Here is a 1,153,433-nt window from a genome sequence, read left to right as displayed (position 1 = left end):
TAGGAGTTTGAGGGCTTATATAATAGACCCATTCTAGCAAGCCCACTGCTCTGAGCCTTTGATCCTTTTTCATACTCTACCAGGACAGTTCTGGTATTGCTACCCATTTAATGGGAGGTAACACTTTCCCAAGTGTCTAAGAGCCTTCCCCACAGTGCTTTAGGACTGGGGCTCTTACCAGGACATTAAAATCTGTCTAATATGGAGAGGCCCGCATATTGATAAACTCTGCTTTATCCAGTCTTACATTTTGCCAGCCTTGGTCCAGCACCCTTAGCATCCTTCCCAGGCATACTTTCCTGGTTCCAGCTGATAAAGCTCAGGGTTTGTAACTGCTTCAGGGTAAAATCTGAGGGGTGGAAACAATACAGAGGAGAAGAAGCTGTGGAAGAATCCAATCCCTGGTAGTTTTAGGAAGAGTCATCATCATGATACAGTGGGGGAATTCTGGAATGTAAATTGCACCACAAGCACTGTCCCACCTTGATACAGGAAGAGAGGCTTTTAGACACCTGTCTAGTCAATAATTGGCCATTGGCAATGGAGGAAAATGGCGTCAAGATAGCTTCAGTCGAGACTGTGATTAAGAATCTTCCAAAAAACAAAAACCCAGGACCAGATGCCTTCAGAGGCGAATTCTATCAAACATTTAGAGAAGAGCTAACACCTGTCCTTCTCAAACTCTTCCAAAATATAGCAGAGGGAGGAACACTCTCAAGCTCATTCTACGAGGCCACCATCACCCTGATACCAAAACAAGACAAAGATGTCACAAAGAAAGAAAACTGTAGGTCAATATCACTGAAGAACATAGATGCAAAAATCCTCAACAAAATACTAGCAAACAGAATCCAACAGCATGTTAAAAGGATGATACACCATGATCAAGTGGGGTTTATCCCAGGAATGCAAGGATTCTTCAATATATGCAAATCAATCAATGTGATAAACCACATTAACAAATTGAAGGAGAAAAACCATATGATCATCTCAATAGACGCAGAGAAAGCTTTCGACAAAATTCAACACCTATTTATGATAAAAACCCTCCAGGAAGTAGGCATAGAGAGAACTTACCTCAACATAATAAAGGCCATATGTGATAAACCCACAGGCAACATCGTTTTCAATGGTGAAAAACTGAAACCATTTCCTCTAAGATCAGGAACAAGACAAGATTGTCCACTCTCACCACTATTATTCAACATAGTTTTGGAAGTTTTAGCTACAGCAATCAGAGAAGAAAAAGAAATAAAAGGACTCCAAATCGGAAAAGAAGAAGTAAAGCTGTCACTGTTTGCAGATGACATGATACTATACATAGAGAATCCTAAAGATGCTACCAGAAAACTACTAGAGCTAATCAATGAATTTGGTAAAGTAGCAGGATACAAAATTAATACACAGAAATCTCTTGCATTCCTATACACTAATGATGAAAAATCTGAAAGAGAAATTAAGGAAACACTCCTATTTACCATTGCAACAAAAAGAATAAAATACCTAGGAATAAACCTACCTAAGGAGACAGAAGACCTGTATGCAGAAAACTATAAGACACTGATGAAAGAAATTAAAGATGTTACAAACAGATGGAGAGATATACCATGTTCTTGGATTGGAAGAATCAACATTGTGAAAATGACTATACTACCCAAAGCAATCTAGAGGTTCAGTGCAATCCCTATCAAACTACCAATGGCATTTTTCACAGAATTAGAACAAAAAATTTCACAATTTGTATGGAAACACAAAAGAGCCCGAACAGCCAAAGCAATCTTGAGAAAGAAAAACGGAGCTGGAGGAATCAGGCTCCCAGACTTCAGACTATACTACAAAGCTACAGTAATCAAGACAGTATGGTACTGGCACAAAAACAGTTATGTTGATGTTTCTTTATACCAGAGGAGAGTTTTGGCCTAAATTATCCATCTTGCTCAGCTTTCCATTTATTTCCTCTAAAACACTTATCAAAATGTGTACATAATTTATTCTTAATCTATCTCCCAAAGGACAAGGATCTTGTCTATCTTATTTCCTTTCAAATTCCAAGCACCAACCGCAGTGCCCAGACATATAGGTGTTCAGAAAATATTTTTTGAACACAAAATATATTGAGAACACACTCTATGTTTGATTTTTTTAAATTGAAGTATAGTTGATTTACAATATTAGTTTCAGGTGTACAGCATAGTGATTCAGTATTTTTGACTAGTTTGCATCTGCTAATCTCCAACTCCTAATCCTTCCCTCCCCTACCCCTCTCCCCCTTGGCAACCACAAGTCTGTTCTCTATGTCTGTGAGTCTGTTTCTGTTTTCTAGATATGTTCATTTGTGTCATATTTTAGATTCCACATACAAGTGATATCATATGGTATTTGTCTTTCTCTTTCTGACTTTGCTTAGTATAATCATCTCTAGGTCCATCCATATTGCTACAAATGGCATTATTTCATTCTTTTTATGGCTGAGTAGTATTCCAGGTTTAGAGTCCACCTGCCAATGCAGGGGACACGGGTTTGAGCCCTGGTCCGGGAGGATCCCACATGCTGTGGAGCAACTAAGTCCATGCGCCACAACTACTGAGCCTGTGCTCTGGAACCTGCGAACCAGAACTGCTGTGCCTGCACGCTGCAACTGCTGAGGCCCTCACGCCTAGAACCCATGCTCCGCAACAGGAGAAGCCACCGTGATGAGGAGCCCTCTCACTGCAATGAAGAGTAGCCCCCGCTGCCGCAACTAGAGAAAGCCCGCGCACAGCAGCAACGAAGACCCAACGCAGCCCCCCTCCACCAAAAAAAAAAAAATTCCTTAGCAGTCCCTTTTAGGAGAGTGTTAACAGTGGAGGATTTCACTATTCATTCAGGGCAATTCTTAAACTCAGGTCAGTTGTCACTGATGTAATGGCATTTCTATTTAAGCAACAGAAAACTTGTTTTATACAGATTAGTGTTCCTTCATGTAAAAATATATTGCAGTGCACATCAGAAAAGACTAAGTTAAAGCTTGTTTATCCAGGGTATATTTCACAAAAATGTTTTTCTCCAGTCTGTTGTTTTAAGAAATGTCCTACTTTTTCAGCCAAAGAGGCCTCAACAAATTTCAGAATTTGCTTAGGTTATAGCTAAGCAAAGTTATAAATATAAATATATAAATATAGTTATTTGCTTAGGTTATAGTAGACTTCTAGGTTCAAAACATATTATTTTTTTAAAAGCAAGTTTTATGTTTAATTATTCATGACCTAATTTTTTATAGACAGTATAAGGAACTATATTTAAAGACTTAAAAATAATGTCTTTTTCTAACAAAAAGCACCATACATTGTAGAAAAATTTAAATATATGTATAAACAAAATCAAAAAAATAAAACCTGCTCTAATAAAACTGTGATGAACAGGTGAGATACTTTTATCCATTTTGAGTTAAATTCAGAATAAATTCTCAGTATGTACAAATTTTTAAGTATATTATACATGTTTAAAACTTTATTGATACTTGGCTATTATGAATAAATCAAATATAATATTTTTAAATAAGCAGCCTAAATTGTTAAGATAAGGAATAAAGCCAAAGCATGAAACAAATAACCAGGGTAACTTATTCCTAAAAATATCAGCCAGGAAAAAAAGAAAATAAGCCAACTCAATCCTCTAGGTCATGTTTACTTAATTACACTATGATTATCTATAAGCTCCATAAAGGCTAAGATTTTTGTTAGGTTTATTCACTGTTTAATTCCTGTGCCCAACAATACCTGCCATATATTAATACTAAAAAAATTTGTTGAATGAGTTAATTAGGAAAATATAATAAAACTATGGTCTGTATGCAATTTATAGCCCCCTTTGGCAGTATAAGCCTAAATAATCAAAAAGTATTTATGCAGTAGCTTTTGTGTTTGGATCCCACAGATATCTGCCTCTAGTTTACATGTGAGGAAATCAGGGCTCATAAGTATTGGTCTCTGGTTTTTCTTGCTCTGCTAGTCCAGCAAAATTAAGAACAGAACTGACCCACGCAAATGAGAAATGAGTCGCAAATGTGCTAAGATATTGATTAGCTACAGATATCTAAACTTGAGATCTATAATTTGAATATGACTTACTAGGAGGTGAATCTTGAAACAAGTTTAAAGAAACTCACTGAAGCTCTTCACATGTAGTATTACACTTGGACCTGATTGTTGTACACTCTGGGTTATTTTGCCAATTTAACTGCATTCTCATTTAGTTTCTCCATCTAGTAGCATCTATGTTTATTTACATTTTCTGATGAGGTTGGATGAAGATAATTTTTTTTTTTTTTTTTTTTTTTTTGCTGTACGCGGGCCTCTCACTGTTGTGGCCTCTCCCGTTGCGGAGCACAGGCTCCGGACGCACAGGCCCAGCGGCCATGGCTCACGGGCCCAGCCGCTCCGCGGCATATGGGATCCTCCCAGACCGGGGCACGAACCCGTATCCCCTGCATCGGCAGGCGGACTCTCAACCACTGCGCCACCAGGGAGGCCCGAAGATAATTTTTAATAATATCTCCCCTGTGCTCAACTTCAGATGAATGTTAACCACTTGGAAAATGCCTTTTCAGAATTTGCTGAACCAAAAGTTAGCCCCAAACTTAGCAGACAATCTCTGCTAAGTTTCCCGAAGTCTGATCTTGTGCATATATTCAGCCTAGCCCAATGACCCACCTTCAATCTCTGTGCAGACTTCCGCCTGTCCTCCACCAGTAGAGCTCTGGTAGCTTCCCTCTAAGTGCCAACCCCTTCAGCAACTTGGAACTTCAATCTCTGCCTCCTCAGTTCCCGTCGCTCCTCTTAGAGTCCACCTCCTTGAGCCAAGGTAGAAAAGTAACCTCTAAGCAGAATCCAGGGCTATCATGAGGCTCACCATGTGTGTTTTCCTCCTCAGAGAATCACAGTCCTGTGCTGCCTGTTGTTCAGTCCCTGACAACGGTTACCTCATATATTTTGTCCAGTTTAATAGTTGTTTACAGCGTGAGAGGGAACGATACTTGTACCAGTTGTTCTGTCAAGTCCAGAAGCAGAAGTCCTATTTAATTCCTACTATGCTGTCTTCATTATATTCTTCTTCTTGTTTTTTTGCCCTGACTTTGGCTTGATTGAATAAAATTATTTTATTGCTCTTTTTTTGTGATTTGAAATCTACATTCTATTTCTATTACACTAATGGTCATTTTCAAAATATATTTTATTTTAAAAAATTTATTTATTTTATTTATTTATTTTTGGTTATGTTGGGTCTTTGTTGCTGCGTGCAGGCTTTCTCTAGTTGTGGTGAGCCGCGGCGGGGGCTTCTCATCATGGTGGCTTCTTTTGTTTCGGAACATGGGCTCTAGAGTGCAGGCTCAGTAGCTGTGGCCCACAGGCTTCAGTTGTTGTGGCTCAGGGGCTCTAGAGCGCAGGCTCAGTAGTTGTGGCGCACGGACTTAGTTGCTCCGCGGCATGTGGGATCTTCCCAGACCAAGGCTCGAACCCGTGTCCACCTTCATTGGCAGGCAGATTCTTAACCACTGTGCCACCAGGGAAGCCCCCCCAAAATATTTTTGACTAATATTTGAACCTTTATTTTTTAACAACATTAGTAATTAAAGTGTACATATAAAATTGCTCCCTCTAAGAATGTGTCATGAATAAATATTAGATAAGCATCTGCATTATCATAATGTACAGTGCTATTATTTATACCTAGAAAATCTAAAAAGAATTAACTGAAATTTATTACATCTAATAACAATAAGATAATTCTAATTTGGCCAGAAAATCAAGAATCTTCCTTTATACTAAGACTTCTATTGGCTCCTGGAAGAGGAGCATGGGCAGCCCTAGGCATATTCCTTGGTTCCCCTCAACTCTGGTTAAGGCAGTAGGGATAACTGAAGTTCTCCAAACGGAGTTAAAACCCTACCAGGATGAAAAGCCTGAGGTTAGGACTTTAATCCAGATATCTCAAACAGATGAACAAAAGGAAACTCATGCCACTGTGCATAGTAATATCAGGCCATTATCTTTGTAGCATAGGGACTTTGTAGTTTTTTTTTTTTTTTTTTTTTTAGGGAAATAGTTTCTTCGGTATTATATTGACTCTGAATTTCACTCCTCTCCTTTGGAGGGGTGTGTGTGTGTGTGTGTGTGTGTGTGTGTGTGTGTGTTTGTGTTTAAAGAATAGTTTCCTGTTGATTCTCTTGGAAGAATGAGAAAGATTATCCTCTCTTTTCTTAACACTGGTAGAGAAATCCTGGAAGATTCTAAGCCTTAGAGAGTTACCTCATTTAATCTTCAAAACCGACCTAAGAGGAAGACACTACTATTTTCTCCTTTTTACAGATGGGGAAATATAGTTTGAAGAGATTAAGTAACTTGGTCATGTTCACATATCTAGTAAGTGAAGTATCCAGTGCTCAAATCCGGGTACCTGATTTTAGATCCTATGTTCTTATATGCTCTGAAGAAGCCAAATATATATTGAGTATCAATATGTAGAATAAATAATACAGCCTATAGCACAGCCCCAGGGAAAAGACATCTCTAATTCCAGAAGTTACCTAGAGCACTGGAATTTTATATCCCCATGAAGTAAGTACAGAGAGTGTTTTCTAGAGGCAAGGGGAGCTAGACATTCTACTTCCTGTCTTCTAAAACAACAGGAAATTCCTTCTTTCCAGTTAAACGTATTAAGCAAGTCAAGGCCATCTATGAGCATTACATCCTGGACATGTGAAGTCTAGAAAATAAATACCTGTTGTACCAGAACAAAGGCCATCTAATGGTTTTTGTACTAGGCAACTCAAGGGAGGCTATCTCTTAAAAGATGTTTCCAAAGTACATAGTATTTTATGAAAAAAGTGAAGATAAGAAATGTTGCATATTGAAATGCTTGTGACAGGTGCATTTAAAGCCTTCTCTAGCCTCCTGCCTCTCAGTGTGTTTACATGCAACTCACTTGAATAAATACTTAGTCTGGAGGCTATTCTGGAAAGCAGAGGCCCCTGATACGCTTGGTAACTATAGTTACAGTTGTCGCTCCTTTTCCTGGAATGTAAAATAATTTATCATCATCTCAGAAGTCATTTTGAAAGCCTTAATGAGATAAAGACTCATTTTTTCCAGGTGATATTCCTACTGTTGAGTGCTAGTCATAATTTCCTTCTCTTAATGATAAAAGAGATGTCTAGCTGTAAAGCAGAGGCAAGATGTGAATGCTAACGTCTTACAACTTGGAGAACAAATCAATTAATTTAAAAAAATTCTACCTTAGGATAATGTTTTTTCTCCCTTCATTAAAATAAAATAACTATTTAATTGATGATTATCCCAAAAGCAGCTTCCAGATAATGATTATATTGAATATTAATTGGGTAATCCATACAAACTTGGCAAAATATGAGCTGATTTTTTAAAAATGTCTACCAAAAATCAAAACGTTCCTCCCAGTTGGGAGATGCAAACTGTAACCGAAGAGATGGGAAATTAATCTCACAGTGAATCATACCCTTAAGACCCTGATGTCTCTTGTGGGAAGAGACAAGAGAGTAACCTCCTCTACTGGTGCAGAAGTTAACAAAACTTTTATCTCTCAAGTTATTTTTGAGAAGGCGTTTAGTTTAGGAGGAGATTAAAATTTTTACTCCTTTTATTATACTAAAAGGCATAGCTTTAATACAATAGAAACACTTCAGTAAACATCCTTTAAAATAGGTTTGTCAATCTTTCCTATTATGGCCAAAGTATGCTATTTTCTCCCAAAGAAAGAGAGGACTTGATATGCCAGGAAGAACTCTTCTCCAACTTCTCATCCACGCCCATTGCTGGGGGCTGTGACTCGAGCCCACCTTGGGCTGGGAAGCTGATTTGTGTGGGTTCTGGATGCCATCCTCTCTTTTCATTCTGGTGTGAACACAGTGAATTCTAAGAAAACACACTGACAAGGACAAGGAAATACTTTGAGTGCACATTTGACTTCTTAAGCAAGTTTCTTATTCTATTCTTGTTCACCACCTTCAGAATTGACTTCTTAAGGAATTCTGAGCCTTGCCATCCCTTTAGTGGTGCCGCCAACTCCAAGCACTAGAGGGACTGCTTGAGTTTAGCAACACCTTTGAAAAAAATAAATTTTTTGATGATTTGGTCAATCATTTATTTCAATTTCTTTCCCTGCTTAGAAAATACTCTTTGTCATCTTTGGCTTGACTATATTTAAATAAATTTGTTTGGTTTTATTTCCTTGGTAGAGGAATTGATAGGGGAGATATAAGAAAGTGGGACTAACTTTGGAAAGTTAAAATAGTATCAAATCGGGCTTCCCTGGTGGCGCAAGTGGTTGAGAGTCCGCCTGCCGATGCAGGGGACGCGGGTTCGTGCCCCGGTCTGGGAGGATCCCACATGCCGCGGAGCGGCTGCGCCCCGTGAGCCATGGCCGCTGGGCCTGCGCGTCCGGAGCCTGTGCGCCGCAACGGGAGAGGCCACAACAGTGAGAAGCCCGCGTACCGCAAAAAAAAAAAAAAAAAAAAAAAAATAGTATCAAATCAGTGGTTCTCAATTAAGCCAGGCCTAATACTCCTCTTTGAAAGAATATTTGGTTCCCCTGGCAACCAGCCCCCATCCTTATGTGCTATCCCAAAATCATCTCCCTAACATAAATCCAGTAGTGATAGAGGGCTTGTTATATATAACAAGACACCCATTTCACCTTTATGACTCTAAAGTGTTTCCAGAACCTGAGGACAAGAGACCAAATATTGTAACAAAAGATGCTGCCATTGTTCTCATCACTCACTCAGGAAATTCCAAAGGATTGGGGAGCTGTGAGCCAGGAGCCATGGAGGAAGACAAAATACATATGAGAAATACATTTTGGTCATCTGAATGGCCAAATATATATGTGAAAAACCAAACTCTGCACACCAAGTAAAACAAAGCCAAAGATGAGTTTATGGCAAGGGTTTTGACCGACAAGCTGGGAAACTCAAGGCTATGGGAGCAGTGAGTTCCCAGCTGTTTACAGGTTAAAGGGTTTTTATGGGGTAAATTCGGAAATTATTTGTCTTTTTCAGCTGACCGGTTGCCTGATGGTCTTCTTTCTTTTTGAATCAGGGTAGCTGACTTAGGGGAACAAAAATGTCCGGAGGTGGTGTGAACAGACTTTGACCTTGGCAGATTGCTGGTGTCCTCTGCTGATTTCTGAGAAGAGCCGTAAATTCTCCGAACTGAGATTAGGTAAGGTTAACCTTTGCTTTTCTTAAATGCACCTGTGTCGCCAACTCATTTTTGTCCCCAACATAAGTGACTCCACTTTAGTTTTGGTTCTACATGTATTTCTTACAGATCACAGTATCATTCTCAGCAAAGTGATATGTCATAATAACATCACCCCGCCCTCTGCAAGTCCTCAAATCTGATCATATTCATGGTTGTGGGATTCTATATGTCTTGGGAATGGGAAAATGGAAATTTGGTGGGTAGTGCTGGAGGTGTGGTGGTAGTTATGTGGGATTCTGCCAAAATGGTGTCTATCATCAAGTCTTTTGAGAAGCATTGATCCTGTTGGTTGTAAGTTCTCTATTCTTCAAATATGGGCCACGTGTGCCTAGCATAAGCTTTAGTAGCCAATTCCTGGAAAACACGATCTTGGGTAGCATCTGACACCATCTTGTTCATATTTGTATGTCAAAGTAACACTTTGAGGGTGTAATGATTATTAGTGAGCTTTAAGTAACATTTCTTCAAGTTATTTAAATTGCATTAGTAGCTTTGTTTGTTTGTTTAAATCTCATTAGTAGCTAGTTCATTTAATTAACTGCAATTTTCCAGGATGGTCTTTTGGTAGCTTATGTGTAAGGAAATATGAAATTTCCCTAAAGTATTATAAATAAATTCATCTCTTTCATCATTAACATATGACATTTAATGTTAACTGGGTAGCTAATAAAAGTCTTAGAGTAGACTCATAAAAATAAGTAGAGGGCTTCCCTGGTGGCGCAGTGGTTGAGAGTCCGCCTGCTGATGCAGGGGACACAGGTTCGTGCCCTGGTCCAGGAAGATCCCACATGCCGCAGAGCGGCTGGGCCCGTGAGCCATGGCTGCTGAGCCTGAGCGTCCGGAGCCCGTGCTCTGCAACGGGAGAGGCCACAACAGTGAGAGGCCCGCGTACCACACACACAAAAAAATAATAATAATAAAAAAATAAGTAGAGATTAGAAAATGAGACCTGTAGGAAAAGATTAAAGGATCATTCAGGGAAACCGAGAAACATTTTGCTGGTAATCTTCATTTAGCTGATAATAAAAAGTAAGGAGAATATTGGTGAGTTATCATTCTTCATAAAGAATGGAAGGGAGAGTGAATAAAGTTATTTGTAACACTTGAATGGCTTAGAAATTCCAGCCAGTTGGAAAATATTAAGGATTGCTTTGGAAATTAAAGTAATAGCTTGGAATTGTTCTCTGGATTAAGACAGGATAATTTCCTCATCTGTTTGCTGTGCTCTGAGACAGGTTCACTGAAGCACGTGGACAAATTTGATAGCTTTAACAAAGTTAAACATTCAACGGTTGAATGTTAGAAACCTTCTGTCATTCTTAGAACGGCCTCTGGAGGTCAGGGTTGAGGCATGGTGCATAGCTAAAATTCCTCAGTCACTGTCTGCAGTCAAAACATGGCAAACACTGATACTTTTGGTTCTCCATCTGGTTTCATTCCTAAGCTCTAAATTTGTTTACTCACAAGATGTAATTTAACTAACAAGATAATATGAAACATTCTCTGTTATTGGATATTTGAATATATATTAAGTTTATACATTTAAGTAAGAGTCTATGTTATTTCTATTAAAATAAAGAAGTTAGGGCTCTAAGAACATTTTAAAAAATCTATTTAGACCTTGAAATATGCAAGGACTTGTAAAATAACATGTATTAAGAATGAAAGGTGCCTCAACTTTAAATTAATAGGATCATTTTAAGTTTTGTCACATTCCTGAAATTTAGGATTGCAATCATTTTCTTAATTCAAAAGCATTTGACAGCTCTCCAAAAAAGTTTAAAATCATTTGGAACAAGACAGAATAATTTACCATTATTATTGTACTTTAGTGTTTTTATTATGCTCAGTTCAGAGGATGGCATGCAGCCAAAAGACATCTTCTCCACAGTTCCTCCTGAGCATCCTCAGTCAGAACTAAATGACTAGTGAAGGCCAGCAACCAGGAAAGGGGAAATTAGAGGAAGGCCCTTCTAAGAAGCTCTTTACCAATTTCTGGAGCTACAGTCTTTCCTATTCTCCAGTTATTTACTGCTTTCTTACCTTATTTATTTATTTTAAAACAATGATTCCAGATGTCCTTGAATATTTGGGGAAACTGTGAAAGGTAGTCTTTTTTTTTTTTTTTGTGGTACGCAGGCCTCTCACTGTTGTGGCCTCTCCCGTTGCGAAGCACAGGCTCCGGACGCGCAGGCTCAGCGGCCATGGCTCACGGGCCCAGCCGCTCCGCGCCATGTGGGATCTTCCCGGACCAGGGCACGAACCCGTGTCCCCTGCATCGGCAGGCGGACTCTCAACCACTGCGCCACCAGGGAAGCCCATCACAAACCTTTTTATCTTCAGAAATATTAAGCATTTGTCTTAATCACCACTAAAGTATCATCTGCCTCCAATTTTCTACAGTTTTTAAAAAGGCAACTGGCCATAGGTTTTGGTAGTTGTGAGTAAGTGGGTTATGAAATAAGCATGTTCTGCCTGCCCAAGAGCCTCAGCCTGAGCTTTTTCACCCCAAGTGCCCTGTTATAGTGCAACAGTTATCTCTTTGTCCCACAGACAGTCCTTATTGGTCCAGAAATGGAAGCCCCATAATGTTTTGGGAGTTAGTCCCTTTCATTTACTGATTGATTTCAGGGCACTATCCCCTTCTACAATGATGCCTGGCACAGATTATTAAAATTTACTGGAATACAAATTTGCTTTCTTAAGACATCAGTGTAAATATTGTGAGCGATTTATTTTTCCAAAAGTGAGAACAAGGTAATAGAAATTAGTCCTAAAGATGCATGCAAAAATGGTGAAAGTAATGATGCTTAATCTTAAAAAATAATACTCGCTGTGGTCATGAGGCAAGTGCCAAGTGAAAGAGAGAGACGCTTTCCAGAGCCTGAGTCTCAAAGAGTGTCTGCTTAGAGATGGGGTGATCACATATCCTGCAATTTGCAGATACTGAAACCCAATTTTCACATTTTAGTCATGGGTAAGTAAGATCTGGAAGATTGAGTCATGCTGAAGGATTTTATTTATATACAATAATTTCAGTTTATTAATTTATAACAAAAATAATGGGAAGTAGGCTAGAATTCCATGGATCTGGTCAGTAAATTGTGTTTCCTATAGGTAAATTTATTTACAAAATAAAATCAATACTAGAAGAGCTCTTAGTAACTATACTGTTATAGAGTTGGGAGTCACACAATCTCCTGGGACAATTAAAATAATCATTAAAACTGAGAAGTACTATCACTTATCTCCATTATAAGACTTCAGTTTTAAAGGAAAATTTTCCAGTCCCTTAGACAGTGATGGAAACACACTGGTAAATTTTTACTATTAAATTTTTATATTTAGAATCAAGTTTTAGCCCTTATAGTATTGTACTTTCTCTTAAAAGATGTAGTATTTTCCAAGATCATAGTTCTCTCAAGTTAATTATATTTCAAAATGCTTTACTTTCATAAGGCACCAGAAATAGCTTGTTAAGGTTTAGGAAATATAGTTGTCTGAGCAGCCTATTTACAAATCTTTACCTTGGAGGGTTATTTCTTAAGGAAATATCAAATCCAATCATGTTTATGCTGGTTATAGTTAGCTTTTGTTTCTTACCAATATTCTTATTGGTACCTTATTTTGGTTATGAAACCATTACGCAGGTTTATAGAAGTGAACTGAGATTGGTTATACCAGGCAAATAGCTTAATGACTACATAGCAACTGAAGAATTTGTTGAAATTTTGATGTACGCAATTTAAGTGGCAACCTTAGTTTAGTCTTCCATTTTTTTCACATGTTCTTCAAGATAGGATTTTTCTACAAGACTATTTATCTGTTTTATATGTGTGCAGGTATACTGGGACCTCAAAGACATTGAGGTCTCAGTTTTCAATATTTATTAAGGGTCAGTAGTTGTAAAATGCAGTGAAAATTTGAAGATACAGCCAAAGTAAATTTCTTTTTAATTAAGCAGATTGAGTCATACACAAAATATTGAAACATTTGAAGTGTCTAAAATGAATTGTTTTTAACTAATTTAAGCAAGGCAGCTCAGGTCTTTTTTTTTTTTGACTAAAAAAAGAACTTGAACAAAGGTCAAGGTAGGTGCCTCATTAAGAATATTAATTGTTTTCATTTTTTTAAGTGAAATAAAATTGATAAAGAAACTTCCTAAGATAGTTTGGTTTAGGAGCCATTGTCCTTAGATATGGTCTGAGCAAGAATATAAAATAAGCACTCCTTTGGAAGTGACTTTTGTGATCTTTTAAAAAATATCTACATAGCCTAACTTGATGGCTAATATTGCCAGCAAAAGCAACTCCCTGTAACTGTAAACGCATAATATTTGTCTGGGGGAGCCGACAGGTAAGTTTGAATTTTCCCAGGAGAGAGCAGAGTACTGAGAATGGGGAAATAGGACTGGTGAGTTTTGAAAGAAAGGAATGAACGTAAAAGATAAACATTACTTATCTACACATAAATTTATCTTACAAGTTTAACTTGTCTTAAACTTGAGCATAAACTTATCCTATACAGTCGAAGTGTAGGGCTTAGGCAGTTGGACACACCAGGTGAGCAATAGGACATGGGGTGTGAAGGTACTGAAAACAAGAAAGGAGACACAGAAAAGGAATTATGTTTTCATACCTACATAGATCCACATGTCCTTATGCATTTGGGAGTTTGCCTCCTATCCAGTGGTTTAATATTGTAGGACCTCTGAAAGTCTTGGACCAAAAATATCTCTTTTGACTTTCCTCCCTAGTTGCTTGAAATTCTTATTATGTTTATTCTGGGGGGATAAAAGCAAGGATGATCCTGCCTTGTCTTCTAATGAGCCTGGAAGCAGCTTGTTAACAAGAATGGTACCCTATTTCTCTGAACCCTCGCACAGTGCCTAACAGTGATGCTTACAGGTGACCTTGACTTGTGAGGGAAGATGGGGCACTTTCATTTCTAGCTGTTGAGACCTCCATTCACATTGGTGTATCCAAGGGGCACCGAGGAAAAAGCACAGCCTCCTCAGTAGAGGGGCACCGAAAAGAATAGGGGGTGGGGAACCTTCAGCCACCAGGCCTGCTGTCAGTCTTCCAGCTGGAGGAAGGCTAATCATAGAAGTGTTTTGTTGATCAACCACTTTACGAGAATCTTGTGTTATCTCTCTGAAGATGGTGGAATAGGAAAAGTGGGGGCTTTAGGGGCAAAAATCCCTTAGAATTGACTCCCAGCTGTGGGATTTTGCACAAGTAACCTCTCAGCTTCAGTTTCTGATCTGTAAAATGGGATAAGACAGTAATTTCCCTGGCCTCGTGGAACCCAGTCTCCTCTCTACCTACTAGTGATTATGTCTGGCCAAGTTGACACGTGTGTCCACCTCTTTTACTGCTTCTCACCTGCCTGCCATCCCCACCCCACCTGTCCATGTGGGGCAGGGATTAGCACAGTAGAGTTTATTGTTTAAAGCTGGAAAGCTGGAAAAGCATCTATTTTTTCAAAAATCACCTCTACAGTCTTCGGCTCTACTAGCTGAGCTATCGAAGGGTGCTGTTATTTTTTTTTTTTTAATAAAAGAAAAGTTCTGTCTACATTCTGATTTTTCTTTCAAATAATGTGAAGGTAGACATCAACTCATGGACAAATTCCAAATTAATGCAGCCTGATTTAAAATCTTATTCTAGGTCCTTAGACTACATTTGCAAATCTCGTTCCTTATGCTGTTTTGCGATTGAGATCCGTTGGTACACATCTGAGTACAATTTTCAAGGTTCCAATTTGCTGCATTACAGTAGGGCAGAAGTATTTCATTGCTGTTACTCCTTAGATTTTCTGATTATACAGGAGCTGGATTCTTGGTTGTAGAATAAGGAGTGAAGTAAAGTGGTAGGTTTTTTTTTTTTTTTCCATAATCCAGTCTCTGCATTTTGCATATTATTGCTTTTTGTAGGGTTCTTCTTGCTTCTGGTACTTTAAGCTATCTTTTAACATTTCAATTGATGTTATATATTGAGCAGATGTCTTAAATTATTTGAGCATGTTGTTCAGAGAAATCTAAAGAGAATTAGTTTTAAAAATCATTGTTTTTAGCTTTTCCAAAACTTGGTAAAGTACTTTCTCCACTTTTTTTCTTTCCACAGTAACTCTTGATTTCATCTTTTCAGGTCGATATGTTGCCTCATATTTATCTTAAATTCACTAGCGTAAGGCCCGGAGTACATTTGTTAAATGTCCAATTTGGTGATAACCAAGTTAATGAGTAACATTTATTATTAATTATATCAATAAAAACATCATAATCTTACAGCTCTGGTTTGAGCCTAATAGAGTAGGAGGTTTGAGGGATGAATATTCACAAGCAATTAATGGATCGCTCTTTGGAAAAAATGCTAAAAATCATTTTAATAGCCTCTTTGCATCCTAACCAGACTTCAGTCAAATCAAACCATCTCTGGCTAGAAAAAATGTAATCGGTTTCTCAAAATTAGGTTCAATGAACCTGTCTCTGCAGAAGGTCAAGTACTATACGCTCATGAAAGAAAACTGTTCCCCATTTAATGCATCAGTTATTAAAAGGTGTTCTAGGGCTTGCCTGGTGGCACAGTGGTTGAGAGTCCGCCTGCTGATGCAGGGGACACGGGTTCATGCCCCAGCCTGGGAGGATCCCACATGCCGCGGAGCGGCTGGGCCCGTGAGTCATGGCCGCTGAGCCTGCACGTCCGGAGCCTGTGCTCCGCAACTGGAGAGGCCACAGCAGTGAGAGGCCCGTGTACCGCCAAAAAAAAAAAAAAAAGATGTTCTATTTTTCTGTTTGGGTTCTGTCTGGGTTTTTTTTTTTTTTTTAATGACTGCATATTAAAGTAATCATCTTGCCAACATGCAAATGATATCCTAACTGAACATGGCTTGGATGAAAGTAATGATGAAAGGGCCAGAGAGACTTATCAGCTACATTATTATGCATGAGAAATGGAAAATCACTGAGCCACCAGAATCTTCCTCTTTTTAGGTTTATACGACTCATAGAAACAAGTGAAGATTAAAATATGGTATTTTCTCCTTTTTTAAAAAAGAAGATCTCCAAAGAATCTCATAGAATCTTAGATTTTGATATCTCCTTTTTGGTGCAAGAGTCAGACAATCCAGATTTTTAAAGGAATGTAAGAGAGAGGGAAAGGGCCGGAGGAAAGATGGGCTGGGGGAGGGAGGGAGAGAGAGAGAGAGAGAGAGAGAAGGTGAGAGAGAGAGGAAAAAAACCCCAGAGAACTATACCCTCTTTGTCGTAACAAGGAATGGAGTAATGTTCATTGAAAACATCTTGCCAAATGCCACTAGACACTTTGCATGTTTTACGGCATTTAAACTTTTGAGGTAGATATTATATTCAATTTAGAGTTAAAGAAACAGAGGCTTATGGTGTTCCAAACAACTTGTCCAAGACCACAAGCTACCAGTGGTGAGCCTCATATCTTATTGACTTTGAAGCCCATGATCTTTCACTGTGTCATGCTAGCCCAAGGCATGTGGTATTTAGTTTTTGGTAAGGAAACCCATTCCAATCTTACTAAAATGAAATTTTAATATACCATTATTACTTTCTAACCTAATTGAGAAGTTGATTAGGTTTTAAACAATGAAGATGAAGATTGCAGTTCCTTGATAGATATATATTTGGTGTGTGTTTGTGTGTGCATTTATTTCTTTGACAAACTAAGTTTTGGTGTCCTACAGAAAATGGCCTCTTGTCAGCTAGAATCTGCAGACACTTTTTATCTGGGCTGGTTGGAATGATTGTCTTCTGTTCCTGTTCCCCCTATTTTTGTCCCTGGATAATAGGCTACCCCTCTAAGGATAAGAGAAGCTGTAGGTGACCACTATCTTTTAAAAAAATAGCTAATTAATTAATTGATTGATTAATTTTAAATTGGAGTATAGCTGATTTACAAAGTTGTGTTAGTTTCTGGTGTACAGAAAAGTGATTCAGTTATATATCTGTATATCTGTATCTATATCAATATATTCTTTTTCAGATTCTTTTCCATTATCATTTATTACAAGACATTGAATATAGTTCCCTGTGCTACACAGTAGGATCTTGTTGTTTATCTATTTTATATAGAGTAGTTTGTACCTGCTAGTTTCAAACTCCTAATTTATCCCTCCTCCCTTCCCTCTTTGGTAGCCATAAGTTTGTTTTCTGTGTCTGTGAGTTAGTTTGTTTCTCTTTTGTAAATAAGTTCATTCATATCATACTTTAGATTCCACATATAAGTGATATCATATGATATTTGTCTTTCTCTGTCTGACTTACTTCACTTAGTATGATAATCTCTAGGTCCATCCATGTTGCTGCAAATGGCCTTATCCCATTCTTTTCTATGGCTGAGCCGTATTCCATTATACACACACACACACACACACACACACACACACACACACACATTTAGGTTGCTTCCCCATCTTGGCTATTGTAAATAGTGCTGCTATGAACATTAGGATGCATGTGTCTTTTTGAATTAGAGAGTTTTCTCCGGATATATGATTAAGGCCACTATCTTACACAAAGTTTCTACTGGTGAAGACAGAAGGTCTCCAGTGAGATGAGCTGAGCCCAGCTCAGAGGATAGTGCACTGGTCCAAAGTTTCTAGGACAAAGAGATGCCCCACATGGTCTAGTTGGTGGCATCTGGGCCCTGAGACTTAAATTAAGATATAACTGACACACCATAAAATTAACTTTTTTAAAGTCTACAATTTAGTGGCATTTAATATATTCACAAGGTTGTGGGACCATCATCACTATTCTAGAACATTTTCATCACCCACAAAAGAAACCCTATTATTCATTAGCAATCACTCCTCATTTCCCTCTCCCCCTCCCTCCCAGTCCCTTGCAACCAGGATTCTACTTTCAGTCTCTACAGATTTGCCTATTCAGCTGCATTTTATATGCGATTACAAAACGACACACTTGATGGCATTTGCTGTTACTCTCATATGGGACACTGAGCAGTGCAGTAGGTGGTTTCCCAGGATGTTCAGTGAGGGATCCAGTGGTTTCCTCACACCCCTTCCGAAATCTCTAGCCTCACTTCTGCTTTCTCCTCCACACCGACAACCCATTGCCAGATTCTATAGATTTTAACCCCCACTGCAACATCCTCCCTACTCTCTGTCTCATCGCTGGATCTCCTGCCACTGTTAGAGCCTCATCAGCGTGGATAGTGGTTATGATGACTGCACTGCAGTTGCTTCTCTCCTGGTCTCCCTGCCTCCTGTCTTGCCCCACTTCATTATCCTCTATGGTGCTGCCAAGCGGTCTTCTAATAATCTAAATCTGTTTATATCCCACCCCTCATCCTAAAATTCTTGAATATCTCTCCACAGTTTTCAGAATGCAGTTCAAACCACACTAGTGCCTCCAGTTTGCTCTTAGGCTCACCTTGCACAGTTTCCCACTTGTACGCTTGCCTGCACCCATACTGAATGGGTACCCCAGAATGTGTCACCCAGCTTCAGGTTTGCTGTCCCTGCACTTACCTTTACACTGTCTAGAGCACTGTCTCCTGCTGTATGCTTCTATTAATCCTATATTTTACCCTCCCTTGTCTGGAATGTGGGCCCTTTGTGGACGGAGACTGTGTTCATCTCTACACCAAGCACTCTCTCTGTTCCTCTCCTGCACACTTCACACACTTTCCTCACTTTTCCATAATGTCAGTGCTATTCTCAGTGTCTTCAACTCTACTGTAAATTACTGAAAGCACAGATGTATAATCCATAGCTGCAAGTATAGTACCTAAGTCCATAGTTAATAGCTGCCGAATGGAAGAAAGAGAAGAAAAAGAAATAAAGGAAGGAAATAAAGAGCAACAGAACTCAAATGCTGCTTGTCTCCATGTGTGGCATTAACTCATAATGGGATTCAGCCCTTTTCCCTTAAAGCCTATCCAAGCCAGAAATCATAAGTGAAAAAAAAACAAGTTTTATATTGTTGTTTGGAAGATTTTTGGAGGACACGAAGGAGAGGTTTTGTAACACAAAACACTTGGTAACCTTCATAAAAGTCCCTATTTGACCTTTTTGTTTTTCCCCTCTGCCCCCAGAAGACATGACAATCTATAATGTACATGGATAGAACAACACAACCTCAAAATACATGAGGTAAAAACTGATAGAACTGCAAGGAGAAGTAGATTAACCCACTGTTCTACTTGGAGACTTCAACACTCCATCAGAAATGGACAGATCCAGCAGGCAGAACATCAGTTGGGACATAGCTGCACTCAACAATACCATCAATAAACTGGATATAATGGACATCTATAGAGTACTTTGTCTAACAGCAGCAGAATACGTATTCTTTTCGAGCTCACATGGAACATTCACCAAGACAGACCATATTCTGTGCCATTAAACATACCTTAACAAATTTAAAAGAATAGAAATCATACAGCTCATAATGGAATTAAACTAGACATCGCAAACAGAAAATAGCTGGAAACTCTCAAAATGCTTGGCAGTCAAACAACACAGTTCTGAACAACACATGGATCAAAGAAGAACTCTCAAGAGAAGTTTAAAAATATTTTGAACTAAATGAAAATGAACATACAACTCATCAGAATTTGGGGATGCAGAGAAAGCAGTGCTTAGAGGGAAATTTATAGCATTGAATACATATACCAATAAGAGGCAGATTAGTTCATACCATGGAACTTGGGAAAAATTCAGAACTTAAAGGCACCTATTGCTGCAACAAGACTGGGATGAGACAAGGGGCTGAAAAAATAAGAACTGGTCAAAAATCTCTGAGCGTCAGTCAGACCTAATGATCCTTTCTTCCATCCCCTGTATCCCAACCCCACCAAGAAATTGGAAATTTCCTTTTTCTAAAAAATAAATTTATTTATTCATTTATGGCTGCATTTGGTCTTCATTGCTGTGCACAGGCTTTCTCTAGTTGTGGCGAACGAGGGCTACTCTTCATTGCAGTGCGCGGGCTTCTCATTGCAGTGGCTTCTCTTGTTGCAGAGCATGGGCTCTAGGCGCATGGTCTTCTGTAGTTGTGGCACACGGGCTCACCAGTTGTGGCTCGCGGGCTCTAGAGTGCAGGCTCAGTAGTTGTGGCGCATGGGCTTAGATGCTCCACGGCATGTGGGATCTTCCCGGACCAGGGCTCGAACCCATGTCCCCTGCATTGGCAGGCGGATTCTTAACCACTGCGCCACCAGGGAAGTCCCAGAAACTTCCTTTGAAGGGGGTAAATCTCAAAAACACCAGGGATAGCAGCAGACAAGGGAGAGCTACTGTAATAAAATGACAAATGATAAAGAGGCAATAAAGACAATATGGAAAATTGAATGCCTACCCCAATGCTCCTTACTGTATGAGCATTCAGAGTCAGGTATATGCTTCCCCTATTCCCTGGATAAATATTACAGATTCCTTCTCTGGAGGAACCGAAGTGTTCCAAAAAAACCACCTATGGATACTGTCCTGGCAGGAAAGCAGATTCACTCTAGATGATTCAGAGGAAGAGACATTAATGGAGGAACTACTTACAGTCTGTAAGTGAACAGATGAGGGATGATGAGTCACCTAGCAACCAGCATCGGTAGGAAGCCATTATATCCCCTGGACTGAAAGGACAATGGAGGGAAATACAGGCCAGTGAGAAGTCTAACAGTGGAACAAAGCCCTCACAGCAGAAACTGAAGTGTGGGGAGTTACATACACTGCTAGAGACTCTTGCTGAGTAGGGAGAGAATTTAGTGCAGGGACGATACCCTAACCTTTGCCTTCTGCTCACCAACATCCTCCTAGAGCCTGCCCACCAGACTGCAGTTGTTTTAGGGAGCCCAGGTATGTAGTTCCTGGGACCCAGAGGAAGACAGAGAAGAATGGAGAAAAGATACGATGGCGGGGGGGGGGGGCGGGCAGTGCATAAACAGGATGTCTAGCAAAGATATTGACATTTGGAGGTCCTCTAATGAAACTGCTGTGCTCCAGTGTTAATACCCTAGAAGTCTGCCGGAGTGAACTGCCAAGTAGCCCTTTCAGTGCCACATCCTCCCAGCAGCAGGGATGGGGACAGAGCAAGACGAGACCAAACCAGGGTGCTTTGAACAACTGGGAGGCAGAAGGAGAGAACAGAGAGGCTGAGATTGGGTCACTCAGATGAGGAAGATCAGAGGCATCAGAAGTGTGCGACAGGATGCGCCCGAAGACAAACAAACCACTCATTCCTGTCATTATGTCTGGTGGGCCTCGCCATCCATCATTCCAAATAGCATGGGAATAGCCAGGCAAGACAATATTCTTTTTTTTTTTTTTTTTGCATTACGCGGGCCTCTCACTGTTGTGGCCTCTCCCGTTGCGGAGCACAGGCTCTGGATGCGCAGGCCCAGCGGCCATGGCTCACGGGCCCAGCCGCTCCGCGGCATGTGGGATCCTCCCGGACAGGGGCACGAACCCGCGTCCCCTGCATCGGCAGGCGGACTCTCAACCACTGCGCCACCAGGGAAGCCCCAAGACAATATTCTTGAAAGGAAGGACCACTGGAACGGGGAGGGTCTTTTTTTTTTAACCTGGTGTGTAAAACATGAATTTAATTTATCCTTAGGGGAAAGGGAAAGTGGAGATCTGTAGATATGTTTTTAAAACAGGAGTGCCTGTGATTGATCAGCCTGGGAGTGGGTGCTTCTCTGAGAACATCCCAGACCTGGAAACTGAGCTCTCTCTATGGCAGCTCTGCCCAAGACCTGACGTTGACTTCACTTTTTGATGTCTTTGCTCAAACCATATGTTGTAGGAACAATACATATTTGTAAATAAATAGACTATGATTCTAGAGTCCTTCTGTGTAGGTAACTTGTTTTCATCTCAGATTAGTCAGTTTCTTAGAGGAAAAGATGGACTTGAATTTAGAAAACGTTGGACCCTTAGAGAGCCCAGAAGATAATTATTCACTGCATCTGCATATTTGATACAGTGCTAAACCTCAGCATGGCGGAATATTGTACAATTCAGAGCTATTTTTGATTTTGCAATGTTTTATTTTTAATAGTTGAAGGGATTTCTAAAATGAGTGTAACCATTCATATCCTTTTTCAATTCCTCCTTTGAAAAGATTTTCACTAATTTGAATTTAATTGTATATTTTTGTTTGCTTATGGCTCTGGGTGGCTTTTGAAGGTGTTGAAACAGGAGACTTCATGAAGGGCAAAGGGAGTAGTGGACAGTACAGGGGGAGGGCTGGGTTAGGCCTTCCGCCTTCTCAGACACCGCAAGCTCTTGGCCAATTCTTTCTTTCTTTCCTTCTTTCTTTCCTCCTTCCTTCCTTCCTTTCTTTCCTTCTTTTTTGTTGTTTTGTTTTTTTGAGTGCTGAGTGATTAAAGCTCACTTTGTCCCTGATGACTTGCAGTAGATTCTCCAGCATGTTAGAGCTGGAGGGAGTCATAGGAATCATTTAATCCTATTTTACAGATGAGGAAACTGAGACACAAAGAAATATAGCCACTTGCTCAATGTTACACCATTTGTAGAAAAGTCAGGTCTTCCTACACCTAGTGAAGTATTTTATCCCTCATGTGTATTACCAAAAACATCTTGATAACCCACACTTACGAATACAAATAATGGCCAGGTGTCTCTTCAGGCTCCCCATCATCAGAGGCCTGCTTAGCCCTGAGGCCGCCTCCCACCATTGGGCTCTTTGGTACCTGAAGGCCATTATTTGTGTGTGTTTACAATTTGTCCTTCACTCACCCACTGACACTTTCCCAGTCTGTATGTTATTCCACGGGTGCCAGCTAACTAATCTGGTAAACTAATAACCAATTTGCACACAGAAGACGCTGAAAGGCCCCAACAGGAAAAGATTCCGCCTGTATGTTACCACTTGGCAGACATTTCTGAGCCAGCTGTTACTGTTCTTGTCTCCAAACAAACTGCTTGGAGTGTTGCCAGGTTAAGCCTGAGTCTGAGAAAACTGTGCTTTCCTTCTGTGTGCTTCAGGTTTTCCCCAAAGAGCTCAGGGTTCCTTGGTTTGGTCTAGGTCCTGGTTTGGGTATTGCCCCACTTTTCCTTTCTTAGGGGATCTTAGTCATGAAATATTTGAGTGAATGAGAATCCAGAACTCAAGCATAATCACTGTGCTACCTCTGAAGTTTCCCACTACAGTTATCTTTTCCTCTGAGGTGAGGATTTTGTTTTGATGTATTTATTGAACTCTATAAACAGACCAGTATGTTCAAGGGTCTGCTGGACCAGATTCAAAGGTGAGTAGCCCTCGGACCCTTCCTAGAAGAGTTCAAGAGTTCACAGCATAGTAAGAGATATAACAACTGCATGCATGACCAAATACACAGGGCCTGAGGAAAACACTCTCTTATGAGACTTTATCAGGGGCAAGTATTGCCAAATGGTTAGGAATGTGGACTCTGGGGCAAGAGAATCCTGGGGTCAAATCCCAGGTGAACCCATTACTAGCTATGTGACTTTGGGAAAATTCATGAAACTCTCCTTGCCTCAGTCTTCCCATCTATAAAATGGGGGATAAAAATAGTACATATTTTGTGGTTGTAAAAATTAACTAAATGCATATGTTATAATAAGAATTATGTATTAAATATTATAATACCATATATAAAATTTCTCATTAGAGATGCATTTACTATAATTATCTCACCTGACTCTCACTTTGTTTCAGTTCAATCAACACAAACTGAGCAACTACTTAGGTTCTGTGCTGGACTCTGGCAATGCTAAGGTTAATAAGACAAGGTCTGTGGTGTTAAGGGGTTTGGGGTTCTACTGAGGAAAACAACACTTTCATGCCTCTCTTGATTGACTTTAACTCTCTCAATCATCACCAACTCTCTGTGCCTTGTAGACAATGAGTATGAAGAATCAACAGACCCTTTCCTTCAAGCGATCCATACATCATGTGAGCACAAGGGCCCTGTTTCTGTTAATACAACTTCACCTCCGAATAATTTCTATATACTCTTCCCCCTCTGCAATAATTCTTAGAGGTAGGCATTTAGAAAATTGATTCCTCCAAGTCCTAATGTTTAACTAATATGTCCAGAGCACATTTTTATAGAAAGAGATAATTAACTTGATTTCATTGTTACATGACTACCCCATGACAAGTTGAATTCCCGGAGTGAAAATGTGTGCCATTTTCCTTCCAAAGAGCAAGCTGTCTGGCACTCAACTGTGCTTTTCCCTCAAAAGCATTCTCCTCACCATCAGAATTGCCACTCTGATGACTAAGGAAAAATCTCTCTATTTCCCTGCCCTTTGGATTAAACAGAACATGAGTTAGCAAAAAATTTGTGGCAGAACCTGGTACTAAGGTGGTAAGTTTGGCTTTCCCTGAAATGTGTAAGCTTTGCAAAGAGAGAGAGTTTTAAGCAGCACAAAGGGAAAGAAGTGTAGATTCCAGTCTTATGATTTAAGATCTCAGATCCAGAGCCATTTACTAGTAAGAATTATAGGAAAGAAATAAAAATATAGTAAAAGTCTGTTATAAAGCATCTGCCTATATAATAGATTTTATTCTATCATAATAAAATCATGTCTCTCAAATAAGTCTGATATATCATTAAGTCATGGGGAGCACATAAAATGGAATAGATGTTTGAGGCTGTGAGAGGCTGAGTAGACCAGTAGAACTTGACAAGTGATGTAACTTCTCAGAGACTGAGTATGCTCATTGCTGGAACAGAGATAGCACCATGGAGAGCAATGTCACAGGGTTGTGTGTGTGTTAAATAGCAAATGCCAAGTTTCTGACACATAATATAAGCCCTCGAAAAGTAACAGCTATTATTACCTTTTTTCCTTATGTCATAATGGGATTTTACCCTAGTTGACTGAGTTGCTGTTGTTGTTTTTTAATACGAAAGGGACTCATAGTGTATTTCATTGGCCAGGAATCTCTTTTCTCAACCAATGGTGAAATATTTATTAGAAGCCATAAAATAGCAAAGGCAGCCCTTCAACCCAAAACTTTTATGTTATGTTAGTCAAACCTTTTTCAATTTGTTTGGTTAAAAATCTCGATATACATTCAGGCAAAAAGGGTAGAAATCTAAGCCTATTTGTAAAAAGAATATCAGTCATTGTTCTCATTCTAAACAAACAATACCATTTGATACATGCTATGACAACAGTCTGGAAAGATGGAGGACGTCTGTGATTACGGTCATTGTCATCTACAGGGGCTTCTAAGGAAGCAGCATTAATACCAGTGAAAGAGGGGAAATGAGGAGGGGAGAAAACTGAGGGCGTGAGGGTAGCTGAGCAAACTTTCTGTTGTCAGAATAAGGAAGATATTGCTGGAGAAGTAGCAAGGGAGAGAGGACGAGAAGAAGAGAAGGTACAAAAGGACTAATTTAAGCACCAAGCAAAGAGGAAGAATACTAATTGTCTGTGATTCAAGGCTATTATTTTATAGAATGCAGCGAACTCAGTAACAATAGTTGTCCTACAGATGTTTCATGTGGGTAGAAAGTAAAATATTATTTTGTGTGAACTCTGTAGTACTAGTCAGATTTCCTTGATGATTTATTCCTAACTTTGCTAACATAGCTTGGCATGTGAGAAACTGCTCTCTTAGCAGCCATACATCTTCTAAAAGTTTCATTTCATTTTAGGGAGAAAATTAAGCGTCCATTCCATAGCAATCAGAAAGAATAAATCCCATTTTAAGCACATATTTCTTGCTGTAAGCTAATAAATACAATTTTCACTAGCCTATTTCTCTTTTTCTTGTGAATTAATCTTGAGTTGCTGCTTTAAGATATTCAGAGTAGGCACAGATCCACAGAAAGAAAAGCAAAAAGGATTATGTATCAGAGACAGCTTCTTTTCTTAAAATAATCCATACTTGTATGTCACGGTCATGGATGCTTAGAAAATTGATAGCCTGTGGCTGTATTGACAATTCCATTTTTAAACTAATGTTTTTATAGGGACTGTTAGCTTTGTCCTTAGGCTCCTGGCAGCCCAGGGCAAACTTTTATTTCCAAGCATCTGCTCACCACTTAATTCATAATTATCATTCTGGATACAGCCGGAGCTGGTAGCAGTAGTTCTAAATTACCGCTTTGGACAAGCATATCAATGATGAAAACTCATTTATGACTCACGTCTCTGCTGAAAGGATGATTTCTGGTGTTGTTTACATCTTTCAAAGTTACCAGTATAATTTTGCTGTAATAACTAAGATAATGAATTTTCCTATTGTTTTTCTTTTTCTTTCTTTCCTCTTCAACTTTGGGAACACTTCAGTCTATTTTTCTCTTTTCCTGTTATCAATGGCGTGGGTAGTTGTACACATTACATTTTGTATTAATGGATTATTTCTTGTTTTATTAGGAATTAAAATATTGCATAAAATGGGGTATTTTGCAGATGTAAATGTTGAAATCCTGAGAATCGTGTTATATGGCAATAAAGTCTCCAGCACATTTCAAAATTTAAAACTTCAATCCTAACGGTGGCAGCTTTTAAAAATCTCTTTGGATGGCACTTAAGGGTCAGTGCTCAGAAGTGTCCTGGTTGAATCTGTGGATTAGACAGCTCTTCTTGTTTGAAGAGTTTGGAGGGTTTGCACGATGAACACCAAACATAATGATGCTGGCTGATGGCTTAAAGCGAGACGTAGTGACCAACTCCAGCACAGACACTGAGGGGAGGGAACTCTTACGAAGTGGTCCTCGTGGTGATCACTGCTGGTAAAGTCATGAGGTCTGATGATACTACCACAGCCAGGGCATCTGCTGGAGACAGAATCCAGTCCCAAGCCAGCCTCTCCCATCGGCAGGCATCGCTGTGGGACACGGAAAGATAGAGGCAGAGACTGGAGTGCTGTGTCCACAAACCAAGGAAATATCATGATATATAGGTGTGTCTGTGTGGGAGTAAACACATGTGACATGAAATTCAGAGTGATGTCAAGTCTATGAATGAACAGGGTGACAAGGAAAATAGACTAACTTTTCCTTTGAGACACGAAGAGAAACATCTAGTTACGGTAGAGGTTTGGCTTCCTCTTTTATGTAACACTTCTCTCTGCTTACGATTTTGGTTCTGAAAATTATTTTCCTCCCCATTCTGTATAGGAAGTATACACAGGTATTGTTGGAACGCTTGTAACTTGCACTCAGGACTTTCAGATCCCAGTAGGACTGTTCTGTTGCTGGAGCTTGGGGGCAGGGAACGAATAGGTATAGATATTCAACTCCAGAATAGATATTTTGCCCTCCAGGTGTTTGGGGAACAGAATGTATACTTCTCTACTTCCACCAGAGTTTAAACTTTCTTTATCCAATAACTTGTAGTTTTCCTTCTACTTAGTAGAAGGGATTTTTAGATACATTTTTCTTACTTAAAATTCCTTCCTCCTGTTTTCCCACTGGGTTTTTAGTTAAAAAGCCAACCACTCATTTCTATTTTGGTAGGTTTGTATCCAGAGCAAGTACACAGTACTTTAATTCAACTCTATCTTGAGGTATTTTTTCTAAAAGAAGCATTTTTTAAAGAAAAATTTTGCCTACTGGAGTAAATGATTTACCAGCTAGGCAAAAGAGCAAGAACACTGCTCACATTAAATCTCAGAACATTTAAAGTTATTGTGCCTGTGAAGTTTAGCTCTTAGAACTTTAGATAGTAGCCTTTTCTACTCAAATACCCAGAGCCTAAAAGGAAACAGTACTATGTGACCACATGCATTTTTATTTTTAGGATTTAAACAGCAATGGGCTTTGAAAAATCATGTTAGAAATTTGTGTTTAGATGCTGTCTATAGATAAGTATTCAAATTTCTGAGGTATGCTCATTAAAATTTCTTATTTTACAGTATTTACATGAATAGGTTTCTCCCCATACATATATCAGTTTACACACACACACACAGAGTTTTTTTCCAGAATTTTAATTCCATCACTATACATGATACACATGAAATATTTTAAATAAAATGTATCTAGTCAGATCAGTGCTCAGATTAGCTTCTCTATAACCAGCTCACAAATTAATAACCCTCACATAAAAGAAGACTATAACTACAGCAGAAACTCATCTGTATCTCAACTGAGATACTTATTATGGATTTCATTTCAAAAATACAATTATGAAGGCCATTATGACTTAAAAATCTATCTTTGAGCATTTAGACCGGTTCATCAGAAAATGTTTTCCCATTTCTTCACCAAAAGTTATAAAAGCTTTGATTCAGGGTTTATCAAATATTTAGAACCAGAGGATCTTAATATGAGAAGAGCAATTATTGGAATCATCAGAGAACTGTTCAACAGAATATTGTACTACAAAAGTGGCAGTAGTTACAAGGTATAACCATATCGGTTTGTCCGTAAGGATCCATGTTAGGAATGAATGAGGAAAGAATACATACTTAGCTTGAAAACAGAAGACAATAAGCTACCTCTTTGCTCTTGATATTGTTTCTTATTCCACTGATAGTGAAACATAAGTAGCAAATACTTTGCTTATAAGTGACAACATTTTAACTTTTAATTCTTCCTGTGGTCCTTGTTTGTGCTTGGGAATAAGTAAAAGTCTTCAGGGCTAAGAAGAGAAAGGAACTGGAAGCGTGTTAACGTTCTCAAATATAAGAGGTGTAAGAGGATAGAAAAGGTTCAAGGACCCCACAGTGTAGGTCAGAGAAAGTTATCACTGGAGAGAACAGTAGAAAATGGGAGGCCAGCTAACAGCGTTGGCATCAGGGAGAACTGTGAAATCCATGAAGTATGTCTTTATGTTCTTCTCATCTCCTGGCAATGTGTACTCATGCTTTCTCCATCAAATGCCCACCACCCTCCCCGCCAGTCTTTTCATAGTCCTTCCTTCCTAACTGAAAAGTACCCACTTGGCTCTATTATCTCCTCAGTGCTCTCCAATAGATAATTTGCCAAATTGCTCGGTGTTAACAACAACAAAAAATGTCTAAGTATCAAATACTAAGCAGGATACTAAGTGCATAAAAATTACCCCAATGCCTGGGCTTCCTTCCAACTATCATGCTTAATGATGACAGCATTCCCATTAGTTCTTCCAATAGAGGGGAATTCTGGATTAAAAGGCAAAACTTTGGGAGCTCACTCGGGGAAGGACATCTAAAATCAGGTATGGCTTTGAGATACTCCTTGAATCACACTATACATATATACCTGCTAATTTTATGTGGGTTCTTTTGTGACTTAGACTTTGAGAACCCAAGAAAATCAGATGGTTTTATAGTCCTCCAATCATCAAATTTTATTTTTAAATTAGACTGGGTGTGAAAAATCAGGATTCTTAGGCCGGTTAAAGGAGTCACAGATTAATAAGAGATTTTCCCATTTTTCACATTGCTCCTTAATTTCTTATTTGATGTTCTCATATAGAAATATTTTTTCTCCATTCTCTCTAAGAAGGTAATGACCTCTAACACATAGCCTGTACAACTTGACTTCTAAGAATACCTGTGTGCGCGTGCGTGCACGCACACACACCCACACACACCCCCACACAGCTGAAGGTAATTTAAGGACTAAGAGGATATATTCTTTAGAATTTCAAGATGGCAATAAAAACGTACTTTCAATTTGGCTGAAACTGAGAAAGTTGGAATTGTGTATAAATATATCATTATAAAAATTTTCTTTATTGATCCTTTGAATTATGTCTTAAAAAATTTGGAATTTGACAGTTTTAGAGATCATGTACTATATTCATGTTCTTAAACTAATTCAATAAGGCTATTAACATGATAGTTCTTCCACTGAAGAACATTAATTCCTTTCATTAAATATATTAATGGATATTTGCAGTCATTGCTAAAGTCAAATACAATCATTCCTTTTTGACTATACAGTGACTGTTCTTATAAATGAACAATTACTCAGCTCTTAAAATAGTGATGTGCAGGCCTGGAGGATGATGTCTGCTTTTTAGTTCCTTTGACTTCAATACAATTATTTTACTAAGCCTCTCAGTAAAACTTGCACAAGGAACATGAAAGCAGTGAAGGTACTCTTTAGAAAGCAATTACCTGAACTCTGATATCCTTCATTCAGACAGATGACTGTGAAGTTTACATGCCTCCTCAATGGCTTGTCTTTGATAACAAGTGTAAAATATTTATGTATAAAATCACTAGGTTATTTCACTTTCAGACTATTGCTGTCTGCTATTTATTTCAAAGACAACAGAGAGACAAATACAGATGCATTTTAGTTTGTTTGGATTTCATCTTTAATGACATCCTTTACTTGCTCTAGATTTTGGTTTAATTAAGAACCCCTAGTAGATGCTGTATTGTGTTTCCCAGGTTCCCCTTCCAGGAATGGGGCTTGAGAGATTTATCATTTAATGGCTCTCAGTTGAGTCCCTCTCTGGGAAATGTCCTTCACCAAAGAGAACTACCCTGCTCAAGGCCACACCCTTTCCCTGAGGTCAGCCTGCATCATTTGACTGGTTGACGTATCCAGGTAGAAACATGAAGATGTCCCCCTTGCCTAAGTTAGGATGACTGTGAGGGCACCATCCCTGCTCCAGAGTACCCGCACGGTTGAGTGAGCCTTTGCTGTAGCTTTATCTAGTTTAAACCTTCCCTCTGCCCAATCCTTCTTCTTACACTTCCCTACAAGCTTACCTAATAAACTTCCTGCATGAAAATGGAGAACTGAACTTACACAGCAACCTGTAAGTTTGAAAATCACAGTCATGCTTGAACAGCCTAGACCAGAATCTTAAAGAGAAAGTTTAGGGTATGGGATGAGATTGACAGGCAACTATCACAAAAGATTTTTTCTCCAGAGAGGACATTAAGATATAGAATCTAAGAGTTATCAGTCAACATAAATCTTCCCATGGAGTAACTGCTTTACTGCGAGCAATGGAGTATTTTTGAAAGAGCACTGGACAGGAGGAAGACACTTACTGTTCCTTCTTCCAAACAGTGTGGGACCTTGGGCAAGTTGGCTTCTTTGTGAGAGACTAGACTGTGTTCTCTAAGTTCCCTGCTGATTCCATGGGTCTATGATTTTTTCCAAGCATGTGGAAGAACTACCACTTATCCTTTGTTATTAAAAATTATTGGGATGATACTTATTTCTCTGTAGTTTCCTTCAAAGAATGCCAGAGGCCACACAACAGGGATGAATGAAAGATTTTTAAAAATGGACCATAATTCACTAGAGCCGAGAAGGTATCCAGGAAGCCATAATGTTTCTGAAGGATTGGTGCTTTGAGGGAGGACAGTGTGTGAGACTCTGAAGAGGACTCTGAGAAAATGCTGTGTCAGTGAGTAGAAAAGCAACTCCCACAAGTGAAAACGAACCCACAGAAATATGAAAGCTTATTCTGTCTTTCCTTTTCCATGGCCAATCCCTTTATATGCTGTGTTAATTCCAGATACCCCTTAAGACTTCTGCTTTCAGCTATGGCAGACTAGCCTGTAGCAGACCAGTCACCTTTCCAAGAAAAACTAGAAAAGAGAAAAGCTAGATTAAAATACACACACACACACACACACACACACATCCACACACATCACACATGATCTGTTTGAAGACACTGGAGAAATTCTAAGGCAGCAAGGACTTGAGGGCCAGATTGCTGAAGAGAAGGGAAGTGAATGAACAAACACAACATTCCATGACGCTTTTCCCCTCAAGGCATTTGCCAATTTGTAACTGAAGGCCGACTGGCTGGAAATCTGACCAGACCTTGGGAGACAAAAATGGAATTCAGAGATTATTACAGAGGAGAGACTTAATTAACAATCTAGGATTTCAGCTGTGACTCCTAAAGAGTTACTCTTTTAATAGTAATGACGAACCAGAAATAGAGTGGCCTCCACACAGACTAAACTCAGCTTCAAACTAGCTCAGTTTCAACTTCCGACTGGATTAAGGTGAATTTTCCTTACCCTAACTGCCTACTAGAAGCAAAATGTCTCTGGAAGTTTTCAGACCTTATGTCCAACATTCACTTACAAATTTACCAAGCTATAGAACACAAGAAAAAAAATGACTAATAAGAAAAAAAATACTAAAGGTCTTCAGAAGTTTCAGATATTGGAGATATCAAATACCCCTCTCATGTTAACCTGTTAGTACCTTAGTTACTTCCATCTCCCTAGGACCTGTGATGTGTTCAAGGTGATATGGGCTAATTTTACATGATAATTCATGCTAATGTATGCCACCTCCTTGAACCATTTGGTAAACTTCAGTAGTGCTTCTAAGAAAATAAATAACTAGTTGTATAACCCAGAAGAGCTGGTTGGAATTTCAGGCTATGTCAGAGAGAAGAATGTTGGTAAGATAGCAATACATAAGGGCAATAATTTGGGGACAGGAAGAGCACTTTGGGGACCCTCTAATGGCTTTATGTCGGCTAACCAGCCTGACGACGTGGACGCTATATTGTTAGCAAGCACAATTAATCATTGATCCATATGATTTTGTTTCTGACTGATCTGCATACTATAGCTGCTTTATACTTTGAGACTTTGAGAAATACACAATACACTTTGTGTATTTCATGCAGTTCTGTTGTTTTAAAACGCTGATGAGGTATTACAGTGAAGCAACTGTAAATCTGTCAGATCTGCTGCAGCCAGTATCAAGTCCACCAGGGCATGATTGCTGCTGTAAGGAATGCAGGTTTCTGTTGGCTGTGCTCCGATGCAGATAGACCTTACCTAAGGAATCTAGGAACCTGAAAAGATGAAGAGCACAGGGCTCTTGGTTTGTTTTTCAGAGAAAGGAGACATGACACAACATTTCTAGGTCCTGTAAAGGAAGCCTTTATTTTTCACTTTATTTTTTTGTAAGTTGTGGTGTTGAAGGTATAAAAAAACAAGGGGAAAAACAAGAAATTCTGTTGGAAGATTGAAGAGTTGAGCCCAATAGAGCTACTGTTCTGTCAGTATTAACATTACAAATTTCCATCTTTGGGTGTTTATAAAATCCAGTTAGACCTGAAACAAAATACACTAGACTCTAGCAGCAAGCAATTTCAAAAAAAAACTGAATAACATACCTTCAATTATTTTTAACTCTAGGTCTTGCAAATTGTTCTATCACCAAACTACTCTGAATGTGCCCAACCTCGTTTGACCTGATATTGTAGGTGATTTCTTTCAGACACATTTTTGGTATATATAAGTGTGATAAAATGCTCTTCAAAGGTACTTTAATTTAGATAAATATAGACATTAAGCTTCATCACTACTTTTAGAGAATATTACCTTTAAAATAGATTCCCTACTGTATATTGCTTGAATTAAGCAGTTTTAGTAAATACTTTATAAGTACTGAACTTTATTTGACTAATGTTCAGCATTTTAAAGATCTGAAATTATAGTCCTAAATTAAGATCTCATTGGGCAATATTAACTAAGTATAATGGTCCCAATGCTAGCACAAAGGCCTGTACAATGAAGTATTATTTACTGGCTCAGTCAACCCTGCCTTTATTCAGCATTGCTACATCAACGTTGCAGTGTTTTATTGATTTTTGTCTGAGACATAGAGAATAGAAAAAGATGGGAGGAGTCAAGAGAATGGATATTGAAGAGATAGTAAAAGAAAGAACTGGAAAGATAAAGTGGGGGAACAGAAAAGATTAGAAGACACAGTTGACCAAGAAGCAGACTCATATCAAGATTTGCAACTAATTCAATGGACATAATGCTGCTATAAGTATACTCAAGACCTCACATTGAACTGTTCATTATTCATTTATTTAATAAATAATCACTGAACACCTAATATAAGCCAGAAAATTTTCTAAGTGCTAGGGACATGAAAGTGAACAAAACAGATGAAAATTCCAGTCCTTTAGACAACTGGTAGATGAATGGATAAGCTAATTGTGGTATATACATACAAGGGAATATCATTCAGCCATAAATAAGAAGGAAATTGTGACATGTTACAATATAGACAAACCTTGAGAACCTTATCCTGTGTGAAATAAACTAGTCACAAAAAGACAAATACTGTATGATTCCACCTCTATGACCTGGAGTAGTCAAGTTCATAGAGACAGACAGTAGGGTGATGACTGTTAGGGCTAGGGGAGGGAAGAATGGGGGAATTACTGCTTAATGGGTCTAGAGTATCAGTTTTGCAAGATGGAAAGAGCCCTCTTGATGGATGGTGGTTGCACAACAATATGAATGTATTTAATACCACTGAACCGTACCCTTAAAATGGTTTAAGAGGGTACATTTTATGTTATGTGTATTTTACCACAGTAAAAATAATAGGGGAAAAAACCTTCCTGCCCACGTACAGTTTACTATTTGATAAACTCGGTTAATGGCTTCCTAGGTTATATACAATCTGTAGGTCTCAAAAAGATTTTGGTAATAGTTTTCTTTTTTTCCCATTCTTCAGGGAGAAATATAACCAAAAGAGTGTTGATTCTTAAAAGATTCTACAGAAATGTAATACAAATTTTAGTATACACACATCAATGTAATCCTTCAGTACTTACTCTTAATAAGTTCCCCTGGGTTCTCTTAGGTCTGTCCTGATGAAAAGGAGCAGTGGGCAGGGGAATCCCAACAGAAAGAATCTGTGTGGGGAGGACTGTTGGAAAAACCAAAGTTTAGGGGGATTCAAACTGCCAAGACTCACTACCAGCCTAAGGGGCACAGCATCCTTCCTCCTGCTGCCTCTTACTGAGGCCTCTTGAGAACACTGTAAGAACCAAGAATCGGAAGAGAGAACCTTCTGGCTCCTGATTTGCTCATCTTGTAGGATGCTTCTGTAAGGGCCCTTTCAATGCATTGGTCCCAGCTGCTCCTCCCTCAAACTGAATTATTTCTTACTTTTGACCTGTTCTCATAGGTTTTCCTCTTTGAAGATGGGTGGTGTTTCTGTGGACCACTCATATCAGATTCATCTGGGCATTAAAAGTGGTGGTTCTTGGACCTACTCAGGCAGAACCTTTAGGAATCTGCATTTTTCCTACACTCCTCAGTTGACTGGGAAACATGTGAATGATTGAGAATCACCCCTAATGGGGTGTTTTTGAGTGTATTTGAGGAACAAAAGAAAACCTTTATTTTCTCTGTCAAATGAAACTGAGATTAGGGCTCATGGTCCTAAATTTTACCTGAAGCTTGGATATTACTTTGCACCAGGTAGATGCACAAGGATCCATCCAACTCATGGGAGTGCTTGCAACAAGTCAAGATGTTATCTGGCAAACTATCAGTGACAGCTCTCGCCTTAAAAAAAAAGGCTGTTTATTGTTCACAGCAAATAATTTAGGTGGTTTCAAACTCCCTCTGATATTTCTTCCCATGTAAGCAAGTAAAAAGGTTTTGTTATTGTATGTTTACACCTTCAGTATTTAATATATATAGATATAATGACTCCAATATTGTGGAAGGCCATGTTTCTGGGACGCTTGTTGAAAAAAATGACAAAATTAATATACTTCAGGTCGAAATAACCCTTCAATTTAATGGATGACTGACCTCAAAATATTCTATTAGTCTTCTAAATGTTCAACCACCGGCTTTCTCCTGATTTTCTTTAGCCTTTAATATCTGTGCAACTATTTGACATTTAAACGGTTATGTCCTTGCTACGTCTTGCTACCTTGTCAGATTATAAGTTTCTAGGGAGGAGATACCAGTATTATTTAGCTAGAATAAGAGCCCTAAAATGATATAGCCCACTTCCTAAGTTAATAAGGCTTGAAGGTTAGAAAGTAGGTGCATTTTATACTATATCCTTAGTGTTTGGTACTCTGCCTGATATATAAGTAGGCATTCAGGAAATGCTTATTGAATTAATATGAAATATGAACATGGAAGGCTGGCCTGGAGGGCATGGACATGATGGTTACCAGCGACATAGCATCAGAGTCCTAAGAGATGGGCGGTTGCTCTCCAACTGCCTAATGAGAATATATTAGAAGACAATCTGGTTTACAAGCTAATAAACCAGCTCCTTATGGATGAGAAACTCTCCCTGATGGCCTAAAACCTCTTTCCAGAAAATTCTCTTATTCAGACAGCCATTCGTAACTAAAGAGTTAACTGGCATAAAAAAAAGGTGGCCAAGAGAACAAATGCAAGAAATTACAATGTTAGGTTGAAGTGGAATTAACTCTCAAACTCAGCAAGGCATCTTATGGCTTGATACTGGAGATTTCAGTTCTTCTATAAAACAGCATCTTCATACAGTATCCACCTCAATCTAAATTTATAGACTGTTTCCACTTGCTCAGAACCAATTACTCAGTTTGCTAAATGTTGGGTCTTTTAGAACAAGAGTAAAGGCCAATTGTGAAGAAGAACACAGGTGAAACAGACTTGGAAGCCACCTCCTACTTTTCTCAGTGTAAATACCAACCAAATTCCCTGCATTAGAGACAGCAAACAAATTTTTTTTCTTTACATTTAACAAAAGGTAATTTTGGGATTTTTGTTTGGAAACTAATTTTTTTTTTTTTTTTTTTTTTTTTTTTTTTTTTTTTGCGGTACGTGGGCCTCTCACTGTTGTGGCCTCTCCCACTGCGGAGCACAGGCTCCAGATGCGCAGGCTCAGTGGCCATGGCTCACGGGCCCAGCCGCTCCGCGGCATGTGGGATCTTCCCAGATCGGGGCACGAACCCGTGTCCCCTGCATCGGCAGGTGGACTCTCAACCACTGCACCACCAGGGAAGCCCTCGGAAACTAATTTTTAATGTGATATCATTATTTCCCTATGTGAAGAATAGATTGTAGGAACTTCCCCTTCTATTTTCATTCCTGGTTTTCTTTCATACCTTTGTCCAATAGCAACACCTGTTGTTTGTAGAGCATTTACTTGGTGGCAGGTACTGCCTTAAGTGAATTAAAAGTGTATCTCAGGGCTTCCCTGGTGGCGCAGTGGTTGAGAGTCCGCCTGCCGATGCAGGGGACACGGGTTCATGCCCCGGTCCGGGAAGATCCCACATGCCACGGAGCGGCTGGGCCCGTGAGCCATGGCCGAGCCTGCGCGTCTGGAGCCTGGACTCCGCAACGGGAGAGGCCACAGCAGTGAGAGGCCCATGTACCGCAAAAAAAAAAAAAAAAAAAAAAGGTGTATCTCATTTAATACTCATGGCTACCTTATGTACCTCGAGATACAAAGATTACTACATGCAGATAATAAAATTAAGAGAGATCATTCGCCTGAAAGGAGAACTCAGATGTTCAAACTCAGAGTTTACCTGAACATTATGCAGTTCTACTAGGACTTATATAAGGGCATGGGCAAAAAATTGAGGGATTGGGCTTAAATAACTTTAGCCCTGATACCATTTGGGCAGGGGCAGTATAGGAAGATACTACAGAAATGGACCTCTACTTGGATGATACAGGGAGGGAGGATTCTTTTATATATAATCATCTCAATCCTCTGCCTTCATGAATTCTCACTTATTACCTACTCAACCACATTATACAGGCTAGATTGGAAAGTTCCTGTAGGCAAGCTTATGTATGATAATTTTGGTTACTCCTTTAGCATTTAGCAGAGGAAGATTCATATCACAGGGACTCTACCAGTATTGACTAAGTAACAGGTGTCACAGGGAAAGGGTCCTGGTCCCATTCTTATTGCTAGTGAAGTGTTTCCTTTGGTGCTCTTCCAACAGAAAACATGGCTAAGAGACAGGATAAGCTTCAACCTGAGGTGAGTCATCTACCTAAAATCCTCATGGCTAAAATATTAGAAAGAGAAGGAACATTAGCAGCCTTGAACACAGGAAAGAGAAAAGGAACCTATCCTATATTTCAGAGGCAGGTCCATCCTTCAGCCACAAGATCCAGATGGTAAAAGAGATCCTCTGGATTAGGCTGAGTGCCCCCTCTGTGGTAGGGCTGAAACTGAATCAAGAGGAGGAAACAGTCCCAAATAACCAAATTTCCATCTTCTGATTGAGCTACAGAACTTGCTCAGAACCAGATTTCATCACAGCCCTGATGGGTCTGCCCAAGCACCAATCCACATGTGAGACTCAGCAATTGTGTATCTAAAAGAGAACATGAAATCAGCTTTTACTCTAACCAACTCCCCAAGGTTTAACCAACTGCAAGGAAATACAGTCCAAAAGGGGGAAAATGTTAATAATGTCACCCAGTGAGACTATTCAATTAATATATCTGGAGCAAAAGTCAAAACTCAGATGCCGAGGGTCCACATATGTTATGGGTAATTTACCACAGTAAAAAATTTATCATAAGTGAATAAAATAAATAAGTGGTTGAATTCATTTATATCATAAATAAGCATTATTCCCAGAAGAATAGACACCCAAGTGTTGTCAGGTTTTCTGAGACTTTGAGGGGAGCCGGAAATCCAGATTTTTAAGTTAATGGTTGGCAACTAATTTAATTTTTTAAAGCACTATGTAGGCCAAACAGCTAAGGTGCTGGTGTGACTGGTGATCTACTACTTCATGACCTTCATAAAGAAATAAAACATATTTTTAAAATTATGAAAAAGATTTTGGAGAGGACAACTGTAGTATTTTACTAGGACTGCCATAACAAAATACCACCAAGTTAAACAAGAGAAATTTATCTCCTCACAGTTCTGGAGGATAGAAGTGCAAGATCAAGGTGTTAGCAGGGTTGGTTTCATTGTGACTCCTCTCTCCTTGTTTGTAGATGTCTGTCTTCTCTCTTTGTCTTCACAAGGTCTTACCACTGTGCTTGTCTGTGTTCTAATCTCCTTTTCTTCTAAGAACACTAGTTATATTAGATGAGCACCCCCCCGGGGGGGGGTCATTCTACCTTCATTACCTCTTTAAAGGCTCGTCTCCTAATACAGTCATATTGTGAGATATTGAGGACTTTATGTGTTGGGGAAGAACACATTCAGCCCACAACATTAACCTTATCCATGAAATAGTTTCTCTCTGTTAAAAGATACACTGAGGCACATTAAAAATTTTAAGAGTTTATTTGATCAAAACTTGATTTGAATGTGACAGTGTCAAACTGGAAATGGTTAGGGGCAGTCTGCTGACTGGGGGTAGAGTGTAGGCTTGTATACGGAAGACAGAGGCAAAGCAAGGAAATTATTTGATTGGCTATAGCTTAAGCCTTTGCATTATTTGGGAAAGCCTAATTGGTTGTTTGAGATTGGTTGTTCTTACTCTTGAGGCATTGACAGTATTGACTCTGGCTTCAGTGTTGGTTTGCAGAAGTAGGCTACCAAGGCATTAGAGCCTCCTCAGTCTTGGCCTCCTTGTTGGATTACTTTAATGCTTGGTAGGCAAGATGACTACATATTCTGGTTTGCGAACACAGTCCTTTTTTTTGCGTGATATCTTGGCATAAATATCAATAGACCTGATACTTACTCTCAAGAGAGTCCTTGTTTGGGTGACAAATTTATAGTCACTTTATTTATAAGAAACCCATGAATATTTTATAAAAGACCAATTAGCCATTTTTTCAGCAGATATGAACAGATTATATTCTACTATTAAAGAATTTTAATAATTACTGGAGACAGTAAGAATGCATGCTGCAAAATATCAGACTAGTAAAATTCAGTTCCATTCAGTATTTTAATAAATGCTAACAATAAATAACTGAGATAAATATTTTCATATTGATTGATTATCAGACATGCCCAGCTGCTGTGCAAGATGCTGGGGATGAAATAATGAACAAAATAATTCTACTCCTTACCTTCATATGGAGTTTCTAGTATAGCTCACAAAAGACAGATTTGAGGAACACAATCAAAATATTTTAAGAGAATGTGAGGGAAGATGACATACAAGAAGACATGTTAATAGAAATAATAGAAGTTCCTGAAGATAAAGTAAATGAAACAATCAATCATCAAGGGTATAATTGGGGGTGGGGGGGTGCAGAATGAGACCAAAAATTGAAGGTACTCATTGTGATATCAAAAAAGTAATAAGCAGAAAGAAATGATTAAATTTTAAGGAGGAAAGAAGAGTTTCTGGGTCTTTAATAAGGGTTACATTTTAGACAAAATTTTATGTGTGTATGTGTAGATGCATTTTTCTGATGAAAGGACCCAATGTTTTATCATTTTTCTCAAAGAGATCTCTGACTCCAAAATGTTAAAAACCTTTATTGTAGTAGAGGATGTTTTCCACAATTTTTAGAGTTGCTTTTTAAAGGACAATTCTCAAATTGGAAATCTGTTAAGGACTTTGGTATGACCTAGGGGAAAAACTACCTATCTTAAATGTATCCATAGTTTTCCAATTTTTTCTATTCTCCATAGTCACCATGTCTGTTAACATCCAGCCCCCATAATGGGAGACTGTAGGAAGTCCAGTCCCATGTCCTATAGTGTTTGGGAGGGCATTGGTGTACACATATGGAGCACATCCCTTCTGTCTTCTTGTTCCAGATGTTGCTTAGGGCCTCTCTGACATATCTGGCCACCTCTATACCACACACTGTACAACTGCTGGTCAGGTCAGCTTCACGCCAAGATAGCCCTGCCATCCCCCAGGTCTCAGTAAATACTAGGCTAGCATAGGGAATCGCCAGGACTGAATCTTCTAAGGAATTTTAACAAAGTAAATATAACTTTAATTGGATATCAGGAATCACTGCTCCTAAGGGCTATCATCCCTAACCTTTTCTTTCACAAAGATTTCTCAAACTCACCCCTAAGCTTTGGAAGCCCATGCACTTTCCTTTCTTTCATGAGCATTTCCTCTTTCTTGTCACCTCTCTCTCATTTCCCTCCCCAATCCCAGAGCCCTCAGTCCTATTTTCCCCAGCTCAAAATTATATCTTTGTGAAGTTGCCACCCAGCCCACAAATAAAATCACATTCCTATTATTTAGTAGAGCAATTCAATTAGTTTAAACTCCCACTCTCCTTCCAGAAGAGGCCTTGCTTTGGATAAGTGTTTACCTAAACAAAACAGCAGCCTCTATCTTTCCCTGTAATGCAAAAACAGCCTCCTTTTCTTTAAGTACCATCTTCTCTTTCTGCAGAAATTTAAGCAAACAAAAAGAAAAATAGTGAGCTGAGAGAACAAGAAGAAATTATAAGACTAAGAAAAGAGAAGAATGTGGTTGATTATTTTAGTTAATTGTTGGACCAAAAGTTGGGCTCAATTCAACCCCCCCCCACTAAATTGGATTAGACTGAGAAAGCAGAGGTCAGACAGAAGGAAAGCCAAAAATTGTTAAATACTTCCTCTGTTGTAAAAGGGATCAAAGTTGTTGAGTTTGTTTGTGAGACAAAATCAATGATTAACTTGGAAATAGTTTTGGTGAGTGATTTCATTTATTTTTTAAACATGTTTTCAAAAGTAGCATAGTAAAAGTTCTAATGTTACAAAACTAAAACAAGTCTACATAACAAATGTAATCACAGATGATAGACCCACCCCTAAAAACATATGACTTTAGAATAAGGCCAATGAAGAATGACATATGAAAAAAACCCAGAAACTAAAAAAAAAAAAAAACAGAATGGCATATGATAGGACTAGCTTAGCAATTACTTCTGTGAATGAGGATGTCTAAATCACTTACCAAAAATAGTGTATTGTATATAAATAAAGAATAAAATACAATAATTTGTATTACTATGACAACACTGAAACAAAAACATTAAAAATAAAGGGTTGAATAAGGAAAACAAAAAAAAATGAATGTAAGTTTCAAATGGAATTTAAAGTGAATATAGTAGTAATAGCTAACATTTCTATAGTACTGATTTTATGTACATGTTTTAAGTGTATCTCTTAAGTATTTAATCCTCATATAAACTCTATGAGGTGTATACTGTTATTGTATACAAATTTGTTATTATATACAAATATCAAAATTGCCTGTATAACAGAGAAAAAGAAAGTTTATATAAATTCAAAATGCAGAAATTTGAAGTATATGTTTTCAGATCACTGTTCAATAAAACTAGAAAAAAGTAAATTTAAATAAGGAAAACTGACATATTCATAATTTTTAAAAAGTATTCTATGAAGTAACAACTGGGCCAAGAAATCAATAAAGATTAAAACAATACTAAATCAAGAAAAGAGCAATAGAATGTTTCTGAAGTGATAAAATATTAACCTTTATATAAATTGAAACTCTATGGAATGAGGCCAAAGCTTTAATCAAAATGAATTTAGTAGTTTTAAAAATATTTTTAATGGGATTAAAAATATAGAAGATAAATTAAGCAAGTACTCAACTTTTTATCCTAGGAAAATAATTATAATTACCTAAAAGGAAAATTTAGGACAAGATTTATTGTAATAAAAACAAAGTAAAATTACATATTGAATAAAATTTTACAGGCAAGAGATATCCCTTTATCTATGTTCCTAACTTTGTAATTCTGCACAGTTTTTATATAGTTGAGATCATTGATGAGCATTTTATCTTCTGAAAGCTCCTGTTTGAATAGTCTCCCATTCTTTCAAAATTCCTTATTAAAATCTTACTAAGAACTTTGATATTTTAAGGAAACTAGATATGAATTCCCCAAATTTCAATTCCAATTCTTAAATATATTTCTTTTTCTGCTTTGCAGTTATTTTCCAAATAGGTCAAGCTTTCATTCTGCCATTTTAGAAAAAAATTTTTTTAATCTAAACCTTACAAGTTCCCTTTGAAGTGCTAAGAAATAAAAATAGTTTACTAAACCATAAAAGGTAAGAATTTACTGACAAACCAGTACTTATTTGCTAAGGGAAAATGATAAATTTACAGTGGAGAAACATGGCAAACACCACCTTAATCAAGTAATCAAAGTTAACATAACCAGTATGAGACAGAGCAAAGCCATATGTCTGCTGATAGGATGCAGGGAGAACACAATGTCAATTCTGTATCATTGCTGCCAAAGGTGATAACCTGAATCTAATTATGAGAAAACACTGGACAACCCCAAATTGAGAGTCATTCTTTAGGCTAACTGGCCTATTTTGTTCAAAAATGGCAAGCTTGTGAAAAACAATAAAAGACTCAAGAATAGTTCCAACTTAAAGGAGAGCAAGAGCACATAATGGACATTATTGGGATTAATGGCAAAGGTTGAGTAAGATCTACAGATTAGACAGTGGTCTCATATCTGTGTTACTTTTTTGATTTTGCTAACTGTACAAGAAAAAATTGTGTGAGAAAGTTATAACTGAGTAAAAGAATGTCCTCAAATAGTCCTTACTAAAGGAATTTTAAAAGTTGTACTTCAGACAAAGAGTAATCTCAGAAGAATGATCTGATATGAACAAAGACATAAGGAACAAAGAATTTGCTTAACAAACATTGACTAGAAAATAACAACACCACCACTGTATTGTGGGATAAAAGGAAAACCACAAAGAACTAAAATACTCAACAACAATATCAAATAGTTCAGATGTGTTTGGAGTTCTAAGATCATTGCATTGTTTGGGAGGATGATAGGATATTCACTGATTTCAGACTTTAAGAAGCTAAGTGGTCATGATAGAAAGTTCAAGGTAACTACTCTAAGAATAGGAATGTGGTATATATTTCCAAACATATAGTGAAAAAGAGATGGAATAAAAAAAAATAAAGTTTTTTTAAAAAGCAAGAGAGGAGAAAAAGCAACATTTAAAGCAAAAACAAAACTGCAGAAGTGAATTTAAATATATCAATATCCATTATTGACATAAATGGAATAAATGCTCCAGTTGAAAAAACTGGCATGTTGGGTCAGTTATTTTCTTTTTCTCAGAATGGTTTTAACAACACACACACACACACACAAATACACAAGTCAGTTATATCTTGTGGATAAGACACACATCTAAAACACAATGATCCAGTAATTCTGAAAACCAAAGAATAGAAAAAGATATTCCTAACCCCCCCCCAAAAAAGCTGGTATACTTATATTAGTATCATATAAAGAAAATTTAAAAGTCAAAGAATGGAAAAATATTTCTAACTAAATGAAAATTGGTACACTTAGATTAGCATCATGCAAAGAAAACTTTAAGGAAAAAAATATTATTAAAAATAAACAAGGAGGAGCTTCAAGATGGCGGAAGAGTAAGACGTGGAGATCACCTTCCTCCCCACAAATACATCAGAAATACATCTACACATGGAACAACTCCTACAGAACACCCACTGAACGCTGGCAGAAGTCCTCAGACCTCCCAAAAGGCAAGAAACTCCCCCATGTACCTGTGTAGGGCAAAAGAAAAAAGAAAAAACAGAGACAAAAGAATAGGGACGAGACCTGCACCTCTGGGAGGGAGCTGTGAAGGAGGAAAGGTTTCCACACACTAGGAAGCCCCTTCGCGGGTGGAGACTGTGGGAGGCGGAGGGGGAAAGCTTCAGAGCCACGGAGGAGAGCGCAGCAACAGGGGTGCGGAGGGCAAAGCAGAGAGATTCCCGCACAGAGGATCGGTGCCGACCAGCACTCACCAGCCCAAGAGGCTTGTCTGCTCACCCGCCGGGGCGGGCGGGGCTGGGAGCTGAGGCTCGGGCTTCGGAGGTCAGACCCCAGGGAGAGGACTGGGGTTGGCGGCGTGAACACAGCCTGAAGGGGGCTAGTGCGCCATGGCTAGCCGGGAGGGAGTCCGGGAAAAGGTCTGGAGCTGAAGAGACAAGAGACTTTTTCTTGCCTGTTTCCTGGTGTGCAAGGAGGGGGAATTAAGAGCGCCGCTTAAAGGAGCTCCAGAGAAGGGCGCGAGCCTCGGCTAACAGCGCGGACCCCAGAGATGGGCATGAGATGCTAAGGCTGATGCTGCCGCCACCAAGAAGCCTGTGTGTGAGCACAGGTCACTATCCACAGCCCCCTTCTGGGGAGCCTGTGCAGCCTGCCACTGCCAGGGTCCCGGGATCCAGGGACAACTTCCCCAGGAGAATGCACAGCACGCCTCAGGCTGGTGCAATGTCCCACTGGCCTCTGCCGCCACAGGCTCGCCCTGCATCTGTACCCCTCCCTCCCCCCGGCCTGAGGGAGCCAGAGCCCCCGAATCAGCTGCTACTTTAACCCCATCCTGTCTGAGCGAAGAACAGATGCCCTCAGGCGACCTACACACAGAGGCGGGTCCAAATCCAAAGCTGAAACCCGGGAGCTGTGCAAACAAAGAAGAGAAAGGGAAGTCTCTCCCAGCAGCCTCAGGAGCAGCGGATTAAATCTCCACCATCAAGTTGATGTACGCTGCATCTGTGGAATACCTGAATAGACAACGAATCATCCCAAATTGAGGAGGTGGACTTTGGGGGCAGCGATATATATATATATTTTTTTCCCTTTTTCTTTTTTTGTAAGTGTGTATGCGTATGCTTCTGTGTGTGATTTTGTCTGTATAGCTTTGCTTTTACCATTTGTCCTAGGGTTCTGTCTCTCTCTTTTTTTTTTTTTAAGTATAGTTTTCAGGGCTTGTTATCATTCATGGATTTGTTTTTTGGTTTGGTTGTTCTTTCTTTATTAAATACTTAAATTTTTTTTAAATAATTATTTTTTGTTTTTTTTAATAACTTTTTTATTTTATCTTCTTCTTTCTTTCTTTTTTTCTCCATTTTATTCTGAGCCCTGTGTATGACAGGCTCTTGGTGCTCCAGCCAGGCATCAGGGCTGTGCCTCTGAGGTGGAAGTGCCAAGTTCAGGACATTGGTCCACCAGAGACCTCCCAGCTCCACGTAATATCAAACGGTGAAAATGTCCCAGAGATCTCTGTCTCAGCGCCAAGACCCACCTGCACTCAATGACAAGCAAGCTGGAGTGCTGGACACCCTATGCCAAACAACTAGCAAGACAGGAATACAACCCCACCCATTAGCAGAGAGGCTGCCTAAAATCATAATAAGGTCACAGACACCCCAAAACACACCACCAGACATGGACCTGCACACCAGAAAGACAAGATCCAGCCTCATCCACCAGAACACTGGCACCAGGCCCCTCCACCAGGAAGCCTACACAACCCACTGAAACAACCTTAGCCACTGGGGGCAGACATCAAAAACAACGGGAATTATGAACCTGCAGCCTGTGAAAAGGAGACCCCAAGCACAGTAAGTTAAGCAAAATAAGAAGACAGAGAAACAGCAGATGAAGCAGCAAGGTAAAAACACACCAGACCTAATAAATGAAGAGGAAATAGGCAGTCTACCTGAAAAAGAATTCAGAATAATGATAGTAAAGATGATCCAAAAACTTGGAAATAGAATGGAGATAATACAAGAAACATTTAACAAGGACCTAGAAGAACTAAAGAGCAAACAAACAATCATGAACAACACAATAAATGAAATTAAAAATTTTCTAGAAGGGATCAATAGCAGAAAAACTGAGGCAGGAGAACGGATAAGTGACCTGGAAGATAAAATAGTGGAAATAACTACTGCAGAGCAGAATAAAGAAAAGAGAATGAAAAGAATTGAGGACACTCTCAGAGACCTCTGGGACAATATTAAATGCACCAACATTCGAATTATAGGGGTCCCAGAAGAAAAAGAGAGAAAGGGACTGAGAAGATATTTGAAGAGATTATAGTTAATAACTTCCCTAACATGGGAAAGGAAATAGTTAATCAAGTCCAGGAAGCACAGACATTTTCATACAGGATAAATCCAACGAGAAACCTGCCAAGACACATATTAATCAAGCTATCAAAAACTAAATGCAAAGAAAAAATACTAAAAACAGCCAGGGAAAAGCAACAAATAACGTACAAGAGGATTCCCATAAGGTTAACATCTGATCTTTCAGCAGAAACTCTTCAAGCCAGAAGGGAGTGGCAGGACATATTTAAACTGATGAAAGGGAAAAACCTAAAACCAAGATTACTCTATCCAGCAAGGATCTCATTCAGATTTGACGGGGAAATTAAAACCTTTACAGACATGGAAAAGCTAAGAGAATTCAGCACAACCAAACCAGCTTTACAATAAATGCTAAAGGAACTTCTCTAGGCAGGAAACACAAGAGGAGGAAAAGACCTACAATAACAAACCCAAAACAATTAAGAAAATGGTAATAGGAACAAACATATCGATAATTACCTTAATGTAAGTGGATTAAAAGCTCGAACCAAAAGACATAGACTGGCTGAATGGATACAAAAACAAGACCCGTATGTATGCTGTCTACAAGAGACCCACTTCAGACATAGGGCCACATATAGACTGAAAGTGAGGGATGGAAAAAGATATTCCATGCAAATGGAAATCAAAAGAAAGCTGGAGTAGCAATTCTCATATCAGACAAAATAGACTTTAAACTAAAGACTATTACAAGAGACAAAGAAGGACTCTACATAATGATCAAGGGATCAATCCAAGAAGAAGATATAACAATTGTAAATATTTATGCGCCCAACATAGGAGCACATCAATACATAAGGCAAATACTAACAGCCATAAAAGGGGAAATCGACAGTAACACAATCATAGTAGGGGACTTGAACACCCCGCTTTCACCAAAGGACAGATCATCCAAAATGGAAATAAATAAGGAAACACAAGCTTTAAATGATACATTAAACAAGATGGACTTAATTGATATTTATAGGACGTTCCATCCAAAAACAAGAGAATACACTTTCTTCTCAAGTGCCCATGGAACATTCTCCAGGAAAGACCATATCTTGGGTCACAAGTCAAGCTTTGGTAAATTTAAGAAAATTGAAGTCGTATCAAGTATCTTTACCGACCACAACGCTATGAGACTAGATATCGATTACAGGAAAAAAATGTAAAAAATACAAACACATGGGGACTAAACAATACACTACTTAATAACTAAGAGATCACTGAAGATATCAAAGAGGAAATCCAAAAATACCTAGAAACAAATGACAGTGAAAACACGACAACCCAAAACCTATGGGATGCAGCAAAAGCAGTTCTAAGAGGGAAGTTTATACCAATACAACCCTACCTTAAGAAACAAGAAACATCTCAAATAAACAACCTAACCTTACACCTAAAGCAATTAGAGAAAGAAGAATAAAAAAACCCCAAAGTTAGCAGAAGGAAGGAAATGATAAAGATCAGATCAGAAATAAATGAAAAAGAAATGAAGGTAATGGTAGCAAAGATCAATAAAAGTAAAAGCTGCTTCTTTGAGAAGATAAACAAAATTGATAAACCATTAGCCAGATTCATCAAGAAAAAAAGGGAGAAGACTCAAATCAATAGATTTAGAAATGAAAAAGGGGAAGTAACAACTGACACTGCAGAATTACAAAGGATCATGAGAGATTACTACAAGCAACTATATGCCAATAAAATTGACAACCTGGAAGAAATGGACAAATTCTTAGAAATGCACAACCTTCCAAGACTGAACCAGGAAGAAATAGAAAATATGAACAGACCAATCACAAGCACTGAAATTGGAACTGTGATTAAAAATCTTCCAACAAACAAAAGCTCATGACCAGATGGCTTCACAGGTGAATTCTATCAAACATTTAGAGAAGAGCTAACACCTATCCTTCTCAAACTCTTCCAAAATATAGCAGAGGGAGGAACACTCCCAAACTCATTCTACGAGGCCACCATCAGCCTGATACCAAAATCAGACAAAGATGTCACAAAAAAGAAAAATACAGAATATCACTGATGAACATAGATGCAAAAATCCTCAACAAAATACTAGCAAAAAGAATCCAACAGCACATTAAAAGGATCATACACCATGATCGAGTGGGGTTTATCCCAGGAATGCAAGCATTCTTCAATATACACAAATCAATGTACTACGCCATATTAACAAATTGAAGGCGAAAAACCATATGATAATCTCAATAGATGCAGAGAAAGCTTTCGACAAAATTCAGCACCCATTTATGATAAAAACCCTCCAGAAAGTAGGCATACAGGGAACTTACCTCAACATAATAAAGGCCATATATGACAAACCCACAGCCAACATCATCCTCAATGGTGAAAAACTGAAAGCATTTCCACTAAGATCATGAACAAGACAGGGTTGCCCACTCTCACCACTATTATTCAACATAGTTTTGGAAGTTTTAGCCACAGGAATCAGAGAAGAAAAAGAAATAAAAGGACTCCAATCGGAAAAGAAGGAGTAAAGCTGTCACTGTTTGAGATGACATGGTACTATACATAGAGAATCCTAAGGATGCTACCAGAAAACTACTAGAGCTAATCAATGAATTTGGTAAAGTAGCAGGATACAAAATTAATACACAGAAATCTCTTGCATTCCTATACACTAATGATGAAAAATCTGAAAGAGAAATTAAGGAAACACTCCCATTTACCATTGCAACAAAAAGAATAAAATACCTAGGAATAACCTACCTAAGGAGACAAAAGACCTGTATGCAGAAAACTCTAAGACACTGATGAAAGAAATTAAGGATGATACCAACAGATGGAGAGATATACCATGTTCTTGGATTGGAAGAATCCACATTATGAAAATGACTATATTACCCAAAGCAATCTTCAGATTCAATGCAATCCCTATCAAACTACAAAAAAATGGCATTTTTCACAGAACTAGAACAAAATATTTCACAATTTGTATGGAAACACGAAAGACCCCGAATAGCCAAAGCAACCTTGAGAAAGAAAAACGGAGCTGGAGGAATCAGGCTCCCTGAGTTCAGACTATGCTACAAAGCTACAGTAATCAAGACAGTATGATACTGGCACAAAAACAGAAATATAGATCAATGGAACATAATAGAAAGCCCAGAGACATACCCACGCACCTATGGTCAACTAATCTATTGCAAAGGAGGCAAGGATATACAATGGAGAAAAGACAGTCTCTTCAATAAGTGGTGCTGGGAAAACTGGACAGCTACATGTAAAAGAATGAAATTAGAACACTCCCTAACACCATACACAAAAATAAACTGAAAATGGATTAGAGACCTAAATGTAAGGCCAGACACTATAAAACTCTTAGAGGAAAACATAGGCAGAACACTCTATGACATAAATCACAGCAAGATCCTTTTGACCCACCTCCTAGAGAAATGGAAATAAAAAGAAAAATAAACAAATGGGACCTAATGAAACTTAAAAGCTTTTGCACAGCAGAGGAAACCATAAACAAGACGAAAAGACAGCCCTCAGAATGGGAGAAAATATTTGCAAATGAAGCAACTGACAAAGGATTAATCTCCAAAATTTATAAGCAGCTCATGCAGCTCAATATCAAAAAAACAACCCAATCCAAAAATGGGCAGAACACCTAAATAGACATTTTTCCAAAGAAGATATACAGATTGCCAACAAACACATGAAAGGATGCTCAACATCTCTAATCATCAGAGAAATGCAAAACAAAACTACAATGAGGTATCACCACACCAGTCAGAATGGCCATCATCAAAAAATCTACAACTAATAAATGCTGGAAATGGTGTGGAGAAAAGGGAACACTCTTGCACTGTTGGTGGGAATGTAAATTGATACAGCCACTATGGACAACAGTATGGTGGTTCCTTAAAAAACTAAAAATGGAATTACCATACGACCCAGCAATCCTACTACTGGGCTTATACTGTGAGAAAACCATAATTCAAAAAGTGTCATATACCACAATGTTCATTGCAGCTCTATTTACAATAGCCAGGACATGGAAGCAACCTAAGTGTCCATCGACAAATGAATGGATAAGGAAGATGTGGCATATATATATACCGTGGAGTATTACTCAGCCATAAAAAGAAATGAAATTGAGTTATTTGTAGTGAGGTGGATGGACCTAGAGTCTATCATACAGAGTGAAGTAAGTCACAAAGAGAAAAACAAATACCGTATGCTAACACATATGTATGGAATCAAAAAAAAAAATGGTCACGAAGAACCAAGGGGCAAGACAGGAGTAAAGATGCAGACATACTAGAGAATGGACTTGAGGACATGGGGAGGGAGAAGGGTAAGCTGGGACAAAGTGAGAGAGTGTCATGGACATATATACACTACCAAACGTAAAATAGATAGCTAGTGGGAAGCAGTCACATAGCACAGAGAGATCAGCTCGGTGCTTTGTGACTAGCTAGAAGGGTGGATAGTGAGGGTGGGAGGGACGGAGACTCTAGAGGGAAGAGATATGGGGACATATGTATATGTATAACTGATTCACTTTGTTATAAATCAGAAACTAACACACCATTGTAAAGCAATTATACTCCAATAAAAACATTAAAAAAATAAAATAAAGTTATGACAAATAAATTTTAAAATAAATATCATAATATAATTTTTAAAGTATTAGTTCATATTTTAAAGTTGTATGTATATAATAACAAAATTTCAAAATATATTAGGAATTGATGGATCCACAAAAGAAATAGAGAAATCCAAAACATAATGGGATATTTAATCATATTTCCAAATATTTGATGAATCGAGCATACAAAATATTCACACATTTATTAAAAATGTAGACTAATGGTCCTGTGCTTAAATGTCATTGTAGTTGTGTGCTTTCACAAACCATAACTAACTGTAAGAGACTGTCCACAGAAGTGCTCTGGACAGAAGTAAAATGGTAAACAGAAATGACTTACAAGACAGTGCCAGTTTGACATAATTCTCGTTTAATGAATAGTTGTTGGAAAATGGAGTTTGGACTGATTTACAATTATATCAGCATTCGTGGAGGCTGAATATAACAGACGCAAGGCGCACTATGACCAGAAGGTTTTTTCACACTTTACAAATAGTTTTCTATTTTAGGTGTGAAGGTCAAAGAGTCTCATTTGCAGATAGAAGTAGAAACTGTTATCAGGTTCTTCATATCACGTATGCAAATAGAATGCCCAATCTTTAGATGCTGTCCAATTTCTTTTGGATAGAGCAAGTGACTCCCAGCAGGACCATGTAGATGAGGACGTTCTGTAGGGAGGAGATCACATCCTCGAGCATCTTCCATTTCCTCTCCTTGTCCAGTGTCGTCTCCAGGCTCTCAATACAGAACGTTGCAGCTCTGCCTCGCTGGGCCTCAAGCCTGCATTCTGCTCTCTCTCCTCACTGCCTGAAGCTGGGACGGTTTTAACTTCTTCAAACCTCGGTTACTTCCTATGTAGACTAGAAACCATAGTATCTAACTGATTGCATTGTTGTGAAACTTAAATGAGGTACATTCAGAAAGTTTTATCCAGAGATATTAATATGTTCCTCACCGTCCCCCTTGCTCCTTAACCTTCTAATAACCCTTAGGACTAAACTGTCACTTATTACCCTTCCAACAGGAGCTTAAAGGACTAAGACCAATCGATCATCTGTATCTGATGTCATGCTGTGTCAGACGCTTGCCCTATCTCAGGCATCTGCTCTATTCCCTAAGTGTCCCCACTCTGGGTCATAGTCTGGGTAATTTAGATGCCAAGCGTAGCAGCCAGGGAAGCTGTATCCTGCTTTTCTTTCTGTAGCCAGTGCTGTTGCTATTGCAGTGTTTTGTGTTCACTGAACACCAGATCACTACTATTATCATCATCATTGCAACTGATGACAATAAGAAAACAATCTCTTGGGCTTTTGCGGATAATGTCAGCTCTCCTCAGGCTGTTTGGTTGTTTCTGTCCTATACCCTCCGCCTGACCTAAAACAGATCCCTGAGCTATCTCTTAGCTGATAATCTCTTTCCTAACTCATTTGATTTTACTCATATTTCCCCTCCAGATTTTAAACGATGAACAAGTTCTGTACAGACTCTTCTCAAAACTGATTTAGTTTAGATTCAGTAGCAGTCTTGCGGGATCATGGAGAGACTGCTAAGTTTAATGCCACAATCATCTCAGCTCCTACAGAGTATTCATTTCATTGTCAGCTGGTGGGAACAGGCGATTGCTGTGGTATAAGGCTGATTCCCTTCAGTAATGAAGCAAGGAAGGCACTGGGACATTTTCATTTCTGAATTCCAAGTGAGTACATATTGTCATTTCAGATGCTATTCCAAGAGCTATCATTTGCTGGAGTGCATCTGGTACCACATTTATTTACAGCATTCTAATTTTTCTTTAAAACTTAGGGAATGTGGGAAGAAACTGAGGTTATTGGTATTGGATATATAGAGCTCAGCTAGTAAGATAGGGCCAAGTAATATTCTCCAAGGGAAAAATGTTCAATTTCTCATCATTTCTCATGCTGAAGACAGCACTGACAAGAATAATTGAAAATAGGTAATGGACAATCAGCCAGAGGGTTGATTTGATAACAAAGAGAGAGTCCCAGGGAGAGAAAATCAAGTTGTAAGGGAGGTGAAGTCCTACCATGTAGTAATAATGGAAAATTGTGCAACTTTTTACTTTGATACTGAATCATCTCTTATCCTGCTCTAAATGAGATGAGGAACACAATTTTCTTGTATAAAAAAATGAAGAAGGGAAAGGAAAATGGAAGAGTTGTGTAAGATAATGATAATTGCCTTGCCCTGAGAAAAAGCCATAATACAAAGGAGAATTGTAACACAGTACTGAAAAATGAACTCAATATAATTAAACAAGTAACTGAGGATGGAAAAGACAACCAGAAATCAGAAACCCAAAACTCAGACTCAGCATTGTCAACAACAGCATACAATGTTAGATAAAGTAGGATAATATTTTCAAGACATTCAGGGAGGAACGTGTGAGCCAGGGGTTTTATACGCAGTCCTTCAGTGTTTACAGCTATAGACAAACCCATTTTAACCATGTAAGAACTCGGAACATTGCACTCACAGGCTTTTCCTCAGGAATCTGCCAGAGAACAGTCTTCATTCAATCGAGAGATAATAACAAAGCCCTTCTAGTGAGCGTCGTTGCATATATTTAATTATGTCTAAGAGTAAACTAAAGATGAGAGTAAAGGTGGAAGATTAGAATGTAAATGTTAAATGTTCTGAGTAAATAGAGATAACATAATTAAAAAATGGGAGAGGAAAGTATAAAGTTAACAAATGTGAAAAAGTTACAGAGAAAGCCTTAAAATACTTATGAAACGTACATTATATTTGAACACATGGAAAGCTATTCCATATTCTTAGAAAGAAAGAATGAACATCATCAAGATGCTAATTCTATCCAAGATAATATACAACCCCAATAAAAATACCGATTTTTAAAAAGACAGAGTTAGATAAACTGAATCTAAAGTTTATTTGAAAAATATTAATGAAGCTCAAATTACTATGGAGGGAAAAAAACACAGGAGAAAAAGGGCAATGGAAAGTAAGGAGACTAGAAGTAATAGATATTAAAACATACTGTATAGCCTCTAATGAAAACAATGTGGACTGTGTATGAATGGACTGCCTGACATTCCAAGGGAACACATAGAAAACTAAAAATTAGACCCAAGTATGTAGGACAATGTATGTATATTAAATCACTGGGGGAAAGAGACATTTTTCAACAACTGGAGAAATATTGAAAAAAGATAAAATTTAGATTCTAGCCTCAAACTGTATATCAGAATAAATTCCACTGATTGATCAGATATCTGAATATTTAAAAAATGAAAATTTAAAAAAACCTTATATATGTACCAGAGAAAAAGTGAATTCCTCTATCAACTAGAAGTGGAAAAAGCTTTCTTAATTATGACTAAAACATTTAAAGCTATTAAAGAAAAGACAAAATATTTGACCTCAAAAATTGTAAGGCAAAGAAAGAACAATTTAAAAGAAGAATAAGAGATTTAGAGAGGGAAGGAAAAGAAGACTTGCTTTGCCACTATAGTCAGTCTTTCCCCTTCCCAATTTGATCTTAAATGGTTGTGAATAAAGAGGTTGGATAAAATGATTTCTAAAGTCCTTTTAATATTAATATTTTAGAATTCTAATATGTTTGAGCTACCTAAATATAAGAAAAAGACAGTTATATGCTTGGTTGAATCTTGGTCTTTTTTCCCCTTCTGAATAATCTGAATATATCCTTTTAATCTCTTTGCCTAATCATAAAATCCAGGCCCTATTCCACTGTTTCTTCTCCTGATAGCCTGCACTCCTTATTCCTCCTCTCAATATGGTGATCCTGCCATTACCCCATGAGCAGTTATTCAAATCTCATGGGAGAGAATTTCTGTTTCCTCAAGCCCTCCAGCATCCAGGAACTTTGGAACTTCAGATTGAACAGACAACAGTTGATTAAGGCCCCTGGGTTTGTGGGCTGAGGTTAACTCAGAGCGTTCACCTTGGGAAAGGTGGTAGGGAAGAAAAGTACCCAGTAGTAGGAAGTAAGTTCCATGACCTTTGACTATGATGTTTATCAGTGGTAGTTTGTAAAAAGAAAGTGTAAGAGGGTGAAGAGGCAGATGTGGAAGAGAAGCAATATTGCTCTCAGAAACAGGAAGCTAACTATAATTTTATTCTAGATAAATATACAACTTTTATCTATTTAGAATATATTTATTCCAAAAATTGTTTGAGGTTGCTTAAAATAGAAGATACATTTTTTTCTTTTTTTCTATTGAAGTATAGTTGATTTACAATATTGTGTTAGTTTCAGGTCTAAAGCAAAGTGATTTAGTTTTATACATACATGTATATATATGTGTTTTTAGATTATTTTCCATTATAGGGTATTAGAAGATATTGAATATAATTCCCTGTGCTATACAGTAAATCTTTGTTGCTTTTCTATTTTATGTATAGTAGTTTGTATCTGTTAATCCCATACTCCTAATTTCATCTCTCCCCCTCCCTTTCCCCTTTGGTAACCATAAATTTGTTTTCTATGTCTGTGAATCTGTTTCTGTTTTGAATCTAGTTTCATTTGTATTATTTTTAGATTCCACATGTAAGTGATATCATACAGTATTTGTCTTTCTCTGCCTGACTTACTTAACTCAGTGTAATATTCTCTAGGTCTATCCATGTTGCTGAAAATGGCAATATTTCATTATTTTTATGGATGAGTAATATTCCATTTTATATATATATATCTCATATCTTCTTAAGCCAATCATCTGTTGATGGCTCATCAGCTATTGTAAATAGTGCTGCTGTGAACATTGGGGTGCATGTATCTTCTTAAATTAGAGTTTTGGTTTTCCAGATATATACCCAGGAATGAGATTGCTGTATCATATGGTAGTTCTATTTTTAGTTTTTTAAGGAAACTCCATACTGTTTTCCATAGTGGATGAACCAATTTACGTTCCTACCGAAAGTGTAGGAGGTAGAAGATGCACTTCTATAGGAAAAAAATCATATGGTATATGAGATTGAAGGTAATTATATATAAAAGCTTGGATATAAATAGTTTCAAGATTATGTACTTATTTAAGGCATGATACTGTAGCAGCTAAAGCCAAAAAAGGAGAGCTATACTGAGTTATATAATTCCTATTGTCAATTAAAAGTAAGCACATCTTTTTTGAATTAATAGTTCTATTTTATTTATCGATATTTATTTATTTGAACTCTTTTTAAGAGAGAGAGCTATTTTTTCTATTGCTAAATTCTTTCAATAGTTTACCTGAAGGATCCTTATATACGCATAGGGAAGAAAAGATTTAACAGTGGGTCTGTAACTAGTTTCCTGTCCTCAGGGATGCTGGAGGGAAGATTGACCTGAACTTGTGCAAACATTGACTTATGGAACAGGAATCCTTTTAGAAGGGTGTACCTGGTTTATCTAGTTTGAGTCTTATAAGTAAGTCTGAAATTTATGGAATTATGTGCTCCTGCTGCTGTGTTGAAGAATAGGATTTATTTATGTAGCCAGAACAGGTCTATATGATTAATGAGGCATATAAATTCAAGAGACTCCAACTCAGTGATTTCCCTGTGCTTGACTGATACCCAATTAGATAGCATAACTCTGAAACCAAATGGACTCAGGTGCAGAAATGGGTATTCTCAGAGCTGCATCTGATGTATGGGGCCTCATAGATATTGGTGCTGCCTGCATTATTGTTTTGAATTCTCTGCTAATCATTAATAAAGCTTAAGGCTGAGGAAGACTCTTATTTCATTGATTGATAATTCAGACCTTTGTGATAGTACAGGGATAGTGAACAGTATAAGCTACAGCATCTTCCAGTTTATTTTAGAAAGGATGCTGACACATTCTTCACATAACTATTCCTTATAAATTAACTTCATAGCAGCTGAGGGCCCTCTGTTTCTATAGGGACTCAAATTTCTCTGGGACAAATGTGTGGCTTCTTGGAGGTTCGGCTCAGTTCAAGGCTTGAATATCAGTAACCTAGAGTGATGAATCACTACCATGTTCTATAGACTTCCTTTCACATACTAGTGGTCTTTACAGGGCTTATATCAAGAGCTCTGCAGGGATCCATTTCTAGAGAATGCCTGAAGTGTAAGTATTTATTGGATGAAAAAAAGTTTTTAAGATTTAGAAACAAGATGTGAAGTGTTAAAGTTGGCATTGTTATAAATTTTAAAAGATTCTTCTTTTTTTCTATGGTCTGGAGGGAAGACAATTATATATATGATCTATTAACCATTTATAATGATCACTGAACAGCAAATACCAATTCTGGATGCATTCAAATAAAAGTCTGAATCATTCTTTTATGAGTATTACTTGCTTATAAGAGTACTCGGTATATATGCTTTGTATTTATAAGTTGTTAGGTATAGTACATGTCTGTTTTCTAAAACTTAAAAAACATTTTTCCTATTAAATTTTCCTGCTGGATAAAGAAGGTATGATCCAGTGCAAATAAATTTTGTTTTTGCTCCTGGAATACTCCTCATTGTAAATTAACAAATGGTCTTTTAGCTGATTGAGCTGAATCAGTCCCCTAGAGCTTATCACAGTAAATTTATATTTTTTACCTGTAAATATGAGTATCAGACCCTGGCCTCATGGGGACTCTACCAGGGCGGAGATACCTGGAGAGGCCCTACCTATAGCTATGAAACTTTCCATCTGTTCTAGGTACACCTAACAGTGAAAACACCTCCTTGTTAGGAAAGCAAAGTAAGGAAGGAGGGGACAAAATAGAATAACTTTAAAAATGGGGTTTGAAAAGAGGAGATTATGAAATCTCTTGAGTCATGGCTCCCTAAATCCCTGAATTATACTGGTACAGTGAATTTATTTTTACATTCTGAATGTACTGATATTTTACTGGACAGTATTGTCTACATCACACCCAAGGTGATATGTTTAATCAAATCCATTTAATTGGCAAATATTTTTAAATGCCTGTTTTTGCTTAGCACTGGAGCTCTGTGCTAGGGATACAAGATAGTAACAAGATAGTTAGAGCTCCTTCCCTTGGGGAAACCACTATCTCAGGGGAGAAACAGACATTTAATTAAGCATCCAATTGATTATTTAATTATAATTGTGAGAAATATCTCAAAGGACCGGAGCTCTGTGCAATGGAAAGGTGTAAGCAGATGACCTGATGTGAAGTGAGGTTCAGAGAAGTGCCTTTAATTGACCAAGATCATACAGCTTAGAAGTAGCAAAGCAGAAATTTGCATCCAGGTGGAATCTTACTCTGATGCACTACATTTGCTGCCTCCAACTATGCAGCTATAATAGTGGTAAAAAGTGCCATGTGAGCAAAAAGAATGGTGCGTTGGTCTTCCACGACTGCTGCAACAAATCACTACAAATTTAATAGCTTATCTTAATTTCTCTAGGTTAGAAGTCCAACACTTCTCATGGGCTAAAATCAAGGTGTCAGCAAGTCTGTGTCCCCTTCTGAAGGGTCCAGGGGAAAATCTGTTTTCTTGCAGAATTTTCCATCTTCAAGAGGTTGCCTGCATTCTTTGGCTCATGGTCTCCTTTCTCCCTCTTCAAAACCAGCAATGATGAGTTGGATCCTTCTCACATCACATCACTCTGACATACCTACCCTTCTGCTTCCTTCTTCTACTTTTAAGGACTTGTGATTACATTGAACCCATGCAGATAATCCAATATAATCTCTCTATTTTAAAATCAGCTGATCAGCAAACTTAATTCCATCTGTAACCTTAATTCCACCTTGCCATGTAAAGCAGCCTATTCACTGGTTCCAGGGATTAGGATGTAGATATCTTTGGGAGCCATCCTTCTACCCATCACAGAAGGGGTATTAATTGTGGCTCAAGAGTGGAGGAGTCAGAGATGGTGTTTGGTAGAAGAGTCCATAAATAGGAAACTGGAACGTCATGAACAGACATGGAAAAGAGTTTCAAGTATGATCAGAGAAGAGTAGTAAATTTGATTGTCTTTCTTCTAGACCACAGGTGCTCTAGTAGGGAGGCTGTGAAAGAAATATAGTGGATGCTAGTTAGAATAGTTAGGGTAGACCAGGTAATAGTGGCCTTGATTAGCAAGTTATACAGATGGGGTTTATCCCAAGAGCAGTGGCAAGGCACTGAAGAAGCTCAGCAAGCTGCAGCATGGTCAGCCTCTACTTTAGTTTCATCCCCTCTCAGATGTAGATGGAAAAATGTTCTCCTCTCTGACTCACTAGAACCATATGCAGCCATGAGCCTGGCTGCATGCCAAACAAGAGGGTTCTGAGTAGCATGCTCTTTTCAAGAGACCTCCAGCGTCAGGAAGGAAGAAGGGGCCCCTGGAATCAGCACTGGCCACCCAGAGACTTCCTTACTTTGACGATGGAATCTCTTCACTTTTTATCTTCAAGGTAAACATGTAAGGGAAGAGTGGCCAAGATGGCAGAGTAAGAAGACCCTGAGCTCACCTCCTCCCATGAGCACACCAAAATTACAACTATTTACAGAGTAATTATTGATGAGAAAGACCAGAAGACTAGCAAAGAAGATCTTCTACAACTAAAGATATAAAGAAAGAACCACAGCGAGATGGGTGGGAGGATGGAGAGATGGTACACTTAATACCCCTGGGTAGGTGACCCACAGTGGGGAGGAAAATTACAGTTGCAGAAGTCCTTCTCAAGGAGCAAGGGATCCAAGCCCCACATCAGGCTCCCAAGCCTGGGGATCCTGCACTGGGAAGATAAGCCCCCAGAACATTTGGCTTTGAAAGCCAGCAGGGCATACTTTCCAGAGAGTCAAAGCGCTGTGGGAAATAGAGACTCCACTCTTAAAGGGTACATACAGATGCTTACACACTCTGGGACCCAGGGCAGAAGCAATAATTTGAAAGGAGCCTGGGTTAGACCCACCTCCTGATCTTGGAGAGCTACATGAAAAAGAATTAAGGTGTACTCCTCCGTCACAGCATGCATAAACATAAATTCAAAATGGACTAAAGACTTAACTGTAAGACCTGAAACCATAAAACTTCTGGAAGAAAACATAGGCAGTAAGCTCTTTGACATAGGTCTTAGTAATATTTTGGGGGGTATATCTCCTCAGGCAAGGGAAACTGAAGCAAAAATAAACCAATGGGACTACATCAAACTAAAAAGCTCTGCACAGCAAAGGGAACTATCAACAAAATGAAAAGGCAACCTATTGAATAGAAGATAGTTGCAAATGATATATCCGATAAGGGGTCAATACCAAAATATTCAAAGAACTCATACAATTCAACATTAAAAAACAAAAACACAAATAACCCAATTAAAAAATGGGCAGAGCATCTGTATAGACATTTTTTCAAAGAAGACAGTACAGATGGCCAAAAGGCACACGAAAAGATGCTCAAGGGCGCTAATCATCAGGGAAATGTAAATCAAATCCACAATGAGATATCACCTCTTGCCTGTCAGAATGGCTGTTATCAAAAAGACAACAAGTAACAAATGTTGGTGAGGATGTGGAGAGAAGGGGACCTTTGTGCACTGTTGGTGGGGATGTTAAATTGATGCAGCTACTTTGGAAAATGGTACGGAGAGTCTTCAAAGTCTTAAAAATAGAACTACCATATGATCCAGCAATTCCACTCCTGGGTATTTCTCCAAAGAAAACAAAACCACTAATTAGAAAAGATATGCACCCCTATGTTCACGGCAGTGCTATTTACAATAGTCAAGATATGAAGCAACCCAAGTGCCTATCAATAGACGAATGAAGACATGGTGTATATATATACAATGGATGATTACTCAGCCATTAAAAAAGAATGAAATCTTGCCATTGCAACATGGATGGACCTAGAGGGTATTATGCTAAGTGAAATGTCAGACAGAGGAAGACAAATACTGTATGATATCATTTATATGTGGAATCTAAAAAACAAAACAAATGAACAAATCTAACAAAACAGAAACAGAGTTATAGATAACAAACAGGTGGTTGCCAGAGGGGAAGGGGTGGGTGGAGGAAAGAAATATGCCAGCGAGATTAAGAGGTACCAACTTCCAGTTGCAGAATGAGACATGGGTATGAAATGCACAGTGTGGGGAATATAGTGTAGTGAGAGATCATAACTAGATTATCATGGTGATCATTTTGAAATGTATAGAAATATTGAGTCTATTTGTTATGTAACAGGAACTAACGTAGTGTGGTAGGTCGATTATACTTCAAAAACAAGCAAGCAAACAAACACACTCAGAGAAGGAGATCAGATTTGTGGTTACTAGAGACAGAGGGCAGGAGGAGTTGAAGGAAGGCAGTCAAAAGGTACAAACTCCCAGTTATAAGATAAATAAGTACTAGGGATGCAATGTACAATGTGATAAATATAATGAACACCTCTGTATGTTATTTATGGGAGTTAAGAGAGTAAATCCTAAGAGTTCTCATCACAAGGAAAATAATTTTTTTCTATTTTTAAAATTTTGTATCTATATGAGAAGATGGATGTTCACTAAACTTATTGTGATAATCATTTGATGATGTAAGTCAAATCATTATGTTGTACACCTTAAACTTATACAGTGATGTATGTCAACTATATCTCAATAAAACTGGAAGAAAAAAAAATAAACAGGTAGAAAAATATCATAATTCCTGTCATGGGTAGATGAGTAGTCTCCTGCCTTTTCAACATTTAAGCCTCCAGAAAGATGCCTTTAGTTTTATAGCAGGTTCAGCCCCTTAGACTTTACCAATCCTTTAGTAGTGAAAAGTTCTACCTGTCACACCTGGCGCATCTCTATATTTTCTCTTTGGCTGTCTTTTATTAATTTGAAACACATTTACTTAGGAGGACTAAAGTGTACAGTGTACAAAGTGACAACTTCATACATTGGCTTTCTAAAAAAAAAGTCCCAACTTTTTACCATACAGGTGCTCACCAGTATAAAATCCTTTAAAATAAATTGTAATACTTAAAAAACAAAGACCCTTAACTTGTGATAATTAAGGTAAGCTGGTAAATAAACTAATCAGTAAAGGAAGAAATAAATTCTTTATCCTGTCTTTCTTATCAAATTTGTAGCATTGTTTAGCCAAGTATTAATAGAGGAGATACTCTTTTTCTAAAGGAATTCCAGCTAAAAAAATGAAGAAATGGTAGAAGTAAAAAATCATCATTATGCAAATTCTAATAGGTTATTCGAGCTAGGTAATAATCATCAATGACTGTAATATCACAAAAATAGATGATATTGGACATTTTGTGCCCTGATGGAAGAATATTACCACATCTATGAAGTAGTCTAGAAAAAAAATTGACCCTGATTCTGCTCAAGCTTTTAGATCCAACTACCAATTTTAGTACTATGGAATTTAGAGGAACATGTTAAATGCCACCAGTGGATACAATGACAACATCCAGACATCAGGACAAATGCCATAGTTTCTTCAACAATTAAGTTTCAAAGAGGAAGAAGAAAGATAGAGGGGGAACCGATAAACTAACAGAGACTTGAGAGATAAAGCAATCAATTGCAAGGTGGGTCTTATTGGATTCCTATTCAAAGAAACAACTGTAGGACATTTTTTTATATTTGTAAGGAACTGGAAATGTGAAACTTCCAAGATATTTAATGATATTGAAAGACTGTTACCTCATATTTTAGATATTATAATGGTATTATGGTAATGTATATAAAACAGTCCTTACTTTTTAGGGATACACATGATATATTAGTGGATGAAATCATATGACACCTGAGGTTTGCTTCCAGTACAGAAGAAGGGGAGAGATGAAACAGAGTTGGCTATGAATTGATGATTTTTGAATCGGAGTCCCAGAAGCATGGGGATTCATCATGCTCTGTGGTTTGAAGTTTTTCATAATAAGAAGTTAAAGTTAAAAATAGAGATATGTCTTTTTTAAGGCTGAATGATATTCCATTGTATGTATGTAGCACATTTTCTTTATCTGTTTATCTGTCAGTGGACTTCTAGGTTGCTTCCATTTCTTGACTATTCTGAAAAATGCTGCAATAAATACAGGAGTGCAAATATCTCAAACCTTGGGGACATTATGCTAAGTGAAGGAAGCCAGTCACAGAAGGACAAATACTGCATCTCCTCTTATAAAAGGCATCTAAATAGTCAAACTCATAGATGCAGAAAGTCAAATGGTGGTTGCCGGGGCCAGGAGGTGGGGGGATTGGGGAGCTGCTGTTCAACAGACACGTTTACAGCTATGCAAGATGTAAAATCTCTAGGAATCCATACAACATTGTGCTTATAGTTAACAATATGGTATGGTGAACTTAAAAACTTGAGGCTAGATCTTATGTGTTTTTAAAATCAAAAACAAAGATATGTCACCATTTTGCATATTTTGATGACGAATAACTGAAGGATGATTGTCAAATATTGCATTCCTTTTCTTTCCCATTTGTTATAATCTTGTCAGACATTTTACTTAATCTGGACAGCTAGTGTATTATCCAAACAATTCCAACGAAAACATTTACATTTTTACTTTGTAGGTAATGATCTTATTCCGCCATGACACTACATGACATAAATTGAGTTTACTGACAGAGAGCTAGAGTTTAATTATCGACACACCGGTCATTTACCTCTCATTCCATCTGGTAAAATCATGCTACGGTTGACATATGTAAGGGAAGATATATGACCTTTAATCTTAGAACCTATAAAAAACTGACTAGATAAGACTTAGAACCGTGGTCTATGAATCTTTAATCTTAGAACCTATAAAAATACTGACTAGGTAAGACTTAGAATTAATCATTACATGTGCATTGTAGCCTTAGCTCTACCTATCAAACTACATTCTTTTATGGCCATTCAGATGATTTGGTTTTGGAACAGGGCTAATAATACTCACTTGAAGGAGAATGATGGGGATTAGTGTATTTGAGAATGTTTTAGGCCTTAACATGATTTTTTTTTTTTTTCCCGATACGCGGGCCTCTCACTGTTGTGGCCTCTCCCGTTACGGAGCACAGGCTCCAGACGCGCAGGCTCAGTGGCCATGGCTCACGGGCGCAGCCGCTCCGCGGCATATGGGATCTTCCCGGACCGGGGCACGAACCCATGTCCCCTGCATCGGCAGGCGGACCCCCAACCACTGCGCCACCAGGGAAGCCCTAACATGAATTTTTGACTGATGATTTCAAAGTGTAATTAATTAATGAAAATAATTTCAACCCTAAGCACATTTGATAAAATATTTGTGATATCTACTACTGACATGCTTGGCGGTTAAAATACAGACTTTGGGAGTTTACTGTGTTGTAGGCAATGAGAACAATTAGTGATTCTATAAAGACAATGTTAATTTTATTTTTATTTTTTTTTATTACTTTCTGCTTAATAACAAAGTGAATCAGTCATACATATACATCCATTCCCACATGCATCTCCCTCCCTCCCACCCTCCCCATCCCACCCCTCCAGGCGGTCACAAAGCACCGAGCTGGTCTCCCTGTGCTCTGCGGCTGCTTCCCACTATCTATCTACCTTACGTTTGGTAGTGTATATATGTCCATGCCTCTCTTTCGCTTTGTCACAGCTTACCCTTCCCCCTCCCCATATCCTCAAGTCCATTCTCAAGTAGGTCTGTGTCTTTATTCCCGTTTTACCCCTAGGTTCTTCATGACATTTTTTTTAAATTCCATATATATGTGTTAGCATACGGTATTTGTCTTTGTCTTTCTGACTTACTTCACTCTGTATGACAGACCCTAGGTCTATCCACCTCATTACAAATAGCTCAGTTTCGTTTCTTTTTATGGCTGAGTAATATTCCATTGTATATATGTGGCACATCTTCTTTATCCATTCATCCAATGATGGACACTTAGGTTGTTTCCATCTCTGGGCTATTGTGAATAGAGCTGCAATGAACATTTTGGTACATGTCTCTTTTTGAATTATGGTTTTCTCAGGGTATATGCCTAGTAGTGGGACTGCTGGGTCATATGGTAGTTCTATTTTTAGTTTTTTAAGGAACCTCCATACTGTTCTCCATAGCGGCTGTACCAATTCACATTCCCACCAGCAGTGCAAGAGTGTTCCCTTTTTCCACACCCTCTCCAGCATTTATGGTTCCTAGATTTCTTGATGATGGCCATTCTGACTGGTGTGAGATGATATCTCATTGTAGTTTTGATTTGCATTTCGCTAATGATTAATGATGTTGAGCATTCTTTCATGTGTTTGTTGGCAGTCTGTATATCTTTGGAGAAATGCCTATTTAAGTCTTCTGCCCATTTTTGGATTGGGTTGTTTGTTTTTTTGCTATTGAGCTGCATGAGCTGCTTATAAATTTTGGAGATTAATCCTTTGTCCGTTGCTTCATTTGCAAATATTTGCTCCCATTCTGAGGGTTGTCTTTTGGTCTTGTTTATGGTTTCCTTTGCTGTGCAAAAGCTTTGAAGTTTCATTAGGTCCCATTTGTTTATCTTTGTTTTTATTTCCATTTCTCTAGGAGGTGGGTCCAAAAGGATCTTGCTGTGATTTATGTCATAGAGTGTTCTGCCTATGTTTTCCTCTAAGAGTTTGATAGTTTCTGGCCTTACATTTAGGTCTTTAATCCATTTTGAGCTTATTCTTGTGTATAGTGTTAGGGAATGATCTAATCTCATACTTTTACATGTCCCTGTCCAGTTTTCCCAGCACCACTTATTGAAGAGGCTGTCCTTTCTCCACTGTACATTCCTGCCTCTTTTATCAAAGATAAGGTGACCATATGTGCGTGGGTTTATCTCTGGGCTTTCTATCCTGTTCCATTGATCTATCTTTCTGTTTTTGTGCCAGTACCACACTGTCTTGATTACTGTAGCTTTGTAGTATAGTCTGAAGTCAGGGAGCCTGATTCCTCCAGCTCTGTTTTTCGTTCTCAAGATTGCTTTGGCTATTCGGGCCTTTTGTGTTTCCATACAAATTTTGAAATTTTTTGTTCTAGTTCTGTGAAAAATGCCAGTGGTAGTTTGATAGGGATTGCATTGAATCTGTAGATTGCTTTGGGTAGTAGAGTCATTTTCACAATATTGATTCTTCCAATCCAGGAGCATGGTATATCTCTCCATCTGTTTGTATCATCTTTAATTTCTTTCATCAGTGTCTTACAATTTTCTGCATACAGGTCTTTTGTCTCCTTAGGTAGGTTTATTCCTAGATATTTTATTCTTTTTGTTGCAATGGTAAATGGGAGTGTTTTCTTGATTTCATTTTCAGATTTTTCATCATTAGTGTACAGGAATGCCAGAGATTTCTGTGCATTAATTTTGTATCCTGCTACTTTACCAAATTCATTGATTAGCTCTAGTAGTTTTCTGGTAGCATCTTTAGATTCTCTATGTATAGTATCATGTCATCTGCAAACAGTGACAGCTTTACTTCTTCTTTTCCAATTTGGAGTCCTTTTATTTCCTTTTCTTCTCTGATTGCTGTGGCTAAAACTTCCAAAACTAAGTGAATAAGAGTGGTGAGAGTGGGCAGCCTTGTCTTGTTCCTGATCTTAGTGGAAATGGTTTCAGTTTTTCACCATTGAGGACAATGTTGTCTGTGGGTTTGTCATATATGGCCTTTATTATGTTGAGGAAAGTTCCCTCTATGCCTACTTTCTGCAGGGTTTTTATCATAAATGGGTGTTGAATTTTGTCGAAAGCTTTCTCTGCATCTATTGAGATTATCATATGGTTTTTCTCCTTCAATTTGTTAATATGGTGTATCACATTGATTGATTTACGTATATTGAAGAATCCTTGCATTCCTGGAATAAACCCCACTTGATCATGGTGTATGATCCTTTTAATGTGCTGTTGGATTCTGTTTGCTAGTATTTTGTTGATGATTTTTGCATCTATGTTCATCAGTGATATTGGCCTGTAGTTTTCTTTCTTTGTGACATCCTTGCCTGGTTTTGGTATCAAGGTGATGGTGGCCTTGTAGAATGAGTTTGGGAGTGCTCCTCCCTCTGCTATATTTTGGAAGAGTTTGAGAAGGATAGGTGTTAGCTCTTCTCTAAATGCTTGATAGAATTCGCCTGTGAAGCCATCTGGTCCTGGGCTTTTGTTTGTTGGAAGATTTTTAATCACAGTTTCAATTTCAGTGCTTGTGATTGGTGTATTCATATTTTCTATTTCTTCCTGATTCAGTCTTGGCAGGTTGTGCATTTCTAAGAATTTGTCCATTTCTTCCAGGTTGTCCATTTTATTGGCATAGAGTTGCTTGTAGTAATCTCTCATGATCTTTTGTATTTCTGCAGTGTCAGTTGTTACTTCTCCTTTTTCATTTCTAATTTTATTCATTTGAGTCTTCTCCCTTTTTTTCTTGATGAGTCTGGCTAATGGTTTATCAATTTTGTTTATCTTCTCAAAGAACCAGCTTTTAGTTTTATTGATCTTTGCTATCGTTTCCTTCATTTCTTTTTCATTTATTTCTGATCTGGTCTTTATGATTTCTTTCCTTCTGCGAACTTTGGGGGTTTTTTGTTCTTTTTCTCTAATTGCTTTAGGTGCAGGGTCAGGTTGTTTACTCGAGATGTTTCCTGTTTCTTAAGGTGGGATTGTATTCCTATAAACTTCCCCCTTAGAACTGCTTATGCTGCGTCCCATAGGTTTTGGGTCGTCGTGTCTCCATTGTCATTTGTTTCTAGGTATTTTTTTATTTCCTCTTTGATTTCAACATTGATCACTTCGTTATTGAGTAGTGTATTGTGTAGCCTCCATGTGTTTGTATTTTTTACAGCTCTTTTCCTGTAATTGATGTCTAGTCTCATAGCATTGTGGTCGGAAAAGATACTTGATACAATTTCAATTTTCTTAAATTTACCAAGGCTTGATTTGTGACCCAAGATATGATCTATCCTGGAGAATGTTCCATGAGCACTTGAGAAAAATGTGTATTCTGTTGTTTTTGGATGGAATGTCCTATAAATATCAATTAAGTCCATCTTGTTTAATGTATCATTTAAAGCTTGTGTTTCCTTATTTATTTTCATTTTGGATGATCTGTCCATTGGTGAAAGTGGGATGTTAAAGTCCCCTACTATGAGTGTGTTACTGTTGATTTCCCCTTTTATGGCTGTTAGTATTTGCCTTATGTATTGAGGTGCTCCTATGTTGGGTGCATAAATATTTACAATTGTTATATCTTCTTCTTGGATCGATCCCTTTATCATTATGTAGTTTCCTTCTTTGTCTCTTCTAATAGTCTTTATTTTAAAGTCTATTTTGTCTGATACAAGAATTGCTACTCCAGCTTTCTTTTGATTTCCATTTGCATGGAATATCTTTTTCCATCCCCTTACTTTCAGTCTGTATGTGACTCTAGGTCTGAAGTGGGTCTCTTGTAGACAGCATATATATGGGTCTTGTTTTTGTATCCATTCAGCCAATCTGTGTCTTTTGGTGGGAGCATTTAGTCCATTTACATTTAAGGTAATTATTGATATGTATGTTCCTATTCCCATTTCCTTAATTGCTTTGGGTTCGTTATTGTAGGTCTTTTACTTCTGTTGTGTTTCTTGCCTAGAGAAGTTCCTTTAGCATTTGTTGTAAAGCTGGTTTGGTGGTGCTGAACTCTCTCAGCTTTTGCTTGTCTGTAAAGGTTTTAATTTCTCCATCAAATCTGAATGAGATCCTTGCTGGGTAGAGTAATCTTGGTTGCAGGTTTTTCTCCTTCATCACTTTAATTATGTCCTGCCACCCCCTTCTGGCTTGTAGAGTTTCTGCTGAGAGATCAGCTGTTATCCTGATGGGGATTCCCTTGTGTATTATTTGTTGTTTTTCCCTTGCTGCTTTTAATATGATTTCTTTGTGTTTAATTTTTGACTGTTTGATTAATATGTGTCTTGGCGTATTTCTCCTTGGATTTATTCTGTATGGGACTCTCTGTGCCTCCTGGACTTGATTAACTATTTCGTTTCCCATATTAGGGAAGTTTTCAACTATAATCTCTTCAAATATTTTCTCAGTCCCTTTCTTTTTCTCTTCTTCTTCTGGAACCCCTATAATTCGAATGTTGGTGAGTTTAATGTTGTCCCAGAGGTCTCTGAGACTGTCCTCTGTTCTTTTCATTCTTTTTTCTTTATTTTGCTCTGCATCAGTTATTTCCACTATTTTATCTTCCACCTCACTTATCCGTTCTTCTGCCTCAGTTATTCTGCTATTGATCCCATCTAGAGTATTTTTCATTTCATTTATTGTGTGTTTAATTGATGCTTGATTCATCTTTAGTTCTTCTAGGTCCTTGTTAACTGTTTCTTGCATTTTGTCTATTCTATTTCCAAGATTTTGGATCTTGGAAATAGAATCTTGGATCATCTTTACTATCATTATTCTGAATTCTTTTTCAGGTAGGCTGCCTATTACCTCTTCATTTGTTAGGTCTGGTAGGTTTTTATCTTGCTCCTTCTCCTGCTGTGTGTTTTTCTGTCTTCTCATTTTGCTTATCTTACTGTGTTTGGGGTCTCCTTTTTGCAGGCTTCAGATTCGTAGTTCCTGTTGTTTTTCGTATCTGTCCCCAGTGGCTAAGGTTGTTTCAGTAGGTTGTGTAGGCTTCCTGGTGGGGGGGACTAGTGCCTGTGTTCTGGTGGTTGAGGCTCGATCTTGTCTTTCTGGTGGACAGGTCCACGTCTGGTGGTGTGTTTTGGGGTGCCTGTGGCCTTATTATGTTTTTAGGCAGCCTCTCTGCTAATGGGTGGGGTTGTGTTCCTGTCTTGCTAGTTGCTTGGCATAGGGTGACCAGCACTGTAGCTTGCTGGTCGTTGAGTGAAGCTGGGTGCTGGTGTTGAGATGGAGATCTCTGGGAGATTTTCGCCACTTGGTATTATGTGGAGCTGGAAGGTCTCTTGTGGACCCGTGTCCTGAAGTTGGCTCTCCCACTTCAGAGGCACAGCACTGACTCCTGGCTGGAGCACCAAGAGCCTTTCATCTACCCGGCTTAGAATAAAAGGGAGAAAAAGTAGAAAGAAAGAATTAGTAGAAGAAAGAAAGAGAGAGTGAAAGAAAGGAAGAAGGAAAGAAAGGCAGGAAGGAAGAAAGAAAGAAAGAAAGGAGGGCGGGAGGGAGGAAGGACGGAAAGAAAGGAGGGAGGGAGGGAGGAAGGAAAGAAAAAGAAAGAGTGAAAGGAAGAAGGGAGGGAGGGAGGAAGGAAAGAAGGAGAGAAAGAAAGAAAGGAGGGGCGGAGGTAGGGAGGGAGGAAGGGAAGGTAGGAAAAAAAGAAAGAGCAGGTAAAGTAAAATAAAGTATAAAATATAGTAGCGTTATTAAAATTAAAAAGTAATTATTGAAAAAAAAAACGGACAGATAGAACCCTGGGACATATGGTGGAAGCAAAGCTATACAGAGGAAATCTCACACAGAAGCATACACATACACATTCACAAAAAGAGAGCGGGGGAAAAATCGAAAATCTTGCTCTCAAAGTCCACCTCCTCAATTTGGGATAATTCGTTGTAAAAAGAGGAAAAGGGGGAAAAGTCTGAAATCTTGCTCTCAAAGTCCACCTCCTTAATTTGGGATAATGCGTTGTAAAAAGAGGAAAAGGGGAAAAAGTCTTAAATCTTGTCCTCAAAGTCCACCTCCTCAATTTGGGATGATTTGTTGTCCATTCATGCACTCCACAGACGCAGGGCACATCAAGTGGACCACATTAAAGTGGAGCTTTAATCCACAGCCTCCGAGGCTGCACAGAGAGATTTCCCTGTCTCTTCTCTGCTCTCACAGCTCCCGGGTCTCAGCCTTGGACCTGGCCCCGCCTCTGCGCGTAGGTCGCCGGATGGCGTCCGTTCTTCGCTCAGACAGGACGGGTTTAAAGGAGCCGCTGATTCGGGGGCTCTGGCTCACTCACGCAGAGGGGAGGGAGGGGCACGCAGTGTGGGGCGGGCCTGCGGCGGCAGAGGCCGGCGTGACATTGCACCAGCCCAAGGCGCTCCGTGCGCTTTCCCGGGGAAGCCGTCCCTGGGTCCCGGGACCCCGGCAGTGGCGGGCTGCACAGGCTCCCCGGAAGGGGGGGTGGACAGTGACCTGCGCTCGCACACAGGCCTTGTGGCGGCGGCAGCAGCAGCCCCAGCGTCCCACGCCCGTCTCCGGGGTCCACGCCTTTAGCCGCGGCTCGCGCCCGTCTCTGGAGCTTCTTTAAGCAGCGCTCTTAATGCCCTCTCCTCGCGCACCAGGAAACAAAAGGGAAGAAAAAGTCTCTTGCCTCTTCGGCAGCTCCAGACTTTTTCCCAGGACTCCCTCCGGGCTAGCCGTGGTGCACTAACCCCTTCAGGCTCTCTTCCTGCCGCCAGCCCCAGTCCTCTCCCTGCGCTCCGACTGAAACCCGATACCCGAGCCTCAGCTCCCAGCCCCGCCCGTCCCGGCGGCCGAGCAGACAAGCCTCTCGGGCTGGTGTGTGCCTGAGGGCACCGATCCTCTGTGCCGGAATCTCTCCGCTTTGCCCTCCACACCCCTGTCGCTGTGCTCTCCTCCGCTACTCCGAAGCTTTCCCCCTCCGCCACCTGCAGTCTCCGCCCGCGAAGGGGCTTGTAGTGTGTGGAAACCTTTCCTCCTTCACGGCTCCCTCCCACTGGTGCAGGTCCCGTTCCTATCCTTCTGTCTCTGTTTATTCTTTTTTCTTTTGTCCTACCCAGATATGTGGGGAGTTTCTTGCCTTTTGGGGGGTCTGAGGTCTTCTGTCAGCTTTCAGTAGGTGTTCTGTAGGAGTTGTTCCACGTATAGATGAATTTCTGATGTATCTGTGGGGAGGAAGGTGATCTCCGCGTCTTACTCTTCCGCCATCTTCCTCCGCTCAATGTTAATTTTTTAATACGGCTCCTTGCAAAAGTTTCACCCAACTTAAATTAGTTTCTCCTATGTTTTCTCTTGTAATAACTCATGGAAATAAGTGAGAACCATAAAGTCTGACATAGATAACAAGCAGGAATGAGCACAAAGACATTGAGTGGCTGCCACTTCAGTTACTTATTGAGGATCTTAGTCTGGTCTTTTACCCGACTTTTCAAATTTTACATACCATCTTAATATTCTAGGACTTTTAAGATGGGATGGACATCAAAGCATGAAGCTCAGAGTTATTTTGCCCCTTTGTTATCAGATGATATAGGTTGCTGGGTCACATGAGCTTCCCCATAGCTCTGAGCCAGGAGGTTTACTTAAAAGACATCTTAAAATGATTTATCTATACTCTAGTCCCACTTTAGAAATCCTAGTATTTCTCTTTAAAGCTGTTACTGACCTGTTGTCACAGAAGCAAACTTAAGCTACTTTGGAAAGGGTAGTTATAGATTTTTGTTGCTTTAGCCACACGCTCATTCCCAGGTTCCCGTTTGTGAACCTTGCGTCTGCAGAAGACCTGGCTGACTATACTGGCACAGTCTGTGGCTGCAAAACAGTTGCTCCTTATGTAAAACTATTTGGTGTAAGGAGTGTTCTTGAGACCATGACCTCATTACTATGTTACTCTAATCAAGCAAGGAAACCTTTTAAATACAACCGTCATACTCAGTTGCCTACTAGAGTAAACTCTGAGGACCTGAGGGCTGAGAAATTGTTTGAACTGAGACCTTGGCAGTGGCTGATAAACTGTTTTGATTCTTTTTAATACTGAAATTCTCTTTTTAGTTCACCTCCTGTGGCCTTAAGAATATAGGGCTACTGAGGTATGACCAGGAACAATCTTTACTTACCACCATAGTGGCTGGGTATTTTTGGCCTTAAATATCATCTGTAAGCCAAAGATTTTAACAATTATGGACTGAAGGTCTCAGATAAAGTGGGGAAAACAATCTTTATAGTGATCTGTAAATCTACAGATCTGTAAATCTACATGAGAGTGACCATTTGACATTTGACCTAAGTTTTGTAATGTTCAGTAATGTTTTCACTGGGCTTCCCTGGTGGCGCAGTGGTTGAGAGTCCGCCTGCTGATGCAGGGGACACGGGTTCGTGCCCCGGTCCAGGAGGATCCCACATGCCGCGGAGTGGCTGGGCCCGTGAGCCATGGCCACTGGGCCTGTGCGTCCGGAGCCTGTGCTCTGCAAAGGGAGAGGCCACAGCAGTGAGAGGCCCGCGTAATGCAAAATAATAATAATAATAATATCTTCACAAAAAAATTCTCTAAGGATGTAGGAATATTTGTTTTACAAAATAGAAGTAGCTTAATTTTCCTGCATTATAAAAGGAATATATGTATATTCATTGCAAATAATTCAGAAAATACAAAAACGTATAAAGAAGAAAATTAAAATCACCATAATTTCATCACTGAAAGATGAATTCTGCTTACAATTGACTATATATTTTTCCAGACATTTAAAATATATCTATTTATTCTTATGAAGATATGATCATACTTTATATACTGTTTTATGACCTGATTCCCCATCCCAGAAACACACAAACACATACACACACACAGACACATACAAACACACATGCACGCACACCCCACTGGAATTTTTCCATTTAAAAAATGTGCTTATATACAACCAAAATATAAAGATGTGGAATAACGTCTAATCAGAGGGTTTTCTATTTAGGTGCAGGAAAGGTAAAGGATTATTACTTAAATATTAGAAATACCAGAAGTTTCTATGTTTCATAAGGATCACATACCCAGGTTAACATGGCAGAGGCACCAAGGCAGAATTTTGAGAAATATGTCTTTCAGGTATGATACAGAAATATAGTGGTATTCTCCCATATGGTTGAGAACAGCAATCCAATTTTCATCTTACGATTTCAAGTCTACATTTGTATTTTCCTTTAAGACACTTTATTGCTGGGCTGGTTACCAATAGTTATGCATAAATTTATTGGTTACCAGCTATATGGTGAGCTCTCCATATCCTTGTTGCTGTATGAAAGCTGAATAAGAGGAAGGTAAAAAGTAGTTGCTGTTTATTTACGTCAGCAATCAGTAAAAATCAGAGAGCACTTCTGAAGGAGGTCCTGGACCTGGCAGTGCTTACAAATTCCAGCAGCCAAGTTCAGTGTGGTTAGAAGAAGCCTTGAGGCATAAGCAGGCATTCTGGCTTTTAAGTTGCAGATTTTTAGACTGCATGTGGCAGTAACAACTTGTCTACTTTAGAGATTGCCTAAAAAAACAGGTGTGCTCAAACCTAATTTTCCTATATCAGACTGAATTTACCAAATTCTTGTCCTGAATAAGAGTTATCTTGTTGAATATAATAAGGCACCTCCTTTTGTCCTGTGATCATAACTCAAAGAATGCTAAATATGTACCTAATATATTTAAGATTTATCTAGTGAAATAATGTTTAATTCACTAGTGGAAGAATTAAAGGCTAGAGAAGTGACCTGTTACACAGATAATTACTGACAGAACTGTGATAGGAACCCACGACTTGACACCTAGGGAGTCTATTAGACTATTAGTCTATTGTAATGGATTAACAATGTCTTTTATTTTTTGTATTCTGATGCTTCGAAATCTGGGGCCTTTCTGACCTGGAGGGGTTACCCCTCCAGAATTAGCCAGCTCTGAGAGATAATAAACAACTTGCTCATCAGAACACTTTCTGATGGCAAATCAATCAATCCAGAGCCCACATCCCTTGGGCTCTCACACTCCCAGTCACTATCCATCTGCCCTAATCATCTCAGGACCAGGTACCAGACAACCAGGGACAGTCCCTATGCCCTGGAACCCATTGAATTTATTCAGACTGGCTAATTCTAAGCCAGCTTACCCTGTCTTGCCTGTTCCTTCCTGTGGAAATCACAGTAAAGGTGTGTCCCCATATTTCCCCCTCTCCCTATGCCTCCTGTCTGACCCTGGTGCTGCCCTATGTGGCCCCCCCATAACATGGTAATGTCTTCATTTCTTGTGACCTATGAGTATAACAAGCTAGTTTTCAATAGCAGTGATCTCTGGATCTGTTGGCCTTGCCATACCTGAATAAAAATAAATCTGTATATTAAAACACATAGACCCTTCTTAACATGATAAACTTCAGCTATGTTACTACCACCAAATGAGCATTATATGTACAGAGATTACAATCATTGCTTCTCTTTCTGCTTTATACCAATGCTGTGTCATCTCTAATCATTCAAGTCGATCGGAGAGAGGTCAGTACTATACCCCTGCAATAATAGTGTGTGTATTTTAATATGTACATAATATTACAAATACTGTACATACTTCAAACTTTCTTCCCTTTCAATTTTTCCTTTTCTTCCTCCAGATTCAGAGTCTCTGGCAAACTGCACCATTCAGTTCAAAGCACACAAGGCATATGGCCTTTTGGTTTTGTTTTGGTAGTCCTGGGCTACTTATGACAGACAATGTTCTTGCAACATGCTAGAAAAGAAAGATGTGCCTAAAATCCACACCATTCACAAATGATATCCCAATGACCACTAAGAGGGCCCACCACCAGATGGGAAAGTAGGAAGAAGAATTCGGGGATTTCAGGTTTTGGAAAAGCATTTGGGAATTCTTGGAGAGAGGGAAAGTTTTCATATCAGAATTTAGAAAAGTCTATCTTTTTAAACTAAAGATATGTAGAAAAAATTGCTTTCACCTATTGGGTTGAACTCTAGGAAATTTCTAATTTTGTAGGTGAAAAATGGTTGAATGTTAACAGTTTCCTATGGCTTAACTTATTAGTAGAGTAGGGTTTTTCTCTGCTGAGCACTGCTTTTTATCAATGTGAGAATTAGAGAAAGGAGGCCTTACTGATAACAAAGATAAACTCTTACTCATATTTTAATTATCCTCCAAATCTATAGATAGAAGATTATAGCATAATTCTCACTGACAAAATTTTACAGGCACAGTGACTCATGCCTGTAAATCAAAGAAAGGAAGACAGAGCAACCTTTCAGGATTGAGAAGACAGAAGCTCCCCTTCTGGTTTTCAGAGGAGAGCTTGTTTTCTGCTCTGGTATTATGACTTTCTTGTCATTTCTAATATGACAATTACCAAGCTTCCTAGTAGCACTGATAACTTTATATTTATACCTTTCTCTAGCATTTACAGATGGTGAAATTCATACTGGCTTCAAGAAAACACTGACTATTAACTGATTATAGAAGTTTCCTCAGTATTTTTCTCCCTGGTATTATATCTCTCAGCAGGCTTGAATTTGCAAAATGGATGGAGCAGCTGGTAAATAAAGATTATATTAGTAAAGATCTGTGCCTCCTCAGAGGAAAAGGAATTGACTGAAGTGAAAAAGACTTTCTGTAGTGTTTATTTTTAAAAGTTACATTAGCAGAGCAAACCTCCCAGGAATCTTTCTGTGCCTCCACGACCTCTTCTGTTTGTATATTCCAGGCTTTGGTGTCAACAACACCTTGCATTCATATGCATTGACTCTCTGTCCTCTCTCCTGATGTCTGAATATCTGGAGAACATTAATAAATTCACTTTGGAGCCTGAAGTATACGAGCCACATAATCTTATATCTCATAGCGAACAGTAGAATAGATGACCCAGGAGACTGACCTTGGACAGTTCCTCAGAAAATATAATCTTGTCTGACTTACCTTTGTGCACAGTTTCTTAGTATTGTGTTGAGAATGAATGTATGCCTTTTTTGTTTGATGTTGGAGACCAAAGATGTATTTTTTCATTGCTTAAGAGCTTAACGTCCTCGAAAGTCAGACAGAAACAGTGTGATCTTGGCCATAGTGTAGCTCTACAATGATCACCTCTCGGTCATGACAATGACGATCTGGCCAGCTGTTACCTAAGAGTTAACCCCAGGATGAGATAAAGGCCTGAAATAAGTCAATGGTTTTTCTTAATCTAGTTAGTTATTAAAACGCCCAGTTGCATCAGCCCACAGATTTATTTCTATGATCAGAGGTACTAATGCCTTTGAGTGTTTCTATTTCATAGAAAATAAGATCTTTGTTAAACAATATGCTGGAACACGTTCAACTCCTGGCTAATTTTTTCAAATGTAACCTCAAAGCGACGGTGATGGAAATTTATAAAGATTTGTGATATTTAAAACTGGAAGCATCAGAATACATCTGGGAATAAATTAGCTTCTGTTGTGACTACATGTATTATGTAATCTAGTAAAGACTCCTCATTTTTATTCAAGTTGAATGTCTGCTTAGGAAACCTGTAACATATTCTTTTTCTTATTTTTGTTTTTTTTTTAATTAAGTCTTACTTTTGACTTAATAGAATTAAAAATGTTAGTCAGTTTTTATCTTTTTATAAAATTGTGAAAATGTGGAGTGTGACTATGTTCTCATCCATGTTTGCAAAGTAGTTAAAGGTGTGTTAGAGACTCACTATAAACTGGTAGTACTATTATACCTGTGAGCCATCTCATAACTATGAATTCAGTGCTGTGTGGACACAGCTGGGCATGTTCTGGAGGTCTGATGTTGAGGTGCCCCAGAGAAGGAGGTAGAATCAAAGGTTCAGACATGAGCAACTAGAAAAAAGAATAAAAGAAACAGAAGCAAACAGCAGAAGCAGAAGGTAGGATGGTACTTCAAGTTCTTCTAAAATAGGGAGAAGACTTTAATAGACCAAACTGAGTTGACCTTGGATGATATTTGGGACATCCAGGACTCAAAGAGCTGCTCAATTCTGCTTTAGGTAGAATTAGGCTGATGCTCTGGAATTTATTTAGTGGTTCAGAGTCCCAGTTCTGGTGGTCAGAGGGTAAAACTACTATGTGGAGGGGCTTCAGATTTATTTTTCCTTCTCCAAACTTGGACACCACATAAAGTTTGGCTTATAAATCTCTCTCCTTTGCTGATGAAGGGATGAACTCAGGTATCAGCCTGAGTATGAAGAATATTTCATTGAATGTTGTTTATGATTAACTTACTTTTAGAAGATATAAAAACTACAGTGTTTAGGTATACAACATATTGTTTTGAGTGAGTGAATCAAAGATAATTTTAAACTGGCCATTATGGCATGACCATAAAGATGTTTAAACCTCAAGTATCAGTTTACCTTGTCCTCCCTAAATAATATGTGGAAGTTTAAGCTAATATAAATTTGCAATAAAGAAGTATAGTATAGAGAAGAGAAGTAGGTGACAGAGCAAAGAGAGAAGAAAATGTTTGCTTAGCATCTTCTAGCCCTAAACTGTAATTATTGGAACAGGCATAATATGCTTTTTGCCAGCTGCTTAATAAAGAAGATAGATTGTTTGAGCTCCCTCCACTTCCTTGGCCAAAGACATCAAGTTACACCCAACCAACACCTTTGTAAGAAAGTTCTCCAGGGCTAAAAACCTGTGGCCATACTACAGTGAATTGGAGTGACACACGGAGAAATTAGCATTGAGGTGCTCTCAAATAAATAGCTACTTATCAGCCAAGAACTATTCCAGGTACTCTTAGACACCATGGTTAAGAGACAGCTTAATCCATGCTTTGTTTCAGGTATCTTCCTGACTTTGAATCAAAGCTCTATTTAAGTTGATCCTAGTACGTTCGTGTCTTAAAAAGCAGTTTAATAAGCAAGAGTGAAGTAGGTTTGGTTTGTTCTGGCCTTAATTTGATTGACTCAGTGGCAGTCCCCTTTAGTCAATGATTAATAAAGCTATGGTTCCTGAATGGACCATGTTGTGATACATGGTTTATCATTATCTTAGCTGGAAGGCATAATGCCATGGCTAGTTTCCTTTCTTCCTCATATAATTCTGTCTTTTTCAACTTTTCCTTTCCACTATACTGACTCTCTGTTTTTACTTAAGTGATATCGGTATTTAAGTGAGGAGTTGGGTTTTCTTTTTTTCCCTGTTCTTAATTCAGTAAAGACCTTTAATGCTTTTTCAGATGCCTTCCAGGTGGTTATTATCTTTTTCTCTGAGTTAATGGAATGTTCTTTTCTAGCTGTGATTTCACTAGAATAAACCTTTTCATGCTCCGTTTGTGGAGGCCCCTTTATCTCCTTCACCCTACTGAACACTCTGACTAAGCCTTTGTGTTGTAACATTGAGTTGCAACTAATGTGGGATCCACTAGCCCCTGTGCTAGGGCTAGGTTTCTGCCCACTGGATACTTAATGCTTTCGAGTGATTCATTTTCAGATGTCTGTATGTCTTCTCTGCTCTCCCTACCCTGCCCTTTTCAAATTGAGTCTCATTTTGTTCATTTCTGTTCCCACTTCCCAAGTCTTTTGGGAGATTTACATCATCTTGTTTTCCACACTAACTTTGTTGAGCAATTTCCAATTTGAAATCATCAGCCAACGTTGTTTTTGAGAAGTTCATTTCCTATCTCAGATTATTAATAAACACAAAGTCTGTTCCTCTCTTCTCCTAACTCCTAGAAAACACTGCTTACACTTCTCTCTTATCACTTCCCAGACAGCTTTGCATATGATTAGTTGTGTTCATTTTCCCTACTGGATTATAAGTGTCTTTAGGGCAGAGGAGAGGTGGCTTTGCATTTTCCACAGGGACTAGCATAATGCTTTCCACACGGTAGGAATTTAGTAAATATGTGGGAATTATATTATTATGGATATTTGTGGTAGACTGTGCAAATGCCTCCTTAGAACTGGAAATATTGCCATTCAATCTAACACATCGTTTGTGTTTTTTCCTTCTCAGTGTCTTTCAGCTGATGTTTCCCACATGTACTTATGCAAATTAATTTGAATTAATACTGTTTTTATAATTCGGGATGCTGCATTATGTCTTCTAAAGTCCAGGCACACAATAAGTGTTACATTTGTTCTAGTCACAACATGAAATTCAATGGGGAAGTTTTTTTTTTTTTAAGTTAATTGAGCATTTCCATCCTGGCGTTTAAGATCCTAATTGCTTTTGTTTCGAGATATTTAAATGTTTTCTCTTGGAATTTTCTAATTATTACACAAAATCACAGGAGCAGTGTTTCAGCCTTTTCTCTTGTTTTGCCAGGGAGCCCAAAGTGATTATGTTAGCCTTGAAGACTCTCTTCATAATTTCCCCCTAATTTTCTGTGATAACAGATTCTCCTGATTTCAAATGAAAAATAATTACATTGTAAAAAAATTAGAAACCATAAAAAAAATAAATAAGGAAACATAAATTAACTATAACCTGTAATTCAGATATACAACATCATTAATGCTTAGCAGTATATTCTTCCATTTTTAAGTAAATATTTTTGTTTTATGATTTTTTTTCACTTCAATGCATATATGAAACTTTCTTTCGAGTCCTTAAATATTCTGCAATATCATTTTCAATATTTTCTTATTGTGCTATTTTGATACATCATGATTTATTTTGACAGTCTTCTAAGAAGTTTTGAGTATAAAAGACTGTTTTTCTTATAAAAACCAGTGTATTACCTTCAAACATACTCTATTTACTTATTTTTTAAAATATTTATTTTATTTATTTGGTTGCACCACGTCTTAGTTGTGGCAGGCGGGCTCCTTAGTTGCGGCTCGCCGGCTCCTTAGTTGTGGCATGTACACTCTTAGTTGCGGCATGCATGTGGGATCTAGTTCCCTGACCAGGGATTGAACCCAGGCCCTCTGCATTGGGAGTGCAGAGTCCACTGCACCACCAGGGAGGTCCCCAAACATACTTTATGACAAATTAATTTTCAATGAATGGGCAGTCTTAAGTGTAGGGAGAGAGACCATGGCTGGCACATGGGCTGTGACAAAGTTTAAATTCTTAAAGTTCTGCTGTTTGCTTTTTTTACTTTGGGCACCATGCATTCCCACTGGTGAGCCTACAATCTGACCCAATCATTTTTAGGCACTGAAGCTAGGGTTCTTTTACAGAACACCATAATTAGAGCTGGTCAAAGGGCAATTCTGTGCTGAAGCATTAGTGTGGCCAGAAAGGAAGTGAACAAATCCCCCAATCTGTGGTGTGCCATGGAAAATGAAGTGTATTTTCTTTCAATATTTCTATACTAATGATAATGTAAATGCTGGTACTGAGTTAATAAAAAACTGAGATGTAACTAAACTGGGAAGATGAGGAAAGGAGAGGGAAGGTATCATGGTGTTACAGTGCCATATCAGTGAGTCTGTTAGGATTAGGTTTGGCTGTGTATAAAATAAAAATACAAAAGAAAACAGGCTTAAATAAATGAAAGGCTTATTTCCTCTCAGGTAAATAAATTTGGGAGATAGACTGCCCAGATTGATCTGGAAGAAGTTCCACCAACTAGTTGGGGACGCGTATAACTTTAAAATCATTGCTTTGTCATGCTAATGTGTTACCTTCATACTCAAGGTCCAAATGACATCTGCCCAGTAAGCATAACATGAATGAGCAGTATACACCAATCAAGGCCAAAGAAAAGTGTTTACTTTTTTTTTTTATTTCAAGGGAAAAAAGAACTCAAGAACCAACCAAAGTCTATTCAAAGAAATAGGTCTCTTTGAACTTGTAACTTGTGTCTCATAGTTTCTCATATACAGTCACCATGAATCTTCCTTACAGCCGGGAGCCTCAAGCCTCTCAAACGATTTTCTAGGGTCCTAAAACACAGATTGGCCCTCCTGTAGAATTTCTATCTACTTCTGAAACATATACATACCCTTCTTGGTAGGAGCCATATGTTAACATCACTGTATTCCCCTGTGTATGTAATATAGTGGTCTATATGCTTCAAGTAAAATAAAGGTGTTGATTGAATGGATGAAAAAACAATTAGCATAACTTTCGACAACAAATTAATTCCTTTATGTTTTATCCTGTCATATTCCAAATAGCCTGTTGATTTTCTAAGCCTTTTCTCTCATCTTGTTCTGAATAGGTCTGGCTACTATTCTGCTCACCTCCATTTCCCCAGGAGAATGTAGGAAATGATGCCTTGGTTATACCTGACTCTGATACTTAATGGCAATTTGAGCACATTATGTCACCTTTGAGGTCCTCAGTTTATTCACCTGTAAGAGTAAGATAACAGCTCCTGCTGTATTGGCCTCACAGATTTCCAAAAGGATCTAATGAAAACTGATTATGAAAAACTGAAAATCTGCAAGCCAATGTACAAATAGAATGTGGTGGTATTCACCAAGCACTGAGCATGGGTTGCTAAGCTCAGAAAGCCTTTCAGGAGAAGAGTTGCCCAGTAGGGGTCCTGCATCAGCTCTGCTCTTCCTAAGATCTCCTCCTCTCCTTAAATAGCCTGTGGTCTCCCTGCAAAAATAAGAACTATATTCTTTCCCCTTGATCTCTCACATTTCTTTTTTTTTTTTTTGCCGTTTTGCAAAGTCTTTTATTTTTTTTATTTATTTTTTAAAATATTTATTTTTACACGATTTTGTTTTTTTAATTTTTTTAAACATCTTTATTGGAGGATAATCGCTTTACAATGGTGTGTTAGTTTCTGCTTTATAACAAAGTAAATCAGCTGCTCTTCTATCTTAAGTGTTCCTTTTCTGACATTTTTGTTGCAGGCTTGAATCTCCGCCCACCTCTCCCATCCGCTAAATGGGCCGAGGACAACCTTATCTCTTTTAGATTCTCTCCTTAAAACTAAGTTAATATCTGATCTCATTTTTTACTCTGCCTGGTATTAGCCATAAGCAGCTTTTCCCAGAATCTTTTCAACATACCAAGGGTTCGTGAAGGAGAAATTACTGGAGCAGAGATGAGAAGTACAGAAAGGCAGGAGTAGACACAGAAAGAGAAATGAAAGTCTGCAACAACCAAATATTCTCCTCTTCAAAAGTCTCCTAAGAAGTGGTGTTTCTCTATTGATTTTCCAAGCAAGCAGGCTAGATGAAGCCTGCCGAAAATGTCATCTCAGGGACCTACCTGCATTGCTTGGAACTTCACTTTCAAACATGTAGAATCATTTCTTTCTCTAGGACCTAGAGCTGTAGAAATGCATACACAGCACATAGTGGGAAAACTGTATAAATCAGTTTTTCGTATGTGTGAGAAGCATTTATTAATTGTGACATACTGCTCAAAAAATATTGGGTGTTTATGACAAGCCATATTCTGTATTAGATGCTGTCGATAAAGCAATGAATTAAAACAAATACAGCTTAGAGTACAGTTTAATTGTTTATACTTTTATTACAGATCTTTTTGGTTTTTAACTACGCATTTCTAGTTTCCTTAAAGTACTTAGTGGTAAACAAAGAAAAGATACTACAAATGTATTTGAATTTAATGCATTGCCTTCATAGCAGTTCTCATTTCTTCAGTTACCTCCATGTGATACATAAGCAACACTTGAAACAGTGTCTGAACATGGAACCAGTCAATAGAGGTTAGTTCTGAGAAGGAGGAAGAATGTTACTGAGCCCAAGCTCTTACTGCTCACCACACCACAGGCCAATAAATCAAGAGGTGTTGGGGCAAGGAATAGCGACTTCACTTGGAAAGCCAGCAGACCAAGAAGATGGTGAACTGGTGTCCCAAAGAACCATCTTCCCTGAGTTAGAGTTCAGGCTTATTTTATACTAAAAGGGGATGGGGTGTGGCTTATTGTTGCAAACTTCTTGGTGCCAGAATCCTTTGTTCTTGCAGCTGTCTGGGTAGGTCTGGCCACAATATTCCTTTATTTATGTATTTATGGCTGCGTTGGGTCTTCGTTGCTGCGCGCGGACTTTTTCTAGTTGTGGCGAACGGGGGCTACTCTTCGTTGCGGTGCGCGGGCTTCTCATTGCAGTGGTTTTTCTTGTTGCGGAGCACGGGCTCTAGGCAGGCAGGCTCAGTAGTTGTGGCTCTCAGGCTCAGTAGTTGTGGTGCATGGGCTTAGTTGCTCCAGGGCATGTGGGATTTTCCCGGACCAGGGCTCGAGCCCACATCCACTGCATTGGCAGGCGGATTCTTAACCACTGCGCCACCAGGGAAGTCCCAAAATATTCCTTTAAACGTCCAACAAGACAAATGTTATTTTCTGTTCAGCAACTTTTTATCTTTATATGAATGATAAAGTGTTATACCTTTAAAGGTCAAGCCTGGGAAGGCAGAGCCTTGAGAATGGGTTATTGTGTATATTTCAGGCTATAGGAAACATTCTTTTACAGAAGTGCAGAGCAAGCATGAGGAAGCACAACAGAGCACAAAGGTTAGACCTAAGAGAATAGATCCAATATGGAGTCAGGTTTGTTCTTCTCTGTTACAAGAGGAAGATGAAGGATTCAGAAAACTTTATTACCAGATTTGAAAATAACACTCTAATGAGATATGGGGAGGTACAATAAGTTGAAGGGGAACTATCAAGAGATCTGGGTGCAGGTTCCTATATTTGCCATTTTCCCTTGGGCAAATTAGTCTCTTTGGGCTCCATGTGCTCGTTTATAAGATATGGAAATAAAACCATGTCTTCTTATGTCACTGGAGACTGCATAAATCAAATAATATAGCATATGTGATAATAATTGTGTGAGTTGTAAAAATACTATTAAATATAATGGTTAGTAAGATTGATGTTGAAAATAAATCAAAGTATTTATCAATCAATCCATCTTCTCCAAATGCAACTAATATTTTAAGAAATTCACCACCTCTAATGGCCCATCTTCATTGTTAAATGGAAAATGTGACATCTATTTTTTAATTTCTCAGAATGAAAACACAAGAAACGTCTGAGACAGGAATATTTCTTTTATGGTAGGGAAAGATACTTAGTTGTTTGGAAAATGGTCCATGCTGGTGAATCTGTGCCATCTCTATCATCTCCATAGCAACAAGCTCTGATGTAACAAACAAAGGAACTTGAAGGAGAAATAAAAAATAGCTCAGAGATATGGTAATGGGAGTTTATAAAGTTACTAGCAAAATAAGAAAATTGTTTCCATGTAAACATTCTCTTTCACCTCTGTTCTTAATGTGAAGTTCTTCTTTGAAACTTATTTGTTACCATGGCTCTTAAATTTTAAATACCATTTATTCTTTTTTTCTCTATTAAAAAGTTGGCTTTTGCAGAGTGAAGCACTTTTGGGAAAACAAAATATAGCAGACTTTATAATTTCTGACTTACTTAAGGGGACATGTGGCCTTTGGTGGAAGATAATATTCTTAAGGCCCTGCTATGGTTCTAAGAGTACAGTAGTCAGGGGCTGATCTCACTACTCTTGACTCTTTGGCTCCCAGGGTTAGAGTATTGAGGAATTAGATGGACCAATAACCAGATTGTGGTGTATGTACTTGTGTTTTAGTATTTTCAGTATTTATTGATTTAACATTTATAACAATAAACATGTAGCACTCACAACTAGCAGGCAGTATTCTAGGAGATGTGTGTGTGTGTTTTCATTCAGTTTATCATAACAACACTTTGTGAAATAGGTACTATTATTACCCCCAATTTACAAGGAACAGAGAGTTTAAGTAACTTGCCTCAAATCACATAGCTGGTAATGTAAACTGTGCTGTTTGTCTTCTCTGGCCGATGGTAATTTATTTGGTTTTGTAGCTAGAGGATCACCATCTAAGAATTATGATTATTGTGGTAATATGATATCCCATTTCTACCAGGGATAATGAAACCTTTAATACTTAAGTAGGCACGGAGAAAAGAACTGAGAATTAACTTTCCTGAATAGGCACAAGGAGGAAGGGAAATGCAGTATCTTTTGGTTCAGGAAAAATCCTTCTACTGTACTTTGCAATAATTGATAGCTACAATTTATAAAGCACCTTCTCTGTGCTAGGCAATATAATGCAATATATATATTTCTCACTTAATTCTCACAGTAGCCCTTTCTGTAGGTGTTAGTTTCATTTTATAGGTGAGGAAGTAGGGACAAAAGGATTTTGAGTGAATGATGGAATGATGAAATTGGCCAATAATTTTGTACGCTTTCAGTTGGGGCACAGAAGTTTTAAATAAGTTCATAATGATGGGTGGTCCAGGGTTTAAATCATAGACTATTTAGTTCCAAAGCCTAGGAAGTGATCAAACAGAATTGATGAAATTGACCCACACAAATGCATGGGTGCTTCTGCAAAATATTTTATCAAAGTAAATAAGGTGAGTGTGTATAGTTGAAAATTTATCATGTATGATGTTTCTCTTGCCTCTAGTAGATGCCCTGGAATGATAATTATTTCATTCCTTGTGTACTTGGCTGTATCAAAGTTTCAGAGCTTACAAAAAATATATGGCAAATATGCCCATGTGTTATTTTACTTTTATTTGTTCATTCAAAAAAAAATTTATTTAACACCAACTCTGACCACATGCCATGCCAAGTAATAGAGGTACAGAGATGAGTAAACTATCTTCTTTGGCTTCAAGTTGCTTATAGTTGAATGGGTGAGATGATAAACAAATAATGACAAATGAATATGTAGGGTAAGATTCTCATTTGGGGGCTTTCGGAGTTGTCAGGGAAGTAATGCCAGGCAGGAAGTATTGTCTGAGCAGAGATTTGAAGGATGAACTGAATCGTTCCAGGCAGGTTGGGTGCCAAAGCTGATTTCAACCATGGGAGAAAAGGATGAGATTTTATGATACCACTATGTAAAGAGAAAATAGAAAAACAAAGTTGCCTTGCCTGAAAACTGATCACTCCTCTAAAACAAGTGACTTTTTATTTTTGTATTAGCATTATTAATTTAAAAGCGTGTTTCTGATTTCTCAAGAGGATATATACACTTGCAAGACCTCTTGTGGTAACATAGATCCATGGAGAGAATTGTGCATGATTTCTCATTGTTGTCTACTTGTCACTCTTAAAGACATTTATCTAATAAAACTGTTTTTCCCTAAGCATATTTCAGGATTGTTTGTCAGTAAGTCTTTTCATTGAGAAGGATACATTAAAGTGTAATGGTTGAGTTGCAAATTGACCATTTATGATTATAAACTTCCCACCTAGACTTCCTACAAATTTCAATTTATCCTTTTAAGACTCTGCTTAGACACTACTTCCTTCTGATCTTCCTTTCCTAATAATTGAAGGGTCTTTAGAAATCTCATCTTTCCTTCCCCAATTAGTGAAAGTGTGAAATACAGTTATTTCTTTCAGCTTTAGAAACATCATCTTCTAAGTGAGGGATGTAAAAACACTCAACTTTTTCTATTGATGTCTTTGACACCGCCACGTGCAATCCTAATTTGTCTTATTTCCTGTGCATTCCAATCTCTCGCTTTGTCCCCAAAACTCTTCCACTTATCCCTTCCCTCTTATTATGTAGGTTTCATTCTAAATCACCTGTTTCATTGACAATCCTTTGTTTACTCGTAAATATGGAGGTTTTTTTCCTCTCCTACCCAGTGCTTATGAAGAGTGGGTTGGTGGGTAAACTCTTTTCAGGGAGCTTTCCCAAATTGCTATTTTAACTGCTGATAAATTTCCTAATCCAATCACTAATTCAATGCTCCTGGGTGTTTTCATTTGTTTGAAATCACAAACAACCCCAATCAATGACACCATGTAAAAGCCGATTCCTTGCAGGCTTGTGCTTGTGGGTATGAGTGGTCTGGAAGCAAACAAATTTTAAGCCTCATAGAATGTTTATATTTTTGAGCCAAAAAAAGAACCTAGAGATCCTTTAGTTCAGTCCCTTCATTTTAATAAAGAGCAAACTGAAGCACGGAATCCCATAGCAAGTAAGGGAGACCAGATAAGAAGGTAGGACCACAGGCTCCAACCTGTGCCACCATGCCCAGGGCTCTCAGTGCTGATCTGCTGAAATCAAGTGGGCTCAGCCTTTTGTAAAATGTAGTTTTTTTGGAGTCTTTTAAAGAAATGGCCTGGAAAACACCATCCAGGCTGGTGTTTGATAGCATCTTTCATTTTGGTCTAATTCTTTTCACTGGAGTGCAAAGAAATAGTGGAGATTACATTTCAGATTGTGTTTACTGATGCCCTCAGCTCTGAAGCACTTTGCAGGTCAGATAAAAAAAGACATACATAGAAATTAGGTTCTTAAAAGTAATTAACAAGGGCTTCCCTGGTGGCACAGTGGTTGAGAGTCCTCCTGCCGAGGCAGGGGACACGGGTTCGTGCCCTGTTCTGGGAGGATCCCACATCCCGCGGAGCGGCTGGGCCCGTGAGCCATGGCCGCTGGGCCTGCGCGTCCGAAGCCTGTGCTCCGCAGCGGGAGAGGCCGCAGCGGTGAGAGGCCCGTGTACCGCAAAAAAAAAAAAAAAAAAAAAGTAATTAACAAGCTATTTAAAATGCATGATTTAATACTCTGTAGGGAAAGGGTGAGACTCAAAACAAATTGATTTTTACTCCTTCTCGAAGGAAAGCCCATTTTGGCCTCTTAGGTACCAGGGCTTAGAGAGTGATATTCTGAATGATAGGATTTACCCAGCTATGTCTTCAAAGTGAATCCCTGTCATTTCCTTAAATATCTATTTCTTTTCCCCTCTCAAGTCCTGTCATTTCTACCAAAAATTTGAAGGTTTTTTTTTTGTTCTGTGTAAGTAGACAATTTTTTTCCTTTCCTATAAAGAACAAGTGTAACCCCTCTGAGTGCCACATACTCATATGAGAACATTATGTAGGATTCCCAAATGTTCTTCCTTTGAGACTCACAGTAAAGTCACGGCCTCGTGCTGGGTTGCTTTGGCTGCTCACTCATGCCCAGGGTACTCTCCTTCCCCTTGCTGTCTCTGAGATGTGAAAGTTGCATTTTTTTCCTTCCTCTGTCATTCCTTCTGAAACTTCAGGTCTTCTTCTGAGTGGCTATAGAACACAGAAATAGACTTGCTCTCCTCGATAATTTCCATTAGGTATAGAATTTCATTCCTGGTATTTGAGCAGTGATGAGGGATTTGGATTACTCCTTGAGAATCCATAGTACAGTATTTCACAGGAGGGTGCAGAAAAAACAAATCTCATACCAAATTCTATGTAACAGTTGCAGGGAGAGCAGAAATGTAGAAGTTAGAATCTAGGGGAGAAACTCAATTTTAAGTTTGGTAGGTTGCCTGCTGCTAGGGTATACAGGGGATGAGTCTGAATGTAACCTTACTTTTTGGATGTGCCCTCAGAAATATATGAGGATATGAAAGCACCCACTGGAAGTCATGAAATCGGCTGCAATGCATTCATTTAGCCACCTGAAGGAGGTGGGGCTAAGCAAGTCGTGTCTGTTAAATGTGTTTTCTTATTTTTCCAATGTTCACTAGGTGTATAATATATATGTATGAACATAAATGCATACATACATCTGCCCCCAAGTGATCATTATGATCGGTTTGTAATTTGCTGCCTTTATGCAGAAAGAAGCTTTTAGAGTGAAAGTGTTAGCTATTTTACATCTTAAGACAAGTCACTAGGTGAGGGCTGATCCTGCATTCCTTAATAGCAAACTACTCAGCAGGAGTTTGGAGGCAGAGGTGTATACAGAAGTAATATACCTTCAATATACGCTTGAATCTCATTTGGAGTTGTTCTTTTATGGTGATTATGAAATCTAGACCTTAAAGGCAAGATTTTCAAAGTAACTTGTCCTCAAAAACAGTGATAAAAAAAGGCCTCATTAACTGTTGAATAAGTAACTTGTCATTTTTGTTCTTTATATTCTGTACTTTATGTCAGTGAAAGACTAAAACTGTGGGGAAAAGGACCTAAAGAACAGAGTGCACTTGAGGTGGTGATGGAGAAGACTGTCACAGATATGGCAGGGCTTACCCAAAGATAGTTTATCTCTGGTTTGCTCACAGGACTGAAATACCAGCATCACTAATTGCTTCAGGATCCAAAGACAGTAGTTGCAAGTCTTCTTTGGGGTTGATGAAAATCCACTGAATCATTATCAAAGTGACCTCCTTGGTACAAGATATATATATTTTTTAACATCTTTATTGGAGTATACTTCCTTTACAATGGTGTGTTAGTTTCTACTGTATAACAAAGTGAATCAGCTATTCGTATACATATATCCCCATATCTCCTCCCTCTTGCAACTCTCTCCCACCCTCCCTATCCCGCCCCTCTAGGTGGTCACAAAGCACAGAGCTGATCTCCCTGTGCTATGCGACTGCTTCCCACTAGCTGTTTTAAGTTTGGTAGTGTATATATGTACATGCCACTCTCTCACTTTGTCCCAGCTTACCCTTCCCCCTCCCCGTGTCCTCAAGTCCATTCTCTAAGTCTGTGTCTTTATTCCTGTCCTGCCCCTAGGTTCTTCATGACCTTTTTTTTTTTTTTTTTTAGATTCCATATATATGTGTTAGCATACGGTATTTGTTTTTCTCGTTCTGACTTACTTCACTCTGTATGACAGACTCTAGGTCCATCTACCTCACTACAGATAACTCAGTTTCGATTCTTTTTTTTTTTTTTTTTTTTTTTTTTTTTTTTTCTTTTTGCTGTATGCGGGCCTCTCACTGTTGTGGCCTCTCCCGTTGCGGAGCACAGGCTCCGGACGCGCAGGCCCAGCGGCCATGGCTCACGGGCCCAGCCGCTCCGCGGCACATGGGATCCTCCCAGACCGGGGCACGAACCCGTATCCCCTGCATCGGCAGGCGGACTCTCAACCACTGCGCCACCAGGGAGGCCCTCGATTCTTTTTATGGCTGAATAATGTTTGCAGATGACATGATACTATACATAGAGAATCCTAAAGATGCTACCAGAAAACTACTAGAGCTAATCAATGAATTTGGTAAAGTAGCAGGATACAAAATTAATGCACAGAAGTCTCTTGCATTCCTATACACTAATGATGAAAAATCTGAAAGAGAAATTAAGGAAACACTCCCATTTACCATTGCAACAAAAAGAATAAAATACCTAGGAATAAACCAACCTAAGGAGACAAAAGACCTGTATGCAGAAAACTATAAGACACTGATGAAAGAAATTAAAGATGACACAAACAGTTGGAGAGATATACCATGTTCTTGGATTGGAAGAATCAACATTGTGAAAATGACTGTATTACCCAAAGCAATCTACAGATTCAATGCAATCCCTATCAAACTACCAATGGCATTTTTCACAGAGCTAGAACAAAAAATTTCACAATTTGTATGGAAACACAAAAAACCCCGAATAGCCAAAGCAATCTTGAGAAAGAAAAACGGAGCTGGGCTTCCCTGGTGGTGCAGTGGTTGAGAGTCTGCCTGCCGATGCAGGGGACGTGGGTTCGTGCCCCGGTCTGGGAGGATCCCACATGCCGCGGAGCGGCTGGGCCCGTGAGCCATGGCTGTGGAGCCTGTGCTCCGCAACGGGAGAGGCCACAACAGTGAGAGGCCCGTGTACTGCAAAAACAAACAAACAAACAAACAAAAACGGAGCTGGAGGAATCAGGCTCCCAGACTTCAGAGTATACTGCAAAGATATTTGTTTATGTTTCCTAGTAGAACGCTTGACATAAGAGAATACAGTACATATAATAGTACTGAAAAAAAGAGAGGAGGAACAGGGTAAGAGCAAAGTTTCCATCAGAAACTGCTGGAGTGCTACAGAGGGCCCTGGGCAGTCACTAAGCTTGCTGACATGGGGGTGAGGGGGACCATCAACACCATATCTGACCTTGCAATATTATCTAGCTTTTTTTCTTCTGTATCATAGTCCACACAGAAATTGATCATATATGGAGAGCACACTAAGATTGGAAACATCGATATTTCATTACCTTTGTAGTGCATGCACTGCTGCATACTGGCTGGGAACCTGGGCTCTCAGGATGAACTACAGTCTTACTTTTGACAGCAGACACTTGGCTTCTAAAGTGTAGACTTTGCATATTATGTTGGACACCCTGCTGCTGAGCCAGCTGGGGACTAGGAGGGCATCGGGTGTGAGCTCACTCATCTGGGATGCCTTCTTCAGGGAAATCCCTGGGTGATCCCACCTTGCTATTAGCATCTACCTCCTCCTCCCCAGGGAGTGGGACTGGTAGGGGTACAGTCTGAACAGGTGCTAAAAACAACAATTATACAGCTGCAAAACCTTTTACCATGGAATCCTACTACAGGTGCAGGCATTTTGGCAAGTCTAAAATATTGGCCAGTATGAATTCCAGAGCTTTCTGGAGGTGAGGACTGGAGGCCCTGAGATGGTTGCAAGTTGTTGTTGCTTTTTGTTTGTTTTTTGTTTTTGTTTTTTGGCTGCACAGCGAGGCTTGCAGGATCTTAGTTCCCCAACCCGGGATTGAACCTGCGCCCTCAGCAGTGAGAGTGCAGAGTCCTAACCACTGGACTGCTAGGGAATTCCTGGTTGCAAGTTTGAGACACTGAAAACCTTCGAGGTGAAAGAGGAGATTACAGGTCGGACTGGAGAGGAAGGCAAGGTTGTGATAAATAGTTTGGGTTTTATTCTAAGAAGAGAGAGTTAAGGAAAGAAGCAACACGATCAGAGCAAAGATCACTTGACTGCAGTGTGGAGAATAGATTAGGGCTGGGGCTGGGAAGGCTGAAGGAGTGCATGAAGAAGACCATCCATAAGGAAGCTATGTCAGGAGTCCAGGCAACAGAGTGGTGGCTTTGACTAAGGTGGTAGCAGTGGAACAGGATAGAAGGGGCTGGAGTCAGGATATACTTCAGAGGCAGAGCAAATCATTCAGATCTTAAAGGAAGGGTTATGACATGTTGGGGCAAATATTCAGGTTATTTGATGTAATAGGGGACCTAGAATCTGATATTAATCACATTAACACAAGACAAGAGGCCCTAACGGTCACAGCAGAGGTATACACAGTATGGAGGTCTTGGCAACATTTAAATCAAGATTGATTACCTTTCCTCAGTGTTAGAAGCTTAGAATTGGCCCCTCCAACAAAGCGGGGGGAAACCCATCCCCTTTGCACCATCCCTCAGAATGTCCCTTCTCCCGCTGTTCGCAGTACTGGAGCTCTGATTCTTGAATGACCACTCAAGCAGGCCAGACAGATTCCTGCCTGTTGTAGGCTCCACAGTGGATACCTATAACCCATGAACCCTTCTAGAAAAAACTTGGAAACCCAACAGGAATGTTTACCTATGAATCTCGACTTGTAGAAAATACAGTTTTTGATTGAAATTATCCTGGGCTCACATATCTAAATGATGCCATCTCAAGCCTAAGAAAATCTGGAAAACCAATATATCATTCAGTTAAGCAAAATATACTTCATATGTTGAATTTCAGCCTATTTGAATTTTTGTTTGAATCAAGAAAGGATCCAGATATTGAGGTAATGAAACAGGATTCTTTGAAGTAGGCTGTAAACACCAGAGGCCAGGGTTTCCCCCCCAAATTGGCATTTTTCTAGCAAATAATAACATTTATTTTTCAAATATATTTTTCATTTTATTCTTTATAGAAATACTTCAGAGGAAGCCTGTTGTTGTTGTTTTTTAGTGTTTAAAAAAAATTTTTTAATTGAAGTATAGTTGATTTACATGTCCACTGTTTTATTTATTTATTTTTTGCCCATACTGTGCAGCACGCAGGATCTTAGTTCCCCAACCAGGGATCGAACCCGTGCCCACTGCAGTGGGAGCACAGAGTCCTAACCACTGGACCACCAGGAAAGTCCCAAGCCTGGTTTTTTAAAAAGCCATAAACTTTTTACATCTAGGCAGAAATTCCTTGAGTTCTATACAAGGTCCTGACTCCCTGTTTATCTTTTTATTCCCTTGAACATCAGGGTTTGAGGCCCCCTCACTGTATTAGAAGTAAGAAGAATACTAACTAACCCATTGGTAAAATTTGTCATTTTTCTACAGTAAAAATATTCTATCTACCTTATAGCCAGAAAATAAAGAACTGCTGGGGTTTTTTTTTTTACGTCTGAAAATGATAAAAACAAAATGATCACAAGAAAGAAAACTTGAACGTTCTTTCTAAATCTCTTTCAAATAAGCTTAGACTGATTTTTTTAACCTAAGCAAAAATCAAATCTTGTCCCCTAGAACAGTACTCTTCAACAAATTGACATTCACAGAGAGTGCTTTGCTGTGTTCTGAGAATTTTAAGTAAGTAATTAAGTCAGTGAAGTAGCCTGTATACATGTGGAAAATAACAACTAATGGCCAGAAGATGATCCAAACAGTGAGCTCTTGTTGACTGAATGACCTTTCAGTCTCTTGACTGGAGGAGCTCAGCCTTGGCTGCACATGAGAATCACCTGGGAAGCTTTGAAACATGCTGAATCTCGGGCCATACTCCAGACCAACTGAGCAGAACCTCTGGAGGAGGGCCCCAGGTATGATGGTTTTTGAGGGTCCCCAAGTGATCCCCATATGCAGCTATGATGAAACCACTGATGCATGACAGTGGCGCTCTACTGTCAGGGTTACTTAGGTGTTTTCTCCAAACTTACATGAATCTTAGGGAACTGGAATTTAGAACTGTCAGGATGAGAAGTTCATTTGGTAAAGGGCACAAAATTTGGCACAATTTGCTGCTTCCTGTCAGTAAGCAAGTGTGCACTATGTGATTGCTTTGAAGAACTGGGTGAAAACAATTCACCACACCTAAACAAAGCCGTTTTCTCGATAGGTCAGACTCGCTCAGTTATTATGTTGTGTTTCCAAACTAAAAAGAAGGTAGGACCTTGGGATGAAAATGAAAGAGGAAGCTTAGTAATTACTTACCTGTTCCGCCAGGTGCCAAGACACCTATGAATTACAGTAAGTGGGTGAACAAACACTGGCCTCTCCAAAACTTGGCTTCCATACAAAACCCAGGGCTTCTGTAAACCAGTAATCATGGGACAATAGGAGGAAGCAGAAATTGTTTCTACTTGGAGAGAAAAATCCACTCCCAACAGAAAGACACTCCCACCCCAACACACACATGCGTGCGCACACACACATGCTCAAGACTGTTTACATTTGAAGAAATTGACATGCATGCACAGGAGGTGAAAGTATCCTTTATAAAAGAATAATTAAAAACTATTTGAAGATGAAGGTCACAACTGAATTTGATTTTCTTAGTCTTTCTGAAGTAATCCAAACTATGATGTGTTGAATAAATACAGATTGATTTTAATAAATGGATAAAGGAATATTATCCTCCCTACCACCAGCAGTGATTATGTGTTTTCATCTCTGCTCTATAACTACCCAACACCTTTCAAAGTTATTATTCAAAGAGTACAGGTTAGCAGAGGATTTGTACTGATGAAACTGGTAAACATCTGGGAATCCAGGTGCTCGACATTTAAAATCTCTGTGGCAGAAGTGTTCCTTCATCATATGAAACTGTCACATTATTATTTTGCCTAATGATACCATCATTATCATATTCACTTGAATGATAAAATGCAAGATTCATGCTCATCAATTTTCTGCTCTGTCTTTCCAAATCAAAGAGCTTTTTCTTTTTAAATCTATCAAATTAGCATGGTGGGCTCAGGCAACAGAAAGTGGAGTTTCAGTAGTTATATTCAAAAATTATATGCCATCTTAGTCCATCACCGTAATTCATGCATTAAACTTAGTACTCTGAAGATTTAGCCATTTAAGCTTGAATTGCTCTGAATTTAATTATGTGTATCAAGACAAATATTTAAGTGTGAAAATTTCAATCACAAGAAATAAGAAAAAAGTAAACAATTTAGAGAGGAAGGATAAGAAGAAATATTCTTCTTATACCAATCTGCTAGCCTACCTATGTAATTTTAATTTTTTGACTGAATGAAAAGAATAAATTTGCTTTTCAGGTATTTTAAAATGGTGCTTTGTCCACACACACATTAAAGCAAGCATGGTTAGTAGAAGTTACATGAAGACAGTTGTAGGAGTTGAAAGGTCTCTAGTAGTATAACAAATGATTTGGGGAGATCAAGTACAAAAAGAAAAGCAAGATACCTTAGTTGTTAAGGGCTTTGGCTCTGGAATCAAATAACATGAGTTAAACCTTGGCTTAGGCATTTATATGTGAACTGGACAAGCTGTCGAACTCTTCAAAGCCTTATTTCAGTGCTCCCTAACTCATATGTTTGTTGTTTGGATAGAAGTTAACAACATGTCTGGCACATAGTAAGTGATCAATACTGATTAGCTATTATTATAATAACAAAGATTATTATATTGCATTGTATTATATTATACTACATTAGACTAAATGATATTATATTGTATTGTTACACTATAAGGTAATTTTATTCCCAGTTATAGACTGGTTCCTAAGAGGGATGAGTAGACAGAAGGTATCTAGATTTCAGCTAACGTTTGAAAGATACTTTCATGATATTCATGTGAATTAAACCAAAGCTTGCAGGATAGTAGTTCAGGGTGATGAACTTATAATTAGATGATTAACCCTTAGAAAACTAGTTGACATCAATGAATTTGAACTCACTAGACAAGATCTGCTTCAGGTCAACGGACGGCACCATCCAGACACCCACCAAGAGTAAAATCCTCTTGGCCTCTGAGGGACCTTGCAGTCCTTCACTGCTCCTCACTCACCAGCCACTGTCACAGATTTCACCAGTTACAACTCTGGGAAACCTCTCCAATCTCTTCCTTCTTCCCCATTCCTCTCTCCTGCCAAAGTGCCACATTTGCCTCTCTTGCCTTGGGTCTCTGCCCTCCTGTTCTCCCGCCCACATAATCTCTCAGATTTCTGGTTTAAGGGCTCTCTTACTTTCCTGACGTAGTTGCTTTCACTGTCTTCTCCTCAGTCCACAGAAAGTCCTTATCTTTCCTTCCATTACAGAATGGCTGACAAATACAATCCTAGTATGAGAATTAACTAGTAAAAACCATATTTTGAGCACAGTTTTACTAAACTTCCTAATCATTAATTTTTTGTTCCCTGGTTAAATGTGGTATACACAGTTAAAACCTCTGGCTTCACACACATCTAGAAAAACAAGCCACATATATGCAGACACCCTAATTGCTAATGATTCTTGAACTCTGTATAAGTCAACACAGTGACACGTATTACACCAGCATAAAACAAATGCAGCAGACTCTTGCTGTGTATCCAAGAAGAGATCTCAAGCATGATGAGAACTAAGGTAGGTGGCATGGCAGTTAAAAACATGGGTTGTGGGTTCAGACTGCCTCATTCAAATTTGTTCTAGGTGGAACCTTGGGGAAGTTATTTACTCTTTACTAGAGATGCTATGGGAGCATCCATGTAAATTGTTTAGCACAGTACCTACTGTATTTTCAGCATCCTATGACTGGTAGATCAAAGTGATAATCCTATTCTGTATCTCTGGGAGTGTTTCTATGTGTGAATGTGTATGTGTGCTTTAATTTTCCCTTCAAGGGTGATCTCCAGCACAATTCCAAAGAAAGGATGAAACAGAAGTGGGGAACAGGCCCTTTTAAAGGGTAGGATGTCTACATATAAGGATTTATAAAAATCTAATTGCTAATATATTGGCTTCCTGAAAATTTTCATTCATAAAAAATATTAAGAGAGCAAAATATGGCAATAGACCGAAACAGAAAGTATCAGTTAGTCCTCTCAGAAAATACTTACTAAAACCTCAGATATCGGGGCTTCCCTGGTGGCGCAGTGGTTGAGAGTCCGCCTGCCGATGCAGGGGACACGGGTTCGTGCCCCGGTCCGGGAAGATCCCACATGCCGCAGAGCAGCTGGGCCCGTGAGCCATGGCCGCTAAGCCAGCGCTTCCGGAGCCTATGCTCCGCAGCGGGAGAGGCCACAACAGTGAGAGGCCCGCGTACCGCAAAAAAACCCCCAAAACTCAGATATCAAAAGGACGTCCTTTTTTTGTTTGTTTTGTACCTTTGTCTTCTCAGTATAAAAGAACTTTTGTATTTTAAAGACATTTCTGGAACAGGGCTGGTGGGGAAAGGGTGTGTGATAGGGTTATGGAGCCAGGGAGATTTTTAAGTAGGCAAGTTATTTCCTTGCACATAATTAGAATTTAAACAGCATGATGCTGATTTTTCTCTGCACTCTCATGGTTCAGGAATAAGTGAAAATTGACAGCATATTTACTGAGATCAAATATAAAGTGATTCCAGCTTAGTACCTTATAAAATCAAGTTAATTTCCATCCCTGGGATAAACAGTCCCTCAAAGGCCTGTGAATGAAAACTCAAATACAGTCTTTGGCAATTTTGTTCACTTTAGGTCCTATTTGCTTTTTTATAAGAGCAAGTGCAGTATGGGAGGCGTAATTGTTTAGTCTCTGAACAGCCTTTCAGCTCCCTCTGTGATTCTGAGGCTCTGTTGTGTCTGTGAAGAGAGCCACAGAAAGCTGCTCTCACACTGGATTTTGGCATGCAGGATGCCCTTCTCCCTGAGCCATCATGGCACCAATATAAGGCGATTTGGCTGGATTGACTTCATCAAGGAATTGGGCTATAATGTATTTTAGTATCTTCACTCACCCCCCATGGAGAGCAGGCGAATGTCCCAGTTCCTCATGGTTATTACTTATGTGTACAGCTCTCCATTTTTTCATTTCCTCCTCTGTAAAATGAGTCTGAGTGGCTGGCTTGAAGTTACAGAGAGGAAAGATTATGCACAGCCTTCCTAATCATTCAGCTCTCTACTTGGTTTCTAAAGACAATTAAATTGATTCTGTTACTCCAGAACTTTGTTTCTATTGGCCTATGCATAATAAGTCACTTCTGAAAAATAGCCAGCCCTACATTACGATCAATCAGTGAAATGATTTTCAACCTCAGTGGTTCTATAATAACGATTTTTAGAAGAAAATACATTTCTCATAGAAATGCAATAAAGTACTAATTTCCAAATGTACAAAACAAATAGATTAGGGGTGTGGTGGGTCAGTTATTGAATAAGAAGAAACTTTTCCTTACTCTGAAGCAAGTATTTGCTGTAGATTCCATTCATTCATTTCTCTGTGTTCATAATAGTCTTATGAAAACAATGGCATTCCTGAGTAAGGTAACATATTAGGTTATTATCCGCCACAGTAATTGTAGTGGATTAGATTATTAATTAAAATATTTACATACTGGACTTAGGACTCAAAGCCCAGTAATTCCCTCCTTTTTAATTTTGGGCTCAGATTATGCCTTGGTTTGTCCGAAGGGTTATCAGCAGACTTGAAATGTGATTGCATTATTGGCCTTGATCTCTTACCTTTCTGCCATTGCCATACTACCCCCAGGACGCTGCTGTCCCTTTAGCCTGGGCCCCAGAATGACATGTGTGGAGACCAGAGCTCACCAACAGTGAAGTCTAGCCTTAGGCCAGCCAACCTTCAGCTGACTTGTATACACATGTCTCTTGTAAATTTGTATGTTCCTGGGTTGTTTGCTATGCAATAATAGCTGACTAATACAATAATAACAACTATCAATTGGACATTTACTGGTTAAATGTGCTATAGACACACATTGTCTCATTTAATTCTTACCTTAAGCCTCTGGGCAAGACATCACTCAAATTTTGAAACAAGATATAATTAGTGTCAGAGCCAATATTTGAACCCAACCTTTTATGACTCCAAAGCCAAATGCTCTTAAGTGCTTTCAGAATTAAGTTATTCAGTAAAATTAATAGATCAGAGTGAGACCCTAAATCTGACCTCCTGACCAAGACCCAGAGGTCGTGTATGACGTGCCCCCCTCCCTCCTCTCATTCCACTTTTTTTCCCAGCGTGGCTCTGGCCACTCTGACATTCCTCCGAACTCTCAAACTTGCTTGGATTTACCCATCTCAAGCCTGTGTATGTGTTTTATTTTCTCTGTTCTTTTATGGCTGGCCATTTCCCATCCTTGGGATTTCAGAAAGATCTAACAGACCACCTTAAGGTAGCCTTCTCTTCATTATTTTCTCTCTCACCACTGTTTGTTTCCTTCATAGCATCACCACAGTTTGTAATTATTTTATATACTTGCTTTCATTATGTCTCTTTCCCCAAATGCAAGTCCACTAGTCAAAGGCATGCTTGTCTTGCATACTGTGGTATCCAGAGCATCTAGGGCAGTGTGTAGGTGCTCAGTAAATATTTGGAGAATGAATAGATGAGGGATAGGATGGGGACATGAAAAGTAGGTTGGTGAGTGGGGAGCTCCAAACCTATGCTGGGCATTGTGGAGGGAAACCCTGGATACCTAGAGACAGAGTTAGGGTTGAGCAGGGCACAGGACATGAGGGAAGACTGCAGAGATAAGGGGGAAAGTGTCAGAAGCAAATGTGGCCCACTTCACAACTCCACGCGCTGGGGCACGCGCACACACACGTATACACACACACAGAGAACTTGCACTGGGTTCTCAAGAGACTTCCTTGAGATAATTTAAACCAGAATGTATACTATTAAAAACACATAGTAGCATGTGTATGATGCCTTTTTGATTTGAACTGTATCTTTTATTTCCTTAGGGTTAGAGAAAGAGGTTAACATAAGAAACAAAAAGGAGAAATCTCACAGTAATCAATGCAAGGGGAGTAAGGGTGCCACACCAACCGGGACCTTGGGTGAGCGGTCTCCTCTCCCTGCTGCCCTCACACAGGGTCTGGAGAGACTCAAGAGGCCACAACATTGATGAGTCTCACTGGTGATTTTCCATGGGGTGGAAAAGATAACTGTATTGCACAGGCAAGAAAGCCAAGTAAGGTCTTGACAAGATGAAGTGTGACTGGGTTCTGAAAGGGTTGGTTTCATGCTGGAGAAGCACAGCAGGCTGAGGCTTGACTTCTAAATGTGACTGTGGGATGATGTACAAATGGATCCTCAAGTACTGTATTTTAAATTGAACCTCGCTTCTATTACCTAGCTGTATAAGCCATGAATTGTTTATTCCAATATGTTGCAAATTATGATTGATGAGGGTACTAGCTAAGAACAACAGTTTGTTCCTGTTTTTCTCCTCAGAACACAAGCTCATTGAATCTATTGAATCTTATTGAATACTTACTGAATCTATTCACTTATTGATCTAACAAATATTATTGAGCTCCTACTATCTTAGGCACTGAAATATGATGGTCCAAGGAGTGGAAAATTTACGAAGGAGCATTGGAGAGTCCATGGGGGGAGCATCTCTTTCTTGCCTTCCTAAAAGAGGGGAAACCTAGAGTATTCCACTTTATTTTCCCCTAGAGTGACTTAACAACTGTGGTAACATGACGCAATATAAGAATGGAGTATGTCTGTTTAAACAGAAATAAAGAAGAATGAAAAAGAATATTTTAGGATCTGCTTGTATTTTCTTTTTTTTTTTTTTTTTTTGCGGTACGCGGGCCTCTCACCTCTCCCGTTGCGGAGCACAGGCTCCGGACGCGCAGGCTCAGCGGCCATGGCTCACGGGCCTAGTTGCTCCGGGGCATGTGGGATCCTCCCGGACTGGGGCACAAACCCGTGTCCCCTGCATCGGCAGGCGGACTCTCAACCACTGCGCCACCACTGCGCCACCAGGGAAGCCCATGCTTGTATTTTTAAGTATCAGAAATACATAGTATGAAATACTCATGTGCCAGTTTTTTACCTTGATTTACTCATTTTATTCTCATAGAACTTAGGAGGTTGGCACTATTATTAGCCTTAATTTACAGTTGAAGAAACTGTGACACAGGAGTTCAAGGAGACTGTCATCATCATCCAACTGAGAAATGGAAGCACCAGGGATCCAACCAAGGCAACCTGGCTCCTGAGTCCATGCTTTACCAAATGGTGAATTAACCAAGTCCTAAGGTACAGTACTTGTGAGAAAGTTCTAGCATTCTCAAGTGCACAAGGAGCTCTCATCCTTTGACCCCTCACACATGTGAATCCCACTGCATGAGATGCCTTGCTCTCTTTGCCCAGCATTTTCCTACAGATACATGCCAGGAGGCACCAGGAAGCCTCCTTGGTCTCCCCCAGTCTGGATTAGATGTCCTTCTTCTGTGTTCTATCGCTTCTTGTGCTTATGCCATTCACCTTCAACACAATATTGTATAGTTTATTTGCCTGTGTTGCTTCCTCAGAACATGAACATCTTGAGGTCAGGAATTATGTCTTTGTGCTACTTACCTAGAATGTTCTTTATAAAGGCCAGGTGTGAAGATTATATGAGACAGTGCATTTAAAGGTCCAAGAGGTGGTTGGTATTTAGAAAGATTTCCTATTATTATCTCTCCAACTTGACTTTATAACAGTCTGCATCACCTAAGGAGCTTCTTTCAAACTGGTCTTTCAGTCTGGGAGCCCTCAGAGCTCTGATCCACCTCCAGGCCTTTCACATGGCTGCCTCCCTGCCAGGAGTGCTCCCCAGCCCCCCTTTCCATAGTGTCTTCACCTCTCTCAGCCTCCAGCTAGACTTTGTCTGACTTCTTATAGGTTCCACCTTGTTATTTTCAGTGCAACCCCATGTGTTTCTTGAATTTTGTATCTGGAATGATCTATTGAGATATTAATTTGCATTTTCTTTTTGCTTGTATATGAGAAGCAAAATAGTAAGACCTATTGTTTTGCCTTTTTTTTTTTTTTTTTTTTGTGGTACACGGGCCTCTCACTCAGAACTCTTAGCTGAGGCAATGAGTCTGGTTCCAAGGGACCAGAGTTCAGGAGTGGCATGGGAGCGACAGGCTGCCTGCAAATCCAGGACCACATGGGCTCAGTGACCACAGTGACCAGAGCAATCCAATCCCAGCCATGCTGGCTTGAAGATTAAGGCTCCTCCCCATATTCTGGGCCACTGAAAAGCTTCATTGGGGGTTTCTTTGCCCGTAGTGTGGAGGGAGGAAGGGGTGGCCCCTCAAAATGACTGTGATTGAATTTCTACCAGGCTGATAGGTTGGGAGTTCAAAGGTAGGTTTAATTTTGTTTGAAGAAAACAAATGAATCTGACCCTGCAGGCGCACCTGAATATAATTAAGACCTGCTATAATAGCACTTATCATGATTTGCAATTATATATTAGGGTTTTTTTTTCACTTGTTTATTGTTTGTCTTACAGACTGTTATGTTCTGTGGGAGCAGGAAGGTACTCAAGTAATTTTCTCAAATAAATGTTGAATTAATGAATTTTGCACATAATATGGTAATAGTTCACTTAACTCATCAGCGAAGTATACTTGCTAGAGTGCAAGGTGGAAAGGAGTATCAGGAAAAAATATTCAGAGACAGGGCAATAAGCTTCCTCCAGTTTTTATTCCTATTTATTAGCAGCAGAAATTTAACTAAGGAAATGCCACCAAATAACCTCTAAACGTTCCTCAGTGCCTAATACGTAACAGTCATTGTGGCACGTGGTCCGTTGTAAAAGAACAAAGGAATGGTGGGGAAGTTGGAAGGATAAATAGGACGTGTGCCAGGAGTGACAGAGCAAAAGGGAGAGGGGTGAAAGGGCAAACTGAGGGAAGGATAATAGAGGCCTGAGAAATTGCCCAGGAACATTCTAGAAGAACTGAATGAGTGGACTTAAGGAATAATCACCATAAAAAGCATACTCAAGAGTCCAGGAGCCTTGTAGAGGCTGAGTTCATGTCCACATTTACTCAGGAGAAAATGGCCCATCATCTGCACTAAGACCTGTGCCAGCTAGTTCCCTGGCTGAAGCTGTTGCACCAGCACCTCACCATAGTCTGGCCAGTGGGAGCCATGCCCACCCTTGCCAGAGATGTGGCTGGGCCTCCATCCAACTCCCCTGTGTGCACACCCACCTGAAGGCCAGATAAAGATGTTGAGAGACCCCCCAAAATAACAAGATTTTATTGCATCCCTTTTATATAATCCTAATCAAAATACTTTAATAACTCAAACTTATACATATAGTGAATCAAAATATCAGAAGTTTTGATTGCAAAATTCTAGATTATTGAATTGAAGCTGAACTTCTCTCTCTTTTTCTGCCTTTGCCATGTGACCTTCCTTTGTTTATGCCTTTAGTAGATCCTTAGTCTGCTTGTTGGATAGTCAGATCACCCAAATACAAATTATACACCAAGGCCCCCAGGAGTCTAAAGAAGAGCCTGAAAACCAAGCGGGTAGTGAGTGAGGAAGAGCCAGACCTGTATTTTTAGGGCTCCTGATCTTAACACTTCTTAGATGCCTGAGCTATAATAGCCCTAGTTCCACAAGTAATTACAAAGAAGGGAAGTAGGCAGTATGCTGAAGCACATAATGGAGGGCCTAATGTTTTGGTTGGGCTTAGGGAAGACTTCCCAGAAGAGGCAACATTTTATCTCAAGCAGGCAAGATGAACTGGAATTGGTCAGGAGTCGGATGAGAATGTGGATGGAATCTTGTTTAGGGGATGTCCTGGGCGTGTGAGGACATCTAGACCTTACTGTATACCGTAATCTATGTGAAGAGTTGATTGTACAAGGATGCAGAATAAGGGTTTCCACTCTCATCAAGAAATCATGCACTTTACAATGCTCAAAACAGAGAGTTAGGGGATATAGGTGACTACCTGTATTGTTTTTGTTTTTCCTGGATTTGTCAGTTGTTCTCAGTTTCACCTGCCTGGATGTTCTATTCTTTACAAATTATTACAGCACTGAGGCATTTGAGTGCTGAAGTTCTACCATGATACAGTGAGTTATGAGCTGTATCTCTAATGGCAAGATGCCTTTGCTCAGAGTGGCCTCAAAATCAGCCATTATCCTTGGATGATCTGCACTGGGCCACAAGAGAACCCTGAAGAGAGGCTGTTGGTGAAGGACCGTAATTTCAACTCAAAGTAAAAACAACTCCAGGAGTAAGGCTTTCCATCAGTTGGATTAGTAGTTTGATCAACAGACAGGGAAAAAGTATTTTGTTATTAATTAAAAAAAATCTGAAAACCTACATTTTAATTTTTGATGATAGTCCTAATACTGGTAGCAGAAGCTATATCTATTAACGCAAGAAGCTAGTAAGAAAGCACAAGTCATCCATCTCTGATTTCCCTGTAATGAGCCTGCAACTCCCTCTCTTGGCCCAAAGAAAGCTTTAATTAGGCCCTAGGGCAGCACTGGTTATGGGGAGGAAAACTTCATTTTCCGCCATATGTTAGCAGTAAAAGTAAGGACAAGAATTGGGGATTGAGACAAAGGCTGCCACTCACCGGCTCTCTTTTTGTTGTTTTGATGATGGTAAGGTTGGAGTTGGGATAGAATGGAGATGTGGGGAGAGAAAGGCATTTTTCAAAATTCACAAATTACTAGTGAAAATGAAATGGCCTCTTGGCACTCTCTGAAGTGGGCCATTGTACGAGAAAAAAATCATTCGTTTTCCTTTCACTTTTGGCATTGTACATGAATATCCCTTTAGGTAAACTGTACATGGAGACTCACAGAATTCGTTGCTCTATTCATTCAATGTGACAGGAATGAAAATGATTCTATAGAAAACAAGGCAGTATGAGTTGGATTATATTTTTCATTGCTCATAACCTAATTTTTTTACGATGACAGGATAACGGTGTCTGTTAAATAAGTCCTCGTTGTGTTTTGTGTTTAAAGTAACTGGATGGGGATGGAAAGGAAGGGTACTGGAATAAAGAGGTAGAACTAGTAAGACTATATGATATCAACCCATCAATGTTTTTACTCTAACTGGAGAGCACTTGTCAGTGTCTTTTTTCAGCATCTGGCCTTTACCATCAAGGAGACTTTCAATCTAAAAAGAAAGTCCAGAAAGACCAAAAAAGACAAAGTACAGGAGGAATGTAAAAATAAGATGTATATACACGGATGTTTCCAGACAATGCATAGAAACCATTATCATGAATAATGGCAGAAATCTGGACCTCCTAATACTGGTAAGGGAGTTCACCTTTTGATTCTTCAGGTACTTTGGGCAAGGCTTTCAGTTATAAATAAACATGCATGAACAGCTAACCATGATAAGAACACCAAGGAGTAAATAACAATTAACAATTACTGATTTTTAGAGTTATTAATTTGGCACTCTAATTTATATTGGATAATAAAATTAAAGGCAATGTTCTGGCCAGCTGTTAAGTGGTTATGTCTTTAAAACCAATGTGGAAAAGGAGGGCACAGAGTTATTAAGTAGACTATGGAAAACCATTTCCTAAAGATATTACTTCCCATGACCATACATTCTGGTTTGCAGGGAACAGATTCAGTTTATGACTGCTGTCCCAACATAAATATTAATGGATCCCCTTTAACTTCCAAAAGTATACCAATTTGGATAAAAAATTGTATCTAAAAATGGGTCATCATGGCTATTGTGAAGTGGCCTCAATTTGAGGAAGATGAATAATTTTGCATTCAAGCCGAGCTGTATTTATTGAGCAATGACTATAGACTCAGGAATGATGATGATAATAGTAATGATGATAATAATAACAGCAGTAATTTTAGCAAGTAATATTTATTTTGTGATTACTATGTTCTGAGTAATATACTGGGCACTTTACATACATTAGCTCATTTAATTTTCACAACAACCTTACAAATACTCTTATTGCCATTATATAGATTTAAAAATAAAAAAGAAATGGAAGCACAGAGTGATAAGTAACTTGCCCAAGGTCACATAGATAGTATGCATTGAACCAGAATGTTCAACAGAAGCATTTTGATTCCAGAGCCTATTTTCCTAACCATTTCTGTTATTAAGATGCTTACTAATATAATAATTAGTTTAGGAAGTATTATGCAAGAATATGAAAAGAAGTTTAAAAAAGTTATATAAAACATGTTGTCTATAAGCTAAATAATGTGCTTATATATATTCCTGCTGTATTTTTGTGATTAATGAGTTGTATCTTAAAATCAGTACAGAAATCAGAGTAGTTTGTTTCCTCAATTCAAAGATATTTTTCTTAAAAACTCTAATTTCAAGTTTATGTGTGGCCGGGAGCAAGGAGGAAACCAGTAAATCAATTAAAGCTGGATAAATGAATTTTCCAAACAGCCTCAGATCCCCAGTTGAGGTTGGTGAGAGCTGAGCAAATGTATATATTATTCTATTTGGGGGTTTAACCCTGTCCAGCTGATATATGATTTTACAATAGCACCAGGCATGGAATGCCGGAATATCAAGTGTGGTGTGCATGTGATATAGCGGTGAGAACAGCATTGGAAGATTCAGCCGTGGAGTAATGTGTCATCCAGATTGAGCCAGTGGAATTGATAAAGAGGAAAAGAATGAAGGATAAGAGGGTTGAAAGGCAAACTCAGAGAGTCCAGTATTAAGAAAAGCTAGGTTAAGGAGTTAAGCTGAGGCAACTCAAGTTGGGGAAGCATCAAATTCAGGATGCTGGGTGCTATGAACTGAATGTTTGTGTCCCTCCAAAATTCATATGTTGAAGCCCTAACTTATAATGTGATGGTATTTGGAGGTGGGGCATTTGGGAGGTAATTAGGTCATGAGGGTGGAGCCCTCATGAATGGAATTAGTGCCCTTATAAGAGACGTGACAGAGCTGATCCCTCTCTCCACCATGTGAGAATGCAACAAGAAGATGGCCATCTGCCTGCTAGGAAAGGAGCTCTCACCAGAACTCACCACACTGGCACCCCAATCTCAGGCTTCCCAAGCTTCAGAACTATGAGAAATAAATGACTGTTTTTTAAGTCACCCAGTCTATGGTATTTTGTTATAGCAGGCCAAGCTGACTTAGATGCATTGTTTAGCTGGGGTGTCAAATGGCTGATGTGGCATGGAGATGAAGAACTTCATCTGCATACAAGAATGATTACTTCATAAATGTAGTGAGGATTAAGTGAGGTTATGTATGTAAGTGTTCAAAACGGTATCAGCACATAGTAAATGTTTACTGAGTGGTTGTTCAACAAATGCTACTGAGGAATGTGACTCATGTTGATATTAGGGTGTTAAATCATCATGGAATTTGGGGATGCAAAGATACGTTTGGAAAGGTAAAGAAGAAAAACATAAATGAGTAGCTGAAGATATCTAGAAAAGAAAAGTGAGTCTAGCAGAACAAGCACGAGACAGTAGATGGTGGTGGTAGTAGTGACTGGGAAAGGAGAATTTAAAGGTTGCTTGAAAAGGAGAGTAACGTCCTCCAAAGCACTCACAAAATCCTTGGGAAGTTTGCTTCCTTCTTTTCTACTATTGCTGCAATTCACTTTTCCAGAACTGCTTTAGGTAATACATTCATCCTTTTAAAGCCAAGTTTTATGCATGTTGAATTATATATACTAAAAGGTAAACAGTGGGAGCATTTATAATAAGTTCAAAGAATAAATAAATGAAGGTATTTTGTGCATTTATATTCCTCATTGTTTCGTGAATGTTTTGTGATCATTCTCTACTCTGTTTGCCATAGGATGTGGTGAACGTTCTTAATTTTCACCGTCAGAATGATGAAAGAGTTTCATATCACAGGTGTTGACGGCAAACAAATCTGTGGCTTCAGAAAAGGAAGTTCCAGTCTGAAGACAAATGAATGTTTACAGAAGCAGAATAGATATTTCAAGGATATTACTCTCAAATTTATAGGGAGAACATGTCATGTTCTGCAGCCCAGGTTTAGGACATTTGAGATGAGAAACATTTTCCATTTTGATTTCAACAAGAGCATTAATTGTTCTCCTCTTGCATTGTGTCTGGTGCAACAGTACAATTCTTGTTCCCTTAATTAGATTTCAGAGGATTCAGAAAGAGCTCACTCCTGATCTGAATTGTTTCCCTTGGTGACATTATTGGGTTTTAGTTCAGCATGGAGGCGAAAACCATCAACCAAGCAGCAAGTTTATTGAGCATCCCTACTATGCAGTCGGCTTTGTGTTAGGTGCTCTCTAAGAGCCTACAATTGAATTGAGGAGGCAAAACCTACACATATGAAATAATAAGGGAACAACAAAGGCCAAACTGGGTGGAGCTCACTCTCAGTGCAATAGAAACTCAGAGAAAGGAGAGATCAGTGTGGGCTAAATAGCCAAAAGTTTTCAAATTATTATTATCAATGACTATCATTATAGCAACAATGGTCAGCATTTATTGATCATTAAGTGCTCACCATATGTCAGGTACTATGCAAAGTACTCTGTGTGCCTTCTCTGATTTAATCATCACAACAAGCCTTTTTATTATTCCCACTTAAAAGAAAAACAACATACTCTTATTATTCACATTCTATACGTGCGGATACTGAATCTTAAGATGGTTATATAAATTCAACCATAGTCACAGAATTAGCAATGCCAGGATTCATACTAGAATGCAAATTTGTCTCACCTCAAACCAGTATGCACATTGCCATTCTTTGTAGCAGGATGAAGACCATGAAGTCAGTCTTAAAAAACATATGAAGATTCCAAAAGTCAGAAGAGAATAAGGGAGGGCATTTCAATAGGAGGAATAGCACACACACACACCTAGAGACAAGAAGGCATGAGGTCTGTAAGGAACAGTGGAAAAGAGCATGTCCAGAGTAGAAAGTTAGTGGCATAAAGGATTGTAAAAGCTGAGTGGCTCTGCTTTGCATAGCATTGTGCTGGGAATCTACACAAACCAAGGTGTGGAACTTGAAGTGGGTCAGACAGGAGACAGGTGGTATTATTCAAGAAATTAGAAAAATATTAGATAGCAAAAGCTTTACATCAAATTAGATGACCGAGAGGCTCAGGTCCACAAGAATCAGAATGACAAAACAAGAATAGATCGGGTGGGTCACGCACTCATTCATACTTTCCTTTCATCCATTCACAGGGTTGTACCTGAGCATCCACTGCATTCAAAACATTACACGAGGCACTGTGGAAATTAAGGAGATGATAAAGACAGGCTTTCTTCCCTTAAGCAGTTTGCAGTCTAGACAGGGGTGTCTTGAGCTGGAGTTGTTAAAGTATATAAGAATCAGGAGAAAATGGAGTGGGAGCAGATCTTTGAAGGAAGACTGACACATTCTGATTGGACTGAAGGCTCAGCCAGAAGAATAATTTATTCATTTATTGATTTAGTAACTATTTTTTGAGCACATATCTCATGCTATGGAGAAAATAGAGAGTCCTCTTTAAATTTAGATGTGGATAAAAGATAGACTTTAATAAGATGACCTCCCAGACAAGTGTAAAGTCAGGGAACGCCTCCCTGAGGAAATGAATTGAGATTGAGGTTCTCCTGGCAACTAGCCCCCCTCCTCAGGGGCTTTCCAAAAGTCACCTCATTAGCATAACAAAAGACATTTGTCACTGTCCTCACTTAGGAAATCCCAAGGGTTTTAGGAGCTCAGTGCCAGAAACAAGGAGGGAGACCAAGTATATATTTCTTATCATAAATCACAACATCATAGGACTTTTTGCTCACCACCACAACACACCATAGTAACTCTGTGCCCCCATGGCACCCTTTGCCTCTGCACCATGGGTTATACAGATGTGAATACCTACTGTGTGCAAGAGCCAAACTTGGAAACAATGATATTGGAAAACAGGGAAGGAATTCCATGGGGCAAAGGCAGTGAGACTTGGCTCCAGAATCTGGGAAGCAGCAGGCAGTGAGGAAGAGGAGGCCTCTTTCTCCTCATGGCAAGTGAGGAACCATGTGAAGGCGAGTAAGTAGTGAGAACAAAGACCAGATTAGGGGTGAGGGGGGAATAAATAAATAGAAATGCAGAAAAAAGAGACAGCAAAAATTACTCTCTTGAGAACTTTAGAGATAAAAGGGTTGGGAGCAATGGAATGTTGATTTTAAAGGTTAGCTTAACGTTTGGGAGACATGGGGGTGAATTAAACACGTATGTAACTAGATAGAGATTGAAAATGCTGGAAAAGGCGGGATTAACCCCCGAGACCAAGACCAGTGGTGAAGGTGTTTGCTCTAGAAAAGAGAACGGATGTGTCTCCCACTAACATTAAAGGGGAAGAGCGTAGAGATGGAGATAGACATCTTTGAAGTGAAGGATCAGGAATCTTTATCTTCTCGATATAACTCTAATATTGATTTCCTGAAACTGTGCTTTATGGATACAGTGGCTCACTACATATCACTCTGCTGAGAACAATAAACAACTCATCTGCAAAGAGATTACACAATGAAATACAAACAAAACACCAAAAATGGACTTTCTTTTCATGTTGAGATATTGTTCCATCAAATATCCCTTCTTGCCTCTAAATATTCTCCTCCTTTGCATTGTTTCCTTCCTGTAAAGGGCTTCTATGCAAATAAATATGTCATCTAAAACCCTGTACTCCCCTTCTTTCCTACTTTTCAGAGACAACCATCTCATTGGCTCCATTGGCTCATCTTCCACTTACCCTTCAACCAACCTCAGTCTGATTTCCATGCCCACATCCCCAGGAAAGTGCTCTCACATGAGATCCATCATGACCTCCATCCAAGGACACATTCAAGAACTGATCCTTTTGTAGCTCACTCTATCCTTGACCCCATTCTCTCTCTATGCTTCTTCTCCAATCTCTGATGTATCTATCACCGTCTCTTTCACATGTTCTTATCCCATCTGTCTGACAAAACCCAGTGTTCCCTGGAGTCCTGTTGTATGATGCAATCTGAAATATTCTGCATATATTATGAACATAATCTAAAAGAAACAAGCTTGAAAAAGAGACTGAAATGGTCAGGAAATAAATGCGGGTGAAGAGATGAAGATGAAGAGAGGGTAGTGTTGGAATGATGGCAATTCTGAGACCTTTAAGGCGAATAAGGTAGATTTAAACTGAATGGAAACTAAAGGTAAAAGTGTTAAATAAGACATAGGGAAGCAGGCTAATCCTCACGGTCACTGTTTGGCTGAACAGGAGACTGCAGACAAGGCTGTAGAATCTCAGCTCTGCTCAGTTTGGATCAGAAGACCTGATTAGGTTTCCTGGCCCACTCGGGCTCTTGCCACAGTGGTCAGTAGGGGCCCCAAACTCCCTCTAGTAGTGTTTTTTTGGATGATGGACTCCTTCAAGAATCTGATGAAAGTTATATTCTATCTTCCTAGGGAAACACATACATGTGCTCTAGATGTGAATTCAAGAAGTTCATGGGTCCCTACTCTAAATTATGGAAAGCTCCAAGTTTTGCAAGCAAGTAGAACACCCCACCCACTAACCTACTTGTTTGTCCTTTGACCAGAAGCCTTCACTAAGTAAATCAGTATTGTTCTTGGCAATCAAGTTTTAGAAAAACTGAACGTTATTCTTTTTTATTTTTTCCAAATACTATCCTGTTCAGCTGCTCTACACTTACTGCTAAAAAGAAAACACAATGGTTGTTCTACTGGCATACGTTTGCCTTTTTTGTCTGAAATTTTTACATGTGATGGCATCAATTCACAGTAGTTCAATCCAATTTCTCTCTTGCAACCAAATACTTTTGGAACGCTCTCCATATGACTGAGATATTCTTATAAATCCAAGAGGGAAAAAAGCATCTTGAGTTTTGTCAACAAAAGGTTCCTACAGATTTTTCTCACTCAGTGGAGAATCCCTTGGTGTAATACTTAAAAGTCATTGTCTTTATTAAAGCATTCCCTCAACACCCATATCTGACATAAAAGTGGTATGGTATTGACATGTGCTTACTTCTATCCCTATGGTCTACATTCATCTAACCCATTCATTCAAAGATCTTTTTTTGAGGACTCAGTGAAATACTCAGTTCTATTCTAGATCCAGAGAATAGTACAATGAATAAGACAAAGTCTTAGTTCAAAGTCTTATTTCAAAGGCCTGAGCCTCTTGGCAGAGATAGACATATCAATAGATGATAAAGATATGTTGTAATAATCAGTGGTCTTCAACCCTGACTTCATAATAGGATCACCAGAGAGACCTTTCAGGAAATGAGGATGCCTGTCTCTGACCAAGAGGTACTGGTTTAATCGTTCTGAGATAATGCCTGAACATCAGTATTTTTTAACAACACCCAGATAAACCTAGTAGCATCTAGATGAGGAAAATATAAGGTATTGTGGAAACATTTAGGAGTTACCTAGGACCTAGAATGAATGTCTGAATTGATTCACTCAGTGAAGAAGGAATATCTAATTGAAGCAGGGAGAAGGCTCTCCCAACCAGATGCATCAGTATCTGCAAAAACATGAAAGTGGGAGGGCACATGATGGGTTTATTTATTCCTTTGCTCACCAAATACTTACTGAATGCCTTCCTTAGAGCAGGCGCTATCCAAAGGCCCAAGAGCTAGGTCACAGTAACTAGACAAATCACTCCTGCTCTTATAAAAATTATAGTAGGATAGTAAATATTGACAGCATGCCATTAACTGTAGAAATGATTGTTAAACTGCTGTTCTGAGAAATACCACAAAGCAGAAGCACAGGAACTATGAGGCTAGTTGGAATAGATCCCACTCACTTTGGGGAAGCTAGGAAGGCTTACCTGAAGAATTGTTATTTAGGCTGAAATTTGAGGAAGTAGTCAGCAGAAGCAAGAATGCAATGCAGAGAATTGCTGGCAGAATAGCTGTGAAAAGCCCTGATGTGGATGCGTGGTCAGTGGGTGGTCAAAGCACAGTGAGTTAGGGGAGAGTGATGGGGGGTGAAGAAGCAGAACGTTCCCTCAGTGTGGCCAGACAACCCAGGACCTTGTGGACCACGCTGGGTCCTGAGTGCATCACATCCCTTCTGTTCCTGTACTGCATCAGCAACACATCGGTTTGTGCATGTCTTGGAGATTATCAAAATGTTTGCCAATGTCCTCAAGATAGTCCTGTCTCTTCGTTAATGTCCAGAGATGCTAATTGACTTGCCCAAGTTTGCATAGTTTAAAATTAATCCTAAGAACCAAGGTTAGAACTCAAGGCTGGTGACTCTAAACCTGAGCCCCTTTCCATCACATCACAGAAAATATTTTATTAGATGATATATTGTATGCAGCTAAGTAAAGTTCTGATAAATCTAGAATCACTTGTCTAAGTTTTAGAACAGTACAAAGATGTCAAGAGCACTTTGTGGTTTGTTGTTGGTTTTTGTAATAATAATAGAATCAAAAGATGGAAAGGGAGAATTTTCAGGCCATATAGTGGTAGCTAGGGAGAACTGTCTAGATGAAAGGAAGCTATGAAGATAGATCTTTGTTCAGAGCCAGAGGGACCTTATTTACTCAGAAACTGCTTCTAAGAGGAAATGAACACCTACACTCCCTAGGACTAAATGTAAAGAAAAGAGAGGCTTCTCACTACCCAAATTCCACTGAAGTAAAGAGCTTTGGTTTGTCAAACAAAGGTTCCAAGGAATCTGTGGGAGCTCTGAGAAAGCAGCCAACATAACGGGAAAGTCTTTGCCCTGCTCTAAGACCTCACTCTCCATGTACCCAGCCGAGAGGAAAGCTGTCCCTGCCAAAGTTGCCTCCACGTGGCTCACCCAGGAGCATGTTCACTGGCCTCCATTTTGCTGGTGGGCCCAGATCAGAGCTGCCACTTCCCCTCAGTGACACCCCCAAGGAGTCTACAGAGTGCCTGCCTGAGTAGAAAAGATTCGTGGTAGACATGAGACAAATAGCAATTTATCCTTCTTGTCACTTTTCCTAGTAGTCCAGACCGGATAGATTGTAGCAGCTATCACCACAAAATGATTCAGAGAGAAATATTCCCTACAGATATGAAATTGGGACACATACTATGTATTTAAATAAGTAAACCACTAACTAGATAGAACTAAATGCCAGGAAAAATAGCATCTGATGACCTGCTGAAAATGTCAGTTCTTTCATATTTTTCTTCCTCTGTATCCTGAATTTACAATAATATAGTACATACATATTTCAGAGAATAGAAGCCAAATTGTTTTGAATTTGGGCAAGCATCTCAATTCCTTGAACACAATCGAGGGTTTTATAAATTCATGATTATCTCATTTGGTCAGTATTATTAAAAAACAAAATATCAAAAAGTGAATTTCTATATCACTAAAAGCAAAAACTTTTAATGTCAAAATGTATATTCCCCTATTTTCACATTTACCACCCTTTAGTATATTTTCCCTGTCCCTCAAGGCAGGCTCCCCATGGCCCTTTATTTCTCACATCCCTTATCCAGTCTATCTTCTGGTTGAATAGATTCCACCTTCTAAAAGTTCACATGTTTAGTTTTGATTCCTCTTTTCCCTTCCCACTGTTGGCATCAGAGTTTATTACATATCACCTGAATTATTGCAAAATGTTTTGAACACTTCTCAGGGCTGCCTGCTTCCAACTCATCGTTAACTCTAATGCCAGATGAGGTGCCATCTGTCATGACAACCCAGCACCTTGGGGCCAGGCTTACTAGGCTTGGTGAATTTCCAACATTATGGAATCCACTTCCTAAGGTAGAAGTCAGAAATCAACCTTTCTGGCTGCTTGGTAGCCAAGGCACAGGCGTGAGCCCCCGGCTCTGTGAATTAGGCTCACCCATGCCACACATTTGGATTCCAAAGTAGGTAAATGGTGGAAGAGGCTCCTTGTGAATTCCACTTCACTGGCAAATGTTGTGGCCGGAAGTCTGCAGCATCCCGTGGCAGCAGTGTCTCAGGTGGCCATCTCGTGGGGAGCCAGTCCTGAGTGCGATGCAGGGTGTCATTCTTCAAAGTACCTTTGAGCCTAGTTTTCTTCAGCTCTCCCAGGGGTTCCATGCATCATCCAGTACTGTCAGTAAAGTCAGCTGATTCTTCTTGCCTCTAATGACCCCAGAGTAATATTTATGAAAAAATAAACCTGATCATTTCACTCCCCTACTTAAACTTCTTCTGGGCTCCCTACAGCCTGCAGAATAAAGTCCAGACTCTTTAACCTAGCATCCATCACCATTTAGGTTCCATCCACTTCTCCATCCTCTTGCCCTTCAATTCTTCCTGCACAGACACTGTGATCCAGGCACCCCAAACAACATGCAGGACCCTCTATGTGCCATCGTTTTTAGTACTATCCCCTTTGCTTGGGATGCCCCTAACTCTACCTCTGTCTGTCCAGGGAACACCACTGTACACATTGCAGAAATGATTTGTGTGGACAGTCCTCACCCATCCAGACTGCATGTCTCTCCACGACAAAAAAACTATATGCTATTCATCCTCATATCCCCACTCCTAGCACAATTCCTGTACTTGATATGAACTTTATACATGGTAAATGAATAGCTGAATGAATGAGTGAATCTACCTGGTCTTTTTAATTCACCAGCGTCACCTCTTTCAGTACCCCACTCACACCCTGACTACTCCAGCAAGTGCCTCCTTAAGCCTCTCTAATACCAAGAGGACCTAACATCACTATTCCTTGGCAGCAAACTCCTTCCTCCAGATGTTCTTTGGAAACATTTACCTAGTTAACAAGGCTGCTTCAGTTCTCTCCTTCTTACGAAGCATTGCTGTCCTCCCTCCTTATCCCCCAGTATGTTTGATCACTCCCTCTTTTGATCAGTCTCTAAAATAGTTTCTTGCCTTTGTTCATGCAGTCTGTTTTTCTTTACTATGCAGCATGTGACCATGTCCTCTTTATCTTTCTATCTCCAGTACTGACCAAAACACCTGGTAAATGAAAGAAGCTTAATAAAAGTATGATAAATTCCTTGAATTTTGCTACCATGTTTTCAAATGAAAAATAGTATTTTGGCCTTTCTTTTCTTTTCTTTCTTTTTTTTTTTTTTTTTTTTTGGTCTTCTGACATCTCTTTATTTCCTCTTGCTCCTTCTCTACTTTTTCTTTCACTAAAAGGAAATGTTTCCAAAGAAAGTGAGATTTAATATTTAGTTTTAGGGATGGATTTAGTTTATGGATGAATGGATGGATAGACAGATAGATAGGTAGACAGACTGACAGGATAACGTAATAGAAAAAAATCAAGCTACTTTAAAAATTACAAGGGGCTAAAAGGAGAAATTAAAACAAGCAGTTGAGACGTAATGAGAGAATTCAACCAGTTAAAATGTTTTAAAAATGGAAGCCCCTCTTATAATTGATCCAGAATGATGTAGCCAGAATTGATATTCTTAAATGCTTATCTTCTTAAGATATTTTTTATGCTTCAAATCTTCCAGAGCCCCAAATCTTAGCATAACCTGTAGAGTATAAGTGTAACCTCACTCTGCCTTTCTTCGAGCCTGGAGAGCTGATAAGGGGAGGAGCCTTTTAAGGCAAGAGTAGCAAGCACTTGGAGGCTGTTTTTATTGCTGACTATGCCCTGTAAGCAAGATATTTGGGATCTGACTAAAGGACCATGAGAATTGGAATAATGGAAAAGGAAGGGGAGCTGTTGGTAGAGATGGAAACAAACAATCCTATTAGCCACACACGGAAAGTGAGAGAAGGTATGGGTGAAATGTAGCCACCAAAGAGCTGGGTGGGAAGGAACCAAAACTGAAATATGAGTTCAGTATTTTGCAGAACTTTGTGGGGAATGGCCATCTACTTGGTCATGGGTGAAAGGGAAAGAAGTAAAGGCTCGCAGCAACTTGAAGACTTTCAACAGACCTCAGAGGAGGTCACCCTGGAAGGCAGTGGACAGAGAGCTGAGAGAGAGCAGAGAGTCATCTTTTGTTTGAAGGCAGTTACAGTCCTAACAGCAGATAAGATGAACTAAGGAATGCCACCAGAGGAAGGGAGAAGCTGTAAAGTGCATTAGAAATGACAAAGGAAATAACACAACTAAGATGAAGTTAAAGCAACAGAAATGCACACAACAGATACAGGGTTTCTTTGTTTTTTTTGTTTTTGCCTGTCTACTAACTGCTTCTGATTTTGTTTGATTGTTTGTTTTGTCCAATAACTATTTTTTTAACATCTTTATTAGAGTATAATTGCTTTACAATAGTGTGTTAGTTTCTGCTGTATAACAAAGTGAATCAGCTATATATATACATATATCCTCATATACCCTCCCTCTTGCATCTCCCTCCCACACTCCCTATCCCACCCCTCTAGGTGGACACAAAGCACGGAACTGATCACCCTGTGCTATGCGGCTGCTTCCCACTAGCTATCTATTTTACATTTGGTAGTATATATAAGTCCATGCCACTCTCTCACTTCGTCCCAGCTTACCCTTCCCCCTCCCTCTGTCCTCAAGTCCATTCTCTACATCTCTTTATTCCTGTCCTGCCCCTAGGTTCTTCAGAACCTTGTTTTTCTTTAGATTCCATATATATGTGTTAGCATACAGTATTTGTTTTTCTCTTTCTGATTTACTTCACTCTGTATGACAGACTCTAGGTCCATCCACCTCACTACAAATAACTCAATTTCGTTTCTTTTTATGGCTGAGTCATATTCCATTGTATATATGTGCCACATCTTCTTTATTCATTCATCTGTCAATGGACACTTAGGTTGCTTCCATGTCCTGGCTACTGTAAATAGAGCTGCAATGAACATTGTGGTACATGACTCTTTTTGAATTATGGTTTTCTCAGGGTATATGCCCAATAGTGGGATTCCTGGGTCATATGGTAGTTCTATTATTATAAGGAACCTCCATACTGTTCTCCATAGTGGCTGTATCAATTTACATTCCCACCAACAGTGAAAGAGGGTTCCCTTTTCTCCACACCCTCTCCAGCATTTATTGTTTCTAGATTTTTTGATGATGGCCATTCTGACTGGTGTGAGGTGATACCTCATTGTAGTTTTGATTTGCATTTCTCTAATGATTAGTGATGTTGAGCATCCTTTCATGTGTTTGTTGACAATCTGTATATCTTCTTTGGAAAAATGTCTATTTAGGTCTTCTGCCCATTTTTGGATTGGGTTGTTTTTTTGATATTGAGCTGCATGAGCTGCTTGTAAATTTTGTAGATTAATCCTTTGTAAGTTGCTTCATTTGCAAATATTTTCTCCCATTCTGAGGGTTGTCTTTTCGTCTTGTTTATGGTTTCCTCTGCTGTGCAAAAGCTTTGAAGTTTCATTACGTCCCATTTGTTTATTTTAGTTTTTATTTCCATTTCTCTAGAAGATGGGCCAGAAAGGATCTTGCTGTGATTTATGTCATAGAGTGTTCTGCCTATGTTTTCCTCTAAGAGATTTACAGTGTCTGGCCTTACATTTAGGTCTTTAATCCATTTTGAGTTTATTTTTGTGTATGGTGTTAGGGAGCATTCTAATTTCATTCTTTTACATGTAGCTGCCCAGTTTTCAAAGCACCACTTATTGAGAAGGCTGTCTTTTCTCCATTGTATATTCTTGCCTCCTTTATCAAAGATCAGGTGACTATATGTGTGTAGGTTATCTCTGGACTTTCTATTCTGTTCCATTGATCTATCTTTCTGTTTTTGTGCCAGTACCATACTGTCTTGCTGACTGTAGCTTTGTAGTATAGTCTGAAGTCAGGGAGCCTGAGTCCTCCAATTCCATTTTTCTTTCTCAAGATTGCTTTGGCTATTCAGGGTCTTTTGTGTTTCCATACAAATTGTGAAATTTTTTGTTCTAGTTCTGTGAAAAATGCCATTGGTAGTTTGACAGGGATTGCATTGAATGTATAGATTGCTTTGGGGAGTACAAATTCACAATGTTGATTTTTCCAATCTAAGAACAATCTCCATCTGTTTGAATCATCTTTAATTTCTTTAATCAGTGTCTTATAGTTTTCTGCATACAGGTCTATTGTCTCCTTAGTAGGTTTATTTATAGGTATTTTAGTCTTTTTGTTGCAATGGTAAGTGGGAGTGTTTCCTTAACTTCTCTTTCAGATTTTTCATCATTAGTGTATAGGAATGCAAGAGGTTTCTGTGCATTAATTTTGTATCCTGCTACTTTACCAAATTCATTGATTAGCTCTAGCAGTTTTCTGGTAGAATCTTTAGGATTCTCTGTGTATTGATTTGAGTCTTCTCCCTTTTTTTCTTGATGTGTCTGGCTAATGGTTTATCAATTTTGTTTATCTTCTCAAAGAACCAGCTTTTAGTTTTATTGATCTTTGCTATTGTTTCCTTCATTTCTTTTTCATTTATCTCTGATCTGATCTTTATGAATTCTTTCCTTCTGCTAAATTTGGGGGGGGGGTTGTTCTTCTCTAATTGCTTTAGGTGTACAGTTAGGTTGTTTATTTGAGATGTTTCTTGTTTCTTGAGGTAGGAATGTATTGCTATAAACTTCCCTCTTAGTTCTGCTTTTGCTGCATCCCATAGGTTTTGGGTCATCGTGCTTTCATTGTCATTTGTTTCTTGATATTTTTTGATTTCCTCTTTGATTTCTTCAGTGATCTCTTGGTTTTTTAGTAGTGCATTGTTTAGCCTCCATGTGTTTGCATTTTTCACAGATTTTTTTTCTGTAATTGATATCTAGTCTCATAGCGTTGTGGTTGGAAAAGATACTTGATACGATTTCAATTTTCTTAAATTTACCAAGGCTTGATTTGTGAACCAAGATATGGTATATCCTGGAGAATGTTCCATGAGCACTTGAGAAGAAAGTGTATTCTGTTGTTTTTGGATGGAATGTCCTATACATATTAATTAAGTGCATCTTGTTTAACGTGTCATTTAAAGCTTGTGTTTCCTTTTTTATTTTCATTTTGGGTGATATGTCTTTTGGTGAAAGTGGGGTGTTAAATTCCCCTACTATGATTGTTTTACTGTAGATTTTCCCTTTTATGGATGTTAGCATTTGCCTTATGTATTGAGGTGCTCCTATGTTGGGTGCATAAATATTTACAATTGTTATATCTTCTTCTTGGATTGATCCCTTGATCATTATGTAGTGTCCTTCTTTGTCTCTTGTAATAGCCTTTAGTTTGAAGTCTATTTTGTCTGATATGAGAATTGCTACTCCAGTTTTCTTTTGATTTCCATTTGCATGGAATATCTTTTTCCATCCCCTCACTTTCAGTCTGTATGTGACCCTAGGTCTGAAGTGGGTCTCTTGTAGAAAGCATATATATGGGTCTTATTTTTGTATCCATTCAGCCAGTCTAGGCCTTTTGGTTGGAGCATTTAATCCACTTACATTTAAGGTAGTTATCGATATTTATGTTCTTATTTTCTTAAATAAGAATTTGTTTTCTTAATTGTTTCTTAATTGTTTTGGGTTTGTTATTGTAGGTCTTTTCCTTCTCTTGTGTTTCCTGCCTAGAGAAGTTCCTTTAGCATTTGTTGTAAAGCTGGTTTGGTAGTGCTGAATTCTCTTAGCTTTTGCTTGTCTGTAAAGTTTTTAATTTCTCCGTCGAACCTGATTGAGATCCTTGCTGGGTAGAGTAATCGTGGTTGTAGGTTTTTCCCTTTCATCACTTTAAATATGTCCTGCCACTCCCTTCTGGCTTGCAGAGTTTCTGCTGGAAGATCAGATGTTAACCTTATGGGAGTTCCCTTGTATGTTATTTGTTGCTTTTCCCTTGCTGCTTTTAATAGTTTTTCTTTGTATTTAACTTTTGATAGTTTGATTAATATGTGTCTTGGCATATTTCTCCTTGGATTTATCCTGTACGGTAATGTCTGTGCTTCCTGGACTTGATTAACTATTTCCTTTCCCATGTTAGGGAAGTTATTAACTATAATCTCTTCAAATATCTTCTCAGTCCCTTTCTTTTTCTCTTCTTCTTCTGGGACCCCTATAATTCGAATGTTGATGCATTTAATATTGTCCCAGAGGTCTCTGAGAGTGTCCTCAATTCTTTTCATTCTTTTTTCTTTATTCTGTTCTGAAGTAAGTATTTCCACTGTTTTATCTTCCAGGTCACTTATCTGTCCTTCTCCCTCAGTTATTCTGCTATTGATTCCTTCTAGAGAATTTTAAATTTCATTTATTGTGTTGTTCATGATTGCTTGTTTGCTCTTCAGTTCTTCTAGGTCCTTGTTAAACATTTCTTGTATTTTCTCCATTCTATTTCCAAGATTTTGGATATCTTTACTATCATTCTGAATTCTTTTTCAGGTAGACTGCCTCTTTCCTCTTCATTTTTTTGGTCTGGTGGGTTTTTACCTTGCTCCTTCATCTTCTGTGTGTTTCTCTTACTTCTCATTTTGCTTAACTTACGGTGTTTGGGGTCTCCTTTTCGCAGGCTGCAGGTTTGTAGTTCGCATTGTTTTTGGTGTCTGCCCGCAGTGGCTAAGGTTGGTTCAGTGGTTTGTGTAGGCTTCCTGGTGGAGGGGCCTGGTGCTTGTGTTCTGGTGGATGAGGCTGGATCTTGTCTTTCTGGTGGGCAGGACCACGTCCAGTGGTGTGTTTTGGGGTGTCTGTGAACTTATTATGATTTTAGGCAGCCTCTCTGCTAATGGGTGGGGTTGTGTTCCTGTCTTGCTCGTTGCTTGGCATGGGGTGTCCAGCACTGGAGCTTGCTGGTCGTTGAGTGGAATTGAGTCTCAGCGTTGAGATGGAGATCCCTGACAGAGCTTTGGCCGTTTGATATTACGTGGGGCTGGGAGGTTTCTGGTGGACCAATATCCTGAACTCAGCTCTCCCACCTCGGAGGCTCAGGCCTGACACCTGGCTGGAGCACCAAGACCTTGCCAGCCATACAGCTTCTGTCATGAAGGAATAAGTTCAAGAAGGCAGGGGAGCACTTGGCCCACAGTTTTCTCTTGCTGTTGCCTGACTCCTTATAAACACATCTGGTTCTACAAGAATGAAGTCACTGACCTTCAACACACTCTTCCTTCAGCATATAAAAGAAGGGTTGATCCACAGCTAGTGTGTTCATCAAGACTCTTCCCCAGCACTGGCATCAGACTGGAGTTGTTTTGCCCACTGTGCAGCAAGCCAAAACACCGAGAGGCAGAGGTTTGCAGCAAAAAGAGGGCTTATTCGCAAAGCAGCCAAGACAGGGCAGGAGACGAAAAGAAAGAAGAACAAATCTCAAATTCATATTCTGGAAGGTAAGGGGCTAGGGGTATTTATGGGCTAAAGAAGCAGGGTCGTCTGAGGCGTGAGGAACATGGGGAATGAGGGGGAAGGTGACTGGAAGTAAGGAAAAGCCACTTTTAAAAAATTGAAGTATAGTTAATTTACAATGTTGTGTTAGCTTCATGTGTACAGCAAAGTGATTCAGTTATCCATAAATATATATATATATATATATATATATATATATATATATATATCCTTTTTCAGATTCTTTTCCGTTATAAGTTATTGTAAGACATTGAATATAGTTCCCTGGGCTATATAGTAGGTCTTTGTTGTTTATCTATCTTATGCGTAGTAGTGTGTATAGGTTAATCCCATATTCCTAATTTATCTCCTACCCCATCCCCTCTGGTAACCATAAGTTTGTATGTCTATGAGTCTATTTGTGCTTTGTAAATACGTTCAATTTTATCACTTTTTTTAGATTCCACATATAAGTTATATCATATGCTATTTGTCTTTTTCTATCTGACTTACTTCACTTTATATGATAATCTCTAGGTCCATCCATGTTGCTTTAAATGGCATTATTACATTATTTTTTATCTCTGAGTAATATTGCATTGTACATTATACCACATCTTCTTTATCCATTCATCCATTTATCCATTGGTAGCTTCCATGTCTTGGCTATTGTAAATAGTGCTGCAATGAACATTGGGGTGCATGCAGATATAGGGTTTTTCTTTTATAGCACTTTTTAAAAAGTATTAAATCTAGCTGATCATTTACTGGTCTTTCATGCCTCTATCTTTCCATTGGAGGCACCACCCATCATATGCCAAAGTAGTTGGTGCCCATAGCACCCATTTCCTTGGGGTGCTGAGTTGTCTGCCACTGGTCCTTCTAGCAGAAGCCTCACTAACATGTGCCAGGGCTCACTGCCAGGTGCCCTCAGCCTGGTTGCACATTGGCATGCAGATCAGAGGGCCTTGCAGCAAACCACTCAATGCAGGGCTTATTGGGTTTTCAATTTCTACCCTGGTATTTTTGCAGAATTCTAAAGAAATCTCCTGAAGAGTTCATTTGGGCATCTGCAAAGATTTCAGTCTGACATTATTTGAGTTGACTGATTCTACAGCTGGGATTTCAGTCTGTTTTCTCCCTTTCTCTCCCTGTTCCCTTTTTTCTTTCTTTTAAGTTGAATGATTTGGGCAATGCTGTTTCCTCTCTCTAAAGCTGCTGGTGGCACGGGGATTTCATAGATCACCTCACTCAGATTCTCTGGCAGGGACTAGTTTCAAAGCACTGACCCTCATCTATAATCACATTCACTGGCTGTCTGAGTCTAACTCCTTAAAGTGGCAGAATCCTACTGATGCTGTGATAAATACTAACCTTCTGGAAAGGAACACTGTATTTCAGGTCTTGGATCATCAAGAAGAAATGGTCAGAATGGCAGGCTTTGGACAAAGTCATCATTGCAATCTTTTTCCCTACAAAAAGTAGATTATTTTGTTTAATATAATTTTAATGTACATAATTTATAAGTAAGGAGTGGGCATAGGATATACCATCAGACTGTTTGTGTGTTATGTTATAATGGGATGTTAAATTACAGTGGAATACAGAGGTGAGACAAGCATTGTCTTAGGGTGACCATGGCTTAAGTCAGCTTCATCCATGAAAGTTCAGTTGCTCATCTCTGATATAAGGATTTGAATTATAAGATTCAAATGTCCAACTTCAGTTTGGCTTCTATAGCATATAGTTAACTCACCTTAATGTTGCAATAATAAATGCATCTATAAGTGCATCCCCAAGCATAACTCATGGGAGATTCATTTTATATTCCAGAGATTGCTTAGCTACAATGTACAATAAACAGTGCTCCTTTTGGGATACGAGGATGCTTTGACCCTCAATTAGACATGGCTTTGTTTTTTTTTTCTTTTTTTTTAATATTTTTTTTATTAGTTTCTGCTTTATAACAAAGTGAATCAGTCTTTTTTTCTTAATTAATGGTGCGGACCTGTGCTACGAGGCATCCATGCTTCCTATGATGTGTAGCTGGCTAGGTTTAGATTGATCCTATGCCATGGGTTACAGGACAGAATTTTGGTTGGAAGAATCACAGACAGGATCACACTCATGCCTTTAATTCTATTAGAGTCATATTGAATCAGTTGCAAACATTTAAATATCAGGACATTTCACATAAAAGAATATGTTTCTGACTTTTTTTTGAAACATCAAAAAAAAAAAAATCAGACAATTTGGAACCTGTCATGTCTCATGCCATCTGGCTCTGAGGATGGCTGCCTCTTTCAATGGGCCATCTACTTTCACTTTTACCAAGGTCCCCAGCCTGCTTTTCCCTTTCATATCTGACAGTCTGGTGTCTGAAAGCATTGGGTTTGCCATCTCTGCTTTATTTGTTATCCATGGAAGGACAGTGGGCTTAATTAAATTACTTCCCTCCAGTGGTCCTCTCTGATGGAGGAGGCATGAATTTCCCCGTTACTTTCACCAAAAATGCATTTTATTCTCTTAATGGGATTAAGCCCTGTGGCCTGTGAATTAGCAAGTCTATCAGGACCTTAGAGAAGATCCGTCTCTAACAGACATTCTTGTAATTCAACTAATTTCTGACACTCAAAAAATAGATTTCTTTCAATGTTTAAAATTTTTAGTAAAATTATCTGTAAGCTCTCAGGATTTATAAAAGTCCTCTATACCATGAGCCAGTCTGCTCATGTCAGCCTCCATTCCTTTTGCCGTGTCATTCCCTCTAAGCAGGACACTCTCCCCAGGCCCTCTAAATATTCAAAATCTTTCCTTTTAGACCCAGTTTTATTGTCAGTTTCTGCCCTGGCTAAGGGGACCACATGATGCAATTTGTCTGTGATAGTCCCAGAGGAATTATTAACAGCATTTTTTAAATTCTCAAAACCTCTCCAGGTTTGAGTCCTAACCTTGGCTACCTCAGTGATATCTGTGTTTGCGATTACCATAACACAGAAGTGTCCATGTTCTAGAGTTTAGCAATTACAATTTTCTTATTGAATAGCAGACTTCTTTGAATAAAAGGTTTCTTTTTATCAACATCAAATTTAATGGACACCTCTGACTACCTCCCTCATAAGACAAACTTCTTTTGAATAACAATAGATTATCTCTTATTTGTTTAGTTTAGCACTTCCCGAAATGTGGTTCAGGGACCCCTGTGGGTCTCTAGGGCCCTTTCAGAGGGTCTACCAGGTCAAACTATTTTAATAATAAGACAAAGACATTATTTGCCTAATTCTCTCATTCTTTCACAAGTACACAGTGGAATTTTACCTTTTCTTAAATTGAGATATAATTCACATGCTATAATGTTCACTCTTAATGAACATTATATTATATACCATTCAGTGGTTTTTAGTATATTCACAAAGTTGTGCAAACATCACCATTGTCTAATTCCAGAATATTTTCATAACCAAAAAGAAACCCCATAGCCATTAGCAGTTAATCCCCATTGTGCCCCTTCCCCCAACCCCTGGCAACTACTAATCTACTTTCTGTTTCTATGGATTAACCTATCCTGAGCATTTTATACATATGTTATTATGCCATATGTGTACTTTTGTGTTCGCCTTCTTTTATCTGGTATAATGTTTTCAAGGTTCATCCACGTTATAGCATGTATCAGAATTTCACTCCTTTTTATGGCTGAATAATATTCCGTTGTATGGATATACCACATTTTGTTTATCCATTCATCATTAAAGGACAGTTGGGTTGTTTCCATTTTTCAAAGGTATTATGAAAAATGCTTCTGTAAACATTCATGTATAAGTTTTTGTGTGCAGACATGTTTTCATTTTTTCTTGGGTATATACCTAAATGTGGAATTGCTGAGTCATATGGTAACCTGGTGTTTAACTTTTTGAGGAACTTCCAGAATGTTTTTCAAAGTGACTGTACAATTCATTGTTCCCACCAATCTTGTATAGGGTTCAATTTCTCTACGTTCTTGTCAACACTTGTTATTGCCATCAGTCCTTTTTAATTCTAGCCATCCTAGTGGGTATAAAGCAGTCTTCCACTGTGATTTTGATTTGCATTTCTTTGGTGACCAGTGATCTTGAGTATCTTTTCATGTGCACATTTGCCATGTGTGTACCTTCTGTACAGAAGTGCCTATTCAAATCCTTTGCTCAGTTTTTAAAAATTGTTATTTATGTTATTTGTGTTATTATATCTTTTTATTGTTGAGTTGTAATCATTTTTATATATTCTGGTTACTAGACTCATCAGATATATGATTTGCAAATATTTTCTCCCATTCTGTGGGTTGTCTTTTCACTTTCTTGGAGCACAAGAGTTTTTAATTTTGATGAAGTTCAATTTTTCTAGTTTTACTTTGGTTACTTGTGTTTTTGGTATCATCTAAAATAACCAATGCCAGGGGTGTGGGGGGCTGGGTGAAATGGGGAAAGGTGGTCAAAAGGTACAAACTGCCAGTAAAAAATAAATAAGTCATGGGGATGTAATGTACAGCACAGTAACTATAGTTAATTGCATATTTGAAAGTTTCTAAGAGAGTAAGTCTTAAAAGTTCTCACCACACACAGAGAAATTTGCAACCATCCGTGGTGATGGATGTTAACTAGACTTATCGTGGTGATCGTTTTTCAACATGTACAAATATCAAATGATTAAGTTATACACATGAAACTAAATAAGTCAATTATATATAAAAAACTAGATTAAAGCCAGTGACAAAAACAAACAAATAACCAATGGCAAATCCAAGGTAACAGATATTTAAACCTATGTTTCTTCTAAGAGTTTTATAGTTTTGATTCTTACACTTAGTTCTTTGATCCATTTTGAGTTAATTTTTGTATATAGTGTGAGGCACTATTTCATTTTTTTGCATGTAGATATTCAGTTGTCCCAGCACTATTTATTGAAAAGACTCTTCTTTCCCCATTGTAGTGTCTTGGTACCTCATCATAGTAGTTTTACTTTTTTTTTTTTTTTTTTTACTTTTTTAAATATAATTTTTAAAGGTTACACTCCATTTACAGTTATTACAAAATATATTCCCTGTGTTGTACAATACATCCTTGTAACCTATCTTACACCCAAAAGTTTGTACCTCCTACTCCCCCATCCCTATGTTGCCCCTGCTGCCCCACTGGCAATCACTAGTTTGTTCTCTGTATCTGCGAGTTGGCTTCTTGCTTGTTATAGTCACTAGTTTGTAATATATTTTAGATTCCACATATAAGTGATATCATACAGTATTTGTCTTTCTCTGTCTGACTTATTTCACTAAGCATAATGCCCTCCAAGTCCATCCATGTTGCTGCAAATGGCAAAATGTTGTTCTTTTTTATGGCTGAGTAGTATTGCATTGTTTATATATGCCACATCTTCTTTACCCATCCTCTGTTGATGGACACTTAGGTTGTTTTCATATCTTGACAATTGTAAATAATGCTGCTATGAGCATTGGGGTGCATGTGTCTTTTTGAATTAGTGTTTTTGTTTTTTCATATATACACCCAGGAGTGGAATTGCTGGGTCATATGGTAGTTCTATTTTTAGAGAGTAGTTTTACTTGTGCCTGATTTTTTCTTGCTTCTAAGTTAGTCTTGACCAGTTGCTCCTTTCACCCAAGTTCAAAGTGCACATTCCCAGACCAAGCACTGGCTGCTAGATAATTACTGAAAACATATGACAAAGCAGTCAATCCTGAGGAACAGTTCCCTCAATGTCTATGAAAACATCTTCCAAGATGCGTGATCATAGCAAGTCCTTGGGTCTATAAGAAGATGAATGATTCTGTGTAAAATTATCTTAAAGTTTCCTTATATTATGTAGAATGGATTTCTTGAGGTTATATAACAATAGGTTGTGCTAAAACCTATTTTAGGTAGCAAATCTCTTGACTACTTATTTGGATTGACTTTGGATAGTTTCTTTTATTTTTTAATAGTATTTTTCATTTTTAGGAGAAACATAGCCTCAAAAGATAGAAATCTCTAGACTTTTCTAGAAATTTTTGAGACTTCTACATTTTTGGAAAGGAAAATTTTAATGTGTGTTCTGAAAAGAAGTTCTTTGACTATAACTCAGGCCTGGAGATATAGAATTTAATAGCTGGAAGAGATGTGAGATCATATAATATAAATCCTTGATTTTTAAAGGGTGAATAATGAAGCCTACAAAGGTAAATTTATTTATCTGGAGGTTGCCCACAGAGAAGCTGTTAGGCAATGAGGAAAGATGGTCAGAGGCTATAGCCACTGTCACAGAAGAGTTGAAAAATGGAAGGAACTTTCAAACTTGTAGTAACCATGCAGGTACAATATTTAGTAAACAACTGGAGTGCTTCTCTCAATATGAAAGAGTTGATCTATCAGCTGTCATAATGATACATTAACTAAGCCAACAGGACCTAGAGAGCAAGGTTAAGACGACAAGAGTTACCATGAAGCTGTCAGATAGAGAGAGTGTTACAAGAGATGAAAATCAAGCACTAGTCTTTTATGAAAGTATGGATAGGGGAATAGCAGACAGCTGCCTTGAATCTTTTAGATAAGGAAAGAATCTTGAAGTTGAGAGAGATTAAACTGACCATTGAACAACAAATTTTCTATACAGCCAAACCTTAGAATAATGCTCCAAGTTGCATAAAAATGAGATGCAGAGGCTTGAACATGTAAGAGAATATGGGTTTTAGGGGGGAAGAGACGGCAGATAATTTGCTTAGAAACTGCTTTACAGAAAAACATCAAAGGTGAAACAGGACAGTGCAGAAGGATGAAGATGAAAACACAGACTGTCATTATACTCTGTAGGGCCTTTCAAGTTATGTATGGATACGAGGCATTTTTTTTCCCATAGTGGAGAGGCATTGATATGTCCAAACAGGAAAGTAATGTGGTCAGATTCATTTGGGAAGAGCTTTTTGGTGGCACTGTGGAGGATGTATCATTGGGTAAGTTTTTAGGAATGGAGACACAGACCAGTTAGGAGGCCAATAATCGTAGGGGATGGCGAGAGCCTGAACAAAGAGCAGTGGTCTTGGAGATGAGGGAGACGAGAAATTTGAGAGCATTGCAGTGGTAAAGTGAAGAGACCTCGATGATGGATGCAGTGGGGAGGTGGGGATGAGAAGACAGAGTCAACATAATGTTCAGATCGCTGCTGGATGGGGGCGGGGAGCCTTCTTTATGCCATGACAGAGTGACTCCACATTCTAGTTCGCCTGGGACTCTCCTAATTTTAGTACTGAAAGTCTCACGTCCCAGAAAACTCTCAGTCCTGGGAAAACTGGTACAATTTTTCACCCTAGTCACGAGCCTGATATGTTGGCTCCTGAGGTCACCACACCAGGCACCTTCATGGCCACTAAGGTGCCACCCCCCCAATCTCTGCCAAGTTTTATAAATGAATGTATTTGCATCCCGCTTTCAGTTCCTGATCCAAGAACAAATTACTCATCTGGGCAGGACAGCTGGCTCAACATAAGAGCAATTGACCAGGGTGCTCTGTAGACCCCTCCTTTCAGTGGCTGCACTCTGTTTCCCACATTCCCAATAGCAAACAGGACGGGCTATGCAGAAACGACTCTAGCTCCTGTGTCTTTAGATAGGCTCACTTTTGGAGCCCTGTGCTCTGTGCCTTCCTCACTAGTTGGCACCCAAGTATGCTGTCCCATATGAAGTCAGAACTAGTGGTGAGTTGGGTGAAAAGAGCACAAGCTTTGGAATCAAACAAATCTGGATCTGGATTTGGTCTGAGTGACCTTAAGCAAGTTACTTAACCTCCTGAAGCCTCATCTGTAAAAATGAGATTGCCATTGGAAATCAAGGGTATGACAAAATACTAGCCATCAGTAATTTGATTTTTCTTTCCTTGGGTCTTTATAATTTCAGGGGATGCCTCCTTCCTGTGAGGGGAGCATATGAGGTCCTTCCACTCTTTCAGCCTTGCTGCTTCCCAGTTCAGGTTTTCTGTTTCCCCAGCAGACTCTGCCAAGATGCTGAGTGGCTGGTAACATAATCTGCCCGGGAGGTAACATCCCTACAGGAGAAAAGAAAGGAAAGAATGGCCTGGAAGAAATATGCTAGTGGTTTCCAGTACTATTCGGTTCACACTAACTCCACAGGTGATTTCCTGGTTGACTGTTTATACAGTCACACATAGGCATTCATACATATTTAATACTGACAACATTTCCTTTCTAGAAAAAATGAACATTTCTAATTTTTAAATAATGATTGATGGATAATCCTTCTTTGTCTGGAGAAATCAATGCCACAATAAGTATAATAACTAACATTTCTTGTCCAGACAAATGCATATTTTGAAGTATAGAAGAAGAATTGGTTTGTGAAGTTGAAAGTAACTTATGCCTTAGAAAAAACTGTTTATGTCCTTGCTGGCATTTTTGCCAGCCAAGGAGTAGAAAGGTGGACATAATCATATGTGTAATCTAAGTCTCTGGGAAGGTAGATTTCAGAAATTTTATAGGAAATGTGAATTTGTGCTCAAAGACAGGAAAATGCCATCCTGATTGTCAACAGGGCAAAAGTCATTGCTATTAACTGTATGTATATCAGAGAGTGAGGTGTCTGCCTAGAAAGGGAGATGATTCAGTAGGCCTGAGTTAATGATAGTATCCAAAAGCTACTTTCTAATGCGAGAGTGTCAACTTGAAGGGAGGTACTTGGAGAAGGGAGCTTGCTGAACACATTATCAATGATTTTGAATAAAAATGGGGTAGGGCCTCCCTGGTGGCGCAGTGGTTGAGAGTCCACCTGCCGATGCAGGGGATACGGGTTCGTGCCCCGGTCTGGGAGGATCCCATATGCCGCGGAGCGGCTGGGCCCGTGAGCCATGGCCGCTAAGCCTGTGCGTCCGGAGCCTGTGCTCCGCAACGGGAGAGGCCACAACAGTGAGAGGCCCGCGTACAGCAAAAAAAAAAAAAAAAAATGGGGTGGACACTCATTAAATATGTGTATAGCATGCATGTGATGAATTACAGAAGTCATGGCAATTTAAAGTATATGTAAAAAGTCTAACAAGATGAAAATTAGTAGGGAAAATTTGCCGTATTTATTAAGATGACAAGACAGAGATTACTTAGCTATAGCACATAGAAAAATATTTTCAAAGTTTATGGGATAGCAAGCTCAAAATATTTCAGCAATGTCATGGGGCAAATGCAGCCAGTGTTTCTATAGGAACCACATCCAGAACCAGGGAGGTGACAGTCCGGTTCTGCTCCTGTCTGCCAAACAGCATCTGCAATAGAGCAGTGAACTCAGGCACCAGCCAGGGATATAGAAAAGACTAGTCCATGTTCTTAATTTAAGACGAGCTCCCAAGATTGTGAAGAAACTTAAAATCTGAGATGTGAGAAATGGTTGAAGCAAATGCGTAAGGGAAGACTTCAAATATATAAAGGCTGTCATGTGGAAGAGCAGCTTGATTTACCCCCCAGTGATCCCAAAAAGCAGAATTAAAACAGTAGATGGAAGCTACAGGAAGACAAATTTTGGCTCAACTTACAGGGGAAAAAAATCTAAGAGAGAAGAGAGGGGATATTTAAATATGGAATATGGGATGAGTCATTCAAGAATGGGCTGGGAAAGAATGGGATTTTGGGCACCGCTATTTCCTGGGGGGGCTAGAACAATTTTCCAAACCAGAGATGCTACGATTCTCTAAAAGTAGAGAAAACCACATTAGATCAAGACTCTTGCCATGAAATTTTATAATTAGTTATTTTAGGGACTGTGAAAATGGAGATTATTATGAAAGATACCAGAGTGCTCAGAATTAATTGCCCTCCCATAGCGCTTGTCTTACGCTGTACGAGGCCACCAGGAGTTCTTGGCTGTATACATGCTGTCTTCCCCATTCGATGGCAAGGTCCCTTGTGAAGAAGGCACAGTATCTTATTCACATCAATGCAATCACTACAAGAGTCTATTTTATTAGCCCTGTTTCTTTGAATACCTCCCAGAATTCAAACTATTCCTCATCCCTATCATTTTATATCATGTTTATCCAGGCCAAAAGTATAAATTAAGCTGACCCCTCATGGTCTGTCCATTAATGTGGTTTAACTGTACAGTCCTACAAATGAAGAAGAAAACATTGTTCTGAAAATGTACCTCTGTGAGTCTATGGTAAAGAAAATGGACAAAAATGAAAGCATAAATAACTTGTCAGAATAAATGTTGGTATTTTTCTTCATAAGGTTGTAAGTAGTCACAAGGCACACATTTCCTTCCCTTAAACGATGAGTTGCCTCTATAAGCAACCATTTTGAACCGAAAGCCACCAAACCCAAATAGTAACAAAGAAGTCAAGTGGTGAAGAGTAGTGAATGCTGTAGCTATGCCAGAAGAAAATTACTGCAAGAGGGGCCCCTGGCTGACTTCTTGTATTCATGTTAATGACATATTGTGAAATATTCCACACTTAGGTAAAAATTAATTTCCAAGGAAGATGGGTCAGCTTGACAGTAAGCTAGATTGTGTCAATGCTACTTGCTACACTTAAGAAGAAATCACCGTTAGAAACTTTTTCTTTTCATCATCATCAAGGACAAGAGATGTACCGAGCTCAAATGGACAATATTTTTGGTAGCAAAAATGGTGGGAGAAATACCAATTTTTTTTCTGAGGGAGAAAAATGGACCCATTTGGCTATGAGCAACAAAACAGTGAATTCATAGCAGCACTAATATTACCAGGGGAGAACTTTTACCTTTCTAGTTTCTTTAAACTGGTCTCTTGAGCTCTACCCAAAACAGTTTCTGATTGCCTAACTGAACCCTGTGAAATCCTTTTGACTCTAGAAAAGAAGTGACCTCTTGGATCAGCTGGGATCACAGGGTTGTTCTATGTGATCTATTGCTGTGGATCCTCAGCATCCATTTTTTGGAGTCCTGGAGTCATAGCAATCCTCTCAGAGCACCTTAAACTCTGGTCTGCTTTCCCACCCAGGTGCTGACAATAAATGCTACATTTGGGAGTCCTGGTTCACCTCTGCATACCCTGAAAGTTCTCATGAGGAGTCCCAAACTGTCTCCTGTGTGAAAGCTGCTGGAATAGGACTATTTCATAAGGCAACTGGGCAGGCGGGTGAGCGACAAGCAGGGAGCGGGAATAAACAGAGTTCTAGACATTTTTTAGTAGCTTTATTCAGTTTCCTTTTCTAACAATGTGCTCAGTGTTCCAGAATGTCCTTTCTCTTCCATTCTCCCCAACATCCCCCTCTTCCTTCCTCCATTCCTGAATCGTCCCCTCTCGTCCCCCAGAGAGCCCAAGATAAAGACATGGTCAGGCTTGGTCAAGAGAAAACCATCCTGTGCACCCTGGTGGAGGGTGTGACCAGTTGTGTCTGGGCAGGAGTGCTAAGGTGTTCAGGAAGCTGCTGTTCTTGCCAAAAATAGATCTGCCTCTTGTGGAATTTGCTTTGCTTCTCGGTTCATGGGAGTTCAGGTCACCACCTCATAGGACACAGTTCAGTCTCTCTCTGTTCAGTCAGTCATTTACTTCAGGGAATTGGAGGAATGATTATTGAAGTTGTGGTTAATAATGAATGATATACCAATTTAGGTGTCTACGGAGTTGCACGTGAATCTGGAGTCTCTAGGGTAGATTATCCTACCCTAGGTAATGCCTTTATCCTTTATCCTTTATTTTAGGAAAAGAAAATAAAAAGTGATACAGTTTTTATTCCACTCTTTCAGCCTTGCTGCTTCCCGGCCCATATCAATGAACTGTATCAGTTCCTATCAGTGAACTGATACAGTTCATTGATATGGGCCTGGAAATTGCACTACATACACATTATCTGTACATTTCACTTTCGTCAAGAGAATTCATCACCTTAAAGAATAGAACAGTGAGCATGAAGAAATCGAAAATACTAAAAAGTGCCAAAGTAAATGACTACTGGATGCTAATTACGAGGGGAAAAAATGATCTTAGTTTTTATAGTATCTGAAAAGGTTTTAGGGCACAGCTCACATACAGAACTCAGGGAGTAAACACTTTACAGTACAGTGTCTGGAAATGATAGAATTTATGATGATAACTGGAATATATAAATGGGGATACACGATGAGTGAGTTTCAGAATTAGGGACTAGTCAAGGCCTAGAAACAAATGACTGTGAAGAGAAAATCTGTCTTACATTCCTGCCTCAATAGTCTCAGCAATAGCAACCAAGTCAAACTGGCATGCACTTTGGCATCCACAAATTCTAAGAATGAAGCCAATGTGGTGAAAGCCACATCTAAGAATGAAGCCAATGTGGTGAAAGCCTGGCTGCTTTCACCAACAGTAAAGGCATTTTGACTTTTTTTTCCTTGGTCAAAGCATACACTCAGCATATACACTTTCTCATCTAAGTATTTATGGGTACATTTGGAATGGAGCAAATATTCCCCCATTGAACAAGCCATACGTCTTTGAAAACCTAAATACTTAATTGAAGAACTGCTCCTGTAACCCATACTATATAAGCAATGGGGTTAATTTGTTCCCATTTATCTATATTTATAGGCAAATTTAGAGAAAATTTTCACTGAGTAGTCACTTGTTGCTTTGCTAGGGTTTATTGAGGATTTAAGACTTACATGCATTTTTAAAATAGTAATTAATGTCAGTGTGTCTACTCACAGGCCAAAATGCATCTTACAGATACTGTCAATGATTCTCAAATTTTAGTGTGCATAAAAACTATGTAGGGAGCCAACTAAACATGAAGCCACATTTTGACCCAATAGGGCAGGGACTCTGCACTTTTGTCAAGCACTCCAGGTTATTTGAATACAGTTGGCCAAAGGAGCTTCCCAGGTGGGTCCATGGAAAATCAGGAATTGTCAGGATGGATTTATAGAAAGCAGCAGATTTGAGATGAGTCTACTGGGTCAAACTTCAAGGATGGGTGGGATTTAAAGACAGAGAAGGGAAGCATTTCCTTGGAAGAGGGAAAGGCCTGAAGAAGAGCACAAATTTGAGAGTAAATATGGCATAAGAAAGAGAAAACCATAAAACAAGCCTGAGAGAAGCCTGAGGGATGGCACATAAAATCTGGTTTCCTTTCCCCTCATGTTGATTGTCTACACAACTTAAGTATCTAAAGTCTTTATGAAAATAAGCAGAATATATAAAGAAGGAATCTTTCTATTTGTGGCTGAACCTGCTTTTCACATAAGTTATGTCCAATCATAAGTCTCAATGGACATTAAGAAAGCAAGCCCTAGGGGGCCTCCCTGGTGGCGCAGTGGTTGAGAGTCCGCCTGCCGATGCAGGGGATACGGGTTCGTGCCCCAGTCTGGGAGGATCCCATATGCCGCGGAGCGGCTGGGCCCGTGAGCCATGGCCGCTGGGCCTGCGCATCCGGAGCCTGTGCTCCGCAACGGGAGAGGCCACAACAGTGAGAGGCCCGCATACCGCAAAAAGAAAAAAAAAAAAAAAAAAAAAAAAAAGAAAGCAAGCCCTAGAGCTACAGTCCCTAAGCCAACCAAACCATGTACATATATACAAATGCTAGGCTTGAGGTTTTAGTGTGTCGTGTCAAACTAATAGTCATTATGGTAGACAGGTGACATAGTACCAAAAAAACCCCACATTGCCTTAGGTCCCAGAAATAACTGGATTTAAATCATTGTCATACCACTTAGTACCTGGGAATTTTACTTGGCCTCTTTGAATTTTAGTTTCCAAATCTGTAAAAAGAAACAATTATAAAAATACACACAGTACCAATCCCTTGTATTGGGTTTTTTAAAATACATCTTTATTGGAGTATAATTGCTTTACAGTGTTGTGCTATTTTATGCTGTACAACAAAATGAATCAGCTATATGCATACATACATCTCCACATCCCCTCCTTCTTGAACCTCCCTCCCATCCACCCTCCCTATCCCACCCCTCTAGGTCATCACAAAGCACCAAGCTGATCTCCCTGTGCTATGCAGCAGCTTCCCACCAACTATCTATTTTACATTTGGTAGTGTATATATGTCAGTGCTACTCTCTCACAATGTCCCAGCCTCCCCTTCACCCCCGTGACCTCAAGTCTGTTCCCAATGTCTGCATCTTTATTCCTGCCCTACCACTAGGTTCATCAGTATCATTTTTCTAGATTCCATATATATGAGTTAGCATATGGTATTTGTTTTTCTCTTTCTGACTTACTTCACTCTGTATGACAGACTCTAGGTCCATCCACCTCACTACAAATAACTCAAATTCGTTTCTTTTTATGGCTGAGTCATATTCCATTGTATATATGTGCCACATCTTCTTTATTCATTCATCTGTCAATGGACATTTAGGTTGTTTCCATGTTCTGGTTATTGTAATTAAAGCTGCAATGAACACTGTGGTATATGAATCTTTTGGAATTATGGTTTCCTCAGGGTATATGCCCAATAGTGGGATTGATGGGTCATATGGTAGTTCTATTTTTTGTTTTTTAAGGAACCTCCATACTGTTCTCCATAGTGGCTGTAGCAGTTTACATTCCCACCAACAGTGAAAGAGGGTTCCCTTTTCTCCACACCTTCTCCAGCATTTATTGTTTGTAGATTTTTTGATGATGGCCATTCTGACTGGTGTGACGTGATACCTCATTGTAGTTTTGTTTTGCATTTCTCTGATGATTAGTGATGTTGTTTCATGTGTTTGTTGGCAATCTGCATATCTTCTTTGGAGAAATGTCTATTTAGGTTGTCTGCCCATTTCTGGATTGGGTTGTTTTTTTTTGTTATTGAGCTCCATGAGCTGCTTGTAAATTTTGGGATTAATCTTTTGTCAGTTGCTTCATTTGCAAATATCTTCTCCCATTCTGAGGTTTGTCATTTCATCTTGTTTATGTTTTCCTTTGCTGTGTAAAAGCTTTGAAGTTTCATTAGGTCCCATTTGTTTATTTTTGGTTTCATTTCCATTTCTCTAGGAGGTGGGTCAAAAAGGATCTTGCTGTGATTTATGTCATAGAGTGTTCTGCCTATGTTTTCCCCTAAGAGTTTTACAGTGTCTGGCCTTACATTTAGGTCTTTAATCCATTTTGAGTTTATTTTTGTGTATGGTGTTAGGGAGTGTTCTAATCTCATTCTTTTTACATGTAGCTGTCCAGTTTTCCCAGCACCACTTATTGAAGAGGCTGTCTTTTCTCCATTGTATATTCTTGCCTCCTTTTTCAAAGATAAGGTGATCATATGTGTGTTTGTTCATGTCTGGGCTTTCTATCCTGTTCCATTGATCTATATTTCTGTTTTTGTGCCAGTACCGTACAGTCTTGATTACTGTAGATTTGTAATGTAGTCTGAAGTCAGGGAGCCTGATTCCTCCAGCTCATTTTTTTTTTCTTTCTCAAGATTGCTTTGGCTATTCAGGGTTTTGTGTTTCCATACAGATTGTAAAATTTTTTGTTCTAGTTCTGTAAAAAAATGTCATTGGTAATTTGATAGGTATTGCATTGAATCTGTAGATTGCTTTGGGGAGTACAGTCATATTCACAATGTTGATTCTTCCAATCCAAGAACATGGTATATCTCTCCATCTGTTTGTATCATCTTTAGTTTCTTCCATCAGTGTCTTATAGTTTTCTGCATACAGGTCTTTTGTCTCCTTAGGTAGGTTTATTCCTAGGTATTTTATTCTTTTTGTTGCAATGGTAAATGGGAGTGTTTCCTTAATTTCTCTTTCTGATTTTTCATTGTTAGTGTATAGGAATGAATTGTACTGGGTTTTGAAGACTAAATGAGGTGGTAACCTTCCTGACACAAAGTAGATGATTGTAAATGGATGAACAATATTTGTAATATTTTTATATTCATAGAGAAGATGTTTTAAATGGACCAATCCATGGTTACACAATGGTGTGATTCATTTTAGGTCAGATAGATAAAACAGCACAATTGTGATGTAGTAAGAGAGATATATGTTTTTCTATACAAATAAGAGATGAAATTTGACAACTGTGGAACCAGTTAGCACCGTGATGTGATTTGAAAGATACCTTAAGATATGTTTCCAAGTGGCCCAAAGTCTCCCATTAGAGTTTCATTCCCTGCTGGCTCTTGCAGAGGTGTGCCGCCGCTCATATTAGTCTTTTGTGTTTAGTGTGAATTGTTTTCTCAGATCTTTTATCTCAACGACAATGGAGAGAAAACCCCTGAGGAAAAGGAGATTGGCTGGATGTAAAGAAAAGGTAGAACCATTTTGTGATAAAGGGAAGCCACAGAAGACGGAGCTGGCTAGAACCTCAGGCCATAATAGGAGGGACCTGCAAGACTTGGTCTGGTGAGAAATGGGAGCCAGAATAGAGAAAACAGCGCACGGAAAGGAGGCCCTGACAAAATATCAATTGTTTTACCTTTAGCCTTTGTCTGGCTTGAGTGCCACTGTTCCCTGCACGCATAGGCCTTCATTTCCATTAAATATCATACAAATACCTTTCCATTTTTGGTATCATCTCACAGAGTAAGATCTTCTAAGATGAGAAAGTGAGGCTCAAATGGTCTCACCAGGTGGCTGAAGGAAATCTGAGAACAGACATGGTTTCTTCAAAAAATAAAAAATAAAAAAAGCATGCAATGAACTGTACTGTTATATAGAAAAAAAGTATCAAAACTGCTTTAAATAACTCTCCTCCTTTAATGTGTTTTTTAATGCTATTATTACTGCTCATTTACTACTGCTCACTACTTACTACTATTATTTATAATTACCCTCCATTTTTTCACCTGAGAAATTCAAGATGTAATGTGCCTTTCTGGTTTGGAGACTTTTTTTCTGTTTACTGATTTTCCTGAATCACTATATATGATATATCTTTAGAAATTTAGACTTTTAGAGGGGAAAAAATGTTTTCTCATCTGCATTAACAGTACAGTGAGGTGAGTGTTGGTGAAAGAATTATCTTTCTTGATGGGAAAAGAAGGCAGAGTTATATTAATGGGGCATTAGAAATAAGGTCTAAATGCTAACCACAGATTATATAAAACTAAGGTTATTTGTGGCAAGAGAAATTGACTATAGATTATAGAAGGAAATGTGTTTTGTTTATACCTAGGGCCAGGTGCATAATAGTTGTTTAGTTGAGGTTTGTTGGATGATTAATTTACAACACAATGAGAAACTAACCAGTGAGTCCCTAGCCCTGAGGTGTTTCAAAACAGATCCTCCATGTCACTTTCAGAACAATTCCCGTTTACACACACACACACACACACACTCCTCTTGAATGGCTGTAATGACTCATCTCTGTACAAATTCCCTGATAATTATTTAGTCAATATAGTCAGTATCAGCACAATAGTATCAAGTCAGTTCTGAAAAAGTCTTACAGGTGAGGGCTTATGGAAGACTTTATGGTAACTTTTGGCTTGCTATCCAAAGAGGCCATAGAGTCCAAGAAACACAGAACTTTGCTTTCGAACAGTGAAGAAATTATTGTGCAACAGAGTGTGGTACTGGGGAGAAAAATGCTATTCACTCTCAGAAGCAGTGGTATTTATCTTTTGAATGAGAACAGAGAAGTCCTAAATGAGAACGGTCAGAAGCCCTCCTCTGAGTCAAACTCCACAAAGGCAGTGCATTCGGCTGCCTCAATACTTTATCTGAGGAGTCCCAGAAGAACCCATCTGTAGCAAAACTTGCCTTTTCACACTGGAATTCCTACTACTGGGGTTGCTATTTCGATTCACAAACTGAAAATGAGCTTCACTGGAAAGGGTACTGGAGGCACCCAGTAAAGACCTGCTCAAGGCACCACGCAGGTGTGGAGCCTCAAATTCAGGGAACGTCAAAAGGTAAGGAGGGGCCTCATTGTGGGCAGACTCAGCCAGCCTCATGGTTTGCCTTCTCCTAGACTTGGCCAGTTCATATTCCAGTTAATGTGCACAGACTAAATAAGGACAGTTTTGCCCTTCAAAAACATAGCAGAAAATGGTCTTTGATTTCTCGCAAACGCTCTTGGGCTTATCTCTCCATGTGAATTGTGACAGTAAAACAATAAAAATTGAGATTTAATTTTAACTCGTGTTGGTGAGTCTGGGGCAGTAAATGAAGATGATGGGCTAGAGAAATATTAATCTAGGTTGGCTATTTAACGTTTGCCTTTTTTTTGAGGGGAACACTATTGAAGGCACCTGTTCAGGACAATGAAATTCTTCAGGTATATTTTAGTTTATCGCCGGTTTCTCCTTGTAGTTTTCACTCTGTTGATTTTATTGCCACTGCCACTCATCCTCCGCACCAAGGTAAGTGAACCCGGAGAATGGGCTGGTGGGTTTTCTGATTTATCTAATTGTCCTTTATTGTTGCTATGTAATTGTCTGGCTCAGAGCTGAATGGGTAACACCTTGGGCTTGAAATCAGGATGGTTATACATTGTGTTTTGTCCATTTTTTCTCCTTTTTAATGATTAATGTTGTTGATCCTCAGTATGATTAACTGCAATAATTAAATAGTATATCCAGTCAGAATTGTTCTCTGACTGGCAACCAGATGAGAGGAAGGACAAAAGAATCACAACCCTTGAAATCCTGTCATTCTAGTTATCAATCTCCAGAGAGCATCCTGGGTTAACACAATCCCTTCCCCTGAGACTAGGCAGCAATGTGACACTGGGGGAAAGAGCTAGAGGAAAACTTGGGAGCCCTAGGGAGGGTCTAGCACAAACTAATTTACTTGACAGCTCCGTGGCTTGGTGTGGACCACGGGACCTTCTGGAAATCTAGTTTCCTTATGCTTCATTGAAAGCATGAAGTAATTTTCCTTGGTTAATCAGGAAAGTCTAATAAATAATTGTACACGTTCTGAGCATTTGAGATTTTTTATCATTTTGGTGTGCTTGTAGGGATTTTTCTGTTTCCTTTAAGTGTGGTTAGTCTATTAAGTCCAGAGTAATAAACGCAATGCATTTTTAATACCTTGGGGAAATGATTGTATCAGCAAACATTTAGTGAGCACCTTCTCTACGCCAGGCATGACAAGTGTCTCTTGGTGGTAAGAGGACAGTCACCAGAGTCAGGCTCTCTGCTTTAGGTCCCAGGTTTCCACTTAGAAGCTGTGTGACCTGGGTAAATTAATTGACCTCTCTGTGTTTCCATAGTCTCATATGTAAGATTGAGAGAGTAACAGGCTTGTTATGAGGATTAAATAAATAAGCACTCATCAAGCACTTACTTGGAGCTGTGGCTGGCACATAGTAAGTGGGCTAGTGAGAATCTTACCAAATCTGTTGATCCCACAGCTGTGCAGTTCCCGCCACCCCATGATGCCTTTTCTCTGAGTAGAAGAGAACCTTTCTGATGTTCTTCTCTCACAAGCATTAACCAAGGTTATACTAGTCTGGGTAAAAATAGAATTGCAGTAATTATAATATTCCACCTTCCCTCAGAAGTCTGCCATTGTCTGAAGGAAAGTCGTGTCAGCTACTGAAAAGTCTTTTTGACTCTGTCAAGGCCTCCTCTACCTGCAAAGCCGGCAAGGGATCTGGGCTCTGCCACCCACAGGGTGTCTCCTTCAGGAGGAGGAGGGGCAACGGAGATCTCACAGTGCCCCGAGGACGGAGGGAAGAACTCTCTCCCACTTTTCGTCAAATATTGTTCTGAACCCCCAAAGTTTTAGAGAATGTCTAGTGTAAACAGCGGGCACACTCCATGGTCTTTGGTTTGGTTGGTTTTGTTTTGCAAATTCTTTGTGACTAATCCTCCCCTGTTCCCCCTGCCCCTCCCACCCCAGCTAGTTCTGAGGACTCTTCTGTGAGTCTCTGGCAGTCACTAGATGACAAATGTGAATCACAGACATAGGGATTTCATCTGAACGCCCACCCCCACCTGCTTGGAAGACTCGTCACTCCATCTAGTGCGCATGACGGCCTTCTTCTTCCAAGTCCCCTGGTCCTACCTGTCCCCCAGACCTGACTCCTACCATGAGTACATCCTGATTCATACCTGGACCCCTGCTCTATTTTAATATTTCTGGGTTAGTCTCAGCATAAGTCCTTACTTATGAGAAAATAAGAGAAAATAAGTTAAAATAAGTTAAACTAGTCAAGACAGACTATGGCCATGACTGCATATCATCTGTGCTGCTCCTTTGACATATACACATATGACACTTTGAGTATCTTCCATAATTTTCAGAGGAAGTGAATATAAGCTCTTTGAAAAGGAAGACCAATTAAATTAATAAAAAGCAATGTTCTCCATGCATGAGTCATTAACCAGAAAGTGTACATTAGGTCTGTGGGGAAACCTGGCAACAAGTTGCATTTGACAAACTGTGTTCCTCTTTCCTTTCCCTCTAATCAACTCATTTGTTAAAACTCAATGAATGTTAATGGGAGGATTTTTTTCTAGTACAGTAACATGATTTCATTTTTTGTTTACTCTAAATGCATACTTAACCATTCAATCAACCGCTAATCAAACGCAAAGAATATTATTTTAACTGTTGCTTACAAGGAGAGCAAAACTTTGTTTCAGAGGATGTGGGCCTTTGGAGTATTTGAAAGTTAGGTAGAGGCTTACTTTGACATGAATGCAAATCAATTTATTGTAACTTTCATGTTACCAAACTGGAGAACCCTATGCTTGCTTCCAAACCCACAATAATAGTCAAGCAAAACAAAGTCAATTTTGCTTTATAAAAGCACAGTGAATCTACATGATGTAGAACCAACAAATAATAAGTTATTGGCTGATTCTTTTTCATTTTCCTTCTGATTACTGAGTCGTTTCTATAGACCAGCCTTAACCCTTACCTTAATTTTACCTTGATTCAAAAATGTAGCATCAGTGATGAGAGCCCCTAAGTGGCTCTGCAATGTAATGTTCAAAAGGGAGGGGAAGGGCTTTGCTTTGCAGACATGTGACCCAACAAAGGCCACATAGATGCTATTGAAACTGGATTTGAACTTAGGTTCTGTCAGAACTCAGAATTCATGATTTAACAGTGGTTTTGTTTTACTCTTTTCTATATTTTGTACTTTTGAAGGTTTATCCTCTATTTTGAAGAGTCACATAAAGTGTGGCATGATAATCATTTATCAACAACTCAGGCATAACTCTTTACAATGATGCTTTAGACAGGTCAGACCAGAGAAGAGGTGCATCTTTGCCATTTCCTCAGTTGACCTCATGCAACTCAACATCTTTAAGGTAGAAAATTGCAGTGATTCTAACCACTGGGGCGGACCTATGAGAACTGGAGTAGTGGACTCATGTGTGTCATTTGCTGAATGTCCCAGAGTCCCAGCTATACAAGCTTGTATTATCAGCTTTTCAGGGTATGGTGCCCCTTCCCTTCACACCTGTGCCCAAATGTTTACCATGACTCATGGCATTTAGTGGGCATCTTAAAATCTTCTAGTTGGAAGAGACCTTGGAACTCTGTATTTCAGTGTTTTCATGGAAATAATATTTTATAGTGAAAGAAAATATGTACTGATATCACCCCAGAAGCCTAGGAGCATAAGTCAAACAGAAGCTCAAATTGAATCCTTATGAATTAGGTATTGTAATTGGTCAAATTTTGCAGATTAGAAATGGAGATAGAAACATGCAAATAGCTTACCAAAATGTGGCTATACAGATGTTTCCAATCAACATCTGTCTGACTTTAGAGCCAGTGATCTCAACCACAACTGAATATCTGTGTCTTTATAGCTTCCGAGGGTAATAAGTATACTCCTAACACATTGGTGTAAATGTCACTTTACTAAAGGAATTGTATTTCCTCATTGCTTTACATTGAAACATCAAAAATACTGTCTTTTTAATCATCACATAAGTATAAGGGTAGTCCTAGCCCTTTCCCAATTAGTAGTTAGTGGTCAGTAAAACAAGCCTGTAGTGTAATTGATATTTATGTAAATATTTGAGTAAAATTAATAATTGCACTGAATTTTTCTTTTTGGAGAGGGAATATCTTAAATATTCCCAGATAAAAACTTGTTAAAATTGGCCTAGGCTACATGCCATAGTCCCAGTGATATTCACAGTGCAACTTTGTTCTTTTATGACTATTTCTAGCAGCTTGTTAATTTTACTTCTCAGAACTCCGTACTATTTCTTTACTTATTTTTCTAGTTTCTTGGCTTTTCTTTGTATTTCTTTTGATGGAACAAAATGATAAAAAGAATGCCAAGTTTGTTTGAGGAGTTTTAATAGGAGAAAACTGAACAATAATATTTTCTGTTTGTAGAGAGTATCCTTCCAGGTGTGTCACTCCATCTAATTTACCCATTCGTTATGGACCCCCTTTTTTTCTTTTTCAGTTAAGGAGACAGGAAAACAGCCACACGGATACTGAGCAGCATTTCCTAGTTGACTGGTTGTAAATCTGAGACCAGATTTCAGGTTTCTGTCAGATACTTCAGGATTTCTCTGGAAAATATTTTACACCAAGAGAAACTTGAAGAGAAGAGAGGGGAAGAGTCAGCCGAGCAGAGAGCCTTAGGGCACTGGACCGGCCGAGGTTAGGGATGGAGGAAACACAGCTGGGAGGGCCACCTGTCGTGGGCCGCTTCTGTTTCCTTCACAATCTATGCATCTGATGCACCGTAAATTTCAAAGTTATAATAGAAATTATAATAAGTAAAAGAAATGATACATAATGAGAGTCTTATGGTGCTCCATCTAGAAAAACTAAACAGATGGGAGAAAGATAGCTCTTGTAAAGAAAAGTAAACCTTAAAGTGATAAAGGCTCTGATGGAAGGGGGAAAGTGGTAGGTTGAGAAGTCTGACAAAGGAAAGGAAAATGAGTGGGAGAAAATTTTAAAAGACCACAAGTGAGAGAAGAGGGACGGCAGAATTCTGAGAAAACATAAGGAACTTTTAAAGGGGCAAATCAAGTAATGAAACAGTTGATATTGTTTTTAATGTTGGTCTAAACTGTTGTAGAGATTTAAGATAAAGGGGGGAAATGCTATAAGCTCCAAGAAAGTGAACATTTTAGATACAAAAGAGCATCAGAATGATGGAGGGCAAGAAAAAGAAGGCATGGAGTCATGCTAATTAATGTGGTAGGAGATGAACAAAACCAGAAAATCCAAATGTGATATATATTTATTTCATGAATATTTGATGAGAACTTGCTAGGCCCAAAGTACTGTGCTCAGTGAACAGTGGCATATTACGCAGTGTAATGTTCCTGCTTTCAAGTAGCTTTTGCACAATTGCTGAAAAGTCAGTATACACCATGGCCAACATTCATCACAAAATAAGGCTGTATATAAATCCATGCCAAATGATGGAAACAAATGGTTTGTGTTATAGACGTGTAATGAAAAGGTGAATATACCTCTAGGGATTCATCGTACTTCAGCCCCTACATTCCCCCAGACACACACATCCCACTTGCCCACAACCTGCTGCTCCTTCTGTTTTCCCTGTCTCGGAGAATCTGCTACCCCGTTTCCAGGTCTGAAATCTGTGTGTCATGTCAGATCCCTCAGCTATTCCTAAGCCCTCATCACTCAGTCTATGTTGCTTTACCTCCTGAATCCACCCGCTTCCCATCTGTGTCTTCATCTCCATTCCTGCTGGCACTGCTCTCCTCAAGCCTGTCTTTTCCTCTCTCTTTCATAGAACATTTTCACACTCTTTCCCCCCAGAGTCTCCTGCCAGAGGACTATTTTTAAAATGTCAACCTCGTCCTATTGTACCACTGCTCAGACATCTTCCATGGCTCCCTTTTGCTGACAGGGGGAAAATATCTAAACCAAACATGTATATACTGATGGATCTTTGGGATTTTGCCATTTATTCCTCCTAATAGCCCTCCCAAAAGCCCCCAGTACCTATCTCCCGCATCGCATTCACATTTCCCATGGCAGCAATATTTCACTATCTGCCGTCCTAGGAGACTCATGATTGTTCTTCCCTCTCTTTGTCTGCACATGCTGCATCCTCCTCCTGGAACGCCCACTCCTCTCGCCCTGTCCTTCTTGGGAAAGGCAGCTTGGGCTGTGATACAAACAGAATCATCCTCCATGCTCTCAATGCACAGTCGTGGAGACATCGGCCTCCATCGTAGTATGTATTCCATTTTGCCTTTATCTTTGCCTCCCCCTCTAAACTGCAGATACCTCAAGAACACAGAACATGTTGTTTAACTTGTTTCCTCCGGCCCAAGCACAGTGCCTGTCACACAGACAGTTGATAACGGATGGATTAAGGACCTCTCGCGGCAGAAGGTTATGGTACACAAGCTAGATCTTGTAGGAGGGATAGGATATAGGAGAAAGGAGACGGTGAAAGGAAAGAACTTCAAATAGAGTACAGAGAGCGACTCAGGGACAGAACAAGAATGTAGGTGTAACAGGAGTGTGTCTCTTCCATGAAGCTCTTCTTTTCCTTTCGTGATACATATTTATACCTTGGTTGGTAACAATAGTATATGTGAATGTCTACTGTCAGCCTCCTAACAACCATTAGAATAGTTAATATTATCCCCATTTTACAGATGAGCAAACAGACACTCAAAGAGGTTAAGCAATTTGCCCAAAGTCACACAGCCTCTAAGGGGAGTGGGAGGATTTAAAGACAAGCTGTCTGGCTCCCAAGCCCATCGATGCTATTGCTTCCTTAATGGCATTTATATCAGATTTTTAAAACCGCGTGCACCATTGTTCCTGCATTTGTAATTACAAAACACATGTTGAGATGAGGTCTCCCACTGCCTGGATTACAGAGCAACCACGACCCCTGATGACCAAATAATGTGAGCAAGAAATAAACTTTGGTTGTTTTAAGCTGCTGAGATTTAGGGGTTTTTGCCACAGCATAACCTAGGCTGTCCCAACTTATCTAGCATATTCTGAAAAACTCCCCAAGTGATTCTGTCATGCTACCCTCTGGCCCATGGCCTCATCTGTAAAAATAACAAGACTTAAAAGAGTTTTCAATGTTATCTGTAGATTGGCTGCCCCAGATTCACCTGAGGTACTTATGGATATGAAGTCCAGGATGCTGCACATTTAACAGACTCATCATGATTCGGAAGCAGTTAATCCATGGCCTGAATTTTTATCACACCCTGGTGCATTGTCAGATTGGAGAACAAGATGATCTCTATGGCTATGTCCAGTTCCACTGTGTGCACGGGGTGTGAATACAGCATGTCTCCATTGCTAATTGTTTTCAGAAGTTAGACGAAAATGAGTTAAAAATTCCCTTGTAACTGACATAGTGGAGCCACCAATTGCCTTTCCCTGCTACCCATTTTGGGCTGAAAACTAACTAGAAATGCTAATTATTTTTCCTTGACTTTGTAGTTGAGCTTCTTACTCTCCATCTTCCAAGATGGAGTCACTTTAAGCTTTGCAGTTAATATGGATTGAGTCTTTAGAATTTCCTGCAGCAGTAGGGGTAGGTGTGTCACGACCCATGCAAAGCCCTTTATGGGTTCTGTCAAATAATAATAATGTCCTTCTTGTAGCACACAGATTTAGAATGCATTATTTTTCTCCTGTCTTAATTGCTTTGCATTCTTTTTCGAAAATCAGTTGCAGTGAGTGAGGCCTGTGATTGGTCCTGCTTTTCTCAAGCTGTGCTGAGAGATTGTACCCACATATGTACTAATTCATCAGTGAAATTATTCCATAATATCATCAGTGTGTCATTAAAAAGGGGGAGAAGAGGTGAAAAAACTATATTTTAAAGCCTAATTTATATTTCAATTCCACCTGGAACAATAATTTCAAAGAGAACCAAGGTGATTTTTAAATATAATCAGCCACATTTCCCAAGATAATTTGACACTCAGAACTTCAGTGGCGGGGGAGTCATTTTCCACATTGCCTAGTCATAGGGTCATTTGCTTTTTCTGCCTCAGTAGCAAGTTCCTGGCTGCACTTACTTGGGGTGGTTAAGACAACATATGACTAATATTGTGAAATGGGGAAGTGGGAGAGTGGCAGCTACTGGGAAGTGACCTATGCAGGTAAAAGTTTTAGTTCCAATTTCAGCTTATTAGCAAGAGAGGTGAGAACCTCAGGAGAACTAGAGAGACAATTCATCCACTGGGATGAGCGTCAAAACATCCAGTGCCAGGCAAGTAGAAGAGAAAACAGAGAAGAGAACAAGGCAAAGAAAAGAGACTCCTAGGCTAAAGAATTTATGCCTAGTAGAGTGATTGTTTTATATAGGGATCAAGATATATGAATAAAAACAGCTGTAGAAAAGACACCGAGGGAAAAAAGCTTCATTCATTTAATAAATATTACTGGGTGCTTACTATATGCCAGGCATTGGTTTAAGTGCTGGGAATAAGGCAGTAAATGAAATAAGATGTGCTCTCATGGATATACTTGGATTGAACTCTACTACATACTAGCAATGTGATTATTGATCCTAAGTTCAACATGGAATTACCATACCTACTTTATAGAATTTTGGTAAGGACTACATAAAACAAGTATTATATCTGGAATGTTGCAGGCATTCATAAATGTTATTTTCCCCTCCTCTTACTTAGTCATAAGTCAGAAAAACAGATTTGCCTATTTATTTGGCAAATATCTTCACCTTTTAAATAAGATTTCCTATCTTTAAAGCCTGTGATTAGCAGTCTAGATGAAATCTGTACAATTAAGACCCCCCTCATCCCTTTCTCCACCATAAACACAAAGCTAATAAACATCTCTGTAGACCAGAGTGGGTCAGAAAAGCATGCAAGCAGAGCAAATGTGAGAACCTGTGGTCTAAAGTGCTCCCACATCATTCTAGGGTCAGAGTTAATTTTAGTGCCACAAACTAAGGGCTGGAGAGTGGTTTTCTTGGCAACTATGACAGGCCCCCCAAAAAAGCTAGACTGACCACTCTCTGTGGTGGCATTCAGAGGAAGCAGATTCTGCCCAGCCTCCCAGGCAGAGCTGATCCAAGCTTCCTGATCCAGCTAGATGGCAGGATTTGCATTGTCCTGGGAGGACAGGACCTCAGGCTGACAAGATAAGGCACATTCTGGACTATGAGCTGGGGACTGGATGGAGGCAACTGTAAAACTTCTAGATGATGAATAATGAGTACAGAAAGAAAAAACACACAAAAAAAACAACTACCATACAGGGTAAATCTGGAAATAAAATTTCAAAATGCAATAAGGCAACTAAGAAAGTCTGACAATGAAATCAACACAGAGATGAAAACACTTCAAATAAAATGAAAATAACAGGGAAATCAATAGATGAGGAAAGGGGGAAAATCCACAATAGATGACAAATTATTTTTAAAATAGAAATATACAATATTACAATATTGTATTACAATAAGCAATTACACACCAACATATTAAATAACCTAAAAGTGGATAAGTTCCTAGAAATATACAACCTATGAAGACTGAATCATAAGGAAACAGAAAACCTGAACAGACCAATTATGAGTGTGAGGTGCTTGAATCAGTAATCAAAAACTTCCTAACAGGGCTTCCCTGGTGGCGTAGTGGTTGAGGGCCCGCCTGCCGATGCAGGGGACGCAGGTTCGTGCCCCGGTCCGGGAAGATCCCACGTGCCACGGAGCGGCTGGGCCCGTGAGCCATGGCCGTTGAGCCTGCGCGTCCAGAGCCTGTGCTCCGCAACGGGAGAGGCCACAACAGCGCGAGGCCCACATACCGCAAAAAAAAAAAAAAAAAAAAAAAACTTCCTAACAAAGACAGGCCAGGACCAGGGCTTCACTGGTAAATTCTACGAAATATATTTTAAAAGAATTAATGCCAATCCTTTTAAAACTGTTCCAAAAAATTGGAGAGGAGCGAACACTTCCAAACTGATTTTATGAGGCCAACATTATCCTCATACCAAAGTCAGGCAAAGAGACAATACAATGAAAGGAAATCACAGGCTCCTCTACAAAGTATCAGCCAACCAAACTCATTAGCACATTAAAAGGATCATACAACATGACGAAGTGGGATTTATCCCTTGGATACAAGGATGATTCAATATACACAAAACAGTTCATGTGATGTATCACATTAACAGAATGAAGGATTTTTAAAAATCACATAATCATCTCAATAGATGCAGACAAATCACTGACAAAATTCAACATCCTTTTATGATGAAAAACTCTCAACAAATTAAGTATAGAAGGAATGAATCTCAACATAATAAAGGATGTATGTGACAAGCCCTGAGTATGTAACATCATACTCAATGGTGAAAAACTGAAAGCTTTTCCTCTAGGATTAGAAATAAGACAAGGATGCCCACTCTCACCACTTCTATTTAATACAGTATTAGAAGTCCTAACCAGAGCAATTAGGCAAGAAAAAGAAATAAAAGGCATTAAATTGGAAAGGGAGAAGTAAAATGATCTTATGTGTAGAAAACTGTAAATACTCTACAAAAAACTGTTATAACTAATAAACAAATTCAGTAAAGTTGAAGGATACAAAATCAATGCAAAAAATCAGTTGTTTTCTACACACTAACAACTATAAGAAAAGAAAAAAATTTTTTCATCCCATTTACAATAGCATCTAAAAGAACAAAATACTTAGGAATAAACTTAACCAGGAGTTTCACCTTCTGAAAACTATAAAACTATAAAACATTGATGAAAGAAATTAAAGGAAACACACATAAATAGAAAGACATTAAAGGAAACACACATAAATAGAAAGACATCTCATGTTCATGGATTGGAAGACTTAATATTGCTAAAATGTCCATCTACCCAAAGCAATCTACAAATTCAGTGCTATCCCCATCAAAATTCCTATGACATTTTTTACAGAAATAGATAAAACAATCTTAAAATTCATATGGAACCACAATGACCTTGAATAACCAAAGGTATGTGAGCAAAGAGAATGAAGCTTGAGGCATCACACTTCCTGACTTCAAAATACATTACAAAACGACAGTAATTAAACAGTATCTTACTGGCATAAAGACAGACATATAGACCAATGAAACAGAATAGAGAAATCAGAAATAAACCCATGCATATGTAGTCAACTGATCTTTGACCAGGGTACCAAAAATACACAATAGGCAAAGGACTTGAATGGACATTTCTCCAAGGATGATACACAAATGACCAACAGACATATGAAAGGGTACTCAATATCACTGATCATCAGGGAAATGCAAATCAAAGCCACAGTGAGTTATCACCTCACACCTATTAGGGTGGCTTTTATTTTTTTAAAAAAAGATAAGTGTTGGTGACGATGTGGAGAAATTGGTACCATGGTAAACTGTTGGTGGGAATATGAAATGATTCAGTCACTATGGAAAACAGTATGGAGGTTTCTCAAAAAATTAAAAATGGAACTACCATATGTATGATGCAGCAGTCTCACTTATAGGTATATACCCAAAAGAATTGAAATCAGGATCTTGAAGAAGTATTTGTACTCCCATGTTCATTGCAGCATTATTCACAATAGCCAAAATATGGAAACAACCTAAATGTCCATCAATGAATGAATCAATAAAGAAAAATGTGGTATCTATAGACAGCAGAATATTATTCGGCCTTGAAGACAAAGAAGGAAATTATGTCATCTGAGACAACATGGATGAAATCATGTCATCTGCGACAACATGGAGGACATTATGCTGAGAAATAAGCCAGCGATAGAAGGAAAAATACTGCATGATTCCACTTTTATGAAGTATCTAAAATAGTCACAGTCATAAAAGTAGGGAGTAGAATGGTGGTTGCCAAAAGTTGGGTGGAGGGAGAAATGGGGAGCTGTTCAACAGGTCAAAGTTTCAGTTATGCAAGATGAGTAAGTTCTAGAAATCTGCTGCACAGCACAGTAACCATAGTTAACAATATTGTATTGTGCACTTAAAATTTTTAAGAGGGTAGATCTCATATTAAGTATTTTTAACACACACACACACATGCACACACAAAACAAAAACAAACAAAACCCAGAATGGGGCCTGAGGAAACTTTCGGACATGATGGATATGTTTGTTACCTTGATTGTGGTGATAGTTACACAAGTATATGCATATGTCCAAAACTCAGCAAATTGTATACAACATATATGTGCAGTTTTTTGTGTATCTATTAATCCTCATTTAAAAAAAAAGAAATATAAAGCGAGAGCAGGTGAATATAAAAAAAAAAAGACTAGTTAGAAATCTTGGAAATGAAAAATAAAGTCTCTGAAATGTTAAAAAAATCAAATTTTAAAAACTCAGATATAATAAACTGTAAACTTTAAACTGAGTACACTTGAGGACATAATCAGTGAACTGATAAGAAAGAATACTAGGAATTCACCTAAAAATCAGACAGAATAATAAATAAATATGCTTTACATGAAAGAATAATTTGAAGGATGAATTCAGAATTTCCAACATACATGTAAAAGGTATTCCTGAAAAAAGAGGGACTAGAAGAGAGATTATATTCAAAGTAATAATGGTTAAATTTTTCCGATTAAAAAAGATATGAATCCTCAGACAGAATATGCATTTCTAAGTATAAAATAATTTTATTAAATATTAGTCCATGTTTAGACACATCATAAATGAAACTTCAAACCATCGAAGATAAGGAGAAAATTTTAAAGCTACCAAACAGTAAGGAGAAAAAAGTTTATATAAAAGGATGATAATTAGATTAATTTCTCACTTTTTTCAACAATAATGAAGATGTCTAGTACAGATTTACATGACCCTTATGGATAAAACTTCAAAATATTATAGAAGGAATTTAATAAATACCTAAATGAATGAAAGTGTTCATAGATGGGAATATTTTAAGGCCATTTCTTGTTTTATAAATTCTGTGTAATTTCAATAAAAATCTAAAATTCAAAATGTAAAAGCCTAAAACTATCAAGGCAAGTTTGAGAAAAATGTAAGATAAGGGACTTGAGGTACAGATTGTAAAACTTATTGAAAAGCTATAGTAGTTAAAAGAGTTTAGCAATTCTGCAAGAGTTGATGTTTGAAAGGCCGCGGGGGGAGTAGGTGATTGAGGGACAAAACAAGGAGTCCATAAACACATGTGCCTGCATTTGTAGCGATTTGGCACAGGAAATAATATAGCAACACAAATTAGATGGACCAAAGATGGACCATCTAATAAAAAAAGCCAGGGCATTTAGGTTATACATTTAGAAAAAAGGCATCAGATTCTTCTACAAATAAATTTAGGCCCTACACTTGAAAACAGCCTTTTTAAGTTTTAGAAAAAAATACAGGAATATAATAGAATATAGAAAGAATTTCTCATACAAGGTAGTAAAAGCACAATATAACAGAAAGGATTTTAAAATAACTGCATTAAAATTAAAATCCTCTTATCAACCAGAAATAGAATAAAGCAAATTTCATAGATGAGTCAGAGAATAAGACAAATATTTGCAAATATATACTTATAAAGAAATATTACTAAGAATCTAAAAATAGCTCCACAAATTCATGATAAAAAGAAACAAACAACTGAACAGAAAGATGGAAAGAGACTATAAACAAGGTAATTTGCAGGAGAGAAACAATTATGTTCAATAACCATGAAAAAAATACTTCAGTGGTATTCGAGCAAATGCAAATTAAGAAGAACTTTCCATACTATCAGATTGTCAAATAAATAAATTAGTCCAATATGCCAATGGTTGGTGAAACGGAACTTTCTCACATTGTTGGTGCTAATATTGTATAAACTGATACAACCATCTTGCATACTTTCCACTCAGAAATTTCGATAACTACTTTTATACACTAGCTTAGGAAATCTCTTTCCTATATTCACTTTGGAACTAAGTACAAAGATGTTCATAGCCCGTAAACAGCCATCAGAAAAACGGACATATGAATTCTAATGTATTTATAAAAAGAAATGCTATATCCATTTAAAACAAATTAACAATAGGCCTTCATGTATCAACATGAATGCACTTGAAATAGATAAAACATTGAGTGAAAAAGCAAGTTGAAAAATCACATATACAGAAAATCTTATTTAATCTCAAAACCACATGATGTTTATTAATGCATTAATGGCTACATGTAGTAAAATCACAAAAGCATGGATAGAAAGGATACACATTCTAGATAGTGGTTAACTTTCAGGATTTCAGAGGAGAAGGAAGTGGAGTGGTGTATATAAATCTTGAATGTTTTATTTATTTTTTAAAAATTCAAGCAAATGTGGCAAAATATCAGCATTTAAAAATATGTGTACGAATGTGTTTATAATTTTCCATATGTTCTTAATATTTCATAATTTAAAAAATGCTTTTAAACCATATACTGCTAGAAGGCTTCCTATGCTTCATTTTTTCAAAAATATCAAGGATCAGGAATTTAAAAAAAATTTTTGTGAGAGTATAATTGATTACAATGTTGTGTTAGTTTCTGCTGTACAGCAAAGTGAATCAGTTATACATACACATATATCCACTCTTTTTTAGATTCTTTTCCCATATAGGTCATTAGAGAGTACTGATCAGAGTTCCCTGTGCTATACAGTAGGAGGTCCTTATTAGTTATCTGTTTTATATACAGTAATGTGTATATGTCAATCAGGAACAGGAATTTCTTGCCCATATTGGTTGGTAATCATCTGCACGTAATCTCTCCGGTAGTTTGAGAGAATCTTCTTTTAATAGGAAAGATGGAGGTGGCCCTTGCCAGAAAGGCACAGCATACACACACACAGCAGGAAAACACAGTCAAGTGACATTACACTTCACACTATCGAATGGAATTTACAACATCTGTATTCTGCACAGCTGCCTCTGCCTGGTGGATGTGGTTTGTTTGCTGAACTTCTCGGTGTAACTTTTGGAAGTGGTAGGGGGTATACAGGTTTTTTTAATAGAAAATCGGTGTTTTTATTTTTGAGAAGTCCTCTGGACTTTTCCCCCTTTGTTTCATACAGTATTCTGAGAAGGGATCATGACTTAAAAAATATTTCTGTAAGATCAGTCTTACTCATAATTTTGAATCTTTTTTCCTTCCTATATTTTCCTTCACAAAAAACAAAATGAAAGTAGACGTTACTTGTGTTGCTCTCACTCAGTTCAAGAATTTATAATACTGAAATGTTTTGCTATCTGTGGAACAGAATTTGAATCAAGTTTTTACTTGTTATGGTTGTGAGGTTAATTCTAATAAAGACATCAGATGTACTCACGATTTTCACTAGACTTGAGAGGCACTGAGAAGGGAAATGATTCACCCACAGTCTAACTTACTTGACAACTGGCCTTCTTTTACTGTTGTATCAGTGTTTGCTGGTGGTTGTAGTAGTGGTGATTGTGGTGTATAATGGTGGTTACAGTGGTGTCCTTCTGTTTTAGGGGTAGGGGGCTTGATACGAAGGTGGAGAAAGAGAGGAAAGAGAAAAAAATTAAAGAGACAAAGATGGTAGAGCTAGAGATAATGGGTCACTCTAAGAGTTTCCAGTGATATAATGAAGCAATTTCTCCCTCTATCTCAGAGATGGTTCTACAAACATTCAGAATGGTTCAAACATTCAGAATGACTTTTGAGTTGTGAGCACTGAGATAACTTCTGAGTTTTCTTCTTCATCAGAAGAACCTGTTCACCAAAAATCATTCACCCTCATTTTAGTTTTGTTGAATATGTTGTAAATAACAAATGAAATGTTTTTCTCTATCTTTTGTTTCTTTCTTTTTCTTAACAAAAACATCCACAGATCTTTGATTTTAAAAAATAATCCTATATATATTTAATATAAGATTCTTAAAATACTAGACTTTGTGCCTGGATTAACCGTGTGTTGTTGAAGGCCTAAAGTGCTAATGGGAAAGAACACTTTCCTCTCCAGGACTCCAAGCCTGACCAAGAAAGATCACATAATGGAAAACAGGAATTGGAGGAAGGAGGATGTCATCAATAGGATGACTGCATAATTTGTCAGCCAAAGAGGGACACTTCTGAGAATGAAAGTGATTGCTAATCAAAAGGAATACCTGCCCAACAGGTGTAAACCAGCACTATCCCATGAAAACTGACACAGATGGCCATCCTACCCATTCAGAGGGGGATACATCTGTTTTCCTCCTTTTCTAGACTTTGAGCTTCCTTAAGATATGGGAAAAAGAGGCATTTTCTACACATTGTGGGAATGTAGCTATCAGGGACAACAGATACAGTGCCTTAGCCAGATGCAACTGTAATCTCCTGGGACACATATGCAGAAATATGAAATGTATGTAAGTGTTTGTGGGAAGCTCCATAGACAAGATGTAAATATGAACCTCACATTGAAGAATGGCCAAGTTTTCACAATAGATTATGAGTCTAGGGATTCAGCTTGAGCAAAAAGACACTTACTGGAAGCACGTTTCTCGTTTGCAAGTTGGACCCAGGGATAATGATAAAAGGGAAGGTCCGAAAGGTTACTTCCTCGAACGAGGTAGTAACCCAGGGCTTCTCAAATTGTAACTTATGTAAGAATCACCTGGGGAACCTTAAAATGGTGATCCTGATTCAGAACGCCTGGGGAAGAGCTTGAGATGCTTGCATTTCTCACAAGCACCCAGATCATGTTGATGCTGCTGGTCCATGGACCACACAGCTGGTAGGCAGAGAAATCCAAATGAGCGGTCCAAGTGTTGATTCTCACTTGGTGATTTGCAAGGAAGAGCAGGTAGGCAGGTAGGCAGCATTTTTATTACCAGAGATTTTACTCAAATGCTGTCTAAGGCCAAGCAGATTAAGAGAGTGCATGAGATGGTGCAGAGGTACTGTGCAGAACTGAAAAGCACAAGTCAGTCTCTAAAGGGGAATTTCTGAGTCCTCAAGTCTGGAGAATTATTGACCTGGAAGAATATGATTCCAATGTTATCAAATTCCTTCATTTTTCAAGAGAAGCCAGAAATCTGGATTTTAAATCTAATATGAAATCTGCTGGTTTGTAAATCTTGACTCAAATTAAATGCACACACACACATACCATTGTAAGTCAAGTAAACTGTATTTTTTGCTAGATTTGGCCATCAGTTCGCAACTGCTTCATCTACATAGTTAAACTAGGTCAAAGGGTCCAAGAGGCCAAGGTATGGTCACACGCAGGTAGAAGCTGCCACTTAAAGAGTATCTGGGGGCTCACTGGTATGACTGCCTGATTGAACGTTATGGATTAGAGTTTAGAAGGGTGCATAATGAGGAGCAGGGATCAGAACCCAAATATGAAGAAGGAATAAGAGTCTTTAGAAATATTTCAGGAAGTACTGGGGTGAGTTGTTTTTGTTTTTTGGTTTTTTTGGCTGCGTTGGGTCTTCGTTGCTGCACGCAGGCTTTCTCTGGTTGCGGCGAGCGGGGGCTACTCTTCGTTGCGGTGCGCAGGCTCCTCATTGCGGTGGCTTCTCTTGTTGCGGAGCACGGGCTCTAGGTGCATGGGCTTCAGTAGTTGTGGCTCGCGGGCTCAGTAGTTGTGGTTTGCGGGCTCTAGAGCACAGGCTCAGTAGCTGTGGCAGACGGGCTTAGTTGCTCTGCGGCATGTGGGATCTTCCTGGCCCAGGGCTCGAACCCACGTCCCCTGCATTGGTAGGTGGATTCCTAACCACTGCACCACCAGGGAAGCCCTGGAGTGAGTCTTATAGTTAGAGTGAAGGTGGCCTTGAATGCAAGATGAGGATTTTGGATTCTTTTCAATAAACAACTGAAAAATCACTAACTTGATCATTTTAAATCAGGGCTGGGCCAGTTAAAACATGAAAGTCGTCCACACAAGCAAATAATTTAATACTTGAAATTTTGCTTTTTATTTTGTCCCCAAAGTTGCCCCACCTGAGCAGACTATGAGTGTCTAGCTGAAGTAGACCCATGTGGAAATGAAATTTCAACACTATGGCAGGGGTCATGTGTGGTGAACAGAATTCACTGGTACCATATTCTATTTATTTTTCTGATGTTTTTGCAGTCCCTTATTGACTGGTGCTCCAGACACTTGTCAGGGTAGCTAGTCCCTTAATCCAGCCTCATGAAAGGGAATGACAAAAACGAAGCAGACTTTTGGAAGATCACCTCATTCTGGAACAGCCTTGCCTGCAGTGGAGGAAGTAGAATGGAGGCAGAAGGTCAGGTTTTAGAGGTAAAATGACACGGGGATGGATAGGACCAAGAGACTGGTTGGTTGTGATTAAAAAGCAAGATAATAGGGCTTCCCTGGTGGCGCAGTGGTTGAGAGTCCGCCTGCCGATGCAGGGGATGTGGGTTCGTGCCCTGGTCCGGGAAGATCCCACATGCCACTGAGCGGCTGGGCCCGTGAGCCATGGCCACTGAGCCTGCGTGTCCAGAGCCCATGCTCCGCAACGGGAGAGGCCACAGCAGTGAGAGGCCCGCGTACCGCAAAAAAAAAAAAAAAAAAAAAAAAAAAAGCAAGATAATAAAAAGGTCCATTTTATCTTTGAAATCTAGGTTCTTGTAAGTATGACAGAAAACATAGGGTCATAATGAAGAGCTTTGGGGTTATCTACGTGTTCTAACTAAGAAAAAGCAGGCCTGGTCATTCTCTACACTGGCATTATATTTTATTTTTTAATTAATTAATTAATTAATATTTTTGGCTGCCTTGGGTCTTTGTTGCTGCACACGGGCTCTCTCTAGTTGCCAGGAGCGGGGGCTTCTCTTGTTGCAGAGCACGCGCTCTAGGCGCACGGGCTTCAGTAGTTGTAGCACGCGGGCTCAGTAGTTGTGGCACATAGGCCTAGTTGCTCCGCGGCATGTGGGATCTTCCCGGACCAGGGCTCGAACCCGTGTCCCCTGCATTAGCAAGTGGATTCTTAACCACTGCGCCACCAGGGAAGCCCTACACTGGCATTTTAAATTAAGCTCATATTCACAGATTCTCTCCAGAGCAAGTCAGGAAGATTTAGTCAAAGCTCAACTTTGTTTCACTGTTTTTTATTGTTTGTCAAGATTATAGAGGAAGACTTTGTGTAATATTGTCAACATCAAAACACCTTTAGTCTTTCTCATTGAAAAAGACAGCACAACAAAGACAAGACACAATCATGGCTTATTAAGAATTTCTTAGAAACCCACTGGAAGTACAGGATTGCTGGATGAGTAAATACCAGGCCCAGAGGACTCACCCTGAGGTAGGTGAATCAGAGGGCAGCAGAGCTAGAAATGTTATTGTCCTGGAAGAGCCTTAAATAAAAGACCATGTTAAACTCATACAGCAGTTTTTGTAAATTTGTAAATTTTTCAAACGCAGCTCAGAATTTGCAGAGATTAAGCAGTGTGAGAGCAAAACAAAGCCTATAAGAGATGCTAACCTTTACTGATCACTTAGTACATCCTGGGTGATTTCATATCAAAATTATTCATATAAGCCAAATGCAATGACAAATTCCAACCATTCCTTAACAATGCCCTCAAATAGAAACCCAGTTTTATACCTAGCAAAGCAAAAGATTCTATTAAGAGTCTCCATCCTGTTTAGTCCCCCTGTGTCTTCCCAGTAGCTCAGCTGTCTTTCTAAAAAGCAAAGCAGAGGCTCTTCACCTCCAGGTCTGTGTCACTTAGGAGCAAATTCAGTCTTATCCATGCACGTAACAGGGCACTGTCCTTTCCCTGTAAAAAAGTACACCAATAATTTTCTTCTAGGTTGATTTCCCTTTTTAGTACAGGGAGAGGAAGGTCAGTGTGCATGGTTCCCACCCAACCAAGAAATGCAGTGAAAAGGCAGGGAGTACATTTTACAGGCCAAATGAAGGTGAGGGCAAACAACTATATATGCTGACATGAACACAGAAAATTGACTGCATGCTGTTGTCTGTTTTGAAGAAAATGTGAAGGAAACATAACAAATAAGGATGTTTTTATGTCATTGGTTTTTCGTGTGTATTAAATTTTGACTCTTGGAACCCCTCAGAAATAACCATTTGCTGCCCAACTCAAAGGGGCAGGGACCTTCAGAGTTTCTTCATAACTTTCTCTGTGACTCGACTCTATCCAGCAAATGTGATTGTGATTTGAATGATGATTTCCCAGCCTCATTATTTCACCTGGCATTTTGCCTTTGTTCTGTCCAGGAAGCAGAATGTGCCTACATCCTGCTTGTCGTTGCCATGTTTTGGCTGACAGAAGCTTTGCCTCTGTCGGTAACAGCTTTGATGCCTGGCTTAATGCTCCCTATGTTTGGGATCATGCCTTCCAAGGAGGTAAGTTCTGTGAATGTTTGACATAATTAGATTCCCTACTTCGTGCTGCTACTTCCAATGAGAAAGCTTTATTTAAAAGGAGCAATAATCCTGTTGATAAGGCTTCCACATAAGTCCTCCAAACTTTCAGCTGTTTCTTGCCTCTAGAATTCTGCATGTGTGTCCACCTTCAGGTGGATAAAAACAAAACAGACTGTGGCTTCTTGAGTCATGTATGTCAGTAGGAGAAATGTGTGTGCAATCTTCCCAGGCTGACATCCATGCCCGGTGCCTACCTCCCAAGAAAAGGGCCAATTCTTTCACGTCCTGCATCAGCTTTTTCTAGTCAACAGAATTCAGTCTCAGTGTTTCCACAGTGTTGGAAAAGCAATTTTTGTTTCTAATGAAGAAAAGGCTTCCCTGTTTTCTTTTCCAGAAAACTGCCATTTCAGAAGATAAGGCCAAATTAACTTTCACATGTACTTCCATTTTGTTCTTGCTGAGAGTTTATTCATGCTGAGAGGTGTTTCTTACCTTTATACAATCTAAGGGTACCCATCTGAAGAAAATGGATTCAGTTTCCCATTAAAAGCATGAAATGCATTGAAACCAGAATATCTATCTCCATGCAGCTTTCAGCCACCCAGCACACAACTGCCTAAACCACAGCTGAAACATTCTCAGGCAAGATGTCATGTTCAAGATGCCAGGCCATGCAATTTATCACCTTTGGATTTCTATCTTCTGCCTGGGCCCAGTACTGCTTTCATGAGGCTCATCTGTCCTGTAACATGGGTGGAGACTTCTGTTTTTTAACTAACCCATAATACCCATGATACAGTCTTCTTCCCCTTTCCATGGGAGAAGATTTTACCACAGCCTTGTGATTCAATTTAAGCCAAGCATTTCATAAAGTCAGGTCTCTTGAATATCAGTACCATGAGGTATTTTTAAATAAGGTTTCTATGATTAGATAAGTTTCAAAAATATGTAGTATAGGGTATCCCACACTTTGAGAGTGAGAGTATACACTAGCGTTTAAAGGTTTTGAGAAGGCCTATAAGAAAGAAAATTCTAGAATCTTAGAAAACTCTGTTTTTTAAACTTATTTGACCACAGAAATTTTTTTTTTTCTTTTTTGCGGTACGCGGGCCTCTCACTGTTGTGGCCTCTCCCACTGCGGAGCACAGGCTCTGGACACGCAGGCTCAGCAGCCATGGCTCACGGACCCAGCCGCTCCGCGGCATGTGGGATCTTCCCGGACTGGGGCACGAACCCATGTCCCCTGCATCGGCAGGCGGACTCTCAACCACTGCGCCACCAGGGAAGCCCAGAAACTTTTTTTTTTAAGAAAAATATTATGTACCTTTCAGAGCATTCTTTGGTAAGTCCTGCTGCAAGTGGTTGCCCAAGTATCTGTATACTCTACTAGTCTCCACCCAAGATACAAAAAAGTGACTGCAGTTTTGGCATAATGGTGGTGATAAAGATATTGGCACGCCAAAGCTTGACTTGAGACTTTCCCAGATCATAGTCATGGCCATTCTGCCATAGGAGCACAAACTAATTAACCCCAGTTTACAGATGGAGAAATTAAGGCATAGAAGGCACTTGCCTGATGTTGCTCAGCTCTTTAAAAACTCAGTATATGGGTACCCTGTTTTCTTTTCTATATACTTTTTTCATAGCACTACTGTTTCTGGGTAAGGATATGGAACTTACTTAAATTTGTATTCCCATACATCTACATTCCTTTCAACAAAATAGAAAGATCATGTAGTTGAAGGTCAAAGCTAAGTGCAGTGAAACAATGTCTTTCTGGTGCAATGTTTCCCCCCCCACCAACAGAAATAATGGGTTTAACTGTAATTTCAGGTGGCATCTGCTTATTTCAAAGATTTTCACCTACTGCTAATTGGAGTCATCTGTTTAGCAACATCAATAGAAAAATGGAATCTGCACAAAAGGATTGCTCTGAGAATGGTGACGATGGTGGGTGTGAACCTAGCATGGTAAGTACTGTGTTTACCGTTCCAGGTTTACATTGCAAACAGACCATTTTTGTGCAGAGCAAATAAACAGATAAGTAATGCATATCCAGACAATCATTTGTATGGCAGTGTAATTCATGACTTTTTTTTTCTCTGCAAATATGAAAGTTATATAAAAGGTACTTGAGTTGGAGGAGGAAAAGAAAGAAAACTTTCCCACTGCAGGTCTAATTACAGGGAGATTGGAATAAGTGCACACAACTCGTTCACCTTTTATGCACTGTAGGAGTCAAAGCTGAGAGAAGCCTTGAACCTCAACAGACAAGACTGACAGACATCAGAGTGGATTTCAGTGCTATCTTGTTTATTTGGCTGATCACACATTCAAGAGTATCCCTGATCATCAGGGAGGATGTTAAGAACCAAAGACATTGATGACAAAATACAAATATGTGCAGAAAAATTCCAAGGTGAACATTTCTCTTTTTAAATGAACTGTTCCAAAGTGAAGCAATTAAGAAGGTTCATTTATAGAATGTGAAATCACTCATTAGACTGATTTTCCCCACTAAAATAAATGCTTTTTTCCATTAAATTAATTGGCTGTTTTGGTTTTAATTCTAGCTCTTGTTAAAAACATAGATGGGAGCTAAAAAAAAAAAATTCCAGTGTCATAATCATTTACCTAATGGCATTATGCTTTAAAGCCTTAGGTGGTTCTCCCCTTCTCATCTTTCTTTAAAAAATAGGAAGATTATATTGAATTATGTTGCATAATTCGTTCCAGGGTATAACCACATCTGTGTTTATCATTTATGGAGCAAACTGTTTTGTTAAATAGAAAAAAAATTCAATAACTCAGTTCAGACACATTTTAAAAAATACCTGTTACTTAAAAATTTTACGGCATGTATGTATTAAGGGTATTTCACTCTTACAATGACATGGTGTTCCATGCCTCTTAAAGTACTGTAGAAATGTCTCTTCCTTGGCCACCTGCTCACTGGCCCCAGGGGGTGGGGTCATGCACTGCTCAGTGAGGCAAGGGTCCTGTCCATTATACCACTAAGCGGTTTTTCAATTTAAGGCATTTTTACCATGTAGAAGTTTTATCAGTTCCCACCCTTTGTGTATTGAAAGATTTCTTGTTTTGCCAGTGCCTGAAGTTAAAATTGTTTCTATTTTTTTTTATTAAGAATCATTTCTTGTTTAAACAAGTTTCTTAAAAGTTTTCTTTTGTTTTGTTTTACACATAGAAAATATCCACCTTATCTGTAGTTGTAATTTATAGTGTGGAATTTTCTTATAGATCTATTTCAAAAGAGAGTCAGAGGGGCTTCCCTGGTGGCGCAGTGGTTGAGAGTCTGCCTGCCGATGCAGCGGACTCGGGTTCGTGTCCCGGTCCAGGAGGATCCCACATGCTGCGGAGCGGCTGGGCCCGTGAGCCATGGCCGCTGGGCCTGCGCGTCTGGAGCCTGTGCTCCGCAACGGGAGAGGCCACAACAGTGAGAGGCCCGCTTACCGCAAAAAAAAAAAAAAAAGAGAGAGTCAGAGAATTTCATAAATGGCTGTATATGGAAAGATGTGCTTCTGAATGATTTTCTTGGACCTCCTACTCAAAAGAGATCATGTTTTTTTCCCAATTGTGATTTTGAAAGCTTATAGACATGGTTTAAAATCCTATAATCTTAGGTATGTTATTTTTTAAGGGAGAAGAATTACTCTATTTGTAAGAGGAGACAACGTAATACATCCAGTCTTGACAACAGGCAGCGATGTCAGATTCAGGAGAGCATGAATAATTGAATCTACAGAAAATTCTGAAACCTCATTTTAGCTAGTGATTTTACCCATTTCCACCACCCACCATATATTGAACCAGAGTAGTTAACAAGTAAAAAGCAGATTTATAAATATTAACCTCCCTCCTTGCCCTTGTGCCTCCTTGGCACATATACTAATAATCAGAGGTAAGACCCAAACATAAAAGAAAGAATAAGGGATCTTAAATGCAAATGCTGACTGCACCTGATCTTACTAGTATTTGAAGATGTGTCATCTGTAAAGGGCATTCAAATATTGGTGTAATATTATAAGCTGTTACACCATCTACCAACTTGAAGTTTGATTATAAGTTTTATCATTTTTCTGGTTTCGGAGAGAAGATCCTTATGGTTTTCAGGGAGACAAACCTCGTAAGAAATCTGCCCTTACATGTGCCATTTTGATTTCTACCTGGCTATAGCTGTCCTCAGAGTTCCTCATCTGGGAGGAATCTTAACCTTCTATGTTTTGAAAAAATTAATTCACAACTCATAAACAACATCCTTTACAGTTAAGTGATACAGAGCTGGTGAAGCTAGAGAGCACAGTTCATAATAAAGACCCTCTCATTGCAGGCTGACCTTGGGGTTCATGAGCAGTACCGCCTTCTTATCTATGTGGCTTAGCAACACCTCTACTACTGCCATGGTAATGCCCATCATGGAGGCTGTGGTCCAGCAGATCATCAGTGCTGAAGCAGAGGTTGAGGCTACTCAGATGACTTATATCAGTGGATCAACCAACTACGGACTGGAAACAGATGGTATCACATGTTGATTTGGCCACAGTGGGGTCTAGTCATTTGGGCAATAGAATAAACTCAAGAATTCTGGGTTATATTTTGAACTAATTGTCCATACATGCATGATGGGAATTTAACCTTCTTCTTTCTCTATTTTCCAGTATTTATACAAGGGAATTACATTTACCCAAATATTTTACTTTCAATTAATGGTTGAATTTACATTCTCTGGCAAAAGGGAAAGAATAAGTATGACTTTTCTATCCTCCAGCCAGTCTGTTAGAACTCTCTCTGTCTTTCATGCCTTTATCAGTAGACCTCCAGGTTACTCTTTTATACTGAAATGACTTTCCTGCATAATACTGGGAACCTTTAATTCTTATATTCTATTTGGAAACAGCATCACATCTTACCTTGGTTATTTCTGGTCTGATAAACTGCTCTGATGCAGTGAAAAAAAATGTTGGGAGGATATTGGTGATTGTAAAATACTTTATTATGATGACTGTTATGTCAGTACAAGGTGAATTTGTTTATTTTCAGTTTCTAATAATGCTTCCATCTTCACACACACACATACACACACTGATAACCCTTCATTAAAATTAATATTTTTTTCTATTTAATGTTTTGCAGAAAATGTTAATGGACATGAAACAAGTGAGAGAAAAGAGAAAACAAAACCAGTTCCAGGGTAAATAATATTATTTTGATTAGGATTTTCTGTATTACATTTTAATAAAATTATAAACTGGGTCAATTTGTTTTGCAGATACAGTAATGATGCAGGGAAAATTTCAAGCAAGGTGGAGCTGGAAAAGGTACATTAAATTTGATTCTTTCTGAATAATTATACATAAAATTATATTAGATCTGCAGTTAGATATGTATGCATTTTAAAACCTGTTACTTGCTTCCTTGTCTATAAATTACTTTACTTGCTTACGTCAAAGCATGTTGTAATGGTGTGATAAGCCTTCATGGATGGACTGAAATCAACATCCTGATAGGAAACATTTTAGGCTCTGAAAATCAGCCTCATTTTCTCCTTTTACCAGGTTCATGGTGATGGCAGTCAGCATATGTAGTTTAAAGAAATATAATGCTAGTCTCAGAATATTGTTTCATTTTCATATTAAAACCTTGCTGCCTTTTTATTAGGCTCATCCTATTTCTTCCAGGGTATGAACTTAGAGCAACTCCTATTCATGTAATTACAATCTAGTTATCTTTAGTGTCTTCCTTACCACTAAATTCAATGCAGAATTCATGAGCTGCTACTGTCAAACACAGATGGAGGAGTTGTTGTAGCTATTGTGCCTATTAAAGGAAGGAAAGAGACTTTTGTAAACTATCCCATAGAATTCATTTCCCCAGAATAAATCAATGTAAAAATACTATACTAGGTTGTATTGGGAGCAATACATCTTGAGACCATTGAAAAATAATCCTGCATAGAACTAGTCCAACGGTAACCATGGCATTAGAAATATGAGAGTGGGGCATATGTTCCTTCCTCAGGCTATAATGCATTAGCATGCAACTCAATAGGAAAAAGAAAACTTTCTTGTTATTTACAGAAATCTTCAGGGAAAGAGCAATTTTTATGTAAAGAGAAAACTAATACAAAGATAAGTTTTAAACCACTAGCTACAGGGTATATTAAGGGTTTTTAAGATGAGAATTGAATACATATTTATGAAAACATTATCATCTTTAGGGAGAGAAGTAATTCTTCTAAAACACAGAAAATCAACAGTATGCCTGCTGTATTACAGAAGAATGCATTAGAAATAGGCTTTAAAAACTGCTGGATATACTTGCACTCGGTAACTTTCTTGTGGTCATCTTTACAAACCCAGTTTTCTGGCGTGATGCCTAAATTTTGGCTTCCAATGGATTTGACATCCAACACTGTCCTAGGCATTGTAGGAAGGTCTGTTGATGAAAAGACCTACTCCTTACTGTAAGCAGCTCAGAGTCTAATGGGGAAGATGGACTTTAAAAAAATGCGTGACATAGGGCTTCCCTGGTGGCGCAGTGGTTGAGAGTCTGCCTGCCGATGCAGGGGACACGGGTTCGTGCCCTGGTCTGGGAAGATCCCACATGCCGCGGAGCGGCTGGGCCCGTGAGCCATGGCCGCTGAGCCTGTGCGTCCAGAGCCTGTGCTCCGCAACGGGAGAGGCCACAACAGTGAGAGGCCCGCGTACAGCAACAACAACAACAGCAACAAAAGCGTGACATAAATACCACAGCAAGGGTGCACCGCACACAGAGGCCAGATCTCCCAGAAGCTGGAGCAACTAGCTCAACCTAGGAATGTTGCCAGAGGAAATGTGACGTAAAGGAATTTGAGTCTGGAGCAAGATGTCGTGTGCAATCAGGGAAGTGCGGACTCCATGAGCGCAGGGACTGTGTCCACTTGGTTCAGCATGTAATCCCCTAGCACATTCCACTGTTTGACAGAGAGTAGGTATTCGATATTTATCTTGACTAATTAACGAAGGAGAGAAAAAGGAAGAGGTAACATAATCAGAGAATACGATGAATTCAAAGACCCCAAAATGTCGAGAGCAGGGCTTTTTTTGGGAAACATCTCCAGTGCAGGTGCCAGCAATGAGCTGTGGAAAGTGAAATGTTTGGATAGGTTGGACCAGGTTAAAAATTGCTGTTCATGCCATGCAAAAGAGTTTAGTTCATCTTAAGGGAAATAGAGAGCTTTGAAGCCAGGAGGCAGCATGTTAAATTCTGCCCTTTGAGAAGCTTACTGTGGCAACAATGTGAAAGGCAGAGGGTATGGACCTAACTGAATTTTTTGATTAATCTGACTTTGTGGATGAGAGAGAGAAAAGTATAGAAGATGCCTCTGCTACAGTAAGCTAGGTAAAGGCAAATGGTGATGCCACAGACTGAGATGGGAAACACTGAGGGGAAATAAGTTTTCAACGGGGAGAAGTAAGGTAATTTGGGTATATTTTAGGCAGTAAAGATTAAGATCTGAGTTTGGAAGAGAAGACCTTTGAACAATGATTCTATGGTCTTCCTAGAACTTTATATATAAAAATTTAGCTTGGTGTAAAAGAAAAATTAAGGGATCACTTTTTGCTCTGTGATAGTGCTATTTATAAGAGATCATATTAAAGTATTTTTTACATACTGTACATTTAAGATATGTTTTGATTTTTAGCAGTTACACATCTCTTCTCAGATATAAACATATTGTATAGTTTGTGTTATAATTATAATAAATTGCACCTGTTCTTTGCTAGATTTAAACTAGATAATTTAAGATTAACTGATTATGTGGAAGAATCTGTATCTACTTAATCTAGCTATAAAGTGGAAGGGATATTTATATTCATAATGTTTTAGTCTTCTGCTTTTTTCATGAAGTTGGTGGGACATTTTATTGAATTAAAATAAATCCTGTGTGGTTTGGCTTTGAATGTGAACTACAAGTCAAAAAAGATCCAAATATTACTCCTTTTGAGAGGGGATGGTTTAAAATAAATTTCAAAGAAGAGAAAAAAATGAAAGGCATAGATTTTTTGGTAATTTGCACCATTTTGCCATGTTTTTACACATCTGAATCACCAACGTGTTGATTTGATATACTCACATATTGCAAAATGATCTCCACCATAGCTTTATTTAACACCTCCATCACATTACATAATTACCATTCCTTTACTGCAGTGTTAACATTTAAGATCTACTCTCTTAGCAACTTCCAGCTATGTATATAGTATTATTAATTATAATAAGCATGCTGTACATTAGATTCCCAGAACTTATTCATCATAAAACTAGCAGCTTGCACCCTTCGACCATCATCTCCCCATTTGCCCACCCCCAGCCCCTGGTAACCACCACTTTATACTCTCTGTTTTATGAGTTTGGCTTTTATGGATTCCACATATAAATGATACCATGCAGTATTTCTCTTTCTCTGTCTGATTTACTTCACTTAGCATAATGCTATTATAATGATAGCCATTCTAACAGGTATGAGATGATAACTCATTACACTTTTGATCTGCATTTCCCTGATGATTAGTGGTGTTGAGCACCCTTTCATGTACCTGTTGACCATTTGGATGTCTTCTTTGTGAAAATGTCTATTTAGTTCCTCTGCCCATTTTTCAATTGGCTTGTCTGGGATTTTTGTTGGTTGGATGTTTTTGCTAGTGAGTTGTATGAGTTCTTTATATACTTTATCAGTCCTAAAATTATTCTTAATAGAACTGCAAAGTTTTGGTAAAGATGATAACAATGATAATTTGATGATAATTTTCCCATTGCTGCTGCTGCAGCAGCTGATGGTGATGATTATATGCTGGTTTTGGAGCTGATGGATATTCAGCAGTTCCTCAGATTCCAGGAACTGATTAAGGAGCACTCCTATCTAAGAGTCATATTCCTAAGCTGCATACTTAAAAAAGAGATGTCTTCCATGACTCACCAAGTTCCCTTTTCACTATAGGCAATGGCCCACCCATTAGCAGAACTCCCTGCTCATGCCCAGAATAAAAATGGTGGGTAGGTACTTAGCCCATAAATTCTATATTACTCCAAAAGTAGCTGAAATATTTTTAGAGAAGAAAAGGAACAAGAAGAAAGGAAGACCCCAAAATGACACTGACATACATGAGGGATTAGATTTGTCAGGTTCCAGTGGAGCAATTGGGAGATCAATCATCACTCATATTATTTCCATAAGAAATGAGTTCCAGGTTTCCAAAAATCAATTTTTACATACCAAGAGAAGAATCAAGTTGCTATATTTTTTTTCTTCTTTCAAGCACTAGTATTAATCAAAGAGATACCTCAGATTTTTACACTAGCTCAATTTGTAAACCTCCAGACATCTTTGAATGAAAGAAATTGAAAAATCAGTACACTTTTAATGAAAGGCCTAAAATAATTGTTTTCCATTCATCTTATATAATTTCTTGTTCCCCAAAGGGAAAAGTTCAAAGGAAAATTTCCTTGAACAAATTGAATTTTGCTTTTAATTACGTGTTGTTTAGTTTGGGGGTGAAATTCTTATTATTCAAAATCAAATTCTGTAAGAGGACACTCTTTAATATTCTCCAAAAATTCTAAGAACCGTGTAACAGTAATTAGCATGGGTCATAATGTCAGGGACTACGGGCATTAGTTCTGCCGAGTAAGGAGATATCTGTTCTAGAATATCTGGCTCCTAGATCAAATGTAGAAAAGGAATTTTAGATTAGATCAAGTAGGTGCTACAAACAAAAGTTCTTGATTACTCTTGCCTTCTCTTAGACTGCGTGAAATTCGGCAGCAAAGCCAATTGTTAATGCCTCTCAGACCTCACTTGAGACAACTCACGGGTCTCCTTTACTCATCCTGCCAAACCCTGCGGTTTATAGAGAGGTGAGCAGAAAGAGAGAGAGAGGGAGAATGATTGAGAGAGAGAGCCTATTACACACCCTTTAGGAATCACAGCAGCATCAAAAAAAAGAGATAACAAGTGTTGTTGAAGGTGTCGAGAAAAGGGAGCCCCCTGTTCATTGTTGGTGGGAATGGAAACTGGTGCAACCACTATAGAAAGCAGTATGAAGGTTCCTCAAAATATTAAAAATAGAACCACCATAGGACCCAGCAATCCCACTACAGGGTATATATCCAAACGAAATGAAAACAGGATCTTGAAGAGATATCTGCACTCCCATGTTCATTGCAGTAGCCAAGATATGGAAAAAACGTAAGTGAATGAATGGATCAAGAAGATGTGGTATGTACAGACCATGGAATATTATTTAGCCATAGCAAAAAAGGAAATTCTGCCATTTGCAATGACATGGATGAAACTTGAGTGCACTATGCTAAGTAAAATAAGCCAGACAGAGAAAGACAAATACTGCATGGCTTCATTTATATATGGAAATCTTTTTTTTTTGTTTGTTTAAAGTAAAACTCATATAAACAAAGAGTAGAAAAATGGTTGCCAGGGGCTGGGGCAGGGTAGTGGGTAGGTAAATAGGGAGAGGTTGGTAATAGAGTATAAGCATTTGGCTATAAGATAAAGTCAAAGGAACTAATGTAAAACATGGGGACTAGAGTTGATAATACTGTTGTATGGTTGAGATTGGCTAGGGGACTGATACTTGAATGTCTCACCAAAAAAAAGAAAAAAAGAAAAAAAAAGGAAAGAAAGAAAGAAAGAAAGAGAAAGAAAGAAAAAGAAAGAAAAGAAAAAGAAAGAAAGAAAGAAAAAGAAAGAGAAAGAAAGAAAAGAAAGAAAGAAAAAGAAAGAAAGAAAAGAAAGAAAGAAAGAATGAAAGAAAGAAAGAAACATGAGGTGATGGATATGTTGATGGGCTGGATGGGGGTAATCTTTTCATAATGTATATGTGGATCAGATCACTATGATGTACACTTTAAATATCTTACAATTTTATTTTTTAATTATACCTCAATAAAGTTGAAAAGGATCATGGGATATTTAAAGTGTACATCATGGTGATTTGATGAAGTATTCATGGTGAAATGGTTTCCCCCATCTGGTTGATTGGCACATTGATCACCTCACATATTTATCCTTTTTTCTTTTCTTTTTTCTTTTTTTTTTTTTGTGGTGTGAACATTTGAGTTCTACTCTCTTGGCAAATTTCAATTGTCGAGTGCAGTGTTGTTAACTCTAGTCACCATGTTTTGTGATGCCTCTTAAGTCCTTACTCATCTTATAGCTGAAAGTTTGTACCCTTTACTTGGTCCTTTTTTAATTTGGCAGTTTTCTGTGCCTCTGTGAATACAAGATGAAGTTGAACTTTCGAAAGAAACTATAACTATTCTACTCACTAATCCAATTTATGAGAACTCATTCCGTTCAACTGAGAATTTGGAAGCCTCATTATCAATGGTATTAAATCAGAACAAAGGATGATATTTCTGACATATACTGGGGATCCAATATGCCCCACAAAGAGGCTTCACTAAAGTTAAGGTAAATGCCTGGGTATCAGCAAACAGGTCAGCCCCGATCCACATGAAATTCTGCCGGGTATATCTTCCAAAAGAAGAGAGAAGTGGGTGGCAACAGTTGGTGAGATAAATTCACTTCTGAGTAAATAATTTATTTTAATATTCATTAAAAAAAGAGAGGAATCATAGCAGCAACCTGTGAACACAACCTCACTCAGATTTTAATATTTATTGTAGTCAAAGCCCTAGCTGGGCTCCACTGGTTTACTTAGCTAGGTCTCCACAAAACATTTTGTTATTAAAGAAATAATTGACTATTGATGATACCTTTTCTTCCATATATCTTTCATTTTTGAATCACAAAAATGTGGTTCTTCTCATTTTATATTGTTAAAATATTATCTAGCAAATAACATGAGCTTAGCCATGTAGGAAGCATCTGTACTTTCCTCTAACTGTACAATAAACCTCCCATCTGATAAAATTTATTCTAATACTATACTTTGTTTCCTAAAGTCTTCAACAATATTTTTCTCTTCATATTCCAATGATATTTCCTAACAAAGGAATACATTTATTTTGTCCCCAAATTGTTTTTCATATATCTTATGAAATATTTTAATATATACATATTTAAAGAATGTAACAAAAATTTTAAAGAATAATAAGATGAATAAAATGGTATTTACCAACACCCCAGCTTAAGAAATAGAACAGAATAATTTCTAGAAATCTCCATGAGCTCTTCTCTGATTCCATCTCCTTTCTTCACACCATCACATCCATCCCCTTATCAACATAGCCACAGTCCAGAATTTCATGTTAATCATTTTCTTATTTTCTTTTCAGTATTACCACTTATATTAGTTACTTCTTCATCTCAACAAAGACCAAAAATAGCAATAGTTTTAATAAGATAGAAATAGGCTGGTATGGTGGCTCCACAATCATGATGACCTTGACTCTTTCTATTCTTGCTCTGCCATCCTCAGCACTTGATGGCTACCTCATGGTTCAAGATGGCTGCCTCATCTCCCTCTATCCATTCTCTGTTCCAGCTAGCAGGAAACAGAAAGGAGAAAGCAGAAGGCATATACATATACTTAGTAATTATTCTATTACTTTCCTGGATTCAGAATTATTCATATTTTCTATTTCTCCTTGAGTTTTAGTTATATTTTTCTAGGAATTTATGCATTCCATTTCAAATTTAGTAGCATGTTGTTTATAATATTCACTTATTACCTGTTTAATTTCTACAGTATTTTTAGTTATGTATCTTTTAATTCCTAATATTTTTACTTATGCTTTTAAACATTTTCAGAATAATTCTTCCAAAAGTATGTTGATTTTATGTCTTATAAGTCTTACCAAAGAACCAGCTTTTGGCTCTTTTGATCCTATTTCATGTTCTACTTTATTAGTTTCTTCTCTTTATTACTTCGTTCTATTTTATCCTTGCATTTAGTTTCTGTTCGTTTACTTTTTTTTTTAATACATTTATTTATTTTTGGCTGTGTTGGGTCTTCGTTGCTGCACACAGGCTTTCTCTAGTTGCAGCAAGCAGGGGTTACTCTTCTTTGCGGTGCGAGGGCTTCTTATTGTGGTGGCTTCTCCTTGTTGAGGAGCACGGGCTCTAGGTGTGTGGGCTTCAGTAGTTGTGGCACACGGGCTCCACAGTTGTGGTTCGCGGGCTTACTGCTCCACAGCATGTGGGATCTTCCTGGACCAGGGTTCGAACCCGTGTCTCCTGCATTGGCAGGCGGATTCCTAACCACTGCACCACCAGGAAAGTCCTGTTCATTTACTTTTAAAAGTATACATGTGCATTACTTTTTTTGAGCTTTTCTTCTCTTCCAAAGTAAGAATTTGAGGAGACAAATTTTCTTCCATTTCTTCCACTTTAGCTGTATTCCATATTTTTTAGTTCTTTGTGTTTTTTGCTTTCCATTATGCTAGAGTCTTTGATCCATGAGCTGCTTAGACATGTGTTTTAAATTTTGAAATAAATGAGTCTTTTGTAGGTACTTTTTGTTTTGTTTTTTAATTTCTAACATAAATTTACTGTGGTCAGAAACTAGTCTGTATGACATCAGTTCTTCTAAACTTGTTGAGGCAGATTTGTGGACTAGCATGTGGCCAATTGTGATAAGTATTTCCTTGTGCTAAAAAAGGACTGCATATTTTCAACTTACTGGGTGCAGTATTTTCCAAGTCTATTAGATCAAGTTTGCCAGTTGTGATTTTCAGATTGTCTGTGGCCTAACAATTTTTTGTCTGCTTAACCCAGCAATTAATGCAACTGTTTTGTTAAAATCTCCCTCCATGATGTGGCTATATCTATTTCTCCTGATAGTTCTGTCAATTCTGGTTTCTATATATTTTCAGATTATGTTGTTATGTCCCTATCACGTAATAATGTTTAGAATGTTTATATGTTCCTGGTTAATTAACACTTTTACCATTTTGCAGTGTCCCTCTCAATCTATGGTAATGTTTTGGGGTCTTTGAGTTTGTCTGATGATAATGTAATAGCAATGCCAGCTTTCTTTAGGTTAGTGTTTACCTGACATTACTTCTATCCTTTCACTTTCAACAGTTCTATGTCCTTATACTTTAGATGCTTCTCTTATAAAAAGTATATTGTTGGCTTTTGCATTTTTATCCAGGTTAGAAATTTTTGCCTGACAAGTTTGATCCCCTTGAACTTTCTGTGACTTTATAAATTTAGAATAATTTTTAGTGCCAGATTTCTATTTTTTTCTAAATATTTATTCTTTCCATCTCTTTCCTGCATTCTTTTTTATTTTCTTTCTGTTCTTTATTTTTTATATCCTACACACACACACACACACACAAACACACACACACACACACTCTTATACTGACTTCCTATGCTGCTATATTATATATCATTTCAGTCATTTTTACCACTATAAAAAGAACAGGATTTTTTTCTAATAGCATGTATGTTTTGATTTTTTGCTCTTCACTAAGAAATTACAAAGGAAGCTTCTACATACTTAACATTTAGGATATAACATTTTGTAAAATTAATCCTGGATTTAATTGATTTTTGACATTGCTAGAAACAGAATTTTTATGAAAAGTCCTGTCTTGAGTGCTAGATTTTGAATATCTATTTGCTATACTATTACTATATGAACAAATATCCCAATTCACAATATGCATCATAATTCTTTATTAACTACAGTCAATATAAATCCTATTTCAAGGAGTCTTATTGATAACTTCAAATTTGTTACCAGCTCTTCTGAGTTGTTCAGGTTATTGCTAATTAGATCTTCTCTAGATCTTCATGAAGAATTAATATCACAAGTAGGAGAAGGATAGCCTCTTATATTTTCTTGTATTATCTTCATTCTAGGTGGGTTTTTTTTTTTTACATAAGTCATTTCCTGTAGAAAGCATTTACAGCCGTAAGCACATTATGGGAGGGCTAGTTTAATTAAAACTAGAAAGGATAATTTGTTATCCACTTACCTAGCCCATATAAACTCAATATGCTGAGAGTGAACGAAGTGGGCAGGGCCCTATTGTCAGTCCCTCTGTGCACATGGAGCTTTCCTCTCCTATCCCTTTACCTCCATCATCCACCAATGTATGGGCCATGAAGGCACTAAGGTCAATCTGTGCAATAATTATTAGTCAAGAATCATTTATTTCTTGGGGATTTTTTAATGTAAAAAGAGAAATATTGCATCTTCCAATAAGATGGCAGATTGAATAGATCCATTTACCTTCACTCTATCCCAAATCTCCATTAAAACAAGAATAGACTTTTAAGTCATAAGTCACAATTATAAAAATATCAAGAGAGGAGATGACAGCAAAATCATTTTGGAAGCTGGAAAGTTAAAGAATGGGTGGAAAATGCCTCAGTTATCCCATGAAAGTGGAATTCTAAGTCAACAGTAAGTTACAAAAGTAAGCAATCTCAAGTCCATTCTCTAGTAGGTCTGCGTTTTTATTCCTGTTCTGTCCCTAGCTTCTTCATGACCTTTTTTTTTTTTAGATTCCATATATATGTGTTAGCATACAGTATTTGTTTTTCTCTTTCTGACTTACTTCACCCTGTATGACACACTCTAGGTCCATCCACCTCACTACAAATAACTCAATTTTGTTTCTTTTTATGGCTGAGTAATATTCCATTGTATATATGTACCACATCTTCTTTATCGGGCTGGGGGAAGGGTAAGCTGGGACAAAGTGAGAGAGTGAGTGGCGTGGACATATATACACTACCAAATGTAAAATAGATAGCCAGTGGGAAGCAGCTGCATAGCACAGGAAGATCAGCTCAGTGCTATGTGACCACCTAGGAGGGTGGGAGGGAGGGAGACACAAGAGGGAAGAGATATGGGAACATATGTATACGTATAACTGATTCATTTTGTTATAAAGCAGAAATTAAAAGACCATTGTAAAGCAATTATACTCCAATAAAGATGTTTAAAAAAAAAAAGCAATCTGGGCTTCCCTGGTGGCGCAGTGGTTGAGAGTCCGCTTGCCGATGCAGGGGACACGGGTTCGTGCCCCGGTCCGGGAAGATCCCACATGCCGTGGAGCAGCTGGGCCCGTGAGCCGTGGCCGCTGAGCCTGCGCGTCCAGAGCCTGTGCTCCACAACGGGAGAGGCCACAACAGTGAGAGGCCCACGAACTGCAAAAAAAAAAAAAAAAAAGCAATCTAATTTACCTAGCAGCAGCCCTCAAAGTTTTTTAAAATGTTGAAAAGTGAGGGTAAGTAAAAAAATTTTATGCAACAGTTAAATCCACAAATTTCTTCCCAACCTCTACATGGATGCAGCTGTTCCTCCTCCACCAAACGGAAGTGTAGTCATTTTTTTTTTTTTTTTTTTTTTTTTTGTGGTATGCGGGCCTCTCCTGATGTGGCCTCTCCCGTTGCGGAGCACAGGCTCCGGACGCGCAGGCTCAGCGGCCATGGCTCACAGGCCCAGCTGCTCTGCGGCAGGTGGGATCCTCCCAGACCGGGGCACGAACCCACGTCCCCTGCATCGGCAGGTGGACTCTCAACCACTGCACCACCAGGGAAGCCCGGAAGTGTAGTCTTTTGACACGGTAAAGCAGATAGGAAGGAGTTCAGGGTCAGGAACAGATTTCACAATGAAAACAGGGACACTGAGTGACAGTTAATATGTTGAATGGTGAGAGCCCCACCTTCCACCCCACTGTCCCCAACAGCCAGGCCTATTCCCTCCAGGTGACAGTAGGCAAGGGACCAGGAGGTTTTTCTTTGGGGAATGCAATGAGCACAAGAGAAAAGATGAAAATATATAGCATTGGGTTTCCTCAAAGAAAGCTCCAGTCAGATCATACCATATATGTGCCCACAGTCAACAACAAATCCCAAAGCACATGTATAGGACTTCCAACCAGCTTTTCACTGCCTTAAATATGACCAAACCACCAAAGTTCCTGGATATCTGAAGACAGCCTCAGGCATGAAAGAGAGAGACCCAAACAAACAAAAAGGAGACAGAAACTTGCAGGAAACAGAGACTGTGCAACAAGTTGAAAACACAAGACAAGAAACTATCATTAATATATTCAGAGAGGTGAACAAAGAAATTGCATTCATGAAATATGAATGACATTCTATAAAAGAGGAACGAGAAGCAAAAAATAAATATATAAATAAAATAGAAAATATATAAAATACAAAATATCAATATAATGTAAAGATATAAAACATAAGTGGAAATTTTAGTATAAAAGGAAGAAACAAGATAAAATAATAGGAGTTTCAGAAAAAGAATAGAGAAAACTGAGATTACATCAAAACTCAAGAAAACTTCCATAAAAGAAGGATATAATTTTTATGACATAAAGTCCCACTGCGTGCCAGCAAAACTGACGAAACAGATGCACATAGGGAAGGACACTGAGAGTTCAGAACATGGTGAATGAAGAGAGACCCTAAAAGTTTCCAGGAAGGGGGAAAAACAGATTCCTTAAGACAAAAAAAAAATGAATGGCAGAAGACTTCTTTATAGCAACACTGGGAACTCCCAGGCAATAAGGGGGAAATGGCTTCAAAATTCTGCATAACACTGTTTCCAATCTAGAAATCAATACCCAAACTACCAGTGAAGGGAGAGGGTAGACTTAAGTCTAGATAGGTCTTTGCAGGTCTTAGAGGAAGAAAATGACTAGATGTAGGACAAGCAGAAAAGCCCTGGAAGAGATGTCTCTAAGACAATGGAATTGGTAGAATATTTGATGTAGATTAGGTGTCCTGTCACTTGATTGTTCCAAGGGAAGATTTAAACAACCAGGAAATATTTGGGGCTGATTTAGTGGTACCCACTTAGAAAGCTAAGCAAGTAAGCGGGGGACACAAAACAGGAAAAGTAATATAAATCCCATTGCTCAGCTGTTAACAGATATCTAGACAACATTCTGAACATTGAACTCTGCTCTAAGCAAACTTATGACATAGCCATAATGGGAGAATGATGGAGACATGAAAAGTATAAGTGTGTTCAGTGCAGGATGCTGTGAAAGATAGCTAAATTCTCATCATCTAACATAGTGGAATTTTAACTGTAATGCCTTAAACTGAGAAATCAAGAGATGATATCATATGAATACTGTTAAAGTGCGTGCAAATAAATGTCCAAAAAGAGCTGGAAGATTTTAAACTGGCTTTCTTTGGCAAGCAGAAAATGGTTAGCAGGAACTAATATTTTGTGAAATTTGCCTTGCATAAATATAGAAATATAAATAGAACCCCTAATGTTTTTATACCACACTCACCCAAATGAATTATTTTGTACAGTGCAGTGGAGACCACTGGTTTAGTTCATGGTGATTCTTGTATGCATTATTAGCACCCGGGGTTGGTGCTAATCACTGGAGTCTGCAATCCCTACCACCAGGTGGCAATAGTGAGTTATAGCTGGACCTGCAGGATTTCTGTTCAGAAATGTCCCTTCAGCACCACCCGGTTATCTTAGGATTCTGAATTTGGTCATGTCCTGGACAAAATGTTTTCAGTCACTTGAAAGAAGTTGTGAGACATACTCACAAGGTCTTAGATGTCATATATTTGTGGGAAATACAAATGTATGATGACAATTGGAATTGAATAAAAACACGCTAAGCAATATGAAATGTAATTAAATGTAAAGTTTTAGATGTAGGTTAAAAAACTCACATAAATAAAAAATGTTCTGGAAGGCAAGATGACACAAGGGAAATTACTGAGAGGGAACTCAGATACACAGAAATCTGCTTCAAATCTGCTGTGACCATTATGTCACACTGAGATTTATTTTGCTCTTCTGAAAATTTAGGTCTGTGTACCAGATTATCTCTAAATACCTATCTAACAGTCTATGATTCTTTTATATATTAAACAACTTTATGATTGTGGAAGATACAAAAAGTATCAAGAAGGTAGCAGGTACTCTCATATCTTGACATTTTATTTCAGTCTTATTTCTAGGCACATATGTGTATGTAGATATATTTTTTATTTTTTAAAAAATTACGTCGTTCTGTACATTTAATTTCACATAAGTCTCTCATCATGAAACATAAAACAAGTACTTTGCCATTCACAGTATAGCCACGGCAATGCCCTTTGGTCACCAGCACAAGAGGTTTTCTCTGGCCACTTCATCCCTGTCTTCAGCCTCACCCCTCTAGACACTTTGCTTCTCCCTTCTTCACTTTGGATTTTTTTTCTCTCCCCAACTCCTAGGAGAAAATACACCCCCCCAATTCCTCCTCCACTCATGGAAATATGTAATGATTAGTCTGATAATCTGCAAACATGTGCTCTCAGGGTCTGAATCTTACTTTCTACCCTGAGTGACTTATTCCAACACCCTCTTAGATTAGGGTCAAACATTTGGTCTCAGGTTGAAACTACTGTCTTGAGCAGAAGATTAATTTGCTAAGGACTCCCCCAACTCCTTTTTATAGTTTCTATACCAAACGTTGGCTTAATTAGTTGCTCATCTTAGACTTCCTTAAGAGCTGTATTTTCCTGCCCATTGCCCTCTACTACTATCCCTCTGGTCCTCAACTTTTACCCCTTACTGCAGTATCATCTCTTCAAACTAGTTCAGTCCAGCAATCACATGCCCTAAGTAAAAACAACAGTAGAGTTGACTGCATGGGATTCATGTTTATTGGCTAGATAACGCAAGTGGTGCACCCCATGCCACATCCCAAAGACTCCGCTTAACCCTTCATGTGTTTTATGATATATTACCATTACCATTTACTGCAGGACTTGAATTTAACTTGAATTTGTAATGCTTTTCTAAATTGTCCATGATATTTGCAGAAACATCACCTTTTGTGCTATAGCATTCAGGTATGTTTTAAAGTCTTTATATAGGAAAAAATTACGAGAAGTCCATAAGGTCTAAAGCATGCAAATATGTCAATATTTTTCTATTTTGATTTTTAAATTTTATATCTGCCAGTGCAGTTCTATCATTATTTTATATATATGACTGCATATATACATATATGCAGTCCAATTTTTTATGAAATCCAATTTTTTTGTACTTTTGAGTTTTAATGTGATGAGAAATTACATGCACATTACATCTTTAAGTTTCCATTTCTTATTATCTAATAATATCCAAATTATATATCACTTTCTGATTTGTGTTTGAAGTCTCTCCTTTATTAAAACAGCTAATAGTTAAGCCCTAAATTTCATTTGTCATTTTGTATCACTGATAAGGATTTTTAAACTTATTTTACGTTTATTTACATATGCTTTATTTTTCAAATTTTCAATGGAAAGTTTTATCATGTGGAAAATACAAATCATTCCCATGTAGGAAATATAAGGCAAAAGGAGACATTTGTAAATTAATTTATTTGGGGTGAAGGGTAGATACCTTCGGGGGCTAACCTTTAATTAGAAAGTAAAAGGCAAATTACAATCCAATGTTCTGACCCTGCCATGCTAAATGCCATTCCCACATCCATGATGGCTTTTAGTGAGCAGACATTTTTTCCTATCATGATTTCTCAAAAGGATCTTTCAGCGCCAGTGTCACACACAGCATGCTTATCTGTATGAAACGGGGCAATTCTTCTGTTTGCATATTTCTTAAATACATCCAGTTCTTTTTTTTAAAAGGCTCAGTGTGCAAGACAGGTCTGAAATAGGCAAGAATTGGAGACCTATAAAGAGGTGATTACAGTAACTCAAATCAGAGATAACGATGACTTAGACCAAACGTGATAGTGGAGATGGAAGAAACCCAACAGACTCCAGATGTATTTAAGAAGATACAATTGACAGGATTTGGTGGGATGAGGAAAAGAATGATTTCAAGGAGGATGAGAAATATTGTGGGTATGAGCCCTCCATGGTCTCAAAATTCAAGTCTACGTTTCCAGGCTCTATAACCTTGGGAAGCATTTAACCTCTCTGTGCTTCATGTCTTCCTGTGTAAAGTGGGGCACTAGCAGTGCTACCCTCACTGCGTTGTAAGAAACATGTGAATCAAATCATTTATTTGATTTTAACTTGAAGCAGTGCTTTTGCACACTAGGCACACTCTAAGTGTTTGTAATCGTGGTGATGGTAATGCTATTATCTTATGTAGATGATCCGGAAGAAGAACAGGGTTTGAGGAAGGAAGCAATGAGTTCGGTTTTGAACATTTGGGGATTGGAGTTTTATTTAAGACATTCAAATTATGTCGAACAGACAATTGGATTGATAGGTCTAAAAGGAGAAGTCTGGCTGAAAACAAGTTTGGTGGTCTGGTTTTATCTTTCATTGAAACACTGAAAACATAGGAGATTTCCTAAGGAGAAATATTACTATGAGAAGAGACAAGTACTTATGACAGAGTTTCAGGAAATTCCAGTTTTAAGGAAGGATCAAGGAAAATGAACTGGCAAGGGAGACAGAGGAACAGGCAGAAATGTAGGAGAAAACCCAGAGGACTGAGGTATCACAGAGCTCAAAGAAGAGTTCTCCAGCAGGAAGGAGTGATCAACTCTCTTAGGTGCTGCTGAGAGGTCTACAAACCTGACACTGAACAATATCTATTGGGTTTAGTAATATGGAGGTTATCAATAATCATAGCAAGTACGTATTGGTGGATTGAAGAAACAGAAGCCAGATTGGAGAGGTTAAAGCAATGGAGTCAGTGAATGCAGACAACTCTTTTGAGTAGTTTGGCCATGAAAATGGATGTGCTGTGGGCAGTAGTTTCATTGAGAGGGGGGTTAAGAAGGCCTTCTGTTTTTCTTCTGGAACGATGACTTGAAAATGATTAAACTTTGGTGGGAAAATTCTAGTGAAGTCTATTGTATAAGGTTTCTGAGAAGGCCTGAGAGATTGGGGTTCAGAAACAAGTTGGAGGAGAGAGATTTACTCTCTTTGTATGTAGAATACGGAAGGAGGGGCAGATGCAAGTATGTTTCTACCTTCGACAGTGAGACTTCTACCAGCTCCTACTTTCTGTGTGGAATAGGAGGCAGAGCTGCCCGTGAAGAGCGAGAGGAGGGAGGCGAAGAGAGAAGTGGGAAGGTTTTAAGTTTTCTTGTGGAGACAGGTAGAATCATTTGGTGAGAGAAACACAGCAGGGTAGAGGTGCAGCAGCAACAAAGCAGTTGAAGGTTGTGACCATGAATGTTCGGAGCCCAATCTCCTCTACTGTGTGTAATTTTCTTTTTTTTTTTAAATAAATTTATTTACTTTATTTATTTATTTTTGGCTGCGTTGGGTCTTCGTTGCTGCACGTGGCCTTTCTCTAGTTTCGGCAAGCGGGGGCTACTGTTCGTTGTGGTGCGCGGGTTCCTCATGCAGTGGTTTCTCTTGTTGCAGAGCATGGGCTCTAGAGCGCACGCTCAGTAGTTGTGGCGCACGGGCTTAGTTGCTCTGCGGCCTGTGGGATCTTCCTGGACCAGGGCTCAAACCCGTGTCCGCTGCATTGGCAGGCGGATTCTTAACCACTGTGCCACCAGGGAAGCCCTACTCTGTAATTTTCAGCAACAGAACTTAGCTGCTCAGGGGCAGACGTGACACAGAGAAAGTAAATTGTTGGGTTCATCCAGAGTTAAAATTTTGCTAAAGAACTATCATTCTAAAGAGAGACAAGAGAGTTTAAGGTTTTGCTGAGAAAGTTATTGATGGTGGTGATGGCTTCATGGGTGTATAATTATCCTCAAACTCATCAAGTTGTATATATTAAATACGTACAACATTTTACATATCAATCATACCTCAATAAAGTGGCTTTAAAAATAAATGCTTTTGACCACCTAGAGGGCTGGGATAGGGAGGGTGGGAGGGAGGGAGACGCAAGAGGGAAGAGATATGGAGATATATGTATATGTATAACTGATTCACCTTGTTATAAAGCAGAAACTAACACACCATTGTAAAGCAATTATACCCCAATAAAGATGTTAAAAAAATGCCTTAAAAAAGAAAGTTATTCAATTGGTTTACCAAGGAATGTAAACTGGATAAGAAAAGAAGTGAAGAAAGGAGAGGACCAAACTATTGGGAATAATAACTAGATGCTTCAGTGACCAAGACTTGTCAATAGAGTCAAAGGACAACAGGGACAGAAGTAATTCAACAGCTAAGTTGGAAAAGAAGCTGTGGTAAACTGCAGAATTCTTGGTTAATGGAGTGGTAAAACGAGGCTCTTTCTATCCCTGAAGAACTATCATATCAAGCACATACCATAAGTATTCCTGTGTTTTACTTACACAGGATTTCCAAAGCAAGTGACCAAAAAACAGTTTTAGACTCTTCAGTTTAGTATTGAAAATGAGAAGGTTGAGAGACAGTCTACCTTTGGAGAAAGTTAGAATATTTTCCTAAACTACAACTTGTATGATCAATTTTTTGGCAGGGGAACCTTCCATTTACCTCGAGACAGTGCAATAGATATTGAGGAATCACCACTTGGAAAACTTGAGACTCTGTTTCCTAGAGATCAGCAGACTAGTATTTGACATACTCTTGAAACATTTAAAAGTGAAACTCACTGCTGAGTCTCCTTATCTAATGCAGAGTCAGCTGCACTTTCACTGCCAACAGAGCAGAGGTACCTGTTTCCCATGAGCCAGATGTATGAGAGGAGTGGTATTTGGGGTCATTTTAAAAGCAACTTTCCCCAAGACAGCTTCTTGACAGGGCAAGGCGACCTCTGCATCAAGAGATCGGGTGACCATCACATGCAGAAACCACAGGGTGTCATAGTGGAAGAGGTGCATTACTCCACAGAAGGAGCAGCAACCTGATGTTCTTATTTGGGTGACAGGGATCTCTAAAAGCACCGTGATGCATAAAATCCATAATACTGCCCACCAGACGAGGCCATCTGGAACATCCATCAAACATAAAGAGTAATCTGTATATCTTCTTTGGAGAAATGTCTATTTAGGTCTTCTGCCCATTTTTGGATTGGGTTTTTTTTTTTTTTTTGGTATTGAGCTGAATGAGCTGCCTGTATATTTTGGAGGTTAATCCTTTGTCAGTTGCTTCATTTGCAAATATTTTCTCCCATTCTGAGCGTTGTCTTTTCGTCTTGTTTATGGCTTCCTTTGCTATGCAAGTGGACATATATACACTACCGAATGTAAGATAGATAGCTAGTGGGAAGCAGCCACATAGCACAGGGAGATCAGCTCGGTGCTTTGTGACCATCTAGAGGGGTGGGATAGGGAGGGTGGGAGGGAGACGCAAGAGGGAGGAGATATGGGAACATATGTATATGTATAGCTTTGCTATAAAGCAGAAACTAACACACCATTGTAAAGCAATTATGCTCCAATAAAGATGTTAAAGATGTTAAAAAAAAAAAAACCATAAAGAGTACTAACATTGTATCTTATTTAAACCAGTCAAGTAAGACCTCTCCTAATCCTTACTGCTCCTCTCCCGATACTGTCCATCCCTTGCCACTCCAAATATGGAGGATTTAGAAACTAGAACTAGCAAATGGTGGGAGAAATTGGAGCTAGAAGATAGAGAACAATACGAACCCACAAACCTACTTCCAACTATGGGCTTTTCAGCAAGCCTGATCTAGGGGACAAGCAAAAGTTTAACTTTACTAAAGTTTGGACTTTTGCTAATAGATAGAGGACTCTTTATTTCAGCTACTGAAATGAGGTTGCTTTTTTTTTTTTTTAATTAAACATGACTGAAAGACTCTTTATTAAATGAAGTGACCAAAAATGTTATAGATTCTACCCCAGATATCACCCCAGGGATAGCAAGAATCAGACCAACAGAGTGTGTTAAATGGGTCACAGGTGAGAGAAGGAATGAAGTTGCTTTTGTATTGCACCTCAGGGAGTTCTATTCTTAAACAGAAACATTAGAAATAGTGACTTTTTTTTCAGATGGAGCCATCTGAGGATGTGCTATTGTCCAGGAACTAGGGAAGAGGGTGACAGGAGGAGCGGAGTCGAAGGTCTCTGGAAATGAGATTTAAGAAATGTGTAAAGCCAGGATATTTAAGGGGTTACTCATGAAGATGGTATAGTTATCCAGATGTTGACAGGATTTGCAGGATGAGGAATGTTGTGTGCCAGATGGGCATGTCATCTTAAGTGATGGCAGTGGGTGATCAGAACATCCTGTTCAAAAGAATAGGCAGAGAAAGAGCCAAATTATATGAGCCTTAAAGAAAAATCGACTTATTTTCATGTCAGTAGACGATTAATGTTCTGGAAGAGGGTGGGGAACAAGGAGGACACTGACTCTCTCAACAGTGAAGTATAGGGGGTTGAAAATGTTCAATTTCAGAAGCAGTGGTATCCTCTGGGGAGGATCAGTGAAAGTGCCAAAATAAAGAAACACTCCAAAAAGAGGTTTAGGAATTCACTGACCATATACCACCAGTTCAGAGGGAAAACCCTGGAAAGATTTGGGAGTGTTTGGTGAGAAGGGAAGAAAGGAAGTAACAGTTGGCTCAGGAATAAGAAAGAAGGATGAATGAATGAAACTGTGTAAAGTATTTCAGTGGTTATGTATTTTTATTGTTAACATTTCTATTGATGGAAAGATAACTGTTGCATTATTGGGCTGCCATAACAAACTACCATAACCAGGTGACTTAAAAAGCAGGAATTTATTTCTCCCAGTTCTAGAACCTGAAAATCCAAGATCGAGGTACCAGCAGGATTAGTGTCTGATGAGAGCTCTCTCCTTAGGTTGCAGATGGCTGCTTTCTCTCTGTGATCTCACATGGCAGAGAGAGAGAGATCAAGCTCTCTGGTGCCTCCTCTTACAAGAGCACTAATCCCATCAAGCAAGGCCCCAACCATCATGACCTCATCTAACCCTATTACCTCCCAGAGTCTCCATCTCCAAATACCATCTGATCGGGGGTTAGGGCTTCAACATATGAATTTTGCGGTGGGGTGGACACAAACATTCAGCCCATAACAAATGCTATTACTGCTTGTTATGACCACAAAGAGAGCTATTCTCATAGTACATTTTGTTGTTGAACAGAATTCAGGCACAGGAAACAAATATCGAACAAAGAAGGACCACATGATGTGTAAACTTATGTGCCTGTGCATTGCTTACTCTTCTACCATTGGTGGATTGACAACGATCACTGGTACCTCCACCAACTTGATCTTCGCTGAGCATTTCAATATGTAAGTAAAATTGTTGGGCTGGTGATTTAATAAATGGACAGCACACAAATTGTAAGAATTATTCTTACCTGTTTCAGAGAATCCAAAGACAGAGATGCTATACTGAGTTAACTCTCCTTTGTTCCCCATCAGGACTTCTATATGTCTAGAAACATGCCCTTCTACTCGTTCCCATAGAGTTAAATATGTAGGACATAGTGAATTGACAGGTGTTTGCAGATTGCAAGGTCACCTTAAAAGAAATAACTCCTGGATGACCATGCTCACCAAACACAGAAGACACTTTTCATTATAAATAATATTGCAAATGGTAGTTACCTAAAAAGAAAGGGGATTGTTTACATGGGACAATTTATGTAGGGTTTTGCAACTGACATTTGAACTTAAATGATGAGCAGGAAACAGAATTGCTCATTACAGAAAATTTGGTGTTGAGATTGAAAAAGATTTGAAGGATTGTGCAGTTACCAAAAATAGAAGTAATAAGTATTCTAAGGACAGATGTATGAATCTGAATATAAGTTAATGCTGTGATGTTACTCCAGTGCAGAAAATGGGGCACCTTGGATACAGTCAGAGCACTTGAGTTAAAAATTCCACAATTTTCAGTCACTTACTTTGTGAATTTGAACAATAAAAAGTAAATAACTCTTTCAAGACTTAATTTTTTCATACCTAAAATAGTCACAGTTCATATGATTATTGTGAGAATTAAATGAAGTAGATTATGTAAAAATACTTGGTACCATGTAAGAACTATTGAAGCAATAGTCTGAAAGTCCATGCTTTTTTGTGAGAGCTCAATCTGATCCTACACCCAAGGTATATTTTCAAGGACTAATAGGACAGATAATTGTCAGAGTGCCTGGAGGGTGGGCAGTGCTGAGGATGCCCTAGAATAGGATTTAGGTCCTTTTCACAGAAAAACTTAGGAAAACCACACTCTAGGAAACAGATTCACAAACTCTGTGAACTTTCTGAAATTATTTGCAAGATGTTCCAAGAAATCCAAGATTCAAAAAATGTCACCCTCCATTCTGGAAAGAATGAGAACTTATGTACAAAAAAGAACACTAACAGAGCAGTTTAGGGAATTCATAACACAGACCTCCATGTGCACTTATTGTTTCTATTAGTACACAACCACCATGTGTACTCCAATGGCCTACTTAGAAAGGAACCTTAGAAAGACATTTGGTTTATAAGTGGGAGACTTCTGAAATTCCTAGTGCAGAGAGGATTTATCCCATATATCTCCTAGTTCAAGATAGGAAATGTACTTGATCCCTTTCTGAAAGCTAGACTTCTGTCCTTTCACACGAATCCCCCAAAGAAGGAGATTCCACATTTCAGTCCTCTCTGCAAATCTCTTTTTCTAAAATTTAGACCAATTTTTTAATTTTTTATCTTTGTTGGTGTTAGAGAACTGCTGGTTTCCACCATTCCCATGAAATTACTTGGTATTGTCAAAATGACCATATTGAGTTTGCCCTTGGTCTTTGTGTTCTTGCCCGATGTATCGACAAAATTTTCTTTCTTTTATTTAACTGTTCCTTTGACTCTCTGAATGCATTCATCCATTTGCAATGACAGATTGAGAGCATTGTAGCACTTTGAGCAAAATGTTTCAGTAACTATTTTCCCCAATTGTCTAATCTTCTAATTCTCCTAATCATGGCAATTTGGCCAAAATGTTCTTTAAATTTAGAAAGTACTTAAAATGTACTTTGAAATTTAGTGATTTTTTTTCTTCAAGTTTTCTTTAACATTAAGAGTTATATGAAAACTGGAAAAAACTCAAAGTATCCCTTCTTGATAGAAAAGATTAAAATAGAAGGGGGAAAACAACATTATGTAACAAAATATAATTGATACTGTTAAACAAACTAGATATTTAATAAATGTTTTCTTAAATACTGACCCTAAAAAATACAACAGCAACCCAAAGCAACAATGGAATGAAATGCCTTCAGTTTCACTGGAAAAAGTTTCAGAAACTTAAAACTGCAGAAAATAAAAAAGATTTATTTTCTATGTTCAGATGTTTGGAGCCAGAGAGAAATCACCCTTTATTTCCAAATCCACTACAATAATCTCACCTTTTCTCTTGACACTGCTTGCTATCTTTTTGAGCAATACCAACAATCATTTTGTACAAATTCATTTTGGGTCTTGCCAACTTCCAAAGGGTACATAAGCATGAGGGTCAATGATTTCCTGCCTTTGACATTTAGAAAAAGGTGCTATCTTACAAATAAACTATGGGAGGAAGAGATTGGATAACACATTTAAAAGCCTTATCTATCTATCTATCTATCTATTTACTTATACATAAAATATATTTATATATTATACATGTGATGTCTTTTGTTCTCTTTTTTACACAAAGGAAATAAGAACAATGAATTCTGAGAAACCTAAATTTTATTCTGTGCAAATAAAAAACAGATCTTCACTTATTCACTCAGTCAATCAACAAACATTTGTTGAGGACTGACAATGTGCAAGGCATGGTTTTTAATTCTTTCGGAAAATGCAAAAAATAAAACTTACCAGAAAGAAGATTCCATCTCATTGTCTAGACAAAACATACATATATGGAAACCATGAAAAAATTTAAAACATAATACCATTTGTTCTTTGACATATAAGGAAGAAGGTAAAGTGACATGTATTGAGCCCTTGCCAGATGAATTACATATACTACAGTGCAAACGAATCCTATATATCCTTGCTGTGGAAGTGGTATACAGTGGTAATTAAAGGTATAGGCTCTGAGATTAAAATGTCTGTGTTCAAATACCAGCTCTTGGACAAATTACTTAATGTCTTTAAGCCTGTTATTTTGCCAGAAAATAAATGAAGATAATAATAAGATCTCTCTCTCTCTCTCTCTGAGAGTTGTTTTGAGTTTTACATAAAATAAATAGCACTTAGAACAGTGCCTAACACAAAGCATGTGCTCCATTAACGTTCGCTATTATTAGTAGGGTTGAGAAAGTTGACATTCAGCTTAGCAGTCTGAAGACCAAACCAAGATCAGTCAGACCCCAAAGTCTGTCTCCCTAAAATATTACCTTCCTAGAAACAGTTGAACATGCATCCTCAAAGAGGACTCTAGCTGTGTGCAGCACCCCTTGATCAGTAGAGAAAATTTGTCTGTGTAGCCTGGCCCAATCTTAAAAGAGGTAAACACCATGTTTATGGAGAAAATGAATGCAAATAATCCATAAAATCAAAGCACAAAAATTGTGTAATCAGTTTTTCAGGGAGGCAGTGGAATAGTCTGTGCATGTCTTTGCACAGTTGAGAATAGCAGTGTGCACATTGGCGTTATAAGAGTCTGGGGACGGGAGACCAGTTAGGAGTTTATTACCAATGTATTGACACATGATGAGAGGCAGAAGTAGATTAGCTGTGAAGTGATGGGGGGATTTAGACTTAGGGCACTGTACAGTCAGAAGGTAGTGAGTAACTAGGTGTGAGGATGTAAGGGTCAGGAGGGGTTAAGGCAACTCTGGGAAATTTTGACAATATGGCTGTATAGACAGTGATGTCATGAACTTCTAGAGAAGTCATGGCAGGTTCATTAGAGAAATAAATTTTATTTTGAGTATATTGAAGTGGCCTGCTCAGAATCTATCCACAAGGAGATCAGCAGACATTTGCAAATACATTGTTGAAATTAGTTGTAAATTTGGGACTCTCTCTCTATATAAACACAGATATTAAAATCTTGACTCTAGAAATGGTCATATAGGGAGAAAAAAAGTTAAAAGAATTGCGACCTGGATAGATTCATATGAAATATTAATAAGAAAGAAGATGAGAAAAGTTAATCAAGGTAGGTGGAGAACGAGGAGCACATGGGATTTTGAAAGACAGAGGAGACCATTTTCCAAAGGGAGGATGAGTCAGGAGCATGCAGTGTTGGGTAAGGGTCAACTAGGATGATGGCTGAGAAGAGGCTTTTGGTTCTCACAGTGTCCTCCAAGAGGGCAGGTGTAGTGGAACAGTGGGGTATGGGGCAGAATTCGGACTGAAGAGAGTTAAGGAGTGAGGACATCGTGGGAGGGCAAGGCAGCTAGTTTAAATGATTGTTTCAAGTTTGACAAAGAAAAGGAAAAAAGAGCAAGCATGGTATAACCAGAGGTAGAGTGTTCCTTTAGAACAAGGGTAGTGTCAGTCTGGTTTTACACTCAGGGGAAGGAGACAGTCAAAACAGAGCTATGTGAAGTTTGGGGCAAAAAGAGAGAGCGAGAGAGAGAGAATATATTGATTGGCTAAGAGTCAGGTGGAAGTGGAATGGAATAGAAACAAGAGTAGAAATGTCAGTCTTGGGAAAGAAGGCTGTGTCCTGCTGAGTGATAATGAAAAGGGACAGGTGAAGACAGAGATCTCTCAGATCACGTGTATGCATGCCCTCATTTCACAGATGAGGAAACCGAGGCTCCAAGAGTTTAAATCACGATCACTAGTCAGTGAAGCACTTGGCCTGAGTCCCAGTGCCCTTTTCACTCTGCAGCCTCATTGCCTCTCTGACCATCTGTGAGGGGGCCATGTTGGCAAAAGTCTTTAAAAAGCAAGTTTGCTGACAGTGACAAGTAAAGACTGCATGGGTATTTGCATTCATGCATTGCATTTTCTTTTTATAAAATATAAACCTGCACACATCACAAGTATTATTTGAAAGAGTTGCAAAGCTGGGAATGTGGCTAGTTTGACTGAACCACTCCCTTATTGTCATAAGCTGATGTATAGCTTAGAAAGTGCTTTTCAGAACAATACTGAGAAGACTAAGCCAATTCTCTAACTCAGCCAGAAGGTATGAAATTTCTTGTGTTCTTAATCTTTGAATCTAGTACCTGTGACACTTGAATTCTGACTACCTTGTGATTAATTCACCATTAGTTATGACTAATCCTTGGAATGGGGCGTTCTGGAAATATTCTTTGTTTCCTCTTCTCATTAGGGAAATCCTGCTTGCTCAAGGCTCTCTACCTGACCCTTCTGCTCCACTGACAGACTCTTCTAGTCATCACCCAATCTCCTCCTTTCCTAACACTACTGTTAATAAATCTCACCCTGTAAGTAACCCATTTCTTTCTACTCTGGTTCTTGAAAGACCTGCCAATTCTGCCAATTTCTTTCTCTCCTTGTGTGGATGCTGTATCATTTGAAACTCTGTTCGGTTACTCCAGAACTTCCATTCCCATTCTCCTCTTATCATAAACTATACTCACATTTCTATAAATTTGTCTTATCCACAAAAGTTGTCTTATGCACAACTACCACCCCTGATTGCAAACTTCTAAAGGCTTCATGAATTATTGTCTTCTTCATCTTTTAGCCCACAAGGGGCACAGGTAGGTGATCAATAAATTGGTTGCATTGAACTGTACCAAGACATAAATGAAGTGCTGACTGTTCCTGGGAATCCTCTAAGTAACCGAATAAGCTTTTGATATTAAAATAAAGTTATTAAGGGAAATATTATTAGGGACAATTACTGCTTTCATAACAGAGGAGTTTTGATGCATCAATATCACTCAACAAATGCAACAGCTATTAATAACATAGAAGGCAAATCTATCAGATTAAGGATGGATGATAAATCTATCAGATTAAGGATGGAAGATATCACAAGTAAAATTTTGTAGTTTGCTGATTATCAAAGTATATTATTCAGCTTGTAGGTGTCAGCAGTGAAATATGTGGGTATACAAAACAGCTTGGAAGGAAGCTGAATTATCAATGATTAGCACAGTCACTGTTATACATTAAATAATAACTATTATAGCTTCACAAACCTAGAAATGGTAAAAGAAATGTGTTTATAGGCACCCTAAATTCAAAGCCCACTTCCCTAACCTCCCTTCTTGATTAATCACAGAGGAAGAAGGCTAACCAGTTACCTAGCAATAGCCACTTGCAAAACTTACCATGATTCCCCCCTGCAGAAAAGAGCAATGTGTGTTTCTAAGGAAGAATTTCTCTGGCAAATAATAGAGAAGAAATTTGGATATTGCAGAGTTTGGACTTAGACATTGGTTCAGATTTCAGTCTTGCCATGTATTAGCTTAACTTCTACAAACATCAGTTTCTGCATCTGTAAAATGGAGGCCAAACTAGAACTTATAACATTATTATGAGGATTAAATGTCATAGTGCATCCGTGGCCCTTAGCAGAGGGCCTGGCAGGTAGGAACTTGTCAATAACCCTAACCATTTTTTGTTGCTGCCGCTTCTACTTTTGCCATTGCTATTAGAAATCTAAGCCTGGCTCATGAGTAACGAGTAATTAATATTTCCGAAGAAACCTCTGAAAGTACACAAATACAAAACTGAAAAGTGACTTTGACTCAGAAATCATCAAAACAGTCATTAATCAAAAGGACTATAATCAGCGTGGATACCAGCTGATCGCACTCTTAATGCCCAAAATCTGTTTCAAGGCTGTAAACGTCCACAACCGCATGCATTCTTTTGAGACCAGTACTGTGTATTTCGTTAGTATGATTTGTGATCTTGTATATGGGCATAAGAACTGCGTCGACAACACCATCTTCCTAAATATCAACACTGACGCACGTATAGGCTTTAGGTCAAAGCATGTCTCTCCTATGGTGCCGTCACTCCTACATGGTGTTCTAAAATGTCCTTAAAACATAAAGTTTGTGCTCTAGCTTATGGATGTTTTGCAGTATATATGGAATTTTCTCTTTTCACCTGGGAGCTGGTGTTGAGGACACTAGGCTTTAATGAAGAGAGGTTGTGTTTTCAACATTCGTCCTGGGTGTAAATATCCAGCTTGACTGGATTCTGTGACCTTGAGCGATCCACTTAACCTTCTAAGACTCAGTGTTTTCGGTGTAAAATGAAAATATAATGCTTTGCCCACAGGATTTTTGTTAGAATTAAATGTGCTTAGCTCATTCCTCTAAGACATAGGGAGCCCCAGGTGCATTTCCTCTTCCGCTCATCTCCATTTACTTCTGAAATTATCACATCCATTTCCATGGTTTATAAATCCACCTGTATGTGGGTAACCACCAATTTTACATCTCTAACCTGCCCTCTCAATTCCAGACTCATGTGTCTAACTGCTTATCCACCATGGCCACATGGGAAACTAAGGGACATCTCACATTAACATGCCCACAGCAGCTTCCTAATCCATCATGCCTTCTGCCAACCTGTTCTTCCCTCAGACTTCATTTCAGTGAATAGCACCTTTTCCCAATTTCGTACCAAACATTTGTAAAATTTATTGCCTTCTCTTCATCTTCACTGCTACTCATGTAAATTAAGCTAAAATCTACTCAACTCTGCTGTTTTTAAAATGTTTTTAAAAGCTGAAAAATAAAAACTTAAAATAAATAAATAAGAAAAGAAAAACAGCATGAATTTATTACCTCGTAATTTCTGTGGGTCAGGCATCTAGGCACAGTTTAGCCAGGTCCTTTGCTGAGCTGAAATCAAGGTGTCAGCTGGGCCTGCAATCTCCACAGCAGCTCAGGGTCTTCATTCAGGCTGTGGAGAGAATTCAGTTCGTTGTGTCTGAATTACTGAGGTGCCCGTTTTATAGCTGACTATTGGCATAAGGTCACTCTCAGCAACTAGAGGCTACCCCTAGATCCTTGCCGTGTGGCCCCTTCCTTCGGCAACATGGAAGCTCACTTCTTTAGGCCAGCAGGAAAATCTCTCTTTTAAGGGCTCCCTTGAGTAAGTCAGGCCCACCCAAGATAATCTCCCTTTTGATTAACTCAGAGTCCATTTGTGGGAACCTCTGCAAAATCCTTTCACTTTAGCCATAAAAGAACCTAATCCCAGGAATAAAATCTTGCCCTATTTACAAGTTCTGTCCACACAGAAGGAGAAAGGAATATACTAAGCATATATACCAGGGGCAGGATTCTTGGGGTTCATCTTGGAACTCTGCCTACCACACTTGACTTCCACTCTTGTTACGGTCAATCTTGACAATCCACCTAGCTAATATGTTTTATGAAATTCATAAATTTACATAGATTTTAAATTAGATCATGTCACTAGCTTACTATGTTCCAATTACTCCTAATTGCATTAGTATTAAAATCCAAGTTCCTTCTGATGACCTACAAGGTTATATAAGATGTGACCCCTATTGGCTACTTCTTGGACTTTATTTCATGTGACTGTAAACTTAGCTCACTATCCACAGCCACACTGGTCTTCCAAACTCATTCCTACCCCAGGGCCTTTGTACTTGCTACTTCCTCTGTCTGGAATGCTATTTCCCAGTTATTTACATGACTGGCTCCTTCTTGCCATTTAGATCTCATCTCAACTATCTCTTTTCTTGGTCACACTATGTAAAATTTCTCCCTCTACCTAATAACTTTTTATCATATTATTCTATTTTATTTTCGGACTCATTATATGCTTACCGGTTTGTTTATTGCCTGTGTTCTTCATTTAATATAAACTGTGAGAGCCTGGACTATGTCCATCTAATTCACTACTACATCCCCAAAACTAGGAGACTATCCGGCACATGGTAGACACCCAAAACACAGTGCTGGGTGAAAGAAAAGGATTCTATTAGAATTAAATGTACTTAACATCGTTTATGATAGAAGAAACCTATATCTGCTTTAGGCAGATACTTGCAATCCCTTCACTTATAGGATATGAGGAAGTGGGAAAAGAACTACCACAGTGAAACTAATCCCGAGTACGCCACTCATTCCACTTTCATTCAAAATATTTACATCTGCGTGGTGTTTACTTTCTTACTACTGAGTTCAAAAACAAAGACAAAACAAACAAAAAACCCCCAGAGTTCAGCTTTTTTAAGCTTTCATTTTTCTAAATGACCTATCCCTCCAGGCAAAAATTTTGAAAAGCTCCTCTTCGGTCAAATCTCACAGGACTCTCTGCAGTGGGTGGGGAGAACAATGCAGCCTGATTTCAAGGTATGAGCTACAGATGGTGAAAAATGAAATTGGGTTTGGGGCATTGTTTTGAACCGAATCCAAGAAGCATTTCTCAATGTCTTCAGGCTGAACAAAATAACATAGGCCACTGACCTGTAATCCAAGTCTAATAAATTGATGGGAGAAAAGCTTAAGCCTTTTCCCACTTATTTTATTTTCCAACTGAAAACAACATTTATTTTTAAGCAGGCAATTCTCAGTAGAACCTCATGGACATGGTAAAGCATTTTTTTCCATTCATCAATTCTCTGTATTCTGTAGCATTTTTTACTTATCATTTGTCACTTTCTAATGGCATAAATATATAAGCTAATCCTAGGATCTCTTCAAAGTAGATAGAATCATCCTCAAGTTGCCAATAACTCTAGGACCCAGGGAGATCAGCTCAAAGAAATTGTAGACAACATTAGAAATCTGCAGTTTTGAAAGCTTAATTTTGTTTTTTTAAAAAAACAAACAAGCCTTTGCATTTTTTAGGAACCATTCTAAAATAGGAGTGCTCTAAAATAAATTTGGCTTATGTTGAGGCATGTAGCATGAATCTTCTCAATTATTTACATGATCTTTTTAAGTGGCAAAATACAAGGTACGATTTAAATAGAAAAAAATATATTGAAAATCTGTCATTTCTATAAAGTTCTCTATATTTTGTGATTTCAAAAATAATTTTTAAAAATGTTAAGTGTTTTTATTATTTCTGTATTATATTCTGTACTTTTCCAATTTCTGACTCTGTGTTACTGCTTCACGAAGAAAATTTAAAGACAACTGTTTCTCAAATTTTCTTTTTTTTCCCCCACAGTCATAAAATAGATAACTATATGAAATTTAGACTACATTTTGAAACAATGAATGTGAGGTTACCAAAGAAACTGTGCTTGTACCTGACCTTTTTTTGTTGCTATTGTCTTCTTCTTATTATGTGATCTAAAAAGCTGAAAATAACTAGGAGAAAGGAAAAAGTTGATGTTTTCCACAGGACTTTTAATTATTTTTATCTGATTTATTCTGTTTGACTGAGCCCCAAAGCACTGTTTAATTCTAGGAAGAAAGGGCTAGAATATGTCTGGTAAGATGGTTGTAGTTGCTCTGGGGCAGAAGAAACAGAGAGGGAAACAGCCTTGAGAGACAATGCAGGTGGGGTCTGAGTCCCTTCCGAGTCTGGGATGTCAGCTCCCAAGACGAAATGGTAATGGACACATTCAGTTTTGTTAAGTTAATTCTCATCTGTTCCCAAGTCTGCTTATTTGTCTTTCCTCACTCATATACTGATGATTTGAGTACGAACAACAAAACGCACACACCCATGCATACCCATTTCTTGTGCATTTCCATGAGTAGCAGGTACCGTGGTAGGTTCCTTCACAAACACTTCCTTATAGATTGAATAAAGGGAGCAAAAGTTATAACATGCCCACTCTTGTTTTTGTGGGAAGCAGCAATAATTATGCAGTTACAGACTCAAGAGATATAACTGCATAATTTTACTAAACTAACTTCTGTATTTAATGGTGAATACCTCCCACATCTTCCTTCTTGGCTGGTGGCACAGGAAAGATGGGAAGTGCTGCTTCCCACTGACCATCAGAAAGGATTCCACTTGTACTCCTTCTGTGAACACATTTCCATATTTTCACACAGGCGCTACCCTGATTGTCATTGCATCAACTTTGGATCATGGTTTCTGATGTCCTTCCCGGCTGCTATTATTATTCTCCTCTTGTCATGGATCTGGCTTCAGTGGCTTTTCTTAGGATTCAAGTGAGTACATACTCCATGTTAATCAGATAAATAAAGGTGTCTGGGTTCCATGTTCTCAGCCCCTCATCCAGGGCTTTTACACCTATTTCACGAGTGCTGCATTTCTCTTGTCCACAAAACTGACATGTATGAACACATACATTAAGGACCCTCTAGAATATCACCTAACCAGTGTTGACTGTGGAAGAGAGTTTGTAGACATTAAGACATTAATAGACCAGAAGGGCATATGAAGCTCATTATGGTGAGGACCCAGTCCAACCTGTTAAAGTGTTATTTTAAGAAGTCTGTCCCGGGCTTCCCTGGTGGCGCAGTGGTTGAGAGTCTGCCTGCTAATGCAGGGGACACGGGTTCGAGCCCTGGTCTGGGAAGATCCCACATGCCGCGGAGCAACTAGGCCCGTGAGCCACAATTACTGAGCCTGCGCATTTGGAGCCTGTGCACCGCAACAAGAGAGGCTGCGATGCTGAGAGGCCCGCGCACCGCGATGAAGAGTGGCCCTCGCTTGCCACAACTAGAGAAAGCCCTTGCACAGAAACGAAGACCCAACACAGCCATAAATAAATAAAAATAAAAATAAAAAAGAGTTCCAATTTCAACGGTCAGATACTCTTAAAAAAAAAAAAAAAAAGAAGTTTTGTCCCTCCTCTTGGTTTAACGTGGGGATTTCCTCAGGTTATTGAGTTACTTTAAACTGTAATATGCAGGGCTTCCTGCTTCATCCTAGTACCAACATTGATTTGCCCTTGAAAAACGAAAGAATATTGGATTGGGAATTGGGAGACCAGGGACAAAGCTGTGGCTGCTCACGAGCCAGATGAGTGATCTTTGCAAGTCCTGATCCATTCTCAGTCTCAGTATCTTCAACTAAATACCACAGAATTTAACTGGAAGATCAGCAAGATCACTTTCAATGCTGTAATTCTAACATGGATGGGCCCTAGTTGAATACAGAGAAGCCAAGGTAGGAAACACTGATCAATTAAGAGCTGCAAAATGTCCCATATATGCATTCAAGGAGAATTTGCAAGTGTTTCTTTGGCTGGGACTGAAGTTGGTGGTCCATAAGTATCAATGAGTTACATGACTTAAATGACAGCCAACATTTAAAATTATACAGGGCTCCACAGCAAAATCTAAAATGCTGCCTCATAGATTCAACATATATAACAATACTCCAAAAGAAAGGGGAAAGGGCTGTATATCAAACCTTGAGTATTCTTTTTCCTAAAAAAAAAAAAAAAACCAAAAAAATTCAACTTCATTTTCATAGGGTTTTATTTAAATAATTTCAAGGACCTATGAATGAAAAAACGTGTTATCCACCAAGCAGGGGAGACTGACGTCAGCTTTTTGTACTTCCTTTGAACAGCAAAATACTGCAATCAGGTCGTATTCCATGCCTGTGCCCAAATTTTCCAAGCTTAGTCATGTAAGCACTGATATTCTTCTCTTTCCGTTCCTCTTCCTGGTTTTTCTCCAGAACTGCCACAATTTTGTTAGTAGTGGGGAGATGGTACTGATGATTTTTTGAAAAATCTATTTGTCCAGATTGTGGGAGCAGTGTGAGGTCGTCCTCCTGCTGAAGCAAATGTGTGGAATGTCACCGCCTTCAGCAGGTGGGCTTTAGTGGGGAGAGGCTAGCTGCATACTAAATGCCCTTTCCTGTAAATCCAAGCCTTTGGGGGTCGATTCAGTCATACAGGTAGCAAAGCAGAATGCAGGGGACAGGAATCCCAAACCAACAGAGAAAGCATCCGGTCTCAGACCCACAGCTGTTTCGTTCTTTTTTTGCTGCATATAATGACTTTATAAAATATGTATGCAACCCCTGTCATTATTCTGAAGTCGCCCACCACTTAAAAAGGAGAAATCAAGAAGATAAAGGGCAGATGTACTGAAATGTGTTTCTCTATGAGGAAAAACATCCTGTGAAGTGCATATATTAGGCCAAGTCCATAAATCATGATCAGTAGCATGTTGAAACCGTCCCCTTGTGGTCCACTGTTGGTTAGACATGGCACAGTTTCAAGCTCCAGCTAATTCTTCAGTGTCCTTTTCAGTCTGCCAGGGTGTTCACCTCCAGAAGTTTTAGATTGACAAACAGAAATTATCAGCCCCTCCCCTGGCAGGCCACCATACATTCTGATTAGCGTGTTGGCTGTTAACACAGTTAACGCACCCATCATAAATGACCCCAACCTACTCGGGAAGTGAAGCTCATCTATCAGTGCCACATAAGTTATTTAAAAGGAGAGGTTGATGCATTGTCATATGCTTCATCAGTTCCTTTGTGAAGGCATTAACCTTCATTTGTAGCAAAGCCAGTATGGCTTTTGACTTAACTATTGATTATCCCCAACCAAAGTGACAAAATACATATGCAGTCTACTGGGTAGAAAACAGTTTCTAAGGAGACTCATCTTTTTCTTTAACTCTACTTTTTAATTCTACAGATGGTTCTCAAGGCGGTCCATGGATCAGTTTCTTTTTTAATGGTAGGATTTATATTGTGACAAAGGGAAAAACTTCAAGACTGGCACTAGTCATAATTGAATTGAGGCTATAAAAATTAAGTATTACCTCATTGATCTTAAACACAACAACCAATCATGTTCCCTGGGGGTTGTGTGTGCATGAGGGTGATTATGAATATGTAGGATGGATGACTTACGAATTGAGGAAACTCTGATCTTTCACAGGGAGTAACAGTCCAAACAAGTAGCAGAGTTACAGAAAAATAAATAAATGAAATGTGTCTTCGTGTGATAGCTGCCCTCCCCAAAATATCAATGTTTACGCCAGCAATTTTACAGAAGAAAATGTCCCTGATTTCTTTTTTTAAAAAACTGCTTTATTGAGGTATGATTGACATACAAAGAGCTGTAGATATTAAATGTACACAAAACTTACTGTGTTTGGAGATAAACATACACCCATGAAACCATAGTCAATATCAATGCCATAAACTTATCCATCACTTCCAAAAGTTTCCTCCCACCTCCTTTGCGTTTTTGGTTTTTTTTTCATTTTTCCTTTTGTAGTAAAAGCCCTTCATATAAGATCTACCCTCTTAGCAAATTTTTAAGTATATAATATCAGCATTGTTCTTCATAGGCTTTATTTTGTACAGAGATCTCCAGAACTTACTTATTTTGCATAACTGAAACTTTGTACCCTTTGGCCAACACCTCGCCCTTTTCCCCTTACCCCAGCCCCTGGCAATCACCATTTTACTCTCTACTTCTATGTGTTTAACTGTTTTAGATTCCACATATAAGTGAGATCATGCAGTATTTGTTTTTGTGTGTCTGACTTATTTCATTCAGCATCATGTCTTCCAGGTCCATCCATATTGTAGCATGTATCAGTGCTTTATTCCTTTTTATCAGTAAATAATATTCCATTGTATGTATATACCACCACTTTTTCTTTATCCGTTTGTCCATCCATGGACATTTGAGTTGTTTCCATATTTTGGCTGTTGTGAATAATGCTGCAATGGATATCTGAATGCAGATATCTCTTCAAGAACTAGATGTCAATGTCTTTAGATATATACCCGGAAGTCCTTTCTATACCAACATATAATCTAACTGAGCTACTCATATACATTCCAAGAGATAATCCATAAGAATCTGGCCATTTTCCCATTTGTTTCTTCCTCTGGAGGGATTTTTTTTTTTTAAATCAAGGTTTAGAGCAGCACTTCACAAAAAACTGTTCAAGGTTTTGAAGACCCTGGACTTCAGGATAGGAAAATTAGTCACAGGAGAAAGGGGTCACTAAAACAAGCAACTAAAAGAAATAGAGACTGACAGTTACTATTAGAAGTAAATTGGAAAATTAGCTGGTTGATGCTATTAGGACATAAGGAGTAAAGAAACAAAAAAAACTAATAGAATTGGTTTTAGTTCTGAGAATAGACCTAGTTTGAACTCTGTTCATCTTCGGTGTATGTGACTTCTGTGCCCTAGTGTATAACTGGAGTTTAGCATATTTTGTGAAAATTGATGGATCTAGCAACCAACTGTCTCATAAATTTGACAGAGGTACTGAGTGAATGAATCAAGTATTTACCGTGTATGTCAGTGTATAGAGATACTGGGCCAAAAAAAAATCCATGATACTGCCCCTGCCTGCTAATAATTTGTTTCCCCACTAGTGAGATAAAACTTATACATGTGTGAAAATTAACAATAAAGATACTTAAGAAATATATTAAAATATATAATAATCAGGTATATAATGAAGTATTAAATTAGAGATGAGTGGTACATGGCAAAATTCCAGTGGTGCAAAAGGACTTGGAAGAGATCAGTGGATGATGTCATGGAAGATATGGAATGAAAGTCAAGCATTGGAAATTAAGCAAACCAGGGAAAAACAGAAAAAAGGGGAGAAGAAATTCAAAGAAGGAGATAGGGGTCTAGGCAAAAAGCACAGCTTTTTGTTATTAGCGGGGAGATTTGTATTTTCTGACGCTTTGACACAAGTATCTTCTATAAAGGGAGAATTCTTTGCTTAACAGGCTTAATTATTCTTTTCAGCTTTAAGGAGATGGCACAGTGTGGCAAAACCGCAACAGCCAAACAAAAAGCTTGTAATGAGGTTATTAAACAAGAATACCAAAAACTTGGACCAATAAGGTAAGTTACATACACACACACACACACACACACACACAAGCAAGCAAACACACAGAGAGATGCTGCTTATACTGCAAGTATTTGTTTAAAGGCAAATACGTGCACAATTCGTGTATTTATTATACTTGATAAGGGCCCTGAATGTTCTAACCTTTGTGAATATAACTCAACATGATAAAATATATACCTTGTCTAACTAAAACTTACCAGGTGGAAGGACAAGAAGCTGAAAGGCCCACAGAGGAGTAAAGCCCCTTTCTAACTGCAGATTCTCTTAAATACTTGATACATCAGGTTTTTACAGTGCTTAGTGTTCTGCTAAGACTACTTCTGACAATAGTTCAGGGAGTTTCTACAAATGTCCTGACTGAGAAAAATAAATGAAAGGATTGGAATTTTCCCACAGGTATCAAGAAATTGTGACCTTAGTCCTCTTCATTGTAATGGCCCTGCTATGGTTCACCCGAGATCCTGGGTTTGTGTCTGGTTGGTCCGTGCTTTTTTCAGAGTAAGCATTACATGTTATGTTTGTCAGCCCTTCCTGTTTTATACTCAGCTTTTCTCCTAAGTGGTTCCTATAACTCTGAAAAACTGTATAAGATTTTTTTAATTCTTATCTTTTCAGGAAAAAAAAAAGATAAGGAGTGAATTCTAGGGTAAGGCAGCAAACAAGGTAACCAAACTACCCTGTAACTAAAGATAAGTCTCCTTCAGACAAGGCTATTTTCATCTTTACAAAATTAGAAATATGATTTGCAGGAAAGCCATGTTTTAAAATGGTCAGGAGTATAGGCCTTGGAGCCACATTGCTTGGGTTCCATTCCTGGCTCTTCCACTTACTTTGGGCAAGTCACTACCTCTCAGTTTCTCCATCTGTAAAATGGCGCTAATTAGAATAGTGCTGCGCTTCTCCCCACAGGAAGTGCAATATAAATGTTTATTATGTGAACTCAATGCCACTCAATGCTTCTTAGTAACCTGATATGAATTCATATTCTGTGATTTTTGCTAGCTTAATTTTTTTATTTCTACGGAGGGTTATTTATTTGGTTCATATTTTGTCTTTTCCTCTATTGATGTCCATTTTTGTATTAGTTCGCTATACATCCATCCCTGCCCCTATTTTATAAATAAGGAATTCCTGAGTAAGCAATAAGACTGAGTTTACAAACTGATGTTAGAAGCTGGGTCAGAGTTAATTTTATCTCTCAGTGTCTAATATCCCAGCAGACATTGCTGAGTCATGTGAAGTGAGGGGGAAGATTGTAGCATAATTTTCTAAATTAAGGACCATCCTACATGTCAATATAAATACTCTGGTTTTGAGATTCACATTCCCAAATCTGTCTTTCACTGAAGTCCTCTGGATCCTAAATTCAGCAGATCTCTGATTTGAACTTCCTGTCTCACATCCCCCAGCAAAAATCCATGTAGTGGGGGTAGAAACCAAAAACATTTGAGTCAGATCTATTCTGCCCACATGGAATGAAGAAATTCTTGCATCAGAGCCTTCTGCTTATGTAGGCATTGCCAACACTTTTTTAAAGCTGCCAAGTCGGCGTCCCAATTCCTAGTGAGCACACAAGTGCAGCAATGCAGTGTGGTACATGTTTCAAAGGATCAGCTGCAGCTTTATAAACTTTTTATTTCCATTAGGACAAAAACGTTTCATCTCAAGAAGTCAAAACAAAAGGCAGTATCCAATCATTCAAAGCAAGCTATTCAAAGCAAACTATTATTTAATAGTTTGATTCGAACTTCATAGTTTTGGAATAGGACCTAGACCAACAGAAAAAATAATTCTTCCTCCTTTTAAAAATCCCACTCCTATCATTCTAGATAGGGAGAGTCTCTAGGGAGAGTCTTCTCTAAACACCAGTATGTAAAAACCAAATGAAATCAGACAATGGGTAATAAAAACCAGGCAGAAATCCCAGTAGGAAATTCAATATAATCAGATTTCTACTCCTTATGGGAGGAAAATGTAATTCAGATGTTTTTTTTTTGGTAGCAGGAAAACAAGGCGTACTTGCTTTGGGGAGGTGCTCATGATATCTAGAATTCTGAGAGAAAACAATAAGATAAGAAACAAAGCTTTGAAAGAGGAAGGGATTTGAAGATATACATCTAACTGGCAATTAGATGTATAAATTGCCAAGGCAAATAAAATTTGCATAAGCTTAATATTTTGTAATACTGAGACCACCTTAGTTTATAATAAACCAAAATAAAATAAGCTAATAATAAATAAAATGATAGTAGTTTAAAAAGTCTTTTAAAAAGCAGTTATTTCTGTATTTATGGCTTGATTTTATTTAAAGTATATATTCTGTAGAATACATTTGTAATGTAGAGGTTTTAGGCATTTAGTTTCTAAAGATAGAATGATAAATCTAGGTTTATAGCTACCACCTCATGTTTTCATTCCATCTGTTTGAACCTGGAAGGAATTCAATATGTCTTTTCACATAAAGCAAAATCAGATTACATGACGCCTGACCTAATTTGGCAAAAATTCAACCAAAATTATAACTGAAATAAGAGAAATAAGGAACAATAAAATAATAAATATGGGTTAAGTTTGTTGAATAAATTACACCAAGGCAGCTTTTTACTCCACAATGAAATAAAGAAAATCTGTATTTGGGGAAAACAGACTGCTTTATAAAATTGTCAGATTGAATAAAATAATGCATTTCCTTGATTATGTAAATTGTTCAAATAAATTACAGGAATAAAGAGCCTCTATACTGTGTATGCATTGCTGAGTTACAAGGTAGCAAAATAATTTTTAGGGTACATACTTCTTTTCAGACTACGAAGATTCAGTAGTTAATATGCTAACTTTTAAACTGACTTCCAGTTATTTATGCCTGTTTCATTCATATCTGGTCTCCAGGTACTTCTTAACTGTTGGGGCTTCTGGGAACCTGTTTTACTTGCTGGAATGGCCTGGTGATTCTAAGACCCCATCTGTTCCCGAATAACTCTTAATTTGTTCAGTGATCATTTATGAATACCTCAAGCCATTCTAATAATTAATATCCTTGATTGAGTTTCACAGGGTGCAAAGCATTAAATGGGTGATTTCATTTGTATGATATGGCCAGGGCCTATAAACACAGAAGCAGATGTTATATCTTAGAAAAACAGATCAATTCCTTTTCACAATTTACAGAAGAGTTTTAAAGGACACTCAAAACATCCATGCTGTGCCACAATTCAATAGTAGCCTTTTATAAATCAGTTATACAGGATTTGGCCTATTGTTTCAACCTCAATGCTTTGCCAATAAGATTAAAGAAATAATTCAAAGAAGTTATTTACCAGATCTGTCAGCTTTACCTAAAAGTGAACTCTTGGCCTAGTATATCAACATATGTATACATGGTTTTGAAAATAAGGAGATATATATGAAAACAATGGGAATGCGATCCGAGATTTTCAGTCCCACTAAGTTACATATTTAGTTGGGAATTATAGATTTTAGAGCAGGTTATCCAGAATAAATTACCAATACCACCACTTCTACTTGTATGCTCTCAGTGTAATCAGTTGGTGCTTAGTTCATACAAATTCTTGATGGCATTTTTTAATGCACACACATGTCTTTTTTTCAGGTACCCCGGTTTTGCTACAGATTCAACTGTTGCCTTACTTGTAGGACTCCTGTTCTTTCTTATCCCAGCTAAGAGATTGACCAAAACGATACCTACAGGAGAAACTGGTTGAGTATTATTTATAATTCTGAATGAATTTGACAGAAGAGCAAAAATACAAAATTCCCTTGGTTTCAGTTAACACGTACAACAGAAGGAATGGACATGGACACAGCCCCTGGCTTACATCTCCTGTTTATACACTGCAACCCCTATTCAGACAGCACACATCCTCTCCTTATACGAAGGATTATCTTACTTTGCAGAAGCTAGAAGTAGATTTCCTTATGCACCATGGTTATTTAGGATTCTGCTATGGGTGATACTATTTGGTCTGCCATGTACCCACTTCCCTGGTCATAATCGGAATTAATCTTACTATTAGCAAACATAGGAAAAAGAACTTGGAAGTCATACTTCAAGATGAGTCCTTGGTAATAAATACTGAGGATCTAAGAAGGTGAGGAGTTTCAAGGGAAAGAGTATTTACAGCCTCATAAGTAGCCTTGGAGAAAATGCAAATCAACCCCACACTTAGCCATAACGTAGTGTCACAGTTGAAAGAAGCCACATTCAGTGGGAGCATTCATTGTCTTTATAACACATAGACAAGAAAGTGTGTGTGTTTATGTGCGTATACCCATCCTGTCCCCAACACACACACACTTCTTAAACATAGGATCCATCCATGCCTGTGCTTTACACTAGCACAGCATATTTTGGGTAGTCAGATTCATATGTTGTCAATATGGGAAAATGGTTTAAAATTGTTTGGAAATGGCCTAGCAGAGTTGTAGGTTTTTGTTGGTTTTTCATTCATCCTTTATTTATTTTTATTTTATTTTATTTTTTATTTATCTGCTGGGATGGAACTGGGAGTCATGCAGTTGGGTTGGCCCACCTGCCTCCTTGAGTCAGAATAGATAAATGACTAATGGGTCACATTTCCAGGACATGATATATGTAAACAGTATAGTGTAGAAATACATGCCTTTTGTTCTTCACTTGAGACTAGAATATCTCAAATGTGTTATAAGGAGGTGTTGTAATATACAGCAATGATTCCTGTGAGACCCTGAGGACTCTGACCATTGCAGTCAAAGCCCTAAGGCCTTGCAGTGGCAAGTGCTCTGCTTGGCTTAACTCCTCTGCCTCCCGCATCTGAGTCCCCTTCTCAGAAAGAGCCTTGCCCTACCCACCGTCCTCTCCCTTCTCATTCTTCAGCTCCTCTTCTCCCTGATAAACTCATTCACACTAGGTTTTTAAATGCCAAATAAGACATAAAATATTCAGTTTTAGATGAGAGGTACATTCAGAGATGTTTGCATTTTGACAGGATATATGGCTTTAATTCGAGCAGGAAATAGCAAAACTTCCATCAACAGTGAGGGTAGGTTTGGTTTAGGTTTGGGATAAGGAGACAGGAAGGGGACTTATTAGTAACCTTAAAACCTCACCATGTAAAAGCTTGACTGTTACACACAAATGTTACATGGGCATAATGTGTTCGTGGATGATGTTATTTCTAAGCAAATCAGTGGAGCTATCAGGACCCAAATAACAAGAGAAATCCTTATGATTATTGCTTAATGAGCATTTTAAGGGTCTCATGAATAATACATAAATTCTAAAATCTGAACTTCGAATTATTTGAAGAAATTCTGGTGAATCTATCATGACCCTCCTCATGATTTGAAAAAACAATAAAAGATTCAAATAGATATGAGTGAATAATAATCATAATGTTCCACTGATGCTGTTGAACCAATGGTGTATTACAGACATTTCACATAGCAAAGGACAGTATAGCCCAATGCACTTGTGACTCATAGTAGGCAAAGATGTTAGTGGAATGAATGAATAAATGAATGAATGAATAAATGAATGAATGAATAGTATTATATATGACTGTTATTTATCTAAATTTGTTCTATAATAAAATAGAAAGGATTTTTACAAGTTATGGATTTTTTTTAATAGTATAATGTTCTACCTAGGCCAGGTGGAAATTACCCAAAGTCCAGATCAAGTTTCCTGTCTAAGAACAATACAAGAATATTAAAAACTTCTTGTGAGATGGCTATTTAGGATAATAAGCAATGTCATATTGTCATATTTTAAGCAATGTGTAACTGTAGGACTTTTGTTTTTCAGTTGCTTTTGATTACTCTCCACTGATTACTTGGAAAGAATTCCAGTCATTCATGCCCTGGGATATAGCCATTCTTGTTGGTGGAGGGTTTGCCTTGGCAGATGGCTGTGAGGTAATACACTGTGTCTAAGATAGTTAGCAATTAACTAGACTGTTCAAAAGAAGAACGCAAAGACAGTCAAGCTTTTGGAATGCTTGACTTCATCCTTTCATTGTAACGATGAAGATTTCAGTAGCCATGCAGTAACTGTACCACACAGATGAGGTAAGTTCAGAGTTCAAGAATTTTTATAAGCAGAAAACATCATTGTTTATGATGTCCCAGCATATCAAAAGAAAAAAAGAAAATTAGAATTCTTAATCCATGAAATAATATTAGAAGACCAGCTTAGTAAGAAAAATATCTTATATAAAAATCATATGTACATATTTTTTTTTGTTTATACCTTCACCTTATTTCATGATGAATTTAAGTAGCTCTCAGATGTCTCTGCAGTATATCATGGCCCTAATGTTGCCAAAGAAGAATGAGAAACAATCGTACTTTATTACATTATTTATTACATATTAAATACATTAAAGGTATTTAATACACGCTTATTGAATGAAGTCCAGAAAGAATTTCACATAGCCATGTTTAATATTGTATTATGTCTAATTGTAGGAAGAAACAAAACCACCATGAGAAATAAAGTTGGCTATTTCTTTGGCCTGTCATCTACGCAGTTGATATAAAGTAGAAGTCTGGGGAAGCCTTTGTCCCTTGAAATTGCCCTGGTCATTATAGGGTTGCTAGAAGAAAAGTATCTTCTCCAAAAATTCCATGAAAATCCTCTCCTCTTTAACTAATTATTTAGGACTTAGTAGCCTTCTGTGAAACACTCAAAATTCATGGACATTCCATTTCCTCATTCAGTCATCAAAGTAAAAATGATGGTGAGAGAGATATAATGTCAAGCCCTTCAGTTTCTGAAAAGTTATATTTTTATACTTTTCAAGACAAATAACTATCTGTTCTGTTCTATTCTTGACAAGCTAAGGGAAGACTGGTTTTTACTTCTGACTTTATTGTCAGTTCTTCTGTATGCTATTTGGATACTGAGTTTTCAGCAATTTAGTAATAGGTGAAAGTCTCAGAAATTGTCTCAGTTCTGAGTGCCCCTTACAATGTCATTTTTGGTCTAGATTTGGCTTGCCTCATAGACTGTTCAAATATAAATGACAGAAATAGAAGACAAATACACTTTTCTACTAGCTCAGTAGTAATGAGATCAGGTTTCTCAGAATAAATAACTTCTATTCCTATGTCTGCTAATTTGAATTGTGAGGAAATCAGAATCAGCAATTCTAGCATTGACGTGAATTTGTTCATCTCTCCTTCCCAGAATATCTGTCACTCAAAGTGGTTTTAAAAGCACTGGCCAGACCCTAGAATAGCAAAATCGAAGGAAATGAAAAGGTGTGGACTTAGTCTGATGCACTAGGCTCTCTCACTGGAAGAATGAGGGAAACCATGGAGGGACTCTGCGGTGAAAATCCTAGTACAAAGAATCAGGTTTCTGTGGGATACCCCAAATCACCCTATTTCTGAGTGGTCAGCTTGAAGCCATGAGATTCAAAAATATAGCTGTGGACAACTATTCCACTAGAAACTGGTTTTACAAAGATTTGGAGACAGTTACTTTTTTAAAATTTTGTTCCAAACTGTAATTAGTTTGGCAAATGCCTCGAACTAGATAACCTTTCTAGTCGGGAACTGTGAGATTGCAGCTCCTAAAGCATTCACCTCATTGCTATTTCCTCTCTCTTAAATGCCCCTTGATTTTGGTTCAACATGACTGAACTCTCACGAACTGATAGTCACCTTCAAAATCTTATCAGTGAACAACTCCTCCTCTCCCATTTTCACACATTCCTCAAAATTTTTCTATTAAGTTAAATATGGAGGACTTAACACTTTGACTCAGGTCTCCACTAAAATGGAAATAGCACAACAAAAAAGTATCAATCTCTAAAGGTAAAGAATAAATGGCAGGAAAAATAACATACAAGAGATACTGATAAAATTTATAAGATAGAAGAAGATATATGAGGGATCAATGACTTTGTAGAGTAAAGAAGTAGAAAAAGATTCAATCTACGGCCTGCAAAAAAAAAAAAAAAAAAAGAGCCAAAAAGAAACAAACATGCATCCATAAGATTCTGGAAGGGTTTAGGAATTGGAAGCAGCAGATTAACTGAAAGCTAGAGGAAAAACCAGCACTAAAAATGGAAGATTGTTTAAAAAGTGTGTAAGGAGGTATGAGCCTCCAGACACTCCCTCCAGCCCTGAACAGAGAGACAACTGCCCTCTCTCCTCCCTGGTAGAAAATTTAGATTTACTCTGTAAAAAAATCGAATCATTGAGACACTGGCTTACAGTTCAGTCACCTATAGTAACGTCTTCCTCTCAACAATCTTCACTTAGACACAAAGAGCTTCCAATCGTGATTTTATCGCCTCCCTTTTAAACATAAATAGGTAGTCCAGGATCAACAGACAGTTGGGAAAGCCTCTGATACAACAACCAGTAACAAAAAATAAGCAAAAAGAGAAAGAATACCAAAAAGACAAGGAAAATGTACAAAGTAAAAGAAAACTTTCAAATTTTTTCATTGATGCTTCAAAGAGATATCAGAAACATTGAAGTCACAAAAGTAAAACAGAACGTAATTTTTTTTTTTGGAAAAATTCTGTGAACATAGGCTATTTTATTTCCACAGGGGATGCATTGGAAACTATTTTTAAAATTTAATTTAATTTTTTTATACAGAGGGTTCTTATTAGTTATCTATTTTATGCATATTGGTGTATATATGTTAATCCCAATCTCCCTATTCATCCCACCACCACCACCCACAACCAGAATGTAATTTTTTTTTTAACGGACTAGACAGAAAATAAGAAAGAGCCACTGAAAATAAGAAATAGAACAACAGGAATTTTTAAATTCAGTAGCAGGGTTAGAAATTGAAGTTTGAACTTATCCCAGAAAATAGAACAAAAAGATGAAGAGAAAATAATATTATTAAAAAACGATAAGAAAATCAGAGTATCAATCCAACAGCTATCAATAATAGCTTCAGAAAGAGAAGGGGAAAAAAAGAAGAAAGAAAATAGAAATAGAAGGCCACTTCCAAAAAATAACACAAGAAATTTCACGGAACCAAGGACTTAGAGATTCTGGACAGAGCTACTGAGAACCCAGTACCAAACCACCTCATGTAGGATTTTGATATGATCCCAGTGGCTTCCAGAGACGAGGGACAATATGTGGTGTAATCTTTTCCAGCTGTATCTAATCAGATGTAGATAAAATCCATTCTTAAAATATATTTAAAGATGAATTTGTGCCAATGTGATTTAAATGGTAAATAGTCTTTTTCCATCTAAAAAACAAAACCCAGGGAATTCCCTGGTGGTCCAGTGTTTGGGACTCTGAGCTTCCACTGCAGGGGGCATGGGTTCCATCCCTGGTCAGGGAACTAAGATCCCACATGCCTCGCAGTGTGGCCAAAAAATTAATAATAATAAAAATAAAAAATAAAAACCCAAAACAAACAAAAAAGTAAGTCAGAACTGCAAATAATATACATAATATCTGGCTATCACATCTGGCGATGTTTTTGTCAACTTCTGAGGGTATACTGCTTGTAATTAGAGCATTTCTGATGCCCATCCTACTTTGTCATGAGCATACAGATTCACACATGCAGCAGCTCACTGAAATCTCACAAATGGAGGATTTCCCCTTCCATCTGACTATTAATTTGACTGTGGCAAATTTTTCTGTATTATGTACAATGAATCCAAGATCAGAACATTATCCGGCTTCTAAAGAACCCAACTGGAAGCCACAGGAAGTGGAGCAATAATTATTTGGAGTGGTAATTTTTTCAGGTCTAGAATTCTACAAAAGCTAAATATCAAAGCAATGTGAAAAGAAAAGAAAGAGGTTTTCAGACATGCAGAGACTAAAAAAATTTACTTCCCATGCACCAATCAACAGGAAGCTACAGAAGATGTGGTCCTGTGGCCCACCAACACAAAGAAGTTAACAAGAAAGGATTCCCACATCAGAGAGAGGTGAAGGGAATCCATAGTATGCTAGTGAAGAGAAGTCTCTTTATAACAGTAAAGTAGATCTAAAGAGCAACTAGTCCCCATGGAGCAGGAGAAGGGAATACTACAAAATTGACACCTCCATTAGGGAAAATGAAAAAGGACAATTACCTGAAATTTTTATCTACCTGTGAGGAGTTTTCCATTTTTACTGGAGAGCGTACTGGAGAAGTAGTGATAGATAGTTAGAAAACTAAGCAAACAAAAGAATAGGGAAATTATTTCCTGGAAAAACAAACAAACAAAAAGTAAAACAAAAAAGTGAAAGCAATCACAGTACACTAAGTGGCTCAGTTGTGAACGATATCCATATAATCATAATGACAAACTTTAAATATTGATTTAATTAAAAATGTTGACATATGAGTGTAAGGGAATGGAGGGTGGGGACAGGAAATATATGTATGGTGGAAGGTGTTAGAAAGCTGAATTCTATGTATGGTGGAAGGTGTTAGCTGAATTCTTATGCACATATTAGGAAATCAGTAAATAATGTCTACATTTGAAAATTTAGAAATATGAAAAAGTAGAATTTTGTAAAATAGCTATCAACACATAAACATGGTTATAAATAGCTAATATGGATGAAAGTTGTTGCCTCTGGGGAACACAAATGTGGACAGTGGTAGACCAGAAAGGCTGCTCTTTTCTTAAAGCCCTATAGTACTACATGGCTTGTTATACCCACATATATTAAATAGATATAATTAAAATTTAATTGAAAAGATGTGGGAAGACAACTCAAACTTCCTAAAGTTTGGTATATTAAAATGAGAATAATTGAGAACTTTTCCATGTCAAACCCACCTAGATCTAACAAACCACAGAAAAACATGAAAGATTAAAATTATACTTTAGAAATTGAGTTCTTAGATCAAATAATGCTTTTTAATATATTTAAATGTCTGATTAAATGACTTATTAATGAATACTAAATATCACAAATTTGTTTTTTTAGGAGTCAGGACTATCTGAATGGATAGGAAATAAATTATCTCCTCTAGGTTCATTACCAGTTTGGCTAATAATTCTGATATCTTCTTTGCTTGTCACATCTCTAACAGAGGTAGCCAGCAATCCAGCTACCATTACCCTCCTTCTTCCAATACTATCTCCATTGGTGAGTATCTCATTTATCCTATTTACACTATTCATTGAAAGAACAGTGTTCTACTTTGTGCGTTCTCATATTGCAGTGTGGAATCATTTGGGTCCTGAAATGGTCCCCCTGTGGGTAACTTATAGAGTTGTCCATATTTGCATTCATGCTTTCTTAGGAGACCTCAACTCAGGAGAACTCTTTTCTTCCATGTTCAAGCAGCATGATCTTAAGTGAACCCTCTACCTTCTTTCTGCCCATATTTTTAATTTGCAGATAAACGGGAGGGTCAGCCCAGATCCTTTCCAGCTCTAGAAGACTTTGGGATTCAGTGCTTCCTGGCAACTTTAGTAATTAGATCTCTAACACTGATACCTCTCCCTCCAGAAGATGTCTTGAATTTTTGAGAAGTGCTTCATATAAGTGATTTGCAAGGGAATAAAAAGCTATGTTTACACTTCAGGCTTCAAGCTTAAATGTCTCAGATGCAGTTCTCTACGGCCCAGGGAAGAATTTAAAAAGATAAGTAAGAAGCAGATTTGCAAGGAGAGAGAGGGAAAGACTGTCTCTCTTCCTCTCCATCACTAGCTGGCAATTACAAGAAACAGCTTCAAATAAAATGTTTTTCTTATTGGGACAGATGAGTTTGGTGAAAGGAGAGCACTTTGGATGAAGAAGGATTGCCCTTCTGGAACTGTTCTGCTACCAGCTCAAGGGGCAGATGTTGGCATTCTTGAGCTGCTTCAAATTAGAAAAGAAATGTAGGCAGGTTATGTTGGTAAAATACAATTTTGGGTTTTTTCTGTTTTTTATTTCTCAACATGGAGCAGTTAAAAAATCATGTGATAAATTAAGAATAGTAGTAACTCTTCTGTGATGATCCCTAAGAAAATTTTAAATTACATATGTCACAGAGGTAGTAAAGTTAATGGAATGATGAGAAGCTTTGGAGCCAGAGGGACCTGAGAACTATGTAAGCTCTACTGCTTGCCACCTATGTGTTTGGATCAGTTACTTTAACGTTTATGGACCTCAGTTTCTTCATCTGCTATTTGGGACTACAGTTATGATCTTTTAAGGTCGTAGTGAAATTTAAATTATGTATATAAATATACGCATTATTATGTTATACATTATATATATGTTAAATTTTACATATATCTTATATATATAACATACATACATATATATATATATATATATATATATATACACTTAGCACAGTACTTAGCACTAGATCAGTAATAAACAGCTGCTGTTTTAATTTTGTTTCTGGAATAAATGATACTTTATTTTCTAAATGAACTGAGCTATAATGCTTAAATGGACGCCAATCACCATATAAACAATGATAAGAGGAAGATACATTTTCTAAAAAGTATTCTTCTAGTTATAACTGCATTTATGTATACATAATTTTATGTCTTTATATTTCAATCTGCTTCTGGGAAAGTTTATTATAATAATTTTGCTCATTTTGATGCCTATCTCAAAATTTTACTTAGACTCCTTTTTATCTTTTCCAACAGGCTGAAGCCATTCAAGTCAACCCTCTTTATATTTTGTTACCTTCTACTCTGTGTACTTCATTTGCATTCCTCCTACCAGTAGCAAATCCACCCAATGCTATTGTCTTTTCATATGGCCATCTAAAAGTTACTGACATGGTGAGTGAGCTGAAAGAATGCTATCAAGACCAATAGACATTATTTTGTGATATCTTGGGTTGTCTATCCTTCTATACGCTAGTCAACTGCTAGGAAATGCATAGCCTGAGTACTGCTTCTGAAGGTGAGCGCATGACTGGCCATAGAATTGTTTTTAAGAGTGATACTGGCCATAGAACTGTTTTTAAGAGTGACAACCAGAAGCAAACATGCCATTAATATTTACAGTCACAAATACAGAGATATTGAATGCATGAGTAATATGCTGGCAGAGGAAGAGAGCAAAGAATATGCTCAACACAAAGGCTTAAGCTTACATGTCAAGATCAGGACCCAACTTGACCTAGGCAAAAAGGTTAATGAAATTCAGCAATCAAGCACTGTGGTTTACTATCATGAATATTTACAAAACCGACATTTGCTCTGAATAAGATGTTGGGCTCAGTGCTTGACTGATGAAAAGTCATCTTTCTTGTTCTGATTCTAATAGTGGCACCTGAAATAAAACGAAATGAAATGAAATGAAATTAGCACAAGCAAGCAATAAGAGAAAATTTAAGTGACAAAACGTGCACATTTTGCCAATTACAAAAGTAGTGGCAGAGAAGGACTAGCTTGAGAATATCCTGCTCTTCTCTCAATCTTGATCACCAGCTTCCGAAACAAACCAAGCAAGACTATAACTAAAGGCAATTCAGTGAGTTTGCTGTGCAAATGCAGTTCCAAGTTAAGCCCCAGGTTCTTTTCTTCCAGACAGACTGCTGTCCCTAAACCCCTGTAATGTAAGAATTCTGGAAATGCCTCTATGCAGAAGTCGTATAATCTCCTTTGGGTAAAGAAAATGAGCATAATATACAATATAAACAGTGTGCTAGGTATGTGAATGTTAAAAAAAAAACAGGTTTCTAAAATAAATGAGAGGCTTGGATGGACAGAACAGGAGGCCTCTATAATGTTTCTTTTGCCTTGGGGCTCCATGTTTTAACACAGAGAGTGCAGAGATAAGCAAGCTTTCTCTGTAAAGAGCCAGAGAGTCAATATTTGAGACTCTGTGGGCTATATGGTCTCTGTCACAACTACTGAATCATGAAAGCAGCCAACAACAACATGTAAACAAATGGGCAGGATTGTGGTCCCGCAAAACTTTATTTACAAAAACAGTTTATGGGCAGTAGTTTGCCAACCTCTGTCTTAATAGCTAGAAAGCAATTTGAGATTGTTTAGTGCCACCAGAATAATGACGTCAGACCTAGAAAAATGGGAACTCTAAGAATGATGAATAGAAGAGGTATTAAATCTCAATAAGAGAATCCTGAAGGCTAAACTAAAAATAATATGGAGTGAATATGAAGGATTCAGTTTTCATATAGTGACCTGAACCTTATTTTCACTGAAATACGCAACCGCAAAACTCAAATCCTGATTTGACGTGAAATGGCAGATTTTTAAAGGGATTTTTCTTTAATCAGAATGACTTCAGTATATTCCTAAAAGGAACCTCTCTGAGACTCTCAACCTAAATGGCATTTAGTTGGGAATAGATTCTTTTTTGACATGAATGGAAGGACCCCTTGTCTTATGAAACCAATCATTGATACTAATCATTTAGGATGCATGTAAATCTGACATATGCCTTCTTCAACAGTATTCCAATTCTCCCATAGGTTGTTTTGGGGTTTTTTTGTTTGTTTGTTTTTGAGACTGACATTCATGCTCTTTCGTATTCAAGGTTAAAGCTGGACTTGGCGTTAATATTGTGGGTGTTGCTGTGGTGATGCTTGGCATGTTTACCTGGATTGTACCCATGTTTGACCTCCACACTTACCCTTCCTGGGCTCCTGCAGTTAGTAATGAGACCATGCCATGACAAGCATGAATGCTGTGACTATCCTGTGGTGGGTTTTGGGAACCACTAAGAATTCACTACAAAATTTGGCTCTAGAAAACTGATGACACTTAAATTAGTCCTGGTGTAGCTGCTGTAAAACACCCCAAACCTGCTTTGAGATGCAACCAAGACCATCTATGTGCCTTCATGAAGAAGCCTTCAGTTGAGATTTTTGCTCACGGACCATATGCATCCTGCTTCATCATAAGAATAATTTATAACTTGACCTTCAAGAGATTAGGTCATTTGCTTCATCTTACACTTTGGGTTCAGTGTAACATTTCAAATGTCAATTTGTTATTTCAGAAACTTTCCATGAAGGTAGAAAATAAAATATACAAGTTAATTAGCTATTTGTATAAATAATTTCTGTAGTGTTGTCCAAGGGAATTTTCTGAAAAATCAAAGCTGGGTCATCTGGTGGTGCAAAAGAAACGTTTAATCTAAATTAAATATACATTCCCTCATTTAAAAAATATTCCAGGGCCTCCCTGGTGGCGCAGTGGTTGGGAGTCCGCCTGCCGATGCAGGGGATACGGGTTCGTGCCCCGGTCTGGGAGGATCCCATATGCCGCGGAGCGGCTGGGCCCGTGAGCCATGGCCGCTGGGCCTGCGTGTCCGGAGCCTGTGCTCCGCAACGGGAGGGGCCACAACAGTGAGAGGCCCGCATACAGCAAAAAAAAAAAAAAAAAAAGAAAAAAAAAATATTCCAATCAGATTACTCTTGAAATATCCATATAGTATAAAAATTGAAAGTTAAAGGCTTCCCTGGTGGCTCAGTGGTTGAGAGTCCGCCTGCCAATGCAGGGGACACGGGTTCATGCCCCGGTCCAGGAAGATCCCACATGCCGTGGAGTGGCTGGGCCCGTGAGCCATGGCGCTGAGCCTGTGCTCCGCATGGGAGAGGCCACAACAGTGAGAGGCCCGCATACCGCAAAAAAAAAAAAAAAATTAAAAATTGAAAGTTAAGTAGTAGTTGCAAAATTATAGCTGAATCCACTAAACAACAGAAAATAGATAAGGATTAATTTCTATTTGACCCTATGGTTAAAGTATTGATAATATAATTAAGTCATACTTTTATGATCTCGGTGCACTGAGAAATGCACTTTGTAGAGCTATGGATAAGGTTTGCTATGACTTGCACTATTAGCACGGTATAGTTAGGAAAGAAAGCTAAACAGTATAAAATTATTAACACATTTGTGGATTTTTATAACAGTTTTGCTTAAATGTTTATTTTATTTCAGAACTACATAATGTCATATATAAAAACAAGAAATTCCGAAATTTAAATGAATTATCACTGTGTATGCAGATACAGAAAAAAGTCATGTAACTCCACTGCATCAACATTGAAATGGAATACCAGAGGGAAAATAAAGAATAAAAAATGGAAACTGTTGATATATTTGCAAAAGAAGAAAATAAATTATTTATGTGCAAACCAAAAAAAAAAAAAAAAAAGAACTGAACATGCAAACAAAAGTAGGAAGAAAATAGTCTCTTAGCATTCAGGATGTTAAACTGTAAGGTCTACTGGCATTCCAAAATTAGACTAAAGGGAAAAAATTGACAAAGACAAAAAAATGTGTACAGTTAGGAAAATATGGAGAAGTTAAAACAGAGCAATTCTCATGCTAAAAATAAAATGGAAGACAAGGTTAAAAAACACCTTTAATAGCTTTAATTTTCATAGAGCTCATCAGACCTGGTTTGGTTTTTTTGTGCAAATGGCATTATTTATAAAGTTATTCTTGAAAATTAAATGTGGTAAAGAGGGTTTTTAAAAGTTATACTTTTCTTTAAAAAATTATATATAATAGATAGCCCATGTTTATTATTTGTCTGTTTATTAATTACTCAGTGCAAAATTAACCACTTTTTCAATAAAAAATGTGTCTATTTAAGCCTGACAATATAATATTGCTGCTTTGTGTATATCATCTATGTTCACCCTATTCACTTGTTCCCTTCCCTATCATATGTTACACATTTATTTATGATCCATAGTATTTATTACATTTCTGCTGTTTTCTAGTCATTCAATTTATCAGTGCTGAATTACATTAAATGATGAATATATTTTCATTATGAAAAAATGAAAAAAATTTCAAATTATAGTAAGTTTTGCTCTCAAGAAAATAATATAAACATTTCAGCTTGAATCATTTTAACAGAATTACTTCCAACAGCTGCCAGCTGAGGGCAGGAAAAATGATACTTTGTTAAAATTTGTTTAAGTGAGCCATATGGTTCTCTTGTTACATCTTTATGTTTAGTTGATATATCAAAAATGACTTAACTCATCCATTTCACATTTGTCCCATTTACATCAAAGTTCTCAAGCTCTTTTAGTTTGAGAGGTGCATACTGTCTTTGAAAGTTTCCAAAAGATAGCCTAAACAGATGATCAGACAAATCTTTGTCTTCCCACTATAGGGTAGACAGTGTTTTTGTTCTTATATTGAGCCTTACTTAGAAGTTAACTAGAAGTCTTCATCACTTTAAATCCCTGTATCTTGCTTAGGGTTGGATCTTGTCTAGATAATCGGAGCAATTTCACTAAGTGCCTATTTACTGTCTGTTCCTCGCAAGTGCTTAGAGGGCTCCGCAGCATATGTGTATCCTTCACTCACCACAACTGCCACTGTATATGTCAGCACCTCTAGAGTTCAGATTTCCTTCCTTTCAAATGTGTGCACTGTTTTTACCCTACCTGGTCTCCAAGGCTTTGTTCTCTCCTTTTTCAGCCTGGGAGGTGGGAAGGTACACTTTTAGCCAGTATTACTAACTAAATTTATTAGCAAAATTTGATAAAACAATATTGTGACACATTAATTGTGTCTGGACATGTGTACTACATATTACTATATGTCAAAGTTTATTATTAGATATTTTATTATATCTTTGCCATGGCTAAATATTTGATAAGAATCTTTGTGATGACACTTTTGTTCCAAAGTTTTCTTGGTTTAGTTATTGAATGATTATTATCTTTACTTGTGTGTGGATTTTTCCCAATTAAATACTTTTATTTTCAGAAGGGAGAGGATTGTACTAGCAATGAAAGAGTAAACCCAAACAAACATTCAGTTTTATTACTGTAATGTAATATAAAAATAAAAATAGTTTAAATTGTTACCCCAGGGCAGCATCAGCCATGTTATTCCCAAACGAAGTGTTTTAGTCAAAATAACAATTTACTAGGTAAGTTTTGGGAATGCACTGGGAAATGTCCCCAGTGCAGAGTAAGATCAGATTAGTTCAGGAATAAATAGTAAAAACAGCACATAAATAAAGTAAAAATTAAAAGGTTTTCCAAACATGAGGACCTTCATTTGTTTAGGAACAAAAAGATGTGGGGTTTGAAAAAAGAAATAAAAGGGCTTTTCTTAATGACAGTATGGTGGTATAGCCATTGGAGGCTAGAGGTGGGGGAGATCTTCTTAAGGCCAAATAATGATAAATATTGTATAACATACATTACCATGTAGGCAAAAAAAAAAAAAAAATAGAAGTCCTTAAGAAGAGAAATATATAGAAGGACCAGCAAATGTCCAGAGACTTAAGCAAGGACTGAAGATAGAAACTGCTAGTCCCTAGAGATATTAACATTTTCTTTTAATAAGTACACAGGGTACGAGGTATGGGAGACCAAGCTAGGACCCAAGCAAGTTAGGGGTTGAATGGAAAATTACATAGAGTTAGGATCTCCAAGGGCTATACTCAGTGAAAATGGGAAAAAAAAAACAAAAAACCCCACCTTGTGGAGGGAAACATCAAGGGAATTTTCATGTTTTGGCCTATGCACTTGATAGAGGGGTAAAATCTCCTTTGAAAATTCATAACCATGCAGGTTAGGGGCCTAAAGTCTCAATATCAGTGTGTGTAGGGACCTCAATCTGAAACGTAATTTTAAAACAGTCCTAGTCTGACAATATCCCCAACTACCCGGCCAAAAAAAAAAGGAACACTTTCTTCAAGTTGGGGCTCAAAGAATTTCTAAGATTATAATCAAAACCCGTAAATTCTGCCAAGACATAAAGCATTTTGTGCAAGAGACAACATAAACAGAAGAAATAAAATCCAAAGTGCAAAGACAACAGATATTCTAATTATTAAATAAAGAATATAAAGTGAAGACTCATAATGTTAGAAAATATAAAAGAGGGTCTTGGAAATACATAATAAGTATGGCAGGCAGAATTCTAAAAATGTCTTCCTAAGATTTCTGTCTCCTAATTATTCAATCAAACACTAATCTAGATAACTATGAAGGGATTTTGCAGATGTAGTTAAGATTATTAATCCGATGACTTTAAAATAGGGAGATTATCCTGGATTATTCAGGTGGAACCAATGTGATTATATGAGCTCTTAAAAGCAGAAGAGAGGGCTTCCTTGGTGGTGCAGTGGTTGAGAGTCCGCCTGCTGATGCAGGGGACACGGGTTTGTGCCCCAGTCCGGGAAGATCCCACATGCCGCGGAGTGGCTGGGCCCGTGAGCCATGGCCGCTGAGCCTGCGAGTCCGGAGCCTGTGCTCCACAACGGGAGAGGCCACAACAGTGAGAGGCCCGCATATAGAAAAAAGAAAAAAAAAAAAAAAGGCAGAAGAGAAAGGCAGAAGAGTCAGGTGGGTGAGATCAGACAGAATGGTAAGTCAGAGAGATTTGAAACATGAGAACTGGATCCCCCAGCGTTGCTGGGTTTGATGATGAAAAGGGTCACAAGCCAGAGATTGCAGGCAGCCTTTAGAAGCTGAGAATGACCCTGGTTGAAACCCAGCAAGGAAACAGAGGCCTCAGTCCTACAGCTGCATGGAACTGAATTCAGCCAACAACATGATAAACCTAGAAATAGATTGTCCTCAAGAGCCTCCAATAAGGAATGCAACCCTGCAGACACCTTGATTTTAGTCCAGTGAGACTTGTATTGGACAAATCTGCTAATCTACAGAGCTTTGAGATAATAATAAGTATTGTGGTAGTTTGTTATGGCAACAATAGAAAACAAATACAATGAGGAACTAGAGACCCTGAAAAGTGACCAGAAAGATATGAAAAGGATAGGGAGGGTGGGAGGGAGATGCAAGAGGGAGGAGATGTGGGGATATATGTATTTATATAGCTGATTCACTTTGTTATAAAGCAGAAACTGACACATCATTGTAAAGCAATTATACTCTAATAAAGGTGTTAAAAAAAGATATGAAAAGGTGTCAAATAGAAATTTTAAGTAGAAAAAGTATAATGATTTAAATTAAAAACTTAATGAATAGGTTAAATAGCACTATACAAACTGGAAAAGAAACTGTGTGAACTTGAAGAAACATTTAAAAAATTATTTAGAATACAACACAGAGATAGAACTCTGAAGGGGAAGTTAAGAAAAATGCAAGCTAGAATGAGAAATGTAGCATATATTTAATCAGAATTCCAAGAGTATATAGTAAAAAGAATGAGGGAGACACAATCATTGAAGATACAATGGGTAATAATTTTCCAGTATTAGTGAAAAAAACCAATCAAGATTTTCAGGAAGCATAATGAATCCAAAGCAGGATTTTTAAAAGGGAAATTTGCCCTCACCTACATGACAGTGAAACAGTAGAACACTCAAAAGAAAGAAAAGGTAATAGAGAGAGAGAAGAAAGACTACATACAAGGAACTACAATTAGATTAAGGCTACCTTCTCAAGAACAATTGGAAACATGAAGAAGCTCCAAGTGCTAAAGGAAAGAGCTATCAACCCAAAATTGTACATCTAGAAAGTCTATGTTTCAAGAATGAAAGAAAACTAAGGAGTTTTCAAACCAATAAAAACTAAGAGTCAGAATTGAAGGCTAGCAGGATTTGACTGCAGGACTTCAACAAGACTGGGGGAAACAGAGACTCCACTCTTGGAGGGCACACACAAAGTAGTGTGTGCATCAGGACCCAGGGGAAGGAGCAGTGACCCCAGGAGACTGAACCAGACCTACCTGCTAGTGTTGGAGGGTCTTCTGAAGAGGCAGGGGGTGGCTGTGGCTCCCTGGGAGGACAAGGACACAGGCAGCAGGGGTTCTGGGGGTGCTTCTTGGCGTGGGCCCTCCCGGAGTCTGCCATTGGCCCCGCCAGGGAGCCTGGGTGGGCTCCAGTGTTGGGTTGCCTCAGGCCAAACAACCAACAGGGAGGGAACCCAGCCCCACCCATCAGCAGTCAATCGAATTAAAGTTTTCCTGAGCTCTGCCCACCAGAGCAACAGCCAAGTCTACCCACCACCAGTCCCTCCCATCAGGAAACTTGCACAAGCCTCTTAGATAGCCTCATCCACCAGAGGGCAGACAGCAGAAGCAAGAAGAACTACAATCCTGCACCCTGTGGAACAAAAGCCACATTGACAGAAAGATAGAAAAGATGAAAAGGCTATGTACCAGATGAAGGAACAAGATAAAACCCCAGAAAAACAACTAAGTGAAGTGGAGATAGGCAACCTTCCAGAAAAAGAATTCAGAATAATGATAGTGAAGATAATCCAGGACCTCAGAAAAAGAATGGAGGCAAAGATCGAGAAGATACAGGAAATGTTTAACAAAGACTTAGAAGAATTAAAGAACAAACAAACAGAGATGAACAATACAATAACTGAAATGAAAAATACACTAGAAGGAATCAATAGCAGAATAACTGAGGCAGAAGAATGGATAAGTGACGTGGAAGATAAAGTGGTGGAATTCACAGCTGTGGAACAGAATAAAGAAAAAAGAATGAAAAGAAATAAAGATAACCTAAGGGATTTCTGGGACAACATTAAATGCAACAACATTTGCATTATAGGAGGCCCAGAAGGAGAAGAGAGAGAGAAGGGACCAGAGAAGAAAATATTTGAAGAGATTATAGTCGAAAACTTCCCTAACATGTGAAAGGAAATAGCCACCCAAGTCCAGGAAGTGCAGAGAGTCCCATACAGGATAAACCCAAGGAGAAAAATGCCAAGACACATAGTAATCAAATTGGCAAAAATTAAAGACAAAGAAAAATTATTGAAAGCAGCAAGGGAAAAATGACAAATAACATACAAGGGAGCTCCCATAAGGTTAACAGCTGATTTCTCAGCAGAAACTCTACAAACCAGAAGGGAGTGGCATGATATACTTAAAGTGATGAAAGGGAAGAACCCACAACCAAGATTACTCTACCCAGCAAGGATCTCATTCAAATTCAATGGAGAAATTAAAAGCTTTACAGACAAGCAAAAGCTAAGAGAATTCAGCACCACCAAACCAGCTCTACAACAAATGCTAAAGGAACTTCTCTAAGTGGGAAACACAAGAGAAGAAGAGGACCTACAAAAACAGACCCAAAACAATTAAGAAAATGGTCATAGGAACATACATATCCATAATTACTGTAAACATGAATGGATTAAATGTTCCAACCAAAAGACACAGGCTTGCTGAATGGATACAAAAACAAGACCCATATATATGCTGTCTACAAAAGACCCACTTCAGACCTAGGGACACATACAGAATGAAAGTGAGGGGATGGAAAAAGATATTCCATGCAAACAGAAATCAAAAGAAAGCTGGAGTAGCAATACTCATATCAGATAAAACTGACTCTAAAATAAAGAATGTTAGAAGAGACAAGGAAGGACACTACATAATGATCAAGGGATCAATCCAAGAAGAAGATATAAAATATATATGCACCCAACATAGGAGCACCTCAATACATAAGGCAACTGCTAACAGCTATAAAAGAGGAAATCAACAGTAACACAATAATAGTAGGGGACTTTAGCACCTCACTTACACCAATGGACAGATCATCCAAAATGAAAATAAATAAGGAAACAGAAGCTTTAAATGACACAATAGACCAGGTAGATTTGATTGATATTTATAGGACATTCCATCCAAAACCAGCAGATTACACTTTCTTCTCAAGTGCGCATGGAACAGTCTCCAGGATAGATCACATCTTGGGTCACAAATCAAGTCACAGTAAATTTAAGAAAACTGAAATCATATCAAGCATCTTTTCTGACCAAAATGCTATGAGATTAGAAATCAATTACAGGGAAAAAAACGTAAAAACACAAACACATGGAGGTTAAACAATACGTTACTAAATAACCAAGAGATCACTTCAAAAATCAAAGAGGAAATCAAAAAATACCTAAGAAAAATTACGATGAAAACACGACGATCCAAAACCAATGGGACGCAGCAAAAGCAGTTCTAAGAGGGAAGTTTATAGCAATACAAGCCTACCTCAAGAAACAAGAAAAATCTCAAATAAACAATCTAACCTTACACCTAAAGGAACTAGAGAAAGAAGAACAAACAAAACCCAAAGTTAGCAGAAGGAAAGAAATCATGAAGATCAGAGCAGAAATAAATGAAATAAAAACAAAGAAAACAATAGCAAAGATCAATAAAACTAAAAGCTGGTTCTTTGAGAAGATAAACAAAATTGATAAACCATTAGCCAGACTCATCAAGAAAATGAGGGAGAGGACTCAAATCAATAAAATTAGAAATGAAAAAAGGAGAAGTTACAACAGACACCGCAGAAATACAAAGCATCCAAGAGTCTACTACCAGCAACTCTATGTCAATAAAATGGACAACCTGGAAGAAATGGACAAATTCTTAGAAAGGTATAACCTCCCAAGACTGAACCAGGAAGAAATAGAAAATATGAACAGACCAATCACAAGAAATGAAATTGAAACTGTGATTAAAAATCTTCCAACAAACAGAAGTCCAGGACCAGATGGCTTCACAGGTGAATTCTATCAAACATTTAGAGAAGAGCTAACACCCATCCTTCTCAAACTCTTCCAAAAAATTGCAGAGGAAGGAACACTCCCAAACTCATTTTACGAGGCCACCATCACCCTGATACCAAAACCAGACAAAGATACTACAAAAAAACAAAATTACAGACCAATATCACTGATGAATATAGATGCAAAAATGCTCAACAAAATACTAGCAAACAGAATCCAACAACACATTAAAAGGATGATACCCCATGATCAAGTGGGATTTTTCCCAGGGATACAAGGATTCTTCAATATACTCAAATCAATCAATCTGATACACCATATTAACAAATTGAAGAATAAAACCAGTATGATCATCTCAATAGATGCAGAAAACGCTTTTGACAAAATTCAACACCGATTTATGATAAAAACTCTCCAGAAAGTGGGCATAGAGGGAACCTACCTCAACATAATAAAGGCCATATATGACAAACCCACAGCAAACATCATTCTCAATGGTGAAAAACTGAAAGCATTTCCTCTAAGATCAGGAACAAGACAAGGATGTCCACTCTCACCACTATTATTCAACATAGTTTTGGAAGGCCTAGCCATGGCAATCATAGAAGAAAAAGATATACAAGGAATCCAAACTGGAAAAGAGGATGTAAAACTGTCACTGTTTGCAGATGACATGATACTATACATAGAGAATCCTAAAGATGCTACCAGAAAACTACTAGAGCTAATCAATGAATCTGGTAAAGTTGCAGGATACAAAATTACTGCATAGAAATCTCTTGCATTCCTATACACTAATGATGAAAAATCTGAAAGAGAAATTAAGGAAACACTCCCATTTACCACTACAACAAAAAGAATAAAATAACTAGGAATAAACCTACCAAGGGAGACAAAAGACCTGTATGCAGAAAACTATGACACTGATGAAAGAAATTAAACATGATACCAACAGATGGAGAGATATCCATGTTCTTGGATTGGAAGAATCAATATTGTGAAAATGACTATACTACCCGAAGCAATCTACAGATTTAATGCAAACCCTATCAAACTACCAATGGCATTTTTTACAGAACTAGAACAAAAAATCTTAAAATTTTTATGGAGACACAAAAGAACCTGAATAGCCAAAGCAGTCTTGAGGGAAAAAAATGGAGCTGGAGGAATCAGACTCCCTGACTCCAGACTATACTACAAAGCTACAGTAATCAAGACAATATGTTACTGGCACAAAAACAGAAACATAGAGCAATGGAACAAGATAGAAAGCCCAGAGATAAACCCACGGACCTATGGTCAACTAATCTATGACAAAGGAGGCAAGGATATACAATGGAGAAAAGACAATCTCTTCAATAAGTGGTGCTGGGAAAACTGGAAAGCTACATGTAAAGGAAAGAAATTAGAACACTCCCTAACACCATATACAAAAATAAACTCAAAACGGATTAGAGACCTAAATGTAAGACTGGGCACTATAAAACTCTTAGAGGAAAACATAGGAAGAACACTCTTTGACATAAATCATAGCAAGATCTTTTTTGATCCACCTTCTAGAGTAATGGAAATAAAAACAAAAATAAACAAATGGGACCTAATGAAACTTAAAAGCTTTTGCACAGCAAAGGAAACCATAAACAAGACAAAAAGAAAACCTTCAGAATGGGAGAAAATATTTGCAAACGAATCAACGAACAAAGGATTAATCTCCAAAATATATAAACAGCTCATGCAGCTCAATATTAAAAAAAACAAACAACCCAATTCAAAAATGGGAAGACCTAAATAGACAGTTCTCCAAAGAAGACATACAGATGGCTAAGAACTACATGAAAAGCTGCTCAACATCACTAATTATGAGAGAAATGAAAATCAAAACTACAATGAGGTATCACCTCACACCATTTAGAATGAGCATCATCAGAAAATCTACAAACAACAAATGCTGGAGAGGGTGTGGAGAAAAGGGAACCCTCTTGCACTGTTGGTGGGAATGTGAATTGGTACAGCCACTATGGAGAACAGTATGGAGGTTCCTTAAGAAACTAAAAATAGAATTACCATATGACCCAGCAATCCCACTACTGGGTATATACCCAGAGAAAAACATAATTCAAAAAGACACATGCACCCCAATGTTCATTGCAGCACTATTTACAATAGCCAGGATGTGGAAGCAACCTAAATGCCCATCGACAGACGAATGGATAAGGAAGATGTGGTACATATATACAATGGAATATTACTCAGCCATAAAAAGGAATGAAATTGGTTCATTTATTGAGACATGGATGGATCTAGAGACTGTCATACAGAGTGAAGTAAGTCAGAAAGAGAAAAACAAATATTATATATTAACACATATATGTGGAACCTAGAAAAATGGTACAGATGAACCTGTTTTCAGGGTAGAAATTGAGACACAGATGTAGAGAACAAATGTATGAACACCAAGGGGGGAAAGTGGTGGTGAGGTGGGGGTGGGGGTGTGATGAATTGGGCGATTGGGATTGACATGTATACACTGATGTGTATAAAATTGATGACTAATAAGAACCTGCTGTATAAAAAAATAAAATGAAAGCATACATTTTAAAAAGTTTTATAAAATTCTCTGGGTATATTTTTACAATATATTTTTCTTAGTAACTGTATTCATATATGTAGATCTAGTTTATTCATTTTAATTTCTCTAAAGCATTAGGTTTTATTTTATAGGACAACATTATCAATTCTCCTAATGATGGACAATATATTTTTTCCTAGTAATAACCTTGTACATGGCTTGTTGCGCACATGGATGAGTTTTTCTAGAGGAGATCATTGTAATTGATATTGCTCAGTTCTAGAGTATGGACACGCCCAATTTTACTAGATATCACCTAGCTGCTTTCAGTAGTGGCTGCAGTCATTTATACTCCCGACAGCAATGTATGAAAGTTTCCATTTGTCCACATCCTTGTCAACATTTATTGTTAGACATTTCAGTGCTTGCTATTCCCACAGAAATTTTATCTTAATATTACTTTAACATTTCCCTAATGTGTTGTGAGGCTGAGCATCTTTTCATATATTTATTAGCCCTTGGAATTTCACATTCTTTTGTCTGTAAATACATTTTCTATAATTTTCTGCTCTTTCTTTTTAGTATTTATTTATAGTAATTCTTTAGATAATAATCTTTCTTCTGGTTGGCAGATTGTTTTTATTTTTAATCTTTTCATGACGTATTATATTTGAATCAATTGTTAATTTTAATATAGTAAAATGTGTTTTTTCCTTTAGCATTTGTGCTTTTTGCCTTTTTTGCCCCTTATGGATATACTCTATGCAACTTACTTAAGAAACATGTCCCTGCCCACAATGTCATAAAGCTATTCTCTTATGTTTTGCAGCAATGCTCATACATAAAATTAGTTTATAAATTTTTTTCTTTTTTTTTGTATTTGTCCAATCTTATCACTAAGGTTATATTAGCCTGATTATGTGAGATGAGTATCTTTTCCACTTTTTCTATTCTCTGGAATCATTTATCTTAGGTATGGATGGTCTTTCTTCCAGGACTTGAGAGAAATTGACTACATAAATACTTAGAATTTCCCCCCCAACATTTTATTATGAAAATTCTCAAATAAACAGTAAAGTTGAAATAATTTTAGTGTACATCCCTGCTCCTACCACCTAGATTCTACCATTAACATTCTACTCTGCTTGCTTTACCACACATCTGTCTGTCTGTCCACCCCTCTATCCAACTATACTTCCAGTAAGTAGATTTTAAATGTTGATTCTGCTTTAATGTTATAAATCAATACAAATTTTTAAAAATTTTGTTATGAGTGACTTTCACTTGTTTTCAAAATTATTGGAGTAAAGTTTTTAACATGATCCTCGTTATTTTGTCTACTGTATTTCTACCTCTGCCCCATCTGTCTTTACTGTTTCTACAAATTGATTGATCATGAACTAGTTCACAAAACAAGTCTCAATAAATTACAACAAATCAATTTTAGACAATGTTTTCTGACCACAAGGCAATAAAATTAGTAGCTAATAGCAAAAAGTTAGTTCAAAATAACACCACTTGTTTCAAAATTTTAAAAACCTTTCTAATAAATTTTAATACAACATGAATTATATATTATGTTGTTGTATATGTTGTATATGTTCAATATGTTACTTGCCAGAAACACCTTTATTCTCTCGGCATTTATTGCTACCATCTGATTTGTGATTATATTCAATATGCATTTTCTTTTGTACTACATTTGTTCAGATCTCGTTTTATGCACTTTAACAAGATTCTACAGTTTTATTCTTATAGGTCCCATGCTGGTTTTATGTTATTCATGTCATCATCAGCAGAACAATCACTTTTCAGCTGAGCTACTCTTTCTGTGGAATTCCATACAATGTTCCACCAATTCACCATAATCAGTATATGCCTCCCTTCACTCATCTCAACATGGCTAAAAACTGTCATTCCATCTGTTCTTGCTGGCAGATGGCATGTATCATTTATTTTTCTTACTCAGATTTCTGTTCACATTCAGATTGCCTATTCTTTCTCTGACTCTGGAAAGGGGTTGCTTAAAGAACATTTGCTGGACACAAACAATGACCGTTGTGCATTTCTGTTACTGATGCTGGTATCTCAGAAAAATATATTCCTCTTATAAGTAGATAGGTTTTCCCTCAGATATTTTCCCCTAATGTTTAGAATCAGCAACATGAGCACTTCTGGACTGAGAACACTGCACTTATGCTTCCTTTATTTGGTTAGTCACAAGATACTTACTAGATTCAAAGCCGTACTGGGATTTAGTATTAATAAAAACAGTTGCTCACACTTATTGAGTGATAATCGTGCAGCAGGTATGGTTCTAGGGGATATACACGTACTTAATCTCATATTTGGGATGTGGATATTTTATTTCACAGTGATCATAATAACACTTTTCATTTTCTTCCTACAGTGAGATATATCTGATGTTTGTCTTCCCAGTTTGTTAAAGGTGGAAAAATTAATTTAGTTCAGATTCAATGTCAGCAGCGTTAGTGATAAACAAGTTTTCATCATTTTCCTCTTGCCCTTACAATTAAGATTGCCTCAACATATTAGATTAACATAATTTCAGTTATTATTTACATAGGCTATGGAAAAATACGCAAAGTCAGTGAAACAATTTATTATCTGGCCTTTAGTACACTTAAAGTCTTGCCATTGACTATAGAAGATTATGAATGATCTTCACAGCTGTTTTTTATTATTTACCTTCTCCATTCATTTGGTGCTGTTTACTAAAGCTATATTCACTGCCGTTGCATGCTTATTTAATGGTTTTTGTTCATGTTCAAACAGATGAGGGCAAAGTACATGTATAGTCCTCATACGTTCTGTGGAGATGGGATCTGGCTTTACTTTGTTTTCCCAAAAGCTGAGATCTCCACTAGAGGATTGTTTCTTAAGGCTGGTAACCATGTACTTGCCTTTCCTTTTTTTAATTGCATGATGTATCTACAGGTTATAAAACCAAGGGATCCAGGGAGGCTTGCCCTTCATCGTTTCTATTCTGGGCAAAAACTCCTTTTTTCTAATCACTAGAGAGATAAGTGTTTGCCCTCAGTCAGGATCTGCCCCACTTCCAGTCCTGTAAAGCTTAGTGAAGAGGAGAGGGGCCCCTCCACTAACCATTACTGAAGAGAAGAAGTAAAACAAACGAACAAAACATGCAGCCTTAACAAGCATTAGAATTTCTTATTCTAGAAGATCCTGCTCTCTGTTACACATTTGCTCACTTTGAAGAATTAGTTTAATAATTCATCTTTGAATGGATTTCCTTCTCCCTTCAGTATAAATCAGGGTTCTCAAAAACAGCGCTATTGACATTTTAGCCCAGCTAAGTTTTTTTTTGTAAGGAACTATCCTGTGCATCGTGGAATGCTTAGCAGCATTTCTGGCCTCTACCTTCTTCTAGACCCCAGTAGTAAATGCCCTCCATTTGTGGAAACCAAAAATATCTCTGGACTTCGTCAAATGCCCCTTGGTGGGCAAAATTACCGCCAGTTAAGAACCATTGATATATATTTAATTATGTATATGTTTAATTGCCATTATAGATAATATAAATCTAATTTATAGAAGATAAATAATTACAGAAAACAGGGTAGCTATAACAAAATATGGTTGAAATTTTATATTTAAAAGCAAGTAGAATATTTTTTAATTGATCATATTGGCAAAAATATTAAATAATTTATGACTAAGAACATTGCGTTATAGCCACCAGGGCATAACAGCTAGCTGTTAGGCATTTGTATTATAGCAACTGAGATGCACTACTCATTCTTTCCTTCAGCAATTTTGGAGTGATTCCCTTGCTCTAGAAACTGTGCAGAGGACAGAGATTACAGAAACTAAAACACTCCCTTTCTTCAAGTAAAATGTTATTGACAAAGATAGTTTTTCTAAAGACATAATGTTCATAAATTTAAGGATTATAAACATAGTATGAGGTAGATATTGAATAAAAGTTTAATTCAAAATTCTGTCATTTTCTCAGCTTTTGCCAAACTATGTATTTTGCAGGTGTCAATAAAAAAGTAGGGACTTCCCTGGAGGTCCAGTGGTTAACACTTCGCCTTCCAGTACAGGGGGTGTGGGTTCGATCCCTGGTCAGGGAGCTAAGATCCTACATGCCTCACAGCCAAAAAACCAAAAACATAAAACAGAAGCAATATTGCAACAAATTCAATAAAGACTTTAAAAAAATAAAATAAAAAATAAAAAAGTTTAAAAAAAATTAAAAAGGAAAAATTCACTGATCTTATTTAGCAAAAGGATATATCTTCAAGATCACTGACTCATTCTTCCACTCCCTAAATCTTCTGTTAAGCCCAGTCAGTGAATTTTCCATTTTATTGATAGTTACCGTACCACTTTTCAGTTCTAGAATTTGCAATATTTTATAGATTCCATTTCTCTGCTGAGATTTCTTATTTGTTCCCTTATGAAGAAAATATTTTTCTTTAGTTAGCTGAACATATTTTCCATATATTTTTATTTTTGGTAATCTTACTTTAAAATATGTGTCTGATAAATCCAATATGTGGGCTGTTGGCGGGGGGTGTGGGTGGTGGTATTAATGACTTTTTTCCTTGACTATGAGTCATGGCTTCCTGTTTTTCTTTGCATGCCTAATAATTTTTTATTATGTACTGGTCTTTGAGGATGATAGACTGTAGAGACTCTGGATTCTATTATCTTCCTGTGAACAGACAGTTCAATTATAGGATGATCACCTTGAACTTGAAAAGGCTTGCTCTTATGCTTTGTTTGGTGTATATATGGAATGCCCAAAATATTTCCCAAGCCCCTCTAATTTGGTGGGTCTGAAACTCCAAAGGCTATCTCCCTGATTCCATTCTTTCTACCCTATCTGGGCAACACCTAGAAGGACTTACTTGTTAAAACATAAATAAGAATGTATCACTCCCCTGTTTCAAACTCTCCAGTAGCTTCTAATGGCTGTGAAAATAGAATCCTTCCTCCTTATAACTGTCTGCAAAATGTGAGCGGCTTGACTTTTCCTACCTCTTTAACCTCAACTCCTCAACTTTCTCACTAATTTCCTCCTCTCCAGAGGCTTCTCTCAGTTCCTGAAAAAGGCCAAGCTCAGTGCTGCCTCAGACTTTATGCACATCTGTCTCCTCCAGACACTTGTATTGTTGGACTCTTATTATTCAGATTTCAATAAAAGTTTGCTGTGCAAGGTCTTGCCTAACCTGCTCAGTTCACTCCAGACATTCCCAATTATATTGCTCTGTTTTAATTTCTTCATAGCAATTATTATTGGAGTTAATTTGAATTGTTATTTGTTTATTTTGTGTCTCCCCAAACTTGAAAAATAGATTTCATGTTAGGAAGGACCTTGTCTGACTTATATTCCTGGCACCCAACACAGTATCTGAATCACTGTGAGTGTTCAGTGAACATTTGTTGAAAAAAATGAATAAATTCTACTACCTTGAAAATTATCCAGTTTAGATATATATTATGTAATATATTATTATATATAGCAAAGTATACAAACGTTTATTACAATGCAGATGCACAACACACATAGGTATGAATACAGGTATAGATAGTCTATATTTGAGTGTGTGTGTACTTGTGTGTTTAGAACCAGCATGAAAATGAGCCTACACTGAAAGTGGTAACTATCCAAAAACCAACACAGCAACATCAGAATTGAATTCTCTCTTCCCACTGCCCCATGGGTCCAGCTTCTTCCAAGGGAGAATGACAGGGTATTTGCCTATTTTTATCCTTATGACTTCACTCTGCCATCAGTTTTCCTTTCTTAATGCAGCTTGGACAAATTGGGCACGGGATGAAGAGACATTTCCTCTCTGGAGTCTTTGTGTTTCTGGATTTACTTCTGAATGTCTCAATCACAAAGAGGTCTGAGAAGTCCCAAGGAACTCTTGCTGAAGCGCTATCAACAATCTGATCTGGAAAACATCTTGCTATTAGGAAAGCAAATTTGGGGTACCTGGTATGACCCAGATGCTGAATAATGAGGGGGTGGTGACCCAGAGGAAGGTCTACCTCTCTGCTCACCCAGCACTTGCTGGCTAGGGGTCTGGCTTCAGCAGCCCAGCTTGTGCCTGCCTCACCTCTCTGCCCTCAAGTTCACACCAAAGCTCTGGTCATAATGGCTCTGTTTAGTCTGAGGCATTGCTTTTATGTTTATACTTCATTGGTAACTTCACTTGTAGCAAGAATTTAGAGGTTTTGAGGAATATCTAAGTTTGGTAGGAACTCCTGGCCATCTTTGAGACCCACGTTGGCTTAATGCAGATCTTTCAGTTTCACTAAACTGCACTTCACGACATCTGGTCAACTGGACCCGTCAATTTCTCCTAAGCCTAAACATATAGGTCGGACACATTCTGACCCTTCTGTAGACACTCAGGTATGATTTCAACATGTGAACACAGGAACTATACTCCTTGCTTCATCCTCTGTGATTGATGAGCATTCTGCTACAAAAATCGAAGTGGACATAATTATTTCCTAATGCCTGTTCCTGCGGACTACCCTATTAACCTAAGTCTCTGCTTAGCCCCCAAAGTCTACAGACCCTGTTACAATTCAATACATTTTCTAAGCATGAAAGAATGTCCTCTTGCCTCAGAGCTGATACAGTGATACCTGTGAAATTCCTGAGTTTGGGTAACACGGCAAACAACTTATAGCCGTGTTACCCAAAACTTGACAGCTGAGTCTCCATAGGATGGTCTCAGCTACTGACAAGGTCCCAGAGTAATAAGGAGTGTCAGAGACCTCGGTTCCATTTCCAGCAAAGAATCGAATTCCTAAATAAATTGTATGTATGAGGGAGGAAAGATAAACATGTTTCCAGCCTATAAGTTTGAAGTAAGAGTTTCTTATACTCTTTCACTCTGGGTATCTCACATAACACTGCCTAAACGTAATTCAGCTGTGTGGGAAAAATAGACCAGAAACTTTGAAATACGGCTTTTATGTTTATTTAGGAAAAAATGAGATCATCAACCAGAGACCAGGGACTGCCAGGTCTCATTTCTTGACATATCAGTGTACAGTTCAACCCAAGATTCCCCCACATACATACTCAGGAATTGCTTTAGGATCCACAGTGGAAGATGAGAACAAACTTCATAAGGCCATTATATTTCAAAAGAGATTCAGGTATGTATTTGAAAAGAAAGGGAGCCAGGAAAATCAGAAGACCAAAGATGAGGTCTATAAAAAGGTTTTGATGATTATTCAAGGGAATAAACCATTCAGAGTATTTTTCACTGTGATTTTCAAGTTTAGAAAGTGTGACAAAGTTCTGTTGATGACAAGAGTGTTGATTTCCTCTTCAGTTCTGTCTAATACATCAAATTCCAGACATTGCATTGTCACAGTGGTCGTAATTCCTATTCTAGACTGGCTTTCATAATCTTCCTCTTATTCTAAGGTGGTTGCCTTCTATTCTTTTAAAACCACAAACCAAGCAGCCTGGAAAATGTGATGTTAGAGGCTACCGATTCTATCAGAGTTGTAGGGAGGCAAAGCAAATAATAGATCTTAGATTTTAATTTGACCACAATAAAACTTGGTCCCTTGGGAACGCAACGTGATGATGCATCAGAAAAACATACACACCACGGAGGTGTGTCTAGATATTTCTCCTTCTCCTTAAATTTCTACTCTTGGATACAGCTGGTCAAAAATTGATCTTATTCTCTTTCCACATAATCCTTTTTAAGGGCCGATCTTCCTCTCCCATTTGCTTTCTTTCTTTTCAGGACTCCTCCTCAGAGCCCCGGGCAACCTGTAGGCCATCCTCCTGCAACAAATTCTTGCCTTGAGAGGAGAAACTCTCTCCTACTAGAAAGGAAGAAAGAAAGAAAGAAAGGAAGGAAGGAAGGAAGGAAGGAAGGAAGGAAGAGAGAGAGAGAGAGAGAGAGAGAGAGAGAGGGAGGAAGGAAGGAAGGAAAGAAGGAAAGAAAAAGAAAGAAAGGAAGGGAGGGAGGGAGGGAGGAAGGAAGGAAGGAAGGAAGGAAAGAAAGAAAGAAAGAGAAAGAAAGAAGGAAAGAAAAGAGAGAGAGAGAGGGAGGGAGGGGACAAAAGCAGCCTCTTTGGAATTCCCCAGCTTGAATGTGTGAGGCAGAGTTTAGATTTTGGCCATCTTGAGCCAAGTGTAAAGACTTCTTATTGACCTTTCGGGCAATATGGAGAAACCCAATCACTCCCTCTGCCTGGAGGCCACCCCAGATGGTCCTGACAGGGAATATTTTCTCTTCATTCAACTGGGCCTTACAGTATATTTGTAAAGCAATGCTCTTCTTTTATATTTGTTGCAAAATTAATGCTTTCAGGAAATTGGATAAAGTAAATGCACAAGATAAGTGCAAAGATACAAAACTAAATTCTGAAGTTTTACAGTTGGTCCTGGCTCCTGAGTGGATTTCAAAGTTCAGTTCTAGACTTGGGCTTTCTAGGTTCCCTGTAGGCTTTCCTGTTATCTGATTCTGGTTCCCTGAGACTTGGTGGAGAGGCAGTGTAGTTCAATGGTTACGAAGGCAGGTTCTGAGACTCCCAGCTCCATGCTCCCTGGAGGTTATTTAGCCAGTGCTCTGTGCCTTATTTCCATACAAGAGATGATGGTCAGTTGGACACACTGGCATCAGAATAACTGCTCAGCTGCCTGTGATGATATCCTGAGGTGCCACCCTTCCCAATTTGTCTGTAGATAAGACCTCATTGCTAAGTTAACCCAACCACATCTCTTCTTTGTAAATATTCTAAGACACTATTGTTCATGTGAAAAAATCTGGAATGCACTCAGATTCTAGATTATTTTTTTAATGTATGAAACCACTTTAATTTTACCCAGAACAGTTCCAAAAATTGATCAGAAAGTAAATGAACTATCCTGAAAATAATTCTGATGCTTCATAATAGGATTTATTTTTTAATTTAAGGATACATTATAGATTTCTCTAAAGAACTAGAAAGTGACCTTCTCTCAATTCCAGTTGCTTTGAAAGTGATTTTCTCTCAATTCCAATGATTTTAAAATTGTATTTTCTAAGGAATTCTAGGCACCCTGGAGGAGAAAGTTATAATGCTTTCATTTAAAGTTTCCATATTAGTCAGAAGGAACTAATGTAACTTTCTTATTTCCTTAGATTTTTTTTGGGTAAATTATCCTTTTTATTACATGAAAACATTGTAAAGAAAAAAAATCAAAATACATAGGAACTAGCTCACCTACTTTCCTTTCCAAAGCATACATTTTTAGTGTCTTGCAAAATATCTTCTCTATTCCAGATTATTTTTAGCAAAAGTTTGTTCAATTTGATGTATAATTCAAGATAGGCTATGAACTATTTTCACTGTTAGATTACATATGGATAGGCTTTCAAAAACTTATCATTAACAAATGGTATTTAAATGGCAATTTTAATAGTAAAATATAAGGCTGTGATTAATAGCCATTGTTGAAATGTCAAAATATGACATACTCTTTTCACATATTATGCCTGTGATTAGCCCATTTGGAGGAAAAGTACACCCCTAATATGTTATCTTTGAATTACAGATTTTCCAAAGATTACTTTAGATCAGATTTGTTCCAACATTCTGCTTAAGTGACATTGTCTCAGAAATTAGATTAACTAAAATATCAGATGCCTGTCTGGTATGGGACTTTGCAAAAGCAATGTCTATTCACTGTGCCTTTTAAATCAATCAAACTCAGTGCCATACATTAATTAGCGTCACCTGGGAAGGTTTTTCTTTTTTTTTCTTGTATTAATATTGGAGGAACCTAAAGATTTTAATTTAATTGGACAAGAGTAGGCCTCCTAAAAAGAACCAAGAATTGATGAATTGACCACTGATTTTCCCTAAAAGGGAACATTAAAGAGTCAGGAGAAACTGTAAGACCAGGAGTCTGTTTGTACATTAGTTTGTATCTTTTGATTCCATAAAGGATTTAAGACTAACCAATGGCACAAAAATCCCTTCTTTCCTTTCATATGTTTGCTATTCCTATATCCTATATACTCCTACGTATTTTCTTAAATTTGATCTACCTGAATTCATGCAGGGCCTTTGTTTTTGACCGAGCACATGGAGACAGCAAACTTAACAGAGAAACTCAGAATGAGCCATCTTACTTTAGATGTGAAACTCACAGACAAGCTTCCTTATGTGGAGATCTGGACCAGCTCTTTATACGGTCAGCTTAGGACTTTACCCAGTAGAGTTTAAGGCCTTGTAAAGGGTGACAAGCCACAGAATACACTATGCTTCTGATTCTAAAATGGAAAGTCTGGAGAGGTCACGTCTGATCCTCTGCTGATGCAGAAGAAGATAGAAGATCTTAAGAAGCAGGAGATCTTAATCATGCCTGGAGGTGTGGAAGGCCTGGGCAGAAATATAAGAACCCATACTCCCTGTTTTCCAAAGTGTTTGAGTTTGGTGGCATTTTGCTCAGCCAAAGAACACGTTTCTGGCAACCTACCCAATGCCTGGCACATAACAGATGCTCTGTAAATATTTGGGGAATTGATTAGAAAAAATGGCAATAATAAAATCCTTGAATCCACAGGAAAAGAAGTCCTCTTCTGAGCCTCAGATAAAAGCCCACTGGTTTACAATGATGAGGAAATAAATTTTTTTGATTTAACAAACTTGGTCATCTGTGTCCCTAGATTACAGAAAAAAATCTTTTGGAAAGAATGACCAGACTGTTGTGCTAGAAGCTGACGCTGAGAAAAAATAGCTGATATAAATAAGACCCAGAGCTAGAAAAATAGTGTCTCATTGTGTTCACAGTAAAACTGAAACAACTGAAATTTATCCTTGAGTTGCATAGGAGAAGTTTATATTTTGTTTAGAATACTGTGCTTAAGAAGACAGGAAAATATCTAATGTACATTAAGAAGATGTGACTTAAATATCTAAACATTACAGTGAATAAATTCTAAGCCTCAACTATTTAAAAATTTTAATTATGGGAAACTAATTTTCTGATAAAGCTAAATAGATGAAATGATAGTCTTTTTTTCTTTTTCTATATGAAATTAAGACTCCTGATCCCAGAGCAGATATAGACTCTTCATGTTCCCACTGAGACACAGTAATTGCCACACTTCTTTCTGTTACTGTTCTAGAAATGGATTGAACACCAGTCAGTGTTAGCTACCAACTCCTGGGGGCTTCTGAAGCTTGCATGCTGACTCTGTAATTAAAAGCCTGTGCAAGGACGCAACTGTCAGCTCAAGCCTTCCCTCCTACTGTTGGATGTCTGTCAACTCAAGGATTTGTTTTTTTAATATGAGGAAATGTCAGTTGCCATCTGAAATAAATTTTTTGATGATTCAAGCAAACATTGAATGCCTGAAGGTTAAATAAGAAAAATACAAAAAATACAGCATTGCTTTGAAAGCAAACTCTTTCACATTGTAAAGAGAATTTTCCCCAAGAACTCAGCAGAGATCATAAATGTTACATACTCCCAATTTGTAAATGAAGGAATACACACACACGTTAAATATATACGTGTGTGTATAGTATTTTTTAAAGCTTTTGTTTTTATTGAGGAACTGAGCAAGCAATTACTGTAAAATTATAAAAATGTGTGATACTTATATGGTCACTGTTGGATTTTAAGTCAAGAATTCTGTTGTCTTAACTGAAGCCCAAACCTTTGAATACCACCCTTTCCTAGTGTGCTAGGGAGTTGGGTAGGGTATTTTTTAATAGAAGAACCTAGAAGAACTCAAGATCTCTTATCACTACATCTGTTCCTTTGAACACAAAAACATTCTTAGTAGGAAAACACCATGAAGTTTAGTTACAAAGATGATATTAATTCATCATGAGCTTTAACACTCGATCAAACAACAGAAAGCTTATCCTGATCTCATACCAAAATAACAGGTTAATATTTTTTAGTTCAGAAAAAAACAGTCAGTTCACATGTTATGAATATATGCCCACGGTGGTATTTCTTTACCAAATTCACTCATGTAAGTTTGAGTATATGACTTATCTACATTATTTTTATAAAAGCCAGACCTATGATTTCTATAGAGACAAAGTAATGGTAATAGCTCATTTCATTCTTGTTGTCCCATCAACTAAAACTTAGCCACGCAGATTCCCATTAATTGCTTTTTGGATTTCCATGAATCACAGATGTTCTCAAACAATTCTAATTCTGTAAGACATCACTCCTGCTCCACCGCTTGTCTTCCGCTCGAAGCCTTCTCTAGGAAGGGCCAGTGGGGTCATGTTCTCACAGCGCCATGGCTCGGCCATTTCACATGTTCTTCCTGAAAATGGGTCATTCTTCTCTTGTGCACATCCCTTCTCCTCTCCTCCTTTTCTTTTCCTTCCTGCCTGGGCCCTTCCAGCACTTTTTTCTCTAATGTCATATACAGAAGGTTGCATACAAAACAGCTCACCCAGGTCAGTTTCTTTAGGGTCTGCCCAAAAGGGCTTGCTGAACTTCTAAGTCACAGGTAGAGTACCTGGTTCATATTCATTTCTTCAACAAGCCTTTATTGAAACTTTTCAAAATTTTCAGTGCATCAGTAAAAAAACAAAACAAACAAAAAAAACTGTACAAGATGAAGAGTAACGGCAGGATGTTAGGAAAGATAAGGACACTAAAGAAAGGGGAGTTATGCTCATTCCTCTTCTTAAACTAGATGAGTAGCAGTAGCGTGTCCATGTGTGGTTATATCCAATACCTGCTTTTATGAATTGCCTCTGGATGACTTCATTATAAACCTTAACAGCAACAATTCCAGCTTTATTTCATAGTTTTATGAATATATCTAGAGGCCTATTTGAGGAGTACACTCCATAAATCCAGTTAATAGCTAATAACTCTCTAAGATCGCTCAGTTGCTAAAGAAGGTGGCACATGCTAAGTTTTTATTTGCAGGCACTGAAATAAATTACTACATTTTGATTTCACACAGCTAGAGGTAGGGATTACTAAAGATGCTAAGCCCCATTATTCATCTCTTTACTGCACAATCAATAAATACATTTTTGACCTCCTGCCATACGTAAGAAATTCTGTTAGGCATTTTGATGCATTAAAAAATAAAACTAAAGTCACTGATTTGAATATAATACCTAGTTTGGGAAGAAAACCATATATATATAAATAAATATAAGACCATATGCTATATTCCAAGTTTGTAGAATTGATAAAGCTATGGAAATTTCGAGTTTTTTAAAAAACGGGCACAACATGCCTATATAAGAGCATAGACCCTTGATTACTAACTGTTCAGAGATAAATTTTATGGTCTTAATCTTTTGCCATAAAAATCTGTATGTTGAGACCTTGTCACTGATATATTATATATAAGAATGATACATTATTCTTTTTGAAATAAGAACGTTTTCTTTGAAATACATTCCTGCTGTTTGTTTGATAGGTAATTGATGCACTTGATAGGATATTCAAAAGGTAAAATATATAAACAGTGAAGGATAAATCTCAATTTCTTTTCTCTTCCATAGTTACCAGGCCCCCCTTCTGTGAGCTAATACTTTTACCAGTTTCTTGTGTATCTTTCTTGTGTTATGCCCTTGAAAACTATACATACCTACTCTGATTTTAGATATAAATAGTAGCATACTATACACACTCATTTGTACCTGCTTTATTCACTAAATATCATAACTTAGAGTTATTATGATTGTATATGTCCATATCAGTTCATGTAAAAGTGAATGTGCCATAATACACTTAATCAGCCCCCACTGAAGGATGTTTCGTTATTTTACAACTCTTGCTGGTATAAGCAATGCTTTCATGAATATCCTTGTACATACATTTCACACATGAAGTGGAATTGCTGGATTAAATGGAGGTGCATTTTAAATTTTGATACATGCAGTCAATTTCTCTCCAGCAATAAATGTCTTTAACGGCAAATCTCTTATAAGAATAGCAAATCCATAGAAAGTATCTCTACCTTCACATAATGAACCCTCTTGTTCTTTAGGGATGTAAACATCCTTGTCTTAATGAGAAGTGGCACTTAGGATGTAGTAAATTTGTTGAAAATTTATTTTTTAAAAACTATGGAGGGGGAGGGGAAAAGAGAGTTACTTGCTCCCATCTATTCTATAAAAATTAATTAACTCAATGTGCAGATGTTTCTGTGGATCATCAAACTCTTCTTTACTCTGATTCTAGAGTTATCATCATTCTTGGGATAGGCTTTAGACTTTAAAGCACTGCCAAATGATTTCTGCAGAGTGTCAACAGAAAAGCTCGTGACGGTCAAGAAATACCAGGGACATGTAGATCTTCAAGCAAGCTGAACATCTGTTTTCTTATGCAAGAGTCGGGTGGTTTGAAGCCTTACAGTTTCAGGTTACATCTATAGCCAGAGTGGTAAAGCCAAAATTATTCAAGACATTTTAAATGCAGCATTTGTCTTTAAAATTAGCCACAGTCCATAAAGTATAATTGTCAAGGGACAAATTTTGAGGACAAATTTTTTGGCTTTTATTTTTAACTAGCACTAAGACCTTAAGCAGGGTAAAATGGGAAATTTTTTGTCAGCAGGATCTATAAATATGGTCTAATAATTTTTCTGAACATTTTTTCAAAGTATTTTTTAAGTCAACAAGCAATATTTGACAAATATCTATTTAGTCATAAGTCGGGCACTGTTGTAAATAGATACTGGGTACAACAATGAATATTTCATGGCCTCTGACTTCTATTTGTCTATAGCCTTGTACAGGGAGAACAACATGTTAAGGAAAAGGCAGTGAAGAGTTACAGAAGTGTTAACAAGGATCAATGGATATACAGAGGAAAAGATCAATTACATAGGAGAGAGAAGGAAAGACTTCACAAAGGAGAGAACACTTGAACTGAGTTTGAAACGATGAGTTGATATTCAACATGCCCATTGGAGATGGGGATAACGTGAGAAGTAGAGGCCAGGAGGATGAAAACATCTGGCATATTCCATGAAGAAAATTCAGAATAGCCAGAGATAAAGAGATATAGAGACAGAGATAGATATAGATATAGATAGATATAGAAACACAAACACGTATATTAGTATGTAAGTATACACATATGTATGTATATATACACATATATAATACATCATATATCTATGACATTTGTGATATATGTGTAATACATCGTGTGTGTGTGTGTATATATATATAACCATGTATTAGGAAGGGTAAGAGCAGAAAAGGAATGCAGCTTGAGATAAGGTTGCAAGGGAAGTAAAGACTGGGAGAGCTTTGTATGACATGTTCAGATATCTTGACTTTGTTTCTTCTAAGTCAGAGTTTCCAAACAACATCCAATTCATAGGCTGATTCTGTTACAGGTACCCATTCCATGAACAATTCAGTTCTGGAGTGTCTGAGGGTGCAATAAAATCACTCTGGACAAGTACTCTCATCCATTTACCCCAAGATACCATCATTTTCTATGTGTGATGAAAAGGGAAAAATAGAGACATACTCCTCTAGATAGTAAGGAGCTATTTAAGACTTATTTTTTCAAAATTTTTTTATTGAAGTATAGTTGATATACAACGTTGTGTTAATTTCTGCTGTACAGTAAAGTGATTCAGTTATATGTATATATACATTCTTTTTTATATTCTTTTCCACTATGGTTTATCATAAAATATTGAATATAGTTCTCTGTGCTATACAGTGGGAACTTGTTGTTTATCTAGACTTTTAAACTAGTAAATTACATACAGTTTAGAAGGCTCACTAGCAGCTGCATAAAAGATAAAGAAGATTTAAAGACCAAGTACAGAGTTGAGAATTGCTAACAAGAAGGTACCATTAATATCTCCAAGGAGGCAAAAGGATGCACCCACATTTTGGCTTCACTGACTAAGAGAATAATGATGCCTTTCACTGAGTTGAACAATAAAAGATAAGAAAGGGCTTTTGTGAGAAGGATGAGTTGAACGTTAGAGTCCTCGTATGTCAAATGCCAGTGGGACATATAAGATATATTTGCAAGGTCAAAAGAAATATCAAATATTACTATTGGATATATGTGTACTTAAAATCAAGTAATAGAAACTACAGATATGATTATCCTGCTCCCGTTAAAATCTGCGTTGATCGTGAATAACCAAATATGTGAAAACATGGATTCAACAAGATAGAGATTTTTTTCGTAGGTAGCATGACTGATCTGGAGTTGGATATTCCAGGGCTGGATGCCTCAGCTCCAGGGTATAAGCAATGACCCAGGCACCGTGGGCTTTTCCACTGTACTATGCTTTCTGATGGTTTCCAGCCTTAAAATCATAAGTTAATGTCATACAATGACCACTGTATGTCTAACCAAAACATTCACCATCCACGAAGGAAGAAGAGCAAGAGGAGTGGATAAAGGGCACAAGTCAGCTGAGCCTAGTCACTCTTTTAAGATTTCCCACAGGTCCTACCCGATAACTTCTACCCATACGTGGGTGATGAAAGCTGTGGCATGTTAAAAAAAAAAAAAAAAGGACAAAAACACTGTGACACGTGGCTGACTTTATATGCAAGGGAGCCTGGGAATGTGATTTTTCAGCTGTGCAGGTAACTATCTCAAATAAATCTAAGTTCAGTCAGAAAGGAAAAAGGGGAGATTAAATACTGCCTGCATTACTAGTGGTTCCTGGCACTCAGCCTGCGTAGATTAAAAAGAGGAAAAAATCATTTGAATGCTTATCTTGAAAACATGCTACTACTCTACAATAACATAAGGGTTTTTGGGGGGTTCTGTTTGCACTTTTCAAAGCACTTTCTCATACATTATCGCATGTGATCCTCACACCACCCAGTGAAACAGGTGGGAAGTAACGCTTTCTCAGTTATTTTAAAGAAGCAACAGAAAAACCAGAGCTAGTAAGCAGTGAAAATAAAATGAGAAGCCAAATTTTGTAAGATTAGGATTTCTGCCATGGGAAAAAAGAAAAAGACTGACTGATTTTTAACTGAATTAACAGGACATCTTTAATATTAGGTAGTCTCAGTGTCTCTCTCCATCCTTCAGAAGGTACAGGAAATTACAGTAGTTTATTTTCAAGTTGATATTAACTTGGAAAAAAAGAGTCTACAATTCGCCTAAACAATTCAAGGGCCAACCCTAGGGTGGCATCACAAAGTCCCTTCAAATGGACGCTAATCAAGTATGAGTTGGGGTAAGGAGCCATCAGGAGAACTGGCGATCAGACCGTTTGTTCCCTCTCTTGCCTTTATTCTTATACGCTTCTTACTCTGATAGGGAGGGGCTTCAGTAATGCAGAGACTTTGTTCGTTTAATAAAATGTTACCATGAGACACAACTGAATGTGTATATTGTAGATGGTCCATTCTGAAGAGACTGGAAAAAAGAAGCCTCTTGCTTTGAGAGGATGATGAAAACACATCACAATCAGGCCATGGGAACTGTCAGTCACCCTTACCCCCAGAGACGTTGAAACTTGCCTCAAGAATAAAGGTGGACCCTGTAAGGGTGACAGAAGTCTAGAGGAGTCAGGGGAGACTCTGGAGGAAAAGAAGGGCAAGAGACTGGAGAAAGAAAGTATCCCCACAGGAGGCAGACTTAGCATGTACAGAAAGACAACTTGGTATAAAAAGTTAAGTTTTACCCACCTGTGGGCCTTCATTTGCATCTGAATCTACTTGTAGTGGATTTGTTTTCTATCAAATTATTTTGCTACCTCTGAGATTAGAGGTCCTTTCCAGCCGACAATTAATTTAAACATCTTGGTATAGATGGGAGAGATCTTCAAAAAAATTAGGACTTGAACACATGACAACATCAGAAGGTCACAAGATAAAATAAAACTAGAACAATCTCCACTGTCTTGATCAGATTAGAGCTCAGATATTTTCTCTGGAATTTTTCAGAAGCTTGCCAACATTTATAGAAGGTCAGAGAAAGTTAACAGAAATAGAATAAAGAAGTGTCGCTTGGGAGCCTTTTAATTCCAAAAAGAAGAAAAAAAATAAAGGTGACTTCATTTAGGGGCAGTCTTTTTCCCAGTGATACTTTCTTTGCTTGTGTCCACTTGCAATGTTTGTTTGCTGGTAAACATGCCTTATAAATCAATTTTCTTAGTTTGTACTCTGATGTTCCCACTGCCAAATGTTATTAGTACAACGACAAAATTTGCTGAATGTTGCATATCCTTCCAAAAAACCTTTTCATATTCTTTGTCTAAGCAATTGCCCATTAAATAAAATTCACTTATTATGGTCATGATTATTATATAAACAGACCAACTTTTGACACTTCTGCTTTAAAATCATCATATCCACCAATCACCCTACTCCCTTCAACATTTTTCCTTCGGTGACTCGTAAGTTTATTTTCAGTTACCATCCTATTTACCTTTTAAATGAATACTTAGCAAATTAGCGAAAAATGTAAGTGCTATGACAATGTTATGAAAATAATCCCACACAAAACCTTAAAGAATTTTGTTTTCCATTTATCCCCATTGTGAGAGTGGTTATTTCTTGTGAAAGGCAAATTTATCAACCAAGAATTACAGCAGTTTAGGAAACGGAGCCATTCCTTATATTTGTGTGTATTCTCTCAGCTCAGAGATATCATGTTCAGACTTCTCTGAGCTGACCACATCTCAATGGTCTGTTGGGTGCTTCACACCCTATGGCTTTCTGTAGTTCCTTAATAATGACGACTGCATTTTTTAAGTGGTAAATATTCTTGGCAGCTCAGGTAACCTTTTGGGGTTTTGTTTTTGTTCTTTTGTGTGTGTGTGTACTTTTGGCAGAACTTGTATCATCTTTTTTGGGGTTTATCTGTTCCTTCTGCCTTCTATTTTCATCTCCTACTTCCGACAGCCAGGAAATATAGAATATGTCTTTTACTTTCATTCTGGAACATTCAGTCCTTCACAAAAAGTGAAGAGAAAAATGTCTGAAGTTAATGAAAGGCAATTTTTCCTTCACCCATTGGGGAAATTGAAAATATGACCTTTCGAGAGACAGCTTAAAGTATGATAAAATCTATGACAAATTAAGTGACCCCCCAACCCTATAACTGCTCATCAAGTGGTTGAACTCAGTCAGGATTACTCAGGAGCCCGCATATCTTGTACAATTTACAAATACTCTCTCCTTTTCCCCTGTGAATTACCCCTTAGTTTCAGCCCCATTACTTCTCTCTGTCATTTTTCAGCTTTCACCCATCTGCGGATCAAATTACACATCAGACACCAGTAACCTTGAACACGAATTTCAAGCACAGTAAGTTGAAATGAAAAAGCTCATAGAAATGTCTCCTTTACTTGAGAAGAGCATCTTCATTTTTATGCTGGGAAGAAAGTCTGTGTCCTATTCTGGGTTTAGATATGACTAATAATTTAACCTGCATCTAATCTCATTTTTAAATTATAAAATAGGGCTGAATAATCCTTTTAGAGTGGTTGTGAGAGTAGAAAAAGGTCCTATTACATGATCAATAAAAGAGGTTATAATAAGAATAATAATAACAGGAAGCCGATGATTGTCTAGCAGTTTCAGCAATGCAAAAGGGTTTCACGTGCAGGTTTCATATATATATTTTTTCTAAGTTGACCTAGGAAGTAGATAGCTAGTAGATCCTACAGATGAGGAAACTTAGAGACTTCAAGTAACTTCATCAAGGTCATGACTTAAGAAGAACAAACTTTGACTAAAAGAGTCATCTGATTCCACTCCCCAAACTGTCTTTCTATGCATTTAAAATAAAAATAAAATAAAATAATATTTAACTAAGTCTATATCTCTTCATTCATAAAATGCTATTGTTCTGATCATTGAAAAATAAACTTTAAAAATGAGAAAACTCTAACAGCCCAGTCTCTCACTCTATCCATAAATCTTTTCCACAGCGTATCAGATCCTCTGGATTCTTCTTAAATACCAATGCCAGAGAACATTCCATCTTGTTTATGGCAGCCTGGTCAAGTGTTAGTTTGAGCTGTCCTATCTTCTATGGAGTCAGTATTTTCTTCCCTTCAGCTTCAAAGCATCTATAGCATTTACTCTTTCTATGTAGGGCAATGTGCCGGCATTTGGTTATGTTCTCCAGACTCTCTTACCCTAGCCCACTGGGTAGACTGTGATGGCTCTGCATATATCGTTAAATGTTTCTTTTCTGTTGTCACTTCCTTCAGATAAATTTCTCCAAACCCTCGTATTAGACAGTTATCTGGTTCCTCTCTAGTCTTGGCATCTCTTTTTGGACATTTCCTAATTGTCAAAAGAGCATCTTGTTGAAATCCCAGCTCTCTTCCCTCTAGGACATTAGAGGAGTAACTTAGACGTGTGATGCCTCCACCACCTTCTCTTGCCCTCCACTGAGGGATGAGAAAACTGAAGCCCAGAAAACTAAGTGATTTGTCTACAAACACAAAGGTCATAGCACAGGATTCCTACACGGCCTCTAGGAGACACTATTCTATTATTATCAAGAGACTAATGATTCTCCCTTCTCAGATCTGCAAATATGAAATACTGAAAAGTCACTAGAATGTTAAAACAATCACCAAAAGAAATGCATTCTACTTCCAGGGAAAATTACTTGCAAGACTATTGTTGAACTTCTGCTGCTCACCTACGGAATGACTAAAGGAAATGTCTTCAGTGTCTTCTAGTTACTAAAATTAGGTTATCAAAGGTATTGTAACGAAGAGTATTATATATTTGTACTGTATTTCTAAGATCTTGGTACAAAGAAGTATTAAATACACAAACATTTATTAACTGGTATAATTGAGGAATCGGTTGTTTTGATTACTCTTCAAGCTTTTTGGCTAATTGAGCGTTCATCTTAATGTAGTAAGGTTGCATAAAGTTTTGCCACAGAAATTTTCTTTTGTGTGTATAATTATATGGTTTTATTTTTAAACAATGTGTTTTTAGAAATATGGTAATTCTATAAACTCAAACCTGACAGCAAGATAACCAATAACAATATTAATACATTTTAAAGGGAGTTTAATTAAGTAGGCACACAGGAAAAAAAATCCTCTAAATTTTAAATAAATAGAAAGCTTAAGGAATTAATAATAATAATACCAAAAAGGCAATCAGAAAAATAAGAGGTCTGAGGTGTTTCCTAGAAATAACAGAGACAAGTATTTGTGATGGTCACAATTAAAATGCTATAGATCATCCATCAATCCCTGCTTTATCATCTTAGAAGCTATTGGTATGCTTACATAATTAAAATTTACTTCTAAAAATTCTTTATCCCCAATGGGCTAAGACCACTGAAATTTCTAAGAATGTATCTATTTTCCTTTGTATCATGGCAATAATACAGATTCAACTTAGAAAACTGGGAAATGTAGAGATGCACATCCACAAAGTTTTACTCAGACTCCATTACTCAAATGTGAACAGTAAAATTTTTGCTATATATCCATTCTTCCTTTATATATGCCTATAAGTAAATATTATAATATGTAAATCTGGAATTTTAGGGCCATATGGTATATAATAGAGTATAACTTTTTTTCACTTATGAAAATAAGTTAAAGGCTTTTCAATATTTTTGAGAATCCTTCAAAAATGATTTTACTAAAGATACTGTTGGTATATTATTATGTATATATCAAAATATGTTTAATTCCCCTAGGATGCAGGTTTTTCATTTATGTAATTATATTCCTTTCTGATAAATATGTGTGTATACAATGTCATGTATACACACGATACACACGTGATACATGATATATATTGTACACACATATGATACAATCCTTTTGGGGGGGCCAAATGGATAAAGCTATTCTGAAGCTTTTTGGTGAATATTACAAAAATGCCTTACAGAATTTAAGGATTTACACTCCCAGACAAGTATGGAATGTGTGTATTTTTTTTTTAACATCTTTACTGGAGTATAATTGCTGTACAATGGTATGTTAGTTCTGCTTTATAACAAAGTGAATCAGTTATACTTATACATATATCCCCATATCCCCTCACTCTTGCATCTCCTTCCCACCCTCCCTATCCCACCCCTCTAGGTAGTCACAAAGCACGGAGCTGATCTCCCTGTGCTATGTGGCTGCTTCCCACTAGCTATCTATTTTACATTTGGTAGTGTATATATGTCCATGCCACTCTCTCACTTCGTCCCAGCTTATCCTTCCCCCTCCCCATGTCCTCAAGTCAATTCTCTAGTAGGTCTGCGTCTTTATTCCCATCCTGCCCCTAGGTTCTTCATGACCATTTTTGTTTGTTTTTTAGCTTCCATATATATGTGTTAGCATATGGTATTTGTTTTTCTCTTTCTGACTTACTTCACTCTGTATGACAGACTCTAGGTCCATCCACCGCACTACAAATAACTCAGTTTTGTTTCTTTTTATGGCTGAGCAATATTCCATTGTATATATGTGCCACATCTTCTTTATCCATTCATATGTCCATGGACACTTAGGTTGCTTCCATGTCCTGGCTATTGTAAATAGTGCTGCAATGAACATTGTGGTACATGATTCTTTTTGAATTATGGTTTTCTCAGTGTATATGCCCAGTAGTGGGATTGCTGGGCCATATGGTAGTTCTATTGGAATAAGTGTATTTTTTTTTAACTCTCATTGTTTTAGCTTGTGTCTGTTATTACTGGTAAGACTACTGTGGTAGGCAGGATAATGGTTCCCCAAAGATGTCCTTGTCCTAATCTCCAAAACTTGTGAGTATGTTACCTTACATGGCAAAAGGGATCTTGCAGATGTGATTCAGTTAAGCATCTTGAGGTGGGGAGATTTCCCTGGATTATCCTATGGGCCCAATGTAAATCACAAGGGTCCTTATAAATGGAGGCAGGAGGAGTCAGAGAAGGCAATGTAACAACAGAGGCAGAGAAGAAGACGTGGTGACTGAAGCAGAGGGGAGAGAGAGATTTGAGGACTCCACGCTCTTGGCCTTGAAGACAAACAGTCTACACGACAAAAAAGGCAGGCAGCCTCCGAAAATCTCAAAAGGCAAGGAAATGAATTCTCCCTGGGAACTGTCAGAAGGAACACCACCCTGCAGGCTCCTTTTAGCCTTCTGACCTCAAGAACTGTAAGAAAATAAATTTGTGTTGTTTTAAACCACTAAATTAGTGGTTTGTTAAAACAACAACAGAAACTAATATGGCTGCTTTCATTAATTGTGGTTATTATTAAATTATCACATATTATTTACATTTTCTGATTTCTGAGTTGCCCAAACCAAGAAATATATAACCTAACTCTTTAAGACTAGAAGTACATTTGTTTTTTTCACTTCTACATTCATGAACATGCAAAATGCTTGACAAGAGTCTGAGGCCATCTGTGGTTACTACCCAAGAGAATAAAATCATAGGTCTTACATCCATAGAAGAAATAGATTTTCCTTACATATTTGGAGACACAGAGACTCAAAGACCGTTAGCTCTCCAAAGGAATTTAAAGCCTAAATAGTCCCACAAAAACTAAACCTTTTTTTTTTAATAAGGGCTACTTCAAGTTTTTGAAGTGATGCACATTTAGGTGAAAGTTTCATTTCCTTTCACTTTAATCCAAATCATAGTGACATTAAAATGGGTTTTAGCTAGCAGAATCATAATTGCCTGCTATAATAGACATGAAAACAGAAAAATTGCATCTAAGCCTCTCCCAACTCTAGGACAGGTGGGAAAACTGGCCAGAACCTAGGATAGAGTCACACTAAATAACTGACTGGGGGAAGAAAAAACCAGTACTCTTCAGGCTTTCCTTGTGAAACAGAAAGGACATGGGGACCATCCCTCCTACAGTGTCCAGCCTCTATTTCACAGATACTGAGTGTAGCGCCCAGACAGATACACATGAATCAACTCCTCTGCAGAGCTGATGCTGCTTTGGAATCCATCAGTACCTTGCAATGCCCTGCACCAACTTCTTTTAGGACTTTGCCAAAATGGGAATGACACCTCATTTTAGATAGGTCTAATTTAATTGATTTTTTTAACATCTTTATTGGAGTATAATTGCTTTACAATGGTGTGTTAGTTTCTGCTGTATAACAAAGTGAATCAGCTATACATATACATATATCCCCATATCCCCTCCCTCTTGTGTCTCCCTCCCTCCCTCCCTCCCTCCCTCTCCCACCCCTCTAGGTGGTCACAAAGCACCGAGCTGATCTCCCTGTGCTATGTGGCTGCTTCCCACTAGCTATCTATTTTACGTTTGGTAGTGCATACATGTCCATGCCACTCTGTCACTTCGTCCCAGCTTACCCTTCCCCCTCCCCGTGTCCTCAAGTCCATTCTCTATGTCTGCGTCTTTATTTCTGTTCTGTCCCTAGGTTCTTCAGAACCATGTTTTTGTTTTTGTTTTTAGATTCCATATATATGTGTTAACATATGGTATTTGTTTCTCTTTTTGACTTACTTGACTCTATATGACAGACTCTAGATCAACTATGGCTGAGTAATATTCCATTGTATAGATGTGGCACATATATACAATGGAATATTACTCAGCCATAAGTGATTTTTTAAAATAAACAATGAGATGGAAGCTTTTGAATACCAGGGAATGGAATTCCATTAAAGGGATTTGTCAACTTATACTTTTAAGTACCTACTAAGGCAATTCAGGATACCGTTCCACCCTCTGCCTGTCTGAAATTTTTGAGCAAACACCAAGTAACTATGTTAGTCTAGGTTCTCTGAGAAGTAGATATCAAGGTGGGACTAAATGTACAAGGAATGTAATATAAGAAATAAGTGCCTATGTGAAAAAATAGAGAGGGAGTTGGAAAAGTCTAGGAGAAACTAAGGTGCAAGTCTGACTTCAGGTGAAGGAGAGAACCCACTTTTCTACAGCCTGCCAGAGACCTCCCCGCCCCCCGGAAATAGGAATATCCGGTTCTAGATCCCACTAATCTAGATCCCGCTAACTCCATTCCGCTAATTAAAAGTTGTGTGACTGTGAACAAGTGACGCTTCTCTAAAACCTAGTTTGTTTGGCAGTTGAACGGGAATACTAAGAGTGTTCCCCTGCTAGAGCTGTGCTGGTAAATGAAATAATGACTATAATTCAGTGCTTGGCATATGCTAAACTTTCAATGAACACAACTATTGCCACTACAGCTTGATTAGCTCACTTCTCTTCTAGGTAAAAAGAAAATGGGTTCAAAATTGTATTTCTCTTTTGAGATGCAGCACAGTATAGTAAAAGGTGATATAAAGGTATTTTAAAAACATAGGACTTACAGTCCTAGAGACCAGAGTTTGAATCACATTTCAGCCCCTCAAAGTTTACCAACACATTGCAGTAAAATGTCTGAGACCTTCCTCATCTGTAAAATAAGGGTGATAGTAATATCTATAGCACATGGTTGTTACAAGGATTAAATGATATAATAAATATATTCAAAATGCCTACCCAGTGCCTAGCACTTAGTAAGAACTCAATAAATGTTAGTTATCAACAATTATTATTCTCTATTATATAATATGTAATATAATATACTTTGATGCCTGATTAGTTAAGTAGGGTCATCAAATTCAAAGCTAGGCACTGCAAGTTATTACCCTCAAGGTTTTAATCATCCCTTTTAAAAATGTTTTTCAATCTCTCATTGTTATTCGTCACTCATGTACTCAGGAGTCATACTTGGCATCCCCGCCAGTGACAATGTGACCATTGTAGGGCCTTTGTTCCTTCTTCTTAGATTTTGCTTCTAATCTGCTAGGTGCCTGGTAATCAGAGATTCAAATTTAACCCAATACTGTATAAAATAAGAATAAATATACTGTGATGAGGGTCTGGGAGATTTTCCTTATGGAGTGTTGAGCTTGCATTCCAAGACTTCAATGAGAACCATGTTACTTTCCAAATGCCATCTTCACATGCCTCCTGACTGCACTATTCACCCATCAGAACTGAGTCTTAGGCAGGTTGCAGTTGCTAACTGCAGTCCTGTGTACATAAAAGATGCCAATAAATGGTCATTAATTGAATGAAATGGATTAACCTGAAATTCAGTAATATTATGCCCCTTCTTTCAGTGTAAGAGTGTTAGAGACTAAATGGTCTATAAATGTTCACACTGTTTTATTTCTATCAATCACTTCATATATCTGGTCATGTACCTTTAGTAACTTTGATTTTCTACCTTTTATACCAACAGAAGAATGAAAACTGTGCTAGTCCTGGCACTTCCTCTGTGAGAACACATTCCTGTGTCTGATTAGACAAGTATTGGCATATGAACCTGCCTTTAGCAAACATTCACAGCAAACATTCAATATCTCTCTGCTTATTTGGCTTTAAAAAGTTTATGAAGTGTACGTCTGGGTATCCTCAGCACTTCATTTTCCTTCTTTTCCAAGTGGCATTTAATACTAAACAAAAACTGATCAGAGGTTTAGAATTATCCTTGGCCCATTGTGTTTCCATGGTTACGGGTCTGTGTTGTTCATCTTCCGAATTCAGCCTCAATGACTTACATTGCCTTTGTGACCCGTGCTTAGTAAATCTTGATTACTATGTTCTCTCTGTGTCGGCCTCTTACTTATACACTACAGTCGCTTTTAAAGGAGGCAGTCTTCCCACATTGTGATTGAAGCACCTGAACACAAACAACCTTTTTCAATATTCTCACCTCTCATGACAAAATCCACACTAAAATAACTGGCCCCTTTTCAAATTACTCTCTGAGGAAAGCAACATTTTTTAAAATCTCTTTTAACGATGTTATTCCTTCCCTATTCTCTCCAACAGATGATTAACCACCCATTGTTCTACTTTCTCACTTAGCAAAACTATTTGTTTGTTTGTTTCTTAACAGGGTAATGAATGGATTAATGTAAAACAGAAAACAATGAGATCGTGCTACCAAATTAGTAGAATATTACAACACTAATTAATAGAAAATGTTTAAAAATAAAAATGTATTGATAATTCAACTCATTTGGAGTGCATGTCATCTTTTGTATGTTTTAGAAAAATCTTAGATCAGAAATATAAGGAAAAGAGAAAATTGAAGTAGATTATCAAAGGAAGGTAACTGAAAAGCAGTCTGTGTCAGAATTAGGCACAGTTGCATATAGCAGTTGTAACAAAAATAAGAAGAAAAATAATATCATCTTAAGGAAAATAGAAGTTTATGTTGCTCAAAAAAGGATTCTAAAAGTAGGCAGTCCCTGGAAATGATAGCAGCTCCACGGCCATCAGAGACTTAGGCTTCTTTTACCTTGCTGCCTTAGAAGCCTTGGTGGGCTGATTTATGATCCAGTGTGGTTGCTGGAGCTCCAGCTCTCATACCCACATTCCAAGCAACAAGATGGAGAAAGGGGAGGACTCCTTGATACTCCACACATCATGTGGGCTTACAATGCTTTGGCCAGAACGTAGTTACCTGGTTACGTGTAGTTGCAAAGGAGTCTGGGAAATGTAGTCTTTTAAATAGAAACAGTGGTCCCCAACCTTTCTGGCACCAGGGACCAGTTTGGTAGAAGACAATTTTTCCACGGATGGGGGTGAGGCGGTGGATGATTCAGGTGGTAATGCGAGCGATGAGGAGCAATGGGGAGCGGCAGAGGAAACTTCGCTTGCTCGCCCGCCACTCACCTCTTGCCATGCGGCCTGCTTCCTAACAGGCTGAGGACTGGTACTGGTCCACAGTCCAGGGGTTGGGGACCCCTGGACTACAAGGTAACCAGCTAAAAATCAAGATTCTGTTACTACAAAGGAAGAGGGAAATGGATATTGAGAGCAACTAGCAGTCTTTACCACAAATTCCAAATAATACAGCATTAAAAACATAAAAGAATACAGTGGACAGTAGGCACTACTGACATTAATCATATTAAAATAAGCTCTGTAGCACCACACACACAAAAACTATTTCAAATTCCTTAAAACAAAAGAATATTTGAAAAATTAAATTTAAAACTTTTTCCCCTTCTCGTCTCTCACAGTGTCATGGTATCTTTAGTAGACCGTTGACAGTAAAGATAATTGATATTTATTGAGCATTTACTAAGTACTAGGCAATGAACTAAATTCTTTGCATGGACTTTTTTTTAAACCCTCAAGCCAACCTTTTGATGTGGCTATAACTGTCTTCCCATTTTATAGAAAACAAATTTAAGGAGGTATGTAATTTGGCCAAAGTCACAGAACTATTAAGTGGGGAAGCCAAGACTTTAACCCAGTCAGTCTGACCAGGGAATTCTGTTCTCATTACACTGTGGCATTCTTCACTTACTGTTAGTTATCATTTGTCTCTTGTGCTACTTCTATTTACAATTCTTATTTCCCTTACCTTCTGCTTTTTACATCCAATTACCTTTTCCCACACATTTTCTAACCAACACTCAGTAAATAACCTAAACTTTCTGCGTAGAAGCAATCTGGGGTGAGTTAGTGTGCTCACTGTCTAATTCAGCCTCCATACTTCCTAATACAGTCCCTTGCAGAAAGAAGGTGACACTAAATAATTAGGGGCAGAATAACAGAAAGTAATGGATGATACAGGTGTGAGTGGTTTCAGGCAAATGGTACAGAAAGAAATAGATCATAAAGTGTGAAGAGAAATAGAAAACAGAAATTGGGCAAGTCTACACCCTGGAGTTTTGCTTTAAAACATTAGGGGTTGAAAAAAGGCTATAAGGATTAGCAGGATTTTGCACAATTTTGATTCTGATTGTTTAGTTTTTGTTTGTTTTGATTTTGTCACCTGGGAATATTGAGAATGTTTGAGGGTATAAAAAGCCTGAGGAGACAGAAAGATAATACTGGTAAGGGAGAGGACAAAATGTGAAAATAACTCCAAAGGAAGTGGGACAGGATGAGATGAAGGGGTAATGTGAGGAGGACAGTCCCAGCAAGGAGAGAAAAATCCATTTCCCTGAAGGATAGAGACATAGGATCAATGAAAAATCTCCTTTACAAAGACTTGGTTAAGCGCTATTGTTAGTTGAGGAATCGAGAGTAGGAGGCGAAATTAAATAGGAAGGAGGGAAAATGTTGGTGTTGAGCTTTGAAGTGACCCAAGACCTAGACATGGGAGCTTAGGCACAGAAAAATCGTCAAAGAACATTACTACAGATGGGCAAGTCAGGATGGTGGCAAGAGCAATACTGAAGGGCTGATGAAGAAGTCACCAGGGAAAAAGGAGCAAGTGAAATGGATGAAAATAAAGGATACTGAAAACCAACCCCAACTGGGGCAGGGCTTCTGGAGGAAAAGACTGAGGTATGTCGGGGAGGCGAGAGACAAGTAGACTTTTCCTCTGATAAACATTCTCTAGTCAGGTCACTGCATTCCAAGGTAATTTTTAAAAATGTGCTATTTTAGCACATGACAACAGAAAAGGAAAAGAACATCCTGTACATATCTAATTTTTGAGGATATTCAAAGCAACAGCATATTGTTTATTATCATATTTCATAATCACAGAGTTACTGTACCCAACTGACGTTTTTCTCAAGTACTCCTTTTATTTTCCTCACCACCTCTCCATTTGACTTCTGATACTGTTTACAAATTTACCCCTTTGGTGAAATGAAATCTTGGACTATTGCTCCATGAAATAATTAATGAAACAGTACATTCTCCAGACACAAGGCCAAACCGCCACCAGTGGCAACTTTTAGCTGTGTAAATGCAGATGCTAGATTTCTCCATGAAGAGACCCCTATGGTTTCAATACCATTATAGCATTCGTGTTGAATTATTTCCACAACATGAGATGTACTTCCAATCCACATTCCTTCATCTGGTCCTCTTTGTTATAATGATCAAAATATTCTCAAGAAGTTAGGAACAGCTTTAGAAAAGCTTAGAGTAGCATTAGCAAAATTCAAAAAATCTTTCAAGAAAATATTCACTGGGCTTATTTTGGTCCCGCCACTGTTGTGGGCACTGGGGATACAGCAGTGCTCAAAACAAAGTTTTTGCAATCACGATGCTTACATTCTGGTGCAGAGAGCAGACTCTAAACAAATAATTTAGTACATGGTTGGGAAGAAATGCCATGAGAAAAAAAGGGAGGAGGAGAGGATAAGACCAGTGACATAGGGCTAAGGAAGGAGAAAATGCAATCTTAAGTAAAGGATAAAAGAAAGTCTCCTTGTGAAGGTGTATTTGAGCAAAGACCAGAAGGTGCTGAGACAATAAACTAGTTATCTGGGAGAAGAAGTTAAGTGAGACTGGGAATAATAATGAAAAGACCCCAAGAGACTCTGCAGTTGGAGCCTGCATAGTCAGAGAAATGATGGGGTTGGAGAAAGGAAGATCTTGTAGGGTCTGGTAGACCATTATAATATGAGAAGCTATTGGAGGATTTCATGCAGAGGAGTAACACGGTAGGGCTTACATTTTTTTTTTTTTTAACATCTTTGTTGGTGTATAATTGCCTTACAATGGTGTGTTACTTTCTGCTTTATAACAAAGTGAATTAGTTATACATATACATATGTCCCAATTTCTCTTCCCTCTTGCTCTCCCTCCCTCCTACCCTCCCTATCCCGCCCCTCCAGGTGGTCACAAAGCACTGAGCTGATCTCCCTGTGCTATGCGGCTGCTTCCCACTAGCTATCTATTTTACATTTGGTAGTGTATCTCTGGACACTGTGTTTAGAATAAATAGTGGATGGCAACAGTGGAGTCAGACATGGTAGAAAGGCTATTTCAATATTCTTGAGGTCAGGAACAATGGCAGCTCACTCCAGGATATTAGTAGCAGAGGTAATAAGAAGTGATAGGTTTTGAATACCTGTGTTTGTTAATGGATGGGATTTGGGATATGAAAGAAAGGAGTCAGCAGCGACTCCAATATTTTCGTCATGAGCAACTGAAAAGCTGGATTTGGAGCCATGGAGGTGACTGTAGGAGGGGCAGGCTTGTTGCTTCTCTACGGCTGTTGGATCTAGGAGGTTCAAAGATGATAAACTGGAACATAAGAAATGCCATTAATTCTTCCAGATGGCTGGATTAGCTAGAGGAATGAGAAGGGGGTTGAGGATCGTTTATCGCAGTCCAGTTCAACTGAATATTCATCAAACCCAGACTCTTGAAGCAAAGGCCAATTCATTTTGCTCCAAAGAACAAAGTAGGAGGGAGAGGCACCAGCCCTTATCTCCCCGTACCTGTCACTTGTGAGAGGTTCCTCTCTCACCCAGGGCGTCCTCCCTCAGGCTGGGAGATGGGGGTGGGGTGGGGGAGCAATGGCTATAAGGCTAATTACTCCTCTTGCCATGGGGTTTGATTAATGGTGAGGTCCAGCAACATTTTCATAGCAACAGTGGATGGGTAATAACCAAAACATGTAATTGGCACTTAAATTTTTATTGAAACAAGGATGATGCACAGGTCTTTGAGTAGGACTCAGGGTTTCTTAGGATCTTTTTTTTCTCCTGCCTCAACCTCAGGAGTAAGAATCTGTACCATGTCGGGCCCGTTCACCATCATCCTCAATCCAAGGGTGTTCCATCTGTAGCAGGGGCTCACTTCTAATTTGTTTATTGATTCCCAAGAAAAATCCAATCATTATGGATAACTTTTTTTATTGGATCAACTAAATTCTCGTACTTAATGAAGCAAAGTTAAATGATTCTCAAAATATTTGTTGCTGTGTAAAAGGTGTTATCTACTTTTATCTCAAATATTATATTACTACCATAAATATCTTTATTTTTTTTCCAGTTTTCTATTTCCCCATTTTCCGAGGCAAAACAAAATTTTAAATATCCTATCAAAAAAAAAAAAAAAAAAAAACTCAGCCTTCATGTTCACTCTCTCTGTTCTGTTTCCTTTTTTTCTCACCTTTACTCCAATTGCAGAGTATTATAAGGGAGAATAGTTCGGTCAAGCAAAAGCCCGAAGACTCTGATCTGGATTTTGATTCCTCAGAAACCCTGTGTATGCTACCATGAGAATAAAGGGTTTTTTTTATAAATTGCTAAATGACCAGCTAGTTTACCTAAGTTACATATTTTTATTCCTCATATGTCCAGAAAGGCACTTTCTCGTGTTTACCTAGATTCAAAGGAAAGAAATAAGCTGATGCATCATATCCAAAATAATAAATTACATTGTGAAAAACTGGGAAGAGATACTGAAACTGGCATGCTGTATGTTTTAACATAATATGACTATCTTACATATACATGATAATATTTGAATTCATGTGAGTCTTTCTGTGCCCACTATCTTTCTCTGGAAGGAGATTAAAGGAAGATCTAAGAGACTAAGTTGAAAATATAAATATATGTGAAAATGAGAGAGAATACAAATAAGTGAAAATGTAAGCAACAGACTAATCGTCAGAATATGTTATTTATTGGATACAGTCTTCACTGACTTATGTTCTACTTGCTTCGTTTTCTCTTTGTTAATAGAAATATTATAGGATTTACAAGCAAACCAAAAATTGCAAATTACAGTTGGGAAATTTTGCCCTCAAAATTTTATTAGACATTTTATAAGTCTTTCTTTTACTAACTAGATAGAGGTTGAAAGGTTAGTTTGCATATCGCTAGCATGCTCCTGGCTGGGTGGGCCCTTTGCTAACTGTAAGAATTGGCTAGCTCTGGTAGGACCAGTCTCTCCCCATCCAGAAAAGTTTTTCAAGATGTCAAAACATCATAATATACAGAAATTGTATTGTATAGAAATACTGTGTAAAATATACACAATATAAACACAAAATAAATTCCTAAATCCATCAAATGAGAATGTCCCAGGAAGGGGAGGGAAGAGACAAACAAAATACTTTTTCTTGAGGTGAGCAAGTTAAAAAGCTTATGTGGCCTCTTAAGCATGATTTCTTCTTAACAGTAAAAAGAATTTTTAAGTATCTAGAGGATCCCAGGAAAAACATAAAAGCCTTCTATCTCTTAAGCTCATTCCCCACATGGTTAAAACAAGACCAAGGAATTACATGACCCCCAAAAAAAACAAAAACAAAGAAAGAGAGTTCATCTGTTACACGTAAATCTCATTTCATAAAACAGTAATTTGTGGTATGTCAACAAATGAGTATTCTCTAGATAAGTTGCATGTTAGAGCTTTTAACTTTCCATTTTTTTAAACTTTCAATTATGAAGGTCTAAAATGAGCAAAGATACTACCCTAACAGAAGTAAGAAAAAATTTCAGATACTTAGGGTTACCCAAAATGTTGGGGGTTTTTGTTGTTGTGCAAACATATGTTTTCTTTCTCTTGGGTAAATAAATACCTAGGAATGGAATAGCCATATCATATGGTAGGTGTATGTTTAACTTTTAAAGAAACCGCCAAACTGTTTTCCAAGTCTCCCAGCATTTCACACTTCCACCAATAATATAGACGAGCTCCAATTTCTCCATATTATTGCCAGCACTGGATCTGGTCAGTCAGCTAAAGATGAAATCTTTCAGCTTTCATATGCCTGAAAAAGTATTTATCTGACCTGAATTCCTGAAAGATATTTTTGTGGTTATAGAATTTAAGGTTGAAAGTTTAAAATTTTTCTTTCAGTGTACTAAAATTTTGCCCCACTACCTTCTGGCTTTCATTGTTTCCTACAAGAAGTCTTCTATCATACTTATTTTTCTTCTGTATCTAATGCATCTTTGTGCTCTGGCTACTTATAAGATTTTCTCATTAGCGTTGGTTTCAAGTAATTTTGTTATTATATGCTTTGGCATAATTTTCTTCATGTTTCTTGTGTTTGGAGTTTATCGAGATTCTTGGATCCGTAGGTTTATAATTTTCATGAATTTGGAAATTTTTCCGACCATTCTTTTTTTAAATAGATTTTAGTTTTTTTAGAGGAGTTTTAGGTTTCACAGCAAAATTGAACGGAGAGCACAGAGAGTTCCCACATACCTCCTGTCCCCCCCCATCCCCCCACACACAGCTTCCCCCGCATCAACATCCTGCTCCAGAGTAATACATTTGTTACAATCGGTGAATCTACACTGACACATTATTGTCACCACCCAAAGTCCATAGGTTACATCAAGGTTGACTTTTGGTGATGTATGTGCTGTGGGTTTTGCCAAACGTACAATGACATGTATCTACCATTACAGTATCAAACGGAATAGTTTCATTGCCCTAAAAGTCCTCCATACTCCCCCAACCCCTGATAACCACTGATCTTCCATAATTCTGCCTTTTTCAGAATGTCATACAATTGGAATTATAGACTATGTAGGTTTTTCAAATTAATTTCTTTCACTTAGTAATATTCATTGAAGGTTCCTCGATTTATTTCATGACGTTATAGCTCATTTATTTTTAGCAGTGAATAATATTACACTGATTAGATGTATTATGCTTTATTTTTCTATTTTTCTACAGAGACTACCTTATTTTTTTTAAACATATCTTCAAATGTTTCTCTGTTCCTTCCCTTCTCCCCCATCTCATCTCCTTCAGGGACTCCAGCTGCATGTATATTAGGCTACTTGAAGCTGTTCTACAGCAGTGTTCTCTCTCTCTCTCTCTCTCTCTCTCACCCTCGCCCTCGCCCTCTCCCTCTCCCTGGCTTAGCTTTTTTTCTCTCTGAGTTTGGTTTCATATACATTCTATTGTTATTTCTTCAAGTTCACTGATTTTTTCATCTGCAGGGTCTAGTCTGTTATTTTTTCCAGCCTTACTGAGATATTATAAACATATACTTAGGTTTAAGGTGTACAACATGATGATTTGATACATGTATATATTGCAAAATGATTACCATAATAAGATTAGTCAACACCTCCATCCCCTCACATAATCACCATTCTTTCTGTGGTGATAACATTTAAGATCTACTCTCTTAACAACTTTCAAGTATGTTAGATCCCCAGAACTTATCCAGCTTATAGCTGGAATTTTATCTCCTTTGACCAACATAACCCCATTTTCCTCACCCCTCAATCCCTGGCAACCACCATTTTATCCTTGTTTCTATGAATTTGGCTTTTTTAGATTTCACATATGTTATACCGTATTTGTCTTTCTCTGACTACTTCACCACTAGTGAAATCTTTAGCAACCAGGCTACCATACTGTGCCAAGGACAATCTGTGCCCTAAATAACCCTCATATTGAGGTCCTCTTTGCCTGCTGGGAGATGAGTTTGTCAGTCCAAACTCCATTTGATCACCTGTTTCTCAGACCACTCCTGGTATCACTTATGTTTGTTCAGACTTCCAAAAAGGAGATACCAAAATAGTATTAGATATGCAAGAGATTTATTGGAGAAACGTCTGTGAAAAAAAAGGAGGATGAAGCTGGAGAAGACAAAGATAGAATCCAGCCTGAGATGAGACTTGACCTCTATGAAGGGGAGGAAGATTCCTGAGCTGCAGTGCAGTTTTCAGAAAGTCCTGGCCTGAAGGAAGAGTGTCCTTGAGTCAAAGTCACAGTTGATGAGTCCCGCATCTCACAGGAATGAATCAGCATTATTCCTCCTTCTACCTCTGCCATGCTCAGTCACTAGGTGAGCCCAGCACACGGGAAGCATGGCTCTTATTGCAAATGTGGTTCTGGATCCAGAAGCTTGGCTCACCAATTACATTCCCAGCAGCAGGCAATCTGAGCAGCACATTTTCATAGCCACAGCCGCCACAGCTCCTTGCTGACTAGTCTATGCAAATACTGCCCTCTAGAGTTCTGTGAAGCACAACCCCGCGACGTCTTTGTCTCCTAAAGATCTACTGTGCAAACTCGCCTCTGTCTTTAAATTCCAATATTCCCATCGCTTCCTCACTCTCAACTCACGGAACCTTGTTTCCCACCTCACTGAAAAACACGCGTAAGAAAGGAACTTCTACATGTTATCACCACGTGTATGCTTCTTTTCCTCCTGCTACTAGGGGAAAAAAATCCTTGCATGCAGCAAAGGCCAACTCCTCTACTTGACTAAGTCCTACCACCTCTTGCTTACTAAAGACAACGCTCCCAGAAGTTAGTTTCCTCTCTGTCTCTCTCTCCTGCATCATCAGTTTCCCCTCCTCTACTAGATCATTTGCACCATACAAAAACATGCTGTTACTTATCTTTAAAAAATGTATGCATTTATGGGTATGAAGGTTTGGGGGAAGGTGGCTGGACCTAGACTAGCAGGATAGTCACACGTGGTTTATCCTTGAGAAATGATTGTTTTCAAACTCCAGGGACATAGTCCCTGCAGAGCCTTTCTTGCCTCTACAAAGAGGGTATAGGCAGCCCATGAACAACTCCAAATTCTGAGATGGGACAAAGACCAGGAGGTTTGAGAATGCTTGTCCTCTTTCTCTTTGTTCTTATTCCTTTTTTCTTCATCTTCATCTCTTTCTATCCTGCTGTTTGCACTTTCCCTGTTGTCTTTTTCCTGTGCAAATGCTTTGGTGGTACAGAGGTATCCAAGTCATCCCTTGGATGCACAGAGTGGGCACCACTGTGTGCACCCAGCACTGGCTGATGAGTTACTGACCTTGTAGTTGAGAAACATACAGAAGGTAACCAAGTGAAGATTTCTCACAGCTCTTCCATAGTCAACCTCTCACTCCCCACCACCACATATTTTTAGTAAAGATTTATTCCAAAATCCCTCTTTTCAACATCTGAAAATTTTATTCTGCCCCAAAACTAGAACAAAGAAATTTTCATAGTAGGACATCATTTATTAAAAACAAAACCAAAGATCTCACTTCTTTTATATGTTGAGAAAGTCTCAGCTTGGGCCGAAGTTGGGCCTGCCATTGGAGACTGATAAATCTATTTAAGCTGGAGCTTCCTGAGGAGTGGCCACAGGGTAGCCTGTACGTACAAGGACCTGAGTCCTCCCCAGGCTAGAAGGAACCAGATATGATGTGTTTCAATCAATGATTTTCAAACTGAATCAAGCATCAAAATCACCTAGAAGCCTGGTTAAAATTCAGATTGTTGGGTCTCCCTCCCAGAATCTCTGATTCAATAGGTGTGGGTAGGGCTCAAGAATTTGCATTTCTAACTATTCTCCAGGAAATGCCGATGCTGTTAATCCATAGGGATCACAGCTTTAGACACTGCAAGAGAGGAATGTCTCTGAGGGTGGTGTTTATCATTCAATTGCTTTAACCCCACCCAACCTCATGGACTTGTGCTATGTCCTAGGGAGAGATACAAAGTAAAGAAAACATCTCTGAGGCTCTGGAGTGTGTTTGTGGCTTTATTTTCCCCCCCTCTAACTGAATATAACAGGAGAGGAGGAGTGTTATTCTCCTCCATGTTACCTCAGATCACCAGAGGCTCTGCACCTTGAGTGTTGAAATGTTCTAAGGCAGCAGGGCCAGTGCCTGGGAAGAGTGATGAAAACAGAGGCAGTGCTGAATGGAGTTGTCTGTCACCTGAATCACAGTTGTTTTGCTGTTGATGGTGGGGATGGTCTTTAACTCCTTTTGGCCAGAATTTTGCCTAAGGCCTTTGGATGGCATCATTTTAGTATTAAATTATAGTTCTTGTATTTTCTACAATTTGCAATTTGCCAATTGACTGGGTACATGCTCCCAGGGTTTCAGTAATGCGTACATTCAATAAATTGGAGGCTAAACAAATTAATGCTATGATTCTTATTTAAAGAATGAGATAAAAAGCAAGAAAAAAATGAACTTGCTTCAGGCTGCACAGGTTGATGGCAGAATTAAAAACAGAAGAGAGAATGAGTTTGGATCGTGTGCTTGGACCATGTTAGTTACTATTAGATATTCTTTTCAAATGCTGACCCTTTGGGAGCCATTGCCACGTGAAAAAGATCGATTCTGACTGTTACAGAATTCCAGTAACACAAGGAAGAAAATGTGTTTGGCTAATTGGGAAACATCTGATTCCACTATTTTTTGGTCAAATTCGGGATTGGTTTAACAAGGGTCAAAGGCAAAACTCCACGACAAGCCTGTGGGAAAAAGAGTTCTATTTTTCAGGAAAGGGAATTATAAAGGGGAAGGCAGGTAAACAAAGTGTTCTTCATTTTAAGGTGAGGATGAAATCATTATTCCCACAACCTTCAAGGATGAATAGCATCTTCCTCCACAGAATAAATATATCCTGAAAAAATTAGACTAAGCACAGACTGAAAAGAAGCTTCCTGTGGATTACCTGGTCATGACTCTAATCTGTTCCATTGTATCATCTCCTTCTCTGACCTCCTGCCTCCTCTTATAAAGACCTTTGTAATTACATTGGGCCCACCCAGGTTTTCCAGGATAATCTCCCCACTCAGGGTCCTTAATCACAACTGCACAGTCCCTTTTGCCACATACGGTAACATATTCACAGGTTTGGGGCATTAGGATGTCAATATTCTGGAAGGGGGACATTAATGATGTAAATAAACTACATTATATTAACAATTGTTGAAGTCACATTGCTGAGTTCATATTGTACTAACTTGGGGTCCATTTGTCAACCCCACTGGTCCAAACACTGATCAATAAATGCACATTCACAGCAGTGCAGATCATGGGAACCACTCTCCACAATGTCACATATGATGTATAAGAACTTATAATCACCATTTGTCTCATTCAATTTTGAAGCATTTGTTCAAATTAAATGTCCAAGCCACAAGTTTCTCCCTAAAAAATTGTCCATTTGGGCACACTTATTTTTTAGCATCTTTGTCAATTTCAATTATTTGAATGACATAAGAGTATAATCACATGTGTGCATTTCTCTATTATGCTAGGAGGCTAGTTTTATGATTTTCAAGGCCCTTACACTTGTGATATAGTAGGACACATGGTCTGCTCTCCTTGTACTCATCATTCATTCAATAGCTATTTTCTAAGTACCTACTAGGGGCTGTTGTGTTCTAGTTGCTGAATCAAGGGACCCCAGAGATTGCTCTGCAGGATTCACATGCCCACACAAGAAAAGAGCCAGCCTTTGAACTCCTAACCCCAGGGAACATCAACCACCAGTTAGGGACTCACTTTATATGTCTCTCATTCAAACTTTCACAAAGAGAATCTGGGTTATTCGATTGGTCACTATCATCATGGAGAGTGCCCCTGTGGAGTGCAGTAGAGCCAGGCCTTGAGGGTTCTCAGAATGAGGCAGTGAATACCGGAGGCAACACGCCTAGTGTATCCAGGACAAAAGGCAGGTGTTAATGCTATTATTGCATATTTCACGTCACATCATTTCTTATCTTTCTCCCTTCTTATACCTGGATACATCTCAACCAATTCACCTTTTAATTGAAAACTAAAAGGTGCCATCTCCCTTTTAAAGTTTCCTGATTCTTGCATTTTGTTGAGAATGCAGGTCAGATGCTTTCTAATATTCTGTTTCCTAGTGTAATTTTTAAGTGTGGTTTACCTTTGCACCGTGAGTTCAGTGGTTTCTTGTTTTACTTTCAAGGATTCTATGACTTTCACTTTGTCTCCCTCATCAACTAGTAATTATCAGAATTATCCTCTCAATTTTGAAGGCGCTAATTAAATATTTGGTGTCTATCTGGTACAGTTTTCCAGAACTAATTTCCTGAATTCATTTTCTGGTCTGCATATATAGCTCTGGATTCCTAAATACTGAGTTATTTAGAAGTAATGTGTAGTTTGTCCCTTGTCTAAAATAGCGCTGAAAGTCTACAAAATCACAAGTGTCCTGCTTATAGGGATCTTTTTGTCTCTAAGGCTTTCAATTACCATCTTCATATTCCAAGGTACCATACACCACCACGCATTCACTTCCACACCAGCGACACTGGATACTTGGAACTGTGGTCCCAGAATCGAGATGGAAAAAGGGCTTGCTTCAAGAGGGTGCTATTGTAGTTGTTTGGGCAACTGCACATCAAATTTGCCTCTAGTGAGATTACAACGAATAGAAGGACTAAGGGTTAAGCTTCCAAGTTTCCTCAAACAGTTCAGAGTGTGAATACTGGGCTGCTTCCCCACAGACATCTGGCTGCTCAGCTCAGTCTCAGGGCCTATGGGGTGGAGCTTTGAGCAGCAAGAGCACAGACAGGGGATGGTGCAGCCCAGGCCAGGCTACACAGCTGGACAGGGAAGCAGCTGCCAAGTGCCTATCCTCAGCAGGTGCCTGACGGATCAGCCCATTCCACATCCACTGGGGTCAGACTTGCTTGTGAGCCCTCATGAGACACTTCCAGAAATACCTAGTAGGGACTTCACGGAGGGCTACAACTTTACAGAACCAGATTACAGCAGGGCCAGGGACATCGAAGTTACCATCAACAGCGATTACCTTTGTCTCCACAGGCTGGTTAGAGAAGGGAGAGCTCGAAGTCAATAATACATAAACAAACAAAGAGAGCAAGGCTTCTACGCTTCTCTATTCAGTAGACCCCATGTTTTAAAATGTTTTACTAGTGGTTAAGAGGGCCCTCTTTCAATTCATCTTGAGCAATGGGAGCAGTGACAAACAGAGCCTCGCCATATAAGGGGGGAAAAATGGTGATGATAATGGAACAAGAACATTTCCCAAACATATATAAAGCATAAGCTCAAGGTACAGGAATCGGCAGAATAATAGCCAAGGAGGCCACACCTCAATTGTAGGGAGAGTGCTGGGGGCATCGTGCAGTGATTTCTCTGAGTTGAGAAATTCAATGGGCAGTAAAGAAAGCGGCCCGTCTTGGATGAGGATACTTGAAGGTCTCAGCTTCCAGCAATTTCGTGGGCGGAATCTCAAAGCAAAGATTTTCTTTATTGCTTTTTCTATGCACTCAAACTTTGATTGTAGCATCCACGCCCAGCTGCTGTAGAAGCTGGAGACACATGGTTTCTGAAGTTGACATTGTTACAGCACTCAATGAGCAGAAATGTTACCCAGGATGTGAATGGACAGAGAAGGATTTATCTATCCTGTGGTTCAAACTTTAGGTTAAAAGACAGGATATTCTATTAAAAAGATGGGGAAACAAGCTAAAGACACCTCAGGCAGATAAAGAAGAAATAAACAGCATGGTTATGAAATAGGGATGCTTTTTATGGGAATAATCAAATCACCTCAGGAGCAAGAATCCACATTCAAACAACATTTCCCTGCATCCAGGCCTGATAACAAACCAGCAAGCAAAGCATAAGCAAATCCTGCAGATAGGAAAATGGGAAAGTCAAAAATAAGCCCAGAAAAATTTGCATCCAGAGGGAGATATTTTCTTGTGTGAAACACTAGTGGGGCCAGGAATCTGGTCCCTACCTGCAAATTGTTGCAGAGATTCTGAGTCTGTGCCCAGGAAGTTTCTTTGGAATAGAAGGATGATAACCATCCAACTCTCTGTCTTCTTCATGATCATCTATATGCTCAAGTTCTTGACAATAATTGTGCAGAGCAGCTTAACTGTTGTAGTGCTGGGCACAGAGTGGGTGAGTTTCCAAAGGCTGTCACCTGTGGAAATGATTCTCACCGGCCTGGGTGTCTGCTGCTTCTGTCAACTGTGGTCATCGATGCTGTACAACTTTTGCTCCCACTTCCACCCTAATTACGAATTTTGGTACTTCAGTATCGTCTGGGAATTTACTAACATTCTTTCATTCTGGTTGACCAGCATGTTTGCTGTCTTCTACTGTGGCAAAGTCTCCTCCTTCAGCCACCCCATCTTCTGGCTCAAGTGGAGGATTGTGAGGTTGGTTCCTCGGCTGTTGCTGGGTTCTCTGCTGATTTCTTGTGTGTCTATCATCTTTGCAGCTGTTGGGCATTACAGCAAGATTCAACTAATCTCCATGAGGCATTTCCCTAGAAACAGCATCATGACTGAGAGACTTGAGATATTCCTGTGGGATTTTTCCATGTACCAGCAAGTGGTTGTGTTGATTATTCCTTTCCTCCTGTTCCTGGCCTCCACCGTCTTGCTCATGGCCTTATTATTCCAACACCTGAGGCAGATGAAAGATCATCACACCAGCCACTCTCCAGCCTGGAAGCTCACTCTACTGCCCTGAGGTCTCTTGCCGTTCTCCTCATTTTCTTCACCTCTTATTTTCTGACCCTACTAATCTCCATCTGGGGTGTCCTTTTTAATAAGGGGTCCTGGTTCTGGGCCTGGGAAGCTATCATCTATGCTCTAGTCTCTATTCATTTGACTTCACTGATGCTGAGCAGCCCTAAATTGAAAAGGGTTTTAAAGGTAAGGTGCTGGGGCCTAGAGGCTGCCTGAGGCACAGGGGACAAGAAGACCCCTGGGCAAATGGGTGTTTGCACTGATACAGCTAATATCAATAACCGAACCTGCAGGACTCTTGACAATCCCCTGTGTGACAGTGACGCACCATAAATGCAAGCCTCACTCTCTTTCCCTACAGCCATCTATCTCCAAACAAGCAATCCCTTCTCTATTCTATGCCACTCCTTTCTTTTCCTTTCCACAGTCCCCAGGTTGGCCCCAACTTTCTCATGACATCTCCATCTCTCCTTAGTCCTCTCTACCTCTGAAATCTTTCTCCCAGTATATTTAACACAGGAGACCCAAAGTCACGGTATCTGCATTTTGTTTTTATTTGACCCATTCCGTGACTGCCAATTCTTCATACTAATATGAATCCCTTCCCCACAAGAATTTATTGCCCACATCCTGAATGTTCTCCATGCTAAGCCCTTGATTTACTTTCCATATTTTAGTCAAGAAAAGATCTTGTATCTCTCTCTCCATTGCTTCTGTACTTTTATTCAATAATATGATTTTCCTTATTTGTGTCTCTTCCAAATACTGTGCCTTTATGCTTTTAATATTCAAGTCAAATTTTAACTCTTCTTTTTCTTGCCAAGACGTTACTTTCCCCAGAATAGCAGATGACTTACCCAATCTAGGGTCATCCTGGAACCTCTTCAAATATTGGCAATTTAATTTGACCAACTGCACAGTTTCCATTGGCTGGATTCTTGCCTCTTCATTGTACCACAAGTTAGAATGGACTTTCTAGAAATATTCCCGGATTGAGGCTTAGCTCATTTTCTTCCATACATAACCCAGATGTCAGCTGGGAACTCCTCTTTGTAAAATCTGAGTGACATTGGCTTAAGTTTTCTGTAATTTTCTATTCTGTGCTCTCTGACAATCCAAAGTCCCTCCCAAATGGATAAGAATACAGGAACCACACAGCAATCGAATTAAAATCACATACAGGACTTTCCTGCTCTTTAGAAGTCCTTTCAACCTCCCAATCCCACAGGTTTCTCTCATACTCTTTTCCTTATAGGGCTAAGTCCTACCTTAATCCCATGGCATCTCTCTCCTTATTTCTCTCCTCTTCACCCTCACCCACTAGCAACAAAGTGTCTTAGTAATTGCCAACCTCTGGACCTTTGAGTCTCAGCTTCCATCTGCTCCAGGTACTTGTCAGGGTATTTTTCTTAAGGACAGCTTCATCTCTTAAAGCATTCTGATGCCAGAGTTTATGAATATAATTGTTTTCACCTTTTATATATATGGGGCATGTCTGATGAACTGAACTTCCGGTTCTGCCATGAGAAGGCTCAAACACCTCCAGAGGAAAAAAACATCCTACAAGAAAAAGAATGCAGGTATCTCAAGTTTTGACTGCAAAAGAAAGCTTAGTCCTGGAAGGGAATGGAAATTCTGATCTGGTCTTGGGTCTATCACTCTGATTTGTCTCCCAGTCAAGTCATTCCTTGAATTCATATTTGGAACTGAGGGTGTGAAGTATAAGTACAAACTGAAAAAACTTTTTCCAAAGACTCTGTTCCATTTGATATATCTCGGCAGCATTTCTACTGTTACATAGAGAGGGCAGTAAAGTGTATTTTCCCACTTCACAGTAGCACCCCAGCAGCCTTAGCATTTCCCAAGCTCCAATGGTTCAACTGGAGCAGAAGGTGGGACAGAGCCTGGTGAATGCAGTAATGTCTGGGGAGCAGAGTCATAACCAGATGAAATGGGACTGGATAAATAAAGGAAAATAAAACACAGGTATCAACCTTGTGTTATCTGACCACATAATCCCAGGAAGCTGGTGGGGTGGCAGGTTGCAAGAGTTTGGGAGCCTACCGGAATAGGTGAGACAAAAAAGCAACTGAAATTTGAATTATTGCTATTGGTCATTTGTATCCACATATTGCATGTTCTAAAAATCTCAGAAAGCTGAAAGAAACAGAAACTGTATCCCACACATATGTGTAAATAGAGAAGCGAGACAAAAGAAAAACCTTCCCCCTCTGCTCCCAACTATCAAATACACAGCTACTCTTCCAGAAGTTGTTAAATATTTGTAATACTCTCGCTGTCTTATTCTGAGTAAAGTGCAATGGAAAAGGTATCCAGGAAGGATATGCATGAGGTAGGGATGTTAGAGCCAGTGGAAGGTATCCAGAAATTAAAGAAATAAAATGTAGAAACAGAAATAATATCTGCCTCTTATCATTGTGGTATCTAATAGTTCACAAAGAGCTTCCACATACATTTAATCATTTTCAACTGGACAAGTTAGGTCATGATCATCCAATCCTGGGAAACAGACCGACAAAAGTCATGTGAATTACCTAAGTTCATACTGTTTGTTAATACCAGACCTAAGAAGCAAAGGAAAAGGAAATGAAATGAAGAGATAAATTTTAAAGGAGTGAAGAGGTTTCTTTGGGGTTGTTTTTTTTTTTTTTTTAGATTATACAACTTTTTTTATTAAAGTATGTTGATTCAATCTCAAGTGTCTTCAAATGGATGCCTTTGTGGCCCAGGAAATTGCCTTTTGGAACTTATGGCCTGCATAAGCAAAGTCAAATATGGTGTTACACACTAGTGTAGAGAAAATAATTATTAAAATAGTGGTTATGCACTCACAAGTTTGTTGTAGGCAGACAGAATTATTAAAAACCCAGATGCTTATAAAAAAAGTTTGCATTATTTAGAATTTCTTCCTTAGGAATCAAAGCAGTTGCTTTCTGGAATATTTTTCAGAACTGCTCAAAGCACCTCATCTAGATGAGTGTTTTTTTAAAATATATATAAAAAGTCTACCATGAGACTTCAAACATCATATATTTCACCTTTTATAGGCTTTTTATCATGTATCCCTCCCTTTAAAGTCCTTCAGGATAAAATAAACTCTCACATTCCATTAGAAAAAAATGGAAACATTCATGGTCTGAAAATTTTCTGCATTCCCCCAAATCTTGGGTACTATGTGCAATTTCCTCATATACAAGTTTTGAGGAAACCCCTGATCATCTGCTATTGAATATTCAGCTAATGGACATGCCATGGAAAGTTGACATTAAAAGTAGTAAACAGATTAAAATCTATTCCATAAAATAAAAATGTTCTATGATTAGAAGTGAAAAGTTTTAATTTGGATTAAATTAAATTTGGTTAGGATTTAAAAGGAAGATACTTTAGAAAGAATAACAGAGATGTTTGGGCTAAGAACAAGGAAATTCTTTTGAGAGCTTGAGTTAGCTAGATATGAGATTCAGGCACCAAGGGCCTATATACCTGTATTGTCCAACTTGTAAGCAGTCTACCCTATGTAACTCTCATTATTCATAGTATCTATTGAGATGATCATTTGAATTTTATCTTTCATTCTATTCATGTGGTGTATCACATTTATTGATTTGTGCATGTTGAATCATCCTTGCATCCCAGGGATAAAGTCCTCTTGATCGTGGTGTATGATTCATTTAATGTACTGATGAACTTGATTTGCTTGTATTTTGTTGAGGATTTTTACATCTATGTTCATCAGTGTTCTTGTCTAGCTTTGGTATCAGGGTAAGCTGGTTTCATAAAATTAATTTGAAAGTGTTCCCTCCTCTTCAATTTCTGGAAGAGTTCAAGAAGGATTATTGTTAATTCTTCTTTAAATGTTTGGTAAACTTCACTAGTAAAATCATCTGGTCTTGGGCTTTTTTTGTTAAGAGGTTTTTGATTACTGATTCAATCTTCTTAATCATTGTTGATATGTTTATATTTTCTATTTCTTCACGATTCAGTCTTAGATACTTTTATGTTTCTAGGAATTTATCCATTTCTTCTAGGTTACCTAATTTTTGGCATGTAATTGTTCATACTAGTCTCTTATGATCTATGTATTTCTGTGGTGTCAGTTATGTCTCCTCTTTCATTTCTGATTTTGTATCTTCTTTTGTCCTCAGGTTTGTCAATTTTATCTTTTAAAAAGCATATAATAGTTTCACTGATCTTTTATCTTTCTAGTCTCTATTTCATTTATTTCCATGCTGATCTTTGTTATGACCTTCTTTCTGCTTACTTTGAGCTTAGTTTGTTCTTTTGTTTCTAGTTCTTTGAAGTGTAAAGTTATGTTGTTTATTTGACATCTTTCTCTTAACATTTATCACTACGAACTTCCCTTTATGAGCTGCTGTTGCAGCATCCCATAGGTTTTGGTTATTGTGTTTTCATTTTCATTTATTTTGAGATATATTTAAATTTCTCTTTCGATTCCTTCTTTGACCCATTGGTTGTTCAGGAGTATGTTGTTTAGTTCCCTCATGCTTCTAAATTTTCCAGCTTTCCTCTTGTTGATTTATAGTTTCATACTATAAATCAAAAGGGAACTATTCATAGAAACCTGTGGAATCTATAATACCCACAAGAGGTGGGAAATGATGATCTCTAGAACATGTTTGAAGGCAGAAGTTGGAGAAAAACTTGTTTCTTTGGAGCTCAGTCTATTCAATAAAATTTTTACAGGAGATGTAAAAGTCAATAAGATGTTAAATGTGCCTACATTTGCTCTGAGATTGCTTGTCAGGTACTGTGCATTACATTTTCCTTATAAATAGACCCTGAGATAAATTCCTTTCCCAGAAGGAACCAAACCAAAGGCCAAGGTAAAGGTTTACCTCTGATGATCCTTAGTCTTCCTGCTATGGCAAGTTCTTTCCAAAATTGGTCTTGCTAAAGATAAATAGCCAAAAGAGAGAGAAAGGCTACCAAGGATAATAGTATGAGTAGTACTGTAGCAAAAAAGCAATCATAGCACACCTGCAATTGTAAACCTTTTAAAAAAATTATCCAGACTTACTCTAATTCCAGAAATGCATATTAAAGGAGAGATTTGGGGGAACTCTTTCTTATAAAGCCTAGAGGAGCATCTACAGTATATTTTACAATCAGTATAAAATAACTTATTCCTGTAACTATTCATAATGTCAAAATGCTTCCTAATAAGAGGGGGAAAGGCATCTTCATTGATTTTTTTAGACAGAGTTTTTAATAGAATCCTTGAGACTCATTCACCATCTTTTAGCCATGTCTCAAATTCCCCAAACATTTCTTTAAGATGATGTTCTATTTTTAGTAAAACTTACAAAATTGATCGTAAGTGTGAATTGACTTTTTGCTAGTTTTAGTGGCAAAGATATAGTTGTATTAACTATATTGTAGTGCCAAGTTTCTTCAAATAATTTTTTTAGATAGAATATATCAAAAATGACAGGTCACACTGGTTAGAGATAAATCCTATATCATGACTGAAGTTTTTCTTTAAATTTTAAACTAAATGCTAGATTTTAAAAAATTAATTTTTATTAAAATATACTAGATGTAAGTAACTGAAACACAGCCAAGATACAGTCAAAACGACTGGGAATAATCACTTGCATTTGCAGGAAAAAACAGATCTTAAAATTTAAGTTTAAAATTAGAGGGAAGATAAGTTTCACAAGCCTTCATTCTTAAAGTCTAAAGATAGACTGTGTAGGTAGATATTTCTTGAGAATATTGGCAGACTGGTGTTGTCAGTATTTGATGGTTTGAATGAGACCCACTCCAAGAATTTGGAAATAAGATTGTCTTCTGAAGGGTAAATCAAGAAATCAACTTTTCTCCCTACCTCTGCTCTAAATGTAGTAACCTAAGAATGAATCAGAAAAAGGGTGGGTAGAACGTACTCCAATCAAATCTCAAGATGTATGTCTAGACAGAGTCCAGATTGTAACATATTACACAGAATGAGAGGTAAAACATGTCTTAAAATAAACTAATAAACACACACACAAAAAGGTAAGAAATTTGAATTTCATGATGTTCATCCAGGTCTGCCCATGGTAGGGGGATGTTTTGGTCAACCAACTTGAAGCTTTCTAGTCTTACTGACAAGTCCTTCAAGCTATTATCTAAGAGGTTTGTCACAAGGTCATATAAATCCCTCCAGTTTTTGCTCTATATTCTCTCACTCACTCATTATGATTTGGTATTTCATGTTATGATAGTCTATGACCATGCGTCCAAGTGGACGTAAAAAGAAAATTCCTAGGTCCTAAAATGTGGGTACAAGAGGAGAATCCATGACATACATGAGTATAGCATGGCAAGACTTCAGGACAGATCCTGGATATTAGGACAAGTGTCTGATACCCCACACTGACTGCTCTCCACCTTTACCACCACCCTGAGAGCATCCCCTGAGAAACAGAAGAGAGACTCTGCAAAGCTGTTGTGCAGCTGATGTTATCATGTTTTTGATACTTGATAAATATTAACATATTAATTTCTGTGAGGTTCACTTCTGCCATCTTTTTACTCAGTCCCAGTTTTCTTTATCCATACTTAAGATCATATATTGTAGCTGTGTTTAGGCAGAAATTTCCCTGACATCTTGACTGTTTAATTACCATGCATGCTTATGCCCACCTCAGTATCATTTGTCTTCATGTCAGTTTCAGTAGTATGAGTCTGTTTTTCTTTTTTAATTGAAGTATAGTTGATTTACAATGTAGTACTAGTTTCAGGTGTACAGCACAGTGTCTCAGATATATATATATATATATATATATATATATATATATATATATATATATATATATACACACACACATATACATATTGAGTGTAGTTCCCTGTTCTGTACAGTAAGTAGGTCTTTGCTCGTTATCTATTTTATATATTGTAGTGTGTATATGTTAATCCCAACCTCCTAATTTATCATTTCCCCCCTTTCCCCTTTGTTAACCATAAGTTTATTTTCTATGTCTGTCTCTGTCTGTTTTGTAAATAAATTCAATTATATCCTTTTTTTTTTTTAAGATTCCACATAAGTGATATCATATGACATCTGTCTTTCTCTGTCTGGCTTACTTCACTTAGTATGATAATCTCTAGGTCCATCCATGTTGCTGCAAATGGCATTATGTCATTCTTTTTAATGCCTGAGCAATATTCCATTGTATATATGTACCACAACTTCTTTATCCACTCATCTGTCGATGGACAGTTAGGTTGCTTCCATGTCTTGTAAATAGTGCTGCTATGAACACTGGGGGTGCATGTATCTTTTCAAATTACAGTTTTCTCCAGATATATGCCCAGAAGTGGGGTTGCAGGATCATATGGTAACAGTATGAGTCCATTTCTTAGCCTGACTACCTCAGAGAACTGACAGGGATGGGTCTCTGGATGCACAAAGTTAAGGAGCAGAACCTAGAATGTGGTAACCTCACTGAGATATTATTTTGAGAATAATCCTGCCATACTTAGATTTATTACTGTCACTGACTGGGTCACTGTTCTTAGTTGCAGGCAATGAAATCCACTCTAGATCGTTTGAGGAGGGAGGGATCTACTGCAAGTTTTTAGGCAGGATATAGTTTCAGGGAGCACTGCAAAAATAGAAACCATGCAACCAGAAGAAATGTCCAACCATACTACAGGGTTTTTCCTGCAGCAGCATCTGCCAATTGGCATCCGGGATGTTAGGGAACAGGCAACAGAACTTGTGTTACAGCTGCCCCAGAGGCCTGGATACCTCTGACCCAAGATTAAATCTTTTTTTTTTTTTTAATTTTTATTGGAGTAGAGTTGATTGACAATGTTGTGTTAGTTTCTGCTGTACAGCCAAGTGAATCAGTTACCCATATCATTACAGAGTACTGAATAGGGTTCCCTGTGCTGTACAGCAGGTCCTTATCAGTTATCTGTTTTACATATGGCAGTGTGTATATGTCAATCCCAGTCCCCCAATTTATCCCTCTCCCACTTTCCCCCTGTGTGACTCTGGTGGGTGCCTCGGCTTGACTGAACCTGGATCACACATAGAGCCCTGGCTGCAAACAGTCTGGAAAAGGTCAAATTCAGTTTCCAGCCTTCACTGAAGACTCACAGGAAGGGAACTAGAGGGGGAGCAGAGTGAGACAAAGTAGTCTCTTCACGACTTTCTCATGCAAATACCTACAATCTGTAACTTACAGGCCTCACACATCTATCACCATTTTTCACTAATAAAAAATTAAGTATCACCAAAAATGTTTTCATACCTGGAATGGATAGAAAGTTTTCAAGCAACTGATGCCAGAAAAATGTATCAAAAATAAACAAGGATAATTAAATATGGCTACCCTGGCATTTGTTAAAATCAAGGGTCCCAAAATGTCAGGGCTGGTAGCACACATATGTGAAATACGTGTAAGACAATGGTAAGCTTGGCAGTACATACTTACCCCCTCTCCATGTGGTTTGCATTCTATTTCAATGGGGGGAAAAATTCTTAAACTTAATGGCAGAAAAGGGGAAGAGATTATTAGCTGTAGTAGATAGTCTTTATTTCCTTCCCTGATCCACTTTACCAACACAGTGCACTTATCTCCTAGCTGTTGTCAGTGTGGGCTGCTAACAGCTCACAGGTGCTCCCTTCCTGAGAGAATTGCCAACAAGCAACAGAAACAGCCTCACTCAGAAGACTATTTCCAGCCCACAGATTGCAGCCTACAGCTAATTACTAAGTGATATGGAACATAAAATTCCAAGCCCCTGGGGCCAGACTCACTCTATGGCATAATTCATGTTCAAAACTCCCCCTGGGCTCCCACATCCTTACCTGGCTGAAGCTTCCCCCCACTTGCCCTATCCAGCACCCGTCACTTGTTTTCTCCTCAGAACATTCCTTCAGTACATCACTTGAACAAGAAGCTGCTCAAGTTTTGTAGCCAGGGAATGAATATGAACTAAGAAACTAGCTAATTTCAATATGGTTACAGAAAACAACTAGAAAATGGTGAAGAAAAAAAATGACAAACAATGAATTAGTAAAGAGAAATATATGACACATGAACAGTACAAAAATATGGTAGATATATGTCAAACTCTAACCTTAGGGAATATACTTTCTTAACTATACATGTAACATGTTATAAAAATTGACTACATATTAAACCAAAAAAAGGAAAAAGTCCATAAATACCAATATGGAAATAATACTAACAGCATTATTTGACACAATGTAATAAACCTAGAAATTAATAATAAAAAATTTTTAAAGGAAATTTTTACATAAAAATGGAAAAACATGCTAATAAAACAACTCTTGGGTCAACAGAAAACACAAATCAAGATTTCAAAATTTATTGACAACCATGATTGCTACAATCATACAAAAGGAAAATTAATTAAGCAGCCAACTTACAAAGCTATAAAAGGAAAACAAAGGAAAGCCAGAGGAAATTAACAAGTATAAAAGCAAAAATTAATGGATTCAAAAAGAGAAAGAGTTAAACTAATAAAATCGAAAAGTGTCAGTTGAAAATTTTAACACAGTAGACAGATCACTAGCTAACTTAATCTAGAAACAAAAGGGAAAAGCAAAATTATACAAAATTATAAATGGCAAAAAAGAAATAACCACTAAAACAGACGGACTTTTTTAAAAAAAAAACATGAGAATATTTTGCAAAATTCTAAGCAGTTTTAAAATATAGGTGAAATAAATCATTTTCGAGAGTAATACAACAGGGACTACTAGTTTTCTCTTCCACATATAAGAAGCCTGAAAGTTGCCACTCTGTCCCAACAGCAAGTCAAAAGCTAAACAGACTGAACCCTGGCAAATATTACCTAGGCCAGATGATCAAGGCTAACCTAATCAATGGTAAGTCATGTTGATAGCATGGGAGCTTGGTATGAAGTAATGAGAACAGCACTTTAACTCTGTGGTCTTCCTCCTAAAAATCTAGTTTAACCATGAGAAAAACATCAGATCGACAAACCCAAATCCAGGGACAGTCTACAAAATATCCAACCACTACTCCTGAAAACTGTCCAGTTTATCAAAAAGTTAGAGATACTGTCACAGACCAGAGGCGGCTAAGGCAGCATAAGGCAGCAACATGATTTTGTGGGTAAGATCCTGGAACAGAAGAAGGACATTAAGGAAAATCTAGTGAAATCTGAATAAACTTCAGAAGTTAGTTAATAGTAATGTATCATCAATGTTAGATCCTTAATTCTGACAAGTGTACACATGTTCCCTATGTATCCTAATTAACAATCAGGGAAACCAGGTATTAGCACTCTTTGTTCCATCTTTGCAACTCTTTTGTAGATCTAAAAGTATTTTTAAATCAAAGTTTATTGTTAAAGAGCAATTAAAATTCCCTAATACTTATAACATTTTGGGTCATTTCTTTGTCTCTTGAGAATGATTTCATTATTCTTGTGTGTTTTTTTAATTTTTTATTGAATGCCACGCATTTTGCAAAGACTTGTAGAAGCTGAGGTAAATAATATTTGTGTCTAAAGACAGGCATGCCATTTCTTCTGTCAGGGTGTAAGTATGGTGCCTGGCATCTCTTTCTGCCTTGCTCTACATAGCTGATCCATTCCACACGTTCCTTCTCTTCTTGGAGGAGGTTGTCCCTCCATCAATTTAGATTATTCCGTTTCCTCGTGTCCTTAGTTCTCTGATGGATTCGGGGAAAGTTGTAATTTTTTCATTTATCCAGCTCTTTCTCATTGATAGATGGGAGCATGTTTTTTGGGTTTTTGTTTGTTTGTTTGTTTTTCAGCTTTCTACATCCTAGGAGTAAACAGAACTCCAGGGTTTTTTCTCCTTAAGTCTGTGTACACTACAATCAAACATGCATGTAGGAGGAATGAAATTGAGCAAAGTGATCAGAATAATATTTTTTAAAGCAAGAGATTCTGAATGTTTGAAAAATCACAGATTTTAACATTGGAAGGAATGTATTACAAGGCATCCACCCTAGTTTTAAAATCTTTTGAATCATGTCTTCTTTTGTTAAAATTAAATTTTCACTTCTCATATTTCCTCCAGGAGATTGCTTCTAGTTAAAAATTACTATGTCTTCTGCATATGTCCATCAGTCAAAAAATACCTGTTGCAATTCTTTCAGCTGATATGAAAAGCACAGAAATAATTTTTTTACTTTACAAATAAAAATTATATTCTAATATTGAGAATGTTTTCAAATTGTGTACCCCTTTCCTGATTCTGGTTAAAAACACCATATGGAATCTTCCCCCTCCTTGGTTTGAAAATAATTTACTGTACCGAACACTCACCAGACAAATATTTTTCTTCTGTATATCTGCCTAGAGAGAGAAGTGTATTATACATCAAATTCTTTATACTGACACATCAGTATAGTAGACACAAGGATGGGGATCTATAAAATGGGCAGAGTGGGGGAGGTCAGGGCTATCCTTTTTTGCAAGGAAGTTAAAAGATGGGCTGTATAAAACTGGGCTGCCCCATCTAAGGACTCAGTGCATCTAAGCCAAACATGGTTAAGCACCAAACAGCCAAAGAACTGAGGTGATGGAACAGATTCAAATCAAGCATCTCTATTCTTTTACCAGAGGCAGAAATCTATGTGAAGAATAAATCAGAAGCATCCACAATGTGATGTCTAAAGAACACAGCACCTCTTCTTTTTCTGTAATTCCTAAATGTTAAAGAAAAAAGCCTGTAATGTTGACAACTGATCAGGAAAATCTAACCTTGTAGCAATGTCCTCTAACCTTTCTTGATCTAAAAAAATGACCTGGCTTCTTATTAAAAATAGAGATTTCTGGGAACCATTCCAGACTAACAAATCAGAATCTCTAGGAGAGGCTCCTCAGAATGTGCACTTTTAACCGAAGTTCATGGGATTCCTCAGATCAGAATTATTAGGGAAATGGTGTTAGAATATACTCTCTTCACAATTTCTTACCCTAAACAGCATTTTTATATTACTAGCTAATCACTTCTGATGATCAAGGCGCGATAATCCTGACGCTTAACACTAAAATATTAAATACTAGGAGCTGCTTGTGTGCTTGTTAAATTATAATTTCCTTTCTGGAGGTATAAACAGAAGAAACTCAATATTGAATTCACCTTACAGTAAATTTTAGTGAGAAGCTGGCAGCAAACAAGTATTTTATTTATTTTTTGCCTGGATAATTTCCTGTAGAAAATTATTCAAGGATAAGAGAAAACCTTTTTAAATTTTAATTTAAAATAACCTTTTAATTTTTAAATGAATTATTCCAATGCATGTAAAATGATATGAGCAGGAACAAATCAAAATTTATTCATGAACACATGACTGACAGAGGGTAGAATCATCGCTGCAAACCTCTTGAGAGTACATCTCAGACTAAACCTACTTTGAGAGCCTCTTTGTGAAATACCCAGGGCTGTATACTTCAGTGGAAATGTATTTGTTTTACACAAAAGGGAGAGTTTCTAATGAGGACAACTTTGTCTTTTGTAGGAAAGACAAAAAGCATTGAGGCTTGGTTTTAATTTGGGGGAAAGGGATGAAAAGACTGCAGAGAGCTTTTTGAATTTTCCTGCTAACTACCTCTTGAGCTTTTATTGGTGACCCTTAGGCAGTGCTACTTAATGTTTGGCTCAAGACTATCTGAGTCAGAACTATTTGATGAAAGTGTTTGAAATGCTAATTCCTAGGCCTCTGCAGATTTACTGAATTAACATTTCAAGGATGGAACCCAGGAAGCTACATTTTAAAAAAAGTATTCCAAATGATTTAGAAGGACACTGAGGTTGGAAAATTAGTGCCCTGAAGCAGAGGTCAGCAAATCTTTTCTGGAAAAAAACCAAATACTAAGTATTTTATTTTCTTTTTAAACCACCTTTTTTGTGGTGCGATTGACATGTAAAAAGTGGTACATATTGGGCTTCCCTGGTGGCGCAGTGGTTGAGAGTCTGCCTGCCGATGCAGGGGACACGGGTTCGTGCCCCGGTCCGGGAAGATCCCACATGCTGCAGAGCAACTAAGACCGTGAGCCACAACTACTGAGCCCACGTGCCACAACTACTGAAGCCCGCACGCCTAGAGCCCGTGCTCCACAGCGAGAGAAGCCACTACAACGAGAAGCCCATGCACCGCAACAGAGTAGCCCCCGCTCGCTGCAACTAGAGAAAGCCCGCGCGCAGCAACGAAGACCCAACGCAGCCAAAAAATAAATAAATTTATAAAAAAAAAAGATTCCTCACTAAGGCCATAGGTATAGCAGCACTATGGTTTCCAGAAAGGCTGTGGTACTGCAAACACTTCACGTGACCCAGTCTGTGCCGAAACCCAAACTTTGAAAAAATAAACATGCAAAATGAATTAATATATAGTATACGTGTGTAACACGCATAAAGCAGTGAGATTTCTGGTTGAATCTGCGTGTACACAGTAGTAACTCCTGAAACACATTGATGATGATAAAGGAGGAGGGGTGGGGGTGAGGGCAGGGAATAAATCTATACAGACAAAGAGAAAGGGAGAGGAGAGAACAGAAAGATTTTGGAAGCTGGAAAGCAGATGTTTGGTTAAGTGACTCAGCATTACTGGGAAAGTTGAATCCTAAATTGGTAACACGGAAAGCCAAGAAGGAAACCAATTTACACCACATAACCCATGAAAGAAATTTAGGCACCAGTCACCTTGGAAACCGGAGTGAAAGTGGAGTAAGAAGAGATTTTGCTAAAGTCTATTGAAGAGAGCAATGGAATCCACAGTTCCTCTGCCGGCCCTGGCAAAGCCTGTAGGTTTATTCTCTAAAGAGGATCAAACAGAGGGTACCTGAAACAGGGGCCACTGGCACAGCCGAGATACTAAAAGCAGCCTTGTATCAGGACCCAGGATAAAGAAGCCCAGGAGCCAAGTTTATACCCTCCAGGCAGGAGATTAGACACATTTTCCTGGGGAATTTGACGATGAGGGGTTCCCCCAACAAATGGCCCAGCTAGATCACCAAGTAGTGAACCCCCCATTCAACACATCCCAACCCTGTACGCAGAGCTTCCCGTCAGTGCTTTAGTGCCATGTCCTTTCATACGATTGAATAGCATCTCCAGATATTTGAAAGATCTCCATATATTTGAAGAAAGCTTCTAATAGGATAACCAGAGAAACAAGAACACAGGGAACAGTAACTTGGTGGGAACCAAAATTAAAAATGATTTTGTGGTGAACACACCCCTAATAAATCACAGCTCTTCGTGGCCATGCTCTTTGCAAGGATATATTGCTCATTCTCACATCAGTGTTAAAGTTCATTTCTCCATCCCCTTGAATCTGGGCTGGCTTGTGATGTGCTTTGACCAATAGGCCAATGGTGGGGTGAGAGTATGTTTAGGAAGCCTAGAAGCCTCTGCTCTTGCCTTCTTAGAACTCAGGAACTGCCCAACCTACCCAGGTAATCATGAAAAGCAGTATATTGAATTGTTTTTTTAAACCACTAAGTTTGACGTGTTCATTTTAAGATTGCACGAGAATCATGGCGTTACCTTTTTAAAAATTATACTTTAGCAACAGCCAGGTCCTCTCCTCATCTCTCTCAAGGCAAGAGATAATGCCTAAACTGGAAAAGGAAAAAAAAAGGCAAAATAGCATGTCACTTAGAAATGAAGGTTAGTATCAAAAAAATCCATTAAGCGGCTTCCCTGGTGGCGCAGTGGTTGAGAGTCTGCCTGCCAATGCAGAGGACATGGGTTCGTGCCCCAGTCCGGGAAGACCCCACATGCCGCGGAGCGGCTGGTCCTGTGAGCCATGGCCACTGAGCCTACGCGTCCGGAGCCTGTGCTCCACAATGGGAGAGGCCACACAGTGAGAGGCCCGCGTACCGCCAAAAAAAAAAAAAAAAAAAAAAAAATCCATTAAAACTTGAAAATTATGCTTTTCCCAAAAAGCTTTGCAGAACACTTGTTCTCTTAAAGCCTTATGTATGCATAACTTAGATAAAAACTGAAACTATATTTCAAAATATAAAAGCCAAAGAAAAAAGATGAGGAAGAAAATGCACCAAAATATTCATGATGTTATTGGTTGTCTGAATGGTAGATTGCAAGTGATTTTTATTCTTCATGCTATATATCTATTTTCCAAATATTCAAAAATGAGTACATATTGCTTACATAATCAGAAAGAAAAAAGAACTTGGAAAGACAGAAAAAAAATAAAATAAAGGAAACATGGAGATGACCATGTTTCATCCCCAGACTGTCCCATGCCCCATAGCCCTTCTTATTCTCTTTTCAGTTCACTGGCTTCCATCTCTTTCCTGCTCTCATACATGATGAGAAAACACAGTCAACTCTTCTAGAATAGTTCAACTCATTCTAGGTTCTTGGTTCCTCCTGAATACAAAGCTTCTCTGAAAAATAAACTAGCATATATATTTTAGCTTTCTTTGATTTCTAACAATCCTCTGCATTTCCCCGTAACTCTTTTTTTAGATGGCTTATTTATCATTTAAATTTTTTATTGAACAATAGTCGATTTACAATGTTGTGTTAGTTTCTGGTATACAGCAAAGTGATTCGGTTTTATACCTATTATATATATATATATATTCTTTTTCATATTTTCATATTCTTTTCCATTATGGTTTATTACAGGATATTGAATATAGTTCCCTGTGTTATATAGTAGGACCTTGTTGTTTATCTATTTTATGTATAGTAGTTTGTATCTGATAATCCCAAACTCCTAATTTATCCCTCCCTCCCCCACCCTCCATCCCCTTTGGTAACCATAAATTTGTTTTCTATGTCTGTGAGCCTGTGTCTATTTTGTAAATAAGTTCATTTGTATCATTATTTTAGATTCCACATATAAGTGATATTATATAATATTTGTCTTTCTCTTTCTAACTTACTTCACTTAGTTGGATAATCTCTAGGTCCATCCATTTTGCTGCAAATGGCATTATTCCATTCTTTTTTATGGCTGAGTAGTATTCCATTGTACGTATATATACCACAACTTCTTTACCATTCATCTGTTGATGGACATTTAGGTTGCTTCCATATCTTGGCTATTGTAAATAGTGCTGCTATGAACACTGGGGTGCATGTATCTTTTCAAATTATAGTTTTCTCCAGATATATGCCCAGGAGTGGAATTGCTGGATCATATCGCAACTCTATTTTTTAGTTTTCTAAGGAAACTCCATGCTGTTTTCCATATGCTGCACCAAGTTACATTCCCACCAACAGTGTAGGAGGGTTCCCTTTTCTCCACACCCTCTCCAGTATTTGTTACTTGTAGACTTTTTCATGATGGCCATTCTGACCTGTGAGAAGTGATACCTCACTGTAGTTTTGATTTGCATTTCTCTAATAATTAGTGATGTTAAGCATCTTTTCATGTACCTGTTGGTCATCTGTATGTCTTCTTCTCCATAACTTTTTTTTTTTTCTTTTTTTTCTCCCTGCGGTATGCGGGCCTCTCACTGTTGTGGCCCTCCCCGCCGCGGAGCACAGGCTCCGGACGCGCAGGCCCAGCGGCCATGGCTCACGGGCCCAGCCGCTCCGCGGCATATGGGATCCTCCCAGACCGGGGCACGAACCCGTATCCCCTGCATCGGCAGGCGGACTCCCAACCACTGCGCCACCAGGGAGGCCCATCCATAACTTTTTGTCTCTACCCTATCCTACCCACTAAAACTACTGGTTCTGCCTACCCATTCTATCCTCCCCTCCCCCATCAGGAGATACAAACTCTGATCCTCATATCAATGATTTGATTAGCAGTTTAAACACTGATTCAACATATCTGTGTTGAATTACAATCCATTTTCCCAGTCTATTCTCCTCACAATCTGATCCAGTATTGGCCAGAGGAGTAACAGAAGTTTCATGGTCTCTGGTTCCACTCCCTGTGAGCTCTTTCCAAGGGGAGCTGTGACACTGAATGTCTTCTGTTGGTCACCTTATAATAGCACAGCCCAGGCTGTCTGCACTGTTGCCCAGGTTACCAGATGATTTGCATGAGACACATATAATCTCCATGAATGGAAGGATCCTACACAGCTGATCATTTCAGGAGACAAACCATATAAGAAGGGTTTTTGTAGAGTGCTCATTCTTTCACTCTTAGAGGAAAGGCTAATTTCACAGCTAAAACATTGGGGCAACAGGGGAAGCCAGGAGGAAAGCACAGATAAGAATTTACCATTCACTAAAACATAAATATTTTATATGTGAAAACTGAGATTAACTTTTGCTCTGGTGTTTGGGTTTTATTCTCCGGCGTAGCAGGAAGATTATAATACAACAGCATTTCCTAACATTGTCACTGTGCTGCACTCAACTTCGTGGCTCACCTCTTTAGATTGTGCTTCAGATTACACATAGAAGTCATTATTAATACTTCAGATATGTGCTTTATAAATTATGTTCAATATTTGTATTCTTAGTGGAAAAAAGTCTCCCTAGTCCTCTTTCCCCATCTACATGGGCGAGGGGTGGGATTGGAGAAAATGATTATAAACTAAAGACAGGACCATGAATAAAGTATTCACCCATCTAAAAATATATATTTCAGTCATTTTGAATAAACAACTCTAAGAGCATGAAAAGGTCCTTGTGTTTACATGGAGTACAGCTTGTACTTATACGCAATGTAATGCCTCGGTTTATAAACACTCGAAGTTGCTGCAGCCTCTCCCTCAGGAAACAATACCTACTTTCTTTGTGCTGAGGGCCTAGGAAGCTCTTTACTGTGTCAGGGAGAAATCATCCAAGGGGAGGGAGGGAGGGAGGGAGGGAGGGAAGGACGGAAGGAAGGGAGGGAGGGAGGGAGGGAAAGAAAGGAGGGAGGAAGGATAGAATAAGGAAGGAATCCTACTTGTTTAAACTGGATTAACCAACTCGAAGCCACAGCTTAGATTAAGAAAAACATTTTTAGTTTACTATTAAGAGAGTGGGGGAAAGCAAACATAAGATGTCTGGTCCCATCAAAAAGAGAATATTAAGTTCTGTCTTATGAAACTGTGAGCAGTAACAACCTGTAATTGAGACTTTGTTTAAAGGTACTACAGAAAATAAAAAGACTGAAAAGAAAACTAAGTTTATATTATATCTCCCTGAGTCTGTGGACACAGCCTGCTGTGCGTGGAGTAGTAGGGGGTACTGGAGTAGATAGGCACCAGTCACAGCATACTTGATTTTAGAGAGCTTTTGAAAGAGGACGATCTGTTTTTTTGTTGGGTGTTTGTGTGTGTGTGTGTTTTCTTAGGGCATATTGAAGTTTTTTAATTTTATAAAATAAAGAAAAAGAAGGCAGAGAGAAAAATGAATGTGATAGAAACTAAAATACTAAAAGAAAATCTACAAAGAATGGAGATGGGAAGGATGCGTTGCTTACCAGCTTCCATTCCAACTCTGCTGCCTATATTTTATCAGAACTTTTGGATCTCACTTTAAACATAAACTTTATCTTTTCCTGTAGCCCCATTCCAAATTTTCCTTCCCTTCCCTCCAACTTTCCATATCTATCCCTCCACTCTTCTTGATTCTCTTCACTTCTTTTCTTCCTTCTCTTGTCTTTCTTCCTCCAGTTCCTATTTTTCTTCCCCTAATCACCAGAAATATGTGATGTACAAAACACAATGGAAGGACCATTTTTAATGATGATGGAAAAATTTACAGACACATACAGAACATTTGGGAGGTTAGTTCAATTCTGCTTCTCCTCTCCTCTGCAAACGCAGGACAAAGAAGAAAAAAGTGGGGAAGGAGGTGAAGGAAGATGAAGAGGAGGAGGAAGAGGAAGAGAAGGGGAGAGGGAAGAATAGGAAGGGAAAGGGTGGAGGAGGAGAAGGGGAAGGGAACTTCCACAAAAAATATCCAGTGACCTTTGGGGGCAATTGGACACAAGCTTGAAGCACTAAGAAGTGATGAAGACAAAACGTGGGAGATCAACAGAGAAAAATAAGAGAGGGTGCCAATGAAGAGGGCAGAGATTAGGATTAGTGGTGAATACAAACAGGAAAACGTGTAAATTGGATTGTTAAAATATATATTCAATGCTTTTGAGTGGTTAAAGGAAATATGATAATCCATTATGAAGGCTTTTGTTCTAATAGTATCAAATGGCATTACCAATTATGAAGTGAAACTGTGGCTAAGTACATTGCTTTAAAAATATATTAGTAACACTTAAATGTACAGCATATATAAATTCTTAATACTGCCCACTCAAAACTATGAATAACTCAGTTTAATATGTAGCTGCTAGTTCAGACAAATGGTTTCAGCATACTTATTTAAATAATGAAAGACCTCATTAATTATGAAGGTTAGTGGTGGGATAGAAAGGCATTCAAATTGGTTTCTTTCTATCATATCTTCTTATAGGGAATGTTAAAATCCTCTTAGTTTAAGCAAAACTGAGATTTGCAGCCTGTTAGAACACCAAAAACTAAGGGCTGTAATACTGCTAAATATTTATTTGTACTCAATATAATACCATACTATAAGACTTTACATTTTTTTAAATTTGATGATTATACCCAACAGATTGTGTGATTGTTATATGTCCAATTATCTTGTGAAATTTTTAAAGAATAAATTTTCAGATAAGTGGTAATATAACCAGGTAAATTTTTTTCATTAAATAAAACATACTTTAGGATACATAGAGAGGTTAGCAGTAAATTTAATTTTTATTAATAGGACAACTATGTTAGTGTGAACTAATTCAATAATCTGTAAAGAGTAAATGTGTTTTAAATATATATTATCTAATTTAATTCAGTCAAAATTGCTGATCATCTATTGTTTGTTCAAGACCCTGTATTAGGCACTAAAGTGGACCAAATATTTTAGGTGAGAAACAAAAACACCAATAATTATAAAACCACATTTGCTTTTATGTAGTCCAACAGTACAGTGGGAGAAAAGATGTGGGAGAGATGAGAATAATAATAGGAGGATCTGGAAAATCCTATGGATTGATGAGAATAATGCAGCACCTCCAGCAGATATCACAGGATTAGGAAGTTTCAAGAAGGTGAAAAACAAGAGCTAAGACCCAGAGGTAGGCATGCTTTTAGTTTTGAAGCTTCTTCACTGTATCAATTTGAAATCAGTCTCCCTGTGATTTCAACCCACTGGTATTTCTCCTGTCTCTGGGGTCACACACATTAAAACTATTCATTGTGCTAACAGAAAGCTTTTAATAATTACTGATTGTGTCTGAGTCTTCTGTAAGTAAAGACCTTCTGTTCCTTTTTAAATGACATTTTTAAAGTGTTTCTTAACTGTCAAAGTTTTGAATCACTTTATTATCTCCCTTGTTTTCTTCTACATAAGTTCTAGATTGATAATACTATTTCAAAAGTGTTGTCAAGTCTTTTTAATGGTGACAAAGAAAAACTGGATTGCAAGATCTCCTCCTCCCAAATGCAAGTTAACCAATAATCAAAAATGACAAATATATTAAATTAAAGAAAAAATACAAAATTCTGGGGTTTTTGTATGTATCTCCAAACTCCCAAGAAGCATTACTGAGTTTGTTCCAGAAAAAGTAAATTGATGAAATCCTAAGAATTCTCACTAATACGGTTAATGTGGAGAGAGATGTACTATAAAGTGAGTGGCAGCAGAAGAAAGCTTTGAAAGTAGAAGCCACTATAATTGACATCAGGCTCTCAGAAGCTCAGGAGAGGCAGAAAATATTGTTAAGGATCATACTGTCTAGGGGCTAATTCCAAAACAAGGGAACAATCTAAAGCCTGAAACTATTGTCTCTTGAAAATATAACATACCTTGGACTAGATAATGTTCACTCTACAAAGACAAGAGTGGGTGATGAACAAAATATTAAACAAGAACTCATCTCTCAAGTCCTGTGAAGAAGGCTCCAGCTCTCAGATATATTTCAAGTTTCAGAAAGGAGATAAAATACAGTCCCCAGTATTCAAGCAGAAGATAAATCATTCTTAGGTAAAGTGTTAAGGCTGCCAAAAAGAATCCAACCACTTTACATAAAAACATTGAGAATCTGGATAAAAATGCCCACATTAAATATGAGTAAACTGAGGAAAAAAGGCAAAAAACAACCACAAAGAAAAAGCAAGCAAAGATATTACGGAGAGAACGAGGAGGAAGAGAGGATGAGAACAAAGCATGTAAAGACAGATGAAGAACCCTATATGGAAGAAAACATTATCCAAGGTACAGAAAAGTCCCCAAAAGTGTTTTGAACCATAGAAAAATAAAATCTGAACAGTAATTCAATAAAACATAAACTCAAAAAAAAGAAGATGATAAAGCAACTATATAAACAGCTTGAGAAACAACATTATTTCAGAACTAATCACTAACTTGCAATCAGCAAGGAACAAAATTGACATGGCTGAAAATCTATTAATTATGCAGAGGAAAGGCTTGAGGTAATCCTAATAAATACAGAAGATACAAAAGAGATTAAAATAATTAGCTAAGGGCCTCCCTGGTGGCGCAGTGGTTGAGAGTCCGCCTGCCGATGCAGGGGATACGGGTTCGTGCCCCGGTCTGGGAGGATCCCATATGCCGCGGAGCGGCTGGGCCCGTGAGCCATGGCCGCTGGGCCTGCGCGTCCGGAGCCTGTGCTCCGCAGCGGGAGAGGCCACAGCAGTGAGAGGCCCGCATATCGCAAAAAGAAAAAAAAAATAAAATAAAATAATAATAATAATAATTAGCTAAAATATAATACATATATTACATTAGTGAAAATAAAGACCTGAAGAATAATTTCCCTGAAATGAAAATGCAAATACATAGATCAAATGGGTATGTTGTAATCTAAGAAAAATGAATGTAGGATTATCTATATAAATATGCCCTACTGGGCTTCCCGGGTGGCGCAGTGGTTGAGAGTCTGCCTGCCCATGCAGGGAACACGCGTTCATGCCCCGGTCCGGGAGGATCCCACATGCCGCGGAGCAGCTGGGCCCGTGAGCCATGGCCGCTGAGCCTGTGCGTCCGGAGCCTGTGCTCCGCAACGGGAGAGACCACAGCAGTGAGAGGCCCGCGTAACGCAAAAAAAAAGAAAAAAAATGTCCTACTTAAATTGCTGTACTTCAAAAATAGAGATTTCTTTATGTATGCATGGTGGCAGGAAGTATATGGGAGATCTCTTTACCTTCTTTTAAATTTAGCTACAAATCTAAAACTGTTCTAAAAAAAATACAGTCTTAAAAAACAAGTTCTTCAGTTACTATACACACACACACACACACTCAAAGTCAACATAAAGGGAAAAAAATTATTCAGTAACAAGCCAGTGAAGTTCTACAAAGTTCTGAAATAAGATATATATAATCACAAATTTTATGCTCAGCTTAATTGCCTGCCTTCAGGTATATGAAAGTTTTTCCACATAATTTTCTATGAATCTATCCTTTCATAAATCCCTTAATCCTTGAAGTCACCTTTTTTTCCTAGAAACCTGTGTACTGTTTGGAGTGCTATTCACCTAAAGTTAAAATGGTGATTTCTGAGTTGTGAGTAAAGATAATTTTTTGCTTTTTTCTTTGTACTTCTGTGTATTCCTTGAATAGTTTTAAATTAGCATGTATCTTCAAAAAAAGATCCCACCTGAGATCTGATCAATGATATGTAATTATTATCTACATCACTCCAGGCCCTATACTTCTAATAATGTGGCCTAAAATGACCTACCATTTTGAGGTTGTCGAATCACACTGTTCCTTCATTTTCAGCTAATGCTGGAAAGAGGGGACAGCCTAGAATCCATCAGCATCTTGCATAACCACCGTGATCTTCAGAGAGAAATGACCACTGCTTCACTTTTGCCTTTCAAACCTTGTACAGATTCATCCTTTGCTCAACTCTAACCACTGAACCGTACAGTGAATGGAGATTCTGGGAAAAGTAGTTCCCACTTAACCAAGTCGATATGGTTTGTAAACCACCTCGTGAGTAGCCTACTGAGTCAATCAGAGGAAATAATGAACACTACAGTGAGAGAGTACAGAAGGCCGAATAATGGCCACCCAAGGATATTAGGTCTAAATCCTTGGAACCTGCAAATATTACCTGAGAGGGAAAAAGGGTCTTTGCCATTGTGATTAAGGATCTTGATGTGGGGAGATTATCCTGGTTTGTCCACTGGGCCCTAAATCTACTCATAAATGTCCATATAAGAGAAAGGGAGAGGGAGATCTGACACAGTAGAGGTGGAGGGAAAAGGAGGAAGGAGGCAGAGGCTGGAGTGACACTGCCAGGGGTGAGGGAATGCTTGCGGCCGCTAGAAGAGGCAAGGGAAGGATTCTCCCAGGAGCCTCCAGAAGGAGGACAGCCCTGCTGACACCCTGATTTCAGTTCAGTGAAACTCATTTCAGACCTCTGGCCTCCAGAACTCTGAGAAAATACATCTTTGGTCTTTTAAGCCACCAAATTTATGGTCATTCATTAAGCAGCCCCAAGCAAATAATACAGAGAGAAATGACTGCTGCTTCATTTTTGCCTTCCAAACCCTGCAGAAGTTCCTCTTTTGTCTGGCTCTAACCCAAAACGAGAGGAAAGGGGATTCTGGGAAAAACAGTTCCAACTTTACCAGGCTGATGTGGTTGGCAAACCAACACATTCGCAGCCTACTGAGCCAACCGGAGGGAGAATGTGTTATGAGGATTATAGTGAGAAACTAATAAGCAAGGAATAGGGCCAATTTTTATGTTTTATTTATTATGTGCCAGGTAACATTCTAAGAATATTAATATTAATTCACTTAATTTCCACTATAAGGTAAGCATTATTTTTATCCAAATTTTACAGATTGGGCAACTGAGACACACAAAAGATCATACAATTAGTTAATGGTGGAGCCAGGATTTGAACACAGGAAGACCGGCCTCATTCCACATTTTTAACTTTTACACTACATACTAAAGAGAATACTTCATTCATTGGGCATCCTATTTATCTATTGCTGTGAAACAAATTACGGCAAAATTTAGCTGCTTAAAACGACCATCAGGGCCTCCCTGGTGGCGCAGTGGTTGAGAGTCCGCCTGCCGATGCAGGGGATACGGGTTCGTGCCCCGGTCTGGGAGGATCCCATATGCCGCGGAGCGGCTGGGCCCGTGAGCCATGGCCGCTGGGCCTGCGCATCCGGAGCCTGTGCTCCGCAACGGGGGAGGCCACAACAGTGAGAGGCCCGCGTACCGCAAAAAAAACAAAAAACAAAAAAACAAACAAACAAACAAAAAAAACGACCATCATTTTCTGTCATATCTCATGATTTCGTGGGTCAGAAATCCAAGTGGGGCTCAGCTGGGGAATTCTCTCAATTTGTGGTTTTCAGCTGACAAATGAGCTGATCTGAGGAGTCCAAGGTGGCTTTCCTCATAGGTCTGGCACTCAGAGGGGTGGTGGGAAAGCTGAGCTCCGCTGGAGCAGTTGGTTTGGAGGCCCTCCACGTGACCATGAGAGCTGGCAGGCTGAGGGTAGTGTTCCAAAAGAACCTAGTGGAAGCTTCAAGGACTTTTATAACCTAATCTTAGAAATCCCCTCTGCTATATTCTCTTGGTCAAACAACTTGAAAAGGCCAGCCCAATTCAAGAGGAGATTTAGACTCTACTTCTCAATGGAGGAGTAGCTAAGAATTTGAGACCATTCTTCATCTACTTTTATTTTAATCCACAGACACTGATTGCCTAAAGTCAAGAACTAGTTCCTTGAGCTTTATAGCTCGTAATTATCTTCATGCATTTCAGAATAAAACTGCTTTTAATGACCTATAAATATGAACTACCTCAACGATGAGTTAGGGGACCTAGTTTATACTCCTCATTTAATAATTAAGTAATTTTGAGCAAATCACTTAAGCACTCCAAGTCTCAATTTTTTTCACCTATAAAAGAAGAATGTCGGGCTATTTTAATTGAGTCTTTTCTCTGGAAATCTTGAGATTGTTGCCTGGAGGGATGCTGTTGCTGAAGTCCTGGAGCAGTGTGTGGAGTGGGCACTGCTCTCCTTCCTGCCCATCTGGAACAGCAAGGGGACTGTGTGTTGCTTGGGCCACGAGAGCATCTGTCGAGTAGGTACCTGGGTTTAAATGGTCACTAGGTCTGTTTCAGCCTTAAAATTATCATCTGTTATCTGGTACTTTTGATCATATCAAGCTGCATTCATTTAGGGATTACTTCAAAAAATCAGTGGATTAACACAATAAAAGTATATTTCTTACTCGCAGGAAGTCCAATCAGCAGGGCCTGGGAGCAGGGACTAATTTGCTCCATGAAGTCATTCAGGAACATAGGCTCTTTACATACTATACTCCCACCATCTGTTAGGAACTCACAGACCTCCACTGAGTTCTCCAAAGCCATTTGGCTGACAGAAGGAAAGAGAGAAAACAGGGAAAATCACACAATAGCCCCTTCTGCACTAGCCTGAAAATGGCGTATAACCCTTCTGCATTCCATTGGCTAGAACTCCATTGTATCCACTACACTTAAGAACCAGAAATAAGATCTGTGAGGCCAGAAGAAAAAGGAAATCGATTATGGTGAATACACAGCTGTCTGACACAGCTGTCTAATCTTTGAAGCAGGGATGCACCATGGTGTTGTGCAAATCCAGATGAATTCATCCAGTTGTATTTTAGTACGAAAGAGAATAATTTTTTTCAAGTTTCCTGCCTAAGGGATACCTAATATCAAGTGCTAAATGACAACCTGAACAAACAAAACTCTACTTGTTTGATAAGCACTATGAAAAAAAGACTTTTTTGTGTGAATGCAGAGGTTTGAATTACAACTAGAAACGTTCATAAGATGTACTATGGATGATGAAAATGCTTCAGAACATGCTACAGTTCCTGTTAATGGCAAGTTTATGCCAGTAAAATTATCAACCCTTTCTCCATGACCCAGCGCATAAGAGAGTTCCTGTTGGGAAGCTCCTATAATGTCTGCCCACACTGCACTTTGCTTTCATAGGCAGCACCCTTAAGCTGCCACTTCTGTAGGCAGCACATTTACACACTGTTTCATTAGAAATGCATCACTGGGTGCTCACAGTTTTCAAACAAGAAACTCAAAGACTGCTCTGTAATCAGAAGCCATTCAAATTAAACAAATCTATATTTGCTTATAAAATGACCCACTCTCTTTTCATCTTGTTCTTTAGTGAAGCTTATTATTTTCATGTCCAAGGTTAAATGTCCATTCAGGCCTAAACAGTTTGCTCCTGATGTTCATTTCAGATCTGGACCTCAGTGAGGTCATGATTTCACTCTTGGGATCACATATTGGTAAACTGAAATTACTTTTTAAAAGTATTTAATGCTGGGGCTTCCCTGGTGGCACAGTAGTTAAGAATCCGCCTGCCAATGCAGGGAACACAGGTTCGAGCCCTGGTATGGGAAGATCTCACATGCTGTGGAGCAACAAAGCCCGTGCACCACAACTACTGAGCCTGTGCTCTAGAGCCTGTGAGCCACAACTACTACTGAGGCCCGCGTGCCTAGAGCCCGTGCCCCACAACAAGAGAAGCCACTGCAATGAGAAGCCTGTGCACCTCAATGAAGAGTAGCCCCCGCTCACCGCAACTAGAGAAAAGCCCGTGCACAGCAATGAAGACCCAATGCAGACAAAAATAAATAATAATATAATAATTTTAAAAAAGTATCTAATGCCTAGCTCAAAAGCAAAAATATGAGATGATATAACAAGAAGCAAGGACTTTGAGTCTTTAAGTAGTTGGCTGTCTCCTTATTTACTTTCAGAGCAAGAGATTGACATAGAAACAGAGAGAAGCTATACTACATACTGGAATATACCTGATACCCCACCACCCAACATTTTGTCTGATCGTTGCTATATTTTATTTATTGATAAGAAACAGAATCAGAGAGCAGAATTTTCTGAAGTGCAAGAATGACTGCACTTGATTGTACTCTTGAATGATTTTGTTTCATGCAGCATTATATAAAATTTAGTCACATAGAGATAAAGATTTTCCCTTTTCAATTCTCTTACACTTAATTATATGAAACAGAAAGTTTCAAGTCCTTGCTAGTGTGTCTTAAACATACCTCTAAATCTAACTGATCTCTTTTAACAAATAAGGATCAGGTCTCGGGTCCAGGGCCTTTGGTAGGTAATAATATTTTGCTATAATTTTTTTAATGCAGTTATTTTTTAAATTACCCTCTACTTACGCTAAGTCACATCAATTTCCATTGACATCAGTTATAAAAAGTGAATTTAAACAAAATGTTAAATAATTAATATTAAAAGTGGACATGAATATGGCAAGTATTATGAAGGTGGTACAATAATGAATGAACTTTGGGAAACAGTGTATGGGGAAATTATGCAACATACATTCAACCATATCTATGGCTGTCATTGCCATAAATAACACGCAAAAAGAGGCAATATCATCAGAGATCACTTTTTTTGTACTAAATCTATTATATTTATACTTTGTATTGTTCTTCACAGGGGACATTCCATGCTAAGGAATAGTTATTTACACATGTAAAACCAGATTGAATTACCTATGATGTAAGTTCAGCTGCTATTACTGATCACCATATTAAAAGTGGCTTAGATAGGGTAGAGTTTCTTTCTTTCTCCTCTAACAGTCATATTGCAAGTAGTCCAGGAGGTTCCCATGTTTCTTTTTATTCCTCTTGCATCCCTGGAGCAGCTACAGGCGCAAAGATGCCTCACCACCCTGTCTACATCCCATGTAGCAGGATGAAGGAAGAGACCAAAAGAGGGAAAGCTCCTTTTCTTTAAGTTCTATATCGTTGTAGAGACTAACTCATAAGGGCCACATTTAAATATAAAGGAAGCTAGTTGGTTGGCCATATGGTTCACTGAAATACCATTCAGATAGAAGAAGAAGATGTTGATGGACAAATAGCAATCCGTTTAAAGATCCAAGGGATTTCTCAGGACAGAAAAGATGAAATTACATTTAGTACTATTTTATCAATGCAGCATTTCATAGTATTTTACTGTTCCATTTCATACTAAATTACATAGAAACTCCTTGGCCTTATAAAGTTCAAGATGCTTCCCAGTTGTCTACAATATAAAAATATGGCATTAAGCTGCAAGAACTGTTTGAAATGGCAATAAGTTAGAGCTGCTTCTTTTAAAAAAACTATACAATGTGACTAAATTATCTGGGTGAATCTGATAGTTAAGCAAGACGGGAATTTGAGCATTTAAGAGCATGTATATAGGATTTATTTCTTAAAGATAGCAACTGACACTGAAGCCTGGAAAGGTATTTTTATATTTTTAGCACTGCTAAAGACCAGCAGGTCACAGAAGGTAAACTTAAGACTCCCACAGAAGAGGCTGACACTGACAAATGAAAATGAGGTTAAACAGAATCTTTATAAAAATCCCTCTGGTAAAACTTCAGAAAAACAGAAGTTAAAGCCAGATGCTTCTGTTACCCAGCTCATCCAATTTAAGTCTACACGAGACTCTAAAAAGCTTGATTCTGAGACCTCATAGCAATTGCTCAAGGTCTGGGGAGCAGCAGGAGGCTTGGTTAGCATTTGCCAACACTGGGGAATTTTGTATGAGGCTCCAAAGTCATATAACTTAATTTATGGAAAATCTCTAGAATCTGTCCTAGAGTTAAGAATTAAATAATATTCATTATCATGATAACACCATTGGGAAAATAACTTCCAAACTCTCAATATCCTGGAAATAATTGTGACGTGTGATAAGTAGAAAGGTTAGCCAAATTCTCCAAAGAGTAGCATAGCTTTCATTCCAATATAAAAATGAAAATAGCATGGAAACAATGTTTAATAAAATAGTTACATTATTTCTCATTGCTCAAATGGTATCTGAATATAAGAATGCACTTAAAATTGGTATAGTCACTATGGAAAACAGTAAGGAGGTGCCTCAAAAAATTAAAAATAGAACTACAATATGACCCAGCAATTTCATTTCTGGGTATTTTTCCAAAAAAAAAAAAAAAAAAAAAAACAAGAACACTAATTCAAAAAGATATATGCACCCCTGTGTTCATTGAGCATTAATTACAATAGCCAAGATATGGAAGCAACCCAAGTTCCCATCAATAAACCAACAGATAAAGAAGATGTAGTGCATATATTTCAATGGAATATTACTCAGCCAGAAAAAAGGAGTAATATCTTGCCATTTGTAACAACATGGATGGATCTAGAGGGTATTATGCTAAATGAAATAAGTCAAATAGAGAAAGACAAATAAGATTTCACTTATGTGTAGAATCTAAAAAACAAAACAAATGAGCAAACATAACAAAACAGAAATAGACTCATAGATACAGAGAACAAACTGTTGGTTGCTATAGGGAAGAGGGATGGAGAGATGAGTAAAATAGGTGAAGGAGATTAAGAAGTACAGACTTCAAGTTACAAAATAAATAAGTCACAGGCATGTAATGTACAACACAGGGAATATAGTCAATAATATTGTAATAACTTTGTGTGATGACAGACAGTAACCAGGCTTATTGTGGTGATCATTTTGTAATGTATAAAAATTTCAAACCACTATGTTGTACACCTGAAACTAAAAGAATATTTTAAGTCAACTATACTTAAAAAAAAGATAACTAAGTACTAGGGGTGTAATGTACAACTTGATGACTATAGCTAACATTGCTGTCTGATATATAGGAAAGCTGCTAAGAGAGTAAATTCTAAGACATCTCATCACAAGGAGAATTTCTTTTTCCTTTTCTTGTTTTCTTTCCTTCCCTTTCATTATATCTATATGAGAAGATGGAGGTTAGCTGAACCTATGTGGTAATCATTTCACAATATATGTAAATCAAACCATCATGTTGTAGACCTTAAACTTATACTGTGATATATATCAATTATTTCTCAGTAAAACTGGGGAAAAGAAGAATTCACTTATATATCATGTTCTCATTCAAATGTATGTGACTTAACACCATTTATCTTTCAATGTAACAGATTGTGTCTATCCATACTTAAAAGTAATGCTGAAAAGAAGATGTGGTACATATACACAATGGAATATTACTCAGTCATAAAAAAGAGCAAAATAATGCCATTTGCAGTAACATAGATGGACCTAGAGATTATCATACTAAGTGAAGTAAGTCAGACAGAGAAAGACAAATACCATATGCTATCACTTATATGTGGAATCTAAAATATGATACAAATGAACTTATTCACAAAACAGAAACAGACTCACAGATTTCAAAAACAAACTTCGGGTTACCAAAGGGGAAACGTGGTGGGGAGGGAGAAATTAGGAGCTTGGGACTAACATACACACCCTACTATATATAAAATAGACAACCAATAAGGACCTGCTGTATGGCACAGGGAACTCTACTCAATATTCTGTAATAACCTATATTGCAAAAGAATCTGAAAAAGAATGAATTTATGTATATGTATAACTGAATCACTTTGAGGTACACCTGTAACTAACACAACATTGTAAGTCAACTATACTCCAATAAAATTTTAAAAAAATAATAGTTTAACTGGTATTAGGTATAGCTCTAAACATAATTGCAGAGCAAGCAGAGCCTCTGTCTTCACTTCCAGCCTAGCCGTTCTGCAGTTTCCTCTTCTTGCTGGTCTCTTCTGCTAATCTTTCAGGTTCCTGGTCTTCTTATATTCTTGTCTACTCTACCCCCTGTCCCAGCCTCTGACCTGCTCCATCAAGAATAGCTTGCTTTCAGCCCTCCATCACTGTTATATTTTGTTTGCAGGGACTCTGATACCCTATCTATCCTATAGCATATAATGCTGATATAATGCAATATTATCACATTGATTAGACCTTTCTGGTAAACAGGAAGTAGAAACCTGTGTATGTCACATGAGGATCAGAGGGTAGGAAATATCCCCCAGGAAAATTCAGGGGTCTGACACCTCAGTGAAATTTATAGGAGTCCAATGGTCTGGGGCATGTTGAAATAGCCCTCCATGGTTAAAAGTCCTCTTCAGCTACTAAGAAAGGGGCTTATTGGCTTCTCCATAATTTGGAGGTATCATATACTTTAATAGAGTGTACTGCTCCAAATCATCTACTGAGAAACCAGAAAGGCTGCAAGTCTTAAGTGGGCCCAAAGCAAAAGATAGCTCACCAATAGGCTGCTGTGCAAGTTGTTGTGCCACTTGGGTCACACAACCCACCAGATCCAGATATGTCTGAAATGTCTGTAGCAGACAGGAGTGCTGTATGGAGTCTTTGGCCAGACCCTATAGGTAAAATACATCACAGACCTTTCAGGTTTTAGGGCAAAGCTAAGTTGTCATCTGCTGATAACTATTTTCCTTTTGAAAAACATCTTATGACCTACCAGTGAGGGTAAATGGAGACTGAATGCTTGATCATTGGCCCTCAAGTTGCCATATTTTCTAAGCTGCCCATGATGAAGGGGGAGTTGTCTGACCCCAAGCTAGAAAGTTGAATGTTCACAGCAAAAACCTTCATCAGGAAAAGTAGTATAAATGCGATGAGAATTAGGTAGGTCCCAAGACACAATAGCAAATGGCTCAGATTCCCGTAAGTCCTACTAGAGCTACATCTTCTTTTTTCTCTCATCCTGCACCAGTATCTCATGGGAAATTCACAATGACCAGTTAAATGATGAAGAAAATATTCAGACGATTTTTCCCAATATTCTGGCACCACCCATCTGAAGAGTTGCAGCACTGCAGCCCCATTCCATGGGTAGCCCTGAAGGACAATGGTGAAAGGAAGTTCTCCCTGTTGGCAGAATTTAGAACAGTACTTTTGATTTCTCATTTTGCCTGGAAAAAGGAATGTTCTAATGTGTGTATCTACATTGATTTATAGGCAATGATAATGGTTTGGCTAGCTGTCAAAAATTTGGAAGAAACATAATTAGAAAATTGATGACAAGAAGGTCTGGGGATGAGATACTGACCCCTCTGAATGAGCACAGTGTAAGGATATTTATATCACATGTAAATACATGTGAATGAGTAACTTCAGCTGAAAAGGAACTTAATGATCAAATGGAGCAGAAAATTCATTATGTAGAAGTCAGTCAGCCTCATTTGAAAGCCACTCCATCCTTGACAATGTGTTCATGCATAAAGAGGTCATGACAGCAGGAATAGAGGTTATGCTTTCGCTCGGTATCATGGACTTCTAATCACCAAAGCCAATATGTCTATACTACTTCTGAGTTCCCAGCCTGCCAACAGCAGAAACCAAGACTGATTCCCTGAAATAGCACAATTCCCTGGGAGATAAGTGGCACCACTCCCTGATGAAAAAGGAAGCATCTTGTTCTCACTGGAATAGACACCTATTCTGGATATGCATTTGCCTTCCCTACATGCAATGTTTTGATCAAAACACCATCCAAAGATTTACAGGGACTTCCCTGGTGGTCCAATGGTAAAGAATCCACCTTCCAATGCAGGAGACACGGGTTCAATCCCTGGTCTGGGAACTAAGATTCTACATGCCGCGGGGCCACTAAGCCCAAGCATCACAACTACTGAGCTCCCGAGCCTCAACTACAGAGCCCTCGTGTCACAAACTACAGAGCCCACGCGCACAACTAGAGAGAAGCCTGGGTGCCACCACGAAGAGCCCATGTACTGCACCAAAAAGACCCTGCGTGCCTCAATGAAGATCCCCCGGGCCACACCTAAGATCTGACGCAGCCAAAAAAAATAAAGAAAATAAACAAATAAAATAACAGAGATTTACGGAAAACTTATTCATCACTGTGGTATTCCGCACAGCACTGCTCCTGACCAAGGAACTCACTGTAGAGCAAACAATTTCATCGATGGCTTACGCTAATGGAATCCACTGAGTTGGCCTCATACTACAATGCCATGGCCTTTTGAAGACTCAGTTAGTTACAGTGCCACCTAGGTGACAAAACATTGTGCGCATAGCTAATATCCACGAGCATGAGGTAATGCTCTAAACGGCAATCAATATGTGGTGATGATTTTCTTACAGCAAGGATTCCTGGGTCCAGGAATCACTATGTGGAAATGAGAGTGGTTCCTCTCACTATTACCCTTAATGATCCTCAGAAAACGTTTTGCTTTTCGTCCCCACAACTTTGTAGTCTGATAGTTTAGTGGTCTTAGTTCACAAAGTATGAGTGCTCCCACAAGGTGACACAACAATTGTTCCATGAAATTGGAAGTTAAGGGTGCCATCTGACCGTTGTTTGACTACTTATATAGCTGAACCAACAGGAAACAAAGGTTACAGCTCCATCTGGAGTTATTAATCCTACCTGTCGAGGACAATTTGGGAGTTTTTTTGTTTGTTTGCTTGTTTTTTATACAATGCAACAGGTAAGGATGCAGGAGATCTTTAGGGTATGGGTCAGTTTCAATCATTCGGAAAGCGTATACTAATACAGTTAGAAATGCAGAAGAATTAAAGAGGGTATTCCTTGAGAAAACTTAAGGAGAAAGGAAGCAGGAATAGGCAAGGAAAGCCTTCAGACCATAATTCAGATCTGCTATCTGTGAGTAGAGACTGGTAAATCAAGCCTCTGACTGTGAGAGAGCTTGAAAAAGTCCTGGTTAGTCCCATAAGGATTTTGAGCCAAAGGTTTCCCACAGAGAAGTCCCTTATTAGGCCAAAGAGTCAGGCCCTAGTACCCCCAGGATGCTCAGTTATTGGCTGGGAGTTCCCTGAAAGCCCATGACCTCAGTCTGAAAGCTGTAGCAGACCCTGAAGGTGCTACCACTGTCAGCTCGCTGCACTCCTTTTGGCAGGCTGTCTCTTGAAGGAGATCAGAGTGGTGCACCCCTATGACTGAAACAGTCCACCCAGTACACTGTGCACACTCATTTCTTCATACACATTCAAGAGGAGATCTTCTGTGGTTCTGGTGAGCCTCTCCCCTTGAGAGGAAATTTATTAGAGGGATGAACTGTAGCCCCCATCAGTGAAGTTGGCCTTGGGTCTGCAGCTGGTACTCAATATCTTCTGCCCCCACTGTGTATTCTAAATTCTTTTCACTCTTAGCCATCACCTGGACAGTTCTCTTATTTACCTGGTAATATGACCTGTACCTCCTTCCTAAGACTTCTGGGCCCCTGTTCGCATATGCTTTTCAGGCATAGATTGCTTCATTTGCCCATTTGTAATCCAAGTGGCAGGAGACATCCAAGTGGAACACCTAAATTACATAATTATTCCTACCTGCCCCCACTGTGTAACTGCAGTCCTCCTTCCTCTTCCTGATCAGGGTCAATTATCTGTGCTAAGATGTTAGCAGCTCTTTGCTACTTGTCCATACACACAAGGAATCCAAAGTGATCAAGTGGTAGCCATGGTTATAGCTCAATGAGACCTTTGTTTTGCCTCATAGCAACAGTGAGCATCCTTTGGGGACCAGGACTTCTGACCTCGTAGAGCCCAGAGTTGGGATGGGAGGCAGAAAGTCTCCCAGCAGGTCACTGTGTTAGTTAGTGCAGCCAATCCTGCCTCTGTCCCTTGGTTTCTAGACCTCTGTGGCCATATTATTCAACTCCTATGCCAACAGGAGACAACTGGACCCCCCAAAACTTTACAGTGTGTCAAGTTCCTTAATCTTCATCGGACTTATCTCCTACACTCTGGAGGGTATGTGTCTTATTAATGCTTCTGGCAAGCTAGCCCCTTCTTGCTCATCCTGTCCAACCAGCATGATGTCATCAATGTAACAGATCAATGTGCTATTTTATAGGATGTCCGGCTGGTCCACATTTCTGCCTGGGAGGCGTTGGAGTCTCTCACGTGGCCTCCACTGACACCACAGGAGGGGAAACCTCAGTAGCAACGAGCAGTGGTGAAAGTCATTACTGTCCACTAGGCCTCCTCTAACACTATCCCAGGAAGAGATGCCTCTTTACTGCTGGGTGGTATAGAATCTATTTTCCCCATGAGGTCTTCACTGACACCTTGGGGTGGGAAGTCTCATTACTCCCAGTGGGAATAAAGGTCCTGGCTCCCTGCTTGGCCTTCTCTAACACTATCCCAGCAAGGGCATTGGGATGCCTCCTTACAGCCTGGCAATGGTAGAAATCTAGGCCTTTGCTGTTGTGAGAGTGGGAGGGATGAAACCATAGTGTTTTTTTTCTGTGGTGTTTAGTCAGAGTAGAACAGTTATTGTCTAAAACTTTTCTGTCTTGCTAGCATACCCCTTTCCTGGTCCTTTAACTAGATGGAATAGGCTTTTGTTGGAGCTATTATTGTCTGTGCCTGTTGGCATTTCCAGGTTGCGGATTCGTTAAGTTTGGGAAACCTGGGGCAAATATAAAAACCAGAGAATTCACCCCATGTTACTCTTGAGTACCAAGGTCCCTGGACAGTTGGCCTTCTCTCCACCTTGCAGAGTCTTCCTATGTTTATTTTACATATAAAAGGCAGGAATTTTTAGTTATTAGCAGGAGGAATAGAAGAAAAGCACACCTGCTCCATCTTCCTGGAAGAGGAAGTGCCGTTTGTGTCTTTTAAATTTTAGGTCTGATCGTAACACTCAATACATTAAACTCTCCAATAACCTCCCTTAATATCTAGAGTAAAACCCAAAGTCCTGATAATGGCCAACTAGGTCTTATACAAATTAGCTACCTGTTTGCCTAATATTTTCCTCCTTACTCAGTCTCCAGTACCTAGAAGAGGACTGACCCCAAATAGGTAATCAATAAATACTTTTTAATTAATGAATTGAGTTAGGTATCTCTTTTTAATACTGAAAACAATCAATCAAGCACCCACATGCCCAGAGGGACAAGTCCCTTGTGTCTCTCTTTGGGCCTGCATTCCCTGAATTATCCAAGAATCCAAGAGGCTTGCTTATTCCAAAGGGGCTGTAGTAGAAAGAATTATAAAAATGTCCCCCCGAGATTTCTTGCCCTAATACCAGGGACTGTATGATAAAATCAGGCCCATGAATACATCATGCTGCATGGCAAAAAGGACTTTGCCAATGTAATTAAGGATACTAATTAGTTGACCTTAGGTTGCTAATTAGTTAATTGACCTTAAGATAGAGTGTTCTGGATTATCCAGCTGAGCCTAATAATGTAATTACATCAGCCCTTTAAAAGCAGAAGAGGCAGGCAAAGAGATGGGAAGCATGAGAAAGACTTGACATGCCATTACTGGTATGAAGATAGAGGGGGGCCACATGAGAAAAAGGGTGAATTAAGGAGTTGAAAGAGGCCCCCTGGTCAATAGTTAGCAAAGAAACATGAACTCAATCCTACAGCTGCAAGGCACTGAATTCTGCCAGCAACTCTAATGAGGCTGGAAGCAGATTCTTCCCCAGAACCTCCAGATGAGAGCCCAGCCTGGTCAACACCTAGATTTCTGTCTCTGAGACCCTGAGCATAGAATCCAGCCATGCTGCACTCAGACTTCTGACCTATAGAACAGTGAGCTAATAAATGGATATGGCTTAAACCTCTATAATATTTGTGGTGATTTGTTACACAGAAATAGAAAAACATATAGGGGCCATTCCTGTGTCCAAGTGCCAAACAGAGAAAGTGCTAGAGGAGCTAATTAGTTCCTTATTTCCTCTACACATATTAGTTTTCTGCTGCCATACTTCTGTTAATATGTTTACACTATGGCTGTTAAAAACAACTCATCTTGCGTGGTTAACACATCCTTGCCCACCAGTGTGATGAAGCATATGTTGTCCAGCGCTCAGAACAGTGTTATTATTTCTAAAGGAAGCTTGGGTTCACAAGCTTACCACTAAAGAATTACAACCAAAGATTGTACTTACTCACTGGCTCAGCCGTTGTTTTTCAAAGAATGCTGCTACACCACGGTGGCTTGGTCCAGGAGTCCTTCTAGCTGCAGCCATGACTGTGCTGGAATCAGCCTTCCTCAAGAACAGCCTAGGACAGTGGCAAGAAAATATTGGTCACACAGGATGCAGAATGGTTTTGATTTGCCATCACACTTAAATATCGTTTAATATGAATGGCAAGTATTGAATTCAGTTCCCCCCGCCCTCCCCGAATCCGTATGTTGGAGTCCTACTGATTGGTACCTCAGAATGCGACCTTCTTTGGAGATACGGTCTTTCTAGAAGTAAGTTAAGGTCATTAGGTGGGTCCCAATGCAATATGACCGGTGTCCCTTATTATAATAGGGCCGGAGCGGGCACGTTGCCACTAGCTCGCGGCTGCTAGTGGAAGGCCTTTCTCTCGAGACCATTATCGCGAGACTGTTAGCGCGTGATCGTTAGCGCGAGACCTCGAGACCGCGAGACCTCGAATCCGCGAGACCTCGAATCCGCGAGACCTCGAATCCGCGAGACCGCGAGACCGCGAAACCATGAGACCGCGAGACCGCGAGCCGCGAGACCTCGACCACGAGACCGCGAGACCTCGAATCCGCGAGACCGCGAGACCTCGAATCCGCGAGACCGCGAGACCGCGAAACCGCGAGACCGCGAGACCGCGAATCCGCGAGACCGCGAGACCGCGAGACCTCGAATTCGCGAGACCGCGAGACTTCGAATCCGCGAGACCGCGAGACCGCGAGACCGCGAGACCTCGAATCCGCGAGACCGCGAATCCGCGAGACCGCTAGACCACGAGACCGCGAATCCGCGAGACCGCGAGACCTCGAGACCGCGATCCGCGAGACCGCGAGACCGCGAGACCTTCCTCACAGTGGTCCTTCGGGCAGGGAGTGCGGTGAGAGGTAAGTGGCGGCCTTCTCCCCCAGGGTCCTTCCGTACTCGGGCCGGCGGGCGAGCTGGAGGGTCCGGGGACAGGCTGAGGGCTGTGTCCCGCAGGGCTCCAGAGCCCTCGCCACGGCCGCCCAGTGGCCGGGCCTAGGCCTTGCAGCAACAGCATACTAATTCTTTACTAAGCTCTCTGAGGTTGCAAGGAAAAGACAAGCCAAGTTAGATGATATTAGGTTATTATAAAGATACCCTAGAAAATAAAGAAGCATGGAAACCCATCACAGCAGCTATATTTATTCAGAAGTGCATCATGACATTGAGGTCCATGAAGAACCAGAACAAAGGCCCATTTTCACCCAGGATATTTCAGACCGAGGCCTAGAAACCCACCTCCTGTTGGGGCAGCCACCCATTAGTGAGACTATCCAATATGGAATACCCCAATTGGGCTGAATTTTGCACTGAGCTATCTCAGTAGCAGATGACATACCGTTATGTCCATACCATATAAATTTACATTATGCAGTGCACCTAACCATGTCTGGATCCCTGGGTGCTGTATCTATTTCATTTTATGCACCTGGAATAAACCATGGTGTCTTAGACACTCATTTCCTTACAAAGGGTCTGAAAGCTGTACTTGTCTACTATTCCTCTCTGGTATCACTGCTTCTGGAGGTAGGTGCTATCTAAATAACAAAACGTTGGTTCTCAAACATGAGTTTATAATATTAACCTGTGATGTTTATTTAAAGTGTAGATGTCAATCCACAGTGCCTAGGTGTTTTGACTGGATAGATCTAGAGGGAGACCAGTACGTCCATTTTTTAAAAACACCTTCAGTGTTTCTGATGAAGATAGTAGAGGATCACACTTTGAGGAATTCCATATAGAGAAAACCCAGGAATTGATGTTTTCTCAGTGTGCTTTGCTTTGTCCAGAGTCACTTGAAGTTATTCAGAGTTTAATCTGGTCATATAATCTTGCACTAAGTTTCTTTAAAGTGTAACATTTCAGAATAGAGCCAAGATACCCATAGAATGAGAAGAGAGCTCCTAAGAGGAAAAACAAAAAGGGTTTTAGATGTTACCTGTCACATCAAAATTAGAAAAAAATCTGTGTCAGAAATGATTCTGTGCAAAGTGGCCATAATTCACAATCATCACACCTCTACACTGCCATTAGAATGGGGGCCATTAGAAAACTCCACCCAAGTTTTCCACTTGGAAACTTGATGAGATTGCAGCCCAGTGACAGATGGTAGCAGGGAAAATAATGCAAAACACAACTAAATGATAGCTGAAAATGAGGGTGCATATTGAGAGGTAGCACACCATAATCTTTAACTAATGAGAAATTAAGTGCATTTAACTAAGGTTGTCTAAGCCCTCAGTATTAGGTTGTGTGAGATTTTAGGAAAAAAACTTTGCCAAACAAGAATAGACCATTTCTTTAATAGAGAACTTAAACATAATCATTTGTCTTCTTATATTGATTGTTAGATATTTCCATTACCAAGCTTTCTTTGAAATACTTTTTAATTGATTACTTCTAGGTTTAATAAGTAAGTGTTTATAAAGCATCAGTGGGAAATTTTGCTGCTAGGTAGCAATGGAAAACTTATGAATCATTTGTTAGGAAGCAATAGAGGTGATCTCTCCTGTACATGTAACTCTCCCGAAAAGATTAAATGGGTAATACTTCTAAAATATTAGGGAAGATTTAATTAAAACTACATGATTCAGCATATAGGATTTGGAGAAGCAGTGTCTGTCAGCAAGAATGGGAAGATGGGCTCTGGGACACAGATCAGAAAGGCTAAGCATGAAAGAAGCTAGGGTCAGTTAAGAGCTAAGACAGCACAAAGGACCCCAAAACAGAGTGGTTGAGAGCATAGGTCATATTTCTCTCTCTCTCTTTTTTTCCCCCCAAGTTTATATCCCAACTAACTCTTCTCTATCTGTTAAGCAGAGATAATAACAATATCTGATTCATAGGACTGCTGCAAATAGTCAGTGAGTTAACACAGGTAAAGGACTTCGGACAGTGCCTGACACATAGTAAGTTTCAAGTAGCTCTTGGCTTTTATTATTAACAGGAGATCCATGCTACTCTAAGAGGGTTTAAATAATAAAACCTTCCCCATAAACAAGCCAAATCCCTTCTTTTTCACTTTAAACTCATATTCTCTTATTCTGTCATTATGGCAATAGGGACTAGCCGGACACTTTTCTCTGCATGATGACCCTTCACACTCTGAATGATTTCATGTAATCAGAAACATTTGTGGATGTAGAGCTCTTCAGGGAAAAGCGTGTCCCAATCTAATTTCACAAAGTAGTGTCAGGATGGAAGCAATCAATGAGGTTGCTCCAAATCAAAGCACTTTAGGGAAACTCTTTTAATCCATCTTTAGGCCAGTAAAGCATGGACAGAGAATCACTGATGTGCAAAAGATGTGTAAGAAAGGTGTTCCTTACAGCTATATTTTTTTTACTATATGTTGAGCTAAAATTAAACGTGGGGAAAGGTCTAATCTTTTAAATAAAAATAATTTAGGGTCTGTTTCCATATTAAGATACCAGAGTATTTGTTTTGAATCTTGGACTTTATAATACATGATTTTAGTTTTTTCTAATCTTGGTTTTAGTCTTCTATTTTAAGTAACAACTTGAAGGCAGAGGACAACAGTTACACATATTTAGATTCTCACAAACCCAGGAAATCTTCTACCTATTATAAGTGTTCATTAAACATTAGTCCTCTATGAGTCCATAGTAGTCAAATTAGAAATTTAGGAACTAACTTAATTATTTCTGAGCTGTTTATTGAAAATAATGGCAACTGGTGAACATCACACGGTAATATAAATGTCCCATAAATATGTTTCTTCAAACCATGCAGACAGATAGTAAATAAAATGTAAACCACATTTTTTTAACATCTTTATTGGAGTATAATTGCTTTACATTGTTATGTTAGTTTCTGCTGTATAACAAAGTGAATCAGCTATACATATACATATATCCCCATATCCCCTCCCTCTTGAGCCTAAAATATGGAACGCTTCACGAATTTGTGTGTCGTCCTTGTGCAGGGGCCATGCTAATCTTCTCTGTATCGTTCCAGTTTTAGTATATGTGCTGCCAAAGTGAGCACCACATTTTCTTTAATAAGCACTGAGAGTGCTCATGGGCCAGTTGGGGGATCCGTGGGTGAGGCATCCCAGTGCCTCATGGGTGGGGTTCTTGGTGGAGTCCGTGATGCATTTAGTAGGACCCGAGTCCCTTTACTGCCCTCTTCGAGTCCTCTCTCTTCGCCTCCCTCTTCCTTCTAGTCCTGCAGCTCCTGACTCAGTACTCTGTAGGGGACAAGAGAGAAATGTGCCTCTTTGGCAACATCCCACACAGGGTGAAGCTAAGTTCTGACTCATGCACTCACTTTCCCTCATGGGAGAAATCACAGGCCAGAAAGTTCCCACTTGGCACTAAGCTGGGCCACTTTTTTTTTTTTTTTTTTTTTGCAGGGTGCGGGGGTGACACAGGTAAAGTTCCTCTTAACCTCTATAATGCATCCTGACTTATATTGTTTGGCTCCAGTGGTGTGCTGAACTTCTCCACTGGAAACATGGGAAAAAAAGGCTCTCTCATCCACAGGTGATTGTCTAAGACACTGTTCTCCCAGGACTCCCAAGCTGCAGCCAAGAGAGGCTGGAGCCAGTTCACAGGCCACTGCTGAATCCGTAGACAAAGGCACTTTTGCCTGTGGATTGATGTCAAGTTGTTGTTGTTAGGATGGGGGATACGACAAAGGACGTCTTATTAGCGATAACGCTGACGTCACCGTTGAACATATACTTAACTCATACAGATTCCTCCCTAATGGAGCAATGTGCTTTGCTCCCTGTGTTATATTGTCACATCACCTGTCTCCCTGGAACCAATACCAGCCTCAGGCCTTCCCAGACTTCTTTTCATTGTCATTGAGTTCTGAGGTTGTTTCATTAGACTACTCAGATCCTTGTAAGAAATAAATCAGAGCCTTTGACACTACAGACCCAGAGTTCTTCCTTTCAAGTAGTATCAGGATAAGTTTTACATATTAAACATTAATATGTGTAATTCTTCTGCTGTTTCCCACAACACAGAATTGAAAGATACATAACAGAAGAGAATCAGAATGTTTCAGGGTGATTTTTTTCCTAAGAAGTCTAGAATATTTAAAAAAAAATTTTTATCATTCATGTCTTCTCGCCCATATGTACTTGGGAAATGGTTAAAGCGCTGCAAATTACAGGAGATCATGTGATGTGAATCTAAATATGAGAATCCAGTGAGTACAAACTGTGAATTATAACTTTGTAATACTCTTCCAATAATTGCATGAGATTAAATATTTCCCTTGCATTTTGAATTCTTTTAACTGTAAGGTTAATCTGTTATTTCGTGTTCTATAGAATTTTACTTTGCTTTTGCTCATGTTTGTTTTCATCTTCTATGTTTATAGTTTAGGCAGTTCCTTACTGAATTGTCATCTGCAGGTGAGGTTGGTGAATAACTGCTCATATCATTTAAACTGTGGAGAATATATAAGGGCCCCAAATATTCCTTACTTACTGAACTTTCCACTCTTTTAAAATTAAAACATTTCATGTCCATTAATCTCCTATTAAAATTCAGATGTGATACTTGGAATAAATAATGTTTTAAGTCATTATCATTCACTAACACATCTTGTAATCAACTTAGTAAATATACATAGTTCATTGAATCTTAAGTAGATAAGTTTTATAAATAATTCAATTACTCTTCTCATGGATTTATTATTTTTAGTGCTATTTATTTAAAAACTGTATTTTAACTTTTGACCAAACTAGAGCAGTTTAATATACAATTCCTGATAGGTTAATGAATACTTATTTCAGTGATAGACTTTTTTTTTAAATAAAATAAGAGATTGAGATGAGGCAGAGATATTAGCTTAAACTTCAGTGGTACTTACAATATAAGTGTAATATGAACTTAAGAAGTTTATAGGTCCAAGAATCGAACACTAAAACCTAAAATGGAAGTTTAATAAACTCTTTTCAACTGTTACAAATTAAAGAACAACTCTGTAGAAAGGGAACAACTCACACACACACACACGACCAACAAATGTTAAAAATCTTCCAATATTTAAAACTAAAGTGTACATTAAAATAATAATGTGATATCAGAGGTTTTTACCTCTCAATTTGTCATACTTTAAAAATTGGTAACAACGATTGTACTGAGAAAAAAACAGGTAATCCCTTACATTGATGGAGGCAGCGTTAATTGATACAGCCTTCTTGGCAATTGGATGAGAGGTACACAAACTTTCTGGCAATTAAAAAATACATACCAACTATCTTGAAATACATGTTTATCAAGTCAGAAATACCTCTGCTAAAAAGTTCTGAGAAAATAATGTATCTGCAAAAATTTAGCTGTATAATTAAAGGCTGTAAGTGTCCAATAATCTGGGTGAAGGAAGTAACTGTGTTTCTTAAATTATTGGCTAACCTTTTAAAATGATGTTCTAGAAACATGTTTATTGATGTAAAATTATTTAAAATTATTGCTTATGTGAAAACCCATTTTTTGAAAAGAATATAAATATCAATGCATGTAAATATATTCCCCAAATTTTATACCTATGTGGTGGGAATTTGTGTAATATCTATATTTTTTACATTGGTTCATCTATATTTATAATTTTGTTCAGTGAATATGTACTTAAAGTTTTTTAAAGTAATCTAATAATTATTGTATACAAATGGAATAAGCCTTAAGTATATCATCCAAAAAAAGAAAATCTCCTTAAGCGGTGATCCTTTCTAATGAAGGAAAATCAGAAAATGTATTAGAAACTCTTCGAGTCATACACTCAGCACAATGTCCTCATCTCCGACAAATATTTTTCTTCACCCCAGTGATAGAGCCCATAGCTGTATTTATAATGGCTAATGCTGGTGGTACGAAGTGCGTACATTTGTACAAACAAAGCCACTCAGGGTCTCTTCCTCTTCTGGAACTGGAATTCATACTGATCCCAGAAAGTATGGGAAAGACAAAAAGGACTACTCTTAGTTTCAGGCTGTTTTCTAAAGCTGACCAGGCCTGATTGTACTTCCTGTCCCAGGATTCCAGGAGAAACCTATATGGTCTGTTTTGTTCTTAACCAGTTTAAGTAAGTTTCTGTTATTTGCAAAGAAAAAGCATAGATTAAGAAATGGTCTATCACTTAAGAAAAAATAGAAATCACACCAACTGTTTTAACAAGAGAATGTAATAGAGTTGATTTAGATACTGGAGAGCTGAAAAGACAAAAGAGAGAACACTGAAGTATGGTAGAGGAAGCTACCATCCCTAGGGCTGGGATAATAAAGAGAAGAGAGTGGGAATACTAGAAGAAATAGTAGTTTGAGGACAGATTGCCTGGCTGGGGCTTGTAACTCAAAATCCTAGAGGATAGGTGTCAGGGAGCTGGGACTCAGGTATGTGAGGAAAGGATACCAGCCAACTGGTACTGGTCTCTCTGAGAAGGCAAAATGAGACAGGTTTTTTAAATTTTGGGAGGAGAAGTGGAAACTAGAACCAACTGCTACTGTACCTACTGCCCAGGTGAAAAATCATTGCTCATATGATGTTGACAGTCACAGGAAGCAAAACAGGAAAGAACATGTCCCTTTTTCCTTCTCTAGGCCTCCAGTCTTTCTTTAGAGTTCTCTATTGTCAAAGTCTAACAGGGAGACAACTGGCAAAACAGAAACGTGATTTGCAGAGTCCCAGCCCTAGTAAGACAGGCAGAATATAAAAGAGTCGGTTTGAAACAGAAAGAAAATGGCTTAATAACAAGTAAATATGGTAAAAGTAAATTTTATGTTACTTCTGAATTTTATGTTTATGCCAAATACACAGTCTAAAAATACTTTCAAAATGAATGAAAGCACTATAGAGAAATCATAGGACCCACTCAATAGATAAGTGAGCAAATTCAGGGGAAATTTGCTATTTTGGCAGCCTGTGTCCTACTAAAAAGTCTTTTAATTAGCTTTGTTTAGCCCTAAATATAATTTAGTTTGTGAATTTAGAAGCAATTTTGTATGTTTCAGTTGAAAAAAAATGAAAAATTAAGTTGGTAATATTTTTGTTCAAACACATTGAATTTCAACAGTACCAAAATGAATATAAGACCAGAAAGTCAAAAATAAATGGTAACTATTTGAGGTGTTGGATATGTTAATTGGCTTGATTGTGGTAATCATTTCACAATGTATGCATATATCAAAACATCCATTGTATTCCTTAAATATATGCAATTATTTGTTTAGAAAAAGAACAGAAAAAATTAAATATTCCTAAATCTATTGAAGAAATTGAATCAATTATTTAATTATTTTTATAAAACAAAAGCACATTCTTCAAAAGCTTCGCCAGAGAAAATTTCCATACATTTAGGTAAGAAATAACGCCAATTTTATTCTAAGAGCTTTTTATGCTTTTTTTGGAGGGGGGGTGGCCACACTGTGGTATGCGGGATCTTAGTCCCCCAGCCAGGGATCGAACCCGTGCCCCTTGCAGTGGAAGCATGGATTCTTAACCACTGGACTACCAGGGAAGTCACCAATTTTAGATAAACTTTTTAAAAGAGTAGAAGAGTAAATACTTCCCATTTCACTTTATGCCAACATAGATATTACGAGAAAGAGAAATTACTGACCACTCTCTTGCAAATATAGATGCAAAAATCCTTTTAAAAATTGTTAAATCAAATATAGGCATATATGAGAAGAATAAGGCATCATAACTAACTGGGGTTTATCCCAGGAGTGCAAAGTTGGGTAAACATTAAAAATTAATCAGTGTAATTTTCTACATTAACAGAATGAAGGAGATGATCATTTTAAGAGGTCAAAAAGGTATCTGATAAAATTCAATACCTACTCGTGATTTTAAAAAGCTCAACATACTGGGACTAGAAAGGAATGTTCTTAAGCTTATAATGGTTGTCTATGAAAGACCCATAGCTAACATTGTACTTGATAATGAAAGAGTAAATGCTTTCACCCTGAAGCCAGGAATAAGATTCAAATGCCCACTCTCACCACGTCTATTCAACATTGTACTAGAGGTCCTGGCATGTGTAATAGAGAAGTAAAAGAAATAAAAAGTACAAAGATCGAAAAAGAGGAAGCAAAACTTTATTTGCACATGACATGTGTGTGTATATTTTTTTAATCCAGAAAAAATATACAGGAAAACTATTAGAACTAATAAATGAGTTTGGCAAAAATTGCAGGATTAACAAGGTTAATACACAAAAATCAAGTTTTTTCTGTATACTGGCAATAAATCAGTAGAAAGTAAAATATTAAATGAACATCATTTGCAACAGCATCAAATACCTAAAATTAAATCTAATAGAAAATACGAAAATCCTCTACAATGAAAATTTCAAAACTTTATTAAGAAAAATCAAATAATTAAATATAGCATTCACCACGTTTATAGTTTGGGAGCCTTAATATTTTTAGGACATCAATTATCCCCAAATCAACCATGGTTTCAATGCAATCCCGACCAAAAATCCAGAAAGGTGTGTGAGTGTTTGTCAGAGTGTAAACTGGCAAGACGCTGCTAGAGTTATATAAAAATTCAAAGAAACTTGAGTAGACAAGACAAACTTGAAGAAAAACAAATTTGGAGGACTTAGACTATAATATTTCAACATTTATTATCATGCCACAATAATTAAAACTGTGGCATTGGTGCAAGGACAAATAAATGGAACAAGGGCATCAAATAGCCAAGGCACCACAGCAATTCGGTGGGAAATGAATAGCTTTTCAGGAAATGGTTCTGCAGTAATTGGATATCTGTACAAATTTTTTAAAGGACCTTGACTCTAGCCTACTTCATACACTATACAAAAATTAAATTGAGATTTGTCAAGGGCAAATGTGAAAGGTAAATAAATAAAGCAAATAGAAAAAAATAGTAGACAGTATCTTTAGTAAATATTTTGGGATAGGCAACTATTTCTTATACAAGACACAAAGAGCAGTAGCAATTAAAAATGGATTTGTTGGACTGCTTTAAAATTAAGAACTTGCGATCATCAGAAGACACCATTATAGGATATGAAAACATTACTGGGAAATGATATTTGTAGTTGATATAACTGTCAGGGGCTTGTATCCAAGATATTTAGGAACTCAAACAAATCCATAAAAAAAAAGACAACCCAAGAAAATATTGAGCCATAAACTGAAACAGGCATTACAAAAAGAGGAAATCGAAATGGCTAATAAATGTATAAAAATGTGTTCAATTTTATTGCACTACCAACTCCATGAAAATGTCAACATGATAAGAACAGACAAAGATGACAAGGATGTGGAACAACTGGAACTGTCATACACTGCAGTAGACATTTACATTGATATTATCACTTTGAAAAAATTTTTGGCAATACCTACTAACGTGGAATTTACACACACGTTATCAAGCTTCTATTCCTAGATATGTTCCAACAATGTTTTAAATGTTAATATGAAGAACATATACAAGAACATTCATAGCAATGCTGTTTTAATAGCCCTAAACTGGATAAATATAAATGTCTATTTGCAGTAAAATTGATAAATAAATTGTGGTATATTTTTTTAAAAGGAACACTACAGAGCAATGACAATGATCACACTACAATTTCATGCAACAGCACAAATACACTGTTGAAAGAAAGAAGCCATAACAAAAAGAGAATATATGCTAAGATCCTATTCATAGAAAGTCAAACAACAGACAAAACCAACCAATTCTATTAAGTCAGGATATTGGTTGCCCTTAGAATGGGAAGAGGGGCTGGATGGGGCATAAAGAGGCCTCCTGGGGTGCTGGTAATGTGCAGGGTAAGTGGGTGTGTTCAATTTGTGAAAACACATTAAGCCACTCTTATGATTTGTGTATTTTTAAAATGTATGTTATAATCCAATCATATTTACATTAGCAAACCTGAATGGAAGGACTAAGTAGCTAATTAAACAGAAATGAGGAATAATGTGATAACTGGAAGACAGATCCAAAGAAATGTTGATAAAATCAGAAGAAAAAAATGAGGGATTAAAAGATGCAGAAGGTAGAATGACACGTGCTAATATATAAAAAATAGTATTCCAGAAGGATAGAATGGAGAGAATCAGGGAAACTAATATTGGAAAAGGTAACAGTTAATCATTTACTAAAACTGATGAAAAACTAGAATGTTCAGTTTAATCACAAGAAATCCAAATGAGGATAAATAAAAACCAATACACACTAAAGTGTAGTGAAACACAAAATACCAACACACCACACATACACGTATACTCAAAATTTAAGCAGCAAGAGAAAGAAAAATTATCTAAAAAAGGAATGACAGTTATCCTGGAAGCCAGAAAACTGTGGAAAATATCTTCAATCTAGACTTGTATACCACATGCCTGTACCCTAGATGAAAGTAATCTGGATATATGAATTTACTTGCTTCTTGGGAGGGCTTAATTTACAATGTTGAAAATTACAAAAAAGTAAGAAGAATGTTCAAAGATGTTGGACAGATCCACCTGATGAATATCATCTAAATCCCATCCTTTGCCCACCAACAGCATGCTAAGCATCCAAATATTAATTCTCTCACCCCAGCAGAAGAATGCTGCTTCAGTAAAGGCAAAGCAAAATAAAATATGTTCATTTGCTCCCTAAAGGGGTTCAGAATGAGCCTCCCCATAAAGTGCCACATTGGCATGTGGAATATTTTGAGCTAAAGGCACCTGAGACCCCGTGAGCTCAAGCGAAACTTCTGTTTCTCCCTTAACTACCTAGAAGAATTTAAATTGAGGGTCTTTCCCAGAATAAGAATTATTACCAGAGATAATTTTTATCTGAGTGACCCATCTGTATTTCAGGGCAAACATCAGATTACTATACATCTGCTCTTCTTATTGTCCTGTGAATTGCCTTCCTCCCCTTTGAAACCCTAGGCCCTTTTCCCATTCCTTGACTCAGGATAGCATACATCCCTCATTTAACTCTTCTGTCTTGAGATAAAATTTTTTTTTTTCCTGTTAATCTGTCTCATGTCAGTTGATTATTAGACCAGCCAGAAGAAGCTTTTAAGGGTAGAGGAAAATTCTTTCTCCCCTACACTCCCTAAAAAGGAACGATCCATAAATTTCATCAGTTACTGCATCCAACTCCAATTTCTATATTCCTAGGTCACATGCTCTCCTCCCCTGGATTACTCACAATGCTGGTTTTGTTTTTTTAATTTTTTTAAAAATTAAGATACAACTAACGTATAACATTATATTAGTTTCAGGTATACAACATAATAATTTTATATTTGTATATATTGCATAATGAACAACACAATAAGACTAGCTAGTATCCATCACCATGCATAGTTACAATGCTGATTTGATATTCTATAATTTATCAGCTAAATTCTAAAAATAACCACCAGCCACAAACCCTATATAAAATACTAGATGAAGTGGGGGAAATAAACTTGATTAATACTTTAAATACCATTTTCATTTCTACAAATAATCACTAGACCATAGTTGGTGTAAATGACTTCCTTCCATCCTTCCACACTATTCATTCAGTATTTCCTTTGTCCTCAGCCACCTCAGCTCATTAACACTTTTGGACTGGCAAGGAGAATCAAACTTCATTCATTAGAGTAGTGAACATGTGATGATCCTGCCTGGATGGATATGCTGTAGTGTTCCATTAATTCTAATGAACATGATAGTACAAGAGGACACTAGGGGATCCCAAGGTTCCATCTTCTTCCAGTCCTTATTGTTTACTTTTGTGCAAAATGCTCTGCAAAATGACTTCTGCTTTTTTAGTATCTTGAGAATAGCTACCATTTGTTTGGCACTGCAGCTGGGAATCTTTGGGAAACTTGAGGCCAAAAATACATATACACACCCCAAATTATCTTTAAACAGCATAAATAATATGCCTTCTCCATCTATGTATTGCTATTTTTATAACGTGTAGATGCATTGCTGATTAATAAAGTACAGTTTAACATGAACCAAGAGTAGGGGTGGAATGGATGCCCCCGGGAAAAATTTATTCTGTTACCAGAAGAAAGGTCATACCTTTTGAGCAGGGAAAAGCAGCAAATAGTCACCACACATTTTATTTTCAAAAATCTATATAAGCATGGAAAAATGGGAATGAGAATTGAAGTTTTGAAAATTTGCTAATTCTTATCTCTTCCACTTGAAGCTCTGTATGCAAATACAATGAAGAAAATGACCACCATGATGTAATAAAGTGTCAAAAATCTTAGATTTGGTCTTGCAATATCACAACAAAATTATTTAATATCGGGACTTCCCTGGTGGCACAGTGGTTAAGAATCTGCCTGCAATGCAGGTGACACGGGTTCGATCCCTGGTCCGGGAAGATCCTGCATGCCGCGAAGCAACTAAGTCTGTGTGCCACAACTACTGAGCCCACGTGCCACAACTACTGAAGCCCATACGCCTAGAGCCCATGCTCCACAACAAGAGAAGCCACCACAATGGGAAGTCCGTGCACTGCACAGAAGAGTAGCCCCCACTCACCGCAACTAGAGAAAGCCTGCACGTAACAACAAAGACCCAACACAGCCAAAAATTTTTTTAAAATAAAATAAAATAATTTAATATCTATGGACATGAGTTTTCTTGTTCTAAAAATGTGGGGGAAGGGCAGGGAGAGAAAGAATTGAATAAGATGAGCTCTAAAGTATCAAAAGCTCTATCACTACCAAAATTCTATGTTTCTTGATCTCTCAAGATTCTTGATTAGAAAAACCTCATTTTTCCCTTTTCTGTTTAAGAAATTGGTTTTTTTAGTATGTCATGCTTCCCAATTATTCAGATATGCCATGGGAATAATCTTATTGTCTGGTATTAGGGTTTGAGTGAAAACAGAGCTACACTATCTAATGACAAATATATAATGAAAAATTTTTTATGGAAGTCTGGTTACATATTTTGTTGGGTTTGTTTCTCTGATCTAACACATGATTTGGATGCTTTTGCAAGAAAAGGATGGTGTGTTAGGAATAGATTAGAGCTCATCGTTAAAACGTGTTGCACTAACACGAGGTACAGAAATCATGCCTTTGAGTCTAGGAGAATAGTGCCAAACAAATTATAATTGTCATTTTTTCAGTGAACCCTAAACAGGATGCTATAGAACCCTGGATAGAAAGATAATAATCACTATCCTTTATTGAACATCTGCTATGTGACAGCTGTTTTATATGTTTTCTGTAACACTCTATTATAAACCATATTGAAGTGTTGTATGTAGTGACCACCAGGTAAAATATATGTATGAGGAAATGATGCGATTAGGGCTCAAAGAGATTAATAACATACGTAAACTCACAGATCTGATAATTGGCAGACATGGATCCACTCTCAGGTCTCTTGGATTTTATGAGACCCTTGTCTTTTCCACTTTGAGACCATGACCTTTTGTAATCTCCAAAAAGGGAACACTATGTTCCCTGTGAAACATCTCTGCCACATTTGAATCTCAGCAAATATACACCAAATGAGGGAAAGTTTATAAAAATGCAGAAATAATATTGAGGGGTCGTGGCTTTTTAAGAATTGTTATTTATTATCTGGTGGAGCATATGAAATCTTGACATAAAAAAAGAGCGAACTGGCTCTCATTTCTAAATCCATAAGTACAGTTGATAGTGGTCTTGTAGAAGCTGCCTTAATAGAATATCTAGCAGAAATATGACATTTGGTTACTAATTTAGGAGCTGTTGAAGGATAGCAGTTTAATTTCTCTTTGTTTTCCATGGTATCCAGAATAAATGATCTTATTTGGAGGAAGATGCCTCAGAAGCAAGAAGCACGACTAACTCAGCAGCTGAAAGTTTCTTACTCTTAAGAATGGTGATTGTTCCTTATTAAATCATTGGACACGGATCAGCAGAGCTGCCTCCAAAGGTAATTTTGGACAAATCAAGCCCTAAGGGAAGTAAGGCAAAGGTTTCGTGTTAATTTGAGTATGCTTCACAGTGCCAAAGGCAATAACAGAACCCACAGCAACGAACATGTTAAAGTAGCTGGATGTACAAATTGGAAAAGAAAAGACGAATAAGTCACTAGTCCTAGTCCAACCTCAAGATTTTTTTCTATTCTAGATTTTCACAACAAAGTGATTATACAAGCAGAGGTAAATCTCGAGAGGTTAAATAAATGATTCACAAGCCAATTGGAATGTTTCCATTTTAGATATGGTCATTGTTTTGATAATGTCACTGATTGCTTAATTCTGCCGGTTTCTTTAACAGCAAAGGGAAATGGAAACCATTCCTGTAATTGCTAGTCCCCAGCTTAATACAGAAACCAGTTGAACTGGAATGAAAGCAATGCCAGCCTTTCAGTTAAGGTTTCTCAATCAATCAGCAATAGTTGCTGAGCGCCTGCTCCGGGAATACTACTCCAGGTAAACTCTGGTTGTTACATTTTCTATGTAGAGCTACAACGAGTGGCTCTCAAAAACTTGGAAGAAGGGGAAATGAGTTTGCTTTAAGAGCCAAACTTTGAAATCAATGTGTTAAGCAGCAATAAGCAAATTTGTCTCAAAGAGGCAAATGGCTCCCCTGGCTACTTGTAACCTGATTGAATGACATAGCAAGGTATTTAAAGGAAGAATGTATTAATGAATGGAGAAATGAGTTTGCTGGCAGGGAAGTGGAGGAAGCAAAGTTAGGAAGTGAAAATCCAAGCATCTAGAGGAGAAGGAATCTGGCCAAAACAAATCTAATATAAATTAAACATTGGAATATTGTACCTCTAAGGACAAATACAAATTAAAAATAAGAGGCCTGGGGCTTCCCTGGTGGCACAGTGGTTGAGAGTCCACCTGCCGATGCAGGGGACACGGGTTCATGCCCCGGTCCAGGAAGATCCCACATGCCGCGGAGCGGCTGGGCCCGTGGGCCATGGCCGCTGAGCCTGCGCGTCCGGAGCCTGTGCTCCACAACGGGAGAGGTCACGACAGTGAGAGGCCCGCGTGCCGCAAGAAAAATAAATAAATAAATAAATAAATAAAGAGGCCTAATTCTTCCTGTTGTAATAAGAGAACTTCTTTCTTCCTTCCTTTTTCTTAGGGTATTTACAAAGTCTGTAAGTTCTTTCTCTCCTCTTCAAAATGTATGTCTTTTCATTTTTCTAATTTTTAAAAAACTTAGATATAATTGACATATAGCATTATATTAGTTTCAGGTGTATAGCATAATTGTTTGATATTTGTATATACAGTGTACCGTTCATATCCACGGGTTCCACATTTCTGAGTAACGAAAATATTTGAAAAAACATTCCAGAAATTTCCAAAAAGCAGAACTTGAATTTGCCACACTGTCAACAATTTATGTATTTTCAATTATTTATAGAGCATTTACATTGTATTATGTATTATAAGTAATCTATAGGTGATTTAAAGTATACAGGAAGATGTGTGTAGGTTATATGCAAATACTATGCCATTTTATGTAAGGGACTTGAACATTCCTGGATTTTGCAATCCACAGAGTTCCTGGAACCAGTCCCCAGGATACCCAAGGATGACTGTATTGCAAAATTATCACCACAATAAGTCTAGGTAACATCCATCACCATTCATAGTTACAAAATACATGTCTTTTTTCCCCAGTTTTATTGAGATTTAATTACATGCAGCACTGTATAAGTTTAAGGCATACAGCATAATGGTTTGACTTATACATACATTATGAAATAATTACAATAGGTTTAGTGAACATCCCTCATCTCATATAGATACATTAAAGCAATACAAAAATTTTTATTTCCTTGTGGTGAGAACTCTTAAGATTTACTCTCTTAATAATTTTCATTTACAATGTACAGCAGTGTTAATTATCTTTATCATATTATACATTACTCCCTAGTACTTATTTATCTTTTAACTGGAAGTTTGTATCTTTTGACTGCCTTCATCTAATTCCCCTTCCCCCCACATTCCCACCCACCCAGCCCCAGCTCTGGTAGCCACAAATCTGATCTCTTTTTCTATGTTTGTTTGTTTTTGAGTTATAATTGACCTACAACACTATGTTAGTTCCTATTACACAGCATAGTGATTCGATATTTCTATACATTTCGACAGGTATGATCATGATCACTATGGTAAAGTCTAGTTGTCTTCTGTCATCATACCAAGATATTATATAATTATTGGCGGTATTTCTAACACTGTACACTTTTTCCCTGTGAATCATTTATTTTGTAACTGAAAGTTTGTACCTCTTAATCTCCCTCACTTATTTCTCTCCTCCCTCCACCCCCTCCCCTGTGGTAACCATCTGTTTGTTCTCTGTGTCTATTACTCTGTTTCTGTTTGGTTATGTTTGTTCATTTGTTTTTTAGATTCTACATATAAGTCAAATCATACAGTATTTATCTTTGTCTGTCTGACTTATTTCACCTAGCATAATACCCTCTAACTCCATCCATGTTGTCATAAATGGCAAAATTTCATTCTTTATTATGGCTGAATAATATTCCACTCTGTGTAGACACACACACATACACACACGCATTCATCTGTATGATAGGCACCATTCATCTATTGATGGGCACTTAGGTTGCTTCCATATTTTGGCTACTGTAAGCAATGCTCCATGAACATAGGTGTACATGTATCTTTTTGAATTAATGTTTTTATTTTCATCAGATAAATACCCAGGAGGGGAATGGCTGGATCATATGGTAGTTCTTGTTTTAGTTTTTTGAGGACTCTCCACACTTTTTTTCATAATGGCTCTACCAATTTACATTCCCACCAGCACTGTACACGGGTTCCCTTTTCTCCACATCCTCACCAACACTTTTTATTTGTTGTCTTTTTGATAATAGCCATTCTGACAGGTGTGAGGTGATATCACATTGTGGTTTTGGTTTGCATTTTCCTGATGATTAGAGATGTTGAGCATCTTTTCATGTACCTGTTGGCCATCTGTATGTCTTCTTTGGAAAAATGTCTATTCCGGTTCTCTGTGCATTTTTTAATTAGGTTGTTTTCTTTGATGTTGAATTGTATGAGTTCTTTGCATAATTTAGATATAAACACTTGTCAGATATATTGTTTGCAAATATCTTCTCCCATTCAGTAGGAGCCTTTTTCATTTTATTGACAGTTCCCTTTGCTGTGCAAAAAGCTTTTTAGTTTGATGTTGTCCCATTTGTTTACTTTTGCTTTGCTTCTCTTACCTGAGGAGACCTATCCAAAAAAATATTGCTAATATCAATATCAAAGAGCATACTGCCTATGTTTTCTCCTAGACGTTTTATGGTTTCAGGTCTTACTTGTAAATCTTTAATTCATTTTGAGTTTATTTTTGTATATGATTTGAGAAAATAATCCAGTTTGATTCTTTTGCATGTAGCTGTCTATTTTCCCCAATACCATTTATTGAAGAGGCTGTGTTTTCCTCATCGTATGTTCTTGTCTCCTTTGTCATAGATTAATTGCCTGTATAAGTGTGGGTTCATTTCTAGGCTCTCTGATCTGTTCTGTTGATCTGTGTGTCTGTTTCTGTGACAGTACCATATTGCTTTGATAATTGTAGCTTTGTAGTATGGTTTGAAATCAGGGAGGAGGATACCTCCTGTTTTGTTCTTCCTCCTTAAGATCATTTTGGTTATTTGGGGTCTTCTGTGTTTCCATACAAATTTTAAAATTATGTACTCTAGTTCTGTGAAAAATGCTATTGGTATTGTGATAGGGATTGCACTGAATCTGCAGATTTCATTGGGTAGTAAGGTCACTTTAACAATATAAATTCTTCTAATCTATGAATCTTTCCATTTGTTTGTGTCATCTACAATTTCTCTCATCAATGTCTTATAGTTTTCCCAGTACAGGTCACCAGAACTATATACTTTAGTGGTGTCCTCTCTGTGGGCTGCGTGGGCCCTTCTGTTGTGGTGGTCTGACTACTGTGTGAGATCTGGTAGGTGTTATTGGCCCCTGGTCTGGTTTGTCATCATGCACTGCCTTGTGTGAAGGCTGCCAGCCACTGGTGGGCAGAGTTGGGTCCTGGCACAGCTGGCTGCATGGCCAGGGGAGTCTGAGTCCTGGTGCCAGCCCTCAGGTGAGTGGGGCCAGGTAATGAGATGACTAGTATATAGCCCCAGGGTTTTCTGGGGCTACTGCTGGCCCACTTGTGGGCAGAGCTCTTTCCTGGGGTGGCTGGCTATGGTGTCCGGGGTGACCCAGAGCTGGTGATATACCACTGGTGGTGGGCCCAGATCCTGAAATGGCTGGCTGAGGGACCCAAGGTGTCCCAGAGCTGGTGTTGGCCTGCTGTTGGGTGGGGCCAGGGCCCAGGGAGTCCTGGAGCGGTTCCCACCTACCAGTGAATGAGGTCAGGTCCTGGGGCTAGTGCCAGTCCACTGATGGTAAGACCAGATCCTGGGGTTTCTGGCTGCAAGGGGAGGGGTCCCAGAGCTGGTGTCAGCCCACTTGTCAGCAGTTTGGGGGCTCAGGGGGACCCAAGGCTAGTGTTGCCCACTAATGGGCAACTGGTTCCAGGGTCTCTGGCTATGGGGCCCTGGGGGGTCCCAGTTTTGATGTCAGCTAGCAGGTGGGTGAAGCCAAGATCCAGGGGATCCAAGGGCTAGTGCTGGCCCCTTGTTGGGCAGAACTGGGTCCAACGGCTAGCTGTAGGCAGCCCCAGGAGTCCTGGGGTTAATGCCAGCCCACTTTTGGGTGGTGCTGGGTGCTGGGCCTTCTGGTAGGTGGGGCCAGGTCCCCAGGAAGCTATGGGCTCAGGGGGTCCTAGGGCAGCTGGCCTGATGGTGGGTGAGGCTGTGTCCCTGCCTAGCTAGCTGCCTGGCTTAGGGTATCCCAGGACTGGTGCCCACATGCTGGTAGGCAGGGCCAATCCTGGCACTAATAAGCTAGACAAAGGATTTCAAAATGGTGCTTACCAGCTCCAGTGTCCTTGTGGTGGGATGAGCTCTCCAAACTAGCTATTGCCAGAGTCTGCATCCCCAGGGTGAGTTTCAATTGCCTCCTGCGTCTCCTGGAGGCTCTCCAAGATCAGCAAGTGGGTCTGATCCATGTTCCTTTCAAAGTTCCTTTCATGGCTTCTGTCATGGGTCTCAGAGTGTGTGAGATTTTGTGTGTGCCCTTTAAGAGTAGGGTCTCCATTTCCCACCACCCTCTTGCTCCCCTGAAAGTAAGTCCCACTGGCTTTCAAAGCCAAATGCTCTGGGGGCTCAAATTCCTGCTGCAGAACCCAATGTGGGGCTTGGATTCTTTTACTCCTTGGGGAGAACCTCTATAATTGTAATTATTCTCCTGTTTATAGATCAGCTACCTGGTGGTATAGGTCTTGACTGTACTGTGTCTTCACCCCTCCTACTCCATCTCGTGGTGGTCCCTTCTTTATATCTTTAGCTGTGGAAGATCCTTTCTGCTAGTCTTCAGATTGCTATCATGGATAGTTGCTCTGTAAATGGTTGCAATTTTGGTGTACCCATGGGAAGAGGTGAGCTCAGGGTCTTCTTGCTTTGCCATCTTGGCCACGCCCCCCACCCCCTACATAAGTCTTTTCAGAAGTTAAATTAGCCTCTTACCAGCTTAAAGACTCAAGAATGTCTTTCTCAAGGACCTGGGGAAGATCTCTTGGAAATGTACTAATCAAGGAAGACATCACCCTATCTCCCAGTTTCTGTGGGAGAACTGTGGCCTAACTTCAGTGGGAGCCCCACTCCAAGTTGCATAACTACCTCCTGCCATAAAGATGTAAGAAGACATAAGTTTATTTTTCTTTTGGATAAGGCCAATTAGCTAACACTGCCGGTCACCCCAATTACCAGGTGAACTGAGGAGGAACTATGCGTGACAAATGGTGCAAGTTATTTTACTTATTAAGAACTTGTCACTGTACATCTTGAGAACAAGTATGTAATGGATTTTACCTGCTTGGCTATATGAAATGGTGAGGTTTTTTTTTTTTTTTTTTGTATTTGCATTCTCTTTAGCAGATTGCCTGTGATGTGCATCACATTGTTGATTAATGCTTATTCAATAGTAAAATTGTTTTCTTTCTCTTCTACCTTTGTGGTGAGGTTTACTGAGTCGGGAGGATTTTGTTTCTAATTATATTTTTCTCACACAAATCCCTTTGGTCTGATTCCATGCTCATTCCAAATTCTTGATTATAAATGGTTTTCCCTAAAAAGTCTGAGTTTAATGCCTTAAATAGGTGCAAGAATGTTGATTTGCAAGATTATTCTTCTCATTATAAAATAATAAGCATTTGATTATATACTTCAGTCTCTATGAGTTTGATTATTGTCAGCACTCTCTCAAAGAAGAGTCCATTCTTAATACGCTATCAAGATTTTAGATTTGTAAATCTGAGACCCAACCTCAAATTCCTGATGAATTGGCAAGATTAATGCTATACTGTGAGGACTCTTAACAAACAGCCAAAAGGTCTTCCCTAGTGAATTCCTTTAGACATGCAAAATTTCTTCAGAAAGAAGCAGATATTAGATTGGAAAAAATTGTCTCCCTAGCAAAAATTGCTAAATGTTAAAATAAATGTTGTCTGTTCAGGTCTTGCTCTTGACTTAAAAGAGGTACCTATTTGGAAGACTTCAAATTTGTTTCTGTGATAGCCAATTGAATTCATCAAAGCAGAATGAAACAAGTATTCAATTCAGGAATTAAGAAAACAACAACATTATGTTACAGTGTCCCTATCCTAACATCTCTCACATACAGCTGTCTAGCTGATGGAGGACACCAAGCAGCCCTCCTTATTTTGACAGCATGAGGGTTCACTGCTTCCCATATACAACATTGTAGAGATTTCATTTTTGTTCTTTAAGTCAACAACTCTACCATTTGGAGAACCTGATACTCTGTGATTTATAGAGATTATATTGTAGGTATCTCTGGAAATATTTTTAGTTCTTGAAAATTATTGTTGAATATTTATATTCTTAGGAAGCATTGAAATAGAAACAATTTTGTGGGAAATTTCAAAATACCATTGATTATCTGGAGTTGACCTTTTACCTAGATAACATATCTGGATCCCTGTTCCTTTGCTTGAAGTTCCAATAACAAGCTCTCATTTCTATCTACTCTTCCCATGCTCATTTTGTCATCCAGCCTCTTAATATGCCAGCACATTTTCTCAGAGCAGTTCATCTTCAGTATATCAGCTTTTCTCTGGACTATGTATAACCTAACACTATGGATATATTTCACCAGGCTATACCCAGGCTGGACATCTGTAAATTGCTTAAGATATATAATCACTGAGATTTATGTTCACTTGAAGTTTGAGGTACTTAATTTTGATTCTAGATAACCTTACTCTCCAGTTTTTCAATCATTGTTTATTTTCTAAGAAACCGTTTAGTTTTTGAGTCCCTGATTTTGATGTTAGCTTGAATTTTGATTATGATACATTTTGGTGGTATGCCCTTGACTAAATTTTATTATTCAAAAGATGAATATTGGGCCTCCCTGGTGGCGCAGTGGTTGAGAGTCCGCCTGCCGATGCAGGGGATACGGGTTCGTGCCCCGGTCCCGGAGGATCCCATATGCCGCGGAGCGGCTGGGCCCGTGAGCCATGGCCGCTGAGCCTGTGCATCCGGAGCCTGTGCTCCGCAACGGGAGAGGCCACAACAGTGAGAGGCCCGCATACCACAAAAAAAAAAAAAAAAAAAAAAAAAAAAAGATGAATATTCAATTATTCACCTCAGTATCATCCAAAAACTAAAAATATTTATGAACATAGCAGCTAGTTACATTTTAATCTCATCCCTAGTTCCCACGCTTTGTAAGAAAAAGAGTATTAGATGAGTAGGATACTAATCTGAAAGCCTTATTCCAACTTCAGTCTCAAAGTGTATAAAACATATAATCATTGTCTGTCATACTCATCAAAAGTGAAGAAAAACAAATGTAGAAAGAAATGGGCATTTGATAATGGCAAGAATAATTAATTCATAGACTATTTCCCAAATATTTTTTAATGGAAATTAGGCAGAGAGAATGAAGGAGAATAAATATTAAGAACTCAATTATATATTTCAAGATACAACTTAAATAGTACTTCTGAACCTAACTATCAATACATATATCCCATGTGCATATATATAGACATATACATGCATATACACACAATATGATTTATCATTAATTTTCTGAATTCCCCATAATATTTTGTACTCCTCTTAGGATTGAGATCAATGTCTGAAGTTTTCTACCTACAGTTTTTATTTTAAAGCCTTACTAATATTGTTTTTCACTTGTTCAAAAATGTCCTATTTTATCCTATGTTACACATAGTTGGTTACTAAGCCAGCTTTTTGCTTCACTATAAAATTTCATATCCCCACCTCCACTTCCAAACAAGCCCAACCAATTTTTAGTTATTCTTCAAGTGTAAGAACTTGTAATAATGGCCTTAATTCTCTATCTTTTCTTACCTTTTTCAGTGCTAGTCAAGCAAATTATATACAGAGAACATCATTCTTTCCAGTAAAATAAGATATTTACATTATTACATCATAAGAAATGTGATTTCTTCAAAAAAAAGTATAATAAAATTTTGTGATTTAAATAGGTAATTATATTTGGCAGTTAAAATGTCATTTCATTTCATATTGTTTTAGAGGATGTTGAAATGCTATATTCAAACATCAAGACAGGAGAAATTGGGTTTAAACCGATAAACAGCAAGATTCTGACAAATAGCAAGATTCACTAGCACTCAGTAGAATCTGACGTGCCATGAGAACTAAAATAAAAAATTATTTTCTTCTCTTGTCTTAGTAAACCTGATTCTCAGTCACAAAGAATTCAAATAATCATGTCTGATTACCTCAGTTCTTTTCCAGGCTGGCCGAGTACAGTCAGAAAAAGTTCACTGAAATAAACAGGAGCACTGATGGTGTCTCTCTCGGGGCCGGGACCTCTGGTTGGTCATGCCCAGCACCAGGGAGTGTCATTCATATTAAAAATTGCTCTGGACTTGTGTGTTTATCCCCATAATTGTCTGTCGGGTGGCTGTACTTGTCTTGAGGAAGAGAAGGTTTTCTCCTAATATGAACAGAAACACCATTCAGGCTGCGGCAAGGCTAGTCTCTGACTAAATACACACTGAAAAGTGGTAACACGATAAGCCAGGATCTCTATCTGATTACATTACAGCTTTGACCAAACCTGTATCCTTTGTGAAAATATGTGAAAATTCAAATGTAATATTTCCTTAGGAAAACTAGGGACTTTAATGAGGATACCCTATTCTGAAGTAAAATAATAAAAATGATTAGCTTTTATGGTATAAATATAAATAGAAGTCTAATGAACATATTATTGGTTCCTCCCTGTTGCAGTCAATAGTTCTAGTTTATTTCATTTGAAAAATGCCTAAGAGCTTTGGACATCATGATTTGAAGTGGAATACAATTAGGAAATATATTGGGAAAATGTTAAGGAACTACATATTTAAAAATAATATAAGAAAGAAAATGAAAACAAATTATAATGAGAAAAATAATGGTACATTAAAATACTTAAGACTATTACAGAGAAGGAAGCAATTGCCTATTAAATGTTATTAAAACTAATGTAGCAAATAGCATGATCTTGAAAGCAATATGTTAATATAAAGCTAAGAGGGAAAGTAATTCCATGCATTAACTCTTATGCTCTGGTTTAGAAAATACAAGGAAATAACACTTGTAATAAACTCCCCAAAATAGGAGATCAAAAATTAATATGGAAGAACAGTTATAGGAGCTTGTAATAGAATCAAATAAATGGGGAAGAGACCTTGGATGACAGAAAACTAGTGGAGAACTGTCCCATGGTCAGAAGATCTTCAGGGAGCTCACAGCAAGAGGGGAGTAATAAAGGCATCAGAATAAACCCAGAAGTAAGAGGAAAGGAAAGAGTGGGCAGAAAGAAAAAAGAGTAGCCCTCAAAGTGAGGAGGAAGATATTCCATGAGGCAGTAGGTATAATCTAGAATAAGAATACCATCTCCAAAGCCTAATGGCTTGGATTTTATCCCAGCTCTGCTATTCAACTAGCTATGTGACCTTGGGCAAGGCAGTAATCTCTCTGAGGATTAAATATGTATATGTGTGATTATTATGGTTTTCGTCATAATTATGTACAGTATGTCCATCCATCCATCATGAATATATATATATATATATATATATATATATATATATATAGAGAGAGAGAGAGAGAGAGAGAGAGAGAGAGAGAGAGAGAGAGTTTTTATATAAAGTGTATTGTGGAAAAAAACAATGGGAGAAAATATAAATGTGGCAACCAGTTTTAGTGTTCAAAAGAATTTTAATTTGAGCCTGCAAGTTTGTAGATATAGAAGAAACAGAAGATCCTTCTTACCACACTATTAATAATATTATTAATTATGATCCCTTTTCATTGCTATACTGTGCAGAGAGGGAGCCATTCAGAGCTCTCTGTTGACTATACCTACACTTTCCTTTCTTGGGAGTTAGTTTTTCCACAAATTTCCGCAAAATATCACTAAATATTTAGTTTGTTATATTGATGGTTTTGTAGTTGTTGATGGTTGCTTGTCCCTACCATCTGGCCCTTTTTCTCCCTTCCTAATAGAAGTTCATCTTTGATCATATGACTACTCCTTCTCACAGCTCAGGTACCTCAGGAGAAGCTGACTTTTCCCCCAGCTCCAAGAGTTGGCCTGATTGGTCTAAGAATGCAGGTGAATTGTAATGTATAAAAACATCTAATCACTATGTTGTACACCTGAAACTAATATAATATTATAAGTCAATTATACTTCAATAAAAGAAAGCAATAAAGATGAATTCCAGTGATTGGTTCAGGGATCCAGGCCTAAGCCAGCCAGCACGTGGCATGTCTCTGGCTACAAGATTCAGCCATAAATGGGTATGTAAACAAATTCTGGCTAATTGGGAGAGATTTGCTGAAGGCTTCTGGGGAAAAGAGGTCTTTGATATTTTAAGATGTCCCCCTGAATCCTTTCTACCTTTCCATGGTATGGAGAGAGGTGATGTGCTATAGCATTTTTGCTACCATGCGGGGAGCAGCCTAAGGAAAACCCCAATACTCAGAGGAAGGCACAAGACAGGAAGCTGAAGAAACAGAACTAGCATTACTGAATTAAACAGACGTAAAGTCTGTTGGCCTCTGGACTCGCAATCACATAAACCTATAAATTTTCTTACTGTTTAAGCCAGTTTGAACTGAATTTTGAGATATACTTGTGTGTTAATTGAGTATACATATCCAAAGAGCTTTTGTTCATTCTCCTATCAGAGCGCCCTTGATCCAGTTTGGTTGGCTTCATAAAATACTGTATTTTAGCCAGAAAGACTTTTAGCCATAAAATCTTGAGGGGTCTCCTGTTCAATCACAGTCCTACTGTAGCGGGGTTGGAGACTGTACTGAAAGTTTCAAAACTTCTTTTTTTTTTTTTTTTTTGGCTCTATGCGGGCCTCTCACTGTTGTGGCCTCTCCCGTTGCGGAGCACAGGCTCCGGACGCGCAGGCTCAGCGGCCATGGCTCACGGGCCCAGCTGCTCCACGGCATGTGGGATCTTCCCGGACCGGGGCATGAACCCGTGTCCCCTGCATTGGCAGGCGGACTCTCAACCACTGCGCCACCAGGGAAGCCCCAAAACTTCTTAAAGACCATTCTCTTAGGAAAATCTTCCTCTTGTTTGCACTAATTTGTCCTTTTTCTTTTTTTCCAGATTAACTACTGAAAACATTAGATTTATTTCTCATGCTTTCTTTCTCTAGTGTAGGTAAAGCTTGAATGTGGTACAAAGCCAAGAGATGCACCCAGTGATTTTCACAAGTCCTTCATCTTTTAGATTTGTGTATGGCTAACATAGGATTTCAATTCAGAACTGTCATTCATAGGAAGCAAGGGGCTGAGAGAGATAAAATAGATGATTCTGACCTAAGACAGTTTTGTCTAAATTTAAAAATATGACAAATAAAAATTAAATTAAAATGAATACATTATGAAATTTATACTACTTTTTAAATGAATGGAGATGGTATACATTGTATGTCATGTTAAATATTCTGAAATTCTTACCATTTGAATAATACAAAATAATATTTGAAATTAATGTATACTAGAGGAAAAATAATTCAGAATTTATGTGTATTTTCGAGTCAGACTCATCATTTTTTTGTCTTTGATCTTCAAATCACTATCCTTTCAAAAATGTATTTGATTTCCAATCCTTGTAAATACTACAGTCAGCCTTCATATCGTGGGCTTCACATCTGCGAATTCAACCAAATGTGGATTGAAAATATTCGGGGGAAAAAATTCCAGAAAATTCCAAAAATCAAAATTTGAATTTGCCACCCTCAGCAACTGTTTCCATAGCATTTAAGTAATATTTATAGTTATTTACATAGCACTTACATTGTAGTAGCTATTACAAGTAACCTAGAGTTGATTTAAAGTATACATAGGTTATATGCAAATACTACGCCATTTTATGTAAGGGACTTGAGCATGTATGGATTTTGGTATCATTGGTTGTCCTTGAACTAATCTCTCACAGATACCGAAGAATGACTATACTCCTTTTCTTTTACTTTAGTGGGATTTTTTTCTTATTATTTGTTCACCAGTACTTAGTTAATTTACTCTCCAGAAATAAGCTTTAGGGGAAAACATTAACAAATTCCAGACTACTAAGACTACCAGACTACTAAGTTGCTGTGCCACTTAACCATGGGTTTGATATTAGAACCAAAGGCTCTGCTTACTAGTAATCTTTTGCCTCTGTTTTATTTCTTTTTTTTTTTTTTTTTTTTTTTTTTCTTTTTGCGGTATGCGGGCCTCTCACTGTTGTGGCCTCTCCCGCTGCGGAGCACAGGCTCCGGACGCGCAGGCCCAGCGGCCATGGCTCACGGGCCCAGCCGCTCCGCGGCATATGGGATCCTCCCAGACCGGGGCACGAACCCGTATCCCCTGCATCGGCAGGCGGACTCTCAACCACTGCGCCACCAGGGAGGCCCGCCTCTGTTTTATTTCTTGTTTCACGGGTGTCTGTTCACATCTTAAATATTATTTGCCACGAAAATCATTCACTGATGAATGCTGAGTTCAGATATTACCTATTCTGGGAAGGCTGTATGGATTCCGCTAAAGCCACTCAGCCTTCCCCTCCTCTGTGCTCCCCTAGTGCTCTCTTCATACCTCTATTGACATTGCATTTACCAATTTTCTTTTATTTAATTTTTTATGTAGCTGTCTCCTTCACTAATCTGTGCTATCTTTGACAGTAGACTCCCAGCCTTATAGAATTTTGGACCTCAGTGCCTGCCACAAAAGCTGCCACAGGTGCAATCAATATGTTTCTGGTACCCCTGATTACATTTATGTCTTCTAAGGAATGTACCTAGTTTCTGTCATTCTACTTAAAGATTAGAGACAGTTACCTTTCACCTCCTCTGTAAATTGCAACTATTTGCAGTTCATCGTGGCTAAGAAACTATGTTCTGGAGTAGACTATCTACATTCAAAATCCAGCTCAGCTGTTTACTAGCTGAACAACCTTGAAGAAGTTACTTAACATCTCCAAGTCTCAATTTCTGCAGCTGCAATGTTGATATAATAAGAGAAACTACTTCATGGGGTTTTGTACAAATTCAGTGAGAAAATTTATATCAAGGTCTTAGTAAAATGCTGGCTTATAACACACATTTTCACCTTTATGTAGATGGCAGTGCTTCTGGGTGTAACTTCAGCTGTTATTATTACTGTTGTTATTATTAGCTCCTTAAATTTTCTACTTCCAGTGTGATTAGATATTACATTTCCAATAATAATGGAATTTTGTTATGGGAAGGAAGGCTATGGACTTGTTAGCTTTGGAAAAATTCCAGGTCATTTTACAGCTGAAAATTAACAGTATCAACAAGAAGCATTCATGCCAGGATTGTACTTTTATTGTTCACAGGCTGTCTGTTTGCAGAAAAGCAAGTTTTATATTTCCAGTCGGTCTTCAACCCGTCATTTGAATTCCCTGGCGTCTATTTTCAGGGTATTAGCAAGCGGTTATATGATTACACAAACTCTAAAATTCAAATAAAGAGTTGGCAGTGATAGGGAAAAAACGTTAATAGTATTTTGCTGTATATTCAAAATACTGCAAACTTCCCCATATTTCCATGCATGATATATCATTGTGGATAAGTCAGGATTGTGAAAGATTTAGAAAATTGATCTTTAACAAAAAATGCTGATTATTTAGTATTGTCCCACTAACTTTAATTTTTTCTTCCCAGTTCCAGCTCTTGAAAATTTGTGAGTGTGATGGAAATATGTGTAGGTGTATGTTTGCCAGAGGAAAATGTATTTATATAAATGGCAGTGCTTCTAGGTAAAAAGCAAATCCCCAGATATGCAGATCCCATTAGAATTCCAAAGAATCTCACTTGACTACGTTTATAGCTCTTTAACATTAGCCCTCTGAAATCAAGTTGAAAAAATTAAATTAGTTGGAACTTATAGAGACTTATAGAGACAGTCTCTCTTATAGAGACTGTCCTGTTAAAAAAAAAAGTTTAATTGGGACTTTTGGTTGGACTACAGAAAAATTGAGTTTACTTTGGAAATGGACCCATAAATTCTACTCTGTTCTTTGTAAATGTCATATTTAAGAAAGAAAAAGCAAATGTAAGATCAACTTGCAGATTCAAGTGTGCCAATTGTGAGGGGATAGCAACTAAAAACCAGCAACTGTCTCCTCAGAGATGCACTAAATTAGGTCTGAATTTCATGAGCTTTGGTAGGCACTTATACTGTACCCTGACGTGGGAGTACTTTCCCTGAATTCTGGAGACTGCATATGAAATATTTAATTCATTTATTTTTGTGAGTACTTCCAGTTGCTTTAATGAGAGTACATGTACTACCGCTAGTATTTTATTTTTACACTCGAAAATTCTCATTCGTCCCCCAAATTAACGCTTTTGTGTAATTAGCATTGCCTAAAATAATAGATCTTTTTTCAACATGGAAAGAAGTGGGGAATAAGGAGAGAGAAGGAAAGAAGAAGGGAAAGCAATGTCCATCTGTTCAGCTAAAAGTGGGGAGTAGAGATGAGGCAGGAGGAAGAATTCATAGACTCAGAAAGTAGGATAAAAAAAATTTTATATTTGATTCTGTGACCCTCCCTCTTCTGTGCAATGTTGATTTTTTAAGCACTAAAGAATTTTTTTCAAGTGTTCAGCAGTATTACTTTTTTTCTATTTTGCAATAAATTATCTGCCAATAAAATGTTAATTCTCTATAGGTCATTTCATCCCACGCCTTTTGGAAAACTTTTATTTTTAAAATCAACTTTATGGAGATATAATTTACAAACAATGAGCTACCTACTAACTATAAAATTTTTGAGTTTTGACATATATATATATATATATATATATATATATATATATATATATATACACATACCTGAGAAACTACTGCTACAAATCAAGATATGGATTGCTTTCATAACCCTCCAAATATTCCCCATGGCCCCATACAATTCATTTCTCTCTCTGCTCCTGGCTCCAGGCAACCATTGATCTGTCTTTTGTACTGATAGATTAGTTTGCAATTTCTAAAATTTTAATGAAATAGAATGATGTGTACTTTTTGTGTCTGGCTTCTTTCACTCATCATGATATTTTTGAGGTTGATCCATGTTGCATGTATCAGTAGTTCATTCCTTTTTATTACTGAGGAGTATTCAATTATATCAATTTACCACTTTAAAAAAAATCCATTCACCTACTGATGAACATTTGGATAGCTTCCATGTTTTAACTTTGTGAATAATGCTGATCTGAGCATTCATATACACATCTTTGGGTGGACATAGCTTCTCATTCTTCTAGGGTAACAAAATACTTAGGAGTGGAATTGCTGGGTCACATGGTAATTATATGTCTAGCTGTATTAGAAACTGCCAAATAATTTTTCAAAGTGGTTACACCATTTTACATTCCAATGAAGTGTAAGCTCCATGAGTTCCACATCCTCACCAAGCACTGGTATTGTTAATCTTTTTAACTTTAATTCAAATGGGTATATAATACTATCTCACTGGGGTTTTAATCTGCATTTTCCTTAATGGCTAATGATGTAGAGCATCTTTTCATGTGCTCACTTGCCATTTGTATATCTTCTTCTGTGAAGTATCTGTTCAAATCTCTTGCCTATCTTTATGTTGGGTTATTTGACTTCTTATTAATGAGTTGTACAAGTTCATTATATACTCTGGGAACAAGTCTTTGCCAGATATGTGTGTTTCTGCTAATTTTTTTTCCAATCGGAAGCTTGCCTTCTCACTTTCTTAATAGTGTCTTTTTATGGAAAAAAAATGTTTTTAATTTTAGTAAAAACCTATTTATCACTTTTTTCTTTTATGATTTACTTTTTTTTTGCATCTAATCTAAGAAATCTTTGCATAACTCAAGGTCAGAAAGATTTTCTCCTATTTTTCCTTCTAGAGATTTTATAGATTTAGTTTCTCTCTTAGGTCTACCATCAATGTGAGTTAATGTTTGTGTATGACAGGAGATGATGGTTGATATTTATTTTTTGTATGGGTATCCAGTTATTCTAGCACCATTTGTTGCAAAGATTATTTTTGTGCTACCTTTCCTATTCTGTCCAATGCTGATTTTCTATTACTAGCCAAAGCTCATTTTTAAAAGTATTCAGCAATATTATTTTATACCCATTTTATAATAAGTGTCATTATCTGCCAGTAAATGGTTGATACTCCATAGGGCATTTATCCTTTGTCTTTTGGGAATCTTTTTTTCGAAAATCAACTTTCCTGAGGTATAGTTTACAAACAGGAGACTGTATCTTTTAGTGAATATCACTTCTGAGGGTGGGTCAGAAGTGAAATCAACGATCTTTTGCTAGGTTCCATTGCTGGCTTCTCCCCAATTCTATCTGGTGAAAATTATGGATCATTTACCTGTGTCATGTACTGTGTTAGGAAAGAGACAAGAATAAGAAACCATTTTCTAGAAGGTTTCATTTTTGGAACTAGGAATAAAAGCATGTCACATAGGATCCAGTCACTGCTGTAATAAAGGTTAAGAAAAAAAATTGACAATCCCAGAGGAAAGAGGAGAAGTTACAGAAAACTTCACAGAGGTGGCATAGCTTGAATTAGGTTATCTTTATTATAATTCCTTTCGCCTTCTTTTGAAAAAGAAACATTCATCACAGAAAATTTAGAAAATTTAAATAAGGATATTTACCTCATTAATCTGGATTTTGGATGTTAGCAATCTCACCAGGATCAGAAAGCTCAGTGATGAGGTGTGCCTTAAATAAAGAAGGGAAACCTGTATAGAGATCTTCCCTATAGAGGAGTCATTTATTGATATGGTTACTAAAGCTAGCTGCACCTAAGTGCAAACTGTTTGCCTTGGGTAAACAAATGTGCTTCCTTGAAGAAAAGGAATGGATGCGAGAAGAAATGGGATAGCTGTAAGAGGCCTGGAGGTGGGATTGCATTAAATGAAAAGAGCCATATAGAAATAGCAGTGTCTATGTTCCCTAGCGCTCACCCTTTGCTAAGCATCCTAAGTGCTTTATTGAATTCTCATAGCAACCTTAGGAAAGATTTACAAAGAGAGAAATTAAGGCAAGAAATGTTAAGGTCTCTGTGGTAGATTATTGTTCAAAAATATTCACCCTCCCTTACCATCACTTCCCCATCCCACTGATCCTTGGTTTGGTCATGTGACTGGCTTTGGTCTCATGGTGGACAGAGTGTACTTCCTTGTCCTTTTATTTAGACTTTGGGCCTGGCCATGTGATTTTCTTTAGCCAATGGGATGCTAACATATATATAACACAAGCAGAGGCTTGAAATATGCATGTATGGAGGGCTTCTCCTCTTATGCCTCTGCCATCACTATGAGATGAACATGCCCTAGGATAGCCTACTGGTCTAAAGAGGATGAAAGGCAGGTGGAATGGACTTGGAACCAACCTGTAATTTGGAGCACAGCCCAGCCTGGATCAGGCAACCCACAGATGGTGAGAGAGAATAGTTGATTGTTGTTTATTCCACTGAATTTTATGGTGGTTTGTTATTCAGCCACCTAATTAAGTGGCAGAAAGAATTTGAACACTGACAATATGGGTACAGAGTCTGTATCATACTGCTACTTGTACAGGAAATAATGAGTTCTTTTCAAATGTCTAGGTAAAGATAATCAGTTGGAGGATGAAGCAAAGGTCTATAACTCAGGAGAAAGTAATGGGTTTGGAATTAAGAGAATTTCACCAATTAAAGAACTAAACCTTGGCGAATCATTTAATCTCTGTACTTTCCTTAAAAGACTATTGTGGGGCTTCCCTGGTGGCGCAGTGGTTGAGAGTCCGCCTGCCAATGCAGGGGATGCGGGTTCGTGCCGCGGAGCGGCTGGGCCCGTGAGCCATGGCCGCTGAGCCTGCGCGTCCGGAGCCTGTGCTCCGCAACAGGAGAAGCCGCAGCAGTGAGAGGCCCGCGTACCGCAAAAGAAAAAAAAAAAAAAAGGAACATTTGAACAGTATTGCATCACCAATGTGAAACTAACAGTCTGGAAGCAGTAAATTTTACTTAAGTATATTTCATTGTAGTGAGTGCTTCATCCTGTGACAGATATTCTCCAGTGAGGATTTTGGGTGGAGACTTTCTGTCCCCGCTAAAATCTTTTAATAGTTACTCCTAATCCTGAGCCAGTTCTGGCCTCCTGTTCACATGTGTTAGGAATGTAATTACATCTATCAGTGTCATTGTTATATTAAGAGTTATAGACTAGTATTGAAAGAAAGGAAGGAAAAGATCAATCTTCTCATTTTTGCTGCAGATTATCATCATAATGATTTCTTTGTTTTATTTATCGTAAATCTGTTGTATCTGTGCAAAGACCATATGTTTGCATTTCTTGACTTGGAAATGCCAGAAGATAAAAGGAGGGAAATAAACATCAGAAATACAAATATAACTGATATCCTAGGTTCCTTGACAGGATCCAGGGTATTAAAGCTGATTTTACCCTACTCACCAAAGTTTATCTAATTTTATCGTCCCCACACTCCAGATGAAATAGAAATTAAATAGGAAGAATTTAGCACTCTAGTAGGGACTTAAATCTTTTAACAGAGACAAAAGGGATTGAAATGCTCAAGATTTCATTGTATAAGAATGATACCAAGACAAAAATGTTATTTTTGAAATCTAAAATTCAAAAAAATAATTCAATTAAAAGAATTTCTTAAGCCCAGTGTTGCACAAACTACAAAATTTGGGAGACCTTCTTAACATCTTCCTCTCATTTTTGCCTCATATCTATTTGTTCAAGTTATTTCAGTTGTACCTCCTTTATTTCTTTCCAATCACTTCCTTTCTAACATTTCCAACGCCCTCAACTATCTTGCCATTTTCTAATCTCAACCTGGCTGATTTTTATTGTAAAAAATAAAATATGTGCCTATAACTCTGGTGCCTAACACCCATCATTGCTCTTAGGATAAAGGCCAGCACCTTTAGGATGGTCTACAGAGCTCTTTTCTGTCTGGCTTCAGTTCTCTCCATTCCGGCCACCCTGGCCTTCTTTCCAGGGTTTAGAACAAACCAAGTTCCTTCTTGCCTCAGGGTCTTCAAATATGTTCCTCCTTCTGCCTGAAATACTATATAATAAATAAATAAATAAATAAATATATAACCTATAAATATATAAAGTATTTCTTATTGAAATTATCAAACATATTCATATTAATAATACATGTCTAATCATATTTCGTCTATGGCACCACCCACCTTACCTCCACCCCAGATAACTTTGAAGCAAATCCCAGGCATGTAATGAAAGACTCTTTCTAACTCACACTTATCCTCAAGATCTCTGCTCAAGCGCCACCTGTTTCCCCCATCCCGCTGCCATCTAGGTCATACTGCCTGGTCATATGGTCTCGTTGTACCCAGCGCTTCTACTTTAAGAAATCATTTCAGTATGTAATTACATATTTATGTGTATGGTTTTTGTATTAGTGTCTGTCTTCATCCTATACTTCATGGCCCATGAGGGAGAAATGGTCTTTTTTGCTCATCATTCTACCTCCTCTACTTATCAGAGTGCCTGGCTCAGAGTGAATTCTTAATAAATATCCATTAATTAAGCTGTGGGGATTTTCATAATAGAACCGTGCCCATTGCTGCCTTCTTAGCATTCTTCGTGGTCTTTTAATGTCAAAAGATTTCCTGCATATAGCCCCTGCCCTGTGGTACCTTTAGTTTCTCCAAATAGAGACTTCTATCCTCTCTTTGATTTCTTCTGAAAGCACTTGATCAGGTGTTATTTTACCAACAGGTGCAGTTGGTCCTATTTTCAAAATGAATGTGCAGGCAAAACGTATAATTAATATTTATCTTCTCGATCTTTTTAATAATTATTAGCTATTTCTTTTACATCATAATACTATTTTCTCCCCACTAAATACAAAACAACATTGTCATAGAAAGCAGTCTGTGGGAAGGTGCCATCAACATAAACGTTTATTATGTATCGTTGTATAACCAACACTATGGTCAAGTGACTGGAAAAATATTTCATTGAAAGGCTGATAGATTATCTTAATGAAAATGGTTTTCAACAGCATTACCTGATTTTAGTTTCTTAATTTTAATTTTTAATTTTAAATCACACAGATATAAGTTTCGCTATATTTTATTTACATAAACCCCAATATTATTTAGAGTTTCTATTTCAGTATGAGAAAAAAATATATATTAAGAAAAATTAAGAAAGTTAAATTCTGGGAAATTTTTGAGAAGGTGAAAATGTCCCCACAAATCTAGTATCACATATTTCTTAGAGTTATTTTATAACTTTTTAAGATAGCAGTATATTTTGATATTTTGTTGACAGAAAATTTTAGCCTAAATGTATAAGTTCTTAATAACTGGTCACTAGGTTTTGCTATTTTGCAATATAATGTTATATAGGATTCTGTTTATCACTACTTCATAATGACTACTAATCTAGTCAAAGTTTTCTGCAAAATTACAGCATCAGCTTGGATTAAGAGATGTAATGATTGGGACTTTCCTGGTGGCACAGTGGTTAAAACTCTGTGCTCCCAGTGCAGGGGGCCCAGGCTTGATCCCTGGTCATGGAACGAGATCCCACATGCATGCCGCAACTAAGAGTTCACATACCACAACTAAGGAGCCAGAAAGTTGCATCTAAGGAGCCCGCAAGCCACAACGAAGGAGCCCATGAACCTCAACTAAGACCTGGGGCAACCAAATAAATAAATATTTAAAAAGAGAGAGATGTAATGATAGTGTAATTCAGAAGATGGCACACTGTTCAAAGGAAGAGAAAATTATGAGTAATTGCTAGGAAAGCAAATCTATAAAATTAAATATGTCCCCAAATCATAGCAGTAATTTTTTTTTTTTTTTTGCGGTACGTGGGCCTCTCACTGTTGTGGCCTCTCCCGTTGTGGAGCACAGGCTCCGGACGCACAGGCTCAGTGGCCATGGCTCACGGGCCCAGCCGCTCTGCAGCATGTGGGATCTTCCCGGACCGGGGCACGAACCCATGTCCCCTGCACCGGCAGGCGGACTCTCAACCACTGCGCCACCAGGGAAGCCCAGCAGTAAATTTTTTATTTGAGATTTTCATGTGGTTATGTGATGAGGACTTGGTTCCTGTCTTGGATACACCCATATGTTGTTATTATCAACCTTCATGACTCCAAATATTTCCTTTTATGAACACATTTTCCCTTGTCACCTTGTCACCTCCACTACAATGGCTTCTATTCCTTTGGCATAAGATTGTTCATCTTAAAAATAAAAGATCCTGGAGTGGGGAAGGCGAGCGGGAGGAAAAAAAAACATAAAAAAAAAATAAAATAAAAGATCCTATAACCAATTTTAAGCACTCTATTAAATCTGTTTATAAGTGATAATTAAATGGGATATGAAATATTACTTCTCCTAACTGCATATCCCTGAATCAGAAATACATTATATAATTAGCATGTCTTAAATTACTTTTCCCTCACTAGGTAAATAAACTTACTAGAGAAAATTATTGAATTAATTCCTCTACAGTGCTTTAGCATTTGAAAGGAAGTGCTTACATGCAATGTCATTTCTAATTTCCATCAAATTGGATGTTTCAAAGGACTTTTAAAGACTATTATTGACCTCGGTAGAAATTGATACTGTATATAATTCAACTACTTCATTTGTCATATGTGGTATGTGCAAAGTGGCTATTATTCAGAAAATGTCAGTTGAAATGAGAATTTCAATTATTTTTTTCACTTATAGTTGGCAACTAAATCTGGGGCGAAGATGCTTTAATAATCTGTGATATATAAAAAATAAGTTATGCAAAGATTCTGATTATACTTATACTGACATCTTTACAGCATAAGACTTTTTAGAGATTAAACTCTAACCTAGTCTTTTAACCACGTGTATAATAGATATATTTTAGCATTCAAGTATCTGACCAAATTAAATTAAAGATACAGCACCATCTTATGGATATTTCTATATCTGTAAAATTTATAAATATAAAAATCTTTTTGAGTTTGGGAATAGAGAAACTTTATCAGTAAAAAAAAATGTAGGAGGAGAATATTTTACTGTAACAAGGAAAAATGTTGCAATATTGAATAACTTGAATGTGTATGTGTGCATGCATGTATGAATGTGTGTGTTTGTGATGGCAAGGTAAAGAGATTTGTAATTCTTTTTTCCCTTCAAAATTAAGAATTTGAAGAAGACAAATAAACAACAGTTATTAAAATACAAATTCATAACTTTGTGAAATAAGACATGTAGCTCAGAATACTGTCAGTCTCTAAATGACTCTGGGACATCACCGATTACCACCTTGCAAAGAAGTGTTCTTGTAAGACATGAACCACATTTCTAGAGAGTGATGAGAAATTTAGGTATGATAATAAACCTATTTAACTATCTGCTGATACTATAGAACTGGTAATCAAGTCTCCTTATATTTATCTTGCATTTAAATGTTTTCATAAGTGATTTATGCCCATTAGTTTGTTCTGATTTTAGGTACAGATATTTTTGAATAAACACTTCTTAATCCTTTTTATTATTTTAATATAAAACACATAGCCAATTTAAGGAGATTATAGAAAAATTGATGAACAAAACTCCGCAATTAATTATTAAGGTGTAGTTACATGGGTATGGTTCATATCCTTCATGCTTAGCTCACTTTAGTTATCATATATAGACCTGAGGCTCTACATGATTTACCCAGTTTATATGGTGTAAAATTATCCCACTTCTAACCAAAGCACAGATTCAGTAGTTCTTAACTTTTTAGGGTCTTGAACTCCATGATAAAAAGCTTTGGAACCTCTCTTTTTAAAAAAGTCCATAGATACAATACATTTTGCACATAATTTTAGGGGCTTCTGGACTCCCTGGAACTCATCCATCCTCTATGGTTTTAAATAGTATTCTCCTTATTTTAACATTTATTTCCTTAGGATGTGATATTGACAAGTAAAAGCCAGGAGCTTTATCACAAAAATGCAAGGTCTTGTGGTAGAAGCGATCCATAATTTTTACACGCACACACACACACACACACACACTCCTATTTGGCTTTAACTCACGTTCTCCCACAACTAAATTATATTAAAAGACCAGTGTAAATAAAGGGGTTCTTAGTAGTTTATTTTTATACAGATTTTATTTTCATGTTATTTACAGTGAGATGTAAAAATATGACATTGACTACAAACAATATAGAATTTTTGGCTTTATCCTCACAGAATACTACAGGTTCTAATAATGTCCTATTATGAATAGTTTTCTATATCATGTAGACTTGACTCTAAATTTCTAAATTTTGTTTCAAATGTAAACTTGTAACTGATTTAATAAAATTAAATTATTCCTGGATGTCCATATTAACAGAAATAATACAACATAAAGTTGAAAAATTCTAAGCATACCGTATACATATTTTTATGTTTACTTCTGAGATGTGGATAGGTATTTTATAGCTTAATAAGAAATCCAGGGAAATTTAATAGATTTATAATAGTAGCATTATGTTTAAATGCAGATCCAAGACACTATATTAGATGTTAACTTAATTTTTCGTGTTATCAAATGCAGAATTATCATAATGTAAAAATTATTTTATTGATACTCTAGAACACTTTTGCTAATTTAATAAAATGCTTTAAGTTGTAAGAGCAGATTCCATAAAAATTCATGAAAATTTTAGATATCTGATCATTTAAAACGGTAATGAAAATATTTCCACCACCTATACCTTTAACTGTAATACGACCCGTGGGATGGATATATCTGCTCTACGCTTACTTTGTCCTTAAATTGGGAGGAAAGTAAAACGATGAATTAGCCCCGCCCCAATCGACACCCCGCCCCCACCCCGAAGTCCGAGGAGGCTCAGTGGGGCTCTAGTCGCTGGGCTACTCTGCGGACCACGTGCTGTGCTCCCACCTCCCGCTCCTTCGCAGCTGCCCCAGCTCAGGGCCAGGGCCACGTGGCACCGCCCGGGGACCCCGGGTCATCCTGCGTGTGGGAGGGGGTCCTCAGGAAGCAGGGGTCTGCGGGTCCCCAGGTGTGGTGGGGGAGGTGGGTGCCGTGCGGGCACTAGCTGGTGGGTCGGGCGAGGAGGCCACCATCTTCAGGGTGAGGGTCGTGCGGCAAGGCGTGGCCCTGGAGGAGGGAGAGGTGGCGGGAATCGGGGAGGAGTTGGGGCTGCTGGTGGAAGACATCATGCAGGGGGTGGAGGCGGGGGCGGAGGAATAGCAGTAGGAGGTGCAGGCGGAGGAGCTGGAGGAGAAGCCCCAGGAGCAGGGGCAGGAAGAGCCAGGGCCGAGACCCGGGACCCACGACCGCCCGGCCCCTGCTGGAGGCGCTGGTGGCCCTGCAGTTAGAGCTGAGCCCTCTGAATGCCCAAGCCAGCAGGGTCTACGCTTGGCTCAAGCGCATGATGGGTCAGACGCGGAAGCCTCACTTGAATGGAAGAAGGGCCATCATCTGGGGCATCCCTGGCTTCTGGGCCAGAGCCATCATGAACCAACCCCAGATGTCAGCCATGATCAGTGACCAAGATGAAGACATGATTAGCTACAGATCAGTTTGGAGGTGCAGGAACTGGGCCATCCTAGGCACCGCTGCAAGTTGATGTTTTTCTTTCGGAACAACTCCTACTTCTGGAACGACGTGATCATGAAGGAGTATCACCTTAGCATCACTGGATATAGGGCGTCTCGTTCCACTCCAGTTCAGTGGTTCTGGGATTATGAACAAGGTGCCCACAGCCGCAGGCAGGACACCACCAGCCTTAACTCCCTCAACTGGTTGTGTGACCACAACTGCCCAGGGTCTAACAGGATTGCTGAGATCATCGGCGAGGGCCTGTGGCCCAATCCCCTGCACTACTACCCCAGGGAGGAAGGCCCCACCGGGACAGACCCGTAAATGAAGGCGCTGTTGGAGCCTCAGAGTTTGGCCAAATAGCACAAGAGGCAGGAGGCGTCTACAGATGCGGGGGACGGGTGGATGTATCTACCTACGCGGTTCTGGTGCCCAGGGGAGAAACAAGGAAAGGATGGCCAGTGAAGGTTCCAGATACCACGCCCCACGTGCCGGGAATGACACCCAGAGAGATATAAACAAGTTAACAAGTGAAAAAAATAATAATAGTTAGTGATGCAATGGTAAAATTAGAGACCTAACCTTGAAAACTAGGGATTCTCAAAATATGGTCCTCAAACCCCTGGTTGGGGGTATTCCCTGAGACCCTATCAGGGAGGTCTGTGAGGTTGAAACTATTTTTACAGGAATACTAAGATCTCTTCTTTGTCTTTTCCACTCTGTTGATATTGCATAGATGGTGCAGTAACAATGGTGGATTCATGCTGGAGCTTTAGCATGAATCAAGGCAATGGCACCAAAATCACTAGTAATCATTGTGTTCACAGGCACGCACTCACAGAAAAAAATAAGCCAGATTCACTTATGAATATTTCTGATTAAGCAGTAAAAAATATTTGTTTTTAAAAATCTCAACCCTTGGGTACACATTTAAAAAATAATGTGAAGTGAAATCGGAAGTATACAGAAAACACTTCTGCTGCATAACGAAGTACAATGATTGTCTGGAGAACTGAGTTGCAAGCTGAACTATCTGCTTTTTCATAGAACATTTTTACTTGAGAGAGCAACTCGACAAACAAATTATAGTTACTCAAATATTTGGCAGACATTTTCTCAAATGTGAGTGAAGTGAGCTTGTCACTTTAAGGAAAACAACTGACAGTTTTGTTGTGCCAGTGATAAAGTCAAGCTTTCAGGTGAAAATTAGAATTTTGTAAAACGTTATCTGCCAAAGTAAATGATAGTTCTCCAGTACTTAATGACTTTTTTGATGAAATTATTGACAAATGTAATTTGTTGGATACTATATAATAAAATAAAATGTGTCAACTTTTGGACAATCTACATTACCCAATGAACCAGTGTTTTCCAAATGACCAATGAATGACATTATGAAATCATGCATCAGTAAAAGATCCATTCAAAGTTCAAGATAGACTAATGGATTTTTTAAAATCACAGAGTAAGCAAAATTTACTGATGTGCTTATAGATTCCACATTGCAACTAACCTTAAAGAAACTACCACTCATTGAGTTTTGGTTTAATATCAAAGAAGAATATCCATAATTATGTGAAAGGGTATTAAAATACTCCTTCCTTTTTCAACCACATATCTATGTAAGGTTGGATTTTCTTCACCTGTTTCAAACTAAACAATGTATTGCAACAGACTGAAGTAGAAGCAGATATGAGAATGTAGAAGCACGTGAATTCTACTAAGCCAGACATTAAAGATATTTGTATAGTGTAAAATAGTACAACTCTTCCCACTCAACTTTTTCTTTTGGAAATACAGTGTTTTTTTCATAAACATATATAACATGTTATATAATAGGTTATTATTATTATTAAATGAATTAACAGTCATTTCTAAATTTCCTTAGTTTTATCTTTCTAATATTAGAAATACTAATAAATATAACCCACATAACCAAGAGAACTTTGGGGTCCTTAATAAGTTTTAAGAGGGTAAATAGGCCCTGAGAACAAGTGTGTTAATCACTGTTACAGACCAGGGTAATAGTAAATAATTAATAAAGACATATCTTCATTTTCCCCACTTAATATCATTTGACTATCCCTTATAATTTTCTCTGATAAAAACTCTATTTCAATTTAACTTCAGTTTACTTTTCTATTTCAGTTTAATTTTCTTGAGCATTATTGTTGAAATGGTTTAGGTTTTTTTTTGTTTGTTTGTTTGTTTTTAATAGGAGTAGAATTCTCATCTCTTGAGACGTTGGTTGAATTCCTGGTCAATCAATGCAATGCTCTCTTTACAGTGTCCTAGTAGAGTGCTTAATATAGACTAGGCACTCAATAAATGTTATTGACTGGCAGAACATGTGTTAAACAACAAAGTCAATAAAAGTGCAAAACAACTGAAAGCTAGAGGGAAAAAACTCCATTTACTGCTTTATCCATTTATGAGCATAATTAGTAGATTTTAATCCATTCCCACAAAAAGCGCAGTTTGTGTCTCTATTACCATTTAAAACACAAACAAGTTCTTGTAGGTTAAGTACCTTCTTCTCTAGGAGACCATAATTATCATCACGTATATTGTACATCTTGAATTAAGGCAAGACTTTTCTCATGAAATTTTAGACTCAGAGGTCACAGTATGCTTTTACCTTTCTTTACTCCCTGTACTTTACAACAAACTCATTTCCATTACCTTCTCCAAATTTCTTACAAAATGGAAATTGAAAAATGGAACTGTAATCAATCATTGATGAATGCTGACAGATTGAATAGGAACAGAAAGAAAGTAGCTTCTTATTGTGGGCTCAAACCATCTTATAAAAATTATGAAATCTTTAAGATTTTAATAAAACACCTTAACGTATTTGGGAGTTCTTTTAGGCTGACTGTTTCAAGGCAAATAATTTAGAAATACAAATTATAAGCTATGTAAAAATCAATAAATAAATTCATTGAACCATTTACTAGTTTATCTACATTTCTATAGTTCTACAGTTAAAAGTGAGCTACATAATAAAACAATTACAATAACAATAAAATACTTGGCATTTACTGAGAATTTACTCTATACCAGATAATCTTTTGGTACTTGAATGCATTATTTTATTTAATCTTCACAACAAACCTTTGACTGTATCTTGTGTGGGTATCAGTGTGGATTACTCATTTTTCTCGTCAATTTGTGCTGATCATCTGCATATATTTTTACCCTTTATCTGTAAAAGGTGGGGTCACAGAATGATTCTTTCTAGGATTCAAATTCTAACTTGAGAGGGGAAAAAGAAAAAGCTGAGCAAAGTAAGGAGAGGGATTTAAATAAGGTTGCCAGGAGGATTATTGCCTCATAAGATATAAATACTCATCTTAAAGTTTCAAAAAATTGGTTTTTATCTTACTTTTGCAAATGCATACCCTTTTATTAGCTGGGCTTGTGAGTTGACATTTTTCTCATACATATTTGCAAAACTGGTCCTTCCATTTGACCTGAAAAAGATTCCTCTCTCTGTTGTTATATAATTTTAGCTATAACTACAAAAAATAATAGACTCCCAAAACACTTAAGGGATATTTTGTGAATGTTTTTCTCTATGACCCCAAGAGCATATATTACCATAACTTCTTATTTTGCTCATGTTTGTTTCATATACATCCCCTCAGCGACTAAATTCTACTGTTTTTATCTACTCAGAATAGTGCATAGCCTAGAGTGGGTGCCCAAAAAAATGTCTGTTCAATGAAAGAATGATTTCATCTGTGACTTGAAACAGTTAATACCTTCCTTTCTGGTCAAATGCACAAATCAATTCTCAACCAGAAAACAGACCACCTATAGCTATTCAGGTCACACACCTGTTTCCTTAAATATCATTGCCAAAACACATTTTATATTCTGTTTTATTATTGTGCATCCATCTTTCCCTAGCATTAGAGGTGTTTCATTAAAAAGCAGTATAACTTCAATTTGTTTTTATGCTCACCTTGACAAAAATAAAAATGAATCATTGAATAAATTCAAGTGTATTTTATGTATTTTTGAAATGGTACAAACCAATCATAGTCTTATGTTGGGCATCATTTACTCAATTATCCCAGAGCATCAACTGAAGTTATAATTACCTGAAAAGGTAATATTTAAGGTAGAAATTTGGCAAGAACATTAGTATAAGCACAAAGTTGAAAATGTTAATTAATAATTATTAGGGCACAGTTAATGTTTAATGATCGGGTTTTCCTTTCAGATCCCTTTTCTTCAAACCATCTCTTTTTGGAGAAGAGGAAGGGAGGGTTCCTCAGAGACACATCATTGGCCCTCTTCTCAGTCTGAAACATGTTTTATGGACCTCATTATCCATATCTGTCTGTAGCTTCAACTACCACCAATATGCTGAAGATTCCTTTATCCAGATGTCAGTTAACAGGTGTGCATTTCCAGATGGGTCTAGGAGCACTCTGATAAGCTCCTCAAAACTTGATGTTTCTCTATAGCTACATGTCCTCTAGAAGTTCATATTTCTTCTATTCTCAGTCAAGTTACCCTATCCTGGGAATCATATTCTACCCTTGACCCTCTTCTTCAGCTCCTCATATATGTTCTATTAATTTCTTTGTCCACCTCTTAAGCTTTCTTCCCCCACTCCCACCCGTTGTCCCCATCTTAAATTCAAGCCCTCATTGTTTCTCTCCCAGATTTCCTTAGTAATCTCATTGGTATCTTGCGTCTGGTTTCACTGCCCTTACATTGCTCCAGATTGACTCTTCAGAGTTATAGGTCACCTTATGTTGTACCTTACTTAAACCTTTATGTGTATACCCATTTTCTTCAGGACATAGTTTAAATTCCAAAGCATGGCATACAAGGCCATGGACACCTGCCCACTGTCCTTCTGCTCAAGGCTGAATTTGACTCTGTTCTCTAGCCTCGTCTTCCCCATCTTCATATGTAGCCTTTATTTCAGGCATGCCAAGTTTACTTGCAGTTCTCCAAATGTGGCAAACAATTTCATACCTTTGCAAATGTGGTTCCTCTCGTCTATAGTGCCCTCACCCAAACAGCTATGAATCATTCTTCAAAACATATGTCAAGGGCTTCCCTGGTGGCGCAGTGGTTGGGAGTCTGCCTGCCAATGCAGGGGACTATGGGTTCGAGCCCTGGTCTGGGAAGATCCCACATGCCGTGGAGCAACTGGGCCTGTGAGCCACAATTACTGAGCCTGCGCGTCTGGAGCCTGTGCTCCACAACGAGAGAGGCCGCGATAGTGAGAGGCCCGCGCACCGCAATGAAGAGTGGCCCCCGCTTGCCACAACGAGAGAAAGCCCTCGTATAGAAACGAAGACCCAACACAGCCATAAATAAATAAATAAATAAAGCTAAAAAAAAAAAAAAAAGAAAAGAGTCAAAGCAACCTTATAAAAAAAAAAAAAAACATATGTCAAGCATCCTGGAAGCCTTCTCTTACTCTATCTTGAATAAGCTACTTTTTCTCTGTATAACCATTATCTCCCAGGTTATTAGACCGATCATCAGATTGCAATACCAGTATTTATTTTCTGGGTTTTTTTTAATAAGTGTTTTTCTCATCTGTCATTCTTTAACCTGTAATCTTCTAAAGGTCAGAGACTGTATCTTGTTCTTCTAAATATACCCTGCATAATTTTAACGTTAGTTTCTTAACCAATGTATGTTTAACTAATGAAATCCTTAAACATTCTCTTTGTTGTTTTGGATATTTCTTTAATTTATGCCCCTTAACCATTTTCATCTTTATAGAGAAAAAACTGTATGTATTATTCTACAAATTATTAGATGTTTTCCAGTGGGATTTCCAAGGCTTGGAGAATCTTTGATAACCATTTTTTAATAGGAAAAGAATAATAAGCTATCACATCAAGCAATTTTAACTAATTAATAAAGGAAGCTGAAAAGATACCTTTCCTTGGCAAGAAAAGGAAGGGCAATAAAGCTGCTGTATATAAATTATACTTTTATGTGCCTAGGAATTAAATTCTTATTTTAGGTATCAGTTTAATAAACATCATACATTTAATATACTGATTTATAATCAAACAAATTGTAAAAGCTACTATTTGGAACTAGAGAGGATTCAGTGAGTTGCGTCCTTGTTCTATTAGTTGTTCCTTCTGTAGGAAAGAGGATTCCCTAAGTCTGTTTCCTTATGTGTACAATGGAACTAAAAATAAATGGGATAATGTATGTAAAGGGCTTAGTGCAGTACCGGGTACAAAGCATGTAAATGGTAATCATCATCATTATCATCATCATCACTCCCTGTCTCAAAAGTTTACTTTGGTGACATTATTCGACAAGCACATTTACAAAACTTTGCAAAATGTAGAGTGCTATGTATATAGCATTAGATACTATAACTTAAATGAATAAGCTTGTCATTTATGGTTTACCTTGCCAAAAATTGAAAAATATTGCCTTTAAATACATCAGTTTTTGAGATTTGTGTTCCTTGGCAGTTGGAGATCAGCCAGCAGTCACGCCCTCATTGAACACCTTTCCTCACTGTGGGCACCTTTAAGGATTGATAAATAGGCAAGTTTCCCCAGGAGTAAATGCTTCTTTGTCTTTCTACATCTTGGGAGACTATGAGTAAATGCAGAAGGAAAGCCTCCCTCATGTGTACCTAACTGCGGAAGTGGCTTGAAAAAGCTACAGCTGCTATTTGGCCACAGGGTAGACGAGCTCAGAGCCGGTAGTTTTACCTGCCGGGTGATATTTGCACTGAGCTTCCATCGCCTCCCTGCCAGTTTGGCCACTGCACACTGCACGTTATGTTGAATGCACTATTTTCCCTATTTCCTCCTTTGTCCGGATTAAGAATACCGGAAAAACCACAGGAAGAAACTCCTAGGTGGTTCTGGCTTTGGGACTGAGAAATCTGCGCAGATAAGACAGGCTTCGGATGCAGCTACGAGACGCCCACTTGAGGCCGGAACCGATAGTGACCAAGTGTGTGTCCCAGGGCGCTGCGGGCTCGTCCAAACGCTAACAGTGCTGGACACCGGGCGTGTGCTCAAAAATTTGCTGAATAAATGTCTACACTGCACAACCTGTCTTGAGTCAACCGCATCCCAACCCAGAAAATAATCAAGCTATGTGTGAGCTGAAACAGAGTGCCATTTTGCAGATATAAAACCGGTCTTACTCATGCACCTACAGGAATAAAGACAGTTTATGTATTTTGTGTTCCTCTGACTTTTACAATTTGGACTTCAGCATAGCGTCAAACAGCAGCAGAGCAGGACGAGAGACTTTTTAAAGTCTCTTCTCCACGTTATTTGGCGGTAAACGGCTCTGGCCCCACTTTTCCGTGCTGGGGTTCAACCCTGGGTATCAAATTCGGGTTGGAGACGCACGTTCTGGCTGTTCCGCTCACCCGGGGAGGTGGAGGGGGCCAGCTCTCCTGCCCCCCCGTCCGCCTGTCCCTCAGGAAGCTTGCGGGAGAAACGGGGATAGGTGGTGGTGGTGGTGGTGTCACGGCAGTCCAAGCATCCCGGGTGGGCGCACACAGAGCCACTGCGCTCAGCGCTCCGCATCTTTGCAAACTACGCGCCTGACACCCGGGCACTCGGCCAGGGTCGTGGCGGCGGCGGCGCGCGCACGCGCACTCCGCGACCCCGCGCCCTCTCCTCAACCTTCCATTCCACGTGTTGCTTGTTGTTGGCGCCACAGGTTCCCCACCTGCGCCCGGGCGCTCGGGCGGCTCCGCCTCAGCCGGCGGACGTTGGAGGACTACGGGGCTGACGGGGCCCGGGGCAGCCGAGCAGTTCACCAAGCGCTCGGGCTCACCCCCGACGCTAACTCCGCCTATTTAATCCCGGCGGCTCCCCCACCCTCCCCGCTCCCAGTCCTCCTCCCGGCTCCCGCCCGCCCCTTTCGCCCTGGTGGTAGGAAACACTCTTGGGTCTAACTCGACGTGTCCGGAAAGCCTCGGCCAGTTTCCCTTTCGTTCTGCGGCTGCTGCTGCCAGCCGCGCGGCTCCCGCAGACCCGCGGGCGCAGCGGCAGGAGGTGAGGCGCCTGGGGGCCGCGGGCCGAGCGGCGGGGTGCCCCGAGCACTATGCTGGACCCGTCTTCCAGCGAAGAGGAGTCGGACGAGGGGCTGGAAGAGGAGAGCCGCGATGTGCTGGTGGCGGCCGGCGGCTCGCAGCGAGCGCCGCCGGCCCCGGCTCGTGAAGGGCGGCGGGACGCGGCGGGGCGCGCGGGCGGCGGCGGCGGCGCAGCCAGACCCGTGAGCCCGAGCCCCTCGGTGCTCAGCGAGGGGCGAGACGAGCCCGAACGGCTGTTGGACGAGGAGCAGGAGCGGAGGATCCGCCTGCAGCTCTACGTCTTCGTGGTGAGATGCATCGCGTACCCCTTCAACGCCAAGCAGCCCACCGACATGGCCCGGAGGCAGCAGAAGGTGAGTTGCCGGCAGGACCGGGCGTCTCCAGCTCCACTTCTTCCTCCCCGGGCTTTTCTGGGGCGCCTGCCCGTTGTCCTCCTGCAGAGCACTGTATTTTTGATAGTCTTGGAGGGCAAGGGAATCTTTGGAGGGAGGACGGTGCTTTAGCCCGCTGGGTATCAGGTTGCAACGGACGCATCTTCTCCCCCGCGGTTGGCAGAAGCTGTCAGCTTGGTCGGGACCGAGACCGACCTGACAGCCCTGCGGTGCGGCCGTTGCACCCGGCCGGCTCGGCCCCGGCCGGGTGAGAACACAGCTCCCATCAACTTTAATTTCGAAGGGTAGTGGTGCATTCCTGTCCGCTTGTCCCTCCTGGAGCTGGGCTTTACCGTGGATCTGAATGAGTGTGGAATCTGAACACTTCTGATAGCTAAGGAGAAGTCTTTTCTGGGGAGAAGGTGTAGAAACGTTCCACGAAACAAAGCTAACTGGACAAGTTTTCCTGTACTGCTGTGTAACAAGGACATCAGATCCTAAGGAGGGAAGGTGTGCAGCTTTGGAGAGTTGCTGTGGGTTAGTAATTACCGGTCTCAGCAGGCCTAAGGAAACACGCTCTTGATGAAAAATAAAGGATTGGTTCATAACCACTTCATCATGAAAGCGCTTTTGTCCCCATCACCAAAGAGCTAAAGAGTTTCAGGTGAAATGTCTGCCAACTTCAGTTTTAAAACAAGACCCCAGGGTCTAATAGTCTGTAGCAGACAAAAGTGATGACTCAGAATTGCCCGAATTGGGTGAATGTTTTCAATAGAAACTAAGAAATCTTAATAGAATGTTGAACCTAGACGATCCACCAGAAATCTGCACTAGCCCCCTTAGTTTGGGACAGGATGTGGAGACCCAGAGAGATTGTATTGTAATTTGTCCTAAAGCATACCTAGTTGCACAGATGTTTTGTTAGTTTTCTGAACCATTAACTTCAGAATGTGAGGCATTTCTTAGAAATTTGGAGCACTTCTGAATTGACTTGTGAGAAGCTGGTATTTCAGAGTAAATGCAGTCTTCCCATCACCCTCCCACCCCCATTTACCCAACCTCTTAAAACAGGCCTAAACCAAGCAGCTGTTTTGAATTGCTCCCTGGGCGTACTTACAGGATAATTCGCTACAGTTGGTGGCTAATTACACAGATCCTTCAAATGCCTAACCCTCTAGGTAAGTCAGTCACAGAATGCTAGAGCTGGAAAAGACCTTGGGATCCAGGCAGGCCCTTCATTTTGGAGGAGAGAAGGCTTTCTGAGTAACATTTTTCTCTTCCCTAACCAATTGGTATGATTGAAGCCACCATTTGTAAGGTCAGTTTTGAGTGCCCTGTGGAGTTTTTGTGAGCCTTCCATTTTGTTCCTAGGTGAGTACCACACTGTGTTATCCTTTGCTTGCATTGGGTTGCATTACAGTCACCCAGTGCCTCTTAACTCTGTAGGTCAAGAGACTTTCATCTTCAGTAATCACTCTTAAACTAATTTTTTGTGTATGTTGTATGTAGTCATATAAGTTTATGAATATCATCTAGTCTCCAGTTTTAATACTCATATTGCATTTAAGTTTATTTTCGGTGTGTTAAAGTATAAAAATAACGTTTGGTGAAACTAAGAGGCTATTCCTGTCTGGAATATGATCACTGAAGATGCTTTTGCAAAGAGTTGCTTACTGGTAGCTGATTCTTACTGTGCATACTTGTTGCATTTTGTTAATGAGACAAACTCTCGCTTGTTCAAATAGTGCAGATTTCTCTGACTCCTCTTGTTTAAATAGAATGTTTCTCCAGAAATTATTTGAATAGGCAAACAGGTGCATTCACAATACCACTGAGAAGACCATTGTTATAACTTCCTTCAGACATCACCAAAAATAATAACAAACTGCAAAAAAGAAGCAAAACATTGCGTATGTTCTGAGCAAAAATACTTAGACTGCTTGGAAATTTCTATTTTCTAAATATTGAGAGCATTAGATGCTGTGAGATGAAGTTTTGTGAATTATTCTTATATTTTAAGGGGGAGGCCCCCAAACAACTTAAGTGTTTCTCTTATTCAAACTTATTCAAAAGGCCCCCCACTTTTTTTTTTTTTTTCTTTTTTTCTTTTTTTTAACAAGTTGCTTGTTAAAGGGAGCTGGAGCAATTCTTAGCAGTCGGGTTTCCTCCCAGGACAAAATGAAATGGGAATTTAACTATATTCCTCCGAATTTGATGCACAAGCCAATAATTAATGACAAAAACATTGTCTTGAATTATACAGTTGGGTTATTTAAAAGAAGTAACAAGATAATTGCAAAATCACTAATCCACTGTATTTTATTTATTTATTTATTTATTTTGCGGTACGCGGGCCTCTCACTGTTGTGGCCTCTCCCGTTGCGGAGCACAGGCTCCGGACGCGCAGGCTCAGCGGCCATGGCTCACGGGCCTAGCAGCTCCGCGGCGTGTGGGATCTTCCCAGACCGTGGCACGAACCCGTGTCCCCTGCATTGACAGGCGGACTCTCAACCACTGCGCCACCAGGGAAGACCCCATTGTATATTTTTATTCTGTATCTTCAAGTAGTCAGACATCTAGTAAAAGGATTTAATAGCTTAAATTGTAATTGAAATGCATATTGCTGCTTACTCACTTCTAACTTTAAGAATTTACAAACTCAGAAATTGAGATTTGAAAGGGTCCTCATCTTATAAATGAAAAAAATTAATCACAGGAAGATAAAAGCCTTATCCTGGCAGTCAAAGCCCTCTCACTAGTAGGGTTGGTGGGTTTCTGTGAACCAACTGAGCTGCTCTGTTTTTTGTTTTCCCACTTGGCTAAGATGGCCTACAAAGCTAGTAGGAGGTTGTATCCATGAATTGAAAAAGCTTAATAGCATTAAACTCAGTTGACTAAAACATGTCTGTCTTTGCTTTTGGCTGGAAAATTTCAGCTTAGAAGAATAATGGTGGTTAGCTTATTCCAGTCTGATAACTTCAGGCTTTACAGAAAACTCTGGGAGGAGTGTAGACCAGACACTGACAACGCCTTGTACCGGGGTGGTCACACCACCTAAATGGTTCACACATGCTACCAATGTGGAGTAACAAACAGCCAATGGCAAAAATGACTTCAGCTGTGAATAATGCTTAAGCCTCTGATGCATATTTACCTTGATTACCTTTGCACTATCAGTTAACAGTGATAATGATGACCTTGGATGATTCTAGGTCATTGGTTAAAGGTGGGATTAGCTTTGAAACTAGGAAACAACAATGATGCAGATAAAGCTAATCAATTATTGCTTAATAAAGGCAGTTTGTCTGTCGAACCTTTGGAAAACATTGAGACACTGAAGGAAAAAAAGTCCATGGTGGTTAGAAGGTAGGGAGAATCTGAGAAACATAATGACTACCATAGAAGAGGTTAAGTATGTTCCATATATGTGGGTTTACACATTGCAGGTCTCAGTTTATAACGATTTCAGGTGTGCCTGACTTAAAGTGCTAACAGTTTTGGTTGGCTAGTCTATAGGTTTCTAGTCAGTAGTTGCTTTGTTCATTATTTGTTTTATTAAATTTAGCAAGTCAGATGTTGAAGCCAACTATCTTAAACTAGAAATAATGAAGAGGGAATCAAAAAGACTAAAATGGTATCTAATAACTTAACATGTGATTCATCTACTCTTGTTCTTTGCATTTTTATGTGTCACTGTAATCTCACTAAACTGCCTTAAACCTGCTTATATAATCACTCCCACCACTTTGCATAATTTTCCACACTAATTAAGTTTGAGAAATGTATACAAATAATGTGAAATTGCAGATGGTGGGGAAGTAATCTCCTTTGGTAAAACCAATCAGGAAGAGAGCACTGTGGGGAAATAGCATTGGGTGAAATAATACACAGTGGGTTCTACACTTGGCACGTCTGAGTGTTTATACTTCAGTAAAGTGGCCACTTTTATCCCTCTTTGGAAATGGCAGTACTTTCTGTAGCTTAAAAAAAAAATCTTCTCACTGCTTAGGTGATCCCCAGGCTCAGAATAGACAATTTTATGAAAAATGAGCTAGATTTACAAAGACCAGTAATCACTTACCTTATGCTAGGGGTCATTGTTCCTTAGTTCTATGTTGTGCCATCTTTGGGGCCTAAGATACGACCGTGGCCTGATGTATTCTCAGCGTAGTGCATGATGTATAAGAACCTAGTAAATGCTTGTTGGATAGGAAGTGTCAGATTTAGTCCTTGTCTCAAAGAATTGGTGAGGTATAGGGTGGAGGAAAGAATATAAAGGCAAAGAGTCAACCTCTCTTCCGTGGAAATTAATGTTCCTAAACATGTTTTAAGACCACCAGGCCTCACCCCACCCTCTGTAAAGAAAGCCATAAAAAGGGTAATACCTGTTGGTATAGAACTAATGACTTCGAAGAGAAGACTTTCCCAATGCCACAACCAAATCCGAGAGACAAGCAGTGTAGAAGCCCCACAGCATGCCTTGCTCTCTTGCTTGCAGGTTTTCAGGAGATGTGGTGATAGTCTAAAAAGCCCACCCTCTCAGGGAGTTAGGATAATTCATGCTTTGCTCCTTGTGCTTTGGTACTTTATGGTGCAGAAGGGATGGGTTATGTTGTTTGCTGCTTTTAATAGGGAGTACATTGTCCTGTGGGGAGTGAGTTGGAAACCACACATTAGAGTGAAACCTCAGACTGGACTTTATCTCAGAGAAAAAAGTTCTGCTTGTTTCAACTGATTCATCTATCCCTCCGCAGGGTGTCTTGAGACCGAGGCACTTAATTTGGTGGAATGAGTTGTGCTAATGAGAACTCAAATGGATTAAGCGATATTGGAGTTCGCTTCTTTCAAAAATGAAATCAGCTGTAATTTTGGTATACATTGACTGCTTATGCAGTGAAATATTGTAATTCTGTGTGTTCCCTCTTTTAAATGGAAGCAGTTCCCTTCATTTCTACACTCACAAGATAAATAGCATAGTTTGTAAAGTCATTAAAGACCTTCAAAACAAAATTAAGAAACCCAATTGTCAGGCTGTTAAGTATGGGAACTCTGAATGGAAAATTCTACCAGTTATTGTTTTCTAGTGAGGCAGGCCTCTTGAGTTATTGTGCTACTTTTTATGCATTTCAAATTAGACCTTTCTTTGGGAAGAAGGTGGGTTGCATAGTCATGTGTTATTGCCATTTCAGTTTTTAGGCCAGGAAGAAAACTCTAATGATTGTAAATAGAATATCATTGGAACAAATGACATTGTTCCAAAGCTTTAAGAGTATTCAAGAATCTAATCATGGGCTTCCCTGGTGGCTCAGTGGTTGAGAATCCGCCTGCCGATGCAGGGGACACGGGTTTGTGTCCTGGTCCGGGAAGATCCCACATGACGCGGAGCGGCTGGGCCCGTGAGCCATGGCCACTGAGCCTGCGCGTCCGGAGCCTGTGCTCCGCAGCGGGAGAGGCCACAACAGTGAGAGGCCCACGTACCAAAAAAAAAAAAAAGAATCTAATCATGGAACTGTCCCAAATCTGTAACATGTCACCTTAGGACCAGTGTTTAAGTTACCTAAGGATTTTGATATGATTTCCTTTTTTCAAAAAAAAAAAAAAGAAAAAAAAAACCCCTGGGATTCTTATCCTTAGCTGCACCTTAGAATCACCTGGAGAGCTTTTAAAAATCAGAGTGAAGTGAAGTAAGTCAGAAAGAGAAAGACAAATATCGTGTATTAACGCATATATGTGGAACCTAGAAAATGGTACAGATGAACCGGTTTGCAGGGCAGAAATAGAGACACCGTTGTAGAGGATAAACGTATGGACACCAAGGGGGGAAAGCGGGGTGGTGGTGGTGGGGGGATGAATTGGGAGATAGGGATTGACGTATATACACTAATATGTATTAAATGGTTAATAAGAACCTGCTGTATAAAAAATCAAATAAAATTCAAAAATTCAAAAAAAAAAATCCCATTATCCAGGTTGTACCCCAGACTAATTAAACCAATCTCTGGGGTTAGAGTCGTAAAGCTTCCCAGGTGATACCAGTGTACAATCAGACTTGATAATCCCTGTTTTAAAGGGAAACTACAGGAAAATGACTTATAGTTTATGGTTTATTTTCACCTAGGCAAGGTGAAAGTATAATATTTGCAATAATGAGTGAGATTACTGAGTAATTAAACCCGTATTACATATTGAGGAAAAGGTAATAGGGGTGCTCTAGGCAAGGAACAAAAAACATCTAAATATTTTAAGACTATTGAACCAATACAGTGGGAGGACAGTGCGTATTTAGACTTTTAAAAGGTCTTTAATTTGATGATATGCTGGAGGCTGTTGAACTACGTTATCAATTGTGTAATTTATTCATTACAAAACCATGGATAGATCACAGTGTTTGCAACGGGAAATATAGGAGGGTAAGCCTGAGCGTTTACCATTACAAAATGAACTGGAAAGGAGAATCTAGTGAAATCTCAAAGTTGGAGTTGACCCTGAGTAATGCCTAACTGAGGAGTGAATTTCACAGTGGTCTGGTCTTACAAGATCATTAGTGGGTGGAATGTTTTTTCAGTGTGTGCAGTAGGAATGCATATGGGTTTTTCAAAAAGTAAACCTTAGAAGTCATTCTCAAGTAATTGTTTTAAGTGAAGTAATTAAAAACTAAGGACTTATCTAAGAGTGTCTTTATTTTTGTGCTATTTCCAAAACTCTAATGTTAGGTTAGACAGTAAGGAAAGCCTCTGTTTTCCTCAGATTGCATAATGGATTAGGTCCTTGGTTTGTATTTATTTGGGAGCCTTCTACTTTGTAGAGCATCATTGATGCTTTGCTTTGCTTCTTGAAATTTTATCACATTGCTTTGTAAACTTTATGGTTTGAATATTTTCATTTTATAACTTTCGAGTTAGGAATGAATTTTGTGATGAAAATGTTACTGGGGCAAAGGGTATGAATAATTAAAAGGCTATCCTTCTCAGTCTGATAGCTGAGGTGGTATTTAATTTGCTTATTTCTGATTGCTTGGGAGGATGAATGTATGTGATCTAATATCCTATTCCTACTTCTCTATTGAGATTTAGGTGTCACTTATTAATGTGTCCCCTTCCTCGGTATGTCGAAGGTAGCATTCCTTTGTGGAGGGTGTTTCTATAGTCTGCCTTTCGTTTGGCTTTTCAGGTATAATTCAGTTGATCTTAAAAACTTATTTCTTATTTATATTCTTGTATAATCAGTTTCTCATCTTGAATTAAAATTTGAATCAAGGAATTGACTTTTTTCCACTAAATAGCTAAGCAATTTTTGAAGCCTAACTTTTGATTAAGCTCTACTTCCATTACTAAGGTGTTAGACCAAATCATTTATATTCTTTCCTTCATTACTTCATTGATCAAATATTTATTGAGCCCCTAGTATGTGAGTTTAACCACAAAATGTTCTGAGACTAGAGAATAAAACAAGCAGAAAATTTCTCATGGGATAATGTTCAATGATGTGTAGACTATTTGTTTGTATTTCTCTTTATGTCTGTTTCTAGGCTACCTATTCTAATTCATTAATCTACTTTTTCCTACTGCTAATACCATAATTATGATCTTACCATATTTTAATATCTGATGGAAATCACTCTTTGGCTTCAGAGGGCCTGGGCTTCATTACTTTCTATTCATTCACTGTGTGAGCAAGGCATTTCAAACCCAGGGTCTCTGGGCCCTGGGTTTTTCATTTGTAAAATGGGGATAATGACCTCATAGTATTCATCTTCTGATTAAATGAAGTGATGCATATAAAGTGCTTGGTATAGTGCCTACTGCATGGATGTGCTCCAAATTAGGTGCTATCATTTTTAATTTAATCTTGTTTAGGAAACATGTTTCATTACATTCAGTCTTCTAGGAACATAGCATACCTCTTTAGTTAAGCTTCTTATGTCTTTGTGATATTTTGCGTTTTCATTATATAGAACCTTTGCATTTATAATTAAGGTAATTTTTAAGCATTTTATAATTTTTGTTTTTACTGTGACATCCTTCCCTGTTTTATTATGGATAAATGTAAAACTCTAATTTTTGTTACCAGCTGGTTATATTATAGTACACTACTGACTGAGTAATTAGTACTTTATTCTTCTAGATTTTCTAAGTAGGTGGTTGAATCATCTGCTGATAGTTATAACTTTTGTCTGGTCCAGTAGCTGTACCTCTTCTGTTTCACAGGGCAACTGTCCTAATACAATGTCTAGAAGAGTATGTGTACTTGTTGCCAGTACCTTAGGCTTGGTCCAGGCTTTCCTGGGAGTGTTTTTGGTATTCAACCAGTGAATATAGTGTTCGTTAGTATTTTAGGATAATTCTGTTTTTATTACATTAAGAGGATAAAATGTCAGGAATGGACTCTGAATGTTATCACATTTCTTTTCTGCATCAATTGAGGTGATTGTAACTAGTATTTTTACCTCACAAATTAGTATATACATATTCTGACTTTAGGATTAAAGGTGTTATATCTAAATCAGCATTATTGTAGTAATCATTCCTCTCTTGTCATCCTTATAATGACTAAATTATCCAGCTATACTTATATGAACAGTTGACCCTTGAACAGCATGGGTTTGAACTGTGCACAGCCCACCTGTATGCAGATCTTTTTCAATAGTAAATACTGCAGTACTACCTGACGTATGGTTGGCCGATGCAGAACCTCAGATATGGAGGAACCGGGTCATTGGAGTGCCAACTGTAAGTTATATGCGGATTTTCAACTGCGCTAAGGGTCAATGCCCGTAACCCCAGCATTGCTCAAGAGTCGACTGTGTTTTTAATTTATCGTGCATTTCTAGAAGTATCCATGAATTTTGATTCCAGGTTCTTTATAAGTGTATACTTATGCGTCTTTATACTATTATCAGTGAAAAATACCTCCCTTTGACTCATAGTGTGTTGAACGATGATTCTACTTTGTCCAGTTTTAACATTGAAAATACTTTCTTTGGGGGAGTTTATCAGATATATTGATAGGTATCCATAATATATCTACATTTATGCTCATATGTTCACCTATATACACTTATAAACGTGTAAGTGTATATACACTATCTGCATATGTATGTGTGTATGCACACATTTGGGGTTATTTTGTATTGAAAACTATTACAACAGTTTTTGCCTAGTCTTTGCTTTTCTAAGAGTTTGAAACACTTTTAGTTATCGCCAATATGATTAATCTTATTTTTCATTTTCAGTGTTTTGTTTCCTTTGCTTTTTGTTTTGTCTTTGCTGTATGGCATTTCCGCTCTCCCATTCTGGAGCCAGGGACAGGTAGAGTGACATGATATAAATCTTCCTTTGCCTTCCTCATGGTTGTGCTTACTGTTTTGATTCACTGGGCAGCGCACACTTGCTTTAAGATGCTGTGTCTCCAATTTTTTTCATGGATTTTGAAGTTAACGGACATTCCTCTGGAAAGTAGGCTTTCGTTTTACCCAATGCATGTTAGGACAACATATCTAAAATGACAGAAGGGGAGGATGAACTGTCTAACTATGAAAAATTAATGTGATTCGAGTGTAAAATCCCATAAGAATTTCCAGAGTTTGATTACCACATACTAGAATCCTAGGCTTTAGACTTTATTTTTCCTTTTTATTCCCTTACAGATATTTGAGATAAGTGATGTAGGAGATATAGAATTTAATCCAGCACAAATCTAATAGGTGAGATGTTGAATGTGTGGTCTTTCAAATAAGTAGAGATAAAAGGACAGTTGTCTGGAGCTCAGGGGAGAGATTTGGGTCCAAGTGGTAAATTTGAGAATTGTCATGTGGATTGTAATCAAAGCCATGGGCGACTGTCTGTGGAAATAGAATCCAGCAAAGAGGAGGTTTTAATGACTTAGTATTAAAGAACTTGAGAATTTAAAAGACGAGGGAAGATTGAACTGGCAAAGGAAATGGAGAAGGAACAGCCGGGTCTTTAAGAAGGAAGTTAGCATGGGCTTTGTTGCAGAAACTAAAAGAAGAGCCATTTCAATAGAAAGAGGTAGAAATGATGTCAGGTGCTGAGAGGTCAAGTAAGATAAGGATTGAAAATGTTAATTGGATTTATCAATATGGAGATAACTGCAACCTTGCAACTCCTAAGTTGAATTTCACAGCCCACTTTTTCAAATGTTGATATCTCAACTGCATGTGGTATGCTGAATTCAGCTTTTCTTACACCGGAACAGCTTGAGTTATAACATGATGACTTTGCCACCCAACTGGTAAGCTTTAGTGCTGCTTTGTATAGACTGTTTTGTGGGGGACACTGTATAGATATAAATGTATATATATACATGCATGTGTATTTGTGCTTTTGTTTTATAAAAGTGAAAAAAATTATTAGCGATAAACCTAGATTTCACATAGGGTGCAGTTGAGACAGATCACGAAGTATGCTACGACTAGCAGATCTGACATTAATTGGGTACTTATTAAGTTTAACTGTTCATTTCAATTTTGAACAAAACAATCTCAAAGAACTTGTGCAAATGCTGGGATACATAAATCAAAATCAAAGTGGGATGAAACCAGGTTGGTAATATTTTTAGCTTGATGGTAATGTATCTCTCCTCCACTGTCCCCTTGCTGCTTGTTTCACTTTCCCACTTCCGGTGTTCTATCATGTTTATGGGAATCCTATCCGAGAAGAATAGGGTTCAGCCCTTCCTTGGCCTTTCTAAATTGCTGTCTTCTCATCTGTAAAATGACTCATACTTGCTTCAGTAAGATGCTGTGAAGATTATGTAAAATTTCTGAAAAGTAACTAGCCTAGTGCCTGGCATGGAGTAAGTAGACGGAGAGTTTCCTTTATTTTCTCATGATTTTCATGCAGGAAGGAACTTTCATTCCATAACGCATATTGCATTTAGTTGTCACATATTGAGGCAATATTTGAACAGATATTGTGTGCTGGGCAGTACTTTAGGCATTGAGAGTACACGTGTGGACAGGACAGCCCTCCCCCCCCCACCGAGGCTTATATTCTAGAGGAGACGGATAGTTAACATATATGCATATACATATTAAGCGTTAGTGACTGGGGGGACGGGGTCGGCATCAGCAGCTATTTCAGGTAGGGTAGTCCGGGAAAGCCTCTCTGAGGAGCCAGTGGTGGTTGAGCAAAACTTGAATTAAGTGAAGGACTGAGCCACTTGATGGTGGGGTGAGGGGGAAGGGTATCCCCGATGGCATTAACTGCAAGTGCAAAGAGCCTTGTGGTGGAATAAAACAAGCTTGTCTTATGAAGAACAGCGGTGAGGTCTAGGGTGGCTAGAGTGGGGTTGAGAGAGGGCGAGTAGGAAATGATGAGTCTGGAGAGGTAGGCATGGGCTAGCTTATGTAAGTTCTTTAGGCCATGGGAAGGTCAGACTTTAAGAGGGGTGGGGAGCTATTATTGAGTATTGAGCAGGTTCAAACAGTGATCTGATTAAGATTCTAAAACAGTCTGTACCTGAGAAGGTCCAGTGCCACTACATGGCACAACTCCAGGGGCCACCATTTACGTGGAATTTAGGGCAACGCCTCAAGCATCGTCCAGCCTTGAGAATAGATTGTCAAGGCAAGAGTGGAAGCCGGAAGACCAATCGGGAGATTGTGGCAGTGGTTCCGGTCTGCAGAGGGTGGTAGCCTCAGGGGTAGTATAGGATATAGGTAGTATTTTCTCACCGTTTAAGTTCGTGAATATATTATAATGGACCATATGGTAATAGTGTTATTTTGAAGATGATAATGTGCTAAATCTATTTATGCTATTAAATAAAACATTCATGTGGTTAAAAATCGAAGCCTTGCAGAACCTGGAATACAAAGCTGTCTCCTGTCCTGTTTCTCCCCAACCCCAGTTACATTTCCTGAGGGAACAGTTTTCACTCTTCACTGTGTTTTTAACTCTTCCGGCGAATCCTTTGTACATTGAAATAAGATGCACAAACCCCTTTTCGTCCATCCTCCTCAGACTCCAGCCATTACTTCCAGTCGAAGGGGCAGGGTGGGGAGATCAGGCTCACTCACAAGCATCTGGCTCCTTTCTTCTACTTGGAAGGTGGTTAATTACCATTATTAGTCTGCCAGTTGGCCCCAGTATGTTCTCCCCTCCTTACAAGCAACAGACTTTTTAGTTGGGAGCGTGGCTACCTTTTCTCATCTTCTCCCCACCCCCCTTTTTTTTTGTTAAACGTGGGACTGGGTATGCTCGTCTGCAGAGAACGTGGGTCAAGAGCACAGCCCAGGGGGATGTCGACTTTTATTTCTCGCACGTGAGAACAGGACTGGGTCTGTTCTCACGACAAATTGCACAGGCAGTGTCTCTGTTCTTGAAGAATTCAAGAAGACAGGCTACAGGTGGCGGAGAGTTTGCTGAGAAGAGCAGAAAGTGAGTCTTGCCAGACGAGGAGCAAGTATGTGGCAGACAAACTGTTGCCCCAACTTGTTCTCCTGATGGCTCTTAATATGTAACAGTCAGGGTCTGTTGTCTTTTCCAGCTTCTTGTGGCTGGATAGAGCTGAAAGACTAAGTTCAGGCAAGTGGGGTATGAATGGAAGTGCCCTGTGCAAACCTTATAGGCCATTCCTTGAAAAGGGGGGCACATCCTCCCTTTTCCCACTGGCTGGAATCCCCATGTCAGTCATTAGAGCAGCCATTTGGATGAGGACATGGTTGCTGCCTGTTGAGGAGAGCAGAACAGCATGTCTGAAGGAGCCTGGGGCCCTGATGGCTTTGCAGGGGAGAGCTGCCACATGCTCGGATCTCAGAGAAAATGAATGTCTGTCATGTTTATGCGAATTTTAAGTGATTTTAATTATAATCTGTTATATCCACATCATACCTACACTTAGCTTTTTAATTTACGTAATATACTCACCCCTTTTATTTCTCAGTTTTTCCTCTATAGACCTTATAGTTGTACTATTTCCACTATTAGTGTTAATCACCTGCTGCTCATTTCCCCTCCTCCTCTTTGCTAAGTTTTCAGCTCTAGCTTCCCTGGCAGCTGTGGGTGGCCATGTGACATACGTTCTGGTGTATGAGACAGGAGGCAGTCATCCTGTGACTGAGGAAGATACTAAGGGAATTAGAGATGCTGGGTCAGACACACTTGATTCTGAAACCATTGCCAGTCACACCTGCATCCAGACATTTTTGTGAGGAAAATTCCCTCCCAAGGTTGCTAATCTACTTTATGTTTAAGAATCATTAAGTAAGAATGATTCTTATGGTAAGAATCGTTAAGTTCTCTGCTCTTTGAGTAGTTGCTTCTAGAAATTCAAGCCTATTTAATGGAGTTTACATCATCAAGGCTATTTTTCACTGCAAAACCACATAATGTCCTTGGTTGCATTTCTTAAATTTTTATTTTTCTAGGGGTCTTTTTTTCCTTCTCTACCCATCTTGTCTCCCTTCATTGCTTCCTTAAGTTGTCCAAAATTATAAACCGGTGCCTATCAACAGGGATGGTAATAACCCCTAGCAGACATTTAAAAAAGTATGGGGTGTTTTTGGTTTTCTCGGTTGATTGGGGGCTTGCCACTGGTATTTAGGGGGTGGGATTCAGGGATTCTAGAAATCCTGGAATGCATGCTGTATTGTCCATCACACATGGCATTTGAATGCCCTGTTGGACATTTCTGTAGTTAAAGCCGGTTTATAATTATTTGAGCCTAGAGTATAACTCTTCATCTACAAAATGCAAAGTTTTTTTTGCATGGGGTTTACTGAGTTATTTTTCTAGAACGACAACTTCTGGGTGAGTTATTTTTCTAGAACGACAACTTCTGGGTAAATTGAAGGAAGATTGAACTTTTGTCAGGAACTTTCCTGAGAATTGCTTACTATTTTGAAAAATGTCACCAACAGCAATGATGCTTCTGATACTGTGTTACCAATACAAGATGCTTGTGTCAGCCTTCATTTTCAGTTGTCACATTCTCCTTGATTTTATGGATACATATATAAAAACTTCTTAGCCCTTATTTCAAAATGTCAGCACTCTGTTTTTGACAGCTTTCAGTTAAATATCGCCTAACTTCCCGTAAGTTCTGACTTCTTCATTATATAAGACTAGATGCATACATCCACTATCTTGTAGACCAGCTACGCCTAAGCATTTACATACTAATATACATGTTATTTCAGTTACTTTGTTTCTGTTCCCATTAGGATGTTATATTTTTGACAACGTCTGTGCAGATAATATACCTAGGGATAAATTTCATTCCTGCATAGCAAAAGGGTTATTGTTCTGTTTTTTGCAATTATAGGGGGTTTATCAGTTAGGGCCCAGTAGGAGATAGCCTGTTACACTCCAAGGGACAGTTCACAAATGAGAGGGTCAGGCAGGTTTAAGGGAACCAGTGATGGGACGGTGAAGCATTCAAGAGTTGGCTTCAGAGGGAAGCCCTTACTACCCCTGGGCCTCCAAGAGCGGGAGGAGGGAGCTGTGGTCTGAGCTGGGCGGGAGAAAGGCTGCCTGACAGAGGCTGTGGAGAGTCTAGTCACTGAGACTGTGCATGGCAGGGAGGGAGCGAAGGGCGTGACCCTGCTGGCTTTGTCTTCCTTCCCTCCGATTCCTCTGATGCTGGCCCTTCACCAGAAGGGAAACCCAGAGAGAAGCTGGAGAGCAGAACTGCTTGCTGTTCTAAGTCATTAGTCCCCAAGGGCACAGAACAGGGTAGACAACAGGGGAAAAATAGATCTGGAGGGCAAAGGGGAATAGCCAGCACAGGGGATGTCGTGTCTGATTAGGGTTGAGAGTCACTATTCCAAAGGATAGAGTTCATCTCTCTCTCTGTCTTTCCCCCCTCCTGTAGCCTTCCTCAGGCGTAACGCTCATCTGAACTGATGTTTGGACAGCAGGCTGAGTTGTCATTCTCCCTTCTTAGTTCTTTTGAGTTGGCAACACTTTTTTTTTTCTTCTTGTTTGAACCTTTGCACAAGCACCTTTGTAAGAAAGAGTGTGATAAATTTCCCAAATCCATGCAAGTCTGTAGTGACCTTTATTCTGGTAGAGAAATGGGCTGGCCATAGAAGTCTGGGTTGAAATCATTTTCCCTCAGACCTTTGAAGGCATTGCTTCACAAGTGTTGTTAATGAAAAGTTTGAAGTCTGGTGTCGTTTTTACATGACCCATTTTTTTTCCTGTCTCATATGCTTTTACTGTTCCTTATTTTTAGGGGGTTCTAAAATGTTACAACAGTCCTTTTGGCTTTTAAAGAATCTGTTGTGCTAAGCACTTATTTACACTCAATATGGCTATAGGAGTGTGTCTTTCAGCTCCTGGAAATTCTTGTATTTTTGTGAACTTGAAATGGAGGGAGGCTGGGCGGTAAAGGGTGGTATTTGCTTTTCTTTAGGGTGAGACAGCTTCTTAAAATCATCCTACTGTCTTTATTAGAACATTTAAAGATCTTGGAACGTTCTATTTGGATGAATTTTCTAATCATAATCTTCAGATTGGTTGTCATCAACAAACAAGTGTTTTCGTTTCATCTGCCTCTTGGCTTTACTTTAGGAACACAGAGTAATGTAAAATGCAGGAGAATCAGAGGCTATAACAGTGTATTCATATTATGTGCATATTCCCTATTGTGTTATAATTTTCTGTGACTTAGTTTTATGTTTGACTCCCCTGTGCATTAATGAAGCTATTAACTGGAATAAGACCCATAGTTCCTAAAATGACCTTGATATGATGGAATATAAACATCTGGCTGGAGAAAGGAATTTCAAAAGAAACGTGCTTGTTCATCATTTTTGCCTCCAGGCATTAACCAGTAATGGTAAAGGTAAGAATAAAATTAAAGGTTCTCATGTAATTAGTTATCCAACTCTTTTCAATCTGTGTGTGTGTGTGTGTATGTGTATATGTATGACTCCTATGTCCATGAAATTTTATGAGTCTGTTGGGCTATTTTCTTTAATGTAAAATAGTATAAACTTTCAATTAAATAAAACCCAGGTAAGTTGAATATTTTAAGCAGTTTTAGGAGGAAACCAATAAGGGAGCAATGAGGGGAATCAATTTGTGAGGTATGTGTTAAGGTCAGAGAGAGACCTGAATTTCATTAGTAACTTTTTTTTTTTTTTTCGGTACGAGGGCCTTGCACTGTTGTGGCCTCCCCCATTGCGGAGCACAGGCTCCGGACACGCAGGCTCAGCGGCCATGGCTCACGGGCCCAGCCGCTCCGCGGCATGTGGGATCTTCCCGGACCGGGGCACGAACCCGTGTCCCCTGCATCGGCAGGCGGACTCTCAACCCCTGTGCCACCAGGGAAGCCCCATTAGTAACTTTTTGGCAAAAGTTACTTGATTCTTTTTATACTGCAAGGCCCTCAGGCCCTGCTCGGACCATATCAATAGATAACGGCTTCAGTAGGTAGTACCGTCTGTGTCTTTCCCCCACCAAGAGACAAGTGCCTGACAATGAGAACATTTAAACTTTTTACAAAGCAACTTCTTTGATTCTCATTAAAGACTGTTCTCTTCAGCAGTATTTGCTTAAATACTGCACTTTTGACTTGGGTTTTTTCTCACCGGGGACCTTCCTAGGCCCCCAATGTTTTCATTAATTTCAGAATTACGTATTGCTGTTCAGAGGCCTCACAGCAGAATAGTCTGTATCTTCACAAAAATATATAGTCTAAAATGTCAACTATACATAATGTGCCTGAAATATTAATGTTTGTCAGGTTCTGAGATGTTCTTCAGAGCATGAAGGTTAAAAAGGGATAAAATGCACGATGGCTTTTAAAAGAAATGAGAAGGATTAAATGACATTTTTAAGTCTTGAAGTTTGAGCTTATCTTATTTCTATTTCTGTATTTGCTCAGAGAATGTAAGCAATCTGCTTAAGGTCATTCAGTTTGTAAATGATGGCGTTTGAGTTCTAACTCAGATCTCTGTGCCTCCAAACCCTTGGATCTTTAATTCAGGTGCTTCCCAAGGTGTCTTTTTTTTTTTTTTTTTTTTTCTTGCAAGATCAGAACTACTTTGTTTCTGGTATAAGAGCTCTTATTTAAAATTGTTTTATTAGATTATACTGAAGTCAGGAGTATGTGGGTATATTGCAGGACAAATCACGTGCCCCTAAAGCATTACTACCTACAATTAAAGCCTGACAGAAGGTAACTTGAGTATTTTTGTGGTCTTCAGCAGTGGCTTTATAAAGGGAGTTAGTTGGGATTGTATGGGAAACTGTTTGAATAGGAAATCTTCAAATGTCAGGACCTCATAATTGGAATTCTGAGTTCTCAAACTGTAAAAGAGTCTGTCAAACTGCTAAGGAGGTTATTGATCTTGATCCCAGGTGCCTGCTCTTTGGGCACCTATGCTCAGGGCTTCTCATTCTGGATCTGGCCAGGGAAAGTTGTCATTTAAAATAGTTCAACCCAATCTTCTCTTTTACTATTTCAGTTTTTACTATCTTTTCCTCTATTACTCATCAATCTCCAGAATTCTTTATATTCTGAATATAGAAATAATATGTGCTTATAAATAAAGTCCAGAAACATAGAGAAATTGGAGGGAAATACTTATGCTCTAATCAGAGGGTAACGGCGGTGAGTGCTGAACAATTCATCCATCTCGTTTCCATTTCTATCTTCCCCTGGTGATTATGCTATAAACACAATTTGGTATCTTGCCTCCCCCCCCCCCACTTAGCACTGTATCCTGAAAATTTTCCTATTCGAAACACTCTTCTTGATACTTTTTAATGGTTGTATACTCTTTCCTCATATATACATATCATAACATTTATGCTATGATGAGCATCTGAGCATGTCTTATGGGATGAGGGATGGATTTCACATTTCTAGGCTGAGTATAAAGAATGTGCACATATTGAGATTTGTAATATGTATTGAATAATTCTTGAACAAATGTACATACATATGCCTATGAATAGTTTGTAACAAATATACTTATCTCACTGTGTCCTTGCTAACTTTGAACATTGTCTTTAAGTTGGATTTTTATCTTTTAACAGACACCTGGTCCTTACTATTGCTCCATAGCTAGACAGCTTTGTATATTTGACACACATGGTATGTTGTTTTACTTTTTAAAATGCTAACTTTAGTTAAAATGCTAACTTTTCACGTGTTTTTTAGCTATCGTTGAGCCCCACACTGTGAAGGCTCTTGAAGCAGGCTAGGAGCCAAGAACTCGTGTTGGTGTGTCTGAAAAGCCTGTAAGTAGAGGTTTGTGTGTCTAAGAAGATTGGCGGCTTGGTGACAGGGAGAGGAGTTTGGTGGCATTTCAGTAGTGTAGGAGAGCATGACTGAAGGTGGTGAAAGTAGAGATGGATGATGGAGAAACAAGACAAGGGCTGTAAGAGACGTGTAAGAAATAGAATGAGAAGCAAACAGGGACTGATTGAAGGAGGAGGATGTAAAGATTATTCTTAGGATCTTGGTGCCACTTGTGGGATGAGGAACCATTACCAAGATGGGACACATGAGAAAGATTTGGGTATATTCCAGTGAGGCTTATCTTGGCTCTGAACAGAAAGCCTAATAGCTTAAACCACTGGGCTTTATTTATCTCACTTTACAAGACGCATTGGCTGGGATGGTGGCTCAGTGATGCCATCATAATGCAGCCTTCTCCTATTTGCTGCTGTTCCATCCCTGGCATGCAGCTTTTGCCTTCATGGTTGCAGCTACCTGCAGGTCAGGTATTTGTTCCAGGTAGAAGGAAAGGAGAAGGAGCTGTGGAGAGACTTTATTCTGGAAAGGAGTGTCCCTCCCCACCTCGACTTCTTTCTGTACCTTATTGCCAAACTATAGCTGCAAATAAGGCTGGGATAGTAGTTTTTTCTTGCTGGTCTCTGTGCTGGAGGAAAGCAAAGGAGAAAGGGATTTGGAATGAGAGTTAGTTAAGCCACTGACAATCTGGTAACAAGAGGGCAGAATATAAATATAAGTTTTGGCCATGTTTGTAGAAGAAGCTTTTATGCAGTGGAAAATAGCATGTGGATTTCAGAAGTTCTTGGGATTTGAGGACAGATGTAGATGCAGTCTACATTTGCTTCATATTCAGTCTTGTAACTGAAGGACTTCAAATTCCTGTTTCTAGGTTTTTTCTTCCTGAGGACCACACCCTGTACCTTCCAACTACAAGGCCAGACTCCCCATGACATCCCATCATTTTGATTCCATTTACTGTTATTTCATCAATTGCCCTCAGAATTCTCTTGGGTGTGCTTATTGTGTTAATGGTAGGGTCCTTTGTCCATGTCTGGAATTTGAATTCCAGTCTGTAATTTATCAGGTATGACAGTAACCACATTTTTCAACCCCTCTCTATATATACCTTTTCTTATCTGAGGAAATGGATTGTTAGGACTAAAGAAACGTATCTACTAACTCACTTTCCATGATTGTTCCCTTCCTGTCTCCCCCCTCCACAATTTTGAAAGGAGGACTAGCGTCCAGTCAGAATACTGCTAAGGAATACTAGTAATACCAATGAGGAAGTGATCTCTCCATGAAATTAGCAACCCCTTTTTCTAGCATCATGCTTGTTTTCCCATCAGTCTTCCTCTCTTGCAGGTGGGGATCAAAGTCACATTTTAAAAAGCTTTCAGACTCCACCACAAACTACTTCCCCTCCAGGGAGAAAGGCTTTTAAGTCATTCAGAGCTTTTATGGGTTATATTTTCATATATAACAAGTCAATAAACATTATCTATTTTTTTTTTGGTCTTATGTAAATATAGTGATGTCCCTTTTATACTATGATTTTCAAGGACATGATTCCGTTTTGAATTAAACTAAGTGGTGACTGACAGCTGTAGTGTCGAAGCCATTTTCTCTGTTCACTGAGGGTCTTCTCCGGGTTCATTTCAGCATCCCCTCATACCAAACAGTTATGCAACACAATATAATCTTAAGTGTCTTTCTGTAGAACTTGTTGCTCTCTGCACATACTCGAAGCCAAATTTTCTGCTGTTTTTGATGCATACACTTATCCGCAGTGATAATAAGCATTAGCCCTGACGTTGCTCATGGGAGTTCTCAGCCCTTGCATGTGTGGAGCACGCCTTGTTCCAGCACAGCTAAGCAGCGTGGTGGTGTGGGGTGTCTTGTTTGGTGATGTTCTATAGCAAACGAGGGTGACATCTTTGTCTTGATGCCTTAATGGCTTGAACTTCTCTCCACTGACTTTTCTGTGCATACATGTCCTCTTCTGACTTTCTAATTATTATATGCTGCGTGCAAGTACGGAGCTGGTGAAAGCAAGACCCTCTTTTCTGGCAGTTCCTAGGACATTGCTTAGGAGTGCCTGCAGCCCGGTTGTGTTGACTGATAGCAGCAGGCTCTCCAGAAGGATGGGGATGGGGTTTTCTACCAGAGTTGTGTGCCAGGAGGCACCTCTGTGGCTTTTGCCTTGGGCTGCAGAGAAGATGTTTGCAAAGCACTGAAGCTGGCACACAGTGCATGCCCTCTACCTCTTCTCTTCCCACCCCACGTCCCCTTGTCTCCCACCTCTCCCTTTTTTTTTTTTTCTTTTTTTTTGCGGTACGTGGGCCTCTCACTGTTGTGGCCTCTCCCGTTGCGGAGCACAGGCTCTGGACGCGCAGGCTCAGCGGCCATGGCTCACGGGCCGAGCCGCTCTGCGGCATGTGGGATCCTCCCGGACCGGGGCACAAACCCACGTCCCCTGCATCGGCAGGCGGACTCTCAACCACTGCACCACCAGAGAAGCCTGCGCCTCTCCCTTTTCTTCCTTCTCCCCTGCCATCCCTCCAAACTGATTCCCCTGGGAAGGATTGGATATGAATAGCGTGGGTCATACAGGATGATATATGATATTGTCAAGGTTATAACACAATAGGAACATTTGTGTATCTTTTGATGTAGGAGTTTATTAGTCAGGATCTAGTCAGAAAAACAACTATCACAAACTGGTTTAATAGAGGGAATTGAATATAGAGAACTAATTATGAAGGTACAGGAGAGCCAGAGAGCAAGTGTGGATCTGTCGTGCAATGCAGAGGTTCCCAACTTCAGGAAACTGCTATCATCCCTTGGACTAAAGGGATACAGGAAGGAATGGGTGTTGTCACAGCCAGGGAGGGGAGCTGCCTGGTGAGAGCAGAACCCAGGACGTAGGGCTGCCTACACAGGAGCTGGAATAATGAGGGAGATGTGGTGACCGCTGGAGGTGCCACCTGAATAGAGGAGGTAGGGGGAGAAATACCCTGAACAGCTCCCCCTTATGATGTCCATTTTCCTGCTAGGCTCTCACCAGCCTAAGACACCAACAGCCAATCTGTCAAGGAAGCCTGAGCGTTGAAGTTCGTGCGGTTCAGTCATGTGAAGGGGAAAGCTGGGGAGTCTATGGGAGAGCAAACACTCAGAGGACTGGCACAAAGGCCACATGGCCTTTTCCTTAGGTGTGGTTGCAATGACAGTTGTCATGCCTTATGTTTCTAGCATAAGGCACATCCCTAATGCACCTTCCATCATTTCCATTTTAGATGCTTTAATCCACAAAACTTAATTTGTGGGATTTCTTTTTTTTAATTAATTAATTTATTTATTTGTTTATTTTTGGCTGCATTGGGTCTTCGTTGCTGCACGCGGGCTTTCTCTAGTTGTGGCGAGCAGGGGCTGCTCTTTGTTGTGGTGTGCAGGCTTCTCATTGCGGTGGCTTCTCTTGTTGTGGAGCATGGGCTCTAGGCACACGGGTTTCAGTAGTTGGGGCATGTGGGCTCAGTAGTTGTAGTGCACGGGCTTAGTTGCTCCGCAGCATGTGGGATCTTCCCGGACCAGGGCTCGAACCCGTGTCCCCTGCATTGGTGGGCAGATTCTCAACCACTGCGTCACCAGGGAAGCCTCCTAATTTCTTATTGGGCTTTTTGGAGTGGAGATTGCAAAGCAGTCTGCATGCAGGATTCTGCAGTAGCCTTCTAAACTTGTTTTCCAGCTTCCAGCCTTACCACCCCCAACTCTTTACAGTCAGAGATTCCTTTACAACACAGGTCAGATTGTTTCTCTGTTCAAGACCCGCAGCGGGTTCCATGCATTCCCAGTACAGGTGAGAGTCTTTCCAGCGGCCCTCGAGGCCCCGCATGGTCTGCCCACCTCATCTCCTGCTCCTCCCCCTGGCACTTTCCCCACTAGCTAAACTCACCTCCTTGCTGTTTGTGGAGCATGTTCGCATGTTGCTACCTCTGCCCCTGTGTTCTTACTGTTCCCTGAACCTTGGATGCTCTTCCTCCAGCTATCCTGCCCTCCTCTCCTTCACTCTTGCTTAATCATCAACTCAGCAAGGCTTTTCTTGACTTCTCTGTTTAAAATCACCCCTTCTTTCTATGTATTCACAACTTTCCTACTTTCCTTCCCTGTTTTACTTTTCCCTGTTGCACTGATCACCTCCTAATATACTATGTAACATATTCATTATCCACCCCTTTCTCTGTAGTGTAAGCTCTGTGAGGGCAGGGGCTGTTCTTGTCAGTTTTGTTCATAGAATGCCTGGCACACATGCTGTCATTGAATGAACAGCTAGAGCCTTCCTAGATTTTCTAGTTTTCTTTCATCTTTTTCAGTTATGTTAATTACACTTAATGTGACAGTAATTTACCAACATTTTAGTGAGTTTCTCCAAAGTGTTTAACTTAATTTAAAAGAAAAAAATAACCGCCTTTTCACTCACATTTTGGAGGGAGTAAGGACTTCTGGATTCAAATTGCAGTCCTGACACTTACTGGTTGTTTGATCATGGACCATGACTTGTGCCTCAGCTTCCTTGTCTGTATAGAGATGATAATAGTACCATACCACATGGTTGTAAGTATTAAGGCATAAAAAAACTCTTTAGTCTACAGAGTTGATGCTCACTAAATCTTAACTATCATAAGTCTGGTTTACATGCTGAGGTGACCAGGAAAATGGACCCCTCAGATCTCCTTCTGTGGAGCATAACTGGTTGATAGCCCAGCTGCTGCCCCTTTGCTTCCACCCTCACCATGAAGTCGTGTTTTCTGCGGGCCTCTTCTAGCCAGTGGCTGGTCACAGAAGGGCTAGTAAGGCAGGTACATTCTTCTGTGTTGTGGGACTGTGCTAGTGAGTGACTTCTGCTCGAGGACTCCCCATTGGCCTGGTTGAGCCTTTCTTGGACCCTTGTTATAAGTTCAGTCCTCTGTCCTTCCCCCTTCCATAGGTATCACACCTGCATCTTGTATGAGGATGCATTTCTCCTCCTGCTCCCTACTTGTTATGGACTAAATGTTTGTATCTCCCCAAAATTCATAAGTTGAAATCTTAACCCTCAAGGTGATGGTATTAGGAAGTGGGGCCTTTAGGAGGTGATTAGGTCATGAGGGTGGAGCCCCCATGAATGGGATTAGTGCCCTTATAAAAGGGACCCCAGGGAGTTCTCACTGCTTTCTGCCATGTGAGGACACAGCAAGATGGCCATCTGTGAACCTGGTAGGCTCTCATCACACTGAATCTACTTGTGCCTTGATCTTAGACTTCCCAGCCTCCAGAACTATGAGAAATAAAGGTTTGTGGTTTGTCACTGAGTCTTTGGTACTTGTGTTTATAGCAGCCTGAAGGTATTGAGACATTACCCTGATGTGTCTTTTGCATGTCTGACCTTATTTTAGTGTCTTCTTGGTGGACCCAAACTAATGCACATAATATTTAACAAAAACAGGGGCTTCCCTGGTGGCGCAGTGGTTGAGAGTCCACCTAACGATGCAGGGGACATGGGTTTGTGCCCGGGTCCTGGAAGAGCCCACATGCTGCGGAGCGGCTAGGCCCGTGAGCCACGGCTGCTGAGCCTGCGTGTCCAGAGCCTGTGCTCTGCAACGGGAGAGGCCACAACAGTGAGAGGCCTGTGTACAGCAAAAAATAAATAAATAAAATAAAAAATAACAAAAACAATTACAGCAATAAGTAAAACTGACATGGTTGAATTGAGAAATAAACACAACTATCTTACTGTAGACAAACAGCTAGGCCTAGTGAGAGCAGAAGTGCTTGAGTGGCCAATGAGAAGCCAGCTAGTTATGATATGCCCATGGCTAAGAATGTTGCCAAGGTGAATGGAGAGCATCTAATAAGTGTCTTCACTGGCTATTGTTGGAGCATCTGACATTATTAGCTTTCTGAATTGAAAGCTCCTTGAAGGCAAAGACTCAGTCAAATGCTGCTTTTACACCAGCCACAGCAGCTACCTCTAGCAGTAAACATAAAATGCTTTATAAAAACTTGGTAAATTGAATAGACATTCCTTAATCAACAGACTATTTCCACTTTGCCTGGGATGTGAGTAGGGAATAAAGATGCTGCTGGCAGCTGGGGGAGGGCGGGCAGAGCTTGATGAGCTCTGGAGTTCATGAAATCTGAGACTTTTACCAGGGAACTTCCCTGGAAATCTATAGCAATGGCATTTCTGCTGTCTTGAATACAAATAGTCAAGATGTAAGAATTCATTTATGCCGTAAATATGCTTTAAAAAGAGGCTTGGTAAGATGCAAACTTAAACTGTTTTAAATGATTTTTGACTAAGCAGATTAAATGTAGTGAAAACAAGTTTTCCCCCAGATATTTTACAGATTGAGGAGAATCTCAGAATGCACTAATGTACTTTGTAAATAGAGCTTTTCAAAATTTTGATAAACACAAGCTAGATTTTGTGCTAATGACAAAGAGTGGGCAACTAACACACTTATTAATCACTGATAGAAATGTGAATTTCTCCATTGTCTCTAGATAGCTTAGTAAGGGAGACTAAGTTTAGACTGAATTTCTTTCTTAGCCTTCAAATGAAAACTAGATGCAGAAGGCAGAAAGTTTTAATAATAATTCGTTAACCTGCCTGGGACTTTGGAAAGCAGACTCCATGCTCTTGCATTGAAACTTTTAATAGAACATGAAAAGCTGTTCCAAGATGCTTCAGCAGAAGCATCTTTTTTCCTTGTGAAGTCCTCAGAAAGATAGTGTAGGGGAGGAAAAATAATGTTCCTTCTACCTTTCTAGGATCTTGGCTGAGACATTCCAGACATCTGTCTGTAATAAAGGACAGATTAACAGGAGAAAAACAAATAAAAGTTTTAGTATCATATATACTTCCTATATACATGGAAGAGACCCCAGAAAACTCCGTAACTCCCTGAAATGGCCCAAGCTGCCATCATAAATACCATTTCCAGCTAAAGACAAAAGATGTTCAGTGGGAGGGAAGCCAGTTATAGGAGGTTTTTAGGCAAAGCACAGTAAACAAGGGGATGGTTGTTACACAGATTTAAGTCAGCTGCCTTATCCATTGATAAGAGTTTCTAGAAACTTGGTCCCCTCCTTCTTCCTGGAACAGAGATGGAGACACCCTTGCAAATGGAGATTTCCCTTATAAAGGTAAATGTCTTTCGGAAGGGTAACTTCTACTTGATTTTCAGAGATTCTGCTATCTCTGCTATTTCTTAAAAAAATCAGCTCAAGATAATCCTTATGCCAAAGAAGCATATTTTGGGGTGATATATTCTCCCCCTCAATAACTTTTGTGTGTAAATCTCCAGGTTTCCTAGATCTGTTTTCTTTGCCACCATCCACTGCTTCTGAGCTTGGTTGGTGTGAGTTGCTTGAAGCTGCTGGTTGCCTTGGTGTCTGAAACTCGTGAGGGAAAAGTCAGAGCATTGCATTTTACATACCAAAGCAAAGTATCAAGATGGCCCACTAACTTGGAAATATTTTAACTTGTAGTTGAGACAGGAAGGGGGCAGGGCACAGCCTTTAGAGCCTCATTGTAATACATCAGCAAGCAGGGCACAGCCTTTAGAGCCTCATTGTAATACATCAGCAAGCTAAATGACATACCCCCAGGTGCCATGATGGTTCCAAGGCTGACCATAGTAGGTCAAAAAGTGGCTGGTTAAATCCTGGAAATCCCCAACCCTTCCCCAACTTAGTTAGAATAATCCTCCCACTCATTAGCCTGTGAAATTACCCGCCCCTACAAAAACTGACAACCGCGTAGGCTGGCACCTCTCGCCTTGGGAGATGGCTCACACTCTGTCTGTGGAGTGTGTATCTTCCTGAGTAAACCTTCTTTACTCTGGCTTGCTCTTGAATTCTTTCCTGCACGAAGCCAAGAACCCACACTTGGTGACCGTCCCAGAGACTCACCTGAGAGCTGGGATGTGACCATCCTCTCGCACCCCGCTTTCTTCCCTGCAGCACAGTGACCTCAGATCAGAGTGAAGCAAAATGCGGTGGGGGAATAAAGGGCACTAGCGGCATTGGTGTCTGTTGGAAGTGGCAGAGATTCATTCCTGCATCTGATTGTGAGCCTTGGCTCCCCCTCCGAGGAAAACACAGTACAGACCTGGCGCGTGGTAGCCTTTAGACACAGGGTCTCCTCTCTCTGAGGTTGCACAGGTGTTTACCGGCTTGAGGGGAGACTTTTTTCCTGTTGCCTCTTTCCGTGTAAATTGAGGAGAGATTTCCAATTCCCTTGTCCTCTCTGTCCTGGCAGTGACTTGGCATCTGTGGGCTCTAAGAAGGGGCTTGTCCTCCTGGAACCCAGCCTCAGTGGGGACTTCCTTCTTAGTCATGCTAGCTACTGGGCTGGAGAGTAAAGGCTCTTATTAGAGGTGTCTATAAAAACAAGAGCTTAGCTATAGGCAAATACTGAGTATACTGATGAGATCATCTCATGGCAATTACCCTGTAGCTGCTCTACAACAGTAGGTACCTTCTGTTCCCACCTAGTACTTCTATCATCTAGGCACCTTTCAATCATTGGCATTAACCAGCACTTTAATACCTTTACCACTCACTGCAACTACTCCTGTTCCATGCCGCAAACACTTTCTTTGCTTCCTTTCTATATTGGGAAGCAAAATTTGCTTCAGGGAGATTAAAGTTTAAGTAAGGAATATCTAAGAGCAATAACTGATAAGGCTGTCTGGGTTTGAATAGTAATTTTACTAATTTCTAGCAGTGGGAGCTGAAGCAAAATTACTTTCGAAAATGTTTTCCCATGTGTCAGGTGGGCATAATAAGAATAGTATCTTTCCTATATGGCTGTTAATGATTAAATGGAGAAGAAAAAAAATCTGAGTTAAGAAGATACAGCAAGGGCTTAGTATGTGTTGGTTGTTTTTCAACAAACAAGTGGAATGTTGTAAGAACAGTAAATACAATAAAATAGGAAAAGATAGAGCTGTACACATAATTATTGAAGAAAGTAAAAGGCCCATCAGAGTTTGAAAGGAGTTTATCACAGAAGCCTTCTGGTAGGAGGTGAGTGAACTAGATTAGAAGAGATGAATGTGAGGAATAACGGAGAAGAGAGACTTAAATTCTGGTTTTGAGAACAGTGGTTCTCAAACTATAGCATACGTTAGACACCTGAGGAGTCCTTTAAAATGCACATTCCTGGGCCCACTCCAGGCATTGTGGGTCAGCAGATGTGGGATGAGGCACAGGAACTTTCATTTTAACAAGCACCCCACTTATGGCTACTGGCCCCACTAAGCTACTTGTGGTAGGGGGTTGCTGCGACATCATGCATAGCCTGGCATACTGCTAGATGGGACTGGATACCAACTTTGAGGGTCGCCCCGTGAAGTGGAAGAGAGCTTTGGTTGACTTTGTTGCACAATCAGCTGTATTAGGATTCCCTAGAGAGGTAGAACCAGTTGGTTGTCGTATGTGCATGTGGGTATCTCTCTTGCTCTCTCTATATAAATATAGAGAGATTGAGGGGTAAGAGAAAAGATTAATTACAGGAAGTGACTGGCTTACATGATTGAGGCCAGAAGTCCCACAGTTTGCCCTGTGAAACCTGGAGAACCAGGCAAAGCTGGGGATGTAATTCAGTCTGAGTCCAAAGGCCTGAGAATCGAGGGGCTAATGGCGTGAGTCTGAGTCTGAAAGTTCAAGAACCAAGATCTCTGATGTCCAAAGGCAGGAAAAGGAGGGATATCCCAGCACAAGCAAAAAGCAGATTTGCTTTCTGCACCTTTTTATTCTCTTTGGATCCTCAGTGGATTGGATGGTGCCCACCAGCATTGGTGAGGACAGTCTTTACCCAGTTTCCTGATTCAAATGCTCATCTCTTTGGGAAACATCCTCACAGACACACCCAGAAATAGTCTTCCTTGGCCCAGTCAGGTTGACACGTGAAATTAACCATCACATCAGCTTCAGTATTTTTTATATTTTGTTTCCTGGAAGCTCACTTTTGACTGTGTTCAGCCTATTTGATCTTGCTTGTTCCTTACCAAGATGTAAGTCTCTCGTCTGCCTCTTCCTTTAAATTTTTGGCTCTATATTCGGAGGGTTACCAACATAACCTGTTTCATAACTTTTGTCACAATTCCTTTGTTTCTATAATACTCGTGCTGAATTTCTGAATATACATAGTTCATTAAAAAATTTCAGGTGGCATTTCAAACCCCTGATTTAGATTTCCTGTTAGACCCCTTTTGCGTGTAACTAAACTCAGTTTACTTTTGAGATTTACAAAGCATACCCCTCAGGATTCTCAACATTTATAAAATATTTACTGTAATTTTCTTGGTATTTAAGAGATTTATACCTTTTGCTTTAGGCTACAATTTAGTAAGCAATCATTTTAGCATATGAAGCAATTTTTCTTCCGCAGGGTTGTTAACTCAATTTTATATCTTTTTATTCCTTAGAGTAGGGATGAATAAACTTACTAGATTTTATAGGACCTTTATCACTTAATATTTGAACATCCTCAGAGCTTTAATATGACTAAATGGAATATGTAAGATGTAGTAGGGGTGGGATAGGGAGGGTGGGAGGGAGACGCAAAAGGGAGGGGATATGGGAACATATGTATATGTATAACTGATTAAATTTGTTATAAAGCAAAAAAAAAAAAAAAAAGATGTAGTGCTTACCATGTATTACCTTGCATTACAATAAATGTCCCAAAAACTTAATCATGAAATTCCTGCAGATAAACAGCTAGAACTCACCATATTTCCTTACTCCTGACTTTTTAGAATAGATATACGCTCGAGTTTTCTCCTTTGGTATTTTAACCACGGTGTTGATGTCCAATATTCAACTTTGTTTCCTCCTGTCTCTTCAAACACTTGAATTTTTTTAAGCCTTTCTCCTTGAATAGGATCCTGGGTACCATGACTTTTCTCGAATAATAATTTGTGTAATATATCGGATCCTCCTGTTGGCTCTAGTCCCATAAAGTTCATCTCAGCAATGAATGTTTATTCCTGTGTCATAATCAAAACCCCAAGCTTCGTTTAAAGTAGAAGATTCTCCCGTCTCCGTGAGGGGCTGCTTCAGGCTGAAGCCAGCAGTAGGGTGGGTGGTGCAGTCGGCCTGATGTCTGACTCCCAAAGGGCAGAATAACTTATAAATAAAACATGAGGACTCTTCTGTTATTTAAAAAAAGGGGGGGGAGGGGTGTGGAATAAAGCATGGGACACCTTTGCAAGAGGGCTAATTTTAATTGGGGTCATTAGGAAAGGCACCAAGGAGATCAGTGGCATTTGAACTAGTTCATAAATAAGACTTGAACAAAAGACTTTGAACAAAAGTTCAAAGGAGTGGGAGTGGTGGCAGGTAGGTTGGGAGGACTTTGTCTAATCTGGTGAGATTTGCAGCATAATAGGCATTGTGTGTGGGGGGGGCGTTGGAGAGGGGGGATAAAGTAAAGTTGGAAAGGTCAAACTGTGGATGTCCCCGAGTGCCATGCAAAGAAGTCGGGACTTTATGAAGATAATGCTTAGGTTTGATGTGCACTGCTTTACAACTGTCGAGAGGGCTGAGATGGAGCACAGTCTTTGAAGATATGTGATATGGGTTCCAGTGATCAACTCAAGTTTGACTGGCAATGTAACTCTTCTTCCTCATTCCTGAGATTTGTGGTGAATGGAGGATATTTATCATATCAGTGGGGAAACAGTGAAAAGCCTTATCTTGAAGTTCAGATCTCTCAGCATTAGTTTGATCTTGTGCCTGGTATGAGCTTATGGGATAATAAGCTAGAAAAAAAATACATATATATATATACACACACACACATGCATATATATAGACTTGGCAACAAACAAGCCTTAGAATTAAAATGATTTTGTTAACATCTCTTGATTTAGATGCTGTTGCTTTAGGCCACGTCTATCTTTATATCCAAGCTTTGCTCAGTCTCTTAAAACTGCCATATGTGAATCTCCCCGCTTTGTCTCTAAAACTCAAATATTGACCTTTCTAACCACATGAGATTTCCCAGAAATCTTTTATTTGTGACTTTGGATAAACCTTTGATTGTATGTGTTATACCTGAGCCCCTGGCCACAAACTATGTAACTTAGGATACATCACTATAGATGTATACAAAAGAGGTATTTTCTACTTATTTATTACCTTCCATCCTAGTATTTGAGCACCAGTCTTCTAAAATGCTTCCTATGCATTAATACAGGATAGCCAAGAATATTTTAAAATTCTTCTTATTCATATTGAGCATGCTTTGATTGTATCTGCATTATTATGGCATGTTCTTTGAGATGGGAACTCTTAGAAATAAATCACCCAAAGACATTCCTTCACTTTATTAGAAATCAGGGATTTGTTAGGTTGAAATGAGTTTCCTTTATCTTTGAGTATCCCTTTTCAAGTAAAGGGCAAGCAGGGTATTTTTTCTAGCTTTAAAACTATGAAAGTTTACCACTGATTTTAAATGAATTCTAATATGAATGTGAAATGCAAGTTATGTCTAGATTGTGTTTCTACTCAACTAGTTCTCTTGTATTTGTGATACTTAACCCCAACTTGAAGGTTCAGCCTTGCCCCTCAAGCAGGGCTATTTCTGTCCCTAGTGGGGCCTCTGTATAAGGAGCTGGAAGCAGAAAACCATAGACTCAGCTTTGAGTTGGGCTTGTGTTCAGTCCTGTTCTCATCTTGGTGCCCCAGTTGCCTGGAAACTGGATTCCTGCCTTACTCATCTGTGATCACTTCTCTGCTGGGTATCCCGGTTTCCTTTCAGATACAACGTACTCACCTTGAATTCCTTGTTCGCCTTTTGGTAAGACCTCTTGGCTCATACCTTCCAACGCACCTTCCACCTGGATCCTGTTTTCACTTTCAACTTCTGGCTTTTGAATGGTCCCCCTCCCCCATACCTGCCCTTTCATGCTGTAGACTCATCTTCCCACTTCAGATCCGCTGTTAGACCTAGGTCCTTTTTACTGTCTCTTCAAATAGACTCTTTTCAAGTCAAGCCTTCCATAGTCTGTCCTGTCAGATTGCTTAATTTTATGGCGAAATTACTTTTCCTTTGTCAGATGTCATTATCTGGCATGATAGCATAATTCCTCAAGGAAGTTAACTCTCTGTTAGGGATATAACTCATGCTTTGTTTGCTGTGCATTTAAAAATATTATGCTTTGTATCAAGCACCAACTTTGTCTCCTTCAGTGTTTCCCTCTCCAAAGGGTATCACTTTATTATCTGGCAACAACTTGTCTCATGATTTTAGACCGAGGTATGTATACCTTGTATTCCTTCATCTCCCACTCAAGGACAGGGCTGGAGAAGGAGATGGGCCTTTTTGCTGGCCCCATGGTTCACCACCATGGTTGCACTTTCGGGTCGTTTGATAAGCCTTTAAGATAAGCCCCATCCAGACCAAGTGAATCAGAACTCTGGAGCTTGGCCTGGGTATTGACTTTCTTTTCTAAGCTCTCTATATGATTCCAGTGTGGGTCACAATGAGGGATAACTTCTCTATCCCTTCTTGTTCCAGTTCTAGGCCGGTCCATTGTCCAGTCTTTTATGTTCTGGTAAGATTTATGACTAATCTATGTACCTAAAATGTGCTGATTTTATGGAGAAGAAGGTTTTATTCATTTGTTAAGCAAGTACAAGAGATAAAACTTGGCAGATAGGTGGGAACTAGTTGTGCAGAGCCTTTTGCAGGACTTTGGGCTTTTTTTCTGTAAAATGAGATCTAGTGAAGGGTTCTATAGCACAGCAGTATCAGGTGAGTGCTTTTAGAAAGACTCTTCCGGGCAACCCTAAGGAGGAGAGGTTAGAGGAAGGCAAGCTGAGTATCTGGCAAAGTCCTGGCAAAAACATGACAACCTGAACTAAGGTAGTAGCTGATTAGGTAAAGAGATACTGTGTTGACAGGATCAGTGGCATTTGATCATGGATTGGATGAGTGTGAGGAAAAGGTAGGGATTTATGATGACTTCCACCTTTTGAATTGAGTGGTGGTAGATGGTGGTGGATTTCCTCAAGATTGGGAATGCAGAAGTATTAGGGTTGAGTTTAAATGACTGTCATCCAGGCACTTTGATGGGACTCACTGGCTCTTGAGGTCTAGGCTGCTTCAGACTAAGCCCCTAGGAAGGGTCAGAAGGTAATAGTGTTGTAAGCAGAGGTTTTTGTAAAATTTTTATTTTATATTGGCGTATAGTTGATTTACAATGCTGTATTAGTTTTGGGTGTACAGCAAAGTGATTCAGTTATACAAAACACATATCTATTCCTTTTCAGATTCTTTTCCCATTTAGGTTATTACAGAATACTGAGTAGAGTTCCCTTGCTATACAGTAGGTCCGTGTTTATCTATTTTATATATAGTAGTGTGTATATGGCAATCCCAAACTCGTAATTTATCCTTCCCCACCACCTTTCCCCTTGGTAACCATAAGCTGAAGTCTGAGAGTCTGTTTGTTTCATAAATAAGTTCATTTGTATCATTTTTTTTTTTTTTAGATTCCACATATAAGTGATAGCCTTTGGTATTTGTCTTTCTCCGACTTACTTCAGTTAGTATATATGATACTCTAGGTCCATCTATGTTGCTGCAAATAACATTATTTCATTTTTAAGGCTGAGTAATATTCCATTGTATATATGTACCACATCTTCTTTATCCATTCCTCTGTCGATGGACATTTAGGTTGCTTCCATGTCCTGGCTATTGTAAATAGTGCTGCAATAAACATTGGGGTTGCATGTATCTTTACGAATTATGGTTTTCTCCAGATATATGCCCAGGAGTGGGATTGCTGGATCATATGGTTAAAAAGTAGTTAAATAAGGAACCTCCTGGAGGTTGCACCAGATTTCTTTTGTTTGCTCCTGCAGACCCACCTTCCACTCTTCTCTACCCGGCTCTATGCCCCAGGGGCTGACCTGTGTGAACTCTTGTCCTTTAGCTTCTGGTTGAGTTTGGCCCATGGGAACCTGGCAGAAGATAGAGGAAGGAAAGAAGTCAAAGTATTTATTCTGTCTCCACTTATAAGGTCACCTGGAGGAGGGTGTGTATCCCTTAGCCAGAACTCACTGGTCCCCACAAAGTAACCAACTGTACGACTGTTTCTTGGACTGCAGTAACTGCTCCTTCACCTCTCCCTTCTCAGCCTAGGAGAGGCAACAGCTCAGCTGCTGCTAGTGCAGGCCAAGGTACCACCCCTTGGTTCCCTTATGCCCACTCCTTATAAGTCACCCTTTTGTAAATAAACCCTCCTCATATTATCTCATTCTGAGTGTCCCATCTCTTTCCTCTTGGCCTTGACTGATACATTGGTCATACTGGATAGTTTGCTTAGAGTGGAAGAAAATTCTGGGTGCCATACTTAATAGGAATTATGCTCTTTAAATTTGAGTTTAGCTGACTCTGGCTGAAGTTCTTCAGTTCTTCCTTCGGATGGTTTCAGAAGGAATAGGTGGGAATCCAAGTCAGTTTTTCTTTGGCTATTTTATGGTGTGCAGAGGTTAGTGGGTTGTTTTATTGTTTTTTTGTTTTTTTTTTTTTGCACAATCAGATCTTTGGATCTTCTCTATTGTGACTGTTTTCTCCAGCTGCTTGTAGCAAAGCTTGAAGGAAATTAATATCCCTACAGAAACCTAATAAATACTCAATTTTCATTTCTATCTCTACTTTCTACCTCTATGTTTCTACCTCTACTTATGGTAGCTATAGCATGTTTTATGCTATAAGGTGTAGATTTAAATGGGAAGTTTTCTATGGTGATATCTAGTTAATCAAGTAATCCTTCCCAACCCTTTAGTTTGATATCAAATTTATCATATTAAATTTCATATAATTAGATCTGCTTTTCTGATTTTATGGTAATAAACTTGGGTTTTAATGATTGTTACTTGTAATAAATGTATCAAGTAGGGCTAAACTGCCTTGTCTCTTCCATGTTTCTCTTTTAGAGTATTAGACAACGTTTATTCTTTCAAATTAAGTTTTGATTCATTTCATTAATTTTTATTGATAGTTGATTAATATTCCAGAAAATACAAGAATTAACTGAAATAATTGACACTTTGGAATATTTAGCTTTTTCATAAAGGAACATGCATTATTCATTTGAGTTATTTCTTACATTACAATAATGGTACATAATTTTGATTATTACAAATGCTTATTTAGTTTTAGTTTTTTGTTTTGTTTTGTTTTGTTTTTTGCAGCACGCGGGCCTCTCACTGTTGTGGCCTCTCACTGCGGAGCACAGGCTCCGGACACGCAGGCTCAGCGGCCATGGCTCACGGGCCTAGCTGCTCTGTGGCATGTGGGATCTTCCTGGACTGGGGCACGAACCCGTGTCCCCTGCATCGGCAGGTGCCACCAGGGAAGCCCTAGTTTTAGTATTTTATAATTTTTCTTGGTCTTGTGGGTTTTTTGTGTTGATTTCTACCTAGCTGCTGGTATATGAGAATGCAGTTTTTATTGTGTACGTGGCTTCACTAAATACTATTAATTTTGCCATTATCTGTTCTGTAGATATTTATTATGTCTGTGAATAATAGTCATTTACAGTATTTCTTACTGTGGTATCTGTTTCATATCATAGCCCTGAGAACTTTCAAAGGGATATTAACAATGATGGTGGTAAGCTTCATCTTGAAGCTGATATATTTGAAGGGAAGTTCTCCAGTTTTCTCTGATGAAGCATGTTTTAACTGTGCTTAGTATGATACATTTTACCATGTTTATCAACTTCTATTTTTAAAATGGTTTCATTGGGAAAAATAATGGGAAAAATTGTTTTGTGATTTTTCCCACCTCCAGATAGTTTATGCAGTAGCAAAACCCCATGTAAGTTGGAGGCTGCCTCTGTTTGTGGTATGTGGCTTTTTTTGGATAACTTTAAGTAGCCTTAAGTATGCTAGTGTTAGGCTATCAGATGGACTATGCTGGGCATCTCTGCTGTTTACCAGTATCTCCCTTAAGGAATTCTGGTGCGACTCTGACAGCTTTGAGCCCACTCTCTACTATGATACACAGTGGAACAGAAGAGGAGAATGGAGCAGAGGAAACCAGAGGAATCTGGAAGTTGGTGAGCGTGGATTTTTCTTTTCTTTTCAATGCTGTTTTGTAGAATGCCATGCTAGATGTTATATGCAATAAGTCTTTTATCCAGAATTAAAAATAAATTCCTGTTAATGCTTTCACAGGTGTTATTTTAAACTCTTTAGTGATAGTTGGAGGTTATGTGGGGTGGTGGTGGTGATGGTCAGTATTAAAACTGGAAAGTGGACCTACAGTTATCAAAGTAAATGTATTACACAAATACGATAAGCATGGCACATATATACCTATGTTAACATGTGATATGTATTTAGTCTCTGGGCTGACAATGTAAAGTGTTATGATCTTTATTGTAAATCAGTTAATAAAATCAAATTGAGTATTAATAAAAATTCTGTTGGTATTTTTGTAAACTGGATGCTTTTAATAATCTTTACCTACAATTGAATTATTGTTTAAACTTGGAAAAGGGTCTATATTCCATAGAGAAAGTGAATTATAATATATTAGATGTAAGGTACTCTATTTTATTATCAGATCTACCATTATATATAAACTCTTTCACATGTGGTTTTACTAATTGTTCAACAAATAAGGAAATGGAAGGACCACGTAATTTTCATTTCTTATCCTTACAAGTAGATCTGACTAAAGGACCTAAGTCTTCAATTGGTTGTCTTTATCTTTATTTCCTGTCTTGCCAAACTGTAAAATCAAAGGTAACTTGCATTCTAACACTTAGGGGATTTTTTCCCCTATAATCTAAAATTTATTAAAAAAATTCTATTCCTTGGTTCTTTTTTTCTTTAAAATTTAACTAATTTGCTTACGTAGATAATTAATGCTTGCCTACATGTAGAAAAGTGCTTCCTAATCTTTTCCGTGTCATGGCATACTCGGAGAAATGCTATTTGTGTAGTACTGATACTTCCAGGTAGCTGGAAAGGCTACCCTCATTTGGAGTTTGTGGGACCAGGTGATTCCTGCTGCACTGGGTCCAGCCCTGTTCTGGTTCATGGTGCACGTGCCATGGAGGCTCAGTGTAGAGCTCATTACAAATTTAGCCAGCATAGTGAATGCAAGTTCAAGACTGTTAAACACCGGAAACACTGTAGGAATTGCTGCAGTCACTGAACTGGTCTTCCTTGGCGAAGGACTCTGACTCAGATGATTTTTTCACTCTTCTCAGGACTCTCCAGTGGCTCCCTGATTCTCTCAGCAGAAAAGCCAGAGGCCTTACAGGGACCTACGAGATGTGCCCTGTTGGCCCTTTGACTTCATGTCTTAGGTATCTCTGCCTCTTTCCTTTGCTGGGAAGAGGTACCTTTCCACTCACCACGGACCTCTTTGTACTGCCTCACACGTGTCAGTGCCTGAAATGCTCTTCCCCAGATATGTGCCTGGTTCACTTCGTAACCTCCTTCAAGGTCTGGCTCAGGTGTGACCTTTTCTCTGAGACCAGCCTGACCATTCTTTGCAAAATGGATTTGTTGATTTTTTTTTTCCCCGATTTCCCTGTACATTATCAAGTTAGCTAATAGGGAAACTTGGGTTTGTGCTTGTCTCCTTTGGAAAAGGTAAACTGCAAAATCTGCAAGGTGTCTCAGCTTGCCCTTCCTATGGACACTGAATTCTTGAATGTCTTTACCACGAAATCCATTGGCATCTTCTCAGTTGGTGTTTTCCTGCCCCTCTGTGGCTTCTTAAAACTGTCTCCTCACTAAATCTGGGTAATTCCACCCTACCCTAAGTTCCGTTCTTAATGCTTTGATGGCTCTTCTGTTTTTCTTTTTTAGCACTTTGGATTCTTCAGCTCTTTAGGGTAATTTTTTGGTAGGAAATAGATGTCAAAGTACCATACTGCCATTCTGTAGTTAAGGAGGGGCAGTGTATTCACATAAGCTAAGGGAAACAAAAGTAAAGAGAAATGCATTATTTCACTATCATTAAACTGTTTTGTTTTGTTTTTAGATAAAGACTTTATTTTTTATTTTTATTTTTTTTAGAGTAGTGTTAGGTTCACAGCAAAACTGAGGTGAGGGGAAGGTACAGAGATTTCCTGAATACCCTCTGCCCACACATATGCCTCACCATTAGAGTGGCACATTTGTTAACTGTGAACCTACATTGACACATAATCATCCCAAGCCCATAATTTACCATAGGGTTCCCTCTTGGTATTGTACATTTTATGGGTTTAGACAAATGTGTAGTGACATATCCACCATTACCGTGTCACACTGAGTATCTTCATTGCCCAAATTGTCTTTTTAAAAATCCAGCAGTCATCCTCATTATCAAAAATGCTTAGTTTCATGGCAAAGGGGACTTTGGTGCTTTATGGTCTCAACTCTATTATGGCAGTTTCCATACTGTACTGCGATTTCTTCTACAGTTTAGCCAGCCGTGGTTTTGAATGACTCTTGCTATATATATAACAGCTTTTTAACATCTGTTCTTTTACCTATGTGGTGATTACCTCACTTGTCTTTAAATGGCAGCTGGAACCAGACAGTAATACTGCTGTCCACTCCCATGGATATGCTGGTAGATTTCTAGTAACACAGGCAGAAGAGGTCTGTTTATGTTCCATCTCCCCTTAATGCAGATGGAAGACTAGACTCAGGGGAATATGCACTTACATCTCCAAATGACTTCGGTACATTTGTGGTAGGATAAGATTAACTTATGGGTAAACAGGCTTTGACAATCTGTATGTCACATTTTTCTTGAGCAAGTGGTACAAGCAAAGGGCCACCTACAAGACCAGATTTCCACACGCTAGTGATTCAGGATTCTTTTGTAAGTTTACACTTTTCTTTAGTATTGTGTGTATGCATACATACGTGATTTTTTTACACTTTTTATATTACTTTATCAAACTGTTGTACTTAAGACCATGATTTTGCAAATGGTGGCTTTGCCAGAGATTTTTAAGAAAGTGACTTGCTGATGTTTTTGAGGGAATTACATTATTTGTTTACATGTCATCCTCCACTGGACTAGACTAGAATTCCATGAAAGACAGAACCGACATTTCATGTATATATTTTAACAGTGCTTGGCACATAGCAAGTACTTATTTTTGAATGACTTCAGAGTGAATGAAATACACATGTACATAAACAACCCTATACATTTACAGTGAAAGTATTTTATAGCATAGTTTGTTGCATTCATAGTCTCTAACCAGAATGGAACCATTCTCTTATCTTTGGAGTGATGAAATATAGCTTATACTCTGATAGCATTTCCCTTTTTCTAGACAGATTTTCATTAGTTTTGAAAGGGAAAGGTTATCATTTATTACAAACTTCAGTCTATTTTATATTTGAGAGCTAAAGTGGTAATCCTAGTGTATGCTTTTCTTCTCTGTGGTGTCCTCTTATCAGCATCTTTGTGCAGCACTCAGTAAAAAGGGATCTCCAATGTTTGGCAAAATTGCTTTAGTGTGACAGTGAGTTTCTTCACGAGTTCAGGCTTTGGCCTGTGCTGAGATGGAAAGTTGGGAGTGAAGTCTGTGATTGAAATTTTACTGGCAATAATTCCAGGGACTTAATGTAAAACAACAACCGCCCCCATCCCCACCACAGCAGGAATTGTTGAGGTATTGATACTTCCCCATTTGGGAATATAACTCCCAGATCTGAAGTCCTTTAAAAAAGGAGCTTTATTTGTATATATCTCACTGAAATACAAATGTGATCTTCAGTTACAGATTTTCATCAAAACTTAAGTTACTGATGCTTTTGAAGACTGGAATGTTTGTTTTTCAGGTCTGAATGACATAGTTATATTTCTATTTTACTGGGCAGGGGGACCCAAAATCACACCAGTAAGGCATCATCATATTTTTTTGCTTGAGGTGATGATGTAATATAGGTCTGAGTTGTTTAAGTCTTACTTAATGGTGTAATATTGAACTTGGTTTCCCTTTTGCAGTCAGGAGAGGAGCCGAATAACAGCCCCAACTGATCCTACTCAAGGCGGTGGCGGGGGGGGGGGGGGTGCAGGGGGGGTTGCGGTGGGGGGAAGGAGAGGGAGGAAGCCTACTTTCTACTTCTTATTAGGACATTGAGTTTTGCCTGGTACTTCCTCCAGCTTCTAAATTTCTCATGGAGTAGATTAATAGAATGGCCCTCGAATGTTTAATTTCTCCATTAAGAAGAAAACTTTCTAAAAACTTTCTGGTGTTAGATTTTTCTTTCGATTTCCACTTAAATCTTCTGTTTTTTTTTTTTTTTTTTTAAATTCTGTCAGTGAAAGTCCAGATTGCTTTCTTTTAATGATGACATTTTAGAACTATCTTCTTTTGAGTTTCATGGTTTTATAGCTAGAATTTATAAATGGAAAACATCAAATGACTTTTTAAAATTAAATACAGGGCTTCCCTGGTGGCGCAGTGGTTGAGAGTCCGCCTGCCGATGCAGGGGACACGGGTTCGTGCCCCGGCCCGGGAAGACACCACATGCCGCAGAGCGGCTGGGCCCGTGAACCATGGCCGCTGAGCCTGTGCGTCCAGAGCCTGTGCTCCACAACGGGAGAGGCCACAACAGTGAGAGGCCCGCGTACCGCAAAAAAAAATAATAAAATTAAATAAAATTAAATTAAATACAGTAGAATGAAGTTATTTTATAGCTGAAGGGGATATTTAGTTATTGAACTTCGAACTGTCTTTAACCTTCTACTTTTGCTGTCTACAAACTGTTTGCCTTGTGATCTTTTAGCTTTTCTTGTTCTTTTTTCTGAATAACCTATTAAATAAAAATGGAAGATGCCCCAGTGTCCAGATGCAATTTTTTTTGCAGTTATTACAAGTTGAAAAATCAGCTTATTGAAAAAAATATCTATTAAGCCTGTTTTTTCTGTTTGTCCTCTGCTAATGCACTGTATATGGGAGCAGTTATATTTGTTTTTAGTTTATTTTGGTACTTACTGCTTACTTATTTTTAATTAGTTGCATATTATTCTGGATTGTTATCTTTGCAGGCCTTTTGAAATCAGTGGGATTTGTATCCTTTGATTTTAGCAGCACCAGAATAAGAAAGTTTAACTGATTTCATGCTATTTCTGTAGCAGTGTCAGTAAATGGAATGCTATTTATCCTTATTTCACTTAAAATAGAATAGGATCTTATAGACTTTATATTTACTTTACCTTTTTAATCTTGCCATAGACATGCTCCTTTGGTGATTTCCCAGGACTGGAGTGTCTCTGCAGTGTAGTGTTAGGTTAGGAGCCAGGGACTCTGAAGACAGACTGCCTGGATTTGAATGGTCATCTGCCTCTTAAAAAATAGCTGTGTGGCCTTGAGCAAGCTAGTTAAACTTTCTGTGTCTAAAGTATTCTCACTTTGAAATGGGGATAATAGTTCCTATCTGTACTGTTTTATACTATTGTGATCACTGCTCTGAAGTATAATCGATAGTTATATAGTATGCCTTGTTCTATAAATTCATAAGTATTCTTGCTCTGTGTCAGTTTTCACACATTTGAAAAGGTGGCTGCTCTTGTGCTATTTTGAATGAGGTTGGCCTAAATGAATTATAATTATTTTATTGGCAACCTCTGAATTATAAACCCATCTTTGAGGCCCCATAGAAGATTTCTGTTGTTGAAGATTTTTATAAGCATAAGCTTTATCTTTTCTGCTGGGCTCATTGTTTTAAGACTTTCAAGTTATATTTTTAAAGTGGTTCTAAAATACATTTAATACATGAAATGATAAAAGCTGATGGCTTGGGCTTCCCTGATGGTGCACTGGTTAAGGATCTGCCTGCCAATGCAGGGGACACGGGTTTGAGCCCTGGTCCGGGAAGATCCCACATGCAGCAGAGCAGCTAAGCTCTTGCACCACAACTACTGAGCCTGTGCTGTAGAACCCTCAAGCCACAACTACTGAAGCCTGTGCTCCGCAACAAGAGAAGCCACCGCAATGAGAAGCCTGCACACAGCAACGAAGACCCAATGCAGCCAAAAATAAATAAATAAAATAAATAAATTTATATTAAAATAAAAGCTGATGGCTTAAGGTTATTTATGAGTGAAGTAGACCATTTAAATAACTGAACAAAATTATAAGCTTTTCCTTCAAAACTTACATAATGTCTTCTTCACATAAGATATAAAAAATATCATACTCTGTCTACCAGTTTAACAATCATTCTTCATTCCATAGGATAGTTTAAAAAGTTGTTTTCAGTGTGGCTTTTGCATGCAAGGGTAGGAATCTGGGAGGCTCCTTTCCTAATGCTGTTCACAAGATTTCTTTTGTCTTGAAAAACATTTGTCAACAAATTTGATCTAGTATCTCTTCCTTTAAAATGTGAAAGGAAGAAGATTTAAGCTTTGCTTTTGGATTTTCTGCTTCACTCTTGTGTTGAAGAAAAATAAAACATTAAAATTGATTAATGCAAGTAGTATAAATTGCATACATAACCTTAAAATGTGGGTAAAATCAATCAGGTTGGAGAGAGTGGAGGACAGTGCTTTGACCAAGAGAATACGTAGGTGTTACTACACTGACCTCAGGCTGAGCCCTCAAGGTCGTAATGGCCCTGTTATTTCTTGAGGAAGGACACAATAACACCATTACCATATTTTTGCTGTTAAAATGGTGGTTTGGAGATGGACACTTAAAAACTATTTAAAACTTTTATACATTTTAGTTACAGAAAAAATGGTGTAGGAGACAACCAAAGGAGAACTCTAAACTGTGATAAGGTGAGCAAGATTGGAACAGCACAGTGGCAGGGTGTCTTGTGTCCCCGGCACCCAACAGAAGACCACCCACACTTAGCATTTCTGTGGTTAATTCTTCTCTAAACATTTGCTAGAATTCTCCAGTGAAACCATCTAGGCCAGGAGACTGCTTTTTTTGTTTTTTTTTAACGTGTTCTTAAACACTAATTCAATTTCCTTGATAGTTATAGGGCTATTAAGATTATCCGTTTCATATTGGGTGACTTGTGGTAGGTTTTGTTTTTTGAGGAATTGGTGCCTTATTTTTGGTAAGCTGTCAAACTTACAAAGTTTTTCATAGTATTCCCTCATATTTTTAATGGCTGCAGAATCTCTAGTGATATCTTCTGTTTCATTCTTGACAATTGGTAATTTGTCTTTTTTCACTTTATTTTATTATTGCTAGGAATTTATCAATTTTATTTTTCTCCCAAGAATTAGCTTTTTTCATTGATTTTTCTTTCTCTGTAGATTTCCTATTTTCAATTTCATTGATTTTTTTTTAAATTTTCATTTCCTTCTTACATTGAGTTAACTTTTTTGTAGGCTCTCAAAGTGAGAACTTAAGATTTTTAAAATCTATACATTTCTATAGCTTCTCTCTCAGCAATGGTTTAGCTGTGTCCCTCAAATCTAGATATATTGTATGTTTTAATTCAGTTAGATGTTTTTTTAAAGTGTGTGGCATAGTTTTCAGATGTCTGGAGATTTTCCTGTCACCTTTGTTACTTATTTGTAGTTTGATTCTTTGTGGTCAGAGAATGTATTCTGTATGATATCAATTCTTTTAAAGTTCTTGATGTTTGTTTTGTGGCCCATGATGTGTTCTATCTTGATGTGTGCTCTCATGACACTTGAAATGAATGTGTATTCTGCTGTTGGGCAGGGTGTTCACAGATGCTGTTAGTTGTTATTTTTTTATATCCTTGCCTATTTTGTGTTTTTGTTCTAGTAACTGTTGAGAGAGGAGTGTTGAAGTCTCCAACTGTAGATTTGTATATTACTTAGTTTTATGAGTTTTGCTTTACATATTTTGCAGCTCTGTTTTTTTGGTGCATACACATTTGGGTTGGCTATGTTGTTATAGTGGATGGACTCTTTATCATTATATAATGTCCCTCTCGGTCTCTAGTAATTTTCTTTGCTCTGATATTGATATCACTCCTGATTTCCTTTAATATTTGCATGGTCTTTTTCCTTACATTTACTTTCAATTGCCTATATAATTATATTTGAATTGAGTTTATTGTAAGCAGCAATATTTGGGTCATATTTTTTAATCTACTTTGCCAGTCTGTCTTTCATTGATATATTTAAACCACTTACATTCAATATAACCATTTATCTGTTAGGGCTTAAGTTTGTTATGTTTTGTTTTCTGTCATCTCATTTCATTTGTTTTATTTGTCTTGCCTTTAATGTTTTTCAGAGTTCTGATTTATCTGTAGTGAATATATCTTTGTATAGCTTTTTTTTTTTTTTTGAGGTTCTAGGTATCACCTAAATACACATAATTTATCACAATCTACTGGTATCATCCCTTTACCAGTTCATTTGAAGAATAGAAATCTTATCTTCCTTTAGGTCTTAATACTCTCTTTAAAATATTGTTTTAGATATTTCATTTAAACCACATGAGACATTTAGAAGTGTGTGGGACAATGTTAAATTTTTTTTTTTTTTTTTTTTGCGGTACGCAGACCTCTCACTGTTGTGGCCTCTCCCGTTGTGGAGCACAGGCTCCGGACGTGCAGGCTCAGTGGCCATGGCTCACGGACCCAGCCGCTCCGCGGCATGTGGGATCCTCCCGGACCGGGGCACGAACCCGTGTCCCTTGCATTGGCAGGCGGACTCTCAACCACTGCGCCACCAGGGAAGCCCTAAATTTTTTGCTTTAGACTACAAACATAGTTTAGAAAACATACGAAGGCAAGTTTACTGTATTTACCCATATTTTAATTTATTCTTTCTTGCTTCCTGACGTTCCATGGGTTTTTTTTGGCTGGGGGTGGGAGGGGTGTTCTTTTCTCTTTAGAAAACACTTAAGCCATTATCTTAGAGTAGGTTTGCTTGTGAAAAACTTTTCTAGCTTTTCTTTGAGAGTGCCTTGATTTCACCTTTTATTTCCTAAGGATATTGTGCTGGCTGTGGGATTGTAGGCTGACAGTTTCTTTGTTTCAGCACTTGAATAACATTGTGCCACTTCTGGCCTCCTTGTTTTCTGTTAAGAAATCAATTCTTTTCTATAGGTAAGGTGTCAATTTTTCTCAGCTGCTTTAAAGATTATTTTCTTAATGTTAGATTTCAGAATTCTGATTATGTTGTGTCTTGGCATGGGTTTCCCTGGCGTTATTCTGTTTGGGGTCTTCTCAGCTTCTTGAATCTGTAGATTTGTCTCATAGAAAATTTGGAGAGTTTTTAGCCATTATTTTTTTCAGTACTTTTTCAGACTCACCCTTGTTTCCCTTCCTCCTGTGACTCCAATGACATGAAAGTTAGACTGTTACAATCCCACAGGTCGCTGAGGCTGTGTTCATTTTTTTTTTTCCTTCAGTATTTCCTTTGTTGGTTTTCTAGTCTGTTTCCCAGCTCACAGATTCTTTCCTCTGTCCACTCCATTCTGCCACTGAGCCCATCCATTGAGTTTTAAACTTTGGTTATTATATATTTCATTTCTAAAATTTGTTTTTCCTTTATATCTTCTATTTCTGTGCTGAAACTTCCCATTTTTTTGAGGCTTTCTATTCTTTTCCATGGGTTTTAAATGTATTCATAAATGTTCCTTGAAGTACTTTTATGATGGCTGCTTTAAAAATCTTTGTTAGATAAATCTAACATGTCATTTCAGTATTGGTGTCTGCTGATTGTCCCTTTTTAGTTTGAGATCTTCCTGGTTTTTGTTTATGATGAGTGATTTTTCTATTGAAGCTTAGGTATTTTTGTATCATGTTATGAGAGACTCTGGGTGTTGTTTAAATTTTGTTTTAACTGGCTGTTTCTGATGCTGTTCTGGCAGGAGAGAGGGGATACTGCCTCATTCCTGCCGCTGGAGATAGAAGTCCAGGTTCCGCACTCAGCCGCGGTTGACATGGAGGAGGGGGATCTTAATCACTTCTGGGTGTGGTGGGATTTCTGCCCCCCTTCTCCCTCACCACAGATCCATGGTTGATGGTTCCCACTGGTTGATGGTAAAAGTCCGTAGTCTCCACTAGGCCTCCTCTGCCTCCACCTCTGAGGGGGAGGGGGCCGCCTTGCTGTTTGGGGGCTGAAGTGCAGGCCCCCCACGTTGTCTCCACTGACATACAAGGAGGGCGTGCCATTACTGCCCAGTGGGCATAACAATCTCCACCCCCTGCTTGGCCTTCTTGGGCACCACCCAGGCCGGGGTACTAGGAGCCTTGTTAAGTCTCAAGAGGGTAGAATTCTAAGGTTGCATTTGTCCTTTGCTGGCACGAGGGGAGATAGTGGTAAAGGCTTTCTGTGGTGACTGGTGGAATAGAGTGGCTGTTGCCTAAATGTTTTCTTTTTTGTTAGGTTGCCCGTTTCCTGGTCCTTTGGCAACATAGAGAAGCCTTTTATTGGGGCTTTTTTTTTTTTTTTTTTTTTTTTTGGCTGGGGCCTGTTGGTGTTTCTAGGTTTCCTACATCTTCATCTGCAAGTCAGGGATTATACGAGGTGGCAGATACAACCACCATGTCCTTCCTTGGTTCCCACAGCTTCTAGCCTGTCTACCTTTTTTCTCTCTGCCAGTCTTATGCTTGTTTTACATGGTATCCAATGTTTTTGGTTGTACTTGATGACGCGAATAGTGAAAAGTATGTCTAGTCAGTCTTCCTAGAAGCAAAAGTACTGTATAGCATTTTTTAAATGACACAATTTTAGAAATCAAGGACAGATTAGTGTTTGTAAGGAGGTTAGGGACCAGGTGAGGGGTGGCAGGAAGGTTATGGGTGATATATAAAAGGGCAACTTGAAAAATCCTTATGGATTTTGTGTCTATAGAGTGGATATAGGAACCTTAACAGGTGATAAAATCATATGCAACTTACTGTGCGCACACAAGGAATACAGATAAAGCTGGCAAAACTAAATAAGGTAGATGGATTGTCTGTTACAACCCTGGTTGTGATATCGTACTCTAGTTTTGCAGAATGTTTCCATTGAAGCCAACTGGCAAAGTGAACATTAGATCTCTCTGTATTATTTCTTACAACTGTGTGATTCTGCACTTATCTCGGCGAAAATTTTAATTAAAAATAAGTTAATCATTTAAAATAGAAATTTTGTTTCCAAAGCTTAAACTACATAGTAAGGCATAGTCACAGAAATCTTGTTTCCAACCCTGTGCCCTCCCTCTCTCTGTAGTTGACCATATTAATAGTTTGTTTTATCCTTCTGTTGTTTCTTTGGGAAACATTTTCTATTAATTTTGCACCCTCCCCCGATGCCCCCTCATGAAGAATCATGAAACATTATTCTGCACCACCACCACCATTCTGCTTTTCATTTAGTAGTTTTTGTTGAGATCACTCTGTATATAGACTAGTCTCCGTACGGAGCTCAGATCTTCATCAGTGCATTGCATGGATGAACCATAGTTTGTTTGCTCTTACAAGTAATGAGACAATATCCTTGTGCTTGAGTTATTTTGTATTCTTGCCAGTGTATTTTGGAATACACTAGAGACAGGATGTTTGGATTAAGTGTGAACATATTTGTACTTTTGCCAGAATTAATTCTAGAGAGGTTATAAAACATTTAATATCTGCTATGGCTGGACTGCCTTCCTCTTTATGCAATTACTGTGCTTTTTCTGGCTATTCTTGCTATTTATTTTTCAACCTTGAACTTTTAAATCAACCATTAAAGGACATCTTGACTGTTTAGTTTTTGGCTATTGGATTGCATCTACATTATTTTGTTTTATCTGTCAAAATTTAGTATATGAAAAAGATGGCATATCAAATCAGTGAGGAAGAGATAGACTTTAATAAATAGTGTTGGAACAACTGGATAGCCATATGGAAATATAAAATTAGATGTGTTCCTCACATAATACGCAAGAATAAATTCCAAATTCAGAATAAATCCTAAATACTGAAAATGAAATAGTACAAGCACTTAGGAGTGGTGAAAATGTTCCAATACAAGATTCAAACCCCAGAAATGGTTAAAAGAAGACATTAAAACATTTACATGACCAAAGACATCATAAGCAAAGTCAAAATACTCAAACTAAGAATTTTTGCTACGTGTCAGACACAGAATAAGGACTAATCTTGGTTTTTAAAGAGCTACTAACTGAAAAGAAAGGGAATAAAACCCATTAGAAAAAAAAAGACAAAAGAGAAAAGTGCAAATGGTCTTTAAACATTTGCAAGTATATGTCATCCTTAATTAGAAGGGTCATTTCTTCACTATCAGAGTAGCAAAATTCAAAAGTTTAACATTTCTTTGCTGGCAAAGCTTTGAGAAAGACAGTACTCAAAGACATTGCCTATGAGTTCAGATTCACCAGTCCTGGGCAAGAGTTGTTTCGGGGTGCGGTGAAGAGCATGGGTATCGTAACTAGATGGGCCTCAGCTCTGTGACTGCGCACAAACTTCTTACCCTCCCCAAGTGTTAGTCTTCTTGTCAATGAAGTGGGGATGGTAAAAATATTTATCTTGGGTGGTTGCTGTGAGAGTTAAATGATACATGGAAACACTCAGTTTTTATCATTGTTTCCTAACTTTTAGGTTAAACAATGGGTATTAATCATTAAGGGACCAGGAAAGTTAAGAGTAATTCATTTAGCTGAAGAACAAGGAGCAAGAGGGTACTTTGAGGTTGAGATTCGGTAATTGCAAGCCAGTGCCTTTTGCCTGAGCATGTTACATGCTCTGCTGAGGGAGGTGCAGCAGAACTCCCAGAGAGCTTTTTTTTTTTTTTTTTGCGCGGTACGCAGGCCTCTCACTGTTGTGGCCTCTCCCGTTGCGGAGCACAGGCTCCGGACGCGCAGGCTCAGCGGCCATGGCTCACGGGACCAGCTGCTCCGCGGCATGTGGGATCCTCCCGGACCAGGGCACGAACCCGTGTCCCCTGCATCGGCAGGCGGACTCTCAACCACTGCGCCACCAGGGAAGCCCTAAGTATGTCTTTAAATTGGGAGTGGGAAGAATATAAAAATACATAAATGCAGGTACTGACTTACATCTTGCAGGGAGGGGCAAAAGGGACTTGGTACAGATGAAGACATAATTAGCATGCGTGTTTCTCTAAGATAGTAAATAACGTTGACTTTTAAAGTCTTTTCTGGTCTAGGTTGCTTTGAAATCTGTGTGGACAAAGAAGAATGGGCAGTGGTAGGTCCTTGCCCCTTGGTCCTTTTATCATAGCTTTTCCTGCTCCATTCCACATTGTGTATAACCTTCCAAAGAATTTGAATCCTAGCTTTATGAGAGCCAACTGAAAATAGGTTTTCAGTGTGCATTAACAAGTAATAGCATTGCCTCTGTAACTTCATAGTTAGGCACTATATCAATACTTAAAAAATGACTATAGTAATAGAACTAGGTTTTATTTTTAGCATCTAATTTACTGTAATACCTGGAAGATAGTAAAGACTGAAATACTTACTGAATGAATAAATACAATGTGCTGGGTGCTGTGGAGAGATTCTGAAGGTAGGGCCAGTGCCTTATTATAAAAATAACTCCTTACCCCAACCCATACAGTGTTTTAACTTGTAATTCCCATGTTAGAAAGTTCTTTTATACTAGTTTTCTTTTTTGTTTTCTACAGCATTTATCACCTAACAGGCTTCTTGCTTTTAGCATCTGTTCTAAGTTTTACATGTATAGCTAACTAGAAGTAAATGCTACTGATGTTTTTTGAAGTTCTGTTTTGTATCAATGCCATGAAAATCCTTCAGAATAATGCTTTTCCAACACATATAACCTCCATGCACATATCATTTCCATCTTATAGATGAAGAATTGATTTGCTTAAGAAACCACTGAGCAAGATACTGTTACAAGCAGAATACGTAGTCTTTTGGGACTTCAGTTTCTAAGTTCCTTGAAAGGAAGTATACAGGAGGGAAAGAAATCAGTGAAATCTCCAACTAACTGGGGACCAAGAATACTGGAATCTTAGGAGAGGAGAATGTAACAGCAAATGATTGAAATGACTGAGTAGATAAATAAAAGATGAGTTTAGCACATTATCTCCCTAATCAGTAGTTAGTCCTGCTTATTAGCACAGTGTAAAGTAATAAAATGTTCTTAGAAAAGATTATCTTGCTGTGTAAAAAGCCACTTAGTAATACACATTTAAGGTTTCTCCATGTCTTTTCATGGCTTGACAGTTCATATGTGGATATTTTAAAATACCATGTTACAAAGCTGTTTTATTCTAGGATGTGAAGGAGCATATTTTTACCTCAAAATGTGCTGTCTTTTTAATGTTGCAATTTTAGTTATTTAAAAACACTTTTTAATGATATGAAACAACATATTTAATATACATACAGAAAACCACATGAAACAAATATACAGCTTAATGAGTTATTAAAAACAAGTGTCCCTGTTTTGGTGACAAGGTGATAGGGCCTTGCCAGGTACCCAGAAACCAGCCAGTGTCCTCTCCTACTAAGAAGATAAGCAACTGTAGTCCTAAACGTAAATTGGAATTATCAGTATGAACTTCCATATATATGTACACATATACATACCTATATATCTGTCTATATGAAATTAAAGGTAAATAAGCCCATATTTTCTATTTTTTCCTCTTTCTACTGAAAATGCATAGAAACAGTAACCTAGTAATAGTGAGTATGCCTAGTGCCAGGACTGAGATCTTGAAATACTGCTTTCCATAAATTCATCCAGTATCTTAATGTTATTGACATGGATTGTGGCAAATGCTGAAGCTTCAGAGTGTCAGGTGGATAGTTTCCCTCTGTTCAGAGCTATCTGAATTTGGCTTGCTTTATGTTTATGATAGAAACTTCAGTTTGGATCTAAAAAGTTAGTTTGCCATCTCAGTCTTAGTATGCCTTAAAGCGACACAACGTATTCGCATGGGTCTTCTGTAGTATCAAGGAGGTGGTTTACAGGTGTCTTGTCAGTTTAGCGGTACTTTAAGCTGCTGTTACCCAGTTTCTTAGTGTTGTACCACAGGACCTCATGGTCTTGATCAGTAAAGTCGTCATGGTGGTTAAGAGTAATTAAGTGCAGAGAATTCAACAGAATTGTACTATAATTCTGTGAAACTACATTTTACTTTAATTCTAAATCAATAAAGGTACAAAACTACAGGAATGCCGAAGTTACAAAAACGTGAACTTAGAATGCGAGGGGCTTCCCAGTTCAAACAACACAACTGCACCATCACTGTGTATCAGAAGGCAGAAACCACAAGGTAATTTGAAGAAAAATTTAATAAAAAGGCAACTATAATGGGATTACCCACAAAGGGGTCAAAAGAACTTGAAACAGTGTCTTCAGTGGATGAGTGAGAGTACCTGAGTGTTATGGGCCTCATTGTGTCTGTACTTCCCCAAATTCATATATTGAAATCTTAATCCAAAGGACCTCAGAATGTGACTACTTGGAGATAAGATCTTTAAAGAGGTGATTAAGTTAGAATGAGGCTGTTAGGGTGGGCTCAGGTCCAATGTGACCAGTGTCCTGACAAAAGGAGATAAGGACATAGAGCCAGGGATGTGTACACACAGAGGAAAAACCGTGTGAGGACAGAGCATGAGGGTGGCCATCTATAAGGCAAGGAGGGAGGCCTGCCTGAGAAGAAACTGAACTTTCTGACACCTTGATCTGTGAACTTCTAGCTTCTGGAACTGAGAAAATGAATTTGTTGTTTAAGCCACCTAGGTTAAATTCTCCCTGTTTCCTATAAACTAACAGTCTGTAAAATTCTTTGGGAATCATTTAAAAAAAAAAAAACAACAACTTCCAGCTGACTTACTTTGGTTCTAATAGTCCGCATCATCAGGTCATAGGCTAAGCTAACAGATTTCTAGACTTGAATACAGTTATGAATACCACAGAGAGAAGGATTACGTAGGTGGTAGGTTTGGCAAAAATTCTTAGTGCTAATCTAAGTAACTCATGGTTTGATCATTATTATGTTCACTGAGATTGCCATATTAGAGTATTTCAGGCTACTTTATGGTAAGCTGTGAGAGAAAGATAAAATCATTAGGGTTGCTCATGATTAGAGTCTAATGACAAGACCCTGGATGATCAATTTGTTTATCTAGACACATTAAGTTATTTGTCAGTGTTAAAGTAGCATTTATAAATCCACTAACTGTCCTTGCCAGTGTGGTGAAGTTACTAGAGAAGGAATTAATTGGGCCATAAATTCTAGATCCTGGCCTTTATTTCCAATCAGAACATTGTTAGATGTGTCCATTTTTAGTTTGGGTGCAGGAGAAGGGAAAAAATAACAGGTCAAACTATTTTTTATTGCCAGTTCTAAACAACTTTGTTTCAGTGTAGACCTGAGATCACCACAAAAATGATTTATTCATACAAGAGAGAACACTCATATTCCACAGCCTCAGAAATAAGAAAACACTTATGTAGTATCAATGTTTACGGTTTTAATATAATTTTGTAAATTTACCTACATTATGAATAGCTTCTGACAGCACAAGTCTCAGATCTGGTGGCTCTGCCACAGCAAAAATATCCAAAAACCCGAAGATGCTAAGGTTAGTACCTTTTATTGCTACTTTTAGAAGTGATCATGCGGCAAAGCTTTGCATTTCCAGAGCACTAATATAAATATTAATATAGTCAAAAAGGCATGACTCCCACTTAAATGAGAAAGTACTGTTTTGTTGGAAAAGTCACTTTAAAAACTATATAAAACATCCCTCAGGAGCTAGCGTCATAGGTCCGTGTGCCTCCTTTTATCACCCTATTGAAGTTTAAGCACTGGTAGGAAATTAGTAGTGTCTGTGCACAGTGTCTCCCTTTTCCTCTGTTGTTGGCGGAGGGGTTTCTCTGAGTTATAGGGCGCACGTTTCCTGGTAACTGCTGTGTGTTGTAATGTTATCACTGTCACTCTTAGCCTCTCACCAGCCCTTCATAGTTCTGAGAACCTCAATTGTGGCTTCTCCTGATACTTGTCCCGGTTACCAATCTAATTGCTTGAATTATAACCGGGAAAGATGTTTGTGTGACATGTCAGGGTAAATAGAAGCAATACAACTCACCTTGCAAGCTAGTAAATATGGAGGGTTTTGATCTTTGCTTCCACTGTTGACTCATCTGGACCTAAACTATCTAAAATATAAAGGAAGTAAACAATAAGTGTGAGAATTCTTTCATTGTTAATCAAAGCACTCTGCTGGGTGGTAGCTTTGGGAATACAAGGAGGTACTGTGTGGCTTTTGCCCTCAAGGAACTTGTAGTGAATAATGGGAGATAAGACACAGCTAATATTAAATGGGTAACCTATTGCTAACAGTGGGTATAACACAGTCCTCCCACTGAAGTACACAGCTTGCGATGGAATGCTCCTTTCTAATCCCCGAAGTTTATTCATTGTTTCACACATGGTTCTAACAAACTCACTTACCTAGTTTTTCAGTGTACGATATTAATAATAGCAAATAGGTGAGGATAAGAGATTCTATAGGCAGCAATAGTGATTAGAATGAAAAATGATGGTTGACTTCAAGGCAGGACCTGGAGAGCTTAAAAATGTGTCAATCTAGAAAATCTAGGGAACGATCCAGGAACTCTGGGGAAACAGACCCTTTATGGTATATTGTGTCCTGAGGGCATCTCTATAATGATTTAGAGTAATAATTGCCATTCATAATAATTAAGAAGTTTAAAAAAGGGTTAAGTATTTTCTGCTTCATTGCCTTGGTACCATATACTCTGGTTATACCAAAATCCTTGGCATTTCCTTAGAATGCCATCGAAGAAAATATTCTTTGAAAATAGTAAACTAAATGATCTTTTGTCTTTAAACACAACTCTCAGTGATTCTAAAATTGTCATTCACTTGCACAGTATTTCAGAGACACTAGATGTTTTATCAAAACTATTTTCCTAAAAGAGTAAAGGTAACTAGTACATAGTTTATACCTGTGGTTGTGAAAATGCAACATGGTAGTCTTCCATGGTTGTAAATACTTATGTCCAAATCACAATTCATATAGATAGGTCTTGTTTTGGCTTCTAAGAAGCCACTTAAAAACAAGCTCACCAGTTTTCCCTTCTTTGAGGAACACTGATTATGCCGATGGCCTGGCACTGATGTGGGGGAAGGAAACTGCAGGGGTCAGGATTAAAGTTTTGCCCTAAACTTGTCCAAACAAACCAGAGTTGAGGTTCAATCCCCTCTTCTATCAGGGACCACAGAGGCAAGAGAATTGATGGCTGGGAATGAACGACCACAGTGGATTACCTTTCCCAGGCATTGACCCAAGTGTGGCTGTCAGTTACTTGAAGCAGTTAAGCCTCAATGCAAACCTGGCAGTGGTTCCTTCCATTTAAGATGGGTTAAAAAAAACACTAGTACAGGTGGGAAGTCAAAACTAGAAAGCCTAAGTATAAGAATTCTCATTTTAAGTAATCCATCCTCCAGCCCCACTTAAATTTGAGTTTAAGTGTATACTAGAAAAACCAGGACTTAAGCGTGTCATTTTGGTTATTCTAAAGCAGCGGTCCCCAGCCTTTTTTGGCACCAGGGACCGGTTTCGTGGAAGACAGTTTTTCTAAGGACAGGTGGCAGGGGCGGGGTGGGGGGACGGCAGATGAAGCTTTGCTCACTTGCCGCTCACCTCCTGCTGTGCCCGCCCCAACTGGTTCCTAACAGGCCACGGACCAGTACCGGTTCGCGGCCCGGGGATTGGGGACCCCTGTTCTAAAGAGTGTTTTGATAGTTGAGTTTGAACTGTATAATGCTCAGTTGCAAATTACTTGTTAACTAATTAAACCATTAAAGTTTTAAGATGAATTGAGTGTCTAATTTTTCTCTTTGGTTGATGATGTCAGAGGCAAGAGCGACCAAGACACAAGATCACCATCTAGTGGTGAAAGGCTGCTGTGAATTAGGGTTTGTGTCCCATTTTTGTACGTTTCCAACAGGAAACACCGTGGAAAATGACAAACTCTGTGTTACAGTGGTAGCAATCTAACGTTCTTCTAGATCCAAAAATGAGAGCTTCTGTAACAATAAAACCCTTTCTCCCCTGCTCTTCTTTGTACATGACCAAGGCGGGAATTCAGAGGTTTTGTTCTTGTTCCTACCTTGAAAGGGAAGAACTGTATCTTCCTGAATTGTGACTACCCTTTACAGAACAAATACCGGCAATATTTACTTTTTTTCACTTACAACTTGAATTTTTTTAAAGCAGCAAGGTACAGGAGGATTAAGTGGATTTCTGTAAACAGCACCGAGCTCTGTGGTATAACTAAGCTCACTGGTATAATTTTCTTTAATATTTTTTCTTAGTTACATACATTGGGACAAGGGTAATAAGGGAGTTGGGAAGTAAAGATGTGTGTTTCTTAAACATACATATTTACGCATAGAGTAACACACCTATATTAGCTTTTTCTTGTTAAAAATCATGGTTACTTTAGAAAACATAAACATTAAAATTAAAAATACAAAAAACTACTTAATGTTATTAACCTGAGGTTAGTTGTTGTAAGAATTGTGTGCATCCTTGTTCACATGAATTTGATTACAAAGATGGGATTTTGCTCTACATTCTGTTTTATATACTTTGACGAACAGTTATCCTTATTCACCAACATCATTTTAATGGTTGTATGTTATTCCATTGTACACATGTGGAATTATTTAACCAACCACTTAGACATTGTGATAGTTGATAATAGTGAAAAATGAGACACTGTTTTGAGGAACATGCTCAAATTCTTTTTTTTAAAGAACAATAAGCCTGAATGTCAGGTATTATGCCAGTCCTTGGAGACGACAGGAGAGACATGATTGCTGTGTTAATGGAGCTTATGTTCTAATGGGAGTGCCAAAGAGTAGGCAGGTGGATGGGATGCCATGGTTATGGTTTGAGATACATCATGGGATAGACCTACACTGGGGGTTCATATGGGCACATGTGCGTATCTACATTAGACAAAATCAGAAGGCATTTTTGAGCTGAGGTCCAATGAGTGAGAAGACTTGAGGTACAGTATTTGACACAACAGGAGTGGGATGTGCAAAGACTGAGGCAGGAGCATACTCGGCTTGTTGGAGAAAGAGAAAGATCTTTTATCATCTCTTTTTTTCCTCTTTGAACATGAATTGTAGATTCAGTGTCAGTCTTAAAAAACTGTTTTTTGGGTTTGTTTTTTTTTTGCATTTATAGGGTAATTTGGGAGATATTTGACATATTCACAGTATAGATTCCTCCATAATAGAAACACAAATTTTCACTCCATATGTTCAGGTTATTATTATGTCCCTCAAAAATTTCTTTAAAAGATGGATTTTTCCCATATTGTGATACATTTTAGACTTTTAAAGATTTTTTCTAGAGATTTAAAATATTTTTAGTTAATTGTATGTTTTATATTTGAATACTTACTGAAGTCTTATTAATTATAGTAGTTTAAAAAAATTGATTCTCTTAGCTTTTACATGTAGACAGTTATAGTTTCCAGTAAAGACAACTAAAATTTTTCTTCCTTTCCTATGTATATTTTTTGATTAGCATTTTCACTTTATTGCATTTACTTAGTGTCTAGTATGTGTCTTAATAGCAGCAGTGATAATAAATGTCCTTGTCTTTTTCCTGATCTAATGAGAGCATATCTAATATTTTACTATTAACTCTTATGTGTGGGGTTTTATGCTAGATATACTTTGACACACTTTACTAAATGAAGAACCTACCTTAAATACTGTTCCTTGCTAGTATTTTTTGTTAGCAGAGGGTGATGAAGTATCTGGATCAAATCTTTTCAGGCATTAACATTATCACATGGCTTTTGTCCTTTAATCTGCTAATGTAACAGATTATTAGGACATCTTTTCCATGTTGGAGCACCTATGCATTCCTGGCATAAACCTTAGTGGATTTAGGCGGCATCATTATCATCTGGGAGCTTATTAGAAGTGTAGACTCTTAGGTCTCATCTGTGTCTACTGAATCAGAATCTGAATGACTCCCAGATGAGTCCTGTGAATGTTAAAGTTCAAGAATCACTGCTCTGGAACTTGATCGGTGTTTGTAAAGGTTACATGGGTGATTTGGGGGAAAAAAAGCATGATCTGTGAGGTAAATTTTTCTCTCTAATTTATTTTGACAAGTTGTTAGGTTGAACACCGCTCTTTATTTTGATAATCCTGAGATGTGTTAAATTTCCAACATGACTACATTTATCAAAATATTTCTCATAAATAATGTGAATCAAATGTCTAGTAGGAATAAAACTGGTACTAGGACTCGATGTGTTCGCTTATTCATTTATTGAATGCATAGTATTTCCTAGTTACTGACCTTGACAGTAGATAAAAACCTTCCATGTAAATGTCATTTATGGAGCACCGTTTGCATATGATGTTGTATACCTCCTGGGATAACTTGTCTGACAGGGGTTACACTTCTTCTGATGAGGAGCTGCGTGCAGCCTTTCTAAAGTCTTTCTAAAGCTTCTAAATGACACAACCAAGGTGTCAACTCACCTCCTGATTTTGTGGTTCAGTAACTTTTCTCCTACATCAGCAAATGTGTTGACTTAAAGAGGTATGACTACGATCAGGCTTTGAACCAAATCCTCCATGAGAGAAAGCGAACAGCTGACTATTCAAGGTTCAGTTGTTAGTATATATTCACTAATTGGATTGTCAGTGTTAACATCTTCATCTCCTTGTCCAGACTCTTTTTGGCACTTACATAGATTGTGTCCTACAATTTGGTTCCGTTTTTAATTCTTTAGATTAATTATATATTGTATATTAATGAGCTGCACTCATTTATAACATGCTTCTCTCTTAATCTAAAAAACGAATATTGTTTTGTGTTCAGTTTCTTGCATTATTCACCACATTTTACAGGTAATAGATAAATTGGCAATATCTCAAAGCTGGCATTTAAAGGGAAAGTGCAGTGTTCTTGAATGGTAGGAAGATAACAAACGTGAATCTATTTAAGATTTTGTATATAAAGCCATTTATGATTTATGTACCCTGTGACTGTGTGAACATGTGAATAGAATTTTCACAATGGAAGACCACTTTTTAAAAAAAATAAATTTATTTATTTTGTTTATTTTTGGCTGTGTTGGGTCTTCATTGCTGTGCGCTGGCTTTCTCTAGTTGCGGTGAGCGGGGGCTACTCTTCGTCGAGGTGCGCGGGCTTCTCATTGCGGTGGCTTCTCTTGTTGCGGAGCACGCGCTCTAGGCATGCAGGCTTCAGTATTTGTAGCACGCGGGCTAGTAGTTGTGGCTTGAGGGCTCTAGAGCGCAGGCTCAATAGTTGTGGCGCACGGGCTTAGTTGCTCCGTGGCCTGTGGGGTCTTCCCGGACTAGGGCTCGAACCTGTGTCCCCTGCATTGGCAGGCGGATTCTTAACCACTGCACCACCAGGGAAGCCTGGAAGACCACTTTCTAAATGTGAGGTACACCTGGACAGGTGATGCACCTGTCCTCCTTGCAATGCATAGAGGCTGTCTTTTGATTGGATCACACCTAGCTATCCACAGTAACTGTTAACAAGTGCCTTCTGCAAAGGGAGATTTCTCCCCCTCCGCACTACCTGTCTTGGAAAAATTGAGTGGATCAGGCAAATTTGCATAAATAATCTTCTATGAGCTCAGGAAGCCTCAGACATTCCACCTATAGTATAGCGCTTTTATTTTCTTCCTGGGACAGAACTTCATGAAGTAGAGTTTATAATGAAACAGAAGTCTCTCTACAGTTGAGTTTACAAAAAAGGTCTGTGATGGAAGCAATGGTAAAGTTTCCTGTAGTGATTTCAATAAGATCTTCGTGAAGTTTTTAGTCAAAGATTCTTCTGTATTATTAAACATTGAGACTAAAATAAAACTAGACTTTGTGAAGACTAATCTTTGGTTGGCTTTGCCTTATTTGGGATAATAGAGGACATGTATATGGGTCGATGTAGACAAAGAAGCAATAAATAAATATCCTCTAGCTATTGATAGCTGTGTTTCCAGTTTAAATAAAAAAAATTATCATTGTTTCAACTAATACTTCACATCTTAGATAACCTAGTTAGTCTATGGGGAAGCTTATATGCTTATTTTGGCTTTTCATCAAGGAGGGTAGCGTTCTTATGGTGACCCAGGGCCTGGGTGAGCTGTAGCCCTGGGCAGGCAGCGATGGTTGGGTCAAGTAGGAAGACAGTGTGTTTGGGGAGTTCCGTAGCATCTTTTTTTTTTTTCCCTTGGTAATTGAAATAAGTAATTGGGGAAGGAAAGAGAACTCTTTGGTTAGAACTTCTCCATGGTGTTAGAGTGGTTTTATTAGACATACTTAAGGGATTGTGAAAATGAGAATTCTGTGTTTGAACTTTAAAGAATGATGTTCAAAGGGCAGGGGTTGGAGGGATGGACTGAGGAGTTTTAATCAATGGAAGTGGAAATGAGGGGAAATTTGTGAAATCATAAAGACCTTGAGGGCTTTTTTTTTTTTTAAGGGAGGATTTTAGCGCATGTAACGGTATGGCTGAAAGGTACAGCATTTTATATTTCTTCATTTGCACTCAGTGTTCTTTGAAAAACAATCCGATAGGAATATTATAGTTTCTACATGAATTATATTAGAACTGCACAAATCCTATCCATGATGTATTGGACTAGAAGTTAACATAAGCATGATGCTGTTAGGTAAACAGTTGATCTTGAGAAACCAGATGCTTTGCTGTTAGTTGTTTCCTGGCCTGGAATGAGCCATTGACCTTTATTTGTTCACTCTGTTCGTGTTTAAAACAGAACGTCTTGTAGCTGGTTTGCTTGCTTTGCTTTGTAAAGAGAATAGACTGAAAGATCATCAAATCTAATTCACTTAAAATTCAAAATGCCATGCTGTTAAATACTTTTGAGAATCTTAAGGGTGCTTCTTTTAAAGACTTGCATTTTGAATGAAGTTAGTTTAAAATGGTATATTTTTATAAACTAGCTTTTTTTTTTTTTAAATTCCCAAACGTAGTATGTTACCAGAATAATCATCTCTGTTCACCAAAGGGTGTGCTTGAAAAGTACCTTTTGCTTGGTATAATATGTTGGTTTGATTGGCAGACACTGAGTAAAAGTACCTTTTGCTTGGTATAATATGTTGGTTTGATTGGCAGACACTGAGTCTGCCTTTTGTTTTAGGTTTCTTCCTTTTTAGTATTCAACACAGAAAGCTAATGTGATATGTGGGAATTGGTCCGTTGTTTACAGACTGACTTAGACATTTGATTTAGTTACCTTTAAGGCATCAACATTAGTATAAAATGTATTTTCTTTGACAGTGATGATTTTGAGACAATTAGGTGCATATAAATCATTTAATTTAATGACAATTGAGATAAAGATGCATTTGTCATTTAATCAACCTATTTGGTAATCTTCATACTCATGCCTTTAACTTTGAACAAACATTTTAGGATTATAATTAGATCAAGTACATTTGGATTATAATTAGATCGAGTACATTTAAAAAAATTTTTTAAATTTACTCTGAAATCGAAAAACTTCCAAGATAGACTGTTTTTTGTTTTTTTGTTTTTGCGGTACGCGGGGCTCTCACTGTCGTGGCTTCTTCTACTGCAGAGCACAGGCTCCGGACGCACAGGCTCAGCGGCCATGGCTCACGGGACCAGCTGCTCCGTGGCATGTGGGATCTTCCCGGACCGGGGCACGAACCCGTGTCCCCTGCATCGGCAGGCGGACTCTCAACCACTGCGCCACCAGGGAAGCCCCCCCCTTTTCCTTTTGAGTGTTTTCCAAAGTCAAGATAAAGTGGCTGAGGCAATTAAATAGGAGCTCTCACTGCTAATTACTGGGGCTTTGGAGTCAAAGAACCAATGAGAGACTAAACCTTCCTTGAAATGTTTGGGCCTTGGGGAAGTTGGGTAGTAGAGCAATAAGCCTTCCTTCCTTTTAGAACCCCCTAAGAAAGGGGTTCTAAAAACACTAAGCCCTGAATATACTCTGGGGCTGGTATAGTTGGCCTTTCTTCCCGTCTGAATGATACGCTAATAACGAAACCTACCCCTCCTCCACCTCCTCATCCTTCTCGCTCACACGTCATCCAGTGCAGCCAAGCTGAGGACCAGGAGAAACCACTAGCATTGCCTCTGCCATCTGACACTTTCCATCTCTGAGGACATATGGATTCTGAGCTTCTGGGGTCAAGAGTTGGAGAGGGCAAGTAACTGTTTCCTCCTTTGTGGTCAGTGTCTGATAGGAGCCAGGGTGTTCTTACTGCTGAAAACAGTAAGGGTTAGTGAAAGGGAAGTACTGAACTGCTTCTACTGCTGAAGCAGATAACTAATCCTAGCGACTGGCTGAGGACTTATGTTCTGGGGAGGACAAGACCACTTAAGCCTGATTGAACACAGGTGACAAAGTAGAGCCCTGTCATCTCAGGAGAGTGGTTTTATTGCATAAGGCTTTGCTTGAGTCTAAACTCATCTTGAATCATGGAACGGGTGGTTACCAGACGGCTTCTAAAAAGTCTTGCTGTAGCCCAATCAGCCTAAGATCATCTGGGACAAAGCTGTAGTCCAACAAGATCACGTTTATTGACTCATTGCAGTGAGGGTGACCACACACCAGAGGAACTGTTGATTGGACTTCTCACCAATGAAAGGAAAATACAGAATTGTTACAGGATTTTGGAGAAGGAAGGAGTTTAGGTGAAATTTAAATGAAGCAACTTTTTGATAGGTTCGAAGCAGAACAGAGCTGTTTATAATGGGTCAGCATCACTGCAAAGTGGACCATGGTCCTGTTTCCTTGGAAACTACAAAGTTAAGAGCAATGTGGAATGTTGTATCCAGAAACCTCTTTCTGAAGCTCTGCACCTGGGTTGTAAAGCAAGGCTACTTCTATGTCTAAGTGACTTATCATTCTTCCAGTCAAGAGTGAAATGCTTCATTCAGACTATAATTTCAAAACAGCAAAGTTTCTGATGGTTTGAATTTAGAGAACTAAGCTTCTCCATGAGTAAGAAAACAGTAGACACTCAAAGGGGTTATTATGGCACTTCACAGTAACAGAATGTCCTTGAGAAAAATACAGCTTCCTGTTTGATGCCGGTTCTGTCTGCGTCTGTTATTCCAGCCTGATGAATGGCTGGGCAGATTTTTCCTTTGAGTTAATATTTACTTCTCAGTCTCCTGTAGCATGCTGTGTCCTGTGGAGGACATTTATGTTATCTAGTCTTGTACTATTTGTCAGGGACCCTTTTCTCTAATTGGCTCATTTAAGTCCTGCACAAATACCTCTCCAGTTTAAGCTGGTGTTGGACCTTGGGAGGTGTCTTGTTGAGGGTAGGGGATCAGACGTTTGGTAGTACTTTGCCTCATTCCCTGAGTAACATGAATTTTTGCCTATGATTAAAGATACTGTGGAAGGTCACCCTACCTGCTAGTGCCAGAAGGTTTTCTGCAGTGCAGTTACTTCGCTAGGTTTGTATTTACTTCCCAGACACATAACTGGGAGCCTGCAATGAGCTGTGCAGTGTACTAGGTGCCTAAATTAATTACTAATGTGAATACAAGGTTGATTCTCTTCTTCGAGGAGCCAGTCTCTACTGGGGGAGATGGATATGGAAGCAGATTGTTGCAGTGTACTGTGGTTAGTGTCAAAGATGAGCCACCTGTATGGGGGACACAAAGCTGGTGGTGATTAATTGCCCATTTCCAAATGTCCATTCGAACTTTAATCTTCAGTCATCTGGAATTTGGGCTTCACATTGGAATGTATCTGGGCTCAAAGACGAGAGTTACTGTCAATTTACAGAGTGCGTGTGTCATTCAGAAAGTTTTGTAATAACAAGTAAATAGCTGATAGGCCTGTGGTTTTTTTTTTTTTTTTTTTTTTTTTGTGATACGCGGGCCTCTCACTGTTGTGGCCTCTCCCGTTGCGGAGCACAGGCTCCGGACGCGCAGGCTCAGCGGCCATGGCTCACGGGCCCAGCTGCTCCGCAGCATGTGGGATCCTCCCGGAGCGGGGCATGAACCCGCGTCCCCTGCATCGGCAGGCGGACGCTCAACCACTGCGCCACCAGGGAAGCCCAGGCCTGTGGTTTTTATAGTCCTTTCTGCTGTGCCCCAAGGAAGTGTATGTACAAGTTCATGATACTTTATTCTGCTGTCAGATGCTGTCAAATGGCATGAAACACAGGTGACCAAACTTTCAGATCTTTTTTGAGGGGGGAGGCACCTTGTAAAACCCTCATGAAATGCAGGGAGGTGAGATATCTTGTCTCAAATCACTCAGCTGGGAAGAGCATGACCTGTTCCTTGTGCTTAAAGTTTTATTCTTTGTGGAATGGCTTACCCAGAGACTACTTACACAGAAGAGTCAGGAAGGATGGTTTCCAAATAGTCCTTCATATTCTTAGGGGGTTTAGTTCTTAAATATTAGACAAGGCCTACTTTCTCTAGCAATGGAGATGTAGCTTTGAGAAACATAAAGGCTTCAATACCATGGAGCTTGGTTTCTAGTGGGGAGATGCTTAGGGCTGGGAGCATTGGGTCATAAGCAGGCTTCTGTTTGCCAGTGTGAGCTTTTATTTAAACCTGTTTGGGAAAAAAAATGGTGGGCAAAACAAGTTTGAAAACTACTTTTATAGAAGAAAAGAATGGAATCTGGTGATGCTTTATTGTCCTTTACTTTTCTTATAATGGAGAGAGCTCTGAAAGTAGTATTTGCAATCCTATCTTGAATATAGGACTCACAACATTAGTAAAAGTGCTCACATCTCAAAATTGGAAGGCAATATTATTCACAAAAGTTGTGTTGTATATTTCTTACCTAGTGGGTACCATGCACTCACTGTTAAATCTGTTAATATCAAAAGTTCTTGATAATTTCTTATAAGCAAAATTTCCCAAGATTGACAAATAATAGAAGAGATCCAAGAATGTCACTCCCCATTCACTCACCTCTGGCTGAACATCCTTGTTGTATAAACCTAATGTATAAATGTGCTGCTTGTCTATTTGTCTATATATCTGTATCATGCTGACTTTGCTTCAGGTGTTATCAGTCCTTTCTCCCAGTTTCCTGACTGCTTAATCTTCCTCCCTCCCTTTTGAAATTTGCTGTTGGCATTCTAATGCTCATTATTAGCTGACTTACCATTTTCCCTCTCTCGCATCACCCAGTGATGCTAATTTGCCATGTACAGCAACAAAAACTGTATTTAGTTGTTGACTGTAGACATGGAAACATAAAAGATTAACGTCCATCCGATCCCTTCTAAGAGGTATAGTTTGAAGATCTGTGTATGGTTTATTTCTTCTAGAACCTTGTTGCTTGGCTCTTCTGACCAACCCAGGAGGATCTAGAGGCAACTGGGTTAAGCAAGACCTTGTGCCAGGTGGGGACTTCAAGGAAGGGAAATAGTTCATGTGTTTGGGGGTGGGGGGCTTGCTCTAAATGGTGTGAACCTCGATGGAAGAACAGTGTTGGAACCCCAGGATAAAGAGCTTTAAAGAGGCAGATCCTGGGGAAGAAAACCTGGTCTCAGACATCCTGGCAGTAGGGGTATGAAGGTGTGCTGGATTTATTATTTGTAGACTTTTTGATGATGGCCATTCTGACTGGTGTGAGGTGAAACCTCGTTGTAGTTTTGATTTGCATTTCTCTGATAATTAACGATGTCGAGCATCTTTTCATGAGCCTTTTGGACATCTGTATGTCGTCTTTGGAGAAATGTCTATGTATTGTAGATCTTCTGCCCATTTTATGATTGGGTTGGGGTTTTTTTGATATTGAGCTGTATGAGCTGTTTGTTTATTTTGGAGATTAATCCCTTGTCGGTTGCAAATATCTTCTCCTATTCTGAGGGTTGTCTTTTCATTTTGTTTATGGTTTGCTTTGCTGTGTAAAAGCTTTTAAGTTTCATTAGGTCCCATTTGTTTATTTTTGTTTTTATTTCCATTACTCTAGCGACGGATCTAAAAAGATATTGCTGCGATTTATGTCAAAGAGTGTACTGCCTATGTTTTTCTCTAGGAGTTTTATAGTATCCTGTCTTACATTTAGGTCTTTAATCCATTTTGAGTTTATTTTTGTGTATGGTGTTAGGGAGCATTCTAATTTCATTCTTTTACCTGTAGCTGTCCAGTTTCCCCAGCACCACTTATTGAAGAGACTGTCTTTTCTCCATTGTATATCCTTGCCTCCTTTGTCATAGATTAATTGATCGTAGGTGCATGGGTTTATTTCTGGGCTTTCTATCCTGTGGAGGATGTGGAGAAAAGGGAACCCTCCTACACTGTTGGTGGCAACAGCCACTATGGAGAACAGTATGGAGGTTCCTTAAAAAAACTAAAAATAGAGCTACTGTATGATCCTGCAATCCCACTCCTGGACACATATCCAGAGAAAATCATAATTTGAAAAGATACATGCACTGCAATGTTCATTGCACCACTATTTACAATACCCAAGACATGGAAACCACCTAAATGTCCATCGACAGATGAATGGATAAAGAAGATGTGTTATTTCTATATATATACACACACACACACACACACACACACACACACACCTATATATGTATATACACACAGTGGAATACTACTCATCCATAAAAAAGAATGAAATAATGCCATTTGCAGCAACATGGATGGACCTAGTGATGATCATAAGTCAGACAGAGAAAGGCAGATATCATATGATTATCAGTTATATGTGGAATCTAAAAAAAAGATACAAATGAACTTGTTTACAACACAGGAACAGACTCACAGACGTAGAAAATAAACTTATGGTTACCCAAGGGGAAAGGTGGGGGGGAGGGATAAATTAGGAATTTGGGGGTAAAATATACACACTACTATATATAATAGATAAACAGCAAGGACCTACTGTATAGCACAGGAAACTGTACTCAAGATTTTGTTTTAACCTATATGGGAAAAGAATCTGAAAAAGTATATACATATATAGTGTGTATATATATGTAAGTGTGTGTGTGTGTGTGTATATATATATATATATATATATATATAATGTATGTAATGTAATAGAATCACTTTGCTGTGCACCTGAAACTAACAACATTGTAAATCATTTATACTTCAATTTAAAAAAAAAAGGGTGCTGGATATTTGACTCTCTGAAAATCCAGGAGGAAGCTGAGTGGCTAGACTGAATCACCTATGCTCCTGAGCCCAAGAGAAGACAGGTAGACCTGAGAACAAAGAGGCTTCCCTTTGCAGAGACAGCAGCAGGCTAGAATGGGTGAAATTCAGAACAGCATTAGGGCTTTAGTCTCTTAGCTTGACTTACCTGGGGAATTTACATAAGTACTGATGCCTGAGTACTTCCTTCAATTCTCATTTTATGGGCCCTAGGCATTAGGAGTTTTATACTTCCCACTACCCAGGTGAATCTAATGTGCAAATTAGAGAACCAACATCAGACTGGAGCCAAGATAGCAGTCTACATAAAACCTGTAGCTGGAGAGAGGAAAATCAAAGCAAATGAAGTGAGGCAGAAACATTGGAAGAGACATGTTAAACACTAGGGAGAAAAAAGTGTACCTATGAAGATTTAATTGTGGCACCTAAAAAATCTTAAGCACGAATTCCCAATTAAAAAGTTTCTGTATAAAGGGGAGGAAGGTTGGTCATTGTTGAGACCTGATTTAGTGTCCTGGAAGATTAAGTGCAAAAAATATCTCAAATCATAGAGCAAAAATATGAAAAGATAAGATAGAAATCATGAGGAGAAAAATGTGAGTTGGAGAGTAGATTTGAGACCTGAAATGAGAATAACTGGAGTCAGTGATGTGAGTAAAGGACATAAATAGGAAAGGAGATAATTATACAATAGGAGACAGTCTTTCTGACCCGAGCTAAAGAAAGAACTGGGCCTGCAAATTGAAAGGGCTCAGTAAGGTCTAGGCTCACCTGATGAGAAAGCTCCACAGTCTAGATATATTCTGGCAAAATTCTTCATTCTCTAACCATATAGATCCAAGAAGAAGAAAAAAATTAATTTTAAGAAAATGGTGGGAGGTGGGATCCAGCTGGCCTTGGTTTTCTCAACTGCAAGTAAGTCAGAAAGAGATGAGTTGGGGGTATCCACACATTATATAGAGAAATGGACCACAATCCAAGAATTTTACTTCCAGCCTACATCATTTACCTGCCTAGGTTGAAAGAAACATATTTGAGGCTATGCAGGAATTCAGAGCATCACCCACATACCCCATCTATGGACAGATGCTAACCAAATAGTAGATGAACTAGAACAGACTTCAAGATGGGAAAAGATAAAGAAGTAGTCACAGTAAACCTTAACATTATTGGTTCATAGCTATTTAGACATTTAACCTAAATGGATGGAGATAGCTGTCTGGAGAGTTGTAATTTAAGTGCAAAATAAGGACACAGTAAGCCTCCGTAAAAATGTTGAAAGTAAACTTTATCAGACAACCTAACTGTTGGAAGTGTTAAGCAGAGAAGAAGCATTCTAAAAAGATTTTAGGGAGGAGAGTGAGAGGAGAAATTTAAAAAAATAATTATAGAAGAGTGAGCTTACTAGGGGATACAAGAGGGTAAATAGAGGGTCATAGTTGGAAAACTCAGTTTCTTAAGCAGAGTAGTTGTATTCTTGTTTTCAAAGAATAGTCATCTGATTATGAGAACAGGGAAAAGGAAGATGGCTACTAATGGAATGGAAGAGTGTAGCAGAATTTCTAAACTAATGAGGGGGAAAATAACTTGATCAGCCCCTCAAAAATAAGGAAATGGAACAAAAATAGCAATATAAAATGACTAAAACACAAAGTAATATGGAAGGAATAAAATGACTAAAATACCAGTCATTATATTAAGCATGCACAGATTAAATTATAAAATCAAAAACCAGGTATGAAACTGGGTTAGAAAAGTAAACCCAGCTATATGCTGTGTTCATTGCTTTGTTGTTAATATGTTTATAAGAATGTTTGAAATACAGAGATGCATTAAAATGATACTAGGAAATGCAAAATATGTCAATAGAGCAGTATTAATATTAAAGAAAGAGACTCTAGGACAAAGAGATATAGAGAAAATGCAAGTTTATCTTGAAGATAAATTAAAAATGTAAATGCACCAAAAAAATCAGTTAAAACATAAGACAAAAAAAACAAAGATGTGAACAGAACAGAAAACCCATAAACATAATTGATTACATTAGCACATTTGGTGCAGATGACCAAATACAAAAGGTAATATGAAAAGCATCTATTGATGTGTGGTAACTTCATCAGTCATTTCCAATGAAAACTAAGTAAAATAGGAATAGAAAGAAACTTAAAACTAATCTTCAAAATTTAGAATAAATAGTTGCTGCTAGTGTTGTTTCAGTACCAACCAAGTTACCTAGTCATGCTATATTTAACATGTTGTTGAAGATTTTAGTAAATGTTAGTAGTAAAATAGCCTGCAAAGGCATTGAAAGAGAAGATTATCCCTAATACTAATAGATGTTATTTTTTACCTGGAAAACCCAAGAGTTAAAAAAAAAAAAAAAAAAAAAAAGGCAATTTGATAAGGTTGCTGGATGTAAGGTAAATGCACCAAAATCAATAACTTTTCTTTACACTAAACATCTAGAAATACAAATTTAATTTAGAAGAATGACAAAACTAAATTTAGTAGTAAAGTCAACAAGATAAACCTAAAGACATGTGAGAAGAAAACTACAATTTTTCTGACATAAAATCAAATCCGAATAAGTAGATAGACATTTCTTGTCCTTAGATGGAAGGTTCAGTAGCTTGTAAATATCAAGTCATTCAAAATACACAGATTTAAAGACTTTTCATTTCAGTTCCTATCCTGGTTTTTTTAATTGGATGGAATAATTATAAAGTTTATAGAGAAGAATAAGGGCTTGAGAATAGACAACTTATTGAGGAGGAAACTGGCTACTCAAGTTGAAATATTCTCTAAATCCAATACTATAAATTCATTATAATCAATATGGTATTAAGAATAGTTAAGTCAGTGGAACAAAGTGAAATCTAGAAATATATTTTAGAGAATTTAACATAGGATAGTGATAGTTCATTACAAAAACAAGAGAGGATAGACGATTGAATGATACAGGCGTACTTGAAGGAAATGTGAATTCTCTTGTGTATTAGAATAAAATAAAGCACAAAGGGGATAAGACATAATATAAAAAATAAAAGCCTAGAAGTAGAGGAGACCTCCTTAACCAAGAAAAGAAATACAGAAACTATAAAAGAACATTTGACTTCATGAAATCTCTTTTGATTAGCAGAGGATACCATAAACAACGTCAAAAGTCTCCCCCCTCTGCAAATATGGAATAGATGATAAAGTATCTATAGCAATTCTATGGAGAAACTTCTTACTAAAAGACAAGGGAGACAACAGGATGATGGGTAAAGAAATGAATAGACACTTCAGAGAAGACCAAATTAAAATGAACACATTTATGAAAAGATACAAATTAAAGTGGCAAACATGTTGCTTTCTATCTATCACTGCTTTGTCTTTGTCTCTCATGGATGTGGCAGGAAGGGTGGTCTTATATATAAAACTTTTTAGAGTGATCTGTCAAAATCTATTAAAATTAAACGTACCTTTTAAATCAGCATTCCCACATATGGGAGTCTACCCGGTAGAGTAAAAGCACTGTTAAGTAAGAGTATATGCATAAGAATGGTTTTTGGTGTATTATTTATAATGTCATAAAGCTGAAAAGAATGTAGTTGCTGTCAGAGGGGGAATGGGGGTATGAATTGTGTTGCAGCCATATATCGTGGACCATTATGGAGCCCCTAAAAAATGACTCAGAGCTAAACCAGATTACTTGGAGGAGGGGAGGTTTCCCTGGAGGTACAGTTGAATGAGAAATGAAGCCTACCAAAAACTATACAGTTTCCCATTTTTGTAAAACCAAAACAATAACCATGATTTAAAATACCTCTGTGTGCAGTTCATGTAGTTGTGTCCATATTTGTATCTGTAGTATGATGAGTGTAGGGAAAAATAGTCAAAGTTTTATCAGTTGTTCTCACTTAGGGGTGGGGTAGCATGCAGATGGTGTTCAGAGGTTGTTTATAAGACTCAGTATATAAAGAGAAGGCTGGTGAAGCAGTAGCGTGGAATTAGGCAGAAAAGAAAAATAAAAATGATTGTGATATTCATGTATTTATGTAAAATTATGTAATGTATGAAGAAATAGATTAAAATTATCATAGTCTCTCTTTTGGACTTCTGATGTCAAGATAAGTTGAGCCTACACACTTCTCTCCTAAAAATGTTGAAAGGACCAACAAATACATAAAAATTAAAAAACTTGGCAGTAGTGCTAGAAAACATGGAAGGATGCCACCAAGTAGCCTGAGACGTTGAGGAATTTGTAGCAGTTCTGCAGCAGACAGGATCAGATAAAGAAAAATGCTGACTGGCCCTTGAGTCAACACATGGAACAGATGGGACTGCCTAGCAAGTAACCAGTAAATGGATGGGTTTCACCCCAAACGCTTTAGTCCATCTGTAGTTTCAGAGTAGCAGGGTATTGGAGCATCATGGGAAGGGGATGAGGTAGTGCATAGGGTGACAGAATGAAGGCTTTGGACATGTATCAACAAATTCTGCACATGTGACTCCTGACTTTGCTTACTGAAGACTGTTGACAAAATAAATGGGAGATTTGCTGCAGTGGGCTTTGCTTTCCTTGACCCTCGAATCTTGAAGACCTTGAAGGACTAGTTACTGGAGCCAGGGGAGGGGTAGGGGGAAGACTTGACCAAGGAGTCTATACTGGGTTGTATATTGTAGATGAGTGTCATTTAGGTTGTCCAGCAAATGCTCACTTTGGGCAGAGTGTAGTCCTACCCCTTCACTTAAGCTTGGCCTTTTGACATGTTTTAGTCCATGGAGTATGTATGGGTATAATGTGAGCAGAGGCTTGAAATGTGCTGTCAAGCTGGGGTTGGCCCCCAGAGAGCTGCTGACCTCCACCAAGGGAAGACTGTATCTTCTGCTCCTTGAGCCTGGTCCCAGAATGAGACCAGTGGAACAGTCATCCTGGTCTACCTGCAGCCTGAGCAGAGCTGCTCCAGCTGAAGACCAGTGAGCGTAAGAATAAATGCTTATTGTGTGCACTGCACCTATGGCTGGTTGTCACATAGCAGTAGCTGAATGAGACAACTCCAACAGGGGGAAATTATTGTTGTTTTACAGGCCTAGGAACTATCAATATATGCTCATCTAACTTCAGTAGGAAAAAAATTTTTGAACTTGTAAAAGTACCCAAGTGAAAAAAAGAATCATAATGAGGAACAGGAAAGAAGTGGAATGGGAAAAAGTAGCAGTGAACACTGAAACTAGTAAAACATGGTTAAGTTTAAATAACCATTCATAAGAAGGTTGTGAATCTTAATGCAGTTAAGAAAAGAGTTTCAAAATGCACGGGCCATCCTATTGGGAAGAACATTGGGAATTTGATGTCAGTAAAATTGATGTTGGCCTGGAAGAGAGATTAAAAGTTTGTTTACTGTCGTGTTTTATTAGGGGAAAAAATCATATGTGGTGTTTAATTCTTTTTTTAAAATAAATTTATTTACTTTTTAATTTATATTTTTGGCTGCGTTGGGTCTTCATTGCTGCACTCGGGCTTTCTCTAGTTGCGGCGAGCGGGGGCTACTCTTCATTGCAGTGTGTAGGCCTCTCATTGCGGTGGCCTCTCTCGTTCCAGAGCACGGGCTCTAGGTGTGCGGGCTTCAGTAGTTGTGGCTTTCAGGCTCTAGAGCGCAGGCTCAGTAGTTGTGGTGCACGGGCTTAGTTGCTCTGCAGCATGTGGGATCTTCCTGGACCAGGGCTTGAACCCGTGTCCCCTGCATTGGCAGGTAGATTCTTAACCACTGTGCCACCAGGGAAGCCCTATAGTGTTTAATTCTTGATGGTGATAAGCAAATGTGGATTAAAATATGCTAAATTAAAGGAAACTACTTGTGAGAAAGACATACAGTATTTAAAAAAAGATATAGTATCTCTTTCTGGCACAGAGGGCAGGTTTGTTTCCTAACTGGGGTAATAGATTGCCTCCCTCTGGGACAACGTTTGGGTAGATGTGCTTAGTAGCACCTTTAAAAACAAAGAAAAAGTGGCATTCCCTAAACTCCACTATTCTTCAGCTGTAACTCAAACCTACTGTGTGTGCAGCATCCCGTTGAGCCACTTTGCGTCACCCTTTGGGGCTTGGGGCCAAGGAGAATCCATGAAAACATGAAGCTAATGCTGCCGTCTGTGTTGTGCATGATAATATGCTTTATCTTTGATCCAGGAGTCTCATGTCTTGCTCCAGTATCTGTAAAGCAGTGGCAGGCTAATTTGTTAGCTTGCAATTAAGTGAAATCTCACTCTTCACAGACATCATGCTGTACTGTTTGTTAAATTTTTTTCATATCACACCTGGATAAAAGGTACAGTATACCGAGACCAAGAATAATTGTCCTAAAACTTTTATAATGCAAAACAACGCAGTAACTGAAATACATAAAAGTGAAACTTCTAGAAGTAGGTTATTTTGTATTTTAAGTCATAGTTGAGAGACTTTAACCAGTTCTTTCAAAATTTAACAACCAGTCAAATCTCCCAAAATTTATATTTGCCTATTGCCCTCAAAAAGCTTGAGTGAGTATATATATTGAATATTTATGGATACATCTGCACCGTATTTAAAAGTAATGTAAATTAAGTGCCCATGAAACAGTTTAAAACATGAAATATAAATATAGTTGGTTTCAAAGAAAATTTCAATAAAAGAGTGGAAACAATTCAGTCTTTTTTTGCTTGCCTAAATCCATTTAAGTTGGGAATTTGAGATAAATAAAAATTCTAACAGAAATTAAACATTCATCTGAATCACTTGGGGATCAAAGAGGATATCAAACATGAAGTTAGACTGTGGGAATGGTAAGAGACACGCTCTGTAGCAAAGGTTATGGTAAGTGGATAAACTATAGTTGGTAGAAAATCTCTACAGTGAGGTATCACATCACACCGGTCAGAGTGGCCACTATAAAAAAATCTAGAAACAATAAATGCTGGAAAGAGTGTGGTGCAAAGGGAACCCTCCTGCACTGTTAGTGGGAATGTTAACTGATACAACCACTATGGAGAACAGTATGGAGATTCCTTAAAAAACTAAAAATAGAATTACCATATGACTCAGCAATCCCACTACTGGGCGTATACCCAGAGAAAACTATAATTCAAAAGGAGACATGTACCACAGTGTTCATTGCAGCTCTATTTACAATAGCCAGGACATGGAAGCAACCTAAATGTCCATCGACAGATCAATGGATATAACCTATGCTTTTATTAAACAAAATGACCTGAAAATAAATGAATTCAGGTCTAGAAACCAGGGAGTCTACACTAACTGTTCCTTGGAAATGGTTCTGGTTCTTATTGCTAAATATAAGCCTGTGCTAACACATTGTTCCATTTTTGGAAAAGAAGAAAATATAGCTCTTTCACTTTGAAGGAAATAGATTGGCTTGAGATGACTTTTTTGTCAGTAAGTATGTTTCCAATGTGTATTTTTTTTCCAAAAAAAAATTTAGCAGGTTAATTTCTTATGTTCAAAAAACAACTTTCAGTAACTCAAACCTACTGTTAGGGATGAATACTTATGTTGATATGCAGTGGTTGAAATTAAATGAAATTGAAAAGTTATTTTTTTCTCCTTTAAAATCTTAAAATGCTAACAAGACTTTAATTCAGTATCTGTGAACTACATTGATTTTTTCTGGCTGTTTCTGCTTTTTTACAGCCTACTAGTAATAAAAAATAGACCTATAATATGCAAAGTTTACACAAGACAGAAAACTAAGCAGACATAAGTTTATAATCTATATAGCATGCAGAGCAAACAGGGTTTCAGAAAATGTGGACGCTAAACATCAGAGCAAGACTGGTGAGATCTAGCTGTCTTCTTTGCTTTAAAATGTAAAAAGTAATTTAAGGAAAGCTTCATAAGAAAAGTGGGATGAGAATTTGAAGTGCAGTCATAGAAAGATGGTTTGGTTTGCTACAAGTAGAAAAGAATGTTAAATGTTTTGTATGCCAGTCTTTTGCTGACATTAAAGCAATGCCAGTAAAAGTAATACTTGTTCACTGTATTGCATTTAGCATGTGTCTAAACATATAAAAATGTTTTCCTAGCAGAAGCCTTTCCCAAACTTTTTTTTTTTTTTTTTTGGTACACGGGCCTCTCACTGTTGTGGCCTTTCCCATTGCGGAGCACAGGCTCCGGACGTGCAGGCTCAGCGGCCATGGCTCACGGGCCCAGCCGCTCTGCGGCATGTGGGATCTTCCCAGACCGGGGCACGAACCTGTGTCCCTTGCATCGGCAGGTGGACTCTCAACCACTGCGCCACCAGGGAAGCCCCTGAACATCACAATTTTGAAGTTGTTAATCTAATCAATAATATCTTATTGTTTAGTGTGCTTTTCATACTAGAGCAGTTGAACACTTAAAAGTTTTCATTCATATGAATTGTTCATGTCTTTTGTTTTATTCAGTGCTAATTCTAAAAGTTAACTTTTGCCCATTTCATATGGTGCAGTTTTCTTCCAGTTTGTTTGCTTTTTAGTTTTCCTTGGGATCTGTTTTTTTTTTTTTTTTTGCGGTATGCGGGCCTCTCACTGTTGTGGCCTTTCCCATTGCGGAGCACAGGCTCCGGACGCGCAGGCTCAGCGGCCATGGCTCACGGGCCCAGCCGCTCCGCGGCATGTGGGATCCTCCCAGACCGGGGCACGAACCCGTATCCCCTGCATCGGCAGGCGGACTCTCAACCACTGCGCCACCAGGGAGGCCCTGGGATCTGTTTTGACATACAAAATTTTGTACGTTTAAAAGCATTGATTCTTATTTCCTTTGCTTGGAAAGTTCTTCCCTATCAAGAGCCTTGATTTTTATGTTTACTTTCTTATACCTTTTATGGTGGAGGTATCTTGTCTAGAGAGTCCAGTGTAGTTACTGGATTTCTGTTAACTATGCATGTGGATTTGTGAAGAACTGACATCCAGCTTCCCATCCAGAAATATATGGTATGTTTCTCCAATTATTTAAGCTTTCCTTTAAATCTCTTAGTAAAAACTTGGGTTCTCTGTATAGATCTTTGAACCTTGCTTTTTTTTTTTTCCTATTTTAGTTTGATTAAATTTTCCAGTGGAATTTTCTATTACATTTAAAAATTATTTTTGCTATTCAGGAAGCTCTTTTTTTTTTTTTTTTTTTGGCGAGCTTCACTTCTATCCATTGGATTTCCTGAACTCCCTTATTTCTATTTAATTTAGCTATTCAGTTAATTCAGGTTTTCTAGATGGAAAGTAATACCAAAGTATATTCTTATGTTATGAGTGATATTTTTTTGTTATGACTTTTAATGGGTAGTCTCAATTTTTCACAAAAGGAATACACTTTGGTTTGAGAGAAAGGTGGTAATGTGACTCCTAAGATTTATTTGTTTAATTAAAAAAATCAAAAATCCGTATTGAATTTGACAGTACCTTCTTAGCATGTGTTAAGATCACTTTATGGTTTCCAAAAGTTTGACCTATTGAAGTGACATATTAATAAAATTTATATCTTAAACCATTCTTGAAGAAGGATGACCTAATATTCATGGATAACTATTTTACTGTATCTTTGAAATTGATTCACTTTTATTTTCCAAAATATAGAGTACAGTCATATTTTTCTGGCATTTTCATGGACTACTCATGTTCCACATTCTGCTTGTTTTTCTGTTCTCATCTTTCCAAGTGGTTTCATACTGTCGCTCTAACTTAAGTCTGAACTCTTGTTTCCTTCAATCCTCCATATCAAGTGGATCAGCTCAGTACCAGTTCTACCCCTAAATAAGTGGAATTCCCCCCACCCTCCACCTGACCCCTCCTCCCAGATCTCTGCTAGTCCTCACTGTTCTTCACCTGATTTAATGGAATGGCCTCCTGACTGGTCTTCCTATCTGCCTTTCTTCCATCTTTTCCTTGCTGTCAGACTGCATTTTTCCCTCGAAACACACATCTGATCACGTCAGCTCAATTTTTAAAGCCAGCTGGTCGTGTCCCACTGCCTTCACCGTGAAGCTGAAACTCTTTAGCTGGGCCATTTCTAACTTTGACGACCTTCAGGTTCCCACGGTTGCCCTTTTTCCAGCCTCACTGCATCACTTAATTCTACAGAAACCTCATATGAGGTTCTCACAGCCTAGAATGATCTACTGCCTTGCTTGCCTGGCGACTCCTGCAGCTTCCCGCCTAGACCTGGAATCCGCTTCATCTTGGAAGTTTTTTACGATACCTCAGCTATTCACAGTACATTTACACGTCCTTCCTCTCTTCTCCTGTTGTATCCTTCACATTTGTATTTTACTTAATGCACAGTATTTTAATTTTCTTGCCTCTTTCTCTACTGGGAACTTCCTGAGAGAAAGAGTTGTGCACCTTATTCGTCTTATTTGTTGTGCCTGCTAAGTAATAGAGGCTCAGATATTTACTGGGTGAGTGGGTGGATGGATGCAGTCACCCCATAGCCTAGACTGTAGCAGGCCCTGGTCTTTTCTTCCTCCCTGCTACCAGAGTGTCCTTTCTAAAAGATAATTCTACATCTTTTACAACAGCAAAGTAAATTCTTTCATTAAAGGATTTAACAACACCCACATGCTTAAGTACTTGAGGCAGTGTTTCGCCAGATTTTAACCATCCAAGGCCGTGGTTCTCAACTCCTGGTGCAGGTAAGGATCTCCTGGGGAGCTTTGAAGGATGAATCTGATGTGTGGGCTCTGCCCCAGGCCAATTACATTAATTCCTGGGGTTGGGCCTCAGCACAGATATTTTCAAAAACTCCCTAATTCTAATATGCAGAAAGAATATTTGCCCGGCCCACAACTTCAGAATTTCCAGCCTCTGCCACATTCAGTCCATAGCATGGGACCAGTGGCCCTGTGGGTTAGGTACTGTGTGTGTGAGGATTCGCCTCTGAGGGGGTTGCTTTGTCACTTGCCAAAATGATTCGCCTGATTCTCTTCCTTTAGGGTGAACTTTAAAAAAAAAAAAAAAATTAGGGCGCCCTCTTAGTTTCTCATATTTTAAGTAAACCTTTTTCTATAACAGTATTTTCTTTTCCCACTTAAGTTATTAAATTCATTGCATGATCTGCATGATGTAAGGTAAGTTAGAGATGGGCTAGGAAAGAAGGAAAAGAAATGAGCATCTCTTTGTGTGGCTGGCACCATATGAACGGACTTGTTACCCGTGGCATTCTCAGTAAGTGAGGCAAGGCACTCTGTGGGTTCAGAGTTATGCAGACAAACCTGAGTTCCACTTCATGGCTCATCAAGTCTATGCCCCAGTTTTCTTATTTCTAAAACGGATACTAGTTTCCATTTCCTGGGTAGTCTTGTGGATTAAGAGAGTTAATTATGTAAGTGCTTAGAATACCTGACATATAGATGTGTTTAATAAATGTTAGCTCTAACGGTAATTAGGACAGTTATAATAATTTCACTTGCAAAACAGCCATTTGAGATTTCTGTTGCCATCCCTATTTTAGAAGAGGAATAAGCAGCCTCTGATGTTAAATCACTTGTTCCAGGTTACCCAGTTAACAATTGTAAGATTCAGATCCACATCTGTCTCACTCTGAAGACCACACCTTTTATGTTATACCATACTGTCCCTGAAAAAAGATGAGGGTATTGAAACCATTAGTATTTTGAAGTCTTTAATTAGGAAGTTTTTAGTTTTATTTTATCTAAGAGACCATTGAGGATATTGACTTCTGGCAGAGGGATTGATAGCATTTCAAGAAACATAGGCTCCATGTATGAAATAAGTTAGATGAGGAAGGGGCTTTTGTAGGGCAGAGAATTGGCAATTGTGAGGTATGATGGATTTTGAATGAACGAAGTGATGGAGCCAAGGAATCGCACAGACGCTGTGGCCTGGAGATGTCAAGGAATCCTCAGAATTTTGCCCTAGCAAGCTGTGGATCCAAGGGCTACTTTCCCAAGGCATGGAGAGCTCTGCCGTGTTATGAATTTGGAGGCAACAGAAATGCTGCCAAAGCCCTGTCAAAGGGAGAGGATGAGATTTGGACTCTATAGTTTATAGCTATGAATTTTAAAACCATGTGTTGGCAGAAGAATAGAGCTAAGTGCCGTCTATCCAGTAATCATAAAACTAAGCTGAGTTGTCTGGAGGGCAGTGCTAATCAAAAAGCAGAAAGTCACATTAATGTCTCACTCAGTTAGTTACTGAGGTCTCCAGATCTTGTAGTATGTATCTCATTAAATGTAGACTCACTTTGACAGTACAGTTTGAATGGCAGCCTTGCTGTGATCTGAAAAAACATATACTTATGGCAGCTGTGACTTTTTTTGATATTGGCACTTAGCAGGATATGCTGTCTTTCAGGTTATCTGCATTTTTCCATCACAAGCTCTATGTTTTACAACTTGGTTGTTATTCCTCATTTGGGTTTTCTTTTTAGAATAAAATATATCTTCTATGCTCTTGTGACTTTACATGAACGAGATCTTTGGGCTATTCAGTACTGAAATACAAGACATAAAAGGGAAAATATTTGCTTGTAAGTATAAACATATGGCTTCCAAAGGAACTGTTATTACTTATGTAATTATCCACAATATGATTTTCTTCACATCTAAGCAGAAACTTTAAAAATAACGTACATTTTCTTTTTGCAAAACTGAAAACATTATTTTGTCCTTTTTAGGCATTTTGTTTTCAGCTCAAGCAGTTGCAGTTCTTTGTGACTGATGCAGTTTTAAAGATCACTAGTGAATGTGCAGTGGGTTAGCTAATGTGACACTTCTGAAACCTTTCAGGTTCCTCTTTTATTTGACCTTAGGATTAAGTAACCATCTATTGAGCTCCTATATTTGCTTTTAAAATATTTTAAATAATTGTGGGAACAAAGTAGGAATTGAAAGAAAAAATTCCTGTTTCCCTGACAGTATGGTCTTAGATTTATAATTACTTTGTTGTATGTTTCAGATATGGGCAACTAAATGTCTCATGTTACCTTCACCCTCACTACTCAAGCACACTAGAGCCATAAAGAGCAAATGAAGTTCATAACCCTGGATTTGGGCTTGCCAATGTAAACTCTTTTCTTTGACTAATATGTCAGATGCTTGTCTCACTCAGCCAAGTTGGCAATTACAGACACTTGAAGGTGCCTGCTTTAAGCCCTTCTTTATTAAGGGACAAGTTTGGCTTTAATTATCACATTTCCCTTTGCTAATTTGTGATTGACAGCTGGCTGCAGACTATAATAAAAGCTGTTTATAAGGCCAGAAACTCATTTTAGCTATCTCTTCCACCCAATCTTTACCTATTTTCTAGATTTATGAATAAAAAGGAATGCGCGCTTATTGTCTCTGCGGTGAAGTAACAAAATGAGAGGCAACAGGTCAGTTACGGTACAGCTATCAGAATTCCAGAAGCTTAACTTTGCAGTATAGATTATCTAAGTTCCGTTATGAAATACTTCCTTCACCCTTTTTAACTATAGTCTCATGAATAGACTGAAAACCTGGGGGTTCTTCCAGTCAGTGATAGCTTCCACTGTCATATTGTCCTAAAGGTACTTGGAGTTAGATTATTTGGAACATCAGTAAGTGACTAATTTACAGTTACTAGAATTGTTGACACACCACACTGTCTAGGGGTAAGGCAGAAGGAATAAGGAAAAGGCACAGTGGGTGTGCCAGCTGTGTAGAATTTAAGCCTTTGTTGGCCTAACTGCATGCCTTTGAATGTGTCTCTCAACTATTGACTTTTCCTTTTAGAAATAACCATACAGTAATCCCTCTCCAACTGGGAAGCTAAACTTTCTTGAAAAGCACCATGGGTGGCACAGCCGTGGGCTCTGAGGAAATAGAGAGGGTAACATAACATTTAAAAACATAGACTTCGGAATCAAACAGACCTGAGTTTGGAATCATCTGTCTGCATGGGCAGTTGCCTTAACTGCTGAGTCCACATTTTCTTGTCTGTAAAATGGGGTATAACATCTTCCTCACAAGAGTCATGATTAGATGAGAAGAACGTTTAGCGTGGAGACCTAGGAAACATTCAATCCAGGAAGATGTCTTAACTTTCTAGGAAAAAAGTTAAAATGACATTAAATGTATATTTAACCTCACTAAGTAAAATTTCTAAAAGTGTCTGCTTGAAAACAGTCTATGTTTGATAAGCACTGAAAACCTGCTTTGGTAGGCAGCCTTTTCCTGAATCTTTTCTTACATTGCCTAGGGAATAACGATTTTTTATTAAGTAGTTAACAAGTACTATACATTTGTCATTTATATTTGGCTTTTTTACTTTACATGTATTAGTTAACTTCATTCTTAGGTCAGTCCTGTGAAGTAGGTGCTATTATTATCTCCACTTTCCAGATACGAAAGGGAGCTGTAGAGCATATGAGAATGAGTTACTTTCCCGGTAGCTAGCAAATGGTGGAGCTGGGATTTAACTTCAGCTCCATCAATAGGGCCTGAGTTGTTACCTGTCACTCCTTATCCTGTAAGCTAGGATATCATCTGCTAGACTCACCTTCTGCCACATTTCTGTGTTCTGAAAAGCCATTTTAAAAGCTTTTAAATTGCCCTTACTTGCTTGAGATTTATTGTCTCTTGCACTGGCACATACCCTTGCTAAAACTTTTTCTTGGGTGGTAGCAAGATAGCTTTTCAAAATTATCCTGGTGTTAAGGGACATGTTTTTCTTAGCTGAATCTGTCTGTATATTGAAAGGGAAAGGAATGAATAGTTCGCCTTGTTTCCCTACCCTGTGGTCCAAAGAGCACGGTCTTCGGGACATGTAACGGTAATTATTGGCTTTGGCTTTGTTTGAGGAGAGTGAACCAAATGGCATATTGGTAAAATGATCAGTTACAAAAATATTCTTAAATCAGTGTAAAATATTTCTAAATTATAGCTGGATAACAAGCACTCTTTTTGTATTCACGTGACAGTGGTTCAAATAATTTTTAAAAATCTTCATATTGTTTATCTTTCACAAGAGATAAATAGGTGCCCAGAAAACAAACACCTGGGATTAGTTCCACAGTCATCCAACTCTGTGGTTACCCTTGGAGACATCATCTGCCTGGAGTATGTCTTTCTCAGCTGTAAAACATAATAAGGGTTACCCTCTAGGTTTGTTTGGCTGAGCAAGTGGGTTTGCATTTCAGCTAGCAGAGCACATTCTGTGCTGTTGATTGACAGCTGCTCCTTCAACTATGAGAGTTTTTGTTATTTGATACCTTTCTTTACAGAGAGGACACGTCATATCCCAAACAAAGAGTATTTGCCCTTAGTTTTAGGAATATTATAGACATAGAATAATATAATTCTATTACATTATTAATATAATTAATTCTATTAATATTAATTCTATTAGTATAATTCTATATGTAAAAAATAATATAATTCTATTATATTATAGAACACTCAATATTATTTTTGAATAGACATTGAAGTGGGCGCTGTAGGAAGATAGTCTGGTCACTAGCGATCCATGACTTCCTAACGGCTGCTGCCCTCTCCCAGTGAGTAATTGGTCAGTCACTCATCTGCGCTTCTCAGATATTTAGATTCTTACATCTTCTGTGCACTATTCTGGGTGCTGCCTGTCCACCCTTAGCTGCCAGGGTTTATTTTTTACACAGGTCAGAAGTAAGCGGTGTAAGATGAGCAGAATTCTTTGGCCATATTAATTGGTTGTCTTCCATAAGGAGGAAGAATTGTATAGACTCTTAGGCTTGAACTTAAAAATCCTTGATTTAGAGATAATGAGGTTACTTGATATCATTCAAATTTGAGCCCTGACTTCTCGCTGGAGTGGAATCCAACTGTGAGCCTTCTAAATCCTGATCTGGCCAGTGCACTGTTTGGAGCGTATGAACTCTGTCTGTTACATGCCAGAACATGTAGCCTTCAATTGGTGTAATCCATCAGTGTCAGATGAACCCCTCCATTTGGATTAAATTCATGAGAGAAAGAGTCAGGGAGTGACTCTGTAAGTCTCAGAAAGCCAGCGCACTTAGCCAACCATCTGCCCCAAGCTGAGCGGTGGTAGGAGGTGCAGAAGCAGTGAAACCAGGTAGCAGGATGCCTAGGCTGCAAGTGTTGCTTTTAGTTTAATAGACTCCAGATTGTGTAGATGGGGGAAATAAGGCTTCGAGGGGTGAAATTATTCCATGCAAACTATTTAACCAGTGAGCGGCATGCCTGCCTTGAATGCATCAGGTACATTGCCTTTTCTGGGCCTTGGTGTTTGGTGGTTTCCTCTACCTGGAATAGTCTTCCCATTGATTTGAGTGACTTACTCTCTCACTTAGCTCTCTAGCTTAATCCTTAAAGCGTTCTTCCTTCTGTCACCATTCTAAAAGAGTACTCTTTCCTATCCCTCTGGATCCTGTGACCCTGCTTTATAACACTCAGCACCATCTTCCACTGTGTTTTGTACAAATATTATACATATATACAGCCATCCCCCTGAATCCAAGGATATGGAGGGCTGACTGAACTATAAACCATTTTATATAAGGAACTTGAGCATCTGCAGATTTTGGTATCTGTGGGGTTCCTGGAACCAGTCCTCCACAGGTACCAAGGAACCACTGTATTTGTGTCGTTCCTGTCTCTCCATTTAGAATGTAAGCTCCACAATGACAGACGATTTGTTCTTTTTACGATTTTATTCGCAATGCCTAGAACATGCCTGACACATAGTAGGTGCTAAATAAATATTACTTAAATTAATGAACAAACGTATTTGTTAATCAGATATTTATGTGATTACCAAGTATTATGCTGGTTGCCGAGGCTACGATTATAAGTAGGATACAGTTACTCTGATCAAGATCTTATTTTCTAGTGGAAGAGAGTCAAAACCGGGAAACTTAGTGTGTTCTATTCTGTGACAGGGATGTGAACAGGGTTCTGTGGGAACGCCTAGGATAGGGTCTCCTGCCTTAGGGATCAGAGAAGGGATCCTGGAGAGGTGTGATAACTTACTGAGTCTTAGAAGCAGCTGAGGAGAAGCAGCTTGAATGAAGCAAAAATGTGGGAAGGGTAATAGGGGAGGCAAACCAGGCAGAGGGAATTCTGAATGGAAATGTCAGGAGAAGGAGAGCTCAGAACATTTTAGAGGTTATGTGCCTGAAGGAGTGGATCTTAAAGTTTTTCGGCCGAGTTGAATATATAAATTTTTAGATATACTGATGAAATAAATATATACTCATAATACTTACTTGGCTACACTAAATCTCATATCAAATAAAACAATATATTGAAAATCCTGCTTTTCCTGCTTTAATAATTATCATTTATACCTTTAATGTGTATTTTCCACATCAGTATTGTCATAAATAGAACCCCTTTGGTGTTTTCTAACAAAGTTCTCCAGAGCTTGTCATATTTACCTTGCTAGGGCCATTTGTGTATTCATTGAGTAATAAGCATTATAGAGCAACTCCTTTATACCAGGCACAGTGAATAAAAATGGATAAAAGCCCTTATTCTCAAGGATGGAGTTTACATTTTGGATCTTGGCGATACAGTACTTTTTGAAGATGGATATGGTGTTACAGTGTTATCTCCATCTACTTGCAAAACATTAAGAATGATTTTTGTTTTTTCCTCTTCTGACAATTACTCATGCCCGTATTTCTAAATAATGCCCATATACTGGTGTATTGATCAGTTTTAGCCATATCTGCTGATTTCCTGTTATCATGGTTTAGGATTTAGTGTTGTTATCCCACAGTTTCCTTTGTTTCCCTTCCCTCCCTTCATTATTCCCATGGAGTTGTGTTAAATTTTTTCTCAGATCACTATATTATTATGTATATGCAAATACTATTCAACTGGGAATTGTGTGGTATGATTCTATTTCCTTTTCTTTCTCCTGAAGCTAACGGCGACTTGCTTGCTTAGTTTTCACTGTACCAGTTGCAGATTTTCCCCCGTGATCCAAAAGCCTGTCAACACAGCCCTCTACAAGGTTGGTCCATGTTCAGGAACACATCTTTTAATTCAGTTTTTGTGGTTTCATCTCTCTGGAGACCTCCATGTAACTAGCTGGACTGGTTGCTCTGTAGGCAGCCTCCTAGGTCTTCCTTCCTAAAACTTTTCCTTTGCTGCTATTCTAGATACTCACTTTGCCTCTTCTCTGAGTTATTTTTCCTGTTACCTAGATTTCCTACCTTTTTCTTCGTCTTTCCTTTGTTAGGGAGGGACACATTCTCTCATGGCTTCATCAGATTAAAAAGAAGGTATGACAGCAAAGTGCACTGTGGTGACAACCCTTAACAAATCTGCCTTTTGACTCTCTCAGTGCTTCCGTCTGGGCAGGGTAGCCCTCTGGGGGTGGCGCATATCTTTCATCCTAAGATTTCCCCATCTTCTTAGTTGAAGCTTCTGTTTCTACGACCTTGTCCTTCTCTTTCTTGGGAGAGTATCTCATTTTGTTGAAGCACATCCTCCAAAAGCTTCCCCAGAGATGGTGGTGAATGGGAGGAATATTTTTAAAATTCTTGAATATTGAAAAATGTCCTTTTTACTCACCCACTCAATTGATAGGATGACTGGGTAAAGAATTTTAAGTACAAATCAGTGTCCCCCCCCAATTTTTTTTTTTTTTTGCGGTACGCGGGCCTCTCACTGTTGTGGTCCCTCCCGTTGCGGAGCACAGGCTCAGGATGCGCAGGCTCAGCGGCCATGGCTCACGGGCCCAGCCGCTCCGCGGCATGTGGGATCTTCCCAGACCGGGGCACGAAACCATGTCCCCTGAATCAGCAGGCGGACTCTCAACCACTGCGCCACCAGGGAAGCCCCACCCCAACAATTTTTGAAGTCATTGCTCAGTTGTCTTAGTTGCCATTGAAGAGTCTGAAGCCATTCTAATTCATCTGTTTATTACAATGATGTGCTGGATTCGTGTTTATTTTACCCTTTGTGCTGGGAACTCAGCCTTAATCTGGAAATTCACGTTTGCTTTCTGGGAGATTTTCTTGAATTAAAAATGATCTGTTAATGATTTGCTTTTCAATTTGCTCTGTTTTTTTCTTGGATTTCCAATTAGCTTGATTGCCTAGCTCTTCCTCCACTTTGTTTTCACTTTTGTATTCTGTATCTCTTTTTTTTTCTCTGCTTTCTGGGGGACTTCTTGAACTTTATCTTCCAACCTCTCTATGGAGTACTTCATTTCTACTACCATATTTTTCAAGAGCATTTTTTGTTTGTTGAATATTTTTCATAGCTTTATGTTCTTTCATGTTGTATCTTTTCTTTTTTAGATAGTATTAGGGATAGATTTGTTATGGTCTTTCTGCATAGTTTATTTCTTCCAAATATCCTTTTTCTATTTGTTTTTATTTTCTTTTATATTAGAGGCTTTTCTCACCTCTCTGGCAATCCTTGGTTGAGTATATGTAATTATATATTATCCAAATATATATATGCATTTACAAATATTCACAACTGAGAATTTTTGTGCAATAATTATATTTCCTTTTTCCCGAAGCTAATGATGACTTGTTTGCTTTAGTATACTGTACTTAATAATACATTGATACATACTGTTGATTAGTTAATTATACAGTTTCATAATTATACAGCATATATATATACCTGTAAATACCTACATATACAGTATGCATATACATACTGATTCTATTATATTCTCTGTATGAATTTATTCACTGTACATATGTACCTATATTCATATATTTGCCAAAGGTATACATATATACACACACAAATTAAACTTGTGACTGAAATTCTGAATTAGCTGGATAAAGATTCATATGAGCTATCTTCTGTTTTATATGCTCACTTAAGGAATTAATCTTATTTAGATTTAGATTTTTCATTTGCTACTAGCTTTAAACGTTTGCCATATAATTTGAATAGAATTAGACAAAGTAATACTAAAATCAAATCACAAAGATAAGTAGCTTTCTTCAGAAATGGTGACAATTGGATTAATAGCAAAGGTCTAGGCAAGAAGGAATTTTGCATTCCTTCAGTCTCATTTCTGAATAATCAGTTAATCCATTAAAATCATTAAAGTCCTCTATAAATCAGTTTAATGGCTGTGTAGTCTAATGAAATTAATATCTTCTACAGAATTCACGTGTTTCAAAAGCCTTTTTACAATGAAACCCCAAATTTCTGAGAATTCAGAAGCAATACCCCTATCATTTTCCTTTAATTTACAATGTGATTTGCTTAATGAAATGTACCAAGGTAATAATTCTTCTTTATTTGTACTTTTGAAAAATTAGAAATGTAACTTTATTAAAATGGTATTTCATTTTCTTTTCTAACTTTTGCATTTCAACCCATCTTTTGTCTTGTGTTTTAATTCTGCTTTTTAGTGCACTGACATTTGCTTTATCACTTGGACTGTATGCCTTTTCAATAAAATAACTTAGTAAGAACCCTGATTTATTATATCATTAGATCTTTATTTTCAGACAGTAACCAAACCTAAATAAGACAAGCTCCACATTGGTTTTGGCAGTGCCTCCGAAGACTATATAGACTGTGATAATCCATAGGGTGGGAAAATAGTGAGTTTTTTGTCTTCATGGAAGTATGGTTTCCTCCTCTGGATTCCTCAGCCTCCTGTTTTTCCTTTAAAGTCTCCTGGATTTCTTTTCCCCCCTGAGATCAGTCCTTAGAAACTATTCTTACTTTGTTAAGTAAAAATTTTCCTTCTAAACAAAAGTACTCTTTAAATGTATTAACCTTAGTGCCTTTTTTTTTTTCTGGCCATTCCCCCACCCCAACTCTGTTGATAAAGATTGGCTTAAGAAACGTTGGTGGTCAGTAGCTATCATTTTTTATAATCCTGAAGGCTTTCATGGTAGAAAAAGAAATAATTGAACTCCTTTCTAATTCCGAAAGGTGGCTTAGCATCAGCTGTGAAGACTGCTTAGCAAAAGGTCAGTCAACATATGCAAATCCCACCTTTCTTTGAATTTAAGAAGTTTTTGCCCCATGTCCCTGAGCGTCTGATTTCATACGCTGTTTTAAGAATGATAGAGATGATTTGATACGATGTGCCTTTTTAAAAAGTGGCAATAACTTACAATATTTTGAGTAGGAAATCTTTTTAAGAGACATAGGCACTAAAATTCATGTCATCTGTACTCAGATCAGGCTCTTAATTTTAGTACTTGGGATACATCACAAAAATATTTTACAGCCCTTGTGCTTTACATCCAGTAGAAGAAGCCCTTGTGCAAAATCAGATGTGAGATGGCATTTACTGATTCACCTCTGTGGTCATTAAAGTATGTATGAAAATGTTTATGAGTCTTAATGTGAATGCTCAGAAAGATTTTTATTGTATTTTACTTCATCCTCTACAAAGTTTGCTTTATTTGCAGCCTGACGCTTTCCTTCTGAGGTTGGGTATATAACTCCAGAAGGAGTGAGAAATTCATTAATTTGAGAGCCGACAAACACTATAAAAATGAATAAGCCCTGGCTATTTTCAAACAAAAGCCAACTCCTAATTTCGTGGACGTGGGGTGGTTATACGTGCACCTAAATGACTAAGACTATAATCCAAGTGTTTAAACACTACAAGGAAGTTGTTAACAAAGTATAAAAGGCAGCAAGCTTATCTTTTTTGGGTCCCATTTGCTTGTAATAATAGAGTTTATGCTTCTCTGTTAGGAAAATACTCAGTTATGAGTGTCCTCATGTCATGATGGTTTCTTTTAAACTTCAAATTTAGCATTTTAGGTAGGAGAAACAATTATTTTGGGAAGTCGTGGCTATACTTGTGTGGTTATCTCATACTTCTGTTGATCTAATTTTTTCTCTGAATTATGTGAATATACTCAGGAAAATGGGCAGGGTAACGGGATCTGGCCTAGACAAGCCCTTTCTTAACTTTTTTTTTTTTTTAAATTTTATTTTTTATACAGATAATTTTATTAGTTATCTGTTTTATAAATATTAGTGTATATATGTCAATCCCAATCTCCCAATTCATCCCCCCCACCCGCTGCTTTCCTCCTTGGTGTCCATACGTTTGTTCTCTACATCTGTGTCTCTATTTCTGCCCTGCAAACCAGTTAGTCTGTACCATTTTTCAAGATTCCACATATAAGTGTTAGTATACGATATTTGTTTTTCTCACTTACATCACTCTGTATGACAGTCTCTAGGTCCATCCACGTCTCTACAAATGACCCAATTTCGTTTCTTTTTATGGCTGAGTAATATTCCATTGTATATATGTGCCACATCTTCTTTATCCATTCCTCTGTTGATAGGCATTTAGGTTGCTCTCAACACCTGGCTATTGTAAATAGTGCTGCAATGAACATTGGGGTACATGTGTCTTTTTGAATTATGTTTTTCTCTGGGTATATGCCCAGTAGTGGGATTGCTGGGTCATATGGTAATTCTATTTTTAGTTTTTTAAAGAACCTCCATACTGTTCTCCATAGTGGCTGTATCAATTTACATTCCCACCAACAGTGCAAGAGGGTTCCCTTTTCTCCACACCCTCTCCAGCATTTGTTGTTTGTAGGTTTTCTGATGATGCCCATTCAAACTGGTGTGAGGTGATACCTCGTTGTACTTTTGATTTGCACTTCTCTACTAATTAGTGATGTTGAGCAGCTTTTCATGTGCTTCTTGCCATCTGTATGTCTTCTTTGGAGAAATGTCTATTTAGGTCTTCTGCCCATTTTTGAATTGGGTTGTTTGTTTTTTTAATATTGAGCTGCAGGAGCTGTTTATATATTTTGGAGATTAATCCTTTGTCCGTTGATTGGTTTGCAAATATTTTCTCCCATTCTGAAGGTTGTCTTTTCTTCTTGTTTATGGTTTCCTTTGCTGTGCAAAAGCTTTTAAGTTTCATTAGGTCCCATTTGTTTATTTTTGTTTTTATTTCCATTACTCTAGGAGGTGGGTGGGTCAAAAAAGATCTTGCTGTGATTTATGTCAAAAACTGTTCTTCCTATGTTTTCCTCAGAGTTTTATAGTGTCCAGCCTTACATTTAGGTCTCTAATCTATTTTGAGTTTATTTTTGTGTGTGGTGTTAGGGAGTGTTCTAATTTCATTCTTTTACATGTAGCTGTCCAGTTTTCCCAGCACCACTTATTGAAGAGACTGTTTTTTCTCCATTGTATGGATGTCTCCTTTGTCATAGATTAGTTGACTACAGGTGCATGGGTTTATCTCTGGGCTTTCTATCCTGCTCCATTGATCTATATTTCTGTTTTTGTGCCAGTACCATATTGTCTTGATTACTGTAGCTTTGTAGTACAGCCTGAAGTCAGGGAGTCTGATTCCTCCAGCTCCATTTTTTTCCCTCAAGACTGCTTTGGCTATTTGGGGTCTTTTGTGTCTCCATGCAAATTTTAAGAATTTTTCTTTCTAATTCTGTAGAAAATGCCATTGGTAATTTGAATAGGGATTGCATTGAATCTGTAGATTGCTTTGGGTGGTTATAGTCATTTTCACAGTATTGATTCTTCCAATCCAAGAACATGGTATACCTCTCCATCTGTTTGTATCATCTTTAATTTCTTTCATCAGTGTCTTATAGTTTTCTGCCTACAGGTCTTTTGTCTCCCTAGGTAGGTTTATTTCTAGGTATTTTATTCTTTTTGTTGCAGTGGTAAATGGGAGTGTTTCCTTAATTTCTCTTTCAGATTTTTCATCATTAGTGTATAGGAATGCAAGAGATTTCTGGGCATTAATTTTGTATCCTGCTACTTTACCAAATTCATTGATTAGCTCTAGTAGTTTTCTGGTGGCATCTTATGTATAGTATCATGTCATCTGCAAACAATGACAGTTTTACTTCTTCTTTTCCAATTTGTATTCCTTTTATTTCTTTTTCTTCTCTGATTGACATGGCTAGGACTTCCAAAACTATGTTGAACAATAGGGGTGAGAGTGGACATCCTTGTCTTGTTCCTGATCTTAGAGGAAGTGCTTTCAGTTTTTCACCATTGAGAATGATGTTTGCTGTGGGTTTGTCGTATATGGCCTTTGTTATGTTGAGGTAGGTTCCTTCTATACCTACTTTCTGGAGAGTCTTTTTATCAGAAATGATTGAATTTTGTTAAGCTTTTTCTGCATCTATTGAGATGATCATATGGTTTTTATTCTTCAATTAGTTAATATGGTGTATCACATTGATTGATTTGCATATATTGAAGAATCCTTGCATCCCTGGGATAAATCCCAGTTGATCATGGTGTATGATCCTTTTAATGTGTTGTTGGATTCTGATTGCAAGTATTTTGTTGAGGATTTTTACATCTATATTCATCAGTGATATTGGTCTGTAATTTTCTTTTTTTGTAGTATCTTTGTCTGGTTTTGGTATCGGGATGATGGTGGCCTCATAGAATGAGTTTGGGAGTGTTCCTTCCTCTGCAATTTTATGGAAGAGTATGAGAAGGATGGGTGTTAGCTCTTCTCTAAATGTTTGATAGAATTCACCTGTGAAGCCATTTGGTCCTGGATTTTGTTTGTTGTAAGGTTTTTAATCACAGTTTCAAGTTCATTACTTGAAATTGAAGTGATTGGTCTGTTCGTATTTTCTGTTTCTTCCTGGTTCAGTCTTGGAAGGTTATACCTTTCAAAGAATTTGTCCATTTCTTCCAGGTTGTCCATTTTATTGGCATAGAGTTGCTTGTAGTAGTGTCTTAGGATGCTGTGTATTTCTGCCGTGTCTGTAGTAACTTCTCCTTTTTCATTTCTAATTTTGTTGATTTGAGTCCTCTCCCTCTTTTTCTTGATGAGTCTGGCTAATGGTTTATCAATTTTCTTTATCTTCTCAAAAAACTAGCCTTTTGTTTTATTGATCTTTGCTATTGTTTTGTTTGTTTCTATTTCACTTATTTCTGCTCTGATCTTTATGATCTCTTTTCTTCTAACTTTGGGTTTTGTTTGTTCTCCTTTCTCTACTTCCTTTAGGTGTAAGGTTAGATTGTTTGAGACTTTTTCTTGTTTCTTGAGGTAGGCTTGTATTGCTATAAACTTCCCACTCAGAACTGCTTTTGCTGTATCCGTAGGTTTTGGATCGTTGTGTTTTCGTTGTAATTTGTCTCTAGGTATTTTTTGATTTCCCCTTTGATTTCTTCAGTGATATCTTGGTTATTTAGTAACGTATTGTTTAGCCTCCATGTGTTTGTGTTTTTTACATTTTTTTCCCTGAAATTGATTTGTAATCTCATTGTGTTGTGGTCAGAAAAGATGCTTGATATGATCTCCATTTTCTTTAGGGTTTTTTTTCTTTTTCTTTTTTTGTTTTGTTTTGTTTTGTTTTTGCAGTACGTGGGCCTCTCACTGCTGTGGCCTCTCCCGTTGCGGAGCACAGGCTCCGGACGCGCAGGCTCAGCGGCCATGGCTCACGGGCCCAGCCGCTCCGCGGCATGTGGGATCTTCCCAGACCGGGGCACGAACCCGTGTCCCCTGCATCAGCAGGCGGATTCTCAACGACTGTGCCACCAGGGAAGCCCCCATTTTCTTTAAATCATCCGAGACTTGATTTGTGACCCAAGATGTGATCTATCCTGCATAATGTTCTGTGTGCAGTTGAGAAGAAAGTGTAATCTGCTGTTTTTGAATGCAATGTCCTATAAATATCAATTAAATCTGTCTGGTCTATTGTGTTTTAAAGCTTCTGTTTCCTTATTAATTTTCTGTTTGGATGATCTGTCCATTGGTGTAACTGAGGTGTTAAAGTCCCCCACTATTATTGTGTTACTGTAAATTTCCTCTTTTATAGCTGTTAGCAGTTGCCTTATGTATTGAGGTGCTCCTGTGTGGGGTGCATATATATATATAATTGTTATATCCTCTTCTTGGATTTATCCCTTGATCATTACGTAGTGTTCTTCCTTGTCTCTTGTAACATTCTTTATTTTAAAGTCTATTTTATCTGATATGAGAATTGCTACTCCAGCTTTCTTTTGATTTCCATTTACATGGAATATCTTTTTCCATTCACTCACTTTCAGCCTGTCTGTGTCCCTAGGTCTGAAGTGGGTCTCTTGTAGACAGTATATATATATGGGTCTTGTTTTTTTTTCTTTTTTTTTTTTTTTTTTGCGGTATGCAGGCCTCTCACTGTTGTGGCCTCTCCCGTTGCAGAGCACAGGCTCTGGATGCGCAGGCTCAGCGGCCATGGCTCACGGGCCTAGCTGCTCCACGGCATGTGGGATCTTCCCGGACCGGGGCACGAACCTGTGTCCCCTGCATCGGCAGGCAGACTCTCAACCACTGTGCCACCAGGGAAGCCCATGGGTCTTGTTTTTGTATCCATTCAGCAAGCCTGTGTCTTTTGGTTGGAGCATTTCGCCCATTCACATTTAAGGTAATTATTGATATATATGATTCTATTACCATTTTCTTAATTGTTTTGGGTTTGTTTTTGTAAGTTGTTTCCTTCTCTTGTGTTTCCCACTTAGCGAAGTTCCTTTAGCATTTGTTATAGAGCTAGTTTGGTGGTGCTGAATTCTCTTAGCTTTTGCTTGTCTGTAAAGCTTTTGATTTCTCTGTCAAATCTGAATGAGATCCTTGCCAGGTAGGGTAATCTTGGTTGTAGGTTCTTCCCTTTCTTCAGTTTAAATATGTCCTGCCACTCCTTTCTGGCTTGCAGAGTTTCTGCTGAAAATCAGCTGTTAACCTTATGGGAGTTCCCTTGTATGTTATTTGTCGTTTTTCCCTTGCTGCTTTCAATAATTTTTCTTCTCTTTAGTTTTTGTCAGTTTGATTAGTATGTGTCTCGGTGTGTTTCTCCTTGGATTTATCCTGCCTGGGACTCTCTGTGCTTCCTGGAGTTGGATGGCTATTTCATTTCCCATTTTAGGGAAGTTTTTGACTATAATCTCTTCAAATATTTTCTTTGGTCCTTTCTCTCTCTCTTCTCCTTCTGGGACCCCTATAATGCGAATGTTGTTGTGTTTAGTGTTGTCCCAGAGGACGCTTAGGCTGTCTTCATTTCTTTCCATTATTTTTTCTTTATTCTGTCCTGCAGCAGTAATTTCCACCATTCTATCTTCCAGTCACTTATCCGTTCTGCCTGAGTTATTCTGCTATTGATTCCTTCTAGTGTATTTTTCATTTTAGTTATTGTATTGTTCATCTCTGTTTGTTTGTTCTTTAATTCTTGTAGGTGTTTGTTTTTTCATTCTTCTAGGTGTTTGTTAAACATTTCTTGCATGTTCTCGATCTTTGCTTCCATTCTTTTTCTGAGGTCCTGGATCATCTTCATTATCATCATTCTGAATTCTTTTTCTGGAACGTTGCCTATCTCCAGTTCATTTAGTTGTTTTTCTGGGCTTTTATCTTGTTCCTTCATCTGGTACATAGCCCTCTGCCTTTTCATTTTGTCTGTCTTTCTGTGAGTGTGGTTTTCGTTCCACAGGCTGCAGAATTGTAGTTCTTCTTGCTTCTGCTGTCTTCCCTCTGGTGGATGAGGCTATTTAAGAGGCTTGTGCAAGCTTCCTGATGGGAAGGACTGGTGGTGAATAGAGTTGGGTGTTGCTCTGGTGGGCAGAGCTCAGTAAAACTTTAATCCACTTGTCTGCTGATGGGTGGGGCTGAATTCCCTCCCTGTTGGTTGTTTGGCCTGAGGTGACCCAGCACTGAAGGGTACAGGCTCTTTCGTGGGGCTAATGGTGGACTCCAGGAAGGGTTATACCAAGGAGTACTTCCCAGAACTTCTGCTGGCAGTGTCCTTGTCCCTGTGGTGAGCCACAGCCACCCCCCGCCTCTGCAGGAAACCCTCCAACACTAGCAGGTGGGTCTGGTTCAGTCTTCTGTGGGCTCACTGCTCCTTCCCTCTGGGTCCCGATGCACGCAGTACTTTGTGTGTGCCCTCCAAGAGTGGAGTCTCTGTTTCTGCCAGCCCTGTCGAAGTCCTGCAGTCAAATCCCACTAGCCTTCAAATTCTTATTCTCTGGGAATTCCTCCTCCTGTTGCCTGACCCCCAGGTTGGGAAGCCTGTCGTGGGGCTCAGAACCTTCACGCCAGTGGGCGAACTTCTGTGGTATTACTGTTCTCCAATTTGTGAGTCACCCACCCAGTGGTTATGGGATTTGATTTTATTGTGGTTGCTCCCCTCCTACCCTCTCACTGTGGTTTCTCTTTTGTCTTTGGATCTGGGGTATCTTTTTTGTGAATGCCAGTGTCTTCCTATTGATGATTGTTCAGCAGTTAGTTGTGATTCCGGTGCTCTCGCAAGAGGGAGTGAGCGCACGTCCTTCTACTCCGCCATCTTGAACCAATCTCTCCATAAGCCTGTTCTTAACTTTTAAAGTGTATTTCTCTTCTGTGTAAACAGTATCATGTGGGTAATGGCTACTGTGAGTTTTTTTTTACTTCAGTTAATTATAATTTCTTTTTCTTCTAATCTGCAAGTATTTAATAGTTGCTACTTGTTTTTAAAAATTCAACTAGAGATTGAATCCAAAGAAGAGTGTTACTATAAGAGGATTGTTCAGTACTTTCAAATTTCAGCCAATATTTGGTGACAGGTATGTCAAGAATGTCTAGAATTGTAACAGAAATTACTACAAAGCATCTAGACCAGGAACTGGAATTCTGAGTTTGGACAGGTGGGCCACTACCAGCGGCATTACCATCCCCTTCTTGTGTTGCCACATAGAGGTCAGCGATGCCAGATGGTAGTCCAGAGAGCACTTCGAAAAATAATTGTTTAACTTATGTTAATAGAAGCTGAACAGTAGTGTTTCAAAACATGGCCCCTTGGCCATGTTTCAGAGCTTTCCCACTAGTGTGCTGGAACACACTGAAAAGGGACATTTATAATACATACATATATATAAATACATGGAGAGAAGGAGAAAGGGGGAGGGGGGAGGGCTGCTTTGCAGCACAATTCCAGGAAGTACCGTTCACATTTATTCCATACAAAGGATGCTCCCCGGAGGTTTGGAATATGGCAATACTGTCTGTACTGCACTGTGAGACACAAAGTAGAGGGGATTGGGACATCTGAATGGGGTTTGAGGAAAGAATTCATGACTTGATAATATATGATTATGACGTGGGAAGATATCCATGTGTTTGGAAATTCAGTTACATATTAAAGGTATAAGAATTTTAAAACCTAATCTTTTGTTAACAAATGTGCATATTTCTTTTGTAATATGAATGAACTTTCTCATATCAAGATTTCAAAATGACTCTATAAGCATACATAGGTGCTGTTTTACAGTGTTAGGGTACAAATGATAACAGCAGCTGAACAGGGCTTAGTGACTTGTTTTAATCTCCCTTTCTGACTTTGAATTTTTATTTTGAATCCATTAGCTGTGTCAGTATGTGTTAATATATACTTATGGAGTCCTTGTAATTTTCAGTTTGTTCATTCTGGTGCTGTCGTGTCAATTAAGTTAGCCACCTTTTGAAGCCAGTAATAATCCAACAGCAAATCTGCAAGGTGGAAATAAAGCATTAACAATTTTCTTAAAAAAACCTTTAGCTTATAAACTCTTTATTAAACTTTTTTTTACCATCAGTATGCTGTGGTAGGAAACAATAAATGATGCCGTGATCCTGTTTCTTCACATAAAAGCTGAAAACAGATGGGACAGTAGCAGCTTGGATTATACTGAACTCACTATTTTGTTAACATAACTTAGTGTGGAATTCAGGCAAACTTCTACAGGAAGCCTTCTTTGGAAGAAAACGATGTGTTAATTGCAATGTTTTCAGAATAAACTCTTGGTGTCAAAGCCTTTACATATTCCTGTCAGTGCAGAACATAAACATAGGCCCTGTTTGTATAATGTCTTATTGGTTTCCTGGTTTTCTTCTACCACACAGACTATTTCATCCCCAGTAGTTTGGATATTTCCCTACAAAACAAGTAGTGTTATTCCAAGCATTACTTTCCACTGATTTAATTTTTTTTAATAAAATATTTTTAACAGCTGGGGATTCGTTAGTATGTAATGGAAATTCTTTTGATTTAATAGTTTGAATTAGTGTTGTCTCTGTCATCTGACATCTTTGTCTCTACTAAAAGTTCTGACAACTGACGCCTTTCCAATATCCTTTGCTTCGTGGGTCCCATGTGCAATACAGTGTCCATAGTATCACGTAAGCTGATAAAGTGACTTTGCAGTGTATGTGAGAGATTTTGGTTTTAGCTCTTAGTTGCATGACCTTGAGTTCTTGAGTTCAGTATGATATTCTTGTAACCTAACTTGTGAAACAGTTGTCAAGCTATTTAAATTTGTAGTTTTTTAATATTTAAGATGGATGTATTATAGGAAGGTATCAGCCTGGTTTGCTTGGTACTTTTGCTTAACTTGATAATGTTTACATGAAATGAGACATTTTGTTTGCAGAAAATTGTTGGAATACACAAATCTAGATTTTGTATCGTCCTCATCATATTGCCTAATTAGTGGCAAAACTTTATTTGTGACTGTTATTGGAGGACATTCTGGATTAAAAAGAAAAGTTCATTTTAGTGGAAAGAGATCTGTAAAAATTAAATCAGTTTAGATAAAAACTTCTGAAGGAGACTGAGCTGTTAGGAATTTAGAAACTTGATTTAAAAAATTAAACCTGTTTTCCTAAGAATGTGTAAATAGAGACTTCAAAAAATTTAAAATAGCATTAGGAAATACTGAGATATGAATTTGATCTAATTCAATAGTTAAAATTTAGAAATTCACATGATACAGATATTAGTCATGAGGTTATAAAATTGAAATATATATTTCAAAATTCTAAAGACCCTTTACTTAATCCTTTTAATTAACTTGCATTAATTATTTTAGAGGCAAACATTTTTCCAAGTTATCAAATTCCTTGGAGTCACTTTGTTTTTGTCTTATTAACCAATTGTAGATAAATTAATAAATAGTTGATAAAATTCACACAATCCTATTCAACTTACAAATACTAATATAAGAAGGTAATGACAATAACAAAATAATAATAGTGATAGTAGTAATGGTAACTTCTTTCTATGTTAGAAGGAAGAATTGTGAAAAGCAGAAGCAAATTAAATGGAATAAGAACTAAGTACTTCACATGTGTATGCTAAAAAAAAGTTTTGATTATAAAGGAATTGTGACAAAACCTTTCCTACTGACAGATTTGGCCAGAGGTCAGGGAGAGATGAGATTTGTGTAGGCCTGCACCTCACTTGGTGGGGGGACTGCTCTACATCAAGTTTTATTTGCCAAAATGACAATTACCTCATTAAGAAAGTTCATGGAGGGCGCTATTTAAATAATATTTAAATGTTATTCAGCGGTTTTAAATTTTTGCATAGTGGTTAAAAATTAAACAAATTTTTGTTGTTGTTGTTCACGATCTGCAGACGTTGGTTGGAAAGCTCCTCCCTGTAAAATATTACCCCCAGTAGGTGGGTAGGGGAGTATATGTGCCCACAAGTACATGAAAGCATTTGCGTGTGTGTATATACACAACTGAGTGTGCTTTAAATTACTCATATTATTTTTGACAGCCATTGCTGTTGACTAACGTGTACTATATTATAAACCAAGATCATAGGAAGAAAAAGTTTTGCTTTCTTCAATCATAACTGTATTTGAACACTCCATTCAAAGTATCAGGTTATTTTACAAAGTATTGGAAAAGTAGGATATTTTCCCCCAAAACATCACTAAACTTTTATTTGAAGGTAGGCTTATTTCTTTGTCTTTCCCATCCCTATCACAGTACTTGGAATGTAGTAGGCTCTCGATAAATACTTGTTGAATTGCTCATTTGCTGAATATTTGAAGAAATGTTAAAAGCAACATAGCCTTTCTGAATAAAAGTTGAGACAGTGAATGCTTCCTAAGTATGTAGCATAAAGTGCATCTTTTTCCTGGAAAAGTTCTTCGACTTAATTATACCCTATCAAATTTTATTTCAAAAACATGCTTATAAGATGTATTAATAAGAATCTCACTTATAGATACTAGTTGTGTTTAGTGACAAGTAATCTCTCACCTGAGGACTTCTGATGAACTTGCTGTACTACAGGACTATCCACTGGGTACTTTCTCCAGATGTGTCTCTTCCGAGAGTGGAAGTGCCAGTCTCAGCATACCAGGCACTCCCATTCATCTTCCCTCCTCCTCTTGCTTCCTTCCTTCCGCCAGCCATCCCTTCTCTTCTTCCTCCTCTTCCTTTTCCTCTACCTCACTCGATTCCCAGTCAGCAGGGAAATTTTCTATTTGATGTGCTGTACCCTTTTAGGAGCAGGTTGTGTCAGCTTAGTCAACTAACATTAAGCTGCTTTTGTGTTGTAAAGGACTGCTGGGTTTGCATACTAACCTATCGCAGGAATCTTAACAGGGAAGGGGTCCTGGGAAGAGTACAATACCCCAAAGAGTTTGCCTATCAAAATGTCTGGCATTCTATAATGACAAAGGTAGGGTGTGTGACTAACATTTGGAAAATAAATCACAAAACTGTCACGTGGAAGCTTTTGAATGTGTAAAATTTACCCATTGTTGTTTTCACTTTACCTCATGTAATTCCTTGTGATATACTAATGATTTGGGTGCTAAATTATATTCGTGATTGTTAACATATTACTCTATATTGATCCCTATATTGATGTTATAATTATTCACCTCCCCTTGTAGCCAAATTTCTCCATGATATCCAGGTACATTTCAGGAATTTGCAATACTCAGGACTTTGGAAAGCTTGTCCAGAAAGTATAGAATATGCTGTTCTTTGCTACAAAAAAAATTGGGGGTTGTTCTGTAACTTAGCAATGTAAATAGATGTAGGATAAGTGAGGTTTGTTAACAGAATTTTTGTGAGAGAAATTAACTGAAAAGAAACTAACACTAAAGTAATGTCTTTAGTAAGAAAAATTTTTCAGATATGCTGTAGCACAAAATATTTGTTTTCTGTTCTGTATATTCACATCCTAGAATATCTTTCAGTTTTTGGCATCTTGAATCCCTTTTGAGTCTTTTTGGACATCTGTTTTGTGAATTTAAGTTTTCTCCTACAAAATGGAGCTGATAGTGTTTCTAAATATTAATGAATTAAGTAGCGACTCTCCTTTCAAGCTGGTTTGGCTCAGTGTCTCCCACTAGGTGGGCAGCAGATGGAGTGGAACCAAAGGCACCCCTTGCACCAGTAGACAGGGTTTTAGGACCAAAATGCATATGCCATGGCCAGAATTACACAGCATTTCACTGTTTTACAAGCCTTTGTTTATGCATATTTAGTATAGTGTAGGTTTCCTCTCTAGACCAGTGCTATACGTGGGACATCTGATCAGCAATGAGTGGCACTGTGCAGTGGTCCTTCTCCACCTTTGTTGTATTTGGAGGTTTATTCTGTTTGTGTAGCCAGAGGCTTTCCATGTTTATTTGAATTGCTTTAATTTCTTAGGGTATGGCCAGGATATTAGGGTATTTAAAAAAAATAATAATAATAATAAAAAAAAAGCTTGTGGGTTTAGTATAAACTCACCACTTTTTGTAAGATCCAGACAAGTTAAGGTTAGGTTGTTCCTAATTAGAAATTTGCTTCAGATGTAAGCATTTCTAGGTTTTCCTAGCAGACAAGATGTAACATGTAAGAAGTACTTAACGTCTTAAAATATGATTTATAATTATACTAAGCAGAAGATGAATCTGCTCTTATTTCTTTGTCACAAGTAAAAGCCTAATTTAATAATTGGTTTAGTCCTATCCTGTGTATCATGTGTATCTGTCATTCCACTTTAGGTTGGTCAAAAATTAAAATTCTGGAGTTACAGCCAAGTATTATGGTGTGAAAATCTAAATCAATTCATTGATCCCTCCCTACCCTTTGATTTAGTTGGGTAGATTTCTTTTAACTAACGAATACCAGATCCAGCAAATTCCCTAACCTAGCTGAACATCAGACCCCCCAGGAACTTAAAAATTGAATAGCTTTCTGGGCCACTCTATTCAGAATTCAGAAGTAGTAGGTATAGGTAAGGTATTCGGTATGTACATTTTTGGAAAAGCTTTTCAAAGTTTGTGATTAGCCAGATTTGGGAAACTTGTTGGTTTTTATTATAGAAAAATGATCAGACTTTCCTCTTCGTGGCATCTCATCTGTTTGCCTGGATTTAGTCTTACACAGCAGGTTGAGCTCTGCTGTGGAAATTTCCTTTGAGCTTCCTTTTCAGGCAGCAGTGAAAAGATTAAGGAGTTGGACGTGACTGGGACTATGAGACAGTATCAAGTCTGAAGAGGCAAAGACAAACTGGGCAGAAACAGACAGTGCGATGAATGAAAGAATGATGTTATCGAAGACTTAGTGAAGGTCGAAAGCTATAATACAAATGGAATACAGGATGACCAGTTACATTTTAATTTTAGGTAAATAACAGATAAGTTTTACTACAGGTATGTCCCAAATATTTCATGAGATACACTTACAGTAAAAATCTCAAATTTTTAATGTAAATATTTTATCATTACCTATTTATCTGAAATTGAAGTTTAATGGGACATCCAGTATTTAATTTGGCAGCCCTACCTTGGAAGTCCATTAGTGTGGAAGGAGGATATGGCATACTGCTTAGATGCGGCAGTGTACCACAAAACAGCCTTTCAGCTTACCTAGCCCCAGGAGCAGGCTTTATTTTAAAATACCTGTTTTTTAATCTAAAATGAAAATACTACATTTTTATTGAGGTATACCTAATTTATAATATATTCAGGTGTGCAATGCAGTGATTCTAAATTTTTAGACTTTATACTCCAGAAATTGGCTATATTCCTTGTGCTGTACAATATATCCTTGTAGCTTATTTTACAAATAGTAGTTTGTACCTCTTAGTCCCCTACCCATCCTGCCCCTCTCCACTTCCCTCTCCCACTGGTAACCACTAGTTTTTTCTCTATATCTGTAAGTCTGTTTCTTTTTTGTTATATTCATTAGTTCTGTTTTTTAGATTCCATATATAAGTAATAACATACAGTATTTGTCTGACTTATTTCACTAAGCATAATACTCTCTAGGCCCGCCCATGTTGTTACAAATGGCAAAATTTCATTTTTTATGGCTGAGTAGTATTCCATTGTATGTATGCACCACATCTTCTTTATCCATTCCTCTGTCAATGGACATTTAGGTTGCTTCCATGTCTTAGCTGTTATAAACAGCGCTGCAGTGAACACTGGGGTGCATGCATCCTTTTGAGCCATGTTTTTTTCCATATATATGCCCGGGAGTGGGTTTGCTGGATCATATGGTAGTGCTAATTTTAGTTTTTTAAGGAACCTCCATACTGTTCTCTATAGTGACTGTACCAATTTACATTCCCACCAACAGAGTAGGAGTGTTCCCTTTTCTCCACACCCTCTCCAGCATTTATTATTTATAACATTTTTTTTTTTTTTTTTTTTTTTTTTTTTTTTTTTTTTTTTCCTTTTTGCGGTATGCGGGCCTCTCACTGTTGTGGCCTCTCCCGTTGCGGAGCACAGGCTCCGGATGCGCAGGCCCAGCGGCCATGGCTCACGGGCCCAGCCGCTCCGCGGCATATGGGATCCTCCCAGACCGGGGCACGAACCCGTATCCCCTGCATCGGCAGGCGGACTCTCAACCACTGCGCCACCAGGGAGGCCCTTATTATTTATAACATTTTTGATGTTGGCTATTCTGACTGGTGTGAGGTGATATCTCATTGTAGTTTTGATTTGCATTTCTATAATAGTTAGTGATGTTGAGCACCTTTTCATTTGTCTCTTGGCCATCTGTATGTCTTCTTTGGAGAAATGTCTGTTTAGGTCTTCTGTCTGTCTTTTGACTGGGTTGTGTGTGTTTTTTGTTTTTTGATATTGAGCAGCATGAGCTGTTTATAAGTTTTGGAGATTAATCCCTTGTGGGTTGCATCGTTTGCAAATATTTTCTCCCATTCTGAGGGTTGTCTTTTTGTTCATGGTTTCCTTTGCTGTGGAAAACCTTTTGAGTTTAATTAGGTCCCATTTTAAAAAATCTTTGCTCTTATTTCCATTACTCTAGGAGACTGATCCAAAAAGATATTGCTGCGATTTATGTCAGTGTTTTGCCTGTGTTTTCTTCCAGGACTTCTATAGTATCCATCCGGTTTTACATTTAGGTCTTTAATCCATTTTGAGTTTATTTTTTGCGTATGGTGTTAAAGAATGTTCTAATTTTTTTTTTTTTTACATGTGGCTGTCCAGTTTTTCCAGCACCATTTATTGAAGAGACTGTCTTTTCTCCATTGTATAGACTTGCCTCCTTTGTTGTAGATTAATTGACCATAGGTGCGTGAGTTTATTTCTGGGCTTTCTGTCCTGTTCCATTAACCTATATTTCTATTTTTGTTCCAGTACCTTACTGTTTTGATGACTGTCGATTTGTAGTATAATCTGAAGTCAGGGTCCTCCAGCTCTGTTTTTCTTTCTCAAGATTGCTTTGGCTATTCAGGGTCTTTTGTGTCTCCATACAAATTTTAAGATTTTTTGTTCTAGTTCTGTGAAAAATGTCATTGGTAATTTGATAGGGAGTGCATTGAATCTGTAGATTGCTTTGAGTAGCACAGTCATTTTCACAATATTGATTCTTCCAAAACAATATCGTATATCTTTCCATCTGATTGTGTCATCTTTGATTTCTTTCATCAGCATCTTATAATTTTTTGAGTACAGGTCTTTTGCCTCCTTAGGTAGGTTTATTTCTAGGTAGTTTATTCTTTTTTATGTGATGGTAAATGGGATTGTTTCTTTAATTTCTCTTTCTGATCTTTCATTGTTAGTGTAAGGCCAGTGTTGCTGTAATGACTTTCTGTCTGGATGATCAGTCCATTGATGTCAGTGGGGTGTTAAAGTCCCCTAGTATTATTGGGTTACTGTGGATTTCTCCCTTTTGTCTGTTAATATTTTCTTTATATATTTAGGTGGTCCTATGTTCGGTACATATATATTTATAATTATTATATTTTCTTCTTGGATTGATCCCTTAATCATTATTTAATGTCCTTCTTTGTCTCTTGTAACAGTCTTTGTTTTAAAGTCTATTTTGTTTGATATAAGTATTGCTACCCTGGCTTTCTCTTGATTTCCATTTGTATGGAATCCCTTTTTCCACCCCCTCACCTTCATTCTGCATGTGTCCTTAGAACTGAAGTGAGTCTCTTGTTAGCAGCATATGTGTATTGCTTTTGTATTGATTCAGCCACTCTCTTTTGACTGGAGTATTTAATCCATTTACATTTAAAATGATTATTGATATGTATGTACTTATTGCCATTTGCCTAGCAGCTGGGCAAGCCTAGCCTGGGACCCATTTGTCCACAGTGCAGTGGGATTTTTCTGCTCTGTACTCATCATTTAGTATACCTTTTATTATAAAATATGTTAAAGCAGTATTTGCAAATCTGGGGCTTTCTAAAATTTCCCCTTTTCAATACTGTGGGACAGTAGAACTCAGTCTGTCAAACTAACTTTATTTTTAGTCTACCTCAGGCACTTAGAATCTGGTGTTCACTGTTCATTGGGGCAAGTTCACTGGATAAGGAGTTTTTCATATAAGATAACATATGGAAAGAAGATTTTGTTTTAGAGTAAATTGAGATAAACCTACGAGCCAGGGATGGTAGTGCTGTGGCATTTTCTCCCTGATAGGGTATCTCATTGGGATTTCTATCAGTTAGGATTTGGTACAGTCACATATGACCAGTGAACCCAAGCCCGCCGCCGCGCCCCCCCCCCCCCCCCCACCAAGAGTGATCTGTACCTATAGATGTTTATCTCTCTCACATAAAGCACGTTGGGAGGTGGCAGTCCAGGGTTGTAATGGCTGCTTCACAGTTGGGAGCATTTCAGGCTCTTATTTTGTTGCTTCATCATCTTCATGGGCGAGCTTATATTCCCAGCTAGCACATCAAGTTCCAGCCAGTGGGAAAAGAGGAAAGAGAAAGGCAAAAAGTGCTTGCTTCAGCTACTGTTTATGGTTTCCTGCAAGTCACATATACTTTTGCCTACATCTTACTGGCTTTAACTTAGTCACTTGACCATGTCCACTGTCAAATGACGCTGGTATTTGTAGTCTTAGATGGGCATATTCACTGTCCCAAGTATCTGCAGCTGTAGAAGAGAGTGAGAAATTATTTGGATAGGAAATTGTTAATAGCAGTGACTCCCACAGGGTATTTTAAGGTGTGAAATGGGCCAGAGGCTCTTTGTTGTTCTGTTCCGACATGCAGTTTGGGGAGGTCTGTTTCAGAAAGGCTCTGATGATTTTGCCCCAGTGGTTTTATGCAGATCTTTCTGGTAGAGTGTTCATAGGAAGGGAAAAAGAAAACAATACCTATCCTGTAGTTTTTTCCTGCTAATGTCTTATGCTGTATCTCATTAACGGGTGTTAAAGCTATGCCTTTGTGCATTTCAGAGACCATCTGTGCCTGGAATAAATCCTTTTACCTCCTTGAGAAGTGCTTGTCTTTCTACTTTCTTTAAGGTATGTGTATGTGCTCACACTGACACCCACCCTCCCGGAGGAGGTACCTACCCACTGGTCACCTGCCACTGTACTATAGAGTCTGACCTTGGCCTCCTTCACTTACCAGGAGGTCATGCAGCCCCACCATGAGTGCACGGCAGTGGTTGCCAGGTTCCTGAGTAGCATAATGGGTGGTCTCCTGCTGCAGTCAAGATCCAGGCATAAGGCTTCAGCTAATCATGACTTAGAATGGAAAGGCTAGGATATAATTTGAACAGGGATAAAAAAAAAACCCTCCCCAAAACAGAAAACACTCTAGGTTGCATAAGACATCTCTGAACTCAAGAAATTAAGTATTTTTTCTGAGGCCACTGTTATGGATAAACTATCACTGCCAACCAAGATTTATGAAACTTAGCTTTTACTGTCAGTAATTGAAGTGTTCTTTTTATAAGGTAAATCTCTTGGTTGTATTTAGATGTTTGCAAGGATTTTTATGTTCTAGTTAAGTTTTTGCAGTTTGGTTTCATATAAAAAGCTCTTCTTAAAATTCCCATTAGATAATTTCTGGTGGTCAGTTTTTTTACTTTTGAAAAATATTTTATTCATTCCTTAGTAAATATACTAGGGTGAAGAGAGTATATGGGCAAAACTAAAATATAGGCTGACTAATAAAACCAACTGCCCTCCAAAATGTTAATTGGTTGTGTCAGACAGGAGGTATGCATATGACAGGTTTCCCTCTTGCTTAATCCTGAATTGATGAATATTTTTATAATGATCTGGATGAAGAATATGGATAGCACATTATTATGTTAGTGGTATAACAAAACTAGGAGGGTTCTTTGGTCATAGGGTGAAGGAATCAGAATTCTAAAGAAAAAACGGAATCAACTGGCACAATGGACCAAATAAATCTAGCCAGGATGGAAACATGGCTCAATGAAGCACATGTAAGAATGTTTTAGAATTTTTGTTGATCATAAGCATGATGTGAGTCAGTTGATGTGACTGCCAAGAAGAGTTAATTTGTTTTTAGTTTGAATTAATAGACATAGAGTACTTAGAATGTGAGAAGTGGCCCTCCCACTTGTCTCTGTGTTGGCCACATGATCCTAGGAGAATCATCATCAGTCTGTTGACTATATTTTGGAAGGAACATGGCTGTTGTAATGAGTTTCATGATGTTATAACTTTCAGAGTACTTTCTTATATTTAGTTTTATGTAAATAAGTTTTATTTAACTATGTAATGCTTTATTTATGGGCAAACTGGAGAGTACTCTTAGGATGCTGGGGGAGCTGGTAAAGTTTATTCTAGAAAAGAGAAGACTCAAATAATCTAGTACTTGTCTCCAACTTCCTGAATTGCTATGTTGAAGAAGCAAGGTAACGTTTAGTTTGTTTGGTCTTAGGTAGTATAGAACTAGGATTTATGGAAGGCATAGGAAGCAAGTTTCAATCCTTTATAGTTGTCTAAAATTAAAGTAGGCTTCATTGCAAGGTATAAAGGTAGGGTGTGTATGTCTGTGTGTATTTTAGTTTCAGTAGGCTCAAATGGAGACCGAGAGATCACTTGATATGGATTTTGTAAAGATTAATGCATTGATTAGAATGTTGAGTAGCATGATTATTATGATTCTTTTCTGACTCTGTTTCTTTGAAATCCTCAACCTTGAAATGTTAAAAAAAAAAAAAAAGTGGGGTGGGTGGGTGGATATACAGTCAAGTTCAAATCTTATACCTGAAAGGAGAAATTTTAAAAAGTCAATTGGTTTGTTCAGTCTTTCTGCAGGATGATCAGATTTAAACTATCTGCAATGAGTCATAATTGTTCTGAGCTTAAAAATGTGTAACGTGGCTACTAAAGCTTAATTTAAATGTAAATTAAAATTTGAGTATGTAAGAAGGGTCCTGTGATTTAAAACTTAAAATGAATAAAGTGATATAGGTTGAAAGATCTTTTTCATCCTTATTTTCCATCTGTCCAGTGTCCAAGGCCATCCTTCTTCCATAGTTTGTCTGTATATGGAAGCAAATACATGTTCTGATTTTTGTCCCTTTTCTGTGGAAGTGGTGGCTTATTTTAAATACTGTTCTATACTGTTTCCTTCCCCAAAATATTTTGAGGATATTTTCACATCAGTACATAAGAGAACTTTGTCATACTTTTTCATAAAGCTAATAGTATTACCACTGTTTGGATGTAGTATTATTTACTCCTTTATTTATGAAAAGTTAGGTGGTCGGCATTTTTTTGTTTGTTTTTTGCTAATGTGGGGCTTGAGGGGTGGGAAGTGCTACTGTGCAGAGCTGAAATTGATTAGAGTTAACTGCAGTTTCCAGTCAAGCCTTACCTTTCATGTTGCAAGCCTTTAAATATACTCCAGAGTTCCAAAATATTTACATCAGATACATACTGCCCATGCAGCTGTTATCTAGGGTGGGAGACAGATTTTTTTTTAAATTTTATTTATTTATTTATTTTTGGCTGTGTTGGATCTTTGTTCCTGTGCAAGGGCTTTCTCTAGTTGCGGCAAGGGGGGGCCACTCTTCATCGCGGTGCGCGGGCCTCACTGTTGCGGCCGCTCTTGTTGCGGAGCACAGGCTCCAGACACGCAGGCTCAGTAATTGTGGCTCACGGGCCCAGTTGCTCCGTGGCATGTGGGATCCTCCCAGACCAGGGCTTGAACCTGTGTCCCCTGCATTGGCAGACAGACTCTCAACCACTGCGCCACCAGGGAAGCCCCCGGGAGACAGATTTCTGGTGCTTCCTGCTCCACCATCTTCCCAGGAGCCTTCTGCTCTCAGGTAGACTTCATTTGGAAAAGAAAAATGTAAAGTAAGTGTTAGGCATGTTTTCACAGCTTGAGTTATTTCTCTGAGTGCATCCATGTTGTCTGTCTTTCTGTTGGCTTATAGGTTCGACTCTTGTCAATTTCTAGGATCTATATGTTTGAAAACTAGCTCTTTAGGGTATGAGTTGCAAGTTTTTTGCTTTTTTTTTTTTCTGGTAAGTCTTTTTTTCCAATGATTTTATTTATGGTATGTTTTGCCATGCTAAATTTATTTATTTAAAAAAGGATATATTTGACATAACATTGTATAAGTTTAAAGAGTATAATGTGATGATTTGATACACATATATTGCAAAATGATTACTACAATACTAAATTTATTTTTAATGTTTAGGCAGCTAAATTTATGACCTGTAGATGTTGATTCATGCTTAAAAAGATCTTTCTCATGCCTGTGTTTAAAGGAATTCTCCCATTTGTTCTAATACCTTTACTGTTTGGTCTTTTTTACATTAGACGTTTTAATTCATTTGGGCTGTAACCATGTGTTACGGTCCAATTTAATATTTTTCTCCATGGCTACTCAGTTATTCTAACATCATTGATTGAAGAAACCATCTTTTACTACTGATTTGAGGTGCAATAAAGGTATTTTATAGTACACTTCTGGTTGTATTTGGATCTATTTCTTGGGTCTGTTACATTGGTCTCTATCTGTTGATGTATAGCATAGTTAATTTTGATAATGCCAATAGCTTTTAGGAATTTCTTTCTGACTGCTTTCCCACTGCTAGATTTTAAATTGCCTTTTTGCCTTCCTATCTCTTTTGTGTAGAATTGTAGACCTTTTCTCTGTACTAATAGAGTATCCACTTATTGACTGTTTGTATATCGTTATGATATGGCTGTCATTTTATGTCTTAAATGTAACTGCAGTAATTTTTATTCATAAAAAAGTTGAAGCCTGATACTTAGCCAGGTGCCTCTGGCATGTTTTGTGAACTATACCACCATTGTTAGAGTTTCCAAAAAAATGGTTTGTGCATATCTCCTTCTCTTGATTCATAGGCATGAATTTTCGACACCATAATCATCAAAACATAACTCACTGCCACAATGGCTGAACTTAAACACTGGCAAACAAGAAATTACAAAGGTTTAGAGGAGTTCTTAAAGAACAAAATGGCTCTGAAAGAAGAAAATTGAAGGAAGATATCCCTAGGTTCTAGTTTTTGAACAATATTTATTTTATTTATCGAATGAGGGAGTTGGGACAAATGATCATTAAGGTCCCCTCCAGGTCATTGTCATTCCCCCGTGTACATTTCCATTTCCATTATTTTACCTGGACAGTTGGATTGCAAGTTGAAGCCCTTCTTGGTGGTTCCCAGGGCTTGGCAACTAGAGTGCTCTCAGCCATTTCCTTCTCAGCAATTGCTGTCCTGCTTTCATCTGGTCCCTTTTGTGAACCACGTTTAGAGAGCTAAAGGCATGGGCTTAATTTGCCTTGCTAGTACACATACACAAAAGGTTCCTGCTTTCATTCTCTTCATATTATAGAAATGGAGAGTGTAATATAGCGGTAACATTCCTGCTTTTCAGCTTGGTTTAGCTTTCCCTAAAATGAAGACGATAACCTTACTAAAGAAATGGAATGGTCTTCTCTCTCCACTGCTCGGGGCAAGGGGTTTTTTACACTGCGGCACGATAGGACACTTCTTTATCAGTCTGTTACTACCAGCAGCAGTTTCTCTACAGGCTGTCTTGTTTATTAGAGTCCTAAATAAAACCCGTGTTTTGAAAGAGCTTGTCTCATATTTGAATGGCATTTTAGTAAGCCTTTTGAACAGTTTTAAACTTCCTTCACATCGGCCTTCTTTTGGAAGCCAAATCATACCAGTTTAGTCTTTCTAATCCTTTAATCATTTTATCCTCAGCATGTTTCCAAATGCTTCACATCTCTCTGTAGAATCCAGAACTGGGCTGAGTTCTTTGACAGTCTGATGAGGATGACTGAAATGGAAAGATCACTCCTTCCTGTTCCTTATGTATCTCAGGATTTGTTGTTTTATCTGCTAGACTACGCTCTGTCTCCAGTTAAGCATTAAAAAAATATGCTCTGCTTGACCTAATGCACCCTGCCTCTAGTGAGGTGGATGCCTCTGTAGTCGGTGCTGGCTTTGTGGGGATGAGTCTGTGCCGCCACATGGGGCTCCTGCTTAGAAGGGTCCCACGCTTGGTTTAATGCTCTTTTGCTGCTGTATTGAAATTAATTTTTTCAACAGGGAGCTTCTCTTTCTTGTTTTGTAGTGAGCCCTACAAATGAAGTAGCTGCCTCTTCTTGTACTTGATAGCTAGAAGACATGGTTAGTAAGTCATGGTTCGTGTCTAACCCACCCTCCGTAACTGTGATGGGTAGACCCAGGGTGAACAAATCTGGTTGTGAACTTCCACTCCACTCCCTGAGTCATGGCCTTCCCTTCGCCTGCCTATAGATGCACTCACTGCCCCCCATCGCCTCTCTGTTTGCCTCCTTATCATTCCTGTATCTCAGCTCAGGCACTGAGGTGTGTTTATTCAGGGAATCCAAGCTTTTGCATACAACAGATGTCTTTTCCAGAGGATTCTTTCTCTGGGTCCCTCTGTCTTTCCTGTCACCTTTTGTCCAAAGCTGATGGTTGTCCACTCACCTCCAAGAGTACTTGTCCCTTCTGCTCTCTCTATTCAGGACAGCTGGCAGTTAGTTTCTCATTCGAATTTTAGGTGTTTTTTTTTCCTGTCTCTACAAAGGGATTAGAGTGTAGTAATCACAGGAATTCTGTTGGGGGCAGAAATTTGGATTCCATTGCAGTATCAGGTATCGCAGAGTATGTGGGCAGTGACTTACATTTTTAAAATGACCCATAAGTTAATTCTAGGTATCAAATCTTAGACACAAGTAGCAAATGTAACTTTTAAAAGTCATTATGTTTCATGGATTGGCTAGTTTTTGATCTGATTCCCTCTTTTTTCTTGCAGCTTAACAAGCAGCAATTGCAGTTACTGAAAGAACGGTTCCAGGCCTTCCTCAATGGGGAAACCCAGATTGTAGCCGATGAAGCATTTTGCAATGCAGTTCGGAGTTACTATGAGGTAAGTTTGAAGAGTCTGATGCCTTTTAAAAGACATTTTTAATGGCTTTCCCATTTTAAGAAGCTCACTGGTATGATAGGATGGCTGTGAGTTTGCTACCTTCTTTGAAAGCATTGTCAATTCTATTTTGCAATTTAAAAACTGATTCCACAGCCTGGTTTTGAGAGATAAACAGAATTGGAAATTATTCACATCCTTTGAGGGAGAAGTAAGCTGTTTAGAAAAATCTTCTGGCAGTGATTGATATAGCTGAGTGTAGCTATCTCTGGGTCCACATGTCTAATTTATCCCTTTTAATCAGGATTTCAATAGTAAATGGCTATCTTGTGCCATTCTGTTCACTAAACTTTATAATAATTAAGGCCAGTAACTAATTTCATGAGGATAAATTGAATTCTTTTCTTCCCGGGGAGATAATACTACAATACCACCTTTCTCTTTCTTCTGATTTTAGTTTGTGAGTCATCAGGAATTCTCTGTGGACTTCCTGTGGGCACCAGTTTTCACACAGTGTCATTAACTGCTTCAGTGAGTGGCCAGTAGATGTTAAGAGTTCCCTTTTTTCCTGAGGACTTTTGAGTCATTTGATGCGTGGATTCCTTCCACTGTGAAGATACTCTACATCCCTCAGCTGAAGAACAACATACAAAGGTGTATTTAGACTAGTACAAATTAAAAATGTAGAGATGCAGTGTGTCTGAAGTTTTCTGAGGCAGGGAAATATCTTTGCAAGAGTAACAAAGTAACTGGATGTACAGGTACTTGGTTGGATTAGTAATTAATTGATGGTGTGTATGTATCAGAAGTGGCTTAATGCAACCCGAGGGAGGTGTATGCTACCCCGAGCCTAGGCCTGTCAAACAAGATGAAAGTATAGAAGTCTTACTCACCAGATGTGTGTGTGGCAAGAATCTAGCGGCAATAGTGGATGCTGTCTAACTGAACCTTGACTCAGAATATTTTTTTAAATTAATTAATTTATTTTTGGCTGCGTTGGGTCTTTGTTGCTGTGTGTGGGCTTTCTCTAGTTGCGGCAAGTGGGGGCTACTCTTCGTTGCAGTGCACAGGCTTCTCATTGCAGTGGCTTCACTTGTCGCGGAGCACGGGCTCTAGGCGCGCGGGCTTCAGTAGTTGTGGCTCATGGGCTTAGTTGCTCTGCAGCATGTGGGATCTTCCCGGACCTGCTCGAACCTGTGTCCCCTGTATTGGCAGGTGGATTCTTAACCACTGTGCCACCCAGGGAAGCCCGACTCAGAATATCTTAACAAGTATAGGGTATCCAAAGCTTGAGTCTTTGAGTCAAAGTCTTGCAAGATGAAATCTTGCCCTGAATCTTAATAGATGAAATGTAAGGGCCTATACTTGCATCATGTAATAAAAGAAAAGCCAAACGTTTGTGTTCAGGAGGAAAGAAATGGGTTAAGTAATTTGTGTAAAGAGATGTAATTAAGCAAACTCATTTTTGGTTCAGTACTATGGTATTGTACATGTTAACGTTAGGAAAAGAAACCAGGTGAGGGAGGCATGGGGGCTCTTTGTACTTCATGTGCCACTTTTGTGTAAACCTAAAATTACTCCAAAATAAACATATTCCAAAGTAAGTGTTTTTCATAAGGGTATTACAAAGAAGTAAGCATAATATGTTGTTGTCAGTTTAGTAAAAGGCACACTTAAGCTGTGTTAATGAGAATATTTTTCCTGTAATAAAGGAGTATCACCACTGGTTTCTAAACGAGGATGGTGTGCTCTTCTGGGTACAAACTATAAATGAAAAGATGTGTATAAGTTTAGTGATAACAGGTTTGAAACATATCATAATATAGATCACTTGAAGGGCCTAAAGACAGATTAGGCTTGTGTTGTGTGTGGCCCCAAGGGTAAAACTAGAATTAGCATGGAAACTGAAGTGGGGAAGATTTCAACCTAATACTATTGGAGTTTGGTTGCACTGCCCAGGTACAGAGTGGACTGGAGAGTGCAGCATCACTGGCGGCCAGATTCCCGCTCACTTCACAATCACTTGGGAAGCATTTTGCACAGAGGGGCCCCAGAGCTCTGCCCTGGGCTTACTGAATCACAATTTCAGAATCTATATTTTTAAAAGCTTTCCAGGTGATTCGCTTACAACTGGTAGATTGCCGACCAATGGAATTAGATGATTGCTTGCTGGGATTGTTACAGAAAGAGATGTAAGTACTGAAGAGTGTTCAAAATGGCAGCTGGGAAACGACTGCGGCCTATTAGAAAGTCAGGAAATGTGGCTTCACACTGAACTCAGATGCTTACCAAACACATAACAGACAAGTCATTGAACCTCTGTGAGCTTCAGTGTTTCTATTTATCTAATCGGTGGGTAGTAATGTTTAAGTATTGGGCTAGGTGGTCCAGGATTTTCTATTCTTTGGGTAGTATTTCCAGCAATTGTTGACTTGTGAGACTGTAGCTAACTTGTCTTTGTGAAGTTCTCAAAGGGGTTAAGATTTATATTAACATCTATGGAGTCTATATTCCTGATTTACATTTGGGGAGTTACCGTTTCCCAGGTGGCACACATTCAGTACTCAAACTCTTGAATGGATAAGTAAATTTTGTTGGAAAAAGAAGGTAACAAAATTGCTTCTCAATTTTTCCTACAAAAGTCTTTACCTTCTTTTTTAAGGATTATATTTTTGTATACTTTGCTATGACTAACAATGTTGGTAGTCTCAAGTGAAGTAAGTCAGAAAGAGAAAGACAAATACCATATGATAATCACTTATATGTGGAATCTAAACTATGACATAAATGAACGTATCTACGAAACAAAAACAGACAGACATAGAGAACAGACTTGTCATTGCTAAGGGGGAGGTGGGTTGGAGGGAAGGACTGGGAGTTTGGGATTAGCAGATGCAAACCATTATATATAGAATGGATAAACAACAAGGTCCTACTGTATAGCACAGAGAGCTATATTCAGTATCCTGTGATAGACCATAATGGGAAAGAAAATGAAAAGAATGTATGTATAACTGAGTCACTTTACTATACAGCAGAAATTAAACAAAACATTGTATACCAACTATACTTCAATAAAATTAAAGAAACCTGCTGGTAGCCTCTACTATAATTACCTCTGTGGTACTTCTTACAGCTTACCAAAAATATCTATTTTTTCTTCTTCCAGTATCTTTGTGGTAAACGGTGAAAATATTACTACCCACAAATTACATAAATAGAAACTGAAGCTCACAGAGGTTTCAGTGACTTGTCCACTGTTGTATATTTGGTAAGCATCTGAGTTCAGTGTGAACCCAGATTTTCTGACTTTCACGGCGCCATTTTGAATACATCTGTGCCACGTACTGTGCAAAACACTTCGAAAATGTTTTTATTCTTCAGAATAAACCTTTTAAACAGAATTATTCCCATCTTAGAGACAAAGTTAAGTGACTAGTGCCCAAAGCTGCATAGCTAATTAATAGCAGAGCCAAAACCTCACTCTTTCCAGTAAAGCTTATTAAAAACAGATCTTGGGTTCTACCCAATACCTATTGAATCATAATTCCTTGGGATGGAGCATCTGAATTTTGAACTTGCACATGGATGACTTTGGTTCAATCTGTATTTTGAGAAACATGTCGACCTAGATCTTAATGACTTCTTGAGTGTATGTTCCATGAAGGAATCATTTCTGCCCTGGTTATCATCTTATTCCACAAAGGTAGCAAGTATTTTGTGGCACACAAATGCTTTCAACAAAAGCTTGTTGACTAAGTGGATGAGTATTGGAGCACTTATTGTTCTGTGTAAAATTGTATATTTTGGTTTTCTTCTCCATAATTTTTAAATTAAAGTATCACTTCAATAGTGCCATGGAATTTCTTTCGATTATGATCTCAATTTCATGGCTTTGTGCTTCCTCAAAGATGGCAGATGCTTCAGAAGCATGGTTGGGCTTTATGTTCTTTCTAACCTAGTAGTCTATGATTTTATGACCTTTTTGGCTTATGTATTTCAAGGTCTACCTTTTCAGGGATGTTACATATTGTTTCCTGTATACAGCTGTTTTCAACAATTAATCCATCAGTAGTGATTTTCTAATATATTAGATTTTTGGTAGCCTTTAGCTGTGATGGACATTTCTAACCATGGTGATATATGTATGTGTGTGTGAATATATCCATATATGTGAAAAAACCCTAGTAAACGTGTATCACCAATTAAATTAAAAATAGATCTTTACACTTAGGGCTTACAAGTTCTCCAAAGTCTGTTTGCTATTAATTTTTTTAGCTTCATAAATGATACTCCTTCAGTGATTTTATGAATAGTCTTTTCCATCTTGGTTGTATGTCTGTTTTATATAGATAATTAAGAATTATCTGTCTTTTTTTTTAAGCTAAACTTTATTATTATTATTATTTTTTGGCCGTGTGGCATGTGGGATCTTAGTTCCCCGACCAGAGATTGAACCCGCACCCCCCTGCATTGAAAGCTTGGAATCTTAACCACTGGACCACCAGGGAAGTCCCTATTTGTCTCTTCTTTTTTTTTTTTTTTTTTTTTTTTTTTTTTTTTTTTTTTTTTTTGCTGTACGCGGGCCTCTCACTGTTGTGGCCTCTCCCGTTGCGGAGCACAGGCTCCGGACGCACAGGCTCAGCGGCCATGGCTCACGGGCCCAGCCGCTCCGCAGCATATGGGATCCTCCCAGACCGGGGCACGAACCCGTATCCCCTGCATCGGCAGGCGGACTCTCAACCACTGCGCCACCAGGGAGGCCCTATTTGTCTCTTCTTAAACTGGTTGTACCTTTGGATATTTGATTTACTTTACCTATCTTTAATACCTGGGATCTTGATGTGCTACTCAATATATTCTTTTTCTCCACAGTACTTGACCAAAAGCATTTCTTCAAAGTACATTCATTATTTTAAAAAGTAAATAATTTCTTTCAACTAGATCATGACAGGATTGAATCTCTCTGGGTTTTTAAAATGTGGTGCCTTCTTGGGTGTGTGTTCATATGTCTTTGTATATCTATATCTATGTCAGTATTAAATATTTACTGTGAATATTATTCAATATGTTATATATTATAAAAGCATATACTGTGAAGATAATTTTTATATGACAATGCACTTCTATCTCATCCATTTTTACAAGATAACTTTGGTTTAAATATTAGGCTATAAAATAATAATAATAAAAAAGAAATCTGTTTTTGAAATTACATCAGTCTTTTTCCTCATAAAGTTAGCATAATTAGGGGAAAAAGAATGGACCCAAGTGCTAAATCACCTAACTAGGCAGACTTGATGATGCAGAAGAACCAGAACAGGAAAAGAAGAAAGAAACGGTCGATAGCATACACAGCTATTGATACTTAATAAAAGTTAGCAGTTACAATCTTGATAATTTTATGGTTGCTAATTGCTGTTAGATTCTGCAGTACCTTCATCTTTGTTTTTCTTTCATTGAAGTTTTCTTCTTCTCCTTCACGCTCCCCCTGCCCCCCAAAGTAACTCACTGTCTGGAGGAACAGTAGTCCTACAAGTATCTGCTATTTCTTTCTATCCATATCTTTTTTGCTTGTTCTGTTTTTCAGTTCAGGAGACTTCAGCTGATTCTGTGGATGGATAAACATAGGTTTATTGTAGTATGTTACTTTCCAAGTTGTCCTTCCCATCCGATATTGGCTTCTGTTCACAAAATTCAGGTGGACTTCATCCAAATACAGCCAATGACAGTGTGATTTATAACAGATATGTGGAAAAGAAAATGGCCTTTCTTTGGAGATTTCCAAAAGATGGTATATAATTGCTTACTAGCTGCTTTCAGTGTAACAAACATTCAGGTTCTGTTATTGTGCAAAAAAATGGATGTTGGAGTCTTTCTTCCCCTTTTTGGTGGGTTGGCTTTGTTCACAACTTTTCAGAAAGGATGTGTATTTTTCTTATTACCTCCATTTGTTTATGTTCTCTTCTGGTTCCTGAGAACGGTTGAGATGAGAGTTAGAAGTTTTTAATCTTTAAAAATTATCAAAGAAGGACTAAAATAAATCTTGCCCCACCATCACCACCAAAACCACTTGCTTTTCAGATTTTCTACTTGTATAATGATACAAATGGGAATTCCTTCAATAAAGAAAAACTGCCTTCAGTGTGAATTTACAGATTTCATATGAAAGGAAAAATTACTCATTTTCATCTCAAAATATTGAGCTCCAATTTTGGCCCTTTTATTGCATACTTTTATTTAAAGTGCATTATTCTGGGATTCAGAAGTTTTCTACTTGATAGTACTTTAAGAACACTTTAATAGAAGTATAGTATGACTGTTAGAGAATTTTTAAAATATTAAAGAGGAAAAGCTTCTGTAATCTGAAAACTGCTCTAAAAATAAAATATTAATTATTAAAGAGGAAGTTAAATATCCCTTATAATTCCAACGCCTATAGACAACTGTAACAGTTTGGTGTTTCTCTTTTGTGTATATGAACTGGAATTATTTCAATTTTTTTACATATGTCATGAGCATTCTTTAATATTAACTGTTTTTCAAGAGTGTGGTTTTAAATAGCTGTGTAATAGACCATTGTCTGCCTGTATCTAAATTTTATTCCATTTCCTTGTTTTCAGACGCTTAAGTTTTCTCCATTCTTAACTGTTAAAATAAGTGCTGAGATGATCATTTATATTCTTAAATAGGTTCATCTTTAAATTTCTGCAAGTGGTATTACTAGATGATAGAAGATAAACATTGTTTAAGCTCTTATACAGATTACCAAATTGTCCTCAAAAGTACTAAAATTTATTCTACCATAATAGTATATGAGAGTGTCATTTTTTTCCCTTCACACTTGGTATTATCATAAAATAAATGCCAACTGATAGGTTCACTTGTTTTTATTTTACTGTTAGCAAAGTTCAACATTTCCATACTGGCCGTTTGTATTTCTTTCTTTCTGAATTACCTGTTCATGCCCTTTGACCATTTTTCCATTTGGATTTTGGATGTTCATCTTTTAAATACTGATTTATAAGTATTCTTTATACACTAAGATGACTATTAACCCCTTTTTATGCTACAATTATTTTCAGGGATTTTGGGTTTTTGGTTTTTTTTTTTTTTTTCATTTTGCAATTTTAAGTTTCCTTACCTCTGATACTCATTTATTTCCTGTTCTGATAGAATGAAAGACATATTCTCATTCCAAGTAGAGACTGCACCACGTTTTATTTCCTTTGAATTTTCTTTTCTTGTTCATAGGTTATTCGTGCCAGTGGTTTGCATCATACCTTTCCCTCCTCTCCTCATTCCAGCTACGACCCTTTTTAGATGAGTAGCTCTCTGAGTAGAGTATGTTGGTGTAACTCAGGTGTTTGCTGTGGGCCTGTTTCCCTACCCGTTGAAGGGGGAAGAGGATTTCTAAAGCTCCCTCCCTTTGTGCAAGCCTCTGAGAGTTAATTTGTTTCTTTATATTGCTGTTTCTTCTTTTCCTTGCCCTACATGCTCTCACGTCTCCAAAATGTAAAGAATAAAAAAAAGCATGGCTTGATACTATAGCTCTAGGACTAATCTCCAGGCCATGGTGTTTGAATTTTTATACACATTTATGTTGGAAAAAAGTCTATATATCTTCCCAGTCCAGAGCATCAGGAAACTTGACTTTAGCTGTCAGTTTCTTCCAGGGAAATTGGGAATGTCTGCCTCGGCTTCCCACTGCCAGCAATCAGTTTGGTATCATTCCTTTTCTTTTACCCACTTGCTGTCCCTGACGTTATATCCTGACCTTTAATATTTATTTAAAAAATAAGTGCAGTTGTTTAATGGTTGATTTGTGAAAACTGAGAGACTTTTAAGGCTTTTTTGATTTGTTTTATAAAATTACCTTTTTTAGAATTAAAAGGCACCACCCAAGTGTTTTGTGTGTGTGTGTGTGTGTGTGTGTGTGCGCGCGCGCGCAAGCTAGAGGGAGAAGGGCTGGCAGATCTGCATTTAAATATTTTGACGTCAGTTTCTTGATAGCACTTTACTTGGGGATGGAAAGATTTACTGTTCATATTCCAAGGGATGTTTGACCTGTCAAAATCTCTTAAACTTCGAAATAATACCATGGAAAAGACCTATTTTTTCATAGTGAATTGATGATCGCTAAGTAAACCAGGATTGGCATCCTGTGTCAGGAGGGTATGAAAAATGTCAGCACATTCATAGATGAAATCCAATACCAGTAATGAGAAGTGAGGTTTTAAATTTTCATTGAGCTCTGCAGATCACATTGTATTTTTGATATTAGCCATTTTATTTCACATCACATTTTCTTAAATTCTAAGTATGCCATTTTAAATTAAGTATTCGGAAATAAAAGTCCTACAGATTTCCAATATCAAAAAAACAAACAACCCAATCCAAAAATGGGCAGAAGACCTAAATAGACATTTCTCCAAAGAAGATATGCAGATTGCCAACAAACACATGAAAGGATGCTCAGCATCACTAATCATTAGAGAAATGCAAATCAAAACCACAATGAGGTATCACCTCACACCAGTCAGAATGGGCATCATCAAAAAATCTATAAATAATAAATGCTGGAGAGGGTGTGGAGAAAAGGAAACCCTCTTGCACTGTTGGTGGGAATGTAAATTGATACAGCCACTATGGAGAACAGTATGGAGGTTCCTTAAAAAACTAAACATGGAACTACCATTCATAGTAGTCCAAAAATGGACTACTGTGTCCATTTTGACATGGTTTGTACATGCTTCTATTTTTTAAATTACAACAAACAATTGTAGAGAAGAAATTTTTCTTTCTCCAGTGGCCATTAATCTCTACATGTTTTGATGAAGCAGTAAGTGATGATTTTCTGCTTTTGTGATGTTTTTGTCCCATTGGAATATATTTAATCCTTTATATACTGCTGAGATTGAGACTTTAGCTTGACCACTAAATTCTGTGATCTAAAAGTTTCTGTCACATAGAGGAATTTAATTTCCTTCTTAGCTTACCTTCATTTCTTATAAAATTCTGTGCACATCTGATAGTGTAGCATGGACAGAAGGTGTTAAGCTAGTGATTACAAGCAGATATGAAGGGTCCTTCAAAAGGTAAGATATTAAATATACTTAACTTTTGTTCCGTGCGTGTCGGGAGGAAAGGAGACCAGCCTTCCCTCTTTCTTCCTGTGCCAGGAGCCTTTGTTTATTAAACTGACTCCGTTTCATGCTGTAGCGCACTCACAGATGATAGGCGTGATGTGCACCTGGCCTTCTTTCCTTAGTAGGATAGCCAGAGAAGGTAGATGGTTCTAGCAAGCTAGGGAGCAGAGAGGAGGGCTGCGTTAGGGGACTTGCAGCTTGCTCCCCTCCATGCAGAGCTCCACATACGAGTCAGGCTGGCCCCTTCTCGCTCCCAGCCCCTTGTCCCTTCTCTTGCGTCTGCTTCCCTTTCCTCCTTTGCCCTCATCCTTCTCCCCCTCTTTGCAGAGCTCTCTGCACAGTCAGGCTGGCCCCTCGGGACCCTGTGAAGTGACTGGTGGTTGGAGGCTGCCTCCTCGCACACTTGAATCCCGACTTGCCCATGGCTAGCAAGAATACAAAGGGAGTTGAGTCTATATAACGTGGAGAGATGTATGTTTTGGCTTTTCCTTTACATGGCTCTTCCCAATTGTGTACATTTATAATGGCATAAGGTAGCAGTCCCTAAAAGTTTTATTATTGAAATAGTAAGTGGCCAGTGATCATAACGGAAATGCAGCAGCATTGGAGAAAGCAGGATAGAGTCCGCCGTGACCTTAGATTGTTACCCTGTGATTGCGAAACAGGTTCATTTCATTGCTTCCATTCCCTGTTACACCAGACCAGCTGACAGAGTTCTTGGCTTCCTATATGGTCTCTGAGAAATAGTCTGTGGTCACTGTGTCAGCTTCTCTGCTCCACAGCACTGTCTCCTTAAGTGTTGTATTGTGTCCGTTCCTTGCCGGCTTTTACACCTTTCTGTCTTAGTCCATTCAGGCTGCTTTAACAAACCATCAGACTGGGTGACTTATAAGAAACAGAAATTTCTCAGTTCTGGATTCTGGCGAGTTCAAGATCATGGTTCTGGCAGAGTCAGTGTGGTGGCTGGCAAGGACCTACTTCCTGGTTCATAGAAGGTACTATCCCACTGTGTCCTGACACAGCAGAAGGGCTCTGGAGCTCCATGGAGTGTCTTTTTATAAGAGCTCTGACTCCATTCGTGAGGGCTCTACTCTCATGACTTAAGCACCTCCCAGAGACCTCACCTCCTGATACTCTCACATTGGGGGTTAGGATGTCCACCTATGAATTCTGGAAGTACACAAACATATTATAGCACCTGATTTCACTAAACTTCCTCATACATACTTGACTGGTGAGTGGTGGGGAGCAAATGTGATTACCTGAATATAATGTACACATCTTGCTTTTCATTACCCTGTGACCTGTTTAAAAGGCTCCTGCCACCCTTATCTACCCAGAGAACTCTCTCGGTCCTGTGAGACTGAGCTCCCCGGTTACATCTCTAGGTAGCTTTCCCTGGTCCCCCAGCCTCCTCTCTCCTTCTACAACCCCTCCCTCCTCCTTCCTTCTTTTCCCCTCCCCCCCTCCTTTCCTTTTCCCCTTACTCCCTCCCATGATTTTTCCATGTCAAAAAATTTCTAGCTATGTACGAATATAATGGAGAATGTTGACATAAAATGCTTTGAGTAGTCAGATTACAAGGTAATGGTTGAACTGCTTAATGACAGTCACATAAACTACACATACGAAGTTTCTACTTAGCGAACTCTGAATATGTCTTTTTTTTTTTAAAGTAAAGAAGGCAGGATATACTATGTTGTGCTGAGATAATTAAGTAGTATTTCAGTATTTTCTGCCCGGTAATTTTACTATGTGGGGAAAATGATTATGCCCTCTCCAGGGTACATTCTTAAATTTAAGGCCTATTAAGCCAAAAGATGGAAGGGTTGGAAAGACTGCAGTTGCTAAATGTTGTGTAAGATTTTCTACAGTAGAGTGTTGTTTCCTCTCCCTAATCTTAAGCCACTTCTTTATTACTATTAACTTTTGGGTGTGAAAGTTATTACCTTTTCACTTGCAAGATATCTTCCAAGTGGAAAATCTAAGCAGTATTATCTGTAAGCTGTTTGTAGCCAATATTTATTGGGAGAAAAAGGCTCCGCTTTTTTAATGTTAATGTACCTTATTTTTGTAAAAACATTTTTACAGGGTCTTCTCCATTTAATATATTGTTTATTCAAAATTTTTAAAAAATCTTGTCAACAAGAACGATTTATGGTCTGTTTTTTATGCCTTCATACCTTCAATTTACACATTTTTGAAGTTGCCAGGCTATTCACGCATTCTGCCACATATCTGTCATCCTTGCTTGTTTGTTGGGACCAAACTGAGAAGAGAATAAAGCTTTGTAATTGGGTTCTGACAAGCCTATTTGGGAAATTAACGCAAAATGGTGAAAAGTGATAGGTAATGCCAAATATGAGAATAAGGGAGGATCAGTCATATCCTGAATTCAAAAGTATGAATATACAGAGGAGATAATATTGGGAAAGATTATTTATACTACGAAGTGAGTCTTTGTTTTGCCTTTTAGTTAGTTATAAAGTTTCCTTAAGCTGCAAATTTTGGTGGCATATTGAAAATCAGATATGATACATGTGTTACAGAGATTGTCAACATTTGAAGTGTTATTTTCTGTTGTAGTACAGTGAAAGGTATGGTCATATTCCAAGTAAAGACTAAACTCCATTTTACTTCCTTTGAGCACTAAGTGACTATAAATAGACTCACACTACTTCAAGTCAGGTTTTTGCCCCCAAATGAGTTTGCTGCAAACTTATGAAAAAAAATATCTTAGGGGTTTTCATGTTGAATTGTGTGTAAAAGACTATGGCCCTTAGTAAAATCTAGGGGAACACAATCATATGTTTCTGTCAATGTTTCTGTTAGGACCAGGGCAGACTTTAAGCTTTGATGGTAACTTACTAAGAGCAGAACATGTGGGACTTGACTTTAGAGCTTTGCACTGTGTTTCGTTTTTATAGTTGTACAACTTGCTTTCTTTCACAGATTATGTTCATTTTTAAGCTTTATATGCTGGAGAATTTTGACCATGGCAGATGATTATAGCTGGTTTTGTCCATGGGAAAGCAGCCCTTTTTTTAAATGTAGGACCAGTACTACACTCCAGACCTTACTCAAAGGAGCATGAACTCAGTTTGAACTGCAGGTGGGCCATGAAGTTAACCTTGGTACACAGGCCTGGAATGACACTGGTATTTTCCTAGGAATAGATGTATGGAAGAGAATCTTTTCATATCCTTTAGGTGTAGGCGGAACTATATCTGTTGCTTTGAAATTGCAAGGAACAGAAATCCTGTGTGGCTTATAGAGGAGCCACACTTGGATTCATATGGCTTGTCCAGAGGCTCAAATCGCCCCCCACCAGTTTGGCTCAGGAAGGAGAAAACTCCAGGAGGAAGGGTTGTGAGGACTGACCAATCCTAACTAAAAGCAGTGGGCAGTCCAATAACGTTCACTCACTTAAGAGCTGTGTCCTGTCACTAGAGAAAACTCCCATGCCGTTCAGTACTGGAGAGATGTAAGGTTAAGAGGTTTGGTATATGGTGGAAGAGATCAAGAACCTCACATAAAACCTGAAAACAGGGGCAGTCATCCTTGTAAGGAAGGAAGTGCAGTCTCATGCCATTTCAGAGGAGATTGTGTGTATAGGTGGGTTCTTCCACCACCCAGACTTGGTAAATTCATAGTGCCAAAATTAGCCTCTTGATGGGAGTGTTTAGGTTCATAGGTCATGGATTCAGAACAATCCTGTGGACTGACTAGCATTTGGCAAAGCTAAAAATAGGGCTGTTTACCTTTTTAAACTTATACTCTTCAGTCTGTGCTGTAGTGCTTGCTGAATATACTGTTGTCTGAGATAACTGAACTATTGCTGTCTGAGCCTGGGAAATCACAAACTTATGAGAAGTGGAAAGACATAAACATGCTAAAAACAAAGATAAAATAGAAAATTTAAAATAATAAAGAAACAATTATTTAAAGAATTAGTTACACGAGAAGACTTAATGAGACAAATGCTACCAAGATTGATGAAAACATGAACAAATAAACGCAATTAGGAATATAAAAATGAGATTTAACTACAGATAGAATAATTTAAACATCGTAAAATTACTTTGAACAGTGTTATGCCATTAGATTATGAAACTTAAATGAAGTGATACTTTTGTTGAAAAACAAGACTGACCCAAGAAGAAATAGAAAACCTGAACTGTTGTCCATTAGGACAGTGAAGTGATAATCCAGATTATTCTACCAAAAGAGACTAAGCTCAAATAGTTTTACCAAACCTTTAAGGAAAGATAATTTCTAAGAACTGTCTCAGAAGTTAGAAAGTGAAAGCTTGTTTGAGGCTAGTATATCCTTGCAAATAACCAAATTGGGAAAATGTAAGAATAGAAAACTAAGGACCAGTCTCATTTTACATGGATGCAGAAACCCTTAATAAAATATTAAATTTCAGTGATATACATCAAGATGAAGTATGTCTTATCCTATGAGTATGTGAATTATTCAATATTAGAAAAACTATTAATATCACCTACCACATTAAGAGGTGAAAGAGAAAAATCATGTGATTACATTAATGTAACAGAAATGGCATTAGGATTACATTAATGTAACAGAAATGGCATTTAATAAAATTCAGTATCTTCTCAGGATGAACAAACCTATTCAAGGTAAAAAAGCACTTCTAGAAACTTCTTAAACATCAGAAACGTACAGAAAATATCACTTAATGGGGAGTGAAGATTTTGAAGTTTTTGAAAAATCAGGAGTAAGACAAGGATGGCTGTCATCACTTACTATTACCTACAGGCGTACCTCCTTTTATTGTGCTTCACTTTATTGCTCTTTATGGATATTTACATTTTTATAAACTGAAGGTTTGTGGCAATCCTGTTTGGAGCAAGTCTTTTAGTGCCATTTTTCCAACATCTGTTGCTCACTTCGTGTCTCTGTTACATGTTTGTAATTCTTGTAATATCTCAAACTTTTATTATTATATTTGTTATAGTGGTCTGTGATCAGTGATCTTTGTTACTATTGTAATTGTCTTGGGTGCCACAAGTCATGTCTGTATAAGATGGTGTGTGTGTTCTCACCGTTTCACCTACTGGCTGTTCCTGGTCTTTTTTTCCTCTCCTTGGGCCTCCCTGTTCCCTGGGACACACCAATATTAAAATTAGGTCAATTAGTAACCATGCAGTGGTCTCTAAATAGTCAAGTGAAAGGAATAGTTGCACATCTCTCACTTTAAATCAAAAGCTAGGTGTGATTAAGCTTAGTGAGGAAGGCATGTTGAAAGCCACGGTAGGCCAAAAGCTGGGCTTCTTGCACCAAACAGATAGCTAAGTTGTGAATTCAAAGAAAAAGTTCTTGAAGGAGACAAAAAGTGCTACTACAGTGAATCACTCCTTCTTGTGAATCATAAGAAAGCAGAAAAGGCTTGCTGCTGATAAGGAGAACGTTTGAGTGGTCTGGATAGAAGATCATACTACCCAGAACATCCCCGTAAGCCAAAACCTAATCCAGAACAAAGCCCTAACTCTCTTCAATTCAATGAAGAAGTGAGGAAGTTGCAGAAGAAAAGTTTGAAGCTAGCAGAGGTTTGTTCATGAGGTTAAAGGAAAGAAGCCATCTGCATAACATAAAAGTGCAAGCTGAAAGCAGCACGTGCTGATGTAGCAGCTGTAGCAGATTCATTCATTGTCCTAGCTAGATACAGAAGACCTTGCTAAGATAATGAAGGTGGCTACAGTAAACAACAGATTTTCAGTATAGACAAAACAGCCTTAAATCAGAAGATGATGCTTTCTAGGACTTTAATAGCTGCAGAGGAGAAGTCAATACCTAGCTTCAAAGAACAGGCTGGCTCTCTTGTTAGGGGCTAATGCAGCTGGTGACTTTCAGTTGAAGCTAAGGTTCATTTACCATTCTGAAAATCCTGGGTCGTTAAGAATGATGCTAAATCTACTCTGCCTGTGCTCCACAAATGGAACAACAAAGCCTGGATGACAGCACATCTGTTTACAACATGGTTTACTGAATATTTCAAGCCTACTGTTGAGACCTACTGCTCAGAAAATTCCTTTCAAAATATTACTGCTCATTGACAATGTACCTGATCACCCAAGAGCTCTGAAGACGTACTACAAAATGTTTTCATGCTTGCTAACACAACATCCATTCTTCAGTCCATGGATCAAGTAGTAAGTTTGACTTTCAAGTCTCACTGTTTAAGAAAAACATTTCATAAGGCTATAGCTGCCATAGATAGTGGTTCTTCTGAGAGACAGCGGGGCAAAGCCAATTAGAAATCTTCCGGAAAGGATTCACCATTCTGGATGCCATTAAGAACATTCGTGATTCATGGGAAGAGGTCAAAATATCAACATTAACTGGAATTGTTCTTTTTGTTTTTGTTTTTTTGAAGTATAGTTGACTTACAGTTATTTCAGGAGTTTGGAAGAAGTTGATTCCAACTCTCATGGATAACTCGGAAAGGTTCAAAATTTCAGAGGAGGAAGTAACTCAGGTGTGGTAGAAGTAGCAAGAAAACTATAATTAGAAGTAGAGCCTGAAGATGTGATTGAATTGCTGCAGTCTCATGATCAAACTTTAACTGGTGGGGAGTTGCTTCTTACGGATGAGCAAAGAAAGTATTTCTTGAGATGGAATCTACTCCTGCTGAAGCAGCTGTGAAGATTTTTGAAGTGACAACAAAGAATTTAGAATATTACATAAACGTTATTGAGAAAACAGTGGGAAGGTTTGAGAGGATTGACTTCAACTTTGAAAGAAGTTCTGTTTTGGGTAAAATGCTATCAAACAGCACTGCATGCACCAGAGAAATCGTTTGAGAGAGTCAATTGATGTGGCAGACTTCATTTAAGAACTGGCCACAGTGACCTCAGTTGTCAGCGACAAACACCCTGATCAGTCAGCAGCAAAAGAAAACACATTGAGGAAGACCCTCCATCAGCAAAAAGATTATAACTCGCTGAAGGCTCAGCTGATGGTTAGCATTTTTTAGCAGTAAAGTATTTTTAAATGAAGGTACATACATTTTCTGACGTAATGCTACTGCACACTTACTAGGCTACAGTATACTGTAACCACAACCTGTATGCATTGGGAAACCCCCCCAAAAGTTGTATGACTCTCTTTATTGTGGTGGTCTGGGACCAAACCCACAGTATTTCCAAGGTATGCCTGTATTGTAATGGAGTAAGAAAAAGAACATCGTTAAACTTGTAATGGTAAAGTTATACCATCTGCATATATGGAGAGTTTATTTTCTATGTAGACAATTTTAAGGGGACCTATAGAGAAACTAGAAAAAGTAATGACTTCAGGAAGATTATCTAGTTTTTACCCAGCAGACATACAGAAATCTGTAGCACTTTTTTTTTTAACAAATAAAATATATGTTTTTAAAACAAAATTACAATACTTAAAGTTTATCTTGCTTTTTCACTTACCAAGAGAATTTTCTTAGGTCAGTAGATAGACTTTATAAATTTAATTTTATAGAGAGATTATTTTATTTTGAAAATACATCATAATTTACTTAACTGTTCACATATTTTGGGCTAATTAGATTATTTCCATTTTCATTATTATAAATAACATTGAAATCAATATCTATAAACAACCCTTTTTAATTCCTTAAGCTAGATCAGAGAGGTAGAATTTCTGGTTCAAAAAAAACTTTCTGAATTTTTTTTTAACATCTTTATTGGAGTATAATTACTTTACAATGGTGTGTTAGTTTCTGCTGTATAACAAAGTGAATCAGCTATACGTATACATATATCCCCATATCCCCTCCCTCTTGCGTCTCCCTCCTGCCCTCCCTATCCCAGCCCTTTAAGTGGACACAAAGCACTGAGCTGATCTCCCTGTGCTATGCAGCTGCTTCCCACTAGCTATTTATTTCACATTTGGTAGTGTATATATGTCCATGCCACTCTGTCACTTCGTCCCAGCTTACCCTTCCCCCTCCCCGTGTCCTCAAGTCCATTCTCTATGTCTGCATCTTTATTCCTGTCCCAGCCCTAGGTTCTTCAGAACCATTTTTGTTTTTGTTTTTGTTTTTTGATTCCATATATATGGGTTAGCATATGGTATTTGTTTTTCTCTTTCTGACTTACTTCACTCTCTATGAGAGTCTCTAGGTCCATCCATCTCACTACAAATAACTCAGCTTTGTTTCTTTTTATGGCTGAGTAATATTCCATTGTATATATGTGCCACATCTTCTTTATCCATTCATCTGTCGATGTACACTTAGGTTGCTTCCATGTCCTGGCTATTGTAAATAGAGCCGCAGTGAACATTGTGGCAGATGACTCTTTGAATTACGGTTTTCTCAGGGTATATGCCCAATAGTGGTATTGCTGGGTCGTATGATAGTTCTATTTTTAGTTTTTTGAGGAACCTCCATGCTGTTCTCCATAGTAGCTGTATCAATTTACATTCCCACCAGCAGTGCAAGAGGGTTGCCTTTTCTCCACACCCTCTCCAGCATTTATTTTGTTTGTAGATTTTTTGATGATGGCCATTCTGACCGGTGTGAGGTGATACCTCATTGTGGTTTTGATTTGCATTTCTCTAATGATTCGTGATGTTGAGCATCCTTTCATGTGTTTGTTGGCAATCTGTGTATCTTCTTTGGAGAAATGTCTGTTTAGGTCTTCTGCCCATTTTTGGATTGGGTTGTTTGTTCTTTTTGATATTGGAAATCTGTAGCACTTTTATTAAATAACAATAACTTACTAGAAAATGGCAGTAGGAAAAAATAATTCATTTTCAAAAACATCAACACATAAAGTACCTCTTAAATACAAATCCCACCCTAATACTGCAAGGCCCCTGGGGAGAAATATTATGAAATATTACTGAAGAACATAAAAGAGAAATGTATCTTGTTTTTGAACGGGAATAGTCAATTTCATAAAGATAGCATTTATCCTCAATTTTGTCAGTAAGTCATTACAATTACAACCCCCTAGCAGAGTTTTGCTTTACGTCACTTGATAAGATGATACTGAAATTTATATGGGAAAGCAAAGGGTCAGCAATAGCCAAGACTATATAGAAAAGGAGGAGGAGTGACAAGGGGCGATTTGCCCTACCAGCGTTCCAAGTTACTGTAATTGAGATAGACTGGTATTAGTAGAGGGGCAGGTCAGAAATAAACTCACACATGGATATAAACTTGATGTGCTTTACAGGTGGCATTATATATTTTTCGGAAAGTATCAGTAGACTGATGAATAAACGTTGCTAGGATAATTGACTACCCATATGGAATTCAAGATAATACTGGAGTCTGTCTTCACATTGTGCACAAATATATTCGAAATATATTAAATACAGAAATGGGAAAAGCAAAAATTTAGAAAAGTGACAGGTAGAAAATCAAGTTAAAAATTTAAGACATCTAGTCTAGAAACAATTCAAAGTTGTAGAGAGGGTGGGAACAGTAAATTCCATGTCCACTTTATATACTTGTAGGTTAAGAGACTGTCGCATGTATTTTTGGGTTAACTGTATGACTTTTCCTCTTGATTTATGTAGAATATCGGTCATTTAGTTTTCCCACCTGCACAATCTTTGTTAGTGTAATCTCGATCAAATGGACATTAGGACAACAGTAATTGAGTTCTAGGTCTTGCCCAGAACCTAGTGTTATATGTGGATATTACAAACACTTTTGCTTTCTCACATGATAACCTTTTTGTCCTAAGTCTCAAATTAAACCTTGAGTCATTGGAGACATGAATGTTCTTCTTGCAGTTTGACATGGATTACTAATGTACCAATTACTTTGTGAAACAAGGCTCTTTTTCAATGTATTGAAAAATATCGTGCCAGGAGAGCTAATCAAAAGCTTTACTTTGTTTTGCTCTTGTTTTTGTGGGAGGTCTGTGGGTGTGAAGGAACAAAAAGGAACTGTTTTGTTTTGTTTTGTTTTTTTGCGGTACGCGGGCCTCCGACTGTTGTGGCCTCTCCCGTTGCGGAGCACGGGCTCTGGACGCGCAGGCTCAGTGGCCATGGCTCACGGGCCTAGCTGCTCCGCGGCATGTGGGATCCTCCCGGACCGGGGCACGAACCTGTGTCCCCTGCATCGGCAGGCAGACTCTCAACCACTGCGCCACCAGGGAAGCCCAGGACCTGTTTTCTGAAATTGGCATATACATTAAGAGGATAATATTCATAATAAGCAATTCTATTATCATGCATCCTTTATGAATCATGAAATGCTTTCTCTAATGGGCAATCACTTACTGTTTAGCTGCAGATGTTAACAGGCATTTATGCAATAGATCAGTAGTTATGTATGTTATATATGGAAAAGTGATACTAAATGTTTTATGTCAATATAGAGACTTCCTTAGAATTAAGGGATTGAGAAAGTCCCTTAAAGACCCTGACATCACTCTTATCTAGTACAATAAGTGAATAAGACTATAAAGATGATGATAGTGGTGGTAACACATATCGGTCTGTGTATGAGCCGAACAGTGTTCTAAATGCTTTAGATACTGTACATTTTTTTGTTTAATCCTCGTAAGAGTTCTAAAAGTTTAGTACTGCTAATTTCCCTATTTTACAGGTAAAGAAACCAGGGCATATAAGTTCAAGTAAGCTGCCCAAGGTTGCAGAGCTAGTGTAAATACAGAATTCAAACCCAGGCAGCTTAGCTTCAGGATTAATTAAACCTGTGAAATTTAAATAATTCCTATTCCTGTTAAAACTAATGAGACCTACTGTGAAACATGATACGAAACAAAGATTTATTTTTAAATATAGAAATTTAACAGCTCCATGAGCTTCATGAACCTGAGTCAAGGAAGCTTTGTGATCAGATGTGCTGTTTGGCCTGCTTTATTGTAAACTGCATGAAACATACTAGTGAATGTGGTACCTTAGCTTAGGGTATCCGGACTGTGTGTGAATAAACTGCTCCGTCTTAGGGCAGGATTTATCCTTTCCTACTGCTCTGCCGTTTACTTCACGTTACTTATTTATCACATCAGAGTTCTTGGGTGAGATACAACCTTGACCTCATCTTTGAATCCCCAGGTACACAGAAAGATTGATTCATGAATATAGAAAATTGGTTTTTTGACCACTGCTCTAGCCTCAGCACTGAGAACTGTGCACATAGTAGGTTCTTGATAAATATTTGCATGAATGAGTGAAAGAATAGTGTAGGTTTTGAGTAGGTGGTTCTTGGATTGCCCTCCTGGAGCGTATGTGAAAAATAGGACATGCCAAGTTCTTTGTGTCAAAGAGTCACTTTTATTATGAAAAATCAAATAAGTAATTGATTTTACATAAATCAGTATACTAAGCTCTGTAGGAAGACAAAGGAATATAACAAAATCCTGCCCTCAAAGAACTTATAATTGAGAATCAAAAAAGCCTTTATTAGAATGAAAAGTAAATTAATGTTGTTTCAACACCTGCAGAAAAATATCACCAGGTAGTATATAATTTCCTAAGAAGGGATGTGGAAAAATGAAGAATAGTATGTTTTTCTTAAAAATGTACATAGTACTTGATTTATTTTTATTTTAAAATGTATATATATGATATATACTGTTTTTACTCTAAACTATAAGTACAAGTTTTTTTAATGATAAAAAATTAGAGACAGTTCACAGTAGAAAGAACATGATTTGTACCTGGTTAGTCAGATAGTTTCTAGGGGTTGCGGGATTTGAGTGTGTCTTGGGCTGGGAATAGAAGGCCTCATGGGTTGTTGAGAAAGTTAGTTGTTTAACTATTATTGCTCGTATGATGATAGGGCTTTCTTTGAGGCACTGAAATGAACAAAATTATTCTGATACTTTTCTCTGGATAATGACTATTTGGCTTATGACTCGATACATATCTATATAGGGGTGTGTGTGTGTATATATATATATATATATATATATATATATCTTGATATATAAAAGATAATTAAAGGAGCATTTAAAATTTTGTAGAGCCTAGCTGCTTATATATTAGAAATAGTTGTTAGTTTATGGCTGTATATGACTCAATTTTTATATCATTTTTCAGATACAGAGATGTGGATGGAATTCTTGACTTTTAGAGAGAAAATGTGAGACCCATGGCCTCTGATCCTGTGATATTAAATAAGCCTTTTTCTGGACAACTGTTGTCAAAGTAATTCTTAGCTGAGGGATGACATGTCAAATCATTGCCTGTTCTATTTTTTTTTTAATGGATGACTGTATAATGCAGAGGTTGCCAAGAGCTGCTGATATGTCTTAATATTTTGAAGAATAAGTGCTTGAAAAGTCACACATTTGTTGGGGACCCTGAGCAAATTTTATTGTGCTGGGGACAAGGGGAGGAAACAGGATTTACAGAAACAAGATGACACTGCTTCTTCCAAGACATTCTAAATCAAACAAAAGTATAACCAGACATATAAGCATCTAACTACACTTTATAATATATGGCAAAATTAAATGACTGTCAAATAGATACAAAAAAATAGGAGCACGCTGTTTTGACTGGGATGATTGCAAAAGGGAGATGAGGATCAGCCTTGAAGGATGAGAAAATATTATTAGGTGGAAAACAGGAAAGAGCCTTCATAAAATTGGAAGGGGGAAAGGGCCCCTTTACTGAGCCCCTGCCATGCTAGCCATGTGCTTAGTGAATTACAAAGAGATGTGAAATAGATAATCTGATACTCACTGTGTACCAGAGAGGCAGTCATTTACTTCCCCATCTTACAAATGAGAAAACTGAGGCTCACTGTGACTTACGTCACACAGCTAGCACATGGCAGAGACTGGGTTTCATGGCAGGTCTGTTGCACATAACTTTGTGCTTCAGTACAGTTTCTGCTAGTGTGATGACTCCATATTCCTGTTTTTTTCTTCTCTGCTGCTTCCAAGGAGGGATTAAATTACCTAATAAATGAGTAAGGTTTTTTGACCTGTGAATCAGAAAAACGTAAGGGATCTAAGTGGGAAAATGTTAATCGCCGCTGCCCTGCTATTTCTGACTGCTAAGAGCAGAGTTAACCATACTCCAGGGGACTGGTGTTAGGAAGACAAAGCTTATAAAAACCTTCAATGACCCCGATTGTGGCTTAAGAAGGTCTAGAATCTAAGGGTTTTAGGGCAACTTTGAAATGACAGGGCTCCAGAAGCAGGCTCCTCATCCTTGGTGGTTCTTAACTACAGGAGCAAAATAGTCTGTTCAGAGAACAGGGCAAGTTCTGGTAGTTATTAAAAAGATTCTGCTTTTATTTATTTATTTTTTCCTGTTTTGAGTATATTGCCTTTTCCCCACCCTTTTGAACAAAAATCCCGTCTAAATGATTGAGTTAATATTAAGATGTATTTTGTCCTAGGCTCAAAGAAAGATAACAATACCACCAGTTACCGTCCTTAATCTTTAATCTTGTGTTTGCTGAAGAATGTTCAGCTACTTTCTCTATCCTCTTAGTGCACAGGCTGTGGTGTGAGGTTTTCCCCCATTACTTTCCAAACTACTAGTAATGTTTTTCTACTCTGTTGATTGCCATTCTGTCTTCTAACTTGGCAGATTGAATGAGAAGAAAAAGTTGTTTTCAATTTAGTGTTAAAGTTTTGTAGACCTTGACTTGAATTCAGAATGTGGAAGAGAGTGTAATTTATGTAGTTTGATTTATACCCATTAAAGTTTAAGAGAATTTGGTCATATTCCAAGTGCTCATTTATCTTATTAGCATTCAGGTACAGCTATAAGAAATTCAGCTTTATGAGTATTAAATCTGTGGAAGAATTAAAGGTTAAACTTATTATGTATATTTAACTGTTGCTCTAACTAAAATGATCACCCTTACAAAGATAAAATTAAGTAGATGCATTATTGCATGAGTAATATTACAGGTTAGAATTTGGAGGATAAGACGCTATCAATTTAATTAACCTTCACTGAGAACTTACGATGTGCTGGAAACTGGGTATTGAAAGAATGAGAATAAGATTTAGTCCCAGAGCTGGAGATTAATAGAGTAGATCATTTTGTAGAGGGAACTATATCAGCTGCTGTATAAAAACTCACTGTATATAAGGGCAGTATTCTTTTATAAACTACTTTTTTAAAAGATCAGTATCTGTCATTGCTCAGGAGTCTAGATAGGCTAAGCAACTGAGGTCTCAGCTGTACTGAGTCTTGAATGTGTGGTCACCTCGGGATTATGGAGACATCTCTGCTCATCTTGGGTGCTCGCAAATGTTTGCCCATCTGTAAGTTGACTTAGGGTAGCCTCATCTGGGGCACCTGTGTCCTTCTCTGTCAGCCTGGCCTTATTTGTTGGAGGACAGTGGGGTCCCAAGAGTGAGGGGAGGAGTGCAAGGCCTCCTGAGGCTTAGGCTCAGAACTCGCACATCATCACGTCCATGCCAGTCTGTTCACCAGCTTGAGTTATCAGGCCATCCGAAATCAAGGGGTATAGAGGTAAATCCCACCTCCTGATGGAAGGACCTGCTATGTCACATTGCAGAGGGCATCACTGGGAGGGAAGTAATTGGGCCATTTTGTGATTAGTGTTCCTACCGTTGGGACAGAGTTTTGTAAAAGGAACAAAGCCTGTCTAAGGTCTTATATAGTGACTGCTGCAATAGGAGCACAGGAAACTATAAGCCCTTTGAATTGAAGAAGCATACATTTCAGGACTGATAACAGTAGAAAATGAGGCTGGATTGAAGGAAAGAGGACCAGGTTGGAGAGGCTTATATTTGCATTTCTAGAAGCTTGGGTGTTACCCTTTGGATAAAGGGAGCCATCTAAGGTTTTAGGCAAACAGGAATGCCATTGTAAATTTCATTTTTTTCTGTAGGTTGCTCTGGCAACAATGAATTCAAGGTGAGCAAAACATTGATGGAAGATTAGATGCTGTTGCAAAACTCTAGATTGTGGAAAGATTATGAAGGCCAAACTAAAGCAGTGGAAAGCATTCAAGTGTGGTAAACCTGATCATGTTAGTCATTCATTCAGACAGACTCCTTTGAGCCAGGTGCTGTGTTAGGTGTTTGAGAACCATCAGTGAGATTCCCCTTCTTTAATGTTGCAAAGGCTTCTTGGAGCTTTGGACTTCTGGAACTCTTACACAAGTTACCCTTTCATCATGCATCCCACTGTTAGAGGCGTGCAGATAAATAGAGAAGAATAGTAATCCTGGCTTACATAGCGAAGAAATCGTGGCTAGTGATATGGTGATTTAAAATGTCTGTCTTGGCTATTTTTTCTTTCTAGTATACTTAGTTACCAGAGATTTTAGTGATATTGAAAGTTATTTTATTGGTTAATATGAAGAATAATGAATAGGAGCCTGAGTAAATTTTGTGACTTTTACACATCTGTACCTGCCTCTAGTACAGTATGTGGTTGTGAAAGTAATTCAAAGATTCATATATTAGTTTTTTAATTTCCTGTATTTCATTTTAGCATATTCAGAACACTTTTCCTGGGTTCAGAAATATTAAGTGGAAAAAGTGTATTTGTATGTGGAGAATTATTTTTTTTATCGCATATGTCTGGGAGAATATGTGGGAGTAGAGACTAATTTACAGGAGAAATTTAGAAGAAATTTTTATAAGGATTTACAGATTTGCAATCGAAAATAATAACGTTTTAAAGTAAGTTTTGCCTTTAAAAATCTTTAGAAATAAAGATATCTCTTTCAGAGAGTACTTATCATTAGCATTACTTGCTATTTTGTTGTTCTCAGTAAACTACTTAGAGTCAGTATTCTCTTCCTGTCAAAGCCCATTATGATGCGTTTAATTACTCACAGAACCCCTATACAGTTGTTTTCTTAAGAATAAATGCAAATCCAGTGTGTTTTGTGGATTCCTAGAGATCTCTAATAATATCATAGCCCTGGATACGGTGACTTGTGAGGTAATTCACTGAAGTCTCTTCAGTATTCCCTGCATTTAGAGATAGATACATTACAAAGCATTGCCCAGATAGTTTTGGGCTATTTTTCTTCTCAAAGTAGAGATTTCTGGACGTTTGAGCATTCTTAACAGAGGTTGATGAATAGCGGAGGGATAGAGATCAGCTGATTCCCACCCCCACCCCCGCCAAGTTAATGAAATTGATAACCTTCTTGAATTTTAATTAGAACCTAGAAGTTAAGATATATATATGCATGTACCTAATTGGTGTATAACTCCTTCTACCTAGATGATGACCCCTGAGAGCAGGGCCGTGCTGTGTCCCTGGTAACATAGGCTCCGGCTCATATCAGTACCTTCTGTATAGTGAATATTATGTGTTTGTTGTGGTTAATGGTTATTTAAGTATCATTCCTTTGGGTAAACCTCAGGAACTTTGTTTACCTACTCACCTTCCAGTTCATACCTTTTCCCTTTGGGGGCAGGGCACTGATTACCTTCATGTTCCCTCCTGCCATGTGCTCAGTCAGGGAAGGGGTTTTCCATAGCAGGATAAATCGTGGTTAACCTTAGCTGATCATGATAATTCTACTCTGATTTCCAGGGGTTCCATTAAGCATGGGTCTCTAAAGCACTGCTAGCCAGAGAGACATTGAAGGAAGTCTAGTAGGTTTCTGGAAAAGAAAATTGCCTTGCTCTTATATAGAGAGACGGAAGAAGAAAAGGCTCTTTGTGCTTCTGAATGTGGTCTGCCTGGAACAGCAGTAGCCACCTTGGGGGATAATGAAATGGGAGAAAAATCAAGAGAAAAATATAATATAAGAAATATAATATAAAAAATATAAATATAAATATTTTAAAAATCGAGAGAAAAATATAAGAAATATAATATAAAATATATTATTATTAAAAATATATATAATATAAAAAATATATATAAGAGAAAAATCAACATACTGTCCTTAAAGAGGCAGAGTGGCAAGGTGGAACAGGCAGGCATTTTTGAATGTGATCAGCCAACCTTAGTATATTTCAGTCTCCTTTGGTTGAACCTGGCAGGTAGGCTAATGAAAACCTCTTTAATACTTGGCTGTTATAAAGATAGAAAGTCTATATATTGAATAAATGGTCTAAAAGTCACAGATTAGAGTAACATCAGTTATCCATTTTCCACTCCTTCTCCCACCCCCACTGCCCACTTCCCTGCTTTCCTGTTCAGACATCCTGGCCCCAGCATAGAAGACTCTTGGATCCGGTCCTGATCAAATGGATGCCATTTTTAATCAGGCTTCATGGACTAATAGGCACTTGTGCAGGTGTCCACTGTTTCTATTTCAAAGAAAACAGGAAGCAGAGACTGGTTGAGGAATCCTCCTTGATGGATGTTTTGCCAATTATAAACTTTGTGATAAGAGCTCAGGCCTCATTTCTCAGGGACAAGTGAGTTTTGGGACGATTCCTCCCTCCCAAGGCTATTATCAACATTTTGGGTCAGAAAATTACTTATCGCACAGGGCTGTTTCGTGCATTATAGAATATTTATCAGTGTCCCTTACCTCTACCCACTAGATGCCAGTAGTACTCCCCCATTGTGACAATCAAAAATGTCTCCAGAAATAGCCAAATATTTCTTGGGAGGTAAAAGTATCCCCCACTTGAGAACCACTACGTTAGAGAGAAAGGATTGTTTTTTTGTAGGTGCGTTTGTCCTAAGACTCAGGCGAAAGAGAGGGGGGAAGTTCTAACTGCCATTGCCTTAACCGCTTCCTCATATGGTGAGAAAATACAATGAATTACTAAGTTTTTCAAACTGGTCTTTTCAACCATATGAAGAACCTTTCGATTTGAGATGTTTTGAGCTAACATATAGTTACCGCTTAAACTCCTTCAACCTTGAAAATCAGCAAACTAAAAAAGCAAAGTTAGGATTTAAAAACTAATGTAGTTCTATCTTCAAATGTTAAATAATCGTATATTTAACAAACAGCCTCTGATATGATGATGATAACTGTCTTCGTGGTAAGGCTTCACTTTGCTAATAAATAAGCCAGGATTTCACACTCTGTTTGAACTTGGGAAAAGTCTACATGTAAAGACATTTCAGATGTGAACTGAAATGTTGCCTGCATAAAATTCTGTGCATGGGGCAAGTTGATTGGTTCCAATTTTATTTTTAACATCAAATGTTAACTAAAATATTACAGACCAGGGAGTACAGTAATTCCTTTTGTGAAAATGACAGAATTCTTAACATGCCTCTGATTTAAATGTTGCTGTCTCTTTCACACACAAGCAAATGGAGGCTGTCTTTTCTTTCTGACATGCATAGCATGTGTCCTGTATACAGTAAATAATGTTTGAATGAGTGTTGCCAGTTTATTGACTCCTTGAGTGAAGTCAGGAGAAGATTTAAAATAAACGCAAACAAGCATTAAAGCAACTTTAAAGCAGTAAAGATTCTACAGTTTGCATCAACTAAGTAATGGAGTGACTTGTGATAGCTGTGGTCATCCTTTGCTCTGCCCACTACTACCCTTCCGGTTACCACGTATGTTAATTCAACCTTTAAAGTAACTTGATTTGCCTGTCTCTACATCCTTACTGCTATTTCAAGAGTCCCAGCCACTGTCTTCTTTTGCCTAAAAGAAGACACTCATCAATTTATTCTCCTCTTCCTCCAATCCATTTTCCACTTCAGGAAGCCAAAGTGCACTTTTAAAAACGTGAACGTTTTGAAACACTGAAGTCACCTCCCCAGGTTGAAACCCTTCAGTGTGTTTCTCTGGTCCTTGGGACATAAGCCACAATCCTTGGTCTATGGTTCATGATCCTGAACCTCTGACTGCTGTTGGCCTTGCCTTCCCTCATCACCTTAACTTTTGCCTCTCTTGCTTTGCCGAACTCATGTTCCTTCAGATCCTTTAACTTGCCATGTTCCTTGCTATCTTAGGGTCTTGAAATTGCCGATTCCTCTGCCCGGAATCTTCTCAGCTCATACTTTGCTGGGATAATTCTGATGTATCTTTTCAGACTGACTATCACTTTCTTAGAGAGCAATGCCCTGGGCCTCTGGCCTCGAATCAAAGTTTGGGTCCCCTTTACATTTGTTCTTTCTTTTGATACTCTGTTTTCCTTTCAGAGCTCTTATCACAACTTGCAGTTACACATTTGTGTTTTTGTTTAAAATCTGCCCTCACCAGATAATCTCCACAAAGTAGGTGTATGTGTCTTCTCCAATATATGACCCATACTTAGTACTTGCCCAGCACATAGTATAGGTTCTTGGTAGTGATTTTAGTGAATAAAGTTGAATTCACCTTGCAAGATGGTGATATATCAGACTAACAGTATAAGTTTATATTACATTACCCTCTTTAGGCCTGGGATAAGCATTTAATGTTGCAAGAGAGAGGGAATGATTTGTTCCTGCTTCCCATAGAATGGCATATTGGGGAGCACAGAACCATATCTGAGAACTGGTGACTGGACAGGGACATAACACTCATACATGAATGATTTCTCTTTTGCCTTATAGATAGGAAAACAATGAGCAAAAAGTGTTTAGGCAGCTTTTCAGCCTATCCAGAAGTAGAAAAGAAACTCAAACTATTTAAAAAAAAAATTTTTTTTTTGCTTTAGAGTTTATTCAGATTAGTACATATCATGAGTCATTGTTGCCTAGCTTTTTGGCCAATAGGATTTTAGTATGCAGTGCACTAATATAAACTCTTGGATTGGCTTAACTACCTCTGATGTCACAATTTCCCCATTAGGAAGTCACAGTTTTCTTGAAATAACATTGTACTAATAACAAATCTTGTTATTCTGTTTCATTATGAGAAAGATAATCTACCAAAAATAAAAATGCTGGAAGGAGCAAGATATCTTTGATCCACGCAGGCCTTTTCCATTTACGTGCTTTAATTATCTACTGCCAGCATTTGAAGATAGCTTCTTTACTTTCTTTTACAACGGATGTTTTTTTTTTCTTCATGTTTGTCCATTAATAGCAAATGGAAGAATGAGCCTACTTAGAATTACTCCTTCAATTCATAGTTCTGTTTCATCTTGACTGTTGAGGCTTAGCATCTTTCTACTACTTAGCCTTCCTGACTCAAAAGGAAAAGCCATTGGGACAGCCCAGCTGAATATAACAGTTCAGGTGGGAAATCGGATTATATCAGAATCAGGAGAGAATGGAGTGTTCGGGTATCATTCTCCTCTGGAAACGGTGTCTGGTGTGGTGGTAATTCCTGAAGGATGGATTCAGCACGCTTGTAATCCTATGACCAATTTCAGCAGGCCTGAGCGAGCAGACTCTTGGCTGGCCCTCTTTGAACGAGGAGGCTGTTCTTTCACACACAAAATCAACGTGGCAGCAGAGAAGGGAGCAAATGGGGTGATCATCTATAACTCTCCAGGTACGGGCAACACAGCATTTCCCATGTCTCACCAGGGAACGGAAAATATAGTCGCAGTGATGATAGGCAACCTGAAAGGCATGGAACTTTTGCATTTGATTCAGAAAGGAGTCTATGTGACGATCATCATTGAAGTGGGGAGAATGCACGTGCCCTGGCTGAGCCATTATGTCATATCTCTGTTTACCTGTCTGGCTGCCACAGTGGCCTACCTGTTCCTGTACTGTACCTGGAGACCTCGAGTGCCCAATTCTTCCACCAGGAGGCAAAGACAGATAAAGGCAGATGTGAAGAAAGCTATTGGACAGCTTCAACTGCAAGTGCTCAAAGAAGGGGATAAGGAACTAGATCCAGATGAAAACAGTTGTGTTGTTTGCTTTGACATATACAAGCCTCAAGATGTAGTACGTATTTTAACTTGCAAACATTTTTTCCATAAGGCATGCATCGACCCCTGGCTTTTAGCCCATAGGACATGCCCCATCTGCAAGACTTAAGAAACCCAGAGAATCTCCTGAAGATGTAACTGAGTCTTACCAAAGGTTACAATTAAGATGAATTCTCTTTTAGCACATTATGTAGAGAGAAAATTCAACTGCAGCTTGTCTACGCAAGTACTAAAGAGGGTGACATTTGTGTGCTTTAAAAATAAAACTCCATATCGTGTGCATCTATTTGAACGTGTTGTTTTTCTAGTGTTTTGTTATACATTTTTGCCTTTATCTAAATAAGGACATTAGTATACATTAAAAGCAAATTAGTCTTGATTTTCAAATTACAGTGATTGTGGCATTGATGCCACAGAGAATTAGTCATAATATTTTAAAGTTTCTTTATACTAATTTTTATACTTTGCTTCCATATGTTTACTTTTTGATATCTAATAATACTTCTGTTCAGTAAACTTCATTATAGGTTTAGATCTTGATTTAATTTTCCGTGGTTAATTTTATTAATACCCAGAAAATCTGGTTGCCAAAGCTATTGACTGGGTAGGTAATGTGTTCCAAATAATTATTTTAGATGGTAACACTTCTGGCTATGTAACTAAAAATATTTTAAATTACTATAGGCCTAATTTAGGGCAGCATTATAAAAAAAAAATCACCTTGTTTGCCAGAGCCCTTTAAATCCTAGCATAGTGAATCGGCTATGGTTGCAAATTTTCCTTCTAGAATTGACTCTAGTAAATGCTCCGCTTAAGATGGTGGTATGTGTCTATTTGGGACATTTTGATAATATAGACCTAGAGCATAACTGCAATTTTGTTCATTTGCCTTTCCAAATTGTATCTCTTGCCTTCTTTTGCCTCTTCCTTTTTTCTGGTAGATACACACCTGTATAACAATGAGAGGCCTGAAGATGTGGGTTTTGTTGTTTTGATGAAAATCTCTCTGGATAATATGCTAAAGCATTGATGTCCAACTCAAATGGCAATTTGTGAGTCAACACACTGTGTGCCTCACTGTCTTTTTTAAAGAGTGGGTATGTGGAAATCAGATTAATGGCCTTTGGGAAAGAAAATCGACCACTGTGAGCCGAAGGTGTCACATCAATGTTCTTTTCTTTTAATGCCACTTTTTGTTGGGCCTTTAGGGACCATTTCTCCTTCCTCTTTTCTACTTTGAGCTGGCATGTTGTTGACTGATATTTCATAAGAATACACTAGCTCCCGTAGTCCTGGTGAGACCCAACCTAAAGTGTCTCTTAGTACCCTATGCATAGAGGTCAGAGACATTTATGTCCAAGGTCAAAATCCTTGGCTTTGGTTTCCTAGTTGGTGAATAAGAACCGCTGAGAGATACCCCTGAGAAAATGTATGGCAGTGCCAGTGACTGCCCGTATTTGTTAGTTCACATGTCATTCTTTGGCTTTGAAGTCATATTGTGCCATTGGCCGAGGTGTAGCAAGCATATAGGCAGAACTGACAGTGTATGCGGGGTCTTCCACCAACGATGTTTGTTGATTTGGGCAAACCTTTTGTTAAAAGCATCTATGACCTTTAACAATCACTGCTCTCAGTGGTGAAATTTAAGTGGGGACCTTGGAGTTTTTCTTTTTAAAATCTATAGCTATATTTTCGTTCAAAGTAGATTGTGCTAAACTAATATTGCTATATTTAATCTTTTCCCCTACACCCGTCCTCCTCTTCCCTCAAACTATTGTGAGATTACTAACAGATGTCAAGGTCTGCAGAGAAATGAGACCAGTCTTTCCTGTCTTTACCGCTGTCATCCCTATGGATAATCAACGTAAGAGTGAGGGTAGTGAGGCTGAAGCAGTTTAACGGGATGCCCTACTTTTAAAAGTTAACTCAAAACCAAACCTGTCCAACAAATTTCTGAGCAAGCTTTATTAAATAAATTCAGTTCAAAAATTTACATGATAGATAAATTTGCACTGTGACCAAATGTGAGTTAAAAACAGTGTTACTTACCACTTTTATCCCATATCTGGTCATAGTGCTAATTTTTCATTATCATTCATGGTTTTAAAACTTGCCATTTTGATACAGATATTTACTTCATTGACTGTGAAGGAGAGTGTTAATCGTATGGCCTTTCTTGCATATACTTTCAGGTTTTAAAATGCGTTGCATTATATAATTTTTAATATTCTTTACTTTAACGTGATACCAGGTAACATTACATGTAGTAGCTCAAGGATTGAATCCATCCTGTAACAACACTGAAATTACCCATAGCAACATTTGAAACAGCCAAGCCAATAAATGTGCAGCATGCTCTAAGCTCTTACCTAATTGGCCATGTTGTCTTTTATGTCATAATCATGCCACCCAACAGTAAGCAGTATGTAGAGTTACAGTAGTGAGACTGGGATTTTTTTTTTCAATCTAAAGTTTTTCTCTTTCTCTCAAAAAAACATCTGAAACTCATAAGACATCTTTAAGAATTTCTTACAAAAACATGCTGGAAGACAGTGGAACTTGTTTTCATCCAGAAGGTTTTTTTCATTTTAATATTTTATGTTGATTGTCAGCAGATGTAGAAGCCACATCTTTTTGTTGGGTTAGTCCTTCAGTCACTAAGAGAGAGATGCGTCTACTCAAGACTGGCACTCGGAGAAACAACACTGCCTCTTCCTGGCTCATGAAATTCAGTTTCCTTTGGCTGCTTAGCCAGCACTGTTGCAGAGCCAGCGCTGTTTGGACCGCTTACATGAACATATCATTTCACGTTGGGAATCACGTGTTGTCAGAGTTGGGGGAGACTGGAGTGTTTGGAAGAAGCTCTGCTCTGAAGAGAGTGGCGGGAGTTATCGTGCCTCCAGAGGGAAAAAGGCAAAATGCATGTAACCCCAGTACCGGTTTCAGCACATCGAAGAACTCGGAGACATGGCTCGCACTTGTTGAACGGGGAGGCTGTACCTTCACGCAGAAGATCAAGGTGGCCGTGGAGAAGGGAGCCAGCGGAGTGATCATCTATAACTTGCGAGGAACTGGCAATCAGGTTTTTCCCATGTCTCATCAGACGTTTGAAGACATCGTTGTGGTGATGATTGGTAACTTGAAAGGCATGGAGATTTTGCGTTTAATTCAGAAGGGAGTTCACGTTACAGTCATGATTGAGGTGGGAAGAAAACACATCATCTGGATGAATCACTATTTTGTCGCTTTTGTGATCGTCACAACCGCTACACTAGTGTATTTCATCTTTTATCATATTCGAAGACTTTGGGTAGCAAGGATTCAGAACAGGACATGGCAGCGGTTAACAACTGATCTCAGGAAAGCATGTGGCCAGCTTCAACTTCGGGTACTTAAAGAGGGGGACAAGGAAGTAAGTCCAAATGGAGATAGCTGTGTAGTTTGCTTTGAACTCTATAAGCCTAATGATACAGTTCGTATTCTGACTTGTAAACATTTTTTCCACAAGAACTGCATTGACCCCTGGATTCTAGCCCATGGGACATGCCCCATGTGCAAATGTGACATTCTTAAAGCTTTGGAGATTCAGGTGGATGTTGAAGATGGAACAGAATCTTTGCAAGTTCTAATGTTGAATGAATTGCCTGGTATCCTATCACCTCGTGAAGAGGGCACAAATAATGAACTTCCTCCTGCAGGAAGGTCAAATAAAGTGACCCACGTGGAGGAGGAATACCCTACTTCTCAGAACGATGGCCCGTCTAATTCAGTAGCAGCAGACGTTCATCCTCCACCTTGACAGCATGACCTTTGAGGAAGTGGATTAAACCTGTCTGTGAAATCAGGTCCTAAGTACTAACAAGCAGTTTGTCTGAAGTGTGGTTTTTGTGTCTTTTTTTTTTGTCACTTCGGTAGTTTTCTACATTCTTTGTCCAGTCTCAGAGACAGAAAAAAAGTACTAGCAGGATTTTTTTCCCCCATTTTTCACCTTTGCTAAATGTAACTTTTTGTCAGTGTGTGTTATTCCTGTGAGTATATATGTTTATTTCTGTATGCACATGACTGTTAAACCAAGGATGAACTTTGCTTTTTATTTTTTTGGCCACAACGTGCAGCTTATGGGATCTTAGTTCCCCGACCAGGGATCGAACCCAGGCCCCCGCAGTGAAAGGTGCCAGGTCTTAACCTCTGGACCGTCAGGGAATTCCCAACCAAGGACAAACTTTATTCCCTAAATTTTTTTGTGTATATATATATATATATATATATATATATGGCTTTATTTTGGTAAGAAAATTGTTAACATATTTACACATTCCTTATATTACAGAAACTATCAATGAAGTTTGAAAAACATAAATTACCTTTTATATACTAGGAAGAACAAAATTTAGCTTTTGATATTTATAGTACAGTATACTAATTTTGAAGTCATTGTGCTGTTTTCTTCATTCTTGGCATGAAAATTTTGCTGTATAGAATTTTAGTATTTTGACAAATAGTTCTGTTCAGCCATGAGTACATCTTATGTGATCTGCATATATATAATGATAGAAATTTTAAAGGTAAAATGCTAGCACTCCTTAAGTGAATAGGAGATATTTCAGTGCCCAGTATTGCTTATCATAATTGTTACATGTTCATAATGTATAGAAAGACTTAAATGGAGAATTCCTATATTTAGTAATAGTGTATTTATTTCCCATGTGTCCCACCCTACTCCCTAGCAGTTACATAATACAGTTTAACTATGTCATATTATTTTGTAGATAAGTACCACAATGTAGAAGTTATTATGACATATTGGGCTTGTTTGTTTTGTTCACTGTATTCCCAGGATGCAGCACAGTGCCGGACCCTCAAATATTTGAGTAAATGAATAATTATTATCTTTTAAATAATGTAACTATTATGTGTTAATCTGAAAAACTGGACAGTTTTATCCCAGTCATACAAAATAATGGGAACATAATCCTGAAAATTTTCATCCCAAATCGCTTTGGAAAATATAGAAAATTACAAGTTTTAGCCCAGAACTCACTATTACAATTTAGCATGTGTAATTTTAACAAAGGTCTTTGAACTCTCCAGGGCTGACACAGGGATTTGATTTCTTGTGCAACCCTAGAGAGAGCTTTATTAATAGGAATTTCGTGAGTTGCTCAGTGCTAACAATACTGGAATCCAGAGACTGGCAGGAGGGCAGTAGTTGATTCTAACTGCAATGCCGAAGAAGACTATTTAAAGGAGGAAGGACATTCCTCGAAGGCCAGGGAGAACTGAGACACAGCACAAACTAGGCAGATGGCCAGATGGGGGTGATGCCTTGCTTGGTACATACAGGCTTTTTTTTTTTTTTTATATACCCAACCATGGAGAGGTGTTTTGATGAAATTACTCCCAAGAGCTGCTCTTTGAAGGACTTGCATAGCACCAAGGCTGCTGAAGGATTTCGCAGGAACACTGTTTCACATATCTTTCTGAGTTTATCTTCAGAGTAGAGTCCTTTCCTGAAGGTCCACAGATCACACTGAAGAGACAGGACACTGAGGACCCCATGGGAGCCACATCTGGTAGGATTCCTAAGCCAGAATAAGCTGTCATTCTCAGACTGGCCGCTGTTGGCATCTCTGCCACGAGGGGCTGGCAGCTTATAGGGGTGGCTAGACTGACTTTCTCTGGTTACCTGTTGGAATCATTGGAGCAATGGAAATGAATGCATCTGGTAATGCTGGCAGTCCCCAAGCCCAGGGTTCTCAGGTTATTATAGTTCTGTGTACTTTCAGCAGATTCATGTGGGGTACGTGTTCCGTGATAGACCCAACACTTGAGGAATTTGTTATTTGCTCTTCACACCGACACCAACATTGTTCTTTCCATCCTTCCTCTGCACTCTCGTTGCTTTCTCCTTTCTTTTCTTTCCCTCCTTTTCTTCCACTTTGTTCATCATTGTCAATCTTAGACCTGACTTACCCTCATGTGTAAGAAATTCGCATGTAATGTCTCTTGTTAATGTGAACATCAAACATTTAACACAGTGTGCTTGTGGTCTTGAGAGAATTTTCAACAGATGTTCTTTAAAGGATAGTTAGAATCGGTGTGTGAAATGGGGAAGGAAAGGTCACATCAGTGAACTTGGGAACTGTCATTGCTGAGTGCCTACGTAGCAGGCAGTGGACTAAATTCTTTCCATAGCTGTTTCTTAGGTCAGAACAAAACAGCAGTTTTAATCCTTGTCTTTAGACTGCTGTAAACAGATCAGTAAACCACTTTCACTCTGGGTTTAATAACTAGAACCTGGAAATAGCACTGCTATGTCAAATGTTAGGTATTATTCATCGTAATAGATTTTTACCTATTTTGTGGGCTACACCATTTTCTCTTGTACCTAGTGATGCAGATGTATTTTGCCATAATGGCCTGGGGCTATAATATGAATTATTCTGCCCCCAACACCAGTGTCATAATGGATTTCCCTTGCATTTCTCCTTTGTATATATTTTTGCATTTCTCTGGTAATTGATTCCCCCTGCTCACCTCGCTAGGTAGGGGGGTTTGATACTCCTTATAAAAAGTAAACTTTTTTCCTTATAACTGGGATAAATTGGATTTATTATCTACTGAAGTGAAAATGATTCTAAAGCACTTGACCACTGACTGGGCGATGCCATAGGTGAATTTACCTATATAGTTCCTCATATTATATGACACTACACTGATTGTATTCCTGTCTCTTGCTATAGAACTGTTGTAATGCAGTTGTCCTGTAGAGATGTTGATCGGCCATAATATTTACAATAATGTATTTCAAAGGATTTAGTGAGCCAGGATCTGGCACTTCTGATGGTATTTAAGCTTAGGATATACAGTTAAAGTGTTTTCTCCTTCTGCAAAACTCACTGGTTTTTGAAGCAGCATGCAGGAATCAAGTGGGAGAAAGGATCAGAATTTGAAGACGCATTGAAGTACAGAGGAAGCCTTCACACGTTGAAACTGCGAAGGAGTCCATTTAATGGCAACGCCATGTTCCTGCTCCATCATTTACTGGGAGCACTGGGGTTTGTTTGTTTGTTTGTTTTTAGAATTTATTTGGTTTTGTACTTCATTTTAAAAAATGTTTAGTGCTTAGTAATAAAAATAAGGATTATGGGTTATTACAATTAATGATACAGAAATATCTTAAGATACATACCTGCTTTTCTAAACTATAAGAACTTTTTTGGCAGGGGGGATGGGTAATGTACTTTAAGTTGGAGAGATGAGCTGATCCCAGGGCACAGGTGTTAGAGTTATTCCATCACAATCTCTCCAAAAAAGTCCCTTTTTAAAAATAATTACACCACAGTTTATAACACCTCTCTCTGCAACTATGCTGTCATCTTTGTCAGACCTCCAAGATATGTGTTCTTTGACTTCAGCTGCCGATAGGAATTTTCCTCATCACTGTTGATAAGCAGGGTAACCCTGGTTTGGAAACTTTCCTACATCTGTAACATTCGTTGCTGCCACAGAAGTTCTATCGTCTTTGAAAACCTCTCAACTTCCAGCGCCTTTTTCAGAATTCCTTCTCTGAATTCACTTGACCTCATTTCCACCACTTGCTCTTTGTTCTCATCCCAAGCCTAGTTTCCCTTAACCATCCTTTCCAAGCCCATCTCATCTCCTCCAACTTCAGCCTACAACCAGTTGTAAGCCATGTTAGTCCTACTCTGTCTACAAAATGCTACGGAATTCCTTGACTTCAAGACTTTTTGCCTGCAGTACCATTTGCCTACCCTGAGTCATCTCTCCTGATTTCCACTGATTCTATTTAAGAATCCTTTATTAATCTCAACTCTTTTTTATATTCCCCATAGAGCAGTACTTCTCAGCATTGGCTGCATGTCAGAATCACCTGAAGGGCTTTGAAAATGCTCAATGCCCTTGCTGCACCCAAGACCTCTGGGGTGGGGCCCAGGTACCTGGTACCCAGATGTTTCCAATATGCAGGCAAGATTGAGAACCACTGCCATAGGGCTCTTCCAAAGAGTCTTTACATTAGTCAAGTTCTAGTTTTATCCTCTGATTCCTTCAGATTTACTTGTTTTCACTTTCCTGAAAAATATAGGTAAAAATGTAAATATCAAGTTATAAAGGGTTACATTTCATGGAGAGGAATTGTTAAAGGCTTCTGGGAGTATGAAGGAGTGGATTTCAACTGGAAAGGCAGGGAACACTTAAATGAGAAAATAACATTTGAAATGGAGCTACTGGATTGGGACAGAGGGCATGCTCATGGAGGGAACAGTGAATAACAGTGTTTTTTAAAGACCTTTTGAGTGTCATGTAGAATTTTGGTCTAGGAAAATGAAGACCGGGAATTTTGCGGGTAGTTGCAATAATCCAGGAGTTGATAAGATGAAAATATGAACGAAAACAGTGACAGGTGAATTGGGTGAGATGAATAGAAGGTGGGTCATGTCCAGGATAATGTTCTTTGATCTCATTTTCTGATAGGAATTTTCTACTTCATTTCTTACTGACCACAGTCACAGTGGTTTGAAAACTTGCCTATACCTGTAGCTTTCATATTCAGTTTAGCAACACATAGTGGATACAGAAGAGAAGGGTATGGGTCAGAAGGAGTTGAGAAAGAGTCAAGGATGACTCCTTGGTTTCTGACCTGGGCCAGTAGGAGGTGATGATGTCATTCACTGAGGTAGAAAATACAGTTAGATGAAGCAAGTTTAGGGTGGAGGGGGAGTTCAAATTTTTAGTATGCCGAATTTGAGGAACCCAAAGAATTTATAGGTGCTGTTCATTACACAGCTGAAAGTATAGGTCTGTGCTAATTAAATGAGATACTTGGAACAGTATAGCAAAAGGTGGTACTTAGTTGTAATTTATTAACAAGACAATTCACATTAATTGTAATTTACTATTTTGTGAAATTTAATGTTACTATTTTGGACCCGTATCTCCAATTACAAAGTTGTATGACTTTCTCTCAAATGTGTAGCAGCCTGAGTGAAGCTGATGATTGTGAAGGTGGCAGTGAGGTGGCTATGAAAAATAACAGCTGCAATATGACTGTTATATGCACTTTAACAGCTGCAGTATACCTGTTATATGCACTTAACAGTAGAAAGCCACTTAGTCCTAACAGCAACTCTGAGGTAGATGTTATTAGTACCCCCATTCTTTAGATGAGGAAACTGAGACCCAGCCAGGCTAAGTAACTTGCTCGAAGTTAAACAGCCAGTATGCGGCAAAGCCTGTAGTTGAACTTGGTCTGGTTCCACAGCTCCTGGTCTTAACCACTACACTACAGGTAGCTTGGAAAGCTACTTTTTAAGTAAAGGAGAAAGCGTTTAGGTAAGTCTCGTGTTGAGGACTTCAGGGATGGGACCTTGGAAGAAAAATCCCAGCTAGAGGTGTTGAAAGTGCTAGCAGCAGGATGGTTAAAGCAGTAACTCCTGAGATGTCAAAATAAATAATTAGGAAAGAGGAGTGTGGGCAGGGGAGGGTGTGGGGAGGGTGTGTCTGAGTGAATGAAGAAGGACAGTCAAGCTCTAGGGAAGGATACTTCCATTTAGGAGGTACTGATTCTGGAATTGGTAGTTCTCTTGTGTAAAAACTTCAGTCAGAGGGGTTTTATAGAGCCTTCCTTTCCTCTGAAGTTGGAAAGGGGCAAAAAGTAATTTTTATAATTCTCTTAATAATAGCAGTTTGTTTTAAAAGTTCAGGCCTAGGAAGCACAGTTGCCTATTGAAAAGAACACCAAGCCTTTACATCGGATGGCCTGCACATTCATATCCTTGCCCCAGGGCAGAGCATCTCGCAACAGTGGTCCTCAGACCGGCAGCATCAGCATCACCTGGACTTGTTGGAACTGCACATTCTTAGACCCCACTGCAGACCTGTGGAGTCAGGGACTCTGGAGGACCCAAAAGTCTGTTTTACTAAGTCTTCTAGCTGATTCTGATGGACCTTCCAGTTTAAGAACCTCTTCTGTCACAGAGGGTCAGTTCATTTTCACAGAAGGCTGCATCATACGGTTGTAATCAGAAATAGCGTAAATGAAAATAATTATAAATTTTAAAGCATGACACAAATAATAGTTGCTGTTAAGTTTTCTAGAGACACATTTAGGCATATTTTAGGTATCCAGCTGCTCTGATTTATGCATGGCTTGTGCATTAATGCTTACTCCTTTTCTCTCCCGGTTCTGGTTTCTCTGCCACCATCACATTGCCAAGGGAGTTGTGAGGAAATGAAGAGATTTTAGATGGTTTATGAATTTCAAAGCAGAAGGATAGAAAAAAACCTGAGAAGCAGGGCTTCCCTGGTGGCGCAGTGGTTGAGAGTCCACCTGCCGATGCAGGAGACACAGGTTCGTGCCCCGGTCCGGGAAGATCCCACATGCCGCAAAGCGGCTGGGCCGGTGCGCCATGGCCGCTGAGCCTGCGCGTCCGGAGCCTGTGCTCCGCAACGGGAGAGGCCACAGCAGTGAGAGGCCCGCGTACCGCAAAAAAAAAAAAAAAAAAAAAAAACCTGAGAAGCAGAAACAGCTTAGGGCAATCCATGCACTGGGCTGAGCAGTACTCACTGGAAAAGGATAGAGTTTAATACCACCTATTCACTAAAGGTCCAAAAATAACTGAACATACTAAAACAGTGGGCTGTAGATGAAATTCAAAAAAGAATCATGGGGCTTCCCTGGTGGCGCAGTGGTTGAGAGTCCACCTGCCGATGCAGGGGACACGGGTTTGTGCCCCAGTCTGGGAAGGTCCCACATGCCGCGGAGCGGCTGGGCCCGTGAGCCATGGCCGCTGAGCCTGCGCGTCCCGAGCCTGTGCTCCGCAACGGGAGAGGCCACAGCAGTGAGAGGCCCGCGTACCGCAAAGAAAAAAAGAATCATGTAAATTCCTCAGTCTGGATCCATAAAACCAGCTTCACAAACACTGGAGGGAGACTCAGTCTAGTATCTTTAACACTGTAGCTGAAAGTAAGTACAAGAGGAGTGCCGTTGAGCATCTAAGCAGGCCATCTTAAGGTGTGCGGCCTTTCCTACTGCATTAGGAGCAGCGTTGCTTCTGTAACTAGAATTGCTGTCCTTTTCTTCACATTAATGGTGAGATTTTACTTATGTGGCAAATTCATTGATGAATCATTTCATGCATTCATTCATTAAATATTGATTTGCCCTGGAAATACAGGGGTGAATAAACCCAATGCCCTCATGGAGCTTACTTTCTCCTTTCTAGTGGAAAGAAATTATAAAAAAATAAATTTAATTTATTGAGTAGTTATAAGTGCTGTGTAGAAAAACAAAACAGCAAGGGAACTTGTCAGAGGCAGAGTTGCAGTTTTAAATAGAGAAGGTTTTGTCAAGAAGATGAACAACTGGACAAAGGCCTGAAAGGAGCGAGGGCCCAGTGCTAGAACACAGAAAAACTGGGGCATGTGCCAGGAGAGCCCTCATGTTGGTGAGGGCGCCCTGTCATCTGAGGAGTGTTTAACCTGGAAGGTTGAAGACAGTGTTAGCCGACTTGAACACCTGAAGAATGGCCTGGGGAGAATTTAGATGGTCTCTTCTCTTACAGGGGTTACAAGTAGGTAAGAGAGTGACAGCTACAGGGAGAGTGTTGCCCCCTGGAAACAAAGGACTTTCAGGTAGCGGGTCCTGCCCATAGGCAGGCCATTGCCTCCGAGAGCCGAGAGTTTCTCTTCCCTAGAGAAGTTTGGTGGTTTGGATGTCGTTTTGATGGTGGTGGCGGCGGCGGCGGCAGTGGTGAGGGAATTCAAGCTCTGGAAGGGTGACTGGATTTATACCTTTGAAGTCTTGCAAGATCCTGAAAATCACATGTGGAGATTAAAACCATTGTTATTCCACCCATAGTTGCCATCTGGTGGAAAAACAAATAACTACAAGGTATCGTTCAACAGATATTTAGTGAGTCATTATATGCCAGGGAAATGTAGTTCAAAAGGTTTGGGGTTCATTTTTCTTTGACTTAACAGAATGTTTGCTTTTAAGATTGATTTACTTTCCAGAAATTCTTTTTTCATTTTGGAACTTTTTCTGCTTGTAGGCTCTTGGCTTATCAGGAGCAAATCACTCGCAATCCTCAAGATTCATGTTTTATAAACCTTCCATCTGAAAGGACAGTAGCTCATTTTCTGGTATGCTGATAGTGTTGGGGAAAATATAATTTGGTTTTTAGAAATATCTTCTCCCAATTTCTGTGTCAACATTAGGACATCATCCATCTTCTCAAAAAAAAAAAAAAAGTTTGAGATGATGTATCTTCAGCAAAGGACCTGTATTATTTTCAATCCATTGTGGATTATTTTGTAAAAACACAAGATCATGCATTTCACTAATTCTGAAATGTATAATGAAAATAATTTGGACTGATGGAGGGGACGGATAGTTATATGAAAGAAAAACTTGAGTAAAATGTTATTTGTGGAATCTAGGTTGAAGGTAAATGTCAGAACAAAAGAGATTGTTTGCTGTGGGTTTTAACTTAATGATTTCTTCACATTTGATAAAGCAATAGGATCAGTTAAGTCAGTGATTTTCAAACCACTACAAACTTTTTTCAGCTTTTCTGTATGTTTGGACATTTTCATAACAAAATACTGGTACAAAATCATGTATTGGGATGTCATGGCAATGTCGCATCACTGCAAGTTTCTACCGACATACTCTCTGTACTTGTCGGGGGACTGGTAACAATCCGTGGCATTGGTCCACGGATCATACTTCGCATAACTGATTAAAAGCTTATTTTACTGTATTATTTCATATGATACTCAAAAAACTGTTTGAAAAAAGGGATATAATTCCTATTCTACCAGTGGCAAAACTGACCGAGAACAGTTGAGTCTCTCAGCTTGTGTCACACCTTGAACACTCAGGTCTGATTTCCTTCCAGGTTTTGGTACATTCTTTCCTCGTCGAGAGGAGAGCAGTGCAGCAGACGTGAGGGTGAGGTGAACAGCATTACACAACCGGGGTTGGAATATTGTAAAGGTGGAAACAGCACATTTTCTTCCATACGATAAAGATAAATGATTTTAGGGATTTACTGAACATTAGATAGTATAAGACTGTAAATGTAATATACATTTTAAAAATTTACTTTCTGTATCGTTATAATGAAGGCAAACGGCCCCCACCAAACAATCAAACAAAAAACCTCTTCATAGAATAGGCAGAACAAGGCAGCCCAACCCAGGACTTTTCAGAGTTTTCTAAAATTTTCTATAATACCATGAAACATTGAATGAAATAGGGGAAGGGTGAGGGGATTGATTAGGAGGGGGTGATGCCTTCTTTCACTTTATGTATGCATATAGAAATTGACTTCACAAATTTACATTTATCATGCTCCCTTTTCCACTGTGAGCATGATCTTTTTTTCCCGTTAAGACTTTCAGTCTGTGCAGATTGGAAGCCCAGCTAGCGCTCAGTGATCGTGCTTCTCTGTTTAGATTTGTGCTCGGAGTGAGTGGTTTGGTAAATTCTTCAGTTTCTGGCTCTGTAGTTACAGGGTTAAGGAGAATTTGCCATCGGCTTAGGGAGATTTAAGCTAATCATTGAGTTGGAAGATATCTATAAAGGAAGACTAAAAGATCTGCTATTAGCTAATATTAGAAGAAAAAAGCTTTATAAAAACCTTGTATTATTGATGATGGGGAGAGCATGTGTATTTTTTTTCCAAAAAAATAGTTTTATACTTCTCAAATCACATTTATGTTCATTTGGATATAAACTCGCCTCAGTTCCTACCCTCAGACAATGCGAGAAGCCTTTGTTGGTTTAGGGGGTTTAGATTTGCTTTAAGGGCTCTAGAGTTGGTATAACGGATTTAGATAAGTTATAAGGCAGGGTCTTTTGTGAGCACCCGCTTCCTAGTTTACAGATAAAGGTCTAGACATATCACTTACCTATATGTTTTTTTAAAAGATTGCTACCAGTTTTAAGGTATGATTTCTTAACATTTGAAAAGGGAATGGGATTGGTTAAATCAGTAGTTTCTAAACCTTGGGAATTCATGGATTAAAAAAAAAAAAACAATGTCAAATATAGCCTCTTATTTTTTTGCCAAGAAAGATCATTAACCACTACAACAACAAAAAACTAACCCACAATCTATTGTTAATAATATTGTATTACATAGAAATGACTTGTACGTATGATTTCTACTGTTAAAATATGGAGGAAATTTAGCTTTATTAGAATTACTTTGTAATCTTTATGTTCATTTCTTTACATTGAATCAGTGAAAACCTCATTCCACACTGGTCAAAACTCCCCCACCCTTTCGGATTTAGTAACTTTCCAAAATCCATTACGACTATAAGAACCCCATTATTTTCTGTAGAATTTGAATATCCAATGATACCAGACCCTGTAGAGGCTTTAAAGGTGCAGTTCTAATGCAGTTCATAGTCTAAGCAGGGGAGAGATACAGTGATGCTGTACAGAATTTGCTTGCTTGAGGACAGGTATATTTCATACCTTCAGAGAGGATGGGAAGTGCTAAGAAGGCACAGGATGAAGACCTGGCATAAGTTGGGGAAAGCATCACAAAGGAGCAGAGGATAGCAGGAGTGCAGTTGGCCTCCTCATTCTCTTCATTCTACCGGCTCCTTGCTCTATCCCACTCAGTTTAATGAGCCATAAGTCGATCAGTCACCACACTTGATTGCATGGTCTGGGCTTAGATTTTCACCCCTCTACAATCTGGCTGTGTGACCTCGGACAAGTGTCTTTACCTCTCTGTGCTTTTGTTTCTTACCTTTAAAACAGATACTAGCACCTACCTTATGTGTTTGAGGGTTAATATATATAAAGCCCCTAGAGTAACTTTTAGCTGTTTTCAAAATGCAGTCTTTATCATGTGACTCCCTGACAAATATTTGGATGGCATTCCCTGCTCTGGGGATGAAGACCAGATACCTTTCCAAGGCTTCTAAAGCCTGTCCCTTCTCTCCAATCTCTTCTCACACCGCTATAGCCTCGTTCCCTTCACAGAAGCCCGCTGAGACCAGCTGTGTCCCACCCTACCCCATGGTCCCTTGGTCTCCCCTCGTTTCCCAACTGATTCCTCTTGGTCTTCATACCTCCATTCACCTCCTCAGGGAAGCCTCTGTGACCTCCTCAAATAGATTCAAAGTCTTGCTACAGACTCTTACGGTTCCAGAAATGCTCAGTAGTATATACATCAAGCTGCAGTCATTTTAGTTCGTGTAGTTTGTTTCTTCCACTATAAGTTCTGTGAAGGCAGCAAACCCATGTCATTTTGCTCACCAGTAAATCCCCAGCACTGAGCACGTTGCCCAGCAGGGAGTATGTTTTGATAAATATTTATGGAACAAGTGGATGAGGTACGGTAAGGGGGAGGAAGCTTGTAGAGAATGTCAAAGGCTAAACAAGCGGTTCCCTTTATTGGAAGAGAAAATATGTTCTCAGGAACAGTGGAAGAGAAGGCTGGAAAGGTAAGTTGAGGGAGACTTGGATGGGTGAGGAGACTGGCACAACAGGGTGCCAACAGGGAATAATCCATTGACTGGCTTTAGGCGTGAGAAGTGACCAATAGGAAATACTGGTATTTATGCCGGAAAACTGGGAATTATTTGATATCTAGTAAAATCAAATTCATCATTGTTACAAAAAAAATTGATCATGAATTGATAACACCTGAAAAATAGTTTAAGAAACTGTTTTTCCATGGGCCGCATAGATTATTAGAATTATTAGACAATATTTTATTTGTCATTATTCAGGAGAAAAAAGCATCTCTTTGAAGTGGGGCTCTTGTACTTTCTCAGCGTTTTCCTGGCTGAACACACATTGGCGGCCTTCCCAGGAACCATGTCATAGATGACCACAATGATTTGGCAAGCAGATAATGTTTTTCTCATCGTTATACAATCCTTTTGTGTCAAAGAAGCAATGCATGTTTCAGATCAAAAGCAATATGTGAACAATAAGTACTTTTGTAGAAAAGTGTATCTGAGGTTTTATTTGGACAGCTGAGCAGACTTACCCTTTGCAGACACAGCTGCTTGTTGCAGTCACCACATTTCAATTTTGTTATTAGTTCACCATGACTTTAAGCTATTCAGTAACTTCTTTGGTCTCTAAGCTGAGCAAGTGAATGGGAAGGGTGGCAGCTGGTGGTTCTCAGAGGGCCCACGTACAAGTTAAAACCCAGTAAATGTGGAGAAAGGTAGCATGTGTGGTGTATTATTTTTCTGATGTCCGGATCGTAACTCCCCACCCTCGCCCTGCCACGCCATTTGTATATTCAGTTGGTTGTATATTCAGTGGCCTTTTCACAGGGAGGTCACTGATTGGTAATTCCACATGTGTTGGCCAGCACCCAGCAAAATATATGGTGTGCAGGGGTGAACCCTTGGTAGGAGTGCGGTGTAGTGGGGTGGAAGAGTGCGTAAGGAGAATAAAGAAATGTTGCTTCTGGATTCCAGAGGCAGGGATTCAGTCTCCGTTCTCCCAATAACTTTGTGATCTTGGGCTAGTCACTTCTCAGCCTGACCACTTCATCTGTAAAAGAAAACGATAATGGAGAAAGGGACAGGGTGATGATGAGGATGAAAGGAGATAATATATGAAGAGCTCTAGGGAGACAGAATATCTGCTCATTGGTAGGTGTGTTGATACACTAAGTTCCTGTGCCCGCTTCTGCACCAGGACGGCCCCCTGTTATGTGTTCTCCGGACAGAAGTTCATGGAGGATCCTGGGGCCTAGAGCAGAAGGCTGGCGTAGGTGCACGCTCGGCTTGGAGAGCAGCATCTAGGACTAGCCTTTGCACGTGGTCACACGTTACCTGCCTTTTAACTTGATGACTGTTCTTATGAAAGGACACAGGCTTAAGACAGTTGATATCTAATGAGACTAAATCCATCATGGTTACAGTTTCATAACTGATAACATCTGAAAAATTAAAAACTGTCATTTCTGCAAGAACAGCACAGATGGAGGATTAGACAGTATTATGTTTTTAGACAATAAACATCTTGTTTTTCTCACAAAACTAGTTCTCTGTGGCATCACTCATTGTGCCTCCTTCCCTCTGAGATATCTTTCCCTCTCCTGTTCATATGGACAAGGTTCATGTCCTCTACTTTCTTCTGTAAGCAAGTAACTGAAACTCAGTCAACCATACTGGTTAATTGTTTAAATTATGCAGTTGCATGGAGGGGGAGATACAGTGGTGAATGAAACAGTCTTTGCCTTCATGGAGCTTACTGTCTAGTGAGTAAAAAGTAAGACGGTGATAGAATTTGCAGTTAAGTATCACAGTTACAAAGTGACTTTAAAGGAAAAAGAAAGGGTGCTAGGATTGCATACAAACAACATAGGATATGGCCGATTCAAGGTAATTCGGGGGAATCACTGAGGGTCAACTGAGCAGGGATCTGAATAGTTGCTAGGAGGTAAGTTGGTGGGGGTGAGATGGACAGTGTGAAGTTTTTGAAGGAAGGATAGTGGAGGGCGGGGCATGGAGATTGAGAGAGAGAGAGAGATTTGTGATGAAGCCAGAGTGATAGGTAGTTTGGAGCCAGCTGAAGTGTAGGGCCTCAGAGGCCTTGCTGATGACTTTTGGTGGAAAGTCAGCAAAGAATTTTTAAGCTGGAGAAGAATTTGAACAGCCAGATTAAAAAAAAAAAAAAAGATTGATACCAGTGAAGAGGATAAGTTGGGGAAAATGACAGTAGAGTGGCTATCAGGAAAATTTCTCAGGCAGGAAGACCGCTTAAGAGGCTGTTCTTAGCCAGCTGAGTCACAGTGAGGGGCAGGAACAGCTTCTGTCGGGTGTGAAGAAGGGAGCAAGGATTTCAGAGGAATTCCAGGGTGAGCAGGACCAGCAAGGTTTAGGGACAAGTTGTATGTCGGGAAATAAACATGGAGGAGATGGTGGAGTTGAGAATGGTTTCCAGGTCTCTCCAGGAGTGAAACAGGTATTGATACTCATTGAAGCAGGTAAGCAGGGGGTCGAGCAAATAATGGGAGAGGCCATGAATCCCATTTGAAATTTGTTAAGTTCAGGGTGTCAGTGGGACGTGTCAGGAGAGCTGATGGGTGGTATTGGAGATGCAAGTCTGAAGCTGAAGTGAGATTAGGAGGGGGTTGGTGGATCACCCTTTGTGATGGTGTTGGGATTGGGAACATGTGCAAGTGGAGCCCCTCAGACCTAACGATGGTTGGGATGGAACCTTAGCGAGGCCACAGGGAGGAACAGCCTTCTGATGATGGTAGGCCTTCCTTTCTCCTCCACATCTAGGGCCAGGAGGGCTGTTCCTCATTCCTGCTTTCAGATCATTGGGCTTCCTCCCTCAGGCGAAATCTCTTTTGCCTTCTGGAGTGCATTCCTGTTCACTGTTACCACTTATTACACTTTCAGTTTTTCGGTGTTTATCCATCTCCTGGTTCCTCTCCCATGGGCATCCATTTCTTAGGAAGCCTGTGATCCAGGTGCCTATCTGAATTCTCTTCTTTAGCCTTAGAGGATTCAATGTCTATAGATAGTCATCACTTTTTTCAACAAACCTTTATTGATCCCTTACTATAGGCAGGCACTGTGTTAGGCACTGGGTTCACTAGAAAACAAGACAAAGTCACTGCTCTGGTGGCTCTTGTATTTTGGGGAGACCTACAGTAAATACATATCTGGTAGTGCTGTGTGCTAAAAAGAAAAACAGCAAGATAAAAGGGTGTGATGATGAACGGGGGAAGGGGTGGGGCTTCCTCTGAGGAAATGATGGTACTGACACCCACGTGAAGTAAGAGCATAAACCATGTGGATATATGACATGAATATGATAGAATACAGTGTAAACCATGTATTATCTATCGCTGCGTAACAATTTATCCCAAAACATAGCAGTTTAAAACAGTAAATGCATGTTATCTCACATGCATTTCTCAGGATTAGGAATCTGAGAGAGGCTTAGCTGGATGTTTCTGCTCCGGGTCTCTCAGTTGCGATCAAGCTGTCTGCTGAGATCACGCTCGTGGCTCAGGGAGTCATGAATTTGCTTCCCGGTCCACTCCCGTGCTTCTGGGCTGACCTCAGTTCATTGAGGGCTGTTAGACCGAGGGCTTCAGTACCTTGCGTCACAGCAGCTTGCACCCCCCCCTGCCGGGCATGTGATGGGAGAGCGCACTGCAGGCTTCCACAGACTAATCTCAGAAGTGACGTACCATCACTATTTTCTGTTATCCATACCTTAAGCTGCCTCTCTTTCCTGACTTGTCTCCCTCATTGCCTACGTGTCGTTTCCCAGTTCAGCTTTTTGCCTTCCTCTCATTTCCCTTTTCATCCAAGCTTTCCAGAAGGACAGTTTATATTGGGTTGGCCGTTCATTTGGGTTTTTCCATAAGACGTTACGGAACATCTTATGTAACGTCCTATGGAAAAACCCGAACGAACTTTTTGGCCAACCCAATATTTGCCGTCTTAACTTTATTACAACTTGTCTTTTTCTCCTTCTGCAGATCAGTTCCTGCTCTTTACCACTCTACTATCTTCTCTGCCAAAGGTGACCAGATGGTGGTAGAGACAATCAAATTTCTGCTGATTTCCCTTGTGGTACTTGATTCTCTCTCTCTCAGGACTGTCTCGCCTCTTGATTGCTAATGTGTCGTATTTTTCCTTCTGCTTCTGACGCTACCAGCCTCCCCTGGATCCAGTTCTTCTGCCAGCTTTGTAAATATAGGTATTTCAGAGAGTTTTGTTCCTCACTCTGTTTTTACCATACTTGGTCTTCAAAGCTGACCTCTACCAAAACTACACTAGTAATCCAGGACCATGCCCTCCATATACCCACCACCATTTACAAACAGTACACACACACACACACACACACACGCACACACACACACACGCACGTTGTTCCACCTGTATTCTTTAATTATTTTTAGCTAGTGGAATCCAAACACCCCAGTAAAAGCTGTGAATCATATTTTCCCTGCCTTTACACATTCTGTAACTCAGCAGGATATGTTGATTGTCTCCCATCTGTCTCTCCTCTGCCTCTCTCTCTTTAGCCCATGAATTGCCCCAGATCAGGCCCTTACTGCTTTTCACCTGGTCTCCAGATAACTGATCCCAATCTCTGTTCTGGTCAGTCGTCATCTATCCTTGATGGTGCCACCAGTTATTTGTCTAAATCATGCTTCTCAGTATTTCAGCACCGAGGTTACCTAGCCATCGTCGACTCCTGACCTATCGGCAGAGCTCAGATTCCTTGCTTGGCACACGCTGCATTTGGCCATCTGGTCTCTGTTGGTCTGATTGGCACAACTTGTGTTCCATTCACCCTTATATTTGATGCTCCTGAAGTATAAAAATTCTGACGTTTCCTTCAAAAGGTCATGCAATTTTATGCTTCTTGCTTTTTACCTCTTTTATTTTCCTGAAACGTATTTTCTTCTCCCTTTTCCCCTTACTCAACCCACAGGTCATTCAAATCACGGGTCCTTTGTCCTGTTCCCCTCTCCTCCCCAACCTTGCCCCGCAGATAACAGAGTTAGTAACTTCCTTTTCTTTCCCCCCGCCTTTGCATAGGTCTCCATGATTGCTCCCGCCCTCTGTTCTACTGTGTATCCTCTCTCTCTCAGGTGGTGTGAGCTGTTTGAGGGCAGGGTCTTTGGCTCATTCGTCTTTACATCCCCAACACTTAGCAGAATGCCTGACATGTTGTTACCACTTAGTAAATGTTGATTAAATAACATGCAATTGGACTGAGTTAGTATGGCTTTAGGTATGGTTTTACAGAGGAAATTAAGACTCCAAAAACCTAAGTTCATCAGCGCCCTTGCTTCCAGAACACTGTTTGGTTACTTGGTAGAATTTAGCACTGACAGACAGAAGAGGCTGAAAAAAAATGAAATGCCTCCTAACTTAGAGTATTAGGCATCAAGCAATTAAAAGGTTTTCTGAAGCCAATTGTAAGGCATTTATGTTGTGCTTTAAAAACATCTTGCCGTTCCAGCTTTATACAATTACCACATTTTTAAAAGTTGTTTCAATTTCAAATATTTTCTCTTAGATATAGTGTTCCATGCCGCATTTCAGTATTTCTGTATCACGGTGCAATCTGGAGACAGAAACCACAGGATAATTGATCAGGGAAAATTTGTTATAAACGAAGAGGGGTTGGCTACAATGGGCAAGGGAAACTAAAGAATATAGGAGTCGCAGATACAGGAAGCAGAGCGCCCAAGGAAGGAGCAAATCTGGAAAAGGCTGGGCTCCAGACCTCACTGGAGAAGATGTGGCGTATCCTACCAGACGGCAGACAAGTTCACTGCAGTGCTGCACTGCAGAACTGCCCGGGAATCTGCCAGTGTGGGCGCACCCTGCTAAGCCATCCTTGGGGTCTGCAGAGAAGCTGCCCGGGGGGTGGGTGCCACGTGCCTCCACGTATAAGAAGAGAACCGGGAACCAGGGCCCTTCCTCTTCCAGTGTCCCTCCAGCACCCTCTAAAACTGTACCAGTGGCAAGGCCACAGGAAGACAGCCCTGGAAAGCAGTGGACTGACAACTGGCGCAGTCCGCCCCCTCTGACTACTGAGCCTCCGTACGTTCCCATTTAACAAGATACAGACAGCTGTAACGGAAATTAGAAAAATTATGTCCGTATAACATTTATCTTGAAGTCTAGTGCCCAACGAGAGTAGTGCAGTTAGATGAGGATGAGAAGGAAGATGGAGAGACCCCTGTGTGTTTAGACCCCTGTGTGTTTAGAGGTAGTTAAATGGCATTTTTAGATAAAATATTAAACATCTAAATTTTATTTTCCTTCATCTAAATAAATTAAAGGCACTGTTCTTATACTTGGGGCTTAAGAATTAGTTTTGGCTTAGAAACATAAAAAATAAGAGTCTTTTTGACTGTAATTGAGCCACAGCCAGTAAAAAGAGAGGAAGCACTGTGTCTGTGTGTCATGCATGTTTGCCTAGTGTAAAATTCACCACTCCTAATTCAGTACGTTAGTTAACCAAAATATTCAAGAGTCAGGAATCCCCTCTGGCCATTGAGCAAAGATAGGAAACAATATTTTGTATGAATGGTCTGAAAAGAGGAGAAATTAAGTGGGGAAAAGGTTTGGGACCTGGTAGCTGAGATGCCAGTCACTGGGACAAATGAGGCTACTTTGCACAGACCACACAGGCTGTTTGCCCACAGGCAGACAGACATGGTAGTAGCATTAGAGCAAATAGTGGGGTCATAATTTGGGAGTACCTCAGTATCATGAGTCAGTTCTTAGGGAAAAGACTGACAAGAATTTTTGTTCCAGAAGCCTTAACAACAGACATAACTCATGGGTGCTGCATTAAGTAGTTCTACGGGTTCTTTGGAAGGAGTTTTTGTTATTATAGGAAGAAAACAGGAATAAAATCAGTCTCATATGACCCATAGAGGCTTCTTAGGAATATTGATGACAGAATAGATGTTTCACTAATCTTGGCTGATACTTGTTGATATTTGGGTCTGTGACTTAGAAGAAAGGAGAGATTCGAGGCCAAGTCTGATGTCCCTTGCACAGTATGACCTTATTACTTATTACCCATCTCTTCCTACCCATTTCAAAACTGTCTCTCTCCCTGGTTGTCATTGTTTGTGTTTTATTTCTTACTTGATGTTAGTGGACAGCTAAAAGTTTTAGAGTTTGCTTTTTCATCATCGATTTTTCCCAGCTACAAGAACTGTGTGAGAAGTTGGGGAGCTAGTGAAGTCGGGTGGGGACAGGTGTACCCCCCAGCTGTGGAGTAGTTTTGCTTAACACTTATACCCGGAGGGTATTGACTTGGATACTAGACTTACCACGCTATTGGCCTTCAGATTTTCAGCCAATAAGGGACTTCTCCTTGCTGAAGAACTAACCAGAACTCCCAAGTACACATAGGGGAGTTGGGTTCATATCTCCAGTTACCTTTTCAGTCGACTCTTAAGGGTTTCAGTTGTAGAGATCCCCATGACCTTCAGGTGGGGAGCGTGTAGGTCAAGGTTGGATCATCTTACAAGTTCCTCAGGACTCATTATTTTCTCTCCTAAACATTTCAGCATTTTAAGAGAGATGATTTGGAGCCTCCATTTTGTCATTAGTGAGTACATATTATAAAACATTTGAACCGTTGTGGAATGTTTGGTGTCATAACTCTTGGATTGCTAAAAGCAGTTGGTGTTAGTGTCCATGCCTAACTGTAAGTGGGTTTTTGTTTTCTTTTGTTTTTTGTTTTGTTTTCAGGTTTTTCTGAGGAGTGATCGAGTGGCCAGAATGGTTCAGAGTGGAGGATGTTCTGCTAATGACTTCAGAGAGGTGTTTAAGAAAAACATAGAAAAACGTGTGCGGAGTTTGCCAGAAATTGATGGCTTGAGCAAAGAGACAGTGCTGAGCTCCTGGATAGCCAAATATGATGCCATTTACAGGGGTGAAGAGGACTTGTGTAAACAGCCAAACAGAATGGCCCTGAGCGCTGTTTCTGAACTTATTCTGAGCAAGGAACAACTCTATGAAATGTTTCAGCAAATTTTGGGGATCAAAAAACTAGAACACCAACTTCTTTATAATGCATGTCAGGTAAGTGATCATGATATTTCCTATTCCCCTGACTCACAGAATGAACACCAAGTCTTTACAGGCCTGTGAAGATGTACTTTACTTTCTCTAATCACTTTGTTTGAAAAGGTGAGTGAAATTGAATTTTAATATGTCAAATAATGACATTTGGAAGAAGCTTTGAAAGAATTATTTGATAGGAGAAGAATATCTGTGCATTTTATTCAGTAAGTAATTGTTCCATGTGCCCTATCTTAGGACATCAGATTTGTACCTATTGGGTGTATGTGTATGGGGCATGCCCTGAATAGTAAAGTGAAAATCGTGTTATCTGAAGAAGCTTGGCAATTTATAATAAACAGGTATTCCTCACTGCAGAATAATTTTTCATAAAGATATGATACTCATCTTCAGAGTTTTATGGAAGTGACTGACATTTCAAAAATTTTTTCTTTAACCCAGCCAGATAGAAATGAATTGAAGAAGATTGCTGAACTACATAATTTAGAGGTGACAGAGTAAATAATATATTTTCTCTTCAGTTGTTATTTTAATCATACATATGAAAAACTAAATAAAATATCATGTTTGTTCCATGTCTTTCATCTTTAGATCCTATGATTTGTCTAAATGTATTCCTCCCTTAGTTGTATTTTGTTTGCTTATTTTAGAGCTATAAATTATTTAACTGTGCCCTAATATGCAATTTAAATTGACAGAATTCTGGCATTTAAAAATTCCTGTGTTCATTAAGAGTCACACTTCTATAATGTACATATGTTTACATTTATTTTAAATCTTTTTGCAAATCTACTTCTCAATTTCTGTATTCTATGTGTATCATTTACTTTGCATTACTAATTTGTGAATCATTTCCAGTGAATAAATTAGCAGAGTTAATTAATGGAAAAGCAATGTGGAACCTTAACCCTGTGAACAATTCATGCTTTCACTATCATTGTTTTTACTGTATTATTAAACCAGGTGGTGGTTTTGATAACATGGGAGGATGACTGTACAGCCAAAATCTTCCATTGTAAAAGAAACACAACTGGGACTTTGTATTTTTAATGGAGCAGTAGCTCACTTGTATAGTTAAATATCGATGAACATAATTTATTAGTAAAATTCAGATTCAGACACTGAGTAAATGTTTACCGAGTGTTCAAGCCAAAAACTTTGCTAGGTGTTGGGGAAACCAACCTTAACTAAATAAAATATTTGTTCTCTATGTGCTGAAGTCTTAATAGAGCAGGTAGACCTCTAAAATAAGTTATTACAAATGCAGTAGAATTTATCCTGAATGTTACAAGGTCATAACATACATTCCTGTGGACCTACGGGTTTATGTTTATTTACTCAAAATGTACTAAAATTAATCTTTTGTTTACTTTTAAAGATCACTTCTGCAGCAAGGGTTTTGACCTCCTGGTTTCTGTCCTCTGTGATGTGGAACATATTGGGTTGTCCAAAAGATTCATTCGATATTTTCTGTCAGATGGCTCAAGTAGTGCTTAGTTGTCTTTAACTTCATTCAAAACAGTTTTGTTAGATTGTATTCTGACAGCTGTCATAGCAGCATGCATTTTAAAAAGCTTATCAAAATTGGTGAGTAGCCATTGTAATATTGAAGATGGAAGAAAAAAGCACATTTTCGGCATATTATGCTTTATTATTTCAAGAAAGGTAAAAAAGCAACTAAAATGCAAAAGAAGATTTGTGCAGCGTATGGAGAAGGTGCTGTGAGTGATAGAACGTGTCAAAAGTGGTTTGCAAAGTTTTGTGCTGGAGATTTCTCGCTGGACGTTGCTCCACGGTCGGGTAGATCAATTCAAGTTGATAGCGATCAAATAAAGACATTAATTGAGAACAGTCAATGTTATACCACGCAGGAGATAGCCGACATTCTCAAAATATCCAAATCAAGCATTGAAAATCATTTACACCTGCTTGGTTATGTTAATCGCTTTGATGTTTGGGTTCCACATAAGCGAAAGAAACCTTCTTGACCACATTCCCGCATGCGAGTCTCTACTTAAACGTAACAAAAACATTTTGTTTTTAAAACAAATTGTGATGGGTGATGAAAAGTGGATACTGTACAACAGTGTGGAACAGAAGAGATCGTGGGGCAAGTGAAGTGAACCACGACCAACCACACCAAAGGCCGGTCTTCATCCCAAGAAAGTGATGTTGTGTATATGGTGGGATTGGAAGGGAGTCCTCTATTATGAGCTCCTTCTGGAAAACCAAACGATTAATTCCCAACGAGTACTGCTCCCAATTAGACCAACTGAAAGCGGCACTCGACGAAAAGCATCCAGAATTAGTCAACAGAAAACACATAATCTTCCATCAGGATAATGCAAGACCACATGTTTCTTTGATGACCAGGCAAAGACTGTTACAGCTTGGCTGGGAAGTTCTTTTTTTTTTTTTTTTTTTTTTTTTTAGATTTTTTTTTTGATCTGGACCATTTTTAAAGTCTTTATTGAATTTGTTACAATATTACTTCTGTTTTATGTTTTGTTTTTTTGGCTTCAAGGCATGTGAGATCTTAGCTCCCCAACCAGGAATCGAACCCACACCATCTGCACTGGAAGGTGGAGTCTTTAACCACTGGACCACCAGGGAAGTCCCTTGGCTGGGATGTTCTGATTCATCCGCCATATTCACCAGACATTGCACCTTTGGATTTCCATTTATTTTGGTCTTTACAGGATTCTCTTAATGGAAAAAATTTCGATTCCCTGGAAGACTGTAAAAGGCATCTGGTACAGTTCTTTGCTCAAAACGATAAAAGGTTTTGGGAAGATAGAATTATGAAGTTGCCTGAAAAATGGCAGAAGGTAGTGGAACAAAAACAGTGAATATGTTGTTCAATAAAGTTCTTGGTGAAAATGAAAAACATATCTTTTATTTTTACTTAAAAACCGAAAGAACCTTTTGGCCAACCGAATATTTCTAGTTCAAGTCTCTATCTGTAATAATGGATTTATTTTTACTTTCAGTTCTCTCAGTATTTGCCTCATGTATCTTGATGCTTTGTTAGGTTCATACACATTTAGCATTTAGCATTGTCATGTCTTTTTGTGGAATTAACCCCTTTATATAAAGTCCCTCTCTGTCCCTGATGATCTTTTTTTCTTTTTTGAAGTATACTTCATCTCAAAATAGCTACTTCAGCTTTCTTTTGATTAGGGTTAGCATGGTGTATCTTTCTCCATCTGTTTCTTTTTTTTGTTGTTTGTTTCGGTACACGGGCCTCTCACTGTTGTGGCCTTTCCCGTTGCGCAGCACAGGCTCCGGACGCACAGGCTCAGTGGCCATGGTTCACGGGCCCAGCCACTCCGCGGCATGTAGGACCCTCCCGGACCGGGGCACGAACCTGTGTCCCCTGCATCGGCAGGCAGACTCTCAACCACTGCGCCACCAGGGAAGCCCCATCTGTTTCTTTTTAACCTGTCTGATTCTTTGTTTAAAGTGGGTTTCTTGTAGACAGCTGCATATTACCTCTGGTTTTTGTTTTTCTTTTTAATCCAGTCTGACAATTTCTTTTAATGGGTGTGTTTAGACCATTTGTATACAAAGTGATGTAGTTGGATCCCATTCTGCAGTCTTTGTAAGTGTTGACTCTTTCTTGCATTTGTTCTTTGCCCTCCTTTTTCTGCCTTCTTTAATTTTAATTGAACATTTATATGATTCCATTTTATATTCTCTTTTGATGCACTACTTATCTTTTTTTTTTTGGTTTTTTTTTTTTTTTTTTTTTTTTTTTTCCGTACGCGGGCCTCTCACTGTTGTGGCCTCTCCCGTTGCGGAGCACAGGCTCCGGATGCGCAGGCTCAGCGGCCATGGCTCACGGGCCCAGCCGCTCCGCGGCATATGGGATCCTCCCAGACCGGGGCACGAACCCGTATCCCCTGCATCGGCAGGCGGACTCTCAACCACTGCGCCACCAGGGAGGCCCACTACTTATCTTTTTAAAGAGTGTTTAGTAATTGCCCTAGGGCTTACAATATGTATTTTAAAATAATCTAAGCTTACCTTCAAATAACACTATAAGGCTTCAAGTGTAGTACAGCTCTCCCATAATAGAGAATTCTCAATTCCTCCTTCCCATCCCTTGTGAAATTTCTGTCATTCATTTCACTTATAATGTGCTCTATTCACCAAACATATTGTTACTACTCTTGCTTTAAACAGATAATTTTTAGATCAATTAATAAGAAAAATAAAAGATATATGTGTGTGTGTGTGTATCTTATCTGTCTATATATATATATATATATATATATAATTTCACCTTCATTTATTCCTTCTCTGACACTTTTCTTTCTTCATGTAGATCCAAGTTTCCGTACTACATCATTTTACTTATCTGAAAAACTTCTTTGAACATTTTTTGAAAGGCAGGAGTACTGATAATGAACTCCCCCAGTTATTGTATATCTGATAAAAGTCTCTGTTTCTTCTTTATCTTTAAAGGATAATTTCATTAGATATAGAATTAGCTTTTTTTCTCTTTTAACATTCTAAAGATTTCACTCCATTTTCTTGCTTGTGTGGTTTCTGATGAGTAGTCCGATCAAGCTCTTATCGTCGATTCTCTGTAAGGTGTTTTGTTTGTTTTTTTTTTTGTCCTCTGGCTTCCTTTAATAATTTCTCCTTGGCTTAGTTTTCTGCAGTTCAAATATGATATGCCTGGGTATGAGTTTTTTGATATTTCTCCTGCTCGGTGTTTTCTGAGCCTCCTGAATTTAGGGGTTGGTGTGTGTCCTTACATTTGGAAAATTCTCAGCCATTATTAATTCAAACGTTCCTTATATCCTATTCTCACCTTCTCCTGCCAGTATTTTAGTTATATTTGTTATGTCTAGTTATGTTACTCGTCACAGTTCTGGGATGTTCTTTTTATTTTTTTGTTTGCTTTTTAGTTCTCTTTCTCTTTGCATTTCAGAGAGGGAAGTTTCGGTTGACCTTCGAGTGTCCTGATTCTTTCCTCAGAATCAGCAAGTCTACTGATAAGCCCATGGAAGGCATTGTTTCTGTCTGTTAGTGTTTTTGATTTCTAGCATTTCCTTTGATTCTTTCTTAGAGTTTCCACCTCCCTGCTTATATTATCCATCTGTTCTTACCTGTTTTCAACTTTTTCCGTTACAGCCCTTAATATATTATTAACGGTTACTTAAATTCCTTGTTAGTTAACTACGTCTGTGTGACATCTTAATCTGGTTTGGATTCATGATTTGTCTCCACAGACTGTGTTCCTTTTTCTTTTTTTGCCTTTTGGCATGCTTTGTAACTTCTTGTTGAGAGCCAGGCATGTTGTATCAGGTAAGAGAAACTGTGGTATATTTGCCTTTAGTGTGAGGATTTATGTTAATCTGACTGGGAGGTTGGCTGTGTTTAATGTTTGTTGTAGCCACAGGCACAAGAAGCTTCACATTCTTCTAGTGTCCTTGTCTTTTTCTCCTGTCTTGACTTTGGGCTTCCATAAGTATTCCTCTTCAGAGAGTCTGTATCTGTGGCTCTTTAACTGTGATCAGCTGTTCTTCTGGAGAGATGCTGGTGTTGTGGTAGGGTGCTGGGGAGAAGGGAGCGTTCATTCTACCATTTGGTAAAGTCTCAGTCTTTCCATGGGCCTGTGTCTCAGGGCTGTAACTTGCACAAGTGTTTCTGACCTTTGTCCCCGAGTATTGTTTTCCTCCTCACCTGCACCCCTTATTTCCTTCCCTGGCTAAAGCATCCCCCATTTGTTTCCTTGAAGTCTTGTCTCCTGTTCATGGTGGGTTTTTTGTTACTATTATTTTTTTTCAAATAGACAAGACAGGAAGCCTGCAAAGGACTGCAGAGGGCAGCCTTCTCCTCCTCCAGCTGGAATAAGTTTTCAGCGTTTTCTTCTAACAAAGTCCTTTCCCCTTTGTTAGGGAAAAGAATCTGGGAGGTGTAACAGTGGCTCTTCTCCCCCTCTTCCGGCCAGGTTCACAAGGGGAGCCTTCTTGGATCCTTACCATGAGAACTTGGTGGGGTTACTGGAAGAAAGCCCAGGAAAGTGTGGAAGCCCCTTTATGATTACAACCCCAGGAGTTTCTCACTCTCTACACTCAGCTTCCAGTAGTTTGTCCAAATTACTAGTCAAATAAGTGGTTCTATATTTCTGGCACCCATTGACTTCTGCTTTAAATGTAGTATCTCTGTTTTTCCTGTGTCTCCAGATACTGGGTTAGTGGTTTGCCCTGAAAGCTCGGTTCTCTGGTAAGTGAAGAAAAGTCATTGATTTTCAGCTTGTCCAGCTCTTTATTGTGAAGACAGGAGGCATGACTTCTCATAAGCTCTTTACATGTCTGAGCTGAAACTAGAGTTCTCTTCAGCTCTGAGATTTGAAAGAAACGCTTAAAGATTTTTTGATTAACTTAAAGAAATTACAAAAATACTCATAAGTAAGGGAAGAGCTTTCCTTTGGAATAAGAATCATTTTACAGAAATTAAGAAAATGGATTGTTGAGAAAAATAGCTGAGGTTCTTTTTTTCCCCTCAAGGACCTGTCTATCTTGTTTGTTCTTTTGTTGTCTTTCAACAGAGTTTAAAAAAGAAAAGGCTATAGAGATCACAGAAGATAACCTGCCCTTTATAGGGAAGGAATGGTGTGAGGAGAGGAATTAGTAGAGCAGGGCTCGGGGAAGCAGCTTGGTCTAAAGCTAGCCAAGCTGCGGGCACCTGGCTCCAGGTACATGTTGGTGGAATTTACTCCACTTTCCCTGTGTCTCAGGAAAGGCTTTGAGGCTCTTGCTAACTGTAAAATTCTTGCTTCTGTATTTATCTACCCTGTCTGGTCCCTTGTTTTTGCCAACAGTGCTCTCCTAGGAAATCTCAAATATGTTTTGTTGCTTCAGGGTCAGAAGCTCAGGATAGGAAGCTGCTCTGCTGAGATGTGCAGGTTGGCAGCGGCCAGACAGCCCCTGGGGACTTGGAAAGGAAAGGACGTGAATGAGGAGGGAGCATTGCCAGGGCTGCCACCTGAAGCTGACAGGAGCCTCACGTGGTTTTGTAGCCCTTGTCCCAGAGCTGTAGGTTTAGCATCCAGAATGGAAAAACAGGAAGCTGTCTTCTGAAGAAGCATAGGTGTTTATATTACTTCCAGTCAGAGCCAAGAACTTATTAATTTCAAAATTAAGGCATTTAAGAGTTCCCTTTAGGAAACTCTTAAAAGCACTAATTTAGAAGATAGCATGTATAACAAGTTATGAAACCAGGGATAATTGAAAGAAAAATTATTTACATGTTATCAGAAAAACATAAGAACAACCCACATATGTCATGGATTAGTTCTTGTGCTATTGAAACTGCCTGTCAGATTTTTGATTCTTTGCTTTGAGAATATTGTGTTTGCATTGGTGCACATTCATAGAACAAAATACTAAGAAAAAAAGATGAAAAAAGAGCGCAAACTGTACATTCTACAATGAGTAACATAACAATACCAGAATCTGAAATTGTTAGCCATCATTTACTTGAATCAGGATATTAAATTAACAGGGGTGAAAGAAGCCCAGTCTGTCAGTAAAGAGTTTAATTTCAGAATAACTTGAAGGAAATGCAGTGACTTTCAAATAAATACAATCATACTTTTAGAGAAATGAAGTTAGTTGATATTAAAGCTATGTGTTTTATAGTCTTAAGAATAATTTTTATTTCACATATATATATATTTTTTTGTGGTACGCGGGCCTCTCACTGTTGTGGCCTCTCCCGTTGCGGAGCACAGGCTCCGGACGTACAGGCCCAGCGGCCATGGCTCAAGGGCCCTGCCGCTCTGCGGCATGTGGGATCCTCCCGGACCGGGGCACGAACCCGTGTCCCCCGCATCGGCAGGCGGACTGTCACTCACTGCACCACCAGGGAAGCCCTTCACATATTTTTGAATGAAAATATTGTTACTTAAGTGGTACCTGTAATGAATCAGCCTTCCTCGAACAGAAATGAAATGTCTTTTAAAGATTATTTTAAAATATGACAAAGCGTGGTACACTGTGTTTAAATCAGTCCGTTAACCCATTCTCTGTAATCATGTAGAGAATACAGATGGTAACATAGAATGGAGATCTAGTTATTTGCTAGCTTTAATTTTTTTCAAAGGAAGCACTCTTGTAAATGCCACAGTGGCGTGGTAAGTCCCTGGCTCTACCTTCTTGAGGTTGAGGAGAATGCAGTATTGGGGAGAATTGTGTAATCTTCAGGTGTGACATGAAGAGGGTTACCAGGATGAGAAGATGCTAAATGTTCTGTGGTGGGGGAGGGGTGAGCATGTGCCGGTGAGGAGATGTGAAGCAGCCCCTGGCGTCTGGGGGTAGCTGCTAGCATAAGGAGGGCTGGGTTGGGGCTGTGATTGGAGGTGACATCAGCACATGTGGGTGTGGCTCTTGTAGATTGCAGAGACGCACAATCCTAAGTGACCAGAGTCTGAGTAGTGGAACACATAGTACCATATACACTGTCCTTCTCCTCCTTCTACCTTCTAAGAGGATTAATTAACTGAATTTTACAGCCATCTAGATCCTGATCTTTTCTGCCGAAAGCAATCTTCATTAATCTTTCATAATCTCCTTCCACTAACTGAAGAAAGTTTCACCCATGCTTACCCAAGAGTCAAAGCAAAGTTACCTGGAACCTTCCTCTCTAAATACCGCTCCCCCTGCCCTCACCAAATCCCTTATATTCTGAAGACTGTAAGGACTGTGTTAAGTACTATTACAGAACTGGTTGTGTGCTTGTAAGGAATAAGCAGGAATATTTATGAATGGTTAAAAAGTATAGTGTTCAGGTTTATGATTCCCTCCCCCTAGAAATCTCAAGCTTTGGAGATTAAGCACTTGAGGTCTAGGAATTTAAAAAAAATCAACAGAGGCAATTGCTGTGCTTCTTGCCCCTCTCACTGTGACAGTCTTCCCCCGGAAGTGCAGGAACCATGAGGCATTCTGTTCTGAAGACCCCCTTTCACGGTGTGTAAAGGGAAAATAGGGAGAGACATGTGAAGCGCTCAGAGGAAATTGGTATCTGTCTTTTGCTGCTGTCATCTGTTTTCTCAACTAGTATCATGTGATTGATAATACATTTTAACATAATTTGTCTACTTTGGCAGAAATATAAAAGCACATTCTACAGAGACAACATTTGATAACAAAAATCACTTGCAAATCAGGAAAATAAAGCTAAGGAAATGATTGTTAGCAAGGTATATCTTTCCTGTGTGTGTAATTTTAAATCTCAAAATGTCTGGGGAAAATATTCAAGTGAATGTCATTAAATGGCAATTGTTATGTTTTAGGAAACAGCAAGGAGCAACTGAAGACCTTAAGACTGATTGGATCGTATAATACCTGACTTGAAATTCTGGAGTTAATAATTAGCTATAATATTTATAGAAATATAAATATTCACTTCTTTTTTTTAAATAAATGTATCATGATATATAATTGATGAATATGATTTCAGTTAAATAAATGCGAATCTGATTAGTAATATTGAATCAGTTTCCTCTCTAAAAACTGTTTTTATTTTTTTAAATATCTTTATTGGAGTATAATTGCTGTACAATGCTGTGTTAGTTTCTGCTGTATAACAAAGTGAATCAGCTATACGTATACATATGTCCCCATATCCTCTCCCTCTTGCGTCTCCCTTCCACGCTCCCTATCCCACCCCTCTAGGTGGTCTCAAAGCACGGAGCTGATCTCCCTGTGCTATGCAGCTGCTTCCCATTAGTTATCTGTTTTACATTTGGTAGTGTGTATATGTCCACGCCACTCTCTCGCTGCATCCCAGCTTACCCTTCCTCCTCCCCGTGTCCTCAAGTCCATTCTATACATCTGCATCTTTATTCCTGTCCTGCCCCTAGGTTCTTCAGAACCTTTTTTTTTTTTTTTTGGATTCCATATATATGTGTTAGCGTACAGTATTTGTTTTTCTCTTTCTGACTTACTTCACTCTGTATGACAGACTCTAAGTCCATCCACCTCACTACAAATAACTCAATTTTGTTTCTTTTTATGGCTGAGGAGTATTCCATTGTATATATGTGCCACATCTTCTTTATCCATTCATCTGTCGGTGGACACTTAGGTTGCTTCCATGTCCTGGCTATTGTAAATAGTGCTGCAATGAACATTGTGGTACATGTCTCTTTTTGAATTATGGTTTCCTCAGGGTATATGCCCACTAGTGGGATTGCTGGGTCATATGATAGTTCTATTTTTAGTTTTTTAAGGAACCTCCATACTGTTCTCCATAGTGGCTGTATCAATTTACATTCCCACCAACAGTGCATGAGGATTCCCATTTCTCCACACCCTCTCCAGCATTTATTGTTTGTAGACTTTTTGATGATGGCCGTTCTGACCGGTGTGAGGTGATACCTCATCGTGGTTTTGATTGCATTTCTCTAGTGATTAGTGATGTTGAACATCCTTTAATGTGTTTGCTGGCAATCTGTATATCTTCTTTGGAGACATGTCTATTTAGGTCTTCTGCCCATTTTTGGATTGGGTTGTTTGTTTTTTTGATATTGAGCTGCATGAGCGGCTTGTATATTTTGGAGATTAATCCCTTGTCGGTTGTTTCGTTTGCAAATATTTTCTCCCATTCTGAGGGTTGTCTTTTCGTCTTATTTATGGTTTCCTTTGCTGTGCAAAAGCTTTTAAGTTTCATTAGGTCCCATTTGTTTATTTTTGTTTTTATTTCCATTTCTCTAGAAGGTGGGTCAAAAAGGATCTTGCTGTGATTTATGTCACAGAGTGTTCTCCCTGTGTTTTCCTCTAAGAGTTTTATAGTGTCTAGCCTTACATTTAGGTCTTTAATCCATAAAGGTTGTCTTTATAATTGTGAATACAACTGTATTAAATTCTTAAATCAAGTTATAACTTTTATCAGTGTTGCTTCATTTGACTGTGCATTATTTTTTTTTTACATTTAGCCTACGTGTAGAGGAACTACATAAAAATATTTCTGACTAAGGTTTCTTCTAAAGATGTTTTAACTTATTTCTGCTTTCTCCCAAATCTCATCAGATAAAAATATAGGCTACAGTTAGATATTCCCTGCATTTATTTTTAGACTTTTCTTCTTTCCTTAGATCTAGCCTATAGAAATTAGGGTTTTATCCCAGCGTGTCCACATTTTTTTTTCTTAATGATAAGAGAACACAAATCTTCAGAGAATTTTAATTTTGTCTCACTTTATTCTCTTCACTTGGAATCCCCCTTCTCTGTTCTTAAAGAATCAAGCGAAATTCCTCCTCCACAAAGCCTCCTCTGCTCCTGCCTTCACTCATTTTTCTTAAATATTGTGGGAGGGGGGAAATCCGTGAGGAATGTATAATTCCCTAGCATACCCAAAAGCTTGTGATATTCTACTTTGTAATATAGATAGTTATACATGCCTCCCTTATTGCATTGTAACAACTTGAACATAGGATAAATATTTAAATCCTTTCACCATAAATTGTCCAGTAATATTTAACGTGTTTCCTGTTGTGGACACTCATGGTAAGTGACTGACAGACTGAAAACTGAGGGTGAGGTGTCGTGAAGGAGTGGGAGGTGGTTACGTTGAAACCTGGGGTCAAACTATACGATTCAGACCCTGGTCCTGCTGAGTATGAACTGTGTGACCTTGACCCTGGAAAATTGTTTAAACCTGTCTGTGCTTTAGATTTTTCATTACTAACCTGGGTTGATGATAGGAACTCCTTCCATATGGTTGCTCTGAGGTTTAAATGTAATAATGTTACAAACACTTAGAATGGTTCCTGACATACAGTGCTATATAAATTCACCTCTTGCTAGTCCTGATGAGGCTGAAGTTCTAATCTGCTCTGACAGAGTCCTCTAAAGTCGCTGATAGTGTCTGTGTTATTTTACTTAGTGCTAAAATCTCTCCATTTCATCGTTATTAATGTGAATGTATATTCAATTATTTTATTGAGGGAAGCATAGTTAGTAAATAATTGCTTGAAAATGTTAGCTCATGACTTCTGTCTAGAAGATAAAATGTTAATACCAAATGGAATCCTAAGGAAAATTTCATGATGTGCAAAAATTTGTGAAGTTATACCTACCATTTTAGGCAATATGTATGCATAGTCTCCAGGCTGGTTTTTATGTTTGAGGTTAAAGTTCTTACGTTCTTACTTTTGAACATTTTTTTCCATTACTTAATATAGTTTAGTTCAGTTCACATAGGCTAATTTTATATCTCATTAACTCGTTCATGTTTTTCCTACTTTTTTTTTTTTTTTTGTGGTACGCGGGCCTCTCACTGTTGTGGCCTCTCCCGTTGCGGAGCACAGGCTCCGGACGCGCAGACTCAGCAGCCATGGCTCACGGGCCCAGCCGCTCCGCGGCATGTGGGATCTTCCCGGACCGGGGCACAAACCCGCATCCCCTGAATCGGCAGGTGGACTCTCAACCACTGCGCCACCAGGGAAGCCCTTTCCTACTTTTAAGTAGTAATCAAAGGGAAGTGTGGTTTGGGAAATGCACTTTTAAGACTCTCAGAACTGTTCTCCGAGAAGCTGCGGCAGAACTGCTCTTTCCGAGCCAGGTTTCTTATACACAGTTTAGCAAGTAGACGTGAGAGTGATCTTTACAAACTCTGCCTTTAGCAGCCGAGTGCTCCCTGACTCAGACGTAACAGCATCCAGGCAATGCATCCCTCTTGAGAATACGGGAATCACTTCACTTCCTTGTGCTCTTTGTGCTGCACGAAATTGCAGAAAGAGTTTTAGTTACCTTGGAGTTGCTGGCTAATTGTCAATGATCAGATAGCGAGGAGGAAGGACTTTTTTGTTTCTATTTTTGAGGGAGGTTGCCTCATGGAAGATGGGTCAGTCTGGAGGGATGTTAGGGTCCAAGAACCTTTCAAATACAGGTGGAATTATTCCTTGTATTTACATTAAAACTGGGACTGGTTACAGGAATCCCACCACTGGAGATGGATTGGTTTAGGCCTCTTGTTAGGGTGGTAGGGTGACCTAAGAAGGGTCATATATTGTGGTGTGAGGTAGGGGTCATAAATATCTGAGAAGTTGAATAATGAGAAGACTACTATGAAAGATATGTCATCAGATAGTACCTGCTTTGTTACCCAATAGGTAGGCAGGTAGTCTTCTCAGAAGATTTGGAGATTGATCTGGACAACGAAGGTAGGTAAGAAGAGCATCCCAGGCAGGAGAAACACAAACAAGATATATGATGGGGAAATGTAATATGTTTTGTATATAATGAGCAAACTAATTTGTATAAATAAAGCAAGTATCCAAGAGGGTAAAAAGTGAGATTGGTACGAAATAGGGTGGACCTGAAAACTAAGCTGAGATGTTTGGGTATCATTCTTTCTCATTCATATCCACTTATTTTCATTCACTTCCACCCATCCTTCCCTGCCCTTTACTCCTCCTCCTCTTCTCAGATGTTAGCCTGATCAAGGGTAGTGAGAATCATGTGTAGAAATAGGGCAGCCATGAAGAAGGGTGGATTGTAAAGAAGGACACTTCAGTCTTAGCTGAGGCCATTGTTGGATGCCTGAAAGGAAAGACCTTGCCTTCAACTGGAGATAGAGAACTGGGACTCAGGACAGAGGCCAGAGCTATGTGCTGAGTTATGTTATGATATCATATACAACAGCAGACACTCTGTCTAGAACAGCTAAGGACCAACTGTGTGTGCTTATGGGCTGAGAGAATGAGGGGGCTAGTCACAGAAAACAGAGCAGGAACAATCAGTAGGGTAGAGTTGTACTCTGTCTTCACGATAAGTGATTCAAGTGATGGTAGAAAATTAACAAATTTATTGATGAAGTAAATGAATTTGCTAATACTTAATACAGCTTTTGATCAGGGTTTTTAGGCTATGTTGCAAAATCCATGCATATTTGGCACTGTCAAATAAGTCAAACACTGGGCTATGAGAAAATTATAATGTTGGGTGGAGTGTTCTTTTGGAATTGGGGTTAGGTTTGTGCAAATTCCTTCTCATGATGTATTATCTCTAGATCACCAGATTTATAGATGATATAAACAGAGTAACCAGCAAATGAATTAATCTCAGGGAAAACACTATTTATGTAACAGTGCAAATCCTAGTCTACTTGTATATTTCATACTAAAAGATAAAGCTGAATGTTATAAGAAAGTAACAGAATATAATTTGTTTGAAAAGAGATATGCCATTATTGGACTGGGGACTCAGAAAACAACTAAATTTTTTTTCAGTGGGAGAAGGGCACAATTGACTACAGTTAGCGCAAACAAAGGCATCATTATGGAAAAACACAGCTATTAATCCCCATTTTTAGTGATTGACAATATTAATGTGAAGACAGTTATCCTGGTTCTAGAAAATAGATTAATCATAGAGGGCAATGATGCTAAACAGTGCTATGAAAAGTGCTTTTTAGAAGACTTTTTTTTTCTTGAAGATATGAGCAAATTTGATGAATTTGAGTATTTGATGTTTGTAGTCTTTACAGCATTAGAAGAATGATATCAGATGCTATAAAATGAAGCTGTTGGGTAAAGCTTGGTAAGGTTGTTCTTATGCTGTTTAAAATTTTCTTACCTGTAAGATAGTTGGCCACCAATGAAGTCTTTGGGTCTTCCCAAGGACTTCTGCAAAGGGAGTTTTGTTGATTTCTGAGACCTTCTCTTCTCAGAACTGTGTCCACGGAACTTGAGAGGACTGGGGCCCAGAGAGCCCACGGTTGGAGATTTGCAAGTCAAGACTAATAGATGCGGCATCGGATCAGTATTTTCTCTATTCCTCAAAGTCCAATTTTTAATATTTCCATTTTAGCAAATTCATCCTGATATTATCAACCAGGAAAAACATCTCTTCCATCACTGATTTCCCACACTCCTTGATCAGTAGCTTTCTGGTGGCAATTCTGTTCTGTTTTAAATACTGTTTTTACTGTTTTCTGTATGAAATGTGAACTCCTGGAAGGCCACTACTTCTGCAGCTACAGAAGAACTTTCAGTAGTGCTTGCTGTACAGTAGGTGTAGAAAAAACATAGAGTTAGTAAAGTAATTGTGGGCCATTCAGTTAACATTGCTCAGAGCCTATGTCTTAGTGTCCTTTTATGAAGAATTTAACAAATCTTCCAAAGGGTAAGGTTGATGATGTGTAGGCCTGTGGTGGCCATTTTCCATTTCTTATGTTTGAAAAGCCAGACAGCCTCTTCTAGAAGAAATGAATAGAGACTTCTATAAAGAAGATTCTCCTAGAGCCATGGTTCTTTACCTCTTTTGAGTTAACCACCCCTTTGGGTAAGCTATGAAATTCAGACAATTCCTCAAGGAGAAAAGTGCATATCTCTCCAAATGTTGCTCCCAACTTGAATGGTTCAGACTCCTGAAGGTCCAGGTTAAGAACTTCACAGCCAAGAGAATTCTGAATTTGGAAACAGCAATCCCTGTGTAATGAACAGGAGGAAAATAAAAATATTGAATATTTGTCAAGACATTGAAATATTTTGATAATTAAAGTGATAAAATGTTCTGTATAATAGATACACAAGGCATTGAAGAGAATAAAGATACGTTTGGGCATCTGTTATGGTCAGGGTTGAATGACCCCTCTTTGAAAGACCTGGAAAATATTCTGTGCCAGGAAAGGATATCTGTGAGATATAAGTAATCTATTGTCATATAAAGTGTTGTAATCAGGAATTTAAAAGAAAATGAAATTAAAAGATATCCTTGTGGAGTGAGGACTTGTCTCTGGCCTCTACCACCAACTCCACGGTCCCCAAATTATCCCCATTGTCTTTATCTCACAGCCCAAATCAGGCACTAGTAATGGATACGTCATCAACATTTTAAAGTCTGATGTCCCACATCTATTAAACTATCCATATGGGCTTTCTTCTCCTTTTTTTTTTTTTTTTGTTTTGAGGGGAAGGAGGAGAGGGGATAGTGTGCAAAACCAAGTTTTCAGGAAACAAAAGATTATTTTCACCATAATGATATATACAACTGTATTGGCAAAGTGAAATGCACTTCAAGTGGCTAGAGAGACACTACACCACGCAAAAAAAGAGTCTTGGCCAAGGACTCAGAGTACCTGGATTTGGTCTGCCTTCAACTATGTGATTCCGGGTTTCACTACATAACTCTAATTGGTTTGGTTGTGGGCTGTGAAAGAAAGAGGTCAAAGATGAGACCTAGGCTTTGGGCTTGAACAAACGGTAAATAGGTGTGCCATTTATATGACATGGCATTACTCACGGAAGGAATGATTATGGTGGGGAGATGGAAATCAAAATTCCATTTGGGGCATGTTAAATGCAATGTGCCTTGTCTTCATGCAGGTTGAAATGGTAGGTAGGCAGTTGAAAATAACAGACTGGCCCTCTGGTGAGAGTTTGGAGCTATAAATACATACTTGGGGGTTATCAGTGAATAGATGCTGTTTATGGCCATGGGCTTCGAGGAAATCACCTAGGCAGTGAACGTGTAGATTAAGGAGGTCTGTGGCCCCAATCCAGTGTTTATAAATATTAATCTCTCGTGCATGGGAGCACATCTCCAATTTAATAATGGAAATTAAAATCTATTTGCCTTATTAAATTTATTTTTAAACATTCTGAAAATGAGGTACATTGTATAAAACTAACCAGCTGGGGATTGGGTGGAGGAAGTGGGTGTGGTGATAAAAGGGCAACATATGGTGTTAAAACTGTTCGGTGTCTTGACTGTGGTGCCTGAGTGAACCTAGACAGATAATAAATTGTATAGAAATCCATACAAATGAGTGTGCATAAAACTAAGGGAATTGGAATAGGATGGATGACTGTATCAATCAGTATTCTGGTTGTACATGATGGTATAGTTTTGTAAGACGTTACCATTGAGGGAAACTGGGCGGTGTACAATGGATATCTCTCAATTATTTCTTACAACTGCATGTGAAACTGCAGTTATCTCAACTGAGAAGTCGACCTTTAAGAAAGCATTCATAATCCTAAATATGCTACCAGAAAACTACTAGAGCTAATCAGTGAATTTGGTAAAGTAGCAGGATACAAAATTAATGCACAGAAATCTCTTGCCTACCTATACACTAATGATGAAAAATCTGAAAGTGAAATTAAGAAAACACTTCCATTTCCCATTGCAACAAAAAGAATAAAGTATCTAGGAATAAACCTACCTAAGGAGCCTAAAGATCTGTATGCAGAAAACTATAAGACACTGATGAAAGAAATTAAAGGTGATACAAACAGAGGGAGAGATATACCATGTTCATGGATCAGAAGAATCAACATTGTGAAAATGACTGTACTACCCAAAGCAATCTACAGATTCAATGCAATCCCTATCAAACTACCACTGGCATTTTTCACAGAACTAGAACAAAAAATTTCACAATTTTTATGGAAACACAAAAGACCCCGAATAGCCAAAGCAATCTTGAGAAAGAAAAACGGAGCTGGAGGAATCAGGCTCCCTGACTTCACACTATACTACAAAGCTACAGTAATGAAGACATGGTATGGTACAGGCACAAAAACAGAAAGATAGATCAATGGAACAGGATAGAAAGCCCAGAGATAAACCCACGCACATATGGTCACCTTATCTTTGATAAAGGAGGCAAGAATATGCAGTGGAGAAAAGACAGCCCCTTCAATAAGTGGTGCTGGGAAAACTTGACAGCTACATGTAAAAGAATGAAATTAGAACACTCCCTAACACCATACACAAAAATAAACTCAAAATGGATTAAAGACCTAAATGTAAGGCCAGACACTATCAAACTCTTAGAGGAAAACATAGGCAGAACACTCTGACATAAATCACAGCAAGATCCTTTTTGACCCACCTCCTAGAGAAATGGAATTAAAACAAAAACTAAACAAATGGGACCTAATGAAACTTCAAAGCTTTTGCACAGCAAAGGAAACCATAAACAAGACCAAAAGACAACCCTCAGAATGGGAGAAAATATTTGCAACTGACAAAGGATTAATCTCTAAAATTTACAAGCAGCTCATGCAGCTCAATATCAAAAAAAACAACCCAATCCAAAAATGGGCAGAAGACCTAAATAGACATTTTTCCAGAGAAGATATGCAGATTGCCAACAAACACATGAAAGAATGCTCAACATCATTAATCATTAGAGAAATGCAAATCAAAACTACAATGAGGTATCACCTCACATCAGTCACAATGGCCATCATCAAAAAATCTAGAAACAGTAAATGCTGGAGAGGGTGTGGAGAAAAGGGAACACTCTTGCACTGTTGGTGGGAATGTAAATTGATACAGCCACTATGGAGAACAGTATGGAGGTTCCTTAAAAAACTAAAAATAGAGCTACCATACAACCCAGCAATCCCACTACTGGGCATATACCCTGAGAAAACCGTAATTCAAAAAGAGTCATGTACCAAAATGTTCATTGCAGCTCTATTTACAATAGCCAGGACATGGAAGCAACCTAAGTGTCCATCGACAGATGAATGGATAAAGAAGATGTGGCACATATATACAATGGAATATTACTCGGCCATAAAAAGAAACAAAATTGAGTTATTTGTAGTGAGGTTGGTGGACCCAGAATCTGTCATACAAAGTGAAGTAAGTCAGAAAGAGAAAGACAAATACCATATGCTAACACATATATATGGAATCTTAAAAAAAAAATCATGAAGAACCTAGGGGCAAGATGGGAATCAAGACACAGACCTACTAGAGAATGGAATTGAGGATATGGTGTGGGGGAAGGCTAAGCTGGGATAAAGTGAGAGAGTGGCATGGACATATATACACTGCCAAACGTAAAATAGATAGCTAGTGGGAATCAGCCGCATAGCACAGGGAGATCAGCTCGGTGCTTTGTGACCACCTAGAGGGGTGGGATAGGGAGGGTGGGAGGGAGGGAGACGCAAGAGGGAGGAGATATGGGGATATATGTATATGTATAGCTGATTCACTTTGTTATAAAGCAGAAACTAACACACCATTTTAAAGCAATTATACTCCAATAAAGATGTTTAAAAAAACATTCATAAAAATTATATAAACTTTAAACTGTGTTTGAGTTTGGTAATCCTCAAAAGAAAACAAAACATATGGCACTTGGAATGGCAAACTAAAATTCTTACTTTATAGTTAACCAGCTGATTTACCTCCTTGAATTCTGTCTAGCATTACATAAAACAAAGACAACCAATAAAAAGTTTTATTGGTTGTCTTTATTACATTAGCTTTTCCTCTTTTTTCTGTAAACATGTTTGGGAGTATGCTTTTCTAGTTTCACAAAAATGACACAGTAGTCATCAGTCACATTTCAGTCTCTGATTGCTGTTAACAGACAGTTTAGTGCAGTAATGCTCTGCTTTTCTTTGTATTTTTTCAGACAAATGCAGTTAAGGCATTAATATTTTTTAATATTTTTTAGAAGTAGTAGAAAACACTTGCAGACTGCAGAAGTGACTCATTTAAAGTTAAATAAGAACTGTTAATATGAAGATACAAATAGTTAAAGATGTTAAATAATATTTTGTGGTGAAATATAAAGGAGGATTTTTAAGGTTTTAAGATGTTAAATGCTATTTCTTGGTGGAACTGTAACTCTTCACTGCAAGTAACCATTTTATTTTTATTTTTTGTGGAAAAATATTTATCAGCATTTAAGCAAAATGAGAAGATATCCCATATTACGTTTACTGTATTTGAGGTATTGTAGTTAGTGTTCTTACACATAATTTTTGTTTTTAGGACCTTGATTTCAGTTACCTGGAATAGGCATTTATCAGCTATTTTTTTCCTTAATAAGTTTGTTAGTTTTTAGATGTAAGTCATTTTGACTTCAGACGCAGTGAAGAGAGAGACTTGTTTCTGTTTGATTTTGAATATGAATCAATTAAAATAAAAAGTGTATTTTTTTTGAGATGACATAGCAACTCCTTTACATCAAGGATTTAGTTTAAGAAAATCTTGCCTATTTAAAAACTTGTTTTTAAATAAACTTGATTCTTTTAAATAAACTTGGGAACATATTTTTTGGAAAGGTGACCTTAGATCTGTTAAACAAACAGATAGATGGATTGATATAGAGGGATAGGTAGACTTCCTTATGTCCCTCTTAACCTGTTTGTGATGGAGACAGACACAGTGACCTTTCCTAAGTCCTGCTTAAAACCTCTTGGTGAAATCCCAGTGCTATAGGAACCAATTCCAAACTCCCTAATTCGCCTGTGAAGAGTAGGCTTATAAGGTAGTCTCACCTCTCTCTCCAGCCCCATCTCTCATGAACCTTCCCTTCTCCCCCCTCTCCCCCCATTCCATTCCCCAAACCACTGTCTGCTCTCACCTCCAGACATTTGGTGCCCTCTTACTGGAGCATCTACCCTTCTTCTTGACCCTTCGTATACATTCTGACACCACCATCCTACTGACCTGCTTTGCTCCTACTCACCTTTTTTCAGAATTTTTCTTATTAAGGCTGTTTTTTTTAATGTAACATGGTAAATTTGTAGTTCTTCAGCAAATGGACAAGTTAATCTGTATTCTCCTGGGTGTTTAATGTTGTACTCAGTACTAATCCAATTTTTAGATGGACTTTTACTAAAGTATGGTTGTATTGTGTGGTCTAGGCTTCTTAATGAGGGAAGTGGGAGAGGGGAAGGAATTAAAGAGAAACATTGGCCTTGTTCACATCTGTAACCCACCCAGTGCAGCCCACACTGTGCATGGCCCATAGGACTGCCTCAATTTAAGAGGTCTTAATGAACTAATACAGGGAGATAGAAGGAATCATGAGGAAAAGTTAAAAGAGGTTATAGAAAAAGTTAAGGATTATGTCATTGGAGAAGTTAAAGTAATATTCCATGTAGATGGAAATATCTTTAAAAATGAGGATAGCATGCTAAGCTTTCAATCAAATTTAGAACAAGAGAATGGAATTCTAACATGGTGCCGGCCTGTGAAAGGATTTCTTGGCAGTATGAGCCTGTTGGTACTAGAATGAAGGGCATATGAAGACTTAAATGATAAAAGTTATAGCAGTCAATCAAATAGTGCCTTGATAGTTTCGCAGGAATAAAAACTTATAAAATGAAGGAAATATTTTTTGAAAGATCAAGGAAAAAAGTGAATCATTACTTAGTATCTCACTATCCAGAAATGCATTCTGGGAATTTGAAAGAACAAAACAAGAGATTTATCTATTTTGAACTATTTAGGACTGACCTTAATGAAGGCAGAAGGATGGCCTGAATAAACTTAATGACAGCTTAATGCATCCTCAAGGAAACAAGGACTTCTTGGTTTAACTCTGTTGTGGAGAGGTTGGGCAAAGAATTATTATAATTAGATTTTTTGGTAAGCTGAGCTATTAACCTTAGAGATTTATTACCTCTTTTGTGAGCAAACCACAATGAAAAGTGCCCAAGAAATTTAAGTAGACTATCAATCTAATTAAACAACTTTCTGTGTTCTCAGTAGGTAGTTGAGAGAATTTATAAAGTTTTTTCGGAGTCATTTTGTCTTTGCTTTAATCTGTAGGTCACTGCCATTAAGTAATCATGTATGTGTGATTTCTGTTTTATTTTTAAGTTGGATAATGCAGATGAACAAGCAGCCCAGATCAGAAGGGAACTTGATGGTCGTTTGCAATTGGCAGAGAAAATGGCAAAGGTAAATTGTTAACTTTGATATACTGTACCACATTTCTTTCTGTACTTAGATTTCTGTGAGCTGAAAGAGTTTTGTATAGATAAAGCCAGAATAATTTTATTTTCTCATCTCCATGCATACCTCTTAAGCCCAGGTACTTGAATGCATATTATCTAAAATGGAGCATATTATATACTTTACATATCCATCCTTATATAAGATGTTTAAATTCAGTGATAACTTTTGTAGATTATTCTGAAAGCAATGCCTGAATTTCTCAAACTGCCAGACTTAGAAGAATTTTAGTATTGCACTAAGCATAATATAATCAGAGAGAAAACCATCCTGCCTGCAAAATCATACAATATATTCCGAAGTATCTAGCACAGTGCTTGGCACACAGTGGTGTCAACTAATATTTGAATGGATGAAAAATATAATTTGAAGTTTCTAGTACAGAGTCTCATAGGGCATATTGAATACAATATTTTATTTACTTTTATTTATACAATCATTGTGTGAACAGAAATAGATTTCAAACAAAAGCCACGAGTTTCTTTTTAATTCTGAGGACTCTGTCTAAATCATTCTCTAGTATTAATTTACCTCAGTGGTAAAAATAAAATTTTAGTCTCTTAAAATAGACTTGAGGTTATAATGCTGTTGATCTGAGAATAAGATTTTTTTCCTTTTGCTAAATGAAAAATTTGAGTATTTGATAGTCTCTCCTTCCCTCCCTCTGTGTCCGTCTCTGTCCCTGTCTCTCTGAAGAATCCTCTCTGTTGGGGATTTTTCTTCATTTTAAAAACTTTAGGCATAACATGTATATAGCAAAGTGCACAGGTCTTAAGTTTACAGCTTGATGAATGTGTATACGCCCTGTATTAACCACCTTCCAAATCAAGATAGTGAACTTTTCCAGCACTTTAAGGAGATATATCCCATACTGCATTTGACTATTGAAGTTTTGTGTTTTTCAAAGAAAAATGTATTTATGAATATGTAAGTTTTAAGACTAGTACTGTGTTTATCTAAATGTGTATTAAATTTAAAAGTAGCAAAGGTGTTGAGAAATGGAGATAAATAGAAATACATAGAAAATTGAGAGAAATTGGGTAACAGAGATGACCGTAAGTTGTGAGAACCAAGCCAAGGGCAGAGGATGAAAAGACAACACACCTTGTTACCACCCTCTGGAGAGGTACTACATCATTCTAGAGATTCAGATGTGGAATTCATAGGCTAGGAATCAAGTATTAGCTTGAGGCTTTTGGAAGCTTTAGAGAGAGAAATGCATTCCCCAGAATCCTAACCTGAGTTGGAAGCTGTCTGTGTCTGGAAAGGCACTGCTTTTCTTGAAGCCCTGAGGCTAAGAGAGAATCCAGAGAGATGTGCCCGGCACTGTGGGCAGGACTCTGGACCTGTGATCAGCATTTCTAAGTTGCCTACTTGTATTTAGATTGTACCTGAGCTGTACACACTGTCATAAGTTGAACTTCTTCAAGGGCCTGGCTGAATATGTGATAGTTTAGATGAATTTCTAACAAGATGGAAAGCCTTGGGTGTGTCCCTGAGCTCATGTCTGTGGAGGAGGACGTGTGGTGTGTGTGTAACCTCTGGACGGAGTGAGAGGAGCAGGGTCAGTGATGCACATACAGCAGCTTATCTTTGCGGGGACCTTGATGATTTCATCAGAAGTACTGATAAAGTAGAAGAAGCGTGGAGACAGGTGTCTGGGAACTGACTATACTGCTGAACTGAATGAATAAGCATTTTCAGAACTCTAATGGAAAACTGATGAACTCATGAAAGTGCTAACAAAAGATCAAGATGAAAAAAAAATTAATTACATGGGACTGAGTGAACTGATGAGGATGATTATAATTTTTGTGACTTTCTGTTTGAATAAAAAAAAAATCCCACAAGGACTCAGAGGCAAAAAATATACAAATCAGTTTTCACTGCAAAGTGAAGGAGCTGTTACAGTGGAGCGTTACTGGACTGAATGTCAATATTATGACATAGCGTGAGTGTGTTTCGTGTTTGGTAATTGCAATCGTTGTTGCTTTTGTTGTGGTCATCCATTTACAATGCTTGGTGTCAGTCTGTTTATCTCTTGTGAAAATAAAATACAGTGTGTGTGTGTGTGTGTGGGTGGGTGTGTGTGGGTGGGAAAAAAAAAGCGTGGAGAAGGAAGGAATTGAAGCTGATGGGATTGGAACAACAACAACAGCAAAAAAAGCACCCCAAAATACAGTGCCTTTCAGTAAATATATTGACATAGCAGATAGAGCATGTTTAATTGCCTTCTACTTCAGTTTCACCAAATTTAAGCCACCTTCATAAAATATAAGGCTAATTATAATTTACTGACCTTGTTGTCTTAGATCTCTACAATAATCCTGTGAACCCGCAAGGGAAGATGATATAATGAATTTATTTTATAGACAAGGAGACAGGTTTAGGGAAGATTACTTAACAAATCAAAAGACCTCAAATGCTGGTCTTTGGACTCCAGAGCTTAGGTTTGCTCTCTTAAGCCCTGATACCTCTTCAATCTCATAAATCCAGAAGTGTGGTTTATTCATAGTTTATAGTTTGCAGTCAACTATTAGTAACACCTGTCACACTTCACAACACAGTATAATAACACTGAAACCACAGGGCAGAAGTCTGTTTCAAGGGATGTAAATATTGACTTTAATATTTTAGCCAAGGCATAATTAGGAAGTAGTAGTAGAAAAAAATATGGGTTGACTGGGCCAGAAAGACCTGTGGGCCAGATCCATGATTGCTGTTTCCTCGATATAGGCAACTTATTTAACCTTTTGGAGCCTGAATTTTGCTATTCATAAATTCAATGAATAAATATTTCTTGAACACCTATTAAGATAACCAGGCACTATTTTAGGCACTTGGGATACATCCAGACAAATGTAGTTCTCTTAGGATAAAACAAGACAAAAATATTCCTGCCATGCCCTCAGGGAGCTTACATTTTATTTGGGAGAGACTTACAGTAAGCAATAAACTTGCTATGTAACTGAATTATGGAAGGTGATCATTTGCTACTTAGAAAATAAAGCAGAGAAGGTGGAATCAGGAATGTGGGAGGGAAGGAGAGTGTTGAAAATTTCCAGTCAAGTGGTCAGGGTAGGCCAGTTCTTGGCAGTACTATCTTTCTAGTACATCAGGGTCAGAAACTTGGAATCATCTTTGACTCCTTTTTTCCTCATGCCAAATTTATCAGGAAATCCATTTCTATCTATCTTCAAAGTATTTCCACGATCTGACAGTTGTCACCACGTGCATCCTACCACTCTGGTCCATGCTTCATCTACTGGAAAGTTAAGAACTCTTACAGTGACTAAATTTGAATAATGGAAACTTTATGGAGCAAATTTTTTTTAATGTATATAGTGTGTTAGGGCTGCTAATGGGCTAAGCTGTACAGAGGACTAAATTAGAACGTTGAAACTGTGGTTTATAGAAACAACTCACAGGTAAACTACAGAATAACCCTATTTCCGATGCTGTTCTAATTTAAAAGATCAAATTTAATATATACATTAGTTGTACAGTTGGTTTTGTTTCCAAGAAAGAGGCAACATAAGCCGGCTAAATAAAATTTATGAAATATTATCGACAAACCTCAAAGCTTTAAAAGAGTTGTTGGTTTTTTTTTCCCCAGAGAGAAAAAGAAAATCTAGTATAGTCTATTTCCTGAAAAGTTTGAAAATGCTGATGAAACAGTCAATTTGGGTGATTCCTACCAGTCTCCTCCTTGAAAAATGATAATGACTGAAGTGTTTTTAATGAAAGCTAAGTAAGAATAGATTATTTTTTTATGTGCTAATGCTAAGTTTTCCATTAAAAAACACCTTAAAAATTTGGAGAAAATAACTGGCACATCCAAACTTTCAAACATGTGATATATTTGCCTTTTGCTTTGCTAAAATATTTCTAAAATATTTTATTTCTAAAATATTTTATTTTCTAAAATATTTTATTTCTATTTTATTTCTATTTATTATTTATTTATTTATTTATCTATTTATTATTATCTATTTCCTTTCTATTCTATTTCTAAAATATTTCTAAAAGGCATGTGACTGTTACATGAATATAGAATGAACAAACAATAAAGATTGTACTCAGTGTATAATTAATGAGCACACTAGTTAGATGTTAAAACTAGTCTGAAGGGCATTTGAAAAGTAGGTGTTTTTAGGCAAAGTTAAAATAAGATTCAAGTATTAGATATAAAAGTGGTTAAAAAAAAACAGTGGTTAATTTCCAACAGGGATTTAAACTATAACCATTGGATTATCTTAGTCAGACACACATTATTTATATCTTTACCAAACAAAATTCTACAGAGTAACGTGTGACTTCACTTGTAAACAGGATCTTTAATCAATGTAAACAGTAAATTGAACTAGGTACATTTCCCCCACATGGTCCTTGGATGGCCTTTGCTCACATATGACGTTGGAAGGACCTGTTCCCTCACCTTTTTGCCTTATATCTGAGTTTTGGATGCTTTTTATGACAGCTTTTAAAATTAGTCCACAAATGTAAAAATGTTTTTATGCTTTATTTTATCTTTTTCCTCTTTTGCATGTATTGAAAAACTATCCAAAACATTATTCCCTGCATCCCCAAAGGAAACCAAGTTAGTATATAACTGAGTAGTTATGTGTTTTTTCTGAGGATGCAAACTTACTGTGTGGGAATGTTGCTTCAAGCTATAGAGGACTATTAAAAGGATACTTAAGAATCTTCCTTGGGAAAGTTAATTATGGATGTAGATATTTAATCTCTGATATAAATACACAATTTTAACATTGATTATATGTAAATTGTTTTAAAAGAAATATGTCAAGGTTATATTGGGGGAAAAGAAAAACAGGTGGTCCAGGACTCTGGGACTGATTCATGAGGTGGTGCCAGATGTTCCTTTCCAGCCCATGAACAAACTGGTGCAAGTGAGTCAGACCAGGTGCAGGTTGATGAATGCATTGTGGATGTATTCCATTCACCCTGGAGATGGGGATTTCTTAGGTTACAGTTTGAATGATGCCAAAGGAAACAGTAGTAAAGGCATTGATTTTTCTGGAACATTAGGCAGTCATTCATTTGAATGATGGCAGCTTTAGGCTGTCATCCCCCAGCCAGTTTTATACCGCTGTCATTACATTACATCGCATTTCCCATCATAAAGCTGTATACCCTCTACCTTTCAGAGAGAAGACCTAAGTGCCAGGCTGTCAGAGGTTAAAGAAAGAGCCAAGAGTATGAGGAAACCTCACTTGCTGTTTGTGGGAATGTAAATGGGTATAACCTTCTCTAAGGGCAGTTTGGCAATAGCTGTTAATATCTATCTAAGTATCAATACTTGGAATGTCCTTTTAACTGAGTGAAAAAAACAGAAGTCTGATTGCAGAGATCTGAGGACTGAATGGCAACACTCATGTAATTTGGGAAGAAAATTGAATCTCCTAATTCGATATTATTACTTTTTCATGTACAGCTTTTATCATAAATTTACCTTAGGCTTTAAACTTAATTTTTTCTAAACTTTTACTAAAAAACTGAATTTATGGCAATAAGGGAGCTTGATACATTTGTGTGACATGAAAGTTAACTTATTTTAGAAGTATGGCCATGTTTCTATTTAATAGTAAAGGTTTTTCAATTTGAATGCCTAACACATCAGTGGTATGAAAGAGAGATACTGTTAAAATGTTTGTTTCTTAACAGTCAGAGCAGTATATACTAAACGTTCTTCTTATAGACCAGTTATTCCAAGTATTTCAAAGATATCAGTGGCTAATTAAGATTCATCTATACACTAAAACTTTTTGCATGTATGTTTTTTAGAGTTGGTTTTTCCCTTAAATAAATACCATATCAAAAATAAAGTTAATCTGAAAATGTATATCATGTTATTCATTTTTTATGATAATGATCCTCCATAAGGTAGATAAGGTACAGTTAAATATAATCAAAATTGCCAAAGCCTGAGGCTTTTAAAGCCTAGAGACTAAAGTATCAGGTAAATGCATTATATTGAGCATCACAATTTCTAAGATAGTCAAGTATATATACATCATATAATCTTTTACGATGAAATTGAAATATGACTTGTGTAACATTATTATTTTAAAAATTATTTTCAAGGAAAGAAAATTCCCCAGATTTATAGCAAAGGAGATGGAGAATATGTATATAGAAGAGTTGCGGTCTTCAGTGAATTTGCTAATGGCCAATTTGGAGAGTCTTCCAGTTTCGAAAGGCGGTCCAGAATTTAAATTACAAAAATTAAAACGTTCACAGAATTCTGCCTTTTTGGACATAGGAGATGAGACTGAGATTCAGCTGTCAAAGTCCGACGTGGTGCTGTCATTCACCTTAGAGGTAAGTGGCTTCATCCCGTGTTTGCTTCTGGCAGTGTAAATGAGGCTACAGGGTCATTTCCGCTGACCTTGGTGGTAACATTTCAAATTTAAAGCAAAGTAGTATATTTTGAAGACGTTAAGTTATTCTTCATTTGCTAGACAATCAGAGTGTGAATGCAAATTAACGCAAATTGTCCTTTAAACATAACAGTACAAGTTTTGAGGCAAGTGTTCTTGGCGCCACCTAGGCTGGTGGAAATTTATTGGTAGAGTAAGCACTGAAACACGCTTGAGTGGAAATAGGATTTAAACACATGATTGAATTCTCTGTAATTTGGAAACTCCTTTCAAGCTTTTGGTTATTCTTGTTTTTAATCTGCTTTAACTACGAGATCATCTTTCTAGAATCAAATCGCATAAACCAGCTGTAATGTACAGTATTGGGTACTATAGATGATGAGAAGTAAAGACTTCTTTCTAGGATTTGCCGTTTCATTACAGGTACAGTAAATATTGAAAAGAAAAGAGAATAAGTGTTGTGCATTTAAAATTGTGTTCCCCAAGACTTCAGAGTTTCATCCCTTTTATACAGATCACGGGAAACCAAAGACATTGATCACTGACCCCTACTACTGCTCCCTGTGGATATTTTTCATGATGGCATTTCCTCACTGCTAAACTCTGTATATGGGCTGATCCATGTATATGTATACGGGTTTATACCCAACACCCACACATATGCTCGCAATGTCCAGCTTAAATTTTTAGCCTCTCAAAAATTAAAGCTTGTAACTCCTTTCTTGCATTGTTATGTACTCTCTCTGCTAGGTCCCAGTACTGCTATTTGAGTTTGCTCGTTGACAAAGCAAAATACATGGAGTCTTAGGAGGTACAGCTTTAGGTTTTTTTGTTGATACCTCTGACACTTGGCTTGTTTCGTTTATGGCAGAAAAAGCAAATGTTTGCTTCTGTTCTTTCCTCCACTTATTCAACTCTAAGAGAAATTCAAGCTTGAGGATAAGACAACTGCCTCTCTTTCTTCCCTTCCAGGCTATCATTTTCTTTGTAGGTTAATAGATTCAGTTCAGTGTCAGGATAGAAACAGGAGATTTTCTTCTGACTCCATACCCAGTTCAGGGATTAGCTAATAACTTTGCCAAGTGGCTTTGTTCCTGGGTTTCTTCTCAATCTCTTTAACCTCATAACCTCAGGATGTTTAATTTGAAACTCCGTAGTATCTCAGGTGTAGAATTTCCCAATCATTCCTGCGTCAGGTTTCCTGCCAACTAAAATGAAAACTGCCAACTCTTTTTTCCTTAAGGTTTTGTACAAAACAAAGTCAATTATTTAATTACAGTCTAACTTTTTCTAACAAGAGTTTGGCATTTAAATTCATTAGTAATAAAAAATAATTAGGAAAGCAAATGATTTGTGTAAGGTTTAAACCTACCATTATCTCTATAAGCATGCAGAACTGAAAACAGTTCAAAACACTTTCTCTTTTCTCTGTTGTTTAAAAATCTTACACCATTGTTAAGTAATTAGCTTTTATGAATTCTCTTTCCCTTTTGAAACAAAATTATGCTCATGAGTTAGTTTTTCTGTGAAACTATCAATTGTTATTCTGTGCTTCATTGCCAGTATGTTAAACAGGGTTGTTCAGTTAGTAACACAAGGGTGTTAGGAGGATGAAATGAGTTAAAACTTCATCTTGCCACACTCTGAGAAGCTTCCATATTTTTACAATCGTTTTGACATCCTCTGTTACTAGGTCTATATAAGGCAGATATTTTCCTATCATGGCATAGTACAGATCTGTTCCATGTTGCCTACAGTATTTTAAAGAGTTGTGTCTCACAACAAAATGAAGTCTCTTTCAGGGCAGACTACACAGTGCTTGTCTATGGGACACCTGAGGAAATGGACCAGGTACCTCCTCCAGCCCCAAGGCCTCTGACCTCAGCCTAGCTAAACTGAATAATTATCTCTCGCCCATTATCCAGGCCTCGCTTGTCAGACACCAGATTTCAGCCTAAGAAAACTCTGAAGGGCAAGCAGTTAATCCATTTTAAGGGTTTCACATTTCATCCGTCAGGCTTAGAGCTGGTCCAGTGGAGAAGTTTTTCTAGGAACTGAAGTCTGAGCCAAATGAATAAGTGCAGATTTGAAACACTACTAAAATTTTATCATTTCTTTAAAATTTCTACCCACTCCTCCCTTCTTGCACCACACCACCTAACATATAAATCAGTTATTTATTATATTTATTATTCATTATCTGGCTTTCTTTACTAGAATATAAGCTTTAGGAAGTTAAAGTCTTTTTTTTTCTTTTTTGTTTACTGAGGTATTATTCCAGGAGTCTAAAACAGTGCCAACAGCCTAAAACAGTTGACTCAATAATTGTTTATTGAATTAGGAACTTTGATGGTATCAAAACACAGCAGTTAGCCTCACAAGATTACTCTTAATGTCTCTTCATTTATGAAGCCTTCAGAGAGAATTATAAAGCAAGAGACAAGCTAACTCACAAAACACTAAGCCAAACAATGGTGTGTTAAAATTTAATATTCAAGTAAGGTTAGGAAAACGTTCATCCATGAAGTTATGAGCCTGTTGTAAGGGGAATGGTGTCAGTGGCATGAATATAGTTGATGTTCACACTGAGTGTTTTAGGCCGGCATACCCTGTGACCTCCTCTGTGTTTGGAGGTACGTGTGTGGTCCCCCTATTCACCATACTGCTTAGCTGCCTTTTCCCACAACCCGCACATGCCTGAGTGCCATGTAACTCCGTGGGCGGACAATGCATTATTCAGAAGCGTGTTATCTAGTTTCATATTTTGTACACGCCTCCCTTCTTTATGCTTCTAGAATAACTTTGTCTATTTTATCCTGATTATATCAGTTATCCAGAGATCTGGGAAGAAAAGACAGAACACAGATCAGTTTTATTTTCTGTAGTTTCATTATAAAGTTTTGCTGGCAATTAGTTGAAACAGTTACCTAAGATAACTTAGGTTAGTTGATGGTCCATGGAATTCTTAGCTGCCTTTATCATTAATGATTGAGACTAGTTGTACTTTTCAAATTCCTTTTGGAAGTCAGATCTGTAGAACTGTGTTTTATTTACTTATATGTATGGATTCATAACAGAAGTTACGTCTTTTGAAAGTGGCAATTCTGTAGGATAGAACATTCCCGGAACAGATGGGAGCATTGTTTTGAGGGACAGAAAACTGTTTCACACCTCGTATGTTTTAGGAGGTCCTGTTTATAGTAGCTTGTAGTAGAGGTGACAGAAATAGTGTCAAGCAGATGCTTCCTTTCTCCTCTCTTGCACTTTGGCTATTAAACACTCTACAGAAAGAGATGCAGGACAGTCATATTCCCATATAGGAACCAGTGCCATCAAGATTTCTAGATTTATCTTGTGTACTCAATTCTGTTTCATGTTTAGTACTTCACCTAAACTTCCTTGAGTATTAGAGCAACTGTGAAAACTGTTACTATTATCTATTAATTCTCATAGTCTGTTTTCAGTTGTCTTCATTTTTATTCATATGTTGGTATGCATTTCAGTGTGACAAAAGCCTTGATTGAGGGAGGAAAATGGTTCTGAATTTGACCCGTATTTTTTGGTGATCAGTTTCCCATATGTTTTTATGAAAAAATGCAACAAAAATAATAGGCATTTGTATTTACAAAAAAAGCTGTTGTACCAGAACTGAAAGGAAGAAAAGTTCTTTTAAGATGGTTTGTTCCTTTGAGACTTCTTGCCTTAACTTTCATATCAGAACTCTATGAAGAATGTAATGATTTTCATAATGTATTAAAAGATCAATAAATGACACATCTTTTTAGTGGATATTTTGGTAGCTACATGGCATGAATTATGCTATTAATCTTGTTTATACATATACAACAGGAGATCAATACATGTGCATGTATAAAAAGGTCATAGAATATATTTTGTTAATTTTGAGAATTTAGGAAACTTCGTGATGCAAGTTTTGATTTAAAAAAACTATTATAAATGATATTTAGTAGTAGGCATATTTTATGTGTACATCCAGTAAGAATGTTAGGTTACAATATTTTAAGATTGGCAGTCTTTTATACAGACATAAAAAGCACACTTGAAAACTATGTTTCCCTTTCCCCCAGGAGTTACAAATATATAAGGTAATATCAGTCTTTCCACCCTTTTCCAGTAGACTGCATCCAATTGGTATATACCTTTAACGGATGGGGAAAATTGTTTTCCTTGTCAAGTTAATAGTAAGATATTCATTGCCAAGTTATATTTTCCATATTTTCATAAGGTAAACAGTGGCTATGGAGAAAATTCTTTTATAAATGCTAGTAGTCATATAAAGTAAGTGAATATAGAAATTTTCTGATGTCATGTATTGATATCAATGAATTGGTGTGATGGTGACAGTTTCTACTAGTCGCCTTATGTGAAATTCAACCTGTATCCTTTTAACACATTCACTGAAATTTCATTAATAATTCTGCTTTGCCTCATTCAGACCTGCTCTGAGTTTATATCTCACTTACTTCATTGTGGCTCATATTTAGAGACTTTAATCTTTCATAACTGGCAGGAGATGTGCCTTCAGATACCAGACTTTCTCAAAATGTTATTTACCTTCCATGAATGAAGGTAGATTATAAAGAAGATAAAATACCATGGTATTGCCAGATAATTTTATCAATTGGTCTTCCTACTCATATGTAGTTCATACTGCCGTCTCTATTGCTAAGTGTTGTCAGCTTGACGAATCGGTGAAATGTTTTTCTTATCCTTAGATTGTCATAATGGAAGTGCAAGGTTTGAAGTCAGTCGCTCCCAATCGAATTGTTTACTGTACAATGGAAGTGGAAGGAGGAGAAAAACTGCAGACAGACCAGGCCGAAGCCTCAAGGCCACAGTAAGCCAGTTGAAAAAAATGTTTTTTTCTTCCCTCTTGAAGAAATGTGCTTTATCTCTTTGAAGAATCGTATGGTGTTACACTCTGAAACTGTTACTTGGCTAGCTTTGTCTCAACTGTGTTAGAATCAGTGTGTGCCTTCCTGGATAATGAGGCTATAATTAGAGCTATGCAGAATCCCTGTGCAGCACAAACAGAAAATCCAACATGCAAATGTGAAGCTAATTATTAGGCAATTAAATGTTTGTAAGTCATTTGTAAGGAATGCATGTGTTGTTATCATGTGTTATTTAAAAGGCAGTGCTTGATCCTATTTCAATTACTAGAAATGTAATCTATAGCTTTTCCATTTCTGTGTATTATAGCTCTGTCTGTGGTGGTGCTGAGGTAGATATGTTAGACAATGTCTTGGGATACTTTAGTGAGTAGGCTTGAGTTAGAGAACCAGTGAATGACTACCATGCAGTAACTGGAGATGCTAAAACTGTTCTTTGCTGGCAGTTTTATGTTTCAGATTCTGGGAGTGAGTTTAATTAAGTTTGGAAGATGTTCTTTTTAACTGATTCAAACTTGGGAAACATCACAGTCTCTGGTAGAAATAACCACGTGGGCCAGGGGAATTTAAATGAAAATTACCTGGCCTTCATTTGCACACTGCCTTTCGATAACATTTTTTCTTCCATTTAAACTTTATATAGAATTTCTTACAAGCCTTAGGATTTTTGCCTTATAACGGTGTCAATGCGTGGATTCTTCATTCAGGAAACCTCAACCTCTGAGATTCTGGCTGAGCACTGGCTAGATAGAGATGAACGAGAAACCTTGATTTTCTTTAGGGCAAAGTCTAAGGAGGTATACAGAGAATTAAGTGTAACAGGACAGATGTGCACAGAGTATTATGGGATTGAGAAGAAGCAAACTGAAACTTCTCACCCTGCCTTACAGAGCCCTACAGGTCTCCCCTGACCAGGCTCTCATTACCTCTGGGACCTCACCTTGTCTCTCTGTTCCCCTGGTCAGTTACTATTCTGCCTCCCTGGACCTCATGAAGTTCGTATCAGCCTTCTCTCATCATTGCACTTGCTTTTCCCTCTGCCTGCAGCTGCTCTGCCTCTTACCTTTTTATAACTGGATCCTTAGTACTGAGAAACATCACTTGCTGAGAACAACCCCTTCCTTTAGACAACCCAACGCTAAGTGGATATTTTCTGGCTCATCACTTTATAATGTTTAGATTAATGGGTTCCTCATCTGTGTATCTTGTACTGTTTCCCTTCCTCTGTCCTTTTGGACAGAGCTCTTGTCCTATTGATCTTATATCTTAGCACCTAGTAGGTACTCGGTCAGAATTTACTAATTCACGGTGAAGTGAAAATAATGAGGATAAACAGCTCTTTAAGAGGTTAAAACCTCTCAAGAGGAGGCTATGTGAGACAGAGAAACTGGGACCATTTCTAGCAAGGCATATGGAGTCAAGGGAGGGGTTTGGTGTCTGTTTTAAAAATTAGCTGGTTTAGTATATTCCCAGTGTTATGCAGCCATCGTCAATTTTAGAACACAGTACAGTCATCACCTCAGAGAGAAACTCTTTACCTTTTATGTATCGGCCTCAAATCACCTCAGCCCTAAGCAACTACTAATTGACTTTCTGTCTCTATGGATTTGCCTTTTTGGGACATTTCATATAAAAGGAATCACATATAACAATAATATGTGCTCTTCTGTGACTGGCTTCTTTCACTTAGCATATTTTCAAGGTTCATCCATCTTGTGGCATGTGTCAGGACTTCATGCCTTTTTATGGCTGAATAATATTCCATTGTATGTATATACCACGTTTTGTTTATTCATCTAGGCTAATGAGACTTGGGTTGTTTCTACCTTTTGGCTATTGTGAATGATGCTGCAGTTAAGGCTGGTATACAGACACCCATCTGAGCGCCTGTTTTCAGTTGTTTTGGGTATACAGCTAGGAGTAAAATTGCTGAATGATATGGTCATTCTATGTTCTGCTTTTTGATAATCCATCAAAATGCTTTTTCACAATGCACCATTTTATTTTCCCACCAGCAATGTATGAGAGTTAAATTTCTTCATATTCTCATCAATGCTTGTTGTTTGACTTTTAAAAATGTATAGCCATCCTAGTAAGAGTAAAGTGGTATCTTGTGGTCTTGATTGGCTCTTCTATAATGGCTAATGATGTTGATCATCTTTTCATATGCTGTAGTAGCCATTCATATAGCTTCTTTAGAGAAAGAAATGTCTATTCAAGTTTTTTGCCTATTTTTTATTTGAGTTGTTTGCCTTTTGGTTGTTAAGTTGAAAGAACTATTTATATATTCTAGATACTAGACCCTTATCATTTATATGATTTGCAAATGTTTTCTTCCATTCTGTATATTATCTTTTCACTTTATTGATACTGTCTTTTGAAGCACAAAGTTTTACAACTGTAAGTCCAGTTTACCTAGTTTTTGTTTGTTGCTGTGCTTTTGGTGTCATATCTAAGAATCCAGTGCCAAATCCAAGGTCACAAAGATTTACTCCGTGTTTTCTCCTAACACTGTCATAATTTCAGCTCTTACATTTAGGTGATTGACCCATTTTAATTTTTGTATGTGGTATGATGTAGGGTGAAACTTCCTTCTTTTGTGTATGACAGTCCAGTTGTCCCAACACCATTTATTGAAGAAACTACTCCTTGTCCATTAAATGTTCCTGGTACACTGTTGAAAATCATTTGATGATAGATACATGGGTTTATTTATGGACTGTCAGTTTCATTTCATTGATATATCTATATGTCTGTCCTTATGCTAGTACCACATTATCTTGATTACCATTGCTTTGTGTTGAGTTTTAAGATCAGGTGTGTGAGTCTTCCAAATATGTTCTTTTTCAAGATTATTTTGGCTATTCTGGTTTTCCATATGAATTTTAGGATCACTTTGTCAATTTCTGCAAAAATTTTGTAAATATCACCAGCTTGGATTCTGATAGGAATTGTATTGAATCTGGGGTCGGTTTGGAGAGTGTTGCCAACTTAACAATATTAAGTCTTCCTACCCAGGAGCGTGGGATATCTTTCCATGTATCTAAATCTTTAACTTCTTTCAACAATGTTTTGTAGTTTTCAAAGTATGTTTTTTACTTCTTTGGTTAAGTTTATTTCTAGTATTTTTATTCTTTTTGATGCTATTATTAATGGAATTTTTCTTTTAAATTCACTTTTGGATTGTTCATTGCCAGTGTATAGAAATACAGTTGATTTTTTGTACATTAATTCCATATGCTGCACCCTTGCTGAACTTGTTTATTCTAATAGTACTTTTTTTTTTTTACTGGATTTCTTAGACTTCTTTCTGTATAATATGTCATTTGCAAATAGTGATCGTTTTATTTCTTACTGTCCAATCTGAATGCTTTTTATTTCATTTTTTGCCTAATTGCCCTGACTAGCACCTCCAGTACAATGTGAAATAGAAGTGGCAAGAAAAGACATCCTTGTATTCCTGATTTTAGAGGAAAAGCATAGTCTTTCATCATTAAACGTGATGTTAGCTGTGCCTTTTACATAGATGCCCCTTATCAGTTTGAGGAAATTCCTCTCTATTCCTAGTTTGAGTGGGTTTTTTTTTCCATGAAAGGGTGTTGGATTTTGTCAAATGTTTTCTCTGCATCTATTGAGATGACCGTATGGTATTTGCCTCTTATTCTATCAATATGGTACATTACATTATATGCTTTTGGTGGGGGGGGGGTGTTAAACCAACCTTGCATTCCTGGCATAATTGCCACTTGGCCGTGATGTATATAATTATTTTTGTTACTGGATTATTTTCTCTAGTATTTTGTGGAGGATTTTTAAAATCTATATTCAAAAGAGATTGGTCTATAATATCCTTTTTTTGTTGGCATCTGTCTGATTTTATATTGGCCTCATAAACTTCTACTTTTTGGAAGGATATGAAGAATTGGTATTAATTATTTTTTATGTGTTTGGTGGAATTACCAGTAGAACCATCTGGGGATGGATTTTTCTTTGTGGGTATTTTCTGGTTACTAATCCTGATTACATAGTGAACTATAATAGCCCTGCTAGGTTGGGTTCTTGGTGAGAGCCCTCTTCCTGCCCTACAGATGGCTGCCTTCTTGCTGTGACCTTACATGGTAAAGAGACAGATCTAATTTCTCTTCATCCCATAATAAGGACACCAATATTCTCATGGGTCTCCACTCCTATGACCTCATCTGAGCCCACTTACCTCCCAGAGGCCCTGCCTCCAAATACCATTGCATTGAGGTTTAGGGCCTCAACATATTAATTGGGGGGGGGGGTCACAAACACTACCCTACTCTGGAGTGCAAATGCCCTTAGAATCTCAATGCCATGATGTTTTTACAGAATCTTTTCTTAAAGTTTTACTGAGGTATAGTTTATATAGCATAAAATTCTTTTATTGAAATTTAGATGATTTTTAATAAATTTATACACTTGTGCCACTATCATCACAATTCAGTTTCAAAACACATTATTTCACAAAGTTGCCTCATTCCCATTTGCAATCTTACTCACTTCCAGGAAAACACTCGTATGCCTTCTAAGCTCTGTAATTTTTTTTCTGAGCACTTCATATAAATGATATGCAAAATGTAGTCTTTTGTATCTGGCTTTTTTTCACTTAGCATAATCTCTACAGTCTTTTATTTAATTGATACTTAAATATTTGGTCAATCAAATGAGTTAATTTTTATATAAATAGTTATTTTAACAATAATTTTTTCCACAAATAGTAAAAGTTTTCACAGAATACGTCTCATTTTATTTCTAATAAACTCAATGTATTCATAAAGAGATGCTATAATAGGGAACATATACATGGATAATTTAAATGAATTAAAATACTTGTGAGTTAGAGAGAAAATATTACAGTTAAGCCTCTAATATGCTTTTGATTACTCTTTTCACAAGGAAATTTGGCTAAAATATCTTACCTGTTTCTTCATGAAGACTGAGTTAACTTTTAAAAAGAATTAAACGATTTTTGTTTTTCGTTGTATCCCAGGGGCAGATTTCCTTAAAAATGTATCTTCTGAATGCTGACCAACTGCAGCTTTTCAGCAGTGTGGTTACTTTTATCTTGAACTCATCTTGCACAACAGGAAAGAGATTCATCTCCTCCATCATCATAGTGAATTATGCCTTGGACACGTTTTCTAAATCTTATTGCTTCAACACTTTGTGCTTTGTTGGAGATCAATTCATTCTTCTGTCTGAAACTAATTAAAATGCCTTATTTAGTCCATATTTCCAAAAAATGTAATCAAGATTTCTAGCCATTGCCTATTTCATTCTTGTAATTCAGATTTCCTGCCAGCAGTTAGGTGGAAAACAGCATGTGAGGTTGGTACATGACTTAGAATATGGAACCTGGGATCTAATAAAAGTGGTGTTTAGAGACAAGTTTGATTTGTGAAGAGTGGTAGTGAGGTCATCTATTAAAGTTTTGTTTTTAATTTTGATTTTTTAATATAGGGAAAGGAATGTAGACAAATGGTATTTTCAGTGGAGAAAATTCTATTACTTATGAATTTTTAAGTCATTGTTTCATAGTCTCTCAGTCAACCAGGGAAAGTTTTGTTCTCTATAAATGAGGTACGGAAGCATTGTTGATCCACTTTTATAGCTTTCTACCATTTCCAGACGTTTCATTATTTCAGTTTTAGCCTGTACCCTTAACGATACCAGCTGAAAGGAAGTGGAGGGGTAGTCAGATGACAGATGAAGCTGAAAGGGGTAGGGAGTGACTTGTCATGGTCATGTAGTGATCAGCAATTTCCTGATACGTAGTGATCGTAAAGCACTTTCCCTGCAGATGATGAGCATCCTTTGAGTGCCTAAAAGCATAAAAGCTAATAATACCCTATGGAGGGCCAAGATAGACCTCGGTTCTGGGGAAGTAGAAGGAAGGAAGTTCGTTGTTAAAAACAAATCAGGAACTTGGGGGAGCAGGGAATGGGGAGTTGCTATTTGAGGAGCTTAAAGTTTCAGTTATGCAAGATGACTAAATTCTAGAGAGCTGCTGTGCAGCATCGCACCTATAGTTAACAATGCTGCATCACACTCTTAAAAATTCTTTAAGAGGGTAAATCGCATGTTAAGTGTTCTTGCCACACAAAAAAAGATCCTGGGAAGCAACACTGTGTTTTGCTATACTCTCTATCTCGTTCATCCATAATGCTGTCTTATTAAAGACCTTTGAAGGTTAATTGGTCTCTGTCCCCACCCCTCCCTTCAAAGTAATAAAACAGAAAGGCAAGGAGCAGTAAGAAAAACTGATGAGTTGCATCATTAGAGAAATATATTTATGGTTTTTAGGAGAGAACATTCTTCTACCTCATGAAAATGACGGGAAACACAGGCTTCAGTACCCGTTTCTGGAAACTTTAAATTCTGAACCATAATTGTAATAATCTGTCAAACTATTGAAAGAATATTGCCGCTATAAATGGAAAGCTTATCAGAATGACAAGCTACTAGGACAAGTGTTTAAGGGAGATTAAATACAGATTTCAAATAAACCAATAGAAAGGTGATCGTGCTTTTTCAAAACATAGTAGTTTTCATCTTAATTTACTAATGCCAGAATCAGTTTTGAAGTGTAATTCATTAGCCAGCTACTCTTGCTGATGAGAGAGAGAATATACTACTTTTTACAATGATCTATCAAAAAGTATGCCTGTTTTTAATGAATCAAAAGGAAAACACTCAAACAGCACACAAGTTTCATCTTTTATCATTTCCATCTTTAAAAATATGAGATTCCTTCCTCTTACATAAATTCACCAGAAATAACATCTCTCTAAAACTCATACTGCTGGTGCAGAAGAAAATGAGGCCTAAAGAGACAAACACTGGCCAAATACAGAAAGTACCTTCATTGAGAGTTTATTTGCAAGTAAAGGAAGCTAACGTGTGGATCCTCATAATTAGTGGCATCTGAATTAGAGGGGAAAATATGATCGATTAAGATTCCAGATGCTTGCTGAAGAGCACTGATGGAAAACAGCAGTGAGAGAGCTTGGGAGAAAGTGTATATAACTATGATTATCAACATCTCGAGGATGGATTTACAGCTTGTAAATCACTTCCCCTTATAATCCGTGACTTTTTTCCAGAACAGTGTTTTGGAGTTGCTTTCATCATTATTTTATTTGATCTGTATAGCCAATTTATTGCACGGGATACATTTGGCAAAGTGTAAGTAGCACAAAACTTAAGTTCTCTTCTGGTACTGCTCTCAGACGTGCTCCAGGATCACCCTCCCCTGCCCTTGGGAGAGATCTTGGCATAAACCGTAGCTTTGCTGCCCATTTTCGGGTATTAAGTAACATGTTCAGGTATTAAAGTTTCAGACCACTTTAAGTCAAAACCTACCCATTTCAAAAGGGTAGGGTTTTCCTTTCCTTCCTCCCAGCTTTCCCAGAAACCTGCCCAGGGGAAAGGATACTGCTCTCTGTTCCTCACATGCTTCTTGTTTTGCCTGCTCGTATGCTCTTTCTATCAGTTTTGGGTAGGGTGGAGGTGGGGATGAGGGGAAGAGGTGAAGGGGCAAAATGTCTTTTTATGTAGGTGCTCTTTGTAGTCCTCTCTTGGTTAGCAAATGCCTTCTGTCATGGGGAATGTACACATTTATCTTTTCTCTGGTGCACTTCCTTGGAGACACACCTCGTGCTGCCCGGAACTTCTGACATCACACCCTTCCGTCCTAGAACGATGCATCCTGTAGCTGCCTTCCTTCTGCTTCCCCTGAGCTACTGCTTTAATAATATCACCCACATATCCTCTTCCTGCTTGAATTTAACTTTCTTAGCAGATGGCTCAAGTAAATTGGAAGCTCCTTAAAGACAAAGGCTCTATATTATACCTCCTGGTTCCTGTCTAACACCAGCCACAAGTAATATGGCTCATTGGTGGTCTATAGTTAAAGTTTTTTTCTCTACTATTTAGAGTATTAAAAAATACAGTCTCTCAGTAGGTGTCAGGCTATGACACTTGAGCCAGTACCACCCTGATTAACACGATGTTTAGTCCTCATTCTCACACCCCAAGCTCCCATTTTTCTAGAAATTCCTTGGAAAACATATTCACTTTAAAGGGCCATTTCTTCTGCTTTGTTGTGGTAACTTGAAGCTGGAATTCAGGATCTCTTCCACATCCTTGCTATGCTGACTACCCTGAGATGGGGGACCACCTGCGTAAACAAGATGACTTGCCAAGGGATAGACAGGCACAAGTTCAGTTTTAATAGAATTGATATATGATTCCTCTAGTTCATAAGTACTCTCCCCTGAAGCCCTTCTTTCTAGGAAAGAACCTGCTAAATGCAAGTTCTCTGTCAAGCCACTTTCAGTCTTCCTTCCTTGACTTTACAAAAAAAAGGTACACCTCTAACCCAACTTGAGTCTTAACCACGGTGTGTTTGTTCTGGAGTGGAAAAAAACCTCCACATCACCTTTCAAAAGGAAAAATTTTAATGTTCCTCTTAGTTTTGGGAAAGCAATTTACCAATGATGTAATAAATCCTCCTGTAAATTAGATGGCTTCTATTTCTCTGCTTTCAACAAAGTTGATGAAGGATTTATTCAAGTTTTCAACTGCTGAATGATGGGAAAATAGTTTTTGCTTATCAATCACTATTATTTTGGGACAATTAAATAGGAAGGAAACAAACAAATTGATAGACGTTGCTAGAATGGTGTCCCATCTATTATTTTCTTAGAGCTTACAACAGAAAGAATGAAATTCTGGGTTAAAATTGATGCTGAACTGTCTCAGTGTATGAATAGAATTAAGCTATGGTCACCCGTGGGTATGTGTAGGCTTAAGCCTTTTTTAACTGAGAGTTTGTACACTTTGATCAATATCTTTCCTTTTCCTCCACCCCCAAGGCTCTGGTAACCACCATTCTACTCTGTTATTATGAGTTTGAGTTTTTTGTTTTAGATTCCACACGTAAGTGAGATCATGCAATATTTATCTTTCTGTGTCTGGCTTATTTCACTTAAAGTAATGTCTTCCAAGTACTTCCATGCTGTTGCAAATGACAGGACTTCCTTCTTTTGTAAGGCTGTGTGATATTATATTGTATGCATATACATTTCCTTTCTACAGATGGATATTTAATTTGTTGCCCTGTGCTGACTACTGCGAATAATACTGCAATGAACATAGGAGTACAGATATCTCTTCCAGATGAGGATTTTATGTCCCGGAGTATATATCCAGAATGGGGATTGCTGGATGGTTTGGTAGATCTACTTTTAATTTTTTGACAAATCTCAGTACTGTTCTCCATGGCAACTGCACCATTTTATATTCCTACCAACAGTGTTACCAGGGCTCCAATTTTTCCAAATCCTTACCAGCACTTGTTATCTTTTATTATTTAGATAATAGCCATCCTTACGTGTGTGATGTGACATCTCATTGTGGTTTTGATTTACATTTCCCTGATAATTACTGATGTTGACCATCTTTTCATATGTCTGTTGGCCATTTGTATATCTTCTTTGGAGAAATGTCCATTTATGTCCTTTGCCTATTTTCTAATTGGGTTTTTTGTTTGTTTGCTTGCTTGCTATTGAGTTGTATGAATTCCTTATATATTTTGGATATAAACTCATTATCAGAGATACAGCTTGCAAGTATTTTCTCCCATTGCATAGGTTGCCTTTTCACTCTGTTGATTGTTTCCTTTGCTGTGCAGACACTTTCTAGTTTGATGTAGTCCTGCTTGGATATTTTTGCTTTTGTAGCTTGTGCTTTTAGTGCCATATCCAAGAAATCATTGCCTACACAAATGTCAAGGAGATTTTCCACTATGTTTTCTTTTAGGAGTTTTATGGTTTTATGCCTTATGTTTAAGTCTTTAATCCATTTTAGTTGATTTTTATGTGTGGTGTAAGATACACCACCTGCATATGGATATCCAGTTTTCCCAGTACCATTTATTGATGAGATCATGTCATGTGCCAACAGATAATTTTACTTTTTCCTTTGGGTTTGGATGCTTTTTATTTTTCTTGCCTAGTTGTTTTGGCCAGGACTTCCATTATTATGTTGGATAAAAGTGGTAAGTTTGGCACCCTTGTCTAGTTCCTGAACTTAAAGGAAATCTTTCAGTTTTTTGCTGCCGAGTATGATACCTGTGGGCTTGTCATACATGACTATTATAATGTTGAGGTATATTCCAGAAGGAAATATATGTATTCCCTCCCTCTCTCTTTCTTACTCTCCACCCCCCATGTTAAGCCTTACAATCAGATTAAAAATATATATAAAAAACATGGTCAAGCATTAAAATATAGTAGGCTAAAATTCTAAATTTATGAGGGATAAGTAGAATCAAAGTATAAGTTCAGGGCAAAAAATAGTGTCAAATTTCTGTTAAAGAGGAGTTGTACAGGTGTTTTTTTTTTTTAAATGGATGATGGTGGAATCATTTTGCTATGATAAATTCCCTTGGATCCACTTAAGAATGATATCACTGTTTCAAGTTAAATGTCAATGCTTCCAACACACCAGAAATTATACCCTTTGCAACTCTTTAAATTTATATTTAAAATTTCTAGATGTCAATTTAAAAAATGTGTGAAGAGGGTACATAATTTTTCAAAATTATTTTAGGAAGTTCATGAGAAAAAGGTTGAAGGCCACTTTTCTAGGACATGTAGTGTTCTGGAGCCAGACCAAGTACTGTGGTCAAAAGACTTTACTGTTGCTGTGTTTCAGATGCGGACTGCTTAGCCCAGACAGAAGAAATGCCTTTATTCTTAGCTGCTCCTGTCCTAGAGTACAGACCAGCAGCCAAAGAGATATCTTTGGGGCTCACCTCCACTAGTGCACATCTTCATCCAGACCAGGTCCAGCACCTGGTGGGGGGCAATGAAGGACCTATGTTCTGTTGAGACACGTGCACAGTAATCACTACTTAGAGCATTGCTGTGAAGAGAGAGTGGGAGTAGTACATGGAAAGGATTTTCCAGGATCCTCAGAACAGTCAAGGAATGAGAAGAATGATAATATCAATAAGTCGGAAAGACATTTTATGAAATCTGTATAGCATTTGGTGTGAGTTGGTAAAATAAGTTCATATTTTCAGAATATAAGCAGAATTTATAATATTTAAAAACAGAAAGAAATACATTAGAAATGAAATAAGTTGGAAAGGAAGTAAGATATTTTAAAATTCAGATTTCAAGATTTTAAAATGTTAATTTCAGGGTGATGATAGTGGATATGTAACATGGCTCGAAGCCAAAGAATGAGGCAAATCAGAGGGTAAATCTCAACTTCACCCAAGGTTAGCCATGTTGTCATGCGTGTGTTTCCTCATTGGTAAAATGGGGACAGTAGTGCCTATATCAAGGATTATATTGTGAATTAATTGACATAATGTATGCAGGAACACTCGACTATGTTCTTCTGCTTTCACCTCTCCCCACATACTCACCAATTTTTGTTTTAGCCTTTGCTTTGTGTGCTGTGCTTGTTTTCAATTTTTTAAAACTTGTGTTCATTTTCTACTTTAAACCTTTTCTCGTAGCACCCCGCTTTAAAGTTGAGAATTTTCAGGAGGGGGCTCATAGTTGAAGAAAGATTCAATGCTGCTGACAACATGAAAGAACATTTTATGAAGCGAAATTTGCTTTTGTCACCTGAGTCCTGTCTGAGATTTTTGGCTTGGGTGTTTTCATTGTCATGCAATATTTATTTGGTAAGAACCCCGTGACCATTTTTTTTAAGATTTGAGAGTTAGTTTCAATCAAAAGGAGGTCGTTTTCAACATGAATAATGCTCCAGTGTCAGTTTGAAGGGACAACATTCTTCGGTTGTCATCTATTTACTCTCAACGTTGGTTTTGTTTCTCAGGTGATGTCATTGAAGATTTATATCTGCTCTGGTAAAATGCAGCTGTCAAAGGATCACTAGCTCTGAGCAGCAGAGTGTTCTGCCATTGTTGACGGTAACTTTGCAGCCGCATCTCCCGTGTTGGCACCGTGTTAATACATCATGTGCAGGGCACTCAACCGTGACCTGTACTAGAGCTGTGGAATAGAAATGCAGCTGGGTACTCCCATTACAACTGACGTGTGCATCAGTAAAAGAAAGGATAATCCTAAATTCAGTGCAACTTATATAACTGGGATTGTTTCAGATACAGGGAAATCTAGAACAGTTGGTAAAAATATCTTGCAACCCTTTGCAGGCCCTCCCTGGAATGAAGGGAATACAGAAGGTTGTTTCTGCAAATCAGAGTGTTCAAATGGCCTTGGTGACTGGGAGATGCATGCAGAGTCAGGGTCAAAAATGAGGTGTGGTCATGCCTCTGTACGTGAGAGCAGGGTGCTACCCCTTGCCTTTCTCTGCCCAAGAAATGTGAATAATGTTCTAAGACCAGTTCAGCTTGGTGCAGGTTTTGCACCCAGGTTGATCTCAGCACACTCTCCTTTTATTAGCACTTTTTACTTAAACATAGTATAATATAATACATAAACATAGTATAAATATCTAAACATAATACCACATATAATAATGCATTTTATTTTTTACATTCATCCTAATGCTGGTTATATATTCCTTCATAGGAAAACTCATTTTGGGGTAATATCCATAATATGTATGTTTATGTATGTATACATTATTATATAGAGATTTTTTTTAAGTTAGGTAACTATATGAAATATAATTTCAGTAGTTGTAATGAGATCAAGACTGACGTTCTTTGCAAGTAAAAATTATTTTTTATTGTAAGAATACACACACAAAAAAACATGAGATCTCTCCCCTTAATAAATTTTTGAGGGCCCAATACAGTACTGTTGACTACTGGCAAACTGTCATACAGCTGATCTGTAGAATTTATACTGAACTGAAAATGTATACCTGTTGAACAGCAACTCCTTTTTCCCTTCCCTCCAGTCCCTGGCAACTACCATTCTACTCCCCGTTTCTATGTATTTGACCATGTTAGATACCTCATATAAGTGGAATCATCACTATTTGTCCTTCTGTGACTTAGCTGATTTTACTTATAATGCCTTCAAGGTTCATCCATATTGCCACATATGGCAGAATTTCATTCTTTATTAAGGTGGAATAATATTCCATTGTACCTATATAAAACATCTTTGTCCATTCATCCATTGATATACATTTAGGCTGTTCCATATCTTAACTGTTGTGAATAATGCTGCAGTGAACATGGGAGTATATCTCTTTGAAATCCTGATTTCAGTTCTTTCATATACACACACACACACACACACACACACACACAGAAGTGGGATTGTGTTGGGTCATATAGTAATTCTATTTTTAATTTTTTGAGGAACCTCCATACTGTTTTCCATAGCAACTGCACCATTTTTTATTCCCACCAGCAGTGTTCCAAGGGCTCCAATTTCTCCACATCCTCGCCAGCACTTGTTATCTTTTGGGGTTTTTTTTAGATAATAGCCATCCTAACAGGTGTGAGGTGATGTCTCATTGTGGTTTTGATTTGTATTTCCCTGATGATTACTGATGTTGAGCAAATTTTTATATACCCATTGGCCATTTGTATACATTCCTTCGAGAAATGGCTGTCCTTTGCCCATTTTATAATCAAGTTACTTCGTTTCTTTCCTACTGAGTTGTATGAATTCCTTATATGTTTTGGGTATTAACGTATTATCGGATATACTGTCTGCAAATATTTTCTCCCATTCCATAGGTTGCCTTTTCACTCTGTTGATTGTCTCCTTTGCTTTATAGGAGATTTTTCAGTTTGATGTAGTCCTAGTTGGCTCTTTTTGCTTTGTTACTTATACTTTTAGTCTCATATCCAATAAATCATTACCTAGACTAATGTCATGAAACTTCTTCCTATGTTTTCTTCTAGGAGCTGTTTAAATTCAGACCTTACATTTAAGTCCTTAATCCATTTTCACTTGATTTTTGTGTGTAGTGTAAGGTAAGGGTCCAGTTTTATTCTTTTGCATGTGAATATCTAGTTTCCCCAGCACTATTTGTTGAAGAGACTACCTTTTCTGCATTCTGTATTCTTGACAGCCTTGTGGAAGATAAGTTGATCATACAGTATATGTATGGGTTTATTTTTGTTCTTGCTGTTCTGTTCCAATGGTCTATATTTCTGTTTTTAATGCCAGTACCATACTGTTTTAATTACTGTAGCTTTGTCATGTGTTTTGAAATCAAGACATGATGCCTCCAGCTTTTTTCTTCTTTCTCAAGATTGCTTTGGCTATTCAAGGTCTTTTGTGGTTCCATTTGAATTTTAGGATTTTTTTCTGTTTCTGTTCAGAAAAATGCCACTGGAATTTTGATAGGGATTGCATTGAATTTGTAGATTGCTTTAGGTAGTATGAACATTTTAACAATATTGATTCCTCCAACCCGTGAACATGGGATATCTTCCCATTTATTTGTGTTGTCTTTAAATTCGTTCATCAGTTTTATATCATTATCATTCTGTAAGTCTTTCACATCCTTGGTTAAGTTTATTCCTAAATATTTTGTTCTTCTTGACACTGTTGTGAATGGGATTGTTTTCTTAATTTCATCTGTGGATAGTTGTTAGTGTACAGAAATGCAATTGGTTTTTGTGTATGTTGATTATTTATTCTGCAGATTTATTGAATTTATTAGTTATAACAGTTTTTTGTGTACTCTTTAGTGTTTTCTACATATAAGATTATGTCACCTGGATCATTTTACTTCTTCCTTTCCAATTAGTAGCTTTAAAAAATTTATTTTTCCTAATTGCTCTGGCTAGAATTTTCATTACTATGTTGTATAAAAGTGGTAAGAGTGGACAGCCTTGCCTTGTTTATGATCTTAAAGGAAAAGTTTTCTATTTTTCACCATTGAGTATGGTATTAGCTGTCTGCTTGTCATATATGGTCTTTATTATATTGAGTAAATTCCTTTTGTACTTAGTCGATCTTTTATCATAAAAGGATGTTGAATTTTGTCAAACGATTTTTCTTCCTCTGTTGCAATGATCATGTGATTTTTATCCTTCGTTCTATTAATATGCTGTGTCACATTGATTTGTATATATCAAACCATTATTGCATCCTAGGAATAAATCACACTTGGTCATGGTGCATGATCCTTCTAACATCCTGTTGAATTTGTTTTGCTGGTATGTTGTGAGGACTTTTGTATCTCAGGGATATTTACCTGTAGTTTCTTTTCTTGTAGTGTCTTTGTCTGGCTTTGGTATCTGGATAATGCTGGGCTTTTAAAATGAGCTTCGAAGTGTTCTCTTTAATTTTTTGGAAGAGTTTGAGAAGTGATTAGCATTAGCTTTTCTTAAAAATTGTGGTATAATTCACCAGTGAATCCATCTGATTCTGGGCTTTTCTTTGTTGGGAGGTTTTTGATTACTAATTCAATCTCCTTGCCAGTTATAAGTCTGATCAGATTTTCTTTTTCTTTATGTATTGGTCTTGGTAGGTTGTATGTTTCTAGGAATTCATCCATTTCTTCTGGTTATCCAACTTGTTGGTGTATAATTGTTCATGGTAGTCTCATATGATTCTTTTTATTCCTGTGGCATCAGTTGTAATGTCCCCTCTTTCATTTCTAATTTTGAGTCTCTCTTTATCCTACATAGTCTAACTAAAGATTCGTCAACTTAAGAACTCTCTGCTTAAACCACCTACGCAACATTTTTTTCCCTGCTAAGGCACTTTTATTCATGACAGTGACTCTCCTTATTAAATTTTACTTATGAGATATTTTGTCACTAATTTATTTAGTAAGATTAATTACAAGCTGATTATTTTTAAATTAATGTATTTTTAAAAATCATAATTTCTAAGCCTTTCTGTTTAGAAGGAAGTAGACACTTAAATAAATCTAAAGTATTGACAGTTATCAGGTAACTTTTGCTGAATGAGACCCATTGTTCACGGTATTTTTTTCTTCTTTCTGAAATTTGAAGAGAACTCTTTATGCACGGGGACCCTATGATCTAGAAGATGTGAGAGTATTTTTCCTTAAGTTTTCTTTTGTTTTAAAGAAAGAATAAGTCTTATGTAAATTTCAGGGCATTTTTGTTTGTTTGTTTTGCACTTTCCACCTTCCCAATTAAAACTATCAGCTCTGGAAATATGGCATCAAAGATCTTGATATCACATCATTTAAAGAGAGTTTTGAAAGATGGGAAAAGAAGCCTATTCTAGAATCTCTCTTGTTCTCAGAAAAGACTTAATTGACTTAAGATGACCAAAGAAACCACAGTGACAGTAAATTTGGCAAAAGAAATTAAGTGAAGAATCAGTCAATTTTTAGACAAGTAACACTTTTGTTATCCTGGCACAAATTTCCTTATTACATAAAATGCAAGATGAATTTGGTTGGCAAAGATTTTATATCTTTGGCTTATAAAATAGCAAAATTTTACCTGAAGCAACTTTGTGAACTTCTCACTGTGTTCTAATGTTTAATTTTCCTCTTCTTGCCATAATACAGCTTTGCTGGCAGATGGCAATATTTGAATCGTACTGAAATTGGCAAATTCTCATAAGAATCTTTAAAAATTTTAATACTTGCATGTGGAAAAAAAATCACAATTTTTACATAGCTCTGCCAGAGTGGCAAAGACAAATTCTTAGGCATTTTTCCTCTTTTCATACCCTGTATTACAGTTAAATAGGACTGATGTCTAGGGGAAAAAAGTTAAACTATTTACTATGAATATAATCTTAGAGTTGTAAAAACTTAACCATTTATCTTCCATATTTAAAAACTGTGCTCCTAAAGTAACAACTTGTGTTTTTATTAAAATAATACCAGTAGCTGAAAGTCAACATTTCTGTCAGGGTCAAACACCTTTTCCTGTAGGTTCCCTCTAAAAATTCAAAATGTTCTCATCCCATTACTTATTTTTACAAAGGGGCAGTGTTTCAGGTTACCTCCTTCTCATGTTATTTCTTCGCAAATACTCCATTCTAGGTGAAAGCTCCAGAATGAACTTCTAGGGGAGAGACTCGTTAGTTCTTTAGTAAATAAGACCCTTGGCAAGTTAGGACCAAACAGACATGTTTTTCTAAGTTTGGCTTCAAGCAAATCCAGGTCATAGCAGGAACTTGGTGGACCTCAGTATTTATTTGAGCCCCTTGCTTAAGTGCACATCCTCTTTACAGTGGGACTAGAATAGTAAATGGCTTAGAGTAAGGGTCTCAATTTCTGCTGCAAACCCATTAAAATTGCAGAAGTAACTATTTCTGGAAGGCTCAGAGCAGGTTTATGAACTTAATATGATTAGTCACTTTTGTGATGAGACCTACTGACAGCTGGACCTGTTTCCCTCATCATCAGACAGATTAGTGATTACATTAAATTTTCATGATTAATATTTTCTTGGGCATATCTGTGAATGTTTCATGGCTTAGTTTTTCAGAGAAGGTCCCCAACCTAGCCAGTGACCTTTGGTGTTTTCCCTCAGTTGGTGGCATCTTTAGAAAAAGAAAGCTTGTTTACACCAAGCTGATCCTGGCTTTGTTGCTTTGACTCCACAGGGCTGCTCTTTCTGCTCACAAAGAGGCTAATCCTTTAGTTAGCTACTGCATGTGTTGTTTTGCTTTGTTTTCTTTCCATCATGTAGCTTGTGATGGCCTGGACAAAAAGTGTACGTCCGTTTTATAATGATCCTTTTCTTAAAAGCAATCCAAAGATGTAATACTCCAACAGCACATTCTTATAAAGTGATCAAAATTGTTCACAGTTTTATAGCACCACTTATGTAAAGTAAGATATATTACAAGGAGGATCATTAATTTGATCTACGAATATTTATCCATATAGCATGGATGAGCAAGAATTTCACAGTAGAATATAATCACTCTCTTTTATTAGATAGGCAACAGATACAGTTTATTCTCTTACTTTAATAGGCGAGTAATTCATATTGTGTGTAGTATTGTTCATTCTGAAAGAAACTTTTATAATGGGCCAACCCCTGTGGTAGAATACAAAGAAAAAAACTTCCAAGTTGAGAAAGCTGTTACTAAAAGTAATTCTACAATCTAGAGTCTTCTTTTTAGTTACGCAGATTAATACTGGACAGCATATCCTTCCCTTGTCTGGATATCTTCAGCTGGGTATCTTGCAGACTCTGAAATTCAACATGTTCAGAATAGAAACAATTCTTTTTCACCTTTAACAGACTCTCCTTTCTGTTTACTGTCTCAGTTTGTGGTACCTTTATATTATAGCGGTGGCCAAAGCAGAAAGGTGGGCATTAATCATTTCTTTCTCTTTCTGATCCCCACATCTAAATCCTATTGATTCTGCTTCTGTAATGTCCAACAAATCTCACTCTCTTCCCACATCTTCATTGCCAACACCTCTGTTTGGGCCATTGCTAACATTACTTCAGAAGCCTCTATTTGGTCTCCCTACCTCTGTTCTTTCCTTTACTTCAGTCCAATTTCCAAAACGCAAATCTGATTATGTCCTTTCCTTCAACATTTTTTAGTAACTTTCCTTTGCCCTCAAGATGAAGTCTGGCCTGAAAGACTCTACATTTACCTGACTGCCACTTACCACTCCACCCCACCTCTTACGTCTTGCCAGCCACAGTGTTTCCAAGCAAGAGCGCTGTTGCATTTTTACGGGAGCAGTTTTCATCAGTGGAACTATCCCTCTATCACAAGTTAGTTAGCTTCCATAGCTTCTGCCCATATGCATTTTAAAATGCCCCTAACAGGGGGAGGTACCATCCCTGGGGAAAGCCACTGTCTGTTCTCACCCATGGCCCGCCTACCTTTCATTCTGCACCTAGCTGCCTATCTTTTACTTTTCTTCCTTGAAGGCTCAGTTTAGGGTGCTCTGCTTTGTGAAGCTGTCCTGAACCCCTGTCCCCCATTTCCCTTAACACCTATGTATAGTCTGGAACTCTGTGTTGTAATTGCCTCTGTATGCTGCTCCCCCAAAACTGTGAGCCCCCTAAAGGCAGAGGCCAGGTCTTGTTCAGCCTTGTGTTCCCAGTATCCGGCTCAGTGACTGACCTCTATCTGATGAAGCATTTGACCTCAAATAATTGACAACAAAATTCTCTTGACTCTATTAAGCATCAGTGAGAGTAATTCATCCATAAGAAGGACACTTTTAACAAAAATAAGACATGCAAACAAAACTGACAGCCTTCTAGTATTCATGCATGAGAAAGCTAAACCTGAGTCTGAGTGGACTTAAGAGCAACTGGAAGCCAGTTGTCACCTTAATTTCCACCCACTACACAGTGAAATACAGTCTGCTGAGTGACAGTGTACAAATCACTTTCTGTGGCCCAGATGTTCACAAATTACAACTAACACAACACTGCCATCCCATCTTGCATATCCAGAACGTTGGTGCAGTGACAAAAATGTTATATATAAATAAAATCTCCTCTGTAAATCAAATGGAATTTCTCGGAGAATATGCCCCTTAAATTTAAGCTGGAATTGTAAAGTTCTTTAAAGCTATTATAATATTCTAATTTTTTAAAGCGTATATGGGTACTTTGCAAAAAGACATCTTTATACCAAAGGTAGAATATTTTTATTTAACCAGATACACAACTGTGCTTGTTTTCACTTAAAAATTTTCCACCCACATTGTTTACTTCTAACTTTTGCATATGTAAATAAGGATTAACAAAGCAGCAACTAAAAATATGTGCATATAGGTAATTAAGAAAAAGGAAGTTGCAGTTCCAAAATAATTAAATATCTAACCAGGCAACTAAATTCCACCTGATTTGTAAATACATGTGATTTTGGTGATCAGAGGACCCAGGTATTTCATCTTCTAAAATCATATTATTCCCTTTAAAAGTGTTAAGAATAAGCCAAACCTGGCTTTACATGAGTTCTGTGTGCTTCCACTGAAACCGTGACAGATGTATTTTACTTGGTTAAATTGGAATATGATCCACAGTTTTGTGATTCTTCTTAAGTTATAAACATATCAGACATATGATGTGATTGGTTAAATTAGTGTTTGTGAGATATTCAAAGGGAAATTGGAGACAAAGTATTTTCTGATCTTAGTATTTGGTTTTATAATATGTACAAATAGACTTTGCCTCAGTATTTCATTTTTATTTCAGGGGAAGACTTTAGTGAATAAGTACTCTATCAGATTCACCTCATAGAGAAAATTGTGATTACTACTTAAGCAGTCAGGTAGCATTTAATTCTTGTGATATATTCTATACTAATTCTCTACTTAAGCAGGGCACAGGTGCAGTGATGATAGGATAGGAAACGTGTACCCAAAAAGACAAGTGGAAAAATACCACAAAATCATTTCGTTCAAGCACCAAAAAGAGCTTAAATAAATTTAAGCTCTTAAAAACTAAATGAAATGTTTATTGAATAAATTAGTAAAACACACATGTTACTCCTTAACAAGTTTTGCCTAAAGAAAGTTCCACACCTTCACAGTTGGCTAAGACAGAGATTGGGTAAGAAATGGACAGTAGTCTCAGGTAAACACTTAAAAAGCATACGTGTGTTGTTTATCAGCCGTGACAGTTTTGATACGTAGAAATTCACTTATTTGAGAATCTGTCTGAGCCACGATAAATATATTAAAATTACTGGCAATAGTATTTTAGTTAAATGTAATGTTATATTTTAAAGTACAAAAGTGGCTTTCAGATTCAGATGATTGCTCTTATTTAACAGCACCCCCCACTTTGGGTTGCTTGCATTATCCGTAGAACTGTGTGTCTGTAAATATGAAATATTTTCTGTATTTTTTGTATATATTAATGGAAGTCTGATCTAAAGCTCTGGTGCACGCAACTTGTGCAGTTGTCCGATGTGGCAGTAATGAAAGGAACTCAGCTCCTGATCTCAGTTCTCCTTCCATGTAAGTTGGCCCTGCACATCTGAGGGTTCCACATCCTCAGCTTCAACCAACGGCACTAGGTCCGCATTTGGTAGAATCAGCGGATGTAGAACCCGCCAGAAACCCAGGGCCGACTGTACCTATGACATTTTATATGAGGGGCTTGAGCATCCATGGATTTTGGTATCTGAGGGGGATACTGGAACCAATGTCCTGCAGATACCAAGAGACAACTATATAGCTCAGTAAAATATAGTATCAACCAAACTTGGTCATTCAACTGCTGTGAATCACTTCATAGTCCTTTGAGGACTGGTTAGAATAAAGTATATGGTGTCATTCATTCATTCAACAAGTAGTTATTGAGTTGCTCTGTGCTAAGTGCCACACAGGTACTAGGTTTGAAGTGATGACTAAAATCAGAAATGGCTAGTAAATTTAAAAAAAAAAAAAAAGGCTATTGCCAATGGTGCTTGAAGTCTAAAGCAGGGAGACACCCTTTTATGTGTACAGGAACACATAATTACAAACTGAGTTAACTGCTTTGAAGAAAAGGAATCTGATCCTAGGCAAATATATATGACACAGTAATGTTACTTACTTGGGGGATTGTCCAGTGCTGCAAATGGAGTTGGCTAGGGAAGTCTTTTTGAGAATGTAACCCTTGAGCTCTCAACAGAAGGACAAGTAGTAGTTAATCAGATGATGGCAGAGGATCATGGGACAACTAGGAATCTATACTAATGAAGGAACAGGCAAGTTCAGCTGCCCTATGGCGGGAACCTTCTGGATGGGCATAGACTGGGGTTAGAATGGTTGACATGAGGCCTGAGGCATAGCTAAGGGCCGGGTATGCCCAACCTTGAGAGCCATGGTAAGGATATTAATCTTCATTCTGGTGTCTTTGCTTCCTTATCTTAAATTTTTTCTTTTACCCTTTCCCATCTTCTATGGTAGAAACCTCAGTGTACTTCAGAGTTTTTGCTTCGGTTCATAAACATAGACTTGCTTGCTTAGTACTTCTCAGAGTGGTAGGATTTTTCTAGGGAAAATAAAAAGGAACTGCTTTCATATTCTGGAGTTTGGTGGGAAAGAACCATTTGTAAGGATGGCTCATGTGTAAAACAGCAGTATCTTCTTCTCTCATCATTGCGGGAAGCGAGTTAATCATTCACGAGTAGTTACTCCAGCTCTGTAGCTGGATAAAGACCACCACAGATTTTCTAATCATGCTTCTCAGGTTACCTTAGCCCTGTTCTCCTGTACTCTTTTTCCTGGTTTATCGTTTTCTATTTTCCCATCCGTAGTTGACTCTTTTGGGTTGCACCAAATCTGCATCATCTGCCCGTTCCTTCCAGTGCCATGTGGTGCTTTGTGTGTACCACCACATCCCTACTACTTGATTTGGCCTGTTTCTTGACTCTGTCATTCTGGTCAGCTCATCTCTGTAGCCATTCTTTACATTTTACCATTATCTCCACCATTTGAAGGTAGGACTCTGTTGGTAACCATAGTAGCTCAAGGACAGAATGAATGAAGGAAAAAACAAAAAATGAAAACAAAAAATCCCAAGCCTCCCTCTGCACATGCCAACCAAAATGGGGGAGAGACCTGCCAGCTGGTTTTGAATCTTAAGGAATTCTTCTCTAGGCTAGATTTCCCACTGATATGTTGATGACAAAAGCTCCACCTAGACTATCAGGTTCTTAGCCTGACCAAGATAAGCACCAGCTTTGTACTGTTACAAAGTACTATAGGACTGGAATTTTCATTTTATTTTGTTTCAGAATTTCCTCCAAATGGAACCTGTAAAGATTTAATAAGGATTCTAGGAATTCCAAATATCTATATCTTAGACTTGGATGCAACATTCCCCAAAGTGCTTCCTGCCTCGAAATTGGGTACCATGACTGTGTGAAAATAACTGTGTGCCTTACTCTCACAGACTAAGGGGCGCAGAAAGCCAAAACATGCACCAGCCGTGTTTTCTGGAGCTAATTCAGCACTGATGGACTTCCCAGAAGTCAAAGAGCTATCAGCAAAAACTGCATCCCCACCTAATCTGGATAAAACCTGTGGTGTTTCAGGACCTGTCTTCTGTCCTACTTGATGTATTTGCTGCTGCTTTCCCCTGAAAACAGAATGTACGATCACTCTCAGGGCTGCTTTCCCTTCAGAGAAATGGGTATGAGGAAGCAGTCAGGAATTGCTCACTTGGACCCCTATCCTGACATCAGGAGAATAGGGTGCTCAGGTGAATTGAGAATAGTCATTTATTTAGTATGCCCTTCTAATTTTCAAGACATTATGATAGGTGTTTTCATATTGATTTCATTTATTCTTCTAAATCCTTATCAGGGAGGACTTACTACTATTCCTATTTTCTAGGTAGGAGAATGTATCCTCAAAAAGTTTGACGTACATGATTTAACTCAGCTTTTCAAGCCCAGTCCTCTTAGACTACAAATTTTGTATTTTTTTAACACATCATCATCTTCTCTCTTGAATATGTAATGTATGCTTGTTATGTACAGAGCACAGTGGTGGTTGCAGTGAGGGGCCTAGCTGTTGTTGCTAAGATAAATCATAAACGTAGAAGGATAATGCAGTAGGTGGGAGACTTTGGTCTTAATGTGGAGGCCACTATGTACCTTTAATCTGTACTATATAGTATTTGTTTGTTTCACGCTTCTCCCTTTCCCACAAGCTAAGTCCCTGGATGCCGTAGTCTGTTTTCTTTCATCTTTGTATTTTAAACATTCATCCCTACAATGGTCACATGCTAGGTGCTTATTAAATATCATTCTAGAGGTTGCACAAATGAGGCAAGAATTAAACTGTCGTTATTAAAATGTTTCCTCAAGTGCCAGTTAGGTAAGTTATGGAGAAACATAAATCACTTTCACTCCTTTAAAACCTTAACAGAGTTCCTGTTGTCTCATAAGTATCAAACATTTTTTCAAAAAAATCAATTTAAATGTCCTTAATTTTTAAAAGCATGTCTGCGTTGCATTTACGTTCTAAAGTATCACAAAATTAAGTAGTCACCGGCCATCAGAAATCCCCAGCAAATGGGGATTTCTTTTCCTGAGTAACACAGGGTAGGTCTCATAGGATCTAGAAGCACCAAGTGCCAGCAGTGACTGTGTACTATGAAAATTACCAGATCCTGGTGGCGCAGTGGTTGCTAGTCCGCCTGCCGATGCGGGGGACATGGGTTCGTGCCCCGGTCCGGGAGGATCCTGCGTGCCGCGGAGCGGCTGGGCCCGTGGGCCACGGCCGCTGGGCCTGCGCGTCCGGAGCCTGTGCTCCGCAACGGGAGAGGCCACGGCAGTGAGAGGCCCGCGTAATGCAAAAAAAAAAAAAAAAAAAAAAAAAAAGAAAGAAAATTACCAGATCCGGCTCCTTGACCAGATTCCTCCTGAGTCTTCCTGTGATGTCCTCCGGGCAGTGGACTGGAGTACAAGTACTCTACTGATGCTCTTGGGGCTGGTTTAGGCCCTGCCATGTTTTGCATGCTTTAGGTCTGCTTGTTTCAGCTCCATACATCATGCTCTTGTTGAGTGCTTGCTGCTTTTGGCTGTCTTCTTAACCCCCTCAGGATGGTCCCAGGTGACTCCTACCCTCTCTGGAATCTGAGATGTTGGTATAATTCAGAGACTTCTCCTATTGTTCCCAAACTACTCTGCACTTGGAAAATCTTTTTATTTCACATAAATAGTAATTTAGGAATGAAAAAAAAGTAGTTTTATCTACAGGGAGACCCCAGGAGGGATTTTTCTAGGAGAAAACAGCCTGTGTAAATGATTCAGTCTGCTGTTTCCCTTTCAACCCCCCTGCCCCCCACCCAATGTTACTGCTTGAAGACACAACCAAGAGTCTTTTACCTTTGGAGAAACAGCTGAGGAGCATTTGCTTTCAAATGTAAGTCATTAAGAATGGGATGCACTAACATTATATTACTCTAGCAATTCCAAGCCTTTCACATTAAAAAATACATAAAGCAAAATATTTTCACGCCCATATTGTCTAGCCCCAAAGAACATTAACCCCTGCTTGAAATTCTATCAAATTAAAGAGTAATCATTGGAAGATCTGGTAAAGCAAGCACCAGCTGACCCTTGAACAACATGGGTTTTGAACTGCATGGGTCCACTTATATGTGAATTTTTTTCACTGGTAAATACTACAGTACTACGCCATCTGAGTTGGTTGAATCCACAGATGCGTGTATAGGGAGGGCTGACTGTAAATTATACTTGGATTTTCGACTACGCAGAGGGTCAGCACCCCAACCCCTGTGTTGTTTAAGGGTCACTGTACTAGTAACTGATGGACACTCCAACTTACTAATAACAGTATGCTGTACTGATTAGTGATAATTATAACCTAATATTTGGAAACAGTATAGTTTAAATTTCTTTTTATCTTTAAAGGATAATGCATTAATTCGATGACATTTGAAAGTTTTTTTCTTTTTTAATTCCAATTTATATAACACATCCACCTTTTATTTTCATGTCAAAAAAAACAGGAAAAAATCAGACTGATGTTCTCACATAAGCCTCAAAGTTATGGGTATGAGAACAGTATGAACATACATTGGTAAATTTCTGTAGTGGTTTATGCAGTATGTTCTCATTTTTACACCATTGCATTTTATTATTTAAACCCTTTTCTAGGGATTTATATGTGTATAGTGGACTTTATGCTTTAAAGTTAAATTAATTTATCTTCTATACCAATTATTTAGCCTGTCTTTCTAAATGTAAGGTCTTAAAAATCTTGATTTCCAGCTTATAAAAAGTTACTTTTTGGTGCTTTCTCGACCAAGTAAAATTGTAATGCAAGACGTGACAAATGGTTCTCTTTAAAATTAGATGCTTCAAGCTAAGGTCTCTGAACTACCTTGCTCTGAGGGAGAAAAAGAGAAATGCCTATGAGAGATTATAACTTCTGTCTTTTCTGAAACCCGATTCTGTGCTAACATGCTTGTTAGGCTTGTTCAGAAGAAAATGGTTCAGATATAATGATTTCTGTACTCTGGATACGGAAGTTTAATGGCATTGAATAACTTCATAAATGAAATGCAGACTTTAGAGGAGAATTTTATCCTATTATTCTTGAGGCTTTACCAATCTTGAGAGCAACAAAATGGAGCTGTCTCTTTGAAGGCAAGCGGAAACATCCAGTAGAGGATAAGAGCCAGAATGAAGGTGAAGCCCATAGCGTTTTTCTTTCATGATGAAAGTGATCATTACCCACCCCGAGCCATCCCCAAATATTGTTCTACCTTAAACTGCAAGATACCATCCCAGGATTTCTTCATTGTCATGTTGAAGAAACAGATAACTTTGTATTGTCTTTTCATCATAATAAAAATGTTTCAGTGTGGTGTTTTTGAAAGCCCCTCCCAAAGTTTAGAGTCATAAAACTTAGTTACTTTAAAAGATATTTTTTATTTCTTCTATTAAGATGTGCATCATGTCAGCATTTAGACTGTAAATTGTCTTTAAAAGAAAGATTAAAGATAATGTGCAAAAATGGGTTAAGGTCCAGACTACTCTCTCTCCTTTCCAGATTGGTCTTTTATTAATCCTCCTTTCTTTTCTCCCCCCTCTACCCTCTTTCTCCATTGTTCTTCTCTTTTTCACCCCTACTTTCTTTCTCCCCCATCTCTTTCTCTTCCTGTTTCTTTTTTTCTCCTTTGTCGTGTTTTGCTGTTAGTTGATGTCTCTCTCTAGTTTCTGATATTGTCTGGATTTTAATGTTGCCGTTTTATGAAACTGATTAAAATCTTAATGTTCGAATCTATCCGTTTTTTCCAGGTAGGTATCATTTTGCTTAGTAAAGCTAAAGGAATACTACTGCGGATCCTAATAGTAATAGTTAGCATTCTGTATGCACTTTCTGTGTGACAGGTGTTGTGCCACTATGAGTATTAATATGAATTGTCTTCATTTATACCTCAACAGTTTTATGCGGGAAGTGTTAGTTATGACAGAGTTGCTTGCCTGGAGTCCCTTTGCACGTTGGAATTGATGTTTGAGCCCACAGACTGTCTCTGGGACCTGTGCTCTTTAGCCCTGTCTCACTACCACTGTTACTCCACTGAGGCAAGGGCCCAGATACTGGTTCGGATTTTTTTTTTTTTTTTTAGTCAATCTGTTCTCCCCCCACACACACATCTTTTTTTTTTTTTTTTTCTTTTTTTTTCTTTTTGCGGTATGCGGGCCTCTCACTGTCGTGGCCTCTCCCGTTGCGGAGCACAGGCTCCGGATGCGCAGGCCCAGCGGCCATGGCTCACGGGCCCAGCCGCTCCGCGGCATATGGGATCCTCCCAGACCGGGGCACGAACCCGTATCCCCTGCATCGGCAGGCGGACTCTCAACCACTGCGCCACCAGGGAGGCCCACACACACATCTTTATATGAAACTCTTTAGAACAATGTTGTGACACTTGTCATTAATTTCATTAAGGCTGTTGTATTTCACAGATAGCTATGCAGAATAATTCCTTTGGTTTTGTTGAAACGATAGAGTAGTATACTATGATGTCTTAAATGGAAATGTGATTTGTTGAATAAATGTTATCCTCATGGCCTAGGAAGTTATATCATAATTTTATTCATTACCACAGTATTGCCTTGGGCATATTATTAACTTCTGCATTTCAATTTAGATATCTCAAATTGAATTTTCAAATACTTTTTTTTTTTTTAAGGGCTTCAAATGCTTGGCTATTTCTTTCTTTCTTTCTTTCTTTGTGGCTGTGTTGGGTCTTTGTTTCTGTGCGAAGGCTTTCTCTAGTTGTGGCAAGCGGGGGCCACTCTTCATCGAGGTGCTCGGGCCTCTCACTATCCCGGCCTCTCTCGTGGCGGAGCACAGGCTCCAGATGCGCAGGCTCAGTAGTTGTGGCTCACGGGCCTAGCTGCTCCGCGGCATGTGGGATCTTCCCAGACCAGGGCTCGAACTTGTGTCCCCTGCATTAGCAGGCAGACTCTCAACCACTGTGCCACCAGGGCAACCCTCAAATACTTTTAAAGTATGTCAACTGTTATGACAATAAGTAAGGCAACTTTTGTAAACATTATTGATCACCTAACACAAACTAATTCCATTAAATATATAGAAAATTGTTTTAAAATATACTCAGTATATTTTTAAGGGAAGAAATTTAAATCTGCTCTACTGATTAACTATTAAAATTGAAGGGGAGGGGTGTTTGTTTGTAATAAAGGTTTGAAATTCTATCCAGTAATCTTGGGTTTTGTATTACAATGCATTATTTTCAAATCTGGAGTTTTAATTACAATAGCTATTTGTGACAAATTTTATGTAATACATAGATAAATTTCTTATGAATCAACCTTTTTAATTACTTAGGAAACCTTTAATATTTAAGAACATAAAAGATGTCTTGGAATTCTGTCCTTGATCAGTCAGTATTTTTCTCTTTGGAGAACTGCATATTGGAGTAGATTAGGAATTTCAAATAATCATATAAAACTGTAATAATAGTTTCAAAGGATTTTTGACATTAGAGGAGACAAAATATCATTGATTTAATACACAAAAGAATTTTTATGAAGAGAATTTAGTTTAAAAGATCAGCAAATTCTGTGGAAAACTATTAGGCTGTGTCTACATGACTACTAAAAATCATTGATTTCAGTTATAAGAAAATGTCTCCAAAAGTTAGTTTTCCAAATTTAACCACATGTTACTCAATAAAGAGAAGGGTATGTCATGGGCGTCAACTCCGGAGTTGTTATCCAGATCGCCTGACTGTATTCAAGGCTTAAGATTCCACACTCTAAATTAAGAATTGTTCTCTCCTTCCTTATTTTGGTTCTGAATCTATTTTTATTTTTATTCCTATTTTAGTTCTACTTTATCTCAGACCATCTTAATTCTATGAAATGGCAAAAAGATTCTTTGCTAATCAGTTTCTAGAAATCTAAAATAGAAATTAAGTTGCTTTCCGTCCTGAATGAATCTCTCCCTTCCCTCTGAAGTATGACTTTAATTTCAAAAGAAAAAACTGCATCTTGATGCAAGTTTCTTCAGTCATTGAAATGGCCTCTGCTTTTACTGTACATGTATCACAATGTTAAAAATTAAAACTGTTTAGACAGTGCCATGAATGTGGTAAACTGTTTTTTTAAAATAAGAAATTGGTATTTTTATTTGGTTATTATTTTTAACAGGAATCTTATCTCATTAAATCTCTTTTTCTTCCTGTTACGTCTGTTTTTCTCAGTGGTATTTTCTTTATGCTGTGCTGAATATCAAGTCTGATCTCAGAATTATGAGAAACATTGATAAGATTTTTTAGTATCAGGTGTGTGCCATCTAAGTTTGTAAATAGACTAGAATGAGTTGGTATGTGGTAAAGATGAGATGCTATTAATTAAAAGATAAGCTAAGGAAACATGTTATTTTGTTTTGATTTGAAAAGCCAGATATCGAAAGACTTACTTCATTCTTAGGAGAGTGTACTGGGAAATTAATGGCTAAACACTCCTATTTTTATGGTGCTTATTTCTTTCCTTTTGACAGGAGCTTTAATAAATCATATAAAGTAAGGGATGAGATGATTACCTCCACTTTTAAGAATATAAATAAAATATCTAGTGAAGACTTTGTAAGAAGAGATGGTGTGAAATCTTCAGCATGCAAAAATAATTTCTGAGAAACTACCTCTTACACACTCAAACCGTTAACAGTTTTCCCCAGCCATCCATAAAAATTATGTTGTAATTTGTGTTGGAATTAATAAAATAGGTTCCAATAGCTATATCTATAATGCTTTACCTTTCTTTTTAAATTGAAGTATAGTTGATTTACAGTGTTGTGCTGTTTCAGGTGTACAGCACAGTGATTCAGTTATATATATATTCTTTAATGCTTTACCTTAACCTAAATTCTTATGACACACTGTGTTTTGTACTCTAATGTGCTAATTTTTAGAACAGCTGAATAATTATTACAAGCTGTAAAGCTTATTGTTACTTTCTTTCTTGACTGTGCCATCTGTCAGAAACAAAAGCAAAGATAACAATCTCAGTGAGCCAGGAAAGACTCTCCATTGCTTAATGTGCCTTTTAAGGAAACACATCTACATGGAAAACAAAATTAAGGCTGCATTTCAAAGAGAATCTTTGTTACTTCATTGCAGGTGGGGAACCCAAGGAGATTTTACCACTACTCATCCACGGCCTGTGGTCAAAGTAAAACTCTTCACGGAAAGCACTGGGGTCTTGGCCCTTGAAGATAAAGAACTGGGAAAGGTGAGTTACGGTCAGCTCCGTGTTTCCCAGGGAGCACAATTTTAACTTCTCTTGATTTAGAGTTAAGGTGGACCAGTATGCAGTGTGTAAACCTTCTGTTCGTACGTTAATAATTTATTTGTAATTTCCCATGAGCCCCGCTTACAGCTCTGATTTACTAAACATAATTGCTGTAATGGAGAAAGTATTGCGATAGGCCTTGGGTGTTTAAGGGGAACACATAAGGTCCTAGTCACTGACTGAGTCACTCTTGTCACACGTACTGCACTGGCCAGTGAGTGAATGGTATAGGCCAACTTGTCCTTCTTGGTGAAAGGTAACCCTAATTCAAACATGTCTGTCCGTGGGTTACAAGCATCCTCTTTATATTTGAAGTCATCTGCTCTTTATGTTCGTTGTGATTAGACTGATTACAGAATATCTCTTAAGTGTATTTATATCTTGTACCTCTCTCATTTTCCCTGTGAGAAGGTCTTCGCCACACAGCTTTTAGCATAGAATTGTTTTTTTCCTATAGTCACCTCCTCATACCTATAATATATTTATCCTCTAATCCAGTATCTCTCAGCTTCTTCTGACATTACGGTAGATTTGTGATCTTAACACTTCTCTGTGGGAAAGATTATCTGCAGTTTTGTTTACGAGGTAGATGCGTTCCAGTGAGTAGACTATAAAGTTATCTTCTGTAATGTGGATCTATTTTACCCAGACCTGAGCACTGCTTTCATATATATTTTCCAGAAAATAAAGCCTTAAGAAATCTTACTTGAAAATTTCTGGTAGTGGTGGATAGCTGGTGTGACGCTAGGTGTCGAAGGATGCTAGGATTCGTGTGTACGTTGGATTTTTTTTCCCCCTAAAGTTGGGATTTCTATTCATTTCAAATCTTCCTCCTTTTCTGTATCCTTTGCACCTTTGAAGTTTCATTTCTAGGGATTTTGTGAATCGATACCCACACTCCACAAATTGTGAGTCTGCATTCATATGCTAGATTTCCTCTTCTGTTTCCCTGTTATGTGTATTTCTTAATACCTAAGAGAGCTAAACCATAATGTTCGTTCATTCATGTGCTTATATATTTGTGCATTTATTCATTCAACAAAGGTATACAGGTGGCATAATCTAAGAGAAGAACCCTGGAGACTGCATGTGGTCTGATGGATTTGTGAATCAGGGTTTCTCATTTAAATTATTATTACATTCATTTTACCTTGTTTCCTTATTGTAACTATTTTTCACTGTGTAATAGCAGCCATTTTAACTCTAATGCTATAACGTAATTTAAGGTATTTTTAATTTATTTTTCAGTTCTCTAGATAGATAGATATAGATATCTATATATATATAAAAGCAATTTTTAAATTATATACATGAGTGGTATATTTTCCAATCAGTTGTATATCTGAGAAAGACCTCATGCTCCCTTGTTCCTGTGATACATGAAAGACAATTTTTCTATCTGTATAAGAGTTTCTCAACCTCAGCACTATTGATGTTCTGAGTAGGATAATTCTTCGCTGTTAGGAGCACTCCTGTGCATTTTATGATATTTGGTAGCATTCCTGACCAGTCAATATATGCCAGTAGTCTCGTCCCCTCTTTTTTTTTTTTTTTTTTTGCGGTAAGTGGGCCTCTCACTGCTGTGGCCTCTCCCCTTGCGGAGCACAGGCTCCGGACGCACAGGCTCAGCCGCCATGGCTCACGGGCCCAGTTGCTCCGCGGCATGTGGGATCCTCCCGGACCGGGGCATGAACCTGTGTCCCCTGCATCGGCAGGCGGACTCTCAACCACTGCACCACCAGGGAAGCCCCCTCATCCCCTCTTAAGTAAAGATGATAAGAAATGTCTCCAGACATTGCCAAGTGTCCCCTGGGAGCACCCCTGCTTGAGATACATTGATCTATGCTAATGACCTCAGTAGGTTCCATGATTATAAATTTTTGGGGGGGTTAATGACTTCCAATTTTTAAGTTAGTTTTCTTCCTTGGAGCTTCAGATTTGTATATCCAACTTGCCTACTTGGTATTTCTAATTGTGTATTAACAGATATCTCACACTAAATATTTTTGAAATAAGAACTTTTGATTAGCAACCCCATCAAGTCTTCCATAGGGGCCATTGTCAAGCAAGTGATCTCAGCATGCCCTTTTTTTCTTCTTCTTTGACTCTAATGCCCAATCTATTTGCAAGTTTTGTCAGCTTTTTCCTAAATTTATAGTGAGTATGTTCACACTTTAACATTTCCTCGACCGTAATTCAAGACATCGTTATTTCTCACTAGTAATAGTCAGCTTACTGCTTCCTCATTTGTCATCTCGTCCCTTCTGATCCAGCTTTCACACCTCAGCCACTATGATCTATTTAAAATTCAAAACAGAATCACATCATTCTGTCCTTAAAATCTTCCATTGTCTTCTCAGTTATTTGGAACAAAGAATCAGACTCCTCATCGTAGTGTCGTATGCCCAAGAAGGGTTGTCAAAGTGGGACCCTGGACAAGCAGCATCAGCAACACCTGGAAAATTGTTAGAAATGCAAGTTCTCAGGCCCAACTCTCCATCTGTTGGAACAGAAACTTGGGGGTGGGGTGCTGCAATCTTTTCTAACAGGGCCGCCTCATAATTTGGACACACACCAACATTGAAGAACTCTGCTCTGCATGAACTGATCTCTCTCCAAATTCATCTCCTATTACACCCTCCTTGCTTACTATCATTCTTCCTTCGTGTTTGGCTTTCTTTCTGTTCCTCAAACATATCAGACTCATTTTTGGTTTACACTTTGGGTCTTTAGATGTGTTATAATCTGACCACATGTGTGCAATTAGAAGAAAATTAGAAAAGAATGGTGGTCATCGCTGGAGGGTAGAGCTACTGGTAATGTTTTCTATATATTTACCTACTTTTATACTTAGAAACAGTAACAACATTTTAATTTGAAGAAAAAGGCCTTACATCATCTGAGCTCTGTAGTCTAAAATGATGTAACTCTTGTATCTGGGGATCTTAGTTTAGTGAAGTTTTTTAATTAAAATTTTGTGTGGTATTTGAAAGATGAGTAACACAACCTTTAAAATAGACGTATAGCACAGGAAGATACACTAAATGGATATAACACAAGAAAACTGACAATAACAAAAGCTGACAAGGATTCAAATGAACAAACTTAATCTTTGCTGGCGGAAATGAAAAGTTGTACAGCCACTGTGGAATACAACTTGCCAGTTTCTTATAAAGTTAAACTTAGACTTACCATATAGCTCAGCAGCTGCCCTCCTAGGTATCTACCCAAGGGTTTATACAGTTCATGTCCACACAAAACCTGCATGTGAATTTTGTAAGAGCTTTATTCATAATCGCAAAAAACTGGAAGCAGTAACATGTCCTTCAACAGAGTAATGGATAAATTGTGGTGCGTCTATAGAGTGGAATACTATTCAGCAGTAAAAAGAAATGAACTACTAATTCATGCAACAACATAGATGAAACTTAAATGCAAGTGAAAGAAGTCAGACCCAAAAGACTACATAATGTATGATTTGTTCTAAAAAGCCAACATTATAGAAACAGAAAACAGTTGAGTGTTTGCCATGGATTGACCCAGGGGGGAAGTGGTTGGCTGAAAAGGGGTGTACAGGGATCTTTCAAGGTGAAGGAGTTTTTCTGTGTGATACTGGGTATTGGATGTATGAATGTATGTATTTGCCTAAACACATAGAACTGTACATCACAGGAGGAGATCAATCAAGATGGAGGAGTAAGAGAATGTGGAACTCACATGTGTTTGATAAACACATCAGAAATACACCTACATGTGGAACAGTTCTCACTGAAAACTAACTGGAAACTGGCAGAAGGACTCCTATACAACCAAGGCTGTAAGAAAGATACACATATAATCGGGTAGGAAGGGAAGAAAAACGATCAGGTTGGGACTTGTGCGCCTGGAAGGGAACTTAGAGGAAAAGGGAGAATACACGGCTGGACGCTTGCCCTGGGGAATGAGCAGTGAGAGCCACAGATTAGACACCCCAGTTCCAGGGTCCTAAACAGGGGAGATGAACCCCCTTGGCTGGTTGGAGGCTCTGGGGACTGGAGGGCTAACAGGAGGGCTCTGGGAACACTGGACTCGGCTTGTGGGCAGCACGAGCACACTGGCTTGCCCCCCAAGGTAGGGTGAAGAGAGGTCTGCTCTAGCAGCTGCCAGGTTTCCCAAGACACGGGATCTTGGGCAGCCATGACTGGGGAGAAGACTCAACTGTGGGACACGGTGGCTACCAGGTACTGGGTCAGAGCCTGGGTGAGGGGATGGCAGCCATTGCTGGCACTTACTTAAGCAGCCCATCAAAAGCAGCCCAGATCTCTATGGCAGCCACTCCACCACAGCTCAGCACCCCCATACATGCTCAGAGTCCATGTGGGTCCCCCCTGCCCTGCAGTGTTACTCCACCACAGGGCAAGGGTGGCAGAGGCCGAGGAGAGTGATCAGCTGTGAGGGACAAAGGGATTTGCACCTGAGGCTGTGTCTGAGCAGAGCGAGGGAACCTATTGTGGGTGCCTGCACAGGCAGCATGGCAGAGAAAGCTTGGACTTCTGTCTGAGGCAGACAGGAGCAGAGAGCCCCCAAGGGCCCCATTTGCTTCAGCACTGCCCCCTCTGGGGCAAGGGTCCCCAGTGCAGGGAGAGGGATAAACACATACTTAAAGGGAATAGAGCCAGCTCAGACCTGACCCTCAGGGAGTCTGCTCCAGCAACTTGGGCTCAGACCACTCCCCCCAATAGGGTGTTGCTGCCACTGAGCAGAGGGGAGGTCCTGCCTCACACCTGGCTCTAGCCCCTCCATCTCCAGCCCCACCCCTACCAAGGTCATAGCTGCCAGAACACCCTGAGGAATGATAGGACTTGCATCCTCAGCAAATCCAGCTCTCCTACCAAAGGCATTGGACACAGTGCATAGGGGGACTCTCCCACATAAGAATACTCCTTCAAGACCACAATAGGTAACTTTCACCTAAATTCATAAAGGCAGAGAAAGTTCACCAAACCAAGAAGGTAGAGGGATTGCTCCCAATTGAAAGAGCAAGAGAAAACCTCAACAATTTGCAATTGAAACAAACAATTTGCCAGATAAAGAATTCAAAATATTGGTAATAAAAATGTTAACTAAATTAGGGAAAAGAATAGATATACACAGTGAAAATTTTAACAAGTTAAAAAATAGAAAGAAAGACCCAATCAGAAATAAATTCAATACCTGAAATTAAAAAAAAACCAAACACACAAGAAGGTATGAATAGCACACTGAGTGATACAGAAGAATGAGTAAGTGACCTGGAAGATAGAATAATGGAAATCACCCCATCAGAGCAGCAAAAAGAAAAACAAATTGTAAAAAATAAAAATAAGAGATCTCTGGGATAATATTAAGCCCACCAATACTTGCATTATAGGGGTCCCAGAATGGAGAAGGGAGAAGGGGATTAAAAATGTATTTGAGGAAACTATGGCTGAAAACTTTCCACACCTGAGCAAGGAAACAAATATCCAGGTATGAGAAACACAGAGGATTCCAAACATGATGACCTCAAACAGACCCACACCAAGATATATCATAATTAGAATGGCAAAAGATAAAGAATTATAAATGCAGCAAGAGAAAAAGAGTCAAATACAAGGGAATCCCCATAAGGCTATCAGCTGACTTCTCTGCAGAAACTTTGCAGGGAGTGACATGATATATTCAATATGCTGAAAGGGAAAAATTTGTAACCTAGGATACTCTACCCAGCAAGATTATCATTTAGAATACAAAAGGAACTTCTCAGGCAAGCAGAAACTAAGAGTTCATCAGTACTAAACCTATCCTAAAAAATGTTAGTGTCTTTAAGTGGAAAGATAGGAATCTATAGGAGAAGGAAAATCCCACTAGGAAAGGCAAATATATAGTAAGGACTGAGGATCAGCCACTTACATAAGCCAGTACAAAGATTAAAAGACAAAAATTGTAAAAGCAACTATAACTACAATAAACCGTAAAGGGATATGTGTGAAAATGTAAAATATGACATTAAAAATGGTGCGGAGGAGGAGAGTAAAAAATATGGCTCTTTTAGAGTGTGTTTGAACTTAAAATGACTACTAGTTTAAAACAAGTAGATACATGAACCTCACAGTAACCACAAATTAAAAACCTACCAACTAAGAAAAAGGAACACAACCATACTACTAAGGAAATTCAAACCACAATGGAAGAAACAAGAAGAAATGAACAGGGAAGAGCTATAAAAACAACAGAAAAACAAGTAATAAAAGGCAATAAGCAGGTACCTATCAATAGCTATTTTAAATGTCAGTGGACTAAGTACTCCAATCAAAAGACATAGGGTGGCTCTTTGGATAATACAAGAGACTCACTTCAGAGCTGAAGACACGCAGATAGAAAGTGAGGGAATGGAAAGAGATATTTCATGCAAATGGAAACAAAATGGGGGTAGCAATAGTCATATCAGACAAAATAGACTAAAACAAAGTAACAAACCACAAAGAAGGGCATTATATAATGATAAAGTGATCTATACAAGAGGAGAATATTATTCTCATTAACATATATGCACCCAATACAGGAGCACCTAAACATACAAAGCAAATACACATAAAGGATGACATTGACAGTAATACAATAATGATAGGGGACTTTAACACCCCACTGACATCAATGGACAGATCATTCAGACAGAAAATAAGGCAACAGTGGTTTTAAATGACACAATAAACCAGTTGGACATAGTAGATATTTACAGGACATTACATCCAAAAACAGAATACACATTCTTTTCAAATGCACGTGGAACATTCTCCAGGATAGATCATATGCTAAGCCACAAAATAAGTCTAAACAAATTTGAGAGGATGGAAATTATATCAAGCATTTTTTTGGACCACAGTGGTATGAAACTAGAAGTCAATTATAGAAAACAAATGAGAAAAGAACAAAGACGTGCAGACTTAAAAAACATGCTATTAAAAAACAATGGATTGGACTTCCCCGGTGGTGCAGTGGTTAAGAATCCACCTGCCAGTGCAGGGGACATGGGTTTGATCCCTGGTCTGGGAAGATCCCACATGCTGTGGAGCAACTAAGCCCGTGTGCCAAACTACTGAGCCTGCGCTCTAGAGCCTGTGTGCCGCAACTACTGAGCCTGGGTGCTGCAACTGCTGAAGCCCACATGCCTAGAGCCTGTGCTCAGCAACAAGAGAAGCCACTGCAATGAGAAGCCTGTGCGCCACAACAAACAGTAGCCCCTGCTCACCGCAACTAGAGAAAGCCTGCACACATCAACAAAGGCCCAATACAGCCAAAAAAAAAAAACAGGTCAATGAAGAACTCAAAAAGGAAATCATATGTGGAATCTAAAAAATAAAACAAACAGGTATAGCAAAACAGAAACAAACTCATAAGAAACAAACCAGTGGTTACCAGCAAAGAGAGGGAAGTGGGGAGGGGCAAGATACGGGTATGGGATTAAGAGATACAAATTACTATGTATTGATATAAAATAGATAAGAAGGATATATTATATAGCACAGGGAATTTTAGCCATTTTCTTGTAATAACTTAATGGAGTGTAACCTGTAAAAATACTGAACCACTATGCTGTACACCTGAAACTAATTTAATATTGTAAATCAACCATACTTCAGTAAACAAAACTGTACATCATAAAGCATGTACTTTAATGTATGCAGGTTAACACAGATGAACTTAGTTGTATTACAAGGTACAAGATAACTGCACTGAAAGGAGTGGTGAGAAATGTACACCTAAGCAATATAAGAGAAAAACAGTAACCTGCAAACACTACCTTAACCAAGTAATGAAGATTAACACTGCCACTGATGCCACATAGCTATCATGTACTCCTGTTACGATGTTATGAGAACGGCACATTTCACCTCTGTGATATTCTTTCTGAAAACCCCAACTTAAACCCAGTTTAATTATGATGAAAATATCAGACAAAACCAGACTAGGGGACACTGTACAGGATAATTGGCTAGTATTTTTCTAGGTATAAAAACAAGACTGAGAAACTGTCACACACAGATCAGAAGAGACTAAGGAGACGTGACCACTAAATGCGATGTGGTGTCTTGGATTGGGTCTTGGAATAGAAAAGACATTGATGGAAAAACCCATGGAATCCAAATAGAGTCTGGGGTTTAGTCAAGAGTAATGTAACAATGTATGTTTCATGGTTTTCACAGAAGTACTATGGTATCATATGTTAATTATGGGGGAAACTGAGAGGTAAACAGGAACTTTCAATATTGTTTTTGCAACTTTTCTGTAAATTTTTAAAATTATTCCAGAATGTAAAGCTTAGTTTTAAAAAGATTTGTAATAAAGAAGGCTTTTCAGCATTTTTTTTCCAAAATACTTCAGCTTATATTTTCTAAGAGACAAACATTTTCTTACATCAATTCCATTATTGCACCTAGGAAATTTAATATTGATGAATATTAGTATGTGATATATAGTCAATATTCAGAGTCCCATAATTATCCTAGCATGTCTGTAAAAGCTGGATTTCCCCATCCCCCAACCCAGAATACAATTCAGGATCATATATTGGGTGGGCGGGGCGGGGGGGTTGTCTATGATGATGACATTTTTAACGAGTTTAATTTTGTAGAATGTTTTCCCTTCTGGATTTGTCTTACTGTTTTTTCATGATTGGATTCAGCTAAACATTTTTGGGAAGAACCCTACATAGGTGATGTTTTGTGATTCCCATAGCATCATATCGGGAGTCATATAATGGTAGATTTTCCTGGTATTAGTGAAGTTAATTAAGCTTGATACCATCAGTCTTTGCTTTTTGGAGCTTGAGATGTTGATCGACTCAGCTTGTACTCTCCCTATCCCAGGCCTATAATCAGCACTGGTTCTTTTTAGTGATAATGGAATTTAGAAATCAACATTCTGTGTATCATCACTTATGGTTAAGGAATATATACTTCTTAAAAATCATGAGTTTACAGGCTCCCTGCAGCATCAACATGTTTACTTATTTTCTGTCTTGTAATACATACAAAATTGTTCCAGAAATACTGTACCAGTACCATAACCAACAAAGAACTTACCAAGTAATGGTCAGTATTTCTTTGTAGTTCTTTTTGTCCTTAGACTGTATCTCAGTAAGGATGTATGTGTGATTACTTCATTTAAAAGTAATCTAGTACAGGGCTTCCCTAGTGGCACAGTGGTTGAGAGTCCACCTGCCAATGCAGGGGACACGGGTTCGTGCCCCGGTCTGGGAAGATCCCACATGCCGCGGAGCGGCTGGGCCCATGAGCCATGGCTGCTGAGCCTGCGCGTCTGGAGCCTGTGCTCTGCAACGGGAGAGGCCACAACAGTGAGAGGCCCACGTACCAAAAGTAACCTAGTACAATAGAAGATAAAGCTTCTTATTTATACTCTAAATGGTAAAAATCACTGAAGATACTACAGCTTCAGTCATTATGGAGATATCCTTCAACAGGTCTATCATAATAATTCTCATCCAAGCAGCTCACTGAAGGATTTACTAGATCAGTTTTGCCATACTAAGTAAGGTTTACTCAGTAAGGTTAACTCCACTGACTTTTTATTAAGCGTGATCTGGAGGCATTTACTCTCTGGATCTCTGACCCCTTGTCTGAAATACAAACTGTGTTGTCGTTTCTTGTTCTCCTTTTCTATCATTATACTGATTTACTCGTTGCTATTACTGCTTACTATTCACATATCCCATTTAATCCTCTTTGAAGATGCTAGTAACAGTCCATATTTAGTTAAAGAGTGAGAATCAGAGGTTAAGACCACTCAGCAACTGCGAGAGTCCTGATCTGAACTTCAGTTTTCTGACCCCAAAGTCTATGCCCTAAAACAACCATTAAATACTATGTTTCATAGGATAAGGTAATGTGACTGTTTTACAAATCATGGTGTTGGTGTGGACCAATTTAATTTCATGACTTAAAGCAGGAACTGAATATTATTTAATCTAAAGCCAATTCATGCATAGTCATTTTATACAGTGATTTGAATCTCATTAGGGTACTGTCTGGCTGCTTTTATTACTTTCATTTGTGATGGTGCATCTCAACTTGATGTTCACATAAGAACTGCTTCGGGGAGTGTTTGAGAAGACTCAGGGTCTGGACTCACACTTTTAGTTGGTTTAGGGTGAGCCCAGGAAAGAGAATTTGAAGCACTTCTCAGGAGCTGATAATGTGCATATAGGGTTGAGAGGCACTGGCACAAATAGTATTGCTGATACTAAGGTGCAGCCAGGGTTGAGAACTAGTAACACATAAAAAAAAAAAAATCTATTGTAGCACATAGTTTTGTGAAATGATAGCTCAAATTTAAATAGGCATTAGGCAGTTAAAGGTTATGTTCTTTGGCAAATGCTTGGCATGCAGATTTTGTTTGTAGATGGCAGATGCAAATACCTATTTAGGGAAACGGGGGTGGCATATGGAGATTTTTCATCCAAGTTGGTGGCCAGCCCTCCACCGGGTGCTAAGGGAATACCTCGAGACAGAACAGGGAATTTTTCTTATTATGGGTATGTCCTAGCAGGTCAATAGTAGACCAGTTAAGCACCCAAACTTATACAGTTCATCATAATCGGTTGTCCCTGCAAAAATTTAAAAGCAGGGCTTTTGTAACATAGCCATATAAAAATCTAAATGATCCCACAAGGCATCTATTTGTGAGCAATGCAGTTTCCATTGAGTCTTTCAGAATGAATTAATGTACTCCTGGGTACTATTTAACCTGCCAAATGGTGTTCTTGAGTCCAAAATGGATTTTTTTTTCCTCTGCGTTGGGTCTTCATTGCTACGCGCAGGATTTCTCTAGTTGTGGCGAGTGGGGGCTACTCTTCGTTGTGGTGTGCCGGCTTCTCATTGCGGTGGCTTCTCTCATTGTGGAGCACGGGCTCTAGGAGCGCAGGCTTCAGTAGTTGTGTCTTGCGGGCTCTAGAGCGCAGGTTCAGTAGTTGTGGTGCATGGGCTTAGTTGCTTCGCGGCATGTGGGATCTTCCTGGACCAGGGCTCGAACCCGTGTCCCCTACATTGGCAGGCGGAGTCTTAGCCACTGTGCCACCAGGGAAGTCCCCAAAATGGATTTTTGAAGTTTCTACCCAAATAACTTTTTAGTTTTAGAGTGTTGCTGTAAAGACATTCTTTCTGACAGTTGTTAGAAAAAGAACCTATTGTCTATTCATACACTCTAAGTTTGTGGCCTTGGTACCACATCATCAGTATACACAGGAGGGTGCTGGTTCTTCTGCCTCCCTGAGGTTGGAGAAGTGTATAAATCAGAATCTATTTTCCTTTATAGTGCAGTGGAGCTAGAACGTCATCTTTTTTTCTCATTTGATTAAATAATATTTCAATATCTGTACTTCTAGTAAACATTTCTTAATATGGAGATGTTCATAGCTAATAATTCAAAGTGACAATCATTATGCATGTTTTACAAATTTAACTATTGATATTATATGGAAATTTCAGGTACATTTTAAATATTAAGATAAATTAGCCTTGCTCAATAGATTATTCCATTAAAATGTACTATTATCTTTCAAGCACCTTGGTTAGGACCTATAGAGTTTAAAACATGTCTCTAATTGCCTGGTTTATAGGGAGTCATCACAGAACTTATTTCAGCATACAAAGTAATAGATCAGGAATAGACTACAGATGTTTTATTGACTAATTAACAATTCTGATTTTTCACAAATAATTATATAGTTAAATGCATAAAAATCACTTTAGGCTTTCCCTTCGCTCAGACAAAATTTATATTTGAGGATTAAACTTTCCAGCATTATATAAATTTGATTCATTTATATATGAGTCAAAAGAGCATTAAAGAAGCTGCTAGTGAAATCATAATCATAGGCATTTTACTTCAATTTGAAAGCAAAATTTAATGTCCAATTTCATTGAAATAGCCGGTACTCAATGACTGCTATTTTAGCCAGCAAGTTAATATCACTTGCTGCAAAATGGAATGGAAATTCATTTGCATTTCATATATGTCTAATTCACCTCCTCAAACAGAGTAAACTTTTATTTTTGTAGTTCTAACAAGTGGTATGCCTTTTCTGAAACTAAAAATCACAGAAAAGCTCTCCTTCCTCCTTTAGTCCTTCCATGTAACCATTTGTCACAAGCCTTTGTTATCATATCTCAGAAGCCATTCCAGTGACAAGAAAGGGACCACAGACAGGTGAAGGGCCAGAGATCATTCATATATGGTGCGAAGTCTTTCTAAATATATTTTCTAGCAGCAGTTGATTACGTCTGGGTCATTAATTACATGCTGTGAAGTGTTAGAGGAGAGGACTTACCATCCTGAGTCTGACTTGGAAAGGAGCCTTTGATAATGTGCATCACTTGTTCCTCAGTGAGTCTCCCTCAGACCTTCTCTGAGGAGGTGGCTGGCATCCTCACTGTAGAGGTAGAGGAAAGCATTTTCTTACATTCTCACCACTAAAAGAGCAAGTTATAAATAGGCATCCTCCATGATGGGTCCATGTGGGTGATTATAGTAGCAGAAGTTGACATTTCAGTATCCTCAGAAAAATAGAGGGCTGCCTCGGTCCCAGATAGAACAAGTATTCAACGTACACACTGTACCAGTTCCTTATTTGTAATAGGTGTGTAGTGTTACTTCATTGTGGTTTTAATTTATACTTCCATAACAGCTAGTACTAATCATGTTAACATCTTTTTGCATGCTTACTTTTCATTTGTACCTCTTCTTTGATGAAGAATCTGTTCAGACATTTTTCCAGTTTTTAATTGGGTTACTTGTTTTCTTATTCTTAAGTTTGGAAAGACCATAATATATTGTTTACACATCTTTTATCAGGTTTATGATTTGTAAATATTTTTCTCCCAGAATTTGGCTTGTCTTTTCATTCTGTTAACAGTGTGTTTCAAAGAGCAGAAGTTTTTAATTTTGATGCCGTCCAATTTTTTTTCTTTTATGGCTTGTACTTTTGGTGCCATATGTAAGAAATCTGCATTGAATATGTAGATCAGTTTGGGAGTTGATCAACAAAGCTGAGTTTTCCAACCCATGAACACAGTATATCCCTCCATTTATTTAGGTCTTATTTCATTCCCCATAGTGATGTCTTAATAGTTTTCAATGATCAGGTCTTGCATTTCTTTTGCCAGATCTATCACTGAGTATTTCATATTTTTGTTATTTTAAATAGCATCATTTTGTTAGTTTTAATTTTCTTAATTTAGATATTGTTAGTATATTGAAATGTAATTGACTTTTCTATATTGATCTTACATCCTGCAACCTTGATAAACTCACTTGCTAGTTCTACTGGTATCTTGGTAGATTGATTGTTTTTCCATAGACAATATTGTTGTCTACAAGTAAAGACAATTTTACTTCTTTCCAATCTAGATGTTTTTATTTATTTATTTTGGTTGTCTTATTGTACTTATTAGAATGTCCAATACAGTGCTGAATAGAAGTGGTAAAAGTGGACATCCTAGTCTTATTCTTGATCTTAAGGAAAAAACATTGTCTTTGAACATTAAGTATAACATTAGTTGTAGGTTTTTGGTAGACCCCCTTCATCAAGTTGATAAAGTTCCTTCTGCTAATTTTTATTTAATCTCTTTTGGCTCTAATCTTTATTGTTTCTTCTATTTACTTTGAGTTTAATTCATGATACTTTTTCCATTAAAGCTGAAGCCAATGATTTGAGAAAAATGTTTTTCCTAATATAGACATTTGGTGCTCTAAGTGCCACCCTCCCTAAATACTGCCTTAGTGGCATCCCACAGATTTTTTATATTTTTTTCTCATTTTCATCCTGTTCAAAATACTCTCTAAGTTTTATTTTGCTTTCTTTGACCCATGGGTTATTAAAATTGTGTTAGTTTCCACATATGTGAGAGCTTTTTTGGAGTTCTCTATGTTATGAATTTCTAATTGCAGTCTATTGGGCTTAGAGAATATACTTTATATGACTTGGATCCTTTCTAAATTTATTGAGGCTTAGCCTATCATAGGGTCTATCCTGTGAATGTTCTACATTCACAGTTTAAAAGACTGCATATTCTTTCATTCAGTAGAGTTTTATACATGTCAAATAGTTCAAGTTACTGTTATTTCCATATCCTTACTGATTTTTTTTGTTTTGTTTTCAATCATCTTTTTATTTTTTCTAGTTTTATTATGATCAGAGAATTAGGTTCTATACTTTTTTTTTTTTTTTTTTTTTTTGCGGTACGCGGGCCTCTCACTGTTGTGGCCTCTCCCGTTGTGGAGCACAGGCTCCGGACGCACAGGCTCAGTGGCCATGGCTCACGGGCCTAGCTGCTCTGCAGCATGTGGGATCTTCCCGAGCCGGGGCACGAACCTGTGTGCCCTGCATCGGCAGGCGGACTCTCAACCCCTGCACCACCAGGGAAGCCCCCTTACTGATTTTTTGTATCTACTTTCTAAAAAGCAATTTTTGAGAGACTGGTATTAACCTGAGTATAATTATGGACCTGTTCTATCATTTTTTGCTGCTTGTATTTTGAGGATATGTTATTAGGTGCACAAATATTTAGAATTCCTATTTCCTCTTCATTAATTGACCACTTTGTCACTATGAAATAACTTCCTTATCCCTGGTAATATACTTTGGTTTAAAATCTTCTTTGTCTTAGCTATCCCAACTTTCTTTTAACTAGTGTTAACATATTATATCTTTTTACATCCTTTAATCTATTTGTTTCTTTACATTTAAAATATGTTGATTGAAGCAGCATATGATTAGGTCTTTATTTTTTTATTCAATCTGACAATCTCTGCCTTTCAATCAGTATTTAAACTGTATTTTAATATGATTACTGATATGATTAAATCCATCATTTAGCTGTTTTTTCTGTCTTATATGTTCTTTATTTCCTTTTTTCCTCCTCTTTTTTCCTCTTTTAGACTAATTGAATATTTTTTATGGTTCCATTTTTTCTTCTTTGCTTATTATTGGTAACTGTTATTTTAAGTGTTGCTTATGTTTCGTCTAACTTCAGATGATATTATAACACTTCATGAGTAGTTTATGAGCCTTACAATATTATATCTCCATTTCCCATTGAAGGTAAGACATAGGACATATTATTTCAGCAATAGCACCTGTCTAACAGTTTCTGATGTGTAATACATGTCCAATTATTGTTGGAAGGATGAATGAACAAATGAACAATCTTCTGAAGTTTCAGTTTCATTTCTCCTTTGCAGAGTTATAGTAGGCAGTAGAATGAGTCACTTTTGTTTGAACACCTGAGCTCCCTAACCAAGTCATAAGCTGAAACAGCAATTGTGGAATGATACATGGTTTGGATCCTATATAGCAAGAGTGAGGTTCTAGGATGTTCAGCCCATCTCCTAGTTATAATATATAGAAGAAGCAGGTTGGAACATCCTGACATCCATTACTAACTTCTTCTTTTAGTTACTACATTAAGAAGTCCCTGTGCATCTGGGAGCTATACAAAGCCTCTTAGGAATATCCACCTTTATTGTCTCTAGCACTGATACTGAAAAGCTAAGTACCTTTATTCCCTGCTAGTTTTTATTATATGTATTGTATGAGTCAAAAATAAAGTCTTTAGGTCAAAGGTCCAACATTCAGATTAGTTGGTTGTTGAGCATCACAAACTGAAAGTTTGAAACCTGCTTCCGTAAGTCGTTGATTCTGGTCTTGGCTCTGCCGTAATAGCCAAGAGGGCATGAACAGGTCACTGAACCTCTCTCCCTTGACCTTTATTCCCCACTACTTCCATCTTATCATATTTCTCTAAATTCATGCAGTTCTTTGGAGCATGTAAAAATGTTAACATCAAGAATTCTTAGCCTCCTACTCTCCTGTCTTCCTTTTCTATTCTTTAAAGGATTACTGACTAGTTTGTATACATATAGAATGACAAATTGGGAAGGTTTTCATGAATCTTATCATTTTGGCAAATTGTTAGGTTGTAATTATTAGACCTTGCTTTGATTTCTTATTCAAATGAAGAATAATAATTCACGTTCACTCTTCAGGGTGGCAGTTGATTTTTAATAAAAATACCAACACTTATCTGTAAATTATTCAGTTCCCAAACATTTTGCTATATAATTATCTTCAGTTTAAGGATTGCAACTGAAATAATCCAAGTTTAGGCATTAACATAACTTCCTCCTTTCCATCCTACCATCCTATGTATGGATTGACAGAAATAAAATTGATTTGGCTCTAAGAGTTCTTATAGTACTTAATAACCAAAGAGTGAGAACAAAGCTAAATTAGTTATTATAATGTATGTGAAATTATGAAGGGAAGGTGTTGGGGAGGGTGGGTAAAATTGAAAGTGTCTATTGTTATCTTGAAGTAATTTCCCTTAGGTATTCGTTTAACTTCAGTGTCAAGTTATTTACACAACAAGAGCAATGCCTATCTATTAAGGGTGATGTGAGAATTAGTTTAAATTTCACAAAGCACTTTGAGACACTGAGTTGAAAAGTTCTTTATAAATGCCAGGCATTATTATAACCAGACTAGTAAAAAGAAACATGATAAAGCTACTCATGCAGTGTCCTCTAATAGAAACTTTATTGGTAAGGAAATATAAAGGTTACTGCTATTCATAATTTATGGCTGAGGGGAATAGATCAAGAATAATAACGCTTTCCTGTCTAGAGAAGTCTTAAAGACACAGATGTAGCTGTGATGGAATATATTGCTCCACTCAAGGAGAAGTATGAAATCGAGAATTTACAAGCAATAAAAGTGATATATGAAGATTAGTAAAGGCCAGTGTCTTTAATTGAGCCATGAAAAATATCTTGACAAATTTGACTATGTCTTTCAAAGTCTTTCTTGAAGACTGAAATAGAAGATGCAATCCTTGATCATTTGGGTATATGGAACTTGAAATTTGTTAGAAATATATGCATGATGGTCTTCATTCTAGTAACCAAAATAATCTGTCTCATTGTGAATCCTTTTCAATTTTTTGTTTTATGGTAAGGAAAATGAAAACTTTAAGTTAACTAACACTAAGTGAGAGAGTTTTTTCAAAAGATTTAATACAAGCAGAATACCTCAGGAAAGTGAGAGAAATAATCATATCCCAAAACATCTTAAAGTAATCAGAGATAATGATAGAAATCTGTCTGTAAAAATCTTTGAATGACACAGTTAGCAGAAGAAATTTTTTAGAAGGTAAATTTAGTGTTTTTGTAATCAAATTGCAGCTTTTATTGGCTGTTTATTGGTTTCCTATTGCAACTTTAACAAATTACTGAAACTTAGTGGCTCAAAACAACACAAATTTATCTTACAGTTGTGCCAGTCAGAAGTCCACAGCAAATCTTTGTGGGCTCAAATTAAGGTGTTGGCAGGGTTGTGTTCCTTTCCAGAAGACCTAAAATGGAGAATGCAGGGTTTTTTTTAACCTTTTCCAGCTTCTGAAGGCTGCCTGTGTTTGGCTCATGCATGGTCCTCTTCCATTTCCAAAGCCGGCAATGGCTGGTCAAGTGTTTCTCACATCACTTTGCTTCATCACTCCTCTGCCTTCCTCTTCCACCTCCGAGAACCCTTGTGATTGCACTGGGCCCACCTGGATAATCTCCCTTTCTTTCTTTTTTTTTTTTTTTTTTTGCGGTACGCGGGCCTCTCACTGTTGTGGCCTCTCCCGTTGTGGAGCACAGGCTCTGGACACGCAGGCCCAGCGGCCACAGCTCACAGGCCCAGCCGCTCTGCGTCATGTGGGATCCTCCCAGACTGGGGCACGAACCCGTGTCCCCTGCATGGGCAGGCAGACTCTCAACCACTGCACCACTGGGGAAGCCCTAATCTCCCTTTCTTAAGGCCCACTAATTAGTGACCTTAATTCCATCAGCTACCTCAATTCCCCTTTGCCAGGTAAGTAACATAGTCACAGGTTCTGGGGATTCGGACTAGGCATTTTTGGGGAGACTAATTATTCTACCCGTTACAGTTCAGAAATGGAAAGATGAGAGTTTCAGAAATTTTTAGACTAGCAAGTAAATGGCGTACCAATTCTGGCCTTTGCTACAGTCATTTTCTGTTATCAAGTTTCGGCAGTACTTTAGTTGGCAAGCCTTTTTCTCTTTTCACCTCAATGAAGTTATCAATTTTTGGTTTGCATTTTTATTTCTAATTTCTCTAAGCATCCACCCATCTATCCAACAAACACTTGGTAAGTGTCTAGTTTAGGATGTGAAGCAACATGTATGGACCTAGACCATATTATCCTTAGTGAAATAAGTCAGACAGAAAAAGACAAATACTATATGATATCACTTGTATGTGGAATCTAAAAGAGTAATACAAATTAATGTATATGCAAAACGGAAACAGGCTTACAGGTGTAGAAAACAAACCAGTGTTTGCCAAAGGGGAGAGGGGAGGAGGGAGGGACAAATTACGGGTATGTGATTAAGATACAACTATTATATATAAAATAGATAAGCAACAAGGATATACTGTATAGCACAGGGAATTATAGCCATTATCTTATAATAATCTATAATAGAATATAATCTGCAAAAATACTGAATCACTATGCTGTACAACTGAACCTAACACAATATTGGAAATCAACTATACTTCAATTTTAAAAACAAAAGAATGGCTTAATTAAAGATACTGGCTTAAATTACACTAGCAGCCACAGGTGAATTACTCTAGGTATCACTATGAGCCCTTGCCCTCAAGGAACATACTCTGCTAAATACAGTCCATGAGCCCCTTTGTACAGTGGTTCATTATTAAGTAGTGATGCCAGAAAAGATTTAGGAAGAATTTACACACCTTGATGTTTGTTTTTCATGCTGTCTCCAACCCCCATCATGCAAATAACAAAGCTTATAACCTCTATTTTTTTAACAAGCTAATGCCAAGAAAAAATATATAGTTCAGATAATACTTTCCTTTTTCTTCTTTTACTCATTTTTTTAAAGGCTTTTCTTATTTAAAAAAAAAAAAAGTACTGTATAGAAGGAAGGAAATGTGTAATTTCCTGTCAGGCCGTGGGCACATTTTTAAGAGGTTGGGAGTTTGATCAGCTCTATATTGTAAATTCCAGGATTCTTTCCAGCTTTGAAAATAAAGGGAACTGGATTTAGCCTGCAGACAATATGGTTCACAGAAGACTTAATGCGAATTTTTCAGTATACAGAAGAACCTTGTGTTAGTGAAAGTGAGCAGGTGTTCTTTGTTTCAACCAAGTAGGACAGGAAGCAGTAACATTAAAGGAGAAATTATTTAGACTAAGAAACCTCAGGTGTATTCAAACACTGGAAAATGTCACTAAGAAGGATGTATTGTAGATTTCTCTCAGAAAAGTGATCCAGTTCATCTTCTCCATACAGTGAAAATACAGGGCTCTGATATTGGAGAAAATACATGCTAGTTATTAACATGTGCTAAATAAAAATTTATTGAAATGAAGTAAATTCAGTTGGTTCCTTCACTGTACATACTTTCTCAAGGTTCTAAGCTCTCAAGAAGGTACTTAAAAGGTTCACAAGGTATAGTTGTCATGAATCTTTGCTAAACTGTAAAATTTGTCAGTTGAAAGAGAAAGATAGAAAAATGTCAACTGAACCCCAAAAGTCAAGGTTTCTCATAGAGATAGCTCTACTTATCTGGAGTGATGATCCCTTGGACATTTCCTTAAAATACCCTATGCCTCAAGGACATCTGATTGTCAGCAAAAAAAAAAAAAAAATTATTTTAATCACAAATTGAAACATTCCAGCTAAAAGCATTTTCAGTCCCTTCTTACTCTGTTTTAAAGATGTATTTCTAAGGCCATTTCATTTCTTAATTGGATGTTAGACACTTGACTACACATGACGCCTCTCCAGAATGTATACAGCTGGATAGACAGGGATTATCCTTTACACAAGAGTATGAGGTTTTGATCATGTCATTCTCTGGTTTAGAAGCATCTTTCGATTACACGTTATGGGATAACATACAAACTCCTTAGCAAAACCTATGCTTTTACAGTCTATCCCCATTCTTGCTTTTTGATCTCACCTATGAGCACAACCTTCCCATTTCCTTACCCTCTTCAGTCTACATGGCCATATCCTCACCACCCACCCCGCCCCCGCCTTTGTACGCAATCCCCCTTCCAGCCAAAACAGTGTTGCTTATCTCGCCCCATCTTGTTCATTTAAGAATTAAGTGATGTCTTCCTCCGTTCCTCTCATAGACTTTATCCCTCAAGCCATTATAGTCTGGCCTCACCTAAACGTTCTCTTGCTGAGATCTCTAGTGACCTCTCTGTTGTTAAACCAAGCAGTAGCCTTTCCTTCCTTACCGTGCTTGACCTCTTGAGTGTCATTTGGCATTGCCGGCCACTTCCTGTTCCCCGAAACACTCTCTGCCTTGAATATAGTGCATCCCACCCTTCTGATTTTTCTTCTGTCTCCTTGGCCTCTGGTCTTGATTATAGAGTTCTCTTCCTTTTCTTAACCCTTAAAAGGTACTGTTCCACAGGGCTCTCCCCTTACCTTTTGATAAGGTAGAGAATTGACATGGCAGAAAATGTTATGAACATTTGTACCGGTTGAAGATCCTTTGCTGGCAAGCAATGGAAACTGACTAAGGATAGGTCCCTGGGAACAAAGAGCTGACCAGTCACACTTGGGGAAGGGCTTGAGAAGCAAAGGTAGTGGTAAGAATGTCAGCATTGGGATTGTGTGCCTACTTTCGAAGGGTGGGTCAGTTCCAATGGCCTCATGTCTTTATCAGTCCCTTCCTTGTGTCTCTTATTGTGTCTTGTATATTGTATCTTAAAATATCTTATAAATCTTATGTGTTCTTTTAGACTCCAAAATGAAGCAGTCATTCCTCTATGAAGTCTGTCCTGATTCCTTTAAGAATTGTTGATTGCACCTATCTTTGAGCTAGATTTATACCAAAAATATAGCTGTATTATTTTACTCAGAGACCACAGTTCAATGCTGCAGTCATGTGGTCTTTTTTTTTTCTTCCTCTGGACTAAGATTTATGGGACAAGGCAGTGAATTCTTTACCTCACCCCAGAGCCTACCTAGCTCCCTCTCAGTTCTTCTAGATTGTTCCTCCCAGGTTTTAGGTTTTTAGTTTTGAAACAGTTTAGAAATTTAGAAAGTCATGAATTCATAAGCCACAAAGTTCAAATAATGTAGTATATGTACAGATGCACATGGCTTGGCTTTAATTAATGTATCTTAATAGAAGAAAAATAATGTAGAGGTGTCAGTTTGTACAAGTATATTTTAAGAGAAAGATTCTTCTGAACCTCATATTACTCTAGATATTATTATGTACATATGTATTTTTACACTTCATTTTAAGTTTTTTCTTCCTCTGTATTAAATTTGACAGAATTTTAAACAAAGCCTGAAAAAAAAACATTTTGTGTTTTCCATTACACTTCAGCAAAGATGGAAAGTAATGTTGACGTTTTATTATGAAGAAGATACATTGGCTTTATATTTAAGATAAATCATAAAATGTGTTGTGTTATGCTAAATGACAAGGCCTTTAAAGTGTTGGTGACAAAAATAAACTAAAAGACTAGAAGAAGCAGAAATACGTGTAGAAAAGTTAAGAAATAAATAGCAAAGAACAAGCTACTTTGCTAAATCTGTAAGAAGCTAGCTATTTTGTACAGAGCTATGATTTAACTTGTGTGTGAATCTAAAATACAAGAAGAATCCTTAGTAAGTTATATCTCTTAAGTATTCTAATTATTGTACCATCAACATCAGACATCCCTCTCTGAACGTGAACTAAGTCATGTTGAAGTAGAACTGTTTATCTGCTTATCGTGAAAGAAAATTCTTCAAGCACTTACTACCTGTGCAAGTCTTATGCAGCAAAACTCTGTGTTAATGTACTAGTTGGTGTACTACTAAATGCTGTAACAAATGACAACATTTCAGTAATTTAAAACGATAGTGCCTGTATAACAGTTTATTATGGGTGTTCCTGATGGATGGGTAGATTTCCTCCGTGTGGTGATTCAGGGCTTTAGTTTCTTCCCTCTTATGGCTCTCTCATTTTCTAGAGCATTGGAGTCCTCTGCATTTGGCTAGCAGATGAGTGAAGAAGGCATACCTTCTTCACTTCTATATCTTAATCATCATTCCCCAAAACGATTTACCACTTTACTTCATATTCCACTAGCTACAACTTTCATGTGCCCCTACTTAGATACCAGGGGACCTAGAAAATATGGCTGGCTAGCTGCTGCTTGGCACCAGTTCTATACTAGGGAAAGCATGAATCCTGGTGACCAGTTAGATCGTCTGCCATAGCTCACCCCTATAGCCAAGGTAACAATTCTGTTACCCTTCCAACTACCCATAGAATGCATTTACTTCAAGGGAGGCAACCCAAAGCTTCATCCTGTCCTTACTTCCAGTTCAAAGTCCAGCATCTCAATCAGGTCCAGCTGTGGCTCTTTGCAGCCTGGTGCCCCATGAACTAGGGTTCGTGTTAAGTGCCTGCTGTTCCATCTCCCCTCCCCACCCTGCTCAAGCACAAACCCAGTATATAGCAGTGGAGCAGGGGGCAGGAAAGCTACAATTAAGCTTCCCATTCAAAAAAAAAGGTGAAGTGGGAAATACAGAGCAGTACGTGTCCAGGGAGAACAGTGAGATGCTGACATGGCAGGCACTGAAGACACCCTGCCTGACAGTGTTCAGGATCTCTTGCTTAGACCCTTATTATGCATCTGAAAAGAATTGTTTTGTCCTTTATTCTCCCTGGCCCTTTGGGCTCTACATATTTGGGTGCTTCTTCCTTGTCTGTTATCATCCATGGCTGAATCATGGAAAGGAGTACGATCACTTTCTGCTTGTACAATTTGGGAACCTGGTAACAATTTAACAGAGTTTCTTCACCAGTACCACTTTTAGAAGTGATAGATTTCATACCTCTGGGCCTTCATTTGTTACATATGGCAGTGTTTACACCTTTATTAGAGTCTGTCCAGAAAAACAGAAAATTCCAGGTCATTCAAATGGTGGAAATTTAGCACGGGGAGTTAGCTACATGTGTGATAGAACAGAGAAGCCAAACAAACGATGGTGAATAAACCCAGAGACTAACAATATCGGAAAACTGCTGCACACCCTAGGGGTAGAAGGGCAAGAGAAAGAAGTGATGTTACCAGATATTGTCTGAGTTTTTAGCTTTGATAAGAAGAAACCATCAACTCATTATGGAGTCATCCATATTCTTTCATCTTTCTGTGTCCCCACATAGTAAGCACTCAAATGTTTAATTGAACAGAGATACGCAGTAAACCTTCCACTGACTTCAGTTAGAGGTGCCCATCAGAAAATTAAAATGTGGCAGAAATGATGGTGTTCAGTACTGAGATGATCCTTAATTGGGGATAAACTGCAATTAGTTATTTTGGGACCTTGTTTAGTAACCCATTATTGGCATTTAGAGAATGAGAAATTGTCAAAAGTTTTAATTTAAATATTCTCTTCCTGTATACGACATTTAGAGTTTGGAACAATACCAATTCTCATATAAACATAGAAAGAAGAATTAAAAAGGAATAAAGTCTGTAGGTGGTTCGTGCCAAATTTTTTTTTTAAAGGATGGGGTGGGGAGAAATAGAAAAAGCTTTTCAGACTTGCTGGGAAATAGCAGTAAGAGCTACAGAGGATGTATAGCTCTGTCTTAGTCTTTGACTCTTCTTGTGGAATCACCTTCTGAGTTGGAAATGATATACGTTTGTCTACTGGTTTGAGCCAGAAATTACTAATTTATTTTCCTTTACTGTTGTTTAAGAAAGAATCTGTAAAATATTCCATTGGCTATTTCAGCAGTCAAAAAGAACTCTTTCTAGAATCTGATCATAATTTTTGAAAACATCACAAATGCCGTTTAATCTGCTTTTGGCTGAGCCTTTATATGCTGAAGTATGTAGATATGCTGGACTGAACCTGGCTATGGGTAGGTTTGAGAAAAGTCTCAAAATAGTAGATATATTTAACAACTTGGAAGATGAGACTATGACTATTTTGTTTTTCCTAGAGAGAGAAAGAGCCTTGCCTGAAGATTTCTCCATGCATATTTTCACTCATACATGAAAATGAAGATTTTTTTTTTGACAGAGCATGTCAAATTCAGTTGCCATGATTGCTTTGAAAACATTTTATCATACCTGAGCATGTTTATAGTTCTTTCATTTTCTTAGAAACTTCAAGCTTTTTTACTTTTCACGTTGCTTTAAAATAAGAAATGGCTTAAAATATGATGTACTGTTTCATATCTTCATTTTATTCTCCAGAATATAGTGCTTCCATTTAAAAATATTCATTAAAGCGTGAATATAGGCTGTGTCTAAGTAGTGTCATGACTGACTAAAAGGGGAAAATACTTTTTTTTTTTTTTAATCTACATGGTATGTAATATCTGAAGAGTAAGCTTTTCTTTCCTGTGTTGGCTCTGTGGGATGTGGGATTGTGAAAAAATGACTTGATAATTTGGCAGTTTTATTAAGAATAATTACTTTGTTTCAGTCATCATAATGTCATCTTTATAGTTTTGAAAACATGTAGTCAGGAAAAAAATCCTTCCTGATATTGATCTAGAGCAGAAAATGTGCGACAATCGGTCTTTTCCATCTCTAATTGAGTTGATTTCCTTTAACACTGCTTTGCAATGAAAATATTAAAACATGATGTATATTTTTGCTGCTTCAAGTAATCGGTTTTGCTTTTTGAGCATGCTGTTTGTGATTTCAAAGGATATTTCTTTCTGAACTTCTTTACTCTGAGGAGTTTAGAGTGGTCTTGAAATTATAGGTGTCTATTAAGTATTTTTCAACTGTCAATTCAACCATAGCCGCCATGCTATTAATTCATTATGAAGTGACACAGGAAGAAAACTCGTTATGTGATAATATGAAAACACATATTTGTCAAAATAAATAAATAAATAAACCAGTCTGTATTGAAAACCCATCTGCTGTGGTGGGAGTGAAATGGTTTATTAGACACATTTGGGCATGACACCACCTTTTCAAACAGGAAAATGTATAGAAAAGGTTTCAGTTCTACTCCTTAGACGTTCTGTATTATGCACCTAAATGTGTTATTTTTGTCCCTTACAGGTGATATTATACCCAACTTCTAATAGCTCCAAGTCAGCTGAGTTGCACCGAATGATCGTTCCAAAAAATAGCCAGGACTCTGACTTAAAAATCAAATTGGCAGTGCGAATGGATAAACCACCACATATGAAACATAGTGGGTGAGTGTACTTGAAGATGTTTTTCTCCTGAATTATTGGATTTCATTTGTATCACTTTTGTCATTTTACTGAGAGCCAATATATCAGACATTCACATGGAGTTTTCCCCCCAAAATTACATTAATAGGTTAACTTAATTTTTTAAATCTGTAGACATCTTTATAGCTGAATACATGGGTATTTAGTTAATATAACTGATTGCATGCTAACACACTATTGGTACTTGATTGTGTTGGTATTGCACATCACTTATATTGATAAAGAACAGTGCTGTATGGAGATAACGTGTAAGATATATTTCAAAATACAGTAATAGTTGAAACAAGCCTAGAATTCAGATCCCCAGAAATAGTTAAACCTACATAGACTACATTAAAGTTTAATGGTGGTTCAGATATAACTCAGGAGGCTGTACAAGTTTTGACGGGAGGGGCGTGAGTGTTCATTCTAATATGTGAGTGAGAAACTAGATCAATACGGGAGGAAACTGATGTTGGTGGATAACCAGAAGTGCAGGGACTGGCCCCTGGGGATTGCTGTGGGTCGGAGTCAACTTCCATCTCCGAGATTCTTTTTCCCTTTGTAGCTGATGAGGAAACAGGTCTGAACTCTTGAATACAATTCAATGAGTTTTTTAAAACCCAGGTCTTTCTCAGATTAATACTTCAGGACTTGCTACAGCCAAATTCTAGCATAGGGGCGTTAGCCACTAGGAAAGAATGTGAAGACTTTTCTTACTAAGGAGAGAAGCAGTTGCTAAAGTGTCTCATCCCAAGTTTAGCAGCAAATCTAACAGTCTGTGCGCATTCCTGTACAGAGGGGCATCTCTGCTGGCTTTGGAGCCAAGTCACTAGCACTGTGGCAGAGTTAACTGGTAAGTCCACAAGATAAGGCTTCTTTAGATGACTGTTAGGGAAAACAAAGTTAGGCTCTGAGCAGAAGGCAGCCCAGATGTATCTACTACAGCTGGCACGAGCCTCTAAGGACCATATTGCTTCCTTGGTTTGGGTGGGCAGTAGTGTATGCAGTGTCAGAACTAGTCTCACTTGGGGGAAGAAGACCTCAGCAGGTGGGCTCTGAAAGGGAACAATAATTTAGGTATCCCATAGTATGACATCTTTAATGTAGTAATGCAGAGACTAACTGTGACTCATGATGCAGATGGAGTTCCTGGGATTTAATACTGAGAGTTCTTTCTTCCCACCTCCATCTACCTGCTCACTGTTGATTTATGCAGCAGACATGGATTGAGCACTTCCTCTGTGCCAACCAGAGCAAGCCTCCATGAGATACCATCCCAGGCCTGAAGGAACTGGCTAGCCAGGGATTCAGGCTTGTATATAAATAATGATAATACTGAGTGATAAGCACTACAAGAGGGGAATGGGAACGGGTAGAAATAACACCTGATTCTAGCTGGAGTCAAAGAAAGTCTCACAGACAACTGACTTTTGAGATGAAGCTTGAGGGATGAATTCAGCAGGTGGGCAGTGGGGAGGAAGGGCCGTCCAGCCACCAGCCACATGGCATAGTGTATACATAGGCAGGAGGTCTGGAAGGGCTGTTAGCCAACCATGGCAATTTTGGTATGGCTGGAGAGTGCTTTAAGTCTAGAGAGAGTACTACTGCTCTAAAGTGCTTAGAGACTAGTAGAAACTAGAGGGAGATAAAAAGGAACACATTATGTTCCAAACATTGTAGTTATTTCCCTACTATTTTGAACTCAGTCTCTTGATGAATAGCACAGCAAGAAATGGGAACCTATGCACTGTAACGCCAAGATGGCCCCTGATTTACACATGGGCAGCACTGTGATGCATACCCTTAGAGCCTTCAGATTGACCCAAGAACCAGGATTGAATATGAAGTTGGGCACATAGCAAGTTCTGAAGCCTTCAGCTCCTGTGGAAAGAAAGCTCTGCTCTAATCCTTGGCATTTTCTTGCTCTAAAATGCTCCAGGGCAAGTGGTACAATCTAGCTGCTTTCTAAAACTTCATTTTTTAATTTTTTTTTTGCTTTTTTTAATCACTCCTTTGCAATGAAGGAGAATTGGTTTGTATCACATCTCAGAGACCTTTGACTAAATTAGGACCCCCAGAATGGTTCTGGAGTTGACTTCTGCCCAAGACTATGGGTGAAAGAGATGACTAAAGAGAATATATCATAGTCTCTGAATTGAATCTGTAAAGCTCAAGAACTATTGTGACCTGCCTTTACGAAGATACTAGCAGGCATTGCCAGACATTTGGGTAACTGCAGTTTATGGTATGTAAAAGGAAGAAATTCTAGAACTGAAAACATCTGTGATGTTGTTCTGCTAGTTGGTGTGTTATGGAGCATAAATAAGAATATCAGATTTCCTAAGAGTTATTCAAAAACACTGTGTAAGACCGTTATTGAATGTAATAATAATGATCAACCAGAATTTCAACATTGCACTTTATCACTATGGGCAGGGACCACAAGCACCTGTCTAGGTTTCTCAGTGCCTGCGTGGTAACAGTTCTAAATATTTTGAGTGTCACCCCTGTGTTTAGATGTATATGGGAAAACATGACTTGACACACTCATGACTATCCTAACCTTATACATCTTTTTCTGTGGTGCTTCACAGATGGATTTTACTGAACTTAATTACGTATAAGAGAAGGTCAACTAACCTTTTTCTTCCAAGTGCTCTCTCATATGCCAAAGCAGTGATATAATAGAATTAGTGGATTAATAGCATTTTGCTTTCAGGCTGGATTATATTTTGTTAATAATTCATCCTATAAAGAATGATTAACAGATGAATAATGAATAATTGAAAAAGAGACAGTTAAAAAATTAATTTACCTTTAAAATATGGCAAACTCCTTTTATGGATAGAGTTGTCAACTGGATTAAACAATAAATTGGAGGGTTATGGATTTTTGTCCTCAGAGCACTGTTCAGAGCTAGAAATCCTTTGGGACCAGGGAAGCCCCAGTTGTTGCATTTTAAAATGACCTTTTTTTGAACCAGAAGGAAAAATATAACCAATCTAAAGCTCATGCTTCTGGTAATTAATCAGTCTATGACTATACATTATAGATTTTTAATAGGACTGACTACATGCAAATGAAAATAGATATTTAATTTGGATAACATTAGCATAATGACTCATTCATTCAAAGCCAAACTAAACATTACTGTGTGACATCTAGCTAGTAAAAATATGGGTTCATAGGCTTCCCTGGTAGCACAGTGGTTGAGAGTCCACCTGCCGATGCAGGGGACGCGGGTTCGTGCCCCAGTCCAGGAGGATCCCACATGCCGCGGAGCGGCTGGGCCCGTGAGCCATGGCCGCTGAGCCTGCGCGTCCGGAGCCTGTGCTCCACAACGGGAGAGGCCACAACAGTGAGAGGCCCGTGTACCGCAAAAAAATGTGGGTTCATTTGTTCTTTGGGGGTATGTCATATAAACTAATTACATAAACTCTTATATAAATCCGTTAAATGAACTTCCAGCTAGGTTTTGAGTGGTTAAGTAATTCACATTCAGCTTTAGAATTGATCTTCCTTCTTTTTTTGAGTGGCTGGAAGACAGAAGTGTTCGTGAACAAATGGACTATCCTTTAGCATAGCCTAGTGGCTGAGAGGCAGTATTAACTTAAATCTCAGAACTACTGTCGTCATTTTTATTAAATCATGTTTTCCTAATTCAAATGTTATTTTCTCAGCCAAAAGAAAGGCAAAATAAAATGGGGCTAATAAAGCAAATGACTATTATGACAAATTTACAACTGAAAAGGAGAAAGATGAAAATTCGTCACAAATATGTAGAAGCATTATGACCGGGATCTACCTAGTCTGCATGAACCTGATTACTTTTATAGTTAAAAGAAAGAAAGAAAAAGAAAACTTCATGAGTATATAACTATAGAAGAATTATTTCACAGTTAAAATCAGTAAGATAAAATTTTAGCCAAATCACTACCATATAAATCTCATAATTCTCTGTGTGTAAAGTCATGCTTGGCAGTTTGAACATTTATTGAATGAATGTTTTGAAATACTTCAAGAGTATCGTATATAAAACTCCCTAATTTACATCATAAAGGTAGAAAAGGCCCTGGGTCCATTGCTTGCTGCAGGGGCAAGACAGCATGTGAGCTTCTAGCAGGAAGAACAGGATAAGCCCCAAGCTGGCTGCATTATTGGTTTCGTGTGCTTCCCTGTAGAGAGGACCGGCCAGGCATTCAGGGTCTGCTGTGTGATGCCTACGGAACCTTTCAGTCATATTCTTAATGTTCAAGTGTGGCATTTGCTCCTAAAGTGAAATGACTGCACTCTAATAAAGTTGAATGATTTTGTTTATGACTTAGGGTTTATTATCTTCAAGTAGTTTAGGGGACAGTCTGAAGACCAAAAGGAGGAAAATCTTATTTTTGTCAAATTGGCACTTACTTAGAGGGTCTGGACCTTCCCCCCGCCCAAAAAAAAAAGTCTGTTTTTTTCCCAAGGAAAATTGATGCCTCATTTTAAATCGACCTTTTAGCATGACTTTTCTACATGTCCTTGTCTAAAATAACCATGTTTTGACATCTCTGCATTCCCAATTTATTACCTCATTCTGGCTCTTACCCCAGTTTCATAGAAATCCCACTCCTTGTAGCCTTGCCAAAACTTCTGACAAAGTGTTTGCTAGTTTCTTAATAAATGATTGATTCTTTTTCTGAATACAGTTTTCAGGAGAGAAGTCTGTCTGTGGTCCTTTATAAACATTGATTTAGTCATTGTAGAATGATAAAAATTTTCCAAATACCTTAATACTCATGTCATTTTATATATACTAATATAAATCATTAAGAGTTATGGTTTTCATTTTAATTAACTAGTGATCAATAAATTATATTATAATGTTAGAAACATTTTCAAACATAGCTTTAATAATTATTAAACTAAATGTTTTAACTTGTTATACTCCTTTACAAAACTTCTCTGATTTCTCCTGTGACAGATTAGTTTGTCTGCAACTTTAAGCTCAAACTGTGGCTTTCTGTTCAACACAGGATTTTTCTCTAGGAGGCTAACATCTTAACATATGTTATTTTCTTCTACTTTTTATGCATCAAATAACTATCCTCTTGCTTTTAGACACCCTTCAGTATCACATTTGGGCATCTTAAACAAAGGTACTTTAGGTCAAATAATTAAGGGTAGCAGATGAGTTCCTTTTTTCTTTATTTTCTTTCAGAAACCACAGACCATATTCATTGGTTATCTTAATTAATTTGGAGCACTTTTCAAAAAGGTATCGTGAAAACTATTTCAGCATACTATAAAATTTTATAAACAGTTAATGCACATAATTATAATGGAATGGTTTCCTCTTCTTAATTGATGCCTTGCCGTAAAATTTTTGTACTATACACTTGACACAGTGGTACTTTTTATTCATTTGTGCATATCCAGAAGTTTGGAAATAGTAACACTGTGTTAATAGAGCAAAAATCTTGGGCTGGTTAAAGGCCTGGGCATTGTGGAAGGTCAAGAAAAATTTATACATTATTTGAAGGTATTTATTTTTAGTTCATTTCTCTGATACTTGTAGCTGAATTGTGGCCTAGATGGAGGACAGTACTATAATCGTTTGAAGAGTAAGCACTAGTTTAAGAGCCAAGATGCTGGTATTTTGGCCCCAGTTCTGTCACTAACTTTGGGTAAGTCCCTGCATCTTTTTTGGCCTCAGTTTCATCAATTACTGAAGGAGACAGTGAGCTAGAATGAAATTTGAATGGCTCCTTAGACCCCTGGAAAATGAGAACTCAGTGAATCATTTACTCCCTGACCTCGCCAGATGCATATTTTACTCATTCCATAGTATGTCATCAGAGAGAGGGTGTAAGGGTTCAGGGAGAATAGACGTGGTAAAAGCGAGGGCAACATGGAGGGATATGGCAGATTTGGGGGTTTATTTGAATCCTCTGAAGGCAAGGAAAGGAAGTATCATGACTGACTTAGAAACATCAGGCTTCTGTTGTAGAAGATTAATTTGAAAAATATACAATATAGAATTGTTTATACTCTGATGGTGTTAAACAGATGCATATGAAAATTCAGGAAGGATATATACTAGACATACTAAATAGACCACAACTATGGGTGAAATTGTTTTTGTTTTCCAAATTTTCTGTGATGTCATCATACTTCTTTTATGATGAAAGAATGCAGTTTATTGAACTAAAAAAAGAAAAAGGAATAGGTTTTCTTGTCACTAAAAACAGTTAAATTTGTTTTACCAGAAATCTGTTTGTTAGGGAGACCTTTGAGAGGATGCCTTCAGGAGAGCCTGGGAGGAGTCCTGCCCTTCCAGTATTTAAAGGGACAGTATCATTTAGGAGTGTAAATTCTGGAGCCAGACTGCCTGCCTTCAAATTCTGGCTCCATCACTTAGTAGCTAGGAGATCTTGGGCAAGTTATAAAACTTTCATAACTTTGCCTCAGTTTCCTCATCTGCAAAATTAAAATGTTGGTAGAACCTACCTCATAGAATTGTCTGGAGGAGCAATACTTTAATGTGTATAATGTGCTTACGGGGGTGGCTGGCTAGCTCACGGTAATAATATGTTTAGCTATTAATAAAACCCTAAGGCAGGTACATCTTTGAGTTGAGATACTAGTAAAAGAAGGAAAAATATTAAATATTTAAAATATGAAACAGACCAAAGCACTTTAAGAAATAAGACATTTCCATTTCACCCCCAACTTCTGACCCCCTGTTCTACTCTTCTCCAGCACTCAGGAGGGCTGCAGCTGGGCAGTAGGGGGCCTGGACTGGGAGACCTGGGCTCCAGCCAGCTCTGCTTTCAGGTAGCACTGAGTCCACGGTCACGTGCCTCCTTGGTTTCTTCATCTTTATACACCATATTGAACTCATTAAATGATCTTTAAGTTTCTTCCCCCTCTGAAATCTTTTAATTCTTTATGTCTAAAATTAGGATTCCCTTAAGGAAAGAAAGATGGAAGTGTTTATATTCCTGGGCAGGGTGGAAACAGGTAAGTGGTTTTCAATCCACATTATTCTCTTTGAGGACATTTCCATAGACATGAAGCAACGTGCAGAGTGACACAGAACACAGACTTTGAAGTTAGACCTGGGTTCAAATTCTAGTCCTGTCATTTTTTATGCAAACTTGGTCAGGTCTTAACTTCTCACAGCCTCACTTTTCTCCACCATGAAGTTGGATTGTCCTGAGCATGAAATGAGATATACTGATAAAGCATGTAGCACAGTGCCTGTTCCATAGTAAATTCTCAGTTAACTAGTAACAATCATTAAAATAAACATAAAAAAAATTTATAATTCCTTAAATGATAATACAACCTTCTTCTAGTTTTAATCACATCATTTGACTTTATTTGGAAGAAAATGCTCAAAGACAGATGGGAAAATAGCAGTGCACAAATCCTCACTGATTCCTTGAGAGTATAAAAGTTATATCCCCCATTAGGGCCTTCTGCTTAATTGTTAGGCTTTAGTTTACATTTTTATTTGACAGCCGTTATGGCTGTAGGTGGTGGCAGTGGTTTGTTTCTCTTTGTGTGTGAGTTTGGGTGCTCACTTTATTTTGTCTACTCTATGTCCAAAGGAAGAAAAAGGAAAATACAGTTGATTCTTGAACAACATGGATCTGAACTGTACGTGGCCACTTATACTGGGATGTTTTTCAGTAGTAAATACTGCAGTACCACACCATCAGCGGTTGGTTGAATCCAAGGACGCAGAGGAACCGTGTATACGGAGAGCCAAAGTTATAGGAGGATTTTTGACTGAGTGGAGGTTCAGCACCCCAGTCTCCACGTTGTTCAAGGGTCAACTGTATTGCCTAAGAGCTTTCGTCTGTGTCTGAGCAACTGACTTGAATGATTTATCTAAGAAATAAGCTCAAGTTCTAAGAAAGAACACCTGGAGATCATTTCATAGCAAGTGAGAAGAATCTGATAGACTTTCTCTCTTTATTTTAGTCCAGTGCAGTCTAACTTCTTTTAAAAATGGCATGTGCTCTCAAAGTGTATTATTTTAAATAACTAGTGTGGTGTCTTTCGTATGTTTAGTGCAATTGCTAGTTTTAATTTTCTTAAATCATTAGACAAGTATTACTTGACCGACATAGGTCTAAACAGTCTATCAGATCTTGCTCTTTGTGGTATTAAAATTTGTTCTCTTTTCAATAAGTTGTTGATCTCAATTTGTATATACCAAATAAGTTAGTTTTAATTTCATCTCAGGTATTGTTTTTGTTTTTTTAAATTATTGTTGTATATGTGCTTTGTTTAAGGAGGCATTGGTAAGCCTGAATAGCTTATACAATACTTATTGAGTAAAAGACTTTTATTTTGTCGTTAGCATAGTACCCAAGACATTCAGGTAATTGAGTAGTCAATTATATATGCTGATATTTTATGAAAATAATCACTGGGAGTGATTGGTGTCTTTGAGATTAGAGTTCTAAAGCTGCATCTTGGACATTCTTAGCTGGCTCTTGGTAGAGGACTGTAGCAGTTGCTGATGTTATTACAAAATACTCTTACTCCACATCCACCCCCGCCTCACTTCTGCCAGTTTTCAGATCAGATACCATCTCTGCAGTGAGGCTCATCTTTTTTTTTTTTTTTTTTTTTTTTTTTTTGGTACGCGGGCCTCTCACTGTTGTGGCCTCTCCCGTTGCGGAGCACAGGCTCTGGACGCGCAGGCTCAGCGGCCATGGCTCACGGGCCCAGCCACTCCACGGCATGTGGGATCTTCCCGGACCCGGGTATGAACCCGTGTCCCCTGCATCTGCAGGCGGACTCTCAACCACTGTGCCACCAGGGAATCCCGAGGCTCATCTTGACCACCCTGTATAGAACAGTGCCCTTCTCTCCTTGCTGCCAGCTCTCTTAACCTGCTTCATTCCTTAAACTCTTATTACCTGATATTATAGGTAGTGACTATTGCTTATAGACTGTCTCACCATCTAGAATGTTATCTCCATTTGGGTGATTTGCTGTTAACTAGCTCCCCAACCAAATCTAGTTTCTGTAAGATAAGTACCTTGCCTTATTCACTGCTATTTTTAAACCCAGTTTTTAGAAAATTGCCTACCACTTATCAGAAGCTAAATAAATATTTGTTGAATGAATGAATGTTTTCTTTTCCAAAGAAAGAGGAGAATGCAGAACTTACGCTCACGGATCTTTTATATTCAAAGTTTTGGATTGGTTGTTTGGATATATTGGTTATAAACTTCAAATTATAATGCTGTCTAATTGGTACCACTGTAATATAAGTTTATTGGAGTGTGCTTCAAAACATTATTGCCCCAGAAGAAGTGCAGGAAACTTCATTAGTCCACAGATTTCTATATGAAATCTAAAAGTTATATTATGAAAAAAAAATGTATTCTTGTCTAAAAACTTTGTTATTCTCTATAGCGATGCTTTTTTTTAACGGCTTTTTTGTCTAAACTATGATGAAGGAAGTAAATTTCTAATATCTATTATCTGCAAACATTTATATTTAGACTATTCCTGTGATATGTAGTTGGAATGTAGGAGGAGGCTTTAGCAGCATTTTGTGTGGGTAGCATTATACCTCAGGGTTCGTATATAAGAATGACGTATCACGTAACCCATACTTATTAAGGGCAAAAAAGAACTAGGCTTGAGCTTTGTTCATACTATCTTTTTGGAATCAATAAGTTATTCACTTTCTTTCTCCTACAGCGCCTCCTGATTTGAAGTAGTCCCATTTATTTCACAAGTTGTTCTGTCAATTCTGTTTGGTGAACACTTTTACTCCATTTACATAAGCTCAAAAATACTTCATGAAAATATTCTTCCTGACAACTGCCAAAGAAGAATGAAGAGAAACCAAAAAGGAGCCAGCACTTTGGTCATCAGTCAGATAGGAAGGGTCTTGGATACATTACATGGGAGAGGAGTCGAGGGGACAAGCAAAAGAATGGGCTGATTGCTACCAAGATTTGTAAAGATTTCAAAGCGTCCAAACATGGCCCAAATCATCAAGAAATGTAGGCACCTGAAGATTACATAAATTAGAAAGAATGAAGCATGGCATCAGGGCAACAGCACTAAAAGAATTTGACCAACGTATGTTGCAGCAAAGCTGGCCTCATTTGGAAGCCCCAAACAAAAGGAGGAGTGAAATAGGTTAGGGGCATATGAGAGAGGTCCAAAGGGACGAAAATGAGTGTTGGTGGGAAGTAGTGATAGATAGGGTAGTGTCTGGAAATACAGAATTGATTAAAAAGAATCTCTTCAGAAGTAGCCCCAACGTGTCTAGTAGTGTACTTAATTCTGTAACTCTTTCTGTAAATAACACATGATCATTAGGAATATTTCCTAATCTTCTCTTTATGATCAGAGCTGGAGTTTAGCAGGATTGGGTATTGGTGACAGGAGGTAACATCACAGCCACAGTTTCCCACCGAGACTGTGTTTGAAACACCTGAAAATCGTTGTAAGCCCAGGATCATGGGGAAGATAGCAAATGAGCTTGTTTTAGTCAGATAGACGTGTGTTCTGATTATAAAAAGAATCATCACCACAATTGAAATGTTCATTAGTACCAGTGTTGATGACATGAATGGAGAGCAAAGGGTTTGCAAGTATTAACATTTCTAATCATTTGTCCTGGAATCATTTATATCCTTAAGGGATAGTACACTAGTATTAAATCAGAGGAAAAGCACATCTTATTTTCATAATTTTAAAAAAGGAATGTTTATGGCCTTTATAAAACGAGTATCTTTTAGTGTCTTTGTTTATTTCATGTATCAGAACTGATGAAAAAAAGTTTTTTAATTTCTTTTGACAGTAGGTTAGAAGGGCATAGCAATAGAACAAAAGTCAGAGAAAATTTGAATATCAGCTCTTTCCAGCTTTGTGAAATTGGGAGCCTTATCCTTTCTGCCAGTTAGATTGATCTTTACATTTGTCTTTAACCACTTCCTCTTCACCCACTGTAGTTAATACCTCTCTCTCTCTAGTCTTTCCCACAGATAAATCCATTCATTCTGCCAACCCCAATTCAATCTCTATTCTAACAGCAACAACAAAAACAACCCAAAACACTGTTCAGTGCCTTTTGTACCGATTTTCCTGTTTCACCTGTTTTCCCACGCAGTCAGGAATGTAGGAATACTATTTAATATCTCTACTAAAAAAACTTCTAGTGCTTCCCCATTGTCTGCAGGATTAGAGTTACGTCTTTTAGCCTAGCATTCAAATTCTTCAAACACCTGTCCCCGTCTAGTCTTTACAACTTTTTCTCCTTTCCATACCCGACACAAACCCCCAGCTTCAACCAAATCGATCAGTTTGTATACACTGAACATGCTTTTACTAACACAACCCTATTATTTCCACTTTTTTTATGAACAAACCCTGCCAGTCTGATACTAGGTTACACATTTTCTCACACTAGTACAGACGTACCAAGAAAAGTAGTTTGTTAATCTAACTTCCTCTTGGTCAGAAACTCAGCTAACCCTCATCACTTCATCTCCATGCCCCTGGTTTTGAGGGAACTGCTGGTAATCACTCAGATGTCCATTTTGATAAAACGAATAAATTCATAGAAAGGTTTAACCATCAGATTGACTAAGTATATCTGATGTTAGGTGTGTTTGTAGTGAAAGATGTGAATAATTGATGAAATGTTTTAAGGCATAATGAAAACTACTAAAGGACAGTATAATACCATAGCAGTACCACTTTGTTGCAGTGGCTGGAGTGTACAACCCGGCTGTAGCCCCATCACTGTGTACTTCTGACGTAAATTTCTTAACTGCCCTGTGCCTCATAATTCACTTGTAAAGTGGAATAGTAATCACCTCTTTCACAGGGTTGCTGTGAGGGTTAAATGAGTTAGTATCACTAAAGTGCCTGGCACATAATGTTCAGTACATTTTAGCTGTTCTCAGTAAACAATAATTAATTCAAACTATGATTTACAAATAAGTGCCATGGTTTTTTTTTTTTTTTTTTTTTGCGGTATGCGGCCCTCTCACTGTTGTGGCCCCTCCCGCCGCGGAGCACAGGCTCCGGACGCGCAGGCTCAGCGGCCATGACTCACGGGCCCAGCCGCTCTGCGGCATGTGGGATCTTCCCGGACTGGGGCACGAACCCGTGTCCCCTGCATCGGCAGGCGGACTCCCAACCACTGCGCCACCAGGGAAGCCCCCATGTTTGTTCTTAATGAAAGATTCTTTAAATTTTGTAGTGCTTTACAATTTTCAGAAGTTTCACACATGTGAATGCCGTGTTTTAATTTTATGATATAGTATTATATAAAAATAATTCCTGCGACCGAGATTTTCCTATTACCGTAATAATATATATTTAATATAAAAACTGGAATTATAAGAGAATCAACATAGAAGTCACCTCATAATAACAATTTTTTAAAAAATCTTAGGTATAAACACAACATTGTAAATCAACCATACTTCAATAAATTTTTTTTAAAAAATAAAGGAACTGGAGAGAGAAAAAGAATCTTAAGTATTTAAAAGTTAAAAATAAAAGTGCTTCTCTTTATTCTCTGATCCCACCAGCCGTATCAGCAATTTTGTGCATGTATCTTTGTTATGTTAATATATTCAACTTACAGTAATTTATTTTAATATTTATTTATTTGGCTGCATCGGGTCTTCGCTGTGGTACGTGAGATCTTCCTTACGGCACTCTTTGCAGCGCGCGGGCTCTTCACTGTGGTATGTGGGCTTCTCTCTAGTTGTGGCGTACGGGTTTTCTCTTCTCTTGTTGTGGCACAGGCTCTGTAGTTTGCGGCACGTGGCTTAGTTGCCCCGCAGCATGTGGGATCTTAGTTCCCCGGCCAAGGATCGAACCCACGTCCCCTTCATTGGAAGGCAGATTCTTTACCACTGGACCACCAGGGAAGTTCCTACAGTATTTTTTTTCTTTTTTTTTTGGCCTACAGTAATTTTTTTTTTTTTATATGGTACACGGGCCTCCCACTGTTGTGGCCCCTCCCATTGCGGAGCACAGGCTCCGGACGCGCAGGCTCAGCAGCCATGGCTCACGGGCCCAGCCGCTCCGCGGTATGTGGGATCCTCCCAGACTGGGGCACGAACCCGTATCCCCTGCATCGGCAGGCGGACTCTCAACCACTGCGCCACCAGGGAAGCCCTCTACAGTAATTTTTGATGTCTCATATTCCACCACTGTTATTTTCTGCCAACATCGACCAGTCTATGTATTTAATGTTCTGACAGTCATATCATGAATAAATGTGTTAAAAATTATTTCTTAATTAAAATTATCCCGACTACTTGCATTCCTACAAAATCAGTTGGTTTTAATAGGTTATGTAAAATGAAGAGTTGAACTTTGTGAGACAGAGTACAAGTTGCGTTAATGATTGAAGGGTAATAAGTGAAATGAAAAATTACTAGGCAAGGAGGAGAAAGTGTTTATCCTGCTACCGAATATTCAGCGAATGGATTATAGCTGCGATCTTGCCTTTAATGTTTCTTGTGGTAATTGTCAGGAAGAGGTATGAAGAATCGTGGGACCTTAATAATATGCCTTGCCATTTTAATTGCCGAGAGAAGCAAGAGAATCTAAGTTGCCAGGAGATGCTTTACTAATTAAAGTGTCATTCTACATTCATTCTGAAATAATTAGTTTGAATATCTGTAAGAGCTGAGATATAAATTTACTTCTAAATTCAAGAGCATACCCACAGCAGACTTTGTTAAAGTGATCTGTGGTTGGGAAAGGTTAGCAGTCATAAAATTTTAAATGTTACTTTAATTTGGTACAAGTTAATTTTTTATTGGATTGATTATGGAACTTGAACAGATAGAGTTTATAATACTTTAAAACTTAGTATGTTTTTAAAATTGTTATAACACTGAGTTCCTAAATTGTTTTCAGCTTTCTTGAGTATTGATTTTTTTTATTTTTTTGTTTCAGCATTTTTCACCATTTGGGAAAAATCTTCTTTAATAAATAATGATGTCAATATTATATGAATTACATGTTCTCTTAACACTCCATAGCAACTTATAAATGTAGTCATATTCAGTGGACTCTTAAAATTCTAGATTACATCTCAAAAACTTCTGGTTAAAATAAATTCACCTAAAAGGACATGTACTTGAGAAGAGTTTAAACAATTACATGTTTCTCTAGAATTTGAGGCACAGAAATTCACATACTCATATTCCTAATTTCATGGCACACTGTCACCAGCTCTTCCTCTGTTTTACTTTTTAGCCCTTTCATCCCTTGTCCCATCTCTTACTTGGCTCCTACCTGCATAGGTGTCCATCCTGTATTGGACAGTGTATCTTTGAATGTTAGGTAACCTTATAGAATATGTTTTGTATGTGTATGTCTTTTAAGTTTATATATTTTGTGCTAAAGATATTCAACTTCTTATGTTTTCATTAAACATTAAGTATTTAAGACCTATGTACATAATTATGCTTATATTATTCTAGGTCATTGCTTCTTGATATTATGTACATTCCATAGTATTTATCATATTTTACCTATGCAGTCCTCTTATGATGACCACCCACCCGAACTGTCTCCAGTCCATCACCATACACAGTGCCCCCTTGATTGTCCTTGTTCATGTCCACTTGTAGGCCTATGTCAGAATTTCTCCACCATACATAACCAAGAATCAGATATACACATACTTTTGTTGGTTTTAGCTGTTACAGATACCCTCTTGATCTGTTATCTGACGGATAACCTTGTTGAACAGAAATGCTTGGTAGTCAAATTCATCAATTTTCTTTCTGTGTATTTGTGCTTTTGGAGTCATTTTAAAAGTATCTTTTACCCCTAAGTCACAGAAGTAATCCCCTTCATTTTCTTCTTTTAGGTTTAAAGATTTATCTTATACTTTTATGTCATTAACCCACATAGAGCTCCCTTTTGGAATGGTGTAATAAGAAAGGCCTCTAACTTTGTTTATTCAACAAGTCAGTTTTCCCACACTAATGTGTGGAAGGCAACCCATCCTTCCACCTTTACTTTTGTGGGATAGAAGCATAGTACTGATTGTAGTAAGCTGCCTTGATCAATTCTCTTATTCTAACAATTTATTTTGTTGTAGTTTTTCTGTAGGTGATTGTGTCACCTGCAAATAGTGGCAGGTTTTTCCTCTTGATTTGCTGTCTTCACTCTCTCTTTTTCTTGTCTTGTACAACGGGCCTAGGCCTTGAATGCTATGTTATTTAGAAATGACAGCAGGCAAGCTTGCCTTTTCTCAGTTTTAGAATAACTAAATCTGTATTAGGATTCTCCAGAGAAAAAGAACCAGTAGGATGCACACGCACACACGCATGTGTGTGTGCACTAAGAGACTTATCATAAGGAGTTGGCTGTTGTGATTATGGAAGCTGGCAATTCCAAAACCTACATAGCCAGCGGTCCAGTTCTAGTCCAAAGACTAGAAGCTGCTGTAGAACCAGGAAGAGCCAATGTCCCAGTTTGGAAGGTTTCAGACAGGAATTGCCAGTGTTCCAGTTTGAAGGCTGTCAGACAGGAGAATTCTCTCTTACTCAGGGGAGGGTCAGCTTTTTGTTCTAGCTAGGTCTTCAACTAATTGGATGAGGTCCACCCACATTAGGGAGGGCAGTCTACTTTATTCAGTCTACTGATTTAAATGTTACTGACATCCAAAAATATCCTCACAGAAACACCTAAAATAATGTTTGACCAAATATCTAGGCACCCCATGGCGCAGTCAAATTGACATAAATTAACCATCCAATATCTAAAATTTCTTTTATTAAGCACAATCATTGCTTTATGTTCTTGATATACAGCTTTACTAAATTGTTTATCAAACCATAAATTGTTCACCTTTATCAAATGCTGTGTGTCTATTAAGGTAGTAATATTATGTTTCTCCATTAAGTCATCAATATAGTGATTTTCATTGGTAGGTTTTCTGATGTTCAACCATCCTTACGTTCATGGAACACAATGTTTTATTATTGAAACTATTTAAAATTAAATGAAATTTAAATATTCTCATCAGTTTATCTGACTGCTAATGAGTTTGAGTAAATTTCCATTTGCTTTTTAACTAGTTGGGCTTCTCTTCTGTAATTCATATATTCATCTCCATTGCCAAATTTCTCATCTCTGTTTATAGGTGAAATTGGCCTACAATTTTTTTCTTTTAATGTTTTCATTTAGTTTTAATTTGGGGAATCAAAGTTATGTTAATCTCTTTAAACCTCTTGGGCAGTTTTTTTCTCAATTTTTTTCTGTTTCCTTTTTATTAAAATAACTTGTATAAGAGGCATTTTCTGTCATTGGAAGTTTGTTAAAAACTTATCTTACAACATACCAACTAGAATGGCCAAATTCTGGAACACTGGCAACACCAAATGCTGGAAGGATGTGGAGCAATAGGGACTCTCATTCATTACTGTTGGGTATGCAAAATCGTACAGTTACTTTGGAACACAGTTTAGCAATTTCTCACAAAAATAAACATATTCATACCATATGATCCAGCAATCATGCTCCTTGGTATTTACCCAAAGAAGTTGAAAACTATGTCCACACAAAAGCTGGACATGGATGTTTATAACAGCTTTATTCATAATTACCAAAACTTGGAGGCAACCAATATGTCCTTGAGTAGCTGAGTGGATAAATAGTGGTACATCCAGCAACAGAATATTATTCTGTGCTAAAAAGAAATATCAAACTATGAAAAGACATGTAGGAACCTTAAGTAAACTTAAGTGAAAGAAGTCAATCTGAAAATGCTACATACATGCTGTATGATTCCAACTATATGACATTGTTGGAAAGGCAATATTTTGGAGACAATAAAAAGATCAGTGGTTGCCAAGAGGTGGAGGTAGGGAATGCACAAATAGGCAGAACACAGAGGATTTTTAGGGCAGTGAAAATACTCTGCATGGTGCTATAATGATTGGTATATGTGTATCATTACACATTTGTCCAAATACATATAATGAACAATACCAAGAGTGAACCATGTCCTAAACTATGGACTTTGGGTGATTGTGATGTGTCAATATAGAGTCATCAGTTGTAACAAATATACCACTCTGGTGTAAAATGTCAATATTGGGGAGAATTTGCTTGTATCGAGGCAGAGAGTCTAAGGAAATTTCCATACCTACCTTTTACTTTTTTCTGTGAGTCTAAAACTCTTCTTAAAAAATTAAATTAAAAAAACCTTATTTGAATATAAATATATTCTTAGTTGATTATATTTTTATGATGTATTCTTATTTCTTGCAACTCTGTGATATGTTTATATAACTTATGTATTTATATATCATTTGTATAATATGATTGATATCACTATTATATCAATTTACAGAGATTACTGAGGCATAAAGAGGTTAAGGAATTTGACCAAAGTCTTATAACTAGTAAGTGACCATGATTTAAACCCAATTTTGTCTCATTCCAGAGCTTATTCTCTAAACCACCAGACAACATTGCCTAAGAATATACAACACTTTTCTCAAGTGATAACCAGGTGTTCACAAAACTCAAATGGCACCATAGGCCAGGCAAGCCAAACAAAAGTGTGAAATGATTAAGTTTTAAGGTCAGAAAGAGTAGAATAGTCAGGGTTAGTGGAATCAAGATAACATGCCCTACAAAAAGAAATTCAGAACCGGTTTTTGTGATGTTGGGCTTTCAGAGCGTATCTGCAGCCCCATTTGGCCTGTCAGGTCACCGTGTTGCATCTCTTGGTCACAGGAATTATCCCTCACTGTTCTTACCTTTGAATAATTGTTGAGGCTTTGCTAGTTGCCACATACTCAGAAATAGCATTTGTTTATTTTCTTAATGAGTAAGGAACCTTAGACAGTCACATATTTTGAAAGTGATTTTAAGAGAATGAAAGGAATTAAAAATTAATGCACTTTTCTTTTTTTTAAACCTCCTTCATATGTTCTTTTAAAATAATGAAGTCCCCATTGATGTACAGTGCTATTATTCTGCCATCTAATCAGATGATCTTTTTCATTGTCTCCTCTGTGATTATCTGACATTAAGGCTTTAGAGGTATGGCCCTGCTAGTTATTGAATAACTAATTTGCAAACTCTCAATATTAGGGTCTTGATTTAGGACATAATTCAGCATCAGTCTGGTATTTATTCATACTCAGAATTGTGTCAGTCTACAAGCTTGGCATGGTGAATATCTTAATAAGTAAATTTTAAGCCTGTGTCTTTGTTGTAAATTATATTCAAAAAAGCAAGTCTTTTAGCCAAGTGAATATATTTGGCCCCTCTATGTGGTTACTTTGCTAAAATACATTTAGATACCATGTTGAGAAGGCTTTGTTGAAATAGGCTTTACATGTTAAAAACTTCGAATATTCCTAGTTCAAGGAATTTACCTGAGTACAAAAGCAGATGGTTTTGATTGTTTAAAATGTAATATTAGGAAACAAAATTGCTCATGTTAAAGTGCTCTAGAGTTTAGATAAAAATCAAAAACATCCCTTTAAAAGAATTCAGATACAATAAATAGAATTTAGATCACCAAATATTCAAACTCCTAAATCGGTAGCAAATTAAGTAACACACAGGGCTGGAGATGTGAATATTATATAATGAAGATAATAAAGGAGTTGAATGTGATGTGCCTTGGGTGCATGTTAGTAGCTAATTCCAATATGAATGCTTTGCAATCACTTGCCGGTTGAGATGCGTGTGTTCAGCTAAATGGAAATCTTGGACGTTCTCTCATACACCCCATTATTTGTAATTGAACACCTGATTTCTATCATGCAACAAATTAACATCTGCACTGGATCTTTTCTGCATATGGATACAATGATTAGAATTTTGCAGATAGGCAGATACTTGAAAACAAAAAGACAACATTGTGAAACACTTCCAGCCATAATTTTTGATTACATATTGAGAATCGTTTAATTATCTTACTCCATTTAATTAGCCCTTCTACTTAGGTCAATTGCTTTTTTTATTAACATGACATGTTAGCAGTTTGTTAATTGTCATGAAATAACGTGAGACTTTTCAGGGTATTTTTTGTATGAGAAATACACGGGCCTAAGGAAGCCAGGGGAAACGCGAAGAGGTAAATGTATGCATTAGCCCCCTTACAGCATGTACCAGTGCCACCGAAGCCTGTGTTCCTCGGAACGCTTTGAATTTCTGTCCTTCCGTTAGGCAGAATGAGTTTATGTGAGCAGTTTACAAAAATGTGAGACTGTGGATACACATTTGAAATAGATGTCACTTTTCTGAAATTAAGAGAATGATGAAAAGTGAAGAAGAGATGGAGACACACATGTATATAAATAAATGCTAATAGGTGGGAGGAAGGTAGGCAGAGAGATACATGCATGTAAGAAAATTAAGAAAAAGATTTAGTCAGCCTTTAAGCCCCAAGACTCTTCACCAGTGTTTTATGTTAGAAATAATTTTAACCCATCCGCAGTATCCCTTTCATGGCATTGACTAAGGTCCTTTAATTTATTGATTCCGTATATGCCTGTTGAAGTAAAAGAATATATATAATTCAGCTGATAAGTTTTTAAATGAATTAGAGTGCTACAGAATGATATACAAATTGCTATGGAGTGTACTGTAAAGATACTATTAATTACACCTAGGAAGAAAGATTGATTTTCTTCCTAACAATTCCTCCCGGGTTGTGGCACAAATAGCCGCACTGGGGAGGCAAGTGTTTAGCCAGAGCCCATTTAACCACCTTGCGTTATATTTTATCATTTAAGTACAGATATTTTCTTTCTAAACCCTAAGCGAATGCTTATTGCAATCCCATCACAGCTTTGAGGAGCTATGTGATGGTGAGAATAAAGAGCATAGAATAACACTGGTTTCTCTGTTATTTCTTTATATTCGACTTGATTCTAAATAGGTTTTTGTGCTTACTTCATGCCAGCATAGAATTTAAGCACTAAAAGGGATCTGGGGATTACTTGACCCAACATTAGAGTTTTATAAATAAAACACTGAGGGAAAGAGTGGTAAGCCTTTCCGAAGTATGTGTGGGTATTTATTCCGTTAACCTGTCCTGAATGTATCCTGGCAAATACAAAGATAAGTTTACCTAACTCCCTCCCAGTGAGAATTGTTTTCCTTTCCCGTTAGTAACATTTTCATGCACTTGGGGGCACTATGATCAAATTTAAGAAGAAAAGGGAAAAGTGTTATTTTGTTAGGTTTATTTCAGTTAGAAAAATTGTTCCTAATATTACTATAAGGAAACCTTAACTAATTATATACTTTTAGGTAAAATACCTCGTAAATATATACTCGAGATGGCTGAAGTTTTTGTTCAAACTTCAGAATAGGTGTAGATTAACCAGTGGTTAATGTGTGTTGCCTGGACCAGGAGTATCGGCCTCACCTGAGAACTTGTTAGAAATACAGATTCTCAGGCCAGCTGCAGTGGATCAGGAACTCAGGGCGTGGGACCCAACAATGTGTGTTTTCACAAGCTCTCTGTGCATGATTTCGTTGCTGCTAATAACACTTGAGAAGCACTGGATTAGAAAAAGTGAATGTCGACATACTTTAAAAATTTCTGTTAAAAATCATTAGGTTAAAAATTAACTTATCAGATGTGCTTGAAATGTTGTGAAAATGTTTCTCGGGAAAAGTTTTCTCTCCTACATTAACAATAAATGAGTCTAAATTTATTTTTTTGTTCGTGATTATACAGCTGGGTCCATATGAATCACAACAGTTAGTTGATGAGTCACTTTCATCCCCCCCCAAAAAGAAACCAGTTTTAATCATATTTTATATTATGTAAATAAATAAGCCAATTAATGGAATTTCTCAAATTTAACTCCTTGTGATAGTAACAAGACTTAACCTAGATTTTAACGTAATACTGCTAACAGTATTACGTCTTAATAGTATCTTTATATTTATTATAAGGGCTATTATACCTATTGGGTTATTTGATCCTAATGATAACCCTTTAAGGCAATTAAGAACCAATCATTCGCTCTATTTACAGTTAAGAAAAACTGAGGCTCAACTGAGAACAGTTTCAGAATTCTTATCTAAGTGTTATATTAGTGAAGGGACTATGCTAATTATCTTTTTTTTTTTGCGCGCGCGCGGTACGCGGGCCTCTCACTGTTGTGGCCTCTCTGGTTGCGGAGCACAGGCTCCGGACGCGCAGGCTCAGCGGCCATGGCTCACGGGCCTAGCCGCTCCGCGGCATGTGGGATCTTCCCGGACCGGGGCACGAACCCGTGTCCCCTGCATCGGCAGGCGGACTCTCAACCACTGTGCCACCAGGGAAGCCCAACTAATTCTCTTTTTAATAAATTAATTTTGTTCCTCGTGTCTGAGAGTTAGTGGAAACTACTGGGAGAAAATGCCTCTGCCCTTAAAAGAACAACTCCAAACCTCCAACGATTGGAGTCAGGTAGGAGAATCTTCTGGAAATAAGGTGACTGGACTGTGAGGTCGGGACCGAGTTTTCCCCTCCTGGAGATATTCTCTCACATCCTTCCTCCGTCCTGTGCTAGACCTCATCTCATTCTCTTTCTCTCCCTTGATAGACTTCCCTTCCTATTTCTCTTTGGTCAGCTAGAATACGGTAGAGCTTTTGAAAGTCTTCATGCTAAGGGAGAACAAATAAGAAAGTAATCACAGAGAATATAAGAAACTACCAGTAAAACTTGCCATTATTCTATAGATTCTGACCTGTTTATCTACTGTCCTGGGATACTAGGGGGTCTATCCAAAAAGCTGGCCTGAGTTAGATGGCATTTCATGCAGGTCCCCTGCTATTTTGCTCTTAGTCTTATCTCCAAATGAAGACTCCTACATTAACACCCAGCGCCAGGGAGCGGCCTCCTGTTTAAGTAAGTAAACCCCTCCCATTCACAACCAGTCCAGCAACTAGGACAGGATGTACCTCACCCAGTGTACAAGGAGTGGTCTTGATATTCCTGTTCTGAGCTCAAGACCGCCTTCTCCATATATGAGAGGTTAAACCTTAGGTGAAGAGAAGCATTTTATGTATATATCAGTAGAAGCTGGGGCCTGTTCCCTCACAATTAACTACAACTGTGAAGTGAATCTTGTAGCAAAGTCAGAAAGTATATTCAGTGAGTGTTGCTAATTAAAACTTAAATGTGGTCCTTAATATATAGTTTCTATAGTATTGAAAGTATCGGAAGTTGGTTATAAACTGTATGTTTCCTGTCATTTGTAGCAATAACTATACCTACCTACTAGGATCGTTAATGAGTATTAAGATAATATATGTAAAATACAAAGTACAATGCCTGGAATTCAGTAAATCTCAAAAAATGAAATGTAACCTGTTATAAAGAAAACAAGGATGAAATGCATTGTGAATAGTTACCTGATACGAAGAATATCAACATAGGATGTGTGCTATGACAGGATACATTCTGATGTAATATTATAGTCTGTCATTTTACTCACTTTTGTTGGTTTTTGTTTTTGATTTTTTTAAATTTCAGATTGATTCAAAAGGTTAACTTGAATGCTAGCAAAATAAGTCTAACTTATTTAAACCTTTTTAAATTTCAAACTTTATTATTTGAAATTGCCTTGATGTTTACTAGAATTCTGTATTTCTCTTTAGAGTTCATAAGTGCATTTTAATTTTATTTGATGATTAAGGATCATTTATTCACCTCTGGTTATCTGTCTGATTCTCTCTGACTTATAGGTACTCCCATGGTAGTTTATCTTCACTATTCATCGTATTTTCTACCTTTCGTTACTGTTTATGGTGAGCATATCTTCTGTCCTGAAATGCACAAAGTAAATATAAATCAATTATCACTAAGGAGCGGCAACTCCAGGATATGTCTTATAGTCTCTGCAATGAGGGTTTGTTGTTGGTTTTTTTGTCTACTTCCTCTAATTATAGAGAGAGGAAGGGGTAGGGCCTCTCATAAATTGAAAATTATTTGGATTCTTAACAATTATAGGTACAGTGTAATTTATGTTAACTTTCTAATAATCCATGCATCCCACTGAAAAGCAGATATATATGTGCCTGCAAGTGAATCACATCCCACACCCAGAGATGTAGTTATGATATGGACCTTCAAACAAGATTCTCATTTCTTTTGCTAGGAAAAAAATAGCCTGCCTTCTTATTTGAAAATGAACAGATCTTAAATTCTTCTGCTTTAGGTGGTGCCCTCATATGGAGAGAGGGGAAAAAAAGCTATTTAGAGATCATTGTCTTCTGTGTACTGATTTTTTTATACTCCATATTATTATGGTTGTGGTTATTTATTAAGAAAAACCCAGAGATACCTTCAGAATGGTTTCAGTTCTTTTCTGTGAAGTAATCTTGACATTCTACAAATCCATCTGACAATTCTAGTCTTTATCCTTAGCTGTATGACTAAATGGGAGAGAGCCTTTGCTTATATTCATTTTAAAATTAGGTGTTTGTATACTTTTAAAATAAATAGTAAAATGGTTGTATAATCTCCTTTCCTCCATCTGTGTTTCTCTCTCTTCCACATCTATTACTTTTGCTGGTGGTTTAATAACTGTCAAATTAAGATGGGAATATTGACTTACTTGAACTAACGTATATTTGTGTTGTTTTGCGGAAAAACGTGCTGATTTCCTGTACTGACACATGCAAGAAAGAAAGGGACCAGATTTTGTTCCAGTGTTGCATTTTAGAGGGAAGTACCTCACAAGAATCTTTGGAAATGGTGTTAAAATTGTCCTTTGACAAAAGTAGTAATATATTTCTCCAGTAGATGGTGCAAGCATACCCCCCAAAAAACAAAGTGTTTTTATCTACTGATTGGAGAACTTGATAATAAAGGTGGCATTATTTAAGTAGCATTAAGTAATCTTCAAGACGTTTTCTTTTTTAAAAAAATGTAGAAAATGTTAGAAGGTGAAGTGGTAGTTCATTTTGGACATATCAAACTTGTCAAAACATTTTATCACATTAATACAGAAAAACTTTAATGTTTAGCACTATATGAATAATCAAAGATGTCACTAATGTTAGTTTTAACCAAAAATATCTGAGACTTGAAATTCTGAATATGTTTTGTTAAATGTCAAAGTTTTTTTTCTATTGACTATCTTGATTTCATTTTTCTTTGTATCCTGCATTCATAGGCAGAAGCATTGTGTCTATAGTTTAATAAGCAAGTAAGTAAATAAGTGGAATTCTTAAGCTTTAAGTTAAAGGAGAAAGAGAAACATTTTACAAGTGTAGCCCAGTAAATCCCAACCTGATTGTACATAGCCCTCTTATTACTGTTACCTTTATTTTGTTATTCATTCTCCTCCAAATAAATAGATGCATGTGAGAGAGAAACTGAGCATCGAAGTGTACTTTTTCATAGCAGTCTAGAGTTTTTTAGTAGGTTGATAAATAGCAATTTCTTAAGAGCCTAAAGAATTCAGTAGCTGGGAAAGATAATACATGTACTCTATAGAAATATTGCTTTTATCTGATGAATGAAAAGAACTAGGTGTTTTGTTGTAACTTGTGTGATATTATAGTTATACTTCATTGTAGGAAAATGTATACTTAAGTTTTTGTGCCACTCTTCAAAAGTCTTTTTTTTTCGTAAATGGGAAAAGTTGAAGAATGCATTGCACTCTCCCCAACCTTTTCCAAAGAGTCCTTTAAAAAATTAGATTGGGGCTTCCCTGGTGGCGCAGTGGTTGAGAGTCCGCCTGCCGATGCAGGGGACACAGGTTCGTGCCCCGGTCAGGGAAGATCCCACATGCCGCGGATCGGCTGGGCCCGTGAGCCATGGCCGCTGAGCCTGTGCATCCGGAGCCTGTGCTCCGCAACGGGAGAGGCCACAACAGTGAGAGGCCCACGTACCCCCCCCCCAAAAAAAAAGAAAAGTTAGATTGAAATAGTTTTCAGTATATACTGCTACTACTAATATCATAAAGATGATGATAATGATGATGCCTTCATTTACATTATGCAATATAATTTCAAAGGCTCCTTTACACACATCATTTAACTAGATTTTTGTAATGACACTATCTGTTATAATCAGAACGAATATTGCTATTTCTATTTTACAGGTGAAAAATAGTGAAAGTCACATCAGGCACATAGCAGTTAAAAGTTAAAGACACTTAAGAAAATCATTCATTCATTTTCCCTCTCCCTCTCTCTTTCTCTGTCATTCTTCTCTCTGTCTCTGTCTCTCATATTTTCACTCTTTCATCTCTGTTTGGAAAAAGCTTTTATTCTGTGCCCCAATATTTGCTTCCATGTGGAGGAATATCTGTGACAGTAATACTCCTGGCTTCTCTCTACCCCCTCCCCCCCCTTTTTTTTTTTTTGCAGTACTCGGGCCTCTCACTGTTGTGGCCTCTCCTGTTGCGGAGCACAGGCTCTGGACACGCAGGCTCAGCGGCCATGGCTCACGGGCCCAGCCGCTCCGCAGCATGTGGGATCTTTTCGGACCGGGGCACGAACCCGTGTCCCCTGCATCGGCAGGAGGACTGTCAACCACTGCGCCACCAGGGAAGGCCTACCCCCTTTCTTTTTCTTTTTTCTTTTTTCTTTTTTTTTTTTTTGACGCATCTGATTAGTTAGCTCGAGAGCAGGGACTGGGCATGCATAGACAGCCCTTTCCACTCCATTTGTCCCTGAACACCTGTTCCAGCAACTGCTTGCCACTGCCTCCTGTGTGAGTTTGTCAGGGGCGGGATCTCCACGTGGACAGGCGTGGCCTGATCAGCGCTGTCTGTCACTGGAGTGGGGAAAGTATGTCTGATAATAATACTGAACCTCATAAAGGAGCCTGCTTCTTACAGAAATAAGCCACATTCTTCAGTATTATTGTTATCACTAATAAGGTGATCTTTTAACCCTTGTTAACAACTCTTTGTCTTTAGCCAGTTTGCTCGGAACTGAGGCAAAGAAAAGAGGTACTAAATTATTGGGCCTTCTCAAAAACTCCAACCATGTTTGTATATCGTGAAAGATAAAATATATATATACATACATATATTTTATATATATATATATTAGCGGGAGTTAGAAATCTTTAGACATAGAATATATTCTATTGCATTTTAACTTAAAGGCCCCTGTGATACTGTGACCTTGGGGCCATTTTCAGCTGTGGTTCAAACTGTCTTGCCAGAAACCCTGGGAGTCCCTTTCGTGACTGATGGTCTTGTAGGCGAACTGGACTCCTGCACCTCGGTTCCTTCTTTCCCAGCAGCCACTTCACCTTTCCTCTGTGTTCTGAGCTTCTATATTAAGTTAAATATCAGGATGAAATTCTGATGCTAAAACTTTGAATGCTCTTGATTAGATAAATATGAAAATACCAACTTTATGGAAAATCCAAAGTCTGTCTAAGGCTTTTTCTTTTACATTTGTATATATTATATAAATTTTTGCTGAAGATTTACTTTCTTCACTATGTTCTTATAATCATTCCTAATGACAAGACTAGAAATAACCATTCAGTCATTCCGAAAACACTTATGGAATATCTGCTGTATAAAGTCACAGTGCTGAGACAGGGTGGTGAGTGGTAACTGTTGTATGTGGTCCTTACCCTCACAGACCTTAATGTGTTGTGTTGGATATAGACATTCATCCAATGTGCCATGCCATACACCATGGCAGGGCTGTGGAAGGAATGTCCACATCTCACCAAATACATGTAAGAAGGGCGTATGACCTCCTTAGGGATGTCAGGGAGGGCTTCTCTGAGAAAGTGATTTGTTTGAACTCTGAGGGATGGGAAGAAATTGGAATCATGAGAGGTGAGAACTAAATGAATTTAAATTGTTGGAAATGGATGGAATTGTAAGATATGTGGGACTGATGGGGTAAGACAGCCAACACACAAACAACCAGGGGAGCAGCAAGAACTCAAGAGTATTGGTACAAAGGAGTACTTGGTGTCAAAAAAAAAAAAAAAAAAAAGCCAAGAAAAGTATCAAAGGGTCTCAGCACAGGAATGTTCCAGATATGAGCTGTCTTGGAAATGTCTGTGACCAACTAATAAGTCTAGAATTCAAGAGCAGGGTGTCAGAGAAAGATTAGCAAGAACAAGAGCAAAGCTGCGTCCTCAGCCTGGAGTATTGGGCAGCTTATCAAAGCAACCACTTAAGCTCAAAGGAACAGGGACTGAGACGCTGAGGCCAAGGTACAGGTCAGAGCTGGCAGGACAGCAAGGGGATCTCACTGCTCAGTCCAAATCTTGACCCAGAACTCACAGTCCTCCTTGATGGCAGGTAAGATTGATCACAAAGCACAAAAGTGAAGTTCAAGTGATACAGTTTAGGTAAAACAAGGCTGTTGCAGAATGCCGAGTGTCAGGAGGAATTCAAATACCTTTACAAATAACTCACTTGAAGATAAGTTAAAGATGGACATAGACAGTTTGTTTTCTAAATTTTCAGAGCCCTCCAAAAACGTCCTCATTAACTAAGACCAGAGAATAACGTTATAGAAAAAGAGACCTTTCTGGAACCACACATAATCCATGGCGATTATGATCCAAATTTTACAGAAAACTTTTTGTTTTCAAATATAAATATTTATAGATTCTAAGTAAAGCAGTGTCAAAAGTGAAGAGGATTTTTTTTAATATTTATTTATTTGTTTGCTTATTTATTTTGGCTGCACTGGGTCTTAGTTGCAACATGCGGGATTTTTTTTTTTAGTTGCAGCATGCATGCGGGACCTAGTTCCCTGACCAGAGATCGAACCCGGGGCCCCTGCATCAGAAGTGCAGAGTCTTACCCACTGGACCACCAGGGAAGTCCCTGAAGAGGATATTTTTAATCATGACTAGGATATTAGTTAATTCTGAACAGAATGCAAAAACCAAGTTCTATGGTTGTAGTGCTTAAAGACTCATTAGCAGTCATCTAGTCCAGCTAACTTCCCAGAGTGTGTGCTGGAGAGCGTGACTCCTACGTGGTCTTCTGTGAGAGAGAGTCTGTCATTTTGGAGACGCTGCCTGCACTATTCTCCCCCCTCCTGTCCTCACTCCTCAGCGTCTCATTTCCCAGGTCTATTACAGGCTCTTACACAGAACACTTAGCTTTGTTCAGCTCGGTATCTCTCACATTTATTTGCTTGCCAAGCTCGTTCTGTCTTTGTGTACTACTTCTTTCTATCCAGATGTCCTGAGACACACAGTGGAAAACACTGAATCCCAAATTATCTTCTCGATGATTTTCTTTTTAGAGTGTGTGCAGTTTATAACATGGGCATTTTATGTACGTATTTCACTTGAATTTAGCCTAAATATGAAGCAGATAGAACAGATATATCCACTTACAGAAGAGGAAACTGAGGTCTACAATATCTGTGTTAACTCAGGATTACCTGTACTGTATATACAGTTTAAAAGTGTGTGACCATTTTGCATCACTTTAGGAATTTTGTGCCCCAAAAGGGAAGGTATTTCCAGTACCTTCCAATACCTTATAAATAATATGTACTATGATACATGCATAAAATCCTTTGCTAAAACTTCTGTTTCCTTATTTCCAAACCATTTACATTTTCAGGGAGAAGAAAGCTTAATGGATTGTATCACAAAAATATCTAGGAGTGCCTAAGTAAATTATTTCATTTTCATCAACACGAGTGCCAGGGGTTTTTTGCTAAATGGTGCGGAGCATCCTTCCCTTTGGAATGTGTCATAGCCCCTAAGAGAGTCACATCTTCATAGCGTCTACCCTCCACCCTTCTCCCAGGAGATGGAGGCATAGGCTTGACTCTAAGCAAGTTTGCCTGGTTGGGGTAGGTTACTCAGTACATTCTTGTGACATTTTTTCCCTCTTATCCTCTTCTGAGGCATTTTATAATCAACTTGGAAAGCTCACTAATTTTAACTTTTAACAAGGCAGTAAAGTTTCTGCACATGCAGAAAAGTATTATTATATTTCGAAGGACATTTAAACTGAGGAAAAACATGAAACCATGCCTACAAAATACGCGCTCTGTAGTAGAGTATATTAGAATGAGACCCTAACATATTTGTATAACTTTCTAAATATCATCATTGGTAAGGTCATGAACCATTAAAAAATATGTATTGGGGCACTTTTTCTGCTAATTGAGATATAAAAGGGTACTGATGATCAGTTATCAAAAAATATAGGAAAAACTGCCTTTATAACAAAAGATTTCTCTGTACAGTTTGATTTAGTTCCATGGTTTGGCTTGTGTTTAGCTGTTTAAAACTGTTTTTTGTAGAACTGCTTATAGTATAATTTACCCAGATCAGTTTTGTTTCTAGGTGGTAGTGCATAGCCATTTATATTAGAACACCTCCTTTAAGAGTGGTCACTTGTAGATCTTGATGTCTGAATCTGAGGGTGGAATAGGACTTTATGGTCTTCTCATCTTGGCAGTTTGCCTATATTCATATTCTAGTTTGTGAATAGCAAGCCAATTTTTAAAAAATATTTATTTATTTATTTGGTTGCGCTGGGTCTTAGTTGAGGCTCGAGGGCTCCTTAGCTGCAGCATGCGAACTTTTAGTTGCGGCATGCATGTGGGACCTAGTTCCCTGACCAGGGATTGAACCCGGACACCCTACATTGACAGGGCAGAGTCTTAACCACTGCGCCACCAGGGAAGTCCCAGCAAGCCAGTTTTTAAAGGATAGCATTTATACCTTAGACTGTTAGACTTAATCTGAAAATGCTGATATGAGCTCAAGTTTAACTCCCATCTAGCTGAGATTAAGCTAGCAGAAGATGAGACTTCTCAGAAAAAGGGTGGGGGGAGGCAGTTCATGTTGCTGATTCTACAAAATGTGATACAGAAAATGAAGAACTACATTTTATTCCTTTGCTGTTACAGGTCTCCTGCTGACATAGCACACGCATTTTAACTTCTTACTCAACAATAGGAGTTTCTGATTTTTCATCATTCATCATTTCTTTCAAAATGTTCTGTGATTTTGTTTGGTGATGATCCTCTCCTTGCATCCTCACCTCTTGTTCTCTTTCCCATAAGAATTCAGGAAGTATATAAAAGCCAACTGGAAAGTATTTACTTCTAGGTTTCTTAATGCCCAGGTCACACTGTTGTTTTGAATCAGTTTCTTTTTCTCATCCTTAGCTGAAAACAAAACCAAAAAAAAAAAAAAAAAAAAAAAAAGGCTTAATCTTGTGGGGTTAAATAAAGGAAAGAATGTAGTGAAAGAAGGAAGATTCCTTTTATGCGGGGAAGCTGTGAGCACAGACTGTGCAGGGAATGACTGAAAGTGCCTGAGGGCATTTGGTCCCTATTGGTTTTCACATCAAATGCAGTGGTGCCCACGGATAGCCTGTATTGTTGTCAGTTAAATGGGATCATGAGTGTCTGAAAGGTGTTTGAGAATGAACCGAAAATCATTTTCACAAGTGGATGATTACTTCTGCCACATGTTAACCGAACTCTATCAGAATGGCCCAGATTTTTGAGCCTGCATTAATTGCTCTTTCAACCTTGACTGAGGTTTCTCTTTAAGAAAGCCCTTTCCAGGACTAAACTACTCTATATATTGATTTTTTTCTTTCTGTATTTTTCCTTGAAAAATGAAGGCTTGTAGAAGAATAGGCTTTATCATTCAACATGTAGATTGATTGTTCCATTTCTTTGAATAAAAAGCTAGAGTCATAAGTGATCTGCCAAAAGTAATAGTCTTTTTTTTTCAAGCACCGAATAATTCCCAGTTTCTGTATACAATTATGTTTTTCAGATTAGTGATGATTTTTCACCATAAAGTAAAACCATGAACTCCCACACCATGGACTCCGTGCAAATAAATCATCATATTCTCCTTTCTATTAGAACTGTATGCCACCACTCTAATTGAAACTAAACTACAATATTTAGTAATATGTCTGGAGAATTTGTGTGTGTTGAAGTGTTCTTTGAATAATCTTCAAGTTAGAAAGGTTTTTTTTTTTTAATTTTTTGCCTTATAACAAATTTAATCAGTTATACATATACATATGTTCCCATATCCCCTCCCTTTTGCGTCTCCCTCCCACCCTCCCTATCCCACCCCTCCAGGCGGTCACAAAGCACTGAGCTGATCTCCCTGTGCTATGCGGCTGCTTCCCACTAGCTATCTACCTTACGTTTGGTAGTGTATATATGTCCATGCCGCTCTTTCACTTTGTAACAGCTTACCCTTCCCCCTCCCCATATCCTCAAGTCCATTCTCTAGTAGGTCTGTGTCTTTATTCCTGTCTTACCCCTATGTTCTTCATGACATTTTTTTTTAGAAAGGTTTTATAAGGTGCTTTTAAAGTGTTTGGATAGATGAGCTCTTTATTTCATATTACCATTTTCTATTTCAAATATGGCATAGAGAATATTAGCTGTTTCTTTACTATACTAGAAAAATATAGGGTATATTGTAGTTTAGACATACTGTGTTATGAAGATGAGTTAAATCTCAGTTTTTAAAACTAATCAAAATGAGCTCTTGAAATTTCATTAACTTTTGTGACTATATATATTAGCAAATAATATATAGCATTTATAGAAAATGGCTTAATTTATTAGTAAAACTAATATCAGAGGTTTTTTTGGCTTAAAGGAAGGCAAATCACAGAATGTTATATGGGAATCTGTTTAAAAAAAAATACTCAAACAGGTACTGAATAAAAGACAAGCATTTAAAGTAATTTTATTTTACAAGCATTGCAATGTGAACATGTGATGAAATGTAAATACCTATTTGAAAATTCAGCAAAAATAAGCTTCGATTTTACTGATTTTTGTTTTGCTTGAAGATTATTTTTACCAAGCTTCATTTTACTCAGTAAATATATTGAGACCATTTTATTGGTAATAATGTATGTTGTTAATGATCAACATATCTCTACAGAAAAGTTTTTATTCCTGTTGTCACAGAACATTCTGATGGATTTCATTAAGACTCTGCTTTTGTTTGTCCACAAATGAAAACTTTTAGAAGCAACTGTGGTATGTGTTCTTAAGTTAACAGATAACTCTTAAGGATCACGTTGAGACCATAGAGGTTGTATAATTTTTAATGTTAAGTATTGAGATTCTCAAATGACCATATATAAATGTGATGTAGTAGATGAAAAATAATGACCCATTTGCCTTGTTGATAGTAACTGTATTGACTTGAGGTTTGGCTATACCAAAACTTTTATTTTCTCTTTTTTTTTTCTCTTTTCTTGACATTTTTCCTAACAGCCTGGTACATAATCTATGTCCATACCATATTTTAAATATACAAGCAAAAATTCATAAAGTTCATTGTGTCTTAGCTTTGTCTTAGAGCACGACCTAAGAATAGTTAGAAATAAATACCAAAAAAAAAGTCGTAGGTGACTGGATCATTGATAACAGGTTAGTTTGTTTTGTGCCTTGTTTCCTAGCTGATTCCTATGTTTCTTTGGGGGAAATAGTACTCTCAATTAGAAACAGCCCTAGAAGAGGGATTAATACTTTAAGATTATTGCTGTATTTATACTGATTTATAAAACCAAATGCTTCAAGGCTTTACTCTTATGTGTTAAATCCGAGCTTTGTGTCAGTGCTGCTAATTTCTTTGTTACCTAATCCCATGTAAGAAGAGAAGATTTTAAAGTTAAGCAGGCAATTTTTTGTTCAAAGGGAACAGCTTCTTAATACCTTACTTAAGTTGGGTGTATTGATGAAAGCAAACACTTTAAAATAGTATCTGAGCAGTTATTTTTAAATAACCCAAAATACTCTAGTTACATGAGTATTGTGATGTATTGGAAATATTTCGATGGAAAAAGTGTTATATTTAGTATCAGTTTAGCATTGGAAGTATGTGCTTTTGAACTGTGTTACATATAATAGAATATATCTTCTGTCCTCATTTAAATAATCTTGAATCAAATTTAACTCTGATTAGGGAATTTTTTCCCTGGGGTCATAGTCTAATATAGAGTACTGGAGAATGTAATATGACTACGACTGTGAAAACTGCTGATATGTGTTCCTTTTCCATCCATTTCTTTGTTGGTTTTTTTTTTAGCCATGCCACCTGGCTTGTTGCATCTTAGTTCCCCAACGAGCTATCGAACCTGGGCCCCCTGCAGTGGAAGCTCAGAGTCCTAACCACTGGACCAGCAGGGAATTCCCTCCATCCATTTCTTAGTAACTGAGATAATTTAACAAGGGTGAGACAACATGTTTTGTTTAAAATCAAATTCGGTAGGTTGATGAAAATGAATCATGTTGAAAGCCCCACCAAAACTAAAACAAAAGACTTGCTTTTGGTTTGCTCTTTTAAACCTCTTTAAATAAGGTGACAAAAATTCACTCATTAGAGAATGTTGGTCTCATGCTGTGTGATAAATATTTATTTTATTGGGTAACGTAAATTGTCACACAAAACCCAGTTAAATGTGTGTTCTCAGTTTGCCTGGTATTTGGCAGGTCTAATTTACATACTCTGAAAAAAAACTTTTTTAATTTGAGATAATCCTGCAATTGAGAGGAAGCTAGTAATGACTCAGCAGGTTACTAAATATTCAGGGAGAATACAGTTGCAGAGCAGACCGCACCCCCTTAACAACATTACTATATGAGCCAAGGTACTCTCTCTGTCCCAGGTGACAAATGCACTTCTTGGATGATGTTCTCTACACCCTTATGGGGTAGAATCAGATTTCATAAAGCTTTAAAAAAATGAATTTTTCCAGAGTTCAGACAGCAAGAAAATAATAATAGATTTCTTAAATTCTAAACTATTTTTATGAAACAGAAATAAGTGACAAGTAAATAACTCTCAAGGATTTGTTTAATCATCACTATTGCCATTGTATGTCAGATAGATTTGGTCCTACTAGGTGTACCTTCTCCTTTTACAGAACTATGCAGTTATAATTGATGTTCATGGTAATGACCCCAAGATGTTTATAGGGTCCTTTTCTAAATCATTAAAGATGATCAAATTATATTTTATGACTATTTGAAGTCAACCTATTGTATACAAATTCTTTAAAAATTCATTATAGATGAATATAGTCTCTCTATGTAGAATAACTCATTTTTCAGTAATCATTGCTGTGTAAGTATAATGAAATGAATCTATTGCCTAGTATAACATAATATGTTAAATGTAACTTTAGTGTATTTTTCTGAAATTAAAAAAATCTTATTGGATTTTTATCCATAAAAGAGATAACTTATAACCTAACACTCAACATTAAAAACAACAACAAAAAAAAATGGAACTCTGAATTCAACAGCAGTGCTAGGCATAAAGATAAGTTACGAGAGAATGCATCTTGAGTGATGAACTGGGTGATTGGGACTGACATGTATACAGTGATGTGCATAAAATTGATGACTAAAAAAAAAAAAAACCCAACACAGTCAAAAATAAAAATAAATAAATTAAAAAAAAAGAATGCATCTTGATTTTTACAGATGCTTTCTACTAAATGGATTATCTGATTGTAACCAAATATTCAAATAATTTTGCTCCTTTTTCCTTACTTTCTTTACACTTTAATCGTCCCCTGATAAGACGACCCACCTACAAAGAATTTAGACTGCTCTAAATATCAGAACTTGAGAATAGCTTTGAAAACTGGAAAACCCATTTAACCACTAAAGTTTATAGAAATTCGCCACTGTACTCAAGATAAAGTGACAAAGCTCCTCATCTTTGGTCTATAGATATTCAACTTAGTCATGTCAGAAATATTGTTTATGGAGCTGTAACGCCCACATCCTTCAAATCCTTAATAAAAGTGATTTTTTTCTAATGATAAAAGTAAGATGAGTTCTCATACATTGTTAATGACAATGCAAAATTGTACAGCCATGGAAAACAATTTGGCAGTTTCTTATAAAGTTAAACACACTTTCACTGTAACTCAGTAATCCCAATCCTAGATACTTACCTAGGAGAAATGCAAACATGTGCCCACACAAAGACTTATATGTGAATGGCTATAGCAGCTTTATTTACGATAGCCAAAAAGGTGGAAACAACTCAAATGTCCACCAACTGGTAAAAGGATAAACACATTGAAGTCATACATTGAAATAAAAAGGAATGAACTCCTGATACAGACAAAAGCTGAATCTCAAAAACTTTATACTAAGTGAAAGATGCCAGACACCAAAGGCTACATGCTGTATAATTCCACTTATATGACATCCTGGAAAACAAAAAACTATAAGGTCAGAAATCAGATCAGTGGTTGCAAAGCTGCAGATGTGAGGAGGAGATGGATCATAAAAAGGCATGAAGGAACCTTGGGGTTGGGGGGGTGGAAGTGTTCTATAAATTCATTGTGGTGGTGGTTACATCCCTCCTATTTCAAGTTTCATCCATTTATATACCTAAAATGGGTGAATTTTACTTTAGGTAGTCTACCAGTAAACCTTACTTAAATGACAACAACAACAAAAAAAAGGAAGACATGCTCAAGATAGAAATTGTGAAAATGGAGAAAGGTGTGAAGAAGAAAATAAAATTTCTCTTTAATCTCACCAGCCAGATACTCACTTCAGGTTTCCCATTTTGATACATCTTTCTGGATTTTTTTCCCCATGCATACAGTATAAGTTCATGTGACAGCTTTTTTAAAACAACATTATTATGATTTTCCATTATCATTCTTTTTGGCCTCTTTTTTTTTTTAACATCTTTATTGGAGTATAATTGCTTTACAATCATGTGTTAGTTCCTGCTTAATAACAAAGAGAATCAGTTATACATATACATATGTCCCCATATCTCTTCCCTCTTGCATTTTCCTCCCTCCCACCCTACCTATCCCACCCCTCTAGGTGGTCAGAAAGCATGGAGCTGATCTCCTTGTGCTATGCGGCAGCTTCCCACTAGCTATCTATTTTACGTTTGGTACTGTATATATGTCCATGCCACTCTCTCACTTTATCCCAGCTTACCCTTTCCCCTCCCCATGTCCTCAAGTCGATTCTCTAGTAGGTCTGTGTCTTTATTCCCGACTTGCCGCTAGGTTCTTCAAAACTTTTTTTTTAATATTCCATATATGTGTGTTAGCATATGGTATTTGTTCTTCTCTAACTTACTTCACTCTGTATGACAGACTGTAGGTCCATCCACCTCACTACAGATAACTCAGTTTTGTTTCTTTTTATGGCTGAGTAATAGTCCATTGTATATATGTGCCACATCTTCTTTATCCATTCATCTGTTGGTGGACACTTCGGTTGCTTCCATGTCCTGGCTATTGTAAATAGAGCTGCAATGAACATTGTGGTACATGACTCTTTTTGAATTATGGTTTTCTCAGGGTATATGCCCAGTAGTGGGATTGCTGGGGCGTATGATAGTTCTATTTTTAGCTTTTTAAGGAAACTCCATACTGTTCTCCATAGTGGCTGTATCAATTTACATTCCCACCAAGAGTGCAAGAGGGTTCCCTTTTCTCCACACCCTCTCCAGCAATTACTGTTTATAGATTTTTTGATGCTGGCCATTCTGACTGGTGTGAGGTGATACCTCATTGTAGTTTTTTTTTTTCCTATCTTTATTGGAGCACAATTGCTTTACAACGGTGTGTTAGTTTCTGCTTTATAACAAAGTGAATCAGTTATACATATACATATGTTCCCATATCTCTTCCCTCTTGCATCTCCCTCCCTCCCACCCTCCCTATCCCACCCCTCTAGGTGGTCACAAAGCACCGAGCTGATCTCCCTGTGCTATGTGGCTGCTTCCCACTAGCTATCTATTTTACCTTTGGTAGTGTATATATGTCCATGCCACTCTCTCACTTTGTCACAGCTTACCCTTCCCCCTCCCCATATCCTCAAGTCCATTCTCTAGTAGGTCTGTGTCTTTATTCCCGTCTTACCCCTAGGTTCTTCATGACATTTTTTTCCCTTAGATTCCATATATATGTGTTAGCATACGGTATTTGTCTTTCTCTTTCTGACTTACTTCACTCTGTATGACAGACTCTAGGTCCATCCATGTCTCTACAAATGACCCAATTTTGTTTCTTTTTATGGCTGAGGAATATTCCATTGTATATATGTGCCACATCTTCTTTATCCATTCATCTGTCGATGGACACTTAGGTTGCTGCCATGTCCTGGTTATTGTAAATAGAGCTACAGTGAACACTGTGGTACATGACTGTTTTTGAATTATGGTTTCTCAGGGTATATGCCCAGTAGTGGGATTGCTGGGTCATATGGTAGTTCTATTTTTAGCTTTTTAAGGAACCTCCATACTGTTCTCCATAGTGGCTGTATCAATTTACATTCCCACCAACAGTGCAAGAAGGTTCCCTTTTCTCCACACCCTCTCCAGCATTTGCTGTTTATAGATTTTTTGAATATGGCCATTCTGACTGGTGTGAGGTGATAACTCATTGTAGTTTTGATTTGCATTTCTCTAATGATTAGTGATGTTGAGCATCCTTTCATGTGTTTGTTGGCAATCTGTATATCTTCTTTGGAGAAATGTCTATTTAGGTCTTCTGTCCATTTTTGGATTGGGTTGTTTGTTTTTTGATATTGAGCTGCATGAGCTGCTTATAAAGTTTGGAGATTAATCCTTTGTCAGTTGCTTCCTTTGCAAATATTTTCTCCCATTCTGAGGGTTGTCTTTTTGTCTTGTTTATGGTTTCCTTTGCTGTGCAAAAGCTTTGAAGTTTCATTAGGTCCCATTTGTTTATTTTTGTTTTTATTTCCATTTCTCTAGGAGGTGGGTCAAAAAAGGATCTTGCTGTGATTTATGTCGTAGAGTGTTCTGCCTATGTTTTCCTCTAGGAGTTTGGTAGTGTCTGGCCTTACATTAAGGTCTTTAATCCATTTTGAGTTTATTTTTGTGTATGGTGTTAGGGAGTGTTCTAATTTCATTCTTTTACATGTAGCTGTCCAGTTTTCCCAGCACCACTTATTGAAGAAGCTGTCTTTTCTCTACTGTATATTCTTGCCTCCTTTATCAAAGATAAGGTGGCCATATGTGCATGGGTTTATCTCTGGGCTTTCTGTCCTGTTTCATTGATCTATATTTCTGTTTTTTTGCCAGTACCATACTGTCTTGATTACTATAGCTTTGTAGTATAGTCTGAAATCAGAGAGCCTGATTCCTCCAGCTCCATTTTTCTTTCTCAAGGTTGCTTTGGCTATTCGGGGTCTTTTGTATTTCCATAAAAATTGTGAAATTTTTTGTTCTAGTTCTGTGAAAAATGCCATTGGTAGTTTGATAGGGATTGCATTGAATCTGTAGATTGCTTTGGGTAGTATAGTCATTTTCACAATGTTGATTCTTCCAATCCAAGAACATGGTATACCTCTCCTATTTGTATCATCTTTAGTTTCTTTCATCAGTGTCTTATAATTTTCTGCATACAGGTCTTTTAGGCTCCTTAGGTAGTTTTATTCCTAGATATTTTATTTTTTTTGTTGCAGTGGTAAATGGGAGTGTTTTCTTAATTTCACTTTCAGATTTTTCATCATTAGTGTATAGGAATGCAAGAGATTTCTGTGCATTAATTTTGTATCCTGCTACTTTACCAGATTCATTGACTAGCTCTAGTAGTTTTCTGGTAGCATCTTTAGGATTCTTTATGTGTAGTATCATGTCATCTGGAAACAGTGACAGCTTTACTTCTTCTTTTCCGATTTGGATTCCTTTTTTTTTTTTTTTTTTTCCTGCAGTACGCAGGCATCTCACTGTTGTGGCCTCTCCCGTTGCAGAGCACAGGCTCCGGACACGCAGACTCAGGGGCCATGGCTCACGGGCCTAGCCGCTCCACGGCATGTGGGATCTTCCCAGACCAGGGCACGAACCCGTGTCCCCTGCATCAGCAGGCAGACTCTCAACCACTGCGCCACCAGGGAAGCCCTGGATTCCTTTTATTTCTTTTTCTTCTCTGCTTGCTGTGGCTAAAACTTCCAAAACTATGTTGAATAATAGTGGTGAGAGTGGGCAACCTTGTCTTGTTCCTGATCTTAGTGGAAATGGTTTCCGTTTTTCACCAGTGAGGACAATGTTGGCTATGGGTTTGTCATATGTGGCCTTTATTATGTTGAGGAAAGTTCCCTCTATGCCTACTTTCTGGAGGGTTTTTTATCATAAATGGGTATTGAATTTTGTTGAAAGCTTTCTCTGCATCTATTGAGATGATCATGTGGTTTTTCTCCTTCAGTTTGTTAATATGGTGTATCACATTGATTGATTTGCATATATTGAAGAATCCTTGCACTCCTGGGATAAACCCCACTTGATCATGGTGTATGATCGTTTTAATGTGCTGTTGGATTCTGTTTGCTAGTATTTTGTTGAGGATTTTTGGATCTATGTTCATCAGAGATATTGGCCTGTAGTTTTCTTTTTTTGTAACATCTTTGTCTGGTTTTGGTATCAGGGTGATGGTGGCCTTGTAGAATCAGTTTGGGAGGGTTCCTCCCTCTGCTATATTTTGGAAGAGTTTGAGAAGGATAGGTGTTAGCTCTTCCCTAAATGTTTGATAGAATTCGCCTGTGAAGCCATCTGGTCCTGGGCTTTTGTTTTTGGCATCACTCTTAATGGCAACCTAATCATTTTAACTGCTTCATTCTTAGATGGTTTTTGAATTTTTGCTCTTAAACGACATTGATGAACATCTTTTTTCTTCATTCTCCCCTCAATTTTAAATGTGTCTTTTACGCCAAGAATCTGCTTTTATACAGTGAAAAAGCAGCTAGATGGTGATATTGATGCCTGATTCCAGAACTCATGCTTATAGTGAAAAAACTCAGATTTGTTGACGTTTAATGTATTATTATTCGGTATAGTTATCTTTTCTGATATTTTTTATTTATGTTCAAAAATTTTTTATGTAAAATTTTTGTCTGGCTAATATGAAAACTAAAGGGCAGGAGCTATCATATTTTTCCTACATAGCATTTGTAACATTTCCTTTATGCAGAAATGTTTACTTTTGTTGAATGTAATTTTTTTCTTATATAGAGACTAAAACTCTTATGAGCAATTCCTTTCTAGAAATGTTTGATCAATTATGACTTCTTCTGTATTTATTCTGTTGAATTCTAGTGCAATAGTGCATAATACCTCAAGGCCCAACATTCAAATGCTTACCTTGGTTCCAGTGTTGAATTGTCTTTTATTCTAATAATATCTTTCAGTATACACGTGTACATCCACCCACCCCTCTGCGTTCTGTCTTCACAGAAACCATACCTTTTCATTCCAAATGTGGTGAGGCATCATTTTTAATGAGGTTGCAGGTGACAGTATTATCCCTTATGCAGAACCTTCGCTGTCAGCAAGACTTACACTTGCTTGTGGTGTTGATGGTTTGTGTATCCCTATTCACTTTCACTTATGTCTGACCTAGTAGCCCAGCAGCATGCTAAGTGACACGTTGAAGAACCAGCCTGTGGTCACAGGCAGAGGTTATTCCAGATGCCCTCTTGGCTCCTCGGCAGCTATTTGGTGCACTCCTTGCTAGTGAACTTGTACAGAGAGCATCTGTCGTGTCCACAGTGTATAGCTCCTGAGGTCATTGCTGTTAACCCTGTAATAGGAGCTTGGGTGTGTGCCTTTCAGCAGAGGAAAATTACATAGGGAAGACAGAAAGAGAGCAACTAAACACCTATCACTGGGACCATAGAAGAGAAATTAGAGGCTAGAGCAAAGATGGGGCAAAGGGTTTCAAGGGGCCCTCAGGAGGAGATAGTGAACAGGTGAGAACAGTAGCGGTAGATATTTCTGATAGATTCTAAATGCATTCGCATTGCATCCACAAGCGCAGACGATAGGTCATCCAGGGTATTGTGAGAACCAAATAGAAGTTCGGCAAACCCTTCAGCTAGCTGATGTGTCTGAGAGAAAGAAAATATATAATTAATTTGGGCAGTTTTGGGTGATGCTTTCTAGGCAAGAGCCTAGGATTTATGTCGACTTTTAGTAACCCCATGTTTGTTTGTATGTTTTTATTCAGAAAATTTAGAAATACAGGGAATAAAGAAGGCAACTCAAATCTTCCATAATCCCACCATTCAAAGGCACTATTACTAAAATTTTGGAATATCTATTTCGTATTTTTTTTTACAAATTTCAAATCACTAGGTATTTATGTATCAATAGTTTTGAATCTGCTCTTTTCCCATAACGTTATGCAATGAGATTTTCTTTATGTTATTTTATCAAAAATATTTTTTCAGTGGCATAGTATTTCTATGCATTTTCCAGCATTTATTAAACATTCACCTACTGTTGGACATTTAGGTTGTTACCTTTTTCATAATATGAATAATGCTGTTCTAATTATCCATGTAGCATACATCTTTGTGTGTGTATCTAATTATTTCCCTAATTCCATGATGAAGAGGTGGAGACCGTTTCTATATACTGCCATGTTATCCTACAGGAAGGTGGTCTTATGTTACACTCCACTAGCAGTGAATAAGAAATCCCATAATTTCCGCACACCTTAGCTAATATCCCATATTTTTTTCAAAAGGGGACAAAGAGTATGTTTGTTTTGTTTTACAAAAGAGAATTATTTTCATAAGACAGTAACTAAAAATTCAAGCTAAGGTTTCAGTTTTAAAAATTTAAAGTCTGAAGACTTTAAGCCCCTAAACAAACTATTAGCTATAGTCCTTTTTAAAAATCACTCAGAATTGTTTATAAATTAAGTTAGTTTGAATAGCCTCTGCAGTGTTAAACCTCCACATTAGAAAAAGGGATTGTGATAAAATCGTGAAAAGTCTTACTTTAATTTAAGAATTAGCTCTCTATTTGTCATATTTTAAACTTCTAACAGTGTTTTCCACTTTTGTAGGAGGTATGTGGTATAATTTTAAATTGCTCTCCATGACACACTCATACCTGATTAATTTTTAATTTCTTCTCTTTCCTCCTTGATACTTAAGCTTACCTCCGTATATTCAGTAAGAACAAAAGTTCTCTTCTCCAATGATTGACTACTTGAATCATTTCAATTCAGGTTACTAATAGCAGTGCAAAGTTAAACAAAAGCCTTGCTTGAAACTGTGTTAAATTATACAGTGTCGTCTTCATTATTATCTAAATTTCATAGTTAGGAAAATTTGCAGTAAGAAGCTTGCATAAGTCAGGCAAATCTCCGAATTATGGAGCCGGCAGGGACCTCAGAAATCATCACATCCAGTCCTTTCATTTGATAGTTGAGGAAATGGAAACTGAGATTGGTGCAGGCACATCTCGGGAACACTCAGCTGGACAGCGACCCTTCTCCATGGGTTCTGGACTCTGCAGCCAGCTCCCTGCCAGGCCACACTCCTCAGCCCCAGTCATCTGAAAGCTGAAACATTTGGTACCATAGCCTCAATTTGTAGCCTTTGTCTCTCCTAAGAAATATGTATAAGAATAAAATTCCTACTGCTTCTTTGATTATCCTTTCTAACTCCAACTTCGCTCAATTTGTGGGAAGAACTGACAATTGACAATCCACATAAATCAATTCCCTTTCAAAAGCCTTAGAACAGGCTCAGTCATTTTGTAACACAGAAGCTGCGTGCTGTCACAGATTCCAAATGAACTAAACTTTGCCTTTAGCAGGCTCGTCGCAAGAATAAATACCTATGGAAGAAATACTATTACGTGGAACCACACCATTATTCATGTAAAGTATTCTTTTACTTGTTTTTCTTACCAGATATCTGTATGCCCTTGGACAGAAGGTTTGGAAAAGATGGAAAAAACGTTACTTTGTTCTTGTTCAGGTAAGTAGATTTTTTTTCCTGTTACATAATCACTCTAAGCCATTCTCAAATTTTTTGTGGGGGGTATCTATCAATATTCACTGTATCATAAATTAAAACTGAGAAGTTTAAAAAATATTTTAATTTATTTTAAAATATAAGTGGTAAGTCCATTATATGCCAATGCAAATAACCTTTTTATTTAAAATAACTATTTTTCAGGCCAAACATTTTAGTGATATGAGTGGCATTACTTTATGCTTTTGTACCCCTCTTTAATATTCTGGCTTAATAAAATAGAATGCAGCTGCATTTTCACATCAGCTTCTGCCTTCAATCTGTTGCAATCTCAGGTGAAACTTAGCCTCTGGAAAACTCCACTATGCGCTCTTGAGAGAGTAAGTGTGAAACAGGCAAAGATGTTTGAATATTGTTAGAAAAATGGTTTTGACTTCCCAAGTCCCTGAAAGGATCTTGAAGAGCTCCAGGATCCCAAGAGCATACCTTGAGAGTCACTGCATTGTACTGATAGTTCATAGATAAAACTTAATACATAGAAACATGCATTTTTATAAAAATGTACCATATATATCACTTATTCACATGTACAGGTCTTTAAATTACCTTGACTGGTAGATTTGTTTGTGATAGGATTCTGAATGTAGACAGGTTATTGGAATGTACACTTCAGTTGACTCTTTTTTGTTTTGGTTTGGTTTTTGAATCATGGATGACCTTTGCTCATGGAGTATACTCATTTAGTTAAAGTTACATTAAATAATAACTTTGAGTAATAGTCATTCCATTTCATGATAAATCCAAGCTGTTTTGCTCCCAGTGAATATATATGAAAAGAGAAGCTCTCTTGGGATCCTTAACACAAAACAGTCTGTAAAATCTCATCGATTCCTATTCACACATTAAGTAGTTTAAATAGCCCAGATCAGATTAACATGGTGAAATTCCAAGGAAGGAAAATTATTTGCTGTCTTCCAGAAATAAAACCATCTATCAACTGCTGGATAAAATTATTTTATTGATGTGACATAACAGCATGGTAACTTCATGAAAAGTATAACCTTTTCATCAAAAGTGCTTTTTTTCCCCTGGGTAAAGTGTGACTTTTTCTTATGTAAATAGAACCAATATTTGGTCAACGGGTTTAATAAAAGATGCACACACATGTGCACACACACACTGACAATCTTTTGATATAAACCCCAAGCATTTGCTTTGAGAAAGGGCTCCCTGTTGGGAGTTCTCAGTGATCTTCCTCCAAAAACCACACCTATAAGCCATCTTCTTTGGTTTCCAGGTTTAATTTCTTGACATTGGCACAAGAATTGAAATGCATTTACCAGGCAGTTTGAGTGCAGATCTTTCTCCAGTTATAGATGTCTCACCCACATCTAATGTGACAAGTTTGTGTTAGTGACTTGTCTTTGTCAAATCTTTCCAAGCATTCAACTGATTTTTTGTAGGAAGTGCAGCTTCTTTTTCATAGTCATATATCATTCATTTACATAGAATCTCATAAGTTCCCATCCCATAAGTTCAATAGCTGATGTTATTGGCCTGAACAAACCCTACTGACTCTTAGCAAGCATAGAGTTTAACTGGTGGAAATACGTATGAGAGCACATGAGAATGTCACCCAGTAACCACAGATGTTCAACATGTCATACCTTTTAGTCGATATGGTTTTTTTTAGGGCAGTTTTAGGTTCACAACAAAATTTAAGGGAAGGTACAGAGATTTCCTATATATCCTCTGTCCCCAGACATAGCCTCCTCCACTGTCAACATCACTCACCAGAATGGTACATTCGTTACCAAGGATGAGCCTACGTTGACACATGATCTTCATCAAAAGTCCATAGTTTTTATTAGGGTTCACATTTGGTGTTGTACCTCTGTGTATTTGGACAAACATACTATTCATTATTATAACATCATACAAAGCATTTTCACTGCCTTGAAAATCCTCTCTGTTCTGCCTATTCATCTTCCTCCCCACCTTTGGCAACCCTTGATCTTTTTACCATAGTTTTGCAGTTTCCAGAAAGTCATAGAGTTGGAATCATGCAGTATGTAGCCTTTTCAGATTAGCTTCTTTCACTTACGAATTTGCATTTAAGATTTTTCCACGTTTTTTCGTAGCTCGAAAGCTCATTTCTTTTTAGCACTAAATAATATTCCATTGTCTGGATGAATCACAGTTTATTTATTCATCTGCTGAAGGACATCTTGGTTGCTTCCAAATTTTGGCAATTATGAATTGAGCTTCTATACATGTTTGTGTGCAGGTTTTTGTGTAGACATAACTTTCCAGCTCCTTTGGGTAAATGCTAAGGAGTGTGATTGCTGGATCATATTCATTATTTTTTAAAGAATGAATCAGAGAGTGTTTGTTGTGTAGAGATCCAGTGAAGTGACAAAACAATATACTGATTGTTTTAATATGAAAACTAGGCCTTAGTAGATCAGTTTTGAGAGGTCAAATGAACACCTCATGCTTCTGGCCAGGTAAAGTTCAAGGTAATCCTTTGCTCCTTACCTTATTTTCTGGCATATGATCACAAGAATCAAGTTATAAAACAACCACATATACTTTATCACCCCATAAGAGAGTTTAGAAATGAAAGAAGGATGTTGAACACTTTTGAGACCATTAATTGGTATGTCTTTTAGGAACATTAACCATGTCTTTGGAGAGCTAGAAAGTCCTCCACATAACAAAAATATGTTTAACATTTTAAAGGCAAAATTCAGTTTAAACCAAAGGAAGTAAACCTCTTTACCCCATAATTAAAATTTAGGAGAAACACCACCAAACTATCATGAATTCAGATTTATTCTACCTGAGGTATCATCTTAAAATTTGAAGTCATATTTAAACATTGTATCTTTACACAAATATATGTATGTACGTGTACTCACACAAAGAATCCCATGCCCAAGTGTTTTGAGATTTACATGCCAGTAGTCTGGCAACTTTTTGAAGATTTAAATACAATTGAATCTTCCTTTCAATTCCAAATGTAATGGGAAGACAAATTGAATGTACCCACTTCAAAATCAAGATGGGTATGTATGGAGATTGAACAAGAAGGACTCATTGGGAAGAACCAGGTGGTTTTATCAGTATTTTTAAAGATAGCTCTCATTCTATTGGCAAATAGTTTGTAGATCTATACCTGCAGGCTGCACTATTAAAAGGTGAAGGAGTCATTTTCGGAGAGGACAGTATACCCCTGCTGTGTCTGCTGCCGCCATCATCAGAATGGTGCTCTGGTGATAATGTGAATCTCATCACCACTTGTGAGTGTGTATTATATGAGTGATATAGCTGGAGATCTAGCCATCAGCCCAAGAATTTGTACTCATAAAAATTGATTGAGAGTCGGGTTTGGTCAGCTGCAAAGTCATTGATCAGAGTGAACACTTGCAGAGCTGTTGAGGTGAAGAGACTTTTCAAAGACTCTTGTATAAACATTTAAATCAGAGTTGAAAATGGGAAAATGAATTACTTATCAATGTGGGGTGTTTATTTAGCTTCTAAGTAAGATTAGTTTTGGACCCCATTTAGATTCTGAAGCCAGTACAGTTACAGTATTAAATAGATCTTTCATGTATCTAAGAGGCTGCATTTGTTTTTCATGAAGGTAAATTTTGGTTCAAGCCAAACTGAAAGAACAGTGATTTTGAGGAATATGTTTGAACTCTTACCAAAACGTACATGTGTTTGTATTAAACTTACATGTGTTTGTTATGCTTATTCAGTGTTTTAGTATTACATTTGGAGGATATCATTGGCGTAAAGTACTTATGACACTAACGTGTTTTAGTTCATTATGATAAACCATTCAGTAGCCTTAAAATTCTATACTTGTATTTATGATTTAACCAAACTGAATTATTTCATAATTCTGTATTCAGCTAATGCCTATTCAAAAAACTGTATGCCCCCAGATATCGCATATTCTGTGGTAATATAAAAATTCCTGAAACACTCACCTATTAATACAATTATTGCTATATTTACTCTAATATTTATTATGCAAATGTGGCAGGCATTTATGGGAAACACTTTTACTACATTATCTCTTTTACTCTTCAGAATAAGGTTTATTTGAGGGTAGGTATTATCCCCACTGTACAGATTAAATTGATGTACAAAGAGGTTATATAATTTGCCCAGAATTATACAGTTAGTAAGTGGTAGCGTCAAGTGATTAATCCAGTTCTTTCAGTCTCTAGAGGCTAAGCTCTTATTTCCTCTGTCACGGTGCCATGCTCAAATTAATGCACACAACTACAATTGATCTGAAGACAAACAGATAAATGAATAATCACTGTGGATCATTCATTTCACGAAGTACAAAACAGTGTTACTACATTAAAGAAATGGCCAGTGACTGATGGAATAAACAGTCCCATGCTCATGAAGGCCACTTACCGGATGACATTCCTGGAAACTGAAGAAGATAGACATCTATGTTGTTTTGGCCCTGTATCAGAGTGTTCACTGCTTGTTGTCGATGTGTCAGAATCATGACTTGAAGTTGCTGCAAACAACAGCAGGCTATCAAGACATAATGTTAATTACATATCAGCTGAGTTGGCACAGGATATAAACAGTCAGCCATGCCACTGAGTGATCATTACATGCTGCAAACATACGAGAACCACTCTGTTAGTGAGATGCCATCAAAATCTGCTCTACACTTAAAGAAGTGGCTGCCCCAGCCTATTGATACCTGAAATATACAGCACACCTGGAGAAGCACTGCAGCAGGCTACTGTCACAGTTCTGAGAATGCCACTACTGCAGGAAATGATATGGTCTAGGTTTAGTCTTAGGACATAAGCTGATGTTTGCTTATAGTAATGCAAAGTGAATAAATATGCTGCTGTCAAATCAAGAAAGTCATAAGGTAGTGGCTCTCTGGCTTTATGTTTTAAACTGATTTAAAATTTACAAACCCAAGACATACTCAGTATAGGATAAAATCAAACCATACACAAGTATTTATGGCAGCAAATGAAAGGCCCTCTTCAGCACCCCTACCAGCATGGCCACCTTATTCCGGTCTTCCCCCCAAATAGCCAAATAACCATTGCTAGTAGTTTGACCTTTTAAACTTGTTTCAGTCTAATCCAACCCTAATGGAATCATTCCATGTATTGATACATTTGTTTTGTGAATTGTTTTGATCCTCCTATTTTTTTTACTGGAGTATAATTGCTTTACAATATTGTGTTAGTTTCTGCTGCACAACGAAGTGAATCAGTTATGTGTATACATATATCCCCTCCCTCCCACCCCACACCCTATCCTACCCATCTAGGTCATCACAGAGCACTGAGCTGAGCTTCCTGTGCTATACTGCAAGTTCCCACTAGCTGTCTGTTTTATACAAAGTAGTGTATTTATGTCAAACTTAATCTCCCAATCCATCCCACCACCCCCTCCACCCGCTGTGTCCACACATCCGTTCTCTACATCTGCGTCTTCTCTATTGCTGCCCTGCAAATAGGTTCATCTGTACCATTTTTCTAGATTCCACATATTTGTGTTAATATACGATATTTGTTTTTCTCTTTCTGACTTACTTCACTCTGTATGACAGACTCTATGTCCATCCACATCTCTACAAATGACCCAATTTCATTCTTTTTTATGGCTGAGTAATATTCCATTGTATATATGTACCACATCTTCTTTTAAAATATATCATGAAGTTACCATGTCAGTATTTAAAAATCTGTTTTATTCTTTTTAATGGATGATTGATCCCATAGTGTAGATTAAGATAATTTATGTAACAATTCCCCTTTTTGAGACATTTAAGTTCCTTTTTTTATATCAACAAATAATGCTGGAATCAGTATAGATGCATAATCTTTAGTTGTATGTGGGAGTATTCCTATAGAAATGAAATTGCTGGGCCAAAGGCATAGATACGTATAATGTGAAGTAAGATTTATAAAGTTCTAGCTGACTCATGAATGCTTAAATACTCACCAAAACTTCTTTTTAATTTGTCTTTTTTTACAGTTAATGGTCATTATGTGTCAAGTAGCATGTATTATCTTTCAAAATGCACGTATGAAAGAAACTTGAAAATTCTTTTGGTTGTGGAGCTTATTTGGAACAAAATCTCAGAGGAAAAGAATTTTTTTAAGTTTCATTTTTAAGATAACTTTTGCTTTGTGATAATTGAGTTTTCCATAGCCAAAAAAAAGAACCAAAAACAAGAAAATGGCCATCTTAATTTATACAATTTACCTTTGGACATTAACGAACTAATGCATTTACTCTTCAAAATGGTTCTAAAATATCATTTACCTATGTCTCAAGAGCTAAAACTATAAAAGAAAGTAGAGTGCGAGTAGGGCCGAATTTGGTAAGGAGTATCTCATACAGATCAGGATATGATCGCAATGCAAAAATTCCTCTTTTGCATATACACTGTGTTCCCTTAAAATTTGTGTGTTTTTTTTTTTTGCGGTACGCGAGCCTCTCACTGTTGTAGCCTCTCCCGTTGCGGAGCACAGGCTCCGGACGCGCAGGCTCAGCGGCCATGGCTCCCGGACCCAGCCACTCCACGGCATGTGGGATCCTCCCGGACCGGGGCACGAACCCGTGTCCCCTGCATCAGCAGGCGGACTCTCAACCACTGTGCCACCAGGGAAGCCCCGAAATTTGTGTTTTTATTTTCATGTTTAGATTGCAAAGAAATGTCTATTTCTCTTCTTTTCTAACTCATACCTATATGAAAGAGCAAAGGCCCTATGAATGAGGAATGTGCAATATTGTGACAATATCCTTTATCTGAATTAAATTTTAATGGGCTTAATTTTTTTGTTTTATAAGACTCAAGTTTAAAATGCTGTATGTGTATATCTTTATGTGTATGCATGCATTCATATGCATATATATCTTTACACATACATGTGCAGTGTTCCTGCCACATAATTAAGACTTGGTAAATAAGATAAATTAATATCTCACCTTTAATTTGGGTTCCTTCTCAGACCTCTATATGGAACATAAAACTGACTTATATTTGAGCATACTTGAACCAAAACGCTGGTGTTGTCTTTGATGACTCTTTTTTCATTGCCCCCATGTCAGTCCGAAAATACTGTTTTATCTACAGCCAGAACAGTATCCTGCTTACATTCCATTCTTTCCATCTTCTCTGCTACTGTTCTAGTTGAAACCACTATTATCTTCACATGGATTTTCACAGTAGAATCCCAGCTGTTCTCTCTGCTTCTACTTTCTACCATTCTCTTTACAAACCATTCTTCACATTGCCAGAATAATCTATTCGAAGCACAACTCAGATTTTGCCAATTTTCTGTCTAAATCCCTCCATGACTTCCCATTACACTTAGAATAACCTCTGACTCTAACCTAGAGAAGGTCCTATATATTGTACATATTGTGGCCTCTAGCTTCCTCTTTGATGAGTCCCTGCCTGTCACTGAGCAGCACCTTGACTTGTAATGCCCTGCGCCCAGATTAATCGCAGTGCCAAGAACTGGAGTTTAGCACTTCCAAGTCACCAGCCCCCTCTCTCAAATATGTGATAATATGAGTTTATTTCTAAAGTGTGATTTCTATGCAAATATGCCTTTGAATTAAGTCTCCCTACCTTTCTTCCACTCAGTTGTTGCTTGGCTACCCCTAAATGCATCTAAAGAAATTCTGAACATTTATTCTACTGCTTATATTTTCCCTGTGACTGGCTTATTCTATCTACCCACTTAGGTGTCAGGTCAAATGTCACCTTAAATAGGTCTTTTTTACCCACCCAATCTACAGTGACTCCCTGTCACATTACCCTGTTTTATATTTTTCAGAGCATTTTTCTCTAATCAAAGTTGTCATCCTTATATATCTATTTTTTAATTATCTCTTTACCCCTTCTAGAATATATGCTCCATGAAAATAAGGACCTTGTCTTTCTTATAATCTACTGTGAGTAGAAACTGCCGAAATATTTGTTCAATAGAAGAGTATATGTGAATCAGTCTGAGCATTGTTTTAAAAAGACTGCCTTTCCTCTTTCTAATTTATGCACTGATTGCTAAATCTTTTTTATGCCATTTGGTCAAGACAGTAAATATATATTTCCTTCAAATCCATCATGATCTTGAAGATATACTCATTTTCCTTGATTAAATTAAGCTCTGGGATTTTTTTTTTTTTAAATAACTCTAGCAGCACCTTTGGCCTCTGCCAAGAACATTTCCAGCTAAGGATTTTTAAGCCTTAATCTTTACTGAAATTAGACGGTGGCAGTTGCTAAGCTGCCAGCTGTTAACATGATCCCTGCGGTAGGAATACAACACACAAAGCTGAATGCTGTGGTGTCTAAGAACTCACCATTAGCAGTTACACGTGTGGACACAGACAGGTGTTAAACAGGTTGGCAATTGAAAATAAAGTGGGAGGTTTCCCAGACCAGATGCAGGTACCTCGTGGGACCTCAGCATCTCAGGTGCCCCTTCAGAGATAATGATGCCAAAACCTGATTTAACACTGTCCTCAGATTAAAGTCTGTTTATATCCCCCAATTCTCAACAAATCCATTCTTTATGGAGTTCTTAAGAGTGGATTGGGTTAAGGATATTGAATGTTTATCATTGCTCTGTCTTTCCACTGAATGGATTTTCAATTGCAATTATAGTATATAAGCTTATAAGTAAGCTTATACATGAAAACAAATGCTAGATCAGAATAGGTCAGACCACCTGTTTCTATCTAACTCCCTGGTATGTGAAGATGGGGCAGAGTGGAGGCTGCAAGACTGCCTTCAGCTGGAAGCATGGGGAGCATGGGGAGCCCCTGGCCCCTGTAGCTTATCCTTCAGCAGCATCCGTTGACTATTAGTGCCAACTGATATTGACAGTTCTTTTCGTTCAGAGTGCAATTCCTCCAGTTTACCCTCACTCTGGATACTGGCTAGCAAACCAGTAGCTACAAGGTGTTGGCGCTATTCTGAAGGATTCACTTGAATTTATACTACAGGTTCCTTGTAGAGTTTGCCTCTGGAATGTGATTTAGCATGACCTTGCAAAAGAGATGGGCAAAAGTGAAGGCGCTGGGCTTCCCTGGTGGCGCAGTGGTTGTGTCCGCCTGCCGATGCAGGGGTTGCGGGTTCGTGCCCCAGTCCGGGAGGATCCCACGTGCCGCGGAGCGGCTGGGCCCGTGAGCCATGGCCGCTGAGCCTGCGCGCCCGGAGCCTGTGCTCCACAACGGGAGAGGCCACAACAGTGAGGGGCCCGTGTACCGCAAAAAAAAAAAAAAAAAAAAAAAAAAAAGTGAAGGCGCTTGGGAACATTAGAGGAATCAAAAGCATAAAACACAGCATAATTTTATGGAAGCGGAACCAGGAGCCAACGAGTCAAAAGCATAGTGTTCGTAGTTAGTTGCTTCCTGAACCAGAGTATTTGAAAGCCAAACTGCACTTTTTTCAGGTGCCTCCTGGGTCTGATTTCCTAATTGTCAGTGACAGCTTCGTTGGTCGTTGGTATTTTGTTACTCTTCCATCTGTACTCTTCATTAAAACTCTGGGCCCAGTTATCTGTGATAGACTCCAGTACTGTTAGGTGACTTTTGAGATATTAGAGTAAACAAAATATTAAAACAAGTACAAAATAATACATATTTAATACCATTTAAATTACCATGACTTTCAAAAGTAGGCAATCTCTCTAAAGCTGGAGGGTTTTTGGCTTTGGGTTTTTTTCTTGGTATCTCTAAAGATTTTGAAATTGGTACTTAAACATATCCATCATGTTAAGAGATAATTGTATTATTTAAAGGTAGGTAGAAATACAATACTTAAAGCAGAAAACAGCAACTGAACCTGTACTTCAGGTTATATAAAGAAAAAAGCAACATTGATGTAAGCGTTTTACACTGACTGTAAAAAACAAGTAGCCTTTTGACGGGTAGTTTTTAAGGCTAGATCTTAAATAGCAAGCACAGTTTAAGCACTTTAGGTGCGTTATGCATATTAAGTCTGGATTGTTTAATGTGTGACAACACGAACATGATTTATATAAAGAGCTTTTGAGATTAATCTTTATTGTTGTTTTAAGAAAATAATTTTTTAAAATATACATTGAAATATGTATTCAAGATAATGTCCATTAGAAATGGAGGGGCTGATATCTAAAACTACATTTAAAAGCATCTCCAATTTTTCTTCTCCCTCAGTTTCTTGTTCATTTACATATTCATTCAACGGGTATCTTCAGTAACATAGTCACTGTCTGCTTAATGGAAAGAAACAACGCATGAGACTGGGGAGAAATAGAAAGATAAAGGGGGAGAGAACCAAGTGAGGCTGGAAAGCAGGAGGCTGAGGCATGGAAGTCAACAGTCCTTAGTCATTCCCAGCATGGAAGCATACAGCCCCCAAATCGGGTCAATCCCCAAGTCAGTCAGGTGCCTTCACAGCTGTTACAGAACAAACTGCATCTCTAACCCACAGTGAAATGACTCTAGGAAGACACAGAAGCATAGAGAGAAGGTTGATGGTTCCCTGACAGTTGGATTTGATTTATTGGGAGACCACTGCATAACAGGCAAGCATTGTGCTAGGTGCTCTATGTCAGTATGTCCAGTTCTCTGAAAGCCCTGTATAACATGAGTCATTGTTGTCTCTGTTTTACAGAAAATCAAACTGAACTATACAGGGCTTAAAGTAATTTGTCCAGAGTCTTGTCAAAGATAAGTTGGAAAGAATAAGGTTAAGCAATTGAGGGGGATATGAAACTGGGACTTGGCTTTGAAATGGCAGACTCATTTGTTAAACCTGGCTTATCCCAGGTTTCACTTCCGATTGAAATGCTTCCAATATTGAAATATGATTGTCTTCAGAGAGCCCTTTTCTGGCCACATTATCAAAAATAGACTCCCTTCAATGACATACTCTTTACTCTGCTTTATTTTTCTTCAAAGCAATTCACCACCCAAAATTGTTGTAGGTATCTCCTTGTTTATTTGTAATTCATTCTTCTCCACCTCACTATGTGAGATTGATTTTATTTTTCTAATTTTTTTTTCTTCTGATTCTGGTGCTGGGGACATTGTTGTATCCTCAAGACCTAGAAAAATACACTGTAGATATTCAATAAGTATTTGTTGAAAGAATAAATAACAGGGGAGAAATGACCCATAAGAACATGGAAGAAGATAATAAAAATTGTAGATGTACATGAAACTACAGTCAGTTACTTACCATTCTGACTAGTAAGCAATGAAAGACTAATTCTCACATTTCTAAAAGGTATCAAGGAAGGACCAGATGTGTCTTCCTAAAAAAAGACCAGTTAGGCAGGAGCACTCACATCAGTCTTCAAACTGTTTTCCTAGTATGTCCCTTAAATTAATTTTTTTACAACTATAGATCACTGTAAACTTTTTATCATAAATTTAAATAGTTGCAACGGATGCAGATTCTAAAATAAAACCATTAAATTAATCGTAAACATGCTCAATAGAATTTACATACTGTTGTGATTTTATATGCACCTGTAACCATTGCAAATTATATATTATCAGCTTTTTCTCCTTGAATTCTTATTTCCATGGCTGTTCCCCAACAGAATTTTATTCTTAGGAAATAAGAATAAATATGCATCAAAATTTTTTGATCACTCTATCACACTTCTCTGCAATTAAAAATGTCTACAAAATTGGAACTTAAAAAAAACTCCTATGTTGAAGTCCTAACCCCTGGTACCTCAGAATGTGACCTCATTTGAAAATAGTGTTGTTCTGTGTAATTAAGATGAGGTCATACCAGAGAAGGGTGTGCCCCTAATCCAGTATGACTGGCGTCCTTATTAAAAAGAGGGAGTTTGGGAGCAGATATGCACACAAGGAGAATGCCAAGTGAAGATGAAGGCAGAGATGGAGATGATGCTTCCACAAGCCAAGGAATGCCCAAAATTGCCAGCAACCCATGAGAAGTGTGGAGAGAGACAAGGAGCAGATTACCCTCACAGCCCTCAGAAGGAACCAACCCTGCCAACACTTTAATGTTAAACTTCTAGCCTCCAGCACTGCAACCAGCACTGCAAGACAATAAATTTCTGTTGTTTAAGCCAAATAAGATAAAGATAAGATCCAGAGAACAGAGATAGTAGACATAAAGAATAACACAGGAAGGCCAAAAAACCCCTTTCCCTAAAAAATCTTTGTCATTAGCTCTTTTTATCCTAAACACCCAGATGTATTTCCCCTTGTCCCTCTGTTTGAACAAAACAAGTCAGTCAAACTACCTCACCTGAAGAAAAATAAAACAGTCAAAAGGAAGAACAAATAAAAACTCCTGTAACCAAAAGGCTTTAAGTATTAAAAATTTATTTTACATTGAAGTATAATTGCAATTATAAGTAGCACACAGCTTATGAAAACTTATGTGACAGATTTTGAATAACAATTATTAAAGTTAAATTTGATTGGAAATGCCTATCTTAATGAGCTGGACATGGCTGTCTTCCCAATTTGTCTGTGAATGATTATTTATAATGAGAAAGGGTTTCATGTTAATTCCTTTTTTGTTTATATAACTTTTGCAAGATGCAGGAATGGGGAAGCCTGGCTCACCTAAATAAGTGGCTGGAAACAGAACCTTTCTCACAGTAGTATTACTCAGTGTCTCAAAAAATTTTTTTTAATTTCCTGAGTTAGATGCCCCAAACATATAGTGATATATATTAAGTTATATTTACTATTTGGTCATTTTATAACTGAATTAAGGCCTTCCACAATTTTGCTGTAAGCAAAAATTTATGAAAACCATCTAACTTTCAAAATACTTTGTTTTGCCTCTGAGTGCAAAGAACCATACAGTTGCAACAGGAAGAATTTCTATCAAAACCTCACTACATAAATGCCTGCTAGAGAATGGAAATTGGGTTGGAGAGAGCTGTTTGTTTCTACTTGCTCTCAAGCTAGAGATTGAAGAGGTGGATTCTGACCGTACTCCAGTGGGAGAATACAAGGAATTAATGAGGATTTCCTATCATTTGTCAAATAGCAGACCTGGAAAATCTCTCTTTGTTCAGTGATAGATTTTTAAAAGGGGGTGGAGGAGGGGCTAATGGAGACCTATGAAGAGATTCTATAATATTGAATTCAAATATATTGATTTTATGTTTTAAATTTTGAGAAACATGGACTCTATTGAAAAGTTTCTAAAAATGAGATAAGAGTTAGCTGAGATTAATAAAAGAGATCTGGTAGAAATCAGAAGGCATTAAAACTAAAAACAGCAGCTAATTGATGTCCACGTTTTAGGCAGTGATATACAGAATGAACACTGCATAAAATGAAGTCAGTTTTATAGAAGACAATGGAGAAGCTCTGAAAGTCTGAAATGAAAACTACTCACAATGGCAGATATTAAGGAAAAAAAGCAAATATCCAATGTAACAAAAATCTGTTTTCTAAGCGTAAAAAGAAGAGGACAGAACAGATAAACAGAGCAAAAATAGCAATAAAAGTAAGAAATAGTATAAAAAAGGAAACATTTTCTGATACTTAAAAGAAATTAAATACCTAGGAATAAATCTGCCTAAGGAGACAAAAGACCTGTATGCAGAAAATTATAAGACACTGATGAAAGAAATTAAAGATGACACAAATAGAAGGAGAGATATACCATGTTCTTGGATTGGGAGAATCAACATTGTGAAAATGACTCTACTACCCAAAGCAATCTACGTAGTCAATGCACTCCCTATCAAGCTACCAATGGCATTTTTCACAGAACAAAAAATATCACAATTTGTACGGAAACACAAAAGACCCTGAATAGCCAAAGCAATCTTGAGAAAGAAAAACGGAGCTGGAGGAATCAGGCTTCCTGACTTCAGACTATACTACAAAGCTACAGTCATCAAGACACTATGGTACTGGCACAAAAACAAATACAGATCAATGGAACAGGATAGAAAGCCCAGAGATAAACCCGTGCACTATGGTCACCTTATCTTTCATAAAGGAGGCTAGAATATACAATGGAGAAAAGACAACCTCTTCAATAAGGTTGTCTGGACAGCTACATGTAAAAGAACGAAATTAGAACACTCCCTAACACCATACACAAAAATAAACTCAAAATGGATTAAAGACCTAAAGGTAAGGCCAGACACTATAAAACTCTTAGAAGAAAACCTAGAAAGAACACTCTATGACATAAATCACAACAAGATCCTTTTTGACCACATCCTAGAGTAATAGAAATAAAAACAAAAATAAACAAATGGGACCTAATGAAACTTAAAAGCTTTTGCACAGCAAAGGAAACCATAAACAAGACGAAAAGACAACCTTCAGAATGGGGGGAAGTATTTGCAAATGAAGCAACTGACAAAGGATTAATCTCCAAAATATACAAGCAGCTCATGCAGCTCAATATTAAAAAAACAAACAACCCAATCCAAAAAATGGACAGAAGACCTAAATAGACATTTCTCCAGAGAAGATATACAGATTGCCAACAAACACATGAAAGGTTGCTCAAGATCACTAATCATTAGAGAAATGCAAATCAAAACTACAATGAGGTATCACCTCACACCAGTCAGAATGGCCATATTCAAAAAATCTATAAACAATAAATGTTGGAGAGGGTGTGGAGAAAAGGGAACCCACTTGCACTGTTGGTGGGAATGTAAACTGATACAGCCACTATGGAGAACAGTATGGAGGTTCCTTAAACTAAAAATAGAACTGCCATACAGCCCAGCAATCCCACTACTGGGCATATACCCTGAGAAAACCATAATTCAAAAAGAGTCATGTACCACAGTGTTCACTGCAGCACTATTTACAATAGCCAGGACATGGAAGCAACCGAAGTGTCTGTCGACAGATGAATGGATAAAGAAGATGTGGCCCATATATACAGTGGAATATTACTCAGCCATAGAAAGAAACAAAATTGAGTTATTTGTAGTGAGGTGGATAGACCTAGAGTCTGTCATACAGAGTAAAGTAAGTCAGAGAAAAACAAATACCATATGCTAACATATATATATGGAATCTAAAAGTGGTTCTGAAGAACCTAGGGGCAGGACAGGAATAAGGACGCAGGTGTAGAGAATGGGCTTGAGGACATGGGGAGGGGGAAGGGTAAGCTGGGACAAAGTGAGAGGGTGGCATTGACATATATACACTACCAAATGTAAAATAGATAGCTAGTGGGAAGCAGCCGCATAGCACAGGGAGATCAGCTCTGTGCTTTGTAACCACCTAGAGGGGTGGGACAGGGAGGGTGGGAGGGAGACACAAGAGGGAAGGGATATGGGGATATATGTATACGTATAGCTGATTCACTTTGCTATACAGCAGAAACTAACACACCACTGAAGAGCAATTATACTCCAATAAAGATGCTTAAAAAAATAAAAAATAAAAGAAATTAGTCTGCAGATAAACAGGCTTCCCACATTTCAGGAAATGTAGTGAGAAGAGATCTTCATGTAAACATTCCTTTCAAAATATTTTTTCAATTAAAGATGTGTATGTTGCCTCGTATTTCCTTAACACTCAACTACTGAACTTAATAGAGTGTATCTACAGAGATATACTGTAGATATACTCTGTTTGATGGGAAATGGAGTATATCTACAGTATATATAATTTGATGGGAAATTGTGTGACTTGAGAAGTAGTATACATCCAAGAAGTTGTTCATGAATAAAAGCACTAGAAAATATTATGGTATGGGTGGAGATTCAGAAAAGATACAATTCACCTTCCTGAAAATATTGAAAGTGGAGTTCCTGATATTTGAAAGGTGAATGAGTGAGTATCTCAGAAATATCAAACTTAAAATATAAAAGAATTAAAGAGCATAATGATAAGAAATAGCTAAATCTAAATTACTGTTATAAATTTTTTTTTTTTTTTTTTTTTTGCGGTACACGAGCCTCTCACTGTTGTGGTCTCCCCCGTTGCAGAGCACAGGCTCCAGACGCGCAGGCTTAGCGACCATGGCTCACAGGCCCAGCCGTTGCGTGGCATGTGGGATCTTCCTGGACCGGGGCCCGAACCCATGTCCGCCGCATCGGCAGGCGGACTCTCAATCACTGCGCCACCAGGGAAGCCCTATAAAATATTTTGACTCAAAGAAAAACGTGAAAGATGATTCCTAAAATACGTTATAGGAATATGAAGTAATTAAGTAATTATAACAATATGTGAAAGCTAAACTCCAGATTTTGTGAAAGTTAATGAATGGAGCGTTAAAAATAAGCTACATTTTTCAAGTTCTATAAGACACAGTAAAAAATGATTTGTCTTTCAGTAAATAGAGAAAAGATGGGGTCAATGATATCTTTGAAAACTTTTAAAGTAACTAGTATAGATTAAAAATAGGATGCCAAGGAAATTGTAGTAGCCATATTACAGAAGACTGCGATATATATGTATATATATGAATTTTTAGTGTAAATGAGTTAAATGGACCTAGTAACTGATTCTCAGAGTGGTATAAAAACCAAAATCCAGATATACCACAAACAAAAGGCCAAAACATAGAGAAAGTAGGATGACAGTATTAAATTCAGACCAAGTAAAATTCAAGGGAAGTATTAAATATATGAAAGGATTATAACTTTATATTGGTTAAAGATATAGTTAACATTACTATAAAACAAGTGATGGTGATTTATTGAATATGTACCTGAGAGAAATGCCTCAACTTGCTTGCTGTTCAACTCACTTTTCTCTCTCTCCTCTACCCTTAGTAGTCTTTGATTATAGTTTCTTACAGATACCTAACTAAATATCTTATAGCTCTCTTAAATAGGAACTTTGCCAGAAATTAAGAGGCAATTGGCTTGTTATTTGGGAATACAGTTTTTAAGTTTCAGAATGTGAATTAGAATGTGGTATATCGGAAGGAGTACTTACTGGATTGAGGAGACTTGTATTCTACACTCAGGATGACCATCTCCTTCTGGGTGACCTCAGGAAAGTCAGTTTCCACAACCGTGAACTCTGGAGTTGAGATCACAACCTCAGGGGTCCATAACCCTCATCCCTCAATACCAGTATGTTTCAGAGGATAATCATATATTTTCTTTTCAGTGAAGCTTAGCTCTGAGAGTAACTATTTGTCACTTAGTGAGACTTGAGTCCTCTAGGTATCACAGCCTCTAGTTTCCAAAGTATTAAAAATCCTCACCACATGATTGGAATCTATAATTCTAGCAAATGTAACAATATTTTATTCCATTGGTGAATTTTTGCTGACTAAGTAAATACCTTGTAGAATGTTAGGACAATACTATCAAAAAGTAAATCTAGGGCTTCCCTGGTGGCGCAGTGGTTGAGAGTCCGCCTGCCGATGCAGGGGACACGGGTTCGCGCCCCGGTCCGGGAAGATCCCACATGCTGCGGAGCGGCTGGGCCCGTGAGCCATGGCCACTGAGCCTGCGCGTCCGGAGCCTGTGCTCCACAATGGGAGAGACCACAATAGTGAGAGTTCCACATACCGCAAAAAAAAAAACCCAAAAAACAAAACAAAAAAAAACCCCAAAAGGAGGACGTTCAAGAGAGCTTCCAGGTTGGTGAACACATGGAGATCTGGGGAGAATGGAGTGCTGGGAGAGAGCATGGACACTCCTCATTGTTTCTCCATACCTCGCCCCGTGCATCTCTTCCATCTGGCATTTCCTGAGTTATATTCTTTCATAATAAGCCTGTGATCTAGTAAGTAAATGGGTTTCTTGAGTTTTATGGGTCTCTCTAGCAAATTAATTGAACCCGAGGGGGTGTGCGGGAGAATACTGGGAACCTCTGATCTATAGCCAGTTGGTCAGAAGTACAGGTAACAACTTGGACTTGCAACTGGCCTCTGAAGTACAGGAGGGGGTCATGGGAACCTCCAGTCTGTAACCGGTTGACCAAGAGCACAGGTAAACAACCTAGGCTTGCAACTGGCATCTCAAGTAGGGGGAGTGGGAAGGCAAGCTTTTCAGACTGAACCCTTCACCTGTGGAATCTGATGCTATCTCCTGGCAGATAGTATCACAATTGAGTTAAGTTGTAGGAAAACCAGCTGGTGTCCAGGGCATTGTTTGGTGGTGGTGTAGAAACCACCCCTCACCCTCTCCCCACACACAGGTTGGAGCTAGGTCCAGGAACCTACAAGAACTTACATGTAGGGCCTCCCTGGTGGCGCAGTGGTTGAGAGTCCGCCTGCCGATGCAGGGGATACGGGTTCGTGCCCCGGTCTGGGAGGATCCCATATGCCGCGGAGCGGCTGGGCCCGTGAGCCATGGCCGCTGGGCCTGCGCGTCCGGAGCCTGTGCTCCGCAACAGGGGAGGCCACAACAGTGAGAGGCCCGCATACCGCAAAAAGAAAAAAAAAAAAAAAAAAGAACTTACATGTAAAATAAAAGTTTTAAAGCATGAGTGGAAATAATAAACACAAAATTCAGCATAATGATTACCTCTGGGGAGAGAGAAAAGGAAATGGGTTTGAGTAGGTGTAATATGTAGGCATTAACTTTTTCTGTTCGGAGGAGCCGGGGTCGGGGGTGGGGGCTTAAAGCATATATATATATATATATATATATATATATATATATATATATATATATATATATACACACAAGAAGTTATGATTGAACAAAGCTGAATGGGGGGTATATACATGTTAACATATTATCATGTTTTTTATGCTTGAAATATTTCATAATTTTAAGATAACACTATGTTAAATCACTTTATGGAAGAATGGTGGGATTTTGACCTAAGTTAGGTAAGAGAGTGAGTTGCTTTTTAGAGTAAATAATGGAAGTATAATGTTACTGTTTACCACTTACCAACACCCCCTAAAAAAACACCCACAATCATATCTTTTTACACAAAGAAACTGAAGCTCCGATGGGAGCCAGTGGGTTTCATCTGTAAGCCTTAGGCATATGCAGGTGAGAAAGTAAATTCATTGGCCATCTATAAGATACGGAAAGCAAAAAGAAAAGGAAGTCTAAGAGTAGCAAGAACCGCAAGTGTCTCAAGTTATTGGACTCGCTGTTCCCAAACAAAGCTTTGGGTTTTTTTCCAAAATAGAAAAAGTCTCATTATAAAGTAATTAATATTCTTCGAAAAAAAACTTTAAACACTGAAAAACATAACTTTAAATGACCTATAATTGTACTATCTAATAATAATCACTATTTATAGTTTCAGTATACATCCTTCTATTCATATGTATATAGTGTTTACCGAAAAAAGCACACTACATTTTTTAAATCTGCTCTTCATGTTATATCTTAGAAAGAGTTTCATGTCCCGAAAAAAAAACCCGTCATATTTCTTTCAGTGGCTGTATGGCATTATACTACTGTGTGGTTATACCATAATGTATTTAATCAAACTTGGTTTTTCCAGTTTTTTCTCATATGCAATGCTGCCGTGAACACACTGCACATGCATCTTTGAGTATTTGTCCATTTGTTTCCTTGGGTAAGTTCCTGGAAGGAAATTGGCTGGATCAAGTGTTCATAATCCATAATAAGTCTTTTGGTATCAGTCAGGGTTCTCCAGAAAGGCCAGCAGGCTAGAAACTCAGGCAGGAGTTAATGCTGCAGTCTTGAGGCAGAATTTCCTCTTTTCCAAGTAACCTCAGTTTTTGCTCTTATCTGCAAATCACCCCACATTGATATTAGTTCTTTGTTGAATATATATTTTGCATACACCTTTTTACTTTCTTTATGGTATCCTTTAATGAGGAGACGTTCTTAATTTTAGTGTTAGTTCATGTAATCTTTTTTTTTCTTTCCTAATTAGTTCCTTTTTGAGTCCTCTTTAAGTAATTTTCGTCTACTGAAAGGTGTGCTTATGTTTCCTTAGTTTTAATTTCTGTTCAAAAGTGGGAAAGGGAACTCTCATTAAGCAAAGTGTCTTCCCTGGAATCCTGTGTTGTAGGAAATTTTGCAATTAGATTTCAATCCACCAGACATCTTTTTCTCCTGCTCGGAGCAGCACCTCCCCCTCACTGCTTTGGGGGAAATTCTAAGAGCCTGCCCATTGTAGCATTCAGTAGTCTGCCACAGACGTGAGCTCTTGACCCAGACTGGGCTAACAGTGGTACTTTTGCCCCTTGGCCACAGTGAATGGTCCACATACGGCCTTACACCTAAGCTGAGGCAATCAGAGGTGGCTGCAGAGCTGTTGGCAGCTATGGTTCTAGCCCAGTGAGACTTCAGGGTAAGGACATGAAGCCAGTTCCTCAAGAGAAGCAGAGCAGAGAGACAGCAGATCTTGACCATGTTGAGTCCCTGGCTGCCTAAAACCTTAACTCCACCCTTGACCTTCCTGTGGGGTTGGCTATGTGGCCCAATAAATTTCCAACACTTATTAAGATCTTTTTTACTTTGGTTAAGTCTTGAAATATGTGTGCTTGAAAATGTGGTTCCATGATTGTATGTTTGAGAATGCTCATAATATGTCTCATTCTTGGAGATTTGCAATGTGTATTAGCATATTAAAGGCCGTAAAGAAGCTGCAGTAAAAGAAGCCTGTTTGGGGCTTCCCTGGTGGCGCAGTGGTTGAGAGTCCGCCTGCCGATGCAGGGGACACGAGTTTGTGTCCCGGTCTGGAAAGATCCCACATGCCGCGGAGTGGCTGGGCCCTTGAGCCATGGTCGCTGAGCCTGTGCATCCGGAGCCTGTGCTCCACAATGGGAGAGGCCACATCAGGGAGAGGCCCGTGTAATGCAAAAAAAAAAAAAAAAAAAAAAGAAGCCTATTTGTCTTTATTTAACCTGATGATTCCCAAACTTTTTTTAATTGAAGTGTAGTTGATGTACAATATTATGTAAGTTACAGGTGTACAATATAGTGATTTACAGTTTTTAAAGGTTATACTCCATTTATAGTTATTATAAAATATTGACTGTCTTCCTGTGTTATACAGTATAACCTTGTAGCTTATTTTATGCATAGTAGTTTGTACCTCTTAATCCCCTCCCCCTCCCCCCTTCTCTCTCCTCACTGGTAACCACTAGTTTGTTCTCTGTATCTGTGAGACTGCTTCTTTTTTTGTTATATTCATTAGTTTGTTGTATTTTTTAGATTCCACATGTAAATGATATCATACAGTGTTTGTCTTTCCCTGCCTTATTTCACTTAGCATAATACCCTCCAGGTCCATCCATATTGCTGCAAATGGCAAATTTTCATTCTTTTTTATGGCTGAGTAGTATTCTATTGTGTATATAAACCACATCTTCTTTGTCTGTTCATCTCTTTTTGGACACTTAGGTTGCTTCCATACCTTGACAATTGTGAATAATGCTGCTAGGAGCATTGGGGTGCATGTATCTTTTTGAATTAGTGTTTTTTTTGTGTGTGTGTATTTTTTTTCAGATATATACCCAGGAGTAGAATTGCTGGGTCATATAGTCGTTCTGTTTTTAGTTTTGTGAGGAACCTCCATACTGTTCTCCACAGCGGCTGCACCAATTTACATTCCCACCACCAGTGCATAGGGGTTCCCTTTTCTCCGCATCCTCTCCAACATTTTTGTTTGTGGTCTTTTTGAAGATAGCCATTCTGACAGGTGTGAAGTGATAATCTCACTGAGGTTTTGATTTGCAGTTCCCTAATGATTAGCGATGTTGAGCATCTTTTCACGTGCCTGTTGGCTATCTGCATGTCCTCTTTGGAAAAATGTCTATTCAAGTGTTCTGCCCATTTTTTTTAATCAGGCGGTTTGGTTTTCTTGATATTGAGTTGTATGAGCTGTTTATGTGTTGGATATTAATCCCTTATCTGTCCTATCATTTGCAAATATTTTCTCCTATTCAGTAGGTTGTCTTTTCATTTTGTAGATGGTTTCCTTTGCTGTGCAAAAGCTTATAAATTTAATTAGGTCCCATTTGTTTATTTTTGCTTTTATTTCCTTTGCTTTAGGAAACAGATCCAAAAAAAATATTGCTGCAATTTATGTCTGAGTGTTCTGCTTATGTCTCCCTCTAGAAGTTTTATGGTCCCAAACTTATTTTTAATACAACTATTTTTTTATGGCTCTTCTATTAATAAATAGCTCATAGAATATTGGCCAGCAGGTCATCAAACTGGGAAATGCTGGGTCATAGGCCTGAAAGGCCTAACTGCAAGCTGATAAATGAAAGGTGCTTAATCTCTGAGCAAGGTTTTAAAAGATGTGAACATTTAATAATTTATACGCAAATCATATGTTTGGGTTTTTTTTTGGTCAAAGAGTCTTCTGATAAAGAAAAACCTAGAAGATAAATTTAATGTAACCAATATGTAAACTTTTTTTCTCATGCAGGTTAGCCAATACACCTTTGCTATGTGCAGTTATAGAGAAAAAAAGTCTGAACCACAAGAATTAATGCAGCTTGAAGGATACACTGTGGATTACACAGATCCCCACCCAGGTAATTCTTAGTTGAATCACTTTCCCTGCCTCTCATGTATTCATGAAATTGTCATAAATATCTTGTGTCTATTCTCCATTTCAAACTCCATTCAGTGAATGGTACATATTCCATTTATATACCTAGACAAGATTTGATGGGATTTGAATTATATCTTTATGAGGCTACTTAGTTTTAGCCATAACTCATCATCTCTGTTATCTCAGTACAAGGATGAAATATGTGAAAGTTACTGTAACAGGGAAATTATATGAGAAATATCAGCAGTGCTTTCAGAAACTTCTTTACTGAAAAGCAAAAGGTACAAGAGACAGAAATAGGGAAAGAAATAGCTAGTATATTATATTCTAGTAATTTTCTCCCCATCATCACATTCTTGTACTTCTCTCCCTCCCTCCTAATATATTAATGCTGTGTATAGTACTGGACACTCAGTGCTTGAGATTAGTGAGTGAATGAATAAGTGAATGAACGAATGAATATATGGAGATTAATGAAATTAATAAAGTGAGGTTAAGAAATATAGAGATACTAATGAATAGATTAAGAAATTATTATAGATTAAAAATAGAAGTCAGTGATCACATTCACTGATCAATCACTTAAAATGCAAAATATCTTCTCTGTGAAAGAATTTTGCAAAAGTAAAATACCATGCGATGTAAGTATCATGTTTGTCTTGGCTGTATTTTTTTACTGCTAAACTGGTCATATATATCTCCTGCATATAGAATGAGGAATGTGCCGGCAGATAATGACTTTCTTCTCTGGTATGAAATATCAGACTTTGCTATGCATTCCTTTGGGGTAGGTTTGTATGTCTTGCAGAATGCTGCTTTGTTATGAACTGTTCCCTAAGCTAATTTTAATTTCCAAAGTGATATGGAAGTGTATCGCTTCGCCTTATTGTTTTCCTTCAATTCTTGGATTGTGGATTTGATCCTCAACTAAAAATGATTCAAGGCATTGAGCTCAAATAGCAAATCAGTTCTTTTCCATGAGACCATTTAATGAATGAGGTTAAAATCTGCCAATTGTGTATTTTTTTTTGTTTTTTTGTTTTTTTTGCGGTACACGGGCCTCTCACTCTTGTGGCCTCTCCCTCTGCGGAGCACAGGCTCCGGACGCACAGGCTTAGTGGCCATGGCTCACGGGCCCAGCCACCCCGCAGCATGTGGGATATTCCCGGACCGGGGCACGAACCCACATCCCCTGCATCGGCAGGTGGACTCTTAACCACTGCACCACCAGGGAAGGCCCTGTGTACATTTTTAACAATGTCTTTTTTTTCCTCCACAGGACTTCAGGGTGGTCAGATGTTCTTTAATGCTGTTAAAGAAGGAGACACTGTAATATTTGCAAGTGATGATGAACAGGATAGAATATTGTGGGTTCAGGCCATGTATAGGGCCACAGGTCAATCGTATAAACCCATTCCTGCAATTCAAGCCCAGAAGCTGAATCCTAAAGGAGGAACTCTCCATGCAGATGCTCAGCTTTGTAAGTTTTGTTGAAAAATAATTTGATTATCAATTAATAACCTTAATAAGATATAAAATTGCCTGAGTCAAATTTGTTCAGTATTATAGTTTACATCATTAACTGATTCCTTAATTGAATTGATTTCTTAATTGAATAAGAATAGTTCATTTTAGTAGTCATAGAATCAGTTATCTAATTTTTCAGACAAACCTGGAATAAATGGTGCCTATGATTTCCAGTCATGAATTTGCCAAGCACTAGGATGTCTCTGGGAATCTCAAGAGCGTAAAAGAAAATTGATTTTAACTTACTGTAATTTTAACTTACGTGTTCTATTGAAATGGGAAAAGTATTGCAAAATCAAACTGGCATTAAGATTCCAGAATACCAAAATGATGGACCATAACTTTCTAGAGTTGTTTCTAACAAACCAAAAGGATAATAGGCCTACTTTCTGTTGTAGGTCAGAAAAAAAAGTCATCAAGGCAACTTTCTTTTTCTAGATACCTTTATATTCATGTCATTTTCTCAATGCTAATATAAATCATTAAGAACTAAATTTTTCATTTTAATTTATAAGTAATTAATAACAAATTATGTAATAATGATAGAAACATTTTCAAACGTAGCTTTAATAATCATTAAACCAAATGTTTTAACTTGTTATACTCCTTTTCAAAACTTCTCTGGTTCCTTCTGTAATATAATAAATCAGTGTGTCTTTAACTGTAAGCTCAAATTGGAACTTTTCATTCAACACCCTTTTACTCTCAAGCTTCTTCTCCAGGGAGCAGCATTTTGACATTCATTATTTTCTTCTCTCATTATTTTCTTCTTTCTTCTCATACTTTTCATACAGCAAATAACTATTTTCTGTTCTTTTTAGACACCCGTTAGTATTACATTTAGACATCTTAAACAAAGGCACTTGAGGCCAAATGAAGATGGAATATGAGCTCAACTCCAGATTCCTGCATGCTTTAGGCTTCAAAGTGTACACCTTTAAACTTATCCCGATCCACCTTCAAGTGATGATGGCACTTCATACGTAGCATATGCATCTCACAATTGTATACTTCCATATCTCCCTTCCTGGCCCCTGCACAATTCTGGTCATACATTTTACTTCTACAAATGTTGTAAATCTCACAATACATTGGTATTATTATTATGCCTTAAACAGTCAAATACCTTTTAAATAAATTTAAATAATAAGAGAAAATGTTGTATACTCAACCATGTAGTTACCATTCCTAGCACTCTGTATTCTCTTATAGAGATATTTCACTTCTGAAAGGACTTCCTTTGACTTTTCTGTAGTGCTTTCAGCTTTTAGCTTTTTTCTGTATGAAAATGTCATTATTTTACCTTCATTTGGAAAGATGCTTTTTTTCAGTACTTTAAAGACTTTGCTCCACTCTCTGCTAACTTGCCTTTTTTTCTCCTGATGAGAAATGTACTATCATTTTTTGTTCCTTCCTCTGTATATAATGTGTTTTTTTTCTCAAGCTGCTTTAAAGATTTTCTCTTAATCACTGGTTTTGAGCAATTTGATTATAATGTGCCTTGGTGTAGTTTTGATTAATTGTCCCCAGTTCTGGACCAAGACTATTCTTAAAGACCCCAACTGATGACCAGTGAAACTTGAGGTTTTATTTTCTGGCTGTTGGGAACAAGCACTGCTCCAGGCTCTGTGTCAATCTGGGGCATTGTCCCGTCTAAGCCTTTAGGGTGGTTCTTTCCCCATCCTCATATTGTTGCCTCCCTTGCGTGAGGTGGTCAGTATTCATTTGAATACAAAATGGGGCAGCGAGAGGGAACAGTAGTCTTTCCTGCAAACTCCAGCAGCCTTGGCCTTCCTGAACTGTCAGCTCCATCTTTTCAACTCAGGGAGACCACTGGCTCTCCCTGGGTTCTCCTTCCCTGAGCCACAGCTTTGAAAGTTTCTCCTGGCATTAACCTGGGGCAACTAAAAGACTCATCTCATTTGTTTCCCCGCCTCTTAGGAATCACTCTCCTATGTTGCACGATGTCCAAAATTTTGAGAACATTTAAAAAAATATTTTTTACATGAATTTTTACTTGTTTCAGGTAGGAAGTTTAATCTGTTTTTAATGACACTGTCTTAATCAGAAGCAGAGTGATTGTTTTCTTTGTTAGAGCAGCGTTTCTCAATCTCAGCAAGGCTGTCATTTTGGGCCAGATAATTCTTTGTTTCAGGGGTTGCGGGGAGGGCTGTCCTGTGTATTATAGGATGTTTAGCATCATTCCTGTCTCCTACCCACTAGATGCCGGTAGCACCTGACCGCACTGCCCCACCCCCCGACCCCAGGTCTGACGACCAAAAATATCTCTAGACATTGTCAAATGTTCTAGGGAACAGGGGAAAAGGTGGGGAAGGTTTATCCCCATTTGAGAACTGCCGAGTTACAGTGACTTGAAAATTATTTTTGTGAAAACGTTTCCCTCATTCACTTGTGTTCCAGTATTTTTTCTTTACATCTTGTGTGCAAGGAGTACCCAAGGTGTGTGCTGATATCATATCAACCATCTTACACACAATGGCAAGAAAAGTGGACGGGAACCACTGGTCTAGAACATTGAAATCATGACTACATGATACAGAATTACTGAGTAAAGGATCTAATAATCAGTTTATTCAGATAGCCATATAACTTCTTTCTAGCAAAACCTTTCTATTAGATAACAATGTGTTGTCAAGGCAGTGTTGATCAGGCTAAGTGGAACTGAATTTTCTAGCCCCTTGATAAACTTGTTTTAAAAAAGCTAAATTTGTTCTAAAAAGCCAAACTGTTCCAGTTGCGTTAAGAGCTTTCTTGTATTCCAGGCTGTTAGTAAAGTTTTCTGTCAGAGCAGACCCTGCTGTTTTACCTTTCTTTAAAAAAAGGAAAAAAAAAAAACAAAGAAAGAAAAGGAAAGAAGAAAGAAAAATGTGTTTCTACCTCATCCAGATGAGCTACTGACCATGACCTTTATCAGAGATGCCACTGGACTGCTCCAGAGAGTAGTTTTGCATTTCATATTTTCCTCCCTTCCTTGACTTCTGTATTATTTCTTTTTCTCTTTCTTGATCATCTCTTGGAAGAACAACTTTTAGAGTCATTAGTGGAAACTGAGAAAATAACATGAAATTAAAATGACTCAAAATAAATGTTTCTAAACATTTATTTAAATGTTTAAATATGTTTTTCATTTCTTTGCTGACCTATATAGCTGGTAAGGGTAAGTATTTTTATGATACTTTTTTGCTTCACTGTATTAAATTTTTTGTAATGATAGGATTTTTTTAACATCTTTATTAGAGTATAACTGCTTTACAATGTTGTGTTAGTTTCTGCTGTATAACAAGTGAATCAGCTATATGTATACATGTATCCCCATATCCCCTCCCTCTTGTGTCTCCCTCCCACCCACCTATCCCACCCCTCTAGGTGGTCACAAAACACAGAGCTGATCTCCCTGTGCTATGCGGCTGCTTCCCACTAGCTATCTATTTTACATTTGATAGTGTATATATGTCAATGCTACTCTCTCACATTGTCCAAGCTTACCCTTCCCCTTCCCTGTGTCCTCAAGTCCATTCTCTACATCTGTGTTTTTATTTCTGTCCTGCCCCTAGGTTCATCAGAACCTTTTTTTTTTTTTTAGATTCCATATATATGTGCTTGCATACAGCATTTGTTTTTCTCTTTCTGACTTACTTCACTTTGTATGACAGACTCTAGGTCCATTCACCTCACTACAAATAACTCAATTTTGTTTCTTTTTATGGCTGAGGAATATTCCATTGTATAGATGTGCCACATCTTCTTTATCCACTCATCTGTCGATGGACACTTAGGTTGCTGCCATGTCCTGGCTATTGTAAATAGTGCTGCAATGAACACTGTGGTACATGACTCTTTGAATTATGGTTTTCTCAGGGTATATGCCCAGTAGTGGGATTGCTGGGTCATATGGTAGTTCTACTTTTAGTTTTTCAGGAACCTCCATACTGTTCTCCATAGTGGCTGTATCAATTTACATTCCCACTAACAGTGCAAGAGGGTTCCCTTTTCTCCACACCCTCTCCAGCATTTATTGTTTGTAGATTTTTTGATGATGGCCATTCTGACCAGTGTGAGGTAGTTACCTCATTGTAGTTTTGCTTTGCATTTCTCTGATGATTAGTGATATTGAGCATCCTTTCATGTGTTTGCTGGCAATCTGTATATCTTCTCTGGAGAAATGTCTATTTAGGTCTTCTGTCCATTTTTGGATTGGGTTGTTTCTTTTTTTGGTATTGAGCTGCATGAGCTGCTTGTATATTTTGGAGATTAATCCTTTGTCAGATGCTTCATTTGCAAATATTTTCCCCCATTTTGAAGGTTGTCTTTTCGTCTTGTTTATGGTTTCCTTTGCTGTGAAAAAGCTTTTAAGTTTCATCAGGTCCCATTTGTTTATTTTTGTTTTCATTTCCATTTCTCTAGGAGGTGGGTCAAAAAGGATCTTGCTGTGATTTATGTCATAGAGTGTTCTGCCTATGTTTTCTTCTAAGAGTTTTAGAGTGTCTGGCCTTACATTTAGGTCTTTAATCCATTTTGAGTTTATTTTTGTATATGGTGTTAAGGAGTGTTCTAATTTCATTCTTTTACATGTAGCTGTCCAGTTTTCCCAGCACCACTTATTGAAGAGGCTGTCTTTTCTCCATTGTATATTCTCACCTCCTTTATCAAAGATAAGGTGACCATATGTGTGTGGGTTTATCTCTGGGCTTTCTATCCTGTTCCATTGAGCTATATTTCTGTTTTTGTGCCAGTACCATACTGTCTTGATGACTGTAGCTTTGTAGTATAGTCTGAAGTCAGGGAGCCTGATTCCTCCAGCTCCATTTTTCTTTCTCAAGATTGCTTTGGCTGTTTGGGGTCTTTTGTGTTTCCATACAAATTGTGAAATTTTTTGTTCTAGTTCTGTGAAAAATGCCATTGGTAGTTTGATGGGGATTGCATTGACTCTGTAGATTGCTTTGGGTAGTATAGTCATTTTCACAGTGTTGATTCTTCCAATCCAATAGCATGGTATATGTCTCCATCTGTTTGTATTGTCTTTAATTTCTTTCATCAGTTCTTATAGTTTTCTGCATACAGGTCTTTTGTCTCCTTAGGTAGGCTTATTCCTAGGTTTACTCCTTAGGTAGGAATAAACCTAGGTTTATTCCTAGTTTTATTCTTTTTGTTGCAGTGGTAAATGGGAGTGTTTTTTAATTTCTCTTTCAGATTTTTCATCATTAGTGTATAGGAATGCAGGAGATTTCTGTGCAGTAATTTTTTATCCTGCTACTTTACCAAATTCATTGATTAGCTCTAGTAGTTTTCTGGTAGCATCTTTAGGATTCTTTTTGTGTAGTATCATGTCATCTGCAAACAGTGACAGTTTTCCTTCTTCTTTTCTGATTTGGATTCCTTTTATTTCTTTTTCTTCTCTGATTGCTGTGGCTAAAACTTCCAAAACTATGTTGAATAATAGTGGTGAGAGTGGGCATCCATGTCTTGTTCGTGATTTTAGAGGAAATGGTTTCAGGTTTTCACCATTGAGAATGATGTTGGCTGTGGGTTTGTCATATAATGATAGGATTTTTTAAAGTAATATCATGATCTTGTTTACAGTATCATGATACTGCTTTCTAGGCAAACCTGGAATATTTACATTAACTTTGCCATTTATGAAACAGAAATGTTTACTTTTGCCACAACAGGAAAGTAGAAACAAACTAATATCTATCATTCAGGTGGGCATAAAGGAAACGGCTATGAAGGTGTTAACAACAGCATGCAAAAAATTCTCTGTAATGTTTAGTAGAAAAATGCTAAATTATATATGTGATGCTATTTTCACTCAATTAAAAAAGTTTTAAAATATATGTAGAATGATACCTAAAATATTTACAGTGGATGCATTTAATTGGAGGGATTGGTTGCTAATTCATTGCGTCTCTTGCCTGAATTTCTACAATCTATGTTGCAAGTTTAAAAAGAAAAGCTCATTTTAAAATCCAAGTATACCAAATGGTTAGGGATAGTCAGATCAAAATAATAAATTTATGAAATCTAACTTATTAGGATACAACCTTATTATCTTTTAGAAAGTATATATAATGGTGTGCATTTATAGATTTATCCGGTAAGTGTATCTATTCTACATCCATATTTCTTTGACTTTCAAGGTCTACAGAAATTCTAAGGAAAAGGGTGAATTGGAGTGAGGTTGGGGAAGTACTGTTGAGTTTTTCTGCTTCAGTCTGCCTCTTGCCAGATGGATGACGTTGTTTTTAAACTCTCCTTCTTTGCTGTCCCCAAATAAAATACTGTGCAAGCACCTTTTTCTTTTTCATTTTCCTCTCACACATATAATGTGTATGTTACATAATACAATACAACACATTACTAGTTGACTTTCAATAATAAATCAATGTCAAAAATGAACCAGAGTACTTACCTTCTTTTCAGTTTTAACCAAACTTTTAAAAAATTCTTAAATCAGACTGTAAACTTATTTAACGTTATAAGCTAATTCTCCTGATTGATCTAATAAGTTAAATTTCACCCTTCATCAGTAAAGTATATCCCACTTTATATTGAATATATTTTTTCAAATGTTGAATATCTGTGTACTTTGCTCATGATTATAGGTCTGTATGTGTTGATTAAAATTGTCATCATATAAAAGTATTATTTATTTGTTATTTGCTGCAGAAAGTAAGATGTGTAAATCCATACATTCATTTTTAATCAGTTAACCAAAACAAGCTACGAAATTATTTGGGTCAATAATAGAGGCATGAACAGACCCCTCATGAATATATCTACCAACCTTTTCTGTTAGGTCTTCAGCATAAACCATATGTACGTGAACATACCAACAAGATAATCTACATAAAATTTTAAAACATTAAACTTTTCCTATTGAAGGCTATATGGGTGCTCTAAAAAGAGAAGTGGTACTTCTCTGTGCCACTTTTAACTTGCTGTAAATTTTCAAGCTCAGTGAGAGTTGGTGCTAAAAGGAAAGTCTAATTGGAGTGGGTAGTGGTAAATGCAGCTACAGGCAAACTCCTAAACATAGGATAATTTTAAAACAAGTTATTGTATTTCAAAGGTTCATTTGCTGCTTAGTTTAGCTCAAGGTTTTGCAGAGAAGACAGGCTCTTAGCTAGCAGCACCGTCTTCTTAGTCCTTTTGGTACTGGAGTCCCAGGCCTGGGACCAAGCACCTGAGTGGTCTCAGAAGGCTGATAAATGGCCTCCTCTTCTACGGTGCTGTCCTGTTCTTGCCCCTTTCTCCAACTCTCTTTTTCTTCCCCTTTCCCTTTTATATCCCTAATCTCTCACACCACCAGGAACAGCAAGAAAAAAAAAAGAAAGAAAGAAAGAAAGAAAGGAAGGGGAGGGAAGGGAAGGAAAGGAAAGGAAAGGGAAGGAAAGAAAAGAAAAAGAAAAAGATGCAGCTTCCTTAGAATTAGTTGCAAAGGAAAGAGAAACGTTTCAGTTAATTTTTACCCTTCTCACATTCTGATTTCTGACTTAGGTGCCCTTCCTAGGGTTTGGATTCCTGAGCACATGGGAGCTGGCTGTGTTCAATGCCCACCAAATAGCGCTCCCACCACAGTGGGACCTGCCAGCTTGCTAGTAGACCTCACATGGTTTTCTGTGCTAGCTATTTTCAAGTCATTGTTGTTAACTGTTTAGATTGATACTGTGAACCTGCTTATTATTCTTTTCTCTTGACTTCCAATAACTATTACCCTAATGAAAAACTTAAATTTTCAGGTCCCATTTGAATAAAGCCTCTATAATTTCTTAAATCTATAGCCAATAGTAATCCTTCTCTTTGGGTTTTATTCCATCCACTTTTACCACACCTGGTGACAGTACTACCTAAAGACGCTGGAGCACGTATCTAACTGTTACCATAGAAACTCTCCACCAGTACCCTCATTTATCATGTCCTGTGTACTTAGTCCACAGGTTAATCATCACAATATATGACAGTTTTACAGTACATTGTTTTAGCTCTTGTTGGTTTCTTTCGATGATTTCCTTATATTGTTTCAGAAGACAAACTGAACTGAACTAAGTTGTCATTGAACATTTGATTAGTGCCATGAATAATTTTCCGTTTAAGACTCGTCACCATAATTTTGTGTTATGATGAACATAAATTGAAGATGATCGAGTATAACTCAGTTTTAAAGCAAGTCTCCAAGCTAATGGTAAAATAGTGCATGGTGAAGTTTATTTACATAAAATATTTTGAATTGTGCTGATCAGATGGCATAGAAAGTACATTTCACTTTCATAGAATTTACAGCCCTGAAGAGATTGTAGGTTGTTGTTGCTGTTTTTAATAAAAATTTTAGTAGGTTTGTTTGCCTGTATGTTTTTTCACCGTCAGCATACATTCTGTTTGTGACTTAAATTGCTATCATAAATATTATTTTTATCCGTAATAGTATTTGCTAGAAAAGTACTTTTCCTTTTATGTGTGTGATTTGGAAAAGTTTCTCACATTAAATAATATATGGTTTTGAGTTATATTTCATAAGGAAGATAATTAATAAAGTACCTTTATTTTTGAAAATATGATTTAATTATGGAAATGAACTATAGACTCAGTTTTTTTCAGAAACTTGTGTATCTTATTTAAAGACTGTATACCCATTATTTTAAAATAAGAATTTGCTTCTACAAACCTTTATAGTAAAAGGAGAATTATGGATTTTTTTCTCTGATGTTTATTACATATCCTTTTCTCAACACATAAACCATTAATGGGTGTTATTTTTAACTTCTTTTATGACCTTCTCTGGTGAAAGAAATAATGAATAAAATTCAGCAGATGTTTTATAAAACTAGTAATTTAATTTCATAAAGGTGATACTAAAAGATTTTTTTACTCAAATAAATGAAGAGATGAAGATTCTAAGATAAATTCTTTAAAATACAAAATCTTCTGATTTTATATGTAGGCCTTGCATTTTTCAATATTCTTCCTCCACATTTGATATTATTTCACATTATCATATACTTAACTTTATATTAAAAGACTATCAGACATAAGAATAAAATACAGGAGAAGTTGGATTATCTCATTTCTCAGTTCAGGAAAAGCAGTTTAGTTTAGTGTTCATGCAACTAACACTAATTACCACATGTAATGTATTTAATCATTCAGATAAGTAATTACTAAATGCAAAAGAATACATATGCTACTTTCTCCATGGACCATAACTGTATACCTTACATCATTGATGAATGGCCATTCATTGCTTGCTTGCTCTATTCACCTCTTGATATCTGTCACTGATGTGAGATATAAATTAGTTTGTGTATCTTTTCTTTTTACATGTGATTCTGAAGACCCTTCAGCTTGAATTATATACTTCTTCATCCACAAATATGGCTGAAAGTTGAACTTGACATGGATCAATATGATCTGGGCTAAATATCTAAATGTGACTGATTATGTTAGCATCATGTCCACAGATCAATATTGAGTTTTATTATGAGCCTGACTCTATAATTGGGTTTAATCAATAAGCTTTTGTCTCCTTTCCTTTGCAGTTTTAGGGTTGGACCATATAGGTTTTTAAAAACTACATTTAGCTTACATTTAGGACTCTGCTTCTTGTGATGACCAGTAATGAGATCTATCCATGAATTTTAAGGAACAATGGAGCCTCAGCTCTACCACTGTGAGGAGAGCCCACTTTTATCTTGATAGCTGATTGCTTGCCCAATATGCGCGACATCTCTAACAGAGCTAATGTAGTAACACCCCAGCACTCCTTTCGGGTGGTGCGTGGCTCTCTCTCTCTCCTTCGTAAATAACTCACATTGAAGACGTTGACAAAACATACCATTAATGAAAGCAATCATAAAAGCTTGCCTTTTGATAAACCCGCAGGGTCTATAGGCGTTGAAAGATGCAATCTGTAAAGAACAATAAATTTGGGCCTTTGATTGAAGTGCCATTTGGGACGTTGTGCTTTGTCTGCATATTTGCACAAACATGATGCTCCCTTTTTCATGTCTCTTAAACTTGAAGCCTGAGAGCATTCATTGCCATTTCTACATTAAAGTTGGTCCCATTAAAAGCTCCCTACAAAAAAAAAGACTGGAAGTGATCCAGCTGAAGCTAGTATGTTCATTTCTGCCCTAGTTTGCCATTTGGAAAGCAGGCTTCTAGCCATCGGTGTCGGTTTTCTTTTTATAAATAGGCCCGGGTTCTCTTCCAGGCAGTTCCTTCGGTAAATGTATACTTCAAATGCATCAAGGTTTCTTAAATTGGGGGGAAAAAAGATTATTTCTGTGATGGATATTTGAAGTAGCTTTGAATGTGAATAGAATTTCCTCATTCCAAATGACTGGCAGATTTTTCCCTGTCATTTTTATTTAGGCTCCAAAAAATGTTGCATTTTATGGTTATATGCTGAATTCGTGGCGTCATATTTTATGTAATGGAAGGTAGTCATCTGTTATCATGAGACATACATTTTGTGTTGTTCAAAAACTGCATTTGCCTATTATTAAACCACAAAAATAAATGTATTGTACATGCCTTTCTGAATTTACAGATGCAGACCGCTTTCAGAAACATGGTATGGATGAGTTTATTTCTGCGAATCCCTGCAAGCTTGACCACGCCTTCCTTTTTAGAATACTCCAGAGGCAGACTTTGGATCACAGACTGAACGATTCCTATTCTTGCTTGGTTAGTACAAATCTGTCTATCTCGTCTCCTATAGGTTAGAGTGAAAGATTTTTTAAAGTGAGAAATACTTGTTATGAGGCAGCCTTTTATCCCTGACTCATTTAATAACTATAGTTGGAGTTAGGGATAAAGGATTCCAATCGATTGCTTTCCAATTTGAAAATTATACACTTGAAGACCTCTGCTGTGCCACTCAATAGACAGGAGAATGGACTCGAACAGACTCTGAACTGTGGTTTCTCAGTCCCTCCGGAGAAGGTGGAATGAAAATAGAAGGCTTTACTAAAGATAAAAAACCTCTGTGATAGGATTTACTAACACCTGTACAGACATTTTAAGGTTTAAATTCTGCTCACCTAATGGTGATACTGTTCATGTCTCTCTTTTGTTCCTAAAAAGGCAATCTAAGTGACAGGGGAAAGAAACAGTGCAATAAATAATAGGATGACAGGGGCTGTATGTAACAGGAAAGCTTTAGTTTCATCTGACTCTCCAAAGATAATTTGAATTTCCTTTAAAAAAAAAAAAAGGCATTAAATCGAGTAGCTAAACTGCTACTTTGTGTTTAAACCAGCAAAAATTCGGGATACAAAGTATAATTTACATTTAGAAGGAATGCTTGACTCCTTAGAATGTGGGCATTAAACTATAGCCTAAAAGTTATATGTACCTTTAAATCCAAGGATTTTTTTTCATGGCAGTTCCTCTGGAATTTCTCCAGCTGGAATATCCCTATTTCTATCACCACTTAGTCTGTTGGCTACTGACCATGGTAGCTGCATGCATTAAAGTTACACTGTCTTTAAAATAAGATTTTAGACAGTATGTGCTCTCAGCTCATCAGAGATGTTTCAGTAGACAGGAAGAAGTTAAACAGTTTATTGCCATGATCACGCTGATGGTTCATTAATTCATTTATAGACTCTTTTTTAAGTACCTATTATTCAACATGTAATTGTGTAGCTTAAACCCGATCCAGCCCAAACTTTCCAATTACATGGAGAGTAAAACAAGTCATCACAAAACCCTAATGTATCTTTCTGTGGACAAGCACACATAGACTGATCATCAATAAGAACACTTTCCTCTTGGATTCCACTCTGTGGGGTTAGTTCCTGAACTGTCAAAAGTCGTTTTCATTATGTGGGTGACCTCACGTGCCATATGAAGTGTGAGGAGAACACTACAGTGTGTCTTCAACTGCACCTAGAGGGTAGGTGTGATTAGAAAGAGTGTTTGAGCGTAAGATGACCCTGGATGTAAATCATGGCTCAGCAGCGGATTTGCACTGTCGTCTTGAGCTGATTACCTCTGAACTTTAGTTTCTGTATCTGTAACATGGAGTCATAGTAACTACTATGCATGATGGCTCTAAATATTAAATATATACATAGTATGTCTGGTACAGTGCCTGTACTATCACCACAGTAAGTAGTATTCTGGTTTTCTTTTTTCTCCTCTTCCTTTTTAGTTATTTTTTATTGCAGTCTCATCTTTCTGTATTTCTCCCTATTCTTTTCCTTCTCTTGCACAATTATGCTGCCCCCTTTGAAAACTCTCCATTCCCCCTTCTTTCTCTTTTTTATCTTAAATTAATCCATATAATCCACCAAAATATTTTATAAACCAGCTCTACCTAACCTGGCCCTCTCTTGTTAGCCAAGCATACACACCCATCCTAACATCTCATTTCAAGAGAACCAGAAACTACTGCTGTAAAACATTAACTTTGTTGTATTGGTCATAGAAAGACAATAGAATGAGAACAATATCCCAAATGTTTAAATACCCAAATAGTACATGTTTACCACTGCTAGACTTACTGAAATTCTCTTAGTTCACTTTATAAAATACTTTTGGAAACTAGGCAATTTCAGTTATCATGTCTGCTTTACCATTCTCTTTTTAATTGATTCATATAGAGACTGAAGTTTTTTGTAATGTCATTCTTTGTGACTGACAGTTTAGATGCTGTGAATAAATTTGACTAATTGTGAGTGACAGTGGAGGAGAACAGGTTGCCCATGCCTCATTGTGGCAGTAAAGACAGGATGGTTTCACGTTGTCAGTGGCCCAGATCAGTTCCAAAATTGATGACATTCGCTCTTTAGAAAACATAATTCTAATTTTTAAAATATTGTCAAAAGACACTGTAACGCAGCTTCTACTTATAATGCCTAAGAGTGCCTACAGAAAAGCAAATCCTGGTACAGAAAAAGAAAAAAAAAAAAAAAAATATATATATATATATATATATATATATCTGTTCTTCCTTTTGCAGGGGTGGTTTAGCCCTGGCCAAGTCTTTGTGCTGGATGAGTACTGTGCCCGTTATGGTGTGAGGGGCTGTTACAGACACCTCTGCTACCTTACAGAACTGATGGAGCATTCAGAAAACGGTGCTGTCATTGACCCAACCCTGCTTCATTACAGCTTTGCGTTCTGCGCCTCTCATGTGCATGGCAACAGGTATTTTTACTTGCAAACACACAGTGAAATGTGGAGGGGTGACTTGGGAAGAGAGAAAAATGCTATTATCACCTAGTTACAGATTTTAAATAGCAAACGCTTCTTGCAAGAGGAAAAAAAAAAACCCACAAAGGAAAAATGTACATCAATATGCCGGTGATTTAGGTGGGCTGCACTTTATGTTTCTTTTTGCCATTAAAGCCACTTGAAACAGAGAGAGAGAATCTATGAGATTAGAAGTCGCCTTTTAGTTCTTATGTACCACCTAGTATTAGGGTCTGCCCAGCTTAAGTGTCATCTCTATTTCTGTTGTAATGCATGTGGATGTCTGGGTAGGGTTTCTCGACAGGTTTGTGTATACCTAATGATCCTTGCTTTTCCTCTGTGGAACAAGTGTTCGTCGATAAAGCAAGATAAATAATGGGTTTATGTAGAGTCTCCTCCCAGCCCCTTCCCTAATCCACACTTGAGGAACAAGTATCCCCTTTTAGCACTCTAAGCCAGTGACCTCACCTCTTGTTTTACCAAAAGGGCAAAATATCACCTAATGCAGGCCCCCCGCAACGACGCATCTCTGACCTTAAAAATCTCTCCACATTGCTCCCTCTCTCCTCCCAATCTTGTTCCAGGGAACCTTCTCCTCCCATAAAGGAGATACCCTTTATCTCATCCCCTTTGTACCTTGCCTCACCCGTTATTCCATCTCCCCCTCTTTATATTTCCTTTCTTGCCACAAGCCTAAGCTTCATCTAGCCGCACATCATAACAGAGCGGTAATACTTGCTAACTAGGTGAGGTAGGGCAAGTTTCTTCATCGAGTTCTGTCTCTATTTCTCCATCTGTAAGAAAGACATAAGATAGTATCTCAAATCATAAGTTGTGATAGGGATTAAATGCATTCGTGTGTATCAAGCACTTAGAACAGTGCTTGGCTTGTGAGTGGTCAAAAAAATGTTAAGGGATAGTTTACATTGTCTTAAGTACTATTATCCCATCAAGCTACCTCTCCATTGTTCTCTTTCTCCTCCCCATCAAACTCCTCTCACCATTTCCCCTGTTCGGCCCCCAGCTCCTCACTGGCCAGTGAAGCTGCTTGAAATGGATTGCCTTCTCCAGCTCCACCCTCCTTACTCTCATGGGAGAGTTGACGCTGTGGAATATCCAAGACCCCATGCTTCTGTAAATGCTGCTCATTTTCCTGGATGCAGCTATCTCAGCTCTCCTCTTTTTATTTTATTCTATTATCTTCATTTTTTTGGCCGTCTCTTTGCTCATAGTTCGTGTTTCTCCAGACCCCAAGTGTGGCATTTTCTCACGTCTGTTCTTGAACTTGCTCTCTTCTTTCTGAGAATTTTTTTCTACTTCAGTGAAAAATTCTGTGTTGGTGATCTGGCCACTTTCCACAGCTTCAAGTATGACCTCTCTTCATACAGATAATTCCAACCCAATTATTCTCCTAAGCTACAGATCTCTATCTACAACTGGCAGCTTGAATCTTCTGCTGATGCCTTAAACTCTCCACATTTAAACTAAATCCATCATCTCATGAAACCCGCTCCTGTACCTCTCTGAGCTCCTAGCAGAGTGCCTGACAAGAAGTAACACTCAGGCACAAAGTAAGTGTTCAGTAAATACTTGATGAATGAATGAATGACTTTGTTATTTGTATTACTATCACTTTCAGTAATGGCCATTCATCTTTCATTTATCTTTTCCTTTTACCTTCTAGCCCCATTTTGTTGCCAATGTCAATATTCTGTCTTTGCAGTACTCCTCAAATTTGTCTTTTAGCATTTCTGTTGTGTCTACCCTAATTCTGGCCTTTATTTTTTCTTGCTTATCTACCTTTATTCATCTCTCTACTGCTTTTTCCTCCCCACATTAGTCTAGCAATCACCTTCAAAATTACAGGCTAACTTTTACCGTACTCCTTTGCAAAAGCCTTCGCTGATTCTCGTTTCATTAACAAATTAAAAATAAATTACAAGTATCGGGTTTTTCCAATATCATCATGTTCTAGCTACCTCGTTTGAAGTCCCGGTATTCTTTGCTACATCATCTTTACCCCAGACAACCTGTTTATCCTCCCTGTAAGGTTTCTTTCTTCAAGTTTTTAAACAGTCAGATATCACAAAATTCCTCTAAGAAGACTTCTGTTAACTCAAGCAAACACTACAAACCTTTTACCTGTAGTTATAAACTTTATCATGTAGACTTGTATGCACACACACACTCGCACACGTGCACGCCTGCTTCTACTGCACTAGATCATATTTTAAAAGCAAAAACGACTTCTCATTCCCCTATTATCCTCTGTAAACCTTGACACAGTACTGGCCTTGCATATTGTGGGTGTAGAATAAGTACTTGCTGAAGTCCCCACTGCTGCCTTTTCTCATCCTACAATAAAATAAGACCGATCGTAATCTCAGAATCTCTTCAGACTTTCACCTCATTATGGAACTCAGCCTTACTTGGAAATTAAGGGAATGTTACAGAGTTTAGTCACTTTTCCTACCTATTACCCCAAGCTAAACCCTCCACACTCAGCAAACTTTGGTGGGGGGGGCTGTTGGGTGAGGTGGCAGGGCAAGCAGGGGACCGTGAGGATAACCAGATGGCTAACCTTGGATAGCCAAAGTGAGGGGCTGTGGTACAGTAGTAGAAACTGTCTCTTATCTCTCCGGGCACCATCTTAATTCCTCCTGACCAATGGATATCAAAAGCTCGGCCCCCCAGTGTTAGGCAGCACTCGGAAATGCAAGAGGATAAGAAGGTTACAGTGGAACAGACAAACCCAGAGAGCCCTGTATGATCAGATTATTTTAGTCATTAACACAGAAAGGTAAAATTAAATTGAGAACATTAAGTGGAAAATTTAGCTTATGTGCCCCCAAAATGTATGTGTTTGAGACACAGTTTTGGGGGGTTTTTTTTGTTTTTTTTTTTTGTTTTTTGTGGTACGCAGGCCTCTCACTGCTGTGGCCTCTCCCATTGTGGAGCACAGGCTCTGGACGCGCAGGCTCAGCGGCCATGGCTCACGGTCCCAGCCGCTCCACGGCATGTGGGATCTTCCCGGACCGGGGCCCGAACCCGTGTCCCCTGCATCGGCAGGCGGACTCTCAACCACTGCGCCACCAGGGAAGCCCTGAGACACATTTTAATGGAAAGTTACTGAGGCCACTGGGAGCTGCTGCCACCACCTGGGAGGCAGCCTGATTTGAACCTATGTGTTGCCATAGTTACTTCTATTCTGTAAACTATTGTTTTCCTTATGATGGTACACTGTAAAATACAATGTAAGGTATGTTTATACGTTCGTGCATATATTATACTTAATATTACACATTAAATTCATTTTCCAGGTTAAAATATATACCTATGAAGGTATCTCTGGGTGGTGCTTTAGAATAGAAATTTGAGTCTGTCTCTGATTCAACATTTAGGTCATATGTAACTTAAGAAAAAAAGAAAAGAAGGAGTATAGGTTTTAGAGGAATTTGAACCTCAGTTAGGATAGAAATATTCCAAGGTAACCCAAAAGGCATAATGTTTCCTATAATGTTTAGAGTCTAACAGATGTCATTCAGAGATGTCGTGATGTCTCAGTGAAAGAATTAAAAGAGGCAAAAGATCTCTACTTGCATCTTGGCTCTGAAATTTGCAAGCTGACCCATGTTGGGCAAATCACTTAACATTTCTGAAATGGGCATTCTCATATGGAAAAGGGGAAATATTAAGGTGAAGGTCCTGGATAATTATAAAATACTCTATCAGTATTGATTAGTCATTATTCTAGTATGTTTCCCTTTGTCAGCCAGCCGCAAGCATGTAAATTGTAAGAGGAGGAAAAATGCGAAAAATAGGTAGTTGCTCAGTGGAAATATTTCAGCGTGTAAGTAATTATATTCTTAATTTCTTTGCTAATAGAATATTCTGGGTTTTAGCAACCTCCCTCTGTGAAAATAAGCTTCTCTCATCCGTGTCTGTGGCATCTGATATTTATACAGACTTCCGTTAAAAATACTGTCAATGTCAAGTCTGACTTTTCTACAGTGTTTGCCATATTCTCTTGTTAAGATCATCTTTCCATCTGTCAAGACACACACTCAAAGAGTCGTTTTGCTCATTACCTGAACCGCCTCTGTCAAAAATTCAAAAGAAGAGAAGACTGCCTTTTGTTACGGATGGACGCGAAGGACAGCAGTGCTGTCTGGATCTGAACCGTTTCCAGGAGCCCATCGTGTCACATGGCGCTGAGCGCGCTTAGGCGTGTGCCTTCCCTGCAGACACAGCGCCTCTGAATAGCACTCTGAGTGTTTCAGGAGTGAAAGAATAGAGTCAAACAGAAAAGGTCTGGCCGGTACTAAGACTGAGGAAGAAAGAGAAAAGTGAGTCAAGGACAGAAACAGACCCACTCGTGCAGGATGCTAGCCACGGACGGCCGTGAAGAACACAGCCCCGCACTCAGCGTTAGCGCAGCTCAGGACTATCAGCGAGGAGAAAAGAGACTTTCAGAGATGATACCTGTAGGGCAAAGTTCCAGGTTGATGTGCATGGTTAGACATCTTGGTTTTGTGAGTCAGGCTGAGGGTGGAGAAACTAAAGCAGCAACACAAAATGGCTTTTATGTCCCTGTTTAATGTAAGGGATGCAGTGGAGTCGCTGACTCTTGTACGGTCTAGCCAGGCCATCTTAGAGCTGCTACACAGCCGGCAAAGGCCAGCTCAGCTGTGCGAGCTTTCGAGTACAGGGTACAGGGAGTACAACGTGACTATAATTTATGTGGAAAGTAATCCCTACTTTCTGTGGATTCCAGATCATATCACAGAGTAATAGGCAACCTTCACAGGAATCAGTCAAATCATCATATCCCAATACCTCCGTCTTCAGAGATCTTACCTATCACTTCAGAAATCATGCTTCAACTTCCTGCCTGTCATTTTGGAGACAAGGATGCATATTTTGAGTCACATCATAGAAGACTGCATCAAATAGGCTCATCAAGAATTTTCATTGCCAGCTCTTAATTCTAGTCTTTGACATATGACTTAGAGAAATTAAGTCTAGGTATCACACCCATTGTGAGCCTAGAGACTCACTTCTGGGACAGGGGAGCAACCAGATAAAATGTCATCGCAAGGTGAAATTTACACGGTGTGGCTAACCTGACAGATTTTATCCCAGGTGATATGTGTGCAGAGGTGGAAGAGATAAGTTACCAATGAGGGCCTTTTAAATATACACTGGGGAACCGTTTTTGATTCTATCAGAAACTATAGTACAACCCAAATCCGCCTCAATCAAACTTTCAAACAGAAATATCTACCCCTACTCAAGCTGGAATTCAATACTAAAGATAATTATGCTCTTTAAAATAAGGCAAAAACAGAAGGTGAGTGATGTGGGTAGAGACTTACTAAGTTGGAAATAGCACGGAGCTAGGAGTCAGCACAACTGTCTTCCTGCCGAGGTTCCCCCACTTTTGAGCTATTTCATTTGGAGCAGTTGGTCCTAAGCCTCAGTTTCCCAACGTGTTCCTTGTGAGGAATATCATCGATGCTGCCTACCTGATGAGGTTCCTGAATAGGTCAAATACGATTATGTAAGCACTTTGTAAATGATAAAAATATCCCGTTGAGTCCGCCTGCCAATGCAGGGGACACGGGGTCATGCCCCAGTAGGGGATGATCCCACGTGCCACGGAGCGGCTGGGCCGGTAAGCCATGGCCGCTGAGCCTGCACATCCGGAGCCTGTGCTCCGCAATGGAAGAGGCCACAACAGTGAGAGGCCCGCGTACCGCAAAAAAAAAAAAAAAAAAAAAAAAAAAATATATATATATATATATATATATATATATATATATATATATCACGTAAATATCAAGCAGTGACATTTTACATATGGTATGGTAGTTAAATAAGCTTTGGGGAATTGCTCTGTAAAAGACTGACAGTGCAGAGGTGAACTTGATAGTGGTGTTACTGCAGCACAATTTACACAAGTCTTAAGCAGGAGGATGAGACCGGAAAAGCATTGAATAGGTGCCTCACTTCAACTACCACCCGTAAGCATTAGAAGGAGCCATGGGGAGGTTCTGGGATCACCCCCCTTCCATCCCAGCCCCTCATGCTGCTGGAAAGCATTGTGGGCCTAATGGGGCAGCAGCATAGACACAGCCGGAAGCAGGAGCCAAGTATCCCATTCCTCCAGAGTAAGTAAGTTGCCAGGCTTCAGGTTGGGGGGAACGGTTACTAAGGTCACCTAATCAATTTTCTCTCTTTTCCCTCCACACCATTCATGCACAGCAAACAACTCCTGGTTTTTTTCTGAAACAATGCACAAAAGAGCCTACTGAGGGCCTCCCTGGTGGCGCAGTGGTTGAGAGTCCGCCTGCCGATGCAGGGGATACGGGTTCGTGCCCCGGTCTGGGAGGATCCCATATGCCGCGGAGCGGCTGGGCCCGTGAGCCATGGCCGCTGGGCCTGCGCGTCCGGAGCCTGTGCTCCGCAACGGGAGAGGCTACAACAGTGAGAGGCCCGCATACCGCAAAAAGAAAAAAAAAAAAAAAAAAAAAAAAAAAGAGCCTACTGAAGGTAAATCACTGAGGAAGAGATAAAGCAAAAGAATTTTTCAGTATGACTTTGAATATAGGTCAAGTTAACAATGAACAGAAGCAAGAGCTACTTTTCTGGTGTCGCTTTTCTTAAGCTTGGGACCTTTAAAGCCTCTTAGCATCTAAAGTGTGGAAAGGAGTTTGGGGTCTTGCATTGGATCTCCATGTAGTTTTCCAACATACTAAAATTTTTAAAGAACACAGTATGTGATGCTGTTGCATAAAAACAATCAAACAAAACCCAAAAGCTATATATATACATCTGAACCATTCACCATTACTGTTGCCAGTCAGTTTGGTACTTTTAGATCTGTGTTGATCTAAACAGGCACAAGATTGGCCTATTATTTTTCCTTCTCATACTGTTTTTATCAGGATTTGGTATCCAAGGTATTGTAGCCATATAAAATGAGTTGGAGAGCTTTCCTACTTGTTCTGTTTGAGATTTGAAAGGTTTATCAGTAACCCATTTTTAAAACCATCTGGGAGAGGTACAAACCGCTAGGTATAAAATAAACAAGATATAAGTATATAACGTATAACAGCAAGAATATAGCCTATATTTTATAATAACTTTAAATGGAGTATTATCCATAAAAACATCAAGTCACTATATTGTACACCTGGAACTAATATAATATTATAAATCAACTATACATCAATATAAATAAAGAAATATTTTTCCTATTCCAAAAAATAAACGTTACATCAAAAAATAGGAAAACAAAACCATCTGGCCATAGGGACCTATCTGTGAAAAGATTTTTAACCACTGCATCAGTTTATTTTATAGTTAAAGAACTATCAGGTTTTCCATTTATTTCCTGAGTGAATTTTGTCAGGTTATGATTTTCTGGGAAATAGTGCATTTCATCAAAGTTTTCAAATGCATTGATATTAAGTCATTCAAATTGTTCTTTTTATCTTTTTTCCTGCCTATAAATATCTTCCCTTTACATTCTAATAGTGTTTATTTTTACCTTCTCTCTCTCTTTCCCCCTCAATCCATCTTATCAGAAGTTTGCGAAATTTATTGGTCTTTCCAAAGAAGCAGTTTTTGGCTTTGTTGAACTCTATTGCTTCTATGTTTTCCATTTCATTAATTTTTGGAAAAAATAAACTTTTTGATTTTAGAATAATTTTAGATATACAGAAATATTGCAAAGATGGTACAGAGAGTGTCTGTATTTCAGTTTAGTCTAATGTTACATACATAATAATGTCATAGATTCCTACAGCACATCTGTCAAAACTAGAAGACCAATGTTGGCACACTACTCTTAACTAACCACGAGGCCTTATTTGGATTTCACCAGTCCATTGGGGTTTTTTGTTGTTGTTGTTTCTTTTTTTTTAAATGTCCTTTTTTCTTTTCCAAGGTCCAACTCAGGATACCACATTATATTCAGTCCTCCAGTCTCTTCTGATCTGTGGCAGTTTCTCAGTCTCTCCTCCTTGTTGTTCATGACCTTGGCAGTTTAGAGGAGTACTGACCAAATATTTTGTCAAAGGTCCCTCAATTTGGGTTTCTCTGAAGTTTTCACGATTAGACTGGGGCTACAGGTTTTTGAAATAATGAAATACCCTCTCATCTCATCCTTTCTGGGAACACATGATATCTACAAGACATAGCTGGTCATGTTAACCTTGATCACTTAGTTAAGGTAGTGTTTGCCAGCTTTCTCCACTGTAAAGATATTGTTTTGCTGTCTCCATGTGCTAGGTTTTGGATGTAGGTCACTAAGTCCAACTCATACTCAAGAAGAGAGGGGAATTAAACCCTACTTCCTGGAGGGAGGACTAGCTACATTTAGTAAATTGGAATTCTTCTGCAATGAAGATTTGTCTCTTGTCCCCTGTGTATTTAGTCAACCACTTGTTTATAGCAATATGGATTCATGTATAGTTACTTTATACTTTGGGTTATAATCCAATACTACTTTGTTTTGTTGCTCAAATTGTTCCAGCTTTAGCCATTGAGAGCTCTTTCGAACAGACTCCCTTTGATGTGTGTTTTTGAGCCCTTTCTTACTCTCTGGTACTAAAACATGCTTGTAGTTCATATTGTTTTTTCCCTGCCTCAGCCCTAGAATCAGCCATTTCTCCAAAGATGCCTGATACCTTTTCTTAGAGAACGGTATATAGAAACCAAGATCAGGATGATGGATATGCTCATTGCTATTGGGATGCCATTGCTTCCAGGCCCTCTGAGCAGACACAGCTAGGTGATACGTATGTATGTATGTATACTAACCCATGAGTTCATACTGATGTCTCCGCCTCTAGTCCAATACCACAAAGCTCATATTAGCCACCCTCTCTTGCTGATTCGTAACTTCTCTCTTCAACAGTGAGAAATCTGGCTTCTACCATCCCATCCATTTACTTATTGGTTCAACCCCAGTATACATGTAAAGCAGTTTCAGAATTTGCCAACTAGAGTACACTGTGTACAGGGTCTTTAGTTATTGGCCTTAGAGTTTCCAATCAAAAATGTTTTCCAAAGTTCGATATGACACCTTCCTTTTTCCCCCCACTCTATTTAGTGAGGTTACGTCATACAATACAGTTAGAGTCACTTGCACGATATGCATTCCATCCTGGGATCCCTCAGCGTCCTAGTTGGTATAGAATTTTTTTTTCTTCTTTAAGCTTGTATACAGTAAAGTTCACTCGTTTAGCTATACAGTTCTTATAGTTCTGTGCGTTTTGACAAATGCATAGAGTCATATATTCACCACCGTAGTGCTAGTTCTATCACCCTAAAAGTTCCCCTGTGTGCCCCCTTTTGTAGTCAACCATTTCATTAAACTTTGTCTTTGACTTTATTATTCCATCCTTCTACTTGCTTGGATTATTTTTTCTACCTTCCTAAATTAGCTGTTTAACTCATTACTAGTCATCTTTTCTTCTTTTCTAAAATAAGTGTTTAAGGTTAAATTTCCACTAAGTACTGCTTTTGCTACATATATGCATTTTGATAATGTATTTGATTCAAATTCACTCTAAGTAATTCTAACTTTCCATTATAATTTCTTCTTAGACACAGGGTTGTTTATAAGTATATTTTAGAATTTCTAGGAAAGTGATTTTTTTTTGGTTATATTCTTGAAAATTGATATCTAACTTAATTTCTTTGTGTTCAGAGAATGTAATCGGTATGATACTGATTCTTCATAACTTGAGACTTCTTTATGTCCAGCTATGTGTTAAATATTGTAAAGGTTTCATGTCATTTAAAAAATATGTATATTCTGTAGCTTGGTAGGGCAAGCAGGAGTTTTGGGGTTCAAATCTTCTCAACTCTTACAGGTTTTTTGTCTGCTTGATCTCTGGGGTTATGACCAAGGTGAATGGAAAGCTGCCACTGCAGTGGTGGTTTCTTCCTCTACTTCTGCAAATTTTTGCTTTGTATTTTGAGACTGTTTATTAGGTGTATTCAAGTTTAAAAATTATTAAATATTCCTGGTGAATGGAAATTATTATTATGATTTAGTGACCCTTTTCATAATTAATAATGCATTTTACATTAAAGTTTATTTAGATGGTTATTAGCATAGCCTTCTTTTGGCATTTGTCTGATATATGTTTATTCTTACTTTTAATCTTTCTGTATTCTTGTGTCTTATAAATAGCACACTAGATTCTGATTTAATTATCCAGTATAACAATTTCTGTTTTTTAATTAGTTTAGTCCATTTACAATTATCATGTGTATTGATATAAGTAAATTCATTTCTACCATTTTATTTTGGACTCTTTGTGGCTCATGTCTCTAAGCTTTTTGTTTCTTTCTTGCCTCCTTTTTGTTTCACCCAGTTTATTTTCTTTTTTTCTCCTCATTTACATTTTTCACCTTTGAGATTTTACCATGTATGTGACTAAAATTTTAAATCTTATGCTAATCAGCAGATTTTCCCCTCCTTCTGAAAAGTGCAGAGACCTTAGAACATTTCCCTCCAGTCACCCCCTTCCTGGCTTACATGCTTATGTTATCTGGTATTTTAACTGTATCCTTATTTGTTTTCTAATCTTACACATTAGACATTATTTTTTATTATTTTATACTCAATACTTGCTTCAATTTAGAAATTACTTTTTTCCTAAAGTATATTCTTTGGAATTCCATAAATGGAATACCTATAGATAACGAATTTTGGAATTTCTTTGTTTCATTCACATTTTTGAAAGAAAAATTTGCTTGTTATACATTCTACGCTGACAGTTATTTTCTCTCTGAACTTTGAAGAACTCTTCTGACTTCCTGGGTTAAGAAGGCTTCATTGCCATTCTTTTGAGGGAGATTTGATTTAATAGTTCTAGGATTATTTTGTTCTTTTGTGTTTTGTGGGTTCACTGTTCAGTAATATGTCTACATGTGGATTTCTTTTTAAATAATTCTGTTTGGGAATTTTGTGGCTTTCTGATTCATGTGCACTGATATTGGGTAAGTGCAAATTTCTTTGAATTTACCTTGATTGGGATATGAAGATCCATGTTTGTCATCAGTTCTGGAATATTGTAATCTCTTTAAATATTGTCTCTCCTCCAATCTTGCTCTCTCTTAAGCTCCAATTACCCATATATTAGGCATTTTATTTTCTATATCTCTTAATGTCTCTAATATATATTCTATGTACTTAGTTCTCCAGCTGCATTCTATATAATATTTTTAGTCCTGTCTTCTACTTCAGGACTCAGCAGACTTTTTCTGTAAAGGGCTAGATAGTAAACATAATAAATATTTTGGACTTTGTGGGCTATATGGTCTGTCACAACTACTTGACTCTTACTGTAGAGCAAAAGCAGCCAAATGGGCAGTATGTAAATGAATGAGTGTGGCTTGTGTTCTAATACAATTTGATTCACAAAGACAGGTGGTAGACTATCATTTGCTGGCCCTTGCTCTACTTCCACATTTCTCTCTTCAGCTATGACACCTGCTTTTTAACCTACTCATTGAATTGTTAATTTCAATTATTAATTTTTTTAGTTCTAGAAATTCTCTTAGGTTCTTTTTTAAATCCATTTGGTAATTTCTGAGTAGCTCTCATTCCTTTCTTGGCTTTTATTTCCTTTTTTGTTTCCTTAGACCTTTTATAATTAGTTATTTTGTATTCTGATCATTGCAATAACTAAAATTTCTAGGTGTTTATATAAGTCCATTGTTTCTGCTGATGTTTTTGTCATGGTCAACCGTTTGCTTATTCTGCTAGCAGTTTTTGTAGTAAGCACGTATACTTGGATTAATCTGTGGAAATTCTACAAAGCCGGGGTTGAGAATGCTTGCTTCCCAAAGGGATTTGCTCTTGCTTTTACTTGGTGATAGGAGGTGCTACTGGAGCTGTTTTATTTTCCATCTTGGAGATTCCTCGATTGCACAGGTGGTACCCAGTTTAATGAGGTCAGGCAAGTGGTGCATATTCTCAAGAAAGACTCTTTTCACTCAGTCTATAGATGTTGTACAAACAGACAGATTTCCTTGTTTGTTCTCCTTTGCAAGGATATTGATTTTCTAGCCCATCCTTTCACTGATAGTATAGCCCATTCAAGTGTCCGACTTTTTGCAGGCATCTCAAGTTTAGCCGCCCATGCAGATTAGGTCTCTGAGCCTGTGGTGCATTCCCTTGAACAACACAGCTACAGAACGCCCTTGGAATCGACATTTGCCCTTAAGGCAGCCCTGGTGTTCACATTCACCCCTACTTTGATTTCAGCTCCTAGTTCATTTTTATTTTCCTGCTCTTGGGAGAATTTTTTACTTTCTTATAAGTACAACATAACGTTTAACTGTATTTGCTATCATTTATTCAGTGTTTAGGAGTTTTGTAGTGAAGAGGGACTTTTGGAATATCACATCAGTCTACTATAATAGGAGCAGAAATCACATGATAAAACGTGCATTTTGAGAAAAACATTTGGACAACTCAAAGGAGATCCTCCGGCCTTCCCTGGTGGCGCAGTGGTTGAGAGTCCGCCTGCCGATGCAGGGGACATGGGTTCATGCCCCGGTCCGGGAAGATCCCACATGCCGCAGAGCGGCTGGGCCTGTGAGCCATGGCCGCTGAGCCTGCGTGTCCGGAGCCTGTGCTCCGCAACGGGAGAGGCCACAACAGCGAGAGGCCCGCGTACCGAAAAAAAAAAAAAAAAATACATGGTACATTTATATAATGAAATATCATTCTTCCATTAAAAAGCATATATTAGAATATTTAAATGATGTGAGAAAATGTTTATACTTCATTAAAAGAATCAAATTATACATTAGAATGTGCAATATATGTATAGATTTATAGAAAGAAGGCTGGATTATATTTACAAAATGGTATTACCAGTTATTTCTGATTGGGGCATTTAAGAAAACTTTTGTCTTTGTATTTTTCTGAATTCTCCTCCCAAATTATGATGTGTATATAGTTCTTTAATTTTTTTAAAAAGTTATTTTTAAAAATAATATTAGGTATTAGGCAGAGATGATACTTATATCAGAGAATACTATCAACCTTAATTCTCTTTATTTTTAAAATCCTCTTGATATTTTATTTTTCTTGAGTTCTAGAATTTTGTGCAGTATTGATTTTAGTTGGTTCCAGGAGAGGACAGTTATGAGACACCTTGATACCTAACCTTGACCTGTCTGTCCATCATTACTTCACCACAAAAACTAAGTCACAAGATCACATATCTTCATAGTGTCAGATTCCTGCCTTTTTTTTTTTTTTGTAGAAAAAAAGAAAATAGAAAAGAATTTCCAAAGAAAATAGAATACAGTTGGAAATTCAAATATGGAAAGGATCAGGAGGGAGGAGGGTTTGGAAAAAGAGAATATGATTTTTAAATTTCATTTCCGAGATATTTTCTCCTAGAAAATCTGTTTCTTCTATTTCAGTGAATGTATAGGGGTAGAATTAATTTCTTCTTCTGGATATTTGAAAATTTCAGGGCAAGTAAAAGGACACTGATTATATATTATATGACCATCCAAATGATACATCATTTTGTTTGAAACAATAGGAGGTGTTATAGATTTGAGAACAAAAATGAGAGATTATTGTTTTCTCCCTCATCTTCCACCATTTCCTATTTTCTTGTGTCCTGTGTCTTCCTCTTTTTTTTTTTTTTATTCTGTTCACAAATGGATATTGGTGGGAAATACACGAAGTGCAAAGTGACTTTTACCTGCTGTGCTGTAGGCAGAATTGACAATTCAGAAATACCACCCTCTAGGGTGTCTCTCCCCTTCTCACTCTCTCTGGAGGAAGCTAAGATGTCATACATTCCTCATCAGAGAGGGCAGGTGAAAAGAAGCCTATAAGAAACTCAAAAGCACCATGAACTTTGTCATTTGCCCCCTCATTGCTTGCAAAATATCTTTTACCACAAACCACCAAACTGCCAGGACAGGCAAACCTACCTGAGGAGTTGGGGAGGGAGGGAGTATGAGGCGGGAAGGTAAAGGAAATCTCGTCAATTTACAGGACTTTTCTATATGTTAACTCCTGGTGTATTTATTCAACCCACAAACTTCCCAAGCGCTCTGTTCCAGGCAGTATGTCTGCTCCCTGACTTCAGACTACAAAGCTACATTAATCAAGACAGTATGGTACTGGCACAAAAACAAAAATATAAATCAGTGGAACAGGATAGAAAGCCCAGAGATAAACCCACACACATATCATCACCTTATCTTTGATAAAGGAGGCAAGAATATACAATGGAGAAAAGACAGCCTCTTCAATAAGTGGTGCTGGGAGAACTGGAGGGGTACATGTAAAAGTATGAAATTAGAACACTCCCTAACACCATACACAAAAATAAACTCAAAATGGATTAAAGACCTAAATGTAAGGGAAGACACTATCAAACTCTTAGAGGAAAACATAGGCAGAACACTCTATGACATAAATCACAGCAAGAGCCTTTTCTGACCCACCTGACAAAGAAAAGACTGGAGGAGAGAGAGAGACCAAGGAGGCTACAGCCATACTCAGGGAAGAGCTGATGATGACCAGAACCAGGGGAGCAGCAGAAGTGGTCAAGGGTGGTCAAGTTCTGAATATGTTTTGAACATATAGCTGACAAATTAATTTATAAACTGAGCTTATAAAACTATTATACTTTGAATCTCTATTACCCTGAGTCTACTAGGCAAATGTTCATCAAATATAACTGGCTTAAATATCTCTCAAGGATTCTGCAAGTACCTATGTCGTAATGCACGAAAGAGCAAATTTTAGGATTTCCTTTGTTAAGGTCTTTTTTAACTGAATCACTGATTCAGTGGTAGGTATTTTAAACTGTATTGGTATTTAAGCTCTCTGCCTTATACAAGTAACATAGAAAATGTGTGATGTGAGGAAGTGTATTTAAAATAGTTCCACCATTGTTGCTTCTCAAATATAGCTTCCATTTTTTACTAGGGATTTTTTGTATTGTTCTTGATTTTCTGTTAAAACACAGAGGAAAGACAATAAGGCATGGGCACTGAGAGCCTTGGATTTGGAATGCAGGAGACCTAGATTCAAGTCCAGGCTTCTGTGCTTACAAGCTGTGTGACCTTGGGGAAGTCACCTAACCTCCCTGAGGCTCAACAGCCTCCTCTCTTGGGGACTAGAGAAAGGATTGCTGTGGGCATCCTATGTTGTTATACATATAAAACAGAACAGTACGAGGCAAATTGATAATTGCTGTGTTTGTTTTAATAGCAACCATGACAAGAAGATATTAATGACACAGAAGTATTTGCATTTACTAGGAAGAATAATTTTAGAAGGAGCTGTTACTTTTAGACTTGACTGCAGCAAAGTTGCCATTTAGCCTCAATAATTTAGATACAGAAGGCCACTTCATATACCTAATATAGTCTGGTCTACACATTAAAATAAGGATATGTGAATAAGAGCAAGTCCAAAATATAAAATGTATTTAACCTGTCAGATGTATACGTAATTTAGTAATAAGCTCAGTGAAGTGACAGCCCTTCACTGTGTATGACAGTCTTTATCTCAGTGAAAGTGACACGAGTGACACTCCCCCCGACTGACTTTTCTCGCTCTTCATCGACTGAACCCCTGGCCTCATTCAGTCAGGTAGGCGATGTGCCCCAGCGAAGTTTCATATGACCCACCAATGTACTCTGTCACTGTGGATTACAATCTCCTTTGACAGTTGAAACAAACAGTAAAATTCACTCAAATATAATTGTGTGGCATCTGTCAGAGCACAAGGCCAAAGGACCATGTCAGTCATCAGAACAATAAAGAGAAGTTCTTTGCTCTTTTTCATCAAGTTTGCATAGGTGTATTTAGTGAATTGACCACTTGCAACTTTGTGGTATGGGATGTTTTGCTGTCTTTGGAATAGCATAATGTAGTTATAGTTTTTGTCTGCCCAAATTCACAAATTAATGATTTATATAGAACTATCCAATTCAACTTTTGTGATCATTGGCAATAGTTATGCTTAGGTTACAGTCTGGGTTTTGTGCTATTATATGCTTGGTAGGAATTGACTCTGAAGTAATATGTGAAAAAAAATCCATTGTTAAATTATTCTAAAACATTGGGCTTAGTTCGTAGTTCATTGCTCTAGAATTTAAAATCAGACTTTCTTTTTTCCTTCCTAAAAATTTTGAACGACCAAATATTTTGCCCTTAGTTTTTCTGCAGTTAACATTCAAACTGCATTCTGATTGATCAGAATGAAATGTAATTGTAAGTAATATTTTCAAAGCATAAATTCAAGCAGGATGCAAGTTTCTGAAATAAATTATTTACTCTGTTTTAGAAAAAAACTTCTCAGATTTAAATGATGCTTTTTTTTTCCTGGGAGAAATGATGCTTTGATATGAATAAAAGGTCTTTAAGCCAGTATGATTCAGGTATAACTTCAGAATTAATTGCTTTTATCCTAACTGACTAGTTTACAAGCATCAAAAATGCACACACACACACACACACACACACACACGTATAGAAGTCTAGGTAAAAAACAGTGGGAACAGCAAATAAAAATCTTGTTGGGAAAGTTATTTTAAATACCAATTTTTTTCATAATCCTCACTTGTACCTATTTTATACATAAACATTAAAAATTAGTAAGTTCAAATGATAAATCTTTGGAAATTAAAACAATCTTTAGAAAAATAAGTTAATTTGAGAAGATATGATTGGTGTTAAGAAATGCAAAAGATTCATTTTGTTGAAATATATAAATATTTAAAGTAAATGTAAAATTAATGTATCTTTTTCTCTGTTTTAACAGACAGTGAAATTCATATATTCAAAATTTTAGATGACTGCTATACTACCAGATACTTAAATTGATATAGAATAAATTCTGAATCCCTATTAGATATATTTTATGGTTTCAATCCTAATCTTAGTAAAAGAAGACTTCTTTTCAATCTTTGTTGCTACTTTTTTTTTTTTTGCTTGCATTGGGTCTTCATTGCTGCACACAGACTTTCTCTAGTTGTGGCGAGCAGAGGCTCTTCTTTGTCGTGGTGCGTGGGCTTCTCGTTGCGATGGCTTCTCTTGTTGCGGAGCACGGGCTCTAGGCACACAGGCTTCAGTAATTGCAGCATGTGGGCTCAGTAGTTGCGGCTCGTTGGCCGTAGAGCACGTGGGCTTCAGTAGTTGCGGCTTGCAGGCTCTTGAGCACAGGCTCAGTAGTTGTGGTGCACGGGCTTAGTTGCTCTGTGGCATGTAGGATCATCCCGGACCAGGGATCGAACCCGTGTCCCCTGCATTGGCAGGAGGATTCTTAACCACTGCACCACCAGGGAAGTCCCTGTTGCTACTTTTAAAGGTACTACTTTATTTATAAAGTTGATACTTTATTTCATAGGCATATTTGGTTAAGCACAAAAATCTTGAAACATAGGTGGTCTTTCTTCTCTGTATGTTTTTACTCAAGTATTCATGTTTCATTTATATTTAAACAAAAAAATAGAGCAGTAAACCCCTGCATGAATCCAAAATGTCTGTTCCTTACAACAATTAAAATTAAATCTCCAGTTTCACATTAGCTTAATTTTTATTTGGAAGAGAAGGAGTTAAGACATTTTAGCTTACATTCAGTATATTTTTTATAATAATTCCATTCAGGATATTTAATTGGTCATATGTTTGGTATCACTATAAAACACTTTTCACTGCCATTTTCAAGGACTAGTCATTGTTTCCTGTAGATCTGAAAAATATTTATTGTAATTCTTTACCTTGAAGGCTGTCTAAAAGAGAATAATTCTGTTCCATTCATTCCAGGTCGAAATATGAAGCAAATGGCTATAAATATCTCCAATAAATTTCCAGTGTAGACACAAGTAGTATGTATACTGTGAACCAATATGCATTTTCCTTAATTATTTGGATTTTTCAGGGAAATAGAAAGATATAAAATATATAAAAATAAATGTTCAAGGGACTTCCCTGTTGGTCCAGTGGGTAAGACTCCACGCTCCCAGTGCAGGGCGCCCGGGTTCAATCCCCAGTAGGGGAACTAGATCCCACATGCATGCCTCAACTAAAGATCCTGCACACCACAACGAAGATCCCATGTGCCACAAATAAGACCCAGTGCAGCCAAAATAAATAATAAATAAATAAATACTTTTAAAAAAAGGTAAATGTTCTATCACAATAAATCACTGACTCTTTTTTTCCAGGCCTGATGGAATCGGAACTATTTCAATGGAAGAAAAAGAGAAGTTTGAGGAGATAAAGGAACGACTGTCTTCCCTTTTAGAGAATCAGATAAGCCATTTCAGGTATATACTCCATGAGTACAAGTGTTTGTTTCTTTAATTCACTCAACCCTCTAATCCCCTACAAATGTTTATTATGTCTTTCTGCTACTGCTCAAGCACAATCAGTAGCTTCTCCTCCATTGCCTGCAACGTATGATCCATGTTCCTAGGTCTGCGTTCTGCTTCTCAGCCTGCCTTCAGTTTGCACTACTCATTCAGTAGGCCCCGCCCCTTGCAAGGGAAAGGGGCCCTCTTGCTAGCCCTGTGCAGTTCTCAGCCTTGCATAGCCTCTTCCCCCAGCTCTGGGGGCTTTTCCTCCCTCTCACTGCATAGCCAGGCAAGGAGACTCAAGCCCCACCTTCACAGGGGAGACTTTTTCATTTATTCCAGCAGAGAGTGGAAAAGCTGAAGTCTTTTTAGCATTCATCATCTGTACTATGCCCTGGTCACCTATCATATAGTCCTTGGTTATCCTTTTATTTACATTCTGTGAGAACAAGGACCACAGTGCGTCTAGCACAGTTTCTTTGCCAAAAAAATTAAGTACTGATACTAAGAAGCATTTGCAGGGTGAAGGATAAATATCTTGATAATATTGTTTTCCCCTGATTATAGTTAGCTTAATAGAACCTAATGGTTAAAAACAGAAATATACCTTTTTCTATCAGTCTCATCATTAGATCCTATAAAATGTTGCCATGTCAGTGTATTGCATCTTATAGCATATCTGTCATGTTGCAGGTATGTCATTTCATGTGAACTTACTGAAAAATAAATTCAGTTAATATTCCCCCTCAACAGTTTGAAAACACTGTTGTTTAACCATGTGAATAGAGTATGGCCGCTCTGGGCCTCAGTTTCCTTATTTGTAATATGAAAAGCTTAGACTCTTATTTTAAAATGATACTGAAGGAAAAAATTATCATAGGATATACTATCCATCTGTTTCTCTGCATTGGTGTTTTCATCTGGGGCTGGTACCACTACCTGAAGGTAAGCGAGTGAGGGAGGATTTTCTTTGTCATGATAACTGGGCATAAGGGCAGTCATTTAGTGCTGGATTTAGAAATGCTATGCATGGAACAGTCTCACATCAGAGAACTGTTCTTCCCAAAAGGCCAATAAATTCAAATTAGGAAACACATTTGCAGAGGATGCTTCTGCATTTGCTGTTAAGAGTATTGTCTTTTAGGTTGTGTAGAGACCCTTATATTTATTGTGTTTGTCATTTAATGAAAGTCAATATATAATTTTCCTGTTTTTGACATTATTGAGACAGAGCTGATCATTCAGTTGACTATATACATCAGTAACTATAAGTCTCTATGGTTATTTGTAGTAGTGCTTTCATGTGCAAGTAACAAATCCTACCTCAAACTGATTTAAACAAATAAATGGATATGTTCACTTACATGCAGGTCTCAGATGGGGTGGACTTTAAGACAGGCTGAATTTAGTAGCCGTAGCTCCATTTCTTTGTAATTCTCACACGGCTCTTCTCCTTCATGGGATGGCTTTATCCCCAGATGGGTAACAAGACCACAGAATTCCTTGGCCTCACATCCATACATGCTGGAGTTGAAAGGGAAGGTAGTAGAGGCTGTCTCTTTCTGTGATTCTCTCTTAAGATGAAAAGTTTCCTTAGAAGATCCTAGCAGACCAGCCCTCATATCTCATTTGCCCTAGATAGGTCATAGGCCCAGTCCTGAACCAAACCCAGGGGGCAGAGGAAGCCCACGTACTAGGTCCTCAGTCACTGACAAGCCATGGGACCGCCATGATCGAGTTAGCTTGGTGAGAGCCAGCCCACCAGTGGGTCCTGTCCCCCATAGTGCTTACAGCTACACAGTAGAGGCAGGGAATGACAGTTGTCCACATCATTTATTGTATTAGTAGTCTCTCTCTTACAGTTTTGTTTCTCTATTTCTCTTAATAATGTCTGTAAAGATGTACGCTAGAATTCTTTTTCGTTTTTATTTCTTTTATGTACTATAAAGAACTAAACTGGTCTAGACATTTTAGGCTGACTTTTATATTCCCTTTTGATATTTGTAGAGTTTGTATAAATTTTACCAGTTTTATTTTTCCTGAGTCCATAGAAAACTGGATAAGAGGAAATGGGATTAAAGTAAAACAGAGGAAATTTTAGGTATCCATATAGGTAAATTTAGAAAAACGTTTAAATTGTCCATGAAGATCTTCCTAAGGATTCTGCCAAATGATCTTCCTTAGCCACTTACATTAAAATTTAGAAAGAACGTAAATTACTTATTAACTCACACTAAAGAAGTAACCAGAGTACTATTAATAACTCTTGTATAGAAGTTTATTTATTCAGGCCCAACTGTATTTCAGAAATGGATTTCAAAGATACAGGTAAAATAATAAGACAAACTAAATTAAATATAAATGAGGAACTTCCGGTTAAAGACAACAGATTAAATGCATGTCTGGCTCAGTTTCCTCACAGAACCTAACCAAAACAACAGAACAGTATTTTTCAGAAGACATAAACCCACAAGGACAGCAAGAGTAAGAGGGAAAAAAATGGAAAAAATAAGTTAAAAATGTGGAAGTCAGATGGACGGATGGTATCTAATTTAGCCACCCAGGAAAAACTGGATCATAAACGGGCAATGGGGAATACAGAGAAGCAATCTGATTTATGTCATACAATCCCCAAAACGTTTGGAATTGCCAGTTGTAAGCCCTCCTGGAAATTAAGAGTAAGGGATGATTTGTTGTAAATCTGCTTAAGACACACTTAGATCCCCAGATCTCCTTTCTACCTCATCAGCCAGGCCACTGCCCCTCCCCTTCCCTGGAAGAGCACTGCTGGTTTGTTCCCTGGAGAGGGTAAAATTAGAGGGTACTTGAGCTGAGGTAGAGGAGGGGAGGAAACATCAGGCACAGTTGGAGTTCGGGATTACATAGAAACATGGGGATTAGATAAATGGTTATTCTGAAATCTGAGAATCACAGCCTTCTCCTTCCAACTCACACACTTGACACCCAAAATGCTGGCAGGCAGGCAGGCAGGCTTACACTTCCCATACATATTGTAAGTACTTTCCCCCGGGACTCTGACTAGCCCAAAAGAAAAGACCTAAAGCTGTGGAAAAGAAAGACTCCCACCGAAACAGCCCAGCTCTATTGCCCTTCAGCAAAGACCACAGTCTGCACGTACCCACCTAGGTGCATATAGCTTCCGTTCAATTTTTTAATAACGCAATTTTGAAAATGATCTGACAGCCAAAGTAAGGCATCAGATATTTGAGGAAAGTATTTACTGTGGGAGACAGAGCCCAAATAAGTAATACAAAAAAGCAACTTGGGGAAAAAAGAAAGATTATGTGGGAAGAAGGAAATGGTGGAGGGGGTGGTGGGAATCTATTATTAATATGCTTGGAGATTTGAGAAAATAGAGCATCCATAAAACAAAAACAAGATGTTGCTTAAAAAAAAAGAAAAAGAAAAAATCTTAGGGAAAAAAAATTAGAACTCTTAGAAATTGATGCAAATGACACAAATACGTACATACTATTGAGAGATTAAGTTAATGAAATCTTCCAGAAAGTACAGGGTGGAGGGTGGGAGGGTTAGGAAAATAGGAGTTCAGTTGGCCTTTCTTATCCTTGGGTTTCACATGCCTGGCCAGATCGATTTGGATTGATTGAATCTGCAGATATACAGGGCCAACTGTACTACCCCATTTTATATAAGGGACTTGAGTATCAGCGGATTTTAGGATCCATGGGGGTCCTGGAACCAATTTCCCACAGATACTAAGGGGCAACTCTACAAAGATAGGAAAAATGAAGGATCTGCTTAGGAGTTTCATCATCGTAAATAATAGGAATTCCAGAAACAGTTAAGGTTGAAGATAGGAAATTATCAATAAAGTTATTCAAAACAATTTTCCAGAATTAAAAGACATAAGTGTTCAGATTAAGAGAGCCCATTGAGTACCAAGCACAAGGGATTAAAATAGATACTCATTAGAGTGCATTTTTATGAATTTTCACAGTCTTGGAGATAAAAGGGAGGATGCTGAAATACAAAGAATCAAGAATCAGAATGGCTTCTCAACACTGATTTATTCTACAGTAATTTACTGAGTGCCTACTATGTGTCGGGCAGTGAACAAAATTTTTAAAAAGATCCTTTTCTTCTGCAGCTTTCATTTTGATGTGAGGAGCAGTACTGATATCCAGAAAACAATGCATCAGTGGCTTCACAATTTTGAGGAAAGATTATTTCCAACCTAGAATTCTACACTAGTAAACGTCTCCATTAAGGGTAATGGTAGAATAATGATATTTTCAGGCATACTGGACATCAAAAGATGTGCTTCCCATATTCCCTTTCTGGGGAATGCAATTTACCAAGACAAACGAGAAAACAAAGAGGGAGAGTTAAAATCCCTGCAACAGGAAATCAACATGAGAGAGGAGGGAATCTTCGTAGTGGTAGCTAATAGAGACCCCAAAGTGGCAACTGAGCCTAGAGAGGAAATAGTTCTGACCAGAGCAGGTCAGAAAATTCTTCAAGTAGATCAAATTGACAAAACACTGAGATATTTTAACATATTGAGAGAAGTTTCACCCACTTGGAATAGAGTTTGGAATTGTATTAGTTGTGTTAGAGCTTGGAATTGTATTAGATTAAGTACATAATAAAAAGAAGAAATTAAAACAAAGATAAATATAGCAAAGTATTATAAACAAAATAGTGACACTAGAAAGTAATCATATTGGATACATTTCAGTTATCTAGGACATTTATGTAATTAACATAGATACTGAATTTCAGTCTAACACACAAAAGTGATGTAACTGCATCGAGGGTAGGAGGAACAGAAATTATGTCTAGGGTGGTAGAAAGTGGTCTTAAAAAAAAAAAAAACAACTTATGTCCAAGATGGAGTAATGGGATGATATTTACCCTCCCACCTGAAACAATTTTTTAAAGACAAAATATGTGGGAAAAAATGCTTTTCAAGATGTTAAACATAAGACAATTAACAGTAATTCCAGAGAGATGGAAAACAATGGATAAGCCCTTTAATTGCCCCAGCTTACTGACAGCACAGTGTTTCTAGATCATGGTCCAGGGAGGAGGAATCTGGGTGGATCCCCATAGACATCCTGACTTGAGACAGAGCTGAGAGTCCATGGAGGGTAAGGCAGGCAGAGTTTTCAACTCAAAGTTCTAAAGGAGAGAGCAAAGAGACCTACAAGTAATATTTGCTGAGGGTCCTCCTGGAGTCTTCAACTAAGTATTGATTTGTGCATGGATGTGAGGAAACTATTCAAAGTTGGGCAAAGAACTATGTGAAAGGATTACAGGGGTTTCTTTACACAGGGCTAAGAGTAATTCCAGTTTTCAATATATATAGTGGAAACCTAATTCATGAGCATCAGGTAGAATACAGAAGGTTTTGCCTCAGTAGTGGAAAAAAATTAGCCCTAGAATAAACACTGTCATGGTCTCTCCTAATGAGGCTTAAAACCAAGATTCATATGAGTCAAACTATTTTCAAGAATTTAACTGCATTCCAGAACAAAATTCAAGAATATTTAAAGAAATACAAAAGTGTTCAGCCTCCAAGAAGGTAAAATAACAATGTCTAGCATCCAGTCAAAAATTTCTAGGCATACAAAGAAATAGTAAAATACGGCCAATGAAGAGAGAAAAAACAAGCAAAAATGAAAATGACAGGGAAGATAGAATTAGTAAACAATAGTATCAAAATAATTATTACCACATGTCATATGTTTAACCTGTTAAGGTCATCATGGAAAACCTACAACTAACATCATACTTAATAGTAAAAAAGTAGGAAAGACTGAATGTTTTCCACCTACAGTCAAAAACAAGGCAAGACTATCTACTCAAAAATCAATAATCAAGGTAGTGTAGTATAGAGAGTCCAGTAATAGATTCACATGCATATGGTTAATTGATTTTCAACAAATGTACAAGTAATTTGCAAAGTATACTTTATTCAACAAGTGGTGCTGGAACTATTGGATATCCAAATGTAACATAAAAACCTGCATCCATACCTCACGCCTGATCCAAAATTTAACTCAAGATGGATAGACATAGAAATCAGAAAATCTCTGTGTCCTTGGACTAAGCACAGATGCTTAAATAAAACACCAAAATCGTGATTCATAAATGGAAAAATATTACTTCCAACTTCATCAACATTAAGAACTGTTGATCTTCCAAAGACATTCTAAGGGAATCTCAGAATGGGAGAAAATATTTTCACAACACATATCCCACAGAAGACTTCTATGTAGAATATATAAAATTATTTATTTATTTATTGGCCACACTGCATAACTTGCAGGATCTCAGGTCCCCGACCAGGGATTGAACCTGGGCCGCAGCAGTTAAAGCCCAGAATCCTAACCAATAGGCCACCAGGGAACTCCCTATAAATAACTCTTAAAACAATAAGAAATAAAACAGCCCAATAAAAAGTTGTTTTGACAGATATTTCACTAAAGATATATGATGGTGAAAAGGCATATGAAAAGATGCTCAACATCATTACTCTTTAGGGGAACATAAACTAAACCCACAGTGATAGATAGGAATATAAAATGGTACAACTCATTTTGTAAAATAGTTTGCAGTTTTTAAAAATTTAAACACCTAATGTATGACCCAACTATTCCACTCTTAGGTATTTCCCCAAGAGAAATGGAAGCATACATCCACACAAAGACTTTAATATGAATATTTATACCAGCATTATTCATAATAGCCCAAATATGAAGACAAGTCAGATGACCGTCAACAAGGAATGGATAAAAAAATGTATTAGAATACTTCTGAGAAATGAAAAGGAATGAATTGTTGATACATTGCAATAGCATGAAAGAATATCAAAACAGCTATGCTGAGAGAAATCAGACCCAAAAAAGTTCAATACTGTATGATTCCTCTTACATGAAATTATAGAAAACACAAACTAATCTAAATGACAGTAAATCAGTAGTTGCCTGGGCCCCAGGAGTCGGGAGGAATCATTTGAGGGGCGTGAATATGTATATTGCCTTGATTGTAGTGTTGGTTTCACAGGTGTATACATATGTCAAAACTTATCAAATTTTATACTTTAAATATGTGTAGTTCATTGTATGCCACTTACACCTCTAAATCTATTTTTTAAAAAAAGCTAAGAACTTCTCTTCCATAGTGGGAAGTTAGTAGGATAATATCTAAAACTGGAAAATCAAGAATTTGAAATATTATCATGTAGCTTAGGGATATGACATTTAAATACCAAAAGAATCAGCTAAAAGTTAAAAACATTTTTTTCTCGAGAAATTACTTGGGAAATGGAGGTGAAACTGACATAAAGGATTTACGTTTTTCATAAAAATCCCCTTAGGAAAAGTTCCCTTTCAGCTATGTGCATATATAACTTTGATAAAAACAGATACTGTATTTAAAATTTTAATTTAAAATTCAAAGAAAACCAGTTTAATCATTGGACAGGTCTATGCAGGCTCATTTATCTGTGTAATTAATTGACTAAAGTGAAAATCTGCGTGACTTTGATTTATTCAGATTAGGTATTAAACTTGGTTGAATTTTATTTGTTAATTGAGTGTTTTTCACTTTGCTTAGCTATTACAGAGCTGTCAAAGTGGTAAAAACCCAAAATATTTATCCTGAAAGGCAGAACAAAATGATTCCCTTCTTTTAAAACTTGTTTTGTGAAGATTAATTAAGCTTCTGTGTAGTTATTTTCTGTACTTTATTGATTCAGGATTACTTGTACTCTGTAAATGTGTTGAATTATTTACACATCACGGGCAGCTAATGCTAATTCAGAGCATACCCAGTGGGACCTCAGAGCCCTGAAATGCTAAATGTAATCTGGGGATCAGTAACATTCCATTCATAAAATGTGTCACCCATAGGTTAATGGAAATAAACAATAGGAAAGACAATGGATGGATTATGCAGAAACACTGAAAAGATTTAAGCAGGAGGAGGGGACTACAAGAACCCAATTTGTGTTTTATTTAAACGTGGATTAAGGTTTATGGTATACAAAATGACTAAAGCTACTTCACTAATTTGCTAATGCTCTAAAAAGCACCACTGTGCAGGAAAAACTCTTATCAAAATAAATTGGTCATGTTTTTTTATGTATGGGCAGGGGAGGTAGTAGGGGGGAGGATGCATAGAGGCAAGATGAAGTGAAGGAAAATTTTAACAGTAAATGGAATGATAAACAGTACTCTGAAGAAAAATGTGAGTGGCTAGATTTATATGACACTTATTTGCATTTATCTGACGTGAATGGAAGTTTCACAAAACTAAAAGCTAATCCGAATATAGATTCAACGACTGCTTTGTGAGGAATCAATCTTTCTCTTTCTCTTTAAAATTAGGTCCAGTAAAGTTTCTCTTTAAAATTTGGTCCTGTAAAAGAACGTGAGCTTAAACTATATGTGCTTTTGAGGGAAACCTCATCAAAGAACAGTGCGGAAAAAAAGAATTTCTTTGTAATTATGTCTTAGAAAATACGTCTACTTAGTCCTTGGATAATGGCAAAAGATGTGGAAATAAGTAAACTTTTCAAGTTATTAGTTTGAAGATGTCTAAGAGCAAAATGGCAGTCCACGACAGCCCAGCTGCCTGTGTAGCGCTTGATCTTGGGGCTGAGACAGCGGTCAGGGAGCCTTTGCTGAACCTGGTTGAACAAGCGAGGCGCACCTGCAGGATGAAGTGGCCCTGACATTCTGTACTCTCTAAGTGGAAAGTGACCTGAAGAGGGACCCTCTTGTAAAGAGCAGTAAACCTGTCACCACCATGTGGCAGCTAACTTTTGAGGGGCCTTCTCATCCTCCCAGCTCTGACCCTGATTTCAGAATACCTGCCCTCCAGTTGTTGGTGTGTACTAGGAATACATGGGACTAGAAATACTTTGGATAAGTGACTGCGGGCAATAGAGCTGCAGAAGGTTTATGTGGGGGGATGGGGAGGTTGGAGAGTTGGACACCAGCAGAGACAGGCAAATGTAAGGACAGGGGGGAGCCAGAACCTTGTTTCTCCTAGAAGTTATGTATGCAGTGTGTGTTTCCATCTTAAATCGCACATAAGTATAGGAGGAAATGGGGGGAGTCGTTTCATTTTATCATAGAGCTTGAATAACACCTTAAACAAGAAATTAGTAGGAAATGCATTTTAAGTTTCTCTTTACTTATAGGACCCTAGAGATTCCTTTTTTTTTTTTTTTTTTTTTTTTTTTTGCGGTACGTGGGCCTCTCCCGTTGCGGAGCACAGGCTCAGTGGCCATGGCTCATGGGCCCAGCCGCCCCGTGCATGCGGAATCCTCCCGGACCAGGGCACGAACCCGTGTCCCCTGCACCGGCAGGCGGACTCCCAACCACTGTGCCACCAGGGAAGCCCTAGAGATTCCTTTTTGATTACTGTATTTTTGTACATGTATCATCGAAACTTGAGAACCTTTTTCATCACAGTTTATACCTTTACTGTTTAAGACACTTGAATCATGGGACTAGGTAAATTTCAGCATTTAAAAATTTCCTGCATGGGTCAATGCCCTTTTAACCACTTTTTAGAAATGTTCTCCAATAACACCAAGTTATAGAAGAGGAAATTATTTAGCAGTCTTGGATATTAAATGTTTGACTTTTTTTTTTTTTTTTTTTAAGATGTTGGGGGTAGGAGTTTTTTTTATTAATTAATTAATTTATTTTTGCTGTGTTGCGTCTTCGTTTCTGTGCGAGGGCTTTCTCTAGTTGTGGCAAGTGGGGGCCACTCTTCATCGCGGTGTGCGGGCCTCTCACTATCGCGGCCTCTTGTTGCGGAGCACAGGCTCCAGACGCGCAGGCTCAGTAGTCGTGGCTCACGGGCCTAGTTGCTCCGCGGCATGTGGGATCCTCCCAGACCAGGGCTCGAACCCGTGACCCTGCATTAGCAGGCAGATTCTCAACCACTGCGCCACCAGGGAAGCCCCAATGTTTGACTTTTTTGTTCCCCCTTTTTTTTTTTTTTTAGATACTGTTTTCCCTTTGGACGACCTGAAGGTGCACTGAAAGCTACACTTTCATTACTTGAAAGGGTATGTTTGAACATTACTTTGTAAGTACTATTTGCATTCTCAATGGCTGTGTATTTTAGTGTTGAACTAGGCAGATGGTCCCATTCCTCATGAGAGTGGTATCACCTGGGTCTGTTGCATTTCATCAGTTTCTCACTTTTTCTTGCTACATTCAAATTCTTCTATATCCTGCTTTTCCTCTCCAAAGCCTTTCTGAAGCCTACCACTGTCATCCTATGCTGAGTTAGCATTAAAGTTATCATCTTTTTGGTAGTATCCATTTTTCCCACCTCTTTTTTTCCCCTCCTTATTTCAGATAAGTACAGTTATCTGTTTTTCAGACTTTACAGTTGTCTTTTATTATCCCCCTGACTTATTTGTACTTCTGTCTGTCATATCCCTCATACCTATGAGTTTAACATTTAATATTCACAAACATATACTTTCTTTCATTCTAAGTTTATCTCAATTTATTTCAGTTCAATTTGTGTTACTTTGAAAGAATTCATGAATTACAGAAATTGATGATTATAGAAGTCATGAAATATAGAAATATACAAAAAGTAAATCACAAATAAGGTGTTATACCCACGCTAGAAATCATTTATTAATGAAAGTCTCTTCTCCACTGCTGTTTTTGTGGCAGATTAGGTGTAAAGGGAGGGGGGTGGGAGGGAGGTCCAAGAGGGAAGGGATATATATATATACATATAGCTGTTTCACTTCGTTGTACAGCAGAAACTAGTATGACACTGTAAAGCAACCCTACCCCAAACTATACGCCAATAAAAAAAAAAGGGAAGTATCCTTTCACCTGTCTATAAAACTATTCACGTGCTAGTTGGAAGCTAACAGCTTAAGTAATGTGAACAAGTTTTATTCCTTATCTGTATTAAAAAGAATATCTAGGGATCATCTCTATCTCTTGATTTGATTATTCTGGTCCTGATTTGTTGACTTTAAGCACTTGGCTCTTGTTGATTTTTCTGCCCAAGGAATTCCAGATAATATATTATTTATTTGCACCTCTGAAAAGCAAAAATGGGAGACATTGTTCAGTGATTTAAGGATTTGGGAGAGGAGGGCTAGAACTGATGACTAAAGTGAGATCTTTGGATTATAGATTGGTTTTATCTATATATCCCTGTCTTATCCTTGATTACTGTGAATGGTGTGATAGAAATATTATTGTCATAATTATCTGTTTTATTAGAATTTTTATAATATTAAAAGCTGCATGTAACTCAGGCTTTTCAGAGTTTTCATTTCATCCTATCCATTAAGGTATGATCAATGAGATAAAAATCCTTATCGGCAGCTTTGCTTTTTGGAATGGCATCCCATCCTGGGTACCTAGTACAGCCTCTCTATATGCTGGTTTCCATGGCAGAGCTCCCATCCTCTCCCCAGCAGGAAAGAGTTAGTAACAGAAGAGATGCCCTCGTGCCCTGTACTGACAGGTGGCAGGATGAACAGTGACCTTTATTCCAGTTACAGTAACTAATCATGTCTCTTGCTGAATTGAAAGAGAAATGGTAAGGGCTATTTCTTCATTTTCATGTCTCTGTACTTACTGAAATCTTAGAAAAATAATATCTACATGTGAATTCTTGATACAAATGGTGTCTTGGAAGAAGTTGGGGCGGAAGCATGAAACACAAATTGTGTGTCTCCCTTTTTGCACTTGCTAGTCCTTTATCTGTGTTTCTCCAGGAAAGGGGATTTAGCTTCCCCACACACACTTCAAATGAAGTGTCCAGCTCCTAGATACTGTGAAATACTGCCTGATTTCAACCCTAGACTCACCTCTGTAATAGATATAGACATCCTCATTTTAACAGCTGTTTCTATTATTTGAAAGTTTGGCACCATGGGAAAGCTTAATGGTAAAATTAATCTTAAATTTAAATTTTAGTAATAATCACCTTAAAAATAATAGTGCCTGTTAATGCTTATATTTTTTTACTCTAAACAGAAGGATTTTTCTGGCAATAAAAAGTCTAATGTGCAGTTCTAATTAAAGTGCCAAATATACATCAGTGTGTTAAAGATTTTTAATGTGAAAATATGAAGAAAAATTTAATTTGTTAGGGGAGGAAATCTTTAAGTGATAAAGTTTGCTGTTTTCAGAAGGAAACCTTGTCTGACAAAATGAAAATATGTTGTCAAGGATCACCAGTGCTAGAATGATTGAATGAATTTGAGATTATAAAATCCGTAGTGCCGAGGCTGATCAACATAGAATGAAGTAACAAACCATGAAATGGATGTCTTCATGTTCTTTCAATATTTCTTTCAAAGTAAAAGACTAATAGGATAGTCAGAACACTTACAAAAGTATTGTCTTCTTTATGTTAAGATTTTGCTATACCTGTATATTGTAGAATTTGAATGTAAGCAAAGCACGGAAAGCCACATTAATTATATGGAAAATAGCATTTGACTAATTGTATAATCAAAACTTACTGTGAGCAGTTTTATCACTAGGAAAGTTTTAAGGAAAAATTATCAATGAGTCACTATAAAAGCACTTAAATACATTATATTTTGAATTCTGGATACAATTGTATTTTCCATTTGCCAATACTAATACTTTTAAGTGAAAAACCCAAAAACACAATTTAGGAACCCAACAGAAAATAATCAGTTTTTTTTTTTTTAATTTCAGAAAGTTTTCCTTGTGTTTTAACATTTGATACTGAATTCATTTCACTAAGACAAAGAAGTTCCCCCTATCCCCAGCAGATCAAAATAACTAAAGTATAATTAGTGAGAGTAGTGGTCTTGATTTTTATAAAGCCTATAAATGATGCTTATTTTAATGGAATTTATGTTTTCATATATATTGCTCAAAAGATTTAAAGCTTTTAAATCAGGGATATGCAAGGTAAACTATATTACAAAGTATCCCAAGGATTGTAATCCTCCTTTGAAACAGCTGCTCTAGTGGCGTTCTGGTTCCCTGGAGAAAAAGTGACAGTCACACTGAATGGTGGCTTGGGCAAGGGAGGTTTTGATGTGCATAAATCAGGCTTAGACAGGCGGAGCTAAGACTGGGAGAAATTACTTCCCGGTTGTGAAGTGCTGACTCATCACCTCCCCCACTGTTACCTAGGACCCCTTCCTACCAATAGGTCTAGGGCAATTTGTGTACTTGTTTTTTAGTATGTTATGCCGTCTCTCTCTCTCTCTCTCTCTCTCTCTCTCTCTCTCTCTCTCTCTCTCTCTCTCTCTCTCTCTCCCTCCCTCCCTCTCTCCCTCTCTCTCTCTCTCTCTCTCTCTCTCTCCCCCTCTCTCCCTCCCTCTCAATCACTCTCTCTCTCTCTAGGTTTTAATGAAAGATATTGCCACTCCCATACCAGCGGAAGAGGTGAAAAAAGTGGTCAGAAAATGTCTTGAGAAAGCTGCATTGATCAATTACACGAGACTCACAGAATATGCCAAGATAGAAGGTCAGTGCAGTGAGCAATTGCCGAAATGGCAGTGAGAGCCAACATTGCCTATTAACTGCATTTTCTGTGAGAAGTCCTTTCCTTTCTTGAACAAACCTGTGCCATGGCAAAGGGAAATGTCTCATTAAAATCTCAGCTGGTGAACTGAAGAGCTTTTTCCTATTCATTGCCTTAATATGCCTCCTGGGACTCTGCTTGAATGAAAGACCCAGGATTCATGCTTAAGTTGTCCTTTGTTCTTACTTTGAGTTTTGAAGAAACCAAAACGTGTTTTCATGGGTTGTATTTTTTGACATTACAGTAAGTATGTCTGACATTTAAACTATGGGCAGTGTATTCTTTCCTGATCAGTAATAGTGTAGTATTGTTTAATTTTATTTTTGGTTCTGCAGCATCTCTCAGAGAAAGAGGAAACTTGTTGATTGTCGTGAGGGCTGAAATAAACTGATAGAATTTCCTGCAACTTTTAATTGCTTACAATATATTGATGCATTTGTAAGATTAGATCTCTTGAGAGGACTGTGCATTTTTTCTCTTTCTTCAGGTTTTATTCATTAAGGATAATTATTTTATTCATTTAAGGTTTAAGATAACTTAGAAATACATAGATTGAAATTTGTGACAAAGTCACACAATCAGCTTTTATCTGACAATCCTTTGACTGATATAATTAAAAGTAATAGAAATGACCTCAGGTTCTTTAATTATCATAAAACTAGCTTGTATAATACATGTAGTATTAACTTAGGGAGGAAAAAAGTTTATAGTGTTAAATACTTATCTCTAAAAATAAAAAGTAAATCATCTGTTAGAAAAAATTTAGTAACTTTTAATAAAAAATTGTATTTAATGAATTATAAATTTACTAATTAGTTGATACTATGATAGATTCATCAAAATTGGGACAATGAAAAAGATGATTATAATTGGCTGTGTTATATCCTTTTTTCTCTCCAAATCTGATCAAGCTTTCTAACAAGCACGTGATAACCAGCCTCCTGAGTGATTAACAAAAAAGCCATCCCATCACTATAGCAACCAATATTATATCACGAGAGTAACAACATGAAACCTCCTTAGATACCAGTTTAACATCATTAATTATGATATCATGTTGTGTTAAAGCAGAAGCAATGAATATTAGGTCATTTGGGGAAAGTGGAAGATAAACAGATTGGTTTTCACATTTTGAATACTCCTTCAAACAATTTTCATGTTTTGGGAATATTGGGTATTGTGAACATGGATTGAAAGAATTGATATAAAAATAGACATATTAAAACCTTTCAAATCTGGCAAAGAGAAAAAATTGTAGACAACCTGAGTAAACACAATATTGTTTTATCTAAATATTATGAATGCTGTCCAAAAAACTATGAGAATCCTTTTGGTCTTAACTATTTTAGTTATTTTTGACCATTACCTTATCCAACAATACTGAAAAGATATGCAGCATATTTTTTGTTTTATCTCTGTCTTTATTTTCTAGTTGTAGAATCCATTTTAATGTGGACAAATGAAGAACTTTCTTTTATTTGTACACAGCCATGGGCTCCTCTCATTAATCAGCTAGATAAACACGTTAACAATGGTGATCAGAAAGGAATAGTTATTCTTCTGGATCACACACAAAAACAAGTCTGTGTTAGAGAAAAGCCTAAAAGAGGACCCAACGGAGAGTGAGCAGGGAACTGTCCCACCTCTTACTTTCTGGAGTCACCCCCTCTCTTATCTCGAGTCCAGTGTGAGAACATTCTAGAAAAAGGATCCTAGCAATCTAGTCAGGTAGGACTGCTGAGCAGTCTCTTTTCAAAAAAATAATAAAATGCATACTTACTAGATAAGAAAAACTTTTATCCTTTTCATTTTCTCCCTTCTCCCCCTTTTTTTGTATCTTAAAAAATAAAGCGCTGTGTTTTATGCTCAGGCTCAGACCAAGAACAAAGTCGACTTTAAGTTAGAAATAGGAATTGGGCTACTTTTCTTTGCTTGATTGGTCTTTTACGCTACGTGAGTGAGCAACACGGGTAGAGTTTGCTTTTGTCCTAAATTCTCTTCTCTTATGTTTTTGGCCCAGCAGAAAAGGAAACAGGTAATTAATGTTTGTGCATGCATGTGCCATTATTTCTAATGTGGCGGTGTTGTGTTTTGATATGGATGAATAGCTCTTTCCTTTTCAGGGGTCCTGTTAGATCACTTTGACTAAGATACTGAAAAGACTTTGATTTTATTGGAACTGTTGCTAATGCTTTGTATGGAAAATATAGGCCATTTATCTCTGCAGAAGTTCAGCAATGTTTTTTTGATACGAATTCAAAGCAAAACACCTGAGGCTGTATTAATGTTATGCATTAGGTTTTAACCACATACACTAATCTTATTTGGAAGCTGTTGCCAATACTTGAAGGACTCTTACAACTAGAAAAGAGGACCATCTTTCTTTTATCACTCCTGGAAGGTAACCTGAGAGTAAAAATGCATAAATGCTATTAAGTAAAAAGTAAGCAGCTCTTAACTTTGAAAGTTGTTAATCATAGGAATGACGAGAGGTTATAAAATCCCATTCTCAAGAAACTGCTAGCAAAGAGTTCTTCTCTGGGTCTCTGAGATTTTAAAGATTCTGTTACTTTTGTGTGTGTGCGCACGCACGCCACTTATCACAGTTGTAATTAATTTATGTATGTATTTATTTTTGGCTGCGTTAGGTCTTCGTTGCTGCGCACAGGCTTTCTCTAGTTGTGGCGAGTGGGGGCTACTCTTCATTGCAGTACGCGGGCTTCTCATTGCGGTGGCTTCTCTTGTTGCGGAGCATGGGCTCTAGGCATGCGGGCTTCAGTAGTTGTGGCTCACAGGCTCTAGAGCGCAGGCTCAGTAGTTGTGACGCACGGGCTTAGTTGCTCCGCGGCATGTGGGATCTTCCCAGACCAGGGCTCGAATCCACGTCCCCTGCATTGGCAGGCGGATTCTTAACCACCGCACCACCAGGGAAGTCCCACAGTTGTAATGAATTTAATTAATGGGCCATTATGTATTCATCCTGTCCATCTCCACTTCAGCCTGTTGCAGGCAGGGTCTCTACTGAACTTGTTCACTGTTGTATCTCCAGCACCCAGCACTGTGCCCATGACACAAAGTAGGTACTTAGTAGTTGGAGAGAGACAAGAGGTCCATTAGTTAAGTTCCATTTGAAATCAGTGGCGTGAGAGACAAGTGATGAACCTTTCTAATCTGAGTTTTCTCATCTTAGTCAAATTTTGCATGCAGTCTTATGGACAAGTTTGTTTGGCTTGTTTTTCACTGAAGTCTTCCATTAAGGATGCTATTTCTTTTTTCCGACCTTCACTTCTTTTCCAGTATTTGACCTCAGAAAGTGTCAGGAACAAAACACTCAGAGCCAGGAAAAGGGGAGAGAACACACCTACAATGATCGCTGAAGTGCACTTTAGAAAAGATGAATTAGAAAAAAATACTACCATCCCCTCTTATGACAGCCCACTGTGATAGCAGCAGCCCCATGCTCTTTAACTAACTTTTTCAAAACCTCGTATAGCATCTTATCTCCCACATTTCTGTTGTAAAAATAGTTTTTATATAATTTTCAGACAAGAAGTCTAGGGTTGTTAGTGGTTTTCCCACTTGCCATAGAGTAATAAATAAGTCAGCCAGCTGGGACTGGAGTCAGGTGTCCTGATGCCCAGCCTACAGAGACTACACTCCTGCCCCTGTGAAATAGGAAGGGGCCACCATACGCCATGACGAGGATGGAGCAGAGGCAGTTGCCCTGCTTGTGACAGTTGCTGTCCGCTGTGTACAGCACTTGCAATCAGATGAAAGGCTTCCCTTCACTTGTGTTTGACACCGTACCATTGCTCAATGGTCTAGGCTGCAGACTCTGGGAAAAATACTTTTCAAAAGTCAAATGCTTGTATAGAAGAGAGAAAAAAATCAGTATAGCCTCAGTAATTTAAGTGAATCGAAGGGAAAGCTACCCTCCATTGAAGACTGTTCTGAAGTAACAGAAGAGAGGTTTTTAAGAAATGTAGTTATATTCCTTTAGCTGTATTTGGTTGCCAGTTAACAGGGTTACCTAGTAAATGTTCTTGGAGGTGGTTTTAAAAGTGAGTAAAAATGAGAATATCAATTGCATGTGTAAGAGCTTAAATGCTTGATAAGACTTTGACACAGTACTCTCTTGGGCATTATAATCATTATCCCCAGTTAGTTTGTTCCACATAGAGAAGAGTAAAATTTGGCTCAAGGTTTGTCATCATGTTGTCTATTGACCTGCCTGTTGCCCCAGAGGTTTTTCATTTACACTGCTTCAGTAGTTCCTTAAACAACTCTTCAGAACAGATAGTTTACAGAAGAGGTAACTAAGACTTCAGAAAAAGGCGGATATGGGAACATATGTATATGTATAACTGATTCACTTTGTTATAAAGCAGAAACTAACACACCATTGTAAATCAATTATACTCCAATAAAGATGTAAAATAAATAAAAATAAAATTAAATTAAATAATTGCTTAATAAGGAAAAAAAAAAAGAAAAAGGCGGTAACTGGCACAAGATTGTGCTGCTATTAAAATTCAACAGACCTGAGATTCGCACCCATGTTCCTCAGACACCAGAGGGCTCCTCTCCCCCTGGCTGCCCTGCCTCCAAGGCTCTCTGATCCAAAGTCATGGCATTTTCTGATAAACCCCTCACACACATCACAAAAGCCAAGGGTTAATATTGGTAGGGTCTCTTTTTCCAAAAATAATATTTATTTAATAACAGGAGCAAACACTTACATGCCAGGCACTATTCTAAGCACTTTACATGTATCTGTTTATTCTTTACAACAAGGCTTTACAGTAAATACTACTATTATTATTCCTTTTTTAGTAAACCAAAACAGAGAGGTTACTATCTACCAGCCAGTCTCTGGTCACATAGCTAGTAAGTGGGAGATTAGAACCCACTGTCTACCTGTTACGATATCTTCTTATTTTCCTATGTCTTCCTTCCTCTCCATTCTTGGCAAGCTTGCATAGTTCAATTTGCACTCAGTCAAAATTCACGGACATATAAGAAGGAGTCTGGAACAGTGCTGCACATAGAAATATGATGAAAGCCATATATGTAACTTGAAAAAAATTTGTAGTCACATTAAAGAGGTAAAAAGAAATAGGTGAAATTAATTTTATGCATATAGCTTATTTAACCCAATATACCCAAAATATCATCATTTTAAAATGTATTCAGTATACACAACTATTGAGATATTTTACATTATTTTTTTCCTATGTCTTTGAAATCCAATGGGCATCTCCTTCTCCCAGCACATCTCCATTAGAAGTAGCCCCATTTCAAGTACTCATCCACCACATGTGGCTAGTGGCTGCTGAATTGGACAACACAGGTGTCTGGTTGGAAGGCTAAGAGCTGAACTCCAGAAACTGACTCTTTTTATTTTCCCAGACACATGTTTAGTGTCGGGTGTTGAACGTGATTAAAATGTGCAGCCTCCCCCACCCTGAATGTCTCTTCCCTTTCTCTGCTTTATTTTTCTCCATAGCCCATTTGATCTAACACACAAGATAGTTCTTTCATCCAGCTATTGTCCTAGAATGTTAGGCCCACAAGGGCAGGGCTTATGTATCTCAAAACTGCTGTATCTCCAGTGCCAAGAAAAGTGCCTGGTGCGGTGTTACTCGATAAGTACTTTATTGAATAAACGATTGAGTTAATGGCCCAGAGAGTGATCAGGCTCTTTACAGCAGAGAGAACATCTGTAAGCTGGCAGGCTGGCTTGCAAAAGATCATTCAAACCAATCACTGAATAATTAACAATATAGAGCAAAAACTAACCGCTAAAAAATAACAAGGTTGGAACAATTAAACCAGAATTTCATGCCCTTTACAATGGTGTAGCGTGGGAGTGAGGAGGCACTAACTCTGGATCACAGAAGCCAGAAGTTATAGACAGCAGCTGTATTAATGATAGTTAAGAATCTAACCTGTTTCAGTTGTTTCTATAATTCGGCATGTTGCTCAGTTTGACTCATAGTTCTTGTCCATCCTTGGGAATTCTTCAGATTCTCCACTGGCAGCACAAATTTGCAGAATAAAGGAATTTTACAACTCTGTAATAGATGAAATAAAACACATGACCTCTCTCTAAATAACTTCTTTCCTTCTTGGGAATTATTCACATGTGTTTTATGAGAACAGATAGTCCATTTTAAGGACTTAAAACTTCTAGAAAGCGATTTTTTTTTTTTTTAATTTTAAGAAACGTTTGAGATTTACACTGTTGTGAAATCAGCTAGTTTTCTTCTTTGGTTTAATTTTATCCCTAACTTTTTATGTAATAGTAAGATCATTTTTATTTATAATCCAAGGTTCAAAATGATACTGAAACTTTATGTTTCTCATTGTATTTTTCTTAAATTATATACCTTGTTGATGCAAATTAACTGTTACTTTTAAAGAAGAATCCATTCTTTAATTCACGGAATTTTTTGTGGACAAGAACAACTATAAAACATCTAATAACAGTCCCTGTCTTCTCCTGAAAACTACATAACATATTGTGACTTACGATAAAAGAAGAGGGAGACCACTCCTTAGAGCTCGCCTTGATCTGAGATCTTTTACGTAAATTTGGTACCTAAGCTTCTCAAATCTCAAAACGTGGAAGTGCCCTAAACAAAAGGTAGCATGGAATGAACAGGCAGAGGCTTTGTGCAGTGATGATCTCTCTGGGCCCTCTGGTTGCCAGGTTCCCAGGTCTAACCCCCAGTGCTTTGATTTTCAAAGTCTCAGTTGAACAGAACAGAGATGCTTTCCCAGAGGGCTGTGCTGCTTGCTTGCTTTGAGTGGAGAAGTTGCACTGTGGCCATCCTTACGTCATTAGGATGTGTTTGCCATCTGGGTGGCATTTTAATTTAGCACTTCATTGTCAGAGTGTAGCGATAAATAATAAATAAGTGAAATCTGCTCTACTGAAGGACGTGTGTGCACAGAAATGAGTATATAAACTGCACAGTTGATAATTCTTTTGTTAATGAATAATTTCATATTAATATTTCTAGGATAACTTAGCAGTGTACTCTCATAAAAGTTTTTTGAGTTTCCTTATAAATTTGATTCTTAAATGTTTTGAGTATTATATGTTACCATGAATTCAGGCTACAATACCTAAGTAATAGACCTGAAATTTTGCACTCCCATAAGCACTGACAACACTTTGCAGGAGGTAATTTGTATACTAAAAGAAACAGGGCCCTCACCTTAAAAATGATAAAACAGAATTAAAGAACTGAAGAATTTCTGTCCAGCCTATTTGGGCAGTGTGGCTTGGACTCTGGGACTTAGGCCTGAAAGTAAAACCTCTGTGACCCTTTCTGCTTCTGATGATTTCACCTGATGATTTAGGGACAAATTGATGGATACGATTTCTGGCTCTAAAACAAAGAGAATGACCTGTTGTCTTTTTATTTAAAATATTTGAGAACATCATATAAATCTGTAAAGTTGTTTTTTTTTTAGTTTGTAAGGCAATATGTGTATATACAGTAAAAACTCATTGCTTGAGCTACCCTGATATAGCATCTATGATTACCCGGATAGGATCAAATTAAAATTTATTTTTGCACTATATACAAAGAAAAGCTGTGAGTATTTTTCAGATGGTCAATGAACTATTTAAATTACCTAAGAAGATAGTTGTTTTCTGATAACCATAAATTGCTTTGATTCTATCACCGAGTATGATACAATTGAAATGCTAATTTTAAACTATTTTTATCAGCATGTTTTTCTCAATATATTGAATAAAATGTCTTTCACATCTCCTTGCCACACCATTAGCCTTATTCTATATAATGTATGTGCCAGAAAGTATTAAAACCATATTCTCTTTTAAGTACTATGTAAGTAATATGAATTCACTTTGGCTATTTCCACATCTGATCTGGAAGAATGAGGATTTCTAGTACATTTGCCCCAACTTCTCTCCCACCAACTCGCTAGCCCCTCAAGATAAGAACCCCGCACTATATAATTTGTGTTCACGTCAATTAGTCAGCTCATGACAATGTTGACAGATTCATCCCCATGTATCCAAAGCTGGTTTGGGAATATAACAAGCAGGAGTTGCAGGGATTATTGATTAGAAGAGGCAAGTAAAGGCGTGATTTGCTTATGTCTGACAGAGCTTTCAAGCTCTGTGTGTACCTTCTGTCAGCTTAGGACAGAGGACAAGAGTGTGGTGCAGTTGCTCTGTAGCTCTCAGCATACTCAGGTCACTAACCCACTAAGTGAAAAGTCAAATGAAGAGACGAGGTGCCCCCTTGTACACCAGTGGCAACCCGATGGCAGTGCTTTCAACACTCCTGGCACCTCTGCACCTACTGTTACCCACAGCTTTAGTGACCAAAGGACGAGGGTTCTGTCAACTCCAAAGCATGGAGACATTTAAAGACACTTAGGTCTCTCTCCTCTAAAATTAGTTCTGGGTCTGCATTCCTCTAACGTCCTTCCTGACTGATCTTCGATTAATTCTGGAAAGCATTAGTATGTGTCACTCTGTCTAAAACCACTGTTGGCCTTCTGTCCCTTGTATGGGGGTTAATGTTACCAGTGCTGAATGATTTGTAATGCCATGAGGTCGTTTGTGACCCAAATGAACAGAACTTTTCCTTGATTCACCGTCTCTTTGTCAATGAGTCATCCATCCTTTCCATTTTTGTTTCATTCTATTTTGAGTGTGAATTACAATAGATAAGGATGATCTCAATCAGAGACCATTGTAGCTAATTCCACATACAAAAAAAGGAAAACTTGATTCAATCTTGAACAATGTTCTCTTTCCGGATCAGGCTATAATAGGAACTTGATCTTAAGTTTAAATGACACCTAAGTTAAAGGTTATTTAAGGGCAGACACTTCCTTTCAGTCTTGTAAAGTGCATAGTAAGCCTCAGCTTTCCAGCTCTGTACCTCCAAACTTCCTGTTATTTATACTCACCTGTGTCTTCTCTTCCGCATCATCAGGGGATGAGGTATCTTCCTCTTCAAGGCCAACTTGTCCACCCATCATATTGACCCCAATTCCACTTACCTCTTTCCGGATGTATTTTACTGCATTATATATCTCTTCTTTCTCCTGTGGCTTGTACCTCTGTCTTCTTTTACATATTTCCCTTCCATTTATAATCATGGTATCTCCCTAAATAATGCCTTATCCTGAGCTCTACACCTCCTTTCAGCTGCCATCCAAAAAGCAGGCTATACTCTCACCTTCGTTTTACTCACCTTCACTCCACTTTGCCCAAAGAAGTTGGGCTTCCAATCTCACCAGTCTGTCTGGTGGGGAGTTAGTTACACTAGCCTGGAGCATGGCTGGTCAGAAGGAGAGCGGAAGGGAGGAAAACTTTTAAATTCTGCCCCTGCCTCCCCACTACATTGCCTTGAGTTGTCCAACTCCTTATCTTTTGTCATTGGAATTGGTAGCAGTAGGTCAGGTGGTCAGTGTCTGTGGTATTATCAAAACAGGGCCTCAGCTGTGCTGCAGTGAGATGTTGATGAAAATCGGAAAGGGCTGAGGCACACCTGCTCATCCCTTCACTCGTCTACATCCAAACCCTGTAGCCTGGTGAATTACAGGACTGTTGACCAAGTGCTGTTGCTTTGAATCTAACAAATTAATGGTGAATCCCTGTCCACAGGAGTTGCCTAATGACTTAGTAGGAAAAGGAAATTATCAGTGTTGGTTCTGTGTTGCCTGGAACTCTCTGCTCCAAAGCTTAAGCTTCTGTCTTTTCGAAGTCCCTGCAGAGGACACAAGCCTGCCCATCATCCCATTCTTTGTACCTCCGAATGATCGTGAGCTCTCAAACTAAAATTACTAGACTCCTAAGGAGTGCAACTCTTAGTAAAGACGATAGGTGATATGTACCACCTGGAACTGATGGAGCAAGAATTTAAATTGAGCATAATACTCTCAAGGTGATACAGGAGGTTGCTAGCTTGTCCCTTCTTGATGCACGGACAAGAAGTCATGAAAAACCAAGTGGAAATATTGGGTATGAAAATAATATGGTTGTAAGAAAAACAGGATACAGGATGAATATAGCTGAAGAACTTGTTAGTGACCTAGGAGATCAGAATGGGGGCTGCAGGAAAGGAGAAATAAGTAGACAATACAAAAGTAAAGCTAAGTGATATGGAGAATAGAAATAGAGTAAGACAGACTTCCATCAGACTGGTTAAGAAAAAGATGCAGATAACTATAGTATGAAAGAGAAAAAGTAACTAGAGACACAAAACAAAATAATGGAAGAGTATTGTGAACCAATACAAAATTGAAAGTCTCAAAAATCTGTATATTGGTAAAGTCAGCACAAAAAACAAAAACTCAAGTAGGCCAATACACTTTAAAGAAATTGAAATAGTTGTCAAAGATCTCCCATCCCCAAATTCCTAGACCCAGTTGTTTTAGGAGGTAAATTCTACCAAACTTCTAAGGAACAAATAATTCCTATCCAAAATAGGTTCAGTAAAATGGGAAGTGAGGGGAGTTCATTTCCTGAAGCAGGTATAATCTTGATTCCCAAACCTGATCAAGACAATAGAATAAGAGAGAAATAGGGCTTCCCTGGTGGCACAGTGGTTACGAATCCGCCTGCCAGTACAGGGGACGTGGGTTCAAGTCCTGGTCCAGGAAAATCCCACATGCCAAATTTCCAAGTCTGAATAACCATACTTTGTCAGTAGTCAAGTGGTTCTCTGTGAAAGAAAACAAAAAGCAATTAGCTCAGCCCTGGACTCAAACAATCACACAAACAATTTTCCTTGAGATAGTCATCATACTTCAGTACACAAAAGTGCTTTATGCAAACTTCTCATTTTGTCACAGATGATGCTTTTTTAAATATATACTCAAGCATAGAGATTCAGTGAAATTAATAATTTTTTACTCTTTCCTCAAGGACATTCTTATGTAAAACTAGCTGTTTTTCTTGAGTGAATGGTGATAAAGAATACGTGATGAGGGCTTCCCTGGTGGCGCAGTGGTTGAGAGTCCGCCTGCCGATGCAGGGGATACGGGTTCATGCCCTGGTCTGGGAAGATCCCACATGCCGCAGAGCTGCTGGGCCCGTGAGCCATGGCTGCTGAGCCTGCGCGTCCGGAGCCTGTGGTCCGCAACGGGAGAGGCCACAACAGTGAGAGGCCCGCGTACCAAAAAAAAAAAAATAAGAATACGTGATGAGTATAATTTAGCACCATAACCTTGATTCACGCTGAGGTAACAGTTTTACCCACTATTGCTTTTGCATCATTCCTGTAAATGTCAACAGAATTTAGAAGGCAAAACATCTTATTATGAAAGTACTTTTGACTATGTAGGCCCCCAAAAGGTCTTAGGGATCCACAGTTGTCCATGGACCACACTCAGAAACACTATTCTGCACCATCATTCAACTAGATAGATGGATAGATAGATAGATAAATAGATAGATAAGGTACCTTTCATAGTAACCACCAAACTATAAGGCATCCAAGAGTTAACTTAGCCAGATTATACAAAACTTCCTAGACCTCTATAAAAAAAATTTTGAAATTCAAATAAAGATCACAGAGAGTAATGTAAATAGATGTAAAGACGGTTCATGCCCTTAAGAGAGATGACTTAATAATATATAAACTCTCCCCCCAAATTAATCTATAAAATCACTGCAATGTCCATCAGAATTCCAGGGTTTTTTTTTTTAATTTAATAAAGTTACTTCAAAATTTAAGTAAAAGAATAAAGGATACTGGAAAACTATATCACCTTAAGGAAAAAATAAAACAGTATGGAGACTTGCCTTGCCAGATACTAAGACAAATTACAAAACCATCACCAAAGCCCAGGATCAGGCAGATACTCAGAAGAGGAATGTAGAGTCAGAGTCATGTATAAATGGGAGACTGATCTGCTTCATCGAGAATAAAGTGGGACCACAAATCAGTATGGAAGGATGGGCTGTTTCAGAGATGTTAGAAAGAAGGCTCACTAAGTGGATTAAAACGGAAGCCCTCTCTGATAAAAAACGTGGTCTCCAGAGAGACCTCAAAGTATTGAAGAAAACATCTATCACTATAAATGCATCATTACTCTTTATTGTGACTATCTTCAACTAATATTTTTACCTTTTCACATCCTCAGTTTTCTAAGTTTCCAATTTACTTACTTCATTTTCTACATAGAATTGTCAACCAACCATTTATGCTTGAAAAAAATACTTCACACTCTGAAATGAAAGCTCCATGAACCACATTGACTCTCAAAGTTTCAGAAGAAGATGTAAAATAATGAGGTAAATGCACAAGATAATGTATCAGGAGTACTTAATTAAGTATATCTCAGATTCCTCAGGATCTGGAAAAATTATATTCTTCCAAAAGCTTCTCTTGTGTGAACATTTGCCTTCTGCAAAAATTCTTAAAACATAAGCACCTCCTGAGAAAACCAAACGTTTACGTAATATCTCTTTCAGTTTGTTCCTTACTAAGAACTATTCCCTCAGCCATGATCTGTAACGCTCTGAACAGCTCTTGCTAGAATCCTATCTCCTTCCTCTGAAGATGCATGGAAATCTCATTACAAGTGTTCAACACCTGTTCCCTAAAAGGTCTCAGAAATGATGTCAGGTTATTCAGCTCACTTGACAATGTGTCATGTACTTTTTGTGTTTTTGTTTTATTTTTACTTTTATATGGAATGTGATTCACAGATAAATGCAGTCTTGAAATAGCAAGCTTTCTTCCTTTCATGAGCAATTCTGTAGAATTTATCATTCTCTAAATCCAGGGTTTGAAACCAACTGATTGATGACCCTCTTATTTATTTACTAACACATGTCAACAGGTAACCAAGTGACATGCAGCAGTGTGGCTCCTGCAGCACCTTGTTAATCCGAGTAGTTTAGATGTATTAAAAAGTCTTTTCACTTGGACAAAACGAGAGTAATGCAAACTGACAGATTTCACCTCTTTATTTCTCAACAGAGTTTGTAAGTACTCAAAGCCTAGACAGATGACTAGTTTGGGAAATTAGGGAGATTTCTTGTAGACCACAGCGAAGTGGACGTAGAGCTTCAAGCACTTAATTTAAAGACCTAATTGAAGAATTTGTAATGCCGGATTTTTTTCAAAAGGGAAACCTATAAAATATCCCTGAGGCATCACCAGTGCATACACACACATTCACAGTGGCAGGCAGACCCATGATGTTAAAACCAACCATAGAAATACTCAGGATGTCACCAAGCCCACCCTACTCTCTATACTTGGTCTTTACACTTGTCCAGCTAGGAGACTTTCTCCAAATCTTGGCATCAAATACTTTATCACCATTAATGCATGAGCTGGCTGCCCTAACAGATCTTGATTATGTGTCAAAGGAAACAAAGACATATGTACAGACGTCAAGATCTTTTGACTAATTTCTTAGCACCCAAGGCTACAAATCTTCAAATTATCTCTTTCATATTGTGGTTGCTGTGTCTGGGAAACTAATCATTTCTTCTCCTTCAGCTTGCTTCCCAGCTGGCAAGCCTCTGGAGTGCCTTTCACCTTAACCATTGCTCATTCCTGAACAAACCATCTTCATCCCCATTGCCTCACTGGGTCCTGCTTGCCTAACCCCCACTGTTCACAGGCAGACTTTCTCCCTGAGAATGGAAAAAAGAGCATAAGTGGCAGGAGAAGTATAAGTGTGGAGGTGTGAGGGTATTATTCCCTTTATATGGGAATGTAACAAATGACCATGGAAAGGCTGCTTGTTTCAGGTAAATGTAATTAGAAGACAAGAAGATCTAGGCATGAAATTTAATACGCTATAGGCTTTAATTATATGATAATTTAGTATTGGCATGGCATAATTGAGATTATTCTGATAGTTTTCAATTTCTGAATCTGAATTATACTGGGGAGAAGTAAATACGGTATATATACATGAAGAGCAATAAACCAGGGAAGGGACCATTTCTCAGTTTCAGCTGCTGAATGTAATCTGTGTATGAGAAATACAGATATAGCTATCATGGCTAAAGCCCAGTCTTTAGAAAAGCCCCTGGTATGCAACTAGCTGACAAAACTGCCAGTGGAAGAAAATTTCTGCTGTCCTTAGAATCCTACCACACAGTTCTAGCCAGAGCTAACCAGAGCAAAGTAAATATGCATGTAAGAAAATATTTTCTCTTTCAAGCTTTCATAGGCTCTTCAGTCAGCAACACGATGCAGATATTTTCTTCCTGTGAGATTTTAGATCTTCTGGTTTCACAGATTTAAGTAGAGCCAGAATCTCAACAGCTAAAGGGACTAAGTTAAAACTTTAATAAAACTCAAACCAAGGTGTCTGTTTTTCCAATCTTTTTTTTTTTTCTTTTTTGGCCGCACTGCGTGACATCTCACTTCCCTGAGCAGGGATTGAACCCAGGCCATGGCAGTGAAAGCCCAGAATCCTAACCATGAGGCCACCAGGGAACCCCCTATTTCTCCACTCCTATAAGTCACATAATTATAAAAGCCTGTGACAAATGTTAAACCAAATAATATTAAATTGTGTGTGTGTATCCTAATAATCCTCTCTCTCTAATTCCATCACCATCATGTCTTTAAGATCTTAAGAGGAGACGATGCCTCCATATTCCTCCTCAAGGAAGGCTCACAAAGTGTCACTGACATTTACCTCCAGAGGTATCTGACTTTTTATGGCCAGTCACTCATGGATCACCACTGGCTGTTGGCTTATGGAGATTGCTCAGTTTGCATCCAGTTTGACTGCCATCGCCTCTAGTCCAGTGTCCAATTCTCCTTTGCTCTATAGCCGACCATTTCCTTAAAAATGAACTTACTGATGCAAAAGATAACCCAGGTAAAGTAGCTAATGTGACTGTGACTGCAGGACAGTTATTCGAAAGCAGTGTATCATTAGCATGGTTAATACCAAGGAGATATTAACGGCAACTGTTGGTTTAAATGACAGGGTCATTAAACGAGTTGGCCCCAAAGGGAGCCTTGGAATTAGGAGGCCACAGACCTATTGTTTTCAAACATCTGTGGCATTGGTATTCTCATGGATTTTAAACATCCATAGGCAGGCCATAACATCGTAGATTATTTTCATTCATCTAAGGATTGTCCAAATATGTACCTCATTCTATCTGGGATAACAATACTGAAAGGTAAAATGTGTTCCGATTCTACACAAAAGTCACCTTTTTCCTAAAATGAAGTTTATGTAAAGATATAGCTTGGGCTTCCCTGGTGGCGCAGTGGTTGAGAATCTGCCTGCTAATGCAGGGGACACGGGTTCAAGCCCTGGTCTGGGAGGATCCCACATGCCACGGAGCAACTAGGCCCGCGAGCCACAACTACTGAGCCTGCACGTCTGGAGCCTGTGCTCTGCAACAAGGGAGGCCGCGATAGTGAGAGGCCCGCGCACCGTGATGAAGAGTGGCCCCTGCTTGCCACAACTAGAGAAAGCCCTCGCACAGAAACGAAGCTAACACAGCAAAAATAAATTAATTAAAAAAAGAAGAAAAAAAGCCTGCTAACACACAATGGTCAGGCTGTCTTCTTACATCTCCCCACCTCCAACTTTTTTTTTTCCAATGAGATCTCTTCTTAAATGTACACAGGTGCATAATTACAAGAGATTGCTTTGAGGAGCCTAGCAGTGTTGCCATTGAAAAGTAAAAGTGTTCCAGAATGAAGAAGTATCGTAGCCAAGAGCAATACATTGAAATTCATCAAGAATCCTTGCTACTTTGGGTGTATTTGTTTTAAATGCCACTATTTGAAATGCGTTACCAACTACGAGCAACTTGACGTGAAGCTTGAAGAATATAGAGGCATCTGTAATGCTGTAGAAATGTTGCAAAAAGAGGGAAAGTGGGTATTTTAAGGGGGAATTCTGAAATATTAACAGTGCTCAGAATTTTAATGGAGCTATTGATAACCTTGTTATCTAGTAGAGTTCTAGCTACAAAATGCATTAAACTTCTTGGCTGTAGTCAAATGAGTGACAGCCAGAGATGGCATACATAGTGTACTTGATAAAAATGCTGTTTATTTAAAGTATTAGAGTGGTCATTATGTTCAAGTACAAAGTTTTGATCCTCTCAGTAAATTTAATCTAGAAAGAATAAAGTGTTTCAGACTGTTTTTAAGTTTCAGTAGAACACAGGGTAGTCTGAGTTTTTCCTTAAGAGAGTGTCAAATGTAAAAGCTGGTTTTGATATATTCACACATAAACAGATATAGGTTTTCAGGTTGCTTCCTTGATTCTTTCCCATTATTGCCTACTTGTGGCTAAGGATATGGTGACTTTATAAACTCAAACTTTCAGCTATTTCAGAAGTTTATATTGAACATATATATTCAGTTGAGTGTGAGTATGTGTGTGTATGTTAATCCTATTCAGAGAATTTGAAAATGGAAAAGAATTCAAGTCACTGTATTATCATTGTTTTTACCTCTCCAAGACACTTTTCCCTAATCTGGAAATGGGGCTCCTGATTCCTTAATTTTTAGAATGATTTTAGGGGTAGAGTAAATAATGTACTAAAGTATGTAGGAAAAACAATTTTCTCTTCTGTGATCAAAACAATTACATTTTGTTACCTTTCCCTTTCCTCATGAAGTTGAAATGATATAATCCAATATAGGTAAAGCCCAAAATTTATAGGAAGCATAGACTCTCTTAGCTAGAAGGAATCTTAGAGCATATATGGTTCAGTGATTCTTACCATTTGTTTGGCTCATGGACTACTTTGAGAATCTGAAAGTTATGATCCTTCACTCCCCAAAAACTGCCTCTATACACAAAAATTATCATATAATTTTAAGGGGTTCAAGGACTCCCTAAAACCTATTCCTAACCCCTAGGGTTAAGAATCCTCAACTTAATTCAACACCCTCATTCTAAAGATGGAGGGACTTCCCTGGTGGCGCAGTGGTTAACAATCCGCCTGCCAATGCAGGGGACATGGGTTCAAGCCCTGGTCTGGGAAGATCCCACATGCCACAGAGCAACTAAGTTCGTGCTCCACAACTACTGAGCCTGCACTCTAGAGCCCACGAGCCGCAACTACTAAGCCCGTGAGCCACAACTACTGAAGCCCCTGCGCCTAGAGCCCGTGCTCCACAACAAGAGAAGCCACTGCAATGAAGAGTAGCTCCTGCTCGCCACAACTAGAGAAAGCCCATGCACATCAACAAAGACCCAATGCAGCCAAAAAAAACAAAAATAAAAAAATCTAAAGATGGAAAAATTAAAGAATATAAGTGATACGCTCTTGAGAATTAAAAATTATTTTGAAAACTCTTCCCCAAAAATCTCTAATAATTTAAGAATACAGCTTTCATCAATTATTTGAGCAGTGTCCTTGGACTACAGCTGCATTTCGTTGGTGGACTTGCTGTCTCGTCCACCCTTGGTTTGTGAGTGACAGAAGAGCTATTTGCAATCCCACACAAAGTGAAATGAAATAATTTGGGCATTGATTCTATTTTTAACATGCCCTTTCCCAAAAATTATACTACTGCATTCTCAGTAAACATTCATTAAGTACCTGTCATGGTCCAAAGCCTATTCAAGATAGTGAGAGCACAAGATCATGAGACCCAGTTTCTGACTGATCTGGGCCTAGTCTAGTAACAGCTCATGAGCTGGTAATAGGGGAACCCAGAGGGAGGAGCGACTCACCCAGCCCCAGAACTTCGAGAAGGTCCTACATTTAAGGTAGCATTAAAGCTGTGTCTTGAATGATGAGTAGGAGTTTTCCAGGCAAAGGATCCAGATATCCTAACTCCCTGTGCATGCGGATTTTACAATGCACCACTTTCCTTTTAGTTTAGAATAATTCGCTTACTTTAAATTTTATGTACATGGTAATTAGGTGGGGTGGCCCATCGAAGACCCATTTGGTAGTTTCATCAACCACGCACCTTCATTCTCTGAGCCATGCAATCTCCAAACCTCAAGGTCATTGTCCTCTCTGACCTGCAATTTCTAGTCACTCACAAAGGCTTGCAAATCCTTTCTTCAAAGCGTCCCTTCTACCTTTCTCTTCTTTTCTGTTCCCATTACCATCTTCCAATAGTTCTCCATACACTAGACCTGGTCCCCACCAGTCCTTCCTTGTACTACACAACCACAAATACGTTTTCCCAAAATTAATTTATTCTGAAGCCTGGCAAAGAAACATTTGCTCCAGGTTACCAGATAGGATATAGTTACTGAGTCTATTTATTTTCTTACTTAAAGCCTGCCACGATCCAACCTCAGGCTTCTCACCCATCATTTCCCAGAACTTTTTTACTCCAGCCAGGCGAGTGCAGGGTAGAGATGCTAAGAGCCCACACCAAGTTAGGTCTCACCTTTACCACGTGTTAGCTGTTGCATTTCATCTCTCCAAGCTTGTTTCCTCATTTACGACTTACATGAATAAATAACCAAACGGCTTAAAGCTGTTAGGAAAGTTGGTGTGATGACACATGGGAAGTGCCTGGTGCCGGGTCTGACACGTAATTGGCTCTTAATAAATGGTGACATTTGTAGCCACCTTCATCATCACCTTCCTCTGAAATGCACCGCATCTCTGACACGCAAGCATTTCTAGAAACCCTTCCTCCTCTTACCCAGGTCATTTGCTTCTCCTTTAGGACCTGCTTCAGGTTCTGCTTATCTTCCCACTGATATCCCACCCCCCCTAAATACACCTGCTCTCAGCAGTCTCTCCTAACATCCCCTGCCTCCCCTCTGTTTGCTTTACACTGTTTCCAAACTTTGAAGTTTCCTCACTGCAATAGCGAGAGCTGCCCCCAAGTGGAGCAGACTGTCGTGCAAAGTCACAAGCCTCCTTGACTTCACCCTCTTTTGAGGATGTTGAAGTGATCATGAAACAGAGGGGAGGTTGGATAGTGGATGTCTAAGGATCCCAGCAGTAGTGATTTTTGGAGCCTGAGTGGCTTGAGAGCAGGGACATGTCTTCTACTTCCTCCTACTTCCCACAGCTAAGATTATCGTAGGCACACTCAACTCTGTTGTGTTTGGCAGACTGTTTTCCCGAAGAATCATCCTACTCTTTGATCCCTGTGACAGATGAGCAGTGGCTTTAATCCTGCAGGGGAGTCTGGGAGGATGTGTATCAGGGTTGGAGGATGGGAAACCCCACATGCATCACACTGTGACCCAGAGTGAGCTTATAAAAAGTGTTTAATGAACAAGCACCAATCATAGGCTGTTTCACTGAGTCGTATGTCCCTTGGGAACAAATTAAGAGCAAATGGAAGTCTTCCAAAGTTAAGGCTGAAGTTATAGGGCGATGTAGAGGGAATAGATCTCTTGCCCCGCCCCTGCCAAAAAAACAAACTCCTTAGGTTCCACAGAAAAAGCTCTTTATCTAAACATTTTATTTCTCTTCCTTACAATCTCCATACAGGGGCAAACAGAGAGTCCAGAAACGTTTATCTTTAGTATACTTATTGGAAACTCTATTCCTCACATTTTTGAAACAGTTTCATTACACAGGGCACCTCTAATTTTTGCCAGTTCATTTTATCTCTGAAATCAACTGCTTTGCCTTCTCTGTTGCTGAATTTTAGCTGCACTTAATCTCATTGTGGCCTGGCCTTTTTATACCAGTTTGCTGTAATGCTGAGAGAACCTTCAGCTTTAAAGAATGGCTCTTCATCCCTCCCCAGTTGGAGGGGAGGAAATCAGTTCATTGCAGCCTGTCAGAGTTGTTTTAGGTGACTTTGTACTTCTTCCATTTAAGATCAACATGAACCTTAGACATTTCAGGCTGGAAATTTAAATAGCAACAGAAAAGCCTGCGTTTCACTAATGCCAGGAATGACTCATCTGGTGAGAATGGTATTGTATTGATAATACAATACAGAGAGAAGGAAAAGACTGTGGTATCTGCCTTTCTTTGTATTTCTGACCTTGAGGAGAATTATAACTTGTTTGTTGCAGAAGTTGAGCATCTAATGTGCTGATGCACCTGTTAGTTGTAATATGTTAAATGGCAAAGCACTTGCAGTTTCCCATGATTGCTTTGTGGGTGAAATATTTTCTGCAATCTGGTGAACTGATTTTTTCTAAAGACTATTCATTTGTATTTCTTGTCTCTCATTTCTCAAAAATATGCTTTCTCATTCTATTTCAACACCCTGGTCTCATCATTAACATCTTAGAATCTGCTTGGCTTTTTATTTTCAAGGTAACATTATTATGATTTGTTTTTAATGCAGAGACCATGAACCAGGCAACTCCTGCTAGGAAGCTGGAAGAGGTTCTTCATCTAGCAGAGCTCTGCATAGAAGTCTTACAGCAGAATGAAGAGCATCATGCAGAGGTGATGGCTTGTTTTAACTGTCACATAAAATGTCACATAATGCTTTACCATAGTGGGAGCAGCACTGAGGAAGTGGCTTTTGATACACATCTGGCCATTAATCTACAGAAAACTGAGAACGTGTGCATTTCCTGGAAATATAACTCCTATATGTTACAAAGGAATTGTGTATGTGTATAATTTAGTATCTGTTCCTGACAACTGTCTTCCTGTGAGGAACATGGGAGAGCTTATGGGATCTGCCTCAGGTGTACAACTAGTAAGAAGCAGAGCTGGAACACGAACCCCCATCTTGTGATGCCAGATCACTCGCTTTTCCCCCGTGCCCTGATTGCTTTAGTTTAGAAATGTAAGTTAATCAATGTGCAAAAGGAAAAGTAGTGATAAACTGTAGGACACCAAAATTGAATAGAAGATGTTCAGAACTGTATGATCGATAACTCCAGTCTTTCACTTTTACCGTCAAACTTTTCTTTAAATTTTCACTAAACCTTCATTTTTAAGAGATTTTTAAAAGTTCTAGTGCTAATTATATACTGACATTCACTAAAAATATAGAATGGTATTTCATCAGGAAAACTGCTTATTCTGAGACTTAAAAGTGTCATTCTTTCTAATAGCCCTGAGTTTATTTTAAAAAACAAGAGTTTTCTGACTGAATTAGGTAGGGAAAATGTGTAGGATTAAATAAATGTAATAAATTTCAGTGCCCTAAGAGTGCTTTTATTCTTGAGGAAGCACATGAAATGAGTAAGTATGAAAAAGACCAGGTACAGAAGAATTTATAGAATATTTATATTTAATGAAGCCTTGTTCTCAAAAATATAAGAAACTACAGGAACTACATTTTAAGCAAATTCTCAGAAAAGAATATTCATGAAACCTTGCTATAGGTACCTAAGATTTATTGTATCTGGTTATAAATATGATCATTCAAAACATCTGCTTTTAGCTCACACTATGGAATCTAGCTTTTACCTTGCATCTGTCATGTGTGAACTTGTTATGGATATTTTATTTTAAACTGAAGAAACAGCTGCTTCAATAATTTGAAGTGAATTCCCAGGAGGAGCTTTTCTAGGCTAATACTACCACTATGTTACAATGAAAATGATTATATGACAAAATGTATGTATGTGTTGTCTTTGTCTTTTGTTAAAAGGCATTATCATCAGAGTATTAGACCTTTTTGAATTAAAAAATATTTCTGATTGGGTATCCAATTTCATCTAAACAGGTACATCTAATATTCCTATACATTTCACAAAAATTACATTTAATTTTTCTGCACTAATAAGGGAAATAACTCTCCTGTCTTTTAAATGTAATTAGCATTATATACTCCCTGCAACCACTACATGCTTGTTAAAGTACAATGTATCCAAACACAATTAAAATGTAAATATTACTTATTTTCAAATCCACAAAAATACAGTTGACTTTTTTGAACAGAAGTAATCGAAACTCATAAATGTAACTCAACTATATGCCAAAATATAGAAGTGTTATAATGACCTCTTTTTAAAATGCTTTGTAACACTATGACATGTCTTCATTCCACAATGCTTCCAAATTCTTGGGATTCTTCAGGGAAGAGAGGTGAGTGAAATTGTTTTCACCATTTTTCTAGCATGAAATAACTCTTTTATGTGAAGATAGGATAGAACACACTCTGGTTACACTTTTAAAGCCACCTTAGTCCCTCTCCTTGGAATTAAAGACTGTATTTCTTTAAATGGGCAACTCTTTGTTGTACTGTTTCCATGAATGTGTCTTATTAGTAATTGCATGCATAATTATTGCTGGCCATCTAAGTACAGGCCAGCTGAGAGGATTTTGCCATTTTGGTTTTGGTTTTATCTTTGAGTGTTTTTTTGGCCTTTTTCTTTTTTTAACCAGGAGATCCAGCTTTTCCTTTGAACAATATTGGGGGGTGAATTGATCTGATTCCAGAGTCATTTCCACAGTGAATTGATGGACTGCCTTGTACCCTGATCTTGATTTTGCTGAATGTCCAGGCTAGACTCTACTGCACAAAAGAGGAGCCGACCCGGCTCCCTTGGTGAAGGTTAATGCGTCTGCCTCAGAGACCTTCAAGTGGCCGTGTGTCCGCTCCTCTCATTTCCCTTCTCCTTCCCTCCGCAGGGGCGGTTCACGTCACAAGGCCAAGAGGTTGTTTCTGTCCTTCAGCAGTTTCTCAGTTAAGCAGGTTTCACGTCCTTCAGTTCTTTGACAGTAACTTGCTCATAAGGCAGTCCTCCCTTCTCTCTGAAGGCCTCTCCACCTCTCCCCTCAGGCTTTTCTTCCGAATTTCTGTGTTTTCTTTTGAGAAAGACAGTTTAAACTCCTTTCCAGAAAATCTTGAAGGACGTCTTCCGCATTCCCGTGATGAGACTATGTCTGACCAGAAATTTAGACAAACTGATCCAACAACTGTCCACCCAAGGCCACTCACTCTGACAAAGGCGGCAAGTCCCATATGCCGACGAGAAAGGCTTAGTCTCTCACCAGCACACCCCCTCCACACACACGTAGCACTTTCCTGCTAAGAAAACTTGCCAGGTGCACAGCTGGTCAGTGACGGGGTGAAGAGGCAAGCCAACTCCAGACTCCACACTTTCCAGGGAACCACATTGTTATTTCTTGGTTTCAGTAGAATGGCAGGTATGGGTGCCTTGTCCTAGTTTTGCTGGCAGGTTTGGCACTTAGCATCGTAGCAGGGATATAAATGCAGAGAGGAGGATGATGGTGCAAGCCTGGAGATGTCCCTTCTGTTCTGTCAGGCTCTTCTCCTGGCATATCTTGGGACTCTGCTGTGGGGATGGAGGGCTGGAAATATCCCTCAGTGAAGGGGCCGAGAGAGAGGCAACATGATCGATATGAGCACAGCTCAGGTTGTTACTTTGTGATTTATTGTTGCCACAGAATCTTAATTGAAGGTCCCTAAAATATTTTAAATATGATATTGTCCACCATATCAGTGACACTGTAGGCCAGGGGGATGTCTGACGGTAATTCGGTATTTGCAATTTAGCTCTCGGTTCACTGTAAATGGTTAATGTGTCCTGCCCTCCATCTGGCTGGGTCCCAGGCTGCTCCAGCAGCAGAGTCAGGGCAGGGAGAGTTCAGTACGGACACACATATTTGTGCATGTGGTCATTCACATGAACATCGGTGTCTGAACCAGATTATGCGTCTGGATGGATTCTAACGTAAAGAAAATGGATGTTTGATTTTTCAATTTTTTCCCATTGTTTTTACTTCCTCATATCCTTATTCCTCTCTACTACCATACACATCTAAGGACCATCTTAAAGTATAGTTATACAAAACTTGATCATAGACAAGATCTGTTTACTACCTACTACTAACTAAATTGCACTCATCTCAACAGTTGAGTTCATCTTGTTTGCATAGTATTTATATCTGGATAGCCAGTGAGATAAATCGACATTTTCTTTTTTAGGACGGGCTTAGGGTTAGATTAGCCTGTGGTCCAACAAATATTCCTCTTTTTGGAAGAAGATGACCAGTAAGTGGCTTTCATACAGCTAAGCTACAGAGGCAGAATTCAGTTTGCAGCAGTGACTCTCAAATGAAACTGCATCGGCAAAAATATCCTACCAAAAATGTTCGTTAGTCACTCACTGACTTATAAATGTATAATATTAAGAGTAGCACTTTACCCCAACATGTTCTGAAGCATTTTCAGTTCTTCATCTCACTTGTTTATTTCAATATTTATATTCATCTATGAACACAATTAGGGAAAGATTTTCGTGAATCAAGAGTACAGAAAACTTATGATTCGTCTGGCAGTAGTTTAGGTGTCACCAGTTTAGTTTAGTCCATTCTGCTGGCTCCTCAAAAGCACTTAAATATTTCTAGAATATGACCCCTTAGCATTATGTTGCTCTATGTGTATGTTGGGGGTTGTGGTGATACCCTAGACACTGGACTGTCTCCAGGGCTTTTAGGATCATCTACAAAATACAGGATTGCAAGCTGATCTTTTCTTGGGGGGAAAAAAAGCACGTAATACATTACAAAATCAGACACGCTCTTTTTGCTCATTTATGCAGCCATATTTTTGGTGGTGTTTTAAATTATGAAATGTTTACTATATTTTGAGGGTAAAAGTAATCAAAAGCCTAAGACCTCAAAGAAATTCGAAGAGATATAAAGAAATCAGACCGTTAAAAGATGCTCTGGTAAGAAAAAAACCAGAGGACATTAACATTGGTCTGATCTGCAAAACTAGACCGACAGACAGACAGGCCCTGTGCCATGTATAGTTAATTAAGAAGAGGCTGTATGTGTAAGAGCTTGGTCTCTACACTCCAGCTGACCTGGATTCAAATTATTGCTCTGTTACCTACCAACTTTATGACTTTAGGCAAGTTCTTTAACCTCTGAGTTTGCTAACCTATAAGATAAGGATAATTATACCATCTACCTGAAAGGAATAAGTAAGATAATGTATAAAATGCCTTTCGAATAGTACAGTAAACCCCCTACATATGAACCTTCAAGTCGCTAACTTTCAAAGATGTGAACGTACGTTCTCATGTCCAATCACGTAAGTTAGTTCACCTGTCTGGTGTACATTGTCACGTGTGTGCATCCTCTACAGGTGGTTGTGCTTTTGTGTACTTTACTGTACGCAACTGTATAGAGTGCAGTAGTACAGTATCTTTATTTCAAGCTAGATCTACAAGAGGACAACTTCACCAAACTCCTTGCTGTGCAGCCCAAGGAGCTTACTAATATAGACCTGATGGAATTGGAGGCCCAGAGAAAGGACGAAGAGAGACAAGAGGAAGAAGAAGTAACTGAAGAGCCGAAGAGATTCACGATGCAGGAAATGGCAAGGGGATTTTCTTTATTTGAGGAGGCACTGTTAGTTTCTGAGGCACGGGACCTGAATGTAGAACAGTACATGAAGGTTGCAACAGCCGTTCAGAATGCAATCCATTCTGATGCAATACCGTGTGATCTATGACGAGAAAAAAAGAGCTACTACCCAGACATCACTGGATTGTTTTTTCAAGAGGGTAGATAGAATTGGATCCAGCAAGGAACCAGAACCTGTGCCATCAGCGTCAGGCGTGAGTGAAATTGCAGCTTGCCCTCCATCTCCTATTGCTGATGACCCTTCAGCTCTACCATCTCCCACCTCCTCTCCCTCCTCCAGTCAGTAACTCTTCTTGCCTGTTCACTTGATGCTGGCCCCTGTATGCCAGCTGTTGTACTGCACTACTGTACTTTTCAAGGTACTGTACTGTAAGATTAAAAATGTTTATTTTTGTTTGTTTGTTTTTTATGTTTTATTTGTGTGAAAAGTATTATAAACCTATTACAGTACAGTACTATATAGCTGATTGTGTTAGTTGGGTACCTAGGCTAACTTTGTTGGACTTAGCAAACAAATTGGACTTAACGAACGCACTCTTGCAACAGAGCTCATTTGTATGTAGGGGACTTACTGTACTTGGCACATAGAAACTATTCCATTCATGTTGGATATCATTTTTAAAATATCTAAAGTCACATTATAAGATTTGTGTGAATTTTGACTCATTTTTATGTTACTGATAATGATTCATTTTTTTTACTTTTGTACAGCAAGAGATTTTCATATTTCTTGACTTTTCCAAACAGCCCTGGAGGAGGCTGGTACAAGTATCATTATTAGCAATTTGCAGATGAGGAAATAGAAATCCACCCAGGGAACTGATTTGCCCATCATCACTTAAATCTCACCAAGTTCAAAAGCTCAGTACTCTGCTTCCAGTTTCAGGGATAGTCTTACCTGCCACTATTTTCAACTACTCTGAGTAAACAGACACGGCTTTCAAAGTATTGTCGGCCTGCCACAAATATTGTTCTCACTGTACAAGATTGATTTATTGTTAGAACTTTGATAGAAATAGTATGGCTAAAGGATTACAATCAAGTTTTGTTTTATATTTCCTTCTTGATCAAGTTAAACATTGACTTCTGCCTGTGCTCTCTCATTTACACTAATTAGTGGCTTAGCTTTAGAGCCAAGATAACTCTAACCTAGATAATCGTGACTTTTGATTGGTGCCCTATAGATGGGTGTGTTTCTGAGAAGGCTTTTCTCCTCCCTGGTGGAGCCCCTCATGCCGTGGAGCCTCAGCCACGCCCAGGAAGTGGCGCTCTAGGACGGAAATTATATAGCCTCTCCTCTTACCACCAACCCGGGGTGCGAGGACTGCCACCCAGAGGGATGGCAAAAAGCAGGAGGGGACAGGTGGGAGAACTGACCCTGTGTTCTCAAGGTAACAGCATGCAACCCTTGCTTTTTGTTTTCAAGGACAGTGGTTCCTTAAAGCTTTCTCTGGTTATCATTAGAACAATAAGCATTCGTCACAGATTGGCTTATGTTCATTAGGAATAACATCATCAGAGATACAATTTGAAACATAAATATATAGTTCTGCAAAACATAATGAAAATTTCCAGTTGATAGCAAAGTCTCACCAACCTGAAGCTGTTTTTTTAAAGAAAATTATCTTCCATCATGTTCCATTCCCCACCATGACTCTGTCTTCCAAGTAAACTTTAAAAAGAGCTTTGGAAATTTTTCTCAGAGTCTTGATACAATCTTGACCTAACGTGGCTGTTATTGTCTTAATTTTAACCTTTCGCAAAGGTATTGGTTGTGAACTGGAGGTGAGACTTTGAAAATGTCTCTCTTTGCAGTGCTGCATTTTCAGTAGCATTTCTATCCTGCTCTACTCAGGGAGAGGAATCTCAGATTCTTCTTATCTACATCACCAACACAGCTCTAAAAGACAGGAGCAAGGTATATGCAATGAAATTGTGTATGCTATTTTATTTTTTTCCTTTTATATTATTGTCATATACCCATTCTAGTAGATTTTTTTTTTTTTTTTTTTTTTGCGGTACGTGGGCCTCTCACTGTTGTGGCCTCTCCTGCTGCGGAGCACAGGCTCCAGATGCGCAGGCTCAGCGGCCATGGCTCACGGGCCCAGCCGCTCCTCGGCACGCGGGGTCCTCCCAGACCGGGGCACAAACCCGTGTCCCGTGCATCGGCAGGCGGACTCCCAACCACTGTGCCACCAGGGAAGCCCATCTAGTAGAAATTTAAACAAAAAGTAATCAAACATAATATTTTCAAAGAGCAATAGCTTGGTTTACATAGAACATACCACTTCCAGCAGGTTTTCACATTCAGATGTTTATACAGCAAAGTCGAAGTTATATGCTTTGAGCCAACCATTAAAAATGTTCCTACCTCTGTAGTCTGGGATTTGTACCACTCTTTTTTTTTTAGCCAGTGTTTTCTTCAGTTTCCATCTGCTAATTAGTTACACGGTAATGTTTTTTATAAACATATTGAACATTATTATTGTGACAGAAGTTTTTAAGGAAATACTCAATATGTCAATATTTTATAATCCACCTTTTTTTGGTTTGTGATTTGACTCTTTTTGTTATAATCTAATTTACACTGGAGGGAATTGAATGGAGTTTTGCAACCACAAATCTCACATGTTCTTAGAAAGTTCTTGAAAGTAAATATGGACTTCTCTGAGTATATAGTGTGATTAAACATTTATTAAAAGTTACTTTTAATTGGAAGAATAACAAAAACATCCGTATCACAGAAATGTGTGTGCTTTGTAGTTATTTGGTTACAAAATTATAACACTTATCAAAAGTTAAATGAAAATAAGGGGGAAAAGACCTGAGAGACATTTCACTAAGAACAGTATAAAGAGACATATGTAAAATGTTAAACTCATTCAAAATTAGACAAATGCAAATTAAAACAAAACTGAGATACAATAGCCAGAGAAGTCCACATTATTTTTTGTGAGTGTGATAAGAACATTTAACATAAGATATACCCTCTAGGGCTTCCCTGGTGGCGCAGTGGTTGAGAGTCCGCCTGGCAATGCAGGGGACACAGGTTCGTGCCCCAGTCTGGGAAGATCCCACATGCCGCGGAGCGGCTGGGCCTGTGAGCCATGACCGCTGAGCCTGCACGTCTGGAGCCTGTGCTCCGCAGCGGAAGAGGCCACAACAGTGAGAAGCCCGTGTACTGCAAAAAAAAAAAAAAAAAAAAAAAAAAAAGATATACCCTCTAAGCAAAATGTTAAGCATACAATACAGTGTTGTTAACCATAGGCACTGCGCTGTATGTAGACCTCTAGGATGTGTTCATCTTCTATAACTGAATCTTTGTACCCTTTCACTAATACCTCCCTTTTTCCCTCTTTCCCCAGCCATTCTACTCTCTGCTTCTATGAAATTGACTATTTTAGATTCCTCATATAAGTGGGATCATACAGTATTTGTCCTTCTGTGTCTGGCTTATTATACTTAACATAATATCCTCCGGGTTCAACCATGTTGCCACAAATGGCATGATCCCCTTCTTTTTTCAGGCTGAAAAATATCCCATTGTATATAAATATCATATTTTATTTTCCATTCATTCATTTGTGGACATTTAGGTTGCTTCTGTGTCTTAGCTATTGTGACTAATACTGCATTGACCATGGTAGAATATGTATCTCTTTGAGATCCTTATTTCAATTCCTTTAGATATATACCCAGAAGTGGGATTGATGGGTCATACGATAGTTCTATTTTTAATTTTTTTAGGAACCTTCAAGTGTTTTCCATAGTGACTGCACCAATTTACATTCATACCATCAGTGTACAAGGGTTCTCTCCTCTACATCCTCAAAACTTACCTTTTGTTTTGTTTTTTTTAATAATAGCCATTCTAACAGGTGTGAGGTGATATCTCACTGTGATTTTGATTTGCATTTGAAAATCAAATGATAATTAGTGATGTTGACCTTTTCATATATACCTGTTGGCCATTCGTCAGTCTTCTTTGGAGAAATGTCTGTTTGGTCACATGTCCATTTTTAATCAGGTTATTTCTTTTTTTGCTTTGAGTTTTAGGAGTGTATTATATATTTTGGATACTAACCCTTTATCCAGTATATGGCTTACAAATATTTTCTCCCATTCCTTTGTTGATTGTTTTCTTTACTGTGCATTAGCTTTTTAGTTTGATAATTTGCCTGTTTTTGCTTATGTTGTCTGTGCTTTTGGTGTCATATCCAAGAAATCGTTGCCAAGGCAAAGTTAAGAAGCTTTCTCTCTGTATTTTCTCCCAGGAGTTTCACAGTTTCATGTCTTAAGTTTAAGTATTTAATGAGTTTTGAGTTGATTTTTTGTATATGGTGTAAAACAAGGGTCCAGTTTAATTCTTTTGCTTATGGATATCCAGTTTTCCCAGCACCATTTATTGAAGGGACTGTCCCTTCCTCATTGTATATTCTTGTCACCCTTGTTGAAGATTAGTTGACCATATATGTGTGGGTTTATTTCTGGGATCACTATTCTGTTTCATTAGTCTAGGTGTCTGTTTTGATGCCAGTGCCAGATTGATTTAATTACCACAGCTTAGTAATATACATATTTTCATATCAGAAAGTGTGATGCCTTCAGCTTTGTTCTTCTTAAGAACACTTTATTTTTTTAATTTTTTTTTTACATCTTTATTGGAGTATAATTGCTTTACAATGGTGTGTTAGTTTCTGCTTTATAACAAAGTGAATCAGTTATACATATACATATGTTCCCATATCTCTTCCCTCTTGCATCTCCCTCCCCCCCACCCTCCCTATCCCAGTCACAAAGCACCGAGCTGATTTAAGAGCACTTTAGCTATCTGGGATCTTTCGTGGTTCCATGTGAGTTTTAGGATTGTTTTTTCTATTCCTATAAAAAAAGGTTCAATGGAATTTTGATAGGGTTTGTGTTGAATCTGTAAGATTGTTTTGGCTAGTATGGACATTTAACAATATGAATTCTTCCAATCCATGACACCAGGTATCTTTCCATTTATTTGTGACTACTTTAATTTCTTTCATCATGTTTTATACTTACAGTTTACAGGACTTTCACCTGTTTGGTTAAATTTACTTCTAAGAATTTTTACTCTTTTTAATACTATTGTAAATGAGATTGTTTCTTAATTTCTTTTTCAGATTGTTTGTGTGTAGAAATGCAACTGATTTTTGTATGTTGATTTTATATCCTGCATCTTTGCTGAATTTGTCCATTAGTTCCAATAATTTTTATAGAGTATTTAGGTTTTTCTATGTACAAGATCACATTATCTGCAAAGATAATTTTACCCTTCCACTTTGCATACCATTTATTTCCTTTTCTTGCCTGATTGCTCTGGCAAGGATTTCCATTACCGTGTTGAAAAAAAAGTGATGAGAGAGGGCATCCTTGCTATATTCTGGATTTTAAAGGGAAAGTTTTCAGTTTTTCACCACTGAATATGATGTTAGCTGTGGGCTTCTCACATATGGCCTTTGTTGTGTTGAGGTAAGTTCCTTCTATACCTAATTTGTAAGAATTTTTATCATAAAAGGATGTTGAATTTTGTCAAATGTTTTTTCTGCATCTACGGAGATGATTGATCGTGTGATTTTTATCCTTCTCTCTGTTAATTTGGTGTATCACATTGACTGATTTGTGTGTGTTGAACCAACTTTACATCCCAGGGATAAATCCCACTTGGTCACAGTGTGTGGTCCTTTTAATATGCTGTTGAAATTGATGTGCTAATATTTTGTTGATAATTTTCGCATCCATGTTTATCAAGGATATTGGCCTATATTTTTCTTTGCGTATGGTGTCTTTTTCTGCCTTAGATATCAGGGTGATACTCTCCTCATAAAATGAGTTTAGAAATGTTCCCCCTTCTATTATTTGAAAGAGTTTAAGAAGACTTGGTTTTAATTCTTCTTTAAACGTTTAATAGAATTAACCTGTAATGCTATCTGTTCCTAGGCTTTTCTTCTTTGGAGGTTGTTGATTACTAATTCAAATTCCTTACTTGTTTTTGGTTTGTTCAAGTTTCCTGTTTCTTCTTGATTCAGTCTTGATAGATTATATGTTTCTAGGAATTTATCCTTTTCTTCTAGGTTGTCTAATTTGTTGATGTATAATTGTTCATTCTAGTCTCTTATGATTCTTTTTTCTTTCCTGTGGCATCAGTTGAAATGTCTCCCTTCCATTTAAATGATTTTATTTATTTGAGTCTTCTTTGTTTTTTTCTTTTTAATCTAACTAAAGTTTTGTCATCTTTTCTAAAAAACAGCTCTTAGTTTCATTGATTTTTTCTATTGTTTTTCTATTTTCTGTTTCAGTTACTTATACTCTAACCTTTATTATTGCCTTTCTTTTTCTAACTTTGAGCTTAGTTCTTCTTTTTCTGTTTCTTTGAGGTGTAATGTTATATTGTTTATTTGAGATTTTTAAAAATTTTTTAATGTAGGTGCTCATTGCTATAAACTTCCTTCTTAGTACTGCTTTCTCTGCATCCCATAGGTTTTGGTATGTTATGTTTTTTGTTTGTCTCAAGATTTTTTCTACTTTCTTTTTGCTTTCATCTTTGATCCAATGTTTGTTCAAGAGTATCTTGTTGGGCTTCCCTGGTGGCGCAGTGGTTGAGAGTCCGCCTGCCGATGCAGGGGATGCGGGTTCGTGTCCTGGTCTGGGAGGATCCCGCGTGCCGTGGAGCAGCTGGGCCCATGAGCCATGGCCTCTGAGCCTGCGTGTCCGGAGCCTGTGCTCCGCAATGGGAGAGGTCACAACAGTGAGAGGCCCACATACCACACAAAAAAAAAAAAAAAAAAAAAAAAGAGTATCTTGTTTAGTCCCCATGTTTTTGTGATTTTTTCTCTTTTTCTTTTGTTATTCATTTCAAGCTTTTTTCTACTGTTGTTGGAAAAGATACTGGGGATGATTTCAATCTTCTTAAATTTGTAAAACTGTTTTTGTGACCTATCTTTCCAAGAGAATGTTTCATGAGTACTTGAGAAGAATGTATAGTCTACTGCTGTTGTATGGAATGTATGTATGTGTCTGTTAGACCCATTTGGTGTTGTTCAAGTCTGCTGTTTCCTAATTTCTTGTCTGGGTGATCTCTCCATTATTCAAAGTACAGCATTGAAATCTCCTATTGTAATTGTGTTGCCATCTATTTCTCCCTACAGAGTCAATGTTTGGATTACATGTTTAGGTGCTCTGATGTTTGGATGCTTATATATTTATAATTGTCCTAGCTTCCTGGTAATTGACCCTTTCCCATTATGTAATAACCTTCTTTATTCCTTTTGGCAGTTTTTAACATATACTGTAGTTTGTTTGATATAAGTATAGACACCCCTGCTCACTTTTGGTTTTCATTTGCATGGAATGTCTTTTTCTACCCCTTCACTTTCAGCCTATGTGTATCCTTAAATCTAAAATGAGTTTCTCATAGATAGCAAGCATATAGTTGTATCTTGTTGTTTTACCCATTCAGCCACTCTGTGTCTTTTGATTGAAGAGTTTAATCCATTTACATTTAAATTAATTACTGATAGGTAAAGCTGACCTCTCAACTGGAATTCAGAGCTTTTAACCATCTATTTTAAACTTATAACTGCAATCATATACAAAACCCTGAACTTGGACTTCCTACACATACTTTATGTTATTCATGTCATATTTTACCTCTTCTGTACTATATATCCAGTAACAAGTTTTTGTGGTTATAGTTATTATTACTACTTTTCTCTTTTAGATTTTATACTAGCATTAAAAGTTATTTATGTACCACCATTACAGCATTACAGTATTGTTTGTCTACATATTTACCTTTACCAGTGAGATTTATACTTTCGTATACATTTGTGTTGCATTTAGCATCCTTTTGTTTCAACTTGAATTTTCTTTCACACTTCTTGTAAGGCAGGTCTAGTGGTGACAAACTTCCTCAGTTTTAGTTTGTCTGGGAAAGTCTTTATCATGCCTTCATTTTTAAAGGACAGTTTTGCTGTGTATGGTATTCTTGGTTGGCAGTTTTTTCTTTAGCTCTTTGAATATATCTTACCGCTCCCTCCAAGCCTCTGAGGTTTCTACTGAGAAATCTGCTAATAGCCTTATTCTTGTATATGATGAGTCACTTTTCTCTTGCTGCTTTCAAAATCCTCTCTCTGTCTTTAATTTTTGACATTTTAGTTATAATGTGTCTCAGAGTAGACCTCTTTTGGTCAACCCATTTGGGATCTTTTGGGCTTCATCAATCTGTATATCCATTTCTTTCAGATTTGGGAAGTTTTCAGCCATTATTTCTTTAAATAAATTTCCTGACCCTTTCCCTTTCCCTTCTCTTTCTGGAACTCCAGAAATATGTATTTGATAATACATATCAAATTGGTTCACTTGAAGATGAACCACAAATCTCATAGGCTTTTCTTCACTCCTTTTCATTCTTTCTTTTTGTTCCTCTGACTAGATAATTTCAAATTACTTGTTTTCAAGTTCATTGATTCTTTCTTCCACTTGATCAAGTCTACTGTTGAAGCTGTCCTTTAAATTTTTGGGTTATTTTGTTCTTCAGCTCCAGAATATTTATTTGGTTCATTTTATGGTTCTCTTTGTTGAACTTCTCATTTTTTTCATATATTTTTTTCCTGATTTCATTTAGTTGTCTGTCTTTGTTCTCTTGTAGCTCACTGAACTACTTTAAAATAATTTTTGAACATTTTTGGGCAATTTATAGATCTCCATTTCTTTGGGATTGTCTATGGGAGCTTTATTTTGTTCTTTTGTTTGGTGTCCTATTTCTAGTTTCTTCATGATCTGGTAATCTTACATTGGTGTTGTGCATTTGAAGAAACTGTCTCTTCTTCCTTTCTTTACAGACTGACTTCAGCAGGGAAAGCCTTCACCAGTCAGCCCAGCCAGATATTCCAGGTGGTCTGGTTGGTAGGATCCATAGGCGGGCTGGCTGGTGGGCCTGCTGCCAGGTTACATGGGCAGGCCACATTATTTTTGAGAACCTCCTAAAAAGTAAATACTCTTTTCACCCATCTAAACAGCAGAGATTTTTCTTAAGTGATTATTGTTACTACCTAAAAGGCATTAAAAAATGCCTAGCTGAGTATAAACTAATAAACAGGACATACACAGCCTTGCCCCTGTGGGGTTTAAGGTCTAATTTAAGAGGCAGACATTAAGATATTTATATGTGTGGTCATATACACAGTACTAAGTCCTGTGAAATGAAAATACTTGGTATCAGAGAGACTATCTAGGAGGACATAATTAACACTGGAGGGTCAGGAAGTCCCTCTCTATGAAAGTGTGTTTTAGCTTTAGACCTTAGATTCATAAAAAAAATACTACAAATAAAATGTAATCTTTTTTAAATGGGAAATAATTTTGTAGATACGTGTATTTAAATAGTAAACAAATTTGGCATTGATAAATAAAATATGAAATCTAATGTAGAATTAAAATGTAAAATGACATTTATTGCTTTATTTTTTAAAACACATTTTTGATTTAGAACATTTGAAAAATATATAAAACAAAACAAAAATTCCTTGTATCTCATAATTTATACATAACTACTATGAATGTTTTGGCATATTTATTTCCAGTTCTTTTTTCTGTGACTAGAAATATTAAAACATTTGGTATCATACTCTACAATAGTGTCCTACAATTTCACTTTTAATGACATATTTTTACAGTATTTGTGTATGTTTCTAACAGGTAATATATGTTTACATTATTTCTTTATGTGTTTACAGGCGTTTGCCTGGTGGCCTGATTTATTGGCAGAGCATGCAGAGAAATTTTGGGCTTTATTCACAGTGGATATGGATACTGCACTGGAAGCACAACCACAAGACTCCTGGGACAGTTTTCCTCTTTTCCAGCTGCTCAACAATTTCCTCCGAAATGACGGTAAGCACTTGCATTTTCTTTACTGTAGAAATGGGGAGGAGGGGAGAACTTTGTGTGAGTCTGGATTTACAGAGCTCTAGCAGTCACCCAACAAGAATCAACATGGGTAACGTTAACATTTGCTCAGTCTCCCCAGGTATGTCCGGCCCGGGTCTGGGCGAGACCAGCAACACTCTCACATTGCTCCACTGGCCTCTAAAGTTGCTCTCATTCTACCCTCCTGCTTCATCAGGCGCTGACAACATAGGCACCTTCTCAGTGTACCTGTGAATCAGAAAATCTTCAAAGGTTAACATTTCTAAAGTACCTGAGAATTTAAGATCTCTGAAAGACACCTTAGAAACTTATTATTCTAGACATCATGCCATGTTACTTAGAAACTTATTATTCTAGACATCATGCCATGTTACTTAGAAACTTATTATTCTAGACATCATGCCATGTTACTTAGAAACTTATTATTCTAGACATCATGCCATGTTAAGGCTTCTACTAATACACACTGTGCTAATATTGTTTGCCTGAAGAGATTCGGTTCTAGAGATGATAGGAATATTGCCCTGCGGTATTGCTTGCTCTCTCAGTATTTAGAAATTGAAGAGAATGTAAAGGTTCTCTGTTGAGATATTTTTTTCCAATGCAGTAATAACTTTTATAATTATTCTGGTACATGGTCTTCTAGCAGCCAGTATAAACCTAGTTTTTCTTCAGGATTTTTGGAGGCATTTCTTAGCATACAGATTCCTGTGGGCCTTTCCTCTGATGATTCTTTTTGAAGTTTCCCTTCAGCTCAGGTTTGGTTTCTACTGACAGCCTTTTGCTTCAACACTTGCAGTGGTCTTGGGGTCACTAATTCCCTATTGTATTACACTACTCTCAATATAAACCAGGTTGAACTCTGCCTCTGTCTAACCTCTGGTTCTTTTTTTTTTTTAGCTTTTTTTTTTTTTTTTAATTTATATATTTTTTTAATTTTTTTTTTATTAGTTTCTGCTTTATAACAAAGTGAATCAGTCATACATATACATCTGTTCCCACCTCCCTTCCCTCTTGCCTCTCCCTCCCTCCCACCCTCCCTATCCCACCCCTCCAGGCGGTCACAAAGCACCGTAACCTCTGGTTCTGACTTGTTCTGCCTGATCCATGGAATGGCCTTCTTTTGTTGCATAAGTTCTTCTCCCAGCTGTTATTCCCAGTCATTTAACTCTTTCTCATGTGATAGCGTTTTCATGCCCATCACCATTTTTATCACCTTCCTCTAAGAAGGTCTCACTCCAGTTTTCAATATTGCTCTGGAGTGTGGTGCTAAGAAGTACACAGTGCCCACAACGTTACCTGGGTAACCCAGGCCCCAAGGAGAGCTGCCTGCCTTCTGCCCTGTCTTCCTGCAGCCCACAGCTGCCCTCTCTCCCAAGAGCTTAGTCACACTGGTGATACAGTTCACACTTGCTGTCTTTTAAAACTCCAGATCTCTTTGCTCCTCTCTTTCCAGGATATCACTACTCTGTATTTCCAGGTTTAAATTTAAATCATTTTTATTGACATTTATCTTTGTTTTTTAAAAAATTACTCTCTTGATTTTGTTCATCACCCTAGTCTATCATTCCTTACCTTCCTTTGGTTATTCATCCCTTTGAGTCTATGATAAAACTACAACTGTTTTACTGGAAAAAAACAGCTACATGAAATGTGTGTAATATTGGACTCCCTGTGGACATCTGGATTTGGGACACCAGGGTAAGAACCTTTGTTATACTAATTAATAACATGTTATACTAATTACATAAGAGAGAGAGGCATCATATTATACTAATTAATAACATGGGCTTTGGTGCCAGACAGATTCACATCTGTCTCTGCTGCTCACTACTTGACCTTTGACAATAGCTTAACCTCGGTAAACTTTAGGTTCTTCATCTATAAAAGAAAGAAATAATAGTACCTACAGTGTCATTGGTGGTGAGGATTAAAGAAGGTAATAGCTCATGTATAATGAATGCTAAATAAATATTATAGATATTAATCAGTTACAATTTCAATCTTGATTTTTTTAGCCATCTTATTCATTCTCTTATCCAATTTCATTTCCAAAAGGTCTTATTAAAAAGCCAGAGAACTAAGCTACAATTCCTAGTTCAGATTCAACAACAATATCTGCTCTCAGGAGTTGCTATACCCACAGTTATCCGTATGTGAATCGTTTCTTCTGAAAATTGTCCTCAGACAGCTTTTACATTCCAGTTTGGTTCCCTCCTGCCAGCTAGCAGACCTCAAATGACCTTCTTCTTTCCCAGTCTCTTATCATCATTTTTTTTCTGCTAAGAAATTACAAGTGAGGTTTAATATTTTCTTACGACAAATATATATCAATAAACTTGCTGCCAAAAATAAATACATGTACAAGATTATACATTTAGTCCCTAAATGAGAATAAATAAACATAGGATTATTTCTAACATTGCTCTTCTCCACTTGCATGAAAACTCAAGAATTGACCATATTTAGATTTCTTCGGAGGTTTGTTCAAAGATGAAGGTATTTATTAATATTCTCAGTGAAATAGTAAAGATGAATCATTTAACTTATTCAATATATTAGAATTTATTTATAAGGAAAATAAATATGCTGTAGATTTCTTAGAAATTTTCTTGGGGAACCTCTACTATAATGCCAATGAATTAACATCTTTTAAAATTTATTTTTAAGAAGAGCTCTTACATTCAAGTGTAATTTTATGAGTCATATCAAAAAGAACACTAAAAAGAGAATAACAGAAATGTGATTTTTAGCCAAATATTTAATTCAAAAGAATATCACATTCCTCTCCTGTTTTAAACCATTTTTATAATATTGGCTACTATTAAATGCATAAAGTATTGTGTTATGTCATTTTGGTATACATTACTCAATCACACAGAAGCATTGATTAATGATTTCTTTTGAATGTTATCCATTTGGGGGGGTAAGTCTAGATCTAGGCTTTGATTTTGCAGTGATTAACATATTTTAGAAAACATCAATTATTTCAGAGAAAAACAGCTCCTCTATATAGTGAGGTAAATAGAAAAGTTCTCCAGTGCTGTAATTTCCTTTTGGTACTGGGAGAACAGTGTGGTCTGGGGAATTGAAATAGAATGCAGTAACTTTCAACTCAAACTCACAAGTTACTATCCAAAGCCAAGACCACTTAGTAATATCTCAGTTGTTGGTAAGACATAATTTTTTTTTGCTATTAATATCACCCTTGATAATAAAGAATATTGTTACTAATTATGTTTGTTTCATTAAATTCCTGAAATATTCAGATGGTGATTTAGTGAATTCAATTCAAATGTTAAATGTCAACCTATAGCTGCCCCCAAATTGTCCTTTTGGAAAGCTTATAGGAAAACATAAAACTTCTGTCCTTTTACCACCACCTCCCAAAGAAAGATTCTTACATCACTGCCATGGCCTGACAGTTTTTACCATATTGACCCAACTAGAGGTACAGTCCAAATTCTAATTAATTTAAACCTTAACTAGCCAGGGATAAAATAGGAACAGATTGCTCCAAAATGTCCAATCTTGTTAAGGGAGATAATTTGCTGGATAACAGTGCTTACTATTACCCCACACGTGTCATACCACTAATTATATAGAGATTTTAAATGGTTGTGATTTATTACTAATAATGTCACATACTTATGTCTGCTTTTCCAAAATAAAAATTACTAACACGTCTCTAACAGAAATATTGTTAGATTTGTGCTTTATTTGTGCCTTGAAAGCTTTATAGCTGAGTTGTTTGGGGTTTTTTTTTTTAATGAATAATTTAGATGTTCCTGCTGGATGTTTACCATCTTTATTTTGTTAAAATATTTATGCTTTGATATTTAAAAATAGGTGTTTATCTTTAGGGGAGCAGAGAGGATCTTAGACAAACGTCTTCATTTTCCAGCTGAATAAACTAAACCCCTAGGAGGCGAGGTGCCTGGGCTGGGGCTTGCTGGCAGGAAACCAAGGCAGCGGCAAGTTGGAGCCTGATCACTTAGTCTCCAGCCCACCTCAGTCTACAGGCACAAATGCAGATTCTGGGGGCATTTATAAAATAAGATAATATTTTTAAAGAAGATAGGAGATTCCTTGAACTTTTATTTTTACCTCATAAAATGTTGATAAGGGCCTTGAATTATGGGGGCAAAGGAAGCATGTTGGTTAAAGGGTGCAGAAAGGACCAGATAAAGTATTGTCTTAGCATGTACCTTATAAAACATCCATGATGAGATTTCCAGGGACTGAACTAATTAGAGGAGGAAAGAGATTCAAGACAGTGAATTCGGTTGCTATTTTAAGGAGGGAAAAAACTGTGTCTGGGGTAGGTGTGTTTCCTTACAGTTGGGCATGATTAGGGAAAGTCTTAGCCTTAAGGATCCTTGGAGATGAAATGTGGTTTTCCTCGAGGGAAGAGTACCAGCTGCACCACAATTTTAGCAACTGTCCCCAGTCTCCCGCCCCTCACAGGCTCACCCATTGACTCCCAGAGAAGGACTGATGAAGAAAACAAACTCCGGCTCCCTCATTTCTGTCCAAAAAAGACTGAACTCCCACTTACCTTTCCACCCTTCCTCCATACATCCTGATCCACTCCCCACAACTCAAGTCTTAATTAGATGGGTAATCACTTTAAATGGTATCTCAGGAAATAGTTTTGAAAAACAGATGTATTAAAATTAGGGAAAATAAATGTTTTCATAATGAAGCAATTAGCATGATAGTTGAATGATCCTGAGTGACTATGAAGCTGGTACAAATAGATTCTACCGTTGCGTGCTATTTTCCACAATTGTCCTGTCCTGTCGATAATCCGTATGGCAAGTGACTGCTTCTGACAAATGAAAGCCATCTGCAAATGGCACAAATCATCTCTTTCAGTACTACCGAAAGACAAACTCTTGGAGCTAGTCACCTTTTAATCTGTGGATATGCTAGCAAGTGGCAAATGACCATTCTGTTGGGAACTGATTCCCAGCTGAAAAATACCACGGTGCTTCTTTAATTAACAGCCTTTTCACGTTGCTAGCACATTAAAGCCATCCTGAAGAACACCCGTGCGTATATAATCAATGTCACAGCGTCTCTACCTAAACGAATAATAAATGTTCAGGCTCTACACTAAGTGAAAACCTATTCTCCAAGACTTTCACCTTCATAAAGATGGGCTTATAAAAATCGAAAAAAGAAAAATTGGAATGTGGTCTCATGAGGATAAAAAGGCTAGTGTTAATAATTAACAAGGAGAGTGAAGTGGAGTCAAATTAGCCATAATAGAGCCCAGAGTGACTGGCAAAGTCACCTCTCATTATCAAAAAACTCATTAAGAAATGAAGAGGTGGAAATCCTGGTGGGTTACTCTCACACTTCGGCTGTATCAGAGATTATTTTTTAGATTTCTTTCAAATGAAGAACTGTTAGGTCACCGTATTGTATATTAGGTTAATTTTCAGGCTTTGAAATATGGAGGGCTGGCACCTGCGTGTCATTCTACCTCAAGAGCTTAAATGAGCTGTACATCTGAAATTCACAAATTGGTGTTTACAGTTATATCTGTATATACATCTACTAGGAATAATGCAGAAAGGATATGACTTCTAGATTATAGCAGAGCTGTGTGCCAGGTTAGTTTTATAGCTCTTTTACAAATGATGAAATGACCACTAAAACTCAAAAATGTATTTAACTCCAACCCCAAGAGCTGATTGAATTCAAAATTGTGTGTCAGAACTTGTTCTACTGACTAATATAGTAAAAGAAATGAAAAAGCAAGGAGTCACTAGCTTTTTCTTATATTGAATGCTGCAGTACTGCTCTAGTATCTTTTTACTACATGTAGACATTTTAAATTTTTAATCTGTTTATTTTCTTAGAAATTAGTGCCTTAGAGAAAATAATCTAAAATGCTCTAACAGTGTTCTTCACTGTAGATTTGCAGAAACATCTTTAACTCTTGAAGGCCACGAACATCAGGAACCCCACACTTGAGGGCTATTGATCATGTTACAGCCATACTCAATTGTTTCCATTACAGGGACGGTATTGTGGGACATAACCCCAAAGATAAGAAGGTTGTATGTAACTGGAGTAAAATTACAGACTTTTCCATTTGGCTTTAATACTGGTCTCATAAAATCCAGCATGAGAATTGCTAGACCATGAGACTTAGCTTATTTTTGCCCTAAGCCTTGCTTAATGTTTATATTGATTTTTTCCTGAATTAATTCTGCAAGAAACGGGGGCTGAATGCCTACAATTTACCAAATCCCAGTCACCTTACAGATACATGGGTAAAAAACAATTCCTGCCCTTGAAAAGCATATAATCTAGTGGAGGATATGGGCATATATGCGGTACTAACTATAATGCAACAGATTGTAAAACTGTAATTCAATTATGTGTACTGTGTGCTATGACATTTTTAATTATAGTTTTAAACTTGGTTTTGTTTGATTTGGATTTGTTGCCCCCAAAATAATAAACATTATAACAACAGTGCTCTCATTCCTTGTTACCTCCTATCTCTAGATAGATAGATAGACAGATAGATAGATAGATAGATAGATGATAGGTATTTTTTAACAAGTGCCTGAGAGGAAAGGAATAGTTGGGTGTGGTTTTAGGAGATTATCATTCCAGTATAGTATAAATTAAATATTACCAAACTATGTAAAATTGCTTATCAAATTTTTAGCTTAAAGGAGAATAAAAACTGAAGAGTTTTCTATTTTACTTAAACCTCAGCAGGATGCTCTCAGAGTTTCCTTTAGGGGGTGGATTATTCAATAAACAGATATTTACTGAGTGCCTGCTTAATGTGCCAGATTCTTGGCTGGGTGCTATTCCTAGATCTGAGTGGGGAGGAAGTTCGGTTTGGTTTTTGTGTGTGTGTTTTCTTTTTACATAAAGCTGTTCTAGGCTGCAGTCCTCCGGGCTTTTCTCCTGAAGCCCATAGTCATATTTCCTGTGATGGGGATCCCATTATATGTATTTGTCAACATAGAGAGTGATCTATTAATTTTATATCTTAGTCCATGGTGCTTGCATTGCTAAGGATTGATACAGTTTGTAGTCTCTTGAATAATTGTTGTTTTGTGGCAAAATCTATTGTTTTTATTGTGGTTCGTGTGGTCGGGTATTTTTTGTGTTTTTTTGCTGATCATAAATTACTCATTCCCTTCTGAAATGCCTAATTAGAATTTTAGGGGGGAAATTCATTCTTCCTAGTAATCCACTAATGCTGACTAATTAGGAGGAGGAAGGCACGATATAAAATTGGATTATATGGTCTCAGGAGTCAACAGCCATATTTTTACCCTAAACACAGTATGTGAACTCTTTTATCTCCTTATCCTTAATTTATCCAGTGGTATTGTCTCAGTAATCATTATTAATTGGATTATAGTTTAAATTCTGTGTTAAAATCTTACTATTAAAAGCCTATGACAAGTACTTTTGTAAATGTAAGACTCTTTTGGGTCTGTAAATAATCAACACTAATTTATTAATTATTGGGATGCTCAAAATAACTGGGCACATCTGCACCTCTAGTTTACCTTTCCTTGAAGCCTTTTGCTTTCTTTTTGCCATTTCTAATTGTACTGTTGGGCTTGATGTCATTGATGCTTCACTATTTTCTGATAAGGTGATATTTGGAGACATAGAATAGAATCTTTTGGAAAAAAATATTTTTATCAACCAACTAGATGCTAGTCCTCCACTTACGTTCTCGTAACCACTATTTGAGACTCCTTCTGAGCAGTTCTTTCTACTTCCACACCTCTGGTATAATGTCAGAAGCGTTCTTGGATGAGGCCACATTGAGAACTTGCCTCTTCCAATGAGCTGTTGCAATGGGAACCTTGTAAAGGCTTGATTTGGACAGGTGGCAGCCCCAAATCCTAATCTATCCTTATTAAACCATATGGAGAAGATAGAAGCACTCATTCTGATGCCTGGGGCTACATATTAAGATGGCTTTTGACAGTGTCTGATAGGAATGGGATGCAAACTGGCATATGGGCAACTGAGCAAAGGAGCATACATTTACATACACAAGTATAGTGTCGTCTGTATTCCAGGAGTCTTGCCTTTTGAAACCAGATTCTCTCTTTTCTTTCTGTCCCTTTCTATGTGTATTTTCTCTTCATTTCTTCCCATTTTTCCTCTTCCTCTTTCTCCCCTCCATCCCATCTCTCCCTCCATTCTTCCTCGCCTTTCCTGAATCTGATTACCAAAGAAATACTACCAATTGCCAATTTTCTAAAACTTTTGAACATGGGTTTATAATTTGATTTATTTTAATGAAAAGGAAAACTCTGCTGAAACGTAAGCAAACTTTTGGCCAGAATTCAATATTGGTGACCATTCTTAGGAAATACTGGAAATCTCCATTTTCTCCTAATTCTGCAGGATGTAATAGTTTGCTATCAAGTCATGACTGAACAGAGAAAATCCTCCCTTTGGTATATTCATTAAAATAAGAGACATAGAATTCCCTGGTGGTCCAGTGGTTAGGATTCTGGGCTTTCACTGACGGGACCCTGGTTTGATTCCTGGTCAGGGAACTAAGATCCCACAAGCCACGAAACCTGGCATGGCCGAAAGAATAATAATAATAATAAAATAAGAGACATAAAATAGACAACATTCATATCCCGTAGAATTTTTAGCAGTATGATCTTGGACATATGGGTCTAAAAATAGGATTTCTCATAAAAATATTTAGTACTATATATTTTATATAAAATATGAAGAGATACACAGGCCTCAGACATTCTTATACAGAATAATAATGTAGTAACTATGTAGTAATCTTAATAGTGTATACAGGTAGTCATTCATTCAACAAACGTTTGAACACTTGCTCTGAGCCAGGGACTTTGTTGGATACTAGAATACAGACATGGTCCCTTCTCCAAGGACCTTGCACGCTCATAGGAAGAAAGAGATACGTCAACGAGTACAGAAGTATAACATGGACTACAGTAGAAACCTGTGCAGGGTGGAGAATAAACATGGGAAACCAGTAATTAGGGAAAGGGACAGCAGAATGAAGCATTTCAAGGAAGACTTGGAGGGGAAAGTGTATACTTGAACTGAACCATGAAAATCATTATGGCTGGACCACAGGAAGTAGGGGGGTCAGGCAAACGAAAAGAGCCAGAGAGGTCATATTAAGACACCTCAGGGACTTCGCTGGTGGTTCAGTGGTAAAGAATCCACCTTACATTGCAGGGGACGTGGGTTTGATCCCTGGTCAAGGAACTAAGATCCCACATGCTACGGGGCAACAGCCCGCGCACCACAACTACTGAGCTCACGCGCCTCAGCTAGAGCCTGCGTGCTGCAAACTACAGAGCCCACATGCTCTGGAACCCACACGCCACAACAACAGAGCCCACGTGCTGTGGAGCCTGTGTGCCACAACTAGAGAAGAGAAAACCCGCACGCCGCAATGAAAGATCCTGCATGCCTCAGTGAAGATCCCGCATGCTGCAACTGACCCGATGCAGCCAAAAATAAATAAATAAATAATAAATAAATCTTAAAAAAAAAAAAAAGACGTCTCATAGATGGCTCTCATTCCATGCTAAGGCTTTTGAAGTTTTTCTTGAGGATCCATTAAAGAATTATAATCTTTGGGAGGTACATTACCTGTTTTACGTTTTAGCAAGCCCCTCTGCTTCAGATTTTAAGAAGATGAATGGACAGAAGGAAAATTAGGAGCCTAAGACCAGTTAGGAGATTATTGCATTAGCCAAGGCAGGAGATGAGAAGGCTGGAACTAGGACAACAGCAGTGGTGATGGAGAGAGGGAGGAGAAGTGTTAGATAATAAGGATATAAAATATGCAGGTTTTGACTACTCATTGGAGGTAGGAAGTGAAGGAAAGACCTCTGGTACAACTTCCAGGTTGCTGGTATAATGATCAGGTGGACAATCCCTATTTTCACTCCTAGGATGAGAATAAGAGAAGAGAAGTAGGCCTATTTAACAAGATAATGAATTCAGTGCTTATCAAGGATATCAAAAAAGAGAGCTCTTGCTAGAAATACATTTGAGTCAACTGCTACTTAATCTTAGAATCATTATAACATTTAATAATAACCGAGTGTGATTTTCCTTATGTGCTTCATTTTAACAAACTAAGTATGACTTCATAGCCAACATATCTAATCTCTAAATGTACAGTAAAGTAGCATTTGAATTGATGAGCTAGAGTGCTCATTTGTAGATATAATAATTTGTTACATAAGAGAGCTCTTGCTAGAAATACATTTGAGTCAACTGCTACTTAGTCTTAAAATCATTATAACATTTAATAATAACTGAGAGTGATTCTCCTTATGTGCTTCTTCATCTTAAGAAAGTAAGTATGGCTTAATAGCCAACATACCTAATCTCTAAATGTATAATAAAGTAGCATTTGAACTGATCAGGTAGAATGCTCATTTGCAGAGGTAATGATTTGTTAGCATTAGCATGTGTTTTGGCTTTGGTGTACTTAAAAATAATGACAATATTTAACAGTACCTATTAAGATGCAGAGCCTAAGGTTCTTTATACTTTTTATTAGTAAGCCATATAAATTAAGGCTTAAGCACACAGTCTAGCTGTATAGCAATGTAAAATTATCCAGCTTTCAATGCGTATTATAAGCACATTGAATATTTTCACAGTGTTCACTTTTTTATTGAAATATAGTTGATGTATAATATATAAATTACAGGTGTACAATATAGTGATTCACAATTTGTAAAGGTTATACTCCATTTATAGTTATTGTAAAATATTGGCTATATTCCCTGTGTTGTACAGTATATCCTTGGAGCTTATTTTATACCTAATAGTTTATACCCCTTAGTCCCCTTCCCCCTTCCCACTGGCTCTTTTCTGTTTTATTCACTAGTTTATTATATTTTTTATATTCCACATATAAGTGATATTATACAGTATTTGTCTTTCTCTGTCTGACTTATCTCATTTAGTATAATGCCTTCCAAGTCCATCTATGTTACTGCAGATGGTAAAATTTCTTTTTTTTCTTTTTTTAACGGCTGAGAATATTCCATTGTATACGTATACCACATCTTCTTTCTCCATTCATCTGTTGATGGACACTTAGGTTGCTTCCTATCTTGGCAATTGTAAATAATGCTGCTATGAACATTGGGGTGCATGTATCTTTTTGAATTAGTGTTCTTGCTTTTTTTTGGATATATACACAGGAGTGAAATTGCTGAAAGACCCCAAATATCCAAAATAATCTTGAGAAAGAGCAGAGCTGGAGGAATCATGTTCCCTGAGTTTAGTTTACTTTTCAGTTCATTGAATATAATTGTTTTGGTAACCTTTTCACTTTTTCATGTTGTAACTGAGTTTTTAAAAATTCTAATTCCAAAAACATATAATTCATCTAAGATATGGTATAGTGTGTTTGTCATTTGCAAGACTTTTTTTTTTAATCTAGAAGAGTTTGCTACATTTCTATGTCTTAAAAGTTGCTAATGTGATGATGGTAGGTTGAACAGATGTATGAATGAATAGATAGACAGATAATAGCTTACAGTAACTAAAATTGAAGGAGAATAGTATTATAATCTATGGAAGTTAAGAGGGGGCTCTGGTATCAAATCCTTGTTCTACTGTCTAATGACTAAATGGCTTGGCCAAGTGTCCTAAATTATCTGTGCCTCAATTTCCTTGTTGATAAGATTGAAAAAAATAATAGTGCTTCCCTCACAGGGTTTTTCTGATGATTAAATGAGAATGCATATAAAGGACTTAGTACAGTGTTTGACACTCCAAAAATGCTCATGAGGAGGAGGAAGAGATGGAGGAAAGTTGTGAAGTAGAGATCCAATAAATTCAGATTGGGTACCACAATTATTTAGATGAGTAAAAATACTTCATCCTTAATGTTTAGTATCCCTATTTAGGTGACATTTGGTAAAAGGAACTGAATTACATGATCTGTAGTACCTTCTAGCTTTATGACTGAATCTCTAGGAATAAATAAAGTTCCTTTCGTGCTAATGAAAACATCATTAAGATAATATTAGTCTCCTCAATAAGACATTTATCATTAAATATGATTATCATTCTCACTTTAATGGGAAATCTTTTAGCATATAGATAAGCCAGAAAAGATTATTTTACTACAAAAAAATGCTAAAATATATCAGAGATAGAAAAAAAAAGTATTGTATTTCCTTCTGTACTTAGAATAACTTCCTACTCCACTTTCATGTGTCTGTAGTTTTCCAGCCTCTGACAAATTTTAGAATCACTAAATTAAAGTAATATATAGTGAGCATTTTCATATTCATGCCACCATGATGAGTGTCACATTCCTTGCCCAAGTTTTAAAACACTATTTAGGTTTTGAAGAAGATTATGTGGAAATTGGCATACTTAGCTGAATATTTTATGAAGACAGTACTATTAAAGTGTGCTGGTAATTAAATTTAGTAACTATGAGTATATACAGCTATTCAAATCCATAGAAGTGTTGAGATATAATTGACATATAACATTGTGTAAGTTCAAGGTGTGCACTGTAGTGATTTGATATACTTATGTATATCAAAGTTTAATGCAATAAGGTTAGTTGACAGATCCTTCACTTCACATGCCTACAATTATTTTGGGGGGGCAGTGGTAAGAACATTTGAGATCTAATCTCTTGACCATGTTCAAGTATGTAGTATGCTATTGTTAACCATATTCATCATGCTGGGAAAAAGGAAAAGTGAATGGGATTACTGAGAGGCTTTTCCCCGTCTCCCACCTCGGCCGTTCTCATCCAGGCCACCACCACCATCATCATCATCTTTTAGCTGGTCTGTTGCAGAAAAGAACTGAGTACTGCCCTCCTTCTCTGCTTTCACCCTTCACCACGTACCGTTTCCACACAGTAGCCGGAGAGACCATATCAAGTCACTCCTCTCTTAGTAATAATAAAAATAATAATGTGTCCCATTGCCCCAGCAAAATCCATCCTTTTCACAATGTCCTACCATCTAGACATCACCTTGGACTATTCTTCCCCCTCCCTCACTCAACTTCTGCCACATTGGCTTTCTCGTTTTTCTAGAAACACACCCACTCATTCCTTTCTTAAAACATTGGTGTGGGCTTCCCTGGTGGTGCAGTGGTTGAGAGTCTGCCTGCCGATGCAGGGGACACGGGTTTGTGCCCCGGTCCGGGAAGATCCCACATGCCTGGGGCTGGGAAGTCTGAGATCAAAGCACTAGCAGATTCAGTGTCTGGGGAGAGCTAGATTTCCTGGCTCACAGACAACCGTCTTCGCACTGTATCTTCACAGGGTGAAAGGGTCAAGGGAACGTCTCTGTGGTCTCTTTGATAAGGATCCTAATCCTGTTCTTGAGGGCTCTGCCCTAGACCTGATCACCTCCCAAAGATCCCATCTCCTAATACCATCATACTGGGAGTTAGGATTTCAACATATGAATTTGGGAGAGACACATTCAGTCTACAGCACTGACCTGTGTTCTAATAAAACTATGACCTGTGCGTAGAAAGCAGCCATCTTTTAGTGGAGGTAAGTGCATCTTGTCCAGCAGTCCTGTCCTAGTAGTGCAAATTCTTAGACTTCTGCAAAGGCTTCAGGTTGGATGTCCTATATCACAATTCAGTGAAGACTAATGGACAACTAAAAAATGCATGTGATATGCTGACTTTTTTAATACCCATGTGAAAAAGTAAATGCCTAAGAAGAAAATCCACAAATAACTAAAAAGTTCATGAAGCAGAATAGACATTCCCAAGGCTACGGTCACCCTCCTGCTGAATTAAACTAGTGTATCTCTTAGAAGCAATCAAGCTTATCTCTTAGAATTGAACAGGTTTCGCTCTTCTGTGATACACAGCATACCACAGGTATTCTAACTCTGTTTAATTGCTGTATTTACACGTATCAAGACCTTCAGGGAATTTGGCAGCTCCCTTGAATCTCCAGCAAGTGGTCAAATGCCTCGTGTGCTAAACCTCTTAGAAAATAAAACCATACCACCTGGCAGGAACATTTTATAGAGATATAACCTATCTCTGGTTTTGACAGCCATATATAGGAGGTCAATTGTACTTCTTGATCAATTTTCATGACACGATATCCAATATGAGGGGCCAGACCTGTGTATTTTATTGGTTCTGTGTCAGACTCTTTCCAGAAAAGTTTTTCGTCCATATTTTCCAAATGCCTGATATTATCCCTCTGACAAACACTGTTTCTGCTTGACTGTTTCAGCACTTCTATGTAATGGAAAATTTCACAAACACTTGCAAGAAATCTTTGTGCCCTTGGTTGTCCGCTACGTGGATCTCATGGAGTCCTCCATCGCCCAGTCAATTCACAGAGGTTTTGAGCAAGAGACATGGCAGCCTGTCAAGTAGGTATCTTGCCTAGTGTCCACAGAGCCCCTGTCTCTTCTATCCTGACCTTATGACTTTACACGTGGCCATCTGTAGTTATTGCTTATGGTGGTCCCTTCCCACGTTGTTTGTTTCTTTACAGGAATATCGCCAACAGTCTTCCCAATGTAGCTCTTCCAAAAGTTCCAAGTCTGCCTCTTAATCTTCCACAGATTCCTAGCTTTTCTACTCCTTCGTGGATGGCTTCTTTATATGAGTCCACGTGTGTATCCCTCACTTATTTCCTGGTGGTGTGTTAGCTGGTGCATGGCCTGGGCTGTATTCTGTGCAGATGTCTTTAGATTGCATGGCATTTGTCACCATTGGTTGAGGAATACTATGTTTGGTTTTATTTGTTTTGAGTTTTTGAAGCTATTAAGCTAAGCTTAGCATATCAATGATAAATAATGTAGATATTTTTAAAAAAATACCCACTGGTTTGATGTCGTTCATATGTAATCTGTGGGGCAAGGGTCATTTTGTGACCCAGGTTGTAGACTCTAGTCTAAGTGGTATAACCAGAGTTCTCCATATTCAGACAAGCAGTGTGGTTAACGGTAGGTATGTATGTCCAGGATCCTTAGTTGGCTCCAGCTTTGTTACTGCCACTTGATCTATCTTGTATATGTAGAAAAACCTTTGTAAGAACAGTTTCAAGAACATAATCTTTTTCTGCTTTAATCTTAGTCTCACCTTTAAAGAAACAATAATGCAGGTTGCAGAGAACGGGTTGTCCTTTGTTTCTCAGTACCAACAAGTTCTTCTTTTGTCCTTTCATATATCATTTGATACACCTTGTTATTTTTAAGTAATCTTTATATCATTGCAAACCATATGTATTAACTCCACATTGTGATGTGCCTACCTGTTGCAGATTCAGTAACCAAGAGTCATTAAAGTGAAAAGGACATGGGCTTTGAAATCGATCAGCCCCACATTTAGATCCCAGCTTATTCATCGTTAAGTCTTCCTTTGCCTCAGTTTCCTCGACCCTAAAATGGTTATGACACCTAACTTAAAGACGTTTTTTGTGAGGATTTTTTTAAAAACTGTGGAAAGTGCCTGGCACAGCATAGGGTCTCGATAGATGATAACCACTCCTATTCTACATTATGATTGTTATTACTATAATTATTATTACATTATCCTCAATCATCATTATTACCCATAACTGTATGGTTGTCAAAAGTATGAGCCTCATAGCCATCAAATGAACTCAATAACAGCCCGTGCTTTGCACAAGGTCTCTCATGAAGTCAGCTAGAAAGAATAATAATTATAAGAAGAAAATTAGCTACCATTTATAGAGAATTTGTTATATAAAGTGCCAAATTCTTTATCTCGGTTAAGCTTTGTAACAACCCTGTGAGGTAAATGTCACTTTCCCTATTTTACAGTTAAGAAAACTAAGTCACAAAGAAGTCAAAAGGCAAAACTTACCAGTGTCTCACAGTAAGCAAATGACAAAGACAAGATTTGAACCCAGGTTTGCTTGACTCCAAAGCTCTCACTCCGATTATTAATATACTTTGCTTCCAGATCTATTCCCAGTCTAATCTGCATATAATCAAAAAAAAAAAAAAGAGAGAAACAAAGACCAAGGAAGAGAATGATAAGTTGCAAAATAGTTTGGCAGTTTTTCTCCAAATTAAACATCAACACTATATCATAATAATTATTAAGATATTAGGTTACATGTGAATCTTTTTCTTACAAGCAAATGCTTTGGGCTTTACAAGTGGTGTCTGTGTGTCCTCAGTTATCTAGGAAGTATAGTGAACCTTTCTAAGTTTATGATTTTTTTTTGTACTTCTTTACATGGTTTTCTAATTTAACTCCTCTTCTTCTTCATTTCCCATCTGTTTAACATCCTTGATTTTAATGAAGAACACTGTTTTGGGCACTGCCTTGTGAAATTTAGTGGGGTTTTTTTGTTATTACTCTATTAGCTTTGAGATATATATGAGCCCTAAATCTCATTATTAGGATCCCCTTTTTAAAAATAACCTGTCTCAGGACAGGAATGTCCTGTCTTTATAACAAATTGTGACTTTGTAAATAAAGTGCTTCTACTTTCATCATTCTGGGCAAATAAAAAAATATGTTTTACAAGTTAGTTACCATTATCTTTACCTGCCAAAGTTTTCAACACTAGGCTTTGTGTCAAGGTGGCCAGAATTACTGATAATGTTCTGATGTCATTGCAAAGCTTTTTTTAACTTTTCTTATAAAGCATTAAATAGCAAGAAAAGAAATCCCATTTCACATATATAATGAGTTAAAAATACAACTACTGATAAAGAGAAATAATACTAAACTATCCATGAGTCTGAAGATGCATCTCTACATACTAATGTATAAATCACCTTAAGAGGTGCTCCTCCAAATCTTTCGCTGTATATAAAATCTTCATTCTGGTTTTTTTCACTCTAGAAGTGAATGCCAGTCAGGTAAGTTTACTGCTGGCATTTTGAGAAAATGATCTCAGACTCCATTTTTCACGTTTGAATTCTTTAATCTGTTACTAATACTTTTAGGGATAGGTCACTGATTAGAAATAATTTTAAAATGAAAAAGCTCTGAATAAATTGCAGGTTATACACGCCAGCTTGAGAGAAAACCTATTTACATTTTTTCATCTATTTAATTATAACAAACTCTTGTTATCTTAATTACATTCCCAATTAAGCACATGTATCATTCAGAATCTTACCATAACATCAAAGAACAGAAAAAACATATATCCATCTTCTCTATAAAGATTTAATTGTCACATATGATGAGAAAGTCCATTTTTAATAGAATTCTACCTTTACTATTTGGGTTTGGTGGGGGGAGGGGTTTGTTTTAATAGTGGCTTTTGTTGCTGTTGTTTTGTTGTGCTGTTACTTATATTTCTCCAAAGCAAAAAACTATAAGAAGTAGATTTGCTTCTTTGACAATTATATTCAACAGCTCTTAAAACATAGTGCCTCTATCTCCTAAATTGTACACTACAGATGTACAGGAGGATTTTGCTTCAGGATTTTTTTCTCTTATTTTTTATTATATAAATGGCAAAATGGAAAATTGACTATAGTGTTTTCTCAAACATTTTTTACAGCAATGTCAGCATGGTTGTCTGGTGCTTTTGTTTAATGATACATTTGGGGTGCTCGCTTCGGCAGCACATATACTAATGATACATTTGGGGCACTGAATATTAAGGTTTGGAGATATTAAGTGAGGGAAGTGCTATGGGTAGTGTTCACTGCTTTGCTGTGATCGTTCCCTTGAGAATTTAACTCTGAGGACATCTTGGCTAGACGAGGAGATCATGAGGAATTCCTGGCAAAATGGGAGGAGGAAAGCAGAGTAGATTGGTGATGGAGCGAAGATTTCTGCGGGGCAGAAATAAGCTTTTAATTAGCCAGAGCAGGAGGTGATTGTTTTTACGCTGGCTAATTAAGGTATATTTAGCTAAACAATGTGGTTATTTAAAAGAATTTTCTTTTTTATAAAATTTTTCCACCATGCCCTTGTGATAAGTTAGTTTATTTTAATATTTTTCTTTTTACAAACCTAAAATATAAATTTTAGGTTAGTATATGTTAAAATGTTGGAAAGCTAAGCAGAAATGAATCATACAGCAGTTTTTGGTTTTTTTCTTTTTCTTTTGTTCTCTTTTACAATTAAGTTTCAGTACACATAGGAATATTTTATTTTCAAATCATCTATTTTCCTATTAGACTGTATACTTGCTTAATGAAAAGTAATAATATTATCCTTTACTCAAATATACTCTGACACAAATTACCTTCTCGCATGGTGTGAAAATATGGTCCCTAGAGTAACTTTACCATAGTAGTGAATGCATTTCAGACCTTGGCTCCACAGTTAGATAGATGGAAGGACCTGAAATATATGATGGTGCTCCAACCTGAGAGCACCTTGAATATCTTTTCTCTGTTAGACCATACCTGGTACTAAGTTAGGTTTGCTTATGAACGAGAAAAGGCACAAAGCATTTCAAAGTAAAAGTAAGATTTGCTTCCCTACCCAGCCTGTTACTTCATTCCCAGTACCTGTTTCACCTTTACCTGTAACTGAGAAATTTAAGGCCCTGAAGGCTACATACCTATAGATAAACAGAAGCCATCATGATGACAGAGGCACATATGCATGAGTTAAATAAAGCTGCTAGTTGCTGTCATATGAATTTTCTTGCATAAAACATACTTTTCTGAATTTCTAGGAGGAAATGTGTATTTTATCTTTATCCTAGAGATTGGTAAAGAACAATTTAAGATGTTTGTTCCTATGTATATAATTTGATTTCCTTAGTAAAGAATCATTATTCATTTTACCCCTTTTTAATGAAACCCTACTACTATAATTCTATTTTGTTCTCCTTGCCTTATTCATTAAGAAGAAGTGAAAGGGGAAAATTAGAAGGTTGAACAAAGAAAATATTGATCACTAGGGGTTTTACGTAGTATTTTTTCACTGGTGGCAAGTGATACAGAAAAGGAGAAACAATGTTTTGATGGCAAGTGATACAGAAAAGAAGAAACAATGTATTGGTGACCCACGCAGCTAACAGTGGAAGTTCACGATGTTCTTCATTTTTCCTTTTTCTTCTAGCAATGGCTCAGCAACATCAGAAGACCTTTTTTGGAAACTTGATGCACTGCAAATGTTTGTATTTGATCTTCACTGGCCAGAACAAGAATTTGCCCATCACTTAGAGCAAAGACTTAAACTAATGGCCAGTGATATGATAGAGGCCTGTGTCAAAAGGTAGACATGTATTTTCAAGTTGCTGTTTACTCTGCCAACTCCCAAAATACCACTTTTCACCAAGTATCTTCTATATAATTGTCACAAGGAAGGTTTCAACATGTACCACTTTCCCAAAATTTCAAGGACATTAGGTCCTTTGACCTGAATTCTGGGGACCCATGTAATTGATAAAATTGGCCTGCTACTTTTTCTCGGGTCTCCTAACCATTACCTTCGTCAGTAGCACCCACACCGTATTAATCCTTTCTGTTGTGCTGTTATCTCTCTGGGAATACTGTGCTTTAAATTCCCAAAGCAATACTTCCTGAGACATAGGAAGGAGATCTGTTAAGTACTTTATGCATTATGTACTGTGTCTGTGTGCTGTGAAATGACATGGCAAACTCCATGGATGATCATTGCCATCAATTGTCCTGTTTTTCTGGTATTCTCTATCCACATCGGATGAGTTCCAAGTATCTGTTTACATTCAGAACTTAACCAGAAATAAGTTATGAGGCTTTGGATTCTTCCACATGTGCTTTCCTTTTCTTTAATACTTTTTACAAAATCAGCATTGCATCCTAATTAGCATTGTTTTCCCCATTGCCCTTGTTCACAATGTGTGCAAGAACAATGAGGGTAGCATACGCGAATAACAAATTCTGGTTGGAGCAATTAATAATCCTGAATTCTTTAAAGGGAGAAAAATCCTGTCTTTAGAATAATGTTTAATGGCTTTGTAAAGCAAGGCCATGAATTAGATTATTTAATGTTTAAAAAAAATCATGTTCGTCATCTGTGATTCTGATGTATCAAATCTCTGGATATTCTTTGGATACTTTAGCAAAACCATTTCCAAACTACCTGTTATGCAGTTTCTTTAAAAAACCTAAATGCAACTTCAGGTATTTGAAAGAGAAACTAAATGACATAAAAGAATTACACATTCTCCATTGCACACTGATTATGGTGTTTTAGTGTTTTCTAGACTTGTCTTTTTTTTGATGTGGTAAACACTCACACAGAGGATTTGTTCTGCCTTAACATAGAGAAGCAGGTGATTTTTCTACTTGGATATTCATTCAGACAGTTGAGCGCAACTGTGAAGTTTTTCCATTAAGAGTACACACTAGATGTAACAAATAGCTTCATTTGGGTAGAAATATTGTTTGAGCGACTGCAAAAGCTATGTTTAATATAAAATACCACAGTCTGATCTTTCATATGAGACACCTGAAAAGAAGAGCATCCTACCTCCTAGCTCCCAGGCAATGCCACACCCCATATTTGCATGTTTTAAATTAGCATCTTGTAGTTTTGATTTCACTTTTAAAAACAGGTGGGACATATGTCAGAATTTCTTACTCTGAATTCATGTTTTAATGAATAGAACAAGAACTGCATTCGAACTCAAGCTGCAAAAGGCAAGCAAAACAACTGACTTGCGCATCCCAGCCTCTGTGTGTACAATGTTTAATGTATTAGTCGATGCCAAAAAGCAAAGCATCAAACTCTGTGCCCTGGATGGAGGACAGGAGGTAAGTGGACTGAATGTCCCATGTGGAAATGCAGCACTGGGTGCCCTGGTGGAGGAGGATGCTGTTTCTAGAAGTCTCTCACTTGACTAGATTAAAAAGACCAAGCTCCCCCATACAAGTGTTTGAGCTTTACTGTAATAATGGAATGCCCCTTTATCCTTTGCTCTTGTCAATTTCTTCTTTTTAATATAAAGACTGAATTTCAGATATACCTTTTAATGGCTTAGGTGTTGTGTATTTACATAAACCTTGCTTTTCACAAGCAAATGAGAAAGCTAGAAAGCTACTTCCTTTGTTTATACAAATATAGAGTATCCAGAGTTTGCATACAAAAAACAGGCCACAGAAAATAGCACATGAAATATTTTATTTACACAAAAGTTTTCGTTTCTTTTAAAGATCAAGTAGAAATGTACTTAAAGATTGGGCTTTGCTTTTCTTCAATAAATACCCCATTGTTTCAATTTGATTTCTATTTTGTTTGATTCTATACTCAGAAATACAGTTTATTTTACCCCATGATTTATTTTTGTTGAGAGTGGTGATTGGATGAAATGGATCTCTTTTTCTTAGATTATCTGTTTAAGTTGACGTTTTATTGCATCTTTTCCCATGGTAATCCCCTTTTCATCATTTCTTTATTTTTCCCTTATGTTCTCCTTCATCATCTTTTCTTTTCCCCCCATGGCATGATCCAGTTTGGTAGTCAGTGGGTAAGTTTCTTTTTATTTAAAAAAGCACATTTTCATCTGAATTATTATTTTCGTTTGTGTACATTTTTTATTTTCATCTTTTCAAATTAAAATAATATAATTCCATTTTCAGGTTTTTGGTTTCTGTGTATAACACTACATAGCAATACCCAATGACTCATTAAAACACATGTAGATACTTATACCTTAAATAGTGTCAAGGGGAATGTTTCTTCCCTGTTAAGCTGAAGAATCAACAAACTACTTTTAAATTTTTAAAGATAAGATTATTTAAAACCAAATGAATTCACCCTCCTTTAAATTCTAAATAAATTCAGAAGCAGAGTGATTGTTAACATTTTCAAGATGCATATATCTGTAGTATATACTTTCATTAATACTAGAAGAATTTAGAGTTTGGGGCTTTAGATGACATATAGCATATATGAGGGTAACCTCTAAATTTGAGGACCAGGAGGCAACTCTTAAGGTCACTTCATACAGAAGAACCCAGATGTGGATTTCAGTGAGGGACATGCCCACCATGATAAGAGCCTTTCCTCCCACTCATGGTGTGGGATGTAACCATCATCAGAGGCAGGGAAGAGGCAGGCCTGTATCAGGAGCCTTCTTCCTCCCTGGCACAAGGTTTTCTTGAGGTACTACCCAGAACCTCAGGAGGAACACAGTTTGAAAACCTTTTAGAAATAAACAAATGAGACCTAATGAAACTTAAAAGCTTTTGCACAGCAAAGGAAACCATAAACAAAATGAAAAGACAACCCTCAGGATCGGAGAAAATATTTGCAAATTAAGCACCTGACAAAGGATTACTCTCCAAAATATACAAACAGCTCATGCAGCTCAATATCAAAAAAACAAACAACCCAATCAAAATATGGGCAGAAGACCTAAACAGACATTTCTCCAAAGAAGACATACAGATGGCCAAGAAGCACATGAAAAGCTGCTCAACATCACTAATTATTAGAGAAATGCACATCAAAACTACATTGAGGTATCACCTCACACCAGTCAGAATGGCCATCATCAAAAAATCTACAAACAATAAATGCTGGAGAGGGTATGGAGAAAAGGGAACCCTCATGCATTGTTGGTGGGAATGTAAATTGATACAACCACTATGGAGAACAGTAGGGAGGTTCCTTAAAAAAAACTAAAAATAGAACTACCATATGACCCAGCAATCCCACTACTGGGCATATACCCAGGGAAAACCATAATTCAAAATGAGTCATGTACACCAGTGTTCATTGCAGCACTGTTTACAATAGCCAGGACATGGAAGCAACCTAATGTCCATCAACAGAGGAATGGATAAAGAAGATGTGGTACATATATACAATGGAATATTACTCAGCCATAAAAAGGAACAAAATTGGGTCATTTGTAGAGACATGGATGGATCTAGAGACAGTCATACAGAGTGAAGTAAGTCAGAAAGAGAAAAACAAATATCATATATTAACACATATATGTGGAATCTGAAAAAATGGGTATAGATGATCTTATTTACAAAGCAGAAATAGAGACACAGACATAGGGAACAAACGTACGGACACCAAGGGGGAAGCAGGCGGTGGTGGTGGTGGGATGAGTTGGGAGATGGGATTGATGTATGTACACTATTGATACTATGTATGAAATAGATAACTAATGACCTAAATGAGAAGGAAAATAGGTAACTAGTGACCTCAATGAGAAGGAAATCCAAAAAAGAGGGGATATATTTATACATATAGTTGATTCACTTTGCTGTACAGTATAAACTGACAGAGTATTGTAAAGCAGCTATACTCCAATTAAAAAAAAAAAATCCTTCTCCAGAACGATTCACGCATTATGGATTTCTCACTGATTTTTAATGCACCCAAAGTTCATTGTTCTGTAGTGTTCAGGTATTCAGTGAACACAAGTTGCTGAACCACTTTGTTTCTTGATCAAACCAGTCATCTTTAAAAAAAAAAAAACAGAACTATATCTTAATCATGTTCTTATCAAAAAATTACATCTAATGAGACAATAAAATCTAAAATTTTCAAAAAAAAGAAAACCTTTTATACCTACAGGATTGACTAAATAAATATTTTTTAATAGGTCAAATGCTTTTGTGCTCTACGAATATGTTAAATCTTACGTCTTACAGTTGACACCTGGGAATCAAATTCAGAACCAACTCTTCACTGGGCTAACAATTCTCATCCAAGCAGAAAGGCTTAGGTAACTTCTAAGAGGATGAGAAGGCCCACTATTTGTGAATTTCATACTTTTTAACCCAGAGATAAACATTAGCTATTTGGCCATAACTTATGTGTGTGTACACATCTTTCATTCTTTGAGCAATTCAGGGGGAAACGATGTGTTTCTAATACCACAGCATACAACCATACAGACACATTAGGTAGCTGGTATGTGTTATAGAGTGTTCAAGTAATTATTCTCTGATCTCTTATGATGTGATTTATTATCTCTAATTACCTGAACGAGCAGGCAGCTGGCCTGGCTCTCAATGGCTCATAACCACCTTCTCTTGGTTTTCTATAGCCAGATGTAAGCCTTTGATTGTCTGCTTGGGAATATTGCCTTAAGTCTCTTTATACACACATCCATTTCTCATCAGGTTGATAGAATCATCTTGCCTCTTCCATTAATACTGAATTTATCCATTTGTTCTTATTTTTACATACACTGCAGTACCTGATACTGATAGGCACGTAATAAATATTTGTTGAATGAGCAGACTGATTTTTTTTGTCACTGCTTTAAAAATATTACCCCCATTAAAAAAAAAAAAAATCCTCCTCTGTAAGAAACAACTCACTCTAGGACTCTGAAAGAAAAACAGGCACAAATGACAAAACATTGTTGCATTGTCAACTGATTCTTTACATTAATAGGAGGAGGGTTTTGAAGAGTAATCTGCTATTGTTCATTATGTTTGCACCTGTACCTGCTCACCAGAGACAATTAGTTTCCCACAACTTTCACACAATTAATATAGTTCAAAATGTGCAGGTGTAAAACTCATTAGCAGCCCTGAAAAGTGGTAAACAAGAATTTCAGTGCAAAAGAAGTATTTTATACTTTGCTTTTAATCTCCAGGAAATATATGCACATAATTGCACAGGCTTTTCCTCCCTGTACGTGTTTGAGACAAGTTTTGGAATTATTGCAAAGTGGTGAATACATTACATACAGAGGTGAGCCAATGGACCCCATTGTATAGCAAGCAACAAATAAAGTTGTTGAAAAAACTAGATTATTACACAATTTGGAACCTTATAAAAATATATACTACCTTGGTAAACGTAGCAGATATTTTTTTTTTTTTCTAAATTTAAGGGAATTACCTCTCCACAGTCTCTAGTAAATTTGTTATATCGTCATTGCTGGGATAAAACCTTCCCAACTCCTTACCCACGGTGAAGCCTCTTCTGGGCTCCTAAATTATGATTCTGTTTTCTTACGTAGCACACAATGATGCAGGCACTCTGGGCCACAGCCCAGAACAGCATTTAATGGAGTGATTAGTGAGTGAATGATCTGCTCGTGTGACAGCTGTGTGTAATGAGTCAGCAGTCTCAGGCCAGGCCCTCAGGGACAGATGTGGGGATCAGAAAACCACCAGTGTTTAGAAATCCTCGTAATCCATTCCTGCAGAAAAGCAGATGACTGCGTGGGCCTTAGGCAGTCATATGCTCTCAGAACCCCTGTACCTCATGGTCCATCCATTGAAGATGAAAGCACATTAATGGAGCTACTCGGGGGCCCCTACTTATGTGGGATTTGTTCTCAATTGCAGTAAAATACTTCCGTTACCAGAACAATCCAATACAACAGAAGGACCAAAATCTTTTAAGAATGCTGGATTGCACTGGCATTTGATTAGTCTTCATTTCTTGCGTGTTTCCTCATGAGAACAGTCCGGTGAAATGAGAATATTTACCCACATATAGGGGGGCAAGGATTTCAGACCTGTGCCTGATCTGAATTCCCTAGGCTCCATGAAGTAGAAATTCCTCAACGGTCATCTTAATCTAAGTTCGGAGTCATCTACTGGAGAAGCAAGGCACCAACGGTTTACTTTTGAGGGCAGATGTGGGGAGAATTAGTCTAAGAATGGTATGGAAATTACCAAAACCCTGGTCTGTAGAATCATTGATCCAACTTGAAATATCCTGAGAGGAATTTTATTTATAGGCTTTTATGGTTGCCGAGAAAAAGTTTGCAAGTTTTTAACAAAAATTTGGTCTGCTAATCTAAATGAAAAACCTATTAATTTTAGCTTAGGAAATGTAAATGTCTCCAGATAAATTCTCTTCTTACCTGTTTTGCTGTCTTTGTATGTGTCTGTATTTGTCTTTGGAAGCTATCTGGATCTCCCAATGAATAACGTTTTCTAGCTAATTATCTATTATCTGTATGTGGCATTTCTGGACTATTCTCTTTGCAGAATATGTATGTAAACTATGAATTCTCAGGCCACCTCCCCATTTCCACCCACAGTTCTCCTAGACCACCTCTACCAGCTGTACAGCTAGAGCAGACTCTGGAAGTTCCCAACAGCTTTCAGATTTAGAATTAGTGTAAGTCAGAGCTAATCAGATAAATTTACAGTAGCAAAATCTCATATTAAAAAAATCTAGCAACCCTTATACTGTTTGGGTTTGCCCCCTGGGTAACACATTTAAGATATACAGTATATTTTCTTTCTTCCTTTTTGACTTTCTCTCTCTCTCTCTCTCCTTCCCTCCATCTCTGCTTGGCTAGATTAGATATGAAAGAAAACAGCAGTCAAAAGATGTGTATTATAGGAGAATTTGATGGCTCCTAGAGTCTGTGGCTTTCCCTGCCTTTCGATAAAAATGATATAAATGGCCTCTTGAGTGGCTCATCTCTTGACTTTAAGAATTGCCAAAATCGGTCCAATGCAAAAGTTTAACATGTATAAGCTCTACTATTTTATATCCAATAGCCTTCTGATGGCATTTCATTATTTTTGAGTTAAAAATAAAGTTTATGGCAAAGGGAGATAAACACGGAGGATAAGGCATATTTAAGAAGACGGAACTGTTTGCAGGTTCGGGCGCCTCAACCCCTGAATGTTCTGTAGCACTTTCCATGTACGAGGGATGAGAGAAGCTTGAAGCCCAACTCCTGTATCCCTTTCTTATTCTACCCCAAAGTGGAGGGAGCCTCTGTCTGCTATTTTAGCTCTTCCTGCTACACAGACACGAATTTGGAGAGAGAAGGATTTGAAAAGAGAGTGTGCATGGAGGGAGAGCTGCTGAGCTCATTTGCATAAGCTCCTCCACTGCCGAGGCACTGGAACAGTTTCAGCCGGTGGGGGCCGGGTGAGTGATGTTTTTGTACCTGTATCTGTGGGGGGCTTCCTGGACATCTCAACTACCAGCCAGGTTTTTCAGGTTCTTCCTCTTCTGCCTTGCTTTTCTTTGTTTTCTTCTCCTTTCCTTCTCTTCAAGCTGTCCTGAAAGCAAAAGTGTCAGTACTACAGCAGTAGAAATCCCCCATCTAGGTTTCCGTTCTGTTTGTCCTTTCGGGAGCACAAATTTGAGGATCAGTAAGGCTTTACGTGAGATGGACGCTTAGTATTTTGTTTCACTGAGTGGAATACATGCCTAGAAATTTCCTTGTTCATATATGTGTGCTTAATTTTAGACCACTTGTCAACACACACATGCATACACACACACAAGCAGGAAAAGAAAATAATTCACATGCTCCAAAATTATGCTTCCTTTCTTCATTATTTGCACAGGTAAATGATGGCTTGTAACTGTCAGAGCCTGTGGGGAGACCTCATTCCTGCGTATTCCAACGCAGACCTAAGTTGATGTTTTGTTGTGTGTGGAAACTTTGAGACATGTTTTCAGAAGAAAAAATAGCTTTCAAAAACTTACATCTTTGGAAACCATTCACCCAGCAGCTGTTAAGTTGGTCTAATATTTATACTGACCTGAGTACTTTTACTCTGTGCATTATGTTAGCTGTTGCAAGAAGCCTTGAACCATCAAGATAGGGTTAGTCTTTACAAGTCACATTCTCTGTGAAGTGTGCCTTCACACGCTGTCAAAGCCCGAAGCTCCTGCTAGTTTAAGAAGGGGTCTCTCTAGTATTCTCTAAAGAAAGCAGAAAAAGAGTCTTTCAGGTTTATTTTAAATACATCTTTTTTGCATTTACTTAAAGGCGTCTTTTTCAGAGGAAGCAGTAATAAAACTATGGGGAGTGAGTGCCGTTTCATTATACCTTTTATGGCCTATTAATTTGTTACCATCTATCACCTTTGTTGATGAAATTTTAATTTTGCCCTTGCTTGAGCATATTGTAAGAATTGTATAAACTGCGGTTCCCTGTGCTGACAAAAAAGGTCCTTTCAGTGTGAACAATTGGGAGCTCATTTTATTTCTAGAGCACATTTAAAATAACTTATGAATGAGAGTTGTCAGACATGAAATGCTGTATTAATTAAATCTTTTTCCAGTCTTTTTGCTTCTCCAGCTAAACCAACCCTTTAGAAAAATACACGGCCACCTTAATTATAGAGAAGAAGACAAAAAGTATCCTTCACATTCCTCCTGCTGAATAAGAATAAGAACTCAATTCAGCTATATAATAACCCCATTAGCTGCTTCACTCAACAGAGCACATGGGAAAATTTTCAAACCCCACAATGTAAAAACTGTTGATTGGGTGGATCGTTTTCAAGGTTTTGTTCTAATGTGCAAAATGGCCATTTTGTATAAATCGGATGTGCCATAACTAGTAGCTTTAAAACATTTATGACGTACGACAAAAGTTTTGTGTCCACATCAACTAATGCATCATTGTCTTTTTTTTTTTTTTTGCATCATTGTCTTTTAATATCTAGCAGCAGTACCATTCGAAAATAGATGATTTGATTGACAACACTGTAAAAGAAATCATTTCACTTCTAGTTTCAAAGGTAAGGTATTTTTTTATTTACCTTTTTAAATCAAATTAAATAATCTTCAACTGAGAATTTTTAGAAATATCTGTCTTAGGTTTCTAAATACCTAATTGAGAAATAGCAGCTTTAAAGACAGATGCAAGAAAAGTTCAAATTTTAAGAAAAGTTATGAGCAAACTATGAACGCTTTGTCAGTAACTTTTGGTTTTTCATTTATAATTAATTTTGGCTTTTCTTGCAATTGTTCTCTTTCTAAAAATAACTCTATCTTCCAGTAATACCTTATTCTTTCTCATTCATGTTCTCTTATTGTTTGTCTCCAGGGATGAGTTGAGTCGTCATGAGTTCTTGAATTTAGCTTATTTTTTTGTGGTGACAGCACTGGGACTCTAGGACTGGTCTCACAGGTGGGCAGAGAAGGCTGGCATGGTGGTGTCTGAGGTCCTCCACTCCCAGAGGTCTCCCACGACTTCCTATTTGAGGCTTCAGATATCTTTGACAAAAGCTATGGCCTTTAGTTGTATAAGGAGAGATGAAGTATAAGTGAGTGTTCCATTGAATGATTAGGTGATTTAAAATCCCACTAAGGTGGAACAGACTGCCATAGATGACATTTGAGATCAGGGTCTGATAGGGAAAGAGATGAACAACGGAGAGCACAGGGAGCTGAAAGAGGGTAAGGAGAGAGGATGGATTTCTCCCAAAGAGTCACTTTCATAAGAATGGGTGCTGGATCAAAGAGCCCTAGACCAGGCTTCATAAAACAATTGGAAGAATGTACAAAAAGCAAAGGAAAAGCCACCCTCAATTCAATAAACAGACAAAGGACACATTGTTTAGAAAAGAAAAAAATAGAGATGCCCAACAAGCATGAAAGCTGTTAAGCCTCAATAGTTTAAGGAATACCAATAAAACTAAAATTTATATAATATTTTATAGCAAATTAGCATAGATGTTTTTAAGCTATCACCCAGTTTTAGAAGGTGAAGTGGGACACTCATATTTTCTATTTATGGGAGTATAAATGGCTACAACCTTTCTAGAAGATAGTTTGGAACTATATCAAGTACATTAACACCCGTTCACCTAAAATTCTTTCTGCGTTTTTTTTTCTTACTACTCAGAGAGATGCACAAAATTTATATACATTGATAGATGTCACATTATCTCTAATGAAAAATACAGGAATCAACTTTAACATGAGGGCAACAGTAAAGTAAATTATGGGACATCTATATTAATAAAGTTTGCTTTCAAAGACTATAATGTTAAAGGAAAATTTCATAATATAGTGGTAAGTGGGAAAAAAGCTGAATATTTAGAAATGTAAACTATGATCTGAATTGTCATCACATAGAGAAAAGACAGATAAACACCGCAGTACCAACAGAGCTTTTATCTGGGTGGTGGGATTATAGTTGATTCGGGGGTGGTGGGGTTCAAATTGTTTTGTGCTTCCTAATTCTCTGGTAGCAGGTCTTGAGGTAGAAAAAAAGTCACAAAGAAAGGAGATTTTAGAACTGCGCCACCTCCCCAGTTTGTTCTTGCCCCCCAGCTTCTACCCCAGCACTGAACACCTGCGCTTACAACACAAATTCACCAGCAGGGGGAAAGGGGAAGGGTTAACAGGAAAACCATCTGGGAGGTAGAGGAAGAGGTGGATCACTGGAGAAAGAAGCTCCTACAGGAAGAACCATGAGATTCCCGCCCTCCCAGGAGCCCAACCCAGCAGCTTACAGCCCACAGAACAGACATAGTTAACCCTGCACCTTTATTGTCGGCGAGCCATCCAGGGAAATTTTATCTGGGTAGAGCCTCCCCATCAGCACAGTTCTCCTGTGCAAGTTGTCTTTTGTGAGAAGGGTACATAAATAGAGCCACTGAATTGCAAGCATGCAGTTGGTAAAGGGTTAAATAGGCAACAAGGCAAAAAGGCTACAACGAGTTTTGGTTTGGGGCGAAGGGGAGGAGGGGTTGCAGAAAAGGCAGGAAGGTCTATTCATCATTTCTGCATTTGTTTCTGGCAAAGTAAAAAACTTAAATTTTTCTATATCAAATGCATCTGGTTAATTGAAAAAATAGTATATTTGAGTCAAGCTGGGAAATGGTGTCCTAGAGATCAGCACTATGAAATAGAACTCTCTGTGACGATAGAAATGTTTATCCTTCACCATCCAGTATGGTAACTAGTAGCCACATGTGGTTGTGGAACACTTGAGATGTGGCTAGTGCAACTGAGGAATTGAAATTTTGATTTTACTTAATTGTAATGAATTTTAACTTATATAGCCTAATGCAACTAACTATTATATTTAGAAATCAGGTCTAGATTATAGTTTTTCTCTCTGGATCCTTTCTCCTGCAGTCAAATGGCACTTTTTAATAATCTTTAGTTGAAAAGTATAAAATAAAATAATTTGATAGTTTTGACAACCATCTTAAGCTTCCATCAAAGATGACAATAAATGGTGCATTTTATTTCATTAAGCAAAGATGAATAGGGTTCTGTAATACAATCCTTAAATGTTAGCATGCCAAAAAATCGCCTGAGAGCTATTTAAAATACAGATGCCTTAGCCCTGCTTTCCAGAAGTTTTGGAAGAAGGGCAGGAATGTGCATGTTTAACCAGTCACCATGGTGATTTTGATGTAGGAGTTCCTGAGCCAGACTTTGAAAACCACTGCTCTGATGACCCTCCACTTAGATGGACATGCAAACTACCTTAAAACTTCAGTATATTTAAAAACAAGACAACCCCTTAGTAGTATGTTCCCATTTGTCTTCACCAAAGAAGAAATGATTTTTTTAAAGGAGGTATTTATGGAGTACCTACTGTGAAGCAGCTACTGTACATATGTTATTTAATTCAAACTACATAGCACCTATGGAATGGGTGGACTTACCCTATTTCACAGAGAGGAATATAATCTTCAAAGTAGTATAGTAAACTGATCAGAGTCACACACCTAATAAGTGCAAGAGTTGGGATTCAAACCTTTGAGTTTCAGATTCCTAATCCAATGCACTTGCTGATTCCAGATCTCCAGGAAATCAGTCAAAAGCAAAAGACTAAAAATTAAAATATGTACCTTCTACATTAACTGTCTTTATTCTGGAAAATTCTAAGAGCTGTGTCCTAGACATTTTTTTTTTTTTTTTTTTTTTTTTTTTTTTACGGTACGTGGGCCTCTCACCGTTGTGGCCTCTCCTGTTGCGGAGCACAGGCTCCGGACGCACAGGCTCAGCGGCCATGGCTCACGGGCCCAGCCGCTCCGCGGCACGTGGGATCTTCCCGGACCGGGGCACGAACCCATGTCCCCTGCATCGGCAGGCGGACTCTCAACCACTGCGCCACCAGGGAAGCCCATAGACATTTTTATAGCATATTAATTAATTCAATATAAAGTATATGCATAAAATAGTGAATTCCTTGTATTGTATCACAAATGTTTCTGCCCATATTTCAGTTCTTCTGTGCATATTGAGAAATATGTTTGCTACATTCTTTTCATCTCTTCTCTTCAGTTCTACTTCTGCATCCTCCTTTTATCCACATGTCTTCACAAGTATTTTGAGAATGATCCAGGGCTCTTAATCACATGTAACACTCAACAGGATGTGTCCCACCTGCACACACATTTCCCATGCTTAGAAAAGATCTTGGCTTACCATTTCTATGTTCTCTGTCTACCTAGCAGCTAAATGGTGGGATTCTTGGGTTTCCATCTTTAGTCTTCTTTTGAACTCATTCCGTATATATCTGTGACTTTCACACTTCTGGTTTAACTATATGCTGATGATTTCCAACTCTGTACCTGAGAGGTAGTATGGAATCATGGTTAAAAGCCCAACTACAGGCCCGAGGAGTTTAATGTCTTCATCATTAGAGCAATGAGAAGTCACTGAAGGGTTGGAGAGGCAGGGAGTAGGGGTATAGAGTTAATCATGTTTGCATTGTAAGACAGTTCATTTGCCCACAGCAAACAGATTGAGAGGGAGTAGTAAGGAGGCTGTAACATTGGTCTCTGTTGGACTAGTCCAAAGACATTTAAGATATACAATGGGCAGGATGCCATAGACTGAATGTTTGTGTCCCCCCAAAATTCCTATGTTGAAACCTAATCCCTAATGTGATGGTATTTGGTGGTGGGACCTTTGGGAGGTGATAAGGTCATGAGGTTAGAGCCATCATAAATGGGATTAGTGGCCTTATAAAAAACACCCTACAGGAGTTGAGTGTCCTGTGAGGAGCTTCAGTGCACATCCCGAGCTGAGGTGTCGGCTCAGCCGTTTCACAAGGAGCTCTGGTCTGAAGGCCAGGGGCAAGGCCTCTGCATGGGGCCCATTATGAGCAAGTGAAACAGACTAAGCACAAAGGGAGAAAAGGTGGATGGGGTAGGCCTGAAGTGAGATTGCCAGATTTCTGTCCTTTCCAGAAGAAATGTGGATCCTCAAGCAACACGAGCTATGTGGCTGACAGGGTCTTGGTGCTCCAGCTAGGTGTCAGGCCTGAGCCTCTGAGGTGGGAGAGCCGAGTTCAGGACATTGGACCACCAGAGACCTCCCAGCCCCAGGTAATATCAATCAGCAAGAACACTCCCAGAGATCTCCATCTCAACGCTAAGACCCAGCTCCACTCAATGACCAGCAAGCTCCAGTGCTGGACACCCCATGCCAAACAACTAGCAAGACAGGAACACAATCCCACCCATTAGCAGAGAGACTGCCTAAAATCATAATAAGTTCACAGACACCCCAAAACACACCACCAAACATGAGCCTGCCCACCAGAAAGACAAGATCCAACTTCATCTACCAGAACACAGGCATCAGTCCCCTCCACCACGAAGCCTACACAACCCACTGAACCAACCTTACCCACTGGGGACAGACACCAAAAACAACGAGAATTACGAACTTGCAGCCTGCAAAAAGGAGACCCCCAAACACAGTAAGTCAAGCAAAATGAGAAGACAGAGAAATATGCAGTAGATGAAAGAGCAAGGTAAAAACCCACCAGACCAAACAAATGAAGAGAAAATAGGCAGTCTACCTGAAAAAGAATTCAGAGTAATGATAGTAAAGAAGATCCAAAATCTTGGAAATAGAATGGAGAAAATACAAGAAACATTTAACAAGGACCTAGAAGAACTAAAGAGCAAACAAACAATGATGAACAACACAAAAAATGAAATTAAAAATTCTCTACAAGGAATCAGTAGCAGAATAATTGAGACAGAAGAACAGATAAGTGACCTGGAAGATAAAATAGTGGAAATAACTACCGCAGAGGAGAATAAAGAAAAAAGAATGAAAAGGATTGAGGACGGTCTCAGAGACCTCTGGGACAACATTAAACGCACCAACATACGAATTATAGGGGTCCCAGAAGAAGAAGAGAAAAAGAAAGGGACTGAGAAAATATTGGAAGAGATTATAGTTGAAAACTTCCCTAATATGGGAAAGGAAATAGTCAATCAACTCCAGGAAGCACAGAGAGTCCCATACAGGATAAATCCAAGGAGAAACACACCAACACATATTAACCAAACTATCAAAAATTAAATACAAAGAAAAAATATTAAAAGCAGCAAGGGAAAAGCAACAAATAACATACAAGGGAATCCCCATAAGGTTAACAGCTGATTTCTTAGCAGAAACTCTGCAAGCCAGAAGGGAGTGGCAGGACATATTTAAAGTGATGAAAGGGAAAAACCTACAACCAAGATTACCCTACCCAGCAAGGATCTCATTCAGGCTCAACAAAGAAATTAAAACCTTTACAGATAAGCAAAAGCTAAGAGAATTCAGCACCACCAAACCAGCTTTACATTAAAAGCTAAAGGAACTTCTCTAGGCAGGAAACACAAGAGAAGGAAAAGACCTACAAAAACAAACCCAAAACAATTAAGAAAATGGTCATAGGAACATACATATCAATAATTACCTTAAATGTAAATGGATTAAATGCTCCAACCAAAAGACATAGACTGGGTGAATGGATACAAAAACAAGACCCATATATATGCTGTCTACAAGAGACCCACTTCAGACCTAGGGACACATACAGACTGAAAGTGAGGGGATGGAAAATGATATTCCATGCAAATGGAAACCAAAAGAAAGCTGGAGTAGCAATTCTCATATCAGACAAAATAGACTTTAAAATAAAGACTATTACAAGAGACAAAGAAGGACACTACATAATTATCAAGGGGTCAATCCAAGAAGAAGATATAACAATTGTAAATATTTATGCACCCAACATAGGAGCACCTCAATATATAAGGCAAATGATAACAGCCATAAAAGGGGAAATTGACAGTAACACAGTCATAGTAGGGGACTTTAACACCCCACTTTCACCAATAGACAGATCATCCAAAATGAAAATAAATAAGGAAACACAAGCTTTAAATGACACATTAAACCAGATGGACTTAATTGATATTTATAGGGCATTCCATCCAAAAACAACAGAATACACTTGCATCTCAAGTGCTCATGGAACATTCTCCAGGATAGATCATATCTTGGGTCACAAATCAAGCCTTGGTAAATTTAAGAAAATTGAAATCGTATCAAGTATCTTTTCTGACTAAACAAGAGATCACTGAAGAAATCAAAGAGGAAATCAAGAAATACCTAGAAACAAATGACAATGAAAACACGATGACCCAGAACCTATGGGATTCAGCAAAAGCAGTTCTAAGAGGGAAGTTTATAGCAGTACAATCCTACCTCAAGAAACAAGAAAAGGGCTTCCCTGGTGGCGCAGTGGTTGAGAGTCTGCCTGCCGATGCAGGGGACACGAGTTCGTGCCCCGGTCCGGGAAGATCCCACATGCTGCGGAGTGGCTGGGCCCGTGAGCCGTGGCCGCTGAGCCTGTGAGTCTGGAGCCTGTGCTCCGCAAGGGGAGAGGCCACAACAGTGAGAGGCCCGCGTAACAAAAAAAAAAAAGAAAGAAACAAGAAAAATGTCAAATAAACAACCTAAACTTACACCTAGAGCAATTAGAGAAAGAAGAACAAAAAAACGCAAAGTTAGCAGAAGGAAAGAAATCATAAAGATCAAATCAGAAATAAATGAAAAAGAAATGAAGGAAACAGTAGCAAAGATCAATAAAACTAAAAGCTGGTTCTTTGAGAAGATAAACAAAATTGATAAACCATTAGCCAGACTCATCAAGAAAAAAAGGGAGAAGACACAAACGAACAGAATTAGAAATGAAGAAGGAGAAGTAACAACTGACACTGCAGAAATACAAAAGATCATGAGAGATTACTACAAGCAGCTCTATGCCAATAAAATGGACAACCTGGAAGAAATGGACAATTCTTAGAAAAACACAACCTTCCGAAACTGAACCAGGAAGAAATAGAAAACAGACCGATCACAAGTACTGAAATTGAAACAGCGATTAAAAATCTTCCAACAAACAAAAGCCCAGGACCAGATGGCTTCCCAGGCGAATTCTATAAAACATTTAGTGAAGAGCTAACACCTATCCTTCTCAAATTCTTCCAAAATATAGCAGAGGGAGGAACACTCCCAAACTCATTCTACGAGGCCACCATCACCCTGATACCAAAACCAGACAATGATGTCACAAGAAAAGAAAACTACAGTCCAGTATTACTGATATACTTAGATGCAAAAATCCCCTACAAAATACTAGCCAACAGAATCCAACAGCACGTTAAAAGGACCATATACCATGATCAAGTGAGGTTTATCCCAGGAATGCAAGGATTATTCAATATACGCAAATCAATCAATGTGATACACCATATTAACAAACTGAAGGATAAAAACCATATGATCATCTCAACAGATGCAGAAAAAGCTTTCAACAAAATTCAACACCAATTTATGAAAAAACTATCAAGAAAGTAGGCATAGAGGGAACTTACCTCAACATAATAAAGGCCATATATGACAAACCCACAGCCAACATCATTCTCAATGGTGAAAAACTGAAACCATCTCCACTAAGATCAGGAACAAGACAAGGTTGCCCACTCTCACCACTGTTATTCAACACAGTGTTGGAAGTTTTAGCCACAGCAATCAGAGAAGAAAAAGAAATAAAAGGAATCCAAATTGGAAAAGAAGAAGTAAAACTGTCACTGTTTGCAGATGACATGATACTATACATAGAGAATCCTAAAGATGCTACCAGAAATATTTTCCCCTGAACTTCTCGTAAGAGGGACAGAAGACACATCTGACCTGACTGTCTAGATGATGCAATTAAAGTATCTCCTCCACCACCACCAATTCAGTCTGATTAAGTTAACTTGGTTAAATTTACTTGTTTGGATCAAGACAATGTATTCAGAAGACAACTGTTCAAACCCAAGAATGTACTTGAAAGGAATAACATACACTGTTAGGCATCATTAGAAGAAAAGAAATACAAACTAACATAGTTCAGTCCATTTGGGAGACAAGGGAGAAAGGAACAATGAGAGGAATGTGGAGACTTCACCAACATCCGGGCTAGGCGTGCTGTTTTGGAAGTTGTCTGAGATACTGTGCAGAACAAGGCGTGTTGTATAAATACGTGCTGTCAGATCCTGTCCATCCTCAATACCGATCTGGATCATCTGGAAGGAACTTTCCGGAGTCATTTGGAAAAAAGGTTCAAAGAGGATGTGGATACACAGTGGGAGAAGCGAGGATTATGTTCCGTTGTATCATCACATTAACATTCCAGTTCAGGGAAGGAAACCTGCTCTCTTCCAATCCATGACATTCTGGTTCCAGGTGGATTTTTAACAGTACTAGTCAGTCCTGATGGTACCAAACAAAAATAAAACATCTGATAGATACCTCCAGCCCTATTTATCCCCCCCTTCCAAAATACACCTAGTTTTTCATGATTAGTCTTGTTTATGGATGCATCTTTTTTCTGTGGAAGATTTAATAACTTGCAGTGTAAATGATGCAAATATTCCTTGTTTACTTCCTGAAATTCCGCAGTTGAAAAAAGTAAGACCTGCGTGTTTTGGGCCCACCAATCTACAGCTGAATCGTTCCTATCACTTCTCAGAATTTGTCATTCTACTTTCCATACGTATAGGAAATGAATCCTATACCCTGTTAAAATCCAGCAGGAAATTTAAACCAACATGCCTTGGGGCATACTTCATGTTTCATTCTACCAGTCATTTCAACGTACCTTCATCTTTAATTTCCCTGGGAGTGTCCATAATGAGGCAAAGTTGGTAATGACCCAGACAGACTTTGGGCACTAAATATTATTCAAACAAACCCAGTAAATGACATCTGCAATAAAAAGCAGGGAAACAGAGATTACAGGGTTTCGTGCCAATCTGACACCCTCAGGAGAACAGAGAGCGCAAGGCAAACCTGTAAGTATTTGTATACTCCCTGAGCTGTACAGAGAAAGTTCACAGGAAGCAACTAAAGACACAGCAACTAAACCCAGCATTTAGCTGGATTTCTTTGGAATCTTGCTGTCTTCTAAAATTAAAAGCCAGATGGAAACTACATCATTATTAGTCAATCTTGTTAATAGATTTTGGGTTTTAAGGTAGCTCTTCCACCACGTGTGCCTTGACAGAAATCTTACAAAGAAAACCTTCCTGTTGGAACTGTATGGCTCACGTGGTTGGTCCCAGAGGTACAGTCGCTGTTCACTGCCATATAAGCCCTTAGAGTCCCTGCTGTATTGGGCCTCCCCAGGGACCATTTGGGGTAGGGAGGATCCCAGGGAGAGGCTCTGCACTATTGTTAAAATGGAGGCCAAGGGGCTTCCCTGGTGGCGCAGTGGTTGAGAGTCTGCCTGCCGATGCAGGGGACAGGGGTTTGTGCCCCAGTTCGGGAAGATCCCACATGCCACGGAGCAGCTGGGCCCGGTTGCCATGGCCGCTGAGCCTGCGCGTCCGCAGCCTGTGCTCTGCAATGGGAGAGGCCACGACAGTGAGAGGCCCGTGTACCGCAAAAAAAAAAAAAAAATGGAGGCCAAGAATGCTGTGACATGCATGCAGCAGACCACCGGTGCACACACTGGACTTAGTGGGATATAACCGGGTGCTGCTTCACACGCTAAAGAGAAGACGAGCCAGACAGGCTGTCAGATGCCACAGTGGGGCAACTTCTGCCCTAAGTTCATCTGCTAATGGGCTTCCCCAAGTGTTGTTTTAGCCACTAGATTTCTGCTACCCTGCTGCTCAGCCCCTGTGCTACCATGCAAACGAAGCTTACCCAGTATCCTCCAATGGAAGTCATTTTCAGTTACACTGTTTGTCCCTCATCACTTCCTGCCTCGTGTCATGACCAACTGTGTACACGTCTGTCTCTCCTACTAGTTTGTGCATTCCTGGAGGGAAGGGTCTAAGACTCATTTTTTTTTTTTTTTTGTATTTCCCCTATTAGGTGCTCAATAAGAAGAAGAAAGTAGCATTTATTGAGCACTTATTATATGCCAAGGACATTAGTTATGTCATATCATTTAATGCTTACAACTCTGTAGTGTGATGGCAAAGAACACGGGCTTTGGAGCCAGACCACCTGTGTCCAAAGCCTCTCTCCTCTACTGTCAGCCACATGACCTTGAAACAGATGGGATTCCGACATGGGTCTTCTGACTTACAGCATCAACTCTATCCTGCCTCCATAGATATCATGTCATTGAATTAGACGCATTCGCTGGTAACCAAATGCATTATTTCTCCTTTTCACTAAACAATCCCAAGGCTACCCCCGTTAGCTTGTGACTTAGCATGTGTAGGTTTTTAGACATATAATGGCTAGTGATTTAGCTCATCATACCAATAATATTCATTCTTTACATCTCTTAGTGTATTGCCATTTTCACAGTCCCTTCACCTAAATCATCTCTGCTGATTTTCACACCATCCTTATTGTGAGCAAGGCAGTGACATTTTCCCCGTTTTACTGATGAGTACACTGAGGCTAGAGAAGCTGAATGTCCAGACTCACCGCCAGAGAGTGGCAGAGCTTCAACTCGAGCTAAGATCTTCTAAATCCATCCACAGGGTCTACCTCTACTTTGCCTAGTCCCTCAGCATCACTCACCTGTGTAAACAAATACTCTCTTGAAGGCACCAAGAACCAGGTGCTATGCTAGAGCCTTCAGTGGCTCACGTTGTCTGGTAACCATAGCAATTGTCGCTCTCCTCGTGGCAAATGATATCACCGATCACACACTGGCTTTCAAGATTTGAGTTACAAGAGATGAGGCATTTTCTGCAGAGGGCCATTAAGTTTGGCATTCCCTTCCCCTGGTCATAGCCCTGGAGTATAGGTCTTCTGGGTCTTTGCCAACCACAACAAGTTGAGTTAGCCAGCTGTGATTGGTAAGAAATCTTAATGGGCAGGAGGAAAGTGCTAAATTGACTTTTAGTTGTGAGCAACTTGTAATTTTATGTTTTTTGCTATTTGTATCCCCTAGGATAACTAACCAACCATACATAGTTCTCATTCTTTAAAAATAAAATTTTAGTCAGAAGTTCACATGAATTTGTTTCTGTGTTCTTACATCATGTCTCAAATGATGTGATGGAGAAACCTGTAGGGAAGTTTTTGTTTCTTTTGCATAAACTATTTTGCAGTAATTGACCAGCCATGGAGAAAAGATGATCTCCTGTGCACTCTCAGCGAGTTCTCTGCTCACCAGAGACCAATAAGCTGTGTCCCTAGAACTATTATCCCTTTGTTGAAGAAGCTGCTATGTGAACAAAAACCAGCCTTCATTAATTTCCCTTTTTGTATTTAAAAAACCTTGTCAGTATCTTCCCTTTGGGAAGGTATAATTTGTCAATAGTGCATATTATTTTGCTTCTAAAGAGGAAAGATGTAGGACAGTAGATCCTTATTAATATCTCATTTATCTTCATGCCAGATCTTAATGTTTCTGCTCAATGAAATAAAATTCTCCACATTTTTAATTACATTACAGTATATATATCTTAACTCTCATTTCATAGAAGTATAAAATTTTAGAAGTGTAAATGGACTTGAGGATATGGGGAGGGGGAAGGGTAAGCTGTGACAAAGTGAAAGAGCGCCATGGACATATATACACTACCAAACGTAAGGTAGATAGCTAGTGGGAAGCAGCCGCATAGCACAGGGAGATCAGCTCGGTGCTTTGTGACCACCTGGAGGGGTGGGATAGGGAGGGTGGGAGGGAGACGCAAAAGGGAGGGGATATGGGAACATATGTATATGTATAACTGATTAAATTTGTTATAAAGCAAAAAAAAATAAAAATAATAAAATTTTAGAAGTGTAAAACTCTTAAGACAATTTTAATTCCATACCCGTCCCACCAACACAAACACACCGTTGACTGATGGGGGAACCGGTGCACTGGTTGGCTGGAGCCCATATAGCAGTGAGTCAATGACAGAATCAGGATTTATATTCTTAATCTGGTGCTCTTTTCATTGTACTCTGCAGTGTGTGTATCTGTTTGAGCTCCCCAACTACTTTGTAAGCTTCTGAAAGCAGGGATGATCCTTACATGTCCCAATTGGAACTGCTTGGTGAATACTCGTTAGTTGATGTATCATACTTCATTTCAATGTTACAAGGGCCCCAAATGTTACACCTTTTCATTTTCTGTTCTTTGTCATTCAGCCTCTTCTGTAGATAGAAAAAGTTGGGGAATGGTCGAGTGATATATGATAGAAAGGAATTTGATGAAGCTTGACCATTGTTGCCTCAAAACATCTCTATATGTTTTTTTATTGAGGTGTCATTGACATACAACATTATGTTAGTTGCAGGTATACAACATAGTGATTTGATATCTGTATAAATTGCAAAATGACCACCAAAATAAGTCCATCCCCATACATAGTTACAACATTTTTGCTTGTGATGAGGACTTATAAACATCTTTATTGGAGTTGAAAATTATATTAAGGAAGAGTCACAGGGATTTAAAGTTATTTACTAATGGTTTAAGTTATCTCACACATAGTAACCAGACTCCTATTACACATTGTTCTTGTATCTTAAAAAATGTGCATATTTTTTCCAGCAATGTAAAAGGACCTTAGAGTTCATCTTCAAAATGAGATTTTGTCATCGTGTCAGTTTATACATTTCCGATTTTTGTGTCACGGGAGAAGTTGGTCCAAGAATTGTTTGCCCCGTTATTTGTTTGTATGCACAGTACTATCCTAAATACTCACGATAAACTGTATTCTAGTTTGTTTCAGTGTTGGAAGGGGTGTTGTCTAAGCTGTCAAGATATGACGAAGGCACTTTCTTTTCATCCATTCTGTCGTTCACTGTGAGTATTTTGAATGAGTTCTCCTCTGCTGTCTTTTGAGTGCTGTCACAGTACTTTTCAAACAGTTAAGAAAATAATTCTCATAATTATCTCTTTTCCACTTAAGGTGAAAGCAGCTGCAAAATATGTTGATGTTCCAGTAAGTATTTTTTTATCTGCTTTTTAAAATTATAAATAAGTCTTTAAAAAAATAATTATGGTTCACCATGGGTTTATTTCAAATCTTTAATCTAGTATCATTGCCTCAGGGAGCAGTTTGTTTTTCTTAAGCAAGCACTAACCCTCATAACAAGGCCTGGCAAGGTTATTTCAGTGTACCTTTTCCGGTGTAACTTGGGGAGGTCAATTCATCATGAGAACATCTATCAGCTCAGTGGCAGCTCTAGGATGGGGGAGAAAATGACTCACATTACTTATAGGAAAAGGTTCACTCTCCTTCCCTTTCCATGAAAGCTCTAACAGGTTTCTTACAGGAGTTAAAGTAACAGTCAAGACCAGTTGAATCAAAGAACTAGTTTCCTGAATACAAAAGTGTTATAAATGAATCAATATTCACTTAGTTCAGCATTTGGTTTTTCACAGAATTCTTGGGAAATAATGCGTGACCTGTAAATTTGTTCAACAATTAAGATACCATGAGAGGAGAGTATGAAACTTACTTAGCTACAATGAAAAAAATTCATGTGATAAATCTAATCAACAAGTTAGTACAGCGTTTGTAAGTTGATAGTCATTAACAAATTAGCTTTTGCCTTAAATTCTCTTATCACATATATATGATCAAGGCCTAAGATGTTCTGTTTAATCATGTGTTTGGGCACATGTATCCATTTTCAGAATTAGAGCACAATGGGGAAAAAACTTAAAATTTAAAACTAAATAGAATATAAGTCATCTCATCTTTGATTCAGGCTGTACTTGAATAGCATCACCATCTCTAGATCATCATTATGAATGTTAGTGGTTTGAGAGCTGGCAAGCGTTGTCTATCAGTTGCAGGTGGCTCTTATTTTTGAAATGCATAACTGCATTTTATACTATGGACTAGACAGTCTCCAGATTTATTGCTGCTATAGTTATTATCAATGAACATTTTAAATGAAAAGGCCATGGACTTTCCTGCCTTTGCCTGGGGTTTCTTCAGAGTAGTTTTTTGTTTGTTTGTTTTTAGTTTTACAGATGATTCCAAAAGAAGTCTTGGCATACTCCTTGTCTTGTACCTAGAATCAGAAAGTCAGTACTGGGCAATAAGCAGAAATAATCACATGTGTATGGTGCTGCAAAGGAACAGCATGAAAGAGAGAAAGGGAGAATTAAGGGGGAATAGTTTATACTTGCTGTATAAAAAAAAAAAAGACAAGTAATCATGGGAACACATGAACTTTATTGGAATTCCTAACAAATACTTTATAATATAGATTTTTGTTTTTAATGTTGAATTACAAGTTTTTGTTTTTAATTTTGAATAGGACACCATAATTATTTCTGTTCTTAGAGCTTTTGAAATTCTTAATTTGACTGTGTACTAGATCTGTTAGAGCCCATAGAGCTTCAGCATTGAAAGACACAGAAAGTGGTTCATTCACTCTCCTTCTCAATGCAGAAGCCCCCTCTCCTGATATCCCTCACAAAGATTCAGTCAAGCTCTTTTAATTTTTTCAGTGATTGCAGGCTCACCATAAGACAGCCTCCTCTTATGTATAATGAGTTGAAATTCTGTACCTCTGTGAATTCTGTCTTGGTTCTAATCCCTTTTCTGCATGATAGCCCTTCAAATATTTGTTGATAATTATCATACATCCTCTTCGCAAGAGGTATGATGGCTGTTCAAAGGGATATATTGTCTGAGGAATTCTTATTTTCTATATTAAACATCCTTAACTTCTTCACTGAATTCACTAATTAAATACTTATTTAACACATACTAAGTGCTAGACTCTGGGCATGTATGATGAAAAAATATATATGTCCTGCCCACAAGCTGTTCAGTGTCTATCGATAAAAGAGATAGGGAAATAGACATATCATGAAAACAGCTGTAACAATTGTACCCAGACTCTGTCATACCAATCACTCTCTAGATGAATTCCAGCTTACCAATTTCACTATTAAATCAAGTTGCCACCCAGAGCAAAGCATACTAAACCATAGATATGGTCTGGCCATGGCAGATTGCTATAGGAAGAGTTTCTGCCTTAGATCCAGACATTAAACCTCTATTATTGATGTCTGTAAACATTAACTTCAAAAGCTATGAGGTGCTGTTGGCTGTTACTGGGTTTTTTTGTTTGGTTGGTTTTTTATGCTAAAACTCCAGTAAGATACCTCTCTGAAGCAGTCTTTTAAGGAGAACCTTATGAGAATAAAAACAACAACAACACTGGCTCACCTTTCACAGAAATTAACTCAAAACTGATCAGAAACCTACCTGTAAAATGCAAACTACAATATAAAACTTCTAGAAGAAAACAGAGAGAAAATATTTATGGCCTTAAGTTTGGTGATAAGGTTTTAGATACAACACCAAAAGCATCCATGAAAGAAAAACATTGTAAGTTGGACTTAATAATTGACTGCTCTGCACTGTTAAGAGAATGAAAAGACAAGCCACAGACATATATTTGACCAAGGACTTGTATCTAAAATGTACAAAGAACTCTTAATACTCAACAGTAAGAAAACAAACAGCCCAATTAAAAAATGGGCAAAAGATAAGAACAGACACTGCAGTGAAGACATATAGGTATCAAATAGGCAAATGAAAAGATGCTCAACATCATTTGTCATTAGAGAAATGAAAAAACAATAAGATACTATCACACACCTATTAGCATGGCTAAAATTTAAAAACTGACAGTAGCAAAATGTTGACAAGGTTGCAGAGCAATAGGGACTCTCATTCATTGCTGGTGGAAGTACAAAATGGTACAGCCATTTTGGAAGATCATTTCACAGTTTCTTACAAAGCTAAATATAGTCTTTAGCAAACCACCAATTGCACTCCTAGGTATTTATCCAACTGACTTGAAAACATATGTCCACAACCAAAACCTGCACACAAGTGTTCATAGGAACTTTATTCATATTAAAGAATTGGAAGCAGCCAAAATGCCTTTCAGTCAGTGAATGGATAAACAAGCAGTGGTATATCCATACAATTGGAGTACTAGTCAGCAAAAAAAAAAAAAAAAAAAAGAAGAATCAGAAGAAAAATTAACTATCAGGCGACGCGAAGACATAGATGAATCTTAAAGGCATATTGCTAAGTGAAAGAAGCCAGTCTGAGAAGGCTACGTACTGTATGATATCATTTATATCACATTCTAAAAGGGAAAACTACATATAAAAAACTATAAATAAACTGTGTAAAGGTTACAAACAGGTTAATGGTTACCATAAGTTCAAGGTCAGGGAGACTTGACTAGGTGAAGCCAAGGGAACTTTTTGGAGCAGTGAGACTATTCCATGTAATACTGTAATGATAGATATAAAACACTATGCTTGGGCTTCCCTGGTGATGCAGTGGTTGAGAGTCCGCCTGCCGATGCTGGGGACACGGGTTCGTGGCCCAGTCCGGGAAGATCCCACATACCGCGGAGCGGCTGGGCCCGTGAGCCATGGCTGCTGAGCCTGTGCATCTGGAGCCTGTGTTCCACCACGGGAGAGGCCACAACAGTGAGAGGCCCACGTACTGCAAAAAAAAAAAAAAAAAAAAAACTAGTGGGAGACAGAACTGAAATCAGGGTATTAAGAGAAAAACAAAAGAAATTAAAATTCTTTACAAGGGTGTTATGCTATAGTAGTAGTTACGCCACTGTTTGCCAGAGGTGGTACTGAAGATTCTGCATTACGTAGGAAATAAGACCAGATGACATTTACCATTTAGAAGGGCATTTAAAAGCACTTTCCAACTCTGATTCTGAAATTTTGTTCTATAGCTCGTATAAGTTACAGGGCATTTTGGTGTGGGTGTGTATGTGTACAATGCCTATTGAAAGTTGTCCTGTTAACATTATTACACACATTGCATGGGATCTGTATGCTAGACAGTGAGGGGACACAGCTAAAGAGACCTGGAGGACACAGTAAGGGTTACTGTGATGAAGAACATGGAAACTCCCCACTGGTTGGCTGCTTAGTGCTGGTGTCTGATCCTGGTTGTCTGTCTTGAGAAGATGGAGAGGGCTTATCTTTCTCTTGCCTTCATTACTAATTCTCTCAAATGTTCTCTCTTTGTTATGCCACTTGCACAGATTTCTAACCTTCCAGCTCCCCACAATGTGGCTTGAATTTAGCTCTATACTGTGCAGGCTTGGTGTACAGTCCAGGATCCCAGTTCAAGTCCCACCTTTGCCCCCTACTGGCAATCTGACCCATGGGCTTCCCTTTTCCCACCTATGCAAAGAGGATAATGGTGTAATCACTGTGCTGTCTCCTTCACTAGGTTCTTACGAGCATAGTAACATGGAAGTGCTTTGTAAATGTAAAGCACTATTAATATGAATGAGATTGTTATTGCTTCTCCCTGGAATTGCTCCCTGCCCCCATGATCGCTCTGCAGTTTCCACCCCCTGCTTCAGAACGTGACCATTTTCCAAAAGAAAAACCATTTGTTTTCCACAGTGTAAAAAATATTAGATTGCTTTTCATTTATTTTCCTTTTATTTTAGAATACCAAGCACCTTGCATATGTCAATGGTGACTTTTAAAAGTACAGCCAGTCAGTTCTGTAACAGTGGTGTTTTCCCTCCTTCCTTTGTTTTGATATTGTTTATTACTTAGATGAGGCCACCTGAATACTCAGTGCTTTACGTCAGAATGAGAGCCAGGCAGAACATGGGGAACGGAGTGCCTGCCCACTGGGACCTATTCACACCAGGACCAGATTGAGAGTCTCACCATTACAGGAGCAGGGAAGGTTGCCTTTTGTGCTTCCTAGAAGAGTACTTTGCTTCTCTCATCTTTATTTCTTTGGGTTTTTGTCTGTCTGGGTCTTCTCATAGAAGGTAAATCCATGAACTGCCTCTGGACCCTGACATTCTAACATCCTCTGGTCTCCTTTAAGCCAAAATCTGAAAGTTTCCAAATTGGGACTGAGTAACTCAATCCCAGTCAATCTAAATTTTAAAACCTAAATGAAATAATACCCACAGCTTTTTAATTTCACTTCTTCAAGTCCTCAGTGTAGTTTCTATAGTCAACATTGTAGCAACTGTGGATAGATGAGGGAGAGGTTACTGAACAGTATTGTAAACTGGGAGATTTAATACCTTCATCATCATCATAATTATTACTCCTGAAAATAACAGTATAAAGCTAGTGTGTGACATACATGTTAGCACTTTCCTTGTCTGGTGCTCCTGTATCAGCAGCTATTCCTCAAAACTCTGAGACGTTAGTGATTTTTATGGATCAGAAATAGCAAGAGAGATGCTACATGCTCATGCTCTCAAATGGGAAAGCCCTAGTAAGATGAAAAGCAAGCCCATAAATCTCAGTTGAAAATCAACCTGCCTCTTTTCCTTGAGTATTTCAGGCTATTATCTTAAACTATTACTCAGTGTCCCTTTTAATATTTAAAATAACCTCCTCTTTGGAAGGTTTTCCCCAGTGATACAACAAAATTGTTTGAACATACTGATGCTTAAATTGATGAACACATTATGTCACTATTTAGAAGGAATAGTGTGAAGCATTTGTGTGAATTTTAAGAATGAAAACAAAATGACTACATAAATTGTAGGAGCATGAATTACAGCAGATTCTGATACAAGATATTCTGATAGCATTATGGTAGGAAGATGCTTTTTACTGACTGTGCTTACAGGGAACAGACGGAATTATCCAGGGTAAGAACTCTGGAGTCACAGAACCTTCTCCCTTAGAATGTGGGACTGAGTGAAATTACATACTTAAAACACATATGTTACATGCTCCAAGTCTGAAAGATATTTTTCAAATGGATGTGGATGCCATTATCTTTGATTCAGAATTTTCTGCATCCTAATTTGGAGTCAAAATGCATAATATTGGGCTTCCCTGGTGGCGCAGTGGTTGAGAGTCCGCCTGCCGATGCAGGGGACACGGGTTCGTGCCCCGGTCCGGGAAGATCCCACATGCCGCGGAGCGGCTGGGCCCATGAGCCATGGCCGCTGAGTCTGCACGTCTGGAGCCTGTGCTCCGCAACGGGAGAGGCCACAACAGTGAGAGGCCTGCGTACCACAAATAATAATAATAATAAAAAATAATAGTGTAAATTAATGGAATTTTGAATAGTGCTACATTTAACAAAGGGAAAGGTGACTGTGGCCACTGCCTTGCAATAATAGTTGGGAGTTTTTCTAAAGAACAATGAGAATTTTTTTGGTTCATTATTTTAAAACAATGATAAACCATTGTTAGATAAACCTTTATTAGAAAATCTTGAAATTTTTATATTCTTGTGACTTTTTCATTGTTTAAGTTTCTTCCCCCCTTTCCCCTTTTTATGAATTAGTCCTCTTCCTGGGCTTCTATAATATTTAAGTTAGAATAAATCTAATTTGAAGTCTTTAGTTCTGTTCATTTCCTTTTGCTTTTCTATGTGGATACAGTATAAATATTCTACTTTGTAGGAAATTTAGTAAATAAACAGGTATATATTTTTTACGCCATAATCATAATAGCTGTACTCAAAACCTTCTTCTATTTTAAATACTTGAGAACTTATGTCTTATTAAACTGCTCCAAATGCTTTTGAGCTTAATTTTAAGAACATTGTCACTCAAATAAAAAATATAGAAATTGCTGCATAAATGCCAAAGTAATAAGGAATATATTAAACAATAAAAGAAAAAATATGTTGTTGGTAACAGTACCTGGAAAGTTGTGTGTTTGTAGAATTTTGTCCTGTGTTCCCTGATGATCAATCATAGACTGTTCCTGAATCTGAAATGCCAGATTTGAAATTAATATTGTTCCTATCACAATTTCAGATTGAAGAGACATACTAGTGTTTTAAATCTTACAAGATCCATGTTTTTCAAATGGTAATAATGACCAGGTGCAGGTATTTCATTTACGAAGCATGCAGATTGTCATAAATAATGATATCACAGTTCCGCTCCTGATTGTTTCTTCAAAGCAAGCTTTTCTAGGTTATGAGAAGTGCACTTTCAAATTAAGTCAGTTAAACTGTAGCTTCTATTAATCTTTGAGACTGGAATAGTATATTTAAAAATTTGTCTCCTTGTTAAATAGACACCATGACAGTGTTTGCATAGTGTATTGTTAACCTCCCGTGGAAGGTTAAACGGCTTCTTCTGTATCTAAATCTGTAGCTGTGAAAAATGTCTGCAGCATTGCACCCACCCACCCATGAATGGGGAAAGTGAAGACTTGCACCTGTGGGATTAGGTGTAGCAGCAGGAAGTAAGAGCATTTGCAGCGTGTAATTAACAAGGAATTTTTTGCTTTTCTTTTTTTTTTTAACCGGCATTTTCATCTCACTGGGTTAACCAGTGATTAGCGCTCAAAAAAAATTTGCTGTAGTCTGCATCCTTACTTAAACTCATTGCCTCGCTGGTGTATTCTATTATGCAGCCAAAGTCAGAGGAACTCACCTTACCATACTCCATTCCCGTCCATATTTATTGATTTCTTTATGCTCATGGGGGAATGTTTTTAGATATTTGTATCCTTTTACTATAACTTCGTTAGCCAAATTCTGTTCTTTTCTGAATCGAATTAGAAGTAATCCAGGAAGGCTTATTTTGATTTAGAGATTACTACCCTAAGAAACAAGATGGAGAAGTTAGTGCTTAGTGAACTGAGGATCTCAAAGTTTTGTTTTTTTTTTTTTAACATCTTTATTGGAGTATAACTGCTTTACAATGGTGTGTTAGTTTCTGTTTTATAACAAAGTGAATCAGCTATACATATACATATATCCCCATATCCCCTCCCTCTCGTGTCTCCCTCCCACCCTCCCTATCCCACGCCTCTAGGTGGTCACAAAGCACCAAGCTGATCTCCCTGTGCTATGTGGCTGCTTCCCACTAGCTATCTGTTTTACATTTGGTAGTGTATATATGCCCATGCCACTCTCTCACTTCATCCCAGCTTACCCTTCCCCCCGACCCTGTGTCCTCAATCCCATTCTCTACGCTGCGTGATCTCAAAGTTTTAAATGGGAGAATGAAAAACAACATTTACTCTCTCTTAGTGGTATTTAATACATAATGTGCTTGCTATGTGGTTTTTAATTGTTATTTTCTCATTCATTAAGAAAACTGTAATTACAAATATAGAAAAGATTTCTAAATGTAGCTCTCCAGAACAAAATATCCTTGATAAAAATCCATCCAGATCTACAGTTGTTGAAGTTTAACAGGCTGCTCCTTTGATAAGGTTGGAGACACCCACTTGCACCAGAATGTGTAGCAATATTCTACCTGGTGATGCAGTCACATGCATGCTTTTCATTTACACACCAGCAAACAAAAACTTAACTGAGTGTGTTCAGTTTTTTGCTTTTTTAACTGAACTTTATTTCCTAATAAGACAACATGTAATAATGGAATGAGACGCAGTGACTTCCAAAATATGTAGATCTTACTGCCATAAAACAGAGTCTTTGCACAAAGGAGCACTGAACCAGCGATAATGTCTTCTATCCAAACACATTTGTACTGTAAGTAGAAACTGTTTAAAAGGAAAATTACATCTTTTTCAGCAGTTTATCAGAGATAATTACCCTTCATACACCAAAGGAAGGATAAAGTGTTTTAAAGAACTATAATTCTAATTGGTAAATGTCACCAGCTGTTGCAGTTATTCTTACTTGTGTATATTCTTTTAATGATTATAGTCTCATGCCACAAGCTACATGAAAATATATTCACTAGGTGTGAAATTCCCGTATGTCACAGTTTCAAGAATACGTAAACACCTCAAAGATAAAGGAAGAAATAATGCTAATGAGGAATGTAAGAATTGTAGGTTTTGTTTTCTAGGCAAGTGGATCTTAATTTGCCAAAGGGGAGAAAATGTAATTTCAAAAAGAAAAAAACAAAAAGAAAAAGTCAACACTTAATTTGTTGAAATAAACTTTTCAATGAGCTTTACTTCACACGCTCAACCAGGGTTGTGATTTTCTTAGAGAACTGTAGAACTGTCTCAGCTTACAGATTTCAGTATTATATCCCTTGGGTCTGCCGAAGGGAATAGCACTGAGTTTTCTTTTAGGCTTAAACTGTAAAAGTATTTGTTAGTTTTAGATGGCAAAAGATAAATTCTTCGGGGACAGTGTTTCATGATGTCTAATGTTATCTTAAAAGTGATCAAGGAAACGGGAAAAAAATTACCTTCGGGTCTGTGGCAAATGTTTAAAGCCATCATTCTCCATTTCTCCTGGCTGTAACTCAGTTTCCAGTGAGTCTGATGGGTCAAGTGATTGACTAGTTTAAACTTCTAAGCGTACTCTTCTTTTGAAAGGCAGAAATAAAAATGGGGTAGCGGTGGGGAAAAATGTTGGAGGAGGCACGCCTCTCATGTGTTGATTCTTAACTCTCAGTTCCTCTGGGCTGTGCCCAGCTGCCTTGGTATTATATATATCACAGCATTTTGTTTCTGGGCACCTGACTGAAACTCAGATGTGGAGCTGACTTGTTATCATGTATAGAAAGTCGTTCTCCTGTCATTTTCATTCTGCGGCAGTATCCTTTCTGAATGTTCGCACTTTCAGTGTCTTGACAAATTTGAGAGGCCTGGAGAGAAATCCTTATCTTATGGGCTAGCTGTCTTCAACTGTTAATAGTAGTTAGTAATCTTGTACAAATTACCCTGCCTTTTTACTGGAAAAACTTACGTATAACACCCCTCGCCCCCAAAGAAGAAAATAACCTAGGCTTCTCTTGGGTAGCCTTGTAATTATTTAAACTTTCAGACATTGCTTATGAGAATTATGTAGAAAAATAGTGAAGGCATGAATTTGGTAAGTTGTCTCCATTAAGTTTGGAATATATTTCCTACATTGTGTATGGATGTTCTGGAAGGAAAGATCAGTGAAGACATTTATATAAATAGTGGTTTCAGATTATAGCTAGTCACGAATTTTGTTATAACAAGGTTATGTTTTTGGTGGGTTTTTTAAAATAAATTTATTTATTTATTTATTTGGCTGTGTTGGGTCTTCATTTCTGTGTGAGGGCTTTCTCTAGTTGCGGCGAGCGGGGGCCACTCTTCATCGCGGTGCGCTGGCCTCTCACTGTCGTGGCCTCTCTTGTTGCGGAGCACAGGCTCTAGACGCGCAGGCTCAGTAGCTGTGGCTCACAGGCCCAGTTGCTCCACGGCATGTGGGATCCTCCCAGACCAGGGCTCGAACCCGTGTCCCCTGCATTGGCAGGCAGATTCTCAACCACTGCGCCACCAGGGAAGCCCCCTCAAGTTTATGTTTGAAAGGATCCTTCAGTCCATGTGGTATAAATTTCCCTTTAGGCTAAATATAAGAGGTAAATATATAAGAACTTTCTGTAATTTTCATTGCCCAGAAATAACTTTGTTACTAAAAAATCAAATTAATTTTTATTAATGAGATATGCCCAATGTCTATACTGTGCACTGGTTAAGAGATGGGCAGTTTTATCATTGTATCAATACATAAAATACAATCCCCTCCTGGAAGAAGAAGTGATAAGAACTTTGTCCTTCATTTAAGGAAAAGGCACTACTACTGTCCTAACATCACTCAGATGTATATCTTGTCTTTCCTGCAGTAGTAATAGTTAAATGATTCATATCCTCTTTCACTTGGTTTCCTTACATTATTTACTTTCACAAAGAGTCCATTGATGGAGTTTGTAAGTGCATCCTATAGATACGAAATTATGCACGACTGACATTGACTTATTCGGGCATCAGTTCTACCATTTCATCATTATTATTGTCCTATTCTAATTAAAGGAATTACTCAGTACAGACTATGAATCAACCCCAGGTATAGAGTATACAGATCATCTAGTCCAGCTGTGTGAAACTAAAAGAAGAACTAGAGATAAATTTAGAAGGAAAACTCTTTAGGAGCCATTCAGGTTTTTGTCCCTCCCTGGTGCTGATTCTGTAGACTCTGTAGGAAGGAGGAATTCTATTAACTGCCTTATCTTGTCTAATATTAGAAGACACCAAATGTTGAGTAACTTTGGAAACTTATCTAATCCACACCTTTGGCTCTTCATGGGAGACTAGTTCATCAATATTCTTATTGCATTTCTAAAATCATATAAATCCTTGAGGTAGTATTGATAAATATGGATGAGTAGAAGCAATGGATAACCCACAAAATTCTGATTTGCATTTCACTTTGTAATGCATTAAATGTTTTTTGTTCAATATCTTCCTAATAAGAAAATTTATTTTGTATTCCTTGAACACCCATAGTAGTTGAGGAAGGCAAACCAAGGAAAGCTAACATTTTAAAAAATATATATGGATAAACCAGCCAGAAATGATGAAAAGGAAATTGAACTTACAATTAGGAAATGATTATTGCATGTGGGAATTTTTTTGAAAAATGTATTCATTTATACTGCTTGGCATATTGACCTAGCAAGGTAGCCACTTAAAAAAAAAAAAAAGAGTATCCACTAGCTTACAACCACATATTTCTAATCATCTTAATAATGATAAGTAACTACGACCTCAAGTTATAGACCTCAGTAATAAACTTTTATTTACTTTAATTATGGAATTTGAAGGTGTCCATTGTTGATTTGATCTTAAGCATATTTTTCTACTGTAACTTTTGAAAGGATATAAGGAATGATTTTCTAGGATAGTGATTAAATAACATTTTCACAATCAAGACCTGATATTGTTTTATTGCCTGTGCTTTTTCCTCACAACAGAAACCAGGAATGGATCTGGCAGACACCTATATTATGTTTGTTCGGCAAAACCAGGATATTCTTCGAGAAAAGGTCAATGAGGAAATGTATATAGAAAAGTTGTTTGATGTAAGTAACTACCCTTGCAAATCATGCTGGCTTTGTAGATGTACTGTGAAGGAAAAAGTTACACTTTGATGGTATGTCTGCAAAGCAGACTCTCTTTTTTAATTTCTTTTTCTTCTACACAGCTAATATAGTTGATCATTTTATTTCTTTGACTGCTGACAGAAGCCTTAATTGGCTTTTTTCTATACTTGAAAACTGTCACTATTAGAGTGAGAGTCTCAAAGTCCTTCTAAGATTAATTTGAGCAAGCAAGATGATATCCAGTTTACCATTGTGTATAGTTTACATCACTTGCCTTTGCAGCAGTCCATAAACAGAATCAGACTGTAATGGATTTGGCCCCTACTATAAAAGTTTTTCTTAAGTCAGTATAATATTCTTCATTTACACAAAGAAATAAGCTGCAATAAAGGCAGATATCTGCCTCTGTACTGTTAGTGTGCATTTTCATCTTGCTTTCTAGTACTGATGTTTGCTAACAGAATATTGCTGTGGTCTCGTGAAGGTCTTCACCAAGGCATGGCAGCTCCTAGCATGGGGAGGTTGTGGTTTTAGATGGCCTGATCAGCAAGTTTCATTCACCGAGTACCCGTAAAAGAGACTAAGAGAGCAGTCCATTTCAACAACAGTGTTGTCACTCATTTGTAATTATTCAGCAGTCAGTTCAAAGGAAATGGTACTTTGCTTGTGACATAACTTGGCATAATTCACTACAGTGCTGATTCTGAAATGTAATATTTGCTTTGAACTGTATTTATTTATGTACATCTTCTCTGCATTTTAGAAATGCTTTTCTGGCAGTTTCCTTTAATTATGCAAGTTACTGCAAATGTTTTCATAACAGCAATTCATGGGCTTCATGGTGACACTTCAGCTGTGGCAGTTACAGAAGGTCCTGCTACGTCATCATCTCCACCATGGTCTGTCATGTCAGTGTTTGCTGTTTGTCAGATTGGGTGGTCAAAATGAGCCTTATCTTTCATATTTTATGTTTCTAGCCTCTACCCAGGCTGTTTTACAATAAAAGTATCATCTGTTTTAATAAGCTAAGTGTTAATATGTGTGAAAAGAATGATTTCCTAAAAGCTTTGATGCCCTGCAGGGGTAGAAAAATTATCATCCATCCAGCTGGCTCCTTTACAAAATACTGAAACCATATTAGCAGCTTCTGCTTCCACTTGATATTGCTCTGAATTTACAAGCATATGTTTCATTTCCAAGTTCTCTTTTACTTTTTTTGCTTATGTGGTAATTTTCAAAAATGTTGAACAGAAAAGAAAAGTTAAGTTGATGTTATTCCTATTATGTTTCTTCTTGTTTTAGCTAAAGCACATCTTCTATGGTGAAAAAATGGTAGAGTCATTCTGGAAATAGGCCACTGTGTGTCTGTGTGTGTGTGTGTGTGTGTGTGTTTCTTAACATCTTCAATTTTTTGTCTTGGAGACCTATTTACTACAAAGCTTGCCATTAAATTGTAGCAGAGGTAGAATTTCTTTTCTTTTTTTATAGATTTATTTATTTATTTATTTATTTATTTTTGTCTGTGTTGGATCTTCGTTGCTGTGCGCGGGTTTTCTCTAGTTGCGGTGAGCGGGGGCTACTCTTCATTGCGGTGCACGGGCTTCTCATTGTGGTGGCTTCTCTTGTTGTGGAACAGGGGCTCTAGGCGCGCAGGCTTCAGTAGTTGTTGCACGCGAGCTCAGTAGTTGTGGCTCGCGGGCTCTAGAGCGCAGGCTCAGTAGTTGTGGCGCACTGGCTTAGTTGCTCCGTGGCATGTGGGATCTTCCTGGACCAGGGCTCGAACCCAATGTCCCCTGCATTGGCAGGCAGATTCTTAACCACTGCAGCACCAGGGAAGTCCCAGAATTTCTTTCTTCATCAAGTTATTTCCTACTTCAACTCCCCTTCATTCACCAAACTTCTTTTGAAGACTTTTTGTATGGCGGCAATAACAAACGGAGCTAACTAAAGTGGATGCCAGGAGGCCAACATTAAAATGATGTGCTAGTTTGATTGTCCTGGTGATAGGTATATACTTTCCTTTCAACGCCTAAGCGTCAGACATGGCTGTGAGTTTGTTTCTAAAAGGAACCCTTGACAAGCAACCATCTGTCTTGGTTGTGAAGGTTTTGTCATTCTGTGTATCCCCAGTAGCACACTGGACTTGTTATTTGTAAAATAGTTATAATGTCCTTAAACATTCTAATATTTTTAAGTTTCACATTTTTATTACTGTAATTAAAAATAAAAAGTAAACTGTAATTCTATTGATATGTCACCAAGAATAACATATGAAGGGGTACCAAGAGCCCCTAATTAGCCAAGACTGAATTTGCCTCAATTACAGTTAGTAAATGAGAGGTTATCAAGTATGTGTTGAAAGGTAAAGTAGAATGTGTATCTTAAGCAACAGATCATTACTGAGAGACGTTATATAATTATTGGAAATCCACTTGGCTGGAGCTTAAAATAATATTGTTAGGTGTCAAGAAACAGTAGAAAGTAATGACCCTATAAATCCTGTTAGCAACCTTAGCCTATTACAGATAAAAGACTGAACAGTTTTATTCAGGCATCATGACAAACTTTTGCTATTCCAATTCGCTTCCTGAGTAAGGAAATGGAGCCTCCCACCTTCAGATGCAGAAGAAAATGTGTACACACGCACTCACACGCCTGCGTGCAGACGCGCGCACACTCACTGCAGTGAGTCAATACTTAGTGGTTTTAACCCACCCAGATGAGAGTACAGGGCCTGCAGTTTCTGGTCATGAAATATGAGAGCTTAACTCCTTACAAAAGATATGCTTTTTATCCAGATGAAGTTCACTTCATTCTAGAACACATAGCAGTATTTCTATATAAAACAATTATTCTATAAAACACCCATCCTGCCACCAACACCAACACTTTAAAAAAGAATGCATGTGTTTTACTGAAGAATTTTTTTCCGCATGATGCCTCACGCGTGAAAAAGACTGCTGAAAATTCTGTGAAACTGGCCCTGAGAGTAGTAATTAATTACTTGTGGTGTTCCTGGCCTCAGAAACTTTTTGATCAATTAAGTATCTTACTAGTTCCTGATATTTGTGGCTAAATACCTTAGGGCTCTGTTTAAATAATTGTACCAGGGACTAAGGTAAAAAAATGACCATTGCCCTGGATTTGCATCCATTGTTTTGGGGATGCGCCTGCAAAGGAGAATGGTACCTTCTACTGTTGTCCACGTGCAGCACCCCACCCAGCCATACACCATGACTCTGCTTCCTGAGCATCCTGCACTGCTATTATTATTGTTCTAGCCCCTAATGGAAGTTTTCTTACCTCTTCAATGTGTTAAAGAGGGGGATGACTAAAATCTGTATTATCTGAAAGACCATAGGTAGGATAATCTTAGACGTTTACATCAAATCTTGAAATATTAAAACTAAAAGTATCATTTGAAGATCAAAACAGTTAATATTAGGATAAATATCAAGACATTATGCTTTACTCCATAAGTGGTTAAACTTATAAAACACTTTCTGCTTAAAACAGAAATAATTTCAAAAAAGTGTAAGTAAATGATGGCAGATCCCCCGTTTAATGGAAGGTACTAAGTTTGATTAAGGTACATCCCTAATCTTTTCTAAGTGTCAAAATAATTATAATAGCCTTCCCTGTCACCACTACTATTTGCAGGGCACCTCCATGTACCAGGAAATGTGCTAGATACTTGACCCATATCATTTCTAACCTTCTGGGTAGATGCCATCTCCCCCATTTTAGCCTTATTTTCGGGTTAAGGAATCTCCCACCCAGAGACAATAAAGGACTTGTTAAGTGCTAAGTCGGACTTTGAAATTGTGTCTCTCTAGTTTCAAAGTCCATGTTATGTCTACCATACTTCAGATTTACAAAATTTGAAGTGGTAAAACAGCGTTTGTAGGAAGAGGGCTAGACCAGGAATCCAGAAACCTCAGTTCCAGCCACAGTTCTGCCATTAATTGGATGAGTGAGCTTCAAGAAGTTATGTCACCTGTTTGAGACTCAGTATAGGTAGTACATATAAACTGAAGAAGCTAGTCTAGAACTCCAGATGGTTTCTGAAATCCCTTCCAGATTTTAAACCAACAAATTAAATTAGTTTTAATTTTAGCAGTGGCTCCAAAAGTTACTGGGTTGGTTGCATGCTGAGTCTTGCACCCTGGAGTAGCAATCAATTCTTAAGTTTTTTTGTGATGGCCAGGTGAAAGCAATAAGCAGTAGCAATTACAGTAGATAAGTAGAAAATAGATTCTATATAAAGACTGTCATTTGACATTCTGTACAGCTACCACCATGGTTCTGAACCCTACATTTAGAAAAATGGTTGGAACTCATATATTCTGTATTCATGTTAAGTCTTTCTGAGTGACCAGAATATCTTAAACAGAGGCTGTCTTTGCCTGTCAAGTGGTCATTGGTGGTACACAAGCTGTTTAAAATCTATATGTTAATATAATAGTCCCCGCGTTGCACAGTATATTCTTGTAGCTTATATTGTACAACATGGGGAATATAGCCAATATTTTATAACTATAAATGGAGTACAACCTTTAAATATTGTGAATCACTATACTGTATATCTGTAACTTATATAATATTGTATAGCAACTATACTTAAATTTAAAAAAAGAAAAAATTATACTCACTTATTACCATTATGTTTTGAATCTAGCCAAAGGAAAAAAATATACATGTTAAATCTACTTTTTCAATCAAAAAAAAATGTGTCTTATCTGGGTAAGAGAAATCTAAAGGAAGTTCTGTAGCAGAAGAGAATATGGATTCACCAAAAGAAGGTGTTCTGCTTTGCAGGCAATCTCCCTTACCCCAGTGTATAAAACATCATTGTCAGTAGCTGTTTAAAAAATTTTATCAAGTCAAAACCATCTACAACTTGTCTGATCCCAATATAAAGGTATGGCAATGATTTTCTAATTCTTAAGTTCCATTTTTAATGCCTACTATGATGTTTCTTCCCACGCTCTCAAGTTTCAGCAAACATAGAGCCCCAGGTGCCCATGGGTCAGGAGAGAGGCTGGGCAACTTCCCTGAGAGCTTTGGATCTCTGGGTCAGAGAGTGGTGATGTTTCAGAAATCAAAACTGACACCACAGTAATCGCCACGAGAGCATCCTCTGTGGTCACTTCCTAATGTCCAAGAATATTACAATGCTGAGGCCCGTAGGGGTCGACTGAAGTGCATCCTGCTGTCCAGGAGAGACACTCAACCTTCCTACCTCTCTAAACCTTTGTGCATTTATAGGGCATTTCCCATCTTGTGTCCCTTTGAAACAATTTCGGTTTAGCTCTTGTGTTGCTGAAGACACATCAGGGTGCAGTATTTAATTGGTAAATCATGCAGATTAAACATTCTCTTGTGTTATAAACTGATTAAATATCTAATTGTTGAGGAGTTTCATCTCAATTAGATTTTTTTTTAAATCGTGTTGTGATGTCTTCTAAAATTAAAAGTAATTCTTTAAATGATAATTGATCAGTGATATTCATCCGAATAGTGTTTTATGAAGGATTAATTTCTTAGGACTTTCCTTGAAAAGAATTCTTTTCAGTAAAGAAACTCTAAATTAAACATTTTAAGTAAAATCGACCTAAACGACGTCAGTGAGTTCAGTAGCCATTTTAAGATATGGTAAGAAAAAAAAAAAAGAAACTATTGCAAGTGAATATGCTTTTCAAAATAAAACTAATTTTGCACTTCTATGCTCTTGTTTTTCTCTGGACTCCCAAATAAGAAAAAGGCGGGGGCCTCCCTGGTGGCGCAGTGGTTGAGAGTCCGCCTGCCGATGCAGGGGATACGGGTTCGTGCCCCGGTCTGGGAGGATCCCATATGCCGCGGAGCGGCTGGGCCCGTGAGCCATGGCCGCTGGGCCTGCGCGTCCGGAGCCTGTGCTCCGCAACGGGAGAGGCCACAACAGTGAGAGGCCCGCATACCACAAAAAGAAAAAAAAAAAAAAGAAAAGAAAAAGGCGGGAAATGCTCAGAATTTTTGAGTTAACCGTTTCACACCAATGCCCCAATTTTTGATTTTAGAATTTATTCGTCCTCAGTAAGACTGACACTACTTTAACTTATTTAAAAATTAAATTTATCATGTTGGTTTCCCAAGAATACATGAAATCAACAGGACATGAGTAAGAATGGCTGCGAGATAGTAGGATATATTTAGAACTGACCATCTACTTTTTCAGTCATATTCCTTGGATGAATTTCTTTGTGTATGTAATCAACCTCATTATTAGAAATGCAGGCTGGAACCCGTTAAGACCCGTTAAGAAGACTTCTTTGCCTTCTTGCATTTCTTATCATTCCATGATATTATAGATATATTCTCTTATATGTGAATGTCGATTTAAAAATAGCACTTTTCCTCTTTTCAATGATCTTTCACTTTCAAATGTCGAGCAATTTGTTATATACCTGCCTAAATCAGTATAGCTTCCTGTTACAGAGTATTTTCTTTTTGGTTTTGTCCCTATGTAAAAAGAAGTCAAATATAAAGCATTAACTTTGGTACATTATGCCCAATCATGATTTCCCTATGAACACTCAAAATTAAATGTCACCATCACTCTCATGTCATTCCATTCTTTTCCTTTTCCATCACTAGAAAAGATGGATGATAGAAGCTCTGTGATGTACTTGAGGCTATTTGAGATCATTTATTTCTACCCACTGTTAGGTCGTGTACCCTGGGCCACACTGTGCACTAAAGGTAGATAAGAAGTTTAACTATCTGTTTCTTACTTGTGTTATAGGACCGGCATCTCACATCTCCTACATTTGAACAATGTCTTATTTAGCTGCTTTAACACATTGTTTTCCAGGTGGTGTTTTTTATTTTCATTATATATATTCCTGCTTTGTTTTACCCACAGTATTCAGACTCCCATTGAAGTTGTGTGACGTCTTTTAAGACAGTTGTAGTCAGACTTGTTCTGTATATGGTCATGTCTGCCTCAGTAAATGCCATACAGAGCTTGCTCCTTAGCTGTTTTCTTTTTTCCCCTCAAAGTTTGTTTCTCTTCAAAACCTCTGCTCTCAAATTACAGCTGTCTCGTTCATTTTAGTTAATAATCCTTATTTTCATGTTATCATTTGTAAGTGTAAGGGTTTATGAAAGGATCTACTTTTGATGTACGGTGTGTGCCAAAATAGCTTTGGCAAGTCCAGACGTGGCTCTGCGGCCAAAGGCCCTCATTTGAATCTAAGCTGTTGGTGAATTAAGACCTGAGAAACTTGAGATAAGCGTGCCTAATTGCCTAAAAGAAACTCAACAAGAAAATGTATTGTAGCTTGTTGATCTTATTTCTTTAATAATTCAAAAGAATCTTCCAGAAATATGTGGACTTCTTCCTTAGATTCTTGAAATGTGATCACGGGACACAATTGTCATTTGGCACTTGCCCAGAAATACACATCTTTGCATGAGGCACCTGGACATATGTGGCAGGTCTGGTAGAATCAGCTAATTAACAACACAGGCTTAAACAGGCACCTCATCTGGCAGTGCAGTTAGTTGCCTGATGGTGCTCAGCGGGACCGGGTAGTGCTTTTTATTTTTCTATCCTAATGGTCTGCTGCCCACCTAATTTTGCCTTATTGTCAGTCACTACTTACCGCAGCTTGGGGCCCTCCCAGGAGGCTAAATTATTATCAAAGGATTAGGGAGATGTAGCCTTGCAGCTCTGACATTTCTGATTACTTGTCTATGCCCGAACACTAATTAGCTGTGACTAATTAAGAAAAATGTTCCTGCCATAGAAAACCATTTAAAAGAACTGAGAAGTAGAAAAGCAATTCAAAAGCTGAGCAGTGCTCAGATTTGCTGATGCTCTTTAGATTTCCACCAGAGCCTTAACTCACCTTTAATTGTGCTCAGAATTTAAAAAAAACAAAAAAAAAAACTCACATGTGAACTGATCTGAGGTTTTTGTTTGAATAGGAAAAAAAAAAATTGTGGTTGATCACCTAAAATCTCTTAGCAATGGTAAAACTCTCTCCGATGAATGGAAAATGTCAAAACTTGCATTTTCATCAAGCAATTTTTCTTAACACTGAACGCATAAGTATGCATTTGCCTTCATTCACCCAAGCCGGTAACAGTGACTTAATAGCCATGGAAGAAATAAGAAAATTCTCCCTCCTGATTTTATCAAAGATAGTTGAAATAATTACAAGCAACATGTTGAGCATTTCAAAAGTTATTTAGTATTGATTTCATGCTGCCTTCACATGTAATATGGTCTGAAAACTCTGACTTCTCCACACAGAGCCTGGCTTTTCCTCGGTGGTTTGCATGCTTGCATCTGGCAACCAGTGACTTATTAATGAAAATACCCAGTGCTTCCCTGGTGGCGCAGTGGTTGAGAGTCTGCCTGCCGATGCAGGGGGCACAGGTTTGTGCCCCGGTCCGGGAAGATCCCACATGCCGTGGAGCGGCTGGGCCCGTGAGCCATGGCCGCTGAGCCTGTGCGTCCAGAGCCTGTGCTCCGCAACGGGAGAGGCCACAACAGTGAGAGGCCCGCATACAGCAAAAAAAAAAAAAAAGAAAATACCCAGGACTCCCCTGAGACCAGCATCTCTTTCAGTTGACCAGTGTGGTGTTTTCATAGAAATGATAGCTACTGTTCTTCTCTTCAAACCTAACTTCATAAGCAAATGACACATGGCTTTAAAGCCATTTTCTGTGGTAGCCTTTTGAACTTCTCCTCCGTCAGACACTCCCTCTGCAAGCTTTCCATGCAGCCCCATCTACGTGGTCAGTGCCATTCACAAGTGGGCACAGCAGTGGCAGCCAGATTGCCACTATTGACTACGTCCAACTACAAAAAATAAATAAATAAATAAAAATCCGTGTAAGGAAACGGCTATTGTAGTAAATCAGCATCACTGTGGCAAAACCATGTGTTTATTGAATGCATTGAAAGGAAACTCTATAAAAGAACAATTTTCACAGGTACTTATAAATACCTAAACTCCAGAGAGCCCTCAATTTCTTGATCTCAGCCCAGCCCTAATTAAGAGACCATCTAAATTTTGCTGTCTTAATATGGGCAAAATGTTTTGTTTGAAATAAAGCAAGTTCTAACCCCTACGTCACCAAAATTCTTCATGCTGTTTTTTAAAACCCATTTCCCTTTTTCCTCTCAATAGAGAACAAAAAGCAGGTAGCCAGCATCTCTAGGGAATAATCCTTCCTATATATAAAGACTGTTATTAAGGCACCTGTCATACTTGTCTGCTCCAGGATAAATAATCCCTATTTGCTAAACTCCTCTTCATAGGCCCCTTTTCTAGCCCTTTAATCATCTTTGTGGCTGTCCTTTGAAACTTCTCAAAATGTTCTCGGTCATGCTTAGGGTTTAGAGTCAGGAATAGGACGCAGTATTTGAATGTGGCTGAACAAGATTTTTTTCAAGGCATATTCCTATTTGTGCATTCTCATGGATAACTTTCCCATACTTTTGCTCTACTGATCCTTATAAATTTGGTCCCATATACTCCCCATATTTCTTGTTGACTTTCCTCTTACTGCCTATGTTATACAGTTAAAAATGTATATGTTTATAGATGTAGGATGGTCATTCCTGTGACGTTTTGGATGCATAAGGTCTAGAAAACAAATCCAATTCATCCTTCAAATAGGATGTGCAAGGGATGGTGATGAATGTTGGGATTAAAAGGTTAGGCATTGGGACTTCCCTGTTGGTCCAGTGGTTAAGACTCTGCACTTCCACTGCAGGGGGCACTGGTTCAATCCCTGGTTGGGAAACTAAGATCCCACATGCTGTGCGGCCAAAAAAAGAAAAAAAAAAACGTTAGGCATTTGTTTCCTCCCACATAGTTGGGTATCTCTGTCACAATGACTCGGTAGGATTCTAATTAAAATAGGAAATCAAAACCCCTCTTATTATTTATTCATACTACCAGTATTTATTTTCTAGAGGCCACACACTGCTAGAAGCTGGGAATGCAATGTTAGATAAGATACACCAAGTTCCTGCCCTAAGGGAGCTTACATTCTTACGGCCAAGTGGGTCTTCTGAAAAAGTTGTTAATTTCTACATTAAAATATTTCATATTTTCACCTATTGAATAGACATTAATAGATTTTTTCCAAATGGATGTACTATGGAGAATTAAAATTTAGTACCCTTTCAAAATAGATGATAGTGATTATCTAAATATGACGTTTATTTATTTCCCTCTGTTGCAAGTGGATAATTGGAAACTTGCCAGAATTTAGGGCCAGTGCAAGGGTTGCACCTAGCTCTAGTGCCTGCAACATCAAATGCCGTGACAGTACACGGGCACACTCTCCCTCTCTACCCTTCATGGGTTCTTTGCTCAAAAGCCAGGCTTATACCAGCTCCCAGGAGAGCTCTCATGTTCCCTCAGACTCAAGGCAATAGTGCCACACCAATGATGTTTCTCACTTTTTTTTTTTAACACCTCACAAAGACAACAAGCATTGAAAGCACCCAGGACATGTCACTTCTTGGTGTAAACGCACAGGCAGCACTGCCAGCCATACACCAGATATGCCCCACAGCCTCAGATACCGCCCAGGAATAGCTACCACTAGCCCTGAGCATATGCTGGAGGGGCAGCTCACTGCCTGTGTGACAGACTCTTGAGGGCCAATCCGGGAGCTGAGCACATCAACCTCTGAGCACATAATGTTATCATATCTTTGTGTATAAGAGTATTTATGTGGACACTCATATATGTACATAGACATGGGGGTTTGTTAGTTTACAGTACTTTCTCCTTTACGTAATTCATCACTTAAAATGAACTTAGACTGTCACATTTTCAGTTCTATGTTAAATTTCTTTAGCCAGATGCAGTTGTTTACTTTTTGATGATGTCTACAACTTTAGCATGCATTAAATTATTTTGCTATTAATGAAACGTGTAATTCAAGTCAACAGTTCCTCTGGCTCTGATATTCTTTTATCTTTTTTCTGTTGAAAAGCTGCCCTGCCACTATTATATATGTAACAGTTTATGTTTCCAAATATTTAAAAGCCTTCAGTCCTTCAACAATTATGTCATGCATGTCATGTGCCAGACGTTCTGCTAAGGGCTCAAGCTATGAATAAAAAGACTTGGTGTCTGCCTTATGGATACTCACAGCCTGCTGAGGCAGACACAGGGCACATTGTGCAGTATTTTTATAGACACCTGTACAGAGTTCTAGGAGCAGGAAATACAGGAGCATCTAAGTCTACCTGGTAAGAGATAGTGTTGGCTTCATAGCAGAAATGATAGTTGAACTGAGTCTTAAAGGTCAACGTGAATCTGGCCAATGAAATGTACATGGGAATAAAAGTCCAGACAAAGGGATTGGCATGCCCAAAAACCATAGATATAGAGAAACCCAACATCTAGCAGTTCAGCAGGTCATTCAGGTCCTGTGGGAGTGCGCCATGAGTCAGAGACCGGAAGGTAGCTATTTATCCCAGTCTCTACAACACTCTGGAAAAGGAACTTTGGAATAATTGTTCCCTATTTTTTATAAGGAAACTGAAGCAGAAAGACTTGCTAACCATTAATTCTCAGACCTAGGTTTTATCTCAAACTTGTACCATTTAATAGTCTAATTTATTTTTATCCAGATCCTACATTATTGATTTAAATGCAGTATCGACCAAACTTTTATATATAGTACTTAAGATGAGTCATTCGACCAGATGAACAGGTCATATGCCCAAATAAATCATTCATAGTCTATGTCTGCACCCCAAACTGGTGCACACACCATTATAACTGGGTTGGCCACTGAGTTCAACCAAACCACTGATTAGTCAAAAGATTAGCCAAACCAGTATGCATTCCATCATTTGTCAATAAGTAGGCGAGAGGGGGAACAACTGATGATCTGAAATTTTCACTTTGTAATCACTAATCTTTTTAGCACCAGGGAAAGAACCACAGAATAAATTTACAAAGGCACTTGCCTACTTGATGATAATGAATTTGAAGAATAGTATTGATTTTAATGCTCTTTGTCTAGTGTGAGAATAGGTAGGCTAGTTTAATAATATTACTTTCAGGATATTTTGGAAGAAAGGAAATTTGGGGTTAATGAAATAGTAGTGAGTGGAAAAGAGCTTTTGCAACCCCCAATTTGTGGAACTTACCCTGTTATGTAACTTATCCTATTTTATAACAGAAGAGGATTGAATGCATCTTGGAAGTGTCTTGGTTATTATATTCATGCATTTTTTAAGAAAAAAGGAATGGGAAAAAAAAGTACTGAACTAAAAGAGCGGGAAAGATTTTTCAGCATTCAACAAGCATTTATTAGGTACCTACTATATGCCAAACCTCCCATGTTAGTACTTTTTACATTTTCCCTTTCTTAACAGACATCATAGTGCTCATGAACTCTCCTTTGCAGACTTCCTCATAGAGATAAGAAATGAAAATCGCCCTGAACATGAGTTTATTGAATATGGAAGGAAAAAAGCATGAATCAAGTTCTTCTCTGTTCTGCATGTTAAAAAAAAAAGAAGATGAAGAAAACTGCACATATAGATCGAGTCCCCTCATGAATGAACTAAGGATCTTCTTTCCACATTGCTTTGTTTTGTTGCAGTGAAAAAAAAATTCTTCCCAGTATTCCTAAGCATTAGGGTATATGGCACTTTAACACAACTTAAGAAGGAAATACGTGGGAAATGCGTAGCACAAGAACCATTTGGTTGGTTACCCTAACAGAGTGTGGTTCTTCCCAAAATTTATTACATTATGTAATTACATTATCCGGTGTACAAATATCTTTGGAAATGCAGATTACAGTAACTTGCAAGAAAATGTGATGGACTTCTTTGAAACAACAAGTATCTCCTTACTCCTTACTACTTACTACTCCTTACTACTTACTACTCCTTATTACTTCACAATCCTGTGTTATGATAACTATCAGGGACCACCAGGAATGGTAGAGTTGTTTTCTTAGTTGTTTGCTACAAGCATCAAACTACTCTTAAAAAATCAGAGACTTCATTGATGGAACAGACTGTTTCATAGAAGGAAATGGAATAACCTAGTAGTCATGAGCACGGACTCTGGAGCATAGGTATAAGATGAATCTTAACCTTGCCACTTACATAAACTTAAATAAGTAAATTGCTTAATCTAAACTCAGTTTTCTACCTACGTGAGCTCAGTTTCCATGCAAAATAGGAATAATAACCACTTCATCAAGGTTGTTTTAAGAATCAAATGAAAATTTAACTGATGCACTTGTACTTCCCATGGAGGATTTTTTAAAAACATCAAATGCCTTTATAATCAGAGTATTATTGTTATATACAATATAATATATTGTATATAACATTATTTGTTATTATAAAATCATAATAATACTTCACAGTTCTTAATAAATTTCATTTATTCCTCATTATACTTTATTATTTCATTTTTATATGTCTGTACTTCATTAAAAGGCCAGATGAAACTTCTGGAATCCTAGACTTGAATATTTGGATGAACAAAGCTATACTTATGTAGCATTTTAAAAAAACAATTGGCTTTTCCCTTCTTTTAGGAGAATCACAAGCTATATTGCTTCTAATCATGCCCCTTCCTTTGACAGTCAAATCTAATCTCATAGTATTTCTGGAGAGCATAAAAGTCTTATTTTAAAGCTAGCTCATATAATCTGTCCGTCATATCACAGATGAGAAAACTGAGGCATAGAGAAAGCAAGTGACAGGCTCAGTCAAGCAAATAGTCGCATCACAGGGGTCGGCACTGCGGCCCCTGCAGCTTCTGTGTTGATGTTCTTCTCTGGTGCGTTCACGGCCAGCCCTCAGCCTCCACGTCCAGATGCGAGTCTCTGTTTCCCTCCTCCTGCGCGCCTCCGGGGCTAGCTGGTTGATAGATGTAGGTTGGGTTGAACACTTCCTGTATTCTTAACCTAATAGACTGGTTTCAGTTTTCCTTAAATATAGCCTTTAATCCTATTCCAAGCCAACGTAAAATTCACACTTAAAACTTTCAAAATGCTTGTGGGGTTTTTGTGTGTGTGTGTGTTTTGCGGTACGCGGGCCTCTCACTGTTGTGGCCTCTCCCGTTGCGGAGCACAGGCTCCGGGCGCGCAGGCTCAGCGGCCATGGCTCACGGGCCCAGCTGCTCCGCGGCATGTGGGATCTTCCCGGACCGGGGCATGAACCCGTGTCCCCTGCATCGGCAGGCGGACTCTCAACCACTGCACCACCAGGGAAGCCCTAAATGCTTGTGTTTTGAGGGTCTGTTTTGTGGAACCAAATATAATCATTTCAGTGGGTTAGCTTGAAAAGAGGGTGGAAATGTTGGCATTATTATATCAAATGTACTGTTAATATAGATCTGCATTTTAGTGCCTAGAAATGGGAAGTGACCACGAATTTAGTTATATTAAACAGATGTACTATTGACAAAAGGAACACTCCATGTATAAAGAAACATTTCTATTTACTTTTTAATGTACTGGTGAAACTGTAGGGCATTAACATTTCTAAATAATTTGTTGCCCTCTAAAGCCATGAAATGATCCTAAAGGATGCTTTATATTTATCAAGCTTTTCAAAACTATTATTCTTTTATCCAATTAAACTTAACATTTAAAAGGCACATATTTCCTAAGATGAGATTTTCTACATGGTATGTCATTTCAGCACGGTGACTTGACTCTGGTAAAACTATCAGCTTCTCTTGAAATAAATGAAGAAATGCACACATACTGTGGAAATGTAGCCATTTCATATCTGGGGGCACTAAAAAGTGTTGGGTTTTTTTTTTTTTTTTTCGTTGTTCACCTATTGAGACGAGCCTAGCTGGAGAAGAATGAAAATATATCAGCTAGTTGTACCAAGTTCATAATCATAAAAAGCTAAACACTTAAGCAGAAAATATATCACAGATTTGTTCCCCAGCAAAGCAACTATTTTTACCCTGCCATCATCATCAGAAGCCACATTCTGACAGAAATCATTTGCTTGAAGCAGCCACAATATATGAACCCTATGTGGTCCTGTGATTCAGATTTAGGAACATCAGCCCCAGAAGGTCTGAAGACATTGTGCATTAGTATGTATTGAGACCTCATTCCAGGTGGCAAGCAGCTGGACTTTTTAAAAAATAAAACTTCCAAAATAAAAGCGAAGCGCCTGTTTCCAGGCAGTAAGTGTTATATTTAATTGAATCCTCCTCAAAATGTTATAAATTAGGCAGCAAAGGGAGCCGTGCATATTTAATATATTTGTTTTGTATTTCCACTAGTCAACAGAATAATGAAATTCCTTAACTACTTCTCTTTAACTTGCACGAAGAAAGCACGGTATGTTGCTAAATCTCTTTTCACCAGCACTGTCGAGAAACAACTTTAATCCTTGTTAGAAAATTGCCGAGTCTGGGACTGACAAAGAGCTCATGCTTGTTCCATTGTTAGTGCTCCCCGGCCCCAAGAGCAGAGCCCTTTACAGCTGCATGGATCCCGCCCGGCTCAGCTGCACTATTTAGGAGAGGAGGTTTGTCAATTTCTATTGACAATGGAGAGAGTTTTTCAGGGCCTGTAGCAGTGCTGACACAGTTGGGGATCAATGCCAGCCATTCAGAATGCACCCTCTTTCATTGCTTTCGTTTGTTAATTCAAGACTAAAGGTCCACTGAGGGGGTTCAGGGTGTTTAAGAAAGCTGATGAACTGTTTAAGAAAGCTGATGAACTGCAAGCGTTTATAGCCCTGGTGTGGCAATTTCCATAGTCAGTGGCAACTCCTGGCACCGAGGGAGCTGTGTCCTTGTTGACCCTCTTGTTATTAAAAATGCACAAGTGCTGCGCTTCTCAATATTTCAACACTCTTTCATTGTCAATACCACCTTCTGAGCCCTTCAGCTTGTTGCTTGCTCTAAAGATCTTCTTAGATTGGGTTTGAAAACTTCACCTTAAACACTAGATTAGACTGATGTTCTGTTTTCCGTGCTCCTGTTGATTTGTTGAACCTTCCCAGGGCTGGAAAGCAAGTAGCAGCTTGATGGGGAGACGGGCTGCTAATATGATTTACCAGTCTACAGTCATGCACAATAAGTGTGAATAAATACAGGGGTCTCACAGAGTCAACCCTAGCCTTTCCTTTTCTTTTCTTTTTGCTTTAAAAGAGATATCTCAAGAAAATGAAGTGAGTAAGGCATGCCCTTACAGGAGTTGAATGAACCACAAAAAAGAAAAAAAAAAAAGCATATTTTGTTAAAGTGGTAGGCTGCTGGCATGGATTGATGGAGGAAAAAAGTGTAGAATATACACTAACTGCTTTATTCTTAAGTAGACCAAGCAGGGAATAAAGCAGTAATGCCATACCCACGACTTGAGTGCAAGCTCCAGTGCCCCTTCGTTGTCATCCCCAGAAAGGAAAAGTGAATAGTCAAACAAGTTGCTTTATAAAATTAACTTTTCCAAAATGAAAGCACATTTTCTAACAGTCACACTTCACTGCACATTCACCCCTTTCAAATTTTTGTTTCTTTGCTTTGGAGGGTGGTTTGGTTTGGTTTGGTGGGGTGGGGGGAATGACGCTAACTTACCTTTGACTTTTTTCTCAAGATGAAAAAAGTGGAATCTATGGTCCTCCACCTAGAAGAAGAACATAACCATTCCAACACCAGAAATAGGAAAATGCTAGTGATTTCTGTTTGGTGGTTTTGTCTGTTTGGGGTGTGTGTGTGTGTGTGTGTGTGTGTGTGTGTGTGTGTTTCACCATATATAAGAAAGAAGCAGTCCTAGTAAGATTTTTTGTTTGTTAGCTTATTCTTCATAGCAACATAAACTCTAAGCTAAGCTATTGATTTCTCTTCATCATTTGCTTGATTTAGCTGAAATTCTTCAAAATGCTTTGACTTTGGAACCAAAAAATATGCATGATTAGCAGATAAAATAATTCTTCTTATAGAATGTTCCTTGTAGAATAATTTGTTTGCCTTTAAGGTAAGATGATGATGAAGTAGCTTAAGCACTTTATTAACATTAGTTCTTTTTCTCTGTTTTTATAGTTAACTTTAGATCATTTTATTCCCAAATTATTCTTCTTTAAAATTATAATTTTGGCATTATGTTAAAGAAGTTATATTGATAATAAATTTTTGTGTTATGTTAGATGTCCTTTCAGTTATCACTTAATCATAAGTATCACTCATATGTAATGGAAAAATGAAGTTACATTAATTTTAAATTACCTAAGGATTTTTTAAGAACATAAGATGCATATGGAGTAATTTTAAGAAAGCATTTTCATTTACCTCAGATTCATGCAGCTTACCATATATATAGTAACCTTACAGTCTAACAGCCCGATTAACTTGTATGTTATAAACTTTGTACAATATATCGTATTTTGTCCCCCCAACTAAAAAAAAAATTATTCCTTGAAGAAGCACTATAATTTAAGAGTCATAACCATTATGACTACATTTTAGTTTTCAAGTTACTTGGAGGTTGGTCTGGGGCCGAGGGTTTTAATTCAGTGTACTCATATTCAATATCACCAATACCTATGAGTGTTTACCTGCATTAAAATAGAACTCAAGTAGTTGAGGCTATAACTTGAAATAAGGAAGTATAGAATTTAAATACCAGATACTAATCTATTAAGATTTAATATGTCAGCTGAAGTACTGAATTTTTTAGCAGTTTATTTTTAAGAATTTAGGAGTATCTCATTTTATAAAACTTATTTCTGATACTTTTACATGTCCTGAAAATTAGGAAAGTAATCATTAGGAAAAAGCATAACTGGGTACATGAATAATATTTTTTTAAACAACCATAGCCCATCTCACATTTTAAACACTTGAATGTTCATTCATCCATTTAATATCACAGTATTCAGTAAATCAGTTATTCATTTTCATTAGCTTATCTCATTTTATGCATGTGTGTCCAGTATGCCAACAAATTAATAGAAATAAGTCTGATGAAATGTTAAACTAATTCATTTTTATATTATGCTTAAACTACCATTCCTTATACTAAATTTTATTAGAACAATGTGAGTAAATACAAGTCCAGGTGAATTTCAGACTTACTTGTATCACTTGAGATTTCTTTTAGAAATTTGTATTTACTGCTTTATTATGGAAGAAAAATATCTTTTAAGATTTGTTTCTGTGTTTGAATACCTAAGAACATATGCACGTACCTATGTGATCTGTAGTGTCCCTGTGTGTACACAGCAAGGCACAAAATACCTTCTCTTTCAAAAACTCTTTTGTCATTTCCTAACTGCTGCGTGGACATTGATATTTCTCACAGTTATCTGAATGAGTAGCATTATTTTCTTACAGTATTACCTAAACCTGGCTTTGGCGTGTAAGTACTGAATCCCTTAAAATGCCATCACTAATGGCAGATTGCCCTTTTTTGAAAATAGGAACAAAATTTCTTCTTTTTCTATACTCACAGGCATTATATAGGAGCAGGAAGGTACATTAGAGAAGAATTTCAATTTTCCCACCAAGAGAGTTACAATAAACAGAGAGAAAATATGAACCCTCCAAAACCACTTGCAAAATGAAACAGATTGTTTTCTTTTATAATTTGGTCAACTGACATCGGTTTTTATGACTCTTATAAGACACAAGAATTCCATCCTGATAATGTTCCTTCCTAAGATCTGAAATCTTTATTTTAGGTGGTTTTAGACCATCTTGGCAAATACTTAACAACCGATAGTAGATAAAGGTGTGATTGGGGATTAGAGGTTAGCAAGCTGTGGATGTTTTTTGCCATCCCTCCTTTAAAATGCTATTTCTAGGTATTGCCTACATGCATGATGGCATCTACTCTGATTTTTACATAACATACAGGCTAATGGGAAATTTCCCTTTGAAAATAATTTATCTGTTTTTTTCCTGCTGCTTGGCAGTCCATTCAGTCCCATAACATGTATTTAGTACCCATTGTTACCTACGAATTACAAAGCAGGCCTCTAGGCTGCAAGTGCAAAAACACTGTTTCCCATGAATATGTTACAGCTAAAAGACTGTAATGTTAATTCGTGTAAAGAACAGCCTAGGTCAACTTAGCAGGTTTTCTAGCAAAACATACAATTCTGTTAACAGGAAATTATAGCATTATTGACTTCAAGTGTTTATCTGTGGTCATTTCAGAGTGTTTCATTACCCCCTCATTACCGAATCTGTTAAATGAATACTGCAGAGGTTGTTTTCTTTTCTGTTTTCTTCCCCCACCCCCCGCCCCCATCCTTCTTTCCAGCAATGGTACAGCAATTCCATGAAAGTCATTTGTGTGTGGCTGGCTGATAGATTAGACCTTCAGCTTCATATTTACCAACTGAAGACACTAATCAAGATTGTGAAGGTAAACAAAATGTGTTTAGATGTGAATTGCCCAGCAAGCTATAATGGCAAGATATTGACATATAAGAAAATCGTATTTAATATACCTGAGTGGATGTAAGTACTTTAAAAACATCACTTTCAGTAATGATGTGCTGCTGTTTGTTCCATTTTCAGTTAGATTACTAAATAAACATACATTTATCATTTTTGCATTAATAAATTAAAAATATTTTATCAAGTAATCATATTTGAAGATAATATATACATAAAGCCCCTAGCACATTTACCTGAATGTAGTAGGTCCACAATAATTTTGTATTAGTTGTCTTAGGTATAGAAATGTTTTCTCATAATATATGTCCTTCATATTTATTAATATATTATTATGAGGACTTTTGAATTATATTTGCCCCTAGGATAAGGAGAGTCTCCTTTATTTTGTTCTATCCTGATATGAAAGTAAAACACTGTCACTGCCTGAATTCTTTTGGAAGCATGCCCCTTCTTATATGTAAGAGATGATCAGTATGAGTGTCGGGGACCATCCATAACCACTAACAGATGTTATATCAGTTCAATGAGGCCATTTTGACTTCTGCTTTTCAAGAGGAAATGTAATCACATGCATGTTATATTGAGTGAGTAGGGGCTTTAAAGTAATATATTATTCAACATGATTTTTCACACCTTATAAATTCCAGTGGAAATACAAAATTTACCACAGGTATAACTTTTTCTTAAAATTGAGACAAATTCTACATTATGGCAAAAAACATAACTCTAAGCTCTTGTGAATCAGCTGTTCCTTTAAATAGGTGACTTACTTCCATTGTAGTACCATTTATCAAATGGTATACATATACCATTGATGTATTTATATATATATGTGTGTGTGCCTATATATGTGTATATGTATATTTGCACGTACATATATATGTATATGTGTATATTTGTGTGTATGTGTGTATATGTACACACACACACATATACAGTGGTTCTCACAATGTCATTCCTGATACAGCATTATCAGCATCACCTGGGAACTTGTTAGACATGCAAATTCTTCGGCTCCACACCAGACTCACTAAGTCAGAGTGTCTGAGAGTGGGGCCTGGCCCTCTGTACATGAACAAGCCCTCCAGAGGATTCTGATAGAGATAAAGTTTGAGAAGAACCACTGTGTCACATCATTAAAAGTTTTATCCACATTAAAATATTTTCCACCATTCTCTTGGTTCCTACCGTCTCATTAGAATATGAATTCTTTTGTGCCACAGACACATAGGTTATAGAAAGATCCACCAAGAGGAAAGTTCTATTCAAGTCAGAAATCGGCAAATCTACTGGAACATAGAACCAGACCTATAATGTCACAGTAATAGCAATCATGATTAGTCATAAATAACAAGTAAAATTGGTCACCCACTTATTTTAATACACTAAAACATTACATTTCAATTGACAAACTACCTTTGATCTAGAACACTTTTTACCAGGTGTTATTTATTTTACAAAGAAACTGAAAACACATTATGATACGTTCATGTTTGCTTTAGTTCCTCCATGGTTTCTTCCTTGTTTCTATAAATGTCACTTGGAGAGCTTTCAGCTGAAGTTTGTTTTTCATAAAAGAGAATCAGAATAATCTGTGTTTACCTTCTAAATATGTGTACATGTTAAGATTGCAGTCTATACTGTGACTAATATTGGGATTAGCTTGTTCCCCTTAGGATCAGCCATATTTTCAAGCTAATGTCTACTGTGTTCAGGATGTCAGAAATTACATACTCAGCTGATTGGTATTAGTTGATAGATTGGGAAGCTCTTTCTTTGTTTTTATAATAAGAATCTCCATTTTTTATTAGCCCATCATCTGTTTATTTCAAAGTTATTCCTCTTCTCATATTCACAGTCATAACAGTTCAGGCACCAGTGAATATTTTAGCAGAAAAAATGATTAATAATTTTGTTGACATTAATGGGTGACATTTCCATTGTATTCTAAGCCAGTCAATTTATCTTATTTTAATATAGTCTTCATTATGGCTACCAACAGTCAAGACTGATAAATATGAAATTAAATTTCATGTATATGTTTGACTTTCCATGTTTTGTTTTTCTCAAGCAGGTCCCCAAACTCAGCCAATACTTTCTTGGGCTGATACATTTAATCAACTCATAGGGCTTTATTTAATAACTAAAAGTGATGATTTTCACAATGAAAATTAGGATGAATTAATTCAGTGTTCTAACTGGTTTTTTTCTACTTTGAATATAAACAGACTTTAGCCAATTTCATACATAGATTCATCACTCTTCAGAGCCTATATGGCTATGTTTATAATGTTCATTTTCCAGTGAATTTAAGCAGCTATTAAACAGCACATGTATAGAATTGTGCAGGCCCCGAGTAGGCTTTCCTTCCATCCACGTCACTTAGACTGGACCTGCATGTTACAGCAGAGTAGTGCATTCTACTCAGGAGCCGAGCCGAGAGCTACTGGACTCTGGCAGCCTAGTCCTTAGAAGCATTGTCATTCTTCTGTGCCCACGGAGACCCAGATGCCATCAAGATGTATATGATAGCCAACTTTGCCCCACAAAGACACTTAGACGCCAATTGGTTCATTGAGTTGCTCACTAAGAAGAGACGAATTGCAATAAGATTTTCACAGAAGATTTAGGACTAAGAAATTAACAAAGTTTAAACATCAGAATGGTTTATTTGGGGAAGGGAAAAATAGAATCCTCAAATAATCAAAATGGCTGATGGATTTCTGTTCTCCCTAGAGGCCATTTGACATTTAAAAGCGGTTAACATAAATGAGCTGCTTCTTTTACTAGGAGAAAAGACAACAAGTGAGCAGCACCCTGCGGCAGGCACTTGTCTTAAGTAAGAGCCAAGCAGACCTTCTTGGCAGCCACAGAGGATCTCTAAGTGTCAATAACATGTTATGAATTCTAAAAAGAGAGAAAGAGAGAGATTGCAAGGGTACCTGCCCTGCAGTGCCCTTAACTGCTTATTGCTTACTAATAAAGTAAGGAAGCAGAGTCTTAATTTTATACAAATTAGAAAGCCTTTAGGGCTGCAAATCCACAATACAACTCTGTCCTGGCCAACTTACTGATAATTAAGCTAAGTCTAAGGAAAGTCATTCCAATAAAATAAGAAAGTGGGACTCACAAACTTGGTATATAATTGTCAGTGGAACACTAATACTTTATTTCAGATGTATTATCTGTAGATGAATATTTTGTATGCTTGATATATTTTTAATCTATCAGAGTGTTAGAGGCTTGAACAGAAATCTCTATGGTAGTAATACCATGCATACTAGTTACTAGATTTTTCCAGACAAAATTTACTTTACAGAGTTACTTCATGGGTTCTGATGCAAATTACCATACGTTTTGATGTGAAAGTATCACCTTAGTAATAATAAGCTTTAATGGTTTAGAAAGAGAATATGAGGATGGTGGGATTTATGTGTCTTAATACAAAATATTAAAATCAAATGAAAAGGACTACCCTGGTGACACAGTGGTTAAGAATCCGCCTGCCAGTGCAGGGGACACGGGTTCGAGCCCTGGTCCGGAAAGATCCCACGTGCCGCGGAGTAACTAAGCCCGTGCGCCGCAACAACTGAGCCTACATGCCACAACTACAGAAGCCTGCGTGCCTAGAGCCCATGCTCCACAACGAGAGAAGCCACCGCAACAAGAAGCCCATGCACTGCAACAAAGAATAGCCCCCATTCACCGTAACTAGAGAAAGCCCACACGTAGCACCAAGACCCAACACAGCCATAAATAGATAGATAAATAAATAAATAATCAAATTGAAATAGTTTGGGTCATTTAAGAAAAAAAACACTAAATTTTCTTGCTGTTGAGATACTGACCTCAGATACAGTATAGTGTTACTCACCATTCAGTTTATTTTTTGGACATGAGGTGGACTTTATTTATGCATTTTATTTATAACCAGTGAATATCACTTCTGAAACTTGAATGGTACCCTGGGGCATAAGTCAGACGATATAAGACAGGAAGATAAAATGTGAAAACACCAATGGCACCACTACCTTGTGATGGTTCTGTTCCTTCCCAGAAGTCTGTTTGTAGACCAGGTGTGTATATCCAGGGGATTAGGATGCCATCCATCAGCACTTCCTACCTCAAGTGGATAAGCGCCTTCAGCTGAGCTCTTTGAATATTATATTTTCCTTCTCATTGTGTTCAGTGAAATCAGGCATCCCTTAATGTTAATTTTCAGCTATTGGAGTTGTAATTTTGGGCCAGGAAGTACAACATTCCTTTTTTTATTTGACTTTTTTCATCTGTTAAGTGCAAACCCCCCAAAAAGTGACTGTTAGCAATCATTTAGAACAAAAAAGTGGCACATTGATATGTATTGATACTTTGGGCCAGTCCATTGACATCTGGCTGTTTAGCATTCTAAATCTAACATAGGACAGTTAAAAAAAAATCTTTAAAGATATTTAGCATTTTAATGGCCTTAGAAGTGCCTCTACAGAATGAGCTATCTTCATTTGTGCTTTGTTTCCCCATTGAACGAACTCTAGACTTTTTCTACAACCTTAAAAATCAATAATAAAATACCAGCCTTGTTTAGTCATCAAAAACTCATGTGTGAAGAAAGTCTCATTTCAGGAGAAAAGTAAAATAAGGAAAGTTTTATAGGTTACATATCTTAAGAGCCACAGAAATCAGAGTTTTGTTGTTTGTTTTTAAGAATCACTGTATAAACAATAACATGATATTTGCTCTATTTTTGACATATAATACACCAAATAATAATTTACTGTTTCACACCAAAAAAAGTAAATATGTTTTATTAGCCCATCAATGGAAGTTTAATGCCAGAATTTAACACTTTACATTCCAAGGCAATTTCAGAAGGGCAAAATTCATGCAGACATTTAGGTGTACACAAATTTTTACCCAGTGTGCATATAAATAAACTTTATAATTCACAAATGCTGAAAATGCAAACTTCTTTTAGTGATAATTCTCTTCCCTCCACACACCTCCCCCAAAAACCTAATGCATTTTATAAAATGTAATGTATTTTTCAATACTAAAATAAAGGCTCCTCAATTGAAAAACTAAGAATTCCTTCATATTGAAAATGTACATAAGTACATATCATTTTACCTTTGTTACAGATTATTCAAATAGTAAATTATGTGCAATTAGTAATATTTTGGGGGAAAAAAGCTCATGTGTCATCTGACAGTCACAACATTTTGATCTTCTCAGAGTGATTCTAGTTTGAATAGCACTATCAAAAGTCTCTCATTTCAGTTGCTCCCCAGAACCTACACCAACAGGATGACTGGCCTGGGCAGCTACAATCCAAATCCATTAGTGAATTGTCCAAGATCATTTCTGAAATGCCAACTGAGTATATATACATTCAGACATACACATATACATCCAGACATATAATCCATAAGGGATCTAAGCAAATTCTCTCTCCTTCCTCCAGAAAACCTATAGGGACTTCCGATTGCAGGGTGTGTTGGAAGGCACCCTGAACAGTAAGACCTATGACACCCTGCACAGACGTTTAACAGTAGAAGAGGCTACAGCTTCTGTTTCGGAAGGAGGAGGACTTCAGGGCATCACGATGAAAGACAGTGACGAAGAAGAAGAAGGCTAATAAAATGGAGCTCTGCAGAAGGAAGGAGGGCCGTGACATTGTTTATTTTGTACCTGTCCTTGTAATTACATTGATTGCTTGGACCAAATATAAATGCTTGTATTTCACTCTACATTTTAAAAAGTTAACCTGAAGCAGAGTTAAAAGAGAAAATGCCAAGTATTTTTTTGAAGAAGATCAGCCTTTTTTGTGTAGCTTGATCTAAAATGATGATCTTTGGCTCTGTGATTGGAACATGAACCTTTTTTTTTTAAAGAAGATTCGACCTTTTTTTTCTGTAGTTACATCAAAGTCATGTCGCTTGTGTGAAGTGAAATATGTATTTCTCATGATACGACCTTGTGAGAATAAGCCACTTCTCATCATTGTGCCAGCTCTTGTACGTACCCTTGTTAAAATGGTGTGTACCTGACAGTTTATCATTTACGTGCAAGGTTTGTTTCCTAGTTAATTTATCATTGTTGTGATGTGTGTTAGAACTTTAACCTTGGTTCTTAGTACTCTGAATTGGTCTTCCTGGGCTTAAGGATCGCCAAACCCAAATATAAACTAGGTTATCCAATGGGCTTGTGTCTTGTTCCATTCTGAACATTTTTTCCTTCAAGTATAAAAATCCCAAAGTGTGGGGTAGTAAGTGTGCTGTCGTCAACATACCATATTCTCCTACTACTAAGTGTAACAGCTTGCAGGCAATAAAAGTCCACTTGGTCCTAACCACTTATGTATTTATTAGACTTGTATAAATTAAATACAGTAAAATATGTTTGCAGTATTATAACCATCTCAACAATTTGGATCCGTGTTTTTATTGTGTTTGTTTACAATCAAATGAGTAAAAGATATTAACACTGCTTTCCATCTAGTAGGCACTCACACTTGTTAAAAGAACTAGTTAAATATGAGAGCATATTTCCATAGCAAAGCTGATGTTGACTACATACTCATAGATTGTGTATTATTAGTTAACATTAGCAATTAGTGTTAATAATGAGTAATACTAGAAATGCTAGTAATGTTAACTAGCAATTGACACATTAACAGTTTTTCTTCCCCCAAAGTATTTTCTGGCTACAATTTTTAAATTGTAATTTATCTTTGAATTTTAATTTTTGTATTTTTTTTCAAAAATATGCCAACACTCATTCATAAGTGGTTTTTTTTTTTTTTTTTTCTTTTTGCGGTATGCGGGCCTCTCACCGCCGTGGCCTCTCCCGTTGCAGAGCACAGGCTCCGGACGCGCAGGCCCAGCGGCCATGGCTCACGGGCCCAGCCGCTCCGCGGCATATGGGATCCTCCCAGACCGGGGCACGAACCCGTATCCCCTGCATCGGCAGGCGGACTCTCAACCACTGCGCCACCAGGGAGGCCCCATAAGTGGTTTTTAAATGAAGTGGGTTAATGCAGAATAAGTGAAGGTACCCCTGAATTTGTGTAAACGTAAGTTCTGAAGCTTTGGAAGTGAAACAACTTCTTGACCCTCCAAATTTATTCTGGTGCCTGACCTAGACGAGCCCACAAAAACCTATTTAATCCACAGTTATTAAATAATATTGTTTGGGCTCAATTCTGGGTCCTAGGGGTAAGAGACCCTGTGCTACAAGATAAACATGAATGGAAATTTCTTCTCCTTTCCTGGATTAGAGACCCACTCTATGAGCTCAGTATTGTTGAAAGGCAGTTTGTCTTGGAATGCTTGTCCTTCCCTTTCTTCTCCACCCTCATGCTGATACTATCCTTTCTCAAGCCCTCAGGTGTCTAGTCAGGCTACCCTCAAATCCCCAATGGTACCCTCCCCAAGCTGGCTCTGCACAGCTCAAATTGCTCTCTACTTGGAACTTACCCACCCTTCTTTTGCTTTATATTGAATGTCTATTTCTTTGATACAGCTTATCTCAGAGTAATTGGCCCATCTTGTCCTAAAGTATGAATGACTGATGAACCCTCCCCTTAGCCATTTATATGCATATATGTATACATATTTTTAAGGAAATATCTAGTTGATAGAATTCGGAAATAAAGGGGAAAGCATGTGTTACAGGGGAAAGTACTTGGGGCCAGCAGGGTCTCCCTGCTGACCTGACCTATTTAACCTGCCCACTGGCCCTCTTTGCTGGTCAGCCTCTTGTAGCCTCTCTCCAGATCTGGGTATTCTCTGCTCCTTTCCTTAGACACCCAGGAGATTACTAAAGCTTCCACCCCCCACTCCAGCCTCCACTGGCTTGCAGGGAGAGGACAATAGCAATCAAAGGCAGGTAGTGGAGATGCTCACAGTTTTTTGAGGACTGTGTGGACTAACCTTTGAGCCACAGAGGGGTGTATGGAGAGAAGTTTATAAAGTCACCCTGAAAAAGAATGAAAGTTTAGTTTGGGGCTTTTGCCCAGAATTGCTCTTCAACATAACTGCCAATTGCTTGAAATGACTTCATAATTCATCCGTATGTATAACTGTGAGAGTGAATGCCCAAGCATCTGTCTATTAAAGGACACCAAGTGTTCTTTAAAAACAAAACAAAACAAAACAAAAATCTTTTTTAAAAGAATTTAATTGAAAACCTAACAAATGTACAATTTTTGAAAGGAAAATCATTTTTAACTTCAAAGAACTAGCCCTACTCTCCTAAACGGTCTTGGGGAAGAGGGGAAAAAAGTGCATTCTTTGGCCAGTTCGGTGAACGTTGCAGGAGAAAATAACTAATACAGTCTAATGTCCAGCCGGAATGAGTTTGTTAAAGAACACACCTAGAGGGAAAGTTTCTCCAAGCTCTTGTTGGAGAAAAATAATAATAATGCCTTTTTCCCGGAAAGGGAAAGAACCCCATAGAGCTTAACGTAAACCTCCGAGCTCCAGCTGTGGGTCGTTCTTGTATTCACGGATTTTTCCACTTGAATTCCCCTTAGTTCTTGTTCATTGTCCCTCGCTCTGGAGAAAGGATTTCCTGCTACTTTTGCAGTAAGCGCCCATGCAAAGTGTCTCGGGGCTCCCCCCGCGCCCCCAGGGTCACAGCCGGCCTGGTCCCGCGGCGATCGTGGGTGAGGGGGTCCGTGAGCTCCGAGAAGGTGCCCTTGGTGGGAAAGCGGTCACTCAGCTGTCGCCATTCCTGGACCGCGAAACCCCTCCCGAGAGGGGCGCGCCCCGAGCCACCCCGCGAAAGCCCGGAGGAACCCCAGGCCCGGCGCCCCGCGCAGACCCGGTCTTCCGAGCCCCTCCCGCCACGTCTTTGGTAGAAGGACCGATGGAGGAAATTAGGGCAAGAGCTCGATCGCTTTCATTTCTTACTCCCAGCACAGAAAATGGAAATTTCCCGGTCCGGGTCCCTAAAGGGAGGTGACAAATCGATGTTCCCGAGAGTTGTTCACGCGCCGCTGGCGGGGCAGCTACGCGGCCAGAGAGCGACCGAGTCGGCCCCCGCGCGCTCGCCCTTCACCGCAACCCCGGCCCCGCCACAGCCCTCGACCCGTCCCAGCCCCGCGGGGTTTGTGCGGAATTCCGGGGCCTGGTTTGGGGGGATTCGGGAGGATGGGGCTCATCCCGCCTTTACACTGAGTCCCCATCCCCTCCCCGGTACTGTGTAGCGAGACGCCGTGGACCTGGGTCTCCTTTACCCGTCAAGTCCAGATCGCTGGACCCGCAGGAACATTAGGGAAAGGCCGGCGGTTCGTTTGGCCCCGGTATTTAGCTGCAGATGGAATCAAGCCCAGGGGCCTGGGCAGCAGGCCAGAGGCAAAGAGCAGTTGCGACCCCGCAGCAGCGACGGCTCCAGAGCGCTTTACCCCGACCCCGGGAGCCCAGGGCGAGGCTTCCTTCCCCACCCTCCCCGCCTTCCGCCGCGTGGGCTGGTAGACGCGGGGCAGATGTGCCTTCAACTGCCTTTCTCTGTAACGTTGAGGCATGATACTTTAAGGGGCCCGAGGCGAGTGCAGGCTGTGAGCGCAAAGCTCTGAGCCTGGGTTCTAGAAGTCACGGTGACGGTCAGCCACAGCCTCTATCCAGGCGCAATACGTGATCGTTTTAAGGGAAAAGGAGGCACTAGACTGTGAGTGTGTACAGCCGAGAGAAAGGAAGTAAGACAAGAATTCGATGTGTTTCCCAAGTTGAAAAAGACCTCGATTTAAAGATCTACCCAGAAACGTGTGAACGTGACACAGCTTGGGGAACCGTAAGGGGCCAGGGCCTTAGAGCCAGGAAAGCCTGGGTTTGAGTGCCAACGACTACACTTCCCCGCGTCCGAGCTCTGTGTCCTTGGGCAAGTTATGTAACCTCTCTGTGAAGCGGGCGCTCAATTACGAAGGTGATGCGTATAAGTTGTGGCCGTTGTTGACTCTTCATGTAGGGGTGGATTCGAAGGAAACTGTGGGAGGCCTGCCCCTGCCAACATACACCACCTCTCGCACTGCCCAGTTCTCACCGGGTTGGCACAAGGTGTAGATCACAGTCATCTCGGCGGATCTTCGGCTCCGTCCCTGGCATGTCCGTGGATTGGCTCGAACTGTCCAGTTTCAGGTTTATTTATACAGCCAGCCTAGTGGGAGGAGAGGAGACCGGGAGGGGCAAGTCGACTGTCTCCCAAAAAGGCCAGTATTCCGAGAGCAGCCCTTGGAGCTGCAGTTAGGAGGGGAGGCGGTTGGAGACGTGTCTTTGGGTCCACATGACGATATTGTTTGTTGGTCAGGGCCTCCGAAAGCGGACGGTTATGATCGGGGGGTGTCGGACCACAAGCGAGGAATCCCAGGCCTCTGCCTGTGCCCAACAGGTTGAGTTCAAGAGAATTTCAAGGGCAAATTGGTGTTCATTAGTGTTTTCCCAGATTTAAGGAGGCCGCAAATGGCGTCCTGCGTCTCAGCCCAGAGATGCGCACACGGCACGGAAAAATGCGAAGCAGCACCGGGAGTGAGGCAGAGGTGACCGAAGGCCGCCCCGGCGCGCCCCAAGGTGACCTCAGCCGTGGCAACAGAGTAAAAAATGGCAGGCTCTGAGGACGACAGCCAGCACGGAGTCCTGCCCCGGAGTGTTGAACTGACCGCCCTTCGAAGCCGTCAGGGAAACGCCAATAGCGCAGAGACCCAGCGCGGGGCCGAGGGCGCGCCCAGGGTCACAAGCCAGGATGTCCGTGGCGAGGGAGGTGCGAGCCCAGGTGGTGCCGGGGCCAAGCCCGCGGTGGCCTTGAGGAGGGAGAAACTGATCACTCACCAAAGGGAAAGATATTGCGCCCTGCTTTGTGCCAAGCAGGACTAGAGCTGCTTTTTTAACTGGAGGGATGTTCCCCATCCCCATCATTCCTTTAAGATAGCCTACTTGCAGCTTCCTGAGTTCCAGACCTAGGAAACAGGATTTCATGCCCCACGGCCACACTCCCACTCCGGAGTGCCACGTTGCCTTTAATCTCCCCTACTTTTCAACTTTACACTGCGGGCCGCTGTATTTGTGTGGTTATTTGCAGTGCGATTTAAAAAAATAAATCAGGGCTTCCCTGGTGGCGCAGTGGTTAAGAATCCGCCTGCCAATGCAGGGAACACAGGGAGCAACTAAGCCCGTGTGCCACAACTACTGAGCCTGCGCTCTAGAGCCCGCGAGCCACAACTTCTGAAGCCCACGTGCCTAGAGCCCGTGCTACGCAGCAAGAGAAGCCACTGCAATGAGAAGCTCGCGCACCGCAACGAAGAGTGGCCCCCACTCGCCGCAACTAGAGAAAGCCCACGCGCAGCAACGAAGACCCAAGGCAGCCAAAATAAATAAATAAATGTATTTTTAATAAATAAATAAATCAAACAATAAGCATAGTCTAGAGTTGTCTGAAATCTCCCTTCACGTGGTCCATCCCTAGGATCAGTGGTTCTCTGGTCTGAGAGGAAGTGAAGAGTTGATTTCAAACAAGAACCATCAGGCAGAGTAGATACTCTTTCCTGGCCCCTGGCACAGGCTTGTTTATGGAGCCCCTACACATAATATGTACCTTTGCAAAATTGAAAGTGGTATGTCAAATTATTTCTTTTTCTACTTTAAGTCGATTCTGGTTTGCCTTTTAACACTGCCTCCTTCCTGACACCCAACTGGTAACACCTCTCTTGGGTGTGATTGACAGAAAGAAAATTTTAAATGCTGAAGTTTGTTGTTTAGGGTACTTCCTTAAAATGCCAAGGAAGCAAAACTAATTGTAACCTTGGAAGGAGATTTTGCTAGGGAGGTAGAAAAAGTTTCATTAAAGAGGGGTTACATTAGTAAAAGGTCAGAACCCAATAGGACTGGATTTCAAAATATGGAAAGTGAAATATGGAAATGCCAGGATAGCAGCAGATTGTGTCAGGGGAGGGCTTTTGTCAGGTGTCCCTGACATACACACATACCCCAAAGCTGGGTAATAATTTTTTTAAACACACTACAAAGTTGCTGTATTGAAGAAGCTCATTCACTGTCACTCATTCAAACTGCCCAGTTTTTTGTTACATTGGGTGATTGCTTGGTGTGTTCTTTCATAGAATCATGATAGTCTATCAGGAAGTTGATTAATTTTAGAAATAACAGCTTCGAAAGAGAAGCTTTAATCAAACTGGGATTTTTGAAAAGCTTTTGTGAAAGGTTAATTCACAAATCTACAGAAGAAATTGTCCCCTGGGGAACTCAAGACTGGACATGGGAGAGCAGACCCCCAAGGATAAGGGAAGTCCTCAAGGTTGTGAAAAATAATTTAGCAAATGTGATTTTTTTATGTGTATTTTAACATTTCCATGTATATAACCAGAAAGCAAATCACTGAGCAGAAGCGTTGTTTTTAAATACAGTTGTCTGAAAAATATTTGGGAAAATTTTATAGCTTAATTTTTTAACAAGGTGATGGATAGCTTTTCACATGTAAAGTAGTTTTATTTTTAAATCTCTTTTCAATCTCAAAGCCTCCCAAGAATGAAGTGGGCTTTGATTTAGTCCCATTTTACAGAAAAACAAGGCAAAGGGGAACTGCCACCATCCGTTCAGGTTAACAAGGAGTCCACTGGCTGGGTGGCCCGCCCCAAGCTGGCACTCCCTAGCTAGAAGGCTAAAGCAGGACAGGAAACTGGCATCGTTTATTTCAGCCCTCAAATTTCCTGGGACACATCGGTGGTAGGAGTACTTAATGAAAAAGAAGTTTCTTAGAAGGGAGGAAACATTCTCAATTTCAATGGATAATTGAAGAATCAAGTTTTGAAAGGATAGAAGGGGACAAAGAGGAGAAAAGAGGACTATTATTTACCCTTTATGGGGTAGCAGTTGCGGGGAGGTGGTTAGTGAAGGCAGAATTCACTGCATACTTGAAAAAATAGATGATTTTTCCTCTTAAGTTCCTGCCCATACAGGTTTAACTAAAAGCTCTAGAAATTAATTTAAAATAACTGCAAACTTCTGATGGGTTGGACTGAATGAGAGAGAATATGGCCAATTTTGCACATAGGTTTTGGAGAGAAGAGGGAGGCTGGAACAGCAGTAAGATGCAGAAAGGCAGAGATGGGAGAAGAAAGGCCTTTCCTCTTAACGATTTCCAGTGACCACCACGTCCGCCACTAAGCAAGACGGGAGGGCTCCACTGCTCACCCGCGGACGGACTGGATGGCAGATGCACTTGGCCGAGGCACAGCACGAGACCAAGGGCACCTGCACTGCTGCAGCCTTCCTGCCAAAATAAGGGGACGCTGGGATCCCACAAACCTTGCCCTTGGATTTCCCCATGCGCGGTGTTCCACAGGGAATCATTAAGAAAATGCCTCCAGCAGGGCTCCAGAATTTGAATATATTAGTGGTATCTGAGTTCAAATGCAGAAGGAACAAAACAAAACAAAAATACTAGTCCAAAAGGCAAGACAGCAATCATGTGTATTTTGTAGCTGCCACGTCTTACTTTTTGATCTTACATTTGAGTTGGCCAGCTGGAGCCCAGTTGACAGCGGGGCCTCTCAGTAGACGTTGTGGCCTTCACTTATCTAGGGAAATAATGAATTGGAATGTCCTATTAATATTAAAGGGTAATGAATTTGCTTTTTGAATAAAAGGTCCATGTTAGCCAAATCAAAGGGGAACAGATCCTTTGGAAAGTGAGGGACCCCAATTACCATGATGCCCACTGCCTTTTGAACGCAGCATATGCTCTCAATTTTTAAAACTCTTTTGCCGTCAGTAACAAATCTAAATCAGAGTCACTAAAGCTATTTTCTCTCTCTCTCTCCCTTTTTTCCTCCCCCTCTGCCTCTCCTTTCAACACTGTTGTGAAAGTTCAGTTACTCTCCGTCATGAGTAAAAAGCTCGGGGAATCAGCTACTATGCCAACGCCGGGAACATATCCAGGCCCATGGTGCGAATAATGGAACATGTGCTGTCGAATTCATATTTTTGTCCCTTAGGTTTACATCCACGCCCTTGTATTATGTAAATTTCTGAAAAGCTGTGAATCACAGGGTTAGATCGAGGAGGGTCCCCCCACCTCCACTTGCAACTGGAACCGACCCCATTCAGTCTTTGAATGAGTCACAGCCTCGTTTCTTCCTCGCGCTTTTTTCCCCGGACCCAGCTTTCCTTCCCACCCTCCACCCCGCGGGTGTGCAGGGAAACAGAGCCGCCAACACGGGCGCCGGGAGCCGCGGCGGGGCAGCGTTCGTGACATCAGGCGGCCGGCCCTCTAGGTCACCGCGGGCCGGCGGACGCCGTTCCCCTGTTGTCAGCGTTCACACGGACTCCGGCCGCTTAGCTTCGCGGTGTTTCCAGCACCCTCTTCCTCTGTGAGACTGATGGGAAACTCGGAGGGCAGCAGACCCACTGCTGTTGAAATTCAAAGAATCAACTGAACTTAAAGAGGAGACAGTGGGAAGAGAAAAAGAAAAGTGACTTCCCAAAACAAAGAAGGCAATGATTTAACCTAACATTGTAAAAGTCAGATTCCTTAACGACGGATCAAGCCTCATCTTGGGATCTCCTCGGCGTGGATGTTACAGCTCAACTCTTGAAACAGGGTCAACGCCTGTAGGATCTGGTCGGAGAGAGGCCTTAGGGAGGGAGGCGGGGGGAATCGCAGAAGAGCGTCCAGCCCCCCTGAGAAAAAGGGGCCGGCCAAGTGGCTGAGCGATTCCTCCTCTTCGTGACTGGGGAGGCCTGCGGGAGGTGGCCGCGGGGGCATTGTGCTCTGGGGACAACCGTCCCATCTCCTCCTTTGAAGGGGGGAAAAAGGGATTGACAGGGAGAGCTCAGGAACCCGAATAAAAGGACAAATTGGAGGATGGGCCGAGAGGCGAAGGTAGAAGGAAAATGTCTTAAAACAGGAGAATCTAGTTAGAAAACTCTCTCTCATTCCCCAGGACCTTCAGAAGACACCAACTAATTGTAAGGACAAGCGAAACGGCTCTGAAAGGAGGACTCGCGGGGTTGGGGGGTGAGAAGTGGGCACGAAAATACGGTAACGGGAATGGACGTGACAGGTTTGGGGAGAGCACAGTGTTGCCCCACCTTCGCCCCCATTTAAAATTGGCTTAAGAAAATGTTTGCTGGGAAACTCAAAATGACAAGCAAAACTAGTAAAAAAGATGCTCTAGTTCCTTCTTGGGCGTGCCACAGCGTCAGGCCTGTTTTCTTTCACCTGACATCTAGATTAAATGACCCTTCAGCTACACTCGGAGTCGTCAAAGCAAGTCTATTAGCGAATGTTCTGCTCAAAAACTTTTCAAACAGAAGTTCTCTGCCATCTGTTACTGGGTCTTTAAACCCGATCCGGCAGCCCCTCCCCCCTCCCGAAACTCTTTGGAGGTTTTGGAGACTCCCCCCATTCTCGCAGCCTAGGGGAGGGGACGGAGAGGGAGCCGCGGCAGGATCCACGGGGGTGCGCGGGGAGGGGGAGGAGCGCGATCGAACCCCGAAGGGGCCGCGGAGCCCGCGGGGTCCGGTGGCGGTCCCCGAGGCCCGAGGTCAGAGGGACCGGGTCGGCGACCGCGCGATGCTGGCGGACCCGGCACCCCGGAGGCCTCGCCGGGGCCCGGAGCCCAGCTGGACGCGCACCGCACCGCGCGGCGGGCGGGAAGGGAAGGTCGGGCCAGGCGAGTGGCGCCCCAGGTCCCAGGCCCCTCCAGGCGCCAGGAGCCATCGCCCCCGGGCCCCTCCAAGGTCACCGCACGGAGCCAGGTGGCCCTAGGCCTTGCCAACGTCAGTTTTACTGTTTGGGACTCGGGAGCAAGGGCCAATGAGTAGAGAGCCCGGCCGGGCCGGAGAGAGTGGGTCCGCTTTTCTGTTTCACTTCGGGCTTCTATCACCTCGCTCAGCGCGGGCCAGCGCTTCGGGAGTGAGGAGGGCGCCCCAGCTCCCACGCCGACAGCCGGACGCAGTGTCTCCCTCGGAGGCCACGGCAGGGGGCGCCGAGGCCGCCGCCGTGATGGAGGCCCAGGCGGCCGAGGCAGAGGGTCGGCGCGGGGCGCTGCGACGGCCGGGGTCCGGGAGGAAACTGAATTTATAAACGGCTGTCAGAGATTTCTCGCCCAAAGATTTTGATTTACCTCGATTGCTTCTCCATTTCTCTAAGCTCATTCTTTGCTCTGTGTTATTTGAATGGCCACTGTCGACTTTTATTTCGTGTGAGAGATAAGAAAGTTTGAAAACAACATTAAAACCGCTCTAAATCTCGTGGGTAGTATCAAGGAAAGAGCAGCGCTGTGTTAAATATAGTTTTTATTTTAACCACAAAAGGACTTTGGAAAAACTGTCTGGGGACTGCGGCAGAATGCTAATCGGCCAATTGCATAGCGAGCTATCAGTGTAGGGCACGAGAGCATACTTGGGGCCTCCTCTTCTAATTGTCCACTTCCCGGGTTTCAATAACACCGTTGTAAATTGCAGGTAAAACTTTGCTGGGTTTTGTTGCTTGACTTCTGGGCAGCTCCTCGAATATGTTGGAGACATTGGGTTGCTTGTTTCTAGACTTCTTTTTCCATCAAGTCCAGCCCTGAGTCGGAGCCTGGCAGTCTGGAGGGAAAACACCTCACAGGCCTGTGGGAACGGGTGAGAAAAAGCCCAGCATTAGTGGAGGGGCAGCCACAAACCCAGGGCAGGTGATCGGAGTCTGTAATGCCTGCCAGCTCATTACCAGCTCTCACCTTTGGGGCTCTTCATTTACTTTCACAAACTGACTGAATATGCAAATGCTGTTTTGAGGAGAATAATTTCACTAGGTTTAAGGGAAATCCTAGTATGAAAGAAATACTAACAACAAAGACCTAGAGATAAACAACAAGCCATATTCCCACCTCTCCGACCCCCAAAGAAAAGAGGGCTCTGCGAGTTAACTGATGCCTCCTATACTCCTAACCTGTGATACTTACTGCCTTTCACGTGCTGTATGAAATTAGCAAGAATTCTTTATTTGCTACCAAACTAACTAAAAGCAAAAGCAGTAGCCTTAAATATGAACTTGTGGCCCATGTATTTGTTAATGTCCTGGAAAGTTAGTTCTCACTGTGTATTCAGTAATTAATCAGAGCAACTCAACAAGACTCTTTCCTTGAACCTTGCAGACCCTTCCTATTTGTGTCCTGGTCCATCACCCGCCTCCATCACACACAAGAAATAACAAAAGACCCGTCGGAGATAAAGACTGAGCAAAACTGTAGAAGAATTTAGGAATGTTTTTCCTCCTCTAGAAGGAAGGTACGTTGCCCTTGGTGCTATTTATTAAATAGGAAAAAGTGTGGATGAATCTGAATGCCTGGGAAATGGGGGTCATCATAATAATAATCTTCTCTCCTTTTTTTTTTAGCTTGCAGTAGTTAATATGAAGCAAAAAGAAAGCTGGTTTGTTGCTTTTGAAAAAGAGGCCGGGGTGGTAGATGGTGTTGGAAAGGCCTGAAAACCTTAAAAGCGTGACCAGGGATGAATCAGTGCACTTGGCAGAAGGCTGAATAATTCCCAGTCCATTTTTTATTTTTAAAATAGTCAACAGTATTTGATGACATTAAAGAGAAGAGATTAAAAAGTGTGGATTATTTGGCAATTGATGGTTCTGTTATATTGTCTTTTATTGCAGATTGCAATAATCATGACCAGAAACTTCATTTCCTTATGACAGGGATGTAAATCAAAAACATGTGAAAATTATGCAAGTTCTTGAAAAATATCAAGAACATAGTTTAGGAAGCATTGAGATCAAAATCAGATTCCCCAGGAAAAAGAGAACTTTAAATTACTTTAGCAGAGTAGAACTTCTTTCTTATTTTCTCAGAAAGTCTTAACTCAGAGCTTGTTACCTGGTCTCTTTGTACCAAAGGTTTTTCTGCTTCCCTTAGGACATCTCATGCAGGATAAACCAAACATTAAAACTCACCTTCCCCAAGGATTTAAAGTAGTAGAGCAAATGAATGCTGGCTTTCCAAGGCTGGGAAGGGGAGGGAACTTAATCATCAGCTCTGATGAGAAAAAGGGGGGATTATAGGATTCTCCAAGAAAATCCAAAGAAACGATAACTGAGTTTCTATTTTGCCATTAACAAAACAAACAAGTCTCCTTTGCATTCTTTTAATAAATAATTTTAAAGTGTTGAACTGTTTTAGAAGCTTCTAAATTTGTCAGATAAGCTCTGCTTTCATTGGTGGTATTTTTGTTGTTATTTTTCAAATGTATTTGGAAAAAACCCAAAGTACTGGATAGATTTGTTAATAAAATGGAAGACTTTGCTGAATACATTGTGCATTTTGTTTAAGACAATCCTTACTTAATAGAGATTTTTAAAAATTAACATATAGGTTAGGTTTTAAATGGAAAACACTCATCAACAAATGTTGGAATAACAAGACCTGGATTTATAAAGAACCTCCTCAGTCTTTAGGATTAGGAAGCTCGGCACTAGTAAAGGAAGGGTATAATTGCTACTTTGCGATATTTGTGTTACTCAAATGACTATACTTTCAAACAACACTTGTCAAAAAGGCAAATCCCAAAAAGACCAGTGGAAAGCAAACTACTGAAATATTAGCCATACAAAACACGTATAGCCCTTAGCCAATAATTTTCCTTTTTAGTTCACTGTCCAACGAAGGAGAAATTTACCGAGGTCAAACCAAGGCTCTTTTGCCGTTAAGGAGGAGGAAGTGGGGGAGGGGAAGAGGAGGGAGGGACACGCGACGGACGTAAAACAAACTGGTGGCATTCAGTCAATAAGGCATGTAACGCTCCGGAAGCGGGTGAGTTGTATATGTCAGCTGGGCGCTGCAAAGCTTTCCAGAGTCGGGCAGTTTCGTGCTTCTTTGCTTTTTCCTTTAAACCTGGCCCTGCCTCGGAGGAGGGCAGCAGGAGGGGGATTCTTCGATGCTGGGAAGCGGCAGGTAGGAAAGGAAACCTGATCCGCCCCAAAAGGCAGCAATTAAAGTCTTAACCGCGACCCATCTGTGGCGGGACCCGCCCCCACTTTCCCCTAGCAAAGCTGTCCGGCGCTCTTTGTCTGAGCAGGGGAGAAGAGGTGACAGGTTCTGCGGCCCCAGCAGCAAACGGAAAGAAAATTTCCAGCCTGGGAGCACCCTGGGCGACTGCGCCTGGGCCTCAAACCGCCCCAAAGTGCCGCTGGGGGTGTGGCGCCTCTTCCCGGACCCGGGCCCCGCGCTCTGCGCTCGCCTCATTCTGCGCTTCTCTACCGCTGCATCTGTCCTCCAAGCCCGACGCCACCTCGAGACCTGAAACCGGGCACTTGCAGGCTTGGTTGCTAAGGCCGGTCGCAACCGGACCTTTCCCCCACCTGGCCCTTTGGCTGCCTTCAACTTCCAGGCGGACTCGCGTCTCCTCCCCCATTTCCCCAGCAATTGGGTTTCCTCGCCACCCATCCAGCTGCTCTGCTTCGCGGTTGGGCATCGGGCGCGCTCCCAGCCCAGACTCTCTCGGTTTCTACTCCTCTTGGCCCGCCGGGCGGGGGCGGGGCAGACCCCCCAAGCAAAGCCAGAGAGAGTGGTCCCTGGCCTGTGCTGGGCAATGGGTTAGGGGAGAGGGACTGTTTTGAGGTCGATTTCCTCCGTTTGGGGTCCAGCTTTGCATTTGGTGTGTAATTTGGCCAGCGGCTCAACAATCCCGGGGTTTCTAGTCCGCTTGCATCCAGCCTCCCACTGCCGACCGTTTCCACCGCTCCTGCTGGAAGAGGACGCCCACACCCGCTTGGCCCGATGTCTGGCGCCCGTCACCACCCGTTCTACAAGCACCCACTCGGGGTAACTCACCAGGTAGATGGCACCCTGGGCTGCTGCGGGCGGCCACTCACAGGGGCGGGCAGGCCGTAAGGCCCGGCGCCGTCTCCCGGCTACCGCGTCCTCCCGGTGTAGCGGCTAGGGCACGCCCGGCACTAGCACCCCTGGCCCCAGGGCTAAGCTCCGCACGATTGCAGGCTTGCCAAGGGGAGCGACGAGGACGGTGCGCGCTGCTGCTCCCGGCGCGCTCCGGGCGGCGCCCGCCGAAGCTATGAGAACCCGCGCTGCCGGAGTCGCTGCCACCGGAGCCTTCCGGGAACATTCCTTACTCTCTACAGCTCCTCCCCGGGAGTTTTGGCCCAGGCACCAGACCCGGAGGGCGCCTTGATGGGGGGTGGGGGGGCGTTGCGGGTCCTAGTCTCCGCGCGCTCTCTGGGAGGCGAAAGCGCGGCTGAGGCCGCGACAGGCATGCAGGCAGCTCGCGGTGCTCGTCGCCCCCGAGCGCACACACACCCTGGCTGCCGCCCGCGCTGCTTCGAGGAGGCGCGCGGACACCAGCAGTCGGGAGGTTGGGGGAGGGAATCAATAGGTTGCTTCCCTTCTCTGTCCAACATTCAGGATTTTAAATGCTCCGAGAGAGCTCTAGCTGAGCGCAAGTACTGAAAGACTGACTCTCTTTCCGGGCTCTCCGCCAGAAAGCGCGCCTGTGTGTTTGGTGGGTGTGGGGGGAGGGTGTCTAGTCCTAGCCGAGGTTTCTTTTGGTGTGACACCCGCTTAGTCCTTGCAATTCCTCCTCAACTTTGTGGATGGAGCGTGTCTTTCCCAAGCTTAGGTCACGGCATCGCGCTTACAAAACCACAAGCACAAAACAAGCCTCCCAAGGCTTTTAATTCTCAGGGGCTTTGGGGGGAGGCCAGTTACCTGCTGGCGTCTTCCAAATGGTCCAGACTCGGTTCGGGCCACGGAGACTTCGGGATTCCAGGAGCCCTCAGCCCCAGGCCCTAGAGGAAGAAAGAGGACTGCGGAGGAGGCAGCGGGGCTCCGACCCGGGCCCACCTCGGGCCCGGCGGAACCATGCCGGGAAGGCTCGGATTTCTCTTGCCGGAGGCTTTCTGGCCGCGGCTTTCTAGAGCCTGGCGTTTGATAAATATAGCCTGGTGTTTGCCCCTGAATTCGAGTCTGTTTCCTTATTTAGCCCTTGTACAATGATTTTAGATGATGTCATTTAGAGCTAAACGAGAAAATTGATCTCAGATTTGCTTGGCCTCTAAAGCCCGGTTAAGCAGATTGAGAGTTAAAAAGACAGGAAAAAGCAAAGCGGTGGGGGGGGGGGGCGACGCGGAGGGTAGCGAAGTGTCCGCCGGCGAGTGTGTGCGCGGAGGCGACGGTCCGCCGCGCCTCGGAGCGCGCCCCCGCCTCTTCTGGGCGGGGGAACCTCGCTCACCAATGAAAAGTAGTCACTGACTGCAGAGGAAAAAAAAAAAAGTTTTCCTGTTGAGTGTTGGAAGCGAATTGAGCAATTATCTAGTTTACCTTCTCCTCTTGGAAGTTAACGATTGGCGAGATCTTGGCTGCGTTATTGACACAACACTTTCTATTGATAGAAATAAGTAGTGATTGTCCCCGAGTCATTGGTGCGCCAAGAACTCTGCGATGGGCTGGCAGGAGTCCATTGGGCTGGGCAGGCAGGTTCGGCTGGTGATGCTGGGGAGGAGGAGGCGGCTGCTGGTGGTGATGGTGCCCGTCCGCCTCTCCGCAGGTCTGTGACAAGCAGGGAACAAGGCAACGACGGCGCAGCCCGGCCCCGGCTGAGGGACGCTGGAGACTCAGACATGGACAGTAGCTGCCACAACGCGACTGCCAAAATGTTAGCGACCGCTCCGGCCCGGGGCAACGTGATGAACACCTCGAAACCCTTGGCTTTCTCCATCGAAAGAATCATGGCACGCACCCCCGAGCCCAAAGCCCTGCCCGTCCCCCACTTCCTGCAGGGAGCCGTGCCCAAGGGGGACCCCAAGCACTCTCTGCATCTTAACTCGTCGATCCCCTGCATGATCCCGTTCGTGCCCGTGGCGTACGACACGAGCCCTAAGGCGGGAATGACGGGCTCGGAGCCGCGGAAGGCGAGTCTGGAGGCTCCGGCTGCACCTGCAGAAGCGCCCGCGGCGCCCGCGTTCAGCTGCAGCGACCTGCTCAACTGCGCGCTGAGTCTCAAGGGCGACCTGGCCCGCGACGCGCTCCCGCTGCAGCAGTACAAGCTGGTAAGGCCGCGGGTGGTCAACCATTCTTCCTTCCACGCCATGGGAGCCCTGTGCTACCTGAATCGAGGTGACGGCCCGTGCCACCCGGCGGCCGGCGTTAACATCCACCCGGTGGCCTCCTACTTCCTCAGTTCCCCTTTGCACCCGCAGCCAAAAACGTATTTAGCCGAAAGGAATAAACTGGTGGTCCCGGCGGTGGAGAAGTACCCCTCGGGAGTAGCTTTCAAAGACTTGTCCCAGGCTCAGCTGCAGCATTACATGAAAGAAAGCGCCCAGCTCCTGTCGGAAAAAATAGCGTTCAAAGCCTCTGACTTCAGCCGAGGCTCTCCTCATACCAAGCCCAAAGTTTTCACTTGCGAAGTGTGTGGAAAGGCAAGTACTGTGTAAGGGGTGGGGGCTGGCCTTCCTCCCTTCCTCCCTCCCTTCTTTCTTTCCACATTTAATTTTATTTTGTAATTATTTGTATACACTTGTTATAACGTTATCACCTCCCTCCCCTCCCTCTGCCTGGTTTGATCTCCAAGTGCTTGTTGAGCTAACCTGTTGTACTTGTGTTTAAGGTCTTTAACGCGCACTATAACTTAACCCGTCACATGCCGGTGCACACAGGAGCCAGACCCTTCGTTTGCAAAGTTTGTGGAAAGGGCTTCCGGCAAGCCAGCACCCTGTGCAGGCACAAGATCATTCACACCCAGGTGTGTTCGGCTGTCTCAATTTCACCTGGTTTATTTCCGAACGGTTTGTTTTTTTTTTAATGGCCGATAAACTCTTACTCTTTAGCGTAAGGTTTGTTTAAAATGTGCCGGCTGTAAGAGGGAGAAATACCAGGTATTGTTTGCCTTTGTTTTGCTTAAAAGCATGAGGGAGAGCATTACAGTGTTTTTGAGTTTTTCAGACTCCACTGAAGAGCAAAATACCTTAACTTCTCTGCTTTTTCTCCTTTCCGCTTAGGAAAAACCTCATAAATGTAACCAGTGTGGCAAAGCATTTAATAGAAGTTCTACTTTAAACACGCATACCCGAATACACGCAGGCTACAAACCATTTGTGTGTGAATTCTGTGGCAAAGGATTTCATCAAAAAGGTATCGAACCCAGGAGGCGTTGTCTTTCGCAGTAGTCTTACCGAAAGCCCTCAACTTTGGGGGGTATTTCAGAAAACGATTTGTTAAGTGCAGCTAGTTACCAGCACGTGTGTTGCCATTCCAACGTCCTACCCTCAAGTGTGATGAGTACTAGAGAAAGGCATGGCTCATATACAGAGGGGGCATTTCTTTTTAACCGCTTAAAATAAATTTGGGGAGCGAAGTGCAGGCGGGCAGCATAGAACTGCACCGGCCCTCCGAGCTGTGGCCCCTCTTCTCTTGACTCGTTGTCCTTCAATCGTCTGCTCCTCCCGTTCCAAGCTTTCTTTTCAGATCCACGTCCCTGTCATTTGTCTGTTTCAGGGAATTACAAAAACCACAAGCTGACCCACAGCGGGGAGAAGCAGTTCAAGTGCAATATCTGCAACAAGGCTTTCCACCAGATTTACAACCTCACATTCCACATGCACACCCACAATGACAAGAAGCCCTTCACCTGCCCCACGTGCGGCAAGGGCTTCTGCAGGAACTTTGACCTCAAGAAGCACGTCCGCAAGCTGCACGACAGCGGCCTGGGGCTGCCCCGCACCTCTGCTGGGGAGCCGGGAGCAGACCCGTCTCCCCCTCTACAGCAGCCGCTGCCTGCGCCGCTGCCGCCGCTGCCGCCCACTGGGCCCCTGCAGCCTGGGCTCCCCCCGGGACACCAGTGATCAAGGCCGAAGTCCCTTCCCAGCCCCAGCCAGGGTCCCCACTACTGAGACAGCGGCGGAATAGAGCTGGACCTCTCTACCCAAGAACCCAGGGCATGTTGGGCCTTACACATTAGCGCCAACCAGAAGCCTCTGAATTCCCCGGCCTTTCGCCTCTTGCATGCACCTGCTAAATGGTTTTGTGTATTATATTCTATATAGGCACTAACAATTATGAGAAAATTTGGGGGTTTGTTTTCTGATTTTTTTTTAATTTGCAAAGAATTTTCATCTCGGGTGGAGAGATCGTGTTTGTTTTGTTTTGTTTTTTAAAAACAAATTTCTGCTGTATTTATTGAGATCTGTATTATCCTACCCGGGAATGCTGCACCATTTTAATTTTATTATTGTATATATTTCCATTGTGTTGATTCTGTGGTCTCAAGATGCCTGCCGATTGTTTATTACCATGTCCTCTTTCCCTGAGGTTAAAAAAAAACACCCAATTCTGTGTGTATGTTATATATACACGCATAGATGTGTGTGCCTGTAAAGGCACAGTCCACATTCATCACACACACACATACAAACACATACACGTTAGATAAGGATGGTTCATTATGGATGAATTTGAATTTTGGTTTTGATTCTTGCACGTGAAAACTGATTCATTGACGGTTGGAAATAAATCCTTGGAACATGCTTATTTAATCAACAACCTTCAGGGCTCTGGTCATATTATTCAGCTAGGGATCACTGATTCTGAGCCCCTCAGCCTTCTTTCTTCCTTTTTAATAAGTTCAACCCTGGGTTAGTATCCCCCAGTGTTTCACCTGGAAAATTCACCAAGAGCAAATAATAGTCTCTCCAAATAGTTACAACTTTGGTAAAGTAATGAAATTCGATAAGTTCAGAGACAGAAGATGTGGAGCTTTCTAACAGAAGCACGTCTTTGTCCTGGACCATCTGATATATTTGTAGTGCAAAGTTAAGTGAAAACAACATATCTATAGGAGCTGTGTGTAATGCGTCCCCACACACGCGTTACAATGATATCATGTAGACGCGGATCTATTGTTTGCATCCTGAAGGCACATACTGACTTGTACATAGCTGGCAAAGGGAGCCTGCATGTTTTTATGTGTGTGTATATGTTTATAGACGAATATACTTCCATTCAAGGAGGAAAAATGGATGAAAACCAAACTGTGGCGGGTGCCAGGTCCTTGAAATGCTTCAAGTGTTAATCAGCATCTCCGCTGTGAGCTCGGGCTCTGGTGTTTTCTAACTGCAAGTCTCTCCTGTTTTCTTGCCAAACAGTGAAACAACTGCTAAAGGCTTTAATTAAGAGGGGTAATTAGTTCAGATTTATCAAAGCCGGGTTGTTATACTATTAGCTGCTCAGTAGAAGCTGCCAGACAAGCTCCCGGCCCAGCCCAGCCACCCTGCTGCAGCGGGGCCACATCCGGGGAGAGAGCCTCGGGGGGAGTGGGCCGCAGGGGTCCCCGCAGCCCCGCCTGCCTCGGGGGTGCGTCTCGGCCTCGAGCTCCCGCCGGGCCTGGTCGCTGCGGAGAATCCACCGCGGATCCGAACGGCGGGCCCAGGATCCCCTCGGCGGCCTCGCCGGCTCTCCGAGCGCCTCGACGGTCGCAAGAGAGGCGTGGGGAATGAGTTTAAATTTGCTCTCCTGCCTCACTTTTGTACGTCTTGGGGGGAGCTCAAGGAAATGCGGAGCCAGGAGGCGACAGGCGGGACGAAGGGGAGATGAGTAGGGGGCACCGCCGGGGCGAGGCGGCGATTTCCTTGGCAACCAGAGCCCGCATTTCCAGGTGGGGGAAGGATTAACCGCTCCGGGCGCCGAGGGCCGACGACCCGAGGGCCTCCTCGGCGGCCCGAGTCAGAGAGGTGATAGACACCCTGGGTGAGGCGACCGCGGACAAGGGGGTGAGCGGGCCCCACGGGACATCCGAGCCAAGTTCCACCGCGGCCGCTCTCGGGTTGGGGGACCCCAAGACCCTGGGCACGGAGCTGGACCGGAGGGGTCCCGAGAACAGGGGATTCCTGATTCCACGTGCAGGCGTCGGGTCCAGACTTCCCAGCTCTTGCCCCAGGACGCAAGCCCTCGGGCACTGGGACTTTTAAGTCCCAATCCAGCAATCAGTAGATCGAATCCCTACCTTTCTCTTTTCCTGACTTCCCCATACCCCACCTTATCCTTTGCTGAGACTAGATCCGTGTTAGATTTGACTTCAGAAAGAGATAGTTTTGAAATTCCATAGTTGGGTAAATTCTGAATCTTCGAGGCTGGCAGAAGTGCCATTTCTCCTGAATATCACAGCCAAGTGGAAAAATCTTGTTCCAGGTGCTTGTCACATTCCCTCACAGCTGCCTGTGCCCCAGGGAGCTTGGGGGAAATGTCTGGTAGCTTATGGGTAGCCACCTTTTCGAGGTGACTTAGTCGGATCTTGAAAACGTTTGTTCTCTTTGAGTAAACAGAATGAGGTCAGGGGTAATTATAAAGGGCAGAAAATGGCTTTTTTCTCTTGAATTTATTCTCAATAAGTATTTGAACTTATTCTCAGAACCCCAGGATGTAATTCTCCCAGACTTTCAAGGTGACACAATTTCACTGGTGGAAAAGAAAATGAACATTGTTGAGGAAAATTACTAAGCCATAAAATACTTACAGTTAGGAAGTACTTATATGCGGTACCCCCACCTTTTAGCCCCTGCCCGTGTGCTTTGACATATTGAAAAAGAAGTCTTCTATGGAAGGATAGAATTGGTCTGTTGGGGGAGGTGGGAGCATATAGGGGATCTGTTATTGTAATCTGGAGAGACTTTGCACAGGTCTGATTTGGGATGGGGCAACAGTTCCAGAGAAGGCCGGCAAAGGAAACAGTTGTCTGTCTGGTCACAGGTTTGAGTAGTCTGAAGTAGTGGTGATTCAGTAGGGGAAGCCAAAAGGAAATCCTCTAAAATAAGCACTCAGGAGAACTACTTGTCAGGAGGTGAATTATCGATGAACTTTGATTTATGACAAAGCTGTTAGAGCTCACTAAACATCAAGGAGAATCTCCTTAAAGATAGGATGAGCTTAGAGATTAGTTGGAGTGGCGGTGACTGGGAGGGGGTTGTTAAAAATTGATGAAGAGGGATACTTAGCTAATAGTCAGTGGAAGACCTTACAATTCTCCCACCTCCAACAAATGTGAAAAGGTGCCCCTTCACTATCTAACCTGTATGTTTGTATTTGTGTGTGCTTATATAAATGTTTATGTTCATTCATGAAATAGGCACCCCAATGGTATGAATAGCAAATTGGCTCATCCCCATACACCTTCTCTTTACTTGAAGTTAGCCAGCAAATTCTCTCATGTTTAGGAAGGAAGAGTGGCCAGTGTTCAGATCATCTGCAGAGGGAAATGTTTTATCTCCAGCTGTCTGTTGGAGTTAACTTTTGGTACAGAGGAAGGTGGCCTATCGGACTGCAGGAACCAGTTTTAGAAAGTTACTGACCTGGGGCCTTGTGTTTTGTTCAGTTTTGGAAATTAGAATATAGAATGGAATTAATAACGTAAGTAGTTAATTCCTACCGATTTTATTTTAACCCAGATGTCAAATTCTGATTTCTAATAATCTCTTCTCAAAGGATATAATATGTTTGACTTTTAAAAAATGTAGTTTGAGAACAAGTTATTATCATGCAAGATTAGGAGTGAAGTGTCAATTTTTCAGTAGTAAATGAAAGCATTTTTAGGGGCCTCATCAAAGCAGTTACTTGTTCATGAAGTCTGAAGCTTAGTGAGCCTCTCATGGAACTTTGCTCCTTTCCAAATGTGGAAGAAATGAACCCACAAGGCGCAATGGAATCATGAGTCCCAGAAGTGTGCACACTGTTTGATAGATGTCCCTTATGTTAGTGGCAGGTAACAATGTCAGACATCATAATTTTGTTAGATTTGGTGACAGCTCAAAGCAGTGACTAAATTATAACTGTAATGGGATGTTTTGTCTTTGCAAAATATTCACCCCCAAATATACAATATAAAATACAAATGATCTCAAATTCAAAATTAGGGTTTATTTCTTACAGAAATTTTTTGGTCACTTTATAAACACTTTTAATGGGTAGAACCTTTATTACACTAAAGTTTATGATTTTAAGGGATCATGATCATGACTTACTCTGTTACCAAACAGTACATTTTTTTTTTTTTTTTTTTCTTTTTGCGGTATGCGGGCCTCTCACTGTTGTGGCCTCTCCCATTGCGGAGCACAGGCTCCGGATGCGCAGGCCCAGCGGCCATGGCTCACGGGCCCAGCCGCTCCGCGGCATATGGGATCCTCCCAGACCGGGGCACGAACCCGTATCCCCTGCATCGGCAGGCGGACTCTCAACCACTGCGCCACCAGGGAGGCCCCCAAACAGTACATTTTTAAAAGCATAAAAATTAAAGACAAACCTAAATCTCAGTGGGTAAGAATATGAAGTTGTTGCCTGGCCCTGAAAAACATTGCCTTTTCGCTATGTTTTTTGCCAAAATACATATTATTTCACACAAGAAATTATACGTTTCCATTAGGTTAATTAAAAACCAAAAATAAATCATATTTATAAGTATAAGAAGATACCTTGTTATAAATTGCATTGTTTCTAGAAGTCAGTGCATATGTCCATTCCAGCTCCAGGCAGACTAACTAAAAACAAAGCTATATTAATCTATACACTGGTCATTTGTATTCTCTTGGTGTTGAAGCAATTGGCAGTTCAAACCAGGATAGGTTACTCACTCCAGGCAATAGAGAAGAGGAAGCTTGGTGTTTAAATGACCCTGATAGGAAAATCTACCTCTGCTATTATATTATTTCTGCTTATATTGTGACATGTTGCCCATAATGAACTTTGAAGAAAAGTCAAAATCCATCATGCACTTGAATGGGTACAAAGTTATCACATATAACTGTGTACATTTTCTGTTCAAGTTCGAGGTGATATTGGTGTCAAATGAAATCATGTTGCTATTGGTCATGTGGAGATCAAGTTACTAAATAAAGATGAAATAAAATTCTGTCAGTACAAGTCTCCAGGGCTAATATTTTGCTGTCAAACAAATGTTGCTCATGGGTACAAAGGTGTGGGAGTGGGGAGAGAAAGCATCACGTACCAGTTCCTAACTGGAGCTAGAAATCTATACTCACATGAAGAACAGATCTTCAGTTCGATTTAACTCTCTTCTTGATAACAAAAATATACACTTTTTACGTGTGAGAAATGCGGAGCCCTTGAATCATAGTAACAAATATAGTGATGTCTTTTGATAGCTCACCATAGAAAGGTAATTTTTCAGTTAAATGTGAACCAGATCTGGAGTTGGTGAAACATTCTACACCTGTAAATTGTTTACACAAATTTCCGAATAAGATTTGCATTTTTAAAAATTTCAGCTAAAACCAAAGCTTGGAACAAACCTCTGTGGAACAAACAACCCAGTTTCTTCAACAAACAGTAGTAAGGGAGAGTGGCAGAGGGAGAGCTAGAAAAAGAGAAGAGAGTGGAGGGGGAGTGGGCAGGGGGAGGGAAAGAGAGGAGGAAGGGTACCAGGACAGCAGAACAAGAAAACCTACCAGTTAAAAGAGATTTTAAAGACTGTTACTATGTTTTTAACACAGCTATTTATTTTAACAGTTGCTAAAAACAGTTGCCATTAATAATCAATTGCTACATGTAAATCTTATTTCAATCCCAAGTCAATAAAATAAACTATAAAACTGAAAGTCATTTATGACATCCGAGACTACTGGAAATTTGAACACTGACTGGGTATTTAATAAAATTAAGGAATTATGTTTACTTTTTAAGATATGAAAAAAGCATTGTGATTTTGTTAAAAAATAGTTCTTTTAGAGCTATGTATTCAACTATTTAAGGGTGAAGTGATAAGATACCTGGAATTTGCTTAAAAATAATACAGGAGAAGGGAAGGGGTGTAAGTACAGATCAATAAAATTGGCCATGAATTAATCATTGTTGAAGCTGGGTGATGGTAAACAAGATTATATTATACATTCTGAATACTTGGATTAAATTTAAATTTTCACTTTAAAATATTTTACAGTAAGTTGTATCATCAGAAAACATTTCTCCCCTAAACATTCATAATCTTATCACCATAATTGCATTGTTTATACTGTTCTTTTTAGTCTGATTTCAGGACTAATCCCATTACAATATAGAGCTTTAAATCTTTTGTAGAATTAAATAATTCTACAATAAAACAATTAAATAATTGTCAGTTTATGTAAAAGAATGTAAAGGAAGAGAATCAATGAACCTGTTACTCTCTTGAGAAGCAAAGTGTTGAGGGTAAAGGACAATTGAAAATTTATATTGGCTAGGATATTTCAGATAGTGAGAAGAAACATGTATATGCACGGGTTAATCAAAAGGCAATACATAAAAGGGAGACTACCTCAGCATTGTATAGTCACTCCAAGTCCCAAGAAAACCAGAACTAAAACTCAATATTCATTCATTATTTCATTGATTCATTCAAAGTGCAAGGCACCAGCTTAGGTGCAGGGTATGCAATAGGAATTAACACTCATATGTTTTTTATCTTCCTGGAATTCACATTCTATCATGGAAAACAGAGTGTTTTGCATGGGATCAATAGATTTCCCTTTCACTAAGACTGATGTGGTTTTCATGGATGAATGACCTCCTAGCTAATACTAGAATCTAACGCAGAGCCTGTGGCATGGTACTATGGGACAAGATGACCAGCTGGTGATTCGCTGATTACATTGGACTCCTTCTGCATGGAGGACATCATGTTGCCTTTGATGGAAGAGATATATTCTGTACAGTAAGTCCCCTACATACAAACCTTCACGTTTCAAACTTTCAAAGTTGCAAACGTGAGTTTGCATGTCCAATCATGTAATTTAGTTCACGTGTCTGGCTGTACACTGTCACATACATTGTCACATGTGTGCATCCTCTACAAGTGGTTGTGCTTTTTTGTACTTTAATGTACAGTACTGTATAGGGTACAGTAGTACAGTATCTTTATTTCAAGCCCAGGATGTCCGGAAGCAAGCATAAAAGCAGCGGTATATAGCTGATTGTGTTAGTTGGGTACCTAGGCTAACTTTGTTGGATTTATGAACAAATTGGACTTACAAACATGCTCTCGGATCGGAACTCGTTCTTATGTAGGGCACTTACTCTGTATAGATTTGTCTTTCTTGTACATAGTGTTTTTGCCAGCACTTGTGTCTATGGACGCTCTAAATTCCTCATTTACTTTCATACCACATGAATTTTTCAGACTAAGAAATTTTAAAGTAAGAAAATGGAGCTACTAAGTATACAGCGAGTATACAGAAGGTATTTGCAATGCCTAGAAGAGCTAAAACATTCAACACATATAATTTGTGTTATCCAACATATATAAAGAAATCTATAAAACAAAAAGAAATGGCAAAAAAAACCTAATCGAAAAACAGGCAAAAACTTGATAAGGAATTACAGAGAAGGAAATCAAACTGCCCATATACATGTAAAAAGATGCTTAACCTTCTTAGTAATCATCAAAATACAAAATATCACCACAGTGAGATCCAATTTCATACCCAATCAATTGGACAAATTAAAATTCTTACAATAGCAAAGGTGGTGAATACATAAAGCATCCAAGACGTCTATATCCTCTTGATAGCAAAGGAATCTATAATAACTTTAGAAATCACTTTAGAAAACATGTTGGCATTAGCTAGTAATTTGTCTATACATACACTACTTCTATCAGCTAGAAATCCCTCTATTAGCTACATAACTTAGAGAGTCTCTCACACAGCTACCAGAGACATATAGGTACTGGGGTACAAGATTTCATAATAGTGCTGCTATAATTATAAAAAACTGGGAAAAACTCAAATGTCTATTAACAGGAAAATAATAAATTGTGGTATACTTATACAATGTAATAGTATATAGCAGCGAAAATAAATGGATTACTGTTACATGCAAAATCATAGATAAATCTCAGGAACATAATTTGAGTAAAAATGCAGGTCATTGAAGAATGCACACTATGTGAATCCATTAAAAAGTTAAAAATATATCAATAAGGCCAATAAATGAAGAAAAATTTTTAGAATAGTGGCTACCTACAAGCAGGAAATAAGCCAGTGAGATTGAAGGGTACACAGGAGGCTCTGATATTAATAGTTGTAGTCTTTTTATTAAACTAGCCTGTGTGTATACAGATGTTTGTTGTGTGATGATTCCTAATAGAATTTATAGCTATTATTTTTTATCTGAATAAATTTAATTAAAAAAATTAGACCACTACATTTTAGAACCTTTAGGATACATCTAAATCAGAGGAAAATTCATGTCCTTAAATATTTATAGTAATAATCTGGAAAGAATGAAGAGAAATGTATTAAGCACTTAACTCATGAAGTTAGAAAAAGAACAAAAAATGTTTAGGGAAGCAGAAGGAAATATAGAAATGATAGCATTGATCATTAAAAAATTAAGTAACAGAAAAACAAGATAACTAATAAATTAGACCATGCTGTGTTTTCAGAAAAATGATAAATCATAGTACTAAACAGTACTGGGGCAGCTGAGTAGTCATTGAGAAAAACAAATACGGTTCATACTGCCTACCTTAACCAAGGTAAATTGCAAAAGGACAAAAATTTAGATGAAAAATGTGTAACCATAAAAGTCATAGAAGAAATTATGGCATATTTTTTAATACTCACATAATAAGTATAACCTTCTAAGTATGGCAACAAAACTAGAATACATTAAATAGATGTCGATAAACCAACCTCATAAAAATGAAAAAAGTCATGCATATCTAAAAAAAATTTAAAAAGTCAAAAGAAAAATGACAAACTGGGGAAAATATTTGCAACTTAAAAAACAAACATAGTGCAAATATCCTTACTGTATGAGAAGAGTTCCTTACACATTTGTTATGAAAAGGATGCCCCTTACAAATGTTTATAGAAATAGTTCTTAAAAAAGAAAGTACAAATGTTTGTTAAACATCAGAAGATGTTCAATCTCACTTGTGTTAAGAGAGTTGTAGATCAAAACTTCAATAAAGCAATTTTCACCTATCTGATTAGCAAAAATTTAGCACATTTTGATGGTGAGGTTTTGCGGGAACAGGCACTCAGTCATTGCTGGTGGTGTTTTAAATTGATACAATATCAGTGGAGGGCAATTTGGCAATATCATTCAAATTATGGGTTGCAAATCCCCTTTGACACCACAATTCTACTCCTAGGAATTGATCTCATATGTGGGGAATACTCTATAATTTATTTCAGCATAATTTGTAATAATAAAGACTGGAAACAACCTGTATATCCATGTCTAGGGCTAGGTTAAATTCATTGCATTATATTCATATAATAGAAACCATGCAATCACCAAAAAATGAGAATGTGGGTAGAATTTTACAAAGTTAGGTTTAAAAAAAACACACACACAACAAGATTTTAAAGCAGAGTAGCAGTATACTATCACTGTGAGAAGAAAAATGCCTTCTGCTTGCATATGCATGTAATCTTACTGGCAGGATGTGCAAGAAACAGGTAATTTTGGTTACCCAGTCAGAGAACTGGCTGACTAGAAGGGCGGGAAAATGGAGGGGGTGGGAGGAGAGATTTTACTGTGTATCCTTTTGAACCAAAACAGTACTATATACTCTTTTGAATTGTGAGTCTGTGTAAATGTGTGTCAGACTGTTACTAGCCTATCCATTAGTCATTTTCCTTTCTTCCATGCTGGAAGAGACTGAATTTTGTTCAGGTGTTTGCATTCTGACTTGTAACTCAGATGTATTTTCCTTAATTTATGCCTATCATTGTGTTTTGTTTTCTGTGTCAGAGGTTTGTTGAGAGTGGGCAGTGGTGTATTGGTAAATATCTAACAACTGGCTCTTTTTTAAAAAACGTCCTGATTTGGAGCATTCAACAATTTCTCTGGTGTGAATACTCCCTCTGTAGTGAATTCAAGCTCCAACGTGACATCAACTGGTTCACAAAATTCCTGAAAATTTAACAATTGACTCTTGCAAAGCACAATGAGCCAGCTCTAACATACCACTCTTCCTGCCAATGAGAAATGAGGGAAATTCTTCTATTATTTGGGGAAAGGCTTCATTGCTCATAAAAAGAGACTCAGAAGAATAAGACAATTTTTTTTCTGGGCCTCTTTCCCCAGCTTTTTATTATGAAACAATGTTTAGCAAAGATAAAGGATTTTTGCAGTAAACACATATGTGTATCACCAAGATTCTACTACTAATATTTTGCTGTATTTGGTTTATCACATATCTATCCATCTATAATTCCATCAATCCATCTTATTTCTTAATGCACTTCAAAGTGAATTATAGACATCCCTACCTTCTCACTAGATAATTCAGACATGTAATATTAACTAGAGGTCATTATATGTTTATAATTTTTTCTTTTGAAGTAAAGTTTTCAAATGAGATGTAAAAATCTTAAGTGATAAGTGCATACACTCGTGTAACCCAAATCCCTATCAACATACATTGCCATCACTCCAGAAATTTCCCTCATTCCCCGTCTCAGTCAACCCTACCTCTTCCCCCAAGAGGCTACAACTGTTCTGTTTTATTTTCTATCATAGATTAATTTTACCTATTCTAGACTTTTATATAAATAGAATCATACACCTGTGTACTCCTTTGTGTAAGACTCTTTGCATTCAGCATAGGGTTTTTGAGATTCATTCATGTCCTTGCATGCATCAATAGTTTCTTCCTTTTTAATTACATAGTAGTATTTCATTATATGAATATATCAGAGCTGAGCATTCATCTATGAATGGACATCTGAGATTTTCTTAGTGTTCGACTATTTTTAGTAAAGCTGCTATAAACATTTTATGCAAGTCTTTTTGTGGAAACTTGTCTTTATTTCTCTTGAGTAACCACCTAGAGGTAGGATTGTTGGGTTATAGGGAAAGTGTATGTTTAATTTTATAAGAAAGTTTTCCTGGGTGGTTGTAATATATTACACTCTACAAAAAAATATATGCAAGTCTCTGTTAGTCTAAATTTGGCATTGTGGTGGGTATACAGTGGTATTTCATTTCCTTGATGACTAATAATGTTGAGCAGTTTTTCATGTGTTTATTAGCATTTCATACATTCTTTTTTGTGAAGTATTTATTGAAATATTTTACCTATTTAATTGAGGTGCTCTTCTTTATATTATTAATTTGTGGGATTTACACAACCTACATGCCAGTTCTTTATCAGAAATATATTTTGCAAATATTTTCTCCCAGTCTGCAGCTTCCATACACATTTTCTTAATAGTGACTTTGGATAAGCAGTTTTAATTTTGATGAAATTCAATTTATTAATCTTTTTCTTTTATTCATTCTCTGTAGGAAACTTACTATTACTCCACAGTCATTAGGAATTTCTCCTGTTTTCCTTTAAAATTATTATTGTTTCAGCTTTCGTGTTTAGGTCCATAATCTATCTCGATTTAATTTTGGACTATGATATTAAGTAAGGGTTGAGAATCATTTCTTTTCCATATACATATCCAGTTTTCCCATAACTATTTGTCAAAATACTATTCTTCTTCTCATTGGATTTCTTTGGTGCCTTTGTTGAGAATATAATAGCCATATAACTGAGGATCTATTTCTGGAGTTGGTATGCTGTTTCATTAGTTTATATGTCTATCTTTATTCTGATAGTATCTAATAGTATCTTGATTACTATAGCTTTATAGTACATCTTTATTATTACTTTTCAAAGATTCCTTTCAATATTTTAGACAGTTTGGATTTCTATACACATTTGAGAATCAGCTTGTCATGTTTGATGCAAAATCCTCCTGGAATTATGATTATAATTGTGCTGAATAAACTTAGTGAGAATTGACATAGTAGCAATATCGTCTTCCACTCCATGAATATGACTTATCTCTTCATTTATTTAGACATTCTTTAATTTCTCTGAGACATGTTTTATAGTTTTCTGTGTAGAGGTCTAACACATATTTTGTTGAATTTATTCCTAAATATTTTTTGATCCTACTCTACAGTAGATCGTGTTTATTATGTTTATTGTGTTGAATTATATTTAAATTTAATTTTCTTTTTAAAAATTTATTTGTTTATTTATTTATTTTTGGCTGCACTGGATCTTCTTTGTGGTACGTGGGCTTCTCATTGCAGTGGCTTCTCTCGCTGCAGAGCACAGGCTGTAGGCACGCAGGATCTAGAGGCTCCGTAGCTGTGGCGCGCGGGCCTAGTTGCTCCGCGGCATGTGGGATCCTCCCGGACCAGGGCCCGAACCCCTGTCCCCTGCACTGGCAGGCAGATTCCCAACCACTGCGCCACCAGGGAAGCCCTAAATTTAATTTTCTAATCGTTTACTTTTAGTTTATAAAAACACAGTGAAGTACATTCACCTCATATGCTGTGACTTTGCTAAATTTATGAGTTTGTATAGTTGTTTAGTAGATTCCTTAATTTTCTAAGTAAATAATCATGTTATCTGCAAACCAAACAGTTTTTCTTCTTCCTTTCCATCCTTATGACTTTTATTTCTTTTCCCTTGCCTTATTACAATGACCATCATCATCTTTTGGATATTTTAGTGTTTTTATTTGTTGCCTAGAACTTTAGTAACCACCTTGTAAACACAAGGAGAGAAAACTTGAAAAGGATATGCTGAAGATGGTACAACATAAATCTGTAAGGAACCTACATCTTTAGTGATATCATCAAACTGCTGAATTCATTACCTATTACAAATTTACTTCTAGACTTCTAGTGATGGGAGGTATAAATCATTTTAACACAAAGCTTAAAAATCAGGGTGTTTCTCCTGCATAGGACTTTCTAAGACCTGGAGAACAGTATTAAATTTGTAATTTTGCATTCTTTTGCATGAAGAGAGCCTCAAAGATTGTATTAGCCTTCAGGTCTCATAATGCCTGAATCTGCCCAAGATACTCCCATTGTTTAAGCCATTTTGAGTCGTGATTTCTGTTATTTGGAGCTAAGAACATCCTAAAAAATAAAAAAGGAGATATGGCATTTGTGTTCTTCAGCATCTTCTAAGACAAAATAAATTCTGCCTTTTGTTTTTCCCTCCTTTGTCAGAGCTTATCTCAAGTCTGGGACCACCTGCCTGACAGCATTATCATATTTACATTCTGAATTAGAAAGTGGGACCTCCCAGAGTTCCAGAGTGTCAGCCTCTCTCCTTAAGAAAATGAGAGTGCAACAGAGGAATGGATCAAAAAGATGTGGTACATATATACAATGGAATATTACTCAGCCATATAAAGAACAAAATAATCCATTTGCACCAACATGGATGGACCTAGAGATCGTCATACTGAGTGAAGTAAGTCAGACAGAGAAAGACAAATATTGTATGATATTGCTTATATGTGGAATCTAAAAAAAGGATACAGGTGAACTTAATTACAAAACAGGAGTCACAGATGTAGAAAACAAACTTAATGGTTACCAGGAGGTAAGGTGGAGGAGGGATAAATTGAGAGATTGGGTGTACTGAGTGTATACATACTACTATATATAAAATAGATAACTAATAAGGATCTATGGTATATGTGTAAAGCACAGGGAACTCTACTCAATACTCTATAATGGCCTATATGGAAAAGAATCTAAAAAAGGGTCAATGTAAATATGTATATGTATAACTGATTCACTTTGCTGTATACCTGGAACTAACACAACATTGTAAATCAACTATACTCCAAAAATTTTTTTAAAAAGAAAAAGAAAATGAGAGTGGTCCTGTGTACTATTCAAGATTTGTAGAAACAACCCACAAAACTGGATCTGTGGATCTGAAAAGAAAAGGAATTTATTGAGAGGGAATTATTTGGCTCACAGACCCAATTGCTCACAGTTTGGATTACAGAGATTTGAACTGAACTCAGACAGAAGCAAAGGGAGGCAAGGCATAGCCAAGGTCCTGCCTAGGATGCTGCCACAAGCACCACTGCACTGGACACGTGACTCCATCACAGCCATGGGTTCTATTGCTGATAGCTCAGAACAATGAGTCCTGGCCAGAAATACCACGTTGGCCTCTCAGAGAATGGTGTTTGGATGTTTACTCCACTCATCCGTCTGAGCTTCCCCAGATTAGAGATTCAAGGCTCATCAAAAAGCCTTCAAAAATGAGTTACAAAAGATCTTTTCTTTCTTCCCTCATAGTGACATTCTATACAGGCTGGTGAAGTAGGTTGAAGAGTAGCATTTAAAGGAGGACCCTTGTGATGAAACACAATGTTTTTTCTGCTTGGCTACCTGAAATGCCCTCAGAATTTTCATTTAATTTAGCAGGAAGCACATTCCAAGAAAAGTTTCTTTAGGGACATCAGAAATTACTCTCTCTGTTCCAGGAAGAATTTAAAACAGATTACTGAAATACATACATATAATAAGAAAATAAAGTTTAAATTAACAGATGAGGGCTTCCCTGGTGGCGCAGTGGTTGAGAGTCCGCCTGCCGATGCAGGGGACATGGGTTCGTGCCCTGGTCCAGGAAGATCTCACATGCCGCGGAGCGGCTGGGCCCGTGAGCCACGGTCGCTGAGCCTGCGCGTCCAGAGCCTGTGCTCTGCAACGGAAGAGGCCACAACAGTGAGAGGCCCGCGTACCGCAAAAAAAAAAAAAAAAAAAAAAAAAAAAAAATTAACAGATGAGAAGGCAGGAAAGATAAAATCAAGCCTGGATTAGGTTTAGTGCATGGAACGGTGCTGCCGGATCTTGTTGGCTTACTGGCACCGAGACACCAATTTTGTTTTATGCTTTCAAAAAGCAAACATGAAAAGGGAGAAATCATCAGTGGTGTGATTGACTGTACCTATAAAAAGATTTGCTGGGAAGAAACATAACTATGCTGGTAGTGAGACACGGTAGCAATTTCCACAGGTAGATCTTCCTAGACAGAAGACACTGAGAGGGTGCAGAGAATTTCATCCTCAAAAATGTCTTTATAGTAAACACTAAACTATTCAAAATTGTTTTGTGTAGCTTTGCTCAGCCTGGGCTATTGGCAAAATGTCCAAGTACAACTGAGGTGCCTAGCAGTTTGACTCAGGAATGTAATTCTCCAGTTTTTTCTAAGCATAGAGATTCTGCAGGTATAGCTAGACTGATTTCAGGTACTTTTTCATGAATATTGTGTTTCCCCTAATGGAGATTTTAAAAACTTTGAGCATCAGTGAATTAAGGTAATAGAACCGGTAATGTACATTGCTAACTAAATCAATGAACAATGTTTTAGAAATCAGTAGAGATGGAAGATAGGATTAAAATCCTATTATGGGGCTTCCCTGGTGGCGCAGTGGTTGGGAGTCTGCCTGTCAATGCAGGGGACATGGACTCGAGCCCTGGTCGGGGAAGATCCCACATGCTACGGAGCGACTAGGCCCGTGCGTCGCCGCTGCTGAGCCTGTGCTCTAGAGCCTGTGGGCCATAGCTGCTGGGCCTGTGTGCCACAACTGCTGAAGCCCGCGGACCTAGAGCCCGTGCTGCACAACAGGAGAGGCCACTGCAATGAGAGGCCCACGCACTGCAGCGAGGAGTGGTCCGCGCTCGCCAGAACTGGAGAAATTCCTGCGCTCAGCAGCGAAGACCAAACACAGCCAAAAATAAAAATAAATAAAATAAATAAAATTTTAAAAATCCTATTATGAAAATTGAGGAATTAGGCTAGGTAATGTGCTGGAATAGATTGCTACACCACAATACCATAGACGAGGCCCAAGGGATACCATTATACAGGGCCAAGAGTCCTGTAAGACATTAATATTGACTCTGCTCTTACTTACAGTGAGTCATCAAATCGAATTTTCTGCTGTAGGACAGGGCTGCAATGAATTTAGTCTGCAGAAATTTTAAGGCAGTTGTAACCAAATACTCATCTCAAAAAAAAAAGAATCTCAAGCTATCCTGTAACATATAACGTTGAGCCATGTAACTTTACTCATTGATGAAATTTCCAAGATAAACAGGTTGTAAATGTATAGCCAAGTAGGACAGAAAATTGATTATACTGTTAGTTTGGGCGGTGGTGGGGTGGAGAGCCTCTTCGTCTGCAAATTGTAACAATTATTACCATATGAGGGAGGGAAAACAAATCCTTATTTTACCAGTTAAGCTGTCATTTTGCTGTGGAGCGGGACTTCTGAACTCCTTACTCCCACATTCTGGAAGATTCAAACAATTTTTTTTTTTTTGTCATTCTTAAGACCTTTCTCCAACGGGTCAAAGGTGAAATAATTACACCTAAAACGTCCGCCGCATCCTCTCTCATTTGCTCCATAATCTCCACACTGGTGTTCTCTAAGCCTCTTCAACACAAAGACAAACATGATAACACACCAGTACAGGGGTTACTCAAAAAATTAAATACAGAACTACCATATGATCCAGCAATTTCACTTCTGGGTATATATCTAAAGGAAATGCAATTACTATCTCAAAAAAACATTTGCACTCCTATGTTCATTGCCACATTATTCACAATAGCCAAGATATGGAAACAAACTAAGTGTGCATCAATGAATTAATGGGTAAAGAAGATTTTATATATATATATTTATATCACAGAATGGAATATTACTCAGCCCTAAAAGAAGGAAATTCTGTCATTTGCAACAGCATGGATGAAACTGGAGGACAACATGCTAAGTGAAATAAGCCAGTCAAGAAACGACAAATACTGTATAGTATCATTTATATGTGGAATCTAAAAAAAAGTTGAACTCATAGTAACAGAGAGGAGAATGGTGGTTACCAAGGGCTATAAAGTGGGTGGAAAAGGGAAATGTTGGTCAAAGGGTACAAACTTTCAGTTATGGGATGAATAAGTTCTGCGGACATAACGTATAGCATGATTATAGCTAATAATAATGTATCACATGCTTGAAATTTGCTAAGTGAGTAGATCTCAAGTGTTCTCAACATACACAAAAACAGTAACTACATAAGGTGATGGATATGTGAATTAGCTTGATTGTGGAGATCATTTCACGATGTATATGTTTATCAAAACATCATGTTGTACAACCTAAATGTATATAATTTTATTTGTTGATCATACCTCAACAAAGCTGGGGGAAAAAGACGCTCAGACTCATAGTCAATGAAGGTCATCGCCAATGCTTTTGAGAAAGAACCAGTTCCTCAGAGGTGGATGAACAATAGGAAGTTTCCAATTTCAACCTTTCAAAAGCAGCCAAGTAGTCTCTCACCATCCTTTTATTTGTGACACTAAACAACAGACACAACGTGCTTTGTGGGGGTCCAGGATAGGGGGAGTACAGAGGCTGACATCCCTCAAGGCTTCCTTCAGGCCTGCTTAAAAACTTAGCCTTAAGACCATTCAATCCTGCTGTCCTGTCACGCCTCACCCCCTACCATAGTCAAAATGCAAGTCTCCCTGGTCAATTTTGCACTTACACAAAGTCATCATCATCTTTCAAGCCATTCATCAATTCCATCGCCAGCTGCTCTTCAATACACTTCTCAGAGACCTCCTTCTTTTTCATCCAGGTCATTGCCATTCTCACAGCCTCGCCTCCTTCCCTAGTTAGACTACACTTTACAGTGCATGATGTCAGCCACCCGCTTGCAAGCGTTTTCAGCACACTAGTCTCCTTCTATTTCTACTGCACCCCAGCTTCAAGCCTCAACCTTGAATCAATTCATATACCTGTTTTCTCTCTCATTACACAGTTTGCTAATGTGCTGCTAGAGAAAACCACAAAACTGAGTGGATTTATGCCACTATATATGCCTGGTTTCAATCTCAGCAGGGGAGTTCTACCTCCCTTAAGGCAAAGTGTCTACATAAATTATTTGGGATTTTTCTGCACGAGAGATTTTTTTCCCCATTCGTTTATTTATTTAATCATTTATGTATATCAGTATGGACGGATGGATGTTTATTTTATACTTTGAGTTATAATAAAATACTACTTTATTGTTTTGCTCAAATTGTTCCAGCTTTGGCCATTGAGAGCCCTTTCAGTTGGCTCCTGTGTCCCTTTGACACATAATCCCAGCATTGTCAGTGTGTGTGTGTGTGTGTGTGTGTGTGTGTGTGTACGTGTATATGTGAGTGTTTGAGTACTTCCTTACATGCTGGCACTGCAAGATGTTCTAGGCTCATCCTGTACATTTTTTGCCCTAGTCCTGGAATCAACCATTTTCCTAAGGATCTCTCATTCCTTTTTTTGGAGAATGATATATGAAATCAAGATCTAGGGGACTTCCCTGGCGGTCCAGTGGTTAAGGTTTCGCCTTCCAATGCAGGGTGTGTGGGTTTGATCCCTGGTCAGGGAGTTAAGACCCCACATGCCTCGCGGCCAAAAAACCAAAACATAAACCAGAAGCAATATTGTAACAAATTCAATAAAGACTTTATAAATGGTCCACATCAAAAGAAATTTAAAAAATAAAAGAAATCAAGATCTAGGCACTAGATGTGCTCTTTGCTACTAAGCTGTCGTTGCTTCTCAGCCCTCTAAGCTGTCAGAGCAGGGATAGGTGTGTGTATACTAACTGGTGTATATATATATGTACTGATAAATATTTCTATATGTATTTATATTAAGCTAAACATGAGTTCATATTGATGTCTCTAACTTGAGTCAAAATCAACATGGATCTTTCTAACCCTCCCTTCTTTCTTATCTGTAATTTCTCACTCCAACAGTGAGAAATCTGGTTCCCACCATCCACTACCCATTTATTTATTTGTTCATGTATAGTGGTTTCTGAATTGGTAACCTGTACACTCATGGGAAAAGGTTTCATCAGCTGGAGTACAGTGCTTGTGTACAGTTCTTGTGTCATACCATGTCCACTTATTTCCAACATTACTTAAGTGAGCATTTTGTATCCCATCCCATCCCATCCCATTCAGTGAGGTTGATGTTGTACCATATATTTGTAATACAGTTAGATCCTCTTGACAGTCTGCTTTCCTTCCTGGGATTCCAAGATCTTCTGAGTGACATTTTAAAATTTGCACACATTAAGGTTTACTCCTTGTGCTATAAACTTTCATGGTTTTGACAAATGCATGGTATCATATATCCACCATTATCGTACCTGCAGAATTATTTCACCATCCCCTCAAATCTCCTGTGCCTCACATATTCAACCCCATTTTCCCTTGAGTCCCTGGCAAACATTTATTGGTTTTCAGGCTTTGGACACAAACTATCTCTCCATTTATTTAGATTTCTTTCATCAGTGTTTTATAGTTTTCCACATATATTCTGTATAAATTATGCTAGATATATACCAAAGTATATATTTTGGTGTTATTGTAAATAACATTAAAAAAATTAAGATTACAGGGGACTTCCCTGGGACTTCACTGGACTTCCAGTGGTTAAGACTCCACACTTCCACTGTAGGTTCGATCCCTGATCGGGGGGATAAGATCATGCAGGGCGTGTGGTGCAGCCACAAAAAAAAAAAAAAAAAATTCGGGTTACAATTGTTCATTACTGGTATATAAAATTTTTTTTCCTTTTGCTCATTGACCTTGTATCCTGCCACCTTGTTATATCAGCCTTTTAGTTCCAGAAGTTCTTTGTAGATTTTCGGGTGAATTCTATATAAAAAATCATGCCATCTGTCACTAAAGGTAGTTTTATGTCTTCTTTTCTGATCTGCCTGCCTTAAAATTTATTTTATTTTATTTTATTTATTTTTGGCTGCGTTGGGTCTTCATTGCTGTGCACGGGCTTTCTCTAGTTGTGGCGAGCAGGGGTTACTCTTTGTTGCGGTGCACAGGTTTCTCATTGTGGTGGCTTCTCTTGTTGCAGAGCATGAGGTCTAGGCATGCAGGCTTCAGTAGTAATGGCACACGGGCTTCGTTGCTCCGTGGAATGTGGGATCTTCCTGGACCAGGGCTGGAACCTGTGTCCCCTGCATTGGCAGGCAGATTCTTAACCACTGTGCCACTAGGGAAGTCCCAATCTGTATGCCTTTTTATTTCTTTTTCTTGTCTTCGTGCATTAGCTAGAACTTTTAGAACAATGTTGAAGAACAATGTGGTAAAACAGAACATCCTTGCCTTGATCCCAATTTTAGGGGGTAAAGCATGCAGTTGCTCATTGGTAAGCTTGATGTTAGCTATAGATTTATTGAAGATAGTACTTGTCAAGTTCAGGAAGTTCTCCTTTGTTCCTAGTTTGCTGAGAGTTTTTATCACTGATGAGATTTGGATACTGTCAAATGCTCCTTCTGCATTAATTGTTATGATCGTATGATTTTTCTCTTTTAGGCTATTGATATGGTGGATTACAACAATTGATTTTTTAAAATTTATTTATTTATTTAAAAATTTATTTTAGTTTTGACTGTTGGGTCTTCATTGCTGCACTCAGGCTTTCTCTAGTTGCGGCAAGCAGGAGCTGCTCTCTGTTGTGGTGCACGGGCTTAGTTGCTCCGCGGCTTGTGGGATCTTCCCAGACCAGGGCTCGAACCCGTGTCCCCTGCATTGGCAGGTGAATTCTTAACCACTGCACCACCAAGGAAGCCCCATTAATTGATTTTTGAATGTTGAATTAGCTTTAGATACTTGGAATAAGTCCCTCTTGGCTGTGGTGTATAATTCTTTCTATCCATTTTTGGATTATGCAAATATGAATAAAAATGTCTCCTGCCTTAAAGGATGTTATAGTCAATTAGGGGGAAATAAACAGGTACACCCTTAACTATAATCCAAGGTGGAGCACAGCAAGTATTCTAAAAGAGGGGGAAATCTCACAGGTTTTTAATGCAGGGAAAGGTCATATCTGGTTTGGAGGAGTTAGGAGACACCGCTATGTAAAATGTGGCTAATGTAGAATCAGAATTTGAGAACTGAGAGAAACCTTTGGACCATCTAATTCAAACACTTTCCTTTTCTTATAAATGAGGTAGTGCATAGTGTCCCTAAATTAGGAGGTAGAATCTGATCTCACTTACTCCATCCTTATGTCAGTAAGCTTTCCTGTACCTCACACAGCCACCCACTTAAATAGGTAACAAAAATCTTGACTCTTAAGTCACCTATTTAGAAAATAATCATGGCTGTTCCTTTGAATTTCCTCATTCCTTCAATAAAAAGAAAACTGGAGGCAGTAGGTGGGTATGGAATTGCCTAATTCTGCAATTGAGTAACTCCATCGTGTTCTTGTGCCTCAAACCCTTAAAGCCAAACAAAGAAAACATAATCCCCATCTGCTACAATCTGTAGCTCCCTGCTCCTCCCTGAGGGAGGTGATTCCCTGGCTGATGCAGCCACTCCTGTATGTTCTCTGCACGGACTTGCCTTTAACATGTAAGTTATTTCTTTTTTCTAGACTTGGGCCAAGTTTCTCCCACAAATAGTTTACGGAGAAACTTAAGTTGAAGTCCACCTGTGTTTATTCTTTGCAATTTAAAGAGGTAAAATTCGCTTTGCCCTAAGGATATTTTAAATAAGGAATTTATAACGGCTTGTTCCAAGAAATGTAGAATTTTACAGGCTGTTCAAACTGAAAACAGCCTCTATCTTAGTTGCTTTACAGTATTGCTGAAAATGGGGTTCTTTCCATGAGAGCCATGCGCAGTAGTGGATGGATATTTCTACTCATCTCATATAGAGAATTAATTTTCCTGAAATAATAACGACAATAATGAAGATGATAACAATGATAATGTCTAATATTTATACTTCGTCTTACAATGTGTCCAGTACTTTATAGAGATGTTTCTGTTTAACCCTCTCAAACAACCCATGAATTAGGAATTGTTAATATCACCCCCATTTTGGAGAGGTGGTACCTTGGCCTTAGATAAGTAACTTGCCCAAGGTGGCAGAGCTAGGAAGTAGCCAAACCAATATTTCAGCTGCGGTAGGTCTGACACAAGTCCTTCCATCTTCATTACAGTGCTCTAATGGTCTATTGCCACTCATGGCTATCCCTTATTAGCCGAAGTCCTTGGACAGCACCCATACTCTACACAGCCACCCCACACACACACACACACACTCACCCCAGTGGCCTCTGCAGCTTCCAATTGTCCAGACATTAAAATTCCTCCACAGAGTGCCTCCTCTACAACCACTTTCCCACGTGAACCCTTCAATCCAACCAAAGGAGTCACTTCATCTTTTCCCTTTGGGTGAAGTCTCACCTTTGCTCAAGCAGCTCCCTTCAGCTGCAATGCCCACTCCCACCTCCTCACCGCCTGTCTGCATTCCAGCTGGGTCAGCTCAAAAGAAAAATTTCCAAGGATGGAGAGAAGCTAGGCAGTGGGTGGCTGAGCCCAAGGTGAAATAAAATAATGTTTTCTTTTATTGATTTACTGATGTTTGTCTTTTCATTTCCGGAGAGCCTCAGTTGTACGCAAAAATGTTAATAGGAGTTGAAGGTCTCCTATTCATAGAGTTCCAATCTATTCTTCAAATAAAAAGCAGTGAAAATGATTCAGATGTGAATAATTCCCCCAAACCTTTGCTTATTGAAATGGATCAGAGATAATTACCAGGTTGGAGAATTTGCATCCACACAATTTTCTATTCTCACAAACATAATTTTCTTTAGAATGAATAGAAAATATTTGCTCTTTTAAAAGCTGTTGTGAATGGTGGAACTGTGTTTTTTCTGTCTCTGCAGAAATGTGGCTGCACCATCCACTGTTGCTACTCCTCAGAGCGAGGGATCTCTGTCCCCACCCTGGCCTGTCCAGCGCTGTGGGTCTCAGCATGTGTTAAACTCTCATCTGTATTCATCTCCGTGTGTTGATCTGTACGTTCTGTTGGTCATCATGTCCACTAGGAAGAAGTCAGTGTGATCACAGTCATTTGGGTGTTTGTCATTTCTTCTTGCAAGGCGACTTCACATTCATATGCAAGTTGGGAGGATAAGGATAACCTGTCACATCTCAGGCATTTATTTAACCACTTAACTTTTCGAATTTAGCTGAGAGTAGGAGGACATTTTCATTGGAGTTGCTCTGAAAAGGGGGTAGAATGAATGCTCTTTGTCTGTGAGCCTTCAGAACCATCTGGAATACACATGAGATTCATTTTCTGCCATTGTCTCTCCAAACCATCAGGCTGTTGTTCCAGGTGTGTGAAGTGCCTGTATGGCTTAGGTTTAACACTTGATTTTCATTATGCCCAACAGCTTGGTCCTTTATTCTATGAGGGATGTTTTTTCAATACCGCAGGAGATTTCTTTATGCCCAACCAAATGAATCTTTACAAACAGCTCAACTGGTGTAAGGCCTCAGGTAGGCTTAAGGGACCCACAAGAACAAGGTTGATGTGTAGGCGCAGGGGGTATTCAAATGTGGCATTATATTAAAGGCATTTTGAATTTCTCTGTTCTGGTTTTCTAGGAAAACAAACACCCCTCTTCCTGAAACTAAACAAGAGATGCCAGGGTTCCTTGAAACTATGTTGGAAAAAGAAGCAGCAAGGCATGTATGAGATACACAGTAAAGTAAATGAGAATGTTGTGGAAGAGGAGAGAGGAAATAAAGAAAAAAATGTTTTAATTTTTTTAAGGAAAAGATAAGAAAAAAAGGTGATGTCTATAGACGAATTTCCAGAAATTGATCTTTTTTTTTTTTAATTTATTTATTTAATTTTGGCTGTGTTGGGTCTTCATTTCTGTGCGAGGGTTTTCTCCAGTTGCAGAGAGCGGGGGCCACTCTTCATCGCGGTGCGCGGGCCTCTCACTGTCACGGCCTCTCCCGTTGCGGAGCACAGGCTCCAGACGCGCAGAATCAGCAGTTGTGGCTCACAGGCTTAGTTGCTCCGCGGCATGTGGGATCTTCCCAGAGCAGGGCTCGAACCCGTGTCCCCTACATTGGCAGGCGGACTCTCAACCACTGCGCCACCAGGGAAGCCCCAGAAATTGATCTTTAAGATAGAAAAAATTCAGTAAACAAAATGAATGAACATAGCTACATATGACACTATGGGCGAATTTTAGGAATATAATTTTAAATGAAAAGTCTCCAGAGATTACATCTTGCACGATACCTTTAAATAATCCTTTTCATTGTGAAATATAACACAGTAAAATTGGATTAAGAGACCCTTTTTTATACATTTAAAGATGACCAAACAAAAGTATATGCTATTAAGAAACAGAGTTAAGTGTAATATAATTATATCAAAAGGAAAGCAAGACAACGTGAGCTCAAGTTTCAAGGTGAGATGCAGGGGGATAGGATGGGTGAGGATCTCATGTGAATGTTATTGTCACATGAGATCCGCACCCAAGGAGGATTGTTTGGATCCCAAGGAGGATCATATTGTCATCGTTTAAATTTTCTCTTGGATGGTGATTTCACAATTGTTTATTATGTTATTCAAACCAACAAATGAACAACAAACAAATAAAAGAGAGCCTTTTATATATAGATGATGGAAGCCTGTTCTGAATTTAGGATTATGGTTAGTGCAGTTCTGTGCACCCGATGTCCAATAAAAAAATGTGACAAAGGAATGGAGGAAAGAAATACATATTTTGCCCTTTGAGTAACATACTCTAAGCATGGCTGTTCCGATACTGTAGTATGTGTCTTTTCCCCCAGTATTGGACATTAATTACCCACCTTGCCTTTATATATATTTATATATAGATAGAGCTCTAGAGAACTCGCAATTCCACCAGCAAGCATTAGCCTTTTGGGAGCTACACTCCCCTTGCTGCAGAAAAGTAGCGAGAAAGTAATTTGTTCTCACATGTTCCAGGCAAAAGCGCCCTCTGCTTTCAGGTAGCGGTGTGGCAGTCCAAGTCTATATTCTGGTATAGCTCTAGCCAAGGTGTATGTCTCCACCATCAGAAATAAGAGAACTAAAAAAACAAGTATCAAAATTGATAACTTGAATTTCCAAGCAGAAATAACATCCCTCCATGCCTCCCACAAACTTTCTAAATGTAGAAATGTTAATCCTGATTTATTTCACTGGTTCTTTTTATTCATTGTTTGCAAGTTGGGTTTCCTGGGAAACAGGCTGAACTGGAGATAATTGAGATGTGTTTTTGGGCATAACCTCTATAAAGAGTTGAGGGAAGCAGGGCTGGGCAGAGGGAGAAGTTGGACTGTAGTGCAGTCTCAGCGAAGCCTGACCCGACCCCACAGTGTGCTATGAAGCTGGGATAATTCTTCAGACATGTCCCGAACCGAGGCGAGGGGCTAAGCCTTTGAACACCCCTTCCCCAGGCAGCCCACATCCAAGACTGCCTTTGGGGAGGATTTTCCTGTCACTATTTTCTTTCAGACACCTCCTCTCCCTCTGAGTGAGGAGACAGTGTAACTGCAGCCAAATTTTGTCTTGCACATATATATATACTGAGCCAACTCATCTGTGAATGCAGCTTGGCCTTCTTTCACCTCTGTCCTCTGGGCCTAAGGTAGCACTCCCTTTGGGTGTGAGCTCAGCAGGAGGCATCATTGCAATACTAATGTATGTCACTGGAGCCTGGGCCCATGCAGCTTACTGCGCCTCTTCGTCTTGCTCAGGACCAATCTCCAATGTACCACTTCCATCTTATTACAGCTAATTCTCTGCTGCAGATGCCATGGTCTTACTCCAGAACGTTACTTGTCTAACGTTATGATTCTCCTACAGGAACTTGCCATAAATCTACGCAACATCTTTTTCATCACAGATTCCTTTAATATCATAGGGTCTGCTGGGTTACACAGCCCAAGTGACAGGGCTGCTTGTCCCACAGCCTAATCCTGCCCCAGAGCCCTTTACTTCTCTGGATCTCATTAAAATCTGTCAACCTTCCATGTCACTCAGTAGATGGGTTGCAACAGTATTTGCAAGTGTGAACTGTGCTGTCTCCAGAACCTAATATGTGATCATCCTGGCATACCTCAGACCATTAAAATCCTAAAAAGTTTTCTACTGATGTGTTTGACTTCTGAGTCTTCATCAGGTTTATTTTAAACCTTCTGGAACACAGGTACTTCACCAAAGGCTTCAACGTACTAGCTTCTTTTGCTCATCTGCATCAATTAGCATGATAACATTGGTATCGCGGCCAATGTTATGTCTCAAGGGATGTCCAGATGGTCTATACCTCTTTTAGGAAACTTTGCAAACAATTCTCCAAGGAGGTTATACTAATTTTTCACTCCCACTGGAACTATATGGGAGGATCAATTGCTCCACATCCTCATTTGGTACTGGCATACTTTTTAACTTTTAGCCACTCTTAACAGGTGTAAAATGGTACCCCATTGTGGGTTTTTTTTTTTTTCTTACATCTTTATTGGAGAATGATTGCTTTACAATGGTGTGTTAGTTTCTGCTTTATAGCAAAGTGAATCCATTATACATATACATATGTTCCCATATCTCTTCCCTCTTGTGCCCATTGTGGTTTTAATTTGTATTTTCCTAATGATTAATGATTTTGAACATCTTTACATATGATATCAGCTATACCTACATTTTCTCTTATTAAGTGTCTGTTCAAGTCTTTTGCCCATTAAAAAATAGGGTTTTTTTCTTTTTATTGCTGTTTTGTAGTAGTTATTAAAAATATATTGCAGCCATGAGTTTTTTTTTTTTAAGAAGATGTTGGGGTAGGAGTTTATTAATTAATTAATTTATTTTTGGCTGTGTTGGGTCTTCGTTTCTGTGTGAGGGCTTTCTCTAGATGTGGCAAGCGGGGGCCACTCTTCATCGTGGTACGCGGGCCTCTCACTATCGCGGCCTCTCCTGTTGTGGAGCACAGGCTCCAGACTCGCAGGCTCAGTAGTTGTGGCTCACGGGCCTAGTTGCTCCGCGGCATGTGGGATCTTCCCGGACCGGGGCACGAACCCGTGTCCCCTGCATTGGCAGGCAGATTCTCAACCACTGCACCACCAGGGAAGCCCCATGAGTTCTTTTTTAAGCATATACTGTGAATATTTTCCCCAATCTGTGGGCTGACTATTCATTTCTAAAGGTGCCTTTGATGAGCAGAACTTTTTCTTTTAATAAAATCTAAATTATCTTATTTTCTTACATGATTAATGTTTTTTGTGATGTAAAAAAAACTTTCTACCACAAAGTCATGAAGATATATGCCTATATTTTCTGCTAAAATGTTATGGATCTAGCTTTTACATTTACGTCTATGATCTAGCTCGAATTAATCTTTGTGTATGGTTGCACAAGGGTAGGAGTCTGTTTTTTTCCATATGTTTTTCCGGTTCTGAAGTCATTTGTTAAGAAGACTTTCCTTTTCCTATTGAATTGACCATATGTGTGTTGATCTATTTCTGGACTCTCTATTCTGCTTCATTGATCTATTCATTGATGCTTAGGCCAATTCAATGTTTAATAAATGTCTTATTTTTGTAGCTATAAAGACTTTAAGTCAGGCAGGGAAAGTCCTTTACTTTGTCCTTCTTTTTCGATATTGCTTTGGATATTCTAGGTCCTTTGTATTTTCATATACCTTTTAGAATCAGCTTGTACATGTCTGTAAAAATTCTTCCTGGAATTTTGACTGGGGTTACACTGCACTTGGAGAGGTGGGAAATATTTATGATGTTGAGTCTTTTAATCCATGAATGGGGTATGTCTTTTCATTTGTATATGTCTTCTTTAGTTTCTTTCAGCAATGCTTTGTAGTTTCCAATGTTGATGTATTATGTATCATTTGTTGGATTTATTCCTAGTTATACGGTGTTTATGATGGACTTACAAATTATATTTTTTAAAATGTAATTTTACAGTGTTTTGGATTACAACTGATTTTTGTATATTGACTTTGTATTCAATCAAATTAATAAATTCATTAGTACTAGTATTTTTATTAGTAGTATTATTTATTAGTATTTTATTTTATTAGTGGTTTTATTAGTACTTTGGGAGAGATTTAATTAGGTTTTCTATGTGTATTTGTATGTTGTTTGAGAATAGTGTTGATTATGCTTCTTCCTTTCTAATAAGTCTTTTATATTTCTTTTTCTTGTTTTGTAACATTGGCTAGGACTTATATTACAAAGTTAACTGGAAGAAGTGAGATCAGACTTCCTTGCAATGTTCCCAATATTAGTGAAAAAGAGTTTAGTGTTTCACATTATGTATAATGTTAGATATAGTATTTCATGGATATCCTTTATCAAAAGGAAAATTCCTTCTTTTTATAGTGTGCTTAATAGTTTTTATCATTAATACATTTTTTCCATCTACTAAGATGTCAAATACTTTCTCTCCATCTATTAGTGTTTCTGATGGTCTTCTGGAGACAAAATCTCTCAGGTTGTCACTAATGAGAATATCCTTATTTCATCTTCATTTTTTTTTTAAATAAATTTATTTATTTATTTATTTTTGGCTGCGTTGGGTATTCATTGCTGTGCATAGGCTTTCTCCAGCTGCAGCAAGCCGGGGATACTCTTCGTTGCAGTGTGTGGACTTACTGCAGTGGCTTCTGTCATCATGGAGCACGGGCTCAGCAGTTGTAGCTCACAGGCTCTAGAGCACAGGCTCAGCAGTGTGATGCATAGGCCTAGATGCTCCGTGGCATGCAGGATCCTCCCAGACCAGGGCCCGAACCCGTGTCCCCTGAATTGGCAGGTGGACTCCCAACCACTCGCCACCAGGGAAGTCCCCATCTTCATTTTTGAAGGACAATTTTGCTGGAAAAGGGATTCTAGGTTAAGAATTTTTTCTTATAGCATTTTAAAGTATTTTTTTTCATTGTCTTTTTGCCTATTCCACTAGCTTTTTTGTTGTTTCTGATGAGAAGTGAGCCATAATCCATACTGGTTTTCCTCTGTATATGATGTGCTTTTTTCTTCTGGCTGCTTTTTCAGATCTTCTCTTTGTCTCTGTTTTTCAGCAGTTTGACTGTGTTACACATGTGTGTGTGTGTGTGTGTGTGCTGTATTACACTTGTGGTTCACTGAGAGGCTTGCATCCCTGAATTGATATAATTTATGATTTGGGGAAAAATTACCATTATCTCTGAACATTTCTTCCATTCCATTTTCTTACTCTCTTTCTGGCTCTCCATTTATATGTATATTAGACTCCTGGGTATTGTTCCAGACATTTAAGATTTCTGTTTCATTTTTCACCTTTTTCTCTTTGCATTTCAATGTGAATAGTTTTTATTGATTTATCTTCAAGTTTACTTATTTTTCCTCTGAAGTACCCAATGTACTGTTAAGGCTATCACTTGAATTATTTTTTTTTAATTTTAATTAAATTTATTTTTATTGAAGCATAGTTGAACGTTTCTTGAATTCTTAATTTTGATTTCATATTCTTCATTTCTAGCAATTTTATTTAACTTCTATTTAGTTTCTATCTCTCTTCTAAAATTCTCCACCTATTTATACATGTATACATATTGTCCATCTTTTACACTACCTTTTTTTAACGTTCATCATAATTACTTTAAAATCACTACCTTATAATGATGGGGTATTTTCTGCGATATCTCTTAATCTGCTTCTATTCATGGTTTTCCTTTCTTTGCTGCAGATGGTTTTTTCTTGCTTCTTTCTGTGTCTTACACAGTTTAATTGTATGGCCAGACATTACATGTAAGAGAATAATAGAGATTGAAGTAAATAATATGATAATCCTTTTTTTTCTGGCAGGCTAATGGTATGGGACACTAAGGTAATCTAATCTATAATTGAATTGAGTCTCAACTTTGTTGCAGCTTTAGTTAAATTCTATTCACCTCTGGTTATATATTTTGGGGGGAACATCAGGACTTTTCTTCAGTAGTGCTTGGTTTTTGAGCTGTGCCCAAATTTGCCAAAGATCCAGAGATCTTTATGCTCCAAAGCCTAGTTACCAGCTTTTTGGGTTGGAGAGCACTTCAGGGAGTATTTCTCTTGGCTCTCTTGCACTGTAACCAGTCTTTTGTGTATCTTCCCTCTGCACTCCGTGAAAACCTGTAGAAAAGTTTGAGTAGGCGCTCTCTCTTGGCTTGGGCTTCTCAAGGTTCCAATCCCCAGGTGCTACTTCCAGAAGCTTGTTAAAGGTCAGTTGGTTTCCCCTTACCACTACCGAGGGTGCATTCCTCCTCTTTCCACTGCCTTGCAAGAGATGGAAGCCTCTCATCACTTTATGTTTTTCAGTTTACTTTGGTTTCTTTGTGTCTTCAGCTCTCTGGTTGTTAAATAAAGCCATGATTTAGTGTTTATTTTTTTGTGGGAGGTTAGCTTTTTCAGCTTGTTGGCAATAGGGTTGGAACAATCTCTTGTTACTTTCTGTATTCTAACTGCAAATGGAAGTCTCTTGCTTTTTGTTCACTATCTCAGCGAGAGTAGGGGAAGATTCAGAAGTTTCCACCTGGTCTTCTTCACTGCAGGTGCTTTTATCCCACATGTCAAGGAATTATTGTGTTAATTCTGCCCAAGTACTAGTATTCAATATGTACATTGAGGCACTGGGTAAGTCCATGATCGAAGTGGGTCCAGTGGACCTACCATGAGTCAAATCTAGGCCAGAACACCATTTATTACTTGGTTCCCATATGTTTCCACTCTAGCAATTGGGCTCTAATGGCACTTCAAGTCCCTGAATATCAATTTCAACCCAGACCATTTGTCCAAGAGTCCTAGAAAAAAACAAAACAACAACAAACCTAACTGTGCATTCCCTGTCCCCAGTAAGCAATTACCCAAGTAACTAACTATAGGACCCTTTGGGGAAGGATTGGAATAATTATTATGAAGTATACTTGCCAGAATTTGCAAGGCTCTTTCTCACAGCACTTCTCTCTCTGGGCTACATTATTCTCTAACTCTTTAAAATGACAATAAAATGGAAAATTGCAGGACACCAAGAGACAGAACATACTAAAGAGCTTTTCAATCCATTTATTTCCTGTCAAATAGAATACTAAGCAATACTGAGATGTTTCACTGCTACTTCCAGTTTTTTTGCCTAAAGGTGGGATTCTGCAATTATTGAAAGATTCTGGGCCATGAGATGACACTATCTTCTCAGGATTGGGGATGGACTACAAGAGGTTCTTGAAACTTCCAACTTAGTCTCTGATGTGTTGAAGTGCTATCTCCTGAAGGAGTGATTATGACCCCCTTTTGTTGACTTTCTCTGGGATGCCAAATTCCAGCAAATGCTTTAGGTAACCTGGAAGCTAGTCATCACTCATTTTTTCTTGATAATTTCTATTAAACAGAATGCTAGAGGGAAAGTTTCTCCCTATTGTCCAGAAGAAACACAAAGGCTAGGTTTGCATAATTTCTAAACAAAGAGGGACTTGTAATAAGAAATTTGCAAATATTATATGTTCTCTTCCCTTGTTGCAATATATGTCCTATCTTCTGGGAAAAGAGCCCACGAGGAGCAATGGACCCTAGTCCAGTCCCAATCTATTAATTCCATCTCCTCATTCCGTGAGTAGAATGTAGTTATATATTGCTTACTAACAAATATTCATTGAGTGCCTACAATCACCATGCATTCTTCCAAACATTGGAAATACTTTTGTTAAAAGAGGCAAAAATCCCTGGTTTCATGGAGATTACATTCTAGTGAGAAGAGATAGTAAAAAAATAAGTTAATATGTGAAATGGTGTTAAGTCTTATGGAGAAAAATAAAGGAAGGATGAGGGAGAGGGTTTCTGGGTTGGAGTTGGTAGTGGTTGTAATTTTAACTAAGTTAGGAGAGGCCTCTTTAAAAAGGTGACATTAAAGGTTCTCTGTGGGAGGATATCAAAGAATCTGAAAGCCCAAAGAAGGGAATTTTTCTGAGCATCTCCCACAACACCTAAGTTAGCAGCAAATTGGGACCAAAATCCAGGTATTAGAATCCCCTGTTCCCTCCTTTATCCATTATGTGACACTGTTATAAGGGCTCATAAGGGATTCACTGAAGCACTGTATCCAGCAATGCGGTGTAGCTGTGAGCTGTTGGCAAACAGGAGTGGCAAACAAATTAGCCTAACGAGTCCTTATTGATTACCCACTGTTCAGAGAAGATCACCGGTTCCCTAGGGATCACAGAGGCATACACACTGGATTTCCTGCTTCCAAGAAGCTGACAACATGGGGTGGGGCTGGGGGCAAAGTGCAAACAAATAAAGCAAATGTTTTGAGGATACAATCTGAAGAGCGCAGACACCGAACTACACCTAGGGGTGCTCTTAGGGCAGTGTCATTTGCCAAAATTCAAGTGACTTTCTTCACAGGCTTGCTGTGAAGAAAGAAAATTCTGCTCCCTCATCTTCTGTTCAGCCTGGCTCACGCACATGGATCATCATGCTGTCAACTGCATAATCTAATAAGAAGGATGCAAATATATTGTCTTTTGTTAGCTGGCTGAAACCCAAAGGCTGGGATTATTGAACACAGAAGGGCAGACAGATGCAAGTTTCATGCTGTCCTGTAATTGCAAAGTAAGCTTCTCCTTGAGAGTCCTTTCCAGAACAGCATCTATTACCTGTGGTTAAGTTGGGATGGTACACTCTAAAGTAATATGGAGTAGACCTACTGGTGAAATTTAATTGTCACCAATTAGATCTAGCAGGAGAATTTATATCAGATACCATGACTTATCTAATTGAACTACAGAAGTAAAGCTGTCATTATACTCAGGAGAGAAAGTTCTTGTTTAAGATGCCTGTTTTTACACTGCATGAAAAAATCGTGGCTAGAGGGGCTTCCCTGGTGGCGCAGTGGTTGAGAGTCCGCCTGCCGATGCAGGGGACATGGGTTCGTGCCCCGGTCCGGGAAGAGCCCACATGCCCGTGAGCCATGGCCACTGAGCCTGTGCATCTGGAGCCTGTGCTCCACAACGGGAGAGGCCACAACAGTGAGAGGCCCGCGTACTGCAAAAAAAAAAAAAAAAAAAAAAAAAAATCGTGGCTAGAAACCAGGCATTATATTATCCCCCCCATGCTGTGTACCATGGTGAGGAAAATAACAAACAGGCAATTGGAAAGGTGTTAAAAAATAGGTCTTGTAAAAATCAGAAAAATTCAGAAAGTCTAGGATATATCTACTTTGTAGCAAACCAAGCTATTTACTTGATCAAGCAAGTCCGTTAAGGAAATATTCAGCCAAACCAGTTATTTGTCCTTGCATTGTCATAAAAGCTTATAATTAAAATGTTCTGGTATTTGCCTTGATACCTTGAAAAGTCTCAGTTTAAAAAAAAAAAACTACATTGCTTTGACTTTACTTTTTCCCCTCAGTTTAAATATATATATATATATATATATATATATATATACAACAGTTCAAGTTTTATTACACATTTAAATAGTTCCCTTTTCATCCTGTTTAATAGGAATTATCAAAAGAAAAAGAGTACAGGTTGTGGACTTCCCTGGTGGCGCAGTGGTTAAGAATCTGCCTGCCAATGCAGGGGAAACAGGTCTGAGCCCTGGTCTGGGAAGATCCCACATGCTGCGGAGCAACTAAGCCCATGCACCACAACTTCTGAGCCCACGTGCAGCAACTACTGAAGCCCGTGTGCTTAGAGCCTGTGCTCTGCAACAAGAGAAGCCACCGCAATGAGAAGCCTGCACACTGCAACGAAGAGTAGCCCCCGCTTGCTGCAACTAGAGAAAGCCCATGCTCAGCAACAAAGACCCAATGCAGCCAAAAAAAAAAAAAAAAAGAATACGGGTACATGAAACATTTGCTGGAACCTAAAGAACCTAATATTTGGGGTTTTGTGCTTCATTCCATCCTTGATTTTGTGTTCATCTTCGCAATTAACATGAAATGAACTCTATGGGCTCTCCTACTGAATACACACACACACACACACACACACACACACGATATCCAATTTTTCCCCATATCACACATTTCCTAATTGGGAGACATTTGTGGTCTACTAGGTTTTCCTGTTATTAAAGTGTTACTAAGTCTGGCCTTTTGGAATTTGAATTAATTAACTACTTAATAGTAGTAGTTAAAACTAGTTAAAACAGTAGTTCAAAGTCTTTTAAATACTTAGAAGTGTCAATTAAAATTAGGAAGTGTATTGTTGGATTTTTATTGGAAACTTCATTTAAATTGTTTCAAGATAATCTACAACAGGTCTCAGAAAAAGCAGCTTCTAACTGCATTCAGATCAGAATCCCCTGTGAAAAGGAATTGTCTATGCTTCATGGAATCAGGTACCATCCAAAGATCTGGTTTACTTTAATTATCTCTAGGCCTAGAATTTATAGGTAATCAGAAAGGTCAATCCCAGCTCTCCTAAGGTTGTCTTAATGAACCACGGTGAACTGGAATAAAAAGTTCTTTCAGCCTCTTCCCTTGAGTCACTCTCTCTACTGAGATAGTAGGGGGAGATGACCTGGTCACCAAGCCAGGGGCTGATTAGCATTAGAAGTAGAAGTAGGCCGTGTTGTAATTCACAAGTTGTAACCAACAAGTTAGGCTGTGGCATGTCACCAGTAGAGAATATGGTATGAATTGGGAAAAAAAACTGTTGAGTATGGTGGTGGTGGTGGTGTGTGATCTGTGAACTGATTGGAAGAAGACATCAAAATTATTGCCCAAGATGGTTGGTGATTGCCTAGCAACCCTCTCTGGCCCTTATAGCCCCCTCACCCAAATATCATCTAGAAGGGACGATATTGTAGGCATAGGACAGGGCCTATGGGATCACAGCAATGAAAGAACCTTTAAAGGCTCTGGAGAATAAGTGGTAAGTTTAAAGTAATCCAAAGCACCAAGCACCCAGCTGAGGCTTGAAAGAAATGGTGCTGTACTTGTTTGAGGAAATACATGTGAAGGGCTGAGAGGCTGAGCCATGGCCAGGACGGATATGAAGGAACATCCATGAGAGGGAGATACTGGAACCGGGGAGTTTTAGTTTCTGATGGCAATAACTAAGTGTTGTTATTTGTATTTTCTCTGAATGAAAGCTTTTGTGTTCCTAATGATTTGTGATCGTAAGGATAGCAGGAAAATCGGGCAAGCTCTTTCTATCCCATACTTTAGATCTTTCTGGGATGTCAGGGTAAAGGTGGAGATAGAAGAAGGTTTGTAAAGGCTAGCAAAGTAATCATCCCACACAGCTAATTACTTTGGGGGCTTGCAGACCACATTTGTGTGGTTGTTATAGGTTTCGGGTCCCATAAGCCACAGGAGAAGTGTCATCACCAGCACCATGAGTGAAAAGGTGACTTTGGCAGATAGAGAGAGCTTCATGTGTTTTTCATCACTAATTCTCTCACAGAATGTGCTATTTTACCAGCATCATGACATGGTTTAGTTCAAGAAATAGGCCTTTGAAAACTGTTTTTACTTTTATTACTCATAAGATGCAACAGGGGAAATTGTCCAGATGGAAGAGTAACAGGGAACAGTCTTGATTATGTTGTGGGTCTTCTTTCCACACTCACACCCACTCAAAGCAGCACTTTGGTCAAGGTCACGAGTGGGTGTTTGTTGGGGGAAAAAGAAAAGTGAAAAAAGCAGATAGGTGTTATGGAAAGATTAGAGGCCTAGGATACAGAAGACAGTGTGTATGTGAGGTAATAATTGCCAATGTTTACTAAGCACTTATCTGGCAGGTGCTGTTTAAGTGTTTTACATAGAGTAACATATAATATTTGTAACAGTGCTGTAATGTCTGTTTTCCATATGACAAAACAGGCACAGAGAGGTTACCTAACTCATCCAACACCACAGAGCTAGGTGTGGTAAACTGCAGAGTCAGGATTAGATGCCAGGAAAGTCTGGTTTCCAAGTCCAGGCTCTTAGCCACTACACTGCCCTGCTACAAAGCAGCAAGGTGCAGATGAGGGGTGAGAGGGCTAAGGCAGTGGATATATACTAGGAGGAGGACAATGGGGGATGTGTCAGATTCTCTATCTACCTAATGTATAGATTATTCTAGAAACATGGCTTGTGTTGGCTCACACTTTTCAGATCCTTCTGCTCTAAGGCATCCTTGTGCCAGCAGTGGTAAGATTATACTGAAGGATAGAAGTTTGTGTGTGTGGTGTTTCAAATAGCATCTTCGCATCCAGTTTCCTGAAATGTCCTTTCAACAGTTTGCAATGAAAGAAGGAAACTTCACTTAAAAAGAATGTATTATACAGAATGTATTTCTAAGAAACTTGAATTTATTTAAAAATTTCTGTGGGTGCTCAATTTGCTAATGAAAAACATTATTTCATGTAAGTAGCGTCCTCAAGAATTGAAACTTCTCCATTAAGTGCTAAGGATTTCACATGGTACCAGGTTTTAAAGGTTTTTGAAAGACCACCTGAAAGCACCAATGATACAACTTATTCTGCCTGTGTGCTCAGAATGATAAAAAAGCTTTTGACAATATCGTCAATATGCTGACATTATTGTCAAAGGTCCTTAACCTTATTATGGAGCAGTTGAACAATACTTGTTTATTTGTCCCAGAATCATGTGGGAAAGATTGTTGGGTTTCAAGGTTTTCAGGTGCTTTTTTCTTTTCTTTTTTTTAACCCAAAAGTGATGTTGGCAAAGACAAAGAGTACAGTGACAAAAGCTGCTGGTAACAGCAGAGATGAGTTCTCATACCATCCTTAATAGTGTTAAGAGTCTCTAGCTGCCGGTAGTTTTTTCATACACTTATTATTTTTAAGCGAAGTACTTGCATAAAATCGCTTTTTTTCCCCTTTGGAATTCACTCCCCTTTCAGAGGTTGTAAAATAACCTGTTATATAAACTTACAATGGATATTTCAGTAGTGTTTCCCATTGCCTCGCGTGAGATACACATGGGTTTAATCAAGGGCGTTGGGAGGCTTAATGTGCTCCCACGTCCTTGGGTGTGACTGGAACTCACAGTCACTACATTTTTGAAAATGTAACATTCTGATTCACCTCCCCACTTTACTCTTTGGTTTCTCAAAAAAAATATTTAGAAACGTATAAAGAAGACAAAAATGCTACTGACCCTCCCAAGTCAGTACCCAAGTCAGTGCCTCTCTCTCCAAGAAGAGATCAAGGTTGGTTCAGAAGCAAAGGAAAGCTTTATTCTTTGATCAAAGAATGGAGAAGGGCGAGCTCAGCTGGAGCGCACGCTGTCCAGCTCTTGTAGCTCATGGGCGGGGCTGGTTTGAGGGTTCACATCAGCGGGGAGGGAGAAGGGGCCGAGTTCTCGCCGGTGCGGGGCAGGTGCAGCATGCTGTTCACGGATCCAGATCGCAGTGCCGGGTGCAGCACCTCTGCACATGGGCCGCTGCCCACTGTCCTGAATTGCAGTGCTGTGTGCAGTGTTACAGTGCGTAGCCTGTCCAGCTAAGGTGTTTCGCACTAGGAACTCTGGTCTGAAGCTCCGGGTTGGAGGCCTCTGCATGCAGCAGACACGCTTTGAGCAAGTGAAACGAGGCTAAGCCCAAAGGAAAAGAGCAAATAAAGGTTAGACTTCATTTTATTATCCAGACTCTATTTTTATTTCCTGGGAATTGTTAATGGGCTTTGCCAGTGAGAAAAATGGTATAGTTGCACCATCAAAATACTTCTAGTTGAACTTTTTTTTTTTTTTTTGCGGTACGCGGGCCTCTCACTGTTGTGGCCTCTCCCGTTGCGGACCACAGGCTCCGGACGCGCAGGTTCAGCGGCCATGGCCCATGGGCCCAGCCGCTCTGCGGCATGTGGGATCTTCCCGGACCGGGGCACGAACCCGTGTCGCCTGCATCGGCAGGCGGACTCCCAACCACTGCGCCACCAGGGAAGCCCATGTTTGTGTTTTTAAGATCGTGATTCACAGGAATTCATTTCATTGTTATGCTTCAAAATATATGTTTCATTTATTCTTTTGGATGCATGATGATTTTTAACCCTCCCTCAAAATAAATTAACAACAACAAAAATAGAAAGATTGAAAGGAAGAAAAATATCTCTTCCCTCCCAAGGCACTCGCCTTAAAGGGAACTACTATTTTGATAATTTCTAGTTTATTTTTCCCGGAAAATGTTCTAAGCATATAAAAATACATGCTTTAAAAATTCTTTTTTTGGACTGTAGTTAAGACAGCATAAGGCTGCTAGGCAACCAGGCTCTAGAGCCAGAAAACCGGGATGGAATCCTGTCTCCTCTGATGACTAGTTCTGTGACTTTGAATAAATTATTTAATCTCTTCATGCTTCAGTTCCTTCATCTGTAAAATGGGGCTAATAAGCCTCAGAGGTTGTTTTTAGGATTGAATGTGTTATTTATGTTACATACTTTCCTGATATAGCACTCAGCAAATGTGAACTATAATTATTATTTATGCAAAACAGGTATTTATCCTTTCAGCTTTACTGAGGCTGGATTGACAAAAGTGTAATGTATTGAAAGTATACAACATGATAACTTGATATATGTATACATTGTGAAAGGATTCTCCCCATTGAGTTAATTAACACATCCATTGCCTCACATAGATACCTTCTGGGATTTTTTGGGTGAAAACATTTAAGTTCTACTCTCTTAGGAAATTTCAGTTATATAATACAGTGTAATCAAGTATATTACTACGTTATACATTAGATCCTCTTTCATTGTACTGCTGAAAGCTGCCACCCTTTTTACCATCTTATCCCTAGTTCCCCCACCCCCAACCCCTAGCAACTACTTTTCTCTTCTTTATTTCTCTGAATTTGACATTTTTTTCTTTCTTTCTTTTCTTTTTTTTTTAAGATTTCACAAATAAGCAATAACACACAGTGTTTTCCTTTCTCTCCCTGGCTTATTTCACTTAGCATAAGGCCCTTGTGGTTCATCCATGTCCAATTATGCATCCAGTTCCAATGTGTGGCATTTTTTTCCCACACCAAGCAATTCTCAGACATCAGTCAGGTGTCCCAGTATTCAACTAAATCCTAACAATATCTGCCTGGAGGTAGCGTCAAATTCCACAGCTTTAGGGTTCACTTTTAGACGACTGCACCCACCCCACCCCCAGCCAACCTCCAACCACTTAAGATGCCAATTGCAAGTCCAAGTTGTCACCTGTGTTTCTGATTGACTGACTATAGATTAGAAGTTCCAATGACCCACGGCTCAGGTTCCATTAATCTGCTAGAGTGGCTCACACAGCTCAGAGAAACATTTTACTTACTAGATTACCTGTTTTGTACAAAAGGATATAACTCAAGATCAGCCATATAGAAGAGATGCTTAAGGCAAGGAAGGTGGAAAGGATTTGGAGCTTCCATGTGCTCTCTGAGTGTATCACTCTCTCCAAATCCCCACAGATTCACCAACCAGAAGGCTCTCCAATCCCTGTCCTTTTGGGTTTTTATGGAAACCTCATTACAGAGACACTGGTGATTAATTCAACTTTCATCCTCTCCCCTCCCAAAGATCATGGATGTGGGACTGAAGGCTCTAACTCTCCAATCACGTGGCTGGCTCCCCTGGCAACCAGCTTTCCAAAAGCCACCTCATTAATATAACAAAGACACTTATATTGCTCTCATCTCAGGAACCTCCAAGGGTTTTAGGAGCTCTGTGCTTGGAATGGGGATAAAGACCATATATATATATATATATATATACTTTTTTACTTTTTTTCTTTTGCCACAAGGCATGCAGATCTTAGTTCCCCAACCAGGGATTGAACCCATGCCCCCTGCATTGGGAGCACAGAGTCGCAACCACTGGACCGCCAGGGAAGTTCCCAAATACATATGTCTTATAAATCATGTCACACCATGTTGTCACAAATGAAAATATTTATTTTTTATGACTGAATATATTTCATTGTAAATACATGCCACATTTTCTTGATCCATTCATTCATTAATGGACACAGATTATTTCCATTCCCTGACTATTGTGATTAATGCTGCCAATGAATATGGACATACAGATCTCTTTGGGCAAGTGGTTTTTATTATATTTAATAAAATTCAAAATTAATTGTTAATCCCCAGTCCAGACAAAGAGCTTGGCACATCTTAATTCAGATCAATGCTGCCTTAGATTCATGTACAATCACAATTTTTCTCTTCATTTCTTTTTGCATTCACACCTTCTTTCTGGACTTGTTTTGCTCTTCCTGAAGTACATCTTAAGAAGTTTCTTAGTGGGGCTCTATTGTTATGTGCTCTGTTTTTCTTTATCTTCCCACAAAAACAACACCAGGCCCAGACATATATTAAAGGAAATTTCTGTTCTTAAAAGATAGTTTTAATGGCTTTATAATTCTAGTTGTTAGTTGTTTTTTTTTCTCAGTGACCTCTAAATATATTATTTTACTGTTCTCTAGCAACAATGGACACTAGCATATTTGCTTTTGATCTATTAGTCCTGTCTCTCCAGCTGTTTTACAAATGTAAAGTTTTAAATTGAAAAATGTTTGCTTCAATCTTTTTGTTCTCCAATTTCATTACAATATTTCTATAAGTGAATTTTTATATATTATGCTTTGGTTTTTTTTTTTTTTTTAACCCCACATTTGTTTATTTATTTATTTTTGGCTGTGGTGGGTCTTTGTTTCTGTGCGAGGGCTTTCTCTAGTTGTGGCAAGCGGGGGCCACTCTCTTCATCGTGGTGCACGGGCCTCTCACTGTCGCGGCCTCTCTTGTTGTGGAGCACAGGCTCCAGACGCACAGGCTCAGTAGTTGTGGCTCACGGGCCTAGTTGCTCCACGGCATGTGGGATCTTCCCAGACCAGGGCTCGAACCCGTGTCCCCTGCATTAGCAGGCAGATTCTCAACCACTGCGCCACCAGGGAAGCCCTATGCTTTGGTTTTAATGTTTTTTGAAAATGAGATGATATTTTTTATCAGGTCTGGAAAATTGTTAGGCTTTACTTCTTCATATTGTGACTTTTCTCCCTTCTCCCTATTGCCTGTTTCTTAGACTCCAATTAGACCATCTTATTGAACTTTCTCATCTCTTAAATTTCTTTTCCTATTTTCCATATTCCTGTCTCTTTGTGTTGCACTATGGTAAATTTTGTCTTTTCTTTTTTTTATTGAAGTATAATTGGTTTACAGTGTTGTGTTAGTTTCAGGTATACTGTATACCTGTGCTATACAGTAGGTCTTTGGCATAAGGGTAATTTTTAAGCTCTCTTTTTTGGTTCTTCAATTTGCTTTCAACCTCATTTAACAAGCTGTTAACCTATCCACTGAGGTGGTATTACTAGTAGTAGTAAATGTAAGTTATTGTTAATATTCTAATTCTTGCATTAGGTGGTGAATTTCCAAATGTTCGTTATGTTTTTAAGATGAAATAAAGTAAAAAAGGCCATTCTTGGGAAAATGATTCTAATGTGCCATGATTAAAGGGTTATGATTAAATCAATTCTGTGCACCAAATTTCCAATACAAATGAAAAAAATTTTTCAAATCATCTCAGAAGCTTTAAATAGTTTTTCCTAATTCAAAAAATTCTATTTTTTATTTTTAAGTGTTTTCTATCTAATAATTTTATATTATGTCTCTTAATTTCAACATCTAAAGCCCCAGTCTTCTGAATCTGTTATTTGTTTTTAATGCTATTTGTTACTCATATGACTTATAACTAAAAGAGAAAAGATTGATAAATTAGACCACATTAAAATCAATAATTTTATTTATTAAAAAAGTCATTAAGAAAGTAAAAGTAGGGCCTCCCTGGTGGCGCAGTGGTTGAGAGTCCGCCTGCCGATGCAGGGGATACGGGTTCGTGCCCCGGTCTGGGAGGATCCCATATGCCGCGGGGCGGCTGGGCCCGTGAGCCACGGCCGCTGGGCCTGCGCGTCCGGAGCCTGTGCTCCGCAACGGGAGAGGCCGCGGCAATGAGAGGCCCGCATACTGCAAAAAAAAAAAAAAAAAAAAAAAGAAAGTAAAAGTAAAGATTTAGAGGGAAGGAAGTTTTTTGCATTCATGTGTCTGATTCAAGATATATCCAGAGTATAAAAAAATCAACCACCTACAAATCAAAAAGATAATGACAAACCATTAGATAATTGGGCACAGAACTTGAACAGATACTTCACAAAAGAGAGTTTCCACTACTATATACAAAATAGATGAACAACAAGGACCTACTGTATAGCACACAGAACGATACTCAATATCTTATAATAACCTATAATGGAAAAGAATCTGAAAAAGAATATATATATATATATATATATATATATATATATATATATATATATATATATATGAATCACTTTGCTGTATACCGGAAACTAGCACAACATTGTAAATCAACTATACTTCAATTAAAAAAAAAAAAGAAAGTTGAATGCCACCTCACCACACACACCATCAATTTATACTTCCACAGATATATCAACCTTGGAATATTATTTTCCTTATCACTGATATCAAGAATGTCAATCACTTAAACTTGAATGTTAGCTCTTTTCTCTCTCAATTTCCATTTCCATAAAATTTTTATGGAAATTTCATTTCTCTTTATGAGTTACCATTTACTATAATTTACTTGCAAGTGCTTTTTATTGTCTGGATGTTATGAAAAAATGAAAGAGTAACTATTGTAATACCTATGATGTGGTGTTTCTCTTTTCTCTTACCTGATGATTTCCAGGCAGCAGGTTTGGCTTTTTGTTTGGTTTGGGGGTCACTTTTCAATAAATGTCCATGCCTATGAAAAACATTAAAGAAATAAAGGGGCAAAAAAGAGAGTTTCCAAATGGTCAATAAGCCTATAATAAGGTGTTTGACATCATTACAATTCAGGGAAATTAAAATTAAAATTAAATATCATTACACACCTGACACAGGGCTAAAATAAAAAAGAGAGGTAATACCAAGTGTTAGCAAGCATGTGGAATTCCCATACATGACTGCTGAGAGTGTAAATTGATGCAACCTCTTTGGAAAAATTTGGCAGTATCTACTGAAAATAAACTTGTGCCTGCACTATGACCCAGAAATTCCACTCCCAACAGAAATTACACCCAACATGGACTTATATGCTACCAAATGTGAAATAGATAGCTAGTGGGAAGCAGCTGCATAGCACAGGGAGATCAGCTCAGTGCTTTGTGACCACCTAGAGGGGTGGGATAGGGAGGGTGGGAGGGAGACACAAGAGGGAGGAGATATGGGGATATATGTATATGTATAGCTGATTCACTTTGTTATACAGGAGAAACTAGCACACAATTGTAAAGCAATTATACTCCAATAAAGATGTTAAACATTTTTTAAAAAGAAAAAGAAAAAGAAATGTATACATATATGCACTAAAAAGCATGTACAGAGAATCTTCATTGTATTATAGCATTATCCTATACTATCATTATGTTAGGAATCTTCATAATAGCATTAACTCATAATAGTTCCAAGAATCCATCAACATTAGAATGGAAAAGTAAACTGTGGTACATCCATACAACAGGGCAATGAAATGAAGTACTGTGACACATACAACAACATGGATTAATTTCAATAATGTTGAAAGGCAAGAAGCCAGACACAATAATGCATATGGTATATTCCATTTATATAAAGTTGAAGAACGGGCAAAACTAATCTATGGTGTTAGAAGTCAGAACACTGATTAACTTTGAAAAGGGAGTAGAGACTGGAAGAACGAACAGAGGAATGGGCTTTTGAAATACTGGTAATGTTCTATTTCTTTATTTGGTTACCTTGTGTGTTTATGTGGTACATATATACAATGGAATATTACTCAGCCATAAAAGGAATGAAATTGGGTCATTTGCAGGGATGTGGGTGGACCTAGAGACTGTCATACAAAGTGAAGCAAGTCAGAAAGAGAAAAACAAATGTTGTATATTAAAACGCATATATGTAGAATCTAGAAAAATGGTATAGATGACCTTATTTGCAAAGCAGAAATAGAGACACAGACATAGAGATCAAACATGTGGATACCAAGGGGGAAGGGGGAGGTGGGATGAATTGGGAGATTTGGATTTACATATATACACTATTGATACTATGTATAAAATAGGTAACAAATGAAAACCTAATGTATAGCACAGGGAACTCTACCCAGTGCTCTGTGGTGACCTAATGTGAAGAAAATCCAAAAAAGAGGGGATATGTGTATACATATAGCTGATTCATTTTGCTGTACAGTAGAAACTAACACAACATTGTAAAGCAACTATACTCCAATAAAAATTAATTTAAAAATTATTGAGCAATGTACTTATTACTTGTGGACTTTACTATATGTATTCATTCATCTTCAGTAAAAAATTTACTTGTAAAAACAACCTGTATGTTCTCTATTCTAGAGTTAGATGCTAACTTACATAATTTTTTTTCAATTTTAAAATGGCTCAAATTGGCCTTTGTGGGATATATTCCATATAACACCAAGTATTTGTTAAGAATTGTACTAAATATTTTGCATTCGCTATCTTATTAAATCTCCTCAATAATCCTGAAAGTTAGAAATTACGTCCCTTAGGTATATGAAGAATTAAACTCAGAGAAACTAAGTTTTTTGCCCAAGATCACACAACTATTAGTATAGCTATACTCTCCTACCCTGACAATATTTAAAGCTACAAGTTAATTTTAGAGCAGAAACAGTTTTCAAATTGGAGTCTTAGGCATGGAAGACGTAGTTAAATCATTTAACCTAGGTCTTTACTTACTAGCTATAGTATAAATTACCTTTGACAAGCAGAGCAGTGCCACTATCTTTTTTCCTTAGTTTTTGAGTTCCTGTGAATAGAGGGAAAAGTTATAAACAACCACTATTAATACTAAATGTTTCCTTCGAACATGTTCACCTGAATAGCTTTCTAAATAAAATGCTTGGAAAATTAACATTCATCTCTCTGTATCTGTTGTTGACCAAAGAACTCCAACCAATCACTGGACATCTGAGGCTGTGATAAATACTTGCTACTGTTTGTCTTTTGATAGCTTATACAGGGAGGCAAACTGCCTAACACTCCGAAGGGATACTACTATGAAACATATTGTCTGACATTACATTAAATAGCTTGAAAATACCATAACCATTGATGCAAGGTTGTTGTTAAAGTATCTTAGAATCAATGAAAGAAGTTAATAACTAGAAAACCCAGTCTTAAAAGAGATCTTCTTGTGGTTTTCTAGTTAAGAAAAAATAAATTAACACTCTCAGCAGGAGCGAAAACAGTAGATTGTGTGGGATTCTCTTGAAAATGAAAACTTCACTCCCAATGTTAATTTAATTTGCATACACTTCTAGGGAAGTCATTTATCACCTTACTTGAATAATAAGGTGAATATACCTTGAATAATATTTATATTTCTATATAAGCATGTACCTTGAATAATAGTTATACTTCTATATAAGCATTTAAGACAATATACTTCTATCTCTGGATGACCAATTCAGAATCGGTTAGTAAAGACAACAATTGAAGGAAAATTTTGATAAGAATTGAGTATAACCCCTTCACATACCTTAGGGACATTAGTGTTATGATCAAAGACTGATAACAAGGAAGTTCTGGTTGTATTTATCCACTTCTTGTGCTATTTATGATGCCCTGAGCATCAGTTCTTTGATTCACAAAATGCAAGTTACCAGTATGCTGACTCCATTTTCAGTAGTCATGAGTTTGGGGAGCTCAGGTAACAAAAAGAAGACTACAGCTGATTTGCCTTACAAATCTCAGCTATATTATTGACGTCAACGTGAACTAGGGTATAAGTATGGATAGCTTAGCTCCAGAATGGATGTGCTGGGCAAATAATTATATCAGAAAGTGAGAACCACTCCGCCATCTTACCGTTGACTGTTGCACCCCTAACCCGGACTTGCTGTTGGGAGGCCCCTTCTTTCTTGCCCTCTTCATGCCCCTGTGAGCTCTCAGCTCTGTGTTGCTCCTTGCTGAGAGGACAGAAGAGTCCAGTCTTTACTAGACATCTTAGTGTTTGGGTTTCCTCACTCGTGTAAGTTACTTATGTTTGGGTTCCTCACTTGTGTAAATTACTTATGTTTGGGTTCCTCACTCGTGTAAATTACTTATGTTTGGGTTTCCTCACTCGTGTAGATTAAGTCCTTCTGTCCTTGCCCTGCTTTCCTGAATAATAATAGACCAGACTACTAAAATCACTTCAGCCTTTCATTAAGAAAATGTGAAGACCAAATATTTGAAGACCAGAGGGGTTGCAGATGTTTACTAGATAAAGAAACAGCAGAAAAAAGAAAAAGGGCTGCGACTCTGCTGCCAGCAGAACAGTGTAACGGTTAAGAGGGACTTGGACTCTGGGGGTTCAAGCCCCCATACCTCCGCTCACTACCAGTGAGACTGGGAAACTACTTAACCTCTTGAATCCTCAGTGTTTTTGTCCATGAAGTAAGAATAACACCTAATTCTTGGGGGGGGGGGATGTAAGGATGAGAAGCAATCCTATAACTACAATGCTCATTAATTATAATATTTATATAAGTATAATTATGTTATATATTATATTATAAAGTAAGGCACAGAACTGGCAAGTTCTAATCCAAGAAAAGTACAATAGAAGAGATGATGGAATGTGGAATATAGAGGAGGACCAGTCATGGCAGCATCTGGCTTCCTGGGACTACACAAGAGGTGTGTGAGAACAAGGGCACGAAGAACCTGGCTGATCTAGGCTTGAGTTGTGACCCTGTTGCTTCCCTTGGCAGTTCCTAGGAGCTCAGTATCCTCCTCCTTAAGGGGGGTAATAAAAATACCTACCTCAAATGATGTTAAGAACATTTGATAAGGTATGGGCCACAGACCACGGAGCATGAGCGTATGCATCGATGTTCAATGTATGTTAGCTGTTATCATATCATCTTCACCACCATTGTTGTTGATTGGTTTTATTACAATAGGAAAGATAGATGCTTTAAGGAAAGCAGCACGACTCACTTCCCAGGTTTGCTTCAGGCAGGTATGTTCTGTTAGAGCAACACTGTCTACTGGAGACCTGTTGGGGATTGGGTAAGGAACATAAAAGCTATGTATGCTCTGGACCTCAGTAATTCTAGAAGAATTAGAAGAGAGAATCCTACCACAGGGAAACAAATGTCTGCTACTGAAAAGAGTTCCATACAATGCAAGGGAATTAGCAGCCTTATTCTTTTTTCCTTATCACTATAAGCACATACTGGATTATAAATATCAACAATATCTGAGTGCTTTATCAGGTCCAAATAAATGAATGTTTCTATTGCTAGCAGTTTTCCTCTTTCCTTGAATCACAAATGCTGCAATTAACAGAGCATCTCACTGTGAACACTGTTTGTGCTCAATCACATTCTGTTGGTCTCTATAGACCCCAAACACCCAGACAAAATATAAAACATCCAGTCCATGGTTTATTAACAAAAGATAAATATCAGGAGACCTGGAAGCACTGATGTGTGGTCCTGTGGAGTCAGAATATTTAGATGCCAGGGTGGAGATTTCCCCTCTCTTGTTGCTTAGAAAACAGCACAAACCCAACCAGGGTCCAGACCCTGAGTCCCAGAGAACCCCCTTAGCTTCTATATTCAGATGGTTTTCAACAGAATTCCTTATATTTGTATCAAAGTGCAGCACAGGAAAATGAACACAGCTTTGGAGTCATGCAGACTTGGGTTTAATGTTTATTTTATGCACTTACTAAACACGTGAGGTCTTATCATGGCTCTTTGAACTCATTTGTCTCATCTGCAAGGTGGAGATGATCATCTGTGTTGTGGCCAGGGGAGGTGAGTCATGTCAAGGCACTGTGATCTCAGTGTAGAACCCTAGGAGGACTGGGGGGAGGAGGCGCTTTTCCTCACAGGAAAGGGTAGAGTAGGGCAGTGACAACTAGGAGAATCAAGGCTTTGACACCAATGTATGTGTCTTATACCCTATGACCCAGTAGTTCCACTTCTAGGACTTTACCTACAGACGTACACTCACATGCATGCAAAAATGCCTGCACGATGATGAACACTGAAGTATTAGTAAAAAAAAGTTGTTTTGAAAATGACCCCAATGTTCCTGTATCAATTATTGTTAAATAAATCATGGCAAAGCCATTCAATATACTATTGAATTGTGGTACAGCTATTTAAAAGAGTGAGGTAGGTCTAGATATATTGACATGGAAAATTGTCCAAAAATATAAAGTTAAACCAATAAAGTAATTTGCAGAAAGATATTATATCATGATCCCATCTGTATTAAAAAATATCCATCAAACTGTCAGTAGTAGTTTTTACTAGGAAGAGAAGGTTACTTGGGAATTTCACTGTCTATAATACTCATTTTAGAAATGATGGATTTTATCACATTGGACATGTATAATATTTGATGTAAGGAAATATAAAGATTCACCTTAAAAATTGCAACCTTTCCAATCAATGAAGAAGAAAAATCCATTGGAGAATTTTAAGCAGCAAAGTAATATTTCACATTTAAAAGGATCATTGTGTTGACAGTAGACTGTAGGAGGGAAGACAGTGACAGCACGACCAGTCGTGAGTTTATAGAAATAACTGAGGCAAGACATGCTAGAGGCTTGGAACCAGGGTTACAGGAGGAGGAGTAGGGTGAAGTGAGTGGGTCTTTGTCTTGGTCTGTTCAGGCTGCTGTAATAAACTACTGCACACCGGGTGGCTTATAAACCACAGAAATTTATTGCTCATGGTTCTGGAGACTGGAAGTGCAAGATCATAGTGCCAGTCTGGTAGGGTTCTGGCAAAGGTCTTCTCTGGGTTGCACACTTCTCATTGTATCCTCACGTGGCAGAAGGGTTTAGGGAACTCTGTAGGGTTTTTTGTTGTTTTGTAAAAGCACTGATCCCATTCATGAGGGCTCCATCTTCATGACTTAAGCACATCCATAAGGCCCCACTTCCTAATATCATCACAATGGCTGTTAGGATTTCAACATAAGAATTTTAGGGAGACACAAACATTCAGACCATAACAGACCTGTATATGTTTTGAAGGTAGAGAAAATAGAGTTTGGTAATGAATTGAATCTGCAGTGTGAGAAAAATAGAGGTGTCAAGGATAATTCCAAGTATTTCTGGTCTGAGCAACTGGAAGGAAGGAATTGTCCCACAAGACTTTTCTCTTGCCTTCCATGCACTATCTTTTACTGGTTTTCCTCCTTCTCCTGTGCATATTTTTTTCTTGGTAGTATGTGGGCTTCTGGTTACGATGCCCAACAAGTCAGTATATAAAGTACGTTTTTTCCGCTGGGTTTCTTGAGATACAACTGACGTATAACACTGTGGAAGTTTAAGGTGTAAAACATGATTTGATATACGTATATATTGCAACAGGATTAAAGTACAATTTTGGATCGGATGTGTAAATTACCATCAGAGGGAAGAGAAAAGAGGAAGCATGAGACAAGAACATCTTGAAGGTTCACTCCCTTTAAGAGAAGGTCACTGTGATAGGGAAATCAAAGGATGACTTCATAGACCACAGCAAGACTGAGAAAACCAACCAAGGGAATGAAACACAGGAGTGAACTCTTAGAGCAGATAGTTCAGGAAAGTAGGTGGTTATCATAAGCTTTGGATAGTCTCCAACTTGAATTCATGTGGCTGGAGCATATTTGCATTACTTTCTGTCTTTGTATTGCGAGTTTGTTAAAGTTTATTGTGACTTATGTATTTGAACAGTTTTCCTTTGGATTAATCTAATTTCAAGGTTAAACATTCGTTGGTGTTGTTACATACCATTTACTTTGAGTCAACACTTTTGAATCGTAATGCTCATTTATACACATATTTTGTTTCTTCACTTACAAACATGTGGTGCAGAAATGTTAGTTTTTAGCGTTGACTTGAGGATTAGGATGTGATTTTACCTGATTGAAGTATTTTGTTCTTGATTAACTCCTGTAACTTAAATATTTACTTTACTGCTGTGCACTAGTCTCAATTTCAATTGAAAAATCAACTTTAAAAGATAAAATCTGGTGCCGTCCAGTGGTGAAATAGTGAATTGCCGCGTAAGAGCAATTGTGAGAATTTCACATTGAAACTGTAAACTAGTTCCTTATACCCTACAATTCACAGAGACACCAATAACTATAAAAGAAAAATGGCATAAGTTTGGAATTACATTTAACTGCAACATGATATAATATAGAAAAAATATTGAATTAAGAGAACGGAGACAGATGTTCTGGAGTTGCTTCATTTATAAAATGGGACTATGTTGACTACATTATGGCTGAGAGCTGGAAAAACGTATATTTTTTTAAGATCTAAATTGCAAATGCATATTATACTTTGGCATCAACAGCATAGACAAATAAGATTTTTATATTACACTATGTTAAAGAAAATCTTTATATTTGTGTATTTGAAAAAAATTTTTAAATGTTTTGTTCAAGTTACAAGAGCCTTGCAAAAGTCTGACATTTTCAGTCGTTCACAGAAAAAATATGAGACCCATCTCTCCAGGGGCCAAAATGAAGAGTGAAAATCCTCACTGTGTAGGAAACTCTCTGCCTGCTGACAAATGCATTTTGTTTAAGTGTCAGGAAGTTTTTGGTCATCCAGGTTGAGGAACAGCCCTATATATTCAAAACACGTTTTTGAATGAGACGACCTGGTTAGGACTTGTATTATAGGTTCAGCGGCTGAAAGACATTCAGTAATAACAGTGGTTTGAATAAGATAGAGGTACAGATCTCTCTCTTGTTAAAGTCTGAGCAGGCAGTTTAGAACCGTGGAGCTGTAGTCCTACAATCATCCAGGACCCTGGCTCCTTCTATCTGTGGCCTTGAACATGCAGGTTCCATCTCATAATCTCTGATGGCAAACGAGGCAAACGGGTAGAGAATTCTCAGGACTAGTTTTATGTTTCAAGTCTTACTCTGTTGCAGAGTCTCTTTTCTATGGAAAGTTCTGCTTCTGATGGAATATCTGGTACAAAAATAATATCAATAGACTCTTCTATGAATGGAACATACACCGATAACATGAACCACCATTTTACACATTTGTTTTTACATACATCCTAACATTTTCAATGGTTAGCTATCTTTAAATAACTTGATTACATTTAAATGGCTAAAACTTTGTTTTTATCATTTGAAGATCTCAGACAGAGATCATTTTATTGTTGGAGAGACTCTTCAGAAACCATAACCTTCTCTACTATGGCAACACCTAGGATATCCTGGGTTGGCTGGAAGTTCTATACCCTCCTAAAGGGATTCTTTTCACCACTTACCTTTCCTCTTTACACATTCTTGTATACCAGGTACCCTGGACTGTTGCAAAGCCAGTTGTATCGGGAACCTCAGAATCTTGATGAAATCCAGTTTGACCATGAAGTTGTCTTAATGTCATCTTTGTACTCCACGTAAGATTTACTTACAGGGTCGTGCTTCCCAATTTTACAAGCAAGCTGACTCGTGGATTACTTAGAACATTTTCAATCTGGGGGCTCTCAACCATAGGCCTGCCTGTCCAAGTTCTGTAACTCTAGCTCCAGCTCTGGGCAATAACCTCACATAGGGAAAGGTGACTGATAAAATGGGTGAGGGTAGGTCTCTGAAAACTGAGGGGGGGCTGATGAAGAGTCATTGCTGGTGATCTATGAGTCCAGGAGTCCTCTTAGTGAGTTAAAAAATAGGAATTTAGTAATATCTTTAAAAAACACCTGCCAGAGCCTATACTTTTTTTGTATCTCAGATTTCTACTTTTGGAGCCAAAAGTTATTTTTTTTTCTGTTATAGTAATTAAAATGAATCCCAGCATGGAGAACTATTGAATATTTGCATAAAATTGGGCAGATTCTTTATGAAGTGTCTCAAAGGAATCGCTTACTACAGTGTGCAGAATGTGTATCCCACTGGGGTGCTATAAAATGATGCTGCATGTTAGCTGTCCCGGTCCGGGAAGATCCCACATGCCGTGGAGCGGCTGGGCCCGTGAGCCACGGCCGCTGAGCCTGCGCATCTGGAGCCTGTGCTCCGCAGCGGGAGAGGCCACAACAGTGAGAGACCCACGTACCGCAAAAAAAAAAAAAAAAAAAAAAAGAAAAGGGGGATTGAAACCAAGCTGGACCCCGTGGGACCCTCCCAGGTAAAAAAGCCTTTCCGTGTCCCCCATTTTTAGTTTGTAGGAAAAAGGCTTCAGCCTCCCAGACCTTCCCTGATTTTGAAAGGGTAGAGTTACTAATTAGGAAAGGGAGGAAATGCAGAAACAAAGGAGGAAGAGTCAAGAAACAATAGTGTAGACAAAGCAGCCCTCACCCTCAATTTTGCCTATAAAAACATTTCTCCAAAAACCAGTGGAGAGTTTGGGGTATTTTGAGCATGAACTGCCCATTCTCCTTCCTTGGCCCTGCAGTAAAGATTTCTCTGCTCCAAACTCTGATGTTTAGGTTTGTTTGGCCTCACTCTGTTGGACAAACGAACTTGCATTCGGTAACAGTTGATGTTGCAGTATAAACATACCATCTGCTAGGGATTAAATTGTGTCCCCCTCAAAATTCATGAGTTGAGGCCCTTAACCCCTAGTACCTCAAATGTGACTGAATTTAAAGATAGGGACTTCAAAGAGGTAATTAAGTTAAAATGAGCTTGTGAGGTGGGTCTTAATCCAGTTTAACTGGTGTCCTTATAAAAAGAGGAGATTAGGACTTCTCTGATGGAGCAGTGATTAAGAATCCGCATGCCAATGCAGGGGACACGGGTTCGAGCCCTGGTCCAGAAAGATCCCACATGCCCAGGAGCAGCTAAGCCCATGCACCACAACTACTGAGCCTGTGTGCCACAACTACTGAAGCCCGTGGGCCTAGAGCCCACTCTCCACAACAAGAGAAGCCATTGGAATGAGAAGCCTGGGCACCACAAAGAAGAGCAGCCCCCGCTCGCCCCAACTAGAGAAAGCCCCCATGCAGCAACGAAGATCCAATGCGGCCATAAATAAATAAATAAATAAAGAAAGAAAGAAAGAAAGAAAGAAAGAAATCTTAAAAAAAAAGAAAGAGGAGATTAGGACATACAGAAAGATACCAGGGATGTGCTTGCACAGAGGAAAGGCTATATGAGGACACAGCGAGAAGTTGGTCATCTGCAAGCCAAGGAAAGAGGCCTCAGGAGAAATGAAATCTGCTGACATTTTGACCTTGGATTTGTAGCCTCTAGAAAATTAATTTCTGTTCAATATATCCAGTCTGTGATATTTTGTTTTGGAAGCCCTAGCAAACTAGTACAACATCAATAAATAAAGGCAGTGGAATGCATTCATTGTGCAAGCTGTAAACTAGTATAAATACTAAGATCAGGCTCCAAGTGAAACAGGAGACTCTGGACAAATTTGATAATCATAATGAATAGGGAAAAAAGGAAATTCTTTTTCTCCACTTTCATCTTTTTTTTCCCAGTTATTGAACTAATAATACACATAATAGTTAGGTCATGCTAATGTTGTTTTAAATATACATATGTTGGAATAAATCTATTTATCTTTGTAGCAGCAGCAGTAGCCTGAACACAAGCCACCTCTTTCCTGCTTCCTCTCCCTCACTTAAAATGGACCGTTATGGGGAACAGTAGTAGGTGTTGCTGGTGAGAGGCTGTAAGAGAGATGCAGGAGATGAAGCTTTTTGCCCATTCTTCCTCAAATTTTTCTTTGTCTCTGTGAGATGGATATGAATGGATGTGAATAAATCCATCCTGGCTGGGTGATGGGAATCCTCTGCAATCCCTTAACATGGTTATTAAAGCTTTAAAGTCAGCTGTGTGAGAAGCTGGCAGCCAAGAGCTAAAACATATCTTGGGATGGCTTGTCCCATCCTTTATTCATGAACTATCACAATCAGACCTCTGAATTTTAATCCAGTGATGTTTCTTCTCCTTCTTCTTCTCCTCCTCCCCCTCCCCCCTCCTCCTTCTATTTTGACAAGAGCTGCAGATATTCCTTCTGGTGGGGATGTCAGATTTGGTGGGGGTGCAGGACTAGGGAAAAGTCCCATGAGCAGTGAGTATCTTTATTCTATTTTACACACATCTCATCTTGATTGTGTTCATTTAGGCAAAATGAAAGAATTGGTTTGCTTTTACCCACTTTCTCCAACCACTTTGCTGGTCCCCAGTCTCCTTCTTCCCAAGCATTTCATCTCTTCACAATTTTATATTTGATATGCCCTAAGTATGACCCAAACTGTTACTTCTTCTGAGATTTTTCCATCTACCCCCCTACCCTTTTGCTTCTTAGAACTTTAATTTTACTTTCATTTGTGTACTACTGGTAATCTTCAAACACCTCTGTTCTTTTCCCACATTTTTCTCCAAAGGTCTTTGTTGACAACTAATAATTTTTCTATTTGTCCATCTATAAATAATTCCTTCAGGATGTTCCAAACACAGCTTCTTCTCCACCCCTGACCCTGGATCTACCCATTTTTTTCAGTTCAGGCAGCATGAAGTCTACAGCCTTGGAAATAAATAGATCATCTTGTATAGATGGACTATATTTTCTATTGATTTTGAAGATGAGAGAAGCAAAGTGCCCAGAATCAGAGAGGCTGCCACGCATAAAAGATAAAAGCTTTCATGCTTCAGGCCCATTTGTAGCAGGCAAGTTCTATGACAGGAAATTGTATAGAAAAGCAGTCACCTTACTAAAACAAAACAAAACAAAACAAAAAAACCCACTAGTCCCGGTTCAAATTTGCAAATTATTTTTTTCTGAGAAGAATCATAGCATAGTGGTTAAGAGCATGAGCTTTGGAATCCACCAAGAAATTGACCTAAGTTTAGCTCCTCAGCAGGGATCTGAGTGTCTTCATTTAACTTTTCTGAGCCTCAGTTTTCTCAAATAGATTGCAACTACTATTAATATCTACCCCATGTGATACTGTATGGCCTGCATGAGATATTATAGGTTTAGCACTTTTCACAATATCTGGCATATAGGTGTTCAAACATGGTACTTTTCTTATTATCATTTTATTACCATACAATTACCTAATTGTTTGTATTTTATCCCTGTATACATGTATACTTTTAAATTTCTTTCTTGTGTCAACAAAAACATCAATTGGTCAATCTAAGAAAGAAGAGGAAAATTTTATTCAAGCCAAATTGAGGATTATATCCTGGGAACAGCCTCTCAGAAAGCTCTGAGAACTGTCCTGTCCATTAGAAGTCAAGGCACAGTTATAAAAAATTTTTTGAGACAGAGAGCTGAACTTTAAATAATGTATTTTTGACTGTTTACACAATCCCAGGTCTGTTAGTACAAAGTGGTGGGTCGTAGTGACGCTTTACAAGATCAAGAAAGAATGTTATCTTGTAAGGAGTTGTCTTGTTAATGCTAGGAGAATGTTGCTATTTATGGTTGAATGGTTGAACAGGTATTTCTGCCAATGGGGATGTTTGGTCGATGCATAATGCAGATACACAATGCACAGCAGAGGGGAGAGAGGAGGCCAAAGGACAGAGAAAATTTTTTATGTTTAAATTTTTCTTGTCTTGCCATAAAATACGAATTTTATTTCTCTCTTAAGACTTTCTAAAATATACATTATATTCTTAGATTCTGACCTATACTTTCACCACTTTTATTTCACCGCTTTCTGTTGTTCATACTTCTTTTTTTTCATGGAAACCTTTAACGTTATGGTTTTCATGTATTTTAGGATCTTTGCAGCATATTTTTCACTGATACTCTATAGAAAACATTTAGGAACTCATTGATTTCCTGTAAGAATCCAATATTTGTGTTTATATAAATAGCTTTCCTACATTCCTGCTTTAAATACATCGTCACAAGAATCAGTGTTCTCCATGGAATGAAAATAACGTAAGCCAATCATCAAAATATTGTTAGGAATACTATGCCAAGAGCTAGAATTCAAGTCCCTAGAATTTTATATTGGGATATTTCTACAAATCTACATATTCTCCATTATGTCTGAGTCTGGAGAAGCAGGTCCTGTGGTTAATCAAAGTCCACATTTGATTATCCAGATAAAATCTTTTCAGTGGAAATGGTGGTTCTTCAGCCAGGATGCTGAGTCTCAATAAGATCTTATCTTGGTGATTCTTTAGCTCCTTCAATCACTTATCCTTCTCCTTTCCAAACATTACTCTTCCCAAGCTCTCTACTTCCCACTTCTCCCCTCCATTTCAAGGCTAAGTATAATCAGTGCTGTTAAACTGAATTTCCATCCATCAGTAGCAGAGCTCTATAAGTTCTCCAACTGAAACACATTAGCATCTGTAAATATTCCTTAGTGTTTACATTAACATTATTTACATGGATAACCCACACCTATCATTCCCAGTTTTACAAGCCATCATAACAGGTCACAAAAATTCAACAAAGAGAAGAATGTCAGTTCCAAGGACCGTTGAGTATTATAAGGATAAGAGTTGAGTATCCGTTAGTGCCAGGAGATAAAGAAAAAGTCCAGATACGCTCTGGTAATTTTGTTTGCTCTAAATGACATTAGCAAACATGTAGAGTATTATTGAAGAATATTTCTAGTTATAATTATATCAAATATAATTTATAATAAATTATTTCTAAAACTGATAAATTCCATTGTAACAAAATTGCATCAGCAAGTTATTTGAACTTATTAAACCTCAGAAGGAAAACATAATCAAAGTAAAATAATTATAAGGCATGTTGGCATTTGCCGAGTAATGTTTCCATTGAGAAGTACATTTAGATAGTGGTGTCCCAGGCGTCTAGAACCGAGAGACTTACATATACATGTTCATTTAGTCTTTTATGTTAATTGATTTAGAGGGATAAATATTGATATGTTTGCTCTGTAAAGAAGATTTTAAAATCTTCTCAACCTTAAATGTTATAATTCAGGAGTTATAACTTAAAAAACAAGTTGTTTTTTAAAAAATGTCAGTGTGACCAAGTATGCTGATTATTATCTGAGTGCTACATCACATCCATCCTCCAGGTTTCTAACTTGTTCTGTGCCACACCCAGGAGGCTGACTTCTGTGGATTGAAACCCTAGGGTTTGCCCTAAGATTTCCTGTTGAGTTGGGTTGATGAGACACTCTGGCCAAAGTTTGGAGTATGGGAAGAAACTATGCCAAGGGACTCTGAGTGAGCTATCTTTTTTCCTGCTGTGACCCTGGCTGATATTGGTCTCAGAAGTGATCCTCAAAATGGGATGCTCAGGTTGTGTTGCTCACGTATTTGAATGCATAAATACCCTCCTTGTTGGGAGGAAATGAGATGTAATAATATCACATTACTCAGATTATCATTAAAGGTGGCATGTGATGGAGTTAGAGGGAGAGAACAAGGTAGTGAGGGATCAAATAGTCTTTCACTTAGTTGCTATGTCAACCATGAGGTAAATTGAGGAATGGACTGGACACTCTGTCTACTCTGGAGAGTGTACATAAAAGATAAACCTAAAGTCTAGAACTCCCAGTTCAAAACACTAGTCAATGGAAAACTCCAATAGCTCAATAAATCAGAAACACCAAGGACTCAGATTTTGCAGGCAAGAATGTTTAGGTAACCCTACTAGATAAAGAATTCTGTTCAGCCAAGATGCTGGTAGAGAGTAAAGGAATGAGTGCTAAAACACGGAAGCTACTGTTATCAGTTTAGATCTCGTAACCAACTACAAAAAGCTTTGCAGCAGTTTAAAATTAATTTTCCCCCCTTTCCTTCTTACATTTTATGAAGAGTGCTAATGGTGGCTAACATCACAGTTTAGATTCCAGTGGTGGGAAGTGTGACAGAACTGACACCACTCAACAATGATGCTATGACTGATGATCTTTTGTGTTTCTCCTGTATGGGGGTCACAAGTTCTTCATCTAGGCAGAGGTCAAGAATAAAAGCAGAGTAGCAAAAGGAATGGACTGTATAGGTTACTCTCTGTTTGCATACCCCCACCTCTTACCTTGATCCATACCATGCCCTTTACTTTCTGTGCGTCAGACACTGACCTCTATGGATTACATTACCAGACTGCCCTTGCCCTTTGGCTTCCAGCTGGGTTTGGCCAAAGGGAGACAGCGGCAGGGTATTGGTGGATGAAAGGAGAAGCACGTTGGGTTATTTATTCCCGCTGCACTCTTACATTTGCTTGGCCACAGTTTTGGCAGTGGCTGTGTTCTATAGTTAGAGCTTCTGTCCTTCAGTTCCTCTTCTATGGCTCCAAACTTTTTCTAGGCTCTGGAAACACTATTTCCCATTCTTGTGCCTGCAGTTGTGAAGTAGCAATGATTTTCCACTCTTGCTGATCCCTGAGTGTTTCACCAAGGCTTGCCCATACCGCTTTCATGGAACTCTCTCAGTTACAGCCTTTGTGTTTGCCATTTCTTTCCTGCTAGTACATTGATACACCACAGAAGGAAGGACACATTGAGAGGGACTAGGTAAGGACAGCCATTGGCAGTGGGATGCAGCTACAAGTAGTGGAGAAAATGCAGCTAGGAAGGCAGAGCAGAGAGTACAGAGAATATGGGCACAGATAACGGTATTCTAGATGAGCAATCAGCATTACACAGTCATAGCAAGGAGTAGTGGTGTGAATTGATAGGCATGAGGGGTAAGGGAGCCAAGAATCCAAGAGAAGGTAGTCTTTGGGAGAACCTGCTAGCCAAGTGGACAAAATAAGGGAATCAGGATTTTCAGGTGTCAGGGCTTCAGGCACCAGAATTTTCATCTCTCTTTGGGACTTGGTAAGTGTACAGAAAAGCTTCAGTCTTAATGACTCAGTTCCTGAACAGATTATCAAACACTGGTTCATTTACTTCATATAGTAGTTTGTTTGTTCATCCACTCACCAAATGTGTATTGAACTCCTTTTATACTGTAGGTCCTGAGTTGGATACCAAGGATGTAAATGTGAATAAGATCTATTATCTGACTTCATGGGGATCACAACTTACCAGGAGCTGAAGACATGTGTGAATGTAATTGTAGTACATGGTTACTAAACATCTTTACCTCGGTATATGCTGCAGGTACCTCACACCAAATATGCATGAAACTTTAATCATTATCTTCTAAAAAGCACAACACTCCTCCACTCTGCATTTCACGACCAGCATTGCTACCACCTTGTCTCAGGGAAACATGATGTGGCTCTTTTTAATTAAGGCATTCGTTTATCCCTTGGTCCATTGGAGTTGGTCATTCTTTTTTGTTTTTTTAAATTTACTTTGTATACATTCTTTTCTTAAAATAAATTTATTTAATTTATTTTGGCTGCATTGGGTCTTCATTGCTGTGCGCGGGCTTTCTCTAGTTACAGCAAGTGGAGGCTACTCCTCTTTGCAGTGTGCAGGTTTCTCATCGCAGTGGCTTCTCTTGTTGTGGAGCATGGGCTCCAGGCGCGTGAGCTTCAGTAGTTGTGGCATGCAGGCTCAGTAGTTGTAGCTTGCGGGCTCTGGAGCGCATGCTCAGTAGTTGTGGTGCACGGGCTTAGTTGCTCCGCAGCATGTGGGATCTTCCTGGCCCAGAGCTTGAACCTGTGTCCCCTGCACTGCACCACCAGGGAAGGGAAGCCCTGTATACATTCTTACTAGAACATTTTCTTACTTGTAAATCTGATGAACAGCCAAAGTTGAGCGCTGCTGCAGTAGATATAAATTCATCTTAAACTGAGATCAAAATTGATCCTTAAAGAACGGAGTGAGCTGTATCTCGTGGGGTGTGTGTGTGTGTGTGTGTGTGTGTGTGTGTGTGTGTCCAGGAAGGCGAAGAGTCTAGTATTTCTTGCTAAGTGTATTTATGGAGCTAGTGGTCCTTGTTGGAGATGTCAAAGACACAGTTGACTAGTTGTTCAGCCAAGGATTCTCAGGATGACGTTATTTGCTAGAGTCTCCACATTCAAGCTCCCTCATTGTTATCAGCACTTTGGGTTCTTAGGGACTGATTCATGCAGGTTGAACTCAAAAGCCAAAATGTCAATTTATTATTAATATTTGATAAGAAATTCATGTCACTGCTTGAAAGTACATTCTGTCCTGGACAGGGAAATCTCTGTTACAGCTGGACACAACCCTCTCTGCAGAACTGGATGTAGCATAAAGTAAACAGGTTTCAGCTTTGGTCCCTCCCTTACCTGAGTCCTGTGAGTGCTGGGCGTGACTGGGAACTGTAGAGTATTCTAGGTAGAGAGGGGAAGCCAGAACTGCAACCAGGAAGTATTTCTATGTAAACATTTTTAGTAAATTGCCTAAAGGGATCTCAGAAGAATGGGACCTGAATTTTCAAGCCTCTAATAATCCATCGTGAATTCTTTTCTTAGTATAAATAAGAATTTATTCTTTTTTTTTTTTTTTTTTTGCGGTATGCGGGCCTCTCACTGTTGTGGCCTCTCCCGTTGCGGAGCACAGGCTCCGGATGCGCAGGCCCAGCGGCCATGGCTCACGGGCCCAGCCGCTCCGCGGCATATGGGATCCTCCCAGACCGGGGCACGAACCCGTATCCCCTGCATCGGCAGGCGGACTCCCAACCACTGCGCCACCAGGGAGGCCCAAGAATTTATTCTTGTACTTCTTAATTTTGAATTTATAATTTTATCTTTTTTATTGCAGGTAGCCCAACAGATGATATCTCGGGCTCCCCCAAATCTGGATCTTCTCCTGTGTCTCTAACACAGGGATATGGACACTGCTGGCCTGAGCAGAGGATTCTCCTTCATGGGTAAGTCTCTATTCACCTTTTTTTTTAGATTCCATGCATCTCAGAGCTCTGGGGTTACTATATCATTGCTTCAGGCAGAAAACAAGCAATTAAGTTACAGTTTGTCTACATTATTGTATCCCATAGAGATCTTGAGAGGACAACAGGATCTCCTGAAAGAGACCTGGAAAATTCCTTAGTACCTTCAACAATTAATTTAAAAACAATTTCTAAAGTTGGCCGCTCTTCTCTGCATTTTGGTGCTGGTCATCTGTTTCCCCTGAGGGTGATACTTTTCTGACTTTTTTCTCACATTGTCAGATTAGTGTGCCCAGTGTACCATGTATAATAATAACAATAACACCATTTTCAAGATAGTATTCACCAATTCTCTGATATGCTTTTTATCAGTCTACCTAATGAAGAAGCATGGGTTACAGAAGACTTGTCAGAGATGAAGTGATTAAAAATGTTTGCTTCCACCATTCTCTTTTCATATAGGCATTTTTGTAAATGAAATACTCTTGTTAAATGAGTCTGTAGAAACTGCAGGTATAAGGGTGTTTCTCCAAAATCCATAGGCATAGGTCTTTTAAAAGTAGAATCAACCAGCTTCAGTGTACCTGTATTTCAAATCGATTTTAGAGCTCACAGTGAAGCTGTAGCTCAGCTTCATTTTCTCTAGACCTTTAGAGCAAACAGTCTTTGGAAGATCAATCTAAAGAAGTGACCTTGACTTTGAATTCCTGCCTATGCAGTTATGGTATATTTCTACCTTCTTTATTCATTGCGTGATTTTATTTTGTTTTGTGTCCTAAGACAGTGATACATGAGCAATCACCATAACATTGGGGGACAATCTAGCTCTTTGGTGAATTAAGGCTGTTCCTAAGGGCTTCCATAACAAAGTGCCAATGACTGGGGGGCTTAGAACAACAGAAATGTATTGTTTCATGGTTCTGGAGGCCAGAAGTCCGATATCAAAGTGTTGGCAGGGCCATTGTCCCTCCGTAGGCGCTACGGGGAGAATCCTTCCTTGCTTCTTCAAGTTCCTGGTGGCTTCTGGGGTTCCTTGGCTTGTGGCAGCATAACTCCACTTTTGCTTCTGTCTTGGGTTTCTTTCCTTCACGTGTCCTTTTCTTTCTTTCTTTTTTTTTTTTTCGGTACGCGGGCCTCTCACTGCTGTGGCCTCTCCCGTTGCGGAGCACAGTCTCCGGACGCACAGGCTCAGCGGCCATGGCTCACGGGCCCAGCCACTCCGCAGCATGTGGGATCCTCCCGGACCGGGGCACGAACCTGCGTCCCCTGCATCGGCAGGCGGACTCTCAACCACTGCGCCACCAGGGAAGCCCCGTGTCCTTTTCTTTTAAAGACACTTACAGTGAGTTTAATCCCACCTGAAACAAATATGATCTCAACTTGATTCTTTCCTTCGTTCTATCTGCAAAGACTCTACCTCCAAATAAGGTCACCTTTCAAGGTTCTGGGTGGACATGAATTTTGGGGGACATCATTCAACCCATTACAAAGGCCACTGAATTCCATTAGGTGGTAGGAACACAATTCCCTTCCTGACAAGGGAGATGGTATTTCGCTGTTGTGGGCTCAGCAGATGGCACAGCCAGGCTTCCACCAGCCATGGAGCTTTCACAGCAGCCAGGACGCTGACAAGAAGCTGAAGATGTAAGCAGGCAAGGCAGCCTGTGCCCAAGAAAGAGAGGAGAAGCAGCAGAAGTGGTTTCTAGCAGGAAAAGTTTTCTTGAACTTAATTCCTTCTTAAAATTCAATAGAGGTGTTTTGAGATGTGGGTGTTATTCCCCACACCTTTGACATATTTGTCCTTTCTGAAGCCCTTTTGTGTCCTCTGTGGCAGCTCATCCTCCTGTCTCCTTCTCATGGGACTTGCATGCAGTGAGTAAACTGTGCTGTAATCCTTCTCCTCTGGCCTCTCACCTTCCACTCACTTCATTCTTTATCCTTCTTTTCTCCACTCTTCCTCATTTTATTCTTTTTTTCAGTTGCCTGTTCCATCCATGATCTAAATCTATTACTTTCACAAAACTGCACAGATCCCTCAGGGCCTAGTGGGTGTAGGGCGGGCAGGGGACACCTGAGATTCCAAAGACAGAGCACAAGTCTTGGACTCCTAAGAGTTTATTCATTGTTGTGGTGTTTGTCTCAACACATTTTTGGCATTGTAGGCATTTAGCTTCTTAGGGTAGGGAAAGTGTTTATTTAAACTATGTTTATAAAATAGCTAACAAATATTTGGAGTTAACCTGTGTATATAGGCCCAGGCAGTACTCTGTTTACTGAGTAAATTCTTGTCTTTCAGGCTTTTGCCTTTGTTTTGTTTTAGGGGGTTGGGGGTCGTTCAATGATGATAAATAATAATGCCAGACAAGCCTGTGCCTGTCATGGGCAATGTCCATATTATTACACCATTCAAGGAGAACATCTTCCTTTGATGTTCTTTCTCTCTTCCTTTCCGATCCTATTACGTTTGTTTCCGAGGAGCTATACAGATGGCAGTGATCGTGAGAGTCAGTTCAATGTCAGGGATACTTTCTCTACTTGACTTCCTGCTTCCTGATGGGACCTTGTCTATGCTGAGATGATCTTTCCTAGGCTACTTCTTACACTGCAAAAAACAATTTTTATATTCTTTTCTCCTTCCAATCTCTATAGTGAGATGACAACAGTAAAAGATTGGTTTCGGGGGCTTCCCTGGTGGCGCAGTGGTTGAGAGTCTGCCTGCTGATGCAGGGGACACGGGTTCGTGCCCCGGTCCGGGAGGATCCCACATGCCGCGGAGCGGCTGGGCCCGTGAGCCATGGCCGCTGAGCCCGTGCGTCTCCGCGGCGGGAGAGGCCACGGCAGTGGGAGGCCCGCGTACCGCAAAAAAAAAAAAAAAAAAAAAAAAGATTGGTTTCGTTCAGTCCCTAACCCAGACTAGGACTAGAGTGAGAAAGTTCTGACTCTCCTACCTCCTCATCCTGGCCCCCTGGTTGTCTCCAGCTCAATTACACTTGCAATTACTCCAGAAAAACTACACTTGTATTTTATTTTTGCTTTAAATACTTCCTCCCTCCTTTCTCCAATCTTTTCTCGGTCCTTTAAGACACCTTCTCTTTTGAGATTTTCATTCAAATGAGGCTGAGAGGAGGAACACTGGATTTTCTTCCTCGATCTGAATATATTAGATCTAATATTGGTCAGGGAGATATATTCCACAATTTGCATCCCCCAGATTTGCTTGTATTATCATGGCATATAATTGTCACTCAATCTACGAAATGCATTGATGTGTAACTGAAAATTTAGAAGTCCTGGTAGACTTACAATAACAGTTACTAAGCAGGTGATGATGGACAGGAAACCTGTCCAGTGAGTTATGCTTGCATAAGTAACTCTCGAGGGAGGCCATGGACGCTTGGGGACTTTGTGAAACGAACAAATGTTGACCCTGGAAATGCCAGGGGGCTTGGGATTTTCTTAAAATTTTTTTTCAGGAAGGCTCCCTAAGGACTGGTAATGGTAGAGGAGGTGAACTAAAAATTAGTTTTCTCTGCTTCTTTCTTCTAAGGGTGGGGGGAAAATACAATCTCCCAGGACATCACTATCTCCACCCAGAACCTGTTTGCAGGAATTGTGATTTTTCTGTGGGTGGTTCCTGCTCTTATCTTACCTAAACAGATTTTTAAATTCCTTGGTGGTAAAGAAGGTGTGTTTCATTCCCAGGATAATTTGGGAGTTAGGCAACAATAGTAATTGTCATTTAGAAACTTTTCTTTCCTAAACTACTTCTTATTTTATACAACATATGACTTTGTACTTCCTGTCTGTAAGAAAGTTCTATTTATAACAATCAAATATTTTATTAGGGTGGGTTGATATTGGTGATATTGTGAAATTTGCTGTTCATGTGAGAGATATAAAGTCTTGAGAGATCAAGAGAACAAATGTCCACCTCTTGGGACTTCCCTGGCGGCACAGTGGTTAAGAATCCGCCTGCCAACACAGGGGACACAGGTTCGATCCCTGGTCCAGAAAGATCCCACATGCCGTGGAGCAAGTAAGCCCATGCGCCACAACTCCTGAGCCTGCGCTCTAGATCCCACGAGCCACAACTACTGAGCCCACGTGGTGCAACTACTGAAGCCCGCGCGCCTAGAGCCTGTGCTCTGCAACAAAAAAAGCCACAACAATGAGAAGCCGGCGCACCACAACAAAGAGTAGACCCCGCTCGCCGCAACTAGAGAAAGCCAGCGCACAGCAACGAAGACCCAAAGCAGCCAAAAATTAATTAATTAATTAATTAATTAAAAAATAGAACAAATATCCACCTCTTTTCTCTTTATGGCAAAGTTCACTTAAGATTAAAAATGGGTTCTGCATACAAAGAAAGGGGAGGGGAGGAGGAGACAAAGTAAAACAGTAAACCCCAACGATAGCTCATGTATACTGAGAAGGTGTGTCACTTAATCTTCTTGAGAACATTATGATGTTTGCCAATTTCGTGGTGGGGGAAAATGACTTACTAGGGAGCTGGCAAAGGAGGGATTAAGTCTAGGTCTGGCTCACTCCAGTGCTCACATGCCTGACTACTACCCTCATGGCCTTTCAGGAAGAACAAAACAGAAGTAAGGAACAATGAGGGAAGAGAGAAAGCCAAAGAGTGTGGGAGAAAGAGAGGCAGCTTGAGTGGCCTAGAATCAACTTTCCGATTTCAGGAGTATTGACTCAGCACCCCACATAGGTGGAAGAAGAATTCTCCTATATTGAAGGAGTCGGAGGGGTTGACTGCGAAAGTTGACTGTGGAAGCACTTGGGGTGTATCCAAGACTTGTTTTTCTTGCATCTGTTGTCTCTTTTCATTGTGAAGAAATTTCTGAGAACTGTCACACTTATTACAACAAATGTCACTACGATGAAAAACATTTGAATCCCCCATTTTAAGGAACAGGTTTTCTCATGTGAATATTTTGCGAAATTCTTGAACACCATAAGCATTTGAGCAGTAGTTTGGAATTCAAAGGGAGGATTCTTTTTGCCAGGTTAATGTTTCATTGGCAGGTCAGAAGTGCATGGGATTTCAAAATAAAGCAAGAGAGAGAGGCTAACAGAGCATCCCAGTCTCTTGGTGGAGTCACCATCATCCAGGGCCCTTTCCTGGCTTTGCCCATTAAGGGATGTAATTTTGATAGTTTTCCTGTGAGTGTTCAACCATTTGCAGAGTAATTCACAGTGACCAATCATTCATTTAAACAAGCATTTGCTGAATACCTTTTGTGCTGAATATGTTCCTTTGAACCTTGTAGAAGTTCTGCCCCTTTCTGTACCTGCTCTGTCCTTGAGGGACTGACCTTTATGGACTGTACCAAGCCTCAGGCTTTCCTTGGGTTCCATTTGTAGAAGGCACTAGCAGGAGAGGGGAGGGCAGGAGAGGGAAGTAGGGTTATTCATTCCATAGTCAGGACGTCTGCAAACTGTGACCCTCGATCTAAATCTAGCCTGCAATTTATTTCTATAAATAAAGTCTTATTGGCACACAGCCATGCCCATCCATTTTAGTATTGTCTATGGCTGCTTTTACTCTCCAAATGTCAGAGTTGGGTAACGGTGACACAGACGTAATGGTCTGCAAAGTCTAAAATATTAATTTTCTGTCCTTTACAGAATAAAGTTTATTGACCTCTGCCTTAGGTAACTCCCTCTCTGGGCAGGGTTATTGATTCCTTAGGCATCTCCATGCCTGTCAAAAGTCACCACTGTCAAGTGGCTCTCCTATAGCTTCAGCTACACCACAGCTAGAGCTCTTCCTGAGTTCTGGTAACTGTCTCTTCCCCTGGCCCTATCAAGGCCTACAGGTATTCTCACTATTGCTAGCCCTGGGGTGCGTCACCATCTTTTGTTGCCCTTCTTTATCCCTGTACCCACTCTCTTAATGTCTCCTAATTTGGAATTTGGAATTACAGAGAACCACAGATAAGTAAACAGCATGAGATTCTGGGAAAATGAAGAATAATTGCCTGTTTCTTTAGCTAAACACTCTGCAGAGCACTTGGGCCATCATCTTGCTTTATCCTCATAATGACCCCATGCAATAGTTCATATTATTTTCTTATTAGCAGGTAAGGAAACCAAGGCCTTTTTGAAAACTGAGTAACTTGTCCACGATTTCTACCTTGAGGGGGAAAAGTAAGGATTCTGATCCAGGCTCTTAATCCAAAGCACAGGTTGTGGTTCACTGTTCTTTTCAGGCTGGTGCTGCTGTCGAAATAAAGGTGAGATGGCTGATTTTGGCCATATCTTGAAGGAACTCACACATTGTGTGAAAGACTTTGGGCTAAATAGTCTAGGCATGACATGCTAAACAGATGTGTGTATCTCCTGGAAAAAGTTCACGACTATCACACTTATTTAGCGATATGCACTTTTCAAAGTGTTTTCACAGCCTCATAACAAGTCCGTGAAGCCAGATGACAGTTCTTAGAACAGTTTTATTTAGAGTCCAGCAAACTGAGACTGAGATGTAAATGTACAGTATCCACATCCAATGAATATTAAGAATTCATGCATATGTGACAAAGTCCAATGTTCTTTACAAGTCCTGGCTAAATGGTCCTAGAGGGTCAGGGGGAAATGCATTTTGTGAAGACTAGCCTCAGCACTAGAGGCAGAAAAAACACTTGAAGTCCATCTGTGGTCTTCCTAGGGAATCAGTGGCCAGAGGGTAATATTCCTTTCTGTTTTTGTAACTTTCTCTAACACATACTTTTCTCATACTGCCACAGATGTGTTTAACTATTAAATGCTCATGTCAACGATCTTGAACCTAGAACATTTTTATAAACTCCACTCATATCTCCAATTACAGAGAAAATTAGAAGCTTCTCTGGAAGCTGGGGTTTTCCTCTGTATCTTTAGCTTTACACATGCCAAATCATATTCCTAATCACTCCTCTAAAGCCTTCCTTTCTTTCTTTCTTTTTTTTTTTTTTTTTTTTTTGTGGTACACGGGCCTCTCTCACTGTTGTGGCCTCTCCCATTGCGGAGCACAGACTCCGGACGCGCAGGCTCAGCGGCCATGGCTCATGGGCCCAGCTGCTCCGCGGCATGTGGGATCTTCCCGGACCGGGGCACGAACCTGCATCCCTTGCATCGGCAGGCAGACTCTCAACCACTGCGCCACCAGGGAAGCCCAAGCCTTCCCTTCTTGCTATGTTTTACTGCACTGTTCTTGATATCACCAACTTCCTAATCACCACTTAGCCAAGCCTGAAACACCAAATTTGTTTCAATTCTTCCTCTAGCCTGTTAGTCTTACCGGTGGTGTTGACTCTGTCCTTTTAAATTCCTTTACTATCACTTTTACTCAACCCCCTTATATACACTATCTAGACCATATTCCCTTAATCGCAGGACTCTGATCATCTCATTGACTTGAGCAAAAAGCCTCTTAGGCTACACGCTATTCATAAAAATGAAAATTCATTATTCAAATTAGTAAATTCATTAATGAACATTGATATTCATTGGATGTGGATACACAACACTTAATTTCTCAGTCTCAGTTTGCTGGACTCCAAAATGGCCTTAAGAACTGTCATCTGGCTTCACAGTCTTGTTATGGGGCTGTGAAAATGCTTTGAGAAGTGCATATGGCTAAGCAAGCGTGATATACATGAAACGGAAACTTTTTTCCCAGGAGATACACGCATCTGTTGAGCGCGTAATGTCTGGACTATTTTCGTCCTTCTCCGTCTCCGCCTGTCTCCTGCTACGGACAGTTACAAACTTGGTCAATAACAGTCCTGGAAGGACGTGACGCCCCCAGCTAAGGACGTAGGTCAGAGATCTAAAAGGCAGGAGAATTTTCGGGGAGGAGCAGGGGCAGGGCATGACCTAGCACCTGGCAGCGCCGCCGATTGGTGGAGGAGAAGGTTGTTCCCTCGGGGCGGGCGCTGATTGGCTGCGGAGGAAGAGGCATGACTTCCGAAGAAGTTGAGCAAACACCTCCTCCTCAAGGCCCCCATCCCAATTTCTGCTGGGAATTCGGATCCTACTCTGCCCGGACCCGGGAGCGCAGAGGCGGCGGGGACCGGACGAGGTGAGCGGGGGGAGGGTGCCCGGAGGGGGCTGAGCAGATGGGCCGTGGGCCCAGCCTGTGAGAAAGATTTGGAGATCGCCGGCCGGGCTCTGCCAGTCCGCCGGGCGGTGCGGGCGAGTTCTGCCTCCTCCTCCCCGCGCCGCTGGGGACCCGGGAGCTCTGCGGACTCCGGCCTTTGCCGGGACGAGCGTACGGAAGAGGGTGGCGAACGTTTGGGCCTCCTCGCCAGGCCTCCCCGCCTAGCGTTTCTCTGCACGCGAGGGCTGGGAGGTGGGGCGCAGCGGGCGCGGCTCCGGAGTTTCTGTATAGGAAGGAGAAGGCATGGGATGGCAATTCGGTTTTCTTTCTTGGCGAGGGCTGAGGTGGGGAGCGGTTGCTGGGGAGTAAAGCCTTGGTATTGAAGCTGTAGAGCAAACCCTCTGTTAATTCTTGGACTGTGTGCTTATTTAGTTAGGCAGCTGTGGGAGGTGGTTGACGGAGAGGGGGGCCTCCCCGGCCCCCCCACCCCACCCCGATTTCTTTCGGCGCAGTTACTGGTTGACCTTTTCAGTCCTGGCCTGCTTAACCAAATTCGGATCACAAACTTCCCCACCCTGCCCATATGGGGCAGGCCATTCTCTCTGAGATGGAGACCAGCCCCCTCCACCCCCGGAAGCTGCGCTCCCAGTTCATCCTCCAGCAGAGATAGGAGAAGTGAGGAAGTCGGATGCCTTGGATGTCAGCGTCATCTGAACTGCGGACGCCCCGCAGGGGCTGTGGGGGCCAATGTGAGCGTTTGCACGGGGAGGGGGCGCGGTGAGAAGCAGTTATCTACCCTGTTTAATTCAGTGGGGCTAAATGGCCCGACTACTTCTGGAAGAAATATGCTTTTTAGGCACTGATTTTAGGAGAGCGGGAGTGGGTGTGGTGGGAGGGAGAGAGTGTGTTTAGTAACTCGAACAAAGATGAACATTTTTTGATATTGTGGGTCGTCAACTATCGGAATGTGGAAAAGACATAGCTGTGATTACGCCGACCTAGCTATGCACAGGACCGAACCACCACTGACTTTGACACGTGGCTTTCATATACTTTATACTGGAAGAAAAAAAAAAACCCAAGAAACCTATGGCACTTGGTGTGGACGCTTCTGTGTGTGTGTTTTGTAACTTGAACTCGCCCCCCCCCCCTTTTTTTGCTATAAAGCTGAGTGAACCTAGGGCCACACTACCTTCTAGCCATGTAACCTGGTGGCTGTTCTGCAAAATGAGCTAGGACGACAAAGCTTAAGCCAGTGTCCCCAAGTGACTTTCCCACTCTCCAGAAAATCATATTTGTTATCAGTCTCACTTGTTACTGGTGACAGCGTCATCAGAATTTTGATTTATTTGTAATTGAAAAATTTCCCCCTTTACTAACTAATCTTCTATTTAATCATTAGCAGACTTTGGTTCAGGATTTTGGAAATGATCTTTGGTGTGTAACCAACGCCAATTTAACAAAAACGTTTTCATTTTCCCAAATATTCTTTTTCTAATTTTCTCGTAGATATAACATTACAAACAGTAGCAAGTTTCTTTGATGAGGCCACAAAAAAATTCTATGGAATTCATAGAATCACAGAAATGCTGTACACTTGGAATGGGAAATAACTAACAACATTATTACCGTGTTCATAGAATTAAGGTGCAACCAATTATAAGATGCATCCCCATTTTGGGGATGCTAAAATGTGAAAAAACATGTTTTATATTTGGTGAAATACAGTATTAAAATGATAGCTTATTTTTCTTGAACACTCATGCCTAAAGGGTGAAGGTAAAGAGAAGGCTTACTGGGCTTCTAAAAAAATAAGAAGGGGGAGGGATTAATATGGAGCCATTGTGAAGGCCTTCCCACAGTGTGACCCAGAGTATGGGAAAGTGGTGTCTTCTGTCAGTGGTGATGGTTGTGCTCACCTTTTTTTTTTAAAAATAAATTTATTTATTAGTTTATTTTTAGCTGCATTGGGTCTTTGTTGCTGCACGTGGGCTTTCTCTAGTTGCAGCGAGCGGGGGCTACTCTTTGTTGTGATGTATAGGCTTCTCATTGTGGTGGCTTCTCTTGTTGCAGAGCATGGGCTCTAGGGCACTTGGGCTTCAGTAGTTGTGGCACGCAGGCTCAGTAGCTGTGGTGCACGAGCTTAGCTGCTCCATGGCATGTGGGATCTTCCCGGACCAGGGCTTGAACCCGTGTCTCCTGCATTGGCAGGCGGATTCTCAACCACTGCACCACTAGGGAAGCCCCTGTGCTCACCTTTGAGGAGTGGGCAGGCTTGCAGCCTTTTTCTTAACATTTACTGAGTGTTTATGGCATGCAAGGCAGTGCTCAGCACTTTATGTCTGTTAGCGCAAATAAACTTCACAGTAGCTCTAAAAGGTAGATATTAGTATGATTCCCATTTTGCTGACGAGGCACAGACAGGTTAAGTTACTCACCGAGGTCATAGAGTAAGTGGGAAGCTGAGGAACCCAGGCCATTTGTAGAGGAGAGGAGTCAGAATTCCTTTGAGGTTCCCCCTCCTGTTTTAAGCTCTGGGCTCCTGGTCACTGCAGTTAATCCAGGTAATTTAAGTGAATATCCTGTCTTCTTCCATAGTGTTTCTGGTATTTTTGTTTCCCTGTTTACTGTACTTTACCTGGATCTTCATGAGTCACAGTGCCTATTTATGTTCTAAAATTCTAATGCTTTTGTAATCCACAGTGCCTGGTCACTACTATCCTTAATAGAATCAGTATATTAGAGCTGAAAAGGACTTTAGTATTATATTCCAGTCTGGATTAGGAAACTGAAGTCAGGTAAGGAGCCCCATATCTAGTTATATGTCTCAGCAGCCAGATCTGGATTTTGATACCATTTTTATTTGCATTTCAAAATATTCATTGGTCTATGAGATCTCAGCAAGAGATTAGATCTTTTGTGGGGCATTGCCGGGGGGATGGGAGATATGAGTCCCTGTTCTTATTCATTAGTCTATTTTGTTTTCTCTGCTACATTGGTCCTTATGACATTCATTTAAACTTGCTCATTTATTTCTTCATTCTTTCGCAAAACATTTGAGTTCTCCTATGGGGCAGTCACTGGGAATACAGAGATGAGGAAAACACAATTCATTTCTTCAAAGAATTTAGAGTTTAACAAAGAGACAAACAAATAAGCAGATAAACATTTTGGATCAGACTCCACTTCAAAACTAACTTTGCATTCCATCTCAGTGAAGCTACATTTGTGGGCTAGAGACCAGAAGACTCATAGGTCTTATGTCTTTGGATGACTTTGAGTAGCTTATAGGCTTGAGAACATATGAATATTCTTAGACCAGATTACTTAGCACAATAAACACTCCCCAAGTCTACTTGTTTTTACTTCTAGCTAACTATTTTGTAAGGAGTTTAATATTAAAAGAATATAGCTATGCAACAGGAAATAAAAGTATGGAGGACAGTGTTGCTGCATACCCAAGCCTAGTTCTAGCAAGCCTTGGGGTTGGGAGGTATTTGGATTAGTTCTAGGCCATCACTGGGTGTTCTATTAATTTGGAACTCTTTTGGACCTCTCCAGGATTATTATGGTCTGGATGCCAAATATGTAGTGTAGGCCAAGACTCATGGCCATGCAGCTGCCTACCCTTATTTATATATAGTACCAGGGCTTTCTGGGAAACCATGGCTTTTTAAATATACTTGCACTTTTTGAATAAACTGGAAGTGTGGATATAAATCATTTGCATTTCTCACTCATTATTTATTTTAGTCAGCTCAAGGCTACTCCATCCTTACTGTCTCAGTACTTAACCAAGATGTATGCCTGATCATTTGGAAATACCTTGGCATTGAGAAATCTCCCCATGTAATTGGACGGTTTTAGTGTGAGTCACTGAATTATGTTCTAGTGGAATTATTTCAAAGATCTAAAATATAAGGACAAAGAGCACGTCTCTGACTTTGGGGGCTGAAGATAGATGATTTGGCCTTAAAATTTCTTTAATAATGAATTTGTAATCCTTTTGACATGTCTCAGTGGAAGCAACAGAAATTAGAAGGGGCCAAGCCTAACTCTTTTTTGTACTTAAGCTCTTGTATTTGCTTGCACATTGTTCTGGCTTTCGTAGGTGGTTTGTAGGTTTAAAAAGTTTTCTGTTTAGGTTGATAGTATGGAAAGGATTGAAGAGATTTAAAAGATTTTTGAACATTTGATGGAAGGATAAAAAGCTCTCTGTAGATCTCAGCTTTCTTCATCCACCTACCACTCTAACCCGTGAAAACCAGCACAAATCAAGTACACTGTTTTCTGGCATAAGTACTACCTGAACAATAACAGATAAATGTAACCTAATCCAGTTACATTTAGAAGTTATACCAACCAAAGAGCAGACTGTTTTATTATGATTCATCCATAGATGCTTGGAAAATGCTGTTTATGAAACATGGGAAATCCCATATTTATATGAGGCATGCTACCTTCATTTGTATTATCTGGTTTTAGATGATCTTTTCTTACAGCTCATCAAGAAAATGTCTGGCTTTTATTATATTTTTATTAAAATATTAGAAAATATTCATTCTAGAAACAAATGACTAGCTACTACTATATTAATCTATGTAATTGTACAGGAAAACCAGTCTGTTTGTCGTTTAAAAGGACCTTCCTAACTACATAAGAGGTCCTCTACCACTGAAGGTGGCTTTTCCTCAAATATAATCTTTCATAAATTCACCTCACAAAATCTTTTGTTCCTTCATGTTATTTAGGATGATGATGTACACAATGACCGTGGTTTATTTCATGGTCACTGAAAGAAAATAGTGGGTTATGTAGGGAGTGCCAAGCTCTGTCTATCTATCTGTCTGTCTATCTCTCTCTCTCTCTCTCTCTCTATCTTCTTCTCTAGTGACCATTTTTTTCCTCATTTCTCTTGAAAAGGATAGAAAATACCAAGAACAATTAAGCATATTCCCCCTCCCACCCCAATTCTCATGTGTGCATTACAAAGGTAGGTCATCTGCACAATAGGTAAATTAAAATAAATTCTTAAGTCTTCCCCCCATTAAAAAATGGAAAAGAGGTAAGGTGATATCATATAGTATGTTCTCCTATTGTTAGAGTCCATCCACTAATTGTCCTCCTATCTCACTGCATCTGTGCAATTCACTGTAATATTCCTATGACTTTTAGGGACATTTCAAATTCCTAATCAATCCTAGGTATGTGAAAATGTATACCGTAGTGCTATTCTTGTTTTTTTTTTTTTTTTGCAGAGCACAGGCTCCGGATGCGCAGGCTCAGCGGCCATGGCTCACGGGCCCAGCCGCTCTGCGGCATGTGGGATCTTCCCGGACCAGGGCACGAACCCGTGTCCCCTGCATCGGCAGGCAGACTCTCAACCACTGCGCCACCAGGGAAGCCCCGTAGTGCTATTCTTGTTTTACAAAAACATAGAGAAGAATCTTTTAAAATTTTACTTTAATGCCATTTGAAACATTGGCCCTTCATGTGTTGAAGGGAAGACTATTTAGAAATTGTCAGGGAAAGGGTCTTGTTCTCCAACCCTGACTGTGTGACACTTCTCTTTCTCCCCTTATTTTTCCTCTTTCCTTTCCTTCTCTTGCTTTTCCACATTCTCCTTGCTCATGCCAGAGGCTGTTATCAGCACGCAGCCCTGTCAAGTAACCTCACTTGAGCCAGTGAAAAAGTCCGGAGTCTTACTGCCTTGCTTCCACTTGAAGGCATTGCCAGAAATACACATAACATTTACTTCCCGATATTCTTGGAAAAGCCCATAAAATACAGGACAGGGAAGTCCAGAATAACCCACCTGGGCATTTCCATGAAATGTCAGACACCTGCAGTGCCATACCTCAGAGTAATTCAGAAATTCTCACTGTTACATATTTCTTGATGACCTGAGAATGAAATGAATGGTGGTCCCAGAAAGTTCTATGCTGAGACCAAGTTTCAAGGTTCAAGCAATTACTAACATAATCAGACCTGCTATAATCATCTTTTTTCTAAGCATCCAGAAACTTAGAATTTACCTTGACAGGGACTCAGGAAGGATTTTTGGTGACACATAGAAAGGGGTTGATGGAGGCACCCCATGCTGTGGGAGAACTAATAATATGCCATATGGATCTGATTTATTTCTGAATTGAGCTGGCAGGAGTAACGTGTCAGATGTACGAGGTGTGGATCTGCAGGCTTTGGCAAAGAAGAGAAAATCCTGAGTGTTGAGTATTAACCTAGGGATTCTGCTTCTGCTTAAAAGCAACAGCTCTAGTTGGATTTCACTTCAGTTTCTTCATCTGTAAAATGGGGCTAATAATAGTATCTACTAAGTAAGATTTTCGCAAGGAGGAAATGAAATAATGTCTGTAAAGTGCTCAGCATAGTGCTTGGCATATAATGTTAAATCAGTGGTGACTATTGTTCTATTTCTTTAAAAACAAAGTGTCAGGAATTGTGATTCAAGAATTCCCTACAAAAAGTGAAAGTGAAAGTAGCTTCCCAAATAAAACGCAGAAGGCCAGCCTCTGCTACTTTCCTTTCCTAGATCCTGAGGAAGGTCTGCCTCTGCAAAAGTGTATGTGTGTATTACATGAGTGTATGTGTTTATGTCTCTCCTCCCACGCTGTACCCCCGACCCCAGGCAAAGGAGGTGTGGAGGAGGAGGGAGTGTTGCTGAGAAAGGGGAAGCTGTGGTTATAAATCAAGCTTGGGCTGAGGAGAGAGACTGAATTATTTGAACATGTTTCCTAATCTTTGTGCTAAGAACTGCTACTAAGTATAGAGGATTAGGGTCACTTGGTCAACTATGGTATGTGAGATGCAGCCCCTGCTGAGAAGATGGGACTGTTTCTGGGCTTCTCAGTGTGTTTAGAAGACTCATTTTTCTTTGGAATTGATTTCATTTACAAACATAGGGATTCAAGTTCTATGGGACGTTGCAGATTTTCCTTTGGCTTGGGGGAGAATAAATGTTATGGGCTTGGGCTTGGATTTGGGCTTAGCATAGTCTCTTTTAAAAACGAAACTATATAAGTAAACCAAAAAGTTAGATAAAGTATATAACAGACTTTTACTGAAATGTCGATCATCCGTATTTTGGCCTGAGTAAAAGTTAGCCTGAACTCCTCATGACCGGCGTGTTCATTTGCTGTGTGCAGTGTTTTCTCTCCCTGCCCCTTTTCCTCCTAAAGCCTTCTTAGCCAGACTCTTTGCTGTTTGCTTTATTCTTTTAGTCTGTGTTGTGAGTTATCCTACAAGTTTTCTATCTAGGGTGATAAGTAGTTTGCCCCCAGGAAATAGTACTTGTACATTCCATTGTTGGACAAAACTTCCCTGTCTATAAGGTGGGTCTGATTTAGAGATTGTAGTCTGATGTAACAGAAATGTGTTCCATAAGAATTGTGCTATATGCTGGGGAATTTCTAGAAGATGTAAAATCATTTAGTCTCTGTATTTTCATGCCAACCTTAAACATAGAAAACTAAGATTCAGCATCCAAATGACCAGCAAATTATCGTCTGAAATGACTTCTGACTACTAAATTTATGTAACCATTTGAAGAGGCACAGAATACTGTTTGATACTTATGCTTTAAAATTTTCTGTAAAATTTCTTCTGTGCTGACACATAGTAAGCCTCTTGTAAATATTTCTTAATTGAATTAATGAATAGAGTTACAGAATCTGGAATAGCAGTTAGAAAACAGAGACAGGTCTGGGTTTAATATAATAGCAGGGGGAGGTGGTCTGGTAGAGGAAACTCTGGAAAGGGGATGGTTTTTTTTTTTTTTTTGGCTGCATTGGGTCTGGGCTACTCTTCGTTGTGGTGCGTGGGCTTCTCATTGTGGTGGCTTCTCTTGTTGCGGAGCACGGGCTCTAGACGCGTGGTCTTCAGTAGTTGTAGCACGCGGCCTCAGTAGTTGTGGCGCACGGGCTCTAGAGTGCAGGCTCAGTAGTTGTGGCTCATGGGCTTAGTTGCTCCGCAAACTTGTGGGATCTTCCCGGACCAGGGCTCGAACCCGTGTACCCTGCATTGGGAGGCAGATTCTTAACCACTGCGCCACCAGGGGAGCCCGGGAAGAGAATGTTCAGAGCAACAACAGGGTCAGTGAAGCGAGGCTGGGGTGTCAGGTGCTTCTTCAGCTTCTAACACCTGTGGTGAAAAATATGTTTGTTTGTTTGTTTTGTTTTCTTAAATTTCCAATCTTCCAGGACCAATGCTTTTATAAAATTCAATACCAATGAATTACTAGAAAAATGATCTTGTCATATAAAGGTTTCTAAGTGCTTACTTTCTATTTCTGTACATATCTCATTGTGGACCAGTACAAAGCAGTTCACTGATTGACAACAGGCTGTAAAACACACTTTGAGTAGAACTAGTTTAGGAAATGGTCAGAGATGAAACTTGGAAGAGGTTGGAGCTAGATTGTCAAGGATCTTGTACATTATAAAAGGATTCTAAACTTTATATCATCAAAATTGGCATAAATTATCTTTCTGTATTTGCATTGTAGATTAACTTGCTTAAAACTTTTGTGCTGAATGTGTGTTTGATAAAACATACATTTAAAAAATGATTTCAGCTTAGCAGATATTGATTAGTGTCCCATAAGTTGCTTTGGACACTGTTTTTTTTTTTTGGAAGTAACTTCGTTTGTGGAAGTTTGGGTTTGTTTGGGTAAAGGAACAGCATCCAAATGACCAGCAAATTATCATCGTATCATCCAGGTTTTCCCTCTCCCTTCTTCATCTTGAATCTGTTATCACCTGAGTTGGTTGGATTTTACAGCAGATTTCTCAGGAGACCAGAACTGACCTGTGAGCCTTCTTGCCTTTTGTTGTCCTGCTCTCACAACTTCTTTACAGTCACCAGGTTTCAAGATGCTGCGAGTACCTAGGACCAAACTGGACGGGCTGGGCCTCAGCCTCTCCAGGCTTCACTACAAGGCGGTGATGGCGTTGAGGCGGGAGGATGTGAACGCCTGGGAGAGGCGGGCTCCCCTGGCTCCCCGGCACATCAAAGGGATCACCAATCTGGGGTACAAGGTCTTAATACAGCCTTCCAATCGGCGGGCCATTCACGATAAGGTAAATACTCCCAATTTTTAAAAATAGGTGGGACTGAAATGACCCTGTGTATGAAAAATAGGAAGCATCTGAGTGAAAATAAAATGTTTGCTAGTGTCACTTAAAGACCACATGACAATATTTCTTTACTTCAGTTATAATGAGATAATATAGTTATGAGATTTCTAGTTCGAATCCTTTCTTGAGCCCAGAATTCAGCCAATAAGTATTATTTTCGCCCCATTCCATGCTTTCTTCCAGCTGAGGGATAAAAGGATTGCTTTTAGGAGATGACATCCTTCAGTCATTCTCTCCTTCATGTGTGACCCTGGTTCTAGGACTGGAAAGACAAATGTCTGCAGGAAATGCTTCACTGAGTAGAGTTTGCTCATGAGTGTTTACCTTGCCAACCACCAGGTGAAGCCCCTCGTATTCATCATTCTGTTTATTCTTCACAATAATCTTATGACACAGGTTTGACTTTTATTTTTATTTTAGATACATGCACGTGTTTTTCCTCTCCTGAGCCATTTGAAAATATGCTGCAGACCATGCCACTTTATTTCTAAATCCTTCAGTATACATTTCCTAGGAATAAATCATCTTCCTATGTAACCATTGTATCTTTTTCACACCTAAGAAATTAATAATTCCACAATATCATCTCACATCTCACATTTCAAATTCCCCATTGTCTCAAATGTCTTTTATGGTTTTTATTTTAATCAAGGCTTAATTAAGGTTCATTGTATTCATTATTATGTATCTTTAGTTCTTTTAATCTGCAACAGTACTGGGCTTATTGTTAACTAGGCTTATTGCAGTGATCATTTTGCAATATATACAAGTGTCAAATCATTTAGGTGTACACCTGAAACTAATATAATGTTAATTATACCTCAATAAGAGAATATTGAATGGCATTTAATATTTCTTAGAGGAATTTTTTTTTGCCTTTAGAATACATCCCACAAAGAATATTCAGAGTGCTGTGTTCAAAAGATATCTGAATTAGTTTTTCTCTGTGGTTACAAGTCAATGTGATATCCAGTTGGATTTATTTTTGTTTCTATTACATTTTCATATTTGCTTTAAATCCTTTTTGATTTAATTTTATTTTTTAAATAAGTTAAACATTTACAAGCTTCAAAGATTAAAACTGTATAAAAAGATGTGACACAGAGAAGTCTTGCTCTCATCTTAATCCCTTACATCCCGTTCCCACCCACTCTATAGGTTACTATTTTCCTTAGTTTCTTATCTATCATTCCTATGTTTCTTCTGGCAAAAATAAGCATATGTGTATGTGTGTGTATGTATGTGTTTACTTATTTTCCCTTCAATCTTATACAGAACGTTGTATACTGTATATACTCTTTTGCACCTTGCTTTGTTCTACAGCATATCCTGGAAATCACTTCATGTCAGTTCATAGAGATCAGCTTCATTCTATTTAATGGCTGCTATAATTACTCCATTATTTATCATGATTTATTTAACCAGTCTACTATAAATGGGCAAATAGATTGTTTTCAGAGAAACCAGGTATGAACCATATGTTCATTCTTTTACTTTCTTTCCCATTCATTTGTACTTTCCTTTGAAGTAGATTCCTAACTAGATTTATCTTCATTTTATTCAACTGCCATCTAAGATGCTTTAAAAATTCTGCCTGGATCATGCTACCCCTTTATTTAAAAATCTGAAATGATTGTCTATTGCCTCCATGTACTAGCTATGAAATCTCAGTTTAATGTGTAAGACTCGGGTTTCCCATTGATAAAATGGGGATAATAACAGTACCTACCTCATGGGAGTTTTGAGAATTAAATGAGATAATTCACCCAAAGAGCTTAGCAAAGCACATAGTAATTTATTAATAAATATCAATGATTATTTTTATCCAATAAAGCTCATATTCATCATAATAATATTCAGTCTATTTTTCTAAATTGATTCACTTATTATGCCCTAAACATCTCCTTACTTTCCCGTCTCCATATTTGTATATATTCCTTCAATATCTCTTACTGATATTACCACCTTGTATTTCCCATCTCCATCCCTCCAAATCCTACCCAGCCTTTTAGATTAATTTAAATTTCCACATTTCCTTGATCATCTCATCTGGGAGTTATCTCAATATCCATTAAATTAATATATCACTTAGATTATGCTACTCATAATGTTCTTTTGAATTCAGCCTCATGCACTGTGCCTCTGACTTCTTTTTACAATATTCTGTGAGCTCCTTTACAGGAGAGATCTTGTCTCTGTTTTTTTGTGTCTTATCTCATCTCTAGCACAGTCCATGGAACAGAGTAGGGCAGTAATAAATACTAACTGGACAACAAAAAAACAAAAGAAAAGAAAATATTGCAGATATATCTTTCCTTTAAAAGTATACCTGAGTAATAAATTACTATTTAGCATTTAATGTTTCAGGGCATTGTTGGTACAAAATATACATTTTACATGTATATTTAAATCACATGTGCTAGCGGTTATGGTCAAACTATTAACTGTTCTTAGATTAAAGTACGTGCTGAATTTTCTAATTTTTTGTTTCTGGTACAAAAGTCAAACACGTTAGATTGATCTTTAGCCAACAAGTAAGAATATTAGAAGTAGTTTTTCTATTATTTGTTCCTTATATTTTTTTCCTTCAAAAGGTTGTGACTTTAACTGCTACATTTATTTACTAAAGAAAATATGAATACAAAAAATCAGGAGAATAACTTTTAATCAAAATTACATTCCCAGGAATATGTCAAAGCTGGTGGCATTCTTCAGGAGGATATTTCTGAAGCTTGTTTAATTTTGGGAGTTAAAAGACCCCCAGAGGAGAAATTAATGCCTAAGAAGACCTATGCATTCTTCTCCCACACCATAAAGGCTCAGGAGGCCAATATGGGTTTGTTGGATGAGATCCTAAAACAGGTAATTAGTGGCCAATATTCATAAATGTTAACATAGAAACATATATATTTTTTTACTTTTAACTGTCAAGTGGAGTTTTAGTTTTCTTTCAGCATCTAGAAAATACATCACGTATTCACGTCAGTAGGAGAGGTGATCTGCAGTTAGTGCTTGTATAGTTCTGCTGCTCTTCGGGCAGCTCTGCTGGGCAAGTTTGGAGTTTGTGATAAGAGGAACCAAACACATTTCATTCCTTTGTATCCTGAAATGGGAAGAATGATAGAAGCATTTGCTCCAAATGATTATTAAGTTATAAGGTTAATAGTTCAAATATTAGCAAGTAGAATTTTAGAGCTAAAAGGAACCTCAGGGATCATATAACTTACCACCCTAATTTTTCAAATGGAGCCCAGAGAGGTGAAGTGACTTGACTGAGGCTGCACAGCTCTGTAGTACCAGAACTGTACTGGAAACTATTTTTACATTTATTAACATTCATAAGGAAAAGAAACTTTTTTTGAGATATAAATACTGTGGAAAAACTATCATCTATTTAAAATACAGAGTATTCACTCAACAAATATTTACCAAGTACCTACAATGTGTCTGACACTGATCACTGCAATGAACATAGCTTACATTCTAGTACAAGGAGACACTAGAATAAATAAACAACACCTCATATGTCGCTTGGTGATATGTGTAATGGAGATAAATATAATACAGAAGAAAAAAAGGAGTGCTGGGCACTAGGGGAGGTGTTAACGCTACTTGAAATAGGGTGATCAGGGAGTGCCTCATTGCAATATTGGCATTGAGAAAAATTTGAAAGAGGCAAAGGATCAAGCCATATCCATCTGGGAAAAGCCTTCCAACCTGAGAGAATAGTAGTGCAAAAGCCTAGCAGACAGTCTTTTTGAATGGAGTATTAGAGTTAATCATATTCTAAAATGCTTATTCTGCCTGCTCTGTGAATAAAAGTTGGAGATGGGAGAAGGAGAGCAAAATTGATAAGAAGATTGTCAGTCTGGACTAGTCCAGATGCTAGGCTACAAATGGTGTTGAGGGCAGCGGGAGTGGAGGTCGTGACACATGGACAAATCTTGGATGTATTTTAGAGGTCTGATCCTACAGGATTCACTGATGAGATGAATGTGGACTATGAGAGAAAGAGAGGAGTCAGAGATGACTCCAAGATTTTGGTTTGAGTAACTTAAAGGAGTTGCCTTAGATTGACATGATGCTACTGCACGAGGAGCAGGCTTGGATGGGAGGATCAAGATTTGAGCTTAGGGGGCTTCCCTGGTGGCGCAGTGGTTGAGAGTCCGCCTGCCGATGCAGGGGACCTGGGTTCATGCCCCGGTCTGGGAGGATCCCACATGCCGCGGAGCGGCTGGGCCCATGAGCCATGGCCGTTGAGCCTGCGCGTCCGGAGCCTGTGCTCCGCAATGGGAGAGGCCACAACAGTGAGAGGCCCGCGTACCGCCAAAAAAAAAAAAAAAAAGATTTGAGCTTAGGGCCTGTCGAGTTTAATTTCCCATTAGACACGTAAGGGGAGATGCTGAGCGGGCCATTGGGTGTGAGTCTGTAACTCAGGAGGGCAGCTTCTCCAGATACACATTTTTCAGTTGTCAGAGACTAGATGGTATCTAAAGCCATGAGACTGGGTGAGGGTAAGGAGTGAGTGTAGATGGAGAAGTCCAAGGTCTAAGTCCTGGGGTAAGGATGTTAGAGCATTAGAAACTAGACTCGAATCTGACAATAGGTAGAGGACAGGAGAGTTTCACAAACAGTAAAAGTAATGGAGGAGAATGTATTTTACATAAGCATGTAGAATACATTCTTACTAATTTCAGATTCACTAAACAGACAGTGTAGTTAATTTACAGTGTTTCATAAGAACCAATTCAAAAAGTAATGAAAGGAAATAGTATTATAGAAGAATGTTTCACTTTAAGTAGAAAAAACTCCTCAAAAAGTACTTTAGAAACATTTTTCTTTTTGGTTATGTGAAGTTTTGTTCATTTCAAGAAAATTAATGAAAACAGACCCAGCAGGGATGCTTTTGAGCAACATTTTGTAACAAATTACTTGGAGTTGGATTAATATTAAATATTCTTAAATCCAAGCACATGGCAAAAATTATATCATCCTTGAGGAAATAGACTATTTAAAACATTCTATAATTCCAATGTGTCAGCAGTTTTTAAGCATGAGTTAATAGGACATTTCCAAGAGAGGGGGAAGATTCCCAAAGAAAGAAGAAGGACAAGATTTTAGTGAAGGTGAGGAAGTGAAGAGCAGGCAGCTTGTGCTACTTTTAAAATAAAGTTCACTTGTGAAAGGCTGGAGAGAGAAAAAAAAGAGAGAGACAGAGAAACAGAGAGATACTAAGAGAGACAGGAGAGAGGAAGAGAGAGAGAATGAGATAGATTTGTGTGTATGGACTTGAGAGGGTGTATAGTTGTTATTTTTAAAGTAGAAGAGAGACCTGGGTGTATTTAGAATGGCTGAGGGAAAGGAACACTGTAAAGAAGGAAGGAAGAAAAGAAAGAAAAAGTTTGAGAGATCTTGGAGGACATAGAATAAAGCTGGGATCTAGCTCACAGGGATTAGTCTTGGGAAAGACTTGTTTTTTTTGAGACTAGAGGGAAGGATGTGAGGATGAGTGGGGGCAGTATGTGGGTATATTTGTCAATGGTGCTGGGCTAAAAGTTAAAAGAAACCATGCCTTTGTTATTTTATTGCCTACCATCAAGGGGTGTTAGCACCCTGCTAGGACCATTCTTTCATCTCTCATCACAAACCTATCACTGGTTTGTGACCCAGCATTTTCTAAATATTTCATGGTGCACCTAGCAAGTCAAGATGTATTTTATGAGGGAATACTGTGAAATAATCACTTGCTCGTATATGTGTTGTACTCATTCAAATTAAGCTGGATGGGTCTGGTTGAGAAAATTTTTATTGTTTCTTCAGGAAATCCGACTTATTGATTATGAGAAAATGGTGGATCATAGAGGAATACGTGTAGTGGCGTTTGGACAGTGGGCAGGTGTGGCAGGTAGGTATGCCAGGGCTGTTACATCACCCATTTTCTAAATTTGCCTGGGGAGTAACTGTGTTTTCTCTTTTCTGTGGCAAGGGGATGGGAGTGTTCATTTCCTCCAATAAAAATAAACACGGGGGTGTGACTAAGGGTGATGAATATCAGGGGAATAAAATAAAATCACTAAACTATATTTATTACAAAAATTAAGAAAAGGAGAGCAGGGAGAAGGACAACAATTATGCTTAGGCTCTGAATTTTTACTGTTTGGAAGACTGGAAAGAGAAGTCAGTTTGGTGATGAGAAATTGAAGAATGGAAGAAAGGGTAAAAGAGGGAGAAAAGGTACGGTGACAGGAGACAACAGAGGAGCAGTCTAGCAAGGATACAAGCTGGAGTCTGGGGAAAAACAGCACTTGATTTTTGTCCCAGTTAGTAATTTGAACCATCTTTTGTTGAGAAACACCACATGTTATAACTCTATATCAGATTAGACTACTTGAAGGTGTGTAATTGTCAGAATAAGTAGACAGAAAATTTGTAGGGATAGAGGACACAAAACACTATCAACTGCCCTGACACCAGTGAAAGTTCTTGAGCACCCAGCACTCCACCCAGCAACTTGCAGAATAGAACACATTCCTTTCATGTGGAACATTCATCCAGATGGTCCATATGCTAGGTCACAAAACAATTTTTAATAAACTTAAAAGGTCTGAAATCATAGAGTATGTGCTCTGACTACAATAAAATTGATTTGGGAATTATAATACAAAGATATATAGGAAATTTCCAAATATTTGGAAGACAAACTGTATTTTTGAATAACCCATGAGTCCAGAAGACATCACAGGAAAATATTTTGAATTGAATGAAAATTTAAAACACAGCACACCAAAATGTGTGGAATGCAGGTAAAGTGATGCTTAGAAGGAAATTTATAACATTTAATGCTTTTATTAGAAAAGAAGGAAGTTCTTAAATTAGTAATCTAAACTTCCATCAGGAGAAGCTAGAAAATGAAGAATAAATTAACCCAAAGCAAATAGAAGGAAGGAAATACTACTGATAAGAGGGAACATCAATTAAATTAAAACAGGAAAATAATAGAGAAAATCAAAAGCCAGTTCTTTTTTTAAAAAAATAATCAATAAAATTGATAAACCTCCCATGTTTAAATGTTTATAAGAATGAACCAATAGAGAGGGATAGAGAGAGGACATAATTGAAGAGTAAATTCCTGAGAGAGACAGGAAGGGATGGGATCTGGAGCAAAGGTGGAGAGATTAACCTTAGAGAAAAAGAGGGGCACTCTTTCCATTTTAGGAGGATTGGATGTGGAGAGGACAGGTCGGGGTGCAGCTGGGTTAACGCTTTTGATGGCAGAAAGTTGAGGGGATGGATAAGATGACTACTGGGACCCCTTCCAAATCTGAGATGCTGTGGTCTGTGCTTTCTCAGAGCGCAGAGCAGGTTGGAGGACAGGTAGAGAGAACAGCTTCAACTCCTCCCAGCTAATGGTCTTTCTGTTGGTCTGATTCTGCAACAGGGATGATCAACATTTTACATGGAATGGGTTTAAGGCTCCTTGCTTTGGGACATCACACACCTTTTATGGTGAGATGTTTATTGTGTCTCTTTTTTTCTGTAAATACATGTCACATGTTAAGAATAGAAACATGTCTCAGGCGGTAGACTAATGTGATCCATGTGTGCTTGCTTGCAGCACATTGGCATGGCTCATAACTACAGGAACAGCAGTCAGGCTGTGCAAGCTGTCCGAGACACTGGCTATGAAATAGCTCTGGGTTTGATGCCAAAGTCGATAGGGCCCTTAACATTTGTGTTCACAGGGACTGGTAATGTATCTAAGGTAAGTTCTAACTGTCTTCTTTCTGTAAAGCAGTCTGAAACTCTGACACTAACCCAAAGGATGTGGGCATTTTGTGTACATTTCAGAGCCCTTCTTTTCCATGACTGAGCAGTCTGTTCTTGGTACTTTTCTTACCTATGTACTTTTCCCATAGTAAAGTGCAGTACTGGTCCAAACTTAGTGTCTTTGCTTTGAGTTGATTCCAAGCTGTCAGAGGCTTTGAATGGTTTTTCTTCTTTTCTTTTTTTCTTTTTAGAGGGATAACTCCTTGCTGTGTAAAGGTCTATTCTCAGGGTACTCTATGTTACCTCCATCACTGAGATATCCCAAAATTTGGAAGTGACCCCAGGACGTAAATTTTACAAGATTTGGAGTTTTGCCAAAAGATGTTAAGAAGTTTAATTCAAGACTACTATTGTTACTTTCTTCCTTCTGGGGTAGTTTCGAGAATGTATTTTTGATCCCATAGAGAAACTTGTAATTGCAAAATAGATTTTTCTTCAGCAAAAATATTTTACAAACGGGACATCACTATTTATATTATACTGTGAGATAGCCATCTGATATAAGTAGGAAATATAGTTTCCCCACTTGAAATAATTTCTGCAATGGAGCAAAAATTAAATAGAAATATTTTTATCGTACTGTCAGTTCTAAACCCTCTTGCTTCTATGCTGAATAACTTTAAGTAAAAAAATTAAAGCCCCTTCCAATGAGTGGTGTTTAAATGGGGATAAAAGTTGGTTTGCAGGCTGCATTCAAGAGGCTCATCTGTGCTTCCGTGTTGTGGTCCCAGTTGCAGGGCAAGGCAAGTTGAGCTATAAAATTGTGGGGAAAATGAGTTGGAACCTTTGCAGGAAAACGTATTGGCTCTTTTCAGATTGATTTTTAGATTTTCACTCATGCATTATTTACAGGGAGCCCAAGAAATCTTCAATGAATTACCTTGTGAATATGTGGAGCCGCATGAATTAAAAGAAGCTTCCCAAAATGGAGGTAGGGAGGGCGGGGAGGGCGAGTGTATGTATCTTTTACTGTTTTTAACAGTTTCAGTGTTATAATATTTTATCACCATAAACCTTTATCATTTGTGACCCATTTTACTAATTCCTTTCTCCTCTGCAAGACCTGAGAAAAGTGTACGGGACAGTGTTAAGTCGCCATCATCATCTGGTCAGGAAAACAGATGGTATATATGATCCTGTAGAGTATGACAAATATCCTGAGCGCTACATAAGCCGTTTTAATACTGATGTGAGTATCATACCTAGCTTTTGAGTTGGTTGCTCATGATACACTATAGTTAGGCTGTTTTTAAGGAGAGAGATTGTGATTGTGTACGTTGGTTTTCAGTTCTCCATATTGACTTGTTGTGAGTCCTTTGGGTATTATGAGTTGTCCTTAGGTGTTGTTGGCTTTTCTTGGTGTTTGGAGTGGCCTTTGCTTCGTGGCTTTGGTAGTTTCTATGGGTATGCCCATTGCTTCACTGACTCTGTTTCTCCTTCAGGTCTGCATGTGCCCAGTTGCTCTAAACCATTTCCTGTGGGTTACTCTTTTCTGTATTTACCCTGAATTTGTTAGTACTGTTGAGAAACCACAGTGTCTATGAGAGTTGATCTCAACATAGTTCTATCCCTTCTATGGCCACAAATTGCAGTCAACCTCAGCCAGCCATCTTGAAATACATGCCCTTGATTACAGGGGACCAGAGTGAAACAGTATGGCTATAGAAGACCCATCTCCACTGTACAAAAGTTACTTCCAATTCAAATCCTTCTGATGGGGACACACTGGTCTCATCTTATAAGAAGGATAATATATTTGTGTGTTTTGTAGTCATTGGTCATGCAACAGTCTTTCTCAAAATAAACCAAGAAAAAAAATGCGTGCATCTAATTGTGAAAAAGAATGTTTTAAATAATTTTAAATGTATTTGAACAATATAACATTTTTAGATTCTGGTATGAAATTTAGTGTTATAGCATGTACAGCATATTATAGAAGAAGAACTCTTACCTGTGGCTTGAGAATGCTTGAGATGCTTGAGAAACAGGAATTATAAAACTAGTTTCAAATTGAAAAATTTTGAATCTAGTAAGTTTCCATCCCTTCTCTTCCCCAATCACAGAAATATTGGTGATTGGATGCATCACCAAACTTATAATGACCTAGTTACCATGTATGCATGCATGTAGCACATTTGCCCATGGAGCTTACAGATGTTATCTGATTTAATCTTCACAGCATTCCTTTGAGGAATGGGGTACACATTATCCCCATCTGGCAAGTAAGGAAAACAGAGCCCAGAGAAGTTAAGGTAGCATGCTTTAGATCACATGCTACTAGAGGCTGGGCTGGAAATAGAGCATTTGGTCACTTGAACTTCTGTTATTTCCTTTTTCTTGGCTATGTAAGGCATTATAGAACACAAATATTAATGTATTTATATTCATATGTTTTTCTATAATGAGGTAATTTTCCACTGAAATCTGGGTGGGTATTTATTGTCTTTGCTTCGAATGGTGGCCACTGACTTGGCAAATAACGACGTCAATTAGAAATAACGTTAAATTATTTCTCATGAACTTTACTCATAGCTCTCTTTCAGCACACTGCTTTGAAAAAGGCTATTTCCTATCTCGCTGACCTTGGAATTTGCTTTACAGATTGCACCCTATACAACTTGTTTAATTAATGGAATCTACTGGGAACAAAACACCCCTCGCCTACTAACCCGCCAAGATGCTCAGAGTCTCCTGGCTCCAGGCAAGTCCTCAGTTGCTGGTGTTGAAGGCTGCCCTGCATTGCCACACAAGTAAGGACTTCAGCAATGATGGCAGTTTTCAGCAGCAAGGCCCACTGTGAGGGTATCACACATAGGGGAGCCACATAGCACAGGACTTGACTATTAATAACCAGTTGTCTGCCTTATTTAATCTCTTGGAAATATTTGACAGTTAACCTTCCCTCCTTTTTTTTTTTTTTAATCAAAGTATAGTTGGTTTACAATGTTGTTAGTTTCAGGTGTACAGCAAAGTGATTCACTTATATATATATGTATAAGTTGACATCCCGAAAGTTAGAAAAAGTGTTCTGGGCTTAACTGTGTTAAGTGATCAGCTGGACTCAGTGATAACATGTTAGGGATAACTGAGATTGCAAGGTTTCTTTTTCTTTTCTTTTCTTTTTTTTTTTTTTTGTTTGTTTGCTCTAGGGAGCAAGTTTATTTTATTTTATTTTATTTTTTCGCTGTACGTGGGTCTCTCACTGTTGTGGCCTCTCCCATTGCGGAGCACAGGCTCCGGATGCGCAGGCTCAGCGGCCATGGCTCACTGGCCTAGCAGCTCCGCAGCATGTGGGATCTTCCCAGACCGGGGCACGAACCCGTGTCCCCTGCATCGGCAGGCGGACTCTCAACCACTGCGCCACCAGGGAAGCCCAAGTTTATTTTTTTTATTGAAGTATAGTTGATTTACAATGCTGTGTTGGTTTCAAGTATACAGCACAGTGATTTAGTTACATATATATATACATATTTTCCTTTTTCAGATTCTTTTCCATTATAGGTTATTATAAGGTATTGAATATAGTTCCCTGTGCTATACAGTAGGTCCTCATTTTTTATCCATTTTATACATAGTAGTGTATATCTGTTAATCCCAAGCTCCTTGTTTATCCCTCCCTCCCCCCCTTTGGGCTTTGGTAACCATATGTTTGTTTTCTATATTTGTGAGTCTATTTCCTTCCCTCCTTCTTGAAATTCTCTTCTCTTATGTGACTCCAGTCGTAGCTCAAAAGTAAGCTCCTCAGAGAGGTCTTCTCTTGCTTCCCCATTCCCATCACTCTTCAGTCTGTTACTATATTTTTCCCTGAAATTCATGTGTTTATGATTTCTATTTTCCTGTGTTTATGATATTTCCTGCCTTACTAGAACTTAATCTCCTTAAGGATAGGGGCCCTATTTGTTTTGGCCACAGGTACCCAGTACGTTGTTTGACATATAATGTTCATTCAAATAATTACTAAATGTTGAATGAATTAGTTAATAAATAAATATTTGTGGAACACCTGGTCTGCCTGGTACTCTGCTAAGCTGAGAGATAAAGAAAAATGTGGTTGCTGTCCTCAGGCATGTAGCTGGCATCAATTAAATTCCAAAGGAATGCTAGGAGCAATCAATATCGCAAGAGTTTAGAAGAAAGTGGGAGCATGGGCTCAGCAAAGTCTCTAGGGAGGAGTGAGGAGAGCAAGGATTTCAAGTGATAGGACTGGTGCTTGATAAATATGGAGCCACCAAAGCACAGTTTAAGACAGTGAGTGGGACAGTGTAGCCCTAGTATAGGGTTTATATGGGCAAGTGGAAATTAGAGATTGGGCAGGAAAATTGTGGTCAACTTCAAAAGGATTTCAAATCCTGGGCTGAGACTTCTGTTCATAATTCCAGAGATTTCTATGTAATAACACGTGAAATTATGTATTACTAAGCAGGGTGGAGGTAGTGTAGTCGAACTTCCTAAGTTATTTAAAGTTGGCTAACTAGCTTAACTTTAGGTGTTGTCAATGATTTCTCTAGGGAAGGGTTTTTTTTTTCATTTTTATTGGAGTATAGTTGATTTACAATGTTGTGTTGTTTCTGCTGTACAGCAAAGTGAACCAGTTATACATACATATATATATATATCCACTCTTTTTTATTTTTAATATTTATTTATTTAGGCTGCACTGGGTCTTAATTGTGGCATGGGGACTTCTTAGTTGTGGCATGCATGCGGATCTAGTTCCCCGACCAGGGATCGATCCTGGGCCCCCTGCATTGGGAGTGTGGAGTCTTACCCACTGAGCCACCAAGGATTTCCCTATCCACTCTTTTTTAGATTCTTTTCCCATAGAGGCCATTACAGAGTATTGAGTAGAGTCCCCTCTGCTATACAATAGACCTTATTAGTTATCTATTTTATATATAGTAGTATGTATAAGGAGGATTTTTTTTTTACTTTTATCTCTTTTCCTTTCTTGTCTTCCTCCATCCTCATCCTCCTCTTCCTCTTCCTCTTTTTCTTTTTGCTTGGGGAGACTAAAACTCCTATTAGGAAGATTCTCTGTATCCCAAAAGAACAGTTTCCTGAACATGTGAGCTGTAGGAAAAAGAGCTAAGGAGCCTAGGAAATATTTAGCATCTACACTGAAAATTGTTCAAGCACCTTTCATTTTTACTCATTTTTAATTCTGTTGGAGAGTTCAGAGATCCATGTTCACATCTAAGTGTTGATATTATTTACAGACTTGTGGCAATATGTGACATTTCAGCTGACACCGGAGGATCTATTGAGTTTATGACTGAGTGTACGACAATAGAGCATCCCTTCTGCATGTATGATGCAGATCAGCATATTATTCATGACAGGTGAGTTTGCTAAAGCTGTTCGATGGGGAGAAATACATAATAATGCATCATTTACTTCCTTTGATATACTACTCTAAAATACTCAATATTTCACTGCTTTATGAAGGCTATGCAAATTTCCAGAGATATGCTCAAGCATATTAAAAAATTTGGTAGAAAAACCACATTCAGGTTTGAGCACTTAAACACACACACACATACTACATTTCAATGGGTTGTGAAGACGAGAAAAGTTTCATTTGAAAAGGCTTGTTTATTTTCCTATATACTGTGGTAGAAGATTACACATGATTATGAAGTGTAAGTAATGGAGCAGACATCTGGGAAAGTTAGAGCTTACACATAAATTTTGTCCATCTGAATAAAGCATGTTGCTTCTCCTAGTGTCGAAGGCTCTGGGATTCTGATGTGCTCCATTGACAATTTGCCGGCACAGCTTCCAATTGAATCTACCGAATACTTTGGAGACATGCTTTACCCTTATGTTGAAGAAATGGTAAGCGGACTGGGAGCAACACCTCCGTGACTTTAAATAGGACTTTGGAGTGATCTTATGAATGTTCTGGTCTTCCGTATCTGAGAAATCTGTTGTAAAATGAAATGCCAGCGCTTCCCCGAAGTACTTACTGACACTCTTATTTTTACATATTCTGCATAATTGTTTCATGGGAAATAAGTAACTGCCTTCATGCTTAATTACAATTGCATTTGCCTCTCATTATGCATACTTTATTAAGAATGTTCATGACGTGAGATAAGATTTACTTTATTTTCACTTTTTTTCTGCTTTCTAGGTCAATTCATATTTGGGGGCATTCTTACTATACTGTGATTAATAGATTGGAAAATCAGAAATACAGAAAATTTTGTTGGATTTTACTCACTCATGCTTGGAATTGACAGCCTATGTTCTGGTCATGTATTATTATTATTTTTTTTTAACATCTTTATTGGAGTATAATTGCTTTACAGTGGTTATTTCTTCCGAGTTTTGACCCTCTCCCCAAACCGCCTGCTATTCTTCATTTTCTGAAGCCCTCACGTAGTTAGTTTTGTTTGTATTTTGTCCAGAGTTTATAGTTCTTATGTGTAGGAGGCATGGTCTGTTAGAACTTAGTCCCTACCTAAAAGAGAACTCCCCAGTCATAATACATTCATTAAATCAGCTTGACTCCAGCAGAGCTGTGGAGTAGCTAGAAGAGCTATCAGTGAGCCTTTGGCTTTAATTCATCTTTTGAATCTTACAAGTATGCATTTCAGTGCAACTCTTACCTTATTAGGCCAAAATATGAAAAATGTTGCATGCTAATTTGCCTTTGTGAATGGATTTGACTGTTATTTCTTGAAATGTCTTTTTGTTTGGCTGCTCTAAAATCATTTACCATTCTAAGAAGCTGTTACTAGCCATTTTCAAGTCACAAATTATTATGTTTCAAAATTTCAATTACAAGTTTCTTTCTTTTTTAAATTAATTAATTAATCTATCTATCTATTTATTTATTTATTTATGGCTGAGTTGGGTCTTTTGCTGTGCGCGGGCTTCCTCTAGTTGTGGTGAGCGGGGGCTACTCTTCGTTGCGGTGCGCGGGCTTCTCATTGCGGTGGCTTCTCTTGTTGTGGAACACGGGGTCTAGACGTGCGGGCTTCAGTAGTTGTGGCACGTGGGCTCAGTAGTTGTGGCTCACGGGCTCTAGAGCACAGGTTCAGTAGTTGTGGCCTGTGGGCTTCATTACTACAGCATGTGGGATCTTCCCGGACCAGGGCTTGAACCCATGTCCCCTGCATTGGCAGGCGGATTCTTAACCACTGTGCCACCAGGGAAGCCCTACAAGTTTATTTCTTTTGGACCTTAGAACACAGTTTTTCATTCCAATTTGTCCTTAATCAAAATTGCCATTTATTCAGTACAGTTGATCTCATACAGATGTTAGGAGAAAAGCAAGCCAATTCAATGAAATCCTTAGTAAAGTGTGTTTGAGGGTTAGCCCATGTAACTGATGAGGGATAAGTAAAATATAAATAATATTTTTCTTAAAGAAGAAAATATAATTTTTTTACATTATATAATAGTATAAAATATTAAAGTATCACAGATAAGTGATATGTAAGTATACAGCATGATAAATTATCACAAAGACACCCATGTGAACACTACATAGGTAAAAAAGAGGACAATGTTAACATCCCAGAAATCCCCTTGTGCCTCTCCCAGCACCGTTCCCACTCTCCTTCTGAAAGGTACCTACTATCTTGACTAAAAACTATGGATTAATTTTGACTTTTTGGGGAAAATTTTATTTTTTGAACATATTAATCAAAGTTTAAACTCACTTCTGATAATTACAATGAACTTTTGGGTCTGTTTATGTTCTTTGTTTTACTTTTTCTTGGTTTTCAGTCAATTCTTATCACTTAATATGCCTGTTCAGTTTTGATTGAATGTTGGATATTGTGTATATAAAATTTTAGAGATGATTTGAGGCTCTGGATGTTGTGTATTTTTTTCAGAGAAGATTTCCTTTGTTTCTGGCAGGGGGATAGGCTAGGAAAAAAATCACCTCAATTCATGATTCAAAGGTGGGCTTTGGTCCTTTGGAAAACCGATGTTTTTCAATTTACCATTTATTTAGAATATAGTCTTTCAGGATCCCAAATGAAAATCTGGCCTTTATTAGGATCCCCTTCAACAGAACTTAAACTCCAGTTTTTGTCACCCTATTGTTTAAGGTCAGCCAAAAGCTCTTCTCAGTTTCTCTCTGCTCAGCATCCCAGCCATTGCTTCCACATTGGTGACTACATCTAAGAAAAGTGCTTAGATGTCTGTTGACAAAGCCAACTTCCCTAAATTGTCACAGCTTCTTCCTTTTATTTGTCACTAAGGTCTTCCAAACAGTGTGGTGGGGTTGTCTTGGAGACATCTATCTCAGCCCATCTTTGAGCACTGGACATTTTTGAAAACTGATGAGTGTCTCTATGTAGTTTTAATAATATGTGTATCTGCTTACCACTAAAAAATTAAGATATTGTGGGTTTAGTTTCAGGCCACTGCAATAAAGTGAATATCACAATAAAGTGAGTCGCACAAATTTTTTGATTTCCCAGTGCATATACAAGTTATGTTTAAACTATACTGTAGTCTATTAAGTGTGCAATAGCATTAAGTCTAAAGAAAATGTACATACCTTAATTAAGAAATACAATATTGTATTATCAACTTTACTTCAATTAAAAAAATACTTTATTGCTAAAATATGTTAACCGTCATCTGAGCCTTCAGTGAATCATTATCTTTTTGCGATAGTAACATTAAAGATCACTGATCACAGATCAGCTTAACAAAAATAATAATAATGAAAAATTTTGAAATATTGGGAGAGTCACCAAAATGTGACACAGGGACATGAAGTGAGCAAATGCTTTTGGAATAATGGTACTGATAGACTTGCCCGACACAGGGTTGCCACAAACCTTCAATTTGTTAAAAAAAAAATCAGTACCTGTAAACCACAGTAAACTGAACACAATAGAACAAGGTATGCCGATATATGCACTGTCCTATTTCCCACAGATTTTCCTTTTTGACTTGAGGTCCCTATGGACCCTGTAGCACTGCAGGGCACAGGATATAATTTTGAACCAATATGGAAGTTTTGTTTCAGTTGAATTCAATAGATATTTCTTGTCCATTGGAACAAGGCACACATATAAGTGAAGAGAATTAAAACACAGTTTCTAACCTATAGGAGCATGAGGTCCAGGAAGGGGATAAGATGAGTGTGCAACTCTGCCATAAGATGGAATGTGACAGCCATCAGAAAGATGCTAATAATGTTGTGGAGGGAGAGGATCTGCCCTGTTGGGAAAGTCAGGGAAGGTGACATTTGAGCTGGCTCTTGATAGATGTATAGGATTTGTTCATTTGCGTAGGTGTGGGAGGCATCCTGTGTGATGGAGACAGCAGCAAAGTGGGAGTAATTTAACGTAAGCTTTCTGTGCGTTGTCTGGTCTGGTGGAGTTAAGGTAAATATGTTGGTTCCATGTTAAAAGGGTCTTAACACCAGGATGAATAGTTTGAAATTAATTTAGAAAAGACTGATGAGGAACTTCCCTGGTGGCGCAGTGGTTAGGAATCCGCCTGCCAATGCAGGGGACACAAGTTCCAGCCCCCATCCGGGAAGATCCCACATGCCGCGGAGCAACTAAGCCCGTGCGCCACAACTACTGAGCCTGCGCTCTAGAGCCCGTAAGCCACAACTACTGAGCCCGCATGCCACAACTACTGAAGCCTGCACACCTAGAGCCCGTTCTCCACAACAAGAGAAGCCACAGCAATGAGAAACCCACGCGCCACAATGAAGAGTAGCCCCCGCTCTCTGCAACTAGAGAAAGCCCGAGGGCAGCAACGAAGACCCAACACAGCCAAAAATAAATAAGTAAATAAAATAAATTTATTTAAAAAAAAAGATTGATGAGCCTTAAAGGTGTTATATGTGAAAGTGACAAGACATACCACATGTTCCAGGAGCCTTGTGCCTGGTTGAATTCTAGCAAGGGAGACAGTTAAATGCAGTAATCAAACAGCCTTTTTTTTTGCGGTACACGGGCCTCTCACCGTTGCGGCCTCTCCCGTTGCGGAGCACAGGCTCCGGACGCGCAGGCTCAGCGGCCATGGCTCACGGGCCCAGCCGCTCCGCGGCATGTGGGATCCTGCCGGACCGGGGCACGAACTCGTGTCCCCTGCATCGGCAGGCGGACTCTCAACAACTGCGCCACCAGGGAAGCCCTCAAACAGCCTTTTGTTGTCTTTTATGTTTGCCTTTCTTTAGGTGGACTCAAGACAATTATTAGGGACTTCCCCGTTGGTCCAGTGGTTAAGTTCTGTGCTTCCACTGCAGGGGGCACGAGTTCTATCCCTGGTTGGGGAACTAAGATCCTGCATACCGTGTAGCATGGCAAAAAAAAAAAAAAAAAAAAAAAAACCCGAAATGAGGATTGGCATCTCTGAGGACTGCAGTTCAAGATAATTATTAGTTTCCTTGGGGAAAAAAATCCATTGAACTTTAAGTAATTATTGCATGTATCCACTAAGGTATTTATTGAATATTTACCATTTTATAATGTAGTAGGCATACAGCAATATGCCAAGTGCAGTTCCTACTTTCCAGGTCTGCTTGGGGGCAGATTTTGGTAAAGGCTTTTCAGAGGAGGCAATTCTTCAGCTGCATCTTGGAGACCAAAGAGGAGTTTCAGGTAGAGGAATAGCATGTGAGGCATCTACATGGTGTGGCACAGAGGCAGGTGAGGGCGTGATGCAGATACGCAGCTCCACGCTGTTAGCAGGACTGAAGTGTTGGGTGTGAGGCCAATGGGAGGGTTGAGGCAGGAGAGGCAGAGCCAGACTGTAGAGGAGCCTGAGACTAACTTGAAGGCCACGGAAAGCTACTGAATTATTTTAAATAGGCACAGGAGAAATAATCAGATTTGTGTTGTAGATTGGAGATAAATAGAGGAAAGAGAGGTGGGAAGTAGTTCCCATGGTCCCAGTAAGGCCTAAATGAAGCTGTGGAATTAGAGATAAAGAGCAGAGAGAGAGTGAAAAGATACACAAGAGTTCAGCGTTTTAACCATATACCGAGTGAGATGCGAACTCATTTCATTGTCTACTTACTAATGGCTCCTGGCTTGTAGACAGGGTTGGTAGGTGGAGAAGTCAGCTTGAGAAGGAAATACTCCAAAGGTGCCTGGGAGAAACAAGCAGTGGGGAGACCCCAGGTGTGTCCATTTCATCCGTTTCCCAAAGAATGCCCTGGCTTTGCCATTATCCCAGCAATGGAGAGCCTAGGTGTCTTATGTTTTCGATACATGGAAGTAGTTTTATATTTATTTTAATACAGTAAACAAATACTGTCCTGCCAGCATCCGGTAGGTACCTTTTACACTTTCGTAGTTGGATGTGTGCTCTGGACCTTAACTGATGGATAAAGAAGGAATGATTGTCTCATTGGCCATCAGAAGCAATCATACTGACTTATATGACCTTTACCCTTTGGCAGTCTATTCAAGGATTCTATACCTTGGAAAAGAAGAGGAGGACTGGGATGCTGGGATGTTAATATGAGAAATGTGGCTTTTGTTGTTGGCCATCTGACTCATTCTTGCAAGATAATGGGAAGAGTGTGAATGACTTTGTGAGTCTACTAGGTCACGTCATTTTCCTTGACACTTTTGAAATGCTGATGTGCCTATACATAGAACTAATATTGACCTGAGGGAGACTCTCTGTTGTAGGGTTGGTGGCTCTTTTGTCTGGAAGACATGTTCTCTACTTCTTTTTTTTTTTTTTTTTTTGTGGTACGCGGGCCTCTCACTGTTGCGGCCTCTCCCGTTGTGGAGCGCAGGCTCAGCGGCCATGGCTCACGGGCCCAGCCGCTCCGCGGCATGTGGGATCTTCCCGGACCGGGGCACGAACCCGCGTCCCCTGCATCGGCAGGCGGACTCTCAACCACTGCGCCACCAGGGAAGCCCCCATTCTCTACTTCTAATAGAGCAGCCTGAACCTTTGGGAAGGGGTAGAGTTCCTCAGAGTGGGGACTATGGTTATGAAGCGTGTGATGATATTTACCAGCGTGCTCAACACGACACATTTAACTGGTGGGGAAGCATAAGTTTTTTGTGCTTCCAGTAAGCAAACATGATTAAAGTTTGGTTTTAGAGTTGGAAATTGTACTGAAATAATTGTACTAAAATAATGTTTTAGGGGGACAGAATTCATTGCTTATAGAAAACTTCTTTTACCAATTATTTATACAATTCAGTGATTTTCAAAAAACTGTTTTCTAAACTATTTTTTTTCCTTTGACTAATATTTTAATATGGATAAAAGAGCAAGAAGGCTTCTTTGCAATGTCATTTATCTCTTTCCAATCTCATTTCCTTTTCAGATATTATCAGACGCGACACAGCCTCTTGAAAGTCAGAATTTTTCTCCTGTGGTGCGAGATGTAAGTTATGAAAAGAATTTCTTTTCATGAATGTCTTTTTCCACCACTATCCTTGCTCCCCATTCTCCCCTTTCCTTTATCTCTCCATGTCTTTCTCTGTTACTCTCTCTTTTCTCTATTAGTCATGAGCCCATGTTTGTGGGACTAAATGTGGTGACTAAAGAAATGTCTTGTATCGTATATATTCAGGCAGTGATTACATCCAACGGCACATTGTCTAATAAGTATAAATATATCCAGAAACTCCGAGAGAGCAGGTAAGCATCATTCACATCCTCTTGTTTAATACATTTATTCTTATCTTGGATCTCATGAGTACTTTTTTTAATGCTTCCATGTGAGTTCGTGATGCTAGGATTATGCAATATGTAATTTTAAAAAATGTCTGTAAATAATAGGAAATTCAAACGAAGTGACCGCCTGGAACCATTGTGAATTATTTTCCCTTACACAGTATTGTAGCATCATTCTGGCTTTCCGTTATCCATGTAGACCTGGGTGTAAGTAAGCAAAACTCCAAAAGCTCTGTCCTTGTTCTTTCTCCAGCATTTTGCATGTTGTAATGTCTCAGCTATTCTCTCAGAGGAAAGCACTCTCTGTGGTGCTTTCAGGCTGATTTTTAGTTGAGGATTTGGCCTCTCTTTTGTTTAGGATAATACTCGGAAAAGCGAGCTTTTGGTTAGGAATTAAGAAAAGTAGTGAAGAAAGAAACTCGTGAGAGGTCAGTTTTCCCTGGGGATTCTTATTAGGAGGAAAGTGTCAGGAAGTAATGTGGCAAATCTACTGGAGAGAACAGTTCTCTTAGGAAGATACTTAGCTAAGGCCCTGGTTTCTATAATTAGTTTTACTACTAAAAGTTTGGAAACATTGACATTTCTTTGGAATGTTCTGGTCTCCAACTGATTGCACTTGATCCGTGTTTATATCTGCTCCACTGGTCTATTCACATAAAAAAAAATAACCCATGCACTGAATTCTCAGGAGAAGCCAGAGTGGGAAAATTAAAAACAAACAAACAAACTGCCTGATCTTCTTTCTCAGCTTTTCCACCTATAAGAAGTAAATAAGAGATAGGACCAGATCAAGTACTACTGTTACGCCTTTTCCAAATGTGTTTGTTAGCTTACAGTAATTTTTTGTGTGTCAGTGAAATATTCTGGCAAGATACAAGAGTGTATAATTTGTTTTTTAAAAAAGCAACTAGTTCTATAACTCCATTGTCTTGTAGGGGAAACTGCATATATTTGTTTTTCATAGTTCTGTGTATCTTTGAATTTTCATCATCAGATGATCTCTTTCTTACATTACTAATCCCAATGACGAGTCTACCATGACCAGTCGCTCTTTACATACCATATTTCACGTAGTGGCAGGTCTGCTGGCCCCAACTGCTAGGACTTCCTGCCCTCCTTCTCAGGTAGAACCTTGTGCCAAGAGACTGAAAATGAAGATTGCATTTTGGAAGGAAATTGGAGTTGTCTTGAATCCCTGCCTTGTTCCTTTGTTCTCTTCGTTCCTTAGCACAATGATTATTAACCTGGAGGGTTTTGGGGTTGCTGATGGGGTGGACAGTATTAAAATCTAGGAGTGAGTTCTCAAAAATGTATTTTGAACATTTTATTTTTTGGACATCAAAATAATGTGTTTCAATTACACAAACTACAGAAAGTGCTGTTAGAGAGGCTCTGTAATAGCGTTTCTTTCTGGGAGGTGAAATGGGATGGGGGTGGAAGTTAAAGGAGTCCTCCCCTCACCAGTAATATGAGTGCTGGGGGTGAAGAGGGGGCAGGAACATTTTACATTGAAATTTATTTTTATTCACTTATCATTAATGAAATGAAGTGAAGTTAAATGAAGGTTAAAGTTTGAGAGACATCCTGGCCTAAAAGATTCCAGCAACAAAGCCTTCTGCTTAAGTCCCTGTCACCAAGCCATTCCATGGTTTTAGAATGTTATCTGGGACACTGATTCAAAAGACTTTTAATGAGTATCTTCCATCTTCAAGGCAAAACGCAGTGAGCAATAGTGGGTTTATAAAGACAGCTAAGACTCAGTCACTGTCTTGGAGGTCAGAGTTTGCAGGAAAGACAAAGCGTTAGCTGTCGGGAAGGCACAAATTCCAACAACAGAAAAATTCAAGAATTAAAGTTCTGCCTAGTGACTCATCTTATGTAGGTTTCTACATTTAACCCATGGCATTTGTGATTTCAAAATTATGGTTTTAACTGTTCTCAAGTGACCCTGAAAATAAATCACAAGACAGTGTCTAATATGATAATAATCTCCTCCTCAGACCGTTGTCTTCTCGGATTGTTGTGAGGAGTAAGTAAGGTTCTGATGTAAGACCCGCAGCATGATCTTGAATCATGTCCCCCGGAAGGATAAAGTGTGACACCAAGTTACTCAGTTGTGAGTAGCCAGGCACTGGTCCAGCATCTGCACCTCACTAGTGGTATAGGGGACTCATACACCTCAAAGATCTCAGGGTCTGTTGTTCATCATACAAGATCTAAAATAATGAAAAATGTTGGTATTGGGAACTCCTGTTGAGGTTCTTACTATAAGAAGTGTGGGAAAAAAATATTGCTTCACAGTCTAAGTTTTAGTTGGGTTTGGGGCAGCAACATTTTGTTATTTGAAACGTTTTTTGGTTCAAATTCCACCCCCCCCCCCTTTTATTTATAGGGAACGTGTTCAGTCACTTTCAGTGAGCACCAAGAAAAAGGTCTTGATTCTTGGATCTGGTTACGTATCTGAGCCGGTGTTGGAATACCTGTCGAGGGATGACAATATAGAAATAACAGTAGGTAAATAAGCCCCAATTTTTAAAGAAGAGGAAGTAAAATTGATTTCAAAACATGGCTACTCTGTGAATTTTAGATGACTATCTTGTTTCTAAACTTCGAAAAATTATTTTTGGAGATGTTAAAATGTGTTTTACTCTCTGACTAGTGGAAGGAAATCTAAAGATTGGACGTCTTCATTCTTGAATAGGTTCTGACATGAAGAATCAAATCGAACAGTTAGGCAAGAAATATAATATTAATCCTGTTAGCCTGTACGTTGATAAGCAAGAAGTGACGTTGAGCTCCTTGGTGGCAACGCAGGATCTTGTCATCAGGTTAGTAAATAGTAAGAAATGATTGCCATACATTTTGTTGTTGTTTGTTGTTACTTCTCTTTCCTTATTTTCTCTCCTCTCCACTCTTCTCTTCTCCCCTCCTCTCCGCTGTCCTCCCTAACCCCTTCTCTCCTCTTCTCTTCTCTCAGTAAACTTTTAAACTCACATGTGCATCCAGGAAAGTGCACAAATCATAAGTTTGTAGTTCAAAGAATTTTCACAAAGTGAACACATGGTGTAACCATCATCCACATCAGAGACGGAATATAATAGTATCCAAGAAGTGCTGCTTGTGCCCCTTTTTATTACCAGCCCCATCCTTCAAGGGTAAGCACTGTCCTGGCTTCTAACATAGAGATTCGTTTCTGCTAGTTTTCAATTTGTACAGTCAGAATCTTTCAGTATATCCTCATTTGTGGCTGCCTTCTTTCTTCAGCATTGTGATTGTGAGAGTCATTTGTGTTGTTGTCTCTAATTGTAGTTTATTCTCTTTACTGTGTAATATTCCATTATGTGAATATACTATTATTATCCATTTGACTGCTGATGAATGTTTAGGATGTTTCCAGAATTTGGCTATTATGAATAGTGCTGCCATGAGCAATTTAGTATTTGTCTTTTGGTTACCATATACACACGTTTCTGTTGGGTATTCACCTAGAAGTGGAATTGCTGGGTCATGAGGCACTAATGACATATTTTGGTGGCTATTTTTTCCCTTAGACTTACAAAACTTAAATGAAAGTGAGTAGATTCTCTAGCCCTATGACCATTTTTAGCCTTAGCAGAGGAACATATCTTGCAATATATCATTCATTACTATCTAATACAAATGCAGATCTAACTCTAGATACAGGGCTACAAAATGAAGGCTAGATACTTCATTTTGAAAATACCAAAGTGATAAGAATAAGCCATTTATTCTTAGAATATAATTTTTCCAAGAAAGTTAACCTGCTTTTTCATAATTAGATCACTTTCATAGTTAGATCAGATTCAAAGGGTATCTTTAGAGGAAGTTCTGTGATTTCCTCCTTAAAAAAAGGGGGGGCGGTGTTGGAAAACAGACACAAAGAAAGGTAATTCTAAGTGGGAACTTTTGCATTATCTCTTAATATAGGCTCACTTTGGACACTTAAAAACATTATTCAATTTATAAAAATTTAAAGTGCATTAATTATTTTTCAGCAAAAGTTTATCAATAACCAATAGACCTTGTCTGTCAGGTTATAATTATGAAAGTAAGTCCTTCAAAATTTAATATTCTAGCCTACTGAATAAAACAAAGAGCATTTGTTTTGCCACACACAGGTACCTAAACATAACATTGTGGGGTTTTTTTTTGCGGTACGTGGGCCTCTCACTGTTGTGGCCTCTCCCGTTGTGCAGCACAGGCTCCGGATGCTCAGGCTCAGCGGTCATGGCTCACGGGCCCAGCCGCTCCGCGGCATGTAGGATCCTCCCAGACCAGGGCACGAACCCGTGTCCACTGCATCGGCAGGTGGACTCTCAACCACTGCGCCACCAGGGAAGCCCCAACATTGTTTTTTGATTAAAAAAAGAAAAGAACATAACAAAACACATTTTGAACAAAATCAGAAGCAAAATATGACAAAATAATGGACACGATAATAATCTATTAACAGGTGTAAAATTTAGAATTCCGCAACTTGGTGACCTGCAATAATATTTAGCATGAGCAAAATCTGTTTTATATTTCATTTTTCTCAGTTGGTTGAATTTCTGTGGTGAATAGTGGAAATGCTGTTAAACATTCCTGTAGTGTTTCTTACATAGCTTTTCATTAAAATAAGTTGGAGGAAGAATGTTTTGATGTAAACACAATGTTAGGGACTATCAAAGTAAAATGAGTGAAGAATATGTTTCACAAAAATTTTATAATATGTCAAATTCTCATGGTTTTATTTTGCAGTTCTGGTTTTTAACGATTTAATGCAAAGTAGGAATTGAGTTTGATAAATTACTTTGAAAATTAGACGTGTATTTTGTGTATGTTTTCACAAGTGGCATTTCCAACTATTTGGATTAATTATGTCCTCTTGAGTAGTTGCTATATTACATACACAATGAATTATGAACTCTAATCCCTTTTTCTAAAATAGGCACCATCAATCGAAGTTCTATTATTCTAGTTCTCAGCATATTATTAGGTTAGTGCTGATAATGCCCACATTTAAAAATATTATTAAATCTGGATAAAATTTTTATCAGGCAGGTTTTCAATGTGGAGAATGTGACAAAAAATCCCCACTAACCTTTAAGATGATGTCACTGAACATTTTCTATTAATACTTTTCCAACTAAGAGTTTTGCAAGTATTTTGTTCATTGGCTTTTAAAGGGCTACCATATTTAGTAATAATTATTTTTGATTAAAAAAGCCCAAAAACAGAGTTCAAGGGCTTTCATATTGTTACTGGCAAAATATGTACCCAATTTTATTCTGCATGATAATAAATCTAAGTAACAATACTCTGTTCTATTAACCTGAGGAGGAATAAGTGCCTGAGAGGTGGTTTTATTGTTTTGTTTTATGTGAAATAGAGAAAATATGAAATAAACAGGAGCAATTTAACAAGTACAGTGATATACTGTAATAATGTTTACAAGTTTGTATTTATATTTTCATTGGTACTGTGTAGATTGCTTTGCCAAATAGGCAATAAGCTAGTAGAACTTAAATATTACTATGTGATTGACAGGATGCTTGTTATTTCTTGGATAGAATATGAATATACTCATTTATATGTAAATTTATGGAAATTCATTTTTTGTGTGATTGTGTAGTCCCAGCACCAAAGTAAAACACCAGAGCCAGATTCTTAGAAGACCCAAAGTTGAATTTTGAGTACAGTTTCAGTTTTTGCTAACCATATAGACGTTTAGCTGTTTGGATAGCTTTTACACCTAACAATACCATTGAAACTTATTTCGTCCCCTGGCCTTTCCTAGACTCTACCCTTTAATGTAACATATGGGTCACTTTGACTTACTTTAACGATAGCCATTTGGGAGATGTGGAGGTTAAAAGAATAGCAACCTTACCTTTTACTAGGGGACCCAAGACAGAAAATCATAGAAATATAAGGATGAGTAGAATAAAGTCCATTAAATGTTACAAAGGGATAGCTGAGTGCATACAGAGGAAGATCTGGATTTGGGGGAATCTGGGAAAGCTTCTTGGAGGAGTTACCTTTTCAGACATTTCTTTAAGGAAGGTATGATCTGGATGGGGGTGGGTGGGTGAGGGACTATTTCAAGTGGAAGACACGGTGAGAGTAAAAGTTCACAAATGGAAAAGTAAAGACTGTGAGTGGAGAATTACAATAGCTTCTTTGGTACCCATAGATGGTTTATGAAGGAGATGCAAGGAGGAAAAATAGAAAGGTTAAGTGAAGGTCATATTGTGGAGAGTTTTAAATATGATAACAGGATGAATTTATTCTGTAGTCTTCAAGGAGTCATTGATCATTTCTGAGAGAATAATCAGTGTGATGTCTTCACTTTAGTGCAGTTCAAAGTACATTGGTGGGACGGTTGGAAAAGAAAGTTTCTGATTAGTTTCTCCTTCTGATTTTAAGCTTGTTGCCTTATGTATTGCATCCTCTTGTGGCCAAGGCATGCATCGCAAGCAAGGTTAACATGATCACTGCAAGCTACATCACCCCAGTGCTAAAAGAATTAGAAAAGAGGTAAGTTTCAGTAGGTTTTCAACAAAGTAGCTCCATGGAATTGTTTTTATTTTCTATCCAAATTTTCCTTCCTTCTCTTTCCACCTCTTTCAGTGTGGAAGATGCTGGCATCACAATCATTGGCGAATTGGGATTGGACCCTGGTCTTGATCATATGTTGGCAATGGAAACAATAGATAAGGCCAAAGAAGTGGGAGCCACGGTGAGCCCAACTGACACCCAAAGGTCCATTTAGGAAAATATTAAGAGGTCCATATTTTTGCGTACAGAAATACTCTTTCTATAATTCTGATTAAATAAACTACTGTATTCTTTTTTTTTTTTTTTTTTGTGGGACGCGCGCGGGCCTCTCACTGCTGTGGCCTCTCCCACTGTGGAGCACAGGCTCCGGATGCGCAGGCTCAGCGTCCATGGCTCACGGGCCCAGCCGCTCCGCGGCACGCGGGATCTTCCTGGACCGGGGCACGAACCCGTGTCCCCTGCATCGGCAGGCGGACTCCCAACCACTGCGCCGCCAGGGAAGCCCCTGTGTTCTTTTTTTAAAGGTTATACTCCATTTATAATTATTTTAAAATGTTGGCTATATTCCCTGTGTTGGATATATTCCTTGTAGCTTATTTTATGCATAATAGTTTGTACCTCTTAGTCATCTACCCCTCCTCCCTTCCCTCTCCCTATTTGTAATCACCAGTTTGTTCTCTACATCTGTGAGTCTGCTTCTTTTTTTATTGTATTTACTAGTTTGTTGTATTTTTTAGATTCCACATATAAGTGATATCATACAGTATTTGCCTTTCTCTGTCTGCTTATTTCACTTAGCATAGTACCCTACAAGTCCATCCATGTTGTTGCAAATGGAAGAATTTCAGTCTTTTTTATGGCTGAATAGTATTCCATTGTATATATGTACCACATCTTTTTTATCCATTCATCTGTTAACGGACACTTAGGTTGCTTCCATATCTTGGCAATTGTAAATAATGCTGCTATGAACATTGGGGCACATGTATCTTTTCAAATTAGGGTTTTTATTTTTTTCAGATATATACCCAGGAGTGGGATTGCTGGGTCATGTGGTAGTTCTATTTTTAGTTTTTTGAGAAACCTCCGTGCTGTTTTTCACAGTGGCTGCACCAATTTACATTCCCACCAACAGTGTATGAAGGTTCCCTTTTCTTCACATCCTCACCAACATTTGTTATTTGTGTTCTTATTGATGACAGCCACTCTGACATGTGTGAGGTGATATCTCACTGTGGTTTTGATTTGCGTTTCCCTGATGATTAGCGATGTTGAGCATCTTTTCATGTGCCTGTTGGCCATCTGCATTCCTTCTTTGGAAAAACGTCTATTCAGGTCTTCTGCCCATTCTTTAATCAGGTGGTTTGTTTTTTTGATGTTAAGTTATATGAGCTATTTTTATATTTTGAATATTAACCCCTTATCAGTCATATCATTTGCAAATATTTTCTCCCATTCAGTAGATTGTCTTATTGCTTTGTGGATAGTTTCCTTTGCTATGCAAAAGCTTTTAAGTTTAATTAGGTCCCATTTGTTTATTTTTGCTTTTATTTCCTTTGCTTTGGGAGACAGATCCAAAAAAACATTGCTGCAATTTGTGTCAAAGAGTGTTCTGCCTATGTTTTCCTTTAGGAGTTTCATGGTTTCTGGTGTTACATTTAGGGTCTTTAGTCTATTTGGAGAAGAAACTGCTATATTCTAACTCATACTTTGACTAGAAATTTCAAGTAAAATTTTGAAACTGCAGAAATATTTGTATGGTAAAAAAAAAGTCCAAGCCTTAACAATAGATTTTTAGAGAAATAGATGCTACTATAATATATATTTTGCTTTGATAAAAGATTTTAGACTGCTTTGGAGATTCTATAATAAGATTTGACTTTTAAAAGTGGGAAAAATTCTTTGTAATATTATCAACCTGTTGGTATATAAAGTATCTTTTACACATAAGAAAGAACTATTGGACATGAAAATGTGATGACTCAGATTAAACCTAACCTAATATAATATATATATAACCTAAAACAGGTTATATATTATATATATATATATATATATATATACACATATGTAATATATAGAATCAAATATAGAGTCAAATTAATTAAATTATATACCATACCAATTAATATTTTATATTAATTACATATTAATTAATACTAATAATTATACATATATAATCAAATTATAATGAAGTATATAATTTGAATTAAAAGTCAGGAGGCACTGACCAAGCAGAATTGAACTAATAGTTGGATTTTTAATGGAGCAAAATGTTAGCCACAATCTCTAGATGATTAAAATATATATATACATATATAAACACACACATATATATATATATAAAAATATAACTGACTTAATCAAATGGTGTTTGGCTTTAAGGATGTATTTTTGAAAGCCTTTGTAACTTTAAGAAAGGAGAACCTGTAACAAGGTTACCTTATTTGTGTCATTGTACTCAATTAATTACTTGGATAGATTTGGATAGATTATTCTCTGTAACTAATTGTTAATTTCCCTAATTTATTGATTCTTTATTTTACAGATTGAATCTTATGTTTCCTATTGCGGTGGCCTTCCAGCCCCTGAACATTCAGACAATCCTTTGAGATACAAATTTAGCTGGAGTCCAGTGGGAGTTTTGATGAACATAATGCAGCCCGCCACCTACCTGCTCAATGGAAAGGTGAAGGCTCATCATCAAAGCTTTAGAGATACAAACCTGCAATAACTGCCTAAGAAACACTTTCAAACACTTTCCAAACACTTTCTCCCCAGTACCAACGCCCTTTAATGCTGGCTGTGCTGCTTGCCCTCCATTCTCTCCTCCTGCACTGGTTCCCAGTGTGTGTTTTCTGTTCCATTCCGTGTGGTCTCCTCACGGTTTCCGGCAAAGCCCAGGCTCATTCTTTCCTCTTTGCCCTCTTGCAAGTTGTTTCTGCCGTTGAAATGCTCACTTCTTAACTTCTCTGCATGCATAACTACTGGTCATCTTGCAATTTATTTCAGCCTGACAAACATTTACTGAGTCCCTACTATGTGCTAGACTTGGACCAAGGCACTAAAGGTTGTCATGCTGAATGAAGTTTCTGATCACAGAGAACTCACAACTAGAATGGGGATAGCTCTCGGAATGGAGGGTGTGATGGGTCAAGGAAGGAAACTAAGATTTCTTCCCAGCTGCTGTGTGGCAGAACGTAAGAGCGCTCTGAGTTTAGTACTATTTTCATCATTTTACTATAAGGAAACTGTGGCGCAAAGAGAATGTTCACAGTCATGCAGCTGGGATTCAAACCCAGATCTAACTAACTCTAAAGCCCTTTTTTTCCCCTCTTTTACCAGATTGCTCATGGCAGGAAAGGCAGACAGTAGGATAAATAGGTATAATTCAATGAGAGAAGTTCCAAAGTATGCTAAAGTGCCACAGCAATGCAGATGAGAGGCCAATTGACTTTTGACTTGACCTTGGTGAGGAGGTCAGGGAGAGGAAAATTAACAGGGAAGAGAAGATGTGCTCAGGCTTGAGGGATAAGAAGGTGCCAGCCTGGCAGAGACACTGCCACTCATGACTGCTGAGCAGTGTCCAAATCACATCTGTCTGCTTTCATAGTTTATGCTCTTGACTGTAAGGAAAGACTCACATTTAGGAAGAAACATAACTAGACCAAGGGTTCCTCTTTATATTTTGTGCCCTAAGCACCTCACTCACCTCACCATAGTCCCAGCTCTGCAGGGAGTGATGAATTACTTGATCAGATGTGGGTCTTAAAAAAGATTATTCTGGCAGCAGTATTATAAGTTCTCAGTGTATCTGTGATCTAAATGTATTTCGTCTAAAAACCGGAGTAACTTGAAAGAATTTCTTAAGGTGAATGTCATTGTCAGCCGTTGACTTCTGTACCTGTGAGCGCGGCTCACAGCCTTGGCTGAACACAGGAATCACCAAGGCACTTTAAAAACTCCTGATGTCTGGGCCTCATCCCCAGAGATTCTGATTTGCTTGGGCTTGGGGATCTTTAAAAGCTTCCCAAATGGTTCTAATGTGCAGCTGAATTTGAGATGGACTGACTTAGTGACCAGAGGACCACAGCTGCACTGAAAACACTTCTGAACAAGCAAGACACTTGACCTTGATTCTGGAAAGCCACCTTCACATGTTGCAGGATATGAAACAGAACCCTTGAGTTCTGGTCCAAGTGCTGACATCCTTCGGTGTCACCAAAGGCCAGGCAATCTAGTTCTCCAATTCTAGGAATCATGAAGGTTTGGGTCTCAGTCTCAGGTTCTACCAGGCACACGTCCTTTTCTATGCCACTGCCGATCTCCTCTGCAACTGCCCCTTCTACCTTCTGCAGTCATGGAACAGAGACTGGCCTATGTTTCGTATAAACTCACATGTGAGGGCTTCCCTGGTGGCGCAGTGGTTGAGAGTCCGCCTGCCGATGCAGGGGACACGGGTTCGTGCCCCGGTCCGGGAGGATCCCACATGCCGCGGAGTGGCTGGGCCCGTGAGCCATGGCCGCTGAGCCTGCGCGTCCGGAGCCTGTGCTCCGCAACGGGAGAGACCACAACAGTGAGAGGCCCGTGTACCGCAAAAAAAAAAAAAAAAAAAAAAAAAACCTCACATGTGAATGCAGGAAGAATTCTTGCTTCAGCTGGGTAAAATGCTTATTCTCAGGAGGCCATATAAAAGATAAAGATGATAACAAGGAGAAGGTCAGTGGAATGCAATGTGTGCAACAGAAAGAGCATGGAAACTGATACTAGTGTGTCTGGCTTGGTCCTCTAGCTCTGCCATTGCTGGCTGGTGGCACTAGAACAATCATTTCATCCCTCAGAGCTTTGGGCTCCTTGCCTGAAGATAAGCATAATCACACCAGCCTTGCAGAGTTTTTGCAGTAGGGCTCAGTGAGGTCATATAGATTACAATCTGCTAAACAACAGATCATCAGGCATGTCCTAAGTCCCTAGCAAATATCAGCTGCATACAGAAATTAATGGTGGTAGGAGCTCAGGAAAAACAAGGGGTTATTTTCAGGCAGCAAAAGTTGTATTTGTTGAATTTGAAGTTTTTCCCTTTTATCCTGAACTTCTTTTGTAAAAGAGGAGTGCTTTTTGCATCTCCCTGACACTGTGGAGGACACCAAGAGAAAACACGATGCTTTTCTTCTCTTTGCTAAAATCATACTTTTTTCAAGGTCTCCTTTTGTGGATGCAGCTCTTCCTGACCACTCCAGCCCCTGTTCACTATTCTTTTGTTTGAACTCCCACACTTTGGTTGTCTGTGTCTAACACTTTTTCCGGATGCTGTATTATTCACTCAGTAATTCAAGTGTGTCAGTCTGTCTCCTAACCCAGACTGTTAAACATCTCAAAACCTCTTGTCCCTCCATTGCCTCTGTCACCATCACCCTCCACCATGGAGCAGGCCTTATGTAATACACAGAATCATCACGGGGGAGCCAGGTGACTTCTCTGGCTTCTGCTTTTTTTTTTTGCGGTACGTGGGCCTCTCACTGTTGTGGCCTCTCCCATTGCGGAGCACAGGCTCCGGACGCGCAGGCTCAGCAGCCATGGCTCATGGGCCCAGCCGCTCCACGGCATGTGGGATCTTCCCGGACCAGGGCACGAACCCATGTCCCCTACATCGGCAGGCGGACTCTCAACCACTGCACCACCAGGGAAGCCCCTGGCTTTTGCTTTTAAGTTGAAACCTTAAACTTTTCCGGCAACTCAGGCAGTGGCCTAGGAATTAGGATGTATCTCATTGGAAATAACTGCAAGGATGTAGGACAATGAGATCTACCTCTGGTACTACTGCTAACTTCTAACTTCTAATCCTGTTTCTAATGCATCTGATTTCCTTCCACATGTTTGGAGACAGTGACTGTGTCTTCTCTGAGTTCTGTTCCCTCCATGGGTGGTGGGACATTGGTGCACCTGGGGGTGACATGGCAGACCTTCGCCATCACCTCCTTCAGCCTCCTATCCCAAGCCACTCCCAAGCTAAACAAATACACTAAGTAAGGATCGTGCTCACTCTGCAAACACAGATTTGAGATAGGTTTTATGGCTCTCTTCCTATTGCCTGCCCCTCCCTTGACTGCAGCACCCAGCCTTCCCTTTGTAGCTGCTACTCTCTATTGCCTGCAGCCATTCTTTTTTTTTTTTTAATTTATTTATTTTATTTATTATTTTTGGCTATGCTGGGTCTTTGTTGCTGCATGCAGTCTTTCTCTAGTTACAGCAAGCAGGGGCTACTCTTCGTTGCAGTGCACGGGCTTCTCATTGCAGTGGCTTCTCTTGTTGAGGAGCATGGGCTCTAGGTGCGTGGGCTTCAGTAGCTGTGGCTCATGGGCTCAGTAGTTGTGGCTTACGGGCTTCAGTAGTTGTGGCACATGGGCTTAGTTGCTCCACAGTATGTGGGATCTTCCCGGACCAGGGCTCGAACCAGTGTCCCCTGCATTGGCAGGCGGATTCTTAACCACTGCGCCACCAGGGAAGCCCACCTGCAACCATTCTTAACTCAATTTTCAGGTGCATCACTGGTGGCATGATCAGGAATGCTGTACCTAGTCAATTAATATCCTTTTCAAACTACTGATCCACAGATGAGCACAATTAAGGGGACAGTATGGTATAGTAGAAAGAACATGGACATTGGAGTCAAATAGACCTGGGTTTAAATCTGCCCCTGGCAGATTTAAATTAGCCTCAGTTTTCACCTCTGAAAAGTGGGTTATTGCATGGATTAAAGGTAATGTATATAAGGCACCTGGCACACAGTGGGCCCGCATAAATGCTTGTCTGTATATTGCCTGTGTTAAATGTCTTGTTGGTTTAGTAATCCAGCTTATTGTCAGTGGTTCTCAGTGGTTGGGGGACGTGTGGGTGTGGGTGCATGTGTGGGGAAGTATCACACTTAGAGCACCAGCAGCGAGTAATGAGCCAGTGTTTTTGCTGGGAGTGGGTCTTGGATATAATCATTGTTGAATCAGAAAAAAAATGCATATTCTCTGCCAAATGGATAAATATGTCTCTCTTTCTTATCTAAGTCATATAGGGTGGGGCTTATTAATAAATCCCATGATAGGACACTAGAAATGCAACTCTGAATTGATATCAAATGACCCAGTAATTTGGGGGTCAAGTTGCTTCAGCGGCCGTCAGTCTCTAAATGGATCATTACCATTCAGCTTATATTTCCCTGTTTTCTTTACAAGGATCTCATGATAGACTTAGGAACCAGCTGATTTATTTCTGATTAGTACAGTGCTGGAATATAGTGGTCTTTATTGAATTTTTCTTTAAAAATCCCTAACCTGCAAACAAGTAAACCAAACTTTAGAATTGCCATAGGTTGTAGAAGAGAGATAGGTGGGAAGACCCTAAAAGTAAACATTTGCCTTTTTATTAGACTTTTAAAAAAAATTTAGAATCCTGATGGAAGAAATTTGTTTTAAAGAAAAAGTACAGAAATGGCTCTTCAGGAAATGTTTACTGTGAAGTTCAGAAGAGTTTGACAAGAAACTTAAATGAAAAGCATTCCTCACTTCCTTCTGCTTCTCACTCCTGGGATTTTTGATGGTCCTTGGTGCTCTTCAAAGTGAGCCTTTGACTGCGGAGGCCCCTCCAGGCATGACTCTGTGGTCAGCACTGCCCGTTCCCTTCTGGGGCTTCAGCTATACATATACATACCTTTCCATTTTCCCTTTCATACCAAGACATACGCAGAACCTCCCTACAAATAAACCCTGTGAATCATTAAGTTTAGCCGAAGACTCCTTTGAGCAAATCACTCAGACTCCACCAGAAGGTACATCACCAGCTCCCTTGTGCAGCGTTGTTTCGTGCAGCTTTTAGATGTGGTCAGAGATTGTTTCCAGTGGTGCAAGCAGGACAAAAAGTCTAGTTCCACCAGGATTCTCAGCCCTGATTTTATTACTCCAGAATGTTTTCCATGATCTCAAGGATGATCATCAACCTCACAAATCGAAAGAAAAATTTAGCCCTTTAATCAAAATTAACAGAAAAAAATACTTCACTGCATTTTGATTGTGTATGATGGGGGGAGAGATGTAGGAACGAGGATTACTGAGAAATCAGAAGAGCTTGGGAATCGGTGACATAACTTCTCTGAGGCAGTAAGATCAGGAGGTAGTATTTTCTTTTGAGTTTCACTGTATGTTCATTGCATTGTCCTTCTTGTGAGAGGGCATCTCCCCCACTCCATTTCCCAACATACACATGTTGGTTGACTAGTCCAGGCTGTGAGCACTTTATTGTTGCTCTAGTGCAGCTCCTGGGTCTTGGTAGACATTAAGTAAAGGTTTGTTCAATGAACAAAGGATAGCACGGAGGCAGGAGTTGAATCTTATTCATCACTGTCCTTATTCCCAGGTGTGATCCTGGCACACACATAGCAGGTGGTCCGTAAATGCTAGCTGTGTGAATGGATGTGCAAGACTGGTGCCTGATGTAGCTAGCATTCAAGAAGGGGGAAGGGAGTGAAGAGAAAGAACAGTGAGAATATGGCCATTGCTGTTTGAGCACAGAAGCCACTTTGAGTATCTGTTGCTTATAGCATATTGTTTATTTAAAAACAAAACAAAACTCTACTGAGGCATAATCCAGTGCCATCTCATCCAGGGGCAAGGAAAAATCAGAAACAAGATCTGAGTAAAAAACAAAATGCTTTAAGTCAGATTTTAAAGCTTGGGAGAACAATGGCCTTGTGAATTATGATATTAGTACAACAGCTTGAAGAATATGGGATGTTGATTAGCGTAGTTTCATTAAAAAATTTTTTTCAAATCCCCTATTGCTTTCTTGTAAAATCTGGATTTCTTTCTTATGAAAATAATGCAGGTAAATCCAAAGAGGAATACACTGTCTTAACCCCATGTGTGCCTTTTCAATATTCCTCAGGTTGTGAATGTGGTAGGGGGTGTCTCCTTTCTGGATTCGGTTACTCCTATGGATTATTTCCCCGGATTAAATTTGGAAAGTTATCCTAACAGAGACAGTACCAAATATGCTGAGATTTATGGCATTCCATATGCTCACACTTTATTACGGGGGACGCTGAGGTACAAGGTAAGTGGCTCTATTTGAGATGATCATGTTGCCTGTTTTGATATAAGTGATGTGAACACTTAATTTTTCTTCATAATTGAAATAATTAAGATGATAAACCATACTGGTACCCCTATGCTTACTATTTACAATAACCAAGATAAGGAAGCAAGCTAAGTGCCCATCAATAGACGAACGGATAAAGAAGATGTGGTGTATACATACACACACACACGCAGTGGAATATCACTCAGTTGTAAAAAAGAATGAATTCTTGTCATTTGCAACAACATGGATGGAACTGGAGGGTGTTATGCTAAATGAAATAAGTCATAGAAAGACAAATACCATATGATTTCACTTATATGTGGAATTTAAAAACAATAAATGAACAAATGTTAAAAAAAAAAAAACCAAAGTCATAGATACACAGAATAAACAGGTAGCTTCCAGAGGGAAGGGGAAATAGGTGAGGGCTATTAAGAGGTACAAATTTCCAGTTACAAAATGAATGAGTCAGGTATGAAATGTACATGTCACAGGTATGAAATGTAGTCAATAATAATGTGTCATTGTATGGTGACAGATGGTAATTGATTTATCATGGTGATCATTTTGTAATGTATAAAAAACAAAAGAAACAAACCAGATTGGCATCTGTTTTCTCAGGGCTCTTTTCTTTCTTTCTTTTTTTTACTCTATATGTAAATATTTTACTTAAAAATTGGGTTTTTTTTAACATCTTTATTGGAGTATAATTGCTTTACAATGGCATGTTAGTTTCTGCTTTATAACAAAGTGAATCAGCTATACATATACTTATATCCCCATATCCCCTCCCTCTTGCGTCTCCCTCCCACCCTCGCTATCCCACTGCTCTAAGTGGTCACAGAGCCCCGAACTGCTCTCCGCTCAGGGCTCTTTTGATTGTTTCAGGAGACAACTCAAAGTGGCTGGGGCAAAAAGGGAATTTTTGACTCATGAGAAGTGGGGGCAGGTGAAGGGTCAGCTTCAGGTGTACTGAGGTTTGAGGGTTGTGACCTCACTGGCATGTAGTAGTTTCTCTTCACCTCTCAGCTCTTCCTTCAAGCATTGGCTGCGTCCCATGTTTCACAGGGATGGCAAGATGGTGGCAGCCTCTTAGGTCCAAATCCAGTGAGAAAGAAAATGTACTTCTTCACAGCCAGAAGTAAAGTTTTTGTCTCATTAGCCCCTGAGGTCAGTGCAATAAAAGGTGCCAATCAGCTTTGGCCCCTGTTTTATGTCCCCAGTGCTGACGATGTAGTCAGCGTCACTTTCCCCAAAGTGAATCTGAAATGTTTTTACCCCAAAATGGGGTGTAGCTACTAGGACCATAAATACAAATGTCCAGTACACATGTTTAAAAATTGTTTTAGTTTTTAATGTGAGAAAACTTCTTGAATCACAAACCAGGTCATGTTTTGTAAAATAATGTCAGTCCCCATACATAATATTTGCTGATGCCTTCAAATTTGGCATTAGAGAAATGAATGCCTCCTAAGCCATGTGTAAGGAAAACATTGGTATATTTTTTAAAGGCTATTTTTGAACAGTATTACTTGCATAAATGAAAACTAGTTGATCTCGGTTCTAAATAAAATAAGTCCTTTATACTCCTGGACACCAGGGAACAGCAGTGAACATAATGTAAGACTTGCAGTGAGTGAATCTGAATAGTTCATAGGATAAATGAGTAGTATAATGGGGAATCTCCTTATAGTCTCTTCTCCTCAAAAACTCATAGACGTGCAGTTCCTTGTTCTTGTCGCCAAGGAAAAGCATGAAAATTCTCTCCCCCACCAACTCTTTTTGGTGCAAGAAACACCAGAGAAGCAGGGGATGGATTTCTGCCAATGGGGTCTGGGGAGGAGGTATGCTTTTAACCACAAGAGGGGGATAGGTAGTAGGGGGATATAAAAGACCCCCTAAAATAAGGCTCCTGCTACTGTGGGAGCTCCATCATTCCAAGTGCAAAGTCCTTACATGGGTCAATGAGAGGCTTGTTGAGAGAATTTCAGATCTGGAATGAAACTTCAGAGGTCCTCTGGTACAGTGATATCATTCTGCAGAAGAGGAAACTAGGGCTTAAGTGAAGTGACCTACATCAATTATTACTAAAGCAAATTGTCTTTAAGTTTCTCTTGTTGGTATCTTTTTTGTTTGAACGACAAAGTTTTTGGTTTTCAGTTTTGTCATTTGGAGCATTTCTGCACTTTGGAAAATGTCATAGCTGTTCTTGAAGTCTGAGGGTTCAAAACATGCAATGCAACATTTCCAAGCCAAATACCATCACATGCTAACAGTGAGCACTGTGAACATGGCAGCTCATCTCCCTGTTCCGGGCCTTTTCCAACCATCATTCAGGATTAAAGAACTAGGAAGGATAAATTACCACATACTCATAATCTATAAAAATACTGGCCTAGAGCACACTAAAAAACTCTTAATAAATAAATATTGGGCAGTTGCTTATGAAAATCAGTAAAGATGTACTCTTTTTTTAAAATATTTATTTATTTATTTATTTGTATACAGCAGGTTCCTATTAGTTATCTATTTTATACATATTAGTATATACATGTCAATCTCAATCTCTCAGTTCATCCCTCCCAAACCCCCCGCTTTCCCCCCTTGGTGTCCATACGTTTGTTCTCTACATCTGTGTCTCTATTTCTGCCTTGCAAACCAGTTTATCTGTACCATTTTTCTAGATTCCACATATATGCGTTAATACACAATATTTGTTTTTCTCTTTCTGACTTACTTCACTCTGTATGACAGTCTCTAGGTCCATCCACATCTCTACAAATGACCCAATTTTGTTCCTTTTTATGGCTGAGTAATATTCCATTGTATATATGTACCACATCTTCTTTATCCATTCGTCTGTCAATGGGCATTTAGGTTGCTTCCATGACCTGGCTATTGTAAATAGTGCTACAATAAACATTGGGGTGCCTATGTCTTTTCTCTGGGTATATGCCCAGGAGTGGGATTGCTGGGTCATATGGTAATTCTATTTTTAGTTTTAGTAAAGATGTACTCTTCAGAAATCATGTCCATACTTGCAAGGCTGCTTTTTACAAACCACACAGAGCCCAACAGATGACAAAGGTTCAGGGTAGGATACAATTTGATAGAAAAATTACTCTTAACGTGACATTTCTACAAAGGAATACAACTAATGTTGAGTTGCTCATGTCTCAGTTTCAAAGGCAATACTTAAAGAGATCCAAAATGTTTTTAGCCATGGCAGCATCATTGAAATGAGTGTTCAGGTCCTAAGGTAACCCCTCTTGAAAGGGACAACATGCATTAGGGTGTATTAGTTCTGGAATTTTTCCCTCGTAAACCAACTGCGCTGCTTTGTAGTCAGGCCTCAGAGGCATCTGTACATGGCACTTCTTGAGGAGTGAAGCTATCCCTGCGACCAATTCTGTTCCTCTTCCATGTCTGGTGATTCAGGAAGTTCAGGGGCCCGATATCTGATACAGAGGGTACTTGGGATTTCAGTCTGGCCACACACTTTCCTCAGAACACAGGTTTGTTCTCAGGATGACTTCTAGCAAGCGATTCTGGTTTCCGGTCTGGTTGAAAAAAGTGAAAATTGAATGTCTGTGCCCAGTTCTTTTTTTTATTTTTCACGGTACATGGGCCTCTCACTGTTGTGGCCTCTCCCATTGCGGAGCACAGGCTCCGGACGCACAGGTTCAGCGGCCATGGCTCACGGGCCCAGCCGCTCCGTGGCATGTGGGATCTTCCCGGACTGGGGCACGAACCCGTGTCCCCTGCATTGGCAGGCGGACTCTCAACCACTGCGCCACCAGCGAAGCCCCAGGATCTTTCTTAATTCCTCTCCTTGACTCTCCTCCCCGACATCTACGTGAGTTTCCCTCCTTGTGCGCCCATAGCTCGGCGTTTACCTCTGTCGTAGCACCTATGACAGCCCAGTGTATCGTTGTCCTCAGGGGTCGTGGTTTTGCTCACTATGTGCCAGGCCTTATTTGTTGGACTTATCTGACCCTTCTCCTGGACTGTAGTTTCTTCATGGGTAGGGACAGCATTTTTTGTCTCTATGGCCTCAGCCCCTAGCACAAGTCTCACACATGGCAGCAGTTTGCTAAGTACTTACTGATAAATGAAATACACATAATAAATTCATTTCTAGAGGTCACCATCAAATTATTTCTGAGATGAAGAAATAGCTGAGAAATGTCTCAGTATTTGAGATGTTGGAAGAAGGGATCCCCAGCATTCATCAGATCCTAGAAGCAGGCTCGGGGTATTGCTTTTTTGCTTCTCCTCTTGGAAGTATATTTACATTGGGTTAGAGCAAATGAATTTTAATTCTTTAATTAGGAACTTTGAACAGTTTGAATAATACAGCCGTTCAGACATGTGAGAATTCACACATTAAATTGTGAAATATCCAGTGGCAACTGGAACTATTTTATATCTTAATAATTTTACTGCTTCCTGAAATAATCTCCTGCCCATCTTCTCTTCTTCTTCTTCTTCTTCTTCTCCTCCCCCCACCTGCTGTCTCTCAATTGCAGTGGCTATAAGGCTCCTTATTTTGGCTTTCCCATTCCCCCCTCCCTCCCGGCCCCCAACATGATTTGCTCACAGGAGAACATACATTATGATCTTCCTTCACTTCATCTTCATTCAGAATCTATCCATCCAGTCATTTGTTCTCTTTTAGCATATTAGAATGATGGGTAATGGGGTGAGGACATGGGGATGAAGGACACACATACACATACTTTCTATGCCTGCAATTCAGCAGCTGAATAGACAATTAATTACAGTTTGTGTTAAGTGCCATCATAGAGGTATGTACAAGATGCTACAGGAATACAGAGGAGAAGGGAGTGGCCACTCACCTAGGGAGCTCAGTATGTGTACTGAGCTTTGTCTTAAGAGAAAAGTAAACGTTTCATAGATGAGAAAGAGGGGTTACCACGTTCCAAGCATGGGAGCAGCGTGCACCGAGCCCCAGGTCTCTGGAAGAGCACAGCAGCTTGTTTGGAGGATGGTGAGTGGTGGAGAGGATGATTAGTGAGTCAGGCTGGAGGGGTTTATTGGGGTGGGTTCTACATAACGTGCCAAGAACCTCAGCCTGTCCTGTAGAGAATGAAGGACACGTGAGGAATTTTGATCAGAGTGATGGCGTTTTAGAAATACCTCTCTAATGCCTGCCTTTTCCCCTTGCTCCTTATATACGTTAGGATAATGGCTTTAATCTGTAGAATGGATTATCTTCATTGGGAGATATTCTTTTTTTTTTTTTTTTTTTTTTTTGTGGTACGCGGGCCTCTCACTGTTGTGGCCTCTCCCGTTGCAGAGCACAGGCTCCGGACGCGCAGGCTCAGCGGCCGTGGCTCACGGGCCCAGCCGCTCCGCGGCATGTGGGATCCTCCCAGACCGGGGCACGAACCCGTGTCCCCTGCATCGGCAGGCGGACTCTCAACCACTGCGCCACCAGGGAAGCCCCCCATTGGGAGATATTCTTACAAGCTCCTTCCATTATAAGAGAGAGAACAACTATTCTATTAAATACAATTCTGCTGACCTGAGCATGTAACACAAGATGAAATTTTCCCTTACACTGTCAGAAAACACCACTCGCATGTTACCCAGAAACAAAAGTAAAGACCCAAGTTTTGCAAGGGCTCTTGTGTAAACCAGTGGAATTGTTGTGACACTACTGATGTTGGCTTGAACCCGAGGGTGGCTGCATCAATACTAGCGATACAAATGGCTATTTTTAGCCTGTTTTCTAAATGAATTACAAAAAGAGATCCTTATTTTCAAAAAATTAAAAAAATTTTTTTCTTTGAAGACAAACATTTATATATGGCTTAATAACTCTTGTTCCAGGGATATGCCAAAGCCCTGAATGGATTTGTAAAACTGGGTCTTATAAACAGAGATGCATTTCCTGCCCTTCGACCTGAGGCCAATCCGCTCACCTGGGTGAGTGACTCCGGAATTATACATTGTCTGCTGCTCTTCAGAAATGCCTTCTGAAATGGTCAGGTTTGAACGTGGGTTTGGACCAGCGAAGAATCCATTCTGTGGTTCATGTGCAGGAAGTTAAGTCCTAGCCCCAAAGCCCCCCCTTTCCAACCTTCATTTTTTGGGGAGGATGGAGAGGACATGGAGGCTGACTCTCGGGGCCTGTTTCCTGCAGCAGCTTCTGCCACGTGATTGCTCCCTCAGCCCTGAGCAGAGATGGGCTTGCTCTCTGCGTTGTGCTCTGGGCTCTGCCGCTTGTCTAAGTGGTGGCCCCATGACAGGAGTTAAGCTTGGGCCTCCTGAAACTGAGAAAGCAGGAGAGCTCCTGGTGGTATCGCAGAACTAGATTCCCAACGCCCGAATTCCATTCGTTCTTTTATTTGACCATGTGTAACCATGCATAATCTGAGTTTCTAATTACTGAGTTTATGCCCATATCTGTGTTGTATTAAAATCTAGAGCTTCCACTAACTGCCAGGAATTAACTTGTTACCAGCTGGTCATTCAACTTAAATTAATGTGCCCATAGTCCAATAGAAATGCTAGAAATTTACCACAAAGAGAAAAGAATCAATACTGCTAATCCCATTAACTGTCCCAAAGAAACTTGGATCTTGGGTATTCTGGTTAGCCAGTTGCTTTTTTTTTTTTTTTTTAAATTATTTATTATTTTTGGCTGTGTTGGGTCTTCATTTCTGTGCTAGGGCTTTCTCCAGTTGTGGCGAGCGGGGGGGCCACTCTTCATTGCGGTGCGCTGGCCTCTCACTGTCGCGGCCTCTCTTTTTGGGGAGCACAGTCTCCAGACGCGCAGGCTCAGTAGTTGTGGCTCACGGGCCTAGTTGCTCCGTGGCATGAGGGATCTTCCCAGACCAGGGCTCGAACCCGTGTCCCCTGCATTGGCAGGCAGATTTTCAACCACTGAGCCACCAGGGAAGCCTGCCAGTTGCTTTTAAATTCAGTTCTTTTGTGTATCTGAGAGTCTTTTCAATCTAAGTTTCAGATTTCATAAATTTACTTGTTGGACAGGAGTGAATAAATATCCATGGTGAATCTGATATTGAGGCAGGTTGGTGCAGGCATTCTTGGGGCTGGTCCCCTTGTCTTGGTAGCTACAGTCTAGAATAGGGGCTGGCAAACTTTTTTTGGGGTAAAAGGCCAGATTGTAAATTTTTTAGGCTTTTATGGGTCATGTGGTCTCTGTCAGGCTACTCAGTTCAGACTGCTCATAAACAAATGAGCATGGCTATGTTCCAATAAAACTTTTTATTTACAAAACCAGGTGGTGAGCTCAATCTGGCCTGTGACCTAGTTTGTTGATCCTTAATCTAGAGCATAACAATTTCCTTGGGAGCCTGGAAAAAGTCTTGTTTAGAAATTAGAAAAAGCTATGACCACTGTTTAAGTGCTCTTCCTTTGAGATTTTATTATCTGCACAATCTTCCTCATTTCTTGAACCTACAAAAGAACTCTAGTTGCTACTAGCAACCACAGCAATAAACCCCTTTCACTCTATCCTGGCCACAATTGACTTCTGGACGATGAGGGATAATGAGGGATAAGGTGATGGAGAGGACCTGCAAAGGTAGTCAATGTGATGGTAAATATGGTATCACCTTTTTGGTATTGATTTGGTGTCATGACTCTTTTATTGCTGAAATATCATTCTGAAATACCCATTTATTGATGTGTGGGTGTGCAGATGTGTGTATGCACATGTGTGTGCCACAATTTACTATTTCTAATTATTTCTAATTCAAAATTTGAGGTTCTTTTGAGGTCCAATGTCTTAATAGGATAATTTCTCAACTCATTTTTTATTTTACTTGGAACTTAGAATTTGTATCTTTGTCTTTCTAACCAGAAAGAACTCCTCTGTGATCTAGTGGGAATTTCACCCTCCTCCAAGTGTGATGTGCTTAAGGAAGCTGTCTTTAAGAAACTAGAAGGAGACAGTACCCAGCTGGAGGCTGTTGAATGGTAGGTACTCACCAGTCAACCTAGAGCAAAATACTGGCTCAATGATTACTTAGTGCTTTCTAGTCAAAGAAAAGTCAAGATAGAAGCAAACATTTTACATTGTCTTTGATTAATTTGCTGCTCTAATGTTGGCCTGTTGTAGAGAGATTACTGCGTACCATGTTCATGTGGAGATAAAAAGTAGGTAAAGTGAGAAATTCAATGGCAATTATAACTTGGGAAATACTTATTTTTGAGCAGCTTCACTACTCAGTCCCTGAGAAAGGTGGGATATTTTTTCTCTCCTGTAGGACATTCTCCCAGTCTTCCTTTAACTACTTTAAAGCACTTATTCATGTGGCTGTGGCCCATGCTGCTGGTATCCTTCATGTGGGAGAACTAACCTGTAAATTAATCTCATGAAAAGCTTTGCAACAGTGTGTACTTACAATGCATCAGGTGTAGCTCCAGGCAACACTCCTGGGAGAGTCTGGGGATGATTCTAAAGGTTAAAACATTACTCTCATTGTTATTATTTTACAATAACTCGAGAGTCCTATAACTTGAACTGTCATCTTGTGATTCTGCCCTTTCAAGATAAAATCCAGTGAGCGTTCCCTTCTGCTTCCCAACTGAGCATAGGTATAGGACTTGAACTAATGCAGCCGTCTCTCGTGCTTCTCAGGTTGGGCTTACTTGGGGATGAACAAGTCCCTCGGGCAGAGTCTCTTGTGGATGCACTTTCCAAGCATTTGGCCATGAAGCTTTCCTATGGTAGGCCGTGGGCTATTGGCTAAACATCCCAGCAGAGGAATCATAAGAACCAGTGAATTAGACTGAAGGGCGGGAGCCACGCAGTGGGAATGGGGAAAGAACACTCGGACTATTTTTCCAGAGGGGAGAATAAGAGAACTATTCAGTAAGAGTGAACTTGGGTAATATGGCAAAGGAAAAAATCATTAGTTTTACTTTTAATTTTTGACACATTAAGGAAATGCTGAAGGAGCATTTTGGGGAGAAGCAGGGATGGCCTCTACAGCAGTACCCTCGTGTCTGTAACCAGGTTATAGTGATACCCACCTAGACAGAGGAACCTGGTTAGAGTTATCATTTCCTTGAATTTTTAATTTGGTCTTTGGGCTAAAAAGCAGTATACATAGTTGTTTAAGGATATACATATTGGGAAGGGAAACGAAAGCAGAAGGACAGGCGCAGGGGGATGAAGTACGATACTGGAGTTGTAATGATAGTGACGTTTTAAACTGTGTGTTTATTTATTTTAAGGCCCTGGAGAGAAAGATATGATTGTGATGAGAGACAACTTTGGAATCAGACATCCTTCAGGACATTTAGAAAATAAAACTGTTGATCTTGTGGTGTATGGGGATGTCAATGGTTTTTCAGCTATGGCTAAAACTGTGGGGTTACCCACTGCTATGGCAGCCAAGATGTTACTTGATGGTAAGTTCTTTCATTGGGGGACCAAGGTTGTCTCCATATTATCTCCAAGTCATTCAGGGCCTGGATATCAAATAATTAGTCTTGAGTATGACACTGCCTTTCACTAAAAGTGAGCCAGTTCAGAAGATCTAAGGGCTGGCTGACTGAGAGATCATCTTGTGATGAGTAAAAAACCTTGGCTTCGGAGTTAGACCTGATTTCTGTCCCAGCTCAGTCGCAAGATGACTGAGTGATGGGGTGCAAGTTCTTAGCATCTCTGAGTCAGAGTTCCTTCATCTTTAAAGTGGGGATTGTCATGACTAATTCATAGGGTTGTTGTGACACTAAAGTGAAATAATACATAAAGCTCCTACCACATAGAGGGGTCCACAGGGAATGTTAACTGCCTTCTTTTCTTTCCTTATTTTTTTGTATTTTGGGGGTAACACTGAAATAGCAGAGAGTATTCATTTCCAGATCTTCAAAAATATAGGCCACATTTTATTAATCCTCATGTCTCAACATACTATCAATACTAAATATATATTTTGAACTAAATGAATTCAAATTTCAACTCTCCACTCTCCCCTTAAGATGATGTTTGCATTCAATAAGCATTATCTCTGAATATGACGCCCCATTTGGCCCCTGTGAAGGTGTGAGGGGAGTAAAAAACACCAAAACATATAAATGGGAAATAATGGGGAAAAATCTACAGTATCATATTAGCTAATATCAAATTAAACCACCTAGGGCTTCCCTGGTGGTGCAGTGGTTGAGAGTCCACCTGCCGATGCAAGGGACACAGGTTCGTGCCCCGGTCTGGGAAGATCCCACATGCCGCAGAGCGGCTGGGCCCGTGAGCCATGGCTGCTGAGCCTGTGCGTCCGGAGCCTGTGCTCCGCAACAGGAGAGGCCGCAACAGTGAGAGGCCCGCGAACCGCAAAAAAAAAAAAAAAAAAAAAAAAAATTAAACCGCCTACTTAGTTATTGAGGAACCAGAGTGAAGAAGTGATGAGGGATGAGGGCATCATAGCCTTTAAGGAAAGTGCCCAGACTTACTCTTTCAGCCACCCTAACAGATGCCAGTGCCCAAATAACCAGATTGCTTTTAATTTCATTCTGTTGGTGTTATGCTTTTTAAAAACTGACATCAGCAAATAAAGCAGACCAGTTAGGTTGACTTTACTTTCTTACTAGACTTTATTCTCTGATTTGGTAGTTAATGCAGTTAAGTGTATAAATTCAGAATCTGTCCCTAACTCCAGCTGTGCTTTCAATTAACTGCTTTTTCTTACAGTGTTGATTAAGTAATAATTTTTTAAAAAATATTTATGTATTTATTTTGGCTGCACCGGGTCTTAGTTGCGGCACACGGGATCTTCATTGCGGCATGTGGGCTCTTAGTCGTGGAATGTGGACTTCTTAGTTGCAACATGTGAACTACTAGTTGCGGCACACATGTGGGATCTAGCTCCCCGATTGAACCCAGGTCCCCTGAATGGGGAACGTGGAGTCTTACCCACTGGACCACCAGGAAAGTTCCAAAGTAATAATTTAGTAGGGGACATTTAAGCTGCTATTTTGAAAAATCCCTAGGCCTCCAAAAATTTGTTGACTCAAAGTTTACTGCTGTATGGAGACTCTTGCTGTAGAAGTTAACCTTTCATACCACCTTTAAAATGGTAACTACAAATTTATTTTCTTCTAGGTGAAATTAAAGCTAAAGGCCTGATGGGGCCCTTTTCAAAGGAGATCTATGGACCAATATTGGAGCGAATTAAAGCAGAAGGCATTATGTATACTACACAGAGCACAATCAAACCATAATTGAGAATTATATTTTGTTTTTATCTTCTCAGCCAACACAGCTCTGAACTTTTATGCAACAACATGCTTGCTAATGTGATATTTTAAAACATAACGCATGATATGTTTTGATTAAGTGAATACAATGGTGTTTTTGAAATATAAATCTCTATTTTAATATGAAAACATTTGGAACAAGAGATGCCGGTAATTACCAGGGAACTTTAATAATTCGATCATGTATTTTTTCATGTGTATGTAAAAGTGATAATGATTGTACTACTTGTTAATTTATTATGCAACTTTTTCTTACAAGAATATATTTTCTGATAATTAGCAGATGAAGTTTTATCTTTTTAGTAAGAAAAAAATTTCTTCATGCAGCTTTATTTTTCTTTTGCTTTTATTTTTCAAACTGATTCAGTTGGATGCTTTTAGATTACCAAAGCTTTGCAATAATACTATTTTATGCCTTTTTGTAAAATTATGATCCATTTAGAAAGTGACATTTCTTATAGCTTTCTTTTAATGTTTGGAAAAGGAAATAGGTAAGACTAAATCAAAATCCACGTGATCACCTCATTAGGCACAGGAAAAGCATTAACAAATCCAACACACTTTTATGATAAGAAACACTCAACAAACTAGGAATAGAAGGGAATTCTTCAACCTGATAAAGGGCATCTATGAAAAAACCATAGCTAGTATCATAGTTAATGATGAAAGACTGAAGGATTCCCCCCTAAAATCAGAAACAAGACAAGGATGTATACTCTTGCCATTTCTATTCAACTTATACTGGAGGGTATAGCTGGGCAATTAGGCAAGAAAATGAAATAAAAGACATCCAGATTAGAAAGGAAGGTGTAAAACTACCTCTAATGTTATACAAAGAAAATTCAAAAGAATACTCTAAGAAAACATTAGAACTAATACATGAGTTCAGCAAAGTTGCATGAAACAGGATTAATATTCAAAAATGGTATTTGTATACAATATCAATGAATGAAGCAAAAGTAATATTAAGAAAACAATTCTAAGAAAAAGTGTAAAATAGGAATAGATTGAGAGTCCAGAAATAACTCGTATTCACAGTCAATTGACTTTTGAAAAAGATGCTAGGACAATTCAATTGAGAAAAATAATCTTTTCATCAAATTGTGCTGAAACAACTGGATATCCACATACAAAAGAATAAAGTTGGACTCCCTACCTCACAGCACATATAAAAATTATCTCAAAATGGACCAAATACCTAAATATGAGAGCAAACACTATAAAACTTTTAGATGAAATCATAGGTGTAAATCGTTATGACCTTGGATTAGGCAGTGCTTTCTTAAATAGATGACACCAAAAGCACAAGCAGTGAAAGAAAAAAAAAATAGATAAATTGTGTATCATCATGATTAAGAATTTCTGTGCTTCCAAGAATACCTCAAGAAGGCAAAAGACAACCCACAGAATGAGAGAAAATGTTTGCAAATCATATACCAAGTGAGAGAAGAACTTGTACTTAGAATAGGTAAAGAACTACTATATTCAAGAAAAAGTCAAAGAGCCCAATTAAAAAAAACAGACAAAGGATCGGAATTAACTGTTCTCCAAAGAAGGCATACAAAAGGCCAATATGCACATGAAAAGATGCCTAACATACATTAGCTATCAGGGAAATACAAATCAAACCTACAATGAGATACCACTTCAAAGTCACCAGGATAGCTACTGTGAAAAAATAATAACAAGTGCTGGTGAAGATGTGGAGAAATTGGAACCCTCATAAACTGCAGGTGGAAATATAAAATGGTACAACTGCTTGGAAAAACAGTTTGGCAGTTCCTCAAATGGTTAAACATAGAGTTACCATATGATCCAGTAATTCCACTCTTTGGTATTAGAGAAATGAAAATATGTCCACGCAACAACTTGTAAACAGATGTTCATAGCAGCATTATTCATAACAGCCAGAAATCAAAACAAGTCAACTGCCCATCAAATAATAAATGAATAAACAAAATGTGGCATATCCATACAATGGAATAATATTTGGCAATTAAAAAGAGATTAAGTACAGATACTTGCTACAACATGGATAAACATTAAGTGAAAGAAGCCAGGCATGAAAAGCCACATATTGTATGATTTCATTTGTTTGAAATATCTAGAATAGTCAAATCTCTATATGGAGAAAGTAGATTAGTGGTTGCCTAGGGCTGGGGGGTTTGGGGACAAGTGGGAGTGACTGCTAATGAGTTTGGGGGTTTTGGGGGGAGATGAAAATGTAGAGTTGATTGTGGTAATGGAGGTGCAACTCTGTGAATATACTAAAAATCACTGAATTGTGCACTTTGTGTGAATTGCATGCTGTGTGAAGTATGTATCAAGATGTACAAATAAAACTTTTTTTCTCCTTGGAGGAAAGAAATGTTTCTCTTTAGGGATATAAATTAAACTTTCTGAGGGACTGTGCTCATATTCTGGCATATGAAACTAATTCTGCCATCGAAATAAGCAGGTATTATATGTGGGACATATGGCAGTTGAGAAAGCATCTATGCTTTTGGAAAAGGATCAAAGTTGATTACGACCTTGTCCCACCTGCCAAAAATATCAATAATGGAGATCAATTAACAAGTAAAGACATAACTGTTATGAAAGTTTTTTGTTTTTTCTTTTTAACCACAACATTGATTTTAACATAATCAATTAGGAAATAACACTTGTGTTGCATTGATTCCACCCCCAGTCTGGATGAGCACCCAGATGGCATGGGAACTAGGGAACTAGCACCTTGGGTGGGAGGAGGAACCCACTGAGATAATAACTAGTTTGGGCTTTAACTGAGTGATAAAGGGGGTATGATTGAAGGGGGGGTGTCTAACGTTAGTGCTAGAAAAGGAAATGTCAGTAAGCTTGAGTAAAGATATATAGAGTGAAACACTGCATTGGCTCTCAGTAACAAGTTTTCTACCAGAAATTTCAATAGTAAAGGTGGTGGTGGTAGGATCTGGGTATGGATGGGTAGATTATACTGTACTTAGAAGCATATAGCCCCTGAGCCACAGTTTGTGAATCCCTGGTCTAACCATTTTGGTAGACTTAATGCTCACATCTTCCAGGTCTTTCTGACTTTTCTGGCTTCCTCCAGATAATACTGATATTTATATTTCCAGCTTTCCTCATCCTAGACTCATGAGACAGAAGTTTCTCTGAGAAGTAGTGTGATTAGTCCTACAACATACTAGCTGTTTCCTTTTCCATAAACTGAGGACAACAGTAACTCACAGCATGGTTATAAAGTTTCTGAGAGAATGTAAGAGAAAAGCCTGACACGTAGTAGATGTCAAAAACACTTGGTTTTTTTTTTCTGCAATAACTCTTTTGAAATAACATTTCTGTTTGAAGTTTATGTTAAAGATCATGCAATTTTACCTTTGAGGTTTTTTCAATCTTTTGGATACATTTGGAAGACTCCTCAGGATCCATGCTTCTCAAACAAGCCATTGAGATACCTGCTCCATAAGGAGAATTGTAAAATGACTGTAGAGAAGAAAGGGCCAAAATTATCATCTGGCCAGACTTCTGACTTTACAGAAGAGAAAATATGCCTCACAAAGTTAAATGAAGTGCGTAAGAAGTGTTCTGGTTACTCTCACGGTGGAACCAGCTACCTCAAAATGTAATGGCTGGGCTTCCGTGGTGGCGCAGTGGTTAAGAACCCACCTGCAAATGCAGGGGACACGGGTTCGAGCCCTGGCCCAGGAAGATCCCACATGCCATGGAGCAACTAAGCCCGTGAGCCACAACTACTGAGCCCATGTGCCTGGAGCCGGTGCTCCACAACAAGAGAAGCCACCGCAGTGAGAAGCGCGCGCACCACAACAAAGAGTAGCCCTCACGTGCTGCAACGAAGACCCAATGCAGCCAAAAATAAACAAAATAAATAAATTTTAAAAAATGTAATGGCTTAAAACAACAGTTATCTATTTGGCTGTCACGCTGCAATTTGGGCATGGCTCAGTGGGAACAGCTTGTCTGTGCCCCACCCCCAGTCTCACTTGGCTGGGAGTTGGGGGATCCACTTAAAGACAGCTTGTTCCCATGATTGCAAGTTGGTTCTAGCTCAGCTGGGGCAGTGGACCAGGACCTTGGTTTCTTTCCACATGTATCTTCCATGCGTGGGTTGGTCAAAGGATAGTGGTGCTCTTCTAAGAATGAACATCCAAGGGAACCAGGCAGATGCTGTGTTGCCTTTTATGACTTAACTTCAGAAATCACGTAGCATCACTTTCATTGTAGTCACAAGTCCATCCAGATTCAAGGCAAGGGACCATAGATCCACCTCTCACTGGGATGAGTTTCAATGAGTCACATGTGGGCTGAAAGCTATTGTTGAGCTATTTTTGGAAAATACAATCTGCCACAGGAAGGCACCCCAGAAGGAGAGTGGCATGTAGGTGGATTCTGTGAATATACAGTAAATGACCCCAGTTAGCAACGTTTCCTCATTGGCCTTAGTTATTTTCAAACCATTTCATTTTTTTTCTCTAGGTGGTTCTTTGAACATTTTTATGTATCCTGTGAGATTAGAACTAGACATATTGTATAAACAAAATGTGGAATGTTTTTCATTTACTCTCTAAAAAGCCCAAGGAATGTGCTTTTAACTTCCCGAGTCCTTTAAAACACTTACCTGAAGTAAAAGTGCTGTAAGAGACTTCTCTAATAGTTTTCATTAGGAACCTTAATGCTATAGTTTTCAATACATACCTTCATTAAACAAGTTAGCAGCAAGGAAAAAATTACTGGCATCGGTTCATTTCTCATGTGGATAATTCAGAACTAAAGCAACTCCCCTAGGATTGAAGCAAGATAATAGGAATCTGAGAAAGTCATGTCCAAAGCTTCAGAGGAAAGGATTACAAATTAGCATATTCGGGAAGTTTTTCAAAGGTCAGGCTGTGTGTCTTGAGCTGCTTAGAATGTGTCCCAGGTGAGAGGCTGATTAGGAGTTTGTTGTTGTGTACGTAAATAGAAGTTTCCATCTCACACACAGTTTTTCTTACTCCCACTTCCAAATCTTATTTTTTCTTTTAAAAAATGATTACCTTAAGAAACTTGTTAACTTTAATGCCAAGGATGTCCAGATTTTTTTTTTTTTTTTTTTGTGGTACGCAGGCCTCTCACTGTTGTGGCCTCTCCCGTTGCGGAGCACAGGCTCCGGATGTGCAGGCTCAGTGGCCATGGCTCACGGGCCTAGCCGCTCCACGCCATGTGGGATCTTCCTGGACCGGGGCACGAACCCATGTCCCCTGCATCGGCAGGTGGACTCTCAACCACTGCGCCACCAGGGAAGCCCCAGATTTTTAAAATATATATAAATTTATTTATTTTTAAAATTTTTGGTTGCGTTGGGTCTTCGTTGCTGCACGCGGGTTTTCTCTAGTTGCGGCGAGCAGGGGCCACTCTTCGTTGCAGTGCCCGGGCTTCTCATTGTGGTGGCTTCTCTTGTTGCAGAGCACAGGCTCTAGGCGCGCGGGCTCAGTAGTTGTGGTCCACGGGCTTAGTTGCTTCGCGGCATATGGGATCTTCCCAGACCAGGGCTCGAACCCATGTCCCCTGTGTTGGCAGGCAGATTCTTAACCACTGTGCCACCAGGGAAGTCCCGGATGTCTGGATTTTTAAAACCAGTGTAGTGTGTTTCATTTATATGCCTTAACATTTAATACCACCTACTCTAACACACCAATATTGTACTAATGAGGAGGAAACCTCTAACATACAAGAATATTTTGCAATTAGCCAGTGAGTGGATGATAATCAATCATGATTTATAATAAGTGTTTTTGTGTATTTTGACAAATGTGTATATTTTTCCCACTTTCCCTAAAAAGTTCATTTTAATTCAATAAATACTTAGTATTTCTGATTCTATGTGCTATTTATGAATGGAATTCAATTCTAAGAAACTAAAATGTATCTGCTTATAAAGGGTTCTTATTTTCTAAGTTTTGTCTATTAAAGTCATTTTGGATGCTAACAAATTAGGGGCTTTCAAATGAGAAATGTGAAAATTAAGTAAGAGTCCTATGGTGTAATATTGGGTAGAACATGCACATATTAAATATTTGTATTAATTTGATATGAAGAAGCAGCTGCCATAAATTCTCAGGTAGTATCAGACTGAGAACTATGATGGACTATATATAGTTCCGGTGCATTTAGCTAAATAGATGGATCATGCTCATCTTTAATACCTCTCTGCAGATAGCAAAACTGCTCTACGAGATTTACTATTGTAGATAAAGTCTGTATAGAACACCATTTCTCAATTGGGTTAATCTACAAAGGTGCTACAGAAAAAGAAAATGGGTCAAAATTGATACACTTATTGTATGTTGAGGAACACTACCTATAGAGTGTCAGGTTTCCCAGGATCATTAAAGAGCATTTTTGTCCTAGATAAAACAAAACAAAACAACCCCAATTCATTCATTAATTCACTCCTTATTCATTCATTTATCTAAAATGTAGTGAGTGTTTTTAATGTGCCCAGTCCTGTTCTAGGTGTGGAAATACAGAGGTTTACAAGAGCCAAAGTTCCTCTCCTCATGGAGCTTATATATTAATAGCGGGGGACAGACAACGCATATAAAATATGTCAGGAAGCAAAATGCACTCCGGAGAAAAAGCAGGGTAAGGAGACCGGAGGGCCTGGGGTGAGGGGCTTGCGGAGAGGGACCCGACTTTCGGCTTGCACACACGGGACACTGAGCCAGCTCAAGTCCCTTCCAATGATCAGTGCTAAATATTTTGAAGATCTTCCTTAGGAGGAGAGGGATGCTGTTTCCAACAGGCCGACTGGGGAATGCTGCTCAAAGAGATGTTTGAGCAGAAGCCTGAACCCAGGAGTGGAGCCCTAAGACTCCAGTACCTGAGCAGTGGGAGTGTAAACTGTACAACTCTTGGAAAGCCAAAGAGTATTAAGACACATAAAAATATTCATACAATCTTCTCAGCAACTGGCACTTACAGGAATTGGTACTAAGGAAACATCCTAAATATGGTAAAAGGCTTTTACATAAAGAAATGTTTATCATAGTTTTGGAGTTTAGGAAGAATTTGAAAAGAGCCTAAACAGCTGACATCACGAAAGTGATCACAAGAGCCCCGGTGCATCATGAGGGCAGGTTCCTCCACCCTGGTACTATCGACATGCTGTGCTGTATGATTCTTCGTTGTGAGGGCTGTCCTGTGAATTTCGGAATGTTTAGCTGCATTTCTAGCTTCTGCCCAGTAAGTGCCAGCAGCACATCCCCTTCAGATGCGAAAACCAAAAACGTCTCCAGACACTGGGGCGCAATACTATCCCTGTTTGAAAACCACTATACACGATAGAATATTACACAGTAACAATGATAGGTTTATAAATTATGTGTAATAAAAATGCTTATGTAACAACATGAAAGGCAGCATAAAAATATATTCATAACAAGGCCACAATTATGTAATAAAACAACGTGTGGATAAAAGCAGTGAATGAAATAAAACTATATGAAATTTTGGTAAAGGATGTAAATAATTGGGTAAGACTTATGAGGCTTACTTATGAGGCTTCATTTATTTTCACTTCTCATAATTGATTATTGTCTCAGAGTTAAGCTTCATAAGATGAGGAAAGATTGCTATATCTGACAGGATTGTCTTTTTTATTGGTTTCAGGGTATTTTTATTAGAATTTGTCTATAAAATACTTGATTATCATACCTGCACTTGCAACATCACTTTCTCTTGGAAGAGTCTCTACAAGGCACCTCACTAATAAAAAAAACCATGAAGGAAAAAAAAATTCTATATCCCTTCAAAGGCCATTTGTTCCTGGGACAAAGGCAAATGGAAAAATAGAAAAAATAATTGTGACATGGACTCCTCGTTAAGATTAGACTTTGTGGGTTATGGGGAAACAAAACTGTAAAACAAGAGGACTAAGAGACAAGGCTAGAAAAGCAACCAAGGAATCAAAATTAACCTTTTGGCCTTTCTCCGTGGGAGGGTGAGAAAGAAGCATGTTAATTTTTTTATACCCTGTAGGTCAGTACTTATGAATATTTTGTGATTTGTGACACTATTTGTTGGAATTTTTTTCTATTTTATAACTCTTCATGACTATTGCTTTAAAAGGAAAGCTAAAAAAGTAGAAACTTATAAATTTTGGTTCTATTTTAAGGATTTGGTGAAATTTTCCTGATATTGCTTGAGGAAACTGGAGGCTCTCTGAATTGTTGTTGCTAAGGACCAGTGGTTCTCAAACTTTAACTTGCATTAGATTGCTGAGTTCCAACCTCAGAGTTTCCGATATTTTAGATCTGGGATGGAAATCCAGGATTTGCATTGCTAACAAGTTCCTGGGTTTTTCTGATGCTGCTGGTCTGGAAACCATACTCTGAGAACCACTGGTTTCAACAAAACTTTTCCTGGCCTCCCGCTTTAGGCACTGACCTGGGCATTCTTGGGGACTGGTGCCCCCTTTGCGGGCAGTGCTCTAAAACACTCCTGGCTGAGGCAGGGGACTGCTTCCAGTATCAGAGCAGGCTTGTTACCCATGATTCCCTGTTTTCCTGCCCCTCACCTCCACGTAGCTCTTAAATCCTGACAATAGGATTGTCACCTAGGACTTACCTTTTTCCACTCTGGGAGTTAGGACCTCCTGGTCCTTGTCCATTCGCCCACTTGGCTCCCAAACCAGCTTAGCTTCTCCCTGGCTGGCAAATCTGCCTGCTTCTAACTCCCAGCTTGGTTCTAAACCAGTTTCCCAACACTTCTTGGTACATCATGCCCTCAGCTTCTGAGTAACATTTTCATTGCTCCCTAAACCAAAGGAAATACATAATGGTTCTGTTTATTAAGTAGTTAGATCCAAATAATTTAATAGTAGTAATTGTGTAGTGTCAGTACACATTGCTGTGTTGTCCTCAAAAATCTTCAATTTTGTGAATTTCCTGTGTGCCTTAAGGCACAGTTTGGGAATCAGCTCTATACACTGTCCCATCCCATCAACCTTCTTTCACGTCCATAATCTCAGAGGGAACACATCTACAATTTTCTGCTACACGTGCCTCAGCACTCCACAAGCAAACACAAATTGATGGCAATATTTATATTTATTTTTGCAATGCCTTGGATAAAAACCATTTAAACAATGTCAGGTAAGGTGTTATTCTCATAAAAACATCTTCTTTCAAAACAAATGTATTTTTATTTTCCATAAAAGTTAAAATTACATGCTAAAACAGAGTTAATCACAACACAAAACAGTATCAGAAGACTCACAGAGTAAGACTAGATGAGCTGCAACATTAAACTAAACAATTACACAGAACTAGAAAACTGACTCAGTAGTAAAATATAAAAATCTACAATTATAAATATAAATTTGGTCCATGGAGATGCTAGAGCAGTATTTACAGTAAGTATCAGATTATTTCTACTTTAGGTGAATACTGTGGTTGTAAAATGTTGAATATCATAGGGAACAGAGTGTTTTATTTACAGTATACTATATTAAAAGTTATATTTCTAGCAAACCTGATGATTGCTACAAATACAGCTAAAAATTTGACACTAAAAACAAACATGTTTTCTGTAGTTGGGAATTCCTAATATCTATAAATTGAAATTCTCTGTTAAAATCAATATGAAAAAAAGATACCACAATTCCATTCTTGGAAATACGGTCAATTTCAATCATTTTAGTTTAAACACAATAAGTGAATCACAAGAAGTTTTGCAAAAAGGCACACATTGTTAATGATGTAAACTTGGCAGCAGAATCCTATGCCATGATAGTTACTGTCAGGTGATGTGAAGTAAACAGATAACAGAAGAACTGGACTAATATTCCTGTCTAACTTTAGAAAGAGGAAAGCAATGCCTAGATGTGGACGCTTCTCACCCTTTTCCATGTTAAACTAAAGACTCTAAGCTCTCGGCTATATTTCCATCAGGCAACGCTGCGCCATTACTGTCCAGAGAGGTGGACGGATTCTCTTCCTGCCTCGTGCTCACAAGGCTGAGGACTGCTTTGTAGAGAAACTGATACTGCTCCTGGGGAACAGAGAATGGGAGGTCAGAAACAGAAAGCTCACTGAAGACATACATTTGTAAAAAGAAGCAAGGTGTTTAGTCACCCTTTGCCACTGTCATAGAAAGGCATTGTGTTCAGGGCTCTGTTATAATCAGCAGAGGTACACCATCCATATTAATGTCTCTTTCTGATTACATTTAAAGTGGCTCTATAATTAGCCAACATTCATTGACCTAGAACACTGGCCCACTACATTTGCCAATGGGAAACACTCCATTCTTATTCATTTACTTCATGGCATCAGAAGGTGATGTGATAAGGTTCTGTTACTGATTTGTCAACTTGTGTGTAAACCCTTTGGCACTAGGCTCCTGTAACCCACTAAGTGACTCATTTTCCTTTTGCCTTTGGTTACAAAATCTGTTGGGTTTGTCTATTTATGAAGAGGTCTCAGGACTGCACTGTCCGCCCAGGAACTCATGAGGAATGCAGGCCTTTCACAAGACCCACTGTTTACCAAGTATCCTTCACACTCTACCAACCCGACGGGTCTTACGTCCTGCTTGGTGAGAAGGAGACTGTGTGCCTGTGTACCCTGCTGTGGTCTCACGGTAGAGACACACAGAAGAATAAAGGAGTTGTTCTCTTACAGATGTCACCTTGGGGATGGTGAGGTGGGGGAAGGTAGTTGCAAAGAACATGAGCAAGTGGCTGGCTCCATAGTAGAAAATCATTAGGACCACACGTCTCATTAAATGCATTTGTGAAACTTGGGTGTAAGTTTAGTCCGCCGAAAGCAATTTCATACAAGACAAGCTTGATACAACTCAACTCTCCTGAATGAGACTTTCAATAGGGGCTCCTCTGAAGTGCATGTGCACAAGGGTTACCTTACTCTCTGGCCAGCGGGTCTGGGCTAGAGCTTTGAAAATGGACTCTTTATAAGGCCCTTACACATACCCAGACTAGGAAGCTGGAAGTGAGCCTATGACTTCTGCATCCACCTAAGCTTCTCCCACTGGGGCATTTGCACAAAGTTCCCTATTGTCTTTCTAGTTCTTGTTTCTATAATAAAAAAACTTCCAAATTATTCTCAGAGTTGAGACTTATTTTTCCAGATGTGCTATGCTCTTTCTTGATTGTACGAGTGTCTCTCTCTCTCTCTTTTTAAAACTATCCCCAGAATTAGCTACTTCTTAAGTTCAGAAAATGAATTTGGCTTGAGAAAAAGGTGAGCAGCTGAAGTCTATCTTCTGACTCTTCTTTGAGGCTATGTAGAATCCTAACCCCCGGGAAAATAACTATTTTTTTGTTGGATAAATCAGATTAATTGGTGCTTCTACTGAGGATATTTTTCAGAATTACAATAAGTCTTGCAAAAAGGCACACAATGAAATTTTAAAATTTTGATCCATCAATTTTCTGGAAAATAAACTTTAGATGTTCATTGCTCCAGTTCTATGGATTGCAAACTGAACATAATTCAGCTTGAAAACTACATGCTCATATTATCAATGTGATCTTTTTTGATACAGGACAAAACGATTTTGGTAGCCTCTAGAAAGTAACTTGCGCTCTAATGAGAAAAGTTTGGTTCGCTGCTTTAGTACTTACAACATCAGCAAAGACTCCTGGCCTCATCAAATTGATCATCTTGGCTACCTGGTAAACATCCATTGAATTCTCTTTTTCTAGTTGGTGCATAAGGGTTGTCAGAGCACAGAAAGTTCCTGCTGTCACTCCTCCATGCCTGGAAACAAATGGAAGGGACAAAGACTCCGTTCAGGTGCATCAAATGTTCATATTTGAAACCCACAGAGCACATGGCCTTGATAATTTTGCAGTAAGAACATTGAAATTTTTAATAAGTTGTCTCATTACTTTATAGTGCATGGAACTGTGGTTTACTTCGAATCACTGGGAGTGTTCATGATATTAGTAATGAGATACTTTATAGAAGTTCAATATTTGGTGATACATTTCTTTTTTTTTTTTTTGCGGTACGTGGGCCTCTCGCTGTTGTGGCCTCTCCCGTTGCGGAGCACAGGCTCCAGACGCACAGGCTCAGTGGCCATGGCTCACGGGCCCAGCCGCTCCGTGGCATGTGGGATCTTCCCAGACCGGGGCACGAACCCACGTCCCCTGCATCGGCAGGCGGACTCTCAACCACTGCGCCACCAGGGAAGCCCCATTTCTTATTTTTATACTATGGAAGGGGTTGGCAGTAAATCAAAATGATCTGACTGAGGTTATAATATATATTATGTAATATTATCATATGCATCATATATAATATGTATTGATATATAACATAATTCCAGCATATGCATTTTTTATTTGTTCACAACTGAAACTTGGAAAGATCTATTGGATAAAAATTCCTGTTTCTGGTAAATAAAAAATATATCAACTTTACTCCTATCCCAGGAAGCCAACAGCTGAGAGATGCCTCGCTGGTTAGCACCTGAAAATTCAGGTTCTAAAACACGGACTCATCACACAAAGTGTTCTTAGTGTAGAATGCAACAGCAGATGCTTGTGCTCATGCACACATTTCCTGCCTTCAACAGGAGCTCCCAGAGAAGCGGAAAAAAACCCCAAAACTATTCTGTGTTAATCCTGTCCATGAGAAGCAGATAATCCACCCTGGCTGAACAATTCATGATTGGTCCAAAGTATTAGGTTAGTACAAAGACAACAGAAATATACATACACACAGAGGATGTCAGGTGTGAATTGATTTAAAGTGTGGAACTTACTCATCATGAACAATCATGGGTCCATCCCTGGTGGCAGCTTCTTCTTTGATAATACTTATAAGTTCAAAAGTTTTACTAATGGGGCTATCTGGATTTGGCCATTTGGGACACTGAAAATGCCGCACTTCAAGTACGTAATCATCCTATAAGAAGAGATAAAAATTGCTGTTTTAGAAAGTGTCATATTGGTTGGTGAGTAGATGAATTGAGGAAAGTCAGGAATTATAGGAAGGCAATAAAACCAAAAACACGCTGAGTGAGCAGCAGTAGTTGCAGCCTGTCCTGCATCATGGAAGGGAGAAACTGCCGCGACACCACATTTGCCATGTACAGAGGTGATCTCTTTTTTATTTAAAAATAAACCTTGGGGCTTCCCTGGTGGCGCAGTGGTTGAGGGTCCGCCTACCGATGCAGGGGACGCGGGTTCGTGCCCTGGTCTGGGAAGATCCCACATGCCGCGGAGCGGCTGGGCCCGTGAGCCATGGCCACTGAGCCTGCGCGTCTGGAGCCTGTGCTCCGCAACGGGAGAGGCCGCGACAGTGAGAGGCCCGCGTACCGCAAAAAAACAAAACAAAACCTTGTTTATGGGCTTATCTTGCCAAACAAATCATGAACAAAGATGTATCTGTGCTGATAAATTTAAACTTACAAAAAGAAATCTTCAGTTTTAAAATTAGTTTTAAAAATAGCATAGACTTTTTCCTCTAAAAATTGTGAGTCACTATATCGTACACCTGTAACATATAATATTGTACATCAACTATACTTAAATTTAAAAAAAGAAAAAAGAAAAAAATAGCATAGACTTCTTCAAATACCAGCATTACTCAGGTTTAACTAAGGGAAGAATAAGATTGCTTGACACAGTGTGGGAAATGCTGGTAAGGAGGTTGGAGACATGGTTTCCACTCCAGGCTCAGGTCTGATCCTTGCTTATTAAGTGACCAAACCAGGTTGTGTGACTTTAAATCTCTTAAACCTCTGATCCCCAGTTTCCCAAAGTGGCTTATACATATATAGAAATTTGAACTGGTATTGTTGATCTATAAATGATACTGGAACAGTGGTTATTCACACAAAAATAATAAAATTGGACCCTTGACTCACAAAATATAACACATCAATTTCAGGCAGAACTATAAAACATTTAGAAAACAATGTATTTGCATTATCAATTTTATAAATTTTGGTCAAATATTCTAGCGAATACTCAATCTTCTCATGTACCCTATATGTTTTACCAGTTTCAGAATTAGGGTAAAGTGAAACATTTAAACCATCTAAAACATGATTTATTTTTTTTCTGTTTGAGAAAGGCCTCTGAATTTCACATGCTTTACTCATCATTATTAGCATCTTTCAGTCTTTCACAGGAGCTATGCAATAATTTATGAACTGTGCTGTAATCATAGAAACAGTTATTGCCAAAGAATTCCAATTGGTGCCTTGTAGATAATCAGGAGTCTAGTAAAACAACACTAGTTCATTGCACTGCATGTTTTCAAAGCAGTTCTTCACTTAACAACCCTCTGTACATCAATAGAGAGCAGTAAGCTTTTTTTGGTAGGTAATATTTTTCCCATTTTATTTAGGAGAATACAAGGTAAGGACTTGCCTTAAAACATGAGAATTAGGATTAATGAAATTAGTTTTTTACTCTGTTTATTTTCAACTTAACTTCTATCAGCAATGGCTTTGGAGTAAAAGAGAAATCTTTGACTTCCTGTGTGTGCAGAAGTCAGGGATGGTGGAGTTTAGTGATGGCTAATTGTTTAATGATTCTATAAGATTTTGAAAATGAAAATGACAAGTAAGGTAAAATTTATTATTTGGGTAATCTGTCTCAATTTGTAAGAAATCAGATTCCTTCTTTTTATTTCTAGGAGAGATTCTTAAATTGGCATATATTTAACATGTGCTTAAGATGAAAAGTTTGTCATTTAAACTATGTCCATACCTGGGTAGCTTCTAAGATAAAATCTTGCATTATAAGTTTTTCTTCATTAGACAGACATTTGTGTTCTTCAGCCATAAGAGTGACCTTAAAACTCTCACAATTTATAGGCTCATCCTTATTTGGCCAGTAAACAAATTCATCTTCTGCCTGGAGGATTAAAAACCAAAGAAGATTCTAGATTTTAATAAAATGTTTAAGTCAGACTGTGAAACGAAGTTAACTGGTTGCCATAGACAATTCAACTCAAATTTTTCTTTGAATCTCAAAATTTACTCTTAAAATATCCTAACAAGTTTTATTTAAAAAAATATAAATAGAAACATATGGACCGACTTCCTTCATGATTGCAATTCTAATTTCCTTAAGCAGCGTAATAAATACGTAAGTTAATTTCAGCCTACTTTTATTTAAAACTGTCATTCAACAATTTCAGACCTGGGATATTGCATCCAAACCAAGTCCAATAATAGACAAGGTGCAACTTCAGTATTAGTTTATTGGTTGAAAAAAATACATTCTTTGTATGCTGGACTTCTGGTGGTTGCGTCTTGATACCTACCCTGTAAAGAACATGCCAAAAATGACCTGAGGGACTTACCATGTTTTGACCATCTGGAAGCATAACGACCAGCTGGGCGTTATGGTCCCATATCATCCTCCAGAAATCCTTGATGGTATGGAGAAGGGGATGCTGGGTGATGATGAATTCACTGCTCTGATAATAACCCTACAAAACCAAAGAGAAGACAGAAAGAGCCTTGGCATATGACTTTAAACATTCCAAAAACATTTATAGGTTAATGGTTACTGTCTTTTTATTTGTAGATTGTGTCTATAAATAATATGATTATTATAGCCAATGTTACAGACCCCTCCTATATGCCAGGTATAGCACTTTCTTCCTTTAGCCCTCACAGTAGTACTATGAGAAAGGGAATGTGATCTTCATTTTATAGGTGATTAAACTGAAGCTTAAGAAATTAAGTGCTGTGCCCAAGCTTACCCAGCTATCACCTCTAGGAGGAGACAACAAAAATGGCTTCTGGACTATGTCTCTCACACTAGATAGAACAGAAATCTAGAGATTTTATATTTCTTACTTTTCACAAGTCCCAATGGCAGAGCGCTAAATTTCACACCTACTGGCAACCGGATACCTTTACACCCTGGCTGCCTCTACAGGAGAGGAGCGGGGTCGGGGGGGCACCTTGCAAATGTTGCTGCAGAAACCTGAAAGCTGGTGCCATTGAATTAATCATGATTTCCACGTTACTGCTTACCAAAATCATGGCTCAGTTAGCCCCTTCTGCAATGGAATCTCTTAGATCGCATTCTTATCCCCCATGGGCTCATACGAAGTGTGGAATATGTTCATTTTTTTATTTTTTAAGCTTTATCTTCATTTATTCATCAAGTAGAATTCTACTTAATTTACTTTGTTTTGGTTACAATCTTGTTTGAGAAGCAGAAAACGTTTAAGTTCATATATTCGGATTTGAATGAGCAGGTTGTACATAATTAAATGTTTTTCTGGTTAATTGTAGATTCTTTGGATGGGAAGAGACCTTGAAAGGACCTCTAGTTTATCCTGCAACTTCAGTCAATATCCCACTTAAGTCATTCCAGGTAGATAAAAATTCATCCTATTTTGTAAATCTTCAGACGTAATGTGGCAAGCTTTGTAGGTAATATTTTCCAGCATTCAATTATTTTTTTGACAAGAACAGTCTGTCTTCTATCTAGCCAGCACACAATGCAATATGTATATTTGTTCTCTTAACCCATTCTCAATTTTTGAGTAAAAATATCTGCTTTCTATAGTATTAAGATGCCCCTATTTTAAGTGTGGCATGCTTTTAGATGCCACCTCCACACATCTCTCTGTTTCTTGCATGGATATACCTTAGTATTTTCTAGATAAACAGAACAGTGATTTTGGCACGGGGATTAGGACCCTTTCATCTGAAGGCAAACTCTGTGATTGATTGACCTAAAATGGAAATGAAGGTCACACAACAGCTACTAAAACACTCATCCCTCTGATAGTAGGTCTAAATGCAGAAAGTATTGTATCTTTAGAAATCCAAGTCCCCAAATGAGCCCAGTTTGCAGGGTGAGAACCATGCTGCAAAAGTGGAGTGGTAATGTGAATGAGACTGGACTTTGCTAAAGCTGGTGTATCCTGGGTCTGCAGGGAATCTGCTTTGGTGAATGAAATGGAGCTTAGATGGATGAGTGGATGTTTTGTATCTACTCATGGTGAGTTTGGTTCCCACATCTACTCATTGTCTTGATTAAGGGTTCTCCAGTCCCAGCACACATAAAAACATCAAAGAATGCTGTGATTCTATTGCTGCTGTGGGCTGTGAGCCTGCAGTCATCAGATACGACTCATGTCCACCCGTGGTGCCTCCCGTATCTGCCAGTCACTGCTTTGGGCAGCCCATTCTGGCTTTTTTTTTTTTCTTTTTGTTTTGTTTTTTGCGGTACATGGGCCCCCACTATTGTGGTCTCTCCCGTTGCGGAGCACAGGCTCTGGACGCGCAGGCTCAGTGGCCATGGCTCACGGGCCTAGCCGCTCCGCGGCATGTGGGATCTTCTGGGACCGGGGCACGAACCCGTGTCCCCTGTATCGGCAGGCGGACTCTCAACCACTGCACCAGCAAGGAAGCCCCCCACTCTGGTTTTGATTCTGATAACGCAAGCTGCAGCAGTCTCCCCAGTGGCTCTCTGACTTACCATGATGTAGGAGGCATTGATGTAGTCTGTGCCTTCCCCACTCAGGGATGAAATGCCAACCCTGGATCTTTCCACTGGGAATAAAGAACATTCATCATAAACAAGTAAGCTCTTAGCACTGTATCTCCTCCTTGCCCCTGCAAATGGCAAAACATAACTGCATTTTGCAAGTAGAGTGTGTTTGACTTTTAAGCTAGTTTTTCTATGTATTTTGCACTTCCAGACGAAGACTTCAAGGTTTAAGAGTCCTTGTTAAGTTATATTATCTGGCATGATTAGAAAAATATGTGTATTGTTTTTGTTCCAAGATGTACAAATATTGTCAAATTATCTACAAGGTTTCTATTATTTAAAAAGTTGGGGGTTTTTTCCTTCCAAAATTCAACATAGCTTACCAGGGATGATGGAAGACGTTCTGTTCTTTTCTCTGTTGCATTGCTTTAGGGCTGTAGAATAGTCACTCTGCTGTATATTTGATTGACTCAGGAGCTGAGAAAGGGTGTCAAGGAAAAATACAGATTATTTCATTTAAGCCCCTCAAATAAACACACACACACACACACACACACTCATATACACAGGAGACTCAACAAAGATAAGATACTGAATATAAATATATCTGACTTATTTTCCAAGAATTTCTTGAATTAAACTTGTTCTGGGGACTCCCTGGTACATCTATGTCCTATATTCTATACCAGGAGGGTTGGAATAAGCAGAGAACACTTGATGTCTAGTTTGACTTGCAGCATTAGGAACCTCCCTCTATGGTGTGTGCCCTCCATTTTCTCTACTTAAATCTCACACTGCAGCTGGGAGATAAATTGCATGTGAGTGTGTATGTATGTGTGTGTGCACATATATATGCATATAGTTGGATTTTATTCATTATTTTAGTACTCAATCACACGAATCATCTACTTGCTATTTATCTATTCCCCAGTTAGTGAATGTTTGGGTTATTTCCAATGTTTTGCTATTTCAAACTTTGTAGCAATGAATATCCCTTGTATATTTCTTAATGTGCACACATGTGAGGGTTTCTATAAAGAATTAGGAGTCACTGGTGTTTAATTTTTGACAGGCTAACAGATGAAAAAAGTATATCCCAGTTTTGATGTGCATTTCCTTACTTATTGTGGAATTGTTGATTTTAGTTACTTCTTCTTTGATGATTGCCTTTTCATATTTCTACTTCATTTTCATGTACTAATTTGTAGGGGGTTTTGGCTATTAACTGTAAATCTACAGTCTGCTAAGGAAGTTGCAAATGTCTTTGTTCTCTTTAATCACACAGACATTTACAGCCAATTCAGTTTTTCCTTAAGATTTCTGTAATGTAACATTTTAAGAAGTCCTTCTCTACCCTGAAGTCCTCAAGAGATATTTTCCAATATTTTCCTATAATAGTTATAAAAGTTTGTTTTCATCTTTAGATATTTAATCCATCTTGAATAATTTCACTGTTTGAGGTGTGGTAGGGACCTAACCGTACTTGTTTTTACATGGAGATTGTCCTAATATCATTCATTGACTAATCTGTCTTTCCTCACCAATTTGTAATGTTATATCTGTCATATAACAATTTCCATACACACATGGTTCCTCTGGTTCATTTGTCTGTTTTGCAATATTAATTATTATATTTGCATAAAATTTATTATATTTGCATAAAAAGTCATATACAGTACAACAAATTTCTATTCTTTATTTTTCACTATTGCTTTAGTGTTTTCAATTCTTTACTTTTTTTTTTTTAATAAATTTTTATTTATTTATTTTTGGCTGCACTGGGTCTTTGTTCCAGTGCACGGGCTTCTTACTGTGGTGGCTTCTCTTGTTGCAGAGCACGGGCTCTAAGCGCATGGGCTTCAGTAGTTGTGGCACTCGGGCTCAGTAGTTGTGGCTCGTGGGCTGTAGAGCACAGGCTCAGTAGTTGTGGCCCACAGGCTTAGTTGCTCCATGGCATTTGGGATCTTCCCAGACCAGGGCTCGAACCTGTGTCCCCTGCATTGGCAGGCAGGTTCTTAACCACTGCTCCACCAGGGAAGTCCTGATTCTTTACTTTTCAATGTTGAGGTGGGTTTCTGATAAATATTTGTTGAATAAATAGACATGCAATTCATTTCAAGGACATTTTTCTAAGGGTAAACTTGAATAAATACCTTTTCTTATAGGACAGTATACACACACCCCCTCCAAATTTCCCTAGTTAGGATGTTAACAGGAAACAGAGTCAAATGTCTCTGTTTTTAATTAGATTCTGATCTCATAATTGATATTTCCATTTTGATCCTGAATTTTCAAGTATAAGCGATATCAATTCTTTTATTAATTTAATTGTGTAGGGGGTGAATCATATTTAAATAAGAAAATGGGTAATAGATGTATATTTTTAACTTAGAAAAAAGCCATCCTAGCAACATCATGTTAATGCTTTATATTTATTATCTGTTTCTGGAAGCTCTGTTGTGCACTTTGTCTTCCTTAAAGTGTTCCTTTATGACTCAGATAAGCTTGGCTGAATAAAACATTTATGTTTTCCTGTCTGCAAGTTCTAAGTTCAGCTTCCAGCCCTCATCTGTCTCTTACTCCTCCCAAAGCACAAAAGGTACTGAACGAGAAGGTAAAAAGTCAGAGGGAACTCATGACTACATATTCTATGTTGAGAAAAAACTTCAATCTTGAGGTTTGTTAACTCTCCTGGGTTTTTCCAGGGCCTTCTGAATTCTCCCTAGACATTCCTTCTTCAGAAATTGGCCCTGTTTCTCTAGCAACCCTGAGAAGTAAGAGGTTAGTATAGAAATAATGGGGAACAAAATAACATAGCCTTCATTCCTCTGGAAGATGACAGCTCTGCAAATCCCCCTATCTCCGCAGGCAGGTCTGGTAACAACTGCTTTCTGAATTCTTTGCTGATTCGTTTCTGGAAGTCAGAGAGCTAAGTTGTGAGAGGTAGCACACTGAACAAAGCATGCTCCCCTGTCTAGCTGACTTCCTCGTGACAGGGTGGGTGGGAGAAACTGGGGTTGAAGAAGCTATTCTTGTGGGATGGCCTATTCTAGTCTGGGGCCTTCAAGTGAGACAGACTCTTCCAAAGAGCAGCACAGACAGCCTGAGCCACAGCACTCGTGGTTAAGTGGTCTGGTTTTCTCAGAGCGAGAAGAGCACTTACACCGTCTGTGTCAGAAGTTCTGCCTGTTCCTCCTGTTCTGTTCTGTGCCCTCCCTTCCTGGACCACGTCTGCATTTCTAGGGTTTCTGAGAACTTTCCCTCTCGCTACTCAAAATTAAGGTTCTTGAAATTTGCCAAGTGGCTTTGTGGCCTGTTGTAAAGAACACAACAAAGCCACGGGGCCAACAGAGCGCTCAGCCTGTCCACATGGCTTTGTCCACTCAAATGAGGAGATGCAGGAACATTCCAACCTGTGCTGACACCCAAGAGAGGGGCTTCCGAGAGAACTCACCTTGAATTGTTTGTCTAGCTTTGTTTTGCCTGTTGGTCCAGGAATGAGGATCCCATTAACATAGGCGTGGATGTGGCTGTCCGGGACCTCAGTTTCTTTACTAAGTATCGCCTCGACCAGCGCGTCATGAATAAAGACATACTGTTCCTGGCAAAGCAATGACAAACAGGGATATCACCTCAGGTTTTCCTTATCTGTGTTGAGGTACAAAAGTAGTATCTTCCACTGATGGACAAAAAAGTGTTTTACAAAATGGAAGGGAAGACCCACAGAGATTGCTTACTAGTCCTGGCAGGAAGTCAGATGGAGGAAAAGGTGGTCATCCAGAAACAATACAACTCTTTCCCTCCCTCACCTCTTTATTTCTTGTGCATTGGCGTTTAGGGAAGGAGATCACTGGAAGATTTGGGGAGGCAAAGCAATGCCCTCTCTGCTCATCCTTCAAACCTGAGACCCTCTTCCACATTTTGCACGGACTTCTCTACTTCTGATGGGTCTTCCCCTTCTCCCCATTCCAATTCTCCTTTTAGCCGGTCATATATAATTTAGTACAATTATCTATACAGTTTTTAATAGTTATCTTCTATTTCATGTATGGGACTCTTCCCTCGTCTTATCTGACTAGCATGTCATTTCCTTGATGGAATGAAGTTTGGTTGGTTTGGTGTGGAAGCCCACTCAGTCATATGTTTCTTATTGCTTTCAAGCTGCTATACATAGTTTTCAATTTAAATCCCTTTTTATTTAGAAATAGTGAAAATAAAATACAGGTAGGCAGAGTTTGTCCTGTGTCAGATATGGGTAAATGATCCGGGCTTAAAAAAGGGAATAATTTGAGCATACTTCATACTATTTAAATATGAGGATAAATCCATTCATTCATTACATGCAGGATTCTGCAAGAGGAGATGAGGGTTGACTGATCCACTTACTCTTTTTCTGAATCTTGCCTGTGACCAGTGTCATTTTAAAGATATTCCCCATTTGGTCATAAAATAGACAAAATTTAGCCGGTCCATCCATGACTTATGTGCAAGTACCTGGTGTTATAGTTTGAATTGTGCACACCTCCCGCCCCCGCAGAAGATATGCTGAAACCCTAACCTTCCAGGACCTCAGAATGTGACCTTATTTGTAAAGAGTCGATGCAGATGTAGTTAGTTAAGATGAGGTGGGGACTGGTGTCCTTATAAGAAGAGGGAAATTTGGACACAGACACGGACACAGAGGGAAGACAGCCGTGTGAAGAAGGAGGCAGTTAGGCTGCCAAATCCAGGGAAATATGAGGCTATCAGAAGCTTGCAGAGACAGGGAAGGATCCTTCCCTAGAGGATTCGGAAGGAGCATGGCCCTGCCGACCCCTTGATTTTGGACTTCTATCCTCCAGAAGTAGGGGAAAACACGTTTCTGTTGTTTTAAGCCACCTGGTTTGTAGCACTTTATTACAGGGAGCCCCATGGGACTAACGCACCTGGTAATACAAACTCTGGTCTATCCAGCAGTTTAGGGACACTTCCAACCCTTAGATAAAGGAAATTATCCTTTTTATCATACCTCGGTTTGCACCAGGTAATTTCTTTGTGAACGAATGTGTTTTAAAAAGCCGAATATGTTGACGGTTCCTTCATGTTGAATTTGCTGCAGCATACTGTCTAGCACGATATATGTGCCCGTTCTTCCAACGCCAGCACTGAAGAGCACACAAAGAAAGAGACTTCAATGTCAACATAAAATACATTTGAGGATTGGTCACTCCCGGCTGTCTTGTAAATTATTATCCTTCTCCAAGCAAATGAGCCACTTAGTAAGTAATTCAGCAAGACAGTAAGCAGCTTAGGAGTTAAGCACAATGCTTCAAATAACAAACAAAGTTTTCTCTTTTCTTTCTTTCTTGCTTACAGGTCAAACTCCAAAGCAATCTGATTATTCGTGTTGGAGATTTTTTATTTTCAATTACAGTTATTATTCGTTCTACATTATACAGTGGAAATAGTATGTATCAGAGTAGAGCAAATAGACATTTAATTTGAGAAGAATGAAAGCATCAGCCTCACCAGACTCTGAAAAGACAAGGTCTCTGGGTCTGTATCGTCAGGTAAACATGTTTGTAAAGGTTTCCACATTAATGGAAAAAAAGAGTTTGCGAAGGCTTTCAGCTGAAAATATCATTTCAGTGAGATGGTGAAGAATAAAGAATAACTTCAGTCATTTCTAAAGGGCCATTATCTAACAACTTCTTCAAAGCCTCTACTGGAGGGACAGAATTCAGAGACAGGGATTCTTTTCAAATGCTCTGACGAGTAGGAAGTACTAGAGTGGAGAATTAGCACCCGCTCTGCACAAGGCTCTGGGCCTTTTCCATTCGCTGGGAAACAATCCCTGACCTTCACAGCTATTTTTCCTGCATCTTCCTGTTTCCCTCAGCTTATCGTCAGGCTCACAGATAAAAAACTCAAGATAGGTCTCTCAAACTTTGAGGATAACTCCTGAGATAGGTAATCAGAATGTGTGAGATACTCTGCATATCAAAGGAACACAGTTGTTTCTGTAAAAACGCAGACGCTGCTTTGACAAAAATACTCCGCTAGAAATGCATTTGACTTTTGTGGTCATAAAGCTTGGCACAGAAGTCAGCACGCAGTAAACAGTAACTGCTATTTTTGTTTTAACTGAAAAGTATTAAAAAGCCTCTAACACATTTTTCTCTTTCTCTGAAATATCATTATGTCTATTCACTCACCCAGTCTTGGAAATTAAAGTACCTGGGCAACAATGAATTGATTACACATTCAATAGGATATATTAGACAGAATTCAGGAAAATCAGAAATGGGGTTTTGACCCCAAACTGCCTAAAAACAACTTAAAATATTTTGCTAAATTCCCCATACTTTGTGCACTTTGGTTTTTCTAATGTAAACCTGGCATATTAAGTCTACAATAGACTATTAACTCCTAGGAACAGGGGTTGTGTCTTAAGCATTTTTATCCCACGATATTATGTTGTAATAAATGCTTGTTTAATGACAAAACGTTGTTCTGCCTGCTTCACACAGTTAATAAGCTGAAATCCAATTAACCAATCAAGTAGAATATTATACATCATAGAAATACCTGCTGCTTTGAAATATTCAGCAATCCAATTCTGAGTCTGGCATACTCACTTCCCAGTAACCAACGTTTCATGCCCCTCAGTTTGTGAAATCATTCCCACTTTGGCAAAACCTTTGTTCCACTGATTCCCTTTTTGTTAGCAGCAGCAATTCTATGGGTTTGGAAACCTGGCGCTGAGACTCACCTGCAGTGGACAACAACAGGCCCTACTGCATGGCGCTTCACATGGGATGCCTTTCTCACAAAGGTCAGTACGGGCAGCGAGTACTCTGGCACTCCCATGTCAGGCCACTGAGTGTAGTGGTACTGGGTGACCACGCGCCCACTGGGTCTTCCTTTCTGGGAACCCTGGAAGAGACCAGACAGCTAATCAGCTAATTATAGGAACATGCACACACGGGGTCCTTAAACATCAACGCAGGATTCATAGCTCGATGTTGGTGGTTCATAACGAAGCTAAAAAAGTACACTGTCATTTGTGATGGTTAATTTTATGTGTCAACTTGGCTAGGCTATGGTAGCCAGTAGTTTGGTCAAACACCTGTCACACCAGATGTTACTGTCAAGGTATTTTTTTTTTTGTGGTATGCGGGCCTCTCACTGTTGTGGCCTCTCCCGCTGTGGAGCACAGGCTCTGGACGCGCAGGCTCAGCGGCCATGGCTCACGGGCCCAGCCGCTCCGCAGCATGTGGGATCCTCCCAGACCGGGGCACGAACCCGTGTCCCCTGCATCGGCAGGTGGACTCTCAACCACTGCACCACCAGGGAAGCCCCCAAGGTATTTTTTAGATGTGACTGACATTTAAATCAGTAAGACTTCCAGTAAGGTGGATTATGCTCCATAATGTCAGTTGAAGGCCTTAAGAGCAAAGACTGAGGTTTCCTGAAGAAGAAGGTATTCTCCTAAAGACTGCAACGTAGAAATCTTGCCTGAATTTCCAGCCTGGAGTCAATTCTTAAAACACCCTCTCTCTCTCTCTCTTTAAATATATATATATATATATATATATATATATATATATATATATATATACACATACATATATATCTACATACAGATATATGCTTTTCTAAGGAACCCTGACTTATAACTTGCTCTTTTTCTTTTCCTCCCCCTTTTCAGTCTCCACTGTTTTCAGTTGGATGTGTAGTTATCACATGGGGCAGGGACTTTTGTTCCTGTATCACTGCAACCATTGGCACCATGACCAATATGGTGCTAAAGCCACATCTGGCATTAGGAGACTTGGAAGAAACTTTTGGGATTGAGGTGTAGCTGTGATAAGAACTCTTTTTTTTTTGGAGCACAGGCTCCGGAGGCGCAGGCTCAGCGGCCATGGCTCACGGGCCCAGCCGCTCCGCGGCATGTGGGATCTTCCCAGACCGGGGCACGAACCCGTGTCCCCTGCTTCGGCAGGCGGACTCCCAACCACTGCGCCACCAGGGAAGCCCTGTGATAAGAACTCCTAATGCCTTTAATTATTTGTATTTTTACCCTGTTTCGGTTATACCACCTGTTTTCTTAAAAAAGGATCGAGATGTATTACTCAGTTGATGATAGCCATCATTTGTGGACTCACCTTTTTGATCTTTGTGTTTCTTAGAGTAAAAGTCCTCACAGTGTAATATGCAAGCATTTGAACACTCTTTTGAGTGACCAGAAAGTTCCCATACTCTTCATTCCCATCAGCAGGCCAGTACTGGTCACATTTTCTCTGCAAAAGAGAAAGTCAAGATGCTCTTTTCATATTTCAAATGCTTAGTGTAGGTCATCCCTGAAATCAGTAAAGGTTTGATACCATGACTCCCTCATTCTTCTAAACGTGTTCTTTCTGTTCTAAGGGATTGCAGATTTGTTGTAGAGGAGAGCAGAGAGAGAATTACAGGGCTGAAAGGGACTTGAGATGATCAGATTCAAACTCCCCCCTTTCAGATGAGGAAAGTGAGGTCAGATGTACTGAGTCGCTATAAAGCCAGGACTAGAATCCAGCTCCCATGAATTAAAATCTACTTCACTCTGCATCGCTTTTCAATGAACCTCATTTGCTCTGTCTTACGGAATGAAGAATGCATTTAAATAGCAGGTAGCTTGAGTTACAGTGAAACTTTTTGACCTTTAACAGTTTCCCTTAAGCTGTCATACTTGAAAGGAATCCTGATTAGCTTCCCTGACTTTTGCTGCTTCCTAATGCTGACTCTATCAAAAGCAACTTAAAGCATTTCTAATCACTATCTCGGGGATGGCATAATAGATGACCTTCATACCCTTCCTTTCTCCACAAGGTTTGTTATCATGACAATAACTTCCACATTGTGCTCCCATATCATTCTCCAGAAATCTTCAGCTGTAGATTTCAGTGGGCCTTGGGCAGCAATGTAAGCTTTTGGTCTGTTGTAGCCCTGAAGAAACAAATGACAAATGTTTCTTACCGACAAATTTGTATGCCATTTTTATCTGTTCAGTTTCTAAGATCAGGAGATTTTTGCTATAAAAGAAAACCATAAAAAAAAAAAACTTTCAAAGCTAGAGAAACTTACTAGTACTAGCAAAGACAGCAACTCTTCTTTAGTTATAATTTTTGTAAAAAAAAGAGTTCTTTTTGCACTGACACAACCACTATTCTCTGCACCTCTGGTCTAGGTGCATTTAATCCAAGTCTGTTTACTATGCTTAACATTTGGTGCTTAATTGTGCTGCTTTGAAATATGTTTGAGGCATTAGGGCTCAGTTGTCTATAATAGTCAGGAAAACTTTGGTGTTTTCTTCTTGCCCTCTCCTTGGTGGCACTGAGCAATGCTAATCATTAATAGCTATCCTTCACTTATTACTCACTGTTGGCCAAGATAGTTTACAAACATTAACCCTAATCCTTAATTGATATGCAAAATGGAAGCATCATCCCTGATTTGGAGATAGGAAACTGAAGCTCAGAGGAGTTAAGTGGCTTTCCAAGCTTTCACAGTTAGCCAGTGGCAGAGCTGGGATTCAAAACCAGTTCTAACTCCAAAGCTCATATTCAATCTGACATACACACTTCCTGCTATGGTAGCCTGAAGTGGCTGCCTACAACAAACCTACTGTATACTTATATTTGGTACTCACTTCTTTGAATGAATTGTTCCAAACAGCATAAACCTGAAGGCAGCTAGACTGCAAGGTCAGCGTCAGGAAAATAACTGAGTTCCACTGGCATTCAATTGACCACAGGAAAAAAACCAGTAAGTTAGTCAGTGGTCTACAGTCCCTGGAGATCTCCAGTAAGTTTCACAAAGCTGGGTATCTGAGAAGCGCTCAAGATTATAAAGGCTGGTAACTGGTTTGGAAATCATGTGTTTGCCTTTTAGCCAGTACTACCCTGAGAATTTTTCAGTCAAAATTTATCTATCAGCTGCTACCTACATAGTAATGTGCTAGGAGCTATGGGACATTCCAAATAAGCACTGATCCTACCCCTCTTATTTAAGGAGCTATAAAACTATCAGAATATATACATCCTACCTTGAATGTAATTTCTCAGCCTGCATTCCCTCTCTCACCCAGGAGATAAACCAAGTACAATAGCTTGAATGCCATTCAATCTGAAAACCTTTAGCTACGGGATCTCTTACTACTAATTTGTATTTTTTATTATCTTTCATTTAATACTTATTACTATTCTATGTCCAATACCATGGTATAATAAATTCATAGTTTAACATATAAGTTTCATAAAATTTCAGTTGAAACACGCTTACATCAACATAATTGGCATTGATGTAATCAGTCAGTTTGCCATCCTTTTCAGCAAGTTGTGCAAGCTTAACCCTGCTATGATCATCTGTAATAAAAAAAAGAAAATATTTCACTATAGCACGAACTGCTTTTCAGCATAAAGTTCATTTATATTTACATAATAATTTATCAAATACAATTAAAATCAGTGCAAACATCATTTACTTTAGTCAGCTTTTGGAGGATACAGAGATGACAAAAATAAAGATAAATACAACAAAATCCTCTTTCAAGGTTTCCAGTGTGGAGGGTGAGAATGGACCTATACACAGAGAGGAATGTTCCGGTGTCAAGAGAGAGGTGCAGAGTCCTAGAGGGACACGAAGACAGAAACTGTATTGGTTTGGGATGAAAATAAACATTTTCATAGAGGTTGAATCTTGAAGTTGGCATTGTAGATGGGTTTCTAAAGGTGGATACTGGGGCTGTGAACACTGCAGAGCCAGTGAAGAGGAGAGAAGAGTGACGGGGGTGTCAGAAAGCTCAGGAAGGATGGCAGCACGCATGCTCTGAACAGGAGGCTGATGGCGCAAGAAGTAGAGAAGGAAGCAGAAGGGGTCTAGAAAGTTACCGTGAATGGTTAGAGCAAACAGCTCTTTCAAAGGAAGACCTCAAAGAGGAACTATTGCAAAGGGAGGCAGGGCAACGACTGCCCAAGAACGGAGGACACGGATCCTGTACTGTCAGTGAAGAGGGGATGAAAACCGTGGTAACTTATACATGGTGCACGGTCATAATTAAATGTGTTGAAATGAGGCATTTGGGATTAAATTCAGTTCTACAGAGAAACTATAGTTGGAGGAACTGCATAATAAGAAAGGAAAGTGTCACTAGAAGGACACTTGGTGATTTCACTGGGCAGACTATTTTTTTTTTCAAGGATGAAGAAATGAATACAGACCAAACTATGACAAGTTAAAGAGACATTCTGGGATAATAATACTTTGTTGACATTAGCAGCTCACAAAGATGCCGGAAATGTAGGCAGAAATAGATGTGTGGCCATGGAAAGATGGGTTTGGATGGCAGGCTACTTTTGCATTTTGGTTTTCAGATTTTCAGAAGGGTATTACTGGGTAAGTTTTCCGGGTTGCTTTTCTTCATCTCAAAGTAGGACTGTTATTACCTCTATCTTGCCAGGTTATTTCAGGGATGGAATGAAATGACGAATTCACAGTGCCAGGCACATAGTAGGTGTTCAACAAATGTTAATCTCTATCGGCTTCTTAATTAGCTGGTGGGTATTTTCTATTTAGCTTGTAGAGAGAATGGTCTAACAACCACTTCACCCTGTCCAAGAAGCAATTGAGTTTTTATGTGCAGCAGGATAGCTGCTTCTGTTGAGAAAGACAAACATGAAGCAGAACTTTCTATCAAAAATGGAAAGACTGGTGTAAACCTTGTGGGAAAAAAAGACAGCATCCATGCAAACTACTTAGAACTGTGATCGTAAAAATTCCCATTCCAGAAACTAGAATGGAACCAGAATTTAAATAACCAAGCTGGTAATACCCTGTTCACCTGAATCTAGGATAGGCCCACTGAATATATAAGAAAGGATTTAAGCTGAAGTTTTGGGGAAGAATGAAGATGGATTTCAAGAAATGGAGGGGGCTATAGAGGAAAATAAAAGGGAACAGATGTAAATAAGAGGTGCTGCAAGAAGATGGAAGAAACATGCTAATTTCATACAAAAAAATAGGTAAACTTGTCCTAAAGAAAAGAGCCAGAAAGCTGCTCATGGAGGAGAAAAAGAGAGGTCAGCTAAGGTAGTAAAGCGAGAGAAGAAATAAAAAGGATGAATCCAATTAACCCTTTATCAGACCCCAGGGGAGAATGGCAAGAGAGGAGGGAAAAGGGTAGAAAGGAAAAAATAGAGTCTAAAGAAAATCCCATTTCATTAGTAAATTCACATCAAGTAGGGGGATCTCCAGTGAAAACAGGACTATGGAATATAAATAATGACAGAAAACCATAAGAACAGATTTACAGGCCATGGGGTCTGAAGAAAGGACTGGATTAAAATATGAGTTGATTTTGCTCAAAAGAAACAGATGTCATTAATTGCAGAATGTATTTAAACTGGAGTGGTAAAACACTCTGTATTATCTAACGCAAGTCTCATCCCCTGATAGAAAGGTCCTGAAACAGCTACACCGAGGTCTGCTGTCAGACGACTTCTGGACATTGAACTAAAAGCACCACAATGACAATGATAACAAGTCAGAGTTGAGTGAAGGATATACTTACAGGCAACAATATTTATGTATCGGTTCTTGTGCTTATTGTCAGGGTGATTGGAGCTGTCTGCTGTGATACCTAAATCAACAGTACAGCTCTGCACCTCCTGTAAAGAAATTGTACGTGTAACGTTTTAACACACATTCTTTCAAACAAAGTGCCTTAAAATAGACTACGGAAGACAAAACAAACAAAACAATCTATCCAAAAAAAATTTTTTTTATATGTTACAACTATTTCTTGGCTAAAAGAAAATGCAGTGAAATAATGCCTTACCTGGTAAAACTCTTTCAGTGTCTAATGAGGGAATGAATGCCAAAAAAGTAAAGAAATCAAATTCCACAGCACACGACAAATGAGAAAAGAAAGTGTTCATATTAGGTTTACAATGGAAAACCATGATCATGCAATAAATACATTTGTCAAATACTAACAAAACAGAATGTTTCAAACAGTTGCATGCAAATCAAAACTTCTAACAGCTTGAACCCTTAACATTATGTAAAAGGAAAAAAATAACACTTTTAAAAGGGGACAGTGGTATAATTATATGATGAATTTTAAAAATGCTGATGAGAAAAACCACATACTTGATGACACATTTTAACATACTAGTCAGATTTACTAATATTCAAATATAATTGTATTTGATCATGATAGAACTATTTAAAACTGAATTAGTAGTACATTTTTTTGTTTGTTTATTTTGAGTCATTTTAAAGAGTAAACAGTTTCCTATTAGGTGGTCTGTAGAGCTGTCAAAACATTAGAAGTCTCCTGAAATTTGTTTTTATCATATATACTATGTCTTTTGAAACAAAATTTAGATAGTACTACTTTCTACATATTTAATTAGTAGACCTCTTTTTAATTAAAATAAAACTTCAATGGATAGAGAAAAATTATTTTGGCCATTTCTCTTTTAAAATGAATTAAAATCCTTCCCAGGGATGTCTTCTATCTAAATATATTAGTTTGGAATTTACAATTATTTAGTACATATTAAGATAATAACATGAAAGCTTTATAATTTTTGAGAAAGTATATAACTTAAATATAAATCTGATTCATCAGCAAAATGGCTCAGCCTTTCACTAAACAAGCTTTTAAGGCCTCTTCTGGAGCAAGTCATTCTGACTCTAGATTTAAAAACAATTTAATATATGAACCACTGAAGAGGTGTAGCATTATTAGTTATTAAGCTAATTACTAAGTTAATGAAAAGTTTTCTTTAATCAGACTGTGAGTTAAAGCAATGGAATTAAGAAAATACTTTTTGAGTAAAAATGTGAGGTTATTTTATTAATTTAATCATTATGAACTGCTTAATAATATTCAAAATGATTTTATAGTTGTGAAAACTGTGAATCTGCCTTTGTATATATGCTTATCAGCAACTTTTACAATAAACTGTCTATTTTTCCTTATGGCTTTTTTTTTCTTTTTTTAAGTTATTTATTTTTGGCTGCGTTGGGTCTTTGTTGCTGCATGCGGGCTTTCTCTAGTTGCCGCGAGCGGGGGCTACTCTTCGTGTGGGCTTCTCATTGCAGTGGCTTCTCTTGTTGCAGAGCACAGCCTCTAGGCACGCACACTTCAGTAGTTGTGGCTCATGGGCTCTAGAGCGCAGGCTCAGTAGCTGTGGCGCACGGGCTTAGTTGCTCCACAGCATGTGGGATCCTCCTGGACCAGGGCTCGAACCCATGTCCCCTGCGTTGGCAGGCGGATTCTTAACCACTGTGCCACCAGGGAATCCCCTCCTTATGGCTTTTAACATCTGGAAGATTAGACACATCCTTAGCATATTCTCCCTTTTGCAAATGTGATTTTGTTTGTTGGATGCCTGATAGTTTCTACAAGTTAATACTGCACCATCCAGTAACCTCTAGTATGGTAGGAAAAAATAATTTGATGTTTTAAAAATAGAATTCTTCATATTATTCCACTTTACTTAGTAGTCACTTCACACTGCTTTCTTATTCAATGTAGCTATGACTTAGACTTCTTTTAAGATTAAATTAGCTGATTTCTACTGTTTTTAATTTAGTGAAAACATATATTTCATTTCTCTTTCCTTTGGTTTCTTAAAGTTTTCTAATCTCTGGCATTTTCCTTCCGTAAATACGTTCTTGTTGATCTGATTCGTGGGAAGCAGTTTCTGCGTATATTAGGGACGGTGGTGTATCCTCTGATCAGGATCAGACCTCAAAGGGCTTCAAAGAGGGAGGTCAACTGAGCACTCGGGGCTGAGGTAAGGAGGCAGAAAAGCAATGTGATGCTTCCTAAAGGGGAGAGGCTGGGGAGGGGGCGGGGATCCCTCGATGTCTAGAATGGAAAGGACATGAGTGTTAAGTTTGAATCCCAACCCTGCTATTTATTAGGTGTTAATTAACTTCCATGGAAGTTGATTTCATCAGCAATATGAATAGAAATAAAAACAAATAACTTCCAGAGTTGGATGAAGGTAGAATGTAGAGGCATCTAGTACAATGACCCGCATATGAGGGAGTGCTCAGTAAGAGTAACTTTATGTTTTGTGGTTATTATTTCTAACTGCTGGTTTATGGCACCCTATTTTGAAAAGGCTCTTTAACTGACAGTTCCGTGGGCCACGATAAATTTGCAGTAAATTTCTCTGCCCCTACCATCTAAGAGTATTTTACAGAATAATACTAGAAAATTTTTCACTGATTGTGAAATTCAAATGTTTTTTCAGAAATGCATATTTTTTTGAGAAGATGGGGTTTTACCTTGTACAATATTTATTAGGCCTTGTATAATAAGTGCTTCTGCATTTACACTGTTGTAATCCTTACAATGAAGAACTTGTATGTATTTTGGCTGAAAATTATGAAATTTACTAGTTTACTATAATTTATATAATTTAGGAAATTAAAAGGGATCTGTTACTAATTCAGATTTAAAAAAGAACACTAGAGTTCTGATTTTATGGGAGAGAATTAACCATGTTTGTGTTTTTTCCACTTTTACAACTTGAATTTTAAAATGGAAAACTAATTTTCTAAATTGTATGATAACCATAACACATATCCTAAACACATAATTGATTATGGAACTAATAATCTTGCTAGAAGTGAAAATGGTTTCAATGTCAAGAAATAGCCTATTGCTGAATTTAAAAAATTTACTATTTTCCATATTATTTAAAATAGACATATTAAAATCATACCTCAAATTCTTCAGTAAACCCACTACTTGCATGTAAGTCTGCAACATGCTTTGGAAAGTGCTTTACTGGAATTGCTCCAACATCATCTAAGTGAATAAAAAAAATCAGGTTGGAAAGGATAATTCAACAGAAATAAATGTGCCTCTCATTTATAGAGATTTATAAAGAGCCTTCTTCTAAAACAACTTCAAAGTTCACTTATTCCTATAATCCTGACGGAATCTATGTTCAAAGAAATATTCAGCAACAATTACCAATTTTCTCTATACTTACTTTCGATCATAACCTGCATTTTAGAATTCTGATTTGTTCAGGAATCTCTTTTCCTTTCATACTCTAAAGAGAAACTTAATTTTCAATGTTAAGTTACAAATAATACCACAGCCTCACTTCTTATCAATGGACTGCATCTCTTTATGGATAACTTTCTTTAACATGAGTGGGAGTTGCCTGCAAATTCTGGGGAAAAAATGCAGAAATAATATATTTTCAATTTTACCCTGGACTAAACATAATATATCGTGAAATTTCAGTTTTATAAAATTGTATAGTTTAATGCCTCTCCGATAAATAGTCAGATGTTTACATTTGAAAACATTTTTTTCCTTCTTTCTATAAATAATAGAAAACATTTATGTGCAGACTATTCATTAAGGATAATGTCAAAAACCTTTGGGACTTTTAATCTGTAAAATTTCAAGAGTTCTAACTTAAAAATATGCTATGTAAACAAAGTCATTGGATCTGTTAATTAATTGTGAAGGGGCCAAATTATTTTACCTGGTTCTGTTTTTTTCTTTTTTTTTTCCTGGAAAGACTTTCTTAGATTAAACATATTACTAGTTCACAGTGTGCAATTTCACAATTTCCTTCCTCTGACAAGGAAACATCAAACACATTTCACTAGAACCAGTTATTTACATCAACAGATGTTCAGCATCTAGGCCATTTAATATTTTTAAGCTTCAGTTACCAAGAATTTGTTGATTTAAAAAAAATTAGAATCCATCTGTTCTCTTTTAGATGAGTATACCTGAATGCTAAAATTGAATTAGCGAGTTAACCTTAAGAAACACTAGACAAAGGTGTAATTCCACCTTCACACCTACAGAAGGATCTTGCCTAGAAGTAGCTTTTATAATTAGACAAGAAAACAGAAATAACTTGTCACATCTAAATCGTTAGTTCTCCTAGTAAAGCTTCGTCAAAACCACAGGTATTATCCTGCACAGCTAACCTCTTTCCACAAGCAAACTGACTACTTCTCATTTGCCATCATGTCTTTTGGTAATTCTTTTACGAATTGGTCTGCAAGTAAAAGGAGGATATGCCCTTGATCACCATTCTTCTAAGAAGCAGAACAGGGGATTCTGGATTTCCTGGACAACCTGATTTTGGATTATTTTATTTATTGTTAATAATAAACTGTGTTGGACTTTGGATAATGGTATAGTTAATTTGCATACCCATGCTGACAGGATATGTAGAAGAGGTATGTTTGAAAGTGAAGGGCACTAAACACAACAGATAGCCAAGAGCAAGTGGTCTCAAAATTCTAAATATGTTAATGAGAAATTGTGCTATACTAAAAGAAATAGAAAGAAGTTTAATATAAACTAGAAAAACAAAACAGTGGTGGTTAAAGACACAGAGTTGATAGAGTTGACAAAAGAGGTAAAAGAGCAAAACACTTCTTATTCCTATGCCCGTTGCAAATTACAAGGAAAATGCTTCTCTTCTTTATTTTTGTTTTTTAAATCATGAGACTTCAGAAGATAACTTCATGTAGAATTTGAGCCTCGAGCAATAACATATGGCATCTCAGACAATTTAAAAAGAGGCTTCTGTACAAAGATGTAGAGTGGAATGTCTCCATTTGCTTTCCCTGGTTTGGTGACTCTCCGTGTCCTTGTCTTGTCGTCTGTCCTCCAGTTCTGCTTCCTTAATTCGCACATTTCTAGAAAACTTTTTTTTTTTAATTGTTACCACTTTTCATTCTGAAATGTTATAAAATGTTAATTCAGTAAGTGTCTGTGACCTTAGTTACAGTGTGAACTCTAGGGTCAGTAAGGGTCTTAAAATGACCCTGGTTAATTTTTGAATATTGTTAACTAGGTAAGTTCTGATAAAACAGTTGATGTTTTCCCAGGGATACAACTGACATTTTTACTTAAAGTATTTCCGGCAACCACACATTCTTTGTGCTCATGTTTTTCTTCTACCCTCACCATTTTAAAATTTCTTTTTTTTCCCATAATGTAGTTAAGAAACCTTTTCTCACATACACTCAGATAATCAGAAGGGAACTAAACTTTATCCTTATTTTTGTGGTTTTTGTCCTGTCCATCCTTACTGCAATGATTTAGTCTGACTTTTGTTGTTTAGGTTTCCATTAAAGGAATGCAAATGACTGAAAGTCAGCATTATTCCTTACTGATATTTTATTGCTATAAATATTTATGTTCTTTAACATATAACATCTGAACAACTATAAATTATTTTGCCACATTACCTGTATGGTTAAGACTGTTCAAAACATTTTTTCATTAATTACTTTAAAAAATTAATTAAATAATTTATTTATTGGCTGCGTTAGGTCTTCGTTGCTGTGCACGGGCTTTCTCTAGTTGCGGCGAGCGGGGGCTACTCTTCATTGCGGTGCGTGGACTTCTCATTGTGGTGGCTTCTCTTGTTGTGGAGCATGGGCTCTAGGCACGTGGGCTCAGTAGTTGTGGCTCACGGGCTCTAGAGCGCAGGCTCAGCAGTTGTGGCGCACGGGCTTAGCTGCTCTGCGGCATGTGGGATCTTCTTGGACCAGGGCTCGAACCCGTGTCCCCTGCATTGGCAGGTGGATTCTTAACCACTGTGCCACCAGGGAAGTCCCAAGAATGTTCAAAATTAACAAGAACAAGTTATAAACCTGAATGCCTGATACATACTATTTTGGGCAACACAAACATTTACTAATCTACATTATAGCCATTTGCAAAGTACTCCAATAAGGAAAAACCTTCCAACATCACACTTTTCATTTAACGTCTACCAGCTACTCAGGGTCACACTTTAAGCTATTACCTGAAATTGGAAAGATAGGTGTTGGAGGTGTGGATATTACTCGAGGGGATGTACTGTCCTCTAAGTAAAAGTGTGCAGTCTGGAAACATTTCCTGGAAAGAAAAGAAAGCAATTTATACTACTAGCTGGCATGGTCAGCAAGACAACTTCCGAGATGCTTAAAGATTACGATAGAAATCTCCAGAATTAAAACGTAAGTGGAAATCATCTACTTATCACCTACTTTTACAAAACACAGTTATTAGAGAATTTTATAGCCTCCAAATTTATCTCAGCTTTACCTGTACCAGATGAAGAAGACTGAGAAGATATAAGACATGGTATAAGCAGAGATGACACGTGAACTTGGCAGTTGGTGCCAAGGAGTCGGACACCTCCATGCCCTAGTTACTCTTCCACTGTTGCCGTATACCAGGATGTCTTGCCATCTTGGACAGGACCAGAGTGGAAAAGAAAGCCTGTCCAAAGCTATTTTCACTCAATATTTAAGGGACCATGCCGTTCTGAGGATATTCAGCTGCTAGCAAAAGGCAGCAAGCTGTGACCATGTAGAAATGAAATCCTACTGTGGTAACATTTTGATGAAAAAAGAAGGCAGCTTTATATTTTAAGTATAATAATGCAGTAATAACAAAACGAAGTGAGGAAATAGTGAGCATATAACCAAAAACAGGGGTGATTTTCCCTCCAACAGATGCTAGCCTTGATGAGAGTTTTGAGTATGAATATATCTGGAATCAACGACAACCATGACCTAAAATGTCACCTGAATCTATTTTCATTCAGATAATAAGAGTAACATCTCTCACTACAAACAATTGAGAAGAGCAAAGAACCAACTGCTGCTGTAAACTAATGCAAACTATCTTTAATTTAAAAAATTTTTAAATTAAAACTGCTAATGACACTCTTTGATGTGGGTCATTTAATTTATTTGAAGCATTACTCATGAGTGGTTAAGTTTAAATGGAAATATCTGTTTGAGTGAAAATGCCAATCTCATTTTCCATTTAAAAGATCCGAGCGACAGGGTATTTATCCTAATGAGCTTTAACATAACATTTGTTCTTACATGACACACTTCAATTTGTGATATTTTTTTCAATAATCATTTTCCTGCATAGAATTCTTCAGTGGCTTCCCACTGGAATTAGAATTATATTCCATTATTTCAGCAAGGGCTAGAAGACCCTCTGCCACCTGGTCCCCTCGCACCCCAGCGGTTTCACCTCCTACAACTCCTTCCTGCACCCACTAGGCTCTAGTCCACTGGTCCTTTCTTTCTCCCGCTAAGAAACCTGCCAGGATCATCTCAGGGCCCTGAGATGTTCTTGATGTTCCCTCTGGCCACTTGCCTCTTTCCCATCATTTATGCATTGGCTAAAATGCCACATCCTCTGAGAGCCCTTCTCTGACCACCTGAGCTAAAAGTACCAGCCCTGCCAGCCAAGTCACTATTCTTCCCGCTTTTGTTTGCTTTGTGGCACTTATCACTGTCTGAAATACTTTATTTATATATTTGTTTATTCATGTTTCATAATGTTGGTCCTCCCTCAACAGAATGTAAGCCCCCAAAGGGCAACAGGTACTTTGTCCTAAGGCACTGTTAGTCTTCAGTGCTAAGAATAATGTCTGGCATGTTGTAGGTGCCCTGAAATATTTGCTCAATGAATTCACTGCTATAATTATGAATAGTACAAAATTATATAATATCACAGCCAAAAAAAATTCAAAGGCGACGATATGCATAGCAAAAAACTAGCCCTCTGCTGTGATGTTATAACCTTTAATAATCAAGCCTGTGAGAGCATAGATAACTGACAGAACACAGGAATGTCTGCAACAGAGAAGAGGTGATGTAGGAGGAAGATGAGTGGATGTAGAATCAACTGCAATGTGGGGTCAAAGGGACCCTGAGCGAGGTTCATATCCTGGAAAGGGGAAAGAGCATGGCAGACTCATGAGAAATGGGAAAGATGAGGGTCACAGGTCTCATGATAAAGAAACTATCCTACTGAAAGTCCACATTTGAGCAGAATTGACACCAGACTGGAGCAGGAACTACATGGAAAGTGTGGCTTACCTGTGTAACCACAGATGTAGTATTTTCTGACACACTGATATGGAAACACTGGATTTGATACACCTGCTTTTAAGATCTCTGAATTAAAACCTCCTTGATTCCTCTAAAATATGGTTACACAAGCCGGTTGAAAGGGTTTCTATTTATTTTTCAATGAATCTTAAAGTTGTAAAATACCTTAAGGGACCTAGTGCAATATCACAGCTGATACAAGAGTCCCTTCCCTAGCATCTCTGACATATTAAAAAGACCCAGTTTGAATACCTTCAGTGACAAGGAGCTTACTTCCTTATGAACCATCTTTAGTTACTAGACATTTCTTGTACTAACTCAAAACTCATTCCCTTGCAAGTATCTCCAAATGGTACCCAAAGAGGAGACCCTCCTTTTCCAATGTTACGCCTCCTACTGTTGATATTTTTTTTGTATCGAGCCCCAAATCTATCTCCCTGTTACTTTGACATATTGGCTCTAGTTCTGCGCTTTACAGATTTTTAGATTATAGTACCCCAAATCTTTTAATACCTAAACCCTACCTATCTGTGATCCAAACCTTTTTTGACTTTTCTCCTTGAAGTTTATATCCAATAACACAAACATGTTGTAGATCATTGAACATGTCTTTTCCTGCTCTAACTCAGTGATTCTCCTCCCTGCTTTAAACATGGTTCTTCTGACCAAAATGCCTCAGTCACTAATGTGCCATGCAAACACTTCCTTTTTAAAGACAACTCAGTGGTTTCTTCTCTGTGAAACAGCCTCTCATTTCCTAAGCAGACTCTTGCACTCCAGCTTCTGTTTCTATTGTACCCAACGCAAATCTCCATTCACACTCACCTTAAGACTGCTTTGAAAAGTATGCTTAATTAATCCAAGGATGACCTTCACTTCCTGGACATTATTCTCCATTATTTTATTTTAAATATTTTAATTAATTGGTGGTTATAGTATTTTGCAGTATATTTGTTTTGTGCTTTTATCCTCATTATGTTTTGTTTTTTTTTAAAGATGGGGCCATGTCTTTTGATTTACGTAGACTCAATTTTTAATGCAATGCCAGGAGTACAATAGGTATTAAGTGTTGAATGATTAGATGGATTTCCAGTAGTAAGTAAATTCCACCAACCATAAAGTATTCAGCTGCATCCTAGACTCTCTTGCCTACCTGAGCCTCAAATGAGATTAACCTAAAATTTCAAAACATTTGGGAGGGAGAGGTGGAATACATAGCTAGAGAAAAAAGAATGGAGAGATGGATGGATGGATGGATAGAGGATGTGTCTGAGAGAGTGGGAAGAAGGTAGCATCTCTTAGAATAGGAAAAGGTAAATTAAAACATATTAGTATAGTGGTTTAACATGTTGCTAATATTCATTGTAGTATCTGGGTATATACCAGCTCTATACTTTTCAGCTATGTAATCAAACATTTGTTGGTTTTAGAAAATAAGTGGTCTTGTAATGTTACTTGCATTAATAAGAAACAAAAGAACCTTATAAATCATACCAATAAGCTTAAAAGTGGGAAAAATTAAAATTAAAATAGTACAGGATAAATTCTGGATGAAGATCATCTGTACATGGCTTAGATACACTTTATAGTACAGTCTTACCTAGGAAGTGACATTCTACTTAAAAGGCAGCATGGTACTGGGAGGCCTCCATTCTGGGTTGGTAGCTACTAGTGACCCAAAAATTTAAACTTAAGATCAAGAGAGAATTCATATTGCTTCTCTTCCCACTCTCCCCAGCCAGAACAAGTGTGTCTATGGAAAGTTCTGTTCTATATAGCTTTTGATGGGGTGCTGTTTTGTTGAATATAGCCTTGGTATTTTTCAGATTCTAACTATTAAAAAAGCTCTCCAAAATTTACCCTTTGTTGTTTTTAAAAAGAACTTCTTGAAAATATTCCTTATGGAAGTAATTTTGCGTTTTAAAACCTATGATTTGGCTCACGTAAATTATACCTTAAAACATCTGGAAAATAATTTCAAGGCATATTATTTAATGTATGACAAGATTCAATATCTAATGGTCCATCTGTTCTGTATCAGCAGTGAATGTCTTCACGTCTATGTGCTAAGTGTTGATAACTATGTCTCCTGCTAATTATCACTCAGCCATGAGGAAAAAAGTGATGACTGTTTTAAACTTATAGACATAGGTCCTATCAATCAATGTTAATCTGATTATTTAATTTACACCTTTTCATCACAGTATTTAGAATTAAAAGCTAGAAATGTGTAATTATGATTCCCTTTTTTTGGGTCCTTATACAAATATGAAACAACATTCATCATGCTGTATTCATCACAGAGACCCTAAAGAAAGTCTGACTGCAATCTTAAAGATGATCTTTCCCCCCAAATGGTAAAAAGAGGAAAGTTTCATTCCTAGATGGGTAAGTGACTTGCCCAAGGCCATATAACAAATGTCAGGAAGAACTGGGAAAGGGATCCAGATTTATCACCTCTGATTTGTTCTGTCTTCCTGCTACGACATGCTTCTTCTCAAGGTTTACACAAAACATGAGAGACCGAGTTAGATACATTAGACGAAAGAGGATTTATTATACCACTTTGCGATTATTTTTTCTCCTAAAGAATTAGGTCAGAAAAGTGTTTTAATATATAAACTGGAAAAACGTATAAGGACCATACACCTATTAGGACTCTTGTTGGTATGCCATCAGATTTTTAAACCTTTCTACAGGCTGTAGTTTCCACAAAGGTCGAAAATGTTTCCATATTGGATAGTGAAATCATATTGCTCACAAATGCAGCTACACTGGAATTTGAATAATTCACACAAACCTTGAAGAATGCACTAACATTGTCATTTTGTAATTCAGCAAATACTACCCCTCGTGTATTCGTGTTACTGATCTAAAAAGTTACAGTTGGAAGTGAATCAACTTCAAATGGTTGTGAGTTGGACAGATATGTGAAATTTGTAAGAGTAACAAATCTTATCAGGACGTTTGATAGTTAGATATAAAATATATACATAGGGCTTCCCTGGTGGCGCAGTGGTTGAGAGTCTGCCTGCCGATGCAGGGGACACGGGTTCGTGCCCCGGTCCGGGAAGATCCCACATGCCGCGGAGCGGCTGGGCTCGTGAGCCATGGCCGCTGAGCCTGCGTGTCTGGAGCCTGTGCTCCGCAACGGGAGAGGCCACAACAGTGAGAGGCCCACGTACTGCCAAAAATAAAAATAAAATAAAATAAAATAAAATAAAATATATACATAAAACCCTAAGAGTGCTCATATTTTATTTATTTATTTATTTATTTATTTATTTATTTATTTTTTTTTTTGGCAGTACACGGGCCTGTCACTGCCGTGGCCTCTCCCGTTGCGGAGCACAGGCTCCGGACGCGCAGGCTCAGCGGCCATGGCTCACGGGCCCAGCCGCTCCGCGGCATGTGGGATCTTCCCGGACCGGGGCACGAACCCGTGTCGCCTGCATCGGCAGGCGGACTCTCAACCACTGCGCCACCAGGGAAGCCCGAACACTCATATTTTAAACTAACACTCCGTACTCACGTTACATAAGACCCTGCCTGGAATGCCCTTCTCCTTTAGCTCCTGTTTCTGAATCCTATCCAGCTCAAGCCTGACATTTTACATTTACCCTGCCCATTCTGGCTTATCAAGATCCCTTTTTCTCTGACCTCTCTTAGCATTAGAGATTTCAGCTGCCATGCATACATTTTTGTGTAATTTTTTACAAATTTTGCACGGAAAATTCTTTCTCCTCAATAAGCATAAATTTCTTGACAGTGGTGATTCTCATTCATTCATTCATTCATTCCTTTATACTTTCCCATAGTAGTTCGCAGAGTACAGGCACATGGGAAACAGTCAGTAAACATACTAAATATTTTTGAATAAACTGAGAGAATATATTTTGGAATAACACAGAGAGTGGTGATATGAACTTACAGACAGAGGTTGCTAAAAAAAAAAAAGAAATTGATTATAAATCTTCTGAACAAAATTCTCTTTAAAAACAAAAGTATAAAGTACTAAGCTATATCCTTTCTTAGTTTACAGGTATGATTCCTTATATCATCATAAAGTCCTTGTTTTCCAACAGACACAGTTATAACAGTTATACTGATTTACAGTGTGCCCCTAGTAATTGTATTACTTTGCAGTGTGTTCTGCTTGCTGTAGGATGGGAAGCTTACAGTGGGTACAATTTTCCTTGTCCTTTAAAGGTTTCAAGAGATTATTGATAAGAATGAAGCTGTATCTCATCTTCAAGGCATATTATAATGAATTTAAAAATCCCATCCATCTTAATATAGTCATTTACTTTATTTTCAAATTATATTTATATTTTAATGCTTAATTTTTACCTTTGTGTATGGGTTATTTTTTGTATTAGTATGCAATTGATATGTATCTTGTACAAAATCTGCTGCTATAAAAGTATATTTCACTATATCAAAAACTATGTTTTCTAAAATAATAACTTTTAAAGTTATAACAGCTGGAGCATTTAACTGAGAAGCTTAGATTTATATTAAATCCTATGATAATGTTTGAATGCTAATTAGATTAATATGAAAGTGCAACTGTCAAAATACTGTATTAAATATTAACTGAAGCCAAAGCTCCTCCATTTCGCCTTTAATTGTTTGACAGATGTATGAAGAACAGTCAAATCTTTTATTATTATGTCTTTGGATTCACAAATTCACCTTACTCATAGTTACCTGGATAAATTAATGGTAGCTCTCAAGTAAAGGGAATTTTCAATATGCTTTGAAAAGCATTCAGGTAAAACAAAGGCAAAATCTGAGCTTTATGAAATGCATATCCAAAACAAACACTCAACTTACCTCCAGTAGATGAGAATACCCACAAGAACCACTAGACAGATAAAAGTCAGGGCTGACACGATCACAAGGGGTATAACTGCCTTCTTCTCGGATTCCAACCCCTCAGCTAGACCAATACGAGACTCATGGCTACTATTACTGGCCTCTGTAGTCGGAGAAAATTGAGAAAGTTGATATTTAAGCTTAAGGAAAAGCACATTTTTCAACCGAATAACTGCAATCTTCACTGCTGTTGCTTACCTTTAAAATTTCGACTCTGTGAGACAAGCAATGTCTATGATCATAAGCTAATTTAAGTAACACAAAGCTTAAAAAGTAAGGCAGGCTATCCAGTTGCAAAATAAGTGAGTCATGGGAATGAAATATACAGTGTGGGGAATTCAGTCAATAACTATGTAATATTTTTGTACGGTGACAGACCGTAACTAGACTTATGTGGTGATCAGTTTGAAATGTACAGAAACAGCAAATCACTATGTTGTGTAACAGGGACTAACATAGTGTTATAGATCAATTATACTTCAAAAACAAACAAACTAATAAACTCACAAAAAAAGAGAAAAATAAAGTAAGTCAGCCTATCAGAGCTGAAGAACTATAATATCCCAACAAAGATTGGCACCCTGGAAGAGGTGCCATGGCAAGAAGTATAATATTGCCTTGAAAAGCTTATTAAAAGGGAAATGAAAATATTAAAATAAGAAAACTATTCAGTTTCTAAATAAAATGATCAGGAAAAACAGTGCTACTTACTGAATCACCACATATAATCTTGATTTCCCAAAATTAATTGTAATGAAAATATTTTTAATCCCCCAGTTAGGTAAATAATTAGGAGCAATTAATAATTTCATGAAGAGAGAATCTTAGGATAACCCTCCTTACATTAGGATAACCCTTCAATCCAGCAAACTATTTAACATTTAAACGTAGGTTGCTTTTAAGATGTTATTTTGAATGCCCTTACCAACTGTTTTTCTTTATCAAAAATAAAAATGCTATTGCATGTAAATTGAAGGAATGCACAGATCTAGGAAATTCTTTTTAAATATGCAAGTGTAAATTATGAAAAAGTCTAAATTCTGTCCTTTGGTTAATTTTAAAAGATGGCAAATAACTATTTTTGTGACCAATCAGGTACATTATTATTCTAGCATTTTCAAAATCACTGCAACTGAAGCTATCATTCTAAGTTGTTAAAAAAAAAAGAGCTTCAGAACTGCAGGGTGTCAGTGGCCAGTCACAATTCTTCCCTTTTACTTTGAGGTGTGTGCAGTGTGAAACCAAGATGATTGAACATTAGAACCATTCTACCAGGATGATTCGCTGACACTGCTACAAAGTAACAGCCCTTATCCTGTCTACCTGTAGAACTTCTGGAATAACTAAGTTTAAGCTCCTCATCAGAGTCTACTTTGCCTCCTACACATTTGGTACGTTTGGTGCTTTTATACCAAGTATCTTACTCTTAGTGATATGAGACAACAGCAATCTATTTAATTGAAAATATTATCAATTTAGTTGAAAATATTTGAGAATAAATTTGATAGTCACAAATTCATAAATATAGCATTGAAATATATCTAACTGGAGAGAACTTAAGAGTTAAAATGATAGCGTCCTTCTGTAAGAAGAGATGATGCAGAAAGGGTCAAGAATTTAATCCACTCATATAGGAAATGCATCTATAAGTGACAATCAAATGTCCCAAGATGTTTGTTTTTATAACTATGGAAGGATTTGCTAGAAAAAAGCAGAATTCAAAGTTGTGACTAGAAATAATAAAGCTGTATAAAAAGTGGGAATATTGTAAGTCAGCTGATCCCTGAGCTGTAGTTAACGTTCTTGTGAGAGAAGGCTGAACTTTACTTTTTATTATGTTAATCATATGCTCTGGTCATTACATATTATAGGGAGACTCATCTAGAAGCCTAAATAATCTGACGGTGAATGTACCGGTATTTTTAAAAGAAATTTAGGAAAGCATCTTGCTTTATACACAATTGTCTTTACGTTGTTTCCGATTGTAATTATTGTTACCTAAGTAGAAAGTTTGTGGTTAACAAAGGAAATAAGCCACTTAGCAAAGTCCCTGGTACCTAGAAACTACAAATGGAGGTTAGTATTATTGTCTATTTCAGTCATACTTGAAGTGTGTCCCCCAGAATAGTGGCATCGACATCACCTGGAACTTGTTAGAAATGCATATTTTCAGCCCTCTCCAACCATCCCAAATCTACTGAATCAGAAACTCTGTGGCTAAGACCCAGCAATCTGTGTTTTAACAAGTCCTCTGGGTGATTCTGATCCACATTAAAGTTTGAGAACTAATGATGTACATTAACTTACATACAAAGTGAGGTTATATAATTATACTGGTCTTCAATGGCCACAAATATTCACTGCAGTATGTATGTAGGTGTATGTGTATATATATATGTATCTAGATACATACATATCTCATTTATATAGATGTATGTGCATACATATATATGAGATATGTCTGATCAAATATGTGATACATATGTAAGATATATAACACATAAAATATATAACAAATTACCACATATATATCATACACTCTATATACATGCACTATACACACACATGCACACACACAGAGTCCTGTATATAGACTTTTCTCATAAGTTCTCTGGGATGTCTGATTTCAAAACAAACCTTTTAATTAGGGAGTTAGAATGATAAATCCATGGTAATTACATATAATGAAACTTAGATAGTTTATATAAGATGAGATACCACATGAAAGTAGACAATCCACTGGCTGCTTTGTATATACTATAATGAGGAACAACTAGTTATACTGATTTTTATATTCATTAGTTGACACTAAATATCTTTTTGGATATGGCTCCATAGTGTATATGAGTTACCTAAATGATAAGACAAAAGTGTGCTAATAGACGATTAGAAAAAAAGAACAAAAATTAATATTTTAAAATTCACTTTGAGAATAAAACAGTAGAATTTTGGTATTACAAATTAAGCATTATATATTTTTTATTGTTCTCAATCATGAAAATGTAGTCCCTAAGAGACAGACACCAATGACACATGTTTCCAGTCTCAGTTTTTTATTAGCTCCCTATGTGACCTAGATCAAGCAATCTAGTATCTTTGGGACTCAGTTTATGCATTCATAAATTGCAGATACTAATATCTGCCTTATCTATATTATTTTGATGAGCATGTCTTGTAAATTATTCTACATTCTAGAAGTAGGTAATAAAATGGTAAGTTTCAGAATTAGTCTATATGCATTTGATAAAGAAGTATATTCAATTATTGGATAAGACAGACTACATATGATTTTTTTACAGATATGTTTTAAAAATAGGTAAGAATTTTCCCCTAATCCTGTATGATCTTATTTACTTCATGAATTATGTTACTTGCTGCTGTTAGGTGTTATATTTGTATTGTTTTCCTCATCAGTGGGAGAACATACTCAAATTAAATAAATCTAATTAGTGCATTGAAGAGAAATTGTTAAGTTTTAGTCAATAATTTAAGGTCTGGCATTTTACAGTATATACAGTCTTTCCATAACAGCATAATCTAGCAAGAACATACAGATGATGTCACTACCTAAAAAGACAGAAAAATGGATGGATTCCTGATGCTTTATTTCTAAATAAATCTAATAAAAATTAAAAAAACACAAGAACTATATTTGAAGCCAGATAACAATTCATATACATGGCAACACTAATGAAATATGGTGACTCATGAATTCCTTACTCATTTTCACATAACAGAATGTAAGTGTTTAAACTGGAACGAAATGTTAAACAGGTATCAAGTCAGAATGTAGAAAAACTTCTCTATCAAAATGTACAAACTGTTGATTGCTGCTGCACTGAAGGAAACTAGATAACTAATTCAAGGGATGGAAATAACAAAGAAGAAAACTATACTGATAAGATTGTTGTCTATGTTCTGGATTTTACATACCTACTTTTATGCAATGAGTGCAAGATTTACTTTAGCCTGTCTTTTGACTTACTGTTGAGATTTAAATATTTTCATTGTTGATTTTAAAAATGCCTTAAAATGTAATAAAAGCAAATTATAAAACTCTTATGATCAATGCAATGAAATTATCTAGTGTTTCATATTCTTAATGGTTTTGAATTTCCCCTTTTCTCCCCCATGGGCATCTAAAGCAAACATCTGTATTTTATATGCTGCAAGTAATCTGCTCGAAGAAACATCTGGCTGATAAATTAATTTGCATAAAATACATTAACAAATGAAATGCATTTCTACAGAAAATGTTCTAGTGTTGTACATCTTGTCATACAATACCTATACATACTATGCATATTAATGGCCGTTATTTAACTTCTTAGAAAGGTGTATAACAGCAAGTATAAAGTAGAATGTATTTTGTTAGTTCACACTGCCCTCTTTAGGCAACATTAAGGTAATCAAAGACAATTTTTAAAAATTAAAATCTTAAAAAAAGTCTTACCATTAACTCTCAAAACTTAGCAATAGGACTTTTTTAAAAGTCCCCAAGCTGATGTGGATGTGCAATTATCTATCTCCTTTCCACTGGGTGGATCAGAGAGAGGTGGTACATATATCATATTATTATCAGAGTTTATAATTCGTTTTATAATTCAATAGAATTAGTTGACAACTTATTTTAGAATATGAGTAAACCTTAAAATTAAAATCATCTAAAACACACTCCAATCTATCATTTAAAAAGCAGTGTACTGAAAATGTATTAGGCACACAATAATTACTCTCACATGAAATAGGTATCTTGCAGAATACGAAAAAATTGACAATAAATAAAATCACCTTATCTATTTTGGAGAGTGTTAACTTAAGGATCAAAACACGTTGAGTATGCATTTGAAATAATGAGTAGAATCATATTTTAAAAACTGTAAATTGATTTGTGAATATCTTGATTTTAAAAAATGATGGCCATTTTACCAAATTTCTCTTCCCATGATTTTTCTATTTTTTGAGGCAAAAGGCCACCACACCTCAATCTATCCCTTGGATCCATAACTAACCTGCCTCTGAAATGTTGAATACTTCTGAGTGCCTGCTAGTAACAGTCGGTGTTGAGGGCTGTGGGGATCCAGGAGTTATTTCTGAGTCACCTGCTTCCAGGACCCCATCACCATCTTTTTCATTAATATCTGGAAAACTGAAATCTGTGGAAGTCTCGTTATCATTAAGGCTATCTGAGGTACCTTGCCCTGATCCACTCTCTTCATCACTTGTAGGAAATGCCCAAGCTTTAGATTCTGGGCTGAAAGGAAGCAGGGCACTACCAGTCTGAATGTCATTTTCCTGTTTTCCATCATTGCGCTTTTGGGGTGGCACATTGGTCGGTGGTGATTTATCAGGACTTCTGTCCACATCAGTCTGACTGTCTGATATTACACCTGTGACTTTATTTCCTTCTTCAGAATTCTCAGATAGTGAGTATGAGACTGGGTTATTCAGATCCACAAGACTGTTTTCCTGGGTGTCTGAATCATTCATTACCTTTTCCTGTGATTCTCTATAGGAGGAGCACGACATACACTTATTTATGGATAAGCCATCTCTATCTCTGCCATCATAATCATCATCATCGTAATCATCAGTATCACCATCGTCACCACCACCCACTAAATCAGCATCAGATCTGGCACTCTGAGTCAGCTCGGAAGTTGTTCTAGAAGGAAACAGCAACTTGGTTGTGGTTACAGAACCATCTTTGTTGGGAGAAATAACTGAAATGGAAACATACATGTTTCCTAAAGGGACAGAATGATCAGCAGTTACAACTGTATCAGAGACAACTGTTGGAATACCAGCCAATACCTCATCAGACATAGAACCCTTGGCAGAGGTGAAGACTTCATCAGAGTAAACATGCTTATTTATAAGCGTATCTGGTGGTGCATCAACTGATAAGACAGGAGTAGCAAATGCATGCCTTCCTTCTCGGGGGGCGGCCTGGTTAAGCTCCAAATTGGCAGTTTGGAACGACTCATCCTTACTGTACAATGAAGGTACCGCTTGCTGGGAACTTTCGCTTTTAAGCAAAACTGGTTCAAAATATTTCTCACTTGCGTAAGAAATGGTTAAACCTTGAAGTGAAGCAGCGTGCATATTAGAAGTAGGCGATACATCAGAGACTGGTACAGATGTAGCGTGCAGCGTGTTTTCCCTTGAAGTGGAATTTGATGCCATGAGATGCAATATTGTAGAACTAATGTGATCAACCTTGGGGGTTTCAACCAATATTGGATCACTAGGCACAGCTGGAAGAGCAGTTTTAAGCAACGTGTCAACATCAGAAGCCTGAAAGGAAGGTTGCAGCAATACTTCAGTATTAAAAGAAGCTGAGGGCTCATGAAATAAGAGCTGAGTTGAAGGAGATAACATTTCACTAGAAGCAGGGTCAGAGGATGCTGGCTCTGAGTTTGCACTAAGCACAGGTTTAAGCGAAGTATCACCAGATGCTTGAGATACAGCGTGTGAAGACTGAACTGGAAAGTTATTTTCTGGAACTTGACTAATCTCATGATCAAAAACCTTAGTAGCAGTAAAAGCAAGAAGCCCTGGGAGGATGCCCTTTGTGCTAGAAGTGCAAACAGGGGGTTCTTGTAAAGATGCATTCAATTTATTTACATTATCATACAGGTCGGGTATGGCTGTGCTTTCAGAAGGGTAAATCAGCTCACTGAAAGAAGAAATGTGTGGTTCCGTCTCATTTCCATTTATTACGTCACTTTTAGAAAGCAGCTTGTTATCATCCCCAAACATAGATGCTGGATATGTAAATTCAGCTACAGAAACAGGTGAAGACACGTTAAGGGCTGTCAGACCATCCGTGCCAGGTAAAAGAAATTCACTATCAGAGGAGGCTCCAGACCACTCCCCATCACCAGAGAGGCCATGAGTAGGCTGCAGCAACGGTGCACTTGGGGTTACTAGGGGAGACTCAGACATCGGTACGTGGTTAGGGCTGCTAAGTAAGGAACCCTGAATAGACTCATGCACAGGTACCGCAGAACTGTAAGAAACACTGAAGAGGTACTGGGAGCCCTCATCATTAGTTAAGGCATAAGAAGGTTCAGGCCCTGAAGAACGTGCATGCATCATAACATCACTGCTGGACGGTTCAGCTTGAGAAAACATAAGCGTTTTATAAAGCACACCAGGTTCACTACCACCGAATTCCAAGGTCTCTGAGGCAGCATGAGTAGTGGTCTGATGTGACACCACATCAGAATATGGAGCAAGGCTGGGCTCTAATAGCAAATCAGCCCCAGCCACTGGCAGAGAAGCATGCAGGGACACCTTATCACTCTCAAGAGCTGAAGTAACTTGTGGAAGGATTTGAGAAACATGGTGAAACAATTCACTACTGAAGGAAGCAGAGGAAAATGGAAGCAAAGGCGCATCATCATAGGAAGACAGGATGGATTCAAATGACACACCGACACTGGGAAATACAGGCGTAGCATGCAAGGCCGAATCACTACTTGAAGCAGCAGGGGTAGTGTTGAGGATCTGATTGTCAAGCAACAAGGGGGTGACTAGAGGAAAGACTTCACTACCGTAGGAAGGTTGGAGAGGTGTCTCACCATTGTATACTGGTTGAGTTGTCTGCGGGTGTACCAGGTTGATGGTGGGGACCGAATCATGTTGTCCAGAGGATGGAGTAAAAGCATGAGGTGTTACCTCAGTTGGGAAGTACGCAAAGGTAGAATAATGTGGCATTTCCATATCTGTGACCAAGGGACCCTGTGACACCAGTGGGCCTGGAGGAGAGGACTCAGTTGTCTTCTCAGATCCATCAATATCCATCTCGGTGTAATTAGTCTGGAGAAAGCTCTCTCTACCTGATCCAACATCGGGCAGTGTTGTCACATCTGTAGTGCTAGGAAACCACACATTTCCATCAACGGAAGGATCCTTTGGAGATTCTTCCGAACCTGAGGAGGCTGAATCTTCTGAAGCATTTCTCGTAGATTCTGGTATAAGGACATCGTACGTGACTGCCTCTGGGATTTCTGAAGAAAACACATAGCCAGGGGATATGCTCTCAGAAACGAACGGCACAGCAGAAGTTGCAGGACTGGAGCCTGAAGAATCATCGGCTTCCGTACTGAGCTTGAAATTGGTCAATAAGCTCTCTTCCCCACTGATATCAGTAGATAGCTCTTGAGATTCCATTACAGAAACTGTATTTGAATATTCCACAGTCCCAGACAAGTTCATCTGTGGAAATCTGAGAACAGTTTTAGAGCCATCACTTAAAGAGGCTGAAGTGCCTGCCAGAGTGAGAGATGGTAGCTGGGTCGCAGTCTGTGAAGTCAAAGGAACATCTTTTTCTGGGTCTAATTCAGTGACTGGTTGGGAAGTGGAATCTAAGGATGTGTTGGGAATATCACCCTTTCCGGAGAATTCGCTTCCTCTTGCTGGGGACCGGTTAGTCTTGGCCTCATTGTATTTCGTCCCTACTTGGTTGTAGTTTGTTGTGGTAGGAATCTGGGGTTCCTTTCTCCTGATTTGGTTTGTGGTACCGTCTCTACCAGGATTCACAACAGTGTCTTCTTCGGTGTTCTTTCCCTCTTCTTCCTCCTTTGAAAAACAAATAAGATTTAATGGGACACAAGGAAATAAGAGAAAAATGAAATCTTAATAATATCTTATACTGCATTATGCTGTGAATCTTCACTTGTGGGATTTTGAGAACTTCTCATAAAGCACCACCCCGTAGAAGCCATGACTATCCTATAACCATTATTATCCACCCTTGAGGGAGAGTAACTAAACTTAATTAAAGCATCTTTTTTATGGCTACTTTTTATTTTATTTTATTTGATGAAAGGAGGTAAATTAATAAATACCACAACTTTGAAAAGAAGACACATTGTAGTGGTTTTTACTTACTGAGAGTGTTATGTAACACAGTATTTATTTTCTTGTGTTTATATTTCTCTGTTCAGTTCATCTGGCAACAAGCTAAATAGCAATTAGCTTCTTGTATTGTGAAATGGCAATGAAACAACTTATTTCAAAGACAAAAGTAGCTGTATATTCAGAATATTTCATTGTATATATTAAGGATAAATCACAATTTTTAAGCCATCATAAGAGGAAGGTTTAGGACTGGAAGAGGTTTTTGGTTTTGTTTATTATTTTGTTTTAAATAATGTTCCCAGAGAATTTCATCTTAGACGGAGGCAGACATTTTAAAGACAACTTGTCAAAATATGGTCCTAGTACTCGTCATTAAATTTCGTGTTTCCTTTAGAAACACTATTCAGGTGACCCTGTCTTTCATGGACACTTACTCACTATAATGGCCCAGGAGTTATCTAGCTAGAGGTCAACCAAAACCCATGCTTTCTTTTTTTTTTTTAAAAACTGTGCATTTTATAAAACATCTGATCATATGTTTAGAAAGCTAAATTGCCAAACGTATCAAGATATGATATTTTTTGTCCACATAGGACATGATTTTGTAAGTTTGTTGGCACTGCCATCTATTAGACCTCTTAAGGTCATGTGCCTTAAAAAAAGAAAAAAGCTACCGAGTACAAATTTGTCAGTGAGAACGTGACCAATATCAGTAGAAAGAATCTGAATCTTTAACCACGTGTGCTCATGAGCTTTTGTCTCATACACACAGAAAGTGGCACTGTATGAAACACAAGCTTTCAAGCTTAATGTCTGCATCATTATCCAGAGCTTAATTATTTAGTTGGTTTTAAGTATTTTTTAAAATTTTAAGGCACATGTGACAACCCTGAGAAGTGAGTCATTAAAAATGGATATTCTCTTAGATTCCCCAGATACATTTCCTCCCTAGTGGTATTTCTTGATAAAATTTTGCATTCTGTTTGATGCCCTGTTCACAAGGACAACCAGGAGATTTTACCAAATAATTTCCTGAATAAATATTCCCCTAATTTTCAAGCCCAAAAACTTCATGTAAAAGGAAATAAGAATAGTTTGCCTTGACTCGCTCTTGGTGAAAGATACTCTTCTCTCCTTAGAAGTTCTCACAAACATTTGTTTTATAATCTGATCCAGGATCAGATTGATCTGATCACATTGATCTGAGGATCAGTGTTAAACTTAGCAATATGGAGTTTCTGAACTCTTCCTCATTTTTGCAAATCTGGATATTTGCCTAGTTTTCTGGTATCACTCCACACTCTCACCCTTTATCAAGACTTTCAGACTTTATTTCTGCTCTATTCAAATCTCCGTTTCCTTCTCTCCTCATTCTCAGCAGATGGCTTTCCTGGTTATAGAGAAAGTAGAAGCCACTAGACAAAAACACACCTCTTCCTAATGTTAAAACATCAAAAACAGGGCTTCCCTGGTGGCGCAGTGGTTGAAGAGTCCGCCTGCCGATGCAGGGGACACGGGTTCGTGCCCCGATCCCGGAAGATCCCACATGCCGCGGAGCGGCTGGGCCCGCGAGCCATGGCCGCGGAGCCTGTGTGTCCGGAGCCTGTGCTCCGCAACGGGAGAGGCCACAGCAGTGAGAGGCCCGCGTACAGCAAAAAAAAAAAAAAAAAAAAAAAAAAAAAAAACATCAAAAACAGGGACCAACAAAATCTACCCCTGCCCCTCTCATCCTGTCGTAACTGAAGAGATGTTCCCCTTCTTTCTATTTCCTACATTTGTGTTCTAGTCCATTCTCTATCATCTTCTCAGGAACTGAATACAACTATTTCCCTCTATTCTGTATTTTACATTTTTTTGCTTTCTTGAATGGATCATTCTCATCAGCTTAAACTCAGATCTCTCCTATTTAAAAGGAACATAAAGGAAAATCTTTAATTCAATGTCTAGTATTCATTTTACCTCTCCCCTTCTCTTCACAGTAAAGTTCCCAAAACACATGTCATCTATCTTCTCTATATGATCTGACAATTTCTATCAAATCCCACAATAACTTTGCTTCTCTTACTCTTTTCTTAGATTCCCACACGAACCTCCTTTATCATCCTCCTGTCACAAGCTATGTAGATGTCTATAAAACTGTTCTTAAAACATAATGCCACTCACCATTTCTTCTATTTGATCTTTTGGAAAAAAAACTATACACACATTAAGCACACATATCCCTTTCATTGCTTTCTTTTCTAGCAGATTTTAGACTGTGAGGTTCAGATACCTATTTGAATCTGATGAAAGTGATGGACCTTTCATTAATCCCACCCAACTAAGTCTTATTCATCTCTATGAGGTCATATCATCTCATGTCAACATTTCAAGAAGAATATATGATTCATGTTCTAAGATTACTTTATACATATCTGAAACCACAAATATTTTAATGGACACTGTTTCCTATAACTTCTTATGGAGTTATTGTGAATCTCTCTTTCACTATGGTTTTGATCTGGATCACACCTGTTATCCTTCACAACTTTTATTAAAATTTCTTTATTGTAAAGCCTTGATTGTGCTGGAGATATTTTGTCTTTCAAAGTCATGCATTCCTATTGGAAGAGAATTTGAGGAACATCTCCCAAACTATTCATTTCCATATTCAAGCTTAGAGCCATCACCGATACATTCCAGATGTTTGCCAACCTCTATCATTCATTCCTGCATGAATCGATGAAAGTGAACAGTGTTATGAACTGTGTTTGTGTCCCCCCTAAATTCACATGTTGAAACCCTACACCCCAAAAGTGATGGTCTTAGGAGGTGGGCCCTTTGGGAGGTCATTAGTATTAGATGAGGTCATAAGGTGGAACCCTCATGAATGGGATTAGTGCCCTTATGTTAAGAGTCATGAAAGATTGCTTCTTCTGCTCTGCTCTCCACCATATGAAGACACAACAAGAAGTCTGTAGTCAACAATCCAGAAGGGGCTCTCATCGGAACCTGGCAGTGCTGGTGCCCTGATCTCAGACTCCCAGGTTTCAGAACCGTGAGAAATAAATGTTTCCTGTTTATAAGCCACTTAGTTCATGGTATTTTGTTATAGCAGCCCAAACTGACTAAGACACAAACCAATGATTTGTAAAGATAATTTCTTTTTCTTGCCTTTGACTTGATTCTGGTAATCATTTCTAGGTATATTCATATCCACATGCATGTGCACATGTGCGTGCATGCAAACACACACAGACACACAGAGATATCCTTAGCTGAGTTCTGTGAACTCTTGATGAAATGCGGACTGGTCATTTTGGTAAAATAGTACTTTGTAAGAGAGAATTGCCATAAGATAAATAAATTATTGAGGTAATTATATCTGTGAAAACACAACCTAATTGCTACTTATTACTAGACAGTAGTAGTAGTTTTCACAAGTTACCAGCTCTTACACACATATGTACTTATGGACAAATTCTTACTATCATTAACAGTAGAACCTGGCTTTAACGTCTCAGTTATAATGAATAGCACATTTGGGCTTAGGATGAAATATTGAATATAAGACACAAATAGTCATTTCCTCTCTATTTCAAAAATTAAGACAATGTTAAAATTTATAAATATCCTTAGATACCCATTTACTTAAAGGACCTTGTGCTAGCAACAGACATTTATAATATAAGTAGTCCAAACAAAATTTATAAATATCCTTAAGTGCCCATTTACTTAAAGGACCTTTTGCTAACAACAGACATTTATAATATAAGTAGTCCAAACAAAAATAATCAAATTAAATGGGCAAAAGAATATATACAATTTATACTTTGACTCATATTTATTATCAATCTGTCAATCATTGGTTAAGTTAGTTAAAAATAAGCTGTACCAATATTAAGAATTGCTTAAATATTATTTTAGTCTTTTAGAAACATTTGAACATGAAAAAATTCCAATTTGTGGCTATAGTTTATAGCTATCATTATTTTTAAAGTTCACTGTTGGGCTTCCCTGGTGGCGCAGTGGTTGAGAGTCCGCCTGCCGATGCAGGGGACACGGGTTCGTGCCCCAGTCCGGGAAGATCCCACATGCCGCGGAGCGGCTGGGCCCGTGAGCCATGGCCGCTGGGCCTGCGCGTCTGGAGCCTGTGCTCCGCAACAGGAGAGGCCACAACAGTGGGAGGCCCGCGTACCGCAAAAAAAAAAAACAAAACAAAAAAAACAAAGTTCACTGTTTTTCTAATTATCAACAAACTTTTTCTATCTCTTTTTAAAAATTATACCAATTAAAGTGTCTTCCAACTTCTTCAAAAAAAATCATGGATATTAATTACATGTCTATCTACAAAGCTCAGCAACTAATCCCACAAACAATGAATAATGCAACATGAACTTTTTATTAATGCAACATCTGAAACCTAACCAGTAATTCAAACCAGACTTCTTAATTTTAAAACACTTGAATAAAAAGTAGCCATGATACCTTAATTATTTCTTCAGTTCCAATTAATTCAGGAAAGAGGTCAAGTTCTACAAAATTAAAAACAAAATTATTAACATTTTTATTCAACTATTTCAGCCTTATGGGTAAACTGTTGGATGGAAAGAGGGAAAAGGGGAAAAAAACAGTGTTAGTTTGGAAAATACAGAATTGCCCAAAATAAAAATTTCGAATTTCAGTTTTCAAGACTACTGAATGTTACATAACACAACACTACATAAACGTACAGGAAACTGCACTCAAAACCTTCATCTCTATCCTCCACTCCAACTCCCTTCCCTATTCTCACCCTAACTGTGATTGAAGCTAAGAAGGGAGAAGGGGACAGTGAGACTGATATTACTGGGTGTAAAGAAACCCAAGTAATTTTTCATCAGTGTAGACTTACTTTCATTCTTAGCATGGCTGATAAAAGCATAGTTGGGAAAATGCCAGAGGAGAATTGACGGGTTTATTTTCTTATTCAACTACTTATTCCTCAAGGTCCACTTCTGACTGAAGATCAAGTAGGTCTTTTCATTCTTCAGATTTGGGCTCATATGTATTTGTACACAGGCTACTGCACCAGATAAAAGGAAGAATGTTTTCCAGCAGGTCCAGCCTGGATTGGCAGCAGGAAGGACTGACCGGGGGTTAGCCCCACATCTTCTTCCCAGGGATACTCAACTAATGCCATCTATGTGAGGAATATAATGACCAGGCTCATTTAAGCCTGATTTTCCCAACTGGCTAGAATCAGCGTATTTCTAGTCCCTGGCTATCTCAATCCTAAAACAAGACCCGTCAGTAAATGTTAGGAAAGATAAGGAGCTGGTTCCCTCTCTCCAACAAGGAATGTAGCCCCACTGCCAAATTACTGAGGAGCTCGAGGACCATTTTTCCTCACTCTTCATCCAAGCTGCATCAGGAAGATGGGAGACAGGGCAACTGTGAGGGCTTGAGCATTATTACAAAGACGCCCTTCTTATGCTTATTATTTTAGAGAATCTCATTCCATCTCCGAAGTTCATGCTCTTCACTATCCTAAAGCTGCTTATATTCTATTTTTTATGCCTCTATAGATCCTCAAAGGAAATGCATAGCCTATAGAATTTTCAAAGGCATAACTGAACTAACATTAAATATTTATCAAATCTAGGCCTGTTTTACAATATAGACTTTCTTGAGTTTATTTTTATGATAAAATTTCTAGGTATTAAGAAATGTAAAACTATAAAATATCGTCATGTGCCTGAATTCTATTTAGACGAGAACTCAAGTAAAACATAGAAGTAAGCCCAGGCCCCATGAAGATTTAGATAAAATTAATACTCTTGACTATTTATTTTAAAGTTACTTACCCTGACTAATTTTCGATGCTATAAAAATGAAAATATTCATGGGAAACAATCGTAGTCTTAAATCTTAACTCTCAATTATTATTTTTTTCTTGTTAAAAGAAGGAATTTGAAAACTTTCATCTGGATTATTAGTGTTTTCCTTTTTCTATTTTTGTCTCTGTGAAACCCTTTCCCACCCTGTTTTTCATGCTCTTTATTCTTTATATTTTTAAATTAAAGTGATTTCAATAGTCTGAAACTGTGTCTCTATAACCTCCAAGGAAACCAATATATGTGAATTTTAAAATGGGTTGCAACTAAACTGTGAGAGAGAAATTTAAAAAACCTTTAATATGATTTTCTAAAAACTACAGTTAGAGAAGTTCATGCATGTAAAAATCTCCCATTTCAGCATGTGAACAATACATAATTTTATTGAAACTGTTTTTATATGGAGTCACTCCTTTTCATGTACTTTTAAAATACTTTAATATTAATAAGGGCAAATCATAATCAAATCTTGTTAAGTGATATATATATAATACAGTAGATTTCTCTCTGTTAAGAGGCTACCGAAAAACATCTCAGTCCATTCTCAGTCCATTCTCTTCAACGTTCTTACAGAAGTGTTTTTAAAAACTGGTCTAACTTCACCTAACTTTATACTTTTAATGAGCAAAGATAATTCTCTTATTTATTGTCAGGATTGGGGTGGGGTGTATATAATTATTACATTGAGGACTGATTTTCTTTTCTTTCAGTACTCTCTGTGTGTATTGCATTTGATTAATTTTTATCGTTTGACCAAAGCATAACTTAACTGTATAGATTATGCTTCCTATTAAGTTAAAATATATAATTCTACTCAATCACATCCTCTAACGAGTATCAGGATCAGTGAGTTCTACTATAACTGGCTTTGCTGTTTACCGCAATAAGTAAGAAGTTTCCTTTGGGCCCCTTCAGGCCCTAGGGGCAGAACCTATAGGTCCAAGCAGCCCTTTGATCCTTCTTTATTTCATGGCACACTCATGGGTGAATATGGCACCCAAGTATGGGTGCCTTGGTGTTGGTACGTAAAAACCCACTTTGAAGGATCTTCATTTTGGTTTCCTACTAGACTCAGATCATTTGAATTGACTGAAATTCTGGGGTTGCCCAGGAACTCGTTAATAGTCCTGCCCAAAATAATCTAGAAGTGTTTTGCTGAGCCTCTTCAGAAAAATTCTGAAATAAAATAATTTTGAAAGGTTGTTTCTATCTCCCTGGAGAATCTGGGCCATACTCCTGGGTCTGAGAGCTCATATCACTCAAGGTCTAGTGCTGCTGATTGGCACAAGGTCTCAGAATGGGTACACTCTGGCCTGCTGTTTTCTTGCAAATAATAACTAATGTTTCAGTGGCCACAGGTCTGACTCAGGCACTGACTCAGGCACATATATTAAACAGTTCAAAAATTATACTGGTTTACAGAATCTTCTCACTTCATCAAAACAGACTCCATGAAGGATACAAAAAGTCCAATAGTGAAGATTGTCAATATATTTTTTTGACTGAACACTTAAAATTCACATTTATGTGATAAAAGAACAAAACCTATTGGTTTGTTTTGTTTTTGTTTTGAGGCACATGCAATGTTAGATTTTCTAAAAGAGCATGTTAGTCACACATTAACATTCCATAACACAAAAAGCAACACTGATGTAGGTTGGCAAGCAAGGCTTATTTAATTGTTTGAAGGTTTTAAGCCAAGTTTCACAGTGCAAAAGGGCAAAAGCAATGTAAACTGCAATCTCTTTAAAGTGTGATTTTTAAATATCAATATATAATAAATCCTGTAGTGTAGTATGGTACAGGCTGAATAAGGACAATATATAGTGATTTAACAAAGACAATTGTTATACAAATGAAAGGCACACAAAACAGGAAAATGTGTTGATCTAATACACCACGCATTTAAATTTAACACATATAATTATCAAGGCCCTAAAACATGTACTTAAGTAATATCCTCTATATCATAATTAGATCTACATTATAGAAATGAGCATAATTATTTTAGTTACAACCAAATAAAAAAGAAAAATTTCTAAAAAAGTTTTTAGAAAGAATATTCATTTTGTTTAACCTTAAAAAGTTTTCCTCGACAAATTTAAATTGTTACTGAACATGAGTTTATGCATTTATCTTAAAATAGTGATTTATAATAAATTTAATGGACACTAATTTATGGTGATACTGTTGTTCACAACAACAAATGTAATTAAAATGCACAAGTGATAAATTAATCAAATTAGCCAAAGTTAAATGCACAATTTGGAAGATTGAGTTTTCCTTCACAGATATTGATTAGAATATTTAAAATCTGTGACTGAAGGAATGAGGGTAATTATAAGTGATCTCCTTCATTCCTTTTAAACAAAAGCAACAAACAGTACAGTATTTAGGAAACAGCTTATCCAAAATAATAGAATAATTCAATAGGGTACTTTACAATGTTACTAAGGTAATGAAACAACATGATTAACAGGATGAAATGGTACTAATAAAAACCATGAAATAAGCAGCAAACTCAAAAGCCACTTACATCTATATTAGCCACATAAATCATAAAATTTACAAATCTTGTAGGTACTATCACACTAAACCACAGGATAGTACTGCTGTCAAGACTTTTACTGTGATATATTTACCACAGAAACAACCTTTAAGGTAATGTAATTTCAATAATGAACTGAAAATATATGGGCTGAAATGCCATTGTAGTCTTCACAATCAGAAAGAATGAGTTCTAAGAAAGAACTAATATTTTCTTTATAAAAATAGGAAGAGCCCAAACTTTGGGTAAATTGGTTTTTGACAAAGGACTTTTTGGTAGAAATAACTAAGGAATAAACTAAGTTTTTAACCCTTGGCTTTTGAGAGTAATATCATAGTAAAATATCAAATCAAATACCATCTTTTACCAAAACATGTACAAAATGCTCTAAGGGACTGGGATATCCATGGAGATTAAATGATGTGTCCAAGCTAGCACCTCATTAGTTCAATGGTGTCCAGATCCTTTGAACAAATAGAAATTAAGTTATAATATGTATTAATTTGTACAAATGGTGTAAGTTCTACAAATGATACAAGTACGTTATACTTTGTGCCAGTATAGACTCAGTCTAAAAGGATCACTCAGAAATCACTTCTGTAGAAAATAGACATTTGATCTGTTTTTCCATATGCAATAAGCTTCTCTCTCAAAAATAAAAAGCAAAAAAATTCAGAAAGTCTAAACTTTTAGCATAGTGGCTAGAGTAAGAAAGTGTACAACATAAATAGCTAAAATTATTTTTTGTAAACTCCTGGGAAATTTTTTTATGTTCAGAAATTAGAGTGGTATAATCAAACCAAGATAGTAAAGTTAAGTGAATGTATTCAATATAATTCAAATCCTAAAATACACAATAGTGTTAGAAGAGATTTTTATATACCACATTTAAACAATTCACATATGATATTGGCCAACATGGTCAATGGTGCACTGCTACTGATGCCATTTTGGGCGTGGATCAATATGGGGAACTTTGGTGAAGGATGACATTCAATGGAGGGGCATGATATGGTACAGAGAAACCACGGTCAGTTAATTTGATACTCACCTTTCAGTAAGACTTAGAGCTCACATTCCATTTAAAAAAAAACCTGATTTTGAAAAATAATGCTAGATAAAAGCAATAGGAAAGATGGTTATACCCAGGACATGAGGCAGATCATAAGAAATATTATTAAATAATGATTTTGCCATCATGAAAGTAGTAATATTCATTAGCCATCAATGCTCTAACTTGGGAAATATCTTGGCAAGTTTTGTAGCCTGTGGTTTGGAAGGATCCATAATCTAACATCTAATGTTCTGACATATATTCTTTAACTTAAAAGTTCAACTAATGAGAACAACTATGATGAGGTAATCAATGAATGAGCTTGTAATAGATTAAAGCCTTGCTATGGCATATAGACCACAAAGGCAAATCAACAGACATCAGTTTTCCTTCCATATGTAAAAGTAAAATATGCTACAATTAATATCACTTGTAACCATCGCCATTAAAAACTTGTGAAAATTTCAGTGGGTAGCCTCATGATAGGGATGAACAAAGAATATTTACATTTATGTACGTATGTATGTTTGCATATATTTATCAACATGCATGTGCATGATGTGTATGTATATATATATGCATACACATATATGTACATATATAATTCCATTCTATCACTTTAAAAATGCTTATACAGACAAAAGGAAGGCTTTAATTTAGTTATGTAAATTTGTAAATTGTCAAATTATGATGGTCAGCACTTCATTCAATTATTGCATATGCCTTGAGATCAAAGATTTTCCTGTAATACTTAAGAGAAGATGCATGCAAATGAAATACAATTAGAAACAACTTTTTTGTTTGCTTTTATGGAATAATACTGGCAAATCTAAGAGGAAAGCTCCCCCTCCCCCACCAAATTATAAAAAGTGGATTAAAATATCTAAGATAAACTTTTGAGATGCTTTGTATAGATATTTCAAAGTACCTCACACGATCCTTGAATCACGTATATACTTACTACAAAATGCTTTGGGGGCTGAAAGAGGAAATAAACACAAATGAAACCAACTCTTTATTTTCCAAAGTCAAAGACTTTATATTTACTTAGCTGTTTTCATTTGGTGGCCAGTACAGACATTACCAAAGGTTTTGCTGTTCTTATTTTACAAATAGAAAACTTCAATATTAAGAGTAAATTTACTTATTGTGCTACACCATATCTGCTGAATGAAAAATGAGTTCCATGCTTTACAAAATTACCTGATGATCCAGACTAAAAAGGAAATCGTTTTGCCTTTTGGCCAAAAGAATATAAAGTCAGAGAGAAAGCACCAATGCATACAGAAATTAAACTAGCCTCGTTTATTTAGATAAGGCATATCAGGGGGTCACTTACCAGGGTCATTGGAAGGCATGTCCACAATCAGCTGGTCGCTGTATTTTCCATATAAGCCATTAGTGCATATGGCTACTATTTGAAGAACATAACTCATATTGGGTAGTAAATTATTAAGAATAGCACCCTAAAAGAAAGGTGGCAGTAATTATACAAATGTATTATTCTCATAGGAGTACTAACATACTAGACATCGGTCCTTAGAAAAGATTTTCTCATTTGTCAATAGAAAAATTTATATTTTATTAACCTGAGAAAAAATTCTATGCAATGTTCTTAAGTTGAACTTGTGATATTTGTGAATTAGGGAGATACTGGAAAACTACACTTTTTTTTCTTTTTACAAATCAGATCTAGTATTAGAAAATTTCGTATTTTAAATATTTATTTAAAATTTCTATGTAAATAGAATTATTATCTTCTTCACATCATTATGAAGTGAAAAATAGTATATTCTCATAAATTCCACAACTTTCTCAATTCATAGTGTCTTTGTTCTAGACATCTGAATTAAAAAGTTGTTACAAATCTCATTATTTTGTTTATATGATATTCCACACCAGCTTTTGTTTAAATGCAGGTTCCTAGGGCTTGAGTGACACCCCAGTGAGTGTCTGTATTCAGAGTTCAATGTCTTGGACCTATACTGGGGGCTTTCTTGAGGGGTTTTCTCAGCTATACCCCAACACCTCCTTTCCAGGGCAAAGTTTAATACTGAGATGTTCAGGTCACAGAAGGAATCTGTACTTTATTTTCTTTAATTCTTGTGCATGGGTGGGGAGCAAGAGGACATGGATCCTTTCCTAAGGATTACCTGCCTCATGTCGCCAAAGTTCCAACGCAATTGACTTCACATCTGTTACTTGGAAATTTGATGCAAACAAAAGGACTTTCAAGACCCCTACTCTATTCCCTACTCTATTTCCCTTGTGCTGATTCAGTATGATGGGGAAACAACATACAACGGTATCAGAGCACTGACATTCCAGGCCCAATTCTTTCCCCAACGGTGAGAGCATAAAGTATTTAACTGATCTTTGAGTCCTTTTCTTTGTAAAGAGAGGCTGCACTAGATGATCTCTAGTTCTAAGTCTTCCATAAGTGTCTACTCTACAACGTTGCTGTTGGCAAAGTTGTGGTCTCCATGTAATTCAAAACATTAGTAAGAACCTAGTGTCAACCACTGTAAGTTCTGACATAGTTAAATATAGCTTCTGTGCCCCCTTCACCCCACTAGAGAGCTTCATACAAAGTCTAAAGTCACGAAAGGCAACAATATACAATCATTTTAAGTTCTTACCCTAAAAATTAAACTACAATACAAGAAACAATTGATTTTATAGTTACCAAGTCTTGATAGCCATCTGTCAAAAACTCATGCTTGGTTTGGTCTTCTCCCTCTAACTGCTGGTACAGAACTGCGAACTTCTCAATCATGGTATCATAAACTACTCGAGGTCTCTCCCACGTAACAAGAAGGCTGGTATAATTCTCTGGGTCAGCTTGAACATTTTCTGGTTCTGAACTACAAACTTCAGAGAAAAAAAAAGTACAGTTATTGATACAACTGTCACTCTCTAGGATTTCAACAAGTGAAACATATTCTATGAACATTTTTGTTGTATTTTAATAAAGGGTAAAAAAGTTACACTTTTCCACTGTGGCACTTTTGTTCATGCCATTTCCTGTATCTGAGATACTTCTTCCTTCCTTCTGTGAATGAAAAATATTGCCTGCCATATCAGTAAACAAAGGATGTTGCAGCTGTCAAGCCATCACATTACAGCTGCCCCAACAGTGCACCCTGAGGAAACTCAGGGTGACAATGTACAGGAAACTGACCCCAGAGAGCTGAGGTGCATATCAAAGGAATGATTTCAGTGAGCCCAGACTCGTGCATCTTCCGATACATAGAAAAATGCTAAATTCCTTAACTTGAGATATCTGGTTTTCTTTAATTAACAGTAGGTAATCTTTTGATGCTCTGACTACCTGGTCTTTGTTGCAAAAACTCCTATATATCCTGGCTCCCCCTTTGCCTCTTCGGAGCAGTCCCTCAGAGTGATCTGAGAGTCCTGTCTCCTGGGCTTGAAGTGCTTAGAATGTCTGCCGAATAAAACATAACGTTCACCTTTTAGGTTGCGCATTTTTTTCAGTCGACACCTCCTATCTCTATCTGTTGACGTCTGATCTTCAGGAAATGTCTTGATCAAGCGCAACCTTCTCTGTTATGCACGCTTTGATCTCTGCTGAAGTGATCTCTGTCATTTTCAATTGTCTGTTTTGTTTCACCACTATTATTTCATTGCATAATTGCCTGTTCTATTATATATATATTTTCTGAATGGGTCTTAACTCCTTTAGTAGATTATAAACATAAGAACCAGAGCTTCATATTTTTGTATTGCCCAGAACACTGCCCTGAACATATCTGGCATTACTGATTCGTTTTCAAAAATAAAGGAACAAAGGATATCTTCAAGTTTATGGTGTCTTTATTACACTTGTTGGGTACCTGACAAATACGCTTAGCTCAGGATGAGGAGAATTTCAATGATAAAAGATGGTCTATTATCAGACGTTTTATTGTTTGAAAATCCTTAAAATAATTAAAAATTCCCTATCACAGAAAACCAGAGAAGAACAACTAAAACTATTATTTCAATATTTTTCAGACCTGCTGACAAAAATCCCACTTTGGCATCATAAATAGATTAAGCAATTAATTTCAGGGAATTAGAAGATTTGTTTGTCTCAGCTGAAAAAATATACTGAAACTCATTCAGGGACTTCTTAAAATGAATTGAAGCCCATGCTGGGAATCATGCCAAAAATGTAGTCCCATCAGAAAGAAAACTCTGATACTTTCTGAAATACATTCATAATGTGATAATTTGGACTAACTGTGAGGATAAAAATTACAAAATTCATGATACTGTGCTAATAAAGCAAAGTAATGAATATAATCTCTTCATAGACCAGATAGATTTGCAAAAGAGAGGGAGAGAAAGGTCTCTAAGGCCAAAGATTATGCTTGCAGAGCATATTATGCTCACATATTATGCTCACAGAATCCAGGCTTTGCTTTAAAGGGATACCAGAAGTTACAAACCACTAGACGAGACCACACAGTTTACTTAAGTGAACCAATCATCACTACTACCAAAACTATTTCCAGGACCCAACAAAAACATGCAAGCAGCAGCATCAGAATATGACCAAAAAGCCTTTTTGTCTCTCTCGGTCTGTAGTTTTTCTCGTGAACATGGGAGGGCACCCAAAACTAACAACTGACCTTATAAACTGAAACAAATTTTATTACAGTACTTAATAATAGATATTTTGGCATATGTATGCTATGCTAGCAATGGTATATGAATGATTCAGATAAACATAAATATATATAAACATAAATATATATACACATATACTCTTTAAATCAATATATGAATAACTTTGTATGAGTTAGAGACAGAAGTTTTCACTGTTAAAACTATATACTATTTTTTGTTTATCAAGGATGCAGGGTGGGGTGTTCCTTTGGGAATAAGAGGACAATTCTTCCGTTATCAAAAACCACGAATTCAGAATGAGAAAATGTATTCTAATTCAGGTCTAGACTCCATCATCGTTACTCTATCTAGTGACAATTCTATTAGCGTCCGCCAGATGGCAGAAGACCACCAAAGCATCTCAGAAGTAAGCTTCTAACATAAACTATACAGGTAGAGGAACAGGATTGCCTCAGCCTAGATTCTGATGAATCCCAAATCTGTTTTTAAAAGACGGAAAGTGATTCCGGACAATATCATTTGCAGATTTTGTTCAAAAATCACTCCCACTTTGTATAGAGTGAGAATGATTTAAAGTGAACTATCTCTTCCTCAAAGATGAAATTATCTTAAAATGCATTAGAGTTTTATGCATGTACACAAAACATAAAACTCTGAGAAACTGAGAAAAACATAAAATTATTAGCTGCAAAATACCCAAAGGACCACTTCCTAAACAGTGCAAGCAATTTTGGTCAGACGTCTATGTTTATCTTGCCTTAACAGTAGAAATCAGTGGTTACTTCATCAGCATTAATATAAAGTAGGACTCTGAAAAGAAATTCACATTTCCTTGCCACCAGGTTTTCATTCCTTTGTTTTCTTCTTTACACTTCTGTAAAAGTTTATTAGTAATTTGTTTAAGAGTTTAAATTTACATTGTAATTAGAAATTTATGTTTAAAACACTCCTTTTGCTTATTGATAATCATAGCTTAGTAATATGTTATAGAGCTGCCACTGAATCTTATCTTTAGATGCTAAAATACAGAATTTTATGGAAAAAAAGATATATACTTTAGAATGTGTTCAAGAGAAAGACCAGTACTTCCGTATATAGTCTATGACCTTGTCAAAGGGTTGCCCTTCTATAAGGTAGGACGGAATCTTTTAAATAACGATCTAGTTAATTTTATATACACTACTTGGTGTTCAGACATAAAGCTGCATAATGACTATGGAATAAGTTATTAATTTGCACTAAGTTTTCATTATATTTCATTATATTTTGTATTGAAAATAGTTTATCCTCTTAGAAGGACATACACTCCATAAAGCTCATTATCTGGATTGAAATTCAAGAAGTGTCTTCCAGATCAACATATATTCAGACACCAAATACAAGCTACCGATAAATGTAATAAAATAGTAACAAAAATATAATTTCCTTGATTATGGGGCGTTCAGAACTACAAAATGTTGAGGTCCCATTTCCTTCCTTAGGAATGAATCGCATGCCCTGGTTCCTTTCTACAAGCTACATGTGATCTGGATCACAGTTACTGATCCTTTAAGGAACACTGGCCAAGAAGGAGAATCGGGTTTCTGCAAGCTTGTGGCTATGAGCCAGGCTGTGACAAATCTGGAGTCCACGTCGAGCCACATAGAATACAAGTAAGCGCTTCGGTCCACATGCAAGGGGTCCTCACATATAAAGAATGAGAATGTGGTCTCCATTTTAAGAGAGTGGTAAGTGTTCTTACTTAAAAACTTATGTTTAACATTCGTTTCTCATCTACTTGGTTCCAGGTACTCTTGGACATACAAATAAAGACGGTGCCATCCCTGCCTATAGGAACCTCATTCCTCTAATCCTTAAATTTAGTAAGGTATTAGATGTCATGGGTGCTTTTAGTTTCCAAATCCTAGACTCCATTTACAGAGGAATGCAAAATAAATTTTTAAAAATTCTGCCATTTAGACCAAATTAGGTTGTGCTTTTCAAAAGTACATGTTTTTCTCACTAAAAGTTGTAAAAGCTTCACAAACTTAGCTCACACGAACTCCTTTACCTTCTCATCACTTAAATGAATGGATATGGAGAGTGAATACCTCCTACATAGCAATGCGTATGCCTTGCAGAGCCAGTTGCAAAAGATTAATAGGCAAAGCGCTGAGTGTCAAGAGGAAAAAGGAAAAAAAGTGGGAAAAGAAAAGGAAATAAATGAAGGAAAAGCACAACGGAGGAGAACATGCCACCTCTTTCCCTATGACATGTCTCGTGATTAGCTAATCACGAAAGTCAGTGCCGATGGTCGAGGGGAGGAGATAGGAGTTTCCTTCTGCCTTTGCTGTTCTATGTGCCCACCCTGGGAGAAGGGACACATGCCCTAAGGGAGAAGGCCCAGCCTTACCTCCATGGATTATGAGTAAAAATGTAGATGGAAGAGAAAAGACAGTGTGGTGATTCCTGGGGAGTGGCAGAGAAAATGTCACTAGGTTTTTACCCAGTATTTCCCATTGTTTGAGGTTTGGTACAGTTTAACACAGCCCATGGCAGAAGTACTTCCGTGAATGCACACTGATAAATCCACCACATCCTTGCTTGAGGTTTATGAGCCTCATTTTAAAAAGTATTGAGACAGGGGCTTCCCTGGTGGCGCAGTGGTTGAGAGTCCGCCTGCCGATGCAGGGGACATGGGTTCGTGCCCCAGTCTGGGAGGATCCCACATGCCACGGAGTGGCTGGGCCCGTGAGCCATGGCCACTGAGCCTGCACGTCCGGAGCCTGTGCTCCGCAATGAGAGAGGTCACAACAGTGAGAGGCCCGCGTACCGCAAAAAAAAAAAAAAAAAAAAAAAAAAAGTATTGAGACAGGTAATTTGATGACTGAAAGTACCATGGTAATTACCACATGGTATGTGGGGAACTTGAAGACTGACAGACTCAGAAGACAATCAATATTAAGGTTGTGATTTCCCCTCACGGAGTAGCAGATCTTAATAAAACGAATGTAAAGATTGCCACAAATGTTAAAAATAACTAGAAATGATCTATCACTGCTGTGCACTTCTCAATGATTATATGCCATTCCCTTTAGATAAATAACCAAAAGAAATTTTTCGAATTCTACCTAATTAAGTCAATCTTCTCTAGGAACACATAGTAACTTCATCAACAGTTCAATTTGTAACATATAATCTTCCAAGAAGTAAATAATCTCCATGTCACTTTTCTGCAGATAGTTAGAGCACAGAGTTAATGTACATGTGACCTTAATGAATGCTATTTACAACTACTGACCTTCAAGAAGGTAGGTCTACTGATGTATAATGCATCATGACATTTTTCAGGAAATTACAGAAAACTTCTCATAGCTCAAATACAACATTAAGCTATGAAGACACTCTTTTCATGCTACCCTGCCTTGAAAAGCATTTTATATTTTATGTTTTTTTTAAAAAAAGTTTGCATTAAATAATATTACAATGCTAGCAAATGAGATTTAAAGTGCATTTATAATTCTACTTAACAAACAAAAGCCCTAAACATGGAAAACTTGAATAGCACGCCATACCTGTGAGAGCTTTCCCCATTCTATATATACAAATATATAAATGCATACACACACGTATATACATGAGTGTATACATACACACAAACACATACACTACAGTAATAGGAGCTATGGGCCTGGAGCATATTATGTTCAAGGGAATGGACTGCTTTGCAAACTTTAGTTCATTTAAACCTCACAACAACCCTACAAGGTGGCCATTTTGAACTCACATTTTATAGGTGAAGAAACTGAACTCAGAGAAATTAAATAACTTGACAATTTTTATATAATGAATAAGTATTTGCACTGCGGTTTGAAACCAGAAGTCGACTGGGCTTTAAAAGACCCAGCTCTTTCCTACTGTGCTTCAAGAGGCCCCTGCTTCTAGGTGGAGAGCCTTGCTAGTGGAATAAGAGGGCAGCAGGGAGGCATCTGTTGCCTGGAAGGCAGGGGACAAACCTGGACTTCACCTCCTCTACACGCATGTTATGTTTGTATGGTTACTGACACATATTTCTCATTAACTAAGAGACAGCTTTTCCTAACTCCTTCAAGATCAGATGGTTCCATTAAATTTTGTGTTTCTTAGAAGAGCCACCGCCCATCCCATGAAGCCAAAAATAAATGCCTTTTAATAAATGGCAACGCTATGTAAAAATGCAAAAATAGAGGACTAAAGTTCTGGTAAAATATGGATTCATTCACAAACACTGAGTGCATTTTCCTGTGAATGCAAAAATGAATAAGGCTTGATTTCTACCGTCAAAAAGTTTGTATGGATATGCAGACCTCTCATGGTTTTTGCAATTACTTATAATGTATTGATATTTTGCAAAATATGTTTTTCTACAATGCATTTACCAAGAGCAGAATTCTAACAATTTTCATGCCACCTCTTACTTTTCTCTTGGTCAAAATGAGGATGTTTGATATTTATAATAGCAAAATATATAAATATAATCTGAATGTCCCAAACTGAGAAACTGATTTAATAAGGTGCTATGACTATACAACGGAATAGTACATAAAATTAAGAATGTGATTAATGATATATTTACATCATTAAGTAAAGCAAAATCAATAAACAGATAAGTGTGGTATAGCCTGATATTTTGTGAGATATAATAATATAGTTTTAATTTAAGAGATAGACCTAGAAGGATATTCCTCAAAATCCTCATAGCAGTTATCTCTGGGTAATGACAGTATAAGGCATTTTTATTTTCTTCTGTGTGCTTATCTATATTTTCTCCTTTTTTACAATGTTCATGTAATAAAAACATTTTCAGACTAAATTTAATAAAGATTAAGTCCTGAAAATAAATGCAATCCTCAATTCTTATTTTCAAATTCAGTTCGAGAAAGTAGAAGGGTGATAGTGTATCCATTAAGGGAAAAAAAATCACAGGAATATGCACATGGAAAATACGTGCTTGGTGAATGCAAATACTCATAATGGAAAATGCAAGAATTCAATTGTCCTAGTTTTTGAAAAGAGCCAATACTATTTAAAAAAAAAGTTTCATGTCATTAAAGTCATCAGTTTTTATTATAAAATTATGTAAGCATAAATTATGTTCCCTTATAAAGCATAGTGGAGAGAGCTTTGAACGTCTGTAGAATTAGGAAGACCTGGGTTCAAATACTGACTCCAGCCTTTTACAGTTCCATGAACTTGGGTGAGCCACTTAATATCAGCTTCTCAAACTATAAAATGAGGAAAATACGGCCAATGCCTGGTTGAACACACTGGTCTATTATTGTTTTTGTTATTATTATTTTTAGCCTTCATCACTTAACTGTGAAAAACAACAATGATCTACATTAAAACAGAACTACATAAGGGTTTACACATTAAATGATGCAAGAGGCACCCATCGAGCATAGCCTGCCATATTTTTATTATATAAGCAAATGGATTTTTTCAGTCATTTGGTGACTATTTGATGAATGAGAGCTTTACTTTAGCCCAGCAAAGGAGGTAAAGTGATAAAAGACTTAGTTACTTCCTTCTTGGAGCTCAGACGGTGGTGGGGGACAGATAAGTAAACAGACAATATCCTACAATGGCAACTGCTAGGAAGTGTGGCTGCCCAGCGTATAGGAGCTCCTGGGCACATTGCACACCTCCAGCCAAGCATCATTCATCTTGCACCCTATGGGCACGGCACCTTCACGAGGGCACAGTCCTGTGCCCCCGGGCCAGAGAGGCTTGGTAGGGGTGGAGGTAAAGTCAGAGATGGCTCCCCAGTGGAGGCAATGGTCTACCTGAGTCTTGAAGAACAAGGAGGAGACCAGCAGGGAAGAACATGCAACCTGGGAGAGTGTGGTCTGCCCTCTCCAGGGCCCTCATAGAGGTTGGGATGAGGGAAGGAAGCTGGCCAAGGAGGAGTAAGCACTAAGGCCAGTAAGTGCTGAATAGGACCTACCATGTAATGACAAACTGTTTGGATTTCATTCTAAAAGCAATGGGAGCCACTGAAGGGTTTTAATAAAATATAACTAATAAAAGTACATGACCAAAAAATCATATTTATTTACTTTGTGATTTGGTCATTTGCATTTCAGAAAAGGAGATGGGTAAATCTGTTTCTTTTTTCTAATCAACTGTATTATTTACCAGACAGGAAGTTTTAGCATTTACTATTTTTGGTAGAAATATAATTAAATGTCCTCACTTTGGGGCAATTTAATTAGAAACAATGTCACATTAAGTGCAGCTATTCATCACTGGTGTCTTGTGCTCTGTTTTTGTTGTTAAAGGATAAACAATTCCCACAAATATCACATTGAAACAATAAAAACATGCTGTTTTAATGCCTAACCTTCAAAAGCAGGCAATTATTGAATTAAAATTATACATGGCCAAAACTTCATTGCAGGACAGGGATCAAAGAAGACCATGTCCTTGGAAAGGTTTTCAGTGCCCAAAGCAAAGGCCACTTCAACTCTTTCTTTCATGAACCAGTGCACCCTCAGTGTGAACTGAAAAGAACAAGTCAGTAGATGCAACTGATTGTGTCGTCTGGACACTTTCAAAGGCTTCTGACTGCTGTGTCAGCTTCAAAAGACTCCAGAGACTTTCCCTCCTCTCCATTGCCTGGACTTGACAAGGACAGACTTCTTTTCTTTCAAAGAAAGAAACTGGGGGAAAGACTCACTTTTTATTCATTAATAATTCAGTGCCTTTGGTTTCAATCCTTACTAGGTACTAGGCTTCTCTGGGAGCTGCCAACACAAGGATGAGTACTTCTATAAAACCCAAATCACACATCAAGACTCAGGTCAAATGTGGCTCTCCCACGGAGATTCCCTAGTCATCCCAACCAGAAGTGATCTCCCCAAGCTCTGAACACCTCACCCCTTATTCATCCCTCTCTTATAGCTGTTAGCTCAGGCAGATGACACAAAGAATGTGGAGGTGTGTATGTGACTTTGCCACCTATTACTATGTATTTTAGAAAAATTACTTTCCTTACTGAATCTGTGTCTCTTGTCTGCAAAATGGGGTTATTCATGTTGGAAAGACAGATATTTTTAATTGTCATTTTATAAAAATGGCAACTGAGATTCAGAGAAGTTAAAGTGCTTACCTAAAGCTACAAGGCTATAATCAAAATATTTCCAAAAATCAAAGCCTTGTATATTTTCCACTATACCACAATTACCTCCTACAAAATTATATTTCAATACACACCTGCTTCATGAATCTCTTCCTTTCCAGTATATGAGGAAAACACCTGCCTGGAGAACTTGTACTGTTGTTCTCGAAAATTATTTTGTAAGTAGTCCATCAGCATGACATAACCAGACTGTTGCATTGTAAGAACTTCACAAAAAACAGCCAGCTGGAAAGAAGATAATTTAACATATAATAACACATAATTTAACTGTGTATCTGCTTCAAAGGCATATTGGCAAATGCTTTAAAACAGATATTCTATAGTAAAGCTTAGAAAACAATTCTTTCAAAATTGCTTCAAATTACTTCATTTGTTTGAATTTCCAAGATTACCTGGCTTTCAGAGATGCTAACTGTATCTTTAAAAACAACCCAGTCAACGGTGTCTGTGCAGGGAGGAGATGTCAGGGAGCCATTGTAAGTGTAATACTTGTCGGTTGAGTTTGGCAGAAGGTTCAGCAATGTGAACGGATCCAACACAGCCTGTTTCCCTACAAAGGAATCACACACATCTCAGCTGAAATCCCAACAGGGGAACTTAGCTGCTCAAAGCTCCTATGAAACAAAGACATATGCTTTGGTATGTATTTAATCAGAACTGAAATTTTAAGAACATTTTAGATTTATTTCAAAAATGGTGATAAAACTGGCATACTCTATATTTTCTTGCATATACCCCTACATAGTGCTAGATGCTTTATCATTACATGGGCAAGATGCTGGAGAGATTATTTTTACATATGAAAGATATTCAGAAATCATATGGCCATCTGAATAGATACAGTAAAACCATTTGATAGGATTTAATACCAATTTGTGAAAAAGAAAAACAAAACCTTATTCTGATGAAGATTATCTTCAAAAGTCATAATAAACAGCATATTTAAAAATGACTTATTGAAAGTTTTTCCCTTAGTGATAAAGAATGAGACAAGGAATCCTTCTACAATACCACCACTTTTATCTAACATTGAACTGGAGGACTGGGACCATTTATTTACTTTATTTATTTACCATAAGGTAAGAAAAAGAAAAAAAGAGTCATGAAGATTGGGCAGGAAAAAATGATGTCATCATAATTTTCAAATAACTCAGTTGAGCATGTGAGGTATTGAAAATAATTTACAGACTATTAGAACTAATAAGTGTGTTTAGCAAAGTCACTGCATGCAACACCAATATATAAAACTTAATTGTACTTCTATTAACTGGTAACAAACAATAGAAAATGAAATTTCAAACAATATAACATGATAGCAACAAATATCAAATACAAGTAAATCTAACAAGTGATGTGTAAAACATCTATACTGAAGATTTAAAAACTTTGAGAGAATTAGATAAAACCTTAAAATGGTGGGAAATATCATGTTAATGGGAAGTTTCAGTATTGTGAAGATGTTAATTTTCCCCAAGTTGTTTTGTGGAGTCAATGACATCTTAATCAAAATTCCAGATGGGTTGGTGTTGGGGTGTGTGGTGTTGGTGTTGTGTGTGTATTAATTGACATTCTGTTTTTAAAATTTAAATGTAACCACAAAAAAAGTTAAGACAATCTTGAGCAATAACAAAGGTAGGGATACCAAGTAGGAAGACCTACTATATAAGGCCATAGAAATCACGATAGTGAGATATTTATGCAAAGATGGAGAACTATGGAAGAAAATAAAGAGTCCAGACACACACATATATGGTTTATGACAGAAAAATTACTATGTAATGAATGATTAACCTTTTCAATACGTACTGCTGTGTCAACTGGATATCCTTATAGAAAAACATGAATCTTTATTCCCTACTTCACACCATAAGCACAAATCAGTTCTAAATAGAGTGTGGATCTAGATGTGGACAGACTAATAAGGCTTTTGGAGGAAAACATAGAAAATTATCTCCATAACGTTAGGGTAGGTTGAGATTTCTTAAATAGCATGCAAAAAGTGTTATTCACAAAGGGAAAAATGATGTACATGATACTCAAGATCTATTTATCAATAGTCACCATGAAGAGAGTAAAAAGGCAGGACAAAGAGTAGAAAATATATTTCAGATTTTATATATATAATAAAAATATTGATTTATTCCTGCTATATTTACAAAGATATATAACTTGTATCGAGAATAGAGAATTCCTGCAAAAAATTGGTAGACCTTTCCTAAGTGTTCCATCTATCTTAGAACCTTGAAACAACCCGGCTAAATCCATCTCCTTGAAGAATCCCATTTTCCATCTTGCATCTTTCCAACAGCACTTACCAATGGCACTGCCTTGGCCACTTTGCTCTTTGTGTACCAGTCCTCACTCACATGGGCAGCAATCTGCTTACCAGTGAGATCTGTGTTTAACTTATTTTAACTTATCTGTGTTTAACTACCTAGTCCAGTACATGTCCTCTGCTCTGTCTTGTAGATTTAGGTCATTAAGAAATAGTCCCTGACGCCAATTTAATCTAGCCTAAGTGAGATGGTACAGTACAGAGTAGCAGTATATGAATTATCTGGGGAGCATTAAAAAAAAAATCAATGTCCCAGACCCCACCCTAGGCTGTTTTAATTTAAACCTCTAGTAGTGGGACATGAGCATCTATATTTATTTTTAGGCTATAATTTTAGGTGCGTCTACATTTTAAAAAAAACCATCCCCAGGTGATTCAAACATGCAGCCAGAGTTGAAAACCTTAAGTAGAGTAAAGCTTTTGCAAGACTTTTGTCTTCTCGAACCCCAAATTCCTCATTACAAAATGAAATAACTGGACCAGATGATTTTTTTTTTTAACATCTTTACTGGAGTATAATTGCTTTACAATGTTGTGTTAGTTTCTGCTGTATAACAAAGTGCATCAGCTATACATATACATATATCCCCATATCCCCTCCCTCTTGCATCTCCCTCCCACCCTCCGTATCCCACCCCTCTAGGTGGTCACAAAGCACTGAGCTGATCTCCCTGTGCTATGCGGCTGCTTCCCACTAGCTATCTATTTTACATTTTGGACCAGATGAACTTAATAGTGTATTACAGCTCTAAATGAAATGAAGATTAGACATATCCAGAAAGCCTCAAAGAAAAAAATTATTTCCATTTAAAAGTTAGTTATTGAATGTTACTTTTTTCTGCAATACAGAAACTTCTTCAGGAAGAAAGAAGCCTGCTAATAAAGTTATAGATAACTGCTTCCAGTCTGCATTTAAGACTAAATCTTAGAAGTAAAAACCTATTGACAGAATTGATAGTGTCACGTAGATACAACCTAAATCGTTTTAATCCATTAGAAAATTCAAGTTACATTAGGCTTAATGGGTTAATTAGTAACTTCTAAAAGTATGTCTTCCTCTCCTCCAATGTCAAGACAAGATTATTTAGAATTCAGACTCAGATTCAAGTTCTCAGAAACTAAGGAAACTATTTTGAATACGTGAATATTTTTCCATTTTCAGATTTATGTTTTTGATACCTAGAAAATTTGTGATTAAATAACCTATTTTTTAATCATCAATGGACTACAATTCTTCCTTTTTCTGATGAAAAAACTTATCTTACAAATGTTCTGTGGAAATGTGGACATAGAGAATACTAATTTAGTAAGGAGCCAGAAATTGACTCACTGCTAAATTAGGTGGGAAATTAAACGACACCAGGAGACCTAGAAGCCAGAAAAGGAAAACCAGAAGATTTGAATAGGGATGGTGAAATAGATAATTGTCGTGAAATTGGAGAAGAAATTAAAGGGGAAATAATTAAGAGCAAGGGAAAGAATCAGAAGAAAGTTTTCAATTCCTCCTTCCCTCATCTCAGTATAGAATCCATTCTTCCTTCCTCTGCACTTCAATACCACTTATCTAGTCTCTGTTATGGACACGTTAACTATTTCGTACCTTATTTTTTTTGTTATGTATGTACATGTCCTAAGTTTCTTTCTGATATCACAAGACTTGACAATTACAGTGGTATTTTCCAACTGCACCATCATCTTATGAGAAAACTGGACCAAGGTGGGTTTTTTTTGTGGCTTGCAAAAACATGCACCTCATCTGAATAACCTCACTATTAATAACACAAGAGAGAATCACACCTGAGCCAACACTGCTCTATTTGTGATCAGTCATTCACTCAGTGATCCTCTTCCTTTGAACATGAATTAATGGTTAACAAACCAATCAGATCCTCCTTCGTGGGAGGCTGATAGTAGGAGGTGGAAAGATGAGGAGGGTGAGAGACAAGGAGATAAAGACAAAGACCATGGTCAGGCCCAATGCAAGGAAAGAACCATTAAATACTTAAAACCAACTCTTATAACTTAGGACAATGAGACTTTGGATGGGGCCACATCAACACTGCCTGTGAGAATTTTTCAATATACAAATTCCTGGCCTGCATTTGTGATTAGGAAAGCACCACAAATCATTCTGATGAGAACTCCCATTTGAGAATCACTGATGATTTCCCTGGGATGTGTCTCCTTCTTGTAACTTGAAGGATTTCGGCTATCAGTTTTTCCTTTTGTGGGCTCTGCTTGGGGAATATGAATGCATTATCTCTGATTGCTGCAACCGCACCCTCTCTCACCACTCCACGTGAGAGCAATGTCTAACATAGAGTAGGTGTGATGGAAGGAAGGAAAAGAAAAAAGGGAAGAAAGAGGGAAGGAAAGAGAAATGGGTTTGTCTCTTAGGGAGGAATATAGGAAATGGGCAACCGGCCCACACTGTAATAAGGCAGACTTTATCATCTGAATGATGGTTGAACAGTGTTGATTTTTTGTGTCACTCACATTATATGGAGAATATGTGGCAGGATTTTAGCCACATATTCTCCATATAATGTGAGTTTTGCTGCAGTTCCTGAGTCACTGTCTAAAGACGAGCACTGCCTTCAAGTTCCCAGCAGCAATGGCTGGCAGCCCATGTTGGGAAGCCTACCATTTATGGGGCACCGGGGGTTTTTCTAGACTCTGAAGTAGGACTAAATTTAATCCAAGAACTCTCAAACATTTAACTTTGGAAGGACTTAACTTATTTAGTTTGGACAGATCATGTCTCACAACCATTCAAATCAAATTGACAGGTGTTTCATATGTGCTCTGAAACATGTAACTAATATAAATCTCTACAATATATTAGAACAAACTTTTTGGACAGACAGGTTCTAAATCCTAGCTCTACAACTGTATGGGCTTAGGTGTCCTTGCTGAGTATACGGAAATATTAAGTATCTAGTAGATGGGCTGATAGGCATGGGGGATTTTATTTTTTGGTAAAAGAGGAGAGAAGAAGTTGGTGCATGGGTAGAGAGAGAGAGAAGATAGATAGAGGGCAGACTAGTATGTGTTTCCAGCCAGCCCAGGAGACCATTTGTTCTGTTTCTGAATTAAGAGCCAGGACAGGGCTCCCCTGGTGGCGCAGTGGTTGAGAGTCTGCCTGCCGATGCGGGGGACGTGGGTTCGTGCCCCGGTCTGGGAAGATCCCACATGCTGCAGAGTGGCTGGGCCCGTGAGCCATGGCCGCTGGGGCTGTGCGTCTGGAGCCTGTGCTCCGCGGCGGGAGAGGCCGCAGCGGTGAGAGGCCCGCGTACAGCAAAAAAAAAAAAAAAAAAAAAAAAAAAAAAAGAGCCAGGACAGAGGCAGAATGCTGTTAGGGAACCCATATTCCCAGGGAGGGTACTATCTGACAGCAGGCTCTGATGAAGCATCCCCCTCAATGGCTTATAGACAGCAGATATTAAAAAGGAAACTTCAGTCCAAGAACATGAGCAAATTGGTTCTTAAGGTCAGACTACACCTTCCTAGAGACCCCCAGAAACAACTGAAGAGGCCTCAAGAGAGTGGCCAAAGTGCCACAGTTGCACAAATCAGGACTAACAACCAGTGTTAGTATCACTTTTGTGGTCCCACAGGCTGGTGCAAGGCCTGGGAACATTCAGGTTCATATTTTACATCATTTTAAGTTTAGGAATTCAAACTAGCTGCCTTCTTGCAGTCTGCATAGACTCCACTTTCTGACTAAATGAGGGAAAAATTAAGTGTGGCTTATGGCATTCAATGTTGAATTCTGCAATCTAGGTGGATGGAGGGAGGTAACTAACAGCTTTATGCCGTTTGATTGCACCTTTCACAAAAAAAAAAAAAAAGAAAGAAAGAAAGCTGCACTGCAGGAGCTCACCTATGCCTGACTTCTGAAAAGTTTGGTCAATTCAAGTTCTCACATATAATTAACAAAGATGAATCAACCCTAGGCCAGATTTCTGCTTTCAAGAAAAGGATCTATGTGAGTTGTGTTTCTGATTTCAAATTTTGCAGCTTCCCGGAGAGGAATAATCCTCCTTTATTGATAACTCAGGACAACATTAATTCTCTGCTTAATAAAAATAAAACAACAATAACAACAGGTTTGCTGTCTCTTGCCCATGTTGTCAAAAGCATTTGCTGTGACAAATTACAAGATCCGTGAGATAGCAGGCAGAACAATAGATAAGTATACTGAACCTTGTTCTATGTAAGCATTCACCTTCCAAAAATCTTATCTCATCATATTGGTAAAGCAAAGGACTTATCAAGGAAACCACCAGGGAATACATCTGAACTTGAGTAACAATTCCCTTGTCACTTTAAAATATAAATTTTATAAAATTAACTGCTTTCAGATTATAGAGTCTTTTACAGATGTACAATGCAGAGACAGAATAAAAATACGTTTCAATGCATAATGTGATTAGATTATTTTCAATAAAAGAATTAGAAACTTCCAACTTCCTACTTACATTAATGTTTTATGATTTTGTGCGACAAAAAGTTCTGATAAATTGTTCTTTAGTGAGAAATGTGTAAATTGTCAAGTGTAAGATGTGAGAGATTGCTCCTCTTTACACGTCTGCCCTTCCTCCTTGGAACAAGTGATTTTTATAATATTGTAAAAATGCACGTGCATCCAAAGTAAATCTGGAAGATAGAGATTTCTCCAAATAGCTTACCGAAACGACTAACACTCTCAACTCCATCAATAATTGCTTTGTAATCCAAATTTTCTTCTATTCCAACCTGTGAAAGAAGAATGATGTTCTAAAAATTGCATAAAATATTTGACTAATTATTCAATAAAATGTAAAGATTAGTAAATTCTATTTTAAGTATTCAAAAGTAATGTCCTAAACACACACTTTTTTTTCACAGCGAGTTAAGAATAAACCAAACAAAAACCAGATAATTTTCAAATTTTCCATTAAGAAAAGGACATTTTAAAATGTTACGATTCACAGTTACTGCTGTATTATGCTGATACTTTGCAAATAAGCAAATCTTGTAGTGTACGAGTGCACAGATTTGCTCCAGCTGGAAGTGACATATCCAACTGACAAATACAAGAGTCCCCTTTTAAACATACCAGCCAAGAGGTTGTTCTCTTTGAAAATAATCCCCAGTTATCATTCCACTTATGAGCCCTTCTATTTGTTAAAAAGTGTTTTGATATTCCCCATGATTGAAAAGTTAGTGCTAAATCTCTGTATAATGATTACCTCAAATAAAATGGACAAAGCTCTTAACTTCCCTTTTCCTTTAACGGCTTCCTCAAAACTTGAAAATCGGTCCGCATCAAAGCAGTAGATTTGCATCTATAAATGTAACAAAGATGGCTTTATTACATACAAAGACTTCACAAAAAAGTCAGCAAAAAGACAATAAAATAATTTATCAGTTCATTAAATTCTATTTGAAAAATTCTATAAACTATATAATTCTATATTTTGTGAATTTTCAAAATATTTTATCAATTACATGTATACACAACTATCACTTATCCTTCAGTGAAGAAAGAAATACAAAGTTGGACAGGTCTAGAACTGAAATTACCACTTTGTGATGACCAGGGGACCCTGAATAACTTACTAGAGCACTTATCAAATGTAATAAATTATCAAATGTTATTTTCACTATTTTGATGGAATTCTTTCAAATATGGTTTCATTCTTTCCTGAATGGACATGCCTTTCTTGATGGTCTGAGCTACCAGTTTTGGACATTATTGTATTGTGCTCTACTCACAGTGAAACTCTCAAGAACTCTCTGCTTCTACCTAAAAAATACCAAAGGAGTCATACATTCCTTATTTTAAGTCTCTCCCCCCTGGTGCGAGGCTATCCCTTGTTCCTTTCTACTTCAGTCCACACATCTATCTATAACAGCCTCCACACTCACTTACAAGCTGGTGCTCCTAGTGTCGTGGGCTTGGAAATTTGATAACTCAGGTAGTTTAGACATATAATTAAGGGAAGAGCAGAAAGCCTCTGAAAAGATTAATGTGCAGTTAGGGCTATGGATCAGAGAAATAGCAGGTGTGAAGCAGAGGAAGGCAGTGGCTCCTGCCTTGGGTGGTCACCAAAACCTTTTCAGAGAGAGGATTTCCAAGTTGACCCCTGAAGCATGAGTGGCTTTAAAGTTGACAGATGAAAAAGCAGAAGAGATGAATGTGTGTTCAGGTCAGAGGGACCGGCTAGGAAAAGGCCTACAGGCAAGAAAGTATGAGAAGTGTGGCAAATGGAAAATAGTTTGTTAGAAGTTCAGTTGAGCACACGTGAGAGGAGAAGAGAGAAATGAGGCTGGAGAAGTAGGCAGGGGCCACACAGGCAGTCCCAGCAGTTTGGGCTGGAGGGCAATAGAAGTCCCTGATGGGAAGGGGGCAGGGCTGGGGAGAAGGGGGGAGAGCAGAAGGGATTAAGACTGGAGAGAAACTAGCTGCAGGGACTTAGATACTCAAGTAAGAGACAAAGGTGGTTTGAACCTTTTTCTGACCTCCCACATCATTTAGGGGCAGAACTGAGGCGCTGATTATAGGATGTGAGAGGCCGGAAAGAAAGAGCAGGTCAAGCATACCCGCCAGTTTCCCTGCTTGCACAATTACGTGGAGAGTGTTTTGCAAAACAAACAAGATGGAATTCCCTGGCGGTCCAGTGGTTAGGATTCCGGGCTTTCACTACCGTGGGCCCTGGTCAGGGAACCAAGATCCCGCTAAGCCGTGTGGCGCGGCCAAAAAAATAAAAATAAATAAAATAAATAAATAAAATAAAAACCATGAATGTTTTTAAAAAATAAAATAAAAAGAAAACAACAAACAAATGACATCTCTGAGAGACAACTTGAGGGGCTTTTAAATAAGAAAAATACATGAGGTTTAGTACACGGATTCTGTATAATTTATTTTGCTGAATCACAGCTTTTGTTATTGTTAAGAGTTTTTCTTGATTTTCACCGTTGTTCTAAGTAGCATTGCGAGAGAGCTAAACTCTCGGAAGTGAGAATGTTATGTGTTTAATGGGTTGACTTTCGTATTTTTAACAAACCAAATTTGATAAATATGCTTTTCTTTAAGGATATTGAAAAAATTATAAGTCATAAACTTGAATGTGCTTCTCCACATTAAAATATTTTTAATCCTTTATGAAATAACTAATTTATCTTATTTTTATTATCAATAACTATTTTGGATTATAAAAGTAATACAGATTTATTACAGGTAATATTGAAAATATGGCAACTTTAAAGGAGAAAAGAAAAGGCACCTATAATGCCATTACCCAGAGAAAATCACTATTAATGTTTTCTTGGTTTCCTTCAATTATTTTTACAATAGCAATAATTCAATCTTTCATTTAATCCTCATAGTAACTTTACAGAGATGTGCTACTACTATTATGTCAGTTTCACAGAACAGAAACAGAAGCTTAGGGAAATTAAATAATTTTTACAATGTCATGTCATATAGCTACTAACTAGATGGTGAAGCCAGTATTCAAGCCTCGTCCATTTGACTCAGACTGTACTCTCAGCCACTAATTAGTTTCATGTTTTACAAAATTTGGAATAATAATACTGTGTATATGGGTTCAAGCCCTGGTCGGGGAAGATCTCACATGCCGCGGGGCTACTAAGCCTATGCGCCACAATTACTGAGCCTGTGCTCTAGAGCCCGCGAGCCACAACTACTGAAGCCCTCAAACCTAGAGCCCGTGCTCCACAATAAGAGAAGCCACCACAATGAGAAGCCCGCGCACCGCAACGAAGAGCAGCCCCCGCTCACCACAACTAGAGAAGGCCTGCGTGCAGCAAGGAAGACCCAACACAGCCAAAAATAAATAAATAAATAAATAATTAATTAATAAAAAAAAATACTGTGTATACTATTTTACATTCCACTTTTTAAAAGCACTTATGATGAACTTTTTCTGTGTGAATAAATTGTTGAAAAACATGATTTTTACAAGATCTATAATAATCTATCATAATGTATTTAATCATTTCCTTTTGTTTCAATTTTTATTATTGTAAATAAGTCTCTGCACATAAATTTTTGAGTATGTCCTTAATTATTCTTCAGACTAAATTGCTACAAATTGAAATGTGAATATTGAGAATAAAACATTTAAAGTTCTTGATAAAAACAAGTGAACTGCTTCCCAGAAAGTCTACCAATTTATACTTTCTCCAGACATGTATGAAAGTGTTTACATATTTCACTGCACACACACTATTTATTATAATTATATTTATTTTGCCAATTTTAAATCTGAAAATTTTCTCATTTTAATTTGAAGCTTTTTGATTCTCCAGTATGTTGATAAAAATTTCCCCTTTTATTCCTACTGGGCTATGGAAAGAACTTCATTCATTCACTCATCAGTATTTATTGATCATCTATAATGACCAGACGTGGAAAATCACATATGGGTCTTATTGAGCTTAGGCTAGTGAAGAAGGCAGATATTAACCAAGTAAACAAAATATAGCTGTATAAATTATAAAGGTGATTACAAATGAATCAAATTATATGCTAAATAAAATCCCAATGATTTAGAAAATGAAATAGTAACTAGTGGAACTATTGACTTACCTCCAGTGGATATTTTTGTCCTTCTAAACTATGTTCGGATCCATCAGATGACATATTGCATTTTCCCCAGTGAAAAGTTATCTTGCTTGCTTTGAACACCGTTTCTGAAACTCCTCCACTGAGACGGTAGTCATTAGTGAGATTAATTTCCACTTAAAAAAACAATAAAATTGCATCTAAGTTTCTGAGAATCAAAATTGCAAATTTAACTAAATTTTCATCTATTAAAGTACATTAATAAAATCATTTATTTGATAAATTTTAAAAAAGTTACCATTTTGGAAGCTGAACTTTGTAACTCTGCATAGTATACTTAATGTATCCTATTGCCACAAATGTAAAATAAACCTAAGACCTTAACTGCTATATAGCACTAAAAGCAGGAGACAGGCAGTCCACCTGCCCTGTCTGTTTGGTGTTCCAAGATTTGTTTGTTTGGTGTCCAAAGCCCTGCTCCCCTAACGCATCAGATAGTAGTGAGGGGATAGTTAAAGGGAGAAGGAACAGAGGGGTGGAAGGAGGAAGTCTTTTCCTGGGGGCACCCCCAACCTTCTCAAGGTCAGCCTGTTTCTACTCTTTAACAGGCTGCTGCTTTTGTCCCATCTCCTTATGCCTCCAAGCATCACTCCAGGCTTCAACAGCTTCAGAACTTCTGTCCTAGACTGTGGCAAGAAAGGCGGGAGACCCATTCCTATTGAAGGGGTTTAAGCCATCTCATGTTTGAACCCTCGGTTGCAACTCTCAGAATCTTAAACTCTCCTATTTCAGTTCTGTAGCAGATACTATCTGACTGTACTTTAGGAGTCATCTGGAGATGAATGATTCTCTGGAGACCCTAATGCAAGATTTCAATGTCTCTCAATCAGATTTAAATAGTCTTTGTTCTATCAAGCAGAAACCACTGTTGGCATTAGGAACAGAATCCAACACATTGGCCAGTATAAAGTCTGCCAAATAAAACATAATTCTTAACTTTTAGGCTGTGCTTTTTTCCAGTGGACACCAGCCAGCTAGAGATATAAACTTTCATGAATAATAACAATAGCAACAAACACAATAACAATAATGGTCAACATTTATCACTTATGACATGCCATGCATTACACTACTTTACATGTATTAAATATTTGATCCTCACACAACCCTAGAAAGAAGATACCATTACAATCCCTATTTAACAGATAAGGAAATTGAGTCACAGAGAGGTTAAGTAACTTGCTCAAGGTTCCACACTGTGCTTTAAATGGCCAGTAGTGAACCTAAAAAGTGTGGCTCTAAAGATCAAGTGCTTTACCACATTCCACTAAGAAAAATAAAGCAGAGATTACATGCTTTACTGCTTTGTAACATCCTTTAAAACTGGTAATTAAAATGTCAAGATTTGGGACAATATACTATTATGTATTAAATTAATAATATATTATAACATGCAATAATTTTTCAAATTATTCATTCAGCAAATACTTACTGAGTGCTCATTATTTATCAGGCACTGATGTTGAAAATTCCTACCCTCACGGGACTTAAAATTAAATTACCACATTCAAATAATTATATTACCAAAATATGGAAAACAGAGAAAAACACCACTAATGATAAAACCACACCAACATAGCTACTATTATAGTGAATATTTTTTCTAATCTTTTTCCTGTATTTGTTTTTACATAACTTCCTGATATACATATGATTTCATTTAACATATAAGATCAGAAAAACAATACTGTTCACTTTTATAAACTATTTTGTCTATCTGTTGTTTACTGGAGTTTTTTATGGTATTATATTTTGCATACTAAGAAAAAAAACTTAGAGAGTGCTTCCTAAGGATGGTATATAATTTTAAACTTTCTAATAGAAGGGCTAGTAATTTCTTAAAATTCAATTATAGTAGATTGCTTTTTTCACATCCAAATATTGAGCATAGCACAAGGCTGAGCAGACAAGATCAAATAAAATGCCCAAGAAAAAGAAATCCTGATTGACTAAGTGATTAACCAGTGATGGAGTTATTAAATTACAATAGCTGTATATTATGTTATCTTTAACAGCTCTTCCAGTGGAGACATCTTTATTGTTATATTACTGGAGAACGTGATATTATGACTTTGGTCATTTAATTTTTTGTACACATTTTCAGAAGGTCTAAACTTCCAATTTTCTATTTGACTTCTTCTACCTATAGTTTCTATCCAGTTCAGAATACATCATTCAAAGGAAAATAACCTAAACATACTCTAGGTCTGATAAACATATTAACGTGAGAAACAAAATGCAAATATTTTACCTGTTTTCCCAGTGTTATGAATGAATGTGTTTTCCAAAGATGTTTTATCCCAACCCTGAAATTTAAGTTTCTTAAGATTCACATTTACTTGTGTAAGATCTTCATCAATATTGATAGGAGATTGTTTGGGGCTATTACATGTTGGATATTTCTTTCCCCAATTTTTTTGATTTAGTGCTCCTAGGGGAGAAAAAAAGAAAGAAGTTAGTTTTTAAAATTACCATGCAAAAGCTAAATTTTATATTTATAAAGTAGTTAATATGTTACATAAAAATAGACACAATAGTAGGGAAAATTGGGACATCTTTAAACCAATTCTTAAAATAATTACGGTTGGCCCTCTGTATTCACAGGTTTCACTTCTGCAGATTCAACCAGTCTCAGAGCAAACACATTTGGTAAAAATAATTCCGGAATGTTCCATAAAGGAAACTTGAATTTGCCAAGCACTGGCAACTATTTACATAGCATTTACGTTGTATATACAACTATTTACATAGCATTTACATTGTATTAGGTATTATAAATAATCTAGAGATAATTTGAAGAAAATGGGAGGATGTATGTAGGTTATATGCAAATACTACACCATTTTATATAAAGGACTTGAGCATCACAGATTTTGGTGTCCGAGGGAATCCTGGAACCAATCCTTCTCCAATACTGAGAAACAACTGTATGCCTAGATTTAGATTCTGGGTTTTAATATGATACACTATAAGAAGATGCTTATAGAACAAGTACAGGGTTCAACAATGGCCTTGTTTAGCCATCACGCTCTTCCAAATCAACAGAAAACCTACTTGTCCTATCAGATAGTTAGTCCTAGCTCAGGGTTCCAGATTGAAGCATGTCCAGATGAGAGGAGTTAAGTTCTGACTTCCTTAGTACTCTCCATGGGGATGGGGTGGGGGGGAGGCTCCTTTAGACTTTCTCTTATCCCTGCGTTGAACGATTTGGTTTAATTTCCATCTGCTCAGGGCTTATTTATAAAAATGTAATCACCAGGCTCTTCTTGAAATATCTCCTTCCTTACCCTCTCCCCCTTTTTTCCCCTGGTTATAAAGCCTAACAGATTTTATGGTTTAACAATAGAAAAAATAAAACGGGGCTTTCTCTAAAGATTTTTGTTTATAGTGAAGTGAATTTTCATCTGTTCCACAGAATGAATAGTCCTCTAAACCCAAGTTGCCCTATGTTGCCTTTATTTCACCACTACCTGAAACCACAAACCATCTCTCATAACGTATTTCACTGGACATTAACTTAGCTAAGCACCCAAGCAGTGCTAACAATGGGTATGTTTTATTTAATGTTCATCTATTAAAATATATGCAATGTTGTGGGTCCAAGTCTCAACCTTTTCTCTGGCTAAACTCTAGCACTTCTGCCGCCATTCCATGAAAGAGTAGGTAGCCACACCGTTTTCAGCTTCTATCCTTTCAAATGCTTTTCTTTCAGAACATGAGTATGGGTAAGGCCAAGATTTCACATGGTTGATGTTCAGAGAAATTATAAGAAAACATACACTCCATACAACCCTAGTCTATGCCATCTTCTTTTTGTGTTAAGGGAGTCAGTGAGGATCGAGTTACATGCAAGCTCTCATAATGTGATAAAGCTAATTTTGCATAATTTAATCCAGGAAAGAAATAATAATTAGTCGCACCATGAAACTGCCTATATAGCCAGGGAAAATTTGGTAATTCATCTCCTAGTGAGGCATCCACCAGAATCAGTAATAGGTGCTGAAAACTTATTTTAAAATCTAGCTCTCTTTTTAGAGAGCGCTTGAATACAATATGCTTTAAATATGCACAGTGATGCACATTTTGGCTTCTGGGAACAGCCTTAACAATCTGAGTAATAATACGTTAATTTCACTGTAAAGAACACTGGCATGGGGACAAGAAGACACTGCTTGTTTTACTAGTGTCAGTGCAAGAGAAGCAGAGAAAGAAACGGCAGTACGAATCAATAAAGCTCTTTTTATTGCTTACATTTTTTCAAACAGTACAATAAATTCTGAGCACACTTAGGAAGAGTCTCATAGTTGTGGTACATAGAAACACAAAGTTTTAAGTCTCTAGAGCACTGAATATGATATATAACCTGTTTTGTCCACAGTATTTAGTGCTCATCTCTACTTGGATTCTAACGTAGCATATCCACAACTGAACACTGGATTTCTGCCCTACAAGTGCCTCCTATAATCACTGCCATCCCCTAAACACAGAAGTCATCCTGGTGCCTCTGTTTCCTCCTCAGCAAGCCCTTTTGCGTCTGCCTTCAAAATATGTCCTTAATCGGATCATTTCTCATCTTCACTGTTAGCACCCTTAGCCCAAGCCACCGTCATCGCTGGCCTGTAAGTCTTGCTGTTCCACATGCAGCAACACCATCACCTAGGAGATTGTCAGGCCTCCACTGTAGCCTTACCAAGTCAGAATCTACAATTTAACCCAATCCCCAGGAGAGTCACACACATGTTAAATTTTGAGAAGCAACGGCTTAGACATCTCCAGCGCCTTCTAATTAGTCTCCAGCTTCTTCTCTTGCCCCTTTCACAATTTTGTTCCCCACTTACCTGGTAGGCAGGATTCCGAGATGACCCCCCAAATTCCCACACCCAGTAATGTACACACCCTGTACAATCTCCTCCAGTTGAGGGTGGGCGGCACCTCTGAATATGATGGGATAGTCATTTCCTTGATTAGGTGACACTGGACAACAAAGGTGATGGGGATGATTATGTCATGTTATAGAAGGCTCTGTCTCGGCAAATTGGAAAAAGAGAGAGAGATTCAAAGTGTGAGAGATTCTCCTGGGGGCTTTGAAGAAGTAAGCTGCCAGGTTGTGTGAGGGGTGCATGGCTAGGAACTGAGAGTGGCCCCTAGCATCTGAGAGGGCTCCCTCAGTCCCACCCCGGCAGCCTGACGGCCAACAAAATCAAAGAATAAACCAATCACAGAAAGGCAAATATTGTATGATTCCATTTAGATGAGGTAGCTGAAGTAGTCAAATGCATAGGGAGAGAGATAGCAGAATGGTGGTTGCCGGGAGATGAGGGGAGGAGGGAAAGGAGAATTGGTTCATGGTATAGGATTTCTGATTTGCAAGATGAGAAATTTCTGGAGATCTGTTTCACAATGATGTGAGTATACTTAACACTACTGAACTGTACATGTAAAAAAGGTTAAGATGATAAATTTTATGTGATGAGTTTTTTTTTTTTTACCACAATAGAAAAAATGGTTAAGGTGCTAAAAACAAACAAACAAACAAAAAACTGGGGCCCTGGACCTCAATCTTGGAACCACAAGGAAGTGAATTCTGCCAACAACCTCCACAAGCTTGGAACAGGACCCTGGGCTGCAAATGAGAACACAGCCGAGCTGGCACCTTGATGTTAGATGTGTGAGACCCTGAGCAGAGAATCTGGCTAAGTAGGACCTCCTCTCTGACTCATGACCCACGTCTAATGTGAGGTAAGAAAAATGGGTTGTTTTAAGCCACTAAATCTATAATAATTTGTTGTGTGACATAAGAAAACGAATGCAATCTGTAGTTAAAGTTATCCTTTAAAGCACCTATCAGATTGCATGTAACCCCTTGGCTCAGGTCCTTCCAATACCGTTTCATCTTAGAATAAAATATAGACTATTTCCCAGGGCTGACAGATCCTATAAGATATCACCACTCACATCCACTCTGATCTCACTTCCTACCACTCTGTGGTGATCACTCTATTCTAGCCACACTGGCTTCTTTTCTGTTCCTTAAGCATGCAAAGCCTTGAAGCTTACCACTTCCACTTGCTGCTACTCTTTCTGGAATCTTCTGCCCCAACTGTCTGCAAGGCTTGCTCCAATCAGGTCTCTGCTCAAATGCATCTCATTGGAGAGAGGCTTTCTCTGAACAATCTGTATAAAATACACGTCCCTCCCTCAGTCATTCTCAATCACCTCTCCTTACTTTATTTTTCTCCTCCTAAGAGACATCTCCAGTGCCTTCTAATTAGTCTCCAGCTTCTTCTCTTGCCCCTTTCACAATTTTGTTCCCCACCTACCTGGTAGGCAGGATTCTGAGATGACCCCCCACATTCTAGTGTCTAGAAAAAAAGCCTGGCACATAGTAGGTATTCAATAAACATTTGTTGAATGACTGAAACAGACAAAAAATGATGATGTCTTTCATTTTATGAGTCTGAGCTCACAGGGGTCTAACATAGGATGAAAACAAGAAAAAAGAAAGAAGGAAAACTGACCGACTAAAGAAACATTTCTAAACTCAACTGCAGATCACATCTGACTGTTTGTTATATGGCAATTTTGTTGAGTAGTCCCCACTAAACTTCTGCTGAAGGATATAAAGAAAGATCTTGTGTCCAAATTGTATGTTCCCTGACCTTGTACAACACAATGATCCTGAGTCACTGGATCTCTGAAGTGTATGAGTGTAGACTCAGTTTAAAATACCTACTAGATCATGATGTCAAGTACGGTATAGGTTCAGGAAGCATCCTTAATTTCTGTGATTAACAGACAAAATAGAAGAACCAGAATAGGCAAAAAGAAGTTTTTTAGTGAAGAGGCTGTAAAACAGAAAAAGTCCAAAAAAATAAGATCTTGATGTTCTTTTTGCAGTGAACTCTGAAAAGAGGATGTTTCAAATCATCATAAGTAGAGACCCAGGGAAAGTAAATTAATAAAGTGTTAAGATTGCACACAAGGACAAAACATAAATCAAAGAAGCATTAAATATACTTTAGCTGTTTTTAATAATGAACATTAGGTTAACCTTACGCTTAAACATTACTTTTAAAATTCCCAAATTAATGTTTTTAATTTTGCAGTTGGAGACCTCAGTCCATGTCGTAATAAAAACCAGGATGACATACCCAAGAAAGCAGGTGTACAGAATTCATTAGAACTATATTGTATCACTTGAGTGTTATTAACAAATGTTGTGAAGGAAGAAATTAGGATATGCATTGTAGTTGCAGCAGAAGATTATCAGGGTGATTTACTCATCAGGAGGACTGCAGAGTACTAAATGTCAGCTCTAGAGAATTAAAATAAATTATTCATTCACGTATTCATCCATTTATTGACTCACCTGAACTAGTACCACTCCAATAAATTTGCTGTGCTCACCTGTATTGGAGCACTTCACAGAGTGTATGCTGTTTGTCAACTTGGCTATCACATCTGTATCTTATTGCCAAGCTCTGAGTCTGGCACATAGTAGAAACAAATTAAATGCTTGGAAAATAGGCTTTGAACACCAAGTGAATGTATTCAATATTTACATCCTGTGCACTCTTGATTCCAAGCAGAATGGAAAGTGATTGTAGGCTCTGTAGGAGATGTGCATGAGTTCAAGTTTGTTTGCTTGCTTGTTTATTCTTGCATCCCAGAAGGTTGGGGGCATGTTCAAGAAAAAGTAGACAAATGCCTAAAGGAGTAGATGGGATGAAAGAAGGTAAACGTGGATATCAAAGCACACAATGCAAACCTTGAGGGATGGGTAGAATCTTGACAGGCAGAGGGGAACTGAGAGCATGTCTGGTTGAGCAGTGAGCCTGAGCAAACTCATGGCGGCAGAAAAGTGCAGGCAATGCTCAGAGAGAAGCGAGCAGTCCAGCTGGGCCCTGTGAGCAGAGGGTGAATGCCGAGGACTTCTACAGAGGGAGATGGAAAGGCAGACTGTGATCAGACATACCTGGGGAGGCCAGTGGGAGGCACCGAGGCTTTGGAAGGCTAAGGAGCTTACTGCTACCTTATCAGAGAGGTTGAGCTGGCCGGAATGCAGGATGAGCAGGGAGAGGGAGGCTGCATAATTAGCGGACACTTCCCTTGGCATCTTCTATTTGTCTTCATCGGATTTATACATAATTCCTGTGCAATGGACTGAATGTTTATGTCCCTCCAAAATTCGTATGTTAGAATCCTAATCTCCAATGTGATGCCATTTGGTGGTGGGGCCTTTAGGAAGTGATTAGGTCATAAGGGCTCTGACTAACACAAAGGATTAACGCCTTTATGAAAGAGATGCCAGAGAAATCCCTCGCCTCTTCTGAAATGCGAGGTTACAGTGAAAAAATAATGGTCTAGGAAGCAGCCCTTACTAGATACAAAATCTGCTGGTGCCTTGATCTTTGACTTCCAGTCTTCAGAACTGTGAGAAATAAACTTCCGTTGTTTATAAGCCATCAGTCTATGGTATTTTGTTATAGCAGCCTGAATGGCTAAGGTACCTTGTATTTATTTGAACTACAATATGTCTGTTTCTTATTTGTATCGTAATTCCAGAACCTTTCTTAGAACCTGGCACTTAAGGATTAAATAAACATTTCCTGAATGAATAAATACTTCAATAAAATATCTACAGTTACCTACGCTTCAATATCTTTGTACTACACACCTTCTAAACAGGAACACATTCTAAAAAACATTCCGTGTAGGGAAGTATTTATCACTCCACCAGTCTCTAACATAAAGATATCAACTGAGGAAAAATAAGTTTAAAATAAAGAAGGAATGAGTAAAAAAAAATACCAATGAAGATTTTTAATATTTGAAGAAAAAAGTGAGAAAATGATGAAAATGAAAGTCAAAGAAAAAATCATTCTTCCTCTCTCTTTTTTGCATGATTCCTGTTGAGTCTTACCTTCCAATATCAGAAAAATGGATAAAATAATTATAATACAGTGTAAGGTATTCAACAGACATCCACTGAAAATTCATTTAAATATGATTTTAAAATCCCAATATTTATTTCTTTTCAAGGTTATCATAAGTTACTGATATTTAACAAGCTTTGAATAACAGTAGACTTAGAACTGATTCTTTAAAGACCAAGATATCGTTAAGAAAAATACATATTGCTTTTAATCTTAATGAATTTCTTGTCTAGTCCAGGTTTTTTTTTTTTTTTTTGCAGTACGCGGGCCTCTCACTGTTGTGGCCTCTCCCGTTGTGGAGCACAGTCTCCGGACGCACAGGCTCAGCGGCCATGGCTCACGGGCCCAGCCGCTCCGCGGCATGTGGGATCCTCCTGGACTGGGGCACGAACCCATGTCCCCTGCATCGGCAGGCAGACTCTCAACCACTGCGCCACCAGGGAAGCCCTAGTCCAGGTTTTGATGTAAGAAAATGTTTGTGGCTCTACACATTTACATATAAAAATATTATTATTATTAAGAGGCAAAAATAAATGTAATACTGGAATGTAGACTGTAGTAATGATTGTGGCATTAACTGCAAGTAACTGCTTTGAATAAACTCTGCTCAAGATTCCATATACCATAAATCAAAGCTTTATAAATTACCCTGGACTTGCTTTATGTGTGCTAACAAATATACCAAAAGCCAAAATTTATAAGTCACTGAAAAAGCATAAAGCTATCAGCAGGGAAATGTCTTGGATTCAAATTTCAGTTTATTCAAATACAAAAATGAAATAAACCAGTGTTATTTTCAATAAAAGTATAGCATATAACTTAGTACTCCAGCAAACTGTATATATATACTTAAGTATGCACTTTTCAGATAAGGCAATCAGCTGCTTGAGAAAGGGAGCTTCCTCAAAGATTAGAAAATAAACCCCTGAAGTACTGAATAACAGTCACTGAGTGATTTTATGTCACACCAGTAAGTGTCATCACATAATTTGAAAGCAAAGGAAGAAAGATGTCTGAGGTAACTTTCTGTGTTGAGAACAAGAATGAGGATGTATTTTTACACGCACAAATCAGTGTGCCTGCTTATGGTTTTGGTTAAATAGAGGTTTTAGGAGCTAGAGAGAGCAAAGCAGTTGGCGAATATAGATAATGGTTGCTATTAAAACTGCGCTGAAAGTAGATCAAATGCAAACAATTTCAGCATGAGAAGCTGTTTAGTCAAGACTGCATTTTCCCTTATTATCTGCCCTAATGGGACACTCACATCAGGGCAGCAGAAAATCTTTGCAAACCTGGCAGATATATCCAATTGACAGAGCGTTACAAATGTCAGGGAAGGTAGTTATCAACTGATTCAGGAAAATGCTAGCACAAAGCTTCCTTAAGCACTATGATATTGAAGAACATTATTAATTGAAGTTCAGTATAAATAGAGAGAGCGATCAGAAACTTACTTCAAAGTTCCTGTTTAAAATTTTATGACTTGCGGCTTCCCTGGTGGAGCAGTAGTTGGGAGTCCGCCTGCCAGTTCAGGGGACGTGGGTTCGAGCCCTGGTCCTGGAAGATCCCACATGCCGTGGAGCAACTAAGCCCGTGCGCCACAACCACTGAGCCTGCAATCTAGAGCCTGTGAGCCACAATTGCTGAAGCCGGCTCGCCTGGAGCCTGTGCTCCACAGCAAGGGGGGCCGCCGCGGTGAGAGGCCCACGCACCACAGCAGGGAGTAGCCCCCCACTCGCTGCAGCTGGAGAGGGCCTGCGTGCAGCGGCGAAGACCCAATGCAGCCCAAAATAAATAAATAAATTAAAAAAAAACTTGTTTAAAAAAAAAAGTTTATGACTTTTTCAAGTTGGAAAAATCCGAGGTAAACAAATAAAAACCTCAAGAAAACAATAGCAATAAAAATTACTGCTCTATAATGCAATAAACAACTTAAGTTTCTACAGACCACAGGGAAAACAAAAATAAAAACACAAGGTGAAGATCTAAGGACACCGATATAGTAAAAAACTATTACTCTGAAGATAAGTAATTCCAACCTGATAATAGGTGGTGGGTACAAATGAAATCAATGAGCAGAACAAGCAGACTGGTACTCCTAATGGTTCACAATTAACCAGTGCTTTAATGAGAAAATGAAATGAATCCTATAGAGAAGTAAAGAAGAATTGAATCAAGGCAGGGAATTTTGGGGGTACAAACTAACACAACAGAATTGAAGACTAAAAGTAGGATGTCATTTCAAAGGATTTAGGAATGTTCAAATGATTTTTATTTGAAAGTGAGAAAGGGATATAGGCAAAGGATGACTCCCAAGATCCTGACTGGAGTATACCTGGGTGTATCATGGTACCTGTTATGTTGATAGAGAGAATGGATAGAAAGAAAGACTTTGCATCTGGCTTTGAACCTACAGACTGAGATTTCCATGGAGGTTCATTAGACAATCAAAAATATGGGTCCAAGAACCATTAAGAAGTCCAGACTACAGATAGAGACTGGGAAACATTAATGAGGGGGGTAATTTAAAACCATGAACGTGGATGAAGTATTTCAATTAAAGTCAATAAGCAAGAAGAAGGTCAATGATGAGACACTGAAGAGTATTAACATTTAGGGAGCCTAGGGGGAGGAGGGAGCACCCAAAGAAATTAAGAATAAGTGGCCTGAAAAAGAATTGCAAATTTAGGAGAAAATGGTATCCTGAAAGTCATAGAAGGATGGTTCCAGCAATGAGAGATTATCCCAAAGTAAATATCATACACGTTAGAAAGCTTACAGTGTGACTGAAGAGTAACTATTGGATTTTGTTCTTTCTTAACTCCAAACCTTGTATTCCTAGAATAAAACTATTTCAGTGAATGGTGGACCTGGAATTCAGACTACAGTAGGCAGAAGACTACATTAGTGGTGACAGAGTAGCATTAAAAAAGAGCTTTTTTAAAGCTTGTTATGAAGGAAAGAAGATTGATAGGGTAGCATACAAAGACTGATGCAAGCATGAGGAATGCTTTTTTTAAGACAGAAATTTAAGCATGTATATATATTGAGGGGAAAAGTTATTATAAGAAGGAGTTTGAATAATGAGAGGTCCATGATCAAGGTTCCCCTAAGAGGAGAAGATAGATCATGGATGGAGGATTATTAGCCTATGAGAGGAAAAGAAACATAACAAAAAATCAAGGAAATATGGATTTGTAAACATTCAGAGATGGGGGGAGTAAGAAATCTGATGGTTCATACCACAGAGCTTCAGGTGTAGAGCAGGATCACATCCCATGGAAGGAAAAGAGGTTGGGAGTTGAGTTGACTTTGGTTCAATCTCAGCACCATCATCTACAGGCACCACTCACCTGTGCCTCAGTTACCTTCTCTGTCAGAAAAGCAATAATCTCTCTCTCTTAGACTGTGCAAATTAAATGAGATAATACATGTAAATGGACTGGCAGATAGTATGAATTTTCTTAACCCTTTTGCCTATTTTCTCAGGAAAACTGGAAGCAGGATACATTAGCTGTGGGAGAGATGCAAGTAAGAGAGGGAGCTTGAGGAAACCAGTAGAGCATGAAACTGTGGACATTCAAGACTGATGGAAAGCACCGAGGACTCCACTGGTGTGGGCGACCATGAACTTGCAGAGGCACCACTCAAAAGTGTGTCTGTGTATGCTTTTGTTTTTGTTTTTGTAAGTTCAGTAGTCCTGATGGACAAGCAGAGAGGGTAAGGAGTTGCAGTCTTACAGTGGAGATCAGTAGGATGGGTGTGATGGAATTAGAAAAGGTCAGGGAACTGGAGGTTCTGGCTAAAGAGTATTGAAGATCTCCTCAGTCCCCAGTCTCAATTCTGGTGGGGGGAGACAAAGGTAATTTTTTTAAAAAAGCTATTAAACAGTTACGACCACAGAGTCCTCTGTCATCCTTCATTTTGTTATAAAATGAGAAGAGTGATAGTGGTGAAGCCCAATACTACAGTGTTTCTACTGCTGTAGCTTGGTATCAAATATTTAATCAAAATCAGAAAAATCACCACTGAAATTTAACAATTCCCAGAAACCATGAAGAGGTCTTGCTGCTCTCTCATCACCCTCTGACAAGCCATCACTTCTAAAAGAAAGAAAAGGTTCAGGCTTTAGGTAACTCTGTGATTAATGTTATGACCTTTATATTTGCCTGTTTCTCTCCAAATGAGCCCACTGTGTTTAATATTCAGGATTGAGATTGAAGGCCATGCCAACTGATTAATCGCAGGACTTCAGTGTAGCATTTGCTGTTAACTAACTGACCTCAACAAAAGGCAGGCAAACTATCAGTGGGAAGATGAGAAATATACAGAGCAAGATTTCATTGTTGCTGCAATCTGTCTATTACCAATGAGATAGCAAACACAGAACCAAAAATACTCCTGCAAATGACTCCTTTGTTTAAGGAATAAAATACTCTTCTTGTAGAATAGCTCTGAAAGTTGCCTAGGAGTCACTGTAAACTCCCCTGTGGTCAACTTTTCCTCTGCTCCAGTAACTGAAGAGCCAAGCTCTTCCAGCAAGGAAGTAGCAGGGCAACAGAGAACAGTGACAGTGGTGGTGACAGTGACACCACCATCATATCTGCACTCAAATCTTATAGCCCACATACCTATTATCAGTATGAGGCATAACAGAGGCTCTGTTTCCTACCTTTGCTGGGAGGACCAGGAATTCAGAGTTGAAGACTGAGACACAAACGTAACTGAGATCTTTCTATTGGTAATAGGACTTCTGATCATTTTCCTACAATGTTGTTTATTGTTTCGGTTAAAGAACACGCTGCCTATAAGACCAAAGTTTCTGGTTTAATTCCTAAATAGAACTATCAGTTCCTCCTTTCTTGATACACTTATCACAAAATACTCTAAAATCAGATCACCTAGATGCATTCTACTGGTCACATGCAAGCACTAACAAGGAAGCTGTGAGTGAGTATCATAAATCCATTGCTGCAGCTAAGAATACTAAGTGTTATATTATCTTCAGATCCCATCAAAAGTTAATTCCATTAAATACAGCTTTTACTTGTTCATTTATTCATTCCTTCATCAAATATTTATAGAGTGCCTAGTGTGAAACAGAACAAAAGTCTAGTACAAAAGGACCTAGAGACTGTCATACAGAGTGAAGTAAGTCAGAAAGAGAAAAACAAATACCATATGCTAACACATATATATGGAATCTAAAAAAAAGAAAAAAAATGGTCATGAAGAACGATTTTTGTATAGAAATAATTTGGGTTAGAAAATAATACAGGGCCCTCAGAAATGCATCATTTCATGTGAGCATCCCTTTATTCAAGTCTGCTAGGAATTCTAACTGAAATAAATGAAATAATAAATAAATAAATGAAAGTAGGATGTTGCAGTGAAAATCTGTTTTGTAACTCTTTAAGAGTCTGTTACTTAGCCTCCATTAGAATTTTGTTTCCAAGGCCAAATCCAGACTAAACTAAATAGATCTGTCATGGTAACATTACATTCTGGGCCCTAAATAAGTGTTTCCTTTTAATACACATATTGAAATTTCCTAATATGACAAACTGGGGCACATGAAATGGAGTTTCATGCTCTACTGAACTGAATTCTCTGCAGCTGCTTAGAAATGTTTGGAGAGTTTTAGTGGATTTATTCATTTTAGTGGCCCTGTTTCCCCTTACATTTGTGAAATATGTATTGCTATACATTTTAGTTATTCCAAAAATGTGAATTCATTGATCTGCCTGCTTCAGAGAGCACTCATGAGAACTAAGAGAAATGATAAATGCTAATAAATACAATAACAAGAATAATTGTAGGTGATACTCATCAATTTATTTATTCACTACTAGTCTCTGTAAATATAACAGTTGACAGACCAGATAAGGTATTGCTCTGATTAAGCTTCCATTCTATTAGGGAAAGAAAAACAAATAACTAAACAAGATAATGGCAGAGTGTGAGAAGTATTGTCAAAAGAATAAACAGAGTGATGTGATAGGCAGTAGTTTAGCAGACGTGGGAGGGCCTTTCCGAGAGGGGGACATTTCAGCTGAGATATGAAGGAAGAGAAGACAGCCAGTGAAGAGGAGGCGGCTCAGCTTTTCAAGCAAGGGCACAGTAAGTGCAAAGGCACTGAGACAAGAAAAAGAGTAGTGTGATTGAGAAAAAGAGTGAAGTGTGGTAATGAAATGGAGAGAGTACGTAACCCGTTATTTTGTGTTAAACGCTGTGCTGATGGTTCTTCCTGTACCAGCTCATTTAATCCTCATAGTACTTAACTCCGTGAGGCTCATCCTAATATGAACCATATTTGCAAGTGGTAATAGTGAGGAACAGAGAGGTAAAGAGTTCTACCTATAAAATTAGTCGTCTGATAGTGGTGAGGACACGATTTTCACCCAGGAAGTCTGACTTCAGAACCCATGCTTCCAACATTATTCTCATGCTATTTCCCAAAGAAAGCACCAAACAAATGTAAATTACTGTTGTTATTATCATGATAAAGTTTTAGTTATCTTTTCTAGCTTAGAAAACTCATCTATATTTCCATATTTCATTGCTTAAAGAAAGTTGTGCCCTGCTATAGATGACCGGCTTTACAAAGAATGTAGACAAAGTAGAGACTCTTTGGAAGAAGACTCTCTGGTTGGTAAAGAGTCTTGATATATGTGAAGCAAGTGTGACCCTGTCATGAAAAAGGTAAGGCTCAGGAGACTACAGTATCAGTATTCATATATTTAGAGGGACATCCTGAGGAAAAATAACTAAACATTTCATATGACCCCCAAGTAGATATAATTTGGAGAGAAATTACTTTTGGAGAGGAATTTATTTTGAAAGAGGAAATGACTTTCTAACATTGAAAACAATCCAAAATTGGAATAAGCTATGCTGGGAGAGATAAAGAGACTCTAACATCAGAGATATTTAAGCCTAAGCAGAAAAACCTATTATTAAGAGTGTTGTATAGAGGATTCAAACAATGATTGGATAATTGAACCAGGGTGGGTTTTCCCATTCCTAAGATTCTATGATGGATAAGCTATAGTCAGAAGCCAGGAGAGTCAGACTTGGAAGAGCACAGCATAGAACCCCGATGCCAGATATAGGTGAAGAAGCAAAGTAAGATCCCAGACAGCAGGGTTGCAATTAAATACCAAAACCCCATTTTCTTCTCTAGTTTCAAGGGAACTAGTAATCTGGCTTAGGCTAGAAAGCAGGAGTAATCCTGTCTTAGTGAACAGGTACTCAGCTTTCTACATTTCAAAACCAATCGTATCACCCCAGGGAACTGACCATGTAAACATGTCTGTATTAAATTACCTTTAATTCTCATTGCACTGATTTGTTTATCCATATGTCTTTTCCTTCTGGACCCTAGACTCACTGAAGAAAAACTTATATTTGTGTTTTCAGATCTACAAGTGTTGCCAAAAAAACAAAAAAAAAACAGTAACAGGGACAACCAGTAGCAGACCCCTACAAGTCCAGAGAATAGATCAGAAAGTCGAAGTTGGATTTAGAAACATAACATGTCTGTGGCCAGCATTCACTTCCCACTTACCCATCAAGGTCATTGACATGTGCTCTTTGAACATGAAATCAGAAGACTAATTCATAAAATATATTTTTGACTTAGAAGATTATAAAATGCAAGCGATTCAATGAAAACCATAATGAGTTATGATGGAATTACATCTTAGATTTGGAACATTTTCCCCATTTGTTGTTCTAGAGATCTACCAAACAGAATCACAGTGAATTCGTTGAAAATAAATATTTTGTGCTAAGCCAATATGTCGACCTTTACAGAGGTATGGTCTAGGGTCAGCTTCTTTGAAACTCCCAACATTTGGGATAGATTTCTTAAACAAAAGATAACACTGACTTCTTGGAGTTGAGATGATTACACCTCAGCTATCTACAAATGAAGAAAAAAAATACTTTGTCTGCAATACCTTTTGGTATTATTAGCATAATTTTTTAAAGTTTGTTTAGGGGCAGTGAAAATGAGTGACTTATTTGAAGAGTTTTCCTAATTTGACTGTCTTGAACACCTTTTAGAAATGTGGTGTTTATTATTTGTTAATGGTGTATGCAAAGGCATGGATACCACATTAACTAAACCAGAGCAAACAGGGGAATTTGCTCTTCTGCACATGCATTGTTGACTTTTACCTTGTTCTTAATTTTGGCATTCTTCAGTATTAATTAGTTGAAGATGTCTAAAACAGATGTCAGCTGGGGTCTCCCAACTTTTCAAAGATCCAGCTTATGTTGGCTTGAAAGCCAGCGTTGCTGCTTCATCCCCTCAAGTTCTGCCACCTGTTGAAGTCCTAAGCTCTCTCCAAGCTTTCTGTAACTTCTCAAGGGGTCTCCCTTCTCTGCCTGCTTCACTTCCTTTGCCCCAGCTTCCTGTCACACCATCTTTGTTTAATCATGCAGGGGCAGGGAACCTGCTCATCCAAAAAGAGAATCTACTTATATCTATAGTTGCTGAAAAGACTGTTACAGAATCTTTCACTGATCTGGACACAGGGTAGACATAAGTTAAGATACCTTTGAATCCATGCAAATGTATCCTTATTTTGCATACATGATAAAGCCTTGAAGAATCGATTTATTAAAAATCAAATATAATTGACTTGCATGACAATTTTAATATTTTTTCTTTATTTGGGATTGATAGTCCTTTGGCAGAGGCTCATAACATTTGAGTTTAAAGCCTCTAGTCATTTTAGTTTAAAGCCTTTAGCCTTTTATGTATATTCATAAAGAGTAGAGGCACTTGCTAGTTTAATGGACCATTGCACTAAATCTCTTTGTAGTGTAAATTGATTACCACCTCATTTTATCTGATTTATAAATTGGCACATACTGGAATTACTCATGTTCAAAAACTCTTACATTTAAACATCACTAAAAAATGAACTAGAAAAAAAAAATGAAAGAACCAGTGTTCAGACTTGTCTGTTTTCAAGAGTTTCCTGACTTGAGACTAATTAAAAAATAAGTGGAGATTCAGAAAGCAGAAAGGCTAGAGACGCAGCAATAGACTATGTGGTTCTCACAAGCTGTTTATTGCAACATTAAAACAATTGATTATAATTCATAAGTCAACTTTAAGATTTTTTAAACCAAGCATTAAATTTACTATCTTTAAGTAGAAATTTGGTTTCATTATCACTTAAACACTTTTTATTTTCTCATTTTAGGCTTTAAATTTGGATAATAATGTTTCATCATCTATTTCTTTTATATTTCACAGGTTCTGTTAGCTTTCATTGGACAGTTTATTTCAAATTGTTCGTGAAAAAATAAATTTTCGTTATCATTATTTCCCTCAAGTAACAGCCATATGAGTGTCTGTCTATAGAACATTTACCTTGTTTGGAAGGACCGTGATATAACAGCAAGACTGAGCAAAGGTAGATTTATGCAAAAGGCAAACAGACCTTCAATTCTTTGGGGGATTTTTTTTTCAATTCTAACCCTTTCTATTATTTTAAGAAACATTTCTGGTTGTATTTTGTTATAAAGAGCAATCAGAATGATCACTGATGTCACATAATGTTTATTATTATTCAGCAATATACATGTTTTTCTTTATATTGCTCTTGGTGAGACCAATGTTTTATTGGCACTTTGCAAACAAAGGGAGTAAGGTGAAGATAAATTTCTCATGTACGGAATCACCAGTCTAAAATTTTTTTGTGATTTTAGTTCCCTGAAACCAGCTACCGTGCTCTGTGAGAGGCTGGAATCAATGGTGCCACTTTAGTGACACCCATGGCAGAGCTCTGACCCACAGAAGAGTTCAGTTAGGCCATCTTCATGCTATTCCCCGGGATTATCAAGTCTGTCGTGTAGACCGTAGAAAACCGTGGCTCTCCCTCCCCTGAAACTAATGCCTGGTTGCACAGTGGCCATGGCGGATGCCATGGGAGAGAATGACTTGGCATAGCAGTCCCCTGGGGGAATAGAAACTCTTGTTTCTTGATTGCTAGCATTGCCATCCTCAGCCACCCAAGCCAGAGTCATTAAAGCAACCATTCACTACCCCTTCTTTTTTTTTTTTTTTGCGGTACGTGGGCCCCTCCCGCTGCGGAGCACAGGCTCTGGACACGCAGGCTCAGCGGCCATGGCTCACGGGCCCAGCCTCTCCGCGGCATGTGGGATCTTCCCAGACCGGGGCACGAACCCACGTCCCCTGCATCGGCAGGCGGACTCTCAACCACTGCACCACCAGGGAAGCCCATCACTACCCCTTCTTGCTAACTCCTATTGCTAATCAACTCCCTGGCCCTGAGTCTTTTCCTTTTTCTCAAATCCCTCTCTCCCTCTTTCTCCCTGCTTCTCTCTCCCCTAGTTTCGATCCTTACTATTCTTCAGCTAAACTGTTGCTCAAACTTTTAACTGACCTAAAATCAGTTTTGTCCTCGTCAACTGAGTAACCGTAGTTACCTGCATGAAACTTAAATATGACTCTGTCACCTGCAACTTAAATCCCTTCAATAGCCTCCTAGAAAAGTTCAAACCCTTTGTCATGGCATTCAGAGCCTCAGCATCCGCTCACCCCTATCCATTCCTCTCTCCTCTCTGCCTTGCCTTTTATGTATCAGCACATAACACTTCCGGCTGTTCTTCTCAGATAACCATTCTTTCTTTCTTCTGTGCTCCTGCCTTTCTCTCTTCTTGGGTACTTTCAGCCCTAGATACCTTCCCCACCTTTAATTTGGTAATACTTGCCCATCATTGCAGACTTATCTCAGGCATCTTGTCATTCAGGAAGCCTTCTTTCTCTCTTGTCCCATCTGGGTTAGATACAACTCTTTTATGTCCCTGAAATATTCCATGCATATCTCTGCTTTTATCCTTAGGAGACTGTATTATAATTAACAGTTGCTATGTCTTCGGGTCCTCACTAGAGCCTGAGTTCCTTGATGAGGGATGCTGTTTTGTCTTTGAATCTTTCTTTTTTTAATATCTTTATTGGAATATAATTGCTTTACAATGGTGTGTTAGTTTCTGCTTTATAACAAAGTGAGTCAGTTATACATATACATATGTCCCCATATCTCTTCCCTCTTGCATCTCCCTCCCTCCCACCCTCCCTATCCCACCCCTCTAGGTGGTCACAAGGCACCGAGCTAATCTCCCTGTGCTATGCGGCTGCTTCCCACTAGCTATCTATTTTACGTTTGGTAGTGTATATATGTCCATGCCACTCTCTCACTTTGTCCCAGCTTACCCTTCCCCCTCCCCGTATCCTCAAGTCCATTCTCTAGTAGGTATGCATCTTTATTCCCGTCCTGCCCCTAGGTAGAACTACCAATTGAATTTTCAGTTAAAACTAGAGGTAATTCAGTAGTTGAAACTAGTGTAATCACATTTCTGCTCTGGTAGGCATATATGTGTGGGCTCTGTGATATTATCTTTCCCTTTTTTTCTATTAAAAAATTAAAATTTGCATGTATTCTCAATGTAAAGAGCAACACATACAACTATAGAGTAAAATAGTAAAGGACTCCATATTAACCTTCTTCACCTTTTATTCCTCTTTTAAAAAGTTAAGTCTTGTTAACTAGTTGGTGTATACAGTTATCCCCCAGTATCCATGGGGGATTGATTCCAGGACCCCCTTGAATACTGAAACTGATGGATGCTTAAGTCCCTTACATAAAATGATGTAATATTTGCATATAACCAATGCACATCCTCCCATACATTTAAAATCGTATCTAGATTACTCATGATACTGAATACAATGTAAATGTCATGTAAACAGTTGTTAGTACAATGTAAATGCTATGTAAATAGTTGCCAGCACCTGGGCAAATCCAAGCTTTGCTTTTTGGAACTTTCTGGAATTTTCTGAATATTTTCAATCTATGGTTGGTTGAATCCAACATTCATATGTGACATTCTCTTTGTATCAATAGGTCTCTGATTCCCTGTGCCAGGCCATCATCTGAGTGGATGCCCTCTTCATCGCACTTAACACCTGACACTCTGCCTTGGTAAGTCCGCCTTTGGTTGACCATTCCACTGGCACAAACATTTATTTTGCTTGGCTTCTCCTAATGGCTTTAAGACTGAAACATTCAGGAAGAAATGAAATGAAAGGGAAATGAAGGGAAGAGGAAGAAGAGAGGAAGTGCTCCAGTTCTTTGTCTATGCATTTGCATTTGTACGTATGTGCATATATCTGGAATCATTTTTCTTCTTATCTTTCTACATAAATGAGAATCATGTTATACATGTCGATATGACTTTGTTGTCTCTAAACAATAATGTCTTGGAGGTCATTCAATATCAGTGTATCTAATTCTGCCACATTTTAAAAAGTGGCTGGATGATATTCCATAGCATGGATGTACTATAACTTATTCATCCACACACATACTTGCATGCACACACACACACACACACACGTATAGCTATTTACTCTCCTATTCCTGGACAATAAGGTTGATTCCAATTTTCTTTATTACAACCAAAGCTTCAATTAACATATTTGTACACCTATGTTTTTAATCTCACTATAGAAATCTCATCCTATTAAAACAGAGTGACAAATTTTAGAGAAACTATAATGCAGTCATAACTTCTTTGATTTATGGCTTCTTGAAAGCTGTTAAAGCATGAAATAACAAGCAAAATGTTCTTTTCTAATGAAAATGAAACTATTCTTTTATCTGCTATGATTTGAAGGACACAAAAAGGCTTGCTGACCAAAATTATCTCCCTTACAAACTGACACAGTGCCTGCAGTTCTCATGAAATTATTCTTTTGAGGATACAACCTATAAAGGCAGTGTGATAGGTAAACATGGTCCCTGAGAGGGCCCCCGTGAACTCATTTATTCCTCTTACTGTCTCGGAGTGCAGTCCATTAGATCAGGAAAACAATATTGGAGAACAAGTACTTAGAGATGCAGTTGTCAAGGACAGACAGCTACACGTTAGACTTCAGATGAAAGGTTGATAAATAGAAAAGCAAATGACTGGAAAATTCCTAAGAATGGGGCGCTACCTGAAAGGCAGGTCCTGTTGAGAAAAAAAAAGATGGCGCTCAGGGTAGTGGTTGGAGTTACGTGAGTGATGGCTGAGAACCGGGGCTGCGTGGGAGAAATGATGCCCAAGGGGCAGTTTCAGGGACCCGCTTTGAGTCAAAGCATACCTGCTCCACAGTCTCTTAGGGAATGGAGAAAAATCACAAGTTTGAAATTTTGTTTATTTATTTGAGAATGAGAAATGCATTAAAATTTTTTTTATTGGAGTATAGTTGCTTTATAATGTTGTGTTAGTTTCTGCTGCACAGCAAAGCGAATCAGGTATACATATACAAAAGTTGCACTTGGCTTTCATTGGTTAACCATAACTGGTTTATTTTTTAAATGATCATTCTTCTATTTTAACAGCTTTGTTATATAAAAATAAGAAATTATGAAATCAAAGAGAATAAATATAGTTGACTAACCATGGATAAAATATAATTATAATCTGGTATTCTTCAGTAAGGTTACTGGAATGAAAACTTCACATTATCAGTTTTGTTAGTGCAGTGCAGTCATAAGTCATTTTAGAAACATTAGGGTGTTAATCCCAATGTAATACATAAGAATATGTCATACATCATATCATATATATTATATAATATACAAGCAGATGTCATACATCATATCATATATATTATATGATATATAAGCAGTTGTGTTAAGTAATATTTAATGAGTGCTGTGATATCATTCTGTTGAGATCTGAAAGTAATACAAGATTTTTAAGTAGATGAAATTATGCCCTTGGCAAGGCAATTCTGTTAAGTAACTCTAAGTATGTTTAAAAGTAGAGACATCTCCATTCTTGAAAAATAATTTTACTTAAATTTTATCTCTTCTTTTTACAAGAAAAATTGTATAGAAAAATATTAATCATTATGTGCTCTTATAAAATCCAACACCCTTTAAGAATGACTTAACCAAGGCAACCAGGCTATCACATTTGTAGGGCAAAAATAAAAGGATCCTTTTACACTAAATTCCATCAGCTAATGAGGGGTGGGGTGAGAATCAGTAAATAACAAAGTTAGCAAGACACAGGCAGGTAAGAGGCAAGAAACTGACCTGTGTGTCAGATTATAGGGATTAAGGCAGATGTACAAGGAGACTAGGGTTAGCAATGATGAACATCTAAAAAACGGACTGAGGTTTAAGCAGGTTAGACTAGGCTCTTCACAATCAAAGTAAGGGAATCATGTTTCCTTGGCAGGCTGGCAACAGACTCTTAAAGGAGTAGAAGGCCAAGCCAGTATATGTATCCAGAGGGCTGGTAAGTGGTAAGTGAGGTATGCAAGATGGGCCTGGCTGTGATGATGTTGAGGGTTGAGACTGCAGGCTGAAGGTTTGGGAACCCTTCAAGAATAATGCCATCTGTCCCACTAGGCCCCTTTAGCCTTTCAGTGGCCCCTTATCCCCCAAAGTTGATTTGGCTTGTAAAGATAAACCTGATTCTCCCATTTCTCAGAGGTCCTAGGACTTCTATATGGGAAATGCTGAGTTATCTACCAGGACTTGGGGACTCTTTTGTCTTGAAGAACCTGAGTCCTACAGACTACCACTCAGGGTTAATCCCCATTTTACTCTGCTGGGTTAAGGTGGTCTTTCAGTGTGTAACCATTTTACTGTATCGCAACTCTACTAAGAGAATACCCTTAAATCTTGGGGACGACACCATTTCTAAAGGATACTCTGTGGAACTTTTCTCTACCTTGTTATGTTCAGTCTCTTTTCCAAGAAATGATTATGAGCCATGGCAACTGATTTTAGGATTAGTGTAGAACAGAAACATTCCACAGGCTCCCAGGAGGGAGGCTTTGAATTCCCTGTCAGATTCATATTCTCTCTCATCATGTCCTTTGGGGTATAGGCCTTAGAGTCCAGAAGTTCCATTAGAACGACTATGACAGGGGCCATCACTACATACAGGAATATGGGTGTTGGGGATTGCAAAGATCCTCACATTGGTGAACAGTGGCTCTATACTGTTGAATAGTTCCTTAGGTATTTGTAGGTAAACATTAGGTCCTTTCCGCATTTCTGTGACTAGGATGAAAAGTCGTATTTCAAATTCAGGACCTTCAACAAGCACTGCCCACTCATCATCAGACTGGAGTCCAAGTGTTCCTCAGGCTTCTCTGTCACTAATGACCTAGATTCCTGATCAACATCTAATAGTACATGCACGGTGGGTGCGATGCAGAACTTTTAATGAGTGAAGGAGATGTCATAATCAGGGCATGGTCCCTACTGAATTCTATTCTGAAGGTACTTGACTAGGCTTAATGATAAGAATTTGACCAAAATGACAAATGCTTCTTCCAAACTTCTGAGAAAATGACCCTGTCACTAAGTCTAACATTCTTCTCAGGGTTCTGGAGAAGAAGGTGTCTTTAACCTCGGAGGGATATTCCATGGCTAACAAGGGAGAGAGAATTTCTTCTCCCTGGAATGGACATGGATTGAGATGTTATGCTTGACACACTGCCACCAGGGTACGGATGAATGGAGGTCCAGGATGCAAAGGAGGAGTAGATATGGCTGGCTGCAGATATCAGTAAGAACTAGGTAGTGTTCAGTAGTTTTTATGGAGTTCCCAACACTGACCATGTTATTACTAGGCAGGGCTTAATTGGGACTTTTCATATCACCTGGAGGTATACTGTGAATCTTCCCAAGCCAAAGGGCAAAATTGAGTCAAAAGGAAATTAAAAAAAAATTTTCCCCAAACTTTCAATTTAAAATATTTATCAAAAATTAATATCTACTTAAGATAAGACAATGTCTTGGCCTTACAAATTTTGTAGTTATTTATTTACTTGAATAAATGTAAGCCCTATAATTTTGGAAAGTCTCCAGAGGATAATAAACTAAAATGACTGTACTCAGTGTTCATGACCATACTTATGCAGCATAACTTAACAGGTCAGTAGGAGTCATTTCCTTTACCTACAGATGTTTGTTTTCTGCTGCCAGATAAGAAGTGCTCAATTAAAAGGTGTTGAATGAATGAATAAGTGAATGAAGGGATTATCCAACAAGTTCAGGCTCTATCATCCACTGTAAGATTTTCAAATAAGTTTCTTACTAGAATAATGAGATCTGACAGATGCTTTTTTTCTCAATTTCTACATACAGCTATTAAAACTTTCAAAAATATCCCCCAGGGTGAGAGACTAAACTCCAAGCAAAATGCAGCCCACTGATGGAAAATGTGATTTGTATGTGTAGTAGTAAAATAATTTGTCCTGTGGAGTTGACATTAGTGACTTGAAAAGTGACAAATACATGAGTTACTTAACTCCAAACAGCTACTGAAGAAAGGAATGAATAACAATGTTTACTTAAAAAAAAAATCCGGAAAAATTTCAAACCTATTTTTCAACTTGTGAAGGTAGCACTAAATTATATTACCAACAGCCAAAAAATTTAGGAGGAAATTGTTATTAACAGTAATAGTTTAGGAGAACTGCAAGACTGGAATTTGGAAACTAAAAAGAAAAGAAAAAAGAATCAAGGAACAAATAATACCATTTGGATAGCATTAGAACCCAGGCTCTTTTGGAGCCAGGTCAATAAACAATGATTCTTGAAAGGTTATGAAAAAGAACTTTCCTTGGCAATTGCTAGAGATAAATGTGTCTAGAGTAATTCAAGGTAAAGATAGCTTGCAGCCAGACTCACTAGTGAGGAATTCCCACTGGACTCACCCAGGCCAAGAACTTCCTGAGGTAGGTAATGATGCCCTACCTAAATCAACAAATTAATGGAAGTTGTGTTAACAAAAGTTTACCTTCTCTCTTTACTGATGCAGATAGCAGGTTTTGAAAATAACATTTACAATGTTATTATAAGTTAAATAGAAGCAAGAATAATATTTTTTCATGTCAATATACTACATCCAGAGAACTAAAGCACTCCCATGTGGGTAAATGTATTCACACATATGCTTTCTCTCTTTTACTCTATCATTCATTCATTCCCCAAATTAAGGCAATGTAAGTAGAGACTGATCTAGATTCTGGACACTGTAAGATGAGGTTCCCCAGACCAACAGCAGCAGAATCACCTGAAAAGTGTTAGGTATTAAATTTACAGCCTCCATCTCAGATTTACTGAATCAGAAATTCTGGAAGTCGGACCCAGCAATCCTACTTTAGTAAGATTTATTTAGTAATATTTAGATAATTCTGATGCACGCTAAAGTTTAGGAAACACTGATTTAGATTATAAGCTCTCTATTTAATGCTCTTGTTAAGTTTTATCATTATAAGTGCTCCTTTGGCAAATTCATTTTCAAATAAGGAGCAAAATGTAAAAGCTTAGGAAAAATCCAATTAAGAAGATGGAATTCCACACTAATCCAGTATTTTATTATTTTTTAATGTTATTTAAATGCGAAGGAATTTCATATAGTCACAAAAGTTATTTTTAGTTGATGGATCATCACATACTGTGAGCAAAAATACACTAATCAACTGTGATAATTTAGCATGAACCTTAACATTATTAAACATATAATAAATAATTTTTCAGTGATAACCTATAACATACAACCCTCCCAAGATGTGTGAATTTCAACGTCTTGTAATCTATTCTAACATAGTCCAAATATGGTGAAAAACTTGTGTGTGTGTGTGTATACATATATATACACACACACACACACACACACACAAGTATTATATATATATCATTGACAAAGTTTAATGGTTATCTGACCAATAGCTGCTTGCTGTTGAATTTCTTAACATTAGGAAATTGGAAGGTGACGAGACTATTTAATGCCAAATATTAATTAGCATCAGATAAATATAGCTCCTTAGATCTCTGTGGTATCTAATCTATTTAAACATCTTGCAGTGATAACTCATAAATGATTAAACAAAGGTCAGACACATTAGAGGAATTTGCATCATAAGCCCGAACTTAATTTTCTACTCAATTTACTTTTAAAAATGTTGATGGGGGGCTTCCCTGGTGGCGCAGTGGTTGAGAGTCCGCCTGCCAATGCAGGGGACACGGGTTCGTGCCCCGGTCCGGAAAGATCCCACATGCCGCGGAGCGGCTGGGCCCGTGAGCCATGGCCGCTGAGCCTGCGTGTCCAGAGCCTGTGCTCCGCAATGGGAGAGGCCACAACAGTGAGAGGCCCGCGTACCGCAAAACAAACAAACAAACAAACAAAAAATGTTGATGGGATAAAAACATGTCAATAAGACTTGACCTTAAATCAAACCTTCTTCCTTGTGCTGAAGAAGCATAAAAAAGCAATCTCAATCACCATAAATGAAAGGCATAGAACAGTTATAATTTACCAAAACATGTACTTTGGGGGGTAAAGGATCATAGTTAAAAGTCACAGAATCTTCTCCACAAATCTACTCTGAAGACACAGAAACATATCCCGAACTGGCTTTCCTCACTATCTCCACAGAAATTAAAGATGTAATTATTCTGCTAAAAGGAAACAATAGACGCTGCACTCTGAAGATGAACTGTTCTCCTTCCAAAAGACAATGGACTCTTTCATGTCAATAAAGGCTCACTTAGAAAATGGGGAATTGGAATGGGGGATCCTTTGATCTATAGGTCAGCAACACTGTCGATCAATGTGCAAAAGAATGTGAGCTCCAGGAGGGTGACTGCTCTGAAGCACATTCTGAGAGCATATCAAGGCTACACGTTACCTGCATAATTGTTCTGACTTTTTAAAAAACTATACTTTGGTGAATGATGTAGAAAATGTGACTGAGCTGGCAGTGATTCAGACAATCAACCATGGGAAATTGATTCTCACTGAGCTAGGATAACGATCCCGATTGTGAAACGAATGCAGAGTGAATATACTGCACTACAAGAGAGAAGAAAATCAAGTTGTGTGAGACTTTAAGTGCGCTCAATGGAATCCTGGCTAGATCAAGTCTGGGTGAAATGCAAGTGTATAAAGATATGGCCATCTTTCTAAGAGAACAGTATCCATTTCCACACTAATTACAATTTATTAGCTACTCTTTTTTTTTTTTTTTTTTTTTTTGCTGTACGCGGGCCTCTCACTGCTGTGGCCTCTCCCGTTGCGGAGCACAGGCTCCGGACACACAGGCTCCGCGGCCATGGCTCGCGGGCCCAGCCGCTCCGCGGCATGTGGGATCTTCCGGGATCGGGGCACGAACCCGTGTCCCCTGCATCGGCAGGCGGACTCTCAACCACTGCGCCACCAGGGAAGCCCCTATTAGCTACTCTTTAAGGATATAGATAACTACTATAGTATTTTCAACTTTATTGATCAGCAAAGAAGTTCACCTGCTACAGCCAAGTAGGAAGAGACCCAGATACAAGGCCCTCAGATACATAAACCATTAGATCATTATATGAAGTGAGTAAATACGCAGAAGCAGAAGACTTTCTGTGACGCAAAACAACTTGTTAATCGCACAGAATAAAAATTAATTTAAATAAATTTATATTATATTAAATAGACGTTTAAGCCCCGTTTGGTTATAAAACAAATGTATATCTAGTGTAGACAAACTAGAAGATATGGACAAGCAGAGATGAAAATAAAAGGCACCCACAATTCCACTTTTCAATAAAAAGACACATGCATAAAGCAAAAAGACCATACGATGGCTTTGGAACCAGCATTTTTTATATCTACACGATAATTTAAAAATCTAACAGCTTTGTGTTGTAACCCACATCACTGAAACAAATGACTTAGATGTGGCCATAAGGAGTCTCAGGAAGAGCCCTGGGAGTCAAGACCCAGGTTCAAGTTTCCAGTCTGCTGCTCAGCTTGTGACTCTGGGCAAGTGATTTCATCTCTCTTTCTCCATTTGTAAGATGAAAACACTATCATGTCTCAGCTTTATTCATTCATGGCATAAGTACTTGCAGGGTACATACCATGCACCACACTATGCGAAAGGAAAGATGAATAAAACACGGGACCTGCCACATCCTTGTATTATGTGCAACAAAGAGGAGGGCACAGGGACGCGGGAGGAATGTGAGAGATCTGCACTGGCCTGGGGGCAGCAGGAATCAGGAAGGCCTCACTTCTTAAAGGAGGCGCAGAGGTTTGGAATTCTGGCAAAACAGTGAAGAATGATTAGAATCAGAGAGACCTGCTTTTGAAAATGCTGGCACAGCAGAAGGCAGGGGGAAAGATAATTATGGGGGGCAGAACAGGATAGGTGGGCTGAAACGAATCACGAAAGTCACTCTATGGCACACTGAAGATGTTTTGTTCAGGTAAGAGATGCTTTGGGCCAGAGCTAGGACTTTTCTTGGCTGGAATGCAGAGGATCTTAGAGGTTCTTTGTGGCTTCTGGCAAACCAGCCTCCAAACTGTTATAGACTGTGCAGGGACCATCTTAACTATCACAGAATATTCTGGGACGCTTAACAGCTGCCCAGATTCATTCCTCAAACTGTATATGCCTAGGGTTCCACGGGGAGGGAAGCGAACTTGAACCCTATTTAGAGGTAGATTCAGAGTAGTATCTAATAACCTAGGGAGGTGGGCTTGAAGGAAGCCAGGACTGAGAGAGGCAGTCGGGAACCCCTGAGAAATAATTATCGTATCCATTTTTCATTTTGTAAGTGATGGGGAGCAACTGAAGGGATTCAAACAGGAGAATAATATAACACATCTGTACTTTAGAAAGAGAACAGTGTGATGGATATTAACCTGGTACAAAACAAGTCCTGAGTATTACAGAAAATGGACCTGACTTTAATACCTTTACTGAGCACTTTATATGTACTGGGCACTGTTCTAAGTGCTATGAATATACTGACTCATTTAATCATTGCTGCGCCCTTTGAGGTAGGTACAATTATCAGCTCTTTTGACAGATGAGGAAATAAAAGAGGAAGAGCCTATGGAGCCCACTCTGAAGCTAAGCCGTTAGATAGTCTGACCCCAGACCCTGTTACTAATCAGACAAAATAGCAAAGGAAACCCCACTAAAACCTGCTTCCTTAAACTATGAAGAGGTTCATAATCTTTATCTCAGCTTGCACTCCCTGTGAAGTCATGTGACATGGTTAGTCCCGTCTCCTTGAAACCCTCTCTCATTTGGATTCTGTAAAACCCTCTCCCTCCCCCTGCCTTCCTAACATCCCCCTCTTTTGGTCTCTTTCATTAGTTCCAGTTCCCTTAGTTTACTAACTAAAACAGTGATGAAAAATCATGCTTAACATCCCTTAGTACAAATAGGTCAATAACTAAAAAGTTAAGTTATTGCCAATCAAAGTATGCTATAAATTTTATTATCTAGAATCTTGGATAGGATAGCAGTTAAACCAGAATTAATTTATGGGGCCCTGAGAATGTTCTCATCACATTCCTAGTTTTCTGTCCAGAGAGGAAGAGTACTAGAGAGACTGGGGCATAGCGATCTCGATTTCTCTCTCACCCACAGCGTAGCACGGCCGCTCTCTTTGCCTGGAACAATCTTTCATCCATGTTGGCTTAGTTAGCTCCTACTTATGCTTTATCTCAACTTAAAGTCCCTTTCTCTCACTCTCGGGAGCCTCCCCTGAACCCCTTAAGCTCTGTAGGGGCCACAGACCTGTGTCACCACAGTCTACTACTGGGGCATTTGTCACACTTTGTAATCTGTCGTTGGCATGTGATTGCTTCTGCATCCCCGGAACCCGGGAAAACATCTGGCTCATGTTATACATCCAGTAAGTATTGGTTCGTTAAACTAATGATCTCAAAACTTTAAATTTCGCTTTGTCGAGGAGTATATAATAACATCCAGGTAGAAGGCAAGTCAAGAAATGACAAGTACTCAACTCCTTCACATTCTAACAGATTAACTGAACCTCAGAATCTCCTCAAGGGGGCGCTATAGGCATGGGTGCAACTTTGGGGGTTTTAGAAAAGAAAACTATATGTTATTTATGAAAAAAGTGCTGCAAGCAGCTCTTACTTCCTAGAGATACTCATGAAATATGAAAGGAAACACACATGTAAAAAAGCTAGATTAGCCGTTAGTAGCTTAGAGATAATCCAGTTCGGCATGCGCCAACTTTTGAATGTGCTTTGATGCTGATTCTGGGTGGCTCCGCTATTGTTTCAATTTCCAGGTGGCAAAGGGCTATAAAATACAGCTTTTCCTTTTTCCAATTCTTTAAGATTTATAGCTATTTTTTATAAATTCCAGCTATCATATACATTTCTATATAAATTTAAATTTTATATATATATTTGATATTTACATAAATATATTTATATGTAAATATTTATAAATATAATATATATTGTGCTTATACATACTTATATTCGTAAACATAAATACATTTATATATTTATACATAAATAAACCTGCACTTACATATAAATCACATATAATATGATTTTTCTTAAATGAACGTGTGTTATTTTTATAATGAGAAATAACTGATTTTCATTTTGGGGGAAAACATATACCAGATCGTTACTCTTGATACTCATCAAGATAATGCCTCACTGACTTTGTCACTGGGAGAAATGACAGGAGCAGAGAAATGATCAGAAAGGCATCTACAGTCTTGTCACACTCAGTCTCCTCAGCCCGGGTATGGTCTCCTTTTTCTCAAAAAGTTGTCATCAAAAATTAATCTGTTAAATTAGAGCTGGATAGCATCTTCTAAGGGACTAAAGTTTAGCCTAGGTAGATAAGAATCTGATTTTAAGTTCAAGGTTGCTGCTGCTTCCTAGAGATCGCCAATCACCTCGCTGGCTATGGGCAGCTGCTGGATGGGACTGGATGCCTGCACTTCGGCTGGCTTGCCTGTGAGTCTGCCTGGGAACCCCCAGGGTGGTCTTCTCATTTCGGGCTCTTTGAGAAGGAGCCCACAGTGGAGTTGCTTGAGCTCTTTGCTTCCAGGACAGTGCATACAGGCATTTAAGAGTGAGGGGCCCTCTGGGTGGGGAGTAGCCCCGCAAACAGCCGGGAGCATCACGGGGAACCTGGAAGCTGGTCCCACTGATGCCAGGCTCCACTCTGCACTCAACCTCTGCTGCCAGGTTTCTTCCTCAGTCACGATAATTATTTCTCAGGGGTTCCCGACTGCCTCTCTCAGTCCTGGCTTCCTTCAAGCCCACCTCCCTAGGTTATTAGATACTACTTTGAATTTACCTCTAAGTAGGGTTCAAGTTCGCTTCCCTCCCCATGGAACCCTAGGCATATACAGTTTGAGGAATGAATCTGGGCAGCTGTTAAGTGTCCCAGAATATTCTGTGATAGTTAAGATGGTCCCTGCACAGTCTATAACAGTTTGGAGGCTGGTTTGCCAGAAGCCACAAAGAATCTCTAAGATCCTCTGCATTCCAGCCAAGAAAAGTCCTAGCTCTGGCCCAAAGCATCTCTTACCTGAACAAAACATACTACATGGTTAAAACAGAGACCTGTATTCATAGGTAGCAGGATAGAGAGAAAGCCATATAGATACATACATACATTCAATGGATAAAGGGGAAGAAAATCAGTCCTAAACGTATCTGAATATATTTCAAAATAATTTTTTGTATCAATAATTCTCTGCTTCAGTTAATGAGAAATCTTTCTGAATAGAAGAAATGAGTCATTTACGTATTCTTCACCTTTTTGCTCTTTGAAAATCCTCGGTTTAAAGAGTCAGAGTTACCACACAGAAAATAGGCAACTAAGTAAATAAGCCTTGCACTCAGCCTTTACTGATTCATAAAATAAGAAGGTGACATAGGTCAACTTAAAATAATTGCAATGGTACTTTGCCTAAATGTTGAAAATATTTAAATGAATTTTGTGTGATTACACAAACTGTGGTCTGATCTTAGATTTTTTAAAAAATTAATCATGTAATATTCTCTCTCTCTCTCTCTCTCCATGTTTTGGTTTTTTTTTTTTTTTTTTGGTTTTGTTTTTGCTGAAAGATGAATTTTATGAACCAGGGCACTTCAGAGTAAACACAGAAAGTGAGATAAAGGAGGTCCAGAAAAGGGAGGGAGAACAGTACACCCAGCCACTAAGCCCAGATATCTGAGCACAGACGGAAGGAGAAACGGCCAGATGTTCTCATCTTGAGCTGCTAAGGGACTTGTCCAATCCATTCAAGACTACCAAGCATAGTCAGCAGGGGTGGTTATGAGGCTGAGCTAGAGAATCTGTGCAATTTCAACTCTACTCACGGGGGAATACTACTGGCATATTGTTTTACTCTTAGATACATTCAGCAATGATTATTTAATGGTAATGCTAATCTGTAGCCACACCTTTATTTTTTCAGTTCTATACTAAAGTGATAGTTGCAGAGAAATAAATTCTAAGTTTTAGATTATTTAACTGAACCTATTCAGCCTTTACAATGAGGCATGTTCTACTCATCACATTTAGCATAGGGAAAGTTTGCTCAGTCATACATCTTAGCTAAACTTTTAAAAATGTACAATGATAGGAAATACCTGTCTATCATATGCACTTAAACAACCCTTTCTAATCCTCTTGTGAGATTATCAGATACACCCTGACTTGTTTAATCTGTTTGGGCTCAAGTTAAGACACTGCCATAATAATCACTTGGATTTGTAGCGTAACTGCTCAAAGAGATTTCCGAAAGCAATGTGAAACACTGATTTGATTCATGCACAATCAGGTAGGGCATTGTTAAAAACTATTTATGGACTTCCCTGGTGGTGCAGTGGTTAAGAATCTGCCTGCCGATGCAGGGGACACGGGTCCTAGCCCTGGTCCAGGAAGATCCCACATGCCGCAGAGCAACTAAGCCCCTGCGCCACAACTACTGAGCCACGTGTTGCAAATACTGAAGCCCGCACACCTAGAGCCCGTGCTCCGCAAGAGAAGCCACCACAATGAGAAGCCTGCGCACCGCAATGAAGACTAAATGCAGCCAAAAAATAAATAAATAAATACAATTAAAGATACTACAGTTAAAAAAAAAAACTATTTACTGAAAGAAAACTGAAATACAGAGCAGTTAAACAGCCTGGTCAGTCTGAATGTTAGTGATGGCCAGACAGCCTGACTGTACATGTCCTCGTGCTCTGATTAGATGTCTGTGGCATCCTCTCACTGCAGCTTTGCAGGGACCCTACATTCTGACAGGTGAAAATGCAAAGCTGTGGTCCTTATCCAACTACCTTGCCCCTCTTAGCTAAAACTAAGAGAAGCAAGTTGAAAACCTTTTGTTTCAATATACGTGTTTAAACAATTAGCGAAATACGAATAGCATACAATAAGATGTGATACTCTCCTGCCTCCTATGGCCCTCCATAGTCCCGTTCTTCAGGGGTAACCACTGCCAACAGGGTGGTGTGTATCTTTCCAGGCCTCTCTTCTATGTCCATATAAACATATAATATTTTACAAAAATGAGGTAATTCTATACATGGAGTTCTAGAACTTGCCTTTTCACTCTTAAGTTGGAAATGAGAAATGAACAGCCTGTTTTAGATAAGGAGTGATGATTCAGAGGAAAACATAATATGTTAAAAATGTTTACATAGATGTAAAGAGAGGGCTGGATCAGCCAGGAATCAGTCATTATTCAAGGTAGATTCAAATTTTCTTTCTGAGTTACCTTTGGCCTACTTTCTCCTAGGTTAAGAGAAGAAAAATTACTAAACCTAACTATGGTACAAAAACAAATGCCAAACATCAAACCAGACAATACACAACCTTATAATATGGTTCTTTTGTTTTCCGTAAGTAGCATCTTCTAGTCTATATATGTGTTGGAAATACTGTTTAGACAGGATAATCTATTTAAGGAAGCAGAAATCAATTCAACGTTCAGAGACTTTCTCCTTCCAAGGTATTCAGTCAAGTGTCTAATTGTGACTCCTGTGTGGCCTTTCTAACTTGTACCCAATGCAACCCTTTAACTAAAACCCTAAAGGTATCTGGGTTTAAGAAAACTTGAGAATATATCAATACAAAATTTTCAATTTCAAGTTGTCTTAAGGTATGGTGAAAAAGAACCAACAGAATTTTTTTTTTAATTTCCAGGAAATAAAGACTACATTTCAATAGTGACTACTTCTAAGAACAGAGCAGTGAAAGTCCATTCATTTCTGATGATCTAATCATTGCTTGAAGGTGAAATGGCCTAACAACTCAAACAGAAGGAAGATCTTAATCTCATGTGATCATTATGGGCTATGTGTTCATGATATTTAAAAAAAAAAAGACCAAATGACTTAGTTTTTTTTTTTTTTTCATTGAATGTCTTTGTTCAGGCATTGTTATAGAAAATTTAAGGTTAACAGAAAGAAACCTTATGTGAAACCTTCAGAAGAAACCTTTATGAAACCCTTACATGAAATGAAGTTACTAAGGAAAGAACTGGATTTTAGGCTGACATTCCCAGATTTACAATTCATTCTTTCATTGCAGAGTGACAAACGAACTTTGCTCACCTTCTTGTAATAACTTTAAAAATGGGACTGGTGACTGTATTTACCAACCCTGCCATTTCTCAACATAATTATAGAATATATCCTGAATAGAAAAGTTGTTTATGACCTATGTTAAAAAAAACACAACTGAAAGAGTAATACTTTCTCCTCTCCTTCCACACTCTATTTCTCCAACCATTTGGTAGCCAGCAGGGATTTTTATTGTTTCTTCACATATTACAATTGTGTAATCTTTCTTAAACAACCTTAGCTTAAATGATTCCATTTAAATCATGTTTGATGTGCCATATGATATTTTTAAATGGCTTATGGTAAAGCAATGAGCTCTCTTACAGACAGATGTTATGATGTTCTTAGTAATTTTTATGAATAGAATTCTATATATACAAACATTCAAGAGTAGGTCTTTTCTTCTGAGATTGCAGCTAATCTGACAAGTAGCTCAACAAGATAAGCTGCTGTGAACAAAACTAGGCCTATGTGTGGTCAAAACCAATTTACTTCAGCCATTCATCAATTACTTAAATTTAAGAATCTTAAAATTAATTTATCCTGAAATTTTACACAGCACATATAGTTTTTCATTTTCCAGGTGGAATAATAATCATAGAAATTGAAAAGACTACCAAACTTTATCTACATTTGTACTAAAAATAAAAAGAGATAATATACTTAATAGTGAATAATCCGCATTTAAAATGCTTGGCTTTGGTGTGATTTGCTTGGGAGAGATATGTTTATTTAGAAAACGGCTTTAATTTGTTTTCTTTTTGACGCTCTAGGAATTCAGACAAAATAATCAATCCACACTCAACTTGAGCTAAGCAGCTATAAAATGTCCTCAGCTGAAACTCTCTCTGATCTCTTCCTAGGATCCTTTGGTAAGCTTCCACCCTCACCTCAACTCTGGAACATTCCCTTTTGAGACCTACCACCCCTCCTCCTATAGCAAATGACACTTTTTAATGAATCTATCCCTTTGATCACCAGACTGTCTCTTAAAGGAGCTAAAGCCAATAGGCCTTAAGTTATGAACAGGATGATGCAACTGGATTATAAAGCAAAGAACTGTGCATTGTTTGTGCATAGATCCATCCATGAAAGCCTGGCCACTCTTCAGGTGCCACATCTACATGCAATTAGCCCATTAAAAGGAAGAGCTCTGTGGCTGCCTCCTAAGATAGCAATATATGCATGGTGGTATTTGCCAGAAGCTACTGGTAAAACTGCCATCTTCTTGTCTTCTCCTGCTCTGAGGAGGCACCTTCAGGAACCTCAAGTACCTCAGGCTGCTGGAAACAGGAGGCACATTACCCCTCATACACCTGCCCTTGCTTGGGGTGATGAGAACTGTAACCCTCTCTCTCCCTAGGCTACAGGTCCTCCATTTTCTGATTCTAGGTTTAGGGAGAATGAAGGATGCATTAAAGCTTCTTTTTCATTTGTAAATATATGAGTTCTCTGTTTAAAAGTTCATCAGTTAAAGTAAAATAACCAGCTTTTAGTTCCAGCTCAAACTAGGAAGGTAGATGTTAACAAAACTAACCAGCTGATTTTTACTCTATGAACATCTTTATGTATCAAGTTTTCTACAACAGTTATATATTATTTTTTGTTCTTGTTTAAGCATTGTTTTATTGTTAATATTATTTATAGCTCTAGTATTATTTTAAAAAGGTCAGACTAAAGGAAAGTATTCTTTCTCTTATGTTTAAATCCTTAAATACTTAAAAAAAACCTTAAATATAATTTAAAGATACTTAAAAGATACCTTTTACTCAAAATAACTTAGTTTAAAATCTTTAGGTTGTATGAGTTATGTATATAATAGAGAAAAATTGGTCCAGAACCTGGAATTAAATCCAGAGAAACTAAGACACAAATTTATTCAAGTAGAATGTAACACACACTTTTACTGAAAACAAAAGTGAAATTGTTTAGGGTAAATAAATGGATTGTTCATTTTTTAATAGTACTTACTCAGGTGTACCCTTCTTATTCACTTAACCATTACTTCAGGTAGTATTTATTTACCATATGTCCTCCCAAAATCCTAACCTAAACCCTGTTAGTTAGGGTAATTTAAGAAATTAAGTAATTAGATAAGAGCAAATTAAAAATGAGATTTTACTTTTTGTCAAACAAGTCGATCAGATTTTTTAAATTAGTGTGAGTAAAAATGTGGGGAAATGGATAAATTAACACAATTTTCTAAAATTTGACCATATATATTAATATTAAAAACAGTAGGCACTTTGATTCAACAACTCTCTTTTTGTTAAAGTTCATTTTTTCTGAAAAAAAATTGCTCAAGTAAATAGGATTTGAGGATGTTCATTACATTAAGTACATAAGAGCAAAACATAAACAAAATTTTTTAAAAAGAATAATTACCTTAAATAATTAAAAATGGCCTAGAGTTATGGAGTTTTTGTTTTTATATATTTCTCAAGTTAAAAAAAATTAAAAATAATAGGCAGAATTCGTTAGATATATAGGTCATAATTATAAATGGGTAGATTAAGAGCAAGTCTTTCTATACAATATCATACAGAACAACCACATGCCCATCTGCACAGTAATCCACAGGCTAGATATGCCTTAATTTGTTCAATTTTTCCTGCTTTGATGGATATCTTGATTATTTTCCATGTTCTAATTTAACTTATTTCATAGAAAAGGTGATACAAATGACTAATAAAAATTAAAATCCTGACTTCAACAGTAATCAAACAGAACAAATTAAAACAAAATGTCATTTTTTAAAACATGTCAAATTGGTGAAGATTTTCAAAATGACAGTCATTAAATCCTGGTTTATTCAGTGGGGTAGTCACTTACTTATACTCTATGTAAGCATATATATGCTCTCTAGAAAGCAGTTAGGTCATGTGTATCAAGAATTTTGAAAGCATTTATTTTCTTCTACTCAATAATGGCATATCAAGGATTCTCTAATAAAAAATGATAAAAATATAGACATATCTATTCATCTATTTGCCACCATTTCTTTAAACAGTGAATAGCTCGAATTGGATGATTAAAAATGAAACACTTATTCAATGGACTATTAAGTACCAGGATCAACAGGAATTTTCACTGCTCAAAACTAACTTCCAGAATAAATTGGATGTAAAACTCTATGTAAAAAATATATAAACATAATGTAATAAAAACTGGCCTGAAAAGAATATACCAAATTTTCTAGTGGATATATCTGGTGGGAGTAAAAAGTGATTTTTATGTTCTTCTTTGTGTTTGAATTTTTTTTTTAAGTTTCTACTTTTAAAGTAAGAATAAATAAATAAAGAAAATGCGTGTCTCGCTACAAAATTCATCATGCTTCTGCCCTTTATCTATAAAATAAAGTCCAAATTGGCTAGGCTCTTGTTGAAGCCCTTTTAATTTGATCCCAACTTATCAACCCAATCTTATTTCTAATGAGTATCCAACTCTACTACTCAGCTTTATCTCAGATGGTCATGAGGCATGTCATGTTCCCTCTAGGTTCCATCCAGGCTCATCTGATCAGGCCTAGAGCTTCTCTTCTTTCCTAAGTTTTCTGATCAGGATTTCTGGATGTAACTATTTTAAGCCAACTTCAGTTACACATGATGCTCAAAGCCACATCTGGTAATCATACAAAATCACGTTAGACCCTGATTCCAATTAACTCAGCACAGTAATTCAGAAGGAAACCCCTTTTGAAAGCAAGATTCCCGTCAATATTTGTTAATATTGATCATAACAACAACTGTGATCATAACAAAAATAGCAGCTAACGTTTACTGAGAATTTTCTATTTATAAGGAAGCTCTGTGCCAACTCCATTTATCTCATTTAATGCTCAGAAAAACCCTCCATTTCACAGATGAAAAACCTGAACCTCAATTAGGTTATGCATTTTTCCCGAGGAGACATAGCTAGTGTGGATCTGAGATTCAAATCTAGCTCTGTCTGAGATCAATATACTCTACACTACCAACTTGCTAATGGAAAATCACTAGAAATCATTTTGCATATGATATGTTTTTAGTGGTTAATTGCATACCCATACAGCTAAGTTAAAATGATGTGTGGAGCTACAAAGTTTTCTTTTACATATAAAAACAGATCCAAAAACGATAAAAATTTCCATTGAATTTCATTATATTCTAACATATTTACCTGTATAGGACCAGCCAATCTCTTCAACAAGTTTTCTCTGTTGTCTGTAGTATCCATAAGCCCAATCTACAACCAAGAAAAACCAATTGATCAATGCATAGAAAAATATGTGTGCAAATTAAAAAAAATATAAGATGCCCAAAGCATCATTCATACCATAAATGGTCCTTGATTACTCTTTTCTATGTCACCTTCCCAATGTCTCCTCCCAATTCCAACTGCCACCATTATAAGACTCCACTGTCCATGCTCTGGTAATTAGTGTGAGTTTTAGCAGGGCACATTTAAAAACTGCTAAAGTTCAGACAGAGACAAAGAAAACAATCTGTGAAAAGCAGGAGCAGGGCTTCCCTGGTGGCGCAGTGGTTGGGAGTCTGCCTGCCGATGCAGGGGATGCGGGTTCGTGCCCCAGTCCGGGAGGATCCCACATGCCGCGGAGCGGCTGGGCCCGTGAGCCATGGCCACTGAGCCTGCAGGTCCGGAGCCTGTGCTCCGCAGAGGGAGAGGCCACAACAGTGAGGCCCATGTACCGCAAAAAAAAAAAAAAAAAGCAGGAGCAACCTAGAGGGTTTCATCCCGAAGTGAGACTGGGGTCAGAAAGGACAGCTTGTCCTATCTTCAGACTTTTCTTCCCATTCCCTAAGTTGAATACTTGAAATACTATAGATTAGAGATACTTTTAAGGTTACAACCCAAGTTTTATCTGTAAATGCTTCTACGAGATCCAGAGGTTACCACGTTTTCAAAATTTACTTCCCTACAATGCAAAACAAAATTAGCTGTCTTGAAGAAACGGAAATTTAAATGTGTGTGTGTATGTTGGCTGGGAGAAAGGTTGTGTTAGACGGTGTAGGTGAATTTGTGTCTTGGAGGAACAGAGATGCCTGATGAGGTAATACAGTGGGAAGCTTGGAGTACCATTAAGTGGTGGATGCTTCATGACCTAGAGATAGAGGCTCTACATCTTGAACATGGGACAAGGGGTACAGAAAAGAAAATGGATGGAAGCCAAAGTCTCACTCCACACAATTCAAAATTTTGCCTGGGGCTTCCCTGGTGGCGCAGTGGTTGAGAATCTGCCTGCTAATGCAGGGGACACGGGTTCGAGCCCTGGGTTGGGAGGATCCCACATGCCGCGGAGCAACTAGGCCCGTGAGCCACAACTACTGAGCCCGCGCGTCTGGAGCCTGTGCTCCGCAACGAGAGAGGCCGCGATAGTGAGAGGCCCGCGCACCGTGATGAAGAGTGGCCCCCACTTGCCACAGCTAGAGAAAGCCCTCGCACAGAAACGAAGACCCAACACAGCAAAAATAAATAAATTAATAAACTCCTACCCCCAACATCTTTTTAAAAAAAAAAAAAAAATTTTGCCTGGAGTCATTCCTGTACCCAAGAAACAGGGATGTTATGATTCATCCTCCTCCTTCCTGTGCCATTGTGCTATTGCTCCCTTTATCCCAGCCTGTGTTAACCCCAGTACTCCATTTCAGCTACATTGTGGGCAAAATAAATCTTTGTGAACTAGGTTTGGAACCTGATCAGTGTTGACAAAACTATTTCTGTAGAAAAGGCTACAGGAGTCCCCTGGTGGCCTCGTGGTTAGAATTCCTGGCTTTCACTGCTGTGGCCCAAGTTCAGTCCCTCCTGCTTGGGAACTGAGATCCTGCAAGCTGCATGACGTGGCCAAAAAAAAAAAAAAGAAAAAAGAAAGAGAAGAAAAGGCTACAAATAGCTAGTTTACAAATGAATGTGTGGAACATTACTTATTCATAAATTGGGGTTCTGTCAATATAGCTTTCATTTGAATGTGAGGATTTATTTATACCATACCATACCATATACATATATACATATTGTATAGATAGATAGATAGATCTTTCTCATCAGCTGGGAAGACAGGCTCTACTTCCTCTTATTCTCTCTACACAGGTGTTTTTTTCTTTATTGATAGCTCCCAATTTCAAGGAGGCAAATATCTCAAGGACATTTCAGAAATTATTTTTCTCTCCCATGTTATATACAATCTGATTAGTAGAACATGGTAATACATACTAAAATATTTTATAAAAACTTAAAAGCAAGCCAGCTTCCAGAAATACACATTCTGAATCCACAGATTATTCAAGACCAAAACCTAGCTTGGAGAAAACAAAAAAAATTGTTTCAAAAATTTCATTACCCATAAATATAGGTAAATATTCTACTGGCTGTGGAGCACATTTCAACAAATATTTGTTTTTATAACAGCTTTACTGAAACGTGATTTACACATCTTACAATTCACCCATGAAATTTAATGGCATTTAGTATATTCACAGAGTTGTACAATCATCACTACAAACAATTTTAGAACATCTTCATTATCCCAAAAAGAAACCCCATACCCTTTAGCTGCCACCCCCACCCCATCTCTACCTTCACTAAGCTACGTTATCTCTACAGATTTGGATATTCTAGGTATTTCTAAAAAACAGAATCACACAATACATGGCCTTTTGTGACTGGCTTCTTTAACTTTGCATAAGTAACATTTCCAAGGTTTATCCATGTTGTAGGATATATCAGTACTTCATTCCTTTTTATTGTCTAATGGTACTCTATTGTACGGTGACCAAGATGGCCTTAAAGTTCCCCTCAGCTTGACTAAACTTTAGGCAGGCTACTTCTTAGCTCTAGGCTCTTGACCTCCCTTTTCTTCCAGCATTCAGTTTAGAAAACTTATAAATTTTCTCTCTATTCCTTTAAGATGTAAATCTTTTTTATTAGCACATGACAATTTTACAACTAGGACTGTACTTCTCAAGAATATGGGAGTTGTCTCTCCTAAATGTAACCATTGAAGGAAATAAGCACCCTATCTCCCATTTTCTGTGGGAGGGTAGGAACCTAACTTCCAGTGAGGTATCTTGCTCCAAGTTGCAAAAACTACCTCCTGTCATAATGATATGAGCTTATTTTTCCTTTGAATAGAGAAAATTAGCAAATGCAGATGGCCTATGACTTCCTCTCATGTCCTGCATTACTTTTACACTGGGGCTCAACCTAGCTCGTAAAAAACCTCACCCTCTCTGCCTCATCAGAGTTGAGCTCAGACTTGATTCTGCCTTCTCTCCCCTACTGCAATAGCCTCGAAGAAAGTTTTCCTTGCCTGTTTAATTTTGTATGCTGTAATTTTTGTTTTGACGTTGGCTATGCCACATTTCTTTTATCCATTCATCAACTGAGGGATACTTGGGTTGTATCCTCTTTGGGGCTATCATGAGTAATGCTGCTTTGAATATTCATGCATATATTTGCTTTTCTACTTAAAAAATAATCATTAGGCTCATAATTTATTTTTTAAATAGAGTTGTACCATAAAATGGTAGTCATTTAAGGTTAAATTCTGGGGACAAGTGTTTTTTCATGATCAAGGAATATATACAATTAGGGCCTCAAAGGTCATTTGATCCAGACTTTAACAGACTACAAAAAAATAATTCTTGTTTTAGGGATTAGGTAATTTTTCCCAAGGAAATGTAAGTGGTTTGTACAGGCAGAAAGTGACAAAAACGGAAACAATAATCCATGGCTTCTGCCTCGTACTCACTAAGTCTTCCACAATATCAAGGATTCTTAACAATCCTGAGGTTACTCTCTTAAGTGCCCTACCTGAGTAGGAACATCTTCAAGAGAAACAAAATAAAACAAAACAATACACTGGGGTTGAACTTCACCAGCAGGAATTACTTAGACAAATAAATTATAGAGAATTGGGACTTCCCTGGGGTCTGTGGTTTAGATTTCACCTTCCAATGCAGGGGGTGAGGGTTCGATCTCTGGTCGGGGAGCTAAGATCCCACATGCCATGGGGCCGAAAAACCAGAACATAAGAAAAACGGAAGCAACAGTGTAACAAATTCAACACAGATTTTTTAAATGGTCCACATCAAAAAAAAAAAAAATTATAGAGAATTGACTGTATACCTAATCTGACCTGGCCATCAGTTGGAATTTTCCTCTGAAACTTTGCACTGACCACAGGGAAAAGATTTTTTGTCATCTTTTATGTTTTGAATATAAATATTTTTAAAATGTAAAGACATTTTTGTCATATAAGTGCATTTTGATGATTTCAGAAGATCAAATACCACACAAAACCTACATTGAACAAGTATTCTGTTGAAACAGATAAAACAGTAAGCTCTTGTTTTAATGATTCAGGCTAAGGGATGACAGCAAAATATCAGCAGATTTAGCTCTCCTGTAGGGCTTTATTGCTACACAATCAGCATTTGTCCTTAGTTTTTAATTACTTACATTAAAAAAGCTTTTTTCAATACAAGATTCCCAGGTGTTGGTAGCTCTCTTCAGTTCCTTTTTGTATTGTTCCCTTAATTATTACTTCAAATAATCCGTTACACATTCATATGCTAATTACATAGTCCTTGGGCGTGAGAGAGTACCCCACTTTTAAAATTCTACTTAGAGATCTGATAGATGAGATGTGATAGCTCCAATGAACAAGAAAAAAAGAATCTAGGTTCACTTTTTTTGTTGCATTATATACTTTGAAAACCAATAAATCCTATATAAAGTAGAATCTATCAAAGTGCTTACACATTTTAAAATCAATTAAAATAATAAAATATAGAATTGTTTGTTTCTGTGGATTTTAGTTTCTTTAGTTTTTATATTTTGTTTCTCTCTGTTCAAAAGTATTTTTCAGGTCTGCTTCGGTGTGAGCGTTTTGTAGGGATAAAACTAAGAAATAAATTTCAGGAATGAATTGTACACATGATACACAATAAGAACATATACATCCGTATACCTTTTTAAAAGGTAACTCTAAAATTTGTCCTGAAAAATTATTCTTCATGAAGTGGCTACCAAAGTTGAGAGAAATTTGGTTTATACTATTTTAGGTAGCCTTAAATGTCTCTGTTTCAATCTATTGCATCCTGTACTTACCTTGAGCACCTACTTACTTGCAAACATGTATATGCTACATATTCCTTTATTTTTCTTTACACTCAAATGGAAACCAAAGTTTTGATAACCACCACATGGATGATGTAGATAAATTTAGCATTTTTTTGCTCATGCTTTTTAAACCAAAAAAAAAAAACCATGTTGCTCATTTTCTACTAAAAATATCATTATAAATATTTTGAATTATACAAGTGCCTCTGATTTTGCCCTAAATGCCTAAAGAAAGTCTCTGCTTTATGTTGATCAAAAATTCATCACCTGTATTCTACCATATAATCTAGCAGCAGTGCTCTGACAAAATACACACACACACACACACACACACACACATATTTTAATGCTATTAAGAGGCCAAATGTATGACAGAGAAGAAATAGAGTGGTCCTCAGAAAAAGAAACTTCAGGGAGAAAATAGCCACAGTTATAAATTTGAAGACTGGGATCCTAAAACTAGATTTCTCAAAGTAGACTTTTCCAAGATAAATGATACTTGCATATTTCACATCCTTTAAAAATATCACTAAGGAACTTCAGAGGAGGGGAAAAGGAAGTCAGTTGATGGAAGAAATCTGGAAAGGCAGAGAAGAAGGAATAGAATTATAGATGAATCTTTAAAGCCTTTGTGTATAGACTTTGATTGAGGGAAGACTTGGGGAGAGGGTCTAAAATGTCTCAGGTAGAGGAAGGGCATTGGGCAAATCATGGAACCAAAGAAATGGGAAGCCAGCTGGGCTCTCCTATAGGGTCTGTGTAGGTCACTAGGGATTTACTAGGGACTTGGTTATGGCTCTCCATGATACAAGGGTCACATCAGTTTTCACTTTTTGTTTTCATCCTATTCTCTCCTCTTATCTAGATTTCTTTTAAAAGCGGGAAAGAGATAATCTGCTGAGCTGACTGAAAAAGTGTTGAATACATTTTGTATACTGAGTATATTTTAAAGAAAAATAGTAAATAAATAAACCCACAAACAAACAAATATTTCTAATTGAAGTGAAAGAGGTGGCAGGGAGTGGGAGAAGAAAGGTAAGTGGCTGATGACCACTTAGAGAAGAACCTGGAAAACCCTGGAAACAGACTAGTATTATCAGAGTGATTATTACCATCCCCTAAATCATTTGACAGTCAGACATGCATAAGGCTGAAGTGGCAGTGATAAAAAAGGTTGATGGTTACAGTAGTCATAACTATCAATTACTGAAAACAAAATAATAGCAGTCCCCTCTCAGAGAAGGAAAAAATAAAATCAGAAATGAGTTCCTTTAAGGAGAGAATCAGCTTTTGATTAATGAACACCTGTGAACACATCATCTGGCTACAAAAGTCCTTTGTTTCTTCAGATACTCTATTGTAAATATCTTTGTTTGATAAGAAAGCTGAGTTTATGACCCAAGTGATCTAAACCAAAACCTTGATTAGCCAACTGAGGCAAACTTTCCAAGTAAAATGAAATCTGCCCATGTGTATAGTATACAGTCTATAATATCATAATATCATACATGGCAGGTTTTATCTGTGCATTTTCCTGTCATTCAGTGTTTGCTGTCAAATTGTGTTAGCATATACCTCATCTTTACCTATCTGGAATATAAAATTGTGTCCAGTATATATGCAAAGACATTTGTGAAACATAATTTAGTTAATTATGGTAATTCAGATAATAGGCTTGTTTAGGATGTATTTATAGTTCAAACACTGTACTTATTGTTAATCACTTCAGATGTAACTTTAAAAAACACACATATATTATTTTCCCCCAAACCATTTGTCTTCCAATTTCAACTGCTTTCCAGGGTTAGAAAAAAAGAATACCATTAGTTTTCTTCTCTCTGCAGAGATTTTAAAATGTAAGTACTTTTTACAGTTTCAAAACTTAAATTGCAACTTATCACCAAATACGAGGGCACATGAATTCATACTGTTAAAGATAGGAATTCTGGAAAAATGAGTTATTAGAGTACAGGTGACCTCTTTATTTAATGATAAGGTTAAAGAGATGAAAAAGTAGATCCTTGAGGCACCATACTAAAAAAAATCGAATGGTAAAACTGTAAAAGGAGATGGGAAGATTGAACATATTGGATAAGTAAAGAACAGAGGGAGCCATTTCTTCCATATGCTTGTTTTGGTAGTCAGACATCCAATGAAATACATATTTCTCATAGGACTTAGGGAAGAGTTTGGAGGTGAGCAATTAGATCTTATTGCTCCTTAGACACTGAGGACTGTGTATGCTTTCCCAGAGAGAGTTTGTACCTTGGCAATATGTCTACCAAACCTATTCAACGAAAGCTCAAAATATTCACAGGCTTGTCTTGGAAAGTCACCAGAGTATTTTCTTACACTTAGATAAATGCGTTTAACCTAATGTGATTTATCTACATTTATTAAGTTGAGGTATTTACTGTTGAAAACATGTTCATAATTTTATCTTTATCGCATAAGTAATAATACCTGTTTCAGATAAATTAAAAAAATAGAGATAAGCAAAATTTTAAATTTTAAAAATCACCTATAATCCCATCTCCTACGGAAACTAGTATTTACAATTTCATGCATGTATATATATTTTTCTAGGCGTTATACTATGCAATATAATAATTTTATACTTTACATTAATTGAATTACACTATTTCATTATCTGGTGACTTGCTTTTTCTACATAATAATAAATCACTTCCCAAGTAATAAATATGGTTTTATAGCACCATAATAGTTCACCTGAAGCATTCTTCTACTTTTTGGATATTAAAATAAAAAGTTGATTTAGCTTTGGAAAATTTATTCCTTGGGCTTAAATGACATGAGTGATGAAATTAAGCTACTTTGAACTTTCTGTATAAAATAAAGTCTGTAGGAAATTAACTGACACTTTTTTTCCCCTGTCAATCTTCTTCTACAACACCAAGAAAACACTAAAATGGAAGAAACTCATTGTTATTGAACAGTGCTACAAACATTATAGCTACCTTGTTTCCACAACTAACAGTGAATTTATTCTGCCTTAAGAGAAAAGCTCAATTGTTGATGGAACAGTGATAATGGGAGCAGAGATAGAAATAACACATGTAAAAATAACTATTAGAAGAAGCTAAAAATAATATTAAAAGTGGGAAAAGAACCAAATCTGTATAAGAAAAGTATAAGAAAGTGGGAAGAAAGCATGGAATTCATCAAATTACAAAATATAATGTGTTATTATATTTGTGTTGTGTATTATTATATTATTATGCCATTATATACTTTTATATTATTATCTGTGCAATAATAATGTGTTATTATTCAACAATCTAAATAATGGTTCTGTTGTGAAGTCTTATGCCCGTGCACTCTTACTGAAATCAGGTGTAGAGCAAGAACGCCTGCTATGTTGCCTTAGGATTAGGATTGGTCGGGAAATTCTGGACAATTGACATCTTAAAATAGCCAAGTAGAAAATACAATGGGATTCCATTCACATCTACCATGAAAAGCATAAAACACCAAAAATTGCACAAATAAAGAGATGAACTATTATTAATATAAAAAATGTGAATAAATTAAGAGACCTACTACATCGTTAAATGGGAACACTGAATTTGGGTAAATTATCAGCTGTTTCCATATTAATAAACAGTTCAGGTCTCAATGGGGTATTTTTAACTGACAAATTATTCTAAAGTTCATTTAGAAATATAAAGGGAAAATAATAATTGATAAGAAAAAGGGAGAAATAATGGGGGCTTGGTTAACCAGTTACTAAAAGATAAACTGACAGGCTGATCAACAGAACAAAGCATATGGCACTAAAATTGGACTCAGTATAGATACAAGTTTAATTCATGATAAAGAAACATCAGATAAGAAAAGTATGAAAGTTCAACCCATATTGGGAACACTGGCTTTTTGGAAAAAGAAGTTAAATCACACTTCACACCAGACCAGAATACCTTTCAAGTGGATTAAAGTATGATTTTAAAAGGTTATACAAAAACTATAAAAAAAATGTAAATGAATATTTAATTTATTATAAGATGGGGAAGGCCTTTCTATACAGGAAAAAATAAATCATAAAGAAATAGTCACAGCTTTGATTACATAACATTCAAAACCTGTAGAAAAATGTTTAGCGAAATGCAAATTACAAATATTAAGCTATTGGTTACTGCTAAAACACAGTGAACAAATATAATGATATATTTCAAACATATAGAATTCTTACAAATCAATAAAGGCAAATATATGAACAGAGAAGTTTTTAAGATGCAAAAATAATAAAGCTATAAAGAACTATTAGACTTCAGTAGGTATAAAAGAAACAGAAATTAAAATAACACCGAGATATCATTTTTCCAGCTATCAAATTGTCAAAGGTATATAATTTTAATTTTTTAAATATTCAATGATGCCCAAAATATCTTAAGATGTTCTTTTACGTACAGGTGGAAGTATGAACTGGTATAAACTTTATGGAAAGTAAGCTGGTAAGAGTTAACAAGATTCTTAAAATACTTCATATTCTTTGAGACAGTAATTCCATTTCAAAGAATATATTTTAAAAGATTAACAGAGATGAGAACAAAGTGCCAGGTACCAAGATGTTTACAGCACTGAAACTAACAGTGAACAATTGGAAAATATGTTAATGTTCAAAAAGTGGGGGAAATTTAAATGTTCATAATGTGAAATGATGTGAATCCATTAAAATTAAGTTTCAAAAAATTTACTGATGTGAAGAAATGTACATAGTATAAAACATTATCAAGTTATGATGCAATTTTGAGAATATCACATAATATTCAGAAATGTAAATTTCCTCATGCGGTGCCATTGGGAGTGATTTTTACTTTTTTATGTGTTCTTATGCTTTCCATGTATTTTATGAGTTTGTATGAGTGAATACTTTAAAAATTTAAAGTGTATATGCACTTCTGAAACAATATCTCTGATTCTACAGCCAAATAGGTTAGAGACAAATATATAACTATGTTTTGAAGACTGGGTAAAAAAAATGCTTGAAACCCATTTTTCACTGCTGATTTTGGATTTTACAATAAAATCTTCTCCTTACTCACAAGAGCCTGCATGCATTAGCTAGCGTTAACCACATGTTTAAGTTAAGTTTAGGAAATCATAGCCAAGTCTACACATGGCAAGCAATCTGAGCACTTCAGCTACCAAGAAAACTAAAAACAAGAGCCATAGCAAAATAGCAGTGAAGTAACTCACAGATCATCTTATTGGCCATAATGATCACATTGACTGGATCATTTATTTTTGGGTAGACCTTGAAACAGCCTTATTTTAATTGTCTTACTTCTAATAATACCTTTCGCTTAGATAAAATTATGCCCAAACATAAGAATCTATCCATTAAGTGGGAAAATCTGGCAACTTGGAGATGGCAACCTCTTCAGAAATAGGTGTGGATCATATGTTAAAACTGCTGCTAGTGTGTTGACTGATTCACCACGTAGTTATGTCTGGGCAAGGCAGAAAGATTTTCTTGACTTCTTTCCAGAATATTGACTAAAAATTCATTTTTGTCATGTTTTTCATTTTTTACTTTTTTCTAGAAAAATGGAAAGCTTTTATTCATAAGAAGCATATTCATTATAATAAAAGACAAATATTTTCAATGGATTTTTAATGATTTAAAATATTTTTGATATTTAAAATATTTTTGATATTATAATGATTTAAAATATTTTTGTCAATATGTTTTATAGACTTAGTAAGCCACATTAAGTCTGCTTAGGCTTGGGCAACATTTCAAAAAGAAACCACAGTGAGCACACTGTAGACCTACCTAATTTAAACTGTAAACATATATCAATTTTGTGCCTCTTTTCACTAATTCTTAGGGTTAGAAATACAGACTTTTCCCTTTGAGTCCTGACCTTGGACGAGTCACATGTCTTTGCTTGTATTTCTACAATTGTAAAATAGAAAAAAGTATCTCCTGTTTATTAACAAGATGCTACAACAAAAGATATGGCATATATTAAACCATTTTGAGTTCTTTGTAAAAAATGTATGTTTCAACTCACATCATTTCCTGAATTTATTTTTCAAGTATTTAGTTTTTCCTTTCAATAGTGAAGCAAAAAAAAAAAAAAGTGACATATCATGAGCACAGCATGATAGCATGTGCTTGTTCAGTCACAAAATTATTCATTTGTTTACTGTTGCTGTTTGATTTGTAGCCTAAAGTATTCTTTAGTCTTAAAGATAAGTATGGACACAGTGCAGATGGAAAATACAAAACCCTGTATTCAAATGTTGAACTGAGTCCCACAAGAACAATGTGAACACTGAAAAACATAATATTAAATTTTAATTAAACTTAAAGGGGCTATCCTTATCTAATTTCCTAGCTATATTCCAAAATGAATATATTTTAAAAACCAGGATTTTTACAACATTCATGCTTTCTTTGTTTCAGAAGGACTTAAGGGGGTTTAAGATCATTATTTATTTAAAAGTTCCTATTGTTTACATTTTAAAGAAGCTCCTCATTTTAGAGCCACTTTCCCCACTAGCAATTTTAAAGAATTAAATGCTTTGATGACATCCTTAATTAGTTGGTTTTCCATTGTTAACAAGCACCTACCAATATTAGTCACTGATTTTGCTCTTAATTGTATAAAAATGATTACATCTATTGCTTTATTGGTACAGATGTTTCATTGCCACCAGACTACCAAGAGATAATTATTATTCATTATCTTATCTTGCTCTGTTATAAAATGTATTTGAAGTAAGTGGAAACTGCTCAAACCCTATTGGCTCAATTGATTGGTACAGTACAGGGATGCTCCATCTGGCTAGCAGAATCATTTTATTTGATTTCCTCTGCTTGATACTTTTATGCATCCCGCCTCCCCAGCCCTATTCCCCCCACAATGCCTCTACTCTTTGCAAAGCACCCCAGTTGTACTCACTTATCTTTCTACTGTAGATGTATACATTCTCCATGGAACTTGGTGGCTCCACAGTACTCATTCTGTGAACCAACATCAGTTCAATCATCAATCACAACACACTTATCTTCAAGTCTTGCATTGGTGTCTGATCCTGACCAAAGACAGCACTGGGTCTTACTGGCCCACTGTTGCAAAAGTTTTTCCTAACTTCTGACTGAAACTTGAAAGCTCTGTGCAGTGGCAGATTCTCATTAGGTTGCCTAGATAATCCAGGTTTATTGCACTCAGAGGAACAGTACCTAAAAAGCATTTTGTTCAGTACATAATTAATAGCCTTAGAGAATAGTGCTCATTAGTTACTTTTTACACACAACCACAAATGGTTGGCCAGGGGTTGGATATATTTATTTTGGAATAGTTAACTCAGTTGGAACAAATATGTTTCCTTTCCAGGTGTATCATTCTGTTTGTGAGGATGTCAAGAGACTGAACAAGTTAATGCAGTGTTTTCAACCTGGATTGCAACCAGGATTCTGCTGGCATTTTGCCCTCGAGTTACTGGGCCACTGGGACACCTCAAGATAATTAACATATTCCTGCAGTGTCTAATATGACAGTGGTGATGGCTAAATGAAAAAGAGCACCTTACAGCAGACCAAGGGTAGCATCTTTGAAACTCAGGGGAAAAGAAAAGGTGTTTTTTTATGAAAGGATTTAGGCTTTGCGATTTATATAGGATATATCATGAAGACGTAAGATATTGAGATAGAACTTATGTTTTCTTTAATATCTTTTCAAACGGCTAAGTGACTTCACTCTTCTGAAGTTTATGCTTTTCCCAATGATTTCATTAATGGCAAATATTTTTGGTGGAAAATGTTTAACTGATAATCTATCATATGTGTAGCCCAAACCATGTTAAATGGAAATAAAACTATGTTAAATGGAAATAAAATCTCATAATACCCATTTGGTGCTCAAATAAATGTTATTTTATTGATGTTTTGAGTTTTACAATAAAAGAACAAAGGAGTGACTGAACAGATCTATGATGAAAAGAAATGCTAAAATCAGCCCTCCAAGTAGACCCTTAGATATAAAAATAGTGAACTTTAGATTAAAAATAATGCTCTTCTCTTTTCCCATATTTATTCTTTAAATGGTCATACTGACTGAACAGAGATTATAGGATGAAAAGGCAAGGGCTAAATGCTCAGAGATGTTATGTCTTTATATTTAGCACTAAGATCTCACTAAAAGAGTTCATATTCATGTTATATGGTTTACAGCTACTTGCCTCCTACTGTGGCTCAACTTCTCCAGTCAAGGGTGCTGCTCACAAAAAAAGGAAAGCTAATTTTGATTTGTGATACTTTGAAAGGCTGTGTATCATAATGGGAAGAGACTGGAACTAGAGACGGAGACGATGGAGACAGAAGAGCTAGGAATGTAAATCCTGGCTTTTAAACTTTAAAGTTTAAAGTTGTAGACCTCTAGGAGACTCCTATGCCCCCTCAGAGCCTCAGTTCCTCTGTTTGAAAAATAAGTCCCTCCTATACTGGTGAGGGGGTTTCGGGTCCACTGAATTAATTCACTTGAATGTGTTTATAAACACAAGCAATTATACTTTAATCTGGGAAGAAAACTGAAGCTGATTTACACATTCTTTTATAGAATGAACAGTAGTTATTTAATGCATCGTGTAGGACAGGAACTTTCTCTATACATTCTGTTATGTTCCATGTGAGACATTACCCAATTAATATTGCTTAAAATGCCCGTTGGATTGCTTACTAGCTCTCTGTGCGAGTCAATGTTTCTTTCTAAGTTTCAATTCCCATATCTACAGAGTGGGTATAACAATCACTATCAACACATGCTTAGGATAAAGCACACATGGCTATTAGTCTATAAATAAATATATCACATTTAGAGCTCATCCTGGTATTTTTTTCCAACTTCAGCAATTTCACTGATTCTTTATCTTCTTTGCAAAACAACAAACTTAATTTGCCAACAAATGGGGAGTGGCAAGTCATTTTACATGAAAATATTTTCAGAAATACGTCCACTGAATTTCAATACAAGGAGAAGTACACATTTTCTACCTATATTTTATAGTCAGTTTTACTCAATAACATACTTAATCTAATTGAAAAGATCCAGAGGAGTACTAGGCTGTCAATAATATACAAATTTTAATTTAATTTAACTGAAATCGATTCATTTAAAAAGCTGAATAGCTACAGAAATAGCTTCAAAGCCAATGAGTACATATATTACATTAGCAATAACCAAAGTTCAGATTCTGGCATCTTCAACATACATGCAACTATCATGAATCTAGATGAAAGTAAGTCACAAAAACTATGCCACAGTAATGGACCTAACATAGACAACTGTGTCTAATGTAAAGAAGAAAATCTGAGGTAAGAAATTCAAATACCATCAAAAAGTTTCAGTAGATAGTTGAGGAAGTTGACCAAACCACCATTAAAAATCAGAAAGACAACTTCAAAAATAGTAATGAACTATTAATGATGTGAAAAATGGCTCTCATTCTTCAATAGTGTTTTAAAAAATTATTTCAGATAAGAATACTGATATAACATTTAAAAAGCTAAATTATATGAAAAATGTTTTCAATAAGGTAGAAAAACCCTTTTATATTTTTTAGATTTTATCAAAATACTGGGGAGACTTTAAAATAATTTGTGTTTCAAAGCATGTAGTTTAGTTACTTAAAAAATTCAGTTCTGCGGAATACCCTTGCATCACAATGGTGCCAAATGGAATGTTCGTGTAGAATTCATTTAACAGTCAGTGGCTTCACATTAAAGTCCATGCACCAGGGATGCACAAAGTAAAACAGGGCCTCTTCAAGGAGGTCACAAACTAGAAGCATAATGCCTCAAATGCTTTAACATGTCATTCAAGGTCACTGGCAAGCTAAGAAAATACTAACTACTGAAATACACATTATTTTAAACTACCTTTTTTTAACCCCAGAAAAAATATCTTACAGAAACTGACAACCCTTTTAATTTTAACTGATATCTATGTACCTCCAACTAACTGAGACGTTTTGCTTCATGTAATCTTTAAATGAAAGGAATGTTTCTTGTGAGCGTAGAATTCCCAGAATCCTCTCTGGTGTCAGAGTGAGAAGCATTGCTAGGCTTTTCCCAAGAAGATCCCAGCTAGAACCTTAAGGCTCTGCACTCACTTTCTACCTGAACACCCCTAGGCAGTGCAGTAGCTGGGGGATGCACTGTTCCCCCGCTGAGCAGGGAGAGCCTGCTGATTTGGGGTGGTGTTCCATGCCCGGGGAGCAGGTGGTAATGCCATGCCCTGCCATGGCTTTCCCATCTCACACAGAGCCCCTGTCGGTGAGCAAGAGCATGTGTGCAGTATATTGAGATGCCCTAGTGAGCTTTGCTTACCTCTCTCTCCTCAGAGGGAGAAAGCCCACCCCCATTTCCCTGGCACGTCCAACAAGAATTAATGCAGTTTAATCAGCCTCTTGTACAATGCTGTCCTTAATTCCCAGTCCACCAAATTATTTATGGGAAACCTAGCAGTGCTTTTGGATATAACCAGAAAACCCTAGAATGTTTTCATCTGTAAAACCAGCCTGGCACATAAGTGAATAAATGAATGAAAGATATAAACCTCACACTGTGTTCAGATCCATACTCAGGAGAGGTACAGCAAGTATCCACTAAAAACTCTTCAAGAAGAAAAAGCACTGAGGATTTTATTCCATGGTCTTCAACAATCTTTTATGTTCTGGTTTTCATCGTATTTTTCATTTTGTTCTTTAAAATACAAGTGACGACTAAGGACATTTCAGAAAAAAAACGATTAATAGATGATTTACGATTTTAATGAGCTTGATTCTTCGCATTCAAGGCACATCTTGAGGATTTTTCACAAAAACAATTGATCCTTTTCATGGCTTAATGCTGCTGTAACTTCCTGCACACAGCCAGCACATTGCCATGGACACACACTTGATGCCTTTCACACTCTCTAATCGCCAGGAGTTTACATTTGGGTACAAGAAGAGCGAGCAGTGGGATATTTTCTATGCATGAAGCTTACTTAGGACCTGAAACAATATGCACTTTTGTAAGTGATGATACAAATCACTACCAGAACTTTACAGTATGCTAAAAAAATTTTCTACACAAATAAAAAAGTCATGCTTAAAAAATTCAGATAATATCAAGCAACCACAAACCAATGATTTAAGACAGTGGTAAACACATATGCTTTCACAGAGGTGTAACAAACCACAGCTAAGAAAAGCAATGCCAGGTTTTTGCTTCTCTGTAAGTAGGTGCCGTATATAGAGGTAAAGAGGATAAGTATGCAATTTAAAAAATATAGTCAGTGGAGTTGGATAATTCCAGGCAACAGTTCCAGTTTTCCCCAGAAACTAAGTTGGATTATTTTTGCCTGAACTTTATGATTTCCTGAATTGTTTATTTAATCTGTCTAAGTATATTAGGAATTCTTTTTGTTGAATATTAAATAATTTGAAATTCCTCTCAATCTTATTCTATTGTACTGACAGTACTCAATTAAAAAGAAATGGGAGAAAACTTTCTCCCATATCAGTCGTCAAAGATAAGAGAATCGTCCCAATCTCTTTGTAAGCAACCCCAAGGTAAACTTTCATTTTACACACTATCGGTTGGTTGGTTTATGATATTTATAAAATTAGCACAGGTTAAATGTAGCATCATTTTATCAAAGACATACTAGCTAAATAAATGAATTAATTCAAAGATTGTAAACATGAAATGTAAAAACATCTAGAGATATGCCAAATTCGGGGTACCACATTAAGAGCTGAACAGATGAATACTGGACACAGCTGTCACCCACTAGAGGCACCACAGCACCAAGGGTGGGAAGCCCCGCCCTGCCAACCTCCAGCAACTCCCTCCGCAGAGCCTTTGCTCAGCATTACCCTGCCTGGATGTCTCTCCTCATTCCCTTCTCTGCCTCCTTACCACGCCCAGTGCTTCTCATCCTTCATGTGATATCCTAACACCACTTCTTCACAGAAGTCCTTTCCACTATGACTCTTAGATATTCTTCCTCACAATTATAACTGAGCATTAAGTTGTGTAATAATTTTTTGATATTTGTTTACTACGCGAGGCTCCGAACTCCTTGAGAATTGGAAATGTGTCTATCTTGTTCTGCTGTGTACTCAGCACTAACCTAGGCACACAGTAGGTATTCAATGAATATTCACTGAGTGAATAAACTACAAATTTAGGATTTAAAATCTCAGAGGACTCTTCCCTGCCACATTGACTTGATTTAGCCTTCTCTGGTAATCAACATTTTCCAGACCGGTGATTGTGCTAAATCTCTGCATGTATTGTTAGGAGCTGACTCAACATTCTGCCACTGCCAAGAAAACAGAAACCACTGCACAGCAAGATTTGCAAGTCCCCTCCGCTCCACCTTTTAATCACCTTTTATCTTCACTCCTAGACCTCTTTCAACCCTTGTGTCTCATATAGAAAGTGTTTCCATATGTTCCGCTCCTCTGACCTCCTCCAGGGTTTCTTGGGGTTCAATTTCTCTCTCTACATTGGATTGTGTCCTTAGGCTCTTGTAACTCACTCAAGCCTGCTAACCTAAAACTTCCCCTTTCTTTGACCCATCTTTACCAAATGCACTAAGCATTTGTGCATCCATACATTCTTCTATGTATGGCAGCTGTCATTCTCCTTCAGTGAATATAGGCTTGTCTGACTCCTTTCTGTCGGGGGTTCATTTTATCTTCATTTTTATTTTTATTCTTTTTTAACATCTTTATTGGAGTATAATTGCTTTACAATGGTGTGTTAGTTTCCGCTTTATAACAAAGTGAATCAGCTATACGTATACATGTATCTCCATATCTCCTCCCTCTTGCGTCTCCCTCCCACCCCTCTAAGTGGTCACAAAGCACCAAGCTGATCTCCCTGTGCTATGAGGCTGCTTCCCACTAGCTATCTATTTTACATTTGGTAGTGTATATAAGTCCATGCCACTCTCTCACTTCATACCAGCTTACCTTTCCCCCTCCCCATGTCCTCAAGTCCATTCTCTATGTCTGCGTCTTTGTTCCTGTCCTGCTGCTAGGTTCTTCAGAACCTTTTTTTTTTTTAGATTCCAAATATATGTGTTAGCATACGGTATTTGTTTTTCTCTTTCTGACTTACTTCACTCTGTATGACAAACTCTAGGTCCATCCACCTCACTACAAATAACTCAATTTCGTTTCTTTTTATGGCTGAGTAATATTCCATTGTATATATGTGCCACCTCTTCTTTATCCATTCATCTGTCAATAGATCCTTAGGTTGCTTCCATGTCCTGGTTATTGTAAATAGAGCTGCAATGAACACTGTGGTACATGACTCTTTTTGAATTATGGTTTTCTCAGGGTATATGCCCAGGAGTGGGATTGCCGGGTTGTATGGTAGCTCTATTTTTAGTTTTTTAAGGAACCTCCATACTGTTCTCCATAGTGGCTGTATCAATTTACATTCCCACCAACAGTGCAAGAGGGTTCCCTTTTCTCCACACCCTCTCCAGCATTTACTGTTTGTAGATTTTTTGATGTGCTTTGACGAGTGTAGTCAAAACCCTCTGCTACTTCCCATGCCCCACCCAACAGCTCCCCTTGAAACGGAGGGAAAAAGCCAACCACCTAAAACACCTTCAAACCAAACTCACTTTTTGAAAACTCGATACTAGGTCAGGCATCCAACAAACAATAACAATGTTCAACTGAATTATAATTCTTTGTAAGCCAAGAAGCTTAATTTGAACTATGGAAGCCCACCTCATGACACTGTACCTAAACTATTGAACTAAATTTCAGACCGCTGAGATAGAGCCTGGATTGAACAAAATGGACAACAGTTTAATAAAAAAAAATAAAATTCCTTTTATTTAACCTGCGGTGCATTAGTAAGAAGACAATCCACTTAATTTTATAAGTAAACTGCTATTAAGTATAAAAATAACCATGTTGTACATCAGGGGATGATTAATACTCATCTACATGCTGCCTGAAATCTGAAATTTATGTTTTGAATCTGAAGGTTCACAAGACAGAAAACATTCCAGATGTAATCTTTCAAGCTCTGATATAGTATTTAGTCAGTCACAGACCCTGTGCTTTTAGAATAACTGCTTCCTTTAAATAGAGGAAGAGCCCTTTTTAAACTGCTATTACCAGGCTAACTTCTAAGACCAGAGATTCATCAATAGATGTTTCCTAAAAAAAAGTACCACTGAAACATTACAGTGAGGATAAGAGTATTATCATATAGACAGAGAACCATAACTTTTTTTTTGTAGTGTCTTATGTAGCCAAGGTCCTTGTGCCCTTTGTGTAGCAGAGGCAATTGAAATAGGAAGGAAACCACTTACACTATGATCAGCACCTCTTGTAAATCTGGCTAAAAATCTAGGAGAGGGATACAACAGGGTGATGAAAAAAGAATAAAAGGGAGAGGTAGTGATAAAATAATTAGGAAAACTACCAGAAAAATAATGCAGATTTACTTGTGGTAGGACCACATAGAAAAGGTAATATATTTTCAAAACAGGTCTTAATGTGAATTCATATCACAGATCGTTGTTTTTCTTCACACTTTGTGTGTGTGTGTGTGTGTGTGTGTGTATAAAGACTAGAACAAAGAAATCGCCGCATACATTGAATATATTTATTTGAAACTCTCAGAAAAACCTTAGATTTAAATCTTATGGCTGTCAATTTTCACTTCTTTTTTTAAAAATTTTATTTATTTTTGGCTGCATTGGGTCTTTGTTGCTGTGTGCAGGCTTTCCCTAGTTGCGGCGAGCGGGGGCTACTCTTTGTTGTGGTGCACGGGCTTCTCATTGCGGTGGCTTCTCTTGTTGCAGATCGCGGGCTCTAGGCACGCGGGCTTCAGTAGTTGTGGCACGTGGGCTCAGTAGTTGTGGCTCGCAGGCTCTAGAGCACAGGCTCAGTAGTTGTGGCACACAGGCTTAGTTGCTCCGCGGCATGTGGGATCTTCCTGAACCAGGGCTCAAACCCGTGTCCCCTGCATTGGCAGGCGGATTCTTAACCACTGCACAACCAGGGAAATCCAATTTCCACTTCTTGCAGAAAGCCCCGACCTTCCTGAATGATTATCATGGCTTAATCCCGTATTTACATGACTTTGTTGTAGGCTTAAGTCAGGGAGTGGGGAGAAGCACCCTTACCATAGGGCACTGTATGGGGCAGATGTCCTTGATAAGTCACCCTACTACTCGTCTCTCTCGTCCAGGACTCTCCTCACAAAGGCTAGGAAGTACTGTGAGGGATGCCGAGGTGATGGCTGACTGTGGTAGGATTTGTTCTCTTCGTAAGTCCTGGGGAGGTGTGCTGCCTCCAATTGTCGGAGGTTTTCCATAGAACCTGGAACTCTTAGGTACTTTGGTTTTCATCCCAAGACAAATATCAGCAATTCCAAGGCAAGAGGAAAAGTCCTTCTCATCACCATATTGCAGAATTAAATTATCTATAGTTTCTTTGGTTAAATTAACACGAAAAGCATATCCTGAGGTTCAAATCAGTAAAAGAACATTAAGAGTTTTAAAGGCAGAGCTAGATCTACATAAATATAGTTCATTAAAAATCTTTAAATACACTGAATAACTTCAGTAAATAGCAAAAATGAACTTGTTTTGAATCTGTCAAAGTAAGAAATCACCTATAATTATTAGGTCCATATAAAAACTGAACTATGATAGATTATGTATGCAGTTACTTTTCCAGGTAATTGAGCAAAATTGTGCTTGTATTTATTAAAGTATCACTGACATAAAAGTTATATTTCTATCCAGAGTCAAGTTCTCATTATTTTTAGAAAGCAAACCATAAATTCTGGAAACTACAGAAGTTATTCTTTCAAATTCTAGGAACTCTGGAAACTATTCTTTCAAACTTATTGTACAAAATTATCTGAGTATCTTCTCATTATAGGCCCATTCAAATTTTATTAATAAAGAATTAAAATACATTTCCTGCTTCATGGGAATGGTGACACAGAGCTAAGATTATTTATTGTGTCAAAATGGAATAATCAAAATGTTAAAACTCAAAATAATTATTATATCAATTATGGTCATCTAAGAACATGAAATCAGCACATGAAGAAAAATACGATACACAGTTGATGTTCTCTAAATATCTGTTAAAAAAAAGAATGAATATATGATAAATGAAATAAGCAGAACAAATTAAATTCAAGGATTTGCTAAAAGTTAATCTGAATATATACAGGACTGTGTCTAAATCACAAAAAAACCAGTAGGTGTTTGGACCTTAAGAGTTTGAAAAAAGAAAAAAAATGAAATTCAAGGGAAAGACCTCCTTTGAATATAAATTACTTTTTTCTATATTATTCTGCTAAATAAGTATGCCTTGGAGCTTTCACTGACAGATCTCCAAATAATTTCCCATTGTGATTGGGCAGGTGTTTAGCAAGAGTGTGTGCTGATCTTCCACTTCCTTCCAGAGTAGGGGACAAGGGGACTGGAGGGGCAAGGGAGGGTAAGCCATTTTTCAGGTATCCCACTCAAGAGGCTGATAGCCAGTTGAGGGCACCCCACCCAGAAGGAAGAGATTGTGGGGTGGATCTCTGGTGGTGGCGAGGTCTGAGATGGGCAGAAGACGACAGTCTGGAGCCAGGTCTCCCTCGTTAGGGATCTCTGCCTTGGGGAATGTGTCTGGGGCTCATGCAAAGAGAACAACCATGTGCCCCCAAAGAGACTGAGCTTTTGGACACCCCCCCGCCATGGAGGGTATTATCAGAGGATGAGCAATGACCAGAGTAATCTCTTCTTTTACTCTCCTGCATGACTCTCAAATGAGAGGCGTGTTTAAGAGGGAGGAGGGAAGGAGCCAAATGGCAAACTAAGTTTCTACACTGCAAGCTCCTAAGGCCTGAGCTAAGGGATGGGTGAAAGATGAGGTCTAAATTGTCTGAGGTTGATTTTTTAAAACAGAACTGGACTTTTAAAAACCAAGAGTGACCAAAACGTTGCAGAACCTGCCAAGGATGCCATTCCATGGTGAAAAAGTGGAATTTGACCTCACCTGACTGGACACAATGAGTGAGTCAGTGTTCCTCAATAGTTGTAATTTTACTCAAAAATGAACAACAGGACCCTTGTTTTCCTTTCACTTGCCTTAAAACTTAGTCATCTTTAACTATGCGAAGCAGAGAAATCAAGTGCTTTAACAACAGAAGTTTATGATAAAATTAAACTCTACCATTTATCATTGTTAAGAAATGAACATGACAGTAGCTTTTTAAATAAATAAATTATATTGTTATTGATAAGTTGCAACTAGAGAATTCCCAGCGAATTCATACCTAGCAGGAAAAATACGCATTTTTATCAAATTAAATAAATTAATCTTTGCAATCAACATACAATACAGTATATGATACTTAGCCACAAAGAGCAGTTGCCTGATGTTAACTACGTGATGCTATAGTAAACTAGCACTGCATTAGCACCAAGCCTGTACAACAGCAGTATCCTATGGGGGCAAGGGACGGGACAGGCTTGTGGTCCTCTGTGTTGCCACCACTCAGCCAGTGCCTGGCACATAATAAGTGCTCTGTATGGAGTGAATGGTAGAGCATTCAAGATACGGAATTTGTGGTAGGCAGCTGTCACCTCTGGTTTTTCTTTCTCCTATGTTAATAAGGAAGTTTGCTGATTTTCTACATTTTTCTACATAGCTACAGAATCCTGAAACAGAAAGCAATATTCTAAGGTTTTTGCTTCACTGTGGGCATAAAAGAAGAATATTACAAATAAACCTTCAGAAATGAACGAGATAAAGAAATTAATAATAACCTTTTTATGATACTGGATTATAATAGGTAAAAGAAAATTCTGGATAACAAATACTGGAACTAAAGAATCTTTTGTGCTCTGGTATGCATTTATGGAATAACTCCTAAAATCACTTCAGTAAATAGAGTCAAAGGCTAAATAATCAAAATTTTCTAAAAACATTCTCCTGCAATAAAATGTCAAAGGCTAATAATAATTAAATTCTGGTTTGACTTGCGAAATATTTCCTTCATCAAATTTTAGAATATACTAACCTATAAGATCATTTTTTGGTAACTATATAATTCCATAATATCACTGTATCATTTTTTTAAGTGATCTATGTTTTTTCTTATATCCTGGAATAAATATACAGAAAAAATGTTAAGGCCTCATTGTTCTGTTTCCCCAACTAACCATTTTAACAAAACACATCTTTTTTGCAATAATATTTACCTAAATTTAACTTTTATTACATTACTCAGGAACTTTACATTACATTGCCTGAGTCCTATTTTTAGTTTTATTCTCTCACTTTGAGTAGGTTGTGAATACGAAAATGAGATTACTGGCACACATGTCTTTGCCTGAATTATGGAAGGGACTTCTTAAAATATTGCTCTCTGTTACTGCTTTCATTCTCAAGAAAGAGACACTATTAATCAGAATCTAAGGGCATTCACGGTGGTAAATACCAGAAACAGAGACGTGGGTACACACATAGGGACAAATACTACTGAGATCCTCCCTTTTCTTTGGGCTCAGACACTTTAATGCAAGTTACTCTACTTACCAAGTAGAGTATTGGGCAAATTTTTTGACTTCTCCGTACTCCATTTCATTTGTAAAGGGGATGTAACAAACCTTATGGGGTTGTTGTTAGAGCTAAATTACATGAAAAAGAGACAACACGTATCAGTGCTTAGGACACAGGTCATGTACAAGAAACAGTGGTCATCGTGCCCCATAACAGACTTTACAGGTAGGGATTTCACCATCTTCATTTTGTATCCAAACACTGATCACAGTGCCTATCAAAACATACATAAACAGGGCTTCCCTGGTGGCGCAGTGGTTGAGAGTCCACCTACCGATGCAGGGGACACGGGTTCGTGCCCTGGTCTGGGAAGATCCCACATGCCACGGAGCGGCTGGGACTGTGAGCCATGGCCACTGAGCCTGCGCGTCCGGAGCCTGTGCTCCGCAACAGGAGAGGCCACAACAGTGAGAGGCCCGCGTACCACCAAAAAAATCCCAAAAACAACTTCTGGCTCCAGGTACATCCTATGTCTTCGACAAATGTAAAGATTTAAAGCAGACAGGGAGAGGTATTTGAGTGAATTGGGGCAATGTGACCTACTCTAATTTATATCCCAGAATGAACCAATATAGCAAGGCTACTTGGTTGGTTTTTTCTACAAACAGATACAGGCCCTCAAAATCTTTTTGCCAATTCAACAACACTTATATGATCTATGGTAAGCTAGCCCTTGGCATCAAAGTGGTCACAGACTAGAATGGGAGAAGAAATGTATAAACAATTACCATACAATGGATGCAGGCAATGACAGAGACACCAGAACAATCTGGTTTCATGGAAGAGAGAGTGGCCCTCTGGAGCAGTGAGCAAGGTGATGCTTGTATTCTGTCCTGAAGGGTGGGAGGCCTCTCCTGGGTTGACGGGTGTCCTAAGTTGCCAGGGCTTTGACCTTGGTTCACAGTTATAACTATGTCCTTGGCATCTAGTATCAGTTCACCCTTTCTATTTAGCTCCACTGTGGTCATGTTTCTTACTTCTTTCCAGCTCCCAAACTTGACCTATCCACCCTGAAAACCAAAAATGATTCTTGACACCTGTATCTCAGGTTTCAATACCTGCTCTGTGTCCTGTTCTGCCTCAGTCCACGGCTGACTCAACTCTGCTCAGACTTTAGTCATGAGAGTATCTACGGACTGGGTCAGAATATTCTTCAGGAAATGGATCTGGGTCTCTTCCAAGAGCAACGCAGGTCCCAACACTTACCCACTGAGAACACAGTTATCGCTTCTGTTACCCAACTAGATCCTGAGTTACAAATGATAATTCCAGAATTTGCCTGTACTTTAAAAACTCTCTGTTATCTGAGACCCCAAACTTGGTCTTTAACAATCTATAAAGGCACCCTCAATCCATATACTCCATGCAACCCTCCCTCAGGGGACCTAGCAAGCTCCAGCTGAAAGCCGCTTCAAAGTCCCAGCCTGGCCTGCACAGGCTGTAGAGCCTTCCAATCAGATGTGGTCCTGACAGAGGCCTGAGGTCTGGTCTCCTGTCCACAGCCACCCACCCTGTCCGACTCTCAGCTCTAACTTTCAAGAGCTCCAGGATCCACGCTTTCTCAGGAGGGAGAGAGTCTGAAAGAAACTAGATAAAGTTCCTAAATGATCATTCTGTTAAATGAAAGCTGAGCTCTCAGTAACTTTAAAGATAAAAAAAAAAACTTCTGATAACATAAAAAACAAGATATGAACTTGTACAGATGGCAGGATTTATCTTTCACATATTCAGAGTGTTACACGTAAAAATATTAAGAATATAATGAAGGGAGAAAGATGCAGAAAATGTATTTGAGAGATCTGGAAATCATATATGAATACATCTCCAAGGATTAGAAGTTAGAGACATTTTGAGTCATAGCTGACTCAAATTGACTCAAATTGAATTGGGACATGAACTGCAATGCCTAGTAGGATTGGCAAAGAAGAGGAAGTAAACAGCGACAGGCTCCCATAACTTTTGTTTCAGTCCAATATGAGCTGTTAGTACTTTTGGAGCTAAGACATTTTTAATATCCTGGGACTTTAATGCTAAGACAAGCTGAGAGAGAGAGAGAGAGAGAGAGAGAGAGAGAGAGAGAGAGAGAGAGAAGAAAACCATGGTAGGTTTTTAATTTAGGGAAGTTTTAAATATAGCAATAATTTGAGTCTTTATGATAATAAATAAACAGGAGCATTAGACAGAATTTGCTGGGTTCTCTATGTAGTGTCACCTCATATCAATTCCTCATGCACTCCCATCATGAACTATTCTGTTTTATGCCTTCTTTTACTTCTCACAAATACACTCTGTTAGTTTTCCCCTGAAGTTAATCAACCTGAACCGCTTACTAAGAGCTCCCCTGCACTCTTTGGTAGCTTACAAGTATAGGAAAAACCTCTCTTTGTAGCAAGATGTACTTATTGTTAGAGTAGCATCCACCTTGTTCTGATGTCTAAATCAGCAAAGCATTCAGCAGCACTTCTTGGGCAGAATTCTCAGTTTACTCACAGTCAAGATTATTTCTTCATCTATTCAAAGTGTAGTAATATAAATGAATTTTCCACTATCCTTGCAGGAAACGACAGCACTGTTTGTTTTTTGTAAATCAGTAGGGGTTGACAGCAAACTTCAGCTTCTCATGCTCTAGGAAGTATTATTTGAACATAACAGATGATACCTATCATGTTTATACTATAGTTACCCAAAACAGCAGATGAAAGACTTCCAAGAAATTCTTTTAATAGCAGAGACACCTTCTGAATTGCATGCTACAACACTGTTTTTGGACTGGGAAATATCTATGTCCTACTTCTTTTGGATTCTTTTATACTGCCACCATACATAGAACATGAGAAAGACCATCCAATTCTTTTTTTCCATTTATTTATTTTTGGCTGCATTGCTTCTCTGTTGAACGGGCTTTCTCTAGTTGCAGCGAGTGGGGGCTACTCTTCGTTGTGGTGCACAGGCTTCTCATTGCGGTGACTTCTCTTGTTGTGGAGCACGGGCTCTAGGCGCGTGGGCTTCAGTAGTTGTGGCACGCAGGCTCAGTAGTTGTGACTTGCGGGCTCTAGAGTGCAGGCTCAGGAGTTGTGGCTCACGGGCGTAGTTGCTCCCTGGAACGTGGGATCTTCCCAGACCAGGGCTCGAACCCATGTGCCCTGCACTGGCAGGTGGATTCTTAACCACTGCACCACCAGGGAAGTCCTGACCACCCAATTCTTCCATGGTTAGAAGACATCTTCCCAGAAGAGAATTCAGTGAGTGTGGTGAGATTTATGAAGGCTGCATATATTCTTGGATAGCTTCAAAGGCTTATATGGTTTATTGTTTCAGCACCAGAAGGGGTCATACTTCTCGCTATACATTTTCAGGTTATCACTTTCTGCTACGACAGCTTGAACTATACCACCAAAGGATGTGACTTCCCTACTTTACTGGGAAAAATGCCTCTTTTCTTCTCTTTCCTCCTCTACCACTTCCTCCTCCTCTTTGCCATCTTCTTTACTTAAACTAGGTCAGCCGATAGACCATTATGACATCATCAGTTTCTAGGGAAAATAATGAGTGCTCAAAAACCCTAGTTAAACGACTGATTGAGAATGAATACAGGAAACGGATAACTGCATTATATACCATCACGCTCCTTGGTATTTCTGGCTACCACAATCACTTAGTGTTTCTTGGTCACCTGCTCTCTTTGCCTGTGGAGAGTAAATGTACCCACTGCATGCTGCTTTGGGAGAGACGCACAGAAAGTTGCTGTGCACAGGAAGACCATGGCTCAGGTTTCCTTCTTAGTGGGGAAAGTGAAGAAGACTTTCCAGCTGGTGAAAGGGAGGGATCTTAGTGAAATATGGGCATTAAGACTGGTGACAAGAGAGGGCAGACTAACCCACCAGACAGCACTGCACTCCAGGCTCTGGGGAGAGAGGCATGCACAAAGGGAGGTAGGACAGTGACAATCGTCCACACTTCTGAAAGCCCCATGGCAGCACGAAGCCTGAAACCCAAAGTACCGATGAAGAATCTCAAGATCTGCTTTCTGAATCATATTACATTTTTTCCCAAAGAGATTAGTTCTTTGAAATGTGTATGCTAAGATGAACTTATATGAAACCTTAACTCCAACCATGATTATGAATAAAGCCATTTTTCACTGAAAGGTACAGGGGTTAAAAGCAGAGGCTTTGGAATCAGCAGACCAGGGTTGAAATCTTAGCTCTGCCACTTTCCAGTTGTGACTCTAACAAGGCTAAACGATGAATAAGAAAGTGAACGACAATAATGTCTATCACAGCATTACAATGATTACATGAGAACACAAATATAAAGTGTTTGGTACCACGAATGTCTCAATAAATGGCTATTATTAATAATGAAAATATTAACCAAGCTAGTGTCTCTCTTTACATAGGCAATGTTGGTTTTTAAATAAACCCATTGCCAACCTAGAGATTAAGGCAAATTTTAATGGAGGGAAAAATAGATTGGGGTCATAGGAGGTACAGAGAACTGGAAAACATGCCACTCGAGAGCGCCTGTTGCCTCAATCCCTCAAAAATATCCACTCTGTACTGAAAGCAGTTACAGAATCGTTGATGTCAATGTGCTTCTCTTTTCAAATGTACATATGTCCTTATCAGTGTTGGTCCTTTACAGTCCAGCATGAATTACATTGATCAAATAATCAGTGAAAAATATGTTAAGTCAGTAGTCAAGATAAAGAATGGAGGTTTGATTGGGAAAAGAGGCAGAACAACGGACTAATTAGGGAGCCTGAAGCACTTGGCAAGATGGAGGACCCAGAGAACGTGCAGAAACAGTGGACTGGCCCTTCCAAGTGCAGCTGGACACATTATGTATCTGGGGAGGGTGGGAGAACACATCAAAAACAGGGAAAGATGCTAAGCAAATCCCCTTTTCTTTGAGATATTCCTGGGTGTCTGAAAGGCCTGGTCTTTTGTATTTCACTGAAGATTATTTTCTGAAACTGTCAGGAGAAGAGACTGTAGGTTGCCAAAGTCTTTTAAATCCTTTCCTCATAAGGTCAGTTTGAGTCATCTCGAAGACTCTCGAATGACCCTTTCACACGAAGAGATCTTTATTTCTGAGATCAATAGTGTGGAACACTAGAAGATTCATAAAAGTGTAGCAATGGTTAAAATAAAACAACTTTATACACTAACCCTTCACCACAGCATGTGATATATAAAATCTCTACTATCTTCTGTATTTAGCATTTCCTTTAAAATGCTATCATTTTATATCTCTCTCAATAAATGTCTAAAAACAAAGAATTGCTAGTTTTGGTGCAAGTGGTCTGCAAGAATTCTAATCAGCTTATGGGATCAATCCCACCCAACACTTTTCAACCACCTAGGTGTCCCCATTTTCTTTAACTAGAATTCCAATGTCTGTGTTCAGACACATATAAATAAATATATAACTATGATTATCCCACACCTGCAGGAACTGATTGGGGGCACAAACAGGACTAGAAAAGAACAGAAAGGAGAGACAAGGAGAAAGGTCTTATTTATTTTTTTCATTAGGGTCATAGCCAGACTTGTTTTAGGCCAGTGTCTATTTTATGGTCCCTAAAACCAAAGGTGCATCCTCTGTTTTAGAAGAAAAACAACATATCTTATCATTTTAAGGATTTGCATTTCAAAATAGCTGAAGAAATTTAATAAAAGAGATGATCAATTTATTCAAATAAAAGCTTTCAGAAAACATACTTCACATTGGTCCTCCACATTCTAGGAGAAGGATTTTTTTTTTTAATTAGGGTGACACTTTCATGAAAGAGTTAATAATCATGACATTGAGGCTCTCTTTCACTTCTAAAGTCTACTCACTTTCAGAGTGATAAACCCCAGACTTATGTTAAAAGCTGTATACCACAAAAACAATGAACACGAACAGTATATTGTGGAGTGCAAACCGTCGCACTGACTTTGGAGGAGAGAGCGCCATCAGTCTGGACTGACAGCAAAGGAGGAATAAACTCGGTTGTTTGAGCCACACAGTCCTTTGGGGTTTCTTCCACACACCATCAACTATATTCTAACTAATACAGCAATTTAAAATGATCATGTTTAATGACATGACAAACTATTTACTATATTTTAAATCCAAAAGGCAGATCACCAAACCATCTGTATAAGGCAGTCTTTGTTTAAAATGTATGTGCTTGCACCTCTCTCTCTTTCTCTGTCTCTACCTCTCTGTCTCTTTCTCTCTCTTCCTGCCTCTCTCTCCCCTCCTTTGTGTGTGGTGTGTGTGTATGTTCTTAGAAAAATGTGAAGAAAGAGGTGAACTAAAATGTTTAAAATGTTTATCTCAGATTGAATTATGGGTGAAATTTATTTTTATATATTTTATATTAAAATTTCTGAATATTGCATAACATTATAATAGTGAAAAAGATTTTTCTAAAGAACAAGGAAACCCAAAATCATGCAGAAAATACATGGTTGAAAGATTTTAAAAAGTCTCGGACAGGGCTTCCCTGGTGGCGCAGTGGTTGAGAATCCGCCTGCCTATGCAGGGGACACGGGTTCATGCCCCGGTCCGGGAAGATCCCACATGCTGCGGAGCTGCTGGGTCCGTGAGCCATGGCCGCTGGGCCTGCGCGTCCAGAGCCTGTGCTCCGCAACGGGAGAGGCCACAACAGTGAGAGGCCTGCGTATCGCAAAAAAAAAAAAAAAAAAGGGCAGAAGACCTAAATAGATGTTTCTCCAAAGAGGACATGCAAAGAAGCACATGAAAAGCTGCTCAACATCACTAATTATTAGAGAAATGCAAATCAAAACTACAATGAGGTATCACCTCACGCCAGTTAGAATGGGCATCATCAGAAAATCTACAAACAACAAATGCTGGAGAGGGTGTGGAGAAAAGGGAACCCTCTTGCACTGTTGGTGGGAATGTAAATTGATACAGCCACTATGGAGAACAGTATGGAGGTTCCTTAAAAAACTAAAAATAGAACTATCATACGACCCAGCAATCCCACTACTGGGCATATACCCTGAGGAAACCATAATTCAAAAAGAGTCATGTGGGCCTCCCTGGTGGCGCAGTGGTTGAGAGTCCGCCTGCCGATGCAGGGGACACGGGTTCGTGCCCCGGTCTGGGAGGATCCCATGTGCCGCGGAGCGGCTGGGCCCGTGAGCCATGGCCGCTGGGCCTGTGCGTCCGGAGCCTGTGCTCCGCAACGGGGGAGGCCACAACAGTGAGAGGCCCGCATACCGCAAAAAAAAAAAAAAAAAAAAAAAAAAAAGAGTCATGTACCACAATGTTCATTGCAGCTCTATTTACAATAGGCAGGACATGGAAGCAACCCAAGTGTCCATCAACAGATGAATGGGATAAAGAAGAGGTGGCACATATATACAATGGAATATTACTCAGTCATAAAAAGAAACGAAATTGAGTTATTTGTAGTAAGGTGGGTGGACCTAGAGACTGTCATACACAGTGAAGTAAGTCAGAAAGAGAAAAACAAATACGGTATGCTAACATATATTTGGAATCTAAAAAAAAAAAAGGTTCTGAAGAAACTAAGGGCAGGACAGGAATAAAGATACAGACGTAGAGAATGGACTTGAGGACACGGGGAGGGGGAAGGGTAAGCTGGGACGAAGTGAGAGAGTGGCATGGACATATACACACTAACAAATGTAAAATAGATAGCTAGTGGGAAGCAGCCACATAGCACAGGGAGAGCAGCTCGGTGCCCTATGACCACCTAGAGGGGTGGGATAGGGAGGCTGTGAGGGAGGGAGACGCAAGAGGGAGGAGTTACGGGGATATATGTATATGTATACTACAGCTGATTCACTTTGTTATAAAGCAGAAACTAACACACCATTGCAAAGCAATTATACTCCAATAAAGATGTTAAAAAAAAAAAAGTTTGGGGATAATGCCATCTTCCTCCCCATGTTATTGTTCAGAAAACCAAGCTAGCAGATGGCTCCTTAAGGGAAAAAATGAAACCAAAATTGTCATGTCCTTTAAGTAATGAAGGAGTACAGTAGTTTAAGAAACCAAATAGAGGCTGATAAAATCAGATTGTAAACTACTCAGGAGGCTCATAGTGAGAATGTGCTCAAGTGCAAGGGGAAGGGATTAAGGATTAGGGACAAGTTTGCCACAGGCTAAATTTGAAAAGAGATAGGTGTATCTGGACCTTGAATTATTATCATCTTTATTTTGGGACAAATCCCAAATGCCTTATCAGAAAGATTAGATTGTTTTCTTAAAAGTCACTGCATGAAATTTATATCTATATCTATTTAAATTTATAGATATAGACACACAGACACATGAGAAATGCTTGGAGAATTCTAAAATATATCAGGCAGAATAAGTTTGCCCTTTAAATGGTCAAATAGAAAAGCCAAATTTAAAAATTGTGAAAGAATCATGTTAAGTATTATGGCTGCAAATACGTGGTTTTAATGTATTTAATTATTTTGACTATGGAGAGAAAACTGATACATTCTGTAGGTCTAATGTCTCAACCAATGAGAAGTCTGTGTCCCTTTCTTTTACCAGGCAGGCACTGCATTTTGAAGAAACCAAGATTTTGCTCCACTCCCAGCACCCCTGCTTTTTTTTTTTTTTCCTAGCCATTAAATATGTCAATTCTGGCCGAAAAAAGTTGCCTTGGGTGAAATGTTCCATTCTTTTCTCAGTAACACTCAATGCCGTAATATTAAAAAGCAGAGCCCATGTATTTTGTAAGAAAAAAGGTTGTGACCAAATAATTTTATGTCCATCCAGGTTGTCTTTCACATGTGAAGAAGAAAAGGACTTTTAATTTGTCTTGATACAGAAAATGGGTCACTTAAGTATGCTTTAAGCAATTACTTCAAGGAGTAACCCAGCCAAGAATGATAAAATTCTGGTATAACACAACATACTGTAAACTCTAAAGCATAAAAAGTTATCCATATATATCTTAAACAGCGGGTTGCTGAACTAATTATGAATCTCCAAAGAAAAATGTAAAAAATAATGGCAATAACAATGTTCTCTATTTAAAATAACAAATCTTGGAGCGAGGGGAGGAGGGAAATAGGTGAGGAAGTTTAAGCGGTACAAACTTCCAATTACAAAATAAATGAGTCAGAGGCATGAAATGTACAGCATGGGGAATATTTTCAATAATTATGTAATATCTTTGTATAGTGACAGAGAGTAACTAGATTTATCATGATGATCATTTTGAAATGTATATAAGTATCGAATCACTGTGTTGTATACCAGAAATTAACATACTGTCAATTATATTTCATAAACAACCAAACAAATGAACTCACAGAAAAAGAGGTCAGATTTGTGGTTACCAGAAGGGGGTAGTTGGGGGACGGGGAATTGGAGGAAGGCAGTCAAAAGGTACAAACTTCCAGTTATAAGGCAAATAAGCACTACGGATGTAATGTACAACATGATAAATTGAATTTACTCTGCTGTACTGTATTTATGAAAGTTGTTAAGAGGGTAAATCCTGAGAGTTCTCATCACAAGGGAAAAATATGTTTATCTATTTCTTTAATTCTACATCTTATATGAGATGACGGATGTTCACTAAACTTACTGTGGTCATCATTTCATGATGTATGTAAGTCAAATCACTGTGCTGTACACCTTAAACTTATGCAGTGCTGCATCTCAATTATCTCTCAATACAACTGGAAGAAAAAAAAATAACCAATCTGTACTTGCAATACCAAGTAACTGAAGAAGCTGGAGGAAGCTGGTTGGTGGATGGTAATGCATTTCATGTCTGCTGTAGTGAAGGTCTCAAAGACACTGCTTCCTTCTCAAAAACTAGAGAGAAAAGAAAGCTTTAAAGCATCCTATTAGTTAATGATAAGAAAAATCAGAAATATGGCCAAAAAATAAATAAATGCAAAGACTAGACAGTGCATAAAGCAAAAACCAGAGAGTATGTAAAACAACTAGGATGCATATTTATGAAATCATAAAACAAGATGAAGGAAAGATGTTGAAAAAATATGCTGATCTCAGATGCCAAAAATTGACTATACAATGTTTCAAGGATCATTTAATGAAGAGTTACATGAAATGTCAAAATTAAAAGGATGGCAATGCAAACTAAGGAAAGACATAAACTAGAATTCAAAGAAAATCAAAGTAAAAATGCAAAAAGGGGGTTGTTTTATTTATTCATTCATTCAAGAAATATTTACGGAGCACCAATTATGTGTCAATCAGTGCGCTGGGCACTAGGCTAGAGAGTGAACATGCACACAAACCCACATAGGGCTTATTTCTAATGGGGAGAGTCAGAAATCACATAATTTAAAAGTACATGTTAAGTGATAAGCATAATGAGAAAACTGGGAGATGAAGAGCATTTGGGGGTGGGAGGTGGTTACAATTTTACAATGGTGTGTCCAGGAAAGTCCTCAATAAAAAGGTAACACTAAGCAAAACCAAAGGAGGTAAGGAGGTGGGTCATGAAGAGTTATAAAAGAAGGGCATTTCAAGCAGAGGGAATGTCAAGAACACAGTGTGCAGGAGAATGTGCAAGGAACAGCAGCGCACCGAGGCGGGTGAGGCTAGAACAGAAGGAATAGGGGAAGTGAGGGCCAGAGGAGGCAACTAGAGAAGTAATAGGAGGCCAGATCATTCAAGGCTTGAGGAAAACTGGAGTGATTTTGCTTTTCATTCTGTGTGAAACAGGAAATTGGGGGAATGACATGATCTGACTTGTATTTGCACAAATGAGTTGGGAAGCTGGTGCAATAATCCGAGTAAGAGATGATGAAGGCTTGAATGGATGGTGGCAGTGGTTGGAGATGATAAGAAAAGATAATCCAGGAGAAGTTTGCTGAGAAGTCGAATGCAGGTTGTGAGAAAGAAGGAAGAATCAAAGATGACTTCAAGATTTTGGGCCTGAGCAACTGGAGGAGTGAAGTTGGCATTTACTGAGATGAAGAAAGTGCAGGTTAGGACCTGAAGTGGGGACAAGAGCAGGACACACCAAGTTGGAGAGACGTATTAAATATATAAGTGGGTGGTTGGATATATGACTCTGGAGTTCAGGGAAGAGTTCTGGTTTAGACCTATAAATGTGGAAGTCACCCGGGTAGAGAATATAGGGATGAGATAGGCAAGTAGTGTAGCCAGAAAAAAAGAAGCATCCCAAGAAATGAGTCTTGAAGACTCCAGTTCTTAGAGGCTGGAGATGCAGACGAACCATCAAACGTGATTGAGATCGCCAGTGAAGTAGGTGGTCAATGAGATATACAAGCGTGGTGTTACAGAAGTCAAGTGAACAAAGCTTCGCCAGAAACACAAAGTGGTAACTGTCAAAAGCTGCTTGGAGGCCAACAAAATGAGGGCCAAGACCACTGACTATTAGAGGTAGCAATGTGGAGGGCGCTAGTATAACTGATGAGGAAAGTTTTGTTTTGAGTGGTGGAAAGGGAATCCTGTTTAGAGTGGGCTCAGGAGTAAACGGGAGGAGAGCAAATGGAGACGGAAACACTTTACAAAGGTTTAGCTGGAAGGAAGAAGTGAAGCAGAAGCCAAGATACTTGTTTTTTGGGTTTGTTTTTTTTTTTGCGGTACACGGGCCTCTCACTGTTGTGGCCTCTCCCGTTGCGGAGCACAGGCTCCGGACGCGCAGGCTCAGCGGCCATGGCTCACGGGTCCAGCCTCTCCGCGGCATGTGGGACCTTCCCGGACCGGGGCACGAACCCATGTCCCCTGCATCGGCAGGCGGACTCTCAACCACTGCGCCACCAGGGAAGCCCCCCAAGAGACGTTTTTTTAATGTCAGAGCTAACAGCATGCTAAGAAACACCCATCATTTGAACCACATTTACTGATTAATTTGTATTATCATATGTTAAGCTAACAATTTGAAAGAAAACACCAGTGATTTAATTATGAATGGATAGAATGCCAAAAACAAAATTCTGCTGCTAAAAATGTGACCTTTAGCTGTAAGCATTTGCACAGAGCCTTGCTTCAGGATGAAGTTCTTCCAAATCACTCAGAGAACTCTTATCCTCATTTTCTAATATCATATTGCCCCTTCTGCTTTTGCACAGAAGATAACTTCTTATCAAAAGCTTCTGAAGTCCCAGTAAGCTTTTCCAAAAACACAGACTACTCATTTTGACTAATATTGCCTCCAAAGAACCATAACCATAAGGGCTGAATTTTGTGCGAGGATTCTCATACCGAACGTTTAACTCAGGTCTCATTTTAAATAACTAAAATAATTAAAGCCTGTTTAAACAACAGGGTGAGTGCATCCTTTAAAAATTAATGTTAAAGCCACACAATTCTTCTCTGTGCTCAGAATTTTAAAAATTCAACAAATTAATTCACTCCTTATATAATTGTGTTTTAAAACCTGATTTTTCCAAAGTAAGTCTCACAGGAGCCTTAATCATTGCTTACAGCTATTTGTCAGTTCTTCATCAGATCAAACACTGCTGCTTCCAGCTATTATATAATAATAGCTTTTAAAACTTCTAATAACCTAGTTAATATTCTATCAAGCATCACTATTTATTTAAACAAGTCCTCTGTTTTTTTGTGTCTTTTAATGAAACATCTGAATATTGTAATTATTTTCCTCAGACATTGTTTTCTCTTAATTTTGTATTTCTTAAATTTTAATGATTACATTTTATCCTGGACACAGTAAAACATACATTTTGAAATAATCTCTTAAATCATCTATTATTCAATATTAGTACAATTCACCCTAAGTTAAAACTAATGACTATTTTTCAGTATAAGTGATTATGTATCTTAGTGGGTCCTTTGTCCTACTCTAACCAGGATAAGTTTTCCTGAATTAGATTTTCTTATCATTGCTGTTTGCAATTGGGAAGTTAAAGAACTCTGCAAATAATTTCTATGTGCCTATTAGCCTCATACATATTTAAACTATTTTTATTGAGCAGAACACTAACTTCTATAGTATTTAACTAAACATTTGCCCCATCTCGACAGACTTTTGTTTTTAGCCATCTGTTTTTTTTCATAATCTCTTTGTGTTTCCATGTCTTCTTGTGGACTCTCTAGCTATGTCGTAAACAAGGTCAGCAGCCCAAATAAAAGATACTCTGATTCTTGTCACAAAATATAGTTTTAGAATGTCCCTCATAGCCCCTCAAGCAGGGCCAGGAATAATTCTGCTATTCTCACATTTTTAAAGACTTTCAGGTATCAAGAATACTGGCTTTTCTTTTCCAAGAAAAATAGCTTTAACTCTACAAATCTAAAACTTAGGCTGCTCAAAAATTTTAAAGCACTGGAGCCATGATAAAGTGTTGACAATACAGCTATTGACAGCAACAGGTAACCAGTGGCTATAAAATATACAGTGTTTTCTCCATGCTTGAATCAAACAGGATCTCACATATCTCAGATCTTGTTCTTGGTTTAAAAAAAAAAAAAAGATAAAAAGAACTGAGAGAAATGCTTTTGGCTGGAACTGCCTGGGGTGTTGGAGGGATGAGGAGGTGTTAGCGAGAGGGATCCGGTATCTTTTTGTTTCATGAAAACCCTAGCTTGACAGGAAATACAGGGAAAACTTAGCCATAGAAATGGTGCATCCGCTGTGCAGGCCAACAAGTAGATTCTCCCACCGCTACTTAGAATAAAGAAACTTATAGTTCTCTTTCTGTTCTGTTTCTGGCCACAGACATCTTTCTTCCCTTCTTCTGCATTCACTATTGTGCTCTATTCCAATCACTTAATTTTCTTTCTTAAAAGTCTGAATGCCAAGAGTAAAAAGCCCTTAGGAAGTTGTCCATGATCGTTTGCCAATTCAGTTCAAAATCTATATAGACTCTTGGACCTGTTAAAACGAGAATGTGATTTGATTGACCTACTTTTAGTTTTGGGTTTTTTTTTTTAAATAAGAGGGATTGAGTGAATTTGAGGGTGAATTGAATTCTAATTCTGAATGCTGGGAATGTGATCCCAGGTTTCTTGCCCTGCCGAGGAGTGCACTGAATGAGCTGAGGTGGTGGCAATATTTCCATTTGACTAGACAGATTCTGTTCTATTTTCTGTTTTTAGAGTGACTGCTTTGGAAGGAATTTCACTTGACTTATGCTGCAAGTATTTACTGAGCACCTACTATATAGGCCAGGGGTCTTTAGAGTCTTGAGACCAGACTCCTTCAAAGCAGGGAGCTATGGAAACAACTGAAATACAGTATGAGTGATGTGTCCCCCTGTCTGGCTGAGAACAGTAATGTGTCAGAGAAGGCTTCACAGCGGAGATGAAAGATAACTAGGAATGCAAGGGGACATAAGTCACCAAAGATAGAGGAAAAACATGAGCCAAAATGAAGAACAGGTGAGGAAGTTCAGGACAAGCTGGACAGGTAGGCTGAGTTCAGGTTTTGAAGCACCTTGCATGCCCTGGTAAGGACATCATATGACATCAGGAGTTACATGAACCTATGGGTCCTTCCCAAAAATGAGTAGGAGCGACTCAAAATTTGATCTATTATTTCCTCAATGGTTTCCAGTGATGGAGACCCTCATTCCTGTATTGTGTTTCATCACTGAAGTCAGACTCAGGAGAATTTCTTTCTGAGAATTACAGAAACACAGTCTGTTAAAAGGAAAACCTTTCTCCTAAGATGCAAGTCCCTACAAGCATGCCAGTATCCATTCTACAAACTTGCAAAGGGCCTTTTTAACATTGGCCTTCAACAAAGCAATGATTTATGTCAAGTAAGTAATGACTATAGTGTGCTTATTGAACTGTATACATTTTGGCCAGAGAGCACGTTGTGAGGATTTCCTAAATTAATAGGAGATGAATTTGTTGCTATTTTCATGGCACGTGTGTGTGTGTGTGTGTGCATGCCTGAGAGAGAGAGAGATTTAATATAGTGGAACTTTCCAGATGTGTTTTGATCAACTAATATGTGTTTGGGATTTATAAGTGATGGAGCAAGAACATATGCAATATGCAAAAAACTTTTCACTCTTTATTATTGAATACCATATAAGAATCTTGAGAAGTTTAATCAGTGGCAACTTAAACTCCAGGCTACAAATCCTAAGTGAGATTATGTGAACATATTTTCTCATTGGCACTTGCATAGTCTGGCATATGTAGCAGAATGTAGCAGAATGCAATAAACAAGCATAATTACTTCCACACAGAAAAGTCTATATCAATCTTTTCTTGATGACCTACTTTCAGTGAGTTTTCTCCAGTAATGCAATCACCCAAACAAATCTCCAGCAGACTGTGTACTACAGTGTCAAAGCCTCACACTGAAAAAAGTCAGCCCTCCCCATGTATTTAAAAGGGAAAACTCACTATGTGGAAGTACACGTTCTCTGCCAGTATTCAGAGAAGACCCAACCCATCTCACAGCGAAAGGGTTTATATGCCGTTATTATTAGCAGAGAGATTATTTGGCTAAGTGTTTTCTTATCTTCACTTGCCTGAATGCCATTGTGTCTAATATAACGTAATCTCTCATCATGTTTGTAAAAACTAACAGTTGTTTTATTTTTTCAAATAGACACTGTAAAATTCTAATTTTAAAATGTGGACATGTGGGGGGCGAGGAGAGGGGGGAGAGGAGAAACCAGTCACCTTGAAAAGCTCCCACCAGTAGAGAACGGGAATACTTCCATACGGATGTTTAATTGTTTTGGCAGGGGGTGGAGGGGTTGGTGTAAAATTCTGAATACATTATTGAGGAACAAAGAAGCATCTTGTGTGTTCCTGACTTCTGCCAAGAATACTAAATAGCTAAAATATAATGAAAAGTTAGGAAGAAAATAAGTTGCAATCACAGGCAAGAGAGAAGCATTATGGGATATTCTCTTGTGAGATGGATGATGCCCAGATTGGGCTGTATTGTAAAGGATTTAAGGGCAACATGTACTAGCCATACTGGCTAATTAAAAATGATTTCATTCTTTGTGCTTCTTTCCAGGAACCCGTTTTGCAGACAGCATTGCTATCTATGTCCAAAATTCTTGCCCCATTCTGATAGACGTTTAGCCAAGAATCATCTGCATATCAACTCATTCTTTGAAATTTTAGCACCAAGAGCTTACCTTTGGGCCTCCCTGGTGGCGCAGTGGTTGAGAGTCCGCCTACCGATGCAGGGGATACGGGTTCGTGCCCCGGTCTGGGAGGATCCCATATGCCGCGGAGCGGCTGGGCCCGTGAACCATGGCCGCTGGGCCTGCGCATCCGGAGCCTGTGCTCCGCAACGGGAGAGGCCACAACGGTGAGAGGCCCGCATACCGCAAAAAAAAAAAAAAAAAAAAAAAAAAAAAGAGCTTACCTTTGTCACAAAATAGCAGCTGCCACCACCAAAAATTTAGCCTCAAATTGGGACAGACTTAACTATGGAAATTATGTGACATTTTCTCAGCAGTAAGAACATACAAGAAGAGTGTTTTAACCTGCACATTTTGTCCATATATTTTGCTACTTACACTATCATTTTGAATGTGGTAGAGTAGAATATTGAAGGGGACACAAACGATGCCTAAATTACTGAATGAAACGTTCAAAAAGAAGAACTGCTGCTCATATGCTCAGAGACATTTTTAAAATGAATTCACATCTTTATTTTGTCTCTTTTTTTATGACTTTCCACGGACTTAAAACCTGATTTATACAATCTAACATGTATTTCATGATTCTCTATTCTGGTATGCTCCCACCAGGGTTCATTTTATATCTGTAACCAGATTAACTCCTCAAAGAGAAAAACGATTAAAGTCAAGCACAGTGATAAGCACACAGTGGCTGTTCAGTGAGGACCTGGGAGAACGAGTTCCATTGATCTCAACCGGACTCAACCGCTTTGGCGAAGAACAGCAGTGTATTCAGGTCACAGGAAAAGGCAGACCTTCTTCCTCTCCTTTCTTTATGCTGGAGGCAGGAAAAGTCAGGCTGAAAATATCCAGGACAATTCCCATCATTAAACTTAATGATTTCCCCATAGGATGTAATCTTTTAATGCTCAAAATAAGGCAATATCAGTTTTGAGAAGCAGGAATACATGGATATATATATATGTATACTTATTCATTTATTGTGTACATATATGCATATCTACACAATATATAATATATGCATATTACATATATTTATACATAAAGTACTTATATAAATATATTTTCTATATATGCATATTACATGTTATTTCCCCACTCTGAAAACCATCGAAGGCAACTTGACCATAACCAAGTATTACTCATAAAGAATTCATTCAGTCATACTTCTTAAATACAAAAGTCTTGCATCCAACTCATATAGCATAATATAGCTATGTTTCTTCATTACACAAGCAAATATGCTTACATTTCTATCCTTGAGAGCTGCTTTATCCCTTTCTGAAACTTAATGATTCATTAATTTACAACTCTGTGCATCCTTAATATATCTTAAGAGACAAACAGTAGATAAAGTCCTATTGAATGAATTAAAAGAAAAAACTTGCTAAAATCAATTTTAAAACAAATTCTGGGAAGCCTATTCTATGGATCATCTTCCATTGCACTGTTTTTATGTAAAACACAAGCTGCAAGCAATATACAAAGATATTAGCTTATGTGGTAGGAATATGATAGCCTTCAAGCAATCTGAAATCATGGATGTTAAGAAAGCCTACTTATTGGCAGACAGCTGACTGAAATGTCCAATATACCTGTGCTCATTTTAAAGAGGACAAATACAAGGATTTTCAAGGTGAATGAAGTAAAGAGTTTTGATAAGACTTGATAAAATTAACCTGACACTGTTAATATACTCAAATCTTTCCTATCCTTAAGAAAACAAAAAAGCTTTTTTAAGAGTTGTGACTACGATCTCTACTAAAATCGATAAAGATAGATCATTTTAAGCAGCACCATTTCTTCTTGTTACTTCTCAAAGCACTGAGTTAATCAGTTCAGAGGAAATGTTTACCGTCAATTCCTATGTCTTGAGGTAACAAATTTGGAGTTCTACCATTCAACACATAAGCAGTCTTCATGCTACCTTCCTCTATTTCTCTCTCTTCTTTTCTTCCCTTCTAATTATCAAATTCTGTATGTATTTGCTGCCTCCACTTTACCTTCCTGGATATTTCTCTGATTCTATATGGTCCTTGCTACATCTTCACCTTCCCAGGGAGGACGTTCCCTTGAGGACCACCAATGACTCACTCGCCAGAGAATGGCACCAAGTCCTAGCAATTATACTAATTACACTTATATCATATGAGGCAATGTATTTGAAAATACTTTTAAACATTAAAGTACTATTTAAAGAGGATGGTATTATTATACCTCCAAATGATCTATCAAATTTCCACTTTGACACAGTGTAATAGCCTTTTAACTGAGCTTCCTGATTCCCAGTCTCACTCTCCTCCAATCCATCCACACTCTGATATACTGGAGTTACCTTCCTAAAGTAAAGAGATCTACTCGAGTCATTCCACTGCTCAAAACCCTCCACTAGCTCCTCATAATATACTGGATAAATTCCGAACTCCAAACCCTTCAATTAGCCATTGGAAATCTTACCTACTATTTGAAACTTTTCCACTAATACAAATCCCTCCTAATTTTTTTCCTCCCTCTAAACACCACATTCTCGATCTTATTCCTTGCTTCTGTGTATGCCATCTTTTTTGCCACTAATACCCTTCCCCTCAACAGTGGCCCTTGAAGACCTACCCTCCTCCATCCAGGGTCTCCATCCAACCCATCTCCTCTTAGAAATGTTCCCAGAGGTGAATTTAGCCTACTCACAACTCACGCTTTCATATTCTGCTAACTCTGCCATGTATGAGAGCTACTTACGTATGGATCTTTCTCTCTTGCAAAGGCTTAGCAGACCACTAGAGGAATATTCTCTCTAGGAGAATATTTATCACAAACAAGGTGCTCAATAAAGAGTCAGTGAATTGTGTGCTTGTGTTCTCACTATTTAATGATTAAGAATATTAAAATAGTTGTTTGGGCCATCTAAAAAAGTTCTTCGTTAACTTTTAAGCAGAGCTATTAGTGCTTTTCAAATACAGTAAAAACAAATAGCCAACACCTGGTCAATAATGAAAATGTAATCTTAAAAACACACACACAAAATAAATTGCTGAAATGAAAAAATACAGCTAAATCTTGTATCTACTACATAACAGAAAATAATAACTATGACTAGAACAAATTATGCATGGAGAAAGAAAATAAACAAGACAAGGGAACAGTAAGAATATGTATCATTGACAAAATGAAAGATATTATGTGCCCATGTCCTGATAAATGCACTTGTGTCTCCCACCTCAGAGTGGTTCAGTAATCCTCCCATCTGCTGATAGACTTGAATCTTTGGACCAACTCCAAGACTGTCTGGCCTCCTGAAGTTCCTCTGGCTTTCAAAGACTATGAGGTCAACCATTATAGTCCATACTCCTCCTTCTAGGGTTACTCTGAAACTGAAACTGCCTTAAGAAGAGGAGAGAGGGATGGGAAGTTTTCCAGGGCCTTTGTCCTGTGGTACTAGCTTTGTTTTAGAATGGCATGAAACTTGCCAATATATCTACCTTAAGAAAAATGAACTAAGATTAGTAGTATCACAAGGTTGACCTAGATCTGTCGTTTTAAATGCTGGCTGTACTCTGTAATCACCTGGGGAGTTTTAAGAAAATGCTCACGTCTGGGGCCCACACCCACACATATACTTGATCCAGGGTAGGGCCCAGACATCGGTATGTTTTAAAAGTTCCCCTGGTAGATAGTCAGCTCAGGCTGCTATAAAAACAATACCATAGACTGGATGGCTTAAACATTTATTCTCACAGTTTTAGAGACTGAGAAGTCCAAGATCCAGGGGCTAGCAGATTTGGTTCCTGGAGAAAGCGCTCCTCCTGGCTTACAGACATCTGCCTTCTCTCTGTGTTTTCACATCAGAAAAGAAAGAAATAGAGTTCTGGTCTCTCTTTCTCTTCTTGTAAGAACATTAATCCCATCAAGGGGATTCCACTTTCATGATTTCATCTAAAGCTAACTACCTCCCCAAGGTCCCACCTCTAAGTACCATCACATTGGGGGTTAGGACTTCAACATAGGAATGTTGGGGGGATACAAACGTTCAATCCACAACACTAGCTAATTTCAAAGTGCAGCCAGGATTGAGAACCACTAACCGAGATCAATGGTTGTCAACCTAACTTCACACTGAAACAAACAGGACAAGAGTATCACATGTGCAAAACACACCAGTGGGCAGACCAAGATTCTGCACAATTCTGTGTGCCAGGTGAGATGCCACCCTTATTACCCTATTCAAGAAAATGTGTGAGAATGCAAGGGTAAGAACGTCTTTACAGAAATATTTTTAATCTGATGACCAGGTGACTGAAAACTTTGAGAAAATCCAGAAAGTTCCTTATATCTGGCCAGCATTTTGTTATTCCAAGCACACAAGCAGGACTTGGGTGGTGACCAGGATCTCTGCAAAAAGACGTCATTTTAAACAGCAACATTTTCTTTTATTCCTACTCAAGGTACTGAGTTAACCAGTTCAGAGGAAAGGTCTAGTATCAAGACCCATCTTTAAGTAAATATGTTAGAGCTCTAGACATCAAGAAATAAGCAGTTAGTCAGTGACAGTGAAAGAACAGAAAAATTATGGAGTAGATGGGGAAGGCAGAGAAAAAGAAGGATAGAATGATGCTCCAAGAATAGAAAGGTACCTGTGGACATTGTTATGAATATTTTAACAGAAAATCCTCCTTTCTTGCTAATTAATAAATTATTCTTTCCAAATGTATAAAGACTACATTTCCAAGGAATTTGTAAAAAATTTATCTTTTGTCAATGTGTACATAAATTAATGCACGCTTATTGAATGAAACCAGAAAGTTCACATTAACCAGGACTCTGAACGATCACATGTACTCTAATATCTGCATAAGTATCAGAAGCAAAAAAAAAAGATAATCTTCCCATTTTAACACATTAGAATTTTTAGGCAGAAAGATATGTTAACACATACTTTTAAAATTATGTTAACTACAAAGCTCCCCAAATTATATTAACATATCAAAAATATTTTAAAATAATGGTATCAAATAGTGTCAATCTTCTTCCTATCATAATCTTCATCACAATGCTGAGCAATTTTGAATTTTTTTTAAATCTTAAACTTGTGATTAAAGGAAGTGAGGTGAAAAGCAAATAGAAACCAATAAAAGAAAGGAAGGTGAGTGAGAAGAAAATAAAGCAAAGATCCTAATCGAAGAGCAAATCTTGTTTCTGTTTTTAACTCCTGCCAAAATTTCTAACTCATCCCCTGCCCTGTTCCATCTGAATTTAACTAAATTCAAATATTTGTTGAACATCCGCTATGTGCAGGGCTGAGCCACATGCAGTACCTCATCTCTGAGATTAATGATAAAACTTCAGACAAATTCCAAAAGCATGAATATCCACATAATGTAAGTGCACTTCCTGTCATTTATCTGCTTTCCAGAACTGACTTGGGCCACTACCTCTCATGGCCAGCGTGACTACAGAGCACTTAATCCAACATGATGGCTTCTGATTGACTAAAAATACTGTCTTCGTGGTATCAAGATACTTCATTTATCATTACTGACCATCCCCCATGCCCACTGCCCTCCTCTCCCTAACAGGGAAGCATGCTTGCATGTGCACGTGCACTTATATACACACATACACACTGGCTTAATGCCCTGCCCCCGGGACATATTCAAGCTTCATGGCTGCCAACTCATCTAGAATTAAATGTTCACTCAAAACTGCTCCTGCCACTGCACATGCAGTAGCTATCATGGGGACTATATTTTTCATGCACAGATAGGATCTAGGTGATGCTTAAGTGCATTTCTGGGAGAATCAAAGAAAGCAAAGGTCTGGTGCCAGAAGTGGCATTAAAGATGGATGGCTAGAGGTCAATGGTGACCTAACTCTCGAATTGAGATTAGAATCAAAAGAAGGAAAGGCCAGAATAAACTGGCTGATCGCAACAGCAAAAACCTACTGCTATCTAAGAAGCTTCACAGTACTGTATTAAAGATTTATTAAGCACCTACTATAGGTGCTAAGTCCAAGAATGCTAAGTCCAAGGTTGAATGAAATACATACAGTCTTTGCCCTCAAAGAGCTCGTTTAATTGGGGAGAGAGACAGAGACATTGCAAAGCAACACAGTGAATGCTAGAACAGGTACAGAAAATGAGTGTGGGAGCTCTCACTCCTGGACCAGCAGCTAATCTCATCCATTCAACCCCAGTCTCTAAAGGCCACGAAGTGGCCATTTAACTTTCTTCATCTATTGCTGCTCTACCTCAGGCCACCAGAACATCTCTGTGAGTTTTGTACGGCTGACACAACACAGGCCAAAAATAACCAACATACATCGATACTTCAAATAATTTTAATGACTCTAGGAGTCTTTTTAGTTGAGTTGACTTCTCATCAGTACTATCAATCAATACTTTACCAGCTATTGATTCTGAAACAGCACTGTTTAGTAGACTTTCTGCAGTGATATAAATGTTCTGTGTGTGCACTGCCCCATGCAGCAGCCACTAGTCCCATGTGCTGACTGAGCACTTGAAATATGGCTGGTGTGAATGAGGAACTGAATCAATGTATTAAATAAATTTGAAATTAAATAGCCACATACGCATAGTGGCCGTGGCACTGCACAGCACAGTTCTAAAATATAAGTGTTTTAAGACTATGCCATATGATCAAATAATTTTTCCCTTAATTCCTATACATATGTTATACATGCCTCTGAAGAATTAAAAACACAGATAAAAACTGGTTTCCTTCTGTAACCTGTGGTTGCTGCCAGGAATTACACCCAACAAGACACTAAAAGTTAAAGCACAATCGAAACATACATATGTCACATTTAAATTGGTTCTGACTTTTACCAATGGCCTTCTTGATGAAGTGGGAAACATTCAAAAGTATTTAAAAGTTAAGATATTTAACACATTAAGAGATATTTGGGAAAGACTGTTATTTTCAACTAGTTCTAAAAGAAGAAAACATCTTCAAAGTGAGATATAAGGGGGTTTCAATGTAGGCAATGATTCAGATCTGTTGGATTGTAGGCATCATGAGTATTAGCACTCTGTATGGTGATGCACTGCTTAACTATTAGTGCCTAGCAGATGCTGGGCACTTAGGAAACCTGTAATGGAAGAGTAGTTAAAACAGTATGGATGGGGGCTTCCCTGGTGGCGCAGTGGTTGAGAGTCCGCCTGCCAATGCAGGGGACACGGGTTCGTGCCCCGGTCCAGGAGGATCCCACATGCCGCAGAGCGGCTGGACCCGTGAGCCATGGCCGCTGAGCCTGCGCGTCTGGAGCCTGTGCTCCGCAGCGGGAGAGGCCACAACAGTGAGAGGCCCGCATACCGCAAAAAAAAAAAAAAAAAAAAAAAAACAGTACAGATGGGAATATTCTACATCTGGATCATGGTGGTTGTTACCTGACTATATGTATTTGTCAAAACTTTCCAGATGGTACTCTAGAAAAGATAAATTATGCCTTAATTTTTTTAAAAAAGAAAAGGGGGAGAAAAGTAATATGGCAGCACATGGGAAAAATCATGAATGGATATCTGCAAGAAAGCAAATGGGAACGTGAAATGTAGCATCACATCTCATGTGAAATGAGCTAGTATATTCCAAACAGCAAATTCATCTCCCAGGAATGAAAGGAGGAAAAGGCTCAGGCTTGAGAGTCAGAAGGAACATATAGACTGAAACAGGCTGTGCGATTTTAGGTAAGTCATCTAACTTCTCTGTGCCTCAGTTCCCTCAGCTGAAACATGTGTAAAATGAAACACCTATCTGAAACACTTTTGGGGAGAATGAAATGAGAAAAGGCACATAAAATGTCCAGCAGTGGGTATGCACCTGGCAAGCACTGAGCAGATGGTAAATGGAAACAAAACACAAGCTCATCTTCTTAATCAAGGCCTTCCTCTGAGGTCCTCTGGTCCTGAATGAGGGAGTTCCATTTCCATACTACAGTCTAAACAGTTGGCAAATGAGTGGTCAAGCAACGCTACCAGGTTAGACAAAACTCAAATCTCCTTGGAGTCAGGGGAATGAGGAAATGCAGTGCATGCTTCCAGAAAAACCTGAATTTTTGCCAGAAGCAAAATTCCCACAAGAAATTTTCAACAAGTTCCCAAATGTCTCATGCAGACATGACAGCACAAATGAATTCATCAATGAAATGATTTATCCTGGCAAACTTCCCTGAGTGGAAGCAGCTATAGTCTACATAAAAAGGAGAGAGAGATGAAAGAAAGAAAATTCCTATTCTGCAAATCAAAAGTAATTAATTTTCTGAATGGAGACTAGTTATTATTTGGAGGGAAAAGGCATGAATATTTTCTATTCCTGGTTACAATTTGTCTTCGGAAGGTAAACAGACCAAGCTGAGAGTCACAACATACTGGATTCTACTGATTTCATACTCAAGATAAATTAAGCAATTAATTCTTGCAGAGGAATTGGGTAAAATTTGTAGTTAATGTGTCCTTTAAAGCAATAATACATGACTTAAAAGTTCAGAATTTGATTCATTACAAATTTAACAGTAATATTTAAACATATTAGTTCAGCGTACCTTGCATGACTGTAACTCAATTCAAAGATCCTCAAACTGACATATATACATTAATATGTATAAAATGGATAACTAATAAGAACCTGCTTATAAAAAAGTAAATAAAATAAAATTCAAAAGAAAAAAAAAAGGATCCTGAATTCTCATTAGTTGAAAGAAACTATTCCTCCTTAAAAGCTCTTAAAACACCTACGTCTCCTCTATGACTCATAGTTAAGCCTCCTTACAGGAAGCCACGGCAGATATTCCCATTACCTGTTCAGTGGGTCACAATTAAATAATAACTAGAGTTATACAGTCATTACATTAGTTCTCCACCTAGTAGAAAAAACCTCTCAATTATTTTAGAGAAGGTTCAAATTCACTTAGGGAATTCTCTTGGAGTCATCTTTATTTTCTGCCTCTCTGATTAAGAATCTCCTTCAGTTGAATAACATTAAATGTTGTGTTCCTCATGTGATTTTTAAAATTAATATTAAGTCAGGTATCAGAAATCAAGTCCATGGTAAAAACTTGTTAATAATCCAGAAACTTTATTGACACTTAAGTGTCAAACTAGCTCAGCAGTTGTCAAAGTGTGGGCCTACACCAGCAGCATCTGCATATCCTGGGAATTTGTTAGACACTGAGATTCTCAGCCCCACCCCAGAACTACTGAATCAAAACTCTGCAGGGTGGACCCCACAATCTGTGCTTTAACAAGCCCTCCTGGTGCCTCTGACGTACCCTAAACGTGAAGAACTGTGATCTAGCTAATTCTGGCAAAAACATTTGAGGCCTCAGGCTAATCTTGATATGATGATCCAAGTGGATGAACTCACAGACAGATTTAACCCCCTCCCCCCAAAAACCCATAATGTTCTTCTTTAGTTTCTAGTGATCCCTAGCAGTAATGTGGAAAGGAAGAATTTGTTTCACTCCAAATAATCGAATGAGGATTTTTGTGTTTGGAGAGTTACTTGAAAGAAGCAATTGGTCCCTATGTCCAGTTCAAAATCATCAGGACATTTTGGACACAAAAAGTGATAAGGTCATTATGACATTGCTAACAATGAACACCTTAGTGAATTCTACATCTTGTTTCTGGATAATGGTAAGGATGGCAGCCTAACATTCAAATTGTATCAGAGCTGTCATCCTGCATAGCAAGTCTCAGTGGGCGGACCTTTCCTGAGCATCTATTATATGTGCCAGCTCAACTCATTGGCTCCAAAGATACTGAGAATGAGTAGTAAACACATTCACAAATACAACAGTAGATGTTGAGAGTAAAATAATTGAAGTGGAGACTGAATTTTTCATTGGTAGATAATGTGCCTCAGTTTTTCAAAATGTCCTATCTGAGATCAGGTATTCATTCCATCTGAGGTAGCCAAGGCCCCTAGGTCAGTCTGCAGGCAACAAAGTAAAAGGCCAACTGTGTTAAAATGGGAAGGGATACAAAAGTATTCATCTGCCAGTCTCAAAAAACCCACATTCTGAGTTCTAATACAAGCTCACGTTCAATATCATCACTTAAACTTGCGATACTCCTAAACAATTCATTTAATCCTTTCCAGTTAAATTTTACAACATCAAAACATTAAAGAAAATGTCCAATAAACTGAAATCTATAAACCCCAAGCAACAGGCTACTAACAATGCTTTATTGAGAAAAGCCTTTGCAAAACATGGTGTATTGAAATGGAATAGCATTCCACCCAAAAGGAATGAGGTACTGATACATGCTACAACATGGATGAATCTTGAAAACATTATGCTACGTGAATGAAGCCAGACACCAGAGGCTACGTATCATACAATTCTATTTATATAAATGCTCAGAAGAGACACATCTATAGAAAAAGAAAGTAGATTAGTGACTGCCAGGGCTAGGGTCAGAGAGAATGAGGAATGACTGTTCATGGAGTTTCTTTTGGGGGTGATTAAAATGTCCTATAATTAGATAGTGGTGATGGTTGCACAGTTTTGTGAATATACTAAAACCCACTGAACTGAACAATTTAAAAAGATGAATTGTATGCCATGCAAATTATACCTTAATTTTAAAATTTCACCATATACACAGGGAATGTGGTTTAGGTGGCATGCAAATCAGTATTCTCTGGTTTATTTTTATACTACAGTGAGATTTTTAAATAATAATCTAAGTACCAAGAGGACCTGGCTTTGTTATTAAAACAGATCTATACCAGAAACATAAATTCAACAGGTATGTATTTGATGACCACAGTACTTTTAAAAAATGTCTTCCCCTCTCCAGAATCAATTGTATGGTTTTAGAGAAAACCAGGACCAGATTCCTCGCACGTCGTAAATGTCAACCGTGTGCGTCACACCATCTCTGAGCACTTTCATAAAGCTTTTAGAATTTAAATTATGTGCATATACCTGGCAGGCTATTGGCAATTATCACCATATAGCAATGCAATGCCCATTAGTTACAACACAGAAATGATTTCTTTTTGTAAAGGTTACTGTGCCAAGAGCAGCACCATCTACTGGATAAAACTATAGGTTAATATCTACTTTATTAGGAACAATCTATTAGGATCCTCTAACTGTAAAGAGTAAAATATGTGTGCTCACAAACGGAGGTACATTTTCTAACTTTCGGGTTAATGGCTCCAAACCTATTATATGCCATCGTAACAGAACATCTTCATGAAGGAAAAAAAGACATTTCTTTAATAGAATACAAAAATCCAGTCTTACAATCCTTCCAGAAAATGCCCGGAACACTTGAATCTGCATCCCAGGTAAAGATTCTAACTGGCTCTTTCAGGAGACAGTTTCAGTATTAAATGTGTAACCTGGAAGGTGGTGGGTAAAAGATGAATCCCTGAATACCTATATCAACCTGCAGCTCTCCTCTGACTTTGGCAGCAGTGGCAGAATGTTGACAGAAATTCTGATTGAAACTTTTTTTTAAAGTAACTGCCCAGACTTGAATGTGACTAAATTAAAAGTACTGAAAACACTAAAAAGTCAGGTTGGTGCCTGTTCCTGTTACTACCTTTCGGGCGTGTGTGCGCGTGTGTGTGTGTGTGTGTGTGTGTTTAATTCGCATCAGACACGTGTATTCCTCATTCAAGCCCATAAATATCCGTAGCATGAACTAAACAGCAAGAACGCGATACAATACGTAGCCCCGCACCAAGGGTGTATTTATCTTTTTATGTATATCTAAAAGGCTCTTTTCCACACTTTGCAAAGAGGAGGAGAAGAGCTGCGAGGACAAGAAGCGTGACGGGCAAGCCCCCCTCTTCTGGCCGCGGGAGCAGCATCCCCGCGGGCAGGTGAACTGTGGCGGAGGTGCGAGGTGGGGAGGGGGCGCGTTCTCCCACGCTGCCGACACTCCGTCGTGCCGCCGCGACACGGTGGGGGCTCCCCAGTTCGCCGTCCCTCTTGCCTCCTTGCTAGATGGCGGCGCGGCAGCAAGTACCGAAAGCTCTGAAATCCCCCCTCCCGTGTCCCAAACGATCCCACAGGGGAAACCCCGCCGAGGTCTTAACACTCACCCAGGCGGCAAACACAGAGGAGCTGTATACAGGCGAGAAAGCGCTTTAGGATTCGCATTTCCAGACGATCCGGGGGCTCCCACCGCGCGGCTTCTCGGCGTGTCTGGATGGAGAGGGAGGGGACGCGAAGGAAATGTTCTCTCCTCCAGTGTATAGACTGGTGCGAGGCTGTGTGTGCGCGCGAGCGTGTGTGTGTGTGTGTGACAGAGAGAGAGAGAGAGAGAGAGAGGAGAGAGAGAGAGAGAGAGAGAGAGAGAGAGAGAGAGAGAGAGGCGGGGGGAGAGGGAGAGAGAGAGAGAGAGAAGGACAGAAATAACCTAGGGGTGGACGCGTGGTGCTCGCGGGCCCGGGAGCCGCTAGCCGAGGCGCATGTCGGGCGGGCAGGACTCGGTCTCCCAGACCAGCAGCGGTCGCGGTCTCAGCTCTCGGAGCGCCACGACGCCTGTGTGCCGGGTGCGCGCTCGGGCCGGGCCGTGCGCGCCGCGGTTCGGCGGGGGCGCGGGCGGGGGCGCAGCGCGGCGGCGGCGCCGCGCGCGGGGGTGGAGGGGCGCGGCTGCCGTTCGGGGGCCGGGGGCCGGGTCCCGGGGTAGCGATTCACAGAGCGACACCCCCTCCCCCCTGGCCCCTGCTAGTAGCTTCGTTGCCCCGGAGTTTGTGGAACCCGCTGGGGTTTAGAATCTTCGTGGAGAAAATGTCTCTTCATT

At 38.4% G+C, this 1,153,433-nt stretch overlaps 7 protein-coding genes across 16 annotated transcripts; 6 read left to right on the top strand and 1 right to left on the bottom strand.

Annotated features, from left to right (window-relative positions):
- Positions 1-157,095: 157,095 nt before the first annotated feature.
- On the top strand, positions 157,096-217,476 carry SLC13A1 (solute carrier family 13 member 1; the record flags this gene model as incomplete). Its single annotated transcript, XM_082632978.1, has 16 exons — positions 157,096-157,216; positions 157,947-158,038; positions 160,845-160,973; positions 162,828-162,964; positions 165,343-165,530; positions 166,146-166,203; positions 166,282-166,330; positions 186,973-187,124; positions 197,744-197,863; positions 202,414-202,512; positions 202,919-203,020; positions 206,133-206,239; positions 208,326-208,435; positions 213,443-213,604; positions 215,113-215,250; positions 216,980-217,476. The coding sequence occupies 16 exons, from the start codon at positions 157,096-157,098 to the stop codon at positions 217,115-217,117; spliced, it is 1,902 nt and encodes a 633-aa protein (XP_082489104.1). The 3' UTR covers positions 217,118-217,476.
- A 52,207-nt stretch (positions 217,477-269,683) lies between these two features.
- Positions 269,684-270,603, top strand: TAS2R16 (taste 2 receptor member 16; the record flags this gene model as incomplete). Its single annotated transcript, XM_082632307.1, is given in 2 exon segments — positions 269,684-270,347; positions 270,350-270,603. Coding segments are annotated over 2 exon segments (897 nt in total). The 5' UTR covers positions 269,684-269,704.
- Positions 270,604-355,417: 84,814 nt separating this feature from the next.
- On the top strand, positions 355,418-834,307 carry CADPS2 (calcium dependent secretion activator 2). 5 transcript variants are annotated; one of them, XM_082631731.1, is made up of 31 exons: positions 355,418-355,902; positions 459,654-459,722; positions 465,520-465,633; positions 518,759-519,091; positions 540,694-540,774; positions 546,937-547,173; positions 551,969-552,090; positions 582,192-582,303; positions 607,527-607,666; positions 612,885-612,941; positions 650,351-650,417; positions 672,747-672,855; positions 674,155-674,355; positions 684,970-685,106; positions 687,388-687,575; positions 705,861-705,962; positions 715,998-716,061; positions 719,369-719,493; positions 721,565-721,584; positions 739,793-739,896; positions 754,575-754,731; positions 769,037-769,178; positions 773,824-773,979; positions 775,355-775,502; positions 776,201-776,215; positions 783,105-783,179; positions 796,376-796,459; positions 796,566-796,598; positions 808,342-808,449; positions 827,755-827,859; positions 833,353-834,307. In XM_082631731.1, the coding sequence occupies exons 1-31, from the start codon at positions 355,561-355,563 to the stop codon at positions 833,524-833,526; spliced, it is 3,921 nt and encodes a 1,306-aa protein (XP_082487857.1). In that variant the 5' UTR covers positions 355,418-355,560; the 3' UTR covers positions 833,527-834,307. The 5 variants fall into 5 exon arrangements, with proteins under 5 accessions (XP_082487857.1, XP_082487858.1, XP_082487859.1 ...); XM_082631732.1 differs by lacking the exon at positions 459,654-459,722; XM_082631733.1 differs by lacking the exons at positions 459,654-459,722; positions 612,885-612,941.
- Positions 497,583-499,601, top strand: LOC309810044 (E3 ubiquitin-protein ligase RNF133-like). The gene has a single exon (XM_082631739.1). It carries the CDS (start codon positions 498,153-498,155, stop codon positions 499,281-499,283), a length of 1,131 nt encoding a protein of 376 aa, XP_082487865.1. The 5' UTR covers positions 497,583-498,152; the 3' UTR covers positions 499,284-499,601.
- Positions 834,308-849,506: 15,199 nt separating the features above from the next.
- On the top strand, positions 849,507-851,744 carry FEZF1 (FEZ family zinc finger 1; the record flags this gene model as incomplete). 2 transcript variants are annotated; one of them, XM_082632217.1, is made up of 5 exons in its annotated part: positions 849,522-849,950; positions 850,101-850,322; positions 850,511-850,645; positions 850,902-851,034; positions 851,398-851,744. In XM_082632217.1, 5 exons carry the CDS (start codon positions 849,522-849,524, stop codon positions 851,742-851,744), a joined length of 1,266 nt encoding a protein of 421 aa, XP_082488343.1. The 2 variants fall into 2 exon arrangements, with proteins under 2 accessions (XP_082488344.1, XP_082488343.1); XM_082632218.1 differs by having other exon boundaries at positions 849,507-850,322.
- A 68,533-nt stretch (positions 851,745-920,277) lies between these two features.
- On the top strand, positions 920,278-979,343 carry AASS (aminoadipate-semialdehyde synthase). The gene is made up of 24 exons (XM_082632813.1): positions 920,278-920,417; positions 929,309-929,530; positions 932,273-932,449; positions 935,408-935,492; positions 937,026-937,093; positions 937,203-937,349; positions 938,267-938,345; positions 938,476-938,603; positions 940,016-940,164; positions 942,631-942,753; positions 943,138-943,249; positions 949,695-949,754; positions 949,944-950,011; positions 952,440-952,561; positions 952,749-952,875; positions 956,477-956,587; positions 956,681-956,789; positions 959,157-959,297; positions 965,540-965,707; positions 971,591-971,686; positions 973,590-973,705; positions 974,370-974,458; positions 974,969-975,145; positions 976,836-979,343. The coding sequence occupies exons 2-24, from the start codon at positions 929,324-929,326 to the stop codon at positions 976,952-976,954; spliced, it is 2,778 nt and encodes a 925-aa protein (XP_082488939.1). The 5' UTR covers positions 920,278-920,417; positions 929,309-929,323; the 3' UTR covers positions 976,955-979,343.
- Positions 979,344-986,108: 6,765 nt separating this feature from the next.
- PTPRZ1 (protein tyrosine phosphatase receptor type Z1) lies at positions 986,109-1,153,190 on the bottom strand. Of its 5 annotated transcripts, none has more exons than XM_082633063.1 (30): positions 1,152,730-1,153,190; positions 1,100,964-1,101,029; positions 1,063,640-1,063,819; positions 1,061,353-1,061,504; positions 1,057,985-1,058,080; positions 1,057,442-1,057,508; positions 1,050,808-1,050,965; positions 1,050,490-1,050,640; positions 1,041,311-1,041,495; positions 1,039,964-1,040,090; positions 1,033,635-1,033,681; positions 1,025,312-1,028,885; positions 1,020,258-1,020,402; positions 1,013,327-1,013,418; positions 1,010,252-1,010,337; positions 1,007,341-1,007,361; positions 1,007,074-1,007,170; positions 1,004,787-1,004,869; positions 1,003,317-1,003,451; positions 1,002,632-1,002,766; positions 1,001,236-1,001,399; positions 999,493-999,628; positions 997,939-998,085; positions 994,868-994,961; positions 994,473-994,546; positions 992,332-992,460; positions 991,734-991,880; positions 989,777-989,919; positions 988,632-988,767; positions 986,109-987,037 (listed from the first exon to the last, which is right to left on the bottom strand). In XM_082633063.1, exons 1-30 carry the CDS (start codon positions 1,152,785-1,152,787, stop codon positions 986,897-986,899), a joined length of 6,966 nt encoding a protein of 2,321 aa, XP_082489189.1. In that variant the 5' UTR covers positions 1,152,788-1,153,190; the 3' UTR covers positions 986,109-986,896. The 5 variants fall into 5 exon arrangements, with proteins under 5 accessions (XP_082489189.1, XP_082489187.1, XP_082489190.1 ...); XM_082633061.1 differs by having other exon boundaries at positions 1,027,886-1,028,885; XM_082633064.1 differs by lacking the exon at positions 1,007,341-1,007,361.
- Positions 1,153,191-1,153,433: the final 243 nt, after the last annotated feature.

Source organism: Mesoplodon mirus (assembly GCF_964341445.2).
Source record: "Mesoplodon mirus genome assembly, chromosome: 9".
In the NCBI taxonomy this organism is placed as follows: Eukaryota; Metazoa; Chordata; class Mammalia; order Artiodactyla; family Ziphiidae; genus Mesoplodon; species Mesoplodon mirus.
Note: the sequence above shows the minus strand (reverse complement) of the source record. Positions and strands in the feature narration are given on the sequence as shown.

Excerpts from the sequence above, each read along its gene's own strand:
- CADPS2 (XM_082631731.1), top strand. The coding sequence starts at position 355,561 with ATGCTGGACCCGTCTTCCAGCGAAGAGGAGTCGGACGAGGGGCTGGAA. Across the intron at positions 650,418-672,746 it reads GTTACTTTGTTCTTGTTCAG|GTTAGCCAATACACCTTTGC; the intron begins GTAAGTAGATTT and ends TTTCTCATGCAG. Across the intron at positions 719,494-721,564 it reads GAATATGCCAAGATAGAAGG|CCCAGCAGAAAAGGAAACAG; the intron begins TCAGTGCAGTGA and ends TTATGTTTTTGG.
- LOC309810044 (XM_082631739.1), top strand. The coding sequence starts at position 498,153 with ATGCGTCTACTCAAGACTGGCACTCGGAGAAACAACACTGCCTCTTCC.
- AASS (XM_082632813.1), top strand. The coding sequence starts at position 929,324 with ATGCTGCGAGTACCTAGGACCAAACTGGACGGGCTGGGCCTCAGCCTC. Across the intron at positions 959,298-965,539 it reads CCTACCTGCTCAATGGAAAG|GTTGTGAATGTGGTAGGGGG; the intron begins GTGAAGGCTCAT and ends AATATTCCTCAG. Across the intron at positions 975,146-976,835 it reads AGCCAAGATGTTACTTGATG|GTGAAATTAAAGCTAAAGGC; the intron begins GTAAGTTCTTTC and ends ATTTTCTTCTAG.
- PTPRZ1 (XM_082633063.1), bottom strand. The coding sequence starts at position 1,152,787 with ATGCGAATCCTAAAGCGCTTTCTCGCCTGTATACAGCTCCTCTGTGTT. Across the intron at positions 1,050,641-1,050,807 it reads TTAGCATCTCTGAAAGCCAG|CTGGCTGTTTTTTGTGAAGT; the intron begins GTAATCTTGGAA and ends TCTTCTTTCCAG. Across the intron at positions 992,461-994,472 it reads TCAATGCCTCCTACATCATG|GGTTATTATCAGAGCAGTGA; the intron begins GTAAGTCAGAGA and ends TTGGTTTTGTAG.